The following is a 1133203-nucleotide window of genomic DNA, read 5'->3' as shown; positions in this document are numbered from 1 at the left end:
GAATAATAGGCTTGATGCCCTGGAACTCGAGGGAGAGGTGAGTGGGGGTGTGGAGGGAGATCAACCCGTGAGGTTGCCTCAGGAAAAGCAGTCAAGCCCACGCCTCAAGACTGCCTCCACCCAGAAGGACAGAAGGGTGGTTGTTGTAGGAGACTCCCTGCTGAGAGGAACAGAAGGCCCTATATGTCGGCCTGACCCTACCCATAGGGAGGTGTGCTGCCTCCCTGGAGCACGGGTCAGAGACATTTCTAGGAGACTTCCTGGTCTGATTCGCCCTTCCGATTATTACCCGTTATTGATAGTCCAGGCTGGCAATGGCAAAGTTGTGAGAAAAGTCTCAGAGCTATCAAGAAAGACTTCAGGGGACTGGGGCGGGTAGTCGAGGGAGCAGGTGCGCAGGTGGTGTTTTCTTCCATACCTTCAGTGGCAGGGCGGGATACCGAGAGGTACCAAAAAACCCCCCTCATAAATAAATGGATCTTAGCTGAGGAACTAGCAGGACTCATTGACAGGTCTTTAAATTAGGTATGAAGGGGGAAGGGGGCAAAATCAGGGCCAATGGGGTTGAGCAGGTCATTTGAGGGCTCGTACCGAATCTGATGGGTGATGACAGTGAAGTACAAAGGGATGGACTGGGGCAGTGGGGTTTTGGGGATGCTGCTGTTCTAGGGGAACCTAGATCCTCTATAAAGGCGATGAGATGGAAAGCCCAGCTGAAGTGCCTTTTTACCAACGCACGCAGCCTGGGAAATAAGAAGGACAAGTTGGAAACCGTGATGTGCTTAGAAAGTTATGACCTTGTTGCTATCATGGAAACATGGTGGGATGACTCCCGCAACTGGAATACCACCACTGAGGGCTATCGGCTCTTTAGAAGAGATAGGCTAGGCAGGAAGGGTGGGGGAGTTGCCCTCTATGTCAAAGAGTGGATAGACTGCGAGGAGCTTCCTCTGAGAAACAGTCAGGATCAGGTTGAGAGCCTGTGGGTTAGAATTAGGGATGGCTCTAACAAAGGCCAGCTGGTGACAGGAGTACACTACAGGCCACCTGATCAAGAGGAGACTGTTGATGAGGCTTTCTTGCTTTGGATGCGGGAGGCTTCGTGCTCACGGGCTCTTGTCCTGATGGGGGACTTCAACCATCTGGATATCTCTTGGAAAGACCACATGGCAATTTGCAAGAGGTCCAGGAGGCTTCTGGAATGTGTTGATGATAACTTTCTGGTCCAGGTGTTGGACAGACCGACCAGAGGTGAAGCGTTGCTGGACCTGCTGCTCACTGCTGTTTACTGACTGCAATCCACATCCCTCCTCTGCCTCTAGGGGGGCTGAGGGGTCAGCAATGAAGTTGAGGATAGAAAAGTGAGGAGAAATGTTGTTCTTTTAATATTTTCTTCCTGTTTCCTACTAGCCATATGTTTTTATTAATTGACAATAATTTTCCCAAGTCGAGTCTGTTTTGCCCATGACAGTAATTCATAAGGAATCTTCTTGTTTCTTTCCTGATTCATGAGATTTCTCATTCCTGTGCTTCTATTTTCTTCCCCTGTCCCACTCAGGGTGAGGGGAGTAAGTAAGTAAGCAGCTACGTGGGCTATTTGTTAGCTAAATCTAATCTATGGCAGTCATTTTAGGTGCAAAATCATTCAGTTATAATTAATTTTATCAAGAGGTAGCAAAGTCTAAATGAATCTCTATTATAACCTCAGAAAGCCCAGTTTATTTATTTATTGAATAAATTTCCTGATAATGTTTTTAGTGTACAGAAAGGATTTTCCTAGTTTCATGGTGCTGTTCTTGCCAATTCTTGAGAAAGGGAAGAGGATTGATTTGTAGGGATCAGGACAGGCTGGAGGTATAGATATCTCTTCCAACTTTGCCACGGGCAGATTTATGTCCTTCCATTTTTGCCAGTGGACTGTAAAAACAGCTTGTGTCAGCAGAAAGGCCCAATTCCCCAGGCTACATGCATTATATACATATAATGCTGATGTTGTGTTTCAGGTGCATGCGTTGTAAGTTTAGAACAAATTTCTTCTCTCAGGTGAGTAAACTTGCTAATCTAAACGGTTCCTCTTTTTCTGGTGCTGATATATGGATAGAAATCAGCCCTGCTTGTTGTATCAACAAGGCCTAAATAGGCACAGAAGATGGGGTGAAACTCTAAATATCATTTCATATGGGAATTTAGTACTACTGAGAACATTTCAGGTGGAAAAAAAAAAGAAAAAAAAGAACAAGATAGTATTCTGGTAGCTGCAGTAAGTTTGTTTTTATGTTTTTATCATCTCAGAAGTTCTAATGTACATACTGATGAATAAAAATGATGATGTGAAATTTGCATCTCTCCAGTGCAATGTGAATAAGGCAGTGAGTTAGAAGCTCAGAAATGATGACGTGGTCAGTGGAAATGACATGTTATCTCACACTGCTCTGTTCTTTTTTTAGAAACTGCTGTAGCAGCTATTTGGGAAGAAAATGATGAAATCATGATGTAGAATGAAACAGCATTAAAATCCGGGAAATGTAACTCTAGTTTTGATGAGCCAAAAGAAGGTATTAAGTTTTCTGTTTGGGGATGGTCTTCAAAATCTTGAGTCCTTTGATTATGATGGCATCTTATAACTGGAGCTCTGTAAAGAGCATCTGTTTTTTTCTGATAAGCAGTTTACTCATGAATGTCATTTCTGTCAGTAAACTTGAAGCAGGAGTACAGCAATTTTCTTCCCAAAAAATCATTTTGTTATACATTGTTGTGATCCAAATCACCAAAAACAAATAAGGCTTCCTGCATTGCTAGCACAATGGACTTTTTGCCTAATAAAGTGGGTCATCCATACAAAACCAGGGGGAATAATTCTTATGCAAATCCATCAGCCTACTTTTCTCCCTGGCTGATGTCTTGTGCTGTTAAACATGTCATAATATCTTGTTTCACCAGAAACACTGACAGACCTGAAGTGACTTTTCAAGGAATATCTTGCATGGGCTCTCAACCTTTCTCATTCAGGTTCTTCTCATGCTTTTTTCTTCCTCTTACAGAAATATTCCCATACACATACACTGCAAATCCACGTGGTTTTCAAATCCATCTCTGAGGCATTATTACTGTGATGTAGTTTGTAAAGGAGTTTCATAACTGAATATTTTTCCTAGTGAAATGGGCTATCCACTTGCAAGACCTGAGACTCACTGGTTTAGAGAGTTGCTTGTGCTTGCCCAGTTTCATAACATATTGCATTTTGATGACATCACCAGGCAACACATGAAATGAATAAACTGTATTGGATGCAATGTAAGATAATCTTCTGATGCACAAGTGTTAACCAAACTATTTAATAGGAAAAAGTTCATGTGCATGAGTGGAAATACCACACACAGTAACAATAAACATAGGTCCAGTCAGCCTTTTGATGGGAAGACAGGTGGCAGTTAGTGAAGATTAAGCAAGCCCTACTTATTTTGCCATTATACCAGCTATATTGTGAACATTTGCAACTTTAGACTGAGGATTTGGCACTGGACAGTGCCCCATCACCAAAATTACTTCAACTAGTAGATATTTTTGCACTGTTGAGCAGACTAGAAGTTGTAGATTTTTAATTTATTCACGGATTTCTGTAGGGCTCTTTCCAGGCTCATTACTATCCTAGGGAAGAATGAACCAATACATGCAAGAATCAATCTTGCTTATGAGTGAAGATCTGGATGCAAGCAAACTATAGTATTGTGTTCATTGTAAGCATTGCCTTCCAGAACAAGACAATCTTGCTTGGTGGTAGCTGTGAGTGACACGCAGCCTGTTTTACAGTCCTACAAGAAACAATCCATTTTGTGGCTACCACAGTGGTGCAGGACTCACACCATCTGCTCTCTCCCATTTCTGTAGATATGCCTACATTACAAGTCCCTAAGAGTGACTGCACTGTATGTAAATCTAGATGCAGCAAATGAACCAGCCTTCTAAACAGACTTAATGAAGCTCATCCCTGTGCAGTTAGTTTGCCCTTGCAGTGGTTGGATTCAGGGAGCATTAACAGGTATCAGGAGCCCTGACTAGCCTCAATTGAGCCTCTACTCACAAATGGGACAGGAGCCCCCATTTAAATCCAAGCCTAGGCCTTTGCTTTCCACTTGATCTCTGGCTTGGATATGCTGCTGCTTTACTCTAGACTCATTTCACAGCTGCAGTCAGGTTGCTAAAGCTGGAGAGCTTCCAATCCATGCCTTTTTGCAGAGCTGGACCTCCTGTACCTTCTTTGCTCAGCCTTTCCTCACAGGGCTGATCTGTGGTTGATAACCCCTGCAGCAGAGCTCTGATGGGATCGGAGTCTTTCCTTATCTTGTTTCATCGCAAAGAGAGCATTCTTTTTCTGAGCTGGTGGCAGAAACATATCTTCATTGAGCACTGAAAATGCTCCTGTCTTACCAGCCCCTCCCCAAGACTTCTGCAAAGTGCTGACAAAATAAGTCTTTCTACATTTGCACTGTTGATGCCTTCTTCCAGATAAGAGCTGTTTGGCCATTACTGGGAGCATAGTTCTGAACCACATACAAAGAGACATCCTTGAAGAGAAACTGAAGAAAGAGGGAGATGCTCCTTGTACAATAGGAATTGGTACCAATTCTGTTCTAGTGCTAATCTGTCCTAGTGTGTGCCATCCATCTGGCATGTCCTAGTGTATGCCATCCATCCAGCATGACAAGGAATAAACACAGGACCTGAGGGAGCAGCTGGCATGTATCAGCCTTACTTGTCCATTGGATCCTTACTTAAGTGAGAAGTTCTTCTGGAGGAAACTCCATTTTGTGGGGAGTTTTTTGTTACTACTGTGACTTCTATCAATTGTCAATTATTTCCAAGCTTTGCATAGTACCTTATGCTTCTATTCATCGCTCCCCATCTTTAAAGTACTGACAAAAGCGCCTGATTATCTCAGTGATGAAGGGTCAGTTGTTAGATACCAAATTAAAGATAACTTCTGAACTACTTAGGCTTTGGTCAGCAGAAAGCTTACCTCTGTGAGGGTGTCATGCACATTAAGGTGATGTGGGTGGATTTCTGCATAATGCCCTAGGACAAGCTGGCAAGTTTTAATGAGTTACAGTAATAATAACGAATAAGTCTGTAGTTGGGTGTTTGCTGTGTCTTCAGTAAAACTTTCTGTTAACACCTAAGTCTCAAAGCTTGTTGACTAGACATTTTTGGTAGGGAAAAACTGAAGGCAATCTCTGGAGCTCTCAGGGAAAAGTCTGCCATGCATTTCTTACAGTTTGCTTCGCCACCCAGTTCAGAGAAAACTAATTCACATGAAATAAACATAAATGATAAAATAAGGTTTGTGGTTAAAATGTAAATATGGCTAGTACTCAGAGGAAGCTGCTAAGTATTTATCTGAAAACAAAATATATTTCTCTGATAATAACTAAAATCATGGCCAAGCCCACAATCTCATGTCTGAGAACACTGAAAAATGGTATCATAAAATAAGCTGTATGCCCTTTGCTTTGAGCACTCTGTTAGTAACTTTTGTCAGAGAGGGGAAAGTAGGTCTTGAAGTGTCAATTCTTTCTGTGAACAGAGAACGGCTCCACCTGCACATGAGCAATACCAGCTGTGCATATCCTGCGTGAGTGGATGTGAGCTCAGGTTGCTGTGCTGCAAGGACGGCTCTATAATAACCAGTACCTTTCAAGTGCAGCAGGATCACTTTCACTCTGTGAACTTGATCTTCATGTTAATTTAAAATACATGTTTTGCCTGTGTGGCTTTCAGTTATGTTACCGCAAAGAACTAATAGCACCCTCAGTTTATTCACGTGAAATGCTTCTTGTGCTGTTTCTCATTTTTCAGAAGGAAAAAAGGGGTTTTGCTCTGATGGGTATTTTACACCACACTTCTGCTCTGTATGGTATAGACTGTGTAGAAACTGTACTGCCCACACATATAAACCTGTGTGTCTAAGTGGTACCTTTCAGTTGGTTTAACTAACTTTTCTTCAAAAAGAAAACATGTATATGGCCATGCAGAAGTCTATTTTAATGGAGGGTCAAAATTAATGACTGCATCAGTATCAAATCTGACTCACAGCTGTTCTCCAGCTAGACTGCTAACAAGAGAGCGAGTGACCAAGCATTGGTGGGACTCAGCACAGCACTGTCAGAAAAGCAAGTGCTGCCATATATCAATCCCTTGATGTAAAATATGTCTCTGCTACAGCTTTTCAAGTTAGAGGCTGCCCACGCTTTCTGGTGTTAGCAAAATGTTCTTGGGAGTTACTGATCTAAACGAAAAATTAAAGGAAAAAATCAAATATTGACGTGAGGCAGACATCTACTACAGATAATCTCAGCTCAAAATTGTAATATTTATCAAGATAATAAATTGTAGGAAATATTTTTAATGGATCTGAGAAATACTCTTAAGAGCTGATCCTACCACTCCTGCTTACAGGCACCTCCCCATGCTTCTGCACAGTACTTACATAGAGATCACTCACAAAAACTAAAAACCAGAACAAAAGCAAACAAGAAACACCACAGTATAGTTTGGTCAAAGTAAACTACTTATATATTTGAAGCATTTCATTTTTAGATAAATAATTTAGGCTCTATTTTGCCTCTTCTTTTTATTTAATCCTTTTCCAAAATGAGAATTTGCCAAAGGTTGCTAAACCATTTCATTGTCATATCACGTGGAAGAAAGGAATTACGGATTCAAGTGCCACTGTGTCTGTAGCACAAGCTCAGATCAGCTTTGTTCCAGATTTCAGACTTCCTGTTTGCTGCTGAGCAGGTAATTGCTTGTAATTTCCTGACTGTAAGCACATACATATTCAAAGGGTTATGGTGTGGGTAACACACATAGAAGAGAACACACACAGAAGATTAAGGGGTGCTCCTGCACCTACCCCCTAACCTGGGGTAGGTAGAACTGAGGTCGCTGGGGAGCTCAAATACTGAGAGACGTGGGAGGATTTTTCATAATCCTCAGATGGACAGATACAGTGAGTAAAATACAAAGAACCTGTGGTCACAGTTTTGCCGTCTTGCAACTAAGCATGTGTGGCAGAGGAAGACTTGAAACTTACTGATCTCTGTTTTGGTAATGGAAATTTAGAAGTAATGGTTGGTTTTCTCACTAAAAGCTCTTCCTACTTCTTGCTCATTTTGTACCATTAGTATACATTACATTGAGAAATAAAGCAAATAGAAAGAAAAAAAAAAAAAAAGACAAAGAGAATCATGTTAAAAACGTACTGGCTTGAAAATTAAGCCATCAGAAGATGTAAGGAAAGGCCCTGACAAGCACTGCATAGCTTATGTGCATTGTTTTACAGTCTGCACGTAATGACCATGTGACACATATACAGACCAGAGGGAAAGCTTGTCCAGAAACAGCCAGCAAGGGTTTTTTTGACCAACTTTGGCTGGGCAGATGCTTGCATGGACTGCAGCTGAGACAAGCTGAGTATGTAGGAGAAAAGAAACTGCAGGAGGACCAGCTGTGTTAGAAGTGCTGGCGATAGCTCGGTATGGTTGTTTTTCACTTGTTTGACACATAGGCACTGTGCTGGAACTTGGAGTGGTGTCTGCCATTCTGGGTTCTAGTCTTTTTAATCTCCTCCAAGGGAGTTCAGGAATGGATTATCTGCAGAATCTGGAGACCCACTGGTTTGCTTGTGATTGTGTGGTATCCTGAGTGTAATGCTGAGCTTTGCTGGTGCTGAGGAGAGTGAAACCTGTGGCTTGGTATGTAAAAAGGAATTGATAAAAAAGGTGCTGGCTCCTTCTTTTCTCTCATGCTCTGCCTGGTCATTCACAAGAATGCAGTGAGTATGCTGCTTTAATGTAAGGCTGTGAGACACTGGTGGAGAATGATCACTGCAACTTTTTTATGGCATTTGTGGAATTCTGGCCTAGCCTAGCAGTGACACTTGGATGTAGAGTGTTGCTTGGCCTCCATAAAGTTGAATGAGATGTAAATATGCCTGTTGGCGAGGTGTATCCTGATAAATGCATGCAAAGATCAACTGATTTGAATCAGTTGAGTGCTTTCCACTGTGATAGGTTTGTTCAACTGAGGAAACTCACTAGTGTTGAGTACAAACGTGAGTTGGGTCAGTGTGGTTTTCTGTGCCTAAACCTCTTGTAGCTTTCATACAGATTGCTTACCATGAATCAATAGCAGCAAACCTAAAAGAGACATTTGAAGTGAAGTCCTTTCTGATGCCTATGGTTTATTTGCAAGTTTTTCCTGCTTTGTTAGATTAAAATGATTCACTGACTGAAGGTACTGTGCACAAATATTCTACACAGAAATCCATGTTTATGTTCAGTCTTAAGTTGTACAAGCTTAACAAGAGATTTTCTGATGCTAAATTCAGCAAGTTTTTGTAAAGACCAATAGTTATGGGAAATGTAACTCTTCTTCCCCTGATAACTGCTTTCAGCTTGTCTCAGCTGAACTCAGAACTCAGAAACTTACTGCTAGAGTGAATGAGAGTAAATACATTCTGTCCAATAGAACTCTGGCTTGTTAGAAAAACTTGAGAAATTGTAAAGATCCATTTATGAATAAAAAGATGCTTGTCTTCACCTCACTCCAACTTCCATTCCTTAGCTCTGTCAAAAATTTTTTGTTTATAAACTATTACTATTAACAAATACATAATCTGTGAAAGCCATCCAGGCATAAATACTGGATGTTAACAAGTCTTCTGCATGACATGTATACTGTCCATTAATGTCTGGAAGGTATAGACAAACAGATTCCATCAGGATAGCAGGTATACATTTATTTTCTCATAGCTCTACCCAAAGGCAAACACTTGCTGTGTACTACTATGTTCCTACAGTCCAGATTTTATAGTGGGAGATTCCTACTGAATTTCTCTGAATAGGACAGGTTTGGTGTCCTCTATCATAAAGGAAAATGTTTACTATCCCTACTCCAGTAAAATCCATATTTTTCTTTCAGAAAAAAAAAAAAAAAAAAGAAGATTCCAATTAAAAATTTGAATTAAAATATATAGGAATAGGAGAAAATTACTTGTATATAAGCCATTGTTTCTTTTATTGCTGCAGATGAGAGTGAGAAAACACTTCGATTTGAAGAAGAGAAAAATAAAGATCCAATTTAAATAAGCTCCTAGATTCTGGAGTTACTTGACAATTTCAGGTGCTTCAAGTATTGGAGGCTCTACCATTCTTCAGAGGAGTATTGCAAGTGACTGCAAACGCAGAGCATAACTCACCCAGAACTGCATTCACCAGCAGCACCAGCATTTGACACCTGGCATTATAGCAGGTGTCAGATGAATGCAATATCTCACTGCTGTGACATGAGCAGGCATGCAAAATAATTAAGCATCTATGCAAATGTGAGGGAATCAAGGGATAACCTGTCTCCTCTTCTCTCCTCCAAACCTTTTGTGTGAAGGCACAGAACTGCATGCAGGCAACTCCAAGCCCCAGCTGTGGTGTTTGCCTCCAGAGTCTCTTGCTCAAATTGTTATTGCTCTCTTTCAAATCTAGACTGAAAATGCCATTTTTCATACATTCCCATGTGAATGTATTTCTTGCTGTACCTTCAGATATTTTATCTGGTTTTTTTCATATCTTGTTGCACATATCTTGGAGTGTACAGACGTGCTAATATTCTTTCTGATCTGCTTGTTGTATGTACAACCAAGGCAACAGTTCTAAAATATACTATCAGCTCTTTCATCAACAACTCATGTGTTAAGCACATAGTAGCATTTAACTTTTAGGATGAAAGGAGAGTTTTCACTGAGCCAAAACAGCACTTGATTCATTGTGAGGATTTCCTGTGCATCTTTTTTTGGTATTGCTAGACTTCAGTCAAGATGTAGACTTCTACATGTTAAATTTAAATATTTCATTCTGAAGCTTTTGGGCTGAAACAAATTGAAATATTCATGAATTCAACATCCACCATAAATATATTCTCAGTTCTGCCCTCGGTGCAGAATTCCTCTCTGGTTTCTTCAGCATTGTGTTTATTTTTGGGTTTTTGTTTGGTTGGGTTTTTTTGTTTGGGGTTTTTGTTTTTGGTTTTGGTTTTTTTGTTTGTTTGTTTTTTTTGTTTTGTTTTGTTTTTTTTTTGTAGTTGCTGTGTTTGATTTTGTTTAAAGCCTGGATTTGCAGTCCATGAATATCAGTTTTCTTTGGTGCCACGTTTTTGTGTGAAGACAGAGCACCATGATAGGTATATAAGCATAGCTGCGAAAACCACAGCACACACACAGCTATTCTCCTCAAATATGGGAACCATCTAACTGCTAAATGTGTGGATTTTAGTGGTCTTAGGATTTTCTTTTGTTTGGTTTGTCATATGGCAGTCATGGTGACAAATGTTGTCCTAATGAGTGAGAGCAATTGTGTCAATGTATTCACTTGTCCTAACCCAGAAAGTGTCCTTCTGGGTGATGTTCAGTTCTGGCATGCCTTGTAAAGGTGTCTTGGTGGCTGTGCATTGCCCTGTGCTTTGATGGGCTAAGCAGCTGCTTGAATCTGCAATCTGCTTCAAACCAGACTCCCATTATCAGCCTTGTGTGTCAGAAAGATGCACAATTTTACACGTTTCTTTGAGTAGGTTCAGCTGTGAGCTTGCCATCACAGTGTTTTCCCTTAAAATCTATCTGAACTGTTTTGAAGACTGCCTTCAAGACTCAGGGAAAATATCAAAGTATACCAATGACCAAAAAGCCCCATAAAAGTAACCACTACTTGTTGGTGTGTTGTTTGGAACCTTTTGTCTGGGGGTTAGCTGTTTTCCTAAGAAAAGCTAAGCATTTCCTAAGCTGATCTCTGCTACTTCCTTCCCACACATCTTTCATCTCCAAAAAACAAACAAGAACAACAAAATAAACAGGAAAAAAAAAACCACCACCAGAAGCTCACATCCTTCTCTGTTTCCTTCCCCTAGCCCAACCCAGCAGTGGAGTAGATGCTTTCTCTACTGCCAGTTTGCTGTCCGGCATCATGAAAAGGAAATCTGAGGAGCAAACTCCTGCCTGGTCTCATTTTTTCTGTAATTCCTGCAGTGAATTTACTTCTGTCCTTTTTCCATTCAAGCTGCTGTCTGATGTGGATGTGCTATCTAAGCTTGAGTCTGACAGCAAAGGCAAATGGCTGCATGTTCTCCTGATGTCCAGCATTAATAGCTACATACTCATGAAGGTAGTCAGCCTTGGTCCTTGCTGGAGATCCCTCTTCACAGCACCAAGCCTCTTGTGCTGACAGTAGGGAAAGCATGTGGAAATAGATAACAGTGACTGTGGCTTTTGCTTGTTCCTTCTTTGCACACGACTGGGTGAATATATATTTTCCATTAGATGTTAGGGGACGGGAGGAAACATTCTTCCTCTAATAATGACAAGGGGTTATCAGTGTCCAGGCATGATCCCAGCTTATTCCTCTCTCAAAATAATATCAGCTGATATCTTTTCTTTACAACGTGGTCTTTTGCGAGTGTCTGAACACATCCAAAGATGGAAAATTAACAACAGGGCGTTTAAAACTGCTTTTGGAGAAAGCATCTGTTCCAGATAGAGGAGCCTCTGAGTAGCAGTTAAGTAGAAATGTCTGTTGTTCATTCATCTTTAGACACAAGAAGAGCTCCTTTAATCTAGTCATGCCTTCCCTCACAGTCTGCTCTGCAGTTTCATTGCCCCTATAAAGAGAAATTGCCTCCACCTGGAACACAGCATCACTTTCATGCTGGAGCACCGTCAGCATTTGAGAGAACCAAGCAGCCTCTGCTTCACTTGCCCTGTCCCCTCCCTGGCTGTTCCTCACCACTGCTGTAGTACTTCCTCCCTTATGGCAATCTTGGGGTAGATCAGACAGGTTGCATGAGTCATAGCACACAGAAGAAAAGCAGGGTACTCTACAGGTTGGTGTGAGAGCTTGTCAGCGAGATGGGCGTGGGTTTGTATCCTCATACCAAGCTTCAGAAATACTCTGGGGAACTGAGAATATCTTTCAGTCTCCCAGTGTTCCATTAACCATGCTGAAACAAGATTAGTAGGGAAAAGAGCAGAATTGTACTAGGAATTTAGTACTAGCAGTATGGAAGAACGGTGATGCTGGAGAGCTCTCTGAGAGTTCTTGCAAGTGAACAGGATGTGAGATGGCTTTATGTAATACTTTGGGATAGGCTCACCAAGCAACAAAAAAAAGGGTCTGTGGTCAGTTTGCAGTCTCAGTAGCGTGTCTGTGCTGCAGAAGCACTGATATTTAGAGTAGTTACTTCTTACTTAGGGGTAAAGGTGCAATGAGAAAAGTTAGCGTGGTCTCTGAATTTATTAGAACTGTTTCCTCTTTTTTTTACATATAAGAAGAACAATAATTTAAAACTGGTATATTAAAAATCAATGACAATCAAAAAAGGCAAGCAGTCTTTTCTTGCTGAAGCTCATTATGTAGTGAACATGCCAAAGAGAAGATTTGGCATCTGGTGAGATAAAGGACAAAACATTCCAGATTGTTCCAATAGCTGCCCAGGAGACAGGACTGAAACTCACAATGTAGAATGCTTGGGTGGCTTTATCCTCACTCCTGCAGAAGGATTTGTGATGGCTTTGAGAATAAATAGACCAAGGAATTGTGGCAAGGTTGATCATATAATCCAGTGGATTCTACTGTAAGAGTTTGATCTCTTTCATTTCTGAAGAAGGACAGAGAGACTGAGCTGTCTGAATGGAAACTGTAGCAAAGAATGCTAGTTATTTTTCTTTCTGACAAAAGTCAAACAGCGTATGCTAGCCCCAAACAATACAGCAAGTCTCAGATTTGCATCTTGCATTCTGCTGACACTGGTTGTATACTGCTAACCTAGGGGATAACTTTGTTGGCATCTCTGAAATGTTGACTTGTCCTACAGTTGATGAAGAGAGAGAAGAAAGAGAAGTCTTAACTGTGTATTGTTTGTAATTTACTTAGTAAAAGTCAAGCAGAGTTGCAGCTCTGCAGGTTTTCTTACGATAATGGAGCAGCTGTGTGTCTGCATGTGGGTTTGTGTGTACACATACCCAGAGCTTGTTCAGATGCTGCAGAGAAGCGGTTTAGCTGAATACTACTTGCATGCAATCAGTTGATGCACACTGTGGAAACTTACCAGGATAACTACAAATATCAAAGTCAGTGTGGTTTTCTGCTGGCTTTTGATAAGGTAGTTCGGTTACCACAGTGAATTAGCAGTAATTTGGCTAGCAATGCAGTGTGTTTATTCTTCTGCTTTCTCCAAGTTCATTTGAATTGTGTGTCAAAGTTCAAGCCTTCCTGTGACCAAACAGCCATATGTGACAGCAGATGGGCACAATGGGGCTGTGTCTGTGAGCATGGAATGGAATCATTAGCTGTGTTCATCAAGTATCATGGCCAGAAACAGCCCAGGAAGTGATTTATAGGACTTTATCAGCTGCACCAGAAAAAGGTGAGGAGAAGCAAGGTAGTGGTAAATAAAAGAGTGATTTCAGCTAAGAAGTGGAGGCCAAGCTAGTTTGCTATTCAAGGAGAAAACAATACATCTTCCAAGTTATTAGGATTTATGAGCAAGCAGTTATGTGTCTTGAAATGGCTTATATCTATTTTTATCTGTCTAGATGTACTTGGCATGTCTGACACCCAGGGAAGGCCAGGGACATCCCCACCAGAGGAGCTGCAATGCTGGACCTGTTGCTCACCAATGAAAGTGAACTAATTGGTGACATCAGGATTGGAGGCTGCTGGGGCTTAGTGACCATGCAGGGATGGAGTTCACACTCTTGAGGGATATCAGATAAACAAACAGTAAAATCAGGACGCTTAATTTTAGGAAGGCCAACTTCCAGCTCATCAGGCAGATGGTCAACAAAATCCTGTGGGAATCTGTTCTCAAGGACAAGGGAATGGAGCAGAGCTGACAGATGTTTAAGGAAGCTTTCCTGAGAGCACAAGAGCTCTCCATCCCCAGGTGCAGGAAGTCAGAAAAGGAAGGAAAGAAACCAGCATGGCTGAACCAGGACGTGCTGGTCAAACTGGAGAGCAAGAAGAAAATGCACAGGCACTGGTAACAGGGATGCTGCTGGGCTGTGTAGGGATGAGGTCAGAAAGGCCAAGGCCCAACTGAAAGTGGATTTGTTAAGGGACAAAAGAAGAGTAAGGGCTCCCGTAGGTGCATCAACTGGAAAAGTCCAGGAGGGTGTACCCCCTCTAGTGGACAATACAGGCAGGCTGGTAACAACGTAAAAGGAGAAGGCGGAAGTACTCAACAGCATTTTGGCCTCAGTCTTCACTAGCGACTGCTCTACACAGTCCTCCAGTAGATGGTTCAGTATGTGGTCATTCTTATACTGAAATACAGAATTCTTCCAGTGAAAATAATAAATCTGCTCAAATTTTGCTTCAGTCCTGCATAACCATCTTGAGAAAATTGCTATTGTTAGTATGCAAGAAAATTTCTTCTGATCCAGTAAAATAGGATACTTGAATACTAGGATGTCATGTACTTAAAATGGAGTGACTTCCTTCTATATAACATGAATTACCTCCTTACTGTGTTTATTTAAAAAAAAAAAAAAAAAAAAAGATACTTGCATGGGTGATGATGACTATGGTTGCTTTAGGGATAGGATAAGAGAGAAAGCTGACAAAGGTCAGGAAGGATCTGCCTTGCATGTCATATTTTGCACAGTTACATTGGCTGCTTCATGGATGTTTGCTTCATCTGCCTGAATGTTTGACACTGTGATTCACGGTGGCATCTCACATTGCTGACTGAGGCATATAGGAGTTTCTTTCATCTCTGCTCAGGTGCTGAGTTAGGAATAGCCCTGGACAGCTATGTACATGGGATATGCCTTGGCTTTTATGGGCTCCTAATCTTTCTGGAAAACAAGACATCAGTACTGTAAATGTGAGGACTAGGATTTTTTGAGGAATGCAGTTTTGGGCACTAGGAATGCAAGAACAGAATTCCTCCTATTTATTTCGTTTGGTGGGGAATTTCAGAAACATGAGGCTTTATATCTGTGAATATATATAGTTGTAACCTCACGTGAAAATACTTTCTTTTGTTTCTGCAGTACTTGTTTGTACTGTAACTCTGGACATCAGTTGCACCTTGCGGCATATAACTGATAACTGGCCATGCTGCCAGATTGCTGCCAGAACTCTGGAACAGTTACAGACTGATTCTGATCTTGTGCAATACTTCCTGCATTTCCGCATTGCCCCTGCCTTCCTTACCTTTGTTTGAGAACGACAAGATTGTCCAAAAGTGTGTACCCAACCTCTGGCAGATATTTTGTTGTCATTCAAAAATAAACAGGCCTGGAAAGCCTGTTTTTTCTATCTGATCAATGGAACTGAACTGGCCATTCCTTTTGTATTTTTGCTGCTGGAAGAAGTATGGCAGAAGGAGGTGGGTCTCTAGCACCAATGAATGAATTCTAAGAGCAGCTGTGATGTTACAGATCTCTGGTAAACCCGCATGAACATGTGCTGAACTGGCTCACTTGTGACAGATTCTGAGATGACTGCAGATGATGTGAAATAGCACCAGAAGCCCTCGTAAACTTCTCTAGGTGTGACCAGAGGGGTCTTATGTGTATCACATCCTGCACATACCTGGCATCACAGAATATGCAGAGGTGAAGAACCGCCAAAAGGAAAAAGGAGGCCAGAACACAAGCAAGGCTGATGACACAGTGAAGAAACCATGCGGTGCGGTCTAAAGAGAAACAGTTATTTTAAGTACACCTCACAAACCATTTACTGCATGCCTCTGACTGAATCACACACCTTCTAGAAAATATTATTGCCGTGTACTTCTAAATAAGACTAACGAGGAAGGGGGGAGATGCTTGTGGCTTGCTGCAGTGGGATAGGAGGTTTTATCAACTACCCAAAGGGAGCCAAATGAAAGGCAGAGAAGTGGAAGTGGCATCTCATCACAGCAATGTGTTCCAAAGCCACAGGATACAACGATGGTGTATCATTCTGGATAATTCTCCTACATTCAAGTGAGCTACTACAGCCATGTGCCTTGAGAGGAGTTATCACAGGACATGGAAGTAGGAAATTCCCAAGAATACAGGGATGAATTAGACTTGTCCCAAGCAGCTGTTACTGAGTGCCTGCAGGATAACAGTGTGCTCATTCAGAATCCTTTTTTAAAGTACTCTAAATTCCTTCACACTCATCACTTACAACTCTACAGAGGAGAAACAGCAACAGAAGGAAAGAATGATTTGACAAATAAGTAAAAGGGAAGAAACAGAGTTACTGTAAATGAAATGAATGACCCTTTATTGCCATGAAAAATCTCCTCTACTTACCGCATACTTCCTCCAGTGCACAAAGAGAGCAGCTTTGTTTGCACAGGTCTGGACACTGTCCTCTGGAGAACAGTGAAATGAGGAAGGAGACCCTTACCTAGCACAGTCAGGTGATACTGGCCATGGAAATTCCCATCCACATTTACCACTTCGCAGGTGTAATTTCCCTCATCAGCCATTCCTACTTGCTGGATCTCAAGTGCCTGATCCCAGTCTGGTCTGGATCTCCAGTTTATTCTGTCACTGCAGTTGGTTCTTTCTGTCTTGTTCTTATCAATCAAGTATGCCAAGATGCATTGGCCTCCAATCTTGGAACTTATTTTCCATGTTACCATAGTTATATTTGTTTTGTTAGGGCAGGTCATCACAGCGCTGTGACCCAGATCAGCTGACAGTCCGTTAATTCCTGGAGGAGACAAGGAAAGAGAGGGAGGTATGAAAAGGTGCCCAAGGATGCCACGTATGGCCTTGGAGTTCTCTTGTGTGCTTCATGGGGAAATGTCAGCACCATTACATTCTGAAGTGAGATCCTGTCTCTGCCAGCCCAAGTGCTGTGTGTCTTGTTTTAGACAGAAACCAATTGCCAAATTCATGGCTGTCTTTGCTAAAGTTGGTTCTTGGTTTTCGTCCTGTCCTGTGTACAGCCCTATCCCTAAACCCATGGAAAAGTAACATGACCTGGAAGCAAAGGCTGGCTGAGCCCATTGGCGTGGGAAGGTCTCTGGCAGTTTTCTTCCCTCAGCATCATTGCCGGGTACAGGAGAAGAGTGAACCAAGACATTAACTCCTGCTTTGTAGTGGATGTGAGAAGCCCTCCTAAGCAGGTCAGCACAAGAGTCAAATTCTCTCCTGCCACTCCCAAGCTTATTTGAACCAATTTCCCTGATAACAGCGCTGTCAAATGAAAAGTGACAAAGTAGAAGAGTAAATACAACTTTTAGCTGAAAAGAAAACACATGCCTGTTTTCTGTGAGATGGAGAAACCCCTGACAGACTCAGGATCTGTGGGCTGCCTCACAGCCCTCTGTCCTACCTGGTCCCATCAAAATGCAACATACAAAAACAACGACAAAAAAACCAACAACAACTTGAATCTGCATAGGTAATGTATAGTAAGGAGGAGAAAGCTTATTGCTATATTTTCCAATCCCACATTTTTGGAACTTAGCTTCTTCAAGTGTTTAACTGAATTTGTGAAGGAGAAAGTACCTTCACAGTAAACCTTAAACTCTTGCAGGTTACTGGTTTTCCCTTCGGCAATTTCTAAACATCATTCCCCTAGTTTTTTTTTTTCTTTTTTTTTTTCCCGTCAGAAGAAGAATTGAGGAAAAGATCATTGTGATGCACTCTCCTTCCTCCTCAGCCCTTAATAGACACTTGATCCCTAAATACTGCCAGAACTACCTGTAGCTCCTGTGACTGCGGTGCTGGTGAGCAGAACAACAGTCCATGCCGTGCTCCTGACCACTTCCAAGGCAGCTCTCGTGTTCATGGCTGATGCAGGCTTCTTGCACCGTCCAGCTTGATGTGAGATCCCCATCTTCCCCTGCTAGGGATCTGCAGCACTTAGAGCCGCTGCTCTTCCTGTGCTCATACAGACCCCTGACTGTGGCTACACCTTGATGGTTATTCATATCAAGAAGCTTCTTCCTGTGCTGTGAGTTGGTCAACGTAAAGGAAATGGTATTGGTATTTGCTTCCTGTTTTCTGGACTTTTGCATGATGTTACTAAGAGAAGATAAAATCTGTAGCAGAAGTTGCACAAAGTACAAGCAGAGTGACTTTTATGTCTGGCTCTGATCCGACAGTGGGGATTTGATCTTCAAGAATGGGGGGAAGGTGATTCTTATCCTACTACTTCAAGGATGCTTGGGATATTAAAAAGCCAAGTAAAACCCTCTTAAAACCCATTTCCCTTCCAGCCTACTCTCTTTTCCCCTTGTATCAAACAGCCTAAGACCTTTTCTCTAAAATGTACTGCCAGTCCCTGCTCCGCTGCAGGAGGGAAGGTGGGTAGGTAGAGGCTGTCCACGTGATTAACGCTGCTGTCATACCAGCAAAGGCACCTTCCCTTGATATGAGATGTACCTCTCTGGAAATTAATGCAATGAATGGAGTTTTATCTCCAAAGTGTCAGCCTTCCCAACCCTTGAAACCAGCGGGCTGAAATGAGGTGCTGCCTATTTTGCCTGTTCCTAAGGGGACAGAGCTCTTGGCCCCACAGCAGTCACAGCTGTTTTATGGATGTCCATGGCTGTGCTGAAATGTGCCTGCCTGAAAGGGCTTTGTTCCTCTGGTCAAACAGACTCAAAGCATCCACAGATGAGGGAACCATTGGCAAGAAGACAGAAATCTCATCACCGCCCCCCCCCACCCCCCCATATTGCAGGTAACGGTTTGCTGAGAAGGGGCATAGCACTTGTTGAACTCAAAGGTGAATCTGGGTAAGTTCAAGAAGTAAGTTGGGCTTTCAACTGTTCACAGTTGCTATATTTAGAATTGCCAACAGTGGTGTTACACTGAAATTTTCATCTCTACCGTTGTTGCAGTTTGATTTCCAAAATATTTGACAAGCAATTTCGGCTATCTTGGTCAGTGCAGCCTCTGCTGTGTGGTTTGGAGGTCATGTGAAACAACCGTTTACTATGTTTAGACATGAGCCCAAGATGAAAAGAACATATTTAACACTCTGACGCAGATATCCCTGTAGTGTGGGAGTTTCAGCCACCTCCTACACAGTCTTCAGTGGATGGCTCAGTAGGTGGGAACTCAAACAGTGATGCCCCTCACTCTGTAAGCAAATATGAAGTTTGTGTCAACCTGAGGAACCTGAGCATCCATAAGTCTGTTGGTCCCAACGAGATGCATCCCGGAGTCCTAACAGAACTGGCTGACACAGTCAGCAAGCCACTCTTGATGATATCAAGAGTCAGGTGAAGTCGCTGGTGACTGGAAAAAAGGCAATGTCACACCCATTTTTAAGAAGAGTGGAAAGGATGACCTAGGGAACTACCAACCTGTCAGCCTCATCTCTGTGCAGGGGAAGATCATGGAGCAGATCGTCGTGGCAGCTGTGCTAAGGTACATGGAAGAGAGGAAGGTAATATGGGACAACCAGCATGGGTACACCAAGAGCAGGTCCTGCTTGACCAACTTGGTTGCTTTTTATGATGTCAGAACTGCATCACTGGACAAGGGTAGAGCCACTGGTGTCATCTATCTGAACTTCAGCAAGGCCTTTCACATGGTCCCCCATAACATCCTTTAATCCATATCAGAAAGATATGGATTTCATGGGTGGACTACTTGATGGACAAGGAACTGACTGTGAGATCGTACCCAGAGAGTGGTGATCAATGGCTCGATATCTAGCTGGAGATCAGTGATGAGTGGTATCCCTGAGCGGCCAGTACTGGAACTGCTGCTCTTCAATACCTTAATGAATGACATCAGCACTGGGATCCAGTGCACCCTTAGCAAGTTTGCAGATGGCATCAAGCTGAGTGGTGCATTTGACATCCCTGAGAGTGGACACCATCCCGAGGGACCTAGACAGGTTTGAGCAGCGAGCCCAGGTGAAACTCAGGAGGTTCAACAAATCAAAGTGCAAGGTTTTGCACCTGGGTCATGGCAACCCTCACTATCAGTATATCCCCCACAAACTGGAGGATGTAAGGATGGAGCACAGCCCTGCCAGAAAGGACCTGGGAGTACTGTTAGATGGCAAGCTGGGCGTGAGCCAGCATTGTGCTCTCGCAACAAAGAAAGCCAACTGTATCCTGAGCTACATCCAAAGAAGCATCGCCAGCAGGTTGAGGGAGGTGATCCTGCCTCTCTACTCTGTGCTGGTGAGGCCTCACCTGGAGTACTGCATCCAGATACGGAGTCTTCAATACAAGACAGATATGGACTTGTCAGAGTGTGTCCAGACGAGAGCCACAAAAATGATCCAAGGGATGAAACACCTCCCATGTGAGGACAGGCTGACAGAGCTGGGGCTGTTCATCCTGGAAATGAGAAGGCTCTGCGGAGACCTGAGAGTGGCCTTTCAGTATCTCAAATGGAAGCTATAAGAAAGAAGGGGACAGACTCCTCGGCAGGGTCTGTGGTGACAGGACAAGGCGAAATGGTTTCAAAAAAAAGAGGAGAGATTTAGACTGGATATAAGGAAGAATTTTTTAGAATAAGGGTGGTGAGGCACTGAATTGCCCAGAGAGGCAGTGGATGCCCCATCCCTGGAGACATTCTAGGCCAGGCTGGATGGGGCTCTGAGCAACCCCATGTAGCTGTAGGTGTCCCTGTTCATTGCAGAGGAGTTGGACTAGATGACCTTTGATGGTCCCTTCCAACTCAAACAATTTTATGATTTTATTCTCTATACAACACTAGTCATGGCAGTGTATCATCAGCTGGAAGACTACACACAAGGACTCTTTTGTGATAGGACCAGTAAGATGTGTTTAAAAAAACTCCTATAGATATCTGTGTTCCATGGGTTGCAGCTCTCTGAATTATGCAGAGGTAGATAAGAGTGTGAAGCTTAGATCTCAGGATTGTAATATCTTTGATACTTCAGGTGGCAATAACTGCTCAAGGTCAAATACTCTCTATCCTCTTTTTCATATTTTTTCGTTCTTTCTTTTTTCTTTTCTTTTCTTTTTTTTTTTTTTTTTTTTTTTTTTGGTAGATCATGGTGATAAGTCATTCTTATACTGGAATACAGAATTCTTCCAGTGAAAATAATACATTTGCTCAGATTTATCTTCAGTCCTGCATAACTTGGGCTTGTTCAGCCTGGAGAAAAGAAGGCTGCGGGGTGACCTCATTGCAGCATTTCAGTACCTAAAGGGAGCCTACAAACAGGAGGGGAATCGACTCTTTGTAAGGGTTGATAACTGCAGGACAAGGGGAAATGGTTTTAAGTTGAGGGAGGGGAGATTTAGATTGCATGTCTGGGGAAAATTCTTTATCGAGAGAGTGGTGAAGTGCTGGAACAGGCTGCCCAGAGAGGTTGTGGATGCCCTGTCCCTGGAAGTGTTCAAGGCCAGATTGGATGGGACCCTGGTCCAGTTTTGAATGTGGAGGTTGGTGGCCCTGAATGTGGCAGGGGAGTTGGAGATTCATGATCCTTGAGGTCCCTTCCAACCCTGGCCATTCTCTGATTCTGTGATTCTGTGATTCTGTATAACCATCTTGAGAAAGTTGCTATTGTTAGTATGCAAGAAAATTTCTTCTGAGCCAGTAAAATAGGATACTTGAATTCTAGGATGTCATGTACTTAAAATGGAGTGACTTCCTCCTATATAACATGAATTACTTTCTTACATTTTATTTATTTATTTTATTTTAAAATGTTTGATTGTTAATGTTTATTTAAAAAAAAAAAAAAGGATACTTGCATGGGTGATGATGTCTTTGTTTGCTTTAGGGATAGGATAAGAGAGAAAGCTGAACGAAGGTCAGGTAGGACTTGCCTTGCATGTCATATTTTGCACAGTTACATTGGCTGCTTCATGGATGTTTGCTTCATCTGCCTGAATGTTTGACACTGTGATTCACGGTGGCATCTCACATTGCTGACTGAGGCATATAGGAGTTTCTTTCATCTCTGCTCAGGTGCTGAGTTAGGAATAGCCCTGGACAGCTATGTACATGGGATATGCCTTGGCTTTTATGGGTTCCTCTTCCTTCTGGAAAACAAGACAACAGTACTGTAAGTGTGAGGACTAGGATTTTTTGAGGAATGCATTTTGGGCTCTAGGGATGCAAGAACAGAATTCCTCCTATTTATTTCGTTTGGTGGGGAATTTCAGAAACATGAGGCTTTATATCTGTGAATATATATAGTTGTAACCTCACGTGAAAATACTTTCTTTTGTTTCTGCAGTACTTGTTTGTACTGTAACTCTGGACATCAGTTGCACCTTGCGGCATATAACTGATAACTGGCCATGCTGCCAGATTGCTGCCAGAACTCTGGAACAGTTACAGACTGATTCTGATCTTGTGCAATACTTCCTGCATTTCCGCATTGCCCCTGCCTTCCTTACCTTTGTTTGAGAATGACAAGATTGTCCAAAAGTGTGTACCCAACCTCTGGCAGATATTTTGCTGTCATTTAAAAATAAACAGGCCTGGAAAGCCTGTTTTTTCTATCTGATCAATGGAACTGAACTGGCCATTCCTTTTGTATTTTTGCTGCTGGAAGAAGTATGGCAGAAGGAGGTGGGTCTCTAGCACCAATGAATGAATTCTAAGAGCAGCTGTGATGTTACAGATCTCTGGTAAACCCGCATGAACATGTGCTGAACTGGCTCACTTGTGACAGATTCTGAGATGACTGCAGATGATGTGAAATAGCACCAGAAGCCCTTGTAAACTTCTCTAGGTGTGACCAGAGGGGCCTTATGTGTATCACATCCTGCACATACCTGGCATCACAGAATATGCAGAGGTGAAGAACCGCCAAAAGGAAAAAGGAGGCCAGCACACAAGCAAGGCTGATGACACAGTGAAGAAACCATGCGGTGCGGTCTAAAGAGAAACAGTTATTTTAAGTACACCTCACAAACCATTTACTGCATGCCTCTGACTGAATCACACACCTTCTAGAAAATATTATTGCCGTGTACTTCTGAATAAGACTAATTTCAGCCTTAATTTTAGAAAGGGAGAGTAGCACGTTTATCTTCTTGCCTAGAATTTCACAGAGCGCTCTTTAATTCTGACAGCACATTTGTTTATCCTTCCCCACCCCAACAAATTCCTCACTGGAAACTTCAGCTCAGCTGCATGCTTTCTGCTGCAGTCATGCCACTGATGTCTTAGTGCAAGAACAGAGGGCTAAACAGGAAACTGAGCACACAAGGGAAGCTTACGTGAGGAGCAGTCTATGGACTTGGCCTCGTTCAGAGTTGCGTGGGACACAATGCAGGTAGGATTCCTCCCATTGGTGCTATGTGCTGCAAACCTGCTGAGAACTGTCACTGTCCCGTTATCGTGACTGTCTGTTCTGAGTGTGGAGTTGCTCTCTGGGACCCACGAGATCTCAGCAGCCGGCTTCAATGTCTCTGCCTCACACACAGGGTTCCCGTGGTCATCACAGTACAGAGCCATTCTTGGGGAAACTGCAGAGTACCAGGAAGGGGGAGATGCATGTGGGTTGCTGCAGTGGGATATGAGGTTTTATCAACTACCCAAAGGGAGCATGAGAAGAGAAGTGGAAGTGGCATCTCATCACAGCAATGTGTTCCAAAGCCACGGGAAGCAACAATGGTGTATCTTTTTTCACTTTGGACAATTCTCATACATTCAAGGGAGCTACTATAGCCGCAGGCCCTGAGAGGAGGTATTCCTGGACTTGGAGGTAGGGAATTCTCTAGAATACAGGACTGTCCCAAGCAGCTGTTACTGAGTGACTGCAGGATAACAGTGTGCTCATTCAGAATCCTTTAGAGTATGGGAAATTGCTTCACGCTCATCACTTATAAATCTACAAGGGAGAAAGAGGCAACAGAAGGAAAGAGAATTTTGGCAAATAAGGAAAGGGAAGAAACAGAGTTACTGTAAATGAAATGAATGACCCTTTACTGCCATGAGAAATCTCCTCTTCCTACATCACACTTCTTCCTGTGCACAAAGTGAGCGGCTTTGTACACCCAGGACAGGACACTGTCCATTGGAGAACAGTGAAATGAGAAAGGAGACCCTTACCTAGCACAGTCAGGTGATACAGGCTGTGGAAATTTGCATCCACATTTACCACTTCGCAGGTGTAATTTCCCTCATCAGCCATTACTACTTGCTGGATTTCAAGTGCATGATCCCAGTCTGGTCTGGATCTCCAGTTTATTCTGTCACTGCAGTTGGTTTTTTCTGTCTTGTTCTTATCAATCAAGTATGCCAAGATGCATTGGCCTCCAGTCTTGGGGCTTATTTTCCATGTTACCATAATTATATTTGTTTTGTTAGGGCAGGTCATCACAGCGCTGTGACCCAGATCTGCTGACACTCTGTTAATTCCTGGAGGAGACAAGGAAAGAGAGGGAGGTATGAAAAGGTGCCCAAGGATGCCACGTATGGCCTTGGAGTTCTCTTGTGTGCTTCATGGGGAAATGTCAGCACCATTACATTCTGAAGTGAGGTCCTGTCTCTGCCAGCCCAAGTGCTGTGTGTCTCATTTTAGACAGAAACCAATTGCCAAATTCATGGCTGTCTTTGCTAAAGTTGGTCCTTGGTTTTACTACTATCCTCTGTACAGACCTTTCCCTAAACCCATGGAAAAGTAACATGACCTGGAAGCAAAGGCTGGCTGAGCCCATTGGCATGGGAAGGTCTCTGGCAGTTCTGTTCCCTCAGCATCATTGCCAGGTACAGGAGAAGAGTGAACCAAGACATTAACTCCTGTTTTGTAGTAGATATGAGAAGCCCTCCTAAGCAGGTCAGCACAAGAGTCAAATTCTCTCCTGCCACTCCCAAGCTTATTTGAACCAATTTCCCTGATAACAGCACTGTCAAATGAAAAGTGACAAAGTAGAAGAGTAAATACAACTTTTAGCTGAAAAGAAAACACATGCCTGTTTTCTGTGAGATGGAGAAACTCCTGACAGACTCAGGATCTGTGGGCTGCCCCACAGCCCTCTGTCCTACCTGGTCCCATCAAAATGCAACATACAAAAACAAAGACAAAAAAACCAACAACAACTTGAATCTGCATAGGTAATGTATAGTAAGGAGGAGAAAGCTTATTGCTATATTTTCTGATCCCACATTTTTGGAACTTAGCTTCTTCAAGTGTTTAACTGAATTTGTGAAGGAGAAAGTACCTTCACAGTAAACCTTAAACTCTTGCAGGTTACTGGTTTTCCCTTCGGCAATTTCTAAACATCATTTCCCTTAGTTTTTTTTTTTCTTTTTTTTTTTTCTTTCCTGTCAGAAGAAGAATTGAGGAAAAAGATCATTGTGATGCACTCTCCTTCCTCCTCAGCCCTTAATAGACACTTGATCCCTAAATACTGCCAGAACTACCTGTAGCTCCTGTGACTGCGGTGCTGGTGAGCAGAACAACAGTCCATGCCGTGCTCCTGACCACTTCCAAGGCAGCTCTTGTGTTCATGGCTGATGCAGGCTTCTTGCACTGGCCAGCTTGATGTGAGATCCCCATCTTCCCCTGCTAAGGATCTGCAGCACTTAGAGCCGCTGCTCTTCCTGTGCTCATACAGACCCCTGACTGTGGCTACACCTTGATGGTTATTCACATCAAGAAGCTTCTTCCTGTGCAGTGAGTTGGTCAACGTAGAGGAAATGGTATTGATATTTGCTTCCTGCTTTCTGGACTATTGCATAATGTTACTAAGAGAAGATAAAATCTGTAGCAGAAGTTGCACAAAGTACAAGCAGAGTGACTTTTATGTCTGGCTCTGATCCGACAGTGGGGATTTGATCTTCAAGAATGGGGGGAAGGTGATTCTTATCCTACTGCTTCAAGGACTCTCGGCATATTAAAAAGCCAAATAAAACCCTCTTAAAACCCATTTCCCTTCCAGCCTACTCTCTTTTCCCCTTGTATATCCCTGTAGAATGGGTGCTTCAGCCACCTCCTCTTGAGCAACAGAGCTTAGCACTAAAGGACAGAGGTGGAAAACATGGCCTGAGCCATGAAAATTGGAAGCACTGAGGTTCACATTCTCCGAATTCTTGTTTTTTCAGTTTGAATTACAAGCTGCTCACAGCACAGCAAGTTACTGCATGACTGTGATGAAGGGAAAGGCCGCGGAGGTGCAGTATGGATGGGGTCCAGTGGTGGGTCTGGCTGCTTTTACTCAAGTTTTGGAAGGTCATCCTCTGTCGTTCTTTAGCAGTGGAGCCACACAGCATGGTAATATGGTGGCAAGAGCATCATTGGTGTGTTGCAGGTAGTTGCTGTGTGCAGCAGAGCTTCTGACTGGGCTGTTTTACATCTGCTTTTCGCACATCTTTGGAGCTGGTTCTAAGTGTCCTTCAGCCTCAGACTGTTTCCTCCGTCTCAGACTCAGACTTCTGTGTTTTGGAAGACTGATTTACTCATGGTAGCAGAGCATAGTAAATTACTGCAAGGTGCCCTTCTTCTTTTGTGTCATTTTTTCAATTCTGCAAGAGTCCTGGGGGGGACTTTGTGCGTGCATCATGCCTCTAGCAGTGGCCTTATCCTTCCCACTTCCTCTCAGTGATGTTCCAAGGGCTGTTTTTAGCTACCGGTTTTCCAAAGCGCACTGCAGAGCAGTTGCTCGGCGGCTGGATCACCATCGGGCAGCAGATGGCAAATGCCTCCTCAAGTCCCGGGGAACGCTGCGCCGTCCGTGTAAGGGCGTTTTCACGTGCACACACTGCCTGCACCCTCACCTCCATCTCGTGGGCATAGCGAGCAACAGCAACGACTTGGGAAACTCCTATTACATGAGAGTCTGACCTTTTGGAACGCCTGGTCTGCACGGCATGGAGGGGAATTGTTTCAGGCTATGTTTGCATCGGTTGCTCCCAAAGTAATGGCTCGTAATTATATCCATGGAAACTACAACAGATACAAAGAGCACAATAATGCTAGTTGATTGAGCAAATTCTCAGCGACAAAACACTAGTTTTCAAAATAGTCACCACATTAGCTATGTATTTTTGCAAGCAATGAAGAGGAGCCTGCCCTGCATACCAAACTCGTCAACACCTGCACCAGCGGAGGTGTCCCACTGTCTTCACTACTGAAATGCACCACCCACTGCCTCACTGTGCTCACATCCACTGTTTGGTCTCCACAAATGTTCAGCGAGCATCAATGAATGTCAGTGGGTGCCATTTTTTTTTTCTGCATGAAGTAACTCGGTGACACAGCTTTGCTTCATCCACACTCCCATGTCAGATGCCGTTCTGTCAGACTGCCCCTCTGCTGCCATCTGTCACACAGCAACCAAACACAAGGAAATACTGGCAGGAAGGTTCCACCTCTACTGCCATACCATCAACATCCACCTCTGTTGGTGTTGTTGGCCAACATAATAAAATAAGAGGCATTACTTTTGGAGAGCCCATCATAAAATATATAATTAATGAACGTAAGTAACAAAACTTCTTTCATTTTTTAATGTTTTTTTATTAGAACATATCAAAAAAGAGAGCAGCAAAAGCATAAAACCAGTGGGATATATGACCTTGTTTTCGTGAAACCAGCACATTGGGCTGATTCGATGGTTGCAACTCTCAGTGAGCTCTCCATGTGTTTAATAGGTATTTTTGGTGAAATTTTACTCCTCCTGTGCTTCATCCTTGAAAATAATTGTTCATAAATGTACATACCGGCAAAAAGCGATGACATGAATAAGGTGTGACTGTGAAGAGAAGGGTAAATAAAAGTCTGGTGGTGGACGTGATCAGATTTTTAGTTGCAACTCTATACATTCCATTTGAAAATTCACAGATAATGTACTGATAATGGAATTGCAAATTAAAAAAAAAAAAAAAAATGACGATTTTTTCAGCAATCTTGAAACGCATTCTCAAATCCCTGTATCAAACCAGAAGCGTGGCTGTTCACAGGACCGTGCTCGCCCAGTGTAACAAACTGCATGACCCCACTGGCCACCACTTGAGCTGGCACCACACTGCACCCCATGTCCCAGTCCCAGCCCGGATGGGGCCACAGCGCACCGAAGTCCCGTTGGTGCTGAGGGGCCGGGCCGCTCGGCGGGAAGAGCCGCCGCCATCATGGTGTGGGGCAGGGAATGGCTGCACACAGCTGTGCGAGGCTGTGTGAGGGCTGTGGGCGGGACATGCCTGCTTTATCTGAATGAAAGGATGGTTGGTTCCAAAAACCCACTTCATTTTACTTTCACAAATGGCCTTTGTTGCTTTCCTGTATTACTGGATTTATACATGTCCAAATAAATGTTTGGCCTGGATCTCCATCTGACATGTTTTCTGTTCAGATCGCCACAGAATTCTGCATAACACGTTGTAGATCTTCAAGAAACAGGAGGCAGCTCTTACAATGGGAACCTCAGAACTGTGACCCACGGAGCCCTCAGCATCACTGCATTATGTCACACGCAGCCTCTGGATGCCATGACCACAGAAACTCCCAAATGCTAAGAAGGGCAGTGTTGGACTGCTGCCTGTATGCCTGCTACAAAAAGCAGCTGTCATCAGCAGCCCACGGAGACTGTTCCACTGGAATATGTTCCCCAGGGCGGTGGCTGAGTCACCATCCCTGGATGTGTTTAAAATCCATTTGGATGTGGTGCTCAGGGGCATGATTTAGTTAGAGTTAGGGTAGTATGGTTAGATTGTGGTTGGACTCGATGATCTTTAAGGCCTTTTCCAACCTGAGCGATTCTATGATCACCTAAAGGCTGTTCTTTCATATCCACACACAACCAGCCTGGTCAGCAGCCTCAGCTTCTTCTGTTAGTCTATGATTTGTTTGCATCACTGGGGACAATAGGAATACATATATCTCTACATATCTACTGTATGTATTGTATCCGTTGTAATTTCCATGGATATACTTCGGAGGCGTTACTTTGGGAGCAACCGAAGTATATGCAGTGCAAGACAACTCTCCTTCACTCAGCGCGGCCCAGGCAAACCAAAAGCTCGGACACCGACGGGTTAAATTCTGCGTAGCGCCGAGCCCGCCCCGCCCCGCCCGCCTCCTTCCGGGCACTGCCGCCGCTATGCTGCTGTTGCGGGCGGCGCGGAGCCGGACCGGCGGTCCGTGTGGCCGCTCCCCTCTGCCGCTGGCCGCCCTCTCGCAGGTGTTGAAGCTGGAGCGGAGCCGCCGCGACGGCGTCATGTTCCCGCTGCAGCGGCTGGCGCGCAACCTGGCTCCCGGCGCAGAGGAGGCGGCCTTCAATCTCTTCCAGCCCGGGCTGCCCGCGCTGCAGCGCGCCGAGGTGCTCTTCACCTCCGGCCGCGGTCACGCCATCGACTACGTGAGCTCCGCCGTGCGCATGGAGCACGCCCCGACGTCCGCGCTGCCCGAGGTCAGGACGCAGCCAGGGCGGCTGGGAGGCCGGGTGGGGCGGGCTCGGCGCCCGCAGCGCTGTGGTTTTGTCCCCGCTCTGCCCCGTGCGGCTGCAAAAGCGGCGGTGGTGCTGCCCGCCCCGTGCTGAAGGTCGGTGTGGAAGTGTTCGCTCTTCTCTAGCGCAGGTGTGCTTCATCGGCCGGAGCAACGTGGGCAAGTCGTCGTTGATCCGGGCCTTGTTCTCGCTGGCTCCAGAAGTGGAGGTCAGAGTGTCGAAAACTCCAGTAAGTGCCGTTTCTGACTTCTGTCCCTCTGGGCCAAAAGCTGCTGGTAACCCAGGCGGTGTTGCTGAGGAAGAGGCAAAGGCTTGAGGAGCAGGAGAGCAGGCCGGCACTGGTCTGGCTTTTGCAAAGAGAAAGGTGGAAAGCAGTCAGCGTAACTCCTCAGCCTTAGTGCGTTGCACATGTGGCACGTGGAGTGGTTCCCTTTGTAAAAGAACCAAGATACCTCTAAAGGTATTTTCAGTTGATTATTTTAAAGATAGAACCATAGAGGATTGTGAAAAGAGTAGGAGATGATGGCTTACCTACAGGGTATGGAACGGAGACCGCTTTCAGGATATCTCCTAGCTGCCCATCTTAGCATCTCTTTCTTCTTTTCTAAATCCTCTCCCCAGGGCCACACAAAGAAGATGAATTTCTTCAACGTAGGGAAGTACTTCACTTTGGTGGATATGCCAGGGTATGGTTACCGTGCCCCAAAAGACTTCGTGGATATGGTGGAGGCTTATCTGCAAGAGCGGCACAAGTAAGGGGCTTCACTATACCTCAATGCAGCAATGAGAGATGAATGCCTAATTTGCAGATTCATGTAATCAGATGATAAAATGCTGCAGAGGTAGCAGCTTTCAGTGGTCACGTTGATGAGCCTGAAGTTGTTTCCTGGGAACCTCTGTGTGACCCTCATTCAGTCACTCGCTCATGCTTAGACAGATTGAAACAGCAGAAGAGACAGAGGTGCTGTTCCATGCTGAGTTCTCAGCTGCCATGCATGGATTTTCTTGGCTTTTCTTTCTCCTAATCTTGCATTTCTTGTTCTTGCTTATGACTTTGGCAGTAGCACAGCAGGATAAAATAATGGTGCTGACTATTGTTGTCTGTATTTCTGACAGCTTGAAGAGGACTTTTCTATTAGTCGATGCTGTGGTAGGAATCCAGAGCACAGATCTTATTGCAGTAGAGATGCTGGAGGAGTTTGGGATTCCTTATGTGGTGAGTAATGCTTCGTTCCTGAGAAGGTGGAAGTAGTATGAAAACTTGACTTGTGTTAGATTGCCTTTAGCATATAACTATAAAGGATTGTACCTCCTATCTGAATTTTTTGCAGGCTGTCCTACCTGACTAGTAATACCTCCACTCCACCTTCTTTATTGATAATAAAATAGATCTAAGGTTTGTTTGGGGGCATCTGAGGGATTTTTTAAATTTACTTATTGACATTTTTTCAGTGCTCAGCTCAAGGAACATGAAAAGATCTATACCCTATGCAGGCTGTGGTAGTGTGGGGTAAACTGTATTATACCACTTCTCCCAATTAGCTGTGACCCAGAATTTTCAGCCTGTCTTGCAAAATGCCCCAGGAACTCTTCCAGATGTTCCAGGCTAGCAGCAAAATCATCTTCTTTTCCTCTCTGTCTTCTCTTTCTGGATCCATACAGTTGGTGTTAACAAAAATTGACCGAGCTTCCAAGGGACTGTTGTTAAAGAATGTTCTGGGGATCCAGAAGTTTGTAAAGGAGAAAACTCAGGGATGCTTTCCTCAACTATTCCTAGTCAGGTAATGCTTTTTTTTTTTTTCTTGCTGCTGTTCCTTGTGCATGATGATTTGCACTGACAAGCTGCCTTTGTCTGGAACTGTGTTAACAGTAGCAAGCTATAACTGATTACTTTAGAAATGCTTTCTCTATTGATGTTGTATTGCACTGTGGGGATAAATTTAATGCAGCCAGTGGTTGAGTTTGCTTGTCTTGCTCCAAGATAGCACTGAACATCCCTTTGTTTCCACAGTTCTGTGGAGTTTTCAGGAGTCCACTTGCTAAGGTGTTTTGTAGCCCATGTTACTGGAAACCTGCCTACTGTAGAGGCCAGCTGAAAAGTCTGGCTCCTGATCTGCTCAGCTCATCTGGAACAAAAGGTACCAAAACTGGAGGTCTGGATTTTGTTGTAAAAACCTGAAGCACCAAAATTATTTTTGGATAAGCTTGTATACATTTTTGGCTAAAGTAATGTTTTTTAAGGTAGACTTTTTGTTTAATAAACTCATTAATTCAGGACGCTTGCACTGTGAATGAATCCTGGGTACTACACAAAACTTATGTATTTGTGTCAATGGAGGAAAAATAAATAATCAGAGAACCTCCAGAGAGAAGCCAGGTTTTAATGAAGTATTCCATCTTCCTTCAGGTAAACATTCAAAAATTCACTGCTGCCTGCCTAAGCTCTTCTGTGTTTAGAATAAAGATAGCCCAATAATCTTATTAATAAAAAAGCATTTAGTTTAGAAATGGAAAAAAAAAACAGGGCTGTATGTTAAGTGAACTAAACTTGCCTTGTTGAGCTGAATGACACCTAGAAGTTTAAACTAGCACATGGGCACCCTGCCTGCTCTAAGGCTGTCCAGAGTGAAAACAGTCAATGCTTTGTTTGCAAAAGGCTTTTTGGAAACTTGTATTTTTGCACCTTTGTAACTCCTCTGTGTTGTACATTCCATAGGTTCAGCACGATAGCATGCCTTGCTTGTGTACATCCAGTTGTTGTCCCCGTTCCTGGTGGATGCGGAAAAGGAAACCTACTTTATGGGATCTGCCTTCTGGTTGGCTGTTGGCTTGAAACAGTGGTGATAAATGAACAACACCTAGCGGAACTCTCTTCTCCTGCATTTTATCATCACTCAGTGCTGCATCTACCTTCTGTTTTAAATCCCACTTGAAGTTTTGCAGCTGCTCTCAGCTGAGTTATTGGAGACGGGTCCGTTACCTGCAGCTGTCCTGTGCTGGGAGTTGAATCACAACACTGAGGTCCCACAGCCGCTGAACCTAATAGCACAATGTGGGGGAAACCAGAGCTTGTACAGAATCTACAAAAAGGACTGCCATTAAATAGCAGTAGTTGTACATAGGAATTTAGACCAAAGCTAGTAAGTGCCTGTGTCACGCTCTGGCACTCGTCCTGTCTTAAGACTGCCGATTCTGTGTATGCAGTTGTTGAAGTTAACTTACATTAAGTGTTTAAATCTCAAGAAAAGGTAATTCTTTCATAAACCACTCTGAGGCTTGAAGGTGGTATTTCTCCTGTTTGCTACATTAAGGAATTTCTTGTGAATCTCAGATTAGACTTGAAGCAAAGTTTGTTTCCAGCGGATATGTAGGAAGTGGCAAGGTGAGGAGTACAGTAGAGAGATGTGGATTTCCAGTTTCTGCATGTAAGCAGAGATCAAGCCTGTAATACTCTGTTTTGTTTCTAATCCCAGAATGCTCCAAAGCAAACTGGCCTGTGGGTGTTTGATTCTAGAAGTAAATACAGTAAGATCTAGAGAGATGGAATACGTGCAAGTCAACATCTCTGGAATAAGTGTGTGGTAGTATCTTAAATCAGTATCTTTCAAAGGCATCAATATAGTCAAAGCTGTAATCTTCAAGGCCTCAGTTTGTTGTGTGCAAGAATCGATGCCTCTATGACAGGTATGACAGTAAATAAAATCAAGTTAAATTAAGCAGGACTTACATGTTCAAGCATTTTAGTGCATGCTTTGGCTAAACAGGTGTGACACTGGCAAGCGGACTTTCTTGCCAAGTTCTTAGGAGTGTACTGTGTTGCTGAATGAAAAACTGCATTTTCTGAGGCTGTGGACACAGAAGTTCTCTTTTGTTCACTTGCTAATTAGTGGTGGACCTGGCAGCAAACTGAAAAAGGAGAGATCCTGAAACCATTCCATGTAACATCCATTTTATTGCCATCTCATCAATTTACAGCCAGCTGTATCAACACCAAAAGAAGTGTCCTTTTGTTAGGTGCAAAAGTGATTTTTAATACTGGGTTTTCTAACTATGTCTCTCACTGAATTAGCCAAAACATTAAGCCTGTATGCACTGTGCTATTTTAATACTAATTTAACACTGTTCAAACATTTGTTAAATACTTGATTTTTTTAACTACTTCAGATATAGCTACTCATCTTACATAAGCATAGAAAACTGTTGTGCTCAATAAAGTAATTATTGAGCAGCCATCAACTATTTAGTTAAATAGGGAAGATGATGATCCATGTTTTTGTATTCTAATAATCCACTGTTCATTTGTGCACCATGTGGCTATTTGTGCCAGTGCTGTTGCCCAGTGGTTCCTGTGATGAACACAGTGCTGCTGGACTGCTGCCCTCACCTCTCAGGCAAGTGGTATCGCCAGATGGCAGCAGCCACAGACTGCCTTGGGGAAGGCTGTTTCATCTCAGACACCTGAAAGCAATGTATTCGCTTCCTTTGAATTTACTTGAGATCCTTCAGTGCTCCATCGTCGTGACTCTGCTGTACACTAGTTTTGTTTCTCCAGTGTCTTCACCTCAGTTGCACCTTTTTCTTCCTCTTCTTCAGCTTCCTAACAAAAAATCTTCTGAATAGCCTAAGTTACCAAGGTATTGTTCCCCATGATGCAAATGAGCAGCCATTACTCTTTCCTAAACTGTAATTGTTCTGTTAAGCACAACAGGTTGCCCGAAAAGTATCTCCAAGCACAAAGGCTGACACAGCCTAGCAAACAGAATACCTAAAGCCACTTTCACTGTCGTATTGCTTAATAAAACTGGTAATGTTCCACAAGATACTCCCTCATTTAGGAAAAGTCCTAAAGATGTTTTAAAGTGACATTCTCCACAACAACTCCCATTGTTTAGTGCTGAAATTGAAGTCATGAAATTCAAGTAATCTGCCACGGTCCGTGTATGTAGGGGGAGGAATTTACCCAAAGTCATGCTGAGTCAAGAAGAAACAGCAGTGGATCTCTGCAGAGCCTCTTCCTGGCAGGGCATGGAACTATGTACTGTAACTGCTGCACTTACCTTATATTGTCAAATTTCATCTTTAGCCTTTCCTGGACAGACCTAGGCATCAGCAAAAGCTTGTGTCTTCTTGCCCAAGTCTCTGACATGCTGAAAAGGAATTTGGAGCATTTATTTAAGATCCTTTTTCCATAAAACCTTGTCACAAAGTGGCATGTGCTCTTTCAATGCCTTGCTACCAGCAAGAAAGCTCCACTGACATTCCAGCACTACTTTTCCTAAAACGAAAGTCAGAGACTGAAATTGATTTTGAGATTTGATTTAGCGTGTCCGCTGCTTTTCTCATCTGCAGAATCCCTAGATTTATACTCATTATGATACTACAAATGCACAGGAACTGTCAGCTTGTGACCCGAAAGTCACAGATCAACTGCTAATCAGAGGCAGATGCTCTATTAGCAGTCTCCTAATCACTCCCTACAGGGATAAATGTGCCTTCTTTGCAAGCTTTGGGACCAGGGAAGAGGCCAGTAAGAGTAGCACTGTGATACAAGTGCTACAGACCATTCAGCAAGGATCTTGAGTGTAAGGGACACAGCAGATCCTGGACATCGAATCTATGACATAAGGATGCTGAGAAAACTCTACGCGAGATCCCATGGAAAGTGTTTCTGAAGGGCAAAAACACAGGAAAGCTGGCAGGTCTTCAGTAGGAGCATCCTCCAAGTGCAAGAACTGGTCAGGGAAAGAGAAAAAGGCGCTCTAGGAGGAAGGTTCGGCACAACAAGATGGCAGCCCCCGCGGGAGGCGTGACGGCGCAACCGGAAGGTCTCTCGCCCCGGCCGGAAGCGGTAGCGGGCTGCGGCGGCCATGGCTGACGAGGAGGAGGATGCGCCGGTGAGCGGCGGGGGATGGGGTTGTTTGCGTGGGGCGAGCGGCCACGCGTCTACCCCTAGGGCGGGAGGGGGCTCCCGTCTAACGGCCTCCTTCCTCCGCTGTGTCCCTGCAGTTCGAGGAGGACTCCGAGGAAGCCGGCGGCGGACTGGACGGCGGGCAGGGCAAGAGGAAGAGGCTCTTCTCTAAAGAACGTGAGTGCAGGCGGGGGCTGTCTGGCGGTGCGTTACTCGCCGTGCCAGCCGCTCCTTGGCCGGTAAGGCGTTCAGGGCTGCTGTCTGACATCCCGTTCTGTGCGCGCTGCTGGGGTTTTGTTGGCTTTTGCCTACGTGTTCCCTGCACTTCTGCCTGCCGGGAGTGGGTGCCGTCCTGCTGCGGAGGCTGGGCGGGAGCTCAGCATGGGAGCGTTGCTGATGGGCTGAGCAGACGGAGGCCTCACGCTGTGTGTCTTCCCGCAGTAAGATGCATGATGTACGGATTCGGGGATGACCAGAACCCTTACACAGAATCTGTGGACATTCTTGAGGACCTGGTGATAGAATTTATCACAGAAATGGTAAGTCAGCCATAGGCAGTGTACTGAAGGTGGGTTTGTTGAGCTTTGAGAAAAGAAGACTGAGAGGGGATCTGATCAATGTCTATAAATGTCTAAGGTGCAAAGAGGCAAGGCCAGACTCCTTTCAATGGTGCATGGCAGTAGGACAAAGGGAAATGGCCACAAACTGGAGCATAGGAGTTTCTGCACAAATGCACACAGAACTTCTTCACAGTGAGGGTGATGGAGCACTGGAACAGGCTGCCTAGAGGGGTTGTGGAGTCTCCTTCTCTGGAGCAGTTCAGGGCCCACCTGGACTCCTACCTGGGCAACCTGGTCTAGGGAGCCTGCTTTGGCTCCCTCTGCTTCAGTGACAGTGTTATCCCAGGCAAAAACTCAGGTGCTCCTAGGAAGAAATCTGAACTTGGATGTTGCTCTTTGAATATTAAGACAAAATTAATGCATTTTACTCCACATGGATTTAGGGCAGCGTTTGGAGCCTTTAAGTAGCAGCTAGGGGAAAAAATCCACAGCTGACTCTGAGGTGCCCTGTGGCATCACTATGTGTTCTGCTGACAAATGGCTCAGCTTTGAAAGTTTGTCCACTTCTTGTGTTCTCTCAGTGCCTTTACACAAATGGGAATGCAGTCCCATGCCATAAAATAAATGCAGACATCTGGGCCCTAAAACTGATCCAGACACATGGATACTACTTCAGCACCTGTGATAAAAAAGAATAGGAAATTGGTATTGTTAGTGGATCCCTTCTCATGAGAAGTTAGCCTTGCCTATCCTCAACAGAACAGACTGTCCTCTGAGGTATTGCATACTGCTTTTAGATTCTGCTTAATGCTGTTGTTTCTCACGCACTTTGAAGCAGGTGTCCCCTCCCCAGTCTGGCTTCAGTTCCACAGGCATTCCTGTAGTGTGTGTAGAGTGGTACCTAATGCATTTGAGGTACTGCACTTGTAAGTTCTTCTGGGAGTTGGATGGCAATGCCCAGATCCTGCACTTGCTGCTTCTAGACTGTTAAAAATGACAGGAAATACAGTGGGATTGAGATCTGAAAAAAACTAAAAGGGGCAGAGGAACACTGATTTTTCTCTCTTGCAGACACATAAGGCCATGTCAATTGGACGGCAGGGCCGTGTACAGGTTGAGGACATTGTCTTCTTAATCCGCAAGGACCCCCGGAAGTTTGCCAGAGTTAAAGACCTTCTGACTATGAACGAAGAACTGAAACGTGCCAGAAAGGCCTTTGACGAAGCAAATTATGGATCTTGATGCTGCATACAGCGGGGGCATGCTGTGGGCTCCTGTAAGAAGAAATGTCACATGTATTGCTTTCAGGGGTTTATTTGAGATGGAGATCATTGCTGCTGGGATATCTGCCATCTCTCAGCCTCTTGTGGTAGGCGTTCAAGCAGCCAAGTACCTGATTGCACGTGTTAATCCTAACGTGTTTATACCATTCTGTGAATTTGAGAAAATGAGCTTTAAGGATTCTTTAAAGGTGAGAAGTCTGCTTGCAGTAGGACTGTTGAATCGGGCATCTAGAAGGCCCATGACAAGTTCTTCTCTACTTTGGTTATTGCTAGGTATTCTGTTGACAAGAAACCTGGAAAATAGATCTTAGTTAACTGGACAAAGTTTTCAAGCCCAAACTATTAAAAATTCTGCTCTGTATATAATCCTTGAATAAAGCAGCTCAAGTCTGTGCCCACTCTTCAGATACTAAACTTATGCTGACCAATTAACACAGGGCACATAAAAAAAATGCTGGCTCTCCTAGCATCTCATGAGCTCTGAAGTGCTGTTTCTGTCCTAGTAGACACAGCTCTGCTGTTTTCTACTGTACGTTTAGAGAACTGAAATTTACCTGTTCCAGATTTACTTGCACTTAGAGCCCTTCCTTGCCCCTGTTGGGCAGATGCTTTGCTATAAAACTGATTTGACTTCATTCAAAGAAGTTTTTCAAATAAATAACCCCAAGATCAGGATCACCAGGTAATTACAAATAAGAGCCCGATGGAAAGCACTAAGCATGTGAAATGATGTTAGAACAAGCAATAAATATATGCTGGAATAGCTACACTTTGCTTTGGCAAGCAGGCAAAAATTGCACACTGAAAAGACTTCAGGACACTGGAGGATTTGTTCACAAGTAGATTTATTCTTGCAGGCTCTGGCTGTGCTTTACCCTATTTCCGAAGCAGCAGGATTTGGTTAACTTCTTTTCAGGACAAGGATAAGAAGTGTAGAACAGCTGCAAGTCAAGGCTGTTGTCTGTACAAACAGCAAGAGAGGAGTATAATACTTTGTGGAGAAGGGGCAGATCTTTAGGCCTGAGCAGCAGCAAGTGATCAGCTGCAGCCTTCTGCCTTGGGTGGTAATTAAGTGCTGCTGAATACACAGCACAATAACAGGTGGTCCCAGCAGCAGAGAAAAGGCACTGAGTAGGAAGTAACTCAAAGCTGCAGTCCCTGGACAAGGTTGGGTAAAAGGATAAAGATTACTTATCTGTTTTGAACGCTGTTCCATAAAAAAGAAAAAAAAAAAACTTTTACAAAACTAAGATAGTTATTCCTTTGTTAGCAGAACTTGGTGTATGAGGTACCGAGACACTTAGAGGCATTCCGAGTTTTACTTAGAAAAACAAGACATGTTTCTTCTTCCCAGTCCAGAATCAGACACCCATTGCTGCAAAAATAGAATCAATATCCACATCCACAGAATCTTTGTGCGCAGACTTGGGGCTTTCTTTTAACAGCAGCTGTTTAGGAGTCTCTGCTGTACTTTCTTTGACAGAGGCTGTATGAATGATGGGACATCCTTTCCAACTTGAAGGCCTCACAATGGGTGAAACACTGCTTACATGGTCCCCAGAAAGCTCAGAATGCTTTTGCTGAACAGTCTTCAGAATTCTCTTTGAGCACTTGGAGAATTTCACCCTCCTTTGAAAGAACCATGCCTCATGGTACTGCCTTGGCCAGTGCGTGTTCTGTGAGCCACACAGGAGGTATTTACAGAGCGTTGTTTTGACACAGCACAGTTTCTTCTGCAAGCTTAAGAGAAGGAAGACGTACAAAAGAGAACTTTAACAGCTATTACTATTACTTCTGGTGTTTTCAGAGATACAGATAAAGGCATTCTCTACCATTTTATTTGTCATACCCAGGAAATGCAACAGCATCTTGTACAGTAGCAGCCACAGCATTCTGAAGAAATCTGATGCCCTTTAAATCATCTAGCACCATTATACATGCACACAATCTAAGTTGCATTTTCGTCCCCCCTCTTTACTATGTATTCATGCACTTATTAACTTTTAAAATCCTCTCACAAGTGAACCTAAACAGATTATTCATATCAGCAGTTCTAGTGACCTGAAGATGTGATCATGCCCAAGCTCAAAAAAATAGGTTAGACCACAGTATTTCTCTGCATTGTAGCAAAACATGTAAAGTTAAACTAAAAAGTCAGATCCAGAACCCCCAGACTCAGGAAAAATACCTGCATCCTTGCGCCTCCACGTGGTGCAGCCGATTGCTTTTCAACAATTTGCTGCGCAGAAAATAAGCTGCTGATTTGAGTTTGTTGCCTTTGCACCACAGAATAGCTTTTCTGAGTGCCTCTGACAGCTCACCAAAAGATGTGGCTGTTTGAAACATCTGTATGAGAGGCCCAGCATGCTGCAATTTTGCCACAGAAGAGGAAAGTGACACTGATGTTTCTTTAAAAGGTTTTGATGTCATGCATCTACCCTGAAACAAAGAATAACAAAAATAGTTGGCTTTCTAAAAACACGATGTGCCTGATCCTCTGCTGGAGAGGAGCAAAACACTGTGTTTTGCATTTCTTAAGGAGAGACACACAATGAGCATTTATATTCCTGTCTATTGACTTCTTCTCTGGTCACCTCACTTGACATACCAACAAATACTTTCCTAACAGAATGACCTGTTAGACGAGTAACATAAGGCAAGAAAAGGGGACATTTTCCATTACTTAGGTATCACATTTCAGGTGCTAGGCTCTTTAGAGCAAATTAAAAAAAAAAAAAACAAAACAGAAAAGCAAACTTGTGTAAAATTGTGGCATACAAACCCCTTGTATTGGAGGTCTGGATGGTCTAAGCAAACTCTTCACATCAAACCACAGGTGGTTCCCTACAGAAAGAGAAAAGTTCCCATTAAGCAAAGAGTTTTAAGACCTTGCACAAAAACACTGTAATGCTTTGCCCTGCTGAGCTCTCAGCTCTCCCACTGTCTCAGCAAACTCGTGCCTATACTCAGCATTTCGAAGCATTTCATCATCCTGTGTGGCAACTAGCAAGGGATGAAGAAGATGCAGATTTACAGATGGCTGTAAGGGTGAGTTTGCATGTATAAAAGCTTCATGCACATATCCAGATGCCTGACTGTCACTGTCAACCACAGGCCTGACTGCAAGAGAGGACTGCTAGTTCTGGGCTACATACCCCCTATATTATAACGTTACATACTCTTGTGTGGACTTTGCATCCCTCGTTGTACTTGGGCCCCATCTATACAGAAGCAAGAAAATACAGGACCTGTACACAGCATTCATTACCTGCTTCTCTCTTTGCTGTGTTGTTTAAAAGCAATTCCCCTTCTTCCCCAGTTCTGACATTATCTACGGCTTTATAAAATCAAGGGTGCATGCAGCATTCTCCTCCTCTTCCAAGGACAAGAGAGGGGAGTTTGTACCAGAACCACACTCTGTGGGCAGCAGAAGTGCTTGGCTGTTGGACAAAGCTGTAGCCAGTCTCAGATCTCAGAAACCAGTCGTGCTGTGGCAAAAGGCTTTACCTCTGCCATCTCTGGTTGCCAGAACAGGTTCTCCAATGTCATCCGCAGGGATGCTGTGGTTTTTCACAGCACTTGCAGAGGTCACAGAACCTCTCTTTCTCCCAACCTTTGACACTGCCTCTGATGTGGTTGGGAAGAGCTTCTTCAGCCAGCCAGTAGGTCTTTTTGCTGTAAGCATTTTAGCTTTTTGTTTCTTCACCTCAGAAGAAAGGTTAACTCCAAGAAAGCTACTGATATCAGAAGGGAAGGTAAATCCCTTGATGTAAGGCATCTGCTGGGTCTCAGACACCAGATGAAGCGATGTTGATAGCACGCCATACAGGGAGATGAGGCTCCGCAGTACACACCTGTATTGAATCCTGAAGGGAGAAGACAAAGGTGTAGACTCTCCCCTAGCAAGAACTTGTGCTTATACTCACTGAACAACTGCCTTGAACTCAAGGGAAAGAACTGATTAAAAAAAAAAAACCAAAACATTTCAAACTGCCCTTTCCCTTTGTTCTCACTTCAGTAGAGGCCCCTCTCTTTACATTCTATCACATTTTCCTTTAATTTCCTTAAAACTAGCCTGAACTTCTCCTGCCAAAACACCTTCCATCTTTCAGGCACATTCAAGACCACAGCACAGGACGGATGTGATTGGTCCTACAGCTTTGTAGAGCACAGGCTCTCACATCATGCAAAAATCATTTCACAAGGGGTCTTCCTAATAAGCAGTGCATGTGGACTCAGGACAGTTGTGCTAGCACTGATGCTCCGTGTTTGCTGGGGAAAAAGAGATTTCTTATGTCAAAAACAATTTTAGCGAGTTCTTGTGCACAGTCCTGTTAATTCCTCAGTTACAGGCAGCAATTACTTTCTTAGTGCTGCTCTGACCAGAACAATGATTTTTCCTGGAAAATTCAGCAGTATTAGTGAGCAACTTTATCACAGACTTTCCATGTCAGCATGAGGCAGATGTACTGCTTGCTGCAGAGTACCAGATGTCAGTGTCTGGCAGGCTAGCAGTAATGCTGTGTTTTTATTAGCACTCCATAAACCTTACAATGAACAAAGTACAAAGCCTTCCAAAACACTACTCTGCACTCACACAACTTGTCAGGTGCTAGAATCGAGTCCAAAAGGATGGAGGGATCTCTGATTTATAAGATCTTTTTCCTCTCTCCTCCTAGCTGAATAAAGCTCATTCAGCAGCAGTGCTCTAATGACAAGCTTTCTCCCTGACAGGCATGTCAAAAAGACAGCAAACGACTCTCAAAAACACAAACCATAGCCGGCTCAACAAGCCTGAAGCCACGGTGTTCAAAAGTATGAATTCTTCTGAACAGAGATGTTTAACAGACAAGCTGAAGATTACACCAGTTAAGGTTAAAGAATAAACAGCATGTATGAAACTTGCTAAGCACACCAACTACAGGCGATTCACAAGGCAATATCCTGAATAATTTGGGAGATATGCATCCAAACTTTGGGTTGCTCAAGGCCGGAACAGTAGCCAGCCAACAGCCTGAGGCTCCTACCTAATAACTTGAAAATAAGATGTCTGGCTATTAAAGAATCTTCAAGATGCACAAATGAATTGCACAGTGGAGTCCACCAGCAACCCAGAGCCTACAGCAGACCTTACTTTGGCAGCATGAAGTGCTGCCGGTGAACTGAAAGAATGTTTACATAGTGAAAAAAGGATACAGAAATGCTTTACAGCAACAGTCTAGCAGACGCAGTATGAGCTTACAGCCTCCCAGCACCTTCACAGCCACTGTTTCCAGCATAGGCTGGCTGGGAACTAAGCACTCTGCTTGGGCCTGGGCTTTATTTTTCCTGTGACAAGAGAAGGACGAGGAGATGTCTGTGATCTAGCATCTCCTCCTTCAGTTCTGTAGGCTGATCAATGGGTAGGATTGCATACAGGGTCATGTATGCAATGCTTACCTGGGAATCAGTTCTGCCAGGGTTTCAATGCAGCCCACCAAGTTCATTTTCCACAGGCGCTTCAAGCATTGTTCCACCTAAGAAAAAAAATGGGAAAAAAAGAAGAAAAAAAAGGAAAGTCCTTCAGCCGGTGTTCTGAGAGATGCAAATGCCATTGTCTAAGAGCAGTCACTATTTTAAATGACACCTTCCCCTTATCAGTTTAATAGCAAATTGTGGGTTTGTGTGATGCAGTCATGTTCCCATATCTGCACTGTGCAGAAGAGACCCCTTTATCACCTTACTGTGAATAGGGACTGAAGAGCAGGAGCAGGTCACTGTTCCTTGGCACTGCATGGTTTCTCCTGCAGCACAGAAATGGACTATTTAGACAATGCTCTGAGGCATACGGTCTGATTTTTGGGTGGTTCTGCATGGAGCCAGGAGTTGGACTCAATGATCCTTATGGGTCCCTTACAACCCATGATATTCTGTGTCTCTGTGATAATGCAGCATGACGGGGATAAAGTACAGAGGTTTCTGAAATCTTAACAATGGATGTATGGAATGTGTTTGGGATTTAACCAGTCTTTCAAAAACAATAAAGAACAAATGAATCAAGAAAGTAAGAACAACCGCTGTCTTATTTCAGCAGAGTTATTTGAAGACTATGGCAACCCCTTTTCTACAGAACTGCTGAAGAGTTCAGCTTCTGCCTTAGGAGAGGCAGAACAGCCTGCAGTTGTTCTTCCACACACAAACCTCCCCCCTCCCAACTGAATCAAATAGCATGAGGCTTCAAGACACATCAGCTGAATGGGTCCCAGGCCCATTCTGTGACCAGTGCATGGCATGCACAAACCATCCCTGGTTTTGCACTTGGGCTGGAGGAATCCCAGGCATCAAGGAGCAGACCTTGAGAGCAGCCCCGCAGAGAAGGACCTGGGGATCCTGATGGATAAAAAGCTTAACATGAGCCAGCAGTGTGCCCTTGCGGCTTGGGAGGCAAATGGTATCCTGGGCTCCATCGGAAGAGGGGTGGCCAGCAGGGACAGGGAGGTGATTGTCCCCTTCTACTCTGCTCTTGTGAGGCCCCATCTGGAGTACTGCGTCCAAGCGTGGAGCCCCCAGTACAAGAAAGACAGAGAGCTGCTGGAGAGGGTCCAGAGGAGAGCCATGAAGATGATCAGGGGACTGGAGCACCTCCCCTATGAGGACAGGCTGAGGGAGCTGGGCTTGTTCAGCTTGGAGAAAAGAAGGCTGAGGCGTGACCTCATAGCCTTTCATTATCTAAAGGGAGCCTACAGAGGGGAGGGGAATCAACTCTTTGAAAGGGTTGATAACAGCAGGACAAGGGGAAATGGTTTTAAGTTGAGGGAGGGGAGATTTAGGTTGGACGTCAGGGGGAAGTTCTTTACGGAGAGAGTGGTGAGGTGCTGGAACAGCTGCCCAGAGAGGTTGTGGATGCCCCGTCCCTGGAGGTGTTCAAGGCAGGCTGCCCGCCGCTCACCTGCTGCATAGCCAGGTAGGGCCGGTGCCGCAGCAGCCTGCTGTGGAAGACGTAGAGCAGGGCCCGCAAGACGCGTCCCTCGGCGGCCAGGCCCGGCCCGGACAGCCGCTTCAGGGCGCCAACGCAGCGCCGCCGCAGGGCCGGCAGGCAGCTCACTGCGAACGGGAGGCACTCAGCGACCGCCGCGCGCACCGCCGTTCCCCACGCGCGCTCCCCGCCCAAGACTCCGCACGCCCAGGGTCGCCCTCCCCCTCCCGGCCCGCCCCGCGGCCTCTCCGGCTCCGGTGCCTCCGCCCCTCCCCACCCTATCCCGGCCGCGCGGCCCGGCGGCCGGGCCGGGGACCTGCGGGGTGCTGGGCGGTCACGGCCACCGCGCTGCTGCTCGCGGGCCACGGCACGTCCACGCGGTTCCACGCCGCCTCGGGCGCCGCCATCTTTCCCTGCGCTGGGCGGCGCTGCGCGGGGCGGGACGTGCAGGCGGGGGTGCGGTCTGGACTCGGTCACCCCCGGCGTTCTCCGCGAGCATCGAGCGCTGCCGTTTGGGCTGCTCGGAGGGCTGGGTGCACCAGGTGATGTGCGTTGCGGCGCGCTGCGGCGGCAGCCCGTCAGGCGGTGACACAAGTCCCGTGGCTGTCCCTTGCCATCGCGCAACGCCCAGATCCCACAACGCAAAACGAAACACGCGATGTGCTTCACGCGAGCAGCAGTCGGCATTTGGGGTGGGGAAGAGGGACTGAGTGTGCGTTCGGGTGCCCGGTCCCAGCCCGAGTCCCTGGTCTCCTTTGCAGTGCCAAGCTAAAGGCTTGGGGCAGAGTGGTTGGAACGCTGTACTGCAGAAAAGGATTTGGAGGTGTTCGCTGACAAGCAGCTGAACGTAAGCCAGCAGTGTGCCCAGATGGCCAAGGCCAGCTGCACTCCTGGCTTGTATCAGGAGTTGTGCAGCCAGCAGTAGCAGGGAGGTGATGGCCTCTCTGTATGCAACACTGATGAGGCCGCACCTCAAGACATTTCATAGAATCATAGAATGGCCTGGGTTGAAAAGGACCACAATGATCATCTATTTCAACCCCCCTGCTATGTGCAGGGTCACCAACCTGCAGACCAGGCTGCCCAGAGCCACATCCAGCCTGGCCTTGAATGCCTCCAGGGATGGGGCATCCACAGCCTCCTTGGGCAACCTGTTCCAGTGCGTCACCACCTCTGTGTGAAAAACTTCCTTCTAATATCTAACCTAGACCTCCCCTGTCTCAGTTTAAAACCATTCCTCCTTGTCCTATTGCCTCACACTTCAGTCAAAGATAAACTTTCCCTCACCTACTAGCATTACCATTAATGTATTTGCTGTGGACAACTACATTAAACTGAGTTCAAATTTTGCCCCATCTCATTATTTTAGAATCCAATTTGTTAAACGCTTCCTGCTTTTCCTTCAAAGAGGTTTGTGTAAATGCAGATTTAAGTGGTGTCCCTTTAAAAAGCTAGAGTTAAATTGGCATTAGCGTTCACACCTGTGTGGAGCAAAGTGTGTGAGGGAACAAACCTCGAGTCAGAACTGATAAAAGGCTGCTGCCTGAGCGTTCTCTCATCCTGGGAACAAGGCTGTTAAGCTTCCTAGTCTAGTAAAGAGTTGTAAAAAAGAACATGGAGTCTCCATGCTGTGAGCAGAGGGCTGCGAAGGTCTCTCTAGCTGAGATTCTGAGGTGCTTTGAGCACCCTATAAGCGAAGAGCAAGCCTGGGCTATTTGCTTTCAGTGCTGCTGCAGAATGAAAGAATTAGCCCAAGGGCTGTACCCATCACTCCATTCTGTATTCATAAAAGGTCCTGGGAGCATCTTTATTCATGCTGATGGCACTGTTTCCTTCCGGGTGTATCATAAGTCTGGTAAGAGTATAAGTAGCTGTGGATGGCAGGAGTTGAAATTCAGTGACAAAGCGGATAAAAACTTTTCATTTTTCCTCTTCTCTGTATGCTCATGTTGTTCTTACTGTATAGACTGCTCTTCTGTCTATGCTTTATTCTAAAGGTTTATACATAAGATGTAATGCAGATATGCCTCTCAATTTTTCTGATAAAAATTTTCAGACTGTGGCGTTCCTTGCTAGGCTGACTGCAGGGACAAGAGCGGGTAGTAAAGAATGAAGGCAAAGATCCATTGCCTTCCTTGTGATTAGATAGGTACTAACAAAGAAAAGAAACTAACCAGTGGTACTTAAGCTGGGGCTAATGGTCACAGTAAATAAAGAGTATCTTGCATTGCTTGGCAGGATTCTTGAAAAACAAGCCTGTTTATCTAAAAACAGTTGCTCAATGCCTGTGCAGTTATCTTCCTGCCCTACCTCCTTTTGTTTCCCTTTCAGATGCTGGCAGCATTCAGCAGTCAGAGGATAAGGTAAGCCTGTGTCTTTGCTTTTGTACACGTGCAGATGTAATCCTGCCATGTAGAAAGCCAGCATGGGAGATGCAGGCATCTAGCTGCCTAAAACTGTAAAGGTATTTACATTTACTGGGTACTGTGGGCGTGACTGTCCCCTGTAATCTGAAAAATGAAATAAAATGTTAGGAGTGAGCTCCAGTAAGACTATGGGACTGGGAAACAAACAGCGTGCACCAGTGCTGCTACTGTGGAATAGTGTATAGGCGTTTTGACCTGGTAACATCATTTAGAGGTGCTGCAGGAGACCATTTAAAAGCTTAACATAGCTCACTGGGGAATGGCCCAGGCTACTTGAGGAGCAGTCAGTTGCTTCTTGAGCCCTTCTCATCCTGAGAGACGTGCTCAGCCCTGTGGGGCAGCAGCAATAGGGAAGTGAGGGCTGTGGAGTTGTACTGCTTCCTTGGCTTCTGTCTGCAGCTGCTAGAGTACCTGGGAGTGGTGATCTATGAAGCCCTGGACTGGGGAATTGACAGCCACGTTGAGCGGGAACTGAGTGATCCGCTGGATAAACTGCTCTGCCTCATGTTGAAACTGGATGATGAGGGAATGAAGCCAACAGTCACCCTGCAGGATGTTATCAAGGTTTTCTTCTTGCTCAGTAAACACAGCTGCTTTAGAGGAGCTGATGGCTAATCATGCTGTTAACAAGGATGACAGACTGTTTCTGGAGAGTAGCTGGGCAGTTTATTGAATGGGGGGATGGTGTGGCTTTTCTCTCAGAGGTGGAAAGCGTAAAACATCTAAAGTGCACTCAAATGTCTATGGGAAGGAACTAAGAAGGAAGTCTGAATATAGCTCTCACAGCTATGTCTACAGGGTCCTTCAGTATGTAGTCTCCAACAGTAGTGTTCAATACCTGGAAGACTACAGATATTGGAACAAGTCACTTGTCCATAATATTTGGTTCCTGCAAAAGGATTTGAATGTCACAGCTCAAACTAATAGCCTCCTCTCAGCCAGAATTTAAGAAAACAAGAAACCGTCTGTGCCCTGGTCTAAGCAAGGTGGAGTGCCAAGGGGCAAAACGAGATGACAAGTGACTCCACCTGCTGTGTTTTGTTGTGGTTTGGATGCTTTCCCTTCCAGGTACTTATTTCAAAGCACAGCTTGTGGAGATCAGGATATGTAAATCACACAACAACTGAAGTTGTAAAAATAAGATTTGGCATTTTGCTTCTTTGCTCCTCTGCATCTACAGTAAAATAAACAAAAAGATACAAAGGAGCAATGAGGAAAATGATTTTTAACCATAGATTGAGGAAAAAATGAATTTTGCTTTCTTCAACCTTCGTGTGTTTTTATTTCAAGGAGATTTCTTTTAAACAGTTCCTCTTCTTTCAGGCCTGTGAGCATCACCTGTCCATGCCTTCTGAGGCTACCAGTCATTACAAAATGACCTGTAAGAGTCTTTTTACTGAATTTATCGAACTTCAGAAGCTTGTGTCCATCATCCAGACCTCCAAAGAGGTATATTTGGCATCACCCCCTATCTACTATGCCTTCTACCTCCATAAATTGACCTAGTTATAATCTTCCCACTGTACTAGAAATGGAGTCCCTAGCTGATGGTCTGTTTTCACGATATGAAACATTTGTCTGCACCACGCTAGCACTTTATTGTAAATTGTGAATGTTTGGGGCTTCTAAGCTTTTCGAGTCACCATTAATAATTTATACTGGATAAATGGGAAAGCACTGGACAGTGCAATGTGATGACCTCTTGTGCTCACTTCTTAGAGTCTAAAAAAAATGGATGAGGAAGATTTGCTGGAAACCCACATGCAGAAGAAGGAAAAACAGTGGGTAAGGGATTTAATTCCTTTGTTAGAGGAGGTTGGGCTTGTTTGTCTACCCTTGCTCTCTGAGGCTTCCCAGTGACTCCTTTGTTTAAACAAACAAACAAAAATAGAGCTTGAACATCAATTACACTTGTTAGGTTGTTCAAGAACTTAAGTAGTTAAAGACTTGTCTGCAAAACAAGCTGGGATGTGAACTTGAAGTTAAGCTATTTCATGTGTTTACCTCATGTGGGTGCTTTTTCTGCACAAAGAGCCTCTTTGTGGTTCAATTTAAAGCACTTCTAAAAGTGAAATCGGAGGCACTCCTTGGAATAAGTGTCCACAAGTAGTTACTCATGCTGTTTCTTCCTGAAATGAGTCCCACACTCCATCTCTTGGCAGGAATTGATACCTGTCACAAGGAATCTGCTTCTTTCTGTAGTTGGATTGACAACTCCCAGAAGACTTCCTGTTGGTGGTCAGAGTAAGGTGGACTAGATCACTTTAATCATGTGGAGTCTGTGCTAGTTCAGGGCTGGAGGGGATGAAAGTAACTCCATCCATCCTTATGGTTGTGGAGCTCCAGCTGCTCAACAAAGGCATGAAGGAGGGCGAGGCTGGAGATGTAGCTCCTACCTTCTGTTTTCTGTGTTACTTGTCCTTCCGTTCTGTCCTTCTGTAGATCTTGAAATATGTGTTTGGGGCAGAGAAAGCAACTTATTCTACTCTTTTCCGAGGCCCTACACAGTCAGGGCTCAGTCAGAAACAAATAGCTCTTCTGGCTGGAGCTCTGCCCAGCATAAACAAATGCTCTGTAGTCTGGAGTCTGTGGAGACAAACGGCAAGCCCCAAGAGACTTGTGGACTTGCTCTTTTTGTCTAAATAGCACTTGCTTTGAAGCGTGCTCAAACTATTCGTATGAAAATGTTTGTGAAATGTGTGTTTGGGCATATGCTCAAATTTGTGATCTATTAAAATAAGCTGGCAAGCTATCTTAAACCACAAACTCATCAACTGCTGTAGCACTTTTCTGCAGGGAATACATGAATAAATACATGGGCTTTGACATGTGGCCTGGAGGCCGGTGTATTTGGCCTCTGCTCCTTCAGGAGACATGAATTCCAAAAGCAGGATGTCTGTTGCAAATCCTTTGCCTCTAGTTTCCAAGTCCCTAAAGACCAGTTCACAGCATCACTCTGACCAACTCTTGAGTTTAAAATAACCAGGGTGCTGACCTCACTGGGATTCCAGATTGGAACTGATGCCTTAAGTGGTGCCAAGCAGTTAATGCTGTCTGTGGACCACACTCTTCCATCTCGACTGCTGTGAAATGGGCTTTCTGAAACACATACGCAACCTGATATCATGCAGAGTTGTTTTGTCTCAGCAGAGCTGATTCATATGCATCACAAGACAATCTTCCACTTGAGATCTAAGCACCAAGATCTCTTGGGAACAGCTATCTTACCACTCAAGGTGTTGAACAGAATGAAAAGTGCTTAGTGTTGAATAGGAGACAAACACCAATCTATTTGCTTAGCTCTTTCTTTGGTAGAACTTTAAGAGATTTGTATGTGTGTGTTCCCCTACACAATAAATTATGATAGTCAAGGAGATATGGTTAGTATATGGCTACCATCTGACTGCTCTTTTTTCTGGAAGTGAGATACTGCTGTTGCAAAACTCAGCTAAAACAATCCAACTAAATGTCTTTTTCCTTGAAGGCAGCCTATCAGTCAGAGTTTACGTAAAATTTTTCTGCTATTACACTAAAATATCTGAAGGCATGATTTGAGAGAACACACTTCATCCTGTAAATGGAAGATGGATAGGAATTTAAATCAGAAGTTCTGTTCTGAGGCAGTTTTCTAAAACATGTTGCTTCCTTCTTTACTGTTTATAATACAATCACTTTCATATTTAGTTTGCCTTTGGGAACTAAATAAGCTGTTGACTTTGCTCTTCCATTACAATGTTGTCTAAACAGGCTATTGAGTGGATTATATTGTTTTTTTTTCCTGCCTTTAACTTTTGTTGTGCTATCCTACATGCCTGAGCATCCTGTGGAAACAAGTATTAATACAGGAACAGGATGAGAAGATATGAGTTATCAGCTTATGTCTCCAGGCTGTAACCACTAACATAAGTTGCTGTTAGAGATTGCTTTCTCTTTGTCTTCCTCAAGTTTGTGGGCTCTCCAACCCTTGATTTCCAAAAGTTCTGAGGATTTTAATCATAAGACTTGGGATTTCACTGTCAGTGTTTCCTAGAATGCAATAAAGGAAAGAAGAGGGGGAAACCAAAACAAAAACTCTTCTGGTACATGGAATGCTTGCAGAAAGTACTTTATGAAGATGGGTCTTAAATACCTGGTAACAAAAACTGTGTTTAGTTGAAATACATTCATAAAGTTTATGACAAAAACCAGGGATAAACCTGGTACTATGCCCTAATCTTCAAGTGAGTTAAGGGGAACTGTTGAGAACACACTTTATTTCTGCAAGATTTCAGTTACTCAGTTTGTCCCATTAACAGAGAGGGAGAGAGTGCTCTTCCATGAGTTCTAGCCATTGTTGACTTGTTTTTCACTGGGTTCTCCTAGGCATCCCTGTGGCCCAGTGTCATCTGTGAACTGAAGAATGGTGTAAAGCTGCAGAAGGCCACTGAGCGACCACAGCGTCCTGTCCCTCTGAAAGAATGTACCTACTCCCCTTATGAATTACTTCTAGATGATATTCGGCACAAGAGGTACAAACTTCGGAAGGTGAGTGACTACAGTCAGGGGACAATTTTGAAACCACCTGGTTTCCAAACAATATTTGTTTTGACTGAAAGGCACTCTTCAGGTCTTTCTCAAAGGCACATCCTCTTAGCTACAGCTCAGTATTTGATTGCTATGTTTATCCAACCAAACACTTCATTTCCATACCTTTCTAATTTGGGGCAGCCAAACTTTTATGAAGCTGGATAGCAAACTTGTTTCCCCTCCAGGGGTCAGTCAGTTCCTTCTCCGGTGCAATTAAGCTGCCTTGCACAAAACAACTCTATTAAAGAAACTCTTGCCTGCTCATGCTTTTGTACTCAAGACACTTGTCTTTACAGGCTGCTTGAGTTGTGCTGTGCTTGGCATCTCTTAATAGATTTCTTGCCTTAGCTGCTGTGAGATGTATGAAAGTGTAAAATCACTATGGAGTTAGTGCTCTGCTCAGCCTAAGGCAGAGGCCTGTAGGAGTGCATATGGGCTACTGCAGGAGCTTAGGCAGGATGAAAAAAAAGAAGTTCAACTGCTTTCAGGGCAGCTGTGGTGCTGACTCAAGTGGTAAAGGCTTCCAGCAATGTTGATGTTGGTGAAGATGCATAGATATAAAAATGACTGAGTGCCTCTGAAGGTTTGTGATGCTGTTTACTTGCTGCAGCTTGAGCTGGGAATGATGAGAAGATCTGAAACACTGGCATAAGGCTTTGTGGCATTGGTGTGTTTTGCAAACAGACATCTTGGCAGAAGATGAGACGCAACTCCACTTATAATAAAGACCAATATTTTATAAAGTGAAAAGTTTGCTTAGCATGCTAGACATCAACATTTTTTCCCTCCTTGCTGGTGCTCCTAGAGTGCGGGGGATTCAAATCTTCAGCTGAACCCTCATAAAACCCTAACTCTCACTTTTGATTGTGGCGCCAGCCTTCAGATAAGGCTTTAATGCTTATCTGGAGACTAATTTGTTTGGAAATGCATGAGTAGTAATGGAAAGGAGAAAATACATTACAACTACTCATTTCATTGATACTGTTATGTACTGTAAAGCACTATGCAGTACAGAAACATAACTGAAGGTGGCAGGATGAACTGGCTCTTGATTTTTTTTTTCTTTTTTTATTCCCTGTGGTTGACAAGAAGCACAAGCTTCAATTTGAAGCACATTTGTCAAAAATACTGGGAGAAGGAAAGGAGTACTTACTGTTTCAGCCTTTGTTTGAGAAGTCTCTTAAACAAGGATTTCTCCATGTGTAAAGCTACTTTAAAGTTCCTGTAGCAAACAGTGGTCTAATTTGCAAATTAATTAAAGCACAGCTATTGGTATTTTACCTGCACTCTCATGTATTCTGCAATTGTATACACAGGGAAAGAAAATGGCATAGCCTCGAAGTTAAGAATAAGTGGACAAGGCAGATAAATCAAGTTGTACATTGTATATCTTTTTCTTTTTTTTTCTGTCCTCTCTACAGCAAGCACAGGCCTTGATGAGAGAAACAGTCTGCCTCACAAAAATACCTGCACTGCAATTCTATCTTGCTATTGTTCCTAGTTTATGTAGGGCTGTAAACCAGTGTCTGGGACTCTAGCTTATGCATACAGCTGCCTGCTGCTACAGTTCTTGTTACGGTTTTATTAACCCATTCAGCAACTCTCCTCCTTGGAGCTGAGTTATCACTGATGAAAGTATTATGATCATGTCCTGACATTAAAAATATGACTACAGCATTTTTTTCAGTGGCTTCCTAGAGCATTTTGAGCTGCTAGGACTAGAATGCTGTCTGCTTCCTATGCACGCTCCAAAGGATTGTGCAGGGCTTCTGATTATCTCTTGCCATAGGCAAAGCAGTCTCTACAAAAAACCTCTAAGCAAACTTCATCATTCTACATTTTCCGACTCTTTTCTTTTTTCTAAATTTCATCTCCACGTTCCTTATTCTCTTTTTTTGAGTTATTCATTGTGCCACTGATTAGGAAGGTGTACAAGCTGTGGAGAAACTTATTGCTCAGGCACAATTTCTGCTTTTTCAGGTGATCGTCGAGCAAAAATGCAGAACCCCCAGCAATGCTCCCAAGCCTCATCTAAAACCTGTAGGTGACTTGGTGCTGTATCTAATGATAGCAAAGCAAGATAACTTCAGAGTTGACTGGATGGTTTCTGGGAATATGGTTTTAATGTTTTAACTACTGGTTTGGATTTAGGAGAGGGCTAAATTGTAACTAAATGTTGGGCAGAACCCCCTGCCAACACGTGGGTTTAGGAAAATAGGAGGTGGCAAATCTTCAGAGAAAGATGAGCAGTCTATTTCCACTGTTGCTACTTCTACCTGGAACACTTTGTGGTCCTTAAAGTAATCCTATACTACTTGATCAAGCCTTGTTTCAAATTTGAAAGTTGCTGAAATGTTCTTTAACAAACGCCTTCTCTCAAGTACCTCAAAAAAAAACCAATAAATGAGGTATGGAAAGCACAGAAATAGAGGGCTCAGTGCCCTCTTGAGTGAGAGGTTCTTGTAAAGCAGTACCCTTGCTGAAGGTCTAGTTCTGTCACTACTGTCTCCCCACTTTAGCTACTGGCTCTTTGCAGTGCTATGCTCTGCCTGCAGGTGCTGGAGCGGAAGCTGAAGGAGTGTGTGCCATCAGAGCCTACCTTACACAAACAGCTCATGGCAGAAATTAAGCAACCACAGAAGCTTCAATCGTCATCAGCAAGGGAAAGTGGGAGCAGGCCTAAAGGTATGTGCTACAAAGTCATCATTGACTTCAGTTGTATGCTTGATAAAAATAATGGATGACATATAATGTAAGGGAGGAGGGAATGCAAACTTTATTTGTAAATGATAAGAATATTTCTAGAAAATCTCTTTGTGGTTTATTAAGTCTTGCAGATGTTTCAAATTGTTATTTATTAAATAGAGACTTGAATTTGTTAGCTGACTTAGAAAGCAGGATTTCAATAATTTCCTAAAACTAAAATATTAAATAACAGGGCAAATATAAAATTCTGATATGTGGGTATAAGATCTGTTACTTTCTTGCCACAACATTATGTAATATCTTGTTGTGTGTGCTTGTATTCTTTCTTTCACTTCCCTCACCCCACCCAAAAATGTCTGTAATTCCAAACACAACCTTGAAATCTCTGAATAATAGTTTTTTAACGTCCCAAGATGCCAGTGCAGCATTTCAGATTGTCAACGCAGTAGCGCAGCATTCAAGATCAGGAGTTCAGGTAAGGCTTTAAATGAAATAGTTGAATAAGTATAAACAGTCTATTCTAAGCATTGTATCTGTACAGATACGTACCTTAGAATATCAGGTTCCAATCTTAATGTGAGCAGTCTTGTTCTTCAAAAGTAAGCAAACATGGTACTGTTATGTTCACTGGAGTCCTCAACTCTACAGAAACACCTGTGATGTTTAAACACTTCTTTTTATGACATGAGTGTGGCCTATAACTCTAAGGTCTGCTTTTGTCACTAAAAATAGGTATTCTCAAGATCTTGATACATGTAGGAAAAATTTTGGCCCTTATTAGCCAAACTCCTACTTTTACCTTACAGTGAGGCAACTGATGCTTGATGCATTTGCATTTCATGTGATTTAGTTATAGGAAGCAACTTTAGTGGTGAATTTTCACTCTTCTGCCTGTGGAACAACTAAAGGAGCACCATTTTTAAGTAAACTGTGCTATGCAGGATTTAGGTTCTTGAATTCCATAGCCTGGTCTTGACTGTGTGGGTCTGGGATTTAGTCTGAGCACAGTTAGAAATTCTATGGAACAGAACTGAAACCCTACCACATTATGCCTAGCACAGATGCTCTGGCAAACAAACAGGAATCTGTTTTCTGTAAACATTTGTCTGAAATGCATTTGCTTAACTGAGGAAAATGGATGTGAATTAATGAAAGCAGAAAATCTTAGTTATATTCGCACAAGAATGTGCTACTTGTAGGAATATTCAGTGCTCGAGAACTGTTGGTGTATTATTGTGAACTAGAAAGACCTCTATGGAGACTGCAACTTCGTTCTGCTTTTCTAGAGAAGCTAGAACCTATGCTCTCTACGTGCAGCATTGGGTTTGAACTAAGTCATTAGTACACTTAATTCTTTTCCAGTATTCGTACATGTGAGCCAGAACTAAGAAAAATGGCAAAGTATTCTGAAAGCTGTAAAAAATCTAGTGAAGTTTGTTGCTGACCCATTGAAAATCTGGGACCAAAATCAGCATTGAACTTGATTGAAGTGATAACAGATGAATCTGAAACTTAACCGGCTTGACTGGAGCTTCCTGTTTGGAGAAAATTTACTTGCAATTGCTCCTTAGAACACTAAGTTTCTAAATATTCTATGTTGTTTTCTTTCTTCCTTCTACTTTTGACTAAGCCTTGTGCTGTTTCTGGTTGATTCTGAGTCCTGGGTTTTGTTTAGTAGTAGTTAGTCTGAGCAAGCTTAAGAGTACCTTGTCCTCTGGTCTACAGGAAATGATTCCAAAGCTGTCTTCCAGCACCCAGCTTGCCTCAGCCAGGTCATCAGCAGTGTCCTACAGCAGCACAGGTCAGTGCTGTTTTTGCTATGTGTGTAAACCAGGTGGTGACAAAGTACAGTCAGTGTCAGTGGCCTACTGCCATATGGCCATTGCCATAAACTTAACTCAGGGCTTACTGCACCTCTCTGATCACTTAAAGGTACTTGACAGAAGAAGCTCCAACACTAAATCATGAGTCTGGGGAGGCGTCCTTAGAAAACCATTCCTCTGCAGTTGACTGATGCTTGTACATCTCCTGCAGCTTCAAAACAATGATAGCATATCCCAAAAGGCATAATTGAATTCACAGTGAAAGCTTAATGAGCCTTTTGAATGTTGAAGTAGAACACTTGATTTTATTAAACTAAATGGTGCTAATGAAGGCTCATCACTTCCTACTGACAAGCATAATTACAGTAATCTCTGCTTTTTATGATCTGAATTAATGGAGTTTGAGAAGGAGAGATGCAGGCCTGTCTTCAGAAGGCAGTGTCATGCTCTTGACTGTTCAACTTTTGTGGGGAACATTTAGAAGCTGCCAGCCCATTTTTTTCTGCAGTCTGAAACTTTCTACCCAGGTCTTGCTGCAGATCATACACTTCCTTCCATGAGCATACCCATGCTAGGAGACCTTCAGCCTAACAGTGTCCTGAATGTTGGCCAGCGGCAGCTGCATCCTTACAGAGGAAGGTCCAAATCTTTAGACGCTGGCCTTCAAAGCAAGAAATTTGTAAGTCCAGCATATCAGCTGCCAAGCTGTTCTAATATATCTGATGATGATTCCAGTGTGCACCTTGAACCTTGTGTATGTGTATTGAGCATGTTATGTTGGTTTTATTTAAGCCATATTGTATGCTCAGCTTACATTGGAATATTATTTTTTACTTGGAGGCAGTATAAAACTTGTAGTGTCCTTGTAGGGATCTGCATTGCTTTCTCCCACCCCTGGATAAACTTCTAATCTTATCATAACCTTGACCTCTTTGTTCAGCAGCATAGTGGGGATGCAGGTGGGCTAGGCTCCCCACCTACATAAAAACTGGTGATCTTGTTGAAAAGGAAAGTAAAAATAGCTGCTATTTGTGTGGGACCAGTAGGTCTTTGGCAAAATATAAGGCAAGAGCAATTGTGCTGTGGAAAGAGAACCTGTACCATAGGTGAGGAGCGGAAAAGGTACCATTTGTGCTGTGTCTGTATCCAAGGGTAGTAGAGTTTTCTGGAGATGGGATTAAATGCTTCGGGGGCCAAAGGACATGCTTCCCTAGTGTTCAGGAGGTTCAGGAAACTACTTGAGTTTTTGACTAAAATCTCAAAAACTAGAACAGTATTCCCTTAAGTGTGCTCTACTAGCAACATATACAGTCCATCAGCAGAAGTGAGTTCTGGATATAAATGCTGCTGAGCCTCTTGGGGCTGAGCTTTGAGAATAGTTTTTACAGTGTGTGTATTTAGCTCTTTCTGATGCTTAACTTCTGCCTTTGGACAGGACTTTTACTTTCCTACTGCAAGGCCATCACCTACCATTGCTGAACTGATTGGAACCAGATATGCAATGATAGTGCTGAAAAGGGGAGGCTTTTCCCAAGGGGGGAGTGATGGTGTCTTTCCAAGAGGAAAGGTATGTTTCCTTCTCCTTGTAGAGTGCTGTCCTTGCCTTGATAGAAGCTGCCTGGTTTCATGTCTTAGTGTTGAACTGCTGAGGTACTCTGCCTCAGTTCTTCCTGTTCATGCAGCTGATCTGAGTTTGTCCCTAGGCTGTATAGGATCTTTTAATACTTGTGCTGTGATGCCTTTTAATCAAGCTTAGGCTGTGTAAATTCCCTAAGTAGCAGCCTAGCCTTCACTTAATATTTCATCTGTTCTCTCTCTGCTAGTATAGCTGATTGCCATTCTTGTTGTTCCAGCTCTGAATTAACGAAGATATAGATTGAAATTTGGTACACAGAGAAGCAAAGGCTTTTAATTCAGACTCTTAACATTTGAGTTGTGCTGACCTAAGCCATCCTGCTGAGGGAAGAATGTAAAGGCTGGAGAAATGAGGGAGGTAGAGAATGCTACAGCATAGGACTGTTGCCTGTCCACTCTGCTTACTTATTCACAGCCTGTTCTAGAGGGCCTGCTTTCACCTCAAGAGCAGATGTCTTCAGAGCAAGCCCTTTGCAACACAGATGTGAGGAATTTCATGCTGCTAGGCTTTGGGGTCAGCTTCTTGTACTCACTTAAGTAGCAGTATACACAGAGTCCAAGAGTTCTGATAGCACAGCTATGATAATTCCACTCCTGTCACATGAATCCCTGTTTTCTTCTCACCTTACTTACCAATGTTGCTTTAATTTGCTTTCTCTCTGCTTATTCTAAAATGGCTCACTTACCCCCTTTGTGTTCTCACTGTTGAAGTTTTTTTTAGCTTTCTCAAGCTCTGCTTCTCAAGATAATATCACTTCTGACTGCCAGCTGTGTATGAATGTTCTTTTTATAAAGTTCAAGAGACTCATCAGCTTCCTTATGACTCATTTATTGCTTCAGGATTGGATTCAAAGTTGCCCTGACTTAATCTCTTTGGGATTGTTGCAGTCTACCTCAAAGAATCTCTCTTCTTCCCTCTCTCAACTAGCTACTGTTACGCTATTGCACAATACAGCTATTGTTTGTTCAAGAGCCTCTTTTTAAACTCCTGTTGTCTGGCAGCTGCTCCAAACCTCTGCATCATAAAAACACAGTTACAAATAAGGCCTCTTTTGCCTTTTTAGCTTTTAATTCCTGTGTCTCTGCTATTCTTCAATGGATCTGTTATTCTGTGTGGATCTAAAGCCTTGAGAAGGTTAGCTTATATGCCCGCTCTTTGGCAGGCAGTGATACTGTTGGTAGAAAGATATTTCCTGTTGGCATTCACAACATTTTCCATTCCACAGATCTGTTTCAGCTGCCATAAGCAGATGTTTCTTAAGTGGCCTTATAGCTGTTACCTCTGCAGCAGGTGAGTTGGTATGAAAGGACTGAATGAGGATGGAGAAAAGAGTGAAAGAATAGCAGTGAAGATGCTCAGAATTCATATGGTAGCAGTCCTTGGATTGAAATGGGTTCCTTAGCCTTTCAGCTCTGCCTTACTACACAGACTAGGCTGAAGAACATGGGAAAACTTATCTCTGAAGTGGTATCTCAATATTAACTCTTAGTAGTAAGCTAGCAATGTCCAAATTTACTGTGCAAGCATAACGCTCAATTTTTCTCAGCAATTGCTGTCTTAATTTTGCTCTGTAGGTTGGATTTTACTTCAGACAAGGGTTTGAGCAGGTTCTGGAGTGCCTTTTCAACACAACTTTCTATTCAGGACTGGAAAAGTGGACTCCAAACCTTGTGACTGGGAAAGGAATTGGACCCAGTATTATCCACTGATTTGTCAGAGTTTTTCTCTTCATAGGAGAGGAATTTCAGGCTCACCCAGGTTCATTTAAGTCTATTTGAATCAGCAGTGAAGTGCTGCATTGAATACAAGCAGTAACTAAATAACCAGTGGTAGTTCAGTAACTGCTGTTAGTGAAAATGGCACTTGCATTTGAAGCCTTCAAGCTACAAATGATGATGTGCTTCAGATGACCTAAAAGTACTATAAATACCATAGGAGGGCTGGCAAACTGAACAGAGAACTCTAGACTTGTTCACTTTGCCTTCAAGTGACTTTGCTGCAATCACAAACTAAGACTCTAGATAAGTCATCCTTAAGTATAGCACCTGTGTTTATTGAGCTTTTCTCAGACATAATGCTGAGTGTTTCTTTTTCTTAGTGTCGTCTGCTGTGACTGCTGCATCAAGGCAAGTCTAGTCTTTACAACAAACGTTATTTCTTTTCTGTTTTCTCTGCACTTCATTTAGTCATAGGAAGCTTTCCTTCATCCCATTAGTGCCTCAAATCTAACCTCTAGCTTGTTTTTGCATCTTCTATTACCGCCTCTTTTCTCAGAAACAACTAGGAAAGAAAGGCTGAAACACCTCTGGTTCCTCTTCCTTTGATCCTGTGTAAAGTTCTTGGGATTACTCTGTGTTCTATTTATGCAAGAGTCAGGGAGTTCACTGCATTAATGCTTATCTTCTAAGTGCAGTAATAAATCAACTACATGCCATGCAATCTTTCCTGCTAAAAAGAAGGGTTTCCCTGAGAACTCAGGTGGCTTCTGTTGTGATTCTAGATGTCCATGCCCTTCAGAATGTGCGTACATCTTCCACTTCACTTCTTAAAACTTTTGAGACTCTCCAGAGAAGAAGACCCAGCTACTCAAGAGCAGAAGAACTCAGAGTTGCTGCGTGAAATAGAGCAGTGGGAGTGTAATAGGTAAGGTAGGACAGATGTATTATGCTTTTATCTTGAAAAGTGTTACCGGATACTTGTCAGCAGGTTTGTTTACCTGTGCATACAGCTGCATTATGTAATCTCGTTGTGTTATTTCTGAATGTTATACCAAATGACTGGTCTAACTGATCTACAGTTCATAGAAAGTATTGCAGTCAGATGCAGAACATCCTTAGTGAAAGACTCATTTGTATGAGAATTTCCCAAATTCTCACTGTGTTCTATATCCACAGCAACTGGGGGTGTTTCCCTGCAATCCAAGAGTACCCTATCTATACCTAGAACATAAATATCCAAAAGGTCTGAGGTGTAACTGACTGAAGAGTAATGCAGCAGATGGTTTTCTCAGCCCTCCTTCAAGCATTCAGACACCTTTTCTATTTGTTTTGTCCCTGGAAGGGGAATTATTGCCAAATGATTTTTTGACAGGTCTGAGTAGAAAATGCCTTGTGAGAATAAGTGCAATATCTAGAACTGGAAGCATATGTTCTGTTCTCCTCTTTCCAAATCTATATTTGTGTATGTTGTACTGGGTGAACAGGTATCTACTTTCTCTGATACTGTTCTCTAATATAGCCAAAATAGTCACAGCAGTTTCTGGTTCAAATGCTTATACTTCAGTGTCCAAAAATCAAGCCAGTGTTCATTACAGATGCTAGCACTGACAGTGCCTTGGTCTGGCTCACAATGCAGATGCTGCAGAAGAGTCCTGAGTGACTGTGTTACTGTCATACTTCCAGATGTCAAAGAAACATTGTACAGCATGTACTGTAAGTCATAACCTTGGATCAATCACAGATATGTTAGCTAGCCCTTCTATTGAATTACTATTAGTCAATAGAGAAGTCTCAGTGAATGAAGTTGTTCTGGTGCCTAATAACTTTCCCAAGTGTGAAGCTGGCTGCTCCATTGAACCCATCCACTTAGCTAAAATCGTTTAGCAATGTTGGATCAGGTCTTGGGGAAGGGTGGAAAAAGTTCTGTATCCTCCAACAGATACCTGGGTTGATTTACTTGCCTCCCATCTTTTTCTTTCCTCTCCTGCTCCAGTGTACCTGTTATTTTGGAGCCCCATGGCCTAGCACAGCCTCTGTGCTGTCACACAAGGACCATGGCAAACTGGCTGACTGCAGACATCTGTACTCAATGTGAGCATTATTTGTTGAATGTGGCTTCCAACCAGCAGCAGAACATCCCACTCAGGAGAATTTCCCAGTCTTGGACTAAACTGGAATGACTCTGCTTTATATTTTTCCTGTCACCTGTTCTGTACCTGAATTAAATTAAACAGCTTTATGCACTTTACTGACATAAAGGCCTGAGTAAAAGACTTTCCTGCTGCTTAGTCTAAGCAGGAAGTACAGTTAGTATTTATGTATTGTAAAGCATTATGAAGCATTGCAATTTTTAGAATTGTTTTAATCCTTTTTATTTTTCTTTGGGGGAAAATAAATGTTGAAGCACCATCATGGTCCAGCATTCCTCCTTTGCACCTGCAGTTGTCATTGTTCTGTGGCACTGCTTGCATTCATTGCTAAGCAGTCTTTGTCCTCTGTCATGAATATTGGGAACTTTTAAGCTAAAACCTCTGTTTGTGAGAGTCTTGGAAGTGGAACTCTCAGTTACGTGATCATAACACTGTACATTTTGCAAATACTTCTTCCTTCCTGATAACTCACTACAAAGCACCTGAACTCATTCTTGAGATACATGTACCATCATAGTGATGGCTGTAAAGCAGCCTGCTCAATCTGCTTGCTCTGGAATTGCTCCTGATTTTATTTTTTTTTCCTTTGTGCCAGATATGCCTTGCCAGCAAAGTTTTCCAGGTCGCTGAAGTACCTGGTCTATCTTGATGCCATCGTTGCTTGAGAGAAGATAGCTGTTTTGTACAGAATCTTGATTTTTTTTTTTTTTCTTGTACTGACCTACTTCTTTGCCCTAAGCTAAGTGGAACTACTGCAACCTGTGTGACACTGGAAAAAAAATTGGTGAAATCTTTATTTGGTTAAAACCAGAAATGAGATATTTGATAGTATGTTTCTCCTCAAGAATTGCCGGTGTGGAAGGGGATGTAGGTGTTCCGATTTGTTTTCCACAGGGTTCTACCTGGTGTGGTATGCAGAGCCTGGAAAAGACAGTGCTGAAGGATACAATGGACTTGTAGCTAGAATGAGTCATACCAAAGAAAATAATGGTTGAGAAGGGGAAAAGAAGGGCAGTTCCCCCGGAGAGGGGAAGAAAGACATGTTTAAGCTGAGCTCAAGGTGTGCCTCCAAAGTGCCAGAAGGGTCAATATCTCCAACTCACTTGTGCTGGCCTGACTCTGTTTCCTCTAAATTGCTTGTCTGCAAGCTGCTGCCTACATGCGGGTTTGGACAAGCTCTGCAAGAAAATGAATGCAGAGAGGCTGAAGCTTGTGCTTCCTTTTGGAGCAAGTTCAAGTGTTGTTCTTCTTTCAGTCAATTAGGAGGGGTGCAGCCTGCCTGTCCAGGTCCTCTACTGCATCTGCTAATTGCTGCTGCTGGGAGGCACATCCCTATCAGGCAGGTGGGCTCCTTACGGGCTGCATGGAATGGCAGCCAAGCCACAGCTGTGCTTGCTGGCAGAATGGGCACAGAGTGGGGCTGGGGGCATGAGGTACTCTTGGATGCCTGCTGAGTGAGGTAGTTAAGGCAGAGCAAGAAACGAGCTGAGATCAGCCTGTTTTGATTAATGTGCAAGCTCAAAGAATCTCTCAGAGCCTGGGTGTGGGGAAAAAGCATCCATCACACTGATACAGATGATTTATCAGGACCGTAAAGGCAGTGCTGGGTTCTGTCTCTTGCATGTCTGTTGCAGCACTGTGTGTGCTCTTTTTACTGACTTATCCTTTTACTACCTTGTGATCATGAGTGTCGTGAAATGCTCTCATGGCAGAGCAAATGGGCAAAGGAGGAGGGGGATTGAAGCTGTGTGACCTTTGCTGCTCAACCCTGATCTACTGAACTGTTAGAAAGGCCTGAGTTTTTATCACTCCTCTACTTTCATGGTTGTGTTGCCCCCAGAAAGGCAAGTAAAGCCCCTCTCCCCTGCATAGGAGTGACCTCTACCCCTCCACAAATTTTGGACTGCTGTTCTCGTCAATGACAAAATATGACATCTTGTGGCAGTATGCATACTGGAAATATCCTTTTTTCTTTTTTTTTTTCTAAACACAGCAGGAGGAGACTGTCCATCCCCTCTGTACTTCTTCCTTTCCCTGAACAAGGCAGCCCTTTGGAGGGAATGCTGACTGGGCTTTACCTGGGAGCTACAGGGTGGAGCACACAGGGAGCCTGAAGCCAGAGTGGGAGACAGCAGGTGGAACAGGCCTGGGACCTAAACTTAAGGGCACTGAGAGCAGCGCTTCTGAGGGAGATGGAGGTGACATCACAGAAGCCATTCCTTTTTGGGAGCCCCGGAATTTGATGGTTTGTAGGAATGTCTTCCTGTAAGAATGAGGCAGGACTTTATCTGTTTTCTAGTCTTTTACTGGTTCCTCTCAGTGTATAGACTAGTGCTTCCTTTCCCTGCTCATAGTTAACGATTCTAGTTGTTAGTGTTCTGTACCAGTGACACATACCTTTGGACACGGGGACCTTTTGGTGCTTACACACTGCTGCAGAAAGCACTCCATTTCTAAGCTTTGACAATGGGTCCCTTCATGCATTCCCCTAAAAGCACGACTGCAGCCCTTAGTCCCGTGAGGAAAGAGGTCTAATTACTACACCTAGCAAAGGCGGGAAGCTTTTTCTAAAGAGATGAAGTACGGTTAGCGCTGAATGCAGCCTCCCAATGACGCTTCAGGCCCTGTTACTCAAGGCTCAGGGCTTCTGAGGCTGAAGGCGGCGGCGAGCCTCCAGCAGCGGCCGGCCTTCCAGAGGCGGCGCGGGCTCGCCCTTGGGTCCCGCCGCCTCGCCAGGGGGCAGCCTCGGGCCGTGCCGCCCGCCCCGCCGTGGGGGTTGGCGCTGCGGGCCTCGCAGGGTGCTGTTCATCTGGGTTAGGCTTACGTTTTATTCTTCTACCAGAAGGGGTGAGGAGGGGATATTTTCATGTACGAAGCAAAAGTGGATAAGGTGCTGGACTGGATTAGAATTAAAAATTATTTGGGCAAAGTGGGGAAAGGGTCTGGAAGAAGCCGTTAGCTGATCGCTGAGTTGAGTGGGAAGTCTTACGCTGCAGCAGCAACGCGGCTCCTCAAGGACCAAGTGTTGGGTTAACAAGCAGTTCTTCAGGAAAAGGATCAAACGCCGAGTGCGAGTCTGCTATGTCACGGTGTTGAGGTGATGGAAAATGAGAAGAGATGTGGCGTAATTGGATCCAGCCTGGAGGAGAGCAGGGAGAACAGCTGGAAGCCAAGGAACCATTACCTGCCGCGAGAGCTTGAAAGAACTGAAACACCCAACCCAAAGGAGGGGAGAACTGAACTCTACAAGCACATAAAAGCACACAATCTTTATTCCTCGTTTGTGGTGGAGGAGAAAAAAAAAGGAGAAAAAAAAAAAAAAAACAACAAGGCTTAAATCACAGCAGGAAAGGCTCAATTTAGATGTTAGGAAAAACTTTCTAATGACAGGGGTAATAAAGAATAGACTGCCTGGGGAGCAGAGAGCTCTAAGATCAAGTTCGGCAACATCTGTCAGAGATGCCCGAGCCCTAGGTGATCCTGCCTTGGGTAAGAGGGATGGACTGGTCTGACCTTTCGAGGTCCCTTTCAGCCCTAATTTTTCAGTGGTTCTGTGGGCTGACATTAATCTTCTTAATGGTATTCAAACAGTCAGCAGCTTCTCTTAAGTAACTGCTAGCAAGTCTCTTCTCTTGCCTGCAGTTTAAAATTAGCTTAATTTCCATGCATCACTTTCACCCCGCAGCTCCCAAAGTCCTGCACAGCCAACCAGCAACTGAATTCGTTGACTGCTTGTCAGTACTTCGCTTGTGGCTCTATACATATCCCAAAAGAAAAGGAAGGAATGGAAATGCCCAGTCAGTACCTGTGCCTTCAGTGGGAGAGCAGCCTCCTTTCCTGTCTCTGTATGTGGGAGATACAGTCCCTGTTCTTATCACAGCCTGAACTTGTGTGCAGTCGTTTGAGTGCCTGCCCATGCCCTTCATGTCACCCACAGCTTTCACAGGGAGATTCTTCTGCCCTGTTCTGGCACTGGATGAGGAAGGAACTGCCTCTGACAATGGCTGGCTTCTTCCTGAAAGGAGCTGTGTTGGATATAGTTTAGTGGGCATGGTGGTTATGGGTTGATGGTTGGACTAAATGATCCCAGTGATTTTTTGGGGGGCAGGTGATCTCTGCCCAAATGGAGGAAGGTATCCAGTGGGGAGCTGGCCTTCTGTGTGAGAGTGTGTCCTTACTACGTACGAAGGTGTCTGAAATTTGTCATCAGTCAGCAACAGAGCAAGAGGAGGAGAAAACACTAAAGCCCTACAGTCCCTGTCTAATAAGCAGTAAGTCCTTGGAAAGCAGAAGAACCTGTCCTGAAGGCAGGGATGCTTGTGAGTTGTTAGTTATTTGCTTAAAACAGAAAATGTGATGTTTCTATAGCTAAGGAAAAACCGTCTCTAATGAAAGGGGGAACCACAGGTATCTTATCTGCCCACAGAGAAACAGTCACAGCTTTTACCGCTAATTTTCTTCAGTGGTTTTCACCAGCTGAGATAATTATGGGGCTGATACCCAGGTCTTTACATTTGCTTTTGTTAACAGACCAGGGGCTGTGCTATATTCCTGCTACTGGTAAGTCTTAAGAGTGTTATTTTATACATGGGAGTAGTGTACAAAGAATCGGAGCAGCCATTGCAGTAGCAGGTTGGAACACAGGGTCTTTCACTCAGCCCTGAGCACCTTCTTCCAGACTGTGTTGCCAGCTTGGAGACATGGTGGGGAGGGCCTGTTATTTATATGCATAATAAAACACCACCTGAATGCACCTGGAATCCTACCTTTGAGCAACAATAATACTCCAGTGACTTCATTTACAGTTATTTAACTTTGCTTTTCTTGATGATCGGAATGAGAGTTTCAGGTGTGTTTCCCTTTAACAAAAAGTACTCTGAAATATGCATATTTTACAGTAGGTTGTGCTTTTGTAGAGTCTGTATCCTGAACTATATAATAGAGTCTCTGTGCACAAATTGTACGAAGTCAGCTCCACTCCAGTGAAAATGTATTTATCAGAACTGTGTCAGTTTGAAGGAAACTTTCTAAATGAGACCTTAAATTTTTAAAAGAATTTTTGGAACAATTCAAATACAGCAAGCTCCAAAGTTCCTCACAGGTTAAGGGCAAAGCAAGCTTCTTCCATGCTGTGGCTTGGGAAAGCTTTTTTGAAATGCAGTATCATAAGCTTTCATGAGATATTCTGAACACAGCAGTATCCCACAAGATTTGTAAGTAGGATGAGATTAGCCCCCCGAAATGCACGTTTATTTGAATGAAGCAATTTATATAAAGTACAGTGGGATATTCCAAGATAAGAGGGAATTGGGAATTTCTATTTTCTGAGCAGACGCTAACACCACCTGAGGAACCCATGTCCAGCTACAGCTGAACATGCTTCATTTTGGGTGCTACAGACTCCACAGTTTTCTGTTTCTGTACTGCTGCCAGCTGTAGCAAGCCTGATCTCTGCATTGCTCCAGAGCTAGAGCCAGACTGCATGCAGACTGAAGTATGGCTGCAGGCCTTTTTGGTGTTTTTACTCTGTGGAGTTTTTATGAGACCATATCTGTCAAACGTATGTGTGAAGATAAATCAAACAAGCACAGCCACGGCTATTAAATAAATGTGAAATCTGAGTGGCTTCCACCAGCCCCTCAGTCCCTCCCCCCCAGCTGCTGTGTGTGCTGAGTGTTTTACAGAAACAGGGGGGTGAAGGATGGCTGGTTATGGGAAAGGGAAAGCAGAAGGGAGGCAACTCCTGGGAAAGGGGCTGGTTTCCTTGCAGGGGGAAGCAGAGAGTTTCAAGATGGATTTGGGGTTCATGCTACTGAAAGATTTCGATCTGGAAAGAGCCTGTTTGGGATTTTTTATGACTTTTGGAGAATTAGGGGCTCAACATTCCATCAGGGATGTTGTCTGACTGCTCTCACGGCATCCACAGTGCAGAGAAGAGGGGCTTTCAGCTGAGGAGGTGAGAAGGTGCACTGAGCACAACTGTGATGAGTCAGTCTCAGACCACATCTGGGAATCATGAGTGAGTGCCAAAGCATGAGAAGGACACCCACCTTCTACATGCCTCAAAGACTGTCCTCTCCTGTGGAATAGAATTATCTTGACCTGATCCCCACTTGATTTTTTTCTTCATTCCCTAATCCGTGCTTCTGCCAGGAGAAGGGTGGTCTTTCCAAGGTCAGGGTTGAGGTTGCTGTCAAGTCAGAGAGGGCAAGGTCAGACTCAAAGCTGGCTGGCTGTACCAAAGCTGTCCCATGTAGGGAGAGGGCCTTGCAGTTTCCAAAGCCATCAATCTCCTCCCCACTTTCACCAGCTATTCACCTCTTCCAGTTTTAAGTGGAAGAAAATACAGCCGAGCTCTTCAAGCCCTTGTGTTTAGCCTCCAAGAGCTGCATTCTTGCTCTCAAGTGGTCAGTCAGTGAAAGAGAATAGCCAATATATCACTCTCAGCGTCTTTATTTGGGAGTTGAAGTTGGATCAACAATGTATCTGAAGGCTACTGTAACCGGGAAATGATTCTTCTGATTTCTGACAATGGGGCCACTTCTGCTACAAAGAGAGCATTTGTCATTTCCCCCTGGATGCACTGCAGTAAACAAGCAAAACATGCTTGTTTACATGAACACTTGGTATACAGGGAGAGAGCATCCTTGCAGGGGAGACAGGGCCCGACAGGAGACAAGGCCAACAACTTGTGTAGTAATGCAGCATACTGTGTTCGTGCCTAAGGTGAAACAGGAGGTGCAGCACTGTGACGTGCTCTGGATGTGGCCTGTAAGGCAGAAGTGGGAGAAAAAGGGTATTTGAGCTAGCTCCTACATACGTGAAACCATTGTTCTGCTATGGAACTGAAGTTCTGGTTAATGCTGGAAGAGGGTTTGACCTATAGGAATATAATCTGCTGCACATATTGTGTTGTGAAGTCCCTTGGTTGTCGTGGTCTGTACACATCACCAGTGTTCTGTCAAATGAAAGTAAATATTCAGAGATGGTGGTTTTTTGCCAATGAAAACATGAAAGGAAGGAGAAGACTTATGCTTTCATTTGCATTTCTGATGAGTTGCTAATGCAAGGCAAAATTATTAGTAGAAATAATTAGCAACAAATGTGAGACTACTATTCAACAAATGATCTGTTAACACTCAGAAGGCCAGGAAAACACTTAAAACTAATCTTTTTTCCATTGAAGGCAAGTCATTCAGATAGAGCTCAGTGTGCTTGTAGGGCCAGCTTGCTTAGCTGACATACATTCATAGTTGATGTGCTAGTACTTTTGCCTTCATTGAAACCTAAATTTAGGTGGGCTGAACATTTTGCCCTACATTTTCTGTTGGTCATTATTGATATTAAATGTTTAAGGGGCTAGCTTCTTACTTAATGTTGGGGTTGAGTTTATTGTTTTAAAAGTGTTGTAGCTCTCAGCTCAAAGAGATTCAGCTATCACTTACCATTGGAAATGCTGAGTCTCTACCATCATGTCAGTGGGGAACGATTTCCTTTTGATCACAAATAACAGAAAGCACAATTCAGAGGTCCTGAAGTGCTTGGTTGTCAGGGCAGAGTATAGATTGCAGTTTGAATTTGGGATGGGATTACAGAAAAAAAAGTGGTGGTCATCTGATTGCACTGATATGCCTGCAAGCTACCTTTGCATATGAACACTTAGTAACTTCTAATCTATCATCCAAGGATGATATGCAGGTTTATAATATGTTTTAATCTTAAAGCGTGGTTCCCCGTAGTGCAATTCTGAATTTATAAGTGCAGGTATTTCTTGGAAAAGAAGTAACACAGCGGTGCATGCAGACCAGGATAGCTTTTAGTTCACTGGCTCTTAGTTTATTCTGCCTGTGTCTCCTTGTGGTCACCAGTAATCTTCTGTTTACATTGCTGCCCTGTAACCAGTGCAAGAACCTTGTAAAGATCAGACTAGAGATGCAGATTGTTTTTGACATATACTGTAATGCCTGTTGTGAGAAAGAAATAAAAACAAACACCTCACACTGGGACCTGCACAGTGCTGTAAGGCATACACAACATAGATGCTTGCCTTGGGTTCCAGACTTGCCACCTTTCCCCTTGCTTCATCCAGAGGAAATGGGTGCTGGTTACTGAAAAAATGTGAATGCAAACCTCCTCCTTTCTCACCTCCTGTGGGCATAAACCACTGCTTCTGTCACCGCTTGTGGTTCTGACTATGGGGAGCTTCTTTTTGCAGCAGCAAGAGCTTTTTCACCCACCCCATCATACCCAATGGCACTGGGAGCAGTAGGCCCTATTTTCCAGCTTTTGTAGTGCTCTCAGGACTGCTCTTGCCTCCTTTACCTCCCTGTAGTCTGGACTGGCTCTCCCCACTCCTCAGGTGTGCAAAAAGGTCTGAGGAACCTACTGCAGTGATACGACTATGCAGGGAGAAAGTGCATAGAGGGGGAAGGATGTTTACAGAGAGCAGGCTGAGGAAGGGCAAAGAGAAACTTCTCGGTGTGCTTCCCTACCTGCCAGACTCACTGAATGCTTGTAGCAAGGTCCTCCATTTTGGATCGACTTTTCCCAGCCCTTGTACTCAGCCTCCCCCAGAAGAGGCACTGAAATCTCTGTTCTCCCTCCAGATCCCCAAGGCTGGACACTTATGTCATTCCTGTCAGCTATCCAGCCTGTTCTTCAAGCATTCCACTCACAGAGGCTTCACAGCTGGATGCTTCATGCATTGCTTCCATCTATTTGCCCCTATTTAGCTTCATAATATCAACCCTGAATCCTTCTTACAGTTTAAACCTCTTATTGTTTCTTAACACTTCCATTATAGGCCAGTTGAACTGACCAGCACTTTCCCCCTTTGCATCAACCTTAAGACATCTTGTGCTTCTTGTCAGTCTTATTTTCTTGAAGCTAAACTTCACTAGTTCTTTCAGGTTTTCCTCACAGATTATATTCTCTAGATCTCTGGTTATTATTATTGTTTTCTTCTAGACTGTATCTAATTAGGCCACTTTTTTTTTTTTTTTTTTTTTTTTGGTCTTTTCCAAGAGTATAGCAATGATGACAAACAGTTCAGATTTTAATCTGCTCTAAACCTCAGCTCCAGTAGTTCCATATCTATATTTGTATAGTCAGTTATTCCTTAGTGTAGAGTCTTTCATGGATTCCTACTGTGTCCTTTCTTTTTTCTCCCTGACTCTCTAATTCATGAAGCTGTTTTAAAAAAAAGTTCTGTTCCTGTCTTCAGTGCACTTGCAGATCCTTTCAGCTTTGGGTGAATTTAATTGTCTTTCTTTTAGTTCAGAGTCCATAGCTCTAACTGATGGGAGTCAGACTCAGAGAGAAACCTGTGGATGTCCATTCAATGTGTTCCTGTGTTCCTGTACTGGAGAGCAAAGTCCTATTTTCAACCATCTGGGTACCAATACTGTGTTTGCTCTGCAATCAATAGACCACGCATTCCTTGCTGGTTTATGAGAATTTCAGGCAAGCTAGTGTCTAAAGACTTAACAAATAAAAATACTAACATCTGCTTCTTCTTACTGGCCTATGAGGTCTGTCTCCTTTTTTTAAAAGGAAATTAGATGGGTTTGTCAAGACTAGACTGTGAAGCTAATATTGGTTTTTGCTCATCCTTTTACATTCCAGTTTCTTACAAATAGATTTTTTATTATTCATTCCAGAATTATTTCCTGTAAATGAAATTCAATTCATTGGTCTATAATTCCTCAGCTCCTTTTTTTTTTTTTCCATAGACTTTCTGATTTTGGCTGTCCTTGCTTTTGCTATAATTGTATACTAATTCTTAGTAATCTAGCTTGGATTCCACTCTCTATGCATAACTTTCTTGTTCTTGAGGTCAACAGCAGCATTCTAGTCAAGCTGGCCTTTTCTTGTACTCCTTTTCCTTTCTCTGAACAGGTGTAGAGCTTGCTACTTTCTTCTCCCAGGAACAAGCTGGCTGCAAAAGATCTCCTCTTACTATAAAACCCTGGGCTGTGGTTGGAATCTCTTGTTGCTTCCTGGCTTGATGGTTTGCAGGGTACTTGTCAATGGGGGGCAACCTACGTCTGGTGACCTGCGGACCACCCTATACTGTTGATGCCCATGTTTTCTCCCTGAGTTATATTAATGACAGTGTTTCACCTGGCAGATGCTCTAAGTGAGCGTCACCACCGAGCTGAAAGGTGATGGAACAACTTATTCTGGATGCCATCTCCAAGCAACTGGAAAAGAATCACAGAATCATAGGGGTTGGAAGGGACCTCCAGAGATCATCGAGTCCAACCCCCTGCCAAAGCAGGTTCCCTACACCCGGTCGCACAAGTAGGCATCCAGGTGGGTCTTGAATATCTCTAGAGAAGGAGACTCCACAACCTCTCTGGGCAGCCTGTTCCAGTGCTCCGTCACCCTCACTGTAAAGAAGTTCTTGCACACATTTATGTGGAACTTCCTATGCTCCAGTTGAGAAGAAGGTTATCAGTAGTCAACACGTATTCACCAAGAGGAAATCATACTTGACCAACCTAATAGCCTTCTATGATGTCATCACTGACTGGGTAGATGGGGGCAGAGCAGTGGATGTTCAGTGGATATTGTATACCTTAACTTCAGCAAGGTGTTTGACACTATCTCCTGCAACACCCTTGTTATGAAACTTAGAAAATGTGGGATAGGTGAGGGGACAGTGAGGTGGATTAAGAAGTGGTTGACTGACAGAGTTCAGAGGGTTGTCATCAGTGGTGCAGAGTCTGATTGGAGGCCTGTACCTAGCTGTGTTCCCCAGGGGTTGGTGCTGGGTCCAGTCTTGTTCAACATCATCAACAATCTGGAAGCAAGTTTGCTGATGATACAAAGCTGGAAGGATTGGCTGACACACTGGAAGGCTGTGCTGCCATTCAATCTGTTTCCTGGACAGACTGGAGAACTGGGCAGGGAGGAACCTGATGAGGTTTAACGAGAGCAAGTGTAGAGTCTTGCACCTGGGGAGGAATAACTGGATGCATCAGGTTAGGGGCTGACCTGCTGGAGAGGAGCTCTCTGTGGAAACACCTCAGGGTCCTGGTGAACAACAGGTTGTCCATGAGTCAACAATGTGTCCTTGTGGCCAAGAAGGCCAATGTTATCCTGGGGGTGCATTAAAAAGAGCATGACCGACAGGTCAAGGGAAGTGATCCTCCCCCTCTAATTTGTCCTGGTGAGGCAACATTTAGAATGCTGTGTCCGGTTCTGGGGTCCACAGTTCAAAAAAGACAGGGATCTCCAGGAACAAGTCCAGCAGAGGGCCAAAAAGATGATAAAGGGCCTGGAGCATCTCCTGTATGAGGAAGGACTGAGTAACCTGGGTTTGTTCAGGCTGGGGAAAAGAAGACTGAGAGGGGATCTGATAAATGTTTATAAATATCTAAAGAGAGGTAGGAGGCAAATCGATGAGGCCAGGCTCTTCTCGGTGTGCACTGCAATAGGACAAAGTGTAGCGTCCTAAAACTTGAACACAGAAAGTTCCGTACTAACATGCAGAAGAACTACTTTATGGTGACGGAGCACTGGAACAGGTTGCCCAGAGAGGATGTGATATCTCCTTCTATGGAGATATTCAAGACTCAGCTAGATGCCTATCTGTGTGATCTATTGTAGAGTATGAGAGTTGGACTCCACGATCTCTTGAGGTCCCTTCCAACCCCTGCAATTCTGTGAGTCTGTGATCTGGGTCACCCACCTCAGCATTGATGATACCTCAATTCTTTCCTTCTTCCTTTTTTTTTTTCTTCTTCTTTTTGGGGGGTTAAAAAATGGAGGAATGAAATGCTTGCATCTTCAGCAATGCCCAGCAGCTATCCATTCAAGGTACTCTGCAAGGGATGGGATTGGTACTGAGCACCAATGGCAAGCCAGTTCCTCCCATGCAATCACTTTTCTTAGCCTTTGAAGTGAAGGCTAGATCTGCATTTCCACACTGGCGATGAAGTCCTAACTCAGGCCATCTTTGGATAATGTTTGCTCAGGTGTGGTATGTTGGAAGTAGAATCACCACTGTTCCTTTCCCAGAAAAAATAGTCATTGTTTGCCACATTTAATTAAGTTTTTCCCTTTTGCACAGCCTCCCCCATCCAGATCTGAAGTTTGTTTTATAGTTTCCTCTCAGCCTTCTCCTTTGATCCTAAAGTAGCTGTCACTCCTGTACCTACAGCTCTTCCTTTCTCACCTTGGCCAGCATAAAATGTGTTTGTGTGTTATGGCTTTCTTTTTGGGGCTGCTGACTCTCTTTTGCAGTCAGCTGCATGCTAGATGAAATCTTTCTCTCTTCTGTTTCAAATATGTCATATATATATTTCCCCGCCTGTGCTTTATATTCCATCCCAAATTCGTTCATAGGAAATGATTCTGTTTTAGTTCATTTTGTTTTGGAAAGTGAATCTGTTGCCAGGGGAATGCATGAAGTTTCCAGGCGTGGGGTCCAAGCTTGGCGCAGGAAGGTGCTGCACAGCACAGACCTTGCCACACACAGCCTGGAGCTCCTCGTTCCAGCCTTGTGAGCAGATCTTCCCTCCTCAGTGCTGGCTGTGCTCATGCCAAAGCTGTGTTGGCTCTCTGCTTTGGTCAGCCTGCCTGTGACCTGCTCTCTCTGCCTCTGACTCTGGTAAGCTCATTTGCCTCTATCTGAACTACAGCTGAGGCTTGAACTGTTGTGTCTGCACTGGTGGAAACCTCCGTCAGTAAACCAAGCTATAGTGCAGTAACCAAGCAGGGCAGGAGTGAGCAGCTTGACATGTGCATGACAAAATAACCCCATGCTGCAAGATATGCCATTATAAGCAGTGCCATATTTAGGCTGTTAAATTTCTCTAGCAAAAGTATTAATAAAATACTTTACTGAGAGTGTCACTTCCATAGGTTGACTTGGAAGCCTCAGCCCAGAAATGGCTTGTCTGTTGCAGAGCCTAATTTAGATGCTACGTTCTGCCATGCCACAGCAGGGAGATTCAGAGTGCTCAGTGCTCAAAGTGTAAAGTAGACTGCACGTTTTCTCTAGTATGGCATCAACCAGTGCTCCTTAGCTCTGGTGCTGGGATGAGAACACAGGATCCATCTCACAGGTATGGTGTACATGAGAGGGTAATGGGAAGAGGGCTGATGTGAGGGTGTCTGGAAGAGCAGATCTAGAAGGAAAGAGTGACAATGAGAGGAGTGAAATTCCAGCAGAGAAATGTGTGCAGTTAGATGCAGGGACCTCAGCCTGTTCCCACTCTGCTCCATGGAGGTGAAACCTTATGCTGCTGTAATCAGTGACAGATGTCAGCTGCTGAATAAAACCAGAGGGAACTGGAGATGAGGGTACACAGAGATGTGTGGTAGAGTGGTCCATGAGGAACAATTGCAGATTTTTGTCTCAGAAATGAACATATGTTGTTTGCTAAAGATTAATTTATAAATGAAACCCCCGCACATATTTGTAGATAAGGTCTAGAGAAAAGGTCTGTGATTTTTGCTTTTTTTAAAATTTCCTTGGCACATTACTATGTGAGTAAGCTTATTAAATCTTTCTTCTGCAGATGATTTTCAAATGTATGCTTAAATTATGGCCAAAAAAAAAAAAAAGGAAAAAAATACCTCTGTCCAAAAAAATGGCTGGCAGAGGATGAAAAATGTCTGCTTTGGAAATGAACACTGGCTCTCCCTCTCATTCATACACACACATACCCTCAGCAGGCAGGTAGTTCACCATTGATCAATGTTACCAACAAGAGTTAAGGCCAAATCTGGAACAGGGGAGAACTCTGTGTGTAGAAACAGCTCAGCAGATGCACATTTATTAAATTCAGTGCAGTAGAAAAGAAAAAAAAAAACAACAAAACATTTCTTGTTGCTTGTGTCTGATTTGCCTGCGATGACCTCTCTTTCCATCAAGCCAAGTCCTTTCCTTCTGCAGATCTCCATGTATGGTTGGCATTCCGCAATTAGGGAGTCACCAATAAATCAGTGGCAGACAAGCAAGGACTTCAGCCTTCCCTCGAATTTGCACTGTCAAAAGTTCATCTCTGAGTGCTCCCCCTCCATTCTGAGCAGTGCTCAGAATGTCTGGGGTTTGCAGGCAGGAGCAGCTTGGGCTCAGGGCCGGCCAAGCTCTGGAGCTGGAATTGGAGGGGGTGGGGATTCAGATGATATTGGGCTGAACTGAATGCTGTTAGATATTGGCCTGCGCCCTGAGCCAAGAACTTGGGTGGTAGCTATTGTTGGGAATCACAATCAAGAAATGTTGTTATTACATAGTGCTTTACAATGGGTTGGAGCCTGATGCAAGCAGTGGGGATCCAGCTTTGCAAAACATAAAGACCAAAGAAAGGCTCATGGGGCATATGTCCATGTGAAGAAAATCCGGTGTGGTGGAGAGGGTACTGCACGAAGTATCAGTGGCGTGGTGCAGTTGCAGTTGCCAATGGCATAGGTGCTATTTGGAATACTCTTAATATTCCTGGTCACGTGAGACAGGACCTCAGCAGGGCTCTACCCTTGCGCCCCTGCTAAATGCAAGGCTACTTTCAAAAATAGACTGTATTGTCTCTGTTCAGCTGAGTTCTGAAAACCTCCAAGGGCTGGGGATTTCACATTTCTGTGAAACGTATGCCAATGCTGAATCAGACAGGGTTTTTTTCCTTCACTTCAGAAGCATTTCTCTTGTTGCAACCTGTGCCTGTTGCCTCTTGTCTCACCCTACACCTCCCAGTGGAGCTTGCCTCTTGCCTTCTCTGCAGCCTCCTTTCGGTAACTGAAGGCTGCAAGCAGGTCCTCCTGAGCTTTCTCTGCTCCAGGTCCATTTCTCTCACTAGCATCTGACAGGTCCTCTCTAGCCTCAAGACATGGGAAGTAATTTTCCTCTGCCTTGTCTATTTAGACAGGATGGTCTTTGTGACAGGTGTTGTTATTTGGTACATGCATGGCAGTTTGAGGCCTCCTCTGGATCTCACTGCAAGGGTCTTGCAAGTCCGCTGCAGATAAATAGAGAGTGCAAATCAGCTTTGGAAGTCTTCTGAGAACCAAGTGTGCAGAGGAACTCGGGGAGGTGATGAGTTAGAGCAAGGAGGCAAGGGCAATGGGCAACCACTTTATGAACAAATTCTGGGGGTCACCTTATTTTCTTGCCTTGCTGGAAGTCAGAGAGGGAATGTAAGTAAAGCTGCAAGGTCACGTGGGAAGCAGGCAGGGAAGGAGCACACCTCTGGGTGCTTGGTGGTGGCCCATAGACGTTCTTTTCTAAAGTGTGCCTTTGAAGGAGAGTCTGCAGTATCCATAGTTCCAAAGACTTGCTATTAAAGCTCAGTTGGCCTACATACTTGCTGCAAACCCACTCCTCCTCACGCTTCTCTTTTAGACTCTGTAGTCCTTAGTCTTTATGTACTAAAAGGCTGTTATGTTCCCACTTAGTTGTCTCTTCACTAGACTAAACAAACTCAATTCTTTCAATCTTCTCCGAAAGACTGTTTTCTAAAGCTTTTATCATGCTTGCTGTTGCATTTCGGAGCACTCTCCAGTTTGTTTACCCTTGGAGAATGCTGTGCCCAGCATCCAGCTGAAGCATCTTCCAGTGCCAACTGCAGCATGGTTGTTTTCTCCCATGTCTGTCCTATGAATCTCTTATTCATGGATTCCATCAAGAGACTTGTCTGTTTTGAAACAGTATGACAGCATTGGCAAAGTTTTTGTCTGTGGTACTGCGAGCACGTCCTTCAGCAGTGCTCTTTATCCAATTAGTTCCTGCTTTGCACTGGCATCCCAGCACCTCGCTGTGGCATTCTGTGCTTGCTCTGCCGTGATTTCCATCCCACTGATTTCAGACTAATTCTCTGATTTATCTGGACAGTTTTGTAATCCACTGTTACCTTCCCCTCTGCACACCCTGTGGCTTCAGCTCCTCCCAGCTGGTGAGCCTGCCATGCACATGCAGAGTTCTGTCATGTGAGGCAGGAGCTTGGGGGGCTCCTGTGTCTGAGGACAACCCTTGGAGCTGGTCTGCTGTCTTTTCTGTTTTCATCTCCAAGCTACAGACATTTTTGAATATACTTTGCTCCAGAAATGAAGAACTGTTAAGCTGAGCTGAAAGAACTGTTTATACTAAAGGTAGAAAACGTGTAATAATTTATGTTCCCTGCATGGGTAATATCCATAAGTCTGTCATAATGAGTTTCTAGCATGTATCCTCAATCATGTCAACCCCGGTAGTTCAAAGGGAATTAAGAGAAGTGAAATCTTTGACCTCTAGCCTCTGTTTGGAATGAGCACCCACGTCCTACTTGTGGCACCATACCCTGCAGTGCCCAACAAGACACCTTGGCTAGTCCAGAGGTCTTCCTGCAGGACGTCATGCTGGGTTTCAGAGTTACTAGTCCAGCACCTGCCACACAGCCTGGTTAATATGTATTTACAGCAGTATAAATGTTCTGGATCTGCACTGACAGCTTGGTCAGTGATTTAGGAGTATGCAGATCCAACAATAAGATACATAAAATAAGACCACACAGCTCTTTGTCCTTCCTTGGGTAGCTATGTAGAGTCTACCAGATTGATGGCTCCATCTTTATGCAGCAAGACATGCAGATTTTCATTCATCTCCATTAAAGGCAGAACCATGAACAGCTTCCTGAAAGGGTTCCTTGCCAATGAGATGCTCTTCCATCCCACTTTGGTAACATCTTCCATTTGCCCTCCTCAGGTGTAAGGCCTCTGTTTAGCAGAGCCCCTGAGCATAGCATGGTTTGGGTTGGAAGGGACCTCTAAGCCCACTGAGTTCCAACCCCCCTGCTGTGGGCAGGGCTGCCACCCACCAGCTCAGGTTGCCCAGGGCCCCATCCAGCCTGGCCCTGAATGCCTCCTGGGATGGGGCACCCACAGCTTCTCGGACCAGCCTATGCCAGGGCCACTGTTTCACAGACATGAGCTGATGGCAGGGGAGGGAGGTTGGGATCCCCTCAATGCCAGCTTCCACTGGCTCAGGTGGAGTGAAGACAGTGGGCTGCCCAGTTGAGGTTTTCTGGGGACGTGAGGTGGAGAAAGGTTTGCTTGGGTTTTGTTTCACCAGGCACGCGAAGGCCAGGAAGCCCTCCTGCAGACGCCTTGTCGCCTTGGAAAATGAGCACTGTCTCTGTTTAATTTTAATGCAGCCCTTTAACTAAGCTGCCTTGCTGCACTTTGTCCATCTGTGTTGCCCTGTGTGCGGCAGCGTTTCCCTTTCACATTATTCCCCCTATGACTCACCCCCCCTTCCCCACTGCATTGACATTGTTCTGGGCAGTGAGCCGTCCATGTTCCCTCATGCAAAGATGCTGACGTGCCCAAAGATAAACAGCATGCATATGGCAAAAACAATTTTTAAGTATCTTTATTTTATGAGAAAGGGAATAAATATGATGGAGGATGAGGCCACAACTACCAGAAAAAAGAAAAGGGTAGGGAGGAGGAGAATGGAGGAGCTGGGGGTGAGGGAGTCAGCCAGACAAGTGGGGTCCCTCCACTGCAGCCATCAATTAAAGGGCCTGTGGCTCGGTTGCTGCTGTTGTCGGCAGCGTGGAGGGTTGTTTTCTCTCTTTTTTTTCTTTTTTGTGAGGTCTGGGTGAGCAGCCGGGGGCGGGGAAGGAGGGTGAATGCAGGATTTTGCCCAACCCAGTGATTCTCAATGGAGGCTCTGGGCAATGCTGGAAGAAAAGCACTTGCAGGGCTGTGGCATCCCTCGCTGATGAGATGGCCGTTTTGAGGCAGAGGATGATGCAGATATTCTGGAACTCCCAAAGGGATCCAAGTCCAGTCCATACACTTGTGCATTGCTGTAAAACTGAGGTGGGTAAATAAGCTATGCTGTACGAGAGCTTTGGCTCGGGGTGATGCTGGCCTGTACCAACTGGGGCTTTGTGTACGTGTACAGCTATACATACATGTGCACATGTGTATATATATATATATATATATGTATATAAAACATATACCTGCGAGGAGTGTGGGCTTTCCAGCCAGAGTCCCAGAGACCACTGGGACTCTTCCCCTTGCAGTTTGAGCAGTCCCTGGCTAGGTGATATCATCTTTTCCAGAAAAACATCTGGTCCTGATTTACTGGCTGCCCTTATGGGTAATGTACCCCTCAGATTAATTATTTTCACAGTTAAAAAAGTGCACCTTGATTTCACAGCCTGAAGCTGTCCGGCCTCAGCTCCCTGCAGCTGGTCCTCATCATGCCCCTTTTCTGCCAGATTAAAGGGCCCTTTGATATCGGGAATCCCTCTTTCCCTTGAAGTGCTGGTAGATCAAATCACTCCTTGGACGCACCAAGGAGACTGTGCTTTTTAAATTGCACACAATAGGGCAGGTTGTCCAGACTTCAAATCCCACCTCTCCGGCAGCTCATGCCGAAACCTTTCCCAATTGAACTGTGCAGAGTTAAATATCCTGTGACATCTGCACCTGCTCCTGCCTGTTCACCTACGGCTGAGGCAGATGTGGTCACAGTCATACACCCACTGATGGAGGAACCAAGACCTGGGGAACTCTGGTGGTTATTGTGAGTCCTGGGTGTGCTGCTTCTCAATATAAATGAGCAGTTAAAACAAAATTCACTGCCCTTCGTGCTTCTGAAAAAGTAATGGCATGCCAAGTGAGTCATGGCAAGTGATGTTAGTGGCCAGAGTGTTTTTTGCTACCAATCTTTGAGGAACAGAGTGAACTCTTGGGACAAAGGATGTTTAGTCACAATAATTTGTATGTGGGAAAAAAGGTTTATTTTTATGAGGGCTACTCCAGAAGTAATGCTTTCCCTTTTTTTTATCATTTTGGCTCACTATGTCAGAGGTGGATGTTGGTGGCCTGGCAGTAGAGGCTGAACCTTCCCACCAATATTCCTTTACATATTGCTGCTGTGTGACAGACAACAGCAGAGGGGCAGTCTGACAAAATAGCATCTGGCATGGGAGTGCAGATGAAGCAAAGGTGTGTCACTGAATTCCTCCATGCAGAGAAAATGGCACCCGTTGACATTCATCAATGCTTGCTAAATGTTTATGGAGACCAAACAGGGGATGTGAGCACAGCGAGGCGATGGGTGGTGCCTTTCAGCAGTGGTGACAGCATCATGAAAGACAAACCATGTTTCAAATGGTCATGTAGATTTTTATGAGTGCAGCATGCAGGCTCTTGTTCATTACTGGCAAAAATGTATAGCTAATGGTGGTGACTATGTTGAAAAAATGTGTTTTGTAGCTGAGAATTTGTTCTATCAAATACTGCTATTGTACTCTTTGTTTCTGTTGTAGTTTCTATGACAATAAATAGGAGACATTATTTTCAGACAAACCTAAGAAGAAACCTTATTTTCTTTTGAGGTTTGGTTTGCAACAACATGTTTTCAGAATTTCACTTTTTGTCATGCAAAGTTTTTCAATGAAGCCTCAAGCTCACCAAGAGTGAAGGTATCTCTTCACTCAGCTTTGCAATAAATATGTGTCTATGGCAGAGAGAACCATGTTATTCCCCTACACTACTGCATTTTACAACTTTTTTTTTTTTTTTTTAAACTTTGTTATAAGCTCTGCAGCATGGTATTGTTTCTGCATTTATTAAGCTGAAGACTCATGCAGAATGGTATGTGTGTTTCCATCCAGATTTGATCACTTTTCTGCTGTCAGCGTTCATGTAGGTCTTGACTTTTGTCCTTGCCCTGTTTCAGTGAGTCTGAGTTCTTTCTCCATAATGTTTGGAAAACTAGGAGTAATTGCACCTCTTTAGCAAACGTTGGCTAGGGAAACAGCCCAGGGAACCTGTAACATTTTTTTCCAGCTATGCCTCTTCATCACTGAGCCATCTTCCAGGAGAAGCCATTCCTCAAGAGCTTTCAGGACAGGGAGAAGAAAGAACTGCCTGGGTAGCCTTTCCTTGTAACTCCATATCTAAAACAAACACAGTTGTATGTTTTATGCAGAGCTACAAGTCTTAAGATAAGGGTAAAGATCTTTATTCCCCATCTTTTGAACTCAGGTGGTAAATCCATAGTGTGTCCCAGGAGGGAGCACGACAACCGCTGGTAAATACAGACCACAAAGCTTTTCTCCAAAGATGTGTTAAAATCCACTTTTCAGAAGGATTTCATTTCTTTACGGGCTCTGTAAAATCTCCAATTCAGCCTCTACCCAGTGCAAATTAAAGCTAATTGAAAAAATGTCTTCAATCTGCCCAAGCAAGGCAAGTGAGGAACTCCATTCCCCCTGGTGTGTCAGCTGGTGGGATGTATCCACCACCAGACCTGTATCTCCATCAGCAAAAGCAGGGAGAGCAGTTGGCTCTTCAGACATCAAACCTCCTCCTTCCTGTGTGGTGCTCAGTGCTAATGGGAATAGAAAGCAGAAGAAAGATCTCCTTTCTTGCCTCAAATCCTCCTACCCCACATCTCAGTCCCAAGGGCCCCTTGTGATATGAGAACATGTTTTCCTTTCATCTCTGTTCAAGAAACTCATGTTTCTGCATTAGCATGCAAGATGGAAGAGAGCCAGCTGTTCGGTGGGCCTACTTTGGGAGGACTTCAGACTACTTTTACCTTTTTGTTGTAGCACTGTCCGCAGCAGGAAACTCCTGTCAGTTTGTTACCCACTCACTCCTAGAGGTGTTGAGCTGAGCCACTTGCCCCTGTCAGTAATACATTTGGAAATGGTGACGAGCATCTCTCACCAGAGCTGATTTCAGTACAAGGCGCCCTATGGAGCTGGAGGAGTGGAGAACAGAGGTGACTTCTTGTCTCATTGGTTGTAGAAATGATAATTAAAATGGCTAATTTGACTTTTCTGACTCTCTTTGACATCTCTTTTAACCAACTAGGCTGCATGTGACCAAAGTATCCTGCCCTATTCCCACCTTGTGCCACCAGTGCATTTCCTTTATTTATGAAAAATCTCTGGGGAAAAAAAAAGGTATTTCCAATTCAATCATTCTTGTTCTGTCTCTGACTGCTTTTTAGTCTTTGTGTGGTGCACTTAGGTCCATGGCATAAGCATCACTGCAGTTCAATACTCAGGTACCAAACACAGAATCATTTCAGCTCTTCCTTTCTGGAGAGGTACATTTTCAGAGAAGTTTCAAAAGGGTGAAATGCGATCATTGTATGCGGCTGCTTGAAAAACAACAAAGGTGAAAAGTTGGGGATTAACATTCCTGAAAACCAGTGACTGCTTGTGTAGATGTAAGCATACAACTTACTGGGAGCAGCCACAGGGACCAGAATCTTAACCCAGTGAGAAAAGTGAGTTCACTTTTTCAGGTGTGTTACTGTCTTTTCTGCTGGTCTGCCAATGAGACCACCAGCCAGTGCCCATCATGGTACGTCTGCCCTGATATGCAGGAGGAAGTACTATGGGATGCAATCTATTCATTTCTTGTGTGCCAACATTTGTCAAATATTCAACCATCATCGATCCCTTGCTCAGGTTCCAGAGAATGTTGTTACTTAGAAGAATGAAACCTACTTATCCTGTAGCATAAAGTTCACTCGTTGCAGTGGGAAATGGTGAATATATTGTTTGTTCTTATTAGGCCTACAATTGCTTGCTGAGAGAGGAGGCCCTGAGAGAGGAATGCTTCCCAACCAGACAGCAGCCAAACCTTAACTGTGTGACCCTATGGGTTGTAGACAGCAGTTGTGCTAGCACATCCAAAATAAACCTCTCCTTTGTCCAAATGCAGAAAATGCACAGAGGCTGTTTCATTTAGAAGCTCTTCTTTGGACAGCTTATTCCTCTGGTGGCCCAACAAGGCCGTCAGCCTCTCTTGCAAACTATTTACCACCTCTGCCCTTTGTAAGACCGAGACTTGCCTGCTCCCCAGGACCAACAGCATGAAAATAATAATGCTCACCCAATTTAAGCAATGTGTGACTCCCCCTGTGCTCTGCCTTCATTGTAAATAAGCCACTTGGGCCTGGCCAGCACTTCACAGACATCCACGAATTTTTCCATTCCCAGGGACACTTTAAGTTTCTGCGTTCCCACTGAGATAGCCCAGAGCTTGCTGTCTTGATCTGATTTGGAATGGGGTAGAGGTTCATGGCTCCATGCTGACGCCAAGCCATCGGTGGGAGTGGAGAGGAAAGGCTCTTTCCTGGGGACTTGAAACCTCTCCTCACTCAATTTCTGAAAGATTTCATCTCTCCAGGAAGCAGTGCTCTCCCAAGACGGGCTGTTTGTGCAAGGCTCGGCCCTGTGGGCTCGCACTAAACACTTCAGATGTAGCCAGACCAAAAGCCTCCTGCTCTTTTTCTGGGTTTGGTCCAGTCAGAATCCAAATTTCAGCAGAGACTTTCTGTCCAAGAAACTGAATCTGAGCTGCCTTTATCTCCAAGTGGGAAGTGTGTCAGCCGAAAGAACAGCTTTAGCCCAAAGGGGCATGTGAAATGCTGTCACTTTGGTGTAGCTTTCCCTCCGGACAGAAGGCAACAAGGCTGTGAGCCACTGGGCTTATAACTGGGGTGGGTAGGTGACAAGGGGACTTGACAAAGGGCATGCCAACTGGCTGCAGCAGGGACAAGGGAACAATCATCATGCTCTTCTGTTATCCCTCTCTGACCCACAGGGACTGGTTTGCAAAGTTGGATGTGGACCAGAGCCTCCGTGCTCAGCGAAAAACTGACTGTAAAAACATGGATAACAGAGATCAAGTTAGGAGAAGGCAGAGCCCATTTCTAAGAGCTTTCAGCAGAGCTGCCAGAGTTGGGGTGCACTTGAAACACACCCTGCTTAGGTAACGAAAGCCAGAACTTGAGGTGGATTTTATCCCAGGGCTGGAAGTGTGGGAATGCCTTCTCCTGAGGTGTATCTTATTTCCGTGGTCTGGATAATGAGCCCTCTCGTTCCCAAACACCGTTGCAGCCGCCGTTTCTTTCCCAAACATCCTAGCACAAATGTTTGCCTCCAGATCACTGGATCAGCTTCCCGCTCCTGCTTAGCTCTGTGTTCAGCCCCTACATCCCAAGACTAGCTGTGTTTTGCACCCTACATCCTGAGAGGAAATGTGTTTCGGAGAAGACCCATGCTTTGCTTGCACCCAGCAGCAGCATCCCTCCCGCTTTCACAAAGCCAGTGCGGGTGGGGACGGCGGGGGGGGAAGTAAGATGTCACGCTTGTCCCGGGCAGAGAGACAGGGACTTGTCACTGGAGATGGAGGGGGCCGGGGGGGAAAGCGAGGCGGTGCTGACAGACTCTCCTGAGACGTCCCTGACCCCTGCCCGGGCTTTCCTCGGTGCCCCCGTGCATGCGCCGGCCAGCGGCGCGGGGGGCCCTTAAAAAGCCTTGCTGAGAAAGGTATTTCTTGTGGGGGGCGGAAAAAATAAAAAGGCGAGGGTGGGGGAGAAGAGAGAGGGCAGGCCTCCTCGCTCCCCACTGAGCCCATTTCTCCTGCTTTGCCGGAGCTGTCAGCCTTGAATCCCGGCGGCGTCCCGTAACGAATTGGCAGTAATGGGGGCTTTGGGAGCCGGGCGAGCGCGGGCGCGGGGGCTGCGCGGGCGGCGCTGGGGATAAAGGCGCCTGTCAGCGCCATTGTGCCTGCCCGCGGGGCCGTGCGTCCGCGCTGCGGCGGGCCTGGCCGGGGGGCGAGGGGACGGGGCAGGAGGGAGATGCTCCGGAGGGACGGGGAGCGGGGGCTGCCGTGCTGGGGACGTGGACACCTACGCTCAGGTCCCCGTTTTATTTCTGCTGGGCCTTCCCCTCCGACGCGAAGGCAGTTGTGCAGCAGCATCGCAGGCAAAATATTGTCTGGGCGACGTGGTTTGAATAACCAAAACAGTCAAGCTGGGCAAGTGTAGGAAAAACAGGCACTGATGCCTTGGGCAAAGAGCAGCCATCCAGTGCTCGCAGCACAGTGCGGGGAGCATGGTACATCTGTGCTGTGTACCTGGCCCTTGGGAGAGAAAATGAGCATCTGAAAGATGGGGCATGAGTTCATAGGTTTGAAGGACAGAAGGGATCATTAGACCATACAGTGTGATCTTTCCGTGTTTCAAAGAGCTCTGATGACAAACAATCGCTCTCATTTTGAGTTTGGATCTGACCAGTAGCTACTGGTATGTGTGGGGTTTTTTTTTGTTGCAATCACTTATCTGCAGAGTTCAGGTAGACACTATGCAAAAAGGAGAGGCTCAGCCAGCTGAGAGCCCTCAGCCACTTGGCAAAATATGTTTACTGTGTTGGCCTCACCTCGCTGAAGCTGCTGCTAGATTGCCTTCTTGTGTCCGAGACATCCAAAAGCTATTGCAGCTCTGCCTGCATATCCAGTGCCACTAGCTCCAGCCTGATCTCCCCATGAGATCATTGAAAAGATGGTTAAGGCTCAGCTCAGAAAGGAATGTGCCCTAGTTCTGTGCTTCAGAAATGCCAGTATGGCTGCAGTCTGCACACACCTGTTGCCACTCGTAATGGTAGCACTGAGGGCTCTGCAGAGCATAGACTTTGTGTGGTACAGTATTAATGTGTAATATTAATTACCTCAGCAGACATGTAATGCCAAGCCCCCCCTGTGAGGGTGCAAATTGGGCTGGCATTGCTTTGCAGCTTGCAGCTGGGCACTGCTCTGCCATAAAGAGATAGAGACATCAGCCCAAACCTCTTGTTTTCTCTCTCTTAGCTGACAGTAAAAAATAATGTGGTTTCAGACAATAAGGTGCTTTCCATGTGGAAAAACTGGAAAGGCATGCAGGATTGTTCCTCTTTTTTTTTTCCCCCTACTAATTGCCTTGATTTCTGCCTTCCCACTCCCAGCTGCCGCTCCTCTCCAAGTTTGCCCTTTCTGACTCCTCGATTAACTTCTTTGTCCACCCATTTACCACTCAGGACGTGGTGACCTTGGGATGTAAATCTGCACTGACGTCCCTGCCACTTGTCTGCTTTTGTGGGGGCTGACGTCTGCAAGACTGCTGGGCCCCTTCCCAAAGCCAAGAGCCTTGGACCGGGATGAAAATCCAACAGCAAGCCTCCTTCTGATGTCGATCTCCAACTACCAGATACAACATGAGCTGGGATGGGGTCTACACCCTCTGTTTTTTGGTGATTCACCAGCTCACTTGGCTTGCCATCAGCTCCTCTAGCCATAGGCTTGTATTAATTTGGGCAGGCATTCTTGGTAAGACTTCACAGAATCACAAAATAGCCAGTGTTGGAAGGGACCTCAAGGATCATGAATCTCCAACCCCTCTGCCACAGGCAGGACCACCAATCTCCCCATTTAGTACTAGACCAGGTTGTCTGGGGCCCCATCCAACCTGGCCTTGAACACCTCCAGGGACAGGGCATGCACAACCTCTCTGGGCAGCCTGTTCCAGCACTCTCATAGTAAAGAACTTAAGACTTGGATTAATTGAAGGTGTAGGTTGAACTTTCACAAGCTCTGCTTTGGAGCTAAACCATACTTTCATGACAGCATCTTGAGAGACACTATTAGGGTAGAAACAAAGACAGATATGGGCTTTGCTTTGAGCCATCATGACATGCCAGAGTTGTTTTTCTAGTAGAGCAGAAGCTTGCATAAGGGCCCAGCCCAGGGCATGCATGATGTCCTTCACTGAGCACTGGAGGTGCTGCTGTTTGAAATCAGAGGTTTTGGGGTACACCTCCACAGCTGGGGCAATTGGTATGGGTGGGGGGGAAGGGAGAGGTAGCAACATAACAGAGCACAACAGTGCATCCCAGAGCAGACTAATAACAACGGTGTCCACAATGGTTTTCCAGGGGCATGGCCCTATAAACTCTTGAAGGAGATATACAGCTCTTTCCTAAATGAGGTCCTAGGCTACAACATATGGGCACTATTTGCCCAGATGTGGGCTTTATTCTGAATTCAGTCTGACTCCTGGGTCACCACAATCTTCAGTGTTATTTCCTGAATTCTCCTCTGAAGCCTTCAGTGTGCCTCCGGCCTCGATCCTGAGCCTCCACTGGAGCTGCCAGTTAACACTCAGCTTCCCGGCACCATCCAGGGTTTTCAGCTTTAATTACCCATGTGGAGCCCCCCCCCTTCACCCAGCACAATGAGGTCAGGCACCTGCAAGCCCCCAGTTTGGGCATAGTCACCGCAGTGCGTGATGAAGGTGGGAGGCAGGCAGCTGCAGCAGAGGAGGCCCAGCTGGAGCCCAGGACTTGTTCCTCCTGCTTTGTTCCTCATTTGTGGGCAGCGGGGCCCCACACTGCTCCTCTTGGCCCTCTTTAGATTTGTCAGCAGCAAGCAATGTGCTTCTCACCTGCTGCACTGCTGCTGCCAGGCAGGGGACAAGCTCCTTGCTGAAAGCCTTTCTGAGCAGTTGAGGGAGAGGGTCTTATTTGATGTTTACGCACTGAGACCTTTTTCTTCTGCTCAGCATTATCCAGATTGAGCAAGATGACTTTGAGGGGGGTTGAAATAAAGTTATTCGCGTTGGCCCTATAGGCGCTAAAATGGTCAAGGTAAAAATCCCAGCTTTGATACACTTGGATCACAGTTTTCCTTTCTTCACTGGGGAGTGTGCTCAGATGGCATTGCCATCCTGTGTCCAGCTGCTTGAATGATTCTAATTTCTTTCGTCTACTTTAGCTTCCCGTAACACAAAAGAAACCACAAACATCACAGCTGTGCAAAGCGACACAAAGCTGGACCTATGTGCTTAAGAGGCCTGTGAGCATTACAGCACACAGGAGGCAAATGTTTTTTGATGAAATCATATACGAGTTGAGTTTCACCATGTTTTCATCCATCTCTTCGCACTCAAGTGAAAGGAAATAAAGGGGCATGCTCCTTCTTAAAAAAATGAGTTTTAAGGGTTTGGAAAGAAGAGAGGAAAGAAAGCAGGACTAACAGGTGGCCTATGTTCTGCCTGGCATGCTCCCATGGATGAGATATTTGGTTTTGTTTAGGTCCCAGTACCGCTTTGCTCCTCTGTGTCTCTGTGTGTGTAATGGGAAGAAGGACTATAAGCAGATAAGCAAAATGGGATCACAGACAGGGCGGAGTAGATGGATCATGAGAGAAAAGGATGTCGTGGTCAATATTAATATACAGGAGCTCTGGGGAGCTGTGTCATATAGCAGTGGGGACTTGCCCTTTGACACTGGACACGTGGATCATGGGGCTGACCAAGCCAAGCCTTTCCTGTGTTACTAAGAGTGCCCACTTTGACAAAATGCCTCTATGTAGGTAAATCGGAAGCACTGTACGAGTGTTATTCTCATTAGGGATGGCTTGATTGGCTTGAAGGACCAAGAGAAGTCTCCACCCCACCATGACCTACAATGGGACAATTACAAGGCAGCAAGTTAAGCATGAACTTTGGTCACCACAGGTCTGAGCTCCTCCAGCTCATGCTCCCTCTGCTTTCAAAGGGGTCCACAGTACCCAGGGAGGATGGGTGCTGGGTCAGCCATCCCTAAGCCCCCAGTGTGATGGGAACGCTGCTGTGTGCCAAGGGTTCTGCACCTCCCCTCAGCTCTGGGGCTGGGGAATGAAGGAACTGGTGGAGAGGGGAAAGGAAGCAACTTTTTAAATAAAAAAAAAATAAGTGATGAATAGATCGGCTAATCCCGGGAAAGCTTGAGAATATAGAGCAGCGTCTGTGGGGCCTCCCTTTTTTCTTTTCTTTTTTTAATTTTCTTTTCTTTAATTTCGCTGCAGCACGTATAATCAATTATGGCCTGAATCGGGGATAAGGGGAGGGAAAGTACTTCAATTCATAAATCAATTTTATACGGTCATCAGTCAGGTTGTGAATGCAAATACCTCTGTCGGTTTAGGTTATTCAGAATTAATTGACTCCCACCGGGCTGGGCTGCAGATGGAGAGGAGCTTTCTCACAAAGTCTGCTTGGGCTCAGCATGGGGGCAGGCAGGCGGGCCGGCTTCCTCCTCCTCCTCTTCCTCCGCTTTCCTCTCCCGGAGCATTATGCTGCTGGCGCTGAGGAGAGTTTTGTGTGCGTGTGTGTGTCTGTGAGAGGGAGCGGGAGAGATGCTTGAAGAAAGAAAGGGATATGCAAAGATTAAAGTCACAAGCCCCCTCTTCAGCCTTGGCCTGTGCAGACACTTTTATGTGATTAGGAATGCTTTGCTTTCAAGGGTTTGCTTTTAAGCCTTGAGCTTCTCTTGAACTTCTCCAATAAGAAAACAAACAACAGTGTCAAAGCTTCCCCCTGTGCCTGGAATTCGAGTGAGAATCGTGTCATTAAAAAGCCACTTTGCTACTGGGACTTTGGCATCTGAGCCACTGTTTCAAAGCCTGTCTAGGGCAGGGGAGATCGAAAGTCATTAAACATCTACTGCTTGTTTTGGTGGCCTATTGAAAAAATGAGTTTTGGAGAGTTTGGGGCTACCAGGAAGATGCAAGACACACGCCACCACCTGGATGCCCCCTCCCTGCATCTCCTGGCTGTGTTGACGAAGTTATCGAAGCCCAGAGAGTGCCTGAGAGATGGATTTGCACTGAGGGTGAAGATGAGTGAAACCCATAGCCCCTCTTTTCAGTCCCCAGTAGTGCTGCCCTGCTTTGCTGAGCTATAGGGCAGGAATGGGTGCAAATACCTGGGCACGCACTTGCCCATCATTATCTTGGATTGGCACAGCTAGGACTTCTTAGATATGGTCCTCTCCACTTCAAACTCTAGAAAATCCTCTCAGCTCTATAAAACTCTAGAAAGCAAGTCCTACAGTTCTGCCCAAGTAATTAGCTAACTCTTTCCATTAGCAGACATGAGATCAGTTGCCAAAAGAGTTGGTGTATATAACCCTCTTTTACATGTGAGTAGACTGTGGCAGAAATGATGTGACTTGATCCAAAACATCACCCTTTAAAACCTGGCCTAGCTGGAAATAAAGCTTAGGTCCTGTGATTTCCACCCCATTACTGTACCTGTTAGGACACAGCGGATCACCAGAGAGTTGAGCAAACACCTCCACATATTGCAAAGTGAAAGATGTTGAAGCTGACCCAATGGAACTGACCCACATGATGTAATGGAAACAACAGCTCAGTAAGTCTGACAGTTCAGAGGAGGCCTTGGAGTTAACAACCATCACTGAGGCTTGATTATGCTCAAAGGCTGCAACAGAAGATGGAAGGAGCTGTTTGTAGCTAAGTGGGGAGGTGGAAAACTGCCTTGCAGTCCTTCAGCAGGAGCAGCACGGAGCAGTTCTTGGCAAAGGAAAGTGGGAGGGAGCAGCAGAACAAAAGAGCCATGCAACTTTCCCTCAATGCTTTCCTCCATTTTGAGCAAATCTGCTATTCTAGTGATACCCAAGGAGCTAGGTGCCCTGGAACAGCCTTCTGCAAGGCTCTGCCAACTTCACAGCACTCCTTATCTATGAAATCCTCTGCTGTTTTTCACATATGCTATTTTGTTAAAACCTCAATTTTTTTTCAAATATCGTAGTCTATAGAAAGCACAGATTGGTTCACTGGCTCCAGCACTAACCTCAGGGAATTTGCTACTCCTGCTATACGCTGAAGTGCATCCTATAAGAAAGCACAAGAGGGTGTTCATAGAGCAATTGAGTCGCTCAGGCTGAAAACTAGAACTGTGCAGACACATCTAGATCCTTTCTGCTGGCCTTGGTGTGTCTGACTCTTCCTTCCTCTTCAAAAGCTGCCTGGACATGAGCCTGGGTAGCCTGTTCTCGTTGGCCCTGCTTGAGCAGGGGTTGAACCTCCAGAGGTCCCTTCCCACCTCAGCCACTTTAGGCTTTTGGGATTCTGTTTGCTGTGGTGACCATGGTTTCTTCTGCAGCAGCTCCAACTAGATACCCTACTTGTGACTGGCATTGCAAGACCTCGCTCAGAGGCATCCACCCTTCAGTGTTCTGAGCCTTGAGCACAGCTAGTCCCTGGATGCAGCTCAGGCTGCCCCACATCAGCCTCACATGTGCCCAATGAGCTGTAGCAGTGTGTGGTACAAGAGGTGCTTTGGAGAGAGCAGGAGGCAGGAGTGTCTGGTGAGTCCAGCCTGTGCGGCTCCTGACATGGCAGCTGTGTGCTCTTTCTTCCCATCTCCATTGCCATAAAATTCATGCCTTAGATAATAAGTGCTGTTGTGGCCTGTTCCGCTCCAGCGCGTTGGTCTCTGAGGACTTTGTCTGGGTCCCATCTCTCTGCTGGCCTGACAGTAACCAGATCTGACTCTTAAGAAACAGACCCCTGGGGCTGGAATATTTGCCAAGCCTCAGTTGAATCCCCACCTAGAAGTCTTTGAGATGATCTACTTGGGACTTGCTAGGATGGAAAGTAGTTAAAAAAGTCTTTCGGCTCTTGATCAAGTGAGTCCATCATGTGCAAGAGAGAGCCATTTTAGCATCCTGCCACTCTCCCTTGCTGCTTCATCCTTCAGTGTCTGACAATGCTCCGTGTGTTTCTGTTTGCTCAGTGTGCAGTGAGGAGACCTCCCCCTCGCCAGAGCTTTCTTAGCATTTTAAATCATGTTTATAAAGTCAAATACCTAAGTGACCAAGAGCGACCAGAGCTGCTTCTCTGCCCAGTGAGATACCTGAAATCTCTCCTCTCCGCACGCTCCTGAAACACTGAGAGGATCCAGGGTGCAGGCAGAAAGGGGAGTGAGCCCCTTGTCCAACTCACACAGCCCCTTTCATTGGGGCCCGGGGAAGGAGGGGGGAATCTTTACACCCGCAGTGGGACTTCTGAAGAATTTACAGTCGTCTTTTTTGGAGACGCGAAAGGTTTTACAGCCCTGGTACCAGCGGTTACAATGCCCTATGGAGCACGGGGCTGAGCGTGTGCCAGGGACCCCTTCATCTCGCCAGAGTCTGGCCGGTGGCCAGGGCCTTCGCATGGGGCTGTGCCTCTCAGCAAGGGAAAGAGGGAGGCTGGTAGAGAGGCCAGAGCAGGGGAGAGGCCGAATGGAGGGGGCAAGGAGGGAAACAAAGTACTGCATTACAGGAGATGGGGCAGAGGGGAGCAGAGGGAGATGGAGGATGGAGGGGAAGCCAGCGCAGGAGGACAGAGAGCCGGGTACGTGAACTGGGAGTGGGGAAGGAGAGAGAGGAGAGGCGCAAAGAATGGTGGAGGGAGGAAATGTGAGAAGAAGGAATAACAAAAAGGGAGCCAGGAAGAGGGAAAGGAGGGAATAGCAAATAAGGACTGAGCAAAGTTATAAAGCAAAACAGCGTCTGCAAGCAGGTATAGCAGGGAGACCCAGAAGGAGCTCATAGCTCAGTACGCGGGAAGTCTCAGCACAGAAAATGAGGCTTGGCAGAGACCCTCCCCAGGCCTCAACATTTGCAGAAGAGCTCTTCTACAAGCCCTGCTTTGCATCAACCTGCACCCCAGGCAGCTCTCAGGCAAATGCTCACCACAATGAATGTGGTGGTGCACACCTTTATGCACGCATGCAAGTGTGTCACACACCCCAGTGTCCTACATTCATGCTGTGCACCTGCTGTCACAGGCAGCTCTCCCTTGACCCCGCAGCACCTGCACGCCCCAATCCAGCTCCTCTCCCTCCTCAGCTGGCTGCAAGGCTTGTGCTTTGAGAAGGATGTTGAAGTTTGGCTTTTGGGATTCACTCTGTGCTGAGGAGAAAATGAGCCTTTAAGGTCTTTTTTTTTTTTTTGTCCTTCACTGGGGGAAAAATGTCCAACAGAAGAAATGAATATGTGAGGTAATTCCTGAATGCTGCATCTGCTTGGTTTGCAAATGGGAAATTTGCCTTGGGCCCCACACACTGGTATACCTCCTGCTAGTGGAGCCACAGCAGACGTGTTGCTCTTGGGCCAAAAGGGTTGTACAGAACTACTGCCAACAGTATGTGCCTGATCCACTGTGTTTTTAAAGCACGATATGCCAACCTATCCTCGGGGAGGGTCAACCACACTTATAAAAGTCCCTTGTAATGAACACTGCACTCACCATACTTCTCTCTGGTTACAATGGACAGAAAATGGCTCACAGCAGAGATTTTCTAGACTCTTACATGTGTTGCGATAGCTCAGAAGGGGTAGGAAACCAAAAGGTGAGAGGCCTGGTGACTCCATGTTGGGATGAAGAAGCAACAGTGGTTTAATTTTCTATTAAAATCCCTCCATGCAAGCTGTGCAAACTTTCTCTTGCTAGACAAACACTGTGCAAAGGGCAATGCGTTGTTGGTGGGACTCTCCCACATGAACAACATGAGCTGCAGGGCCCAGCCAGCAGCCAATGGAAGCAGGTTTGTGCACCTGGCCTCCTTGGAAGCATGTCCTGACACCTGGGCACCACAGTAGTGCCAGAAGGACCTCAGGAGAGCATCCTGTGCAGGACAGCACCAGTGCCGGGCCTTGTCCTTGAGCACTCCAGGCCCAGTGACATAACTCCTGGGAGGAAGCAGTAGAGATGGGTTCTATTATTTCCAGGCCTGCGCCATGGCACAGCTCCTTCAGCATGTTAAGAGCATTTTGGGAATGCACACCTATTGCCACTGGCTCATATTGCCTCTTGTTGAAACACCATTGATTTAGGAACACCCTGTTTTCCCTTCTCTACATGTTTTCCTTGAATTTTTTTCTTCCCCTAGAATAATGAAGACATGCATGTGGGTTGGTGTTATCTTTTCCACACAGTTTGCTTGATTTGATGATCCTTGAGGTCACTTCCAACCCAGGCCATTCTATGATTCTATGATTCTATGATTCTATGATTCTATGATTCTATGATTCTATGATTCTATGATTCTATGATTCTATGATTCTATGACTTGGAGTTTGATCAGTACAGATGAAGTAGAAACAAGAATTATTGTTTCATCAGTAGTTGAACACTTCTGTTCATTTTATCTCATTATCAGAATTATGAGGAGACCAGTGCCTAAGACTCAATTATGATAATGGAAAAAATGGAGAAGCCAGAATGTATCAGGATTAGAGAACATGCTGCACAGTTAGAGGTTCATGCGTTAAGAGAGCATGCTCTGTGGAACGAGCAGTGCTGGTTGAATTTGCTGTGTTTTCACTCTTCAACCTGTTTTGAGTGGTCATTGCAGGTGGTAGTTAAGCCAAGGCAGCACTCTAGATGCATGTGGTCATTGTTGATAGGAAAGCACACGAAGAGCTTACATGTCAGGGCAGGAGTAGAAAGAAGCTGGCTCTTGTGCTGAGATTCTCTTGTTAATCCAAGAAATTCACCCACAGAAAACCACTAATGACTTCAAACCATAGTCCAGTGGCGCCCTGGCGTCCTCAAACTGTAAACAGAAGAGAGAAAAATAGATCTGATAAAGAGCAGCTTGGCTTGTAGGCTTGGAGGAATGTTAAGTGCAGCAGGAACCAGCATGGCTGAGCACAGGCCTTGGCTCCAGGACTGATACAGCACCAATTGAGTATGTCTTTCTCCCCTGCTGGTGAATACTTGTCTGCCCAGCTGGTGGGAAGCTGGTTCCTCCTCTGGCCTAATCTGGCCTTCAGCTATGACACCCAATCCAAATGTTTCAAGGCTGCCCTTGGAAAGCAAAGGAGCTTGGCACCTTGGGAGGTGTGGCCCACGGCCTTCATTCCTGATGTTATTTGGTTCCCTAATTTTGGAAAGAGCAGTGGAAACAATTAGGTCTCTTAATTTCTCCGAGGCAAGATCCAAATACAGAAAAGAATACATCTCCCAGGCAGGGAGAAGTGGAGAATTAACTGCCTTCTTTTGGATGAGATCAGAGAAAGCTGATTTATGAAGCAAAGAGAAAGCAAAGTGCTTTTATGGGTAAAATGTTCCCTGCTTATTTCCTTTCTGTCAGACTACGTTCCTCCCACGCTTCTGGCTGCAAGCTTGCTCCTTGGAAGCCTGTTTAAGCATTTCAGCATGTGCTGATTTAACTGGGCAAGGATTCTGACAGATCTTTGCAGAAAACTTCACAGGAGTTGCTAGAGGTGACTGCCTAATGCTGACCTGGGGCACATGGAGGAGGACCAGGCTGACGAGCATTGATCCTTGTGCTCTTGCAGCTCTCTCAGAGGACCAGGCTCTCCTAAGATGTTCCTCATGGTCTGCTGGGCTGGGGTGCATCTCCCCACCTGCTTTTTCTCCTCCCTTAAGAGCTATGGGGCTCTGATCCATGGAGAGATGCTGAGAGCTGAAGCCTCACCAAGGCCGGAGGCATTTGGTTACCGTTCATCCAGGGCAAGCGAAAGCAGAACGGGAGAGAAATTGAAGAGGGTGGGTGTGGAATGAGAAAGCTTCTGTGAGTGAGTTTCCACACACGGGGCTTTCAGATCCTGCCAACGTACATACAAGATGGATGAACTCAGGGGAACTCAGAGAGGCGTATGTCTGCTAAGGGAGGCCATAGCAAACATCTAACACTGAGTTATAGGGTACCAGCTGGGACACCTGAAGCACTGATGGTCTGGCCCTGCTGCCTGCTCTGCTTCATGATTCTTCCTGACAAAGATGTCTTAGATGCTGGTTCTGACAGGCCTACTGCAAAGGTGCATAGAATCATGGAGTCATAGAATCATTAAAGTTGGCAAATAACACTAAGATCATCGAGTCCAACCCATCACCAGCATGCCCACTAACCACTTCCCTCAGCACTGCATTCACACAGCTTTCGAACACTTTCTGGGATGGTGACACCACCACTTCCCTGGCAGCCTGAGCCACCGCTTGAGCACTCTTTCAGATAATAAGTTTTTCCTAATATCCAACCTGAATGTCCCCTGGTGCAACTTGAGGCCATCACCTCTCATCCTGTCTATCTCCTGCATCCTCTTACCCCACCCAAAATCACAGCTCTTGCTTAGGTAGGCGGTCCAGGCACCTGCACAGTCCTTAGGCCTTGCTGGAGTATGCTGTATGTATGGATTGCTGCTGTATGGTCCGGGGCCGGAAGCAGCCCCATGCTCAGCAAACTCTCACAGAATAACATCAGCAAAGGGGATGGAGTTTTGCCCTGTGAAGCTGAGCAAAAGAGGAGAATATCATTTTATCATAACAACAATGATGTCAAGGAGACCCCTCGCTCAGACCCTGAGCTGCGGTAGGTTTACAGGCAGGCGAGGCAGTGGGGGAGGCTACGGAAGAGAAAGCCCCACAAATTGACCTCTCTCCCCCCTGTCCCCGCCTCTTTCTTTAAATCCCCACCTAGTCAGGAGTGCTCATTAAGGATGGCTCTCGTTTCCCTAATTAGGCTGCCCCCTTCTTTTCACGGGGCTCCAGACCTCTGCCATTCAGCAATAACAAGAATAACAAGAAACTCATTATTTTACAACCTGGGCTAAGGAGGAGGGGTGAAGGGGAGAAGATGATAGCTTTCTGATGGGCTGCTCAGAGGAAAGCCAGCTTGGAGCAACCTGGGGACTTTGGGAGGGCAGAGGGAAGTGATTTGAAGTGGAAAGGGACTTAAAGGTAAAGGGAGTTGTGTTAGCCCTGGAGGCATGGTGAAGCCAGAGGACCAGGAAGAGACCTCTGCTTTGCCTTCACGTAGCATCCTGCCCCAGGAGGACACAGCCATGCTGGCATGGCTCTGTGTGTATTTCAGTGTTTTTCTGGATGATAGGGAAGGAAAAAAAAAAAAAACAAAAAACAAAACAAAACAAAACAAAATGAAAAAAACCAAACCCAAGAACAACAACAAAAAAACCCACCAAAAAACAAAAAAACACTCGCCACCTTGCAAAACCAGCCCTCCCTTGCCATTTGGAATGAATTTGTCAAGAACAGCTTATCGTCTCCATAAATTGTCACAGATCCACGCTATTTTGCAGACTTAAACATTTCAACATTTTATCCACATTACCAATTAAACCATCTTTGCTCAATTTATGCCTCATTTAAATAACTTATTACATCAGATATAGCTTTTTTATAGTTTGGTTTTAAGTCTCTTTCTCATACTCTTTTTAAGACTTGTCTAAGTCTTTCAAGATGTTCTTTAAAGCCCTCAGACCAAATTAAAACATCATTCACTGGAGCTTTGGCACTTAGCAGTTTCTCACAGATCTGGCAGTTACCCTTTGAAATACCTCGGGAGCAGAACAAATGCCAAATGGTGTCTGCCCTGACTTATACGCGAACATTTTCAAGCACGAATGTCCATGGTTACGCCTCAAAAATAGGTGCAGACATGCAAGCCAGTGGCTCTGATTTTCCTGAGGTGACAAACATCCTGCGACAATGTCCTGATCACTTGGATTTTGCCTCTGAGCCTTTCATACAATGATGGGTCATACTGTTTTCTAAATTCATGTTCATGCCTTAACTCAGCTGCATCTGCTAATGGTTTCAGATTGTCCTGATTGTAAATAGACAAACAAATATGTATCTGCTGGGACCAAGATTGGCTGTGCCAAACCCTTGTTAAACCCTCTTCCCTTCCTCCCACAAAGAAGGAGATAAAAGAGATCAGCCAGAAACCCAAACAAAAAAAAAAACACCAACCCCTCCCCTCTCCAAAAAAAAACCCAAAAAACAAAACAAAAAGCCCAAACCCAGTCCTCTCAAATTTAGACCAAGGCAAATTGTTTATTTGCTGCAAATTACTACATGGCTTTTTCATGTAAGGTGTTTTTGTGCCCTCCACCCTCTCAAATTTGTGTTACCTGAAACATTCAGCAAACTCACATTGATTTTCTGACTGAAAGAAGCCTTGTGTGCCAGGAAGAGAAACTCTTACCCTCTTGCTTGCCCCTCAGCCATGTTTCTGCAAGGCTTCTCCATAGGTCCACCATGCTTGGACAACACTGTTGTTCTGCCTTTGGCTGTAACACAGTTTTATGCTGCTAAGAAACATTTGGTGAGGACTTGGGCTGCAGAGAAGACATCTTACAGCTTTGTGGACAGCCTGAGCTGTTGTAGCCTGCTCTAGCACATTCAGGTTTTGCTTTTTCCTGATGGTAAAATATGGCTTTGCTTTTCCAGGTATCCTGGCCATCCTCCCCAGAGAAGCACTTGGATGTGTTGTTTGTGCTGACCCCCAGCCAGAGCTGGGAGATATCTTGGCCATAGTGGGTTGGAAGAGACTATCCTGGATCACCTATCTAGTTTTACATCTCCTCTCAATCCTCCATTCCAAACAGAAACATATGGCAGGTATCTTCACGAGCGCAGTATATCTGTGCTGCATTTGGAGAGGAGCCCAGAAATTACTTTTATTGTCAGGCTTGCTGCCTGTACCAGCAGTGGACAAAGGGAGGTGGGAAGTACTGGTGTGCCCCTGCACATGTACTGCTGAAGAGACAGGCAGACGAGCTCATGCATGGAGGTGGAGGTGAAGGTGGAGGTGGAAGAGAGCTTGGCTCCAGGCAACTGAGTTGCTTCTCCAAGATCACACATGGAACAAAGAAATAGAGCTGTGTGTCTTTTGTCTTGCACCTTGGGAGCAAGATAGGCTCCTGTATTTGCTGAGAAGAGCAATGGGAAAAAAGCCCCATTTTTTTTCCCTTCTCTGCTCAGTCCCTGTTGCCCCAAGTGCACAGTCCCCCTTTGTCCCCACGGAGCACATGTGTCCAGTAGGACCGCAGTTATTGTTAGGACATCTTGGCCAGCATCCATGCTGGTGGTGGCTTTGGTGAGCTGGGAGCAGCCGACTTTTCTCTCTGCCTTTCAATGTTTGGAAACAGTGAGGCTGCCAAGGGAGCTTGTCTCTTGCACTGCACTTCCAGCCTCTGGAAAGCGAGAGTGAGCCCTGAAAAGCCTGGCAGGATGACCGGGTGAGCGTGCCAGGGAGCCGGCTGCACAGTGCCAACATCATCGACTCCTCTGTGTGACCAGTGAGAGAAAGATGGGGCCAGGGAAAGGGGGGTGAACGGGAAGCAGGGGAGGAGGGAGAGGCTGGAAAAATTACACAAGGCTCCTTGGGGAAAGGCTTTTCATTTCCTGCATTTCTGCATTGGATATGAAGGCGGCCAGGGAGGGGGCCAGTGCTGTGGGGCTCAGCCCACACCATTATGGAGGATAGAACAGGGAGCTCGAACTGCAGGATCAATGGGGCTTCCCCAAAAATGGTTCCCTTGGCCTCCTGGTGCTTGTTGAAAAGGTGTGGAGGCATCCCTAGGTGAGTCAGCAGTAAGTACTGAGGGGCCCTGGTGTGTGGGTGACATTTTGTACCTGGGATGTCCCTGATGAAGGAAAGAGCAAGTCTGGCACAGCTGGCAGTCTGCTCAGCCAGCCCATGCTGCCAGAGCTGTTTTTGCCCCGGCCATTCCAATCTCACTTCCGAATGAAAGAAATAATTTCAAAAAATACAAATAATAAAGAAGCAGGAGGCCTATCTTTGTACCAAGAGCATTGCAGATACCCCATGCAAGCAACAATGGCAGGAAGACAGGTCCTGCACTATGCCTGCCTCTGTGCTGTGCCACTGCTGAAAAGGCGAGGAGCTCCAGCACACGCCGTTATTTTAGACAATGTGGGTGAGTGTTCACCGTAGATGCTGCTCCCATCTTGCCCTCCTGCCTGCTCTCTTCCTCCTTCTCCATTCCCGTGTTTTCGGTTCCCTCCCACCCCTCTCTCCTCCACTCCTCCACACAGCGGGATTAATCCATCAGCCCGGCCGGGAAGGAGGAGGGGCGAGGAGCCCGCACTCCACTGAGCACTGGAGAGGCCCCCATTCATGGGCCAACAAAACCGGGGAGGACTCTTGGACTTAATCATCCAAGGAGGGCTCCAGCCCTGCAGACAATTAACATCAAAGCAAGGCAGGAAAAAGGGGAGACGAGGCAGAGAGAAAGCCTGGAAACCCACGTAGGAATCCTGACTGACAGAGAAGGAAGCTGGGATGGGAGGATAAGAGGGAGGACTTAGTGCAGGAGGAGCTGACCTACAGTAAGACAGCTGACATGCAAAGAGATGGCCTGACTGTGACAGGATCCCAGCCTACCTGCTCTGCCCCAAGCCTCCTGCTGAGGCCAAGCTTGCGTGGCTGTTTCCAATAGTCCCATCTCAATCCATGTAGTGAGAATTATTCATTCATACTTTGTAAACAGAGAGCAGCACCTGCCTCTGTGGTGTAGTGAGCACGGCAAACCCAACAAAGCAGAGTGATGTGTTTGTGAGGGGAAGGGGCTGCTGGAGGGGCTGAGGGGCTGCTTTCTGAACATCCAGCCACATGCCTCCCCCTTGGTGGGCCTCACTCTGCAGAGAGCTATCCACACTTTGCGAGCAACATGAGGAAATGTTAGGCTGCTAGTGAGCTGTTTCAGTGATGGTTTACCATCTTCTGAGTTGCTACATCGGTATTGAAATCATACCCATGTCACCTCTTACTGGTGTGTCCCTTCTCCTTGGCCTCAGGCTGCTCAGACTTCTCCTCCCCCACAGAATAATAAATGTTTGAAAAGACCACTAAGGTCATAGAATCATAGAATGGCCTTGGGTTGAAAAGGACTACAATGATCTTCTAGTCTCAACCCCCCTTACTATGTGCAGGGTTGCCAACCACTAGGTCATCTAGACCAACGTTCAAACCATTGCTACTTCATCACCTGACACTTTGTGACAGCTGCCACTGCCACCAAGCTGCAGATACAGCCAGTGCTGTGCTGAATTTTGCAATTCACACAACAGCTTCACCTATGACGGAGGTGGCATTGCCTCTCCTACCACCTCATTAGTGCTGCTGAAACTCCATTGCTGACAGCTGGATCTGTAGGACTTTCTACTGTACCAATCCCTGCTGCTTAAAAGTTTGCACCATAGCCCCCACTGGTTTGGAATATATCTAGGGGTGTATATATAATGGTGGTTAGAATGAACTCATCAGTGGGGAATTGGGGAATACTGACTCATGGATTTTGAGGAAACCATGTAGAGATAAAACTCCATTACAGACTGTAAGAGAAATCAGGGACAAAGATAAGGAAGACCTGGGCAAAAACACTGTCAATATGAGCTACCTCTTCTAGTTGAAAGGTGAGTTTCATATAAAGAAGGAAGGGAAGAAGCAACTGTTTCTGAATTGCTAGATAGCCATTGAAGCACTGTTTTCATACCAATATCTGTGCTGCAATACATCACCCAACACAAAGTAACATCTATTTTCATATGGTGGATGCCGTCCCGGGGGACACTCAAGGTCAGGCTGGGTGGGTTTCTGAGCAAGCTGATCTAGCTGTAGGTATCCCTGTTCATTGCAGGGGTGTTGGACTAAATGACGTGTAAGACTCCCTTCTGCCTCAAATGATTCTATGGTTCTATGATCTGGAACATTTTTCTTAAAGCTTTTATCTTTTTCTCTGTGAAAATGGTAGCTCTGGCCCTCTGCACATCCCAAGCAGTGAATAGCACAAAGCCTGCTGTTCGGGGTCAGGTAGCTGGCAAGCTTTCTGTTCTCTATCAGATACGACGTTGGTCTCCAACCTGTGAGCTAGGCATGGGCAAGATGACAAGGACACGGCTACGTGCATCCCTGAAAGAGCAGGACCTCAAAGATGGGCAGGGGACAGGATGATGTTCATCCCACACTGGGCATTGCTCTACATAGCTGGTTTGCACTGGGGCAGTACCAGTGTTGGATAGGCAGGCACAGGAGCAGCTCTCAGTGTATCAGTTACATCTTAATTGTGGCTGTCTGGCTGTGAGGAAGGATGGGAAGGGGAGTGCAACGCCAGCCTTAGCTTTTGTTTCATGCGCTGAAATTTCAGCCCCCTCTTTCCTTTCTCCCACCCACCGCTTTTGCACAGATAGAGCCACCCACACGCTCATACCATGCGTACTCCTGCTGCATCCCACTGTGGCTCTTCTCCAAGAGGTGCTTCTTGGAGGAGAGGGGGGAGCTGGGGTTGCACTGAGGTAAAACAGTGTAAAACCAATAATTCCTGTAAATTCCTCCTCCTCCTCCTTTGCACCGTCTCTTGAGCATCCCTCCCTCTTCCTCAGCAGGTACCTGTGAAAAGTGACCCTGTCAACAAAACCCCAGCAGGACCGGCTTTTGGTCTCACTCCGGCAGCTGGTTCCCATTAACTGTTCTCAATCACGAAGAATTCTTTCTCTCTCTCTCATTTGAAATATTTTATTATTGCTTTTCCTTTCTCTCGGTTCCTAAGGAGAAGAGGGGGAGTGTAAGTGCAGTGAACTAAAATGGAATTTAGAGCTTGATCTTATCACTCCTGTGTGGAGTGCCTGTGAGTTATCAAACAGCTGGAACATTTATTCCCTCCCTAAAGTGCCCAAGGAGTTACTCCTCATCTTTTCTTCCCCCCCGCCTCAGGTAGGATCTGCATGGATGAGAAAGGCCGCTGTTTTACCCCACCATCCCTCTCCATCTGCTTGGGTGCAATTAAATGATCCCAAGAGTTAAAATGGTCTGATTACCCATGGCGGGAAGTTAAGGGGAGCAAACATGAACACTCTGGTTTTCGCTTTTGAGTCCCCAGGTGGGATCATCAAAGTATACACAGTTCTATTTCCATTAGAAGATGCTGAAATGAGCAGAGTGGTAAAAAAGGAGGACATGGTTTTGGCTGGCTGGTAACCAGGGTGGCTGTGCTTCTTTTTGCAGAGAGACAGAGTGTATGACTGCATAAAACCACCATTTTGCTAGGACTGATTCTGGGCTTTAACAAGTGAGGTGGCCCTAGTGCTTGGGTCTGACACAACCTCAAATGGCAGAAATGAACATGCACATTTTCTTTTATAGGTCATTTTCAACCACTGCTGCCTTTGAGGAGACAAAGGGGACATGAAATCACATGCTCTCCTATGAGAAAATGCCTGCACTTGGTCTTCTCTGGAATTCCAGCCATTTGTCTCTGCTGCTTGTTTTTATCTTTTTGACTGACTGTGGCCTGGTGCAGCATCCGTAATGCTCCTCTTGGGACAAGAGACACGTTTCTCTTCACAGCTTGTTAGTAGGAACTGTCATATCATCTTCAGCCATCTGAGAAAGTGTCCTCTTTGTCCTCTGGCTTGCAGCTGGCTTGTAAACAGCTTCCCTGAAGGGCTGGATGGCAAGGAATCCTGCAGCTCTCCTGCCTTAGCATGGACACATGAGAAAGAAATCAATCCTGAGTGCTTCGCAGTAGGGATGTAGTGCTGGAAGGCATCTCCTATTTTACCACATCTCGTCCCTTGCTATTGTCAGCAATCATATAATGCAATCTTTCTCGCAAATATGAAGCTCCAAACAATCCTAACAAGTTTTAAGATTTCACCCACTACCCCAATTAGTAGGCTATTCCAGAGCTTGACAGCTCTGAGGCTTAAACCATTCTTCTTATTTCCAGTCCCAATTTATTCCTGGCTAGAGAATGTCCACTTGTTCTGCTGCCAACATTGTTCCAAGGCTTAAATAGCTCTGCTCCCTCCCTGATTCTCATCCTTCTGATGTGTTTACCAAGAACAATCATATCCATTCTCAGCCTGAGTTTTGCTGGGCAAAATAAATCAGCAGTCTCCTATCCTGTGATAAGCACTCTCCTCCATGGCCATCCAGCTAGCCTTGGTTTGTGTCTTCTCCATTCTCTTCCTAGCATGGATGGGAACTGTAGACCCTTCTCCACATCCTATGCTCAGGGAAGGGTTCTGAGTAGCACTGTGGTTTCTGCTGGTGCCACAGCAGCCAGAAGATCCAACATGGGGCTTTTCATAAGCACAGACTGCTTTTCCCAGCGGAGTCAGCTTTCAATCCCCTAGTGCTGTGTGGGATGCAACTCTAACTTGGAGCGGTTTCTTGGTTCTGCTACAGAGTCAGCTGCCTCGCTCCGCTCTGAAGCTATTGTTGCTTCCTGTAACACATGCAATACTTGCTTGCAGAACTGTAGGTATAAAGTTACTCCTGAGGTTTTGACTCATTTGGTAGCACTCTTAAAGCTGTATCTCTGATTTCCCAGGGCAGTGAGGCACTCTGAGCTGTATCACAGGATAGCTTTAGCAGAAGGTTTTGTTTATCTGGTGGTATTCTTACAGAGCAAGAGATCCACATGCATTTTTCCTGCGATGCTTTCCTGGACACTCTGAGTTCCTGTCAACAGGATATTGAGAGGCTCAAATAAAACTATGTACGTGAGTGTGTGCTTTTTCTCTAATTTAAGAGGTATCTGACCCTCTCTCTCTCTTCTGTAACACTCCTTTTTTTGTCTTGTAAAAGGTGTCTTGAGTGGAGATGACAGATTTTAGACTCGGATATGTTGCAGCAGAAAGAAACAGATAGATGTACTTTTCAGTTAAGACAAACCTAGGCTTCAGGAAAACAAACAAACAAAAAACACACCCCAAACAAACAATCAATGTGTAGGAATACAGCCATGCTTCTCATTACTTTATTGCTCTGTAGCTCATCCTTTACACCCAAGGTGCCCTACTAGTACCATGCCCTTTGGATCTGGGGAAGGCAAGCCACTATGGAAATGCACTGCAATGCTATTTCAGAAACTGGAGTTAGGAGCAGTGACCAGCTGGTAGGGAGATATGCACAGGCTTGGGGCAGAGTTTTTGCAGTCCTTGGGGCAGAGCCTGGCTCTGGGTGCCTGTCACTTGCTCTCACTTGTGTCCTCCCCTTGTTACATGAATGACATAAAGATATCAAGGTTTTGCCTTATGTATCTTCTGGCCCACAGTGGGCTTTTCTGAGCAGATGTCCCGAGAACTGTGAATTTGTGCAAATGTTTCACCATGACGATGGTAATTCAGAAATAACAGTGATGTGATGCTGTGAGAGAGGTGTTGAAAGGCAAGCCTTGTTCTGCATACTTTCTGTAACGTTAGAGTCAGTGGGTTACAGAAGTCTGCCAATACTGATAGCTGTCCATCACATTTATTCACTGTTTTGTGCATTGGTAACACCACTGCTTGGATGTGTTGTCAAAATCCTATATTGTGACTTTGAGGGATCAAGATCTCAGCAAATACGCTGCTGTATAGAAACAGTACAGCACAGAGATCTGAGTTTTTGAAGGATTCACTTCACACTTGAAAAAGCAGGCCTCTCTAAGCAATCACTGGTGGCACAGGCTGAATCAAGTTCTTCCCAGTGCTACACCAGTACAGGTTTTGCACAATGGCATGTTTTCTATCAGCACAGGGAGGCTGAGGTATAAGAGGAAAGAACTGCTAAAAGACCTGAATGGCTTCTTTTTTCCCCCTGAAGTCTTTTGTTTCTGAAACCAAAGCACAGTAAATCAAGGGGTTCTGCCTTCTATGCAATTGAAGTGCTCTTTAAAAAATAAAACAACCCCCCAAACTTCCAAATCCCCAGGTCCCTGAAAGGAAGAGGAGGAGGATAAGATGAGACCTCAGAGAGGATTCATAAATCACATTGCAATGGACCTGGTGCAGATGTTTCTTCATTCAACCCACCAGGCAAAGTGCAGCACCATAGTGGGACTGAACAGACACATGTGAAAGCAGACAGAAGACAGCTGACTTGGAGGAGACGTGCTTTCTCCAGCACATGTAACACATGCTCAGTCCCTACCCTGGCCTCTTTTGGTCCCTCCTGCCAAAAAATAAACAAGCCAGATCAAACCTGTCATGGTCTGGAAGTCTTCAGCTATCCCTTTTATTTTAACGTGGTGTGCGTAGTCTGGTTTCCCAATGCTTAATACCTTGGCACGGCACTGAAATACTGCTGGATCTTCAGTTCTTTGGCTGCAACATCACACCTGGCTGTCCAGGGAGTGCTCTGGCTTAGGGCAGCAAGACACAACAAGGAGTGAAAAGAAAGAGATGGCTCCACAGCCACACCTTTCCCAGCATTTCGCAGGGACTCCAACTGAGTTGCCTAGGAAGCCCCAGCCCTGCAGCACATACTTTTTCCTAGAGAGTACTGAAAAGGGCCCAGGTGCCCCAAAATAGGTGGCTAAGGGCTGAGGTGAGTACCTGGGACATGGGACACAGCCAGCCAGGAGAGGCTGGTGACCCTGGAGGAAGGGGCTGCCTGATGCCACTGCCAATGGCTGCACAAGCAAGAGCATAGACAGTCCCCACGTCCTTGATCCCAAAGCACCCTCATTCACATCAGCGAGCTTCACAGCTCCTTCCCTTGTTCTTCAAGTGACCAGGTCACAAACAATAAGAGAAAAGTTCACACATCACCAAGCTGACTTGAATCCATGAAATGGGAATTAAGTGGCAGATGAAGTTTAAAACCAAGTTTTTCTGTGAGTAGACTTGGAAAATAGCATGTCCTATTGTCCAGAGAAGCCTGAAATTCCACTGTTAGAAACAGTCTCAGGAAGCGTGCTAGCATTTCCCTCAGTGTATTCTGGTGGGTGTCACATCAGAAAGGAACTAAATCTAGGACTTCTTTGTGCTGTATGGTCATTTTGCTTTTGTTTTTGCTGTATCCCGGTACCCATCTGACTGCATCCCAGGATCACGACAAGTGCAGAGATGGGCAGCCACCTTGTCTTTGTCTCCTACAGGCAGGGAAGCATACACATGTCATATGATGCAGGCATGCCATTGGGGATAAGTTATTTTTCCCTGACATTTTTTTTTTCTTTGATTTGTCCTTGTTTCAAGAAGCGGGAATCATTCTTGTTGGGTTTGGTCCTTTGTGTAAGGGAAGGAAAAGACATGTTGAGAATTCCAGCAGGCTTTGGGGCAGCCAGCACCTGGGTGGTGCATTGTGTTTAAAATGGTCTCCAAAAATAACCAGGACCGCAAAAGGGGAAAAATTAATAACGATAATTAACTGGTTTCCATCTCCAAATGCTTTGGAGACATGAGCTAATCAGCCTGTAGACACATACAAACATACACAATGTCTATAAATTATTTGCTCTTCTACTGCCTTACCTCTTCCCCCAGCAGATTGCCCACTGAGATCCCTATCAGACAGAACAGGTCTCTTTCTGCCCCTTCTGCAGGGGCCTGACAGCCATGCCTCTGCTCATATTGCACTGTGTCTCTGTCAGTCTGTCTGTCTGACTGCTTCCCTTCCCTGCTGGCCAAGATCAGATTTCACCAAATGAATCACAGTCTCGTGGAAACTCCCTCTGATCTTTGCCAAGAATCGCAAAGTTGATGAAAATGGAACTCACAGCCAAATGGAATTTAGCATGGTTCCTTACTGGTTCCAACCAACTGGGTTCTCATTGCAGTTGGTTGCTTCTGGTTGTCCTGTTTCCATGTTCAGCCTGGCACGTCTCCTCCACCCAGACAGTCATTCCCAGGATTATCAAGTTCATTACCAGATGCCTTACTGCATCTCCAGGGCCCTCCTGGGAGTTGCACACTGACTGTTTCCTTTCACATAGGTTTGCTTTTTTGCAGTGAAGAGAACTCATTAAGACCAAGTGCCCATCCCTCTAGATCTCCAGTGTGGGTTTAAGCATCTTCTCTGTCCTCAGCAGGTAGTTTTTTATCTGGTACAGTTCAGTTCTGCCCTTGAACCTTACTTCCTTCTCCAATGTCTTCATGGCTCTTCTGGTTTCAACACTTGGTCTAGCAGTGAAAGTAGCCACTAGCTGAGAACCACAAGTCCTCTCCCATGGGAAGCCCAGAGTCCGTATAGGATCCTACACAATGTTACTTTGCTTCTGAACCTCATTTTCTCCACCTGTAAAGTGAATGTAATAAACTCCCATTTATAAATGCTTTAGGTAAGACACTGGGCTTAGTGTTGAAGGGGAATCTTGTGTTGGAGAAAAAACAGTGTGGTCTCCTGGGCCCTGCAGCACACAGAAAAGATGCTGCTTCATGCCATTCTCAAGCTAACCTCCAAAGACTTAGAAACAAACTTTCCCCAGCCTCTGGCTGTGATGCAGAAATGGAGGTCCTGAGGGCTGCAGCCTTCAGATTCTCTGGCCAGACAAAGCAGAGGTGGCAGACATTTTGAAGAACTACTGAGTAAGAAAAGTCCCAGTGTCATTAGCCTTAGCACTTCCTCTACAAGATGACCGGGAATGTGCTATGGAGTGCCACCAGGGACCTGCAGGAGAGGCCCTATCCTACTCCCATGTGCTTGTGCACTTTGCTCAAATCTCTTTGTGTTGTGTTGTCTGCACATCCAGAAACTGGGCTGCACCTCAGGTAGCTCCTGAGAAGCCACTGAAGAAGAAACCCTTAAGGTACATAATTGATAGGAAAGTCTTCATCCCCAGGGCTCCCAGGTGCTCCAGCATCTCCAGCCTGGTGTGCAGCAGCTCTGCCTCCACAAACAGGTGTCTTCCCCAGAAGGGACAGCAGCCAGGGCAGGCAGTGTGTGTATCCTCAAGAAGAAGGCAGCTGCAACCCCCTCGCCTGAGGAGAACCGCAGACCCTTATCAGGATTCAGCCCCTCACTGTGAGGAGGAGCGATTGTTTTCCTTTCTGGGTCTCCCAGCTCTCCCTCTAATGCTCTGCTCTCTTTCTCTCTCATCTATTTCCTTTGACGCGGGTCCCAGGCCCACTGCCAAGTCTCAGATCCATTAGCGAGGTGCCTCACTGACTGAAGCACAGATCAGGACGGATCCGGGCGCAATTAGCAGCTTCTAGCACCTCATCTGGAAGGCATTAGCTTCGCTTTTGGGGGAAGGGGTTATGAATTGGGAGAAGAAGAGAGAAATAAGAGGGAATGGATATAGATGCCAAACAGAAGAAATAAACCAGTTCTACCCCTCTTAGGAACCACCATCTAGCAACTAACAGCAGCACACAACCAGATGTACAATTGCCATAAGCAGGGAGCTCAGCTGCTGTACCATGCTGGTATGCCTCACAGACCTGTCCTGCCAGGAGGATGAGGTTATGAGGTCCAAGAAGAGGCCAAGACAGCACAGAGATGAGCAGTCCGACACAGCCTATGAATGAGGACTGTTAGCTTTCCCTCAGACCTGTAAGTGCACTTTGTCCTAACTTGTCCTCATCTTCCTGTAGTGCTCTGCTGCACCTGGCTCTCAGTGTACTAAAATCCCACAGCATGATACTGTGGTATCTCCCTTACACTCAAGGAGCCAAGACAGACCAGCACATGTTGGTCATGATGGCACGTGTGTATGTTGTAGTCCCAAAAGCCAGAGATAGCAGTTTGTGTCTACAAAATGTATTGGTGTCAGTATTCTTCCCCCAGCCTTGTACATAACTTGGAAGAAAACCCTGGTATTGCTCTCAGCAGAGGCAAAGGCCAGTCCTGCTCCTCACCAGCTTTCTTCTAGTAGATGGATGCACAGGAGGCTGTAGCTTTTGGACTGCCTCAGCCCTAAGCTGAAGGGACAGGGCAAGAGTACTTACAGTGGAGCCGTCACGCTCTCAGAAAGGGCACTCTGTTTTCTGAAATGGCGCGTGTCGAGCTGGGAGAAAACCAAACACTGTTCACTCTCTCATGCTGCAGAGCTGCTAGCCTGCAAGGCGAGGGGCCTGGATTCTATTTACTCACCTGGGTGCGATCCCACCGCCCGGGCGCCAGATAGCCCATGCCATAGCTCATAGGCTTTTCCCCTTCCAGGGCCACCTGCTGATGGCCAGGGGCTGGGAAGCCAAGGCGTCCTCTGAGACAGTGATCTCATGTTATTCCTGCACAGGCAGCAGCTGGAGGTAGCTGAACACATACCTCAGAGCAATTTTTCCTAGGCTGGTTGCTGCCAAACGGAGCCCTGCTGGTTGGTGAGCTCATGGAAAGTGATCTGCACCTGGGCTCAGGGGCTGTCAGCCGAAACGGTGGTGACAGAGGTATGGGGCCACATGGGGGGAAACACAGAAGGTTGATATCTGTTGGTTCAAGGAGTTCGGGATTTGTTGGTACAGCCAATGTGCTCTCTTGTTTCTCTGCCAGCAAAGACGCGTATGGCAAGTTGGTGAGATGGCAGCAGGGGATGCGCAGGGCAGGATCATGCCTAACCGTGTGCAGAGCAGGCTCACCCTCTGGCTGCACGCATTCCCTGTGCTCCCAACTGAGATGGAGGAAGAAGGCCTGGTTTCGGTTAAGCCTTCAGTCACACAAAGATGCCTTTCCTATTACTCTTTTGTTTTCCCTTCCCAGTGACGTTCCTATTTAACTCTTCCAATGCTCCCTTGGGGTGTCTCTTGCCATGCCTAGGGAACGTCCCAGGGCAGGGACAATTCAGGAGCAAAGAGTTGCTGCAGGGTCCAGGGCTAGAGGCCCCCATTTTGCAGTATGCTTGGGGAACATAGAGGACATGGCAGTGTTAAGAAGGGCTGGAGAGCTGGGAGGACAATATGCCAATGGCACAGTGCTGAGTGTGGTGGAAATACTTAAAGAGTCAGTCATGGTGTTATCATGGCTGAATTTGGCTCCAAACTTCAGATCTGTGGAGGGGTAATCAGGGGAGTGGGAAGGGGGGGTTGGGAAAGAAAACATGCGAAGGCCTTTTCAAAACCAAAGACCACAAGAAAAAACTTCCTATAAACAAATCAAATGGAAATATTTTTTTAGTTCTATAAACATTTTCCCTTGAAGCGTTCAACCCAAATATTGCATCACTGTGCTAAGACATAAACAAAGCTTACAGTGAAAGAGATGCACACCAACAATAGACTGTTTGCCTTGTCTGGGCTGTGAGAAGTGCAAAAAAAAACAAACAGGGTGAAGAGTGACAAGCAGAAGAGAGAGATGTCTGAGGAGTGCTTCTCTGAGTGTGCGAGAAAGGGAAGAGCCCCCTCCTCATTTCCCACTGAGTTTCAATGAGGAAATTCAGCTGCTTCGGGGTCCTTAGGAAATCCCAGCCCAGCAAGTCACAGGACACTGGCCAGATCTGTCCATCAGAACAGGTAGCCTCCGGGTTTTCCCAATATATTAACCCTTTGTAAAGGTGTTTAAAGAAAGGCTTTGACACCAGTATCTCTTGGGTAGAAAAGTATTTATTTTTCCAGTGATTGAAATGGGAGTAGCAGGAACAAAACTGGTCAGGCATTGTTTGATACTAATCTCATGCTTCTCTACAGGAAACCCAGTCACTTGCTCACAGAAAGGTTGTTGCCTTCCAAGCTGCACTGAGCAGGCATTCAGGAGGTGGCAGGGATTGGGGGCTGGCTGTTGGTTTAGAGGCACCCCTAGGAGGAAGGATTTGGCACCAGATGAGAAAATGACATTCCACATTCTAGAGACACACACCTGAGGCAGTAGTATAAGCAGATGCTGACTACCTCAGGGCTGTCTTTTGCTCCCTTTTCCTGGGGCACAGGTATCTCTGATCTGGCACTGGCACATTTCTTATGTTTGGAGACATGCTGTAACCCCTCCTCTGTGCTGGGAGATCGAGAGAAACAGGCAAGGAGCTACACAAGCCCTGCACGCTGGTGAGAGGGGGATCCACTGTTACTGAAGCTCATGCAAGAGACATGGGTGGCTTAATGCCCTCCCTTCATGAGTACTCAGAGACCTACCACTCAGTGACCCTGGCCAAGCAGCCTGCAGGGCTGTGTGGAACAGAAAACCTGTGGAGGCCATTCCATCTGCCCAGCCTCACTGCTTAAGCTTCTTAATGCATGTTTTGGGCTTGCCAGAACGACTTCAGGTGCTGCTGTAAGAGCTGATTTATGAGGGGAGGCCAGAAGAAGAAAGGGCCTCACACATTTCTCATGTTACACTGGTTCTATATCGGCGGGTACTCAGAGCACCTATGCCTGAGAAGCAGAGGCAGAATGGGGCCCAGAGTGAGATTGACCAACAGGCAGGATGAAAGATCTGGAAACAGTAAGCAGAGCTGGTCCGAAGTAGTAGGGCCAGAAGTCATGAGGTGGGCTGTGTACAACTGGAAACCACCAGTTGCACAGAAAAGACTACAGCTGTTCTGCTTCCACGAGGAGCCATGGGATGGCAAGAAAGGGTTGCATGGCTCTCGAGGGTACTGGGAGCTTGCGAGACCTCAGGAGGTGGTCTGTGAGCAGAGTACAGCATCCTCCTCCAAGTCTGTTACCCCACACTCATGCCTCACGCAATATCTAACACATGCAGCCAAATGAAACGGTGGTGAATGAAAGCAGCTGGGAGGAATGAAAAAAAAAAAGCAAGCACAGAATTTCAAAGCTTTGCCTGATCTTTATTTGGCTGCATATGTTGGCTGCTACATGGTATCGCTCCACAAAGGAGTCTGCGGATTTTTGATAGTTTTTTTTTTTCTGCCCCAAAAGGTTAGTTTGTTCTCTGGATTAAAAAAGGATCAGGAACACTGAGTTGTGTAACCTTTTAAAGCTCATCCAGCCCTTGTCCTTGAAAACTGTGTGCTCCTGAGCACTGTGGCGTTGGTATCTGCTGCGATTCCTTTTCAAAATGAGGTTTCTGAAGTTACTAAGAAATGCTTTCTTGCTCCATAAAATGCAATGAAAGTGCACGTGTGCAAAGCTTAACAAGAGAACAAACCCGGGTGTATGCGCAGAGGCACTGAGCTGTAAGAGCAGTTCTTTGCAGGCTTGCAGACTGCAGGAGGGTAACAGTGTTCAGTTTCATACAAGAAGTAGCATTTGGGAGGGAAATGTGTCAAAGGGATACTGAAAACAGGCAATCTGTAGCCAAACTAACCTACAGGAGAGGCACTTAAAGAGGAAGTTTGGAAGTCAGAGTGTGCAAGTCTAAACCCCGGGGATATTGCTGAGGGTGAGACAAAAGGATAGGAATAATGAACTAGGGTCAGGTTATGAAAGGTGGCATCACTGATATTCCTGGTGAGCAGCTCAGGGGAACCTCCATGGGGGCTGGCTGAACCCTTAGCGGGACCCACCATGGTCTGCAGGCTGGGCTGTAGGCTTGCAGAATTTTTCCAGGGATTTCTTCCAGGCTGTTTCTCTGTGATCCCTGACAGAGCCCATCAGAGCTGCCTTTTATCAGCTCTGCACGCCACAGTGAGTCTGTTCTGCGGTGGGTTAATCTGTCAGCTTTCAGGCTGGGGATAAGAATGATGACAAAGTAGGGGCATGGGGACAGGCAGGCTGGGCATCCACAGCCTTCCCACCTAGTGAAGATAAGGAATTGTTGGAGGGCTCTTCCTGAGGCAGAGGCAGAGCAATCCATAGCAATGAAAAGAAGGAAGGCAAGGCAACAGGTGTGTGGGAAAGTGGTAGAAGAGAAGAGATTATAGGTAAATAATAGCTGAATACCTGGACTGCCACAAAGAGAGAATGCAATGTAAAGGGAGATCTGCATGCCTTAAAATGTAAGCTCCCTTGCTGATAGACATGACAGGTAGCTATTTAAAATCACTGCAATTACTCAGGGACCATACCACAACTAAAGTGATCTTTTCAGCCTTTAGCATTAATGTGGAACGCCTTTTGGATGCCTCCTTATCTTGACTGTTGATGTCTGTAAACCCCAAATGACTTACTTCAGATTAAGAGAATCAGTAAAGAGTGTGAAATCCTAAACGTAGTGCAGTCTGCGGTGATGGGTATTAGGTTCTCACTGACTACCGTAGCACCATGTTTCCACATAGCATCTCCACAGAGAAAAGAAATGGTTCATCCAGTATGAGAAAAAACTAAATCCTTTTTCCAACAAAGCTCTTCAAAATGAATAGCAGGGGAAACAGATAAAACCCAGCTAACTCAATACCACACAAATATCTCACAATTTCTGTTGGTTCCCAGATGAAGGCGTGCTCCCCTCATTTTCCATGAGCTGTTTGTGGTGCTCCTGTGTCCATACTCAGGACTTCCCACATCCAGTGTGTCAGCACTGCACTGTGGTCATGATCGCTAATGTGGTTGCATTGCCTTTCATTGCATGAAGAGCTTTAAACTGTAGAAGAATTGTTGCTAAGTTCTGACCAAGGAAAATACAATCTTAGGGAAAAAGGTATTTATTTGGGGTGTTTGTCTGAGCTTCTTACTCAAGCAAAAGTTTTTTGCTTATTGCATTGAATAGTTTCCAGTTAATAAAACTTTTTTTTGAAGACTCTGTCTTCCACCTTAAAAACTCAGTGGCATTGTAAGTCATTCCCCAAATACAAGATCGTCTCCACAACTACACATCTCTAAACGAGTTGAGACAAGGAAACAAATTGGGTCTGAACTGGGTCATCCAGTGAGTCCACTAATTGTCCAAATATTTCACGTCAATGAACCAACTATCAACAGAACGGTATTTCCTACGAAAGTTCCCCATATGCATGCAGTGACACTCAGAGTGTAGGCACAATGGTAACCATACATAACACCATTTCTACCAATATATCCATCAGTGTGCAAAGTGAGAATGACACTGTCGCAGGGGCATCTTTCTTATTGGTTTTGCCATGTCTGATACAGGGATTGTACCTGTAAAACCACCCTGTTGCCAATCTGTCTCCCAGATTAGGCAAAGGAGATTGTAGCAAAATGGGAATAGGCCTTTTCTCCCAACTAGGACAAGACGTAATAGCCTCAAGTTACACTGGTGAAGGTTAGGTTGGATATTAGGAAAAATTTATTCTCAGAAAGAGTGGTCAAACACTGGAACAGGTTGTCCACAGAAGTGATGGAGTCACTGTTCCTGGAGGTTTTCAAGAACTGTGCAGATGTAGCACTGAGGCACACGGTTAGTGGGCATGGTGGTGATGGGTTAACGATCGGACTAGATGATCTTAGTCGTCTTTTCCAACCTTAATGATTCTATGATTGGAAGCTATCTGCAGTTTACCCTTGAGATTACACCAGAAATTGTTTGTATTTGAAAAGAGTATGTCAGCGAACGTGAGATATCTATGTCTGACATCAGTGAGCTACTCACATCCAAGTCTATGTCCCTGACTTGGGCCCTAATGGTGAAACTAAGCTGACCTCAAGCTGGTTTAGTTCACTCCGGCAAAGATTTCCTAATATAGCCAGGCCCTATCTCTTGTTGCCCTGTCCCACCCCCTTCTTTAATTTGGCTCTCATGAGTTTTGATGACTGAATTGTTTCCTTCTTTGTTTCTCTGATTACCTTCTTAATCTTCTGCTCCTGAAAGATGCTTAGATCCTCAATCCCTGTACAAATACACTTTTCTTTCTAAGCTTTTCACCAACCAAACAAGGTTTTATTTGTTTATTTAATTTGACATGCCGGGAGAGAAATGATCCCACTTCCTATGGATTATCGAAGTAACAAATAGCTTTACAAGAGGGTAAACAAAGTAAAACTCATGCTGAAACTCCTTTGAACCAGGGACTTTCATTCACTTCCCTACTTTGCATGGAACTTGCTGCCTTTGGACTGGCTGGCTCCTGGAGTGCAGACTCATGGCTTCCTTGTCCTCCTGTCCTCCATCAGAGTCACTATGAGTTTCCAGCAAGGCAGTCACATGGCTGTGAGCTCACTCTGCAAAGGAGAGTCCTCTCCATCTTGCTTTTGGTTCTGTAGCACAATGCTTCCAATCAGTATGCCATTTCTGCAAAGGTTAAGAGCTAGGAAAATGTGGGGGCAAGTCTGGGAGTCCTGATGAAGGAAGGAATACTGCATAAATTTTTGCTGGGTGTTTTTTCTGACTGGAAGCATCACTCTGTGCACACACCACCTGCAATATGTGCTTCTGAAAAGAAAGAGGCTTGAGTTTGGGCTAAAATGTAGAAGAGCTTGGAGCCAGCAGTGCCAATGGGCTCCCCCCAGGACAACAGCCCCCAGCAGCATGCAAGTCACAGGTTTTCAGGGAGCTCAGTCTTGGGGGCTGTAGGCTGTCCTCTCCCCCCACCCCCAGCATCCTGTTCTGTTTATCATTCCATCCGTAATTGGAAGGCATGTGTGGATGAATTAAACAGGGCAGATGAGAAAACTCTCCCTCTTAGCTGGCTGAATGAGCAAACTTAACTGAGCCTGTTACCCACTGAGTATCGTACCGACATGCCAGGGTCTGGTTTCCTTTGAGCTCGTCCTTTCATGCGGAGTCCCTCAGTGCCCCCCGCCTTGCTCTGCACAATGTCAAACAGCTGGAGCTCCTCCGGCCCCAAGGAGGAGCCTTTGCATATGATGGAAGCAACAGTGGGAATTTTGCCTGGGATTGCAGAGGGCTGGGGCTGAGGATCAGGATGCTCTGGCAACTCCCAAGGGGGATGAGTCCCCCCGCAAGCCACGCCTGTGGAAAAAGCTTTCAGGGAATGGGTCTAAAGGAGGGGGTTTGGGCTTTCTCACTGCTTTGAACTTCAGCAAGGTCAGTGACACCCTGAGGGCAGTTCTGCTGGGTGGTTTGAAATAAATGGGTGCCAGTCCAGAGCTAGTATCCTCAGCACAGTGAGAGAGTGGATGTTCACAAGCAGGACAGCTGCTGTCTCATCTGGGGGCTCACTTGGGACACTGCTGCACAAACCATCATTCTGCTCCAACCTCTAGGAGTTTCTTCAAGGGAAGAACAGTAAATGAAGGGTGCTGCTGCACCCCACATTTCCTCCTCCACAGGGATATATGGTGAAAGTAATCCTGCAGGGCTGCAATCCCAGCCTTTTTTTTCCCCCACCATTAAACAAGCCCCAGGGCAATTCTTTGCACAGGGTAGCTTTAATTCTTCTCCCTCTTCTCTTTCTTCTCTCCTCTGTAAGCCTAAAACTCGTCAGGCCTAATTCAATTCCTGTTTTAATTTTGAACAGTTTACGACTGCTCTAAATTAGGAAACCACCGTTTTTCAGACAAGACAGGTGCTAGAGGCCTCAGCACTTGTAAAATTAGGCCACTTAGTGAGGTGTCTACATATGGATTTAGCACCTAAGGACTGCGCTGCGGAGAAACGAAAAGAAAATCTTGGAATCTAGGAAACTGTTTTTAGAAGATAATTAGACAGCAAAGTTAATGTGGAGGAAGGAAGTTTGTGTTCAACTTGATAAGTGTGCCCGTTTGGGTGCAAGCTGAAAAGCTGTTGATAGGTATTCCCTTGGAACTCCAGAAACCCTGCAGAAAAATCAGTTTTGACATTTTCAGTACCCTTGTCATAAAAAAAAAGAAACCCAAAACCAAGAAAAAAAAAAAAAAGAAAAAACAACCAAAAAGTCCTTCAGAACATCCTTACTCATGAGAAACAAGCGAGCTAGGAGTATAGATTCCTCCTACAGGTTCAGGTGAAAAGGAATAACTCTGAAACCTAATGATAAAGTGAGGATAATCTTTCTCTTTTACTTCCTTTGACTGAAGGACTTCAGATTTAGAAACTACAAATCACATTTATCATCTGTGATCATCTCACACCTTTGCTCTGCACAGGGCAAAGGTGTGAGAAACCTTACCGTAGGGTGTTAACAATTCTAGTCTGACTTTGCAGTAGCAGAAGATTTGTTTTAAACTGACCTTTTATGAAGGGCTTTGAAACACCGAGGATTTCTCTGTGCCTTTGGTTAAATTTACTAGTATGTATGTTGTTGGGCTTGGGAATGTGTATGTCCTTTGGGATGAGGGGAGGCAGAGAGTAGGAGTTGGTTTGGTGTAATCTCAGGCATTGGTGTCATTGCTTCCTTTGAAAATGTGTGTCTGAGATGATTTCCGGAGACCTAGCACCTGCCAGGGACAGTTGGGAGAAAAATTCTTCTCTTTCCTGTCCTGCTTTTCTTCATTCACATCACTTTCAGAAAAGCTGTACTTATGGGCTGACTAGGGGAGTCAGTCACTTTCCTTGAGACCAGCTGCCTGAATCACACATAGTTGACCTCTGTTGGAAGAGTCTGTGTTCATTTAGTATAATATTAACCCCAGCACTTTGGGGGAAAACTGCAGCAGTTTTTGAAATAAGCAGTTGGGCTCATCTTATTTCACCTGCAAAGTATTGCCTCCTACACAGTCATCATTTTCCCTCTTTCTCTGCCTACATTTTTGTCTCAGATGTCTTGACATCCTCATCCAGATCGTCTGCCACGAATCCCAAAGCAGCACAAATGGGATACCCTCTCCGGGAGTGAATGAGCCTGTAGGTGATACCAGACAAGTGAAGGACCTCCGGTCCTTTCACAACCATTGGTTATGTCTGTGGAGCAGATATGCATGTGTTTGAACTCCATTTGCACTAACAGGGAAACTGAGGCACATAGTGGCGACAGGGATCCCACCCTGCGTGCCATCACCAGAGCCATGAGAAGGAATGTAATTCTCCTGCAGATCCTGATGTGGCATGAAGTGGTGTGACACAACAGCCCTGCAAGGTTTGGTGTTGATGAACTTCCCTGAAGAATGCGGACAGCTAAAGAGCTTGTGAAGCTCCAGGCGTGCATAGTTGCTTCTACATCCCTTCAGCAGATGCCTGCTGGGATCCGGCAGCCCACAGGAAAGCCATCCTTCCCTGGGAAGCTCAACAGGTGCTTGGCGCTACTCCTTTCCAGGCTTGGTCGCCGCAGAGCAGCAAGGTCATTCAGAATGCCTTCCAGTATTTATCTACAGCCCGCTTTCACAGCTCAAACGTTGCCCCCAGTGACCCCAGGATCCCGCTCCCTCCCTCACGACCGCAGTGCCCGTTGGCGCTGCCCACCCCACCTGGCCGCAGGCTGGGACGGCGAGGCATGGCTGCCGTATCCCCGCCGCGCCGGGGAGCCCCGCCGCCCTCATCCCACAGGCCACCCCGCTGCCCCAGCGGCCGCCGCGGCCTCCCTGCCTCTCAGACCAAACTTTTCGGCCCAACTTTCCCGCTTCCGCCTGCCGGGAGGAGCGCGGTGGCCGCGCGGGAGCGGCTCGGCGGGTGTCGGCGGTTGCCGTTCGGGGTAGGCAACGGTCAGAGGATGCCGGTTATTGTTACCGCCGGGGAAGGGAGAGCTGGCGGCCGCTGCCCGGCTTTTTAGGTAAGGGGGTTTATTTGGTATTTTCTCTCTCCTCTGGCTCCTCCTCTTCTTCCCTCCTCCTCAGGGGGAGGGGAGGAGGCTCAGGAGCAGGAGTAGCTGGAGCAGGGAATTGTTTGGGAGTTCAGTCATCCAAAAGCTGTCACCCGTATGGAGGGTCTGGCTCCCCGTGCCCCAGCTCCCCTTCCCTCCTCCTTCTTCTCCTCCTCCTCCTCCTCCTCCTCCTCCTCCTCCTCCTCCGCCCGCGCTGCTCTCCCCGCCGCGCCTCCGCTCTGCATATAACCAGCGCAAAACTCCGCCGGCACCCCAAGTCCAGGGCCCCCACCTTCCCTTCCCCTTCTCCCCAAATCAGGCTTTTTTCCTTTCTCTCTCTCTCTCTCTCTCTCCCCCCCCCTTCCCCCCCCTCCTTTTTTTTTTCCCCTTTTTCTCTCGTTATTATTATTTCTCTCTTTCTCTCTCTCTCTCTCTCTGTGCTGAATTCCCCGCAGATCCGGCCTGGAAGTTCCCAGCTCCTGGAGTTAAGCCTCTTTGTTGCTTCTCTCTGTTTCGGGCACGGCCGCGTTCCCCCCTCCCCCGTCTGCTGGGCCCGAGCCCCCGGTGAGTGAAGCGGAGGGGAGTGGGCTGGGGGGCGGCTGCTGGGGGCGGCCGTGGGGCGCGGGGCTTCCCCCCTCCTCACGCCTCGGTGCTGGTGGTGGTGGTGAAGCTTTGTGCTGGAGTTGGGGAAGTTGCTGTCGGGATGCTGGGAAGGGGTCAGCGGACGCGCCAAGGAGCTGACAAGAGAGGAGCGACATCCCGCCAGCCCCTGCCATGTGGGGTTGGGGGTTGTGATGGCGCAGGTGGGTTTGAGGAGCGGGTCGTCCCCTCCCAGACCTTCCTCCTCGGCCAAGCGGCTTTAATGGTGGGCCCAGAATGAGTACATGTAGTGTTGCACTGGCACTTTGCTTAAACTTTCCCCAAAAGCTGGGTCTGCAGTGTCTCCCCATCCCTACCACCAACTTATCGCAGAGCGTGTGGTGGAGAGGGGGAGAGGGAAAAGCTGTTTGAAAAGCCGTGTTGCTTCAGCTCATGTCAAAAGCAGATGGGAGTTTGCAGGCAAGACTCAGCAGAGTCGTTTCGGTGCGTGCTGTGTGAAGGGGTTGTGCTGCTGATGCAGAGAAAAGCGTGGGTGGGTAATCTGCGAGCACAATTCCTGTCCTTTTCTTGTGCAATTGTAGGTTTTTAACTCTGGTGCAAGGGCGAGGAGTGATTTGGGTTTGGGGTGCAGATTTTCTGCTCTGTGGCGGGATGCTGAGGGACTTGTGCCTATCCGCCTCCTGGCCGCTTGGGCTCTAACTTTGGCAGGTCCTCTTGGTGGTGACTGCAAATGGAAAGGGCGCTGGTGTGCTGGGGGCAGAGTGGGATGTGTAGGGGGATTGGTAGCTGTGTCCAAATGAAACTTTCTAAAATGCCCCACAGATACTGATGCTTACTTTGAAAAATTACAATAGGCTTTTCCCAATAGCCCCAGCAGGCAGAAGATATTTCATAGAGATATATATTTCATAGTGTCTTTGAGCACTTCCTCAACTAATTCAGGTACCCCGAGTGTGATTTCACTGGCATTGTGGGAAAGACAGTTCAGGTCTATTAAAGGTTTTTTTTGTTCTTGTTTGTTTTAAAGAAACTCTCTTGACCTCTCTGCAGCATTATGCAAGTGGGATAACAGGCTTCCACACACTCTGTGCGCCCGCCTGTAATTCCAGGCGTGTCCTAAGCTGTTAGATTTTCTTGGTGTCCAGTTCTAACTTCTACATCGCTACTATGTTATCTTTTTGATAAATGCATTTGCAATCTGCCATTAAATTTCTTTTCCCATGCGCTAAAAAATAATCACTGAGAACATTAGGAGGACGTGGATGCTTTTGCAAGTAGGACTGTAACTTAGTTTTCTTCTCTTTTGAAACTAACTGCCTCGATGTGCCTATGTTTAGTGGAGGGCTCTTAAATATATATGCATATCTACATACATACATGGACAAGACCTTTTTTTAATGGCTTGGATGTTGAGGTCTGTAGCTCTGGGAAGGATTTCAAGCAGAAACATTTCACAGATTTGCAAGGACGATTTGTGCTGTTTATTTAAGTGACCAAAAGAAATGAAGGTGAAATAACTTCCTTTGCTAATAGGAGTCATCTTGGGACCTGCTAAAGTAAATAGGACAATTAGGGAGAGCTGTGAGCTTCCCGCTGAGTGCGTGATACTCTCTGACAAGAAATAAACAGAATTTTGTTCTATGTACTTTTCTAAAACACCCATTCCTGAGATACGATAGCAGGACTTTATCTGTTGGGCACAACACAGACAAGATCTCAGTAAGTGTTTGCTGTGAGGGCTGGAATCAGCAGTTCTCTCTGCTGGTGTAGTTCCCATTAGGGAAAAATGAAGCAGGTTCATCTGAAGGGTGTGCAAAGGTCCCTACAGATTTGGAAAACAAGTCCTGTTTTCTCCTTTTCTAATACACATGCATACATATAGGACCATTCTGTGAGAGAAATCCCAGCACAAGTAGCTGAATCCACACACATCTCTGCTTTGCACAAAGAAGAAATTTTACAGGTGAATGTATGTGCTACAAAATGGCATATATGTCTTATGGGTGCTCTGTATCCCTGTGGACTGGAAAATACAGCTTCTCTGTATCATGTACTGTCATGATAGCCCATAAGCACAGAGTGAGAGGCTCTAAACCACTGCACAGTGAGGCTGGGTGCCCCATGTCTGCTGAGGTTTTCCAGCGTTTTGAGTAGAAGACTCAACAGCTCAGAACCGCACTTTTTCAGAAGATAGGTTAATTGTTGCCCTCTCCCTCTCACTTCTTGAAATTCTGTTCTGTTCTCAAAACTAACAGCTCTTTGTGAGCCGGTGGAGCCTCCTGTTCAGCACAGAGCATGCAGGTGGGGTCAGGAAAGTGAGTAGCCTATGTGGTCCCCATCTTACCCAGAGATCGGAGGGGATGCTTCCATTTCCTTTGTGAAGAGCAGGTCTGATTTTTTTATAGTTTCTCTTCATTGTTACTGGATGACTATGCTTGATTAAAATGCCAACAAATCCACCTGTCAGTGCTTCCTGGCTTCTTCCTTAATTGTGTGTCCTCACAAGCACAGGCTGAGACCCTACGTGACAAATCCCTGTTATTTCTTCTGCCTGGGCTGATGAGCAATAGAGGCAGAAGGACACTCTTCAGGTGGAAGCACAGGTTTGAATGTCGAGCTGCTTGGACTGCCCCCAGCCAATGCATGTGCATTGCACAAGCTTAAACAGCTTCCTTTGTAGCCCCATGCCTCAGTCTCCCATTGCAGAAAATGGTGCAGTTGGGGGTGAGAACTGAAGTGGAGCTGTCATTGGAACCATCATGCCAGCCAGCAGCACCAGCCCTCGTGTCTCTGAGAGCAGAGCTTCAGCTCAGTCAGCCTCAGTGACTCAGCCCACAAGAAACTGGAGCAGCAGCAGGCCAGTGTAGCTCTGGCTTAACAGAAGTTTCTTGGGCCATAAATAATGGTAGATTGGTCATTCTAATGCCTGACATTGAATGCCCAGGGAAAGTGGGGAGCAATTCCCTTGGACTTCTTTTATGTACAGGGATGTTTCGGTGCATTACTGCTGGCATGTTATGGACCACAGATTGCAGATCTCTTGGTTGAAACCATTGCCTTCCAGGCCAAAAACTCTATGCTGCAGACTCTGCTGTTGGGATGGGGTATCCCACAATGTAGAAGCTCTCTTGCAAAACCTCTGCAGACTTCCTGTTTCTGGTTAGACTGAAAACATCCTGAGGGAGAAACCTGCTGTTGTGTACTCTGGTGCTCTTGTGGTCAGTCCCAGCTTAAAAGGTTGTGGCTTTTTACAGTGCCTAGGCCACAAGGACAGTTTGAAGAGAGTAAGAAATAAAGGAGTTGCAGGTCCTGGTGAAGATCACTTTCCATTTTTCTAAATGTGTTTTGGGTGACTGTATGACAAAATGCATCGCAAACGTCTTTTTCTTATTTCCTGCTCTTTGGTTTCATCCTTCTTGGCCCTGAATCATACGGCATTGTTTCCGTTGCTTCGTTGGCTGAACGCAGCGCTCAGAGCTTCATTTCTGGAGGCAGCATTTGCAGGATGGGAAGCTTTTAAAATTTGCTTTGTGTGCATATTTGCGCTTCAGAGTTTTTAAAATCTCCCCTCTGTAGGAGCGTGGGCTCCAGCAACACAGCTGCAGGAGTGTTGGTGGAAAGTGGAGGCAAAAGTGGTGTGAGTACAGTGGGAGCAAGTTGGCTGAGGAGCTCAGAGAGCTGTTGTTGTGGGGGGAAAAGCCCAAAGCACTCACATGGTTCTGAAGGGTTTTGTACACAAACAAGGAACAGACCACTGCCTTGAGGAGCCTGCATGCTCCTTTTATTGAATGGCCTCTTTTTGTCCCGAAAAAGGCCAAACGGGCTGAGGGACTCAGCTGGCCCCGATGGAGCTGTTAGCAAAGCACCTGGTGCAGTGAGGCTCTGTGCTGAGAGGGGCTGCTCTCCTGCCTTGCAAGAGTGCTCCAGTAAGAGCCAGAGCCAATTTATTTTGGCTCTGGTGGGACCTATGGAGGAAAATGTGCTTCAGGGAGCGTGTGGGACGTGCTCAAGCTTCTTCGCCCTCTCTGTGGGCAGCATGCCAGCACAGAGGTGAGAGCCAAACTTTACCCTTGCTTTCAGCTTGGCTGCTCTGGGGAAGCTGCTGACCCGTGGCCAAAGCCTCCCCTAAGCCCCCTCTATAGACGTGGGGAGTGCGACTGCACCTTGTGTCCATGCAGCGGGTTGGAGGCTGGCTGGGCCAAGTCCAAACCACGCAGCGGCACGTTGCCCCTATGAAAACCCACTGTTGTTGAGATCACAGGGTTCTGGGGCTGTGGGCTCTCTATATGTCTGTGAAAGCCAGATGGTGGCTTGGAAACCAGTCACTTGCTGTGAGCTTCTGAGGCATAGACAGTAAGTCCCAAGCCCTGTGGTGGCAATGCCATTTTTCTTCAGCAGTCTATAAGATTAGCCAGCAAATCCTACTCTTATGCAGAGCCATGGTCCTACAGCCCTACCAAATACAAGGAGGTACTCACTGGTTGCAACGTCAGTGAATCTGAACAAGCTTGTGTGTCTAAAGACTGCGCATTGAGCCTCTCTCCTGTGTTGTTGTTTTCTTTTAATCAGAGGAGTGGAGAGGGAAAGGGTGTGAAGTGTGTGTTATGTCTTCAGCTTTGAAAAAGGATAGGTTAGGCAGAGCCCTGTGGATCAATATGTTGAGTGTATTAAGAAAACTTACACAGATATAAACCTACAGAGGTAGTATTTAAGAAATAAACCTCAAATGTGGATACACTGGCCTGGAATACAGCATTTATGTGAAAAAGGCACATGCCTCTGGCAATGTCACTATGATTTATTCTGCTGCATTTAGGTAGAGCTGCCACCTTGCTTAGCCATGCTTTTGCTGTAGGGAGGTGAAGAGAGCTGGGTTCTGCTCTCTGCCTTGCAAACTTTTGCCCACGTTGGGGCAAGTTGCTCTTTGCCTCAGCTCTCCACCTGCAGAACCTGTGAGTGGCACTTCCCTGCCTCCTGGTGGTGCTGAGAGTAGATCTGCTAGAGATGCAGAGACACCATGGCTTTGCTGGCTGCTGAGAAAGCTGTCTGGTTAGGACCACTGTTGGTTTCAGCAGAGAACCTCCTGTGGTGTTGGTAGCCCAATAGGAGGCTCTGCGGTCACCTCTGGGGGATATCCATCCATGTATGCGGGGTGGATGTGGGCTCTGGTTTTGGTCAGGAGGGTAGGCTTGGTGTCAAGCTGCTCTCTGAGCTTGACCCCTGGGGAGTCTAGCGTAGGTAGCAGCACTGCAGCTGCAGTGAATTTATTACTCCAGCCAGCAGTGGTACAGAGAAGCCATTGTAATCTTATGTACTGTACAGTGTATATCTCAACGAGAAAAGTGCCTCCTGTTTTTTTTTTTTTTTTTTCCCCTCCTCTCCATCCTTTCACGTCTAGCTTTATGAAGTTCCACCCCTTAAATTGCAAATTTGGCCTTATCTTCAAAGAAGTCCTTCGGTGCCAAGGTTTTAAAGGTGGGGAGGAGGCAAGAGCAAAAACATAATCCATTAACAGCCCAGTTGCCAGAGAAAATGTTTTTTAAAACAAAATCTGAAACTTTAGTGTTCAAGATCCAATGCCAAGATTGAATACAAGTATGGGCCTTGTCCCCCAAGAGTGACAGCACTGGGAATATGCTGGCAGAGACCATGGAACGAGGATTCTTGTGCATGCACGCACACAAATAGACAATTATTTGGAAGCCAATGGAGTTCTGGATGCCGAATAATAATTTACTTCATCTAGTGCCTTCTGTTCCAAGTTGCTCCCCAAGCTGCAGCTGACATGGAGAAGCCTTCTCGCTGCTCCAGCCCTCTGCTGGATAGCAGCCCCCTCTGGGGCAGGATGGCAGTGCTTGCCTGCACGTTCCTCAGCCGTGGGTGGTAGAAAGGGTGAGCTGGCCCCACTTCTCCAGAGCCTGGCACTGTCAGCAAGTGATTCCTTTGGGCCCCTTGAATCTAAGATGATGGGAATATGATTTTTTTATTTTATTTTCCCAATGAATGCTGCTTGTTTAACAAACCCGAGCTCTGTCAGCTTGAAGAGGTGGGTTTGAATCACAGTAGAAGGAGAGGTTTTCAAAAACATGCTGGGTGGGATTTTTCAAAAGCACCTGGGATGACTTAATTATACTTACTGAGATGTGAGCGTTGAGGGACTCGACAGCTCTCCTCTTGCTTTTAAATACAAAGTCACCGTTGGCACATCTGTGGGATGGTCCCACTGTCACCAATGTAGCAGCTGTACAAATCATTCCCAAACACCTACTCTCACATGGAAATGTAATCTTTACTTCAAAAGTTCTTCAGATATGGTTGCCTTGCCGGCAGAGAGAGTAGAGGCCTCAAGCTGATGTTTGGCTGTGCTTTACAACCGTTAGCTTGGTGGGATGAAAGATGCTAGAGAAAAGGGGTCAGTACTAACATATGAAGCTGTGTGATGAAGACCAGCCAACCCTGTGTCTTGTGGGGCAGGCAGCAGTCTATCAGTGAGTGCTAGCTGCATTTGCCTGGTACAGAAATACACAATTCAACCTGTGGAGCCCCACAGATTACCCCATGAGGTCTGCTGACTTCTATGCAAGCAAGAGTCAACTTTTTACATAAGCACTAAAATAGGCAGCAAAGAACTTGCTAGATAAACAATTGGGTTTTCCTTGACTCCTTTGACTGCAGATTTGGAGAGGAGAAAGAGGCATGAAGAAGACAATGTCAAGAGCAAAATGGCAAGTCATATTTAGTGTTGATGTCTGATCACCTCACTTGCACTCTGCCCTACAGTCTGACCCCTGGGATAACTTCAGACCTTCAAGCCACTTCAAAGAACCACCTTTACAAAAATTTCCCAAACTAGTGACCAAGAAAACAAGCAAAAATTTCAGCAGCCACAAAAATTCGAGTATAACCCAGTTTTTGCATAGCTTAAGCACTGAAGATAAGTAGAGTTTTCTTAACATTGGCTCTCTGGGTGAAGGCTTGAGGAAGACCTGCCATGCTTTCTTCCCCTCCCTGCCATATTGCAGTAGTGGTCTAAAGGTTTAACCAAGACTGGCACTCAGCTCTGTTAGACACTGCTAGCCTGTAGTGGGAGACAGTTCCTATATCTTCATTCAAAACAGCAAGACAAATGGAGGGCAAGAGGTAAAAGTAAAGCATGAAAAAGGACATGTGTGCCTTGGGGTCACTCAGCACATCAGGGCTGGAGATTAATGCAGACCCCATGTTTCCTGGTAGCCCCACGTTGGGCTCTTGGTGTTGGTAGTGTCTTGCTGCTATGGAGAGCTGCAGTAGAACATGGCTGAAGGGGAAGGAAAGGAGCCAGTTCTGCCTTCAGTTCTCCTGTCAGCTGGTTATCAGCCATGGCATGGTGCTTTGAAAAACAGGAGTGCAAAGAGCCAGTGTAGTAAATGTGCACACTGCAAGCAAAATGATCTAATTACATAAATGCTGTGTACCTTCTTACTTGGGGTCCTGAGACCATGCTCTGGAGGCACTGACTCTTGGTACCCAAGATGAGGATGTACAGGAGTGCCCAAATGCTAACCAACTGCTCGTGGGACATGAGCAGAGCCTGGCTGGATGGGGAAATGGGGAACTATCTCTCAAAAGAGGATTGGATTGCTTCCCCCCTCACTTTCCTGGCTGACTTGCAGTGCTAAGTTTTAGGGAGCAGGTGGGGATGCATATTTCTTCTCCTCTGGCACCTGTGTGTTTGTGAAGAGCTGTGGGCAAACCCTCTTGGAGGGCTGCTCGTGGCTATGTCCTGCTGTGTGTGAGCAAAAGTCTCAGCTGCAGTCCGAGGCTTCTAGCATGGAGGAATGCTTTGAAATGTTTTAATGGCATCATATTGCCAAAGGCTCTTTGTGGCTGGGTGAAGGAGATGACTCCTTCCCCTGCTCTGTGGAGAGCCCGTTTGAAGCAGGACTCCTCTGTTTTGCAAGTGGGTTTCATTCTGCCCTCTCCAAGCAAAGTAATTTAATTCCAGGGGAGTCACTGATGCAGTATTTGGGCCCTCATGGCTCCTCCGTGGCTCAGTACGTGCCTTTGAAGCAGGAGTGTAGTGGGAGATGCCAGACAGCTGCACAGATAAAAAGTTTTCTTTGGTGTTTTTTGGTACCAGCTTGCTTCTTGTGGATGAAGGACGGTGAAGAGACTGTGAAGACCACAGACACTGGATTGGCAGGCTGGGGGGTGGGGAAGGTGTCGAAAAAACGTGTTGTGGCACCTATCTGTCTTCATTCTCAGTGAAAATAATTTCTTCCAGCATCCATATCCCTCTCAATTCTGCAGTGGGGAGGGAGAATAGGATTACAGTGGGTCCTGCATCCATTCCCTGCATGCGTGCTGCCTCCTAAAGGATTTGAGGGCCGCAGCTGGGCCCTTGCATCTCCCTCATTCCCAATTTTTGGGCTTTAATTTCCCCTCTTCTGCCTGAGGTCCCCGTGCCAGGGCTGAGATAGACTTGTTGGGTGAAATCTCAAAGGCCCCTGTCCTTACTTGTTTTGGGGAGGGCACAGAGGAGCCGCTGGCAGTGCCTCCCTGCTGCTGGAGCAAGGCTCCCAGCCCTAGCAGACCCAGAGCGAGCAGGGTTCTGGCATGTTGAAGCGGGTTCTGGGAGCCCTTGCCCGGGCAGGCAGGGCTGCAGCCTCCCTGCAGGTTGTTTTGGAGGTGAACCAGCCTCTCTGCAAAGTAGAGCCACCTCTCTGCTTCCACTGCTCACCCTTGTCAGGCAAATCGGGGTTTAGAGGTTCAGAGAGATGGATCTCCACCAAGGTTTCTGATCTTGTGATATTTAGTGGGTTCAGAGGGGTTCATGTCCTCAGAGGTGGCTGGGGAGGCAGCTTAGTGAGGCCTACAAACGTGCCTGCAGCATGCAGCAGGGTGCCAGCATCTGCAAGGGGAGTGCCACCAGCAGAATGAGAGAGCTCAGGGAATGTCAATCAGATGCAGTGAGGCAGCCTCATCTGAGAGCCTGCAACCTTGGGCTTCGAGGGCTTTCTACTGAGTTGATGGACAAGTAAAAGCTGGTGTAGAGAAGGGCTGGGAAATCTAAAATAAAGATCCTTAGAAAGGTACAGCTGGGGTGGACTTCAGAAGATCGCCTCCACCACAGGCTCCTTGTGTGCTGTTTCTGAAGGTCTTAACTACTGAGGCCCTTACTTGGGGCTGCAAAAAAAAAAAGCCTTATTTTCCATGTAGCACTTCTGCAGTCAATAGATAAAACAGGCAGAGGTTCCCCTGTGGGTTTTATAGCAGAGGCTCTCCAGGGCTTTTCTGAGGTACCGAGCTCCAGATGCTGCGATGGGTCAGTTTCCCTCTCACATGAGGGAAGATGCTCCTACCAGATGTTTGTTATCGGCAAAGCGAGGGGGGCTGGAAAACAGACAGGCTTCAGCTGGTGAGAAGCTGAGAAGCACAGAGGGAAAATTGTCATTGTTTCCCTATTAGGCTTGTAGAGGGAATTCTGGAAGCTGTTTTTTAGCCCATTGTTACAGTTTATGCTTATATAGCTTATGTCTTTTGTGAGAGACTGTTAACTCCTGAAGCATGTTGGAGTTGAGACTATACCAGAATACTTTCCTTCACCCATCCCAGGATAAAGTATGGCAGATGCTCAAGTTAATAAATGGTTGATATTGATGATTCTGAGGTTGGATTTCCCGCGTGCAGGTGAGTTTTCCCAGTTGCTTCAGGGGATGGGACAAAGTACTTATTCCTTTCCACTTCTAATATTGGCTGTGTGGTCCATAGCCAGCTGACAGTATTTAACATAATTTGGAGGGGATTGTATTGGAGTAGGTACTGACTAAGCTGCTCTACAGTTTCACTGAACAGTGAAAGTTTTTTCTAGGGGTATTTGGTGCTCTGGGACAGTCACAGACTTCCCATCTCAAAGAAAGCGTTGACAGTCTCTGTAAGCAATTAGGGATACATTCCTTGAGGCAGAGGATGTCTTTTTATTGTAGTTTTGGAGAGTACCTAATAGTGTTATATTAAAAGAATCTCTGTAATCAAATGTTCCTTGTTTTTCCTTTACTGGACAGGTAATGTAAGGATCTTTGGAAAACCCAAAAAGTGATCTTTCTGTTGCTGTTTTGTTTTCCCAGTAAAGAACTGAGCACATACCAGGTTTGCTGTGTCTTTTAAGAATTTCTAGTGCTGAACTGTAACTTTCATAAGAGGATGGTAGGCTACCATCTGTTCTGCATCTCCCATGGTCAATCCCTCATGGTCCAGTGACTGGCTATGGTGTGTCACTGCTTCTCCCTGCTCTCTTCATTAGGTACAATCTTCTCCAAAAGTCACTAAGCATATAAAACAAGGATTGGATTTTGTTGGGTTTTTTTTGTTTTGTTTTTTTTTCCCTATTCTAGAACAGGCACTGACCACAGTCATGCATTTGTTTTTCTCTCTTGCTTCCAAATGCAGTCACATAACAATAGCTTGGAAAAAAATATTGGAAGCAATTTGATCATGAATTTGTTTCCTTTTTTGGACTGCACGAAGTGGGTTAGCATTTGGGTGAAGAGGCCCCGAGCTCCAAACCATCTTTCCCAAGGTTTAAATGGTCTCCAGGCTGGTCAGATGAGATGTACCGTGGAAAGGCAGCCTTTTGGGGGCAAGATCTCCCATTGCTCTGTTTGCAAAGCCTCAGGCTGCGGGCCTGTTTTTTTTTTTTTTTTTTTCAGATACCCCCAAGACATTATTTACTATTTTCGTAGCAGAGAAGTCTTGCACAGACACTGCTATATGGGTTTTATATGCATCTGGTACTCAGGGGAAGGGCTGGAGGAGAGAAACTGGCTCCTTTCTCGGTCTTCCTCAGAAGTGGGTGTCTGTTTGCTTTCCTTAACAGATTGCAAGTAAGAGGTAGTGAGTATTGTTGTAGTTCTTACTATTTTATGCAGGATGTCGAGACAGGTGAAGGTTTTGAATATTTTCCACAGCTGTAGAAACAGATTACTCTCTAAAACAATTTCAGAAGGATGGAGAAGTGAGAGCTGATGACAGGTGGGATGATCTGCAAAAGGAAGACAGACCAGGGCACCAAGTAGTACCCTCACAAGGAGCAGGAAAAGAAGTATTTTGCAAATGAGACTGCAGGATGTGTTTTCAGTGTCTGGATCTTTGGGTCTTAAGGGAAAGTACCACCTTTAACAAGACAAATGGAAGCTCAACAGATAGGACAAGAACGAGCGTCTGATTGCTATGCTGGCCAGGAGGGTGCTTGGTTGTTAAAATCTCTAATAGTGAAGGCAGTGAAATCTCAAACTTCCTTACACAGTTCATTGGATATCATTCTTAAAGAAAAAGGGAGTACATAAGGCTTAAGTGTAGCAGAGAGAGAATGCCGTTTGACTAAGGCTAGACCAGTAGGTGAAGTTTTCAGATCACAGGAATTTTCCTTCAAGTATTTATTTATTTATGGCTTCACTGAAAAAAATTTTGGACCAGCTGTGTTTAAAAATATAGCAGTAATGAGATACTTAACAAAAAGGGAGTTAATCTCTCTCCCTCTCCAACCTGCTGTGGGCTGCCAGTTGTAGTGTCAGCAAGTCCTGGGGCATCGCAGCCCTGCTAGCCAGAGTCACAGTGGAGAAAGCCAAACCCCAGAGGGAAGCACCAGCAAGCAGTGGGATATAGGATGCCACAGAGGCTCCCCTTTAGTCACCCTCCAGGGGAAACAAGTTCAGGCTGCTGGGGCTCCCCAGCTCTCCCTCCCAGGCTCCTTCAGCAAGGCCTGGTTTCTGGCTGCTGCTGGGTAGCCTTGAACTGTCTCTGACAGCCCTGATGGGGAGACGCGGGAATGAGGAGGAGGGGAAACCAAGGGCTTTTGTTCCCTTTTGAGGGAACAAAAAACATCCTCTGCGTGTCTCTGAGTTCAGCGTTTGCAGACTCTCTAAACTGGACTGTTTTTTGTTTCGTTTTTTTTTGCTTTTAAATGCTTCTTTAACTGATGTGATTTTTTAGAGTATTTTTTTTATTTTTGGCTGGAGGGTGTCTGTTTGGGAGACAGAGTCTGTCTGAGGCTCTTCGTTTGGCCCATCCAACTTATCCACAGAGCACGCACAAGCCATCTGCAGGCTGTATTTCCTCTAGGATTCCCTATGGCTTTACCGTGGCCAAGCCTCCATGTTTAATAAGAAGGCAGAAGGGCTAACATGGGCAGGCTGGCTGTGCTGCGTCTTCCAGCCCTCTGCTGATGATGGCTCAGGGGGTGGTTTGGCCTTGCAGCAATAAGAGGTACCGTGCTGGGACAGAATGCTTGAAGTGTGGCCCCCAGGATGAGCAGAAGGGAAGAGCATTTGGTCTCCATCAGCCCTGGATGCTGTTTTCTTCCATGCAAGCAGTGAAAAATGTATTTTGAGGAAGAAAATGCTTCTTCTGATAATGGGGTGGCATGCAATGATCTGGAAAGGCAAAGTAAGTTGGTTTGAGCCCAGGTGAAAAATTGTGCAGAGAAATCTTGTCTCCTCTGGGTCCGTTGGTTTTGGTTCCCAGATGATGTGACATATCACAAGAGAAAAATCTCCTCTCCCCACTGTTTTCTTTCTTCTCCACTGGTAGCTAAGCAAGATTCAATTTTAATGACTTCCCTCTACTCTCTCTGCTTCCTCCCTCTCTGCCCCACACATGCCTTTTTTTTTTTAATATTATTTTTTAAGGCATTTCTTTTTGGCAAGAGTTTAAACACAAGCAGCATTTGGACCAAGATGAAACCAGTTGAGGAACATGTTGGGCAGTGCAATGCTTTGTTCTGAGTTCAGGGGGAGAAGAAGGGGAAGTGAGGGGGGGAAGGGATGTCATTTCCCAGATGGGGACCCTGCCAAAGATGTTCTTGCTTTGGAAAGCAGAGAGTGATTTTGAGGTTACACCAGCTTTAACCCTTTATCATTCCCCTTCTGTCATGCAGGGAAGCTTTGAAGTCATAGTCCTAAAATCTGGCTGTGTTGTGCAGTGTGGCCCAGGTGACCTGGACAGTATCAAGACAAAGTCTACTGTTGTGACTGAGTACTAACAGCAGCCTGAGGTTCCAGTTGCTGGAAGCTATAGTGAGTGGATGAAAAATCTGCCTGTTTTTTATCAGCGAGGGTCCAGAACCAGTGTGGTTGCTGTTTGAAAAACAAAATCAGCATTTTCCCCGCGGGGAGACAGGACTGCTGTGCCATTTTCGTGCCCTGCCAGAAACACCTGGTGTGATATGAGATGCTGCTGAACTCTGCTTCAGTTGTTCCCATCAGGGAGCCTTGACATGCGTAAGAGGCTTGGGAAGCATCTTGTCCCTTGATGCCTCCATCCAAAGGAGCCTCCTGTTCAACAAATTTGTGTTGCTGGAGGGCATGGCAGATGGAAAGCCTACTCAGGCATGTTCTACTCTCCTGGTGACTGCCTTGGGCCACCAATATTGCACAGTGCGTAGGCTGCTGATTTAATCGCCCCAAGGCTGCTCTACAGTAGCAACCTGAGGGTGAGAATATAGAGAAGAGAAAGTTAATGGAGAGATCTTGTTACTTTAAGGTATTTTCATGGTTGAAAGTACTTGCAGCAGTTGATCTATGCTGCTCAGCAATTTGTTGGTTTGGAGACCATGGCCAATGCTATATGCATAAAATAAGTAAATATCCTCGGTATAGTCCCATGCAGAGTCACTATCCACAGCCACCAAACATGCAAGATGGAGACCAGCAAACTCCCTGACCCTCCGTCTTTCAAAACTCCTTTTGCTCGGCTAGGGGAAAAGCTGCTTTCCTAGTCCCATTTTGAATCTCCTGAACTTAACCACGAACTCAAACTCCAAAGGTGTCAGTAACTTTGGTCTGGAGACCATACGCTTCCTCTCCCCAGCAGTTTTGGCGGCAGTGTGTAAATTTTTGGTCTCTTACTTATGCAGCTGGCCCCAGATGTGCCAAAAGATGGCTACAGCAGCACCACTGTGTATGCATTGGTTGCCAGTGACTAACAGGAGAGTGATGCAGCCAGTGCTGCCCTTGGAACATGCCTAATGTCTTGCACATTTCTTTCTTATCAACCAAGAGAAGTCTGATCTGAAGCAAATGAATATATATAACCACCCTGGTTTCACTTGTCATAATATGATAGAAGAAAATAGAGGCAGGCAGACAGAAGAAGCACATGTGTGGTTGCACATGCTGGTTTTCAGCTTTATTTTTTGACATATGTGTTCTTGAATACTTTCCCATGGAGGTAGTAGATGCACATATACGATTTACTGCTCAGTTAATCTGGACTTGCATGTTTTCATCCCTTTTCCTGGACCCCTGAAGTCATCCACATGTCCCTTTCAGCAGTCTCCTGAACCATGGGTGGGAAGCACTGACTGAGGTGCAAGCTCTTGGGTGGGAGGCAGAAGACCAATGTTTCCCTTTCTTGCTATACTGCTGACTCTCTGCATGATTTAAAGAAATTTCCTTTGCCTCTTCAAGGTTTGCTTTCCTCCCGCCCTTTGGTGTTTGCCAACGTAAATAAAAAACATGTAGAGTGGCTGTAGCCTTTGTGCAGCCTTGCAACACCTAGTACAGTGTTTCCTGCAGCTGGCCCATCTATATGGCTTGGTGCTCTATTGGTTTGCCTGCTTAGGCCTGGGAGCATCACAGGTGTGTTCGAGTGCAGCACAGGGACACTGTGGCAGCACCGTCCCCAGACGCAGCTTGCTTCAGCTTACTGGTGCCACCAGCACCCCTGGCCTCAGGTCTGGGATCTGTGTGGATCTGGCTCTTCTTAAGCATGGTAACAACCACCACAGGCTTTGGAGACTGAAAATGGGTGTGTGATACCAATAGATGTTGGGTGTCACTCAGTACCCTGGAGCCCTTCAGTATGGAGTTGGGTCCATTTCACTTACCCAGGTGGTAGCATGTGTATGTGCATACTGCAGGAAAGCATCCACTAACCCACAGAAACTGCTGTACCCACACCTGCCAGGCTCTGTGAGGATATTTGGAAGGTGTGAATTGCTTCTTGTTCAGTAACCTGGTGGTAGGTCTTCCTGCCTAGCTCAGCCCAGAGCTTCAGGAGTGCCAGCTGATGGGCTTGGGTGGGCTGCAGTGCCCAGTCATGGGGCATTTACATATGGTGGCACATTGACTCTGCTGTTTCTCCTTCTCTGTTTACTTAGTTCTTGGCAGCTGGATGTTTGAATGTTTGCTTGACAAAAAATTTCCCTGAAGTCTGTGATTACGGAAAGTTTAGTCTGACAAACTCTGCTGAGTTATCCCGTTCTCTTGTTGTCAATAATCTCTTGCTTGTTGTCTCCATTAACCACAATATTTTGTGTGTGGTGCAAATTTGTGTTTTCTTCTCTTGTTGTAATCAGCCTGCCCCTCCCTGCTTGGTTAACTTGCTGAAGCTGTACCCCCAGGATGCTCACATCTGTATCTTAATAATCCAGAAGTCCTGGGGCTGCCAGGAAGCAGTATAAATCATAAGACTGCATACCTGTCTAGCACCTCTTGCCTGAGAATCCAGAGCTATCTGGTGTGTACTGTTCATCTGCGTATCACTCATACCAGCTGGGGTTTGCTGTTCCTGTTTTTGCAGCCTGGGAAGCTGATATACAGGGTAGGATGATGCTCTGTCCAAAAGATGAAGTGATTCCACAGTCAACTTCCGAGACTATGAGTTTCTGTCCCTCTTTGCTATATGTAATTTGTCCCCAAAAGGGAAGGGTTGGGTAGTTTCAAACAGGGTTTTATTTGCAGTGATCCACGGCTATTTTGGCATCCCAGTAATTCCAATCTGAGAACAAAAAAGCAATTGCAAGATTTCTCCAAAGTAAGTTAACATTCCTTGTCTGTGAGAGGGTGTCAGTAATATGGTTTGCAGGAGGGGTGATAACAAAGTATTGTATCTTAGGGTCACATTGGAGCGATGCAGAGGGACAAGTGTTCATGGCAGATCTGGACAGGGGAAAGACCCTGCTGTACTTCAGAGGTGGTGACAAGGCTGATGGAAACCTGCCTGTGAGGGCTGGGTGGTCAACCTGGCCTGTCTCTAAATGCACATGGGGACCTTCTGAGAGCCAGGGCTGTTCAGGATCTCTCCTGGAGAGCCATAAGCCTCTCTAAGGCTTATGGCTTTTGGTGGAAACCACAGGCAGACCTTGTCAAATTGCTAGATTCTACCCCAAACCAGGCAAAGGGCATGGGCTTCTGTTTAGTTTCCACTTGATGAAGAGAGAGGTGGAGAAAAGCTGGCATAGGACTGGCATTGCCCTAAAGCAATGTAGGTACTCTGTTCCTAGTACTTGCGAGTGCCGTTCCCACGGCTGGATCATACCGGTGAGAGCAGAATAATACCCCCACTGGCGTCCCCAGGGAGCTGGGGTGTAAGAGGAGGAATATTTTGTCTACAGCCCTTTCAGAAAGGGACAGTGGAGAAGGGATAGGAAAAAAGGCTGATGAGGAGGATTAGGGTGAATGCATGCCCTTAACACACATAATCTCTGCTGAGGCTATGGGGAAGTTGGCTTGGTGATCCCTGCACTGGCCCCCTTGCACCGTGAGCCCCGGGGAATAGGAAAGCCTCAGGTCGAGTGGGGAGGGCTGCAAGCACCGGGAGGTAACAACGTGTTTATTTTTCACATGTTGCAGCAGAACATCCCTACATCCAAACCCACCCATGTGCTTGCCAGGCCTTTGTAAGACACAGTCTTCCCTCGGGGCCGGGGCACCCCCAGCTCCCTCCGCTCTGCCCCTTTTCCTCTTCCCCCTTCTCCCATGTGCTTTTATTTCTTTTGCAAACAGCGTGCGCCAAATCCAACTTCACAGCTGGCTCGGCTCCACGTGTTTGTTTTCTGTGCCTGCGCTGCGCTTGCCAGCACTGCTTGCACCCTTGCTCCGAGCTGGAGGCGGGGGGAGAGCAGAGGCAGTGGGGAGGGAAACGGGAGCAGGCTGCTGCTTTCCAAACCCTTATTTGTTTAAAGCTTAAGCCTGTTTGAGAGCGCCTTTTTGGAGTGAGGGGTAAGTGGCAGGGGCGGGATGCGGGGGAATGGAGAAAGTAAACTGTGTGTCAAGGAAAGCAAACTTTGCAGCTGGAATTGCTGCTGGTGCTCATTGTGTGAAGGGGCTGGGGAGGTGGCTTGGAGGCCGTGCCTGCCCTCTCAATGCAAGTGTGAAAGGAAAAGGATGCAGAATGGGGAGCTTACAGTGAGCCTGCATCATGCTGGTAGCTGGGCAGGTGAGCCACCCTGCCCCAGCTGTTGTCCTTCTGTTGTGGAGCATCCCGTTTTGGAGATAGAGAAACCATGTGCTGGCCCTGCCTGTGTATGGGTCATTGTCTCCTAGTGTTCCATCATTTTCAGAAAGGTGTGTTTATTCCCAGGATGATACATGGGGCAAAAGGCATGTAGATATTACCTTAACAAAAATAAAAATAAAAAATGCTGTGAGGCAGTTTCATTCTCTGGGACAGGGCAGTCCATCATTTAGTGCTGCCCTGATGCAGGTGACACTCATCATGCAAGGTTTGGGAGGGTCATGGCAGGCCTTGGGCAGCCCTATGCCCCACCTAAGCACTTGATACTGCCAGGGTGTTTTCTGCAGGCAGTCATCTCTGTCCTTTTGTTTCTCTGGCCTTGAGCTTCCTCTTGTGTTTTTTGGAGTAGTGACATGTCTTTCAGGGAAAATGTGTCCCAGCAGAGGGTCCTAGAGGCTTTTGACCTGCTCCAATTACCAACATGGTTATTGGTAGTGAAAAGTATTAAAGTGACAGCAATGGAGAGTAAAAACTCCCATTTATTCCCAAACTTTAAAAAAGGAGGGGAAAAAAAAACAACAACCCTCTTAAATGCAATCTTCAAAGGCTGAGAAAAATGGGCTTGTGCTCTTTTGCATCCCAGCAACAAGTCACTGCTGAAAGGAGTGCAAGCGAGAAGGCAGTTTTTCTTTATGGTGGTGATGGGGATGCCTCTAAAGCCAGCCATCTGGGGATTAAACTTTGTATTGACGGTACTGGCGAGTACTTTGTCCTGTCTCTTTTGTATGCTCTTCTGGATTTTGATGTCAACTGTGTTAAACGAGCCTTGCACTTGTTAATGCAATTTCTGGGCCTGCTCCCATTGAAGTCATGGCAAAGATCACACTGGTTTTGGAAGCGGCCAGATCAAATCCCCTGCTATGACCTTCTGGATGCAGTATTTTAGCAGGTAGTTCCGACATGTGTTTCACATAAGCTCAGTCCGTTTTTTGCTGTTAACACTGCAGCTGTTATAGGTGCCCTCGTTCCCCACTCTGCCCTGGGCGCAGGTTCTGAAGCCAGGAAATCCGCTGAGGGTTCCCTCTGTTCCATCAGGAGATCTTCCCATTTTGACTTGCCCCAAGGAATGCTTCACAGTTTGTCCCTGGCAGTTTCCACGGGCTTTTCTGGTTTAGGGGTTCTGTTTGTTTTTTTCACTCTATTATTGTACCTAATTTGACACGGTGAAGATTTTTCTATTGTTTCTAGACAAAGAATGTTTTAAAAAATTTGGAGTTTGGGAAGGAGGTTCATGTTTAAGAACACAAAGAAGCAGCTGGCTGTCATCTGAGCCACCGTAGTTTCCCTACCTGGATCTCCCGAAGCGATTGCCCTTGACTTGCTCAGTTCTGTTCAGTTTTCCTGCCCTGTGCTTTCTGCCACCTCTGTCCTTACTTCCCTTTGGTGTCTCTCAGGGTTTCTCCCCATAGTTATTTCCCTGCTTCAGCTAGGCCTGCTCCTCGCTGACCTCTCCCTAACCCAAGCAGCAATTAAAGCCTCAACCTCAGACTCTGAGTTCTGATGGTTTTTTGTTTTTGTTGTTTTTGTTTGGGAGGATGAGAATGGGAAAACAAAAGCAGCGCCCTGACTAGTGTAAACTAGCCACAGGCACATCTGTGCCGGCGTGATGACGGCTCCCGGTGGGCACTGCTGTCCCTTGCAGCACTCCACTGCCCATGGTTGGTGGAGGAGGGGGGCGGTTGGAACCCAGTGTCTTGCTAAGGGTTGCTCTTGCAGCCCTGCAATCCATGTCGGCCGCTCTGTACAACGCTGTCTGTATAGAGGTGCAGCCAGGAGCATGTAGGGCATGCCTGAGCGGAGGTCTATGGGCAGGCAAATATGCTACCCAGCCTCTCTGAAGGAGAAGGTGTAGATGCATGTATTTTGGTATCCATTGCATCAAACATCCTAAAAAAAGAAGAGATCCTGGCCTGTTGTTTGAAGTACCTAGAGCATGGAATGAGTTTCGCTCTGTTTTGTGCAGCATCTGTCCACAGCTGTGCCTGCCCTGACAGTGGTCTCTGGCTGCAGTGATGACGTGCTGAAGTGGGTATTGTTGTCTTGAGGCGTGGATAGGGTGCTAGGGCTGACAGGCGAGTGGTGTGATGCCATAAATTCCAGCTTCTGAGGTTTGGCACGTCACACCTGTCCTGCTTCCTCTATGGTGTTCCCCACCATAAAGTTGCCTCAGCTGTGGGTTTCAGCAGGGCACCCCATGAGGCCCCATCACTGCTGCAGGGCAGCCTTCCCCGGCACAACAGCCAGCATGTCACAGCAACAACATCTGTTTGCTGGGCGCACTTTGTCTCTGAAGAGGCTGCGCAGCACGCTCCATCTGCGCCCAGGGTTGTGTTGCTGGTGCCACGTTTTGCCAGCCAGGCCGGAGGCACCGGGGCCGCAGCCCATGCCAGCAGGGCCGGCTGCCCACCGCCTGCCCCCCGAGTGGGAGCGCAGCATCCTGCCAGCTGCTTCGCCCGCGCCTTTCCCCAGCCCCAGCCCCTTCCCCCTGGCCGGGCCGTCCCTCCGGGAGCCCCCAGCCTCTCCAGATTAGAGCTCTCCAGGGAAGGGGCTTTTTGAAAGGAAGAAAGGGAAAGGGGGTGTGGGGTGGGGAGGGGAGGAAAAGGGAGAGGGGGAGAGAAGAAAGAGGGGGAGCAGAAGAATGAAAACAGACCCAAGGGGCAATAGTCCCTCGAGCCATTTCACTGCATTACAATGAATATGGACTCTATTAAGCTCCGTTCTGCCTGTTAGTGTTTCCCAGGGCAACACAGCTCCCATATGGCAAGCATGCAGCAGATTAGGATGGGCCTCCGGGCTTCATTGAGGGCCCGGGGCTTGACTGGCAGTTGAACCCCATTCCCCCCCCCACTCCTCACACTTGACACTGCCTGTGTTTATCTAAAGCGAAAAAAGGGGCCGGGGTGGGAGAAGGGGGCATTTGGGGGGTTATTGTCCCGGGCAATGGGAGAGGGCAGGGAGATGGGTGGGGGGGCCGGGGGAGGGAGCTGAGGGGGGGCAGCCCCTCATACATATGCAGGAGGGGCCGTGAATGGGCAGAGGAGAAATAAAGCAGATGGAATTCGTGTTAAAGAACAGCCACAATCGCCCTCGGAAAACGAGCAGAGAAAAGCGGACTGCCTTAAAGGAGCGCGGGGAGCAGCGTTTATCCAATTAGCAGGGTTGTCAAATTGAATTTACTCAGAATAGAGGGGGGGGGGGCAGGGGGAGAGGAGGGAAATTAAGTGTCGGGGCATAGGGGGAGCGTGATGGCGAAGAGAGGCCTCGGCTTGGCTCGCCTGCTCTCTGGGAGTTTGGCCTTCTCAAAACCAGAACCGTTTTCAGGGCACATCGAGGAGCAGCGAGGCTGGCCTGCATGCCTAGCGCGGGGCCCAGTGCGGGGATAGCCGAGGGGATCCTCACAGCAGTCAGTGCATCTCCTGCCACACATCTCTCCTTTCCCAGATCCTCTCACAACAGAAGCAGTGCAGCACAGTGGCGTGAGGTGGTGCGGTCGGTGTGTGGGGGTCCCAGCCCTACTTCACTGTGTGCCCCTGCGCTAGATGGGCTTCCTCTGCTCACTCCTAGGTCTTGTCTTTTCTGAAGCAAATGGGTACAGTGGCTCTCCTTCCTTCTCCATCTTCCTTTTCAGTGCTTTAAGCTCCATGGAACGACTTAAAAAACCCTGTCTTATATTAAAACCTACCGATCACAAGCAACATTAGTTTGCTGTATTGTGGAAGGCACCTCTCCTGAAGAGCACCAGTCCCAAAGCCCGAGCAGTGAGCTGGGAGTTCCACTGTCCCAGCCTGACCTGCTGCTGGGAGCAGCTGTGGTGATCCCCCAGTGTCACCCGCACGTCCTCATCTGGCCCCAGCCCTGCAGCCCTCCCTCGCCCCTGCAGTGTCGGTGCTCTCCCTGCCTGCCTTCCCTAGGCCCTCGCTGCCTGCCTCGCGGAGCTGGGCAGCGGGCTGGGCCTGGTTTCCATTTGGGGCCTTGTAAATCACGGGTGGTGTGGCTGTAACGAGGGCTGCCGGCCCGGCCCTTGTTAAGCAGGAGGGGGCTCAGGGCTGTGGGCAGCATTTCCTCAGTAAAACCTTCAGTTTCTAATCAGCAGACACCTCTCTCGCTGCCTGTGTCTAATTCAGGTCCCTTTTCCTCTCCAGCCTTCCCTCCCTCTGTCCCCCCGTGTGCCTTTCTCCCCCCTCGTGGCCTCACCTCTGCCTTTCCCTTCCCTCCTTTGGGGCCTTCGGTGCTGGGCGGGAAGCGAAGCCGACAGATTTTACACCCCCCAATCTGACAAAGCTCTCGTTAATTTTGCTCTCCTAATGGCCCCTCCTTTGATTTACTGGGCTGTCTGAAAGAGACTTAGAGCCTTCACTCCCCTGACAGGAAATTGTTATTTTAACCTGACAGGAAAGAATTAAAAATAAATAAGTAAATAATTCCCCCCTCCCCAGAGAAGCCCTTCCAGTGCCTTTAACCCTTTCTTTTCCCAAGCAGCAGTTAAGCAGAGGTGGGAGGTGTGGGTGACCACAGAAGTGCCAGCAGACGGGGGTCACCTCAGCTCCGCACCACTCCCGGCGTGCGCAGGGCTGCCGGCAGCTCACAAGCTGCCCGGTTAATAAAGTGCCTTGCTCTGCACTACTGCAGGCTGCTTAAGGGCAGCGCTTTCAAAAGAGGTCAGCTCCCATTTAGGCGTCGAAATAAGTTGGTTGCCTATTCAGGAGAGCTCAGCATGTGAAGAACTGAATGCTTTTGAAAATCTGGCTTCAATTGTGGAAGCTGAGAATTTCGAAATCTGGCCCCGGATCCTAATAGTCCTTTTGGAATTGATGTTTTCATTCATTTTCCTCATTATTTTTATGCCGGCCATTTACTTTTTGTACTTCACTCAGCTGTGAAAGAAATGGCCACATGTCCCTATTTAGAGCTCATGTTCTGCCTGGAGGTTTGGGGAGGTACCGTACACTTGTCGCAACACACCTTCTCTCCTCGGCCTCTGTTGAATACTGTTTAATCTGCCTGGCGCTTTGGCCAAATTTTGTGATCTCCCCTTTTTTTTCTCCCCACCTATTGCCCTTCTTCTTTCTACAGACAGGGGACAGCCAGTTCGGACATGGCGTCCATGTGCATGGGTGGTCCTTGCTTGTGAAGGGTCCATTACGCCTTTGGCTTTCTCTCTCTGGCCAGAGGCTCTGAGCAGTGCGTTGCTGCTGGGAGGTCTGGTTGGAAACCTCTTTACCTTCCCCCACCCTCAGCATGGACTCCAAGGAGCAACTCTTTCCTGTCCAACATTTTTCCATCCTGCTGCCAAGCTCATCCGGATACGGCAAGTGAGTTGGCTTTGCATTGTAGGCTTCCAGTGCTGAGGAGCAAGGCTTAAGGTCTACCCCAAAATGGTTCTTCTGGTTTGGTGGAAGACTATCAATCTCCACAATACCTTGTAGAGTGAAGTAGAAACCCAGTTTTTAAGCTTTTTCTTGGCTAAGGTGGCACACCAGTGCATGTTCATGTCAGGCCTGGTCAGTGGTAGCTTGTCTGAGACAGCTGTGGTGTAACTAAGGGTTCTTTGGTGGCTATTTTAGGTGGAGAACTTGAGTGACTCAGATGCTCTCCAAGATGACAGCTAAAGGATCTCATACCACATCATGTGCTGTTTAGTGGCGGAAACTCCTCAAAGACAAATTGTTGAGCTTTCTTCCCTCCATGGAGGAGGAGAGTGATGTTGGGAAAGCTGAGGCACATGGAAAGGAAATTGTTGTGTTATCGCTTTGGTGGTGGTGGTAACCCACAGTGGATTTCCACATGTAACTGAGCTGTGGGCTACAGTAGCTGCCATATGACTTCAGCTGATCCCAAAACTTCAGCTGCAGGCCAGTTTGCTTGGCTTTGCTTCCTTTAGGAACCACCAGCAAAGTGGCTTGGTGAGAGCTCCCCAGTTGCAGGAGCTGTGTGCCAGCAAATGGAGCTTACCTTGAATGACTCCCTGAGCATCTCACCAGGAGTTTGTGGGAGCACTCAAACTGCTCATGGCTCAAACATTGACTGTGGTGAGAATAGGAAACGCTGCTCTGCAGGTGCTCTTGAGGATGGTGACTGCAGCTAAAGAGCTTGTGTGTCTGCAGGGGGAGTAGGCAATATGACAGTTGCTGCTTGGGCTGGCTGCTGTAGTCAGTCTAGTCTCTCATCTCCTCTGCCAATGTAGACACACTACAGGAACAATTCTGTAACTCTTTTAGGACACACAGGACACCATCTTGGTGCTACGGCTGGAGGGTGCTCAAAATCCTGTTGCCATTTTACTGTGTCTATAGGGGGAAATCTCTCCTCAACTTTAGCCTTTAGCCTTTAATTGAAAATAACTTCAGTATGGCATCTAAGGTGTGTGTGAGTGCACCACTTAGGTTCTTAATCTCCCTAGTCTGCTTTGGCATTCATTCGCGGCACTCTCTCCTTAACAGCTCCTGCAATGTGCAACTCCTCTCAGCAATCTAAGCTGTGATGGGTGGCTTTGGGCTTCACGTTTTGAAGATTGTTGTTGCCTTCAGATATGAATCTAGTGCTTGTTCCAGACGGGGTTGTTAAACTCAAAATAGGCTGTGTGTTTTTCAGACCAACTAGTTAATCTGAAATCTTTCTATATATTGGATTTCTTAGTTTAGAATAAAAGTGTGTGATTATAGAATCATAGAATGGCCTCGGTTGAAAAGGACCACAATGATCATCTAGTTTCAACCCCCCTGCTATGTGCAGGGTCACCAACCACCAGACCAGGCTGCCCAGAGCCACATCCAGCCTGGCCTTGAATGCCTCCAGGGATGGGGCATCCACAGCCTCCTTGGGCAACCTGTTCCAGTGTGACACTACCCTCTGTGTGATTCTAAATTAGTGTGGGCCACCTTGCATCAGTGTCTGCAGCCTGCTCAGGCCATGGGCTTGGTGAATATCTGGAATCTTAGGAGTACTGAAAAAGAAGCCAGTCAGGGCTAGAAAACAGAGGGAAATCTGAGAGTTTCATACCACTGTCTCTCTTGTCATCTGCAGGAAGCCGCTGCTACACCTCTCCCACATCCCCTGAGGCAGCTTATGGGACCCTTCTCTGGGCACCTCTGCCCCAGGAGACACTGCATGGGATGACAATGACACTTGGAAAGAAGAGACCCATGTCCGCCATCCTTTGCCTCCTCCTCGCAGCCACGAGCTGCTTTGCCAAACTGAGTGAGTCTCTGTTTTATCTATTTGTTCCATTTTGTTTATGCTTTGTCTTGAGGCAAACTGAGCTTCCAAGATCTCATTTCTTTCTGAAGAAGCTTGGCTTCTCCCATGTGCATATGGGATATGCTGCAATGTCCAATTACATTCTGAATTGGGTGAACATCCCTGGCAGGATGGCACTCATTAGGAGAAGAGGTTACAGGTGGAGCTGGACATCACTGCTTGGTGGTGCCAAGAAGAAATGGTGCTGACGTACGTTTCCAAGGACTAGGGTGTGTGTGTGTGGTGCCAAGGGGAGCATGAGGCACAAATAGAAATGATGGTGTACAGCAGTTTTGCAACTTTTTCCCTCTATCTTTTCTTTTGCTGAGACTCATGGGACTTTCTCCTTTCCCTTTCTTTTTCTCTGTGCAGGTGAATCTCTGCAAGTTACTGTGCAGCCTGCCTCCACTGTCCAGAAGCCTGGGGGCCCAGTCAGCCTGGGGTGTGTCGTGGACCCCCCAGGAGTGAACCTTACCTGGAGACTGAATGGAAAGGAGCTGGATGGATCAGACGAGGTGCTGGGGATCCACATTGAGCAAGGAAAACTCATTATCACAGCTCTCAACAACCATACTGTGGGGCGATATCAGTGCATTGCTCGTGTGCCCGAAGGAGTCATTGCCAGTGTCCCCGCAGTGGTCACCTTGGCTAGTGAGTAACACTGCTATCCTGTGCATTATTCAGGCCTCCACTCACCCATCTGGAGAGATTCATCTAAGTTCACTTGTTCACTCTGTCATGCAGGGAGGGCTTCTTTCACTTTACAGGCCATTTCTTTGCACTTTAGGTCATGGACTGGCTGTCGTGCCATGGCCCAGCCATAACCTATGCAGTCCTTCTGCATAGTAGGCTGCCCACTGTCGCATGCTAGCAACACAACACAGGATTCTTGTGCGAAATTCTTGTGCCAAAGATTTCCTTTATTTTCCCAAGCAAGGATTTTATATTCTTACACACATATTCAGTATTTTTCCATTACAATTCATTTCAAAGCAATTCATTGGCCCACCTGTCCCATAGCAACAGTTTCTACATGACCATAAAGAGATGGAAGTACCTAACTGACGTGTGGTTGGTTCCCTTACTGCCATGTTGCCCCATCTGGTTGCTGACTTCTTGAGGTTTCCAGAAAGCACCTGTTGCTGTTCATCTCTTAACTTCTGCCGGCTTCTCATTCCTAGGGCTTTTTTCTCTCCCTGCAAGGTTGCAGAGGCCTGGTCACTGTGAGCCACCTCCTTTCTGAGCTTCAGGATTTCTGACGTGATCCTCACCACTGCTCCCTGGGGAGGCTCCATGTGAGCCACCCTTGTTTGGGCACTTGAAGGCTGGTCCTCTCTGAGTCCTGTGCAGTGTTTGGTGGAGCAGGTCTGTGCTACAGAGACCTCCATCCTTTAGCAGTGACAGCACTGCTTCATCTTCCTGGCACAGGGGGAGCTTGGGGCTAAGCCATAAGAAAGTGCAGAAGTGAAGATGTTTGTGCAAAGTAGGGGCTGGTTTGGCTTTAAAGCCAAGAGCTATTGGCTTGTCACTGATACATTAATCAGAAGTGAAATGTTTAGGCCAGGCTGAGTGGGAGGAGGAGGTGAAGGAGAGTTGCTGTGCTCCAAAGTGGGGTGGGAGGAGATTGTCATGGGGCTGAATATGTTAGGGGATTTGGCCTGAGCTCTGCACCGAGATTAAGTTTCAGAGAACACATTCCAGAGCAGAAAGGGCGTTGTGTGCACTGGTGGCCTGATAGAGGGAAGGAGAGGAGGGAGAGGTGGATGGGATTACCTAGGGCATGGTTTGCATTTAGGAGAGCGGAGTGTGCACAGCTCCTCAGCCTGATCATTTCATTCTTAGGCTGCTCTCCTTTTCTCTTTTTCTCTTCACTCCAGCCCACCACTTGCAGCTCTGTCTTCTCGAGCAAAGCATGTCTGTTTGATATGCCTCCTTGGGTCTGGTATATCAAACATATTCACTGGTGAATAGCAGATAGGTCCTACAGCACCAGAGGGGCTCTTTGCTAGGCACTGTGGATCCCTGTCCTCCTAGGGAAAAAGGGGGCCATGTCCCCTGCACCATGGCAGCCTTGGATGGGGAAGGCTTGGAAATCTATGGGTGAAGAGAGTGCAGGCAGACCCAGGAAAGACATGGGGCTGGAAGTGTAGGAGAGAAACCTTCTGAGGGGATTCAGACAACCAGGCTTATGTCCATGAGACAGAAACTGCTCACATCAGTGGCTTTGCAGTGGTTAAAATAAGAGGGGATACCGATTTGTGGTGGGACTGAGATGGATAGCTGTGATAGCACATGCACCACAGGCTGTCAGGCCTGCTTCAGACCTCACCTATAGGACCTTGCTGTGAGCTGGTTTGAGGGAGACCAAGGTCTGCAGGGAGAGGGAAGACCTGGCAGGTTAGCATTGCCACTGGTCCTTCGGGCTTCTTCCAGATCACCCTCAGAAAGTCTCAGCCTCATCCAGAAATTGCTTTCAGAGATAGAAGAGTGAAATTGGAATGTGAATATGAAAGCAGGAGGGAAAGAATGTATTTTCGAGATTATGGCTTAGGTTTATTTTGGAAGCAGATCTGAAGTCACGGGAGAAAGTGTCCTGCTAGATTTCAGGGGGTTTAGGAACATCTTCTGGCCAACTTTTTGGCTGTGCACTCCTTTTTCTCCTCATTTGGAGGAAGTACCATAGAGTGTCCCAGGCCCTGCATGCCCAGTTCTGCAGGGTCTCCTTGGATCCTGGGGTGACTCACAGGGAAAAGCATGCTGAAGTGCTTGGCTGGCAAAGCAGGCAGTCAGAGGTAGTAAAAGCCAAGCAACTCACAGTATTAGTGGAAAAATCCATGCATTCAGCTCAACAGCTATCCTGCAGTGGATAGTCATGGCATTTAAAACAAAAAAAAAATAATTGGGGTGAAGCAAAGGGAAGCACCTGCTTCCCCAAAGTGTATCCCCAAAGCATGACCCAGCAGCCAGGGATGAGAGGAATGCTTGTGCACCCTGGGGATGCAATGGGGAGGCTCACACGTGGGGAAAGCCAAGATGCAGCACTCATGGGCAGTGACCCTGCACGGGGTCGGGCTGGGGGTCCCTGAGGAGTTTGCAGCTGCTTGCTGAAACTGGCCCCATTCATTTTCCTTTGCCTTGGCCTCTCTGATGACAGCTCCCCAGAGGTGCTGGTAGGGAGGAGGCCTCTTGCAGGTTGGAAAAGCATTTGCTGAGCCGGCTCAGGGGGTCCAGCCCTGGGGGCAGAAGTGTTGTGAGGAGGTGAGAGAAGGAAAACACAGGTGGGTCTCCGTGAGCCTCTGGAGGGCTGGCATAAGGGCTTTGAGATGTCTGGGGGTGATGGGGAGCTGAGGGAGAGCAGGGTTTCAGGATGCCAGAGACTGGAGGGCAGCATGGATGTGCCCAGAGGGCAATGAGAGAACTTTCACCTTGAGGACCTGCTTTCTATTTACTACTGCTCCTTCTCAGAGTTATTTATGGCCTCCCATTCATTTAATCCGATCCGTCTCACCCATCCTGCTGCTCAGGATTCAGCTGATTTCACTCTCAATGACAGCGGCTGGGCAGCTGTGGGGTTGACCCTCCTCGTGCCTCCTCACAGGCCACAGATGGACAAGAAATGGCCTTTGCTTGCACTCCTTGCCACATGCAAGAAGAAAATCACAATAATAATGAATCCTGTTATCCCAGCACAGCCGGGATTTGCAGCTGTGGAAAGGATAAGCAGTTTTTCCTGCTTGCATGAAGCCCTCAGGGTAAAGCTGCTGTCCAGACAGGTAGCCCTGCTATGATGCATGTGGCAGAGGGGGAACTAGTTGGGAGCTGTGACTATTTGGAGGCAAAACTCACTGGCAAGTAGCTTAGCTCATTCCCTGTGAGGGAGCAAGAATTCAGGGCAATAGTCTGGCAGGAAGCTTTTATGCCTGCATATTGGAAAATCTCTCATGCTTTTGCCTAATTCTCCCTCCACATTTCTATCTGGCCTTGTAGCCCTTTTTCTTCGTCCTCTCTGCAAGTGGCCCAAGGGAAGCAGGGAGAGCCACAGGTCCTGGTCCCCTCTGAGGGGCATCTGCAGCTGGGGGGCAGCATGCAAAGGACCCCCCTGCAGCCATCCTCCATGAGGCCACCCCAGGGGTCCCCACATGGGGATGGAGCTCTTGGCAGAGCTGTGGGGCTGCTTTCTGGGGTTGGTGTGTGTGCATACGTGTGTGCATGTGCAGATCCCTGCCAGAGTTGCTGGAGCCTATGCCTTGGCTCCAGAATCTTAATTTGGCTGTGACGAATCCAGACCACCAAGGCGCACATTAATTTTCCTGATGCTCGTTTATATTTTGTTGATCAGAGAAGTATGTGTGATGTATGCAGGCAGACACTGGGCTCTCGCCTCTTCTCCACATCTTTCCATTTCTGTGGCTCCTGCTATTTTATTCCTTGATCAGGGAGGAAAGCGAAGAGGAGAAACTACCCGGCACCCTTCCCCTCCCCGGCAGCAACTTTCCTTGCTGGAAGAGAGCGGGTTGCCGCCAGCTCTTCACAAGTTAAGAGTTAATCTTCATCTGGCTTTAATACCCAGTGGAAACATGGCTCTCCTCCTCAGCTTGTCTTAAAGGATTAATGGCATTTCTGAAGTTCACCCTTATTCCTTCTTTTTAGTATTTTTTTTTTTTTAATTGAACGATGCCAAGAAATTCCAAAAGTATGAAGCGTGTTCACTGCAAATCATTTTTATGACATTGCAAAACCTCCCCTCCTCTGCTCGGCCCGCTCCCCTCCCCTTGAATCCGGGCACGGGAACACTCGCTCCCCAAGCAGCCGCCCGACAGTCCCTCCACGCCGCCTTCGGGGAGGCTTTCTCGCCACCCTGCCAAGAGGGCTGGTTTTTATTTAAACCCCATAAAGGATCTTGCTTTAATCAGAAAGTCTGCTTGAGAAATTTCATGTCACTTTTCCGTGACTGTGGGTGGGAGAAGCTCGGAGCCAGCGTTGTCTCTTTCTCTTGGAGCGCTGCTCTCTTTCACAGAGAACAAAAACACATTTTTCGCTGGCTTGGCTGCCAAGGGCAGGCTGCACCGAGTTCACTCTCCACAAGCCCTTCTGCTCCCCAGCTCCCCCATACTGCCCATGGGCGCTGGCACCATGCACCTGGATACTGTCAGAAGGGATGGCTGAGCTGTTGACAGTGTGGGGCCTCATCATGCCCCATAGCACAGGGTTTGAGGATGAGTGCCCTCCTCTTCAGGTGGTGGAAGAGGTCGTGGTGATGCGCAGAGCTGGGGGTGATGCCTATGAGGAGCGTGTAGAAGGTTCCCTTCCTCAAGATCACCCGGGTATCCCACCTTTTTGCCTCCTGCCACCCAGTGTCTGCACGCCCTTGAGGCATCTCAAAATGGTGATTAAAGCATTGACTGCTCAGTAGCAGAACGGCAGCTGTGCTGGAAGTAGGAGGCGGTAGAAGGACGGCTTTTGGCTGCCCCTCAGTGCTACAGTAAGTTGGCTCCATTTTTACTTTGAGGCCAGGATTTTTCGCACCCAGTTCCTCAGCCATGGAACAGGCAGCTTCTCTCAAAGCTGTGTTTTAATTTACATGCTTTGTAGGAAGGAGAAGAAAAAAAATGCAGCTCTGATATGGGGCCAGTTTCCCTGGCTGCTGTGGATGGAGCGGTCCTCTGCTGGCACAGCGGCAAAGCAGCCCCACGTCTGTGGGGAAAGGATGAACTGGGGTGCTGTGCCAGCTGACATGTCCTGTTGTTTGCTCCCTTTGCAGATCTCAAGGATTTCAAGTTTGATGGCCCTCACGTGATTGAGGTGGATGAAGGCAATACGGCTGTCATCGCCTGTGACCTGCCCGAAAGCCATCCCAAGGCCCAGGTCCGCTACAGCGTGAAGCATGAGTGGCTGGAGTCCTCCCGAGGTGAGCACCACAAAGCTCTATCCCACTGCATCCCCATGGCCTCAGTTTTACTCTTTTTGGCTGATCTGAGCGCAGGCTCTTTGAGGGTTTCTGACAAAGCTTCGTGTGTTCCTGCTGCCTGGGAGTGAGGAGTCAGGTGTAACACCAGCATGCAGAAGGAAGTTTGGGGAAAGGAAGTAGAATTAGGTGATGAACTACATTACTCTTCATTGAGCGTCTCGATATGTTCATGAAGTATTCTTCCAGCCCAGTCCGTGGATAAAGATGATTCTGAGCTTGGGGGAATTTTTAAAATTTGGATCTAAATTCTGCAGCTTCGCTCTAATCTACTGTACATTATTTGTTACAAGCTAGCTTCACCTGCGGCATTCTTCCTCCCACAACTGAATCATATCTCCTCCTGATGTGTGAACAGAAAGGGCTTATGTCAGTTTTGTTTCTGTTATCCCATTGTTTTTTTTTCCTTCTGACTTGTCCACCTTTTCTGTTAGGGCACTGTTTCATCCAGGTGCCACATCTTGAGCCATGAGTCATCTCCTCTTCTCTCCCTACAGACAATTACCTTATCATGCCATCTGGGAACCTTCAGATTGTCAATGCTAGCCAAGAGGATGAGGGGACTTATAAATGTGCTGCCTACAACCCTGTGACACAGGAGGTGAAAACTTCAGTCTCCAGTGAGAGGCTCCGTGTGAGACGTACGTTGCTCTCCTTTCATTGCATGTCACCATTTTAGCCATTCCAGTCCTGGGAGCATGTACAAAGTGCTATTTTAGCTGTGTTTTGGTGTGAACTGACATTAACAGCTGCTGAGAAAACCCATTTCTTGCAGGAGAGTTGCCCTGGGTCTGCTCCCGGGGTTTGTGTGTACAGCCTTAGGATTGCCATACCTCTTCAGGACTTACTCTTGTTGATACATGAGTAAAGGACCTTAGTCCGTCAGCAAAACCACTTGCTGCATGCACACATCTTTTAAAGAACAGCCTTCTTGTCCTGCTTTGCCACCTTCCTTCCTATTACCTCCTTGCTCCTCTACTCTCAGGCTCCACAGCGGAGGCCGCTCGGATAATCTACCCGCCTGAAGCTCAGACCATCATCGTCACCAAAGGCCAAAGCCTCATCCTGGAGTGTGTGGCCAGTGGGATCCCCCCGCCCCGTGTCACCTGGGCCAAAGATGGCTCCAGTGTCTCAGCGTACAATAAGACACGGTTCCTGCTCAGCAACCTTCTGATTGACCCCACCAGTGAGGAAGACTCAGGCACCTACAGCTGCACAGCTGACAATGGGGTCGGTGAGGCTGGAGCAGCATTCATCTTCTACAATGTGCAGGTGTTTGGTGAGTGCAGCTGTAGCTCTTGTTTCAGGAGGGGTGGGACTTTCTCATCTGTTTTCAGGGAAAAATATTAATGCTGCTGTACTTTTCCTCTCTCTGGTTAAACCACAGTGTAAGTCACACCATGCCTGTGGTTCCAGTTTCTAGGAGATGGGATAAATTCTATCTTGAAGGCAAAAGGTTCTTCCTTCCAGGTTGCCAACATGAGTTTCCCCCTCCCTGGGGAAGCTCATCTCTTGTCCTTTGTGTCACTGGGTTTGGTTTGCTCCTACACTCTTTAGTGGAGGACTGGCTCTTTCTCAGACATATTTGAGATTAGTATAGGGAAGATATCAGAGAATCTTGCTTTTCACTTTGGTAGGGAAGCTGTTTGTGGGGTGAGAAATAGAAAGAACACCACACCTTAGGTATTTCTACCACATATCCATCCCCTTCTTACAAGCTTTAGGAAGGGTAAGCCCATGTTTTGGTGGATTGCATGTCATCCAAGTGTCAAAGTGTTGTTGGCACAAGTGCAACCTTTGCAGAGTACTGTTTCAGCTAAGAAAAATGGGATTCATAGGTGCCTGCTGTCACTATGCGACTGAGAGGGGAAGCTGGCCTTAGGCCATCTCTCCTTTTGGTTTACGTGGGTGCTGATGTAATAAACCAGATCCATGTGGGACCCCATAAAGGTAGCAGGACTGGCAGAAAGGGTTGAGAATCCATCCCTTTGTCCTCATCCCTGCCAGAAAGGAGAGTGCAAAGCCAAGACTGTGCCATGCTCCCTGTCAAGTAGTCATCATTATTTGTGCTTTTCCCCTCTCAGAGCCCCCAGAGGTCACTATGGAGCTGTCCCAGCAGATCATTCCCTGGGGCCAGAGTGCCAAGTTCACCTGTGAGGTGCGAGGGAACCCCCAGCCTTCAGTCATGTGGCTGCGCAACGCCGTGCCCCTCTCTGCCAGCCACCGGCTCCGGCTGTCCCGCCGGGCGCTGCGGGTGGTCAGTGTGGGGCCTGAAGATGATGGCATTTACCAGTGCATGGCAGAGAATGAGGTTGGAAGTGCACAAGCCATGGTGCAGCTGAGGACGGCCCAGCCAGGTGAGTCCTTCCATTGAAGCTTGTGGTCATTCAGTGCTAGAGGCCAATGAACAGCAAAAGAACAGAGAGGAGGAGAAGATTGGTGTGTAACCCTCCTGCTTAGGTTTGAGCTGCTGTGCTCTTCCTTCTGTTTCATCCTACACTGTGAATGGTTTTGGAGATGCTATCTCCTCCCTTGGACCATGCTGAGCTTACCAAGGGTCAGAGGGGCTCTCAGAGGAAGCCCTCTGTGGCCCAGGCCTGTTCTGGGAGAGGCTCTGGTGAGTCATGTCATGTTTGTACCAGGAGAAGGAAAAATTGTTTCTAACACTTTTTGGAGAGGCCCAGTAGGCAGCACCACCTGGGACCTGATACTTCTAAGTTATCAGTGATGCAGCAGGTGAATAGCTCCAGACTTGTAAGGGTATTCAGGGGGCTTCTCTTAGCTTTGTCTTCATTGCAGCCTGGATCGCATTTAGCCTGCCTGCACCACTCATTTACTCTCAGCGTCTTGTCTTTCAGGAGCTACCCTCAACCCTGGGCAAGATGCCCAGCTGGGTTCAGCTCAGCCTCCAACGCCGCCGTCCATGGACAGTGCCTTAAAGCTGCCTCTGGATAAAGGTAGTCCACCAAAGCCTGTGACCACCCCACTGGCAGTGTCTCCACAGTGCTCAGCCAGCAAGGAGCTGGTGACTCCAGCCGAGGCCCCCATCATCCTCAGTTCTCCCCGGACATCCAAAACAGACAGCTATGACCTAGTGTGGAGACCCCGACCCGACAGCAGGGCCCCGATCCTCTACTATGTGGTGAAGCATCGCAAGGTATTGCTGTTTTGCCCTGCTCCACCTCTCTTCCATGCTGTTCTCCAGCTGGCTGGTGGCCTTGTTGCATGCCCTATGGACAGTGCACTGGGGACATGGGCGTGGACACACACTGCTCACTGGCATTGCGGTTCTGTGGGGCAAATCCAAGAAAAGATGGTAGGGGTGTGTGTGTCAGCCTTAAAATGAAGGGAGTGTGTGTGCACACACTTGTGCCTTTCTGGCTCTCATAGCCATGCTAACTCCTTTGGGAAGCTTCTAAACGACCGCTTTCTGATAGTTTTATTCTGGAGGCTGAAAAGCAGTGCACTGTGAAGCACTTGCTGGTGACAGGCCATGGTGTATGGAGCAGTGCTGAGCCCCACTGAGTCTGAAGGCTCCTGCCTTCTGCAGTGCTTCTCAGCCCAGCAGGCAGGGTGTGAGCAGAGCTATTACCTAGCAGATTTTCTAAGTAGCAAAGCAAAGCACCATTAAAGTGAAAATTGTACTACTGAGGTATAGAGTGCTTCTTGTCATTTTACTGGGAGCATGGGAGAAAAAGCCTGTGTTTCCTTTGGGTAGGCAGATGGCTTGCAGCAGAAAGATTGGTTTTGCAATGGGCTTTGAGTTACATTTCAGTTCTGGTATGTTTGGGATTCCCAGCCACTGCAAGCCACCATTTTTGATAATATGTGGATATATGTATCTCTTTTCCCAAAATTGTTTGACTGGTATAACAGGAGGCTGTGGTAATAGCCCCACATTGCTGATTTCTTTCTAAACAAAACAAAGGCTGAGGGTTTCAGCTAGCTATTGCTTTAAATAACTCTTAAAGCAAAGGCAGAAGATGCCAACACAAGAACACAATGGGGCAAGTTTCAAAAACAAAAGATGCCAAAAGCCTCACCAGACTGCATAGGGTCTAGTAGTCTGCCAAGAAGAGATTTGTTCCCCAGTGGTGTATCATGTAACAAGCAATTCTGTATGCGATATTGGCTTGCAGGCTGGAGTTTGTCCATATTTTACTTGTTTTTCAGTGCTTCACCTGGAGGGGGCTGTAGGGCAGTGGAGGTCATCGTGGGTCACTGCAGTTTGCAGTAATATGTTTTCAGTGTAGTCCAAATTCTCAGCTGGAGACTCTTTCTTGAGATGCTGAAGGATTGTGTGGAAAGGAATTAGTCCCAATAACCCTCAAACTTGTTTAGAGAGTCTCTTTCTATAAGAGATCTGTAGGATCAAGTTATATAATGATCTGGTTTAAACATCTCTGACTGGAAAAGCATGTGTGTGGAGAGGGATGGAATCAATTCAGCAACAAAAGAAAAGGCTCTTTGTGTGAGAAATGGCCGAGGAAACTAAAACCTTCTGACAGGAGGCTTAAAACTGTCTGGGCAAAGGTCTGTTTTTCCTCTGCAAATATCTACGGATGTCTCTTCTCCCTGCTCCTACACTGACCCTAAAATGTCAGCAGCCCACAAGCAGTCAGATGCCATATAGTTATTATCCTTGTTTCTTAAGAATTTCACTTTTTCTTTCCTGGATACTTAGCAGTCTTCAGGATTCCCCTCCCTGGCCTCAGAGCTCTGTGGGCTCAGGAATAAAAATAAAATGAGGCAGGCATTAATCAGTCAGTGTCAAACGCCTGGAGAAGATGAATGATACGGCTGAGTCCTGGCATTTCCGTTCTGTCGTGTTGCCTGCATTGCTAATGCTGCTTTCGGCACCGGGTCACCTCAGCATCCTGTGTGTTTGCCTGCAATAATATTATCCTTGCAGCTGGGGAGAAGGCAGAGAATCCCACCTTCCCTCCTGCTCTGTATGGGGTGGTGGGACATCACTGAAAAACAAAATATGTTTCCACATCTTTCATAGGGCACAGCCATACAGCATCCATTCCCTGCAGGGGGCATTGTAGTTCAGCCAAGAATTACTCAAGGTGAGGCTGCATAGCCTTAATTCTATCCATTGCCTGCGTTATTCTCCTAGCAGGTGGCCAATGCCTCAGACAGCTGGGCAGTGAAAGATGTGCCAGCCTCACAGCACCGCCTGACACTCACCAGGCTGGATCCTGGAAGCCTCTACGAGGTGGAGATGGCTGCTCACAACTGCGCCGGCGAGGGACAGACGGCCATGGTGACCTTCCGGACTGGTAAAGGTCAAAACAGTCTTGGGGTATTTTGCTCTGAGGCAGTGGGGTGCCCTCATTCCTCTCTTGGTGTCTCAGTTGGACACCTGCAGAACCACAGAAAATAGGCCTGGGAGAGATGTCAGGAGGTCGCTTAATCCTTCCCCTGCCTGGAGAAAGGATCTGCCTTTGGGATTTATTCCTGACAGGTGTTTCTCTAAGCTGTTCTTAAGAGAAAATCCAAGCCTTCCCTGCTGGCAGTCTGCTTAGTGCCAAGCTGCCTGTGCCACCAAAAGGATGCTCCAAAAGTCTCAGCTCAGTCCTCCTGTCCCCATGCTGCTTTTCCTGTCCCCAGAAAGTGTGGGAGATGGCATTCCCTTCATAGAAACCTTCCCTGTGGAGAGGGCTGCTCACACAACTTCTCAGGCTCTGTGTTGAGCTGCTTACCTCCTGCTCAGGCAGAAATCTAATGACAAGATTTTCAGAAAACTAATAAAAAGTTTCAGAAAATTAAATATTAGTGGGGGCAAAAATAAATCAACAGTATAACAAATCTGCCTGTGTTGCTTTAGTTCTTTGCTTTGAGTCCTCAGGGCTGTTTGAGTCCAAAGACTATTTACATCAGCATTGTGACCAGGAATATTTTCTTTATTCATCACAGCAAAAATTAACTCTCACCCACACCACTGTGTCCTTGATGCCATCTTTCCATACTACACAGGCCGGCGCCCAAAACCAGAGATTGTTGCCAGCAAAGAACAGCAAATCCAGAGGGACGACCCAGGCACGAGCACTCAGAGCAGCAACCAGTCTGACAACAGCCGGCTGTCCCGTAAGGCTCTGGGCAAGGCCCTTCCTGTTTTCATCTCCTACCCCTGTCTGTCCCTTTTCTGTCCCCAGTGTCAATCTCCCCCTGCTCGCTGCTCCCACATCAGTGAGGCCTCCCATTCTATCTCCAGACTCGCATCCACACTTCTCATTGGTGTCTCTTCTGTGATGGGGTGCACACACCTTATTTGAGCTGTATCTTGAGTGAGATACAGACAGCAGTAAAAGATATTTGGAGAGCACAAACTGAAAGGAGTGAGGATCTGGGAGTCCCAGCTCTAATGAAGAGCACTTGGGACTTAGAGAGCATGTGGGTGGGTGTGATGTAGGCTATCTTTCACCCAAATCCCTCTGAGCTACAGCATCCTCCAGACATGTTAAAAGTGTCTTGATGTCCACCCATGCCTCTTGCAGCTCCAGAGGCACCAGATCGTCCAACCATCTCCATGGCATCAGAGACATCTGTGTATGTGACCTGGATCCCCCGTGGGAATGGTGGATTTCCTATCCAGTCTTTCCGTGTGGAATATAAGAAACAGAAGAAGTCAGGAGACTGGGTCCTGGCCACCAGTGACATTCCTCCCTCTCGCCTCTCTGTGGAAATCCCAGACCTGGAAAAAGGTAGGCAAGTGTTCTCCTCTCTGCTTCCTGGGGTCTGTAGGAAAGCCGTGCAGTCCCTGTAAGTTGGTGAACCATCTGTCATGTCGCACTCAGCCCTGGCATGTGTAAGCAGAACAAAGCCTCCCCAGCTCCGGCCTTAGGTGTATGGGGAAATGCTGCAGATTCTTCTCCAATTTCTCCAGCTGCAGAGACCAACGTACATTTGACCTCCTTCAGGGAGGCTCATGCATGCTTTTCTGTATTAAGGGACATAGTTACTAAAGGCATTAGTGTCTTGTTTTTGCAATTTACTAGATAGGACTTTTCTTTCTGTAGCCACAGGCAAGACAGATGGGCTTGCATGCAGTTCCCACTGAACTTCACATGAGAAAGAAAGGCATTGTTGTGTGGGATAGCTTTAAAAAGCAAAATACCTACCCATACTTAAAAAGCAGAAAAAGGATGTCCCAGTTAAAATGGCTTAGGCTTAGAACTTTTGTCTGAGATTTATGTAGCTAATTTCAATGCAATAGAGGAAGGATATCCCATATCTGCTTTAGGGTAAGCGCAAATTTCAGGCATCTCTGAATCCAGACATCTACCCCACCTTCCATAACTGCTACATGACTTCTAGACTAACAAGACAGGAACTGGAAGAGACAAGTAAAAGCAGACTCTGTCTATCACATGGCTGAAATATGTTTGTACTTCAACCAAAACGTCTCTGTAGTTTTTTTCACTTTCTGGAGAAGACAAAGCCCCCCCTCCACAGCCAGGCCTGTGCTGACAATAGAACTCTTGAAATACATCAGTGCCGTCTTAGTGAAACTTCTTTTATTCCCCATTTCTTTCCAAGGGTTTTCCTATAAGTTTCGTGTCCGAGCACTGAACATCCTGGGAGAAAGTGAGCCCAGTGCTGCATCTCGGCCATATGTGGTGTCTGGGCACAACAACCGAGTCTATGAGCGCCCTGTGGCTGGACCATACATCACCTTCACAGATGCCATTAATGAGACCACCATCATGCTGAAGTGGATGGTAAGCTTTGTGGGGGAGAAAGAAGGATCTCTGCAGGAAGCAAATGTGTAGGTGCTACTTGCCCAGTTCACACATCTTCAAGGCTACCACACCGGAGCTTGTCCGTAGCACAAATGGATTGGAGATCCTAGAGTTGTCACAGGCGTTGAGGACTGAGCTTATGCCGTGCAGAAGTGCAGGAAGTCAGAGCCTAGGAAACCTTTTAATCTGAATCCAGCATTATAAACAGGAGGCATTTCAGTGGATAACCTCAGGTTCTTGACCATTTTGTCCAACAAGCATGGTTCAGCAATGCGTAGGGTGGCTGCTTGCTTTTCTGACCAAATTCCTGGAATCTATTAGCACTTCTGTCTGCCCCACTAGTTTCCAGCAGATGTGTCCTTCACTCTCACTTGCTAAGCGGCAGTTCTAAGTGCTGGCAATCATGTACAGCAGTCCAGCCCTGAGGATTTTTAGGAGTGGGCAGGATATTTTGGCTCACAAGCCCAGATCCAAGTATTTTCAACAGCTTAGAGCTTATTCAGAGGGATGCATCATACTCTTCTCTCCCTACATCTGATTCAAAATTGCTCCAGGGCAGGATGGGCAATGATGTTATTTTAAACACACTAGCTGATAAAATACTAGATGAAAGCTTGCAAGAGCACATGGAGCTGGGGCAGTGCGGCCCCAGATGAGGGAGGAGCAGAGTTGTCTTCAGAAATATGTGACTTCTACAGTCACTGGTTCATAGCAAGATAGATGCACTTTGTCTGGATGTTTTAAGTTTCTAGAAGTCAAGGTGATGGTGTGTTTGTCCTTGCCCAGCTGAGTAACTTGCTGAGGAAAAGGAGGGCTAGAGCAGGGTCATGAAGATGATCTGAGGGCTTGAGCAGGGGGGACCTGCCACTACCTGCAGGGGGCCTACAGGAAAGCTGGGGAGGGATGTTTTATAAGGGCATTTAGCGACAGGATGAGAAGAAATGGCTTTAAACTGGAAGAGGATAGATTTAGAGTAGATATTAGGAAGAAATTCTTTACTGTGAGGGTGGTGAGACACTAGAACTGATTGCCCAGAGAACGTGTGAAGGCCAGGCTGGATGGGGCTTTGAGCAACCTGGTCTAGAGAGAGGTGTCCCTGCCTATAGCAGGGGAGTTGGAACTAGAAGATCTTAAAGGTCTCTTCCAACCTAAACCATCTGATGCTTCAGAGAAGAAAAATCATGGAAGCAGAGTATAGAATGATAGGGTGGATAGGATCAAATTAATGGCCCGCCTGCTATGTGACAGAAGCAAGATGTGAGAGTGTAAAAAACATCAGTGATCTCTGGGAAGGAATTTACTTACTGTGAAAACCAGTGGCAAGACAAGGAAGAGATCCTCTGCTGGGACTTCTTCCTGTTCCATCCCATTTATCCTGACTGCTCGTCATCCAGAACAGTATGGATCTGACAACACAGACATCTGTGCTAATTTCTGCTCTTCCTCTGCAGTATATCCCAGCCAGCAACAATAACACTCCCATCCATGGCTTTTACATCTACTACCGCCCCACAGACAGTGACAATGACAGTGACTACAAGAAGGATGTGGTAGAAGGTAGGAGATATTTGGACACTGGTCCTAACTGCTAGTTCCTCCTGTAAGAGGATGTGCCCAGAAGGAGCCCTGTGTACCAAAGACATAAGGCTACTGCTGGATTTTTTTTTTCCACCTAGCACTGCTGCAGAGGTGGGTTGTCTGCACATAGGAAGCCAAGGGCACCCTGTGTATGTGTTCTCTCCTCAGGAGATAGATACTGGCACTCCATCAGCCACCTGCAGCCAGAGACCTCATATGACATCAAGATGCAGTGCTTCAATGAAGGTGGTGAAAGCGAGTTCAGCAACGTGATGATCTGTGAAACCAAAGGTGAGCAGCTTTTCAGGGCACATGTGGGAGCCTAGCACTCTGTCCCTGCTGCCTGCTGCTGTCCAGAGCACAGCAAGGCAGGAATCATCTCTGCATGACTGCATGTCATCTAAGCTCTGGCACGGGACAGAAGAGGGCAGGTAGGCTTGGTTATGCTGTTGCTCAGTATGTGCATACACCCACACCAGTACTCATATTTCTTAAGCGTGCTGCTCTTCCTCCTGCCATGGCTGTTTCTCATTCTCTGTCTCTTCCTTTCACAGCTCGAAAATCTCTTGGTCTGCCGGGTCGTCTTCCACCCTCAACAGTGGCCCCTCAGCAGCATCCCCCACTTAGCGGTGGACACAGTGGCCTGGGGACAGGAGCCATGGTGGCCCGTTCCAGCGATCTACCATACTTGATTGTAGGAGTCGTGCTGGGCTCTATTGTACTCCTCATTGTGGCCTTCATCCCCTTTTGCCTTTGGAGAGCCTGGTCTAAGCAGAGTAAGGATCCTTTCTTGAGGGCTGATTTACAAGATATAACCTTGTGGGTTAGATATGATCCTGGATGTAATTGGATCAAACATCCAAACCGTGAACCCTGCATATTCTGGGAAGCAGGGAAAGAGTGGCAGAGGTTCCAAATGTCCAATGAAACCCTCCCATCAAGGTAAAAGACCAACATTCATCCCTTATCTTGTTTACCTTGTTAAGAAGGAACCCTGGGACTTAGAAGAGGTGGAAAGGGGCACTGCCTTCCCTTTTGTATTGTTTATTTCTGAGGATGCTTAGTGTGCCAAAACACCTGCCTTAGGACATCTTAACACTATCATTTTCAGTAGTTCACTTCAGGAAGCTCAGCTTTACCTCTGCTTTTGGCTCAGTCTTGTTCTTCCTTCTGCAGAGCAAACCATTGACATGGGCTTCCCAGGAGCTGGACTGCTGGTGTCATCCTGCCAGTACACAATGGTGCCCCTGAGAGGCATTTCTGCTCCTCGTGCCAATGGACATCCCTATGTTAATGGGCAGCCCTATGCCAGTGGGGCACATCTGAACGGCATCTGCCCCTCTGCAGGAGTGGACTATGTGACCTCAAAGACCCAAGATTACAGTCCAGATGACATGCAGCAGGTATGTCCACACCCACATTTAACAGCTGATTTGACATGAGCCACGGCCATGGTTGCAGTGGGAGGACTTCTCCAGACACGCTTGACACTTTTTGCAGCACATAGAAGTGCCAAAACTGGCTCCTTTTTGAAGTTTCCCTGTTGCAATGAAGTTGCATGAGACCTTGGATGAGCAGGAAGGTCTCCCAGTGGCTTGTGATGAGGTGGCATCCTGGGGCAGTAGCTCTCAGGCAGAAGGAGGCAGTGAGCAAAGGCTACTCCTAGTGGAAACAGTTTCTGTTTCTCCTGAGCAAAGCACCCAGGGACTGGCAATATTGAGTATTCTGTATGTACACAGTAAAATAAATGCAGTCCACAACAGAGAGTATAAATCGGTTATCATGACCCATTGATACAGCAATAAGTAATCTGAGTTTTTCAGTGCTTCGTTCTACTCTGTAACAAAAGAAACAGCTCCAGCTCTTTCCACCTTCTGTTGTAAGAACTTCACCATTGTGGCTTGTGGTTCAGGTTCTGCTAGAAATCAGCACCAATCTCTTACTGCTGCTTTACGTCATTGCTCTGCTAAGATCCGTTCTCTCATTCCAGTCACATGAGGAGACCAATGCCTTGCTGCAGGCGAGAGTGCTGCAAAATGGGAATGCCCAGCGAGACTACCAGCCCACCAGGTTGGTCCTGGCTTACCAAGGGGAAGGATGAAACAGTCAATCCTGTGGGGCTTGCTGAAATACATGTTTAGAATGGCTTGTGCAAACATGCCCTTGTCTGTTCCAGTTCACTTGGGAAACAAACCTATGCTCCAGCATTAGCCTTTTTGGTTTAAACTCGTTTCACACATCTCATTCTTCTAATGGTTTGAAAGAGAGGTGATTTCACTTTAGAGATGGCTCTCCCATTTTCTCCTTGTGCTCTTAAGCGTAGACTGGAAAGTACAATGAGACAGACTAATGTCTGTGGCTGGATGCTGATAAACAGATGTCCAGAATCTGGTGAGTTGCAGACACTTAGTGTCTCATGTTCAGATGCCATGTCATTATTCCCATGCTCCCCAGGAGGCATAACTCCTCCAAGCTTCTGTGGCACTCACCAGGTTTTGAATCACAGTTACCAGTTCGCATCACCTCATTTCCACTCCACAAGTATATCCATATTTCTCCTCATTTAGAAATGGTTTGTCATTTTATCAGTGCAGCTGGCTGAAATGTTGCAGGAAGCATACCTTTCAAGGAGGAAATATGTGAATAGTGCTGAACTTCTTTCTTTGTCTGTCTGCCTCCCTAGATTGCCGAATTCAAGACCAGAAGACAGCTCTTTCCTGTACAGCCTCCCAGATGATTCCACTCACCAACTTCTCCAGCCACAAGATGACTGTCCACACCTTCAAGAGCACTTCATTGGCCTGCATCATCCAGCAATAGGCAATAAAGTGGGAGGTCCTAGTTTGGATCCTCGACGAGATCCACTGTTCCACCATGGTCAGTGGTCTGGAAAATTCAGTGCTTGCTTCATCTCCTTGTTTTGGGCTGGTTTTGAAGGAAAACTTCACTGTAGAGGAGGCTTGATGGCTTTGTTCGTGCTCAGTTCTGTGGTGCAAGGACTGACTTTTAGAATAGCATGGCAAGGCCACAGTAGCAGTTGGGATTGTAAATTGCCTGGGCCACTTTTAAACAACAGATTTTTCATTTCTCCATAAGCACGGCATATATGCTGCTGGAAGGATGCATACCCATCTGCAGTTGCAGAGAATAATCACTTAGTCCTTCTTCAGCTTACATCTTCCAGGCTGGTCAAACGCCAAGGTCCCTGAAAAATTGTGTGAATCCATCCTGCTAGGATACGATCTATTGATCCATCCCTCCTGTGGGATGGATCAGACACATTGCATATGAGCATAGGAGTAAACTCCCCTATAGCCAGGACTTTTAGAATGCAGTTCTTGGTCCTTGATCAGACTATCTATCCTCATAAAGTGGAGTGCTGACTAGAAAGCTATCATAGTATCTCTCATTTCTGTACACATTTTAATTCTCTCGCTCCTCTGCCTTTCAGGAAGCCCTTTCTGCCTAGGCCTAGTGCCAGTGGAAGAAGTAGAAAGACTAGACTGCTGCCAGTCCAGAGGAGACCTCCATCCCCAGGCTCCAGTGCTCACATCTTTGAGTCAGGACCTACCAGGACATCTGAACAGCAGCTCACTATCGCTGAGGCCCTTAGAGACTCACTCTCCTATCAGTTAGGGGCTAAGCTGTCTATTGCAAAAGACTTATTCTAAAGAGAAAAAAAGAATGGGTATTTATTTTTGTATAACACCTCTATTTATATATTTATGCACTTGTATATAGATGTATATGTGCCTTTTATAATGCTATGGAGACAGAAGGCATCTTCAGCAAGGCAACAGGAGGGCCCAAGAAACAAAGCAGCAGCTACCTGTGGCACTGGGCTGTTCATCAGAGCACAAGATAGAAACAGCAGCACAAGGGATATTGCAAGACATGGGTCCAAATGAAGCTGCCACCACCAAGATCAATCAGCCTCCTGCAGTGAGGGCTTCTCCTTGCCCACAGGAAGGCATGTCCCAAGAACGCACTCCTGTGAGTGGACTGGAGTTATGCACTCTGCTTAATCAACGTAAACAAACTTTCACATAGACGCCATCTGCAGCTGCATATCTGTAAAGACAAACCCATGCTTTAACAACTAAAATAAAGGCTTACGTGTTTTCTGTGGCTGGTTGTACTAAAACATTCCACAGAATGAATCTACGTTCTTTTTCCTTGCGGAAACATGGCAAAAAGGACTCCTGAGGGAAGTTGACACTTGAGGGAAGTTGACACTTTCCTGCAGTTACAGTTTTCCTCTAATCTATGTGAAACTTTTCAATGCTGAGCTGAGGAGAAGAGGGCTGGCTGCTATCTATGCCAACTAAGTGATATAAAACCTCTCATGGGGAGCAGAGCCAGGGAAAATTTTCATTTACGTCTAAGGATAGCTATATGAGATTTTGGAAGGACACCCAAATATCTGCCCCCAGTCGGCACCTTCACAGTGAGTCACTGAAAAGACGGGCAGCACAAATACCATTCGTTTGCCTGTAATGGGGCCAACAGTAGCAGTTTTTGTGCCTCGCTGGGACACAGCTGGATCCTGGCTGAAGGTGTGCCAGACAGCAATGACCAGGGAGGGAGAGGGCAGAAGAAGCAAGACCAGCTGCAGGTTGTTTGAGCTTTTTAATTAAGAAAGAGCAGCCAACCCCAAAGCTCTGTGTGCTGTTGGAAACTTTGCAATGGAAGAACATTGCATCAGAACCCCTCCACTCGAAGGTTAAAGAAACTTCACGTGAGACAAAGTAAGCACTATCTATGATCACTCACTGTCAACATCCCAAATGCAAGAGGAAAAATTAGAAAGGTTAAAACCATAAAACAAAGACTAGCTCTACTCTCTAGTGCATGCAAGTCAGTGAAATTACAGACTGACTTCACATTTGCTATAGTTTTCTTGTTCCAAATAAATGGTGCATCCTGCACTGGAGTTCAGTTTCCCACCTCCACAGAGCAGGGTCAAGACTCTCCCTGGTGCCATACCTTTCTAGCATTATAGGCCCTGAGGAAAAAGGTCTCCTTGCTTTCCCCAAACACAGTGCTTCCCATCTCTTTCTACAATATTCCTAACTCAGTTAGGAGACAACTGCTATTGCAGTGGGAATGTTCAACAAGTAACAAGACGCACCTTTAAGACAGACCTCCTGTACCAACTACTGAGAACCTAGATGCTATAGATACAGTTGGCCATGTGAAACATTCTCATTTCCAGCCTTCAAAAGCCATTTTGTACTGAGAGCTAATAACAGGTGTGTGCACATACATACAGAGAGCATCTCTTTTGTGCAAAGCTCTGCAATGGACTGACAACAACATCATTTACTGGTTGCAATTGCACATTTAATTCCCTACCCACCACTACAGCCACTTTTGGATAAAGGAAACAAATTTAATCCTTTACAATGAAACCCCTGTATAACCAAAACTATATATTTCACACTTACAAGTATTATTACTGCCATAGTTCAGTGTCTGCTTTTAAGGGACACTTGAACTGCTAGTTACCTTTCATGGTTTAAGAACAGGGAATATTTCATCTGGTGCCTCCAAGTCCTGTGGTGATGAAGGTTGTAGAAACTGATTGTTCCTGGTTAAGAGACTGAGTTGTTCATTTAAATGCCCATCTTTTCTGCTTAGAAGATTGATTTCTTCTCTTAGGATGGCTTCGTCATGAGCCAAACATTTCAGCTGTGACTCCATCCTCGCCTTCTCTTTCATATCAGCAGTTCGGGGGCCCTGAAATTCTACTCCCTGTAAGGAGAGAAAAAAATTACACCTATAAGAAAAATGCAAGAATTAACAGTGGAGTTTATTTCATTTGGGAAAGTGAAGCATTCCAAGAAGTGGGACAGCGACTGCTCCATTCCTCAGTCAGAACTACTTGGAAGACAGAGTAATAGGCCTTTATCTTTGGCTCAGTCTGTTAACAATGGCTGCTTCATTCCCTAATAGAGAGAAAGAAAACAACTCATTTGTCTGTTTCCATGTATCAAAGGAATAATTTTGACTTTCTGCAAAACATTTTCTAATTAGAAATAAAATGACTTTGCTTCAGTATTAGAAAGCAGCCAAGAAATTAACAGAGAAGTTAAAAGTGTGGCCTACTTCAGGATCAGTTCATCCATCTTCCTCTCTGGAGAAGACCTGGAGCAGCCATTCAGCCTTTGCCCCTATGCAATATCAGCCTGAATGACTGATTGCACAGCAGGATTTTTCACCAGGGAGATGGTGAGGACTGGATGAGCCCCTTTCAGCTTTCAAACAGTCCCAAACCTGCATGTAGTACAGTAGCTAGGAAATTTACCAGATCATCCTTCAGTGAATCCAACTTAGTTTCAAGCTGCTGCTTTTCAAGGCAGAACTGGTTCAGCTGCCTCACCTTTATGGTGTTTTCTTTTGTCAGCATCATTAGCTTCTGTTGTAAGTCTGAGATTCTTTTCTAGAAAGAAATAAAAAGTTCAACGAGGATGAGTGAGGAGAAGAAGGATGAAATAGGGAACAAGGGCTAGGCTGAATATGCATCATAGAAGAGAGGGAAACAACAAACTGATCCTGCATATAAGTGATCCTATGATACCTTTCATACAATCTGTTTTGTTGTTGGTTTTTTTGGGTTTTTGTTTGTTTGTTTGTTTGTTTGTTTGTTTGCTTGCTTTTTGTTCTTAGTATTGAAAATAAGCATTTTGGCAAAGCAGTTAGTATGGGAAAGGGAAGACTCTTAGGCACATAGTAATCCATTTGTGTATAAGGTATGAAACTGGCACCTACCCCTGCCACAAGCCTGCACAGATGACAAATCAGAGGAGGCTAAGGCTATGAGTTTCCAATTTGAAATGCAGTTTTCTTACCCAAATCGAGGAGGAAGACATGGGTTCTTTGCATAGCTACAAACACAAGACAATCAGGAGAGCAAAGAACTGCAGATCTGAACATTCTCCTTTCATGAGGTATTATGCTGTGCAAACATGCATGGGAGTGGGCAGCACAGTTCCTTACAAAACAAACCTACTTTCTGGAGTTCATTATGCAAACCTTGCAACATATCCAAATGTATGCTTGATGTATGTGTTGAAGGATACCAGACTAACTTTTCTAAGGAGCAGAGCATTTCTCACAGCAAAAAGTAAGCCCAAAGCATGTTGACAACTGACATTAACAGGAAGAAGTAGAAATCACAAAACCTATTAGGAGGGGTAGAGGTGAAATATTAGTCAAATTAAAATCAGGCATGATACTCACTCATAGAGATATTTTTTGGCTCTTCTGGGATACTCTTGCTTTCTAATTTTTCTGTCTACATATTTTTAAAGTGTCAGGAAAGAACAGCATTCTGTAAGGACAGCTTGCCTGCACTATAGCAGCCGAGCCTTAGGTATCACAGGAAGGCATGCACTTTTCATGCTGCACAGTCTAGTGTCCCAGGCATCAGCCAGAGGTGCACTGTACTCAAATAATTCATCAACAAATATGATGGAAGCAGGCAATAGATACTGACCGCCAGCTGAAATCTGACAACCTCACATAGGGACTGAAACAGAAAAATGCACTGGAGGCCAGTTTAAAAATAAAGATGTAATCAGCTGCCTCCATAAGAAAATAAGATGTGCAGCGGCAGCAGAGCAAAGGTAGGAGTCATGATGGGACATGGAAGTTGGACATTTTGGTGACACCTGTTGGTGACAGGTGAAAAAAACAAACAAAAATGAGTATGTTTACAAAGCTTTAGTGTAGCTATTCAGCCCCAGGCAAATGAAGACTTAATAGAACACACATACATCCTTCTCCCATTCTTGTACCTTACCATACACTCTTTGATTTCCTGGGAGTGCTCATATTCTTTCTCTATTATTTGCAATTCCAGCTCTTCCAAGCGTATGTTAACAGAGCGTGCTTGAACTGCTTCAAAATCAACCACACGACCAAACTTCAGCATCATCAGCTGATTGCATTTCTCTTCCAGATCTAAAAGGAGAGGCATGGCACAAGTGGCAGAACTGCTTTTCATGGGTTAATAAGAATTTGTTCCATATCCCCAACTTTTTGCCTGAGCTTTGTCATATATGATCCATAATAAATAATTAAAATGAATTCACATAGAGCTCACAACTGAATACTGCCATTTGTTCTTGCCTGTGACCACACCTGAGCTATCACTAAGCCACATTCAGCTAATCCTAGTGAGCCATCCCCACACCAAAGCCTCAGCGGGGCTGGCGGAGAAGGTTCAGAGGTTGTAGACACCTCAATATATCTGGGTCTGGTTCTTGGGATTGTATATGTTTTGAATATAGAGGTTTTTAATTCTTCTTATGTTACACGAGGAAGAAAATGCTTTTAAAGCTGACATATCACAGCTTAATGATTTTACAGTGCTGGAGAACTACCAGTACTTCACCCAAACAGTCCACTTGATACACTTTTTCTGCAGTAACCAGCTGTGACATTTGGGTGAGCATAAAGACAGATCTGCTGACTTAGTCACAGCCAGTGAAAAACAAGAAACCTGTGCTGTGTGAAGTCTGTTACTCACGTTGAATAGTCATCTCCATCTCCTTTTTGTCCCGGACAAGCTGCTTATGTTGCTTCTGGGCCTTCTTATAAATCTTTCTCTGCATTAGCTTTTCATGATGTAAGTCCACAATTCTCTTCTGCAGATACTCTAGGGTCTGGTTGGTAAATACCAGAGCCTGGGAGAAGTCCCTGGGTATCTCCCCATTAAAGAAGTACTCCACCTGCCAGAAAAAGCCATAAGCAGGGCTGACTTGAGTTGTTTAGGGTGCTGTTGACAGTTCTGGATAAAAAATGTGTGAGAGTTTGTAAACTAATGAATGAGGAAATAGCATGGGCACAACTCTCATGTTTGGGGCCAGGGAATCACTATCACACAGCAGAGCTCAAAGACTACTTAGAGCTATGAGGGCTTCCTATGTATGAAGCTGTTTACTCTTCTATAATACTGAGAACAAAAATGGAGTGGGGGACTCCTGTTGAGAGTCTGGGACTCTTCTGTCTTTTTTAGGAACATTTTAATGAGAGTAGATAAAACAAAGATAGAGATGCTGAGCTTGCCTCAGAAGCGTACAAGTCACAACAGGCAGAGGCCTATCTCTCTGAGGACAAGATTCAACCCAGGGGAAATTAAAGCATTGTCTGGAGTTTTCCCTTCATTTTCTGTTTATCATCCCTGGGATAACAGCTGCATAGATGAATGCATTGCATGCAATCCAGCATTTTTGAATTGGGCAAAACTCCCATTACTTTCAATAGTTGGTTTTTTGTTTGCTTGTTTCTATTGTGTTGGTTGTTATTTTTGTTGTTGTTGTTGTTTTTCTCAAGAGATTATTAGTAGGCATAGACCTGAAGGAATATTCCATTCCAAACCTGTAAAACACTTGAAAGCTACACACATTTAATCAGTGTACTGACTCTACCTGTCCTTACATGAGCAAAAACAAACCCAGAGGAAACATGAAGTTCAATTAATGGCATTGTCATTCCAAGAGACAATAGTGGATCAGGAAATCAAAGGCCTCAAAAGCCAGTGACACCACCGTTTAGATATACATAGGCCATTTGCACCTGCCAAAGGTAAAACTGATAAACACACAAAATCTTGAATTACCTGATGGAGTTTCAAAGGCACAACTACATATAAGTCATTCAGCTTCTGCTGCTTTTCCCACTGAAAGATGTCCAGTTCCTTCTCTGCTGTGTTCAGACTGTATTCTATTGATTTTGCCTGCAGAAAGATAAATCGTGGACAAACAAAAATCCTATAGTATTCAAATATGCAGACAACAGGGTTCTATCTTAAAGTTCTTGACCTGAAGGAAAAGAAGCATGGAAAAAAATGTTCTTTTTTTGTTCAGATTATGGTAGATGAGTTTCATAGGTTAACATGAGGCTCATCTATGTATTCAAACAGAATTCTGTGACGAATAATTTACACAGGTATCTTCATAAATATCTTCTTACTTGTGAAGCTACTTATGTATTGAGACAGACGTTTTGTTTAATGTACATACAAAACACTTCTAGATCAACAGTGTCTGCAAGATATTTTTTATTGTTTTATGCCTGGAAATGTGATTCTGCATGAGAAACAATTCAGAATCAAATGTCAGACCCCAGGGTGAATATGTGGCAGCTGGCACGTAGGAAAGCCTTTAAAAGCAAAACAAAAAAGCGCTGTAAGTTAAGCTTATTTGATGGGACATTTTTGAGACACAATAAAAGCAAGCCTTGCATAATGGCATTTTGGCAGAACTCCTTGTCTATCCCACAAAGCCCTTTAAATTAAGATATTTTTGATTTAATATAAATCAAATGTCTTGACGAATGCAGGACCTCATAAAAGCTGAAAGGAAAACTCGCACCAAGTGAGTTTATTCAATAATTACTATGACAAAGAGCAGAAGAAAATAACTAAAAGCAAAAGAAACTTAGAAATGGAGCGTTTTTACGCATGTATTCTAGCAAGCATTTGAGTTAGGATGACCCTTTATATTCTCCATCCCCATCACATATACACAGGGGGGGCCAGGCTACACCAGATATGCCACCTGAATCACAGAGCCTGGCTTCTGTTAGGTGAGGAATCTAAAACTTAGGTCCAGTCCCCTAGCAGTTAAGATGAACTTGATTTGCCTTCTTCAGGAGGACAGGCGACCCATAGTGAGCTGCCTCTTGCCTGTGCTAGCATGGAGATATCTCCCCAAACAGAGGCCTCTTAAAAGGTTCAGACTATGTTTTTATGTCTGAGCCAAAATCAATAGCACATTTTCATTGTACTGGAGCCAGCTGATGCTTGCTGAGAACAAAACACTACAATACCTTTTCGAATAAGACATCATATTCCTTTCTGAGTTTAGCAGCAACTTTCTTCTCCCTTATTAAAGCTTCCTTAATGTCTAACCGCTTTTCCCGGAGCTGGATGGTGTTTTGAAAGAGTGCCTTATCACAGTCTGAGAAGGAAAGGAGCAGAAGATAGCTTAGTTTTGTTATAACAGTAAAATTCAAGCTTGAGTAAGTAGTTTCCCTGACAGTGCAGGTTGCCCAGCATTCTCTATAATGCCCTTGGTTCCTTAGGGCTTTTTCAAACAAAAGCCCTGTGGACCAAGTTCCTCTGTGAAGGGGCCAATGTCTTGGATGGATCTTTTTTCTTTATATTCAGTCAAGACATTTTGTTTTCAGAAGTAAAACTTAACACACGAAAGCCAGCATTAAAGCAAAAGTTGGCTTTTGTAGTGCAGTTAGTCCCAGTAATTAACATTTTAGAGTACAATCTTTAGTTATGTGAACATGTAGATATTTATCCTTAGCATCTTTAACTATAAATGATGGACTTTCTGTGGTGATCTTCTTGTGGGGATTTAGATCTACTTGTAAAGAAAGCTGTGGTTCATAGGACCTGCAAAGTTCTAGCTGGTGCAGTGGTGCCTGTCATACCAGTCAATTCAGCACTGTCAACACAAAACACTAATCAGTTCCTAATAAAAAAGTCTGATAAAGGCTAAGAATTACACTTAAAGACACAAATATGAAGAGGTTAATGCAACATGTCATTTCCCCATTAAATGAGTAATTTGGATTTTTTCAATAAAAAGTAAAAGTTCTGTACTTCCAATAATGCATTGAAAAGAGATGGGCAAGGAGTTAATAAAAATTCTATTTAAAAAAAAAAGTAAGATGTGTTAACTTGCTGGTAAATTTGAACTGAAAATAAAGCAGTGCTGTTAAGTGGTCACTAATATGTCACTCAAAGATCTTAAAAAATAAAAAAAGAGATTGCTTCTCTTTCCTGTATGAATGAATGAGTCAAGAGAATTTTGCAAAGTAATGCTATTACTTTTTCAAATAGAGAGAAGCCTAGCAACACGCAATTCCTACATAAAACCACAAGGTGGTAACAAAGAGCTTCATTCAACACTGCAGTAGGGTCCCCACATAACTTCCCCGAACAGGGATCCAGCTAGGCTTGGCAGCAGGTTTCCAGAGAGCAACTACAGCCTCATTCCAGCTCTACTCCTATGAGAAGCCTCTTCTCCCCAGAAAGCAGCTGTGAAACGGCAAATGGTTCTTCACACAAAATAATTAATTCTTAGCACTTAGCTAAGATTTATTTTTCCAAACTTTTAAATTATGGTACCCTATACCATCAGCATTTTCCTTATTTTCTCTGAGATTTCCTGGGGAGAAGTGCTGCAGCCAGGACTGCACACATTCTGGCCCTCTTTTGCATTAATGTGAAGAGAATAATGAAAAAATTCCTTTTTAAAAACACAGCACTGCTCTAAAGCTGAACAAGTAGTCAACCCAAGGAAATGACAGCTTAGCTACTCTCTGGGCAAACAGAGATATCAAAGATTTCCTCTTCAGATCCAGAATCTTCTTCATCACTCTCCAAGCTGGACTCTTCATCACTCTCCTCTTCACTCTCATCTTTTTCATCTGAAAGAAAATGACAGTATTGCAGACTTGTAGGATAGCCCCCAAATCCACTAGCTGTGCATTATGTGAATGTGCTAGTGAACACATCCCCAGTAATGCACACAAGATCACCTTAGTAATACACAGATTCAGGCACCTTTCAACTATGGCACTGATTTGATAACTTCACAGAAATAAATAAAAAAAAAAAAAAAGTGTGGGAGAGAGATCACTTTGTAGTGCCAAATGCATTAAAACACATAGGCATATTTTGGGGACTTTCTTCTATGATTTTTTCCTCTTTGTATGTGTATTAAGTATTTGGAATTTAAACCTTATAGGTTTACCATTCTACTATAGAGATTAAAAAACCAAGCAAAATACACAGAAGCACAAAACTGTCACAAAAACATAACTGTTGTCTGTGCTTTTTGGTAACCATGTCCCAGGTGAAAGCAAAAGCCAAGGCATTCTAATTCAGTTAGACTGCTTAGGCCTTTACAGATTAAAACCTGAGATAAATTAAATCCTTTCATAATTTGTTTAGTCTTGTGACTAATAGATTATTGCAGATTAGCTCTATGATCTCACATTAATCAATAGGCAGATTAAAGAAGAATGTTATGAATGTGGCAGATTAATCATTTTTCCTTAGCTCCAATTGGTTCAGCATAGGAAGTAGCTATTTAAAGCTTTGCCTCTTCTTCATACTAATTATCAATCCTCAGTATTGACATATAGCAAGTACATTCTAGGAGCTGTGATCAGACCAAATGTAATTATGTTAGAGACTGAATTACCATCGTCATCATTCAGGATGGCTCCCACAAAATATGGGTTGGTACAAAACCAGAACTTGGGTAGGTCTAATCTATTTGGTGTTTTGAACTGTGTTTAGTGTTGCAAGTACCCAGGGCTCCAGATAGACTGAGGCACATTTATTTTACTGCATGGAAGTATGTGTAAACAATCCAAAAGACAGGAACAATTATCTCTAACCTGTTTCTATTTTTCTATTTATGGAGCTGAATTTTTTCATCAGAACCTTGGTCAAAAAGTGGGCAGATTCATTGTTTTCTCCAAGGGATGCCTGGAAGCTGGCATAAAGAGCTTTCTCACATTCTTGAAGTTTTACAATTTCAGACTTTTTATCCTCCATCTGTGCAAGGCAGCTGTTCAGTTTTGACTAAACAACAAAAAAACCTTCTTTAGTCAAAAGGCACAAACTTTTATCTTTAATGTAGATAGAACATATCAATGAAGATCTGGAGATGCTACACTTGATTATCACTCTGAACCCACGCTCCAGTCAAGCAAAACTTAGAAGAAATTTCTTAATGAATATGACTTATCACTGATTCCACATCATGAAGATTGTGAAAAGATTAATGATTCAAAGTTTAAAACTACTATCATGGTTGATGATTGAGAGTTTCTTGTTTTCCAAAATTTGACACTAGATGCTGGATCAGTGCAAAAAGGAAGCAAAGAAAAGTTCCCATTTATTTTACATCTTCCTTCTGGCTTAGGCCACTCATTATCAGTACTGTTAATTGCAAAGACACGTAATCTACATACTTGCATGGCCTCCTGCTCACTCTGGAGGGTGTTAACATGCCCCTGGAGAATGCTCTCATTTTTCTCAGCATTCTTCAGGATAAGCAGCTCTTCAAACCAAGTGATGTAGCTCAAGTCAGCATATTTCATCTGCACATCTAGCTGCAGTTTCTTATGTCGCAGAAAGCGAAGTTCAGCATCAAAGTTGGTTACCAGTGCATTGATCTGGAGCATAAGAGAGGCAAATGAGTAACAGGGAAGGTGTTAGGATTGGAGCTAAACATATAAAGCTACAGAAAGGAGCATAGGGGAAAATTTCTCTCTGTCAAGTCAACTTAATCATGCTATGCCTTCTGCACATAGATGTGCATTTTAAGGAAGCTTTCCTGTGACCCTTGTAGGTTTAAAACCATTTTTGAAACCAGAGGGTCAACACAACTCATGTTTGTGAACAGCTGAATCCACGAATCCATGAAGTTGCAGTGATATTTCACTTTTTCTATTCATCACTTTTGAAATAATCTTACATTTTACTTTCCGTTTTTTTTGGTTTTTTTTTGCCACTGAGTTCAGAATTTCACAAAACTAAGGTCTGTTTTTCAAGTGATAACAGAGGTTGCTGTTACAAGTTTATACTGATTTACACTAGATAGCACTTTCCAGAAGTTCTGATAAGCAGTGTAGCTGCAGTTCTGAAAAAGAAGGAAGGGCTTTTATTTCTGAGTGAGATTGTTCAAAATGAAAAAAAAAAAAAATGTTTTCCTACCTTATTAATTAAGGTCTTCTGCAAGTACAGGTTTTTTATCTTCTCCTTCTTTAAAATTCCCAGTTCTATTTCAGTTGGCTCTGCTTTCTCAATTACAAAAATCTTTTGCTGCTCTGTGACCATAGACGACGATCTTTTCATTGTGTGTGAGCTTGCAGTCTGTTGTAAAGAGCCAGTTTCCTTATAGGAAGACTTATTAAAACTATGCCTAAATGCAACAGATGAGGGAGACTCTTCCAATTGTTCTTGAAGCTTTGCCTTGGCTGCCTGCTCCTCTTTGAATTTCAGTAGGATATCATGGTCATACTCAAATCTTTTTTCTGGAACTTCATCTGGGTGTAACTGAGGAATCAGGGGTAGGGGGAGACATTCTGATAAATCTAATGCTGCCTGCACGGATTTCAATTCTTGCAATAAACACTTGATTTCTTCAATAATAGAAACCTTCCAGTCCCTCAGTGACATAATCTGTTTGTTCATATTCAACTTCTTCTTATAGATCTGCAAAGGAAAAACAATTTTAGTAGGATTTCCCCAGTGACACGTGGTCTTCCCCAACACAAGTAGTAGTGAAGAGGCTTGTCGTACGTCTTTCTCTCTTTCCATACTAGCTTTCTTTTCCATAATATCTCCACAAATTAGTGTTTTTAAAAGAGAATTTTGAAATATCTCTGGTTTTAAAATCTTCAAAACCATCTCTCTAACTCTTCACAGAAAAGGCAAAGGAGCACAAAAAAGGCTTCCCCTGTCTCTTCTAACTTGATCGTGAATTTCTTTGACAGGAGATGTTGAAGTAGTTCAGAAAGCAGTGAAGATCAGTTGTGGGTGTTAGAAGATTAGTAATTGGGGCTGTCTCTCATTAAATACATCAAAAGCTGAGAGAGCATCTCAGCTTTGATACATGACTCTCTTTACATGTCATACAAACTGTATACGGAGACAAAGGAACTGTATTTAAGTCCTTTACTTTAACACTAACAAATGAACAGCTGTATAGAAATCTAGACTTCTGACATCATCCTTACAACAATGCAGTTTTCTTACAACTCCATAACATTTATGAAGAACACTGAAGTAGTCCTTTATGAATATAGGTTCTAGAATACAGATGTAATCCTTGTCAATAAAATATGTGAAAGTGATGTCAAAATCACAACCATTTCTTTCTTAATTGACTGCAGTGAAGTTCTGAATTTTCAAAGTAGAATAGGTAGCAAAATTAAAGATAAGAAAGCGAAAGTCAGATGCTTCTGGATTTAATAAAAAGCCAATATAAAATCAAAACAAATCCTATCCAGACTTTACAGTAATCCAGATTACCAAAGTCAATTCAGAAAACTTTGGCATTAGCTGAATAATTTTCCCCAACTCAAGATGAAGATCCACTAATGTGAGAAGTGACACTTACATGTAAGAATTGTGAATTAAACTGCCAAGTGCAGCAAAACTTGTTACAGTTTTTTTGCATCCTGCTTCTCCTGCAGGCAGAACCTCAATAATTCTGTATTCAGAATCCAGTAATAATAACTACATTGAGCATCATCATCAGTGATCTGCATGATTGGGCACTGTTCCCTCAGCAAGTTTGCTGAAAATATAAAATTGGGAGAAATGGTGGACACCTATCCTTGAAGATCTTCAAAAGCCACTCCGACATGATTTTGGACAGCCTGTTCTGGGTGTCCCTGCTTGAGCAGGTGGGTTGGATTGGATGACCTTCAGAGGTTCCTTCCAACTTTAGCCATTCTGTGACTCTGTGATAGCCATTCTGTGATAGAGACACTGCACTGATTTTCTCATTTCATATGAAATAATAATGGAATGAGATTTAACATTAATACACGTGGCTGAAACTTCTCTGATCTTTATAAAAAAATAACAATCTTATACAGCAATCATCTGAAGTAACTAGAATTCTTCACCTATATAAACCTTAGATTTATAACTAGAACTATTCATTTTTACTTGCATTGTCCTACTTGCATTGTTCATACTTGCATTCATTTTTACTTGCATTGTCCTACTGAGTTAACTACCCAGACTTGTCCTGGAGGTATTAGGGAAAGCTCCTCTGAGAACTCAATGAGGCCAACAGCCAAACTGAAGTGCCTCTATACCAGTGTACACAGTGTGGGAAATAAACAGGAGGAGCTAGAAACCGTGGTGCAATTGGGAAAGTATGACCTAATGACTATCACGGAAACATAGTGGGATGAACCCCACAGTTGGAACTCTGATTGAAAGCTACAGGATTTTCAGAAGGGATAGACAGGATAGGAGGTGTGGGGAAGTTGCCTTCTATGTTAGGAAGTGGATAGATTGCAAAGAGCCATGTCTGAGAAACAGCCATCAGGTTGAGAGCTTGTGGGCTAAAATCAAGGATCGTTCAGTAAAGGGCATCTAGTGGTTGGGGTCTGCTGCAGGCCACCTGGTCAGGGGGAACCTCTTGACGAGGCCTTCTTGCTTCAGCTGCAGGAAGTGTCGTGCTCCCAGGCTCTTGTCCTGATGGGGGATTTCAACGATCTGGATATCTTCTGGGATAGCAGCATGGTGGGTGGCAGACAATCCAGGAGATTCCTGGAGTCTGCTGAGGATAACTTCCTAGTCCAGGTATTAGATGGACCAACCTGAGGTGAAACCCTTCTGGATCTGGTGCTCACCAATGCGAAGGAGAGCATTAGAGAAGCATTAGAGAAGAAAATTGAAAGCAGTCTGGGCTGTAGTGACCATGTCCTGGTGGAGTTTGTGATCTTGAAGAATGCAGGCCTGAGTTTCAGGAGAGCAAACTTCTGGCTGCTCAAGGAATTGCTGGATGGGATCCCCTGGGAAACTCTCCTTAAGGACACGGGTACAGAACAGAGCTGGCAGCTCTTTAAGGACACCCTTCTGAGAGTGCAACAGCTCTCTGTCTCCCAGCAGAAGAAGTTGAGCAGGAGAGGCAGGTGAACAGCATGCCTGAGCAAGGACCTGCAGCTTAAACTGATGAAAAAGAGAGAAATGTACAGGAAGTGGAAACAGGGTTGTGTAGCTTGGGAGGAATACAGGGCTGTTGTCCTTGTGTGTAGAGACAGGATTAGGAAAGCAAAGGCGCAGATGGAACTGAACTTGGCGAGTAATATGAAAAATAACAAGAGGTTCTATAGGTACATAGATGGGAGGAGACAGGCCAAGGAGAGTGTTTCCCCTCCAATAAAAAGCAATGGAGAGCTGGTTTCCTCAGATACAGAAAAAGCTGAGGTACTCAGTGAGTGTTCTGCCTCACTCTTCACTGGTGGTCAGGCTTCCCGTATCTGCCAGGACCCTGAACCTCTAGGTGTGTGGGGAGTGGATTCCATCCCACTGTAACAGTCGAACAAGTCCAAGACCTCCTCATGAGACTGAATGTATATAAGTCCAGATGTAGCCAGATGATATCCATCCCAGAGATAGCTGGGATAGCATTCTGAAAGAGATAGCTGATGTGGTTCCTGACAGATCTTGCCTGACCAATCTGGTGGCCTTCTATGATGGAGTGATGGCTTTGATGGATGATGGAAGAGCAACGGATGTCATCTTCCTGGACTTCTGCAAAGCCTTTGACATGGTCCCTCACCACATCCTTCTCTCTAAATTGGAGAGGTATGGATTTGAAGGATTGACTGTTTGGTGGATTAAGAATTGGTTGGCTGGATGCAGATAAAGTGTTGTGATCAATGGTTCCATGTCTGGGTGGAGGCCAGTCACAAGTGCTGTCCCCCAGAGGTCGCTCTTGGGACCAGTGCTCTTCAACATCTTCATCAATGACATAGATGATGGCATTGAGTGCACCCTCAGCAAGTTCACAGATGACACCAAGCTGAGGGGTACAGATGACACAGCAGGGGGAAGAGAAGCCATCCACAGGGTTCTGGACAGGCTGGAGAAGTGGGCCCATAAGAACCTAATGAGGTTTAACAAGGCCGAGTGCAAGATGCTGCATTTGGGCCAGGGAAATCCCAGGTATTTATACAAACTGGGAGAAGATCTCCTTGAAAGCAGCCCTGCAGAGAAGGACAAGAAGCTGGACAAGCCAGCAGTGTGCACTTGCAGCCCATAAGGCCAACTGTGCTCTGGACTGCATTAAAAAAGGGGTGGCCAGCAGGGAGAAGGAGGTGATTGACCCCTTCTACTCAGTTTTTGTGAGGTCCCATGTGGAGTACTGTGTCTGGGTCTGGAGGCCCCAGCACAAGAAAGACGTGAAGCTCTTGGAACAGGTCCAGAGGAGGGCCACTAACATGATCAGAGGGTTGGAGCACCTCTCCTATGAGGAAAGGTTGAGGGAACTGGGCTTGTTTAGCTTGGAGAAGAGAAGGCTCCAAGGAGACCTCATTGTGACCTTCCAGTACTTGAAGTGAGTGTATAAACAGGAGGGGGTACAGCTGATTACATCGGTGTGTAGTGATAGGACAAGAGGGAATGGTTTAAAACTAAGACAGGGGAGGTTTAGGTTAGGTATTAGGAGGAAGTTTTTCACTCAGAGGGTGGTGACACACTGGAACAGGTTGCCCAAGGAGGCTGTGGATGCCTCATCCCTGAAGGCATTCAAGACCAGACTGGATGTGGCTCTGGGCAGCCTGGTCTGCTGGTTGGCGACCCTGCACACAGCAGGGGGGTTGAAACTAGATGATCATTGTAGTCCTTTTCAACCCTGGCCATTTTGTGATTCTATGATATCCAGTAACATTGTCACCACAGTACAATGTAAAACATGTCTTATGAGTAGAAGGGGGCAGTAGAAGTCACAAGAAAAGCAATAATGATACATTAAACATCTGAGATACTGGGCCTTTGTGGTGAAAAGACATTAATAGCTGTAGGAGCCCTGATACAGGAAGGTGGCTCCAAAACACCATTTCCCAGGAAGATTCCAATACTTAGTTCTTAGTGATTTATTGTTCAAGTGCAACATGAAGACATTATGCTAAAAAGACCTGCTCCTGCTCACATCCCTGTTTTTGTAAAAACATTTCATGATAGGGATTATTTAGCTCAGTGTTATAAGGAAAGCATATTGGTCACTAGATAGTGAGACTTTAAGAATTAAAGAATACATGTTCCTGCTGAAATAGCTGAAAAAGGTAACTTCTTTGCTTAAAAAGAGCTAGCTGAGTGTTATCCTGGATTGGTTCAGTGACTATTAAACTATCCTCCCTCCTGTGAAAAAAGAAAAATACCCACATTGGTGAAACAGTTCACATACCAGCACTTCCAGGGATGCAAGCTGCATCGTCTTCTTTTCAGTGCTCATATACTGGGTGACTCTGTAATTAGTGGCAGTTTTCAGCTTGTAATACCCCATGTTTTCCTGCGCTTCTTTGATGGCCTGAACATCTCCGGGATCCTCATAGTCATCCCTAGGCTTGCTTTTATATCTGGTAGGTACAAAGGAAAGCCGAACTTCAAGACAGAAGGTACAAAATGGCCCTGTTTTGTATATCTGTATGTTTTTTATCTTAAAGTCTATCAGTGTGCAGCACAGAATGTCTGATCCTATGTTATCAAATCTTCAGTAACCTTAAAAGCTTTGTGCTCTGACTTTACATTGGTTCCATTTTCTGCTAGTAGCCTTGAAGTGCAACTAACTTAACCCACAGCTGTTGCAGTGTGTGGTATATATGGTGAGAGAAGGGTTAACTGAGGAGGCTAACAGTTCACATTTCACTAGGTCATGATTGATTTATACCTCTTAAGCCTTATCTGAAGATGCATTTACCTAGCTGAACTCATTTTTTTAAATGTTTTAGAAGAACCATGGAAAATAACTGAAAGGTTTTAATTGTCTCTTGACACTCTGAGGTATAAAAAGACTTATATATTTTAATTACGTCCATCAGGAACATAGGAAACTGGGCAGAGATATGATAGTGCTGTATGACAGCTAAACAAGAACACCTGACAAGAAGCAGAACTAAAAGGACTCAGAGTCCAATTAAAGACTCACAGTTTTTCCCACTCCTCCTTCCTCTTCATTATCTTAGCTTTCTCCTTGTCAGATTTCTCAACAAGTCTTCTGATTTGCTCACGTTTTCTTTCTATGAAACGTGTTGTTGGCTTTTGGATCTTTGACATCAGTTTATCAGCTTCCTCCTTGATAATTTTAGCTTTTGAAACAAAAAATAATCACGTGAAGATGTAAATATCATGCAACATAGTATATTCTAAACTATCAGGAATCTCCTGGGAATGCTCCTGTTAGGCTGGTGTTGATCAAGGCAGTTCCACTGCAGTGGATGTTCTGAACACATTCAAGTTCTCTGAGATGACTCAGTCAAGTTCTTCCCACTGGGTTGATAACCGATTGCTGACATTGGCTTAAATGTAGAAAGCACTGTATGTAGGTAGGTACTAAAAACCATACTGTAGTTATATTTCTTTATCTGTATCTAGAGAAATTATCATTTCTTTAGCCTGGACTCAGGAAAATGAACAGAAATGAAAGACAAAAACTTACTACTGTTAATCTGCAAAAGGTCATAATTAGCCCTATGCTTACGCTTTCTATCTCTGGTGATCTCCTTTTTTTTCTCTTTTTTCCATGCCCGTTTAAGTACTGTCTTCTTCCAAGATGGACGTTCCTTATCTTGGTAGTACTTCTCAGAGACTGCTACAAGTCTATAGGTGGAAATCTGATGATTGCTTTGAATAGCATGAACAACAACAGTTTCAAATTCCAGTGAGTCTCGAAACCTAAAAAGTCAAATTAGACAAAACTGTCTGATGCCAGTAGGTGCAACCTACAATTTTTCCTTCACAAAAAGGACCTGAGTAATGCAATTTACTTAGTACATATACAATTATTACATATAAATACATATCAATGTAGTGACTAAGTAAGAGCATGATGACACGTGACATCATCTATTGACTTTTATCCAGTCTAGGAATAGAGATGCTCAAGAATAAATGCATTAACACTGTTCCCAATATCAAAACTTACACCAGGTTCTTCATGAGTAAGTGTCATCTTTCATTAAAGGGTGGTTAAAAATAACTATATTCATTCACCTCTTATGCAGTCATACACTAAGTGTGACTAAGGTATCTTTGTTATTGTGTATTATTTCTGTTGTGGATTTACTGTTATGAATTCATCTTTTGCCATAAGAAGATAGACCAAAAATGAATCTTGCACTTAAACTTCTGTTCTTGAGGAAGCTCATGTTATAACTTCAAGGTGTATAGAGAACATTGTTCTAGCAGTGACACTGACAGACATGCAGCATACCTAAAAAATGGGTTCATTTCATAGGTTGGTCTTCATAGTTCCAATAAGAGTTCCAGAGTCTTAGTCCCCTTACTGGCAAAATCCCAAGCAAACTTATTGCCTCCCCCCAAAAAAGACTGTTTTTCTTCATATAGAGATAAATTGGAATTAAGACACTTCCTCAATTTGCATATCTGAATTTTGACCAGAGATTCAAAAGAAGGAAGCACATCCAAATATCAATATATACTCTTGTGTATTTTTCAAGTCAAATAAGGACTGAATCATTAATAAAGAAAAAAAATTTTGACTCTGTAAATGAAAAAAAAACAACACCCAAATTTTTCTACTTTGTGCAACAATAAGCCCCGTGGCAAGGTCAACAGGAGAGGTAGAAAAAAGCACTACTTACCAATTCTGTAATTTCTGCAGTCCAATCAAGTGTTTCTCATGCTCCCAAGCTAGTTCCTTTTCCACTAATTGGATTCTTTGTGCAGTCTGCCTATTCAGCTCCTCAAAGACCCTACGGTCCATCTCATACTGCTGTAGAAACACAGAAAAGCCAGCATCACATTATCCTAACAGTTGGCTTTTGCTAACAAATATTTTTGCCCTGATGTTAAGAGTTTCATGAACATTAACACAATCCTTTATTTCAAGAGCTATTCAGATCTCCAAAGAAAGCCACATTTTTTTCCCCACACACTCTTCTTAAATGGCACAAATCATCAGTCATGATTCAAAAGTCATGACAAATTATGTAATTGAGTATACTAGCCCATAGCACTGGACATCTTTGACCCCAACATATTAGGCATCAACATTTTAGAGGGTTTCTTTAACAGCAGATGACTTTTGAAAAGCAAATGAACCTCTCTTTGCAGTTGCATGTGCTTTGGTAACTCCTGATTCTTCTGAAGCAGAAAAAGAAATTCCTGTCTTAGAGCTATTAACTCCTCTCTTTTCTTGCTTTTCTTGTCTTCAGCTTCTTTCATGATCCGTTCATACTCCTTTTTTTGCTTGACTTCCTCAATGCTGAAAATGCAAGAAGGAAATGGTATTATCACAATGAATAGAGGAAAGATTACAATTTATGTAACCTTTTAGAGTTCCCTGACAGCCTTAAACTTCAAGGGGACTCAATATCTCTGAAGGTAACTTAGAAAGAAGCCAACTTACTGTATACTTACATTGTTTTAACATCATAGAGCTTTGGCTTTGACCCTGTGTTATCTGAAGTTACATAACTCTCAGAGCGATATATTTGAATTATTTCCACAGAAAAGTAGAAGACATGGAGGAAAAACCTGAAAAAACTTTGTATGTAATGAGGAAATGACCCAAACTGAGAGTGATCAACTCCTCCCTTCTCTTAACAGCCAAAAAGAGAAATGTAGTCTGAAGAAAGAGCTGCTAATGCTTGGAAATCTCTTTCAACGTTATTCAAACATCTCTTACTTGCAAGCACTGGGATCCTCAATGTCTTCAGCAGCCTTCTCCTTCAGTAGACCCATCTGAAATAAAAATGTCTTGCCTTTAAACAAACAATAATAGTTGTAACAGACAATAAAGCTTTTACAAAGATTAAGATAGAATTCCAATTTTTTTCCTCACAAAATCAGAAGAAATCTTCATATCAATACTGCTACAGAAGTCTTAAGTAACAGGTTGTATCATTTCAAGAACGAGAAACAATTTTAAGTTAGCTTACATGTAAAAGAACAACTGGAGCTGAGTTCTTTGTGACAGAGCAGAAGTCCTGTATTCTTCCCATCAACATTAACCTCTACATCACTGCTTGTCCCAGATTCACTGTCCCATAACATTTTTGGTTCTTCACTGCACAGACTCCACAATTATATATAATTCTCCTGTCCCCACTAACTGCCAGGCTGACAAGACACATCCTATCCCAGGCTAATTCCAAGTTACAAGTGCAATTCATTTGGTTTGCTTCTGCTGACTGTGCAATGAGTTCCCAATTGTTAGCTGCTAGGAATGATGGATGGACACTGCAGTCATACAAGCTGCATTTCCTCAGGAAATCATGCTTTAAGACATGAGGGTGGCCTATCATTTTACAGTGAATACACTGGTACTAAATTGATCTGTAATTTAACTTGATTAGTTTCAGAGGACTTATATTTGATTCTCTAGGAATCTCATTAAGTTTAATTATGATGGAATTTAAAATATCTTCCACATGATTTAAAACTCGAATAGATACTTAACGAAGATTTACTTCCCTATCAGGATGGTCATTAAGCAACATTGCTAGCCTGCATAATAGCAATTAACCATAAAGATCTTTATATAGGGCTATTTATATATTTGGAATGCTAAAACTATATATGCAATATAATTGCATATTAATTACTACTTGTAAAATTGGGGCTAGTAAGGCTCTGATACCACAGGTTACAATCATTCACTTTGTTTAAGAAAATAATTTTTAGTCTATTTTCAGTGCTAAATATTCTTCAAATACAGGTCAAGAATTTCCACTAGCATGAACAATATAACCCAAATAACTAAAATCCCAATTTCCTCTCTGTCTCCTCACTAAGAATCTTTCAAGCAGTAGTTACTGACTAATATTAAAAATATTTTAAAGTTTGTTTTATGCTGATACTTATATTTTTAAGGTATACTGAATACATAATCATTACAAAATTAATTGCATATGATAGCACTTCCTTACTCCAAAGTTTTAATTGCTTCTTTCAAGTTAGTTTTGTTTCGTTCAAGCATTCAAAAAAATTTTAAAATGTGTGGTTACTGATATGTCTCTCTTTTTGCATATTATCAGTAGAATACTTGTTATCAAGTTCTGGTGTCATCTCTTCAAACCTGCTAAAGCTAAACAGCTGCACAGAGATTACGGACATCTGCAAAATTATTACAACGAATGCTGTGAACGACTGAAAAAGGAACAAGATCATCATCATGCTATGCTATTTTGCAAATTTTAAAAAGTCCAACTTGTGAGTTGTATATTAATGGTACCAAAGGCATTGAGAAACTATACAATTGGCATCTCCCAGTACTAATTTTGGAATCCCCATACAGAGCAGAATCATACTCTACTGGAATAAAATCCAAGAGAGACATTAAGTATGCCATATCCTTTTGTTTTTTTCATTTTAGTTATGCCTGTGATTACATTTTCAAGTCAGAAAAAGACAGTAGAATATTACATATGAGCCACATACACTATGTGTACTGGGAGAAAAACATGAAAGGTTGAGAAGGAGCAATGCAGTCATATTGCCTTTTGACTAGGAAAGGCTTTGCAAGAACTCTTCTTCCAAATTGTTCGGGAAATCTTAGCTTTTGCTATGAAAGATCTATGATGCCAAATTATTGAACTGGATTATATCCATTTGCAGTAGCTTCATAGGCCTAATTCACTGAAATAAGTTAGCAGGGCATGTATTCAAAGTTGTTTTGGAACCAGAGATGCAACAATCCATACAATAAAAACGAGAGTTTGGGGGATTTTCATTTAGTGACTTACCCTAGGAGGAGGGATTTTGGCTTTTAGTTCTTCGTGAACATCCTCTGGAGACAAGATGTTGAAGGTAAAAATGTTCCCATCTCCTCCACAGGTAATCAGAAACCTATCATCATAACTACAGCAGATCCCCCGGATCTGTCCATAGTCATTATCATGTAAGCTGAATGACCAGTATGCCTTCAGGGTGCTCACTGAGAGGTCTTTATCTCGGAGAGGGTAAACACGCAGGGCACCATTCTGCATCCCACAGAACATCAGTAGTCTGCTGGTACTGTCAAATAAGAAACCAGGAACAGTAATACAATGTAACTTGCAACAAGTAAGCACAGTACTTCTAAAGAAGAGATAATCTAGCTGAATAAATAGACTCTTCCCAACTTCGTGAACAGGCAGCAAAGCATTTGAACAATTTAAAGTATGTGTGGTATTACTACATACTTTTTTTCAAGTCAGCTGGCTTCTCAGTAATGTTCTAGCATCTGCTGGGTATCACAGAACAAGTCTCAGCCCTAAATTGGGCAATGTAGCAGATAGCTAGTGCAGAGTTAGAGAATCAGTTTTCCTTCCCAATCTCCATCTTGTGCAGATAGCGGCCAAGTAGAATGCGGACAGCTGTGGATTAAAGTCTGAACTAAACCTGCCTCCTAAGATGTAGATCATATTTAGCCTTACAGGGAGCCCTAACACTGGGATTCTGAAAATAGCTCACCCTTTTCATCCATACTATTCACAGAATGTCCTGAGAAGCCTGTATTCTTTGGACAAAGGAAATGGACTGATCCCTCAATATTCTCCTTGAGAGCTGTGTCCTTTCTTTGCTAACTAGTGAAGAGAACCAATGGTGATCTACAATTCAAGCAGAAGGGTAGCAGAGGCTTCTAATGGTTCTCCAGTAATCATTAAGTAAAAATTGGTGCCAAAAGAACTAGGAAGAGTTCCTGTACACTTGAATTGACCCACAATTGAAAAGGGACCAAGTGGTGTACACACTCCTCCTTTTCAAGTGCAGTTTCAAGCATTTGAAAAGTATAAAGCTTAATAACAAAGTTATCTTTTACACTAAACTGTTTTACCAGAAGGAGATCTGGTGGATGGGGTTGTCATCAGTGTCCTCAATAGGAATCACTTCAAAAGGTTCATCTTGCCTGTTTTCAGGGTCTTCTTGGTGTTCATCTGATGAGAATGCACAGTGATAAAGGAAACCTGAGTCATATCCACCCTGAAGTGAAAAAACATAAAGAAATGGTAACAAAAGAACACTGAAACAGCTGGATGCAATTTTCTGTATAATATTTCTCTTTCTTAAGGATAGCTTAAAAAACACGTCTAGAGAACCTATATACCCACAGAGAAAATCTGTAATTATGACTGGCATTACAATCCAGCCTGCCAATATGTTAAGATTCTACTTCCTACTAGAAAGGGAGCAGGTTATTCTTTTTGCTCATTCAGGTGTCATGAAGAACACTAACTGAAAAATTTCTGAATTGGACTAACACTACTGGTTTACTTCAAAAAGATCATTGAAACCATCAACTGCAATGGGAATTCTGTATTCCAGAGACTGCAGGCTTCAAATCATGACTTTCTGAAGACACTCAGATGAGAGTGGAATGTTGCCATATCTTGCAATCAAAGCAACTTAAAAAAAAAAAAAAAAAAAAAAAAAAAGGAAAAGAAAAAAAAAGAAAAAAGGATTTACCAAGGAAAGCCAAAACTTCCCAGGTGCTGAATAAAACCCACAGAGAATGGGGCTGGGCTCCTCTGGTATGTAGATTGATGGCAATGGCTCTTCTTCTTCAGGTTCTTCTTCTTCTTCCACCTCCTTTCCCATCTCCTGTAGCTGCTTTATCCATTCGAGTTTTGCTTTTTCCTTCTCTTGCTTTTTTCTCTCCCTCAGTGCAATCTCCTCTTCCAGCTGTTAAAACAAGCAGTGAAACATAGAGATATGAAACCAACATAATTCATGAATTACTACTGAAGTAGTATCATAAACAAAATTCAAGGTGATTCTGGCATTACATACACAGAAAGATAAATATCTTTTCCTTCAACTAATCAACCAAACCTCATGGGAGGTGGGATTTAAACACTCCAAAGTGTTTAAATCAGATCCTTGGAAACAGAAGCCATTCTGCATAAGAAGCAGACTTCAGCATTTCTTTAGGGGTGGTTATTCCCAATATTAACCACTGTTAGTATGCTACTTATGCAGAAATCCTCTTGGAAATGATAAAAACTACCTGGAAAGCTGAAGTCAGATTTTAGATTCTAAGATGTCACTGATGTATATACAGTAAAAGAGAGAAACTGTAACGGACTCGACTTCTTAAAACTGAAGGGTGGACACATAAAGTCTTTACAACATCCTTTCCATTCAAGCCTCCTTGAGCAAAAACAAATAACCAAAAAATTGTCTAGAACAGGTTTTTCCTGTTCTAGAAAATATTTGATAGAAAGTCATAGAGAAATGCCTGGAAAGGGTCTCAAAAGATTGTTCTTTTGTCCCAGAGCAGCATAAGTTGAACCTACTCTAGTATGTGTTGATATTTGTCTGATCTACACTTTATCAATCTCCTGCTTTGGTGATTCCATGGTCTACGTAAACTATTTCAGTGCTGCACCGTCCTTACTGTTACATCTTTCCTTACATATTATCTAAAACATTCTTGTTGCAACTTATTGACCTATTCTCCCAGAGGAATGAGATGACAACATTTTCTATTTTCCTAAGACTTACTGTGTCATATACATGTGTATAAATTTATATTTATATTGTTCTCTTTTGACTAAAACAAAACTGCAAAAAAACTCAGCACACAATACATTCAATCTTTTCTTAGACACGTATGCTAACCTTGTGGTTCTTAATTGAGAAAACTACCACAGTATCTTTATCCTGAATGTCAACATCCTCCTAGCCATAACAAGAAATGAGACTTTGTCTGACATTCAGTAATGCACTGCTCAGAATACAGAAGCAGTGAACAGTAAAAGCTGGTTAACAAAAAATACCCAGATAGGCTGCTAGGATAATGGTAGATTGAACGCTGGACTGAAAGTCTGCTCACTGCAGTTGTGCTCTTGAGCCTAAGAGCAACTTTGTTTCTAATTTCCTGAAATTAAAAGATAGCTGACAAGTGGCATAACACTTTTGTTTCTTCACATCTTCTACAGAGCTAGTTTTTATTCAGAAATACATAGATTTCAATACAGAAGGTAAAAATGTCCCTTTTAAGTTATTACAACATAAAAAATTGGAAACAGATAACTGCTGAAAATAAAAAAAAAAAGCTTCATGTTTGCCTCAAAGTGACCACATAAGTGCCTTATGACTATTCAAAAGAATTTGCTGCAGGGCTAACATCAAATAAAGAAACATACTTTTTCTAAAAATTACCAAAATAAAAATATTTTTAAAAACTAATGTGCTTACTTCACTTTCACTAATGTTTAATCAAAACACACAACATGTTTTCAGTGTGATGCATTTTATATTTGAACGAACAAACAACTTGAAATTTCAAATGTTGAAATGGACCCCACCTTGCTTTCCCTTCTAAGAAGCTTAGCCAAAATCCTGCACTTCAATACAGAGAGTAGAAACTACTGGAGGAAGCTTTGTCTTCTGAACATAAATATGGAATTTTTCCAAAGGAGACTTCTTTACCTTGATTCGGGATTTAATGCTATAAAAATGAAAGTACTGTGTTGGCAGATTTTTGATATGGTAGGTGGATGCTGTTTCCTGTTTCTCAAGGAGAGGGGCAGGAACCTGGAGAACATATCCATTCTCACAAAGGATGAGAAGCATGCTCGCCACCTACACAAAAATACAAAAAATACAAGTATGGGGCAGGTGTATATTTTTTTTAATTGAGAGAAATGGGAAAAAGTCAGTAAAGTAGATGAACCTTCTCAAAATCAAACTCCAGTCAGGAGACATTAGGTCTTAACTATTGTTATTTGATTGGATATTCTTACATGGACACCAGAAACCAGTGAACTTCTCTTATATGAGGGCTGCTCTGAAAGCTATACTTCCTATCTTATTATGTCGGCCCATGACATCAGAAGTGGCTGTTGGTGGTATGGCAGTAGAGGTGGAACCTTCCCACTAATATTCCCTTACATTTTGTTGCTATTGGGTCTAACATGGAAGTGTGGATAAAGCAAAGTTGTGGAACTGAATTCCTACATGAGGAAAAAATGGCACCCACTGGCATTCATTGGCACTTGCTGAACATTTATGGAGACCAAACAGTGGATGTGCATACAGTGAGGCAATGATGGTGACATCAACATGAAAGACGAGCCATGTTCTGGATGGCCATGCACAGCTGTCACATCATGAAATGAAGAGCGTTTTGATTAGCTCATCTGTGAGAATCAGAGGATTACAATCAGGGAACTGTGTACAGAGCTGAAGATCAGATTCAGTACGTGGGAAACAGTGGTAGCAACATCACGAAGTTTGAGCCAGATGTGCTCAAACTTTCCACAGGTTGGGTCCCACAAGTGCTCACACTGCAAAAAAAGTCCAAGTCCTCAGCTGATAAAGTGATGTGCACTCTCTTTTGGGATAGCAAAGGGGTCATCCTCCCGGATTTCCTGGAACCCAGACAAACCATGAACTCTGACCTCTGACCACTTCATTGAGATGCTGACTAAACTGAAGGCTTGAACTTCCAGAGTCAGGCTAGAGAAGAAGACATTCTTTCTCTGGCAACACATTAACACTGGGCCTCATACCAATTTGAAAACCACGGAACACATTTGCCAGCCTTAGTTGGACTGTCCTACCACATCCACCATATAGTCTGGATTTGGCACCTTCTGACTTTCATCTGTTTGGGTCAATGACAGATGGACTGCATAGGCAACATTTTCCTAGCAACAATGCTGTCATAGAGGCTATGAAACACTGGATTGCTTCTGCTAGTGTAGATTTTTCCTCTTGTTCATCACTGGTGAAAATGCATGGCTAATGGCAGTGATCATGTTGCAAAGGAGTGTTTTGTAGCTGAGAATTTGCTCTATCAAATAGTGTTACTGTGCTCTTTGTATCTGTTACACTTTCCATAGAAATAAATAGGAGATGGTATTTTGTAGTGACCTCCACACATGTATCCGAGAAAAATCTAAGGAACTGAAAAACTCCTTGCCTTATACAAAATGGCTATTATACTGAACACCATCGAGTAGGAAGAATCATAATATATTGGGAGTCTGGTAAATTTAAAGATAAATCTGGCCCAGAAATTAGGAGCTGAGTTTTTGTTTTGATAAATGCTTGAAAATTTGTATGCTTCTATGATTTTAAATCCTTTAATACCTTCAAGACTGGCCTGGGAATCTTGCCAAATGCTATTTAGCTTAAGTTTGTTTGCTTTTCTTAATTGTTGATACATGCTGATTCCTTTAAAATGCCAGGTCAGGAAGAATAGACAAGGTGAGGGTAATAATTATTTCGTATTTTGAGAATTTATAATGCAAGTCTGTACATGGTTTCAATTTTCATAAGCTATCTGGAGAACAGAGAGATTACCATCTGACCCAACACTAAAAATGTGCCAGGGGATATATTAGCTATGGAAACCTTAATGAGGAATCATATCTTCTATAAAATCTCATCCTTAAAAACACATTCATTAAACATATAGTGTTTAATTACCAAGGTGCTTATTTAAAGAGAAAAAAAAAACACTCTGATGCTTGAATTATGTTTAATAAGCATTCACATCTAGCAGTGGAGACCTATTACTTGTAATAAAAATTACTTGGAGGAATGTGACACATCAAAAACATGATGGGTACTTTTCTGGTAGTAAGAAGCATCTTGTCCTCAAGCAAAGGACCCCAAATGTAACTGTTTGACCAAAACCTGTCAGATCTGCTGTAAGATAAAGTTCATGCTAGCAAGAGCTCTTTTCCCAGCGCAGTTTTTATCTGCTCTCAAAAAACAATCAATAATAGTTGAAGTTTGCCATTGTAAAGCATTATAATGCATCCTGGTGGCCACTTTGTCAGTATTAAATGTAGTGAACTATCTTCCTTCTAAATAACAATACTGGACCAGCAAAAAATTCACGTTACCATAATCACATCAAATTTCTAAAGTACTATCAAGAATCTATTTGTTTATGTCACTGAATGACAATGAATACTTAGCATAAGTTCAGAGAAACACACAAAAATTTTCTTAATGTGCTCTCAAAGTTTTGTCTACAACTCCAAATGATTGTATTAATGTTGGCAAAATGCAAAGGCTTGCTAGTTCAAGGCAGGTACTCAAAATACTGCACAAAATTCTGTGGCTTATCTATGTTACTGCTCTTGATTATGCAAAGTCCAACATTTATCCAAAGTGACTGAACTAGAGGTACAGCTACACAAAAATCTATCTTTCATTCTAAAGGTGTGTAGAAAAAAGCAGCAAAACATGTTTTGCACTGTGTACAGAGAACGTAGCTAGGTTGATGGACCTTCACTGGTTTTCATTCTGACATGGCAGAGAAAGAAAACAAACAAGCGTGCATTACTCACGTGTGAAGGTGGAGACCACTGTAATGCCTGCACAGGCCCAGGGACGTGGATGAATCCTATTGGCTTGTATTCATCTTCAACAGCAAAAAAGAAAACTGTTTTGTCTTTACTCTGAAGGGAAAAAAAAAAAAGGAAAAAAATGATCATTACTGATTGAAGGCTGACAAAACATCTGAACAATTCTAAGTACTGTGTAAAACACATCCTTCAGATGTTCTTTGGCTAGATGAAGGGATTCGTAAGCGCCTTAGAAGTTAGAATTGGATTTTCATGATTACAGTTTGGGGGAATAATAATCCTGCTCAACTTCCTCTAGACTGCTGAGTGGAGCTGTAAGTCTCAGTTGCCCTTACAAGCCTCTCCTGGCATCTCAATTTAGGCACCTTTTGCCCACTGCTCCAGGAACTCACTTAAAGGTTAGGCTCAAGTCTTCCGCCCTAGCCTGAGCTATGTCAGAGGTATAGCTGTTCACAGCCTTGTATTCTGATGTTCCCAAACTGTTGTGTGGATTTCCTGTTTTGATCTCTGATGTGGCTTATTACCTGTTTCCAGTTTTCTGACTGGGAATCATTTCAAAGCCTAGCAGACACACTGACAAACTGATCAGTTGATCTTGTTGTAATGCAAAACAGTGTTGGGTATCTACTGGTGTTCTACCAAGCTGGTGTACAAATGGACTTGCTTTTACTAGATGCAAGATACTACTAGACTAATTCAAAAATAAGCCAAATGCATCTTCAAAAGGGATTATAGAATTCACATTAAACAATCCAGTAATTCAAAAAACAAATTGTATGTACTGCATGATTGCTTTCCTTCAGGAAACAAAGCATGTGCAAACAGATCCTTCTCTTCCCCTGGCACTACTGAGAAGTACAAGAAGAAATCAACAGCAATAACAGAAGTATAACTGCATTGCCTATGACCAAAATTTGCCTTAACTCTTTAAATAATCTTGGAAGTTGTTGTTTAATAAAAATAAACAAAGGAAGTAATACATACCCCTGTGGCAAAGACTTCTCCATTTCGTTCATACGCCAAGGCTGTAACTGCAGTAGTATGAGGTTTAAAAGCTTGTTTCAGATTTATCTCTGCATTTCTTATATTGGGCCGTTCTGCAAGAGTGGGAAGTCCTTTGGGATCATAAACTTCAATAATGCGGACAACACCATCTTCAAACCCCACAGCAATTAGACTTCCTGTAGGATTTACCTTTGAATGGAAGAATGAAGAAAAAAATCAAACTTCAGGGAGTTTAGAATAATAATCTGTATGTCACGTGTTCTGCTGTTAACTTGTAACTCATCTTACATGTATGTGACAAGGGAAATTTTGTTTATTCTTTCTAAGAAGTCACCATAAAGGGAAGGGCAGGACTGAGTAAAGGTGGTGGTGAGGGGTGGTTAGATTATTTCACTGGTTTGGTTTTTTTTTGTCTGTTGTTTTCATTTTACTTATTGATGACATGCTTTGAGACTGGAAACATTGGTGAAGATGTAGTTACAACCATTGAGGAAAAGGTGGTTCACACAGATAGGCATCTGTATCAGTATCTTCCTAAGGAGAGATTTGAAATTCAAAAATAATGTAATACTATTCTGAATATAATATTTGGCATTGAATGTGGGTATGATATCTGAAGAGATGCGGGCATAAAATTGTGTCTGGCTGACCATGTAAAGTTCAACTGTCAACAGGGACTTGAGATGCCTACTTGAGACAGAAATATGAGGTTTTGGAGACTTTAACTAATTTGCGTGAGGGTAATCCAATTGATAAAAATGTAGACAGACTTAAACTGTGAGAGAGAAGAGTTAGCAGAAACAGTCTTGTGTTTTAGCTGGATCTATCTGGACTCACAGATGTAGTTGATAATAGCCATATACAGTAGCATCTTGAAGTGATTTACTAGCTGAGTCAAATTAGATGATGGTGCAGTCTGCACCATCACATATATAATGTTATGTACAAGCTGTAACAATGTGAACATTAATGTATGATAGAAATGAGACTAAAATGAAAACTGCTGTGTGAAGAGACAAGGGTAAATGGATAAGATTGGTGAGCAGCTGGTAGAAGCACAGTGCTATGTATGAAACTGTTATGGAGGCTATTGTAGGAAGCCAGGTGTAACTGCTTTTTTTTTTTTTTTTTTTTTTTAATCTTGAGACAAGAGCCTGTATCGCCATATCTTAAAAATCATCTCTGTAATAAGCAGGTGTATGGCAACTTTGTTCACTAGATGATCAAAAGTAGTCAGTCACTCATGGTCTTCAGATCTGTGACCCTGCACTTCACTTCCTTCAGTAAATCTGCATCCTTACTCTACTGGGGAGCCCAGCACTGGACACAGTACTCCAGATGTGGTCTCACAAGCACTGAGTAAAGAGGAAGGATCACTTCCCTGACTAGCTAACAACAGCCTTCCTAATGCAGCCAAGGATGCCATTGGCTCTCTTTGCCATGAGGGTACATTGCTGGCTAATGACCAGCTTGAATCTATCAGGATCCCAAGATCCTTCTCCGTGAATCTTCTTTTCAGCTGGTGGGTTCCCAGGAAGTACTGATGTCTCTGGTATTCCCACCCAGATGCAGAACTTTGTATTCTTCCTTTGTCAAACTCCATGAGATTCCCCTCAGCCCAGTTCTCCAGCACATCAGGTTCCTCTGAATGGCGGCACAACCATCTGGCCTATCAGCTGCTCCTCTCAGTATTTATCATCTCCAAATTTATCAAAGATGCACTCTGTCCCATTATTCAAGTAATTAATGAGGAGTATTTGTCCATGTAATGACCGCTGGAGTACACAACTAGAGTCTTCTCTCTAACTGGAGTTTGTGCTACTGATCTATTGATCACTGCCCCCTGAGGCCCAGCCATTCTGGCAGTTTAATATCTATGTCACTTACCTAACTTCCATTTTGTCAGCTTGACTATGAGGATGTAATGGGATAGAGATGCTCTGAAGTATGTGGAATCATGTATTTTCTTAGATTAATAGTGCAGATATTCAAATACTTTCAAGAACCTTAATCTATATGCAAGTATTTAATGAGAGTTTAAGAGAAGCTAGGGAGACTAAATATCCCTGCTTTTTCAGCCTGTGTTTAGTATCGACTTTTGTAAAACTGATCTGATTTTGTTCTGTAATGCTGTACAAGTTATTGTGGTGACATAGTGAATATTTTGGTCATCACCTAATAGAATTTCTGCAAGCCTGTGTGACTTACAGGCTTTTTACAGGCTTTTTACAGAATTACAGTTACAAGTGTACTGTCCCAGTGCTGCTGTCCTTACCTTCGAAATTCAGCCAAAGCACTCTATATATAATCTGCCTGTAATGAAGCCACCAGGCTTGCTACATTTCTTTAAGAACATAATTAGTTACTATTTTAATTAAAATTAGTAAATATGTCTAAAAGTGATAGACTCCACAGTCTACAAATGATCATTTCTGGTAACAATTTTTTATGATTAATCTCCAAATGTTTGTGGATTTTCTGGGCTGTCATTTTGACATGTGTTAACTAATTTATGTTAATTGCTGATTACTCTGCTTGGATTCAACAGAAGTTGTTAGTCTATAAACTAACATTACTTCCCAGAACGCATACAGAGATCTGATTTTAAAATTTCACAAAGTTGGATACCTGACAACTCACAGTAAAATCAAACTCTGCACTGTAGACATATACTGCTACACAAGTTTATACATACATACTAATACAGTAAATTCCAGCATGAACTTAACAGTAGCTTATTTAATATTTTGCATCGTGAGGACTCTTCTTGGTGCTTGCAGACTTGTAGGTCCTTCCTGAGTTTTTGCTAACACATAAATAAAAACTTACAACATCAGGTGCCCATGACAATGCTGTTCCTCCTTGTTTAAACTGAATTTCACTCTGTTGACTGTTGCTGATGAAATCATAGATACGCACTGACCCTGCATGCAAAGGAAACAATAGGAATTTATTTCTTACAATGTCACTTCCATTTAAGATTAATGGAAAATTTTCTATTTATTTGAATAAAAAGCTGTATGGAAAATTATTACTTCTTCCCTTTCAGTATCAAACATACACCTAGAAAGACATAATTGATGGTTACGAAGTAGCATGGTGCATGCTGTTCATTGACAAAACATAAGCTTACTTCACTCTTTTAAATCACCCCCATGAGTTGTCAGGGCTGAGGGGTGTAATAAGAAGTCCCATGCTAACCACCATGTGTAATTTTTGAGTAATCACAGAACTGTGGACTACTCTAAGGGAAATCTGTACTGTCAACACAGGAAAAGATGATACACTACTACTTGGAATTGCCTAGGGAGGAAAATATTTAAGTGGATGGAAATGGAAGATTTTCCAAAGAAAATCCAATTTCACCAGAGGTACATTAGTAGACACACATTGGTTTGCATTAAATTCCATTCCAGCTGGTAAATATCCAAAGTGTAATTTGTTCAACTGTTACAAGTTTATCTTCAGGCTAGAAGTGCATGTATATTGTATAACACAGACAAATGACAAGGTACAGCTGACAGTAATTGAGTTAAAGATCTTGTAGCGTTTTCTAAGCACAATAAATGACACTGTTAATATTCTGTCTTGTGGTTCTTCTTTCAAATTATGGTAAGGCTAACACTAAGAGGCATAAATAGCAATATTTATATAACTTAAATTAATATCTATAATTAACATGTTATCTGTTGTTGAGAGTGAGATAGCAATTGCTTTTGCTAAGAAAGCCACAAATGTTAATATTCACAATGACTTACACAATGGTAGAAATGTAAGTAATTCCTTACAAAACAAAGACCCCAACATTTATCAGTCTGGAGGCTTGAATAGGAATGCCATTATTCAAACCAAACGTCTCATCTTTTCAGCTGTTGCTCCAGAACAAACAATTTACAAAGCTTACCATTAAAAACTTTTCTCATTAAAACCCCAGGCTTTTAAGATGAGGCAATCCCAAAGTATTACTTCAAAACTTTAATGACTTGTCCTAACTGTAAAAGAACTAATCCCAGGAATAACAGTTGTCTGTAAAGCGGTTTTTGAAGAGCAAATACACAATTCGTTCAAAACAAAATAGTTCCAAACCAATCATCATTGATCTCAAAAAAAATAATGACTACATTGGTATAAGAACAAAGGAATAGTGTACTTACGGTCAAGAGCAGTAGTGGCCACAAGGTATGTCATGGGAGAGACACTCATGGCCTCGATCCTTCTAGAGTGAAAGGTGCAGAGGCATTCTGGATCACGGGTCTGCCATGTGAAACAGAAAAACAGAAGTTTTGCTGGAGCTGTGCTTAGAAGTTATTACTAGCCATAGCTACAGTCAACATGAAAAATCTAGGCAAAATTTGAACAAAATTTGCCAGGCATGAGTTGCCTATAAGCAACTTTTTTTTTTTTTTTAAACTGAAATGTTCTTGAAAAGATCATGAGCAAACCAGTACAAGAACATGAAGTCGATTTAGAATGCCACCATTCTCAGTGTGAAAATAAAGGGAACTATAGCATACTCACTTCCATTAAGCCTAGAATTAATATTTTTAGCAAAGAGTTGTTGCTCTAAAGGCAGAGAAAACACTGTCAAGCCTAGGACTTGTAATACCTGGGAAATTTTTTCATCATCCAAGGGATTCTATTTTTGTTGTCCATTCTTTACCTTATTTTTTACAGCATTTTTTAATAATCCTTTCTAATCATGAAATTCTTGAAACATTATTTAGGTGTTAGCCTAAAAGTTATTCCAATCAAAGGGAATATTCCCATTAACTTTAATATGTTCTGGAGCAAAAATTACATGCTTTCATTTTACCTTTGTCATCTATTCCTTCATCAGAAACACCTGCAGCAGTAATAATGAAAGTCAGCTAGATAAAATATACAAAGTGCATATGTTCTCCTTGTTTTTCCTAGTTCTTATGTCATTTGGAGGTAACAGTAGCAATTGTTTCAAATACACCAACTAAATAGAATATATAAGAAATCCTTGAACTCATTTCCTGCACACATGCAACTTTTATTTCCAGTTTAAGATCATTTGAATTTAGCAGCCAATACTTCAGGAAGCAAAAATCAATAATGACTTTTGATTATAATGACTGTTCAGGATTATCAATAATATTATGGAAAAAAAATATTTGGAAAAAGATCTGTTTCAATGCAAAAATTTTCAGCTCTGCAACTTCACTAATCACAAATTTCATTGTAGATTCATCTCACACAGTTAAAACAAGTTTCTATAAAGGAAATGAAGAAATCAAAAAAGAAAATAAACTTACTATGTTTGAAAAAGTCAAATCTAGCTTCCAGATCTTTCCATTGGCATCCTGAAGAAGCAAAACCAGAACATGTAACCTGAATATTTTCAAACCTCAATGTGGAAATAAAACTGCCCACAATAACTCCTTTAAAAATTCCTTAGTGATTATCACTGTGAAAAATGAAATGACTGAAGTGGTGATTTTGGTCTGACCAATCCTACCCATCAGTCCAGCACAACAGAACTTGAATAATAAATTCTGACGCTCTCCTACTCTTAGGCAGCTCTGGCTCTGCAAACCATAGACTGACATATTACTACACAGTAAATATAAACCCGAAAGATTGATTCTACAGAAAAGAGATGCACCAACCTGTAAGGTATTACTGCTATTCATTAACACTGCCTCTCTCATTCATTTTCTGCACAGGGCCGTATGTACTTTGAGTGCATCTTACCTGAGCATACCAAAAGGGCTGTCCACAGTCATGAGTTTTACACATGAAACTTAGACTGACATTTTTGCCAACACGAAGTTCATTCATAGGCTCCATCTCCAATAACCCTGTCTCATCCACAGAATCAGCAGGATCTACTGCCTCAAAGTTCCATACCTTCAAAGATTTGAAAACAAAAAAAAGAGACCTGGCTTTTATTAGGTCAGATTATGTTTTCACATACAATTAATAGGGAAATTCAAAATCTTGACAAACCAAGAGAGGATAGATTCTACAGGTAAAGTATGACACACAGCACACATCAGTATTCCAGGTTATATTCAGAAAAGTGAGACAATTAGCAAATACCATCTGATATACTTGAGTGCAATGCAAAGTATATGTAAAAGTTTCCTGTCCAATTCTGATATGACAATAGCTTAAATTCAGCCCTGGCACTGGTAGCACTATGCAGAGCAACCTCAGAGTTATAGAAAGTAGGTGACGTCTGACTACTGTGAGCATTGCTCATACTGAGGCAACATGGAGGACAAATGGGAAGAGTAACATACCTGTGGTTCTGCTCTGTGGTATGACAACAAAATGTCAATTGGCACCCTTAGAAACAAGTTAATTTTCCTAATGGGATAAGATCAATTTATGAAATATTAAAAAAGCAAAACAAAAACTAGGGTGTTAGAAACCTTCTGCTGTCTACAACAGCTTCCTGTTAGTTATCTGGGTCTTTCACAAATGAAGAGAAGACATACCTTGTCTCCCCTAAAGAAGCAGGTACACAACACTGCAAAATCCTTGATAATTGATGGATAAGATCAGAAACTGGTATGAATAAGTAAACCATTTTTACTTTAATTTATAGAATTATGTGTTAACTTCAGGACACCCAGTACTTTTTATTCTGACTGTTCCTCTATTTCAGTGCATGTATCTCTGAGATTTAATTAATTTTTGTATAAATGACCTAAGCATTAAAATAACCAGAAAATTAATTTCAATGTTGCCATTGTTTATCCTTTGAAAAAACATTTACCAGAATGAAACAGAATGTGAATAAACACAACCTGATTCAAACATGTACACTGTGAAGACTTGTCCTTATTCTCATCTAAAAAGTAATTCTCAGAAAGCAACTGCAATGCAAAGATGTCTCTATAAATAAGCTCTGTAGAGAAAATACGTGACATCTATCTGCTGATTTGTACACCTAAAAGCAGAGCAAAAGCAAAAAAAAACTCACCCGAATGAAGCCATCTTTTCCAACAGTGACAAGTTCTCCTTCATCCAGAACTATCTGGCTGACAGGGCCATTGTGACAAGGCTTGTGTCCAGCTCGACAGAGCTCTACTTTGATGAGGCCCCCTTCCCAAAGCAGCAAGTTGCCCCACTCAGCCCCCGAGATAACCTTCATTGCAAACAGAGAGAAGCACACAAGCAACTGTACTTACCAGTGTTTCTGCATGGTTAAGAATCTGCTTAACTTTGGGGCTTCCTACTACAAAAGCATTAAATAGATAGCAATGCACAGGTATTTTCAAGAGAAGTTGTAATGAAAGATAAGATTCAACTTTTAAGGAATATGACATCATTTACCTGCACTGAAATGATTGAAGATTGTGGCTAACATACTTTCCATTTCTTTACATGAACATATTTACCATGTTATAAGAGGAGTCTCAGTTCTAAACCAATAGAGATCTTTTGTCTGGGAATAACAATATTAAACGTACTTTTCAATTATTACAAAGCAAGCAATTTTCCTTGGCAAATTACTGTCAATATTAGCTTATTAGAGCAGTGCACTGGGGGTCTGACTCCTATCACTCAGAAGTAAATAGTAACTCTCCAACTTAATCAATAAACTTTTCATCAAAACACAAGAAGGAACACAAAATCAATTAAACTTATTACGACTTACCTTCCCATCGGGCAGCTCCACATACCCTGTAATGTCAGTCACTGCTGTTTTTCCAAACCTACCCAAAGCTCCTTGTAACTTGAGACCAGTGAATGTGTAAGCCATCTTCCAGAACCTGAGTAAAGAAAGCACATCCCTCTCCGATACAAGATTTCCTAGACACACTCTTCAGTCTCTCTGACATTGTAATTATCTTACCAGGGATTCCATTTTGTTCATTTCTTATTTTTCACAGGAGACCTTGGATATTTTTGTTTGTTTGTTTGAATGAGATAAAGCTTTGTAAACACACAAACTTTCTCATATATTACCTCTAAGAAAAACCCAGGAGAATTTAACATGGGCTGAATGAAGGTTACACTATTATTTAAAACAAATAACTGTTAAATTATCAGCTATATCTTTCCAGATACAACCCATACACATACTTCTACTTGTCTATTTTACTCTTGCTATCTCTAGTGTATGATGTTCAACTCTGTAAATCCAAGGGACTAAGTTCTTCTCTAATTTTCATACAAATAACTCCATGGACTTGAGTGTGACTGTAAAATCTCAGTGAGCAAAAGTTTTACCCTAGACCTTCACAGCTATTCCTAGTCAATCATTATATTTTTTGCAGTATAAAATATTGTTTTAAATTATTGTTTTACAGAAAAATAAACATATACTTCACTCAGGGATGGTACACAGTGTGTGCAGGAAAAATTACATTTAAGTGCTGGAAATTGGGATTTGAATATGTTTGTGTTAAGACTATAATATATATCTGTGTTATAAAGCTATGTCAGAGCTTATTCACAGTATCTTAGCTCAAAAGAAAGTTTATAAAAGAGATTTTTTGTCAGACTTCCATAAATAATGTATTCTAAACCACTTTCACCCTGGGTCTAAATAAGCAATTTCTTATTTCAGACCCATCTTGCAGCTGAATTATAGAGCACATCTCAGATTTTGATCTGATTCCTCTATAAAATTCAAAGACATTTTAGATGTGTTGCAATTTTAAAAGTATCTATTACAATAGCATCCAAGCCATATCTTAAGTCCTTGCTGTGCTAACACTGAACTCTGGATAAACACATATCAGAATGTTAGTCTCTGTTCCAAAGAGTTTAAAGCTCTCACCTATTTTTTTATTGTAAAAAAGAACTGTGAACTTAGCACAGACGGGAGTGTATGGAACCACAGCTTTTGTATCAGTAGTATCAGTGACTTTCTAACCCATGACTTGGCAACCAGTTCTACTGGCTACCCAAACAGCAGCTGAGCTCAATAAATCACTGGTAGAAAGCCGAGGAGGCATGAATGTTGTGTAAACACCTACAAGACAGGTATGTATACATATTTTTTATTAGTTCTCCACAGCGTTTGTTGGAATTACAAGAATGAAGCCAGTAGTACACATATTGAATGCCAAGCATCATCCCTTTTAGACAACAAGGGTGTTTAAAAGATTTTGCTGACTAGCTGAAAGACTTTTTGGCTTTGTAATTGCAGTGACAAGGTAAAATAGCATTCCTCACTCATGTGTATTTGCTAATGATATGTTCCTGCTAGTCATCATCTAGGTACTATACCTTTAGAAGTGATACATATTAAACATAATTGGTAAACCTACCTGATGTGTCCTACTCCAGCTGTAGTTAGCTGTTCTTCGTTATCAGGAGAAAATGTGACTCTGTAAACATCCTGTGAAAAAGCTTTTGACCTTAACACAATCTTTTCTTGTTTCCAGTCCCAGATAGTCAACATGTAGTCAGGGCTGCTTCCAATACTGGCTAGCAGAGTGCCAGTGTGGTTGAAATCACCAAAAACATAGCCTTTTTGTGTTCCACCTGGAGAAACATACCAATCCACACATGCATGGAAAAAAGGAAGAAACAATAGGAAAAACTGTTTAAGGGGAGCTCAATATTCACAGAAGTTGGCTATTTCTACTAAATAAAAGCTTTCTCCACTCTCGTAATGAAAAAGCTGGAAACTGGTGTTTTCTATTTTGGCATGGAATACCAAAAACTTTTAATTCCTTATAAAGTGAGCTGCTACTCCATCTATTGGGATCTACGAACACCGCCCGTTTATGTAAAATGAAAATAGTACTTTTTACACTACCTCGTAGTATTCTGTAAGGCCTCAGTGAAGGATAATCGTAGATGATGAGGTTTGGTTTCTCTCCTTTTTCTCCCACTGCAAAGTACTGCTTAGTAGGGTGTGCCTTGAAAAGCAAAAGTCCAGTTTCGTGGTGTAATGACACCTCTGTCTCCATTCTACTAGTGAAGTTATTGTATTTGCTCACTCATTAGTCAAAAGATATTGCTGTAAATACTAAGTTGCATTTTTCTGTATGTTTTTCCTGAACAACTGCCAGTCTATTGCTCAATACCTGAATGAAGCCATTATACGCACACAGTGGTGAAACTACTAGGCACACAAAACAGGATTATCACACATAAGTACTTCAGAACCAAGAGAAACTGTATAATAAGCTCCTTTATCGTGCATTCTTTTACTTTTCCTACTTCACTCAACTCACTGATCTTTCCACATGCACCGTTTGGGTCAGCATTCATCTACACAGGAAGATGTAGAAAAGCCATCCTGAATTACATTTTTCTGAAGATGGATAGATGCACCATGATTCTCCATGAAAGGCTGCCTATATCAGCAGAACAACTGAGGCTGGTATACTGAAAGCTTTGCTCATATTGAGTACAACTGAGAGATGGCAGAGCTATTCACAGGGTAAGGTGCCACAAAACCATATCAAGCACTTGAGATTTCAAGCTTTTCATAGGAGTTCACTAGAGTGAAACCAGATACTTTTTCTCTTCATTTGTTCAGGTTGCTAATTTTCTAAATTTTAACCACTGACAAAATACTGTATCAGTATTAGCTGAGAATGGGAGAGAAAGAAAAAAGAGAGCTGAAATGAGTACTAATATTTAAATAAGAATGTAATAGATACTGACATGAATCTCAGCCAGCACTTATTAGTCCTTTAAGTTATGTGGGCCTGAGACAAGTATGCAGATATTTGTGCTCTGTTGGTTATACTGAGAGATTGAGTTAGCCTGTACTGCATGGTGCACTACACTCCTTTAATCAGTACCATACTTTCTTACACGTGCAACTGTGGACATCTCCCATTTGGCAACAAAGTGACCATTTTGCTTTATAAAGGACTAATATCCTAAAAGAAGAAAGGCATACCGCAATAAACCCAATTCCACCTCCACTGCTGCTCCGGAGGTAACTTTGAGATTTAGTTTTCAGGTCCAGAATCACCACTTGGTTGCCTGCTACATACAGTAGGCTTTGACTATCCATCACCATCAGGTTTACACTTCTGATACAGTCATATCCAAAAGAATATCTGAGAACAATTCATTAAGGAAAGTAAAAATTATGCCTAATAAGAAATGTTCATAAGGTCAAGGCAATGTTTAAGATTAAATTCATCCAGGACCATTACTGGATTCCTATGAATGCCTCAACCAAGGATTTCCCACTAATGCCATACTGGATACTCCTAATTAGACAAGTACAATTTTATCAACATAAATTAAGAAATACCTAGCCTTAAATTTGCACAGCCTCAGCAGAAAGGATACTTAAGAGTAAGAAGGTTAATCGGTATCCCTGAATCTTCAGTGACAAATGGCCGTGAACATATATCTTCATAACTATAGAAGAAAGCTTCTGGGATTTTCTTTTCTTCCTTCTCAGGACTTTTTTCTTCTTTTGGGGATACTTCAATATTATCTTGTTCTTCCAAATCATCCGCTGCATGTCAGAAGTGGGAATGTAAAGAATATTTATATTTAGGATAAATCTTAAGTTTCTTGCTGATATTTGTACTTAACTGAAGAAGAGAGGGATTTGTGCATTGTCTCCTTTGACAGAGTAATAGGCACTCCATAGCTGAACATGGGGATATGCTGTGTTAGTAACAACTTGTCCTGGAGCAATCCCGCCCTCCTGTTTTTAAGAGCTCTACTGTGAATACTCAAAATTGAAGAATTTAGAGGAGGAAAAAATGAAAATATTTTAAAAACATTAGTTTTAAAACTCAAAGCCTAGGATACTAAAGTAGTTCAGCTTTGGTGCTTAGGTCTCAGCTTTAGGAACAAAATAGTATTTGAAATGTCTCTTTTCAGCAGCTACTAAATACACATCATCACACAAAACTGCTAGTAAAAGCAAGTGCTCTTTGCTCTTTCAGACACAGCTGATCACCTTAAGACACTGTCTCAGAAAATGCATACTGCTAACGTGTTACTAAGTGAAGTTCTTTACTGGACTGCAATGCAAAATATTGTCAAATTGAATTCCAGCTAGTCAGAAGCACTTGTTAAAACTGAATTCAAGTTAGATACCTCAAACTCAATCTCCATTACCCATTTTGCAAGCTTTTTACCCTTTATTAATTTTTTTTTCTCTCCCTCAACCAACTAAGGGGTCATATACTAGCAAGGAAAAAGAGTGAAAAGAAGTACACAAAGTAAGCCATCAGGAAGCATTCCGTGAAACTCTGTAACTGTAGCATGATGGCATTGGTGTGAGATGCTGTTCATTACAACAACAGACAAAAAATGAAAACCAGAAAGCAGTGGGATTTTTAAGTTAATGCCAACATCCCCCCAAAGGATAGCAGTGCCCACCAATGCTCTCTGTATCTGTTTCCACGTGCTCCACATCTTCCTCCTCTTCCCCTCCAGCTGGTGATTCCTCTGGAAGAGTACTTTTGCTTTCTTCTGTAAAGGACAATTGAGACCTCTTAGGTATGAATTAATTTGACTAATATATTTATACACATCAGGTTAAATATAGATCTATAGTATAGTTCCATTGTAGCAAAACAAACAAAAAAACTTTTTGAACAGTGGACTTCTTGCTGTTTAGCATTAAGCATAGGGAGAAGTTTGCTTTCAAATAAGAATATTTTAAAGCAAAATTGATTGCAGTAATGGCTATGGAAACAGATCTAAGCAGCAAGATTTGTCAGGGGAGAGACTTTGCAGGCTGCGGGATGACAAGAACTACTGACATAGCAGTCAGCCCAGAACATTTCTGGAAGAAGTCATCTTTGACCAGGATCAAAACAAAATTTGACAACACTAAGAACAGTAACCAAAGATGAACTCATATTAGAAAGGAAGGTGTGAGCAGTGTGAGAAGCCAGGAGCTACTGTAGGTTTATTATTGGAATCACTGTAACAGCAGAAAGTACTTACGGACACTGCTGTGATCTGCCTGTGTACCTTCTGCTGCCTTCTCATCTGCTCCTTCCTGTTCATTTGGAGATGACATGTCCTCTTTACCTGAAGGCAGTGAAGAGAAACTTTTAGTATTATTGCCTTTAGCAACAAACAATTTAGACTAAATTTAGACTAATTTAATTTACTCCACAATGCTGAGATTCCCAAACATAATATTTATGATCTGCCTGTACACTACAAGTATGGAAATCCAAGAATATGTCCTACTTTATAGGGTGAATTAATTGGTTCAGTTTTCAGACTTCTGAGCTCTGTGTACATTGCTACGGAAAGACTGTCATCTAATTACTGTGCAACAGGGGAAGCAGAAGAGAGATTTGCATGTTCTGGGCTTCTCTTTAGTGTACTGGGGTGAGTTTTCTTTTGAGAGAAAACTTTTCTGGTAGATTTCACAAAAAGCAAAATGGACACGTGAGCAATTATGTACAAATACTATAGAATTCAGGAAATTAATCAGTTGAATATAAAGAAATCTAAATATTTCATAGCCAGTATGAAAATGAATTGGTTTGTATGTGTAAGCTGGACTTCAAAAGCAAGAATAAATACCCAAGGATGCATTTCTTCTTTCTGACATAAGGTCACAATATGTATGAGAAAAAAATATTTTGTGTCACCTTGGTCTTTTCAGGTATTTCAGGAAAGGCAGAGTGTCCAAACATAATGCCACCCCCCAGAAAGACAGTGAAATCAAAGAAATATTGTAGACATCCCATTAATGCCATTATACAGTCAACTTCCCCTACTTAATCTTCATCTGAAGGTTCTGAGGCTTTATCAGAGTCTGAATTTTCTGCATAATTTCCTTTAAGAATTAAAATGAGCATTTACCCCTCAGGAGTGCTCAAAAATAGACATGCAGAAAATGTTGAATTCAGAAAACAAATCAAAACGATTACAATATATCTCAATATATTAAAATGAAATCTATGAGTTTTTAGTAAGATGACAGAACTGAAACTATTGAAGAAAGTTTCACACTAGTTGCATAAATATACAGTGGAGTCTTCAGAGACCTGAACTCCAATTCAAAACCCAGTAATGATGTGTACAGTTTGTATCAACCATTTCACCTCTGGCTGTCTCAGTTATCTCTTGTGAAAAATGAGATAATAACACTTACCCATCTTAGCAAAGTGTTTTGATATCCATAGAGAAAAGTGCTATAACATTTCAAATTATTGTAACTAATTACCAATCATTTATCTTCTAAAAATTAAGTCTATCATAGTTTTCATTATAAATTAACTCCTCTCTGGAAAACGCTTTAGGCTGAAAGAGGGTCTGAACATTTCTGCCTCCATCATTATCTGGGTTCTAGTCAAGAAAGCTGCTGTAATGTTCACTGTACATATTACTACAATCGCATTCAAAGACTGTGCCAAAAATAATGTAATTTTAAGATTCTAAGGAGGTTCAGGAGAAGGATGTCTACTTTTGTTGCAGTTTTAAGGATTGACGGATCCAAGAAAACTTTCCTGCAAGTTCACTGTGACGAAATCCCTATGACTTCTGATTTTCTTTTCCTGTGCACTGCATTTATGAACCTTTACACATTTAAATATATTTTTTCTGGAAAGAGGAAAAATGTGGGATGGCAGTGCCATCTCAGTGAATTTGTTTGCCATGTCAAATAAATGCTCATTTGATTTAATTTTCCTTGTATTTTGAATACATGATACAATCATCTGAGGTATGTGTAAAGCTTTATAAATGCAGTGCTTGCCTTCACAAAGCCCATGACTGATGCCTCAACAGCATAAAAAGCATTGATTTAAATAATGATTAAAATGTGGCCAACTGTTATCCTTTAGAAACCAAACATATCTAGTAGTTATTATTTTGCAATTTCTTTTACAAAAGTTTTGGCCACCAGTGAGTATTGAACAAAACTCAAAATATACTTTCAGTAACTTGTTCTTTCCTTCATGAGAAACTGTCTTGTATTGTTCCTTTCCTTGTCTTTAGTCCACATGAAAAAAACTCAGCTGATCCCAGGACTTTGTTTTCCGTTATTAATTCCAATCCTGATTTCTTTTAGCACAGTATTTATGGGCTACTCACTGCTATTTCTGGCCTGGAGGTAATATGGACTTGAACTAAGGACTGAAACTTTTGGCTTTTAAGAGAGGTGTTTGCCATGAGGAATTAGGCACTAACCATCTGTCCCAGCTTGCTTTTTCCAGTCTAGCTCTGCTTTGAAAGTGTCAGATTTCTCACCATTTGCCAAGCTGTGCTTGTTTAATTCAACTTCAGTTGCTGTTCTCGCAGTAGTTTTTTTCTGGCTCTTCCCTCGCTTTATGAAAAACAGCACACCACTCAATAACTAAGAACTCCTTTTAGCTTTCAGACCACATCACAGTATGCCAGCAATTTACTGGGCTGCCGGTAGCCACAACATGCGCAAACAACAGAGATCTGCAAAACTAAACCTCACTCAAAATGAAATTAAAATATTTAAGTGCTCATATACACAGTGAAAAATATACAACTGTAAATCAGGCATAGCTGGCATAGTGCTGTCTGTGTGTCATCAGTCTGCATTACCACAAAATTAGTATAAAAATTAGCTCTAGGCAATCAACACAAAATCCCTAGGAAATAATTTTTCATAGTGGAGAATATTGCTGTCTCGTAAAATAGAGGACTTAGGAGAGAGGAGACTAACACAAATTATCAATTCTTGTGGCAATTAAGGTTATGCATATAAAATATTTACTAGCCAGAGACTGAGACAGCAAGGCTATAGTTACAAAGCAGGATCTAGACATATCACACCGTGGCAGCCCCATTACGTCTTTTGTTCTCCAGCAGAGATAAAAGAAGTGGACAGCAGAGCCCTGCATAGACATGACTATTGCTGTGTTGCAATATTTTCCAGTAAAACAGAAGGAATAAAACCTAACTCTAATTTCAAACTAAAACAGCCCTTTGTACGACCCAGACATCCCAGCTCTGTCTCATGCAAGTGAGTGCTGAGTCTATTAAAGCCTGCCGTGCAGATGAAGGTGAGTAATCAGGTTTCGGTTAAGCAAGATATGAAACGGGCCGTATCACCACAGTTACTTATTAACACACAGCGTAAAGGAAAGCCATAAAAATGAACTACAGAGTGCGCACGCAATAAAAACAATGGCCTTCTCACACGCAGTACAACAAAACCAACATGTCCCACGTTTCAGAGATAAGGGATTGCCCGCCTCAGCTGCAGAACATTTGTTCTGTTTTACTTTCCCTAAGCTCAGCATTTAAGCACGCAGGGGCGTTGGCGGCGGCCGTGCCGTGGGGCGTGTGGAAAGTGAAAGTGTTGTTTCTGCAGTGAACAATGGAGAAGGGCAATTGATCTAAAGAATTAAGTTGTAGCATATTCTTAGAAATAATTAGTACGAAAAGTAAGAATAATATACACATATTGGTAACATTTTTAGAAACTTAATTACTGAATTACCTAACAAATTCGTTCTCACAGCAGATTTTGAATGTTCTAAACAATGTGTGTATAGTGTTTGGAACTAGAGAATATATTGTAACGTTGTTCATTAGACCGGCAGAAGTGAAATACATTTAACAAACTTACAAAGAGTCAGGGCCTTTACACAAAGCAAAACTGTCACACTCTGTGGGAATATCAGGATGCCATAAACAGGCTCCAGGATACTCCCTTCTATCCTCCTTCCGAGCTTATCTCTATGGAAGGACAGATGAATGACCAGAACAATGACTTAGTGTAAAGGGGTACAAATGTTAAAGGGGGGCGGGTCATAAAACAATCAAGGGGCTATGTTTATGTTATAAAACAGATATCCAAAAACCGTGACCAAATGTCTGTTGAGAAAACAACTGTTAGAAGGTAATTAAACAATTAAGATATATGTTTAGGCGTCAGGAGATTTATATTTACTCGGTATTTGTATAACTAGTGGAGCGTCGCGAAGAGTGTGAACCTGCAGTACTCAGCCAATGAGGAACCAGGGCAGAAAGAGATAAGCGTCGGGCAGTAGGGGATAAAAAGATGTAACCTTTTTTCTCGGGGCTCTCCTGCTTGCAGGAGGCCCGCCATTGCAATTGCGAATAAAATCTGCTTTATCAGAGATACCGTCCTAGAAAATTATTTGGATATTTCCTACAATTTGGGGGCTCGTCCGGGATAATTATCGCCCCTCGGGAGTTTCCCCCGCTGCCCTGGACAGGATAGGTGCACCCCGCTGATTTCAGCGGTCCTGTCTGGGTGGTGAGGTGACTCCTTGGGACAGCCGATAAGAAACCGAGACTGTTACATACAGGACGGGCTCTGAGAAAGCCAAGGGGCAGGTAGGCACGGGTATTGACCCCTGGAGACCCGGTACCTTCGTGCACGGACCAAGGTAAGGGAGTTTGATTCTTGCCTTGGGGGTCGGTGGAGACTTGGGTGAGTCTCAGCAGGGAGCTGTTGGTGTGCGGTACCCTGTGCACTTGACGAAGTGCCAGCAGTACACCCCTATTAATCCAGGAATCTGAGCAAGATGCTCCAGAGGGATTGGCCCTAGATCTGAGAATCGGAGTGTGGTAACCTGTGAGCTGGGTAGTTCACAGCAGCATTCCGGAGGGATGGGGAATAGGAGCTCCGTAGAACAGGGGAAAGGGGTCCCCAAATTCGTGCCTAGAGATAGCCTCTTGGGAAAGAAGCTTCAGAATTGGAAAATAATCCCCAGACTGGGGAAAAGAATAGGGAAAAGATGTTTGAATACTGTATATAGACATAGCCTAGAGAGCCACTACAGGGAAAATCATGATTTTGACCAAAATAGGGGTCTGACAAAGATTGGGCCTGTCAGACTTTGTATTTATACGTAAACAGTAAGATTCCTTTTTCTGAAACAGAATTGGCTTATGTTGCTGAATGGGTGCAAGAAGTATAAATAAATAAATAAATAAATAAATAAATCCTCCTCAAAAGGAGGAGTCATATTTCAAAAGAAAAAGGAAAGAGAAGCAGAAAGATCATACATGAGATCCCTTAGATAACTCCCCCCCCCCTCAATTTCTAAAGCAATGCAAGCGACAGAGAAGATGCACTCTCGATTACTGAGGGAGTTGGAGTAATGTGAATGGGACCTGGAGAGTTTTCCTTTCTCTAACACTAACCTTACTAATACTTCACTTTATCCTTTATGGCAGTCTCCTTAGGTCAAAGGAAAATAGGATATGCTCATGCTTGCTTTTTTTTACTAGAAGAAAAGTCAGGAATTTCAAGAATTTCTTAATTAAGGATCCTATAAGTGGCGCAGAACAACTAGATCAATTTCTAGGGCCTAATTTCTACTTATGGATGGAAATGATGTTTATCATTGATATGTTGTTTATTGGAGAAGGAGGTGGGCAGCTATGCAAGTGTGGGAAATGAATACAGAGGGAAGGTTGGACCCTGGAGGGAGGCAGAGAGAGGAAGGATCCTGAGGATAAACTGTACTGATTATTGTCACCGTCTTTGTGATTGTTAAATGTGTATGTCGTGAAAGTGTTATGTTATGTCATGTTATGTTACGTTATGTTATGTCATGTATGAGGTTGTTATGGAACAGAGGGTGTCTAAAGTGATACCAAGAAGACCCCCTGGGTTGTATTTAGGCTCACTGGAGGAATATTGCTGGTGAGCCAGGGGGAAATATTGAATTAAAAAAAACAATAACAAAAACAAAACCCAACCAGAACATAAATGAGTAATGGGACCAGTTTTAACAATTGAGTACCCTAATCATGAGACCAAGTGCTGGGTGTTTGTAGAAGTTGAAGAACTGTATTGTTTGATTTGTGGGTTTTGAAGGCAGTAGGAGAAACTGTCTCGATGCTGTATGGAAGTGCATTTGTTAATGGTACATGGAAATGTAATTGAGGGTACAAATAGTGGAATTGTAAAAATTAACAAACAAATTGGCAACAAGGTTAAGGAAAACAGTGAGTTTGAGATATTAGAGTTTGGGTCGGCACGAGGACACATCCCCCGCACTAACCCCCCCACTGCGGTTTGTAAGAACACCTCGGAGTGAGAGAAAGAGCTGAGGGCGAGAGCTTCCCGCTGTAACTGTGCAGGGTGTGTGACTTGTGAATGGGGATGGGACGGGACAGTGAGAGTGAGAATAGCCGTCATCTGCAGAGATCTCGGGAAACCCGACATCCCACTGTAAGCACCGGAATCCTGGGGAGGGAAGGGGGTGAAACAGAAATTACTAACATTGTATTTCAGTAATGATGAAAGTCTGGAAAGTGAAAAGGGTTTGGGAAAAACACGGGCTGAGGAAGGCAAAGTTGAGCAAGGTGTAACAGGGATGTCCTTACCTAGAAGAAGAGGTAAGGGGGAGCCTGGAAGGGCTCAGGGCGAGTTCCACCCCCACTGGACCGAAAGCAGCTGGGGAAGCAGGGTAAAGAGTTTGTTTTCTAATATGGGTGCCTCTTACTCTGTGCTACATCAAGAATTATTACCCGTAGATGATTTTTGTAATAGTTGTAGGAGCTCTGGCAAGAGAAGTTTACTTTTTAGGGACTAATTAAATACAGGCTAGGAGAACAAGTAGGAATACATAAATTCTTGTACATGCCAGGTTCTCTAAAACCATTACTTGGGCATGATGTATTAGAATAGTTGAATGTAGAGATTAAATTCAGTAAAAAAATTGGAGCTAAGTGTCAAGCAAGGCCAATTGACTGAAAATTTTAAGTCTGGCTTTAACACAAACTGGGAAAAGCAATGTTGTACCCCCAGAAGTTATGTAAATCCTAAATCAGGTATATACAGGATTGCAGGCATCAGGAATGCCTGGCAGAGAGAAAAAAAAAAAAATAATAATAATAATAATTAAAAAAAAAAAAAAAGGCAAGGCAACTCAATAAAGGTTAAGTTATAGACAGGAGTCAGCCCAGCCAGGGTAAAGCAATGCTCTTTTAGGATACAAGATTATAGGAGGGAAGATAAAAGAAATAACAAATAACTTTTTGGATTGGCAAGAGCTATAGTTTGGTAAAAGATTTCAGGGCAATTAATAGAAATGTTTAAGATATGCAACCCATGGTGGTAAATCCATGCACTTTATTAACCAAGTTGAGGAATGAGTGGGTGGGGTTTGCCGTTCTGGATTTGGAGTACACCTTTTTCTGCCTGGTTTTGCTAAAGAAAGTCAAAAATTATTTGCCTTTGAATAAGAAAACTTCAATATGGGGAGAAAAATAAAAATAATAATAATAATAATAAAATTAAAATATATATATATATATATATAAATAAAAATTCAGTTAACCTGGACAGTGTTACCCAGTGTTGTGAGAACAACCCACTGATTTTTGAGAACTGGTTAGCTTGTGAGCCTGAGATTTGAGTTCCTCTATCCCACGGTGGAACTTTACTGCAGTACGTGGATGCCACAGTGACCAAGGAGGACTGTGTACGATGGACTGTGGGTTTGCTGAATTTCTTGATTTGAATGGCTATCAAGTTTCTCAACAGAAAGCACAACTGATCAAAGAGAAGGAAGCAGTTTGCTGAACGCCCAGAACACCAACAAAGAGCTCCCTCCAAGCCAGCAGTGTGCGACTGCATGAGACTGTTTGTGCCAGTTGGTCGGACCTACAGGAGGAACCACTGGACGGCGATGGGGATTCCTGGATTCACTGACGGAAGCAGCTTTGTGAGACAAGGAAACTGTAAGGATATGCAGTAACTGCTACTGATAAGGTAAATGAAGCAAAACCATTACCTGTGAGGACTTCCGCTCAGAAGGCTGAGGGGACTGCCTTGACAAGAGCCTTAAATATATGGACAGATGCTAAATATGCTTTTGGGGTGGTACCCACTCATGGTACCATCTGCAAAGAGCGAGGGTTGCTTACACACAAGGAAAACAAATTCAGCATGATGTGGGTCTACCAAAGAGCAGCATGGCTGTTATCCATTGTGGAGGACATCAGAATAGTGATACTGTACAGGAAACTGGGAATATGATAGTGGATCAGGTGGCAGAACAGGCAGCTACGGGAGAAGAAATTGGTGAACTGGCTTTAATTACAGATGGTAAACTTAAAATATCTGAACCCCAATCAGTACCTATAAGGTATTTTAAAGAGGATAGGAATCTAATTAATGATTTAGAAGGGAAGAGAGCAAGCTGACACATGGGTGTATACCCAGATGGACACATTGTTGTGCCCTGTATTATTTTATGGAGATTGGTTCTAAGGGAACATAATAAAACATATGGGGGGGTAGAGACACCAGAAAGTAACTGTATAATCCTAGTACCAGGAACAGGGTACAAGTGGGGTAGAGAGAAAAAGGATGACCTGCAGAGGGGAGCAGGAGGATACCCTGTTAAGATGTGGGTGAACGTAACAAGGAGAGAAACGCCTCAGACTGTCACATTTGATGCTTGCAGTGTGACAGCCTGCAGGGACTTAAGTGCCCAACGACAACTGAGTCACAAAGAGAAATACCTGTGTCCTGAATTAGGTATGAATAAGAGATCCCCTTGTGGGGGATGGAATAATGTATGGTGGACAACTGCCTATCAAGGCTGGACATGTATCCCATTTGATACAATGCAATCACACACCCTAAAAGAACGGATTAGTATGTTTAGGGGAATTGTCCAACCAGACTGCCAGGCCTTGCAGTGTAATCCAATGACAATAACAATTAGCAAGGCCAATAGCCTTGTTAACATCACTTTTGGGATTGGAATAAACGTTTGAGGAAGAGACCCAGTAGCTAGATTCAGAGTAGCTGTATGGGATTCATTGCCTGATCATACTTGAAAGGTTCAGGATAAGAAAAAGAGAGAGAAATATCCTTCTGAAAGTCCTGCAGCTGTAGTAATTATGGAAATAAAAGATCTCAGACAAACATTTGAAATTAAGACAGGATACAGGGATGTGAATGCCTGGGTAGAATGGATTAAGTAGACTGTCCTGAGTCTCAACCATAGCAATTGCTGTGCTTGCACATCAGGACAGCCTGTAGCTCAGGTAGTACCCCTTCCTCTGGGATGGACCAGGGATTCCCAAGGAATGCAATGTATGATCGCCCTGTACGAGGAGAAAACCGCCTGGGGAAATGAAGCCTGAAAACCACTCTCCCTATTGTTTCCCCCGATATTGGAGATGGGTGCCAAAATCCCTCCTGCATTCTCTATGGCCATAGGTAACCATACAGCTTGTCTCTCAAGGCAGGGTGTGAGGGCTACCAGGCCTATATTTCTCACTATGCAGTGAAACCTTGGATGTTACGAAGGATTTAGCGGGAAACTATTCAAGGCTGGAAATCCCTAGAGCGGATCTCTGGTGGTATTGTGGTGGGAAGATCTTATGGTCCATTCTCCCATCTAATTGGGGAGGTACCTGTGCACTTGTTCAACTGGCTATACCGTTCACTTTGGCATTTGAGAAGGATCTATCACACATTCAAAAAAGGAACAAAAGGATCCTGGGAGCCCCATTTGATGATGATACAATATATATGGATTCAATTGGGGTGCCTAGAGGTGTCCCTGATGAATTTAAGGCTAGAAATCAATTTCTGCAGGATTTGAATCTCTATTCTGGTGGGTGACAATTAACAAAAATGAAGATCGGATAAACTACATCTATTACAATCAGTAGAGATTTATAAACTATACAAAGGAGGCAATAAAGGGAACTGCAGAACAACTGGATGCTACAAGCAGGATGGCCTATAGCCATATAGAATAGGATCGCCCTAGATGTGATGCTAGCTGAAAAAGGGTGTGTGTGTGTAATGTTGGGCACTCATTGCTGTACTTTTATCGCAAATAACACAGCCCCAGATAGCATGATAACTAAAGCATTACGGGGCTTGCTACTTTGGCTAATGAACTAGCTGAGAACTCCAGAATAGATAGTTCGCTCACCGGATGGCTGGAATCCTGGTTTGGGAAGTGGAAAGGAATGGTTGTGTCTGTATTTACCTCTCTGATTGTGGTAGCAGGAGCCCTAGCAGCTATCAGTTGCTGTATCATCCCCTGTGTGAGAAGATTGGTACAGCGGTTAATTGAAACTGCCCTGATGAAGCAAACAGAGCCCACATCATATTTCGGTAGAATAACGATATTAGAAGAAGAGGAAGACGAAGAAAGTAAAGAAGGTTTTGTAATTGTACCTTAGAAAAGGATTGCAGAAATCAACATTGTAAAAGAAAAAGAGGGGGGAATTTGTGGAAAGTGAAAGTGTTGTTTCTGCAGTGAACAATGGAGAAGGGCAATTGATCTAAAGAATTAAGTTGTAGCATATTAGAAATAATTAGTACGAAAAGTAAGAATAATATACACATATTGGTAACATTTTTAGAAACTTAATTACTGGATTACCTAACAAATTCGTTCTCACAGCAGATTTTGAATGTTCTAAACAATGTGTGTATAGTGTTTGGAACTAGAGAATATATTGTAACGTTGTTCATTAGACCGGCAGAAGTGAAATACATTTAACAAACTTACAAAGAGTCAGGGCCTTTACACAAAGCAAAACTGTCACACTCTGTGGGAATATCAGGATGCCATAAACAGGCTCCAGGATACTCCCTTCTATCCTCCTTCCGAGCTTATCTCTATGGAAGGACAGATGAATGACCAGAACAATGACTTAGTGTAAAGGGGTACAAATGTTAAAGGGGGGGGGGGGGTCATAAAACAATCAAGGGGCTATGTTTATGTTATAAAACAGATATCCAAAAACCGTGACCAAATGTCTGTTGAGAAAACAACTGTTAGAAGGTAATTAAACAATTAAGATATATGTTTAGGCGTCAGGAGATTTATATTTACTCGGTATTTGTATAACTAGTGGAGCGTCGCGAAGAGTGTGAACCTGCAGTACTCAGCCAATGAGGAACCAGGGCAGAAAGAGATAAGCGTCGGGCAGTAGGGGATAAAAAGATGTAACCTTTTTTCTCGGGGCTCTCCTGCTTGCAGGAGGCCCGCCATTGCAATTGCGAATAAAATCTGCTTTATCAGAGATACCGTCCTAGAAAATTATTTGGATATTTCCTACAGGCGGACAGCAGCGCGACCCGATGACGACGCTCCTCTCCATGGCCGCCTCTCACCAGGACGCGGCCACCGGCAGGCAGGAGGGCGCTGCGGCAGGCTGCGAGCTAAGAGGCAGGGAAGCGATCCCGAAGGAGCCTTGCAGGGCCTCAGGGGGGGCTGCCACGTAGGGCTAGCAGTTTGTGTGAGGGGTGATGAAGCTGAAGCCGGAGCCGTGCCCGGAGCCCACCGCTTACCTGGGGCCACATCCAGCGCGGCGTTAGCGGTCTCCAGGCAACCGCTCCGCCGAGCACTCTGGGAGCGGTAGTTCGGAGCGTTGGGGAGGCTGTACGCCTTTTAACGCCTGGGGTGGAGGCGGCAGCGATTCCGCCGTAAATCAGACGGGAGGGAGGGTTATGTTTGGGTTGTTTTTTCCAAAGCTAACAACAGAGCCCGCTCAAAATCGCGTATTTATGTCTGCGCACACCGCGGACCCGAACTGCTGGAGTTTCAAGGGGCGTTTGGACGCCGGTGTCAGACGACATAGGGTTTGGATTTCGGGTGATCCTCTGTGGAGGCAGGAGCTGGGCTCGGCGATCCCTGTGGGTCCTTTCCAACTTGGGTATTCTGTGGTTCCCCCCAGTAGAAACTGGAGTCGTGACGCAGGGCTGCCGCTGTCAGGGAGGGCTCCTGCTCTACAAGGCAAAGGGTCAGAGCCCTTACCCTCCCCTCTGTGTACTTGGGGAGTGAAGCTGAGCACACCCGCTGCCGCCTTCCAGCCTCCAGGTAGCTGCCCTGCCACCCGAGCATAGGCTGCCAGCCAGGCACAACCTGTGCGTGTTTACATGTCTACCGATAAACACGCATCCTGGAGCAGGTTTCTGAAGTTGGGAAGCGGCGTCCTCCCCGCTTGCAGCAGGGCACGAGAGCGGAAGGGCAGGAAGGCGCACCTGCCCATGGCAGAGGCCTCGCCACGGGCCCGGGAGGGGAGAGAGGGAGCGAGGGGAGGGGACTGCCGCGGGCGGCGGCGCCCGGCTCTGGGACAGGTGCCACGGGAAGAGGAGGGCCTGTGGGCGCGGCGGGGTGGCCTGTCGCGACGGCCCCGGGCGGGAGGAGGAGACCGCGCCATGGCCCGGTGCGGGCGCTGCGGGCGGGCGCCGCCGCTGGCCTGGCTACTGCTGGCCTGCCTGCCGGCCGGTGAGTGAAACCGCGCGGCGGAGCGGGGCCGGTCCCCGCCCCTTGACACCTGTACGGAGCGGGGGCCAGGAGGAGTCCTCGGGGTGAGGGCGAGGGGAGCGGCCGGGATAAGGGGCGGCGGGCCGGCGAGCGACTGCGGTGGCCCGCCTCGTTTCCTCCTGGGGCAGGTTTTGAGGCGCCTGCCCCAGCCCTGCGCCTCGCCCGGGCTATCCCGAGGCAGCATCGGGAGGGCCGATCCGCCCGTGGCTTCGTTACCCCGAGAGTGAGGCCCGTGTCTGGCCGAGGAGGAAGTGGCCCCCTGCTTCCTGGTCGCCTCCCGTGTCGCCTGTGTACTGCCAGGTTGGTTTGGGCCTGAGCGCGGGAAGACACACAGCGGTCCCTTCTGGCTTGTCCACAAGTGCCCGAGCCGCCTTACGATCTGATGTGACTGCACCGCTTCAGTGCTTGCTGGGTGTGCATGGAAACCAGAGCTGCCCTCCGTGTCCAGAGGTGGCCTTTCTTCCAAGCTTTGCTTGGTTGCTTGATGGCTTCTGATCTCCTGTAGGGACCAAACTGATCGTTTTGCTTCTTGAGTCAATGGTATATTTGCTGATGGTGTAGCTTTAAGCACCAAAGAGGGAACCAGTGAATGAAGTGAAAAATACAGAGGTATGCCAGTTGATTGTCTAGCTTGACAGCAGCATTTCTGTTTGATGTACTAGCTAAAAATTGGCTTCACCGGTTCTAAAGGTCAGTATCTTTTTCAAAGTAGGTCAGAGATATGAGTTAACAGTAGCTTGCTAGGTTGGTAGTCCCAGATTTGTTCTTTCCAAGCAGGAAAAAGAGCATCATGCAGGAGAGGAGTGTCATTCAACCCTAGGAACCTATCTTAGTTTCACCGTTGTCTTGTGTGGCGTTGGCTGGGAGGCTATATGAAACACCAGATGTACAGAGACATCTGACTGTCCTCCAGTGGGAAAAATGGGGTTTTAACCTCATTAAAAAGTAAGGAACTTGTTGTTCAACTCTAATTCTTGTGTAGAACAGAGCTAATGAGAGAAGATCTCTTTCAAAAAGAACTTTGTTTTCTGTAACTGAAAAGCGCACAGTTGAATATTCTTGTCTGAGAGGTGCTGCTATGGAGAACATAGAGAAAAGCTCAGAAGGTCAGAATATTTATGGGAAAGATCTGTTTGGTTGCCAGTGAGATTGAGGTTTTGCCAGCCTTGAAGATTTGGATTTTGGTTTGGTTTCTTGTGATTTCACACAGAAAAATCCTGTGTATGAACTGCTTCACAATGAAAGCTGAAACAAAATGTGTCAATGTACAGTGCCATTAAGTAAAAGTCACTGCAGCTACCTGTCAATAGTCACCCTGTCTAACTACAGCACAGTAAAAAACAGCCTTCATTTTGTTAGAATTTTGCACCATTGCTACCATTTCTGTGTTTAAGCCTGTGTGTATTTTATTTTTCAAAAAGGTCTTGGACTCAGTTTACCATGATTAGCAAAAGAGTTTGCTCTTATCTGCTTTGAGTTGGCTGGCCACAAGTTTTTTCTCAAATCAGAAACCAAGCAAGTACTGCATTAACATTATCCAGCTGCAAAAATATGTGTTGAGACAATGCTGCACCTCTGCAGCTATATGGTGGAAACTGGATGAGCTTATGTTTGTCAGGAGTGTACTCCATGCAGCCTAATAGGGCACTGAAAGAATGATGCTTGCAGGTGTGATCCAGATGTTATATATTCCCTTTTTCTTTGTTCTCATCCTGAACATGAGATTATAGGGAAAGACTTGGAATACAAGTGCTAGCTCATGATTCTTTTGGTAATTTCCGACATTCCCTTTTCCTTCTCTCCTTCCCTGTTTCTCATGCTCCCAGGCTGGAAGCACCTAGCACAGCACCACAAGCCTTTCCTGTTTCCTGGGATATGTTCCAGACAGGGCATCTCCTACACTCACTCCACACTATTTGTATTGCCTTATCAAAAGCAAGTGGTGATAACTTTTCTGTTGTTAATGACAAGTACGGATTAATGTATTATCAAAGTTTAAACAAGATAGAGATGTTTCTGAGTGTGACTAAAATAAAGCATAGCTTATGAGAAACTTCATAAAACCTGACTGGATGTATGCAGCTGTTTGGATAGACAGTGCTGTGGAAGTTGTTATGGATGAGTTCTAAACATACACAGTAACAACTTTATTAAAAAGAGGGTCTATAGATGCAGATCCTGTGTGAGGCCACAGGAGGTGTACTTCAGTTGCTGGTCTCATCCAGAGTGAGAGTTATGCTGTGATGTCTGCCACTGTTGCTTGACTGCCTCCTATGTTCTCTTTTGCAGGTTGCCTCTCCCTGCTGGTGACAGTGCAGGACACTGAACGTTACACCACCTTATTTGCCAGTATTACCCTCAAGTGTGACTACAGCACTTCAGCCCAGCTGCAGGATGTAGTGGTGACCTGGCGCTTCAAATCCTTCTGCAAGGACCCCATCTTTGATTACTACTCAGTCTGTGAGTATCAGGCTTGTCTCCCAAGGGATTGCTCTACAAGGAACAGGGAGGCAGACTTACTGGGGAATATGGGTTTTTCCTGACCACAGAGTAGGTCAGGCAGTGGTGTTTTCCCAGGATCCAAGAAAACAAGATTGTGTCTGTGATTTCCTTTGCAACGTCAAGACTTTATGCTACTGTTTCATAGAAATCCCAGCCAAAACAGTTTGTCCTCTTTGTCATCAAATCAGAAGGCAGACAGATTCAACCATGTTTTACGTGTGTCAGACTTGGCAGTCTCATATTTGAAAACAAGGGTCTTGCAACATGTAGACTTAATGATTACATGGGAGGCACTAGTTTTGAAGCTGGAGACCAGTGACTGTTACTGATCTTAGGCAGAAACATGCTCTTTGGAGTGCAAGAAGGCTCCTAAGCAATAGTATTTAATACTAGTGGCAAGACTTTATATGCAGATATTCTGGTGCTTGTTGCCTTGTTTCAGGAGTGTTTAAGATGGTGTGTTTGAACTGGCCAGCCTTAGCTTAATTACATATTTAAGAATGAAGACCCTAGACTTGTTTGGTGTCTTGGTGCTTAAATTCCATCTCTGATCTCTGGATGGGTTGGATAAGCATGTTATCTATAGCCAAGTCTGCAAACAGGTGAGTCTGATGCTCTGCTGTTCCCAGAGTAATGTGGTTCAAACTCATAGTCCCCAACAAGGATAGAAAGCACGAAGGTCATGGTGTTTGCTTAGGTGGATCTGCTCTTCATGATCCATTGTAAACACAGCCATGTTTTTGACAAAGTTTGTCCTGTCTTCTCTTCATTGCAAGTCCTTTACAGACAGTGCTAAGTGCCTGTATCAGTAGCCTCCACGAATCTCAGTACCCAGATGCCTGACAACTCAATCTTTGGTTATACTGTGAATCTCTTATAAGAGTATTAGACAGAAATTGCCTTTAGTCTTTCACTAGTGTTATTTGGTCTCTATACAATATAGTCCTATACAGGAATTGGGCTGATGAGTTTTCCTGTCTTTAGGAGCCCCACAACATATAATGTAATAGAGAAGGGAGAGGGAGGCAATCCTGCAGTGGTTTTTGTGTGTCTGGAGATACTTTTTGTTGTTAAATAAACAACATATTTTATTTTGCTTCTGTTCCAGTAATTCTTGGAGTTCTATGACTCTTTTCCTTGCAGTTTGTTTTTGCACATGGTCCTGCCCTCCCACTTACCTTTCTTAGGTTCTTTGTGCTGTTGTTCTTTCAGTTGTGAGCACAGGAACTCCTCTCAAAACAGCTCTCAAAATCTCTGTCATTCCTGTGGCCCTTCTTCTTTTTTGCTTTTAAGCACTCCAAAGCAACTTATCCTTTCTCTTCTGAAGCCGTGCTTTGTCTTACTGAACAAAAGCATGTGCACATGTGCATTCAGGAGTTCTCTGCTGCTTACAAGGGATAAAAATTGGCCCTTTGAAATAATTTTTTGCATCTCATTTGATGATGTTTGCTTATAGCGTATCAAGCCAGTTTAGCACTTGGCCAGGACCCGTCTGATGACTGCAATGACGTCCAACGAAAGGTGCGCATTGTCATCCAGAAATATGGGCAGAATGAGCCTGTGCTGGGTGTTGACTACCGGCAACGAAAGATCACCATCCAGAACCGTAAGTGACTTGGCCTCACAGGCAGGCAGTGAACTATCCAGTACGTGGGCCTACTAAGCAAAGGAAAGCATAAATATGGGTAATGTTATCTGTGGCTTATGTATTCTGTGATGTGGCAATGGAAACCTAGGCAGGTCTAGCAGTGGGCCCAGGAGAACATCATGATGTTCAACAAATCCAAGTACAAGGTCTTGCACCTGAGTCACAGCACCCCCTGCTATCCGAACAAGCTAGGAGATGAAAGAATTGATCACAGCCCTGCCGAAAAAGACCTGGGTGGACTGGTGGATGGCAGTCTGGACATGAGCGAGCAGTGTGCTCTCGCAGCTCAGAAAGCCAGCTGTATCCTGGAATGCATCAAAAGCAGCATGGCCAGCAGGTGGAGGGAGGTGATCCTGCCTCTCTGCACTGCTCTGGTGAGACCTCACCTGGAGTACTGCATCCAGATGTGGAGTCCTCAGTACAGGCGAGACATAGATCTGCTGGTGGAGGGCCACAAAAATGATTCAAGGGATGGAGCACCTCCCCTGTGAGGACAGGCTGAGAGAGCTGGGGCTGTTCAGCTAGGAGAAGTCTCTTCCCAGAAACCTGAGAGTAACCTTTCAGTATGTAAAGGGGGGCTATTAGAAAGAAAGGGGTAGGCTCTTTAGCAGGATCTGTTGTGACAGGACAAGGAGAATTATTTCAAACTAAAAGGGGAGATTTAGATTGGGTACAAGGAAAGAGTTTTTTGCATAAAGGATAGTGAAGCGCTGGCACAGGTTGCCCAGAGGTGGTGGATGCCCCGTGCCTGGAGACATTCAAGTTAAGGCTGGGCGGGGCTCTGAGCAACCTGATCTAGTAGGTGTCCCTGTTCATTGCAGGGGAATTGGACTAGATGACTTTTGGGTGTCCCTTCTAACTCAAGTGACTCTGTGTGTGATTTTGTGAAAAAGGGTTGTGAAGGGCCAGGTCCCCGGTCCCCTACCTGGCCTAAGAGTGTTGGAGGCAGTACAAGTTAAGGCTGAGTTGAGGATACCCCAGCATTTTGCTGAAGAGTATAGATCAGCTGAGATGTTCACAGGCCAGAAAACAGTTATTTCCTTTAAGAAACACTGCATAGTTTTATAGGTGTGTTATATGCTCTGTCCTTGGAGCATAGCTGTTGCTGCTGCAAGAGAGTTAGTTACTGAGATGTCTGGCCTAATGATTACAGGAGTTTGTGTTCCAAAACCAGTGCTGGCAGCTGGCAGAGTGCTTTTTAACATATATGACCCAGCAACACTCTAGTGTTTTATTGCACACAGAACTAATCCCACTTCTAAGTAATGTTGCCTTCCAGCCACACAAAGAGAAATAGGGCTGGCAGTCAATGCTATTCACAGAATTTGTCAGTGGTCCTAAAGAGGATTGTCTGAATGTGATGGCTACCCTTGGGAAGAGGATATGCAATACTCGATATTGCCTGCAGGCAAGAGGCCTTCTTAGAGTAGGATCTGAAAGGAGTGTCAGTTTCAAATATTCTGCTCACCTCTCAGTCCTTCTCCCACAGGGGCAGACCTTGTAATCAGTGAAGTCATGTGGTGGGACCATGGCGTATACTACTGCACTGTGGAAGCACCAGGAGATACCTCAGGAGATCCAGACAAAGAAGTTAAGCTAATTGTTTTACGTAAGTTCCTGTTGCCTAGGCAGCAGATATCTCCTCCTGTTCTTTTCCTCCCCACTCCCAAGATTTCTCCAGTTCTGGAAAGGTGCTTGATAAGTTACCGTAACCAGGTACGCCAGGATGCTCTTTTTCTCTCCATTTCTCCCATAGACTGGCTCACAGTACTCCTCATCATCCTCGGTGGCCTCCTCCTCCTCCTACTGATTGGAATATGTTGGTGCCAGTGCTGCCCCCAGCATTGCTGCTGCCACATCCGATGTGTCTGCTGCCCAACCCGGTGCTGCTGTAATGAGAAAGGTGAGATGCAAGGAAATATGTGTCCGTTCATGATTTCTGTCAAGACAAAAACCTGATGCAGTTTTGAGTTCCACTTTCTCCCTCCAAGTTGAGTGTCCATATAGACTGCAACATTTCTTTGAGTGACGATGTTACGTTTACGACCACCTTACTTGAGATTAGAGAAGGGGATGTGATTCCATTTTGCATCCATGTGTCCTACTTTAAAAAATTTGTCCCTACTGACATCTCACTGCCAACTTCTCACATGTCATCTTCCAGGGCACAGTCACTGGCCTTGTGTAAGTAGCTCAAGACTGTTTTTTAACCTGTCTTGTGGTTCTTAGGCCTGTGCACATAAGAGAAGCAAGTAAGCGGATGCCTTGTCGTTACAGTGATGTTATTGTAAGGCCTAACCTTCAAGTATGTTGCTCTGAAAGGTACTTGTATAAAATTTGGATTTCTGTTTGCCATCTTATTATTTTTAGAGCTGCCCTTGTCACAAGAAAAAGGTATTCTCTCTTTGGGCTTGTTTACTTTTTTTTTTGAGCAAGGGAGGAAGTGAGAAAGAAAGGAAAAAGGCTTATCATAGTGGTCAACACTACAAATACTTTCTGAAGATTTGAGGCTCAAGAGAAACTTTGTTGTATGCAATTTTTTGCAATAATAAAGATTCTGTAGCCAGACAGTGTTCTGTTAATATGCCAGCCAGGCATAGTATTTAAATTTTGACTGCTATGGTTGTTTAATCTCTGTGGTCCTGTAACTGTAACTTAGGAGTGACACAAGGTGGAATACCCCCCCCCCACACACACACACACTTCATACTATTTGATAGGAACAGAGTTCATCAAATGCATTTACCTATCACTGGATTCTTCTGTAGATGCTGCAAGGAGAGAACTTGTGAACAGGAGCTGTGTTTCTTTTTAATTGCAATTAGAATTATTTGGATTACCTTGGGTGTTAGTAAGCTCGCTAACAGCTGAAAGAGGTGACTGTGAGAGTTTTAGCTTTGTGCTTAATCTGCTTAGCCCTTGCAGAGAGCAAACAGACCATCTCATTTGCTAAAGCCAAACTCAAGCACAACAGTTTCTTGGAATTTTTTGGTTGTGTGGTGCCGAGGATGGAATGGAAGTGAGGATACAATGAACATTTGGCAGAGAGCTTGCGTTCCATGAGAGGAAGGCAATGGAGATGAAAGATTTGCACCTCCAGACTTTCTAGTTCTCATTGAAGAAAGGATTTTGAAAATGCTTTAACTTTTTAAGGGGAATTTCTGTGCTGTAGGTAGCAATGGCACTTTCCAGAGTGCTGCTTTTGTCTTTCCTGCCTTCTGCTGAGGATAAATAGGAGAAATTCTTGTGGGTTCCCAGAACCTCTGCCTGCTCACAAGAGAAGGTACAGAAGGGTTCAGCCTCCTTGGCAGATTCCTTGCTGGAATCTGTGAATATAATTTCCATCTCAGCTGCCTGCCCTTTTGATCCACTTTGCAAGGAATCCTTGAGAGATTGCTCCCCTGCTCTGGTTCACCTTCACTTCATCCTGCTTCCAATGGACTTTTTTAGCCTCCAGGAAATGAACTGGAGACTTACAAAACAGAAGGCTGAGGCAGTAAACATCTTAAAAAGCAGTTCTAAGGAATAACAGTTCCGTGTAATTGAAGAGAAGACAAAAGTCGTCAATTAAATTGTAGAATTACAGCATGAGTTGTCATGTGGATGATTTTTCCCCACTTACTCGCCACTAGAGGGTAGCCTAGATCTGTTGAATGGGCTTAGGGTATGCTGAGGCGGGGTAACTCCGTGTTTTAAGTCGGGTCATCAGCTAACATGATTTTGAACCTTGTAATTGAAGTGAATTGTTTGGGTAATTCAGAATTGGTGTTACAGACATATTAAGCATGCCCCACGGGGCAAGCCAATTACATTTCCCATGGAAAACTCCAAAAAGCCTGCTAGTATAGATATTGTGGTAAATACATGTATGACCTCCTTCTGTTCCTATTAGTTCCTTTTCTCCTGCACGCTTCTTCCATTAATGAATTGGAAAAAAAAAGATGAGGATAGTAAAGAAATTCCAGGGATAATTCTGCATTTGTTCAACTACAAGGATAGATCAGAGAACCATAGGCTTAGGATGGCTGATGCTAGTGGCTACCTTCATACATTAAAGAGAGAGGAGCCTGTAGTGCTATAAGTGTGCCTTTCACTGCTGAGCCTCTCACTGCTCAGGTAGGACTGCATTCAAAAGTCAGAGATGTGCATTCCACAGGTGCAAGGACATTCTGAAGATGATAACCAAAGGATAGGGCCTTTATTTTTACCTCTCTTTATTGTCTTTTTTCACTCTTCCTTTCGAATTTAAAAGCTAAACTGGTGGAAAATTCCTTGGAAAGAAAATAACGAAGCATGTTTTACATTAAATGCTTGAAAACTGCTACCTCAGGCCACAACACTTTGAAGAAAAATCAGTGTATTAGGATTAAAACTCCTGAAGTCTCCAGCTTTGTAGTTCCCTATGTTTGGAGCCAGGCTGGGGAAAGAATCGAGTGGAGAACAAAGTGGAGCTGTGTGAGCTGTGGAGAAAGGGAAGGATGTGCTCAGAGGGAGTGTCAGTCCCTGTTGTGCTACAGATGGTGCTCTGAGTAAATTCAGTGAAACAGTTAAAGGAGTACATACATGCAATCTGTTTAATAAATGGAGTGCTACATGAAACCAAAGAGTTGAGACCCTGAGAGTACTCAATGTAAATGCTGCTTGCTACAGATTAACTCAGGGGATAGAATTAATTGGAGCTTAGCTGTAGCCAGGTTTCTTAAAGAAAGAAGGCTTGTGCAGCCAGCCTGTGTATCCCCAGTCTCTTCCCCTTCAGTAACTTTTAATTTCATCAGCTAATTTCAGACATTTATTAGAGGGGTAAGTGTCTCAAAGGCAATTACATGCTTAACTGTTTGCTGAAATGTATGGGCAAGAATGTTCTGTTAGTGCCTTATGGAGGAGACTGCAGTAAAAGACTGCCTCTTTTGAGATTCTAGATAAGCCATGTAAGAGAATTTTTGCAAAAGCCCCAGCTGCAGAAGCGTTTCACCCAAATGTGAAAGACAAACCACTTGCAGAATTTACTTGTAAAACTTCAGTTTTGATTGTTTCTGGTAGAAAGTGTAAGGCTTTTTTTAAGATGTTTTAGCTTTCTCAAAAAAAAAAAAGAGCCAGCAATGAGTGATGGTTTTTAAGGCAGAGATGGTGATGTTGTCTTTGTAGGGGGGAGGTGCTCAAAAAAAATTAAGTTGGATGGAAGCATGACTCCACTGGTAGCAGACTGGAATTAGTGATGGAAAAATGGTGACAAAGTGGAAATTTCCACTGAGTTTCCTCTTCTGGGACACTGGACATTGCTGTTGAGAACAGGACGTTTAGTTTGTTCACCAGTTTGACCACATTGTCTGAAGGGATTTAATTTTTGCAGTCATGCAGAGGTAAATAGGAGAGAGACAACAAGAGCAGCTAAAAGACTAGATAGGAAGAAGGCGGACAATGCATCTCTGTGTGCCCTTGTTTGTAGAACAGAGAAGAAACTGTTTTTGTGTGTGGTGTGGAAGATCTATACAAAGCCTACATGAGAAGAGCTAAAAAGGTCTTGTTTAACTGCAAGGAAAGGACTAATGGTGAACTGAAAGTTTTAAGAAAGAAAACATTGTGGTATGTCTTGCTGTATGAAACATTTCCCAGTTGGCCATATCTGTACTCATAGTGACATGGCAGAACACAGTAGGTTATGTGCTGTATATGTAATCCTAGTGCTGTTTGTTCCTGGTTCCTGGAAATGTACGAGGCAGTAACCCTTTTCTTCAGTTTTAGGTACATTTTGGAAGCTGTACAACTGTTTTGTTAAAATTTCCTGTGCTCTATTTGTAAGCTTTGTCTTAAGTTGGAGAGAGCTTCTCATTCTGTGATCGCATTCAAAGGTTAGAGTCTATCAAGCAAAAGGGTATGTGTTCTGCAAGCTGTACTCTAGGCATAGCTACTCAAAGCTTTCTTCTTCTTTTACAGTACTGGAACGGCATCGATTCATGAAGCGGGCTCAGGCATTTGCACCGTGGATGTTACCTAACATGTTCTATGGAGGTGCTGATAGGAACTCACAACTTTCCTCTTATCAGCTGAACCCTCTACTGCAACAAGGTGAGACTACAGTCATTATTTCAGAGAGAAATAGGAAAGAGAAGCAGGTAACTTCTCAGGGAGCTTCAGCAGTGAATCTTTATCCTCTCCTACAAAGAGAGAAAGATGTTCCTAGCATGACTACATGTCCTAGCATGACAGCTTTGCTTCATCTGCAACAGACTTTAGACTTGCCTGTGTAGGTGAATACAGCATATACATCTTAAGTGTCTCTCTAGGCTCAGTGCTGGGTGAAGTAGTTGAATGCTAACTAAGGTGTATCTTGTGCTACGCCACAGTGACTGCAGGGTAAATATACCCAGCTTATCTCGCTTCACGGGGTGGAAGAGGGTACTGTGTCTTTGTTCTGCTGTGCTGGTCACGGTCAACTCCTTATATCCAAAATTGACATGAGAAGTGAGGTGCAATTTGTTTGAGTTCTTATCAAATGTCTGGTCTTCATACAATTGAGGGCAAACTGCCTTCTGTGCAACATGCGGCACACATGCTGCAAAGAATAAATCTGGAAGAATTTACTAGATATTCTGCCTCAAAATTACTTGTATTAGTTGTATATATTTTTGAGTTTAATTGAATAAGGAAGATAGAATGTCTGAAGTCATAGAGACAGAAGCAATAGAATAAATTATTACCAGCAATATTATTTAACCACCCCCAAGAACAATAGCAGAATTCAGCATGACTTCTCATACAGGATTTTTTTCGTATGAAATTAGCTTTTCATCACTGAACTGCAGTCACAGGTTTACAGTCTTAACCACTGTTTGAGGAGTTTGAAAGCATCTCAAATGTTAGATTTAAGGTGTTTGAGTATATACTTTGTTAACTCTTCAGTTAATTCGGCAATTGGTTATTTTTCCTAGTCAGGGCCTCGGTTCACTTTATAAAGATCTGTGACTGAGCTGTCATCAGTTAAGATGGAATGCACTTCTCAAAGAAATACGTGGACACACTGTCAGAATGCAGTGGACAGTTAAGTTCCTTAGACTGTCACTTAGCTTTATTCATGTCACATATTTGAAATTTTAGAGATGCTGAGTGGAAGGGAACTCTAAGGTTGTTTAGTACTCCCTCTTGCTCAAAGCAGGACTATCACTAACTTCAGTTACTGTGGCTTTGTCCAACTGAGATGTGGAAACCTGCAAGGATGAAGAAAGATTCCATGATTTCTCTGGGTAACTGTTCCAGAACTGCACCAGCTTCACAGGGGAGAAACTTTACCATTTTCTACTTATATCTGTACATATATTTATATGCGTGTGTGTGTTTATGTGCATTTGCATTTTTAAAAAAATCTTCTTTTGCAGTATTGATTCATATTATTTCCAGTTCAGTAAGATATTAGAGTAAAAAAAAAATGAGAAAACCACCAATGTGTGGGAAAACTTATGTTCCTCTCTCCAAATACTCATTCCCTGGTGTGCTGGATGACTTAATTTCTTACCTATGTGCTGGTCAGAGCACAAATTGTGGCTGCAACATACTTGTTTCTGTACTTTGCATCTTACCTTCTGTGGTTGTGGCGCTTGAAACCTGCGCAGCTCTTACAGTGAGGACTCAGAAGTGAGACTCAGAGGAGATTTAGCGAAGGCCATTAGCATAGAGAGGCTCGCTCTTTTGTTTTTCCTTACCGCATTCTCCTGTTATTTAATCTTCAGATGTGTCTCTGCAGAACAGTCTTCCACTGGTACAGCCACAAGCTCGACTTTCCCCTAACAAAGGTGTTTTGGACTATCTGGAATCTGAAATCCAAAACTTTAACCCGTCACAGCCCCGGCCACCCTCCAACCAGCGGCAGGCAGTGCAGCCCAGCTTACTGTCCTCCCTGGGCAGCGACATCATGCAGCGTGGCACAAATGGTCTTCCTCCTCTCACTGGTCACGTTTCTTCCTCCCATGGGAGCAGCAACTCCTCACGTCCACAGAGAACTACCCGCAGCCCCAGAACTTGGGACTCCATAGCAGAGAACAGGAGGGAAGATCGGAGGTGGCCCTTGCCTTCCAGTGAAGATTCTCACTCCAGCTACAGTCGGGAACCCTGGGACAGGCAGCGAGAGGACCATCCTCCAAGGCAGAGGATAGGCGGCTATGATCACAGGCCCCAACATTCCAGGCGGGATGTGTCACCCACCCGCCAGACTGAGAGGGGAAAAAGCAGCAGCAGCAGCTGCAGTTTCTATTCAGAAGAGGCCAAGGAGCACTCCAGCCACCATCGTGGGCGGAGACAGCAGCCTACAGTGAGGCGAGAGTACCAGCAGCACACCAGGAACAGCAATAACTCAAGGCACCGGCGGCACAGCTACTCTCCCCCATCTCGACGGGGATCATGGAGCTCCTCAGAAGAGCAAATCCGTCTCCCAGCGACAAACCGCAGGCGGCACAAGCGGTCTCGGGAATGGCCAGAAGATAAACCTCCCAGTTATCGCTCACTAGAAATCATCCCAGATCGGGACAGCAAGCACAAAGAGGGTGCAGGGCCACGCTCGGTGAGTCAGCTACCTTTTTTCTTGCAGTCACAGGGCAGAGATGGGTTCTGGGGGTGACAGTGAATGTCAGTTACTTTTTGCGGCCTGATGTCTTTCTTTCAAAAGAAGGGAAAGAGTATTGAGTACCTTAGGAAACTGTGGGAAATGCATGTTCTTTCAGGCCACGTAGAAGAGAGTGGCTTGCTAGCTGCAGCTCCTGAGGACTGGACATGCATTATATGGGGAGTAAAGATTTGCTGTTCACAGCTCATCTTATCAATTTACACTGTGACTAGATGTCAAGCAATGTCCCATGCATGAAAATCTTAGTATCCAATTGCTAGCCCTGAAGCTAGACTGTATGTTCCTCCTTAAAAAATGGAGTTTTTCAAAAACAACAAAAGTAACAGAATTAATTGTCCATTATCACCTCTATTTTACCAGGTGGCTGTTTTCTCACAGGGCCATATTTTGCATGTTACAGTTTTCCCCTCTGAGTTTTGGAAGGCAATGTAATTTTAGTCCCAGCTATGATGTGTATATTTATGAATGGTTTTGTTTCAGTGCTAAGAATATGTAGGAAGACACTTGATTTTCATTTATCTTTCCTTGTTCCTGAATCTTTTATTTTCTCCTGCAGGACAGAGGAAGTTCCTATAGTGCAAGAAGCATTGTCATTTAATGCCAGTACTGAAAGAACGAAGATTCACACTGGACTCTTTCAAGCTTTTTTTTACTATATAGTTGGGTTGACTACTTTTGATTGAACCAGCAAAAGAAAAACAAACAGAAGATGAAACTGCTTTTGAAGAAGATATGTCTAGTGAACGTGAAAGCAATATATAACCCATATTTGTTCCTACTTTGATTTGGAAACTTAGGTTTGTGATGGGCTGAAAACATGCTATTGGATACAGCAAATTTTTTTAATAAACTGTATTCCCAGAGATATCAGTTGCTTTTGTTAGGTACTCTGACACTACAAGGAGGGCAGTATATAGAATGCTGATCCTTTGCACACCAGTTACTGGAGAAGGGCTCAGATAATCACAGAGATGTAAAGTCACAGGACAATAGAGTAATTTACATTGAAAGACACCTCTGGAGCTCATCTGACCCAGTCACCTCAGAAGTTGGTGTAGAGAGGTGTAGCATTTCCTTTCTGAGGCCCTCTATTGTATTTCAGAATTATTTGATGCTTGCTGCTTCTGCCTGACTATTCAGTGTAAAGTGAGCAGTTCCTCTCCTTTGTCCCTGATCCCAAACAGCATAATTCCAGTGTTAGAAGAATTTAGAAGCCTTACTAAGGGCTCACTGCAATCTGCAAATAGCCAGCTTCTCTGCCCTATACTGACTGAAAACCCTGCTTTGCATTAAGCTTAGACTTGGTACCTAAAAAGATGTTTGTTCTAGTCTTTAACACAGACTTGAATTTATTTGTAAATGTAATGAGCTAGATTTACCAAAGCTTGGTCATCCCCACAGGAACTGAGCATATTATGACTACTATCTCTCGTACTGTAGACCAGAACTTCCTTCAACTCTAGGAAGCATAATTTTGATGGATGTATGTTTCCTGGGCCATATATTCATTTTATGTTCTCCCTTTGCCCTCTCTAACATGTATTATATACATGGGGTGGGATAAAGGGCTCTGAAAAGGCCTAACAATTTTTACTATTGTTCTCTTGAACTTTACCCTGACACAAATCAATTCTGAATACGTGGTGTATCTGATCTTATCTAGATGGCAGGGTTTTCTCATCCTTTCCCTTGCAACTTGAATGCAGAATTCCTTAAGACTACCTGCAAAGGAGAAAAGCTTGCCATTTTTCCTTGAGGTGATTCATCCATCCACTGTGATCATTTAAAATATACTGGAAAACTTGATGTTCTCTGGGTGCTACAGTTACATGCTTGGTGCATGCATGGGAAACAGGCTTGCCAAAGACATGCTTGGATTCAAGAAACTCATTTGTTGACATGGAGCTTTAGGAGCATCTTGTGAATTATTTTATAACTCTGAGACACTAGAGTTTGGCCAGTGTCAGTTACTGTACTGTCCAGCTTATTTCCCAGCCAGTGCCATAGCTCAATTCCCAAGGTAGGAACTCTCTCAGACAGCAAGAAAACTGCATGTAACAGCAGCAGCAGTTGTAGCATGAGCATGTCATCCAGAGGGACCTGGATAAACTGGAAAGATGGGCCGTTGTGAACCTAGTGAAGTTCAACAAAGCAAAGAGCAAGATTTTGCGCTTCAGTTGAGATAATCCCAGATATAGATACAAACTGGGAGAAGAAATCCTTGAGAGCAGTTCTGCTGAGAAGGACTTACGGGTGCTGGTTGATGGAAAACATAACATCAGCAGTGTGTGCTTGCAGCCCAGAAAGGCAATGGTATCCTGGGCTGGCGATTGTCCTCTTCAACTCTACACTCATGAGGCCCCAGCTTGTGTACTGCATCCAAGTCTGGGGCCCTCAGCACAGGAAAGATGAGGAGCTTTTGGAGGGGGTCCAGTGGAGAGCCATGAAGATGATCTCCTATGAAGATAGGCTGAAAGAACTGGGCTTGTTCAGCCTGGAAAGGAGAAGGCTGTGGGGAGACTTAATTGTGGCCTTCCAGTATTTAAAAGGAGTTCATAAACGTGAGGGAAATCAACTTCTTACACAGGTAAACAGTGATAGGACAAGGGGGAATGGTTCTAAACTGAAGGAGGATAGATTTAGATTAGATGTAAAGGGGGAAGCTTTTTACTTAGAGAGTGGTGAGGTGCTGGAGCACATTGCCCGGAGAGGATGCCCCATCCCTGGAGGTGTTTAAGAGCAAGCTGGATGGGACTCTGGGCAACCTAATTTGGTACTTGATGTAGCAGCTGGCAGTCCTGTCTGTGCAGGGGAGTTGGAACTTGATGATCCTTGAGGTCCCTTCCAACCCAAGCCATTCTATGATTCTACAATTCATGCTAACTGCAGAGGTTGCACTTTTTGGTCTAAATCACACGTAAGAGCTCTCCATCTTCATTCATTACTGCGGTTCCCATATTTGAGTCAGAATGACTACCATAGGTTGTGTGAATCTGTGCATGATGTGCTGTGTGAAGTCTGAAGAGTTTTATCTTCATCACGTTTGAGCTCCTCTTCAATAACTTTGTTCATATTCATAGAAACATTAAACATAACACTTCAGGGAAAACTGATTATATCTAAGTCTTAATTCTGTGACTTAAAATTGCAGACAGAAGTAGATTAGGTTATCCAGCAGGAAAACTGAAATGGTGCCAGTTTGGTAAGATCTGGTCCACAAACCACTGTGCTTCGTAAAGCACTGATTAGTGGTCTATGAAATAATTAAAAAGGAAATATATGTACATGCTTTGCAACTGCAAGCAGACAGAAAAGTAGGAAGGAAACAGGCTACTCTTTGAATACATATCTCTATTTTTAATTGGCTAAAAATGAAAGCCTGTGCAATGGCACTGCTCAATACTATGTAGACTTTATTTAACAGTGAGAGTACAAGGCCTTTGACTTTTTAAAACAGAGAGATTAAATTTGGCAGCTTAAATACTACACAATGAAAGAACAGTAGAAAATAGTTAAGCTTCATTCTTTCTAGGTTGTAATTTACTCATTTTTAATTTTTTAGCCATTCCAAAGGGCTGATGTTTGTGTGTCACCCATTTGTGATGAAAGAAAGAAATATGATTTCATTTGTGAGCTATTTTAGACTTTTGTTTCTTCCTGCTATGCAGATGAGGGAATATACCTTGCACCTAAGAATGAATTTTGTGTATGAAAGTCTCTAGATAGCCACTGGAGTTATCCATGTTAAAATAAAGAATAGGTGACTATGGCACATGGAACAGATGAGGAGATTCATGCTGCTAATGTCAGCTGCTTTCCATCTCAAACCAAAGATTCATAAGAAAGATAAAAGAACTATGTATTTTTTTTTTATTTGATTAAAAAAGGATTGCAATACCTGGCTTCCTTGCTTATTTGCAGAGCATTCTGCCATTCCAGGAATGAAGGGCAAGGACTGCATCTTGTGCAATCATCGATTTGGGCTTGGCAATTGCCTGTTTGGCAGTAGAAAGCACTGAAAGGCCCTGTTGCTACCTATGGGATTGCATTCATGACAGCACTGGGTAAAGTTAGACAAACTTAGGAGGGATAAAAGTTACCATAACACAAAGCTCTTCAGAGGTACATATTACTACGTAGGGCAGCTAAATTCCCTTTGTTTTACTACCTCAGGCAGCACATCACTTTAAAACACACCCTTAATATGGCCAAAGACTGCCATTTGTTGACCTGACTTAGAAGAGAGATGACTCTTGTGGTTATATTAAATACCCCAAGTAATGACTGCCTATTGCTATTTCTGTTAACTTGAATGCCTACAATGTGTCTTTTACTGTCTTATTACTTCAGCTTTACAAGTAGGCGGTAGATCTGTAGAGTCTCCTAATGATTGTAGAATCTGTAATTAAAATATGAGAGAACTTCAAACTCTTGTTGTTCCTGTGTGTTCTTCCTAGACCATAAATTGCTTTTTAGTGTTTACATGAGAAGTGGAACTGAAAATTCTTTGTTCTGACTTCTAGAAGTAACCTTGTTAGACATCAGTAATAATTTTCAGCTGTCTTATTCTGCTTCCATAGGGATTTTTTTGGATCAATGTTCATGTTTCAGGTGGCTTTTTCTTTGTTTTTTGAAAAAAGAAGATATGTTTAATAAATACTTCACCAAGAGAGTGGAAAAATTGTGTGGGAGGCCATGGGCAGTCCTCTTTAATAATGTGACTTCAGTTGTATCACTGCTGCAATCACTGATTTGGCTGCCATATCTGTAAAAGGGAAATGCTTACTGTTTGGTTTACAATACACAAAGCTCCATGAAGAAAAGTCTTTTAGAAGAACATGTTGGGTTGATAAAGATACTGTTTAAGCTTTTTGGAGTGTCCATCTGTTAGTTGAAAGTCATGTCAGTGACTTAGTAGGTGACTAATACTACTTTATGTCACTGACATAAGATAGTTTTGTTGGGTCTCACATTGCAGGTTTAACGTACGCCTCATGCCCACACCTCTTCCTCAGCTAATGCCATTTGTTGCTCCATGTTGCAAATTTTCTGCCTCCAGTGTTCAATGGTTGTATGTGCCAGATACTGATGGTTGGCCTGACTGAAGACCTAATGGGCACTCGGAGATTGAGCTATGGGAAATGCACATTCCACAGCATGGCACAACTGAGTGGGTGCAGTTCCCCAGGCAGTCTGGAGAGAAGTTATGCTTCCCCCGTGCAGATTTTGACATCTGGCTGAGATCTGCACTCATCTTGTCAGCCTGTGCAAAAAGGCTTGGCTATGGGGAAAAATGAATGGCAAGAGCACATGCGGTGCATATACCTGTGTGCACCAGTTGGTTAATACATTTGTTGGAAACAGAGGATGAAATATGAATGAGCATAATAGCCACAAATAATTTGCAGCTGTCAAAGCAGTCAGCTTTCAACATGAGCCTTCCCACAGGAACAGTGGGAGCAAAAATCCGTCCAGCTCAAGCTACAGTTAATGTGGAATTTGCTCAGTTTATGAAAGGGTCCTCCATGACATGGTTGCCAGAAAATGTAGGGGGCTCAGTGACCCAGGAGCTGCCTTCCACGTCTCCTGTGCTCAGGTCAGACTGACCCTCCATTACCAAATCCCAACAACAGGTCCAGAGTCCTACACAGCTTCTTGTCCTTCCCGCTGAGCTGAATCTGCTTGCAAAAGAGCAAATGAGGAAACAAAACGGGACCTTTGACCCTTCATTATCTCTATATTAGTTCTGTATAAATGCTGGTGTCTCAGATGAGCATCACCCTCAGCTTCAGCCTGGGAGAGAGCAAGCAGGACAGGTAAGAACTGCACTCTCTGCTCTGGGTGGTATGGACCTTGGGACATTGACAAGTGAGTGAAGGTGGCCTGCTCCACTTTTTACAAAGCGTGGACCCTCCTCATGCTCCCCAGCATGGAATATTGCTGAAATGGAAGAGGGAGGGAGTGGACTGATGATGAGTGATGGAAGCTCCATAGGACACTCATAGCAGGGTCAAACCCATGGTTAGGGAATCGCAGAGTTGCAGTGTTGGAATATACATGACTTTTACCCAGCTGCCCTGCCCCATAGCGGCTTCAGGCTCTAAAGTAGGTCAGATCCCCTCTTTACAGTCCTGGGAAGCAAATTTATGCCTTTTGTCTACAAAGGAAGAAACTGTACCTAGGATTAAAAATCAAAGAAGGGTAGTAACTGAGCAACTGCTGCTAGTCAGCAAATTCCTAGTGAAAATGGAGTGGTAATTTTGGGATGTAATCCGTGCATAAAAGGAAAAAAAAACTAGATATACACTGCCTCACTGTGGAATAAGAAGCGCTGGCTAGTGCCACTACTTGGAACAGGATTTAGCAAAGTATTCATACAGAACAGGTGTGCAACTCTTTTTGCCACTGCAATTCCTAGCACTGTTTTTATCATGTTGTTCTGACTGATGCAACTCAGTAGTTCAGCCTATAAATCAATTTTAACTTCTAACTTTCACACATCTTTCTAAATGCACAGTATTTGAAAAGTTTGTTTAGATGTAATGTCATCCTTTCAATGTACCAACTTTTCAAGAGTTTCTCTAATTCCAAATTTTTCAATAGACAGTAAAAAGGATGTTGGATGATGGTGAAGTTTGCACTTATTTACTTCTGATAACTTTTTCTGCCTGGGTTGCTCTCTGCTTCACTTATCACAGTGTGGAAGAGACAAGAGAACCTGGTTGGGTCTTTACTCAACTAGAGCAAGACAAAGTACTCAGATCACTGTGTCATTCAGGTGATCACTGCATGTGATGCATTGACTAGCATAAGATTCCTTACAGCCATTTACAAAAATTCAAGAAAAAAAAACCAACAAAAACAAAACTGCAGCATGACTATTTCAGTTATACCCCTGTATGGAAGAAGCCTTTTCTGACCACAGTGTTCACAGTGTTTGCTCCTATGCTGAAGCAAGGAATTTTAACTCTCTTACAAAAGAAATAACTTTAGACATCACATATTTCTTGGAGCTCTGAAATCACAAATATTCACTGTGGATATTTGTGATTATATGAATAAAAGGACATGCTCATTTTTGTGCTATATTTGCCTCACTTCTTAAGAAGGGCATCATATTTCCTGTCTTTTTTTTTTTTTTGAATTATTATATATTGGTTAGGTTTTTCTCACAAACCTGATGTTTAGCAGACAGGATATTTTTCTAAAAACAAACAAAATATTGTATGGTTATTCCAGCAGGTCTCTCAGTGTACAAGGCTGAACTGGTACCAACAAACCATGGTGCAATACAGGGCACTGGTGATAGCTCTGATTCTGCTCCTTAGCACCACTGTCCCCGGTAAGTCTGAACAGCTTTTGAGATGGGTTCTCATTGCCCCAGAGAAGACTATCCCATCCACAAAGTAGGACAGAAACTCAATAACACAGTTCAAAACCATGAGCACATACTGCTTCCTAGAGTGAAAGTAGGGGCTTGGTTTGCAAATCATCAATACTTGGTGCAAATACTCTGCCATGTCAGGTGATTCAGGTGCCCAGAAATTAGTAGTGAAAATTAGCTGGATGCTGTTTGCTGAGCAAATTCTTTGAACCTGAGAATTTTGCATCATTTCCCACTGTCCCGGGTAGAAGATATCAGAGGAACATGTGACTGGAGAAGCCTCATGGTTTTTTTTGTCTCCTCCCTCTCAGAAGTGCACTCAAAGTACATCGACAGAGACCGTCGTGACTTGATGGTCATCCCTGATGCAGCTGCAGCTTACGTCTACGAAGCTGTGAACAAGATATCCCCTAGATTTGCTCAGTTCTTGCTGGATGTTTCCCAGACTACACCAGTTTCTGTGACCAGGTATGGAAAAAATTTCTGTGCTAGTGTTGCATAGCTATAGGTGGAAAAGGAGAGGGAGGAGTGGGAGAAAGAACAGATTACTCAAGTATCTATATGAGGGGTCCCAAGGGACAGTGAATGCATGGGTAGGGGTGGGGTAGGGGGCAATGACTGGTAGAGTTTCAGCCCCCTGGAAGAGGCTGAGCAGATGCTGCGGTGTTGGCTGTGGGGAGCTGAGTACTGAAGGTGCCAGCAAACGCTGATGGCACTCAACTCAGATTATAAAATTCACTCTATCTGTAAATATGTATTCCCTAAAGAGAGGGAGTTTCCTTCCGGAAGGAAAAGCATGACAACTCAGGAGATAAAGTTTTGCCTAACTTACAGCAAATACAGACTGCCTACTCCTGCCTTCTGAGGAAAGCACCTCTAGGACTGTGGAGGAGCTCTGCACTCAGTGACAGGCAGTGCGAAAGAAGCTTGATAACTACTGCAGACAGAGCTTACTCTCACTCCCATACGTATATATCTCACCACGTATGCTGTTGTCTCCTGCAGGAACTTCCTCATCAGAGAAACAACTAAACTCACTATACTGGCAGAACAGCTGGTGGAAAAAATAAAGAGCATTTGGACAAAAGTGCGAGGCTACTACTAGTTGGAAGAAAAGTCAGTGTTCCCTTAAGTGAGTGGGTATTATCCTGCAGTGTCCTCTTTCCCCTTGCCTCTACTACAGACCAAGATCAGTCAATAACAAAGAATAGATGCTCCTGTTAATGCGACTAGAGGGAACCCAGCATCAAAGACCAAAGGATGGATGACATCTGCTGAGGTTTCCCCTGGAAAAAAAAAAAAAGAAAATAGAAAAAAAAAAAAAAAGGCTGCTGGGCACTGAGGAAGGTAATGAGATTGCAGAGTTCTGCTGTAGCCAAATCTTGAAAATTAATTCCTCCTGAATGACTTGGCCATTAACCCTCTAATAAAAAAATGTCAGTTGTTACACTTTCTTCAGTTTCCTACTTGAATTCCTACTGTTATAAAATCACATCCAACTCTGCATCTCATTCTGCTGAGAAAGTGGCTGTGATTCACAAGAAGTTGTTGCAGTCTATGTGAGAAAACCCTGACAGTACAGGCACATTTAACTAAGCTCAGGTTCTTGGCAGATGGGAGGATGGGATGGAATGACAGCTTGAACATCTTTTGGGGTCACCACAGCATGGCAACCACAGTAGGGCAGCCATAACCTCACATTATGAAAGGCCATGAAATGTTGAGTCCCACTAATTGTTCTCCTTGTTAGGTAAGAAGCAAGCGGGTGCACATGTATCAAATATCTGAAGATTTCAGATCATTTGAGAAGTGCCAGTAAATGGAAGTGTGCATCAGTTTGATCAGGACTTTGAAAGCATGTTTCATCACCCGAGCAGTGAGTCTACTGATCAGCCTTTCCAAAGGAGAAGGGAAGGAAAATCCCTCCTTAGCTTCAGGATAAAGGGTGATCAATTTATGAGAGGGACACCTGTGCTCAGAATGGTCTACGAAGACTTGAAAGGTCCTTGACAGCGTTTTGTAGCTGTGCCTCATCTCAGATGTTCACATCGGTAAAGAAATCTGTTCTATTTCATCATCAAAAGGCTAAATAACAGTCAACAGCTGTATTTCTTCCAGTATCTCAGTGCCATCCTCCTATGGGCACTAGTGGGATAGCTTTCCTAACTCTATACACATAGTTCTAGCTTTGTATTTTAACCAGGACTCCACACTTTACAATGGTGTTTGTCTATCTCAAGAGACTATGCATTGCCATTGATGTGCTTCAGTACTTGTATTGCTTGGGCTACATTGTGGTGGGGAGAAAAAAGTTCTCATTGAGCAGGAAGGCTTCCTCCAGCTTGAAGCACTGGATACTGAAAATGTGTGTGTCCACTTTCTTCCTTAATGGTTAGAAAGACTTACTGCCAGCAGTACCCGATTCCCCAGTGACCTGATGGACCGCTCTGAATTTCCTTTTCCAAGGGCTATCCTCCTGAGAGAAGTTTGTCATAACATAGACATTTTCCAGCTGTTCTTCTTTTGGAGCAGTTTGATAGCCTGTGAATAACACATGATAGTGCTCCTTTGGAGAGATGAGACTCTCATGTATTAGGATTGGTTTGTTTGTTTGCTTTCTAATTACCAGTGGGATCTGCTATCAATGTAAATTTGCACTTAACAAGTTGCCTTGCGTAAAAAAGTTCATTTCACTAGTTCTGTGTCTCCGTGGGTGCTTGGTACCACGTACAGCTGTATGTGTAAAGCACTGTGCAGAGCAGCAAACTCTTCCACCTTCCGTTGCTTCACTGCTTCTACAAATCTCTGTTGCAGATTTCTCTGTTGCTGTGTGTTCTGCTTAGACTAGCTCCTCTACCCTGGTCACGCATCAGTACACACATGCATAGGTATTGCATAAATGCACCTGGACTTTAATGAAGATTCAGAAAAGCACAAAAAGTTTGGGCTGACAAGCACATTTACCACATGAAAAAGACAGAAACTTCAGCCCTTTCTGCAGAGGAAATGATTTGCTACCTGCCTGCTTTGCTCATATCTGCTCAGATTCTCTCCTTCCCAAATGCAACCCTTGCAGGCAAAGTCCTGCCAGTTTAAATCTACTGTATCAGAGAAGCATTTGGCATCCTGGGACTTTTTATCAGGACAGGGCTTGTTCTTACTGCTTAGGAACTCCAGAGGTATTTCCTTCTTATGGAGCGAAATTCACAAGTCATATAAAAGAGCCTGAATACATCCTTAGAGTTTGGTCTCCTGGAAATCAGCAATTCAAACTTTTCTTTATATGTGCTGCTAAAATAACGTAGAGAGAAGTTTGGGAAGTAGAGGGAATTCATTGTGTTTTGAGTCCATTGAGTCCACTCAGCAGCATTACTCTACTGCATCACGACATATCTGGAGTGAGCATCACCCGCTGTGAATTTCATGCTAAAATTTAATGAAGATTTTGATGTTCGGTTAAATGCATTTAGATTCAGCACTTCCATTCCTCTGCAATGTAATCTCCAGAAAATCTGAACCAGCCACATGCTGATTATCTGTCTGACCAGTTTTAGTATAAAACTGAATCAGAACGTAGATCTCTGTTCTTGATTCTTTTGAATCTCACAGTCACAGATTTATCTGTGCATTTGTATGCTGCATAAACACTTTGGCTGGCTAATCTCCTGCACAATCTACAATGTAGGGCAATCTACAAAACAAAAAGCCTGCTGCTGTCCCTTGTGACCCCGACACTGTAAGAACGGATCATCATTTGGAAATTCTTTAAGAGTAGAAATTGGCAGCTGGACCAGTATGCAAGCTCGGACCAGGCAGGCAAAAAAAAAACAATAATAAAGTTGGATTCCAAAAGAGATCCTAAGGTAAACTCACAGGACTGGTAATGAGAGGTCTTGCATTTTACTTTGAGTTAAACAGTTTCACAACTGCTCCCATTGTTCAGAAGGAATAAACAGTTTAATCTTACTGTGTCTGTAACTTCTTTGTAAAATAGGGATGGAAATCACTTCCCAAATGATGTCTGTGAAAGTTTACTGTGGGCCCCAAGATTCTTGGAGAAGCGTTGTAGGGGAAGGGCTCGCTTCAGTGATACTCACTTTACAGAAACTTTCTTTGTGAGTAATCACAGAATCATAGAATCGTTTGAGACGGTAGGGACCATTAAAGTTCATTTAGTCTGCCCCCCCTGCATTGAATAAGGACACCTTCTGCTAGACCAGGTTGCTCAGAGCCCTGTTCAGCCTGACCTTGAATGTCTCCAGGGATGGAGAGTCCACCATCTCTCTGGGCAGCCTGTTCCAGTGCCTCACTACCTCTGTTGTAAAAATCATCATTCATTTACTGGCAGCTCGTGGTGTAATCAGTTCAATTGAGTCCACTGAGACAAAATGTTGAGAAATGTCAAGCTTTTGTTGTTTCTGAGATGAATTAATAACATCTCACGTGTTCCTGAAGTCGGCAAAAACACCCTTTCTCAAAAAACATCCGGCTACGCTGACTACTCCACATTGTTTCTATTGCTCAGCCTGTCAATGGCACAGAGCTGTCTGCCTTTTACATATCCTAGCTCCCTTTAACTGGTAAACACTTGGAAAAATTACATGCAAAGAAGGGCAGACTGATCTGGTGGGTGGCAACCCTGCCCGTGGCAGAGGGTTGGAACCGGATGGGCTTTAAGGTCCCTTCCAAGCTAAGTCATCCTATGATTCTGTGATTCTGTGCTGCGCTGGGTGCAGCGGCGGCTGTGCTGGGAAGGCTGGGCAATGGCACGAGCCCTCTGGCAGCAACAAATTAGGTCCCAGAGTGGTCCTAATTCACCCAACCCAACTACTCTGCCGTGGGGCAGGACTGCAGGTCGTGCCCATCTCTTCCATGAGGCTGAATGACCTGCACAGCCTGGCCTTGAGCACACCCTGGAATCGGGCATTTGTGGCTTCCCTGGAGATCTGTCCCAGCGCCTCCCCACCCTCACGGCGAGGCACTTCTCCCCTGCAAGCACGAAGCTTTCTGATCGCAGGAAGCTGCCACGACAACTGAGGGGGAAAAAGTCCCGCACATCACGTATAATTTACAGCTGGCAACTACACTGTAAGCCTTCAGCCGCGCTCCCCCTCGCTGATGGCGGGGCAGGGCTCCGGTGCCGTTGCGTGCCACGCGCCGGCCGGCGGGTGCCAGAGATCACTCAGCACCGCTCTCTCTTTCGCCCGCAGCCCGCGCTCCCCCGCCGCCGCGGCCGCCCTGACTCAAAGCGCCACCGCCGCCGCGTGTGCTTCGCACGCGAGGCCGCTGCAGCTCCTGGGCCTGCGCTCGGCCCCGGCGCGCTCATACCCTCGGCGGAGCGGGGCGGCGGCGGGAGCGGCCCGGCCGGCCAGGTAGGGCTGGGGGGGGGGGTCGGACGGGCGGCGGCTGCGCTTTGTTGATGTATAGGGTGCTGGGTTTTGGAAAGCTGCGACGGGGGTGGTCCGGGATGCGCGTCCGCAAATCCTCGCTTGATGGACTGAATGGAGGGGAGCTGTGGCCCGGGTGGTGCTGGGTGGGGTGGCCGCTTCCGTGCCCCGCCGAATGTCGGTTTTTCGCCTTGCGCTCTCCTGCCTATGGGCGTGTGTGGAGGTAGGGCGGGAGAGCCTCTTGCTGGGCGGTGAGGGATGCGCAGCGCCCTGTGGTCTGACGGGTGCCGTCCCACCCTGCAGAATCCCGCTTTACACCTAGGTTTTGGGGGACGTGGGGCTAGGTGGCTTTAAAAAAGCTTAGGTGCTGAAATAGGCTGTCCAGAGAAGCTGTGGGTGCCCCGTCCCTGGAGGCGTACAAGGCCAGGTTAGATGGGGCCTGAGCTAGTAGCTGGCAGCCCTGCCCATAGCAGGGGATTGCTTTGAGGTCCCCTGCAACCCAACCATTCCGTGATTCTACAATTATAAAAAGCACTTCTGGTTTTGCTACTTTAAACTTAGAAAATTACAGTGTTAGCAGCTGGAAGTGCAAACTAACCGCATTACAATCAGAAAATCAGAAAATGGAGGGACCCACAAAGATCACTGAGTCCTACAGAAATAGACTGCTTGATGGCAGCTCTGTTCAGACTGGCTTCATAACACGTCCTGGCACCACACACACCATCACAGCACCAAGGCTGGCATCATCTCACAGAAGCTGCTCTGGATGTGTCTCTGAAAATGATTCTGTAGAGAACTTCTTGTCAACTTTAAGCAGCACCGACTACAGCAGCATAAACACAAACTAGTGTAGCTGTGGTGTGCATCAGCCAAGAGTTCAAATCTTCTATTTTCACCATTTCTTGTCTCCTGGTTTGCAGTAGCATCCTGGTTCAGATATTGGTTTTGAGACTGCTTGAGACACTGAGGAGGCTAAAGCACTTCAACCTTTGAAAACTAAGGGGTTGGTTTATTTTTGCTCTAACGGCAACACTCTCCCTGCTCTCAAGAGACTCAATGAGTTGTGAACAGCAGTGTCTGCCAGTGGAACACTGCTTGTTGGGCAGCAGTGTTGGGATCCTTGGTTGTCTTCGTCCCATGGTGTATACAAAATGGCATGCATAGGGAGTCTGGACAGGAGGAAGGCAACCAGCATGATTCCTTGAACTGCAGGATCCAGCTGTTTTCAGCTGCAGCAGAATACAAAGTTCTTGTTTTGTAAACTGAATAAAAAAGTGAAGTCTTCTTCATAGTTTGAGGTCACTCATATTCTTAGCTCAATGCTTTCTTCTTTTTTTTTCTTTTTTTTCTTTCTTTGGTTAAACTGCTATTGCAGTTGTGTTCACAACTTTAAGGTTCCCGTGCTTATAGCCTCTGAGCTGCTTTGTTTAGTGAAGCTGTGGGACGTCTCTTGTATTTCTACTTTTTGGGTGTCAAAAATTGCTGGAGCTATGTACATATATCACTGCTTTAGCACTGCAAACAGCTCATTTACTTTTTTTTTTTGACATGTAAAACTTGCAGTGATTTTAGGTTGAAAAGGAGCCTTTAGTGATCTTATAGAGATGGCCCAAAAGAAGTCATATTATGTAAAAAGCAACTCTGGTAGATACTGTTGGCAGGAAAGAGGGCTAGTTTCACTTTTTACCCATTTTCCCAAGTAATAGTTCAATATCTCAGGAAAACAAAAATCTGGTACATAAAATCAACACTCACACATAATATCTGATACTGCAGTATGTACTGAGAAGCAGTTCTCCATCCAAAGTAGTCCTTTGTCTGATTCCAGTCATTTTTCTAAAAACAATGTCACATGGAAATACATTTTCTTGTTTTGTCCCTACTTATCAGGCTGTTCTGCTTCTGCTGCAGTTTCAGTGTACTGTCCTACTCTGCAGGGTGCATGAGATTTTTGGTTTATTGCTGTGGTGGGGTAAATGGCAGAGCTGGTGTAACACAGTGAGCTGGCGGGTTGGTGGTACATGTGGTAGGGCCTCAGAACTCACCAACTTGCTTTCTGAACAAAGATTTCTTTTCTCTCCGGTTTGCAAAGAAAGCAATGTGTGGTTGGGGGGTAAACCAATGAGCTGAAGAGCAATGAAAGGAATCCTCCCAACAGATTTGTATGGGAGTTCATGATTTTCAATACATTTAATGGAATTTCTGAGGAGAAATGATGGCCTACGCTTATATTTTTCAACAGATACATGTCAAAGATAGTTGACATGTTTTTGCTGTTGATAGAAATGACTCCCTGAGGTCCCCTCTGGCTGTGCTGCACTGGTAATGCCACTTGCCTTAAAGCATGAGTGAGAGTACACAGTGGCCTTGTTAAAATAAAAGGAAGGCCATGTGTCATGTGTTGTCCTGTCATCCGACAAGAGCTCTTCTCCACATCTGTCACCTCTGCTCCACCTGTGTCTCACACACTAAACAAACCCTACCCACTGTGGGGCAGGAGGCCATGCTTTGGTTTCGATCTCATAAAACTGTATGCAGTGCCGTACAAAGGCTGGATTCGGAGCAAGATGAATGGGTAGCTGCTTGCTGTTGCTGTTTTAGTTTAATTATAAGATTGAAAATGTATACTTTAGTCCTTGTTCTCTATGTGCAGTGTTTTGGAAATCCTGTTTTTATTGTAATCTTCCTTTTTCACTTCCCCTGGACCTTTTCACAAGACCTGATTTAAGGTACACGCTTTCCTATCAAGTCTTATGGCAAATACAGTTTTGGTGTTTTTTTGTTGTTTTTTTTTTTTTAAGATGCTTAGCTTCACTCTCCATCTCTGGCTTTCAAGTCTGGCTAAAGTGAGCACTGTCCCAGGACATCACAAGAAAGGAGACTCAGGCTTGAAACACGTGAAGCAAACACACGGACCACTGGCTTTGGTGCTGCCAGAGCTGTGGTAGCCACATGGTAGCTTGGAAACCTGAGCTGATTTTGGGTGCGTACACTACACATACCTCAACAGAGAGCTAAATTGTGCCTAAATGCCATGATGTTGCCCTACGTTTTACCCAAGTAGCTGAAAGGCAATTTAAGGAAGGTGCCCCTCATGGTACCAGGAAGTCCGGCAGCACTATTCTTATCTATATGGATCTTTAGGACCATGTAATTTTAGGAGCTTTGTGGGTCTTTGGACTGTCTGGAGATGAATCATTAGCATGAACTCTGAAAGAGGGCATGCTGATCCTGCTGAGATCACTGCTGGGTTTGTGCAGTTGGTGGAGTCAGGCTTTCAGTCTTATCACTCAGCCAAACCTCGGCTCTTCTGAAGTTAGCCATATAAAACTCCAGATAATTTCAGTGAAAAAGGGAGTTTCCCCACCAACTTTCATTGACAGTTATTTAGGTGGCAGTAGAGGTAGGGACCTATAAGCATCATAGTCAGGTTGCACAAGGTCTTAAAAATTAGAATAGTGGGAGGGTTCCATTGCCTTTCAGCAAGGATTTCTGAAGTAACTGCACAGATGTCAGTGTGCCGCATCACCATCGCTTCACTCTGTCAAAGCTTGGGCCCTGGAAGCTGTTGGATTATAAGGGTTGTTGCAGCTTTATTCTTTACTTTCCTCATGCTAAATCTTTTCCCTTTTCTGTGCAGGGGCTCTGCTCTGATATGTCCTCTTGTATGCAGCTTAATTTCTCATGGGCATTTTCTTACAGCAAATTTCATTCCCGTTTCCCTTCCCTTTTTCCTTCCCTTCCCTCTCCTTTTCTTTTTATTAATAATTTTCTTTTTCTTTTTCTTTTCTTTCTTTCTTTTTTTTTTTTTTTTTTTGTGGTGTAACTGTTTTGCTGTGTGTGAGGCGTGGGTAAGTGTTTCTGTGGTTCCCAGGGGAGGGAGGGTGAGGAGTAGGTTACAAGGGAAATGGGTGGTGAGGGCTCAGGGTGTGTGGTCATGCAGGTGTTTAGGCAGCACATGGAGAAGTCAAGAAAGTGGTCACGTCAGGTGCATGCTGCTATATATGTTAAATAATTACTGAGTATTTATTTATACATGTGCTTCCTCAGTGGAAAAGGTGCTCCTTGCATTTTAGCTCTGTCTTTCCGGTCATTCTGTGTACCAATTTTAAAGCTAGACTGAAAATTTGGTTTGATTTTAAAACCACTGTCCGAGTTTCGTTCTCTGAGCAAAGTGCCACACAGTTTCACAGTCTGATTTGCTTTGCCTCAAATGGAGGGTAAAAGAAAGGGCATTCTTCAAGTGGCAGCTGTGGGTACTCAGTGGGTACTGGAAATCATTGCTTTGCAGAGGATCTGAAGCTAAACATCCTCAAATGAAAGCCTCAGAAATCACTGTCGCTATGTGGGGAGTGTTTTCTTTGAACACAGATTCCTGGCTTACCTACCCTGTGCTCTACTTCAAAACCCAAAGCAGCAAAATGCAGTCCAAAATTCTGGAGAATCGTCAGTCTCTTCTGAGATCTGTTGTTGGAATGCCTCCTGTAAAACTCCGCAAGCTTTAGAAAATGTGACAAGTAAAAAGTGGGGGAAGTAAGTTCACTAACTAGACATAGTGGGAGCTTCTGACTAAGAATACAATCTCTTACTAATAAGGAAACTGTTTTGAAGTTTGAATAGATGTATTTTGGTTATAATGCATTATTTAAGATGACTGATACTGGTAATGTTGCGTGCTCTCAATCATAACATGTAGCCTTTATTTCCAAAGCTGCTGTAATCTGTTACGAAAATGCAGAAGAGGTAAATTGGGAAAATAAAACCTGCCATTCCATTCATATTTAAAAATAAATAACAACTCAACCAGCCTGACTTTTGCTAAGACTTTTCTACTGAGTAATGTGTGGAAGGCTGCCTTTCTTCTTGAAGGCTGTTGGTACCCACAATCCACTTTCTCATCTCCCATATTTCACGCTCTTTTACTTTATTATTAACTCGCATATTAGACACCCACATGTTTGGGGCCAGACTCCATCTGGCTTTTTCTGAGCATAGATTACTCAGTTCCTTTAGAGCACTCTCCTAAATTTCCTGTCACTTGCAGCAGGACTCCAGCAGGATGCTGAAGATCCACATCTGGAACCTGTGCAGGTGCTTGGGTTCTTACTGAAGCCTAGAATGCACTAGTTGCAGGTATTATGATAAAATATTAGGTCATATGGGCTGTTTATGGTCTTATAGGGCAACCCCTGTAGGTGACATTAGGTAACACAGTAATTATGTGGGTCCATTATACATCATCAGTGCATGTTTCCACAGATCATCAATTTAGGTAGCTCTTTCCTCGTTCCTGTGAATGGTTTCTCTGATTGCACGCAGAATGCTGACATATTTGTAACATGTCTGTGTGGATCTATTTCCCCTTGTAAAACTGGCTTTAAGCCATTTGTGGTAACTTCTTCCTGTTCTTCATTTGCCAGGTCTTTATCTTAAATAGGGTCCTTAACTGGGTGAAACCTTTTAAACATGGGAAAAGTTGAAATTATTTTTCAATTAGAAATTTTGGAGCATGTAATGATTTGTGTTGACTGCCTGCAGATCTACTCATAAATCTCTGTTGACCTCATGATTGTAAATAATCATCCCAGGACAACAAATTGATATTCCAGCAATGTATGTAACTCCTGAAAATGCACGTAAGTGGCCCCATTCATGAGCTGGCATCTTTGTCCTATATGCTTTACTAGCACTCATAAAAACCCCTTTTTTTCTCAATGATCTTACAGTTCCTGCGCAGTGATCAGCACTTTTTTTTTTGGATGTATCAGTGTCTTTGTGCAGCTGTTCATGTTGGCACATCTGCTGCTGAGATGAAGGCTGCTTAAATTCCTTGCCCTTTTAAATAGACAATGATTCTGGGTACAATTTTCCTTTATGTTAAGATACAACATTCATCAAATGTTGATTCATTGAAGCCAGAACGGAGACCGACAGGTCCATCTGACTAGCTCTAACTTATATCAAGAAGTAGAAGCACTTGAACTTTAATTGTGTACATCTCAGGAAAGAGTATTAACCTCTAGATTGTTTATTTTGTTTGTAGTTGTTTTCATGCAAAACCTCAAAGGTCTTGATTTCATTCCAAGGCACTACAAAAATATCTCTGAAATCATGAAAAGCTCTGTGGGATGGGCAGATGTACATGTTCCCACACATATCTGCAGACAGCTTTTCTAGTAATGCTTGCTACATTTTCATGACAATGAACGGAAAACTTAGATAAAAACAGACAAAAATAAGCCCAACAAAATCTACGTTTGGTAGATGTAGTTATCTCAGATTTACTTTAAAAAGTCCAAATTACTTAGCAAGGCAAGTGGCATGTTAGAATTGCATCACTTCCATAACACACAGTGAAGGACTTTGCAGTTGTCAGACTCTTTTAACATGGATGAAACACGCAGTCTGTTACATTGCTTTGTTTAATTAGTTGCTTCCTTTATACTATTTTTCCTTTGTGTGAAACATTTGCTGTGGTGTTAAATCTGATTTTCTTCAAGCTTTGCAATATGTAGCAAGTTAATTTGGCTTTTATTTTTTTCCCGGGGCTAGTATGGAAACTTGAGGCAATGGAAGGAGATCCAAGTAGATTATCCAGTTATCCAGGTCATTGTTCCAAGTTGATCTGGTATTTTGAAGCATTAGAAAGAAAGAAAAAAAAAAAAAAAAAGAATCTAGCAGCCTTAACTTCAAATAATTGAAATTATTGTAGATTAATTATGTCCCAAAGAGATTGTTCTGCTGTGGGTGGTGATAGAGACTGAAGGAAATAAGGAATCTGATTTACTGAGGAAACACTCTTTAAAAACAAGATGTGATTTTTTTCAGTAATAAGGATCACAAGTTATTTGAAATGCAACTCACAGATTCCTTTTCTTTCTTTCTCTCTTTCTCTCTCTCTCTCTCTCTCTTTCTTTCTCTCTTTGTTCTTTCTTTCTTTCTTTCTTTCTTTCTTTCTTTCTTTCTTTCTTTCTTTCTTTCTTTCAACAATTACAAAAAAATAAGCCACTCATCACATACTAGTAAAGTAGAAGGAGTAAAATGGATTGTTGAGAGGAACCAATTGAGGCAGTAGTTTTAGCTTTAAACTTCTGCCTAGTAAAGTGGGGAGGGGTTCACTCTATAGCATTGGGTGGAAGTACCAGCTTATTCTTAAAAAGTAGACCTGAAGATATATATTTGCTGAGCTTTTTTCTTTCTCATTGGCAGAGTTGAATGTGGTTTATCTTACAGGCTCATAAGTATCATTAAAGATCTTTTACTTACTGCAGTTCAAGATTTGTTTCCACATATGTTATTTTATCACATGGTGATAAGATGACTTCTGCCACTGAAGTCAAGACCTTTTGTGGGTTTTGTGCGAGCTCGTTCAAAAGTGTTAAGGGCTAAATGCAAAAAAAGAGAAATAGAAATCCTGAAAAATCAGGAAATGCAGAAGGAAATTTTCTAACAGTTTTTTTACTCTATCACGTAATACAATCTGGATACTTTATAGTATTATTTTATTACAATATGACAGGCAGTAATATATTAAGCTAAACATTTTACAAAAGGCCCAACAGAATCTGAGATGTTGCAGCATACCCGCGGTGTCAGCACTGTTGGAAGTCTAATGCTTATTTTAACTGGGTACCTTAAAACATTGCACTCTGGTTTCTTTTAAGCACGCATTTCTATCATTAGCATTTAGAAGCAGAAGTCTCGTACCAGTTTTCTAATGAGCTGCTTAACTCCTTATTTGTTCAGTTTGTGATTCTAAGAGGTATCATAGCTGTTAAAAATAGGGAGCTTTCTCTGTTTCCCATTTACTGTCAGACTTACCAACAGTTGGGTTAGCGGTATCTCCTCTACAGTATATGAAATGTAAGATTTCTGCATTTCCCAGAGATTGCTGGACAGGATGGAGACAATTTCACAGAGCTTTTATTATTATTAATTATTTATAGAGTTTAACTCTATCAATGAACTTAAACAGTTCTACTTTTGAATTCCTTTTCTGTGAGTGTTCCAGCACCCAGGGTTTCTCAGCATTCTCTGTTTCAGTCAAACATTTGTGAAACTTTGGCTAATTTTGCTTTTCAGGCATGTTAGCATTTTGACTCTGCTTGCATCTTAACATGAAGTGATTGCACCTAAACAAAGCAAATGTACACTTTGAATGACACAGTGTTGTAGCATTAGACAAGCCAAGCAATCAGAAATTGTGTCACAACTCCCCAAAGCATCTTAAAAAGTGTGAAGGTGTTCTCTTTTCTTTTTTTTTTGGTTGTTTGCTGTTAAGAAAAGGGTTAAATGCAATTTCTTTTGCTTGTCTTCTGGTTTCTCTGCCTTCAAGCTGTCTTTTTTTTTCTTTTGGAAACCACAGGGGCTAGTAACTGACTTTAATTCCTTTGATTAAAACATATTTAATCTCTTAATCGAGAAGCTGAAACGTCAAGAAAAATGCACAAGACTCAAGTTACAAGAGCAAGTAACACAAATTCATTAAAACATTGCATTTCTAAATACAGAAAACCTCCAAAAAAAGGAGAATTCATCAGGTGTTTTTTTTTTCACAAGACATTGCAGTGTTTTTGTAAGAAAGCTAGGAACCAGAGAGAAGTAGTACTTCTGTTGCTTTGTCTTGCTCTGAGCAGAATGAAAACCTATGCGTTTAAGTTCAAAGATTGCTTTGAGGCGGCTTTGGCTGATGGCCTGACTTTGCTCTCAGCTGGTAGCACCCGGGCTGCAGTTCCAGCACCAGCCTAGGTGGATGTCTCTCAGCACTGCAGTTTCAGGCTTGCGCTGCGCAGTGACACAGTGATCTCTGTGAACTGTAGCTCTGTGGTTAAAGTTTCTTATTCAGTATACCTGTGTTTAAAGGGAAGTGCTGTACCACCAGCCTGAAGTGCTACAGTTGCAGCTCTGCCTCTGCCGCTTATTTCTTTTTTGCCCCTTTATTTGCTTTATTCTTTCCCTGCCACCTTTGGAAAGAGAGGTCCCTTCCACCATGGTCCTTGTTCCCAATCAGAGGGACACTGAGCGCTTCCTCTTCCTCGCAGTGTACTCCCCTGTGATGAAATTGGATAAGGAGTGGCTCAGGCGAGTGTCCAAGGTATCGGAGACGGTGCTGCCGCTGCTGGTTTTCACCCACGGACACAGGCACCTGAGCATGGCTCTGCGGATGTAATTGTCAAAGCAGTAGTAAATGAAAGGGTTGGCACAACTGTTGGCAAAGGCAAAAGGGCTGCTCACCGTCATGCCCACCTGGGCAACCATGTCAAGGAAACAGTCAGGCAGCTTCTGCAGTCCCAACAGGATGGCCATAAGCTTGAAGAGGTTGAAGGGCACCCAAGAGATGACAAAAGCAGCCACCACAATGAAGACGATCTTGATAGATTTTCTCAGTTTCTTATCACGTTTCCCTGATCTCTGGTAATGGACACAGAGTCTCTTTGTGATAGAGCAGTAGAAGCTCAGAATGCTCAACAGTGGGAAGAAGAAGGCCAGGATTAAAATCATCAGTGATGTGATCTGTTTGGATTCTGTCACGTCGTCGTCTGTGCAGTACATCTTGCCGTAGCGCTCATTCAGTTTTCTAGACAAAAGTGTTGGTATCCCTAAGCAGCAGGATAGCAACCAGACGCAGAAGCAAAGTCCACTGGAATAGGATCTGGTTCGGACCCTTCTAGCAACGGAGGGGTACATGATGGCAAGGTACCGGTCTGCACTCATACAAGTGAGGAGGAGAATGCTGCAGTACATGTTGACTGAGATGATGTAAGAACTAGCTTTACAGAGGAAAGATCCTACCCTCCATATTCCATCTGATGCCTCCTTGTCCACCCAGAATGGCAGCGTGATGAGGAAGATGAAGTCTGAAGCAGCGAGGTTGATGATGAAGATGTCAATCAGCCTCTGGACCCGTCGCTTGAAGACTAAGGCTACGATCAGGATGGAGTTGCCAAGAATGCCCACCAAGAACACGGCAGCATACAGGACAGGGAGGAAAGCAGTCATATGTTGTAGCTGCTCATATTGGCAGCTGTCCTCGTAGTAGTAGTCATCATAGTTGAAAGTGACCGTAGTCACAGGTGAAAGCTGAATGAGATCCATTTCTGGCCCAGCTGTCCTCATCTTGAGGCTACTGAAGGCTCTGAGCTCCCCTCTTCCCTTCCCCTCGTGGTCTTCTTTAAAAACATGCTAGCGTGTAAGGGGGGAGGAGTGGGGGAGGAGGAGAAAAGTGGTTTTGGGGTGTAATTCTTACCCTTTTAGCCAATCATGTAGGAAACAGACAAGCGATGAGCATCTCTGATTAGTCAAAACCCCATCTTCAGAATAAGGAGCTGCTGCTTTTTTTAAAGTCAGGTCTGATTTTATCTGTATTTTATATTTGCTTGTAGAAGCAATCTGGGTTTGGGTTTTGCTTTTATTTGGGGGAAGGAAGGTTGTTTTCAAGATTCTGAAGTTTTAAATTTTTAGGACAGGATATCACTTGTTTGCAGGTTAGAGATTACACCTGCTCAGAAGAAATCAGGGAGTGGTGAATTTAGGCTCTACTTTCTTTATCTTTCCTTGCAAACTCAGCTTTTCTGAGGCTTGGAGGCATTTATATTTTCTTTATTCATTTATGATTGTTTTCTGTTGAGAGTAATTCTGTCATATGAATGTGCTTAGGCAAAAATATTTAAAACTGTGGTCTCCTGTACTTGTTTGGTATCAGTCCCAGGCTCATGCTGCCCTGCCAGTATCCCCTGCAGTCCCTCAGCCCCCCGGATCCCCCACCCCAGGCACTCCCACACTCAGATTTACCAGTCTGTTTGATATTTAGAGGACAGTTTGTTGATGTGCCATAATTTCTTCTGCATTTCAAACCCTAGCTTGGTCTGCTGAATGGTAGCATGGTCCTGCTCCTCCTGCCTGTGAAGCCTCCACATCTTTGAGCCATTCTTAGCTATGGCGCTCTTTTCCAAAGAGCCTCAGTTTTCTCCATCTTTCATTCACAGTTTCACCCACTACTCCAGCTTTGGCTTACCTTACAGTCAGCTCTCTCAGCGTTGCAAAACGCAAATGAAAATTTTCCCTTTTTGAAGTACTGAATTTATCACGACTTTGTCGGTGCGTACTAATTTCAAACATTTTCTGGTCTACATCATCCTTTCTTCTGCACATCAATTCATTTTCTCCTTCCCCTCCCACCTGCATGTTCACAGACCTGTCATGTATTTGGGGATTTTCAAACTTTAAGCAAACTGCTTCCTGAAGAGCTGTCCAGTCCCAGCCATGTGGGTCATATCCACATACACGTACACGTCTTCATAAGCTGAAAGCAATTCTATTGCACAGGGAGCAAATCAGTCTCATCCAGTGCCCTATGGATGCCCTCAGCATCAATCTGCCAGTGCTGAGGTTACGTGCTCCAGTGTGCTGGGTTCTTGGTAGACTTCCAGGTGCCTGGACAAGCAGCCAGCTGCTGTTACGTGAATGGTTGTCAGATCGAGAGAGATTTAGATGGGCACTCGCATGTGTGTATATGCTGATGATTAATAAGGAACTAATTATATACAACAACCAGTTATATACACTATCAGTGGGGCACTAATTAACTCTTGCTGATGGCTTTTCATGGAATGAGTAAGAATTTAATTATCTGAGTGTTGTTCACCCATCAGAAGCCTCCGTGAGAAAAGATCAAGGTGTATAAAAAGAGACTGGCTTACATTACCTGTTTGTATACTGTAAACCTGAACAGGCTAAAAGTCATCTTTTAGTCATCTTTGCCAAGCATCTGAAGATAACAAAAGGTATGCCTACTTTTCAACTGGGATTATATAAAAGTGCCCAAATGTCTTACAGTTTATAGAAATGATTCTTGATGGATTCATTGCAGAGATGCTTTTGTAATCATCTTTACTTATTTCTACATTGAGAAATGTGCTTCAGTTTTATAATTCCAAGAAGATCTGAGAAGTGATATGGTAGAGACATTTTCTTTTTATCTGTGCTGGAGTAGAAGATAAGTTGAACCTTTCAGTCTGTGTATAATAGTTTTTCCTCACTTGTAGTCATGGGCATCTGTTATTCTACTCTGCACTTAGATGCTAGCATCTTACATGCAGTCACAAGAGTTATACATCAGGCATAAACTTCTCTCCCTCCACCTCACATCTCTAGGTACTCCTTGAAATTGACTTCACCCTCTCTTAATCTCAGAGTACTCAAAAAAAAAAAAAAAAAAAAAAAAAAAGACTTTTAAAGAAATTTAGCATAACCATGGAGTTAAGAGTATGTATGTCATCTATGCTTGTGCTAGTGTTTCCTCACTTTGCTGTAAAGGAGAGATATAAGAAAAAAGGAGGAACTCTTTAGCATGATCTGTTGTGATGAGACAAGGGGAAATGGTTTGAAACTAAAAAGGGAGAGATTTAGGTTTGATATAAGGAAGTTTTTTTATGGTAAGGGTGGTGAGGCACTGCAGCATGTTGGCTAGGGAGGTGGTGGATGCCCTGTCCCTGAAGACATTCAAGGTCAGGCTGGATGGGGCTCTGAGCAACCTGGTCAAGTTGTAGATGTCCCTGTTCATTGCAGGGAAGTTGGACTAGATGACTTTTAAGGGTCCTTTCCAACTCAAACAATTCTGTGATTCTACTTAACAAAACAAAAAAAAAATTGGATGAGATCAGCTCTGTTCTCTGGAGTGTGCTCTGTACTTTCTGAATGCTCTGAAGAGAGTTGTGGCTGTTGCTGTGACTTGCCATTTTACAGACATTGCCTCATCTGGGCAGAGCATTTGCAAAGATACTGTGATGTGTCATGAATGATGAAGCCATCTGTAACTGTGAAGCCATCTGTAACTGTCCAAGTGAAGCAGCAGCAGACACATTTCAGAGTAGTCTGTAAGCCTCGTCTTTGTGTGTGTGTGCTAATGATGTGCATGCAGCTTATCTTCATGCAGTGAAGGGTCTGCCTCTTCCAGAGTTTGTTTCCCTGAAGTAGAGCTAAGTTCTCATGAACACTCAGCACAAAGAAGCTCCCCTCGCAACTCTGCTGCGCAGATAATTCAGAAAGCTCAGCACATGATGCACCAAGATCCCAGAAATGCAGCAAAATATGTTGTCACCAGGACAGCCTACACTCTCTTCTCACCCCCTTCCTACTACACCTACCATCTACTACTGTAGATGTCTACAGTACTTTCCTCCTTCTCCCACTTCTTCCCAGATGAGTGTCTGCCTTTTTCCCGGACAAAATGCTTTACTGAAGCAGCAGCCTCCAGCTTGGCTTTGGTGTATTTTTCTCCAGTCGAGGCACTCATCTTTTCCAACCTTTGCTATAGTCCCATTGAGGCAATGTGAAACATGCAGCCACCGGATGCTGAGTTGTTTTGAATGTGAGAATGAACCTGAAGCTTTTGTGATTGCAAACTTGTGACAGGTGCTGCATCTGTGGCCATGCATGTGGTCTGTCGTGCTTTAGCACATCTGTTCTCATGCTCATCTGCTTTTCTGAAATGCACTTGTGAAGCATGTTGTGTCAGTGTTTGCACCATTTTCTTAAACCTTCCTTGGGTCATTTTACTGGAGGCAACTGCTAGATCGGTACAATAGGAGAAATTAAAATATATATAATCCTACTCTCGTAAAGCCTCAGCAGTTTTTCTGGCAGTAGCAAGGGAGAACATTTCACATGACTGTTCTCAGATGGGTAAAGCCTGTGGCACATGTTATGGTAGCCTTCTAGTGCTATGGCAAAGCGAGTAAAAGACGCACAGCAGAGCTATATATACAGAAAGTGCTCTTATGTAAGCACAGGCATTTAGATCAGATGAGGTATGCATCAGTAAAGTATTAACGACAATAAATGCTGAGAAGGAACACAGCTTCATTTGGCCATAAAAGAAAGTGTAGTAGTTTCTAAATGATTGTGCTTCAAAAACCTTTTGTAAAGAACAAAGATTTGTAGGCCAATAAAAAAAGATTGGCTGAAACTGCCCTAGTATGCTGCAGCCATGGTGGAGGCAGGCTCAGAGGAAACCAGATGAGTGCCTACCAACAGAAGTTGAATCAATACACCGAGATGGGCTGAAATAGTTTCCTATCTGGAGCAACAATCTCCAACGTGAAGTATGGGAAGAAAATACTTTTGGTATAATTAGTAAATAAAAATATTTTTTGAAATAGTGTTTATTTTCCCTTTTTTTCTCATCCCTTTTTAATTTTTATTTTTGCGCTTGTTTTATTATATATTATTACAGTAGTGAGTGTATATTATTTATAAATAAATATACACATAATAGAGTGCATGCTCAAATGTTTTTCTCTGATTGAAGGGCACAGTCAAAAAAGTTTGGATGAGTGAGTTGGAAGGGACCTTAAAGCCCATCCAGTTCCAACCCCTCCCCTGGGCAGGGTTGCCACCCACTAGATGAGGGGCCTGTTTGGATGAGTGGATGTCATTAAAGCAAACTGGTTCTGCTCAACAGATTTGGAAGAAGTGTATGTGGGAAGTCTTCTCTCTGTGAAAATTAGCCTTAACTCTTCTGTGCCATAGATAGAGAAATACAGAAGGCAAAAATAAAACCAGGGAGACAATAAAAAGGTTTGAGGGGAATCTGGGGAATTTCTGCTGCACTATCTGTGTGAAATGCTTATGAAAAACTAAAGCCACCATTTTTATTATTACAGAGAGATTTGAGAGAGGCAGTGTCTTGTAGAAAATCAGCTAGTGTTACTGGGAAGAATGGACAGTCTTTGAACCTCTTTCATAGAATCACAGAATGGCCTGGGTTGAAAAGGACCACAATGATCATCGAGTTTCAACTCCCTGCTATGTGCAGGGTCACCAACCAGCAGACCAGGCTGCCCAGAGCCACATCCAGCCTGGCCTTGAATGCCTCCAGGGATGGGGCATCCACAGCCTCCTTGGGCAACCTGTTCCAGTGTGCCACCTCCTTCTGTGTGAAAAACTTCCTCATAATATCTAACCTAAACCTGCCCTGTCTCACTTTAAGACCATTCCCCCTTGTCCTATTGCTATCCATGCATATAAATAGCTGTTCCCCCTCCTGTTTATAAGATCCCTTCAAGTACTGGAAGGCCACAATGAGGTCTCCCCAGAGCCTTCTCTTTTCCAAGCTAAACAAGCCCAGTTCCCTCAACCTTTCTTCATAGGAGAAGTGCTCCAGCCCTCTGATCATCTTAGTAGTCCTCCCCTGGAGGACCACTAGCTTCTGTCCTCCTTGTGCTTTCCCTCTTTATACACCCGAGGTTGCAGGGATATGGGTTTTTGGCCACGGTTGCATCTTAGCAGCTGGTGACCCATCATCACCTGTTTGTTCTTCCCCTTTTCTGCTTCCCAGGATAAAATCATCTGCCATGTACCTCTCCTCGGTGCTCTTAAATGAATGAGCTCATCGATGACTCTATTGACACGCATGTTTGCTTGCCCCCAGCTTCCCAATGACCAGGTCACCCTGTACCAGTCCCCTTTCTGTTTAATTATTTACCCTTCCTTCAGGCTTTGTGCCACCTCTGAAGTTTTATCAGTGATGGTTGTCTACTTTCTTCCAGCCTATCGATACAAAATTTAAATATTTCAGACCCCCAAATCCTCCTTTATTCCAAGTTGTGTGGTGCTGGTGAGCCAATTCCATGATAACAAAAGGTGGGCTGTCCTGGGAGGGGTTTCTTACCTAGAAATTATTTCCCCTGCAGTATCCAGAGAAATGAAAACTGTGGGTATTCCTGGGTGTTTTTGCAATTTTGTTGGTTGCTAAAATCGAAACTGGGTGTGGAGATCTGCCCACAGGTAACTGGTAGCCACCGGTGGGAGTCCTGGATTCGCTTGTGTGGGCATGGGCACCAGCAGTGGGGGGATTTTTGCATTTTTCACTTTTTTTTTTTTTTTTTGGTGGGAGGGGAAGGTTTGAAAGTCACTTAGCTGGGATACTGTGTCACCATTTTTACAGGCAATCGAGCAAAAAAGAACAAAGCGTGAGCCTTTATGGCCGCAAAGGGAGATCGTATAATGACAGCTGCAGAAGAGACAGGGCTGCCACTCGGTGCTCACAAAGCATTTCGTGTTTTTGTACAATCTCACGACAGGGAGGGGACGTTTGGCGACGCCAGGACCGCGATGTCACCGGTGGACGTCGTTGAAAAGGACCACAAAGATCATCCAGTTCCAACCCCCTGCTATGTGCAGGGTCGCCAACCAGCAGACCAGGCTGCCCAGAGCCACATCCAGCCTGGCCTTGAATGCCTCCAGGGATGGGGCATCCACAGCCTCCTTGGGCAACCTGTTCCAGCGCGTCACCACCTCTGTGTGAAAAACTTCCTCCTGATATCTAACCTAAACCAGAAAGACGATTTTCAGACGAGCCGCGGAGGCGCCGGGTGACAACAGCTCCCAGCAGCACCGCGACTGCGCCGGAAGGGGAGGGCCGGGGGGGGGGCGGGGCGGCGTGCGGCCTTATGAGCGCTGCGGCGACGCGGCTTCGGAAGGTGGTTGTTGGGACGGTAGCTCCCGTGGTGCCGTACGGCTGGGGGCGGGGCGCAGCCCTGGCCCGTGGGCAGCTGCGGGGCGGAAGCGGCGCGCGGGGCTGGGAATGGAGGTGATCCGCTGCGGTGAGTGCCGCGCTCCGCGTGGCGGTTGCGGCTCTTGGAGGGCGGACGGGCGGCCTCGGAGGGAGAGGCGGTTCGCCTTGCGGGCTCGCGGTCTGCTGGCCTGCCCGGCCCTCGGCCCGGCGGAGGGGCGAGGCGGGCGGGGCGTTGGCGGCTCCTCTGTTGGCGGCGCGGTACGGGGCGCGGGCCCGTCCTGCCGGTTGTGCGCCGCGTGGGCTGCGGGCGGTGGTGCGGTCCCGAGGGCTCTGGCTTCAAGTTTCTCCCCTTCGTTCTGCATCGTTTTCGCTGTACGCTGACCGACGCCAGCGGGTTGCTGCTATGGCGGTTGCGAACTCTTCGGTTTCTCGTCTCCTTCCAGGCTGCTGCTTGTGCGCCGATGGCATCGCGGGAGCGGTATGAATGGAGCGGTTAGGGCCAGCAGGCAGTTGGCGGTGCGTGCTTCTGGCTTACTGCGGGACGCCGGCAGCACAGTGTCTCTGAAGTCACCTGGAACCCCTGGAACTGTGTGTGCTGGATCTGAGGAGCAGTAAGGTAAGAAGGATTGAGCAGCATTGCTTTCTAATCCTCTATTGCCCGGAGTATCAAAAGGCAGAGTGTGTTTGAAAGTTTCGCTGGCCACATCCCCACACTTAATTTTTCAGGTCTTCTGCCTGTTTTCCTTCATAGCAGCCCAATTGTGGGTGTGTTTTTTTTGAGAAAGTGCTGGAACTCATTAGGTTATGCTTGCAGCCTTGCAATTTTTGTGATGCTGGATAGGAGTTTCCTATATGTGATGGCCTGCTGGCTCATGGCAGCAATTCCTGTAACTGGAGACAAATTTCTGTATTCCCTTCTGCTGTGGAACAGTGATTTCATAAAATGCTTATCCACATCCTAGTCCTGTGCTTGGTTGCTTACAAAATACTTGCTTTTGTGCTGTTATGTGTTGTTTTTTTCCATTTTCAGCTCTACTGACTTGTCCTTTTTTCCCCTTATGAGAAGTATGTATATCTTTGTAATCCTTCAAACATTGCTGCTGGTTTGGTCTTCTCCTTTCATGTTTTGAAACTTCTATGTGTCTCGCTTCTTGTTTTAAGAAAAAGTGTAACAACAGTGTCCTGTGAAGCACTTATGCTTGAGTGCCTGTATGCCACTGCCTTGTGTTATGTTCACTGCCTAGTTTAGTCTCAGCCATAACCTGTTTGAAGTAGTTTGTGCTACAAGAATGAAATATGCTGGTGGTGCCGTATGAACTTAACTTTTTAAAAACAATTAAGGTTCTTTCAGATAGCCTATAAAGAGAAAAGTTACTTCTATTTAACATTAACATCTTTGTCTCTATAACTGTTGTTATCTTTAGTAGTGTTTTTTGGTTGTCTTTTTTTCTGTAAGTAGTCTCATGTAAAAGTGTCTCCCACACTTTTCTTTGCACAGCTTTCTGGTAACTATTTTCACTGATTATGCTTGCTACTCCCATTGAGTCCTGCCTGAGGCTGGAAGCTTGATTCTGTCTTGAGTGGAGGACACCTCCTTTAGATGGGTGAGCCTTTCCTGCTAGTGAAGATACTCTGCAAATGAGCAAAGTGGTCAAGTTGCTGTCAGTGTCTGTGGCATGGAGAATTTCTAGTTCAGAGTTGTCCTGAAGTGCTGCTGAGTTATTCATCTTGCCTGTAATTGTATTTTCTTTAAGTACCTTAAGTGCTAGACGGAAGCTTTAAGGGCTGTTGTTAATAAGGGTGTGTGCTCTTGCTCTGGTGCTGTCTTGTCCATTCTGCAAATCCACATATGTTCTTCACAGAAGAAACCAACTGAAAGCCACCTGCTGATACTTTTAGGGACTAGTAGCCACTTCAGCTGTTTCTGTCTATCTCCAAAGCTGTGCATTACATTATACATGTCCAACCTTTTGTCTTGCCTGGGCTGCATTCAGTGAGGAATTGTCTTGGGCTGCATGTATGTAGGTATCTCTGAAACTAATCCTTCCTATTTATTTCCATGGGAACTACAGCTGATATGAAGAATACAATAATACTACTCAGTGGAGCAAATTCTCAGCTACAAAGCACTGTTCTTCCCCACCATTAGCTGTGCATTTTTGCCAGTGATGAACAAGAGCCAGCATGCCCATTTGTAGAAACTCATACCAACAGAGGTGATTCAGTGTCACCGTTACTGGCTGCTGAAATGCACCATCCACTGCCTCACTGTGCTCACGTGCATGTTTGGTCTCTGCAAATGTTCAGCAAGCATCAGTGAAGGTCAGTAGGTGCCATTTTTTTTCCTCGTGGAAGAATTCAATCTCTACTTCTGCTTTGTCTGCACTGCCATGTCAAGTACCATTTTGTCTGACTGCCCCTCTGCTGCCATGTCAAGCAGCATCAAAATGTGGCTAAGTACTGTCGGGAAGATTCAGCCTCTACTGCTGTACCACCACCATCTGCCTCTTTTGTAAGTCAACATAATAAAATAGGAGGTATTACTTCCAAAGCAGCACTAGTAATACAGTATATTAGTTTACAGTATATAAGCCACAAAACTTACTTTATTTTTTTAATTAAAACATCAAAAAATGAGCAATAAAAGCACAAAACTAGTGTGATATTTGACCTTGGTTTTGTAAAACTAAAACAAATATAGTTCAGTGGCAGTGGCTGGAATTCTTAGTTCTCAAGGTTCTTGTCAGAGATTTTTTTTAATGGAATTTTACTCTTTTTGTGCTTCATCATAGTTGTTCACTAATGTACATACTAGCAAAAAGTGATGAAATGAATAAGGTGTGACTGAAGTGAGGGACGTTTTTCCTCTGGTAATGGAGGGCTTATATAAGTCCAGTAGAGAGAGATGGTCAGATTTTGAGTTGAATACTTGAGTGCATCTGTACATTCAATTTGAAAATTTGCAGGTAGATGCATTTGTCACCTGAAATTTTCCATAAATGTATGAAGGAATTGATGTTTTTTGAAATCTTGAAACCTATTCTCAAATTTCTTTATCTAAATGGAAAGCATGACTGCATATTTTCTCTGTTCACAGAACTATTATGTTCAGTCAGTGTACCAAAGTGCATGACTTTGGATGATACATGTATACATAATCTCTCACTCTCAACTCCATTAGCAGATTTGAACCAGGTAGAGGAGCAGGGGAAAGAAATGACAAGAGCATAGTTAGCAACAGCTATTAATGCCTTTGAAACTCCCTGCTTATTTTGCACCTTGTTTCATAGTTTAGAAACTTGTATTGGCACATCTGACTTGAGCACTCTTTTTTTCCTTGTGAATGTTGTGTGTTCAGGCATTTGTTGTTTCCAATTCATTCAACTTCAAAGGAGCTAGACTAAAAAAAATTAAGATCTGCAGGGGAAGGAAGGTAAAACGAATAGTACAGAAGAACTGATTAGAATGTCTGGTAGCTCATAACACCAGAACAGCTCTAGCTGTAGAAGTGGCTTCAGTTGGTATTTCATTTGGCAAGAGCATGAAGCCCTATTTATTGTAATTCATAAATTTGAGTACTGCAAACACATGACAAACATTTCAAAGTCATCTGACATACACAACATCTTGTAGATACTGCAATATTAGCAATCAGTTGCTCGTTACAAACACAGTATTGTCCAGATCTAAGTGCATGCCATAGCGATGTTCTCCTGTGCTGCCTTTACCCCTGAGTTTGTGATCTGATGTGGGCCTGTGAAGGAAGGCTTAATTGCCTCTTACAGGGAACCAGAACAAGGTCCCCCTGGTGGTACATGAAGGTATTCCAGTTCTGGAAGCTATTGTCATCAAATGCCCATGAAACAGGGCATTCCCTTGGCAATATTTTTGTTGTTCAGAAATGCCTCTGCATATGCTGTGGCACTATCTCAGAATTTATTGTAATTCCATACTTGTCCTTCCTTGCTTCCTTTTTGTTCAGTCTCTAGTGCCTAGATACGCTTCACAGTTTCCTAAAAGGCATTCCAGTATTCTGCTATGGCTGCCCTTTGTGAACAGTCTGGAAAAGCCTTTCTGGCATATGTGTGGTTCTTACCTTTGCTGTAAACACAAGATGTGAAAGCCATATGGAGTAGCAGGCTAAAAATAGCTTCTACCCTTGCTAATCTCTTTAAGGGAAGGTAAATCTTCTGGCTGAGTGATGTAGTTGGATTCTCTGCTTTCTGTGGTTGCTTACAGTCAAGAACAGAAGTGCAAGTGAGCTGTGCCATCTGCTTTGGGGACAGAATTGCTATTGCTCTCTCGGGTGATGTATAGAGGCTGGGCTAAGAGCGATACGTGTACCTTGAATTCACATTTCCAGTGAGCATGGAGTTACGCGGACTTAGCATTTCTGTACTTCTGGCATCTTGGAAAAGAAAAAGATGCATATCCTAAAGAAACATTGCATTATAGGAATGATGTGTTGAGGCTGACACTGTTAAGATAACTTTGTGTTTAAGAGGAGTTGCTCACTTGGATGTTCTCTTTTATTTCAGCAGCAATGATGGATAACCGTTTTGCTACAGCACTGGTAATTGCGTGTGTTCTCAGCCTCATCTCCACCATATATATGGCAGCTTCCTTGGGCACTGATTTTTGGTATGAGTACCACACTCTGTCCCCTGCTGAGAACATTACTGAAGCTGGCAGGAGCATCTGGGAGGAATTTGTCAGTGAAGAGGCAGATGAGAAGACCTACACAGATGCACTCTTCCGGTGCAATGGCACAGTTGGGTTGTGGAGGAGGTGCATCACTGTACCCAAAAACTCTCACTGGTACAGCCCACCAGGTATCTCTGGACTAATTAACACTTCATAGCTTTGCCTAAAGTGGTACTTTCTTCACCTGGGAAGCTTATTTCTAATGTGTTTGCTTTTTAGTAATGTAAACGTCTAAAGAAGTGATGTGAGAAATGATCTGTGCCTGTCAATGCTACAGAATCTGAATTTGGTGTATTGTATTTGATCTAAATTTAGTCTGGTGTAACTTGGGTTGTTGTGTGTGTTTTTTTTTTTGCATTTGCTGCATGACAGGTGATATAGTATTATGGCTCTGCCAGTTATCTTCACCCTAGGTGAGATCAAAGGGGGGGGTGACCAAAACAACTACTTTGTCAAGGCAACACTTGCTCCTTTAGAGATGGTTATTTGTTTTCCTCATGTCACAAATGCCCCCACTGTGACATCAGCAGAATTTGGAGCTGTTGGATATAGAATGACTTCAATTTTGACAGATACTGGTTGATTTTGACAAATGTTGGTTGCGATAAAGAAGTTGGTGGAAATTCTGCATATCTAATGCTATGCCTTGTTGTACTAACTACATTATCCTTACTGTTGAGATTTCCCAAAACAGTTTTGTAGGATTTTTTTAAGTCTAAAATTTTACATGGAGGAGCTTTCCAATTTAAATGCTTAGGAGAATTGGAGAAGGGGAGTTGGGGGAAAAAAACTAATGACAATTGTCTGTGGTGGTGTTTTGTTTTCTTTTGTTCCAGAAACTGATATGACAACAAACTGCATCAGTTTTTCCCTCTCTGACCAGTTTATGGAGAAGTACATAGAGCCTGGAAATCACAACAGTGGCACAGATTTGAATAGGACTTGTAAGTGTCTTTCACATCTTGCAGGTAAAAACAGTGGGATTTAAAAAAAAAAAAAAAGGATTTCCCAAATGCAGTTGCTGATGAGACAACATCTGCATCTTGCTCTGCAGTTTGTTGGTGCTTTTTTCTTTTTCCAGTAATGTAAGTAGTACTTCAGAGCTTTAAAGGGAAGCTTAAGTGTTCTATGGGAATTTGGAAGTTTTAAAGTTCTTTCTACTTCAGAGCCTTTTGTCCTTTTTAAATACTCCAATGAAGGAGTCTGGGTAGAAAGGAGCACAGCATGGTGGAGAAGGTCAGTTCAATAAACCTGGCTTGTATGTTTCTTTAATGTGCAGATCTCTGGCGATTGCAGTTTCTCCTGCCATTTGTCAGCCTTGGTCTCATGTGCTTTGGAGCTCTGATCGGGCTCTGTGCATGCGCCTGTCGCAGCCTATACCCTGCCATTGCCACTGGCGTCCTCCACTTTCTTGCAGGTAGGTCTCTTGCCATCCATCACTTATTCTCCCTCCTCTATAAGCTCTTAGTGATAGCCAGAGCGCTTCAGCAGTGAACTAACTGTACTTTCTTCTGTTTTCTCCAGGACTTTGTACGCTGGGCCTGGTTGGCTGCTATGTAGCTGGGATTGAGCTGCTTCATAAGAAGCTGCCCCTACCTGGTGATGTGAGGGGTGAATTTGGCTGGTCCTTCTGCCTAGCCTGTGTCTCAGCACCCTTGCAGTTTATGGCAGCTGCTCTTTTCATCTGGGCGGCTCGTACCAATAGAAAGGAATTCACTCTCTTGAAAGCATACCGTGTAGCATAGTAAGTGCTGCTACCCAAGTGTTAGGTTTCCATGTAACAGACTCCCCTCAACCCTTATTACTTCTATTGTTCTTTTAGACAGAAATTTGGCCTCATACTGCTTTCTTCTTGCCAGTTGATACAGTATAGCCTGCAGGCCCTGAAGACAAAGACCTTTGGGCTAAATGACTAAACTTTACCAGAAGTCTGCAGAACCATTAAAAATGGTTTTTGATATATATATTTAAGTTTTCTTTAGTTGATTTTTTTTTAGTTGATTTTCTTTCAATATCCCCTTAGTTAAATGTGTATTTATTCTTATTTTATTACAGACTGACAGAGGAAGTAGGGAAAGCATTGTGATGTGGAGGTGAGATAGGAAAAGATGCAGGTAGGCAAGAATGGGAACCGCAGAGTTCAAATTACAAATAATCACAATTTGGGCACTCTCCATAGGCCATAGAGGAGATGAGATGTGGAAAAAGAGGAACGTGTCTAATGGAAATACTGTATTTAAATCAGTGCTGTAGCTTAGCTTTGGGTCTCTTATTCTTGCTAGATTGTTAATTTCTATGGCTTCCACCAAAACTGATGTAGACAGAGCAGCTGGCCCTGGGAGTGATTGCACAGCACACTTTGCTGAACAGAGAATCTGTGCTGCTTTTGCTGTGGAAAAGAAGTTTCCCTATGTGGAGCTTTGTACTACACTAGGTATGCTGCTTCCAGGTACCTGCACTACCTGTGGTTGTGCGCTCTAATCTTGTACTTGTGAAATAAGGCTTTCCTAACTCCTGTTGTATTGAAGGGCAAATCTTTACAACCTTTTTCACTTTGAATTTGATTTAGTGTATGTGTGTATATGTATGTAATATAAACTTTTGTAAAATGTTCTTATTTTACTTATGTTGCACATAACAGGGTTTGTTTTCTTTTAAAAAAAGGTGCTGCTCAATTCCCACCTCGTTCCAGATCTATTGGTTAAGTGAAATAAAACAGTCCTCAGAAACTTCTGATGTTGTGTGGATTTGTTGGGATAGGGAAGGAGCGTACTAGAATGACTGGGGGGGTGGGGAGTGGGAGGGAAACTATGCATCTCTCTGTACTCAGGGAAGTATGACCAACACCAAATATATTTTGTGGGATTTCTTATTAAATTTGTGAACTATTTCATCCAGCGTGTGGATGGTGTAATTTCTCTTAGACTGTCAGCTGAAGTGCAGGACTTCCATAACTACTCCCTGGAAGAAGTTGCCATGTGGTTGCTGTCATTTTTCTTAGTCTAACAGCTGTAGTACAGGGTGTTGCTGCCGTGTTGCTGCCGTGTTGCTGCCGTGTTGCTGCCGTGTTGCTGCCGTGTTGCTGCCGTGTTGCTGCCGTGTTGCTGCCGTGTTGCTGCCGTGTTGCTGCCGTGTTGCTGCCGTGTTGCTGCCGTGTTGCTGCCGTGTTGCTGCCGTGTTGCTGCCGTGTTGCTGCCGTGTTGCTGCCGTGTTGCTGCCGTGTTGCTCAGAAGAGCGGCATCACCATTACTTTTGTAGGTAGGATGCCTCTATTACCTCCTTTATTTCTATGATTTTGTTAGGTCACTGGAACTGCAGTTCCTCGCGTTGCTTTTCATAGTTTGTCGTCTTCGCTGCTGGACTGCTATTCCTGCCCTCTGGAGGTTATTTCCATGTTACTTCTGTGATTTCTTCTGTGTATTTTGTTTTCCTATGTTTTCTGATTTGCTGGACTTGCATTTCTTCTCTCTGGATGCTTCTAGCTTTATTTCTATCTGTATCCTGCTGTCTATTAAAATAGCATAGGCAGAAGGGCAAGGGAGGTGCTCCTGCTTTTCTTATCTGTGCTGGTGAGGTCTCAGCTGGTATACAGCATCCAGTCGTGGTTTGCTCAGTACAGGTGAGCTACAGATCTGTTGGACTATGTCTGGAGTGGGCTGCAGACATGATCTTAGAATGGAAGACTGTTGCTGTGAGGATAGGCTGGGTGAGCAGTTGCTCTTCAGTGTGGAGAGGGAAATAAAAGAAAGGCCACTAACAGGTCCCTTAGAGCCTTTCTGTATTTTCAGTGAAGCCACAGGAAAGAAGGGGACAGACTCATTAGCAGGATCTGCTGTGATAGAACGAGGGGAAATGGCTTTGAGCTCCAAGGGGGTACCTTTTAGGTGAGCTATAAGGAAAAAGTCTGAAATAATGAGGATGGCAAGGACTTGAACGGTTTTCCCACAGATGTGGGGAATGCCCCATCCCTGGAGACTTTCAAGGCGACGCTGGAAGGTTATTTCCATTATTTCCATTATTTTCTGTCAGTTGATATGTCATACTGTCATTACTTCATACAGGAGCTGATGTTGGATATGCACGTTATGCCCATTTACATGTATTCGTTCTCTTACTAAGTCAGCTGGCAAGCGAGGCTGAGGCTGGATTTTATATACTTTTACATTAATATTTAATAACTTTTCCGTTATTTCCGTTATTTCCGTTATTTCCGTTATTTCCGTTATTTCCGTTATTTCCGTTATTTCCGTTATTTCCGTTATTTCCGTTATTTCCGTTATTTCCGTTATTTCCGTTATTTCCGTTATTTCCGTTATTTCCGTTATTTCCGTTATTTCCGTTATTTCCGTTATTTCCGTTATTTCCGTTATTTCCGTTATTTCCGTTATTTCCGTTATTTCCGTTATTTCCGTTATTTCCGTTATTTCCGTTATTTCCGTTATTTCCGTTATTTCCGTTATTTCCGTTATTTCCGTTATTTCCGTTATTTCCGTTATTTCCGTTATTTCCGTTATTTCCGTTATTTCCGTTATTTCCGTTATTTCCGTTATTTCCGTTATTTCCGTTATTTCCGTTATTTCCGTTATTTCCGTTATTTCCGTTATTTCCGTTATTTCCGTTATTTCCGTTATTTCCGTTATTTCCGTTATTTCCGTTATTTCCGTTATTTCCGTTATTTCCGTTATTTCCGTTATTTCCGTTATTTCCGTTATTTCCGTTATTTCCGTTATTTCCGTTATTTCCGTTATTTCCGTTATTTCCGTTATTTCCGTTATTTCCGTTATTTCCGTTATTTCCGTTATTTCCGTTATTTCCGTTATTTCCGTTATTTCCGTTATTTCCGTTATTTCCGTTATTTCCGTTATTTCCGTTATTTCCGTTATTTCCGTTATTTCCGTTATTTCCGTTATTTCCGTTATTTCCGTTATTTCCGTTATTTCCGTTATTTCCGTTATTTCCGTTATTTCCGTTATTTCCGTTATTTCCGTTATTTCCGTTATTTCCGTTATTTCCGTTATTTCCGTTATTTCCGTTATTTCCGTTATTTCCGTTATTTCCGTTATTTCCGTTATTTCCGTTATTTCCGTTATTTCCGTTATTTCCGTTATTTCCGTTATTTCCGTTATTTCCGTTATTTCCGTTATTTCCGTTATTTCCGTTATTTCCGTTATTTCCGTTATTTCCGTTATTTCCGTTATTTCCGTTATTTCCGTTATTTCCGTTATTTCCGTTATTTCCGTTATTTCCGTTATTTCCGTTATTTCCGTTATTTCCGTTATTTCCGTTATTTCCGTTATTTCCGTTATTTCCGTTATTTCCGTTATTTCCGTTATTTCCGTTATTTCCGTTATTTCCGTTATTTCCGTTATTTCCGTTATTTCCGTTATTTCCGTTATTTCCGTTATTTCCGTTATTTCCGTTATTTCCGTTATTTCCGTTATTTCCGTTATTTCCGTTATTTCCGTTATTTCCGTTATTTCCGTTATTTCCGTTATTTCCGTTATTTCCGTTATTTCCGTTATTTCCGTTATTTCCGTTATTTCCGTTATTTCCGTTATTTCCGTTATTTCCGTTATTTCCGTTATTTCCGTTATTTCCGTTATTTCCGTTATTTCCGTTATTTCCGTTATTTCCGTTATTTCCGTTATTTCCGTTATTTCCGTTATTTCCGTTATTTCCGTTATTTCCGTTATTTCCGTTATTTCCGTTATTTCCGTTATTTCCGTTATTTCCGTTATTTCCGTTATTTCCGTTATTTCCGTTATTTCCGTTATTTCCGTTATTTCCGTTATTTCCGTTATTTCCGTTATTTCCGTTATTTCCGTTATTTCCGTTATTTCCGTTATTTCCGTTATTTCCGTTATTTCCGTTATTTCCGTTATTTCCGTTATTTCCGTTATTTCCGTTATTTCCGTGCATGCTGCATTTCTGATATCCTGCAGCCTGTGGTTAAATGTTGTTTCAGCCTTAAGTCTTTTGAGGGAATACGACCCCTTTGCTCTGACAGTTTCTCTAGGTTAGGCAGTGTTCCCCAAACCCTGACAGTTTCTGGAGGGCGTGTCTCTTCTTTGAGCTAGCCTGTCTTACAACATTTCTCCCTTCTGCACTTCTCAGGCTTCTCTTTTTGGTGATATCACCATGAAGGTAAGACCCCGGGGCACTGTAGCTGTGAAGCCTGAGGTGCTGCGTATCTGGCACTTACAGATCAGTAGACACTGTAAGAATTTCTCTTGTGTCTCAGTTGTAACCTGGAAACAATTCTGTCTTCATCTAAATCTGACAAGGTTGTATTGTCAATAAATCCTGAGCAGGCCTTTCATTCAAGAAACATATTAGACAATGTTTATTATGTTGCTGTATTAACTCTACTGCCTAACTTCCCTGCACGAACTTTATGGCAGTCCTAGAAGTTTTTCTTCTCCCTCTTAATAGGCAATATGGAGCTTATTTCACTGGCTGGCTTCATCTTCTAACTGTCTGTATGGGAACTGCTGAGTCATGGCCTGAACCCCTGATTGATCACTTGAGGCAAGCAATGAGTCAGCCACAGGAGCTCAGGTGAAGGCAATTCACCTGTGCTGCTGGTAGGGGTGGAGTCTGGCTCCACCTCTCCTAGATCATTTAAGAGCTGGCAACCAGTGGGGAATTATCTCTTTTGGAGATCCACTCTGTTGGATTTTCATAAGTGAGCCCAGGATACGGGTGAGCATCCTGTCTATTCTCTTTTTGTTATTATAACCTGCTTTGCCTAACTCTCTTGTTTATTTCATAATTATAACATCTCAATATTCTTTGATTATACACTGCCTCTACACAAACCTGTTGCTCTCTGTTTCTGAGTCTCTTCTGTCATGCTCCTATACACCAGTATTTTGGAGGGACAGAATCACTAATATACATTGCATTGAAGAAACCTCAGCGTTGCAGAGGCTTCACCTTGATATTGGTGCTGAAACCCACAGAAGTGGCTTGGTATTTCATCTGAAGAGCAGTCTGTATGGGATCAAGGGCAGCCTTGCTTCTACAAGAACATACATCTCAAAAATCATCAGGTAAATATCATTAAGTATTGTGTAGTTCTTGTAATTTTTTCTTCCCTTTATATGAAGACCATCTCTAATAGTAATTTTCAATAACGGGAAGCTCAAGAGCATGTAATAGTTTCATCCCTGCACCCAAGAAGAAATGGAGGGCCAGCTGCTTTGATGGTGCAAACCAATCGATTTCTATTTTCTTCCTACAGAGCTATTTCACCTGAACAGCTCTCAGATTGTGTAGACTAATTAACCCAAGTAAGTCAAATGAGACTCATAGTGAATTTATTCTATATGCAGTTTTGGAGAACTGGTGACCTGTCTGTATAGCTCAGTTTGTTGAGATGATAACCAATACCCTCATGTGCTGCCTTCTGTTACTAGCAAGGTTCAAGTAGAGTAACATACAAAATGCACATGAAGAAAGTGAAACAAGGGAATTCATTTATTTTCCCTAAGCAATTATAGAAATGTCCTAATGATCCCAATGTGCTTACTATAGCATGGTGAGACCATGCTTAGCACTTAATTTGATACTCTTTGTTCATATGTTAATTAACTTTGGCAGCAGCAATCAATAATTGTACAGATAACAAATTCAACCAATCTGCAATGTGAAGTAATCACAAGGAAACAATACTTTAATTCTTCTGAAAACATGGCAAATACACTTGGCTGTCAGGAGTCTGTATTTCTTTATTTTGTGTTTATTGCTGATCTGGGGAAAAACACTAATATTTCCAGAGGAGGGGAGTATGAGAAAGTGAAGAATAGAATGAAACTGTGATCTGAATATTATAATGCCTTTTTGATCAGGTTTGTAATTCAGGAAGTCTTTGAAATAAAAACATTAAATGTACATTTCAAACGTAAATGACTCAAATATGTCCAAGCCGTAGAATAAATGGTTTGAGCACTCAAACTGGCTTTGCAGATTGCTTACAGTGACGGACAGTCCATCAGAGTTAAGTAGCAGGTTACTGTCTCTGAGTTCATTTTTCTGCCGGAGGCTCAGTGGAGCTCCCCTTTGGGTGTGCACAGCTATTTTAACAAGTGAGTGTTGGCTACTATTTATCCTGGTCCCTGATTTCCTTGTTTAGAAAGTCAACTTTTGTGTTGCAGACTGGAGGTAGAGTGCAAACCAAACAACAGACCACGTAGACAAGGAGCCTCTAAGATACCAGGACAAGATATGACATGCAGTCTGTATTTTTCTCAGTTATTTAGGCACTGTGCAGTTTCTAGTTCATCTCCTGGCTTAGGAACCCTGAGAATCCAGTAAGTAATCTGCCACACCACTCCTTTGGTCCCCACTGAAGATGGTGACCTCTCAGGTGTCTGCCACTGGAACTCACTCTAATGGCTGCCTTGTTCAGTCTGCCTCCACATGATTCTTTAGAGCTTCTACCCTATTTGCGCTTCCTGTTTTGATGATCTGCATCCGTGAAGCCCTAGGAGTTAGGGACACCAAACCTTTAACATCCTCCTTCCTTATTTAACTGAGAGGTTAAATATTAGCCAGCAGTAGCTCAACTAGGATTTCAAATTACCGCTTCAGTCTAATTACCTGAGGGAATTTCCAAGGAAGGAAGAATAAGCTGCACGGCTACTCTTGGGCATTTTGAGACTGCATGTGACCATGTGGTTGGGTGCTGTCCTCCCATGGCTTTTGTCCCTTTCCTGGTTCAAGCATACGGCCCACGGCAGAGGTAGTGGTGGGCCTTCAGGTGAGATTTCAGGCTCACAGTCACTGCAGGATTGTACTCGCCTGTCTGAGCTCTGAGTGAAGAAGAGTTGCGTGACTGGGGAAGTCCGTGCCCTGCGTTTCTGTTGCTGTGCCTATTTTGCCTACCTCTGTTGTCTCAGCCCTGTGTCACAACAGGCACCCAGTATACAACCATGTCCTGAAAACTTGCCCAGAAAAGATTGCAGCTGCAGCCAGACTGTGCTCAGAAAAAGGAAGCCCAAATAAGCCACTTGCCACTGACCTTTGATTCAAATGCCAATGTTTAGCAAGCAAACATTTAGAAGCACACCATTAAGCAGGGAGGCACAGCTTTACCACAGTGAATGTCATCAAGAGGTGCCTCAGGGACAGGCTGACAGCTTTCTTTTTCTTTCCCTCTCCCAGTGGAGCAGCCTGTTGCAGGCAGCCTGACTGCAGAGGCAGTGGCTGCAGCAACTGGCGTGAACTCAGTATATGCCAGCTCAGCCCTTAGGACCTGATCCGAACCACTGTCTGTGGTTGGGACCCACGTACTGGGGAGTGTTCAGGAAATTGGTTGGTATTGGTCAGGTGCAGTAATAGGTGCAGCAATAGTGGGTATTTTTGCCTCAGGAGTAGCTCAGAATTAGCTGTGTTGGTCAGTTTATAATTAGATATTTGTATCTAACAGGATTATTTTTCTGTTAGATGTTTATAGTTTTCTTTTTTAAATATGAAAAATAATCTTTATATATAGTTTTTATATAAATATATAAATACCCTGAAAGAATGAGCTATAAAAAGGCAGAATCCTTGTCAGCTGGATGCTGCAGCAGAAAAGCCCAAGCCACAGGCAGGGCAGTGGTAAGCTTCCCTTTTCCGAAGCCACTCAGAGGTTAACCAGGGTCTGTAAGAAAACAGCTTAATGAAGGAATGCAGCTTAATGCTGGGGCTGCCTTGGGGATGCCAGCCCCTCCTGGAGCCACTGGCACGGACACAGGGGCAGCCCTCAGCGGCACGGCAGGGAGCCCTTTGGGGAGGTCTGCTACTGGGCTGGGACTGAGAGAAGTCACAGGAGGGAGTGTTTCTCTCTTGCAGGCGGACGCAGGCAGATGTATATGCATAAAAACCCTGGAAGAGGAGGGCTGTTGAACGCGCCCACACCTCCGTTTGCTTGGCAGCACTGGGCTGCTGAACACCAGTACAGCATCGTACTGGTACCGAGGAGCTCTGCCAATGGGCTGGCAGCTGCTGCTACTGCTTCTGCTGCAGGCAGGTGAGTGCTGCATTCACACTTCATCCCTTCATCCCTTCCCACCCCCGCAACCCCTGCCCTGGGCAGCTTCTTCCCTTGCTGCCAGCTTTGCCTACTTCACCCATAGTATTTGGCAGAGTAAAAAGAACTGCCTTTTTTTTTTCCTCTTCAACTTCGTAGTGCCAGACTGTGTAAGCAAGCTGTGTGCCTGTTTTGTTTCCATGGTGGTTTCAGTAGCAAAAACATAGATCCCTTTCTTTTGAGGATAGTTTTCTGCTACAAGGTTGCTGGTGTTGGTGTTTCTTTGCAGAAGTGCCTTCTTTCTATACCAGTTTCTGCTGTGAGCCGTCTTCATAGAATCACAGTATGGTTGGGTTGGAAAGGACTTCAAAGCCCACCCATTTTCAGCCCCTTACTGTAGGCAGGGTTGCCACCCACTAGGGATCAGGCTGGATGGATCAGGCTACCCAGAGCCCCATCCAACATGGCTTTCCTTTCATACAAAATAAAGGAAAAAAAAAAAAAATCCTTTAGGAAAAGCAATGAATGTCTGCTAACATAAAGACCTTACATGCAATAGCAGTGTGACAGTAAATTGTCTGAGGTTCTACCCGTGCTATCCCTGTTGGGGTTCATGCCCATAAGCACACAGACAGAATTTACACAAAGGCCTCTATTTTAATTCTGCACAGAACTAGGTGCCTGGCGATCCTTTGCAAAGCAAGTACATCTTGAATGGAACTGAGGTTATTTACACACAGCTGTTAAAAAAAACAAAAACATTTTTCTTTACAGTATCTAATTGATTACTGCATTTCAGCTGTAATATACTGGGAATGTATATTGTGGAGTGGAGGGCTATAGATCTGGGAAGGAATAGCTGCTGTCCTGCTTTAATCTTGTCTCCATAATGATAGGTGTATTTTTTTTAGTATGCAGTTATGCCTTAAAGAAACCCAAAAGTGATTTATAGGACACTTTCTCATCCTTTTTTTTATATCAACATGTCACTGTATGTTTGCCATACTTGTGGCTAAATTGTTTCTTTCTCCCTCATTTTTTGCATATCTGTGATCAACTGTTTATCCTTCCTTGTGCTTGGCAAACTAGAATTTCCACCCTTTGAGACTGTTATGTCTACTTGTCTTCAGTGGGCTATATCTGTAGCACTGTTTGAAAATCAAACAAACAAACAACATTGCCTTAATCTACAACAAAGGCTGCTTGTCTCAAAAGGAAATAGCAGATTTAAGTTGTCAGACCTACCTCCTCTCGTCTCCTTGCAGGTATGCTTCCTGCTGAGGTTCCCCATTCATTGTACAGGTAATGATAGACCATACTTTAATAGGGATGTGGCTGATTTCAGGCTGCTGGGGAGACTTAGGTTCTCTCCGGATTCCACAATTGGCTTAGCTGCCCAGCATAGAAGATGCAGTTTTGGTTCTGCTCCAGTTATTAGCTGAACACTTGGATAGTGAAATGTGCTTTCTAAGGCCAACCATCAGCTAGAGTATCTCGCTGCCAGCTCAAAGCCCACCCAGATTTCAAAGGATAAGGCAGAAACATCAGATGCTGCCTGAATATCTCAATTATATCAAACTCTCAAGGAGCAAAGCCTAAGGCGTTCTTCTGGACTCAATTCCCCCTGGGTCCTTTTCTCTGCTTTCATAACTAGCTCTGTGCTGTAATTACAGTTCCTTGATCCTTGGAGATATCCCCAAAAGAAGAATGGTCTTTCTTCTGGGTGAGGCACAGTTACCTTACACCAGCCTCTGTTTCCAGGCTGAGTGGTCCCACCTTAAAAGGTCAGGAAAGATGGCTGAAAAATAAACCAAGCTCCTTCTCAGGAAGAAGGTTGAACACCTACAAAGACATATCTGTTTCTGTTGGAAAATTTTTAGGTCTGCAATCTAAAGCAGGTTGTAGAAGTGCAATTTTTTCTGCCTGAAATCCAGAGCAGTTCAGCAGTTTTTTGGTGGCGTTACCTGTGGCAGACCTGCAGCTTGCTGCTGACTGTGAAGTGTCCACTGTTTGGGCAAGGGAAACAGGCTACCACTTCAGTTTCAAACAACATGGGTTTAATGTGTTTTTTAGCACAAAAACTGAACACTCAAGTAGTGTTCAGGTGAGGGGAGCTGTTACTTTTTCAGGAATGTGCATTTAATCCCTGAGGAGTGCACTGGAAACATAAGGAGGCTGTGTGAAGGACTGAGACAGGGGCTTTGCTCCCTTCTGAGCTGGCTGCAGCCAGCTGCTGGGGTAAAATGATGACAGAAGCACTGGGGGCTGGGCTGCAAGCCCACCATTAGCAGAGGGGAGCAAATGGATGGATTGACAGTAATGGGGACAGACCCACATTGCCTTCAGAGGGGTTTGGATGAAGCCCAGGAAGTGAGCTGGAGTAAGAGAGGGGAGAGGCCCAAGAGAGGGGATTAGATGGCTGGGTTTTAAAAGGAAAGTAACAGTTTCAATAATAGTATTGAGTCCCCGAGTGGTTTAGGGGATTAATTAGCCCGTGTTTGTACAGCACTATGAAGAGGTCAAGCTCAGGGTCAAAGCCCTGCTCTGTGGTGTGAGCTCCTTCAGGTCCCCAAAATGCTGAGAGCCCCATCCTATGCTCAGGAAATCCCACAGCCAGGGGGCAGTGGGGCCAATGCTGGGGAGCCTGGCAGCATCCCCAAGGGGTTTGGTGCCAGCAGTAAGTAGCTCAGCCTTAATGGGGATGGTCTGTGGTGCATTTTGGTAGAGCCCAAAGTACACTTTGTAGTTCATTGTGAGCCCAGGAGGGTAATCACTAATTGCTGCTGTTTGTTGCCATTGTTATTGTGATAAGCATCAAAGCTCCTATCAAGCTTCAAAGTGATTTATGTGTTTGTGGCAGAGACTCTTGGTTTCTGTAACAGTTTCTGCAACTGAGTCAGTGGTTCTTTTTAAAAAAAAAAAAAAAAAATTAAACACTTGAAATCACGATATTATTTGAAAGACCTGTAACTCAAAAAAACTCCAGACTGGCTTAGGTGGTTGTCTGAACTACAATTAACAAAGAACTTCTTGTTTTTTCCTGTTTTTTTTTTCCCATATTCATGCAGTCAACTTAGCATTATGACTTAAATGGACTGTAGTAACAGAAGCGAATGTACGTGTCACCAGCACTTCAAAATACTCACAAGAAAGCCATTATCCACATATCCTAGCTATCTTAGGCCCTCTGTCTTGGACAACGTATGCCTTGCAGGCCTGAGGACTTGCAGCTATTTCTGGATGAGAATTAGTAGTACTCTCAGCTGTGTATGATCTGGAAAACAAGTTAAAATATCATGAATGTAGGAAAAGCATGAATAATACAAGGTGTGTTGAGCAACAGAGAAACCTCTTTTTTTTTTTTCTGTGGAATCTGGGTGCAGTCAGGCAGTATGCTGGCTCTCTGCTGCTTCACAATGCACCTGGAATCCTGGCTCAGCCAATATGCTCTGCCAGGTTGGGAACTCTATGGCGCAGTGAACCCTAGTTGACTCTGCATGGAGCTTGTGTAACCCCAACCAAGATGAACTTCTCAGACTCTATATGCCCAGATTTGCACATCATAGATTCAAATTGCAAGCTAGCCACAGATGCAAGCTAGCTACAGTCTCACTGGTGCACCAGAGCAAGCAGGTCTGGCTTATCTGAGCTGCCTATGTGGAGTATGTTTGCGTATTAGTTTCCTTTGCTGGGTGAACATAATGGCCAGTTAGATTGTCAGGGCTCCATCTAAATAACTAGTCAAGGCCAGTAATCTCCCTGTAAAGGTTTTAAGAAAATCAGCATATTTTTAATCCTTGTGTGAAACCATGTCCTGTCTTTGCAGTTTGGAAAAGTGCTTTGGCAAAATCCCATTCACTACGCACCCGAGGACTCATTGAATTGGCAGGAGCTATATCATGTGGCACGGGACGGTCTCCCTTGGCATATATTGGCTATGGATGTTACTGTGGACTGGGAGGACGAGGCTGGCCTAAAGATAAAACAGACTGGTAAGAAGAACCTTAACTGTGTGTCCAAAAGCAGTGTAGATCTCCATATTCTTCCCTATCTGTACTCCTGTGCCTCTAAAAACTCACTACTGAGGAAATTTAGTATTTGTCAACTATGAGCAAGGAGCCGTGTACCATCTGGTGTTTGGATGAGGGCTTTGCCACCTCCTGGATGAGAGCAGAGCTCCTGGGACCTTGTACTATATGGGTGGAGGGCAAGGAAGAAACCAGGATATGAGCTCATTAAATAGTACATCTTATTCATAGAAAGCAAGCCCCACCCGAAGAGATAGGAGTGATTAAAAGGTTTGAATGATCATTTCACTTCATTCTGAAAATGGCAATGATGGGAATATTACTGGTCATCCTCTGGGAGGGATCTAGAATTTTGCAAGGAGTTAATCAAACTTGTTGTCTGATTTGCTTTAAACAGACAGGTGATGAAGACGAGAAAAACAACAGTCTAGAACATGATAGTACTTCCCCTTTTTCTTGCTGAATGCTGTGCTTTTTATTTCCAAGAATAAAAATGAATTGATGAGATGTTACAATGAAAGGCTTCTTGTACTTTGCAGTTACCATACATGTAAATCTTTAATGTGATGGACTTTGGTGTGCTCTGAGCCCTTTATGTGCACTCTGGTCTGGTTTAAAACCTCAAAGGCAGAGCACACAATTCTATCTGCTTTTATCTGCAGTCAGCAAATCAGGTGTTATCCACACACTAGAGCAGCTTTTCTCAGAACGGAAGGCAATGCATAGCTCACTGGAAAGGAAACTGACAGAGTGAGCTTTCCAGGGTGCCCAGCTCCTGGAGACATTGCATTAAAAAAAAAAAGTAAGAGAAGATGCCTGGGCTAATGGCCAGTTCCTCTGTGGGCGTAAAGGAGTAAGGAGCCATTTAAATTAATGCATCTCTCTTAATTAATGCAGGGGAAAGTTTCCCTCCCAAAGCCATTTTTTCACATCTTTGGTTTATGGGTGCTATCTTGAAATAGTACAAGACTTAGGAAAAAAACAAGTAGCTGGCAATGGTGTGTCCTAGGTTTCAGGCCTAGGGATTACTGTTAATCTTCAATAGTATCTCTTGATATGCTTGTAACAATCTACAGCTGTAATTGTGAACATGTTCATCATTTTTGTTAGCCTTTATAATCTCTTATCATCAAGACTCTTACAGTCAACTCTTTAAAGTAAAACATGACTTCACTAATTTGAATACTTCATTTGCTGACAGCCCAAATGGAGTCACCTAGAAGCTGTTTTCCACAGGCACTCACTGATACCAGGTTTAGGTGACTCTGGGTGATGCAAGTGCTCAATACTTCTGAAAATCAGAGAGCAACGTCTGATCAGGTATTCATTGGTGGATGTTTCTGCTGCCTTTGATTTCCATGGGGTGTGGATTTTGTCCTAATGACAGAAAAAGGTAACTCTGCAAATGGAAATGCCTCTAAATACCAGAGTTAGGTATTTAGGAAGCTTGATGCTCTAAGAGCATTCATTATTGTTGCATAGCAGTAATGCTTGGTGAAAACAAGAAAGATTTTTTTGATTCTTAGCTAGGAAGAATCAGCAATGACACACCACATTTAGTTATAAATGTTTCCAGGCTGTGTTCACCAGAGGAATCTTCTGATACTGCAAAAATCATTGTGGCTGAGTATCCCATGCCAGTTACAGTGACCACACTATTTTCCATATTTGCAATTCTAGAGAAGAAAGATGTGGAGTGGCAGAGCTACAGGCCTTGAAGGACACATACAGTTGGAAATGACTCACCTTGTCATGTCTGTTTTAAGAGTCTCAGTAATAAACCTAGGAGTGATTTGCTTGTGAGTAATTCAGTCCGTCTGTCTAGACAGGGCTAAAATGCTTTTCAGCATCCCTCTTTCATGGAGGAAAAAAAGGTGCTGTTGAGTGGGTCATCATTTTATAAGTTTATTCCACACTCAGACTTCAATGCGGCATTGCCAGTTTTTCCTTTTGTTCCACGGTTTCTTCACTTCAAGTCATGATGGCATTTCTTTTCCATAATGTTGATAGTTTTGTTTCTCCTTCCTAGTTCTGTTCCTTGCATTGCTGCATCACAACTGAAAGGAGTGCTGCCATAATGTCTGCATTTCCCTGGGCTTGTGGCCTTATTTTTTCTCCTAGAAACGTGGTGCACAGGACTTGGTGCACAACATGGACGTGGCACCACCCTTCTGCTTGAGATTTCCCAGGAGGAAGCATCCACATTCCCATTTAAACAAAACAAATACATAGAAACCCCAAGGAAAGGTATTTAGGCAAAACCCATTTTGCTGAGCAGGACCCAAAAGTGGTCAATCTCCCTGAAAGCATTGGTGACATGAGGGGCAGGGTGGCATATGTGGCTCATCTAAGTGCTGGCAAACTCACAGAGATTTCCTCTCTTTTTTGGGGAGGGTTAAAGCACCAGGGGAATGGCTGAGCTATTTACATGACAAACACAATGTGGCAAATCCTTACCTTAAAGGCAGTTGTGCTCACTGCAGGGGTCAGATTGGGCCAGTAGAGTTGTCTGTAGCCACTAGGGCTGTCTGATCCCACCAGGTGATGTATTAGTTGTTTGTTAACTAGATGAACCCAGTTGTTTTTGTCTTTTATAATTATTGACCAGTGCTCTGCCATACTGTTGACTGGCATTGTTTGCATTAGTCTGACTGAGCATTAGCAGGTTATTAATAGTTCAACACCACATTCTGACCCAGATGCAGGAAGGGGCATTTCCAGATAGAACAGATGTCTGAAGATGGCAAAAGGATGATAAGTTTTCTCACTCTTCATATTTTGACAGTCTTTTCAAAGCAGCTAAAATATGGGTGAAAGTCTTCTCACTTTGTGTTGGTATCACTCTCTGCAGGAGGAAACAGTGTTAATGGAAGCAGAATTGTGCCCCAGTTCCTGTGGCCCTGCAGAATTAATGTAACTGCCCCGACTTTCACTAAGAGCTAAAGAGCAGCTGGCTCTCTCTGCTAGCTGGCTCACCTCTTCTGCTCTCCTTTTGTTGTCTGTGTCTATTTTATAGACAATCTTCCACCTCCAATAAGATCTCGTTTCAAAGATCTATCTCTCTCTGTACATTTTTTTCCTGTTTATTCCTTCTGGCTCTCCCTGAAGGGCAGTTCCATCCCTTTGGGTTGAAGAAAGCTGAGACTTTCAAGCTTTCCACAGAGCAGTGAATTCTTTTCTCCTTTCCAGCATCTTCAGGGCAAGCCCAGGAGTGAGGCTCTCCTGGACCAACAGTTCTGAACCACATCCTGTTACTGCCATCATGCCCAACAGAGCTGGTTCTGTGGGCTGAATAAGCTTACCTGCTAAATTACAGAGATTGTTGTCACTCTTCACAGGAAAACCTATAGGTATTTATATCCAGTAAGGCTGATTTCCATTCTGAAATTCTTTGAGGAGATGGCACAGAGGTAGATATGAGTCTGCTGCTGCTAACTTACATTTCTAGGTTTCAAAGTGCAGTGAGTAGCACAATCAAATCATCACACTGATTTTGTCTTTTCAAACTGAAAAGGAAAAAGCAGCATTCAGTTTGCAGACTCAACAGTGGGATGAAATTGCTGCTTTAACCGCTAAACATTCTGGTCATTAGGAAAAGCACAGCACTCTAAATTCAGCATGTGTATAAGCACAGGGTTTACACAAAAGCTGAGTTTGATCTGGCTGGTCTGACACTCTTGTTTCCTTCATGATTTACCTGACCTAATCACAGTGATTTTATTAGAATATGCATTGGTGGTGGATCACAGGGAGCTTTATTCTTCTTGCAGGATTGTTTTGTTTTTGTCTTTTTTCCAGAGGGTTATAATAGTGTACCCCAGAGTGCATTGCTTTCAGGTACATTGGCCTCACACTGTGAAGCAAGCAAGGCCTTCAACTGGATTTGGTAACCTATGGGCAGCTCTGCTCTCTTTTGCCAGCTCATGAAAGTCATGAAGAGGTTTGCCTCTAGGACTTAGGAGCTTCTCTAAAATTCTTCCTGTCTTTGTTTCCCCCTAAGACCAGCCTTCTTCAACACTTCCCAGTTATTAGAGTTATTCCTCCATAGTGTGCCCATGGGACAGCTTCTGGAATCAGGAGATGGCTCTTCCCTAGCTCCAGCGTTTGACCTATTGCTCTTGCTGAAACAAACCTTGTTAACCATCATAGAACTTCTTCAACTGCTGAATCTTTCACTAAACTACTGGAATAAAATTCAAGTGGGATGAGGTTTTTCTGTATATTCTGAAGCACTTGGCAGAGCAAATTTTCTTCCTGAGTAGTCTTGTGGTACAGACAACAGCTGAGCTAGCCACCTTCTGCCCTCCAAAGTGGGCAGTCAGTGACAAGCAATCAGTACTTTCAAATGTGATGTTTTTTACCTATGTTAGATCCCTGCAATATGATAATGTGAACTGTGCTCTTGATATGCATGAAGGGAGCATAGATCAGTCCCTTGTGTCCCTTTATGCTTATGCTTGTAAAGTCAACTGCTATGAATCCCACTTCTGAGGATGGTGAGTTTGTAGCCAGCTGCTAGACTGATGCCAAGGAAGGTGAAAAACATCCTGACACCAGATTGTGAGATGATCTGAACCTCAGCTGGTGAGCCATGGTCACGCATCTCATCATAATGCTTCAGCTCCTTTCAGTATGGCAGATTACTGTGATTTGGGGATTGGCCACACCCATTTTTCTGAAGACAAAATCTTAGAGAAAGGAGAAACATGGTATTAATGGAGACAAATATGGCATTAATATGCTCCCTAAGACAAGTGAGCACTCAGAAATGCCAGCGTGTGAGCGGAGTAACCTTGCAGTGCCTGAAAACACCAGTGAGCAAAGTATGCAGGATGCCCAAGCCCAAACTCTGCCTTTTGTTTTCCCTAAGGTGCTGCCACAGGCATGACTGCTGCTACGACAAGGCAGAGAGAGAGGGCTGCAGTCCAAAGGCACAGAGCTACCAGTGGGTGTGCGAGCAGAAGGCCGTGCGGTGCGGTAAGGACACAGTAGCCTGTGTTAGTTCCCTCCTTCCTCCACAGAAACACAGACTAACACAGAAGTTTCGTTTGCCTCAGAGGTGGGGATTTTAAGGCTTTTGGAGTTGAGTGATTTCAAGTGCCACAGGCACACACAGTGTGTGTAGGCTTGCTCAGCTCTACAGCTGGTACCAGTCAAAGAGGTCTTGAATTGCACAGTAGCAGCCCGTCAGTAGTACACACCAGTTTGTTTTGACATGCACCAGATGATTTGAGTCTTAGAATTTGTCACTTCTATTTTGAAATCTTCCAAAAGTCCCTGATGGTAAAATCTTTTGTATAGCTCTTTGAAAGTTTGAAAAGAAATGTGTGAGAGTAAAACCTGTCCCCATGCTATCAAAGCTACTTGCTTGAAAACTGAATTATTTCTACCTTGCTAGAAGATCACATTCTTCTAGTACAATTCCCAGCTTCCCTGAGCAGTTGAAAATCTGCCAGCAGACAGAGGGTGTGGCACAACACATTTGCAGTATATCCTTTCCCAGTTCAAGAACAATTTATTAAACTAGGTACTGGCTAAGGAATATTTTGCTGGACATAGCTGCTCTCCCTCTGATTTATCCATTCTGTGTTTTTGTAGCTAACTGATATTTTCTGCTAGCTATTTCAATGTGTAACTATTCGTTTTTGATGTGAGGGAACGATCCTGATCGCAGATGTAAAGCTTACCATCAAACACATGAGACATGCAATGCCATCCCGTAAGAATGGGCTGCACTTGTTCTAGCCTGCTTAATAAGTGTTAGTTAAATAAATGCCCTATATTCCTCATCTGATGTCCAGGCAAGGCTCCATGAGCAACTGACAGCTGTTATCCCTGAATAACCAACAAGCTTCACTTTCTCTTACATCCATGATGGAGAGGAACAATGGAAATGTTCTCTGAAGGGACATTTCCTACCTCAGGCTACAGCAGGTTTCACTGAGGTGTGAAGGTGTGACGTCTTATCCAATTCAGACAAAACAAATGAAGTGTTATATTTTGAGGCACATTCACTGAACCTAGAGGAATGATATCCAGAGAAATTACAAACAGAATTGGTTTCACTGTACATGCTACGAAAGAGGAAATTAAATGCCTGTGGCTTGGCACTGTATCCTAAACACAGATATTTTCAGGTAAATTAAACAGAAACTCTTTTTACCTGGGACTTCTCTCCATGTTTTGCTACTGCTATGCGGTTTTGCTTGTGAAATGGAGGGGGAAAAAAAAAAAGCAAAACCATTTATTTCAGTCCAGATAGGCCATCACACAAGTGAATTCAATACGGTAAATATCTGGAATACAAAAAAAAAAAAAGCTTTGAGCTGTGGGGTCTGCTCAAAAAAAAAAAAAACAAAAAAACACCGTGCTCTCAGAACTGGCTGTCAAGCCAGACTCTCAGACTGACATTAGTACAGGAAGACCTCAAGAAGCAGAGGGCAGGGAGAAAACCAGGTGGTGTTGGCAGTTAAGAAATGGACTTACTGCTGACTCCTTGTGAATAGGTCCATTAAAACACTTTAGCTGTAGACACATGATTCTCCTCAGAAAATCTTTAAAAACAGGAACTCTGTGTATTTATCAGACAGTGTTGATCCAGCTAAGTCCAGTGAAATCTGGAAAGATTTCTACTCATTAGAGTTAGTTTTGGAGCAAAACCTGTGCACACTGGCATGAAATTGCACTTTAAACTTTGCCTAGTGCAGACTTTGGAGGGTGTTAGATAATCTATAGCACCTTTCAAATTCAATTTCAAATTCAGATTCAAATAAATGAAGCACTGTGCTTAATGGCTTTAAGATACCTATAGGTGGGATGGGATTTGTTAAATGAAAATCAGTCATTTGCACTGCATCCACATGAGCTAGTTGCTTCTGTGGTCCTTACGTAGTCATGCAACTTACGTAGTCATGCAACTTTATTAGAATCATAGAATCACTAAGGTTGGAAAAGACCCACAGGATCATCCAGTCCAACCATTATATTATTACATTATATATAGCATCATATATATGATTTGGGTCAGCTTGTGCAGATTTTGACTCAAAGAAATCAGATAGCTAACCCTGCTGCTGAGTTACTTGGCTCCTCTGCCTTCTCCCATGACCTGTATTCCCTATTAGAGTCTTGCTTGCTCTTACAACTGCTTATCCCCTTGATCCAATATAGAATCTTTCATCCTTTATTTTCTTTTTCAGATAACCTGACAGACCCATGTGAAAAAATGGTGTGCCTGTGTGACCAAGAAGCAGCAAAATGTTGGGGAGCAGCCCCTTACAACCCACAGTTCATCCTCTGGCCAGACTTTCTATGTGGGCAGACTCATCCAACTTGCCATTTCGGATATGAAGGATCAAAATAGTTTTTTAAGGAACTTTCTTCTAATCCTTTGAATCTGAACACACTGGAATAAAATTTTACCTCTTTTACCACAGCTAACAATAGTGTGAGAAAACTTCTGTTAGGCCTTGATTTATGGGAAGGAAGAATAGGGTAAGATGCATGCATCTTCTAACATCTTTTTTCCAAAAACACGTTAGAATGCATTGCTTGTCACCAAATGGTTTTTTTGTCCTTTCACAGCATCTGATCTTCAGCTCCCACACATTTGTACATAAATTGGAAAATAGGTAGAGAATTCTGCTGGACTTATTTAAAAGAAAAAGAAAAAAGAGAGAGGAAAAAAAATACCTCTGTAAAAAGAGATGATTTTGAAGAGCTGTGGCATGCCAGTGTTGAAGTACTGGGACATTTCTGGTGCAAGGCCAGCATGGGTTTCTGACTTTTACTGGGAGAAACACCTACACTGTGTGAAAAAGAGCATGTTCCTCACGTGGCACGTGTCACACGTGCATTCTTCAGGCACTGATGTGCAGCTCTGCTGTGCAGTTATTGGCACAGTCCCCTGCCACTGACCTCCTGGGGACCAATTACTGTTATGTCAGGAGACTGAGGCTGTGGAGAACGTTATTTACATCAAGCAAACCTTACATATCTCTTTCTTAAGGTTTACATACAAACACTATGTTTTCTGCTGGAAGAGTAAAACTAAACTCCATTTTTTCAGCCTGAGGTAGCATTCAAGTGATCCTTTGCCTCTTTGCTGTAGAACTGTAGGCTGGAGCAAGCCAACAGGACAAGAGCCTCTGCACCAAGATGGGAAAGTTCCTAGGGAGATGAGAACACCCCAGAAGTCACACAAAAGTCTGGGCAGGTAAACAGGGGTGCCCCTGGGCAGGTGTTAGCATAGGGAAGCTTTCATTCTGTTCATTTTGAAGCAGTGCTGGCAAACTTGGAGTACTTTTGAGATAATATGTAATTGTAAGGAAAGATCTGAACTAATTCATCAGAGTCCAGACAAAGAGATAGGTGGCCAGATTGAGTAGGCCCTCAGTGCATAACAGTACAAATTCCTTTTAAAAAGGTTGTTTTGCTCTTCATGGCAGAAGACTATTGAATATGCCACTGTGGCTGTCAAGGCTGTGGGAAAATAAACATATTGAAAATGCCAAAGACAACATGTGCTGAGGCAAAAGCTTTTATTACATCTAGAGCTTCCTTTTTAGCTTACAGGGCACCATAAATTACTTTGTGTTTATCCTTTGTATCTTCTGGTGTTTCCTGTAGCTCTGCAGATCAAGCTATGCTGAGTAAAGAGAAAAAGAGCAGTGATACCGGGTTAGTACAGCACAACAAACTGACAAGCTAGTGTGTTGTGAACTCCGTTTTCTCAGTGTTTTTGTAAGGGGCTGATGCTCTGTGGGCAGAAGTGGACAACGCTGTGCTCGGTAAGGCTGGGGGGAGAGGGAGCAGAGCTCCTGGCCGCGCCTGTGTCCCTGTCTCCACTACAATGGCCATCAGAGGGCGGCAGCGCTCCAGTGAGGAGCTCTGCGTGGCCTTTGTGCCTTGGTTTGGTTTGTTTTCAGCAGGTTGAATCAGATTTTTTAGCGTTAGGAAAAGAGAAAATGAAAATGAGTTTTTCAAGAGTCCCATTTAGCAAAGTTTCCAGTGAGCTGAGCTCGTTCTTAAATGCAGACCACGCCTTGGTTTGCACAAAAGGGCAACTAAACTTGTTTTGAAATCCAGTCTTTGGTGTCAGCTTACTATTATTAGACCAGATGATAGACCTGGAAAATATAGGTAAGCTTTTGGATACACCAAACTCTACTCAGGTGACCTCTGGCTAGTGGTAAGTAAATGTCTAATTCCAACCTAAGTTTAAAAAGGCATCTTTGGAAACAAGTAACTTTCTAGCAAATTATGCCAGGTTTTGTTTTGTGCTTCATACCTTGTTGAGAGCCTCGTTTCATGCAGAGGATGCATCTCCTTAGTTGTGGGGTTAAAATGATAATTAGAACTCCTAGGCCTCCAATGCCAGCTGCCACAACCCCAATGATTGTTCCAATAGATTCTTCTATACCAAACAAGCCTGAGGGACAAAAAAAGGCAGAGAGCAATGTAAGGTGTCTTTCAGGCAAGAACACACAATGCAGCTAGCACAATTTCTGCAGCGTCAATAGGGAAGCTACTTACTATAATATTGATTACGCAGATGTCTTGCCTGACATGTCATTGCTGGCTTCCACGCAGGAGAGAACATATTGCACAATGGATTTGATTTTTTTTTCATTCCTTAGTAGGAAGCTGCTATGTTTTCTGGGAAGTTAGTGATAGGACAGTTTCCCTTAACAGGCAAGTACTGTTATGAAACAGCATCAGAAGGTGTGCAGAGCTCTGCTGCAGTCCTTTCTTTTATTTGTTGTTATTTGGCACTATTTCATGGCAGGGATAGAATTATCCCATTTTCTCTGAGATAAATGCACACGGGAATTCTACCTTTGTTATTTGTTCAAACTGAAGGATGATTTGGGAAGAGCCATTGGTTAGTTTAGCACACTAGAATGGGCTTCGACAAGGATTATGGAATGTACTGTGAGGAGAACCTGCCCAGTGGTGTAGAGTCTGCTAGAGGAAGAGTGTACTTGTCGAGAGAGGGAACTGGCTAGGCAATGGCACAAAAGACTGGTCTGATCTGATCAGATTTTAAGTGACTGCCCTGTGGTACTCATTGTGCCTCATCCAAGAAGGATAATAAAAGAATAAATTAAAGCCTTTCAGTTTCATTTGCAATTAGAATACAATCAGGTGTTCATGATATGTCAAACTAGTTGCATTTAAGCTTGAGGAGAAAAATTGGATAGCATTTCTAATGTATTGACTACAAGACAAATCCTGAAATCTTTCATCATTTTTCATCAGCGCTTAATTAGTCTAACTCAGGACACCTACCACCAAGTTGCACAGGCAAGACTGAGAAGAAGCAGGAGTCTGTACAGAAAAGATCCAACTGTTCTGATGACCCTTGTCTTCATGCATGTGCTTAAGACAGACCCACCAATAACTATAGCTGTGTGCCCAGTCACCATTCATAACCAGAAATGAAACCTATTGCACAGATTTCCAAACATCTGTTCACCCATTCACAGGAGAAGCTGCTACTCTATGCTACTTTGATGAACAGATGCACAGTCAGCTCCTCACCAGTGAGTGAGCTGTAGCTCACCAGTAAAAATCCAGCCCCTTCTTCCCACCTACAGAGAGGTGTCCTGCAGTTAAAGTTCATTTTTGTGACTGCTTGTTTAATTGGAAGAACAATGGTGCTATAGAACCATTGCTTTCTTCACTTCAAAATATATGTCATTTGCTTCATGTAATAGAGAATTGTCATCTAATTTCTCCTTTTCATTTTAGATAAACTGGGGGGCAATCTTGATCTGTGGCACAATTCATTCATTGTGAATTATATTTCTCATGTTCTCTTGTCCCCTTAATTGAGGTGTAGTGCAGAAATGATGCATTTCATCTTCTCAGGAACACAAAAAGGCAATTACATTGACCAGGAGCAGACACTGCAATAGTAACATGCACTACAGATAATACGAGATCAAGCCAGTGGGAGACCTCATAAGATACATGGTCAGGTCCTCATGCACACCTTGCCTTGTTAGTCATGTTTTAAATTGTGTAGTTATGCAAAAACTAGTAAGGGAAGAATTCAGGCTCAAAAGGGCAAAGGCCTAGTGAATCTCAGTGAGTTAGAAGTTTTAATAAGTAGTGGGGAAATGGCACTTGCATAATATGCTCTTGACACAGAAGGTTATACTTTTATACTTTTTTTTTAGTTAGATAATGAGATAATGAATCTTTTGATGTGTTGATTTGTTGGGACTGAAATGTGTTTAGCCTTTATAAAAAGGAGAGCTGCTTTGACATTTCAAACTGATAAAGGCAAAACAAGCTATCTCCCTACTTAATATGCCTAGTGTATATTTGTGATGCTAAGAAAATATAGCATGGCAGTTTTATAGCTACTTTGATTTTAATGGGACTGAAGTTAAGCAGAACTGATATAACGTGATCCTTGTGCTTCACTGTGAGATTATTTATGTCATCCAGAGGTAAGGAATGAATATGCAGATTAGTGCGTTGGAGAGAAATAATGTCAAAAGAAAAGACTTGGAAGCTGTTTCCTGAGCTGATATCCTGATACCAGCCACTCAGAGGGGTTCTGACAAAGAGGGATGTGTACACAAGAGAACTTTTCTGACAGTTTTGTTGTTAGTACTCACTAATTTTAGTGACAGAACTATTTATTCCCTTTTTACTTGTAAATGATCCTTGTTACAATAATACTTGTCTGATTGTTTCTAGAAGTAAGCCAATCAAAATTAGCTAGCCTGACACAAATAATGGGAGATGCAACTATGTGGGGACATTCCATTACACTAGGCCATATCTCCTAGAAACCAAGCAGACTAATTTTGCTCCTTCTGTAAGTGCGTAGACTAGTTTTGGAGGAGGAAGAGGGAGAAAAAAAGAATATACAAATAACATCAAATATTACCTAGAGCCCTCCTGATCCTCAGCTTTGTCCCATCTCCTTTCATCACCTTTCCATCCGGAAGTGTAACTTCACAGAAATAGATACCGTGGTCACTGATCGTAACATTGAGGATCACCAAGGAGACAATCCCTTGGGACAAGTCTCTGCTCATGAAAACCCTAGAATTATTTGGCAACATGGTCACATTGTTTTTTAGCAGGTCTGTCTGTCCCTTTTCATCTTCTTTGTACCACCTCACTGGCAGACCAGTCAGGGAAGGATGCTGTGGGCTGCTAAAGTGACAATTTAAGACCACAGTTTCACCCTCTTTGGCTTTTTCCTTAGCTGGTGTTTGAGTCACGGAAAATTGTGATGGCTCAAGTGCTGTCAACAGTGGAGCCTGTGTTTTCCTGTGAGATACAGTTGCATTCTCTTTGCTTGTGTTTCCATCACTGACACCAACATCTGCATCAGAAAAGAAAGAAAAGAAGAGGGTTGAGGGCAATAGGATAATAGTTGTTTGTTCCTGACCCATGATCATGGAGAGGAATGCCTCCTGGAATTAGGACCTAAGAGTAGTCACTTTTATGGCAATAGCGTTTCTTTCCCTGGTTCCTGCTAAGATTCTGTTCATGTCTGTAGATATGAATGATCCTTATTTCCTGCTATGCTTGGGGAGCATTATTGTCATTGTCCAATGGCTTTGGATGAAAGTTAGAACTGATTCAGAACTCTGGCCTGGAATTTTAACCTCCCACTTTTTGCTCTTAAAAGTCTCAGAATCTCAACTGTTTTCAAGGTGCAGAATCTCAGAATCACAGAATCACCAAGGTTGGAAAAGACCTTCAAGATCATCCAGTCCAACCATCCACCTATCAATAGTATTCACACCATATCCCTCAACACAAAATCCAAATGTTCCTTGAACACCTCCAGGGTCAGTGACTCCACCACCTCCCTGGGCAGCCCATTCCAGTGCCTGACCACTCTTTCAGAAAAGTAATGTATTTCATTTCATACATTTCAGAGAGAAATGTATGTTCCATTATACACAGGCAGTTCTGTTCTGACAAGCACAGTGAATGTTTGTGTGCCTGAATGCCTGCATCCCAAAACATAACACGAAGTTCTTAGGGGTTTCAGCATGCACTTCCAGTTTTAAGATAGGAAATCTTGGGACCAGAGGAAGAAATCTCCTTTGTTAGGGACTGAACTCTCAATGGATGCTATCAGCAACCCTGGGGATGGCATCTTAGTATGCTGCAGGTATTGATACTGAAAATACTGGTGTGAATGAGTTTTTCTAGAATGGTTACATGCTTTGCTCGCAGAACACAAAGATTTTATAACACAGTAATTCCTAAAGACAAAGTTTAATCAATTTGAAGAGAAGATATTCAAAGAGGCCAAAATTGAGAAGTCAGCAGGCTCTGAGCAAGTGTGAAAATAAAGTCCTTGCTGAAATGCCTGTATGAGAATATAGAAAGCTGATGTCAGAGGGAGAATTAAAGGGAGGAGAACATATGACCTGGTGAGCCAAGGGAAGCTGGTGGTGAGAGGTGCTGACTGAAGTGTATTATACATCTATTTTACAAATAGGGCAGGAAAGTACAAAGGTGGGACTTGATTATTTGTTTGCCTAGCAGGAAGTTAATTAAGCCATTCTGTCTGGGCAGTCCACTTTCTGTAACTATTTTCCAACAACTTAGAGCTACTGTGAGTTTTGTCATGTTGGTCTCAACGTACAAGTTTTGAGCTGTTGTGAAAACACTCACTATATGAAATAGCCAACTCCATTTTGACAACCAACATTCTGAAACACATTGAAGGCACACCTGAAGACATTGCTGTTTTATAATATTTTTAATTAAGAAGACTCCTGTCACTGGCTGACATCTGTTCTCTGTGAAGGGATTACTTTATCCTGCTGCTCTTTGTTATAAAAATATAGATGATATGCCTGTAATAGAGATTTAAATCTGCCTTCTTTCACACAACTGCTAATCATATTATCTAGCAGGCTTGAGCTAGGAACAATGCAAGTAGATCTCATTTCTGGAACCAAGCCTGGACCGAGAAGATGAGAGGAATAGTTGCTGTCTCAAATTCCAAGCTGGAACAAAAAAGAAGGAAAAACAAACTCTTAACAATAAACCAACAGCATTAGCCAAGAAAAAAATGCAAACCAATTTTTGGAAGAAGTTTTTTTCTGTTGTTTTGTTTTCTTCACTCAAGTCAATGCCCTCCCTCCTGATCACTGCAGACCATTCTAGGTGAAGGTCTGGATTCCCCAGCACCTGGAGTTGTTCACTGCCATGGAAATGATGTGAAATGTTGTTGTCTAGGTCTGCTAGGGCTTCTCAATGACAATAATCTCTGTACTTCAGTGACAAATGTCTCATGGCAATGGAAAACCAACTCCACTGATGGCCGGTTTGAGAACTGCTTGAATGGCTCCTCCAGGCATGCTTGGGCAGAAAATTACAGTTGTATTCGTAGCTATTGTCATTTATGACTTGTATAATCATAAAGTAGGACGGACAATTTCTGTCAGAAGGCAGAGCATTGTAGTTCTATGTGCCTTATAAAAGGATGATGTACAGCATTCACAGTTTAGTTATTGGATAACAGTTAACTCACTGATGCAAAAATATAGAAAATACAAGCTAGCTAAGAAATTTGGTGGCAAAAACGCATGTGTGATGTTTCTGTTCTCCTAGAATGGCTTACAAGAGCTGCCCACATAAGATGACAAGTTGTGTAAGGAAATCCCACACCATAAGGCCCAGAAGAGAAAAAAAAGAAAGACAATTTTCACAGAGTGATTTTGTGAAACAGTAACAGTTTCCAAAACCCTTTGGTCAGGAATGGGTTTCAGCTCCAGGTGTTGATCAAAGCACTAACAAGAGGGAGAAGAGATGAAAGCAGTACATACATCATCAAATTCCTGAGTGGTTGGAAAGCAAATAATTAAGTTTAACCATATTCTGAGTGTTTTGGGTTCATTACAAATAGATAGGGAAAAAGGGATGGGACCAGCTGATGACTCAGCCTGGCTCACCTCACAGTATGCCAGACCTGGTGTGCTAGGAGGGCATAATCCTAAGGGAGGATATCACCTACACACCTGTCTGAGCAATTTGTGCAAGTAAAAGAAATAGACATCCTGAGAAAACTTCAGAGATGTATGGTGCTTCGTGCTTTTAAGTCAAATTGAAATTTTCATCTAGTACCTGTATCACTGATCAGTGGCAATTGCAGCTTGAGAACCAAGAACCCAAACGCTAATGTACTTATGAGTCCCCTAAAACAAGTAGTCCTTATTAAAAAGACTGGATGAAATATTATCCTCATGTCTGTGTATCATCTTACCTATGAGCCCACTGGAATTATTCAGAGTAATCAGTGGTCCAGATATTCCCTGTCCAGTTAGACACAGAGATAGTGCTAAAGAGATCATAACAGTACAGGAACAACGTACTTTGATGGTGTCTCTGTTCATCATGAATTTTATTTACAAAAAAACTGACCTTGTCATCTGTGTTACCCCATATCTTTGATTCAATAAATATCGGGTAACCTACAGCTTAATTGGGAAAATCAGAATGCAAAAGGAGGAAGCTCTATCATTTAGTCCCAGCTCTGGGCGGGTTCAATAGGAAGGCCACAGCACAGCTTCTATTTTCTACCTTTCTTCCATGTTTTTCTTTTGTAAGGTTGCAAATCAGGAACATGTTAGTTCACTAGTATTTAAATATACAATGCCTTTATCATATTGGCATCTGGCAGTATACTAATGCCAAATGCCTTGTTGAGTCTGCTTCAAAGCTCTTTTTAAGTTGGTTGCTTCATTAGCAGAATGATGTGTGGGTCTCCTGTCAAGTGGGTTATAGGACTCAATCCCCCACGGAGAGAAATGCAAGGCTTTTTGGTGAAAGCATTTAAGCTAGGCAGAGTACCTGTGGCATGAATGATCCCGTCAAGACCTTGAAAAATGATTAGATGATCTAATAGGTCACTGTAATACAAAGTCATTAATTCATGGCCAGTTTTCAACCAAAGGGGTGAAAGCTCTCTGGAACTTCCTGTAATGTGACAACGTGCTCCACATTTTCCCTGTGGTCACAACAGGGCACCTACTAATCTGCCAGCCTACCCTTTACGCAATCCACAGGTTCATACTTTCCCATGTAGGGTCATATCTTGGCTGTAACTGCAAAATACACAAAGTATGGCAATAGGAGGAGGAATTACAAAAGAAGTGATTAAAAAATACCTATTCTCTCTTCTAGTCCTGAAATCTCTGACTTATTCCTTGCTCCCTGGAGTACACCAGAACAACTGTACAAGCTTTGCTTGCTAACTGCTGACAGCATCAAGGAAGCAAATGGAGGCTGGAGGTCAGTGCACAATATGACATTTCTTGTTGTGCCTCCTTTCTTTTGTTCACACTCAACAGATGGAGAAGAAGGCAAACAGGACTTCCAAAACACATAAAAATCCTCACGCCCTAGAATGACCATATTTTGGGTGGTTTTGTCGGCTTTAGAGCTCAACTTCATACTCTGCTGGTACCATAAGAATGCTTTAGAAGCTCTAACCAGTTCCCAGTTGTCTATGATTAAGCAATCAATGACTGTTCATAGCTTATCTCAATTTATATGACTTCTGCTCTGCACTAAGATTGATCTTCACAAGTGGATGTGAATAACTACCTTGCGAAGACAACTGGTTGCTAATACATCAGAGAACCAAAAATAGAAATAAAACTTCTAACAATGATGATACGCAACCTTTCTTCTAGAAAAAGACAGGCAAACCTACTCTTTCTGTAAAGATTTCCAGAAAGAATTCTATCCTGGGGGTCAAATTCAAACACATATTGACATAAACACCTATTAACTAAAAAGCAACATGTTAAAAAAACATGTTTTAATGCAGTGTCCAACACTGGATATAGATTTCCTGCATCCTGAGAGAGCCCTTAGAGGAGAGTGACTTTCTGAAAAAAAGGAAGAGAAGCTTCCAAGTCAAGCTCTAGGAATATTTCTTCTAATGAAGGAAGGCATTTTAGTACTCACCCACTAGGAGGAAGACAAGGAACAAAGTCACTGCAGATCCATAGGGCTTCCCAGTGTGCTGGCTCATAGCTGCTGAAATATATGATCTTGCTAGTAGGCAAAAAAGCAGCACGGGTGGTGTGGGCAAATAAATATGTGTATGTTATTGCAACAGGACCTCACATTCTGCCCAGTGAATGTCACACTTACTAAAGTTACCACAGCTGTCTGCCTGCTGCCTGGATAGCAGCCATGTCTGAAGTCACAACAATGACTTCCTGGGGGCTGTCCTCATCTGTCCTAGAAAAGATGCCGAAAATGCTCAGAGAGCAGTGGGAAGATGATCTTTTTTTTCATTTTTTTTTTTTTAAATTGCTTTGATGTCGTTTAACCAGAAGTTTGGGCTTACAGAATATTCAGATGTTCAAAAGGAGATCTCTCTTTGACTGAACTCCTTCATAGCAGAGGTGAGTAGAGAGAGCAATTGGATCGATTTTTTGAGCAGCTGAAAAATAAGCATCCTTATTCATCATGAAATGAAGTTATGGGAAATTAGTAGTTTTTGAGGATACATACATACTCACAGGTAAAATATACTACCCCTTTTTTTTTTTTTTTTTTTTTCTCCTCCAGTGCTATCAAAAAGTTCATTACTTCAACTCTATTTAAGCAAAGCTTGTCCATGTCACCAGATGGAAGGGAATACTGGTAAAACGATTGGCCTACCTGCATCCAAAACTACTGCTGTACTCTGGAAGTGGAAATCTGAGCTTGCAGAAAGACAAATGCACAACACTACTGTGTGGGAAGCGTGCCAACAGCCCCAAAGCCCCACCTGTAACACTCAGCGTGGCCAGCAGCACAGCAGCTGTATGGAGCATATGCCACTCCAGTTAGCTGGCTGACACCTCTCACAGTGCACCTGTTCAGAAGTACACTCATCTAATGATTTTGTTTATCTTTAGGACTCTTCAGATAATGGAACTGTACTTGAATATCCATTAAAAACTCAGTTCCACACCAATCAAAACACATACACTGCACATTTCTGCTAAGAGAGGCACTAGGATCACTGCTTTTCTTATATTTTGAAGCAAAAATGACAAACGAAACATCTCCCCCAACCCCCTCTCCCCCCCCCCCCAAAAAAAAAAGAGCAAAGCAACCCACACGTGACTAAAAGACCCTACCATTCCATGAGGAAAATTGTCCTAATGCTATGGCTTTCGTGAGAATTATTCTGATAAATTCTTTGATTTGCATTGTTGCATGCGGATGGTCCACAATAACTGTTTTGAGAAATTCAGCATCTGACTTGCAAAAACTTGCTGACCAAACAACATCAGGAGGAAAAATATTTAATTTTCATGTGATACACCTGTATCAACAAAAAGGGGAGAATACAGAATGGCTGAAGAACCCAGAAGCAAGTATTTCTTCTGTGCTTTAAATTGGTTGGGAGAGTAGGAAGACGTGGAATTACCAGGTAGGAATTTTTCTGAAGTATAATATTTTTAAAGAAGGGAGTTGGGTCTTTGTGCAGAACAACACAGCACTTAGCTGTACACAATGAAAGCTAGATTACAAGGCTCTTCTGAAAATAGTATTAACTAAGTGCTAGAGATCAAAGAAAATATCAAGAAAGGATCAGGTCTTGGAAATCTGGAGAGGTTCCAGTCAACCTGAAGCTGATAAGTGCTGTCACAGTTTTCAAGGGCAAGAAAGAACATCCTGGTGTTTACAGAATAGTTGGCCTCACTTCAATGCCTGGCAAAATTACGGAGAAGATTATTCTGTAAGATATTGAAAAATACCTGAAAAACAATGCAGCCATTGATCACTAACAACATAGGTTGACAATGGGAAAGACCTGACTGACAAACTTAATCTCCTTTTATAAGTTTACCCAGCTAGCTAGCCAAGCAGAACCAGATGATTGTTTCAGTAAAGAAATGTGTTTCTCACAGTATCTTTCTTAACAAATGTGCAGTATATAGCTAGACAAAAACATAATGTGGTGGGTGAAGAACCAGCTGACAGGTTTGGTATGAAGGGTTATAGTAGCAAACTGTGTTATATCAGGCTGGTGGCAAGTCACTGGTGGGCTTCTGAAAGGCTCAATTTTAGGACCAGTTCTCTTTGTAACTTGGATACAGGGCTCGAAGGTATACTAAGTAAGTTTGTGGATGATAGTAAATTAGGAAGAGCTGTTGACTCCCTTACAGAGATCTTGGCAAATTTCAGGGCTGGGTAATCATCAACCACATGAAGTTTAACATGGTAAGTGATGGATTTTGCACCCAAGATGGATCTATATACAGACAGTGGGAGTGAGAGGCTGGAGAGCAGACCTGCAGAAAGATCTGGGGGTTCTGGCTGATGGCAAACTGAATGTGAGTCGGCAGAGCACCCTGGCAGCCCAGAGAACCAATCATACCCTGAAATGCATCAGGCCCAGCACTGCCAGTCAGGTGAAGGGAGGAGTTGTTCCACTCTGCTCTGTGCTGTGTGGCCTCACCTCCTGCATTGGGTGCGGGTGTGGATACCGCAGTATGGGAAGAACATAAAGCTATTAGAGAGTGTCCAATGGAGGGCTATGAAGATAGGGAAGGGTCTGGAGGGCAAGGTGTATGGAGAGCAGCTGAGGTCCCGTGGTGTGCTCAGCCCAGAGCAGAGGAGCTGAGGGGAGGCCTGATGGCGGCTGCAGCTCCTCACAGGGAGCGGAGGGGCAGCGCTGAGCTCTGCTCTGTGTGACAGCGACAGGGCCCGAGGGAACGGCATGGAGCTGTGTCAGGGAGGGCAGATGAGGGTGAGGGACAGGGTCTGCACCAGAGGGTGGTGGGCACAGAACGGGCTGCACAGGGCAGTGGGCATGGACCCAAGTGCTGGAGTACAAGGAATTAAGAGGAGTCAAAATCTAACAAGACTGAGTAGTGAGCAAAGTCAGAGGCACTTGGCAGATGTAGAGCAGCTGGGGCAAAGCTACCAGCCATGGCTGCATGGCAGAGAAGATGTGGGAAGACATAGCTGGATCAAAGAGATTCCAGACTCCGTCTGATATAAATTCAAGTACGTGGTATGCTTCTAAAAAAAAACTCCTTAAGTGTGTTGTGGTGGATGTTCTACTGTTGTTTCTGCAAATGGTGTTCGTGTTCATTTTATTCTGTGACAGTAATTCTGTTGTGAATCCACCCTTTAATAGGACGTGACTGAGCAAAGCTGTCAGGCTGGCCAGTCGTAAGGGAATACAAAGTGCTCTCGCTGCTGCTGGCAGCTGTCAGTTCAACGTGAAGCTTCTCACATGGGATAACCCAGTAAGAGTAAGAGAGAATTCCAACTTTTGGATGAAAAGGAAAGACCGTCCCCTGGCTGACATTGAGAAGAGTTTGGAAAATGTGGATTTCGGCTGTCCAAATTAAGAAAGCAAACAACAAAAGAGAACTAAACAATGTGTTCTTTATTGCACCTCCTTGTACACTTTGGAGACTCTCTGCTGGCAGCACACAGCCCTCCTGTCCAGGCCCCACGGCTGGGAGGGGATGTCCATCACAGGGACTTCTTCACCCCGGCTACCCCTCTCCCCCTGTAGGTGTCCCCCTGGAGCGAGCTGGCCGTTCAACGCACAGCCCCGCTCCGGCCGTTACCCACAAGCGGGGCGCGGGTCCGGCTCCGCCCGTCGCCCCCGAGGCCTCCCGCTGTCAGGAGAAGAGGCAGCCGCGGCCCACCCGCATCCGCCCCGGCCGCACTCCTAAACACTTCCCGACTCCGCGCAGCCCTCACTGAGCTCCCTAAAAGCGTCGGTGAGGCTGACCCCGACCCGTGCGTGTGTGGGCGGAGGGGAGCACAGACCCTCTCCGCCCACCCCGGCAGCCCCTCGACGCGGGCGGCCCCCGAGCGGCCTCCCGCTGAGCCGCTCTTCCCTGGCAACCGCCTCCCGTCCGGGTCCTCGCCCCGCGGCCCGGCCGGCGCCTGCCCCTTTAAATGGCGGCCGCGGCCCCGCCGTGCGCCCCGCTCAGGCAGTTCGCGGGCGCCGCGCCGCTCTCGCCCCCCTCCATGGTAAGCGCCGCGCTCCGCGCCCTCCCCGCCGGCTCGCTCTTGCTCTTCTGCGGCCCCGCCGGCGGGCTCCGCGCCCCGGCCGTCGGCCCGCTATCCCGCCGGCCCCTCTGGGCTGCGCAGGTAGGGGCGGCGGGGGTCCTTCCCTGGGGGACGCCTCCGCCCTTCCGGAAAGTTTTTGGGGGCGGGCGCGGGGAGGAGGGGGCCCGCGGCTTTCTGCCCCCCGCTGCGGCTTCGGCCTCTTCTCGGGGCTGCGCGGGGAGGCGCCGGCCGCCCGCGGAGTGGCTGCGGGGTGCCCGGGGCTTAACTTAATTACAGAGCGGGTCGGGAAGTCTCTCTGCGCCGTTAAGATCTCTGCCTGCGGCGTGGGGTGGTGGCGCGGGACAGCTGCTGGAGGTCGTGGTGAGGCTGGGCTCCCTCTGGGCTGAGAACGCGGCTTTGCCTTTTCCGTTGCCTCTCTAGATCACCGCTATAGGCGGTGGTTCCTTCTGCTCCGGTTTGCCGTGGGACTTGGGGCAAGTGTCTTCCCCTTTCTGAGGCTCAGCTTCCTTTCGTGAAATAAAAGTGACCTCCCCAGTGAAGAACGTTGTCAAAAGTGTGCTTATTTTTATAATAAGTGATGCAGGTAGAACTGTCTTCCTCTGAAGCGCTGCATCTCATTGTAGCAAGGTGTGTGTGGGGGGGGGGTGGAGAGGAGGGGGGATGGGTGGCATTCTTCTCCCAGGTAAATAGTGGTAGGATGAGGGGTAATGGCTTCAGATTGCACCAGAGGATGTTCAGGTTGGATATTAGGAAACATTTCTTCTCAGCAAGAATGATGAGGCAGTGGCACAGGCTGCTCAGGGAGATGGTGGAGTTCAAGAGCCGTGTAGATATGGCACCAGAGGACATGGGTTAGTGGGCATGGTGGAGATGGACTGATGGTTGGTCTTGGTGATCATCGAGATCATTTCCATCCTTAGTGATTCTGTGATTTTTCCATGGCTTTTCTCACTCACTCAGAGGCCCTTCAGATCTTACAGATGCTCTGTGTGTTATGTGCTGGTGTCTTGTGTTAATATTATTCTGGTGTTACATGCCTGTGTGGCTTCAGTGTGTTGGTTGAGGTGCTGCTGAGGAAATAATATGCTCTCATAACAATGTAAGTAATAATTAAATACAGCATACTCTGTAAAAACAATTAAAAGCCTGTCAGTTGGGAGTGTTTCCATGCCACTCACCTAGGTAAATCTGGCATGTCAAGTTTTGTTTAATACACAGCTCTCATATGAGCTAAACATCGTATTTCAGGACCATTCTCTTCCATTGTCCAATGACATTGCTTGCTTCCTTGTTCACAGGAAGTTGATGAAGTGGATCATGGTGTTACTAGCCAACTGGTTACAGACTCACAGGAGACTCACAGCTCGTGCACAGAGAAGATGCAGGTTCCTGCTCAGTATAGCTGGAGTGCTGACTGGAGCTTTTGGGTAATGTTTTTTTCCCAATTTGTTCCTCTATTTATATCTATGTGTTTATGTACTAGCTTTATGCCCCTTCTTCTCAGGTTGCTTTGTAGTCATGAATTAGTGAAGTGTTCTCCACCTATGTAGTGAGGTAGATAATTTGTCATTATCAGTTTACTAAAGTGTAAGCTGACACTGAGAGGGAATGAGGTTGTTTACCTGATGTCATGTATCAAGTTAGTGACAGGACTTCAGACCTCTGTGCCCAGTCCTGTCTCCCAGTTCCTTGCATGGTTCATAAGCCTATCCAATGTCCCTATGCCTTTAGAAAGGTACTGTTGATGCTTAATCTTGGATAAGATAAGCTTCCTATGTGTCCATTTCTTGCTGGGTAAGCATGTGTTTTTCATGAAAGTAAGCTTAATCTGTAGAAAAGGAATTTGTGAGTAGGAAGGGCAAAAGGGAGCAGATGGGGGAATTCCTTTTGTTCTTCTTCAAGGTGCTGCTTCAGTGGAGAATGTAATAAGAAACACTGTCTTTAAGACTCTGTCTGTGCTTTTGGTGGTTTTTTGTGTTTGTTTGTTTTTTTTTTTTTTCCCCAGTATCTTGACAGAAGGTAAACTTGTAATTGTGGACTTAACAATGTGTTTTACTTTTAGTTTAATGGATGGGTGGTTTTTGGATAGGAAGGGGGAGCCCTGTATGTTGTATGCAGCAACAGGGGTGGTGACGCCTGATCTCGCAAGATGTTTGGATTCCCTTCCTCCGAGATCTGACTGTGTGACTCAGGTTCTGCATCAGGTGACCCCAGAGTGAATTGATGTGCCTCAGCTTGTGCACAGGGACATCCGCTGGACCTTCACATCGTTGTCCTGATGAGGTCATTGAGGTGTTCGTTGTGCTAAGCAGGTGAAAGATTAAAGGCCATAGGGAGTCAGTAGCAGAGCTGTGACCAGGACTGTGAGATTAGTTTTCTAACTCTTTTTTAATCAATCTAATTTATGTCTTTTTGTTGCTTCTTTTCAAACTGAGTGGATGTTCTCATGGTGAGAACACCGATTTCACATTTCAGATCCCAGTATATACTAAACTTGAGGTTTCTTTGAGTGGAACTTTTAGGCACGTATTTTGCACTCGGTACATTGTGTCCTCACAGTGCCATTTTCTGCCTGCCCACAGCTTCTGTGGAGATCTGGATTCTTCAGTGCTCTGGCAGCCACAAGAAGAAGTGGGAAGTGTTCTCTGGTGTGTTTAAAAGGTTGCCATCTGCTTAAGTTTTATACTTGAAGGCCTCGGTATTTGTTTGAAGTTCATGTTTATCTGGATAGATAAATATGACCTTGTACTTAAGAGGCAGATATTGACACAATTTTCTTGTAAGGCAGTGCTGTGGCTTATAAACTTCTAACAGTGCTGTTTATGGCACTGATTAGTTCTAGAAAACCTCTATTGATCTGTTTATAGGAAGCAGTGCTACTCATTTTCTTGGCCTCAAGGGGACTTACGAGTAGCATTAGACTGTTAGAATGTTGCAAAAGGAAGGCAAAAAAAAGTGTCTGCATCTTCTAATTAAAACTTATGTCATTTGCATCTTTCCCTGCTCTTCTAGACAGAAAATGTGTTTTAATTATTTGCATAGTTGATGATCAGCTGCTTAAGTATACAAACAAACCATTAAAACTCCCTGAGTACTGAATCACAGTTGATGTGTAGGTGATAGCAGGGAAGGCAGCTTGCTGCAGTGGGCTAAGTGTGTGTCATTAACACTTTACTATGGATGATCTTAGTGTCATGTGGCAGGTTTGGATTTATTACTCTCATTCCTATCTTTGAGTCAGTAAAACGAAGAAATTGTTAAATAGCAGGAATAGCCCATGGTAGTACCCAGCTATCAGCTTTGTTGCCTGTCTTGTTTGCTTTCAGACACTTTTTTTCTTTTCCTGAGTATGTACTATTGCTTCTATGATGGAAGCCAAATGTCAATGTTAAAGCCTAACTGGTTTGACTTCAATTTTTCATGGATTTGAGTGGGAGTAAACTGTTGTGCCATGCCTCTGAAAGTCAGGCCGGGTATCATTAATTCTGTGTATGTGCTGTGAGCACATGCAGTTAACAGCAGACTCTGATGGAAGCCTCTGGGTTATAATCTCTCTCTCCTGACTATGGTGAGTGGGGAGAAGGAAGAGTAGCGGGAAAGAAGAGAACAGAACAAAGTCACTCTATTATGCCTGACTTTTTTTCTCCCCTCCAAAACAAGAACAGTCTGGACAGCCTTATTGGAAAAAATGCGAGAATGAATTTTCCCTGTTACTGTAGGCAATTCTTAAATTAGCAGCACTTTGAATCCTTTCTACAAGATTTACAGCCTTTAGTAGTGCCTGCAGTGCTTCTTTGAGGATATCATTTTCATAAATACCTTTTAAAATGTTGTTTTGAGAATATGTGGTGTTGGTTTTTTATTTTATTTTTATTTTTTTGGAGGGGGGGCAGGAGTCTGTTCCCCAGCTAGACTTTTGTAATCTCATGGAGTAAGAAAAAAGCTCACTTGGAAGTTTCATCTGAGGATTTTCCCTCTTTACTGGAACCTGTAAGACTTGCATCTATTTTTGATTACGTGGTTCTGGCATCCACAGGTAGAAATGAAACTTAACTTCTAAAGACTCTTTGATTGTCATCAGCTGGAAGTTTTATCTCAAGAGTGAATTTTTTTTCTGCCCTTTTTACATTCTTCACGCTGAAATATAATTAAGTTTAACATCCTTGGAAGAAGAAATCTGTGGAAGTCTTGCCCCTTCCTAAACAAAAAGATGAACAAGGAAACTAGTGAAAAGGATTGTTGCATCCAAAGTGAGCATATTCTGTCTGGGAACTCTGTTTTCTATTAATAAGCAGTCAAAGAAAGTTCATATGTATATCATAAGAAGAATGCCAGTGGAAAGAAGGAATAAAAAAGTAAGTCCTTTGTCACAAAATGTTTGGTAGAAAGAGTTGTTGAAATCAAATAGGCATCTCTCTGGGAAAAGCTTTTATATGGGAGGCTTGTTTAAGAGCTTGGAAATGTGAGTGCAAGAGAGGTGTTGTAAAGAAAAGTAGTAAAAGATGTTTTGAAGAAGAAAACTTGAATGTAATATAATGTTTAAAGAGATGGTCAATGTGAAGGCGTGTGACAGCAGTAGCAAATAAGTGATGCAGGGAGAAGTTAAAACAGGAAATCTTTTATTTCTCATGATACCAGAACAAGCAAGGTTACACAAGACTTGGAAAAGGATCCTGAAATTTGGCAAGCATGGATGTAGTTGATACAAGGAGCTAATCTATGGGAGTGTGCACATATGTTCCCAAGAATACAGTAAACAAAACTCAAACCTCTACAGGAGGGATGCAAATACATACATAACGTCCAAATGATAATGTGTTGCAGCACAGATGTCCACTGATATACTTTTGGGGCCTGAGACTGGTAAGAGTTGGATGAGGTAACTAGAGATGCAAAAAATGGTTTAATACTCCTCTCTATGCAGACTCATGTTCACCCTAGGGATGGATTATTGGGCTTGTTGTATCAGTAGATATATTTTGGCAGTTCCATATTTAAGGTCCTCTAGTCACTTCATCTCCAGTGTTGTGTACTTGACATGATACTTTCTTTTTCTAAATAAAGCTTTCTGTTCATCCTTACTTCTGAATGCTTGGCTTATGAAGAAGAGACATCTCTGCTTGTGACAGCAGGGGAGGATTTTTAGTCGACTCATTATTTGCTGGTATGAAGCATTCTGGTGAGGAGAATAAGAATTAGATGTAGATCTCTGAAGAGAATAAAAAAATGTTAAGCTTATGCTGTTTTCTTCTGAAGTGCCGTAATGCTTTTGCTTTACTTCTAGCCCTTTTAGTTGTGATGACTTACCTGGAATCTCTAGAATAGATGCTTTTAACTCTGTGATGACACTGCTTATACAGAGGCAACATTTTAAGAGTGAGGAAAAGGCCAATTGTATTTCTAACGAGCCCTTGAACATTGTTTATTAGGTTTTGGGGTTTGTTTGGTGGTTGTTCCCCCACATTGCTTAATTTTCATCCTGGGAATCGCTCTTTGTTGTTGATGTAGCTCCAAAACAAGCACTAGAATAGATCTGTCTGCCAAGGAGTTTCAGCCTGTTCCGAACAAAGTCTGGCAGTTAGTACCCTGTTCAAATATGCCTTCCCCAGCTACAGTGGTTTAAAGCTATATCCAACATGTATTTTTACATTCATCTGAAGAATTAACCGCATAGTTAACAGATCAGGAAGAAAATACTTCAGATTCATGTGATTTATTTATTAGGTCACTACAAACAAAACAATTGGAAGTACAGCATCATTTAGAAAATCAATATAGTGTTGGTTGAATTATCATATCTTTTTAATGAAAAGGAGCCTTACAGTTTGAGGAGTGAAAGCTTTAAAAGAGCTCTAAGAGACAGAAGCTCTTCTAGGATCCTTTTGAAAGGGAAGAGGACAGATGAACAGAACTACATAGCATGTGGTTGTGTAGTGCTACACTTAAGTCATTAGCAGTGACTAGTGGAAAAATCTCTAGGAAGTGTTTAAGAAAAAAAATCAATCTGGAATCTCATGTTTAGATGATTTGGGACTCATACTTCCCTTTCTAAAAGCATAAAAATGTTCAAGATGAGTAAATGGTTTTGGTGTTACTGATGATTCTGAAAGTCATACTTTGTCTCATCCTATGTAACAGATGGTTATGTCTCTTTATGTAAAGACTCGTTAGTGATATCAGCCATATTTTAGAAATTACATGGAATAAAGGTGCTTTCTGAGTAGTGCTTCCTCAAAATTACTTGTGAAGTCAGTAAATAGGGATTTTCTTTCACAGATTTTAAGTTTGATAATGTAGTAACAGGTACGCAATCTGATCACAACACACCTGTTCTCCTCCCCTCCCTTCCATCCCCACTTTCCCTGAAATTCAAGGAAATGAGAGTCATTCAGAACTTCAGCTTGCTTGTAGAACTTGTCAGCCCCTCCTGTTTTCTGCTGTTTCTGCCCAGCAGGACTCAAGATATCAGCCCTTGTTTAGAGTGAGTGGAAGTCTGTGATCATAACTTGTGATCATACATAAGCTTACGTAGCTCTGCTTAGCTTATACTGCAAAAATGTCTCCTGATAGCTGACCCTTTACATTCCAGTTGAAAAAAATTCCAAAGTTGAAAAACTGTGTTCTCTCCTGATGAGAGTGATTCGATCAAATCCAGTTGCAGCTCTTAATGTAGCAATGGGTAGAATCTGCATTTGGTTTATGAGGCAGAAAAGGAAGTCAAATTAGATATATGAAAAATATTTTTAGGGTTAATTCAGTGTTATTTTTCGTACAACTTCAAATGCAGTAGGGCTACTCATTGGCTAAATGAGATGACCAGTGTAATTTACACCATCATAATTCATGTAGTATTCTGCATTCACTATAGCATAAACTACAGCTATTTACATAGTCTAATACACTTCTGCAATCTCTCACTATTGTCCTGACCCAAAATATTTATATATCCTTCTATGACTTGCTGAAAAACAAATGACAAAAGTCAGTTAATGCATCCGTGCTAAAGGAAAGCAGAATTAATCTTTTGAGAAGTCATCACCTTTTTTTCTGACTTGTATTTTGGGACTACAGCTAACTTGTGTACCAATTATAAGTGCCAGAGTCCAGTTCTGGCCAAGTAAGGGTGGAAAAGAGCAACTGAAGTATGAGGGGGAAAGGATTACTCGAATCTTTTAATTACATCTTTGTAATCAGGAAAATGTACAGACTGACAAACTTCTCCTAAACCAAAAAGAGGATAGGCACTTAAGACCCTTGTTAATTTGACTTTTATTGGTGTACTGGGGGAGACAATGTGAAACACAGTCTCTAGAAGAAACATTATAGGCATAACTTTACTACCAGATCTGAAGAAGTCATTGCCAGTCAATGCGATGTTTTGATGAGAATGCTGAATAAATCAGATCTTGTCTCCTGGAAGCTAAAAGCACATCGGGTTTCTTTTCAGAGCTGGCAAAGGTATTTTTTTCTATGGAAGAGTCCAAATCTCTTGAACCTTTTGCTTAACCTTCATCTTTAGAAATCAGACTGTTTGTTTCATCTGACCTCAGACATGTTTTGTAGTAGTTATATAAATAATTATAGTTGAAACTGAGGTTCCCAGCCTTATTGTGAAGTGGGTCAAACTTCCATACTTAGGTGTTTAATCAGATAATGACTTCAGTTTATCAACAGGAAATGAATGCCCTTAAATTTCTTTGTACTCATGCTTCTGAGATCTGAATCACACTGGTATCCAGTATTTGGCAATACCTTTCTGAGATCATCTTAGGTCCTCCTGTCTTCCTATGAGAAACAAATTGCCAGCAAATATTTTCCTTTATAGCTTTTCCTCTCAGTGCCTTGCTGCTCTTATAGAACAGCTCTTGAGGTTCCCTGTGATGTCTTATCTTTGCCTTGGGCAGGCAGAAGAGTTGCCTTGTTTTTCTGGTGAAACCAGTTCATGTTATTTACTCATGCAGCTGATCTTGACAAGGGGACTGTGTGCCATCCAAAGCATCACCACCCTAGTAGGCGCACAAAGATGAGTGCTTAAGAGCAGTGTGTATCTGTGGTTTGTAAAATGACTGGAAATATGGGCCCATTGTATTCAGTTGTCTTCTCCTGCAGGCACTTAGATTTCAATCTGGTTGTTAGAGTGATAAAAATGCGCTGAGATCAATTTTTTTTCCTCTCAGTTCCCTCAGTAGTACTGTACTAGGAGAGGGATCTCGCTTCCGTGAGTCATTAGCTGCATCTTCAGCCAGCTGCTGAAGGGTATCTGCTCACTCACAGCTTACACAGTGTCACAAAGTCATCTGCCTCTTCTCTTGTATCTTTGAAACCTTATGAGTATTACAGTAGCTTTTTGGACAGAATGTTGAAGCTGGGGATGCATGGCTGATATGTAGCCAAAAAGGTATGTGCAGACTCCCCATACTTCAGTGGCTTGTTGGCAGCAAATGATGCTCACAAGCAGTTCATGCTTTTCTCCACAGTTGGGTTGTGCTTCCACAATGTCCCTCTGCAGAGGGTGTCAAAGCCTGACTTCACATCGTTACTTGCAGAAATGCAACAGGCAGGTCCTAGATGGGACAGGCAGAAAAGTGTAGGGAGCACAAAGGAAATAGAGTAGTTGTGGGCCTACTGTTCCCCTTTGGGAGCAGGTGGAGAGTCCTGTTGGGTGTGCAGAATCCTATAACTTCACAGCAGCTGTTCTGTGCCTGTTCTGTGAAGAGCTGAGCTCCAGGCAGCAGTGTACTCATTTTGGCAGCTTGGCCCTGTGTGAAGTATGCCTCAGTCTTCTCCTCTGATCTTCTGGAGCTCTGCCTGAGGAGGTTTCTTAGCAAGGCTTGAAGACTTAAAGAAGCAGGCAAAGACTAGGTGGTGTGCCAACCTAGGTTGGCACATACTAAGTTAGGTTTGGTCGCATACTAATTTAAGTGGTGTAGACGTGGTCTGTCTTTAAGAGTTGTGTGCAGCTGGTGCAGGGACTGTAGCTGTCTGATGCACTGAGGACCAAGTGCTCCTTTCAGAGCTGATGTTTCCTTGGTGATGGCAGTTTCCTCTGCTGTTCCCCTTGGGACTTTTGTGAACTTGAAGTGACCTATGTAACTTCAGTCTGCATTCCAAAGTCTATTTAAGATTATGGTCATTTCAGGTTGGAGCTGAGTGGCTTTACATGAATCCCTCTGCTGCCCCACTCCCCTTAAGATTTGACTTCTTTCTGTAGCATTTGTGTGCTAGTTCTGCAAAGCCGGTGTGTTTCTGCCCATTTTCCCTGCTGGTGTGTGAGCAGAGCCTGGCAGAAAGCTAACTGGTGCTGCTGGCTGGTGTCCAGCACTGGCTCTGAAAGAGTGGGTGAGAAGAGGAGAGCTGCAGAGGCTGCCTGAGTGTTGGCCAGGACTTGCGTGGACTGGATTGGGCTGCAGTTAGCTAGAGGAGGAGGTGTGTGTAGGCATGCACTTCTTCTGCCTTTACATTAGCTTCATGCTTCAGTCAGCTTTATTTCTGAAATTGAACATATGCTTTGCTCCACGCTGTTCATGTCAGACTTGAGACTTTGCATCCAAATCAGAGTAGTTATGAAAGTACGTTGGCTTAGGAAAGTATATTGCCATTTAGAAATGGTTCAGGACACTTCCTTGCATAAAGAAAATATTAAATACTGCAAAGCAAGTGCTTCAGAGTAAGCAGGGGATATTTTCAATCCAAACGGTATGGTTGTGTTTGTTTTGTTCTTTTTTTTCCAAGGAGAAGTTTATGGTGTTCCTTATGATAAGAGGCTTTCTCATATTGATAAGAAGGCATTTCCATCTGTAATGTGTTCCCAGCAGGCTTTGTTTTTTGTGTGTTTGAAGTGTATTTCCTTTTGTGTTGGCAAGATGCATTATTCAGTAGGCACTGTTCCCTCTGGAAAGCAGGCTCTTGTGAAAACTAGGCTCTGGTCTGATAACGTGCATAGTTGCACTGCTACTTTATTGAGCAGAGAATAGAGCCCCATAAGGTTAAATATAGACCTTGTTGGAGTAGCTTTTTGCTGAGTCCTAATTCCCTGGTACATAGTGGCTTGTGAAAGTGAGCTGATTCTGAAAAGGTGTCCTGAAGAAGGAACTTCGCAGAGGTCTTCACAAGTTGTAAACTGAAACACTTTGTTTCAAGATTCTTCCTGCTGTTCTTTAGTGGTTGTTGGGGGGCGGGAGGGAGGAGGAGGAGAAGTAGAAAACTTATCTTTAGCTGGCTGTGCATCTTACAGATGTGCATCTGTGAAGATCTTTTGTCCCCCATCTCTTAATATCAAACCTTTTGAGTTGCCTTTCTGCTTTGGAGGGAAGCCAGGTTTCAATTTTTATTTTTTACTAAAATTGCAGCTTTGATTTATTTTTAATTGTATAGCCTGGCATTAGCAATGCAGTTTGCAGTAACTTGTATAGTGCTAAATTTTCTTGTCTGTGGGAACTGTAGTTGTGGTAACTTTGGTTTTGGACTTCATAGACTGTTTTCCAAGCTGTGCTCCAACATGATCTGATATTTATATTGTATAGGCACCAATCAAGCATGAAACCTTCTGTCTTGCTCTTGAAAGGAGAAGGTGACTGGTGAAATGCAAGAGACAATCAGCCCCTTGTGAACAGGATTCCAGGCCAGCTGTGTTCATATCACACCACTTGGTAAACAGCTGTGATACAGCCTTCCTCTTCAGTAGTCAAGCAGAACTGCTTTTCAGAAATCTGATGCTTTATCTGCATCAGGACAAAAAGGGCTTGATGCCTGCAGTGGAGCTGGTGAGGGCTGGACTGCTGTTTGAGATGTGGGGCATAAGTGGGTGAACTCTGGAGGCTGGGAGACATGACACAGAGCTTCTAGTATACTTGACTCAGTTTTTAGTCTCACTCCAGAAGTACCTAATTCAGCCAGTTTAATGACACTGGATATTTTTCAAATACTTCTTGAGAGTTTGTCCAATATCATGGAAACTCTCCATAATGAAATGCCTCAATTTTCTTGCTATGTGGAATTTTGGAAGTTACTCATATTAAGCAGAAGAAAGTAATGATCTGTCTTACGTTCTTCCTGTGCCTGTCTTATACTTCTCTAGAAACTACTTTATATTGCTAACACTTACTTTATGGGGAACTAGGTACTGCCTTTAGCCTTGCTTGTGGTATCTTAGTTGTTTGTTTTGTTTTTTTTTTTAAAGCAAAAACCTAGAAAATAACTTGAGTACTTGTTTATGATCTCTTTTAATGTAACATCTCAAAGAAGTGATGTGGTGTATTTCCAACAGAAGATGCATACAGCTCAGTAAATTTCTCTGCCTATACTCAGATGCTATGGATGGACAAGACTGACAGTGATTTGTTCTCTGCTCAGGCACTAAGAAATTTTAAAACCTCTTTCTCCTTCTGCCTCTGCAAATAAGAATAGGGTTGGTCCACAGAAGGGGACGTAACAACCCAGTGCAGGGCCGTGTGTCTGCCAGTAGCTCAAAAAAAGAATGCTGTGTGCTTAGGAAACTCTTCTTGCCAGAGAAGTTGAGTGAGTGAAGAAGAGCATAAAATGAATGCAAGTGAAATAGTTTGGGCTCCTTATATTCTTCTTCCTTCCCACTGTGATCAAGCTAGTTTCCATTTCCTTGAGAGCATGGGATTTTGTGGAGAGCAGATTCCTATAAAGTACAGTGGTTGAGGTGTCCTAGCAACTTGCTTTTCTTCTTCTTTGGTATGAATCATATGACCTATTAATTAAATACAACTGTGTGGATAATGAGGTAAGATCAAATAGTTCCTTACTTAAAAAAAAAAAAAAGTAGACTCTGTACACATTGAGTCCCAAAGTGCACAGTGTACTGTACACTTCATAGTAAGTCACCTGAAGTCCTGTGACTAGTCCTTTCACTGTGCAGGTTTAATATCTTTGTTAGCAGCAAGTTACTGCTAGTAAAGCTTAGAGCACTCGATAATTGGAAGTTATTTCTAACCCAAGATTTGTCTGTGATTCTGTTAAAGTCTGATTAGTATAACTGGATCACTGTAAAGGAGTGGATCTGTGCTGTTTGCCCTTGATAGGGTTAATATAGAACAAATCTAACATCCAAAGAACAGCCTTGCACTCGTTTTCAGAAGAAATAGAAAACTGTCCTAGGATCCTGGAAATACAAGAGAGTCTAGTCGTCATGTGAACGTGAGCTTCCACTGTGTTACTGTGCCTAACAGCAAACATGAGCCCTGGATATATGTGTTTGACGTGACTCCTGCAATGTTGTATATATCTCAGTAGCTTATAGCTAAAGAAGCAAACCGAAAGTACGAGAGAATTCAGCAGAGCATGTAAACAAGTCTGAAAAGTCTTCCTTGCAATAGCTGGAGAAACTTAATGTGTTCCAAAAGAAGATAGAGGGTAGCTTGCTTGCAGCAGTTCACAAGATGAAGGTAACATTCAATCTATAGCTAGGATAGATTCTCCATCAGTGGTGATACTTTTTATATCAAGAAGATAAAATGAGTGTGTAATTTTTTTCTTTCCCAAGAGGAAATTTAATAATCACAGCTCCAATTTTAAAGCAGGGTTTTTAAGGCAGTATAGGTGTGGCTTGTGCTTTGTAGGTTAGATTGGATGGTTCTAATGAAGCTTTCTAGACTGAAGAAATGACTGTAGTGGGAGCAGTGCTTCATAGATGAAAATGCTTGTTAGCCTTAGTGGAGGGACACTACCCAAATGTGCTATGGGAATTGTTCCATTTTTTTTATATGTAAGTTTTGCCTGTATCTGCTTTGGAGGAAGTGAAGTCCTAGTTTACTTTGCCTTCTACTGCTAAATGAGACTTTTGTTCAGGGCTGTTGACATAGGTAGGTCTCCCGTAGCCTAATGAAACTTTAGACTTGGAAAGTTTAGTGTTAGATTGCTTTTTACATTTCTCCCTCTACAGATACGTTTCAAAAATACTTCTGACTTAAAGCATTCTTTGTATAAAATTCAACTCCTTTCCCACTGTGTGTTGTCCTCCTGGATGCTTTAACTCGTGTTATTAAGTAGAATTTTAGATATAGTGGAAGAGGAAAATGGTACATTCTTTAAGAATGCAAATATTTTACCAAGGGTAATTAATGGCTCTTTTAATGTGCTAATGTAGGATTAAAAAGTCATTTATTTTCAGCCACACCTTGAAACTTAATAGGAAAGTATAGGCCAAGTTTGTCTGTATTTGGGGAATAGCACAGCAGGTGGTCTTTAAGAGAGGTGAACAGCATTAAATTTCCTTGCTTGTGGACTGGAGAGCAAAAGCACTGGTTTCATTGGCCATGTTTTAATGTTTAAGTGAGGCTTCTGAACATAAAAGGAGAAAGTCAGGCAGCTTTTTCACAGGCTTATTTGGATGTATGACCTCAAGCACATGACAGTATCTGTTTCCAGGACTGTGAAGTTCATTGGAGGCTTGTGTGGATCTCGTAAAATCAGGTGATGTCCAAGTTGTGTTACTCTTAGTGAGGTCATCTGACCTGTGCTCTCAGCTTTTTGTATTTTCTTCTGCATGTCAAAAATACTGCAGATTGTCTGGTAATGTGTAGTTTTGTGGTGTCTCAAATAATGCAAAATTATTACTGTTTTTAGTAAGCTTTAAAAATGTACACAATTCTGCTGAGGTTGACTATTTGCATGCTTAGCAATATGTGCAATCAAACTATTTCCTGACAGGTAGCTTTTTTTGTGGTACCTTTGGGAGAGGGTTTAGCTTAATTTTCCTCCATGGTTTGCTAAGTGGCTCAAATTATTTGCATTGTCCATACTTTGATGTTTTAAGTGTGAAAGGACACTGTTTTTAACAAGCTTTCATCGTATAAATAACTCAGGTTAGTCCTATTTAAGTTGACCTTATTTCTGGAAGTTGACTTTATATAGTTGGACTCTGGTCCATTTCTAAACAAGGTATGTTAATCTTTTGGTTCAGTGTCTTCAGATAGTACCTGATTCTTAAGTAACTGCCTTTATAAAACTTCCTGGATGATGCTGAAGAGGTTTTTCTGCTTATGTTGTTTTACAGATGTCTGGTGTACTTTTTGGCTTCAGATAAAGAATACTAGTATGTTGTTGACTGGACTTAATGTTTTGCTTAGTGATCAAATATAGCGTGTCCAGAAATGCCTAAGATTATCCTGAGGCAAAGTGTTTTCCTGATGACTTATAATTAAACTTAAAAATGTACATGTATTAAAAACGGCTGTTTTCCTCTGTTAAGCTCTATAGTGCAGCCTAATGTCAGCTTTTCTTGTTTTAATATTTAATGGTAAGTTTTGTAACCTGGAGGGGTGGCAACCTGCCTGAAACACTGCTGTGTTATGAATATTTTAATGGTGATATGAGAGATGCTATATTCACATAAATGCAGATGTCTGTTTTCTTCTTTTGAAGGAAATTGGTATTCCCAGTTGTATTAAAAATGCTCCTTTTGTTTCCAGAGTCCATTGACTGATGTCTTAATCACCAAGCCACATGCTGAGTGCGTAATAATTACAAATCTAAGTGAGCTACTCTTTGTACAAAATCAGGAAAAGATAAGGTTAAAAAGCTTCAATGTGCTCATTTTTCTTCTGCTGATTAGATAAGGATTTGGAGCAGGTTTTTCATAAACATTCTAAGAGCTTCATAGAAAAGTACAATTAATAAGAGTGTTTCTTATTGCTTATCGTGTGACAAAGAACACTCATCAGTGGCAGTAAGGGATTCTCAGACAAGTTGCAGCAGGTTTTATGCTCTAAAGAAATTCCATTTCTAAGTAAAACTCAAGATTCTTGATTGGATTCTTGTAGCTCTTGAACTGGCTGATTCAGTATAAAAGTGTTTGTGATTCTGTAACATTTTGATTCTCTCTTTCTGATTCCTTTTGTCTTGTAACCACAGAAATGGTCGATTTTCAATGTAGCTCAGTTCTGTTCAGTATTTCTCAGTTCTGAGAAAGTTCATCTTTAAAGTATGGCTACATATGTCAGACTGGAAGACTTTCAATTTTCTTCTGTTCTCATGGCAGATGAGTTCTTTTTCTCTTCTCATATTTAAAGTAGTGTTACAGAGTTAGTGTTATTGAATAGGTTCAGACATCAGTCTGACAGTCGTGGCTATGCAATGTGTATCTCTGCAACTATAGGCAGAAACTTCACAAATTCAAGGTAGCTTTTAATTCTTTCCCATGTCTTATTATTTTTTTTTTCTTTAGAATAATTGGAAACAACTTCTTCTTGATGGGATGCAGTCCTTGAATATCTGTTTCAGATGATCAGTGAAAAACGTGTGCTTCATAATATGACATGACAAGGCCAAGAAACCACAGCTCATCTACATTAACAGATGACATGTACTCAAATAATAAAACACTTGTAACTTCAGAAATAGCAGTAAAAAAAAAAAAAAAGAAGAAATAGCAGTAATGAAACAGTATAAGCATATAGCTTAGAGGACATGTCTAAGATAGCCCTGTTGGTTGCACCGAAAGCATTCATTCTTCCTTCTCTCCCCTTCTGGGAGAAGTACCTATTTTCTCTGTTTCCCTCACTGCCTTTCTCATTTACAGTGCTCAGAATATTAGTGGACAGCAAGTGTGTGCTCTCTTGAGGTCAGACACAAAGACTTTCTGTTATTAGAGGTAATATGAGGTAATGTTCAGGAACTCAGTATCTTTTTAAAGCTAAACTGTGTTGGAAACTGTCCTTGATGTATTTCATTCACTTAAACATCCATACTTGTGGTGTAAGAATTGCATTCTGAACTATAAAAGCAACCATGGATGTATCTAAAGGTTACTGACCAACTGATGTGCTGCAGGAGTGCCAAAACTGAGTGTCTTCTAGTAAACATACTGTAAGGCTATATGGTCAAAAATGGTTCTTCTGCCACCCTTCTTCCCCCATCCAGAAAATAAATTTAACAGAAATGAGTTTAAGATATATGCCAAGTTCTAGAGTGAAAAAGGTGCTCTGGGGAAGAATAGCAGCCGTATGCTGTTAAGATCTTCAGAAAAGCTTAAAAATCAGACTATTAAAAAAAACTAACTAAAAAAAAAAATATCTTGTATTGCTTGAGAGTGACTTCTGCCTGTCTTAGCTATAATTTGACTGAAATGCTGACTTATGCAACATTTCATCAGTAAGGCCCTTAGAAGAAGTGGTAAACGTCTATTAGGGAAAAAAAATGAGACCTCATTATTACTGTACAGTGAAAAATAGGGCTTTTACAGCAGAGTTGTTTCTGGAGAACGTGTGGAGGCTTTTTTCATTTGAAAGGGAGCGGGGACATTCATTTATAAGAATGAGAAGTTAAAGGCCACCTGGATGAATGTGCTCTGCTGCGAGTTTACCACACAAATTTCATCTTAAATGAATCCTAGATCTTGATCTTATTTTAAAATGCATGGTGAAGTAGCCCAGGTCAGGAAATCAAGAAGTGATAGTGGTGCTGATGATTGTACATACAGAAGGAAGCTTTGGCTTTTATTCCTACAGGTCTAGTTATAGCAACTAGCAAAAATCCCTTCTATAGTAACATCTTTCTTCAGTGGCACTCTAATTAGAAATTGGTGTTGTAGGTGGTATCCTTCTGTCCAACTGGTGGCCTGCGTGAGGACCTGATCTGCTCTGTCACCTCTCGTGTTGTGGTTTTGCTCTCTCTTCACTGAGTCTATGCTAGAAGAGACTTAGCCCTGCAAAGGCTGTCTTGTGTTTTTTGAGTGGAATAGGTTGACATCAAGCAGCTGTAATGCCTTATAACCGGCGTCTGGCCTCATACAGCATGGATCATCCTATCCTAAATTCTGGGAGCACAGTATTGTATAAGGGAAGATTGTGGCTGAGACGTTGTCACATTTAGATACCACTTATTCCTTATTGCTCCTTTGATGTTAATTTGGTCTTTAAGATAAAGTTACAGATCTAGTATGAAGACAGTTAATGGCTGAAAATAAATCTGTTTGCTTAACCTTTTGCCATTCTTTGTTGCAGCTCTCAAGTTCCACTTACAAATATAGGAGTGAGGAATTCAAGAGGCAGTTTTCTCATCTGCCAGATTCAGAGAGACTCATAGTAGGTAAGACAATGACACCAAAAGCTCTTTTGTTAGGCTGATAACTTCTGACTGCAGCTATACCAAGGCTTTTTTTTAATGGCGTATTCAATCTGTAGCTGAGAATTTTCTGTTCTCCTGTCTCTGAACTACTATCAAATACCTGTAGGGAAAGCCAGGCCCAAAGTTCTTTCGTCTACTGCCTACTTTTGAAAAAGACAGAATGTTGTTTGGGTTGAGAAGTGAAGAAAAATATACAGAATCATCTGGTTTATCCATATATTGGGTGAAAGCTTCTTGATTTCTTTTACTACTGCTACTTTTTACTGAGTGACAAAATACCCACATGAACTGATGAAGGTGTGACTGGTGCATGTTAGCTGACAAGCTGGGAAGAAGGAGTTACTCTGCAGGATCATGGTGAGGACTTAGCCTGTGAGTGTAATATACTTGTATTGAATTGTGCAATATAAGTGTGAGAACAGAGGTAGAATTAAATCCTAAGAGCACTGGATTTGTTTTATGTTCTTTTCAGTGTGAATGACCGACTTGGTAACTCTTGAAGCATTGTAATTGCTCATCTTCTATCCTTTGAGTGTGTGAAGAGTCCTCTGTATCTCTTTGAAGAGGAAATTAATTATGGTTTGAATTAGTTGTTATAGATGCTGTGAGAGAAGGTAGGAATTCTGTGGTTGTACTGGCTTTGTTTTGAGACTAAACAGTGAATGTGAGGCACAGTGAGGCAGTGGGTGATGCATTTCAGCAGTAGTGACTGCAACATGAAATATGGTCCGTGTGCTGGATCAGCTCATCCATGTGAATCAGAGATTGTGACCAGGAAATTGTATAGAGCTGAGTATCAGCTTCAATGTATTAGAAACCGTGGTGGCAGTATCACAAAGCTTGCACCAGGTGAATCCCATGAGTGTTCATCCAGAACAGAAAGAACACTGTAAGCAATTTGTCAGGACCTGTTGAACCAATATGAGGCTGAAAGTGAGTTCCTGGGTTGCATCATTACTGGTGTATGAGATATTGGTATCCCCACTACAAGCCAGAGTCAGAACTACAGTTTGTAGAGTGGTGACATATGAATTCCCCGTTGAAGGAAAAAGTTTAAGATGCAGCTTCTGGTGAGTAAAGTGATGAGTACTGTATGTTACTGTCTTCTAGGGTAGGAGAGGGATAATCCTTCTGGATATCGTGGAAACTGGACAAACTGCTGGTGCTGACTAAGCTGAAGGCTCTGATTAAAGAGTCAGGCCAGAAAAGAAGACAGCCTTTCTCTTGCAACATTGTAACATCAGGCCTCATACCGGTTTGAAGACTGTGGAGCATGTTGCCAGTCTTGGCTGGACCGTTTTGTCACATCCGCTGTATAGTCTGTATAGTCAAATCTACAGATTTGGCTCCTTCCAACTTTCATCTGTCCACACTGACATGGACAATGTTTTCCTAGTAACAATGCTACACAGAACATGTGAAACAGCAAGCCATCTCCTTGATGCGGATTTTTGAGTGCAGCATGCAGGCTCTTGTTCTTAGCTAATGAAAGTGCATAGCTAACTGGTGACTGTGCTGAGCAGTAGTGTTTTGTAGCTGAGAATTTGCTGTATCAAAGTGTTGTTGTGCTTTGTAGCTGTTGTAATGTTCATGGAAATAAATAGGAAGCGTTACTTTTGGAGCAATCTACTTTCAAAGATCATATGAAATAATTCTATGACAATAAAAGGTTTAGACTTTCAAAATGGGAGTTTAAAGGAGTGCCACTAACTTTAATTTGTCTGAAAATTGTTGTTTATAGGTAGCATCATAAGTTACTGGATCTGATAACACAAAAGGAGAAATGCTAACCTCTTCCTTTGCTTTGACATTGTCTTTTGTAGGTAGGCTATGGTGTTGCTTGTCACTTGCCCAAGCCTCCCAGGGGAGTAATTTTGTGCTAGCTCTGCAAGAAAAGAGGAGTATCTTTTTTTAATATTTTTTCTAGTATGGGTATCTGGCTAGTATGTGGATGAGGAAAAAGTAGTAAGATGGTCCCATAAAGTACTAGACAGTACTTATAGGTTTAAATAGGTGCCAGTCTTCCAAACATAAAAGTTAGATGGAAACGTTTTGGTATTAGTTTCTGGAAGTCCTTAACCTCAGACTCTTGCTGCCTTCTCTATCTCTCCAGCACTTTGGTTTTGGACTCTTCTTGAATTTTAAATGTGCACTTGAAATTTTATTCATTTGGAATTTAAGTTCATGAAATTGTTTGGGCTTGTATGTATGCTTCATGCATCTTGTGAGAAACTTTATTTCTACTCATTTGAGGGAAAATTCAGGAGAATTTTTAAAATTGTAGTGAAAACTTTGCAGATGCATATTTACCATTACGTTAGTATGGTGAGAGACTTCTTGCAGATTGGACAAGAACTTATTCATCTTTTTGATGCATACAAAATAAAAATGATAACTTGGAAAATAAGAGTTTTTCAAAATAAAAAAGGGATAAACACTTTAATACTTCTACAGTTGAAATCAGTAAAGTTCTGTGTGAACAGATGCCTGTTATGTACAGAAAGAAACATAACAAAACCCCTAAGTTGGAGCTTTCAGACTTAACTTTCTTTCTGTATGACTGAAGGGAACTTTGACATTTATTTCCATACGCTCACTTTAGTACTGAGTGCTTCTGGAAGTGTTTGACTCTTCAGGCTCTTCATGAAAATTCTCTCAAAGATTTAAAAGTGCAAGCAAATCCTTATATCTCAGTTTTGATCAGCAGGTATCTGATGATGGGTAATTGCATTCCAGATGAAAAATATTCCTTAGTAGGGATGTTTCAGCCTGAGGCAGTATCATAATAAAAAACGACAGTCAAGTGATGAAAATATTCCCTGCCTAAAGAACTGGATTGCTTCAAGCTGTCTTTAATGTCTTACTCTGCAGATAGCTTTAGCTAGTGATAGGAGCTGTTCAGTGGAAAATTATTGCTGTAGTGGAAAATTATTGCTGAATGACTATATATGAACTATTTTTACATAGGAGTTGGTGGTATAATCTGTTATAGTATAAATTGTCTGTGTATTGTTTTATTTAGGCTCTCTAATGCTTGACTAATGTTTGTGAATATTTCTCCTATGTATTCTTACTACTTCACTGAAAATACAGGATAAGGCACAGGGGATCAGTATATGGAATATTGTCTTTTATACAGGTATTTCCATTGATTCTGACCTTGAGGTGTTCCCAGAACAATGATCTGGGTGCAACCCAATGCAAGTCTGCCATCAGAGTTGAAAAGAGTGAAAGAAATGGATTTTGATTTGCACTGTAATACCATTATCTCATTTTAAGTTAACAGGGTTTACTGAACTGTAAAAAGTGGGTAAACTTGCTCTTTCTCTCTATACGTAGATTATGCTTGTGCACTCCAGAAGGATATCCTGCTGCAAGGACGCTTGTATCTCTCTGAAAACTGGCTCTGTTTCCACAGCAACATTTTCCGATGGGAGACTACAGTAAGATTTCTTAGTGTACTTGAAGTCCATTTTTGTTCTTGTAGTATCAGGATGTAAGATTGGTTTGAGGGACTCTTATCCTGTCCATCTCATGCTGAGCCTATATCCCTGAGTGGAAATGCAAATCTGTTGCACCATAAAATGAGAGTAGTCTTGGAGATGTATGTGCAGAAATAAGCCTGCTCAGTCATTCAGTATAGGAAGACATTTGGCAATTGTTTTCTTCTTGTATCTTAAAGCTGATTTTTACGGTTCTTTAATGATTTGCCTTGCCATATATATACACACACATATATATACATATGTATATACATATAATAACTATAGGCAGTCTGGAAAAAAAACTTCGATACCAGTTCTCACATTGTGGTTTGTAGCTTTTGATTGGTATAAGCAGAAGTAGATGTCCGTGACATGTTGGCTCTCTTTCTGTGAAATTAGCTTAATGAGTTAAGTTTTCATGGAAGCACCTACTGAAGAAATAGCATAAGAAGTGAAGAGAAATGGAAGGTAGCCCAGTTACAGGTGATGGTGATGTATCAAAACATGCAGCTGAGAACTTAATCTCTTGAATTCTGTCTGTTTTGATGTATACAGTGCCTGCAACAAATAGTTTGCGTGCTTAAGAAGATATGTAAATGCTCACTTAAAAATCAGATTTCATCATGATAATTTCATCAGATGGATTTGATGATCAAAATTTTCTTGTAGACATGATATTTAAAAAAAAAAAAATCCTTTTGAAATCACAGCCTGTATGGTTTTATATAGTTGATATTTTGCCCTTCATTGTGGAGTGCTGCTGTAGGGGTGAAAGGAAAGAAGAGAGAGAACAACTTGCTTCTCCAATCCTAATATGAAAGAAGAGGAAATCACTCTTAAATCAACTTAATTTGCTCCAAATTTGGAGTGCTTGCTGTGAAGGTTAGCAAATGGAGACAACTGCCTTCAAAATCTTATTTGTATTTCATCCTGGTGTTTGGGATTAAAGTTTGAGTTCTTCTTGCGTGTTCTATGACTCTGTAAATTGAAAATAACTTAAATCTAAAAATTTTATTTATTCTCTTTCTGCTTAGATTTCTATTGCTTTGAAGGATATCACTTTCATGACAAAGGAAAAGACTGCTCGGCTCATTCCAAATGCCATACAGATAGCAACAAAAGGAGAGAAGGTGAAAACCTGAATCTAAATACATTTGTCTTTTTAAATGATAATTTCCAGAACTGAGCACTTCTGGTTTTGAATAAGTAGCTTTTCCTGTCAAGTTTTTAAACGTTACTAGAATTAGAAGGCGGACTTGAAAGCTGATGTGCACAGAGACCAAACTATAACTCTAGCTTGATTACAGACCCCACTGCTAACACTGATGCAGTAACCTGGAAGGGGCATTCTTGTCCTACTGGTTATCAAAGTCTACTTAAAAACTAAAATACAGGAAATTAATTCAGAATGTCTTTGAATTTGTTATTTTTGTGTTCTCATCAGATTTAAATGTTCCATAAGAAATTGCTGAAAGTGAAAGAACTGTGATACATAGGCTTTGAGTCATGGAGAAATCTACATGTGAACTACCCAATTTTATATGGTGGATATAGTTGTTATCTGGGTCTTGAATTTGGATGAAACTGAGAAGTGTGATGCAGAATGCTCGTGTCCAATGTGTATTTCATGTTACCTCTTCTGGCAATGCCTCAAAAATGAGACTTCTTGACTGGATACAGAAGATAATTTTCTAGGATGATTGTGGAGCTATTCTCTCTGAAGGGGCTATGATTCCTGTTGTTCCACATTTGGCTGCTCCCTCTCAATTTCTTCTAAAAAGATTAACTTCTTTCATCAAGGAAGATATTTTTTTCCTCTACTGAACCAACTTCTAAATAGTTTGAAACTACAAATGACACATTAATTTGATATCCTATCTTAATTATTGTAATTTCACATCCCATGTGAAAAGATTTCACGCGGGAGAGCCAACGAGAGGAGCTGCCCCACTTGACCCGCTGTTTGCAAACAGAAGGTCTGGTGGGAGATGTGGAGGTCAGGAGCTGTCTTGGACAGAGTGACCATGAAATGGTAGAGTTCTTGATCCTTGGAGGAGCCAGAAGGGGAAACAGCAAAACTGCTACCTTGGACACTGGGAGGGTGGACTGAATTATTCAGAAGGCTTGTAGGGGGAATCTCCTGGGTTTCAGTCTTAGAGAGTAAAGGGATCCAAGATGGCTGGTCACTCTTCAAGAAGGAAGTCTTAAAGGTGCAGGAGCTGGCTGTCCCCCTGAGCCGCTAAATGAGCCATCGGGGAAGACCAGTGTGGATGAACAGGGAGCTATTCTTGAGGCTCCAGGAGAAAAAGAGAATCTACCTCCTGTGGAAGAAGGGATGGGTGACTCAAAGAGTACAGAGAAGTTAAGATGTGTAGAGAGAAAATCAGAAAGGCAAAAACCCAGCTTGAATTCAGTCTGGCCGCTGGGGTTAAAAGGAACAAGAAACCCTTCTACAAATGCATCAGTGGTAAGAGGAGGACTCGGAGAATCTTCATTCTTTACTGGATGAGGCTGGGAATGTGACCACTGAGGATAAGGAAAAGGCAGAGGTTCTGAATGCCGCCTTTACATCTGTCTTTAAAGATCACACCAGTTATCCTCAGGGTACTCCATTGTCTGACTTGGTAGTCTCAGCTGGAGGGCGGACAGAACCCCTTGCAATTTGGGAGGATGCAGTCAGAGACCTACTACTCCAGCTGGACTGTCACAAGTCTATGAGGCTGGATGGGATTCACCCAAGAGTGCTGAGGGAACTGGCAGAGGTGATAGTCGAGCTGCTCACCATTATCTGTCAGCACTCTTTGTTGACTGGCGAGGTCTTAGAAGACTGGATGCTTGCCAATGTGACTCCCATCTATAAGAAGGGTTGTAAAGAGAATGTGGCCTGTTAGCCTGACCTCAGTGCCATGGAAGGTTATGGAGCTGATTGTCTTGAGAGAGATCATGTGGCATGTGTGGGACAGCTGGGGGATCAGGCCTAGTCAGCATGGGTTTACGAAGGGCAAGTCCTGCTTGACCAACCTGATCTCCTTCTATGATCTAATGACCCATCATCTGGTAGATGAGGGAAAGGCTGTTGATGTAGTCTACCTAGACTTCAGCAACGCCTTTGACACTGTATCCCACAGTATTCTCCTGCAGAAGCTGACAGCCCGTGGCTTGGACGGGTACACTCTTGGCTGGATAAGGAACTGTCAGGAAGGCTGGGCCCAGAGAGTGGTAGTGAATGGAGCTAAATCCAGCTGGCAACCTGTCGTGAATGGTGTTCTCCAGGGGTCGGTGCTGGGGCCTATTCTCTTCAATATCTCTATTGATGACCTGGATGAGGGCATCGAGTGCACCCTCAGTAAGTTTGTGGATGTCACCAAGTTGGCTGGAAGTGTCAGTCTACTTGGGAGTAGCAAGGCCCTACAGACGGATCAGTAGGGCCCCAGGCAATGCTACAGGCTTGGGGAGGAATGGCTGGAAGACTGCGTAGAGGAAATGGACCTGGGGGTATTGATTGATGCTCGTCTGAACATGAGCCAGCAGTGTATATGGGTGGCCAAGAAGGCCAATGGCATCCTAGCTTGCATCAGAAACGGTGTTGCCACCGTCACCAGAGTCACCAGAGAAGTGATTGTCACCCTGTACTCAACTCTGGTGGGGCCACACCTTGAGTACTGTGTCCAGTTCTGAGCCCCTCACTGCAAGAAAGATGTTGAGGCCCTGGAGCGTGTTCAAAGAAGGGCGACAAAGCTGGTGAGGGGTCTGGAGCACAGCCCTTATGAGGAGCGGCCGAAGGAGCTGGGATTGTTCAGTCTGGAGAAGAGGAGGCTCAGGGGAGACCTTATTGCTCTCTATAACTACCTGAAGGGAGGTTGTGGTGAGCTGGGTGTCAGCCTCTTCTCTCATGTAACTGGTGATAGAACTAGAAGGAATGGCTTCAAGCTGTGCCAGGGGAGATTTAGGCTGGATGTTAGGAAATACTACTTCTCTGACTACTGGAGATTTAATAAGCAAGAATTAAAAGTGATAAAAAGTGTTCAGCGTGAGAAATATGAGAGGAGCATGCAATGACTGAAAACCTTAGTATATTTAAGGTATAAGGAAGCATTGTGGTTTTCTTAAATACCTACAAGTGAGCTTTTCAAACTTTTTTTTTCTGCAGTTTTTCTTCACATCGTTCAGTGCAAGAGACAGAAGCTACCTCAGTATCTTTCGCTTATGGCAGAATGTGTTGTTGGATAAGGTAAGCTTCTAAGTGCTGGTGCCTGTGGTTAAATAACAAAAGACTCTTTTGTAATATATGGAGATGCACCTTGAGAGGATGAAAGGCTTTCCTGAAGAAAAAATTAACTCCATCTTGACACAAAATTCTAACCTTGTGGTCTCCTTTGCCTCCTTGTACTTCAGATGACAAATAAGCTTCCTATCCTTTTTACCTTTATACTGCTGTGTATAGCTTTGCTGGTTATTTTTGAAGATAGGTTGCATGCTTCTCTAAACTAACTTAAGCAGGTATTCGTATGTATTTCCTTCAAGACTTCTATAGCTAACTTGAAATCAAGTGTCTTTTTCAGTGAAAACTTTCTTTTCCTTTTAAGAAAAAAAAAAAACCAAAAGTCACCTTCTCAGATAAGTTAGTAGAACCTCTGCCAGCCATTCATTAAAATTCCCCTGACCTTGAATAAATGCAACAAAAGTAGGCTGAATGATATGGGAGTATATTTTGGCAACTCTTGTTTGTTAGGTTGATTTATGTTTCAATTTGTGGGCACATAAGCTAATCTTTCTAAAAATGTACTGACAATTTTGTTGCAGAACATCAGTGTAAGTAATGCAATTTTTGAAAACCATCTCCTTCCTGTTTATGGCTCTCATTGTTTAAATATTCCAACATTTGCAGTTGAATACTGAAATATCTCTATATAAACTCTGTAGTGCAGTGGTACCCAAAGGCTTAAAGATGTTGCAGTACTTATGCAGTTGCTAGAGACGTTTTTGGTTAAATGAATGTTAAGGCAGCCCAGAGGCACTTGTATAACCAAAAGCTGAAAATCAAGGAAAGTGCCAATTAAGGCAAAATTAATCTATTTATGAAAATCTTGACTGCTTATTCAAACTAGATCAAGTTACAGAGGGGCACCGAGTAGATGAGCACATGCCCTCATCACAGGGACAGTATACATTTGAAAGGTATGTCTTACCTCTGAGGCTCTGGTGTGGTACGCAGTGCTGTGAGCCTGGTGTTTCTGGGATGTAGTTGTCAAAGAGATCCTGTCAGAATCTGTGATGCTTGTGACAACATAATGATCTCCCTGGAACCATTTCCAAAAGGAGCTGGTTTTAATGTTCCTTCTGCTAGCAGCTGAATGTTTTAAACCCTATGGATAATTTAATTATTCTCTGGAATATATCTACCAGTCTAGGCAATGACATGGTACTATTACTTTATGAAATAAAGTTATTCATGTCTTGTCAGAAGGAAACTGCAAGCAACTGTCATAGTGTTAGTTTGCACCACCTGATGGTAGATAATCCCAGAGTTGCAGATTTTGATCCTGGGGTTTGGAATTGCATGTGCTTCAAATCATGTTAGCACAACTGTCAACAGATGCTAGCTGTGACCTCTTCAGAACTTCCTAGCTGTTGAGTTTGTATTACATGGTCTCACTTCTGATGAAGAGTGACTTACCTGCTTTACTCGGTATACCCTAAGCTTTTACCCCCTGCAGAACTTCTCAGAAGGGTCAGCATGCTCTTTACCAGATCTCCATCTTGTGGCCGTTTTGCCTTGTACTTAAGTGTCATGTTCATAGACAGTTCAACAAGTAGCCTTCTGTGAACTCTGCCTTTTTGATTAGAAATTTCATTGTGTAGGAGAAAGACATGAAATAGCATGTAGCCATTTACTCTAAGCTTAATTAGGCCAAGATGCTGTCCTCTAACTTTTTCATGGTCTGGTAAGGATTCCTGATCACTTTAGCTGGGCTGCAATTCTGTAGCTCATAGCTTCTCTGTACTTGATGCCCTTCAACTTTGGTTCCTTTTAGAACTAGAACCAGTGGGTAGCCTCCTCTTGAGATGGCACTTCTCTTTTTAAAATGTCCATGTAAAGACTTCTGTTTGAGGGGAAAAAGAAATCCACATTTAATTAATTCCCATTGCAAAAGGTAGTCAAAGTGAACCTTCTAGCTTTTTACCATGCCATTGTTTTTGAAATGCTTCTGTTTGGAAGGGAAGCATCATGGAAAATAAGGAATCATTAATGTAGGTCTGGAAGAGACATGACACCAACCTTGATAAAACAGATAGCAGCTTTCCCATCCACTGAGACTTTAAATAATGCATCAGTTTATTAAATCAGCCATGATTCCTGCTTTTCAACAGGCTTTCCAAATTGGCAGAAACAACTTTAGTCATGATTGTCAATGATCGAAAGAGCAATGCCATTTATACTATTGCTTTATTCTCCTGAAGTTCATGGATGTCAAATATCCCTCCAGTTTGAAAGAGAAAGAACAAATTAAAATATAATTAAGCAGATTATTCAAATTCCAAACAAACACAGTGTTCCTTATTTCTAATAGAAAAAGATCTTAACTCAGTCTCAATTCCTGTGAGTCCTTGTCCTTAGAGTTGAATTATTTTCCTTTTATTCCTTTGCTTTGCTTGGTAGAGATTTGCACCAGTCTCCAGGTGCTGAAGCAGATAAGTCTGGGGGTGTGAGAAGGGACCAGAACTTCAGTTGAACTGGGATTCTTGTGCAAACATCCTCTGGGGCAGCAAATCAACCAGATTCTAAGACAAGGTTTTGAAAAAAACTTGTTGCACCTTTGCATTCAGAAAAGGCTGTTCTAGAGATCAAAGAGGGCTCAGGTCGATTTTGACCTTCATGTTCAGGCAGTTTTAACTGAACTGAGTTTTCTCTGTTACCCTTTGCCATTGTAATCAAGAAATTGGGCAACATTCCATGTTAGAGTTGCCTAGTTTGAGAGTGTGTTTATGTGTGTGGGGCGTCTCTGGATTAAACATTTATGCAGTATCTTGTCTTTACTTTTGCACCTGTCCATGGGGGTAAAAATCAGTAGCTTTGCTTATGGTATTTTGTAGGACAGCCTGTTTGATGCCACCACTTTGACTGGTGCGACATGAAGTATTGATACTGTGTTCCAGGACAAAAACGTGCACCACTGCTGCTTGTAGTCTTTTTTTTTTTTTTTTTTGAATACAAAGAACTGAGAAATAATATAGCACAGACCATCACCTTGAGTGGGCAGAGTAATCTGGGTTTAGTTTCAGCTTTACAAGTTTCAGAGCTACTCCAGACTGCTTCTGTTCAGAGACAGAAATCTGAGCCAGAAAAGTCATGCCCTCTTTGCCTTTCGAACTAATCTTTTCTGATTACAGTACAGCAAGTCTGATTTTAAGCTGGGCTGACACTTAATGACTTACTGTATCTAGCTGAGCTAGAAATAATTGAGTAGATTGCAAGAATCCTGGCTCTAGAAACAGAAGTTAGTAATATTGACTTTTTAAAACCATAAGAAGCAACTTTATAGATTCCTAAAATGCACAGCTTGTAGTCTTTCTTTTCTGTGAACCACTGAGTTCCCTGTACGAGGGCAGGCTGATATGCCCGCAGACTGATGGCAGACCGTGCTGATGAGTGTAGTGGTGCTTAGCCATTGTCTCTTAGGACTGGAAAAAAAAAGCTGGGGAAGTACTGGGCAACAGAATGAAGGCAGCCTTGTGCCTGCCATTTAAACAGGCGGGCTCTAAGGGTGTATTCAGACACTTGAAGAGTAAGCTGAAGCACACAGCGTCCCTGGAAGGAAGGTGAGGCAGCTGTGCGTTTGGTGCATGCTGCCCCGCAAGAAATCTCACGGGGCCGTGGAGGCTGGTGCTAACTGTTAGGATCCGTGCTCTCTAGGTGCGCGTTCAGTGTTGTAACGCTTCCTTTGTCCCCGGTGCAAGTAAAGGGAGCGATCTGTGCCAGCGGGACGCTCGAGGGAAAGCCCGACGTCTGTCCCCTCAGAGAGCAGCCGAGGCCGCCCGTGGCTTCGCGCCTCCCCGTGAGGGAGGAGGGAGAGGGGCCGTGCGGCGCCGGCCCGGGGCAGCCCCTGCGGCTGTGGGGCCGGGCCCTGCCGCCGAGCAGGAAGTGGGAACGGGCCGGGGTGGCCCGGGAGCGACGGGGAGGAGCCGGCAGGCGATTGAGAGGAGAAAGTGTCGGGCTGTGTGTGTCCGTGTGCGTGCTGGGCGGGGAGAGCGTATGGAGCGGGGCCGCCACCCGGCGTGAGGAACCGACCGTGTGTAGGTGAGCGTTTACCTTGGTGCCTGTGGAGCGGCCTTTTTTGGGTGGCTAAAATTGTAGGTAGTGTGACACTGCAGGCGGAGCAAAGAGGTGGAGAGGATCGCTTAAAAGCCCTTTAAATAATGCACGAGTATTTAATGTGATCATTTCATGCAAATAGTAAGCAGACCTGTGTTACTGCCTCATTAGCATGGTTCTGTTCCCTTGATCAATATGGATTGTGACTGCGGCACATTTTCCAGTGCGATGCCTGGCTTCTTTGACTAAATACACAAACAATATTACTGCATTACCTTTTTTTTTTTTTCTGGTTTGGCCCTTTCCTGCCAGAAAAAGTGGACTTTGAAACTAGTTGCTTACTTTGCTGATATGAGTTGGTTGTAACACTCACTTCCCTAACTTTCCTGATGGTCAGAGAGAACGTGGAATTGACGGAGCTTATAGGGAAAGAGAAGAGCGGCCAGCTGTGAGACAAGGTATTATACCTATGGAGCTTGTGGCAGTGTCCCACCTGCTGCCCCACCTTGGTGAGATGGACTGCTGGCTGAGCTAGCACTAATGTCTGCAGTGACTGAAGTGCTAGTTTCTCTCTGCTGGTAGAGTGGTCTGAACATCCCAAGGAAACAGGCATAGATCTGTAAAGCTTGTCTGGGATCCAAGGGGGAGTGAGTGACTGGCTGTCTGCTAGCTACTGGTTTTGTGCCGTGTCTTGTAAAACTCAGGAGGGGATGCTTTGAAGATATTTCTGAAAACGCTGGTGACAAATGAAGATTCAACTACAAGCTTTTTTTTTCTTGAAATGCTAGTTTTTTTAACGTCTGGTATTATTGGTTGAACAGTGATGGGTTGGGAACATGAAGTAGATGGGAGTTCAGTTCCCCAAAATGCTGAAATCTAATCTTGAAATGTGATACCTGAATGCTTGCAGACCTTGTCAGAAGCAAGGTTAAAGGCTGTGGCGTAATTCAAACTTCTTACTGTTTTACCTACTGTGCCTTACTCCATAGCATAGTTCTTGACTAGCTCGCTTTCTTTCAGAGGCTGACCAAGCAGGAATTCTGGCAGCTGGTGCACCAGAGCTATGGCTCTGAGCTGGGCCTGAACACCGAGGAGATGGAGAGCTTCCACTCATCATCTGAGGACAATGGGCAGTGTCGGTAAGTGGAGACTATAAAGCTTATTGATATACTCATGGGGAAGTAATGTTCTCTTTTTTTAGAAACTGTTTTCCAAAGAGCTGCTGTAGCCTTACCTGAAAGGTTAAGCCTAGAGTAAAATGATGCAGAGAACTGAACTGCATAAACTGAATATGCATAAAAACTTGTGTTCATTGTTTAAAAGAGGAACACCACTGAGGCCCCTTACAGAGGGAAATAGGAAGACCTTGCTGCCCCTGGATCTGCCTGGGGGGAGGGCAGGATAGCTTAAATATCAACTTTTTCTCCTAATAGTGTTTGGTCAGGATCTATATGCCCTTCAACAGTTTGGAAGGGCTGAATGGAATAGAGCTATATCTGCTGTTCAAATGCTTTTCCTCGCTCCATGGAGACTAAAATACTTGCTTTGTTGTCCCTATGTATCAGGTATTACCTTATTTTACATATGATACTTAGGTTGAATTAGAAGAAAACTATATATAGATATCTTTCTGGAACAGTTTTATTGATTTCTTGGAATAAATATGACCTCTATCTTATGAACAGTCAGTGTAATTCTAACAGTGCAGTTTTAATTTTATATATGTATGTAAATGACTTTGTAAAATTGAACAATGTAACCAGCATCTCTTTTTTCATTCCTGCGTTATTGAGTATGTGTAATAGGAAGAGAAAACAGTTCACTGCAGGCTTCAAAAAGTGTCCCATTAAGTATTTCCTGGGTTTTATGTGTTTTTTAAAAAAATAATAATAATAATAAATGCAGTACTTTGCAACTCAGGAATAATGGATGCAGGAAAAAACTCTCAAAGTTTCTTCAGATACTTTCTTTCTAAATTCACTCAAGGCTACCTCTGTTTCTCTGCAGAGTGGATGCCTTCTATCTCACCTATGCTTTGTTTTTACTAACAACATATGCATAAGTTGGATTTATTGAGGTGGTTATGGTGAGAAACATGGCTTGAGAGGTTAACGAGGTAGGTGTGGGAGGAATTAGCTGGTAGCTGTTAATACTAGCAGAATAACTATTGTGTGAGTGCAGAAATTGCTCATTAAAAGCTTAAAAAGGAGATGTGAATTGCATTGTTCAGTTTTATAAAGCCAAGCTTATTTACTTACAGATACATATATGGCTCCAAATATATCTTATTTCTTCCTTTGGACAGATCCAGCATTTGTGATGAACCTGGAGAAAGGGATGACAAACTACCTAAAACAGCTGGTTTAGTTCGGGAATCCACACTTCAAACAGAAGGAGAGTCACTCAATAGACACGTGTTGTCAGGTGTAAGTGCTGACTCGGTCTTTCTTGCTATTAATAACTGATAAGAAATATGCTGAACTTGTCTATCTGTAAACATAAAATGCATGGGAATTGTAATTTGTGAAATTCATTGGGAGTTCATGGTAGTCTAAAAGGTTTTCACATCAGAAATTGGATATGAATACTGTCAGGTTTCAAGAATATATTTGGGAAGCAAACTTCAGGATAAGATAACATTGTTGGTGTGAGTTTCTAATTCACTGCATAATGCTGAGGTTTAGGCCTTGGTCTTCCCAACTGTAGAAACAAAACTGGTCATGTTTTATCCACTTTCCTGTGTACCCTGTGCCTTTTTATGTAAGTACTTTATGAAAGTAGTACTTGTGTTAACTTCCAGTGCGTTTTTGCTTGTGCTATTTCTATTTAAAAAATCTCCTCAAGGCTCTTTTGCCTGCTATACATGAGGATTATTAGAGGGTGAGTTATGCTATGTATCCCTGCCTTCGGTGTTCAGTTAGTCTTCTGTTGTGAATATATGAAGCCTCTTTTCTTCCACTTTACCTCTGCTTAATTAAACTTGCAGAGATCATTTAGAAAGCAGGAAATTAAAAATAAACAAACGAAAAACAAAAACACCCTTGGTTAGGTTGAGTTTTCCCCTTCCTTTCAGTTAATAAAAACTGAACAAACACGCGTGTTTTTGTGGTGTTGAATGAATTTGTAAGTGTAATTCTGTATTTGAGAGGGCAAATGCTTTAGTAATGATATCTGAGTTGTGCACAGCATTTAGCGTGGTTCCTGGGGCTACTATGTGCAGTTATAGTCCTAAAAGGTTACGGCCATTTTCTCTTGGTTAATAGATACCCCAAGGGAAAGAAAAGCAAACAGAGCGCCAAAGCCTTTCGCTATTCTCAGATCAGCTACTTAGTTGCTGTTTCAGCTTTGAAAAAATTCAGAGGGAAGAAAGGAGATGCTTGTAACAGACCTTACTATCGTTAAGGTCTTTTGGCTTTTGTTACTTGGTAAAACTTGTTTGGACTTTAAGTAGGCTTTAAATAGTTCAGTGGAAATGCAAGTTAGTGGCTAGAGACTAACACCCAGTGAACAAAGCCGGTGTTAATTTGGAAGCTTAGTTACTACAAAGATTGGTGTCCCTGAGTCCTGAGAGCAAGATTTTTTGGAAAGCTGAAAGGGAGGCTTGGAAAGACTGGATGCTGTGGGAATTCTGACTTTTTAGAGTAAGTAAAATTACCCAGGGAGCCTTGATTAAATCTTGTTTAAATCTTATTTGCACAAGAACGAGTCATTTTAAAGTAATGGCTCTGCGTAGAAAAGTGTTTTGTTTACCTACTAGGTGTTGCTCCCAGAGATGTTAGTTGCAGGTGCTAAATCTAATTGGGCATGTAGGTAAGCAGAAATGTCCAGGGATTTGATCTGTGAGCAGGGTTAAATTCTAGGATTTTTTTTTTTTGAGCAGTCACCCTTCAAAAAAGTTATTTAATTATAATGTAAAACAGCAATCTTGATAAATGTGTTCACTGTTTTAGTGTAGCTAAAATACATAATGTTTGTGTTAAACATTTGGTGTTTCTAAAGAATGCCAATGCTCTCCCACAGCCTAGGATTATAGCAGATATTGTAGAAGCACAAGGGCAGTAAGAGGAGAGGGCAGTGCTTAGAAAGCTTTTATCAAATATCATTGCACTGATGATGCACAGCGTAATTGCCTTCCAGAGGCTGGAGAGAAAAAGGCTTAACTCCTTCCTTACTGCTTTGACAGAAAAAGAAGTCCACAAGCTCACTTCAGAAAGAGATCTGAACTAATGAAGGGGTTGGCTGGCATCACTTGGGCTGTCTTGGAAAAAGCTATTATCAATAGTGTCTGTGGTTGCTTAAATGAGGTCTGTGTAATACCAATTGTGTAATGTCTGCTTCTCTAAGTGCAAGTCATCTCTGTATAGAAACCACCTTCCTCCTTCTGCTCCTCTTTAGAAGGCTCTGTAAGGTTTTCCCTATCATGTAGCCTTCTGTTAGCAGGTCAAAAACATGGGTACAAAGCTCAGCAGTACTGGACACTTTACCACTACTAGCTCCTTTCTACATGTGTTGATAGAACATTGTCATTGAAATGTTGGTTATTATCCTCATTTCCATTGTGTATCAGTATAACTTCAGGCATATAGCTCTTTTTAATAGGAGCATTTGTTAATTGGTTGTCTTTGCTGATGCAATATATATACACACCTTTGGGGAATATTTTTGCTCACTTATACTGTGATTGAATTTGCATTTGTCTGTTTTCCAGCCATGCAGCTTCTGCTAATGCTTCTCTGTTGCACAAAATAGTAAATAGTCTTTCTTTTGAGAAAAGTCAAGTAGTACAGGAAGAACATGATGATTATTCAAGCAGCGGATGCTTTTGGTTTTGAGTCACTGCTGAATAATCTTTAAGGATGATGGTACTGCAATTAATTGGAGCTACTCAGTTAAGGAAACCTCATTTAATACCATCTCTGCGCTACTGCCTATGGGGACTTTACTGTTCTTGATCCCAGTTCTTTCACTGAATGCAATGGGAGCTTTAAAGGAAGGCTTAGCATGAAAATGAGAACTCTTAAACAAGTGTTTTAAGTGGCAGTTTGAAATGCACAAACCTTGTATATGTGGTTTCACTAGCAATTTCTTCTCAAGGTGTGTGCAAGCTTAATGCCCAGTAACTGTAGTTCATGATTCGGAGCTGCATCGTTGTATCAGTGGCTGGTGCTGGGGGGCATGCTCTGCTTCTGTACTGGAGATGGTAGATGATACTCCATTGCTTTACTTCTAGAAGTAGCATTTTATAGATAACATGACTCTATGCAGTGTTATTGTTTGTTTTTCTTTTTCTTTTTTTTTTTTTTTTTTTGCATTGTTAAAAGGTGATGAAGCCCTACAGATTAAGAACATTTTTCAAATATTCAACTGAGGTGACCAAATGTTAGTGAAAAAGGGATGCTCTGCCTGCTTCATTGTGCTTCCCCTTAGGATTGTTGGACTCTTCTAAAACAGTATAAAAACCTATCTGTCCAATGAGAAGTGAATTGCTGCATTAAATTAATGAGTTTGTAAATGCCAGCATTGATGCAGGGAAAGGAACTGTGATAGGGAGTAAACTGCCTCTTTAAGGTGGCTCTTGGTAAGAAAAGCTGATAAACAAGTCTTGTTACAAAGGTAAAGTGAAAGTCTGAGATAGAGTAAGGGAGGCTGGCTGAGGTGGAGGAAATCAGTGCTTGACTGTGTGGTAACTGAGCAGGTAGAATTTCTGGCTTTGTTTTTATTGTTTTTCTTCTTTCAGTGGTCTATGATTATTGATGATTTTTTTTCCTATTGCTTTCTTTTTTTTAGGTGGAAGAGTCTCTAAGTGAGAAACAAATAAAGAGCCCCCTTCCATCTTCAGAAAGAAAATCTGTTAAGCTAGTCAGAAGCAGATCTTTAGAAAAGTCCTTGGATCTGAATGAGAATGAAAATCTCCAAGAGAAGAGCAGTGCCTCTGATAGTGAAGAAGGTAATTTCTTTTCACTGTTTGGAATCCATAAGACTGCCTTATTCTTGTCCCTTTTCACTTGTAGAGTAAGTTGGAGACCTTTTTGATTTTGTTAAGCCTTTACAGTATTTCACAGAGTTGAAGCAAAAATGTCTTATGCTGGGAGGAGAAAAAAATGTTGGAGGTGTTTAAAGTGAAAATTTTAATTATACTTTTTTTTCCCTTTGGTGGGTAAAAAGTTGCTAATATCTTAAATTAAAAACTTTTTGACAATGTGATGTTCACTTCTCATGCTTTCATGGGGATGAGAGGTTTTGCATGTTGTAGGGAGAGAGTAAGGCCAGAGCGTGCCTTGCACCTGGACTGGATGACAGTGACATGTGTGCAAATGAAGGACAGAAAAGCTCAACTTCTGAATACACTGCTGATTTTCTTTCATACACAGAGAAAGAACTTTCATTGTTGGCAGCAGGAGCAGAGCAGTTGAGTTTGAGGCCAGCTCTTAATCTGTCTTTTCAGAGTTGGCAATTGAAGGTGCTTGTAGATGCTGTTAGATTGAGATCACTGGAGTGTCTAGGAAAGCTTTCAAAGTGATCGACTGAATTCACCACTTGCAAGTTGTGATCTTTGCCTGACGATATATCTATATTTTAGTTAGCTTTCCTTTTGCTCACCAGTACTGCTTCTGTTTTCTTGAGTTCAAATTCAACTCAATACATATCAAGCTGTATCATTTTTGAGTCTGCATATTTGTGCAATTTGCTGCTTAATCCTGTACATGTTTAACAAGCTTTACAGAGTGTTTACTCAATCTTAGTTGTATCCTGTAAAGTTGCAGAAAGCTTCAGCCTTCTGATGTTTAGAGATTTTGAGTTTTCCTGTCTTCTTTGTATTGCCTCTTTCAGCCTTTGGTAGTAAAGGTATCCAATGAAATGGACTGAAAATAGTCCTGTTGTCTTCATGCTGCTGTGTGCCTAAGTGATAGCAGCAAATAACAGCTGTCATCCCTGCAACTGATGCTGAGCAGAGAGAGCATATTAAATGGAGGTGTCTCTTTAAAAGAGAACTGAACTTACACTGCTTTTATTTCTCCACCCAGCCCCAGGATAAATCTCTTTTATTCAGAGCAGGATTTTCTAGTCACACAGCATCAGTCTTTTCTCACAGGTTCCCTTCTTCATGCTTAGAATTTTTTCCTGTCTGTTTCCTATTGCAGTTGCCCTATACTTTTACAAGGTGAATTCCTTCATGCAGATGAAATTAGCTTACCCACATGGCAAAGGTTTACCCATGCAGTTAATCTCTCTTGTGTCCTGGCAAATAAGGTGAGGGGCAAATTCTCTTACTCCAGGCCCACCTGACACCCAAAGCTGGAATGCCAGAGCCTTGGCAAGTAGCTCCCTTGTCCTAGGCAACTTTCGCACTGCATACTAGGGAAGGGAGTCTCTTCCTGTACACCACTAGCTTCTCTACCTATATCTTGGTGCTTATGTTTGGTTTCCTAGGTTAGTGTGATAAAGTTTGAGTCATGAAAATCTCTTGGCTAATATCTACAGTCTCAATTATAAATTTCAGAAGATAAATTTTAGCTCAAGCACAGAATATGTGTTCCCAAAATAGAAGCAGCAGATTCTGAGTTTCCTCAAAGGACTTTTTTGTATGTAGAGTTTGTGTGTGGCTACAATGCTCAGCAGCATAAAATACTTAATACAAAGAAGGGAGAAATAAGATGCTGGAAAACAGTCTTTTGTGGTAGAAAGCTTTACTATGTATGGGGACATCATAAATTCCTGATCTTCTTGAATAACTTTAATGCTGTTTTGTTTCTGTGTGTATTAATAACCACCTCACATGCATGATCTGCATTTGAGAGGAGAGCATAACTGCTCCTACTGTGAGATGGGTACAATTGTAGTTGGACTTATCCTGTAGATAGGGATATATGATGCAGAAAATGTTGGAAATAGTTCGGTTGAAATTATTTCAGCCCTGTTCTTTTCAAGAGGTGAAATTCTGGATATACAGCCTTACATACAGAATGGTAGCTATGTTGCCTTGTTGACATTTTAATCAAAATCATGACAGCACATGTTCTGTTAAATGTATAGCTACCAATAATTTGTTGCTTATGCTTTTGGAGAGTTATCTGTCCTGAATTATCTAAAGAAAGAGGTTTAAGTTTTTTGTCTTGTGAGCAGGAAAATAACAGTATTTCTCAATACATCCTCTAAGTTAATTTAACACTTTGGTCTTTTAAAATATCGTAGAATTCTACTATAATGGCAAACACTGCTGTGCAATCTTTAAATAGGTGGTGTCTGGAAAATGCTCTGTCTAAGAATTGGTCTTATTGACTTATTTTGAAGTGCATCTGTTTTAAGTCTCTGACCTGCATATTATTCACACAGTGTGCAATTTTTTCCCTATTCCCAGTGGCACAGAAATCCCAGGCAGTGCCAAGAGCTGTGTATATACTTTATTTTTTTTCCCCTGACCCTCCCTCATCTCCATTGAGTGGAAAAAATCAGAAGTCTTAGTAATTTGTCAGATAGCCTCTTTCTTACTGGTTCAACTCCTTTAATTTGCTTGCAGCATGCATTTAGCTTCACGAGCTGTTGGTTATGAGTGGGAATTTAAAGACCAGGATTTTCTTTCCTGGGCCCTTTTCCCCCTGCTCCCCTCTAGTTTTCTGGCTCTTCCTTGTCTCACGCTGCAGATGTTTTCAAACCTCTGCAATCACTGGTGCGTAACAGTGTTATCTGCAAACAGTATTTCACAGCTTGCCTTGCAATGATGGAAGTGACCTTATGAAGTGCAAGGCAGTAGTGGGGGAGGGAGCAGGCTTGCTGCCTTTATGTAGAATGAGGATATTCAGGGTAATATTTGCTTCTGGATTTTTGGGTCCCTGAGGATCCTTCCCCAAAGTCACAGTCATTTCATATTCTCTTATCAGACATTATCTCTGATTCATCTATAAATGTTTTCAGACTGAGAGGTAGCAGCTGGTAATTGCGTTCTGCTACGGGGGTAGAACAGCACTAAAAGCTAAGGGATTAGACCGATATTTTTACAAGAAGATAAACATTTTTTTATAAATAATATTTCTAAGCCAATTCTAGGTGAATTGCTTGATGCTGCCTTAGAATTGTGATAAGTAAAAAGTAGGTACGCTTACCTGTGAGTTAAACCAAAGGAAATAGACAAACATGCATTTTTACTGGTAGCAAAGGTAAGCTTTCAAGCTTCCTGTTCTGTCCAAATTGCAAGTGTGTAATGTGTGCTTATTCTTTAGTTATGTTACTGTTTGTGCTCACTGCTTCATGTAGGATTTCTGTAGACGCTCTGAGTAGCCCAGATGAAAGTGACTTGTCAAGCTCTCGGTACCTGCACTGACCAGCTTCTGCTGGTGTGGAATTGGGGTGTTAATACATGCATGTTGCAGGCCTCGCATCTGAAGAGTGTCCAGGCTTCCTGAAATATGGCTGTTTGAATCCTAGCATCTAAGTAGCTAATTAGCCAGATAAGTCAGCCTAGTTCCAGCTTGGGTTTTCTGAAAATGTTGTTTTGTGTGATAACGCCATCAGTTTTCCAAGAACTGAAAGAGATTGTAAAGAAGAGCATCCCTCAGTAGGTATTTCCATGTACTTGGCACCTCATTCCCTAGTCATAACTTGTAAGGAATAGATTTTTAAAATGTGTAGGGAAATCAGCTAACAGGAATCCATCCACAATTGTAAACATTACAAGACCCATGGATGCTCTTGAACTTGAGCCTTAGTATAAGAGGAAAGATTCATGCTTGAAGAGAAAAATATTTCAGTAGCAAGGTACAGATCTTAAAGTAATAACATATGGTCTTTGGATTTTCTACTGTCTGGCTCCATATTAATTAGCTGATGCACAGTAGTCGAAGGAGGTGTCAGCATAAGGATATCTGAAGCTTCCCCTCCTTCTTAGCAGAGGATGAGAAGTGGGGAATACTTTTTGTGGTAGGAAGTTTTGCAGCGTTGGAACCTTGTTAGCTGAGGTCAGACAGAGAAGTTTGTTTTGTGTTTTGGTAGGTTCAGCTGTGAAAGGAAAGTCTCTGAACATAAATTGAAAACTGAAGCTGAACTTCTAGCTATCTGCAGAATGTTTCAGTACAGCTGAATTTGTAGTCTAGCAAATAATTATTGGTTGGTTCAACAGGTTTTAATAGATGTGCTTGCTACTTGTTCCACTTTGCAATTATATAAGCAGAACCTAGGACAGGAAGTACATCTCTTGTGCCGGCATAAAGTTTTCACTCATGCTTCGCTTTTGGGGTTGTATAATGTAGCCTGCTGGGTCAAAGAACTTTTCTGGTGGCACGTATGTGTAATGGGGACTTCTAGCAGGCTAGAAGCAGTGCTAGAGCAGAAGTCTGCTCAGAGTCAGATCTTGTTTTCACTGAGGAGTTCTGTTTTGGTATTTACCTGATGTACTTGCATTTATCAATACTGACTGCTACCAAATAATAATGATTTAAGTGCTGTAACCTTAGCCTATGGGCACTTCGTGAACTGTAGCATGATATTCAAACTACCTTTGCATTGTGTGCTGGCAGTGACCTTTTGCTAGCTCTGAGCATTTATTTGTATCAATTGAAAGGCTAGGTGTCCTATCTTTCTGTTGCTTCCATGAGATTTATTTTCAGGCATTTTGGTGGGGTTTGGATGGGTTTTCAGGTTTTGTTTGGCTTTTTTTTTTTTTAATTCCCTGATAGCTGAGGATGGACTCTTTTCCTAAAACACAAGCAAACTGAGTTGGGGTTGGCATAGGAAACTGCTTTCCTTCCAGGATAACAATTCTGTTCCATATGTCTTTGTGGCTGAAACAGCCACAAAGCAGAGCCATTCAGGAACCAACAAGCAGCAGAAATAGCAAAGCTCAGTGCTGTACCACAGAACAGCTTTTGGGTGCTTGTTGGTAGTTTGAAATAAGGGAGGATGATAAAGCACCTCAGTGCATTTGTCAGGACTACAGAATAGAACAAGGTACCGCTTGTGCTTCCCTTGTAATAATTACTGGAGGAGGAACAGTTTGAGGAAAGGTATTTGAGAGTCTGTACCTGGACTCTTAGAATGTGGATGCTGCTGGCATAATAGACTTTAAAAGCAGAATTTTGAAACTAGCCACAAGTTAAAAGGAATGCTAGTGTGATTTCACTGTCCCCTTTGCTATGCACGTCCTTCACACAGGAGGCATGCATTAAATGAGGACTGTGGTAACACTGTCTTCTCCAATGCTTCTTGTAGGATCCTGAAGATAAAAGGTTCCTCCAGGTGATGAGACATTGCATTATTGCTTTATCAAGCCATTTGTACAAGGAAATAGTGAGACAGGGTCTAGAAAACCAGCTCTTGACTTTGCTCCTGAAAGCCATCTTATTACAAAATGATGTGTTGCTGTCACTTCTGAGTTTCTGGGAATAAGAAGCAATTACAGATGCAAGATTAGAAAGGATTTGAGCTGTAATAAAGTTTAATGCTATGAAGAAACTTCATAATGTTGGGTTTTTTTTTTAACCTGATCCCTCTGCCTTTCTTTAGCAGTGAAGGAGACTGCCTCTGAGAATGATCTCTATGGGAGACTTTTTATAAACAGAGTTTTCCACATCACTGCAGACAAGATGTTTGAAATCCTCTTCACCAATTCTCTCTTCATGCAGAGGTTTCTCAATTCCAGGAGTATAGTAGGTAATGTACTCTTCTTTCTTCTGTGTTGCAATTTACCTTGAGAATTTCAACCTCTAAGAAATGTTAAAGAGAACTGAGTTGAATTTTGTTCCTTCTGCTTTATAAGAATTTCGAAGCTCTATATTTTCTCTGTGAAAGTAAACATTGAAAGCTAGCTTGTTTCTGTAGATCATCTTTCTGAATAAGAACTTCATTTAATGCTGTTTAAAAAAAAAAACAAAAAAAAACCTTAACTCGATGCCTGAACTTTGAATAAGATATTAAAATGTTGCATTCTGTGGGGTATTTCTGATTCCATTGTGTCCCAGAAATAGTGAAATCTGTAGAGCTGGTGCACAGATGAAATTATTGCAGCCTCCTAAACGGCACTTGCAGGCTTTAATTTTCCGGATGAGTAAGCTTTATTCATTGAGATAATAAGGTAAGAAAACTAAGTTAAAAGAGTAATATTTATTCAGTATTAGCTTGGAAGGCAAAGTTGCAAAAGCTTTTGAATATCACTAAGTGAATCTATTCAACTTTTAAGCAGATGGGAAAAAGCACGTTTTCATTTACTTGCTTACTCTTCTCTGCACCCTTGAGTCTTTCAGTAGACTCAGATTCAGCTACTTACTGCCTCACTTTTTGCTCAGCTAGTGAACTAGTTTTCTCTTTTCCTGGGGAAAAAAAAATCCCAACTGCTTGGAGTCTGTTTTTTCTCTCTACACTGTTCTTAAACTGCAGTTTAAGATATGACAGGGCAGAGATGATGCCTTTCAGGTAACCTGCATGTGAGATTTTGCATTATTTATTATTCAGATGCTGTATCAACTCCTTGGAATAGAGATTCCAGCGGCAATCAGTTGAGGACTTTGACGTACACTGTGACAATTAACAATCCACTCTGTGGGAAGTTTACAACTGCAACTGAAAAGCAGGTACCTGTCTGTATGTTTGTCTGTTGGTGCGATTTAAAACAAGAGAGAGCTGTACAGTCTGTCAGATCTGACCATGGGCTGGAGTTCATTGAGCTGAATGTGGATCTCCAATTCAAATGCAGGATCTCAAAAGTGTTCTTCCATCCCTTTCACTATTACTGAGTAAGTGCTGATGAAATCAAAGGGGCTTTTGAATTTCAACATAGCTGAACTTCTACTGAAAACTCTGGGGAGAGTATATTCACCATTTGTATGAATTAGAACGGTCAGAAAAAATGAAAGTGCTTTCAAGTGTCCAGTTCTGGGCTCCCCAGTACAAGACAGGGTGGTGCTACTGGGAAGTATCCAGTGAAGAGCTAGAAGATAAAGGATTGGAACATAAATTCTATGAGAAAAAGGCTGAGAGGGCCAGGATTGGTCAGCCTTTGGAAGAGAGGGCTCAAACAGGATCTTACTGATGTACATAAATACCTGAGGGAAGAGTGGTAAGAAAATGGAGCCAGGTTCTTTTCAGTGGTGCCCAGTGCCAAACCAAAAGGCTCTGGACACAAACTGGAATACAAGAGGTTCCTTTTGAACATCAGGAAGCAATCTTTTTACTGTGTTGCCAGGCACTGACATGTGTTTCTTAAAGAGGTTAGAGTTATTTGTCCTTTCTTGGGGATCTTCAGAAGCTGCACGGACATAGTCCTGGTCTCTCTGCTTGAGCAGGTGGCTCGGACCAGATCTAAACTTAATATTTCTGTGACTGTGGTTCGGGGAAGATCTCACAGCTCAATTCCAAAGGACTGTGGTCAAGAGTCAGTGGCCAGTCTTGCATTTGGTATCCGAAATCTCGGAGAAGAGGAAAGGCAAAGAAGAATGGTATACTATTACCTCCTGCTGGCTCTGGCTGGAGACATCCCACCTCCACTACTTTACCATTCTTAATTGACTTCTGTCAACTGTTCAGTCTTTCTACCTATTCCAGTTCACTTGGAGTTGACTGATTCAACCTAAGCAGTTTGGTTTGAAATTAAGAAAAATAATCAGACTCCATGAATATAGAATGTACCTATCCATTTCTGTTATCTCTTGTGGTAGATCCTTCACAAGCAGAGCCAGAAAGGTCAGTCTTATCAGGTGGATGCTGAGGTACTGACCCACGATGTCCCCTACCATGATTATTTCTACACTGTGAACCGATACTACATCAGCCGCACGTCCAGTCACAAATGTCGATTACGGTGAGCCTGAGTGGTGTGCAGTGGGAGGGGAGGAAGCAGGTTGCTGAAATGTGCTTACCAAAAGATCTGCCTGCAGCACAGAAAAGGTTTGTTTTCTATTGAAGTTGGAAATCTCTTCTGAAAAAAAAAAAGCTTGGTTTATCTCCTGTCATATGACTACTGTACTTAGATCTGATTAATTCAGTGAAATGTGAACTCTGACGCTGATACAGAGCTCATTTCCAGGGCTGTGTGCTGGTCCTGCCCAGCCTTATGTTTTCAAGTGCAGTCATGTAAGTGTAAGGGATAAATCAGAACTATGCCAGATGTTTTGTAACAAAGTTCCTAAGATACCCTTGCTAAGGGCCTGCAGGGGAGAATAATATTACAAGGTGAAGAAGCACATTCACTGTTACAGAGAGGCTATTCAAGCAGATCAGGCTTTGCTGTTACCATCAGAGTAGATGGAGGAGTCTTAATATACTTCCTTCTCTTCTCCCATTTGTTGAAAACACCTGAAGTGATAAAGTTACTTGTCCACTGCATTTGTGTGACAGACTATGTCATCTATGGTAGTTTTTCTTCAAGTCCTTTTGTCTCAAACTTCATCAGAACATAAGGTAAGGAAAGGCATGCAAGTCTAATTTTCCTTCTGGCTTATCTTGGGCTATAAAAGTACTGAAGACTCCCTCCCTCACTGGGTGGAAAAAGGAAGAGTCCTTGAACAGCCACTCTGAGTGAGTGAGTCATTCATCTTTTTTGATGGCTGTATTTGTTTTATCTGAGAAACAAGACAACCCTAGAATAAGTGCAAAAGCCAGGGGTTTGACTACAGTCTTTGTAGCATGCTTATATAGAACAGAATGTGCATGCTGGTATTACAGCTGGCTTTATACAGTTTAAAATGGTTCAAAAATTAATTGAAATATGCTGTTTTGTTAGAGTAGGAGTTTGGCTTGGGATGATTATGTAAAAAAAAAAAAAAAAAGTTGGAGAGAAGTGTGCATTCCAGTAAGGTTAGTGTTCTTGATCTTAATAAATAAAGATTGTGGACTATCATTGTCCTTTTATCTTTATGAAGAGCTTTGGGATTCATTCAGTTGTTAGAACCCTGCAGAGGACTACTTCTAGTTGAGTACCTTTCCATTCTAGAAGCAATATTGACTAGCATAACCTGGGAAACACAAGACAGGAATGCTATTTCCTCTCTGTGCTTCTTAAGAGACAATTTATCTGCTCAAGGTAGCTTCTTAGTACTGGATGCATAGTTGGTAGTTTCACATGCTTACATTGCTGTGCCTCATGTATTATATCATGAATGCACATACAGAGTAAAAAGTAGGACTTCGTAAGGCTATTTCAAATGCTTGTTAAAATCAGAACAGTTCACAGAAGAGAAATTCCCTTTTCCTCTGAGCCTGAAGAAAAAACAAAAGTTCTTTCCAGTGATTTGGACATTCACATCTCCTGAGGCTTTAACTGGATATGTTGTCTTTACGTGCATCTGTTTCTTGCTTCAGTTCAGTCTAAGAGCTGCTCAGGTGGAAAGTTGAGGCAGTTCCAGTTGGTATTTCAGGCTATGGATGTAAGCTGGAGGCTTCCCTCCGATGAGAAATTTCTACTATTGCTGTGCTGTCCTAACACAGCACTATTGTTTTTCATTCTTTTTCTTCCTTTCTTCACTATTTGCATTCTGTTTATTAGGGTTTCTGCAGAAGTAAAGTACAAAAAGCAGCCTTGGGGCCTTGTCAAATCTGTAATTGAGAAGAACACCTGGGGAGGGATACAAGAGAACTTCAAACAACTTGGTGAGGCATTTTCTTCTTTTTATTGAAGTAAGGAGGCTTTCTTTTTTCCTTTGTGTGTTTTCGTGTATGTCAAACTTGATTCCTTAAATAATGGTTTGAAAGGAAGGCAGCACTCGGAAGAATTTCCTGTCATCAATATACTTTTCAATTCTGGAGTGTGTAAAAATAAATAAATCAATAATCCTGGTAGCCAAGAACTCCTGTATAACTTGTCAGCAATTGCTTTCTGGAGGATGCATGAGGAATGGGAGAAAAGCTGTTACTCTCAACGGCGTGCCTCTGTCTTTAACACAAGTATTTCCTTGCTTGTGGGTATGAGAAGAGTAGTGGCACTTGGCAGGCTCCTTGGTTATGTCTGTTAACAGCCTGGCCAGCTCTGGCTGCTGGCTCGCAGTCTGACACAATTCCTGGTCTCAGTCTAACAGTGTCTTGATGTGTTCTTCCAACTGCTGCTTAATATGTTATTAAACAATCCTGCAGAGACTGTGTACACGTCATATCTGAAAAGCATACAAGTGCCATATAGCAAAGAGGACAGACAGTGTAGGTTAGGGTGTGGTAGATGTGCTTTTTCTTATTACCACCACAAACATGTCACTTGCAATGTAAGTCGTTAGTGCTAGGCTTTCCAACATTCCTTTTTGAAGTTCAGAAACCTTATTTTTCCACTACAGAATCAGAACTGCTAATGGAGGAGTATGCAATTAATCAATCCATAGAAGACTCTGGAAAATTAGTTGCCCTGAGACGAAGACGACGCACTTTACACCGGAGTCTGGCAGAATCACTTCCCAAACGCTCTTCCCAGCACTCCTCTGGTGACATGGGGCTAGAGTCCCAGGGTAGCATCATAGGTAGGAATTCTTACATTCATTATTTTCAGTAATGTGTGTTCAAGAAAGTTTAACTTTTATAATAATGCAAGATCAGTGCTGCTGCATATGCTGCTTTCATCTTTATCTAACTGGCGTGACAGAAAATGTGTAGACTGTTCAGCCTTGTGTAAAACAGACCAAAAACACACATAGTCACTATTATGTTGTTATATGTCATGAAATCAAACTTAATCCTACCTTCTGTCTTATGAAAATGGATTGAAATTCTAAAATGTTGCACTGTCCCTGCACAGTATTGAAAATGAGATGGAATGAGAAATGTAATCTGAATTTTGCTAAGTTGCTGAAAAATTGCTATGCGTAATTTCTTCAAGTTGCACATCCAAGTCATTAGATGAGTCAATATTGATTACCTCTTGATCCTATCACTTCATACTTACATTTTTTGGTAATGTTAGAGAGTCCATTTCCTGTCTCTTCCTGTAACTTCTGGGTCACTGAAGCATTTCTTGGAGTACTTTTGCCACTAAGCGTGACAGACTTAGCCTCTGTATTGTACCGGCATTTACAATATTAGCTACACTTAAAGAGATGAGGAACATCTGGTTCACTTATGTTTACCAGAGAGTGGTGGATTTCATGACACAACTTGAATTGTAAACACTGAAGCAGGAGCAAATGCTGTTTCCTAGAGCGGAAAGACAATGCTGATGTAGCAGCAAGAGAGCATTTGGTTCAACAGCAGATGTGGTGGCCTCTTTCCTCAGCTGAGATTACTTCCTGAAAGCTTAATTTTGCCACTCCTGCTCCAACTTTTAAGGTGACTGTGTGTCTCAGTGTATGCTGCAACAGCTTTGATATATGCCCCTCATTTAGGACAGGAAATATCAATGTAAGGAACTGTTTAGGAGATCAAGTAATTAAAAATCAACCTGCTCAATTAAGAAGGTGACTGCTACTTAGCTTGGAGAGGACACACACACCTCCTGTCCTCATTAGATAAACATTGTCTGACAGCCTGCCTTCTCAAGATCTGTCGTCAGGTCAGCACATAAATGTAGCTGGCCCAGACTAGACAAGTTACAAGAGAATTTCATTTTGCATTACTTGGCAGAAAGACTAATATGGCCAGGAGAACAATTAGAGGAGAGCCATGTTGCAGAGCATCTCTACTAATGTGTGTGACTAAGGGTGTATGTGCTAAATGACAGCAATGGGTGGACTGTAGCATTCTCAGGCTACCTGGGTTTAATGTTAACCTATCCTAGAGCTGTTCTCTGCAGCATACTGAAGTGAGGGAATCTTCTTCCTAATAAAAGAGCATGTCTAGCTGACTTGTCTGAGATGGCTACAGAAGTGAGTAGTGAATTCTGGAGAGACTCTTATGCACCCAAGTGATCTGTTATGTCACATACTCTGTATAAAATTCTGAGCACTGATGTGTATATGCAGACGTGCATTAGAAATGTTCTTCAGTACTTTTTAACCACCTTCTCTTCCATGCCCTATAGGAAGGAAAAGAGATGCTATTAGTAGGACCACTACCATCATTGTAGTAATGAGTGTCTTGTAAGTACTTACTTGCATTAAAACATGGCTTAACTCGAGCTTATCTTGGTTTTTATTTGCCTGTACCTACCTCACTTGCATGTTGACGTTCCATGTAGCATGACCAATCCTAACCTACATGGAGTGTAAATACAGGAGCTTATGGGTAAAAGAGAGGGGTGGATTGACTTCAGAAAGGACATGCAAAATTAAAATGCTGATTTGTCAAACTGGCCTACTTTTCAGGTCTCTGTATGTTTGAGCCTACAAAAAATTCTTAAAATTTATTCGTTCCTACCTCTGAAAGGTCCAAGAGGAGGCACTATTGTCACTTCCTACAGGTTGCAACTTAAAGCTAATTGCTAAGAATTATCTAGATAAATCTTACCTTCAGTATAGTGCTGGCGCAGTTATTTTTGCCCCAGAGGGATTTTCTTTTCCTAGATGTTTGTAGCCCAGCTCTTCCTTCTGTAGCACTGTAACAGTAATAATATAAACTCTGTCTGACTTCATGTTTCTGGTCTCTACAGTTTGCTGCTCTTGGTTTTGCTCAATATAACACTGTTTCTCAAGCTGTCAAAGATAGAGCATGCAGCTCAGTCCCTCTATCACGTCCAGCTTCAGGAAGAGAGCTCTTTGAAGTAAGTTGAATTCACAATCTTAGTTTTTGTTCTTTCTCAGATTATTGCAGAATCTGATAGAAAGAAAGAAATTTCAAACAGTGAATCTTGGTGGTGAGTTTTCAAAAGCTGCTATGACTTGTTACTTCTCTGTAGTCTGTGTGGATATCTAGTGACAAGTCTGCATTTTCCTTGTTAAAGAAAAGATGTTTTTCCTTATTTTTGGGGGGGGGGAGTGTTAACCTTAGTTTGCATTTATCACCTTGTTGTGACTCATCTTCTGTGAATATTGTATTGCTGAACATAGAACTGAATTACTTGCTTCATCCTATGTGAACCAGCATGATCTCAAATATGAAGATTTACTTAGCTTCTTAGCTTCTGCTTTTGTGCAAAATTCCCTCTCACCTTTTTTTTTCGTGTTAGATGCCTTCTATTTTCAAGCGCATGGAATAGGCTCAGATGTTGCTGCTTGTTATTTATTTGCATATACTACATGCATAAATTATAACCTGGTCTTGAGTATGGAGACAGTGTAGTGATCTCCCATTGCAAAGATCTCAGAACTGATAGGAGTAACTTCTTTCATAGAAAGATCTGCAGACGTTATGTGAGCACATTTATTTCTGGTGCTGTTGTCTGCAAAGGTCTGAGACAGTATCTTCAACTCAAATGGAATTGAAAATCAATTGCAGACGCCTTTTTCTGTGGCTTTTGGAAAAAATGTTTTTTGGCAATGTCACAGCAATGGTAACAGAGCAATTCTTTTTGGATAGGAAGGCACAGAGGTGCTTGTTTCATGTTTCTGATGCGATCTCAATCTCTTCCAGCATATCCCCAGAAATGGGATCGAAAGAGGAGATCCCTCAATATGATAAGGAACAGGTTAAACATGTGAAGGGAGTACTAAGAGACTCAATTGAAATGCTTGAACAGGTAAGTCTGCCCAGCTTTCCTTGTGATACTCATTTTTTCAATACCTCAAGTTTTTTCCCTCATGCCAGAATAGCTTTTCTTTTAATGTTTTCTGATACTAACTGAAGTCCATGCCCCCTTGGCCTCAGTTTTGTCCTGTGCTTGAATTTGGCGTGAAGGAAATGTTCATGTTTCTGATGGGTCTGTCTTTGGACTAAAATTAAATGTTCACATCAACTTTCTTAAACCTGTAAAGTGCCTTTATTGATGAGGTCTGATGCAGTTCTGAATCATGACAAAGCAAGATTGGAATTATTCAAAACAGATCAAGTCTCAGAACATTACTACTTGCTCACCTCATCACTGGGTTTCTCCATGCAGGCTGGTCTGAGCTTTTCCTTCCCACTGTTGGTGAGAACTTTTGTTTAATCTTGGTATCAGAAAGCCACGTAAAGCTTCAGTGAAATGTTTCTAAATAAATTCTCCAGACTATATATTCCTGGGAGGCTCCATAGCTATGGAGTTGATCCTTTTTGCCAATGACTTACATTTCCAGGCTCTTCTTGTACTACAAACGCTGTATAAAAACTGCAGATGAGCTGTGGGGTGAGCACTGCTGTGAGTCTCTGGTCCTGAAGTTCAGGACAGCTTTAAACCCCTTGGCTGAAATTGCAGTTCAGCAAGTGAAGGACAGTAAATGCATATGTTGTTTGTATTTACAATCTGTGAATATTCCGGTTTTTAGTTCTTTTAATAAATCTCAAAATGTGGCAGAAGAAATTATTAGATTAGGAAAGCTGTGGAGGAGTTCACATGTACCTCTATCCATCAGCAGTTGGCTCTGTGTTCTCCCACACACTACAGGAGGGTAGAGGAAAACACTTTTTTCTATTTCTTGTTTAGACATGTCTCTAACACAAAATTGCTATTACTCTGTTAACCATTTTGATCACAGCTTCAAATGCTTCCAGTGCTGGCTGCTTCATTGTAGAAATGAATTTCCTGGTTTCCTTGCCCTTTTGGGTTTCTTTGCCTGCTACCCAAACAATTCCAGATTCTGAAGCATTAGCCTTTTTGAATGCAGGCATGGTGTGAAAATCTCTAAAAGACGGAGTGAGATCTCAGCCACCTTTTTCATCCCAAATAACATGTTGGGAAGTTGTGACATATTACTCTTTTTGTTACCTTATTTTCTTGGAGGTGTCAGTAATCTAATTGCAGCAAAATGCACTAGGAGGGCTGGATATGAAAATATGAAAGTTGATGTTCCATGAGCATCAGCTGTGACTGAAAACGAGTGGGGCAGATTATTTTCCACGCTACTGTCTAGTGGGGTGTTAAGATTCATCATGCTCTACTGTTAGTAATTATAAACTGCACAGAGCATAGCTGTTAAGAAAGCACACTACAGCAGCTCTTAAGCTCTTTATAGGAAGAGAGAGAAGGAAATCACGTGAAATCCTTAAAAGGAAAGAAGCAGGGAGACATGAATTTCCCAATGCCCCAGACCCTTGCAGCAGACAGACTTAACACATTGTGCTCCCCAATTATTTCTTTTCACAGCTCAAGCTCTCCCTTTCCATGCTCCAAAGAAGCTTTGATCACTTGAACAAGACACAGAGCAGCAAGACTGAGAGTTAATGCCCACGGCAGCTTGCGAATCAGGACCTCAGAAGAGAAGATGTGTGTTTAAGGACTTGTGGAGTAGGGATTGTAACCATCTTCGGACTCTTTTTTTTTTTCTATTTTGGCTCAAAAGCTTCATGGAATAAAGGTTTCTAGAAGAAGTAAGTTGGGCTCTGTGCTCCTGTAGCTCAGTAATTGGCCTTCACTGCCAGCCCTGTGCTCAAAGCAAGATCTGTGGGTAGCAGACACTCAGAGGGCAGCTGTGCTGAGGAGAAGGAAGATCCTCAGCAGTGCTGCCTTTATGCTGGAGGAGTCACAGTGGTGTCAGCCCGGGCCATGGCCAACCAGAAGTGCTTTGAAGGAGAGCAGCAGGTAGCGGTTTCACACCCACAGGTTACTGATATCCCTTTTCAGACAGGTGGAGCCTGTAACAAGAAGTCACCATCTCCAAGGATGAGTATTTCTCTAATGAATTAACCGAGCAGGAAGGAGGAGGGTTGGATCAGATGATCTCTGGAGGTCCCTTCCAATCCCTACTGTTCTGTAATGTCGACAACCCTACCTTCTTTGAGCCCTTTCCTTCCTCAGCGGCTTTCCCTTTCCCCATGGGAGGTTTCCTAGCCACGCTCTGCCGCCTTTCGCTTCCCGTGTGTGGAGAGGGACGCCCGCCTTCCGCCCTTCGGCACGCCGTGCCGCGGCCGCCACCTGTTGCGCTGTCTCTTTAAGCCAGGTGCCGTCACGTCACGGCGGCCCCGCCTCTCCCGCGCCGGCATTGGGCCGCCGCGCCGTCAGGTGGACGGGCCCTGAGGGAAGGGGGGTCCCTCACCCCCCGCCTCCGCGCCGGGGAGGGGCCGGGGCAGCGGGCGGCCAATCGCGGGGGGGCTCGGCGGGAGGGGGCGGGGCCGTCGGGCAGGAGGCGGGGGCGGGCGCGAGGCACCTGCGGCGGAGGGGCGGGAGAGGTGCGGCCGCGCCCCTCCCCTCCCCGTCCGTCTCTCTCCGTCGGCTTCGGGCCGGGGCGAGGCGGGCGGAGATGGAGGAGCCGCTGTGCTGCTGCGAGTACGTGGACCGGAGGGGTGAGCGGAACCACCTGGCGGCGTGCTGCTGCGACTGCGAGGAGCTGGACGAGGGCTGCGACAGGTAGCGGCCCCGCGCGCTGCTCCTCAAGCGGCGGCCGTTGGTCGCCCTCGGGGTTCCGGCAGCCGCGCGGGAGCGGACAGCCGGCAGCCCCTCTCCTTCCTTCTGCGTCCGGGGCTGCCTTCCGCGCGGCCGAGGCGCCGGGGGAGGCGGGCGTGGAGCGGGGGCTCGGCTCTCAGCGGCCGTCGGGGAACTTTGCGGCCCCCTGCGATGAAGGAGGAAACGAAGGGCGAACGGCCGTGAGTGGGAGGGGAGCCGGTTGGGCCGGGTGCGCGGTGGCGGACCCCGCGATGGGATGGGATGGGGGCGAAGAGGACGCCGCAGAGGTACGTATACACATCTGCCCGCTCGCTAGCGACGCTTTTCCCGAACAGGTGGCTGACCTGCAGATCCCTGCCCCCAGGAGCGTTGGAGAGAATCGCCGACACCGTTGCGGACCGATGCCGCGTCCCTTGGTTTGCCGGGGCTGTGAAGGTTAACGTCAGCCTCGTGCCGCCCATGGTCCTGCTCCCCGTCTTCCTGCATATCGCAGCTCTGCACTTCCTGCTGGGGCTGGTGGTGCTGACATCGCTTCCCGCCGTGGTGCTGTGGTATTACTACCTCACCCACAGGAGGAAGGAGCGGACTCTCTTCTTCCTGAGCCTGGGACTGTTCTCCCTGGCCTACATGTACTATGTTTTTCTCCAGGAGGTGGTTCCTCGAGGCCACGTGGGGTATTCCCAAGTGACGCTTCTCACCTGTGGGCTCATTCTTATGCTTGCGGCTTTGTCGCGAGCCAAGAAGGACCCTGGCTACCTTCCCATCTCAGCGGGTGATGACAGGCCATCCCAGCAGGCTTTTCCCAACAAGAACGTTCGAGGGAGCTCCAATGGGCTCCATGGAGCTGCTGCCAGTGGCCATTCTGTGAATGGGGAGACCAAAGGCTACTCCAGAGTGCTGGCTGAGGAGCGGGAAGGTGTGAAAATGGACTGGTGTGCCAAATGCCAGCTGGTCAGGCCGGCCCGAGCAGGGCACTGCCGGCTGTGTGGCAGGTGTGTGAGGAGACTGGATCATCACTGTGTCTGGTATGTTTGGCGTTGCTGAAAATGTGTGTTTTCTGTTTCTTTTCTTCCTTTTAAGTTAGCTTTTTTTTTTTTTTTTTTTTTTTTTCCCAGACCCTATGAAATGGGGTTGCTTTTCATGTATGAAGGGAAACCAAAGCTGTTATCACCACAGCACTGTAACCATGGAGCAGCAGGGTATGAGTGTTTCAGCTATGGGTACCTGAAAGTTCCTGGGGTACACAGTTCACCACTCCTGCCTTGCTGGTCTATTGATTTGTGCCTATAAGCTTTCTATAAAAAGCTATAAAGCTGCTTTGAAGCTGCCTGTGTTGCAGTGAGACCTTAGAAATCAGATTCTCTGATGACTGGGGGAAGGAGGAGGAAAGAGAAGCCAGCTTATTTTTTCCCCCTTAAAGTAATCTTTTTTTTCTTTCCTTTTTGGAGGATTAACAGCTGTGTAGGGGAGCAGAACCACCAAGCATTCATCCTTGCACTGTTCTTCTTCATGCTCACCTCTCTGTATGGGATTATGTTGACTCTGGACACCATCTGCAGGGGACGAACCCCATTCACAGCATTGTTCTACTGCCCTGGGGCCTATTCTGACTACAGGTGAGAGAACTGGGTAGAGAACTTGTACATGATCAGGCAGCTTAGCTTCTTAGCTATTCTTCAGTGTGTTCTCAGGACCAGTGCTATTGGCTGTCAGACCTGATCTTGATGTGCTCCTTAAATGGCTCTGGAAAGCAGGGATACATCTCTGCTTTTACCAAGGATGGGAGCCTGTGAGAGAGCTCACAGTTTGAGCAAATTGGTGGAGAAGCTGGGACTTAAAAATCTTTATTTAGTGTCCTGTGTAGACAGACATTTTAGATGTTTGTTGGCAGTTAATGCCAATAGTCCAACAGTCTGGATTCGGTATGCTGTCTCACTGAGGAAGGAGATGGCATTTGTCTAATGGCTTTGTCACTTCAAGTTATCTGCTCATACAGCGTTAACATGCTTTGTCTGGCTGGGAGCAGGGTGAGGAGCTTCAAACACATGTTTAGAGACTCGTTCTACCACTGCTGTATAGAATACAGCAGCACGAGTGACTCTGCCTTCTTCTGTACTTCATCATCTGTCAAGCATGAGTGCTGTTGTTTCCTTAAGTAAGGACTTTACAGCAGTAAGAGTGAAGTGCTAGGTAGTACCAAAGGAATGTGCAAGAGTAGCTCTGGTATTGCTAAAAGCTGTCATTAAATATGCCACAAAGCTTTAATTTTGAGAAAGCCTTCAAGGATTATGTGACGAAAGCAGCAAAGTGAGATCACTGTGGCAGATGTAGACAGGGATTTGAAAGACTAGTGATTACCAGGGAAAGTCACTGTAAAGCAGCTGCTCCGAAACTAAATGGCTTCCTTCCCATCTTTTTCCCTGCTGCCAGCTCTGCTCTGTCGTTCACCTGTGTGTGGTACTGTGCTATTGTAACAATTGGCATGGGATACATCCTCCTTATCCAGCTGTTGAACATCAGCTACAACGTGACTGAGAGGGAAGCTCGGCTGGCTCTGCGGGACAACGCTGGGCGCAGGCTCCTGGGTGGGTTAGTGATAGACACTGGCCAATATAACAGGGGCTTTCTATGCAACTGGGGCCATTTCTTGAGCCTGGGCTCTCCCCACCAGCAGCGCTCTGCTGAAGACATTGTGTGACACCCTTTTTTCTGCAGATGACGTTGACTGACTTTCCTTAGCAGGGGAACGGCCCCTTCCACTAGAACTTCCTCCTCTACACCTTTCCTTTGTGGTTGGTGTATGGGCTGCCCATCCCATCGCAGACATCAGAGGCTTTCCCAAGCAAAAATGATTCTTTGTGTGCCATCAGCCAGCAATAGGATGTGGAAAGCAGTAAGCCATATGCACAAACCTGGAGAGCGGGAACCCGCTGTCTCTTTGCACTGTGGGAAACTTTGTGCAGCTCAGCAGGAAGAAGAGCACAAGGTTATAAAAACTTGAGTTTTCATTAGGTTTGAACTCTGGCATCAACGGGAACCTGCTGTTGGATTTCAGACTGTATGCTGTTTTTTGCAGCCTGAGGAATCTCTGGCTTGTACCTACATGCAACGCTTCAGTGTTGTTAGAAGAGTGAACTTTTAATATAGAAAACAGATGGACTGGTGCAGAAGCCATGCTGTTTAGTTGAAAGAAAAAAAAAAAAAAGACTGCTCAGGCAGTCACTGAGTGCTCCATCATCTCTGGTGCATTTTTCTTTTTCTTCTATCTCATCCAGCTGTATACATGCTATTGCTTGTATTAAGTGCCTTTGTGAGCAACATTCCTGTAGGGTATTGTAAGATCCTCTTGTCACTTGACCTGTCTCTCTGACTGGGTGAGAAGAGTGTCATCTTTGATCTCATCATTCTTTTTTGTAAGCTGAGTTTGTGTTGGTTTGATGGCTTGTCTCATCTCCCTCAAAATATTTCTGCTCTGATTATGGATTCTGACATGAGACAGCAGGTGTAAATATACAGAGTAAGAAGGAAAATATTTTGAAGAAACACGTGATGTTTGACTGTGAGGGGAGAACAGACTGCTGCCTGATGCTGTTGCTTTACAGGAACTGCCCTACTCCCTCCCTCTCAAGGAGGAGGGAGTCTGTGGGAGAATTGACTTTGTTGCTAATGGTTTTGGTAAGCAACGTTTTGATTAATTGTGTTGCTAATAAGAATGATGTGGTCTTTTCTGAACCCAGTCACTGGGGAGTTGCCCTGGTGCCTGACTGTGGTTTTCTCAAACCAGGAAGATGAGGAACAGTTTGGTGTCTGCTTATGTAGAGAGTTGGAGAGGATGCTTTGGAGCTGGCAGCTTTTGGGGTAGGTGACCCACAGTGGCACGTAGATGAATGTATTAATTCTGTTGGTCAAGAAGACTGCGTGTCCTCCAGCAGCCTGCAACTGTATTATTGCCTAGACTTGAGCTTCAGCTGAAATCAGAAGGTTTTAGTGGTGATGGCTTCTACCCTCTTGGGAGTGTGATTTTTGTTGTTTTTCATTTTAAATCCTTTCTGTGTGTTGGCCCTGCAGAAAGGTCTGGCTGGAAAAGTCTGGGACTGTGGCATGAGAGTTATGGCGTGAGCCTAAGATGCAGAAGCAGTTGTAAGAGCCTCACCTTAGTTAATGATGCCTTCGGATACGTGTGCAATTTTCACAGATCAAACTTGCCCAGCTTCTGCTTGTGTGGTAGGCAATTAGGGGGTGTTGCTTGTGTGATGCAAATTCAGTGTGTGCTGTTGTACATATTCTCTAAAGAATAGATGGTACATGGTGCTAAGGGACAGCAGAACTGGGACTGTTCCTTGAGATCCCTGCCATATTTGGTGTGTATGCTCCTGAGTATGTGTCCCAGTTTAAGGTAAAGGGCATGCACCTCTTTGCACTGTTTGGTTTCCTCACATGGCACCTACAATTTCTATAACCAGCAGATAACCAAGGAACAGCTGCACTTGGAATGTGGCTGTTCAGAAACAGCTACTGATTTACGGAGTGTCCTTTATTTCTTACCCCTTTTCAACCAGCGAGCAGCTCTTTAAAGGAAGTAAAGGAGGCACCCCTTGTGCTTCCTGCCTCTTGTCTAACACGCTTTGATTTCTGACAACTTCCCTGGCACTAGTGTGAAGTTAAAGATACTCAACTGGACTCTGCTATTTCTCTGGCAGCTAAGCATGATCTTCTAACTGTTTGGATCTGGAGTCTGACCCTAGAAGTTTAGCTTTATACAAAGATCTCTCCTCCGTGTGAGTTGTCTGTAAATGCTTCTGTGGAACATATGCATTTTGCAGTGCCTGCTGAGATGAGCTGGAGCCAGGGTTAGCAGGCTTGTGATCTTCCCAAAAAATCTTGTTCTGCTGCCATGTGGGAAGATGAAGCCAGAATGAGCACCTGGACTAAACCCCCTGCTGTGAAGGTAGCCAACCTTTCTGCTCCTCTGAGTTACACACACAGACATCAATCACGCCTGTGAACTGAGCAAGCTCTGGGAGTGCTCACAGATTTGTGATAAGTGGTTTCTCAGAGTTCAGCTCTGGGCTGGGAGGAAGCAGAGCTGGGCAGGTGACAGATTAATTCCCCTGGCAGTTTTTCTGACCCTGCTGAACTCATTCTCTCCCATGGGTAGATTTTCATTGTTTGCAGCCTGCACATCGGTGTAGCCTTGTCCCTTGCTTTTTAATGAGCTCTGGTGTGGGAAAATTTAAACTACTTATACCAAGGCTTTCTCAGTGGAATTGTCAGTGTGAACTTGAGTGCAAATTAGGAATCAAGGACCTTGGACTATTGTAACCCTGCCATGCTTGATCAACCCCACTCCAGTATATAGGGTAAAGTGCTTAAACTAAGTTCTATTTTTGCATCTATCCAGAGGGAGTCAGAATCATTCAGGACAATATAATGCTTGCAAGACTGGGTTTTTGTATGAGGAGAGCACAGTGCTGACTTTCCAGTGAGCAGGAAGCTCGCTTCACTGTAGTCTGCATAGCAGTGGTGGCTTTTTCTTTAAGGACATGGCTTTTGTTTATCCTCCTGGCTTCTTGCTGAGAGGATTTACCTTGTGAATACCTTTAGAGATGGAAAGTATGATACGTCCCTGTCTAAAAGGGTGGAAGTGTTGAAAGCTTCAAATGTATGCACTGGAGCTCTTCTTTTAATAGCCTTCAGAATTAAGAAGACGACCTTTAAGGACAACGTTTCCTGTTTCATTTATAATGTAGGCAGACTGCTGTGATATCTTGTGCACGAAAGGGCAATTTTTGTTTTAAATTTTATTGCTGAGCTCAATGTTGGCTGTGCTAGGAGGAAAATGTTAAAAACTAGTGCAGCCTGGTAGGGCTGGAGAGTCAGTCTGTAAAACCAGTAAAACAGCATGCATCAGTGTGGCAATAAGAAAACAGTATGCTGCTGGTAATTTCAGAGTTTTCTGTGTGAGAGTACCCAGAGATAATAAGAAGCAGGGAAGTATTTGAATGGTATCTAGCCTTGATGTTTCTTCACCCAGAATTAGAAATGGGTGGATCTTGCTTTAACCATGACCTTTTGTTTTTTCATGACTGGTTTGGTTTTCTAGAAGGGCCAGGGTTCTAATGTTGCTGCTGTCCTAGTGTTAAGGCCCCTGTGTACAAATACTAGCACCCTGTTGTTTGGTGACTGTACTAAGAGCTGTACACCATTAGATACACTGTGTAAATGGTGGCTTGGCATTCTTAACTTTGTCATCTTAAACTGAGCTGCTTACTGTAGACAAGTCACAGGTCCTCACATAGACTGTTTCTCCATTTAACTTGTCTTCAGATGGCAAGAGTCACTGGTGAGCCCAAGTTGGTGCTGCTTGTGATTTCTTATCATATTTGACCTTCATGCTATGATGGTGCTTTTCTGAAGTAGGTTGCTTTCAAGTGTCTTAATGGAAACCATTTGCTATAAAAGTTCTTCTACAGTTAAAATGGATACTGCCTCATTGCCTAATGTCTTAATAATGTGCTTGATGTTTTCCTTCTATATGAATGTATATTGCCTCATTAGGGCAGAAAGTGTGTGTGATTATGGATGTTTTCCTATATTGCTTTCAATGAAGAACTCTTGTTTTATTAAGATTTTCTTCCACTACTATGGTATGTACAGCAGAAATCTTTGGACAGGTGAGGTTCTTCCTGAAATGTGGAAATTCAGCCTCCCAAAATCTTCATGAACCGCGTTTAATTACAGTACTAAGAATGACATGCTCTGGAAGAACTGTCTGCCTTGGAGAGTAGAGTGTGTCTTGTGAGATCTTCTTGTTTCTGTTTTGGTTTTTCTTTCCCCCCTGCCAAAGTTTTAGGAAGAATTTCATGAAACATTTGTGAGCTTTGTTGAAAGGACTGGTGTGTGTGTGTGTGTCTATAGTATACTGTATCCAATGATTTCAAATAGATGCAATTATAAATCAAAATAAATTATCAGAAATCATCTGTGAAGTTGCCTGTTGATTTATGCCAATGCACACAGCCAGGTCAAACATCCAAAAAGTGCCACCATCTCCTGGCTACTTAGCTGTGAAGTGGGCATAGGAACAAGGGAGCAGCAGGCTAAGGAGGCATTTGGAAATAGATATTCTTGCAGTTCTTCAACTATTGACTTTCAGGTCTTTTCACGTTGGGATGAAACAGACGTGGTTGGCAGTTCTCATCACTGTAGAAGTTAGGAATACCCCCTCCAGTGGGAATTTGAAGCAGGGCCTTGAATTTAGAATCCTGCCATCCAATGTCTTGCTTTCTCTCCTGTACCTGCCCTTGCAGTGCATCTAGAACCCTGAATAGGAATAGTTTTTTCCTTTAAACTCTTTTCTAAGCCATGCTTGGAAATGACATGGATATTCTTTGTGCAGGTAGTGGGAAGACATGTCCCAAGATACCAGAAGGATCAAATGACACATCTCTTGAAAGGCAAGATGACTTTTGATAAAATAGAGTAACAGGTGCCTTTGATTGTTCCCAGAGCTCTGCTTTGATTTGCCTGGTGGCACTTCTTTCAGCTGTTTAGCAATTTCTCTTTGAAGATTGCTTTGTGCTTGCTGACAATGAAGACTTTTCAGCAGCAGTAGCCAGACTTGTGTTGGGTGTAGACAAGGATTTTTGGGAAGACATGAAAGAACTCAGCAGAGCAGGTGTTGAATGGGGATAAGGAGAAGGGCAGCTTGTGATCAGATTACGGTTCTGAATTTGCTGTTATACCGAAGTGAAAATGCCTTTTTCAATGGGATTAGCTGCAGCAATGACAAAACGGGTGCTGAAGTACACCTTCCTGGATCTTCTTTTGGCTTTTTGCTGCTAGAACAATACAACAGAAGAGCATCTTGGGACAGTGGGAGAATCTTGGTCAGAACTACTAAGAATAGAAGAAAACCCCAGAAGATAAGACTGGTCTTTGTCTTCAATACTCTTCAAAAGCAAGTGCTGACTCACCCTCCCCCCCCCCCCACCTGAAGTACAGTCATGCTCTACAGAAGCAGCATTATTTTCATGGCTGGTGAGTGGGCACAAAATGCACAACTATGGCATTGTTGGAGGAAGAATCCACAGTTCAGTAAACCAGATGCACTCCTGAGCAGCTGGTTCTATGCCGTACCCTTTTAACATGTGAGAGATTCAGCTCTGCTTAGCCTATGGCTAGCCTCCTTGGCTCAGTCCTTTGCAAGATATACCACCCTTCTGCAGTGCCTATTTCCCCCTCTGCAAGATGAGTTATTCAACTCTCTCAGCTTGTAGCTTCCTCTTGCAATCTGCTTTTAATGCAGCCAGATGGTCTGTACTCGCCCACGCTCTGTGTGGGCACGCACCTTCAGCTCCCTGCACTTGGATAGCAAGCTCATCTGACCTGCTGGTGGTCAGGTCTGTCATCTGCCGTGGGGAGAGTGGTAGATGTTAACATTTTGGGGAGGGAGGCAGCCCAGACATAGCAGACATCTTCAGAAAGACAATGACAGTCAGTTGGACAGCCCAGCTTGTGTGAGAGGGGAGGCTCTCTGGACAGACTATCTCCTGAAATTGAAGTTTCTTGAGTTTCGGAAACTGGCCTGTCCTACACTGCTTAATCAGTGGTGCTTAGCTCTGGTCCATGTTCCCTAGACACAGACTCCAGTCTAGTGCCATTCAGTCAGCTTCTGTCACACTGACACTGAAAACCTGGTTACGCTCATTTCAGATTTGGGTTTATTGAAAACGTTCAGTGCATATACAGGATTAAGAAAATTATCCAGTACAATGGGTAACAGTAAACTGCCACCTTCCTTGCTTTGCCCTGGTGTTTTCCATATTGCCAAGCTATTTTGGAGACAACTTCACCTATCTCATGAGGAGGGGAAAGCATTTCCAGATTCCTCCCTTATGCTACTGCTGAGAAAAGACATACTGTACCTTAGCTGCATTACTGTATCTGCACTATGCTGCAGGTTAAGGTTAGACTTATAAAAAACCTTCCTTTTGATTATGTCAGTTTTAGCTTATGTAAAAACAGTCAGTATTTTTCTTGTTTGAGGTATGGGTCAAGTGAAAAGGCCTAGATACACTTGCACAATGAATCTTTAAATATTACAGTGAACCAGCCTGGAAAATGTTTACATGACAGACATGAAGCAAGAGGACACAATAGAAGGCAGGGATGTCATCCCGAGGGACCTAGGCATGCTTGAGAAGTAGGCAAATGAGAATCTAAGGAGGTTTAACGAGGCCAAGTGTGACGTTTTGCACTTGGAGGGAGGCAATCCCATATACAAGTACAGACTAGGAGAAGAACTCATTAAGAGCAGCCCTGTGAAGAAGGACTTGGGAGTCCTGATGGACAAAAGGCTGGACATGAGCCATCGGTGTGTGTGCTTGCAGTCTAAAAGGCCAATGGAATCCTGGGTTGCACCCAAAGAGGAATGGCCAGTAGAGAGAGGAAGGGGATTGTTCTCCTCTACTGTACACTCATGAGGCCCATCTGCAGTACTGTGTCCAAGCCTGGGGTCCCTAGTATAAGAAGGATGTAGAGCTGTTGAAGCAGGTCCTGAGGAGCGCACCATGAAGATAATCAAATGGCTGGAGCACCTCTCCTATGAAAGAAGGTTGAGGGAGTTTGGCTTGTTTAGCTCGGAGTAGAGAAGGCTCTTGGGAGACCTCACTGTGGTCTTCCAGGAAGCTCCAGGAGGGAAGCTTAGAAGCAGGAGGGAGACTGACTTTTTACACATATAGTCCTATAGTGATAGGACAAGGGGTAATGGCTTTAAACTAAAAGAGAGCAGATTCAGGTTAGATGGTAGGAAGAATTATTTTACTCAGAGGGTAGTGAGGTGTACTGGCACAGGCTGCCCAGAGAGGCTGTGGATGCCCCATCTCTGGAGATATACAGGACCAGATTGGCTAGGATTCTTAACAGACAGATGTGATGGTTGACAGAGGGTTGGAACTAGATGATCTTTAAGATCCCCTCTAACCTAAGCCATTCTATCGTAAGAGGTTCATAAACCTGGAATAACCACTTGCTACCAAAATCAAAGCACCATGCCTCTGAACTGGACAACACTACAAACTAGACAGTCACTGTAAAAGTCCAGGTTTTAGACTATCCATATGTGATGCTGTGATCTAGTCTGTTAGTAAACAGGATTTGCACAAACAGCTCCTCTTTCTCCTCCCATCCAAACTTCCCTGGCACAATTAGCTAAAATCTGTTCTTTGTGTGGCCAAGTTCACAGCAGTGGTTAGCAGGGATCAGCTGCTAGTCAAGTCTATTTGCTCTCTGGTCAATTTGTTGTTCTGTGGAGTACTGGCAACGGAAAAGCACCAAGGTTTCTGCTTAATAGGTACATCTCAGTTCTGAGTTCTGTGCTTCCTGAGATGGGGGTGGATTAATGTCAGGGTTGCAGCTTTTGTGTGCAGAAACGGTCTCAGCCTGAAATGCTATGGCTACCTCAGCCTTGCTGCTACCAGCCCATAAATCCCTATGGAGACTTCGTCTTGGGAGAATCTCATGGGGAAGAACTCTCCCTCAAGTCCAAAGTAAAAACATCAAACTAGGTTCCATATACACTTGGTTTGGCCCCAGGGAACTTGCTTTGGCTGTAAGACTACCATTTGCACTGAACAGAACTTCATCTTGAATTTGTTTCAACTGGAAGAAAGATAACACTGAACAGAATGAGATCTCTTGTCCATCTTCCCAGTCTCCTTTCAGTTTCTTCTGTCATGTTTGGAAGTCAGGAAGAATTTCAGCTACTCTCCTTCGTAGCTGGTTCCTCCTTTCCTCTCTCTCTCTTTCCTTTTTCATCAGTAGTGGGTACTGCCTCCAAGCCTTGAATGCATCAAGCAGGAGTCTCCTGAAAGAAATTAGGAACATAAAGAACAGAGTCCCTAGATGTGTGCTTAGAGGACCAGATAAAGGATGACCTCTATTTGAGGGGAAATTCCCCTGAAATACCTGTGGGATTCGACCTTTCTGCAGCTTGTTAGAACTGTGACACCTTGAACGTGTGTACATGTATACCATTTCATTAATATGTCAGTCATCCTAGAGAAAAATAACACATTCTCCATCCCTCTCCCGCAAGGATTTTTTTCTTCTTTCTGACAAGAATCATTAGCTTGTGTGTGCTCAGCGCTCTGAAGACAAAAGATATTTCTTAAAGAATAAGAATAAACAGGGTCTCTGAAAGCAACTTATTCATTCAGGAGAAGCATGAATGGAAAGATGTACACAAGTACATTCCTATCGGTGACTGTGTAGCTGACATACATTTGTGGTCAGATAGGTGAGCATGTTTCTGTTTTCTGCTGAACTCTGACAGTAGTTCTTTTCTTCCTGTTAAAATGCACAGTTGATGCAGTTGTGGGACAGCTGCATCTAGCTCCAATTGTGATCAGTAGAACTGTTTGCTGTGTTTTTTCCTGTCAAATTAGGCTCATGATAGCAGAAACAGAATGATTCCCTAAGCAGGGTTTCTAGTTAATCAACTCTGGATTTGTAAACCAAATCATTCACTGTGGACAAAACAATATAATGTAATTCCTGCACAATCATTGCTTGGTATAACTGTTTTTCTGAGTTTAGAGGAAGCTGCATGGCCCAATCTGCTAATTAGCTTAGAAAGTTTCAGCCACTTAACTGCTTTCACTGTATTTTCTTCCAGCAGGTTTAAAAGTCCTGCAAAGGATATGACTAAACTTCCTTTTCTGGGCTGTATGGACTTTTTTTTTTTTTTTTTTTTTTTAACTATTAATCTCTGCTGTTGTCTGTTCATATCACAGAAACAAAATTCCAGTAGTATATAATCCACTTCACATAATCTTGGGGAAAAGATCATTGCCCCATCAAAAGCAGAGTCCCTAAAATATTCTGTGGGGTGGAATTAAACCTGTGTATAAAAAAACTGCTGGTAAGGGAAATGTGCTTACTTGTTACAGTGTTCAGTAGCAATCTTCAGCTTCTCTCTTAAGGTGCTTTTTTCCTCCATGATCAGATCAAACCATGCCCAGAAACACTTCCTCTTAAGGCAGACTGCATGGAGAGCACTTGCTTTCTTCTCCAGAGTGGAGAGGTAAACTTTGTACTGGGGAAGGAAGACAGAAGAAGGTAAGAATGGCAGCTTCTTCCCAATTCCCCATCCCAATAAGCACATACAGAGCAGCACTGAGACAGTGACTGTAAAAGGTAATAGGAACAGGAGTTGGATGGAAATCAGTGGGTAACAGCGATAGAGCGTGTACAGGTGGATGTGGGGAGTGTAGGAGTGTCCTAAACTGAAGAGAATGATGGGGAGTGTAGAGCTGAAAGAAGATCTCTGAGGAAGGGAATGGTGGTGCTGGAATGAGGACAGCATAACCCAGCAAAGGCTGGGCTGCAGGTCTGTAAGCAAGTGTGTGATGAGAAAGTATGGCAGCAGCAGGCTCCCTTGGTGTTGTTTCTCTATAGCGGAGAAAGTAAACCTTTAGCCAGTTCCTGAAGCACCATCTGATCAATGTGTGGGAGAAGAAGTCCTCAGCCTGAGACACTTTCTCCATGAGTGTCTCCTGGGTGTGTTGCAACCAACTCATCAGGCATTTCCTCTGCAGACTTAAGCAGTAGTGCCTTTGGGCCACCTGAACAAAGGTAACAGAAAAGGCAGCTGGTTACCTGGAACAACGTGTGTGTTCTGAAAACCAGATACAATATTATATTAGCCCAGCTTTTGGGGAACCCTAAAATGCAGTTGTCTGACAACTGGAGCAACTTGTATGGTAAGTTCCCAAAAGCAGGGAATGCTGAGTCTTTCTTAGATAAAATCCTTTTGAATTTGATACACAGTTTGACCTGTTGTGGAGCAGAGGCACTGCCTAGCAATTTAGTCTAACCCAATCCTTAATGCTGAACAGCAGGACAAACTTTCAGAGCATCTGCTATCCCTCTGCTTCTTCCCAGCTGGACACCTATGTGAATTGGGTTGAATACTGTAAGTAGCTCTTGTGACTTGAAACAGAAGCTTGCCAGTTTAGCCCTGGGCTTTGGCTAAATCTTCAGGACACAGTTGAGTGTTATTAGTCTACCACTGATAAGGCATGCCAACTCAGTCACATACAGAAATGTTTCATTATCAAGATGTATGTGTCAGGATCTCAGAAGCTACTAGTTATTCTGCACTGAAGGTGTGGCAAGGCTAGAAGAGGTGACTTTTGGTCACTTGAATTATCACTTGTGTCTTACCTCAAGCAGTGCCCCACACTGTGCCAGCACTGCTGCCAGGAAGAATGAAACTCCTAGTGATGGGCTGGCATTAACTAAATACAATGGCTTGGCAGTATCTTACTAACTAGCTTTGCTGTGATCTGTGGTGCAAAAGAACTGACAGGCTCAGATCATGAGACTTCAATTTTATTTTATTTTTTTTCTTTTTAGAGGGGGAAGGGGGGCTAAGCTAACTTCTACTGTGTTACTGGCATTGAGTTAAGTGGCAGTTAATATTGCAGGCAAGTGTAAGCTAACAAAAGATGACTTTTCATTAGATTGAGATTCATCCTTTTCACTCTCCTCTCGGCTTCTGTTTAACCAGCTATAAATGAGGACATAAAAAAAACCCCACAAGCGTGATGACCTTTCACGATTATTGTCATATGAGTTCATTTAAAGCCCCAGTGTAGGGCAGTGTGTGCAAGAATTTTTGCTTTGTCTTAAAAGCCCATTAAGATTTCTGCTACATCTATTCTTTTTCCCTTCCTCCCATGGCACCAGGCCTTTTCTTTATCCACAGCGCTTACCATCATGTTTTCCTTGGCCTGCTCCCTTAGCTTCTTCCACGGCACCATTCCCAGTTTTCTCAGTAGGGCCTTCTCATAGTGATCTCTGGCCTTTTTCTGGAGCTGCTGCTCTTTCTCCAGCCTTCTCTGCTTCTCCAGCTCTTTCTACAATATGAAGAGCAATAGTTTTAACTCAGTCTGGATGACATGAACATTAAGGTTGTTGTGTTGGAGCTGGAGTTCCTGACAGGAAGTAAGGGTCTGTATTATCTTTAGCAGTGCAAACTAGACATGAACCAGTAGAAGAAAGCAAGCTGTCTTGAAAATCCTCATGGAAGAAGATGATATACCTAGACATTTCCTTGGGCCGCATGTGAACACAGGGCCTTCCCACAGCACTGCAGTTTGGTGTTACAGTAACACTCTGTATAATCTATGGCTGACAGCAGCACTGAGGTAACAAGAACCTCCTTCTGCTGGGCTTTCATCAATGTGAAGAGGGGTGCTTTGGTGAGCTCAAAGTGTAGCTACCTGTGTTTATGAAACTAGGCCGGAAACCTGTACAAAAATGATTGTTTTATCCATCACTTAATTTAGCTTAAACACAGAAGAATAGAAGAATAGGGAAGGTATGTGGGTATTACGTAACTGTACAGTATTACTTTTGCTTGAGACGCAGAGTTAAAGGTCAAACATTCTAAAATGGTCCAAGTAGAACAGTATTTATAGATTGGATTCCTGTGGGATTTCAAGTGTGGCGCTGTTTGGGTTACTAGGGCAGCTCGTTTGTAAGTAACAAGATTGATGTGGGGCTATTCCTAGGTTGCTGAATATTGCTTGCTCCAAGGAGGGGATGCTTCTCATTCTTTGGATGGAAGGTTGCCCTTCATACATCTGTCAGGCTTGTTTACTTCTAAATTGTGTATCTGTGACTGGTATTGTTATGTTGCTGGAGAAGCCTACAATTGGAAGGAGCACACCCTCTTTGGGGGTTACATGGCCATAGCTCAGCACTGGATGTTCACCATGTGGGACCTCTAGTCTGGCTGCAAAGATGGGGACAGTATATACCTCACGCATTTGGCCAACAGCCCTTCTAAAGTTGCTAGAAAGGGAGATGGTGGTGAGTTGATGCATTTGGTGCTGTGGAATGCTTCTCTACTAACAAAGATCTTTAGTTCACACCACTGGCTGCTGACTGAGTGCAAGTGAGTAATGGCTCTTCTTCCCTATCCTTGCTGAAGTTGGGGAGACAGATGACATGTTTGATCACCAGCTTCTGCTGCCTCTTCTCCTCTCGTCTTTTCTCTTGCTGAGCTTCCTTTTCCTCAGCCTCCTTCCTCTGACGTGCCTCCTCTTCAGCCTTCAGCTGAGCCTTGGAACGGATAAAATAGATACAACTTAGTTCAGTGTACGTGACCTCTTCATAAAACACAGGCCTCTAAACTTCCCCTAGACAGGCAGTATTCTTCTAGTACTGACTAGTATCTGAGACTCCAGAAAGAAGACTTTGTCACATATTAGATATGATGCATGCTGGACAAAGAACTGTGTGGAAGAGAGAGGAAGGAAAGACTGTTCTTTCTATTACCCATATGTGGCAATCTTTCTTAGCCCTATGTTAATATTCACCTATGACCCTTGTCTGTCTCAACCTGCTTTCATTCCACAAAGCTCTTGCTCTTGGCATATGCATTACAGGTCTAAAACCCACACCACCATGCATGACTGCAATCACTGTGCTTCCTCTAATCTCTATGATCACAACAGCAGTAGCTGAAGAAACCTAAGCTAAACCTTGTCTGCCCACCCTATGGTTAAAGCGATATCTAATGCTTGCTTAAGTTTCCAGGTATGCATGTGCATCCTTCTTGCTTGGAGAAGAAAGAAGTACTGGTTGTTTTAGGACCCTGGTTCTTAGCTTTCTATTCCTAATGCAAATTAGTATTAATGCTCTCAGTAACAGATTTAATTAATGTCTTGAAGCTAAGAAGGCTCATCTGTTAGATGTGTATCATGGAATTTCTATATTAACTATGTAAACATTATCAGTATCCTCTCCTTTCAGCAGAGATTTGCTAGAAACCAAGGTGCAGGATTTTTACTAGGTTAGACTGCATGTCTTCAAGCTGCACGTGACCAGAAAGGAAAAGCAGGGAAAAGGAACACCCATCATTTACCAGGTCCAATCAAGCGGATCTTTGCATTCTTCCCATCCTTGGCAAGGACAGTTAAGGTCATAAGGTAAGTGTGAAAAAGTGCTGGAGGGTGGCGAGGGAGACTGCTTCTAGAATTGCAGCTGCATCAACACAAAGTGATACGTGATATGGAAAGGCTAGTGGGTTCCCTGAATACAAGTGTAGCAGGAACATTTTTTTATGTATGCTACATCTGCTTTCTGACAAGCTGTAGAACTCCATTTAGATACTAAAGGGATTTTTCTTGGTCCCTGGGTTTTTGAGGTTAGAAAAGCATTTCTTGTCACTGGAATAGTGTGAGTGTCTTTCATTTTTCCCACTGTTCATACCATTTTTTCCTCTTCTCTTTGTTGTTTAGCTTCTTCTAGTTTCCTCCTCCGTTCTGCCCGCTGAATTGCTCTCTCCTCCATAGCTACAGAAACAGAAACAGGAGGACATAACACAAATGAGCTATTGGGTAATGGTACAAGTTTGGTGAACATAGAGGATGACCCCTATGCTGCCAGGTCCCCTCTTGACCTGGCAATACCAGCACTAAAGAACTTGTTTTCAGCTGCCCCTTAAAGTTCTCAGTGTTATGAAAAAGGAACCCACAAATCTGTATAAGACTCAGGACTGCCCCAATTAGTGTCACTCCACCTTCCTTCGTTGACAGTCACAGCAATGAGGCTGGATTATGAAAGGAGCTGTGTCCAGAAGTTTCATCCCACTATTTCCTGTTTGAGGGCCAAAGATCAAGGAACCTATTTAACAGCAGTCACAGCAAGGTCTCCAGGAAACTCCAGTTGCTTATTTAAAGAGTGACTGCATTATAGGAAAGTGCCTCTGCCACACAGGTACTCAGTCCCATTAGTGTGAAACTACTGCTTAATTCTTCTGGAAGGTAAGTTGCAGTGCAGCAGTGTTGCTGGCTATCGGTGATGTTAGTCTGACATTATATCACAGAACATGCAGTGGAGCTTAGAACCTGTACTCTCTTCCCTTGTAGTCACAAACAAAGCATAGGCTGGAGCAGTCCATAATTGTTTGGATGTCAACAGGTTACCTCAAGTTCTTTTTTTCCTATCAGCTGTGCCAGATTTCTCTGCCAAGGGAAAATATCTAGTAACAACTTTGCCCCTAATTACTTATGGATCTCTAAAGAAAAGCACTTGAGTGCTTCGGAAATACTCTTACTGTCCTCAAGCTGTACAGAGCTCAAAGAAATCAGAGTGATTGTTTGCACTAAGAAGCATGGGAACTGAACACAGTCTGTTGTAATGAAAGGTATCTATTAATGCCTAACTATCATAGCCAAAATTGCTCTGGAGATTCTCAAGACTGTTGCAACATCACATACCAAACAATCTTTTCTGCAGACTGTGACCACCCCTAGGTTAATATGGAAAAAGATAAGTTAAGGACATAGCAGAATCTGATATTCATATGCCCTATGAAAGGCTGTGTCGCATGTTTAACGTGTGCATGCTGTTCCAGTATGGCCAGAGATGGGGAGATAACTCACAGAAGACAGGAATCTGGTGCTTCTTCTCCAGCCTACTACAGTCTCTCAAAATCTTAGGTAGGTACTTAATTTCTCTGGAAATTCTTAGTGCTCGTGTCAAAGTTAAGTTAAAATGAGCAGTTAACTTAAGTGTTACTTGAATGTGCAGTGAAGGGAATGATAGCAAAATAACTTGTAGAACTTCTTTCAAGTGATTGTTTCTAGTCTGGCAAGACTCAGGTGTTAGGTAACAGCTGCTACAGCATACTGAGCAAGGGCTTGCAGTAGCCTAAGTTCTACAGATGCCTGACTTAGCCATGAAAACAGCTTACTCTCTCCCAGGGGTGGCCGGGCTAGAAAACAGTGTTGAGTTTTACTTGCATACTGTTCTCAACCAGCAAAGTTGAGGTAAATAAACACAAGTTTACATGAGTTTTTGAAAAAAGTAGCCTAGAATGGTCTTTGCTGCCTAGAAAAATACCTTTCACTATGGGATGAGCTGACCTCTTGCCTTGCGTTGCTGCCTTTGTGTTCTCTGGCTCACACGAAACACGTGGACTATGAAAAGAAAGAGTAAAGAAATTCATCAATAAATATGGTCAAACGTTGTCTCAATCCTACCACCTATGACTGAGATACAGGCCTTATAATTTCTATTCTCCATTGTGCTGCGTTTTCATTGTAGGTCCCTGATATACCTTTCTTCTGCCCCAAATGTGATTAACGATGCATTCTTACAAAAGAGATGAGTACCCAGAGCTCCTGCATATTCTGAAATACTGAGTATGACAATCTCTCTCCTAACTAAATAAATCCATGCTGCTACAATGTGTAACACTAGTGTTGCTTCTTTTAAGTAGACCGTGTACAGATCATGTGCTGTCAAGCAATTGCAAAAACAGAGGATGGAGAATTGTGGCCAGACTGATACTGCTTGAGGCTGTCACTGCAAAGAGAAACAGCAGATAGCACTAATATGATGGAAATATTCCTGTCAACTTGTGTTTCTACTTGAGTAGGGATGAGACACGATGACTAATTGAGCCTGCTTTATCTAGGATCTATACCTCAAAGGGGTTGTATACTGGCACCTGGATTCTTTTCTGCTTTTCAGTTTTTTCTCCCTGGTTTGTGAAGCAGAGTCAAGTGCTTGGGTTGCTGCTGTGGCTTGCACTGCCTCTTCTTTTGCTCTGCTCAGCCTCTGATTTTCTTGCAGTTCAAGGATCAGCTCTTGCTGTTTCTGAAGCTGCCGCTTCTGCTCCTCAATCAGATGTTGCTGGAAGGCGTGACGGTACTCAAAACAGCTACCGTAAGCAGGAGCTGTCTTTGAGTTGGGTGCTTGAAACTGCTTGGGAAGACCAGCTATTTCATTCCTGTACATAACCTGGTCCTGGGCACTCAGGGCTGCATGTTTGAGGGTGATCTGCCAGGCAAACTTGGGTTTTCTATAAGAATGAGATGTGTGAGCAGTATCCCCACAAGAGTGGTCTCTGGTCTGGTCAGGTTCTTCCTGCATGAGGCATGTTTTAGGTGGCTGGGGAAGGGGGTGAGAAAAAAAAACAAAACAAGAAGGAAGATTTGGCATTAATTAAAAGCAAACTTTCTTCTGCCTGTGATACACAGTATTACTTTAATGAAAATCTAGCAAGATTCCTGAGAAGTAGAACAACCTCAGCTATGAAATCTTTATCTAGTTCCTAGCCAGGGCAGAGGGGCCTGGTTATGCACAAAATAGGAGGATGTTGGGAAAAAATATTTTAAGAAGCTCCATGCTATTTCTCTGCAAGGAGGAAATCCTGATCAGGGAAGAGCTCTGGCAGGAATATATCTCTATTTTGTTAGGGAGCACAGTGTGGGACAACTGATTTCTTGGGGGTTAGCTCATCTCTCAATTACCACACTCCCTTTTGGACTTTGCTGTCTCTTTTCAATGCTCAGACTGAGGCAAAACAGTTGTTGAAAATGAAATACAAGTGATCTACAAGGCTGATCTACTTGACAGCTCCCTTTCAGGTGGGAGAATAGTCTACAAAGGGCAGCTATATCTTGCCTCTTCTCCAGATTTGATAAAATATTACCATGAAACTGGTGCATGGGGGGGAATCAGGCTGTGCCTCCTCTGGCACCTGTTTTTATTCAGAAGAGGCATGAGATACCTGATTTGCTTACTGATTTCTAGGTCAAACTCCAAATTTGGTCCAATCCTTCCAGCACAACCTTTATACAAGCATCCAAAGGAAAGTACTGATCTACTCTGATAATATAAACACAGTAGAAAATCAGATTTCACTGACACTCAAGCAAATGAAAAGCTTGACTTGTAACATGTGTGAATGTGTCAGTTTGCATATTGGTCCTGCCCTATAGGTTTTACAGACAGAAAGGAAAGGCAGGCTCTGATCCAACAAAAGAGAAATTTAAGGAAGCAACCTCTGATCCTCCCATCTCCTTGCGATGTGCATTACCCTTAGATACTCACTGACACCTTTTTTTCCCCCACGCTTCTGAAAAGCCAGAGCGCTGTACTGACATGACAAAAATCTCTTGTCATGCAGTCAAGTGTTATTCTTTTTCAGTCTAAGCAGGCATTAAAGATGTAACTAATCTCTCAGCAAAAGTGATCTGGGGGTGGGACTGCGACTCACAGTACATGAAGGGTTGTTCTCTGGCAGCATAAGAAATTAGTTATTTTTAAAACTCATCCACTGTCCTTCACAGTTGCCTCTGCTCTTTAACAGCTTCCCTCCTGAACAGTTGTAGGTAGGTACTGGGAGGTCACCCTGGACAAGAAGCCTTCCTCTGAAACAGTGTGCTTTTTATTTCAGATTGCACAGAAGTACTTTGTGAATGTACTGGAATGCCAACAGACAAAATTACACACAAGACTTTACCTCATCTTGCTGCAAAACTTGATGCTGGTTTACTTTTGCTGTCTCAGACTTGCTAACCTCCAGCGTTCTGTTCAATCCACTCTTCCCCAGTGACACTGCCTCCAACAGCTGTGCCATCTTCCTCTTCGTCTCCTCTCTCTTGAGCTGCAGCTCTCGCCTTTCTGCCTCTGCTTGGCTCCAGTGCTGCCATGCCAGGAAGCAGCAGCGCAAAAGGCGCCGCTGATTATGCTCTGCAGACAGTTGGTCTTTCCTGAATGAGAAAGCATTTGTGTTATGATAGGAGTGAGGCATCTGCCAAAGCCCACCTGGAACAACTGTATCGAGTCCAGCAGGCCAGGCCATGTCATCAGGCTCCCGAGTCTTTTTGTTATTTAACTCTGAAGGCCTTCCAAGGTTGTGCTGTTTCTCCAAGGAGGAATGGGAGAGCAGAGGTAATGCCCATTACTTTGAAGTAAATCTCCCTCCCTGGCATTTTGCATTTTCCTGTCATCCTTGGGCAGCAAAATAGGTGCTAAAGAGGCATTCTGTTTTCCTGACAGCTGCAGAGAGGGGGAAGCACCAGTGCCTTGCCACACAGCCTCCCAGAGCCTGGGCAAGAACAGAATTTTCGCCTGCTGACAGGGAATTCATCCAACAGCCTCCTTAATGAAAGGTACTGGGCAAAATGATTTTGACTCTAATACCACTGAAGTAGGAGATAAGCCATATTTATTCCTGATTAATATATTTTTAATATTAGCTGGGGCCCTGAGCCAGCCAGAGTGAGATTTCCAGGAAAGATACCTAGAGAGAGAGAGTTACAGATGTGTTGAACAGTGCTCTTTTTTTTCTCTGCTTTCCTCTGCATCTGTGCCACAGGGCCTCTAGAAGACTGTAGAAGGCAATGCAGAAATTTTCTCAACAAACTGCTGTTTTCCTCCTGTTGCCTAACAACCCTCTGACCTGGAATACTTGCAGTAGGAGGAATTTCAGTGTACGGCCACTACCTGTTTTGATCTTGCAGATGAACTTCTAATTGCTGCGTCTCCTGCTCTACTTTCTGGGCCCATGTGTAGTTTCGCCATGCTCGCAGGACCTTCTGTTGGCATTTCCAGTCAGCAAGAGCTCTGGCTTTCTCCATTTTAATTCTGTGCTCCAGAATGAGTCTGAACCAAGCAGAGAAATGCCGCTGCATGCACTGCATGGGAGAGTTTAAAAAATAAATGAACAGTGACCAAGATATTGACCAACACAAATGCCAATCCTTTTTCCATCACTCCCCTTATCTGACTTTGCTTTTGAGATATTTTTTAATAATTCCCACTTCCTACAAATACCTTGAGGGTAAATGTAAATAATGCAGAACAGATGTAGTCTAATGCAAAAAGTGGGCTAAAAATATCATGGGGCTCAATGCTTTTGAGTGAAATGCTCTCAGTTCACAAAACGTAAAGGAATAAAATGGGTAAGGAATATGGAAACAATTTCTAGAAACAAGACAGATGTTTAAATATTTAGAAAATGTCAAAGATTCTGTAGGCAAGGGTGCATCTGAAAGCATTCAGCAACTAGTCCATGGATATATTTGATTTTTTTTTTAACTTAGACGAAAATCGAGATACTTCCTAGTATAGATTTATAACATGACCTAAGCTCACCTTTGTTCCAGAAGGAAGCAAAACCATTCCTCTATTGTGTAATTAGAGTCTCTGCCTCTGGGGGTGATTTACGTTGTACAGAATAGAAATTTGCTATCTAATCTCTCCATAATTCTAGCCCTGCCACTGCAGACACTGCTCATTTTGATCCTCTGAGTGGGTCAAGTCACAGGACTCAGCTGTTCCCCTTTTGTGATAATGCTTGTATTAATTGCATTCTTCTCGGTCACTGAAATCTCCAAATGGAGACTTAGAAAAAGGACAAAATGTCAATGCATTAGCTATTTCTTTCTGCTGTAAGAAAATAATCAGAATCACTATAGCTTAGCTCAGCTAAACAGTGGCTTTTCACATTATGCCAGCTCTAAATTGTTCTGCAGTTTCATTTAGGCTTATCTTCACAACTTCAATTGTGCTGGAAGGAGACTGTGTACTGCTAAACAGCAGCCAAGCTTGAAGTTGGTGCATGGGTAGATGAAGCAAGCTGGGGGATAATCACTATAAAAGCTATGGGATTCTTTGATTGTGGGAGAAAAAAATAGATGATGTTAATTATGACTGCTCTTTTAATTAAGAATGTTCCATGGTGGATGGCATTCATACCTGAACGTGGGAAAGTTTATCTCCTTTACTAAAGTATCCATATAAGATTATTCCGTACAAAAATATCTCTTGAATTGCAAGGATGTGATACAAGTAGATATTTAACCCACAGCTGGCTGCAGTATCACAAATGAGCAGGTGCATTCCTGTTCCTTTTTTAAAAGCTCTCAGGATGATGACATTGAGTAATGCAAAGGAGAATGTTGGAAATCCCCCATTTATATACCTATCTTGGTAAGACAGTGTAGTTGATTTCAGATGGAAAGCACTCCTACGGCTTAGCTACCGCTGAAGTGAATTAGTATGGCTTTTCATCCAATCACTTTCTTTAATCTCCCAATCACAGGTTGGTGGATTCAGGATTCTGGGAGACTTGTGTTTTTATTTCCCTTTGGTTTTGAGATATTTTTGAAAATAGAGTATTAACAGTCAATAACAAGGGTAAAAGAAATAGCTTCCTACTAAGGATTATTGAACTCTGCATGATTGTCCCAAGCTGCTGCAATATTGCAGAATATCCTCGTAACCCTAGTGGGAGTGGATCCTCAAAGATGCCATTACTCTAGATACAGTGGCACGCTTCAACTCTTAGAGACACAGCTCAAGTCAGCCTAAACAGTCAGTACTTCTCTTTCCTACTCCTTGTTCCTCTACTAGGGTTTTCAAGGCAATCTTTAAAGTATCTCCTCATTCCCTTTTGCACCACTACTCCCCCTCTTTTTACTTCCTTCCTGAAACTGTTTTGGATGTGACATCTTTTCCACAGTTTTAAGCAAAATCTCCCACAGGGTACACTTGAGAGCCAGATGCAGTGGGTATGGGGGATCAAGATTTCTTGCTTCTAAGTCTTACTTCTCGCCCTGGTTTTCTACTCTTCTGATATGACAAGCAGAACTTGGGAAAAGTAAAAAGAGATTTGATAACCAGGACTTTTTATTTCAATTTTGCAAAGAGTAGCTGAAGGCAGGTAGTTCAGAGCCTTAGATAAAAGGATGGTGATGCTTACTCTCTGTTTACTGGTATGAATTCTGCTCAGCAGCTCCTGAACCTTCCTCTGTTTCTCCTTTTCTTGGTCGTCTTTCTTCAGGTCCATGGGTGGTGACACATTAATAGATACCTCCTGCATTGACAGTTTCTGGCTTTTTTCTTGTTCCCTTTTCTGTTCTCTGCAAAGTGAGCAAACATTGAGATCTAATACAATGAAGAAAATACTATAGTACAGGTCTTACTCCACTTTTTGTCAATCTGACAATTGAAGAAAATGACCAGTAGCACTTAGAAAGCTATTTAACTCAGTCTTCACAGAGAACAGCGCCAGTCAAGGTTTGGGATCTCAATGATTATGCAGTCTGGAGCATTTCCAAAATAAAACATGAAGAAGAAACTAAAAAGAGCTCAAAAATGGAACCATATGAGAAGAATTAGGATGTTAGGGTTGCCTGAGTAAATAAATGGCATCTCTACAGGTCATATCTCTGTGGCAATCCAAGCTCAGCTGAAGCAAAGAACCTCTCTCTGCAGAATTCTTAGCCAAGAACGTAATTTATACTTTTACAGGAGAAGAAGTCTATTAAGGATAGGCTTTCAACATAGACTATTCTATGTAGGCCAGCATTTCATTCATTTACTTTAGTATACTGGCTTTCATGGTGTATCAAACACTAATAAGGCTGGCTATGGCTGTGAAATTGATGGAGAGAATGCACGGTATTGCAAACACACTCCTGCTTTGCGCTTCAGTCTACATAAAGGTAATGGCTGGAGCGAGTCTAACAACATCTTTAGCCCATCTTCTCTCTAATGATAAATTCTGCCACTGAAGTAACAGAGGGATAAAAGGTGTGGGGAGTGTTTGAAGAGAACTCAAAACTGTTTCCTTTGAGACCATCACTTCTCTTACGTTTACCTGAAGAAGCTAAAAAGAGTTGCTCTTCCATATGGTGCTTTCTAAGCCCTCCCCCCAGCTCTTACATTCTCCATGCTTCTGCCATAGTTTGCCTCTTCTCAGCCATTTCCTTTCGTAGCTTCACCATTTCCCTCCGGATCTCCTCCTCCTCCTTTTTTGCCTTCAGGGCCTTCCTTCTGTCCTCCTCCTGTATTTGAAGCTTGGCCTCACACAGAATGGCTTTCCTCAGAGCCTTTTCTTGTCTCTGAAGCTCTAATGCCTTCTGACGCCTCAGTCGATTTTCTTTTACCTGGAAAGGAGGATATTGGCAAAAAACAAAACAGGTGAGAAGGCCTCAAGAATATGAGCTTCAGTGCAAATAAACAGGGTGGGAAGCATGCTACGCTATCTGTAGCTGGCAGTGGTTGTTTTGAGATCACCAAAAAACTCAGTTCAAGAGAGTGGGATTAAACCAGTATTACTTGTTGGGAGCATACTCAAAAGTGAGAGTCATGTTGACTTCTCCTGTCAGTCTTCAGAATGGAGGAAAACCTGAACAGATGAAATAGTGAAAGTTCACTTGAACAGTGAAAGCTGACATGAATGCTACTATGAATGGCTAACATGCAAGCTGAAGCACAGTAACTATTCAGCTAAATCCTGGAAGAGTATTACAGTGCGTCTGCCTCCAAGTCAGGGATTTCTGTGGTCTGGGAGAGACTACCTAACAAGTGTCACTGAGCATTTACTCTAATCCTATAATCTTCAGTCTTATCCCTTTTAACTGTGCTGCTTTGCATGCACACCTGCTTGTGTCTGAGCTCCATGGTTATTCGTGGATCTGCAGGTTTTTGTTTTCCCTTGATGTCTTCAAGTCTAAGGTTTTCCACTATCTCACAATTCACAACTTCACTCTGCAAAAGATGCTGTAGGTACTCTTGGACAGAAGAACTTTCCAATTCATGTTCCAGATAGCTGTACAAGTCTGAAACGAGGAATTCAGATTATCTCAAGCTAGTCTGAAATGAATAAATCCCTGCATCAGATTACAAAGCTTAATATAATTAAAAGGATCACTTTTTCCAGACTGTGAATGCATTTCTGATGAAAGCAGACATACTGACTGCATTCCACGTATCCCAGTGAGGATTAATCTAGTATATTCCACTGAATGCACTAGAGCAATAACAACATTTTGTCCATTTTTTACTGCCTTGCCTCCAAGCATCTCAAATTGCTGTATAAATCTGTCAGGCCTTGAACATACCCACAAACAACAGAAATATAATTTCTCTTTTACAAGGGAGACATCACATGTTTATGAGGTACAATTGGGCAGCCCTAAGGCCAGCTGCTTTAAGAGCTGGGAGAGAAAAATCTTCACCCATAATGTGACTTGCAGTTGTCAGTCCGAAAGCCACGAGGCCCATCTCCCTTCCCCAGTACATCCTCTACAAATGAGCCAAGAGCTATTTTGCTGTGCTCTCACCATCAAAGCGCTTATACTTCAGAAGGCCTGTAGGATTTTCCGGGACAGAGCCAACTTCTGCTTCTCCATCACTTGTCAGCTGCAGTTGCAGTTTGGACTTAGTCCAGCTACTGAGCAGCTCTCGAGCTATCACAAAGAAAGAGATTGATGACTTTAAAAACATACAGGTAAGTGCCAACTAGCAAAACTCTTTCTCTGGGACAGTTATATCACATGCTCGGAAAACATTCTAAAATCACTGGAAGCTGATCTACGACAGAAAATGGAATAGGACTAATAATTCTGTTCTCATATTCTTGATCTATAAAAGAATAGGATGGTGGCAAACTTCTTCCCTGTCACATGGATCACAAATGAATTCTTTTGCACCTCATTTTTTCCTACAAGATTCTTTGGACATCTAGATCACCCCAGTGATCATAATACCATTTATCAAGGAGAGAAAATGCACACAAAGTAATTCATAACTCAGACAGCTTTACAGTGTTTCACCACTGCACTTGCAGGCACTTAAGATTTTTTCCATGTGTACAGCCAATGTTGTCATACATTAAATACAAAAAGAATCACTGTTGGGACAAATATTTGCTCTAAGTGTACAGGTTAACCTTTGCAAATACCACAGCTCCAGTAACATCTGTTAAGTCTAGATTAAAAATCTGTCATGTGGCAAGCTTCAGCAGGGACTGTCTTTACTCAGAAGATTGCAACTTAACTACAGGGATGCATCCATGATGGATTTGCTGTTCCTCACTGAGATGCCAAATGCACAATGGGTATAAAGCTCTTCTGCAGACTTTATTTGCATCTCCATTCCTGTGGGAAAAAATCTAAAACATCCTTTTTTCAGAATTCCTAGTCAAAGTAAGGACAGTTAATGTGAGTGCTGCCTCAACAAGCCACCTGTTCTCACTGCATGGGTGGCTGGGCTGTCCCTGAAGCAGAACACAGTAAACCACAAGGCATCAGGAGCAGTTGCATTAGTGAAACTGTGGTGAGGATGGGCAAAGGGCAGGAATCTTGCCAGCTGCTGCAGTGTAAGTCACACTTATAACAGGCGTGTAAAAGGAGGAAGCAGATGCTCTAAATCTCTAGTTCTAACTCAAAATGGTGATATTCCAAGCAAACCTTTCTCATTCAAAGGCAAAAATGCTTTTTTAGACTTTCTTAAAAAATAACTTTCTTTTTTTAAAGAAAAAATAAATCCTATGTTTATTGTCCTTCAAATCACTTTTGTTTTCTCTTATAATCTATCATTCCAGCTCAGGAACAAGGAAGTATATCTGATATGAGAAAGAAGAGAGAAAAACTGCTTATCACTCAGAGGAGTTTTTTTTTTTGACTGGGAAATATAAGCTTCTCATAACCAGAGTAAATGAGTTCAGCACTTTACTTTTTTTTGTATTTTTCTTTGCAAAGTGAGATACATGTAGATAATACTGTTAATTACTCTAATAACAGACTCTAGATAAATGGCTTTCAGTTGTGCTTGGAACAATCCTGTGAGGTTGGTAGCTATTTTAAAAAATAAAAAACCTAGCAAAATGAGCATAGAGGGACGAATAAAGAAACAGGAGGAAAGCAAGATCACTACCAGCTCTTTACACTGCAGATATATTTCCACTATTGATGGGAAATCATTTTATAATGTACCACAGTTTTAATTTTAAATGTCAGTAAGCACTTGTGGCTGCAGACATTGCAAAGGGAGTGTTTAGTTAGTTAATTAGTAAGCAAAATGCTTCATGGGAATTAAAGCAAGCCCACACAATTATTCATAGATGTGGAAGTTACACAGGGCCAATCCATTTTCACATTTGGCCTGCTGTCAAGAATATGCCAGCTAAGTTCATCCAGTTTCCTGTGGGCCAGTAACTTGTATTCAACCAGATCTTCAAAGGCAGCATTCATCCCTGTCTCGATCTGAAAATTCCAGGAGGTGGAGAGTTCATCACTCTTCTAAGTCTGCTAACTGAACTATGTTAAACTCTACCAAATTATTCTTTTGTGCCTTTTTTCCTTAGATGAAAGGTTCAGATCTTTACTGTTAACTGTTTCTTTGGTCGACAGCTTTCTAGCAGTCTGTCCACACCAGAGCAGGGTGCTGGATCAAGAGGGGTTCATCCTAGGCAGCATATGGCTCACCTTCCATACAGGCCTCATCGTGCTCTTGCAGCTGTTCCACCGTTTCCAGCCTCACTGCAGTATCACAAAGCCCTTGCGGGTACCTCGGCTTTCGAAGGGAAAAAGCTTCAGAAACAGCATACTCAGAGGCTTGCTCCACTCTCTTTAAATTAAAGAAAGGCGAACATTTCTAAGGGTTGATGTATATTCATCAAGAGAGAACAAGCATCAGCGGGACTGTCACACAAGGCAGTGTGGCCGTTAAAAGGAAGAGATTTCTTTTGAAACACGTTTCTCCAGCTGCTCTTGATTGAGTGCAGACATTTCACTCAGAAATGATTAAGCGCCAAGCGCTCATTTGGCAATTACCGCCAATCACAGCCATTGGAGAATGCGCTGGGGGAATGCAAACGCCCAGCCCCCTGGGGGTCGAACGAGGACTCGCTGTGTTACCGCCCTGCAACCAGCAGCGAAACTTTTGTCACAGCCAGTACCGGCCAGGAAGAATTCACACAATCCTCCTCGGCATCAGGTGGCCACAGAAAGGCTCCAGGTGCCACTTCTACCTGTGCCTGACCCACAGCTCCGCATGGAGCCGGGGCGACCCCACTTAAGGTTGAGCTCCCGCGGAAGGCAGCCGAGTTACTGCACCTTCATCCAGTATTCCGCGCTGTCGGAGTCAAACCTGGCCTGGGAACAAGATAAAACAAACCTTAAAGTCATCAAACTACGAAGCGCGTCACCCGCCCACCACGAGCACTGACCCCGCCCCGCCCGTTAGAATCGTTGGCGCAGCCTCTCGGCCACCCGGCGCCATGGCGCCCCCCGGCGGTCCCCGCGCCGCTCCCCGCTCTGATTAGCCGCCGTCGTTCCAACGCGCTCCGCCCCGGCTCGGCGGCGGCGGCCGCCCGGCGGCGACGTCCGCTGCCCATTACCTGCGGGCCGGTCGGGGCAGCCAGGCGCCGCCAGCGGAACAGCCGCGACCTCCGTCCCGCCGGCGCCATGGCCGCCCGCCGGCCCACAGTGCTCCGCGGCGCCGCCATGGCAACTCGGCGCCCGCCCGCCGTCGCTCGCCGATGCCGTAGCGGGAGGCGATTGGGGGAGAGCGGGGGAAGCGGCGAGGCTCGCGTCTTCCTTCCTCCGTCCGCCGGCCGCGGCTCTCGGCATGCGGGTGAAGCTGTGCGGGGCGGCGGGCGGGCGGCTGGGCACGCTGGCGGGGCTGGGCCGGAGCGGGACGGCCGCCTTGGCGCTGCCCGGCTGCCTGCTGTACACGCGGACCGGCACGGCGCCGCACCTCACCCGCGACACGCTGCGCGAGGTCGGCGGCGTGCCTGCCGTGGCACAGCTCACGCTGCCCACCATGTGAGTAACGGCGGCGGGACGCGCGGCTCCGCGCCTGCCTCTGCCGCAGCGCCCTGCGTTGCCTAATGCGTCTCTGTGTCTGGCTGCAGGGCCGAGCTGCACGACGTCCTGGAGGAGTACAAGGAGGGAGCGGCGAAGTTTATAGGTAAAGTGCGGGTGTTTGCTGCTTACAGCAGCCGGGAGCTTGGAGTCCGCGTGGACGAGGAAGTAGGAACGATACGAATGTGTGTGAGAAGGCAGCAGTATGACACAAGCTTGTCCGCTGTGATAAACTGCTGTCAGCAGCAGGCGAGGGGAAATGCCCGATAGCCGACCTTTTGAATCCTGGAATCATTAAGTTTGGAGAAGACCAGAAAGATCACCTAGTTCAGCTGTCAGCCTGTCCCCGCCGTGCCCACTAAAACATCTCTCAATGCCACATCTACACGGCTCTTGAACACCTCCAGGGACGGTCACTCCACCACCTCCCTGGGCAGCCTGTGCCACCGCCTCACCACTCCTCAAAAGTTTCCTCATATCCAGCCCGAGCCAGTCCTGGTGCAACTTGAGGCCATTCTCCCATCATATCGCTAGTTACCTGGGTGAAGAAAAATAGATGGAACCAATTAGAAACTGCAGAGAGGGAAAGTTCAGTAAACAGCGGCATGTAAATACTCAGGGGTGCACTTGCTTTATGGAGGCTTGCCAGGCTTCTAGTTCAGCTTTTGGAAATGGAAGCTTTCATGTGAATTCCGACCTTGTGTGCTTACGAGCCACATGTACAGACCCAGTCCCTAATGAGGGACAATGCATGTTTGGAGAGAGATGGATCTAACTGGTGTGTCTTTAGATGTGAACACCTAGGTGCAGGCTTTCCACATTTATGCTTTTTCTCAGTCAAAGTGAATCTAAGGAGGACTTAAAATATTTTGTTATCAACAGTATGGCCAGAAATCCATCAAACAGAGCACAACTTTTTCCTCCCCTAGCCTTTGCAGAAGAATTTTTAACACTGACTTGAATAAGCTCAAATCAAAATTTGCGACTAGAACTGAAAGAAAAGTTACAGTAGCCCCTGTCAGTGGGGGGGCTACAAAAGGATCTTGCTAAGTACAATGTCTAACTAGTCATGTGAAGAGAACATTGCCTTGAAGATAACCTCCTACAACTGTCTAAATGATTCTCTGAAAGTATCCATCTTCTAATAAACACGTTTTTTGGTTATCGTAATGCAGTTGGTTTCATTTAAGCCAACAGAAAGTCTTAATCAAGCATGAAAAATAATTAAGGAAGAAAATTTTAAAATCTTCATCCAGTATGAGAAACAGACAAAACACCCTACCCTCTGTAGTTTTTATCAGTCCTTGTACTCTATTATTGGAGCAGTTCATGAATGAAACCTTTAGCTTGGTGCTAAGAGTGAGCAAAGCCGTGGTTTGCGTGTGTGCAACAGTCCTAGGTTTTTTCCCTGTCAGTCATTAGGGACTGGTAAAGGACTGCCCACATGCAGTGCATCACCAAGATCACTAATTTGGGGTTCAGGTAATGTAGGAACCTGAGAGTGCAGTGAAAGCGGAGTTGGTATCTTGAATGAACATTTGTATTCATAGTCAGTATTTCTATTTGGGGAGGTAGCTCAAAGAATGGTAGGATGGTCAGCCAGGTCAACAGGCTTATAGGGATGCTTTGTCCAGGTATCTAAGGCTATAATGGCTATGTGGTAAATCCTGCTGAAGTGGTGGAATGTCTATTTAGTTTCAGTAACATTGACAGTTGTTAAGATAGAAATCTATTGAACAGAGTTTGTTTGTTTAAAAAAAAAAAAAAAAAAGTACTTCAAGATTTTGAACATATTTATTTCATTACATAAGCAAAGCTTTGGCTTGGATTTCCAAACGAGATTTACATGCAGCTTTTGATAATTGCCTTGGGACTGCTTATTCCATCAAGAAAAATTGTAAGTCCCTTCTATCTTAAACTTCTTGGAGACTTTTACCAATTTCAGTGCCTGTCTGTGAAGAGAAAACCATGGCGTTGAGACATACGAACTTTATGTATGACATTAGAAACCTCTGGTCTAGCAGAGATGAGGCTCTCATTTCTATAGTTGATCTCCCACAATATGTTGTCTTTTCTTTACAGTATTAGGCTTGAGGCTGTTACTCTGTTCAGATTTTCAGATGTCTCCCAGTGTACCTGTCAAGTGAGGTGGCTACTGTGTCTGGCAAATTTTAGTAGTGGGTGTGTTAATCAAGAATAATTAAAAAAAAAAAATCTAAGAGGCTATGCAGCTTGCAGAAACAATGGCTGTTGTTTCTTGTTTCATCCCAGTACTGTGCTCTGTTCCCTGCAGCTGGTAGAGCTGAGGAAGAAGTCTGGCTACCTTCTTTGGTACTGAGAGATTAATTGAGCAATATTTTTCTTTATCTGTCCCGTAGAAGAACTGCAGAGGAGGATTTGTGAGATTGTTTGTGGGAGGAAAACATATTCCATTTTGCAAATTCACACACCATCCCTTTACATTAGCCTTGTTTTGGTTCACGAAGCTCTGCTCTGTTGCTTTGCTCCCAGGTATGCCAGATACAGTGCTGTACTGCTCCCTTCAAGATCCAGTTGCTCCCTGTCCTTCTGGCTACAACACCAACAAGGTACAGTAACTGTAAAGGTTGAAAGAATCCACTTAAAGTTCCCAAACAAGAGCTGCCAGTCTGTCCCAACATCTGTATGGGTGTGTCTGGAAAGCAACAAGATGGAGTTCATGCACTATGTAGAAAAAGAACTCTCTGTAGTAAGAAAAGTGTCACTTGCATGCTCATACCTCCAGCTAAATAAATCTGGGTATTTTCTTACTGGAAGTGTCTTTCCTGAACAGTTAAGTGATGATTCAGATAGGACAGAGATCTCTGGAATCTTGTGCTGTTGTGTTAGTATGGCAGTATAGGAAAAAACATGCATTTTGGCTTAAGTGCTGAACAGGCTTGCAGTGATGCCACTGATTAGCAGTAAACCTGCAATCCTGTCTTTGTAGTTGTAGTCTGATACAAACCCACAAAGGGAAAGAACATAATATTTCTGCAGGAAGAGATGTCAGTAACCCAGGACTCTTGTGAGCCTTTGCCAGTTCCATCCTAGAGATGTGCCAATTTCCCACTCAGTGCATATGGTTTGTGCTGGTTGCTGTGGCACTGGCCTGTAGGGACAATTCCTGGTACCTGCTTAGATATGGTCAGTTCTGGATCCTGCTTGGATATGAAAACTTACCATGAATGGCAGGATAAGCTTCACCATGTAGTTTTTTGCACTGCATATTCTTTGCTGTTGGGAAGCAGCCTGAGTCCTCTCCTGTGCAGGAAAGGAATTACCTAAATCTATAATTCTTTTCATATTTTTTTTTTTTCCAATTCTGCCACTAATTTGAGTGATAAAGCCAGCTGTTCCATCTCAGAGACTTCCAAACACCTTGAGAAGTTGCTGTGCTGCATGTGTTTGATGGTTTTATGAAAGAGTATCCTGGAAATCTCAACTTAGTCATTTGTCATTCACTCATTGGGTGTCAAGGGCAACTGAATGTCTGAGCCATGCTACTCTAGAACTTATCCCTTCAGTGTCTTTCCAGTATCTGATGTCTCACCAGACTTCTCTCCTTTGACACTTGAGATCTGTTAACCTTTGCATGGTCTTTTATCCCTATTTTTTCTTGGCAGACAGTGTCCCTATGGGGTAGCTCAGGACGCATGGAAATGACAGCTTCCAAGTTCATGGACATACAGCGGGCTATCCAGCCAGACTGGTTCCAGTGCATTGCTGATGGAGACACTATTTCTGGAGAAGTTTCTAAAAAAAGGGCCAAGAAGTCTGTGGACAGATCGCTTTCCTTCCTGGATACATGCCTTCAGCTGCTGGAAAAGGCACCGGTAAGGTCTCAAAGATGTCAAGACTGTAGCACTGCAGCTGCTTTTTGGCCTGTGCTGCAATGCGGGCCAGTTCCAGGATGTGATTTAGTAGGAGATCTTATCACATGTACATATCAGAGGATGTGCAGGTGACGGTCCTGGAGGAGGTAAGATCAGTAGCACTAGGATTTCCTTCTGCCTTTCTCATCTCTTAATAACTTGTCTCCAGCTACAGAACAACAATTTCTACTAGTTTGAGAGAATTCTATTTTTTATATTATTCTGCTTTTGGACTGTAGTGCATTTCTTTTCAATTTCCTTCATGCTATGTACACTGCCAAAGTAGGATCTTCTCACTCAGATTGAGACAAGTCTTTTTTTTCTCTGAAATCTGTTCAATTCCAGGTGAAGGAGGACTTGGCAGAATTTGCCAGTTTTATCATTTATTTTCTCCAGATGGTTTAAAACTTCCTTCCCTTTTGATGAAAGGGAACAAATTATCCAGGTGTGCATTACAAAGGAAAGTGGCTGCAGGAACCAATACTGACATCCCCTGAAGGGCAATAGAATGTGAGCTCTGTTGTCTGACAGCCAAGATGGTTGAACATACTTTGTATTCTGCACTGCCATGGAGTGCTGAGGAGACACCTACAAAAAGCTGTGTACAAAGATCGTCTGTTGTTATTACTTTCTGCGGGGAGGCGTAAGAACGGCTCTGAAATTCTCAGTGAGTTAATGTTGAGGCTGGAAACAGAATTTTTTCTCTCCTAATCCCTTTCTACCTCCCAGTTGGACTTCACAGTGTCGTTTGAGGGTTCATCTTACATAGGATGAATCACTGTGGCTCTTCCAAGTTCCTGTGAATGCATAGTTTAGGTAGCAAGCATCTGTAGTCTGTGCTGTGAGATCTTGCATGTCCTTGGCAGAACTCTCTAACACTTGTAGCTTTCTTCTGGGCCAGGAACTACAAGGAAGTGTAATGTTTGGGACAATTGAAGGTGGAGATGTCTTGGAAGAGAGGCTCAGATCAGCCAGAGAGACTGCCAAGAGACCTGTGGGTGGCTTTCTGTTAGATGGCTTCCAGGGACATGCCATGGCAAAGGAGACCAAATTGAACCTGATTTCTTCTGTGACAGCAGAGCTGCCAGAGGATAAACCAAGGTAAGTTATATGGGTGACATCCCAAGAAGTTCACCCATCTTTTTACAAGGCTGCTGTGCAATATCACTGTGAGAAATAGTCACTGTCTTGCACAGTGCTGTGTGTGTGTGCCAGGCCACTGTCAGACTGCAGACTTCAACTGCTGTTTCAATTTTTAGTTGCAACTGACACCAAGCTGTGCTCACGTTCTAGATAAGAGCATTCCCCGCATTTAGAGAGTAGTCAAATTTGAGTTCAGGGCTTCTTTGCTTTCTTGAGGAAAAATTAAAGATGGGATATGTCTAGGCTATTGTCTGAACTTGTTTGCATTTGGCCTCTGAGGCCGTGGTTTACTGTAGGTTCAGCTAGAACAAAAATTATCAACTTATTCTACAGGGACCTCTTCTAAGAAAAAAGGTCAGGTTTGCAGTTCTATACAGGCTAAGCTGGAGAAGAGTAGAGAGGGGTGCTGACAGAATCAGTTAAGTGCTTACATGACCAGCAGGCTCTGACCTAGTACCTGAGGTGCTGAGCCTGTAAATTACCAGAGCTCGTTCAGCCTGGCCAAAACTAATTGCATTCTCTGGATTGGCATAGTGTGAGAACTGTAGTATATTCTATGTGGTTGGTTATGCCCATCTGATTGATCCATGTCAGTGTCTACACAATAGTTTCAGCATTCTTGACTCTTCCCAATCACTAACAGTGACTAAAGGCTTCCAGAAAAGATGTGCTAATACTTACTCATGGTTCAAATGTGGAGGGATTTCTTAGAACTGTGTTGAGTTTGCTAACTTTTGTATGAGTTCTGGGTTGTTTCTCTCTTGCTGCTGCTCTTGTATGGGGGCTTCTTTCATCATTTCCTGAAGGGAATGACAAGGGCCCTTTAGTTTTTCTGTAGCTGTGGTGTCCTCTGCTATCTGAGCATACGTTTGAACAGGTGGTGTTCAAAAGAAAGGAAAATGTGAAAGTGTTGTCTGGTGCTGCAGCTTGTTCATGCTAAGGGGTGCCCAGGGTTTGAATTTCCCTGACAATTAGAAGCCTTGCTGTGTTGCTGCCATCTTGTCTGGTTTAACTACTTAAAAAGATCCCCTGAGAGCATTAAGTCCAATCTGCTCAGGTAACCTCAGTGGCTACCAGAGCATCTGTCTCATCTGTCAAATAGTTTGCTTGTCTGAGTAAGACAAGTATTTGTGACCCCTATGTAAAAAGAAAGCTGGTTAGCCTTAGGGGTCTTGTAAGTACCTTGAATGAGTGTCAGACAGTCCTGCTTTCACCCTTGCTGTTCTGGCTGGAGAAGCTGTTTTGCAGCTGTGTTCCACTCCAATGTGAAATTCTCCAGAAGCCAAACAGTCTCACCCTCACCTGAGAAGGAACTGCTTTTTGTGTCAGTGAAATGATCTTATGAATGTGATCTTTAGGATCCTTTCAGGAACCTAAGGTTGTAGAAATCTCTTATTCTTTTTTTCTAGTAGGGGTGGAACCCTTGCAAGAACAAACTTTTGTTCTTAACTGTATAAAGTTAAATTCTAGCAAGGGTTTTGATCACACATGCAGAACTACTGCTTTAACTACTGAACGTTATTTTCTCCCTTTCGTAAGAGCCTGAAGCAGAAAACGCTCCCGCAGTAAATCTTTCCCCATCCATATTCTTTGCTCATCAATTTAATTCAAGTACTTAGAAAAGTGACTAAAAATGGCACCTTGTGACTTCGTTTATCAGCCCCTGTGTATTTTTCTAATTATCTGTTTAGATCACTGCCCTACATTAGCTTTTACTGCCGTCAGCCCAGCCATGCACCTGCAGGAGAGCAGGAACCACTCTGTTCTCCTCTGCTTCACCAGCCCTCAAGGAAGCTGCCAGCTAAATTTGGCTAACAGCAGGATTCCTATTACCACTGATGGCAATCCAGCTGGGCTGTTCCTGGCTCATACTGTATCCCAGTGGATGTTACAGCCCAATTTTTTGACCAAGTCATTTGTTTGGGTGAATCAGAGACATTTATAGAATAAAGGGTATCAGTGAGGGTGAAAAGGCAGGCTTGACTAAGAAGAGCGTGGAGAGGTAGGAAGAAAAAAGCAAGGAACTTCTTTCTATTTCTGATTACATTTCTCCTCAGTGCATTTTGCTAAAGGCAGTCCTTCAAATGCTAGAGAACTGTATACTGCTAGAAACATCTACTGCTGTTTCTGCTGGTCTAGGCCAAGTCCTTTCAGACTGTCTCCTCAGCAGTTACCAAGTAAAGAGGTCAGTGTATCTGGTACTGGTAGTTATTTAGGGCAGAAATATGACTAAGGAAAATATCTGTTCTAAAACACAGCTGTTGGGTGAATTTTGTAAATGTATTTGTGAGTGTGAGAGAAACTAAATCACTTCAAACATGAGCGGAATGAGATTTTTCTTGGTAAATGAGTGATTGTGCTGTCTTCCGAATGGCAAAGGAGGAAAAGCCTGTTGTGTACCAGATTGGCTAGGGATGTGAAAATAGAATTGTGCAGAGCTTGGAGTGATAGACTGTTGTACGCACTTGACTTGTGTTTAGCAGTTCCAGGGTTAACCTACATGCATCCCACATGCCTCTTTTCCTTGAGGTATCTGTTTGCTTCTGCTTGGGATATTCTAAAATTTATCTTCTTATGCATCTCTTACAGAATCATTCATGGTGTGGGCAAACCAGATGAGGTGCTTGAGTGCATTGAAAGGGGAGTGGACATCTTTGAGAGCTTCTTTCCCTTCCAGGTGACAGAGCGAGGCTGTGCCTTGGTGTTTGGCTATGATTACCATTCAGATCCCAAAGCAGCAGGTAGGCTGCCGTATCAGCTGGTAGTGTGGCAAGCATAACTCATGCTTTGAAAGAATCTGTGTTTGAGGGTTCTTTTGTCCTTGATTTAATTGCAACAACCACTGGAAAACCTGCATTTCAACTATCCATTGTTGCTTTTGAAAGTGGTCTGTTTTGGTGTGAAACTTATTGAGGGGAACATGAAATCTCAGCCAAAATTTGAATGTCTGGTTAGGTAAAATGTGTTTAATGATTTCTCTAACACTGAATAGTTGTTTCTGTAGACTGAACTGTGTATCTGTCCTCTGTTTGACACCATTTAAATTTTTTCTGTTAGTGCTATCAGTGCAGGCTGGGCAAATTTATATGGAGTTCTACTATGATACTCAATTTCTACATTTAACTGAATATGTGTTTGTTTGTTTTTAGTATATGTTTTGAAGTCCTTTTCCTTTATAGCTGACCAAAGTTAGGGATGCTGTTTCTCTGGGTAACTTTCCTCTCAGTTTGTGCATTCATATGAGAACAGAGCCAAATATGTTCATAATGCATTACCTCACTGGGCTGTGAGAGGGGAGCAAGCATAGCAACCATTAAAGCATCTGTTAAACATCCTTCAAGCAGTTGTCTTGTTTTGGACTCGGTAAATGTTTTTAATATGGAAAAAAAAACATTTTACATTTTTCTTCCTAGGTGGAACTTTGTTTCTTTTCATGCCTGGATAATTCAAAACCAGATAAATAAAACAGAACATCTTGTTTCCTTCTGCTTGCTGTCATTTTTTTTTTTAAACCCTTCTCTTTGTTTGTTGTTGTTTACCTCATCTCATCTTATTATTAAACCAAAAGAAATTATGGGTAGGAATAACCTCTTTGTTCTGTTCCTATGCAACACTCACTAGATGTGGATTGTGCAAAAAATAATATTATTGATGTTTCCAGAAACATCTCTTGCTCAACAACAGAAATGCCAACCTACAAAATTATGGGGTGGTTTTTATTTTTAAGGTAGACTACTGAATATACACATATGGAGTCTACATCTCCTGCGTCAGTGCTATCAGCTTCTTTTATTTCAATTGTTCAAGAAAAAAAAAATCTAAATCTTTGCGTTGGACGACAGAATGGAAAGTAGAATGATTGAATGCAGATCAGTAGCCTGTTTATTCCAACAAAATCCCAATAAAATCAATTTGTTCAGGTGACTGCATTCTAGTCAGCATGCTGTTCAGACTGGAAATATTTTATTAAGAATTCAGTTCAGCAGAGCAGCAAAAAGTTGTGCTGTTATTTCAGCTCTAACTCTTCATTAAGTCTGATAGATGAGTTTTCACTTGTCTCTTGCTGTTTTAATCTAAAATTCTATTTTTGTTAACTAACCTATGATAATTAAAGAAAAATGGTTGCTTATCATAGGAAGGAAGTGGAAACTTGTGGCAAGAGTTTTTTCTTTTGGCAAGAGAGTGGCAGAAATACTCTAATGTAGGATATTACAACCCTTCCTGTGCCCTTGCTGACTTGATAAAATGCTGTTGTCTTTTCGTTTCATAGCAGTTTTAAAACAAGATGGGGCCCAGGACCTGGAGAAAAATGGTACTGAAGAAGACAAGGAGGAGGTTGTCAAAGCTGACCCAGAAATGACACCATTTGAGATATTTCTGAAGGAGAAAAGGTATTTGTGTTTGTGAGGAAAGAACCTGCAGCTGTACCAGAAAATACTATGGTTTTTGTCCTCTGTATTTGTCCTCTATATTTTCATGTGGTTAGTAGCTGTATGGGAAACTTCATAAAACACAAAACCATTGAAGGAAGTAAAGTAGACCTAGACATTGAATTAAGTGTCAGGTAGTGATTGTAGCTTGATATACAGAGCAGCATATGGCTGAAAGTGCTATCGTTTCCCTGATCTAAAGCCAGAGATTTTCAGATTGCTTATCGAGCAGAAATACTGTGGCCACAGCAATGTTCCAGCTGGAAAACTAGTTTGACAAAAGCTGCCTGAGGATCATTTTGTTCTTCTGTGTCTAACTAACTTGAGTCATTTTCAGAAGGTATACATAGGTTGCTCCAAAAGTAATGCCTCCTATTTATTTTCATGGAAACTACAACAGATACAGGAAGCAGAATAACACTGATACAGCAAATTCTCAGCTATGAAACACTATTTTTCAACTGTTTTTTTTTGTTTGTTTGTTTTTTTACAGTTTATTAGTCAACTGTGTTGATTTGTTCCATTCTCTCCCCGCTTTGTGAGCACAGTGCATCTCACAGTAGCAGGGAATACTATTCTGTGAGTGAGTCTTTGTTTCTGGTAGCTTCCTTCTTTGTAGACTGATAGCTGACAAGTCTTGAGCTGCAGCTTTTCTGTGAGGGAGGGTGCAGATAAGCCTTCTTGCTGCTGTTAGTGGTGATGCAGTCAAAATTATGCAGTCAAAATTATCTTCTGACTTAATTGTGTGGCTTCTTGGCTCCACGGTGAGTTCATGAATGCTCTTAAGAGTCCTTTGTGCTGGGCTTAGATGCAAAGCATCTTAAAGAAACTAGATTCCAGCCCTCAGGGCTCAGGTCCCTGTAGAGGCCATAGAGTAACTAGATAGTTTTTGTTACCTGAGTGGGTCTTCTTACTTTTGATGTAACCAAATGTGTCTTCCTCCTTAGATACTATGATGACTTTCGTCCTTTGCTGGAAGGATGTACCTGTTACTGTTGTCAGAGGCACACTCGCGCATACCTCCATCACCTCCTTGTGAGCAATGAGCTTCTGGCTGGTGTCCTGCTCATGATGCACAACTTTCAGCACTACTTCAGCTTCTTCAGCACCATACGAGATGCTTTAAGAGATGACAAATTGGATCAGCTGAAAAAGCTCATCTTCAGTCAGGCACTGCAAGGCCCAGAAAATGCAAAGATAGACCAGTGAGTTCAGAGAAAATAGAGGAGGTCACAGCTTACATCCTTACCCACTGGGACTGTTGAAACTTCACTGCTAGCAGAATGACCTGTTAGGTTCTAAAATGCCTCCTTTCCTGGAGGAACTGTAAAGGGATGCTTTAAGATCTCACTTCCAGGCAGGGAAGGAAGATGTTACTCAAACATCCCTTGAGGTTAATTGGCTTGGTGCATTCTCAGGTTATAGAATAGCCTGAACAGCTCATAAAACCAATACAGACAGCTTTGTTTTCAGTTATTTGTTGGTGGCTTTCCATGTGGGAGAACTCTGAGTGGAAGCTCAGCAGCTGTTTGGGTCTTCTGCCCCTTTTCCCCCAAAAATGCTAGTGATGCGGTTGTCCCTTCATGCAGCTCCTTGTGAGATCCTGCCCCAGCCTACCACACTGCTCCTTGTGAACACTGCCAGCATCCATGTCCCCAAGAAGAAGTGGTTGGAAGTGCTGCTCTATTTAGTGGCACAAAGACACCATACCCATACTTCTGTTACTCTGCAGTGCAGAATGTTCTCTGGGCTCTCCACTTCAGCCCTTTTTACTCTGTATCCTTTACATCTGTATGGATTAATATGCCAGTAAAGGACTGAAATTTAAATGATCACGTACCATTCTTTCCAGCTGTCCTAGCACTGGACTTATAGCAGGCTCCATTAATGCCAGTTTGAGATGGAGCTGTGGAAGGGGTGTATCACAAGAAAAGGCGTTTAGACAAGATTCTGGTTGTTTCTTATTTTAAGATTTCACTTTGTTATGTCACATTCCTTCTATTCAGCTTTTTTATGCCTCTGACTTTGTAATTATGGATTTATTCATTTTATATTGCAAAGCAACAATAAAATTTTTTTTTTTTTTTAAATTCCACTGGTACATCATCTCCATCACACCTTGAGGAACAAGGCAGTTTGAGTGCAGCACTCAAGGTGGTATCTCCTGGGAACATGAACTAGCAGCCTGACAGAGAACAATGACCCACCTGGGATTAGGATACTGTCATTGAGCAGGGATCTGCACTGCTTGCTTCAGAAGGAGCCGTAATAGGCCTGAAAACATTGAAGACACCTACCCCTCTACTGAGGTTTAGAAAAATATTGCAGGTGCTGATTTTAAAGCAATTAAGTATTAATCTGCAGTTTTATGCTCTTCACTGTTTCACCAAAGTACAAAAGTGCATTATGCTTCTTTCAGGATCAAAGCAGGAAATGACAGTAATGTTGGGACATTGCAGTGCTTGTTTCTGCAGTGTCAGTTTGCACAGTGCTGCATATGTCATTGGGAAACTTTATAGGAGGGAACAGTGGCTATTAAAATTTCCTCATTTCACTCACACCCCTCAGCACATACTCAAAATAAGCAAGATACATGCATGCTCAGCATTCAGGCACCATGATGCCTGTATGGAGGAGATCTGTCAGGAATGCTCTGCAACACCCTGGATGACAAGGAATGCTACCTACTTTGTTCTTGTCATGTTACCTGCATTGTTCTTGAATTGGCTGCCACATTTCTAAGTTTAAGAAGTGTCCTTTTGTGCCCTGCAGGAATGAGCTCTGATCAGTCTTCTCATCCTATCTCACCTCTGTGACTTACTTGTTCTCATTTCCTTTGCCCACCACCCTGAGTGTGCTGACAAGCTGTGTGCTGGGATCTTTGTGACCAATCTAAGTGCCAATAACATGCCAATCTTATAACAACTTCTGCTCTTCCTCCTCACCTTCCAGTCATTCCATGTTGCTCTGTTCTTGTTAATTTTCCAGTAATGCTCATTCATATTGGGCAAAACTGCATTTGGTCACCTACATCTGCTCCTTATTTAACACAGTAATGAACAGCACTAACTCTGCAACAACCCTGATGTGTTATGTTTACATGCTGTCATTCTATCAGCGCTTTTAATTCAAATTGTAAAAATTAAGCAACATTTCTAATGCCAAATTGGAAATTTTATTTCCAAGCAGAGATGTAATTTATTTCAAAAACAGAATTCTTGCCTAAACACAGTTTCCTTCCCCACCTTCCACAGAGAAGCAAAAATTGAAATGAATAAAGAGTAGAAAATTCCCTGCTCTTAATTAACTTTACATAACACAGAAAACTCTGCAACAACATCCTTGACTACCTTCCATTCCCAGATGGCAGAATACAAAACGAATACAGAAGAGCAGAGCAGAGTACAGAAGAGGTGGTGTGTTACAAAAACATTACACTAGCAACTTCTAGTGTAACTTTCCTCTTGATGAAAAAAACCTGTGCTCCTCTATTTCTGATGAGAATAATCAGCAGGCCCATATGATGTTCTGTGTCTCTCTGACCACTTTATCAGTATTCTGCTCAGTAACTTACTCATTTCAGAGCTATTTTAATATTGCAGACTCTTTAGCAGCTTCAAAGGTATGCCTTAAAATGTATTAAGGAAAAAACAAATTTGGTCTACCAAAGAAGGTTTTCTGCGTTCCTCCAGGTATGAGCGTTCCTTTTCCTGGACATTCAACCCCCTCCATCCTGTAAATTGCTAGACACTGACCATGACAGGTTGTACCAAGCCTTGTCTGACAGTTTCTAGGCCTGCTGTTCCATGGCTCTGCAGGACTGCAGGAGCTGTTGCATTCTGAAAGTGTTCCAGCAGGGTGTTCCATTTATTTCTAAACCTCCGAGGCCCAGATGGCTTTCAGATCATGGAACTTTTATACATAGAAAAATTGGTTCCAGACTTGTTTCAGCAGCGCTCTTAAGCATTGTGTAGCTGTTTTTTGTGGGTTTTGTGTTGTGTTTTTTCAGTCCCTGAACTCTGATTTTTGATTCATAACCTGAGTTGGCAGTCAAAGGGCCTGTTCTAATAAAACGTTTAAGCCTTTATCGCAGTAATTTCTAAGAAGCCTCCTCTGTGATAGACAGGACATACACAAAATACATGACAAGTGCAGGCCTGATTCACAGTCCTATTTACAGTAATCTGTCATGATCTACATAATTCACTACATGCTTAATCTCTGTTCTGCTAATGCACTTCTGGCATGAGCTCCTTCTTACAATTACAAATGTTCAAGCACATTACTATCCTTAAGCACATGCTGTTGGCATGACAGGAATTTCCAAACAAAAAGAGAATGAAGTTAAATCTTCCTGAGAAGCTGAACTGGCCAAGTTAGTACTGGCACAAAAGTGGTTAACTTCTTCCTGCAGCAAAATGCTTCTTCTCCTCAAATGGTGTTAGTGTGAATGGCTTCTGTGGAGTATGCCTTGTCCTCCCCTGGGGCATACTGAATAGGAAAAGCAATGCATTCCCCACATCACAGTGAGGTGATGATGAACTGCCTGGCTATTTCTACATCTGTTATTCCTACTATGTAATTAAATTGGGAAGGTGAACGTGCAATACTGTGCAATGCCCTGTTGTGCTTCTGACACACCTTCTCACAGAATCATAGAATCCTTAGAGGTGGAAGGGTCCTCTCAATGTTATCTAGTCCAGCTCCCCTGCAATGAACACGGACATGCACAGCTACATCAGGTTGCCCAGGGCCTGATTCAGGCTCACCTCAAAAGTCTCCAACAACAGGATATCAATCAACCACATCTGCGGGCAACCTGTTCCAGTGCCTCACCAGCCTCACTGTAAAAGACCTTTTCCTTATATCTAACCTAAACCTACCCTCTTTAAGCTTGAAACCATTTCTCCTCGTTCTGTCACCACAGACCTTGCTAAAGAGTCTGCCCCCTTCTTTCCTGTAGCTCCTCTTTAGATACTGAAAGGCCATTATCGGGTCACTTCAGAGCATTCTCTTCTCCAGGCTGAACAGCCCCAGCTCTCTCAGCCTGTCCTCATAGGGGATGCGTTCCATCCCTTGGATCTTTACAGTCCTCCTCTGGACATGTTCCAGGTCTATGTCTCTCCTGTACTGAGGACTCCACATCTGGACGCAGTTCACCAGGTGAGGCCTCAGCAGCACAGAGCTGAGGGGCAGGATCACCTCCCTCTTCCTGCTGGCCATGCTTCTTTTGATGTAGCCCAGAATATGGTTAGCTTTCTGGGCTGCAAGGGCACATTGCTGGCTCATGTCCAGCTGCCAGCCATCAGTACCTCCCAGCTCTTTGTCAGAAGGGATGCACTCAATCCATTCATCCCCTAAGCTTGCGTTGGTAGTGGGGGTTGCCTTGTCCCAGGCACAAGACCATGCATTTGGATCTGTTAAACCTCATGAGGTTACCTGGGCCCACTGCTCAAGCCTGTCTAAGCCCCACAGGGTGGCATCCCATCCCCCTGGTGCATCAACTGCACCCCACAGCTTGGTGTCATCAGCAAATTTGCTGAGGGTGCACTCGACCCCACTATCAATGTCATTGATGAAGATATTAAAGAGTACCGGCTCCAGCAATGACCCTTGTGGGACACCACTCATTACTGATCCCCATCTCAGCCACTACATTCTGAACTCAATCCTGCAGCCAGTTCTTCATCCATTGAACAGTCCTATCATCAAATCCATGTTTCAAATTTGGAGAGAAGGTTGTTGTGGGGTACTGTGTCAAAAGCCTTACTGAAGTCCAGATAGATTACATCAGTGGCTCTTCCCTTGTCCAATGATGCAGTGACTCCATCATAAAAGGTCACTAAGATCATGGAATCACAGAATTGATCATGTTGGTTAAGACCCTAAAGATCATCAACTCCAACCACAGTCTAACCACACTACCCTAACTCTAACAACCCACCACTAAATCATGTCTCTGAGCACCACATCCAAACAGTTTTAAACACATCCAGGGATGGTGACTCAACCACCTCCCTGGGGAGCCTATTACAGTGCGTAACACCCCTTTTTGTAAAGAAGTGTTTCCTGATATCCAACCTAAACTTACCCTGGCACAACTTGAGGCCATTTCCCCTCGTCCTGTCACCTGTCGCCAGTGAGAAGAGACCAACCCCGCTCTCACTGCAATCACCTTTCAGGTATTGGAAGATAACAGTGAAGTCTCCCCTCAGCCTCCTTATCCCCAGACTAAACAGCCCCAGTTCCTTCAGTTGCTCCTCATAGGGTATACTCTCCAAGCCCTTTACAAGCTTTGTTGCCCTTCTTTGGACCTGCTCCAGCAGGTCCCTTCTGTACTGACATGCCCAAAACCCTACTTGGCATGGGGCTCAGTACAGGGGCAGGATGACTTCCCTAGTCCTGCTGACCACACAATTCCAAATACAAGCCAGGATGCCATTGACCTTCTCGGCCACCTGGGCACACTGCTGGCTCATACTCAGCCAACTGTCCATCAGTACGCCAAGGTATCTTTCTGTCAGGCAGCTTTCCAGCCACTCCTTCCCAGGCCTGTAGGGTTGCTGTGACCAAAACGCAGGACTTGACGCTTGGCCCTATTGAAACTCACACAGTTTACCTTTGCCCATTGATACAGCCTATCCAGGTCCCTCTGTAGTGCCTCTGGCAGATCAACGCTCCTTCCCAACTTGGTGTAGTCTGCAAACTTAGTGAGGCTATATTCACTCCCCTCATCAAGATCATTAATGAAGGTGTTAAATAGGAGTGGCCTTTGTACCGAGCCCTAGGGGACACCACTTGTGACTGGCCACCAACTGGATTTAACTCCACTGACCACAACTCTTTGGGCCTGGCCATCCAGCCTGTGCTTCACCCAGCAGAGCATATGCCCATCCAAACCATGGGCAGCCAGCTTCTCCATGAGGATGTTGTGGGGGACAGTGTCAAAGGCTTTACTGAAGTCCAGGTAGACCACGTCAACAGCCTTACCTTAAGCAGGTCACCTTGTCATAGAACGAAATCAAGTTTGTCAAGAAGGATCTACCATACATGAACCCATGCCAACTGGGCCTATCCCCTCGTTGACTTTTAATTGATCCATGATGGTTCCCAAGATTCTCTCTTCCATAAACTTCCCTGGCACTGCAGTGAGTCTAAGCCTGAAGCTACCAGGATCATCTTTCCAGCCCTTTTTGAAGATGGGCATCACATTTGGATTTCATATATGCAGCAGTGTTGCTAGCACCTTTCAATGCAGCATATCCTTCAAGGCCCCTGCCAGCACCCTATTCCTCTAAAATAGCTATGCCACTCCACACCTCATCATGGGAAGGCTCACTATCCACTCAAAATCTGCCCAGATCATTTTGTATTACCCTTCCCAGCCCAGAATGGAGCCATATGCAATATGAGGCCACATTTAATGTCATTATGTGCTGAAAAACAGCTGGGGAAACCAACCCTTAGGAAAGGCAGATGTTCAGGAAAGCCAGGTGAGCTGTGCTGGGGGCAGATCACAGGAGGCTGGCAGGCATCTGAAGCCTTCAAAGAGACGCAGAATCTTCAGGGAAGGGGGAGTGGGAGATGAAGCAGAGGCAAACAAGATGATTAGCACTTGGCAAGGCCAGCAAAGAGAGTAGCAGGAACTGTGCATGATATCCAGAGCATTGGCAACACTGAGCTGCAGAAGACACTGGCATGAAACCTTTTACATCCTTTGTTTCATGCATATCTTGAGGAGGAACAAGCTTCTTGTTGTTCAGAAAATTCAGCTATGGCTGCTATCCTCCTGCTCACCAGGAAGCAAAAGACTGAGGAGTGATGCTGGTGGACTTCACACCTGAGGCTCTGGGGTGCTGGCCTCACCCTAACAGTTAGTTGCACCACAAGAGATACAGCTAACAAGATGTTAGTACTGTGGAACTCACCGTCTGCCCACCTCCCTCAGCAAGTCCTTCATGGGCAGACGGGAATGCTACTGCCTCTCTGCTGGGGCAAAGAAAGGTGAGCAGCCTACCTGCATCATGGTCCTTTGGCAGAGGCACAGGATGGCAGAGACACACAGTCCCATAGCAAGCAAGCTTCTGCCCAGTGAAAAGTAGTCCTTATTGTGCTGTTTAATTGGCATTGCTCACAGCTGCAGGGTAAATCTTATTAAAACTGACAAGAGTCCCCAGGGCAGAGAACCGGAAAGGTCTCTCCCACATCACCAAGCATAGAGCCGGCTGGTGCTTGTCTTGCCAAGATGCTTAAATCATTACTCTGAAATTAATTTTTAATTTTGCTCATTTTCTGCTTTGGCTCTAGAGGCTTTCTGTTTCTTTGTTTCACATTTCTAGAGGCATTTTAGGGACGAGCTGAGAACAGTGTCTAGCAAGATGGAACTTGCTGATGTGCAGTCAGAATCATGAGGGAGGCTTAGGAGAACTCTTTGCCTGGGCCCGGGGGCAGAGCATACTGACTGGAGAGAGGCATGGCTGATGGGCTGCAGTTCTGGCAGCTGAGACCGAGTGAAACCAAAGCGATGTTTGATGTGAGAAATGTCTTCTTTAACCCAGTGCAGAAGGGGCCAAGGGGAGGCCCCATGGCAACCTACAGCTTCTCACGAGGGGAGGAGAGGACCAGCACTGAGCTCTGCTCTCTGTGACAGTGACAGGGCCCAAGGGAACGACATGGAGCTGTGTCAGGGGAGGCAGCTGGGAGTTAGGGACAGGTTCTGCACCAGGGGACAGTGGGCATGGAACAGCCTGCCAAGGGCAGTGGGCACCATGGCCCCAAGCTGCTGGAGTTCAAGGAGTGCTTGTACACTGTGCTCAGAAGTAGGGTTTGGATTTGGAGTGTTCCTGTGTGGCACCAGGAGCTGGACTCAGTGATCCTTGTGGGTCCCTTTTAATTCTGGTTGTTCTGTGATTCTATGATTCTAACTCCTATTCAGTGTCATAGGAGCTGATGCTGGCTTTAAAGGCACTGTCATTGTTAGGAGAAGTTCAGTTGTTCACTAGACGGCTAATTCAGATCTGGGATACTTGTATTGGTCTGAAGCAGAGCTGGCATTCCTGCTCTCTCCCTGGGACATGTGACACCACACAGGTCAGGAATATTTGCAGGCTGCTAGAGCCTGTCATCATATCGTGAGCAGACCTTCACACATGTTCTCTGACTGTCCACAGTTCCTGCTCCTAGCTTTCTGTATATCACCAGTATTAGTAGTCTGCAGCCCACTGGTCCTTCCTCCAAATGCTGGCAGCGATTGACTGGGTTTTTCAAAAGCTGTCAGATAAGTAGCGTCTGAAGCAGAGCTTTGGTTTGCACTGATCTTAAACAAAGCTCTACCTTATGTAAGGCTGCCCTGCCAGAGTAGCTGCTGGTCTGAGTGAGTTGTGCTGACCCCAGCTGTCAGCAGGGGACCAACCTGGGGGAAATGGGAGTGCAGTTGCCACCCTGACTTCCCTTGCAACGGCTGAAATACAGCAGTCTCCAGGTGTTCTTCGCCCAAGCAGGAGTTGCTTGTGCTTTGTCCCATAGCAAGGTGCAGCTGAATAGCTGGCCTGCCTGTCCTTTAAGGAGTCACTGTGGGGAAGAGAGACTTTCTGCAAGGCTTTGCAGGGTTTTGTCCTAACTGTAGCCTGAACAGTGGTTTATTTTCAAATATGACTGTATCAGAGACTGTTAAGATGACATGTCCCACAGCTGGAGCATGGTAGCTGAGCATGGGCACTGGCAGAGCATGATGGCCACCACACAGCAGCCTGAGGAGAGGTCACAGATTGAGACGCGCCATGGAAGACAGGTTCTGCCTGAACAAGGCATGGCAGTATGTGGGCTGCAGTGGCTTAATCGCAGACTTTTGTGGGTTGGGACTAATGTCTGCCAGGAGAAATGGTGGAGAAAGGGGTAAATGGTGTTTTTCAGTCAATTTTTTCATGTGTGCTATGCCACTGCTCCAAGTTATGTCTAGACAGGCAGTGCTTGAATGTCTTCCTCTTGCCTTACTGGGCAAACTACTCTTGTTCCCTATGGGTTTGGGTTTTGCCAGCTCCCTTCTGTCTCCAGAGGCTCTTAACTCTCTTTAAAATCACCACAGAGATGCTTTCTGGCTCTTCTGCTTGCTCACTTGATCACAAATGGTGTCTAGCACAGGGGACCTTTAGTATCCTATCCCGGCTACCATGTGGGGCACAGTGAGGGTGGGCATAGACTGCACAGTACCTGGCTATGCTACATATCTGTTGTGCCATGCCAGCAGTGCAGGCTTCCCAGTTCTGTGAATTATGTGCAGCCTGTGGTAGGCCCCAAGTTCCCTCTCTACCTCCATGGGAGAGGAGCTTCTGCATCTTCCAATGGCTGATGCTGGAGGAGCAAGGAGTCCAACAGCTCACAGCACTTTCACTCCTTGGGCTTTCCTGCAAGGCTTCTTGTGTTCTTACTGCCTTGGTAAGACTGAGGCACAGAACTGAAGCAGTATTTGAGGAAGGGAAAAAGTCACTGTTTTATTTTGGTGCTGAATTTTTGTGACTGTGGGTGGATTTTGTGATGGGTTTTGCTTAAGGAAAAGGTTCAGATTCAAGTAAAATTGGACTGAACATAAGAACTGAGAAATGGTAGGCCAGTGTCCAAAATGGACTCAGTCACCCTTTAAAAGATCTGTTTTTTGTTTTCCACCTTTGTGTCAAGTCTCTGTAAAGAAACCAAAGCTGGTCTCTGGTGGTCTGTGTTATGACAGCATCTTAACGAGAATTACTGGGGCAGCAATCTTTCCACAGGTTGATTCGCTGGATTTATCCCCAGCATATCCTGAGTGCCTCCTATGCACTCCAGCACCTCTAAGCAGATGGATTAACACTACCACATGCCTGTTTAGCATAGCTGAGAAATGAATTTACCACATTTTCAGAATTTGTCTGCGGGAGGTGTTTGCAACAGGCATTGATTTCTTTCCCAGTTTCACTAGTGCTTCACTGTGTGAAGCCTGGAGAAACACTTCCCTGCTTTGTTCTGAATGAGTAAAAGGCAAGCACTAATAATGACCTTGTGTGGGTGCCTGGGAGGATGATAGCTTCACAGAGGGAAAGTGCTGAGGGGGCTACCAATGAGAAAAGGCTTATGGCAAATGTGGCAAACAGATCCCACAAAAGCACCAAAACTTCCAATTAGATATGTGTTTTATTGGATTAATGCACTTACAATACAGTATGAAGAGCATCTCTCCACGCAAACTATACATGCTGTCCACTAGTGTCCCACCCCAAAACCCATCAAACAAGAGAAGGACAATGTTTTGGCTTTGTATTAGGAAAGAAAGCACTGCCTGAGTGGAGGAGCCAAGGTGTAGAAGGCATAGACAACTTGTAGTTATGCCCAAAGCTGTCAAACAAGCGTGGCTAACAGCACTGCTAAGCTGAAGCTTGGGAGAAAGAGCTGGGGCCCCTGGTGAGTCTCTCTGGATCCTGTACAGTGAGAGGGGAAAACGGGAGAAACATCAGGACTGTCCCAGGATGTGTTTTTCTGTACAGGGAGAAGAGCATTAGACTGCTCTGGCATGAGACCAGCTGACATGGCCTAGCAGGACTCATCTGGTGTTTTGACCTAGGAACGATTGGAGATGGATTTGTGAATACCACAAGGAAAGGAGACCATGGAAGTACTACTCCAGAACAGCTGTGGGAAACTGGGCCAGCCTGCATATTGACATCTGGGTTGACAAGGGGACTGATGAGCTGGCCTGAGGTGCTAGTTATTTCTTATTGGAGGGATGTTATCAAAACCGTTTCCCCAGGGCAGTGCTGTGAGAGCAGGTATTGCAGCAGTCAGGATGAATCCTTATTCTGGTCGTGCTTTGGATGAAGTTCAGTGCATTCCCGATCAACCAGAAATGCTGGCCCTTCTGTCAGCAGCAGAGGATCTTGAGGAAGGCTCTGCGGAAGTCAGTGTTGAAGGTGGTGTAGATGATGGGATTGAGGGCGCTGTTGACATAACCAAGCCAGGTGCTGGCACTGTACAGCCCTGGGGGCACATGGCAGGCCAGGCAGTGGGTGTTGAGGATGTGAATCAAGAAGAATGGCATCCAGCAGACTATGAATGTCCCTGAGTTTAAAGAAAGAAAACAAACTCTGACTTCAGAGAGAATCAACAACTTGGAAAGAGGGCCCTCATTCCTGACCCTTTCACTATTTCTCTGCAGCCCGGTACACCTGTCTGCCTTTGGTAAATGCAGAAGGTGACATTAATTCCTGACGGAGAGGGACTTTGCAAGAATTCAGGTTCCTCAGAGTCAGTTATGTGAATGAACAGTACTTTAGATGTGGCCTGCTGACAGTGGCCAAAACTTAGGAGGAAAAACTACTGCCTTATTTTAAAGAGTTATGATGAGGCTGCTTTATTTCCCTGTTAGTACTCAGTTAATGAGGGGAACTGGCTCTCACTCACCCAGAACAATAGCCAGCATCTGTGTAGCCTTCCTCTCCCGAAGCTGGATCAGCCGGGGCTGCTGGTGCGCTAGCTTCAGAGAGCTGACGGTTTTGCCATTACTGAGCCTTTGTACCTCCAGGCCAGGATTCCTACTCTTTCTCCTCTCTTCCAGCCTGTTGTGTTGTGGAGTCCCAGGTGTCTTGCTGAGAGATCCATCTTGGCAGAAGCTGCGGTACTGCTGGAGGCTGAAGGCAGTCAGCAACTTTCTTTTGGTAGACATCTCGTGGTCTGAGCATTTGAGGTGGAGACAAGGGGAAAATGGGCCCTGGCATCTGTTTGGCAAAGTTTTCCTCTTGATGTGTTCCTGCAAAAGAGGATGCCACAGAGGAGCTTGGAACCATCTCATCTGTTCATTAGGTCAAAGGATGATGAGAAGAGTTGTAGGAGTTATCCTTAGCCTGTATCATTTATTGGGTGCTAAGACTAATCTCTGGGGATGGCACAAAATCTAGTGATCGGGTCTGGCCTTAACTTACCAGAAGGATGAACCATAGCGTGACAGCTCTCTGCCTCTATCCTGCCAAGGAGAAGCATGAGAACAAGAAGAGTTGAACCACCTGCTCTGCTAACATCTCACTTGTGCTGTATTGGCCTTGATAACCTAAACATCCTGACCCTTTCCTAATATAGCTTCGCTCTGAGAAAATGGTTAAAACAAATGGGCTAGCATGGCTTGCATGACCAGGTGATCCCTTTCAAATTACTGTGTTGGTTCCCTTGAGCATTTTGAACTCTTAAGTGTGATGAATAAAGATTTTTTATTAATAATCTAGGTCATAAAAGTCTGTGAAGCCTCAAGAATGAAACTTAGAGTAAAAATCAATAAATGAATATATCAGTTTCATTGGCAGAGAAAGGAGAGCTCAGGCTGTGCTCTCTTCCAGTTGCCTGGATCCAGAGGCAGAGATACACTTGGGATATCTCGTTTCCAGAGTGCTAAAAAAGAACTTAACCAAAGCTTCTGCAACTCAAATACCATGGTATATGAAGGATGGGATGAAAAGATGTCATATCCCTTCTTTGAGCTTTCCATCCTGTGCTTTGACCCTCTGAAGAGATGATAAATGCCCCGTCCTTTTTGACAGTTCCTACTGTGTTCATGTGGATCTTACTTTGTGTGTAAAACATGGTTTGGTGCTGGCGTTGTAGCTGCACTGCCGAGTGAGGGTTCTCTTCTTTTGCCTTTGTCTTAGCACAAGGTAAATCCGGACATAGAGCAGAAGGGTCACCATGAAGGGGAGGTAGAAGGATACCAAAGAGGAGTAGATTATGAAAACAGGATTGGATATTGAACAGACACTGGGATCCCCTGGGGAGGAGAAAAAACAGAGAGGAATGGCTGAGCTGCTTCAGTTTATTGGAAGGAGGCCCTGGTGTATTGGCAAAGCAGGTAATATGCTGACTGAGAGAAAAGGGTAGTCTAAGGAGTGCAAGCATCTCCAGTCTCCTTTATTGCAAATCATACTGTGGCCAACCCAGTCACCTAAACGATGTTTAAAACTGGCTCTGCCTCAGACCATCTAGCATGACCCATCATGCATCTACTTGTTCTTCTGGCCAACAGCTGTGCCCACTTCTCTCACTTCAATTTCCATCCTTCCTCAGAAGGTCCTTTCTCCTTTGTCCTTTCTCCCATTCCTGACATCTTCCGAGATGCTCTTTCTAATTCCCTAAAATCTCCTATAGCTTCAAAAACCTGCAGGTTACATGCTAAATGAGCTGGCCATATAAAGGGCAGCTCCGCTGCCAGCCCCACCCTGTGTGCTATTGTTCAGGATGTCACTTACCTGTAGTATTGAAGCCGAAGAGGAGAGGGCATGAGACTGCAAATGCCAGCATCCAGACTACTACGATCATGAGAGAGACCCTCCTGCAGGAGCTCTGCCCAGTGTTATACTGGTACTGCACTGGTTTCACCACTGCAGTGTATCTGTGAACCAAACCAGCTCCACAAAAAGGAGAGGTAAGAATGGCGGGAGGAAAAGCATCAGGTTTCAAAAGGAGGAAGGAAAGCAACAGAGGGGATGGCATGGTAGAAGTGATGAAGAGATGGAAGAGGAAAGAAGGACAAATGATGGATTAGCAGTTTGCGGAAATGATAAGCAGGGTATTGTGGGGAGGAACAAAGGAAAACAGAGTTAGTTGGCAGCACTGGGGAGAAATGCGTGCAGAACTGCTGGCGTGAAGCTACAAGATTTGTGGTACCAGATGGGCCCCTCAGCCCCCCAGGGTTACATGTGCACTGCTGGGAAGGAGCACTCTCTGGAGCAACCATGGCCCATTCTGCTGTGCCTTAGCTGCCCTCCCTGGTCTTGGTCATGTGGACAGCCAGATGATTGCCCACCAGTGTGTATTCAGGAACATTTGGGTGCCAGGGTGCCCTAGAAAACAGTTCCACAAAGCTGAGATTTGGAAACCTCAGGAGTCTTGGCTTGAGGATCACCCAGTGGCAGAACTGAACTGAAATGGGGAAAGATGCTCCTATGGAGAAACAGTGGTCCAGCCCATTGCTGAGAGCTCCCTCTTTCGTTTAGCTTTGAACCAGAAATTACAAAGGTACAGTATATTGTGCTTCTTCCTTCCCCTTCTGATCCCTGTAAGGAGGAAGTGTAGGGCCTAGCTCGACCACATGTGCCAAGGTCTTGGCTCCCAACTCTCACTGCTGCCTAGAAAAAGCTAAATTTTAAGACACAGAAAAACAGGACAGGGCTGAAGATTATGCAGCAATAATCTTCTCCCCTCTGTATGTATATGGCAGGACTTCCTTTAGTATATCTTCCTGGGGAAATATCTCTACTCAGTGGGAACTAGATGATTGATTCTGGTTTCTACCTTCAGAAGGAATGAGGATGTGGCTGTCAATGCATAATGCTTTATAGCTTGTGTATCTCCACCTTTTCTTAAGTGAAGACATCTTCTAGCACACAGTGGGCTAAGCCATATTCATAGCTGTAGAGACAGTGACAGATCTGATGGAAAGCTTATGTTCCTGAGGATGCTGGTGCTGCCTGTGCAAATCCCACATCCAAATCCCTTACATGGTTATCTGGGGCCTACACCCCCCCTGGGCTATTCTCCTGTATGTACCTGGTACTCACCTGTCAATGCTGATGGCACAGAGGTTTAAAATGCTGGCTGTGCACATCATGACATCCATGGTGACAAAGACATCGCAACAGATGCGGCTGAAAGTCCAGACTCCCCCAGTTACCTGCATCAGGAATCACAAAGCTGTCAGCCCTCTTCTTCATCAAGTTCTAAAAAGTTATGTATAAGAGGGTGCTCTCCTCCAAGCACCTCAACATCAAGATGAATCTGTATTCACTGCGATGCTCAGGGCGAAACTGATGCATCTATATTATGTTCTGGATAACATGTGGTGAGTCACAGAAAATCCAGGAGCTGAATTTAACTGCTTTACTTACTCTTACAGAAAGAGGCAGTGTGCAGAAATAGACAGCAGCTGTCCATTTTCTTATGGCTTAGCATGATAAATTGAATTAAATACGATATTACTGTATACATTCTCTGATAAAGAATGATCTGAGGAAATCTAAGGGCTAAAAGTGTTCCTCAACTTATCTGTTGGAGCTCTACTGGAGTTCTTTTGTAGCCACTGAGCTTGAAAAACGCTGAAAATCCTATGCATTTATGCATGAAGCAAAGACCTGAAACCCGAGGCTTCTCCAGAACCTCATCTGGATTCTTATCTCATTTACAGATTTCAATTATTAGATCTGAATGAGAATCAAAAGCTATTCAGATAAAGGGTTTTGGGTCACCACCTTGTCTAGCTTTTGTTCCGCTTGCTTTGAATTTTTAACCAGGAAAGCTTAGCTGTAGCCAATCTTTGTGATGGAGAAATACATTTTTGGCCCAGGTGTTGAGATCTTCGCAATTGACATTTCCATCTGACAACAGCATGCTCCAAATACTGTGTGGTACTGCTGTGATGGGTCAGCTCTCCTCGAGGCTGCAGTAGCAGCCTGGCTCAAAGGGAGGTGGTCAAGGAGCATCTGCTCCTTGCAGGAGATGAACAAGGAAGCATCTTGCTCTAAAACAGATGGGCCTAATGAATGAATACAGCTAAGATCTGAAGTAGTGCATGTAGTTTTGGGGCCCAGCATAGGAAAGACACTGATGAACTGGACTAAGTCCAGCAATGGGCCACTGAGATGGTCCTGAGGGGTTGAAGCACTTGTCTTGTGAGAAGCTAAGGGAACAGGCCTTGATCAGCCTGGAGAAGAAGTGACTTTGTGGGGACCTAGCAACAGCCCCTCAGTATCTAATGGGAGGTATTAACAGAGTTGGAGCCAGATTACTGAAAAGCTAGGCTTTTCTCAGCAGTGTGTGGTAGGAAAAATAAGAGACAACAGGCATTCACCGAATGAAGAGAGGTTCAAAGTGATAATGAAGCACTGGAGCAGGTTTCCTGGAGAGGCTGTGCAGGCTCCATCCTTCGAGGTTTTCAAGAAGCAATTGTATAGAACCCTGAACAGCCTGTTCTGACCTCATGGTTGGCCCTGGCTCAGGTTAGAGTGGGACCAGAGGCCCCCAGAATTGTCCTGTGATCTTGTGAATATGTGCCAGCAACCTACCTGTCAGGACTCTGGGGCCATGCAGCATAGAAAAAAGCTGATGTGACATGAAAGGTGTAACAGCTTCCTACAAATGACTTTTCTTAGAATGGGTGTGTGCTCCTCCTTCAGCCCGTTCCCCCATCTACATCACTTATGTTAGCTTATGTCATTTATTGTATCCTATCTCTCTTGGGAGATTTGTATCAGATGAAATGGGGAGAGGGTGATGAGGTGCTGGAACGGGTTGCCCAGAGAGGTTGTGGATGTCTGACCCCTGCAGGTGTTCAAGGCCAGGTTGGATGGGGCCCTGGACAGCCTGATCTGGTTGGTGGCAGTCCTTTTCCAACCTAAGCCATTCTATGATGTCTGTTATGTCTTTGATGATGTCTAAGACAAGGGCTAGACACTTGAAAATTCCCATACCAGGACAGGCTGGAGATGGTGCCACAAGGGGTGCCCTTTTCTTGTAGGTCAATGGGTCAACACTGTGGCAAGCATTGGCACCTGAGAGGGGTGCAGCTCACTGCAGAGAGAAACAGTACTGATGCACTCTGTATGGATTTTTTTTTTCAAGGTTGTTCAAGAAATCACCCTGAGAAACTGTCATGTTTTTGACTGTTCCTGTGTCACTACTCCTGCACACGGGCACAGAAACTTGCTGAGGTGAGCTCTGCCTTCAGGGTGTTCTCTGCTGGGCCCAGCTGCTGTATGTCAGAAGTCAGGCACTGAACCGACTGCCAGAGGAACATTAGATCCCCTAGCACTGAATGGATGCATGGGAGAGAAAAGGAAATCAGGCTACAAAACACAGAAAAGAACTGTGCTTTCATCTTCAGTTTTTTTATAAATTTTCCAGTACTTTTGGGGTGTTTTTGTTTCCTTTTCAAAAACAGCAAACAAAAAGAAAGAAGAAAAACAAAACCTACCTTAGAGATTTTCTGCACAATTAGAAAGCTACTAGATGTACAAACTGAAGGCTGCCCCTCAGAGACTTGATCAGATAGGTTCATTTTTTAAGGAAATCCCACATCATTTGTGCATTAGCTGCAGATTTTGAGACCTGCAGATTTTGAGACCTGCTTGCTCACTTTAAAACATCTAGTAATTATAAATGCTGGAAATCTTTGCAGTGAGACCTAATAAAGGATGCTTCTGTAGTGAGGCAAAATACAATGCAGTGTGTGTGTGTGTGTGTGTGTGAGAGAGAGAGAGAGAGAAACATATATGAAGTCTGAAGAATATCTCACCAGGAATTGCTGGCAGGTGTTTGCATGAAGCCAGCTGCTGCTATACCCTAGCAGATGTGCAAGCACTTAATGGAAGGAGTTTCTAAGGTCCTGAGCATATCTGAACACAGAGCCCAAAGAGGAATTCTGGGAATGTGGACCATTAAAACTGAAGAAGCCAATGGTGGGAATGGCTGTGAAATTAACCCTCCCAGGATGATGTATTCAGATCACATCACTTGTATATTAAGCTACTGCTTGTATTCAGGGGATGCTTGGCAGATCAAAATGTTGGGCTTAAAACCCATTCTAGCTTCCACCAGTCAGAATTAAAATGAGGGCCAGCCCCACAGACGTTGGTGAAGAAGCTGATGTTTACATACATGAGAATACAGAATTTATTCCAGAATTGAACAAAGAAGTGCCTTTTTATTATAGGCCTCGTTCATGCTTTCAAATTTTATTTCTGCTCTTTATTTTCTTGTTCCACTCATCTTTGTTACAGAAGCAATAACTTGCCATGGTTTTCATATGCTGGCAGGGCACCTATTCTTTACCCTCTAGAGTCTTTTATCCAGGAATCTCAAAGCACATTGCAGGTATTAATTGAATGTCACCTCACAACTGCATGGATGAGGTGGATGGTTAAATAATATTCTCCTCTTATAGATGATGAGAGCAAATCTCATAGAGATGAGCCGATACAATCTCTCATTACCACTCAGTGTGTGTACAACAGAACTGAGAACAGAGTCCAGGATGAAATCCTGGTTCTGTCAAAGACAGAACAGCTAATGCTTCCTGTGGACCATTCAGGTCAGGCTCTCACCTTGTCCTACATGGTGACCAGCCTGCTTTATCCACAACACTGCAGCATTATTATTTTTAAATTTGGGAAGTCTTCCAATCTAAAAACCATTTTTGTGCATTCATAAACTTATGCAAATTCATCACTCTCCTGAATCCCTAAAAATAAACAAAGGAATCTGTAAATCGTATTAAACTAATGATGCGTGGATAGGAATAAATTAAGCATGAACACAAAGTTGCATCAGGTTTGTAAGCAGCTGTGCCTCTAAGCATGATCACTTAAAGAGTTTTGTATTTAAGAGAAAGTTCTTCTTGGGGATGCCATTAGCACCATGCAGCTGAGAAATCCCACTTATGCTTTTGCATGGCCAGAGAAACTAAAAGCATGCGTTCAGACAGGCCAGCTGACAAGTGGGAAACTGCTGGGGGCAGAGGCTGCTCCACAGATGTGCCCCTGCGCACACACTCTCCACAGCAATAGCAACTGGTAAGTCTTTTCTAATGCAATGCATATTGTGATTTCTTTCAAGTCTGGAATTATGTTTGAGGTAATGGAATATTCCTGGATGAGCAGTCTGAAATTAAATTTGATTTTAATAATACTTTTTAGGTATAATCAAAATGCATACTCTATTTTTTTTTAATTGGGTTGTCTTTCCTCTCCTTATTTCTTGCTTTTTATTGTTCTTCCCTTTTTTATTGCCTCCATCTTTCCAACTCCCCTTTCTACCCCATGAGGTAACACCACCGAGGGACACACATCCTGCAGAGCAGCTCCAGGACTGTTCCACACAGATTAGTCCAAATATCACTATTAACTTCATTAGGAACGTGATCACACAAGCAGGATTATGATGCTTTGTTCTTTCATTCCACAGTGATGCTATACATAAATAATTAACCATCAATAGCCTTACGAATTAATGATGCTTGTACACAGAACAGACCCTTAATTTCTCTTAATCGTGGTCCTGCTTATATTGCAGCAGATACAGTTTGGGAAAGGATTGGTTTAACATGAGGGAAATGCCTGCACTCAGTGCCAAACTTTAGTTATTTCAAAGTGCCCTGTTGACAGACGAGGGCTGCAGACCACTACCATTCCACTGCTGCTTGATCAGATATCCTTGCACATGCACAGCTGGTTTGGCATTCACTGGAGTTGTCCTGTATTGTCCTACTTTCTATTCATGCACTGTATAGCCCATATACACAAGTTAAAATCCCTCTCTGTTGCTGCTTTGCTTTGTGGGAAGGAGGTCAGCCAAAGGTGGGCAGCTGTCACCAGAATGCTTTACCCACCCTCTGGCCTGATCCCACCTTGCCCCTTAGAGAAGGAGCACAAGACTTTGTAGAGATCATAGCTCAGAGGCTTGTTCTGTCTCTGTTATCATGGGAACAGGGCTGACAGGGCACAGCTGAAAGCTTATGGCTCATAGGCATTCACTCTAATTTTTCTGGATCTACCAATTTACTTGAGTTAGCATGAAAATGCTAAAGAGAACAGATATAAATGCCAGCTGTAGTGTGTTTTCCTGTATTTACTGTAGCAAAAATGTTTACTGCTGGAGTGGCTTCAGTATTTCAGAATTTTGCCACTGTGGGGGGAATTTGGAGTTCATCTGTACTACCCTGTATCTGACAATGTTCTTCATATTGTCACTGTCACGCTACTATAAATTTACACCAGCCCAATGTGCAAAACTTGGGAAAGTGAGAATAAGACCCTGAGGGCTTGATGAATCCTTTGAAGTTATTGTGAAAACCCTCACTTGGCTTAAAGAGATTTTGGAGCATGATCCTTAGCTTCATCTCTTTGTGAGCCTGCTTAGGTAATGTTATTTGGAGCTATCATCACAGACATCAAGGCTCTGAACCTCCACAAGAAATGAGGATTTGACCATTCTTTTGTTTTCTTGCCAGCAGGCAGGGATTGATCTGGACTCTGAGATGAGTTCCTTTAAGATATTTCCACCCCCTTGCCTCCCCGTCATTCCTAATCCATCATAGCGCCCACCCCTCCTGGCTGGTAGTAGCAGCTTCAAGGACACCCAAATTAAATGTTGTTAGCAAACTGAGACCCAAGCTGACATCACTGGAGGTAGCCCAGTTACCATTTGAACTAAAAGAGCTGTGCCAGAAAGAGGTGGGCTCAGGATATGTGCTGGTGGGGTGTACTTCTCCAGCTTGACTATGGTCTCCTAGGGCCACCCGTGGGCCACCACACACACCAGAAGTGCTCCAGAGCTAGCTGGGAGGCTGAAATGATAACGGGCGTTATCTGTCCCAGAGCTTGCCTATCCTGAATGTACAGTCATGCTAGTTAACTTGTACTCGGTTCAATGCTGTTTCACTTTTCCAAGATGTACTCACCTCCAGGTACACCACCCATGGCATCACTAAAGTAGCCACCAGCAAGTCCGCCACTGCCAGGCTTACCACGAGGTAGTTTGTGGTGGTTTGCAAGGTGCGCTCCCTCAGCACAGCTAAGCAGACCAGCACATTCCCAAAGATGATAGCCAAAATCAGGATGCAGTAACAGAGGGCATAGTAGGCGTGTGAGCGTGGCAGGTCAGGTTCTGTTGTGTTACCTGCTCCACAGGGAACAGAACTGGTGGTGTTAAGATGGATGCTGGCTCTTGTGAAGAGTGCCATGGGGATGCTGCTGCACAGAGAAAAAGATGAGTGAAAACTGAGCCACACAATAATTCTGGAGAATGACACGTTTTGGTAGATGGTATATGTCTGTCATATTTCATTTGTGATGCTACAAGTCAAATTCAGAGGTCTTTATTCTGCTCAAATAAAGGCAGAGCTTTATTTTACAGTCTAGTTTGTCTTGGTTTGTTTTTCATTGAATCTAAGCCAAAAGAAGAATGCAATATTTCACTTCCTATCATGGAACAATAGAATTATAGACTATCCCGAGTTGGAGGGGACGCACAGGGATCATCGAGTGCAACCCCCTGCTCCATACAGCACCACTCCAAATCCAAACCCTATGTCTAAGAGCGCTGTCCAAATGCTCCTTGAACTTTGTCAGATTGGGGCCGTGCCCACTGCCCTGAGCAGCCCATTCCATGCCCACCACTCTGTGGTGCAGACCCTGTCCCTCACCCCCAGCTGCCCCTCCCCTGACACAGCTCCATGCCGTTCCCTCAGGCCCTGTTGCTGTCACACAGAGCAGAGCTCAGCACTGCCCCTCTGCTCCCCTTGTGAGAAGCTGTAGGCCACCATGAGGCCACCCCTCAGCTCCTCTGCCCTGGGCTGAGCACATCATGGGACCTGAGCTGCTCTCCAAACCCCTTCCCCTCCAGACCCTACCCTATCTTCACAGCCCTCCTTTGGATGCTCTCTAATAGCGTGTCCGTCTCATTCTGTGGCACCCACAGCTGCACCCAGTGCAGGAGGTGAGGCCACATAGCACAGAGCAGAGTGAGACAACCTCTCCCCCTGCCCAGCTGGCAGTGCTGGGCCTGCTGCACCCCAGGGTATGGTTGGCCCTTTGGTCTGACAGGGCACTCCGCTGACTCACATTCAACTTTCAGCTTTTCATATTCAACTGTGTTCATCCAAATAGTTCATCTTACCAACGAATACAGCTGTGGAAAACAGCAGTAGTTTCAACTTGCACCAAAATCACACCAAACTACCACTTAGGCCAGACGGGCATAAGTGCAGTCTGAAACAAAGCAGTCCATCACACTTAGAAGACCCAACACATTTACCCAAATGGGAGCTTGAAGCTCCTATCTTTTCCCTGGGAAGCACTCTCCTTCTACCCTCATTAAAAAACTCTTTAATATCTTCATGCAGTTGAGATCTCAGCAGCCTGGCAGAGATTGCACCTGCACTGCTCAAGAAGGCTCTTGAACCCTGACAGCCTCACAGTGAGCACCACAGGCTGAATTACTCCTCTCCTACAATGTGTTCTCGTCCCAAGCCTTCTGTTCAAATGATGCTCAGCTTCAACCCTGCTTAGCATGCCAAATTTTTCAGTGCAGCCCCCATCTCATCCATACTGTGCTCTGTGTATTCCATGCCTGGCTGGAAGATACACTTCCTGTGCTGAAGAGCAAATCAACTTGTCATTTGGGATGGAATAATGGAAGGATGCATGAAGTAAGGTCTGCATTTTTTTTCTTACAATGGGCTTGTGATTGTGCTCGGGAACCTGCCCTTTTTTGATTCAGGAGGCTGATTTTCTCCTGATTTAGGATGCTAATTTTTACAAGGTATATGAAGGCTGCTGTCCCAGGGTTGTCCTATGGCATTCAATCCCTTTTATCTGATTTTTTTTTATTATTTTATTTTTTTTTTTACTAGTGCTCCCATTGCTAAACTCACTATCAGCATGACAAGTATGAAAGGCAAGGACAGAACATTGCAATGCCAGCACTATAAATAATACTCCTTGCTCCACCTTACCACTGAAGAGAACATCCACAGTGTATGCACTTGTAGCTAGCTGTGTAATAGGTGATAATTGCTCCAATCCCTTTCATAGAAGCATCCTTCAAACTAAACTACCCATGCCAGCCTGTCGCTGTGAGAGGATGAGGGCTGAACGAGATGGCAGCTGATCTTCCCGTTCCACCAACACAGACATCCTTCAGGACAGGGTGAACCCATCTCCTACCACGAGCGTTTCATCTGCAAGTGTACTTGCCTCCCCTCTCTGTCTTTCTTCTGCCTGACCCGACCAAGAAGTTAAGACCCCCGCTGGATGTGAAGAATTCATTTCCAGTGGAGCCAGCGTTGCTGCTGAGCCCAGGAACGGCGTTCCTCAGAGCAGTCCCGCTGCAGCCACCCAAGTCGGGCTCGCTGTACACCGAGACGGCTCCACTGTCTGAGGCCACGGAAGGCGAGGTCCGTAGCACTGGAAGCAGCTACCCAGCCCATAAGCAAAGCCACCCGAGAAAACGAACGAAAGGCACACGGCTTTCGTGCTGCGCAGTTTGATAAGGGGTCCCTCCCGTACCTCATCGCAACCCAAATCGCTATCATATCCCCTTCCGCCAGGAGAGCGCCGCTGCCCCCATCCCCGCCGTGCTCTCTCCCTCCCACCTCTTATCGGGGTGCGGGGGGTGAGGGCGACTAGGGGGGCCCGGGGAGAGGAAGGGGCCGGCGGCGAGTGAGACTTACCCCTGCCCACTGCGCCCCGCCGTCGCGGCCGAGCGGGGCTCGGGCTCGGTGCCGCCTCCTCCCCGCCCCGGCCCGGCCCCGGGGGCGGGCGGGGATCCGCGGTGGCGGAGGGGCGGGAGAGGCGGCGGGCCGTGGGGGCCAAAGCCCTTCTGGGGGTTCGGTGAGTGGGAGAGTGGGGTGGTGGGATGGCAGCTGCGGCGTGGAACTGAAAAATCGTTAAAGATCAAAGGAGAGAGGGATTTTACAAAGGAGAGAGTAACAGAAATCTGCCTTAAAGCTGGGATGGAAGATGGCAAGTGGAGGGAAAGCTGAATGGCAGGTTGGTGTTGGAGAAGTATCCTGAGCGCCTCAAAGATGCTTCCCGACGTGTGAGATGGGGTCCGTATGGCCCTGCAGTGCAGTGTCTGGGTTGGCCCTGAAGCTCCAAGTGGACCCGATGGGACTGGGCAGTACCCATGACCTGCTGCAACACAGCACGACAGGGCTCACCATCATGGGGAACAACCTTCATGCATCTGTGGCCACGTGCTGACTTGTGGTGGGCAAGAAGGAGAGGAGGCACTGCAGAAAGCAGTATTTAAAAAAAATGAGTAACCTTGATGAATATACCTTGGGACCATGGCTGGATAGTAGATATCCAGGATAATCTCTTTGTAAGTAAGGGTGATAGGAGAGACAAGATATGGAGAGCACATATTGCTACTAGAAGTGGGTGTTTTGAGAATAAGAGAATCACAGAATCACAGAATGGCCAGGGTTGGAAGGGACCTCAAGGATCATGAATCTCCAATTCCCTTGCCACACGCAGGGCCACCAACCTCCCCATTTAATACTAGACCAAGCTGCCCATGGCCCCATCCAATCTGGCCTTGAACACCTCCAGGGATGGGGCATCCACAACCTCTCTGGGCAAGAATCAGAGAATCATGTTTGGAAAACACCACTAAGATCATCTAGTGCAACCATTCATCCTGGTTGGGCAGTCTATAACAGATTTCCACCAGAATGCTAGCCTTGTTGGCCTTTCCCCTGTTCCTTACCCATAAGGACTTGATATCATCATTCCTAGTACTGAGTTCCTCAAAACACTCCCTAATACAGAGAGCCACCCACAGCCCCTCCTTCCTTACCTGTCCTTCCTAAAGAGCTTATCCATTGCAGCACTCCGGTGATGATTAAGTCATAGTTTTGCTCCTGCAGAATGGCTTCTAGCTCCTCCTGTTTGTTGTTCCTTCCGTGTGCTTTGGTGTAGATGTATTTCAGGTGGGTTATTGGTCTCACCCCTAACCCTTGAGAGCATGTTGCTCCTAAGCTCATCTTTAGCAAGTTTCATTTTCTCCCCTTCTACCTTCAAACCTAATTTTAATCCCTCTCAATAAGCCCCACAGACTCCTGGGTGAGAATTCTTTTCCCCCATTGAGACATTTGTCACCAGCAAGCCTGGTGCTGCATAAACTGCCCTATGATAAAAATAATAATAATAATAATAATAATAATAATAATAATAATAATAAATTCCTTTGATGGCACCAGCCTCTTAGCCATGTGTTTGTGAGATGGGCTTTCCTGTTCCTCAGTAATTTTCCCTACTACTGAAGGGATCAAGGAAAACATCACCTGAGCTCCCCCTCCTTCAGCTAACTGCTCCAATGCCCAAACACCAGCTTTAGCCTGTCTGGGGAAACTGGAAGTGTGAAATGCCCCACAGGGCTCAGTGTTGCCATGATCAGCACCAAACCTGTAAGCTCACACCCAGCCCTGCCCCAGGGCAAGCTGACAAATAGTGCTGGGTGACCACAACGAGCCTGTTCAGTCTCTACAGGTGATGTGTTCACAGGTATTCCTGGTGGAGGGCTTCACTGTCAGGCTGTAGAATGAACAACCCATGAAGGAGTCTACAGCCTGCTTGAGGGCCCTGGAATGGTGTGGTATGGACTGCGCTGACCACTCAACTTCAGCTGTCATCCATCCTCTACTGCCCACTGTCATGGAGATGTGTAAGCAAACTGTGCATGGAGTAGTTAAGGGGAAGCCCTCTTGTCCCCGCTGTGTAGCTATGAGCTTGGAAACAGTCCCAGATTGTGCTTAAAACTGGAGGGAGAAGGGCATGCCATGATGCTTCCTCTGTCAAGCGAGGGCTGTGGGAGTGGCAGGCTGGGTGCAAATGTCTGGAGAATGCAGCTCTGTGCAGTGGGGAAGAAGCTGCCAAGTGCTGGATACAACATTGCCTAATTTTAGCATTTTTAAATGCAGTTTATTTGTATGTGGTTCCTTAAGGAGTGTAGCCAGCAAGGTGTTTGTGTCAGCTCTAGGACACTTTAGGTCTCACAAGGTGCGACTGCAGTTTGCTTAATTCGTGTTGTCTGTTCAATAGATAATGGATAACCAAGAATCAATAAAGAGATGTGTCCTCACACCTGTCGCCCTCCTCTGAGGCAGGGATGTTTCTTGTTTTTCTACAGCAGAAATGCAGCTCCTCACCCATAGGCATTGCTGTTCTCACCTAGATCCCCACCTTGCAGAGTCTCAGTATTAAACCCTTCCCTAGCACATTTGCTCCTATGTTAGTAGATCTCTGGTGGTCCCTCTTCCAGCACCTCCTCACCTCTTTGTCCCAGCTGTCCCTCATCACAGCCCTGTAACCACCTCTGCTCCTTCCTATCTCTGTTCTTAACATTACACTGTCTTGAGAAAAATATAAAAATCTAACCGACCTTATTGCTGCTCTATGTAAGCTCTTTTGTATACTCCACACCAGTGTGGTTCTGTTCATGCCCATGGTTTCCCTGAGCCTAAGCACTGTCCGGGATACAAACCCAATGACTACCTTGTGTCTGCTCTGTGGCAGTGGTCTAGTGGAGCAAGATAACAATCCATGTGATTATTTAATTTAGATAAGATTGTACCACACACAGAGGCAGGACTGAATTAAATCATGCTGGGAATCTCAATTGCGATAGTTGCTAGGAGTTTTTTAATTTTATACATTCATTAATACGGTGCTCAGTGCAGGCATGTCCCGCCCACAGCCCTCACACAGCCTCGCACAGCTGTGTGCAGCCATTCCCTGCCCCACACCATGATGGCAGCGGCTCTTCCCGCCGAGCGGCCCGGCCCCTCAGCACCAACGGGACTTCGGTGCGCTGTGGCCCCATCCGGGCTGGGACTGGGACATGGGGTGCAGTGCGGTGCCAGCTCAAGTGGTGGCCGGTGGGGTCATGCAGTTTGTTACACTGGGCGAGCACGGTCCTGTGAACAGCCACGCTTCTGGTTTGATACAGGGATTTGAGAATGCGTTTCAAGATTGCTGAAAAAATCATCAAATTTTTAGTTTATTTGCAGTTCCATTTTCAATCAATGTAAGTACACCTGTGAATTTTCAAATGGAATGTATAAGTTGCAATTAAAAATTTGATCATGTCTCTTCACCAAACTTAGATCAGACCTCATTACCAGAGAGAAATACCCTTCACTTCACAGTCATACCTTATTTGTGTCATTGCTTTTGGCAGTATGTACATTTTCGAGCAACTGTTTTTAAAGATTAAACACAGGAAGAGTAAAATTTCATCAAAAATCTCTGACAGACACCTTGAGAGCTCACTGAGGATTGCAGTCACTGCCATCGAACCAGCCCGAGGCATTGGTTTGACATAAACAAGGTCATGTATCCCACTAATTTTATGGTTTTGTTACTCTTTTTTTTGTATACATTTTAATAAAATACATTAAAAATTAAAATAAGTTTTGTTACATTATATACATCAACTATGTTATATATTTAATGAGAACTGCTCCAAAAATAATGCTTCCTGTGTTACTATGTTGGCCTGCAACATCAGACGATAATGTTAGTGGGATGACAGTAGGGGTAGAGCCTTCCTACCAGCATTCCCTTACACGTTGTTGCTGTGTGACAGATGGCAGCAGAGGAGCAGTCTGACAGAATGGCATCTGATGTGAAAGTGCAGATGAAGCAAAGGTGTGGAAAAAATGGCACCTTGGCATTACTTTCAGAGCAACCTATGTGGCTCAAGACAATTCCTCTTCACTCAGTGCAGCCCAGGCAAGCCAAAAGGTTGGATATTCCTGATTTAGTGCAATGCCATTCTGATTCACTTTTCTCTTTCTCCCTATCCCAAAATCAAATATGTGGCACATGCTGGCCCCACTCACATATTGGACAGGGCGAATCCGTTGGAGGTGATGACATGGTACGACTGCAGCAATGGATCAGTAATGAGATGCAGGAAGCTGCACGTGACAGGATGTCACAGCTATATGCTAACTACAAAGGTGGGGTCAAACTCCTGCCTCTCCAGCTCCACCATAGGAGTCCATTAGACTGAGGAAGGCCACTGCTCCCAAGCCTGGCCCATTTCCTCTAAATCCCTCTGGTCTATTTTTATTCCCCAACCTCTAACACTGCCCCCTTCTTGTCAGTCACACTTGTCCCCAAAGCTTTTTGCGAAAGATTTCAAATAATTTGGATAAATCTTAGTGTTATCTCTTATTTTTACCCCCATCTTCCTGCCCATTCTGCCAGCCTTAATATTTTCCGGTGCTGTCTGTCCAGGGGCTGTTTGTGCACTCTTCTTCCTTTCTTACCAGTCCATGCTGTGTTCCTTCCTTCAGTTTACAGCCCTAGCTTCAGCACTTTACCCAGCTCCTGGGCCTCAGACAGATTCTTCCTGCTAGTTTGTCCCTCCCTGCCATGCTCCCAGGCTTCTCACCCTTCACCTTGCAACCTGTCTCTGGGTTTCTTGTCCCCCACTGCCCAGAAAAGGGCAAAAAACCTCCACAAAACAAACCACCAACAGAGGGTTTTTCACTGTTACTGGCTGTGCTTTCATGCCATGCTCATTCTCACTGCAGTCAGAGTCCAATATACACTGCTCAGGTGGAATACAACTTTCATTGCTTTCTCTGCCAGCCAGGATGAACATTGTTAAAAAGCTCTGCATTTTAACCTCAGGGTTTTCTAAGACCTGGCTGTATAAAGTCCTGAACTCTAACTGTGGCTTGCCGAATGGATGTAAACTAAGCTTTCTTGGGCAACACAACACACAAATTTCTAATTAAACTTCAGTTCATACCCATCATCTAAGCATGATGTGCCTATTCAGCTTTGGCCACTTCAAATATTTTACAAAACTTACTCAATTTTGCAGCAGCTTCCTAACGTGGAAGTCAGGCAGCTTCAGAGTAACATATGCACAGCACCTTGCAGAACCTGTACAGGCTCCTTGGAGAAACTGAGGGAAACCACTGCAGATCACATCAAATGGGATTCACAGGACAGTCAGTTCCTTTCCATTCACCTTTACCTTCCCTGTTCCTTTTTTTCTAGTCTGAGCAGAGGGGCTGCATCCTGAATCTGCATTCTAGAAGGGAATATTTGTCAGAGAAATTGCATCTACAGATGAATTTATACAGCAAAATAATATTATGACAAGAATAAGTCATAATATAAGTGCTGCACAGAGGAGCATTTAGGGGACCAAGAAGGTTAAGGATGAAACAGTGGGTCATGCAGTAAAGAGAATGTTTTGTAGGCACAGGAGGAAAAATGTCCAAGGCCCAGTGAAAAGGCAAGAAAAAGGGCAACAGTGTTCATAAATACTGTTATGGTCTTCAGGGAGAAGTTCATGTTCTCCTGCAGAGAAGCTGAGGAGCTAAGAGGTTGAACCTCCCTCCTGCTCTGAAAAATGCGAGGGACTAAGCTGATAGGGATCCCTCACATCCTGCTGTGAGGCACATTCTTCCAAAAGCTGGGGCTGCCAAAGCAACTGCCAAAGCCCAAACTCTAAAGAATGGTTTCCCCTGAGCACCCCATTTGATACCACACTTGGAGACAGGGAGTAGTGGTGTTTTTCCTGAGGGAAAAGTGTCCCATTCTAAATGGGAAGGCTCTCCAGAGCTGATGGAGCGAAGCCAGAGGCAGGTTGCTCATTTTGAGCTTGAGGAGGGGGTCTCATGACCCAAATCCAAGTTCTAACCTTACACAGGTGCTCTTCAGGTCAGCATCCTTCCTTCTCCCAACCCTTCCCTCAGCCTGGTGCTTTCCAGCAAACAGGATTTTGCCTTAGCTAAAAAGCCCATGCAAACATCTTGAATTGCTTGCAGCTCTCTTATTCCTGCTTACCTTTTCTATCCTAAAGATCAATAAGGTTCAAAAGTTTCTGATCCATTCTGACTTAAAACACTGAGAACATTAAACTGAGGACAGACAGCTAGACATATAAAATTAAAGCCCAAAGAGCGAGACAAGAAATTACACTGTATTCTCATTACATCTTCCAGGGGTGAGACCACACCTTGAATATTGGGTTCAGTTTTGAGATCATCACCATAAGAAGAAGTCTGAATTGTTCAAGTGCAGGCAGAAAAGAGCTAAGATGCAGGTGAAGATTCTAGAACATATGACACATAAAGAGCAGCTGACGGAACAGGAGCTGTTCAGCTTGGAGGAGACTGAGGGGAGATCTCATTGCTCTCTACAACTGCCAGAGATGAAGTTGTAATGAGGAGACTGTCGGATTCTTTTCTCAGGAGACAAATGATAGGATGTGAGGAAATGGCCTCCAGTTGCACTGTGAGAGGTTTAAATCAGATGTCAGGAATAATTTCTTCATAGAAGCATTGGTCAGGCATTGGTAGATGCTGTTCAGAGAAGTGGTGGAGTCCCCATCCCTGGAGATACTTAAGAGACATACAGATGTTCCACATGGTTTAGCGATGGGGCTTGGTAGGCTGAGTTGAAGATTGAACTTGTGGATCCTGAAGGCCTTTTCTAATCTAGCTTATTTTATTCAATGATTTAGCTGCTGTATACAGATACATTAAGTGGAAATTACTGTTGTGGATTTGGACAGTTCCCTGGCTGTGAATTGACACCCCTTTTTGTGCTTCCCCCTTGCAGACCTCCCTTTTCTCTCCTGCATCATCAAACACCTGCCATAAATCATGTACCTCTGCCTACGTCACCAAAATCTGCTTTAGTTTATTGAGAACTTTTCAGTGCAAATTTCTATTCTAGGCTGCCTCCTGGGACAGAAAATAGTGAGATTTACAGCTGGCTCTTTGTTTTTCCATTCTGTGTCTCTGAAGGGCATTAGAAGTCAAAGAACAATCTAAGGTGTCATATCTAGCTGCGTCTTCCTATTTCACTGCAGTTTGCATGCTGCTCAGGTCTTAAGATCTTACATTAAGTGTTTTTTCCTGAAGGAGAAAATAGCAGCTTAATCAGAACCATCTGCAGGGCACAATCTTTATTCAGCTATGGGGTAATTTACTTATTTCTGCTAAAACAAGCCAGTGGGAAACGAGGAGTTAATAAAAGAAAATATTCTGAGTTGGAAGGGACCCAACCTGACCCCACTGACACAGCTCCATGCCGTTCCCTCGGGCCCTGTGGCTGTCACACAGAGCAGAGCTCAGCACTTCCCCTCCGCTCTTCCTCCCACCTCTTTGTGTCATGAGGTTCCTGGAGAGTTCCTCTTGTGCTGATGTCCCCTCAGCTACTCCTTCCTATCTTCCCCAGAGACTTGCCAATCAGCATGCCCTTCCTGACTGTAAGCTTCCTTGAAGGAAAATCTGAAATTGCCCTTCAGTTTTAAGCTTAGTTTGGCCCGTTCACTTGGCCCTGAACTTTCAGTTGGAGTGAGAATGTCCTCTCATTCCCATATCCCACTCAGAGGGATTCAGGAATGAACACCCAAGGGAGGTTGGTTGTCCTTATTCTTTTATCTCTTGATCCAGAAACAAAATTCCTTCCCTTTCCCTTTTTTTTTCCCTTTCCCTTTCTCTTTTTTTTCCCTTTCCCTTTCCCTTTTTTTTCCCTTGCCCTTGCCCTTTTCCTTTACCTTTCCCTTCCCCTTCCTTTCCTTCAGATCTCCAAAGTGTTCAAGTAGTTTTTAGAAAGAACATTTTAATATCTCTTGATATTTCGCAAAGTAACAATACTAAATTAGACCAATTGAACCATAGAATCATCTAGGTTCAAGACATTGAGGATCATCATGTCCAGCCATCAACCAAGTTGCACTGTTAGACTGCATCATATGTCACATCCATACATCTCTTAAAAACTACAGGGATGGGAGCTCCACCACCTCACTGTGCAGCCTAGACCACCATCTCCATGAAGAAATTCTTCCTGACATCCAATTTAAACCTCCCATGGAGCAACTTGAGGCCATTTTCTTGCATACCAGTGCTTGTGACCTGAGAAAAGAGACCTACACTTCCTGACTGCAGATTCCTTTCAGATTGTTGTAGAGAATGATGAGGCCTCCTCACAGCCTCCTCTTCTCCAGACTGAACATCCCCAGTTCCCTCAGCTGCTCCTCTGTGCAGCAGTGGTTCCTGTTGCTGTCAGAAGAGCTTTGGTCCCAGGCTAATACACACATCAGTCATCACTGCTTAAGTTCAGCCATATCGTTATATAGCTGTTTTTGCTAGATGCCACATCACATGTAGACACAAAGGGAGATATATTTCCTGGTGGTCTTTCACAAAATGTCAGCTCAAGAGCATGTTCACACAGTCACATTATTCAAAAAATGGTTTTAGGACAGACCTTACAGGGTCCATGGTTTAGTGGCCATATGTATTGGGGACATGCCTGCTTCCCACCCTTGGTTGCCTGTGCTCATCCTCAGGAGAGAAAAGGAGTAGAGGGCTCTAAGGAGTGCAGCTGCTCTGCAGTTCCAGCACTGCTGCCAGGACTTAGAAGGGTGCCAGAAATTAAATTTCCCTGGCATTTTTTCAAATGTCATCCAAGGCTGGCACAGGGTGGTCTGGTAGCATTTTTCTTTCTCGCATGTAATTGCAGCCTAGTGGCCTTGTTAAAATACTTGATTTTATGATCTGTTTTTTTCTCCTAAGCAGCTGTTTATACACTTTATTAATGGTGACTAATTAAGTCCCTTGGATAAAGTCCTTTGGAAGCTATCCAAAGACATAAACCCAAATAAGCCTCGGCACTGTGATGAAACACAGTCTCTAAAATATCTTCCCAAAAGACATGTAAGCAGATAGCAGATGGACCAAAGAAGCGTCTGATGAAAAGGGGAGAGAGAGAAGATATATAGATTCAGGTAGACGTTATCCAAAACCTTGAGGAGGAGGGGGAAGGAAATGAGCATAAAATGCCTTAAAGTTGCTTTTATGTATGAGGTCTTTAAGACCATCAACTTGTATTTATAGCCAGCCCAGATCACTAATGCACTTCTGGGCAAAGACGCAATGACAGGACCCACGCTGGCAGACCAGAGCCATCATGAAAAGTAAAACATCCTCAAAGCAAAGAGCAGCTGTGAAGTCAGGCTGTTGACCTCCTCACTCTGGACGGTAAATTGGTTTTTAAAAGGCATTTGGAGAAGACAAGCAGAGAGAAGACCTAAAATTAAGAGTAGGTGAAATTTTGGTTCAGTGCTACAGTGTGGGACTGAGATGAGGAGGCAGTGAGCAGCCTCTATGGGCAGAGAGTTAGAGACCCCCAAATTGACCCATGCTCAGCTCCACTGGCTTATAGGGCAGGGCAGGAATAAGATCCTTCTGATCTTTTCTGAGGTCTTGATCATAGTTATTTCAGTGCTGTCAGGAAGTCAGCACCAGGAGAGCAGAAAAATCTGATGGAATACTTGTGGTTTTCATAGTTATGGGCTGCACCTCAGAGTTCCCAGTAGAGAACAAAATCACTTTTGACATGTCCTCAGAATATGTGGGAGAAAGGACAGGCATGTAGCCATCTAACCTTGCCTCGTGTGTTTTTTTGATGATGGTAACTATTGATAAAGGCCTCATCTTCTGTTGCTAATCTACAGATAAGAGAGCTCCCCACAGACATCATACAGGCATCTTGGCACAGTGTGAATAGATCTTAAATTTCAGAGAACAAGGATGTATCAGGCTGACAGACATTCCTTCTCGTGAGATCTGCCACTGTTGAAGTTGGAGCAGGAACTGCTAGTGCTATTATTTGTTAGCGATTTATGTGTTTTCTTCTGGCCAACCTGGGACACCTGGTGCACCAGGTTATATGGCAGCACTAGCAAAGTTAATATAGGGTGAATAGATGAAGCCTCAGGAGCACAGGCATAGGATGAGAGTGGAGATCTTCAAAGTAGAAGCACTGGGTGATACCAGAGGCCTCAAGGCTGTAACAACATGTACCTGGTTACTGGTCATCAGAGGGGTGGATGAACCTGTTTTTGGCCATGGCAAGACCAAAGATCCTATGCCAGGGAAGTACAGATATCTTAGTTGTGCTAATGAACCTATTAGCTTTGCTGAGCTATATTCTGAAGTGTGTTGAAGAAAACAGAAATCCCTTGATGATGAAAACGATAGGGCTTAAAACAGGGACCTTCTGTTGGGAAACCAACCAGTGTCAGCATAAGGACCAAGTACTTTTATCATGTGTAGGCTTGGGCAGCAACCCATGGACACTGCCATGGCTGATAGCACAGGCCATGCTGCATGTTGCTATCTGTGTAAGTATCATGTCAATATTCCTGAAGGCAGCAGGCTGCCAATGCTTGCCTATGTCCTAGTATCCTGCTCCTATTATTTGGCTGGTGTTTAAATGTGACAACATGGCAGGCCAGAGATGCTGCTGGGATGCTGCTTTCACTTGTCCTGTTGTTTGACCCTGTCCGTTTCAGATGAAGTCCCAGAGATGGTATATTTACCCCTGAGTTGCTGGCTTTGCTGCCAGTCATATTCATGCCTTTCACATACATACACATAAGGAGGAAACCCAGCAGTGGTTAACATGATTATGGAGCTATGGGTTATGGAGTGATTTGGATACAGACAGAAATGTTATGTTGCTGTACAGCGTTTCTTTGTCAGGTCACGATCTCCTCCTCAGCCCTGTCTTCTCTCTTTCACTCTTCTTCCCTTAGAGCTTCTTGCAAAGCTGTGTTTTTGCTGCCCAGTCTGTTTCCCAAGGTGCTGACCCAAGGCTGTCATGGCTTGGTGGCAGCATGGCCAGGCTGCTCCCACCATGGGGCTGCTCGGGTGGGTAACTAGCATCTCTGGTCTAAGTACAGTCCTAGGAGGGCACTGAGTTATGGTGGCTTTCCTGTGGTTCAGACAGGGAGTGAGAAGTCTTGAGGTTTGTCTGAAATGCTCATCTGCAGCATGGGCAAGTTGCTTTTATCATTCAGTTCTTCCTGAAGTGCTGCTGGCCTCCAAAAAGATGCAAGGAAAAAAAAAAAGGGTTATGCCGTTGCCTGGGAAGTTGGGATCCCATTGTTTGATTGATTGTTTGTTTATTTTCTTTTTTGCTTTCATTGCTTTGTTTTCAGTCTCTTCCAGGCAGCTGACTCTGCCTCATTCATCAGGCTAATTAATGATGGCTGAAACGGCTTTATGGAAAACAGAACTTGCCTGAATAACTAGATTCTTCTTCATTTGCTTATTTCACTGAGCCGAGATGGGATGACGGTCAGCAAAAGTGCTGGTGTCACACATGTTCTCAGTCATGGCCCACACTCAGTGCCAGGGTGGTGAGATTCTGTCATAGTGCACCTAGCAAAAGGCTCAGATGGGATCTTTGTGTGGGCTTGTCAGTACTGTACCACTGCATGTGAGAGAGCTCCTAAGTCATTGCCCCATCCAGATTGCTGAAAGCACAAGGAAGGGGCCACACTAAATAGATGTCCATGAGTAGGACAGCTCACTGACTCAGGGGGGTTGGATTGGACCTCTGGAAATCACTGAGTCTAATACTCCACAGCTGTGTTTCCACAAACACTTGTAATTCCTTGGTTTAATGATATGTAGGAATTTATAGAATCATAGAATTATAGAATATCCTGAGTTGGAAGGGACCCACAAGGATTGCAGAGCCCAACTCTTGACCCTACAGAGGACTAAACAAAAAATAAAAAGCCCTATGTCTGAGAGCAGTGTCCAAACACTCCATCAGTGTCCAAACAATCCATCAGCTTGGGGCCATGCCCACTACCCTGGGCAGCCTGTTCCATGCCCACCACTCTTAGGAAAAGATGAAGAATGTTTCCCTAACCTCCATCTGCCCTCCCCTGACACAGCTCCATGCCGTTCCCTCGGGCCCTGTCGCTGTCACACAGAGCAGAGCTCAGCGCTGCCCTCCGCTCCCTGTGAGGAGCTGCAGCCGCCATCAGGCCTCCCCTCAGCTCCCCTGCTCTGCGCTGAGCACACCACGGGATCTCAGCCGCCCCTCATACATGTTGCCTTCCAAAACCTTCACCGTCTTCATATCCTTCCTTTGGATGCTTTTTAATAGCTTAATGTCCTTCTCTCACCACCAATATAATGACTTGGTCTGTATCATCATTGACAATGTTGATGCCTTCAAGAACCATAGACACACATTGCTACAATCTGTGGCCAATCTTACAAAAGGATGACAGATTCCAAAAGCTGGGTTGAGATCTAAGGCCATACAAGGCAACATCGACTGAGCACATTCAGTATATCTCAGGGGTTTTCTATTGAATGCCATCACAGGGACAGGGTGGGTTGCAGAAGCAGGACGGCAGTTAATCTCAATATGTATCATTTCAACAGTGCACAGGGCTTGATGAGAGCTCTGCTTTTCTTTGATCCTCTTCAGTTAGAGAGATGAGTAATTTTTCCCTATACTCCATATTTTTCTGCTCCTTTTCTGATTGCCTCTGAAGATGACAGAAGTCTGCAACAGACTGGAAGCTTAAGGATTCACAACAATTTGCATAGAATGGCTAAGGGTGGAAGGGACTTCTAGAGGCCATCTGGTCCAAAATTTTCCTCCTGCCTTAATGGGAGCTCTGTGTTACATCACCCATCTGACTGCTGTTCCTCTTTCCCCTTCTAAAGGAGACATAGCCAAAGGGATGCTGACAATGGTTCTGGAGCTAGCAAAGGCAACATCTTGCTTGGCTGGTGAGCTGGAACTGGTGTAGCTGAGCGAACCTGGCAAAAAAGCTCTCTTTGGCAACAGAGTGGGGTTAGGGCGGCAAAGTCCACACCTTCCCTTCTGGGGTTGTTGGAGGTAGAATGTTCCTCAAAATGGGCCAGGTAAATCAAGGGAAATAGCAGAATAGAATTCTTGGCAAGTGAGAAGTTTTGAGAACAGCTATGTCCTGCTTTTGAAAAGGACTGAGACTCAGTTCTGAGGAGATGTGTAGATCCTTTGACTCCTTTGAAACAGAGCCACCTTCAAGATATAGAATTGCCTCCTTGGATCCAGTCTGAAGGCATGGACCTTCAGACCGGACATCTGAAATCATTGGGCTATGTCTGACAGCTGTCTTGCATCCCATGGTATCTATTAGAAACATTAAGACTGTAGCATTTCTGAAAAACAAAAAAATCCCCACCAAACCAAAAAAAGAAAACAAAACAGCAACAACAACAAAACAAAAACAGGCTATTTTTAATGATATTTGAATATAATTTAGTATTTTGTTACCACATCAAAATTCACAGTCTCAGTAGAAATGATTTGAACTTAGTGTGTTTTCATAGGTAAAAGGGAATTATTCGTTTCAGTTTTGGCACATGGAGGCATTTTTAATTGTCAGAAAGTAGCTTGAAAAAATATTGAGGTTGCTGTTTTTTAAGGAAGTTATGTTCTTTTTCTCCATGTCCTAAAACATACAGATGTGAGTATTCAGACATGTATTTCTTAAGATCTGGGAGTTTTGCTATTACCTAAAGCACGAACTGTAAATCCCGAGCTGTGGATATTGCATGGCTATGCTAATGTTGTATACTATTACACATGAATGATACTTTTCTTGTGGGGCATTTTATCAACCTGTTGACCTTTGTAGGGGCACTTTTAAGCAAATTAAAATTGGGACTGCATCTATGTCAGTCAACTGGCAATGAAGCTTACCCATCCTGTTGGTGGGTCAGGCAGTGCTGTCAGCCTTTGATGGAGACTCTAGAGGAGTGTCACACTGTTGTGGCCCTTGCATTGTCATACGGTGTGAGGTATACGCCTTGGGAATCAAGATGCTTGGTCATACAGTCATCTTGTTGCTCATCTGGGCTGGGCGGTTGACCGATGTCTGAGCCCAGGTAGAGCAGTTAGAAGTGCTCAGCAGGGAAGACTCCAGCCAGTCTGGTGACAGTCTGCACACAGCTGCCTGGTTTCTTGGAGGTAAGAAGCATGAAGGCTGGGGAAAGAATTGTAATGAGCAGTGGTGGATCCTGTTTAGACCACGAACCCCGTGGAGTGCTCCCTTCGCCAGTCCCTCCTTAAGATTTCCTTCCTCAGAAAATCAGAGTCTTCAATTCGCACTAAGTTTGTGATTTTGTGTTCACCTGTATCTTCTGTTCCCTTTGGGTGCCTGAGGTTTATGCCACCAGGAAGGCAAGGAAACCTCTCAGAGCTGTGTGAAGGTATGAAGGTATAAATGAATGTCCGTGTGTGTGTGTATGTGTAATATGCCCCCATTTCCTTCCAGCTATTTACTTAGACCATGCCATGTCTTTCCAAAAGTCCATTTCTAGACAGTTTCCCATTCCTAGCAACTGTAGGTGCAATTCTGAGGAAAAACTTGTTCTAGAATGCACATTTCATGCTTATCTTGTGTATCTAAATGTGCTTAAAGCCCCCACAGAAGCCCCAGGGGACTCTCGTTTCCTTCATGGACCAAAGGTGAGGGTACATTTTCTCCATATCTTAAGACAAGTTTCCTGCAGGGTCTTCCTTTTGCTTGTCATTGAGTGTGTAATCCCTTCCAGAAAGACTCCCATACCCTGTTGGTCTGGTATCAAGATGCATCTCTGATCACATCTATTCCCCATCTCCTCTTCACTCTTCCATAAGATCCCCACATCAACTCAGGAGACAGCATGACCTGCAGTAGGGTCATTCTGAAGCATTGCTCAAACTTGACTTAAGCTCTAGTACCAATCCTTCCTGCTGTCTGGAGAAACAGCCAGATCAGTGTTGCTGAGATTGTGTCTCCTGGTTTGAGGAGAAATTTTAACAACTTGGTTTGCCTTCTAAAAGCAAACAAACAAAAGCACAAAACACAGAGTGAAAGGCATTTCCTATGGATGCTAGGGAACAGCAGCAGAGGACCAACCTGCAGAAGAGGGCCTAGTGAGCCTGAGTACCTTCTGGTATAAAAGCCATGTCAGCAGCATAAGCATTGCAATAAAAAAGGGATGAGTTGACAAAGTGGGAGGTGGTGAAGGCTGGGAGGTGAGTGTGTGATCCTGAGATTGTCCTGTCATTGACAGCATTACTTGGGTCTCTTGGGCTCCCCTGTTTCTCCCAGATCTGTAAAAGGTGAGCCAGTTTGGGAGAGAAGCTGTGGCAGAGGCATGAGAATGAGCTGCTTGGTGGAAATCAGTGAAACTGTTGTGGGGCTGGGTGAAAGGTAAACATACCTTTATCTGGCAGGCAGAATTTTGCAAGTATTGACAGATACAGCCCATGACAAAATTCTAGACAGCTGGGCCTAGAGGTGGCCCTAGTGCTTGCTGTGGATCGATGTGGTGTGAATGGAGGCACTGAAGCACTGATAAAAAATCCATGCTGCTCCTCTGCCCTATTTCTTGTGAGGCTTTTCCTAATTAGTTTTGCACTTCTGAATAGGCTTCTGCAAATGTTCCTGCTAGAATTCATTGGAAAAAGACCAAAGCAAAGCTAGCAGTGAGTGCCCTGCTGTGAGGGCTCACATCTTGTAGGGAGGGTGAGAAGCTAGGTGATCGTCATTCATCATGAGGGATCATCACTCATAATGAGGGACAGGGGCAGCAAGGTCTCTTGGGAAGACCCAGGTAGGACCAATTGCAGCATCTTGTCATTCCAACCCACTTCAGGGTTGTCACTGCCATTGGGAAACAGGGAATGTGCTCAGAAAGTTGTGGCTTGGGCCACTGGCGACACAGTGAGCTGCAGTGCCTAGAAGTGATCCCTCACCCTCTGTCACTGAGAATGCAGATCAGACATGATGTCTGTGAGAGGAACTGAGCATGCTGCACTTTGTTTGCAAGCAGTGTGGTGGGGACTTTGCTGAATAATAAGATGGATTTGTTGTGTCACAGGAACCTTCCAGGCTTCAGCCTCCTGCCTGAGCTGCACAAGAGTGAACTGCTGTATGCCCACAGCCTCTTAGAGGGAGGTGTCAGGCATTAGATGTGAGGCAGATTTGGATCTCTGCTGATGATAGGTGAGAAACAGGATGCTAGTTCCATGCCAAAATACTCCTCTGAGCCTTTGAGGCTTATCCGTGGTGGGAGAATCCCTTCTTTTCTACCACACAGGCATTGTAGGAGTGTGGAGACAGTGATCCTTCATTGCATTATGGAAAATGGAGAAGATAATTGTTTCATGTGCAGTGCATGCAGTCGAAAACAAGTTGACAAAACGGACCTAAATTTCACCAAGAGGAAGTTAGGACAGGAGACCTTAGTCTCTTCTTGGAGCTCTCAATCTGCTTCATGTGGAAAGCTGGTAAATAGAACCAAGCTGTTTGCAGCAAAATTAGAGATTTTTCCAGGTCCCATATGGTTTTGGTTAAGAGAGAGCAGAATTCAGTGAGAAACAGTGCTCAGGAAGCGAGTAGGAACTTACCTTATGTCTGCATTTCTAATTCTGGTTTGTACAATAATTCTAATTCTCAGCCTCAGTTGCTCTCTGGCAATGCCCACACCCTGTTTTTAGAACATTCTGGGTGTAATCTGAAGAAACTTATTCTGTAGTTTTATAGCATTGGTTCAAGAGTGAGTTCACAGTGAGCTTAGTGGGCCTTGCCTACTGAATGTGTTTAATCAAAGTCATCAGTCTTAATCATAGAATCACAGAATGGCCTGGGTTGAAAAGGATCTTAAAGATCATCTAGTATCAACCCCTCTGCCATGGTCAGGGTTGTCAATCACTAGACCAGGCTGCCCAGAGTTTAGGATATTGCAACTCATGGGTGAATTGGTACTGCAGGGAATGCTGTAGGAGCAGTATGAAAAGTTAAGAATGACATTGCTATGAAAATGGCAGGGCTCAATCGGCAGTGCTGAACAGTAGGGCTGAATGGTGCTGTTGACATCTTTTGTCATTTTTAATATGTAATATTTAACAAAATTTGCATCACTTAAAAATTTGTTTTTTAAAGCTGCTGTATTGTAACACTGTTCCGTTCTATTCAACCACTTCTCTGTTGCATGCAGTGTCTGTATGATTTTGACCATTCTAAGTTTAGTTCTGTAGCAAAAATCTTTGGTGAACAGCATGAACATACATGCTCGGGGAGAGTAAGGGATCTTTATTTACTTTTTTTATATAGTCAAACAAAAGGACTGAGGACTAGTCATGGTGAATAAAATCAAATCCCGAGAAAACCACCAAAGACCCTTCAGAATGAGTACAGATCCCACCAGTCCCAGGGAGAACTTCACTCTTTCAATGTGAACGAACAGGTAGAATCTGTTTCAGGCATTTGGGGTGGGCTGGGAAGTGATGGGTCTTGTTCTCACAGCTCTAGTGCAAATCCCTTACAGTTAGCCAAGTGGGAAATCCTTCATCACACCCCAGAACGGCTGAGTTTGGCAGGGTCCATCTGGTCCAACCCAGCGTTGGTTGCTTCAATCCAACTCAAGCAGGGCCACTCAGAGCAGGGTGCCCAGGACCACATCCAAAACTCATTTCACCTATAGCAAACTCAAACACCACATCCCAGCCTTCCAAGCACACGGCCCCAGCAGCCATTCCTGGTGCTGGTCAGACTTAACGGCAATCACACCGGGATCCCCCAGAGAAAAACAAATGCACAAAGACACCCGTCATGTTCTTTTGTCTTTTTTTTTTTTTTTTTAATTATTCCTTCATATTCAAACTTCACAAACAGTGTGAACTTGTACAATACCTCAGAAAGTGAAACTTACAAAAAAAGTGCTGGTAACATTAAAAAAAAAAACAAAACAAAAAAACAAACATCATTCTTAGCAACATCAATTACTCTTCCACACAAAACAGAAACCTTGTAAAATTTATTTCCGTATTTTTTTAAGGCGTAATACTTCCGTATAAAGTATATGCAAGAGATAAAACTTCACAGTATTCCAAAATGTCACAATAATAATAATAATAATATAGTATAATGAAGCGCTACAGTTAATTTTCTTTTTTTCTTTTTTTTTTTCCTGTTTTAAATAACAAATACAAGTCACAGGTAAATATACGTGAGAAAAATACGAGGCTAATATTAAATGGCAGGTAAGGATACTCTCACTGTAAGAAAAAACTGGCAGGATGTGTGTATTTATTCTATATTTTAAAGCACTTGATAGAAAAGGCGTATGCAAGGTATTTATTTTTTTTTTTTTAACAATTTTCTATTTGCTTGTTTTTGATAACTGACATACCATTTACAGAGTATAATGAGAGAAAAAAAAGGAACTTAACCCCTCAAAACTGTTGACCTGCTCTTCACATCATCACAAACCATGTTTCTCCAGAGATGTCTGTATTGCGGTGCACGTGTGGAGCGTGGCGGGCAGGCGAGCAACAATGTGAGCGAATGGGGCTCAGTGGGGCCACATCCACGGGTCTCCATGCAGGCAAGGCCGCTGCTGAATGCAGGGAGTTGCTGGCGTGGAGACCCCGGGATGCAGCCTGAGGTGCAGCTTCCCATTCATTCCACTCTGACTGTTGGGAATTTTCCTCAAAACGAAAGCGCCCCATTTGTTCCCCTCCACTGCTCACCAGCTTTGCCTTCCCCTTTTCTCCCTCCATGAAACAGAGCAAAGACTGACCCAGAAGTTTCCACCCAGGTCCCCGCTGATGCCATGAGGAAGGGGAAGGTGATGGTCTCATGCTCAGTCCTGTGCCACGTTGTGCAGAGTGGCCCCACACGCCCGCACATCTCCACTGGCAGCCACCGCTCAGCCCATGGGTAACAAAAAGACAGCAGATAGCATTAACACATCAGTAAGGTGCTCAAAGAAAAAAAGGTGGCTCCCACTCTTGCACTCTTGGCATGGGAAAGCCACGTAAGGTGCTTCAAAAAGGTTTTTTTTTTCTTTTTTTTTCTTGCTTTTTTTTCTTGTTTTTTCTTTTTTTTTTCTTTTCTTTTTTTTTTTTTTTTCAGTTTCAGACATTTTTAAAAAAAGGACTGATCGAGCATGTGGTACGTGAGAGCAAGGCCGAGAGTTTTGAGACTTCTGACATCCTCCATAAACAAAAGCTTCCTCAGGGCAGGATGCATTTCACTTTGTTTGCTTTTTCTTTTGCAGGTGGATCAATTTAAATGCAATTTTTTTTTTCTTTCATATAAAACAAAACAAAAAACAACATAACCAAACAACCCAATGTAAGAATTAGTGTAAAAGTCAAACTGTGTTATTGGGCTGAGTTTTTGTTTTTGTTTCTGTTGGTTTTGCCCATTCACTCAGTTAGCACCGTTCCTTTTTATTCCGGTTACAACCCAATTCCTCCTGTAATTATTGTATATACAGAAAGGACCAAGTAGTTGCTTTTGTTTTTTGTGATCTGTTTCAAGAGCCCAACATAATTCCTCTGCTGCTGCTGTGTTTGTGTAGCATCTGGTTTCATGAGCTTAAGGAGAAAGATTACAGTTATAACTGCTGATAGTTAAGGTTGACGTGTGTGCTCGTACGTATACACATTGTTCTATACATACACACTGCATGGAGTACATTTCAACTGGAGATAAGGTGAACTGGGTTCAAACACATATGCACTAGCTTCCCCTATGCATTTGAAACAGTCTGGAGCTTTGATTTGATTTTTTTTTTTTTTTTTAAAGTGCATTTAAAGCAAAATAACTGGCATTCACATGCCCCATGGAAAACACGATAGTGGTGGAAAGCTCAACTATGCGGAACTCCTTGACTCGACAACACCAAAAGCAAATGGGGCAGTGACAGGCCTCAGTGTAGGCAGCTATTCTTGGGCAGCACCATTGGCAAGGAGGGAAGGCAGGAGGTGGCAGAAGGGAAATTGCTTGAGAGCTTGAGCATTTGAATGTCGGACATAGCTGTGTCATTCCCAGTACAGCTTCCACTGTGGTGATCACTGACCTCTGTCTTACAGGTGCATACGTCTGACTCTCCCTAGCTCTGGCTGTCATCGATACTTCCGTGTGTGTGTCCCAAGTGCCAGCATCTATTAGGAGTAAGGCACTGCTGAATTTACAGTTTTACAAAAGATGCAAAATAATGCAACCCTAACAATCCCAACTGCCCGCAATGCTTTCCTCCCTCCCTCTCTCTTTTCTTTTTCTTTTTTTTTTTTTGAAATATTGCATGTGATGTAGTTTATACTAAGTGTGTCAAAATAGTGTGTCAAAAGGCCTTGGACAAATGTCTTAAGTCTGTCAGCACCAAAGGTTGGTTGGATTACACCCTTCCTCTGAATATGCATGCACATGTGCAGACCATTAATGAGATACACCCATTGCTACCCTGCTACTCCTCATTGTCCTTAGAGCCTGACCTACAGAGTATTTCCTAGTCCCTCATCCACAGCATCTTCATTTACTGGCTCCTTGATGGAAACGATGAAAGGACATTTCTTTGCCATCACTCAGCAGCATGGGTAGATGGTCCTCCTGCTGGGTGGGCACAATCTGAAGCTGCTTTGCACCGATTCTTAAAACTAGGAAAAGCCTCCACAATGCAGCTTTCAAGTCTGCAGAGAGGGCAGGGGCAGCTGGTTCCATGTCTTTCCAACCTGGCCTCATGTGCACAAGAGCAGCTGTGGGTGGCAAGCCACTTTTTTCAGTGCTAAAGTGCTATTTCCTATCCATAGTTTTGACCTGGGAATAAGCCATGCTCCAATAACAGAGTGGGATTTCTTGGCCCTGAAAATACCGTAGCCTGTCCATCATAACATGCATGTGCTGTGGCAGCTGGTGTATCCTTCTTCTGCTAAAACACTGAAAAATGATCCATCAACTCCTTTCCCTGAGCCAGGATCTCACTGGCTCCTCTCACCTTTTACCAAACAATAGGGTTGTCTGTAAAGCAGAGAATACAGAGAAAGTAAGAAAAGCAAGCAGACAGTGGGGATTATAGCAAAGAAAGCATGAGACCAGACAGTCTAGTACTTCACTGCTTGGCTGGTCAGTTGAGCCACCATCATTAAAATCATCTGAGGTTAAAGGAATCTAAACTACTGAGGACTGGGTTTTTTGAAAGTGACACAAACCTTGGGCAGGAATTGAGTTGCCTTTTTGTCTTGTAGTGGTTTAAAAGTCATCTTGATAAGGCCACAAACTGCATTGGTTTCCTCGATATAACTGCTTGTGAATGACATGAACCCCAATAGAGTGAGCGTTTCACTCAGCCAGGACAGGAACCAGAGTGAAAAGCCATCCCATGCCTGCTAGGACTAATTCATAGGAGAGGGGACCATCAGAGGAGGTGGTGGCAGAGGGTGTCTCTCTGCCACCCTCTGCCAGGGAAGACGTGCTATTTGTTGAAAGGGAAAGGAGTTAATAGCTCTCTCTGCTCCCCTTCTCCTCACCACCACCTCGATGTTTTGCTGGATGCCTGCAGACAAGCAGCACTCCTTAACAGCCTCCTTCTGCATCTTGCGTGTGTAAGGTGGGGAAGGGGAGAAGGTTGGCATAAGTACAAAACTGGAAAAAGAAGGCACATGATTTTACTCAGTCCTGACTGAACCCACATTTTGAAAGCAAGGGCAGTTTAGGCGGAGGGCAAAAAAAGTGCTCAGTGGAGCAGATGCTCACTGAGAAGAAATCTCAGGGCAAAGGAAGAGGGACAATAAAAAGGAAAGGCAGGAGAAATGAAGGCCACATTCAGCTTTCTGTCTGCTTGACAGTCTCAAGATTTGGCTGCATTATTGTCCAGGAAGGAAGAGTCTGGTTGGTCTAGTATATAGCCCAGTTACATATCTCCAGTTTTTTGTTATGGCTGTTGGTGTATTCCTCCTTCCCTTTTCTCTGGTCCCATGAGTGCCTGGAGCACTGCTCTTCAATCTTATTAAGAATATTCTTCCAAACTGTGTACACCACACACCTCTCCGGCCACCTTCAGCCTCTACTTCTCCTCAGATCCAGAACCACTGATCATACTGAGCAGCACTCCCTGCTGCTCTGCCCACTGATGGGATGCCAAAAAAGCTCGTTGGCAACTGTAAGGGCAAACTATCCCCAAGGTTTTGGTTGGCTTGGGTTGGTGAAGCTGTCCCAAAAGCCACTGTTTTGAGGATGAGCAAGCTAGGGGAGCTGCTTACTGAGGAACTGGGATGCCATTTACAGAGGTCATCATGAGCATCTCAGCTCTCGGTTGCTTAGCCCCTTGCACATTGCCAAGTCTGCTGTACCACAAAGTCTTCTTCCCCTGCAAGCCCTTCTCTTTCCTGTGGTACAAATGAGAAGAAGTAGAGCTGACGGTCCGTATATGGGATTTCCAAAACATTGTTTGTATTTTTCTGTCTCAAAAATGCATCTAGTTTCTCTCCCTCCCACCATTCCCCCCAGATTTGCTCAGGAAATCATAAGGCAGAGTAATGAGAAGCAGGATCACCAACAGCTCTATGAAGACACAGGGTGGTAAAATGCTTCCACACAAACTCACAGTCCAGTGTTTGTGACATTTCATAAATAACTTTTTTTTTTAAAAAAAGAATAACACAAGAACAATCCCTTTACTTACTCATCTGAAACAAAATAAACAGCAGTGGCTACAAACTTCTTCTCGTAACAATTACAAAAAAACTCCCAACAATACAATCCCCCAACTTTTAACACGCGCCTTGAATGTTTTATTTTTTTTTAAACCTCAAAACTGCAGCATATCCTTAAGGGCAAACTTTTCAATTAGTTTTTTTTTCTTTCTTTTCTTTTTTTCTTTTTTTTTTTTTTTAAATAATGTGTTCACCAAAAAGAAAAAAAAATTCCACAAAACAGTCTTGTACCAAGAAAATGCATTCAAAAATAGAAAATACTACACAACAAAAATATGTACCCTTCCTTTCCAAAAGAGTCTTCACAAAAATGTAGAAAAATGCCAACCATTTTTTTTCTTTTCCTGAACACTTAACTTTCAACCTAGGGCACAAGTATTTATTGACTTATAATGTCTGTTTTTGCATAAAATATGGAAGATACAAACCAACTATCAGGACTGTGAAGTTACAAAAAACAACACATTATTCTCCCCACCCCACATTCCCTCCTTAGAAAACAAAACAGAGAAAGCCAATGTTTCAACGACTGATTGAATGCCATCGGGCTAGGAAAATCATCAGCTGATATGGGGATTGAAAGATTCTGGCATAACAGGAAAATCATCTGCCTTTTAAAAGGCATGCTCTTTGCATTTATTCCAATGCGCATCTGTCCCGCTGGGCTCAAATGGCCAGGCACTGGGAGACAGGACACAGCCAAGTATGGGACCAGGGAAGAATTTGGGGTGTGGAGCCCCTGGATTGTATGCATGTGTCTGCGTGTTTTACTCGCAAAAGAACCAGAGCCATTTTGAAAGACAGAGAGGATCTTTCCATATGCCTTAAAAGTGCAAGGGCAATTTCTGGATTATAGTAGTTAAATACGCAATGTTTTACTACGCTTACAAGTCAAGTCCATTTTCTGGCAAAGGCAGGGCTCTTTGACCAGGGTCAATCAGATTGGCTCACGGCTGGGAGCAGGTAACAGTGGAAAGCTGGTAGGCAGTAAGTGTCACGCAAAGGTGCATCCAGAACTGACTTATTCAGTGGGAAAGTGTTTTGCTACCTCAAACACGGTTTAATGTGTATTACGTGATTAACACAGCCAAAAGACCGACATCAGTAACATCTAGCAGTAGGTACAATAGGAAAGGCAGCTGTACCTCGCACGCGTGGCTAAATCCATCTTTTTTTGTATCTCCTTTGATTTCATTGCAATTACATCTGCTTGCACAAGGGATAAATTTGCCCCATGTGGTTTTGGATTTTATGACCATTGGCCAAGTAGAAGCCCAGCCCTGCAAAAACATTGTGCTTAAATATTCCAGATTGCAGAGCTGGGATCAAAGAGGCTTCTCCCTTCCTTTGTTTGAGATTGATTGTTTTCCTTCTAGCATATATTTTAGAGGACGCTTCCATTGTAAGGAAGAAGAGGGGAGCTTTTTCTTAGCTTTTTCCACTGCGTGGCTGTGTGTTTTCCTTTTTTTTTTCTTTTTTCAGTTTTCAAATGGCAAAAATTGTTTGTGTTTACTTCCAGTGCATTTCTTTCTCATGAATTCAAAACAAAAAGGAAACATTATTTTTCTCATCCTTCAAAATGAAAAAACAAAAACAAACCGGACCATACAATACAATAAAATCAGGCATTATAAAAGACAACATGATGTGCAACAGCAATACCAAAGAAACAAAACTTATATATAATATATATTAGGATACAGGTACGAATGAGCCAAGAAAGCTACCTAACCCCACTACTGGATGATTGGTAAGCATTGGTTAAGAAATAGGTAAGGCTATTCTGAGATTTTTAACTTAGCACAGTTAACCACTGCTTCTCTCACACCTTTGCTTCCTGTATTTTTCACCTTTCACTCACTGTTCTTCTATGTCTTGAAACTGATTTTTTTTTCTTTTTCATATTTTTTGGTCTACAGTAGAATTACATGTTAATAACAACAGCAAAACAACACCCAAGTTCATTGTGAGAGTAAGTTGGTGCCACATCCATGATGCAGAATTGAGGAGACAGACAACGGAACAACTGCATTCAGTTTTTCACACACAAAGCATATTTGAGGGCAACAGCATAGTTGATCAGAACAAGTTTGGAGCAGATGCTGTAGGTTTGCAACTACACCAGCAACCAGAGCCCAGCCTCTTGCCTTTACCGGTGTCCTAAAGGACAACTGTAGCTCAATTTGCTGCCCAGCTTTGCCATACTTGTCACCTGGAGCAAAGGTTGACCTGACATCCACTCACTGCTAATTGCACTCCTGGTTTGGTGGAAACCAAAAAGGAAAAGGTACAAGACTCCTATCTGGGGCCAAGGTTGTGACATGGTCACCTTGGCTGATCTGACAAACCACCAGCTAGCATAGAAGTAGGATAAGTCAGGGAGGGCACCTGGCTGGCTGGCTGGCCATTTAGGAGTAGTCTAGAGTCAAACTCAGACTGCTGAAGTTGAAGTGACAGATTGCTCAGCCTTCTCCATTGGGGAAAAAAGTAATGAACTCTAACAGGATAGTCTGGGATCATTCTGTTAGCAAAAACTCTCTAAGTTCAACAGGGATGAGAAGGCATACATTCTCTATTGCTTTAGAATCATCTTTGTAAATGTCAGCATCACCAGCCACCAGAAGCATGTTCCCTACAAACTTAGCCATAGCACTGTGACTGAAGCTCCATCATAATTCCTCTTTTTTTTTTTTTTTCCCCCCACTGGAACTTCTGAAACATAATATTTTCTTAAAGGCTAAGCTATACACTTACTATAACATTGAAAACATCACTAGAATCTTACTGAACTGTAATTAAGCCACGCAGTCCCAGCAAATTCTCAAGCTGATCCTCAGTAGTGTTTGTTAGTGTCTAGCAAAGGAACATACAGAAAGTAGCTATCAAACAGCAAAGGGAATTCTGTTTTGGATCTAGCCCACTGGCCAAAGTGATTTTCATTCAAGAGAAAAGGTGCAACAATGAAGCAGGATGAAAAATGGAGGAGAATTATGGAAGTTAGTTTTTCTGCATCTGGAGAAAAAAATAGGACATTAAGTTATGTGGCATCTCTAATCAGCAACATATGTTTTGGCTTCTTAAAATGAACCTCAAAGTTATCCTTGGTTTCTCAGTCAAGCACTGTCTACGTGGGGCTTTAGTACCATGCTGAAAAAAATGAGTTTGTGCTATATTTAAATGCATTTTCTGTTAAATTAGTCTCAAACTGACCATGTAAAAAGGAACAACCTGTTTAAAAGCCATTTAAAGCTGTACAATCACTGTACGACTATACATCCAGGAACTGATCTGGTTGAGCACTGTAACCAAGCAAGAACAGAGGCTGGAATGTGGCTTTTAAAAATGGTTTGGTTCTTCTTTACATGGATGGGATTGGTTTTATTGAAACTGAGTCAGAAGGAATCAGGTTTAAACAGGCTGAATTCAAACCCTGTTGGGGTGCATGGCTCAAAGCCCACTTCTTCAGGTCGCAGTACTTTAAAAAAACAAACTAGTGCAAATGGCATCTTATCACAGCATTGCAAGCATGCAGTGTTCCTCTCCTTGTCCAAACACAGCTGACATCAGGTACCCCACAAGGGAGGAATATGCAGCAATCAGTCAGCCAGAACAGCTCAAACTACAGAAGTTCTTTATTTTACCACAGCAGGAAAGGCACTCTGGACACAGCAGGCTCAGTAAATCCTCAGCTTCATTTTTCTGGGGGAGTAGTCCACTATTCCTCTTTGACAACGCAAATCCACTCTGACAGTAGCAATAAATGCAGCTGTTTTATGCAAGAAAATAAAACAAAAACTCACCTAAACTAAAAGGGGGAGTATTGGCTCATAACCAGAACTAACTTCAGTAGACAGACTCTATTCCCTCCCATATCATGAACCTGTAGCTATAACTACTCACATGGAAGTAAATGCCACTTTACAAATGAAATGTGCTCTCCAGCCACCATATTATGCTGGCTCTCAAACGAACTGTGCTTTTGTTGGGTGACCTCTGCCTCATTACTGGAAGAAGACCTTCCAGGATTCCCACAGATGGCTTGGAAAGAGACCATGTGTTCCACTGAATTGCCTGCTCTTGAGGGAAGAGCCATTCAGTAGTTCACCTGGCACCATATCAGGGGTTATCTCCAGCTCTCTTCCGGCACTTCCAAGCCAGGATAGATGAAATCTAACAAAAAATGGAAATCTCAGAGTTTCTTAGACAGACACATTCCTAACCATTAAGTTTCTTCTGCTTCCAGACAGGCTTGCTCATCTCACCAGCCTCAGGTATTATTTCTACTCCAGTTCTTGCTACTTTTCTTGAATGAGGCAGCCCAACAATGACCAGCAACAGTCAGCTCTGTGCTGTGCAGTAAGGCCTGCACTACTTGATACTAATGATGCCAAAAGGTCTTAGCTTCAGGCCTACAGAGAAACTCAGGGCATGAGTAGACTTTTGAACACCCAATTACTGTAGGCTATCCTTAGGAACTGGATGCTTACCTCCCCTCTTTTGTTCATGAAACCTCTGTGCACTTTAGACAGGTGGCCCCTGCACTGCAGATGCCCTCATGTTTTACACTTCTCTCCTAGTTGTTATACAGAGCATTATTCATGATTCTACTTTATCTTCTGGCAAAAGTTGTAATTATAATTTTACTGAAGAGATCAACACAAACTTTTGAGAGTTTATAGATCACAAAGAGATACAGCAAAGATGGACCTCGCTGCACATTGCCATTGCTTTCTTTTTTCTTCTATTATCCTTGCTACAGGGCTGATGACCAAGATATAGGCCACCATGAATCATGATTGTAAAAACACTATGCTATGAATTCCATTTGTTTCCAGCCAGAAGCCTTTCCCATGCTTCACTATTTGTTTGAGTAGAGAAATCAGACTGAAGATCAAAAAATGCCAGAGAGTATCTTTGTCCAAGCAGGAATATTCCTTATTGTACTGAATTCCACATCACGCTTTCTTGTCCACTAGTCCTGCCTGCTCCTTCTGCCCCTAAGGCTTGACTGCAACACTTCTGGTTGAGTGTTCAGAATGACTTTATTGCACCATTCCCATAACAACCTTTGAAAAAAGAGCTTTTTTTTCAGTGACCTTCCCCTTTGGTAAGCCTATTCTGTGGCTTCACTTCTTGAGCTGGGAGATCATACTTATATCCGAGGGATACTAATCACAGCCAAATCTCTCTGAAGAGATCCCATCTGACAAGGCAGATCCTGAGCAGATTTTGAACTAGAAACTGATATTTTCATATTGATGCCTTACTCTGGATTTATGCTAAGTAGTTCCCTTAATTCTCTCACAGCCACAAAGAACACTCTCTAGGAAAATGGGGGGAAAAAGATCCATAGCACTCTGAATTCTGTGATGCCTTTTCTGTTTCTGTTATAGTGCTTTTTGTTACTCTTATTTTTTTATTTTATTTTTTTTACAGAAGCTATCCAGTACAGCTATCTCAGTGTCTGACTAGTTGCTTAAAGTAAAGGTAGCCCCAGTTCTCTTTCAACTTGGTCAAGTCTGTGATACATCTGATTTCTGTGCCCGTCCCTTTCTCCTTTCCCTTCCTGCTTAATTGGCCCCTTCCAATCCCACCACATGTAAATACATTTCAGTAGTGCAATGCAGTGCAGTGCAGTCATACTTAGTGCAAAAATAAAAAGCCTTACCCAGACCAAAAAAGCACAAACTCCCTCCCCACCCCACCCAACCCCAAGAAATCAGCTCTCAGTAAAAGTATACGAATGCCCCCAAACAAAGGGGGATTTGCAGTCTCCCAGCCACACTTTCACATGCCTCAATTTCTCTCCTCCTCCTGCTCAATACAGAGATCTCATTAGAAGATGGGATAATTATCGAAAACATAAGAAACCAAATGACTGAAAATGGAAAGGAGACAACATTTTCTAGGGGCTGCAGAAAGAAGAGAGAACGAAATGGATACAGCAAAAAGGTCAGTAGTGGTTTTACACAAACTTGTCAGATGCAAAATCTGCAAGGGTACACCTTGCAAAGGGCATGTGTAAGTGTGGATAAAAAACCAAAAATCTTCCCTGTTCCAAATATACAGTCTTCAACAGTGCCCAAGCTAAGGTTCTGTAGTGCAATCAACTTCTCAAAGTGGCAGCTCTCTGGCCACCCTAAAACAAATGGACAGATCAACACTAACTTCAGTTTTCTCCCTCGCACGCAGTCACACGTGCATGGAAAGTTCCCTCCCTCACCTTTGAAATACACAAGCAGTATATATAAAGGATTTTTTTCATAGGTCTTCTAGAGCTATGGTGACAGAAGCAGGAATTTTAATGACAGGCATATAAGCTTTTACGTACCTAAAACTGAAAATACATAGGAAAATATTATGAAGCTCACTAGCAACAAAGACAAGGAGGTTACCGGATCCCAATCAGCCTATGCCTCCCCTAGTTTATTGATCTGTTTCAATAAAACAACATCTGCCAGGGCTTGCCACTCACTAAAGTATCACTTGGAAAAACATAATAAAGACCATGGGGGTTTCATCAGTACTTGGAGATTAATGTCGGTTTGGACAGCCACAAGAGCTTCCATCTAGCACTCATAACAATGAGAAAGGAGTGTGGGGAACCTCTAAAATAGTGTAAGAGGCCACAGTGGGGGAAGAAGAGGAAGAAAGGGAAATGTATAAAAAGAGAAACATACTAGGGCAATCCTGCTGCTGCTATACAAGTCTGTCTTCAATTGCTTAGTATGTAGAGGAATATTGCATGACGCTTCATCTAGGCTCAGGCACATGTTTTCTCGTGTCTTCTCCCTTTTCTCCCATTCCCAATCCCTTGTTGAAAATTGCAGCCTACCTAGAACGTAAACAAAAGCAAACACCAGCAAATAAACCAAAGCATAAATGAGAAACAAGTTCCTCCTTTTTCTTTCTCTTGCAGAAACATAAGAACCATGCCCTTGAGTCAGATGCACAGATACACTCTGTTTTGGTCTAAAGATTAAGAGGCCTTCAAGTGCACAGAAAGAAGCAAGGAACCAAAGAGGAGTCTAATTAACAGTATGGGGATCCTGAATATTCATCTCCAAAGCAGAAAAGTGCCAGGTCACGAGAACATTTGCTATTTATTTTTAGCAATGAGAATGTCAGAAAAAATAGAGACTGCAACTGAATTGCTAACTATGGGAAGGGGCCAAGCACCTAAACCCTCTGTCTCTGGGTTTCTGTGAGAAATAGAGCTGCAGCAATGTGTCCCATGTCAAAGCATGCACAAGACACAAAGCAGGTAACGCTCGCTAGCTCTTCTGTGGGGTCTATAAACATCAATTTAGCCAATATAACCATCAGCAATAATTTTTTCTCTATTGACTGTACTTTGAGGGTATCCTGTTCGTAAAAATGCCAAACTCATGAAAAACTATGTGGTCTCCCATCCATTCTCCTGCACACAAGATGCAATCGTATGTTTTTTAAAGGAAGTCTAAAGAAAAACATGATGTGTTCTCTGAATTTTGGGTTATTTTAATCAGACATTTCAAATAAACAATTTTATTTCGCCCAAATGATTACAGAACAAGGTACTGCAAGAAAGCCTCCTGATAAAATAGCCAGAAATGTAGAATCATTTAATTCCACATATCACTGCTGCAATGTCCCAGGGTCATAGCTCTCATTTACACCCCAAACACTTGTACATTGTTCTAGGAATAGAAGGGTGCCACAGCAATACTGTAAATTAGGGAAAAACAGTTGCTGTGCATCATGTATCTATGCTAGCTGTTGTGGCCCCCTATTTAATTATTTAAGATTAACATGCTATCTATCACCAATCAAAAGAGGCTATGTACTTGTGCACTTTTGGAATGAAGGACTCAAGGCTACTGGGAAGTGGTTGTCCTGCCCTGTATTCTGTGTATTTCTTATGACTGTTTAAGCCTCCCAGCAAGTAGCAGTCCCTTTAATCGTAGAGCCCTTAAAAATGGCAAAATCTGCCTGGTAGAATGAAATCAAATCTTAAGTCAGTTTTAGGAAGAGTGAAAACCTTGGGCAAGAACATTCTAAGTTATGGGGAACAGTCTTGTGACATCTTAAAAGATGTATATGAAATTAGTTCTTAGGACTATGCCTTCGGTAGGACTATATATGCTTTTGCAGTCTGAGAGGACGCACAAAGTCAACAAAAGAGTCTGTAAGTCACGTCTGCAGGATTTGGCCCAGAAAGCATTGGTCTATTCTGTTTTTGGGATTACATACAGCCCTCTCTGATGCTGACAAGAGGATTATGAAGGACATCCAGCCTGAGCTAAACAGCCTTTCTATCTTACATTTGGCAACAAAACCTGATTATGGGTGGAGCATAGGGAAAACCACCGATTTTTTTGTGCCATTGCAGTGTAAGAGTTTCTTTGAATCTGAACTTTGGAGCTAGGATCCAAGGGACTGAATGCACAATATATAAGGAACTGGGAATCAATGAAAGATTTAAAGGATCCTGAGTTTCACAGAAATCCAGTCTACATTCTGGTATTATGTCAAGGGAAAAAGGACACACCCCAAAAGACAATGAAACTTGCTGAAGATACTTGTGAACTAACTTAGTTCTGACACCAAAAACTAAAACAGTGACATCTCTTCCATCAATAAATAGGAACTATACATTTTAAAAAGCTAAAGATAGTCACATATGAATAAAAAAAGAGCAGCAGCAGATGCTGATGATTCAGTCTTTAAGTGGAGTGGGTGAAGAGCAAGTCCCTTGTATGGAGTTCAAAGATTCCTTTCTCTTGGAAGATCTCCCAGTCTTTGTCACAAGTTCCCCCAAGGCAGAGGGACCCTCCTCTTATTCAGCCTTGCAGATTTGAGCTTTAGAATCCCTTACTGTCCCTGCAAGCAGTACAGGGTAATGCTCTCTTAGTACAAGGTTCTCCCTCTTGCGGTGACAGTGTTACCTACTTCCACTGTTGCATTCCTCAAAAGCCTTATTCAACAGAAAAGAAGTGCAGAAGGGAGCTGGATAGTAATGCTATCATCTGCAGAAATATGGCTTGCATTAGCCCAGGAGGCCTACCTGGTCAGTGAGGAGATGAAAACAGAAAACAACAATGAAAACCACATAATAGGATAAAGCTAATACTTGGATAGAGTCTTCCCATTATGCTTATGCCGTTCAAGAAAAGTCTCCAACACAAGACTAGAAAACTGCAAAGCCAGTATCACCTTCTGTTTTCTCTCTCTTCAGAAAAACAGAAAACATGCACATACAAGTTTTGTAGAACATAACAATTCTCAAGGTTAGCGTTTCTTCAGAGAATGAAAAAGAAATGATACATGTTCAAAAAAGCAAGATTTCTGGATTCACAAATGACTGACTGTTGTTTATGTAAAATATATGTTAAAATAGTGTTCACCAGCTGATTATTTTGTTAGTTTCACTTTCCCTTAGGCAATTGTATCTGTACACACTGCATTCTAAAAGTACAATCTCTAGTGTGGATAATCTACCTGTTTGGTACCATCCTGTTTGTAAAACCACTTCTTAGCCTAAAAATATAAACTGTAAACTGTATAAGATGCAAAATGAGCGGTGGTGCTTAAAAAAGCACTAGGAAAAATAGAAGGCAACAAGGAAGTTAAATCAAGAAACATACTAACTAGTCATTATCCTAAATGAATTACTGAACCTTGCAAAGGATTAGCAGGGGAAGCATGGAATGGGTATGCAGCCATTTAAATGAGCAGACGTTCTCAGTGAAGGGAGAACACTCTCTACTAAAATATGTATGATTTAGCACTGAGTCAAAGGAAAAGGCAAAGACCATGGTCAGAAATTGTGGACCACTGAATCAGCACTCTGTTGCAGCAGCTAATTGGAATTAATTCGGGAAATGGCACCTTTGTGGTTTAAGGGACCAAAATAATCTTTTTGTAATAGGGCAAATTACTAGTCTCTTCCTTCCCTCACAAATGGATATACACAGAATAAAGACAAGCCAGAGTTAGAAATCACTGCTGGAAGACCATGACTTTTACACTGCGTGTAGAAACAAAAAGGATGTGGTAGTGGCCTCCACGTAAGTGCAAATGGCAGATGACAGGAGTCTGTAAAGACTGCCAGCTCCTGATGACTCCCGTGCTTGAAGTTCTCATGCTATAATCCCAAGAGGTGGCATAGATAAATCTTTCCCTCTTCTCTCACTCCAAAATCACCTTTAAGTTTACTGATTTGCAGTGACACAGATTTTCTCATTCTCAATGAAAGCACGGTTCATAATCAGTGTGACCATTTCTCATTTCTTCCAGTCTTTACAGTTAGAAGAATTAAGATACAATGAACACCTCCTCCACAACTCTCATCCACTTGATTTTGCACATTTTCATCTCAAATTAATATGCTGTTGACCAAAAGAATAAAGATCACCTGAGATGTAAGCAAACTGGAAAAGCAAACAAATTTCCAAGCTCTCATAAGTTTGGACTTGTACAAAGTCTGGATCTAGACTTGCTGCCTGGGTGATCTGCTGCAAAATGAGAGTGCAACCTCAAGGCATTAGGTTTGGGTGTTGATCAGTTTCTTCTGGGTTATTCAGATGTTGATACATTCCTAGTGACATTTTTTCAGCAGCTCCATGGTGAAATCCTAACAGGTCTGACTCAAAGCTCAGAACCAAATGGAAGATAACAAAGGCAACACTCAACACTGGAAAACTTTCCAACTGAAACTCCAACTTCAGGGAGGTGTTGTCCTTTGAAAAAGAAATGTTCAAGTGGATATGGAAAAATCTAATTGGAATATATTAATAGCGGTGGATGGAGGTATTTTGTATCCAATTCCTGTCAAAATCCACTGGCCACATTCAGAATGACTGTAAAAAACAATCATATTTCTTCTTCTTGGTGCAGGGAAGAATTTTAGGAAATCTTAAAACTTCAAAGAAATAGAATTTTGAAAGAGTGAAGGATCACTTCTGGCATTTTTCTCCAAGGCTAGTGGTAGTGGAAGAGGAAAGTCTGACAGATGCTTTTGCAAATGAAACAACAGGACATCTTTAAAGAGAGCAAATAGATAATCTTAATCGTTTTGATTAATTGTTCTTCTGATATGAGAAGGATTATCAGGGAACAACATCTAACTTTTAGTAGAACCTAATACTGTTTTACCTTTTCATAAAAAATTATTTTCCTACATTCTGCTACATAGAGATTTTTAAAAGCCTGAAAAAAAATACTTGTAAAGACAATAAAGAAGCAAATAATATGAAAAAGCACAATAGAGCTGTAATAATGATTGTTAAATGCTTCAAGTAGCTGCAGCAGTTGATTGGGTTGTGAATGATAAATGTGAAAATATTTTTTTCTATGATCATAGGCAGATGCAAAAGTTAAATGATTATACTATGTATATATATTGATATAGAATTGCTATATATATTGTGTACTGTATGTTCTAGCTTTCAGAAATACTGTATTGTAGTGTACTGTACTTACTAAGCAGATCTAAATAGCAACTTGTCATTTTCCACAAAGTCACTAGTACTGTTAACAAAAACCAAAAAGTCTATTTTCTCCAGTAAAAGAAATACATACTGTTACAGTCACAGACATTTTGACTATAGAGAGACAATGTACATTTAACCAAAGGAAAACCTCAAACCAAAATAAAAACCTCACCCTAAAATCATACAGCCAAAACTGTTGCATTTATCATCTTACTCAAACGAGGAAGGGAAATGCCACCAATATAAGAAAAGGAATAACATTTACTCAACTTTGTATGAGTGAAAATGAAAGGGGAAAAAAAAAACACACCCCAAACCATCAATTACCCTTTCTGTGACAATGAAAAAAGAATTCCAGAATAAAAAGAATAAAAAACTACTTTAGGGCCACACAATACCAAAGTGGGCAGCTGTAGCTTAACAAACTGATTCATCCTGCTAATGAAATGAGAGCAAAATGCGTTCCAGAGATCCTTCACTTCTCATGGAATACATGCTGACTACGCTCACCAACCATTTCCTTCTCCTTCTGATAATCTACCAGTCTTCTTGACACATTAAAGATGTTCCTGAAAAAGCTTTGGCAAAGACCAGAGGAAAGTTAATTATTAGTGGCTGTACATTCTGATTACCTTATTCATATTATTTCAAAAATAATCATAGCCAACATGTTGCAGAGTATATGAGGTGGGGAAAGAGCTGTTTGATATGGGTCTCTGGATACAAGAGGTTATTTTAGAGCCCATCAATACACTGTATTGCTAGCTGTTTAATGACTTGATAATTTTTTACTATCCTTTTTAATGTGGGCAAGACGAATGTTACATTATGTTTTGTTTGGGGCTTTATTTCTTTTTTTTTTTCATTTTATTCCCCTGTTAGGTGAACATGAAATTCAGTGAAAATGAGGGACTGCGCTCAACAATACAGCCCTAGAGTTTCTAGTCCCCTGGCTGTTCTCTTCAGCCAGCAAAACCTGCTGAGCAACACCACTTTATTTATATTGTAGCTAAATTCTGTCCAAGAGGCACACTTTAGCTTTCCCTTCTGGTACTAACAAAAATACACTGGGCCAGTTCTGGGAATTCTGTTCACGTTCTGAATAGAGGCAAACATTTTATTTGGGAAATATGTAGTTAAGTGCATTTGGCCAACCAAGTGCATTCGATGAATATATGTGTGCATGTATACTGTTTAAGCAGTGTACTACAGATTCATGTCAATGTTCCACAGTTAATATTGTAATTGCTGTTTCATTGGAACCCTTTCCCAATCCAGATCTAGCTAGCTAGCTACCTGCACATGCACACATACACATGCACACTCACACATCTATTTGCATGCACATGTGCACGGAGGACATATAATTTGGTTTTATTCAGAGATCCCATAGATACCAACAACTGTGCAACAAAAGAAAACCAAGAAAAAGACTTTTGGGGAAGAATAAGAAAAAAGCTGTGTTGTGTTTCCGGGCAGTTGCATGACTGTAGTCCTTATTCCTCAATGCACTGCTCCTCTCTAGTCAAACAGTAGATCTTCCACATGGGATACTTTTAGGGAACTCTGCAGTTGTCAACAAAGAACATGGAAATATCCAGGTGGCAAAAAGAAAAGGAGCAAAGTTAAAACAGAAAAGATGCCTAGCTAGATGCACAGACCTCAGAAACGTGTCTATCCATTTTGTAAGAATGGGACGCTGCAGAAACAGACAGCTGAGCACTACAGCATGTATTTAACAAAGCTCTGCACTTTCCTCAGTTGTTCTGTTAGAGCAGAACATGATAAAAATCACCACAAAGTCATATGAATGAAGTATGCAGCTTTTTGCTCATGTTATTAATTTGGTGGAGGAGCAAGATTTATTCTCCAGTGTTTTACAGGGAGCTGATGCCAACCAACTCAATAAAGACAGGATCACTTTGGAAAAGGACCAAACCTGTAGATGTAAGAAAAGGTAAGAAACAGCTGGAAATACCATCCAGCAAAAAGAGAACACCAGGAATCACTTCTTTACTTCTTTGCTTCCCTCTTATACAAGAAAACACAAAACAATACATTTCATATGAACAGAATGTTTTGTATAGAACTCTGCTACGTATACAAAACTTAAGTACACTATACTGCTCAGATGCATTTCTGTTTTAAGCAATTGTATTTGAAGCTATAGTGTTTTCATTTCCCAAAGAAGTATTTCACTGCTCTTTGCTTTTTGAAAAATAGCTAAGGACAGATGTGCAAATCGGGAGGTTAAAATCCAAATTCACCACGTTTTTGGAAGACCTTTCCACCCTCAATGTTATGCTTCTTATTTTTTGCTCCTTATTTTATTCTCCTTATTTCAGCTTACTTACTGCTTGTATTGCACTAGCAAGGGTTTTCATTGCATCTACAAAGTCAAGACTACAGCCTAGTAGTTTTTTTTGTGTGGTTTCTTTCCTAAGTCTTTCTTTAGTAGGGTTGTGATCACTTAGGGGCTAAATCCCACTGAGTGACAAGCCCCTTGGGAGCTGAGGAGGCTCAGAACCTCTCCAAGTCAAGTTCATCAGGGTGCACCTCCTTCACAAATTGTCACAGCAAGCATAACAACAAATCAAAGAATGTGAAAGGTAGCTATTTTGCTTTAGGCTGATGAGATGCTGTTTCAGTTAGGTTGCGTGCTGATTCACTTCTATCAGGTTTCTTTCAATAGATCAGAGGAGTTAGATGCAGAATTGAACGGGTGGGATTATCAGGTCTAATTTTTCTTGAGAGAACAGCCACCAGGTACTAAATTGATATTATACTTCTTCTTGAGTAGCAAGTCATCTTGAGCAATGAGAGCTGCAGGATTACCTTACCATAAGACTGTTGAAAGGGTCATAGTCATAAGCATACTGGAGATCTGATTATGTTTGAAATGTTTTTGGATTGGGCTCAGTGCTTATGCAAAGAGTATGTTTTGTGCCTTCCCCCTGCAAGGTTTGTTTTCTATACTAAGAGAGGCAGAACATGCTACAATAATACTAAAGGCAAGAGATCAGTAATTCCACCATGTGAACAATCCAGCATTACCTGAGCAGCTTAAGCATGACTGAAATCAGTCAGTTTGGGGTCAGTAAGAAGTGAGGGGGCTGATGAAGGTTATTATTCAACTTTTCTTTGGATGAAAAGAAATCAGAAAAAGAAAAATGGGCATCACTTAACAAAGAATCACAGAATGGCCTGGGTTTGAAGGGACCTCAAGGATCATCAAACCCCAAGCCCCCTGCTGCAGGCAGCTGCCAATCTCCATATTTAATACCAGGCTGCCCAGGGCCCCATCCAACCTGGCCTTGAACACCTCCAGGAACAGGGCATCCACAGTCTCTCTGGGCAGCTGTTCCAGCACCTCACCACTCTGTTGGTAAAGAACTTCCCACTGATATCCAACCTAAATCTTCCCTCCTTCAACTTAAAACCATTTCCCCTTGTCCAGCCATTATCTACCCTTTCAAAGACTTGACTCCCCTCCTGTTTGTAGGCTCCCTTTAGGTACTGGAAGGCTGCAATGAGGTCACTTTGCAGCCTTCTCTTTTCTAGGCTGAACAAGCCCAGCTCCCTCAGCCTGCCTTTGTAGGGGAGGATTCTTTGATTAAGAGCAAACAGAAATCATATTGTCTTAGCGCATTAAATGATACTTTTCTCTGTTAGCTTATGGTGAATTTGGGCTGGTTTTGAAAATATCTAACTGAATAGACCAGAAGTGGGCCTACTGGCAACAAGACAGTTATTGTTCCAAGCAGCTCCTGCAACACATCTATGTTTGTCTTCCCTATGAGAGACAATTATTGGGGGTTTTGTGAGAGAAGTGACAAGCTCAAAATGCTCATATTACGATTTCTAAATACTGGTATACTTTCTTATTTTCTGATTATGTAAGAGCTGTACTTTCCGTGCCTCTGCAAGAAATCTTGAAGGAGAACCTCACTGATGCACATGCCCAACATGCACACACACACGCAGTTGCTAGCTGTTCTCTACTTTCTGACCACTAGACACTGATCTCGTGATCCTGCATTCCTCGTGGATTCAGATTTCCCAAAGAGAGGCAGGCTTCAGGGGAATGGGCAAGAAAAGACAAATTTTGGTCATCTGATTTATGTTTTCATGGGATACAAGAACAACGGTGTTTCAATGAACAGCAACCAATTATAGAAAAAAATCATTTTCTGGTTAAATTGGGGCCATCTATCAATTAATAAGCTAGATCTTTGTAGGATAATGAGAATTATCTGCCACAATATACAATTTTTATATGGGATAAAAGGTTAAGGCCATCAATTATTACATCTTCAGGTTATAAACAGATATGTATCTAATAGGGACTACAATAAATCTTTTCCCTTAGGCTTACTACTTTGTAATTATCCAACATGGGTCTTAGAGACGGAACACCAAGAGAGGTGGAGCACAGGGTGAATCTGTGGCTGTCCCTATATTTTCAATTGACTTCATTAGCCTCAGCAGCAGTACGAGAAGGCACTTCCCTCTCATTTACCCCAAGGCTTCCTTCCACTTTTGCCGTGTAGAGAAGCTTTTATTTCTACTTTTGAATTTGTGCTGCATTTGATGCTGTTTTCCACTGCTTGAAGCAAAATAAGAAGAGGTTTAGAGAAAGTGAGAATCAGGTTCAAGGAATGCAGGATGTTGTGTGCTTCACGCATCATAGGGATGTGTGCTACTGTCCACTCTTGCTCATCTATGTAATGTCATTAGGTGTTTTGAAGGAAACCTTTTGAACATACTGGGACAGATGTACTCAAACACTGCCAACAGCAGTTTGTACATCACTGGGCCTAGCAATACACGAAACTGAATAATACTTGCAAAAGTCAGCTATTGTAGTTGTTTCCACATAGTATACAAATATTTCTATGGTCAGGAGGAAGTATTAGTAAAAATAATTTAACATTTTAAAAGACAAAGGGATCTACGTTTGAGCTCCTAAGTTCACAGAAGGGCGTTTAAATGCGTAAGTGACCTGATGAGCATTTTCAGCAACATTTGCAGGAAAACTGAAAGTTGCTCCATGTTTTACAAAATCTAGCCACTAGATTTTGAGCCCAGACATTTGACAAAATCTGTTTATATTTCTGTTTGTGAAGACCTTGGCCTAAGCTCTCTGTCAAGTGATTTAGAATTCAATTTATATGCCTTAGCTTTACTTTAAGGAGTTTACTTTTAATTGCCAACATTCACTCATTCGTAACTGATCTTTAATTCACTTTAAATTGATTATGCCCTGTAATAAATTTGCATTTCAAAAATGATGCTTTTTTTTTCATTTAAGAAAGGTTGAAAATTGAATAATTAAAATTTGTATAGGATTTCTCACTCTAAACTATTATTAGGATTTTGGTGGATGTAAACCTTGATTCTTATTTCCTGTGTACGGGCACCTCTTTTGGTATCAGAACCATATTTCAGAATATGCTACGTTTCGACTACAGTAGACCAGATTGAACAGTGGCAAATTAAACAGCTTTTCCCCAGACCTCAGATGGCAAATGAACAGCTACAAATTTTTAAGCCAGGCAAAATTCATGAATTCTTCGAACAGGAGAACATGAAACATTTCAATACTAAAGATCTCAGAAAACAAAAACAACCCACCTACTTTCCTCATGGAAACAACTTTAAATCATTTTGTATACGCTCATTATTCTATTCTCTTACCCACCCTGGTCTCTGCAACCTGAATTTTCAGATTTAGTATGCCTTCACACAGCAGATACTAGTTCTTCCTGCCTTTGTCTTAGGCTTAGTCTTTTCACTTCTAGCCTTACAGGTCAGCACTCATCTTACCAGCGCAGTTATGAAGACAATGCATTTTTAACTTGCCAAACTAATGTAGATACTTTTTGAAAATCCTTCAACTATCCAAATAAACTGGTGACAAAAAAGACGTTACCACATAGAAAGTTCATTTGCCCTGGCACTCGTCTCAAAGTCTCTTTATGCTGTGCAAGTGAGAATCAGGCCTTGGACACTTAGGATCTGCTGAACAATACCTTGCAGGTTACTGAAAGATTCCGAGACTGAAGTATCTGTCATTTTTTTCCCTATAAAAAATCAGAAATGGAAAAGGTCTAGAAGGTAGCAATGGGGATACTTGTTCTGAATACAGAAGCTGCGGGTACAAAGAACACACATTTTATGTGTAGTCCTATTGATTCAGTATTTAGAAAGTTGTCCAGCATAAAAGAATGTCTCATGTGAAATGCTAAGTGTTCACAAGCAAAGTTTCGTAAACTTAAGAAAGCTTAATTTAAGTATAGACACAAGTAAAAGCTAAACTAGCAGTTTTTCTTTTTTTTTTTTTCCTTTTTGCATATTTTTGTTAGGTGCTTCTTCTCTGCCTAAAATATAAAGTCCAGAGTGCAGCTGGTGCAAATCCTAGCTATGGATTTCAAGCAAGACAAAGACAGTGTCAGACACTGATCCAACTGAACTAAGGACCCATGTACTTTGGGAGTTGGCTTTGGGGGAAAATTCTCACAAGGATGCACAGAAGATGACTAGGGAGAACACTAGCCCAAATACAATAAAACAAAATACAAAACACCAACACATATATGCAGATCAGGAATCAACCTTTCACAGTGATCCTACATTCCTTGCATAGCTTTGCATATGCAGAGAATGTGGGATGTGGCCCTTAAGTTAGACATTTTTGCAAATGAAGAAGGGAAGGTCATATGCAATGGTAACATTTTAAGTCATTTTGGCATCAGCACAAACTACCAGGGGCAGGATCAGATTCCCATACAAATATGGAAGCTCTCTAACAAGCTTCAGGCAGGGATGAGAGAACAATGCAGTGTATTAATTCTCGTCCAGTGACCAAAAAGAAGGGGAATCCTAGTTATTACACACTTGCAAAAGTTTCATTACATTTGCAAAAATGAAGAAAAAAAAAAAAAGACTACAAATTCTATCATCCCCAAAACCAAGGGAATATTGAGAGAAAATCTCTTTCTCCAAAGGAATCTCCCTTCAGTGGAAATAAATTTTGAAATGGAACCAAAATAAGAAACAACAGAACATTGGTAAGAGCCAAAAGAGAACCACATAACTCAAAAACAAAGTAGAAGTATAAATGATACTGCAGGACGCACAAACTCTAGTAGATAAACCCACAGATGACTTCACAGAGCCCCTCATCGACCCAGGTAATTCTTGATTCCATTAGAAAAGAGAGAGAGAGAGAAAGAGAGAGAAATAATACTCGGAAAAAAAAAAATTAGGAAACATCCTTCCTCTTTTTTAAAATAAAAATCAAGATCATCTCCCCTCCCCCCTCTATCTGGAAGCAGGTTAGCTAACCTTAACAGTCTCAATTTAAAATAAAATATATATTTATATATATATTCATATATATAATAAAAGAGAAGATATTAGTGGCAGTGTACGCAAAACAAAAAAGAAAACAAAGAAAAAATTACTTTTAACAATCTCACTTTTTGTTTTTTTTTTTTTACACAAATACTGTTGTAAATATATTAAAAAAATCAGCATTCTATCTGGTAAACGTCACTTTTGCCCCTCTATAAAATTTTGAATTAAAAAAAGTCCCAATAACTTTTTTTTTTAATTATTCCCCTCCCCGCCCACCCTCTATTCCTCCTTCTTCCACAAGAATAAATCCTGATGCAACTTTTTTTTTTTTTTTTGCAAAGATTGTGGGAACTAACCCTTCTCTTGTACCTAGATCCATAGGTTGCAACCTCTGATATCTTTGATTTTCCTCTGTGTTTCTCTTTGCCTTCTGTGAAAGTCCCTCTTGATTGTGCTGAGGCCCTGGGCTCAGCGAAGACACTGAATAAATTACAAAAAGCCACCGTTGCTCGTTGTCTGAATCTTCTTGGTCTCTGCTGTAAGGTGGTGATGATATGGGAAAAGCAGCGGGGAGGGTGAGCCAGAGAGCGTGGGATGGAGCAGAATCCAGGTGAGGAACCTCTGATTCTTTTTCCTCATCCTGCAGGGACTCCACACTATCCAAGCCACACTGCCTTGCACTCCCCTCAGCCCTTTCGTGTGTTTGTGGGTGCATGTGAGTGAGAAAGCAGACACGTGGTGGAGACCAGCAGGGCCTTGGTTCCTCTGGTTGCTGCTCAACCAGAAGTAAAATATTCCACAGTTCTAACTGGATACTGTGAAGTCCAAAAGCGGTCAGCATTGTGAATTATGTCCATTGAAACACTGCGAGCGGTGTACTTATAACGACAGTAGGCCTTGTAGATTTTGTAATATATTTTGTTTTGTTTCTTTTTCTTTTTTTTTTTGTAGTGCTCTTCACAAGTGAGAAAAAAGAAATCTTTTTTTTTTTTATTTTTTCTGTCTGTTTTTTGATTTTTTATGATTTTTTTTTGTTTGTTTGTTTGTTTTTTGTAGTAAAGAAGGGTTGTATTTAGAGGCCAGTAGTTAGAGATCCAACCAGTGGAGCTCATGAAGCACTACCTGGCCTTAAGGCCACCATCCAAGGGAGGCTGGGAAAATTATTATTCACCCAGCCTCCGGAAATGTAATGTACCAGCAGGCAAAAAACAGTTCTTCATGTAGTACAAAAACAACAAAACGAAACGAACCCAAAAAAAGGAGGAAAATAAAGGTAAAAATGAAACAAAAATCATTTCTTAAATTCTAGTGCCATAGCTTTTTGTTGTTGTTGTTGTTGTTTCTATTTTTTGTTCACAACAAAGAGAGAGAGAGATTCTACTTATCCGTCTGACACATGCATCCTCATGTGGTCGTTGAAATGCTCAATTTGGTCAAACTTAGCTGGACAGACAGAGCAGACGTACGTGGTCCCCTCTGTGCAGGCCACCACCCCGGCAGGGACGGCCCTCGCGCCGGTGCCGGTGGCTCCAGGCGTGCCGTTGGTGGCACTGTGCAGAGCCACATGCCTCTCCAGCAGGGTCTTGTGGGAGAACTTCTTCTTGCAGATATAGCACTCATAGGACTTCTCCCCGCGGTGCAGGCGCATGTGCACATTCAGGGAGCTCTTCTGGGTGAAGCGCTTGTTGCAGATGCTGCACTGGTAGGCCCTCACGCCGGTGTGCGTCACCATGTGTTTGATTAGGTAATCCTTTAGAGAGAAGGAGCGCCAACAGATGCTGCACTGGTGAGGTTTCTCACCTGCTCATTACCAAAGAGAGAGAAAAAGAAAATTAGATGGGGGAAAAAAAGATAAAAAAAGGTAACAGAATTATGATGCTTTGCAGTAAATGAATGGTGAACCCCACAGGGGTCTCTGGAGAGATGCTCTGCCTAAGAAAGAGTAATTCTGTTAATAACTGTGTTTTGATACACAAAACCTTGTTTGATCAGAGGATTCACGATGCTTTACAATGCAGGCTATAGATACTCCCAATTTACACACTGTAAAATGGAGCTCGTGTGAGATCTAGAACAAACAATTGCAAAGACAGGAGTGGAGATAAAAGTTTCTGGCATCTATGCTCAGCTTCAATGGCACAGTCTCTGCTGCCCTGGGCAGGAGAGGAAACACTGTTTCTGCCCTGTTTTCTTTCTTCTTAGGAAGGTCTTGGTCAGGTTATTTTATGTTTAAGTACCTCCATTTCCCTACCTGTATGCAATAAAAACATGATTGACCAGACAGCTGACCTGTAATACTCTCTTTTCTGTCAAATTGCTTTAGATTTCTAGGAAGATAAGTGCTAAAGATTGCCAAGGGAATCCAGCTTTTTTTATGAGAGTTTACATTTGCTGCCCCTTTTTCTGGTCAAATCTAATATCTGAAATATGGGTTACTGTGTATTCCATAATACAAATATGTAGTTGTATTGATAATACAGACAACATCCAACAACCCAAATATCGCATCAAAAGCTGCTTTCAAATCTTTTAAAATCTCTTGTTGTATATTTCAGATGTGGCAAATCATCAGCCCCAAGCCTATCAGGGAGGGAGACATTCCCATAACTCTGAAACTGTCACAGTCATCCTCTGCTTTGCTTACTGAAAAATAATTTTCCTTTGATTATTCTGCAATTTCCTGTCTAACAGAGATCCTTTTTCTTTCACATCCTGCTTCCTCCCTTTTACAATCTGCTTAGGACTGCTTTAAATCTTGAAGAGTCAATTTTCAGGGACCGTCGCATTGCTGTGGTAATTTATTATTTACTCTTTGTGCAGTGAGGTACATTCAGTTTTCAGGGAGCATGATTCATATGGGTTGGATGGGAAGGATCCACTTTTCTTGTCACTTCTGAGTTTTTGATTCTCTTTATTTCACAGCTTGCACATGTGATGGCAATATCTGTGGATAGAATCCACGAGCTCCATGTCTGTGTAGCAATGATGATTTTGTCCTGACTTGGTCAAAGATACTTGGTATAAAAAAAATTAAATTTCTTGGCTTTGTTGAACACAGTAGTGTGGTGAGCATAGACAGGCCAATATACTTGACGTGTTATGTAGAAAACGATAGTGTGTCAGCTATAATCATGTCAGGCTAATTTACAAGAGACTGATTACATTTACAGCGCTCATTTTTGCCTTAGGCAACATATCTCCCAGAGTTTGTAATAAGTCAGTCTCCTCTGCTCTAGACCTTGTTAAGATTATGCTATAAAAACACCCTCATTTTTGCCTGCACATATTTCTAAGATATGCTGGGTTCTGGCTTTTTTCTAATCTTAGCTTCAAAGCCCTCCTGGGAGTTCTTTCCTAAAAATCTCAAAACTTTTTAGATTTTCTTTTTTGTATGTCGATTTATGTGTGTCTTAAGTCATCACTTTGTCGCCTTTTCCCACTGTAGATTCTTTATTCCCATGATTCTTCCTCTTGAAACCAGGTGTTCCATCAATTAGATGTATATGTTCTTCCTTTTGGTTCTTTACTTTATATTTGACTGCTTTTAGCCAATAACATGAGAAAGTTACTCAATATTAATGTGTAGCATATAGGAGAAGGCAATGATGGTTTATAAGGTTCAGGTTCTAGAGCTGTGTTTCTAGAACACTAACTTCTGAGAACATCATGGGATACATTTACATCAGCTCACATGGAACACCATGTGAAAGAAGAAAAGGAGGTAGGTTTGTGTCTACATTATAGGCATGAAAAGTTGCATCAGAATATTGGTCTTGGAACCTTAAAAACATATAGAGACTGGGAGATCTTAGGGTTGTTGAATTCTGGTTAACGAGTAGATGCTTCATGAATCCTTTTGAGAGCAAGACAAATTCAAACACTTTTATCTCCCAAACCTTTCTCATTTTCCTTGGATCCTCACAAGAGCCACATCATGGGCAAGCAGCAGACATGCCTTCTTCAAGACTGTGCATAAAAAGCTTATTTTCAGAATGTTTTTTGGAAGCTCTGCCCTCAGTTGCTCAAGGTGCTATTGTTTCTTAGTCACCTTGGTTGACTGCGTGTAGTACCTAGAAATCCTTTAAGACAGGTGTTTCAGTGTTACCCTTTATCTGACTCCAAACACTGCATGCAGTGCATAGTTGAAACTGGGGAAAGTAAAGCACCCGATCTCAGTGAAATTATTTGTAAAAAAAAAAAAAGAAAAGCCTTTCTAGCTTTTAAAACAAGGATGCAGGCAGATAGAACTGTCTTTTTAATGGGATATTTTCCTGAAAAAGACAACATTATCTACATAGTATTTTAGCCACTTATTCGCAGCAGAAAGATAGAGAACATAAACAAACACAAAAAGATAATCTTGGGACACAGGATTCTTGATCTTTGCAACCATACATTTTTTATCAGTCATGAGAAGTGAACCTTCCTGTAAATTATATGTATATGTACATGATTGCATTAGATTTCTAAAGGATTTTTTAATGTAGGTGATGCTTATACATAAATAGTAGTTAGAAGTTTACTTACATGAAAGTGAAATTTATTTGATACAGTAGGGAGGCATGATTTACATTCTTTCCATACCTTAGGCAATTTCTCCAGGTTCTACTCTATATATCACAGCCCGAACATTTATTTTAAGATCTGATGTTAACAAAAAGACTGGTTGGTGAGAGAAATATTTATTCTTTCTCTAAACTGGAATTTCTTTCCGAAATCAAAATGAGATGAGGTCTAAAGAAAGCAAAATTTAGTCCTAAACCCCAGACAGCTTCTCCAAGACCAACAGATTGGTAGATAGATACAATATCCTTGATTTAACAGCTTATAACTAAACAAAGCTAGAAAAGGTAGTTTTGGATTAGTAGTAAAAGCAGTCACCTACCTTGCCTCAAAAGATTGTATACTAAAAATGTTTTTTAAAGAAGAAGGGTGCTGCTGCTGTGTTCTACATTCATTAATTTTTTTTCTGAGTCCCATGTTTCTGTAGTCCTAGCTAGTGAAACATTTAAGAAAAAGTAGTACAGAAAAAACTTCCTAAAAAACTCCAAATGTATTTGAGATTTAGAAAATACGTGCAGTGTGTGTAACACCCAGGCCTGGACCTAGTGCTGCAACTCCACCAGGAATGAACATGCCCTAACGTCATTCCAGTAATCACCATTTGAACCTAAACCCCTACAGCTGTAGCATTGGGAAGCTTTTCCACAGTAGATGCATTCTTCTTTTGATGACCCTACCATAATTTTGTCATGCCACTTAAGTGTTGCCTGGCCAGCTAGCAGAGGAAAACAAGTGCTTACCATTTCCTTGTATGGATGCAGGACACCTTTTACTCCAAGCAAAAAGAGCTTGTTTCTGCACCATGCACAGTTAGACCCCTGTGTGGGACCTACGTGTGTCCACAGGGGCTCAACTTCAATGCAGTCAGCTTAGTGTTCAGTGATACCAGCTCCCTGGGTAGCCTCTCCCTTCTGTTTGTGCTGAGGGCTGTCAGGTTGGGAAACAGAACTTAAGTCCTTGTTTGTAAAGGATTTTCCCTGGCTTCATGTGTAAGCCGATAGGACAAACTCTTACCTGTGTGTACAAACATGTGCTTGACGTAGTTCTGTTTGGCGGTGAAAGTCTTGTTACAGAGAGTGCACTCGTAAGGCTTTTTTTCGCCTTGCCCACCTGCTGTGCTGTGGCCCGCAGATGGGGCTAAGGGCTGAGGGGCTGGCAGTTGAGCAGTGAAAGTTGATAGGCCAGGCTGGGACACTGTCACAAACTGTGTCTGTTGGCCAGCTATGGGCTGGGGCAGGCTGAAGAGAAAAGGCTTAGGGCCACTGCCAGCAGACTGTGTGGTGAAAAGGGCAGGCAGGTACGTGTTGCCAGCTGTGCCAATGACCTGAGTGTTGCTGGTCAGAGTCAGTGGCATCCTCAGATTGCTGGTGAGGGATTCTGTCTGGCGTAAGTAGATCTGTGTGGTTGGCAACGGTTGGGCAACAGTTGTGTTGACAGAAGGCTGCAAAGCCCCCTTTTCGGTGCTGTTATTGACTGTGAGCACTTTGCTGTCCATTTCAACGTCATTGCTTCTCTCTGGCGAGGAAGAGTTGGCATCCACATGCTGCTGCTGCTGCTGCTGAGGCTGACTGCCATCAGCAGGGATATCATTTTGATCTGCTTGAGAAGGTTCTTGCTGCCCATCCCTGCCCAGACCAGTCATAAACTGCTGCTCCACAGAATCAGGCTCAGTACCAATGGAGGAACTGACTCCCGAATCAAAACTCTCCCCTTTGGGTTCACTCTCAGTGCCTTCTGCTTGGTCAGTGTCCTCAGTGCATTCCTCAGACTCATTGCGCTCAAGGATCTGCACCCTCTGTTGGCCATAGTAGTCATAGTCATCCTCCATCTCCTGCTTAATATGTATGTTGCCCATCAAGGTTTGAATTCGGACAGGGCGTGGTTGCTTGCGGCAATGTGTGGTTTCTGGAGTAGTAGAGAGGTACCGCTCCATCTGCTGTGACCGTTCATGGATCCTGGTAATCCAGCTGGGGTCTTCCATGTGATGGTCCCTAGGGAGACCCAGGGCGGTTTCATGGTGGCTGACCACAGCCCCACTATAGAAGGAGCGCTCCCCACTGCCATTTTGCATGGAACAGGCATAGAGGGCTGAGTAGATCCTGTCCACACTGTGCTGTGAGTGGCTCTGCAGGTAGCCAGACTCTGTGTCGGTGCTCTGCCCCGAGGTGCCTGATTCGGGTGTTCCTCTGGGTGTCTCCTGGCCAGAATCCTGAATCACCGGGTAGACCTCTCCTACATTTTGCGAGACAATCCTTGTGCACTCATCAATCACAGTCTTGATCTGCAGGATGCTGGCAGCTGTGAGGATTTGGAGGGCCTCTGATTGCGAGACCCGCAGCACCCCACTGTACATGAAGTCAATGAGCTTTTGCACAGACTGGACTGACACCACTGAGGGAATCTCGATGTCACTGTAGCCCAGCAGCAGCTTGTCTTGGAAGAAGGGGCTGCCAGCCGCCAGCACGCAGCGGTGGGCGCGTAGCATGCTCCCGTGGATGCGGACCGTCACGTCACAGAAGTGGCCACGGTTGCGCTGCTCGTTGAGGGTCTCGAGCACAGAATTGCTGAAGTTGTGAAGGTTGATGCTATGAATGCGCTCTGTCATCCCCTTGCAACTGATGTTACCTGTAGCAAAGCAGGTGACAAAAAAAAAGAAAAGAGGAGATTGGGTCTTTTCCTCTGCAGACAGGACATTGACAAAGGTGACTCCCCACTGGGTAAACAAAAGAGATTATACCATAAAAGTCACAAACAAAGGCACTAATAAGAATATATCGCCCTTTTGAGGATAGGAGTAAAATTATACAACTCTTTTGCAGAGTTGAGAAAGTTCCAAATTTCTGAACAAAAGGAGGCAAAGAAAATGTAGCTGGTCAATGTTTCAACCACATTTCTGGGCCTCAAACTTCCTACCAGCTTACATGGCTTTAAAATACTAGAGCCAGCCAACTGTAAGCACTGAGTTGGGTTTTAAGCTGTGTGGATGTGGATCTACTCCAGAAATGATCAAATTCTTACTTTAATTACCCTTTACATCAACTTGTTAATGCAAAGAGTCTACATGAAAATGTGGTTTCTATCTAGAATGTCATTTCACAGAATTTGCATGCTGGTTTTTATGCTACAGCTACTTGTACAAAAAGTTGGCGTTCACTTTCCAAGATATCAAGATTTATACTGTAAATGTTCCTAAAATCCCACGCACAGTTTTGTCTGGGGTTGTGGTTGAGAACATTTGCTACCCAACAGTGACAAACAGTCCTCTTTAAGAACCCAAAGCAAAGAAGTTAACATGAGCTGTCCCCTTTAGTTTATAGCATATCCCAATTTCTGATTGGCACCAGAATGCTATCGTATAAACAAATGTCCTCCTGCTGTTATTTACTTGACAGAAACTGGAAAATTACAGGCATTTTCTCTAAGACTTAGTCTTAGTTTGGCTGAATAATCTAAATGGGGAATAGTTTAGAAAGGCATCTAACTGATATAGGTACAAAGCAAATGTATCCTTCAAAATTAACCTTCATATCTAACTTCTTAAACTGTTGATTCACTTTTCCCTATGTCCAACCTGCATTCTTTGAATTAATGCTTTTTTATTTCTTTTCATGTTCTTTATTCATTTTTCATCTAGTTAGGTTTTGATGGCAGAAACTACTTTTTCATCTTCTAAATCACTACCAGTATTATGGAACATTTCTTCTTGAATATTCCCACCAAAGTTACAGCACGTTTTGCACAGCTAGTGCATAAGAATCTAAAAGTGGAATTTGATGGAGAAGTATAGGTAAATTAAACAAGCTTAGTGCCACTGTCTGCTTTAAGAGAAAAAATACAAAAAGCAAATAAATGGCATCAAAAGTGGTTTCATACACATGCTTTTTAACCCAACAGTGATCCTCTGGTCCGGCCTAATGGGTGTCTTATATCTCATATGCAAGCTATAGAATATTATGTATTCTAGGAAAATGTGGAGTTTTCCCACTTCCACTGTTTCCTTCTCATTTATCTACTCCTGCCATCTCTTTTCTTTTGGTGCTTCATAGAGAAATCTCCTTGGACACAGGTTGTCATTTTAATTCTGTGAAGATGATGATGATATAAGGAAGCATAAAGGTCAGGAATTGGAAATCCTGATGAGGCCAAGTTGTCTGAAGAAGTTTGATGCTAACAGACTTGAACTAGCCAGTATCAGCAGATGTCAGAGCACTAAGGGGATGCCCAGATAACTGTAACAAGGAGACTACTAACAATATCATGGGTGTTGTGAATTACTTCTGTCGTGATTATAAGCTTTGCTGGGAAACCTGAACTTCTTCCTCTGATGATCTGGATCATCAGGACTGGAAAAATGTCTTAGCAATTTGGAGCCTTTCCTTCATGGGCACCGCAATTACTATTAAATAAAATAATGTATAAATTACTCCACCCAGACAGTTATTCTCCAGAGGCCTCCAAGATAGTTCCAGATGCTTTCCTTCCCAGCATGTCAGACCACACAAGTACGGAAAACACACATTTTTTTAAAAAATAGATATCCTTGATTTGAAAGGAAAAGAACTTTGTAAAAGCTTTGTGTTGGTGGAGAAACAGATAGATGGAGGATTAGTGATAAACAGAGGACCTTCTCAAGACTTACAGTAGGCCATGGCAAGTTATTCCATAGGTATCCATTTATCTTTATCTCCCTTTGAGTGTCAGCCTATCAGTATGCTTCCCATCACAAAATATTGCTCACTACTTGGTTTGACCCTATTACTTCCCCTTTGTGAGAATAGGTATTTAAGATGTCCTCCTGAAAAAGAGAATGACATCTAATTTATCCTCTGTTTTATCAAATGGGGAATTTGATAATAAGAAGAGATACAGAATCCTAGAATCATAAAGGTTGGAAAAGACCATGGAGATCACCTAGTACAACCATCAAACCACACTTGTGTCCACTATACACAGTGTTCCTCGGTGCCACATCTACTCTTTCCTTGAAAATCTCCAAGCACGGTGACTCCACCACCTCCTTGGGCAGTCTGTTCCATTACATCACCACTCTTTCTGAGAATAATTTTTTCCTGCTATCTAACCTTAACCTCCCTTGGCTTAACTTAAGGCCATTACTTCTTGTCCTATTGCTAACTACCTGGGAGAAGAAGCTGACCCCCACCTCACCACAACATCCTTTCAGGCAGTTGTAGCGATGCATGCAGTTGTTGTGACTGAAATGCAGGACTTGGAGCTTGGTCTTGTTAAAACTCATACAGTTGAACTCAGCCCATTGATCCAGCTTATCCAGATTCTTCTGTAGGGCCTTTCTACCCTCAGGAAGGTCATCACTTCCTCCCACCTTGATGTCATCTGAATACGTACTGAGGGTGCACAGTCCATATCTATAAAGATATTAAACAGGACAGGCCCAGTACTGACCCCTGAAGAACATCACTAGTGACCAGTTATCAGCTGGATTCAACTACATTCATCACCACTCACTGGGCCCGGCCCTCTAGCCACTTTTTCACTCAGTGAAAAGTGTATCTGTTCAAGCCATGTGTTGCCAGCTTCTCCAGGAAAATACTATGGGAGACAGTCAAAGATTTTACTAAAGTCTAGGTAGATTAATTACATCCACAGCATTTCCCTCAATCAACAGGTGGCTCAAGAACAGGTAGATCAAACAGGACCTGCCTTTCATGAATTCATGCTGGCTAGGCTTGATCCAAAAAGAATTCTACCATTCATACGAACCTTGGCAGAAAGCATTAATTTTGTGAGTTAAATTCCCCCCAAAATGCATCCTCAGCTCCTTTTCACTGTGATCTGCATCAAGAAATCAGAAAAGTGAATCTCAACACCTGTTCACACATCATGTACAGAAGGAAGGAAAAACGGGGATTATCTGCAAGTTTCAGCAGCCTTCTCTGCTGCAATGCATTTGGTCATTAGCTACTAATGAAAATCACCAGTCAGGGTTAAACAAGGCTAAGAAAAAGAGGTGTGTGTGCTCACAAGAGACTGATGTGAATAGCTCTCTAATAGGAACTGATCTAGGACACTAAATTCCTTGAGGTGTATGAACTGGACTCAAAGTCATTTTGTTACTGAACAGAAATGCCAGTCTGAAAGATAACTCCTTAAGACCAATGTGGTATTAAAGAGCAAGCGTTTTTTATTGTGACACTGGATCCGTGGTGGATCACTCCATTTAATATGCACGCCCAGCACAAAAAGTCTCCAGATAATATACATTCTACTCAATACATTTAAAGCTGCATAAGCTTTACTGAATGGATGCTACAAACTATTTGGTACAATCTGATTGGATTAAGGTGCTTGGTGAGTTTCGTTTGGCTACACATTTGATTGGCAAATCTAGTGGCTAGTGTTTAGCTGTTAATCTTCTTTACTTGCCTATCTATCTGCTGCCTCATTTCCTTATGGTTTACCACCATGATTACTCAAAGTGTCGTAAAACATAAGTAGCACAAGACACATTATAAAATATATAGCAAAACACAATGTAGGCATTAAAATATACATCATGACATATTGATATAATTGTGACAATTTGAGTCACTCCATGTAAGGCAAAGGTATATTGGTTGTGCCTGGTATAAACAGAGCTGCCTCTTAAAAAAAGCCTCATCTAGTCTCTTTACTTCTTCAAGTGAAAGTGAAACATCTTCACTACTTCAACAGAGAAACAACTGAATTTCACTCCTTAAGGATGAAAGAAGAGTGGTGCATGGAAGAGACACATAATGAATGGTAAAAAACAAAAAACAAAAACAACACAATCTCATGCAGATTTTGAGGATGATTTTCCCAAGCTATCTTCCTTGATTTTCAACACTGAAAACCATACCTATTCAAAGTACAATCGAAGTACTTGCAATGGTTGTGTTAGAGAAGCTAGTACACAAACTAGAGTAGCATAAAAGAAGCAATAGTTCACTCTAGCAAGTTCTAAAGATTGCCCTGTTCAACGCAGTCTCTCCCTTTCCGCAGGGAACTATGTCCAGATTCAAGTTCTGCAACTGTCCCTTACTCTATGTTGTTCTAAGCAGAAAGTCCAAAGGTGATATTTCCCATAAGAGCTGGACTTGCTAGGTTTAACTCTAAAGTAAATATGATATTCTGACAAAGAATACTAGAATCTTAGGCAAGCCCAAGCTGGTATCAGTTCTTTCAGCATGTCTCAGAGTGCATCAGTTCGTCACAAGATCCAGCAACACCCACATGTGGGTGCATATGTGCACACACATACACACACTCACTCACTCAGTCACTCACCTACAGAATGCCTGGCTCAGGAAAAAGACTACTGTCTCAGGCTCTGCTCAGGCCTGCCACTCTTTTAAACATGAGACAGTGGGAAACTTTCTGTGAAATTCAAGTGGCCTTTGTTAAGTGCCTCCCCGCCTCTCCCCCTTTTTTTTTGTCCAGTAAATATGATGTAGAGATCCCAATGGACTCATTCTAAGAAACTCCTGTAAAATGGTTTTGTCCCCTTTCTATGAAGCAAGTTCTGATTGGAGGGGTATTCACAAACCATATAGGAAAGAATAGGTTTGAAAACGCAAAGGCCATTCTTACTCAGATGGGCAATGAATAGGCGTTTGGGCAGTTAAAAAAAAAAAAAAAAAAAAAAAAAGAGAGAGAGAGAGAGAGAGAAAGAAAAAAGAGGAAGAAAAAAGGGGAAAAAAAAGCCCAGTCAACAGCACAGATTATGCACATTTGCAATCCTCCTGAGATGCAATTTGAAGCTGGCATGGCATAAAGGTGAAACATATTACTGTGCAACTTTGAAAAAAGCTCCGTTTCCCCATATGCAAATGTACCGATTAAACTGTCAGGCTATTCACGGAAACATGCATGGAATTCATCCTCAGCCAGTAAGAAGGAGCACAACATGGATGGGAAAGGGAAAAACTTTTGTTGTGTAATACATGACTGAGTGCTCAGATTAGTGTTTTCTTGAATCTCTTCCACCCCTCCTGCTGACTTTTATGCTAAGGGTGTTCGAAGGAAGGCAGATTTTTACCATGACAATGACAGCGACAATCTCTCCAAGTACAGTGCCAGAGGGTACTGAGGGTACAAAGGCAGAAGGAAACAGCAGGCAGTGGACTCTGTGGAAGATGTTTTAAAATATGTGGAAGTAAAGCCGTGAGATACATCAAGTATAGCTTGAAGGAAGATTTCTATACATTAAAGCTACAATACATAGATCTTCACAGAAGTGGAAAGATACAGCTCACAAAAGTGACTTTTTTGTCAGAAACGTGGAGAATGATCCTAGCAAATGCATGATGTAGCACAGTTACAAAGTTGTACAGAATGCTGAAGACTGCTGGTCATACACAAACGGTTACGCTGTATGTTTTAAAATGTAAGGGTTTTTTGTATAGCCACTAGATGTCCCTTTCTGCAAAGCCAGCATTTGTTGCTTTAAAGCTCATAACTGTAAGTTATCACAGAATTTGATTATCTCTATTGCCCTTCAAAATCACAGTCTCTCAAAGCTTACTGCACAATGACGACTGACCATTCCTAGAAACAGTGATGAGGAAACCACTACAGCTGCTGTAAGCCAGCAGCAGCTCAGTGCATGGCCTTCACCTGGAACAAGCTGCCAGTGTTGCTGGAATCCAGGCTCTTTTTTTTGAAACGTATTGTGTGGTCTTTCACAGGATTAACTAAGCAGGGGGAACTCCAAAGGCTCTACTCTTACTTCATACTTCAAGGGTGAAATGGTCACCTCATATACTTCAGAGCTGGTAGGCCTATTGAAACATAAATGGATTGAGTTTTGGTCTCAATTTTCTGCAGAAGCATTCAGAAAATTGTTTGGCAATTCATCTCACTGATACTTAGACAAGTTAACTAGAACTATTTTGATATTGCTGCTGAAGCTTGTCTTCCTGACAAGCTTCTCAGGCCTTGCATTGAGAAGATCTCCCACTGTGAGTGACTGAAGAAAAGCAGGCATTTTATGAAGGAGGCATTTCATCTCCTATAGAATATGTGCACCTGTAATCCAGTTCCTGGAAGCACCACAAACTAAATTAACCTGCTGCTGCTGGAGACCAGCATAATCATCTACTCCTTACTCTCTGTCCCAGCAGTGGTTTGTTTCGGTTATCTCTAACCTTTGCTCTCCAAATCAAGTGCTGGAGGATCACAGCCTGCTGGCTGTAGCAAAAGGATGTGTTAAGTTCTTCATACAGTTATCAAGTTTACTCCTCTTCCTCACGGGGGGAACAATTTAGTTACACTACGCACTGAGAAATTTGCCTAAGACATCTGCAAAAACCACAAATGCGTGGGATTTCCACTCTCTCCTCAGACAGACTGTCTACCATCTTTATAATAAGAAAGTTTTCCTAGTATTCTACTTGGAAATCAATTAATCATCCTTTTTTCCAAGAGACATAGAGAAGTGTTGACTATTTTCCTTTCTATAGCAGCCTCCCACATACTGGAAAATGCCTCACATGTCTTCTTTAAGCCTGTCTTTCCTAGAAAATCCAAACTCTGTTCTCCCCATCACACTCACTGGATATACATAATCTCCTCACTCTTGTCTTCTTCCATCTTATACTCCATTTGTCCTTCTTTCACTTAAAAATGCACTGCCCTAAAGCAGGTTAGGTATTCTAGCTGACTTATGTTGTAATGATTATAGCACTAAGTCACAATGTATATTTTTATGTCTGCATTGTGTCTTGTGATATATTTTGCAACGTCTTGTGCTATCTACATTTTGTAGCCTCTTGAAGGTAGCACGTAGGTAGGGAAGTAAAGAACAGTAACAACTAAACATTAGCCACTAGATTTGCCAGCCCAATGTATAGCCAAACAAAACTCATCAAATGGCCTTAATCCAATCAGATTGTACCAAATAGTTTGTAACAATCAATCAGTAATGCTTATGCAGCTTTAAATGTATTGAGTAAAATGTATATAATCTGGAGACCTTCTGTGCACATAACATGTATACCCTAACCCTGTGCATCCAGCACCGCAATAGGGAATACCTATTGCTTTATTAAAATCCACATTGCTCTTAAGGAGTCATCTTTCAGACTGGAGTTTTTGTTCAGTAACAATGTGAATGAAACGCCTGCCTGAGGCACCTCAGATACAATACTGTTCAAATACCTTACAGAATAAATACAATCAAGCAAATAAAGCCCTGTTATCACAGTGAAACTCCACAGATTTTCCTTAAAAAAAAAAATAAATAAATAAAAATGCACGTCTCAGTAAAGAATGCTTAATTTGGAATGAAGAATCTGAAGTCTTGCATAAACATGGCGGTTCATTAGAAATACAGCATTTCTATCACAACATATGAAAGCCCCACAATTACCATAGGAAGTTTTTCTCATTTCCATACATCAGCATCTCCTGTTCCAACCTTAGTAATCAAAAACCACGGGTGCATTCTTCAGCTCCAATGACCTGATTTATCCCTAGTGATGAAGTTTTATGTTCTGTTGTTCTGAAATTAGTTATTCTAAAATAAAACTGCATTAATGGAGTAAAAATTCATATCCGGTGTTGCCATTGAGAAAATTAGTCCTACATCAGGTTTCAACTCTCTGAGACTGCATTTAACAGAAGGACACTTTTCCACTCAAAGAAGTGACCTGAATTTAAAATCCTGAAAACCTGGTAGTGGCTGACTTCTTAGTACATCCCAATGATGCCAGACAGACCGATTTATCCAATTCTGTTCAGACTGATTCTTCTGAATATTTGGCCTCATTCTGAAAAGGGGCCTTCAAGGCATAAAGCCTGTATGGAGTTTCAGGAACACAGGAAGAACATTTGTATCCTCAGCAGGAGATCTGACCAGGAGCAGCTCTTGCTTTCTGTTGCTTTAAAGGTTTGCTGGAGTTTTCACCCAATCATCTGCTTGAACATCTTGAAAATCAGTATCTCCTTCTATAATATCTATCCAAAACAAACACCAGATGACACTACACGAATTGCCCTAACCCTACCAGATTGTTGTTAGAATCAAAATATGTAGCAGTCTACATTTAACAGGAAGTACTGTATTTTTACCAGCACAACATCTATTAATGTGTCAGTAATAAAATCTATGGAAAAAAAGAATCACTGTGTTCTGAAAGCTGTCAAACTTCTCTAAATTTCATAGTCTAATAACTACGTTTATTTGAAAGACAGAAATGCATGCACACACAAACACAACCTTATTCTCCAAGGAGTAAACATATAGAGTAGATGGCTAATAAGAGTTTGTTTAAACTTTTTTGAGAAGACAGGCTTTTTCTGCAGGCTAAGCAATGTTCAGCAAATGTCCTACGGATGATTTATTTAGCTAATTGCCCTGTTCTTTTCAGCATCCGTAGTGATGAGATATCCATTTTTCATCAAACAGAAGACTAAACCATAGGTGTTCTGCACATAAAATTGCTTCTATATCCAGCGGACCTAGATCCTCAATGCTGAGCACAAAAGCCTCTATTTCAAGCAAGATGCTTGGGCTGCAGGCAGTGAATCACTCCCCTGTGCTTTGACTGGAAGTCTGCAGGGCATTTACTCCTCATCTGCAAGGCAGCAATGTCTGTGCCTCAGTTTGCTTTGCATGTAAGTGGGATAGCATCATGTGCCCAGTTCTGCAGAAGGACTGGGTGCCTCAATTAATCTTTATCCAAGAAATGCAGAACAACTTGTGAAGAGCAGTAGAGAAAGAGCAAGAATTAATCCCAGAAGTCCCATAAGATTTTGTTCTCCAGGCTTACAAAATCAAGATTTCCTCTGTCCTGCTCTAGTGCCTTGATTCTTTTATGCCTCTTTATGCTGAACGTACTACTTATAACTGCACATACACAGTGTCAACAGAAGAACCACCAGGGCTGTTGCCATAGCTGCACTGACAGGTATTGCACCTGGATGGCAATCTCATGATATGGGTGCTAATTCTTGTGCCCTGACCACTTGTAACCAATTTTCATTAGCAAAAGGTGGGATCAGCAAACCACTGAAAACAGTAAGCGAGAAAACCACCCTCTTGCAATAGGAAACAGAGAAAGTAACGTGGCCACATGATGGCACCATTTCCTAGGAAGAGAAACCAGGCTGTGCTCGTCTCCTCTTCGTTAGGGAACATTTTAATATTCTAAATGAAAACTGTTTCAACTGCATTCGCTTGTTCCCAGAGAGCTCATGCACGATTATGCCAAGGCCCAGCATGGCCCAACTGTTCTAATTGGCTATAAGTTTAAGGCATTTGGGCTCTTTAAAAACCTAGGTGCATACGTGTATTGCTGGTTTTCCTCTGCAGTGCCAGGTGCTTTCACTCAGAAGGCATTCTGCACCAATGGGTATGTTGCAAAAGAGCCACCGATTAGGAAAGAAGTACGATAGGCCAACAATGCCCAAGGAATTAAGCAGAAATACTCCTAATTTAAACAAAGAATGAGGGACATTTCTTGAGAAAAAGAATAAACTTTAGAAAAATGCAGGCAACCATGGTGATGTATTTTGATACTCAATGGTCCATATTAAAAGCTTACTGTATTAATTCAGAATGTTTTCGCCTAATTTAAAGGCTTTTGCATAAATCCTAATAATGTATTTCAGATTGCAAACATGTAAGAACAGTGAATAGGGAGTCCCCTTCGGTCATCTCTCCGTGTTGGATTCTAGAAATTTATGTCTTCTCTCAGAAACACTGGTAGGAGAAAGGGCTGAGGGTGGGATCTGAGTGTGGAGGAGGTAGGAATTCAAGGGCTAACAGTTAAAATATATTAAAATGTGTCTCCAAAAGAGACAATTGCTATTCCATGAACCTTTTCAGATTTGCGCTGTATTGTTAGGTTTTCCCCCAGGCAGAGAGACAAGGAGCAAAAGCTTATCAGTTTGAGCGTGGTTAAATACAGTAAGCCTGAAAGCCTATGGGCTTTGGTTAAAAGGAAAATATAGATTAAAACCTCTTAAGATAATTAACTGTTTAGAAGGTTTCTATTGAAGCTAAAATCTTCTGTGGGGAGTTGTAGTAGCAGTCTGTTAGGAAAAGGGTGCAGAAATGGTTGGCTTTGGTGGGAGAACTGCAGTCTGCTTATATCCTACATGTTTCCAGAGAAAGGCCTTTAGATGTAGAAGAATTTTTCTGGTCACAGACATAGTGGTTGATGGGAGAAACAAGGAATGGAGAAGAAGCTGTAAATGCCAGTCCCCATGACTGGGAAAAAGACTCTTTTGTATCTTCCAGTGGCTGTGCCTCGCTCAGTCCTGGCTAGAGGAAAGCTATCACATGAAAAAAGCTACATTTTACTTGGTTATTTTTTTTTCCATTTATCTTTTTTATCTGTTAGTGAAAGAGTAATTGTTAACTAGTACAACTGGGTGCTTTGGTGAATATCTCAACTTAGAAATATTGTGAGACAGATATTCATACTGTGCTAGACTGTGGCTTCTTTATTTTGAGTTTAGGGGGTAAGCGTTCAGGCCTGCTTCTAATTCAGATTCAAAAACCAGTGGGAAGCTCATGTCAATGATGCTGAAGGCCACAGGGAAAATCTCTGTCCTCAGTGAGACCTCTGCAATCCTGGGGAACAGGCACATTCCAAAACCACCTGCTTGTTTTGATAGGAAGAACAATGTAGGACAGAATGCTCTAAACGAATAGATGACAGTAATAAAAAAGAACACAGCTTTCATGGATGACTTGACATAATCAGATAAGTCTGTACCATTAAATGTACAGTGTCAGTTCTGATATATATATTTTTTTCTCTATAGGGAAAAGACTTGGGAATTACAGGTAAACACATACATACAGACACTAACAGGTGAGACTACTGTTGTGCTTAAGAGTTATTTCTCAGGTCTGCCTTCAGGCACATTTTACCCTCAACTCAGCCAAAAGACATTAGAGATAACATCTAGGGGTTTTACTTTCGAATGCAGGGAGGGCTATGCCTTCTTTTGAAACACTACATGGGATCAAAGCACAAGGTATTTTTGTTGAAGTTGACATGGCCGCACATACAGGCATGAAGCTCTGGGGAGAAGTCCCTTGCTCTGTTTTTATTTCCTCTATCATACCCCTTTTCACACAAAAATTGCTACTTTGTGTGTGTGGTTTTTTTTTCCACTGTGTAACATCAATAAATTACACGTTATCACTCCTATCATCTAGTTATAAAGAGCCTTTCAAGATTTTTAATAGATGCACAACATTGCTACACTTACATTTTCACTGGTTAAGAACTCAAAAATAGCTGTAGGGAGATTACTCTTAATTTATACTACTTCTCTCTCCTGGGTTTTCAAGAAGAAGCATTTCACCACATGTCACAGATTGATACAGAGTATATATTGCTCATCCCAACTGGGCAGAGCTCCTTTCAGTGTTTAACACAACAAACCTAGTATGAGTAGGGTTTCTAGAATTTGTTTATCCATTTTTTTTTAATTTATTTTTTCTTCTTTTTTTTTTCTTCTTCTTTTCTTTTTTTTTCTTTTTTCTTTTTTTCTTTTTCATAAGCACAGTTAATTCATTGAGGAGCTATTTGTGCTGACAGATTAACTAGATATCTTGAATTCTCTTTATATTCCAGTTACTGAGTGGGAGATGTGCAAATCTAGATCTTGTGTTATTTTAGTCTTGTAAATGACTTCATGGACAATGAAAACATACATAGAAAACAAATAAAAAGATGGCATGATAGCATTCTCTTAAGAAACAATAATACTTAGTGCACTCTGGAAGCAAGTATAGTTCTTGGCCAACAAGAACACACTGTTGTGTTCTACCATACATTCATGTGGATGCCACAACAAATGCTTTGATAGCAAGGAAGGAGTTTAACAGCACTCACATGGCTTACAACTGACTTTTACCTATGGAATAGATGAAACATCATGTTTCTTGTGGAAATGGGTGATTCCTCCCCCCTGTAGCATCCCCTAGCACATTTTATAAACATTAGTAGGCAGTATTAAGCAGTATCTTGCTTTTATTTCTCAGGTTCTCTCCCAGTACCATGCTAAGACTGCAATTCAAAAGTGTTTGGAATGAATGAGCTCCCTTTGGTCAGACACGAACAATAAAGTAATCGTTCTGTTTTTGTTTTATTTTGTTATTTTATTTGAATACTGCTCTGGCCCTACCTTGTTCTAAAGTTATTGCGTGGGATCATGGCACAAGGATTATATGGCTGTTCTACCATGGCTAAACAAGAGAAAAGAGGAAAAAATGACCACGGAAACTGAGATGAAAAGAGCAAAAAGCTCTAGTGCTAAACAAGTCACAGTGATGAAAAGGAACAGAAGGTGACCAAGTCTATTTTCACATTTGTAGATTTGAAGTTGTGTAGTTGTAACAAACCTGACAAGTAATGTGCCAGACAATGCTTCCCCAAGCATGGAAGGTGTCTCCTCACAGCATACAAAGAACAAACCAAGAGACATAGAAGCACTGAGTTACACAGGGTTTCAACAACACACAGTAGAACAAAAGATGGTAGATGTGGCAGTTTCAGCTTTCTTTTAGGAAGAGTCACCTGTCAAACACAGGAAAATCATTTGTGTTTGACCGCTACATGAAGTGTCCCTCTGTGGACCATGCTAAGGAAATGGTACATTTAGTTCAGACATCTCAACTGATTAGGACTGAGGAGATGACAGCAGAAGCATGCATGATTAAGATATGAAATAGCAACTATTGGCACGATCATTTCTACAGTATTCTCCTGCACTGTTTCCTTTTGTACTATTAGCTGTAAGACTGCTCACATTCTCTGAACAGGAGAAAAAACTTCATTACTTTGATGGTGACAGAGCACTGGAACAGGCTGCCCAGAGAGGTTATGGAGTCTCCTCTGGAGATATTCCAAACCTGCCTGAATGCATTTCTGTGCAAGCTACTCCAGGGAACCTGCTTTAGCAGAGGGGTTGGACTAGATGATCCCCAGAGGTCCCTTCCAACCTCTATGGTTCTTTGACTCTGTGTGATTCTGTGATCTTCAGAAGGGACAACTAGTAAAAGAAAAACAAAAAAAAAAGAGGAAGTTAGAAAGGGTCTTAAAGGAAAAGAGAAGGAATTTAAATCCATAAGATCAGCAGGAAGGTGGCCTTAATAACACTGATATTAGACTCCATATGCAAGGACAACAACAATGACAACAAATATAAAGAAAAAAGAAAAACAATACAATGGTTAAATAATGAAGTATAAGAGCTCATCAAAGCTGAAAATGTATCTTTCCAAACAAGGAAATCATGCCCAAGTGACACTAATAGAACAGAGCATAAACTGTTGCAGGCTAGATGTAAAACAAAGATTAGGCAGGACAAAGGGGAAATTTAAAGAAAAACAACAGCTAGGAGTATAAAGACAAATACTATAATAAAATATTCTTTAAACACATCAGATAAAGAAAGCTTACAGGGCAATGACTGGTACCTAAGAAGTGCCTTAGATGATATAGTTTGATAGATTAAACAGGCAAGGAGCAGAGTCAGTGAGTTTGCTGGACTACAGATTTATGAAAGCAATAAAAGTAATCAAAGAGGTTACAGAAATTATGCAGTGGAATTTTGCTTTAATTTTCAGAATGGAGGATGATGAGTTAAGCCACCTCAAGGGGGAAAAGAAGAAAGCACTGTCCTGGAGACAATTATCGAAAAAAATGGAAAACCATATCACAACAAAAAAAGCCAACAACAAAACCATAATTAAAAAAGAAAAAACAACAAAAAAACAGACCAACCAACGAACGAGAAACCAAAACCAGCAAAGGAATATTACTATGTCTTTATAAACAGTGATAAACACTTGAGAGTTGCATATTATTCAATGCTCACTTAGTGAGTGATATAGTTGAAAGTTTCATTTAAGGGAGGGATTTACAAAAAGGCTTGTAACTTAATGGTAACAAAAATCTGTGGGAGGTAGACTCTGAAGGCATGAACAGGTAGACTTAGATATAGACTACTGGTGTTTTACTGGACAAGTTATATCTCAGTGTTTCAGCAAACTTACAAATTCTACTGTATTATCAATCTCAAAATCCTAAGAATAGAAAATTTAGAATTTTAAAGAGTAATACATTTTTTATTTTTATTCCTTGTACTTAGAAGTAATACTAATACATATCCTGGGGACATATCTTCAAGCTCTCCCCTGAAACCATGAAAGATAGACACTCTCATGGCTTTTTCAGATCAAAGCTGAAGTTATGCATGTGATCACTTACAATTCTCAAAGGGGAGACCGGTAAGGAAAGAATGCCACAATGACTGACAAGCTAGCATCAAGTCAGTAGTACAGGGTCATCTAATAAGAGAATCACCATTAAAGATAAACAGACAAATTTTTAAAAAGCCTTTAAGTAACTTCACCTGTGATTTAAGCATCAGTAAAAGTTAAGTTCCAAAGTCACATAGTTGTTTCTGAAAACATACTCATCAACTTCATAATTGAAGTACCATATGTTTTTAGTCATTTCTCAAGAGAAGAAAAGCCCAAGAGACCAACCTGACAAAACTCACTTAGGCACGTAGGAATATATAGAGACCAGTTCTGATCAGTAGTATAATATCACTAGCACTTTGGTGTATAGCAACAGCTTTTTCAACAGAGATAGAGTGAGCTCAGCTTATAGTTTTACATATCTTTACTTATATTTATTTCCGACTCTACAAAATTCAAGCAACATACGTCTGCTTCTGTGAAAACACAAGTCATTCTTGGCTGATGTTTCTTTGATAATATTAGGACAAAAATATAAATTTACAAGATGCAGAAACCACCTATGACTGCTAAGAACCAAAGTATTTACTAAACAAATATTGGAATGTTCTGCAAGATAAACAAATAGCTAAGTCTTGTGAGATTCAGTATTTGATAACTACGGGTATCTTTCAGCTTAGTTGCTGCAGAGAAGGCCTATATCATTGTCATATTGTCTAAAATAGATATCTAAACATACATCATTTCTTAGGTCACCAAAAACAATCTAAAAATATTCAGCATTAGCTAGCACATACCATACTCAGATTAGCAAAAATACAGATGAAATGACTATTAACATACTGTCTGTCTCTGTAAAGAAGGAATCAGGATCCTCCTTCTCTCCTCAGGGTGGAAACCATTTCAAAGCTCCAGAGCAGTTATTAGGTAATCATAATCACACATTTCCAGAGGCAAAGCGGGAAGACCATAAGGGCATATAACCATTCTCTTCCTGCCACAGAACCTCAAAGAGAAACACAGGAAACCTAAAACATAAAGATGAGGCCAAACCACCTTCTGATCCATCTAGCCTCTACATTAGCAATGGGCAAATCAAACCTGTTGATTTATGGGAAGGAAATGGATGATCCCTCTAGCTGCTCAAGAAAATGAAAAAAACCTAGAGTTTTAAGCCCTCTCTCAATGCTCTGTTCAGAAACCTTCTGAGGTTCCCTCTCTCCCTTTTCCCATTATGCTGGAAGGCTATCAAGATACCAAAACCAGAATTTAGAAAAAGAAAAGGAAAATAGATGGCCTCAAAGTTCTCATCTTGTGAAAGATAAAAATAAAAAAAAAAAAAAGAAAAGAAAAAAAAAAAGCTGGAATCAGACCAAGTCAGCCACAGCACTTGAGCATGTATGGACAAGTGGTTTTCATCTGGTCCATCATCAGAAGTGTTTATTACAAACTGCATTCTATTTCTCAAGAACTCTCCAGCCCATTGCTGAGATGTGACTTAAAGAAGTCCTCCCCTATTGCAATAACTTGTCAATGATAGTTTCATATATTTTTTTAAAAGATACCCATGCCTCCCTTTTCTTTGCAACTTTCATTCCTTATCAGAGTCTCAGATCTCCAAGAATTTTGTGTTCTCCAAAATCATAAAAAATTCTTCAGCAGTTTTTCCAATGACTGTCCAATCTGCTTCTCAGCCCCATGGAAACTCTTTGCTAAGATGCTGCTTTTCCCTTGTCTGGAACAAATTCCTAGGCAGATGGACCATCCAATATCTAAGAATAACTCTTTTAACTATCAATAGAGACAAAGAGATTCAGTTGCACTGTTCCCATGGGATTTCTTTGAGTTTGGACACATCTGTTAAGATGCATACATCAGAGTCTGAATGAAGTTTTTGTCTGATTGTATCTCTTAGCATTCGTGAAAGTTTCTGCCAAAATGATCTTATCTCTTGGCACTTGCAAAACGTATATAGTGATAGATGCTTTCTGAAGGGCTCCTGAAATAAGTGGCCTATACAGACCAAATCAGTTTAAACAGAGAGCCAAGTCCTGATGGACTGATTTTCCTCTCAGGAAAATCTTTAAAAGCTTTACCTGAGGGAGCTCAGCCTTCAGAACTAGGGCAGTACCAAGTTTATGCATGCTCTGCCCACGAGCAAGAAAGAGAGTGGAAAGTTGCAAACAACACCGCTCTCGTATATGAGGTTTCTTTGTAACTTTTCCAGAACCCTTTCCTCCCTCTTTACTTGTCTTTGTAGTTTTTTTGCACGAACACCTTTCTTCTGAGCAAGCAGCTACATCTGTTTGTGACAGCTGAGTAGCTAGAGGTATTTGGAGCTCTATCAGCTCAGTCTATGATTTGATTCCAGACTAATTCAAAGTGGTGACTTCTATCTGCCAAGTCCCACATGGAAACAGTTACCTCAGGAAGTACCTCTTCCTGTGACCTCTTTCTACAACTGCATTGCCTGACCATGCATTTCCTAAGACTGAAAAAGCTGGGAATGGACACAATGTCTCTCGAGTTCTGGATTTTGCTTCAAGGGTTCAGCTGCACTGAAAATATATTATAATCAAATCCAAAGTCCCCAAATGGTCAGAAACGATCCTGTTTCATCGTGAAGAAGTAGCACAAGAGGCAGCATGCAGAATACGCTGCCTTAAGCTCTATATTATATTGCGAATCACACACAACTTTTACATATATATGGTTTTCCCCACTAAGAACTCAATTCAGTAAGACTGACATTCAGTCTATTGCTTAGGCTTTCTTCACCTCTGCCTTTACGGCTGAGGAGCAGATGGCTATCACAGAGTTTTTATTTTCTATGCTTGGAAAAAGTATTCTGGTTTGCATCATTCCAAAAGCACCCTGATTTTTCAAAGTAGATTGGCTTATGAACATTTCTCATAATAAATGTGGTGATGTTTTCTGCCAAGCACTAGTGATTGTGCATGCAAAATGGTCAGTGAAGATTTCAAGCTGATTTGAATAGGTGGTCCATAAAATCAAAGACTTTTTTCCAGATACATAAATGAGGACTTACGGAGCCATCTGGACATCAGTACACTTTTCCAAGAATGGAAATACCCTACATGCTGACTTTTTGTGGATGTTTTTGATATTTTGCATGAAACAATTCCCGTCAAACATCCTAATTCCATGTCTAATTCCAGTTTATAAATAGAATATTAGCCATCCTCTAGAAAACATCCCACCAGAGTAAAAAGTGTTCATTTGAGAATGAAATATAATCTGCTCAGTCATAAGGGTAGAAGCTGGATACTGGTCTGGGCAAAAGGGATAAGAAACAGTGCTGTACTGTCAAGAAGGCACAGGAAAGGATGGGAAGTGCTGCTGGCCTAAAGAAGGAAGACATAATTGCAGGTCCAAAAGCTGAAGAGAAAGAAGAGGTATGACAACATAATTCTGAGAGGAAGGAGAGAAAAGGGCAAAAGGAGGGGTTCTAGTGTGAGAGGAAAGAACCAGTCCAAAAGACAGGGAAGGCAAGAGCTAAAGGAAAGGAGTTCGTAATGACAGGGAGCCTACTTTTACATATTGGGAACCACAGACACCAATCGCTTGGGTCAATCAATGTGTTCCAGCAGTAGGGACTGAAACAACATTTAAAAAAATATGCACACCATGTTAAACAGCTATAGTAAATATGCAAGCATAAATTCATCCTGCCTCATTTTATCTTCATGTCAGAAACTGGCATTGATATTTTGCAAGAACATGCCAAACATTAATTATAGGCATACTGCCCCAAACAAATACAGCCTGATGAAGGTTATAACCCATCATAAATAGCGAGAGAGCTTTTCCAACGGTTTCAAAGCACAAGGAATCAACTAACAGATCAACACCATAAGAGGTTTTTAGCATTTCTTGAATTTTTGTAGGACTCTAACTGTATTTTGGGAACCAGATTTCAACAGCTTCTGAGATAGAACAATTTTAATGCTGAAAATATTATTAAACATCCTTTTTCAAAAACTGACTTCAATGTGAAAGGAACAGCTAGTCTAGGTTTGAAGTTTTTCTTTCAAATTGACACTGTGAATTTAGCAGGAGCAGGAATTGATTTGTGGACATTAAAATCTTGGGTGTCTAAAGGACTGCTTGTCCATGAAACAAGAGTATGAAGAGTTGCATGCTCCACCTCTTCATGCTGCCCTCCACCAATATTCCTCACCCCTGAACTTGGCCACCTCAGAAAGCAAAAGCAGTTCATTCTCTGAGTTCTCTACAATTCCTGCTGGCCTCTGTCCTAAGGTTGCTTTCATGGGTTTCTATTTATGCTGTCAAAAACCATCAGTGTGAGGTTTCAAATCCCATTTACTAATGAACTCTTTCATCTTTGTGAATGGGATAAAGAGAATCTTTGTTTGAAAATAGGGATATTTTTTCTTGTTGTTCTGCTCATTTTTGCATCTTCTTACAGGACTTTTGTTTTTAGAAAACATTACAAGACAAAACTGTACCCCAGCTTTAACAAAGTGTTTGACATCACCAATTTGAAGAGAATTCTTACATATAGCAAATTGCATACTGCCTGCTGCTCAACTGCTTCATACTTCTTCCTTCTCCTCAGATCAGTAGGTGAGATTCAGGAAATTCTCCCCAATGTTTTTATCAGTTCTATTAAAATCAAGATCTCCAGAAGAAGCTCATAATGAATACAGTCAGAAGCCAGCAGGAATGAATTGCAGCTAAAGTGATTTTGATAGTGATGATCCCTATAACCCAGCTGCTTCCAAGCTTGGCCTTGAGGCAAGATTTTTAAATTAAAAAAAAAGAAAAAAGAAAAAAGAATATACATACTTTTTAATCTCATTTTTTATTGTCATGCCCTGATTTTTTTATAGGCCTTTGCAAATTCTGATTGGCTTCTGAGCTCTTGAAACCCGGCATCATCATTTTCCTATGATTCTATGATTCCTTCTCCTTTCTTCCCCCTTGTTAAGTTTTACGGTGTCCTAAAACCACCACAAAAGAGGTTAGCTGTGTTTTATATAACTAGTGAATGATAGGGTTGACAACATCCTCCATGTTCCTGTTCAAGAGACTTTCAGGTATGGACCTTCGTGAAATGACACTGTTTGAACACCTGACAGGCTAAATGCTAACATTCCAAAATCCAGTTTTAATCATTTCCTCTTTTTTGGGGGGGAGTAGGTGGGGCAGAGGGAAGAGGGCTGGAAGTGGGGAAGAGGAAAAGGGAAGAACAAAATGAACATTTTTTAAAAAGCTGATTATCCCGTACTGAGTAATCTGTGAATACACTGAAAACATGGGCCTTAAACTGGTACAATCACACAGGTCTACAAAGATCTCCCAGTCTCTCACATATTGAATCTGATTCCATCCATAGAAACACTCCTCCCTGTCAAAGTAGAAATCCTTTACAAGGCAGCATGTTAGAGCAATACAATAATAGGCTGAAAATTCCAGTCAGTAGATGAGCTTGGGTAATGAGAAGTATGTGACTATCTGGAGAGAATTAACTACAGTTCTAGTTAGAAGGAGTCATGCTCAAAGGATCTTCCCTTTTTGCTTCGTAAGAAGTTGGAGCAGCCAGCAACTTGACCCATCAACATGTTCTCAGCTTCCTCTGTCTGACTGCATTATCATGACCTTATCACAAAACACTCTTTTTTCAAAGGTAATTCCCACAGGGAAAAAGTAAAATCTGAGGAAGTGTTGCTTGAGCCATTATGGAAAGAACATCCAACTGGCTTGAAAGCCTGGTCTACAGTAAGGAACGTGCTTTCAGGAACCCCAGTGCAACCCAGCAGTGCGTTGGTGTACTCACAATCAGATGACCCTGTGTGTGCGTGTAGGTTTGTTGGTGAATGTGGTGAGTGGATGAGGGCCGGGCTCAGAGACGGAACAGCTTCAAGGTTCAGGCAGGGAAGGCCTGGCTTGGCGCTGCATGCACCCGTCTGAGTAATCTCATTCTCCTCAGACGCCTTCTGGTTTTCAGCTGTCTTGGGTTTCTTCCTGCAAATAAACAAAGAGACCTTTGAAGGGACTGGCTGCATATTTGGGAAAAGGCATTTTTAGAATCTGTTAAAGATAACTTTCTTTTTCCCCCCTCTCACCCCCCTCCCTCCTCTCCTTTCCCTTGCAGGGAGGGAGGCAGAGAAGACTTTCCTCCATGCTTCTTGTTTGGAAACAAGCTGCTCCTTGTTTTGACTCTGATGCAATGGCCCTGAGACTGTATTACAGCAAAGAGGCCAAGCACGAAGCTCCTCATTCTGCCCCTACTGATGACATATAAAGCGAAACTCGTCCCAGTGGTTTAGACAGTCGGAGCTCCGTTTGACAAATATTAACCAAGGCTGTAGCGTTCTGAATAGAGTTATACAGAAACGTAACAGATTTGTCTGAAAAGCAAACAAATATGCAAGTTTCCAGTTCAACACAAATCAGAGAAAAGATCTTTTCTGTAGAAAAAAGCACTGAAGTAATTTTGAGATGCAGAGGTCATCTCAGTAAAGCGTTAAGTTTTGGAGCCTGAAACGACGTACTATGAGCACAACGCATGCAAGCCCTCAAGGTCTCCTTCTTCGCAGCATTTTGTAAACACAGGGAATTAGAAGCTGTAAGCAGGTAGTGACTGCTGCATCCATTTCACGGTTGGGGAAACTGAGGCACAAAGAAGGGATGTGGCAGGCTTTGATTCACACAGCAGGTCTTCCGCATGGACATACAGGGGCTCCTTCCCCACACACGCTGTGCTCTCCATATCCCACCTAGGACAGCCTGTGGCCGACACGCCAGAAGCCGGAGTTTTTCAGCCCCCGGGCGCTTACGTAAGGGCGTTATATAAGGGGGGCACGCCCGGCCGGGGGCAGGGCCAGGGGCAGGGCCGGGACCCGCCGCCATTTCACTTCGGCCGCCGTCGGGGGGCAGCAGCTGCCGTGCCCGGCGGTGTCACTTCGGCCGAAGCTCGGGGAAGAAAGAAAAGGAGGAGAAAACAAAAGTTAAACGAGCATGAAAGAAATAAACAAACCACGTCCCCCGCCTGTAACAACCCACAGGTCGAGCAGAATAGAAAGGTGAAGGAAAACTGGGGAGTTAAAAAAAAAAAGGGGGAAAACTGAGGCACTGCACGAGTTAAGGGCAATGTGCACACAGCGGCAGGATCCCTAAGCTGCCCAAACGACTCCAAGTGCTCCCTCTTGTCCGGAAAGTCTGCTTTTAGGTCTTGCAGCAGAGATTTTAGGGAAAACAAAGCTGACCGATGAAGCCTCGATGTGTTCTGGAGTAATGGGGCTAAAATTCCTCGCAGCAGATGTACCACAGACAGCGGGCACAGGCTGCTACATTCTCCACATATATAATCAATATGCTCAAAACAAGATGGGCCAACACCAAATTAGATTGAAACGGTAACAAATAGGAGATGACAAAGTGGACCTCACTTAAAATTGCAAAGGTACAGCTAAGGGTTGAACCGGATTAATTTATCTTGAACAGAAGGAAAATGAAAGCATTTAAAAGCATGTTTTTCATGAAGAGTAAACATAGCATTTTTTGTCAATCCAAGCTCTGGCATCCCTCCGTCTGTTTCCCATCCTGTCACCAAGATCCACCTCTTGCTACATAGCCGAGCATGCATGAGATGCACAACTTGCACATGAACATGTATATTTTAAAGCATACAGACTGCTTGTGTTTTGTTCATAGCAGTTTGTGTAGCTCCTTGGCATACTAACTCTGGTGACTTCCACTGCACGCCCTCACACGTACCATGTCCTGACCCCATGACTTTCCCATGTGTACCCAGCACATGCTGGATACTGCAGTGTGTATAAATCAGTGGTTTTTTACAGCATTGCTACCCAAGAGGCTTTTAGATAGCATGGCTTTTGTCCAGGCAGCAAAGGACATACACAGAGTTAGACTCTGATTGCATTTGGAAGCTCATCTCCCATATTTAAGGTCTGTTTTCAGTCCAGGGTTAGCTCAAATTGTACACTTGGAGTACGGCCTCTGGCTCCAGCTTGATCCCCACAAAGCTGCTTCCCTTGACAAGGACTGTGCTGTTATTTGTAGGGTAGGGGCTCAGCCTGAGCAAGCACTGCTTGTAGGCTGCTAGCACAGCCACAATGTGTTGTTAGACCTAACACTGACCAAGGCTGACCTTTAATCCATTCTGATCCTGCATCTGCCTCCCAGAACTCACTTATACTTGAAACAAAAATGACACCAGTGAGGCTATGCACAGCATCTCCTGCTTCTTCCTTTCCAAACCTACATATTCCAAACTTACTCCAGATGGTCTTGCACCATCACTTTTCCACATTAGAGCCCTGTAGCATGGTAACTTGTGCTCAACAGGATGGGAGGAGAAGCAGTGTTGCTGAATGACACTAAACGTAATACCTTTCCACAGCAGCTCTCCATTTCTCTTCATTTAGACATGCGCTGCACCTCAATACTACCTGAAGGGAATGCAGGCCTCCACATGAGGAAATTTCAGTAAGGGAAAGAGCTTATGAAGAAACTCAAATGCGGTTCTTCCTCTGCAGTCTGCAATGTCAGACTGCAGTTGACAGCTAAAGAAAATAGGTGAAACCAGAAAAAAGCTCCAATTGCTCTAAGTATATTGTTATCCTTTTGTTCTACCTTATCTCCCTTACAAAAAGCTCCTATTGCTATGATCTTCACCTATATGTTATAATTAAACATTCATGCATTCATTTACAAAGTCTATATTGCTATCTTATTGCTACATTCTTTACAGGGAGAGTTGTTAAGCACTGGATCAGGCTGACAAGACAGGTTGTGGCATTTCCATCCTTGGAGATTTTCAAAACTTAATTGAACCAGGCCCTGAGTAACCTGATCCAACTTGGAAGTCAGCCCTGCTCTGAGTAGGGAATTGGGCTAGGGACCTCCAGAGGACCCTTCCAACCTAATTTCTTCTCTGATTGCACAGTTCTTCTACGAACACTTCCATCAGTGAGCTCTCTAATAAATCTTTGTGTTCCAGAGGTAAAATGGGACACTAACTGGGGAAGAGTATGACTTGTCTTAGTTATGTGAAAAAATATAATAACAAAAGCACAAAAAAAGGCATGAGAATGAAGCATGCAATAAATATTAATCATGGAACCTTCCCAAAGTATAACTACTTATCCTTGGGCTTCACCAATTATCAGCCTTGTGTGATTATTTCTGTTGTAAAAGTCTGCCTACCTTGTTACTTGAGTTCATCTGAGTACGTCTTCCTCTACACACTAATCCAAACATTAAGTTTGCAATATACTTGTTGCTTGGGGCAATAAAAGTTGAAAATACTTGCAAAAAGCCTGGGAATTTGCCTTTGGAGCACAGAAATCTGGTCTAACCTTCAGTTATCTCTGAGCTCCTTCTCCACACTTAGGTTCACTACAAGCCCTTCCAAACACTGCGCTCCTCCTGAAAACCATCAGAAGGCTATATATCATCTTTGCTTCTCATGGAGGACAGCAGAAGGCCAACATGGAAAAGAAAGGAAGGGCACATCTGTATATGAAGCTGGTGGAAAGACTCCCAGAAGTCAGGGACAGTAATGATACTGACCGTTCCAAGATAATCTGAATCTGAAGAGTCACTACAGATTTCTTATTTACTGCTGATATCTAAGAAGTTTATCCAGCAGTTCTAAACATCCAACCTACTCATCTCTTTAAATTACATCCTATGTTCAGGTACTTTTCTTTTGTTGGTATTCATTTTCAGCATTCCTTTGTTTTTACTGCGTTACTTCTCATTATGCTCACTTACACCATCTAAAATACATTTTCTTTCTTAACTGCATGCTCTTTAACACTTAATATGAGCCTAACTGCAGCCACTTACATCCCTGAACTAAACTGTGTGCATTAGTGATTTCTAGATCTTGTGTAAAACAGGAATCCTTCCTAGCTTTTTATTTCTGTTTCCCAAAACTTCTCTGTCACTGTCTCCACTGCAGTGAGGTATTTCCTCCTTTACATCTACCTCAATGCTACAGTTTCACACACCGAGGTCTCAGATGGGTGACAAATAACAGTGTGACATTTACTGCAGTGACGGCATTGGCTGCAAAATAGGACAGGATCCTTTCTGCTTAATCTGAAGGCAGAACGTAATGTTTTGGATATCCTAGCATCAGAACTATCTGGAAACATTGCCACCACTGAGCTTTGGAATGCCTTTAAAACCCCTGCTAACCTTACCTCTTCTTGCTGCCACTCATGTACGCAACCTTTTTGCCCCCAGTCCTCCACTTGCCCTGCACACGATTTCTTTGCATTGCCCTTGTAACCATTGCTTGAGCTTAGAATGGATTTCCCCATGATGGGTTACCATGTTCTCACAGCTAAACCCCTAAATCAGGTCCAAACCCCCTAAAACAGGCAACCTATGTTGTAGAGCTGCAAGTGCTTTTCATAGGGTGGCTACCACTAATGCTTGAACCTGCCCTTGCAGAGAGGGCAGCTTTCTGTCCTGCTGAGACACCAGGTTAGCAATGAACAAATTAGCTCAGGTCTTGGATCCTGTGTAGCTGTGCAGAACACACAGTAGTATCCTGGCTCTCAGGGGAAGCTATGATAATGTGACTGTATGAGAATAATGCTACATAATGAACAATAATGAGGCAGTTTTCAGCCTCTGAATACAGGGAGGGCTGGGTCACTAACCAGACCTTTGTTCATCGCATACTAAAGAGCATGGAGGGAACATGCCATAAGGTTGCTGATGTTACAACTGTTGCTGCTGGTTGAGTTTGCCCATCCATGTCCCTGGCATTATTTCTCTTAGCAGATATGATGTCACCTTCCAGTAACTGCCCTCGGGTCAGAGATACCTTTAGTGCCCAGGCCAGGTACTTAACTCACTGGTGTCTCTAATCTTAGTAATTCACACAGACTATCTATAATTTTAAAACCCTAGCTTTTCAGATCCTAAAAATATAAAGGTGTGAAAACAGTTCACGTTTGGTTTTAAGCAGTATTTTTCCCCGTGTGTTGTGCTGCACATTCTTCCTCTGTCTGTACACGACTAACACAGCTCTTGATATCAGTGCTTATCACTGCCAGTGTTGTGTCTCTTCCAGACGTGACACTGACAATACATATTTAGAAACTGACAGAGTGAAAGAGAGAGAGATGAGTATAATTATTGAATATATACATTAAAAGAAAAAAGAAAAAGGAAAAGAAAAAGAAAAAACACCCAACAGAAGTACTATGTCTGCCCAGAGCCCTCACATCAAAATTCAGGGTGACTGAAGAGAAGAACCACAAGTGAAGCTTCTGCAGACAAGCTTGCTTTAAAACAACCTAAGCCATCCCAATTTTCCTGCCAGAAGTGTTGCTTCAGCAATAAGAAGTCCTGCACAGACTGACTGCCTGAATATTCACACGGTTTATCTGATGATTTTGCAGCCACATTGATCTTCATGCTGTTATAGCTACATGACTGGCAGTTTGTTTAAAATCTCTGACTGCAAGTTTGTGTCATACAGTGGAAAACACAAACTCCTGAAAACATCACATAAAATGTAATATGAAAGGGAAATCCCAGCAGAACACTGAAAAGCAAGAATAGGAGGCATGGAGAGCTGACAAGAGAGGCCCAATGTTCTCATGCAATAAAAGCCTGGAAAATTTAATCAACGTAGAAAAGTGAAATAAACTCCAAAATCCCTTACAGGAGACTGATTAACATAATTAAGTTAAACTCAGAGATTAAGTTAAACTTAGACTGAAATTTGCTGAGTCTTTTTCAGACCTGAAGTGAGGCTGACATGCCCCCCCAGCTTGTCCATTTCTCCACCTAAACCACAAACCTCAAAAAAGTTACTCCTTGCCTACAAAACTTGCCTCACTTATACCCTCAGAGCACCTTGGCCACAGCAACACTGCCACAATATGGGCATCACAACAAATCAGAGATCTACAGGGAAAACTAACAATGCAGATAACAGGAAGTTGATCATTTCAGAGTATAATAAAACCACAACACAAAGTCAAAATTGTTTACAATCTCAGGCAACTCTACTTATATAATCCAGCCAAATTTACCAAATTGCAATGGCCTAAAGAAACTCCAGCCCAAATTAGAGATGACTTGAGCCTGGAAAAAAATAGCTTAAACCTTTAAGGAGTTGGAATAAATTCAATCCACAATGCATGAAACACCAGCAAGAGGAAAGGTGTCTCATTAAAAAGTAATAAGAATAAAAAGAAGATAAACACTCTGAAGACAAACATGGATGAACCGACTAGAACAACATAAACTAGATCAGTAAGCAAGTAGAACCTGCCAAACTAAGAGACACAAGCACATCAGCCATTGCTGAACTATGCTCTGAGGCTATGACTTAAATATTTAAAAGTTTTTTATTGACATATTTTTTGCCCACATATTTCCTTGTAAATTTCAGAAGCAAAAACTCAGTTTACTCTCATCAGTAATGCTCACAGGTGCTGCAGTTTGTTTTTGTTTTATTTTTTTAAATCCGTCCTTTTTTTTTTTTTTTCTTTTGCTGAAACAAGCAGTCTTTTATAAGAGATAAAATATACTTACAGTGGTTTCCAAATGGTATCACTCCTCAGGTAAATTACTCCAAGCCTTGGACTTAGTGCACACGTTCATTGGGGCAGGGAACAGAGAGAGGCTGTGTCTGCAACAGAAAACCAAAAGGAAAGGTCAGGGGGGAAATAATAATTATTTATTGAGAGCAAGAAAACTCGTTGCAATGATAACTGGCATTCTCCACTGTCAGTACAGCTGGCTGGAGCCTTGTTCAGTCTCTCCAGCCCCAGCTGTACATGACAACAGAATCGGCTCCCAGCTTCCAAAGGCTGCCCATGCGACCTATTCTGGTGAAGCTGGGACAGGGAGGGCAAGCCAGCAAAATGCTATCAGTAGGATTCTTGCTAAGAAGTTGCTCACTTTGATGGCATGAGCACGGAAAAGCAATGGAGAGCTAGCACAGACTTGGCACTAAAACGCATCTCATCAGAACAAGGCTAGTCCTGTTCAGAGCAGCAACGAACACTTCCTCAAAACTAAAAGGTAGGAAAAGGAAGAAAAAAAGTCCTTCACTTCTTTTGCTGTCTTTGTATCACAAAAGTGATGGCTCATATCAAAACAAAATCCCCACTCATCTCCCATCAGGTCCACTGCAGTGAGAGCAGTGAAATATCTTATTGTCAGCCTTCCAGTGAAGGTTCAGCTCATGGATGAAATCTTCTGAGCTATAGAGGGAGTTGGACTCAATGGACTAATACAGAAATGAATCTGAAGAGACACCTCAGCTCCAATATTTATTACAGGGTGATAGAGAGTTTTTGGGAGTATTTACATCTTTGGGGGGACCTGAATCCTTTGCTAGACTAACAGAACTCCTCCTTTACTAACTTCTTATAATCTTTGGGTGGCTCGTTGTGGATGTTGGAAGTATTTCTGAAGTTAACATCCAGAGACAGAATGAAATCCTGCTCACTTCACTTATGCAAGGAACTCCTGGGACATCAGCATATTCAGTCCTACCCACAGTGAAGCCAGTGGTGCTATTTCCATGAATAAATAATTTTGCCTCCTCTGATCAGACAAGAAAAACAAATATTTGCTTTATCAACAAAATCAGGAAAGTGAACAAAAAATGATAAGAGATGTAATTGTTATTTCACAGGTAGTTAATGTCATTGTGCAAGCTGGAATTTATGGCCATAAATACAACACAATAAAAAAAAAAAAAAACACTGTTAATGCAGGAGGAACATTGGAATGAGTGCCAGCAGACACAATGAAGGATTTTAGATGACACTGTAATAATGTGCTTCACAAAATATACATTCAGTTTTATGTTCAATTTACATATTTTGTAATGATGATATTTAATGGGAACTGAGATATATGCTACGTACTCATTTCAACAGGTACACAAAACCTGGCAACTACACTTCACAGGGGCTCAAAAAACATTTTCATTGATTCCAGTTTTCTTGGACTCTCCCTTTTTGAAGCCTGCTTTGAATTGCAGATTTAGAAAATTTAAACAGAAAAAAAAATCCTCAGCTCAGCCTGGACCTCTGACTTTCACCGGAGCTTGGAGTGGAACCATATGCCAGCATCAGGTTAGCTCAAAAGAACTTCATGAAACAGTGACACCTTTGACCAGCACAAAGGTTTGAATTTCAAAGGTGCAGTAACGCTCAACGATTCTGCAGATTGAAACCCTTGCTAACACTCAGCATGGCTTACTTTCAGACTCTCCTTTCCACTTCCATATGTGCTCCACCTTTTCTGTTAACGCTGACCTCACTTCTTGTATCCACTTTGCACACATCAGTCTGTCTTTTATCTGAGTATTCCTCCTCTTTTTAAAGCATAAATCCTGCATGGCTTGAAGACTGCCCACAACTTCAGTCAATGTGCATTTTTAACTTGCACTAGAAGCAGAAAAATCACAGGATCAGGTCTTTAGTCTTTACTTCAGCAGAACTCCTGCTCACTTCACTCCTAATTTCACACAAGAGAAGTCTAAGGAACCGAATGTACTAATCCTGCATATTTTGTCACATCTCTCTTTGTGTGTCATTTGTTTTTCTTCCAATCGCTGGGATTCCAATCCAAGTGGCTCTCTGTTGCAGTGCTGCCTAGCACTCAATCTGGCTTGACATCAAGGGTCAGAGAGACAAGTTGTTAGAGATGGGCTGTTCAAAGTCTTCTATAAAATCTGCACACCAAACTCCATGTGGAAATAAGCACTAAGAATATCTCCATTTTTCTCCATCATTTTTTCTATGGCTTGGGAAGATGCATCTCTTTTCCTCCGATGTGATGAACATAAAGCACTGAGATCATCCATGATTCTTAGGTTCATTTTAAGCACATAAAATCAGCACTGCTGATGCTGCTTTGTAAGACATGAGAAGCTTAACAGACAAGGAAACACTTCAACATGTTCTAAAAGGCATAATCTAGTTACAGAAAAATTAGAGGAAAATAATTTTTGACCATGAGAAGACTGGGTAAAAAGAGACACAAACAGGACAGCAGAGGAATGGGATGTGTGACACTGGGTTAAGTCACTTTTCCCCGATCTAACTGTGCTTCTCTATTCAGAAAAGGAAAACATTAACTGCTCTGCTCCATGAGGTACTGTGTTCTTAATTAAGATCTTAGAGGATAATTTTTCTGGATGAATGCATTCCAGAAGTGCAGACTGTTATCTCTTTAATATTTTCGTGAATGATACTAACTTCAGCATTTTATGTATCTTCACATACATTCCACCTTATTCTTCCCAAGTTTTAACTAATTTAGAGGGTGTAAGGAACATATTACTATTTTTATTAAGGAATATCTATTTTATGATGGTTTCGATGTACTGCAGATTGTAATTAAAGATGCATACTTTAGCTCAATTTCTATAGTAGCTTCAGTGGAGATGCAGTGGGCACAATGTCAGCAGAAAATATGGTACTTTACATAATAACGCTAATGGTTAATGGGGTCTCAAACCATAACTCTATATTCTGATGCATTGGCCCTCCTCCTCCTCCCTCCTCAAACTTGTGTCTTGACTCTTTCATCTCATTTTCTACCTTTCCATAGTTGTTCATTAATCAGCACCATTGATCTGATGTGGTCTGTCATATTCTATTACTTAAAACACACATAAGCAAGCAGTGGCTCGACTCTGATCTTTATGCAACACACCACCACAATATTTCCTTTACAGCTGACTGAAATACTATAAACATCAATTTCCTGCTGGTGCTCAGTCCTGAAATATGCTTTTTCCAGGTTTATTCCTTGTAGGGCATTTCTGTCTCTGTCCCTAACTCCACTCCTTTCATTCAGATATATCACCAAACTCTCATTATTCCATATTTGTTAGGAGCAGCCATATGTCTGACATGCACAATACAATCAGTGAAACAGCTCTTTCTCATTGTGCATGGGCTTGAGACCTGGTACCAGACTTCTGTTACTTTCTCTTGGCGATTCCTGATCAAGAAGGTTCAGTATTTTAGTTAATTGCTATTTATTTTATCCCTGTAATACTTTTTTCTCTGATATCTTCAGGGAAAGTCTGCTCCTTTCTGCTTTCTGTGTGATTCCTAGTAATGAAAAAATTAAAAGATGAGCTTCTTGTGAGCTTATTTCTCATTATTATTTGCTGCACTGGCACAGCACAGTCTATCAAGAGGCAAAGAAAAATAAGAACTTGCTATTGCCACAGAAGTAAGCACGTTTGATCTTAATCCACATACTGTACAGGTCTCTTGAGTAGGGTGGGGTCAATTCTAAATGGCGCTTTCACAATCATGGATATATTTTCAGACTAAGCTGCCTAGGATAAATGCAATTCTTTTGTGGCCACTTTTTCTCTCCAGGAGTAGCATTTTAGGTGATACTTTTAAAGCAGCAACAAGAAGGAAAAGATGTGAGCAGCAGTGCTAGCCATCAACAAGTGTGATTCAGAAGTCAACTTGCTGCACGAGGCAGGTGAGTCCCGATTCTTTCTCAAAAGAAAGCACATCCTTTGCCTAGGGCAGACTGCAGCATTTATGTTAAGTGAAAAAGGTAGGATGTCAGCTACCTGTAGATATCCAACTTCAGTGTCTTAAGCAGATTCAAGATGCATTCACAAAACACCTTCCCAAAGGAGGCCAGAATGCATGCCACAAAAAGCAGAAACATTTACCAGCACAGGTCACACTGTCAGAATAGCACAATTTTTTGTGCTCAACAGTCAGACCTTCATCTTCGAGAGGAAACTGTTCATTGCTGTACCCTGCTGGAAACACTGTATATCCACTATCTGTAATTAGGTCAGAAATCCAGAAATTATATTGTTAATGGATTAGACATTCACAAAAAGTCTGTTTAAAGAGGCTGGACTGCTCTAGCCTAGTGAAGGCCAATTTCCCATAAAGGCATATTTTCAAAAGTACTAAAGAAAAAACCTCTCCCTGAAGCCCCTTGGGTTTTTACTGAATTCTGGAACTGCAGTGTAGTTTGTAGCAATGCCTACATCATGTTTCCAATGTTTGTCTCACACACTCTGTATGACTTTTCTGTATCTGTTTCTTTTTCCCTTCTCTCACTCCCTTTTATCTGAGAGTATAAAATTCCTCTTCCCTTAACATGCAACTCTTTTCTTCAGCTTGAATTTGGCAGTTTGGAAAAGGCATTTTCTAGGTATCACTTTCATCTGCTGATTCTTGCTGAGATTTCTTGCTATTTTGCAAGTGGTATTGTTAATGCAACAGCTAGCTACTCTTAAGAGCTAAGGTCCAAAAGGACAAACAACTCTTCTATGAACCTTCCCCTCTGCTCCCTGTGCTGAATGGCCTCTCCTGCCCTAGGCTGTCATACAAAGCCTCAACTGTGAACTCTGAGAAACTCTTCTCTCCCATTTAACAAATATATTGAAGTGCTGCATATTTTCTCACTAGTGAAGATCTCATTGTTCTTGTTGTGTCAGGTGTATAAACCTAACTCTTGCAGAGAAGTGGGTTAGATGGTACCTATGTGGAGCCAAACCTCAGAGACCAGAGAGCAGAGTCAATGGATGCTTCTTCTGCCTCACCAGGAAGAACCAAGAGAGGAAGGGGGGGCCCTCCTGAACTCTTCCTTGTTGCTAATTAGAAAAGTAGTGTTAGGTATCTACTGGGACTTTGCATGCCTGATTTGAAATGGTGAAGAAAACTGCAGCTGGAAAAGGCAATGTTTTGTCAGTAGGTGGGAGACATAATCAGAGCGGAAGCAGATCACTGCAAGGTCAGTGTAACACTATGGCAGACATCCACATGAACAAAAAAATCTACAGTGTCAGACTGAACCATGACAGTGTGTCAGACCATGAGCTGTCTTCTCACTAGTGTTAAAGAGAATGATGCTGTACACATAGATTGGTATACGTATACATGGCAACCATATATACGTGGATGTCTGCATAGTTACCTACATGGTTATTATTTTTAAACTATTCTGACAAAATATTGTTGTGTATAATAACACAGAATTCTCTATATTCCTACAACAGAGCCATCACAACTATATCTTAATGCTCAAAGAAACTGCATACTTTCCAAAACAATTCACTAAAGCGGGGCATGACTGAGGCAAATATGTAAGACAATGAATTTACTGGTACTAGTTTTAAATTCACAGTAAACCTTCTGTGCTCAGTGGGACTGCACCTACATAAATGTTCCAGGGAACAGACTGATTTCTGGGTGGTCCTTGTACGCTGCTAGTGTTGTTGAGCTTTAAGCACTCATTTTCCAGATACCTACTATTAATAGAAGCAGTTTGAGCAACTCGCAGTGATATCGGAAATGTCGTGGCAATCAGGTGAAGTGCCTGGTGACTAGAAAAAAGGCAACATCACACCCATTTTTAAGAAGGGTAAAAAGGATGACCCCAGGAACTACTGACCCATTAGTCTCACCTCTGTGCCAGGAGAAATCATGGAGCATATCCTCCTGTAAGCTATGCTGAGACACATGGAATACAGGAAGGTGATACAGGAGAACTAGGATGGCTTCACCAAGGGCAAATCCTGCTTGACCAATTTAATGGCCTTTTATGATAGCATCACTGTATTAATAGACAAGGGAAGAGCCATTGATGTCATCTGTCTGGTCTTTAGTAAGGCTTTTGACACAGCCTTTGACATCTTTCTCTTCAAATTGGAAAGATACAGATTTGATGGTTGGACTGTTCAATGGACAAAAAACTGTCTGCAGTATTGAGTCCAGAGAATGATGGTCAGTGGCTCAATGTCTGGATGGAGATCAGGGACAAGTACTGTTCTGCAGGGGTCAGTGCTGGCATCGATACTCTTCAATATCTTCATCAGTGACATCGACAGTGGGGTTGAGTGCATCCTCAGAAAGTTTGCTTTGACACCAAGCTGTGGGGCCACACACCAGATGCCTCACCTGGAGTCCTCAGTAGAGGAGAGACAAAGACCTGTTGGAGCACGTCCAGAGGAGGGCCACAAAAATGTTCCAAGGGATGGAACACCTCCCATATGAGGACAGACTGTTCAGCTTGGAGAAGAGAAGGCACCAAGGTGATCCTATAATGGCCTTTCAATATCTAAAGAGGAGCTACAGGAAAAAAGGGGACAGACTCTAGCAGGGTCTGTGGTGATAGAACAAGGGGAAATGGTTTCAAGGTTAAAGAGGGTAGATTTAGGTTAGATATAAAGAAAAAGTCTTTTATGGTGAGGGTGGTGAGGCACTGGAACAGGTAGCCCACAGATGTGGTGGATGTCCCGTCCCTGGAGACTTTCTAGGCAAGGCTGGATCAGGCCCTGGGCAACCTGGGCACTGATCTAGCTGTGCATGTCCCTGTTCATTGCAGGGGACTTGGACTAGATGACCTTTAAAGATCCGCTCCAACTCTAAGGATTCTGTGATTCTATAAGAAGCTCCATGTTGATGCTGTGAGTTACAATCCATGAGCTCTACGCTATGAAATTCAAAAGGTTGATGGGAGGGGGTGAATGTAAGATGTTTTAAAGCCATGAACACTGAAGATTGCCAGCACATACACCAAGAAAAAGGTGCTTGGACAACATGATACTGTATTGCTCCACTTGAGCAAGGTTCTCACAAGAAAAACAAAGGTATTGTTGTGCTGCAGTTATTGCCAATGTTTCTGCCACTGAAATATGAGTTGCCATCATTGCAATCACCGAGATGAAGAAAATGTGTAGAAATTAAATTGTTACAGTAATATATCTGCCTAAGCTACAGCTTTGGCTAGATGAGCCAGATTAGCTCATGACAGATGAGCTTCATGAGCATTTCATTGCCAAGGAACCCTGTCAAAATATTGGTGATTTCTCCGAATCTGTTCAACATCATGGAGATGTCAAACGAAATCTGAAAGGACATTATTTTTCAGGAAGAACAAAAACAATGAAAGCATATGAAGAGAATGAGCTGAGTTTTTTCCTCCTCCCTTACACACTGCTGTGGTTTGATTGACTGCTGTCCTTGCAAATACTTTAGCATAAACTCTGAAACTCTTATTCCCATAGATGTTGGTGAACTGAAGGAAGTACTGAATGTCCACAAAAAAAGGGTTTCAGCAACCAGAATTGCAAATATATAATGTACTTTCACCTGCAGGGACTGCATAATCACAGAATCATAGAATCATAGAATCACCAGGTTGGAAAAGACCTACTCATCCAGTCTAACCGTTCACCTATCACCAATTGTTCTCACTAAACCACGTCCCTCAACACAATGTCTAAATGTTCCTTGGACACTTCCAGAGTTCTGAATCTCCCTGAGCAGCCCATTCCAGCACCTGACTACTCTTTCAGAAAAGCAGTATTTTCTAACATCCAGCCTGAATCCACCCTGGCACAATTTGAGGCCATTCCCTCTAGTCCTATCACTAGTTACACAACAGAAGAGGCTGACCCCCAGCTCATTACAACCTCCCTTCAGGTAGTTATAGACAGCAATAAGGTCTCCCCTGAGCCTCCTCTTCTCCAGACTGAACAATCCCAGCTCCCTCAGTCACTCCTCATAAGACTTGTGCTCCAGACCCCTCACCAGCTTTGCTGCCCTTCTGTGGACACACTCCAGGGCCTTGATGTCTTTCTTGCAGTGGGGGCCCAAAACTGAACGCAGTACTCAAGGGGCGAACTCAGCTGTGCTGAGTACAGAGGGATCTCTGTATTAATTACCTCCATGCTCCTGCTGGGAATACTGTTTCTGATGCAGGCCAGGATGCCATTGGCTTTCTTGGCCAACTGGGCACACTGCTGGCTCATGTTCATTCGAGCATCAATCAATACCTCCAGGTCTGTTTTCCTTACACAGTCTTCCAGCCATTCTGCCCCAAGCCTGTAATGTTGCCCGGGGCTGCTGTGGCCAAAGTGCAGGACCCAGTACTTGGTCTTGTTGAACCTCATTCCATTGGCTTCACCCCAGTGATCCAACCTGTCCAGATCCGTCTGTACAGCCTTTCTACCCTCAGGCAGATTGACACTTCCTGCCAACTTGGTGTCATCTGCAAACTTACTGAGGGTCACTCAATGCCCTCATCCAGGTCATCAATAAAGATACTGAAAAGGACAATAAATCTCACAATTGTGAGATTTTGTGAGCACAATTGTGTTACACTCTTTACACTACTGGCACTGGTTCTAAAAAGTGGAAACCATTTCCATCATGGTCTAAGTACTACAGCATTTGATGTATCCAATGCCTGGCTACCATATCTGTATTTCTTATCAATCACAAATCTGAACTGCATTGCTGTAATTTTGGAAGGTGATACAAAATGGTAACTGATAAAAATCATAGCAATCAGATTCTGCTCCTTCAACGCTTGTTGTTTGCAGAAACTATGAGATAGTATTTAGATTAATTCATGGTATAATTCCATGTAGGCCAATAGAATAATGCCAGATATAAAATTTAAGTGGATTTTATTCATTTGTCACAAAAAAAAAAACCAAACCAAAAAACAAAAAACAACCAAGAACAATATAAAGTAGTAAATGAAACTTCTACTCATAGATCTATTTTTCTCAAGCAGCAAGAATCAAATTACTGAATGGATAAGCAAAAAGACGGGATGACTTACCCCTCCCCCCCCCCAATAAGAATCATATAAGTGAATTTCTCCTCTTTGACCTATTATTATTATGATACTTGTTTTAGAAGGAGAAGAAGAAACTTGCTACTTATCATACTGATGCCTTTGCTAGAGAAAGATTTATATTATATTTATATTGGGCAGGAAGGAATCTGATGAGCTTTAACAAGAGCAAGTGTAGAGTCTTGCACCTGGGGAGGAATAATCACATGCATCTGTACAGGTTAGGGGCTGACTTGCTGGAGAGGAGCTCTGCAGAGAAGGACCTGGGGGTCCTCCTGGACAACAGGTTGGCCATGAGCCAGCAGTGAGCCCTTGTGGCCAAGAAGGCCAGTGGTATCCTGGGGTGCATTAAAAAGAGCGTGGCCAGCAGGTCAAGGGAGGTGATCCTCTCCTCTACTCTGACTTGGTGAGGCCACATTCACAATACTGTGTCCAGTTCTGGGGTCCTCAGTTCAAAAAACCAGGGATCTCCTGGAAGAAGTCCAGCAGAGAGCCACAAAGATGATGAAGGGCCTGAAGTATCTCCCGTGTGAGGAAAGGCTGAGTAACCTCGGTTTGTTTAGCCTGGAGAAAAGAATACTTAAGAGGGATCTGATTAATGTTTATAAATATCGAAAGGGAGGTGGGAGGCAAATTGATGAGGCCAGGCTCTTCTTGGTGGTGTGTAGAAATAGGACAAGGAGTAATGGACTAAAACTTGAACACCGTAAGTTCCATACAGACATGCAGAAGAGCTTCTTTATGGTAAGGGTGATGGAGCACTGGGACAGGTTGCCCAAAGAGGCTGTGGAGTCTTCTATGGAGATATTCAAGACCCATCTGGATACCGACCTGTGAGACGTATTGTAGGGAACTTGCTTTAACAGGGGGGCTGGACTCAATGATCTCTTGAGGTCCTTTCCAACCCCTGCAGTTCTGTGATTCTGTGATTAAAGATCATGTTTGAGACAAGGAATCTTCCTTAAGTTTTAAGATTCATCACTGCCTAAATGCAGAGCTAAACAATGATGTTACTGACAGTCAGGAAAAAAATACTCAAATGATTTCAAGTTTTTTGTTGATGTTTTGGCTGACTGTCTCTAGTCTCTGAAGATTTTCCTTGCAAGTCAATCATTAAAGAGCCAGTAACCAACAAAGTGAAAAGACTAGGTAAAAAGAACCTGAACATGTTTTCCCAAATATGCATACCATTCTTCCTGTGTGCTTGCTGCCTCTGGCCTCAAACTGTACAAATGAAAGCTTGTTTGATTTATGTCAAAAACTATATATAAAATATCACACGGGATCCACAGAGAAACAGAGCCACTCTGGGTTTTGGTTTCATTATCCATTGAGGAATAACTGACTGCAGCCTTGGAGTACGTAGAACTGATCAAAGCGTTTGCTTCCTCAAAAGCAAAGAGAAACCCACTGTAGATTTCTTGTTTCATGCTTCAGTGCCAAAACACAATGAAAAAAAGTTCTAGATGAACATGTGAATTATTCTAAAACATTGTTCAATCAAATCTGATGGTTATGCACATTTGTGAAACTCATCATTTGAAATGTCAAGTCACTGACAGCAATGTGTCCTGAGGTGTGATACATATTTGTGATAATTATTTGCTTTTTTAAGTTAGTTATCAGCTGCATCAAAAAAGGATTTTTCTTTAGTTTATCTGAGATGTCAGTGCCACCTGATCCGGGTTTTAAATACCCAGCACCAGGAAAGGTCAGAGACATGACTACATGACATTTTTAAAGCATGCTTTTCTCCTAAAACTTTATGCAGTGTGGCTGATGGAGAATGATTACTAACATTAATAGCTGCTGAAGTGGTTTCTGCTCTCAACAGTATATATAGCATAACGCATTAAGGAAAATAACGTATCAGTAATATTTGTTTTTCTTATTGCAGTACTAGCAAATGATGAACTCTTGGAATGTATTTGAATTCAGCTCTCCACTGAACCTCTTCAAGGCTATTTCTCTGGTTATTTCAAAACTTTCTTGAATGAAACTGAAGGCAGTTGGCTCTTTCGCTTGATAAGATCTGCAAACGTAGGAAGGCTGTCTCCAGTGAGCTAAGAAGACCATTTCCAAATCTTTAGCAACTTCCTCCTTGACAGCAGAAGTTACTATACAGGATGATTTAGATGTTGCTGAAATGAAATATTACAGAAGATTCAGTCTTCCAAGAGGATACAGAGTAGGGAATGGCAATGGCTAGAGGAGACCTTGCAGCAACTTCCCCACCTTTTATTTCTGAAAAGATATAAGCTGTAGATAAACACCCCATCAGTGTTCACTTTGGTGTCCTGAACCTAACCCCATTTTTTTTCTCTGTAAGAAAGAGACTGGATCTTTATCTGTAGACAATCTGGCAGCTACCTTACTCCTGCTATCTCCCAACAGAAACTGTCATACAAAAACCGCTCCATTGAACAAAATCAAAAAGGAGCTTGCAGATATTCTAATCTCCTTCATGACCAGCAAGAAGTACCATAGGAAATGGATCAGGAACGTTAGCTGCAGGGGAGCTCAGAGTTATTCTAGTTCGATAAGATTTCACAGTTTGCTCTAATGAAGAATACTGGCAGAAGTTCAAAGCTACTCCAGGTCTCCACTCTCCCTCCACATTACTATAAAAATGACTGCAGAAGTGTTAATGGCAGAGAAGTTGTTTTGGTTCCAACCTTCCCAGCTGGAGTAACTGAGAAAATAGAGTAGGAGTGTTAGTTCTTCTCACAGCTCCCTCAGCATCCTGCAGAACACCAGAGACACTGCTGGGAATATGGCAAGGCATATCCAGCACTGTCTCCTGTCCCATCTCCTACAGCCTCAGCTGCTCCTTGCAAAGGCCATAGATATGGGTGCATACGCTTGATAATTCCAGGTGACTTCAGAATTAGCATTAAACTCTGCTGCCGATAACCTGAGGGCTGCTGAAGACGGAGAAGGTATCAGGAGAATGGCTGTGTTCAGCCAGCATTGATTTCTTCAGCCTTTTGTCTGTGTCTGCTTTCTGTCTCGTTTGGAGGTGGTTAGTGTTACTACAAGTAGCATGAATCATGTCTCTGTTAAAAAACAGAGCTTCAATTGTCTTACATAACCCCTGGTAACTGAATATCTAATAATAGCAAGCCATTTCCAGGTAGGGAATCTGTCTGTGTCCCAGACCCAGACGCATGCACTCACACACAAATATTCATATTACTTTTTACACCTCACTTCTGGGAAGGAGAGAGCTTTTAACATGCAATATGACAGTTCTGAGCTGCAGGACCTGGCAACTATTATTTTAAAATGCCATTTTTTTCACTTATTGCCTTGAGAAACCAGTTCAGTACATACAATTTGCTTCACAGCCCAAGCAGCAAGAGGGAGAGAAAGAAAACGCAACAGCAGCATTTCGTTTTGAAAGAGCATTAAATGGCAAAGACCACCACTGGAATCTGACTGGAAAGCTTAACTCTTGCTAGACATGAACTCTCCATCTGTCTCTTAGAAAAGGCATACATTTTAATAAAACTGTTAATTTCCACAGTTCTGACAAACCATTATGTTTTTCTATCCTCTGTTCTCTCCTTGGTAGAGTGAAGGAAAATATGAAACTCATTCATTATTGTAAGGCTAATAGGAAATGTTGCAAATCAATAATGAGATCTTCCAATAAAAATTCTGTATCTTGAAAATACTATTTATATTGTAGTCCACAGGTGGTTTGCTTAAAGGAGGAGCTTCTAAAGATTATACTGGCCTCACAGAAATTCTACATTTTCAGTAGGAGGCCAAAGAAGAAATTCTCTTCAGTAACTTTGGTGCTATTCATTGAGACATTGAACTGCCTATCCTCTTGCCAAAAGGAACAAACCTTTGTAGTAGAGAAATGTGCTCTCAGGTACATCAATTGTAGCATAATGACTCAGCTAATAGATAACTCAAAATTCTTCAAAGGAAGAGAAAAATGAAGATGAACAGGTTCCAAGCTGTTTTATAAAGTTTTCCAAAGAAACGAGTTCCTTCTGACCTCTCTTACCATCAACCAGCATACTTTAGCATCTAAGTTTGGATTATACAGTATTACCAACATAAGAGCCAGACTTCAGCCATTCCAGACTACTACATTCTCTTGGTTTAAGAGATGAATCATAGTCAGAGATTTGGAAAGTCAGTTTGACCTCAGGATTCTTCAGAATTGTGAGTTCAGTCTAGGTCCATCTCTTCACATTCAGAGCATGTAACAAATAGTTAAAAACTGAATGGGTAATAAAGAAAAATGTTTCTCTTCAGCTTTTATTTCTAAAGCTATTGTCAGCTTAGATAATCTTTCTTTGAAGTTTGTTGGAAGTATGTGAAAACGGTAAGGCTGAATGGATCAGATGTGATACTCTGGTTCTATGACTACTTCTGACCAAGTTGTACCATATAACCAGGCAATATCTTTGAAGGAACTGTTATTTGCCTGTTTCAAATTCTGTGGACATTCATCAACAGTTTTGTACTGTGAGATCCAGTGCCTCACTTATTACAATCCTGGATCCACCAACTGTCTGACAGTAAAGTCAGAACTGAACTAAAGCTAAATTGTGTTTGAACACATAAATTGATTGGACTGGTCAACAACTGCACACTGGCTTTCCTGGATAACCTCCAAATAAGTTAGTCTGTAGTACTCATATGATCTCAGAGAGATTTCTTTGAGTACAACAGGGGAAAAAATTGGACTACTATTTTTATTTATTATCAAATAAAAACTGATGGCTGAGCAGCCACAATCCTACTGTGAAAAGTCCAAAGACCCAAGCAAGTGAAAAAAACAAATCAAACAAGAAACCCGCTGAGTTGTAAACTGTAGTTTATCAGTATCATGCAGTCATGATGAGCTGACTGTGTTACTGCCGTAGGGTAAGAAGTTCTTACCTTTTCTGTAGGAAGTTAAATTAATTTGTTTTCACTATCTAGTAATCCCCTTGTCAAGCAGTAAGAAATTCAGATATTGGCCATAGTGTTACAGTGTACTATTTAGAAAATTGAAAGAAAGAGAAAGGAATAGAAACCACGGACCATGCATGAATTGCTCAACTTGCAATATCCCTTCTAGAAAAACAGGATTAATATTTGAGTTGCCTATCACAGCATGGCCCCATATTCCAGTTAAGCATCTGGGAACACAACATATCTTGTGCGTTTAGATTATTTTATTAGGACTGAAGCTTCCATAGGAAACTTTCACCAGTGGCACAGCAAAGGGTTAAACAATAGTTGGTCTCAAATTTACAAAACCATCTGAACTGGTTTCAAGTAGACGTTAAACATCTATGCATCTGGAAAATGGAGTTTGCAGTTGACTGTTCTGTACCATCTGCTCTCTAGAACATTTTCAGCTTGGGAGTTGCATAAGCAATGAAAAAAAAAGCACACAAACAACTTCCTGTACCATGTTTTTGGTCACTCGTAATGACGCATTAGAAAGTAAACCAGCTAAATATGCACAACTGTGCCTCACTCCAGATGACAACATGTATTATATAAGAGCCATCCCTGACAGAAAGACATTTACTTTAAAATATCATGATGCAAGGAGCACTCGAAGGTATATATTCACTGTATGTGAGAGTTGGGGCAAGTAACATGGAGAGTTTTGTCTCCATCTCAAAGCCCAATACAGTTTAAAAGTTAGAAAAAACTAAAAAGAGGACTTTTAAAAATTTATTTACAATGTTAGATGAAAGAACTTGTTGCATCTCCTTCTTTAAAGGGAAGTTTAACTTGTAACAAATACTGAATGTTCCTTTCACGCATTTTAGATTCAGAATTATTCTTATCCCAAAAACTTTTGAAAACATCATTTGTTCAGACTTGCCTTGTTTGCCTGTTGGGAAGCCATGGCCTGATTTAATCTTGTATTGTGACATAAATAAAACAATAACCACAGGAATGAGAGTAGTTTAACCAGAATAAAAATATCTATCTCTGACTGGGTTTCCACGCCTTTCAGCTGGGCGGGTATGTATGCACACGTTGACCTGGTTCTCCGATGGAACTGAATGGGAACATCTGAGGAAAGCCTACTGTCACTATGAGCACCGGGATCTGCTGATGGAAGAGGATGACTGAAACATAAAATGAAGCCAGGTGCTCAACTGAAGGAAGGAGGCTTTTCTTCAGCCTTGGTGGGCTGAAGTTAAAGAGGAAGTTTCCCCACTAATGAACAGACTCAGACTATCAGCCCACAGCCCTTAACACTGGATCACTCGACAATATAGATCTGACCTGCTTTGGGTATGGGCACATGATCACGTTACTATCAAATTAGCAAGAGTTGATGTTGCTGTGGGAGAACAGACGATATATAATCTAGCCTGAAGTCAGAGTGGCGCAGACAGGTGATATCTGATCTGGCAAAAAGCCTGCCATATGAAGTTAATCCATTTGTTCTGAAAACATTTGAACCGGTATGCAAGTTTATCCTAAATCAACACTTCGTGTTATGCGGCTACAGTGTTTTTGATGGTGTATTAGGACCCAGATCCACCAAACCACAGCTTCAGAAGCTGTTTACCCCAGAGATTTGGTATTGGCACAACTAACTGTATCCCTCTACAGAGCATAAAGTCCTTGTAAAGCCCATCCATGCAAAGAATAAAGGGGTTTGCTTCCAAATCAGCATCTAGTAGCGCCAACAGGCCAAATGGACTGAAACCACTGAATTCTCTTATTATCTTCAAAATATGGTGACTTTTGTTGCTAATATGTGTTTTTCCTAGATAACGGACCCTGCAGGCTAGAACCTGCAGGACTAGATTATTCTCAGGAGAGCAGTTCATTTCTAAGGAAATATCTCACCCTGTGGCAAAAAAAGTCTGAAGTTAAAGCAAACTGTTTTATGATTTCCACTGAATTAAGCAGGTGCACAGTTCACATAGGCCATCTCTCCATGGGAAGGTACATCAATATATTTTCTGTACCTACAACTCATTAATAACAAAACCTGGTTCATATCTTCTTTGCTACAGCATCCTTTCTCTGCCTCCCATTGCCACTTAGCCTCCTTCCTGATTCTAATGCCTTACACCTCCAGCCATCAGAAGGACACTAAATGAAATCTCCTTCATAATTATTCTGGCGAGTCTCTGGCAGTTACACCCTCATAAATGAGAGCAGAATCTGGCCCTCTCTCTTTTCCAAAGCAAGAGTAATGATCAAACAATTTTCTCACATCTCTGTTTGCACTTTCACAGTCTGGTTACATTGATTTGTGTCTCATAAGTAGACATTTCCTTTGTTGGTTACAAATCAATGTTATAGACCAAGCCTGCCTGAATATTCTCCCTTCCCTCTTACTGCATGAAAAACAAAGTGCAGCTTCAATTCTTGCTTATAAACATGAACTTCCTTGATGAAGCAACAGAAAAGCAGATAAAATTCCAGCTCTCCCTCAAAAAACAGAAAAACGTCTGTGCTTAAATTTCTAATTACCGAGATGCTTTATGGTATGATAAACACCTTTATCATTCCAGTCTTGCCATGGCTTTGTTAACCTACTTATAATCCTCTCCTTCAGATATCACAAGATTTCCCACGGCAGCCCACTGTGATGTCACTGACTTCACACATGACTTCACGGTACAAGTAAAGAAAAAAGAAGCAAAGGTTTCAGTCTGCAGCAGGACTGAGCTGCCACACAAAGCACCTGAAAAGGATGAAAAAGAAAAGGGTTTGCAATCGGTTACTGAGAGGCAGTGAGCTTTTTGACTGGAGTATGAAAATACAACAGTGAAGATAGCTAGGTATTTTACTACAAATGGATACGCATGATAATAGAAAAGGAGTAGTAAGAAACAGAGCCATCAATCAGAATATACCAAGTGAAAGAATGTACAGGTTTAAATGTGGAACATATCAGTTTGATTTGCCTTTATTAAAAGAGCAAGAAAAAAGGAAAGAAAAGTAAAAGCAGCTTCAAGTCAATCTCATCAATTTTAATATTATGAAGTAGTTTAGGAAGCGACAGTTCCACAAATTTGATGGAAAACTCAGGGCTGCCAAAATAAAAATAGACATAGATTAGAGCCGGCATCAGTAAAAATAATAATAATAAGGTTTAAAGGATGTGAGATCAAAAGGGAAAATACAAAGTTTTACAAATATGAAACAAGGCTTGCTACACTGCCATCACCACCATCAAAGAGCATCTTCAGAATTCAAAAGGGAATTTGATTTATTTTAAAGAACAGCACTAGGAATCGGGAAATCTGGGTCCTACTTACACCTCTTCTGGGGAATCTCTGCCCGGCCTTGAGAAAGATCTTTCAGTGCTCTGTGCTTCAGCTTCTCTGTAAGGCCAATCATCTTAAAAACAGATTGACTTCACAAGCGATTTATAAGGCTTAACTCCTGAATGTTGAGAAAACACTTTGAGATCTTTATGTAGTAACTATTATGAGGAAGGAGAGACAAAAAGGAATGCAATGATTCGGGTAATAATAAATAAAAGACATTGCATAACTCAACTGTTTCCTGGAAATTGCAGGAAAAGAACAAATCACTTCCTTTTTGGATTTTATTTCCAAAGGAAGTTTAAAGCTTCTCAGCCAAAGGGGCAACATTCTCAGCACGTTCCCCAGCATTGCCTCCCCTCTCAAATAGATGAAGAATCAGCAAACAAGAGGTGACAGGGAGCCCACCAGTCCTTGACTTTAGGCTACGTGATTCTCTGTGTTTAAAACAGATCTGGCTTTCTAAAACTTTTTGGTATTGTAATAATAGATGGATAGCCCTTGTAGATTAAATCCATAAGGTAGGTTAGAAATAGAGAAAAAGAGATGCAAAATGAGCATACTAAAATCAAGAGAGCTATAAGAACAAAACAAAATGACTCTGATTTGATGCAAACTTTCCAGATCATTTTACTGAGATGTAAATGATGAACAGAAGCTGCCAGGTTATCATGTGACAGATTTGCAGTAGAAATGCATCCATCAACGTTTTGGTTAATCATTGTCCCAACTCTTGCTGCGAGTTAATTGTAAAGAAAGAAGCCAAGAGTCAGAACTGCCCAAACATGGACCAGTTTACTGATTAAGAATTCAGTCTACCAAAAAACTCAAGTAGTGGTATGTTAAGAATTCAAAAGGACCAGCACAATCACGTTCATCCACTGGACAGCGCATTTCAACACAACTATTTTTACAGCTTCTTATTTACAGCCTTCTACTGTACTCTACACATTTTTCTTGCACTATCAACGTTAGCAGACAGGGGAGAGGTATGCATCTTTTCCTTATCTTATCCTGAAAAGGCTTCACTAACAAGGACATAAATTCTGCCTTTTCAATACCGAACTGCAATTAGCACAGAGGCCGTGACACTGCAGTTTGCACAAAGGTCACTGCAGCACAGCCACACAGGGGGTTCCACACCAGAGCTGAGCATGAGCCCAAAGCGTTCTGGGCATATGGAAAGGTATAAGCTTTGGTACGTCTACATATACACATGCCAGAAGTAAATATTTAAGGAACAAACAGCATGAGAATGAGAATAACAATGTTCCTAAGCATATCAGTGATCAAAATATCTAACTGCCAGATGGACAAAGTAGATTTACCTGGTGGTGAGCACTGTGGAGAGAAACAAAATCTTGCCTTTTACATTTCATGCATTTTAAGAAGCTGCTCAGATTATTTGTTTACTTGAATCTGCAGCTGACTGCAAGGGCTAGGGGAAAACATCTACTGGAATAAAAATACCTCCAAAAATTTCATGTTATCTCAATGTATTTCTCCTTGGTTCTTTCTCTCTATGCATCCATAACACCTGGGTTCAAACCACTTGACAAGTGGGGAGAAGTGCTTTGACCAAATGTTTTGCTCCAGGCTAATGTTACTTTATGACCTAGTCTCACAAAGATTCACTACAGGCAACATGATTCCCTTCCTCCAGCATCCTTTAGGAAGCATATGCCTTTGCTTTGGACATGCTTACAATACTAAAGGTATGTGCTACACATAGGAGCTGGTGACCCTGAAGTCCTAGCCCACAGGACTTGCTCAGAAAGCAGGGGCAGCAGTAAGCTGCAGTAACTGAAACACCTGTAACATGAGAGGCTTACAGTCTACACTCCCGGAAAAAGCGAGAGCAAGGAGGCTGAGGGAGCCCAAAAGGAAGATTAACAAAATCAGATAAATAGAATCAGCCTGGGTCCTGCTAAAAAGTTCATTTTTAAGAGCCACAGATGATGGCTCCAGTCTAGACCTAACACACACAGAGAAGTCAAGACAAATCAGCAGCATTAGAAGCTAAGTAATCACATCACATCACATAACAGTGAGATATAGCAACAGTCTCTCCGTCTGTGCTCTGAGGTGAAATCACCTGGAATCTGACATTTGTTTCTGGACACCTCCTCATCAGAGTGATTGGAGAGTTCAGAGAAGAGGTACATAAAATGACCAGGGTGATATGAAAAAAATAAAAAAGAAAAGAAGAGCTAAAGTGCTACATCTGCATAGCCCAGTTACATGACAATGGCTAGCAGATAAAGAGAAAGGCATGAAACCAAGGTGTGTATAATTTAAAGGTGCAAATGCAAAAAAAAAAAAAAAAAAAAAAAAAGCTACTAATAAAAGGTATATGGATAAAATCAAGAGCAGTAACATCAATTCCAGCCCAAGACTGAAGAGCAGTCTCCTTAGGGAAGGAACTGAAGGCTGACTGTATTGCAAACTCCTTGAGACAAAACACTGAACATGTGATGCACACACAATTCTCCATTGGCCCTGGGGAGATGGGCTGAGCAGGTCCTGATTGTTTTTCCAGTTTGATGACTCCAAGGTACACCGTGTTTTTCTGGCCTAAAAGCCATCCTTGAAAAATATGGAAATCCATGAAACACACTTTGGCAGGCCAGATGATGATTAACCAGAAGGAGACTAAAATTATTGTCGATGAAGAACACTATGAATGAGATGGAGTTGTGTAAGAGGAAAGGAGCAGATCAGCAAGGAGCAAAACCTCAAGGAGGTTTCTTTCAGCACTGGATGGCATGACAAGGAATGGTCACACAAGAGGAGTGGATAATCCATTGCATAAAGAGAGAGCAGCATGTATGAATCAAACAACAGAAGTGACAATAACAGGGAGGAAATGACTTAAAAGGGTACATGACCTTCTGACCTGTGAGTCAATCAGCTGCTAAAGGGAAGTGTATCACAAACCCAGAAACCTGACAGTGCAAAAGGGAGCTGGTCTTTTTGTAAAGACAATGACAGAAAGATTGATCCTTGCACTCATCCACACTACTGAACAGCAGATATAAGCTTATAAGAGAAAAAGTAATACACCTCTTACTTAAGTACTAAAACACTGAAAAAAGTTGCACCAGACAAAATCCATCACAGAACCATGCAGGGGGTGGCAGTGGAAGGCAGGCAGGTGTCAGAAAATGATGAGATTAAATGATCCTGTCACTTCCCATCCATAACCTGCGGCAGCAAAGGACAGCAGAAGGAAAAGCCACCGGCTAAACTTGGGACGAGGTATCAGCTGTTTTCAGCCTTCTTAGCTTCTAAAACTGGAAAGCAAAGAGCTAACTGGTGAGAAGCAAGGAAAAGGTAGAGACAGAGGAATAAACTTGATTTTACTGATTATTTTCAGCAAGAAGGATGAACTTTACACCAGCGGTGTTGTTGAAGACAAAAATTAGGTTAGCAGTATATCTATTTGAGTGTCATCTGTTCCTCTTTGCATGTATTTTTGAACCAAGGGAAAAACACAAATCCTCTTGGGACCAAAGACATTGATTTAACTCCCTGTAGTCTTGCACAGGAGGTGCTGCCTCAGATAGCTGACGATGCAGCATCTCCTGGCACCACCTAAGCTCTAGGTGTACAGCTCTATGGGATCCTGTCATGAGGCGAAGTAAAAAATCTCATTAAATTTTGGATTTTTTGGAGATATTGAGCTGTTTGCACTAGCAATGGTACTTCCTGCACAAAATGCTGGACATAAATGCAGTACTAATTACTTTGCAAATCATGCCCTGAAGCTGAAGGTCCAACAAAACAGTGATTTCAGAAGCAATATCAGATAAGGTATTCTCATTACTCCCCAGGACATTGCAATCCCTGCAAAAAAATCCATGATTTAAAGAAAGATTAGTTGTCTCCCTTCATAGTGCAATGCTACTAACAGCTGTGTTGGCACAAGTGGGGGACTTGGGAACTGCAATATATTGGCAAGCCTGAGCAGCCCAAGAGGGAAATCTGTTGAACTGATTTGGTCCCTGCATCCCATGTATTGTCAAATCCCAGCCTGGACAGCTTATTAACTTTCCACAGTTCCCCACTAACTAATTGTATGTACCTGTCTATCTGCAAAGCCAAATATAGCTCCTTTTGAAAGAACAGAAAGAAATCCCTGCTAAGTTTAATAGAAGACAAGGCTACCATGTGTCTGCCTGGTGCTGCAGGCTTGAGGCTGTGTGTTCATCTTCCAGCTGATATACATTGATAACTGGTGCTCTGCACTTATAAGATACATGCAATATTTCATTCCTTACCTCAGCTTCTACAGGCCTTGTATCCTAAAACCCCACGTACGTCACTGTGGACCTTCCAAGCAGCTGACAGACAAAATGCTTCTGACAGCCATTATGGCTAGGATAACACTTAAATATGAGGAGGAAACACAATGCTGCTCACTCCCCCAAGAGCAAGCTAATTTTAAAGTTAATACTGTAAGTCCATATAGATAGGATGCTTTAATGACCTTCAGCCTGGCCAAACCAACACTCCTAACCCCATGGGTTCTGCTGACGTGACTGACAGCTGATAGCTTTTCTGAACAGCAAGCAGAGCATTGCAGTCACTAGTAATCAAACTGCTTAAAATGGTGTGCTTTCTATCACTTTGATAACACGACAATTTTCTAAGAGCATAAAGGGATTTTTAAAATTTGCTAAGATTTGTAAAATAAGCCCTCTTGAAAGTTTGATGTGTGTACGTAAATTGATCTTTAAGATCACAAAGAGCAGTCTGATTGTGCCTTATATCAACATTAAAAAAGGTCTCTCCTCTTACAGAAACAAGTCCAGATCTTCTTCCCTCAGTTTGCATAGCCACATGTTCACTCCTCATATAGTTCACTTTCCCACTTTCCATTTTCCCCAAAGTGTGGGAAACAGATGGGGCTCTCCCCACAAATAAAACTATTTGGAGAGAGAGAAAGAATGGAGAGGCAGGAATGTGGTAACCAGTGGGACAAGGAGTGTGAGTGAATCAGTGTCCAAACTGATCAAAACCCACAAAGCTCCTTGAAGGCCCAAAAGCATCCCTCAGATCATGTCTGAGAACAACATGGAAGTCAGTGCCATCCAGAGAGCAGCAATATATTAAATTTTGTGGCAGAAAATATACTGTACATAAGCAAGAAGTTGCCCTGTACATGCATGAGCTGAAGTTTTTAAACCATCCCCCACATAGATAATCATAGTAAGATCCACAACGAGAAAGATCTTGTTACAATTCCCCACCAAATACTAATGTAAACAACACCGTGCTTCTATATTCAGAAAGCATCTACATCTCTGACAAGGCTTCTAAGATTTCTAAGACCAGAGCAACAAAAGCCAGTCAAATGCAAGCAGGTCTTAATTTCCATTTACAAGTAACTTAGCACGTGAAGGATGAATTAGGATTTTTTTTCTGGCACATAAGGTATTAGGTACTAGAATATCTAATCACTAATTTATGGCTGGTTCAGCTCCTCCTAAAATAAGAGATGCTGGTGGATCCAAACAAGAGGCTGGGACATTTCAAGAAACCCCACAGCTAATATCAGTTTGGGCGGGCTATGAGACATAAAGATGTTTTTTCAGGCAGGAGCAGCAAACATGGCTGCATGCGATGCAAACTGTGGTCCTGTGAAACTGTCCCTTTAGCAGAGACCCGCACGGCCTCCCCTGTGCCTCTGACCTTCTGCATGCTGACAGCGTAGGTGCACCGACTGCTGGTGCAACAGATGTTAAAGCAGGAAAACCTGATCCCAGAGCAGAGGGATTAATGGGGCATTAACATGAAGGCCCCAGTTGTGGCCATTCAAATGCTAGCAGCCTTAAGTAAGTTATCCAAAACACAAGCTTGCAGTGTGAGCCACTAGAACTTAATTATAGAACATCCGGGGCCAAAACTTGCCCCAGGATATGCATGAGGTCATCCCGATGATGCTAATGGAAACCCATACGCTATATATTAGAAAAGCTGCTTCTAAAAAGGGGCTATTCTAAAACAGGTTAGTTTTTGCTGAACAGTCGTTTTACTATTTACATTTACAAAAATAAATCAAGTCACAGATGCCCAGACTCATCAGCTGGGATCTGATTTACATTATTCACTAATATTCCTGCAAAATCAGCTAAAGAAAAGCTTGGTTTTAAAGTTTAAGATGTTAAATCAATGTTCTGTTAAATCTGGCAGATTTTGTTCATGGTTCTCTATTGATCCTTGCTGTAGTAGTCCTTTTGACGTTTTTCTGATGCACCTTTTCCCATCCAAAGTGTAATTCATTTTTGACAGAGCAGAGTGTATTTGCATCTCCTTGTCACCTCCCAAAGCAGTACTTCAGGGCCCATTGCCTGATATACCACTACACGCATGCACGTAGCTCTCCTTGCATTGCCGCTAACAGTTCTGCTACATTTCAGATCTGCAGGGCAGAGGAAGGTAAACACAGCTTTGGTTTTAGCAGCTCAGTCACAGATAAGCAAGCATCTGCCCTGGCTGCACAGAACAAACCTCCGGTTTCAGAGGAGGGACAACGGGAACATCGTTGGAATACCTCACTACCTAAAGCTTCCAATGATCCTTTGTTATGCATTGCTCTGTAGCCAAACAGCTTTTCACTTTAAAATCTCATTCCTTAGTCTTCAGAATATCTCTGAGATAAGGCAGCAGAGCCACACATTTTGCAGAGAAACAAGGAAAAATCAAAATAACAACTATCCACTAATTGCAGGCACCGAACTGAAATACCTCTAACTAGATTTTGGAGGTCTTTACATCGAAGCATAAATGTGTTTAGAACCATGGGTGCTTCCAGGGTGAAGGCTGAAAAGTAATAGGTCGCTGAAGTTAAATCTTAGAATGGACAATTTCAAGCTATTTCATCTGAGTGAAGTCTTCTAAAGCATGTAGGCAACACATACATACACCCATAAATGCTCTGAGAAAAAATACCTACCCTTTCAGTGCAGCTCACATTGCACAGTATATGCATTAGTGTTTAATGAAGTGTTTGGGGTGCATGCTAACTTTCATTTGTAGGGCTTTAAGTCATGCTGCTCCTGCTGGTGTTACTGGATGCTGCCAAGAATGCAGAAATATTTTAAGACCAGCTGAGCGTGTTACATTCACAATCCTCTTTTTATTTCAAGGTAAATTGTGAGTTTAATCTCTTTCAAAGGTTTCAGAGATCTTACACACCTTTTTTGGGCAGACAGTCTCAGGAGAGGGTGCACTGTAAGTTGTACCCATCTCTTCCACTGCACTCCTTTCTTTCTGTCTGCTGTTTATACTTGTCTCTCTTTCTTCATTTCTAGCCTTTCCCTTAGCCTTATGCTTGCTTTCCACTTTCAGGCATATATTCTGCAGTATCCTCTGATGCACATCTTTTTTTCTGCTGTTCCTACTCACCATCCCTGGCACTGTCAGTGTCATACATGAGCACAGAATCTGGACTGTAAGTTGTGTGTTTACCATTACCTTGCATTTATTATGATAAACTCTCTCAGTCTCTCACCGTCACCTTTCGTTAGCTCTGATTTCCTACCCTCTTCAGTTCATACCACTCCAGGAAAGGCAGGAGGGGGAATTAAGTGCTCGTGGAGGCAGTGCTGACTGCCACGGTGTGATTGACAATGTGCACCCTGCCTGCAAGTGCCAAGATGCCACAGTTTGCAGAATGAAGTGAGACCTTGGTGCCCGATACGCCCTCCTTGATTGGAGAGATGTTCTGAGAGCGGCTGCCGATCATTGTTAGCTCAGTGACTCCCTGCATTCTCCTCACTTTCTTCTCCCAAGCTGTCAGACTGGCAAGACTCAGGAGAAATCACAGGTTTCCTAATTGCATTTGTGCCTGCACAGAGAAAAAAGGAAACCTTAAATACAGGCTGGTCAGATCTGTAGTGGTGATGGAGAATTCTTTGCTCCATTCTGTGCTAGTGTGGGCTCTTCAATTTCTGCCTGGCAGCTTCCTTGTTCCCGAGGACAGAAAGATAAACTGTGGCTTTGTATGGATAGGGGAAACGACAAAGAGAAAAGAGAGAAAAGGAAATTCATTACATTTATCAGTGATAGCACTTTCTCAAATGATTCCTGCAACTTCATGTACCATGTCCCCTCCGTTGGATACATCTATCCTGGATGGCAGTATCTTGGATTTGTAGAAAGAGTTCGTTCCTTTATCTGCACAGTCAGACTGGAGCCCTTTCTTGGTGCTGGGCTGTCTGTTCAGACTCTTCTGACTGCTCCGTGCTGAGATGCAAGGCATCACGCGTCACTTTCAATGATATTTCCTCAGTTAATAACTCTTCTGCTACTCCCTCTTCTGTTAAAGCAAGATGATGAGAAGAGGTTTGGTATTTAAGCAGCGAGTTGTCCTTCAGCAGCCAGGCAATCCAGACAGGAGCGCATAGCAGCAGCCAGGATAGACTCAGCATCAAAAGTGGTTAAGTTCTCCTTTGATTGTACACAACAGACTGCTCTATACATTTTTCAAGTCTAACCAAACACAGAAGTTGACGATGTCAAGGTGGCCCAGAAACACTTGGGAACCCCAGTGTGTTTAATGATCTGAGGGAAGGCAAAAGCCACAAACTGTCCAACTGCTTGGTCATGGGTGGCTCTGTGGGTAGCCATGGTCTATGCAGCTCATTGGTCATGATGACTGAAATAACAACAAATTGCTTTCTTCTTTTTTATCGCAGAGTCTCCTGGGAAGCTTATTTTGCATACAGTGACTCAGAATGCTGCCTGCTAAGCTGCACGTACTGTATGTCTGTCTGGAACAAGTCAGAGTAATTTGTCCTCTTGTTTACAGCAGCCTATTTATAAAGGCACAGAGCTGACCCAAGGGCACACCAGGTCTCCTCTCTGAACACCCAGAAAGGGGCTTTTCACCCTCATCACAAAGCCATGAAAACTCCAGCTCCCTTCACTTTGCTTTCCAGCGTATATGCGTACCCAGGGCAAGAGGGAGAATGCCAGGTCAGAGAAGGCTTTGATGAAATACATCAGCAAGAACATTTGTTGTGTTATGATGACAGCAAGAACCCACCTGCCCCAAGATGATACAAGGCCCAATGGATGGGGAGCAAGTATTCCTGCATACCTAGGGTTTATGGTACAAACTCCTGCTATTATCCCCAGAAATTAGTTGTTTGAAAAGGGTAATGTCTTTAGAGAGCCTGCTTTCAAAGCTCAAAACTGCCAGAATGAGATCTATAAAGCCACAACCTTTCTCAGTCAGTCAATTTCATTTCTTACTAATACTTGTTTCTGAAAACATCGTATGACACATCTGTGGAAAGGATATGCATGTAACAAATCATACATGTGCATTCTAAATTTATTTTTCACAGCAGTAATTTTAAGTGTCCTACATTTGCGTCTCCTGCTGGCTAACCTTTCCCCCCAAGAATTAGATTAACAGTTCTCCAATCCGTGTATTTCAAACAACTGCCTCTTCCCATCCAATGAAACAGATTTTTTTTTCTCTGGTTCAGATATAATATTCCTCTTTAAAACTGCAGCAGCCTACAGTCCAGTCTTCATTCAAAATGTTATCTTTATATTAATCTGTAATCTCTGCCTTGCCTTGAAAGGAGGAGAACATCACTGCTTCAGAAAAGACAGCAAATTTCATAAACAGACATGCTGTGCTTATTTTTGACCCTGTTATAAGACCAAAATTAGTGGCTATATATATATTAGTGGCTATGTACATATTTCATATATAAATACCCAAATTTATTTCTGCACACACACACACAGAATTCCAACAATGCATACTTGTACTTGCATATAAATAAAAACCTATTTAATCTTATTTTTACATATATATATTCACGGGCATGTATGAATATATATTTATACCTCAATACATACACTCATATGCACGACCTGTAAGCATTTTATACTCATTAAATACTTCCCAAGTTTTGTGCTGTATCTTTTGTGATATCTGAAGTATCTGGCTGAAGATGAACAGATAAGATGAATTACCCCTGTACTTAAGGAAAGAGACACAGCATGCCTAAAGCTTACCTAAAATATTTTCTCTAATACATGTATCACTAAACAACACAAAACACTTTCCCTGCATCTTCTTTTATTTAGAATGAGCAGAACCACTTGGAAATGGAGATTAAGACTATCCTAGGCTCATGTCAATAACACTGTCTGTATTGTATCATGAATACATGAATATCGTCTCTACCATGGCACTGTCCCCAATAGGAGTTGCAGCAGAGACTGTAGGTCACAAATCTGCCTCCACAGTGTGATTTCTAGTACCTTGAGTTTCTTCATGCTTACAAAGAAAACTACCTCTCTTCCTGTCCCCAAATTAATTTTTCTTCTTCCTTTCCCTGTATAAATCTTAACAATTGCATATACATATTTTTTTTCTTTCGTTACTTGTGGAATATCTGACCATGAATTTAAGTGGTCCAAAGCCCTTGAAAGGTAATTTTGATTCCTGGAATAATGACGAATACAAGGTATGAATTTTGCAATGATAAGAAATAAGGGAATTCTGTATCTGCAAGGCAATCCCTCCATTTGTACAGAGGATACACAGAACTGGGTTGGAGTCCTGAGATATCAGCAACACTATATATAGCAACACTATGTACAAAACAGCCACACAGATGTAGTTTTCAAATAATTCTACAATCTGTTTACAGTTATTCCCTATCTCTAAGATCAGTAATGAAGGACTGGTAGAGTTGACTGAACAAGTGATTCAGAATGGAAATATCTGACTTCTTATTTCTGGTACCCAAGACTTCTTTTTTTTTTTTTTTTTTTTTTTTTAATTACATTGTTATTCATTTGTGTGTATACTAAACAGGTGGGATAATTGGTTTACATCCCATTGGTGATATATGAAGGACTCATACTTTTTACCATGTTATTTATACTACGATTCATATTTTTTCCTTTTATTTATACGACGTGTCTGGTCATTTATGTCATATACTTTCTGTTTTTAACCCAAATGACAGACTTCACAGACAGGACGATAGATTCCAAATGATGCATAAGCATTCATAATCATAAAAGTCTTCACTAGTACATTTTTGAAATATTAATTAGGAGAGAACTACAGCATAAAGCACTATCTGAACAAATATGAACAGATACCATTTTGTGATGTTTTGCCAGGCCTGAGATTGAAGATATTTTAAAGATGGAAAAAGAGTACCAACAACTGAAATAGGAAACTCTCTATTATGTATTATAATATTTTTGTAAATGGTTTTATTTTACCAAGAGTTGCATGTCAGGAATTACAGAGTGATATAGAATGTGTTAAATTCATATGGAAATGTTTATTTTACTAACTTGTCATAGAATTCACTGCTTTCCAGGAAAGAGATCCCTCCAAACCTGTGCCTTTAAAGACATTATGCCAAGTGTCAAACACTGTCCAGCCATGGTACATCAATAAAAGAAGAAACCTTCCAGTTCTTACTCAGTTTAGCTCGTGACTGCAGTTTGTTGTCTCCTGATAATCCCACTTCAGGCCTTGAGCTTCTCCGTTCAAAATGAGTGGGAGAGAAGCGGAGGTACCAAATCTGATTACAGGTTGAGAGCCACATACAGCTCTTTCTTCCCAGAGAACAGATTTGTATGGCAGCACATGGTGTCAATGGCAGCAGAAAAGTGCAGGGAAATTAAGCCTCCATTTCTTGGTCTTCTTAAAAAGAAGCCTTTGAGCTCAGTTGTGTTATGTCCTCTCACTACTCCAAGAGCATAGCCATTAAAGAGCTGTGCTCCCCCAAGGCAGCTCCTTTTGAACCTTAGCATAGCTGGCCATGACACCCATGAATGGAGCAAGAGGGAAAGTCATAGGGTCATAGAACAGATTGGGCTTAAAGACCATCTAGTTCCAACCTCTGAATTTGCTGCACCCACTACTTACTGGCTGTCACTCTCAACAATAGCTTATCTTAATCACTGTAGCTTGCAGGGAAAGTCAGGGAGAAAAATGGAGAAGATAAACTCCAAAAGCTGTCAATAATGATTTCTTCTGATTATGTGAGATGCTGAGATCATATACCAGTGATATCAATAGAAATTTGTGCACAGCCCAGTATCCACTAGGTTCCAACAACCAGAGATATGATTAATGCATTCTGATATGAATGACAAAGCTACCTCCCTTGCAAAAGGCTTTGAAAATTATACTTAAGACTGAGAAGAGAGCTGGATCTTACCATACATCTTATAATTATGATGGAAGATTTTGTACAAACAAATCTATACTTTACTGTGGCCGAATTACTGTGCCCTCATTCCATTAGATCTGCATTCCCAACATTTCTTTATTTCCTGGCTACTTATGTGAATCATATAGTTGTAGCATCAGCTCATCTCAAAACCTTCAATATATTATATCGTCTCATAAAATCCTTGTAGATTTCCCTGCAGTGAAAGACCTGGGGGTACTGGTGGATGGCAAGCTGGACATAAACCTGCAATGTGCCCTCACAGCCCAGAAAGCCAACTGTATCCTGGGCTACATCAAAACAAGCATGGCCAGTACAGGAGAGACATAGACCTATTGGAGCACGTTCAGAGGAGGGCCACAAAAATGATCCAAGGGATGGAACACCTCTCCAATGAGGACAGGCTGAGAGAGATGGGACTGTTCAGCCTGGAGAAGAGAAGGCTCCAAGGTGACCCGATAGCAGCTTTTCAGTATCTAAAGGGGAGCTATAGGAAAGAAGAGAACAGACTCTTTAGCAGGGTTTGTCATGACAGAACAAGGGGAAAGTTCAAAGACAGTAGATTTAGGTTAGATATAAGGAGAAAATCTTTTATAATAAGTGTGGTGAGGCACTGGAACAGGTTGCCCGCAGATGTGGTTGATGCCCTGTCTCTAGAGACTTTTAAGATGAGGCTGGATCAGCCTCTGGGAAACTTGATCTAGCTGTGATTGCCCCTGTTCACTGCAGAGAAGCTGGACTATACGGCCTTTAGAGATCTTTTCCAACTCTAAGGATACTATGATTCTATGACTCTGATTCTATGATTACTAACGTGTTAGCATCCCTATTTACAGGGTTAGAAATGAAAGCTTGGAGAGGTCAAGTTACTTGTCTAAGAGTCACATAAGAAATCCTAAATATGTAGAAATCTGAAAACCAGGCTTTGGAATTCCATGTCAGTGATGTTGTAACAACTGAAATAGTTGTGGCTGTCCACCTCAGAATTAAAGACCGTCAAGACCCCTTTTCTCTTGTACTCCTACATCATTGAATCTGATCTTGCAGCTTTGTTGTTTCTTTTTGCAGCTGAGATAGGCAGAGGCTGCAGTGCCAAAAGTCCCAAAGAGTCAGGAACCACTCCCACATGATTTTTAACTTTTGACCCTACCTTCTCCTGTTGCTTCACTGAATTGCTAAACATTCCACACATTCCAAATATTTTGCAAAGCTTGATTCTGAGCTTCTCCATGGGCAGCATCAGCTATAATTTCTTTTGGCAACATTTTCTGGCAATGTTAAGGAGGGATGCACACTTCTTCCTATTGCACTGTGCATCTCCCATTTCCATTTTGGATGCTCAGAGAACACTGGACACCTCTTAAGTCTTTCATACACCTGAACTCATTGATTAGGTCAAGATTCACTTTCACAGACTCTTTAGGAACATGGCTGTTCATCAACACAGTACTTCCTTTCCCCCATTCTCTGCCAGGATGTTCTTACTGCTCTTTTCTATCTCAGAGTGGTTGGACACAAGACAGTGTTTCTCCCCTATCTGTAGTGTCTTGTGCTCAGTGGTGCTGACAGTCACATTCAACAGAGATCACGCACATTTTATCACAAAGAGATCTTGTATACCAGCAGAGATACAACAGTAGTCCGAGAACATTACAATCAGGTGTCAGAAAAGTACGTCTTGCAGTAACAAACTTCATTACATCCCTAGCAAAGGCCTTACACCAAATAATGCTCTCTGCATGCAAGAACCTTTTCTTTCCATATTTCTTTACAATGTCCTGTACAGTCCTGGATCCAGATAGATAACAAGTGAGAAACAGGCTAAAGGCTGCTAAAGGAAAAGATCCTGATGGAAACAAATCACGAATACTAGTTACTTTCAATACTATGCTCACTCTTCTTCAGCATTAGGAGACAACCTTAAGCATGGATGTGTTTGTATGTTCTGGCCCAATGCTATCGCAGTGTATGTTTTAATGAGTGCATTTATTACATAGCTCACTGCACAAAGATTTCAGTTATATTATAAAAAAACCCTTCTCCTGACTTTTGGATCAGGTATCTTCTGCATGTATTTTGAATCCACTGTTGGTTATTAAGCACCTTTTCTCCATTTCTGTGTTCTAAGTCCCATCTGGGAATAAAGCCTAATGTGGGTTTGCCCTCTTCTAGTACCTTTTTTCCTTCCCTTATATCCCAGACTACAGTGTAGACCTCTCTTAAAATCCAGTGAGACGAGATAAGCCTTTTCTGCCTGGCAGCATTTCAGAAACATTAAGTGTAAGAGAGAAGGTAAGTAATTTACCATGCCTCCCCATTTCTGTAATGGGGGAGGACATCTTGATACATTTACAATACTCCTCTGGGGATATTTCATCAGTTATACCTAACTCTAATGGACAATAATTGATTTGAACTTTCTACTTAGCACAGAGCTGTAAACAGCTTCACTCCAGGTTGCAGCTATGAACTAGTGTTTTGTAAAATGGAGAGAAATTTGGAAAACTTCTGCATTGGTCTATTCAGTAAGTTAACAACTGAATGATTCAGTGATAAACTAACTTGCTCTCTCAATTTTAATAACAGAGAAAGCAGTTATTAACCTAGATTATACTTTTTTTTTTTTTCTTTTTTCATTGTACTCTCTTCTTTTCTGTCAAGGCTGACATTTCAGCTATTTCATTTACTTACAGCTGAGATTTGTCGAATCAGGATACAGAATGCAGAGGTATTTTTATTGCTGTATTTAATGTCAGATGTTTATTTTTGTAGATCTCAGAGAAAAAAGTCTAGAGAACCCTTTGTCCTGCTGTAGTAATTAGGCAATATTTGCCAGTGTCTGAAGTCTATAAAAAAAAAGCATCCAAGACGGTTGGGATATTCCCCCTCCCAATCAATTTTTCTATTGGTTGGTACCTTAGGCTATTTTATTCCTGGGCATGAAAGCAAAATTCCATCATTTTTGAAAATTTGGCATATACAGCATTATGTCTTTGCCAAGGTTTGCAAAGTGAAAATACAGAGTTCTTCCTGGCTCTGCTAGGGAGTAACTAACCAGCCCCCGTTATCACATGCTGTATTTTTTAATGCCTGTTGCATTAGAGGTTATCACAAAAGGTTGCAACTGGGGCAAATGATTGCATCAGTAATCCGTATTTTGAGATCAATACTTCTAACATACCGGTCGTTATGGCGAGCTAAGAGCACTTCTCTGTAAGGTGTTAATTTATTAGAGATAACAAAAAAGCTCACAGAAAGCAGAGCAGCTACATTTTACGTTAATAATGCTACGGTTAGAATGCAGGCAAGCACAAGTAAGAGAAGCCAAAATGACGACCTTCTCGGTTCCTGCCTTTTGGTCTTCTGAACAGCAGATGTCATTTCACAAGACTGTATTTATGCACTGTTTTGTTGTGCTGAGGACAGAGAGAATTGTCTTTTTATTTATTTATTTACTTAGATCATAATCTGGGACTGGTGCTGGAACGATATGTTGGCCTTCAAAGCTTTGCTACAAGGCCGCAGAAGTGCCTCCAGCACAGGCAGGTCGCAAGATGTCAGATTTCAGAATCAAGCAGTTCTAGCTGCCACCACTGCCTGATGATTTGAACTGGGTCCCAACCTATTTTCAGCTGGTATGAGCACTGAGAGCCTAATCCTCACAGGTCTTTCTTATTTTGGTAGTCTCACTAACATCACTGACACCGGCCCTCTGAGCAGGATCAGGCCTTTTGTTTCCAGCTTTTCTAGTTTGCAACAGCTGACTGAAGACGTACTGAACCAAAATGGCAAAAAGCAAGACCAGTCTAATGTAACTTTAATACCGTGAACAATTAGGATGAATAATGAAAAATAGCCTATGTGCTTTCAGAAAGCTGACACCCATGGTATTTGCTAGGCAGTTTCTACAGCTCTGGTGTTTTAAGAGACAGAAGCTGCTGATTTCCTGCTGGTCCCTTTTTCAAGCAGAGTTTTTGGCACTCACTCAGCACCAATGTAAGGAGTTAGCAGCAAATAGTATGTGCAAGTGTAAATTTTACTCTCTGGACTGTATAGCAGTGCTACCAACATGGCAATAGAGAAGCTGGATTACTGCCGTTAACAGGTTGCTTTCTCTTCTGGAGTTTGTAAATAACCGATCAGACAGCGGATTTCCACATTTTGAAGGTCAGGTGAAACAACACTGAAAGCCAATATGTTCCGATTATTACTGTGGTGCTTTCGTTTTCTTATTATTCAGTTTAACTTGATTTTATAATGAGAAGCACAGCTGTATGTTAAGCTGATGAGTTACTCAAAGGGACACATTCTTTTGACCCAACACCTCAATTTAGCATCTTTCTTGAGAGAAATTTGTTATTTGGGAATGGCAGAAGATGAAGAACGAGAGGTGCTGGCAGGAAGGATTTCATCTGAGCACTTCACATTCCAGCACATTTCAGGCAGAAACTGTTAAAAGGAACTGGCTCTTCTAATATACTCCTTATCACAAAACCACAAAGACAGACTGGACTCAATTATTAACTTCTGTAGTGATAACATGTCCCCCATCTCTCTCCTATCTTTGTGGCTATCCCAGGAAATGGATGCTGGATTCAATACACAGTACCAGCTGCCAGCTAGTGCTTCTCAGAACAGAATCTAGCCGGTAGCAGGAATATCCTTGCATTCAGTGCTTCAAAAGGTGCCTTCCATGGTATGACAGCCAGGAGCAGAGGGCTCTCCTCTTCACAAGGGGAATCAGTAGGCATTTAAGCACTCTGGCACTGACAGACTCTTCCAAGCAAGTGGAAACAACCAGTGAAGGCTTACAAGCCTACAAAAACTGTTGACATTTTTATCTGGAGTGGTAAATTATTTACAAACTAGTGAAGCAAAATTTACAAAATCCATTTACTTCCTGGTCTTTCAAAATATTAGAGAAACCCTTGAAACTCCTTGCATCCCCAGCTAATTTCAAGAACAAGATTAAATTTTTTTGGCTAGGAGCTCCAACGCCTTCTTTTCAGTTCCCTGACTCTAGGATTCATATGCAGCATGAGTCCTGGATGATACATCACAATTTATGTTTGTTTCTTCTTTCATGCATCCTCTTCTGAAAGTGGTCTAAAAGGACCTTAATCAGTGGAAAGTCATAAAGGGCTTTGATAAATACAATAATGATAAATGAAAAGAAAATCTTTGCAATGTTGCAGCCTTCCTACATTAAATGTTCCCTTTTCTTTTCTAACAGTAACCCTGCATATTTCTCCTCCCAAGCTGAAGTACAGAACCTCTGTCTTTGTATGGGTACACTTTTCCAGTCACGGTTGAGTCCTTTTTTTCTGTAAATTATATCTGAGGTTTTCAATCTTTCTGATGGTTCTGCTTTGACTTCCACTGAGGGAAAAGCACTTGTTTGGTTTTAACAGCCTCCTATACCTTTCCACATTTCAGACTCACCTTCTTGCACTCTGCAATGCACATCTACATGACTTCTCTGATCTGCTTAAGGAGCTTTTGTGAATCCTTTTATTATGCTACTTGAATTTTACAGTCTTCCCTTTCATATTTCTTTAAGCAAAAAAATAAAGTAGGCTACCATTATGTATCTGTTCTGGTATTCAGCAGAATCAGAATTGTTTCTGAAACTTTCCCAGTACTACAATGCAGGGCTGGACCAAAGACAAGTTCTATAAAGACACGTTATTTACAACACATCAGGGCTGCTTCCTTCTAGCCATTCCTTAATTAAATATTATTATTTTTAATTTAACCAAATAAGTAGATGTAGGTGCAACTTTTAGTCTCTGGCAATATTCTCATTCTTATTAAATCATATTAAAGGAATGCAGTGAAATGTAGCATGATGAATTTATTTTCATGAAAACAGGGAGGAAGAGAATGGATCTAGTTAGACAAGTTGCCAAGATCTTTGTACACAACAACCTTGAAAACCTACTTTTTGCCATTCTATTTAAGAAACAAATCCCACACTGAACTGTCTTAACCCTAAGTACTCTAATCTTTAGAATTGAAACTAGGCAATAAAATTTTAAAATAATTTTTAGGTTCAAAACCATCTTATATGTGGTTTCTAACGATGGAATCCAACATAGCATTGCAAAGGAAGGGATAATTGTATTGCTCACCTTTCCAATGCTCTCCCCAAATGGCAGCCTACACATCTGATCTTGATATTTTTTTGCTTGCTATTCTGGATACATGCAACAATTGTCTGGGAAATATTGCGAGGTCTCTTTACATGGGGTGAGTTGGGTAGAGTCAAAATAAGTGGTGCCAATCCTTTATCCATCTGGTTTATGACTGTTCCAGATGGAAGGAAGCTATTAGAACACCATTCTTAACTCCCAGCAAAGGCAGAACACAGTCTCCAAATTAATGAATTACCATATGAGCCACCTAAGCTTAGTCAGAAGGCCAAGAAAGTACTTGGCCCACTCTAAAATGTTCAGATCAGCCTCGAAATGGAAAAGACCAGATTAACAGTTCCTGAAGTCTTGTAGTGAAAGGAGCTGGGACAGCCTGACAGTGCCTGACAAAAGCAGGACAGAAGGCAGCCCTTCCACTCTTCCGAAAGTTAAAAATACAGGTCCTACCATCTGCTACAAATTGTAGGACAGCAGTGCTCTCCTGCAGTAGAGTTTCAAATCCAGCAATACAGACCCAGCCTTTGACACCTAGCAATCCTTAAAATGAGAAAAGCCACCAAAATGAAACACTTTTTTTTCCTTCAACTAAGTGCCCTACATAAGCACCAAACCATGTGAATCAAAATCTTCCATTAGCAGCAGTAAGCATGCGGTGAGTATGGACAAGTGGGGCAATGGAGAATGGAGTAGAGGCGGGGTGACCAGGGGTCCCCAGCTGCCAGAGCAGTTGAATGGCAGGGAGGGCAAAACTAAATATACAAAGGGCCGGGTGAACAGGAGGAACCCAAAGCTTCGAGTGACACCTAAAGGCAGCTGAGATAATAGAGACCTTTAAAGAGGCCTTTGAAATAGGAATGTGGAGAGCAGGGGGACAGGAAAGGCATAACTGAGGATTTTTTCTGATCGTTAAAGAAAGGAAAATGCAGCCCTCGCTCATTATGGAGGCAGACAGCCCAGCCAAGCTGGTACATCTCATCAGCCTATTAATAAAGCTGTGCTCAAATCTAGTTTCACAAGGCAAGCCATCGGATTCTGTGCTTCCAATGCGTTGTACAGACACAGGGCTATGGAAAACCTCACCCTCCGGAGAGACCTGAGTGAGGCAGTCTTTTTCATTAATACCAAGGCTGCACAATGAATCAACAACAGATTCAATAAGGCCAGGAAGAGCAAAAATAGAGCTTCTGAACAAATAAAAGACATGTAATGAGATCAGAGTGAATTTAATGGGAACCTCTATTCCACTGAATAGACAAGGTCCCAGACATCCTCCTTCCTGGGTCTCAGGAGCTAAGCCAATAGACTTTGAGTTGCATCATTAAGTTCAAAATCAGATGAACTGTAATTGAAGTAAAAGTCTTATTTTTGGCTTGTTGATCAAAATGGAGATCAGATGTGCCTGAGGGCATGATTTTCATCAGGACCTCAATGCAATCCTTGATTTCCAGAGCACTGCACCTGCAATGAATCATGGGCTCAAGTAGGAGCATATTAATACCCAGTTACCTGGTGTGCAGGTGGAAATAGAAAATGCAATATTTAAATGCTTTAAAAGCACCTGCCATTTATTATGAACACAATTCTTTGCAGGCACAAAATTGCATCTTAGCACACACGTGCCATTATTGAAAGTTATATGTGATGATTTTGAAATAGTATATTCACATTTGTGCCTACATCCTGATAGCCTTTCACTTCCCCTTCCTCCAATATTTGGCCTAAAAGATCTTTCTCATCTTCAATAAGGAAATTTGTAAAGCAGAACTCTGTATTGTGATCACAGCAGATCCATTACACTTGTAAGAGAGTATCGTAAATATAAATCAACCAAGAGGCAAGTAGTGGGTCCTACACTGCAACTTCCATTCAAAGAGCACTAGTTAAATCCCTCAAAAAGAGCATGTTGTCCCTCCTTTAATATGTAACACAGCAGGTGATGGAGAACTGAGAGAAATGAGAAATCTTGTTCTCATGGGTGAAGAGAGAGCCTGTCATCTGTGCAATTTTTCCCACACATGAGTAGGTAATAAATACAAATTAGCATCCATTGTCCTAACGTCTTGAAGCTTGCCCTCTTAACTTAGTGTCATACATACATTCAGCACATCCTACAGAATACTCTGGTACCTAGGCAGAAGAGAAGATAATTTAGGTGTTTGGTGATCTGGGGTAGACACAAATGAAAAGAAATAAATGGCTTCTTTGTTTCACTTGTTTCCTGCAGAAGAAAACATCTGCATCAAAATGAGTTTAAACATAAGGGAATACATTTTCAATGTGTTGCACAGGGATTTAGCCACATGACTCCCATTGATGTTTATGGGAAACGAGTGGCTAAATCCCCATGTAATAGGTTGAAATTTTAGCCCAAAGAGATTGACTGCGGAGGAACTTGTCAAGGTCTTTGCTTACAAAAATTGTGAGCATATCAACTGTTCTCAAATACCATCTCTCCTTACTGATATATAATCAAATGGACCCCTTGAAAGGGATCGGTGAAATTACCTCTATTAAAAGGTTACTGAAAACCTTTAAACTGCTCTAGTAGTGAGTGCATGAACATGACCTGCAGGTGAAAGGGCATGTCAAAGGCTGACTTTTGTGCTGATCATGTCACTTTTTACAAGCTGACGCTTTCCTGGAAGACAAAAATAAGGGGTTATTGAATGATTTAATGCTTCAGACTTCAGCAACAAAAGGCTTCTAGCAGCATGGACATCCTGCCATAAAATGCATCAAGAAGAGCTTCTAACCATAGTTAGTCTCAGTAGGTTGCAAGAAAAGAAGGAAGATGCTAAATCCCTTGGCTTCCCTCCTGCCTTAAGGAGGATGGAGATAAGCGTCAGATTAAAGTGAGAGAATCTCTTCTGTTTTCCAATTACACAGATACAGGCCTACCAGTAGCCAGACACTTTTCAGTAGCCAAATTTTACCACCAAATCTGCTCCATGAGTATCAGATTAGAGGTTTAACTACGTGTCTAATTCCTTCCTCAGTCATGTGGGAGTTACTTCTCAGGGTAAATTAGCAAAGGGTTAGCCTATTTCTGACTAAAATATATGGCCAACACAACACATTTTTGTGATACCACATCATTTATCGCACCTCAATGCCATCTAGTTCTGCATTCATTCCCCCACCTCCCTCACACAGAGGATGCTAAGGAGCAAACATAGGCAAAAATGAAATGTTTTAGCATAGTAGATCAATAGATGATATTATATCATCCTAGTGCAGGTTTAATGTGCAGCCTAGTTCAAGTTGGTGATTATAAAAAGCAGGTTCTTTACAGAAATGTAGCCAGCAAAAGGATTGTTGTGTTTCTCTAGCTTTTGTACACAGCTGTTGAGAAAAAAGTCTTTCTATAGGGGTTGGTATTCATGATTATTACACAGACTTGAGAAACTTCTGAAAGTTTTGATTATGCGGAAAGAAAGATTTTTCTTTTTTTAAATTATAAACCATCAATCAGAGGCATTTCACAAAGTTAGAGCAATGCACACCTATTCTTTAGCCATCACACTACCATTTCAAAAGATAAACTGCTCTCCTTATGTACTTCAACTCTGAAATACTGTATATGTGAAAATTAATCTGGCAGACTTCTGAAATTGTAGGCTTTGGGGATGAGCAAATGGGTACAGTTTTCCTTTAACTGTTTTTTGAACCCCATGTGTTGAGAGAAAACAACAGAATGGAAATTGCTCATCAAAATGTTAACTTGTGGCATGGCAGAGCCACAAAGCAGGTGCGTGGCATGCCGTTCCCTTCACTGACTTGCCTACCACATGTCACCCAGTTCTGCCACCTCCGTCACTTTCTTTTGGAACCTCTCCTCTTGCAAACACTGAAATGTGGCTTGTTGCAGAGTCTAGCACAGAAGCGACACAACCTGTGACAGAGCAGGCAGTTTGGGAAAGCACTAATTTAGGATAATCCCTTATGAAGTAATCCTTTGGATTATCTGCAGTGACCATGGTCTTCCAGCCCAAACATAAAAGTCTTTCAGCTAATGCTTTTGCTATTAGGAGGGTATCTAGTCAGAAAAAATAATATGATCTGCCTAATTCAAGTTAGTAGCAAGGATGCTGACCTATCACAAATAACTGAATTTTTCAAATTAGAAAACACTTGAACAGACAATACAAAATATAAATAAATAAAGGATAAAGCATCACAAAGCACACTTTGCTCATTTATTTTGACAACCGCTTAGGTTTAATTTGTGAAACTACTTTACAGCGTACAAGTAAATGTGTTGTGATGAACTTTCTAAACATAATGAAGTCTTCATCATCTTTGAATGAATGCCTGTCTTTGTGGTTCCAGTGTTTGTGGCTGGAAGTGAAAGCTACTAATGGAGAAGTTACCCTATAGGGTGGCTGAGATTTACAGAAAGATTATGGGAGAAGAGATATCTTTTTTACTGTTCTTTCTTCCTCACAGTGTTCTGTGCACTCGGACATCAGAGACTACAAGAAGCCAAAAACTCTTCTATGTCTCATGGAACCTTCAGTCCTCTGCAAAACCTGCGTGAAGGATAACTCAGATTTCCGTACAGCAGTTAATGACAAACATTACTTTGCCCCAGTCCTCAGTACCCACTTCCATTTGCCTCGTGTAGGAGCTTACTAAACTTCCACAGCGGTCTCAGTCTGAAATGCTAGATTTCAAACAGCTTCAATTGTATTTGCTCTGGGATTTACATTTCCTTTTCCCAACCAGAGATAGAATACAACAGTATCCCAAAATGGGCAACTTGAACTCTCAACTACTTTGGCCCTGGGTTTCAGTTTTGTCACTCACAGAAACTACCTGACAGAATAGAAAGCAGTCAGGGGAAACATCCATCGACCAAAATGGAGTGGAGAAAGCACAAGACTTGACCCAAATAGCTGCATAAAGAATTCCTAACAAAACGTAACACAGTAGTAACTACTACCATGATAATGAGAGATGTTCTGACAGTAATGCCTCCTATTTTATTACGATGGCCCACAACGTTAAAAGCAGTTGGTGGAATGGCAGTAGAGACTGAACCTTCCCACCAGTATCCTGATACATGTTGCTGCCATGACAGCTGAGGGGCAGTCTGGCAGAATGCCATATGACATGGAAGTGCAGATGAAGCAAAGGTGTATCACTGAATTCCTCCATCTGGAAAAATGGCACCCATGGACATTCATCAATGCTTGTTGAACGTATGTAGAGACCAAGCAGTGGATGTGAGCACAGTGAGGAATTGGATGGTGACTATGCTGAAAAATAGGTTTTTGTAGCTGAGAATCTTCTGCATGCATTATTGTTATTGTGCCCTTTGTTGTAGTTTCCACAGAAACAAACAGGAGGCATTACTTTTGGAGTAAGTGATGTATTTACCACAGCATTAGCGTAGCTCACCACTCAGGTGTCACATAGTATCCTGAGGTTAAAACAGGGCAGCTATGCGGGCAGCACTGGCGGGAATTTCAGGCTCGCTATTTTCCTGTGGCAAAAGAGGTAAATAACTCACAGACGTAGTTTTATTTCAGCCACAGGATGGCAAAGGGAGAACCAAGTCATAGCTCTGCAGATGGCTCCAAACCAGTTGCTCCATTGGCAGCCTCAGACTTTCCTTTCTTCTCAGGATGGAATTTGTTATCATAGCTCTGAGTCTGACTTCACTCTTAGTGGCTGAATCTGTCTCCAGATTTCCTTCTGCTGGCTGCTTTGACTAGATGGGGGGTATTGCCCTGGAGGATCCATGCTATTTGAGCACAATAAACATCTTAAAAAAATAATTATTTCTCTTTAACCCCCATCTCCTCATTATTCATTGTAAATACGAAGTGCAATAAAGCAGTAAAATCATGAAGTACCCATGACAAAATATAAAGAATTAAAGAAATGGGAATCTTCTTCACATTACTCATAGCCTTCATTGCACCAGAGAACCCAGCTCTCCAGGAGTTGTTGGGAAACATAGTTTACTGCTTCTGAGTTTACTGCATACCAACCTCAATGCTGTCAGCTGAGCTGGATTAAGAGCCTCCTGATGCCCTGAAGACTAAAAACATGATGTCTCATGGTACGCAATATGGATCAGACCTCTCTCTAAGTTTGATGAGGACGACTCTCCCAGTGCAACACTCTTCGTATCTCCAACACTACTGAGGCAAAGCTCAAGAACTGCTTTTTTCCCTACGACTATTTTAACAGAGAAAATTTTCTTTAGAGGAAATGCTGGGGTGAAAGAAAGCTGAGTATCATTCAGTATTTTCTGAATTTTTCTAGTGCTGCTGTTTTTCAGGAGTTAGTTCTATGTTATTTTGTTGTACCAACAAACAACAAATCCAACCCCAAGCCTTTACATCTAAATCCAGTGCAGTTTTATTGCACTACTGCTTAAGTGGGAACAGTCTTCAAATACTACTTCTCCCTTTCTAAAAGCAGAAGACCTTAGCACTTGAGCTCAGAAGCTTGACCATTAATTGTTTGTATTGCAGACCTTATGACATACTTAAGTAGCTGAGCATAACAATAAACACAATAGCCAGTTCATTAAATCATTCTTTGTTAAGACTTTTCAAAGCTTTGGGCTTAAGCCTCTTAGAATTGAAATCATTATGCTATTTTTTTAAACAAATGAGCAAACATAATTCACACAAAAAGGGGAAAGCACAACAGAGTCTTTGATGTATGCATCATCACTGTGATGCTTCACTGAGATTAAACTATATGTCTTAACATTGCTAAGAGGTTTCAGCAGCTCTTTCCAAGGCAAAGCTGAAATCAGATCGGCTATAAAATGTTGCTGTTGCTGTCACCTCTCCTACGACAGCTTTCCTTGGCCTGTCACATCATGAGAGAGGCTATCAATAAACTCTGAAGAGTGGTGTTTGTAGTCCCACTTGTTGCGTCTGTAAGATCCTGTCAAAACCTTGATTTGTTGACATATCCTGCCAGACTCTGAGGATGACTGGAGATGACGAAAGGTGGACTCTAAGAGCGGAGGTTTGCTGTGCGGAGGGAATCTGTTCTTTTACCTAACACGTGCTAATACTTCAGCTTGGAAAAACAGGCTCAAACTATTCCCTGCCTTGCAGGTAGGCGGGTATTTTATGCAAGCCTGTTTAGATAAGGCTAAAATACTTTAATACAATGCTACATTGATGAGCACACCAAATTATTCTGCTTTTTAAACAAACCCACAATCCTCACCCTTGCTTTTGCCACACAACTCTGGCTGGCTACAGCTTGTTTCCCCTTGTGCCAACACTGCAGCTGCACTTGTAAGAACTCCATTTCCCTCTCTCTGTAAAACAATCCTGCACCTTTTCTCACATCATATGTCACGGGAAGAATCTCTGCCATTCCCTTCCTATGAATATCGTTAGTATGTGAATTCACAAACTATTAACATGAGAACATGTTGTAAGGAAAGCAGAAAGATGTGAGGAGTTGAGCGAAAGACTGTTGCTACTGCCTTCTTTTCCCCTTTCCTCAGATGTTCTGGTTATGACTTTGTGTGTTACAGCTGTCTGACTTAAAGCCTGCTCCTGACAGGGTTCTGAATACTCTCCACTCCTGATGGGGTTAATGACAGCAAATACAAATAGTAATGGGCATGCTTAACATCCTATCTAACATATCAGTAAATTGCCTTCTTGCAATTTTTACCATTTCTTGTAATCACTGCCACAATGAATTTTAAGCCAAACCTCACACTGATATGCAACTCACAGAACCGCGGCCTGGCAGAGGGCTCATGCTCTGTTCCATAGCAGCCTCCAAGGCATCTTACCCAAGAAAAAGAAGATGAAAAAATGGTTGGTGAAGGAAGGAGAGAAAGCTTGGATTCCTTTTCCCACGTAAGGTTCCTCAGCCTGAACAGAGGGCTTGCAAACTACCTGCCTGAGACTTGTGGAGGCCTCAGATCTAAGACTAGACTTGTCTCTCCGAGCAGATACAAAGCGCATACGGCTTTAAAGAAAATGCATAAATGAATTGAGAGTTAAAAACTACTAGAGAATACTCCCTGGGATTATCTGTACTATCAAGACAGGAAAACTTTGCAGATGCTACTGTCTCTCTAGAGGAATAAATGCTTGCATTTTAATATTCTCAGCAGCTGGTTCCTGTTGAATGCCATCAGGATGATTCAGCCACCCACCAGGAACACCAGTAGCAAGTGCACACACAGAGAAATCTGCAAAACTTTCTGCTCTCAATGCCAATACTGTTACTTTGGTGGAGTCTGATCTGTATCAACTATTCTCCACTACTACTTGCAGCAGGTTTCACCTCACTCCAGGATGGTGAAAGAGAATAGCTAGTCCTTGGTACTGCCAATATCAATCCATCTGTCTTCCTCCTATAAGCAGTGCTTTCCACAATCCACATTCTTACAGTGTACTCTGTGGTTACCTCACTCACCTTCAGTCTCACCACAAGTAATGTTTCTCTCCTGTGAGCTCCTCTCATCAAAGTAATGGTTCAGGCTGTCTGATAGCCTTCCCCTTACGGTGGTCAACATCTGATAAAAGGGATTGTGACCCTGTAACATGCTGGGTTTCTACATGAGACACAACTGTGACGGATTACTTCCTCACCCCAGCTGATGATCAATTTATCTCTTAAAAACTGCTCTCTCTTTCCATTTTTTTTTTTAAAAATTAGCCTTAGTGACATTCTGTCTGTGGTCTGTGGACCACTTCCAGGTGTTTTATGGAGGTATATCTGTCTATGAGCAATAATGAAGCATTAACTTTTCCACAAGTGGCAATGTTTCCTGACATCTGTTGACTGGGTCAGATCACTCAAGGTTTCCTCTAATACCAGTGGGACAAATTTCTTCCTCTCTTTTATCTGCTATATCTTGGAAGTAAATTCAACTGCAACCCCAATTTGCATAACTCTTTTTTTTGCAAGACAAACTACAGAAGACAACAAAATGGCAGAGTGACCAGGGAGACTGGTCGACTCCTGACTTTAGGTCCTACTTCAGGGAAAGTCTTTCAGTTCTAATTCATGTTATGTCTGACAGCCAGAGAGTGAAAATAAACAGCTCAAATACAAAACAGTGAGAAAGTAACAAAGCAGATGCACCCATCTGCTCAATAATGCCCATTTAGTTTTCCTCCTTCATGCTTCTGTCATTCCATTCAGCTCATTTAAACGGTGCTACAGGTGGACAGAGAAGCAATATTAACATCTATTCTAAAATAATGATTTTTAATTTCATCATCACAGAGTATCCTAATTCTACTGTTGTCTTTTAATGCTTTGGAAAAAAGGTGTGCCTTCAGCAGGGAAAAAAATGTTAGTTCAGACCAAGCCAGCAGCACTGGTCTTTCAACAGGAACAACTCCAAATATTGGTGCCACCACACACATAACTCCTTAACTAACCTCTCAAAGAAATGAAAGAAATTTAGGTTTATTACCCATGCCAGGATGTCCTAATGCGGGAAAAAAGTCAAAACAGAGAAGAAAGAAATTATGCATCAAGTAAGTGACAGAAACATTATAACATGAAAGCTTTAATGTCAGATTCCTGATGTACCCATACAGCTTGTGACAACTACTGCTAACTGCAATGATATTCATTCTGATTAGAAGTGATGCTATCATATTCCTTACTCGCTTCACAAAGAGTACCTTCAAGGAGCAGTGCAATTTCCAGAATCCAGGGTGGTCCCTACCATGATCTCACCTTTAATCAACAAATTTATGGAGTCGCCACTTGCTCATTCTAAGGAGTGAATGGTTAAGTGCCATTCAGAGCCAGCCAGGAGTCTGTGCATGAATATGGAATAGAGAGGCAGGAGGGCAGCAGAAAGTGAGAGAATAATCTTTTATACCAAATTAAAAATGCAAAATTTTAATGAAAATTTTAACTGCTTTCACAGTTTTCTGGTATTTCATCTCATGAAAAAAAAAATAGGAAGAAATAAGTTTCACAGACATTGGAAAACCTAAAAAACGGAGTTATCTTTAATTAAACAATACAAACATTGTTGACTTATTTGTTGTTGTTCTGCCTTGGAAAAAAAAAAAAAAAAAGGAAGGGAAAAGAGAACATTTTCATTTCTCTTACTTTTCTTTTTTTGCAATCACTAATGAAGTTTTCTGACCAATTCTTCCAGTAAGCGATCTCATTGGACGTGATGTGGCAAGAAGGATCTGTTACCCATTGTGGTTTCAGGCCTAAGAATGGATTGGATCGTCTTCTCTGTTATTTTAGCCCCAAAGTATATTTTAAACAGCCTTAAAGAGAATGAAAATTCTTCTCACACCAGTGACAGGCAGAAATGGCTTTAGAAATTACTTTCATATTTCCAACAGTTTTTTGTTTCTTTTTTTCTCCTTCTGAGTAATTTTTCGTTTCTCTTCTTGTACAAATGTAAAAGGATAGCCTTGTTTGAAAGATATCAGATCAGAGTACAACCCTCATTGATCGATCAGTCAACAATACCCAGATAAGTGTTCCTAGCAGGTAGTGTGTGTGATGGAGTTTACTTCCATGCACTTCCATCAAACCAGCAACAGGTCAGTCATACAAAGCCAGTTTGAAGGACTGGCTTTTTTTTTTTTGCATCTTCAAGCATACAATAAAAACATATATCATCTTCTTAAAAGCTAATATGATCAATCCAGATTGGCAGCATTTCAGTGCTTGGCCTGAAAAAAATGGCAACTTAGAAACTATCTTTTGTCTCACTCTATTTTCTCGGACCGATGAGCACCAGGCATATTTTGAAAAGAAAATCAAAGTCCTTTAGAAATAAAAATACCTGTCTTAATAGAAATCAACCAGAATTTTACCTTAACCATATAATTTTATCAAGGTTTGAGAACACAGACATCTTCAAAGTGCAGTGAATTTGTTACACTCTAAGACACACCTTTTGTAGTACCAGTGGCAAACTTTATCAGAATTATTTCACAGGTGAAGAAAGACGAGAGAAATGACACAAAATATGAGGTAAAGATGCAACAACTCTTTACACTGACTGCAGTGAAAACCAAAGATAAATGCAACCTTGCTGCTTGCACCTGATGACTTTGTAGCATTTTTTCAGCCTGCATTGAATCAATCTTCTCAGCAGCCCTGAGGCAGGAAACCGCTGGCTTAGTTTTGGAGTGGTTTGGAGCTATTTGGAACAAGGGTGCTAAGCGACTTGTCCAAGGCTGCAGTGCGAAAGGGAGCAGAAATGAGGAACAGGTCCAACTCCTTGTGCTCCAGGTCCTGGCACGAGGAGTGGTTCCACTGCAGAGGAGGCTGAGACAGAGCAAACTTGAGAAAACCAGAAGTACAGTTACCCTCAGAAAGTTTTACCCTGTTCTTTGTTCTTCTGTCATTAGGAAAAAAAGAAAAAACAAGTATGTATGTAGAAAGAGCTTTCTCTCACCTAATTAGGCCTCCCTTTTGTTATACTCCAAACACCGGAGTTTTAATAGTGAACACGGAGTGTTCTTGGGCAGAAAATTTGGTCAGTTTTTTTTTTCCACAGAGTTTGAAGGCATTCAGATGCTTTAAAACCATACCAGCTCCTCACTAACCTGAAGATTAAGCATTACATTTTCAAAGCTATAATGAGCTAAGCTCGTTGGTATCCTGTGAGACAGGGAACTATCGACTGACTCAGAAGCCCTAGTCCATACTACCACAGATGAATTACCACTATTTTTTGTTACTTTCTTCACATAATCTGCTATTTCCCCGTTTGTCCGGATCTTACTGACCATCACCAACTGTGTTTGTTTCTCTTTTCTGTTCTTTAATACCTTTATGATGCTTCACTCTTCATACTATTTTCTGTGTCCATTCTAAAGACCCTCACTCTTATTTTAGCCTGTTTTCCTCTTTATAACCTGGTCTTCGTATTTACCTACGTATTTCCTTCATTTTTCCTCACCTACTCTGAAAGAAAACCACTGCCCCTGTATAAACTTTTCTTCTCTGTTTCACCATTTCTTCTGAAACCAGTACTCCCTTGCCCTTCAAATTCCACTACTCTGTAGTCCCTATATTCAAACTGTACTGTCATTGCCAAAAATTCACAATCAACAAGCCTGACCAGCAGAATTTCTTAGTAACATGTATGGCAAGAAGACTTCTGACAGAAGAAGGCTCCGTTATGCATCAGACCAAGGCTAAAGTTAGACAAATTCAGATTCAAAAGTGAACTGGATGTTGAAATGTTTAGAAGAATTGACTTAAATGTGGTCGTTCTCTACTTAAAGATTAAGCTTACCTATCTTTGTGAAATATATGCTCTGGCTCACTGGAAGATATAAGTTTCAAGAAATGCAGTGGGCTTTATCACATGAAGAGAAACAGATGAGACTTATCACAAAGGTCCTTGCTGCTTGACCATCTTCAGAGATGAAAAGGCATCAGAATCCAAGCTCCCTCTGACTTTGTTAGGCAGTCTCACACATTGTTCCCACCTGCTAGTACATGTTGAGTAGTTTGGAACAACTACTTTCCTCTTTAATTACAAGGACATTTGTCCATTTTTGCTGAGGTTTCCCTTCCCAAGCCAGGGCTTCCTGGCTGCCTTGAAAATGGTGATTAATCAAAACAAATGCGTTCCACTACTGTCCATCCATACGCAGAAAGAAAAACAGAACAATGTTTACTTTTCAGGAGTCTTCTCTCATTTCACAGCTCCAGTCCCTGTCCCAGCTTCTACTCGTGACTTTTCCAGTCTGCCTCCAATTAAACTGACCTAGTTTTCCTGGGCTCATTCAGATCCCCAGAAGCGTCAGTAAGAGCTCAAGATTAATAATTTTTTTTCTACTACATCTTAGAAAGATCTTAGCAGCCACAGAGCTGCTAGGCCCAAGACACATAGAGTTATCAATGTCTCAATTTACATTCAATTACCATTTGGAAATTTATCTTCATCATCATAACTATGAAAGTCATGTTTTAACTATGGTACAACTAACAGATACGGAACCAATCATCACAAAAACAGTGGACTTTTCAAAATCTGTTTAAATTCATTCTAAACTGCGCATTTATGACATTGCAAAAATTTACTAAAAAAACAATGAGTTGATATTTGTCCAGTGCTTTAACATGAGAAGTGCTGTTACTGTTGTCAAAAAGTCTACTGCGGACTTAAGTAGCTGGGAGAATGCAAAACAATTTAAAATGTGAATAGCTTTCATAACTAATAGCAAGTAGGCAATATAACAGATGGCAACTCACATGAAAGATAAACCGCATCTTAATAACAATAACTTACATTCAGGGGGGTAGTGTTTCCTAGCTGTTAGCGCACGGCACTGGGATCCAGCATTCCCAGGTTATCTTCCTGGCTCTACCACTGACTTGCTTTGTGAACTTAGAAAAGTCACTCAGAATCTCTATGCCTCAGTTTCCTCATCTGCAAAATGGAGATAATTCTTACAAATACCAACAAGCAGCACAGGAGAAGAGGCTCAAGTCATTACTTTCTATAACAAACATTTTGAGACAAATGAAGGTATGGAAGAGCAGTGTTTGCTAACGCTACTATGACCAAATTCCAAGGTGGTTACTCCACTCAGCACAGAATGGAACAAGGCAGCTGCGTAACAATGCCCGGCATCACAGTGATAGAGTTCAGGCCAGGAACTGAATATCACTGTGCCCAACTGACGCTTCAAAGGGAATTCAGGAAAGCCAAATATAATTACCTTAATTGAAATTTAGCCAGGACATTATGCAATCTGTAACGGCGGTCTGAATCTCTATTTTATATCTCCCACAAAAGGGAGCACCTACAGCTCTCCAGGTTTCTGTCATCATTAGTTGGCACATCACTTCATTTTGATCAGAAACAAGAGAGATTCTCACCCTCTGCCTCTGCTTTGTACAGCTCTACAGAGTTTCATGAAAGTTCTCCAAAGCAAGAATCAAAATGATCTTACACTGTCTGACAACACAAAACGAAGAGGCTGCAAGATTAATGTTTCCTTTTGCATTCTGCTATACAACATTTTTTTTTTTTTTGTATGAACGATAGGTTGAATTTATAACTATATCGGTAGCAGAGACTCTATTCTAAAAGGCTCCGTTTTTGCCATGCTTTCCAGACAGAGATTTCACAGTGGCGACAATTTCATGTAAACAGGAGTTGTAGGGAAAAAAAAAAAAACCCAACAAAAAACAACATACGGATAGACAGATAGATAGATAGACAGATAGATATACAGGTATAGATACATATTTTTGGGGTTTATATATATATATATATATGGATGGATGGATGGATGGATGGATGGATAAGTACATAAAAAAAGAACATCTGATCTCACTAAAGAAGATTCTGGCATCTTCCTACTCAGTTTTCCTTGGTATTTCCTGATTTTTCAGCCAAAGAAATCATCATAAAACCCTTCTTTTCTGGGAGGAGGGAACAAAAATTATTTCTCACTCTAGCCCTTTAGGCTTTATGGGATATGTAGTTGACATTAACAGGTCAGAGAGTTTTATGTGTCTCATTCGAAGGACTACATAAAGAATATTCGATGTAACTTATTGCTCTCCAGATGGTCAAAACCAAAAAGGCCAAAAATCATGTTTTGGGAAGTGTCAGTCACCCAAAGGATGTGGATTCTGCTTCTGCTGGCTTCAGTGGAAACAAAATCACACTGATTTATAAATTTTCATTTAAATTTTAAGTTCATACAAAGAAATGTCTGGAAATTCTATGTTGTTATTTTCAAAAGAGATGAGCTCAAATCACAAAATCTGGATGTGGATGCCTAAAAGTGCCAGAAGTTCAGGACAGTTTGAATCAACAAGGCTGGTTCAGGCAAACTTTCAGTGTTTTCCCAGGATTTTTTGAAGGCCAATGCAAAGGTTTAAAAGAGAAGAGAGGCATGTGCAACATGGCAGAGTTACAAAAAAACATTGCTTGGAATTTCCTATGTTTTATGAGATTAAAAATTAGTCTAATTTCTTTTAAAAAAATTAGATCTTTATTATTTTCATTTTGTATTTGAAGAAACACTAAAAATTGAAAATAGAATGAGAGTGGAAAAGTTAATAGGCTTCAGTAATTAGTTAATCAGAAAATGTTCCTGTCTTATTGTGACTGTCCAACACATACGGGAAAAAAAAAAAAAAAGGAATAAAAGAAAAAAATTACCATGACTTTCTTTAGATTTTCCAAAATAACATGAGCTTTACCATTGAGTTTCAACTCAATTTGCTTTTTGGTGGTAAACCACTGAAGTTGGTGTCTAGGTTGAAATATCATCTTGCCATAACACTAATGAAGACACAGAATAAAAACATGCATCCTGGCAAAAATTAGCCTGAATTTGTTCCTTACACTGGCCACATAAGATTGACATGAATTTTTCCCTAATGAAACGTCAAATGAAAGTGAAATGCCTTCTGCAAGCAGACCTTTTCACCACAAGCTGGACCAGGGATCCCTAACATCAGAAGGCAGCAGGATGACTTATTATGCTGTAGGAAAACATATTTTGATGGTAGTGATCCAGTCTGAGGCCCCATGAGCCACACACTGGTGCACTAAAGAGACGTGTGTCAGACAAGCTGTTTTGTCTCTTGGCTAACACACTCCCAGGCACTGAATAGATCCGGACTGGGCTGGCTTGTGAAAAAAAAAAAAAAAAAAAAAAAGTCAGATGAAAGCAGGGAAATTAAGCCAAGCCAAAGTACAGCTTTGGTGCAATTCCACTGATTCCAAACTATGCTAACAAAACTTCGTTAGCAAGGGATCTGGCCTACTCTGCCCATACTAGAGCCATGCTCACAAACATCAGCTGTGGCATTTGGCTTTAAAGTTCCTGCAGCTCTTCACTGTATTTATATAAAAAGGCAGCTAAATATGTATTTCATCATTATTTTAGCTTAGAAAAACTCTGAGATAGAACAATCTCTCTGCAAAATTCCAAAAGTTTGAGAAGAATGATTATTTCTGTAACTAAAGCTGCAAAAATGGCCATAAGCTTGAGAGCTGCCTTCTGCCTTGCAGGCCTGCTGCCCTTGAGCTTCAGCCTTGATGCCGAGCTCTTGCTGATTGTCAAGTCACCCAAATTCATGTGTGGCTTTGAGAATGAGCTCACAAATAAATATCAGCAACTACAATGGTTCAGAGGGCCAGAGCATACGTGGAGTACCAGGGAACACAATGAGTTGTGCACAAACAGCATGCAGTTTTTAAACATTTGTAACACTGATTTCAAAACCAAATTTCTTTCAGAAAAGCCCCTAATTCCTGCCTTGGGACCACAAGTGTGCCTGAGCACAGGATGTTAAAGGAAAGCTGGTTTCAAGATGCCAGAGTAAGAAAGAAAGGGCAAGAAGACTCAAAATATTGCCTGCAGTCAAAGATTCTCTTACTTCTTATTCAGATCACTGGAAAAAAGGAAGGGCCTGCTGTTGAGAACGAATAAGAGATACTTCAGCCTGTTCATAATTTTCTGTCAGAACTGGAGATATTTAACAACAAAGTTTGGGAATGCAGGAGTCACCTCAGCTCGCGTGTACCTCAAGTCCAACGCGCAGTGCCTTGCAGTGTGACACTGCAGTTTCTGGTTTCCAGTTTGAGTGGATCACCTGAAATCCCAGTGTTTCAGCTCTGCTTTTAATTAGCTTCTTCTCAGGAAAACCTGCCTTGGCTTCGGTAGGAAGGTGCCTCAGCTTGATAAGGGAAAAGAAACACTACCACCTAGCAGGCAGACCTAGATGTGGTTCAGCACACTGGGAGTGAAACAAAGTTGTTTCTGGATTCACAACAAAAAATCCGTAGCTCATATTTGCCTCACATACAAGACTGTTTTTGTACGCTGGCCTAAGCATTCACCGGGGAGGAAATGCTGAAACTTATAGATCTTCAGCCGCACTGAGGTGAGCACCAGCACAGGCCGTGTGCAGGCCATGCATGCCCCACAGCCTGGTGCAGCACAGCGGGGCAAGGGCCCAGGCCCGGTGCATGGCACTGTGTAACCAAAACACCTCCCGCACAAGTGTCACCAGCTCCTTTGTGTCACTGCGGAGCCAACAGGATTTCGGCTCTGACCAAACTCAGACGGGAAAAGCACGGAGCTTCACAAAAAATCCAGCAGGAATCACAGAGGGAGCAAAGTTGTGTGAAAAGCTCGTCTGCCGGTTTGCTTGCCAAAGTGCATTACAATTCAGGTCGCACGAAACTGAAACAAACACTCTGAGTTCCTCACAAACAGTCTAAATTTTTCCCCTTCTGAACCTACTTGTTTTGAAATGTCTTTAAGGATTTCATCCCTTTCCTTTAAAAATCAGTTCTTACTAATTGTCAAAATAAACCCTTAGTTTAAAAACAGAAATGAAAACATCGCATAGGAAAGTACCAAAACAAAACATTACCTCTGTTTGGGGGAGACAGACCTTTTCTTTTGCAATAATTTCATGTTTTATAGCAACTAATTGTTTCTGCTGATGTGATATTGCATTTTTAGGCAACAAGTTTTCTAGCAGTGTTTAGCCCAAGCCAACACTGAAAGGAGAAGTCATCGCACTGAACTAAAGAGGGAACTCAGGATCACAAACACTGCTGTTTGCTTGGCTGCCCACCTCCGACTCTCACTGCTGTCTGGCTCTCCCCAGCCTATTCTTAGGCACCAGCACTCCAGTACAGCAAACTTCTGGGGATAGCATGCACGAAGCAGCTCTGATACACACCCCTGGCCTAAACTACGTTCCTGGAGCACAATATTTAATTTTCTGACAGCCCTAACTTACTGCTGCTCAGCTAAATGCAGGAAAGCCCGGCGAAGGGATGACTACCCAGCAGCTTGTTAAAGTCAGTGGGTAGAAGTACCCAGATTAAACAGGCAAACAGCAAAAAGTTTACGGGAGTGACACGAATGGTGCTGGTCAGTGAGGGCTGTCCCAGCTCTGCATTCCTGCTGGGACTGACACAGGTACACACTAACTCCAGCAGCAAAGCCAGAGGGATGCACAAATGGATGGACAGAGAGGGGTGAGAGGAAGGGAGGGGGAAGAGGTAGAAAAGAGAAATAGAACAGAAAGGTGTGCGTTGTTTTTTCAACTTGACAATGAACTCCAATTTTGGCAGAGGATAAAAAACAGCCCTTGGAAATAATTAAGGCTTTTTTCCTTTTTTTTTTTTCCTTTTCTCTAAAGCTTCAGCACAAAAAGAGGGATTATAAAAGGAATACACTCGCACATAAAACTGGGGGGAAACTGGGGAGAAGGAAATGAAAGAAAAAGAAAACAAACAGACTCCTTGCAGGCCCATACTGCTAACGGGAGTCCAAATAAAGAGTCATATGATATCTGATAGTGCAGGACACATCGCCAGGAGCTGGAGCGGATTGCCTGCAGGAAGAAAGAGCCAGTGTGTGACTGCTCAAAGAGCTTTTCTTTCCTCTTTTTAATTTTTTTTTTTGCCCTCTCTCTCTTTTCTCCCATACTGTGAATGTGTGACTCTCAGGTCAGATCCACGAGGAGTCCTCGATAGGCAGTGATCGCCTTTCTCTGCACTTCTGGGAGCACAGACAGTGGCTGGAAGATGCCTTCTGCTTGAGACTGAGGGGATAACTCCAGACTTCAGACCTGTCTGCCCTCTCTCCTCTGTCACCAGCTCCATGGTTCAGACACAAAATGCTCACAAAAACATTTTGTATTGGAAAAAAAGGGGAAAAAGAGAGAAGGAAAAAAGATCCGGGGAGGAAAAACATAGAGACTGCTTATCTTATGGAAAACTTCAAAGGCCAAGTCTCGTTTCAGTGCTCTTTTGTTTACTTTTCATCTGATTTTTTTCTCTTTTTTCCCTTTTTCAGGAGTGAGGGAGCAGGACAGAAAAGTCAGTGAAAACACTGAGACCACAAAAACCACCCGGAGTTGGGAAAACTCTCTGGAGGAAGGAGGAAAGGAAGGATTTCAAATAAAAGAGAGGAATTAGCAATTTGCCAAAAGTTTGCCTATTCATTATGTTTGTCAGCAGAGCAATGAGCAGGTTTTGGTGGCTCTGCCAAGCCTTTCACATTACCCCATTGAGCCCACAAACTGTTTGGACTTGAGGCTGCTGTCCCCGTTAATTCGAGGTGCCGCGATCACCTGTTGGGAAGGGACCGGGCTGGGACTGAGGATTGGGACATTTGGCTACGTCCTTCTGCCATCACAGCCATGTCCAGCAGAGTCCAGAGAGCCCGTGCAAAATCCATGCTGGTCATGGCTGGTTTTACTTCACTTCTGCAAGGGACGGGCTTCGTCCACCAGGACTTTTTCTCCTACAGCACAGCAGTGTTCCCACAGCAGTTCAGGCAGAGCCAAAGGACACGGTTTCCCTCTTTTATCCTATGAAGACTGCAAAGGCACTAATTCTCAGCAAACACTCATACCACACAGAGACGTTGTGCCACAGATACAGCTGCAGTACCTGTCTAGCTCTTACAGGCGATCTCTTCTGAGGGAAGCCCGCAGCATGAATATAAAAATCAAGGTATTGTAGTAATAATGCTCCATATCTAGGAACGATCACTGTAACTCTCCCATCATTTTGTCTAGTTCCATACAGCGTGTACTTCTCCTGCTTATGGTGTGGATATAATGCATGGTTTCCTCTCTTGTTTGCTGTACAACTGATATATATTGCGGCTCTGAGATAGGTAATTTGTCAATGCCAGGAAAATACAAATCAATAAAGGAGGGAAGGCAGAATTTGGCTAAATACAGCTCTTCCTCCAGCTACTGGATTTGCAGTGGTACATATTCTCAAACATCCTACCCATTGTACAGCAAGCAGCAAAGAGAAGATATCATGTATGTTATATACCAGATGTAATAAATTTCCAGTCTAACCATCTCCCTAAACATGATACATTATTCCTCTCTATATGGTGTGGGAAAAGATCTGTGCCTTTTCCACACGCGAATACACAAAGAGTGTATATGTGACAAACACAGCCAGAAGAACAAAAAAACCCCTCAGATTTATCCCTCGGACCTCTAGGAGGTCTGTCCCCAAATCCTCAATTTGGGGCTCTACAAGAGTACCCAACTCAGAAGGAGGAATGGAAATCTCTGAGAGGGGGTCCCATCCACCAGGAGGAACAAACAAACAAACAAACAAAAAATCCCTGAGCTCCGACTGATCATTTAGGCTGCCAATGAGAGGTGACTTCTGGACAGATGGTCAGAGAAAATCTGGGGCCGTGGGCACAGACGCCGGTGCCCCATCTGTATTTTAGGATCCCAGCTCCAACAAGCCATTACCAACTTTTTTTCTAAGTGACAGAAAGTGAAAGATTTCTGTTCCCACCAACGTATTTATGTTTCACCGAAACCACCCCGTTTCCTTTTTTTTCCCCCCCTCCCCAGTAAGAATTTGTTGTTTGATTTTTTAAGTAAACAGAAACTGCTCACAGTATAACTTTTATGCCAATAAAGAAAAAGAAAAAAAAAAAAAAAAAGGACTAGGTAAGTTGGCAAAACAGCAATCAGATTTAAAGAGAGAGTAAAAAAGGGGAGAAAAGAACGACATATCAAACTCACTTGGTCTCGTCCCCCTTCCATTCCTGCTCTTATTAATTCCAAATTATAATTTGGAGGTAAGGGAACTGAATTTCCTTTCAATCTATTTTGCTGCTGCCACACATTCTGTGCCTTGCTTCTGCCTCTTTCTTTTTAGGAGGGGAAAAAAACAAACACAAAAAACACCCTAATAAAAATAGAAAAACATATCTCCGGCATTAAGCTCGCTCTCCCCCTTCCTTTGTAAAGAACTCTTTGTTCTCTAGTGAAAATGCTGAAAAAACCCCGGGCTCCCTGAAACAAGTGCAAAACACTTAGAGGCTTTTGGGCTGGCTGGGAGCCAGGAACCCTCCCGCTGTCTGGTTAGGAAGAGAGGGAAGCGGAGAGAGAGGAGAGAGAGAGGGAAAAAATTGGAGCTTCCTTTAATAGACATAGGAAGCAGGTCTTTTTTTTTTTTTTTTTTTTCTTTCTCTCTTTCTTTCTTTCTTTCTTTCTTTCTTTTTTTTTTTTTTTTTCAAAACTGGCGGTCAAGCGTTAAGTAACTCCCTGCCTAAATCCACCTGCTGGTAATGAACTTGGGCAGCCCCCGGGGGTGCACAAAGAGGAGCCCCCGCGCCGCGCTCCGCGCCCCCTCCCCGCTGCCCTGCTTCCATTCTCTGCTCCCGGCACACCAATGCCCACAGCTCCTCTCCCCCTGCCACCAGCGACAGACATACCAAAATACACGCTCGCTCCAGCTCCTTAAAGAGCAGAGATGGGGGGTAAAAAAAAAAAAAGAAAAGAAAAAGAAAAAAAGAAAAGAAAAAGGGAAAAAAAAAAAAAGGAAAAAGAAAAAAAAAGCAAAAAAAAAAAAGCAAAAAAAAAAAAAAAAAAGCTTTTCCCATCTCGGTTGCGACAGTGATAAGGGGTAGGGAACATCTCATACCTGGTGTGAATGCTAATCAGCCAGGAGTTCTCCTTTTTTCCCAAGACAGGGAACTGTTTCCTTCCAAATTTATTAGAACCTCCTCCACTGCCTCTTTGAAAAACCTTCTTTGTCACCCTCTTCCCAAGTCCTGATACTTCTTTAAAAAAAAAAAAAAAAATGGCTTCGGAGCTCCTTCTATTCTTGATATTGATTCTCTCTCTCTCCCTCTTTCTCTCTCTCTTTCTCTCCCCCCCACCCCCCCACCCCTCCTCCTTTCTCCTGTCTCTGTCTCTTCTGAGTGGTCTATTGATAAGTCCCTAGAGGCACTGGGTCAGCCTGCCCGTAGGAAACCAGACACAATGCACAAATCTCCGAGTGCCATTCTGCCATCAGCAAGCAGACCACGTTTAGGAGGGAGGAAAAAAAACAGTAGAGCAAAAGACAGAGAGAGGGAGAGAGAGGGAGAGAGTGTGAGAAAAAGACTGATTGGAACAGGAGGGAGGGAGGGAGGAGGGAGGGAGGGAGAGCGACACTGCCAGTCAGGTTAATCATCCCTACTTTAATTAGCTGTTCGGCTTAGACATAAAACAATTGAATTTGAATGATCTGTCAGTGGGCTCGGCTGAACCAAAGGGGAAATGCGAATATTACAAAAAAGACTGTTGGTGTATTCAGATAAGCTCGCCTGGAAAATCCTCCAAGGATAACTATTAAAACTTACCACCAAACAAAAAGTACCGAGTCAGACGGCGTTGCACGGGGCCCCTCTCCCAAAAGCCGGACGGTCCCTTCCCTTGCCCTATGCTGTGCCACGGGAGGTTCCACCGAAGCAGCTACGTGCAGTCCTGGAGCCCCACGGCCACCCGTCCTGGGTGGAAAGGGGTTTGGGTCCCTGCCGTCCCCGGTCCCATACTGCAGGAGTGTGGGGCCGCTCAGCCACATTCTCCTGGTGGATCAGTGACAATTTCTTATTCTGGAACTACACGAGATCTGAGAGCGTATCTGTGCTACGGATGTGTCTACATACACACCGGCAAATTGAGTGTTTGCTGGATCTGCATGGGGATGCTGTAAAAAGGCACTGCCAGCTATTAGGATAGACGAGTCCCAGGCACCAGGGATGAAAAAAAGCTCTACCTAAAAATAGGTGGCAAAGCAATCTATTCGTTCTGCCCCAGGTTGTGAACTGAAATGCAGCTCGAATGAACTAATCCTGGCAACAAACACGGCAGAGCTGCGTGCCAGGCAGGGGGTACCTGGAAACGTAGAATAGAATCGTACAATTGTTTGAGTTTGGAAGAGACACTTAAAGGTCATCTAGTCCAACTCCCTGCAATGAACAGGGACACCCACAGCTAGATCAGGTTGCTCAGAGCCCTGTCCAGCCTGAAGAGCCTGGTTAAACCTATAGCACTTTCACAGTTCCCCTTGGAAAGGTGCGGCTGGGCAGCCCCTGTCCCACAGCAGGCAGTGGAGAGTAGCATTACTCCAGCACCGTGGAATTGCAGCTTAATGCAACCTGCTGAGCACTGTCCCCTCACTCCCCAAGAGCTGTCCCTTGTCAGGGGCTGGGGACTTGTGCAGGGCTTTGGGGTACATGCATACCCTTCTCTAAAAGGACATCAAGGAGTGAATTTATTGAGACACAGGCATCTTCCCTATGTGTCAAACACATCCACTGTACTGCCACAGCACTAATCCAGAAATTCACAATCAGCTCTACGAGCTGTACATAAAGTTTGAAATGGGCTCGGCTAACCTGCAAGCATTGCTCTAAATCTGAGAAGAAAGTAGGGAAGGAGTGTAAAGCTCGGCTGACTGCTGGTCTTCACGAGTGTGCTCAGGGATTCCCTCTCACTTCACATTTTGGGTACAGCTGCTTAAAAAAAAAGATAGGAAAAAAAATAACAGAAACAGAAGCCTTAGCAACTTCTCTACATTCATTCAGCTGTCTCTTCTATGCACATCTCCAGGCATAGTTAGCAGCAGTTTTTATGTATTTCACTGTCCATGGAGAGCTGACAGGGGACATCAAAATTATTAATCCCCTCTCTCAGACTCTTATGCAGGAAAAGGTGGGTTCCTGCAACTTTCTTCCATTTAAAATGCAGTGTCCTGGGTGGCACGGCAGAGACAGGAGGAAGAACCAACTGGGTTTGGCAGAAGAGAGACACGTTGCATACGCAAATGGGTCGCAGGACTCATTTGCATATGCAATGTTAAATGCTACTTACGAATTGTCTCTCCAAAATATGAATTGCTGCCACCCAAAATGTGCAGTACTCTAGCAGGATTATGAGTGGAAAGGCACTACTAAAAGCACCACTAAAGCAGATTTCAGAGGAACACAGTGCAATCAAAGGCCTCAACCACCTTCCAGACTAGGAGATTTTGCAGAGCACAGTGACACAGACAGGTAGTTTTCTCTACTCTGGGTCAGTACCAGACTAATAATCCATCAGGGTGCAAAACAGCCCTGGGCTGTGTTTCTAATGAAAGATGCTGTGACCACTTGATGCAGGAGTTCACTGCAAGAAACAGTGAAACATCCATGTAATTACATGCTACCGTAATGGTACAAGGGGCCCTCAGTAAGGTTGCACAGGCAACATTAACTGTGGCATTTCCTAACTTTTAAGTGCTTGACTTAGTAACATTAACGTTACAGTAATGTGTTTTCACTATAATTTCTCAGGGTATTCTCTTAAAGCAAACTTGAAAGCAGAATGTCATTCCGTGGAGCAGGAGCACCTGCAGAGCTCTAAGACAGAGATTTGCCAGACAAACCTGCTGGTAAGCAAGCAGCAACCAGCAGTGACACTTCCTCCATGGCTCAGAGATTATTTGCCTGACACTGGAAATGCTGAGATTCAGCAGCCCTACACTGAATGCCATGGAACCAAGGGAAGTGTACTGGTACTTTTAACACCACTATCTTGCCTCCATTCCCTCCATTCAGGTGACTTCCTGGACTTATGTTCCTCCTGTTTTCTTCTTTCCTACACTGCTCCTTGTCGCAGTCTGTTCCCCATCCCATTGCACAAGAATGAGAGTTCCCTCAAATACCTCTTTGCCTCTCCTCCGCCCCAGGCAGGTTGGACTCTAGTGCGGCACAGCATGCTGCTTAGTGGTAAATGAGGCCATGTGACGTTCCAGGCTGCCTTAACTAGACCACTTCTTGCAAGACTGTTTAAAACTAATTCGGGTATCATAATTTGCAATCCACAGTGTAGACATATCAAAATGTCCTTGTTCTCATTTCCAGTGCTTGCTGCCATAGCAACCCCTGGTCAAAAGGAAATTTCCATTGATATCAGAAGGAGCAGCATTTCACCCAGGTGAGTTTCTACTATGTGGCACATATTTTATTAGCATGTCTTCCTGGTACACTGATCCCCAAATCTCCTGTAGCATTTAATGTAGAAAGTGCTGCTGCTAAGTTCTTCTCTTAGAAGGTCCCCTCCTACCAGAAGCTACACAAGTCAAAGACCTCCTGATTTCTGCCAGCATTTCAAGCACAGATCTGGAATCTAAATGCAAAAGGCCAAGAGCAGCTCCAGAAATGCACAACATCTTCCCCTCCTGAGATTTCATCACAGTTTTACATTAATGTTCACAATGATGATTTCTTTCTTTGCATTGCACCCCCTAGCATACCTGCCCTTCATAAAAATCACTGCATACATCAAGAAAGTTCCACCAAAGAAGTGAGAATTGAAAGCTTGATCTGACCAGTTGAATAAAGTTTGCTGTTTCCTCTGGGAAAGGCAATCAGCGCTGCAGCAAGCTTTCCGTCTCTCCTGCACAATACTCAGCCTGTAGGAAGGCAATGTGGCAATAGAATTGGAATAGATGTTTAAATATGAGAACTGTAAAATGCATTTGCCACTGGCAAATGGCAGGATTTATGAAAGGCAAAGCCACCAGAACAGCTCCTCACTTTCTGACTTCTACTTGTATTACACAACGGCAGCCAAAAGGAGGACACAGAACAGCAGCAGACAGGGAAGGACCTGGAAATGACACAGCCCTCATTCCTTTAATGTATATGAAACACTCCACTGTGCAACTCAGCTGACATGAGCTGACGTTAATGGGAAATCAAGAGATCTGGTGGCACAGAGGAGAATTTGGCTCTGCAGAGAATGAAGTGCTCTGTAATGAAGGATAGTGAAGAGCTCCATCTACCTGAAAAGAGGGTGTAACTATGTAATCTCAGGATAAGTTGCTTAAATATATTTCTTTAGTTTTATTGGCTTATCCCCACAAGCATCTGTGAGTCTCTTCTTTTTGTTTAGAGATGTAAACCAGTACAGCGTGTTGGAAAAGGTGAATATCAACCCATACAACAGAAATCAGAAAAAAAAGACTGAAAAGTCCAGTTGTTACAGAAGTCTCATCCTTGCTCATGGGAAGATCTTCTGGGTATGCAATCATTGCTAACACACACCCCTATGCATGTTTAGATAGCTCTGTATGCTAAGGTGAGAAAGCTGCCCTGCTTTGCAGCATCGTTCATTTGTGTCTTGTATACAATTTGATTGTTCAGGGGAAAAAAAGCAAGCCTATTCCCTTGTTGTGTCGATTACCAGAGTTGTGTATTAAAACTGCCAAATGTCCAGGACAGGTTCCTAAAGCACCTCGCACTGACACCAGGCAGTTCCCAAGGCACTTCCCTTCAGAGAGTTGATGACAAGAAGGAAGTATAAGGGGAACATCAGAGACGCTCCATATTTTTTATCTTTTAAACAAAACAAATATAATGCTCTACTTTGTGGAATGAGAAATTGAAATATTGCAAACAGGGCTGAGAGAGACATTGTTGTTCTTTTTTGCACATTACCACCAGCAGTATGATGCTGAAAAGTGAGCCATGCTCTGACAGGCACCAGTGCAATCTGCCTTCACTGGAAAAGCAATAGTGCTGCCTAGGGTAGCTCCATAAAACATCTGGCTAAGGAGACAGGAGAAGAGCAAGTCTCCCTCCCACCTTTCTTCAGCTACAACAAGCTAGAAAGGAATACATGCATTTTCTTAATGAATGAAGGAAAACCTATCACTGCTTAAAAACCAGATAAATAGAGAAGTCGCTTTATGCAGGAAACGTTTTCTATATGATTCTATGACTGTTTATTGTGAGGCCTCAGAAACCTTTTAAACAATGAAGACATTAGCTCTCAATCTCACTCTACCATCCTCTGTCATCCATGCTGTTACCAGACTGTATCTCTGCTCCAAAATCAAAAGCACTGTGTGTTATATTCAGTTCACTCTATGTTGTTCTGTTTGGTTGTATTCTATTCTGTGATTTTCTGAGAGGAGAATTTCGGGGTGCCAGGTGGCTTAATTTTCTCTCATACTTACGTATGAGGACAGGAAGGCTTTTCCATAGGCTCAGTGCTGAGTAGAAATATTAATTATTTTTGTATCCCTCATACAGGACAAAAACTTTGTAAGAACAACAGTATTGTTAATAGTCTTAGGACAGCCTCAGCATGCCACATTTATGAGAATCCCACCAAAGTCATAAGACTGATTTCTAAAACTACACTGGTCCTTCTTTTTATAACTTTTCTTGCTCTCTCTCAGAATGACACAATGAAATCAATATTGCCAACAACTCCAACTTCAGTAGGGGAATACTGATCTCACACTGACTCTGACTTTTCTGTCCAACAAACAGTTTTTTTCTGAAGCTACCCAACATATCCTCTCAACCAGCTTTGCCTTGGCATGACTTCCTACATACTCTCTCTCCAATCCCCTTGGCGGTTTCTGGAACACATCCCCAGATGCAAGGGTCCCTACTCTGTTTATACCATTTTCTTTCTTAGACTTTGATATGAGAGAAGGAGGAAGCCAAAAGGTTAGAGGAGAGTGTAGTGTTCTGTCTCTTTTGTGTTGCAGAGAGGATTGTCCATCATATCCTGGGGATACGAGAAAAGAAGACCCTAATAGGGCTGACTGCCATCTCTTTCTCACCACTGACAGCTGCTGCTTACAAGGTGACTGGAACAAAACCAGCTCAGGAAGAAATCAAGAGTAGTTCATCACTCATTTTTCCTGCCTGTTTGATCCTAATTATCTTGGAAAACAGTTTATCATTAGTTGTATAAACAATCCTGGTTTCAGCACACCATGCCTACTTTGAAATGGCTTGCCTTCTTGGGCAAGTCTCAAACTCTTCCTCTTCCTTCCAGCTCACTGCCTCCCCCTCTGTTTTTACTGGGGTGTGTGTGTGTGTCAATGCTCTGATAACATGCTCTAGTAAAAAGAAAAGAAGGGGCCATAGATGCCACTTTCACTTTCTTGAAGTTGTGGCCACACTGAAGACAGAATGCCAGAAATCTCAGTAATGTCATTTTGGCCAATACAACACCTCTTATGGGTTGAGCGATTCACACTCCTGTATAGCCTGTAGCACAAATCAGCAGAGCCTCTTTTATATTCTTCTTCTGATATTTCTCTCTGACCTTAGAGAAACAGAGAATTGCTATAGGGCAACGAACTCTCATTTTGCCCTTGACATTCCTGCAATCCATTTCCCTGAGTTGGGAGACCCTTTCACAGATCTGGAACCTCACCAGCATAGGGAAGAATTAATATAATTAAGAATTAGACACAGGGTCTCTAAAATGGGAATCATAACAATGAGTAACGTCACAAGAGTGTTTTCAGAATTAATTCATGTAAGTAAAGCACTGAAAAGATAAAAATGTAGGAGCTGTCATATCAGATTAAACCATTTCTCCATCCAGCTGAGCACCCTGTGTGCAACAGAGAGCAGCAGTACACTCAGGGCAGCAGAATTAGGGTCCCTGCCCCATGCAGGAAGGGGGTCCAGTCTAGTCACAGACAATGTCAATTCTTACTCCTATTTTATGACTTAGGGAGTGAGCATGTATAAGCCTTTCCAACCCATTTTCACTAAACAAAGTGGTCTTAAAGGAACAAACTATGTACAGCATAAGAAATAGGCTGGACAGTGGCCATAAAGCAGTTACTTCTGTTCTTGCACAGGACAACTTCTGACCAAGAGTTTCTGCTTACAAGTGAAAGAATCTAAAACTATCCAATGCACTTCAATGAAAATACTATTAGAGAAGTTTCTTAAGTCCAAGATGGAAACTCTGGCTCCAGCAAGGAGAAATAGAGTGACTCCAGAGCCCGGTGGTTGAGGCTGTGATATGAAATCAGGATGGGTCTCACCCATTCGGGGAGCAGCTGTTGGCAGCTGAGCCATTGGCTCTCCTGAGTTTTCAGAGAGTTTTGAAAATTCTTTACGAAGAAGTTCCTGTGCCAAGACAAAAGCATACTTCAAAACTTCAGATGTTTTCTCTGTGGAGAACTGCTGTTTCCTGGACAGTTTTCCTGTATGTCCATGCATTCTGCAAATGCCTCAAGCCTGTACATGAATGCTAACATCAGTTGTGGCAAAGCTCATAATTCTCCTGTGAAACTTCACTATTTCAGGTAGTTTAGCACTTTTTTTTTGATTCTTGTAATTTTTGCAGCTTTATCAAACAGCTTTTCTGAAAAGAAATTGGATGGATTTGGATGGGTCTGTCTGCATGTAAGGGTGGAGGTTTTAAATTTATTTTTACTTTTGCATTGAATGAGCGATGCTTAATACAAGCAATACAAAAACGCAAAATCCTATTAAAAGGAAGCCACGAAGTATTTTTGTGTGTGATTTACTCTATCTTATACTCTACTTTAGGAGAGAGTAAGCAAAAAAAAACCCAAACAAATTAAAGATAATTTGTGAAAAACCCAGTCCCTCATACCTGTCCAAACCAGAAATGAGCCTTATATTACCAGGACTGAATAAAACATTGTCAGTGCTGGATTATTACATAAGAATATGTTAGTGCTGTAGCAGGGGTGTAGTCTTTTAAGATGTGAAAAAGCGTTATCTAACCTCTCTGCAAAGTTCAGGAAGAAGAGCCATATGTCCAAATAATCATTTTCTTGGTGGTGTTTAACATGTCAGATTTTTCAAGGGGCCTATTTCAAGTTAAAAAAAAAAAAAAAGTGTGAAATGCATTTTTATTTATTTATTTATTTATTTTGCCAAAAAGCAGCTCATTTTCAAGCTTGCAAGGAAACAAGAAAAACAAAATCAAATGTCAAGTAGATTTGCTCTTTGTTGTAATTAATACGCAAGCATTTGCTTGTAGATGGTCCCAAGCCTGTAAACAAGTAGTGCCAGTTGTGGTGCCACTAAAAATGAGAAGTTCTCTGAGAATCAAAGGGCCAAGTGTTCCACCAGGGAAAATATTCAAGTCAGTGGCCCTATGCCAGTTTACATCAGCTGGGGATGTGACCACAACGGAAGGATGGCAGGAAGCAGGATGAGGGAGGACGTGCCTCGTGTTGGCAGGATTGGTCCTTGCATGCTAAGAGCAATGGAACAGCAAAGGAAGGTAGGACAGGCTTCTTCAGAGAGGGAGGTGGGAAATAACTAACCAAAAATAAGGAAATTGCAAAATCTTACACTGCACCCTGTGTGTATGCTCAAATTCTGGTCAGGGAGGTTAGATGAGATTTCTGTTTGAGTCAGAGCAATGTAGTGGATGAAAAAGCCCCATCTAGCCAGGGGGATTTCCTGAGGTCAAGGCAGACCAGCTCAAGACACTGCTAAGAGGCTCGTCTTCATGACAGTTCTTGCTGCATCTGTAACACTTGCTCCAGGTCCCCTACAGCTTTCAGCATCACACCACAGTGCTACAGGTACTGTGCAGAATGCCTGGTACAAGACCAGGCATCTTCCCTTCCTTCTCCTTATTTTTTCAAGCCTGCAGTTAGGTCTCCGGGCTCTGTCTTTGGGGACTTTGATTGAGGGGGAAGTTTTTCTCAAAAAGTCTGAAGAAAAATGAAAAATTTCCTGTTGAATATTTGCTCTTCTCCTCCCCTCTCCCATGTTGTCTTGTGGAGGCGTTCAGAGACAGAGAGGGAAAAAAAAAGAGGGAGGTATTTTTCTTCAAAGGGTCTCACTGTTTTTCCTGAAACGAGATGCTGGAAACATTTCATCACTGAGGGCTGTTGACTTGAGATCTGCTCATATTTACATCAGAGTGATTCAGTAGCAATTCCACTGAGGTCACTAGAAGTGCTCTGGCATCCTGTGGCCCTCACTCAGTGCAAGGTCAAGTCAACTGACCGAAAATGTTCAGTGGAACCCACTGTGGTTTCAGCTCTACACCAGATCACGGGATGGATGCAAATGTGAATTCAGAGCAGAGAAAGTGTAAACTTTCCATCTGAGATACTTCTGTATACTGCTGAAACTTGATAGTTGGAGGCAGGAAGTGGGGCAAAGCCAGGTCAGCAGAAATGGCTACCAACAGGGGTGAGTGATAGGAAAAAAGAGAGCTGTGGCAATATACAAGAGTATATTTTTTTGTCACTTATTTTCCTCACACCTGCGTGCAATTTGTAATTCTCTCCTATTACTGATGCCACTTCTGAATTTAGCCCTATAGATTGGAACAAACAATTACTTTCAGCGATATAACCACTTCATTTTGAAACTGGTTTAAATGGTGGATTAGGTCAAGATTAAATAATTAAACTACAGGCCAGAAGTAGGTGTTTACTCTATATTAAGTTGGCATACCACTCTATATTAAGTTGACAGGTATTACTTTTTAATGCTTCAGTGTACTCAATAATTATTAACATTACATTGTAAAATGGCTGAATAACCATCACCTCAGAATACTAAAGCTAATACCTCCAAATTCAATCTCTTCTCCGAAGAGTCTATGAAGAGTTCAATCTTTCAAATGATCAGCTCCAGGAAGAAAGTGAAGAATAGAACCACAAAAGATGAAGAAGAAAGCTGTTTATCTCTGTGAGCATCAGCATTCAAATTGTATGATTTCAAGAAAATGCTATACTTCTGTTTCCTCACCTCTACATAACAATATTACCTAATGAATTGATTGTGATAAAGACCACACCTAAAGATGCATTTCAGCAGACAACTTGAAATAGACATTTCTAATGATTTCACAGACAGTCTCTTAAGAATGACCCTTATAATAAAAGAAATATGTGTTCAGGCGTTCTGTCAAATCAAGAACTATCCTTCAGTTTCCTTTTCAACTACATGGTGAAAATATGATTTATCTGCTCAGGGAACCCCAAAGAGAGCTAATTTGTTAACAGTTACCCACAGGAACCCCTCAGGCAGAAAGTGTTGGAAAATGCTCTCACATTAGATACTACTGATAACTGAGGTAGAAAAGGACTAGAGTTCACCTTATAGAAAGTTTGGTGATTCACCATAACAGAACCGGAGGAGTGAGCAAAAAGTGAGGAAAAGAAGGAGGAAGGATGAAAGAAGGGCACATTTTCAGAGGAAGTAAAACCACAAAACATTCAGAAGTGGCAAAAGGACTCTATAGGAAATGAGAATACTGGAGATACGTAAACTAAATGGACTGCTCAAATGTCATATTTAAATGCAAGTAGTCATATTAAGAGTCAGAAATCATCAGTCTGGACTAGAGAAGCATGCATTTGGCATTAAATACGGCCTTTTCCTTCCTGTAACACTTAGAAGAGTACAAACTGAAATGGGGGAAGAGGAGGGCTCTTCTGATTTACAGCAGAAAATCTTGTCCTCCTGTGTATTGTTATTATAAGATCTGAAATAATACAGACAGAAGATGGAGTGTACATTATAGAAATAAACTGGAAGCAGCATTAGCAGTTAGTAAGACTTCTCCTTTCCAGCTGCCATTGATACGAATGATACTCATTCTTGTGCTGGCAAAGAGAAAGAATAGATGAGTTAACGTCACTTTTTCTTCCCTCCATTCTCAGATTTGACAACTACCAGGCTACACTATTTCACTAAGAAAAAGACCTGTTTTTCACTTAAAAGCACAAAAAGTATACAGAAAAAGTCATTTTCAAGGTCAGAGGGTTGTTTTGACATTTAAGAAATACTAAAACAGATTTTGGCTTTTAAATCTGTAAACCAGAACTACTTCCTGACCTGAGAGACAACCTGCCAAATTTCTAGCTGACCACAGACTTCTCAGGGTAAGCTGGAATTATCAGGTATGTGATGCCGTCTAGGTGACTGCCTCTGTGAACTTAAAATGAAATGTTGATCAACCTTAGAAAAACACAGTTTCTGAGACCCTTCATACAAGTGACACATTCTCCTTCTCACAGTAACTAAAGAGGCAATCCTTTCTTTAGTAACCATGTTGGTACAATATTTTGCTAACTACTGGAGAATTCAATACTTTCAGATGGAAATACTAATGAAAAAAAAAAAAAGAGAGAAATAGAAACATTCAGGCAAGTAGAAGCCAAGTAGCTGCTTTTATTTTATACCAAGGCTTTGATCCTCCTACCAACCCTGTTGCCATACAAACCAATTCAATTTATCGCTCTTTCTGACAAGCCAGAGATCTTCAAGACTGCACAACTGCAAAATCCCAGGGCAAACTGCAAATGGGCTGACAGAACGATTCACAAAGAGCATGCACATACAGGTGAGTTATGCATGCATTGCTAGCACAACCTTGCTGTGCAAGCTCTACATGACTTCGTGCATACGCAGTAGCAAAGGGTCATATTGCTGTTAAAGACACACAACATGCGTCCCATATGCACCTGTGCTGTTTTAAGTGATGTCAGCTGTTGTATTCAAACTATTGTCATTGGAAATATTTTTTTTAAGACTTTGCTTACTGGGTTTTAGTTTGCTTCTCCTACTTCAGACAGGGTTTCAATGCAACTGTATTCAAAGGTCTGTTGTGTTTTTTTTTAAAGTGCTGTTCATAATAGTTAGTGAAAAAGCACAGAATTTGCCAGCCTGCAACTCCATTCTACTGACACTGCTCTGGGCCTCGCAGGATGCGGCTCTTTCTCCAGGTAAGTATTTATCTCCAACAGAGTAGCTCACTGACTTCTGCCTTCTACTACTCCTTCTTCTCTTTTCTCTATCTAGTCATCTCAACGTATCACCTCTGATCAACAAATATTTTAAAATCATACAATCTAAAAGATGACTTGGGAAAGCAAGAACAAATGAGTCCTGACAAAAATAGCCAAGAACCTGAAAATTCCTGCTGCATGGAGTGTAGATGTACAAGAAGGAGAGATGTGGAACAATGCTGCTCAGCATTTGACTTGTTTTTGTATGAAAATCAGAAAACATTTAAATGCAATAGTGGAAATGTTTTGGACCAGAAAAATTATTTGCATTATTTCAGAGAAAACAAAGCTGCTAGTAAATTTGAAGAGCATAATTTCCTCCAAATGCCCAGCTAAAGGGTGGTTCAAGTGGTCAATTTATTTGAGAATCACAGAATATCCTGAGTTGGAAGAATCCCAGAAGGATCAGCAAATCTAGCTCCTGGCTCCATAAAGCACCAGCCCAAATCCAAACACTATTTCTGAATGCATTGTCCAAACTCTCCTTGAAATCCAGCCATGGTGCCATGCCCACTGCCCTGGGCAGCCCGTTCCATGCCCACTGTGGTGCAGACCCTGTCCCCAACCCCCATCTGCCCTCCCCTGACACAGCTCCATGCCGTTCCCTCGGGCCCTGTCGCTGTCACACAGAGCAGAGCTCAGCGCTGCCCCTCCGCTCCCTGTGAGGAGCTGCAGCCGCCATCAGGCCTCCCCTCGGCTCCTCTGCTCTGCACTGAGCCCTCAGCTGTTACACCTTGCCCTCCAGATCCTTCCCCATCTTCATAGCATTCCTTTGTTCCTCTTATACCGTGGTGCCCCAGAATCAACACCCTGATGTTTGGGATTTCATGAGGAGCACCAGAAGAGGCACAGAGCTGTTGGCTGCAGCTCAGTAGAGCAGGATGGGAGAAGCACATCGGTGCTTCTGGGTGCACAGGTGGCAGATTGTTGCTAGCAGGAGAATAAGGTTGGCTTGTTGCTAGAAGCCCTGAAAACACCAGTCACCTCAAAAGGGCAAAAGATGAAGAGTAAACAAAATGGAGGCCGTTCATGAGCAAGATGGTCAATACAGACACTCTGACGAAGCTTTCAAAAAGCTTAGGAAAGATCAGTTGTGGCTGGCTGTTCTGGGGGGATGTGTTTGGATAGGTGTTCCTAGCTGGCTAGATACAATTTAGTTCTTCATATGAATCCATAGTTTAGGTGAGCAGATTAAATCTAACTAATTCTGGGGCTGCTGCAAATGTGCCTGTAAAATGGCAAGCTGAAGTCTCCCTCATTATTATTATTTCACAAGGACCTCAGATCAGCTGTGCTTCGAAAATGGAATTATATTTGTGGCCCAATGAAATATCAGCACTGAATCCTTAACCTGGGGTTGCTGCTGGAAATTTGCTGCATAATGCACAAGGCAGTGCCGAGCAACACTCTAAATCTCAGCATCAGCCATCGTGCAGAGCTAAAAGAGGGAGCACCATGAAGCCTGTATGATGGGCAAGGTAAGGCAACAGCATTCTGTGCTTCAACAAGGAGAGGGTTTCTTAGATGAGAACAGCATTTCTACAAAACTGCTGATAACAGCTGAGCTTCTAGACGGAACAGCATTCTGGAGAGCTGGGTCATTATTACTGCTAATATGCAGAGGGAGAAATGAAGGTGCAATGACAGGAAAGCATGAGATTCTCTCAGCATCAGAGGGAGCTTTTCTGCTAGGGCTCAAGCGAAAACCCACGTTTTGATCCCAATTGCAAGCCACAAGCTCATATTGCTTTTACTACAAACAGATTTCCCTGCACCATACTGTACTTTTCTTCTTGCTGACTGTTCAGTATGGTCATCCAAAAATACTCCTATTTGTGTTATTTTTCACACACACCACCCTAAAACAAAATTCAGTATGAAAGAAGAGCAGTTTCCTCCAACACAGCTCAACATCCAAACTAAGCAGCAATAAAATGGCATTTATTCACCAACCGAGGTTTCAAACAGTAAAATGATTGTTGCTGAGCTACAGATTGGACTGTTTCCTGAATAAGACCCCAGAATACATTGCCAGTGGCAGCCCTGTCACCTCTATCACCATCTCCTGGAGGAGGAGGAGCGTGGCTGGGGAAAATACCTGAACTCAGTGTCACGATCACAGAGGCAGAAAGGGGCAGGATTTACCTTTGGTACTGCGGTGGGAGTCAGAAAGAGGCAAGCTGGGTACCTGGTGTGGGTGAGACTCTCTTCACCTGCTATGGGGGCTGGAGAGGGACGAGCCCTGGGCTCTCCAGTGCCAAGCACGCCTGGGAGCAGCTGCATTTCAAAAGCTGAGCAATCTGAAGGCATGGGGGTGCTAAACATGCTCACATCTTCTTCCTACACAAACTTTGGCAAGCCCTGCACCTTTCTCTGTGTCTTTGTTTTCCTGTTTGAATATGTGATATTCAAATGAAATATAAATATTAATATTTGATTAACTCACAGCTACAAAGCTTAGTTCCTTAAATTCTAGTACAGATCTTTGAAATCTCTGAAAAACCAGATAAATATGAATTCTTTTATTTTTCTAGCATTACATTAAGGACTGTACAGTCGAAGTTGATGAATTAAATAATCTCTGTCTATATTTGCTTATATCTTTCTGAAACTGTTACCTTTTCAGCAGAAATTTCTCATGCCTTGTCTCAATCCAGAAGTGACATTTTTGGTAAAGCTTTGCAAAAACTCATTCAGCTGTTTTTGAGTCATCCAAGTATGCAAAAAACAGTTTCCAGCTGTTAAGTTTTCCATAAGCCTTTTTTTTTTTTTTTCCTCAAACATGCTTGTATAATTATAACACAGCTTTGTTTTAAAACATCAAACTTGACACGTACATAGTCCTAAAAGAGAAGTAGCAACACTGCCATGTTCAAAATCATTTGGTTTAGAAATAATAAGGCTATTACCACATTAAAATATCTTTTTTTTTCCTAAAGATTCTACCAGACTTTAAGCTACAGTTTTCTAACTGTGGACACCACTGAAACTTCTCAACTTTATAAATAACAACCCCCCCCCCCCCCCCAAAACCAAACCAAACCAAAAAAACCCAAGCACCAAAAATGAAGAAAAAGAGTCACTATTCTTGCCATCTAAGTAAGTCTAAGTAAGATGCAATACAGGAGACTGGCAAGCTCTGTCCTGCCTATAGTTCACTCTGTATACTCAAACACATTTTAAGGAGAACTACTGTATCTCTGGCACTGTCTTCTCGCTCTAGACCTATGGTTATCTGCTCTCCAGAAGTTCAAAATTGTTACTTATGGTAGACAAGGACACTGCATTGTTCCCCTTACCACAACATACAGCCCTCTTATGGTATGCCACTGTGCTGGCAATAGCTTTCCATAAGCGTTCTGAATTCAATTTACCATTGCATACTCCTGCAGTTTTAATTATAGCATCCTTGCAATCAGATTGGAGAAGATTCTTTGCTTATATTCTGCCCAGATAAAAGTGCAATGACATGATATCAAGCAGTCATTTATTTAAACATTTCATTTAATCTGAGGTATTTCAGTTTTTGATGCCTTAGTGAAGTAAATATTGGTTCTGAGAATATTAATGGTGGCTGGAACAGGAGCTGCAGTTTGATTGATTATTGGATTACAGAGACTTCACTCTCAAAACTATTTTCTCATATGATGATGTAAAGGCATATGTGACTTTTCTGCCTCATGCAAACCTATGGCCTCAGCAAGCATTCTCTGGTTAGGTTGCATTAACTCTTTCTGTGCAAAAGGAAAGTCACTGCATGTGCAGCTTTTTGTATAGGGCTAAACTCTGTGGATTTGTACAGCCAAGAAGGAACTCCTTAGCTACTTCTCATTTCAAGAAAATAGCAGTACTTTACTCTCATCCCTTCTGGCACATATTCTCCCACTGTGCAGGTGTGAGTCCAGAGAAGCTATCAATGTCAGTGACATGACAGTGAATCTGAGATGACAGCCTGACTCATTGGAAAGCAAAAGACACAACTCTGATTGGTTTTCATGCAGAGAAATGTTTGCATATGTGCATGCGTGCATCCTTCCTCACCTTACACTATTTGTGCTTTTATCTGTACATCTGTAACTCATGTCCATTATTTTTGAGAGGCTTTCTGAATCTGTTTCAAATCACATCACACATATAGACAGTGCTCAACAAAATGTGATTGTAATATAATTACGGGGAAAAACTCAGCAGCTCCTACCCATCACATTTTCTTCTCTGGGTACTGCATTGCCTGGGTAAACCCACAGCTAAGGATCGTGCAGTAAAAGACTCAATTGTAAGAAAGGGGCAGAGGTAAGGTTGCTGTGGGAACATTAACTCTAAATTTCCTGAATTTACAGAGATTAAAATCTCAGTCTTCACATCACATTAGCATATTTTTTGTGCATACAGAACATGGCCTAGGCAAGTGCATTGTTTCTAAAGGAAAAAGTATATTGTTGGGTAGATAGGTGCCTGTCACATTTTGGTAACTATAAACTACATTGTTCAGTTCTAATCAATGCTACTGGATTCTGAAACCAACCAATATGATGACAAAGCGGAAAAAGAAATAAAAAATAAACAAACCTGTAAGTTATACTGTATGCCCCACTATTCTAAGCATCAGTGCTGAGACAAAAGAAGAGTAAGAGTTTGCCATTTGCTGGTTTTTAATAATCACAAGATCTGCCAGATGCACTCTTCAAGAGCTCTGTCTGTCTGGAGCAGGTAGATGCTGCAATACACAAAGGACTTCACATACAGAGAAAGAAAGACTGTTCATGGACAATGATGCAGCATTCTTAATTAAGATTTTCATTACTGATACATACATTAAGGTATTGCTAATGCAAGTGCCCAAGCACTCTCATGTGCAGGTAGATGTCTCTGATTCTATCTCTAGAAAACCTTTTGCAAATCACCATGAACATTCACCTGCCAAGGCTCAAAATCAGCTTACCTGCCCTTTGCTGTTATGACAATGAAAAATAATAGATGATATTTTATTTGTCTGACAGATGAGAACTTAACACTTTATAGGTGTGAGAATGAATAGGATTCTGCAAGACTGCTACAGTCTATTGAAACTGATTCAGATCTCACATCTGTTTGATGTTGATGTAACATCAGGAGCTTCAATAGCACAACCATAGCAAATGTTCGAGCAAAAAAGGAAAAGGCATACAGTCAAATGGAAAATGGGATAAAATGTAACATAAGTTTGCCAAAGGTAGATTGTAGTAAACTAACCTGATAAGTTTCTTTGATAAGATAACTGATTATTCAGACAAAGGAAATGCAGTAAATTAAATCTATCAGTAAAGCATTTGATACGGTATCACAAGGGAAATTATGAGGTAAAATGAAGATTAGCAAAAGGATTGTAAAATGAGCAAATGCTTACCTGAAGGGGAGTGTTGAAAACAGAATTATCGGGCAAGATGAAGGCTATATTTCCACAATTATTAGTTTTTTAAAAAATAGCATTTTCTAAATTTAAAAGTTTGGGAGGAGTAATTCCACAATTTTGCTTTTTGAGACCCCTCAAAAGGAGGGGACGAGAAAGAGGAAAAAGAGGGAGCATGCTAAGCAGCCATAAAAGGATCTATCAGCTTTAGTAAATTTGTCATTAGCAATATTTAGGCATTATTCACTTGTGCAATAATAAATTTTTGGTGACGTTTCCATGTTATTTCTACAGTTTTGTCCTTTGGGAGAAAGCTACAGATCTCTCAGCAGTTTTCTTGTGCATTAAGCATCTAGATCAATTCTGTGCTCTTGAAGCATTTTTATTTCCAAAACAGGAAGCAGCTTCTGCTACAGATCTCCTTAGCTGAATGCCTAGGTCTCTTGCTTAAAGACTGGACCTTGCCTTACAGCAAAATGCTGCTTGAATAAGATGAGATGGGGAAAAATATTGTGTGAATAGAAGAACTACACACACACACACACACACACACACACACACACACAAAAAAAAAAAAAAAAAAAGCACTGCTTCTCCTTGAACTACTTGCATGCTTTTCTTGATCTATTCAGGCTATGATATTTTATGAATTTCTTCATTAGGGCAAACTGGGTTGACCAATAGCAAGGCTACAGTATCGTGCTGGCATAATCTGTGCCACGATGACATGCATCAAAACATAGGTAGGCAAAGATGGAATGTGAAGACAATACCACAAAAGTCACATTAGAAGGTATCGACATGAGGTTAAGTTGCAGGCTCCAAAAGAAATGATCTGGTAGCTTATTTTCAACAAGCTTGACAATCTTCCCTGAGGCATGCCTCAGTCTACAGGTAATCCAATGACAAAAAAAAAATGTTACCTTCCCATTAAAGTTCATTGGAAGTAAAGAAGAAAAGCTGCATTTCTTTTCTATTCTTCTGTGGCAGAATTTAATTTCTTAATTTCTAAATTTAATTTCTAGATCATGCTATGCACGCATGGACATTCACAGCAAGAAATTCACACCAAGCATTAAAACTTGTATTTTTTACAAATTGAATTGAAATACAATTGCAAAACAATTTGTGAAACATACTATTCTTCGAGGTTGGTTATATACTGATCATACATTGTGGGTATTCATCACACCCTTCACTGCATATTGCAGAGCATCCAGACTGTAACATATTAATTTCTGTCTTTTATCTAAAACAGAGTTTACTGCAAGAAGCAAAATTCTATTAATCCCTTTTGCAGGCATCAAGGATAAGTGAAGGCAGATTTAAACACACATCCAGGTCCAAATGTTGCAACTGATCCTTACTTTTGTGATTGGTTAAAGAAAAAATAACTTAAATTGTAGGTATTTGAAGTTGGAATCCTCATTTTGCCTCTGAATGGCTCTCAAGCCATTTTGCATATCCTTAAGAAATTAAAACACTAGAAAACAGCATCTGGAAAACTGATACAGCTACTCTATTAAATTTAAAACTCAATCTGGTGAAAGAGGAGAGCAAGACCTATTCAAATCCAAAAGCATTTGCTTTCAGTTGGGTCAAAAAATCTAATACTTTGAGCATGCAAACATATGAAAATATTACCTGGGGGGCTCTATTTGTGAATTATATTCAGCATGATATCATCCAGAATGATGGATGCAGCAGCGAGCAAGAACTTCAGAGGAAGAAAACATTATTTCTTAATATGCTAGGAATCTTTTATATCTAAGATTTCCTATTCCCATCAAGAGGTAAACTAGCCTTCATGAAGCATGGCCTGAAGACTAATCAATGGTCTTCCATGAGCAGCCTTTCAGTATCTAAAGGGGAGCTAATAAGGAAGAATGGGACAGACTCTTCAACAAGGTCTGTGGTGACAGAACAAGGGGAAATGGCTTCAAACTTAAAGAGGGTAGATTTAGGTTGAATATAAGGAGAAGGTCTCTTACAGTGAGGGTGGTGAGGCACTGGAACAGGTTGCCCACAGATGTGCTGGATGCCCCGTTCCTGGAGACTTTCAAGGTGAGGCTGGATCAGTCTCTGGGCAACCTGATCTAGCTGTGCATGTCCCTGTTCACTGCAGTGGAGCTGGACCAGATGACCTTTACATGTCCCTTCCAACTCTAAGGATTCTATGATTCTATGTTTTGAAATGTACAGCTGTGCAATGGCCCACAGGAAAACTCTGTAGTAGATGGCTTCCATTTGTTTTTTTTAAGTGAGAGTTGGAGAGAATAAGGAAATGCATGAGATACTCCGAAAAGCTCATTTTCAATCACGGTGTCCTATACATACGACATTTAGCATACATTTGGAGACTTGGTCTGGCATTTAGACATCTGTGAGTACTAGTATTTTAGTGACAGTCTCAACAGTCAAATTTTTGACCTTTTGATAAAGAGGTGGCTTTTGGGAAACCATCTATTTCTGGATACCTGGTTTCATAATAACCACTCCTCGAGTGCTACTTGCTTTTAGCACTTTTTTTCTCCTGCCTTATATCTGTTGTACATTTTAAGGAGACAGGTAAACAGCATAATGTTAAAGTTCAGTGCATCAAAGAGAATTTTTAGGTAAGGAGAAGGACTAACAGCATTTTTCTGAAAAAAAGAGAGACATGTGATGGTATAACTGCAGAACAGCAACACACTTGCCCAAGTTGGAAGATAATTTACCATAACTGCAAAAAGATTATTCTGAAAAGCTCTGCTATAGTCTGTCACTGTGCCATTTTGCACAGTGATTTCAGACCTAACAAACTGGACCGTCTTAATATTTGGATGGTTGATGTTCAAACTGCTGTAGGCAGTGCTGCTACTGCTTCAGCAAGGTGTTTTTTTCTACCCTAAAAGATTAAATGATGCCTATGTGAAGTTAAAAAAAGAAAAAGTGCACCGGCCAACTGCATTTTCTTTCTGTCACTTTCATTTTTTTTCTAGCTAAACCTAAAATACTGTGCTTCCAGAAATTTCTATTTCAAAGTCCAATTTTTCTGTGGTAACCTCTTGAATTTGTTACATTTCAAGAAAAGCTAGCACTCAATACGTTATATTACACTAATTAGATGAAAAATAACTCAGAACAAAAGGATCTCCAATAAGTATAATTGCAGAAGAGGGTGACATTTTCAGTTGTCATGCTAGCCAATCTCAAATTCAATCTTATTCAGTATCAGAGGATATTTTGTAGTTACTGCAATTACAGACAGCTTGCTTACATTCCCCTGTCATAATCCACACACAGGCTTCACAGCTATGGATAGTCATTATTATTTGTTAAATAAGTTGAACATTAACACTTAAAATAATGCTTAAACAAAAAAACTTGCGCCAGGTTTTGCCCTTTTTTCCCTTCCCAGCTAATTCTACCATTTTCAGGATATAATCTATTTTTATTAAGTATCTAAATATTTTAGAACAAAACCATGAACTTTATCAGAGTCATTTCAAAGAAGACAGCTTTTTTTTTTTTTTTTTAATGCAAGTCTTTTGCTTAGGTCCATTTGATGGTTGTCTTCAGATAAAGAATCAAGGTGGAAGTTCTGGCACTTGTATAAGAACATTCATCCCAGAGTGATTCTCAGTTACACAGTTTGATTTCTATAAACACTTCAGAATAGAATTTCTCCTCCACTTCTATTTCTAGCTTGTTTCACCGTTTCTCTCACTTACAAATGCCAAATATAGGGCCTTTGCTCATGTTCCTTCTTTTTTGGAGAATTCCTTTTCTTCAGGAGATATACAGTAGCTGGGAAAGTACTATCCCTTTCCTGTCTCAAATCACTGTGTAGGTGACCATTCCCTTTGAACAACTCCTTATTTTCGTGAGTGGATAAGCTGATTCTTCTGGACAATTTGCATGTCAATTTATTACATTAAGTATGATAATTCTTGAAAAATGCTAGCTCTTGAAAGCTGTTGTAAATATGAGGCTTATTACATCTAGACTTTTTTTGGCATTTTGCAAATGTTCATTTTTGATTCATGAATAAGCTTGACCTGGAGGTTATTATTCTCCTCTGAAGTAACGGAGAGCTTCTTAAGAAACTTGAGAACAGAAAAGATGCCTCCTCCCTGTTCCTGTTCACTGTTGCTGTTCTCAAGTTCCTCATCTGCTAAACAACACTAAGCACACAAACCAAGTATAGGGGTTCAAATGCTACTAATTAGCAGATATTTCACAATGATGGTTCAGAGTGCTAACAGATAACAGTTTGCCGATGAACAAGTACCAACAGCAAGAACATGTATATAGATAGCAAAAACTATTCAAGCATCATGGTGTCTGATAAAGTGAATACGTACTCTCAAACACTGGCAACTGGTAGGCTGGAACACTGCTGGGTGTCTTTTGACACACGAATCGCTGATCATATGATGGATGGTTCTCATAACTATGATGAGATCAGTAAGATGCTGCTCATCTTCCCTTAGGTCATCATTACTTGACCGAATATGTCTTCATGAAGCTGAAGAATAAATGGCACTTTTTTTTTTTTTTTTTTTTTTAAACAGGATGTCAAAGCAAGAGAATCGGAATCAGTGCAGAATCTAATAGGAATAATGCTGGAGTTCACCCCAGTTACATCAGAAACTTATTTCAAGGAAATGAACAGATGTTCAAGGAATTAGGTTAACATGACATGCAACTTCTCTGTATCTGGATCACTTTGGGGCATTTCTTCCAAGCACTTACCCAAAGCTAACAGTGGATAACTCTTCAATATTGTACCTGAATAGGTAGTGCTCAAGAAGTAAAAAGAGTATCCTCTCTTTTTAGTAACTATCTTACTGCAAAGCACCTTAGTATTGTCAATAGCTGTTATACATCATAGACAGTATGATAGAAGGGCTCAAGAGTGATTAGATGACTTTCTTCCATGAAAAGGTCTATTTCTAACAAAGAATCCAGCTGCTTCTTTTAAACTCCTGAAGACATTCTAGTGAAGCAGAGATAATCATATGCCTCTTAAATGGAAATACTGCCTAGGAGAGAGAAACATGAAATCCCTCCACCTCTGAAAACCAGATGACATACAGATAAACAGACAGGTACATAACCTGGAGGAAGAATGAATAATCATCAAGTTGTAGGTAGAGATACGTGAAGGAAGTCAAGCAATTGGTAATGAGGCAGAATACAGAATAAATCCATTATTATCTACAGATCAGAAACATGCTTGATAGGTACCATTAACAGCTTCTAATGCAAACACGTCTGATTTGATTTTTTTCTGTTATGAAAAAGATCTTAAAAGATCAGAGACCTGAAGGACCTACCTTATAAAGAGGAAGGAGAGATCCAGTATAAACAGAACAAACTTACACACATGCCTGAAATAAACTGAGGATCCTACGGAGCTTGTTGAGTTGGGAATGGAAAAGCACAAAGAAGCCCTCAACTGTAGAATAAACCTGACTTAAAGGAGCAAGAAGGTGTGTGAGTCTTGCTTTACAGGTCAGGAAACAAAGGCAGACATCAGAGAAATGATTTGTTTGTGGTCACACAGCAAAGCACTGTCTGAGATGGATTTTGGCTCTGGATTTCCACGTGCAAATGCAACATGTAGCTCGTTCAGTGCTTCCATCCAAACAGCCTTTTACACAGTTCCTCACGCGGCTGAGGCAGAGCATGGATACTGATGTGCTTGTACCAATGCTCATAGCACCCAGTCCCTGCCACAGACATAAATGGCCTCGTTGCTGCTGCAGGAAGTGTTAACACAAACAGTGTGCACTTCGAGGGCCCGAGCATCATTAACAGTTTTTATCGATATTATGAAGTTCTGCAACAAAAATAATAGGATTTGTCAGGGGCTGTTATGAACCGCCCCTGCTGGATAAATACATAATACATGATGGCAAAGGTCTGATGGGACTTTAATCAATTGCCTTTCTGAGTCAAATAAATGTCACATTAGACGTAAGCCATGTTGTATTCTGTAGGGGCCTCTGCTCCCCTCGTCTCACAGGCCTGACACTGCCATGGGGAGCTATGCACGCGCATAGACTCCTACTTATTTGCAGCAAATATATCAGAGCAAAACGGGAACAGTGTGCTGTAAATTACAGATTTGGGACACCTCATAATGAAAGGAAAAGGGGAACAGAAAGAAATATGGGGCCACCATTGGCATGAGAGGTCAGCTCAAATACATCTCGGTGGTAGCTGGCATTGTCATCCTACCTTTGGCAGTCACTAAAGCATAGCTCATGTTTGTGCCTACAGGGTGAGGGAGAAGCAAGTGTGCCATTTCTTCGTGCATGTCAAAACTACCAAGTCAACTTTAAATGTTAAAAACACATAATTTAGGTTTTCTATCAGCAAAAGAAAGCTCTTTGTTTCAGCACACACCTGAAAAAAATCAGAATATCCCTTTGCACTTCAGCATTCCTTTGAAGATATTTCAACAACCAGAACTAAACTTGAACATAAATTTGCAGGTTTAATTCCTCTTCCAAATATGAAAGAGCTATTTTTCTTCCTGTGCTATGTTTTTTTCCTTTAATTCCAGGCAGCATATTAACAGCCATCTACTTTCCTCTCTGAGCTGGTTGTAGGAATGAATTTAAATTGTGAAATGGAGATCTGAGGTAACACAAAGTCCAGGCATATTTGGACATGAAGTTCTAATCCTAAATTAAAAAATCTTCATTATTTTTGGCAATCACTAAATACAGCTTAAATACCTGAAAACAGTGCTTAATAGGCTGGTGGACTGGAAAACTTTGGTCTGTCTTTACTTAATTATAGTAAATATTATTATATGGTAGTGCTATATTTACCCTTATCTCACAACAAAAAGTTTCATTGTTGTAATACAGTAGATTTCATTGCCAATATGTATTAAAGACTCTCAGCAAAGTGCAAACTTTTGTCCTAAGTACACAAAACCATCACATGGCTTAGAGCTTGGCAAATTAAAAATAAGGAAAAAGCAAACTCTCTCAGAAATTCAATCTCTTATTCCCCTCAAAAACACACAAAAAAAACCCCCACAACAACCAAAAAACCTCAAACCATTAAAATTTTAATTCTTCCTGTTCTAAGTCTTAATAACACAATTACGTGGATTTATGTAGTATTTTCTCCAACGAAGAAAGCCACTATCCTGATAAATTACATAGCAGCAACCAAACCAAGTGAATGAGAACAGGCAAGAAAAGAACCCTACACAACATTTTCCAAATAGAAGACCCCTACATAACATTCTCCAAATAAACTACTAACAAGTTTTTAATTCTGATACTGTTAGGTGTCAAAGTGAATGCAATATATTTAACCTACCCAGATAAGAAGTGTAGATTACTACTAGATGGGAAGGTACACTGGACTGGGATAAGGAAGGGTTCCTTGGCACCAGGACAGTATCCATCAGGGATGGGTTGAAATGCTAGTTGACTGTTTCTTACACTTGCCTAGCTCTTACACAGCATGGAATACTATATACTATCTGAGTTCAACAGCATAATACCCTGTACAACAAGTATATCCCCAAATTGATCTACATACTCTCAGCCAAAAATGCATGTATCAATTCCAGATCAATTGATCACACAGTGTTACTAAGCCTGAGTCCCAGAAGCTGATGCTGCATTAAAATTCTGGGCTACTGCATCAGTACAGCATCTCAGTACTGAATCTTGTGGCCATACGGAACAACAGAGGAGTTCCCAAATGCTTTGTACTGATCTGAATGGAACTTGAACAAAATGTACAACTTTAATCAATAAAGGTATAAAATGTTTGGTAATAAATACTTACACAAGAGTCAGGAAAGGTTCCTTCAGAGGAAGGCCACAAATTGAATGTGAGTGATCTGCAAAGAAAAGGGAGAAAAAAGGAAATTATGAAATTAAGTGATAATAAGCACTCTAAACGATACCAAAATAAAAGAGGGATCGAGGAGCCTCACAGATGGTAGCAGTTCCCACAGGAGAGAAAAAAAAAAGAAGTGTTTAAAAATTTTAAACTGCATAAATCTTGGAAGTTTTGAAATTACCTGACCCCAAAACTATATAGCTGAGAAAACTGGCAATGGCCAAGGAGTTTTTCAGTCCTGGGATAATTCCAAGCCAGCAGAGACTAAATATCCTCTGGTGGCTGTTCAACAGCCTCCGTGAAATAGGCTTGTGTCTCCTATGGACAAATGCTCTTATCACAAAAACACTGCCAGATTTGAATGGCATCCTTCTTAGCAGCCATGCCAGATGATACAGGACTCTAAAACAGAACTCGTCTTCTTGATCCTGACCTTCACAGAAGAGGGGTTAGGCATATTATTAGGGCTGAGGATGCTTACATTACAGCTGATAGCTGCACAGGAAAATTGTGTTGTCTTAGTTCCTTCTGTCAACACAGTATCTTTTGGACTTGACAGATTTGTTACCCTGAGACCCCCAAGAAGAGAACGGATGCATCAAAACAGAAAGGCTAAGGGATTGCAAACTTTTGGTAGACGAAAGGTCTGGTTTCCAAAGCCTACAAAGGAATATCTAAGCTCTACTGCCAACAACTGTGCAAAACATATTAACACAGGATGAAGCAATGGACAAAATGAATCAAAGCCTAATGCTCTGAATTGTAACAAGAAGATACACTCCTATTTGACAAAGGCTACGAATCAGTCTGGTTCTGCCTTCCAAGCTGAAAGAAATTCCGGCAGTCAGAACAGACTGCATTCTCCAACAGATTGCTGAGCAGGGTACCAGGAGCACAGTGCACAAAGACCATGGGATCCTTATGGTGCACTTTAGTACTTAAGTCAAGCCGTGGCCCTCATCTATCGTCTCCTGCCAATTGCAAGGAGATTAGCTCATTACTCAAAGCAATTAAAAATGTTCACAGAAGTACAAACCTAAGTTGAGATAGTGAAGAAAAAGAAGTAGCTGTCACAGGAGAGAAAGAAGGAAGGCAAATAGAAAATTTCTTTGGAGCTGTAGCTATTATTTGTGGGAATTATGGGCGTGGTAGAGGTGAGTGCAAGAGAAAGCATGTATGCTTATCTAATGTTAGGTCATCCAGCAGTAGTGGTGGAAGAAATACAGCAAAGAACAGAGAGAATCATAAGAACTGCAAGGCAGCAAACAAGATGCTTATAGCATTTATTGGATAGGCCACCCAGAGAGGCTCTGCTTAACTGCAAAGTTTCTCTTTAAAGAAGAGAGGGAACTGATTATTCCCACACATTTGAAAAATTTGCATGAGACAGATGAGAAGATGGATGCTGCCCACTGAAAAGCTGAAGTGCCCCAAGATGAAATAAGATGGACATGATCAGCATGGGGGAGAGCACATCACTGTTATTTTTCAAAAATCCATAACTCTGATGAAAATTAAAAGGGAAATTCTGGTGGAAAAAACCCTGCTTTGCTAAGCATGCGTCCCTTGTTTTCCTTTTAGAATGCTCCCGGAGATTTAAGCATGAAGCCCACAGACACAACTGCATGCAAAGGACTGCAGTGGCTGGTAGCTGGGAATTAATTTTTTCAGGGTTTTGGGCAGCTGGGACAGTGATCTGCACCATGGAAGAACCTTAGACAAGAGGTCTGAGCCAAAGAATGTGCCTTGGAGCCCCAGAGCGAAAAAGAAAAAAAAAAAAGTGGGAGGCATCCAGCATGGGAGAAAAAACACAGAATGGAAAATTTTAGCCCAGTGGTTAGACTTTGGCTGTATTATAAGCGATATAAAACAAGTTCTCTTAAGGGAAAGCGTCAAGCAACTTTAAAGACAAGGATGCCAAAGAATTCTACAAATTATGGCCTGAGACTCTGGAGGTGCTGAGTAATGACTTACACCAATGTTACCATAGAATTTGCTGTAAGGAATGAACAAGACTGTCATACACAATTAAAACTGTAGGGTAAGCCTGGAGAGGCAGAACATACTGGAATCTGCAAACTAGAATCTGGCAAATCACCAGAACTGAAACACCATAATTTTTTAAATGATCATAATTGGTTTAGATACTTGATTACAAGTTTTGTTTTAAAAATATATTAAAAAACCCAAAACTTTCCATGTAAAGTATTTGAAAAACAAAATGTGTCTGAGGAAACTATGTTTTGTTCCAGGTTAGATAACTGTAGCACACGTATGCTGCAGATAAGTGGGCCAAATTCTCTTCTCAGTGCCCCCTGCAATCTTTCAGACTTAATTGAAACCATGAGCAGAACCTGAACCATTAAAATGCTGGGCTGAAACTTTTCATCATACGACACTGTTTGTCACAAGAGACATACTTAACCTAATTACATTATATTAACACAGTGAATTTCTTCAATATATACTATTGCATAATACATAAAAAATGAAGTATGAGAAAGCTGACTATTTTTCTTAGTTCTCTGTATTATAGGCAGAACAAGTACCAGTCTCTATGCCATTTGTTTTCCACCCAGTATTGCTCTATTTCATGGGGTAGACAAAAGGAATCCACTGATCTTTTTCATATTCAGTTCCTAGTGTTAATTAATCATTATTACTTGGAAGCTGTTTTGGCCATTGGACAGGATAGCCAGCGGCTAATCTTAAATCTGCTCTTGATTCATTGTGGGCAGATTCTGCCCACTTTCTCTGCTGTGTGAATATATGCCATTTAAATCACAAAGGCAAAAAGACAAGTAAGACGTAAACCTTAAGGATAGTTAGGAATCTCTCAATGATTTTAATAAGAATTAGTCTCCTAAATGCTGAAGAATTTCTACTTATGGGTAGTTAGATGGTAAAATCCAGTCATATGAGTTATGCTATGTAAGCAGGTAATTGATTTATGAATCTAAATATAATTTTCAAGGAGACTTAGTTGTTCATGTCAAATTTTATTGGAAGTTGGTAAAATTTTGGCTGTAAACCACCTGAGGACTTGAAATTTTTTAACCTTTGTTAGCACAAGTACCACTTACTTTCAAGGGAATTAACATCTTAGCTGCCAGAGTTGTTTCTGAAAACTGAATCTAGTTGCTTCTAACAATTTATTCACTAAATGGCTTGAGTTAACCATCAGAACAGCGATTCTGCTCCATTTGTGAAAACGATTCAGGATCTCTCAGATGTAACACTACCAAGATGAGAAATGTTATTCATTCAACAGCTTTATAAATTATGGACCACTTCAAACAGGAAGAACTGCAGATGGATTCAGATAATTCCAACCCGAGTGTTTTTACCTCAAAACCATTTCACACTTTACCAATACGGAACTGGCAAAGGGGAAAGCTTTATCACATGCCACCTACTAAGCGTATTGAATCTAAGATGTAGAGTCTGGCCACACCTCTCCTCCTGGAGGCACTATACCTTCTCTGTATATAAACTACAATTCAGACCTAGTGGTGCATGAAGACAAAAATTTAGTTACTAGAGAACCCCTCAGTTCAATGGAGGCCAAACTGAGCCAGTGCTGTGCTGCGAAAAAACAGTGGAATGGGAGACTTCCATCTGAAATTCAGTGGAGCCCTGAAAATGATCTGAGGGGGCAGAGAGGCTACACTGCATCTCTGACAAAGCAGACAGATTACAACAAAATTAAATTGAGGATTTCAGTGGATATAATTGTTGTTTTTATATATTAATGAACAACAATAATATGTGTTTCTAAACTGAGTACCAGGTTTGACATTTTAATCTGAGCACTCATGCTATCCATAAATGTTCATAAACGTCACAAGACCCATACCCTTTGATTGAATTACAATCCAGTATGCAATTTAGGAAACATGGATTAATCTACATAGATTTATATTTCTGCAGGTTACATTGTTATTTGTTGATTTATATCCTTTTCCCCTAAGTGTCCTTTTCGTTGGGGATACAAGAAAATACATGCAAATCTTTAATAGGAGAGCAAAAGGGAGCAGCTCAAAATCCAGTGAATAGCAGCAGATGGAAACTTGGTTCAGTGAAACCCATGCTAATTATCATTTGCTTTTTGAAGTCACCTTTGCTAATGGCCAGAAAAATCTTAGTCCCTGTGATATCTCCTATTACCTCCACATTAACTCATGCTACAGCCAACAATCACCTTGGCAATGCTGTGCAATTAAATCACCTTTCAATCATCTTGCTGAGGAATCCAGAAATGCAAATTGCTTTAGTATTAGGATTTAATTATAAAAATACACAGGAAGGCAGTTAAATGTTACCATAGCATACAGCTCTGGTGTCCACAGCACAAGAAAGACATGGCAGTGTTGGAGTGTGTCCAGGGGAAGCCACAAGGATGATCAGAGGACTAGAGAATCTCTCCTAAGAAAGGCTAACAGAGCTGGTCTTGTTCAGCCTAGAGAAGAGGCTCTCTCAGGGGAGACTTCATAGTGGTCTTTCAAAACTTAAAGGAGCTTATAAGAAAGATAGAGAGTTTTTACTAGGGTCTGTAGCGATAGGCCTTAAACAAAAAGAGGTAGATACAGATTACATTTTAGGAAGAAATTCTTTAGTCAGAGTGTGGTGAGGCACTGGCACAGGCTGTGCAGAAAAGTTGCGGATGCCCATCTCTGGAGGTATTCAAGGACAGGTTGGATGTGGCTTTGGGCAACCTGGACCAGCAGGAAGTGTCTCTGCAAACTGCAGGAGGTTGAATCTAAATGGTATTTAAGGTCCCTTCCAACGCAAACCATTCTTTCATACTATGATACCAGACATATGAGAACACTTTACCCTCTGACATCACATGAGGCTGGAAACCACATCAGCCAAAGTTACATGGCAACATATGGAGGAACTTTAATTTTTTTTTTTTTTTAATGTAGTCATGCTTCTTGAGGTGATGCCTATTTTAACTACAAAATTATCTAGAATTTCATTTTCCTCTATATTAACAGTCCTCATTGCACAATGGTATCTGCTTGGGGACTGACAATGACATCTACTTTAGCAGTGTACTAAAGCACGGGAACAGGCCAGAAGACCTGTTTCTACCTGAAAATTGAGGTAGAAATTCAGGATTCTGCAAATCCTGACCTTCTCAGAAGCCCAATTCTGCTCTCTTTGAAATCAATAGTTTTCTCAAAGGATTAATTAGGCATCTTTACTTCTGTGTGCCTATGAGAACAGGGACAATACTACTGTGCAGAGCTCATAGTTGTGAATTCATTCATTCATACAAGTATTAAGAGAAGGGCTGGCTGCTCTATCTAGTAAGAAAGGAAATAAACATCACACTGTTTAGTTAGAGCTAGGAAAGTGATGAACTGAGATGGTTTTACAATTGACAGCCTATTCCAGTGAAAAAGCACAAATGGAAGACAATACTGCGAGTTGAGCTTGAGGGACAGTTATATGGTCATATATCAAGTCTTAGCTTACTATTCAGAAGAATCAAAATAAAATGATCTTTAGAAATGCTAAGGAGTTTTTGTACATGTTAGAATTAAGGTATGTTGCTATACACTGGAACATACTTTCACAAATACTTTGGTTATGTATCACTAAAAAACTTGATTCTACAGGCATGTATACTCCTAATGAGATAAATAAGAAACTAGTGGTCATATTAAGAATGCAACAATGATCTGAGAAAAAATTTGAAACGTAATTAATGAGAATATGCCCATTACTCATCTTCCAAAGACAGTTTGTTTGACAGAAGAAAGGGCAACTGACTTTTTATTTCACTCTTAAACTTGAAGACAGAAAAACTTGCAGTTTATCTTATTACATATTATTGTGGGTTTATGAATATATATCTGATGTTTTCTTTAATTGGTATATAATTTATTACTTAAGATTATTAAACCTGGACTAGAAAGTGTAATAAAAGGAGAGGGGTTTTTTGTTGTTTGTTTTTCAATTAAGGATAGCTAAAATGTTAGCCTTGTCTTTTTCAAATTTAGAAGTATGCAGTGGGAAAAGGATACTTCAAATAAGTGCTATACATGTACACACACACACAAATACATTAAAAAAAAAAACCAACAAAATAACAAACAACTTTGTAGACTCTTAACTAGAAAATACATAAGAAAATTCTTGATGGAATAGATTTTTCAGCACACACTGTTTGCCAACAAGGATGGATAATATTATGTTCTGATAAGACAAAAAAATAATTCAATCGAAAATTGAACTTTCATGTTTCTGTGAGCAAAATCAAAAAGCCATCAAGGAGTTGATTCATTCCTCAGGTAACTCAGCCCAAAGTAAGTCCTACCAGCTGTTCTCAGTGAAAGCAATGAGGTAGATGAAATAAGAAAAGGAATCTCTTACATCTGCAGACTGAACTCTAATTAACATCCATTGGAGGTCTCCAGCTCCCTAAGAAGAACTTCAGACAAGAAAAGTCTCTATACAAAGCACCTCTGAGGAAAACTTCTTTCAAAGAAGAGCAGGAGAACTCTCGGAAGCAACAGCACGTTACAGCTTTAACAGCAGTTGCTATAAAGGGTTCAGCAAAATGAGAGCTAAATGAGCAAAAAGCCAAAAAAAAAAAAAAAAAAGTGGGGTTGAATACATTCTTGTTTTATATTTTAAACATAGAATTTTAAACCTGGATCTTGAGTTCAAGTTGGCATGAAATGGTATTACATGTAACATTCAGTAACTGTAACAACTGACTACATCTGAAGAATTTGTAAAAATAAGGTAAACCAGGAGGTTTGGTTGGTTGGCAGCTATGTCACAGCTGCAGCCTCACACAGCACGGCCTATGAGCAGAAGGAAGGCCCCCACCAGCAACAGTCTCTAAACAGATGGAGACCTTAGATAGAAGAAAATATAACACCTGTTTACCTAAATATGCAAGGATATCTACCTAAAGGTTATGTGTCTTTCAGTATCATACCCTAAAGGTATTAATTGCATCCTAAGATATTAGCTCTGCACATGGCTGTAAGTCAATTTGCTGTTCTGAGGCATGTGGTCAATCTGGCAGCTAACAAGCTGGATCCCTTGTTGCAAACTATAGCCACATCAAGTCATGCTCCCCTTTCTGCAGTATACACAGAGAAGCAGATCTTCTACTTCCCTGCTTGGAGGTTTGCAGATCTGGTCTACGGTCCACATTCCCTTAACCTACACTCAGATACCCATTCTCAACTCAGCAATGCCAAAGAAGTCAGACTACACAGAATAAGAAAGTACCATCACATAACACCATATCATTTAATTAGACTACATTTAAGTTAACTGAAATGCTAAGTTGAAAAAGCACGGTTCTATGAACCAAATGCATCTGTATTAAGTAAAGCAATTAGTGAAGTTGGGCTTGTTGTCTTCTATTAATAACGAGATAATTGCTATAAACTCTAGTGATACATATAAATAGGTTACTAATATGAGGAATTGACCCTGGAAAATGAGTTTAAGTTATTGGTTGGGAGCTTTCTATTACTAATTGTTATTTTCTTTCTGGGTATTAATGTTCCTCTATGATGATCTGATAAATCTAGCAATGTTGTGATCACTCCTCTAAATGCTATCTTTGGATCATACATGGTCCCAAGAGCCATGACACTCCAGTGTACTTTACGTAATTTATTTCCAAAGTGAGACATGCTGACTTTCCATAATATTTCTTTCATTTTAACATTTGACTAACATTCAATTTGGGACATAACTACTCCGATATATCATTTTTTCCCTGAAGGCACTGCAGATCAGAACTAAAGGGCACTGATTTTGTAAGCATCACAAAGCTGAGCTAACACAGTGGGATGGAGTGGGGGGTACTGCTAAGCCTGGCTGGGGAGCTGCAGGGGAGCTGGGGGGGGGTAATGCAGAGCTCTGGCAGGCCTCAGGCTGGTCTTACTTGAAAGCTTGTTCTTTTTGGAGAGATCTGTGTACTCTGTGCAGTGTTTTAGGACTTGAATATGAGAGTGACTTAAATAGGGAGCAAAGCAGCAGCAAGATCATTTTGGAAAATTGTAAGGATGTCAAATGCATAATCATATGATTTGTGCTGTCTTTTTTTTTTTTTTTTTTTTTTACAGTTGTACTGTTTTAAACACAAATACTTGGAACTAGACAAAAAGCATGTCATTCCCATATAAACCCCTGCAGACCCACTGAAGTCACCAGGGTTATGCAGCTGCACCAGTGTGTGAAGCATTAAGCCCTCAGCGCCTATAAAGATAGGTTAAATATGTGCCCTTTCTGAGTTTTCCAGAAGAAGAACCAACTTTTTTTTCGAAGATGCCATAATCAATACTTGGAAATTTATTTTTCACTCGCTTCTTTTTGTTCTCTGCTTATTAAAGTAAATCAAAACTATCTTATAAAGATCCACTAAAACAGCTCCTGGGAACAATGCTTTCCATTTTATATTTGGTATGAGAACAATGTGCTCTATAGCATGGAGTTAGTTTTGTGACACGTGCCCTGAAAACTGAGTTTCAGGAGAATTAAATTTTTCATTCTTTTTTTTCTTTAGATGGGGATGAGTGGCAGAAGAAGTAAGAAGGCAGTCTCTAATCAGAGTCTGATCCTCTTACCACTGCATCTGATCCTGTCCCTAAACTTAAGTGCTACTGCTAATTTATCTAAGTCACCTCCTTCCTTCATTCCTTGTTTGATCACACCTCTCTCTTTATGACCCTCACGACCCTACAGAAAGGGGGATTTGAGTGCTGATAGCCAGGTGGCTCAGCTGGCCACTAATCTTTGACCTTAACTGGAGAAACCATTTGATAATACAAATAGAGAACAACACGAGACTTTTGATTGAATCAAATTATTACAAAATGTAATTGAAAACAAAAGATATATGTTTTTGTCAGATGTAATATAAAAGAAACCACACTGTAAGTCTCTAGCACCTTTTCCAAAAGGTTTCATTCTCTGAAATGACACTGTTCCAGCCCTGAACTTCTTTTTCATAAGACACCAAGCCATCTTGAAGTATCTCAGCCGGGCAATTTCATTTGCTGACCCAATCAACAAGTGGAAGGGCCGCTCCGAAAGTAATGCCTCCTATGTTATTATGTTGGCCCACAATATCAGAGGCTAAAGTTGGTGGTATGGCAGTAGAGGCTGAACCAATATTCCCTTACATTTTGTTGCCGTGTGACAGATGGCAGCAGAGGGGCAGTCTGACAAAATGGCATCAAATAAAGGTATGGGATTGAATTCCTCCACGTAGAAGAAGTTGCACCCATTTACATTCATCGATGAACACTGATGAGACCAAACAGTGGATGTGAGCACAGTAAAGTGATAGGTGGTGTGTTTCAGCAGTAGCGACAGCAGGTCACTACAACTATCTGCTGTAGTTTTCAAGGAAATAAATAGGAGGCATTACCTTTGGACCACCACCACCATTATAAAATGATGGGACGATCTTCAAGAATATTTGAGGGTTTGGGGAGCTTTTCCAAGTTTTCCAGTTATCTAAAAATCAGTATAGGTCAGCCAAATCAATACAGCTCATTCAGAGGGGAACTAATGTGACTTGAAGCTCTCGGAGTTAGGTATGAATATCTCATGAGCTTGATTTATAAAAAAAAATTCACCGAGATTAATGTTACCTTTTGTTATACAGGAGGAATTGTCCTTATTCCCATTTCATGGGAAATGAATAAATGAAAGAATGGAAGTTGATTCAATACTAAATGATAGGATGCATGAGAATGGCACAAAGCTGTGCCAGGGGAGGTTCAGACTGGACATTAGGAAAAACTGATTTACTTTGAGAGTGGTGAAATGTTAGAACAGGCTTCCTAGGGAGGTGGTTGACATCCCATGCCTGTCAGTGTTCAGGAGGCATTTGGACAATACCCTCAAAAATATGCTTTAGTTTTCAATTAGCCCTAAGTTGGTCAGGCAGTTGGACTTGAGCCATATCAGTCCCTTTTAATCTTAAACTATTCTAATCTATAAAGCAAAACTGAAAAATGGTCTCTTATCTTTTCCTATCCAGTTTATAGTTTGAACCACATCAAGTGAGAATAAAAGTCCTTAAAGAAACCTGAAAAGCCATCTGCCTACTGCTTTCAATGAAGAAAAGCTGATCTCTTTGATTATTGAAGCCAAACCGAACAGCAGATACAAAGATTTTACAGTCTCTTAGTGGCAAGCCATAGTTTACATTATTTATCAGCTTCCCTACAAAGCATAAGTGTCTATTTCACAAAGACAAAATCAAAAGCAAACAATTCCAAGAACTTATCCAAATTCAGTTTATATAGTTTGTTGCATCTAAATGCTTCAGAAAACTAAACCTTTCTATATAGGTTGGGCTTGAATATAATCATTATAACATCTTCCCAGCTTATTTAAAACTGCAACAAGTTACAGAAATTAAAAGAAGGTTCACAGGTGAGTCAGTTTAAGAAGGAGCACAATAAACTGGCATTATAGTGTAAGAACATATCACGTCTATAGACAAACTCTTGTAAAGCTATTGCAGAGTTATATTCCACGTTAGTTTGGGAGATCAGTGGGTGGAGGATGAAAGAATCAGATCGAAGGGATAGTGTATAGCACAAGAGCAATGCTAGCTTTATTTTGCAACCCATTATTTTCATAAGAACATGAATCAAAGAGATAAACTATGCCAATTTCTTCATAGCCGACTTGTTACGGGATATTGTTTGAGTCTTCACTAATGACTCCTTGAGGTTGGTTATTACTGTGATTAGGAGTTGGGAGGATAGAGGTCTGAGACCTTTCAAAGGAAACATTTTGTTCAGAACTGTTACAGAAAATAAAGTCAGCATTACAGTAACTTTAACAACCCAACCAGGATAATAGTCTGTGCATGCGGACAGTGCTTTTTCTGTTTTAAATGAGGGAGATAAACTCTACATAAGATGGGAAGCTGAGATAACCAGCTATTCAGTCTTGGGGATCAGAAAGCTGTCAGCCTGAGAAATATGAGTATCTGTGGAAATGCTCTGGAAAAGGAAGGATGGTGCAGCTATTAGCAGGTGGCAAGAAAAAAAAAAAAGGCTTTAAAATTTGCTTTTTGTTTGTGGCAAGGATAAATACATTAAGGAATCTGAGATGCTTGAATACCCTTGGCAGCCTACTGAGATTTCTTTTTTCTTTTCATGCAAAAGCTGGCTGTATGCAATGCTATTCTGCTCTGACAGTTAGCTTGAAAAGACCAGTGGTCATGCCCATCACTGAGGTCAGTATGAAAACTTCTACAGGCTTCATTAGAAACAGAGCAAAGAGGTACTGTGTCAGTCTGCAGCAAGGGCAGATAAAAAGCACACCTTGGAGCTTGGGGCAGATTTTGTGGGATCTGGTCCCTCACCTAAACTCCCTCTTCACTTTAGTCACAAAACCTTAGTTTTCTCATGCCACAAACCTGAGGTTAAAATAACTCACTTCCTCACCTGGTATGTTGTGAGGGGATGAATTTAAAAATAAACAATCTTTTTCTTTCATTATCACATCTCTATTTATCTTCTGTAGCTTTTATCACCAATACCTAGCAGTTATCAGTATGGCAGGGGCAGAGCCAGCTGTATTTGTCCAGACTTATTTGGTACCTCAGATAGCATAACGTATCTGACAAAGATATTGCCACGCTGTGGTGAAATTTCACCAGAGGATTTTGAGTTAATCACATACTTGAGAACAACTAAGAAGGTTGTCCTTTGTCAAAACACTCAACTATTTCCATGCCAGTGCAGGTGAAACAGTGAGAAACGCAGTGGGGAGAAATGTCTCCTGTGGCCTGAGCTCTTTAATAGACACAGATATTAACAAACCAACCTGTTAAGTTTGTCTCTACATCCTGAAAGAGCCTCCAGGAAAAGTTCTGGACTATACTAACAACCACAGGGCAATTGCTAAGATTGCTCTATCTGAAATGCTTGTATTTCCTCAAAATATATTTTCCTCTGGAAAGGACAGAGATAAGCTATACCATGTAACCTTGCAGTTGATCATTGTTTTCTTGTTCCAAAGAAGGGAAAATCACACAAGCAAACAGTGTCTCCCACCCGCACCATACGAAAGCGATCACCGTGAAGGATTTAATGGAATCAGCTTGTCAAAATGATGAAGCTGAAAAAGCTTTTACAGAATATGTCCATGACAAAAACTTTAGCATAAAGTATATAGTGCAGAGTGGTTTTTGTCATGGCAAAAAGGAAGGAATATCATTAATTTAGACACTAAGTGTAAGGTTCTGCTGAAAACCTCTATGGGATAAATCACAGAAATACAGCCTTGACCAGACAAATGGAGCCAGGCAAGTCCCAGCTCTTGTTAGAAGTTATCGAAAGTGCCATTGAGTTTTTAGAGTCTGTCATCTCTGGTAGATGATAAGAAAAGGGTTGGGCTGTTTTCTTCAGATCTGCAAGCATCTGGCTACAGTCTTGCTGAGGCATATACATGATTGGAATCGAAAATGAGCTCTTTTAAAAGTGCTTCTTAAGGGGACCCTATTCATACACAGTACTTTCTCCCCAAATCTTTTATGGGAAAGAAGCTCATTATGGTCACACAGACAAATGCTGTATAATCTTTCACCCTGTCCACTAGCGATGTGTTCAATCCAATTTACAGCACTTCCCGCTATTTTAGTTCTGGACTCCCCACACAGCTCTCCTAAATGCATACCCATCCTGACCCCACTGCTCCCCACCTGCTGTTCTTTCAATTCCAGGCTTCCCTGGAGCACTTACTGCCATTCATGCCTAATAGCAAGGTGGAGCAACTTGATTATACAACTCTGAAAAGTAAGATTTCTGTGCCTTTTGCGCTGAAACCCCATAATTAAGATACTTATTATTGTGTGTTGGAATGCTCTGAGATAGCAATGACAGTAGCCTTTGGTTCAGGAAATGACGTTTTGTACCTGTGACAATTTATGTTCACCTAAAAAATAAAACTTTCTGATTGCACCCCCTTTTAGCTCTCTCCATAGCTGACAAATCCATCCCGGTTCTTTGCATTCATCTCAATGTCAGCACTTGGGAAACTGGTATTAAGTAGAGAGAGAATTTCAAGGTATCATTTCCTTGGCTGATTCATGTCTTCCTTTGCTTTTGGAACATCCACCAGCAGATTGCAATACTTCCCTTTTTCAATGCAGCCTATGGGGTTTTTTTAATCTACCTTGAGCATTGCTGTTCACTAAGCATCAGTAGTCTGCTTCAAGTAACTTGACATTTGGAACAAGGGTGCAGAGGTAGGATCAACCAATGCAATCGACCATATCACACAATAGATGAACAGCATTGTTTTTGCCTCCTGACTGGATTAATGTTAAACCCTTGAGCCCTGAAACCATGTACTCAAGCCTGTGCTTAACTTCAAACGTGTGAATGCAATGGGACTCCAGCATGTAATTAAAATTTAACCTTTACTTCAGGTTTTATTTAGTAGAAGTGGACCCATGCATGTGCTTAAATGGCTTGCTTTGCACAGACAATTTATTGAGCTGAAGTAGGAATTGGGAAGAAGAGATGAAGATGTCACTAGGATTTGGATTCATTCGGGATTAGAGAAATGGTATTATGGAATTCTAAAAGTGAATTCTTTTGAGAAAGAAAGCATTTTTGATGTGATACTCTCAAGATTTACCAACCCTCTGTAGCTTCCTGGTTAGGGATGCAGTTTAATTTTCTCTTGCTGTTTTTACTAAAGCTAGTCACATATGTATGTCCATTGCCATTTGCAGAAGGTCAGGACAGCTCCTGAGCTGCTTACTTTGACTGCACAATGGAGGTGAGAAATGTGTGCAAAGCCACATCTCACAGCACTTACCACTCGCAGAGTAAATACATGCATGAGCTGATAGTTCACTATCAAAGAGAATAGGAGCATGTGACTCCAAAGTGGGCCTTTTGCCTTCACTAGAGTAAAGCCTGCCCGCTCGAATGTTTGCGCAAAGCAAACACATGGAGGGTGTGACGGCAGCCGGAGCAAACTCATTTGTAAAAGTAAGCGAATACTCATGGACTTTTTGTGTGTGCATGTGTTAATGTCCACACGGTTGTTCTTTTATTAGCTATAAATGGCCTTTCTGGTTGACACTGAGAAACTGTGTATCAGCGTTCATCCCAAGGAAATACATCCGCCAGCCTCCCTGCTCTGTCAATATGTCTATGTCCAGAGTATGAGCAAGGGTGACTCCTAATTATGATGCAGGGCTGACAACAAAATCTTCTATCAAAGGTAACATTCCCTGTCTCTGTGAAATGCAGGCATTTTACAAGCCTTTCTTCCTTAAGGAATTAGGATTAGACTTCAAAGCTGCAGAACAAAAAGGAGTCATACAGACACACAATTATTGGACTGAGTCCACAGACGATGATACCAAGGGGTTTAACGTTCACGAGATCTTTTCAGACTACTGTCGCTGTTCTCAGAATCCTCCTCCCCGAGAGCACGCCTTACCCCTTGGCAGCGCTTGCCGTGTTAGCTGGCACGACATCACCACATGTCCCCTGCCTCACAGGTGGTACCGTATTCCCACTAGAAAGGTTCAGCACACATCTTTCACATTTCTCAATAAAGGAGAGGATTACAATGTGCTAAGAATAGCAGGCACAACCCCACTAGTCACTCTTTCACCCCAATTCTCTTCTCCCGGGCTACATCAACTATAAATTAATTTATCTTAGGTAAACAGCCCAGAAATATTATAAACAAAACCAACTCCTCTTCAACTTGTTACACGTTCTTTCCTTTCATACTCTTTACAAACAGAGGAGGAAAAAAATAATATATGTACATAACAGTAAATGTTCTCTCACTGTTTTTTTTTTTTTTCTGTTTTTTTTTTTTTTTTTTATTTAACTGTTTTTATCTTATATAAACAGTGGTGATGGAATTATAAACACCATTATTCCACCTCCATGTTAATACTCTTATTATCTTGCATAAACAGAAGTGAACGAATATGTACATGACACCAATCAATCCTTAAAAAAAAAGGAGAGAGAAGTTTTTATCTTTTATAAACAGCGGAGGAAAAACTTAATGAATTCAAAATGTAGTTTTCCTGTTTATATTATTATGATCCAAAAGTAGAAATCAAATGGATGTATATTCAACATTGCATGAGCTGACAGCTATGTAATACTTTCTTTCTGCATACTGTAAGAGTAAATGCAGTGCTAGTGAAATCTGCCGGTCCAAGAGATATGAAAAACTGATGGCCTGACTTTGACCACAGAACAGGCACACAAAGAGCTGTGTTGCCTTTTCCTATGATACTTCTGCCAAAGTTTCTCAACCCTTTCCTTGAAGGAACATCCAAGATAAAATATTACAGCATGGTCTCTGCGGTGAACAATTACTACTTGATCTTTCTGCTTAAGATTCCAAGATATAGGGCGCCAATTAATACAGATTGATTTTGTGCAGTGTGGACACCTACCACCAGAAACTGGGCTCACACTCCTAAGTCACTTCACAGAGGCCACCCAACAGCTGTCTGACAGTAATGACTTTTGGAACATGAGTGATCTAGGTCAGATATAAATGTGTAACTTCAAGCTGATAGGTTCCATATGTCAGTACTAATCCCCATAACCACCCACGCCTTCTGCTTTCTTATTTTTGTGAGTGTTTATTTCAGGTTAATCTTCCAAAGCCCATCTTGGATCCTAAAACATTTTTCCCTTTACCTTAACCAAGCTGAAGTGCAATTTCAACTTCTTTTTCCTCCATCACACCTTGTTTGTGTGATCATCTCTTCCTTTGCTTCAACAAAGGGCTGTTCCTCAGGCTGATATTGCTCCTCACTGCTGCTATTCTTTGCAGAAACGAAATGCATTCTGTTTCAGCTAGTCTGGCTGGAAACATATGCTAGGGCCTCCTGCATAACTGGACACAACTGGCAGGCCAAGTGATGAGCTTTCCATTTCTTTGAAAGAACTTATTCTGAGGTCCCAGGATGAAGGCACTTGCCTTGGGCATGAAGGTTTCAATTCACATCCTGCTTGTCCATTTCCTACAGAGTTGGGACCTTGGTTATATGAAGAGAAGATCCCTTGAAAAATTAGGAGCCAGTTCCAGTGCACAGATTTTAAAAAGAAGCATGGTTTGAACCACTGACTGAAGTGCAAAAACCACTTCTATGAGTTATTTCTTGTGCCAAGAAGACCATAAAAGACAATTTCCATATAAAGATAATTCAGGGGAATTAGGGTCAATCAGGAAATACAGAGTCCCTGTGTTTAGGGAATAGGAGAAAAAGTTTTGTTTGGTGGCAATCTGCTTGGCTGCATCTCAGAGTGTGAAAAAAATGTCCTTAAAATAATAATTGCTCAGATAACTAGGAGGCACTGATCATGAAAATAGAAACTTCCTTCCCTCCCTCTCCTCCTCATATTCCATTTTCTTTCTATGTTTGTACATACTCTGAGCCCCAGCTAGTGACCCTGTGCTTGGCATCAGAGAAAAGCCCTGAGTTGCAAAGTCGTGGACAGCAGGATCTATCTCCACATTTTCCCACTTCATAGGGATGTTTAAGTCTAAATTTTGCAGCATAAGGCCCCTGCATCTAAAAAGGCTTCTTAAAGCACCAAATTAAACACACAAGAAAGAAGTAAGGCCTTTCTGAGCAGGGTAGCCAAAAATAGAAGGGAAAAAAACATATTTCACCATTTGTTTTGAAAACACCAAAAATGATTAAAACATATTATAAACTAAACTAAACTAAAAAAAAAAATAATCTTACCATATGAACAAATTCCCTGCCAAGTTCCATTTTTAAATCAAAGCCATTTTAGGCTCATATGTTGAAAAAGAGAGTCTTAAACTAACAAACTTATGTAATGGATTTTAAAAAACTGCACAGACGTGCTTAACTGAAATTGCCAAATCTGTTAGGACTACATGAGGAGAGAGGAGGAGGAAAGGGAAGAACTTACAAAGGTTTGGGATTCATATGTGCAACTGCCCCCAAATTAAGACTCCCTTTGAAGATGATTCCAGCATTCAAGACGCCAAGAATAATGAGTCATTCTAAGTTTCTACCCCTTCCCCCTTCAGTAGACCTCAAAATATGAGACAAAGACAACCAGGATTCCTTACCCATAGAAAGAATAATAAGCTTATATGTGGATAGCAAAGGGAAGGGAAAGGAGGGGGTGAGTGAGAAGAGAGATGCAAATATATCCACAAAGACTTTTAAGCAAGAAGCAACCAAAGTTAGGGAGCTTTTGGGGGTTGCTTAAAAAATATATGGGACAAAGAGAGGTACTGAGCAGGAGCAAAAGTCTGCTAAATAGCATGAAGGGAAGAATTCTGAAAGACAATTAAACACTCCTTTATCTACTCAGCTTTTGGGTTGTTCTTTACCACATATCAAGTTTTGCTTTAGCTAAGAGACTATCATTGCACTTAAGCAAGTATAAAGAAAATTCTAATTGTGAGAAAAATGAGCACTGTACAAGATCTGCTGTAACTGAAAAGTCAGAAAAGGAGTTCTCAGCCTTTCAAACCCTTGCTGTAGGTGCAAGGGCTCCTTCATCCTTCACTGTGTGTCTTCTTCCCCTCTGAAAAGCATCTGGATGTTGAAAGCCCATGCAGTCACAACCCCACAACTTCAGGAGAGGTGGAACATCCTCTGATGTGCTTGGGTGCACCTGCTCTTCACTTCAGGCCAAATTTTGGGTGGCCTGGAAGGATTGCCCAAATGATCTTCCAAATCTTCTTAAGAGTCAGTTGCATTCCTTCACCTGACATCTGTCCAGGTCAACTAACAGCCTCTTTCTTTCCCCTTCAACAGGTTCCTCAATTAAGTTTTGCTCCTTTAGGATTTTAGCCTTAGCAATAACAACGCAATTACTTCTGCATCTGGTGACTGTATGGCCTTGCTTTAGTGGCATGTTTCTGCATTAACTTCCTGGTGTTCAGACAGGACTGCATTTGGATGCAGATTTAAACAGCTCTTGATAGCACAGGGCTGGTTGCGTGCCTCAGAGGCAGCAATCTGATTTAAGCCTATCTCTGTACTAATCTGACAAGAATGCTGTGAAGACCAAAGGGTAAAGAGTTATAATTACTTAGTACCATAATTATAGGAGGGCAAAGGGGGGGTTGTTGTTGTTTGAAAATTAAAAATGTGTGTAACTTGAAGAATGCTTTTCTGTCAAATATACACAGAAAAATAATCTCAGTTCATAATGATGAACAATGACTTAACTAGAAAAATAAATCATAGCCAGAAGGCAGGTCCCAGGACTATAAAGTCAGCAGAAGATATCAAATCCCTCATGATATAAGTAAAGTTACAATAGGGCCACAATAAACTATCCACATTCGGTGGCCTTAGCCATTCTCTCTGTTTCTTCTGTACAACCCAGACATCTGTAGATGTTTCTCCCTGTCACGCTTCTGCAACCATGAGGCCTAAGAAACACATCATTGGTGATTCCTGCTCTAGCCCATGGCCCCCAGTGGTGTAACATACAGTCTGAGATGAGAGAGTTTAGAAATCACTTCAGGAATGTCTCATTACAATCGGATTTGTACACTATTTATACAGGCACATGCAGTGCTATTCTTTATACTCTTTGTTTATATTAAGTTCCTGACTTCGAAGGTCTGAAGCTTCAGGTCTCAAGAGGCCATCTCTCACAGCAGCACTAAACCATGGCTTTGCTCTGCCAAGCACTTGCAATAGGCTTGCTGTTTTTCACCTCATTTTAATGGAAACAGAGGTTGGATTCAGTTTGGTAAAAGCCTTTGCTTTAGGCCTAGTCTGAACTTAACTATTCCTCTGTGCCCATAACTTTAATCTAGGAGTGACCAAGCAATATGTCGTCATCATCCCTGAATTGAGGAGCTACACCAGGACTACAAAGATACAGCACTTGTTTTTGAGTCCAGCTCCTGGTCTTGGCCAAATCTTGAAAATATTTTTAGAATGCATAGAGAAAGTGGTGATGAAATAAAATGTTCAAACAACATTAACCCCTTCTTGGGGACTTCTCACAGCAGAAAACACACACTGTGGCAAATCGTTGTTAGGTATCCATACCTAACATTGTACTTCAGATAAAGCATCTGTGGGGTTTGTTCAATACCAAAGGAGAAGTGGGACATTCAGCCTTCAGAATACAACTATACAACTAGCTGTAACAATGTTAACAAGACAAGAGGCTGAAATATACCTTCATTTACAGTCACAATTATATAAATCGTGTATGTTTTGTAGCTAAAGTCAGAATTTGGTTCAAAAGGTCTTAGATGGCTGACCTTAGGAGACCCTAGAGCTCTTGCTAAAGTTGTGGCTGCCCAGCAGCGTATCATGCGGAAAGAGTCACCTATATTTTGAGCTTCTAGGCTTTGAATTTCAGAAATTATCTTCACCTGTAAAAAATAGAATAAAATTCACACTTTTGCTTAATAAAACAATGATAATAATAAAGCAATAGTGCAAGTCCCCTAGCTTCAGTTAATCTTTAAGCACATATGGAAGCTTCTCTCTGGGTCGAAGAGCAGGGTCATGCTGGGAAAAAAGGAGTCATTTCCAGCTGGAGCATTGTACAAAGAAAAAAATATCTTAATTTGATCAAGGGAGTGGTCAGTCTTCCATTCTCAAATCATTATTTGCTGCCAGAAATGGGAAAGTTGTGACTCAAACCTATAAATGCTTGAGAAAACAAGATGGCTTGCAATAAAATATGCAAGCACTTTAGTCACAACCAAATCTTTAAGTGAACGTAGAGAAGAAAGCATGGGCAAGGGGCTAGTGAGGTTTTGAAAAATTATCATGAAATTCTACTAGCCCAAGGCAAATAACTATGTAAGAGCGGTTATCCTGCCACGACTATCTGACACTACTGAGTGATGAATCACATTGGAAACAGAGATCTTTTAAGCCCTCCATTAACAACCCAGCAAAGCCCAAAATGTCCTTGCATCTGGCAGAAAATTGAGACTTTGCAAGACTTGTTTAGAACACAATGCTAAGAAAGAAGAATACCTGAGCAGTAACCCTATTTCTTTAAGGGGAACCCACAGTAAACCCCAGGGCAAGTAAGTTCATGTGAACGCTGCTAAAAGGCTGGAGGAGAACTTGTTTTTTTCACAGAACTACAAAAGCATGAAAAAGTACAGCAAGAGACTATTAAAATGCATCACCACATCACAGCAACACAGTGTTCTTTTAATGGGCCCATTCCTTTAACAGATGTTTGAGCAGTGGGCTGCAATGTACTTTAGCTGAAATCCAAAAAATGGACATGTGTATTGTTTAGTTTTTGGAAAGTACTCTGTGGCCTTTTAGAGCTGGGACATTAATGTAAGGCATACCTGATCCCAACTCCCAGAAATAATAAAGAACCAGTGTCAACGTTTATTCTAAGTCTGATTTACAGTTCTTGTCAGTATAAATACAACTGTCCTTTTCTGCCACGGGGAAGGGTGAATTGCCTTAGAAAAAAATGCAAACCAGTCTGATCTTTTACGCAGAGTGCTGCTGAGTAACTAATCCTTTAACCATTCCAGTTTGGGAACGAACAACAAAGGTACCAGGCACTTTGTTATGGGAATTGTTGCACATTTGGACTTTGAATTTTATACAAATTAAGAAAAGGACTGACGGCATTATTCAGTCCTTTATTATTAAAAACATCGTTTAGATGTACAATGCATGTTGCTAAGCCTGTAACACTAAGTGAAAAAACACTCTGTTTAGCACAGCCCTTAAACTTCTAGTTGAGTTTTGCAATTGAAAACCAAAATCCAAAGGGGTTTCTACTATTCTGTATACTTAGATGAACTGATCTTCCCAGTCCTTTAGCTACTAGCACTGAGAGGAAAGTCAAATGAACAGAAAACAGATGAGGAATCTAGCAGTATCTGCAGAAAGTCTGGTCTCATCAAAATCGTTTTGTGCTCCCTTGTGCTATCTAGTCATTTCTTGCCTCAGTTTCCCCTTGCCACCAAGGAAAAACTTCAGCTATAAAATGAACTTTTGTTCTTAAAAGACAATACATCACCATCAAAAGGAAAGACTCTGTATCCCTATAACAGTTCAAAGAGAGGAAAAACGATGAAATTCCATTGGCCTCAAGACCTTCAATATCTCAGGAAGATATTGAGAGCCTTAGCATAAAGGCTGTGCCTGTAGTGAGCTTCTTTTATCTCCTACTTGTAATTCTGAGAGCCAGGACTCCTTTGGAAAAGCAAAACTGGATCAATACCAAAAACAAGGGCTCTGAAGGGAGTTTAAAAAAGATCTTGCTTGCTTCAACTCCCCTGATCGAAGCATGAAGTTTAAATGTTTCTAGCCAAGCTTTCAAAAATACGTATATATTATGGATTTTCTCAGAGCATTTTGTGTTTTTCAAATCTAATAGTAAGGTAGGCACACTACATTAGGTACAGAACATCAGATCAGCATTCCTGCTGAGCAGATGGAAGACAGATGGAGAAGGAACCTGGCCTCAAAGCTAGAGTACAAGGAATTGGTATAACTTAGAACCAGTCCTGAATACTGGGATATCTAGTACTGCCCAGCCCCAGCTCTTCACCACTGCTAGAGCAATGCCTGAGATGTTCATGAAGCAGATTTTTGAAATGCTATTGCTCACAATTCTAGACTATAGCCTAGGCAAATTAAAGAAGTCTAAAAAAGCATTATTTAAAATGCTGGGTGATAAAACGTGATGGTTCAGGGGATGCTTCAGAACAAGCTCAGATGTTCGAAGAGATGGGACAGAGCAAATAACTTGGAGTGAAAACTGTTTATCACACCAGTGCAAGCTCTTTCCACTCATGAGTCAAAACTCTCGGGTTTTCTGTTCACCTGAAGTTAATCTCTCACCTTTGAGCTTCAGTGCCTGAGCAGAATCTGTACAGCCAGAGGAACCTGGGCTTCCCCTGACCCTCTCAACAGATTTTGGGGCTCATTTCCTTTATCTTTTTAAGTACTTGTACTGTCCACGCTGAGCAGTTCTCTGTTCTTACCATAAGTATCTCTTAAGTACCCATTATAAATTAGAGGGTTGCACATACAGGTGGGAAGTGGTAGCACAAAAAAACCATGGCTGAAGTCTAAAATCGTATTTTTATTGATTTCCTTGTAACTACTACAGACATTCAGCACCAAAATGGGAGTTAGGTGCTGAAATGGAACCTTTCCTCCTGCTGGTGGTCAAGGAGGAAAATGATAGAATAGCTGAACTCAGCTTTTGGCTTAAGACCTGGGTATATAGTTATGGGGTACAAGGTGGGGAAGAGACTGACATTCCAGACTTACCAGAAATGCATGCTTGCACTAACTGTTGACCATTTTCTTCATAAAGCTTCTGCTATGTTTAACAGTGTCAACTTGTTCCACTCAAACCAACTTTATCATTCACTTCATCTTCTAAGAACAGCAGAAGCTCATTTACCAGAATATCATGCAAAACCACTGATAAGTAATTAGCTAGTCAAAGGCTCGGATAATCTAGGAATTTTTAATGGGAACAAATTGGCCATAAAGGACATGGCCCAATCTGAGATAAAATGTAAGTATCCTATATTAAAATAAATATTACTGAAATTAAAGCTGTAAGCAATGCTTTGACTCAAAACTGGTTATTCTGAAGACAGCCCTTGGTGTCATTTCCACTATCACTTTCTTGTTTTCTTTTTTTTTGTACTAAATACCATACGATGGAACATATCATGAAATGAAGGATCATCTGGGTGCCTACAACTAAGACTACTTGAGATTTTTCCAATAGAACATATGGCCATTGGAAGATGCCGATTTCTCAAAAGTGAAACACTGAAAACACAACAATTTCAATGACTTTTTTTTTTTTTAAAGTAGAATGATCTGCTACAATCAAGTCAATACTGCATCTCAATATTGCACCTTTTAGAGGAGTTTTTATTATTCAGATCGAGTTAAAGAATAAAAAATAAAAATAAAAATTGAAGTCAGAATAAATGCATTGAGCTTTTGATGAATATCAATTCTTCCTCTTTTTTTTTTTTTTCTGGATCACAACCACAGGCACTTATGCCAGAAAAGAAAAACAAAAAAACAAACATGCTCTTCTTGTCTTCCCCTTCCCCAAATCCTACAACTCTCTGAAAACCTGAAAACTAATTACCTCAGTTCTGCATACATCCTAAAAGAAATAAAAATCAGTTCAGCTTTGTTATGCAAATGAAGTGGTATTCACAGAGATAGGTCTGCATTTCCTAGGTGCTGCAAAGGTACAGTGTTCCTTTGCCATCTGGGGTATGGTAAGAAGAGAAAATGACAAGGAACAAGTAGTATGGCTCACTGAGCAGTTTTCTACTCAGGATATCCTGGCTAACTCCTGTGCATACAGAAGGAAGCAGTATCAGTGGAGCCAGCCCACTGTAGACCTAAGGCTACAAATAATGAATGCAGTGGCATCAGTCAGTTTGCGGGCTGGAACGACAAGATGGGCTGAGAAGTGATGAATATTAAGGGAGATACTGAAGCTGCTGGATACATCAAGGTTACACTGCCTTTTTGCCCCACACTGAGAAACTGGATCTGAAAAAAACCTTGCTGGACTACATAGTCAAAGGATGACCCTCACAACATGCATTTCAGCATGGCCCAGGCTCCTAAGTGCCTGGATCAGCTCTTGATGGCTCTGTGTTTCCTAAAGCACTACTACAAAGTACATGGTTACTGATGTAGTTGGCACGAGGACTAAGATCAGTATTTCAAAACATGGGGGCATGGCAAATGCCATACAGAAATATAACCTGAGGTTAAATTCCAGAATACTAACCCCCAAATCTCCTCGCTGATAATATGCTATGCCTCAAACCCTGCATTTGTCTAAGCAGTGTGGCTGGTGAAGAAGAAGCATTACATTTTGCTCTGATTCCATGGGGGGGAAAAACCATCATTCCCACAGCAATCAGAAAATGAAAGATATACGAGGACATAGTTCAGGCATGAGAAAACCTTACCCTAATTACTGATTACTAAAGTACCATAATGTGCTGGAGAAGAAAGGATTCCTGAGAACATCAGGACAGGACATTAGCAGATTAATATTAATCTCTAGAGTTCCAGATTCATTTCCTGTCCATGCTAATGTCCTGTTGATTACTGCAGAAAACAATCACACAAAAAAGTTCAATTATAAACAGGAGAAGAGACTTAAAATATTAACATTTTTGGAGCTTTCAACTAAATACGTATAATTAAATGAAAAGCTGGGTTAATGCAATGTTAAAGTTGAGATTTTAATTGTGCAAAGGGCATGGAGTTTAGCGTCAAAGTTCATCAGTAAAATTAATCATATTGGGTCAAATTCTGCTCACTGGCATAAACTTAGAACATCTTTCTTTTATTAAGTAGAATTCTATTAGCATCATGCTAGCATAAGGAAGGCAGAAGTTGATTCCACTTCCTCTCAGTGCATGCAAGACAACATATAAGCCAATACAAAGCCAACAACAATACAAAACACTACACATGTTTTAAAAAGAATGCTGTAGACACAAGACAAAGCACATGGAATTTACTTACAGTCTGTGCAAAAGTTCAGTGCAAAAAAAACCAAACAACACTGTTTTTTCAATCACATGAAACTTCATCATTTGTCAAATTAGTTCACACTGTTCAGGACACTGTCATAAAAAACTGTAGCCCGTGCCTGCCAGACAGCAGACGTATATTGACTGCACTTTTGCACAAGCAATAGCTGAATCTTCACACTGCACTAACATCATAGCACAGCCAAAGATGCACGTTCCAAAGATGGACCTGTTTTTTTCCCTCTAGCCTTGCACTGCACAGTTGAGTTGCATATGCACTCTGTCAAATATCCCCTACAAGCACAAGGGATTGAGTTGTTTTCCCGTACAGAAAGACATTAAACCAAAAACCCTCTGCACCCATAAACAGTCCTGCTTCTGAGCTAAGCACAGCCAGCAAGCATGCCTCCCTGTGCAGAACTGCATGTCAACAAACCTCAGCTGAAGCCTGTCTGAAAATCCAGTATAAAATGTCCTCATTCCCTTTTAAAAGACAACATAAATTAAAACAGGAGAAAACAGAATAATAATGTACTTTATTGGAATAAGTAGGTCATCAAAAAATAAATGCGCCTGCGTTTATTGGAACGTCTAGTCCTCATAAATGGCTTAATGGATTTTTTTCAAACTTATTGAAACATTATTCACCTCCGAGCTTAGAACAAGCTTGAGAAATTTCAGCCAAAAAGGTAATTGTTTCAGAAAGTTATAAACCACCAAAGATTGGGGCCTTACAATGAAAGTGCTGTCTCAACCATAACTACAATAAATACAGCTAATGAATAAATGCGGTCTGGCAAGAACAAATAAAATTTGAAAAGCCTGAAGTGGCCTGCACAAAATACAGGAAGGTAATCGAGTGAGTAAATGTCACACGAAGGATTATCCTGCTTTCTGGAGAATTCTTCTCAGCAGAAGAATCAGTGAAGGACCTCAGGATCCCAAAGCAGTATTGCTACATTTTCAAGTGAAGAAAACCTCTCCCTCTGTTAATGGCAGTTGTATCCAATGCCCGCAAACAATAATGATGTTTTGAAGCTTATATATTATCACAATTACCCTCACTGGTAACCTTTCACTGAAACTGTGATAAGATCCTACCTTCCTTCTCTTCCAAAACCTCCCATGCTCAATGTGTACGAATCTACAGATTCATACACACAGATATTGTATTCACAGTGGCAACTCTTCGTGTGGCACCCCGTTAACTTCTATCTTAAACACCTTGGGGTACATTTACATATCTGCAGCATTATTCTCTCTACACATCATGTCTTTGTGCTCTAGAACCGCACAACCAACAAAACAGACATATGATAACATGGCAAATAAAAAAGAGAAGGAAGTTTCTAATTACTTGGTTTGGATATAAAAGCACACTGGTTTTAGATGTTATAAATTCTGCCATATGATGCTCAGACAGATTTCTGGATGATGAAGACTGCCCAGTTATTCCTACCAGATTAAGACCGTCCCCACTTTCAAATATGAAAACTGCTTCCAAACACCTTTATCATCTGTGACATAATCACAAGTCTCTGTGTATACACATGCAGATGCAGTCTCAGAAGTTCTTTAGTAAAGAGTAGAATTATTTATAACTGGATTCAAATTTCCCCTATAAATAACCCGAAGGTGTGCATTTTCTAGTGCTATCTAGATACCACTACAATTTTCCTCCAACAATCTTGAAAAATAAAATACTATGGAGAAATCTTAAGAGAGAACTAATATCATATAATTTTGGCTCTAGATATGTAGACAGAAAATGACAAGAAAAGCTTCCAAATGACCACTGACTCTGCCTTGGTAACCAGCCACATCCATACTTCAGCATGGCCTTTTGGTTCAGCTCTGGAACATGATACGTAAATTAAAACATGGCCAACCATGTCCTAAGGCACTGCCTGAGGAGGATTTGGCAACTGATGGGCATGTTGTTTCTTCCTCAGCTGCCTGGATTTCATGAAGTTTTCTGACAAAATAAGCTATCAAAATCATACATATTCCCAATTCTGATGAACTATAAGTTGTTCAACTTGTGAAATTGCAAATGAAAGGGAATTAGAACTCAGTCTCACAGTTGATATTTATGCTTTCTAGACAGTGAGAGATCTGAATGAGGAAAAGATGAGAAGATCGCATCACTGGAATCCTTGTACCATCTCAGTCTTCACAACAAAGATGCTATTAAGGACACTGGATCATCATTTCTTTATACCCATTCTGCTGAACTAAGTACATTGCACAAAAGGAAAGGAAGCAAACAACACAATAATCCACAATCGCCTTAATGAATGTTGCAATTGCAAACAGTGCCACAGTTATTTAAACATTAAACCAATAGAGCTTTAGTTCAATCAAGGTCTTCCTTAAATCCTACCTCTAAGCAGCACTTTGCAAGTGTTTCACTAGCTAAAATCCCACAAACTTCACCTCATATAATTAATCCCACCATACAGTTGGTGTAAAATTCCACTCTTATCTCTTTCTGAATAAGTTTTATGGAGAATTGTGAGAGCAGGACTAACTGTCAAACAATGACAAGGAAGAAAAGCAATTTAATTCTTATGTTGTGATCACACTTTCCCAAATCAAAGGTTTCCAAAACATTTTTCCTGCTGGTTTTCAGGGCGTTGAGTTGCCAAAAGTCTGATTCAAGGCACACAGAACTCAGTGGGAATTTCTCTATCAACTCTAACGAGTCTTTATCTGGACCTTCTGAAAAATGACATTAAGTAAAAAGATATTTATGAAATTATTATATATTTCTCATTTCAATTTTTCTCTGCTTCTAGAGTGTGCTATCTAAAGCACTTCCAAAACACTTCTCAAGTAACACAAATTCCTAAATTATTATAACAACATATCAAGTGTGTTGAATTCCTCTTCGTGGAACTGCAAGTACTTCTCCTGTTTGGCACAGCTGTTCTGCTGGACAATCTCTGTACTTTATGCTTGACTTGCTGGAATTAGGATATCTGAGCTTTCACAATTTGTAGATTCGTGTTTATCCCAGGTCTTTCTTTTCACAATTCAAAACTCCTGAAGACTGACACCTCTAACTAGGAGTTATTAATTTTAATTCAGTTTAAAAATCTGTGTTTTATGTTTTAGAATATCAACATCCCTATTGAAACATTAACCTACACAGGAATAAAGCTCTTGCTTACATGAATTATCTCAAACTAAGGACTGGATATTTTGCAAGTAAATTTAGTAGGCTTCAACTAAGATCTAAACAATCATTCTGGTTTTACAGCATCTAAAAAAGTGGCCAAACATTCTTTCTGGTTTCTTGATAAACTCTTTCTACAGCTTCTTTTTTATCATTTCCTTCTTGCTTGATACTTACAGTCATCTTTTCTCTACTGATATCACTAGAAGTACCATTTGGAAGCACATAATAGACAAAATATAACATAAAGGAGATCTGCAGTCACTAGCTTTTCTCTAAGCCTGGACTCATGACGTAAGTATCTTCTTCTGAGAGGCTGTTTATCAAGCTAAGCTGTGCTTACTGCAAAATGGCTGAAGTTTCCCTTGCAGCTGATTTGTCTGTTCAGTATTTCATTGTGAACGAGATGCCCACCAAGCCTGCCATCCTTCAGGTTTATTTATTCCTCACTCAGAAAACAAGGTGTAATGACAACATCCGTGCTGTTGTGGCTTACATTGCAATACTCATTCTACAAGATTTCTCTGTGCTTTACAGTTGAAATTTCTCTTTTTTTTTTTTTTTTTTTTTTTACTTTCCTGTTATTTATGCCCTCTAACTCTCAATACTTGTATTCTGTCTTTCTCCTGGCTAGTTTCTAGAGTCAACTTCTCAGTGACCCAGGTTTCTTCAGTATGTTCCTAAGATATAAATCTTCCCTGCTGTACCACAATGTCCCTCTCCCCTCCCCCAGCAACTTCAACCAAAGCTGCCACTTTGGTTTCAAAGCAGTAGACTGGAGTCACATCATCACCCCCAACATGCTTCCTACAGAAGCTAAAGGGTATTCCAAAATCCTCTGGTGGGAGAGCCGGCAAGCCTTGGCAGTGATAAAAAAGATCTTAAGAGGAATTGCTATAATCCAACTAACAGCAGGCAGCAAACAGAACTTGAAACATCCAGCGTCAATAGAACATACCTTAACTGGCTAAGGTGGTTTTGAAAATACCTTCAGGCAATCAGTCACACCTTTAAGCACCTACACAGTTTTGATAATCTGACATCTGACAACCAGATCCCTCCATTGCAGTGTCTCTGTCAGTGGAAAAAAGTGACAACACTCGTAGCCAAACACAACATAGGAAACGCCTTGTGGCTGACTTTCCACTCTCATCCCAAATACTGAGGTGCAATCTAGAGAGGTTACACTAATACATGGCCATCCTCTGTCTGGTTTGAGGATCTGATCATCCCTGCCCACAAAACGCTGCTCTCAAGAACTAAGTGCAAACTATTTTGCTTTGGTAGAATGCAAGGATGCCTGTGAACCTCCAGACACCAGTGCCCCAGGCAAAATCCACATTCACTTCAAGAGTTCAGAGGGTATTGTTCATTTGCTTTATTAAAGCATTTTTTTCCAGTTGCAAAATATGGCAAATCTGAGAATGATGAAACATCTGCAGTCAGTCAGATGTCTGTGTACCACAAACAAGCAGAATGGTAGGCCATTTTGAAGCCCCGTTTTAGGAACAAATCACTGCTCAGAAAATCTTTAGTGATGTTTAGGAAGTCACAAGACCTAAGCAGGTTCTCCACCTCAGCAAACAAAGACAAAGCTTAACAACACAGATTAGGTTGGATAAGCACATGGTTAAAAACAGTTAGAAATCACGTTGCTCTCCAGCTTAATTTGATTTTGCTCTCTGAAGTAGCAGCTCAAAGCTTTTTTCATACAGAGAATGGAACACTAGCTACCTCTGAAGCGCTGTGAGAGTGAAGCAAGCGCTCAGGAAAGCATCGTCCTCTAAGCCTCTCTATTTATCCGATGAGGAGCAGGCAAAATGCTGCCATTAGCATTCGCTCAGCTCCAAAGACCTGGTTATAGCATGCCCACTGGCACTCCATAGCTCCCGGGAGGGAGGACTGTCTGTTTAACCAGCAGTGCCAGCCTCTTCCTACTCCCCTGTTCCTGCTGGCACCCTGAGGCAAGCATCTGGGAGCACGCGCTGCCCCTCTCTGAAGCAGGTGCAACGATTGGTAGTCATCACTTTTGCTCCCCATGAGCCTGCTGAAGGCAGACAGAAAAGCCTGGAAATCCCTCCAGTAACCCTCCCAGGGGAGAATGAGAATTTAGCCAAGTGCTCTTAAGACCAAAATTGTTGCAGAAAGGAGACACATACACTTGTTAAAATCTGTCTGCAACACTCCCTTCCATCCTCCCCTTACTATGGACTGATCTGGATTTCTAAAGAGTATAATTATGTCTTGCACAATGATTATGAGCTTTGGGAGCTCTCAGAGAAAATTTCCTCACTGCACATGTGGCCACTGGCTGACATACCAAACACATATCACTCCATTTTTATTTTCTTTTAACTCTGCATTTTGCTGGGAGAGAGGCCAAAGAGAAAGGACAGACATCCAAGCCCAAGGCCAGGTTTTGCACTACACGGGTACTGAAGGCCAGAGGGAGAAGCCATAAGAATAATTTTTGCTCCCTAATACTCCCATTTCTCTCCCTGCCTTCTTGCTATCCACTGCAGAATCTCTAATCTATCTGTCTATCACCAGCAGCTCCTTTATCAAGAATGTATCACACTCTTCATTTGCCTCTCTGGTTACGTTTTCCCTTGAAAGGTTTACGAAATAGATTCTGTCTTCCCTAGAGCAGATGCCCAGAATTAGTTCTATGCCCATGCAGTGATGCTAAAATTTACAATCATTATCAAATTACCTGGTGGCCTTAAAAAAAAAAATACTGATGGGCAAAATGTTTACAGCAAAAACTACTGTGGTACGCTATCCTCCTTCTTAAGTAGGTCCTGATGGGCTGGGCATCAGCTTTGTCAGTGGGACATCCCTTTGTACTGAGTACAATTAATATTTTTTTAAAAACTTTCCTGAATCAGATATTACTGCTCATGTGAAAATGGCATCGCTATACACCACAAATGATAGAGCCATTAAAAAATAAAAGATACTATTTCACCTGCATGCTGTGAAAATTTCCAGCCACCTGCACTTGGTAAAATGGAAGGTATGTAAGAATAGCATCAGTCAGCTTGTTTGCCTGAGGGTAAATGGACATCATCCTTTTTCCCATCCAAGTCACCATCTTTTCCATTTCCAAAGGGCCTCCAAAGATGAAAATGAACTTGACAATCATTCTGCAAGGCAAACTGATCCTGATTCTTCCAGTCACTTTGTAATTCACTGCAGATGGTGAGAGTGAGATGTTTACTGGCTGGCAGGTAATGAGCCTCGTTGCAGATAATAGTGATGGACGGGCAATCTTGCCTGCTGACAAGGAGGCAACTCTACATGGGCACATGGCATTCATCCATGACTTCATGTAAAAGGATAGCTGTGACAATGTACACAGGTTATAAACCACCATCCTCTGTTAATGTCAGCATGCGGCTATACTTAAGTCTTTCCAGTTCACATTTAAGTAGCGTAGAATTGATCCTGATTGCCCATGAAAGTAGAACAGCTTGATTTGTGACCTAATGTTTACTGTGCTATAAGAAGAAACTTGATCTGTTTAAACATCTAGATATTCCCTCTTCCCAGGTAATGCCATTCATCACAGCTGTCAGTGCTTCTTTTAAAAGAGAAATGACCCTCAGGCATAGTATAAAACTCTGTGGAAGAACTATGTATACTATTGCCAAAAGAAGAAATAGTTCCTTTTTTTTTCCCCTTTTTTTTTTTTTTTTTTCCTCTGGGCTTGTACACACAGTGTGAAAGTCCTACACACACAGAATTATAAGTCAGGATTTCCATTTCCCTTCCCATCCCCATATAAAGGAACTTGTATTAGAGACTTACATGTTGTCCTGATTTTATTTATCTCAGACATAAGGGTAGTGGATTTGGACAAGCTCAGGCAGTTGATGATATACACTTCAGCAGCTGGTTTTGAGGGAAAATCAGAGAAATTCAGAAATGCAAGAGAAGACAAAGAAAAGCCCTAACTCCATTTCCTTTCTCCTCCTAACTTTATGAAGTGAAAATAAAAAATCACATACTTAACCAAATGCCAGGAATGTCCTCTTTTTCCCACCAGAATAAATTTCTCTCGAAGAAAGAGGATATGGCCCAAATTAATAAAATACACGTCTTAAAAAGATACTTATATGTATAAATACACACACATTTAAACACAGATATTGTCATTCCACAGACAACAACTGGTCTTAGTTTTCCTGTTTTGAGCCAAGTATTCTTTCCCTCTGTCCCTGGTGAAATCTGATCATTTGTACTGTACCCAGGCATAAAAACTTGATAAACAATCCCAGTGCTATGAAAGTTTCATCCAAAACCTGTCTCTTCATAGATTCACTCCAGATATTCGTTCTACTTTAAAGACGCATATGATCATCACTTTGATCCTTTCTCCCTCAGCTCTATTAGGGGCACCATCTCTTCAGGGCTTGCAGCTTATAAAAAGACCACCATATTTTTGATACGCCTTTGATGTTGTCTTCCAAACTATCTTTGATTTTTAAGTTCTGTTCAACTCTTTCACCATTAACCTTGATTTCACTTAGGAATTAACAGACCTATAGTTTCCTTGGAAAGCTAATTTAGGAATTCTGGCACTATTTCACTCCCTCTTACTTGGAGAGGTAGGTGAAAAAGTATAAAAAGCTGACCAGTGTTGGAAAAAAATGAAGCTATAGACAAGCTAATATTTTTCTTGAGTTTTCAAGCTTATAGCACAAGTGAACGATTAAACTGTCAGCAAATGAAATGGTTCTGCATGATGGTAATGAACCACACAGACCCCTTTCTCTAGGTCACTGGTGACCAAAAGCTGTTACTGAAGGATGAGACTGCAGTAGGACTGTCGTCTCAGTCCCATGCTTGAAGATATACTCTCCTCCACATACAAGAGCTGCGTGCCTCTTCTTTTGACACTCATCAAAGAGACAGAAACTGAAAAGGTCAAAGGAACTACATTATTTGAAGTAAACTAGACACACAGGCAGTAGAACACTTACTCAAGAGGAGAAACTGGAGTTGTCTTTCAAGTGTCTTTAGTAGGCATTTTCAATTTTTAGCTTAGTCTATTTGAGATTTACTCCTCCTCCCTAGGCATCACTAAATGTGACTGAAGATTCATCTTCACTGGGATAAAGAGACAGATGAAGGCTAAAAACAGGTCAGCCATACATGCACACACATACCCCCTAGGATTTATTTACACACCCTAACCATGTTCAGGTGACATTTGGATACATTTCAGGTTCCTGAAAAAATATATTCTATCTATGGAAGTTGCATCTCAGTGTGTCTTTACTCAAAGCTATCCACTTTCCTCCCACTAAACCCTTTTCATTTCCTCTTCTTTAGAGAAAAAGCTTAAAGGACCTTTTCTCCTCTCATCACTTAATTGAAACAGCTATAAATGGAGACGAATCCACTTAGGAAGTTCCTGCAGAAACTGGAATGTGCATACCTATCCTTTTCAGTATCCACATAGGTCATTCCTGAAGCCTGCTGCCTTTGCTAAGGTACTACTAGCACAGTTTATGGGTTCCTTCCCAAGAGTGTTTGTAATGCTACCACAATTATCATTCTGGGTTGACACTCCAACGTTTAACCCTCGGGACACGCGGAGCTTCTGATAAGACCCTGCAATGAAAAACTCCAAATTCAGCTCATCAGATATCTATCCCAACCAGCAATTTTTCCTAACATCTGTCACACTTGCTATCTGAAACATCTTTGGCAGAGAAACACAGGCTGGGTGCTACATGACCCGCTTACAGCACTTCTTGCCCTCTGCCACTTCAGTGCACAGTCTTACACTGTAGCTTGGAGAGCTTCATCTGAGGCGTTCTGCATAGTCCTATGGCCAGGCACGGTTCCTGCTGTATCACGCCTCTCCCAGCATCTTAGCCCTGCTGGAAAGCATTCAGCATTGAGAGGACCCGTCTTTATGCTGATAACACTAAAATATAAAATAATGCCAACAGCTGGTGCTACAAATGGCTTTTAAAAACGATGTTCATTCACTAAAATTCCTCTTGCTACTTTTGACATGAAACACGCAGTCTCTAATTATTCTGATCAAGACGGTGAAATACAAAAACAAACTTTAATTGTGTTTAACAGATATTTAATCAGGACTCACTGAACTACAGATTAAAGCTGAAATTCATAAACCATAATTACCCAATTGTCGCAAGCTTTTTGGTCCACATTCTGCTTCCGTCTGGGCGTCTGGCACTTTGCCCCGAATTTCTTTTAGTGTCTTCTCAGTTTCATTGCTGTTCATGTTTTCCAGCAGAGATTTAGCACAGATTATAAAATATCTGTTCTTGGCAACTTTATTAGTTGTTTTTTCTTACAAAGATTATATCCCACCTATCCTCTTGCTTGGGCTGAACAAACAGGCGTATGCTGTGGGTTATTTCTTGTCACAAGCTGCCCTTTCCTCCTGCCAGACCTCGTGCTTTTCACCTATTCTATTATACTTTTAATTCCCTGACCATTGCCATGCTGCCAGAGCACCATCCAGATACTGCTGTGAGTGTGTTATCTCACATATCTACTATGAATTATTTCTTCCCCTCTTCTTTCTCCAGAGTTTGAAGTGGGTGCAATATGGTTTCCTCATCTGGTGGGTCATTTCAATGTGCTTGATGCCCTGTATTTGTATTTAAGGAGACATAATGAAAGATGTACCTTTTCCATGGGAAGCAGAGAGTGGTGAGATATATGCTAACCATATTCCTCAGGGAATTAAGTGCACAGGCTCAGACTGCCTCCTGAGAAAATTACAGACTGTCCTTTAGCACAGACAGGCTGATTGTGCCAGAGAAACAGAATTGTCACAGTAATATTCTGAACTCCATGCATTATATGCAGGATTTGATGTAACCTATATAGGAAAGCAGTATTAATATCCAGTAGGGTTTTTCTTTGTTGTTCTTGGTGGGTTGTTGGTTTTTTTGTTTGTTTGTTTTTTAACCACAATCCATGCTCCCAAGCACACACAACCTGGTGTTTTCCTAGGCAGAGTTTTTAAGTCCTAAAGTTTCCATGCCTAATTACACTATGCTGAGCAGAAAAGGAATGAACCTCAAAGATGAAAGTACTGCCCATTAAGATGAGATAGATACATTTAGCATCCAGAATTGCTTAGAAAGTGGTACCCTATGGTGTTTTGTATGTGATCTTCTGTTTCATAAAGACATCTACACTATGTACTGCACACCTTTGACACCAAATTCCTTTTTATTTACACTACAGACTTCCAGGATTTGGTAAAGAGTAAGTAGAGGAAGTGCTATTCCAAAAATTCAAAGACAGCTGCAAGATAAAGCTAGGAATATAGAAGCTTATTTGTGCTGCTACTGTACTGCACCAGAGGCATGTTCTGCACAAAGACAACGCTGAACTCTCTGGAAACTGATGGAGTTTAGTTACATCTTGCATATCTGCTTATCCTCTTTCCACAAAGGTGTTCACATTGCCTCAAAAATGTATGACTCTTCAAACTCCTCTTGCTCAAAGAAGAGTCCCTGAAAAGAATCCTTCAAGTCTCCAGTGCAGCACCTTCCTCCTCAAGAATCATTCTCAGGACTTTGAAAGGGAAGGGTGGCCTTTAAGAAACAATTAAAGCAGCTTACCAAACTGCAAGTCAAACTGTCAAATACCAAAGATAGGTTCTCATGCTGGCAATAGACATCACAGCCATCTCACTCTGTGGTGGAGAAATATAGAACGAATGGCTGGGCCAGCCTTTACTCTTCTTTAATTGCAGTATGAGTAATGGGAGAGAGATGAAAAAGATGGTGCTGTGGAAACAGTGGATCTCCATCTTCTATTAAAGATCCAATAAGGAGTGAGCTTGGAAAAAAAAAAAAAAAAAAAGGGATGTCCTTCCATGCATATCTGTAATTGCTTTTTCTCTTAATAGCAGGAGCATTCTTGGGGAATTCTGAGTCTGGGACAAGATATGTGCATTTGTCTCCCACTGTTATTCATAAAGTTGAAACATTTTTCTTTATTACCTTGACAAAATCTATAAGAAAAGAAGCTAAAGCTTTTTTATCTATTTCCCTGGACCTGTTATCCACTAATACACAAAACATACATGGATTTTTTTCCACATCTTTCTGTCCTTTTTCATTACCAAAACCAGTATTTCATATATTTATCACCACCATGTTGCCTAGTTTCATTTCCACCTCTTTTGAAGAGTCAGACATCTCTGTTCCTATTGAATTAATCACACACATTCCTTCAAAAACCCCTCTACAGCAAGTCTGAAACAAGCAATAGCATAGTACCTCAGCAATCATTGATGCATGTATATCAAGACTTCTTTTTTGTTTGTTTTTGAATCCTCCCCTGAAGCCTTCATGACTTGACTGACTTCAATGTCTGTGCAAGAACCTGTATCTCACACTTCAGAGCAGTCAGATACCAGACTGGGAAGACAGAGAGATATGGAGAAATCTGTTATTTTTTCTCTTTCCCTGTTTCTTCTTCTACCTAACAGAGATTTATTCTTTCTGTCAGACTCACACTCTAGTCCAGTCACAGTTAGATATTTGTATCTCTTGCATTAGTCTGATGAGAACACATGCTACAGGACAGCTGATGGCTTCCTAGAGAAGGCAAGGCTGATTTTTCACAAATAAATTGTTTTGCAGTTTGGCACAATTGTTTGTCCAAGACTTTCAAGCTCTATATTTAAATGGTGATAAAGAAATTGCTATATGGTGTTAGCATCATTCCTCATTCAGACTGCTCCTCTGAAAACAGCCTACAGCCTTTGAGATGCAAAATGTACTGTTTTAATGTAGCCAAGGTCCCCCTTTGCTACATTGCTAAATCTATTTAGCAGATTCTTCCTGGTATAATCTGTCCCCAGACCTGCGGAAGCTCAGTGATTTTAAGTGTTTTAAACTAATGATAATGGTTAGTGCTGAGAACAGATGTACCTGGCTGTGGTGCGATCTATTCTATTAGGCTGTTAGGAGCTGTGTATTCATATTGACTTACCATTTTATGTCTATTTTCAAGGTGTGATGGCTGCATGGGGTGTAGTCTGTGTTTTCCCCTGACAGACGATCTATTACCATATGTGTATTGTGTGATACATGGTGACTGCAAGAAGAAAGAGATGGAGAACATCTGTATGTTTGTTTTGATGCCTTATGAAGATTTTGTATGTCTATTCTAGCTGCCCATCAGCAAGATTAAAGGAAGCAGTTGTAAATGCTTGTCTTCACACTAGACCATAACTCAGGGAATTGTTGCACACCTTAGATGTGTGTGCAGAGAATTTGAAGACTATGCTAAGTACCGTAGAAGTTTACTTTCCCTGTTCTGAAGGCACTGTGCATGAGAGAATTCCCTAGAACTGATGGCTGTACTGATAATGTGCTAAGTGAAAACTGTTTTACTACTCTTCTATATCCAAAACACAACAGAGTGTAAAACTCTTCAGTTGCATCAATAAACTATGCTTCACTTCAGGACATTTAAGTGAAATTTCCATAGTGAATTATTTTTCTGGTCATGTTACAGGATAGGTGCTGCCACTCTCAAACATCTGCTACTGCTGCCTTCTGGGAAAAATACAGGATTTCAGCTGCTCTGCAGGTCTTGCACCTTCAGGTCTCACCTCAGTCCTACAGCACATAAGCAAACCCTTCCTGCTACCATGGAATGTACCAGTGACTATGCATGCAGCCATTTCCCTGTAAGAATTCAAAAAGTAGCCACAAGTGAAAAATCGTGTCAGGCTCCAGCAGACTCACCATCTTCACCCTGATCGAATAAATAAATGGAGCTTTCACAAGGAAGATCCAACAAGGTGAAGACCCATGACCATTTAAGCAACAAGAATATGGACAAGCTGGGAGAGATATAAACACCAGACAAGACTTTGGATGTGAATGGAGACACGTAAATTACTACCCTGATTTGGAAAGATTAACTGCTGCAGGTGTCAGTGCAGCTTAGATCACACCACACCAGCATGCCATCAGTTCAATTTCTGAACCCTGTTTTCAGTCAGCGACTCAGTTCTCATCTTGCAGGGCAGCACAGCTGTGCTGCAGACTAAATCCAGGAGCCTCTTTGTTGCTTCGGCCATTTTGACTAAGGTAGGTACTATAGGCTTAAGCCTAGAGCTCCAGTTCTCTTCATCAAAGAATCACAAAAGTATAGAAAATAATTAATTTTCACTTAAATACAAAGAATTTTGGTCTGTGGGTGCAAAGAAAAAATTAAAAAGGAAGAAAGTACAACTGAGATGTAAATGATATGTTCTCCCTTCACTAAACCATATTCTGGGCATTTTGTCTCTGTGGGAATTCTTACAAAAAGGACATTCTTACAAAAACACTATAGGTTTACCCAGGCTTTTGCTTCAGAAAGCAGATAATTTTGCAATGGAAAGTCAGAACATAAAGACAAATTCTAATTTCTGATCTGTGAGGCTCTGCCTATACTTGAATTTATGTTTTCATCTCCTTCTTCACCAAGTCCACCCACAATGGAGGTCAATTCACCTTCTGCAGCCTCACAGAACATATGCCATAAACATCCTTAGGTTTTCCCAAATCTTTCTTAAAGTGTTCTTTCCTCTGTCAGGGCTTTATAAAGACGCGTGGGGAAGAGGCTACGTATCTGACATTTAATAAGAATCTCAAAGATAACATACACAAAGCACATTAAGAATTTCTTCCCGGCAATCAAAAGAGAGTGAGGACTACTTGTCCATTGCTACGAGATTGCTCTGTGAGGCTGGCATTTCTGCTTCTGTAGATACTGCCATTTCTCTCTTATATTTTACATTCTAGCTAATAAGGTCCCTTTTTTTTTTTCCTTTTCTTTAAGCATGAAAGGAAAACATGAACATGTTTTTGCAAATCATATTTTGATAGAATTGGATTTCTTAATTAAAAATAAATAAATAAATAATTTGGATTCTTAAACACTAAGACATGAGAAGAACCAAAAATGCTTTCTTAATGTATAGGACACAAGTAGGATCACTAGAGTGGTGTAGCATTACGTACTGATATTACCTGTGTGTATCAGCTGCAAGAAGCAGCCCACACTCTTTCAATAGATGCAGTGCACCATGCAACTATGGTACTTTTTAAAGCAAGCAATAATAATAGTAAGAAAGAAATCACTTGGAAACTATAAAATTCATTAGCGTAGAATCATAGAATAGAATCACAGAATCCTCAGAGTTGGAAGGTACCTTTAAAGGTCATCTAGTCCAACTCCACTGCAATGAACAGGGACATGCACATCTAGATCAGGTTGCTCAGAATCTCATCCAGCCTGACCTTGAAAGTCTCCCGGTATGGGGCATCCACCAGCTCTCTGGGCAATCTCTGTTCCAGTGCCTCAAGACCCTCACTGTAAAAGACTTTTTTCCTACTCCCAACCTAAAGGCTAAGGAAGGAGCACAGAGCCAATAAAAAGCAGCTGTGGGAGCAGTGATCTCAGCTGAACCAACACCATGTATCTTCCTGCCTTCTCTCATTCACTGAGTCACTGCTAAGCCCAATGGTACCTCCAGCTCACACATCTGCAGGAGAAATACCCTGTATAAGAGATGGCATGGAGTTATTTTGGGTAGAGCATCAGCTAAGGGGACACATGGGAGAGGTGGCAAGAGGCAAAGGGGCTGGCTTTGGGGGCACAAAGGGCTTTGAGGAAAGTCAAAAGATGCACAGAGGTATCCTGCTACACCTCCCTGCACAGAGCCTCAGCAGCCACTGCAGTTTCACTGGTGCAGAAATGCAGAGATGAGACTCTCACCAAGCCAGAAACCTCAGCCCACAGGGAAAGGGCGGTGAGTACAAAGCATGAAATGGCAAGAGAAGAGCTATAAGAAATATAGGTGTTTTCTACCCCAAGGAAAGAGCAGAGCAGATCTTTCTTAGAGTTCTTTAAAACGTATTAGAAATGAGATCTCACTGGAAGGTAATGGGGCAAAAATTGCAAGGGGAAACAGGAATGCTGACATCAGAGACAAGTCAGGACCTGGTCACAAATGACAAATAAGCAATGCATGGAACATAAGGTATACTACAGCTGGGAGGATACCTGAAAATCTGCCTTCTTCCCCTTTTGCAGATAACCATGCCATCAGTGTGGCCAGAACTCCACTGAAGCAAATACAGATCAGGGAAGGGCAGCAGGAACTGAGGAAGAGGGTGATGCTCCCTGACTGTAGGACAGAGAGGATGCTGCTGCTCTGTTAAACAAATAATAATCTTTTCTGCAACCAGAAAGGAAATGGGAAGATGGCAGAAATCTATTTGGCCATGTTGCAGAGAGGAAAATATTAATTATAGTCTAGTAGCAATCTTTATTCTCATAACAATCTTGTCGAGCCTACACTTCTGGAGAAGTTTCTCATGAGGGGAAGGGAAAAATCCCTAATTCCTAAAAACAACACCAGCTTATGTCTTCTGGTTTTGGCCTGAACCCAGTACCCACAACAGAAACCTTTCAACAGAAGGCAGTAAGGAATTCTCATGGAAAAGGCACAAGACCCAGCCCCACGTTTCCAGTAAAAACTGCCCTTTTTTCTCCTCCTCCCAATCTCATTGTTCCCAAGAGATACAATGAAAATGGAAGATTGTTGGGATTTCTATAAGAAGATTTGGCAGGTTTTTCATATTTGTTGAGACTGCAAGATATAATTTGAATTTGGGGCTTGCCTCTCTCTCACTAAGAAGAAGAATGAGTTATTTGTTCTCTGAATAAGTATTTGTTATTAGTGGATCAGACATGGATAAGGTATATTATTACAACCATGTTTGTTAGGTATGATTTACATTGTTTGCTGCATATCATCTTAGGCTGTCTTAATTTTGTTATACTTTAAGGGGGTTTTGTTTGATTTTATGCATTTAGTCACAGTTGGTTGTGTTTTGAACTTTGAAAAAAATTAATACAAAGGAAATTAAAAAAAGAAAAAGAAAATATTTTCAAAATGATGTGGAAATCAAATCTATCCCTCAGTAATTTGATTTGTAGGAAATGGAGAGCAAAGCATTACAAAGCATTACAAACAGAATGCCTTGAAGTGCATCATAATTACTTACATGTGCAAATACATTGTCTAGGTTTAGGCATTCAGTTAATAATAGTCATAATAATTCTATGCCCTTGCACAGGGTCTTTCATCCAAGCATCTCAAGGTTTGTGTAAACAACTGTTAACTGATGCTTGGCTACTTGCAAGTTCTCTGCTGCTCATGGGGATGGAGAATTAGGCACAAAAACTCTCCAAGGTCAAGGATAAACAATGATTTGGTGTCAAGACAGGAGAGATGGTTTTCTACCTGTAGGTGGATCAGTGATACATAAATTTGCATCTGATCTTGAGTTCCTCCAATGTAATGGCACCCAAAGAATGAACAACAAATGTGCAGTTCAGAGCTTCTGTTCCACAAAACTTAAAGGCTGGATTGGCATAAATCAGATCTATGGCTAAACTTGGTAGAACTCCAGTATATATAAAAATATACCAGTAGTCTGTATTAAAGCACAAAAACTGATGAATTTGCCTTCTTTGGAACTCTTTACAACATAAATGGTTCCCATCTGAGGCTCCACAAATGGTTTTCAGACCACGCATCATTTATTGAAGCCTGGGCTGAACGTTGAACAAATCTAGAAGAAAGGTAGACTATTAACTTCAGTTTTGACAGAAAGTTAAAAAAAAAAAAAAAAAAAAAAAAAAGCAATTATATGCTTTGAGATTATTCTTATTTTGATCCCCAAAGTTTTAAATACCTGAAACTCGTAACAAAACTCTGTCTCCATGTTATATCAAAGCATTTCCACATGGAAAGAAATGCTGAATTTCATACTCTTCTGCTGTTTACTTCCATGCCATATTGTACCTGTACCTGTGCTGACCTATTCCAAGGCTGGGAGAGGAACCCATGGTTTCCATACTGCAGACCTTTTGTTCCTTGCTAGCCAGAACTCGATCCCTCATTCACTACAATACACGTTTTCATGCTTCAGTAAATGACCAAACCCCAAGACTGCCAATTTTTGCTGTTTCATTTAGCCATGCCATAATGCTAATGCTTTAAAGTACTAGCTGCTGAAATAGACATAAATACCATTCTGCAGTTACTGACCCACGTAGGTACACAACTGCCTGTTCTAAGGATTTGACATTAACGCATCCAATTTTTGTTCAGCCTATATTTTAGTGCTCTGTGTAGCCATGACAAGGAAATGTTTCTCTATACTTTTCCATTACCTGTTATGCTTTACACTAATAAAAACAGCGGATATTATTTATTTGTCTGGCTGACTGACAAAGCCAGGCATCAAAGCATCATTCTGGTGTCACATACTTCAACACTCTAATCTTTCAGAACTTGTAAAGCAATCTCTTACGGCGCTTTGTGGGCTGTGAGATCACCCTGACAAACTGTGATAATGTTGGCAATCTCCGAATGGGTGTTCATTTGCAATCTTACTACAGAGGAATTGCTACACTTCCAAATTTGAGGGCTTGACATAATCTGTCTCCACAAAGCTGTCGAGGTCTATTGCAAGGTGGTCTGTGACCCAGGGATTTTATGGGGTTAACATCTATCTCCAGTGCAACTTAATTGTAAGCAGTGGAATTATCTGGAGTACAATTTTACCTATTTTTGCATTCTTTCTCTTTATGCAAAATAGCCCTTATTTATATGTACATAGCACCTAGTAACAGTATCTGAGTTAGGTGGGGGGGACTGCTCCTAAACACCATGACCTCTTGCATGCAGTTCACACTAGACCCTCTGCTCCCTTCATCACGCTCTGTGGCTGAGAAACGAGGCAAATGTCAGGTCAAGCAACACAGCTATTGCCATCATCTCTTCCTTTCCGTATGCTCCCAGTACTGGCAGTCTCTGGGCTGCCGTCCACAGGATATCCACAATTATGGCCCAGATTGAGGGAGGGGTAGAGAAACGATGGTGCTCTGCCAAGTGTGTCAGAACCTGAACTTGATCCATTTTCATATTAAAGCTGGGGACTGCGGGACAACACCATGTTCTCTATAATCCGTCTGAAGAAAGGAAAATAAATTATCACCACAAAAAAGTCACAGTTAGAGCAGACCTAACATAAATAACTATTTTATATTTGCCTCTGAACTTTAACCAAAGAAATATGCTGTCTTGATGCTGAAGGAAGATTTTTAGCATGCCATAGGATGGTTAAGTGCCACGAGAAAAAGTGAGACAGAGAGTCTGTCTTTATCATATTTATGAGGGTTACAAAACTGCTAGAGAGGTAATTTAATTTGGAAATTACTTAGGAGTCCTTTATAAAAGCAGGGAATGTGGGATGGAAATAGAAAACTAAAAAAAAAAAAGTGCATCCAGTGTTTCAAAATACATTCTAGGCACAATAGCCTTTCCCTGCTATCATCCCCTGAGGCAAATTTACCAGCTCTGCCGCTCCTCTCAGTTAACAGAGGATGTTCCTCGAATCCTGCTCTGGATGCTGGCTGGCCGCTGCAGCCCTGCCACATTTAGACAAAAACCTGTGATAGGGCACAGACGTCCCTCATCCATGCAGTGCTGGTGCACAGCCTTAACCTTAAGCACTGGTTTGAATATTTTTCTGAATTAACATTAGGATATTTTGCTGTCTTCAGTGCATTTTTACCAAAGGAATTCCTTTCCTTGGATTATTCTATATAATCAAAACATAAATTATTAAAGATTTACTGTGCATAATTTTATCCCCATTTAAACTATTTTCTGCATTTTATTCTCTATGGAAAAGGAAACTTAATGTCATTTTCCAACCTAAGAATAAGTACCTCGCTGCAGTGTAACTGAAGATTTTTAAAAATCCATATAAATTCCAAACTTGTATTTGGCCCTAAATAACAGCAAACTACCTTCTGCTCTTGTCAGTAAATTGCTGGCTGTTTTCACAAGGATCTGCACACTCTCACATCTCCTTAGCCCTTCAGAAAAGCGAGTGCAGCCTTGGAAGAAAAAGATAGATGTTTTAATGTTTGTATTATCTTAGTGAAGTCAGTAGACTGAGTAGATATGAAAATGGGTTGGCATGAGCAGCCAACGAAAAGATCCATGGGCTTCAAAAGGTTGATACTAATGCTGCAGATGGGACAGTCCTGAAATGGTATGGAAAATGGTATATGCCCTTCCTTCCTACAACACACTGCATTGACTGGTAGTCAATGTTTTTACTCTAGAATAAGCTGGAATTGGTGAGTACACTTGAATACTAGTTATTATTTGACTCTTTCCTACAATAATCTGTATTTTTAAAAAAGGAAAAGCTAGTGCCACTTTAGAAGCTTTTTGTTAAACACAGCTGAATTACAATGTTTCTCCTAATTATTTATGTTTTCAAATATTTTTAACTCTGACAATAAGTTGCTATATATTCAAAATTATTTTAAAAATAAAGAAAACAAACTATCGCTGGTACCTCAGTATTTATAGAGGGAAGTCAACAAAAACATATTAAATTTACCATAAACAAGAGGTTTCATACCATGACAGCAAATTTTAATGTAATTCATTTGTCATATAAATTATGTCCATGGGGAGGTCCTATGAAATTAATTAGGTCAGAGAAAGAAGGAAAACAAGTCAAAAACTTCTCCAAATTCCAAATAATATGTTTTAAAAATAGCTGTATCAACAATATCACTGGAAAGTTCTTCCCTCCTCTGCCTCTCTTTTTCTTTCCCAGAGAACAAAATCATCAGACCAAGAAGGAAGGAAATTGTACAGGTCCAAGTACACAACATTTCTGAAGTGAAAAGCTTTGCATGCAGCTCTGTCTTTCCAAACTACAAACTCCCTGCAAGAGTTCAGAAACATAATTTAGTAAGGACATTCATTGTGTCAATGTGGCTTTTAAGCACAAAGCTGCAATTGCAAAATCTAGGCATGACGCATTCATCACACAACACAGAAAAGCAAAGGGCAAGAGGGCAGAGAAAAACAATAAGAATTTTAGATGAATTTTAATTCTGTTCAAACTCATCCTAAAATCAAAACTCTGAAGCTTTGTCTGTCCATTAGTTTCTCTAGAGTTTATATAAAAAAGAATTTGTCCTTGTACTCTTCCAGTACCACTCCAGCTTCATTTAGTGAAAGAAACAAGACTAAGCTTTTTTCACTCTTCTCAACACAGCTCACTCAATTGGAGGTGTTGATACATATACACAAAATCTAGCGTATTTTCTGATCCCATTCTGAACACAGATCAGATTTTGCTCTTACAGTTGCCTGTGCAACATTCTGGGAAGACTGGAGTAATAAGGACACAACAGGAAGATGACAAAATGCAGGGGAGTAACAAATAGCTGATAGTGCTTGATCATAATTGACATTAACATACCATGCACTAGTGGATATCTCCAAAGTGCAGATTTCATCTGGATGATGTGAGGGCATGAGATCACATTTCTGCCACCTCTTCCATGTTTTAATGATAGCAGTAAGGGACACAAGATACCAAATAAAGTATGCAGTTTGCAAGCATGAAGTCAAAGCATCAAAACATTTTCAAAAACTGCATGAGAAAGAATGAATTTATAATGGATCTATGCTCTATGTTTTGAGGTGGCAGAGTTCTCGATCTTGTAGAAAGTTCCTAAAGCTTGATTTACTATGTTGTCAAATATAGCCTAGGGGAACAATCTGACTTACAGCATCTTTATGACTGGTGATGAAAGAACCCTGCTTCACTTTTAGATCCCAAGTTTGGCTCAAGATAGCGCAGCAGAGAACAGAACATCTTTTATTTTATGCCGGATGTTCACAGTGTTCCCCTTCAGAACAGAATTAGGTTTTACTACATGGAATTCTCACAGAGTTCACTGTTGAACCTTTATATTTTGGAGATATACTTCACATCCTTCATTATTACTGCTGCTGAAAACATGTATTATAGTGTCCTCTTATCATTGTAGCATCTGAAATGGAAATCTTCAGAAAATCGGGAAAAAAAAAGTATTTAACCAGGTTTCAGAATATCTTATCCAGCTTTGGAAGGGCTTCAGAGCACAGTAACCACATTAATTGGATATTATATGGACAGCCAAGGGTAACCCCGTTACTATGCAGCTTTTACTGTTGTCATGTTGTTTCAAAACACTTTTCATGTCATAAATACATACGAAAGCACTGCATGACACTGGACAACACTGCAGATCCACAGGAAATAATTGTTGTACAAGCATGGAGCAGTCTGCAGAAATATAAATAGCATGGCCCAAGTCTGCTCTAAATTACATTTATTCATGGAAGTCAACTAGTACTATTACTAGTATAACAGAATAGATAAGAGGATACAAAAATATAAAATATGGTACTGCTGTACAATTATCCTTGGGCCAAAGCCTGTCAATCTGCCATCATTTACATTCTCCCACTTTCTCAGTACGGCTTTACAGGAAATAAGAAAAATAAGAGTATCTGGTATTTCTAGTTTTATCATGCACTGGAGGACACACGTCCAAGAACATATGGACATAAATGTGTCAGTATCCTACATCACTTTTATTTCAAAAATGTTATTAATTTTTGTGGGTGGAGTCCAAAATTTTAATGCCATATTAACAAACAGTGGCTGTTTTTGCAAAGCACGGTTCAGAAGGAGCATTTGTATAGCACTCCAAGGATAACATTTTAACTCAATTTGAAATGATTTTCTGAATTGTAGTGCTCTCAAAAGGTAAGCATTACTACTACTGACAGAGTATCTCACAGCTTTCATTTTCACAGTTTCACCATACACCTCACTTCTGACCACCAGGATATGAAGCAGATCTGGACTCTCCATACACAGAACTTCAAATGAATCTCCTTTCACTTTCCCATGTAGAGCATATTACTTCAGGATTGGTACTTTCAGTATTAGTCTCAATTACATGAGTGATGAATGCTAATCCAGTCAAAAAGCAAGACCAAGATAATAAAAGTCTTTATCTGTCTAACAACCTAAATTTCAGTCCAAACACTCCCAGTCAACTTAGCTTCTTTACCAAAAACACAGGTACAGACAGATACTGCGGTTATTTGCCACACAAATGTTCCAAGTGGATACAGTGAAAATTGAATTGCCAAAGGGCTTTTCTGTAGTGAATTAACAGGTGGTTTGGCATTGAAATTTCTACCTGTTAGTGGTTTTCATCTTTGGTTTCAAGACAGAAAATGGAATCATACCTTTCAAAGCTGCATCTCAATCAGACTGTATGAAGAGCAAGGTTTCATTCCAACCAAATCTCTCTCTCTCTCTCTCACGGAGTTGAGGAAAACTGCCAACCACTGCTGCTCTTGCCGTCAACATGCCATGTAGATGTTAAGAAAAGGCAAAGTAAAGGGAGAGAAAAAAAAAAAGAAAGAAAAATATAAGTTTTACATAAACAACAAGCTACACATAATGACTACATTTGAGGACAACAAAATAAAGAGCATTGGCTTCAGCACGAGGAAATAAACAAATACATTAAACCTTGGAATAGCTTCAGCTGCGAGTTATTGGATATGGAGAATATCTCTCTAAAATCAGCTTCAAAGGATACAATATTTTGAAAACATATGATAAACCTAAAGGGACAACATTAGAGAAACATACCTATTGTAGCATCAAATGCACTACGTTAATACTTATAAAGCAGGTTAAGTCCCTTCAAACACCCTGTAATGCAGTATAAGCACTTACAACATATGTTCTTGCCTGCAAATAGCCCAGGGTGCTAGAGGTGGCGTTTGTTTTTTATTTTTTAAAGCCTTCTACATGGGCCTAACACTGCCTTTGTTGAAGGTAGTGTTAACATGCATCAAATGCAGTGGGAATCAAATGTGGTTAACTGCATACTTTGAAAAATCACAGCCAATATGTTCATCTGATGCCATCATTCTCTGAGGACAAGTGTAGGCTATGGAATAGCACAAGTGATAAGGAGCAGTAGACTCAAACTTTTCAGAACCAAGGAAGCTTGTTTCATTACAGGAGAACTTTTAAAATGGATAATTGGGAATGTGCATCTTCAAAACAGTAGTAAAGAGTAAGTAAAAGACTGCCAAGATAACCTTACAGTGATAGAATTTTCGAATACTTTTCATTAAGAAAAACAAAAAAAAGCAACAAAAAAAAAGAGTTTCTTCAATGCAACTCTTAGCAACCATTAAGAGAACAGCAGCCAGTGAAAGTATGCTCCTTAGATTAATGCAAGAAGTCAGTACCCCTCAACTAATGGTAAATGTAATGAGAATGTCTTCAACACATTTGCTACTAATCAAAATGGGTTCACATTCACCAGTACGCAGAAAAGTAGAATCCTAACGATCAGCGAGATCCTTTGTTTTGCTCCAGTAAAACTGTTCTAGAAAGTTGAATATACTAAGTTAGCTATAGAACATGAGAACTGCATGATTAAATTGCATTAAGTTACCTGTACTAATAAAACACAGGATCAGAGTTGAACAGAAAACAGCACTTTCTTATCATGGGGATGTAATCACAATGGCTGGGAGAAAAAATTCCTAAGCTGGGACGTGAAAACAAAAGTGGATCTTCTTTCCCCATGAGAAAGTGCTTCTAGAAAAATCCACCTGAGATAACTAACATGGAAATTTTCTGTACATTAGCTAGAAAACAGAGAAAAAGAGCCTTCCAGAATGAGCAGCTGGGACATACTTGTTTTGACTTTTCTTGGGTGAAACAGTTATTCCCAAGGAAATTTTGTATTTCAAGAAAAAGAATTTCTGCTGAAAAATTATTCAAATGGAAAAATGCCTGGCCACGTCTACAAAGGGCAGGACCACTGCCCTCAGCCGGGGAAAGAAGTATGCCAAGACCAGTGGACAGGTAAGTCCCAGGCTCTATTTCTGGTTCGGCCACGGTCTTCTTACACAATCTTGGGCAAATTGCTTCCATTCCTTGTGATGCTGTTTCTTCTCCAGCCTTTCTGTTACGGAATCACAAGATATCCTGAGTTGCAATGGACCTACAAGGATCACTGAGTACAATTCCTGGCCTCACACAGCACCACACAAAATTCAAACCCTGTGTCTGGTAACAATGGCCAAACACTCCTTGAACTCTCACAGCTCAGGGCCATGCCCATTGCCCTGGGCAGCCCGTTCCATGCCCACCGCCCTGTGGTGCAGACCCTGTCCCTCACCTCCATCTGCCCTCCCCTGACACAGCTCCATGCCGTTCCCTCGGGCCCTGTCGCTGTCACACAGAGCAGAGCTCAGCGCTGCCCCTCTGCTCCCTGTGAGGAGCTGCAGCCGCCATCAGGCCTCCCCTCAGCTCCTCTGCTCTGCGCTGAGCACAAAGGGACCTCAGCTGCACCTCACACATTTTGCTCTCCAGACCTTTCCCCATCTTTGTAGCCCTCCTTTGGACACTCTCTAGTAGTTTTATGTCTAGATGTTGCGGCAACTAAGCCTGCAACAGTGCTCGAGCTGAGACTACACAGCGGAGAGTGGGACAATCCCTTTCCTCTCTTGGCTGTGCACCCTTCAGGACAGGAACCATCTCTCACTATATGCTGTATGCTGCACAATATAATACACATGTTTAAGGACTTTGAGCACTGCAATAACAGTATTTTCCTTCCTATATTAGCTAGCTCCTTATACCGAGAAAAACACAACCTATGGCTGCAACACTATTGTATACCATGGGGATGCAGTGGGATGTCTTTTCATCATAAAACTAATCAGATTTAATACACAGAATCAGACAACTGTATAGCCCAGTCTTGTGATCTGTGTTCCAAGCTGCCAGAAATAAGGCAGGAAAGAAGGGGGGCCATCTCCTGTGTCCTTAATGAAAGAAAAAGAGAGATGACTGGACTAAGAGCTGATGAGGTTACAAGGCAACAGCAGTGCCATGAGTTGTTTGGGCTTAAAGCCAGATGTCTTGTATTTCCTTTGATTGTTTCTACATAATTAATGGAATTAATTTAATCATGTGACCCCTTCTGCCTTTTATTTATTTATTTTTTTTTTTTAGTATTTGGCTCTGTGTACTAACACTAAATATAAAGGAGAAAAATGAGATTGTCTATAGCATATTGAATATTGATGCTGTGTGTTTACACTGCATCAACAGCTGATAATCATATCCACAAGACAGTATATCTGTAGCACACACACTGTTTGCATGAAATAGATCAAGTAGTAGCCTTCATGCTCCATCCATAAACCAGCTCATCTATGGCATATGGGCACTGCACGTTTGAAGTAGTAAGATAGAGGGTACAGTTTTCTCTCCGCCCACACTAAGATGAACCTGCCACTACTATTTCACGTAACATTTTCTGGCAAGGTCCCAGATTTCAGTCATGCTGGTTTGCTTGAAAGAAACACTCAGAGGAGACTCGGCTCGTCTAGCTGTTTGAACAAACAAAATAATCACATATCTTGAGCTAATGGTCCAAGGCTTAATGAAGTTCATAGAAAAGAGGCTACATATGATGTGAATGTTCCCTCCTGACTTATTCAGATCAGTCACTGCTGTTTGTAAAATGAAATGGATTATGAGGATAGTAAGTAGCCCTGTGCTCTGTTGTAGACAAGCTTTTGCTTGGTACAGGAGTAGTCGGTGCACAAAGAAAACTGCAACCACTAGCAGTAAGAATTCCACTTTTCCAAATTTTTCTACACTGACTGTAACTGCAGGAGAACTTGTGCTCCTGTATCTCACTTGTTGAAGGTTCAAGTCTCAGAGGCACAATAATCCTATATGAATATTTTGAACATTAGGGTGAGACTAATGATGTAGGACTGCCTAAATATACCAGCAGAAATCCTGAACAAATGAAGACTACTGAAGGTAGCTCCCTACTCCCTACATGCACATGTACTCAGTAAAAACACTTGCCCAATCTCCTACATGCTTCTATAGCATACTCTCAGCTCCTTCAAGCAATTCTCCAGTTTCTCTCGTCTCATCTACTCTTTTTTCCTACCACATTTCAAGTTACCTTGGATCACATGGCACCAATAAGCAGGTAGTTTTAAATGTAGCAGCTGTAAGGCAATGGAAGTGAGAGAGAAATCTAACAGCTTGGGGATCACTCCTGCTTTGTCCAGCAGTGCCCCTGATTTTTGGAAGTAAGGACACAGCATCTTCACAGATGTCAAGAAAAATTTCCAGAAACATGCACAAAGCTGACTTAGTCAGCTAGGAGTATAAGTGGGAAGCTGGAGAGTGCTTGGACAAACCTACTTTCTTATATTTTAACCCTAGCTCCCTATTTGGTAGTCACTGGATCAGTCACCCGTACTAGTGTTTTATACAGTTAAAATTATTCAATCGTGAGAAGTGAATGCTAAAGAACTCTCCATCAAAAAGCCTGGCCATAATCTTCAAGGACTTCGCAAACAAGGCCAAGCAACTCTACAGGCATCTTTCTCCATCATTAACTAAGAGAGCCAGTTGGGTTCATAGGAAGAAATTAATTTCATTACAGGAAGACCACAAGGGCCATATGCCTTAGCCTCTCAACTGGAACTGGGGCAGCGCCAAAAACTGCATCAGCCCCACACTCTGTAAAGAACTTCAGCTGGAGAGAGCATCATTACTACCAAAATCCAGGCTGCAGCACTGCAGAGTGCTTTGTGGATGTCAGCTCATGCTGAGGGGCACTTCTGCAAGAAAAGAGCAAGATGAATGAGACTGATCACACTGAGCAAACAGAACCTTACTCTGTCCTGTGAGCCTTTCTCTAAAATGGTTATGAAGTTGTATATCACCACACAAAAATGCAGAAAAAAAATGGAAAAGAAACCACATTGGTTAAAAAAAGAACAAGAGCAACATACAGAGAAACTTGAAGTGACTCCTTCAGTTTCTACCAGCTACATATAACACACACAGAGTACCCTCTATTTGAAAGTCAGTCACAGATAAACAGGCAGTGGGTTTTGCAATCAATGAAACTGTTTCTAGATAGGAATGATCATGTAGGAAAAAGCTAAATTATAGAAACACTGGAAATAGCCAACAATATAGTTGGTTGGTATCTGCATCTCAGTACTTCACAATTAACCTCTGTAATTTGCTTGTTTTTCAGCATTTTGGGAGAGAGGATGTGTTAGAGTGAGATGATGACATTTTTCCTGTGGCACCAAGGTTCTCTGAAAGTGACTACATATCAAACTTTGCTGAGAATGCATTTTTTGTTCTTCTGCTTTATTTCCCTTTAATGATAGCTTTGCAGTGAATCCCATTTGTAAGTAACTCAAATAAATGCAAATTTTATCTTGTAAGCAATACCTTCCAAAATATTACTACAACTGAAAATAAAAAATGAAGAGCTAAAATGCACTGGGTCTTCCCCAGTGCTCCCATCTCTCCAGGGTACTGGACTGCTTGCTATTACTGTATATGGAGTACCATGCAGGGTTCTTGGCATTATAAATATGTACTATATTGAAAATATACAGTCCAAGTCCCCAGGGTCCTACGTTCTAGTTAAGAACTAGACTTGTGCAAATAACTGATTTATTTGAGTAGCTGACCAAACTGTGAACACTGAAAGAAAGAAAACAACAACACCTAGGAGTTTTATAAAATGGGGTAGCTATTTGTTCGTGTTAGATACATTTCAATTAAAGTAGGTTTTGTTTCAAAACAAAGCCAGAAATCTTGTTTAGACACAAAAGACAAAAGTTTTTTTGCTTTACAAATCATTTCTTTTAATTTTTTTTCTCAGATTATTTACTTTCCATAGGTTTGGCTAACTTGTATCTGAGGCAAACAGATTTTGGCACAGAAAACAGATTATGTTCAACAGTTTTACCCAAATCTAAATCTAAGGGCTAAACTACAAGTCCTCCTGACTTCTCTAGCACTATTTCTGATGGCCCTTCTTCAAGTGTAGCAGTGCAAACCAGCACTGGCGCTAGTCTTCTATAATATTCATTCAACATGGGAGGAGACAGTATGGGTCAGATACACACAGCAGTGAATAAGCTCACTTGACCAGTGCTAATGAATTTGACCAGGAAGGCGGGGGATTTGCTTTCTGGTTTTGGTTCAGCCCCTGCTTGTGCATCCAAGGTTAGTTATTTCACTTCTTTATGATTGTCTGTCTGTCCATCCTTCACCTCTGCTGTCTCTAAGCAAATTTAAGCCTTAGATACACCTCCTGAAGTGTGTCTGAATGGCATCTAACATAATAGATTGCTTATTTTAACTGGAGTCTGCATGATTTATTATAATATAAATAACTGCTTGACTGCAATCAAATCTCTTTTTAATGCCAACAGTTTCACTTGCATATACTTAGTGGCCCATCATGGGACCATCATTTTCTTTTTTAATTAATTACTTATTAATAGAGGTAAAATATGAATGGATGGCAAGTCTAGATTTTTCCTGTTTCATCAGTTCCAGTGGTAAAAGAAAGCAACTCATTTACTGCTTCTAGGAACCAACAGGGATATGTAATGAATGAAGTCTGAAACCCTGGATCCCCTTGGCACTTTTATGTCCCCATTATTTGGGGATAAACCCATTCAGCCCTTCAGAGAGGGCAAGACAGGTGGCTTTAAAGCTGTTGGTGAAATACCAAGCAGGTAGCCTCTACTTCTTCTTATGAGGTTTGGCCATAATATTGCATCTGGTATGAATGGGAAATGCAAGCTCCTAATGCAGTCCTGGGGCGTATCTGTAAAGAGGTAGAAGCAGTCTGTGAGGCTGGAAGAAAGAGATCAGAGTGCCTCTGCTTTGGAGACCCCATACCACCTATAGGGCCCACTTGCTTACCCAGAAGGTGGCTAGAATTTCTTAGAAAATAAATAATCTAGAAACTAATGCGAAATGACGAACTCTTCAACTTTGACGTGCAGTGCTGAGGGCTGGGGGTGGGGAGGTTTTTCAGAGCATACGGGGCTGTCACAGACAATAAAATCAGTCACGTTTTTAAAACACTGGGGACAGAGTTGAAAATGTGCCCCATTATGTCATAAGATGTACTCCCTGGTTACAAAAGGTGCGTGGGTTACTGTGAGCTCGTGTGCTAATTTGCTGAGACCGTAAAAGGCAGAACAAAGTGCAGACTGACAAAGAATAACTGCATGATCATATTTGTTGTATGGGCCCAGTTCTGTTCACCTCAGGTATCTTGGAATACAGTTTCTCTCCATCCTTCTGACTACTGCTCTTTAACGGGCAAAAACATACCGCTGCCATCTTGCAGCCTGCTCATCTGTGAGGCTGAGCCTTATCCACAGCATCCTGCAAGGGGACCACTAAAGCCTTCCAGGCCCTGCTGCTAGGCATCAACACGATTGTGCTCTGTCCAAGGGCCACATCTGCAGTCAGCAATTCCTGCCCGCACGCTAATGCCCCTGCTTCCCCTCCATGCCATGCTAAAGAAGCAATTATTATAATTAAAAATAAATCCTTCTCTCTGTTGATTGTACTTACTGGCCATTGCTGCCATCTAGCCAGAAGCATCACCAATATTAACGGAAGCCTTCAGCCTGTTTATTTTCTCTTTGCTGCCGGCCCGAAACAGGGATAAATGCCTCCCTTGTTACTTACTACCTCAGTGGAGAGATTTGTAAACTTTCACAGGGGTTTCCTTTTATTTTTTCAACAGGTGACAAAATACTGTATGAGTGCAGGTGCTCTGGGGACACAAACAGGAAAATGGAGATCAGACACAGCTGTGGCTGAAGAAAGGAAAATTCAAGATAAAGACAGCAGATAAGAGAATGCTAAAAAGAGCAGAGAAATGTTTGAGAAGGGGTAGTTAAATATATATATAAATATTTTATATATTGCTGACTTACTCCTGCAAAATAGTTCTAGCAGAATAATTTTGTCTATTTTGTTATCATGCCAAATTTTGGCAGGTGTTACTGGGTGAAGGTTGGCAGTTTATTGAAAAAAGTTTGTAGATGTTATTGGAAAAGGATTAAGAAGCTGTTGACTCAAGCTAGCACTGAAGGATGTGCTGAAGGTCACAGCTGAGGGGCACTGGCTGGTGTTACTGGACGTGGTAAAGAAGGAATGATAAGGATGTGATTTCAGAGTGCTCCCAAGTTCATATTCATTCTTCAAAGAATTTGTTCCTGAAGTTCAGTCATGGATATGTTCCTACTGCAGGGCTCACTCTGCAGCCATCCTTTCATCTCCTTTTGGTGTATGTGGCGTGAGATACAAATGAAAAAGAATATTACAAAAAGGATATTTAGAAACATTCAGATGGAGTTTCATGGGCTGCTTTCTGCCTAAACTTCAGCTATCAGAGCCAACTTGAATTCACAGACACTGTAGGCACTCACATCTCTAGACAGCACAGTTTCAGAGCCCCAACCTCAGCGACATAACAAGCAAAAGGTGGCAAACAATGGGTGAAGAGAAAATAATCATGAATGCATCATAAAAAGCACTGATCACTCTCTGATCATAATATTCAATAAAATAAAAGAGGGGAGGGGAGGAGTACAATGAATATTTGTGAATCAAAATTCTTTTACTGTGCTTACCACACAGGGAAAAAAGCAAAAGCTGTATTTTGCTTCCCTGATTTTTTCCACTAAACAGGGAGGTTTCATGGGTATTCTAGAGTAATATTCAGCTGTGAATCCAATTTATGCAGTGGGATAGGATTAAAAAAGGAACAGAAGGTCTGGATTCTGAACCTGCTCTAACAGCTTTGATTTGAATACATCCCAAGTCTTGAAATGGCTTGTTTTCCACTTCTGGTTTGGAGCTGGTTGAAATATTGCCACAGTAGCACTTCCTGTAAAATTTTTGTCCAAGATTCTCATTATTTGGAATTAAACTCTAAAGATTTTGGCACCGTGAAATCCAAACAAAACTCCATTCCTGACTCAACTGGCCCAGGAGTCAACTCAAGCTTAATCTGGTCCTGGGTCCAAATCCAGCTTCAGCCCATTTCCACTGTTATATAGATTATGCCGTAATACCACCTCCAGCTTCGGGATTTATAATGCCTCCTTGCAGGATGCATATTTGTGTGTAAATACATAAATCATATCAGATAAACAAAGAAAGCATGCCAGAAAACAGGAGGGGAGGGAAGAGGAGAGATACCTACCAAGCAGTTTGTCTCTAAAGTGTTGCCAGTTGTGAAAGGACTTGACGTGCTAATATCCGCTCATTCAGACTCTTACAGACATGCTAAGAGCGTGACGGCTGGCAGGCAGTGCATTTAAGTGCTGTTACCGAGGCCCCCAAATATTGACAGAGTGCCAGACTCTGAGAAACTATTGATGTATGCAGCCGGCCGCTGCTCCAGACACCTCTCAGACAGAGTCTTTAAATGTCACAGATTAATGAATTTTCATGAAATGGAGAATGAGAGAAAGAATTAAAAAAAATATATATATCCCACAGCACCAACATGAAAGCATTTTTTATCCCTACACAAAATTCTGCCCTCAAGCCTCAAGATTCCTAATAGATTGTAACAGAACGTAAGTCAGCAGTAGATGCGGGGTCGAGGAGGTGACACCCTCGAGATCATGCAGAGCATCCTCAAACAAAGCCAAAATGAGAGATGATCGTTCTCAGAAAAAAAAAAAAAAAAAAAGAGTCAGGAGGCACTCAGATCTTTTTCAATTTAACCAAACCTGTAAGTGACACAGTTTAAGGGGTAGAACTGGTTAAATGGTTCATATTTTGAGGCACAAATGGGGCCAAGCTGCAAGGGAGGGATGTTGAAGGACTCTAACTCTAGAATCATTCTGATAGTACTTGGACCCCCTTCTTGTACTTGATATTGTTCTTGATCTTATCCAAGAAAGTGGCAAACTTATGACAGAACATCTTCATGTCATCAGATAAACCAAGCATGCTGATTATTTACCTTTTTTCATTTACATCAGTGAACTCAAATATGTATGAAAGAGCTTCAAATATCATTAAACTGTAATAATGCAAAATGCAGTTGGAGAAATCTATGCATAAGACATCACTTAAAAAGGAAGGAGGTGAAGGGATGATGTATGGAAAGGTATAAATGGGCCATTTATAGGCAGCTGTTAAAAATATGGTTTTGGCAAGCCTGTCTGCACACAGCCACTGGGATCCATATGCCACTTGCTTCATTGCCCTTGGGCAATTGATTCCTACAAGGCCTAGCTGCCCTCTATGCAGGCCAGTGCACTGTGGTGTGGGAGTACTATGGAGCAGGAGCCATGCACAACACAGCCTTGGTGTTTGGGGTCAGCTCAGTGAAGTAGGCTGCACATGTGCTGCAAAGGGTCCTTCAGCTTCAGCAGCTGAGCAGGACTCTGTGGTTTTTCACTTACATTTTTGATGCAGAATAGTCAACATTCTTCCCCCTGCCCCAAAGTTCTTGTAAGAACCCTCTGTCTCTGACCATACAACCCTTTGCTGACCCCAGCAGCTATAAAATAAGCACAAGGAATGTTCAAGAGGAGCTTGTTTCCACATCATTTTGTCAGGCAGGTTATTTGGGACTACCATCACCAAATCAAATAAATAAGAATTAAAAAAAAAAAAAACAGCCAAAAGACAAAGTCAATTTTCTGACTGCAAATGAGTACAGGGACTCCGAAGCTCCTAACAACATAGAAAGCTTTAAGTTTTGAAAGCCATCAGACTCCCACAGGTTGACACTCATGGCAATCAACTGCATCCTAGATTACAACACCCAGCCATTAGCATTAACCCACTCTGGTCATCACCCAAAGCAGATCTTCCCTACCATCAGACATCCCACAATAGCCAGTCTTGCAGGAGGCTCTCCAACCAGTTATCCACTCTACAAATGATCTGGAGGAAGCAGCAAGAAGTCATCCTCTGCAGATCAGGCAGAACACACATGCATGTGAGAGTAGAAAACACAAATGACTGATTTAAATATACGAGAAAGCAAAATGTCAAAGGCTTTCTATTCTGAGAATAATCTGTAGACAAACAAAGAAAAAAATCAATATAGATTTTTACACTGGGAACTATTTTACACACCATTGCAAACTTACTTTTAAAGGTTTTTAAGGTTTCTAAAGAGTCTGTCTAACGTTACAGCCCCTGCTGGCCTTCCCTCCCTTCACACACACTCCTTTTCCATTCTTCTTTCTTCCTCTCCTGCTTTAAAAAGTAAATGAGGAGCTGTCACAAAGCACTGACCCAGTGGTTCACTTAGCCCAGTAGCTCACCTTCAGCAAAAGCCAGCACTGTCTGTGAAAATCTGTCTATTTTCTGGAAGAATTGAAATAGCAATCTAATGCTTTTAGAATGCAAAATTCTAAGTGAACATGTTGGAAAGGGAGCAAGTGGGGCAACTGTCTAACTTACTGCAGGAATGGATACGTTTTTTTTAAATGAGGTTTTGGCATTTTAACTAAATGAAGGGATCGAGTTAGACATAACAAAGTCATGTGACTTGTCTGAAGTTATGCAAGATGCTTCTCTCCCTGCTTTCCTTTGCAAACACTAGTACAGCTAAGTCTCATTGTCCTTGTTTTCTTTGTATGCTATGCATGTTAACAAGAGCTGTTTCGGTCCCATAGACTCAGTGTTATCTCCAAGACAAAGGTGGGAAGAACTCTGGAAGAAGTGGAAGTATTAAAGACTACATAAAATAAAATTAATAATAAATGAATGCAAAATATCAATTGAAAATGAAAGAACAGATAAAAGACATTACACAATCACAATTATTACGTTTGAAAGGGTCCTTGAAAGTTTCTTGAATTCAAATTCCTTCGTTCAGTTTAGGAGAGTATCAAAGGCCACCTCCTTGTTCTAATCTAGTCTCTTTGATTGTCTCCTTATACTTTCTATCCATTAATTCATTGTAATCATTTCTGATTGCTGTTGTCTAACTTTCATCCTCTTCTTTCCTTCACGTGTGTGCACACATCACAGACCACAACCAGCTTGCACGCACCCCTGCTTGTTAAAAGTCCCACCTTTTCTGCTGACTTACTGCTCTCCTAATCAAAAGGGCAGGAGGAAACAGTCAGGATTCATTCTTCTACCTCTCCCCTTCTCTCTCCCTCTCTTTTTTTAAATGGCATAAATGTCAACTTTCTAAAAGGATGTTTGGCATAGCTGAGTTCAGTCATGTAATGTACAAAGTCGGCATGATCAAAAGGTTGCAGGGCTGCCCACTGCTAAAGAAGAAGAAAAAAAAAGGGAAACAGGGATATCTTCTGAAGTGTGAAAGAATGCATGAGACAACTGTTGCCACTGGAAACACCATGTCTATTAGTAGCAGCAGTGGGTCTGAAACAAGAAAGTGCAGGTCCAGATTCCAACTTTTTCTAAATTCAGGGCTGTTTTGATCTGATTTTCTTCCATAAAAAAAAAAAAAAGAAAAAGAAAGAAAGAAAGAAAACCAGGGATCTACACAGCTGTGGAACTGAAAACTTTTATTCTCTGCATCGTTACACACAGAAGACTATACCTATGTAAAAATATAGCAGTTGTTTTTACAGGCAAAGCCGCAAATCAGAACACGGATTCACACATCAAAAATACAGCCTCTCTGGTGGTTTTGTACTGCTACTTCTCACCACAGAATGTTCGTTCTCATCCTATCCACTGCTGAAAATGAGCACAGATTATTTTTCCTTTCCACACAACTAAGATTGTTTTGATTTCACGTGGAAACTGGCTTGCAACAGTAGGGTGCTTCACGATTGCTAAACACACACTCATATATTCCTCTACAATTCTGATGCAATGCATCTGATTCTATTCAGCCATCGTATTTGCTTCACTCTGCTAAGTCCTGTGAAAATTTTCATATTTCCTTACCAAATGTCAGCATTAGAGAACACTACAGCTATGCCACTGACTCCTGCAAAACGCCTGAACTCGGTGGACTACAAGCTGGTGGTCCAATATTCAGTATTAATAATCTCTCTTTGAGCTCAGTTTTCTTGCCAAAAGATAACCCAAAAAATGTAGACAGAAAAGCTCATTTTCGATATCCATTTAATAGAAAAATCTTAATTATAGATAGCTTTCAATCCCAGAACAGTAGACAGGAACTTGAGATTAATTCCCCCTATGACAAAGTATGTGAACAATAACCAGAATTTGTAATCAATACCCAGAGGAGAGAACATACAAATTGTAATGGGGATTTGGGATTCATCCCCAGAGGATGTAATATATGATTTGGAACAGGTAGACTGGGATTAATTTTTGATTATGAAATATTTGAACAGCAATTTTCAACTTTTAATGAAGAGAGGATGTGGACACCACAATTAATACAATTTCTAAGTCTCTCCATCATATTTCAAGACATCAATGACAGATCACAAACAGCTGTTCAGCTCATACACAATTTAATGTGGGAGTGCCACCTAAAGGAAAGTGCACAAGGAAGGGGCTCTGGAGAGAGGCAGGCAAAGATACAAGTTGCAGTTTCTTCACTTCTAACAAAACTTGCTTATTGAGAATTCTGCGTTAGAAGTAATTAATCTGCGTTTTCTGACTTGAGGAGGATAATTATAAGATAGAAAACATCAGTATGAAAATACAAGGCTTTTCTCTTGTATAGGGAAAAATTTTCAAGGAGAAGGAATGGTTGCTCTGAAGGAACATTTCAAAATAAGAGCATGCAAGGCAAAATACATAGAATTTCAGCATGTCCTGGAGAGGGATACAATCCAAGTTTCTAAAGTTCTTTAGAATGTAATAAAAGCACAAATTATTTACCTAAAATAAAGATGATAATGAGAGAGCTGTGAATCTTATCCTTTTCTGTTAGCTTCCTCTGAAATAATTTTCTTTATTTTCCTCACAGACGAATGAGTAATTCTAATGATTATGAGCTACATCTGTGGCTATGTAAGACAAGGCAAATTTAATCTATCAGTGTATTTTGCAATTTATAAGTTAACGTAGCTAACTGACACTTCAGGATGGCATGCTGATCATTGCAGGGGCAGGAAGAACCTGGCCTCTATATCCAGAATTGCTTGGTTGGGAAGATGCAGTATCCAGAGAGAAACTGCCTTCCCCTGAAGTAACTTTCAGATGCAGGACTAATGATAAGATGAACCAACAACCTGTTTTATGCTCAATAAACACTTTCTTCCTAATTTATCTTTTCAATCTCATAAAATATTTTAAGAGCTGCTTAGGATTTCTGAAATCAGAGATTCTGCTCTTTCATTTTCCTCTTCCTGCAGAAGACTTTTGAAACTTTGTCTGAAAACAGACAAGCCAGCTGGGGTTCTTTGTGGGGCTACCTCTCTCCCCTAAACCCTCAGATTCACATCAGCTCATGGATCATTTCCTAACCCTCCAAAATTATATATAAGTATGCTGTCTCTGCCAGACCCTATTAATCATAAACTTCTTCTCATTTCATTTCAGTATTAAACTCATCTTGTTCAAATCTCTAATTTTCCACACTGACAGAGAAGTTCTCTATACATCATTCAGCTCTATTTCCTAGATACGTTCAGAATTACAAAATTCATTCAAGCCCATCTGATCTCTTCTCACTAAACTTTCTGCATTCCACTGACTGACAGAGAAGAATTAGCTTTCCTCCTGTCAAGTATACATCTTTCCTCACAAAAGTATGCGAAAACACATCTAAATACAGCTAGTGACTCAGTGTGCCCTTGTACTTGTGTTCTTTGCTCTACAGAGCAGTCAATTTTAAGAAGCAGCAAGTCCCTCTAATATAATATCAAAGTCTACTAGTATTTCTGGAGTAAAAGCAGCTGTAGCATTCTCTACACCACAGTATACCACACACTGAAAGCACCAATATGGATGAAGTGGCCCTGTTTGCTCCACTCCGCATGAAAGCAGGAAGTCTCACAATGAAGCCATGCTTGGGAATGACACTGCTGAGCCTAATACATCACAGGTCATTTTAAGTCATTAAAAAGTAAAAATTGCCAACCACAATTATCCTCAGCGATCATCTCTAATATTAAATCCAGATGCAGATTTCATTGGGAAGAATGAGTATGTCAGATACTCTCTCTTCTTTCCTTGCTGCAGCAAAGTCATCCATCTCATTTCTAACTCAGTTCCACAGCTTCTCTCCAGTTTTATAAAGAAACTACAGAGCCGTGCCAGCAAAACAAATGATGATGCGGCTGTAGCAGGCAAACTGGAGACGGGACCAAAAGAGCACTCAAACCGCTCGTTGGTCTTTTTGGTGAGCCAGGGATTCAGCAGAAACACTGATGCCACCTCCAGAAGCTATACGGCACGAGAAGTTTGGTGCACGTATGGAAAAAGTCCTTTTTCTCCCATCTAAGACCTTGGGATCCAAAGGATACTCCTTCCCCATGACACGACTCAGAGACCTGCAGAGCCCACTGCTCCCACATTCCCATAAAGACCACATCAGCTCTCTGGCAAGCTAACCTAAGTAGTAGCTACAGCACAGGACTTGGGGTCAGGTGGACTCCATCAGAGCATGGTGTCAGATAAGTTAGTTTGCCAAATGTGAATTACTTTTTGTTGGCTACCAGTACAGAGGATGATAGCTTTAGAAACACTCTACATTAGACAGATAGATCAATGTTTCATTTTAAAGAACAGTCTATTCTATTATACTTTTGCAGATTTGAAAGCAAACAGACTCTGTAGCAGTATTTCTTGACTAAAAACCTGTAGAAGAAATTAAGTTACAGTATTTTGCAACCAGAATCTGGAAGGGTGTCCCATTGTAATATTTTCAAAGAGAAGTTGTGCATGCAGTATGTATGTGCATATGGTGTTTATGAATTGTTTTTTAACTTTAGATATTTTATTCATTTTTCCACATGGTACAAGTAGAACACACATCTTTGTTGGACAGACACCAATACAGTAACATAGCTTTAGATTTCAGGCACTTGAGATTCAGTGGGACAAAAGGCTACCCTATCTTCACGCCAGGACATCACGTCCCAGAACTAGGACACATGCCATCAGGCAGTCAATATCTCACTGAAGATATGCAACCTTCAATACATTCTGTTATACTAAACGAAGGAAACTGTAACCACTTCCAGTTATTCCATACAGAGATAAGGACCATGAGAACTCTAAGTCTTGGCATCCAACATCCTATTTTGATTTCACTGTATTGTGGGATTTGCCGTTATCCACAGTTTGTGGACTTCGTTTTATTCTCACAGACAGCACAATAACATCAGTCATAATGAGGTTCAGAAGCCAGTAAAGTGGAAGTAAAGTGGGTAAGGAATGGCACAAAAAGACCTGGCTAGTTGCTGACGCAAGCAGAAAAAGCAGAGATGCTACTGATACCTACACCCGTGATCCCCACAGTCAGCAACACAGAAATCAAAATTCAATTCTCCCATTTACACCATGTTACACGGTGCTGTCACAGACCTGTGAGGAATATTCAGCGTGTTCTCTAGATTAGCAATCTATCCAAACGAAGAAATGTGGTTTATTGCTCAAACTCAGATGAAATGCAAGCGTGAACAGCTTCCCCTCAGACCAGAAAAGTTTGCCCTGCTACTGCTGACTACCATGGCTAATAGCCATACAAACCTTGCTTATTTACTTTCCATGCTGCTGTGTCACTGTGAGCCATACCACTGTCACAGGAATCACAGGATGGTGGCATTTAAGTGGGAGAGGCAGTGGTTTAATTGATTTTCCAGAAAAAAAAAAGCCAGCTTCAAAATCAAAATAAAGTTTTCTTTATGAAGAATGGAAATACTAATGCTATGACCAAGCACTCTGTATAATTTTCACATGGTGAACCATCATTCTGTTAAACGAAATGTAAGAATGGCCAGACTAGTAGTCTCGGCTGAAACTAGGGCAGCAGTTCAGAGAAAAGAAATAAATACAGTTTCTGTTCCCACTGGCAATTTGACACCTATCTTGCACCCCAAGGTCTGAGAAACACTGAGTACAAAAAATACTTATTTTCTCACTATCTGGAAAAAAAAAAAAAAAAAGAAAAAAAAAAGAGGATAAGAGAAACAAAGATCAAAATTTACATGAGTTGACACACTTGAGTTTTCAGATGTCCAAATTAAAATGCCTACACTGGCATATAAGGCAGACAGACCTAATGATTCTCGTCCAGAGCCCAGAAAGTCTCTTCTTGTGCCTGGCTTAGATTTGAGGTTTCTTGACAAGCTATAATGAACAGTTAACCTCACTTTCCTGATAAAACTCAAATATTCTCTGACTTCACTCTTTTCTGGAAACAAACCCATGAGGGTGAAATACACAAAATTCTGTCAATTTAGATAAAGCTCTCTGTGCATTAAAAAAAAAACAAAAAGGGGAAATTCTTGTTCAGGTGCACTGGGTGATGCTGCTGGTGGATTTGGATTTGCTCCCAAATTTTACAGATTCAGCACTGAGCCCTCTCCCCTCTACAGCCCCTCTCCAGTAGCATGCCAGCCCCAGTGCTGCAGGCAGTGATTGGAGGGAGGTGCAGTATAAATAGGAGATGCGCTGTAGCCTTGGGGACCACAGGTGGCACGACACATTTATCTTTGCGTGTGCCAGGCTGGATGTCTACAACACACAAGTGGGAAAGGTCAGACGTGTCAGCTATGATGGCAACAAACAGCCCTGGCAGCCAGCACAGGCGCGTTCACCTCTCGCTGCTCACCATGTGCGTACACCTCTGGGTCCAGCAGAGGACCGGCTCTGGAGCATCGGTCATCATGTCACATCGCCTTGGCTCGAGATGCTCAGTCCTACCCTGAGGGCTGTGCCCCATCACTACAGTGGCAAATAACACCGGTATTTTGGATTTGCTCTCTTCGGAGGCCAAGGAAGAGATTTATTATTTATAGGCACATGGCTGAAAACATTAAGTACGTACATAGGGGCCCGCATGCCTGCCGGGGAGGGGCAATTACTGCCAGGCAGTAATTTCAGTCTGAAGTTCCTATGACTTAAATAGCCACTTGAGCTCTGCTCTTGCAGTTTACGATGTCAATAGACCCCCTAAATGAAATTACAGCCTTCTGATACGCAGCAGGGTAGCTTTTCTTCACCGTGTAATATACGCGGCCGGGAGAAATTGCACTATATATGGAGTTTCACTAAAGCAGAGTTTATCATAAGAATGTTCCCACTCAAATATGATTAGGCTTCTTGTTTGCTGGATAACACATCTAATGAATCAGGGTATGCATGATAGTCATGTTTTGTGAACTCAGACACATACCCTGAGGTGAACTGGGCACTCCACCGCCTCCAAGCACTAGCTATTTCATTTCCACCGTAATTTGCACCTGCTTTGTTTTGCCAGCAGCACAAACCCATGCTAGCTCTGGAACTTGCATCTATTCTAGGAACTTGAAACACACACGGAGGGAAAAACAAACTATGCAGCAGTGGTGTGATCTATGCACTGCATTTAAAGGAGTTGTAAGCATGTTTGAGCCTTGCTAAACCTGAAGTTGTTTTACTGTGCTGCAGTCCTGTGTGGTCAGAAAAAAAAAACTGTTTCCATTTTATAGAAGGGCAAGTGAGATGTAGAAAAAGACCACACAGTGACGGATCTGCAGCAGAGGTTCAGGTCTGCCAGGGATTATTATATTTCCCTTCACGTTCATCATGTTATTTATCCATCCTTCTTTTCCCCATCCAGGACAGTAAGAAAAGCCTTCATTTTACAGCTCCTGCACCTTGTTATTCCTTTATCCTTCAGCTGAGATCACGAGTTAACTGTTCAAATGTTCCACATCACAACACAACTTTGCAGCTGATAATTAGTGATCAGCAGTTAGTTGCCGCTTTACCAGGAAACAAATAACAGAATTATTATTGCAAATAACAGAATTTTCAGATGTTTGAGTTGAAAGGGACCTTAAAGGTCATCCAGCTCCAATCCGCCAAATTCCTTTCACTTTCATAACTTTCCCTGTTATATGACTTCAAGTTTCACTTTCTCTTCTGATTTACAGAAGGGGAAAATAAAAATAGTGTTGTTTCATTGTTGTGACCCTGGGAAATAAGACATTGTTCAATCTCTGGGGCAAAAATAAATAAATTAATAAAACATTTACAATACCTTAAAAGAGGAAAGGTACTTGAAATGAAGCATTTGCTTTTACTATGAAAACTGATTCTCAGTATGGCTTAAGTTCTTGTACTGTATAAATGTCCCAGTACCTATGAGTCTGTGCATCTTTATAATTACAACCTTTTCTGTGCTTTGTTCTCAGCTGATGCAGTTAACAGAACAAAACATATATCACATCAAACAGAATCGGTGTGCTGAATACTGTGCTGTGGATTCTACTATATAAATATATATTATCTTCTCCAAAAGCACAAACTGCTGGTTTAAATGCAAGTGAAAGACTACCATTTGCTCTTTGATTGTGTCGGGTAGGAGATTATACCTTCTCCACTTCACCTACGGGTAGCATCAGGAGGTTTAATTCAGCTGCATTTCTACAGCACTTTGGGATTTCCAGTTGGAAGGGATGGTGCAACTGAAATGTCTCCCTAGAGAAGTAAACAGGGCATTTATAAAAGAGCAGCTGTATGCATTCATTTTGATTTTTTAAAGAAGCTATGGCAAAATACACTACGTGCTAAGCAAAGAAGTTACCACTAATGAGACAGTTTATCATCTTACTGTCCCAGAGTGTTTAAACAGACAGTTAAAATATGATTTCAAATTGCAGATTTTCACCCTAATGATTTTAGACCATAGACAAACCATTATAACCTTGGACTAGAGTCAATAAGCAGCTTATACCATAATAAGAAAGACTGTTGATTTTCTCCACATTGTTGTATGTAAATACCAGTGAAGACAAGTTCTTTTACTACTGCAGAGACTTGCAGAATAAATAGATTAATTAAATAATTTAAACACCAAGAGGTTTAGAACAACACAGAGACTCTTAAAAAAGAAATTCAACATTGTTTTGCCTTCTTGGTGGAAGTCACCAGAGTGACAGCCCTTGACTACAGTCTATCCAGAGAACAAGTGTTACACAGGCAGAAGTTAGAAGTTTCAGACATTTTGCACTGTGCTTTAAGAACTTTCCATTTCAGAAGTACTTAAGTCTTTCAGACTTACACTGCCTGGAGGGAGAAAGTAAATCAGAGATAAGTTTCAAAGATCAGACCAAAAAGCGTGTGTGGGAGTTCAGTGTAGCCCATTTAGAGAAAAGAAAAAATCCATTATATTTCTGCCTGTGATGTGAACTGCCTGAAAGTTTGGGATGTTCTGATCTGTCAGCTTCTTTGAGTACACTGCAGAAAGGTGATGCAAATGCCAACTTTGGATCTTACCATCCATTTATTCAAAAGCTGGGACCATTTGGATTAGGGCTTTGATGGACGTAAAGATTATTCTGTGTGTGTATATGACTCTTTACTGAGAGAATAAGCCAGCCTAATTGTGGGTTTTCTTAAGAACTAGTTATTTAGTTTAGGTTCAGGGAGAGGTTCCACAACTGCAGTGCACTGTGAGAAATAACCAACCCTCACTGCACATTGCTGATGGAAGTCTACAGTCAAGGCTCCATAGATGAAAAAAAAGAGGAGTTTGCAGTTCTTTGTGGTTCTAAAATAAGCCCAGAGGACACTCAGAGGCTTAATCTATGCTCCATCTGTTTCTTGGGCTTAGTCAAACTTTAGACTGAAACTGAATCATTGGGAGGGACTGGGAGCCCCAAATGGATCAGGACCAAATAAAATATTTGCAAAAATTGCCAAGCAGTAAAACCACCAACCCTTGCAATGGCTTTATTTATCGGTTATATGAAATAGCGAGTTCTTTAACTTGGGTTGCATTTGATTTGACATTTAGGTCAGTTTTGAAATCAACGGCAAAGCCACTGACAGCTCCAGTGAAAAACTGGCCAATGCCAGTCATTGTGTGCTGTCCTTTCAAATTACACTGGACATGAAACCAGGGAATAGTGACTTGACTTCCTCTATGCGTCACAGGTGAACAGCAGCGTTTGAAGAGGTAGGTATTACCATGGGGGTCAGAGATGTATATTGATACACTTCCTAAATGAATCAAACTCAAAAGATAACTTGGAGAAGAATGCTTCCTAATTAATATCCCATGTGAGATACATTGGTGCCGTTAAACATTTTGTTCTTTTGCCAGGGACAACATGTTTCAAAGAACAGGATAACACCTCAAAATAAAAATATTTTGACTGCTACTCTGTGTTTCTTATGTGCCTACTTTGTTAACAGTAGAAAATGTTAGTCAAGAGATGATTCATTTCTTCAACTCAGATAACATGAGAGATGATAAAAGATGAATGGAACAACCCACGCACTGCCCTGGCCTTCTTTAGCATTACAGCAGCATAAGATTAACAGAAGCGATACATTTAGCCAGGCAGGAGAGGACAAAAGGACACCCTGAGTAATCTGGGCTTGAAACTACAGATGCACATCCTATTCCTTTTTCTTTCACTGGCTTCCCCATGCAGCCTTGTGCCTCAGCTTCCTTATCCATCAGCTGGGAATAACTCTGCTTAAATGCCTCAGTGTTGGTTGAGACACTTAGTTCTTTAGTATCCAGAATTTCATATATGAAGTTCTCCAAAATACACTTTTTTCTGATTCTCATTTCCCCATACCAAGAAAAAAAAAAAAAAAAAAAGAGAAATGAGAGAGTTAATTAATAAATAAAATAAATGCAACCTTTCCCTCCCCCCCTCAAATGGACCAGCAGCCTATAAACCAACCAGTTCTTCCTATTCCCAGAGGTGGCTTCCGCAGAAGCATTTTCTTTTACTATGCATCCACTGTAGAGTTTCTTTTCTGCTTGGCTGGGCAATCAGGTATTCAGAGCATAATGTAAATGCTCACAACACAGAGGCATGAAAACTTGCCAGACAGAAACTCCAAGTAAGGGATTAACATTTCGACCCCCTCCCATGCCATCCCCTTCCCAGCTTGCCCAGCCCTCTCGTCCCCCCACCCTGGCCCCTCGGAGCTGCTGCTGAGCCCAGCCCCACAGGGACACAAGGCAGAGGGACACAAGGCAGGGGAGACTGGGTGCAGCCCTGCGGCGTGGAGCTGCCTTCTCTCTGCTCAGCAGTGGCTGCTCCCAGCTCCATATTCCTCTGTGGTTGTTGCTGATTCTTTTTTTAAAAGGAAAAAAAAAAAAAAAAAAAAAGGAAAGAAAGAAAGAAAGGAAGAAAAAAAAAAAACCCACAACCCCCAACCAACAAAACAAAACACAACAACAACAACAAAAAACCCTTTATTTCCTGCTTTGCCTCGGCAGCACCGAGAATAGAAGCCTTGACGCATCAAATTCTGGGAGCTCACCACTCACCAGGGCTGTGGTTCCTGGTCCAAGCGGTGACGAAGGAGAATCACCTCACAGTCTCTGGAGAGTGGCAAGGCTTGGCTGCTAAGCGTGCCCCGCGCCGATGGGCTTTTTGAGTTCACTGTGTTCCAGAGCGAGTGCCGAGGCAGAGAAATTAGGGAGGGGAGAGGTGGGAAGGAAAATCACTGGAGCCTCTTATGATCAAACTTCCACTAAGCAAGAGGAAATGTCTTATAAATAAACAACAGCAAGAGAAACAAAAAAATCCATCTCGTCCTGCCAGAGGAATGTACATTATTGTCTCTCGACGGAAAACTTTACACCGCACCAGAACACGAGAAAGCAGCCATGTCTCCTGAAGCCACCCTCCCTTTCCGGGAGGGAGGGAAGGAGGGCAACGCCAACTCAGAAAAAAATATTGGGAAGCTCATGAGATTTCCCAGTAGACAAACAAAACTGTCCAAATTCAACAGATGTCACTATTCCAAGGTTTCACACAGGGCTACATTTCTTTAGAAATGCTCATCGCTCCGCCATTCGCACAGATTCAGGGAGGAAGTTCAAGGCAAGGGGAAGGAGGAGAAGGTCACAGTACATGTATGTGTGTGTGTACACATGTCTGTGCATATCTGTGCATTTATATACATAACAGCATTTTATGCGTTTCGTAACGCATAGCTATAAGATCATTTCATATAGGTATTTTTTTTTTAAAAAAAGATGTGCATGAACTTCTCCCAAACCTCCCTAGAATCTTTGAGATTTATGGGCTGGAGAATTTATGCATTCGTTCTCATCTCACAATACTAAAACTGCAGTCAACTTAAAGCTCACATCTGATTGCTCTGTGGGTCACAAGTGACATGAGTTTGGTGATTTCAGTCCAGTCTCTGGCTCTGCAAAAACTATTGCATGATTTGGCACAATGCACGGCAAATAGCAATCTCTTTATGAGGAACCACAGATGGTAACAGAATGCATAATTCAAATAATTTATCAAGCATATTTGAGACCTAGAATGGGGGGATGGCCTGAGTCGATGAGAAACCAGTATGCTACAAGTCATTATTAGGGAGCTTATTAAATCTGTCTGGCATGTACAACATTAGAAGATCACGGATTGCTGATGGGAGCTGAGACACTTGGCAATGCTGCGTTTTGGGTCATGACTAGAAAAGCAGAGTACCGCCGGAAAGAAGTTACTTCAGGGGAGAAGTCAGAGAAAAGACTGAAAGATCATGAGATACTGAAAACGCCTTGGCAGTCCCCATTTACACTTTGTTTCTATGGGACTCTCACTTGAGAAAGAGCTGCAATTCCTTCCTTGTGAATGTAGTGCTTATCTCTACCTGTCCCAAATCTCAGCGTCCTGAATCTCAAAAAACTGCATAGTCTGTTGTTCCTGTATGCACAAGGTTACAAATGAAAACGTGTTTTTAAACTAATTAGCTTTACACCTGCATGTTATTGCTGGCAAAGCAATGCTGTCACTGATTCTTGTTAGCAACAATCAGTCTATGAATGCAGGTGAATGAGGCAGAGATATGCTTAAGATTGAAGAGAGATTGGAAGGAAAACTTGAGAGTGTTTAATGCAAAATTTATAGTAAATCACAGCTCTTTCAGGTTTACACCTTTTGGGGAAACCATTGTTAAAGCATTTCTAAATCTACGGTACTTCATAAAACAAAAGAATTTTCAAGACCCAATTTTCCCAGTACAGAATAATCAAAGCAACAACACCCATACAACACCTGAGGAGCTGTGGGAAGGAAGGAACTCAACTTGATTATAGCAGACTGACTGGTAAACTGTAAAGCTGACCATCTGGTCATACATGCTAATACCAAACAATTAAAAATGTGTAATCTGAGTCCAAATATTCTCTCTTTCAAACACTATTCACAGTGAAACGATCGACTTAAGTCCAAGGTTATTTTAGCACTTTTATAGCTACTTGTTTTCTTTGCTTGGGTATTTCAGTAAAAATCCTCAAGGAGAAGCTCGGTAAGGGCATTACTAATCCATAGCACATGTTCAGCTCACAGGGATTGATGAACAGGTATTTGCCCACTTCCCAGCACCCATGTGAAGTGCTTTAAGGCAGTATCGTAGCTGACTCCATTCTCCAAAAAGGGAGAAGATCTAAGAAGCTTGAGAAGTTTGAGCAGGCATTGGTAGATCTGTCTCACTAGAACTGCTTTGCTCATTTATTGGATTTACTCATCATTCACCTCTAACTACTCATGCCCAGTAAAACCTTCCACATTTCTAAGCAGCAAACTGATCAACTGACCTTAGGTTCTCAATAACTTAGCTGCCTTTACGTATATGAAAGTAAAAGCAGTCCTGTGTGTTTAATAAGTCATTTACTAAACAGTCCAGAGATCAATAGCAGACACTAAATTAAACACTGGCATTCTGATTATTTAGTATCATTAATCATTAGGGATGCTTGTATAAAAATGGGGAGCAAAGAACCAAATGAAATCTATTAAAAAAAAAAGAAGAAAGTCTCTAAGGCTTCTGAAAATTAGACTAAACAAAACAACACAAGCAGTGAACAGATCATGCAGTTGTGATCAAAATCTCAGCAAATTTCAACTGTCTGCCTGTCAGCGTGGCCTATTTCCATTACATCAAGACAGCCTCAGAATCATGCCACTCTTGTTTCACTCTTGTTAACAGTGGCTACTGCCTAAGAACTGCAAAATAGTGAGAGCCAGAAGGACGGTCATTTTCTACTGATTTTTTGGTTTGACATTTCCCATTTGTGCCCTTTTTCAAAGTTTTAATCTGGCAAAGGCACTTGTCAGCCTGTATTTTAACAGGTCACTAATAACTTGAGATGTAAGATCTCATATTTCTTTTTCTTTCTGCTGCTGCCGTCGCTAAATATTTCATTTACCTTGAACGCAGCAGACCACTCCAGAAGGTTTTATTTATTTTATTTTTCTTTCCATAGGAATGTTTACAGGCCAGTTTTTGTGATTTGTTATTTTGCATTAGGCTGCTCTGATCCTACCTATTGTAGTACAAGTAACTGACTGCACACAGAAATACTGTCACTCTACGTAGCTTGATGCTGTAACTGAACTTTCTTTCTTGGGACCTGTATTCAAACAATTATGGGTTTTAATTTGGTGGCATCTAAAACATGTTTCTCTAGGTAGTATTTTGTAATATTCACCCTATACAAAAATAGATGTATACATATGTACATGCACATGTATATAAAAAGAAAACCATCATCGTTTCATTTCTACCTCCTGAGTTGGCTATTAGCTCTTGAATGCTAAATGTGTTTTGTTGCTGTTCTACACAGACACACACAAAATTCAGAGCTGGCCATAATCCTTTTCAGAACAACAGTACATCCTATGGGTTTCTCCGCCTGCCTTAAGTAGCCCAAGAAAGGACAAGCCCCTGAGGGGCTGATGCTCTCCCACACCTTCACAAAGAAAGAAGAGACCCAGCAGAGTCTCGGAGATAGGGGCTTTTCTCCCTTCATCTCCCCATGCAGCAGAGGCCACCTTGGTAGCAGCTACCAATAAATCCGTGGAGGTTAATTCTGTTTTTTGCTCCATTAACCTCTACTTAACCTCTGCTCCACCTTTGTAACCCACTTAGGGAGGAGAGATAGCAAGATGATATAGGCAACAGAGCCAGGCATACACTGCAAGGAGAGTTGTACTGTGGTAAGGCTGTCACTGGGCTTCTGAGGACCTGGAGATAAGTTTCTTTCACTCCTGTCAATCCTGTCCTCTGAACTGAAAACTTGCAGGATCTCTGCAAGGTAAGCTTCACGGCACTTCCCATCAACTTTCCCCTCCACTATATGATCCTCAGTGTAGGAAGAGATGCATGAGCTATGGCAGTGGATGCAAAGAGAAACAGACCAGATGAGAGACAAACAGAGAGAGATGAGATAAACTACTGGAAAAGTCTTCTCCAGATGTAGCTTCACTCTCTATAAATAGATTATCCAGTATTGTTCTCCAGATGCAAACACGGGGTTGAGTTTTTTTGTTGTTTTCTTGTTTAGTATAAAGCAATTAAAATGTAAGAGCCTCTATAAATATTCCTTTATTAAAAAAATAGGTCACGGCCAGAGAAGCAGCCAGTCATGGCTTGGAGAGGGCAAGCAAACAATTTTCCTTCGATTGTACCCTTGTTTTTGTAACTAGCTTTTCTCCTGTGACCCGCTATACTTACCCCGTCTGCTGCGCTAACCAGCAACATGCCTTTTTAATTTGCCTTCCCGGGGTCTGCATTTGATTACAGCATTCATGTTCTATTTAGATTCTTTTGAATCATGCCCCGTGGTGCTAGCACGAAAGGTGTTATTTATAAAATGTAATTCTGTTGTATTGCGACTTGGATTCAAAGAGGACAAGTAATATTAAATACTTACTTTATTTAATAATATCTTGGATTTATTAACTCAATTTCATTATGAGATTAGAGACGGTAACCTGGAGGTGGTTATTAACTAATAAACAGGCTTCAGGCAACTTCGCCCCATATAATATAAAATAAATAAAAATACATATATATGCATTTAAATAGCTTCTATTTTGAGGGCCCAGACACACACCTCTAGCTCAAAATAATGGCTTTCTTGAGATATAGCATCACAGAGAGCTACTGGCATCAATAAGCTCATGGTGCCTTTAGGACAAAAACATCCATACACAACAGCCATCCCAAGAAAGCGTCCCATTTGGTTGGTTGCACCATGTGGGGTGAAGTCTACCACTCAGCTTTGAAAGACCTGATATAGTCTGCAGTTACTTCAAACTGCTGTGAGCAGAACATTAGAAACTCTGAAACTCTGCTGATTCAACTGATTCTCCTTAACCTATCCAGCACTGCAGGGCTCACGTGTATAAGCTATCTCACAGCTCTCACTCTCCCAGCATCAGTCCCATGCAGGATGTACTACAGGAAACTCAATTCAAGCATGTGGAGAAAACCATAGGCAATATGCTGGCTCTGTTGCAAACAGGCTCTCGAGATACCAAAGAGCTCCTCTTTTCAGGAGAGAGCATGAAAGTTTCTCACTTTGTATGCAGTATAATGTGGCTCCGCGTTCTGGTACTTGGCTCTTCATGGCATATTCTATTCAGTAAGGTACAGTACAACCACTGAAACTACCTGGCAGCAAGCTGAAACACTTGCTAGCATCCCAGACTATAGATTAAACTGAAGTTAGAAAACTCATAGAAGGCTCAAAGCTCCCCAGAGTACAGGAATATTAAGATACAGTTCTTCGTCCATTTCCCAAACAAAACTAATAAATGCTAACACACTTAACTCCCTCTTTTATAAAATACTCTGTGATGAGACACGGCTTATGTGACTTTAAATCTGTCAGGTCGAGGCTAAAGCCTGAGTCTGATGTGGGAAAGTAGAAGAGTGTCAGTGTCACGGGTACAATGGGCTGGGAATTCCCACATGGAGGTGTGCGGCTGCTAAAAGCTTTCACCCCACATCTGTTGCAGTTAGCTGTGAGTCACCTGCAGTCAGCTTCATTAGACCCGAGGTGTCACTCAAATGAGACAAGCTATTGCCAGAACAAGAGAAATCAGAATTTTAAGTGTTTGATAGATTAGAAGGAAAGTGTCACGATATGTTAAATGGATATTCAAATACCTCAGGTCCCAGTTTTCAGCTCTTACAGATCGTATGCCTTTGCTTAAAGCTGGATGGTAGGCAGGGATGAAAAAGAAAGGGTGAATGTCTTTTTTCACTCATGTGGTGTTGTTCATTGCAGTGACTCAGTGAAATATAAAATCCAGGGCATGCAGATTATGAGAAGATAGAAATATTTGATGAATTAAATCTGTCCAGAAAGGGATTTCAATTCAGTGTGATCTCCAGCATTTAAGAAAGAACACCTACAACATGGTGCTGCACAGATATTCCCAAGAGAAAATAAGGTTAAGTAACTGTACTGAAAAGAGGTTAATTTGGGTCAAAAATGAAGGGAGATTGAGAAACAGATTTATGGTGAAACTTTCAAAGGCAGAAGCAATAATTGCACCCGCAAAAAGCATGTGCATCATTGCTACAAACAAAAACACATGCTTGGACTCTCTACAGGCAATCTGGCATCTGTTTCCCATTCCCTCCCTTCTCCTGACCCTAAGACCTCTTTTTCTGGAATTTTGTTCCATGAATATTCCATAGCACTCCACTCTGCTCCTATTTTCATGAAAAGTCAGTAAAAATGCATTAGCTAATAAATGGAAGTTCACAGCATTACTGTCAATCAGTGGTTGGTTTCCATGAGAATAGGGAGAGATCTCAACAGAGAAAAATAGTGAGGTGCAGGCACAAATGATGTTCAGTCTACATATGTTATGCATACAGACCACTTTAGAACTACTGAACTAACTTGTTTGGCATTTGATTTATTACCAGGTTCTCTAGGGTATCTACAACAAGCAAAATTTAAACAACATTCATTTGGGTAATTTGGAAATGAGGCAGAAACAAAATATATTATTGAGTATGTTAGAAATACTGTAATTTATTCTCATTCTTTCCCCATTTCTTTCTGTATTCTCAAAATCACCATTAAAAAAAAAATACTAAAGCCTTTTTTTCCTCCTGTAATTTCATCCTCCCAGGTCTCAAAGAAAATATAACAATTTCAATCCTAAAATAATTAGTGAGAGAAAATTATAACTGATAACGTGGATTATAAAAGGAAACAATCTCCACTGTGTTGATAAAAATATGCCACTATTTCTGAAATTAATGCAGTCTGTTTACAATGAACACACCAGGAGAACATGTATGCTCCAAGATGCAAGGCCATAGGATATGCATGGTGCAGGGCTTTCTAAAGTTTTTTAATTTTCGAAAGCACATTTACCTTCTGTTACTTTTACCCACAGTTTTAATCCAAAGTTTCTAGCACAATCTCTATGACTGAACAAAGTAAAAAGAAAGAGCCAGTTATTCCCATGGTTAGAGAATACCAAAACCAGAAATGTTGCAAAATGTAGTCCCATTTCTAAATTTCAAGCATCTTTAAAGCTTATTACAATTGAGTGAAGAGTTTTACAAGTAAGTGCTATTAAATGAAGATAGTTTTGCATGTTTTATATAAAAAAAAAAGGGTTACATTTTCAAGTATACCCCAGATTTGAGACTATTCAGATGAATGTTCTTGGCCTTCTGATTAAACTAATAGGGAATGAGTTTACACTGGGAGGAGAGAAATAGGGAGGAAAGAAAAAAACCTAGCAAACCAAAAGCTAGTTGACAGATACAGTAAAAAAAAAAAGCCTAATTCCATACAACTGCTTCAGTGTGACTGATCTCAGAAGAACAAATAAGTGCTGCAGGGCAGATTGTCTGAACAGTGGACGGAAAAACAGGAAGAGAACTCAGAGAGAGGACATCACTGGATAAAGCCTGCATGAACTGACATCACTTGGTCTCTCAAAGAACTACCAAGACACAACAAGCTTATTTGAAATGTCATTTATATGCTTTCTCCCAAATCTCCACTTTTTCTCCGCTTTTTTTTTTTATCCAAGAATCTCTCTGTATTTACCAAATGAAAAAAAAAAAAAAAAAAAAAAAGGCCTTTTTTCCTCCACGAAAGACTATAAAGTTTTTCTGGGATAGACCCATTTCTAAAGTAAACAAGAATCACAGTCCAGCAATGTGGAGAACTGTATCTCCCTTGGGATGCTCTCCTTTTCACCCTGTAAAGTAAGCCTTTGAAGTCTGCTCATAGAGCTTTACAGTGTATTGAAAGAGTTTTTTAATCAGGCAGCTGCTAAGATAAAGTTGATGCTTTGCTTCCATTTCGAGATTCAGGGATATCCCAAAGCTAAAATACAGATGTAATTCAAAGGCAGTCCTGTTTTGTAGCATACAGGGAAATCACAGTTGGAACACGTTAAAATGCTGCAGTAAGATGGAGGCCTTCACAACCATGTTACCTGTCAGAGCAAAGAGGCCAAAGCTTTATCCTCGCCATACCTCAGTTACCCCGTGTGTCACACTGGAAGAATCACGCTTAACCATTTCACAGAGATGCCCTGAGAATTATCAGCTTACCACCAGATTTTGAAAAAGGCTCAGGATGGCAAACAGTGGTGGTGCGGAATGAGCAGGTGTGGAGCTGCAACATGGCTGTTGACGACCAGCAGCAGGTAGCACAGGCCTCATGAAAGTTCCCTCTTACTGATTCTAAGCTACGTTCACCTTTGTGCCTTTCCCGAAGCCCTTGGAGATGAAATGCTGCTGAGTGCAGTTACATAGCTTCAGAGAAAGAAGGACAAACTCTTTTAGCAGTTTTATTCCTTTATTATTTACTACTTTAAGAGACTTGTGCTGTATTATGTTATATTGGCCAGTTGTAAAAATAATTTATTCCCTGGAGAGTTCTGTTAACATTTCAAATTTTTGTTCAGTGATTTCCATGTGTCTATTTTTGACAGACATTGAAAGTAATACTTCATTAAAGAAGTTAATAGAGCAACAGACTTTTTCTTAGATACATCTTGACAATTTTTAAAGTAAAAGTCTTGGAGAAGATTTCTAATAATTCAGAAGTTCTAGTAAGATTTTTCTGTTTGTGGCTTTGCATTAATGCATTTTCACCACAGGAGAAAAAAAAAAGAAAAAAGCACAGAGGTGTGGTCCAAAAGTCTGATGAAGCACCAAGCCTGTCTACTGTAGGCCAAAATTACTTTCCTTTCTTCTCCTGCGTACATCTCTTTTTCTTAAGCTTCCTCCTACTAAGAACTGTACAGAGTGCTGCTAACATAGAAATGAGTTCCTTGCAGACTTGAAACCCCCTATAAAAACATCACTGGGATGAAAGTCTGTGAAGTTAGCATAGAGCCACTACATGGCTAGCTGTAGTAGTAGCCATGCTCAAACATTTTCAGTGAGTGATGTTCCCAGCTAGCTCTGTGACTTAGTTCTCTTTCTAAGTATCTCAAGACACAATGCAAATATCTGTCACAATGAGAAGGGTGTCCATGTGGGTTGGATGGTCACCCTCACATTGCATTTGAGAATAAGGTATCATGGATGAAGGAACCCAGATCATGTTCAGTTGAGGCCTGTGATATCACAGAACAGGGCGACGTCACTAATGTCTCAGTTGTCATACACATTCCAGAACTGATGAAGGATGAAGCCATCTCATGAAGTTCAGCTAGACCAGCAGAAGACTGACTGAGCAGGGTGTGCAGCAGAGCAGAACTGCCATGTGAGCCCTGCTGCAAGAGAACTACACTTTTGTGTAGACGGTGCTACACAGACTGATAGAACCATTACAGCCCAACAGAAGATCTTGATTTCATTTCCTAATTTAGATCAGGTGATTAAGGTTTTTCTGATATTTACAAACCTCTTCAGTGAAGGTGGGCTCAGCTCAGAGTAGACCCAGAGCTGTTGAAATGTTTTGTAGAACTTTAGCACAAACTCTGAGGGCCATAAAAACTCACTTGAGTTTTGCTCTAGGTTAAACAGTTCAAACAAATTTGGGAGTAAAGGCAAAATACAACTCCTAGCCAACATTTTTCATCAGCAGTTTCCAGAGCAGTCTGGTCTACAGAGATTTGCTATTCTATGATGGTGTCTTAAAGTACAAGGAGGAGGAATGCCTTGTTCCAGACCTTTTAGCGTAACAGTGGCAGAGAAGGGACAAAACTGTGGTTACTTGTGGTCTAATCCACCATAGTTCCTGTGAAGCACAATGCCTGATGAAAATTTTCCTCCTGGATACTATAAATTAGCAACAAAGTTTTGTATAACTCTGTTCAGCAGCTGGAGGCGTACCATACCCCTCCAATACTTCCTTCAGCTCAGTCACATAAGTTTATTCACTGGATCTGGATGAAAAGAAGTGCTCTACTGTCTGGAATGACTTGTATCAATCTCTAGTTCCTTAAAACCCTGACTAATTTTAGACCTTCTGTGGTTATATGCATTTGTAATCTATTAAAACAGTCTCTCCAGTACATGGAAAACATATGGTTTCAACAGTGTTATTCCTTCATGAAGGCCTGCCTCTTTCAAGTCTCCTCTAGATGTACACTAAACTCGTTTGTTGTTTAGAATGTTTATTTTTATAACTACTTATCCACCTTTCCACAGTTATTTATTTAAATTATGTATATATATGCACGTTTGTATATAGATGTACATATTAAAAACATACATCTACTAATTGAAGATGTAACTACACAGTGCTCATCAGATAAGAGTATAAAAATGGCCTGTTCTCCAGAATGCGTACCTTTTCTCTGCTAGTGCACTGCAAGGTTGCAGAAAGCAAATGCTGCTTGTTGCATGTTCTTTTTTATTTCTTACACACTCAGTTAATAAAATAAAAAGTGCGAAATAAGAAAGCCAGCCAAGTCTGACCTCTGAATAAATTCAGAATGAATTCCTATGTTTTACTGAACTAACACTCTACTAATGAAGAATATCCATTGTTTTCCCACCAGTCCCAAATGTGAATAGCTGCTCTCCATTTTAACAATTTTTTTTTTTTTTCCTGGGACTATTTTCTGTATCCGAATGGATTCACCATATTCACCATTTCTGGCCAGCTCTACAGCCACTCAGAACTTGCTGAAGAGCCTTCCTCTTGGAACTGCATTATTCTAATCTCAAATCATTTTGTGAGCGTGAAGGAAGCTGTATTTATCTCTGGTATCTTATTTGGCAATCCAGTCTGCTGTTGGAGAAACAGTTAATCTTAGCCACACTTGATGGCTGAAATGGGAGAAGTGTAGTAGACAAGACCAGGTTGGCAAGTGGAAAATAGTCATCCTTGATCACTGCTTGTGGAACAAAGTACAAATACCATCAAGATTTTGGAGGGGAAAAAAAAAAAAAGCAGGAGGCAATTTGCTCAGGTTACAATAATTTGCAATTTGCTATCAGTTACAATAAGCATTGCTCATCCAGGTCTGAAGAATGATGAGTCTGTGAGTCTGGCCCTAGGAGTGCCCCAAAAGTGAACAAAGAATATTGCTTATACCATGGCAGAAAGTTTGTTATAAAGAAATTCAGATTTGTGCTAGACCTACATTCACTAAATTAGGGAAAAAACTAATACAAGTGAGTAAATAGGACATATCATAAGAAGTTATAAGTTATTAGCTTAGAAAAAGAAATGGAAAAGGCATGGTGACTCTGACAAAAGAGCAGTAAGGTGGTTACCTTATTACACAGCTGGATCAGGAAATGTAGAAGCTAAAGACCACACATTCTTGACAGATATTAGCAGCATTGCCTAGTGAGATTTTTGAGATGTGATTAAAAACTACTCCTAAAGAAAAATAATCTAGAAAATAGAAAATTACATTTTTCTTTTCAAACCGATTTTTTTTTTCCTTGCAATTTACTGTTTGTTAGATTATTCTTTTTCTTTTTTTTTTCCTGTGTGAATTTGTGCTACCAAGTTTGGGAACTCACTGATGTGTATGCATTTTGTTTGAACAAAAAGATGTAAAGCACTGCTCATACAAGAGTCTGAATGCAACTACAGAGGTCAGAAGGAAACATTTGTCAGTGGAATCAAAACAAACAAATTAAAGAATTTACAACTCCAACAGTCTTTCCAAGTAGCATGCTTTTACCTAAGGAATACAAGCCATAGAATCTCACTTCGTTATGTCTGCATTCAAATCATAGGGTGAGATATTTATTCAGATTGTGAGAATGGAAGTTAAAGGAAAAAAAAAAAAAACCAAAAAAAAAACCAACCCACAATAAAAACCAGAAAAGAAACCAAGGAAATGAGAGCTAGACCTGGCATGGGAGAATAACCGCGAGTTATGCAGATGTAACAAAGGCAGAGGGCTGCTTGAAAAAATAGTTGGCTATATGAGTTGGAGGTACTTGCAAAAAGACCTGATAAATCTGTAACACAAATACAGCGAGGAAAGCACTAGGACAAGCAAGGAAATAAGGAACGAGAAAGACAAATTCCCTTTATACCTAAAAATGACCTAAAAATGTAGTAATTGCAATGCATACTTGTTAGGTGAGTGCACCGCAATTGCGATGCCTGAATTTTGACCTCTGGCTTGATGCAAAATTCTGTTCCGAAAAGAGAAAGGAAAAATGAACTTGGTCTCCAGATGGAACTCTGATGAAGGGCTGTTTGCTTTATTCATCCATACAGTTTTTTTGCCACTCTTGCTGGAACAGCATGAAGGACAATCACTTAAAGTGCAGTGAAATGTGTGCCCAAATGTGAACAGATCCAAACATAAGATCCATCATGCCTCAACAAATTGCAATGCCAGAACCCTCTGCCATCATCGCTCTGTCCGGAAACTGCCCTCAAATATTTGAAGCATTCCTGGAATTAACAAATAAGTGCTGATTTGGCCTAGCTCCTGGCTTCCTGGTATCTCTGGCTGGCACTGAGTTACAATGGAGGGTATTGTTATGCTGCAAGAATTCTTTTGCTTTTCTTCTTAAATTTCCCAGTGCCAGAAAAAAGAAAACTGACTCATTTCAACTGTGACTCTTGAATCAAAGATCTGACTAATTTAAAGGAAGTTTTTATATGCTGAGTCTATCCAACCATGCATAGCTTAGATTATTTGGCTTCTAAAGATGATACAATCAGGTAGACACAACAATTTCTGTTAAATGCAGGTACACATTGTTTTTATATTGAAAAGTTGGACATATACAAACAAAGTGTAGCCTCCTCTGACCACACCAACAAAGCCCTTTCTATGCTACCTGGAAAGAGCTGCACAGTACAGTATGTTTAGCCTGCTAGAAAATTACAAAAAGAAGGTAAAAATGACAAGAAATATTTGTCAGTTCCCCAAGTAAGTGAAGCTGCAGCATTCAGAATTTGCTTTATGCAATATACATAAATGTCAGGTCAAAATGCAAAAACTGGAAAAGAAAAATAGAATATTTTCTCTTGCGTTGTGCTTTGGTCTCATAAAAAAGCCCACTCAACTTGTGAATGCTTGCTGAACAAAACAGAAAAATATATTTCAAAAACCTCTTTACTGAATAAAACTCGATGTACTACTGCAGATATCTCCTCTGCCTTTTAAAGCTTAAGGGTAAAGAGCTAAGTTTCAGATGAAGTTCATCAGAATGCCTATAGACCATACTATTTATTTTTTTTATTCATACATTTTCACATTTAGCTTCCATTTGCAAAGATCCTTTCAAATATTACTTACTCAAGGCTTGCAGTGGCCTTTGGGATGGGAAGACACTGGCAAAGGGGTAATGTGATCTACCCAAACCACAATAGGAAATCAGTATCAGACAATACTGTTAGAAACTTGGATCACCAGAGCTCTCTTGTGTCTAAAATATGCTGTCATTATCATACGATGAGCAGCTTAGATCATCTGTACTTCTTTAAGACAAACGAAGTGCTGATCATATCATACAGAAGTGCCTAGATATAAGTTTGCAAGAAAGACAAGCAATGTGAGGTCCTGTTCCAGAGAAGGACAGCTATGGATGTTCAAATTACGTTTATAGCTTAAGCCATTAGAGCTAGAAGTACTAAATGCAGTGTTTCCCCTGAATGCATGCAGTTACATTTGTATATTTTTATATATTTATAAATAAACCATACATACATCTATAAGTATTTGAACACACAGACACACAACGTGAAGTGACTAACACATAATTATCTGGTATGGTAGCAGCACTGCATTCCCGGAACTCGTCCCATGAAGCAAGCTCAGTTCATTCTCTACCAGACTTAACCAAGAACAATTGGAAAGCAGGAAAGCAGCACTCCTGTCATCTAGGCAGGAATACTGGCAGCTGTACTCCCTCCTCTCATATTAATCTTTAATATTAATTAAACCTGCTAAACAAGTCACAGGAGAAGATAAAAATAATTAATTATTACGCCTTGGAGACTGAAAGGCTTGCTGTGCACCTATGTATATATTCAGGTAAACATATATATGTAAAGTCTTCTGAAAACCACATGTTGATATAAGAGAGCAGATGCTCCATTTAGCCCAGTCTCCCATCTCCAGTGGAGTCCAAGAGTGTGCATCTAGCATGAAAGATAGAAAAAGAAAGCAAGCCTCTTGTGATGTCTTCCCAGAATATTCTCTTTCCCATCACTAGTCTAGTTCATGAGCTTGTATATGTACTTATTATACCTGCAGGTGGGGTTGAATTCATCAGGTAAAAATAGTAACCCAAAACAAAAGTGGCGACAAACACAAACACAACTGTAAACACATTACATTGTTATATTTAAAAACAGCTTTGTGAACAGTGAATACCTAACTGAGCTTTTTGCTACAGCTAGCCCCAATATCAATCTGAAAAGGAATGTATAACCAAAGCACAGCAGAACATGTATAATCAAACCTAGATCTGTAAAGCAGAAAAAGCATCACCTGAACAAATCAATACTTTGAAGAGGCAGCTCTTATTAGTTTGGATAGAGTGCCACTCTGTCAGACTTTTGTTGGTCTTGTTCCTAAAGGCAGTTCATTCACTGCTGACTTGGTTTCTCTGCTAAACTGTGCAGGGTACACCTAGTGCCCAGTTTTCTCATCTCTCCTGGATTAACTTCCACTAAAAGTGGATCAGATTGGTAGTTCAGTATCTAATGGCAACATGCATGTGCGCGACTGCAGCCTGGCATTCATTTTTCAGAAATACAAAGGTTTTGGGGAATAGGTATAAAATGGCAAGATCTTGGAAGTATGGATGATTTCCCTGCATTCAAATCTTTCCATGTGTCTGATTTCTCTCTGAGGTAGAGATCCATTTCAACTGATCAGTGTCAGCTCATGGAACACTCAACTGCAAAGGTCAAATTAGAAATGCTATCATTTTTCTACAGACATGAAAACCCACCAATAGGTAGATTTCATCTCACTTTTTTTAACTGTCTGTAAATTCTGCATTTAGTCAGAATATAGACAGGTGTCTTCAAAGAGAAGTTTATCCCGTTGTAAGAAGTCGGTCCAAGAATTCTAAATCTCCATCTTATAAGGTTTATTTTCAGTTATTTTAGAGAAAAATCTGAAATCCTGACTTTCACGTTTCCAAGGTTAAGTAGGAAGGAGTCATAGAATCATAAAATCATAAAATCACAAGGTTGGAAAGGACCTCCATGATCATCTAGTCAAACCATCCTCCCATTACCACTGCTACCACAAGCACTAAACCGTATCTTATAGCTCCTCATCCAGATGCCTCTTGAACACTGCCAGGGACGGCGACTCCACCACCTCCCTTGGCAGGCCATTCCAGTGCCTGACCACTCTGAGAGAAAAAGTTTTTCCTCGTGTCTAACCTAAACCTCTTCTGGTACAACTTGAGGCCATTTCCCTGGGTCCTGTTTGTTGCCTGGGAGAAGAGGCCAAACCCCTCTTCACCACAACCTCCCTTCAGGAAGTTGTAGAGTGCAATGAGGTCTCCTCTGAGCCTCCTCCAGACAGAAGAATCCTTCTCTGGACATTCTCCAGGGCCTCAATGTCTTTCTTGTAGTGAGGGGCCCAAAACAACACAATACTTGAGGTGCGGCCTCACCAGTGCTGAGTACAGGGGGATGATCACCTCCCTGCTCCTACTGGCCACACTATTTCTAATGCAGGCCAGGATGCCATTGGCCCTCTTGGCCACCTGGGCACACTGTCGGCTCATGTTCAGCCGAGCATCAACCAACACCCCCAGGTCCCTTTCCTCTTCACAGTCATCCAGCCATTTTCTCATAGTTGAGATTTCAACTGTGTGAGCTCACAAAGCAGTGATGGGCTGGACCCCTATGCTGGATTCCAGCATTTCAAGGCTTAGGGAAAGTTGAAGCTCACACCAAATTTTATAGTCTTTTCCTGTAAGCATATGCTTCTATTTCACTGCAGGGAAAGTGTGTGTGGCAGAAATTCCTCTAATACTTTTCTGCTGTAAGCTGGCACTCTTTTCATCCTTCTCATCAGATGGCATTTCCAATATGCAGATGGGAAAAACAAAACATTTAAGAGCCCTTCCTCTACAAAAGAGATTTATGTATGGATCCCATTAAAATCACCATTAGTATCATGAAAAAAAACTGCACTGAGACTATGCCTCTTGATTAAAAAAAAAAAAAAAAAGCTCAGACTTCTGGGCATCTCTATCACAGAGATAAATAAAGAGGCGAAGACTATAGCACAGTTTATTTTCCCAGCAAGAGGACGTCTAGTATGATAAGAAACTCAAGTTGTTGATGCAGAAGCAGAAAGAAATTCAAGTTAAACATTTATGAGGTTTCGCTTTCCTTTATCATTTGTTTGGTTATTCAAAAACCAAAGTTGGAATAACTGATAGATGCTCATATAGGAGGTAAAGCAACCCAGTTCTAACCATTGTTTTAAACACAGCAGAAAACAATGTTATTCCCAGTAGCAGAAACAGATCATGATACTGCTTTTCAGTCTTGTCTATGTCTGCTGTACCTGGAAGAAAGGTACAGAGAGATTCCCTCAGCATATGTTCCTGTATTTCTCATTCCATACTGAGAAACAGGAAGGACACATGCATATGTTACTTCCAGGGTGTCCAAAGTGCTGCATGTGGGTGCTGCAATGAACTGTCTGCCTACAGGGAAGCCTTATGAAAAGCTTTTAAACAGATTCCTGCAAGAAGAGTTAAATAGTTCATCAGAGAACAGATGTGAGGAGAAAGAACATTCATTCTTCCATATCCTGCACCTGTTCTGGCCTCGTATAACGAGATGATTATAGTGTTCCTGTCCTTTATCATTCTTAGAAATGGAATGAGTTTAAACTACACAAACTTCAATCCCTAATTTAACCAAATAAAATACCACTCTACTCTGTCAAATGCTATACATGCATTCTTAAGTAAATGAAGCAAGTACAACTTGAGTGAGGTATCCTAATTATTTTGACTTTAGACCGAACTCAAATCGTGCAAGTCTTTGTATACGAGAAAAGAAAATGCTTGTTACATTTCAAATTTGATAAATACAATTTTCTATTTTAAGTCCATTTTGCAGTATCAAAGCCTAAGTTCTATGCTTTGCTGTCGAAGTTAGTGAATAACGCTCTCATTTCTTATTCCAAAAGTGATTGTTTTTTGTTGTTTTAAAAACCAGATGATAAGATTTCTGTGCAGTTTCTTTAAAAATGCAAAACCCTAATTACAAAAACATGTACAGATATACTCAGCTTACATCTGGTTAGCTATTCCTCTGAATTTTTAGCCCTACAGGATAAGTCATACAATTAAAATTAAGTAAGTACTGATAAGTATTCACAAGAGCAAGACCTAAGTTTATACATTTCTTTAGAATTTTTTCAGATAAATATAAATTCATGATACTAAGACCAGTGTTTATATTACCGTCACTGTTCTGAAAAATGTAACAAATACATAAAGTAAAATGAGTACATAGTGAAAATATTGCAATACTTACAAATAGAGTTTCCAGTAGAAGCGACACACCCCAAAAACCAATGACACTCTCAAATTCCATAATGAATAAATCAGTTTTCTGAGCCTTTATGTATTACAAATTGCAGTAACCATCATATAATTTTTATAATTCCATCAGTAGCTTTTTCTGTTGTTACTACATTCTGTATATAGAGTCCAGACCAAGGCATATAGACATTCCCCAGAAGTATTTCCACTTAGCTAAATGGCCCTCAGTGCACTCTTACTGAGAAAGCTCCTGCATCTGTATGAATAATTACACTGAAGTCAGTGATAGTTCTAGGCTTGACATTAACTAAGAAACGAATAGGTCTAACATAAAAATCTGGTGTTGAATTCACAAGCACTGCCATCCTAGGTGCTGCAACATTCCACTGCTAAAATTATATATTTTGAAGCACTCGTGGGAAACAGTAAGACTAACCTAAAACTGGAGCGGATTACTTATACCTTTTGTTAAAGAAAGTAAGATGTTCCGTAGAAATATTTGTGTGTCTCAGCAAGTTCTTAAAAGCAGGAATTCTCCCCAAATTTTGCATGATAAGAATGTTACATTTTGTTGACATACATATCTTACTTTTCACTAGATGCTACAGAAATTGTGCAATTGAAAATATTTGTGTGGAGGATTTGACTCTTCCTCAGAAAGACCATTAAAGCCAAATGCATGAGCAGCAGAGATTTACAAACCACAATTCATGTTAGGTATATGGTCAGCTTTAGAGTCTGACTCATAATGGAAGAGACCCAAAATGGCACTAGTATTTATGCATAGGAAGTTAAAAAGCACTTTTAGATCAGTATAATGCTATATAAACTCCACCATGTGACATTTAATAGACTCTCCTCACTAAGGAACAAGAAGAGATGCCAGCAAGGGAATCTGGCTGAACGGCACTCATCTCCTGTTGCCTTAAGTTTTGTAGGTTGGAGTGCTGTCTAATCTGAAAAGGGGAAGGAACTGAAGTTAACAAAAAATTTCCACATACAGCCACATTTTTTATATAAGAATTAAGATATACTAGGCTGTGGAATGAGATTCTGAGAACAAAGTATCCCTAAATCAAGAGACAAACTCTCTAGAATAAAGTAATAGGGTTTCCACTCTTTTCCTCTGGAAGCTTTCCTGTGCATAGTTAAAAGCATATCGGCCAGGACCTGAAAGCTCTGCTACCAGAAAAATTCCCTGCAGCAAAAAGTAAAATGTATTTTGCTCTAACATTGTGTCAGCCAAACAAGGATTCTTTGCTTACGTGGAAATCAGCTTCTTCCTTATCACAATCTAGAACCCTAAATCATTGCCATAATCTTACACATGTATAGCTGTAATCTGTCTGCCTAGCAGACAGTGCAGTGAGAAGAGAATCAAATAAATCAATAAACATAGCATAAAACTATTATTCCTATCAGTGCCAGGCTCATGGCTCTGCATACAACCTTCTGAAAATACAAGCATTCCCCACAGAAAAAAATATCTAGCTTTCTCCAGAAATTCTAACGCTCCGTATACAAACTTAAATAAAGAGCTCTCACCACTTTTCAGGTAAGGACTATTCTGACTTCCTTCTTTGCATATGCAGAAATAGTCTTGGAGAGCAGACGCAAGCACGACCTTCCTTCAGACCTCAACAAGAGGTCTGAAATGAATAAAGAAATTAAAAAAAATACTAGGGACCTTGTAAATGTTCCCCGGCAAATGAAAAGAAACAGCAAGGGAACTCCAGCTTCCCTGATCCCTGGTACAAAAGCTTAATCCAGTAAAACATTCTGATTTTCATGCCTACTCTGAAAGTACCTTTGAAACTTCTGGATAAATACAGGATCTATATGATGATGACGATAGATCTTGGTTGCTCATACTGACTTTGCAGGTCCCTAACACAACATTTAGGGCAAAACTGTCTAAAAAAAAATGTCCTTCTGTACGTCTGCCCCTTTAGTGTGCAATCCTGGAGTGCTTATAGAGTGTGTTGGCTGTGTTCATAAGCCATGGCAGGAAAACACCCCAGAAGCTCACTGAGCACAAGCAAAACCCGTTTTCTGGAAAGGCAGACTCCGCTGGACCGAGCTTGTATCACAGCATCTTTCCTCCCTGGTTAAGAAGTCCTTCACCTCCATTTTAAGCAACGCACAGCAAACAGAAGTCTATTCTGCTTTCTGCAACATGGCAGCACGCGACGTGTCGAGTATTTGCTCTTCACTCCACTGAAGACTACACTTTTCCACAGCAGACAGAGGGCTGAGAGCTCAGAACTTGTTTCAGCAGTGACCCTCAGCAGAGGTGGGTTTGATTTATGAACCGTGCCACCCCTTGGTCTGATGGCAGCCCCCCCCCAGCTCCTCTCCCTCCTCTCTCCTTTAATCTCCGCACGCTGTTATGCAGAAGGTGCCAACTTTAGAACAGACAGTTCTGAAAAGAAGGCAATTAAAAAAAAAAAAACAACGCCGTACTTTAGAAATTTAAACAACAAGCCCTGTGATCAAAATAATTCATAAAGGGAAGGATTTTATGAAGTCATTTCACGAGCACACAATGCTTTTTTTTTGTTTTGTTTTTTAAGTAAATCCGTCAGTACACATGCCAAGGCAACACATCTGAATACAATATCAGCAGACACACCCTGAATCCCTGTGCCTGCGCTCTCCCAAGTTATAGCAAAAGCTAAAACCTGGGCTTTTTGCCTACATTTTAGCAATTATCAATTTCTGTCTTTTAGTTTGGGTGTATTACTTAAAGTTTTGGGTTTTTTTTCGCCCCCTTTCCCTCCCTCTCCTCTTTTACAAGTGCTCCTTTTCTCCTCTCTTTACAAAAAAACAGTATCTGAAAAAATGGATTTTTCCCTTACTGACGGTAAGCGTGTCTGTTTAAAAAAACCAACACAAGACATAAAGAGATCTAACTTACACTCAATCCCTCCGGCATAAGGAAGCCTGTTCTAATCTCTCTTTATCGGGTTTGAGTGATAGTTTTGCTCAACGAGTATTGACAGGGCCGTCCTGTTTCTCAGGCTTTCATTTTCCCTGAGTTGGAAAAAGGATACAGTGCATTTTCACATTCTCCAAGTCTGCAGTTGTTTTTATATAAGAAGCAATTTGCTTGGGTCACATCAGGTCAAATGGGAAGCCTGCCCAGCTCTTGGTTTTAAAGGAAAAACATACAGAAAGACACAAAAACACAGCAGTTTCCTTCATTAAATTCCACTCTACCTGCCATGGGCTTGCAGCCACAATGGAATTTCCCACCCTGGCTGACCATAGCTAAACATTTTTTTTTAATTATTTTTTTATTTTTAGAGTTGTTTTTTTTTTTTTTTTTCCCCACCCCCCTTTAAATAAAAAGTTTTCTTTCATGTGAACTTTGAGGTAAGGGTTATTAAAGTCAATGTAATTGTCCATTTTTCTAAAGTAAATAAATTAATAAAAGCCTACACAGAAGCAAGGCCAAATGCTGAAGCCCTGATCGAAGCCCAGACTCTGATCTGTGTTATAACACTGTAAGTCAAAAGTAACTCTTTCAAAGTTGCTGGAGTTGTGCCTGGGTAAAAGATCAGAATCTTGCCTCAGCTTTTTAACTCATTTGTCACATAGGGAAAACCTCAAACAACTCCAGCAAGAGCTTCCCTGCCGACATAGCGCAGCATGAAGTCTCTGCACTGTGCCTGGCACTCTGCTGAGCCCTTTCAAACTCACAGTGGCTTCAATACCTGAAAGGAAACGGCACGCAAATAACCACCTCTGTTACCAGTCAGCAATTGTAGAGGCTAACGGTGGTAGGAAAGCCAGCTCGTGAGCAAAATTAAAGCATCCACAATTCCCCTCTGCCTCCCAAGCAATCACTGAAACCCGAGGTGAAATCCTATTGTGGACTGCAAGAAGAAGATGCTGAGGGAGTGACTCAGCGCATACATTTTTAAGAACAACAGATCACAAAGATGCTTCATTGATTTCAATATAGCCCTAAGGAGAACCAAACATAGTTGTTTGCTTTGCTTTGACTATGATTTTATTGTACACACAGACAAGGGAAAAAAAAAAAGGAAAAAAAAAGAGGACTATATCCTGAACCAGAGGTGAGAATGTTTCTTTTAAATGCTGATAGGCGTCTCATTCAAATTCAGATACAACCAACTAAAGCATTTGTACCTGGCCTCTCTCTGAACGCAGCTAATCCCACCGCATTGTTACTAGTTTGCATTTAACTACAAATGTTGTAATTAAGTTTGAAGAACAGTTCCCATTCAGACTGCTTGCCCAAAACTTTCTGGAAAGTCTTCCTTTCAGGCTGGAAGATCGGCCTCGACAGAATAAAGCAAAGAACAAGGCAAACTGGGGGCAGGTGGAAAGAGCAGTGGAGAATCTGAGCCCTGCATGACCAGAGGGTGACCCCTCCCTTGCTCATCCTGCAAAGCGCTTTCTACAATGAAGTCAAAAAAGAAGAACAGTTGGCTCAGTGCCCCTGTATCCTCTTTTTCCTGACATTCATGTATGGAACACAGGCAGTTTTGTCACTGGGGTTAAGGACTGCTGGAGTTGCCCTTTGAAAAAATTTTTGTACTTAGTCTCGTGACTTTGATCCAGAGATGGTGAGATGCTCTGCACCACTCATTACACAGGACAGACTTTGAAGCAGTTTGAGCTGTGTGGGAGCAGTCACTTCTTCCCCTGTTGGGTCCCGTCCCCAGCAGTCTAAAAAATAAATGATATTTAAAAAATCTCACATGCCTCATTCAGTTTCAAAGACTGGCTTGTGGGAAACCTCTCAATTTGCTTGGTTTTATTTTCCTACAGTCAAATGCTTCTTTTCTTGTATTCTGCCTGATCTCTCTGGTGTCTGTTTTTCCAGTTGATTCATCCGTTATCCCTCTTCATATAACCAAATCTCTCTAGTCAGTCTGCCATTGAGCTTAGGCCTTCCTGTACGCTGTCACCTCCAACTGCATTCCTTCAGAAACTCCACACCCCAATTCCTCTTTAAAGCTGCTTGCTGAAACATTTGCTCTTTCAGCATCGCAATACGTTTATAAACTGGAGATTAGTTCACTTTGTCTGGTTTCCAAAGCCATTTGCTGCTTGAGACCATTGCATGAGCTAGTCTATTCATATGGATAAACAAAAAACCTCACTATAATGTGAATTAGGAAGAGGAAATAGCAGTTGCATGGAAGAAATACCAGTGAGGGTGAAATTAGTATCAGTCAGTTTTTATCAGTGCTGTTCCTGTCTGAACTATTATACTCCAACCCACCTTTAGATAGCAGGATTTCACAAGTGAAACGGATGATACTCCTTTTCAGTAGGACTGAGTGACCTACCAGAACATTTTGCTAGTGACTTCAGCATTCCTGTGCTGAATAGTCCCTAGACTCACAAACTTCTGTCTAGATGATTAATCTCAATATTCCGCAGTTCCCCAGAGCAGTCCATTATTTTCCACAAAGCCTCTAAAACTTTCTACTGAGCTTAGGGTTTTGAAGTGACGTCTGGCTAACAGATGTGCGTGTTCTGGAACTTTTAGATATCTTTTCTCAAAACAAAAATCCTTTCACAATTTAAATTCAAGTCAATGGCAAAACTCCTACCAGTTTAAAAGGACATGCTGAACTCTTGTAATAGGGAAATGCATCAGACACTTCATAAGTACCACTATTATACATAATCAAAGTCCAGTCTCTGGATGTGTTCAAGCGTCCAGTCACCTGACTTCTTTACATCTTGTCAACATCATGGTATTATATTGAATAACTAAGTAGGATGACTTTAAATACATGGAGCCTGAGACTCCTTCATACAAGAAGGATCAGTTAGATATTTATACCATTGACTTGCAGATGTCCAGTGCTTAAGAAGACAGTGCAAGACACCTATTCATTGCCCGTGGAGCCAGGAAGAGTGAAACCTGTTTGCAATCTGAGGCAATATTTTTGAAAACTACAGGAAGATGAAAAGCTGATAATTGACACGATTTTCTGTTGTCATGAATGTCCACAAAAAACACACTTGTCCTGGAGAATAATATTAGGTTTGTAAATTGTGGGATTGATTGTATCTTAAAAACATGGCAAAGGAGTTTCTCAATAAGGGAAAGGATGGCTGAAGTTAGATATAACACAGTTAGCTGCAATGAGCACCAGAAGGTCTTCAGGACAGCCTCCCTACCTCAAGGTCCCTCAAAGCACACCATTTACAGTGGAGTTGCGTCAGAGCACTTCCCTCCCTCTGCAGTGCTTCTGAAAACTCTCTGCAGATGGTCAGATTTACAAGACCCCTCACCACATTGGGTTTAAATGCTATAGGCCTGAGGAAATGCACAATGATGAAGCTTTCAGTGCAACCAGTAAAGATTCAAAACTGCAACGTTCAGGAAAATCAGACACTCTCTATCCAGTATTAAATGGCACAGAGGGGTCACAGGTGAGAATCAGAACTTCTCATCTATCTGGTGGAAATCTCTGTGCAGTCAAAGGTTCACAAAAGATTAATGATCTAGCAGAAAAAGCACTGCCAGATTAGATGTGCCAGTGACTTCTAAGGAATTGAGTAGAACTTCCCTGGTCAGAGAAACTCAGCAGTCTTCAACTCCACAACTGACTACAGAAATGCCTTATAATTTTATAAATGACAGTGGGAATTACTGTAATTATGCTTATTAGCAGATAAAAATGTCTCTAAAGGATTGGACCGGGGGTGCATATAAAGCAAAACAGGAAATGCATTGAACACATCTGTGAACTTGGTTAATCTAAGCCAAAGCCTTGCGGACATTCATTTTCCATGCCAAGCATGATCATCATAAGACTTGATTATATTCTATCAGTTATAGCTTGAACTGCTATAGAAAACTGGCTTAAAATGATAATCATGTTAAGATATAACCTGTACTTTCTTGAAGATGTGCTTAGGAGTTCTGCCTTTTGAGTCCTTAAACTGTATTCCCAGAATAAAGCCTTTGACACGAATTATTTCATTATTCGTGTTGCTTAGGAGTTTTCTGAAGGCAAACTGTTTCAAATACAAGATCTTCTCTGTAGTCTGCTTATACCGCATACATTTTGATTGAAATTCTGTATATTATTTTTATAACCCTAAAGAGAGTGGTAGGCAATGGAAAGAGAAATTAAGAGATACTAATCAACTCAACTCAACCTCAATGACTTGAACACTTAACATCAAAGAAAAAAAAATAAAAACAAACAAAAAAGCCCTCTCAGAAAACAGAACAAAAATTTACCATTGATTTCAATACTTTAGCTTTCTTACATGCTAATTTCCAAAGTACCTAATTGCTACAACAAGTTAGCAGAGGTAGAAGTTCACTAATGAAAAGTTAAACACCAACAAAATGAATAGTCACCCTCTTGACTCTCTTATGCTTCCTTCTCTTAAAGCCATTTACCACATGGGATCTCTATAAGCCAGAAGACACATGCCTCAGACAAAGAAGGAACTGAGGTCGGGGACCTCCAACAGCAGTTGAGAAGTAAGTGATAACAAACTTTCTCAAGGGTCCTGCTGTTTTACTGTACAGTTGAGCTGGACTAGCTTGCAGCTGGATCCTGGGTGAGTTGCTAAGGTTTGATTCTGCAGTCCCTACTGAATCTCTTCCCACCCTGCTATGAAGGACGGAAATGATTCAGCACTGCCCTGTGCCAGCACGGCTCTGCTGTGGATCATACATCATCCCTCCTTAGCCCTGCAACAAGTCAAGAGTCAAGCTTGAAAACCCCAAATCATCATTAGGAGATCTGAAGATTAAAGAGCTGCAGCTCTATACTGCTTGCCGTGCTGAAGGATAGACATCCCGGACCAGCTTAGTGCAGGAGGAAATAATTCCCACAGGGGTCTTTAGTAGGGGAGCTCAATTAGCTGACTATTAGGAAAACTTGAAGATCTTATAAATAAACCAATAAAGTCTGTGCGATTCCTACTTTGTAAATTAGGTGAGGGTATCCGCAGTTCTAATTCAAATTTCATCAGGCAACACAATTGAAATATTTGTATTTTTCATCACATTCCTGATTCTGCTAGGAATATTCTTGTTATTAATTTAATAGTATCACCATTATTTTCCCAACATGTGTAATTCCTGCATCAAAGGGAGCTAGATGTGTGCTATGTTTGAGATAAGGCTTTATGAACTCTCTAGAAATATTCACCATTCACTTACACAGAATGGCAAATTTCAATGAGATTTTCCTTTCTTTAATCGGTATGAGCTAGCTCTTTGGCATTCTGTTATAAATAATAGAAGCTACACACTGTACTTTTATAACATCATTCATCTAAGGATCTCATAACTTAATTAAGAGGGACACTGTCAGGTTAAAAATCATATATTTTTTATTAAGTAATTTCCTTACCTATGTTACTAATAACATTTTAAGCTATTAAGCTGAAACAAATTCTTAAAATCTAATTTAACATCCACCCTGGCATGTATATATCATGTATACACAGCTGGTTTACTTTCTGCGATATTAAAACAGATGTGCTAGCTTTTCTTCTGTTTCAAGTTAGTCTCATTTAAGATTTTCATGTGTGAACAACGCTCTTTCTTCAGGAGAACATTTGAATGCAAACAAAAAAATATATTAACATAGAAGAAAATAAAACATGTTTATGATAATATAATACTTGCAAGAATTCAAAAGCAAGAAAACTTTCATTTTGGAGAAAACTATCTAAAATTGCATAGTGCTTGTTTTTGCTTTTTCTAAAAGGAAGGTGAGAAGTACTACTGCTGTACTGTTTAATTATAGGAGAACACAAATCTGTTTGTTGTGAGGGAATACTTCATTAATAAATCCATTCAAGTATATCTGAGCCTTTTCCAATATCCAGAAATGTGCTGTTGCTTCACAGAGGCTTAAAACAGAGATTTGGTTTTGATGGGGAAAGTTAGCATAATGAAGTTTCTACCAGTCACAGTTTGGTTAAACTGTAAGTTATTGAAGCATACACTGCATGGGTACACGTTACCGAAAGCACTGCTGGGTCTCTTGGAATCTACAGAAATAAACTGTAGCATCAAAGACTGCAGTATGCATTTTTGCAACCTGCTCTAAATACCAGGGAAAACTGAGACACAGATATTAAATGATCAAATTCATGCAGTGTTTCAATGATAAAACCAAAATATGGATATGTCTGCACCATTCACTCCTCACTAAGCTACTTGGTATCTTCCTGATATTTCAACATTTGTCATATGAAGAACACAAAAAGCTACTTTTCAGTTGTGTTCCTACCAGCTAATGCAGCAAGGAAGAGAGGTTGTTGGCTTCCAATAGGTGTATTTGCTTAGAAAGAAAATCCTTCTCTTTCCTCAGATCCCTAGCTAGAATGATCAGCAAAATGGGTGTTCACTTGCAACCCAACAGCTCCTGCTATGCAAACCAAAAGGAGTTTTACCTTTCACTTTGCTTTTTAATGGTTCACTGCTCAGACATCAGTTCCAACAACTAAGCTTTTGGGGCTGGTGGAGGTTGAAATGGGAAGCAGATCATGGAGTCAACAGCAGTGAGTCAGCTCTGTCTACTGTTTGAAAAGAAAACTGAAGTGAGAGTAAAAATAATGCATACAAATGCAAATCATTCATCTGAAAGGCCTCTCAGGAGCCAGTGAGGAGCAATGGCTGTGCATCAAAGCCACCTTTGAAGAACATTGGTGCAGCCTGGTATTCCAAACCAAACACAGCACAGTTGTGCAGAAGAATCCCTTAGATGAGATGCTCAAGATTAATCTGCTTGGTGCTACAGAGATAACATGAAATTAGGCCAAAGACCATCCTCTATGACTGGAATAATTAAATAAACACATCGTTCCAACGTGGAACCAAACATCAGGCTAACTTTTTCCAGTTATCAACCTCTCTCCCGTGTTGCATGTATCCAGGATACAGGAGAAACAGCTGAGAACCAGTGGCCTTGGTCTGAATGTCAGCATTCATTTAATGGACGAATGGTAAATGGACATTTAACCAAGTTTTTCATATCATTGATGTTTCATTTTCTTAACTTATCTTGTGGAAGACATGTCTTAAGAAACCGTGTTTTAGTAATGTGAAGTCTAGTTATCATGATGTACATCTCAGCCAAATCAACCAGTGACAACTACAGATAGATTAATGCTTTTCCAAAATGTATTTGCATCTTTCTGTTGCTGCCTTAAAAGTATGAGGTCTGATTATTCTGATATTAATGTGTAAAATCATCTTGTTAATCATCACACAGACCCTTTTCAACTGTGTGTATGTTTAAGAAGTGAATAAGTAACTGTAACAGTGATGGCATTTTTCAAGTAATACTATTATTAAATGTCCCACACATGTATGTCTGATGATACTGGCCTTGCTTATAGACCATTTTAAAGTGTGAAACACTGAATTTAAAAGAAAACTCGCCTAGTACAGCAAAGTCAATCCTGAGACTCATACACAGGTATATCTCTCCTCTTTGTCGCGGAACTGAAGAGTGATTTGAGTTGGAAGGGACCGTGGAGATCATTCACTTCCAAACCCGTGTCACAGGAGGGACACCTCCCATTAGAGCAGGTTGCTCAAAACCTTATCCAATCTGGCCTTGAGGAATTCCAGTGATAAGGAATCTGAAGGCGTAAAGTCACTGTCCATAGTGCAAATTTAATCCTGTACTTTTATGCCTAGAAGGTTCTCTCTTGAACTTAAAAATATATCCTTAGTACCGCAATTTAAAAATACTGCTGCAAAGTAAACAAATGAAAACAAACCAAACCACCACTACACTCAGACAAGATAGAGTACATTTTTGCTGTAATTACTGAGGCAAAAATAATTGAAAATCAGCAGTACCTATTTACAAAATAATTTAACGCAGTGTCTGGTGTCTGATATCCTCATCTCATGGACAGGCTGAGCACACAAAGGAGATCATCACAGTACTCTTACACTGCAAGAACGATTAGCCATTGCAACCATGACTCAAGGACCTCATCTCTTCACATGAAAGATAAAAATTTCAAGTTGACCATTATCATAAAACAATCCTGTTTGGACACGTCATGGTGATATTTATTACATGTGTACAGTTCAAAGGTGTTGGAAAATACAGTTAGACATCCTGATTTTTCAGAGCTGAACATAAACTACAAAATGTTCTACACTACAATACATAGTGCTGTTTACACAGGAAGCAAATATATGTTAGTATTCCACACCTTTCTCTTCTTTGTCCAACATGCTTTGGGCACATTCATTCTCTTGATCAGCCTCTCTCACACACAGTCTTTCACTTCCTACTTCTTTTTTACTCTTGCATTCATCTAGTTTCTCCCTCTAGAAGCAGCTATCTATCTATTATTTTAGAACTGTAGAATGGCTTGGGTTGGAAGGAAATTTGAAGCCCACCCAGTTCCATTTCCCTGCCATGAGCAAGGTTGCCACCCACCAGCTCAAGATGCCCAGGGCCCCATTCAACTTGGCCTTGAATGCCTCCAGGGATGGGGCATCCACATCCTCTCTGGGCAGCCTGTGCCAGAGCCTCACCACCCTCTGAATAAAAAACTTCTTCCTTAGAAAAACACAGAATGATTTTATAGATGTTCTTGTTCTCCTTTCTCTCTTGTCACCACACCAGCTGGCAGCATGATCTTCTCCCCCAGCATGACCAATTTGTCTGCTTGCAGAGAGCTTCAGCAATGCCACAGTTCCTGAAAGACTTCCCTGCTGACAGTGGGCTCCAGTAGGGTGCAGACAAAGGACTGAAAGGCAGTTCCTTTCAGTTCGCATTTGACTGAGACCCTGATCAGGCAATACAGCTGCTAATTATAACATTGTCTAGTCCCTCACCTCTCCATGAACCAGTTTCCTCTCTTCCCCATGAAGACAGCTAGAAGTAGCAAAGCATACCCTTTGGTCTGGAAGGAAGGCCTCCTTCATTAAATGCTACAAAAGTGTTTTGATATCCTCAGAAGCATGGTGTTATTTAAGTGCTAATCATCCTAGACTTCAGTAAGTCCAAAATGATTTCACTGGTTACCAAAAAGCTCCGTTGTCACACATTACATTGCCATTGCACAGAAAAATAATTAACAGCCTACATTTTGTGGTCCATTATTTGAGCAGTCTTACTAGCTAGGGAATTATCCAGAATTCCCAAGTTTTCAATGGAGAAATTAGAAAACATTAAAAAGGTAGGCCAGGGAAAAGCTCTATGAAAAATCTTGCACGAAGAATGAGAAAAGAGACATTCCTTCCGAGCACTAAGACAAAGCAGCAGGTAAAAGTCAAAGTAATCTGATGTAACGAGCAATCTAAATGATAATTTAAGAAGGTAATCTAAGAGGAGTCCCAAAGTTTTTCTAACTCAAGTATTCAGCAAACCATTCTTCAAAAGCTAGAAACTTGAGAAGTTACCAAAAACAGCACACGCTGATCAAAACAGGAGATGAAACATTTGCTTATATCATTTAATATTTCAAACAGAACATCAAACAAAATCTAATGTATATAGGAGACACAGAAACAGATCAGGAGTTCACCATCTCTGCTTGTTTGGAATCGCTTCACCCCTTTGCCTCTCTGTATGCAGCCAGGTTTATCAGTTGAAGTTCAGCTAACATACACACACTGTGTCAGAGATGGAGTCAACGCTATTGTCTGACCCCAAGTGAAGCAAGTGGGACTGAAACTCTGCATTCAGAGACCTCTGATTTGAATGCCCACCGGAGTTTGACCTGGATCACTTCCTTACCTGTCTCCCAGACTCAGTTAGCTAATACTGAGCAAGTACTTCAATTACAAAAGTAAAACAAAACAAAGCTAACAGAAAACAAATAAACCAAACCACTATCCCCACATCCAATAGCTTACTTCAGGCACCAGCATTACAGAAGAAAACAAGCTAAAAAAAAAAAATCAAACCTTTCAGAAAGTTTGCCCAAAACCAATCAGTTAGTTGGATGTAGGTGGCATGTGTTTTGTAAAGGCAATGCAGGTATGCTGAGAGTCTGAATCCCAACATAAAACTCTTTGAGAAGCAACAGCCTGGGAAGGGGACCTTTGAAAGATTCCTTCCTTACACTACCAAACTGGATTTCCTTTCCAATTTCAAAGCTTGAGAAAGTCATCCTCCTCCTCTCTCTAGTGTCTGCTCCCAAATCCAGTGCTGAAGGGCAGCCCTGCACCCAGTGTGCTCAGCTTCCAGCCACTGTGGAATTTCTCATCCTGGCACCACATGCCCAGCTGCACTCAAGGAAGTGGAAAATCTGACAGCATTGTCTGAAAGACACAGCTTGGGATAATTGTTCCTTATAGTTTCTCTGTCAGGGAATATTATCATATTCCTCTCACAGGAAGGCAACTAAAGCTTTCATATTCCTCAGCTCCCAACCACAGAGCTCCTCTTTGTCTTTAAAGTGGTAGTTAAATAAGTTGTGACGTGAAAAAAGGTTTTAAAGTCCTGTGCAGATTAGAGATAAATCTCCATAAATCTCACCTGCTTTAATAGTTTCTTCGTACGACATACATAACTTGGGAAAAGGAGGAAAAAGGAACCAAACTCACCTACGTTTACGTAACAAAGGATGGAAGTCCTTCATTCCTGTAAAACCCTCATTTTATAGATACGATAGATTACCCTTATTTTAACACAGGGTGGAAAAAAAACATTACACTACACTTTTATTGTGTACATCTTAAAAGAAACACAGAAAGAAAAGTTGTGTGCAGTTTGCAGCCCACATGCAGCATGCATGTGGCACACTCACAACAGATCCCTGTACAAGGAATCATTTTCCAGCAGTTCAATGAATCCCATTCCTCAGATCAAGTCTTGGTTTCCATATCAAGTTCTTGGGAGGTTTCCATCACCCCTAAGTGTCAGGGCTTTGCTTGACTTCCAGCACCTCTACCCCAGCCTCCCCAGGAGGCAGAAAGAACTGTGATGCCCACATGGCTTCCCTCAGGACCTCTGGAGAGCTGTGATGAAGCAAGGGAAAGAGCCCAGGGCTTCTGCACTTCACGTTAGCACCTTGCAATTTAACTGTTTTCTCTCAAATGCAGGCTGCAAGGTTTTTTTTGACAGACACAGAACTGAAAAAAAAAGATCTCAGTAAAAATCCCACTCACTCCTGTGGGGCAAGGGCTGCATTTCTGATATTCCCTCTTGATTTGCCCCCCTATTCTGTGCTTCCTCTATTCCTACCATTACAACAGTACCCCCATTATGACAGTAATGTTGTATTTTTTTATTTGCAAACCATCACCTTTTTTTGAGAATGCTAGCCAACACTTAAACATTAACTTCGCTGGAAACAATCAAACCAAAAGTCATGACAGAAGGATGGTCTCTCAGCTGCTTCTTCCCATTTCTTTTGCAACAAGTAAAGGTGCTATTGTTATTCAGAGGAAAATAAACAATATTCCTACCTAACCCAGAGAACTTGAATGACAATTTCTCTGAGCAATTTTCCACCCTCGTATTTGCGCACGCTTTTGTAATGGCAAGCCTTGTGCTGATCTCATCTTAACACTTCTAGGTGAAAGCTTATGTTAATAGAACAAATTAAGCTAGGGATTTTCAGGCCACCTTGGGCTGGTTCCAATCCAGGCCTGAACTCTCATCTTTACTGGAAATGGAGATTAGTCAAAATAAGAATCCATTAATCAAAGCCAGTCCAGCATTATACAGGTACCTCAAGGTACTTTTGGTGATCCTGAAAACATACCTTCATAAATTGCTGATGCCCAGGTGTAGCAAGGAATGCTGCCACTAATGTACTAAGTGATGTTCTCTCTTTTGAGTAAGAGAAACAATATCTAGTCTTCATTTCTTTCAGTAGTACAAAGAAGTATTCTCTCAATTCATTTCTGCATAGAAATAGGGCACAGTGTAGCTATTCATGTATCAGTATGTTTCTTCCAAATATTAGTTGTGATGTGAGGTGATTAAGATACCTGAAAGACTGCAATAGTGCACTTAAAATGTAAACACACAAGATCCATATGCATTTTATGAAATTATATATGCATGTAAAATTTATGCATACATAACACATTCATCTTGTGCAATAGATGTTTTTTCTATATATTTTATATGTCATAAATCTAAGGATATAAAGAAACATGAAGTAAATACAAATACATGCACACACAGAGAAAATTATGTGGGCCTTTCTAGCATGAAAAGGAAATTATTAAAAGTTGGATAAACAACAACTGAGGATATGACAGGGGCAGCTGGAGAACCACACTGGGGGACAGAACTTCTAAGTGAATCCACACAAAAAAAATGCCTCCCCTGACAATCCGTTGTTCTTCAAAGAGAATAATGATTTTAGAGATGAGTTTGCATTTGTCTTTGGATGTCACAATAAATGCTAAGAAAGCAACTGAATGAGAGTTATTATTTCCTCTGAGCAGAGAAGGATTTGGGTAGGCTGTCAGAACATCAGCACCAGCAGTGTGAGGGCAGATACAAAGCAACAGCTAGTAGGAGTCTGACCAGGGCTCTGAGAAAGGAGGATGAAAGAGGCCACGGGGCAAAGTGCACATCTAAGAACGGTAGATCTAAGAACCACAGCTGCAAGACAGCTGTTAAATCACGAGGGAAGGAGGAGCATTGTTTGAGGAAGAGATCACAGGAGGCATAATGCCTCTGATTCCACGTCTATCAGAACACAAAACTATATGAATAAGTCAAGAACGTGCTCCACTGAGGTCCGGACTACTTTGCTGGTCTGGGGAGACTGAAGCTGTGTCCATGACCCCACCTCATCCACACATTTGGCACCTTCAGAGAGTGAATACAGCAGGAAGCACTAGTAATTGCTTGGTGTTTGAGAGTATCCGCAGCAGTATTATGGGCAATCTAATCCTCTCTCTCTAAATGAGCATTCTGGGCAGAAAATAAGTCCAGTCCTACCTCTGAGAAACTAGATGCTTTTACAACTGGCTTGATTGAGCTCTTGGCCTGATGGTGACTTTCAGTCAGATATGCAATCTGCCTTCTGGTTCCTGGTTGGTTTGGACTTATTGTGTACACTCTAATACCCAACTGCAAGAAACGAAAAGGGATTCCTGTTTGACTTTATAAGACAATATGCCACAGACAATAGACAAGCCATACCTTTGCACCTGCCACTGCCACAATAAATCCTTTCCACCATATACTCTCCCTTGCAGTGCTACTCTATGGAAAAATACCATTGTAAAAGACACACGAAGTAATTTTTAAGCCACTGTATAGCAGCTGGAAAAAAACCCACAAACTGGAAAAAGTAAGCAAGATTCCTGCAGGTCCACTTGGATGTGCTGCTTTGGAGTGTTAACATCACAATTCAGCAGGATCTGTTTAATTATTTGCTAACTTCTATGCTGTATCTGAATACCTATGTTTAATGAGAACAGTCTCAAATGGACCGTGGATGTATTATGAAAGCATAAAAACATTTTTAAAATCCACACCTTTGCCTTCCTTGCCATTCCTTCGAAATATACACAGAAACATGTTTACAAGCTATACACTTCTTAGGCATAGTTTCCTGTATATATTTTAAATGCAATATCTTACTCACACATATGTACAGAAATATCAAAATGAAGGGGAGGAGTCCACACAGACCTGAACTCCAAATTTTAGACACGAACCATGTTATTTTCTTTTAGGTTGGCTTTGTTCCTTTCAGTTTGCCTCATAAACTGGAAAGAGGATAGAAGAAGTTTAGACTAAATCTGAATGAAGGAAAACCCCAGAAAAGTGGCGGCTTTTTCTGTACATGAAGTTACTAACAATTAAGGGGAATTCTGAATCACAGCTTAATTTGGCATTTTCAGAGCGAGGATTTCTTCCTTTCAAAGACTGAGCTATGTCTGCAGATTTCAAAGTATCAGGCATGCTATAAAAAACAAGAAAATGGAGCAATCACCAGAAGCGAGTCAAGTGTTTAAACTAGGACAAAGTAATAACTGGCAAGTAACTGGGACTTTCCCCATTCTCTCACAATCCTGTGGTAGACCTTTTCACTTTGTATTTGGGTTAATTTAGGAAAAAAAGATTGAAAATTCAGAATGAGTATATATTAATTTTTTTGTTCTAAGTAATAAGATGCAAAGAAACGTAGTCCTGGCAGGATACTAATTTCTGATGTCGTCAATTAAACAACTTCTCCTTGTTTGTTGAATGGAAAAATCTCTCAGAAAGTGTTTTTATCGAAGCAGCCAGATCCAAGTCCTGGATTATTAGGTTAAGCTTCATCAGCAGAGAGACCAATATAAATGCCTTTCATACCATCTACCTCGATGCCTTAACAAAAAAATACAGAAGAGAAAATATGTAGAACCCAAATTCCATGATTTTTAACTTGTAGTCCTTTAATATAAAGCTGGGAACTCAGATTCTAAGAATATAAAATAAAAATGTGATTATTTTCTTTTTATCTTTCCTCAGAAACAAAGAGAACACCCTAAGTCAACCAGTGTTTCTACGGCTTGATTTTTTTTATATATATTTTAAAACCAGAAAAAGTAGCTTTAAGTACATGGAGTCACTGGCAGATTTGAATTCCACATCCTTTTGCTGCTCTGAAAAGTGCTTGTTATCGTACATTTGTTTTCACCTGATGTTTATTAGGAGGTTCTATATAATTACCAAGGTTCTGATTTCCCTGTTTAAAAACAAATTAGGGTGTTGTACAAGGCCTTGGAATATTAGGAAGCAAATCCAACAGCTAATGATGGAGGGCAGTGCCTTGGTGAAGGCATTAGCAATCCATCTGGCCAATTAAAGAGTGACTTAGGCAGAGCCCAACACTATTTCTCAATTATGGTGGCTGCAACATTGAGACCTGATGGTTACTGTGAAACAACACAGTCAATCTACACAGAGAAAAGCAGGGAAAAGATGTAACCTCACAGAAGAGAGGAATGTGAAGACGCCTGAGATGTGCCTTGACTTACCAGCAAAAAGGAGAGCTGGACTGTAACAAAAACAAAACAGCTGAGACATGAAAGAAATACTAACAAAGCCTGTCTTCCTCCAGATTCCTGATTGGAGCTTGCAAGCTCTACACAACATGAGAACAATTATCGCAGCTCTCCTCTCCCACAAGAAAGATAAAGTTCTCAGTGAGCAAAAGACAACGTGCTGTGACTGCTCAGGAGCAAGGCATGTGCTGGCCAGCCAGCTGTTCTTCCTAGGCTTGCTCCACTGATAAGTTCTGCTATTCTTTCCCTCAGCAGGGGCACTGGTTTGAGTTTTTCCTCCTCTCTTTCGATATCCATTTTATAGAAAATGAATTATCTTTCGAGTTCTTTCATAGTTGGCTGAAAGCGGTCACTGCGCTCCAAAATTACATACGGGTGGGACATAGAGGCAGAGGGACGGTCAGTCCCATAAACTCATATGAGATAACTTGGCAACAAAGTTCTCCAGAAATCTGGAGTGTTTCTGAAATCTGGAAGTGGATCTGAACTGTAGTGTATGCCTAGCAGAGAGATCAAAGCCGTGCTCTGTTCGCTGCTACCCATCCTAACCTCCACAAAGTCTGACCATGCTATTTCCATGACTGCAGGCACAGATCAGTAGAATCTGCCAGTGGCAGAACTTGGACATGGACACCCTGTAAGAATTCAGAATGTATTTAATATCACAAACTGTTTAAAAGATTTTTTTCCTCTTGTCTTGCACCTTCAGAAGCATCCAATGGCATTCAGATGTCAATAAAAATTTCTCTTTCTGTGCCTCCTCACACGAGAGATCTTTCTGCCTCCCATCTATAGTTGATATATTCCATTCTTCCCACAGCCACTCTCCTGTGCCTGCTTCCATTCCCTTCTCCCACCTTCCAACAGCGAGAAGGAGCTAAAACATAGTGCTGCTTTCCAGCCGGTACCTTCCCACATGTACCACCTGTCCCCACACACGAGTGACACTGCCCTCCTGCTGGATGCTGCCACATGTCTGTCCTCTGGAGCTAAAGAGACGGGAATGATTTTCCTCAACATGAAATGCTGGATGAAGAGTGTGGGTGGGAAATATGCAGTGTAATGGAACTGAAACCCCATAAGGGAAATCAACGCAGGCAGCTGCTGATACACTGTTTACTTGGATAAATCATCCATTTTCCTCCCGGGCAAGATGACTTGAGGTATCACCTACCCAGGATGGCAAGTGCAAATATAAATAATAAATAAATCTACCCGAAGAAGAATATTCTAACTGTAATGGGCTTTGTAGAGTGCTAAGTTTCAGTTAAAGTTAATCCTTGCTGTCTTTCTGTGTCTCCAGCAGCAGAAACATCTGGTCGGTTTTAGATTCCCCTTGGATTCCCAACTTCAAAGGGAGTTATAAAGAATAACAAATACATGTACTGGCACTGAAAAAAAAAATTAGAGCAGCAGGAGAGAATGGTAAAATTGTCCTTATTTGACTGCTAGTGACAGGCGCCACAGGCAGAACTGTGAGAAAAAATCTTAACGACTCAGGCAAATAAGATTTCCTTTTTTTTTTTTTTAAATGACTGGCTCTCTCTACTAATGACACAGAAAATCTATGGGATCTGCCCCATAATGGCAAGAAGCACATGTGCCAAGGAATATGAACGCAAGTGTATGTAGTAAACAGATTTCAAATTAGATATGTACTGAATTAATAGGCAGGAAAGTAGGAACTGAGTTTTGTTCCCAGCCGTTTAACTGAGAGTTCTTTGTGTATGTTGGTTAACTTACAGAGGGCCAAATTTTGGCTCTTTAAAGTCAGTGGGACATGCTGAAGCATAGTCAAAAACAATGACTGCCACATGCACTTGCCAGTACCTATTCCAAACCTCTTGGGAACAGAGGTAGAGAAGCAAACACAGTAACAGAGGTCTGCAGCGTGGCACCTTTCTTCTACTACATGGTGGCTGGAAAGTGAACAGGTGCAACGCTGCCTTTCCAAATACAGCACCACCTGCAGCAGCTTCTGACATGTTTTTGCTTACATGTGCTTCATTCTGGTCTTCTAAGCCAATGAAATGATGGAACACCCTGTTCCCCATCTCATTCATGCAGCACTAAACCTGCTCTAACCTTTTTGTTTGTTTGTTCTTCCCACCATTTCAATCATAGGGTTAATAATATAAATGTAATGTGAAGGATGCATGAGAATTCGTGAATCATAGAATCATAGAATGGCTTGTGTTGGAAGGGACCTCAAGGATCATCAGGCTCTATCTCCTTGCCACAGTGAACTTGTGTGAAATCTCCTGTATGCCATTGTTAACTTTTGTTGTATGAATGCTAAACTTGTTAGCCTCTTTCATCAAAATTAAAGACTCTTAAATTAACAAGATAGATGCCAGAGGGGAAAATTGCAGAATAGGCTTTTGCTAAATAGCATTAAAACCACAGCCATCTCTCTTCCACCTCCACTGACAGAGAGTCCATAGAATACAAATGTTGAAGGTAGCCATCAAATAAATTCCAGTGATTCCTGAATCAAAGAGACTGATCAACTGGTGGATATTTGATTGGATAATAATGCTATATTTGGCAACCAAATTACTTTTTGGTAATAATTCATTCAGCTCAATTGCTGAATTTGCAAATGTGACTTTTTTCATGACCTTATTTTATCTTATTAAATCATGAGGTAAGCAGCTTCCCATTGTTTCAGCTTCAAAGATATTTCACAATCTCTTATGTGCTTCACATAATGGCAAATCTGAATCAGGATTTCTCCATAAATATGGTAGTTTCGTATTTATATTGAACGTTAAAGCATAAGAATCCTAAATTCTCATACAAAAGAGTGAACGAAGGACTTCTCCTTACCGAAGGACCCTAAACCTAAATTGATTTCACGCTGAATAGTAGAAGGCTATGGAAATGAAGCCGCTTTACAAACTGCTATAGAAGAAATAATTTAAGAACATACTGTACAATTTGTTGTCTGCAACAACAGAAATCAGCCATTTTTCATGCTACAGTGCTACAAAACAGTTAGATCTGAAAAGGGAATCCAAAAAGAACTTGAGTTACACAGCAGAGACAGGTTAAATCAATTCCATGTTTACTGTACTGCTAATTTCTTTGTGGGTGCCATAATGGGAAAAACTCATCCCTCTTGCCTAGGAACTACCACTGGAAGCAATGCTATGAGAAATAGAATCTCTGGTGATATCAGATTGTCAAGACTTCTAAAAGACTGTACAAACCTGAAGATTTGATTCTGAAAGGAAGCCTGTCTTCTTAGGAAGGCTTCGGTAACAGTGTTGGCAACATCCTCCAGTTGGGAACTCTTAGATTAATGCTTACAATCTCAATTGTCCAGAAAAAGCATGCCTCTAGGCAGGATGGAAAGAGTATGTGAGCACATCAGGAAATCTCCAAACTTATACTGCAAGAGGGGACTTATTCAAGTGACTACACCTTCTTGTCCATACCCCTAAGTATTCTGTCCTGTATACCACAGAAACGACTGACTTTCTGAAGACAGACTGGCAAGTAAATAGCAGGCTAGAAGAGAAGGCTTAGAGAGATGTGTCAGCATTCAGCTACCACAGTGGGGGAAAGAAAAGGCACTGAAAAAGAAGGGGAGGCAGAATAGCTTTCTCTCTACATCTGTTACAAGTTTTTAATGATACAAATCTTTCCAGTTAAATCGTACCTCTGAGTCTGGTGTGTTATTTATTAAAGAGAGCAGCACAACAAAGGGACATGGACCATCAATCCTAGGACAACAGCTAACAAACACTTCAGGATTTCACCAAGTACCTTTACAAATATTTCTTTACATCCCATTTATAGCACACTACGTTCTCCCATGACTAAAGCTGGTAGACCAGATCCTGCACGGTCTAACAGCTTCTTGTGTACCTTTCCTGTCCTCTTTCATGTCTGTAAGCACCCAGGCACCATGCAGAAGTTGAATGGAACCATTAGAAGGGAACTTCTGTTTGCTTGGGATATTTTACTGCTTACATTCTTATCTTTTTGATATGCAATGCTCTACTAGCATGCAGGAAATATTGAGAGCATGTCTGCAACATAAACATAAAAAAAATAATAATCTATAGATCTTTGGAGTGGTGGAGCTTTTGTTTTTACACTTTTAAAAGCCTTTACACTCAATATTCCAGCTCTTCGTGTCCAAGACCAGTGCAAAACATATTCTACAGGCTAAATCAGCTTCCTTAACACTAAATTCAGTGCTTACTAATACAGCATGTTACATGCTTTATTACATTAAAAAAATAGCCAATGATTACAGGAGACAGCTGTTAGACAAAGCACATATTCCTGCCTATCCTGTCACTGGTTGGTAACTGAGAAATACTGAATGAACTACACTGCTGTCCTAAGAACACATATTTATTTAAAAGCAGGTGTTCTGTGCTGTTTATCTTGCTCCACAGCTTCTGCTCTGAATAGTCTTTCTTGTATTCCCACAGTTCTGTATGACAAAATATCCCTTAACAGGCCCAAAAAACAGGAACAAAAATTTAAGAATAGGATGTTGTATCCAGCCAAATTTAAAGAAGCCACATCAGAATAACTGAGGTACTGTGTGAGTCGGCTAGTATGCCTGTCCTTGTTCAGAAAACAGCAGTCCTCACAATATGGTGATAAGGTCAGGTGCTTCACATTCCATGTGCAATAGTCTTTCCAGCAACAGAGCAATCCTTAAATATGTGCTTCGCTTTTAATCGTTACCCTCAGCCCTCATCTCAGTCAAAAATATCCCCTTTAAACTCATGTTGTTCTTTTGTAGACTGCTCCCACTGAGCTGGATTTAGGCCAGTTCCGAAGAATTTCAGATTAGTGAAAACCATAACTTAATGGGATACGCTTCCAAGGCACATCACATATTGTGGCCCTGGTCAAGAACTGTAGTGTTTAAGTATACTGATCTTACATGAGAAAGTGAAATGTAGAGGAAAACACATGGGTTTTGCAAGCAATTTTACCAAGTCCAGAGTTTGAAAAATTTGGTCCACAGCCACTCAACAGAGAAGGAAGCCAGTAGAGCTGAAAAGGTAATAAAAACTTCCCAGTTTACAGACTGAAAGACAATATATTTCCAAGGGGGATCTACATATAATTGAAGATACATATTCTGATCAACTGTTGCAGAGAAAGCAAGTCCCATAATAGAATCTCACACAATCCATGGGATTGTTATCGTAATGTTATGAACATCCCCAGAAAGTCAAATTGACAATAAAAACATCTCAAGAATATGGGGTATACTCAAAGTTCATTGCTCCAAATGACATCAATCATGACCTCTGCGAAGTCTAAGGGTCCTCATACATTTATGAAAACTTTGCTGTTGATAGAATGAGAGATTTTGCAGATTTTTTTTTTAAACAGGTTTAACAGAGTTCTGGTGAATTACTCCTCTAAACACAATCCAACATTTCTGCTTTACACGATAGATACAGACTTTGAAATTTGCTTTTGTTTCACAGTTGAATTAAACAGTGTACTGTAAAATTGCAAAATTGTAAAATTGTAAAATACAATTGTATTGTAAAATTGTAAAAAAAAAAATAATCATTTCAATCAATTGAATGTTTTGACAAAATAATTTTGTTTTGATTGTTGCTTTCAGTTTTGATTTAAATTTTATATTAGAACATAGAATACATTTTTGAAAGAAAAGTTTGAAACAAGCATTTCTGTTTCACTAATACAAAAAAGCTTTATTTGGAAATTTAGATAATGAAAATAAATTGAGACCTGGAAGTATTTGTTTCTTTCTTCCTTCCTTACTTTTTGTTTTTATTTTTTATTTATTAGCAAGTATAAAAGTACTTCCCTCAAAAGAGAATTCCATCAGATATTTGTAACTGATTTTAACCCTGTCCTTCAGTAGTCTTTAATGCACCTCAGAAACTTGTAATAACTTTAAAATTCTATCAGCATATCAGTGACAATCTAACTATTATTAATAATCTAGCTTGTATATTGTTCTTGTCTACTCTTAGACCAGCAGGGCTTACTGATGTATGAAAAGCAAGAGGCTTTCTCAGACAATCATTTATGTAACTGCTAGCACAAATCTTGTTAGGTCAAGTACCCTTAATTACTATTGCCATTCGGGAAAATATCAAAACCAGTTCTGACCAGGATTAAGAGGCACATACAGTCACAGAGAGTCCTACAGAAGAATTGTGAGTGAGAAGTAAGGATAATGTTAGTTGTTTCTGGTTTGTTCTTGCATCTTTAAATTTGATGTATAGAGAAATACAAGAATAATTGAAATTAAGATGATCTTTAGTACCCAGGAATTCCTTTTCCTTCAGCCACTACAATTCTTGCCCACTGCTCATGCATTTACAAATGAATAACAAGCAAGATACCACAGAGCCATGCAAGGTTGATTGAAGCTGCAAGATAAATCTTGGCCTACAGCAGGAGGAATTCAGGGATTTCCCCTTGACCAGGCAGCAGCAAGAACCCCAACATATAAAGCAATCCCTTAGGAAGACGAGAAGAGAGCTGAAGTTCAGCTTGTCCTGAAATGATGACATCATTCTCAGTGATTGGCAACCCCTGGATATTTTTCAGTGTTGAGATGCTTTTGAGAAGTGGTTGCCCCCTGTGCTGTTTGGTGAAGGGCTTTTTGTAACGTGAACAGAATCTCATTAAGAACCAAATAATTTGTTTGTTATAAAGTTTATTGCTAAATGCAGTGCTTGGAGCAGAAATCCAAGAATTCAAATAACTATACTACTTAGTCCCCCATGAAAGCAGTTCTGACTTGAACTTGAACCTACCTCCTGGAATACTGATGTCACACTTTGCAAAGCGAAGATGGGGAAACTCTCAGGGAGAATTGGGATTACCTCTCCCGTGTTTTTTTATTTCAAGTATTAGATCTGGGGAGCGCTACATGGGAAGAGAGTAGCAAAGGGGCAAAACAGAGAGTTCGGATTGTAGATCTTTTCAAACAGGTCATTACCATATGAGAGAAATACAAAGGCTTGCTCAACTGCCTGAGCTACAATTACTTCTGTCACATCTCTAACAGAGCTTTCCCTGCCCCACATCAAGCGGACTATTGAATGTACCTCCAGCACACTGGGTCCATGGGCTGACAGCTTCCACAGTCTGAAATGAATTGAACACGCTCTCCTTCATCCTGCATGTTTCTTCAGCTCAAGCTGCCTGTAACCCCTTCCTAGCAGTGACATTTCAGAGCCTTGCTGCCCTGCCTCAGGAATATGACTGACTGACTCACTCTTCACCTCCGCAAAACAAAACCACAATATTTAGAGACCAGAGAAAACACAAAATACCCATAAACAACTTCATCCTTCAGCATCTTCAGTACTAGCAGATGGTCCTTGGGCTTAGGTCAACATTATGGTAAAAAACTTCTATTTCCTATACAAATTGCCTTTCCAAAATGAGGGACTCTCACTTTCCTATTATCAGCTGCTCTTTTCCTTAATTGATCTTAGAGATACAAGGACAAAGGAAAAAAGGAAAAAAGAAGAAGAAAAAAGCTCCCTCTGCTAATCATACCTCTTCCCTCTCATCTCTCAGCTTCCTCTGCATCTCACTTCAAGCCGCTGAGGCTTCAATGTTTTTAAGGCCCTGTGCTAATACCTGATCTCTTTGTTCTTTCTTTCTTTCTTTCTTTTTTTTTCAATTGCAAAATACTCCAGTCCCCAAAAGTGAATTTGGAGAAAACTGGCTTTCTCTAGTTACCCCATTGTTCTTCTCAGGCAAGATCTATTTCAGATGTTTCTATTTCAAATATTTAATGACAGACCTATTCATACAACGATATGCCAACACCACTCCTCTGTCTCTTTGGCATGATGCAGAGCACAGAAAAAGACTGTCACAAAATAAAAGCATTCAGTCAATAAAACCAAGTTGAAACTTATAAACAGTATGTAGCAGATTCCACACGTCACTACAAATTCCGTAAGTAAAAGTCTGAGGAATAACAGTTTCAAGGGAAAGCCCACAAGACAATCACATCCATTTAACATTATCGAAGTGTTTTCTCACTGGCTTCCTTTCCAGAAGGACTTCAGCAGAAGCCAAAGACAGTAGAGTTAACCGACATTTGGGGTCTTGTCTTCACGGCAATGCCACTTGAAAATTGAATGCTCATGTTGCCTGCAGTGTGACTCCCACCCACAAACAGGAGTCTCTTGCTCAAATTAAGTGCTACTTCAAACTGACCTTTCATCCTAAAAAAAAATTAGAAGTGGCAGCCCATGTGTTGTAGTTGCTGGTATTAGCATGCAGTGGGAACTCAGGAGTTTTCCTGTTAGAAGTTCAAAGAGCCAATTTAAGATCGTGCCTTGCATCTGGGATCTAGACTAAAAATTCCACGTGCAATCATTTTACCCTGTTATCTACATTAAGCTCATGGAGACAGCATGTGATAGCTTGACATTAATGACTTGCTCCTCTTCTCAGTGTCTTATTTACAGAAGAGAACTAATGCCTACAGATCAATTTAAGACACAGAAGTCTTGCAAACACTGCGTGTAACACTCTTACGATAAACTGGTTAAACACATGTAAAACTGTGCTGATTTTAAGCATTTTTACTCACTACTTCTGTCTAGCCAAGCTACAGCTGGGAATGAACGGGTCTCGTCGCAAGTACCTTAAACTGTCTGTGAAATGCAGCCCATTTGCACACATAGCCAACTTTCACACAAACGCTGCACAATCAAATCTCAGCTCCATGCAAACCTCAAAGACTATTTACTTGGACAAATGAATTTTAAGGCACAGTGTAGAATGTAAAAGCAGCCTAAGGTGTTCATATAGATACAACCTTTGTGGCGAATCCAATCTCTTGCAACTTGACCATTACCTACAGAAATTCTCTCATCGTTTTAATAAGCTGGCAAGAGACAAGTAAACTTGAATACGGACAACTACGAGAAATCACCATAAAAGTTGCCATATTGTTGTCTGAACATCTCATGCTCCTGTTTATTTACATTCTCCAGTGCTATAACCCCAGCTGGCCGTTTTGATTAGTAATGAATGTGCTCACACAACAAATTGGACCTTCTCCTTCTTGGGAATGAGAGATCTCTTCCACAGATGACTTCAGAATGTGAAGACGCAAATCTGGGGGGCATTGGGCAGGCACTACCATCACTGTCTGGCTCACAAGGGGATTTGGCAGCAAGACAGACTATTTTGACTATCTGGAGGACTCTTCCCCACTGCCAGAGAAGTAAGGATATAGTCATCATAGAAGCTTATAACACAGCATAAAGTCACGTTATTTAGATGTGAATATTATAAAGTTGCCGACCACAAGGCCAGCTGCAAGGCCTGCCTTTTGCTAATGTGTTTTAAGCCAAAGCACAGAGTAACACAGCAAGGGCCATCAGAGCACGAGTATCTTCTCTTTATGTTATCGTACAAGGGCAACTTCACCCACCCTGTAGCCGTTAGCAAATGCGTCACTGTAAAACTACAAGTGCAGCAGGGTTTTGAAGGCCTTTTTCCGCTAACAGCTCTGGGATTTTTCCTTTCTTGGCTGTAACCAGTCGCAACCAGTTGTGAATAAGTTGTTCTCCCTCTGTGCGACTCGCAGCAACTAAAAGAAACCAGTGTCATTATGCAAGTTTAAAAAAAAAAAAAAAAGAAAAAGTTTTGTTTTATGGTTAATTATCCATGGTCTATTTACAAAATAAATCAACCCATTGTGCACCACCAGGATTTGTGGCCTCATTTGAACTTTGCTTTTCATTAATCACTTTAAAAATACATGCAAACTAGGTTTTCTTTTTTTTTTTTTTTCTTTTTCTTTTTTGGTTTATTACTTGCATCTGGATATAAATTGTACAAATGGCGAGAGAACAAAGTATGGATTATTCAACCTTAGTTTCATGACTTACATGATCTCAGTCTTGTCTTTTTCCACGTGCTTAAACAGATGAACAGTCCAAAAATTTCAACATTCTGTAAGAAATGCAATCACTTTGACTTATTCCAAATTAAAAAAAAAAAAAAAGTTTTTTTGAAAAGCTTCCCTTAAGAAACAGAAAGATGAGCAAATATTTACAAATCTATTCAAGCTATTATAAGAGGGAAATAGAATTACTCATGTCTATACCTAAGTAATACACAAATGTTTGTGAGCTCTGAGTGCAAGGCTATTTTGTTTAGACAAAACCTACTTGCAGACAGGCTAGAGAAGGCAGAAAATGGATATCTAATTTTTATAGAGCTTACAATTTATAAAAGAAACCAGAAATATTTTTTCTGAAAATGTTTTAATTATATGAGATGTTTAGATTTTGTCCACATGTGATGACAGAAAACTGCTGAATTTCTGAAATCTGGCCAATTGAGAGACGAAGGACATTTTTAGCTGCTTTCTTAAAAACTAACTTTATTAACACTTATTTCACTCCAGCAGAGAGTAAAACATGTATTTGCATAAAGCTGGAATTCCCCTCAGCTTCAACTAAGAAAGCGTGAGGTAGGTATTTGTTTCGGCTATGGATTCTTCAAGTAAGACAAAAGAAGAAAGGATGACAAATAACTAAAACAAGAAAACCATATTTAAGACTAACAAGTCAAAATCCACCCCCTCCTTTTTTTGGTTTTGTTTGTTTTTCATTTGCAGCCATCCTCGGGAGTTCTTTCCCTTTGCTATGAGGAACAGAAAGTCACAGTTCCCCATGTAATCACTACAGAAATGCTATGGAAAAAGCTGTGCTGTCAGTAGGTCAAAAATGTCGTTCTGCTGCACTCAAGAATTAAACTCCAACGTTTTACTTCAAAGGTTCCGAGCTGGATGCAACTATAAAGATGACTGAACAAAGCCAACAGATATTTTTTTTAGAAACTGAGATGAAGAGTTGAAGCTAAGATGTTAGATCATTAATACTACATATTATTACTAACAGGAGCTAAGGAAGGCAATTTTTGCTTGCCCGTTGGTGTGAAATAAAATCACAGACATTTGAAAAGTTAAAGGAAGGAATACAGTGCCTCCTCCTCCACTTTGCAGATAGCTGGGCTGCTCTAACTTCCAAAAGTAAATCAGCTCCTACTTAAATGAAAGTAACAAATCTAAAGCTGCCTCCACCTGACTGCAAAGTGCTGCAACCAGGCTGGAAGAGGAACGGAGAAGTCTTCAAAGAAAATAAAAGCCTTTTTCAGCAACTCCAAATATGAACGCCTGCCCTTGCAGCAGCGAGCTGTGGCCCTACAGCCGCTTTCCATTATAAATGCTAAATTGGGAAATGTTTAACATTCTTTGTTTAATCTTTGCAGTATAAAGAAAAAGCAGCTGATTCTCAGAAACGACCGAACAACCATCATGGACCTGCCCCTCCCTTTCTCCAAGCAGAACAGACCATTTCCAGCCTCAGCTGCCATTGACTCTTTGTAAGCCAAAAAGACATATCCCAGAAGACGAGGTTGAAGCTTTGTGATCTTTTTTCTAAAGTGATGAAAGGAGCACAAGGCTATCAGGATACTGAATAGAGCCTTTAAGAAAAAAAAAAAAAAAGTTTAAGAAATATATGCAGCCGAATCTAGGGGCAGAGATGTTTCTTGTAATTTCCTATTAACATCGTTCCACCAAATCTTTCCATGAAAGACATTTTTATTTGTTTTGATTGCAAAACTTACCAAGTTTGTTTTGCTCTTGTTCACAATACAGTTAATGTAAAGTGAGTCCATCTAACCCAAATAAATCACAGATAAATCAGCAAAACCTTTGGGGCAAAAAACCCTCTCTCTCCTCCCTACGCTGGTGAACTCTTGGTGCATCTTGTCCCTGCAGGAATTTCTCTAAATGGCTGAGAGTCATGTCTTACAGAGTGCTTTTAAAGCTTCCTAATCTGTAAGGTGAAAAGACTTTTGCCATGTTCCCCCCCCTAGACACTAGCAGAAAATAATTGCTAGGGATGAAAGCAGAGGATGAAATGAGGATTTACACCTTTTCCAAGCGTGGTCCGTTCTCTCATTGGGCTAGCTCTGAACAGGCATTAAGTTCTAACAGAACACATTGTGTTTCGTAACGAGGAAAATCACAGAGCCATAGAATCACAGTATGGGTTGGAAAGGAAATTAAAGATCACCTAGTTCCAATTCTCTACTGTGGGCAGGGACACATTCAACTTAATCAGGGCCCCATCCAACCTGGCTTTGAACACCTCCAGGGATGGGGCATCCACAGATTCTACTGGCAGTCTGTGTGAGAGCCTCAGCGCTCTCTGAGTAAAGAATTTACTCCTAATATCTAAAATATTAACAACTGTCCTGAGGAGAGAGCAAGGAGCATCCATGTGTCCACCTCTCCACAGAGCCTCTGCCACAGGCGCTGTGCCCATGCTGAGAACCTCTCCACATTGCTGGACTTCAACGATTTCTCCCTGCAGGTGCCAGGGCCCACCTGTCTGAACCAGATTTAACAGCAAAACAAGCATACAGAGGTTTTGTGATGGGAGAAAAGAATCTGATACATTTGTTACAACCACCCTGCAAGTATTCTTTCTGGCATCATCTCTGAGGGACTCCTGTAAGTAAAACAAAACAAAACAAAACAAAACAAAACAAAATATGATGGTATTGACTGTATTGGCAGGGAATTGTTGACAGTGTAGGACACAAAACTGTAATAAATCTAAACTGAAGACTTGCAAAAAAGAAAAAAAAAAAAACTATTTTGAAGAACAAGAAGGGTTAACCTTGCAAAAAAAATCGATAAAAGAAAAAAAGAGCTTGTAGTTAAGTCAGGACATTGCTGGATATAGCAAAAACATACTAGGTTTTTTTTTCCAATATACTCAACACCAAGCATGCGTCAGGGAATAAAAATAATGAAAATTCAAAATAAATTTAATGCCGAGCTCTCGTTGTTGCTGTTGCTGTTTTTAACTCCATTGTGCTCATGTTTCACCTTTTCTCTAAAATAACAACCTTGGTTTTAAGAAAAATAAGGCACAGATCTATATAGTGGTAGGACTCAAACAGCTTAGGTCTAAATACTACAGTTTTCTTGAATTATGAAATGAAATTAGTAAAACTGAATAGTAGAATCCCATTCCAGAAGCTGCTTGAACCATCACTTTTCCCCTTTTTCTATGAATTTATGGAAGCAGAGTTTTCCTACATGGATTGAATGTCTAAAGTCTGGTCAAGTCAAGTCACACTCTCCCCTACAAATATAAATCAAATTTTATATTTTGCAGAAAACAGAGTTCCACAATTCTGGTTGCTATTCGATTGCACATAAATAACTAAACTTTTAGCAGCAGGTATTGCCGTGGTTTTTCATCTTGTTTAATTAGTAATTACTCAGAAAATAATTAAGTATGCATTGGACCATTCAGAAAGAATAGTGCCTCATTACAAGTCCATGTAAGCCTACAAACTGAAGCTGGGAACTTGAGACTTGGGAAGTCAGAAAGAACCTAGTGGTATAAAAAGAAATTTCTTGGTAATTGAAAAGCATGAAAATGCCTTTAAGAGTGAATTTTACTTCTCTACCACTAAAAGTTATCACGTTTTGTAAACTGTTTCAAATAAGTCTTCCATTATAATTAGGGCAGACAAAAAACTTACAGAATAAACCTCTGAGAAGAATGACAGAAAGCAATTTTCTTTCAAAGACATATGACCATTCTTTTGATTAAGTTATACATCGAAATCATACTCATCACATACGCATCTTCTAAGCATTTTATAAAGGGTTGACAGCTATTAGGGACACCTGGATGAAGGATTGTCAAGATAAGGCAGGTTAGTCACCTCCACTTTATACAACCATGTCATAAAATGCAACTGATAAGTTGATTCAGCTCCATCTTTTCAACTACAGAGTTTTCAAGGCCCTGGTATTCCTATAGGGCAGAATCCTCTGACAATTCTTCTGATCAACAACTAGCATTTATTTACAGTTAGTGCCTGCAACTTGGTCTTTGTGGCAACACTGGCTAGAAGTGTAAATGGCTTTTATAACCTCTACAAATTATTTCAACAAAATAATTTGAGAAAACTTCTGTAGGGCACAATAAAGCAAGTATCTACAATAATCCCTACGATGTTTGTACTGAGACAGAAATGGAGGCAGAAGTTTTAGTTGCCCAAAGCTAAAGCAAGAATTGGTTTCAGAACCAGGCAGAGAATTCAGGCGTTCTCATACATCTTTGAAGATCTATGTACTGCTCAGCAATTTTCTGAAATGTAGCCTATACAATATACTTACAATACGTCATACTTACATAAGATACTCATACAGCTTCAAATGTTCCACTTCCTGTTTTCAGAAAGCCTTTATTAATTCAAAACTTGCCTCAGAAATCATTATCGAAAGATGATCATGTCATCCTGACATGAGCATAAACATAAATGATGCCCACTTTATGACTCCTTTACATTGCCAGGACAACACTTTAAAATAACCACGAATCAAGCCCTATAACTTGTTAATTGACCTTATACACCCTGATGTAATGTCAACAAAATTAGCAGCATTACACTAGGGAAGAATCTGTCCAAGAATGTGTACACAGACAAGAACTATTTGTAAAGGGCAAAAGAAAACAAACCCGACACAATACTCGCAACCACAAACAGGTCAGATCCTCAGAGGATAAAGCTATGAATAAATTGATTGCAATACAGGCACGTTTTCCTCCTGAAATGTTATCAAAAAGTATGAAATGTTCTTAGTACAGTCACTTGTCTTCTCTTTATTTTTTTTTTAAATCCTCCAATTAGCAGGGTTATATATTTTTCATTTACATTTGACTGAAATCAATTAAAAATATCCCAACTCATCCTTACTAAAGGAATTTCTCATTTCTATGGCTATCAATCACTTAAATGCAATAAAAATGAATAAGTAAAGTTTAGAGCAACATAAGATTCTACTCTGCTTCTGCACTTGCTGCTGTTAAGTGAAGAGTGACACTTCCACTGCATATATTTGAAGTTTGGAGGGGAAAAAAGCAGGAGAAAGAAGGGGGGGAGAGCACAGCACAGTGCAGAAGCCACGGATGTTCCAGAGCACACTGTGACAGGAAAGTACTCAATAGGAATTCCAGCAGCCAAAAAAAGATCGTAAATAGATCCATTGTCTTCCAGTCTGAAGCCCTTAAAAAGGCTCGAAATTAAAGCCTGTGCTGCAGGCACCCAGTCGCTCCTTCCTTTCATCGGGATTTGCAGGTCTTAATGCAATCTGTCGGGAGGAAAAACAGTGGAGCCTTACAGTCCGGAGAGGTAGCAAAAGCGAAAGGCAGGCGAGAGTTACATAACTGGCTTTTTGCATAAATATTGCAGCAAGAGTATTTTGCTTTTCAGAAAGGAAAAAAAAAAAAAAAAAAAAGATATTAAAAGACACAAGAGAATTCAGTCCAACCTCCCGTACTCCTTGTCCCTCTTTCGTTTTGTAACAAGCAGGCGAGCAGTTCAAGGGAGGTTTTTCTTTTCCTTTTTCTGTTGAGGCTAAACAAATAAACCAATTCAGCCTTAAAGGTTTTGTAATAGTTTTTCTCGTATTACCTGAGAAGTGCACCACATCATGGAAGGTGGAAGAAAGCCTTATTCTAATGCATGAGGAGGTACGGCTTGCTTATCTGCAGCACAGGGCACTGAAAATGACCATGGATGTTAAACGAACTCCCTTCGGTAAAGCCTGAGAAAAGGGAAAAAAACTGCAAGGCTCCCCATCTGTTATTTCCCTTTTTTTTTTTTTTTTTTTTTTTGGCTGTAGAAAAGCAAAATTATGCAAGAGCTTTTGAATGTAAAGCCTGTGTGAGCTTTTTCCCTTTTTGTCTCAGCGTACACGGTATGCGATATTGCGTAACGGAGCCCCGAGTGGGCGGTCAGCAGTTACTATTGATTTACACTGCTCCCTACAATGCATTCAGAGCTCTGCGAGAGCTGCGCGCAGAGGAAGGCAGAGGATTGAGGTGGGGATGTAAGGTATGTGTGAACAGTGGCCCCGTGGAAAGAGGGGAGCAAAGTATTCAGGATCAGAATTCTGTTTTTCTGAAGCAAGCGCTTCTCCCGTCCTCTGTGTTTTCGTGCCCTTTGCCAGGCCTTCAGCAAAGCAGATGCTCAGTGACCGGTCTCACCAGCAAGAAGTGGGGCTTCCCTCCCACACCGACCACTTAAATCTCATTATAAACTCCAGAAAAATGTTACTGATGTCATTGCGGCACTCCAGTATAAAGATGCAAAGGAAACTCATTTTCAGCCATGAGGGTTATTGTTAAGAAAAATATGCCATTAGCAATACTTTAGATCAACTTTTGACTCACTCCTTCAGAATCTGCTGGCCTGTAGGACTACTTAGGATAAAGGCATGATTCACACTATGGACTATAAAGCCTGGCATTTTTCGAGATGTTAAGGTAACGTGGTAATATGGGAACTGGATAATAGAAACAAGAAACACAGTCTGCTCTGCTCATCCATTAGGACTGCCAAAATACTCCTGTTATTTTCTCTTGCAGGCAAACACACATCTGGAGTCCTCAACTTAGACACTGGCATGACCCTAACTCTATAAAGAGAAGCATATTGATTCAATAGGCTGAAATTCTCCCATTCCTACAGCTGAATGCCCACCACATTGCTGAATCCTTTGTCTCCAACACAAGACATAGGTTTCCAAATTCTACCTGTTCCTACTTGACTCTGGGTCCTACAAAGCACTCTGCCATCACCAAACTGGCACAACTCTGAACCACTGGGCACCAATTTATTTATTCACATACTGGGCTGGGGATTTTGCTAATAATGTCAATGTGAATGTAGAGGGCGTTAATAAAATCTCTAAAACATACTGACAAATTGGAAGACTGAAAGTAGCAGGCTTATTGCAGTCCACAACAGGCACCTAGCCTAGTGTCAAAAAAAAAAAAAAGAAAAAAGAAAAAAAAAGGAGTATGCTGATTACAAAAACCAAACATTCAAAACCAAAATGTACAAAGCCCATAACTACCAATGCCCTTAAGGCTTCGTTTGCATTATCTTTGCTGGAAGACATGCATTTCACATGTTGTTCTCTTCCAGCTCCATATAGTGGACAGCATGCTTTTCTTTATAGATTAAGCAAACAGAAAACTCACGTCATTATAGAAAAGGTAGATCCTATTTTAGGGAAATTCAACAGCTATACAAAGTCTTTGATTGTTCTGTTGATCTTTTTTTTCAGATCCACATCTACTAACATTAACTATGATACTACCAGCCGGCATGCATTCAGAATCTCTGTTGGGATTTTAGGTTAGAGAGAAAAGGAAAACAGTAATTCACAGTCTTACACATGCTTATTCATTTTGTTTGCACAAAACTGAAACTGCATTGAAATAACCCCAGAAGTGTTTTATACACAAAATCATGTGTGGCCTAACTAGTCTGATTTTTCTTAAAATTAAACTGACTCTTAGAGAAAAAAGAAGAGGATGGAGAGAGCTGGGCATGCATTCTCAAGTTAGCAATCTTTAGTGATCAGTCAGGCCAACAAAAAATGCGTCCAAGTACTTTCTCCTCTGTTGACGAGGAAAATACTGGGATAAAGAAATGAGACACAGAAGTCTACCACGAACTCCACCTCTATCTGACTGTATTGGTGTCCAAAGAAATTGTGCTCAACGATCGAACTCTAAGTGATGCTATAGAAGGTGAGTGTCTCTGGAAGACTGACCCATAGAACAAACATTAAAAAAAAAAAAAGAAAAAGAAGAAGAAGCAAAAAAGCAAAACAATCCTTTTGTTCTTTAATGCATGTGAAGAGGAAATTTTCAGCACCAGTTAATACACTTTTAGTCCACAGAATGTTGTACGTCCTCATCCTATTGGATGCAGAGCAGAAAAAAAAATGTATTAACTTCATGAAACAGTATGTAAGAGAGATTCATAGAGAAAATAGAGAACACTCAGGAATGGGAAAGCAAGCTCTCATGACACTAAGAGCAGTTCCAACAGTGCTATGTTTGCTTTACCAACATCCAGACAAGATATGTATTTAAACACTAGTTTGAACATTAGCTTATGAGCAATAGTACTGTACAGAAAAGGTTCAAAGAGAGATCCAAATCCCCTAAAAATACGGGGACACAAATTATGGAGTTCAGTTCTCATGAATGTTGTACTTGAGAGGCTGTCAACTGGAGCTGACGGAAGTTTCCATTAAAATCAGCTTGCCTTCAATCATTCAAAAAATGTTGGAAACTGCTGTGCAAATTTTCTATTTTTAATGTTTACCTCATATGCAATTTCATGAGATCTTGAATAAACAAAAGTTCATCTGTTTTGCACATAGGGAACATGAAAAAAAAAAGAACATCTAGAGACTTAACAGAATTGGAAATAAAGAAAGGATTAAACTATCTATTGTAAAAAGCATTAAAAATGAAAAATATGGATAGACACAAAGCTTAAAAAGTGAATGCTGGCTAGTTTCACGTTTCAAGAAAAAAGTTTTATAAGCTTTAAAAATCCACTCAATTATGAAATTCTACCAAATATTTTAGCAAGGGCATCATGGAGAAATACTTAGGCCAGAAAATCCTAAAATAAATGTCAGCAGTACTAACTGCTGCTCTTTTTTGCATCATGGTATGTTACTGCTTTTCATTTCTGATGCATGTTTTCCCTACAACACATCCGCAAAATAGTCTTATTTTTCAGTAGAACAGGTAAGTGAGTGGTTTGGAGCTTGGGATTTTTTTGTTGTTAGTTTTTGATTAGAGAAAAACATTAATTTTAGATACTATTTGTATGTATCAAAGATTCTATAGCTGTGCATTTGCTAAAAAGCAACGTGACTTCTCAGAAAAGACTATCAAAAGGGAGACACTAAGGTTATAAACAAGTTATCACTCTAGAATTTCATGATTTTGCATGTAAGCATAATGTTTTTCAATGCAGTTTCTGTCTTTTTAATGACTGTAGGAGGAGAAAAGCATAGTGCTAGGTTGCCATGGACTTCTAATGGCAAAATGAATAATGAAAAAATATTAAAATGATAGAGACAAAAAATAAACACATTAGAGATGCCTGCTAACTCTTCTTGCTAGTTAAATAATCAATAAACCTTTTGCAGGCCTCTTGCAACATGTATTTCCTTGCAGTGAAAGAAATATGTTTTTCCTGGCAATTTACTTTGATTTTTTTTCCCCATAGGCTGCTGTTTCACATGAACCTCTTGGATTCCACCATTTTGGAAATGACCATGACACAGCAGAAGTTACTTAATTTTCCCCACCTCCCAACCTGCCAACTAAACATGTGCAATGATATATTTCCTAATGGTTCCTGCAGACTGACATATTTCTGAGATGGTTTTAGTCAAAATGAATGGCAGTAAAATTGGCAAAGACTCAGAAAATAAAATCCAAGGAGACTAGCAAAGAGTAGAGTCAGAAAAAAGGTCTCTGGATATTATTGTCGTGTCTGCCAAAACCAAAATAAGTGAGGTTATGTCAGTGTTTCCATAATAAACCTCATTTTTCAAGACTCTGTAACTCAGCTACAATTATCTGATCCAGACTGAAATCAACACATACAAGGACTTAGATCATGTAGAAATTTATTTCTACATAAAAATATTTATATAAATATGTAGATATATCTAAGTTATTTTTTCTATTGCAAACACAATATGGCATTATAATTTAGTCTGGTGAGGAATTATCAACTTAATGTATCAGAATTAGAAAGAGAAAGGAGGAGGAATGCAGAAGACAAAATACAGAAATCCCTGTGATATGGGGGATATATATGATGCTCTGGGATAGAATAACTTTCATAGCAGGTATTCCCTACAAGATTTTGAAAAGACCATATCTCTATAGTAACTGGGGGCTCAATGTAGTCCCTACCCAAAAAAACCTTAATATTTGTTTTGGTCCCTAGAAGCAAAATCCAATTTTGAAGCTACTCTGGATGCCATAATATGTATTAGAATAGGAATAGACTAGGAGGAACTCAAAAGAATTTATGGAATAGGCAGTAGTGCTTCTTAACTTTTAAAGTACTGCACTTCATTATGTTAGCTCACTTTGATCCTCTCAAATGTCACTCTTATTCTACAGGTTTGATGCCAGGGGAGTCTGAGTAACTCAGGGATGTTCAGACCAACAGCAGGTTGCATGTCTGAGGATCTGCGACTGCTTCTGCCATGGGCCCCACTAGAAACAGCACCTGGACAAAGCCAGCATGCTTTACAAAACTTTTCTACTAGATCAAGGAAATGCAAAAGTGCCAGTGTCTCCTGTGGCAGAAAGAAATTTCCCCAGTGGTTCTCACTATTCATACCTATAAAATTTCTGACTCCTCTTTGTGTTTAATTCACGTATCTCAACAGATAGAGCAAAAAATTAGCACCTTCACGGGGTACTTCACATGACACAACAATGAAATTCTTTTTAAAAGCACCTAAGTGATTTTAAATCGGGGTCTAACCCAGATATCTAAATGTTGATGTATACCCGGAAGAGCTTGTTTTAAGGTTTAAAAATAAAAAAAGATGAGAAAGAAGTGGCTTGCAGCAACCCGTGTAAAAAAAACCTAGATGCTCTGAGCTGCTTCTTTTACAGTTACATGAATAAGACACCAAGCTTTCCACCTCTTGACATTTTAATTTTCTGACTTTGGTTATGTTTTGTCCTACTGAGCATTGTTGGTCTGAGCGTGTGCATATCTGAATGTATGGTGGCATTTACCTCTCTTCTACTTTGCACTGTGTTCTTTGGAATAAAGAAACTTGTCAATCCACATCAGCTGATGGTGTATTTTGAAAACAATCAAAGAAATTAAAAATAAGGGGATTGTTTGTGGCGCAGTGCAAAACAGCAATAGCATTTTGTACTCTTATATTTTTATTTTTTCTCTCCGTTGTACGAGGAGACATTAAACACCTTGTTCCATGAGTAGTTTCAATGAAATCATGAGACCTCTTAACAAAACAGGATACTATTCAGTTACCTAATCCTGTGACATAATTGCTACCCATTCTACTCTCTAATGGTGAAACAAGTACACAATTTGGGTAAGATTCCACACTAAGCAAGAAGCAGAGTTGGAAACAGAACGCCTGACTCTTGGCTGCTGATTAATCTGATCACTCTCAACAAAATGCTGCGGAATTAAAAGAAGAAATAATTGACTTTCCAGGCCATCCTGAATAACTACAGTGTTTTCTTTATATCTAGAAAGATTAAAACCTTTTTGACTCTAACTAATTATGCTATAGCTGTGGAGTGAACAAAGTGAAACTGCTACAAGAGAGAAAAAATGCAAGAACTGACATCAGAGATTTGCAAAAAGAAGGACTTGATACATATATACACTCATACACACTCACACACAGTCACATTGCTTCTTTAAGTTAATTTTGTCACAAACTTAAATGTTTTCCCAATACTCTGCCTCTCAAAACCATTTGGAGAGCCTGTAGGACCTGAAGCAAAGAAGATCTGTACAGCAGCAGAAGCAGAAAGTTGACAAACACTGCGCACAAGGTTTACTGTAAAAACAGAAACTAGAGGTAGCAGTTTCTCAGTCTGTGGGTCAGGATTTTTATGTTTATTTACTTATTTTAAGGTAATATTAGAAACATTATGCATTCATTCTCTGTTTTCAGCTCCGGTAAAAATTATATGATAAATTGTATTAAGCAAATAAGCGAAAATGGTAAGTCTTCTGTCTTAATTACTGCTCATATCGAAAAGTTTTCTTACCTTTTCACTACATTTGCTGAAAGCCAACAGTGTCATCCCTTCAGTAATTTCAATGTCAGCTACTCGTTCATTATACGAACGAAAGTAATAATGAAAGTGTGCTGATCCGCTCGCCTTCACTCTATATTGTGCCTATATTTATAGGCTTATGCTTCTATTTGAATCTATATTTATCTGCCTTATCTGCCTACAATGCATCTGTTTCTCAAACACACAGACATATATACACGCACACATGTGCGTGCACACAAATATACAGACATATAAACACACATACGGGTATAACCAAAAATATGCATACTTACAGTAGGCTTCTGTTCAACAGTAAGGTTTGTATAAATATAAACATATGCAGCATACACAACATAAATGAAGACAGATACACAACGAAAACCAAACAATTACATGAATACGCCTGGCTGGCTGTAGGAAGGTTTGTTATTCAGCGGGCTGCCTAAAGAGGACTGTGTACAATTAGTTTCTCTTACATTCCTCTGTTGCCGTAGCTTCGCAGGCAGCAACAATTTTGACTGTTATTTTGCCTGGAGTTTTTCCGTGTAAGTTTGCTTGGCACAGCTGTGCAATCACTGCCAGCCTGTCTGCAGCCTGGTTCCCTGATGGTACCACTAGCAGCTTCCCTCAGGCTATTCATTAAAAAGGCCAGGGCTGAGCCACCCTGTGCCAGTTCAGGAGACAAAGCCCTAGAGGGAACGAACAAGGTGCGACTCCAGATCCAGGTCAATCTGGCAATTTTAAGGCCAAGCGTTAGTCGTGCATTTCCCCAGGCTTTAAGAATAAACAGCATTTTCCCACATTACCAAAGGATAAACAGGAGTATTCACCTTCTTGTTAGCAGAATTAGCGTGCCGCCCTTCCCCACGTCACCCGGTAGGCTTCCAGCTGCTCTGTCCTGTCACCACAGTCAGGACTAGGTCTGTCTCAGCCTTTTTTTTTTTCCTGCTAGCTGGGCTTCTGCTAAGTCTATTAGAACTGCAAAAGAAGCTGACTAAACTTTATGCTGTGATACAAAGGTCTCTGTGATGTTGTAGTGTGATAAAGTCTGCATTAGGCCAGTTCTGGAAACAGATTATAGCATGTCTCCACTGGATCATCTTAATGTCCTAATTCAGTATTTTATTCATTCACATCATATCGGCTCAGAGGAGTGTAGGAGGAGGAGGTTCCACAAGATAATTGTGAAGCTAAGCAACAAGTCACTTGGGAAGTTTGCGTGTCCTTCTTTGCAGAAGCTGTATTTCAGCTTTCCAGTTGTTCATAAGACAGTGAAAATGAACTGCCGATTCAACACATCACTCACGGGCTGTCTGAAAGGAGTAGGAACCCCTAAACCAAAAACTATTGGGTTTTTGAAAGACATGAGATACAAATAGAAATAAAATCCACTGGTTATGAAGGGCAGTTGAAAAAGGCAGCCTCACCTATAACCTTCACGCGAGCCTGCAAAACTTCAATACTGGACATACAACATAGCTCATCTTTTTACAGGAGTGAAAAACTATGTTCAAGTCTAAGAAAGTCTACACTGAAATCCAGGTAATAACTACACACTTACATATTTTTATTTATTTTATTTGCATTATATTTAATGTACTCTATTATTATACATTCACTATGATCACCATTACTTATAATGTTTAACTTATAATACATATCACTGATTGTAATTGTTGAAATATATTTAACTAATGTATTTAAATATTTATTAAAACCTATTTATATTATATTAACATTATAAATTAACTATAACTGAATGGACAAAGAAATGAATAGGGTATTTTAAAAATCACAGAGAAGTTCTAAAATATCCTTTAACTCATAGTCAAGAAGAACAAAAACACCCTTATAAAGACCTTTTGTGCCAATATTGTGTGGCTACCTAAAATTACTACTACTGAAACTTCTGAAACAAAGACTTATGGATGGTTGCTCTTTCATTCACTTCAACATCCTGAGAAACTGGACCTGCATTAATTTGATGCTGAATCGGTACTTGATGGTCCAACTGAAGGGGCTTTAATCTACAGTAATCTACAGACAAGAAGGCATTTAAATATAATACATATACATTTTCTATGCAGACAATTATTCCACATATAATCACTTGATTTATTTTTGGTCTCCATATTCCCATTTCTTGATCAACTGCAGCTATCAAACAAAATTCTGTTCATGTTTTCCTCACAGTTAAAATTATTTTTTATCCACTGATGACTTACACAACTATTTTAAAATTATATTTAAAAAAAAAATCATTAATCCTCTTAGCTTTCTAATTTTTTTAACTGCACAACATACAGAGTAACATGAGGTCAACAGTACTTGAAAAGTTTATATGTCTAGAAATAAAATACCAATTTGAAAGAGAAAAGAGAGAATTTTAGGTTAATCTATGTATTATCTGGGCTCCCTTGATCTGGAAGTGTCTATTAAGAAAATACTACCATACTGCTAAAAATAACAGTCTTGTGATGACTGTAATGAGCCTATATTTATGCTGTTCTTAGCAGTGTCCATTCACTTTTCTTTCTCAGCAGGGTATTTTATAGTTTTAGCATGTTGAAGAGCATCTCCAAAGTGAAAAGTATTATTTAATTCTTGAGGTAACAACAGACTGATTACAGAATATAGTTCCTCTTTGAGAAGCTGTGCCCTACATTGTGCCTTTAGACATATAAGAAACTACTTAAGCATTTCTTTGATGCACAAAAGTATAAACTCCTACCTCATTTGTTCGGCATTCTTTGAAATTCTGTAGGTAGAACATAAAAGGGATCTGTTTAATGCAAAATCCCTCCTTCTTGTGACAAAGACAGTGAATGTTACCAGAGTATAAGAAATGCATCTACCTTCCTCCATATACAATACACTGAGAAAATACATGCTGGGACAAACAGCTAATACATCTTATATTGCTTAAAGGAAACAGTTATGTGAACACATAAATACCCCTCAATTCTTGGCACATTGTCTGCCAAACTATTTTAATATCTGACATACATCTATCCCTTCTTAGGACTGCTTCTAATAGATTTACTAATATACTACATAATTTCTTGAGGAAGATTTAATGGTATGTAAAATTGAAACTAGATAAAGCAACCCTTTACTTTCAAATAAAATATAAAAACCTAAGGCCTCTCTTTGCCTCAAGAAAACAGTCATGTTGTTTTATGCTCTTGCAACTGAATGGGTATATAACTCAATCTTATATTAGTATAACTATATCCATGCATGAAGTTGATCTAGTATAATTACTTCATTAAAAACATCAATCTATTTAATCAGAACAATTACATTAGTGTAAAATCTATGCACATACTAAGCTATAGTTGATGTCTGAAACCACATAAGACAAAGTGGTAAATACATGTTTCCTGATTAATCTCAACAAAGCTGAAGCTGCCCCAAATATGTTCAACATGAAGCAAGTCACATAAGCCACGCACAAACAAGTAAAATCAGAATTCCAGAGACCAACAATGCTTACCTGAAGATTAAAAAAAAAAAAAAAAGAAAATAATTGTTTGATCTCTCAACAGGCAAACAGTAAGGAAAAGTTATAAAATTGAATTATTTTGTCTAGTGGGACAAACTCAAATAATGACATGCATACAGCAAACCGACCGATCTGAGGAGCAGCTCATCTTAAAAGAGGCTGAAAGCTCATCAACAACAGCTGATCAGCAGCGTCTTCTAACAAACAAAAACTGAAACCGAAGATATACAACTACAAACTGGTACCATTATCATTTCTCTGCACAAAAGAAGCTCTCCTAGATAGCCAACAGCAAATAAAACATGGAAAAAGAGTAGGCAGCACGCTTCCTGAAATGTGCCATTACAGCAATATCGCAGCAATTTAACCCATAACCACTGCAGAAGCCTGGAAGTTTACTTAGAAAATTCAGTAAGAGAAACATGAAAGTTGTTCTAAAATTTGAAGGCTGCAGGAATGCCTGCCTAGCTCAGCACAACACAGAGTTCTTTCTTTCTTGAACCCCCCCTTACTAAAAAAGATTTAAGAACAAAATAAGCTCTTGAAACTGAAATGTCAACAGATGAATTTCAAAATTTTATAAAGGGCCTTCCCAAATGGCAATGCTACAGGGTTTTAGCACTGAGTTTGATGTATCTTTTCAGGAGCTTCTAGGTTTTTTATTACATTCAAATATTTCTGTGATTCTTTGAACACAGAAAATCACCTTATTCCTCTTCAGAAGCCAGCAGAAAAAGGTATTTGAAATAAAAGGAAAAAAAAAAAAAGTTTATCTCTGTAGATCATCTTCACAAAAATAATGAAAGACATCAACAAACAGAATGCTGGCAAAAACCTTAGGAAACTATTTAATTGTATCACTATTAACTTGAAATGATCGTCCCAGCTTTCCTGGAGAAATGTTACAAATCACTCACTCCATTCACAATGAAGAAACAGTATCTTCCTCCCTGCAGTAAGCACTGAAAAGACTGAGAAGGGATTTTGTGGATAATGACCTTGAGGAATTATCTTAAAGACTGAAGGGGAACCATACTCGTGTAGAAAATACCTGATGTGGGGAAAGGAAAGCAAGGCTGTTCTCCATGCTCTCCAGAGAAAGGACAACAGAAGACAGGCAGAAATTGAAATGCAAGAAATTCATTTTGAATACAAGAAAAAAACTCTTGACTGTCAGGATAGTCAAATACTAGACAGTTGCTCAATGAGACTGTGGAATCTCCATCCTCAGAGATATCCAGAACTTATTTAGACAAGCACTGAGCAAAGTGATTCTTGTATTCCTGCTTTGAGCAGGATAATTAAAGTAAACAATCAACAATGATCCCTTCCAACGTCAATGATTCCATCAAATTTTCTTATGAGATATTAATTCAGAAGTTACATTGAAATGTACTGAAATATTTCCCCATGTACAGCTTTATTTGACTTGGTCCTGCTCAGACAAAAAAAGCTTGCCTTTACGTCCTGTAAAATTAACAGGTAGAAGACTCAGCATGCAAAAAAAAACCATAATGTGAGGAATGAAAGTTACATCCTTTATCACATACTTTGTTTATGAAAACTGCTGGAGACAGATAGTCAGGTTACCATAATCTATACACGATCAGTTCTCCCTATCTTGACATGTCACCTTCCTCTCTACATTACTGAAATCAAATCTTCATTCTGCATTTCAACAAAGCCTATCCACTTCTTCATCCATCTGGTGGAAATAACTCTGGGAAGGAAGTAATGGCCTTCTGTACCATTCCACCAAATATATTTTTCTAGGCTAACAGACTCTTCCGAAACTCTAATACATGAATGAAGAGATCCTACCCAACTGACTTACATCATTAATACCAATATGAAGGTTCCCTTACCTTCCCTCACTCTAATTTCTGAAATGTGGTTATTTACAAGCTAAAACAGAAATAAAATTCTTAAATATTGTTCAATTATTTCCCTTTGTTTGGTCAAAACAAACAAACAAACAAACAAACAAACAAAAAACCAACCCTAGAGAAAGTCACAGTAATTTCAGCACAGAAAGAGATGAAGCAATAGTCATTCTATTCAGGCTTCAAAGCCTAGAAACTAGAAATCTTAGCTAGAATACCTAAATCTATATGGCTTCAATTGGATGCATATAGAGCTACCTACATCTTTAAGAATTAAAACTAGTCACGGATGACAAAGCAATGGACAGGAACACGACAAAACCCAGTTTCATTTCTCACTTGTGACCTTTGGTCCTCATATTTCTGAGATCACAAATCTGATTTCAGAAATATGGGGAAAACCATTAATGGGTAAATGTAACAACAGAATCACAACCCTTTGGATTCTCACCAGTCAACAAGATGCTTATTTTGAAAGACATTGTTCTCAGACATAACAATCTTCCCAGACTTTTGAAGAATTCAGTGCTACTGAATTTTCACCTGTTCAGGATTAAAATTAATTTGCCTTCTTGAGATTTCTCTAAGTATATACAAGTGAGAATCTTTTTGGATATGATTGCTAAAAGATAGGCTCTACAACAATTGATTAGAAGAAATGTTTGAATAGCAGTGTAATTCAAAAGTGTTTTTATTATTACTGTCCAATTCTGTGTTAAGAAGAATTTCATTTGGCCTGTCTATCTTCCACTCTCAGCTCAGAACCTTTAAACTTCTTACATGGACAGGTGATCATACTGGTACCATGACTAGAAGATAATCAATAAAAGATTCAATAAACAGCTTACTAACTTTTAGAAAGGACTGAGTTTAACAAACTAATTGATGTTTATAGCCTGTAGATCCACCTGTGATATGCTTACAAAATGTATAATATGTACTAATCTTATAAAAATATTCTTAAAATATTGATAGATCATATATTAGTTTTTATGGACTGTTTATGAAGTGTATTATGAACATAAGTGTAGCTGGATAAATAATGCAAGATACAACTTGCTAGGAAGCTACTATTTACAGCACCTGTAAAACACGTAATACTTCATTGTGCAAAGACTTGAGTAATAGTATTCTGTCTTCACAAGGATGAATCCTTCACATCCCTCAGCTGCTGATCCAAATCTTATCTTCCCTGCCTGCACGGTACCTGCAGATATCTCAGACATCCAGGAAAACTGACTAGATTGCACCCATAGTGACATATGGACTGTCAACTCCTCCAGTATAAGTAGGGAGCTGAATCCTGTCAGATATTTAACAACTTGTAGGAAATTCCACTGAGTCTTCCATGGAGTGGATATATAGGGGGATTTTCTAGTTTCCTTTGAAAACTCAACACTAATAAATAAAGGAATGGATTATTACTATAAATGCATGTAGGTTTTACCCATGTAACAATTACAATATTGACAGTACTTCTGACTTCATGTGTAGTCATAAATTATGTATTCTGCTGTTAAATCAGTAAAAATCCTTTAATGTCAGTCAAATGACCTCAAATCTCTTTGAAAGCAGAATCTGGTCTTGAATGTCACATAAGTGAGAACATAACAAAACGGAAATCTCTTGTGAGAAGGCAGTGCAGAATTTCATGGCACATTAATGAATCTTTTCTGACTGTGGTAAGGCTTTCACTTCACTGACACACGCTAAACAGCACAGACAACCACCAGTCCTTACGGTCTGCTTTACAAAAGAAGTTCCCTGGTAACAATAAATGTCCATCCAGGAAGTTAAATACTATCAGGAAATTCACTGGAGGAAAAGAAACACACTAGATGTTATCTACTGAACTTTTTTTTTTTTTTTTTTTCTTTCCAATAGGCTTATATTTTTAATTATGTAATTTTAACAACACTGAAACAAGAAGATAACTTCAGTGATTTGATTCCTGGGTCACATTTCTACATGAATCAAAATTCTACTTTAATATTAGCATCATAAATTGGCTGTTTTCAGGAGAAAGTATCGAGACTGTCAGCTTCCATCAAAGCATCTATCTTTGTAAATCTATGATGAGAACAGGATTTTTTTTATCATTTACCCCTAATTCAGTCTTTGGTAGCCAAGTAAAGTACGCTATCTCAAATGCAAGCACAATTTCCTATCTGACATTACCAACTGAAGCAGCGTGCTGCAGTTCTACAGATTTTCCCAGACACACAACCACAAGGCATAACTTTGTAGTGTGATGGTTACGTCCATGAAAACACAGACAAAGTGTCTGGGTTGGAAACTTCATCAGGTGAACACACTGCCCCATGTCAGGTCTGACTACGTCAGAGTAGTACATCAGAAACATTTTAAGGTTCTGGTGGGAGGATAATTGAATACAAAAACATGTTGCACTGAGTGCAGGAAATATCTAAGGGCATCGTAGAAAAGCTGTAGAGAGTGATTATATAGGCTCATGGGGATACCAGCAGTTATGAAAAGGACATTGCCAGCCACAACTGAAAAGCAAAGAACAAAGCCAACAATATGGTATTAATCACATGCCCTGTCTGCATATGATGCCAAACTATTCAAAGCACAGAATGTTCTTTATTCACCTCACTTTATATTGCTGAATGAATATAGCATTTATGAAAATGAGAGATTAAAAACATTGATATTAACCAACCTTTGGGCCAAATCCTACTTATCTTATTGATGCAAATAGTTCCACTGATTTTAATAGATGTAATTACCATTGACTTCAATAGAGTTACTCACAGAGTTAGGAGGGCAGGATGTGGCTCATTGCATAAGCAAGCTTCCCTTACCACCATGAATGGTGCCAACTCATCATTTCTGACACAACAGGCTCCCAGCTTTTCCAGTAATGGATCCCTTGAAGAGCAGAGACCTCTGTACATGTTAAATTCTGTAGTACTCTTGACACAAGTACAATAAAAACTTGAATGAAATGACCAATTTTCTTTTTACCTCTTTGGAAGCAGCAGACAGAACCTGCACAGATAGGACTTCATAGCAGTTTAATTGCACATTCCTCCAATTCCTTGTGAATGAAACACTGAGGTGGGGTTGGAATTAAGTTTCTGCAAGGACTGCCTATCCTCAGACAATTATTATATACTTGGAAAGGATAGTACAAACTGAACTGAATTAAGGTAAGTCTCCTGGGTACAACAGTGTTTCCAGCAACAGGTTACTAGCAATAGACAGCTCAACTGCAGTAGATTAGACTCAACCCATTGTACTTACAGACTGAAATGTGTGGTCTCATTTTTGACCACACCTATTTTCTTGTCGAGTATATTTCTGGATGATGCCAGAATTAAGAAGATTTGAGAGATAAAAATATAGAATGCAACAAACAATATGCTGGAGAGAAGAGAAGGAAAGTGCATTGCATTTTGATAGCTCGAGAATGATTCTAAACCTATTGCCTTTTAGGGGTTCTATCCCTGTTCTTCAGCCATGCTGCTACAATGCCTCAGAGTTAGGTGCTGTTAAACATGTGAGATGGCAAGAGACACAGGCAAAGCAGAGGAAAGCAGAAGTCTGTAACTCTTTTTCAGTGATTTGTGTTTGGTAGCAAACCAGGTAGGTTTATGGCAGTTAAGGCCACTGGAATACACTGTAAACCAAGAACGCCTTTCTTCAGTCCCAGCCTTCCACTTGCTACAGCACATTCTGAATGGATATTTCTAACAGAGCACAATTATTACCTCCTTCTTATTTCATTAAAAAAAATTCATCTCCATCAATCTCAACATTTTATCTCCATCAATCTTGCTTTGTGGGCTGCTGAAATAAGAACCAGTTTCAAGATGTTCTGCTGCACCCATTCTTCCTTCTCTCAGTGAAAGGTTATTCACTGCCTTGTGAAACCCTTCACTGGCACTGGAATGTAGTTAAAGGTTCAAAGCTTACACAGATCTATATATTATGGGAAACAGACTCTGGACACTTCAAAAAACAATCAAATACAACAAACTTTGTATAGGGCACTATATGATATTCTTACTCTATGTAGAAACAGTACAACTAGACTTAGATCCTGTTATTTGCACATTTTTAAAATGATTATTATCTCAAGCACACAGAATAATGGTTAATATTTCAGATTCTAAAATACAGTGGAGCTTCAATTATCCAAATTCAGTGAACCCAGACAAGGTTTTGCCCCTTGTCATTTATTAATTAAATGGTAAATTGCTTCTATTACTAATTATTTCCACAGATCCGTGGGCATGCAGAGCATTTTGGTTACTCACAAACGCGATTATTGAGCTCTATTCAGTGTTTTTCCCATGTTCTTCAAATAGTTGTGATTCTGATGTACTCTGAAAACAATTTAAAATATTTTTTACAATGTATTATTGGGAGAGCTTCCGGGTCTTGTACATCCTCTGGGGTAGAGGTATCCCCAGGACTGTGGGACACAGCACTCTTGACAAGCCAAAAGACAGGAAAGTGTGTCAGCCAATATGTAAAACAAATGTTAAAACATTTTTTGAGCACATTCTGACAATTTCTGATTCCAGCAGTATGTTACCTTGAGTAAGTGATTGAATAGGATGCTAGCAAGTCAGATATTGTGTTAAACTCATTATTACAGTTGATCTCCTTTCAAGGGAGGAGAAGCTTAGCTGAAGATTCTTTAAATGGGAGAGATCTTACAAAGGATGTGAGTGGTTCCAACTATTGTAGGCTTAAAAAGAGTATGTGAGAGATTGTAATGCTTCAGACATCGTGTGTTGCACTTTGTAATGACTAAGTAAAATGCACAGGCGCTATGAATTAAAGAAAGTGTATATAAATAAAATGGAAAAAAAAAAAAAAGAAAGAAATACTGTGTTTTTTAATTCCATGCCCAAAAAGAAGGGATTAGAATCATACTATGCAAGGTCCCACCAAATGTTGACAGTGACCATGAAATGTAAAAAGGAAGATTTGAGAAGCAGCAGCTAGTTAGAAAGAAGGAACAAGTTTAATTCAGTGCTAAGAACACTAAACCTACTTTAATTTGCATATTAAAGCTCCTCTTGCAATTATGGTCACAATGCAAGTAAAATCATTTATCTATAGGAATGAAAAAATAACAGCAAAATCCACTATGCCAATATGTAATTTCAGAAAAAAAAAAAAATCTATTCAAAATAAAAGAGAAATTGAAAAGAAGTTAGGAGAAAAATGCTTTAAGATGTTACTGTTAGAAGATGTGTTATCAGAGATTCAGGTCTCTTACATGTAACGGGAAAGCCTCACCTTAGAATAGCTGTAATAATCCTGACCCCCCAGTTGTCTGCCTCAATCATTGTGAGGAACATCTCAGCAGTTTGTCTGGCAGGCACAACAAATTACAGCCTGAGGTACTAAAGAAATCCAGAAACAGTTTTGATTTACCTGACTATGCTAGGTTGTAAACTGTCATAATTTGATTGCCACTTGAGATGAAAATACTTTGCAAGGGGGCAAAAATCTCCAGGAGAGAATCATGATACATCTTTAGATGCAGGAACTTTTAAAGTTGCCCTATGGTAATGCATTTATAGTCATTACTCTGAACTCACAAAACAAATACATAATCACCTGTGAAAGAACATCTCTAATAGGATTTTTTTTAAATGAGTCTAATGAAAGGGTTTATTAGAAGTAAAAAGCTACTATCCAAAGAAGGGAAGTAATATTTAATGAATAAAGAGTGCTTTTAAAAATTATTATTTTTTAATAAAGCTTTTGTAGAATAACCAGGCCCAACAAAATACTGAAGATGCCATTAACAACTTCCCCAAATGTCCTGCACATGATCTTTAAGGCCAACGATGAGGTGAAAAATATGTTCACAGAACAAAAGCTCAAACTTTCTGGACTTGTTTTCATTATGGAAAAGTTTATAAAGGCTTGCAAGTGAAACCCTTTCTCTGAAAGGAAAAGTCTGAGAAAATACACAACAGAAAGAAAAAATGGTTCCAATCTAACAGTTATAAAGGAAGTCATACACAAAAGAAATGAACTAGTAACTCTTGCACAAAGTCGGGGTGGGAACTAAAAGAACAGAAAATGATTTAACGCCAATTTTAAAAAAGCGTTTTAGGAAGACCCACATAGTTCAGAAAGTCTATAAACTACAAGACAGAAACAGTAAAAAAACATAATAAATAACACACATTCAGGCAGATTAGAAAAGGGAAGATACAACATAAGTTTTTTGCAGGGAGATGTTCCTGTTTCACGAATTTACAGAGTTTTCAAGAGGATTCAATGGGCACATCTGCAAGAGATTCAAGTAGTGGTATTTGCTAAAAAAAGAAAAGCAAAAACAATTGAAAAGCCTCACAAAAGACTCTAAAAGAGAGATATCATGACATAGGAGAAGAGAGCCTCTCAGATTAATAACTGTTTCATAGATGCACAACAAGTAGAAGCAGTAAAGATTCAGTTCTTGCAGTGGAAGGCAACTACTATCAGAGTCCCACAGCAGTTTGCATTAAGACCCGTTGTATTCAACATGCTCATAAACGACTGGGGAAAGAACAGGACTACTGATACAACAAACTTTGCACTTCATACAAAAGAATACAGCAAAAGCTAAAACTGAAATGTTGTAAAAAGACCTGGTAACACTGAGAAACTACACAACAAAGTGAAAAATGAAAATTAATGTCAATAACGCACAGTAACGTCCATGGGGAAAATGTCCCCGCATATTCAGCACAACAGAATCTAAATTAGCGACTACTACATAGAAAAGAGAGTAGGGAATCCTTGTGGTTATGCCTATGAAAGCACCAGCTCAATACTCAAACACTGATCGCAAAGGTTTAGGATAAGGCTCGGAAATATTGAGACAGAAATAGAAAATAATATTTAATTGATAATTACGCCCTTCAGATAAATCCATAAAGATTCACATACTGAATATTATATGTAGGCTTGAGTTTCTACTGCAAAACCGGATGTAAGCAACCTAAAATAATGGAGAAAAGTGCAAAAATATTCAAAGTATGGAAAAACTTCTGTACAAACAAAGATGAAAAAGAGTTGGATTCTTTGCCCTGGAAAACAAATTATTTAGGAAAATACGGAGGAGATTTATAAACTCATGACAAATAAGAACAATATGAACAGTTAATAACTGCTCCCAAATTCTAATTACATATTTCTAGGAAGCAGTCAAAGAAGTTATCAAGTACCAGGTTCAAGACAAACAAAAGCAAGTGCTTTGTCACATAATAAGAAAATAAATTGTGGCATGGGATGTTTTCAATGCCAAAAGTAAAAATGGTTTCTAAAAGCAATTGGACAAAATCTTAACAGAAAGATCTACCAGAGCTTCTAAACACAAAGATCTAAAAGCAGAAAACACATTACTTTGCACAGTGAAACTGAAGGCTCTTCTGCCACTTTCTAAACAGCAGGACAAACCAGTCTGACAAATTTATCAGAGAGCAGCTAAGCTTCAAGATAGCTAACACATAGATCACAGGGATTCTGGCTTTACAATGAATTTATGGAGCACACGGATTAGGGTTGCAAGTGATGATTTACAATTGCACTGTCAACTTGCTGAATATTGATTAATACCTTCCCCAGGTACAATTATAGCTAAACTCTCTGTTAAGAACAAAGACCTAAGAATGAAACAGCAAGAGCAATGTTTAGAGAACAAGGTATTCTTTCAGGAAACTTGTGAGATGGATACAGCAGGTTTTCCATGCTGGCTGGTTTTCCAGTTGGTGGAGAACCTTAATTAGTCACCAGCGATAGCCTCTTTGGTTCTAATGGGTTTTCAACAGTCACATGATGGAGTCACATGATAGGATCTGCAGTTAATCTACTGCCCATCATACACCCAAAAACATCTTTTAAAAAGTAACTTGAAACATTAAGATCACAGAGGAAAGCACTCAAAAGTAAGAAAATATCAAGATGAAGTCAGTCACAACAACTGCACTGTTACAGTACAGTCTTACATGTTACGATTATACATTTTGTGTTCTGTATAATGGATAGCATCCAGGGCATGAGAATAATTCAAATGTTCTTTTTTTATCCTCCCTGTTCAGTGCGTGGCCCCAAGCCGTGTTTACTGAGTGGCATCCAAGTCTTTCATGAAATAAGATGCTTTTTGTTTCTGGCTTTTCTGTGGTACTCATCACTACAGTGCCTGAATATCTCAACCATCTTTGTGAATTAATCCTCACAATGTATCCTTAGATGTCTGGAATGATTATAATTCATCATTTAAGAAAATTATGAGAGAAATGATGTGACTTCTTTGTGGCCAAACAGGAAGTCTATATCAAAGACAGGAAGGCAATTTAGATCTCATTCAAAAGAGGGCCAAGCATCTATTGAACTTATCTACAGAAGGAGCACTCTTAAGATTTGTGCTCTTCCAACAGACCTGCAGCTTGTCCACAGCAAAGAAGTTCTTCGATAGGGTAGGGATACCAGGACAGACCAAGTGGGAAAAGCTGCTCTAGGGATCAAAAGCTGTGCGATTTGCAAAGCCCTTGGAGTATTCAGATCAATTTTAGCACTTACTTTTTACAATATCTTGCCAAGATTTCTCCTCCTGATTGGTTATCTGCAGAATTCTTACCAACATAAGGTATTTTATATTATATTTTCTAAAAAAACAGGGGCAGTGGTATGTATAAGATACTAACAACTGACATGTGGATTATTTCTGTAATGTTAAAGATTGCAATTTATTGTTGGGATTTAGTTCATGACTATGAATTACAACTTTGTGAAATACACTTTATACACTGTACTTGTGCTCTAAGCACATTAAAATACGCAGAAAACTACCCTAATGTACATTAGGAGTCTGTTTCATGCTTACTGAAGCCAAGAAATCAAGAGTAAAGCTCCATCTCAGTTCTTCTATTGTTTTCTATTGTGACTACAAATTGCAGCACTTGCGGTCGGTAAGATCACCCACTGTAGGAACAACTTTCAGTTCTCTGTGACAATAGGGTGAGCTGAGGACAGACTGGCAATGTTTGGAGATGAATTTCCTGCTCTTTGTGGGTTTCAGTTAGACTCTAGCATTATTTGAACTTTTGCGGTTTAATTTTCTTTGTTGTTTTAATTCTAATGGCAGAAAACAGGAGAAGAAACAACATCCCTTTAGAGGCAGTGAAATGCAGTATCTGAGGAGTAAAGCGCCATTTTTTCTCTTTCTGGAATTTTAAGACGTCAGCAAAGAGAGGACCTAGCAATCTTATAGAATAGCAAAGGATCCTAGGGCTTTTTATTTCCTGCTAAATATACTATAAACCGTAGCTATGATGATATAGGCCTTCTTAACAAGCTTCTCTCCATTAACATGCAACCACTGCTATATGTTAACACACTGCTCACTAGCATTCTTTGTTAAGGGCCAAAAAGGAAAAAAAGGCATAGAAGAATGCCTATTGCATTTGAACTATCTTGCAGCAGCAGTATTAGTTGAACGAGACATGTAGGAAAGCTTCTGTCAGCCTGAGACTCAAGTGTTTGCTTCACTTGATTATTATGATTTATATTTACTATGCACGTTACTCAAAAAAACATGACATCTTAAGTACTTCAGGAGCAACAGAAGTTCTTGGAAAAAGCACTGGAAAAGGTCCAGCTTCATGTTCTCAATGTACAGAATTTATGGATGCCTAGAAAGTTGCTCTTCTCTCTTCCCACTTCCAATATCTGTGGGCCAAATCAGCTAACTGTACAGTGAAAAAGTAATGTAAAAAGATGTTTTCCTGTGGCCATGTGCGAGTCTAACTGGGAAAGGATATTTTTCTCCAGCTACTGGTGGCTGGCATCAAGAGACCCTTTCAAATAGCAGTGAACTTCATCTGCAGAAATGAAATCAAGAACTATACTTCAATAACTAGATTTATTAAATTCTTAATAGGGGTCAGATCTGTTTGTTTTGTTCTCCCCTCACAGACTCAGAGGACATTATAAAATAATATTTGTTATGTATATGCAGGGATTTTCACTTTATATGTTTGAAATGAAAATCATAAAATAACTCCAATGTAAAAATAAATAAGCCACTAAAACAAATAACAAAAGGCTTCTCTGAGGGGGAAAGTGCCAGCTATGGGACAACAGTCACTAACTACCTCCATGAATTTTCTCATATTCCAGGGATCACCAGCACGAGGCAGTTTTAGTTATGTCCATCTCAACTAATGTGCAGAAGGGAGCATTTCACTTTCTTCATTCCCTTATCCTCTTGGGTGTCACAGCTTCCTATCTCTTGCTTCTGTTTGTAGCCATCTCCCACCAAGTACTTCAGGAAACAAAAAACCTAAGTGAAGATCACAGCCTGTTCCATTCTGTGCCCTTCCTTTCTTTTTTGCTTACTCTTTTCTTGCATTTGTGCAGTGTTGTGGCACCTATTAACTACCAATGTTTTCAGAATGACATTATACAAGGTGCAGGATGTACCACTGTGCCCTAAAAATATCAACAACTGCATTAGTCTCACAATAATTAATGGCAGGCATTATGCAAATGACAACTTTTTCACTGCAAAATAATGACATTTCTTCATTTTGAGCAGAGTTATGCAAAACAATGAATTGGAGATGATAAATCACACAGGAGAATTAAGAAAGCCATAACGTTCCTGCCCAGGCAGGCAGAAAGACAGACAGACCAACGATTTAGAACACATTGTTTGTTCTCAAATCGCCATTAAGAAATAAATAAAAGCATAGCCAGTCGGTCATTAGAACGTATGTGTAATTTAGTTTCCCCCCTTTAGGCAACTATGCATGAGGGGATGTTAAATTTCTAGCAATTGTATTATTACAAGTCACAAGCAAAAATTTTTTTATTAACCTTAATAAGTCATTCACTCAGAGACTACAGTCATCGGGCAAACAAAATGTATCACATGTCATTCTCCTACACATTAACTAATTTCTTATGCAAACACCACAATGTACAGCAATTACTGCTGCTCAAAAAAGAAAAACCCAAAGTCAGTTCCAATTTATTTTATTGCTTTTGTGCTTGGCCATTTCCTGTAGCATTTTATTGTCTATGCCCATATTTCAGGTGCAAAAGAAGTGCACGAAACAAGGAGCTAATTTTCTGAAATGTTCCCACACCTTTTTTTGTTTGTTGCGACTGCTGGTGGAAAATGCTGTGAGATTGCCCTGTGAGCCTCGAGAAGCTTCTGAAAGGGAAAAGCTAACACTGACCAGCTGTGGACATCCTCCCTGCCCCAACCCTGTCTCCATCACGTACTTCCCATCTTCTGAAAGACTGATTCCTGCCTGGTGCCTCCTGCAGAGCCTGGCACCAGGGCTAGGAGCTGCCATTCCAGCACCACTCCCTAGAGTGCTGGCTTCCCAGGAGACCAGACTGAAGGGTAGGTTTGAAGTCCCTCCACACGACACTCCTCCACTGTTCCTTAAAGTACCTCCTGCTGGAACTGAAGTATCTATAAGCTTTTTAATAGACGGCACTCCTGAATCTTCCTTTCTGGTGATTCCTGCTGGGAGACTGTGAGGTATCAAAGAATTACAGCAATTAAAGTTGCAGAGACCTATGGTATTTAATCATTCCCTCCATCCTCCCTCCTGAGTATGGGTATTCCTTACGCTTTTTTTTCCTGATGTTCTACTTAGTCTAACTTGAAAGCGTGTCAAATAGCTGGGTATTCTCCACTTCCCTGGGGAGGTTATCTCACTGTGACATGTCGTGAGACTGGACGTTATCCAAAGTATTCAGTGTAATTTTACTTCTTTGAACTTAGTTTTCAGGATCCCCACAATACCAAGCAATTTGTTTTTTTTTCTAGAGTCTGGAATTGCACCAGTTCTGTTTTCCTCACATTCATGGCTATAGCATGATATTTAACAATAACATGCACTGAAAAAAAAGTACCTATAATATTTGCAGCACTGAGAGATTATCCAAAGACAGTGGCTTCTGTCCCTTACAGTTGCTTCAGATGAGGACTGGTATGAACAGGAAAACCATGACCAAACCTTAACAACAGCTGTGGGGTAATACCTCCCTCTCAGTCACACCAGCCACTTTCCTTAGGTAGCACTGGTGGTAACTCTAAACACACAGATAGCACACTGTAAGAAGGAGTACATATTCAGCGTGATGTCTGGAGATTAATTGTGTAGCTCTTATTAAGCACAGTGAGGGGGACTGGAAAACAAACCATTTACGCAGCTCCAGCTGTATCTCAATCAATATGGAAAATCAACCACCAGACTTTCTTCTCACCAAACGCTTTCACTCATAGATAACTCAGTCCCTCACTGACAAAATCATACAAAGAGCCCTGAAAAACAAATATTTGTGTTGGAAATAATGGGTGTCTTTGGAAACAAATGGGTAGCAATTGATGCCCCACTTCCCACATCCTCCCCTCTTCCTATCCATTTCAAGACTTTCAAGACTCAGTGCAATTTCCCTTCCTTGGAACACTGCAAAAAAAAAAAATTCTCCACCTGCAGCCTCTCATCCGGAAGTTAATAACATTTTGCAGCTCTCCTTAAATAAAATCCAGCCCATCCTGGATCAATAAGACTGATGCCTATTTCCCTAATGGCAGCCGATTGCCATTTGCTATTCAAATCAGACTAGATAAATTACAGTACATGCCAAGGAACAGGCCAGTGAATTAAGACAAGCCTCCTGAGGACCAGCGATATTATTAATCTTTTAAGACACTATCATATTTCTTCTTGACAGTGTGCGTAGACTCTCAGACATGCTGCACCCAGATTGAAATATCAGCTGCTGCACAAAATCAATAGTGTTAGAAACACAATAATTTTCTGTCTGCAGGGCCCCCAATAAGCAGCACTTGTGTTTCTCTTTCTTTCCACATCTCTGCTCCAAATGCATTTGTTTTAAAACCCAGGTCTCAAATCTGAATAATAATTGTGGTGGGCAAAGTTGCTTTTGTTGTCATCCTCTGCCACAGAGGATGCCAGAACTGTGATGCCTGATAAGGTTGTGGTTCTCAGAGACAGTGCAAGGTTCTCAGGGGTCAGATGCTCGCCGTGTGTATTTTATCCTTCTCCCCATAGCCTCACACTCGGTCTCTTACTCTCTAACTGCAGACATTATAAAGACAGATATTGCTAGAGCTCCTGCTATCCCTAAGAAAAATGAAAACGGGGACCTTGGACATGAACTGACAAAGGGAGACTGTACATGACAAGAAAGCAAAAGGCTTAAGGGATTTCTCTTCACAGGAGCAACAGAAAGGATCAATTCAAACAATTTTGATCTCTTTAGACCTGTGCATGAATTCAATTGAGGCTCCGACAGCCACGCAAGCTGCCCCTCTGGTTTCTCAGCTACTCTTCATGCTAAAGGAGAGAAAGATTCTACCACCGATAACATTCCCCAGAACGATATTTTATTATTTACTAGAGCAGTGGGCTTAGAGAAAAATGTATAGATTAGAGGATTGGCAACAAGATGTTAAAATGAGTTTTTTTTCCCTCATCTTTGACATGATGTAGTTCAGTCGGGTTTTTGTTGTTGTTGTTTGTTTTGTTTTGTTAAGTATATATATATATATATACACAAAGCACACCAAAATTGAAAGTCCCCACACAATTATAAACATGAGTGTGTTCTGCACATACATGAATAAAAAAAATATATATATCTACAGAAATGAACCAGAGTAGATAAATCATCTCCAGGTTGGCTAAGCTGCTTTATAGGATTGCCAGATTTCTGGCATCCCAGGTCAGCAGTGACCAGAAAGCTGATGAATGTCCCAACTGAGTGAGAGGAGTAGGGCGATGAAATCATTCAAGTTACATCACAATTAGTAGTTGCCTTCTGCCCTCAAAATATTGTTAGTAGCATTGGAAGGACCAGAGACCAAAAATATTAACTCTCTGCTTGCTCTTGCAGAATGTCGTGGGCTTAAATTCAGTCTCCCTTTAGCTTCCATTTAGAAAGCAGCATGAATGGGCTTTCTAGTCAATCCCAAAGCTCGTGGCCCCGTCATATCAGGGAACCCTGTAGTGCCTTCTTGAGAAGCTAGCCTGTGCTGTTGCACAGCTCCATATGTTCAGCAGGGAATGTGGCTCCTCTCCTCCCCAGTGCTCTCTGAGCAGCATCTCTCCCTGGAGAGATGGCAACCTCTGCCATCAAAAGTGAACAGAAAATTCTCTTCATTGAAGTCTTTGTGTAAAGCAGAAAGAGGATATTACGATGAAATGACACATTGTTGATAGCTCTAGAACTAATACAGTAACACAATGATGCAGTTTTAAATTAGAAAATGAGTTACAACCAAGGAGTGTCCTTAAGATCCAACTCTTGCCTCTGGTTCTCCAGAAGTTTGATTTGATTCACATCTTTGAGTGAAATTACTCCTGATATTTACAAATATCACCCTACTTTCAGTAAAGCTTTTTATTCCACTTAGGGCCCAGGAAATTGTGATTGTACTTTGTATCCTTTCAATTCATCACCTAATCTTTTCTAAATTTATCATTTTTCTAAATTAAATTCTGCTTTCATTTCTGCAGAAATAAAATGCTCCTGAATGAATAAAAGATGTCTTGGTAACTGGACATGAATTTGGGTAGCTGGAACTGAGAATCAGCTGGGAAAACATGCTCGTAAACATGATCTTGTGAGCCACATGCATGTGGATTCCTAAGTGGTAAGGCTTATAAGCATGAGTACAAGGCCATGAATAAGTCTTTTAGACAGGGTAATAGGAAAAGGTCTTTTGCTATAAGGGTATTGAAGCACTGGCACAGGTTTCCCAAAGGGTTGATGGATGCCCCATCCCTGGAGATGCTCAAGGTGAGGCTGGATGGAGGCTCTGAGCAACCTGACCTCGTAGGTGTCCCTGTTCATTGCAGGGAAGATGGACCAGATGACCTTTAAAGGTCCCTTCCAACTCAAACAATTCTAATTTGCTATGATAAGCAAATGGTTTGGGGGCTGAGGAATATAAATACTGAAGAACCAGAACTGATGACATCACTGGGCCATGAAGGATGGGATATGAACCTAACCCTTTTTCTCTTCTATCCATCCTCAAATTACTCCTCTCTTTGCTCCTCCCATTTCTCCTGGTCTCCCACCTCTGCTATGTCCTTTAAGTATAGATCATCACTGCTTGGATTTTGCACAGCAAAAAACCTCACACATTAATTCACACAGTACTAGAGCCTAATAGCAGCATGGTTTCTTAGAAGACGTCAGGGAACTTATTCTAAGACAACTGGGACCTAACAAGTATCATTGAGATGGAGAGCGAAGAGAGAGAAACTTTCCTAGAGCAGGTAAGAGGCTCAAACAACATATACAGCAAGGAACGCCCTAAGTCAGGCCTTCTGAGAAGTGCTAGTGGCAGTCCTGATAATGTGGTGGTAGCTGTAAGCTACCCTCATAACCTGCCATACCTATGCAGAAAGCCCCAAAGTTTTAATCAGGCTGCTGCATGGTGTCATGGACGCAAAATTGCACATACCTCACCAAAGTATATGACAGACAATATGTTAAGACTCCCATCTTCATGCTTGTAAGCATACCAAACACCTGACTATTTACATACACTCCCCCACATAAATCCTTCTCCAGTGGTGAAAGAATATTCTCATCTAATTTCTTCCTTCCTTTTAAAGTGCCATCATGCACTATCCTGTGCCCTCCGTTATCCTCTTATTTGCAAAAGAAATAATTTCTGTCGTTACTGTCCATACAACTATTTTTCAGGTTCCCTTGCTATTTTTCCCCTGGGAAGCAAGAATATCAGTGCAGTGTGCTGGTATTAGCAAAGCCATGTAACTAGATGGACTCCTTTGTGCTGAAAAGTAGTCTCCTGAGATTTAAAGGAAGCTGTGCTCATCTTCCTTCTGACATTTCTTTTTCTAAGGTAAAGGATTAGACTGAGGCCAAAAGTACCGTACAAATAAAGCACTTGGGGTCATTGCTGCTGGTCAAAGCTGGTTCAGAGATGATTCTCTAGACAGCCTCTTCTGGATAGGTCGTGCTGAAACTCAGTCCGTAGACTGAAATGTTTAAATACTATTCAGAAGTTAAAACGCCAGTGACAAACCCAGTTAGTTTTAAAGCCAGATTTCCATTGCAAAACACCCTGCATGCCATCCCTGCTGACAGGCGATGCTAGGCACCGCTGTCAGCTACAGGGTACAAAAGAAAGAGGAAGAAAGTAAATGCATTGCAAGTTTAAGACAGAGACACATACAGCTAGCAACCGCTGTCTGTTATTCTTCCTCATCCCCAGTCTTTGCCCTAAGACATTGCTCTGATTTTGCAGTACAGAAGAGAACTGGTCTTTGCACAGAAATCCACCCACGGGCTATAACTCCAGAATACCTTGAGTTATCCTGTGCTTGGCCTCTTTAGTCATAGGTGCTGAACAAGACAGCCCTTTGATGAGGAAGTGGCACAGGGACCTTAATCGAGCTGTGGTTGTGATTCTGATAGTCTAGTAGCTCACTCTACAGAAACGGATAGAGATGGAAATTGCAAGTGTTTTTTAGGGGAGTGGAGCTGGGAGAAGGGTGAAAGGATGCGATTTCCATGCTAGAAGGGTGGAAGAGAGAATCATTGCAAATCAGATGACATGGGTTGTAGGGAATACATCACGTGAGAAAAGGAAGATCTAGCTAGAAATAGCCAAGACAGATGCAAAAGGGAAAGCAAAGAATGTAGAACAATAAGAAAATTAGTTGAGATAAATCAGGTTCTTGAAGGTGGCTGGGGGAAGAAAGTTTGAGCAGTCAAAAGACAATAAGAAAATCAGTCAGACTTCACCTCACCAGCACAGGATGGAGTGCTCTCCCTAAAGAGCAGCTAGATGAAAGCTTTGTTTCCTTCTCTGGTCATTATCATCTCTGTCTTAGCAATAAACTGAGTGCACACTAATTTGAGAGCTTTGCCAACTACTTTCCATACCACTGTCATAACCTCCCTGAATTGCCAGAAAGGTATCCAAACAAAGCATTTGTTAGAAAGCTTAAATCTTCTCACCTTCTTTTAGTGACCCAGTACAGCTGTGGTTAGAGGTAACAGGACGTTACTGCTGCCCATTTGGTACATGCCGAGCACTGTGAAACAAGTCTGAAGCAGGTAATGAACCTCTCTATGGTCCACTGAAAAGAAATTGCTACCGACACGCCTTGGAGGCACTCCTAACAAAGGAGGTCAGGGAGAAAGACACTGAAAGGCAAGACACTAAGAGAGCAGAAGCACCCTAAACCCTCCCTTTGCTTCTAGTGGAACTCGTTATGTGGTCCCATACTGCTGTGGGAGCTGAGACCTACATCTGCTCAAGACTCATTCGATGATTCCTACCAGTAAGCCAGGACCTCTATCTGAAGAAATGGTCACTTCAAGTCACGGCCAGTGCCCGCTGCTGGCAGAGGTAGGGGACACTGCACACATTGGCAGCCCTGCTGCAGCTCTCACATGGGTAAAAATGTATTTCTCGCTCACTGACATGTTCTGTCCCCTCAATGGAACCTCTGCTGGAGACACTCCCAGATCAGTTACAGGTTTTAATTATGAGATGACAGTACCAATGGCTGGCTTTGCTTGAACTTGCATGTGTCACTGAAGCCGATGGGAAATATATAAGAAAGAGACCCAGTTTAATTAGCCTGAATATTTTACAATGATTATTTTCTCCAAGCAAACCCTCCCACATCTTATTTGTCATCTGTCAGGTCGCTGTTCTTATCCACCACAATCTCTCCTTGCCTTTCAGTGTCATAAAAAACCAATGGCAAAAATGACAGACAGATGCAAACAAGATTTTGGTAATTACAGCACTGTGGCTGATGGTTGTTTGAACATCGTTTTATTTCTTCCAATCAAACAAGTCCTTGGACTTCACAGCCCTGGAGCTTCAGACAGGGGTGAAGCTGATTATATTATGACATTACAGTGCAGACTGGCAGATCAGACAAAGTGGATTTCGCTCAGTAATTAAACTGCAGTATCTTTCGTCTAAAGTCCAGGGCAGGATTAATCGAAAGGTAGCTCTTTATCATTGCGATTAGTACTGGGATTTGAAGAGTGAGTCCACAGATTTCTGATTTGATATCTAGTCCTGGGTACCAGCTTATCAGTGGCTGCACATCTGTCTGACTTGTAAAAATAGCATGAGGTCAAGATGCATTCGCCAAGTTGCACCATTCCCTTTATTTTACTTTTAACTGGAAGGATTTCAGATTGATTTAAATATTCTGTGTCTTTCTGTGGCAGTATGAAGATTATTATTTAAGAGCTGTTAGCATACAGCTCCCTTCATCCTAAACTGCACCATAACTATTTGGAAGACTGTACATTTTCTCCATAGCTTCGCTGTTATCCCCCAGGGTCCAAAAACATCCACCTGATCTTAGGAAAAAGACAGTAGCTTCATAACTGCTCTAAGGTGGTCTAGCAAATGTAGTTTAAAGAGTTTCAAGTTTTCAAGGAGCTATAATATTTACTGGATGAAAGCACAAGCTGAAGACCTTGTTTCTGTGTCACCATTATATAAAATTCCTAGCACCAAGTGCCAGCTGATGCATTTGTTTGTTTGTTTGTTTGTTTTCATTTTATTTTTTAAGTTTCCAAAGCTCTTATTTCTCCTTCTAACTTTAATAAACACAGAGATGAAAAATCTGGCTCTGCATAGCCAGATATTTTCCTTATGCTGCTGGCTGGGGAAGCAGCACTCCTGGCATATGCCCTAATTTACTCACAGGAGATTATCTACAGGTGGAAGGCAGGGAGAAGAACTGGATCTCTCTTTGGATTTTATCCTGCAAGGAACAGTTCTATTTAGGAAATGGAAAAAAATCAAATGTAAGAGAAACAAAAGTGCTACTTCTCCCTCCCATCTGCAAAACAGTTAGGATCTGACTTCAAATTGTGGACATAATCTCCACCTATGGCCTGCTGCAGAAAACACTGTTTCTGGTTAGATCCAGGGGGGTTTTCCCAATAGGAATGCCAAAAGTTTGAAAAAGAGTATGGAGGGTGACTTGTATTTGCCCTTAGAAACTGATATGCATTTTTAGGTTCTTTTCAAAAAGTTTTCAAGCCATGTCAGTTAAAGAAACTGATGAGTCACAGGCATTATTACTAGGTTCCAACTTTTTCCCCAACAAAGGCTAATTAAAATATATATGTGTGTGTGTGTGAAAAATTCAATCTATTTGCAGCTGAATGGGATTTTTTTTTTGTTTTGCAAAAAATTTCTTTTACTGACAGCATTACGAATTTTTTTTTAAATGCAAAACTGTCAGCTGAATATCAGAAATATTCTCTCTGACAGTCAATTTTTCAGCAGAATTCAAGATCTTCAGCATTTAAAAAAATAAAGGAGCAAAGGAAAGAAGGAAAGAAAAGAGGAAAGGGAAGGGGAAAAGAAGGGGGAAAGGAAAGGGGAAAGAAAAGGAAAGGGAAAGGGAAAAGGAAAAGGAAAAGGAAAGGGAAAGGGAGAGGGAAAGGGAAAAGGAAAAGGAAAAGGAAAAGGAAAAGGAAAAGGAAAAGGAAAAGGACAGAGAAAGGGGAAATAGGAAATGAGAAAGGATGGAGAAAGGGGAAACAGGAAAGGAGAAAGGATGGAGAAAAGGAAAATGGGAAAGGAAAAAGGATGGAGAAAGGGAAAACAGGAAAGGAAAAAGGAGAAAGGAGAGAGGAGAGAGAGAAAAGGGAAAAGAAAAGGGAAAAGGGAAAAGAAAAGGGAAAAGGGAAAAGGGAAAAGGGAAAAGGGAAAAGGGAAAAGGGAAAAGGGAAAAGGGAAAAGGGAAAAGGGAAAAGGGAAAAGGGAAAAGGGAAAAGGAAAGGAAAGAATCTCACTTTCTACTGTTTTGTTTCATGCACAGAACAGGTACTGTGCCGACCACAGTCTGCATGATTCAAATCTGCCTTGGAATAGCTTGGCCCATCTCTACAACAGGATTATCTCCAAAATGTCCTTTGACATTTTGCCTATAGCAATGTCTCCTCTCATTTGTATGAATCTCTGATGTAGATTATGAAGACCTAAAGCAGGGCAATCTCTTAATTTCTACTCAAACATTTACTACAAACAGACCCTAATTCTGTTTGGGAACTGGGGCACTACTACAATCCAAATAACAAACTAAACAATTCCCTAGGCAAATGAACTATTTTATTTGAAGTTTTATTGTTATTGTTATTTTTGTAATGGAATTTGGAGAGAAAAGAATTCATAAACACTCATTTTAAATCTTGAAAGCTATTTCATAGCTTTCAAAGCCACAGTAGACCCTCAGTATCTTGCAGTACAGTTCTCTTACAATAAAGGACACAGATTTTCATCCAGTAATTCCTACAGCAATCGTAACAACTAGAGTTCGAATGGGTAGGTACCTTTTACCAATACATACAGTCTCAATTTAAAGAATTAAACCAGCACAATATAACAAAATAATGCTTTTGAAATTTATTTGAACTAGTACTTTCACTGCCCAAGCACTTGTGAGTGTGGAGAGAAGAGGAAACTCAGCCAAAGAAACAGGCAGAGAAGCAGAAACACCATACAAATGAATGACGATAGTGCACCTCTTGGTCAACTAATAAAAACACTGATAAGTAACACAAATATTTCCATGAATGGACACAGACAGAACATAATTTAAGCAATCTTTGTTTGAATGGCTAGCAAAATATGCAGTAAAACCCCACTGCTGTAGTTCTTTATAGAGGTGTGAAGGTGTGAATTTTATTCCAGGTCATGCTGCTGATACTCAACTTGCACAGGGATTTCAGTGCTGGTATTCAGACCATGAAACTATTTCTCAGACCAAACTCAAAATGAAGTGCAAATGAGATCCGCCAATGCTGATCTCATACTGTTTCCCTTCCGTCTTTCACCATTCTCCCCCTGAAAACTCTAAACATGTTTTTAAAATTTTTTTAACCAATCTAATAAGTATCAGGCTTTATATTTATATTTATATTTTTTTCTCATTTCTAAGTCTCTGTGTTATGCTTTGATCATGATTCAGTGTCTTCTTTCCAATCAAGAGGACTAGAAACTTTTACAAACAAAAACTGAGGTTCTTGACATTATCTGTTTACTTCAAGAGTGGAATTTTTAAGGAAAACACCAGGTCTTATGACACTTTCATTAAAACTGCAACTATTGCCAGCAAAGCAAAATATTAATGTAGATGTGCACATCCCTCTGGATCTCACATTATGCATAAACACTGAAATTCCACTAATAGAGCTTTGTAGCTGAGCTGCTCTGAAGAAAAGTTGGTGCTATAATGTACCCATGATTTCACTGAGCGCTCCATCAGTGCTTGCTACAACACAGGAGCAGACCCTAAAATGCTGAATCCTGGCTTTGGGACACAGTGGAAAATCTTGTATTACTATAAGTCAAAACAAGATTTGTCCCAGTGTAAATAGATCCAGAATTCACATTATATTTTACATAGTTCCTAAAGAAACAGAAATTTCTACTACCAACCGCTAGGAGAAGGGGAGAATACATGCTTCATTGAATGGTGTTGCTCTTTGAAATTAAATGGCAGCTGAAGGCTTGTTAAGTCCAGACAGGAGAGGAAGAGAAATTCCCAGACATCAATACCAGAAGTAACTGCATATGTTCCCCAAACTCAGAAGATGCTGTCACCACCTAGTTCCTAGGCCATATGTTATTCAGATGATTAAAATCGATCCATAAACCTAACCACAAAGTTACCATGAAGGCTGTAGTTGTGATACACTGATTAAGAATCTGTTTCTCTCAATTAGAGACATCACCCTAACTACCTTCAGCTGAGTTACTCGCACTCTTACAATGTACTCAACCCCAAATGATATTTAATATAGTATACTAAGCATGTCAAGCGTACTTTCCATTAATAACACTTTGCACTTCTATTTTGCTTTTTATCCCAGGAGCCCAAAGCACTCTGTGATCATGAATTAATCAAAGTTACTAAACCTTCTGCATCAGAAATAGTTGGCCAGAGTCCACACCATGACCCAAGGACAATAGGGGATGTGAACCTGAGTCTTTTTATCTCCTCTCCTGAATATTGACCAGAAAATAAATCATTAAGTCATGAAATTAATGGACAGAGTCTTCACCAAATTCACTGAATACTGTGCACAATCAAAATACATTTCACATTGTGAGCAAAGACCATAAACTTTGTCTTTATCAAGGTAGAGCAAATGAAAGCAAATATTAAAGGCAGCAAATGTAACTGTCCAGTATGGAACACTAACACATCAGAGAAGAAAATAAACAAATCTCTTATCTCCAGGTCTGGTTCTAGGTGAAGTCTCAAGAAGCAAAATCCTTCATACCTGATCAACAAAATACAGGTTTCTGCAAAAAGTATCTATGGATTGCTTTCTGGAAAAGGTTAAGAAACAGTTGGCAGTATTTAAGAGCTCCTCAGATTTCATCACTGAAGAAATTTATCCTTTCAAGTTCCTTTAAATAGAGCATAAAATCCTGAAGTATCTTGCTAACCCCTGATTTGGACTCTACTTGGGTAAAATACTTACAGAAGTCAATGGGAGGTTTGCTGGAATAAGGGCAAAGGAGTAAGTTTCTGGAAGTTATTATGCTTATTTTCATGATACAAAATAGCTGTAGAAGAGTACTACTGCAGGAAATAGAAGAAAAAGATTCATACTTCACAGTGTTGCTTCTAATAAGGACTGTATCTTCAAAAAAAAAAAAAAAAAAAAAAAGGCTCAGAAAACCAAACTGATGGTGTCATATAATTACTGATATCTGACATGATATATAGCCTTGTATTATCAGCTAAAAAGAAACAAGGCAACTAATGACACCTGCAAAATTATGACAAGATCAATATGCATTATGTGTTACCTAGAATTAGAATCTGATGTCTTAAAACACACAACATATAGTCCTTTGAGTAACTTCAGATAACATGTATTTTTCCTTTATGCTAGAGAATTTAATAAACTGCATATATTTAGTACATCTTCTTAACCTGCACAGACTACAATAACATGGACTTAAGTTCTCACTTTTTAAAAACCTCTGTTACACAGACACTGTGATTAATACAGAAGTTACAATACAACTTAACTTCTTAACTTCTAGATTTTTTTTTCTACCAATAGTAAGCATGAATGCATGGCAATCTGAGAACGCAAGTCATATTCATACCACTCAGCATAAGCATGTCAGCTAAGTTAAACTGTATACTAATTATTCTTAACTGTCCATCACGCCCACTGCGTATATTATACGCAGAATGATTATTTATAGGTAAAAATCCTGGCCTAAGTGCTGACCTAAAATGGATCACCAATGTAATCAAGTAATCATTAATGAAATCAATGGGGTCTACAACTATCATCTGTATTTTCACCTCTAATAGCTGCTAGAAAAAGGATTTCTCCTGGACCATCACATGGTAGCACTGTCATCACTAAATCATGTGCCAGAGGTGGTTACAAATATGCAAAGTTTTATTTTTAGGGCTCAAATCATTTGCTTAAACGTAGCTTTCAAGCGTCATTACAAAAGCCTTACAGCTTCAACATATTTGGGCACAGCTAGCAAATATGACTTGCTACTTCTGAGATACCTGGCTTTTGGGAAAAGCAGCAAGAGGTCAGAAGATGCATCAAGTTGTACCAAATATCTATGTTTAAGCAAATGCACCGAGTACTTACTGTACAGACAGCTAGTGCATGTGTATTAAGCTGTACCTTTCCATCTATTCTTCAGACCTTCTTATTCTCGGCACAAATGTAAGAAAATCAAATTCCTTCTGTTTCTGGCCAAACACACACAAAATTAGATATTAATGAGAAACCGTTCGTGGAATTCCTCTTTATGCTCTCCATGTCTCGGCTGAGGAAATTCATTCTCTATCTCTGCAAAGTAAACGGGCTGTAACACACAACATTTCTTCTGACTCTGGCAGAAACTGGAATTCTAAAGAAGAACATCAGTTTTATATTTTATATAAATACAGAGATCAGTCCTGACAGAAGTTCACAAACAAAAGTCCTGACTGTGCAAATCAAGTTGAACTGCATTTTCCCTGACTCTTGAATTTTCCTTTCAAGATTATGAGATTTGATTTTATGGACTAGATGTACGCAAGACTTTTACACCGGCCAATTTAACCTACTGATTTCAAATGTTTACTGAGATTTTCTGGGATGGTTATTGTTTGCTCTTGCTCTCACCTTTTGTCATCATGTACTACAAAATATACTGGGAAGACAAGCTGATGGGAAGAGCCTTCTCTCAAAAACCTCCCACTGAAATACCTCTCTGTAAAGCTCATCCAGTGTGTTGTCAAATTCAAAATACAAATTTCAAAATACAGAGACTTATCTATATTTATTCAAGATCTCACAGAGATGGCAAATAGATAGAACAGAGTTTTAAGATAAATAATATCTCTGCTGTCTGATCTTCACTTCTCTAAAAAAAACCAAAAACTCAGCACTGATAGAAGCATTCAAGCTGCAGCTTGCATTCATATGACTCTACAGATTTTATTTCACTCATGCTTGCTTTTTTTCACTGGCAATAGTGGTGTTTTTAGATGGCTGTATTTTCCCCAGTATGTCCATTAAGAACAAGACTTTTGGTTCAGAGCACTGAAAGATCTGGTAGTGCAATGTGCACCCACAAAGGAGTCATGGGTTTGGATTGAAAGCAACCTCAGGGACCTTGGTCAGTGAAGTACAGACATATCATAACCACACATTTATTGAAATGGGAGACTCCTCACGCAGAGTGTTACTGTTGAATTCTTGAGTGTTTTTCTTTCAGAGGCTTTGAATACTGTCTTTGAATTCAACAAGAAATCAAATTAGGACTCCTGGGTTCCATTTACAGCTTGCCACTTACCCATGATAAGATATTTGGCAAATCATTTAAATAAATATGCTTCAGTTTACAGAGTAGAAATACTGCACATGGGTGTAGTAAGACTGATGAAAATTACTATAGCAGTATTATTAAAGTGCTTTCTCCAGGATTCTTAAAATTCCTTATCAAAGGTTCTCTTAACTCTCTTTGCTTAATTTTAAAGCCAACTCATTTTCTTAAGAATCTCCTCATCAGAGGACAAAATTCTTTAAACATCTAAAGATTTCCTTGCAGACATTTGAAAAAGATTTTAGAATAAGGCTAAATATGGTACCAGTAGATTTATGAAATGATTGCCTTCCAGTCCCAGGGGAGCTAGGCATAGCATGCTAGTATCTCTTTACATGTCTTTATTTGACTTCAGCTACAGTTCTGGGTACATTTGAGAAAGGATAGCTGTTTCCTTCTCCATCACCTCACTTCTGCCACAGAAGCCATTCTGTTTCATTCAGTTTGTTCTGTGCTTGGGCTCTGCTACACAAATATTGGCTTGTAGAACTTTTCCAAACCAATAACATTATCTTAAATTCAGTCTGTTAATGTTCAAATTAATGTTCACCAAAACCCTGAGGACCAGATCTAGCAGATTAGACGTACTAATTATTTAAGGGAGACCAATAATTCATATGAAGCCAAATTTAGCAATAGTGTGTGGTACTCATGCTGAGACCAAGTGACACAATCACTCAGTGCTAATGTTTACTCACACTACATGTAAAAGTAGAAAGAACTCACAAAAAGTAAATGAAAACCATTCAGGAGCTAAAAAGAACTCTTACCTCTATACATAGAGTACCAAATAAGAGAAGTCCATCTTACCAGTACTATTCAGCAGCTTTGTTGGTGACATGAACAAGGGGACTGAGTGCACCCTCAGCATGTTTGCAGATGACAGCAAGCTGAGTGGTGCAATCAGTGCAACGGAGGGAAGGGATGCCATCGAGACAGACCTCAGTAGGATTGAGGTGGGCCTGTGAGAGCTTTACGAGGTTCAACAAGGCCAAGTGCATGGTCCTGTTTCCAGGTAGGGACAATGCCAAGCATAAATACAGGCTGGGAGACAATGGATTGAGAACAGCCCTGTAGAAAAGGACCTAGGGATACCAGTGGATTAAAAGCTTGATATCAACTGACAACATGTGTTTGGAGCCCAGAAAGCCAACTCTATTCCAGGCTGCACCAAAAGAAGCATGGCTAGCAGAGAGAGGGAACTAATTCCCTCTACTTTGCTCTCATGAGTCTCCACTTGCAATGCTGCATCCTATTCTAGGACCCCAAGCATGCAGCTGTTGGAGACTGTCCAAAGGAGGCCACAAAGATACTCAAAGGGCTGGAGCACCTCTCCTGTGAAGAGGGGCTGAGCAAGTTGGGCTTTTTCAGACTGCAGAAGGAATGGCTCCAGGGATACCTCACTGCATCCTTCCAGTACCTGAAGGAGTTCTACAAGAAGCTAGAGAGAGATCCTCTAACAGAGAGTACAGTGATAGGACAGAAGGTAGTGGCTTTAAAATAAAAGGGCAGAATTAAATAAGACATTAAGAAGAAATTCTTTATTTAGAGGGTTGAGAGGCCCTGGCACAGGATGCCTAGAGAAGCTTTGGATGTTTCATCTCTGGAGGTGTTCATCCAGACTGGATGATGCTTTGGGTGACCTGCTCTAGTGGGAGGTGGGTTGTAACTAGAAGGTCTTTAAAGTCCTTTCCAGTCCAGCCCAAACCATTTCTGCAATTCTATGATTTTCTCACAACATACAAAACAATTTTACAGACAGAACCAGAAAAGCCAAGCCTAACATTTCTAGAACAACTCCCTAATTTCAGTTACTCAGCTCAAGGCACACACACAGAAGAATCTTGGTTAACTTTTTAACTGCTTCATCCAGACTTTCTTTACAGTCTGTGAACAGAAGTGGGCATTTACACAAGAGTATTTTGGATGCCTTTCACTGTGATAGGGTGAATCACACCTCTAAGTACCTACTATTCTCCAGCTAACTGCAACCGAAGTTGAAATAAGGAGATAAGATGGAGGTACCTGCACCATATGCAACTAAATGCTAGAGAGAAGATCATTTGACCTCATTTTCAGAAGCTCTGAGCATTTCTGACTCTTAATGAAACCCATAAAAGCTACAAGTGCTTAGCCCTTACTTGAACCAAAGATGCTTAAAAGGGAGCTTTCCAGAGTTAAAGCACAATAAATAGGAGATCATGTTGTGAATTCATTAACAGTTTGTTAATTCAAAACATTAACATCATAAGCACAGACTAGGAGCTTTACTACTCCTGCAGTCATTTTCTTTATGATATCATCTCTCCAGTTACACATAATGTAATCTTCAGACTGGACATGAAGAAGTGAAATATACGATGCTCCACTACAAACGCCATCATTTTAACCACAGTAGGACCTTTGGTTCTACCTGACCAGGAAAACTTTCTGATTAGCTTTTCTATTGCGATAGCATGCATTATCATCTGCACTGAGCACATTCATTTTTCAGCAAGCAGGACTGTCACTAATTGAGATTCTACAGTTTTCAGAGAAGTCACGTAGTTACTCTTTTTGCTCTTTGCAAGTATACTTTTTCTTCCTTTCCACTTCAGTGGGAAAAAAAAAAAGAAATCTGATATCCGTAGATAGAAAATTAAGTGTTGCTAGGATGGTCAGCATACCCAGTAGCCATTCAAACTGGTCTGGTAAATGAAAGCACTGAAATAGATACAAACAAAATAAGCAACAGGTAGGAAAAAAAAATGCGTAATTACTCCAGCTAGAGTTTGATACATCAACTGGGGCAATACACTGTAGTACACAGAACACAGACTACAACTAGCAGTAACAGTACTTTTGCATGCCTTACTACTGTTTTCTAAATCCCAGGTACCTGTGAAATACCAAATTAGAAAGAGTTTAAATTAGCCTAGCTTCTGCCACAAAAGCATCAGTTTCATCAATCAGTTGCTCAAATCTCGCTGGCAAGAAGATTGCTCAGAAGCACAAGATAGTCAATTCAGTCATGAATATGATCAGTTTAAATTTACTCCATACATACATACATGAGGTCTTCATGCTTGCGGGTAGTGCATGCTAGAAATAGTAGAGAGGAGGTAAACAAGATAACACAAATTAACAGAATCACCCACTCACATGGCCACCCTGACCTTCAAGGATCAAGTTGCTAGACTAGGTAGTGAGGAAGTAGCCACAAAGTAGTGGAGGCAAGGTCTCTGTGGCTGTCCTTTTCTTCCCCTTCACTAAGTGACTTTTCAGGGACTTTCCTGCATGTTAAGCATCTTTTTTGCATTGCTTAATATTGTTATTAATAATTCATATTTTTGTCTTTCTCCTCTCACTCTGACAACTTTTATTTTTAATCAATGGGCATGTGTCAAATTGCTTTGTTATTTATTTATAATGTAAGCTGACAAAAGAATGGGGAGTGTGGTATAAAGCTCAGAGAATGTTTCTCTCCTATCACTGATATTCTCAGTAATAACTCTCTGTCTTGTTCTAATCAGTAGGGTCCAAAAGCTAATTTTGTCTCAAATAATGGAGGACATATTTAGCACAACTATTAAACTGTGTGTCTCTCTTCTGTCTTCATGTTCGCACACTGAAATAAAAGTTGAAAATGTAGTTTTGTTTGTATGCAAGTACATTTTCTTTGGGAAAGAAAACAAGTAGAGCTCACAAAGATGTTACTAATGTACCAGACAAATGTATTACTCAGATCACTGTGTTCTGGTCCCCTAATATATCAACATTTTTACAAGCTGTTAATGGCAGAAATCAGTACCGCTGTTTCCAGCTATCAAAAATCACACAAAATCACTAACTTGCCCAAGACTAGAGAAAAAGTCACAAGCATAAAATATGCTTCGAATAGCAGTCCACCTTGCCTTATGATGCATAGAGCTGGGAAAACAAGTATTTCCTCACTGAACATGTGAAAAGAAAGCCATTGATTACAAATTGGCTTCCACATTACGTGCTTGGGATTTGAGTCTTACATCCCTTTTGTGTACACGTTTTACTTTGATTGTTATTTGAGAACTCATCTACTTACTCTCTAGAACTCTTATTTTCCCCAATAGTTTCACCAGCTGAATGCAATTCAGTGTCGTGACTGTTCTACTGTGTCTTGAGGCAGAAGTCAGCACTATCTGGCTGAGGGAACAGTTTGTTGGAGTTTGGGACTGTACTCATCTGCAATGTTTGGATGCTGAACAGCACCACAGGGTAAGGGTAAGTCACTGTAAGATAAAGTAACATATAAAATAAAGAAAAAAATAAAAGATTAGTTGCACTTTTTTTCTTTTTTAATGTATATGACAGTGTCCATTTTAAGAAGGACATAGACTGAGGTTGTCTTCTTAGACTCCTGCCTGAAAAGCTCTTTCTTCCCATTTTCTTATGTAACCACTATGTGTGCTGAGTGCTCAGCTGGGAGAGTGTTTGAACTTTTAATCTCCAAGTCTACTGAGAGGTTTGGAGCACTGAAGAAACATCCCTTCATATCACATGCCAAGCACAATGTAGTATCAGTAGACACTAGGTCCAGCAATTATCTATTACAGCTCTGAAAGTCAACCAAGTGACACAGAACAGCAAAAATCTCAAAGCAACAATATGAGCTGGCCAGCAAATTTGAGAAGGTGTGTCAAAGAAAGCAAAGTAGGGGATTATGTTGTTGGAGCTGTAGTTTGAGGAATGACAGAATTCATTTTTAGAATAAACTGCCATAGTCTACTTACACACATGGGCTTTTATTTTCAAGTTAGCTGGTGTTTCTGTTGTAATTAATCCACCATGGAAGGGAGAATTGCTTTGATGTCATCCTAGCTTTAATTCTTTCTTTGAGTGCCTTCTTCATCACGCACATCATGCTGAGAATAAGCATGGCATTCAGAATGATGATACTCCTTCCCAGGATACAAAGAATGCAAATGCCTATTTCTTAGGAGCAAAGGGCAGTTGGTAGTCATATATTCTCCATCTTAAGCCTCCTTTTGATATGGTTAGTGGTGAATCTAGACCTCATCATGACCATAATGGAAGTGTACAGTTCATATATTTCTGCTGTCGACACAACTAGGAAGTGAATTTCCCTTCTACAAAATAAAGGACAATTCACACTCTAAGTGACAAAGAAAACCATAAACATTTAACACAGAGAATCTAGATGATCTCAAAATTGGAGTAGGTGGCCCAGGGAGAGAACTGAGCAGTCCAAAACTTGTGACACAGTTAAGGAATTAAATCCAAGAAACAAGCCTAAGACTTCAGACCTCAGGCGGCTAGACAGTGTTCTTCTCACATAACCTCCTCTCTCAGGAGAATCTTACAGAATGAGTCTTGTTTCCATGTGTGTCACAAGTTAGGGATGGCACAAGCAAGAGCAAAGGGTTCTTGTCTACTATACTTCACAAATGTATGGATTTTACAAGGCCAGAGAGGAAACCCACTGGATACAAAGACAAGCTGGGATGCAAGACAATTAAAAGCACAGCAATTCTGAAGTACAGACAGCATTCTGGAAAGCACTAGCTCTCCTGGGATATGTAATCATGCCCATTTCTGTTCATTTACTACCCAAATATGATTCAAGAACACAAAAGTGAAAGTGGGTATGTGTAGGAGTGAGATTTTCACAATATCCAGTGCTGGCATATTTCAGCTTAAATGTATGGTAAACCTCACATTGAGTTCAGTTCAATCAAATAAAGGCATTGCCGATTTCTGAGAAACTTGAGCTAAAAACAAACATGAAAACAAATCAAAAATAATCATTTAGTGTCAGTGAATACCTGATGCTTACGGGTGGCCCTGTCTTTTCTCACCATAAATTTTTAATCTCCTACCAGCTGAAGTTTCTCTTTTCTTTCATAGAATGCTTGATTTACAGATGCATTTATACAATGATATAAATGTACAGAAGTCTAGTGGGGGAAAGCAACTGCCACAGGTATGAGAGTTAACTTTATACTAGTACTTAAGTATCCATATAGTTATAATCTGCCATAGTGTGAAATGCTACTTGGTATGTGTTCAGTCTGTAATCTACTAGAGATGGAAAAAGGGAGGCTTGTCCTAGTGGAGAACTGATGCTAGCCTAGAGGAACTGATTTGATGCCTTGGCTCTTGGAATGAGGGAGTCAAAACAACTGCACCATCTGAAGCATCACACATCTTGCAAGAACAAGAATCAGCTTAAACTGAAAACAGACATGCATGCTTGCAAGACTACCAATCTTCTGAGTTAAAGAAAGAGGAAAAGGTCATGACATCTGTTTTTTCTTCCTCAATTGCCACTCATTTGGTGTGTGACCTACGTAATTTCTCTGTGCCTCTATTTCCAAATTCCCAAATAGGAAATGCCATTACGCACAAACACTGTGAAATGGTGTGGTATATTTTGATCAAGACATTTGGAGATCTCCTGAAGAGGCATGCTATCTGGTGATTAGGTATTGTTCATAAAATAATTTGAGGTTTTCATGTAAAAAATATTAATATTTATTGCTGATGTCACACCAAAAGCTTATCTTTTTATGTATTCACTTTTCAAAATATTTACTTCTACTCTACCAGCCAGCCTTATGCAGTACATGTATTCTGAAATTAAGTATACTAAGAGGCAAGGTCTTCTGATTTTATATATATACATCATGAGCAAATTTAACACTGCCTCATACACTGGGTAGACACTTTGACCTTCAAGAGATGTCAATCAAGACAGAATTTATCAGTCCCTTTCTCTGCCAAAGTTTTCCACAATCTTGCTCATGTGTTTTATAGTAATGCTTTCTTTTTCCCTGTTCATTAACTATTAAAATAAAATATTCACATGATAGATTCTTTGCCTCAGTTTTCCCACAGCAATCATATTTCCTCACCCAAGAGAATGTCAGGAAGCTTCTTTAATTGTTTCTGAAACATTTACAGCTTTTCATGGAAAAGGTAAAGCATCTGTCTCCTAAAGGAGAAAAATCATTTCCAAACGGATGAAGCACCTCAGCTCCCCTCTGAAGCACACGTATTTCTATCCTTCTCTCAGAGAGAAAGAATATGAGACACAGACGTTATAATCGGTTCATCAAGTTCACGCCTCCTAGATAAAGAACAGAACTTCTGTCTTTCCCCCTTTAGTTGCAGTCTTTAACCTTAAAGCGATGCTTCACTGTTGAAATACCTCTGGATCTGCTGACAGATCAGAGTGTATCTGAATTAAACAAGTCATCCCACAATCAACAGGCTTGCCTCTCTTTTGCTTTGTGTTCTCCCCCTCCAGAACATTTCGGCTAGGACTGCTCCCTCCAGAGTTCTTTGTGCTTCCCCCTGGCCATTACCTGCAGCACCTCCAGCTCCCTCCCTCCTTTCCTAGTGGCAGGACACCCAGAACACATGCTGAGGAGCACATCTGCCAGCTGCCAGGCCACTTTGTGAGTGATGTCCGCCCTGCTGGCTGGACAACCCTTGCATGTATCTCGAGTGCATGCTGCAGGCTCTCCTGCAGGGCAGGAGGAAGTTTTGCCTTTTTCCTGCTTCTGATTGTCATAAAACTGGTAGGATGCAGTCTCCTGGTAGCCTCTATCCTTCTGTCAAACATGTTTAGAACCAGATGGTTTCAAGTTAACAAAGGAGGACAGTAGTCACTTCAAAATAAGGTATCTTCTCATTTAAGTGACTTGGCACTGTAAACACTGCTGTCACTTCATTTGTATTTTTCTGGACTCATGATCTGTTGTTCAGAGTTGTTGCATTCCACAGTGGCTATCCCATGTAAAATAGAAGCCTGCTTACAGCACAGAGAATTTACCTCCTGGCAGCTCACTTGTGCTCATCTTACATGAGAGTTGCTTTCACTTTAAAAAGAAAAAAAAAAAAAAATTAAGAGCTGAGTGGAGAAGGAATGGAATTTCCAAAAAGGTTGTAGGATTTGTAAAGAAAAAAGCCTGAGGTAAATGTATCAGCAGTTGATGCTAATAGTTGAACATACTAAAAAAGAAGAAAAAAAAAAATGACCTTAAACTTTAAAACATATCACATACTATGAGGAATGGCTGCCACTAATTTCGAGAACATATCATCTCTTTCCAGAGGGCGCATTTATTTTCTTCCTCTGAATGTATGTATCAGGATGGAGCTGTATTTTAACACCAGGTTAAACTGCTACTATGAAAACGACAGGTTAGGAATGAACTTCACAGGCGTGCACTGAAAAAGTTCTCTGCTGCAAACAGAAAAATGGGGGCTGATGCTCAGAAGAGATTAGGGACATCTCAGGAGCAGACAAAGGAAAAACAGCAGAAAGCTATGTTCTCACAACAGGAAGCCGTGGGAAGCTTGGGGAGGATACTGAGCCACTGTTTGCTAAGGACTTGAATTAATGTACTACAGCTCTGTAATGATCAACCCCAGTGAACAAATCCTGACTGGGATCCTCTGAAGGAATGAATTGCATCAGTTTACAGGCTTGATACCAAGAAGGTATCATATGAATAGTAATGTACCTTCATAATACAGATCCTGAAGTCCAGCCTCTTACGTGCAAACCAGACAAATTGTATGTAAAACAAAGATCTACTGGGTTTCACTCATTCTGGCTGAGATTTTCTTATCTAATTACAGCCCTGCAGTGACCCACCACAGTACAGACTCCCTGCACAGCAGAGTACTTCAGTTCCTCTCCCATCCTGTGGTCCTTGTGCCAGGCATAGCTTGACAGCTTGTTCTCCTGTCTGCTAAGCATATTGCTTGCATCTATTGCCCAGAGCATGAGAAAGCCATGGCCCTGTTCTGTGCTCAAATATCTTCATACTCAAAGTCCTTGCAGAAGTAGTGCTCACTGTATCAGCATAAGGCTGTGGATTCTGTGATCCTCAGCTGCCATGGAGCTGCTCATATGCTGACTGCTTGGCTATCCTGGCCCATGACTTAAATCATGTAGTATTTTCTAGCCCCTCTAGAATGAGACACCAATGCATAGGTCTCATGCTTTGAGCCTGAAAGCAAACAGTACATTTGGGGAGCCTTGGACTTATTTCAAAATAGATGAAGTCCTTTTCCAAAAGAAACAGGAACATTAAAGCCTTTGTAATGGAAACAGTGAGACATGGACTTCAGACTGATCAAGCTGAAGCAATCTTCAAGGCAATCTTTTGTCACAAACAAGAAATATTTTCACTCCCCTCCCCTTAGCAGACCCCTATGATATATTTTATTTCCTTTGCAACTGGCATCAACTCATTTTCCAAAGTCAAATACATCTACCTTCCCTGCTTCTCTCTCTTGGGACTCTTTGAAAGAGAAGGAAAACATCATGACTAGACTGTGTTATGGGATTTAACATGTCAGGAGAGAAACAACAAAGAACACAATTACAGGAATGATATATAATACAAAATAAACTTGGAAAAGAGTGAGCAAAAAACAGCACAGACGAATCATCTGAGCTATAGCAGCAGAGATCCTTTCATAAATTCCCCTATAATTTGCCCCATCACAATCACTTGGTTTAGGATTCAGCTGTACTCCGATTCACCACTGTCTATCATTCACATTCATAAAACCAATGCTGCTTTGAGCTATACTGCTTGATCATAAAAAGATTTCTTTCCCCGACTCTCTGCCAGCACAAAAATCCCAGGTAAATATGCCACATGATATCACCTCCTCATAGCACTTAGAGCTGTGAGTTGTGCCCAATCACCATTTATCAATCTCCCTTGAAGTGCTGTGTTGTGAGGACTGACTCACATCACCATATCCTTTACTTCTAAGAGTACTGAGTAGAGTTTTCTTGGTAGTAGCATCCATTTTGTCTACCCAATTTCTGCTTTTCTTGGAATTTCATGAGATCACATCAATTCTGTCACACAGGAGAGTACATGCACTGGTACAAGGAGAAAAATCAGTGTCAGATGAATAAATGACTTCACCAAAGGACACTATCACTGCCTGGCATCTACATACATCTCAGATGCCATCACGTAATGCTGTCAAAACTCAAGCAGTTTTGGACAGTAGCTCTCGTTCTGTCACTGGTATCTCCTTAATAGGGTGTTTGTGGCATCTCTCTGAGTTTCTTGGATCATTTATACAACATTCTGAGTACAATCCAAAATGAATCTATTCTTCCGCTGTCTTTCAAAGCTCCTGCCTGTTACTGGACACCTTTCACTTTCAAGGTTAAAGAAGCTTGTTGGAACTTATGTCAGCTTGAATTTTTCTGTTACTCCACAGTGAAGTGATTGCATTGTAGCACATGCAGTGCTTTAAATATGCAGAAAAGAAGTAACACCTTTGTAATGAAAAGGTGAGCCTTCTAGAGAGAGAGGTCACTCTCTAGCAGCAATGTGCAAAGAAATGCTAAAGCCTCATTACTACTCACAGCTATAGGGAGATCTCCTTCAGCTCAGTCGATAATTGTGTGGAACGAAAGGACCAGGACCACGAAGGTAATTTGTCTGAAAATAGGAACAGGAGAGAAATCTTTTCTCTAACAGTTTCATATATTTGCAGTTGGCTATAGTATTCTTCAGTCAACACTCCCACCTTTTACACAAAAGCAGAAAAAATCTCCCCATTACTTTCTTTTCTATCAACTGCTCGGAAAGTTTTCATTTTAACTTTTCAAAATGTTTTATAGGTATTATGACTTGTTTTTCCAAGTTCTATAAATGTTGTTCCAACCTGATGACTAACGGAAAAATCTTTTTATGGAAAAACTGTGAATATGACATAACATATTTTGTAACTCTAAGGAAAACTTCTGTATCGGATAATTTACCTACAGTACTCTCTCATACCTGTATTCATTGCTTTTAAAAATATGTCTGGAATTACTGTGATTTTTTTTTTGTCCTAATAGACCAAATGTAGAAACACTTTCATTGCAATCTAAAATTTAAGGACTTCGATGCCTGGGCAGTAAGGATCCTGTTCATTATTTGCCCTAGCCTAATTTCTCTTTACTAGCTAAAATTCTGAATAGTTATCCTCTTGGTTTCCCTCACCTTGATTTTGCTGTGAATTCAAAGACCTTATTTTCTAGTACTCATATAAGAAAGTTAGTAGTTAAGATCTTTATCTTTTCCTCCACCAGCAACGTAACAGTCATTTTATCATGCTGCATAAACTACTTGCTTTTGCAAGGATAACTCTACTGATTTCCAGGGAAAGGCAACACCACTTCAAAGTCTTCTGGTATCCCAAGACTGAGTGTGTTTAAAGCCACCTGTGACGATGAAGGGCTCCCAGTCCTGCACTATGGCACTGATTCAGTAAGCACACACCACAGATTTCAGTTGGACACCTCAAGCTTAAAATCACAAAATTAAAGCCTAACGACTTTATTAATGATATTATTAGTAATGACGTATTTACATTCCTTAGCCATTGTCATTCTAGATTGGGATTTATGGTAGTATGAACAAAAATGCAAACAAACTGCATCTGAAGTTATCAATAGCTCAGAGAAGCCCACTACTGTCAAAATATAAAGAACTGAAAAAGTGTGGACATAGCTTCTTAACCACTGGTATGCTGGCTATCTCATATTAAACCTGTAAGAAAGGGGAAAGATGGCAAGAAAGAGGTATTGGTAGTGGTGTGATTTCTCCTAATGACCTACACATGTTGTTTTGCTCGATGCATTAAACACATTTCGGAAACACATTTTGAGCCACTCCAGTATTCAGCATTTCAGAAGTAACACACCTTTCCTTTTTTATCTTTTCCTATACAAAGTTTTGCTTTGGTGTGGGAAACAGACCTTAGGAATGTTGTACAAATTACTCAGCTGGTCAATGACCACAAGAATTCAGTGCAGTCTCTACCCTTCAGCACTCTGCTTTAGCCATGAAACTTACCTTCTTAGCAATGGATTGCTAGTTTTGGCATACAAATGCTTTCCCTGCATCATCTACCATAAATACAATTTTAAAATGTATGCATTCGGACTCTCTGAGTTCACTCTTTCACTATTTCTCTTTTTTTTTTTTTTCTTCTGATTTTTATGGGAAATATGAATTCTTTGCACTGCAGAAGCTGAATTGGTAGCTGCACATCTTAGCTCTGTGTTATCTCAGGGTTCTCTAGTCTGCTTTTTGAAACCTATGGTATCTCTTGGACAAGTGAGAAGGCACTTAAGTATGCTTTATCACCTTCATGACGAATACGGCCGCCTATATCATACTAAAATGTACCAGGTCAGTCAGAATTTTTAACAAGGAAAAGAAAAATCAGATGAGAGACAGGAGGTGGCAAGAAGAGAATGGAAAAGAGGTGAATGAAGTGAAAGGAATGTGAATAAAACTCACTTGCTTCTAGCCAGAGTCAACTTGACACTTTCTCCTAGGACCCAGGGACTTCTTAATACATATTTCTATAACATGCCTCTATACATCTGCAGAAATAAAAAGATAAAATTTGACAATCCAACCTGGAAAAAGCTTGATCCAGACATTTTAATGTGATTGCTAGTCTTGAATTGGTGCCTGAAATTTATCTCTTTCAAACAAATGAAGACTCTGCGTGCCTTCCTAGGAACAGTCTCAGCCTTCGACTGTGTTTTCCAGGAAGGGTAGACCAATGCCTGATTCATACTTCCACTATATCACAATTGTGCTATTGTTTGGCATCCTCTCATCTCTTCCACGTCAGTTGCAGATGGTCTAGAAGTCACAGAACAAGCTGTACTTCCTTTAGATGTCAGCCATCATCATCTTGTGGAATCCTTCCAGTTTACAACACACAAGGTACAATGATCCTTCCCTACAGATCTTTCTTTTGACTTTAAAAAACTTTTAACGGGATTCTGTAGTTAGCCTTTTCTAATATCAGAGATAAAGAAATAACTCGCATTGCTTTCATCTTGTAACACATGATGAGTTCAGAGAATTCATCTCAGACATGGGAAACAGAAATTTTGGGGATCACTCAGCACCTCGTGCAGACTGATGCTCCAAAGGAAATTCTTTCAAGAATACTAGAAATGCTGATACGTAAGTTAGTGTTATGCCATCCCTCCGGATTTTGCTGTCAACCCTGATCACCTTTCCTCAAATATGATGTAAAAGAAACAAAAAGCGTTCAGAGAATAAAAAGACTCATTAAAACCCCCAAGAGCTTTTCATATGCAAAAAGTTTAGATAGCTTCGAACTGGCAATGAAAATGAAAAAGACTGAACAGAGGAGATGTGATATAAATGTAACCGCACAGAGAAAAGAAAATAAATCTGACCTACCAGGAAACAGACATTAAAACTAAAGAACATTAAAACCAATAAAAGGATTATTATTTTTTATCCACATAATATATAATTTACTTGCAGGACTCTGCACCAAGACATCACAAGGGCCAAGAGGTTTCGAGAGTTTAAAAAGGACTAATTATTGACATAATAATAATAACAATAATAAAGAACCATTACAATAATGATAAACGTAATTACAGAAATAATTGGCAGAGTAGTCAATAAACAGAATATCTACAACTGTGGTACAATAAAGTATGAGGACTGAAAACTGCCTGTGTTTAAAGACATCAGCCAACTTCAGTTTGATGCACGCTAAGGAGAAATCACCCCTGTGGAAAAGGTTAAATCACTGGTACTCCTCACCAGGAACTTAGCAATTTGTTCTTGAAGGACCAGATATTGGGTTCTGTAATGCTTACAGCGTGGCTTTCTAGATTGGTGAGTTTGAGAGCCCATCAGTCAAGTGTTCAGTGTGCCATAGGACTGGCACAACTAAAATCACATCTCTGTAAAAGAGAATACATTTCTGTTCTTCATGGGTGCACACTATTTTTATTTACTTGTGGAAAGCGAGATAGTTTTGGCCATTCCTTTTAATGTGCATCATGAAGTGGGGGCAGAAAGGAAGAACAGTTTGTAGGCATGACAAAAAAAATGCTAACAATACTGTTTTGTCATTTGGTGATTAAGATGTGAAAAAGAACCGTATAAGACAGAGTATTCCTAACCATCTACAGATCTCCACAGGCTAACAGATCTTTTCAGTACTAGAAAATGAAGTTTACATGTGGAATAAACAAAAAATCAAATTCTCCATGAAGCTGAGCCAATTCACAAGTAGCCAAAAGTATCTGCTGTCTTCTGAATCTCTGTCCATGTGGGGTCTCTGATGCATAATTTCGGGTAAAATGGTGAGGCAGCCTTTCCCTCAGCGGTGTCATTAAAAGAGCTTTTCTCCTTTAAAGAGCTGCCCACTTCTACAAAACATGTAGAAGCTTTAGTATCTTGGACACTTTTACCCATCAAAGTTGGCTGAAAGTGGCTATAATCAAAAGATTAAAGGAATTGCAGACAGGTATGCAAACAGAGGGGTTTCCAGAAATCTCATTTCCTTGGGGAGCCACACCTAGGGGATACATATGGATGTGGGCAGTCTCAGAGAGTTATTCTAGAAAAGTTCTGTCCCTGTACAGTCTCCTAAGCCCTCCTTTGTGGAAATCAAATCGTATCAAAATGCAAGCACACAGAGGCATGTTTCTGCCCACACTCAATTGCTGTATAGATTTTTTTAAGTAGAGGCACTTCTAGAAAAGCCAGAACCCAATTAAATTAAACAAAATTGGAACTCCTAAAAGCTTGTTTTGTTTTTATGTACATCGGCATATCCGAGCTGACACAAAAGCATGCACTCAATCTAGAGGACCATCTCCATTTCCCTAACTTTCAGACAGAATATAGCTGTGAAACCAAAATATCAGTTCCTTGGAAACAGAAAAAAAAAAAAGCAGTATTCTATCCATAAGCAACGGTCAGTCTAAAGCTTCAGAAGAAATATAGGCAGTAACACACAGTCTTACCTGCACAAGCCTGTAATATCAGCCTTTGAGGGTTTTTTTGCATCTACTCTGCAACGATGCATTTTTAAAAATACAGTTCTAGTGCTCAGGAATGCCGAGAATTTAGGAAGAGAGCCACAGCTTAAGAGAGCAATTATTTGCCAGTAAATACTCAATTTGCTTGTCCTGTGATTTTTCTTCTCCTAACTCGCCCTCTCCATAATCCGTCTCTTGCTGCGTCATGAGCACAAGAAGTCTTTTCTTCGTAACATAACACTCCAGTTAGCTATTTTGTTAGCATTAATTAAGAATTCCCTCCTCTGGTCATTTTCTATACTCTTACAAACAGCACCTTGAGCCCCGGACATTAGAAGGCAGTGAGTCAGTGTGTGGGATTCAGCCACCGTTTATAAACACCTTCAACCACATTCACCCAGTTTACAATATTCAGGACATCTCAGCTGAATTACTGCTTTGTGTCCAGTTTGCATTCAGATGGGGGCCATATGTTCCTCCATGTATTAGAGCAGAGCTCATTAGCACTGCTGCAGTCAAGCCATAGCAAACATTTTTTTTTTCTATCTTGCCTCCATTTTAACCTGATTAAAAACATTTTCTCCAGGGTAGATTTCTGGAAAAGAAGTACTCAAGTCAAATGTACTGTTAAAATGGATATGTGTAAATTTAAAATTACTTTTAAAATTAGTAGTTGCTTTTACTGCAAAAGAACTCAGCTGCACTTTAGGATTAAACTAATTAGTAAAAGCACCTTTTAAAAGCATGGAAAAACCTTCACAAAAACTGATACAGTAACCACAAGAGCTAAATATTCGGTGAGCACCAAGACCTAGAAAAAATCAGTATTCGAGCTCTCTAAACGATTTAGGCACATAACCTATTTTTAAAGAGGGTATGCATCTGTGCAGGCAGCATCATACAACTAGATTAACACCTTGCAATAATGGGGAGAGTGGGTGTAGTTAAAAATCTGGATGTGCAAATTGTATTTCCTAAGAAATTTTGTGTAGGCAAGCCCCATTCTGCTCAATCAATAGTAGGCTGAGAAATACTATATTTGGCAAAAATTAATAAAATACAGAAGGAGTGACTTGAATCACCCACATTAATTGCTAAATGAAAATCCAGTTCTGAAATACAAAACAAGAACACACTTGTAGGGAGCAGCAGGAAAAAAAAAAAGACCCACTTGGGACTGAAAGGCATGAGAAAGATTCCATTTAAACCCATTTTAAGATAGAAATGGATCACCTTTCAAAGTCAGTTTGGGTCTGATTACTTCTTACATGAGTGAAAACAACTGGTGGGCCAAAGACTGACGATGAACATCATGTCATGGTCACTTTACTACATTTAGAATTACCACGTGTGTTTTATATGATGTAGTAATATTGCAGAAAAACATTTTCCACATATTCTAACCACAGCATGATAAAATGCAACAATAATCCCTTGCATACAAACATGCACTCTAAAATATCACATTCTGAGCACGAACAGCACCAGAGCTATCAAACATTCTTAATAAAAGGCATTTATTTTGTGCAAATAATGCATTTATTTTGTGTGTATCCCATGTATCAGACGCTAAAGAGCAACAAGTGAATAACATGCTTAAGCAATCCAGACATCTCTGAGATTATTGTACACATATCTCAAAATGCCATATGCCCAAATTGATTGTTATTTCACATCAGAAATTATTCAACTTTCCTCTCCAAACACACCTACCTAACTGCAAGGAGATCTTTGAGCTCTGAGACCACCTTCTGCACATTTAACAAAATAAGTATGACATGGATGACAAAATAAGTAGCATGTGAAAGGTCAAAAATAAACAAACAGACACACACACAAACCACTAAAACCCCACCGTTCTTCCCTAAGCCTGACTCTCCAGTGAAAATTCTAAAAGCATAAAATACACTTGATGGTTAATACTCCTAAAAGCAGGAGAACTTCTAGGTGTCCACTTAGGACCCATCACTTATCCATGGACAGAAAAAAGACAGTTCTCCTTGTTTTCAATAAGATGACAGTGGACCTGTGCTCCAATGGCAAAGTCTTGGAAAACACACTCAGCTTTGGTTGAATGGAGTTACATACTAACTGTGTGCAAGATAAACGGATGGCTTTCCCCTAGGCTTTAACTACAACTGACGAAGTAGTTCAGAATTAGATCCGGCTATTGTCTAGTATATGCAATGTATAATTTAAGGAGAGCAGAAAAGAGTAGATGAGTCTTAGGAGGTACTTTCAGGTCAATTTTTTTTTCAATATTTATGTGAGAAACTGAAAACGCAACTTTAAATCAACTTTAAACAAAATGAAAGTACATTAGAGAAAATGAAAGTACATTAATGAAAACGAAAGTGACAAGTGGAATTCTGTTAAGGCTTAGAAGTGAGAAAATAAAAAGCATGAAGAAAAATAAATTCGATTTTTATAAACAACTGTAAGCAATCAGAGTTCGTTGTAAAATTCCATAATAAATAATTCTTTCTGAAAAAAAGAGGATAAGGGTTTCCTAATTTTTGTTGTCTCAAAGTACGTATTTTCACATTAATACACTAATTTGTCTTTGCACAGCAGAGCTTTTGAAAGGAGAGCTGACACACTTAATAGGGACAACTGGGTTAAATGGGAATTTACTGGATCAAGTCGGAACATAACAAATTCTTACTTATCCAGTGTAATTAATGTAAAATTATACTCTTCTCAACAGGGACTGCATGGTAAAAGGGATATCTGGTTTGCTTCGGAGGTGCCCCCATTAACTGGATTTTTGAAGGCTCAAAGCAATCAGCTAGTAGAGCCAGACACTGTCCTCAGGTAACCTCGTGCAGTTGCCTTGAGTGCAAAACGCTGTCACTTCTCAGACTTCACACACTGTGATCTGCTTCCTTCCTTCACAGCCGTCCCCTGGGGGACGACAGCGGAGCACGGCCGCCCCTCCTCTCTGCCTGGCATTGTGCTTCGGCAGCGGGGCTCTGTGCGGCCCTGCCTCCTAACGGGTGCTTTTTGGCAAGAAACCACTTCTGAATTTGGAACGGACAGACAAATGGATACGTGATGTCTGTAACTTTTTAAATGCACTTTTGGTTTTCTCTCCGGTGGAAGCTCCTGTTTGCTTTCAGTTTCAAAGGTACTTTAATTTTCTGAAACTAGACAGACTTCCTCTGGTGGTTTCTTGCAAGAAACATCTCTCAGCACGCCTCTCATCACGCCTTGGTGCTTTCTGGAGGGCCACAAAGGCTGGTGGTACTGGCATACCAACCCATCTCCTCACTGTTCTAGCTCTCAGCATTACACACAATGGGTCACCGCCACGTGCCAGCTATAGCTGGGCACTTGCAGCTGCTACAAAAGAGTAAAACACACCTCAAAGTAGGAAACTTAAAGAAAATGCTAATTTCGAGAAAAAGGCAAACACATCCAGCAAATGCCATCCATGTTTAGGAATGATAAGTGAGTAACAAAGGATTCCATGGCCCAGGAGAACTAAAAGTCAGGTGCTAGATGCTGTGCCTTTATCCAGTAAATACCTACTGAAATCCACAGGCCAGCTGCTGACCCTGACACAGACCTCAGCTCCTGCTGTCAGAATCCACTGTTACCAACAACAAATTTACAAAGGTGGGACTGTAAGCAGCCCAGCTTGAGGAGAGAGAGCTTCAGCTGCTTGGTGAGCAGTAGGAGCCACTTGGGCGGTCTACACTGGTACCAAGTGGTAAAGGAATTTGGGGTCCTAGTGAAGCAGTTGTATCCTTGAACTGGCTGTTTTTTTTTGGTGGGGTTTCCCATTTACTTCTGCTGAAAGTTGCTGGAAAAGAGCTGGCTGGGTTTTTGGTCGAAGTTTCTGGAAGGCTTTTAACCAGCTGTCCAGGTACTCAGTTTATGCTATTAGTGTAAATTCCAGCTCTGATCTTTTTTTTTTTTCCCTTTTTCTTGTTTTAGTTTTTTACATCTTTACTTACAGCTTGTGCATTGCTCTTATTTTCAGTTCAAGTTTAAAAATCCAACAGGAAAAAAGAATGTAATACATTATCCTATCAGACTAATAACACAGCTTACATGCCCTTTAAATCAGAATTGCTTTCCCTCAGCAAATGGCGGATAAAATTGTTCTAGACTGCAGCAGATGGAACTGGAAACCTTTTCTTCCTGTTTATATCTGGGGCACATATGATCAGCCTATGTGGATAAGGCTCCAGCAAAAGATTTCAAAAACAAGTTCATCAGGAACACGAACATTTGCAGAAAATAAATAACGGAAAAATGTTACATTAGAGCTTTAAAACAACTCCTTTCTCCCTACAAAGGGGATCAAAAACTCTGAAGTATTAAGTCAGGTTGGGCAAGACCACCCTCAAGCACAAGAGGAGCATGCAGAACTCTCCTGTATGTCAACAGCCCTATTCAACAGCTGGGGAAATAATGAAGGGAGAAGCAGAGGTTTCCTAAAGCAGCCACTGACAAGGCACACACAGGAATGAACACAGAGGCCCCATGTGAATGCTTTCAAGCATGGCAGATCTCCAGAACTGGGCAATGGAAGGAAAACATCCTCACCCAAGGCACATGCAGATCAATGTATGCATTTTTTGGTGCTTATTATCAATTTCCAAGAGCAGGTTCATCTTCAAAAGACCTATGCAGCAAGGAAATAGCATCCCCTGCCCTTTGCAGCTGGGGAATACAGGCAGAGACATATTGACTTTTCCAAGGTTACAGAGCCAGAAATGAGAAAAGAACCAGATTTCTGTTGGTCTGCTGATCAGAGCATTTTAAACACCAAACAATCCTCCCTCCAGCTCCAAGGCCACGGAGACTGCCGCTTAGTACTTTCAGAGGGCATAATCTGGACATAAGTGAGGATGTGCAAGACAGGATGAAAAAAAAAAACACACAACTCTTGTTTGATCTTCACAGGAAACCTTAGCCCTGAAGTAACCTTGAGGTAACAGGAATAATGAAAAACATGATTTCTACTTGTGAGTTTAACACGCGAGGTTTGAGGGTCATCAAAGCGATTTTGTCTCTCAAGTGAGAAAGTGTTTTTACAGTGTACTTTCAGTAGTGGTTTTAAAATCTCTCTACAAAGATGGATACAAACAGTTTGCTTATTAGGTTAGAAATTAAAGAGGAAAAAAACCCGGATCCTTGGCTTAATTACTGTTAACATTATATTCACTTAATCAGAAGAAAGAAAAAAAATTAGCTTGACTTTTTTGACAGCAAAGTCAAACCAACTGGAAAATTCACCTCCTACAAGAAATGTTGAAAGGGAAAACTCTGGATAACAACATGTTAGTGAAATGCTTTCAAATGCAGACACAGCTGTATTGTAATGCAATCTTATATTCTCTTTGACCTGCCATCCTGCATTCTGCGTCTCCCCTCCAATACACAGGGAAAACTGTTGGATTCAAGTATTGTTTTTCATCTTTTCTCCCATAGGAAAGGGCACCGCAAAGGACACAGACGCACAAAATGAGGTGCCTGTGAATTTACTTTGCAGACTACCTGCTTTCATAACAACGTGAAAGAAGTTAATGGTGAGGTCAGAGAGTATTACTATTTATTTGACATTACTTTGTTTCCTTCCTTAACGAATGTTGCTAAAACAAATGAGTACTCTTAAATTCACTGCAGAAATAGGGATTACTGGGCATCACTGACAGTTTTTTTTCCAATTATTGGAGTCAGCAGCAATGCTGGGAATGGACCAGAGCTGCCAGGCTCTCATTTTGTGTCTCTGTCTCTGCTCCGGGGCCCCAGATCCTCTCCAGCTCCTGGGAAATGGTGACTTTTATATCTGGAGATCAAAGGGGCAGTATTTATTCTCTGAGGACATAAAGTCCTAAAACCAGCTAAAACTAAATGTTCTTAAGTTGTTCACTGTAGGGAACTTGGAAAAGAGACTTTGTTTTGCACCATTTATAGTGCTCTGCAACCAAAAAATTTCAGAGAATGCAGGAAGATGCATACTTACATTTAGGTTTGAAATGACTGTTCCAGGCCTCATCCTAACATAATATTTTACAGACAAATAATAAAATGGATATAGATGATCTTTCATAACAAGCTTGCAGCTTTATTTGGTTCTATTTAATCATGTATTTTTTGCTGAGGCCGACTGCATTCTCTCTGGTCTCTTAGACAGTGGGTTTCATGCATTCTTGCATATATTTGAACTTTTGATCATTTTCCAAAAATTCACTGCTAGTATCCTAGGCAGCCATCACTGAGTAGTGATATGGGTCATTCTAGTTCAGAATAAAAAGGAGATGAGTGTGACTGATCCTTTTTCTCAAGGCCAAATCTCATAACAAATCATCTGGAAAACTGCCAATGACTTCAATGAGACCAGAAATTGTCCCTACTGTTATCTAAAAAACTTCATCTTCCTTATGAGAAAAGCAAGGTGCAAATTCTCTAGCCTGACTAGATTCATTCTCCTACAGACTGGGAGCAGGAGAATCAGATGAAAGAACAAAGAAAAGGATAGCACTCTTTACTGTTGTCTGTATGTTACTGCTCATTGAATTCCAAAATAGATGGAAGAAAAGCAGGGAAATGTGAATAGCATTGCATCAGTTCTTACTGAGCAGAAGTGGAAATGTTAATTTTTTTTTTTTAAAGTGCAATTTGGAACAGTTTTTGTGTATTTGTTGAATTATATAATACACGGTTGTTTCCGTCTTAATCCTTTAGACTTTGTTCCTAGCAGAGAGTGAATGGAAGAAAATGAAGCTGGAATATAAACTATTTATGAAGTACCTTTTACCAGAAAACAAAAGGACAAAAGAAAAAAATATATATTTTGCTTTATTTTTATTACTTTATGTCCATGCTTTGGAAAACACCAATCAGTACATCTATATGTGTATGCGTATGCATGTTTGTATGCTGGATTTACCAGAATAGCAAGAAGGAAAATGAACCGATTTTAAAAGAATCAAAGAATTTGGAACTTGAATTCTCTGACTTCAGTAGTGTTGCAAGGACTTGGACTATGACAGATACTGGCATATTGTCTTGCTGTGAATGGGAGCTCCACTCTGAAGCATCTCTTCCTAAACAGCAAAACGAGCTACTCATGAGGCACATCTGAAGATTTGGGATTTGATGTGTTATTCTTGACCTCTTCCTTTCCAGTGTGCATTGCCTACCCTGTCAAAAGCCTGGCCTGCTACTGACCTTTAATTTCATAATAGGTTCATGTTGACAAATCACTCTGAAATGAGATCAATGCAGATATGTACTTCATGCTACAATAGAAACAGAAAAGAGTTTTCAAAAGCTGGTGAGCACAGGAGATAAGCAGAAGTCATTATGTATAAGGGGAGCTGCACATTCAACTGTTTGCATGTTGGGCTGTCATCTTCAAGTACCGTATTATAATGCTAAAGCATCTTTTATTTTATTTTACTTTTTTCCTGAAAGCCTACAACAGTTTTGGGGTTTGTTTATATTTTTGCCTTTTTCTTTTAAGTAGTCCCATACTGTCACTCAAATTCTGTTAGGCTGCCACCTCTAAGATGAAAGACAGAAGCAGGAATATAAGTGGGACACAATACTGAACAATCAGGGGGTAAATGGGATTTTTGGTTACTCTTAAACACTCCCGATCTTTCCTATTACCATAGACCTCTTATAGGAACAAAGAGGAGATTTAGGAACTCAATTTCAGGGTGGATTATATGATAATCAATTTATGTTTCAGAGGAAATAAAAGACAGAAGGCAGAGGGAGTTAGAGATGACTACCCATAACTAAGGAATTTCAGTCTTCAGCTTCATACCCTTCAGAAACCCCTCTAGCAAAGTTTCCTATTTTCATCGCTCTTTATGTTATGGGGTAAACGCTAAAAGTGATAATTTAACCACAGAATGTTTGTATTAAACACAGGCCTCCTGCTCTCTAGTTTCTATAATTTACAACAAAGAGTTTATTAAACACAACTCTTTCTGTCTGACATTCAAATCCATCTCTGCAACACACTCTCCTCTGGATTTGCGCCACCGAATGAAATGCTATGGAAAAACAAAATAAACCAAAACCCTGCTGTGGAAACAGGACAAATCTAGTTTCACATCCCCTGCAGAGAGAGAAACAAGACGGAAGTAAAAAGCACCAAATGGAGCTCGTAAAGCTTCACTCTGATCTCAGCCTCCACGTTCTGGCAGAAAGCACCACCTAAGAGATGTGCTCTGCTCCAACTGACAACAGCCTCTGATTACAGCGTGAGCACAAAAATATATTGTCTGTGAACAATTACCCTGAGCAAACTCTGAATAAGGGAAATCTGATGACAGAAGAAGTGGAAATGTGGTGGGAGGTGGGCTGATCGGCCCCCTTCCTTGCCAGTGCCTTATCTCACGCGCCAGCCATCTGTAGTAGCTGGGCCTGCTACCACAGCTCATGGCCGCCTCACAACCTCCCTCCTGCAGCCTGCCTGCCTCTCGCGGCGCGGACAGGTGGGAATAGCTGTGCCCGTCACAAGCCTTCCACCACAGGGGGAAGCTGTTGTGGCTCTGTGACAAAACCAGATCCTTTCCACAGGACATATGCACCGATTTATGCTTGCTTTCCTTGTAGCACTCTACATAAGAGCATACAGGAAGGAAGGAGCCCATCCTCACTCACAGGTGCCATGTAGAGTCAAGGCAACTGGTGTTCGCTAATCCTCTTCATATACAAACAAAGAAAAAAGTAAGATATTTGTTTGGAAGTCACTCCCCACAACTGGAATAGATTCCAAACATTTTGAGCCTAACATGACTTATGTAGAGAGATGCACACCTCTACTGTCTTTCCAGTATTTCTTTTGTCACATCATTGAAGACAGCCAACAACTCGAAAAGGTCTGTGGTCATGGGGCAGAAGTTCTTTTAGGGAGAGAGTTACCTTTACAGAGCATCCTATACTTACATACACAGATGGTAAAGGAAAGTAAAAGCTAAAATCCAGACACATCGAAGTCACCTTAGGATCAACCAAGCTGCCATCTTACAGGTAAAACTGCTCTTAAATTCAGGTAGGAAACAGCTCTTCTGCAAGAGAGCTGCAAGAATGCTTTGCCCAAATGTGGGAGATCCTTTAACACAATGTATTGCTGAAATCTTTCCTGTGGCACCCAGAAGATCACATCCACTTTTGTAACATTGAGCTTAATTAATTGGTGCACTTAGCACTTTCTATATATTCCTCATTGGGTTTTTACAGGAAGAATATACTTGAATCTCATGTCATAGGATCACATCTGTTTTAGACTCTAGTCCTCTATTCCACTAAAAAGACAGTGATCTGCTGTGATTTATTTTTTTTTCTGTTGCTAATTAATTCATTTGAGACTATTCCTTAAATTTTCATTTAATGCATTTTTGTGTGAGGGTATTATTAATCACTCCTAAAGTTGTTTGCAACTGTCACAGATAAAAAGTCTTCACTAACATCCATATATACATCTGTTTATTTTAGGTATGTTTATGCATGCGTGTATGTATGTTTACAAAAATACTAAAAAATAAAAATTAAAAAAAAAAACAACCCAAAACAGCTTTCTAACTGCATCTTTCTCCCTCCTCCCTTCTCCATTCTGAACAGGTTCCTGCTATCAACTGCTGGAGTGTGCTCACTCTACACCTAGAGCTATAATTATTTTGCTTTAATTTTACAAAACCTTTTGTTCCATTCCCACGAGCCCACCTGATCCTTATATTACACTTGCTCTATTAAAACACTCATGCAGAACAAAGCACAGTTGTACTGATTCATAAGTAACTCGCCCCCCCAACCCCCTTCTCTTTTTCTTTCTACTAGGCTTATACCTCTGGCTGTAGTTTCATGACACTGTTTGTAATGCCAGTCCACAGCCCCATTTTTGCCTTTTTCTTCCTGCTTCTTTTAAACCATTTTTTTTTTTTTTTTTTAATGTGCTTAGGGTCAAATTACTCTATTGTGTGCTGTTGTTTTGAATTGATGTTATTCTCAGTCATTTTATGTTATGCTCTTTGGCACAACAACAGAAATAGTGCAGAGGGTGTTATGGAATTTATTTGTTGTAATCAGACTCTAGGATTATTTTTTTAATTATTAGTATTCATACAGTACAAACAGCAAGGCTAGCCCCACATTTTTCTGAAGCAAGTAGAAGACCATTTTTTGCCCAGACTCTGACTTCAGCATACTCTATATGCTGCAAAAGGGTATAAAAGCTTAGGTCAAGGTGATTCCTATTACCTGAGCATGGCCTGCATACACCACCAGGCTTTACAAAAGACTAAGCGTGCTGGCAACGCTTGCAATAGGATCCTGACAGAGGTAGTGGGCATTTCAAAAAAAGTAACCTCTCATAAATTACTCCTGAAAATTAGGACAGGGCCCGGCTCCTCCGTAAAGATGGGAACAATAGAAGGGCTTTCTCATCTAGTCGTCCTGCAAAACAACAACCTAGAGCTCAAACAGCCTTTATTTTCTGACTTATAAAGCGCCAAGCATGTTGCTAGGACGAAGCAATGGATAGATAGGAATCAGTCAGAACAGTGAGAAGTGGGTACGTATGAAGAAAGCAGAAGCAAGAGGCAATAAAATTGAGTTCTCAGTAGCCATCTTTTCAAAATGGGGAGCAAGACATTTGGCAGTGCCCTGCTGAACAACAAAGCTGGGAGGTGACTATGGGAAAACAAACCGGGTGAAGGTGTAAGAGGAGGCAAGAAGGGGAAGGGAAATGGTGTGTGCCTTTTTTCTGACATGTCTAACAATGGTGAATACTAATGATTTATAGTAATGAAAGAGAATAACAGGGAAGAAGGTAAATGTGGCAAGGCACAGAACAAACACGGCTGTAAGGGGTACAAACGAAAGTTGCAATTTACCAAAGAATAACTGTTCTGCACATTTTATGTAGCATGTCAAATCTATCAGATATTCTCTTATTAAATCATCATTCTACAGCAACAATCATTCTCTCAATCAATCCCCCGTGCTGTTAACTCTTAGTAATGACTAACTTGGCAGGAATTGATGTTTACGTATATTTTAAAGTCCTGAAAACTGCTCTGTATTTTTTGGAAGGTAAATTTCCTTTACATTTTGTCTTTTGTTTTTTAACCTATTTTTAAAAGATGGACGCATTCAATTGGAAAATAAAATTTTGTAACACACACACACATACAGATTATGTTAGCTGAGGAAATTGGCAGTGGGATAAGAACAAAACCGTTCACCTCCTGATTGCTGATTCAAATCTAGCCCAAGTGAGATAGTCACAGAAGCTATGAAACTCCCACGGTGGCTTTGTGATTTGAGATTATTTTTTTATGAATCTCAATCCACTTTAGGCCAAAAACCAGAATCACAAACCTACTGCTTCAATGAGCATTAAATAGCATCACTACACAGGAGATGCCAAAAAACTACACAGGAGATGCCAGAAAACTAAACTGGTCCGTGAGAAAGAGTTCCCACCTTATTGTGGGAACTTGCCATTAAAAGACAAGGTTGGCTCATACAAATGTGCAGCACGAACAGAGAAGTACACCTCCTTCTCTCTATCAAACAGAAAACAAACCAATCTCCCTGTAGTCAAATCAGCTAAGAGTTGTGCCATTTACCTGAAATGAGAACTGTTTCTCCAAGAGATCAGGAATCCTAAATTTTCCTCAAAGCTTCTGGTTTGATACAAAGTCCCTTCAGAGCCAAGCGTGGAGGACAGGAGAATTACACAAATGTTTTCTATCACAATTACTGAGGAGGATGCACAGCAAGCTTATGCATTCCTTACCCCTTAAAATCAAAGGCGACACAGGCAGTAACTGCAAGCTCTAGTTATTCTTTGGTCTATTTCTCCTACCTAGATGGGAGGAACAATCGAGGCATTTAATTTCACAGAACACCAACACTGAGGAGGGTTGTGTTGCACCTTTTACTTTATTATGGACATGACTGGTTAACCGATGATTAGGAAAGCTGTTGCACTGAACAAAAATCCTACTACAGCCAGCAAAACAGTGATGCTCAGGCATATTCCCTGTGGCTCTTTCTTCTAGGGAGCATAAATCATCAGAGTCCCTCAGGAACTACTTACTCCAGTTTCCTCCCTCAGATATGTTTGCTAACCTGAGGGGCTAAAGGTCTCAGGACTCAAGAGTAGATTTAAGATTTCCTACCATCTGTGCTGAAGTGTAGCCAATGCAAATTCTACCTTCTGATCTGCACTCCAGTGCCTCCCTGTTATGTTTCATTTCACACTTATGATCTTTATTCCTTAGAAACAGGAAAAATGCACAGCTGATGAGACATGTTTGCATGCAGCTTGAAATTGTTCCTTCAGTGGATGTTGCTTGGACGTGCACTTTATGCAAAGGGAAGTGAGATGAGGAGCAGAATTGCATTTTAAATGGACAAGTATTCCTCATGCTACACAGGGACCTGGGGAAACAAGTAGTTCTCTTCAATGTTTTCACTCATGTGAAAGTACTCACAAATACAATGTGAAATAATAGGTGAGAAGTTGAGAAGTTTTCTTCTTCCTTTGCTATCTATTCATTTTTTCTAATTGAACAAATGTGGGTTTGATGGTCTTTTTCCACAATCACAAAATATTTTAAAAGGAATAGCCAACGTTTTATAAGGATACCTGTGAATACATAAACAAACATACAACTTGTTTATGCTTCCATCACAGGAGCTCTAGTAAAATGAAAGAATTCTAAAGGTACCTAAATACAGGTAAATTCAGCTGATAAACTGGGAGAAAAAGAAACAACAGCCAGTAATGCTATTAAGAACTTGGGGGGGAAAGCACAACTTCTATACGAATTTAAACTTAAGATCTGATATAGAGATTATTTTACTTAGGAGATGCAAGGTTATTAATGCTGGTCCACAACAGAGAATTCATATACACACTACATCTTTTTAAACCTACAGAAGCTGTTTGAAGTCTGTTTTGGGGAGTCTCCAGAGTGAACCAATTTACCAAGGGAACCTGGATGTCTGTGGAAATACACATTACTTGAAGTCATAAATTACAAGATGGCTAAATCTACTGAAGCAGGGAAACAGTACTTCAGCCCAACAGGATTCCACCAAAAATTAAAAAAAACACCCTCACTCTTAGAATACCCAGTAGATAATTTCAGCTCTCATTTAACATGAAGTTTTATGGGTACTAACTAACTTCAAAAACCTCTTGTGAACTTGCTTGGTATTTTTGGGAGAGCAGATTATACCAGTGATCAAGAGAACACAAAACCGAAGTATGCTTCAATCTGCCATGCCACTTGCAAGAAAAAAGGAAGTGCTAGAAAAGCACAGAAGCGGGAGCTCTGCACATCTCTCACACTGAACTACCATGCAATGTGATGCTGTCCATCTTCAGTCTGAAGAGTAAATCTTGGCTCTCATGAGTCTTAACCTCTGAGGAAGCTGAGGTCCTTTCTGAGAGCTGGTTTAACTTATTTAATAACTAACACATTGAGCTTATAAGCACTGGGATTTAACGGTCTTCTTCAGTGACTTCACCCATGTTGGAACCTTATCATCATTCTGTGTAGCAAGTGACCCATCAGCTTTGAGAGTCTGCCAAGAGTTTGAGAAATCAGGTGTTAACCACAACAAGGTGTTTACCAGCATGGCTGGTAACATAAGCAGCTGGGGGGAAAGGGAGAGTTCATATATTTCCTACGAGAGAGGGTTTCAGATGAAGAAAGAGTACTCAAAGACAGTATGCCAGCATGTACAGATCCCAGCCCCAGCCTTGACATGGTATCTGAGTCTAGATCAGGATTTGTATTTTACAATCAGTTTCACATGCTCTAATTAGTTTCTCAAGCTGCACGGAGAGCAGAGGAAGTTCACTTAGACATATAAAAAGAGACAATAGTAAACTTTTGAAAAAAAACATTATAGAGAATAATTGTGCTCTGGAGGATTTATTTATTTACTAACATAAACAGTACACACTGAGATAACATCTGGCGATGTTTACTACAATGAAACCCAATCAATACTTCCGTCTACTACAATATCTGTCCGCAAAACAGTCATTCCTCCTGGCACTCACAACAAATAATCATCTATCTATTATAGCAGCCTTTGTCAGCAAAAAGAGAGGTGATCACCTTAATTCTGTTTGAAGTCTAACAGAACACAGAAAATCAGATGTACGTGGATACAAAAACAATGTCGGAAAACCAGAGAGAGATGCAGTTTGTAGTATGGCAAAATTCATCCTTGCAGCATTTATACGTGCAACAGATCCCAGATATTTTCTTTTCTTTCTTTCTTTTTTTAGTTTTTAATAGTCTAGAGGTTTAAAATTTGGGCATTCTTTTACTTCTGCTAGTAAGCTAATAAGCTTTTTGTTGGATTTTAGAGATACAAGTCACAAAGTTTGACTTCTTGTTTCCTTTCAAATTCAGAATTTAAAAAGAAGCAACGCTGAGCTTTTCCACAGAATTGAAAAGTCAAAAATGAATCCACCAAGGTTTCCAAGTAAGCCCTTATATTGTTTTATATTTCTGTATTTGCATTATTACTTTTCCCTGTAGAAAGACTACATGCTGTATCACTGAAACTCAGTCACTAAGCATTACCTTAGTACCTACTGAACCTCTACCTTTCCTAAACCTGTGCCCCTTCCATTCCAAGAAGCAGATTAACATGTAGTGTCATGCATCACTACTATTTATAGGTAATGAAATTAAGCAAAAAATAACAAGACCACATAATAGATAGAAAACAAAACAAACAAAACCTCTGATTTTCTCTTCACAAATTTTTCATCGATACAACTTTTATTTTAGCAGTCCAAAGAAAAATAATATGCCTGAGTAAAGTGACTATATATAAAGTAAATGTACATTTGCCCCTCTTTAATTTCACATTTTGCTATCTCGCTGTGCAAGCTACTTCTATTTGTACAGGGCCTGAAGGTAAAACATGACCCTTCTGTGTTACACCAAATCCTCAGGCAAGAGCTATGTTCAGAAGATATTGTAGTGATATGTTACCCTTTTCCCATTAAAAAAAACAAACAACAACAACAAAAACCACTTCTCTTTTTCTCTTTGACAAGATAATTGGGGTTGTAGTTATGAAGTAGGGAGAGGAGAAAGGTAAGAGGACACAACTTGTTTTCTTCGCTTCTGGTAGAGACCTACAGGGCAGTGAAGAGCTCATTTTAGTCTGGACTAGTAAACTGATCAGTGAGGTAAGCCCAGCAGTAGAGGAAGCTGTGTGCAACACTAGTCCCTGTAATTTGCACTAGGAAAGATTTACATTAACATTTTCTGTTTAGTTTCTGTTACAGCTCATTGCTTTCTGTTCAACTGCAGTCTTACCACAACCTAAAGTTCTTCAGGAAGTGGCCATTAAGGAATGAACTACAGAAGAAGCTTTGCATTAGAGAGATAAGAGCAAATTGGAGAAAAAGGCAGAAAGTAGCAAGAAACCCACTGAAATAATGGGAGGTCCTACTTAAAGAACAATAGATACCATATATCTTTAATGTCAATTCAGGCACATGAATGCTTGAGCTAGTTATAAGTGTGAAGACTGGGATTTCAGTGCGGAATGAGCTCCATCAATTTTTCTAAATTTAAACAAAGACAGGCCAGAAAACACTCAGTTTTGAAAGCTCAACACTGAAATTATCAGCACGGGAGTCTCCATTTGCAGATCAGTGTTAAGAGGAGCAGAAAAAACAAACTGAGGCAGGGACAGGGGATTTTACACCTGGTTTCATCACTAGCGGGAGCACAGCTCAGCCTCGCAGAGGACCAGTTTGTCTGAACTGCACATGGAATTTGCCAGTTTTTCCTCAGCTCTGCAGAAGAAAACTGTTTCATTAGATAATATTGAAGATAGATAAGGTGAGAAAGGGGAATAATTTCTAACCAATATAGTCTTAGGAACCTTCACAAAAGAATTCCAAACAATGTAAAATTAGGTGATTAAAAACAAAACAAACCTTCATTTGACCACTACTGGGCTAAAATATGTATATGATAATTTTTGTCTTTTTTATTATTAAACAATATCTAAATCTACTTGCTTCAAAAACAAAAACAAAAAACACACACACACACACACACAAAAACCCAACTTATCTCTAAAGAAGGCATCACGTATTTTTCTGCTGTGAACATTTCCTCTGCCTCAACTAGGCCAACAACACAGCAGAGTAAGCACCCATCCATCCAGGCAGCACAGCTGGAGAGGTGGGAAAATCTGTGCATGCAATGCACCAGGTTTACCAGAACCTACCCTATGGAGTTGGGCAGCTGAAGCACAGGCATTGGCAACATAACCTGGCAACACTGAAGGGAATCTGGAAAAATCGCACTGACTCTATTGGGGTCAGGGTCTCACTTCATCTGTAAGACTAGAGATCTGAAAATGATTGTACTCACTAAAGAAATGGTGTGCAGAGTTCTGAAGGCGATTCTGGAGATTTCACGCTTGCATAACTTCTCAGGATGCTACAAAGACAATTGTCTTGTCACATGGTTTACCTGGCACCCCAAATTTCACTCACCTACCATTATCTCTGGGTAGCAGGAGGGATTGAGCTACAGGTAAAGTCCTATCCCATTCAGACAGTGGGATAAAGCTCAAGGAGCCATGGCAGTGAGACTCAGTGTATATAAGACAGATGTCTGTGATTCCTACGGTCTCATCAGGGAAAAGTCAGGAGAAAAAGTCCATCATCCCTTCTAGACTTCCACAAGTGCCTCCATGTATAATCACAATGCAGCTCAAAGAATTAGTTCAGCATCAAATAATGTCTACTTTCCTGTACAGAATATTTTTTTTTTTACAAGATTTTCTAGGTATAAGGAGCCTTAAAGAATAACCACTGTATGGTATAGATACATTCTAAACATTATGACAGAGAGAGTGTAAAAGATTTTTAGAAAGTAAATGCTTTTAAATGTAATTAAATCACAATAACGATAATCACAGAGCTGTGCCTCTGACAGTCTGACAATGCGGGGACATCAGAAATGCTTTCCACTATCAGAAGCCACAGGAAATCTGCCTTTCTCCTGCTGCTGAAAGGATTGGGAGATATAAAGTGTGTTTTAACAGCTGATAACTTCATAGAGTAAAATTTGCCTAACACATCTGAAATTCTCCAGGACACTAATGATTGAAACGAGGACAAGATCCTTTCTACCTCAGTATAATTGTTTGTAAGAAACCGCACCTACGGAAGGATCACCAAAACTTTATCCTCTAGGCAGCACTCCACCCAGCGAGATGCTTCCCTTTGCCCTCAGCACTTCCCAAGCACTAGACAAAGATGCTACTTCCGGGCATTCAAATCCCCTTAGAGCCAAGCATCTAAACGTTACTACAGCTAGCTTTAAAGTTCCTATGATAGACCTGTACATCACAGCAAACATCTTCTTGAATTGCAAGCATGATCAGAATAAGGGCAGAGGTAGCAGTGTAGAACAGTATTTCCTTAACTGCACACACAAGGAAAAGAAAGGCCAAGAATTACTAACATGCCAGGTTGCACCACAGGAAAAAAGAGTAAATAGTATCATTCTTGGGGTCAGTATCGTATAGCCATGAAGCACCATAACAAATTCAACTGCACACTCAGGTGCCATTCGTGAGCATAAATCAGTATATGCAGGAGCTCTATCTGTTGAGTCAAGGATTTCTCATTTCTATTATGTTGTATTTTCCATCAAGTTTCATCTCTCTTTGGCTCAGCCTCTGACAACGGTGTTTGGCAGATTTTCCTATTGGAGGTCTGATCTTGCAGCCTACATTCATGGAGACTGTGCCACTATAGCCTACATAAACTGGGACTTCAATATCTAAACTGGTTCATATCGAGAGAGGATATGCAGTGATCTGGTTGCACAAATCCAGCCATCCTGGAAAATACACAAGCAATTCCATGAAAAGTTTCTCTTAAGAGTCACAGGACTCCATCACTTATTACTATTCTTATAATATCACTTATTACCATTACCACAAGTCTTCCACTTTACTAAATATTTTCATTATTCAAAATTCCCATGATAACAGTACGTGAGCCGAAATAAATTCTTTAGAAACATTATGAAGAAGACTCAAAAAAACAACCAACCGAACTCAACTGCCAAGGAAACCAGTGGGTTCATAAATGTATATTTGACTCAGAGATGCCATCAGTATTACTAACACAAGCATATTTCAAAGCCAGATATTTTTCCAATGGCCTTTAAAAGCATAGATTTCCCTGTCAAGTGCTCATTACCTCAAACCTGGCTATCTTGCTGCCATCTCCTGAATGTTTCTAAAGGAAAGAGGTACAAAAAGAAGAGGGAAGGAGCAAGAACTAGGTCCTTTTAAGTCACAGGATCACCAGAATGCTGTAGGATGATCACATGCACAAAACAAATGATTCTTTTGTCATGAGGAAACACAGAACTGCTAAAACAGATATGGAATCACAGCACGTCCTGTCAGAATTGTGAAGACCCTCCAGAGCATGCATTGGCATCAAAGCAACGAACATGTCAGCAGTGCAGTTCTGCAGATGATTTATTTAAATAAATAAAATAATAAATTAAAAATATTCTGATCTCTTCTGTGCCAGTGGAAACTGTTGAAAACAATAGATCAATTTTGACACAACTGAAATTAAAATCTGCTCTAATCTATTATTTAGATGTAGGGGCAATGACGGGAAAGAGGGCAATAAGAAGAACCAGATACTCGATCGTAAAACTCAGTGCTAGACCACTTACACTAATGAAGAAAACAGATCAGAATTTTTTGGTATCTTACGTTCATCAGACTGCCCTACATCAGATGCTGGAATTTAAAATGATTCAGTGAGAGTCTCCCCAAGGGCACTGATGTAAATATGGAATAACCACAATGCTTTTCTTTGGAGTTCCTCCCGTTATATACTGATTTAGCTGAAGAATCTCAGTTTGGATAGAAGAAAATAAGAGTACCAGAAATCAGAAAAGGCCAGGCCTATGTTGTTCTTTTTCCCCTTTTGTAACTTGTCAAATGACAATCTCTACTCTTTATAATCTTTATAATAGTGTCTTCATAATCTTGGTATGTGCTCAATGATCTGTGGTCTCCCCTTTGTCTTGAAGTTAAATCAGCAAGTGCTTCGATAAATGGAGTTAGAGATTTTCCACTCCTACGTGTTCAGGTGCTGAAATACTGAAGTGTTTTACAACTTACTGCAGTAGTGCTACTCAGGGAATCAGTGCTGATATTCCCTTGTCTTTTTAATGTGAGTAAATCACAACCATGCTCCTGTATATACCAAAACAACCACACACTAGAGAGCTATTTTCCTATCTTCATCTATTGTGGCCACTATTCTGCAAAAACAAGAGCTGCCACATGCAATAAAAGTCAGAGTTCTATTCTTCTGCACACTATAATTGATGGTCTCAACATACAGAACTAGAAAAAGCTCCACCCCATCATTTTTGCAAAATAACAACAACAAAAAAAAAGGTGATAGACCAGATTGACAATCATTCCCAACTCTTCTCTGTGCTACATTGTGAACAGGACTGATTAAAACCTATCTGAGAACTAGAAATGTTATCTGGCCAACTGCATTCTGAGATTGGCAGTTTCACAAAGTGAAAATATCTTTCAGGGATGTTTGCATGAAAATTCAGAAAACTGAAAGCTCATTATCTCCTGAGAAATTGCTTTTTGCACAAAGCTTTACTCGAGCCCCATTACATACTTGCACTTTTAAGCTATCTCCATAATCTTTGTCACGGGCCTTTGTACCAGACTATACCTGGACTGTTTCCATTCATGCAAATTTTCAAAACAGGAACTGAATCTAATCAGGATTAGTACACTGACTGTCAAGAAACCATACAGATGCACAGCAACCAAACATCTGTCCTCTGGTGTGTGTATGATTCCCTCCCCTGTCTTTTCTCTAAAAAAAGAAGGGTCAAAACAAAATGCTGGCAGTCCAACTGAAATCTTTGAAGAGACAGTATGGTTTTAGTTATGAGAGGATGGAAAACTGAGAACCCTGGGGATTTTTGCGAACATTAAGCTTTATTAATCAGGAATGTATTAGCCACATACCAACATTTCCAAATGGTATGCTGAATTAGAGAAATGGAAGGGAATAAAACAAAACTCATCTAGTCCAGTCTTATCCTCACCTATTCCAGTCCACCTCAGCCTACTCTTGAGGTGGTTTTCCAACCCATTCCTTCAAAATAAACTTCCCCTGTTTCCACAGTATCTAGAAGTAGTGTATCCCACGGTTTTACTGCCTACACAGGCAGAACATGGTTCTTAAAATGTACCCTGGTAATTTTCACTGCTCATTGAACTGATTTCTCCAGGTCTTTCTCCCAGAGGACACGAAGAACAATTAATCACTGTGCTCCTGGTTATAACTTTTTACTCACTAGATATTTTTTTTTCCTGCTTAATGTATACAATAAAAACATTTTTGAAAGCATAAGATGCCATGTAGGGCTTCTACGTACCATCATGCCCCTAACCCAGGTAACAATCAACCAGTTTCTACTTTCTCAACAATTTTAACAGTAGGACAATTTTTGCTTTGACAAACATTTATGACCTCTCTCTGTTTCCACTGGGGTTCCACAGGTAAAAATCAGGGCAGAATTTATCCCCATGAGTTTCTAGATTAATGCCTTGGTATAGGAGGGGAGAAAAGGCAAAATTAATTCTCTTTGTTAGTGCTAACACAATTCCTCAGTGACAGCCAGCCCCAAGACACTTATCTTTCTTCAAAGAAGCATACTTATATACTTATTTCACATTCAGACGTCTTCTCCAGCACAGCTACTCTTTCTGCATCCAAAAAGGTCTTAGTGAGCTATTCAGGGTTCAAATTTTGTCAGAGGAATAGCAACTAGGAATGTACAAGGCTCAACAACACTAACATTAGACATGCAATTCTAGTTAAAGCTGCAAGGTATAGGAGGGAAAGGAAAGATCCCGTATCCATCAGGAAACACAAGGACCCCTGTGTTGTGAAGAACACGGTGGGGTAGCTTGTTTGTTGCTTCAAAATTCTCCCTTCATTTAAAAGCACTGCTCTGATGGACGAAGCCCTGTATAGCCTTGACATCCTGACGCTACACATGCTGCATACACTCTGGGATGCCAGCTTACTGTGTCACATTGGCTTGGGTTCTGCCTGTTCCCTTCCTTAAGCCTGCAAGCTCAATTGAACTTATGAAAATTCAAACTGTCTTCTGTCTGTTTCATACATCATCAGCAAACAATCAGTAGACAAAATGAATTTGTTCTCTGTAATTTTGAGGCTATATGAATGTCTCTGCTGTATAATACAAAAAAAGGGGAATAAGGTTTGGTATGCAAGGTTAATTCAGCATGGAGGAAAGTAGCAAAAAAAAAGCAGATGGAGAGAGAACACAAACAATAAAATACTCAACAGTGGGGAGAGTGACATGAGAAATACTTCTATAAATTGGAGTTGGCCTTGATGCCTTTGAGTGACGGAATTAAACAAAGGCACAAGTGAGTTGTGAAAGATCACCTCTGTGAGTGACTATATCTCTGTCCCTCATGTTTTGTCTACACAATACACTTATTAATGATAACAATGGTTACTATTTCTCCTCTAAGAGCTCTGCAAAAACAAACTCAATAATGTTCACAGAGCTGTATCAGTACTGAAGTCGTAACCAGATTAAAAAACTGATCTGCTAAACAAGGTGCAGAGAGGTTAAATGATTTGTCCAGAGCCACTCAATGAGCCACCATCCACCAAAACTCAAACTCCAGACCTTTTGGTCAGTAATCAGACCACAAGGCCATGTAAGATTGGAACAGAAAAAAAAAACCTCTCTTTTTTTTTTTTTTTAATGTGTTGTATATTCCTGTTGGCCTCAGCCAATGGCACCTGAAATCAGTCAGCTGTAACTAAACCATTACTTTTAAAGCACATTCAGTGCATCTGTATAAGTCTTCAGACTGTGAGTACAGAATTTATTTTCTTCCACAGACAACATGCTTTCCCCACTGTCCAGTTCTAAAATCAAACACATGTTGAATGTCAGCAGAGGTAACTAACTCTTCTTACTGGACTTAATCCTATTTTGGGTTAATTGCAAATAGTGAAGTACTTAAGCATATCTTTAAAGTTAAATATTTGAGTAGACTTGTGGTTCTCAGTGGATCTACTTGCCTATCAATCCACATAATTTTAGTACATAGCTGATCTGACCACCCAACATAAAAAGAATCAAACCCACAGACCTTTCCCATTAAGAGCATGCCTGCACTACATTTACAAGGCTGTGTTCTTGTGCAGCTGCCTGCCAGATGTTCACGTGTTGTGAATCTGTATTCTCCTGTAGCGCCATTTAAGTCAAGTCATTTTATAACAGCTGAAAATTTGGCCCCTTTTTCTACTAATGACTTATTTTAAGGATATTTCTACCTAAAACAAGGTTCCACCCTTCAATTAAAACAATCCTGCTCTCTAGTAGAAAACTAGCAAAGCGTGGCTTGCATTTTTATTTTTTTTCTTTTACTGTTTTCATGTTAACACAGGAAAGTCATACTTGAAAGTTTACTTCATTAAAGATCTCAGAATTAGAGACACCTGATAATAGTAAACATATCTGAAAAAAAAAGAAAAATTCTTAAAGGATATTATTGTCTATAATAAGGGTCCCCCTATGGTTACATGAACACAATGTATAGTAACAATCACAGTCTCATTTTACAGCATACATCTGCATACACAGAAAGTTCCCCCAACTTATTTGTCTCTATTACAGGCTGTGTGCCAAGGCTACACAATTTAAGAGCAGCTAGGAGTTTACAGATGGGGTATTATTGGGGAAATAAAACAAATGAAACAAGAAATTCAAAGATTAGATGCTTGGATCTCTACCTCAGGGAACGTAAAGAAGAACCGAACAGAAAAGAGCTAGAGTCATGATCCCCTGCTCCATTTCTAGTTCAGCCCTTGATTTACTCTGATCTGGACCAAGCTGTACAGTATTTCTGCCTTGATTTGCTTGCCACCCTATAAATGTTATTTTTTTTCCCCTGCATGTGATTTCTGCACTTGTGTAGTTATTCTTCCTCCTAGATTCCCATCTCTTCCCTAACTGAAAAAGCCCATTCCAGCATCATCTATGAGGCCTATATATCACTACCTGGTATTTTGTATTAGGGCTTTCCATGCAGGACTTACTGACCATCTGAATTTTAAGGATTCAACATGCCTTAATTCAGTCCTCACTCTGCTGTTACATTTTAGAAAGAGAATTATTATTGTTTTCCAGTAAAATTTCTCTTGGTTATTCATACAAAATAGAAAGACAGCTTTGATACTCAGTACTCCCAGATTCACAAATGTCCCCTAACTTTCCCCCTTGCTCCTAACACCTCCCTTTAAATTGTTGCTGGACCCAACAAATCCACCAGTGTTCTCAGTTCAGGTCACCCTTAAATTGCAAGATTAACTTCTCGTGGCCAGGGCAGCTGCTCATGGCAGATATTCAGCCATGATGAGGAGAAAATGTTAAATACGATTTACTAGCCACAGCCTGCAGTTAATGCACAATATTTAAGCAACACAATGGCATGGCCCTTGCCAGTAATGTAAAAACACAATGGAGTCGAGCCAGAATGGCACAGTCTGCCTGCCTGAGTCATGCTTGGTGTTCCACGCTGGAAGGGGCATGCATTAGCTGCCCACAGTGTACTGTACCCTTCAGCTAGTTTAAACTAAATCATTAAAATATAATTTGAAGGGAAAAAAAAAAAAAAAAAAAGTTGGGGGGACAGAGAGTTAAAAAAAACAACCATGGAATATTTAAAATATTTCAATATTGAAGGACAAAAGTATTACTTTGGGGAAAGATGCTGGATTTCATTACAGACTGTACATTTTGATCTCAGAGAAGAAAACAAACTGACTTTGCTTTGTCATACTCCACAGCTTTGCACTGTCAAACTAAAAAATCAATTCTTTCTTACTATCTTGAAATTCTTGGAATTTTACTCATATATTATTTTGTTAAATTCAGAGTATCTGAATCTACAGCATTTCCCAGTCCTCTTTTACTTGCTTGTTCTCCATCCACAGAAGTTCCAAATCTTAATTATTTACCCAAACAGATTCAGTAAACACATTCTAAATAAGGGTACATGTACAATCTGCATTGCATTTATGGAATAACTATGCCCTTAAAAGAGGCTTCTTTCTTACCGAGAGACACAAGACATAATTTTGACTGTTTTGTTGTATCGCAGCACAGATGAATAAGGCATCTTTGCCTTCATCTATGTCCTAATGCAGCTGAAGCCTCCTGTGATGTCATTAAAAGATGTTCCATCTTTTTCTTATATAAGGGACAAAAATTTAATACGGCAACAAAAAAAGAGAATAAACTGTATTTTATGCTATGAGGAACCTTCTGCTATTTTCTATTATCTCTACTCCAAAGTGCAGAAATCCTCACTGACAAAGCCACAGGAACCATACGTCAACAGACACACACTCTTCCTAATAATAATCAAAGCAAAAAAGAAAGATCTATTCAGGGGTCTGAAATTAAAGATCTGAAAGATTCAAGTTTGGTTCTAATTTTCAAATAAAACATCCTTTGAACTTCTAAATCCTATTCAAGGGGAATTTGACCTTTATCCAAGAGCAGTTACTGTGCTAACACTTTGGATGTATATTGAGGAAAAATACTGACAAAAGGTACCGGAAAAGCTTTTACTTACAAGAATGCAGTGCAGCTTAATCTTTTTGTTTTTAAGGTGCAGTGATTTCAGCATCTACAATGTAACTTCAGGCAGTCTGAAAAGAAACAGGTTAAAATCTCTTTCAGTTATAATTGGTATTTCAGATTTAATTAAAAATTAAACTTTCATAATGTTTCACCATCCAAAGCAATGCATTATCAGTCAAGCGTAGCCTTTTTTTTTCTTTCTTTTTTTTCCTTTTTTTTTTTTTTTTGTTAAAAGAAGCTCTTCCCGGAGTATTTTACAATAAGAGAAGAAGGGGAAAAAGGCAATTGAGAGTAGCAAAATATATTTCTACAGAAAAAAAAAAAAAAAATCTGAATAAGTTGGAAAGAAGCCTTCTGCCACTTAATTTCAACAATCAACCTTATATTAATGTAAAAAGGAAAAAAAAAAAAAAGGCATCACAATTAAAGATGACAGAAAAACACCACCACATATCAACGATTGTGAAGGGAAAAACATTAATTTCTATAAAACAAGGACACTGCTAGGACCAGAACGTATGCACCAAAAGGGAAAATGTGGTTTTATATAATGCCAGCCAACATTTTTTAAAAATCAGCTCTTCAGCATGTAGCACTTCAGACTGTTGCATGGAGGAACAGAAAGACAAGTTCCAAAAGAGGAAAGCTGTTTTTACAGTGCGCAAGGCAAAAGGTCCCTTGCACTCATTTGTTAAGGGATATGAAATAGCTACTCTCAAACCTGTAAGGCTTTGTATCAAATAAAACAAAATGTCATTTTACCGTGCAAAACAAATGATTAAGAAGTGGTAGTTATAGACAAAGCATTTGAATAAATGCAAAAAACATTTTTTTATTTTTATTTTTTCAAAATACAGTTGGAATGACAATAAAACTCCGGGGGTTATGCCATAAATACGAGTTTAAATGTTAGACTGGAATTATAAACCTGTGGTTTTAATTATATCTAATTATAAAGGTTCCAAAACCAGGAGAAGTGAGAATAACAAAAAATATTAATAATAAATTAAAACTATTTTGCAGTAAGTTGTCAGGATTTGACCTCATAATAACCAACCATATAGCTATATACACAGACACACACAACGTAGCAGCAACTCATTAAAGAAACAAATCAAAACTTGCTACAATTTTATTTTAAAAAGATGACAGCAGAACTTTCCTAATTCGCCCCATTCAATATCAAAGCTATTTTCCTCACTGTTGTTTCCTCACATTGAGAGTGAGCTGCGAATAAATTCTGGACACAAATCTAATACTGATTTCAAACGTCCCACAGTTTGGGGGAAATTCCTCACCAAAGTTTTATTTTTGATCCCCCGTGAGTAAAACAAAAAGCAAACCAAAACCAAACCCAACATAAACACAAAACAGCTCTTCAGGGTTCAGTGTTATATAATCCTCCCCATTCCTTCTCCACAAACGTTAGCAAGAAACATGCTCTATCGTGTGATACGCTGCTGTGCAAACATGTTCGTACATACGTGTATCCTACAAACACCAGTGAGCTCAGTTATTGTTAGGCTTAACTCTGTCAAAACAGAATTCAAGCAGGCAACATTGAAGGGGAGAGCACAACAAGTATCACCAAATCTCATCCACAGTGAATGAAACCGATAGCACTGAACTGAAAGGAACAAGATTTCACACCCAGATTTCCTAGGGCAACACCTGCACAGCACAATCTTGCATGAAACATTTCTCAAAGTGTCTTGGCAAGATGAATCATCTGACAAACAAGTTCCTTGTTCCCTATACAATCTTTACATTACATAACTTCCCTTCTCTCTCTTCTGATCAGCACCTAGGAAGCCACACAGAGGAATGGGGAAGAGATCCAGCCAAAGAAATTGCAAGTCCATCCAAACCAGGCAACAGCACAACCATCAAATGACTGATAACAGCTTCAGCCTCCAAATTTCCATTTTTCTCTTCCTTCCCCTTTCAATTTTACCCCCTTTCAATTTTACCCCCTTTCCTAAAATCTTAAGGACCCTAATGCTGGCTTGCCAGCTGGGAAGGACAGGGGCAGTGGTATTTGTAATCCAAAGCTATTTATTTTAATGAATGCAATGAAAAACTGACCTCAACTGAGAAAACAAAGAGCATTCAGCAGAGGGTGAAATGCATCCTCGTACAGAGAGCCAGAATACAAACTGCACCACTGAAGCCCTTTTCTGGTGACCTAAATAGGAATAAATTGGTGCTTGGACTTAATCACAGCGAATTTTGTCCAAAATAACCATTTTTCTCGTGGAGAATGAGGAAGCATTTTGCCCTCTCCTATGAAACCATGAAGGTGCAGCCCCTTCTCTCTCCTGACAGCTGTTGATCAGCGTGTTCTCCAAGCAGCATTGCTCCAAAGTCCCTCCTGCTGTGTGCACGTTCTTCTAACTGAAAAGGGAAACAAGGGAAGGCAACATGTAGTGTTGCCATTTTTGCTGAGCAGCAGGGCACAGCGCTTGCAGATGTAGCTCTCGCTCTCCTTGAGGCAGGCATAGCTGGCACACAACTACGAGCCACCAACTAAAGGAAATGGAGCCTCATGAGACTGTTTCAGCTGCCATCTTGAAAAACTGCAGTGAAAAAACTGGAGTTAACACAACATCCTACATGCAGCACTCACAGCCAGAGTGCTGCAAGGAGCTGCTTCAGCTACAGGTTGGAGTTAAAACCAAAGCACAACCAACAGAAAGCCCCATTAAACACAGAATACCAATCACTGCCATCTTAATCATATCTTTCAGTTCACAATCTAAGAAATTCATGGTCTGAAGATGAATAACTTAGACAAGTACATATGAGCAGGAGGTTGAAAAGGAGGTGGCTTCTTAGCCAGATGGCTAGCACAGGTCAACTCTCCTGTCTTAAAGGAGAGCCCTGAACCCCTTGAGAAAAGCAAGGAACCTGGCTTTAGAACTGCTGGTGAACTTCTGCTTGGGAGAAGCCCAAGAACTGGAATTATAGGAATGATGAGTATGAAAATGAGCTACACTAATGGAGTGTTAACAGGAGGGCAAGTGTTGGCTCTCAGTAAATGCTTCAAAAACAAATCACAGAAAGGTAAACATGTTTTGATAGGCTTTTTTTTTTTTTTTTCATGATTTTTGCTTGCCAGTAAATTTATGCAGAGCCTAAAAAACGTGAGAGCAAAGCTATCGACTGGACATGGCTGAAGTCACGTCAGCAATATTCCATGAAGTATAGGTACCTAGCCCTGCTGTGTCCATCTGGCAATGGTAATCTAGTTCATCATTTTTGGAAGGGCCACATTCACTCAATCTAAAAATTAAGTAAAGAAAAAAAAATTTTTTTACTAGAAAACATTTCAGAACTTTTTAGCCTTTTGCAAACCGCTTCTTGGCAGCAAGGAAATTCTGTAAGGGCTTGATTTGTCTTGAATACCTGATGTCAACTGGAGGAAGTTAATGAAAATCACATGCAGTGGATTAGTTATGGGAAGAGAGAAGAGAAAAGGGTAGGAGAAAATATAAGGGCAACATTTATTGACATCTTTTCCATTTTCTACATAGAATTTACAACATCAATCGATTGATCATTTTCAAAGTACTGGATCATATCATTGTTCTCACTTCTAGAACTGCAAATCAATGATGAAGAAAGTACCCCAAATAACTACTCACAAAAAGTGAAATATGAATGCCCTTACTCACTGAAAAAAAATCACGTATTATATTAAGAAAGCCCATTTCAAGAACCAAAGAAAGAAAAGAAGAAAAGAAAATAAAACCATTAATTTTAAGAGAATTTTCAAATAAGCTCAAATACCAGTCAAGAGAACTCATTCCAATTTCAGAATCCAAATGATGGCTTAGGGTATGGTCCAGTTTACTTTCTGGCCTTTTATATCTGAAAACACAAAGTCATGGACTGATTTTGTCACAGCAATCAGAGAAGGAGATCTATGCTGTATAGGCTCACCATGTAACAACAAACAAGCAAACTTTGAAACTGGAACTGGTATAGGCACATCAGCACAAAGGTCTGTCTAGGCTCATTAGTAATGCAGAAGTATAAACCTTAATAATGTAGATACAGCATTATATAACTTCTGCTTTTCAAAGTGAATGTCCTTCAATTGATACTATTCCAAAGAATCCTCCTAAACAGGTGTGCCCTCTTGAATTGGAAAACTGCACACTTAAAAAAGTACACATGAGCTTTGCACATTTCCAATTCTGTCTTTCAACTCACGGCCATTTACACAGTATAGCAACAGTGCCAAATGCAGCCCCACTATCAACCACGGAGCTGAGCTTCAGACAAACCTAATGCAGGACTGCAGCTCCTGGCTCACAGGGCTGCAGGTGGGAGAAACCCGGGTTCTGTGGTTCAGGGGAGCTGGAGCAGAAGACCCACCTGTGGCACTGTGCTAGAAACAAAATCCCCTACCACTGTAGTACAGGGAAAAAAAGCACACTGAAGGTTTCTTTGTCAAAATGATAAACGTGCATCTATTATTAGCTCACTGCAAAGCTGTATACCTACAGAGATTTCCTCTTCTTTATGGCATCCACCTATTGAGCTTACTTTCCCAGAGAAGACTGTCCCCATTACAAACTTCAGCTTCCAAGCTACAGTTGTTTCATTTAAAAAATAAGTTTGGTAAGGAAAAAGGTCTATTTTTGACTGTTTTTCATTTCCCCTGCCCCAAAAAGCATTTGAACTTGTTTTCATTTGAGTATGAAAAATACTGCTCACAGGATAAGTCTAATACTCCTTGAAATTCAGGTTTCAGAAATTTCGAGACTCAAACACATAGAAGCTGTGATACATGATCAACCCTACTGGTAACTTCAAAATTCAATGCAATTTCACTTCAAGGGCTCTCGTAACTGCTAAACACATTGGATTCTTTAATAGCACAGTCCACCCCCCTAATTTAATTCCTAGTGCTAACAAATTAAGCAAGAAGTACTTGAGAAACCCAGCTGTAAAAGCATGTTAGTAGCTGAACTTGTCAACCCAGTGAAGAGTTAGTCTCCTTGTAACTGCACTTAGGACCTGACCTGGACTCCTGAAGTGCAGTTTCACTGGTGGTTATGTTAGAGCCAGGTGGGACCCAGCATCCTTCAAAATATCTCAAGAAGCTTTCCTCCTAGCTAGCAGTGATGATGGTAATCAAGTTTGCTGCTGAAAATGATGATATTCCCTATTCCAACTGTTTTCTTGCACAAGCTGTCCCTAAATCCTGTTTATGTTCTCAAGGAACAGGAACATTGACAGCACGCAGCTTGCCTGAGGCCTTGCCCAAATAATTTTTTCTCTAAAGATACAGCTTCTTGTGAAGTAGCTCTAAATCACAGAATTTCAGGGGTTGGAAGGTACCTCGACAGATCATCAAGTCCAACTCCCCTGCTGAAGCAGGTGCCCTATAATAGGTTGCACAGGTAGGTGTCCAGACAGGTCTTGCCTATCTCCATAAAAGAAAACTCCACAACCTCTCTGGGCAACCTGTCCCAGTGCTCCATCATCCTTACTATAAAGAAGTTCTTCCAGATGTTTGTATGGAACACGCTGTGCTCAAGTTTTAGGCCACTGCTCCTTGTTTTATCACTATGTACCACCAAGAGGAGCCTCATCATCCATTTGCCTCCCACCTCCCGTCAGATATTTATTAACATTTATCAGATCCTCTCTCGGCCTTCATTTCCCCAAGCTGAACAGACCCAGGTTACTCAGCCTTTCCTCATACAAGAGATGCTCCAGGCCCCTCATCAACTTTGTGGCCCTCTGCTGGACTTCTTCTAAGAGATCCCTCTCTTCTTAGAACTGGAGCTGACATTCACTGATCATTTGGAATACAGCTCAAGGTCTTTGCTTACACCCTTTGCAAGTTATTGTAGCATATAAGCTTCTCCCAGTTCTTTTCAAGGTTCATAATGCTTTGATCTGCACAGCCTCACTGCTCCTGTTGAATGGTATCATCTCCCTTGGCTCAAATTATCTTTAGTGCATAAAATGATAATACCTGTTAAGAAGCAGGCTCTATCATATAATCACAGCAGAACCTTCACATTTATTCTGGTTTAACACAGAAACTTACATCAATAAATGTTTCATTGTGATAGGTATTTCAGTGCAGTGACAAACTGGGCGGATAAAGGAAATGTGGCGGATATAATTTGTTTGGATTTTAGCAAGGCCTTTGACACAGTACCACACAGGAAGCTCATAGAGAGACTAGAGAATTATGGTCTGGATAATAATACAATGAGGTGGATAAGAACTGTCTGACAGATAGGAAGCAATGAGTTATTAATCAATGGTATTAGATAAGAATAGAAAGGAGAATCTACTCTGACGCCTTGCAATGAGGCTAGGATTATTATCCTTAAACAGATTCATTAAGAAATAGAAAAAAGAATGTAAATGTTGACAGCATTCAAAATGGATGATTCAGAAATAAGATGTATGTCCAGTGCGAAAGGGTTTTAATGATCAAAATTGTAAGGTCCAAATAATGAAGATTTGCACTAGCCAGAGCAATGCAGTATTAATGTATCTTAACATTCAAAACTGTTATTGAATACTCACATACAATTTGGTTTTAAAGTCAGAAATACGAAGTTTTCATTATGTGAATGTATGACTATGTCACATTACTTTGGTTTAGTTGCAAAACTAAACCAAACCCTTACAAAGCAAACTAAAAACCAAGCTGCAGCCACTGTGGACAAGCAAGATCATTTAGCTTCTTTTCTTACAGTAGGGATATTAGTTCTAATGATTAAAATTTAAACCTTAAAGTAATCACACAGAATTAAATTCTTCTTTGTAAACACGGTACTTCCTCAACTGTCATCTTGAATTTTCATCCCCCTGAACAGTCAAAGCCTTTTCATTGCTGATTTGTGGTACAAGATGCAACACTGAGCTGTCCCCACCGAGACACCATGTGCACATAGCATTTGCTGCATAATGGGGAACTTCCTCTCCTCTTTGCTTCCATCAATGACTTGCCTTGAAGAAGTTCAGTCTGACCCTTATCCATGAAAGGGCAAGATCTTGGATGAAAGGCATTATACTGAGATGAAATGTATGTGTATTGCCATGTGGTTTTTCTTTTCATTGGGCATATGACAGAGGAGATCAAAGTGATAATTCTTCTTTCTGAATTTGTAATATCTCTAAGAATTGAGCAACTAAAGGTGCCAGTTGAATATTTGCAGGACAAACTCCATAATAGCAGCAAGACATGCAGTTCACTATATCTTTTGTCTCTTAGTAATGCAGGAATGTTCCTTTCCCTTGCATAGATAACACAGCTCCGAATTACTTGTGCCGCTCCAAGAATGAGGGCAAACTAACTTCTGTTATTTTTTTGTTATGTCATCCTTCCTGAGGCAACAAAAGCAAATTGAATGAGTAAAGGTTATATGTTGTTCACTCTAAGAAACTTTGGAAAACTGTTGATTCCCACTCTTAACTTCTCTTTAATGGTCCATTACCAGGCAATCTGATGTCATCAGACTGCATCCTGCAGGATGATTTTCAACATCCCATCACCTATGTTTCTGGGGTCTTTGTTCTTCGCTCAGGATTTAATAATCCTCCTTCTTCCCTCAAACAGCTGCCCTATCTGCCCTGTAACAATCCACCTTTTATAACCCATCTGCAGAGCTTCCATTCCCCTTCCTTTGCTGCACAGGGAGTTTGGATGAAGGTGGGACAATCCTCAAAAAAGAGAAAAAGACAAGGAGGGCAGTGATAGCAACAGAGACCTGAATTTATAGTTCTCCTTGATGCTGGAGGAATAGAGAGAATGAGAAGTGGCACTACCCTTCTGTTACCCTCCAGAGTAGCAACAGCAAGCATGCGTCTACAGAACCTCCTTGGAACTTCCTACCAAGCATCTTGGGATTTTGACACATAAGGTGGAGCATGTTATCTTTTACTGGAAGGTACAGGTAACAGAAAGCAGGTGCAACACTAGTAGTATCAGGACTCTTCCAGATTATGCACAGAGTAAGTTTATCCTATCACGTGTACAAACAAAAATCAATACAAGCTTTTACTTAAGCACATTAGTACTCATGCCAGTAGGCCGTTGACCTGAAGTCCAAAACCAGCTTCATCTTGCACAATGTCACACAAAAACTATGCCAAGAAATTTTGCATCATTTCAGTTTATGCAACTGCCATATTAAGCTCAAGGCCTAAGGAAGATACTGAACAATACCTTATAGTACACTCTATTAAGATTCAAAGTTCCAGGAACAATGCTACTAACCTCCCCCCAGTTTCATTCACCTCCAAAATTTTGGAAATTTAACACCAAAGGACTTTGAGACCTTTAGACTGTATCGTAAATCTGCTGCTTAAATGTAACACTACTGTGAGCTTTCAGGCATGTCCCAGAGAAGTCAACACACATAATACTTGCTTAATCAGATATCGTCCTATGAGAAGTGAGACCAAGCTGAGACTTGGTCTAAAGTCTCTAAAAAAAGTTCAAGAAAATTTAGCTCCTGCATTATGATTTGGGAAAGCTCTATCCCATTTTTTTCTCTTGAAACAATGCAGTAAAAAAAAAAAAAAACATATCAGCAATGATTCAAACTGATCACTCCATCAGAACAGGAAATAATATTTGAAAGAACGGAAAAAAGCCTTCCATTTACTTTCACTATTAGTAAAAACAACAAAAAAGTTTTATGTAGCAAGCCACATCCTACAAAAACAACAATTAAAGCATCAGCATAACTACTAAATAAGTTTAAAATGAATTTGTAAAAAGAATGGATACTTTTTTTCTGGGGGCAAAGTATATTTAAGTATGCTGCAGGACTGGATTCAAAGCATCCTGTTGGGCTGGTCCAGTACAGATTACCTTTGTAGTTATTCCAGGGACTATAGCATGCACACACTTATATCTAATGCAATATTTATCACCAAATATGTGTGATAAAGAGTATATGCTATGCATGAGCTCAGAATAGCAGGGCTTCTGCAATGATGGAATTATTCAACGTTCCAAGACGACAATTCATTCTGGCTCCATTTGCATCAAAGAAGATAAAAATAATAATAAAAACCAAATAAAACTAACAACAATCTCCAAAACAAAAAACTCACCCACCCCCAATAGGCAGGAAATTATTATCATTAGAAAAAGTTTGGGTATTCAACCTGTTCTAAAATCTGTTTAAATAAAACAGATGAAATCAAATGCACCCCCCTGGTGGTCAACAAAACTACAGAATTGAAATAGCTCTAAAAAGTTTTTTAATACTAAAAAAAAAAAATCCCGTGTATAGCAAAGTGCAAAATTGAATTCCATCATGTTAACATTAACACTGGGGAAAGGACTACATGACCATATGCTAATTATCTTCCAGCGCTGCGTCAGGTAAAGAGGAAGAAAAGTTCAGATACACAATTGGCAACTAGATTTCTAATAAACTAATAACTGAATATTTTCAAGTCTTTTCCAAAATACCAGAAGTGATTAAAACACATTATGGATCAGTCACTTGCCAAGTTTCATGTTTGAAATCAAAGCTGTTTTAAAATTTCCTGAACAACAAAAAAAGCATTTTAAAACTGGTAACATTCAGTTGCAGTGATATAAGCAAATACCAGCCAGTCTGAATCTTGGAACATTCTTGATCTAATGCCTTTGCATTGCCACTAAGCCCAGAAAAAAATATTTCAGGGCCAGTTATTAAGATGGTGAAAATAATATTCACAAATAAAAAAAAAAGAAGTTCTTCACTATACCTTAAAGGGAATAAAACCAGAGATTCTTCAAGACATTTCATCATCACAATTCTGAAATGTATCTGTACTTACTAAGTGGAACTTGCAAGCAATCTGCTTGGAAGGCCAAAAAGCTTTCTCCTCCCCGCTGCACCACATCCCCAAAGATCTCAGTACTCCCAAAACATGTTCTCTACAAATATTACACGAGGGAAGTGGGTCTATCATGGAATAGTTGCTTCTCTTCTAGTTCCTTTTGCTGAGGAACTCTATTTGAAATGACGAATATGAACACTACACACTCCTTCCCCCAAAGATAGTAGCAATGCATAGCTTATACAATGCATAAGGAACTAAATCTGAACTGTTGTCTTTCACAGTAAACCTGCTTGCAAAAATACATTGAGCTTACCAGGAAACAAAACTCCTAATGTTGTTCCACACTGTGGCGGTCTCTTTAAAGATTGCTGTTGTGTATGGAAGCAGAAAAAAACAAATGTAAAAAGAATCCAAATTTGGGAGCAATAGTTGTAAGAGAAAGAACAAGAGTTTAAGAATTGTATGTGGTACATAAGATACTGCATTATTTAATGTCAGCTGAATGGAGGCTTGTTTTTGACTACATTTAATGTTTCTATACTTTGTACAATGACTAGGCAGAAATTTCCAAACATATTCAGCCTTTTTTCCCTGAATCTTGAAACAGTTTTGAAACACTCCTCCTTTTCCCATGAACAAATACAATAACACTGACTACAGATACGTGCATCTCTCAGCAGACCGAGAGATGCTGAAGCAGAACTCAGAAGCCAGGCTGCCAGGTCCTCTGTAGCCATCCTCCAACATGAGACTTTCCCTTATGCATTTCTGTCTTCCAGTTTAAGCTTGTATTTTTTAACAATACTCTACAAGGTTAATAGCTTTCTATTTCCTAATTATGCCTGGAGTGCATGTTTGGGAAAAAGAGGAACTTAGCATCTCCTGAGCCATGATGCAAAAAAGCCCAGAACTGTAGGTAGCTAGCTGTCCCTGCCTACAGTGAGTGGAAGTCTGCATTAACAAAAAGAGCCAGTACAGTAGGGGCCTGACATCCAGGGAGACAATTAAAGATCCCTCTAAATAACTGTACTGATGAATTACAGGAAGAAAGTTGTTTCACCTTTGTTCTAAGCCACATAAAGTCCAAAAGGAGGAAGTTCTACAAGGTAAATGTGTACAGAACTACCTCTGTATGCTGTAGAAAATCTCACTGCATTAAGTAAAAAGGTACCAAGGCCACTTAAACATATTAGCCCATTAAATCTGTTTTGTTATATTTAGTAAAACACTAAATAAATGTTCCAGGTCAGTGTTAACTTGTAGTACACTTCAGAAGGGTAAAGTACTACCACCATTTCTCATAGAGAAGCTTGCTAGTTCATGTACTGCTGGCGGACTCCTGCTGATGGCCTGCAGAGAACTGGCTAGTCACAATGCTCTGGTTCACCTTATTCCCAGTTGCTAAACTGCATTTTAGGCAGTGGGAAGACAACCAAAAACGCACTCAACATTTAACTTCGCACTGAAATTAGTTGTGATTGTATCTCAAGTAGAGGACTACACAAATCCAACGTGGAGGGAAGCGAAGCCTCACAGCAACAAATAAGAGGAAGATTGTCTCAGATTTCCTGCAATGGCTCCCACATTAAAACATCTTTGTATCAGGAAAAAATTAACAACCCTATCTTTAAGTTCCCACAAGTACGGTGCCAATTGGGAAGGGTTCTTAGCTTTGAGCTATCACTGAGCTAAAAATAGAGATATTCAGGAAACGCATTATCTTCAAAAGTGATTTCACATACAGTCTGTAAACACGTTGCCCTTTTAGGTAAAATGGCAATTGTTTGAAAGCATGAAGCCAGAAGTATTAAAGTGGAAAGAATCTTAAAGATAGTCTACAACACTAAAAATTAAAATGTGTGTCTTTTTTATTTTCTGCAATATATTGTGAAGAAGAAAAAAAAAAAGAGGCAGAAAAGAGTACAGCAGGGATGGGAGAAGAAAAAAAGTGAAAAGAAACTAGACTTCTACTTTTTTGTTGTTGTTATTTACACATATTATATACAATACATAAAGGAAATGCATGTGCTCCTTTTTTTTCACATGCCTGTACGCATCTCTGATGCGTATGGCCTGTACCAAACATAATTTTTGCCGTTCTTTTAATGCAGATTTCATGCAAATGGCAACTTGAAAGTCACAGCTGAGTTTACAATGCTGTAACAGTTTCCTTAAGTAAAAACTTTTAAAAATGATTCCTTATTTTATATCTCTGTTGTATCCTTACATTTTGAATGCTGTGATGCAATTTTCTTGAAAGGTATGTGGACAACTTCTGAGTTGTTGGAAACAATACATAGGTCAATGATATTACATTTTGTAGTTGGAAGCATTAAAAAGGAAACTGCTTTTTTCTCTTCCAGGAGTTCAAAATAATGTTTGTTAAGTTTCTGAAAGTTCCCAAGAAATACTCAGAAAAAAGACATATCTTGATAAGAGAAACAATAGAACTTTCAGTATGGAATTGAAATGGTGTCGCATCTCATTTAAGGATCTCATGAGCTCCTTTAGTAAAATAAAAATTATTCTGTCATAGTCATTACTTGATGGAGAGACAGGCAGATAAGCCAGACTGGACAAAGAATTTTGAGGAGAATGACAATCTGATCTTTCTTTTCTCATCATACCAAACTCTCTCAAAAGAAGATTAAAGTGCAGAGATCTCAAACAGAGCTCACATCTCTCCGAGGAGAATTAAAATAGTGCTACAGACAGGGAAACACCTACAGATAACTGTTACAATCACTCACCCTAGAATACCAGTGCCATTAATGGAAGATCAAAAGCTAAAACAATACATTTCAGGTTTAGAGCCAAGGGTGAAGAGGAGCAATACAATGAAGTGAATCATCACTGCAGATCTCTTCTTGCAATCAAGCAGCATGGTTCTTCATTATGTTACATAATGCCATGCCATCTGGGATGTACACTGAGAACCAAAACAGCAATTTTTTTTCTGCTTGGCCTACAACAAACAACCATGCAAAGACATTTAAATACAGTCTAGAATCCTTTACAAACTAAAACTTCTATAGTTTTTAACCACCTCTTACTACATTCCGTATTTAAGAAAGGCATCATGGCACACTGACAATGTGTAGGCAATACCATGAGAACCACACAGTAGTGAACTCACCTGTCACACCCACCTATCCACCCTGCTCCTTTCCATAGACATGCTCAGACAAGCATCGTTCTATTTTTCCTCACTGCAAGAAAGCGCTTCCCATGTCAAGACCTCACACCTTACTTTTGGAGACATCCTAACATGACCACTGTAACACTTCAGTCTCCCACCAAGGATGGAAAAGACCTCCAAGAACATGTAGTCCAACCGCCATCATTTGACAAAGGGGCAAGTTAGCCTTCTGTTATTAACTTGGTAAAAATAAAGCAGGGTCTTGAGCTGAATAAAAAAAAACAGCACCACCACCAAAGATCATTAAATGTAATGCGGCATGGTCAAGTGTATCTTCCAGTTGATGACCCCAGAGATTTCTTGCAGTATGCCTGCTGGCTGATATTCACTCCCCAGAATAGAGGGGATCAGAGAGTATAGAAAAGCATACATGGCAAGTAGTAACTGGGCAAAAGTTGGTAGCGTCACAGAGCCCTGTAAGGGAAACACCTTCATCTCCACTTTCCATACCACAGAACAGCAACAACGAAAACAGAAAACATCAAAGCAAACAAAACACTATCTCCTTCTTACAAAGCACTACAACAAATTCTGAAAGCGCCAGGCCTTTTATTGCATAATCAAGGAATGTGAAATTCATGATATATCAAATGCTCAGCTTCATACCTGCTGCTCATACAGAAATTGAGCACTGCATGAGCAATTAACACCTGTGACCTTTTAACTTGGATAACAAACTCAGTTAATCAGAATCACTATGAGCTCTGGGAGGTTACACAATGTCCTCATAAAAACCATGAACAATAAGTCATCTTCTGCGCAGAACTCTACATGTTATTCTCACTGTCCTGCCACTGTTCTGTACTGAGAGGCATCAATGAAGATGAATTCCACACTACCATGAAGGAATCAAATAAATACCATGAAAAGGCATGACTGAAGCGGAAAGCTCTGCCTTTTGGGAAAGCCAAAGGAGAGGCTGTTGCACACCTAAATTAGAAGCATGCTGGGCTGGACATAAATATTTGCTTACCTTGAACTCAGACTAAGTACACTGGAATCAGTCACTGAAATAATTATACAAGTATTTCATAAGACCATAACACCAACAAGGAAAACTGGGCACAACACACAAGTATTTTGTAATACAGCTAGGCACCTCCATGTAGGTAAGATGTAACTATGAAAGGCCAGATACTCGTGTTATGGTTGCAGAAAAGAGGTTACAGCAAAACACGTGAAGGGTACTAAAATCGGTAAGATGAAAAAAATGACACAGAGCAGGCAGGAAAGATTATCTGCTGGAACCAGAGCGATCCTGAAAATTAATCTGGAGAGGGAAAGTGCTAGCCCTAAAAATAAGGTAATGTTGAGAGCAGATGAGACTACCCCCCCTTTTGGATGGGGAGAGGTCTGAGAAGCATAAAAACCTCAAGGAAGACCAAGCGAAGATAAGGAATGAAGAAGCCACTTCCCTCATGAAAGAGCTTTTAGCTTTGATGACCTCAGCCTTGTTGACTAAGACCACTTGGGGCTGCAGAACAACCAACCACAAGGAACTATGTGGTACTGCACACTTGTAGCTAGCATAGGATACAGTTGTTAAGAACCAATTGTTTGAATATCTAGTGATAGTCAATAGTAACTAAAAACTAATCATTGCCCATATGCATTGTTGATGAATGTCAGTGTCTAAGATTTGCTTTTAAGCTTTAAATTGTCCTGATTTACCATAATACTTTCATCACAGTAATGTTCCATTCCCTGCTACATGCACATTCTCAGCTTCAGGGAAGCAGGACAAGTTGCTGAAATCCCTTCACCCCCTTAAAGTATCAGCTGGAAAGCTGTAAGGCAAGCCCTACAGTGGATCGGTTTCAGCAAGTAATTTACAGGCTTTTCTAATCTAGAAATAAAGTGGAAACAATTGTCTGGGCAGTAAAAACCTGAGGAGAAATTGAGTTTGCTATATCTAATGCTGACACACAACTTCTCACTACACTGATCCCACACTGCATCTCATTATCAATAATAATAAAATTAATTTTTAAAAAAGGGGCACGGAAAGAATTGACTCTAGAATACCTTACAAGTAGGTAAAAGGAATGAAAAGGATGCCTCGATGCTCTTGATGCTGATATGTCAATGTAAGGAAAAAAAAAGAAAAAGCATAAAAAATACCCCAGTATATCCCAAGGAACATAGTCTGTTCCTCTTATGGTGGGTTTCAATTGGCAGTAAGTCATAGCTAGCACATAATGAATTAAATCTCTCCTTATTTCTGGAAGATCTTTTTATTAATGGGAAGCTAATGTTCAAGTAAACCTCTCAAAATCTGCAGCAGCCCTTAGGTCTCCTTTCTTCAGATTGTTCAGCCCATATTCCAAGCTGTCCTTAATTCAGGAAACATTTTCATCTGCATTACTGAACCAGAAGAACCCGCTCAAACCGTCCAGTATGACTCATTATCAAGATATATCTTAGCATATCTTAAGAAAATACTGACAGCCTGTTTATCATTACTTTCTACCTTCTCATTATTTGGCAACAAAGAACCCTGATATCCTCAGTCAGGAATCTGAAAATGGCCCTCATCCCATGAGCAGATCAATTCAATCAATCATCTTTTACGAAGCATAAAGAGAATAGTGGTTTGCCAAAGGTCATAGAGCAAATCATTGGTTAAACCTGGAATAACTAAGGATATCTATCTCTGTATATCAGTTTTTTTCTCTTGGCTTCCTTAAGGCTAAAAATGTGTGCTCTTTGGAAATGCCTTGTTCCTAGTAATACTTTAAATACATTTACCAATTTCAACCAAATATGCTAGAGGAGTATAACCCTGAATAAAGAAAGCTGAGTCCTACAGGCTTCATTAAAGAAAGAAAAGAAAGAACAACAACCAAAAAAACAACAAGAAAAACAAACAGTACAAATTTCCCAAGACAAGAACTGCAGTACCAGTTGGTAGCAGTTCACATCTGAAGCAGCACACAAATGGGTTTGGAAACAGCTCATATACACACAAAAAAAATGCTTCAGTGACAGCTTGTAACTTCTTAAACAAGCCAGTCACTCGATCACAACACTAACCAGTAGTAGACTGGTACAGTGAGTAGATTCATGAATTCCTGTGCTCTCTGAACAAATTATTTCTTGCAAATTCTTGAAAAAGCATTATTTTCCTTCCTTCTGCAGTCTTGATAAAAAAAACAAAAAAAAGGTTTCTGAGTAGAAGTCTTCCTGAGGTGGGAGAGAATACATCACCAAGAAGCACCATATTGGCAATAAATAGATAAATAAATAAATAGTCTTCTGCTTTTTCATCAACAGCTAAGTAGGTCAGAAGACTTGACCTGCATTCCAGATCTGATTTTGGCCAAAATGAACAATCTGCATGTCCTATGAGCTTTAACAAACTTTGCTAAGGAAAGTTCTCAAATGAAACTGTCAAGTACATTGTGAGGGTAATGTGCTAGCATTCTAGATATCCAGTATTTTGCTAGCATCTTAAAATTTCAAGGACATTATCCTGAATCTGGATTAAAGAGAAAAATCAATTGGAAGTTTATTTCAGTTTCTATAGCTTCACAGTGGTCAGATACTAGCTTCAAAAATCAAAGAGTAAAAACATGTTAGTTGCATAAGGGACACTTAGATATCACCATCATTTGGGAAGGGTTGCTTAGAAGATCTTAGGACTATATAGCAACCTGAAGGCACCATCAGCCATTTCAGACATTTGTCTTTTATGGAAAGTCTATAAATATTTTTCTTTTCCAACAAGTGGAATGATTGCTCTATTAGCAAGTACCATCACTTCTCCAGAAGCTCTCATCAAAATTGCAACCTATCTAGGAAATAACTACAATACCTCAGGTCTCATGGTGCGACAGCAACGTGTAAACACTGATTACTGGATACACAGAACTTCATTTTCCACTCACATCTTTTTTACAATCATGTGACTCCAGAGATTTCAGTGCAGTAACCCACAAGTTGACCCTCATTTATACCTTAATCCTGCCTGCAGCATGTGCTGCAAGCTGTCTAAAGAGCTAGAAAATAAAATAAAATGAAAATAACCAGTCATTTCGAGGGCATCTGCCTTTTCCACCTGCACTTCAGAAGAATACAGGTCGGACATCCCTTATGCTTAAAGTACCTGCAGTTTTCCTCTCTGCTTATTTCGTTACTGAGGCCAAAATTTTGGCACACGATCAACTAGTTCTTGTTCATAACTAACACTGAAGCAGAGCTTAAGTACCAATATCAAGGAGCAAACTGGTGGCCCTCTCATGCATTCTTCAAGTGTGAAAGTGGTTCACAGACTCCAAATCCAGCAAGTGCCAAAAGAGAAATCATATTCTGACTGTGCTGAAGAACGCGTGCCTCTTTTGAGAAGGCCCTTGATTAGCTGATGGTTTCGTTCTGCCTTTTCCGAGTTAAAATGGGACCACAACCTTTGGATCAGCTCCCAACACCACCTTCTTGCTCTGGGAGGCAGTTTTTCTGGAAAGCATCTTTCTGTGACAGAAGTATTAACAGGGTAGTGCAACAGGTGGTCACGACACACCTTCTCACTGTGATTTTTGTTTCCCATACATATATAGCAATGGTAATCTGGGTGGCACTGATAGGGGTATGAAGACAAATAAAATAACTGGCTCCTGTGCTGGCAGAATAACACACTTTAATCCCAAGGCTAAAAGCATCTGAGTACTTCCAACTGGTACAAAAGTTTGGAATTTTGAGTATGAAGTTGGTGGCCCAGGCCTTTCTGTTTTCATTTTCTCCTGTGTTCTACTTTATTTCCCAACTTTGCATTCAGCAGCACACAGTGATTTCCAAAATCATCAGCTCATATTTAGTCCCTATTTTCAACTGCACACTAGAGACCTGCACCTATTCCACAAATAGAAAGAATCCAAATGCTTTCCCCTAGGCTTCTGCTTAGGATTTCATTATTAATTATATTTGAAGGTTATACAGTTAAAATACTAACTTTTTATTTGAACATTTATATTAAGCTGCTGAGATTTCTAGCAGCTTAGCAGCATTATTTCTGTGTAAGAGAATAAGCCTCTTAAATTCTGCACACAGGCCTCTCGTCTAAAATGAAAGATTTTAGAATGGCACTGAAAGGTAACACTGAGTTAATGATGCTTTTTAAACTGAGACCTCAAAGACTGATCGAGCAGAACTCTATCAGTTATGCACCCCCTTAACCTTTCACATGCTCTGCTAACAGTGCCTAAATTCATATAAAGTTTAGCAAAAAGTTAGTTCCAGATGATGGAACTCAGCCTCCTTGCTCATTTGCTACATGGATTTTCTATCTCTGCTGCAATACGACATTTAAATATTTGGTAGCAAATCCCCATGTGACCATATTTAACTATTTTCCCTGAGATAATCATGATTAGCTATGAGAGTCATGTACCAAGAATGGTGGATTTTAAGATTTTTTTTTTTTTTTTTTTTTTGCAGGCAAGGATTGACAGATCCAATGACCTCAGCAAAGGAATGTCTAAGCCAATGAACTGCTACCTTTCAACACAAAGTTAATCTCCCTGATTTTAGGTTGCTGGCCATATTTTGATCCTAGACGTATGTAGTGCAAAACCAGAACACTGAAATCTGCATGAAAATCTAGAGTTATTCCCAACTTGTGACTGCATAAGACAATAATTTGTTTCACTGGACAATTTTCACCCCTAATGCCATTCTTCAATCACTGCATTGAAACAAAGCATGAAATGCCCAACAGAACAAGTACTGAAAAATACGTACAGAATTGAATGTGCAAAGCTTGGACAAATTTTCCTTCAAATGGACATTTGTGTTTATTCATTACAGAAAAAGACATTTTTCTGTAACATTTTTCATACAGCTCAGGATCTGAATTTTAACCCACTAATGATGGCTTTTATCCTTTGCCTCTTGTTGTACCCTGAATAGATCTTTTCTTCTTGTAAATCTTTTGCCCATGCCATTGAATCTGGTGTACAGAAAGGTTCATTTTCCCAAAATAACTTTTATGTCACGGCTGGATCTCTCTACTTATAAAGCTACATAAACCTGGTAGCACTATTTTCTTGCTTTGTTTAAAGGATTTTCAACAATTTCCAGTAGTAAAGGTACTCTTTGATCACCTTGACCAGTTACAAAGTCAAAAATAACCTGATGGCATTATTTTCAAGATGGCCACCCCATAAAAGCTTCTGAACAATTTGAAAATCAACACTCCGTCAAAAATAAATAAGGAAAATAAATTGCTGATGCACGTACCTTGATGAAGTGGAGCACACAGGACTGCCAAACAGTGCTCTTCACATGATTACAGCATGCTTTGTACCAAACTACGTTGGGTTAGAGCAAAGGTCGCATCAGTATAATCACCCAGTGGTTACAACTATGTCACAGCCTTGAAATCCACCTCTTGGAAAATTTTACTAGCAGTATTAAATAACGATATACTTCATATACTTTGAGCGTTTTATATTGCCCAAGCTCTATACAAAATTAACTAATTAAGGGGAATGGTATTTAAATCCTGAGTTGCAGCAAAACAACAGTGCACTTAACCCATTAAAACTAACGCACAGAAAGGACTTGATAGATTTCTTTACACATAAAACTAGCACAAATGAGAACAGATGAGTTATATAACTTTAAATAACCTGAGATGAATGTGAGAGTGTTGAGAGGCATCTGGCAGTCCTCCCAATAAAGCCACTCAGCACCTCACACACCATTTTCCATCAAGGACCCAGAACACTGGGCGCAGCCCTCCCTCCTCCTTGCCTCTTGAATGGAGCCATACCCACACCTGCTGTATCTGAACATCACGAAGCTGCATGAGGACAGCCTAACTTTTAGCATAACTAGCTGAGATCTCATCTCACACGTCAAGTGTCATCCCAATTTTACAATGTTAACAGTTGAGTTACAAACCCATGGCAAGAAGGGCTCAGAGATGAACTGCTGACAAACCCATAAGGGTAGCAGTGCACATGATGCCACTAACAGACAAAACTGCCCCATTTTACAGCACACAGGAAGGCTGGAATTCAGCTGTTATCAGGAGCAATAATAAACTTCTGCTGGTGACTCAGGCTCTCAGCCTCAGATTTACATTCCCTCTGTCACTAAGAGTTTTTAAGTTAAACAATTTTAAATGAAAATGCAATAAACAGCATTTATATTCTGATGGCATTTGTTCCCAATGCTTTTCAGCTACAACAATGGCATAGGCTTTCTCATGCTCCCCATCCCTTCCTCCTTTTGCCACAAGAGCCACGGGAGGGACAGATCCTTGGACTTTCATGCTTGCTGCATTAAGCCCAAGGAACCATTCCATCCCCAAGCCAGGTCCAGTTACAGGATTACACAGAGGGGAAAAACAGCATGTGGTGAAGAACAAATTTTTTTTTTCCCTCTTTTTTTATCTCCTCCTCCAGAATACTTCTTGAAGCACTCGCAGTCCACCTTGAGAAAAAGAAAGCCACAGCCACAGCTTTACCTTGTATCCCAGCCCTTCAAAATTTCCTCCCACTTACAACAGGAGGTCAGATATGGAAAAAATAGACAAAAAAAAAAAAAGAAAAGAAAGGAGTCTGGCTCTTTATGTAACAGCACTTGAAATAAGACATCTGGTCTGGAGGACAGAAAAGGGCTGACACCTGCGTGGCACACGGAGACCAGCCATCCAAAAACTGTCTCCCACGCAACTTCCCACTCCTCCTAACTTTCTTTTTCTCCTGAAAACTATCCTTCACTCTCTTAAGGATTCCAATTACATCAGTGACCGATAAGTTTAAATTTATCTGCCCAATTTCTATGTTTTATTTTTCCAATCCATCTCTCGGGAACAGCTTTTAACACATTCGGATTTTTTTTTCCTGTCATAAAATATTCTATTTATTTCCCAGCAGCTGGTGTCAAAAAAAGTTGTTGTTCTCTTTAAATATTACTCTTAAATAAATAAAATCTGTTTTCATATAATGTAGAATTAGTTTTGCCTGCTGCGAGTTTGTGGCATTATGAAGTGATCATTTTTTTTCATGCATTATTCAAAACGAGGATAAAAAAAAAAAAAAGGAAGGAAAAAGATGACGGACAATAGCGTGCCATTCGGTTTGTATAAATGCAGCAGCCGTACTAACAGTTCACTACATGCAACACAGACAAAACACTTTTCCTTTGTCAAACGCGGCCACTAACCTTAATGTAGTATTTCAGAGAGAGGTAGTGAAAGATTTATTTCTTTCCTCACTGTCCCCCTATGACTTATCTAGTGGGGCAGATAATAGACATGTCTTTTTTTGCTAGCAAGATATCAGTGTTTTAGACAAGGAGTATTTGGGATGCTTACGCTCAGTATTACAGCTCAGCTGGCCCTTGATGGCCTTTAAGTCTTTTTTATATTTTATTTTTAACAACCTATTCTTTGTTTAAACCTCCGGTTTGACAGTGTCTCTCTGTCTTTCATGAAAAACTATTAGAATTGTTAACATTTCCTCTGGAGTCTTCATATTACCCTGTCTTTCAGAACGGCTGTAACTGCATAGCTGTAATTATTCTCACTTTGAATTCTGACTGTCGTATTTGGAAGGGGATGAAGGGTGGGGATTTTAATAAATCATTCAGGCTCCCCAAGGCACATGGTATCACACCAAATCTAATATGAACTTTTAAGGTGGAGGGGCTTACGGACTGAATTTACAGATGAACTGCTAAGACGTATAATGCCACTTTCATCAAGAAGAATGAGAAAATGGTAATAAATTAGAGTGAAAAAAAATACAGTGATCAAAAAAAAAACAACAAACCAACAAATAAAAACCAACAAAAAACCCGTTTCAAATGGTTTATCATTAAGTGCTGCCTTGTAAAGGAATCTTCTCCTGAAAGAGTTTCAGATCATGGCTGCTACATGAAGTAACACTCCAGTTACTTTGCTCAGTTGTCAAGCTGAGAGTGAGCTTGGGTCTCATGAATTTTATCTGTCATTACAACACCGAAATCACTTAAGTTCAGTTTCAACTTCTCCAACCCACACATGATGGTAATTAAATTATTTGTCGTGTCCAAAGGGTTAGATTAAAAAAAAAAAAAAAAAAAAAAAGCAAAACAATCTCTTGCTCTACGCAGGAAGAAAGAGTTCCAACCCTAAATATTTTTACGAGAAATAACATTAACTTGTCACACAACGTTCATCAGAAATATTGCTCCTCACTTTGTTGTACATCAAACGGGAAGAAGTTTAAGTGTTTTGATATCAAGTATGCATCTTTTGAGGGAGGCGATTTTTTCTTAAAATAATTTTTAAGTCAGAGTTAATTTTCCTCAGAATAAAATATAAATAGATCCAAGTGAAAATCTTAGCCCAGGACATAAAAATACTATTTATATATATTTTTTTTTTCAACAGCTTCATAAAAAGAATGTTTCACAACAACGAAGGTATGTCCTTCCGTAATAAAGCACAAACAATGTCTGTTGCCAATTAAATGCAAGATTAGGATGAAGTGTAGTCACCGGTGTCCCAAATTCCATTATCCCATAGCTACAAGCCATTAGTCTGCTTTTTCAAATTTAATTTTTTAATTAGGTCACTCTTGTATACTCTAATTCTTTTTTTTCCCCTCCTTTTTCCCCCCGCAATCCATTACAGCCAAATTTTGGTGAATTCTACGTGCTCTAGGGACAAAATAAAATCCACACATTCATTTTACATGCAATTAAAATATATCTATACACACAACTCTCATCCATCCATATCTTACAAAGTTCTATATACTAGGCAGACGCAACTGCATTCATCCATGTGTCTTGCTTGTGGAGCCCTTCAACATATGTCATCTGGAGACTAATATAAAAGGCAGATGTTTCAGGCTTACTAGACAAAATAGAGTTTTTGTTTAATGTGCAAAATATCTTAAGAGCTCATAGGGAAAAAAAAAAATCATGTCTTGAGCTATCAGAAAGAAACACTGAGATGTTTATAGGAGTCATCAACCTCCCACATCCACAACAGCACAGCTTCTTCATTGTCATCTCATCATACCTACGATTCTGCTGTACTTTGAGGATTTCCCCTCTAGGTTCAGCCTGTCAACTTTAAAAAATGAAAGGAGGAAACCAGCTGAGGAAAATCAAGCTTTACTTTGAGCTTTAGTACAAACAAGAGAAGACTGTGGGAGTACAGCGTCAATGCCCACAGAGCATATACATATGCTCTACGTAAGATACAAGAACAATTCAGAACCAGTGTTAACTCCTGTAATCCACTAAAATGCATGTGGGACTTCTTGAAGTTCCATTTGGAGACCTTCCCCTCTGGTGACTCTGCCCGAGGTCACCAGGGCTACTGCATTTTATTCACAGCCACATGGAAGTTACAAACCTGATTTCATTTTCTGTTAAGCACATACATTTACTGAACGTAGAGGTATACATGTAATACCCTTTACAGTTCTATAAGCACTTAACTTAGCACCAACTGCATAGCATTCCATCTGTGTCAGTGAAAGCACATGTTGAATGGCTTACCAGCTAATGGAAACCCTCAGAAGAAATGCTACTTAAAGAATCTTCAATGAGAGGAATTGAGAGTAAGATTGAGGTTAAACTGTAATAACCCCCAACATTATTCAGCATTTTAAAGCAATGACTCGTAAGCTATAAAAGCATTGCTGATAAAAATTTCCAGGTGACGCAAAAACAGGTAGACTGATAAAAGATCAGGAGAACAGGGCACCTGTGGGTGTGAACAATCAGTCATTTGCACAAAGTGCAGTTCCTTCGACTGAAACGCTTTTTAGCATGGCACATGCTAAAGAAAAAGGAGCATGTTGTATCTACAGGATTGGGTGCGGGGAGTGGGCTACATCCTGGAAAAGGAGTTAGAGGTCACAACAAGTAAACAACTGCAGGAGAACACCCAGTGCAGTGTGGTGAGGATGGCTAATGCAATCCCTGGAGGCATAAACAGGAGGTAGTGGGTAGGCTTGGGAAGGCATTCTTACTTTTCTTTTTTGCATTGTTTTCTGAAGGGATCTTCAATCGGGTGAAGAAAGGCATAACAAGAACCAAAGTCTGGAACACGATGCCAAGAAAGAAAGAAAGAAAGAAAAAGTCAAATCAAACCAGAAACGAATCCCACATTTTTGAACAGCAAGAGAATTAGCCACTGGAACAAAATTACCAATGGAAGGGAGGAGCTTTAACCTCCTGATAGCTTCAAGATGGAGAGATGCTGTCTCTGCATAACCATGTTCAAAATAGGGATGACTGGGCAAAAATAACAGCTTGTGACACAGAAAATGTCAAAACAGATGATCCAACGGTCCTTTCTGACCTCAAACCATATGAAAGGAAGTTTCTGGTGTTACATTTTATGTTACCTCCAAAACTAATTAGAATGTCCTTTATGAGCAACCCTAACAAAGGGTCTTCTCACAGAAGATACGTGTACATCCAGCACTGCAACCAGTTTCAATGATTCTGAAGATTTCTGACAGAAAGAATTGTAATATCTGGAGTCAGCTTGGAAATATACTGGTCATATCTTCTGAAAAAATGCATTGCTTTCTTTGTTATTTATTCCACTAGCACATAGCTCAGTGAAAAGCCATCACTGAGAGCTCACAGTCAAACAACTCCTAGCTCTGGAATGTTTGCATTTCTCACTAGGTCTGCTTCTAGATTCAACCCTGTCTTGTTCTTGGCCAAATTCGGTGCAACCTGAAAGAATGCTTTTCACACAGCTATGAAAAATCTCTCAGTTCATAGTCACTGGTTTGTTACATTCAACCTTTCTTTTTTTTATTTCCTTTTGCTTTTTCCCTCCTCTTCCAGTTACGACTCCTAGAACTCACAGACCTTGAAATTTTCTTCAAGCTTCAGGTTCAAGTATATATATAAGATAGCACTGCATTTTATCCTGTACTGCATTTCCTATCCCCATGCTCTCAAAAGTTTAAATATGCCTCCAACACCACTACAGCTACAAAAAGCATAAACAAGGTTTTTATGGCAACAAATTGCTAGCTTTTTAGGTTCTACCTGAAGGCTGGATCTTTGGAATATGTACCCCTTACACATTCTGCCAGGCACAGCATCAGAACTGGCTTCAAGGGAACAGCACCACCTACTGAACCTCTTCCACAGCTCCCTGCAGCCCATATTTAGCAGAAGCAATTCTCTTGACCACTTACTCAGCAGACACCTCTTTGGATGAAATACGTTTTTGCTAAATAAATCCCATCCTAAGATGGTGCAGCTGCAGGCAGTGCAAGAAATAAGAGAGGTTCTGTTGCTAATGCCAGTTTTGAATCTTCCTTCTACCTGCAGTAAATGGTTCGGCTCATAAATGCAATAATTTTTTTTTTTATGTCACTAAAACTATGTTTTAGTTACAGTTACCAGCAAATGTCACTCATCTACTCACTCTCATCTACTGCCTGAAAACAATATGATTTAAGGAGTGTGTCAGCAGTAAGAAAAGACTCTTCCCACTGGAGTAAAATGTGCATTTTAAGAAAGGAAACACTTTCAGAAAGAAGGAGAGGGAGTCTTCTGTTTCTGTAGTTTATTTTTCTGCTTAATGAAACAAGGTTTCCAGCTTCTATAATAGCAGCTGCAAAGGCGCTTCATTAATCTCCTGAGTGCCTCTCCCTGCATACCTGTAGCTGCCCTGCTTTAGCCTCCAAAAAATTATCTGTTGGCGTTGCTTCAACATTCTTATGAAAAAAAGAAGTCTCAAACTATGGAAATTTTACACATTTCAGAAAAAAAAAAAACTCAACCAAGAATTTCATTATCTACTCTTTCTCCCATATTCTGAAGACGTTCAGAAGCACTGAACTCCAACTTATTCCCATTAAGAATAAATCAAATGATCGTCCATAAAGACCTGCTCCTACTCAAGGAAACAATACATAGTAGAAGACTTTGCTGAAGTCTCAACACAGATCACATCAAACAACCAAATGCTCCGGGGATTCTTAAATACAAACACATATATAATAATAATTTAAAAAAAAAATCAGAAATGCTCAAATGTGTCACAGTAAGACAAGAGTACATTTAGGCATTTTGAAAATTCTATTAAGCATGAGCTTTTCCACCTTATCCTGTAGTATTTAACATGACTCAGTGATTGACCTCTGACAGTCATTTATATTTATTTACCTATTATATATATCTCTAGTTATAAATATCCATTTTCAATATCCATCATCAATATGGATATAAAGCATTCCATATTTTAAGAGAGATCAGCATCAGTGATCCACAGACCTTACCCTCTTGCATTTATTTTAAACTCAACACAGATAATGCAAAGGCTTTAAAGAGTTCTTAGACCTGTAATGGAAAAGCAACTGCTAGGAAAATCTAGTGACAGGGCAGTGCTCCCAGGTCTGGTTACTAATTACATTTGCTTCCCTCTATTTGCCACCTGCCATAATTACCATAGAAGGGTGGAGTTTTAAAGAGAGCTGACAGGAAATTATATGATAGAATTCCCTCCAGACTTTTAGGAAATACTAGTTTTCATAATGCAAAATTTGTTGGGGAAAAAAAAAAAAAGGAATTTTTTTCCTCAGCATCCATGCCATGGTTAATTTACAGTTCAGAAAATTCCCTCAGATATGGGCTATGTGTGCAAAAACATGAAAAGTTTTCAGCTGACTGAAAATATAGGGATTTTTAATTATACGAAGGGAAAAATAAGATTATGTTTAAAATTCATTTCATATATGGATTTTAAAAAAAATAAATCATTATCCCACCAAGTAAAAATTCTGGCTTGTGTTCCACCCAAGGTTTTAGAGAACGAAGGGGAAATTAATATGTACATTCTAATCTATTCATGCAGTTATATTTTAACTCTGCAATATAATCTCTTCCTCTTCACAATATCATAATATTTTTCTTAACTTATCTCCAAGCTCTCAAACTTCTCCTCTGCATAAAATAGGACATACCGTCTTCCACGTGCACCGTGTACACAATAAGAACAAAATCAAAGGAAAACTACAAAAATCCTCAAAAAAGAAGAATACGGGCTCATTTGACGCAATATTTTTTTCTCCCCCACTGACAGATTGTTTTTCATAATGGAGCCCCTTAATTCACAAAGGAAAAAAAATAAAAGTCCTTCATTCCAGTGCCCATTCTAATCATAAAGAACAGGAAAAGTGTTAGGTAATACTTCTCAATGTAGTAAAATGATAAACACCGTTCTGTCACCAGGAGAACAAGCCACTTTATTTTTGATTCACAGGAAAAAACAAAGCTGATTAAGGAGCAATTAGTCCTTCCCAGCAGCCCTAATATTCTGCCCTCCCACCCCCCCACCCCAAAAAAAAACCAACTTACAGAACAGGCAGATGAACAGAGAGAAGAAAAACATCCCATGCATCAGGTAAAGTCTGTAATATTATCTAGAACAACAGCAAAGCCATTGTTAGCGCTGCCAAAGCACTGCATGTTTGCTACATCACCCGAGGTCCTAGAAGAATAATAAAGCAAGCAGATTAGACACAGACTGATGTCTCTGCACCGCTTCCACCTCCACCAAACACCAGGGCTGCGCTTCAGGAGGCAGGTGGGCAGGTAGACCCAGAAACAAGCCCAGCGTTTGGCGAGGGCAGCAGGGCAGGCAGGCGCTGCCAAGAAGCAGGGCCTGTTTATTATTTAACAGTTGGTATTGCTAGAGGCCTGGCACTGCAATAGAGCAATCTCTGTCTCAGCACAAGTAAGCCTGATTATGAGCGCTCGGGAGCCAAATCGTGTTTACCATAGTCTGCAAGAACCTTGGTGCCCCCAGCAGACATAGAAACTGACAAGAGCTGCCATCCAGAAGGATGGAAGTCTTCCCAAGGCAGAAGCAAAAAACAAATTGTGATGAGACAAAGCTGTATAGTCTATCATCTGCATTGTCACTGACCAGTTCATGCCCTTCCTTCCCATTTTAGGAGCTGATTCATAAGCATCGATTCACCTTTTCAAGTGTCCAGTCTGTTTTCTAACCAGCAAGGATGGCATGACACAAGAAAGCACTGTGCCACCGCAAGTCATTTCATGAGCAAAAAGATATCACTGACAAAGAAGATGGCATTAAAAGTTCCATTAGCTACTGTTGGAAACCACCTCTGTATGCAAGAAAAGTCTGCAACATCTCCCTACACCCACATCAACTTCCACAAATCAATAGAGAATTATATATATTTACAGAAATGCTCACAAAGATTCAGCCACACTCTAAACCAGTAGTTGTAAAGCATGTAAACTATTGAGTAAATGCAATTATCATATGCAGTGAGTCAACACCAGGTGAGATCTCAATAGTTTGCTGCTAAAGAAATCATAATAAAGATCAGACCATCCTAGTGATAGCAAGCCCTCAGTTGTAGCTTTGTGATTTAAATGCTAGCGCACCGCAGTAAACACAAAAACCTAATCACACCTGATAGCTGTTCAACAGCTTACAAAAAACAAGCTTAAACAATCTCCTTCTACTTTCCTGTGGACAGGAGTAGTTATCTTTGGCATTCCTCTGATTCTGGTGAGGTTCAGGGGGTGGGCTGCTAGAAAACATACAGGCTAATGGGGTCTTCACTACCAGCCTGCTGTGCTGCCCTGAGAGCTGGTGGGAAGCAACTTTTCCCTCATCCCTTCTTAAGAATGGATAATGAAAAGCAATGGATATGAAAACTAACAAGTGGGTCTTCAATATCGATGAAGCGCTTAGCAGTAGCGACACCGTACACGTGCTGAGAAACACAAAGATTTATTATAGCCTGTGTCATTACAACGGACCCCAACTGGCCTTGTCAGCAGAGGGACAGCAAATGCAGAAGTCTGTAGAAACCTGAGGTTAATTACCAGATGAAGTCACCCCCAGGCAAGGACAGGCAGGAGCATAGTAAAGTAGGCTCCAGAATGCCCAGTTCCCTTCTCCCCACAGGGATGGCCCTGAGTGTTGTGTGGAATCCCATGCCTTGGGCAAACCAGTGCCTGCATGGCTTCAGGGCAGCACCAGAAAGCATTCCTTAGACAGGTGGCCAGGAGCAACAGCCACCTGCTCCTGGATCTCCTCTGGCTGCGTACTCCAGCCTTAACTGTCTTCAGCTGGCCAACAGCAGCTGCCCCGCTGCTGGAAGCGAGATGTCTGCAGGCTGCTAGCAAGCAGAGGGGGACAGCAGCTATGCGCTCCTTCCTTCTCATCCACAGGCCTCCTCCACAGGCTGCTTGCCCTAAGCGCAGAGCCCAACGTGAGCTTCTGCTCAATCCCACTCATCTAGTCAGAAACCCCTCTGCCTTCACACAGAGGGAGGAGAAAACGCACCAAGGAGAAGTCCAGCAGCCCACAGGAGCAAAACCAGGGGCTAGGTGGTCAATTTGCCAGCACGAACAAAGCCTGGGCACAGGGCAGGCAGGGTCCACAGCACCTATGCTATGAATGTATGCAGCAGGCATCAGTCCGCTGAGCTGCCAATTTGGCACTACCATGTAATTTGTACTAAATAACATTTCAAGAATGCAACACAAATAATGTAATGATAGCAATTAGACCCTTTACCAAGCAGAGCTGTATAAACCGTGCAGTCCAGTCATTTCTCAGAAGGTAAAAAGCACTTGACTAAGGAATCTGCACCTTGACAGGCACTAGAGGTGTGCAGGTATATATAATAATTGCATTCCTTGTGTATTAATGTTTGCATATAAGAAATGCATGCTGAGCTAGCATAACACCTCCTTCCTCAAATAATAACTAAGTTTCATACTGTGCCTGAAGTGCTCTTTATATAGTACGCAGAAATGGGTTATGTAAAGATTAGAGCTGTGAGAGCTGTTCGTAATGTAACTGAAAAGCTAGTAACAAAATCCATCGCAGCCTAGGCTTCCCCTGCACAAAACTCAGGCCAGCTTTACAGAAAGACCTGTGCATTTTTTCAGTTTTTTCACACTGAAATCTTATCGATTTCAGACCCAGAAAGGGAAAGGAAAATAGGAAGAGAATAATAAAATGGTAAGGAAAGAGTCTGGAAAAAAGAAAAAGGAAAAAAAAAAGCAGGAGCGGTACGATCACTTCCCTTTTTTCCATACAGCCACCCTTCTTTTCCACACTGCAAAAGGGGGAAATAGCCCCCGACTTGTAGGGGATGCATCTTGTTATGTGGGAGCCACAATATAAATTGTATGTAGTGAGGGGTGCTTAGATGCTTCTGTAAGCATGTGCATTGTTACTAGGAGATGGCTAGATGTGGCATCAGGATAATATTCCACCATTGTGTGGTGCTTTCCCATCTGATGTTGCTGTTTCCCCCATTAAAAAAAAAAAAAAAAAACCTAATAAAAAAGAAAATTAAAAAAGATACAATAATTGTTACTGCACACTCTAATGAATTATTGTGTTCGAGGTTCCTACAAAAAAAGTAATATTATACTCGGCTTATGTTTTAATTGATTTATTAATATTTTATCACAGGAATGTAATTTAAGCTCCTCATGATTTAGATCTCATAAACCTTTAGCATTTTGCAAATTCAAATTCCAATTTAAAGCCAGGGCGAGCAATTAACTTTTCTATCATCTTGTCAGGGGAGAAGGTTCGTGTTTAATTTGAGACAAAGTGACAGAAATATATATACACTGTATGTACTACTCCAATTTAATTTATGAGTCAGCACCATCCACCTTCCAAATGTAGATATAATGTAAGGGGAGGGAAAGAGGGGGAAGACCCAGGCATTGTGGCACTTGCCGTGATATCTGCCCCAAATTTGCTGTGAAAAAAAAACACCCCTGGTTTATTGAGATACTGGGATAGATTGATTACAGCCCGTTTTCAATCCTTTTGTTTTAATTTCTATTCACTCATCACTTTCTCATATAAAGCATGTTCTCTCAAATGTCAGCTCACAGTTCCCAGCCAGCGATGGGCAGTTGATGCCACAGCAGGTTCTTCAATAGCCTGTCCTATTCACTTCGTTTCCTGCCCCCAGCAGTCCTCCTAAAAGGCAGACACCAGGCAAAGAAAGCTCCCGGAAGATTGATATGGGTTAATACCTGTTGGGCCAAATCCTGCAGTCCTCACTGAAGTAGCAGCCTCACTGAAGTCTGTGCCACGTTACTTTGATTAAGGAGAAAACAGAAAGAGACGGTGCTGCTTAACTCTCACTGTTATTATTCCCCATTTCAAAGAACATTCCAGCCTCTTTACGTGTAACGAATAAAACCTGCAGCTTAAATTTGCATGGGCAAAAATTTGCATGAACAAAATAAACAGTTGGATAGCATTTGCATGTGCTGTTTCAGGAAAGGAAGGGAACGGCTAGTTTATGGCTCCCTGCCAGAGATTACACAGATCTGCAGTCCCCAAAGCACACAGCTTGGCTAAGCATTGCATAGGAGTTAGCTCATGAACTTAAAAGGCAGCCACTGAGAAGCTGCCCCACACACTACTATTGGTCTTAGCTATGCCTTTAAAAACTTTGCTGAAGCAAGCTCTACTTCAGCTTGCTGGAGGAGGAGAGTGTGTTTATCAGTGTGAACTTTAGCATGAATACAGAGACTCCTCAAAGCCCTGATGCAAAAGAGGCAATCACTTCAGAAGATGATCAGGAGCTCAGTTCCAACATTTCCACGCACAACCAAGTGCATGGGAGTCTCACAACTCCCAAATCCCTGGTGCTGTAGGCTCAGACCCAGACTTTCTAAGATACCAGAACAATTGGGTGCTCTTCTAATGTACAGCACTGTGGCACACGCTGCAGGCTCAGATCCAATTCTACGTCCAGAGTATGACTGTAACGCACAGCATTCGACAAGTGTGCCAGATTGGAGTAACATCAACAACAAAAAAAGCTCCTTAAAATTTCAACTGTTGGCCTTTATCATTCAAAGTACTTGAAAATAAAAATCAAACTGCTTTAATGGGAGGGAAGGAACACAACATTATTTTTTGTTTCAATAACTTCAGCCCATTTCACTGGAGTACTTAGGTATCTTTACTATAATTTTGTTTCTTTAGAAATAGAAAAGAATGCCTTTGTGCCAAATATATTGATTCCTTTATATGTATATATATATATACACACACACACATACATACATATATACACTTGCTGAGGAAAAGTTCATAGAAACTTTTATTCTAAAATTCCCTATACAGCCTTCTATTACCTTAAAGTTCTAATTTATGAAGCAGAAATCAGATTTCTGGTACAGTCACGATACAAAATCCAAGATGCAGAAGATCTCTGATATTCAGCCATACTTCTGACTCAATAAATGCTGGACTTCAAGCCAAACTTGAAAATCTTGTTTCATGCCCAACTCATTTATGAAGCTTCACTCTATTTCAGAGCCTTACCACTTTCTCAACTCAGGTAAAAAAAAAAAAAAAAAAAAAAAAAGCTTTGCTGTCATGCATATTTTTAGACAAATTATAGCAGAGTGTCTTGCAATTTCCATTACTTTGTGGTGTCTGCACTGCTGATAGACACCAGCCCACATTGGCATCGCTGCCGAGGTGTCCTAATACTTGTCTGAAAAATACTATTAACTGCACATCACAGGCATTTGAAGTGCATAAGAAAACTATAAACTTAATTACACTGGAGGACTAGTGTGATCTCACATGAAATTTGAGCTAGTGTTATTAAAAACAGAGAGATTGCATTTACTTAATGCTTCTTACAGTAAACCAGTCAATTTTAAACTTTCAAGGTTGTATAATCAGACAAAACAATATTGGGGGGAGGGGAGAATAAGCTGCCTGTGAAATTTACTAGTACAAGCATTTCCATGTCAAGCAGAAAAAAATTGTTTATTCTGCTAAAAAGAATATTCCTTGAATTACTATTGGATATGAAATAGGATAGCTATTCAGACTGCACAGGATAAAGATTTAGACTAAAATAATTGGTAGAAAAGATTGGTTGCTACACAGCGTCCTTCCTCATCCCACCCCCTAAGAAACACCAAACCTTTTTTGGATTTCAGCAAGCTTTTAAATTCTTGGATCCGTCCCTACAGCTGTCTAGCCATTACACCTTCTCATCACAGTGGGAACACTGCCTCCTCTTCCATGGGATACTCACTCACAGAAAAGAGAAGAACCTTTTTCCCTCACTCTTCTTCTGGTATCCAAGATTTAACTGTTCATGTCTATAGAGTGGGAAATCCTTCCACTTTCAAAACTGCAACTAGGGAAAACGAAACAAAAATAGGCCACATGAATCCACGGCACTTGATGACACACAGATTTTAGATACCGAGCTCAAGAGATGCTCTTTGGAATAAGTCTCACCCAGAAAGAGTCATTTCCCTATAGCTACCCTTGCCCTTTGCCAGACCTCAGTTAACAAGGGAGTGGCATTGTCTAATAATGGCTAGGAGAAGGAAAAACAAACAAACAAACAAACAAACAACACAATTGTTTGCCATCAGAGTGGCAGAAACTTTACTATACAATACCATTAAACCATTCTTTTTTCCTGGAACAAAAGCAAAATCAATCCCCTTCAGTTCTCTTCCCTTCCCACCAATGCTACTTCAGCCTTGGGGACACTGGTAAGGAAATTAGCATCAAAAACAAACTGATCACCAGGTAAACACTTGCTAAGCATGACTATCTCATAAAATTACTGAAGTTATAATTTTTTTTTTTTAAGGCAACAGCTTAAATCTGCTCATGACATGGATCTGCCTTGGGATCACATGAGGTGGACTCTGAAGTCAGAGTGTTGAATCCTAATTTTGAACATTGAATCACTTATTTAAAAACAGATCAGGAAAAAAAAAAAAATTGTTTGATCATCAAAGATATTTCCCAGAGTTGTGGCTCCTAAACAAGACTCAAATCTTATAATCTGTGCTGTTGGAAATTTTATGCAGAAATATTTGCTGTTCATGCTACATTATTTCAGATCTCCACGACAGACTTTGACTTAGGAAAAAAAAACCAAAAATGCTACCCTCACAGTTTTTTCAAAATCATCCATGCCTAAAGCAGCATAATAGTATGCAAAAGACAACTTTTCAGACTGAACTGACTTGCATATGATTTTAACTACAGCTCTTCCCATCAGCAAGCAATGTGCACCCACTCCAGTTAGATAAAAACACTACAGCTTTTAACACAGAAAGTAAAATTTGTCTAGTGATGAGTGCATCACTATAGTAGTATCACACCTAGGACTGAGTTCCTCAAAGTTCTCCCCTAGCCTGCATTAAATTGATGTAGAAATTCAAGATGAACCTCACATATGGGTAAAAAGGGGTAAAGAATCCCATTCTTGTCTTCCTGAAAGCCTGCATGAAAAAAAAAAAAAATGATGCCTTCACATAATCCTGCAAAATACAGTCTGAGAATCAGCACGGTTTTGGCTCATTAAAACAAAGAAAAACAAAACAGAAGGATACCAAAAACCTCACACCTTTCCTTAATTGGTAACTTAAGTGGACAATAAAAGAGATTAAGAACAGAAGCAGCACAATAACCCAGAGGCAGAGTTGCTGTTTCTGAAAGGGCACTCTTCAAAAAGTAGCTTCAGAAGTGCACCTACAAAATTCATGCATCACTTTATTTAACATTCATTTTCATGTTTGCCCAGGTTCATGTCAAGGGTACAGCAACCCAAGGTGTTTCCACTGCAAACTTTCATGTCCGTCGCAATTTTCCTTTTCAAATTCAATACAGTGAAATGAAATGAAGCAAAATGAAACAATCTTTATATACCAGTTCAGTTAGCATTCCCTAGCCCTCATTGTGCTGCATCTCTCATCAGCTCCCATTTACTCAGACAAGACAGAAAAGATTTGCAGATCCTATTACATTTTCCCACCCTATTTCCCATTCTGAGTGCAATTTTTTTTTCCTTCAAATAACACTGATTGTGTCAACTAGAGAGAAAAAAAAAAAAGAGAGAAGGAAAGAAACAAGCACTCTTTGTGTTCTCCTTATGGTAATAAAATATGAAAAGAAGAATGCACAAGAAAACAGCTAAATTCCCAGAGCTTAGAGAACTAACCTGGCCCAGTTCTACATAGAGCAGCATCGCAGCACAACTGCTGAAGTGTCAGGAAGAGAGAGTTGTGCCCACTTTTCTTAGTGAGTAACGTGGAACATAGTGTATTTTCTACCAAATGAAAGCCAAAATCTTGGGAACTGCTATTTTGGCAAGGGAGTGTCATTTACCTTCTCTCTCATTTTGCAAGTACACAATCACATTGCAGGCTGCTACTACCTCTTATTTTTTTCCCCCACTTCTTAGGGAAATAAGCAGAATGTTTTAAAAGGATTGAAGTAGAAAAGTTAAAAGGAGCCCCAGTGAACTCATAAGAGAACACAGAAACACTAGGTTTATTTGTAGCCCACCTATAGATCTCTGATTTTATAAGCAACTCAATTCAAGCACTTTTTCTTCAAGCATATGCAAACTCACCATAATCTTAAGAATGTGTTCTTTCTCAGCTTTCTCCTGCCACACTTATTAAACATTTTCCAATGTTTGCAGCAAGTAAGGCAATTGATTTTATAGAAAACAGCCTCCCACTAAGGAACCTATATTCTTTCTCAGCCACGTCCATTAGGTATAGTAAGAGAAGACTGGTTCCCACAGAAAATAGAATGCGATCATATAATTAACGAGTGCAGAAGCAGAGGGAAGTCAAATTAAGGCTGCTCAGTCAGCTTCAATTCTAGCATTCACAGTTTTGACTTCAGATAAGTGAAATATTCTTTCACCTTGCTTAGCTAGTGTATTTAATTCCCTGGATTTTTAAGTACATAACTGAAACAAGAATGTACTATACTCTAACATATCAGTGCTCTGTGATCATCAACAGGTTGACAGCCTTCAGACTCCCTTGACAGACCTCTTTCTCTCAAGTTCATTATGAAACTGATAATGGTAGTAGAACTCTCCTTATTTCCACAAAACAGCTATTATCAGGGTTGCAAGATACACAACTGACAAGAAAGGGGGGAAAAAAATCGACACAAAGGTCATTGATTCTTTTCAAAGCTTCATTTTGAACAAACCACGAAGGCCTAAGAAGTCTTAGAAGGTGCTATTATACTATTTTAGAAAGGGCAAAATGATTGGTATCAGACCTCTGAACGGCGAGCTCATAGTGGAAGTCCTCACTGAAAGTTACGTTTAAACCTAATAACATTAATTACAAATGGTTAAAACTCAGTCAACCTTCTAAGCAAATGAGAGAGGCTGCTGTAACAGTAACTGCCTCTAACAAAGGGAGAGAACATGCATGAGATGGAGCAAAAAGGAAAGCATTCCATAGGCTTTAAGCAGTTTGGAGTATCAGAAACACATCATTTTGACTTGTACAAATACAACAGAAACAGGATTTGAAGGAAAATCACATCTCATCCAAAAAATGGTGACTGATTAAGCTGAGCTCTTTCTTAATGTAATACTACATTTCGGAAGCTATGCCCATTCAGTTTAGAAGACAGAAATGCATTCGTGAGCTCCCAAAATTTTCTACACACTCCCACTACTCAAGATACAGAGATGCTGACAACAGCAGTTGTGAAAGACAGAAAAGTTTGCTGAAAGGCCAGGGAGAGAAACTGAGCCAAAAGCAGAGGTCTCTGCTATTAGGAATTTTGTCATCAGTAACAAAACACATCATCCTCCTCATCATCATCAGTGAAACTGAGAGCAAAACAGACTTGATTATTAATTGGAAGCAAAGATAACCTAGCTAGATTCCTTCCTGACAGATCTGAGGTGGTCTTTCTTGTACAACTCTCTGCCTTTATTAGAGCAGAAAACGTCCCACTTTGCTACAGCTCCTGCTGCAGCAGCCTTCTCTTTCACTGTGAGCACAAAGATTAATTCACCACACTGGAAGTAGAAAAAACCCAACCACTATTCATCTGGTTGTGTTCATAAAAAAGTACTACCTTCACCATATTCCCCAACATGCACCTCTCTCCTACGAATGTATACATTATAAACATCTAGGTCTGGAATTTACAGTCAACAAACAGCAATACAAACAACCACCAGAGAACGTATAAACATTTGTAGGAGCAAAAATACTCAGCCTGACTGCACCACACATGGTGGGTTTTTTTTTAAATCTTCGTTGCATAAGCTCAATAGGAGAAGACATTCAAAACAACTTTTCAAACACAGTGTGAGTGTGCTAGTTTATGTCAGTGGGGTTTCTTCCACGTACTTGTGTCACCATAAGACAATCGTGTGCACAGTGAGTTTTCTTGCTCTTTCGTTCCAGTCATGGCAGCTGGGCACAAGGAAGTGCCAGTCTGATGGAGTTACTGACTTTGAACCTTTGTAGTTCAAAAGAGAAGTTCTGTACGTTTTGTAACCTGAATGCAGGTCAGTAACTTTAAAAGGTCAGAGTGAACGTTTTAGATTTTTATGTCATTAAACCCCTCAGTTCCCAGTCCTGTGAATGCCAACGAGCAGACATCTTCTAGTGAGCCACAGAGCAGCTACTGTGCACCTCTGAAGGTCAGGTCCTCAAAAGGTGCAAAAGGAGTTTTGTAGAAACACCACCACCATACAGACAGGTGAATCCTCAATTCACTTGAGACCTGCTTTTTAAATCACAGGAGGCACAGATTTCTTTACTTGGATTTTGTCATTTGTTGCTAACCTATTACCCTAATGCCAAGGCAACTGAGCTTCCTCCATCCACTTGCTTCACTTTTTAGGGAGACACAAAATATTTTTGTGTTATCTTGCACAAATTTACTCAAGATCACAAGATTTGCTGATGCTCCATAATAACACAGATAACTCTCCATAATACATCACACTTCTATAACTCCTTTAATCCAGAGATATCAAAGCACTTTGCAAATAATACATTTGCCTTTTAACACTCCTCCCACATTCCATGTTAGGTCCGTATCATTATCCTTGTTTCACTATCAAGGAAAAGAGAAGCAGAGTAAGATAACGCAATTTAGCAGGGTTACAAAGAAAGTAGAAAAAATTGGAGCAGAATGTGATCTTTCTGACTAGCTCTGCAATCCACCAGAAGCCCAGTCATCTGAAATAGCGGAATGCAACACAGCTTATGATTATGCTTTGGGTGGATTTACAGCTGTACCACACAAATACTACAATGTGTGGTTTACGCTAACGGCTTTGCAAGTATCCTCTAACTATACAGCAACTTTTGAATTAGTAGAAGATAGGGGATATGGAAAATAACTAATACTAGCACAAGATCTGTGAGGCTTTATTTCCAAAGGATAAAACTCCCATTTGAAAATATCTGGTTGATAACAAAGAATATGCCTGAAGCAGCACAATAACTTTCAAACAAGTGCTCTTCCTCCTGGTGCAATTTTAGAGCCCAGCTTCCAAAAGACAAAAAAAAAAATAATAATAATAATTAAAAAAGATATCTGTGTGTAACTGTATTTCTGTGGGTACAGCAATCAAAGCAAGGATCTGCCTCACGGAAGGCTGTATGATGCCAAGAGATCACATAAAGAAGCCAGAGTTTTTTCCCCAACTACAGTTGACTGTACACACTCTCCCATTGTGTCTCATCAAAGAGCTGATGAGAGAGGAGTAGAGTGTACTGAAAAAGTAAACAGGGCCACTGACAACAAATGAAAGCAGAACAGTGATTCTATAGAAACTGCTTGCAGTCTGGGCTACTACACATCAAATCCAGATCTGAGGCCAACAGGCTGAGCTCTTCTAGAGCAGCATCTTGAGTAATAGCAAACTGATTCACTGTTAGTGTATGCAAAGCTTTGCATTAGTTTCAGAGGATTCTGATCCGAGAGAAAAGCATCTGCAGATTTGAGACCTTAGCTTCTTGTGCACATTGCTTTGAGCACTCAGATCACATACTCTTCTATTCCAACTATAGGGCACTGGACTTGAGAGCAGACCATTGGTTTAGCTTTCTAAAACCAGAATAAACCTATGAAAACAGATGAGCAATTGTGCCCATACACTTGGAAGTAAACTTGTTTTGAGTGTCTTCTGTCTCATGGAGTAGTCACAGTGCCAAGAAGGCAATATTATTGGTTTTTAGGCTTTGGTTTAAACTGTACTGATGCTTCACCTCTTACCTGAAATATATTTCAATTTTTTCCATGACTTCCCTTAGCCAACCATCCACAATGATTTCTTTTTCAAGAAAAACTTCTTTTGCACTTCATGCAATAACCTTCTACGACTGAAGTCCTTACAGAAGACTAATCTTTTCTCTTAATGACTTCAAAATCATCTCTTATGATCCTTTACCCACGACTTTTTATGAGCGAGCAGCTCTCTGCTCTGGGAATGTCATCTCCATTACTAACTGTAAAAAGTGGTGCTTATGTATCCCACACCAACAGTGAAACATAATCAAATAAGGAATGCTGGCTAGATATTAGACACTGAGCACAGCAAAATGGGCACACTGAATCTTCAGTAATTGTCAGAAGAACACAGCTTATTGAGAAGAGATCCAATTTCACCGGAACACAAAATTTTAATTTATAATTTAGCACTAAGGAGAAAGAGCAAAGGCAGCTTAACATACACTCCCAATGATAAGACACTCTACATTCCTACAGTTTGTAAAGGTATTATTCTGAAATACAATTTGAATGTTCATGCAGTACATGAATACTCACGCATTCAACCCTACATATACATGAAGAAGTGCCATCTATGTTACATTATTGATGTTCTAGTTACCAGTGCCTAAAAGTTGAGTGCTCATCAGATTGTAAAAGTCCTCTAATTTGTGATTTTCTGGTTTTGCATCTCAATTTCTCTAGTGGGGGTACTTGCATCCCACCCATTACAAGACCCCTCTGCAATATATTTGCCCAAATCAGTGCACTCGAACTCCAGCAGAAATTATCCAACAGCATGAGCCAGCTTGGAATAAAAGTCTGCCTTGCTGTGAAAGAAGACATTACTCCACCAGAACTATCACTCTCATTGCTTTTATCTTCTTTTTATTTATTTTTTAATGGAAGCAAAAACCCCTGTCATCTCACCTACTCTTTTAATAAGGAATGACTGCCGTGACTACCCCCATCTAGAACCACCATTCACTGCCAGCACCTCTGCTCTCCTCGTGTGCTTAGAGAACAACTGATTAGCACTTTGCATAATTAACCTGATTAGCACTGTGCATAATCAAACTGATTAGCACTTTGCATAATTAAAAAGAAATAATAATAATAACAATAATAAGCAGTAGGTAATAGCAAAAGCTGCTAGTCCCATTGCCTGTTCGTTAGCTCTAGGAATAGTTTACTGTGGCATACATTATTTTTTGCAACTTTTTTTTTTTTTTTTTTTTTTTTTTAAGAGGCACAAGCTCTTGAGGAATACAAGTTAAAAAATTATCATTTATTTTCAGATCATCAGTGAAAATACTGGTTGTTCCACATTACGACTTCAGATTCCTTGTAGCTCTCTGTGCTACTGCTGAAGACATATAATAGGAAGACCACAGAATTGCAGGGGTTGAAAGGGACCTTTAGAGATCATAGAATCCAGCCTCCCTGCTAAAGCAGTATTCCCTATGGCAGGTTGCACAAGAAGGCATCCAGACAGGTCCTGAATATCTCCACAGAAAGAAACTCCAACATCTCTCTGAGCAGCCTATGCAGTGCTCCACCACTCTGACAATAAAGAAGTTCTTCCTTGTGCTTGTATGGAACTTCCTGCATCCCAGTTTGTGCCTGTTGCCCCTTGTTCTGTTGTTGCTTGCCACTGAAGAGTCCACTCCTATTGACTTGACACCCTCATTGTAGATAATGAGATCCCCTTCCTGACTTCCCTTCTCCAGACTGAAGAGTCCAAGGTGTCTCATCCGTTCCTCACAGGGGAGATGCTCCAGGCCCTTAATCATCTTTGTTACCCTCCACTGAACTGTTTCTAGGAGATCCCTGTCCTTTTTGAACTGGAGAGCCCAGAACTGGACGCATAACTCCAAATGTGGTCTCACCAAAGCAGAGTAGAGGGGGAAGATCACCTCCCTCAAAGTGTTGGCTGCACCCTTTTTAACATGTCTCAGGATACCATGTATCCCCACAGTATATTATACAGTAGAAAGCTGTATTAACCTTATTATCAAGCTGGGCAAGGTAGAGACACGTGTATCCTCGGAAGTACATAGTCATCAAACAGAGGAAGTCTGGAGAGGAACATGGAGTTAATCATATTTCTGCACCTAATCCTGCATTGCTCTTCCCCAGTATGAACATGTTCTTGTCTGCCTAGGTGTTTTGAGTTCTTCTTGAAGAATCTACTTTTGGGAGACAAAGTACTGTCTTCGACAACTAGCTTCTCCTGCCTTCAGTAGGAATATCCCTGGTTAGTGTCTCAGAACACAGGTTTTCAGATTTTGAGAGGTAGCTGAAGTTACATGTATAAACTGCAAACTGCAAAAACATCTGTGTTAAATGTCTGCATTACTAGTGACTCAGCTCTAAGTTCCCTCCAGACAAGCTAGAACAGCAGTGTCCCACGTGAGCAAATTGTTAACATTTTCTGTTTGCTGATGTTACCTCATACCTCCCTCTCACCACTATGCCCTGTGTTTTGACATACTTTATTAACTTCATCTTTCTCTAGCATCCTCATATTAAAATTCAGATTCTTCTTGCATTCCCATCTTCACCTTACATCTCCTATCTGAGGTATTCTCCTCCAAGAATACCATGCATACTCAAGAATAACTTGAGCAGAATAAGGTATCCTTCCTCTATATGTGAAATATTCATTGCCAACCTTCCACAGTATCCTTACAATGATGTTGTCTACACTTCCCCATCAGGCAGAAGACTCGCAATGTGGTTTCTCTGCTGATAGCTCAACAAATAGTTTGGACAAGGGATAAACAGAGAGTGAAGCTCTGAGTGATCAGTTCATCTGCACTGCAGCTGCTTGGACAGGAACTGCTGCCTCTGGACTAAATGTGGCCCAGATGCACTCCACTGCATGGACCTGTTCTAGAACAATGAAAAAAATCCCCATTGAGCTACATTTTTTTTCCATAAATATTCCCTTATAAAATAAATCAATAAGAAACTGGATGGAAAGAGTAATAAAAGAACATCTTGTCATAATTAACTGGAAATCTGTTGCTCATGCAGAGGAGCCTCTCCCTTCTCTCATTCCATCACCCCAAACAACAGAACCAATATGAACAGCTAAGGGTGCAGAGCTAGTCCCTCATTTCACAAGTTGTTTAGTTTTTGAAGAAAAGTGTTTCTGTAGAGATTTTTCAAGTCCAAATGTTCCTGGGGAAGGTAGTTCCAGTAATTCTGGGAAGGAAGCCAATCTTTTGGCTTTATATGTAAATATTTAAACAACATTATTTTTTATATACTTACATTTTATACACATATACATATATGTCTTTAGGCTTCCAGACTTGCAAAAATGCAACTGAAAAAATATGCCCAAAGTACAGGTATTGGCTCCCCACTCTGAATTATGACAACTGACCATCAGAAACAAAAAAACAATAATGACTTCATAATAATTGAGCCATGTCATCTATGTTTGCTACTCTCTCCAAACAGAAGAACTGACAGATCAGAACTACAGATGCTAAGGTACAGAGATTAAAATCTTAATTATTTGCTCCTTAGAAGTGGCAAGAATGTAAGGTTCATCATTTTTAAATCTTTCAGAGCATAGATGGATGCTGAGCGCTCCACCCATAGGCGTGGGATCTCCAGCCTTTAAGGACACGTCCCTAGCACTTTAGTGCTCCAGGCTGCAGCTTTGTCACATTCAGAAAAGTCACTCTACTTCAGGCTTGAATCAGGTCCATATTTAAAAAAGAATTACTTGGTAGAAAATTCCAGCAAAAGACTGCAAACATACCCAACATTGAGGTTCAGTGAACAAAGTGAAGGAAAAAAATAAAAATAAAAAAAATAAAAGAGAGGGGCATATAAAATTGATATAGATGATTTAGGGAGCATAATGTACACAGCCAAGGCATATAATGAATAAATCAATCCATGAGAGTAAAATTTACCACATGGATTCCACCTGTACGGACTCATCCTAACACAAAGTACATGCATGTAAATTCATAGCTATATGGTTTAAAGCAATCATAAACATTATTTATGAATACAGTATTTACATATCATTTCAAATACACATATACACACAGCACAGCCATGTGAGTTCTGTGGAAAAGGCCGCAGAAGTATACACATATACACACATAAAAATGCATAGAAGAAAGGACCAAGAATAGGGCAAGTCTTAGAAAATGTTTTAATGGTTTTACAAAAAACCTTCACCCAAAGTTTGAGGGGGTTTTGCAATCTTACATTTTCTATTGCAAAATACACCTGCTTTCTTTTCTTTCTTTTTTCCCCCCTAAACTAAATATTTCTTCCATCTAATGACTCTCTTTATTAGACAGCATCTAATTTGCATACATTTACATACAATTTAACTGCTAGCTTGTGAGAACAAAGAAATGGCTCTGTATTGTACTGAAGGACAATACTCAGAAAAGGAAGGTATAAAAACCAGCTAGCTCGGTGGCTGTGTATTCTCTTTGTTTCAGAAATACCAGGATTTTTAAACACACCACTTAAAGGGTGAGAAAAGATTATTTCATCAAACAATGAGAAAAGATACAGCACAGCTCTCTTTTAACACATTCTCTCTCTGGCCTGGTTAATGGGATTTAAGGGTCCAAGATTTCTTTGCTTTCTTCTGTTTCCTTTATTAGAACTGATGGATTTAATTCTGTCACATATTTTACTTCATATTTTATTCCTATAACAATCTATGCTGAAGTTCAGCTCCAATGCTAATTCAATACTATCTTCCTTTCCTTACAGTCAGCCTGGAACAGGACTGAACGATCACTGATGGGCATGAAGTGGTCTGCCCTCAATGCCCAGTGCTAATGGATTTTAGAGTGAGTCTGCCAGAATTTTACCTTGTGGCAACAAGTACAGGGATAATGAAAACTTACCATGTAGCTGTCTGGGAATCAAGAGGAAGGGAAGCAGGGCTTAGCTCCACTTGTGAGAACAGGGAGGGACTGTGGTCAGAGTAAATGGAAGATGCAAGGGATGTGTCAAGCCCTCTAGTTCCCTACAAGAAGAGGAGAAAAGGATCTTTAAGATCTCACAAATGCAAAAGACAAAAAGTTTTAGGAACACTTAGCAGAAGCTGCAATACAAGCCCATCAGAAGCACGATACATCAGCAAAAGCTTTTTCTCCAAAGGCTTTGCAGTTGGAGAACTGTAGAGAACGGCTGCGGTTCTAATCCATGTGGAAGTGACATAAAAGTGCTGCAAGAAAAAAAAAAGCAGGATTGCAAGCTGCATGCTGCACATCCCCATATCCCATCAAACGCGTGAAAACTAGAGATGCAGAACCACCTGCCATTTGCTGCTGCCTATGTAGTGGAGCTGCTAGCTTCATCACCCAACTGCAATACCACCCAAGGTGTGGTATTTTGCATTCTGCAATCATCTGCTCAGTTCTGCTCACCCCAGTCACACTGGCTGTTCAGGCCAGGCAGCGGGCCCAGGGTTGGGGTGGTAGGCCTTCTCACAGAGGCCTTGCTGCAAAAGGAACACTGGCAGGAGATCTGCACTGCAAGCTGTACCTAGAGGAAACATGTGCTAGTGCTTCCCTGATGTACCTCACTGGCACTCAAAATACATTATAGATTACTTGCAGACACAAATTTTAATTTAAAGCTGGTTGAAATGTTAATGAAGTTGTAGCTGTTTTTCAAAGGGGAGAATTCCCTACTGCTTACAAAAATGTTTTCTTCCCTTTTTCCCCCCTCCTGTCTGTTCAGCTTCTAATGGTGTATAGCAACCAAACCTCATAAAAGAAATTAATCAAGCCTTCACATGTTCCCTTTTTCAAGGATAGAAAGGTTGAGGTGTCATCTTCAGAGTTTGTCATGCATACCAAAACGCAGGTTTTAGCAAACAGTGAAGAAAGTAAATTTCAAAGCCAAAGTTCATTTAGCTGTCACATACCGTATTTACAGCTTATGCTGTAAATACTATTGGGTTACTATTTCCAGTACCGTACCAACTGCAGTTTAAGTTAATTTAAATTGCTGCAACAATCCTACCTTTCTCTTGCCTCTTTCCTCTGACACACATGCCTGACCCCATCCTTGAGCCAGAATCAGATAATTTTCTGGTCCAGGGAATTTTCACCTGAATGAAATTTCTTTTTTTTTTCTTTTTTTTCTTTTTCTTTTCTTTTTTTTTTTTTTTCTTTTTCAGACAAATCAACTTCCAGTCACGAAATTCTGGGGTTAGAGCTAAGGAGGCTGCAAAAACACACACGTGAAGGGACAGCAACAGAGAGGCTTCAACATCAGTCAATTTAAGCTTCCATGGACCTACATCTTGAGATGTCTCAGACTGCTTTGGTAAAAAGAAAGGTTCCTATCACATCACTGGAAACCAAAGCAATCATGGTTTTACAGGTTTAAAGAAAAGCCATCACCTCACATGCTAACCTAAAATAAACTGACGGGCTATACAGATCATGCAGAACAGATGCAGTCTGCTTTGATGAAAAATAGCTTGAGATAATGGTGCACTGCTACAATCTGCACCAGGGGCAATTTCCAAGTGGCAGATTGAATTAGCCTCAAGTGACATGCATTACAGTAATGCTTCCCTGAGGCAATAAGGCAAGGTCCCACATTGAAAAGGAAAGAATGGAGCTTTCTTGCCAAAGGCAAATGATAAAGCGCACGATTAAGAACCACTGTTACCAGGACATTCAGAAGCTCCTGAAAATCCTTCAAAGACTTCAGAAAATACATTTGGAAATAAAGAGCAGGACTTTTCTTTTACATCTCTGCAGTTATGATATTAAGCATCCCTTTTGCTATTTTTTCCCAGAGTACACGCATTAATTCTGGCCAGAGTGGAATCTAAGCTTTCTAACCACCACCATTTCCAAAGTCACTCTGCCCTAGCAGTTGTGCAGGAAGCTGCAGGATGTAACTCTGGGTTTCAGATGAATACAGAAGACACTGCGGGCCAGATCTCATCCTTCAGTTTGCTTGCTCTAAGGATAACAGACAATTTGGAGCATTTAATCTCTACACTAGAGAGATCCTATGGCGGTAAATAATCACCCAGCACCATCATCTATGATTTCTTCAGGAGAAGGAGTCACTAATGAACAGCTTCACTAGTCAGGTAACAACCATAGATGATTCATCGTAACCGGAAGACACAGTAACTCAGAAAATTAAAAGAGTCAGTGTGGACACCTGATAGTCATCAGCTCAACAGCCATAGTTGTCTCCTTAGATTTTGCATTAGACCTCATGGGTGGGATTATCAGAAAGGAGCAACAGCATGATTTTCTTTCCACTAGAATTATGGGGAAATAGTTCTAGTTGAATCTATCAGCAGCACATTCAGACCCGTGCCAAATGTTTTTGAAAATCCTCCCTCTTCCCAGCCTGTGTAGAAAATGGGGAGAAACAGAAGTACAGCACAAAGAATTCCACCAGCTTGTGCCTGGGTAGCAACAAGTTGCAGCTTGTACAATTCTGTCAAGTTAAAGATGCTGAGAATTCCCTTCTAAATACAAACAATATTTCTGAAGCTAGCAAATTCTTTCAAGCATTCACTTTGATTTGATAAATTATATTAAATACAATTTGCCTCATCAGTATTTTAAAACATGATAGCTAGAGCATGAATAGGTCATTTTTATACACACAACTAAAATCTATCCAGTCGTGTATATAGTGCAGATTATGTATGCAAGCCCACACTCCCCGAGATAACAAAATTACTCAGCTTGCAAACCAAGCCAGTCACAAACTGCGTAGTCGCAGATAGTGAAGTCAAGCCGGAGCCAATCAGTCCTGCTAAGCAGCTGCTATCTCAGTTGCTTATTAGTTCACCAGCACACTAACCACCACCAAAGGTTTCAGATTGGCTTGCAGCACGCACAGAGCAACACCGGGACCGCTTTCAAAACACTGCAGAAATGCAACCACACATGAATGCTATCAAAGTGAGAGGGTAGGAGAGAAACTCATTTTTAAATTTTCGTAAAAGATTTTATTTTTTTTAAACACTGAAGAGAAAGCCCTTACTCTTGAATACAATAACAGAATTGTGCTGTTTAGTGTCAGAATGCTAAGTTCCATTTTTAATGGGAAAAAGTGTATAATCATCATCCTGATTTAGATAGGTTTTAGGTCAACCTTAGCTACATATAAATGAATGTTTTGCTCAAATTAAAGGATAATTTTAATTAGGACACCTTGTTAGACATCCTGTTGTTCTCTTTAATGGACTTTCTCAATTATGAGAAGGAACACCTCTCCATTCACCTGTGACTCAAGTTAAGGTAAAGATTATGCTGAATAAATATACAAAGAAAAATATTTATCCTGCAATAGATATCCTTATTTCTGTTGATCTTTACTTGGCAACTTCCATATTAAAAAGGCAGGCTTCAGAATTCAGCACCCATTACACACCTGTTTAAAAACCACTTGAAGCATCGGAACCAGCCAAATGCATCTCAATTAAGCAGAAACATTGGCACTGCTGTCCCAAGTAAGGAACACCCATTGCCATTTGCTCTCATTAGGTTAAACAAGATTCCTGGGACATAGCTGAATTCCTGATTATGTGCATTGCAAATAGATGGGGAACAACAGAACAATAAAATTTAGCTCAGCACAGCCTTCTGTCCAGTCATCAAGCACAGCGTATGGGGAGAATGAAGCTCTGGGAAGTGCCCAGGAGCTGTGTGCAGCATACACTGTATTCACTCTTCTGGCAAGAACCTGCTTGGTTGACATGACTGAGAGATACAGGGTAGGATTTCTTCTCCGAAAAGTCAGTGAGATTAAGAGCTGATTCTCTGTTCCCTAGCACTTCTCTGTCTGTACTTGAAATTAGTTTAACTTACATGATTTTATTTGTTGGTCAGAATCATAATATGCTAGTTTCTTTATTCAATTCAGTGTTAAATCCGTCACTGATTGCTTGATTTCGTAGGAGTTCGCTGATGGAATGACAAGCCCAGAAAACAAAATCTTTGTACATAGATCAGACAGGGTACTGCAAGCTTCAAAATATTTTTGTCAACTTATTTTAAGTGTCTTCCAGAGGGACCAACCACATGGCTAACAGAAGAATCTTGTCTCTGTCATCCATTTAACCCACTGGCCTCTGTCAAGGATGCAGACATGCTTGCCAATAAGTGACAAGTCGAGTGGTCTTTTTCCAAAAACTCAACAATACATTTCAGGGTGGTGCCATTAGAAAGCCAATACACAGAATCAAAGCAGAGTAGTAGTGATTAAGAAGCAAGTCTGGAATAGTTCTAATATCCACGCTCAATCCTCTGTAATCCCACTTCATTATCAATTTATTAACTTCCTTTGTTGTCCTTTCTGTCATCCAACTGTGCTAGTCACTAATAGATCTTAGTTTTGAAAGTGTTCTACACCATGAGCACAAGAAGTGAGCATCCTTCATAAAATTGATCAGCTAACTGTATCCAAGTAAAGGGTGTACAGTCTCTAAACTAAAAACTTAAAGATATAAGAAAAGATGGTTTAGCACTGTAAACACTACTTAGTTTATAACTCATATCTGGGATATTAGTAGGCTGGGGAAAGAAAAATTATTAAACACTTCTCATCTTTGCCACATAGATTTCATATGAACATAAATACTGTTTATTTTCTTGTACTATTTGTACTTAGTGTAGAATTCACAATTATTTAGTGCCTACAACAGTGAAGTAAGTATTAATACATGAAATAAAGTGTTCTGGGAATAAGATATCAGCTATCAATAGCTACTGATCTAAAATTATGTTTATTTTCAAGACAATTGTAAGAGTGGAAGAAGTTTTCCTGTTCTGCCTAGCTCTAAAAGGTACCAAGAAATCCTAAGACAGCTGCTTGCATGGTCAGCCTTTGCATGTGTTTTTTTTTTTTTTTGTATTTGTTAATTTTTGTTACCAATAAAATATATATTTTCGCATAGAAACAACACTTTCTGACTTTCTATTGCTCTTTACATACAAATCCATGAGTGCTGTATTCACTGTGGTGCTTCCCTTCCATACTCCTACTAATCTTAACAAGAATGCTGGGCACTCAAAACTCCTGAAATAAATACTTCATATTTATTCTCCATCATTTTATTCACAAGGGTAGCTGCTTATAGCAAAAATGCTTTACAACAACATTCCCAAACCTTGAGGGCCACAGTCCTTATTAAGGCTTAAATTAAGAAACAGCTAGCTTCTCCTCTAGTATTGGTGGCTCAAGATTTGTTAGTTGGGTCACTTCCAGACAACAAGTGCTACCACTGTGAACGGACGTTTTTATTGGTAGGCATTTTTTAGTAACCAGAATGGAGTAGCAAAGTGGGAACATGGGTGAAAACAAAGCAAGCCCTCAAACAAAATCAACAGATCACCACAGGACATCAGAAGAATCAAGATGAGACACCATCTCGTTGACCATTACTCTATTTGTAATAGTGACTTGGGGTCAAATGGAATTCTAGTATTCATCTTCCTTTGTACCTTTACTTGGCAATGTTCAAAGATGTTCAGCAGCACCACTTTCATAGACATGGTGATAAACTACCCTGTATTACCTGTACCTAATCACACACACAAAAACAACTTAAAAGTAAATTTCACTAAATCTGAAGTAGCTGTCTTCTGTGCTTTAAAAACAAAGAGGAGCATCTGCTCTGTGCTACACTCATTGAAAAAGTGGGGAAAAAAATGTTTTATACATTTCAACTGCCATTTCCTTCCCTTCTGCTGAAAGGGAAGCATATATCAGACCCTGAGGGAAGTCACTACAAGACCCCTCAAACGCCTCAGTTCACCAAAATGAAGAGACCTGCAAACTGATGCCTTAACCATGGACCATTCCAGAGAAGGAAAGACTTTGCTTCTATCACAGATATCCATATTGCATCATCTCCTCATATTTGATATAAATAAGAGATGCAGGTTAAAAGGAGAGAAAAAAAAAATCAGCAACTTCTAATTGCATGCAATAGCAGCTTTCAAACCTGTTCCAAATAAACAAAGTACGAGTTCATAATTACACTTGTATTAAGAAATATACTCCTTTCCACTGTCAGAACCCCACAGTGGAGTGGCACCTTTCAAGACAAAGTGCAGAACTGCAGCCTTGAAACAGAAACTAAACTTGTGAAAGCAAAGAGCAAGAAATGAGCTGTGGGGAAAATGGAGAAGACAAAAACAGACGGAATTAAGAACCTTAATACAGCCCTTATCTCTCCAGCAGGACCGCAGAGAGACAAGACAAAAGGCACATAAACTTTATGCACAAAGTGAGGGGAAGTCAGTGGAGGGATATATTAGAAAAATTAATGTTTCAATATGCCATCTTGTAATATCATATTGAAAACCACACCGCTGTGTGTTACTGTATTTGACCAAGTGCACCATCGTGTTTAATTTGAACTTTGATTATGATAAATCACATGATACAGGAAGGCAACCAAGTGATTCACAGTCCCTTTTGAAATCTTACCCTATTAAAATTTGACTGTAGAAGCAACATTTTAACCAATGTCTAGGGACACTACACCAGAGGAAGGGAACAGAAATATTGAAGAGCATATCCTGGGACTATTTGGTCATTTGTTAGATATGAATAGTAACTTTGCTGTGCCAGCAGTTACTGTTGGACTAAGCAGTAGATAGATTTGGTACATGCATACAATACAGCAAACCATGGGCTACCCAATTTTCTAAGGACTGCACAAACACTCTGCACACCTGAGCACAATTAAGTCTCACTGATTATGAAGAGGAGAGTCTGTAGTGGCAGGGCATTGGCTTGAAGGAGAGACATAAAGCTGTTTGTGCTCACTGCCACCAACATTACAGCAGGCACCAGTAATGAGGTGGCTAGACTAGGAGGGGAGTGAGATACAGACCTCTAATGCTTTATCAGCTCCAAGACCAACGCTGGTTTTGGCACTACTTCCATTCACCAACAAACAAACAAAAAACACAACTTAAAAAAATACCCAAGCAGGTGCTAGCAATCTGAGAGACCACATGCCAGCTACAGCTGCTTCAAACTGAATCAATTACATCTGCCTAAACAGTCCCAGGACATTGAACCCAATGAAGAGTACCACAGGTTAAATGGAGACCCAGTACTTTGGGATTTTAACACTCCATTAAATTAAGGTGGAAGTTCCCTAGCAGAATTCAGGAGAGGATATTCATGCAGACTATGAATCACATGGTCATACACAGCCTACAATAACATGGAAGCTGGAAGACAGCATATGCATAACACTTGAATACGCAGTAAAAGCCCTTTGGAAATAATGCCTTAACATTTTTCTGAAACAGCCTGACAGCACTGCCTTGTTTCCCAAAACACTGGGTGCAGTACATTTGCTTGAACATGCTCTTGGGATTGGGACTTCACTCCAAACCTTGTTTGTACAAAAAGGGGCCAAGCAGCTGGGAAATTCTGGAGTGTAGTGTGTCCTCATTAGCTCCCATCTGCCATCAGAACTCAGCTCATGGCAAGTTTGGCTAAGTCCTGGTGTTCTCAGGTCCAAATCTGGGTCAGTTTTAATTACACTATACAGAATTCAGCGTGCAGTTTTTAAATCCTTATTATACAGCGCAGAAGAACGGGCAGCTCTCCAACTAATCAATTTTTTAAAAGTACATATATAAAAATTTTAAACCAGGCTAGACAGACAGTGGGTGGAAGAGAAAAAAAAGTATAAGCGAGTACAGGGGTTAGTTAAGAGAACTGTTAGCAAAAGTGGGTCACCAGCAAGTTCTGCTTTAAAACTTCAAAGGAAGGGGAAAAAGAAAAAAAAAACTCTTCATTTTTTTAAGACAGAGAAACTGATATACAAGATGTATATGATTCACACTGCTTTTAGCATCAGCATGGGTTTCACACAACAATACTACAGCCAGATCACTATAAAGTGAAAGAAAGACTCTTATGGCTACAGGTCCAATAGTAGGCACTGGCTGACCTACTCCCACATCTTTTAACAATCTTACTGCCCTTCTTGAGAAAATGCTTCCCCCTACGGACAGAAATGAAGCCTTTACCCCACAGTTATAGAAAAGGTGTGGTGGTTAGTTCAATGCTCGTCTTCAATGTGGTAATGAATTGCTGCATATAACTCTCAATCCTTGTACAATCAGACTAGTCCAAAAACCACTAACTGCCATTTATTTTCCCTTTTTCTATGCCCTCAAATAGCCATCGGCCAGGTCAGGACTTGAAAAGAGTTTTGCTTGCCAGGCTGCTGGCAAACAAAACAACAGGAAGAACAGAGAATTGCATGTTTTTCACTTGGGATAGGATAACATGCCAAATCTGATCTATGTAAATTGGGCTAAAATCTACTTTCAGAGTCAACAATCAGAATCTGTCCTGCTTAGAGTCTTTGTCAGATGCAAGGGAGCAAATGGAAGTCTTCTGTGACAGCTACATACATAAAGATAGTTCAAGAATGGAGAAGGATGATCAAGGAACAGTGTAAATAGCAATGAAATGATATATGCTTGTTAGAATAGTATAATATTCTGCCACCACTACACAAAAAATAACCTTCAAAGGTTTCCATGTTTGTTTTAACCATGCCAATGAACAAGTTCCCCGTTAAAGAAAGATTTCCCTTTGCACATCTTTTTAGTATTGTCAAAGCCTTCACTTCAGATCTACAGCCTAGCAAAAAGCACAACACAATCCTGCTTCTCCTTTGCAAGGAAATCTTCAGTTAGTGATTCTTGCATACAGTTCCAACTCATAGGTGAGTCTTGTTTATCCTTCCACACTGAGAAGCATGCTGCTGACTATTTCATGATCAACCAGAGCTACAATGCTAGAGTAACTAGGCAATATTTTCTCTTTAAAAGAAAGCTTTTTCTTTAATGTAACCACTCTCCCTCACACATCTCCTCCAATATATGAAAACCCACAAATCAAACTTACGTCATACAACAACTCACGCAGAAATCAAAGGAAGAAAACCATACTACAAGAACTTCACAATCTTTGATGCCATCAGCCTCTCCATTACAACAGCAGATCTCAAATTCTGGAAGGTTTTTTGCCTGTACCACCTGGCCAGTCTCAGGCTCTAACTATCCCCACCTGGGCCCACTTGTATAAATTATGAAAATTAGCCTTACCCTCTCTGAGTTAATTTCAATTTAGTTGAGCTAGCACTGGAAAAAAACAAAAATAAAAATAATTTTGAAAAGAAAGCTGAAGCCACGATTAATAAGGACAATAAGATTACCTCATGCAAATCTCATTCTTAATTTTTTTTTTTTAAACATAACTTTTTGCTGCTAAGTTTCTGTGCAAAGCAACAGGATAACCACATGCAGGAGAACATTAACATAACAAATGCTAGTAAACATAGCCCAGATGTTATAATTTCATCATTCTTTTAACGGAAGAAAAATTTATGTGCTCCAGTGTGTGCTTGGACTATGCTTTCCCTTAAAGCAGTGACAATGCAGACAGGTATGCTTGATGGACCCTTGAAGACATGCCCCTCAGTAACTATGCAGAGCAGACAACCTGTAAGACACACAGCAAAGAATAAAATAAAAATGCTACCTAGAGCTGTACGTGCTTTGGAATGCTGACAAGGAAGTTCAGTCATGAAACAGGCTGACTACTTAAGAGCCTGGGAAGGAAGGGCTCTGCGCTTTGGAAGGAAAATTCAGCTTCTATTTGATTTTGTTACGTATGTTACATACCATCTGTCAACGGTAGGTATATTAAATGATTCTACATCTTTCTTTTGCCCCTCTGCTTTTCCTCATCTTCCATTTGACATGTATCAACAAGCCACTTCAAAGGCAGGAGCCAAAGATGGCTAGCAAGCACTGAAGTGGACTTCTACTATGCTCTGACTAATCTTAAAAACCACAAGTATGACAAAATGCGTCACTCAGTACCCGCTCAGATGGTTGAACTATAGAGTAGAAACTATAGAGTAGAATGAACAGCAGCCTCTGAAGAGACTTTGCATTTCCCTGTCTGGACACACGGAAGGTGCAGCATGCAAAACAAGACAAAAAAAAAAAAACACAGACTCCAGAGTGAAAGCTCTGCCCATGCTTACAATCCTCAAGACGAACTCTTTTTCCCTCTCTCCTCCCTCCAAAAATGTGTTCAGACATGATCCATTTCAAAGTCGCTAAACCCATTAGGTTTTCTAACCAATACTGCAGCCACCTCAGAGCTACCTTCTGTCACACTATCTTGATCAAAGTATATTTGGTAGCTCAGAATTATGACCATAAACCCTACAGGCTCTCTGATATTTCTGAATAATCCGTGTTACGTTTGTATAGCAAAGCTCCCAAACGAGCACATCTTCCTGCTGCAATTCTGTTCATGAGGAAATGGTGAAAGATCTGGCATGGCATATGAATGCAGATGTACTACTCTACAATAACAAAGCAAGAATGCCCCCCTGAAATAGGGGACGTTTTATTTTGGAGGCTGTCAGCCCCTGAGAATATTGAAGACATGAGTAATTTATAACATGAACTAAACCATGGGGGTCCCAAGTAAGAAATTAAAAACAGACTCGGCAAAAACATCTCTATTAAAACTTGATGCTACTATATCCAACAACCTTCCTATATCTACAAGTAGAATCTTACATAATCCTCTGACTGGGAGTCCTTTTGACTAGATGAGCTGGAATGCCTGAGAAAACAGCGCGATCTATAAACAGAATGAGTTTCTCAACTTTATTGTCCTTGGTTGTGAGAATTTAAGCCATACCTTTAACATTTGAATGTCATTTCTCTATTGCATTTTATCTGTGAGTGGGTGGTTTTGGTATTACATGGTCTGCGTAAAATGAATCAGTGCATAAAACACAACACCTATTATCATGTGTTTCATAAGCACCCAATCCATGGCTAGTGTGTGCTATGCAGCAGTTATTATTACCAGCTAACAGCATGCCCTACACTAACAGAAGAAATCCTACAGAGCTAATTTCTGAGAATTTTAGGAACAGTGGAGCAGGATTTAGAGGCATCTGACAAATTTCTGTATTCCCTGTACCTGCAGAGGAGGAGGTAGCCTGTAGTGAGGAGATGGTATCAAGAAGGCACTAAACAAGGCCAACCAAAGGATCACAAGTGTTTTTCTAAGGAATAAATACCATATGTGTTCAAATGTCCTCAAATAAAAACCATGCCCTGACTAAAGTGATGCCAATATGCAAGTTGCTAACAACTTCAGCGCAGTCTAGTTTTCAGACAGCATAACAAAAGACAGTAAAAACACACACAGTTCTAGAGACATCTCCATTTATTCCACTATTTGATAGTCAAATATCTTAGGTTAATCTCAGATATTGAATTCTGAAGGCCCTCTGTGATGAAGTAAGAGTATAACCCACATTTAAGGCTGTAAAGGAAGTGATAGCAGATAAAGACAAAATGACAATTAAAAGAAAGTTTACAATATGCTGCTTTTGTATATGACATACAAACAGCAACTATCCCCAGTTATTCTCTAGATGAGGAAACAAAAAGCCCAGATCTTGAGCACAAAATAAATCAAGGGTCCAAGTTCATGACATACTCTGGTTCTCACTTGCTTTATCACAAGTAGATGTGATAACACGTTAGGTACTCTTAGTACCTAACAATTACTGCTTTATTTTATTCAGCTAAAGAAATCAGCACCAATACACAGGTACCAGAGTACGTGCATCCAAAGCATGACAACTGCAAATCTACCAGGTCCACATTACCTCTTCTTCCTGATCATACAGACAGCTGCACATGCTCAACACAGGTCCTTGGCACTGGCCAGGGCAGATACTTATACAATGGAGCTGTGGGCAAGGCAAAGCAGGAGACTTGCTGCCCTTGACTAAACCTTTCCAGTTGCTGGCAATCTGCTGGTTACAGATGTCTTGCACAAGTAGTTATATTCTTACCTTTGCATTCACACACCTTGATGGACTTATTTCACAAGTATATCTAATTTGCCTCACAGCCTTCCTTCTTGTTTTTCTTCATCCTACATAATGACTTCTGTTGTCAATATTTACACTGCATATCAAAGGAGATTTTCTAGTGCTGCAGAAAGGATTTCTCTGATACAAATATGAGGAAGAGACTGATCTATAGATCACTCCTCCTGGGTTAACTTACTATAAAATGTAAATGGACCCCATGGCAATGGCAGGTCTGTTCCTGTCTCATGGTAAGGATTTCAACAGATCATAACAATGCTGTAGCTTTACAGTTTGTTTAAATAGATTTATAGCATACTAAGTTCCTTTTAAAAGAGCACAGAAATACTTAATTTAAGCCAAGTGGCATAAACTCAGTAGGTATGAAGATGAAATGGTCTGAATTTGCCAATCAGACATGCATTGTGACTGCATCTGCTGCTAAGATGCTGCCTAAGTAGGCCAAGATCAAGGTTGCAAAGACTGATTTAATTCCAGTTCTTCAGAACAAACAAGAGCCAGAAATCAAAGTTCGTAACAAAATTTACAGTTCTCATGAAGTCATCCTCTATTTCCACACTGCAATTCCCATGTGATGTGTGCATGCACACATCCACATATATTACACTCAACGTTACCACCTACATCATACAACTGCAAATACACTCTAAAAAAAACATAACTGCTAAAGGAAATCAGTATCCAGCGGTGCAGAGAACCTATGATGTTGTTCCTCTTTTCTAATCACAAAACATGGATTCACTTCTACCTGCCTCACCTCTTTGCCCCTTACCAATGAGAAACTCACCTTAGTGCTCTACGAGACTTTCCTCAGCCAAGTCTGCAACCCCAGACAACCCCGTCTTGCTCATAAGCAGCGTAGGGAGGAAGCTCAACTACAAGTTTCCCATGCTCAGTGCATGTCACATAACACAAGCAACCTGCTAATGAGCTGCTATGTGTTCTCTCAAAGTCACAGCTGCCAGCAACAATTGAGTAAGTGCAGCCTAGCTTTTCAGGATTCCTGTCTGTTGCCCAGGAACCACACAAAGCACTGGAGATTTTAAACAGGTGCAAACAGTGCTTTTCTCCCATGCCTGGTCCTCCAGTGTGTCAGACTGCACAGCCCTGCAATGGCAGCATGAGAAGAACCAGAAAGCAGTAAATGAAGTTTTAGAATATGATAAGGGTTCTTACCAAGAAAGCTACACTTTTATGACATGAGAAAAATGGCTTGTACCTAGGAGTACAGATACAGCAAGGCCTGGTCATGATTGCCTTTGTGAAGTTTTTTCCCCAGAAATATACAGAGCTGCACTGTAACTTCAGCTTATGATTTCTTCCAGAGTTTATTAGTATTTCTCATCTGGAAAAGATTTTCTTTTTTTAAACAGTAATGTTTCAGAATGCATAGATACCAATAACAAGTGAAAAAAAGTGTATTTGAAAAGTTTAGTTTAAAATAATTTTATACCAGTATAGGAATTTTTGTGGCCTAAAATTATACATTAAGTGTCTTCATAGGTATAATATAAATAAAAAAAATTATCCGGCTTAGGGAATGTATAGAAATTAGAGACATCCCACATGTTTACAGCCCATTGTTTACCACTATAATATTGCAAATACACAGCTCAATGCATGGGTGGTACTATAGGTAGACAGAAAATGTGTTTCCTGAACTGAAAATCTAACAAAATTACACAAATTGTGTCTAACCAGCTTGTTAGAAAAGATTGCAATAACTCCCAGTTTGTTTTGTCAATACTGCCTACACTATGTTAAGGTCATCTGTATGGGCTTATTAGCAATGTTCCCGTGTTGGTTATCGGGCAAAGTCCTGTTAATTTCAGGCAGAATCTTCCCTGAATTGGAAGAGAGCAGGAACTGATTAAGGCCATTAGGATCTGGCTCACTAATGTTATGATCAACTACTAGTCTATTTTTCTATCTGCTACTTAGCAAGCTGCTCGCAAGAGGTCAAGCCTTGAGCAAGGCTCTCTTGCTGTTTGTTCAAAAAAAATGTTACAGTGCTGACATGCATGCTAAGGGCTTCTGCCTAAAATGAAACTGCTCAGATAGACTTTACCTTCCATTTTGAATTCAGCTTTCCATTTGGATGAGAAGCTGAAAAGGCTAAAGAGTTCTCTTGTACAGACGCCAACAAAAACAAAGGTAAACTTAGAATTTTCATTAACTGTAAATTACAAGAGCAAACAGAAATAAGGATTGATGTGAGCAACAGGGAATGCTAAAGCTTCACCAAATGTAATGTGTAATGCCTCAACCCAAACATATTTTGGGATGACTGCCAAGAAGATGGGTATAAATGTAGGAGGCTTAGTAGAGTACAGTTTGAGCTAAAATGTGTAAAGTTTTCACTTGTGCTAAGGAAACATTCGTAGCTAGGTAAAAACAAGGCCTTATGAAAAATTCAATTTTGCATCTAATCTAAATTTCCCTGGGCAAAGCAACTGCTCTCTTCTTAAACTCATCCTCAAGATAGCTGTTGGTAGCACATAATTATTGTGGACAGCATTGCCACAGGTTATCCACTGTCAGAGCTCAATAGTGAGAATACAAGGAAGCCCACTTCACACTACAGGTCTCAGGTTTATTTCCCATCAGGTAAGCCATAGGCAATTCTAGCAAATGCAAGAGGCTGGGAGTATAATACTATAAACTCCATGGAAATGTTTAACACAAGCTCATTTATCAGCTTCTTTTAAGCTACTTTCTTCTTGACTTGGTAAACCAATTCTTTCAGCAAAAAAAAAAGTCAATGGCAGCAAAGCTTCTTATCTCTTTTGTCTGCATAGACTTCAGAAAGCATACGGAGTAATGAAGTTCCAAGAAGACATTTTACTTACTGCCACTTCAGCTTTATTCATGTGATTCCAGGATCGTGAGACAGTAACACAAGTTACTTCAGGTTTCTCTGTGTTAAGTGCAGGGTGCAATCTTTCCGTCTCTGTGCCTGTGATGATACAGCATCTGCAGGTGACACACAGAGGCGAGCTTTTGATTCCCCCTAATGTACCTCCAGTTGTAAAGATGTGCAAGCGTGAAGTGCCTATTGATAAGACACTATAGGAATCAGGATGACAATACCCAATGCATCACATTGCATGGCAAATAAACACGGACCTCTGGTAAAGACATAGTGACAACAAAACCATCTCCCATTTAAAAAAGAATGAAACTCTCAAAAGAAAGTGCCTATTCATTCCAGATGTAAATATATTCAGCTACAAGGACCAAGTTGACAAATAACCTTGTCAAAATGTAACATATAATGTTACTCCTCACCAGAAGTAATAATGGGGCATCAGATGCTAGGGCAAACTGGGTCTTTGGCCCAAGAGAATGTCCACTTTAAGGCCAACACTGATATGGCAACAGTGAAAGCACTTAGGAAGGATCATAAAGTAAATGCAGATCAGATTTGCCTCCACAGTTGCTATTGACCAAAAGTGGACAAAAACATTTCTTAGGTTGTCAAAGGACTGTGATGGAGATTAATGACAAAAGTCAATCTAAAAAAAAATACTTAAACTCTAAGCAGGGATTCTAGAAAGTGCCAGAAGTGAGTATTTTGGCAACAATCTTAGGGTAAAGTTATCCTCTTCTTCCTTAAAATTGCATCAAGGCACCAAGCCTCAGCTAAGCTTCAAAGAATCTGAAAGAGAACGTATCCTTTCCTGCAGTGGCTTCAGTAAAATAAGAAACTGGATTAACTATAGGCTTTAGTGGTGCCAGCCAGACCACAAACATACCAATACTCCACTGTAAGGTAAAAGCTACTGTAATTTAAAAAAAACTAAATTGATTTTATACACTGCCCCAGAGGTGCTATAATCTGACTTTAGATTTCTTATCAACTAGGTCTTCTTACACCTACTGTGATTATTTAAGAAATAATACCTGAATGAGAAACATAAGATCACTTTCCTGCAGGCTGTCATTTCTGTAGTTAGGATTTGTTTTGCAGCAAGACTTAGCTGTTCTTTCAAGTGCACTGTACTGCTAGTTGTTGTCACAATTATTTATAACTAGGGACATCCATCTCCTACTAACCTTCTGTTCTGGTCCAAGATACAGGAAACAGTATTTGGAAGGCTAAAGTACATTTATAAGAATTTCAACTCAATATTTTTTCAGCCCGAATCTGCCCTCTGTTTGTGACTGCAGTTCCAGGCAAGTCCAAGATGGCATTTGGTCTTCTCCTGTATGTGTTTGTGTGTGTAAAGACACTTTTCTTATACAAGGTCATGTCAGCAAATAGAGATGTTCAACTATCTCAGTGCTTTTTCAAGAGACTTGCAAAGATGAGACAACTAGTTCAGCTGCTTTTTTAAATTTTATCATAAAAGCATAGTAGCATTTAAAAAAACACCAAGAAGCCATAGAATAGTGCAGGGAACACTCAATGTCAAGAAACAATCTATCCCCAGCTTGGCAATGAATTATTCTGCAACCTTGAGCAAGTTACTTAATGTTCTGTGTTTCAGTTTCCCCATCTATCACATGGGGATAATGATACTTTGTATAACAACTCTAAGGTTCTTTAGAAAAATATATTTCCATTTGGAAACTTTTAAAGTGCTTTGGAAGATCTGAAAAATACTGAGAATATAAGAATAAGTATTGCTTGAAAGGTTTATTGCCATGTGTTAATACAAGTCATACCTTTCTTATAAGCACTCTGCATTATGCTTAAGTGTTTCCATGTACTGTTTAAGTGAATCAGCTACAATTATCATACTTACAGTATGCTGTATTTGAAGATACTACATGCTTTTAGTTTAAATTTGCAACAGGAATCTTTTTACTGACCTCAGTAAGAAATGGACAGAGCTCTGTATTTCTTTGTAACACAAACAAGAATTTTTCACTTAAGGTATTGCATTCCTTGGAACACACAATAATTAGGAACATCAAAGACAAAAAGAGAGGAACATTGTGTCCTGCCTCCCCACCATTATTTTCAGCACCTACATGATACAGATGCCACAGAAGACTCACTCTTACTTTAAAGCACAGGAAAATATACCCTGGTAAGAGACTGACTGTCATTCAAAGCTTCCTTTGAAGCTTCTTGAAAACTGCAGCTGAGCTTTACATCTGGAGATGTTTTAATGATTAGTTTATTTTTTATTTTTATTTTTTTAGAGCACAGAAAAGCAAATTCATTACATGTTTAAAACTCAACATACTTTGTAGGCTTTAGATATTTAAGCAATTCTACTTCTGAAAGTTTATCCTTCTTAAACATGTACTTTTAGGGTGTCATACAAAAGCAGCTGGACATACACATTGTAGGTCAAATTTCAAGTCATTGATCAGTTAGTTGCATAGGCAAACACTTCAGAGCAGAAGAGAGCTTTTTCCTCAACTTCACATTACAACGAGTCACAAATTGCCAGATTAACCTATGCTGCAGATGGGACCAAGTGAGGAAACTGCTGGGCCCAAAAGATATTTTTTTTTTTCCAGACATCAATAATGTGAGATAGACCTGTGAAAACAGAGCCAACCAGAACACAGCAGATGAGGTGGATGCTCTCAGTGTTTCACAGCACAGAGCATAGGAAGCATAGGAGAGGGTGCAAAGTGGGAACGTGACAATGCAGGTAGTGCTCCAGCTTTGAATGTCTCCAGCTCAAGTGACTAATGTGAATGTGCAGAGAGAGATAATCACTTCCAGCAGAACTTTTTACTGATTAAGTCACTACCATAAATCTCAATATGTTCCCTGCCATATTGGCAGCCTGTCCCTTTTTTTTTTTTTTATCTTTTAACTGTGGGCCAGATCCTCAGCTGGTACAAGTTGGCATCACATTTTGTTGCCTTCAGTGGAGCTAAGCCAACGGAAGCCATCTGAGCATCTGATTTTGCATTTCTGTAGCAGTTAAAAAAAAATGATACAGTGGTATTAATTACTAGATATCCAGATCTCATAACCTCAAGGCAGGGGTGGAAAGACTTCTTGTTTAGAGTCACTATTCACCATAGAAAGTGAGAGTCAGTTGGCAATCTAAGCTCACTCTGATGGCTGTATAGCTACTAGCATCTATTTTCATTCAATTCCACAAGTCACTGATAGTCATTCCAAACACAGAATACAAGATTTCTCATTTTTCCTGTCTGATTAAAATACTTAAGTTAACCCCAAAGCACCTGGTAGCTCTGCAATATCCACAAAATGCCACAAGCTACTGCATCAACAATGCAATGATCTAACATGAAGATGGTACAGTGGACAAGACAAAAACCCATTTCATTGAAAATTCTGTCCTATTGCCAGCAGTGAAACATTCTACTACAGACTAATAGAATGCCAGAAATACAAACTCAAAAATATTAGATTATACCTGCAAATCTAAGTCATACAATCATAGGATCATTTAGATCATTGGACATCAAGTCCAACAATATATATATCTACAGTAGTACAATTTTTCCACCACAGTGTGTAGAGAAAGGCAGTAACCTTTTCAAGGTCCAGAGAGATAGCGGCAGAATTCAAAACATTATCTTAATATTTCCATATTAGCACTTTTGTTCATTGCTCAAGTTTCACTGTAGACACTCTACAGTTAAACAGACTTTCTTTTATCTTTTTATCTTCTAACTGTGGGCCAGATTCTCAGCTGGTACAATTTGGCATCACATTTTGTTGCCTTCAATGGAGCTAAGCCACAGTAAGATACATTTCTACAGTCAGTTGGAATAGGGGGACTGGGCTTCTGACACCACACTGAGAATTTTGCTTCACACACCAACATTGCCCACTTCACAATCTCCTGATGGAGTGATATTTTTAGCTTCAGGAAAGGGAGAAACAGTGTGTCAGACTCATTACGGACAACACCACTTGGGTTTTGACTACTCTTCTACAGCAGCCCAATGATCACAGTTCATAAGGTTTGTATAAAATCCATATCTACTCCATTGCACTGCAGAAATAACCTTTACAGGAATATCTGTATGCCCAAATAAAACCCACTCTACACTATTTAAACATTATTTCCTACTTTCTACTCAACACAAAAGAGTGTAAGTTGACATCTTGAAGACCAAGGAGGGGCTCAGACACTCAAACATCTGCTAGAAGTAATCATCAATTCCATCAACATTTTAGATACATCAAGATGTTTCTTAATGCAAATAGGTTATTGAAGGTTACTATCTGTGTGTTTGAGAGGGGGCAAATGAGGAATTATTCAGTGGCACTCAGTCAGTCTTGGCCTGTTTGCACTTACATTCTTTCCTTTCCATATTCCCTCTCATATATAATTATCTTCTCAGTTCCTAAGTTATTTGCTTTAAGCACTTCATACTCCTTGGACACTCAACACTGAGATCCTACTGAAAGATCCTACTGAACATTAAACAAGCGAACTCCCATCTTTGTCTTTAAATAGGTAAAAGATTCTAATCTGTGATTCAGTGACATTTCTAGAAGTAAACGTACATGAAGTAGCCTTTTACTGGCTGAAGTGTATGTCTCAAAATACAAAGAGTTCGCAGTGGATATAATAGAATTACCTGCTATCAAGCAAAGTCTAAACCATGGGAAGATGAGCCCTTGGCTTGGTCAAGCTCAACAGGAGTTTTGCTTGAGTAAGGACAAACCAAGAAATGTGGGGATTTAGCCATAAAAGAGAAGAAAGAGGAAACAAAGAAATGATTAAAACAATGAGAGAAGGAAACACATGACAACATATGGGGGAAGGATAACAGTAAACAGGAAAATGTAAGGGGATGAATAGGGAACAGAAGCAGCAGTGGACACACTGATTTGTAAGGCTTTTAAAGGACTGACTTCAAATTTCTCTGCTCAATACATAGTGGTACTTAACATGCCAACAGACAAGTAGCTGAATATACTTAAAATAACACTGAAATTCTGTCCTCATCTGGAGAAGTTTCTGTAAGTTCCTTTCTTCATCCATTCCAAAACGGTAGTTTTCAACTTTCTCTTACAATCTTTCCCCCACTCATAGCACGACTCCCTCTAGCTCTCATTAAAACATCTTGTTGATGAGAAGGAACCAGTTTTTTTCCCCTTGCTAGTAATGGAAAAAAAAAAACAGTAGCAGCCTCTCTTCTCTCACTCTTAGGCCTTACATCAACAAGGAATTTCTTTCAGAAACTTGCTGAATTGACCCACAGAGGAACTAAATTTGCAACTGAGAATTAAGGAGTCACATGATAGATGAATTTCCCTCAAGGTGCCTGTTTACACACAGGGAAGATGCCAGGATACCAGTAAAATGTGCTCAGAATCTTTAAGAATCCCTCTGTGATAAAATATCTTAGCAGCCTAGCACACTTGCTACAAGTTCTGATATTACAAACGAAGGAAATGATGGAAGCTCTGTTACTATCATTCCTGAGAACATTCCACAAGGAACAACTTCGGATGAAGAAAAGAAGTGATGGACTTTCTCAGAGCTGAGCATATCTTTTGTGGCAGATATGATTCACATGATAAAAAGGTTCAAAACCTATTACATATCCAGTAGAAAATGTAAGAGAATTTTAAACAGACACATTCTGCTTAATTCAAATAAAATTAAAACTGGTTGATTAAGAATGTCTTAAACTCACACGAAGAGTACTATCCATCTTTAAAAGTCTGACCCCCAGTCTCTGCATATTATACTTGGCAGAGATATGTCTACTCTGTCATTTTGCCTTGAGTCTGTCCTAGGACCCAGCTGTGAGGAAAATGGAAATTTAGATCTTGAAATACTTCATTTGGCTATTATTTAAGAAATATTATTGCTCAAATGAGATGCGTCTTTCCCTAGAATAAAAAACCTCAAAGATATCTGCCTTTTTAAAATGGATTATCTGTGTCCAACTTTTACAGCCATCCACAAATATGTTTAGTCATCCTTACCACAATGGAAAAATGTAAGTAGGAAATTTCTGTGAAAAAAATCTGCAAAGAAACAAAGCTTCTAATTTTGACTTCAGTGGAAATTTTGCTTGAGTATGGATTCAAAGAATTTGGCCTATGCTTTGCAGATGACTGGGATTCAAGCATATTACTTAGATAATTGTTTTGCTAGAATCATCAAGCGCACAATTAAAAAGACCAAAGGGAATGAGCTGGACAAGAGATCAAAGAGATCAATTATTATTGTGTCCAGTGAACGTAAATTGTCCAGTGGACATCAGCTGTATGTGCAGAAGAGAGGAATTAATCCATTTTGTTTTAGGGTGCTAATAAGTAGAATAGTTTCTTTCCATCCCAAAAGCATGGTTGGCATTTATATTCCCCTTTCTTATGCTAATGAAACTTTTCTAATATTTATTATTTATCAAAAATACTAGTTTCGAACATTTCCCCAGAAAGCTGATAAACCCAATTTTTATTTCCATTTATAAAAAGCATGCAGCTGTTATTAACAGGCCAAATTGTAAAATCCTCACTCAGCATTTAGACTGTCCAGTGCTACAGATGCAGTAGGACCAAGATTCCCCCGAGATCAAAATAAGTCTGGAGAAATCTAGCCAGGAAACTTGATAATGAAAATATATATGCAGACTAAGTAGCCTTGCAACTTTCACATCTCAAGTTTCTTTTTTTCCTCTCCACTGAGTCCTCTTTTCTACCTTTGAAAAGATGTGGAAGGGAAACAGGGAAAAAAAAAGCAACAACTCATCACAGAATTGTTCTGAATCTTTCCAATGAAGCAGAAGAAAATGGCTCCTCAAAAGTGAATCCCAGGTGAAAGCTTCATACATTTCCATAGTTTTGAACAAGAAAAGAGAGGCAGATATTCCTTGTGTTGGAACAACCCAGCCTCTAAAACTTCTGTTTACTCTAGCAAATTGTTCTTCCTTTAGCTTTTGATTTTTCTATGTGGTAATGATTTGACACTACTGCTCACAGGGTACCCCTTGTATTTACTATCTGTCATGACAAACTTGCATCTGTACACATCATACAGTGTGTGGCTACATAAATCCACAGCCCTAAGATGTAATTCTAATACATTTTTGAAACCTATTCTGTCAAAACTCAGTGAAACTACTGAAAGGAAAAGATACCATCAGCACATGCTGCAGCTGGCTATATAGAACTATAGTGGAAGAATAAGGGTTACCAGAGCAGGAAAATACTGTTTATTACTCAGTATTGTTTCTTGAAGCATAATACCAGTATCTGGAAAGCACACATTCCTACATGCACACCTCATTAATATTACAGGGAATAAATCTTTCTAGAAGAAAAGAAACCAAAAAGAGGAAAGGAAACAAAGAAAAAACAACTAAAATAAGGTACTCACTGTGTAGTAGCTGCAGATCTTCAGCTAGTAAATTAACTTATCTCACTTCTTTCAGTAAAACTATGAACATCACAGATAGTAGATTTATTCTCTGGTGTGCCCAGTGATGCAAGTTCATAAAAAGCTAAAGGATAATAGATGCCAATAATAATTTGGTGTTAAAATATCCACTTAAGAACGCCAGTGTGATGATAAATTTCCACCTTGAGTCTGAAACATTGGCATACTCAAGTTTTCCCTGTACATGGGGCTTAAGCATTGGCTCACAAAGTTAGGTCTGTACTCCCATTATTCTATCATGAACTAACCCAGCAGAACAGACTTTTATTCTGAAACAACCTGAGCAGGAAGTATTCTGGACAGATATAGTAGGAAAATAGAAGATACCCCACAAATAGCAATCATGTCATTATTATGTATTCAAACAGAGTGTTTACGGGATTAGACAGTAGCAGCAGTGACATGACAGCACATAGTATGGCCGCATCCTGGAAGCCTCTCTCATCTGTATAATCCTACATAAATGCGTTCAGCCATTCGCAGGGGTTGTAAAGTGCAGAAGACTATGAAATTTGAAAAGAAAGATCAAAAACATGAAGTGGTGCGACTCACTTAAAATGCTACAGAAAAATAAACAAATTCATAAATAAAATTGTTTCTAACTCTTGATCTTGGCTGCAAGAGACACGATCTCTTTCCTGAGAATAAATATGCCAAAGCAGAGGCAGCCCCTCCCTTGACATTTTACTTCTCTAATTGTCTCAATATACCAGATCAATTGCATTTGAAAATATAGCTATTAAAACATAACTCGACCATCTTCGGAGCCTTTGTTTGTCAATTGCATCAAACAACAATTCAGCAGACAAGAAATCAGACTGTATTTTCACAATAATTGCAAGTCATTTCTAGGAAAAAGAGGTAGCAACAATACCCAAGGAAATAAAATAACACACTTTTGTGCTTTCCCATCAAACTCGATAGTGGTATGGGTTTAAATCAGTCAGAGGCAGCTACGCATGAGAGATTGCACTCTGCAGGCTCTATCAGTCAGAAGTCAAGGATACACGTCCATGATTTATCATACTTTTCATGGTAATTAGCTAGAGTGCCATTTTGCTTCCAGTAGCATCACTCAACTTTCTTTTTTTAATTTGGTCTTTTTTCTGCAAATGAATTTACATATTTCTCAGTCTCTCATCCCCTACTATGTATTATTTATGAATATAGGCCTTCCTGATGGTAACTTTAATGTGAAGAAGGTAGTAATTAGTGTACCTATCTGCTAAGTTAATCCCTTTTCCACAATGTCTGCAGAGAAGTTTAAGGTAAGTAACAGTTTACAGTCAATATTAAGTTTAATTATGCTTAATGAGGATAACTGTCTCTGTTTACTAAGTGCACCTAGGTGTGCAGCCCCTATATGAGTTTTTCTCCCAGCCTCATTCTACATTGTTAATAGTGCCACTGTGCACTGTATGTGCGGTGCTTTAATGCATAAAAGTGCTCCAGGAGAGCCAAGCAAGTGAGGCACCTGTTTCAACACAGGTTCTGTGGGAGTAGAACAGTCTTGAAACAATAGCATTGTGTTAGGAGAAAGTTCTACCGTCTGGTATTTTAGTGTATGCAGTATATTAGATGGAAAAAAATGAATAACAGACATTCCCTAAGCCCCTCCTCTTAGCTAAAAAATTGTTAAATAAAAAAAAGAACTTGTTCCCAGTTTGAAGTGGTCAACCCCAGGAGTGATTACATTTGTTCAGCCCATCTAAAGTTGCATTAACAAATAATGCTTTAAAGGAAGTTAAGCAAACAATGAAGACTTCTCATCTCACTTGTATTTAACAAGCAGGTATTTTCCAGAACTATGAAGATTCAAGAGAAAATTGGAGACTGTGCCAACGTCATACTACAGCTTCATGCTAGAAGAACATCAAAAACTAAACTTCATATCCAAACACTGCTAGACTCCACCATTTTTCATTTCTGTGTCATGCTGATACTTGAGCCTGTAACATCCTAAAAGGATAATCCAGATCTCAGTTTACTTCATTACTTTTTGCTGAAGCATTTTCCTTTGTGATTTCATGTATTACCCCTTGGGGAAATTCATGCGATGGGAAGTTTTTTATACATATTTATAGCAACCTATGAAAACTGTACCTTCCTAAGTCTTCAATTCCCTAGGATTCATGAATTTGTGTGCTTTTTTGTGTGTACATGAAGGACTAAGCATGCACTAAAAAAATAAAAAGAGCAGTTTGATTTCCAGTGAGAAACAGAACTAGAACACACAGAAATTGCTCTGTAAATGGAAAGGTTAGTTCTTTTGATTTTTTCTAAAGCAGTAAGAAGCAAATCTTGCATTCTGTTCATATCAGAGAAACGTGAAGTTTACTTAGACATAGCTTAGGAGAGTTGTTCTTTTTAGTTTTCTTTTCTGGCCTAGGGAGCACTCCGCATGAGTCCACACATTCACTCCTTATTTTTTGCCATTGGCAAGACTTCAACAAAAAATCTCCACTTAGAAAATTGTTTAAAAAAAGGGGGAAAACCTTCAGCTAAATCACATTCCTTGCTTTTAAAAAACACCCAATTATTTGAATGTCAAAGTATGATTTTATCCAAAGGCAAAACTCTGATTCTGGAAGCTAAATCCAGATCAACATGCTGAGTGTAGAGATTTCAAAACCTAAGCTCAGGTCTCTTTGTTAAGGCTTACACATTAATTCTACAGTGGGCCAAAATATAACCTTAGCACTGATGTTACTCAACATTCAGAATAAGGATTTTAATAGGAAAAAGATTTTGTAACTGAGGTCTTTCCCGCTTAATGTGTTCCAGAAAAAAATGTGATCTAAACATTTAAACACAAGCCTAACCACGCTGCAAAAGTAAAAGCAAGATATCTGCTTTCAAAGTGACAGTATATTCTTTGCCATTTAAGACAGATATTCAGAAAAAACATGGACTTCACTATGAGATGAAAACTATTTACATGCACATATTTTTCAGAGAACTGAGGAGGATTTCTATCAAGAAAGGAGTAGAAGTAGGAAGGGTCATTTTACCATAAGTATAGAATCTAGCAGGTAGTTTAACTTCCTGAGTTAAAAAACCAACAGAACTCTAATGATCTGGAAGATTTAAGCAATTAGATTTCAAGCATATACTATGAAAAAAATTAAACTGAACACAAGTGTGCTTAATGCAAGTTGTCAATGCCAGGAAAATGCAGATTCACATTGCTTTTCAACTACCACTGAGTTTCAGTTAATGTAATAAACAACATTTGGGTAACTAAGCCTACTTTATACTAAAGTCCTAGAATTAGAGATAAAACAATTACCTGCAAGCCACTGATGTTCAGTGTACGTACAAGTGTAATTGTCTCCTCAAAACTCAACAGGGAGATCTCCAAACCATAGGAATCAGATATCCTTCACTGAAAGATGGATGTGTGCATTATTACAAAAACCTGTGTAGCTCCCTTCCCCAAACACCTGGCCAGATAAAGCCCCACACACTTTCCTGAAGAGCCCTGGAGGAAGGTGAGACTGCTTACATGGTGGGTCATGGTCATCATCATTGTTCCCTCCCTCCCAGGATCTACAAAGACTCAGTTACCTCCAAATGATTTCAAGAATCTCTGCTTCTCTGTCTCAGAAATGAAGACATCCTCCCTTGAAGACCAGTGATGTAAATGAGTTTCTCTGTTCCTGGTTGAGGAGCTAGCCTACAGTTTGGCAGCCTCCAGAATCTCAAGGTATATACTTAAGGTATAGTAGAAACAGCTCACTTTTAGTTCACATGCCAGGCAAGCACTCAGGGTTCAAGCATTGTGTTTTAACCATCTACCAATCAAATCATTAGAACATAACTAACAAGAAATCTCTTATAAATGGGTACTGAGATCTTGGGACAATGCCATCTCATAAAGAACATTTGCATATGCCTATAAACGTCACCATAAACATTTTAATTCAGAGGACAGAAAATGGTTTTGGTCCATTCCGCAAATGATCACAATTCAGATTATTAAAAAGTCAAGTGAAAATTCCCAATGAATTGAAAATGCTCCATGAGCAACTGAGTAGCAATGTTTCTTGATTGTTTTCTTCAATATTGATTTCTTGCAGAAAAAAACACAAGTTCCACCTTCTTATCTCTCAGAAGAGACACTGCCTACCTGTGTGAATTCTCTCTGCCGTCCTGAAGACAAGCCCTTCTGAAGGCAAATGGACCTGTATGATCCCAAAATCCCATTAATATCAATAAGAATGATACAGGTTTGACTGAAAACAACCAGAGGGAATTGCTAAAATGGGCTCAGAGCTGTTTTTCAGTCAGAATTGTCTGTATCATCTACTTGGCACTAAGATGTGAGCTGGACCATTTACATGGCAGCAGCAAGCACACTACTGTTCATGTCTTGCCGTCTCTCATTTTGTTGTCTGCCATTTAATTTGCTGGTAAAGGAAGAAGAGGGGTTTGATTCACACTGCTGCTCTGCTATTGATAGTATTGCTTAACTTGCATGGTCTCAGCTGGACAGTTTGCAAACTTGAACAAGGCATATAGAAAGTTGATCAGTGGCCCCACCATAGCGTCACCATACAAACATTTGAATTAACTCTAACAAACATATGTCTATTTATAAAAAGAAGGGGTAGGGAGAAAAAGGAGATGTTGAGACAGAGGAGAGAGTGAAAGAGAAGATGAAAAAGAAAGGCAAAGAAGGAGGGAAGGAGATTAAAAAGGATTACAGCATACTACTTAGTGAAAGATATACCTGTAGAACTTTGTGAGACAGTAACATTTTGAAGAGGAAATCTTGTGCCACCAGATTTACCACTCACTCCCTTTTACAATTCATCTCATCTACCCAAGTCACTGAAGAACAAAAGTTTTAACAACTTGCAATTTCACTCATATAGCACTAAATGAGGACATATTCTGTTAGCATGCTGATTAGATACACTGCAAATGTCTTTACCAAAATAAAACATTCTCTCCTTTTATTTTCATATAGAATAATATACATACTGACCTTGCATTGTTAGTTTTACCATAATATCTGCTGCAAAACATAGTGCATATACATGCAGGTAAACAAATACACACACTACTGAATTTTGTGTTGACAGCAGGACTGTTGAAACCCACATCCTCTGGGCAGCAATCAGCTATGAAGGAACAGGAAAGCTAGTGTAATGATTAACTAGCCCAGTGGGCTATTATTCATGGTAGGTAGAGCAGCAGCAGTGCAGTCTGTGATGCTGCTCTCTTCTCTCCTTCTGGAATGCTGTTGGATCCCTGGAATCAAACTCAGCACAGAAAAAAAAAATACAATAGCTACTCTAATGCCAACACAAGAAACTAGATGAATTTACCCTCCTGGACTTGGCATTTAAGGAAGAAACTTGCAAGAGGAAAGATCTTCTGTTAAGCTTGATGTTGAATGAACATGACAAATATCACTGTTTATCAAATATGCACACAGTTTTTGGTAAAGCTAATAAGGTTATTGGTATCAGCTATAGGCAATTATTTTCTATACAGCGTGAAGTAAACAACTTTAATGGCAACTGGCAAGTATCAGTGTTGTTAAAAGCAGTCATGGTATAATACTGGATCAGATGGTTAAAGGGCATTCATCTAGTTGAAAGATGAAACCATCAGTATCCCTCTAGCCAATCAGGGGAAAAAATTCAGAATCAAAGCTGTTCCCCCTCCATTGGTGCCTTACCTTGCAGCCCTCCAGAAATTCTTTCAGAATTCTACTATTTCTTACAATTTCTTTTCAAGCAGTCCATCAAGGGTGAACATATCATACTACCCACTCTATTTCTCTCACTGATACCTCACTCAGCATTTTGCAGTGAAACAATACATTATCTCATGTTATCAGCTTTGGTAAAACAAATTCAGCCTTTTCTACCTATCGACGATGAAATTTCTTCAGCCATGGCAGAACACAAAATCAAAGTTTGAGCTTCAGTTTTTATTTCCAACAAGAGCATTTACTGCTTATTAAGACCTTGAAAGAAAGTATTTAGCAAAAAAAAAAAAAAAAGCAGCAAAATCTTTCTTTCAATAAATTCACTTTCCCCCTGAAAGGCTTTGCTGTGTATGGATTTTTCATTTACTTTAATTATTTTCAAGTGCCTCTGCTCAAATCAGTAGGAATTAAGTATCCACAACATCAATGTAGGTCCTAGTGCTAGATGTTATAAACAAAATGTTCTTCAGCGGCCTAAGTCTGCTAAGTAGGAAGTCTTGAGAATTTGGGAAGTCCTTTTCCACAAGGAGTACTTCTGGGGACCCCATGACCTATGGGAATCACTTCTCAAAGGATATGTTATGGTACTTACACCACATAGACAGCTCATCTCTCTAATCACAAATGCGTATGTAAATCCTTCCATCTTGTACAAGAACAAGAATGTTGCTAATATCTCAATGAAGAAAGCTAAATCTCACCACCAGTAAGTGGCTGATGCCAATCACAGCAACTGACAAGACATTTTCACCCATCACTGAATCATGGAAAATCTTGAATTGGAAGAGACACAAGGATCACTGAGTCCAACTCCTGGCCCTGCACAGCACCAGCCCAAATCCAAACTATGTCTGAGAGCAGTGTCCAAATGCTCCTTGAACTCCAGCACTTGGGACTATGCCCACTGCCCCGTACAGCCCGTTCCATGCCCACCGCCCTGTGGTGCAGACCCTGTCCCCAACCCCCATCTGCCCTCCCCTGACACAGCTCCATGCCATTCCCTCGGGCCCTGTCGCTGTCACACAGAGCAGAGCTCAGCGCTGCCCTCCGCTCCCTGTGAGGAGCTGCAGCCGCCATCAGGCCTCCCCTCAGCTCCACTACTCTGAGCTGAGCACACCATAGGACGTCAGACACTCCCACACTCCTTGTCCTCCAGACCCGTCAGCATCCTTGGAGCCCTCCTCCTTAGGGCACTCCCTTGTACTTTTATGTCCTTCTTATATGATGGTGCTCATAACACCACAGTGAGGTGAGGCTCCACCAATGCAGACCAGAGTGGGAAATACATGAGGATTTAGTCAGACACAGTAGCCAAACAACAAACTCAACTAGGCACGTAATCAAAAGCAAATTGTAATCTTTCATAATCTCTTTCTCTCACATGCAACCACACATACACTCAAACTGTAACAGGAATGCAAGAGTTTTTGTCCTTTGTTAAGTGTTTACAGCCCAGATATCCTTCTGGTTAATAAATACACATCACTAGTTCAACAAAAAGAAGAAAACAAGCTCTAAGTAAAAGCCCTTAGCAAACTTCAGATGGAAGAGCTTAGATGCATTTATGTGCAGACATTCACAGGAGGAAGAAGAGGAACTAAGGCTGAGGAAAATACACAGGATTCAACCATTATCTCATCATAAGTTGTGGACTTTGACTTGAACTAAGATTCCAAAAATAAACACAATTAACATTTAAATCCCAAGCTGTATTTTCAGTGGTACCCTTCCTCCTATGATTATATGCAAGCTCAAAAACAAAACCCCAGCTAACATCTATAGCTTTGAGCAACTTCAGCCCTCAGTCCCAAGGAAGAGCTATCACCCAAACTTTCCACTGTATCCACAGGCTTCTGCTGTCACATTCTGAACTCAGAATACAATAAAACTAAAGATGCAATATAACTAAAACCAAAGAGAGAAGAGAGAGACAAAAATAAAGGTATGGAAGGTGTGATACAGGCATCTGGAAAACCAGGAAATATCACCTCTGGTAAATCTCATTTTTAAGTCTCCTCACTTTCACTATGCGTTCCTGTTTGTAGTGCATACTTTCACATAAATTTATAGCTCCTCTGCACTGTTGCCCATAGTTACATCCTGCACTTACAGGTAAACCCGCAACTCTCTAACTCCATAAGGGAAGGAAATCAACAGTATGAAGTAAAGTATGAAAACAATTCTGCACTTACTGACCTGCACTTGGTTATATCTTCAGAATAGTTGCTTTAAAATACAAGTTGTTGAAGTTTGATTTAAAAATCCCTGTCAGTTTTGACATTCAGGTGAAAGTATTGCTGCTGGCTCCAGAATAATTTGCATATCTTATCACTAAATAAAATGTCTGAGGTGTGTACCAATCTGATGAAATTATAAACAAGAGTCCACACAAGCACACATCTCCCTGTTTGATTTCTGTCCTCTTCACTCCTCTATAATAAATTGTAAGATCATCTCATTCTAGATGGAGGTTTAACTGTGCATGTAAAAAGGAAAATGAAAGCAGCCTATTCTTTTTCACACTTTACAGCTGAGAACCTGACAAAATTGTGGATTTTGTGAACAAGCAGAAAAGCTTAGTTTGTTACAATCTACTTCCTCTTTAACTGCCACACAAATGGTAGAAAATCCAATACATTTATATATCTTTAAAAAGTTTTCCACACTCAACACAAACTCATACATAAAGCTACACCTCTTTTACTGCTGTGACTAATATACATGCTTAGCTTTATGTCCTGCAATTAATCTCATCTACTTCAATAAGATTACTCATAATGCTGTAAGTGAAATACATGTGTAAATCCTTGCAGAGTCATGGCCTGAGTTGTCAACAGCATTACATGGAACAATTAAATGCCCAGGCCTAGAATGGCTCTTCAGAAAGATTAGAAGAAATCTTTAGGCATAAGAGGTAACAAAAATCTATTCCAGGGAGAGGCTATGGGAGGAACAGTATTCAGGGGATTGTCCTCCCTTGGGAAATTTACCATCACCAAATTAGTCCAGTAATACTATATTCACTTTTTTCATTGACTAATTATCACCTTCTCTCACCACTCCTTTCTTATTCTCCATCACATCTTGCTACAGCTGCTTTGTGCCATAAGAGACAGGATATACATTTTCATTCTTTTGTGCAGTAACGTAGGGTTAGAGAACAGTCTGGTCCTCATTTTGACTAGCTCAGTAATAAACAGTTCACATGCTAATTTTAACTGAGCTGGATGCACAGTTGAACAAATGCACCAACCCTCCTTCTTAACCTATTACTGAATTGTTCTAGTCTCTCAACCCTCTCAGTGCAGATTACTCGCCCAGTATACTCTATGGACAATCTTTAATCTGTACTTTCTTTATTTGAGTTCATTACAAGAAGCTGCTGATGAAAACAAATACTAATTCAATACCCAAACTGTTTAGTTCCACCTACTGACAAGTAGCTTGCCACCTAGTTTGCTCTGTAAATATTCAGAAGTTCTACACAAAGTTACTCTGTACATTATTTAGTGTTTGACTAAAAATCATGGCTTCAACACACACTTCTGCTCAACAAAGTCAATCCCTTAAAAGTTCAAATGAGTATTTGTCACAAACATTTCACCTCTACTAATGAACTGCATGAACAAATGATAGAAAATGCAAAGCTGTATTATGCTTAGCAGTTAACATTTTAATAAGAAGGAGATTAGCAATTTTTAATACCTCCAGTGCTTTGTTATATACAGTAGCACAATAACTGAATATTTTAATTGCTAATTATTTAGACCTCATTCAGTTCTCAGTCAGGCAAAACTCCCATTGAGGGATTCTTGCCTGAGAAAAGAGCTACAGGATTTGTCTTAGTGTAATTTGAAAAAACTTCATATATCATAAAAACTATCAAGTTATAGTGAGACAAAAAAATCATTAAATCCTTAGCAATATTAAACTGTACTGAAAGTCCCACTGACTCCCAATGCCAATGTTTTTATATTAAGTAAAACAGATAATTGCAGTTTACCAATTGTTACTTACCTGCATAATTTAGGCCCAGATATGCTGGTGCACTTAACGAGATCTAATAATATTTTGAGTCTTGTTATTGTACCCCTGCTTTTTTCCTACGGGAAATCTCAGTTCAAACGTGATAGGGAAATAGCATTTCCAAACAATTGCACTATCAACATCTTCAGAACACCAAACAAGTAGCATTTAATTTTACCTTTTGACTTCGGACTCCAAAAGGGTTAAGAGCAGCTCTCAACACTTCTTTTTTATGCTGCTGTAAAAAAAAAAAAACTTATTAAAGCTTATGTTTCAAGATTTGCGCACAAAACACCTTGAGTTTTCATAACAGTCAAGTAACTAGGAGTCAGTGGGGGAAGTGAGCGGAATATTGTGTATATATATCAACACACAACTACCTGAAGGAAACAAAGCAGTCTTACACATTCACATTTAGCACACAGGTGATGAACAAATAAACTAAATGTGCTAGCACACAATTGGTCACATTCTGTGCATACTTCAGAGAGAAAACTTACACAACTGAACACCAATCCAGTAGGGACCAACTCATATGACTTCATGCTTAAAAAGACACCACTTATTTTTTTTCCATTAAGTGTAGTTTTACTCCAGCTAGGGATAAAAACAATTGGGTGCCACAAGCAAAGTTTTGCCACTTGTTTTATGTTCAAATGCATTTGTGGAAAAAGTTACAAGTAAATACTCTAAAAGTTCAAGAGTTTAAAGTGGTTCTTTTATTTTTCTTAAAAAAAGAAATGTGTATGATATCCTTCCATCTGTCGTAGCTATAATTGGCCTTAGAGACTAAAATGATCAGAAAATCTCTCTATAGACTGCTTTCTGAGAAAGAATTAAAAGCAGACTTAGTACTATATAACACTAATTGACAAAGTGTTCAGAACTGGATACCAAACAGGAGTATTCTGATGTCAGAAATTAGACTTGGGCACTCCACTTCCACCAGTTCAGAATAAGGCCTAAGGACCTAACCAGCATAATTTCCAAATCCTGTTATAAGAGGCTCACTCAGATTACAATTCCCAAGCCCAGTCCAGCCAGGCTTCGTGCTTTCTCACAGGAGCAGCAAGATCTATTCATCACCCCTAAGTACTGAACTTCCACCTAAGAACCCATGGCCAACCTAATTACCAGCTCAACCACAACAGAAATGGGCTAACTAAGCTTACTGATATTCCATAATCCTTCACTGGTGAGCAGTTTACAAAGCTACACACAGAGACATTGTAATCACTGAGATTATGACCCCTTTGTCACACTACAGAACTGATTCAACAGCAATTATTTGCCATAAACTTGTTTCCCCAGATCTCAGATGATTTGCTGTATTAATGGACATGTGATCTACTACCTGCTAAAAGTAAACTGCTACGGAAAAGAACTGCTCTTTGAAGCAACCTAGTTTGTAAGGAAGGAGAGGATGTAAAGCATTGCTTACTCAAAGTGAAGATGATGCAGGCTTTCCAGTTCATCATTTCCAGGCCTGACTTCCCACCACTCTCTTGCTACTACAGAGGTGCTTCTGTTTCCTTCCTGCTTTCACACTCACAACTTCGCATACCTGCAGCCTTCCCTTTGTTTTCTGGGAGCTTTCTACCTCCAATCATAACAAACCATGCCCTAAGCTCATCACTTGAAGACACTTCCCCAGCCTACATGGGTCAGTCATCAGCATCCGCAGCATCAGCTGCTGTATGGAGTCTTTCACTGTTTTCAGGGAAGATTTATTTTGCTCGAACTAAGGCTGTGCAGCATGTGCTTTAGCTTTCATAAGGTCTGTCACTGCCTGAACAGACACACTGGATGGCAGCTGGTAGCACTTTCCAACATCACACAACCACAATCTCTAATCATCTGACAGTTCTGCACTGACAATGAATAAAGCAAAACAGAAGGCCTAAAATATCGAGTAATGAAGATCAGATTTTGACCTTTAGATGCTGTTAGATGTGTTGCACGAGGGTCTGTTTGGTTTAAGTGATACTAGCAGGTATGAAACTGTGCTGTTTGCTTTGTTGTCTAACTCATCTAACAACTGAAGCGCTCTGCACTGGCTGGCAAACTATGTGCTGCAGTGAGAGATGGCTTGGATCTCTCTACAGTATGCTGGGTGAGCCCAGGAAGAATGCATTATGCTAGGGAATTCAAAATAGATGAAAAGCAGGAAAGAGCATAGAAAAATTGGTCACAAGGGGAAGGAAAATCTTTATTTTAAACTCATTGATCAGTTGGGCCTGCAGCAATATTTAGATAATATCTCCTCAATCTCTGTGAAATCAAAAGTCTCAGGTCTTCTCCGGTCTACAGCAATTTCAAATTTTGTACAACCATGACAAACACCTATTCTTTTCTTAGTTAAAATTCTTGCCAGAAAATGCTACACAGAAGTCAGTGTAACTGTTATGTTATCTTGATTTTCACTATTTTTAATTAATCCTTTCCAAATTTCTGTATGTCTGAGTTTAGTAAGTGATAACATTCCTGCCACATAGTTTTTAAAACTACTTTTATATGAGATTTAAGTATTTAAGTTAATCAAGACTTACACTTGAGGTAGTCATTTGTTGGACTAATATGCTAACAGAGCATATCATATCTAAAATTACAAGCTGTTCATTTTGTTTTAAATTCCAATCTCCATGTTTACATTTAATGGTTTCAGTTGGAGCAACGGCTTATTGGTGACTCAAATTATTTCAGATAATACCCTCTAAATCTGACATCATGAAAAACTATGCACACAGTTCAGGAAATAAACTTCAGCTCCACTGGAAATATAAGCCTTATTCATCAAGCAAAAGTGAATATTCTGCAGCACGGGTTTAGGACGGTCTTACTGGCCTCAAGGTCACAAAATATATCACAATCCTCAGTCTTGAGATAGTTTTCTAAAAAAATGCGTTCTCAAGGATGAAGTATATTAGTAAGAGATATACCATAAAGATTAGAAATACAGAAATGTACAACAAACAGTTCTAAATTAGAAATGCTTCTTCCACCATACCAGTTGCTTCTACAGTAACAACATTACATAAATGCTGGCAGGAAAGAACCATATATATTTGTCCATTTCTTTATGATAATACCATATGAGGAGCATGGCCTTTTGACTTTGCTGTGAATGAAAAAAATCCTATTCAGCAAATTATCAACAAATTAAGTAAAACTAAGATAAATACATTCCATTCAGTAATATGTAAAGTATGCATAAATTTTATTTACATTTCTCTTGCTTACAGAGCTTTCCCCAAGGGGATAGAAGATACAGGATGACAATTGTACAAGAATCTTCTCTTTTTAAGGCTCTATATACAAACAGTAACATTCAAAGAACAAGATAAATTATATTAGCATTATTCCAATTCAATTCTTCCCAAACACAGTCATCATATATGCAAACTAAACTCTGGTAGCACGTAGATGAAAGGAATCACTGTTGATTAATGCTAAGAATATAGCAGCCAAAAGAATTTCAAACAATGATTCACTGTGAGACTACCAGTAAATCTCTTGGTCTTTTTAGGTTCAGTCAACCCGGCAATGAACATAGGGTAAAGAATGCCCTTAACAAAATGGACAATGCATCACAGCAATGCTCTCTTCGAAAAAAGACTCATATGAATGTACTGCTTATGAAAAAAGCTAATCTGCCAAGCTTGGAGTTTCAACTCTTCTCATTTCTAGGACAGTTCTGCAAGCAGCAGAAGATTCACTGACACAGGCTTATTGCTGTCCCCCTGCCTTGAACTGAGGGACTGTAGAGAGATTTTGTGGATTGTTCAGTCTCTTCCATTGGACTTACAACCACCAACCAATTATTATTGACTGTAGTAAAGTCTTTTGTGATATGGACTTTTGTCTACTGAGAACTAGACTTGAAATCCCTATAACTTGTTTCGCTACACAAGCTTGTTTGTCTGGAGGGAAAAAGATAAATCAAATGACCAGCATTAAACTTCCATCATAAAGATAGAGTCTAGAAAATTTCTACATGAAAAGTGCCAAAAACAGATCACTGACTGGATCTGTGACTATAAAATAAACTGGATAAGAACTGGCTTTTTGGCAGTGATGAGTTTTAAAGAATAATACTCAGTTTACAGTCCCACTGTTAATGCAGGATAAAGTCTTCTCAAAAACAACAAGTTCTCTGTGCACTTCTAAATTCTATTTAAAGAGAAATATTTGCCAACATTTACCTACACAGAAGACTTAGATTAACTGTCCAGCCCAAGAACAAAATGACCCTTGAAGGCAATTAATGCAATGGAGGAAGGGAAGTAGTAGAGCATTCTGTAACACTGTCTCCCAGCTTAACCTCCTCTTAACTGTATTTAATTCAACTTAAACAGACAACATTGCCTGGCACATGAGAGACAAATGTTATTTTTTTTAATACTGGTGGTACTAGTAACTAGCATATATAATTCTTCAGAAGGAAATACCAACGCAGACAGTGAATTAAAACATGCCATGGTAACAGATGAAGATTTCAGTTGTCAACAAAATCAGGCTATTAATTCTCACATAAACAGTCTTTCTTCATCTTTGATTTTTAATATGTAGACCAAAGATCACTCTCACATTTCAGCAGCTTTTGTCTTTTAATGCCAATCATTACAACGGACTTTTCTTATACCCTGTGCTTTCTCTCACCCTTGGGAAAGGGGAGTGAAAATATCAAATGGTATCTTACACTGCCAAGACCAGAGAAACACTTCAAACATTCCAAAAATTAGGCGATGACTTTGCTTAAGGTGGGGAGGGAATGTTATCAACAGTGGGGTGAATTCTTGCCTAGCAGCAGGAAAAAAAAAAAAGAAACCCAAACCTTATTCTGTTTCAATCTATGCTAAGGTCTGGGCTATGTAGACAGCAACAGAGAACTACTGTGTGTAAAACAGTAATTTGGTTGCTAATCGTGTTTTCTTGTTATTGTTTACTTCACCACCACCCCCAAGAAACAGACAAGAGGTTCAAGAGAAAAGTGGGAAATTACTGGCCTGATCGTGACCACTGAAAGCAAAGATGCTCTGACAGATGCACTCAATTGAACTATCACCTGCCACAGGATGCAGTCCCACAAAGAACAGTTCTAAATATATTTGTGAGAGAAACTCACACTGCTGCTGGCCTCTCCATACCTACTCAAATGGCAAAGATGATTTCAGACTTCAGAGCTGTCAGCTTAGCACTTCTCACCAGAATGTAACTAATTCACAATTCAAGAAAACAGAAATGTGATGTACCTGTTCCTTATTTCTCTCCTCCACATTTTGGTTGTATTTCTAAAACAGAAAGAGGCTGAAACTTTTCCTTGATTGAGGTCAACCAAAATCCACATTATAACAAGAGACTCATCCCTAGTTTCATGCATCAGAAAGCAGGAATCAAAGGTATCTGCTTTTGTCCAAAAAATCATTATCACTCTTAAAAATTAATTCCCTCAAAGCACTGGAAATAAGTGGAAAGTAGAAGGGAAGATAAAGATGAATTCTCCTCTCTCCCCAGAGATAAGAGATTGGTTAGTAGCTGGTTAGTTACAGGCAATAAATGACATCAGCCTCCCTACAATGAGTCTGTTTTCTCTGTGATGATAACCGGTAAATGATCTCCCCATCCTCCTCACAATCCTTGAGCCCTTTTCCATCATATTTTCTTCCACTCTTCCTTTAAGTGGGGGAAGTGAGAAGGCAGTATGGTAGAGTTTAGTTGCCATCAGGGTGAAACCACCACAACAACACTTAACTCCTTGATGACTTTTATCTCCGCCTAGGCAGAAACATCATCAAATTTAAAAATCAGAACATGAGCCAAGTATAAAAATAAATAAAGCTCAACATCTATAAAAAGTACACAGACTAACCTGCTTAATTATTAACAGGTAAACACAACAAATTCTGAATTATTTACTTAATCTTTTTCAACTACAAACCTCAGACTTTTAGAGCATGAAATACATGCTTTATTCTAAGACACAACACGTATTTTTTAAGCCTGTGTGGACTTGTATTTTCTGAGGTGGATCTGTTTTGAAGAATACACATTTCTTATAACCCCAAAATACCTTCCTCTCACTGAACCCTGATGGAACTTTAAATACAGAAATAAAAGTTTTAGTATAGAGATCCTGTATTCATGTGTTCACCAGTGAATAAGCTGGCTTGTTTCTAACTTGCAATTGAGTGAAAATGACATTTATGCGAGGCATACGCACCATCTCCTGTTTCTGCAGATCTGCTGAAAGGAAACAGGAGTAAGAGGCAAGCTGGTCAGGATTCCAGTCAGAAATGTTGCAGTGAAAGATAACACTGTGTCAGGAAAAAGCCCCTTTTCTCTACTCAGTAAAGACACCAAATCAAATTCTGTCTGCACCTCTAATAAAAGGGAACATCACTGGCCCATGATGACCCTGCAAGCAATGGTCCATACCTGATCATTCTTATGTACCTTCTTCTTCTTATATATTGTTGACCCTAACTAACTCAGTGCTAATTTGATGCAGTGTATCCTGCGACACATTGGGTATAAGGAAAGGACCAAGTCCCTTCCTGGAGGTGTGCTAAGGCAGTGACAGTTCTGCACATGACAAAGTTGGAGCATACCCTTTCAAGTCTCCAGTAGTCAGCTGTGTAGAACAATGCTACCTCCACCTCTGTAACCTCAGGCTATCATATAGTTACTGTCATCCAGAAAAATGCTAAATCATTAACACAGAATAAACACAATTGTGAATCTCAGACAATTTTTCTTAACTACATTTTCTTTGGGAACAATTTCATAAAATCTGATTAGGAAGCCCTGGATTAATAAAGATATAGAAACACACACTGAAACTCCATATGTGAGACAAGCCACTCAAAATCTATTCTAAAGTTTTCACACACAACCAGACAAGTTTTCAGACACAACCAGACATCTTCACAAGGATATTAAGATAATATTTAGAAGGTGCTAACAGACCACTGATCATTCATTGAATAATATAACACAATGGAAAGTACAGCAAAGACAGCAGAGCAGCAAAATCCCAGGCTATAGTAAATGAGGATAAGCCTAAACGAAACAGCCATGGACATAGAAACAAAGGAAAAAATAAAAAACCTCCTTACCCTAAAAAGGCCTTCAAATACACAGGGATCTCCAGCAAAAAAACTTATACCTCCCCACTGCCAACTCTTAAATGAGGTCTGGGAAACAGTGGATCCTCCCCCATCCTTTCTGGTCAATCAAGAGCATTGCTTGCACCTGAGCTCCTCTGGGTTGGCCCTGCCTTTCCACCAGGTGCTCAATCACTGCTTCAGGCTGTGACTCAGCATTTCTGCTATACTTCTACAAACCTGCACAAATATAATATGTTATATCCTCTACTCCTAATGACCATCACAGTCCATCCTAATTTGTCTCCTTGTTATTTGTTGCTGGTTTTAGGTCCTAATAATTTTGTCAATATTTATGTACTACGCTTTGCTCTGCCTACCAAAGCCTTCCAAAGGTTCAATTCAGGAGATGAGGCACTTAATCACAGAACTGGCATATCCTCCAATTTAGGTGGCCTACTTACATTAGCAACGTTTTATTAGCACGTTATACTCTATGTTTAATATTTAGTGTATTGTGAGAAAACGGTTTACTGTGTACTGCTCACACAAATGACTTAACAAATTCTGTTTGACACATAAAGAAAAAAATATATATAAGTAATATGTTTATTTCTGGATGTACCTACCACAATAAGAAAATAAGGACAAGCGTCAGAAATGGGGAGAAAAAAAATATATATATATGATAATAGAGTTAAAAATTAGCTTACAATGTCTGGACAAAAGAGGCAGAATTGGGGATATATGCACAATGTCCCCCCCCTTTAGCTTTTGATTTCAAATCTTCCTCTGGAGGCTGTGGAAGCTGCCTAGCTAAAGGAAAAGAGAACTTGCTTGCTGAAGCCTTTCAGTGGAGACAACACAGAAAATGTCCCCCAAGCCTCTTGTATTTTACCAGATCCACAAAGAAAAAATAGGATTTTTGTCTGTTTATGAGCACTTCCACTTTTTCACTAGATGGGTAGATTAACTGTGTACATCCTCATGAATTATGCAGTCCCTTCCCAGTGTATTCTTAAGCAATGTTAGCTAGAAGCCCCAGTGAAAGATGTACTCTGTATGAGCAGTAGGTCATTCCAAATGACAGCCAAAGAAGACTGAAGTTTTCCTGGAACAGCTGGAAAGCCCAGAAGGTCAACTGTGTTCTGGGCTGCATTAAAAAAGGGGTGGCCAGCAGGGAGAAGAAGGTGATTGTCCCCCTCTACTCAACTCTTGTGAGGCCCCATCTGGATTACTGTGTCCAGGCCTGGGGCCCCGAGTACAGGAAGGATGTGTTGTTCTTGGAGTGGGTCAAGAGAAGGCAAAGATGATCAGAAGGCTGGAGCACCTCTCCTATGAGGAAAGGTTGAGGGAATGGGGCTTATTTAGCTTGGAGAAGGCTCTGGGGAGACCTCATCACAGCCTTCCAGTACTTGAAGGGAGTGTATAAACAGGAGGGGGAACGACTGTTTACAAGAGCGGATAGTGATAAGACAAGGGGGAATGGTTTTAAACCAAGAGAGGGGAGATTTCAGTTAGATATTAGGAGGAAGTTTTTCACACAGAGGTGGTGACACACTGGAACAGGTTGCCCAAGGAGGCTGTGGATGCCCCATCCCTGGAGGCATTCAAGGCCAGGCTGGATGTGGCTCTGGGCAGCCTGGTCTGCTGGTTGGCAACCCTGCACATAGCAGGGGGGTTGGAACTAGATGATCATTGTGGTCCTTTTCAACCCAGGCTGTTCTATGATTCCATGATTCTATGAAAGCAGTTCTGAGTAAGGCAGCCAGTTATCTAGCTATAGAGATGCCTGTTTTGGAGGTACTAATGTCCAGAACTTACAACTGGAAAGGAGTTTTAGTCCATCTTCATCTCTTAGCATCCTGGTTTTCATTCTCTATTTAAAGAGTGAATCAAAGGTACTCCTACAGACATTTGCAAGGGCCACATAAAGAGAATTCCTCAGCCTCATCTAAGTTAGGCCTATATGAAAGGACCCATAAAGCAGTTCCAATGCAATTCTTACTACCTTGGAACTGCATGAAGAATGGATTTGGGCTAATGGCTTCAGCTTTTCTTAACTTTCAAGTCACTTGAACCGCTTCAGGTAACAATGTCTCTTTTTACTCCCCTTGCAATAAACCAGAATAGTGACCCCTCCCAGGATGATAACCTTCCAGCAAGGGATGCCTTCAGGTGCCTCTGAAGCCCGCAGTACTCCAATGAATCAGAGAAACTTCATCAAAAAGTCAGGAATATTCTAAGTAATCAATGTGTTTTAGTTTTTTTTATACTTCTGTTGTTGTCCATTTTGTCAATATGTCTATAAATCCTTTATAATGAGGTAGCTAAGACAGACGCTTAGGTTTTAGAAAATACAAGACTCATCTTCTGCAAAAGTATATGATCTCAGCAAAAGCATTTTTTCTACTGGTGAAGTATTTTCAGTATTATTTCAAAGGACCCTTGCTGTTTATTGTCATTCCTGACAAAATATTAGTTCCAAAGCTTTTCTAACTTTTTTCAGTTGATGTTTTGTGAAGTGACATTCAAAACCATTTTTTATTTTGAAACAAAACAAAAACAAAATGGAGCCTATTTCACATTCTTTTTATTCTTGCACTTTGCTGAATTCTTCAAAATTATTCCAACACACGTACAACACTGACATCCGAAAACACAATACAGAATTTCAGTTCATGTTTCCTCTATGAAAAAAAAAAAAAATCTTTGAAAATGTATCTTTTCTCAGTTATATTCAGCGAGGGACATTAAAAATTCAATATTTGCCACTTTACAATGACTTATGGACACAAACTAGTTCCTTAGGCTGGTCTAAATGTAAGAGGAGTTATAAGTGTGCACTTGAAACAGTATGAACACCCACAATACTGCTCCAATCCTTATATCACTTTTTCATTTATTTTTTCCTATAATTTCTATAATCTGTTACTGATACAGTATTTATTTTTTATAATGATTAACATGTAAAAATTGGTACATAGAGACCAAGTAGTAAGAATGGATCTAATAAAAAATTAATATTTTTACAAAAATAACTATGAGATTAATCAATACGAAGACTGAGATATTCAGATCAGTAGGACATTTTTAGTTCTAACATTCATCCTGCTTTAAGGACATCAGGACAGTTTGATTTAGTGAAAATCTTAGCTGAGATATATCAGTACACAGTATTTGGATTAAAACCATGTTGGAAGCTCTACTGCAAGATAGTAGATAACTCCATTATGAGAATGCCACTTATCATATAGAATGAAGTTTGCATAAATTAAGGTCTGAAGGAAACAATTCAAAAGAGACTTTATATTCAAGTTGAAGAGTCCCCAGTAAAAGTGAATGGATATTTTGAGATCAAAGTAATCTTTACTGTAATTTTACCTAAATCAATCAGAGTCAAAAATTATTTCAAGTCATTCGTATTAGAGACTTATGCTTATTATGCTGTAGAGTGTTTAAATTATGAGCACAAATACTCTACATGGTAAAGATCTGTTTCTTGAAGTTCTAGCCCTCAAAACATGTGATCCATTTTACACTTTTATTTCATTACATATATGCACATGACCTATATATATGGCTTTTCTCTATATTTTCCTCAAACATACCCAGAAAGATCTTATTTTTTTTTCCCTATTTAACTCAGGTCAATGGATTATCCAGGTTTTTGTACTCTTACGGTAAATTAGACAAATTTCTGAAATATATCCTAAAAAACTGTCTTCCAGTTAATAAATTATTTATATTACAGCAAAGTTTACAGGTTCCAGCAAGACCAACGGTCTAGGCATTGCAGCAATACAGACTGTGAGACAGTTGTCATTTGAAAGAACCCTCCTGATGAGACAGGCCACGAGTGAAAGAGCGGGGACTACTTTTTCAGATGTGTTGAGACACAGAGGATGGAGCGGCTGGCTTAAAATTATTCAGGAAATCAGTGACAGAGTGCTGAACTTTCATCACAAGTTACATTCCACTGCTTTAACAACAAAGCCTTCCTTCTTATCTATTAATTAATACGAAGGGCACAACAAAAATCCCAGTATTAATCTGCCACATTAACTCAGCATTTCCAAACATCATACTGCTTTGCATTTGCATAATTCTAGCTTTAAGAATTGCAAGGTACTGTACAGGATGGAGCAAAACCAAATAGAACTATATTATTCTACCCTTCAAAGCAGTGAAAAACAACCAAACAAACCAATACAGAGGGATTAAGAGTAAAACAATCTCACTTAACTTTGGCCATCCAACAGACTGTTGTATAGGCTTCTTCTTCCACTACTGGAATGAGGTGACCCATCTCAAGAGTGCAATTCCTTCTCATATCGTACGAATGGCTAAGTCAATCTCCAGAGAAGCCTCTCCTTTTCCTTTGTCAATAGAGATAGTCCAGAAGCCATGACTAAGTGCCAGCTGTTAAAGTGAGTGAAATGTATATCCCTATCAATAGCATAAAGTAGATCTCCTCTGAGTTCCGTTGATATCTTTTTTTCAGATGCAAAGCCAGGGCAGGCCAAGGTCTATCTATGTTGAAAAGATAGTGCACACATGGAAAGTTAGGTGCATACTGCTAGAACAGATAATGTTCTGACAATTCAGACAGTCAGAACTCTGTAGCTTCTTAGCTTCTGGGCATGCTAAATGTTGGCCACCATTTCTTCAGCTGCTAACATTGTGAGCAAATGGCACTAAATTGCTGCATCTAGCTGAGACTGGTGTAGTACTGAGCACAGGGCAGAACTCCAACAGGAATACTCAAGGTGCTGACAGTATAAGTAATGGCTATAAATAAAACTCACATCAAACATCAAAATGAGATTTTTCAAAGAAAGGTCATAACAGTCTGCTATCAGACTGCCATCACAAATCCTAGCATTTGGAAAAGGAAGTACCTCTGAATCCCAGCAAAAAATGAATGTGGCTGTGGCTGAAATAACCTTTAAAGAACAGAAATGCTTATATCATTGTCTCTGTAAACCCAGAGTGGATGTGGGGGTCTTACTGTCAGGCTACTGCTTCACAATTTAGCAAGTCTCTGTTTCAAATGAAAGTTACAAGCTGACAGCTCCCACGGTAGTGCTGGTATTGCCATTGGGAATGGTTATGCTATCAGTCATGAAGATTGATAACCACAGCAGCAGCTGCAGACCAGTGCTCATGCCTTATGGCTGGGGCAGTGTTAGGATTCAAACACAGACTCTTGCTGCATCCTGCAACATGTCTGCGATGACCAGTCAATCAGCTCACTTATTTAATAGTAGAAGGACCTTCTGCAGCCAAAGAAGAGCAACAGCCTTTTCTAGAATCACAGCTGAACCTTCTTCTATGCATGCACAATGTGTTGACCTGATCTGCTTTTTCCAGAAAGAGCTATGCTTAACAAACAAAACTTACTAGAAAAACGCTCCGTGGCCTCTACTCTTTCTCAAGATAAGGTGATGAGAAAACAAACAGTTGACTCAATGACAAGCATCTTTTAAGAACCCATTTGCTAATAATGATAATAGTTCTTACTTCAGGTACTAACTTGTCAACAGCACTTCTGTGCTATTTTTTAAGGGCATGAAAGTAATCATAATGCTGTGCCAGAGCAATATCTTCCTAGCCATCTGCTACTGCAAGTGAACTATCCAAACCAGACCAACCTACATCATGCACAGGAATTAGACTGATTTGTTAATGTTTATTTTTGCAGGGAGGAAAAAGAATATCTTAACTCTGAACTTTCCACTTTTGTTAATGATTAAAAAGTTATTTAAATATTAACCTTATTAAATTAATAATTTATATTACAGCCCTAAAATTTACCTGCAATGCATATTAGCCAAATCTGTTTGTTGTTAAGGGGGCAGGTAGTTGGGGTGGGTGAAGTATTCAGACAAGAGAAAACAGTTTCTAATAGGAGGATATAGACCATGTTCTATTTGTCTCAGAATAACATCTATTATTTAGTGTGGAGCAAATATATTCAAAAGCTAAATGGTCTCTTTCAAATGACAGAGACTTTTTTTTATTTTCTTTTTTCTTTTTTTTCTTTTTTGTTTAGTACAACATGCCCCTGATATATCCAAATAGCTCTATTTAAAAGGCAATCTTTATTAGGTGTTTTAAAAATGAGAATTACAATATGTACCAGCAAAAATTGCTCGACTGTTTACTTAGCACTTATTTACAGAGGCCAATTACTTTAGCAATGGACAAGATGAAATCTGTAACAAAAAATGGGACTTTAATGTTAAATTAGAACAGAGTTATTTTGTTTCTAGGTCTGGTTACCTAAAATGAGGAACAATGACTGAAAACTGTATCATACTACAATGGTGCCCCAAATGTTTTCCGTCACAAATGTCCCTGGCAGGATTCCAGATCTACAAGCAAGAAAAACTTACCTGAAAAACAACTTCAGGTTAGATGAAGAACAAAAAAAAGGCTTCCTGACTTCCAGCCTTGTGCTTGGATGATCACATTACTGTTTCCGAACCTATGAGATTCATTTTCTCCTTTTTTTTCAATGAAAAAAACCTTGCATTTTTGAAATTTAGCTTACACATCCAACTGCGCATCCGGCTCTTTATCACCCACTATTGTGACTAAAATCAAACATCAGATAGGCATTGCAGCCATTCCAATCAGAAAGCAAAGACAGAAAACCAGTCCTTACAATACTGTCTGCGCTAAGCCCTTGTAACATGTGGTATTTCTGCTCCAACACACACACTCACACAAATCCTCCATGTGATACCACAGGCAGTGCATTCCAGTTCCACCAGGCCCCACTGATTTAAAAAAGTCAAGAGTTAACAGCAGGATGTTGTCTGAGGAAAAAAAGCTGAACTTAGGAACATATTCAGATTTGCCATTGCCCAAAAATCTGAGTAATGTTCCAGATATGTTATGTTAATCTGTTACACAAGATTGTCTGTAATGTGAATATTTTTGTAAGGAGTACTGAGGGTGGTGCTGGGGGTTGGATGAAGGCAGGTGGCCAAAGTTATTACTGAATTGAAGAGGATTATTTTAATTATTATTGGACTATTAACCCTCTGCTTGGTTCTATTTAGCCAGTTGCATTGTGTTTATGAGTAATATGATTTATAACCATTCTACATGAAATTACTGTTGATCACCAAGCATTTGGGAATAAAAATACATATGATTAGATGTGCAAAGCTCATTTGGAGGCAGTTTTATGCATAGACTGGGTTTCTATCTACTAAAAAAAATAGCTTTTAATAACAAGATATCAAGGAAAAAGCAGTGAGAAATGATATTTTATGTATATTATGTGATCTGTGTATTCTAGATGTACCTCATAATGAACGTGACCAAATACTAAACACGAACTGAAGAACAAACCTTTTGTGTTGATGCAAAATTTGAGTGGCAGGAAAAAAAAAACAGCAGAAGATAAGGGTTTTCATTCACAATGCAATGTAAATTAAAAAACCCTGGATACAAAGGAGTAGAAACAAGAAAGGTAATATAACAAACTTACATTTCACCCTCCATCATTACAAGGATCAAAACAGGGGGCATACATCTTCATTCTGGTCAGATGGCCACTATAAGAATAAATTACAGTAGCTCATACAAGAAATAAAAATATCAAGGACTCGGTTATGTATTAAATTGAAACAAAGCAAACCAAGACAAAAAAAAAAAAAAAGAAATAGAAAAAAAACCAACAAATCACAAAGTGTTGGCTTCCTTTGTTGTTGATTCTGGTTTGGTTTTTTGTTCATTTGCCTAATGAATGGCAAAACATATATGGTAGTGTGGTGTAACTCTTTTCATACGCCCGTTTGCCTTTAACTTTACTGGGAACAGCATAAAGCTCCGAGAATTCCTTTACCAAGCCTATTTTCATTTTAAATAGGTCTTGATGGTGCTGTAGCTTCAGAGCCAAAAAAAAAAAAAAATCAAGGCCAAATTTTATATGGTCATGCTATCATGGTAGAAAAGCTTTTTGTGAGGATTTGATGTTGTAACCGTGTTTGTACATCTGGCCCCTGACAGACCTTCGAAGACTTAGACATCTATAGATACTTACATGGATTATTAAATGGCCTGTTAGCAGAAGGGGTGGCTTCAGGACACTGCCACATTTGAATTCAGTGTATGCAGCCGGACTCTGACATTTCATTTGGATACTTAGAGCATTAATGTTATTATATCCTGTAGACCTATATTAACAAGTTTGATGTAACAGATGGGAGCTTTTTCAAAAAAATGTAAACAGCTGAGCCAAGAGCCAGCATGTTCTATGGACAGACCCTACAGTGAAATATAGCACTCTACTGTTTATTCCAAACACATAACAGCACTGTAAGTAGAACACTTTATACAGTGAAGAAATACACTAAATGTAAAAAGTATGCCTCAACAATTTCTTTTTGTACTTTCAGGTTTTTTGTTGTTGTTGTTTTTAATAAACGCTCTCCGTCTTATTTTCTGCTTCAGACTTATCCAAAATAAAATGACTGAAATATTGTCCTCTATTAACCAGGGCAGATAATCTGAACCAAATCTCACTGAGTCTTCTTGCAGGACATTCTCAACAACACCACATTCCTGAGTTCAAATATGATGCTCACTTTAGCATTAACTATTACACAAGACTTTACTGGCTGTCTGTAATGTGAATATTTTGCTAAAGTTATTTAAAAAACGACTGCTCCTCAGTAAATAAAAATAATTAAATTGCTTCACAAAGAAGAGAAGCACAAGAAAGCTTTTTATTTTTTAAAGGAAATGAGTTTTAACTGTTCTTGCTGAATTAGCATCTTCAAATTCTGCCTTGAGTTGCACTCTTGGTCTTGCACATATATTTTAAGGACGTTCTTCAGGTCGTATATTTGCCATAACACAATTGAAATGATCAACAATAGCCACATCTGACTGGGGTTGCTTCTTGTACGCTTTCTGCGATGCAATAATAAAAGATACTTAAAGTTCAGTGCTCTGGAACGGTAACTCTAATTATTGCAATGTTTACTACAGGAAATTATCTGTTGGATGATTCTGCCTAGAATCCCCAACAGGAAATGGGATATATTTCTGTTTGCAGAGAGAAACAGAAAGCTCACGCATTGTTCGCAGGCTGCCTGAAGCCTTCTCTCTGTTATTGAGAATGAAAGACAGAAAACTGCAGTGCTTCCACAGATGCAATATGCAACAGATTCCTAGAACAGGATCTGAACGAGTTGTGGGTTTTTCCCTAGGAAAATAAGAAGACCCAACTGATACAGAGCAGTGCCCCCAAGGTGATGATGGCATGATCTTACTCAGATATAGAAATAAAAAGAAAGAAAGTTAAAAAAAAAAATTCCCTGTTCACAATGGACAGCAAAAGCAGAACAGACCCAGTGGATGGGATCTGTTTAAAACTAGCACTGAACCACTGTGGACAGAGTCCCCCTCGAATGCCCTTTTATTAAGACTCTCTTTTCCTTCACTAAGTCCATAACATGCTTTTATAACAAGTCAAGTACTTATCAGAGAACAAATATCCACATTTATTAGGCTTATGACAGTATAATAACCAATACAAATGGTTCTGGCATGGCAACCGTCATTTTGCACTTCTCTGTTTCTAACTTCCTTCATCAATTCGCACTCTCAATCACTTTGCACTTCCATTTCCTGTCCCAGGGCCAGGTTTTCAGAACTCTCTGTTCATCTCCAGCTCTCTCTGCAGCTTTATGTGACAACCAAACTGACTCCCCTGCCGTCATCTGGGATACTTTTAACATTAACTAGGCAAAGTCCACATTCTGTTACTTCAAATATTTCTCAAGTATGTATTCACTCTGTGCTTTTGAGATCACCAGACTTTAGTTTACATTCTTTAAGGCTTGATTTTTGCCCCAAGCCCAGTGTTTTTCTAATATAACGTTTATATAAAACAAATGTTCCAGTACGTAAAGGAATGAAGGAGGTATTTGGCTGTCCTTTAATTTTGCATGTGTTTAATGTTACCTGAGAGAAATGTACCCATTTTCATTTTGAGTCTCATCCACAAACTATGCTGGGTGATTGAGCACGCCTGCTGCTTACAGAAAGGAAATGGAGCTAAGAACGAGTGCTGGATGTTCAGTGGCACAACTCAACAGCTTGTAGGCAATGTTTGCTTTCTCCTCAACACTCTGTACCTCTGACTTCTTTTGTCACATCCAGAGGATTAAAATCCAGAGGCAATAGGGCTGACAGCTCTTGTTTGGCCTCCCGCAGACAGAAACTCACTAGACATTACTGGTCTGGGTTCAGCTACCAGACTCATCTTCTAGTTGTGGGAGCGGAGATGAAAGCAGCGTATTTCAATTAGGCTTGCCATAGAGGTGATCTGGAGCTGTGAATTAATTGAAGACCAAGAGGGACAGTTCTTGCATAATAGAGGCCATGGTGTCTCACTCTGTAATTACAGTTAAGTTCAGCCCCATGTCAAATAGAAATCAAAGGTGATCATTAGGTCCATCTCTAATCAGATGGTTCTTTCCCTCATCATGAAGTGCAAAAAAATCCCATGTTTCTTTCTACTTCAAAAAGCCATTTGGGTTGATAATGAACTTGTGTGAAAGATCTTCATTCCTTCATGGACACAAGTTTTCCACTGTTGCGTGGAAAGACCAGAACAATGGCAGTATTGGGAAGAGAAGTGGCAGGGGGGAAGGAAAACTGCCTTTTTGGCAGTACTCACAGAACACTACTTAGGGTAGGTGGAGTCCTGCTGGGTCTAACCAACTGTTCAGATCCCCTGTAACATTTTACTGGCCCCCAGCTTCGTACTGTACATCTCAGAACAGGACAAAAAAGCTCATATATACATATATTTTAAAAGACACAAAACTCTTGAGCACATATCCAAAGCAGATCAATTGCCTTTGCAATATTCTCAGAACAAAATGTTCCACCAGCAGATCTGATAAGAAGAGCCAAAAAATGGAAAACACTTGCTACCAATTTATTGTAGTCACCCATAAACTATTACTAGAACATTATGTATTGGGGTTCAAGCCAGAAAGCTATTAAAGCGGACTGCACTAGTGTCTCTCCACTATGCTACTGAAGCATTAATAAGTCCTTAGAGAATTGTGTTTATGTTGAAAGAATCATCTTATAATCAAATTTCCACACATAAAAAATGCAGCTCTTTTTAGAATTACTGTGTGCCTTTGCTCTCTCCCCCACATTGGCTACTGTCTCCACAAATACCATCATTTTCTATGTTTCTGTCTGGCCCAAACCCTGACGTACATTCTTTGTGTTCCAAGCTGGACAAATTTCAAGATAAATGGTGCTAATTGACAGTGTTAATGGGAGCAGGATGTACCACATCCCTTCCCCTGTTGTCTCTGCCTAAGTGTCTTTCTCACTCCTTAAGGTCATTTTTAGTATAAGAAGAAAAAGAGTTAAAAGATAATGCTAAAAGGGTATAATTACTTTTTTTTTTTTTTTTTTTTTTAACTTTTAACATAAATAATAAACATCCAGTGTTCTGTGGGACTGTGTTTCCAATTCCTGTTACAGGAAAACCTCTAATAAATCAAAAATCTCCTTTTCCATTTAAGAGAGAACAGTGATATGCAGAGAGATTATGATTAACCCCATGACTTACTGTTTTACCTCAACAGTTATGTTTTTCTTTTGAAAAGGTATATGCTCTCTCTTCAGACTCTTTCCTCTGATATTACACAGGTGTAAAGCACATAGAATAGCAGGCCAAGCAGAATGATGGCAGTTCCTCAAACACTGGAAGCTCCTTAAAATACTACGTCTTAAAATGAACTAGGCCACCAGACAGACTTCAGCTTCTATCTTAATTAAGTACAAAAAGACCTGAAGTTCTAAGGCAAAACCTTGTATGCATCTATTTATATTATCCTGAACAATTAGTTTAGTTTTGAAATTTGCAGTATTTCTTCTTGTAGTTAATACTAATATCATCAACACTGTATTTCTTCTCATTATTATGAGTAGTATCATCAATACCATCACATAAGAATTTCAGCCATATTTCTCCTCACAAGAGCAGCAGAGAATTTGGGAAAGGGCAAACTTAAGATAACATAACACCACTTATGATTTCTGCTTTCAATCCCAGGAATATTCTTATAGTTTGGAATCACTGGGAAAGCTCTCCTGTTTGCTAACATGTAGACTGTTCTCACAGGCAAGAAAAGGTTAAACATCTGTGTAAATAAGGAGAATCTTCAGCAACAAAATATCAATTCAGTGCCCATAACTACCTATTCTGTGAATTTGTTGGACAAATGGCACTGAATTTGATCAGACCATATTGATACACTTGAGTTCAAGTAGTCTGATTTGAAGAAATGTTAAGAACTTGCAGCTCTCAATGATGTCAATGGAAATCACAGAAGCTTAGCATCTCTATCACTTACCCCAGTAGTACACACCAGGAAAAAAAAGGAGGGGAGGAAGAGCAGATCAAACGTATCTCTCAAGTAACTTCACTCTATTGCACTGCATTTTTTATCTCTTGATTAATGACTGTGGGATATATTGCTTCCTCAGGCAGCACATTTAGGTGTGGAGCTTTTCTAATTGCTTGTGTAACTAATTACATTCCAATCAAACGTACAGCAAAAATAATAAGCAATCACTTCTGTATTTACTAGTTCACAGGACACCAGACAGTGATTTTGCACAGACAAACAGACCGAACCTACAACTAAATCTCTCCCTGTAGTTCGACTCTTCACAGCATGCCTTAAGCTCTGCTGTCATCATGAGAGTCAACAAAATCTTCAACTGAAGAAGTCCTTTTTGATTCTTCAAAGGACACAGGAACAGGTGCTGGCATAACAACATGAGAGCTGTTTTGAGCGAGACCCTTAGCATAATGCTGAAACTCTCACTATGCCAGGAAGAGAAGAAATAAGAAGACATTAGCAGGCAAATCTACAGCCAGAAAGGCCTGGGAAGACCCAGGTCTCAGACTTTATCTAGAACCTATTCAATTACTGAATTATTACACCTCCTATTTCAACTCCATTAGCGCATACACTTGCAAAAAAGTTGTCCACTGCTTCACTGAAAGGTTTACATTAAGACAGAAGGCTGGTGCCCAAGAGAAATGTCCTAGATGTTGCCTATGCCTAAAAGGCAAGATGTGCCTAATAAGATATTTCTGTAAAGCGAAACTGAAGTATGATATTAATAAAAAATAAACGACGTTAACTTATGTTAAATCCTTCTCCTCCAAAAATACACAACTGAAAAAACCCTACCCATCAGTACTAATGCACAAGCAAGTCCTCTCCATCTGCCAAATATGTAGGTCATTTAAATGAGTGACAGAGACAAAGAGGCCTGATTTTAATTCATGAAATATTCCTGCTAATAGCAAAGTTATTGAGACATCTGTTAAAAGCCTGACCTGTTACAATGGGGGGATATCTAAAATGACTGAAATTTCTATTTAAACTAATGCTACACTATTTTATTGGGCATTTTAAAAAGGTACTGCTATTAATGAAAACATTATATAAATTAGAAACAGGCCTGCAATAATCCTCCAGATAAAATCTAGCACTGTGTTCTAAAGCTATGGTATGAGCTTTTATTTGTGTGCACACTACTTGTATATATTATAATAAAGCAGCTATAAATAAATAAAAAAAAATATCTAAGAGTCATAAGTCCAGTTTAAAGTTTGGCTGGGAACAGTTGGCAGACTATTAAAAACAAAAAAGTAAATATGTTTCATGGCCTCTATGTAATTGAACATTCTTCAAATTCCTGTAATGGAAACATCAATAAAGTGGAAATTCTTAAAAGACGGACACAGGTAGATAAATGTGACTGAGGGCAAACTTCTCTACCCAGAATGAATAATGGGCCTTCAGACACACACACAGAAAAGTATTTAATAACGGGCCACCCACTCAATAATATCAATGAAATTAGGCTATTGCTTTTGGGGTAGTAGTGAGGTAAACAAAGGGAGGTGGCAAATGCATGACGAAAGCTTCCATGAGGACTGCTCAGCGGGTGCAAGGTAGACAGGAAGTCAGCACCCAAGAAAAGGAAGCTCAGCATTAAGACAAATCCTCCAAAGTCATGCACAGGACTGGGCTCTGAGATGTAATGAAGATAAAGTCTATTCTGTCATTGCTTTCAGAAGAGCTAGGTCTTATGATGTATGAGATGTGTCGTATAGGTGGCAAGTATCTTGTCTCAGAGGCTGGATGCTGTTTCAGGAGCTCTTCACTGAATGCTCTGCTTCACACTGGCTCATTCCTAAAAGCCAGTGTTGGAATCACAGAATCATTGAATCACCAAGGTTGGAAAAGACCTCCAAGATCATCCAGTCCAATCATCCACCTATCACCAATATTTCCCACTAAACTATGTCCCTCAGTACAACATTTAAATGTTTTTTGAACAACTCCAGGTCGGTGAATCCCCCACCTTCCTGGGCAGTCTGACCGCCTTCTCAGAGAAGTACTGCCTAACATCCAGCCTGAATCTCCCCTGGTGCAAATTGAGGCCATTTAGTCCTATTGGTAGTTACATGAAAGAAGATGCTGACTTCCACCTCATCACAACCTCCCTTCAGGTAGTTATAGAGAGCGATAAAGTCACCCCTGAGCCTCCTCTTCTCCATACTGAACAACCCCAGCTCCCTCAGCCACTCCCCATAAGACTTGTGCTCCAGACCCCTCACCAGCTTAGTTGCCCTTCTCTGAACACGCTTCAGGACTCGATGTCTTTCTTGTAGTGAGGGACCCAAAACTGAACACAGTAGTCAAGGTGCAGTCTCACCAGGAGAAAACTGTGGGAAACAGTGTTGAAGGCTTTGCTGAAGTCTAGATAGGCTACGGTAAAAGCCTCTCCCTTACCCACCAGGCAGATCACTTCATCATAGAGGATCAGGCTCGTCAAGCAGGGTCACAGAGAAAGGAGTTACAGTGAAGAAGTTGTAGGTCTTCATTTCACTTCCTAAGGGAACACTCAACACAACACCTCAACTCCAAATCAAAGTGAAATCTGAGTATGTACCAGCCTTTCTTCTCTTTCTCCTCTCATTCTTGCTTCCCAAGATGGATTATACCCACAGAAAAGGAAGTTGTAGACTTTCTGCAAGATGGCTACTGCTCTGGATGCCTTGTGGACAGATGAGACACTGAAATGCACAGTACCAACTGCATAAATAAGCAGGTATAGCAATAACAGTTTCTCAGAAAGATTCCAAAAGCCTTTGAATCACAATACAGGGTAAAATAGAGCTCTGAAAGTTTAACATGAGACAACCCATATGTCTTTTTCATTTAGTTTATGCCTTCCTTTTTCTGAATCTAAAAATCCTGAGTAGTAGAGCAATATAATTTCATCAGAAACGTGTTTCTGTTTATAAGAAGAAAGCTCAAACACACTCTTGTTTAAAACTTGTGGGTCAGCCAAGATAAACTCAATACCTATGACAAAAACACTAGCATATGCAGAAATAAAAGGTCTAATACATGTTCCTCTGCCATTATAAGATATTACACATCCCTCCAGCACCCATTTAGGTCATAATATACAGGCAACTGATGAACCACCCATGTAAAATCTAGTCCTTTTTTTAAATCAGCAGGGCAGAGATCTGGGTTTTACTGCTTCTCCAAAGATATTCTACAAATGTTCACAGTCTTCATTTTTTTCCCCTCACAATCATTATTTTATCCCTTTCTTCATTGCTTTTTCCTTTTTCAATTGTTGTGCGAGGCATCAACATACAATGTGAAATACATATACCAGGGAGACAAAGTGCCTCAACCGAAAGCTTATCAAACATACAAAATACATAGATTTTTTCTTCAGCATTCAGCTATAAAAGCACTGTACACAGATAACAACAGTAAGAAAGAAAAGTGAGGGCTTTAAACTGCCAGTCTCCCCTTCGAAATAAAATGTTCAATCTTGACTTTTCTAGTCCTATAATTCTGAATGCTTCTCATCACACCTCTAACAATCTCTTAATTGTATTTTTGAATAGAGTTAAGGCACATCTTAACAAAGTGAAAAGGAAAAAAAAAAAAAGCAAGAAAAAAAAAAGCACTAAACAGCGCCTAGCTGGGTTATTTTCTACTTTGTAAGATCAAGGGATATTGTTATATTATTTCACTCCTCTTTCCAAATTCATGTTCCTTCAGTACAGACAGTGGTTTCAAAAAAAAAAAGACTGAAATCCTACTTAATTAGAATCAAATAAATGTAATTGAAGAAGCATAACAGTGCCTTTGCTCGTAGTCATTATGAAATGAACACTAGGAAAAGAAAATGGAGTAAGAGTCAGATCTGTTCTGAAGTATGTAGATGTCTCACCACTGTTTTCAGTACTGCAATCTATGTAGCCACGAATAGGATGTTGATCAGCACTGAATGCCCAAAATCTAGTTACAACTTTTCTTTTTGTGTATTGAGTATTTTTCCTTGTTTCTACAGGTAGGAAGGACAGAGTAGGGAACAGAGGAACAGTATTAAAACTGAACAGAGGCCTAAAGGCAAGAGCTCAAAGTTCGTAACAGCCTTTGCAAATGAATCCCCAAGCTCAGCTGAATATGTACAAGAGGTGGCACAGCCCTGTGCTTGGGACTGGACCAGTATCCCACTGTCTGCCTGCTACAGCACTAGCCCCATACCAGTTTTTTCAGCTCTAGCTGCCATACATTAAATATAGGTCAGGGTATGGCTGAGAGAACACTGCATGCTCTGAAACTTTGAGGGCTCTATTACAGACTTAAAACATGGAAAATTATTGAACGATAATTTTCTCCCTTTAGTTCCTAATTCAGGATCTCAATGGACCCACGATCCTCTCAAAGCCCCACTGCAAGCAAGCCAAAAGCACCGTTCTACCAGGTACTTCAGAGCAGAAAGGAAGGACAGCAGTGTTAAGCCTGCAGGAATTGAATGTAAGTAAAATTCCCTCTCAGAGAACTGCACTGCCACGTTTTCAGACCACGGAATGCCAACAAGGTGAGCAACACTTAAGAAGTAGATTATTAACATGAATGGAAACCTCTTATAAAGAGATGACTTTCAGTGGAAAAAAAACCAAACAAACTGCAGTTTTGTACTTATACAGTCAACAGGAACAGCGCTGAAAAGTACGATTGGGGAAAACATTACCCAATTTTCAGTGCATGTGCACTTCACAGCTTTATGGAATGAAAGGCTTTGCTGTTCCCCGGGAAGTTGGGAAGTCCCAGTCCTGCAGGCAAATCCCTATCCTTGCACTTTGCACTCATATGTTGCTGATCAGAAACTATTAGAGTCCTCTATAAAGATTCCTCCTCAAGAAATCTGTATAAGGTTAAGAGCTTAGCTACTTTCTCCCTTGCTTACCAGGTCCTTGTAATTTAGTACTGTAGGAAACAAAAGTCCTTACTTACAACAATTTTGCTGTTTAAAGAGTTTTGATTACACTTATACTGAGCAGTACAGAAGAAGCTAGGATTCTTTCCTATGTTCTTAAATATAGTAATTTCAGCAAGTATTCTTTACTTTAATATTGAAAGCAGAGCTTCAGCATCTTCTAGAGGAGTTGATTTTTCCTGTTCCACAAAACTTTACAATTTCATTTTTTACCATTTTGCATCAGAAACAAACAAACAAACAAACAAACAAATCCTTTTTTATAAAAAACTAAAAAGGTTAAAACAGCACAGTCTTTCATCTGAGACATGTGAGGCTCGGGGACAAGACCTTATTCAAATAAAGGACTCAAACATGGCTGTTCTTCATCTTGTGTAAAGTGACTTGACATGAGGCAAGTGAACATTCTGAAAGTATTCTCTGAGGTTCTCTGTTGCTTTGATCAGGCATTTTTTATGAATGCTATAAAGCCCAGGAAACTGTTAGTAAAATCTGGTAAAACCCCTTAAAAATTCTAAAACCAAACGTAATCAACGTAATAGTGTACAATGATTAAATATAATTTTCTCTGATGTATTTGCACACAATTGCTTGCAAGTTCTTTTGCTGTCTTCTGAGCTTCACTGCATTTTGTCCCGACTTCTGCACTCACAGTTGGTGATTTCTTCATATTTCCTATTTCCCCTCTTCTTTCACTGCCAAAAGGTAACCCCAAAAGCAGTAACCAACTATGTTTCTAAACTGCCCTCCAGATGTCATGTCAGCAGGAAATGACCATTTCCAGTCTCTGTATTTTCCATTTTTCCAGTAAGTCCATGGCATATTTTTACTCAAGAAGATGTTTGGTCAAAAGGGGTTCTTTAAAGGTAAAATTTGGATCCACGAAGTTCAAATCTTAGTCCATTCAAGAACTCTTGTCAAGTTCCACCAGGTAAACAGGTGATGCTTTGATGTATAAACAAAGAAACTCCACTTTAATGCAGATAAGACTTAAGATTTTCTATTCTTTTCCCCTGAGCACAAGAGAAAAGCATAAAAGATTTTCTAACTGGCTGAGATAGAGCTCTTCCCAATAACTTGGCACGTGCGGTATGAGTTTGTCATAAGAGAATGATCAGTAGACCCACAGACTGCACATACGCTGTTACAGTTAGCAAGCAACAACCATGCTCTAATCTCATGTCTTAGATACTATTTTTGTTTCTCTTTTTTGTTATTTCTATAACTCCATGTCAGCATTGCACAAGAAACCATGTTAAAGTTCTGATAGTAAATACGAGACCAAGTGCTCTAGCTAAGCTAGTTTATTTATCTCTACTTATATTATTCAAATGCATTTGGCTTAATTGTGTTTAAAAATGGTTCTAGTTTAAAATATATAATTTTTTTTTTAATATATAGAACAAAATTTATGGCAATATCCAGCAACTCTCTGTTTAAAGTTATAAAACTCATTACAAAACTCATTTCCAGGTAACTTGGGGTGAGGGAAGAGGGGAAGATACAGCTGATGCTTTAAATTATGCAGGGATGGAATCTTCATACAAGCTGTCAGTCCTGATGAGCATTTTAAAATGCTTTTTGTGTTTAAAAAACAGAGTGGTTTTGGATTACATTTATGGCATATTGCACAAAAACTACAGGGTATGTGCACAGGAGCAACTTTTCTCATCTTTATGTCTCTCAGTGTTTTAGGGAACTAGGGCTAGAAATGAAGGGCATAGCACTGGTTTCAGTGCCTCAAAAGCTGGAGAATCTTGAATACTATGCTGATCATAAATAAGCATTTCAACAGTTTCTTAAAGTAGAAAAGGTTTTCAGGGAATGGAATGCAAAGAGAAAACACAGGATGCTGGAAGGCAGCATGGAGAAAAACAGATTGAAAAGATTTAACCTGAAATATTTCTACATTCATTTTTTTATTTGCATTTTTGAGCCCTAATCTTCGGAGCTAAACCTTCCAGAAGTTTCAAAGAGTACTTCAAGGTTTCTGGAACATTGACTGCCAGTCTGAACTCACAGGTTTTGTCCTTTTCACTTGTTTTCCTTCCAACACCACTACTATCCCACATATAAAAACCAAAAACACCTAATCCATCAAGTTGGGTTTGATTTACACAGGGGAAAAAAAAAAATAATATGTTGTTCTGGGTATCAGACACTTCTCTTTCCAAACTCTAGACCAAAAATACGAAGGCTTAATATGTAGACTTAAAACTGGTTGGTTTTGGTTAAAAGCAGCAACAATGAAATTTTATAAATGAGAAGAAGCTACATGATAGAAACCACTGGGGGTTGGATCACATTGATTTTTTATTAACATTTCTTAAACACTTCCAAAGATAGAGAACGTTATTAACACTGAATGTCTTCCAAAGGAACCTATTAACAAACACTCAACCTAGACTAAGAACCAGAAATATGACAAGTAAAAAGGCAGCCATGATCATGGCATTAATCAAATTTTCTTTGCCTTTTCACAGGCAAGACCAAGACCATAAACAACAGTGAAGTGCAAGGGCCAGCACAGAAACCTCGTATTTTGATTCAGCTTTATCAGGCAGAATCTTAGCAAGCATATATCATCGCAAACCATGAAGGCAGGTTGATAGCAAACATCTGGTTATTTAGCCATCTGCTTTGTCTTGACTGATGCTGGAATCAGAAAGTCCAGAAAGAAAAGGAGAGCTTCCACTTGTTCACAAATTCAGTGGTGCATTGTACCTTTTCCAACAGATAAGTCCTCAAATCTTCATTTAACTTCAGTAGAGTATTCCAAAATGGTTGTGTCTCAGTAGCATGAAATTGAATCACATGCATCTTTAAAGTCAACGAGACCTGCTGCTGTTATACCTTCTTGGTGAAGGAACACAGCAAAATAAACCAGTGTATTAGAATGTCAATTCTAAATTCATATTAGGCACAGAAGAGAACAGGTTACTATTTTCACTTCAATAGCATCTTAAGAGTTGTCAGCAAAGCCTATAGCATTTTAACTACTTCAGTCTTCTGTATCAGTTAATCATAGAATCACAGAATCATTAAGGTTGGAAAAGACCTCCAAGATCATCTAGTCCAACTGTCCACCTACCACCAATGTTGCTCACCAAACCATGTCCCTTAGTACCACATCTACACACTTCTTGAACACCTCCAGGGACAGTGACTCAACCACCCCCCTGGGCAGCCCATTCCAGTGCCTTTCCACTCTTTTGGAGAAGAAATTTTTCCTCATATTCAACCTGAACCTTCCTTGAGAGCATTCCCTCTCATCACTGTTACTTAGGAGAAAAGGCAGACTCCCATTTTGCCACAACCTTCTTTCAGGTAGGTATAGAGAGCTATAAGCTGACCCTCCTCTTCTCCAGACTAACATTTGGGTCACAGAGGCAATGTTTACACAATAACAGACAAAAGTTTAAATCAAAAGAACCTGAAACCAATCTCAATTCCTAAGCCTACATGACAATGCCTAGCTCAAATTCACACTGCAGAGAGCTCATTTCTCTCTACAACAGACTGGTCTTGGACAGAATTACTTAAGAAAGTTCAAAGCACAACCACACAGAGAGCTAGCAAATGAACTGCATGGATGATCAAGAGTAAGATGTTCAAACTCACCTCCTGGCCATCTTTAATTTAGAAGAACAAATCAGTCGCAATATACAATTTCCAATACTTGACTTTTTTAAAGAAAGTTATGTAGGCATCAGTAACTTTTCCTCAAACGTGACTTTGCATACTTCTAATCCTAAAATAAATCAAGCTCTGCAGAAGCGCAGAGGGCACTTCTCCTAATTGGATGATCCACTACCGAAAATGGATTGTAAGAACTTCAGGCATGACTGGATCTATTATTGAAATACTGAGCTGACATTTGATAAAGATAAAATAAATGTGCACAAATAGACAACAAATCTAGAGTCAAGCTTTTGGGAAAGAAAGTATAAGCAGCTTGAAGGTTTTATCATACAGGATAGGCAGACATAGGTGAATAAGAGTCAACTGAGAACACCTTTTCAATCACAACATCTAACTGGCATATAATACTGTTTTGGAACTACAGAAAAAACCTCCACGTACTGAAAGTGGTAACAGAGCTGAGCTTCCCATCTCAAGTGCCCCAAATCATACCATCTCAAACTGCTACATAGAGATCAGTTATCATGAAAGATTACCAAAAACTTCTAAAAAATACACTATTGAGTACTGTGACTGTAAAATTCTGAGGGTGTCAGCAAACCTGTACAGTTTAAAAGTACTGTGTCCCTACTGACTGTAGCTGGCAAGCAAGTTGGAAGACAAAGTTCAGATTCTGTCCCAAATATAACTCTACAGGGGAAAAAATTAACTAACCACAGAGAGTTTAACAAGTCATTTGAACTGGAGTCATCATACTCTGTTCAATTCTTTTTATATAATGCCTTCTTCACTCCACACCTCAACTTTCAATTTCTTTTATCTCTGGAAAATAATGTTTAAGTACAGTTATCTGTACTGTCCTTGCTCATCCATGCCATCTGTGCCAAAAGGCTAGAGAGTTAACACTGTCAGAGAAGACACTGAAGGCTCTTAAAATTAGCAAGAAATCAAGTGCAATGTACAATTCTGTTGATTCTTCTGGATTAACTGCCAAAATTGGCTGATAGAAAGATGTGAGAAACTTTCCAAGAGGTTAAAACCTATAGCCAATAAAAGTATCTGTGATACAAAAAAGTGGGTTCTTCTCCCTTTAAATCAAATCCCATAGAGGCAATGAAGTAAATCCCTTAATCTCTTTTTAAGTAGCTGTTTTATCCCAACTTCCTCTGTGGTTTATACCCTCAAAGTATCCACACCACAACTGAAGATCAGCCTAGGGAAGGAGCTTCAAGTTCCTTTTCTTCATAAAGTATTTATAATTTAAACAAAACCAACCAACCAACCAAACAAAAAGAAAACACCCAAGAGACCTAATAAACTGAGTTTGGACTTTCTAATCTTTTAACCCTTCATTCAAAACCATGCATCAAAAGAAACATTTACCACTTCTAAAACCATCATCTCATATTCACAATAATTAAAACACTGTATTTTTGCACGTTTTACAAGCACATCACAGATCACAGATCTGTTCCGAACCTTGTACCAATTTATAGATTACAAATGCTGAACAGAGATTCTAAGTCTGTATGCATGGACAAGTTTCTCTGTTCTTCATCACAATATTCAGTAGAGCATCGGGCACATCCAAAGGAATCTGTCAAGAGTCATTCTTAAGGTGTCAAACTGACTTGCTCCAGGATTCCTAGCAAGCTGGGGTAGATTGAAATGCAGCCCTATAAATATAAATCTCCTTACCATTTGATCAAACTGAACAGATGAAGATAAACCTTAGAAAGAAAAGCTCAGTAATAAGTGTTAAATGATGATGATATTCTTTGAAGAAAACAAGAAATGTGCATTTATGATGTTGGACCGTGCATTTCTCAAACAACCACAATTCCACATTTAAAAGGTGCTGGATTGTGAAGGTGAAAACATTTACTAACACAGTCTTCAATGTATTGAGGACATGCAGCAGGGACAAAATTTTTATCAATTAATTTATTTTTCAATAAAACACTTCCTATTTTCACAGAATTTTACAAACATTAACTAACCATGGTAATCCTCACCAGGGAGGCAAGTAGCATTATCTGCACTTTACAGATGGGAGATTCCTTGTAGAATGTTTGGGCAATGCGTCTAAGATCACCAAGGAACTGATATTGGTGCCAAGAAGAGTATACCCTTGCCCCAAAACTCACATTTGCATCACACCTCTCAAATTACATACTAGAATGGTTTCTTCATTTAATAAAAAAGGTTGATTATATCTTACAGTTTGGATGAAGAATAATTTGCTGTAGATGTTGACGGTATTTACCTTGTGATGTAGATGATTCCACTAACTCAACAGAGGAAACACCACAGCAATGTTGAAGGTTTAAACTGAAGTGTAAAATTTTAAGGAACATGCCAGAGAAGCAGATGGTTCTATAGTAATGAAAGGAGAGCATTATAAACTAATACCACATTCCACAAACTCCTTCCTTGTTTAGACATATGCACCATGACTATTTACTAAACCCATCACACATCTTTACATTTCATCATCTGCATCAGCTCTGAATTTTTTTGTGTTTGTTTTTGCTGAAATAAAGATAAACAGAAATCTTCACACCTGGTGCTCACATTTAAAGTCACAACACAGATAAAGAACTACTCATGAACTGGGAGAGACACTCTGTAGCTGAATTATGGGCTCCCGTAACATTTCATTCATTTGGTTAATGCATTTCTTTGAACTTTTCTGTCCTAAGTGCACAAGATATATGAGCATATCATTGCTTTCTTGGCAGCCCAAATCGCCCACTTTCCATAGCAGTAGATTGACATGTCACAGAGAGTGTGATTAGGAGGTCATCAGAGTACACAGAGCACCAGAATAAAGCTGAAAACCTAAACATATTTGTTCCTTTGGTTACTTAAAAAAAAAAAAAAGTCAGCAGAGGAAAAAAGTCCTGTTGTCATTGAAAAACAGAAGACTTAATGTATGGTTGAAAATACGTCATCTCTGCAGGGCTGTTTAGACTTTTTTTAAGCCAACTGTATGTTTTTTTTTTGTGACAACAAAAATTATGCATTTATTATAATGTGGCCTTTATTTACATTCGGTATCAATTTGATAGTCCAGCAGTATTTGCTGCTGCACTAAATTTAAAAACAAATAGCAAAAGGATGCATGCACGTTTCTAACTTTGAGATCCCTTTCATTCTGTCTACAGATCACATTGCTAACTACGCTACAAAGAAGCTGCTAAGTCTTTGGATCCCCACATTTCTCTCAACTGCAGTGGACTACAATCCGCCTCCTGGTTTTATAATACAGGAATCTGAGTCTGCCAGCCTGCTATCCTTTCTGAGAAAATCCATCAGAAAGAAGGGAAGCAGGCAAGCTATCATAATACACCACTGATGTCCAGGAAATGCCAGCCTAACAGCTGTCACAACAAAGAGACTTCAAAGTCACAGCAGAAAAACTAACAATTGCCCTTACTAACACCATATCATTAATGAAAAACTTTATGAAAACCATAATCGACGTAAGAAGAAGAAAGAAGTGAAAAAAGAAAGGGCAGAAAGGGAGGTGCTTGTTTGGGAGGCTTTTTTTGTTGTTCTGTTTTCATGGAGAGATCCAAACGTCCACTGATTCTCCAAAACGCCCCTGATTAAAATCTTCAAGGAATTTATCATCTGTTCCTCCTCTAACCTTTTGTGTTCACACTACAAATTTTCAAGGAAAAATGCTTCCATCGTGTCCTTGGTGCAAATACTCAAGGCTGTGTCTTTCTCATGAGCTCTGAAAATCTTAAAACCCCTTGTCTCCTTGGAGGAAGTAAACGGATGTCTGCTAAGCACTTCGGTTTACATAACACTTCTTCCCCCTTATTTATTGAAAAAACTATTTTTTAAAAGCCACTTCTCATTTTGAGAACACTCAATGCTTTCTATCTTATTTTTTTTTTTTTAAGTATTTTTGGCAAAGTATGTTTTTGATTATTTAAAGATAATCTCTATTCTAAATTGCATCTGACTCACATAACCTCCATACTTTAGAAACCACAATAAAAGTGCCATATATTAACTATAAATGAATAGGGAGTGAGTCAGTGAATAGGAAAGGACATTCCATGGAAATGCTCGAGCTGCATACTAAGCTTTTAGAAAAATATTCTATTTCATTTCTAGAATTAACAGTATAGGTTACTTGGAACAAAGAAAATACTCCTTTTTTAATTCCTAGATACAAAGTCTTTTGTTTTCCTTATGGGCCTTTGTCTACTGTACAAAAAGACCCTTAGTGAAGTGATAGAAACACTGGTGTTTTCACAGGAAGAATAGTCATAACTCGTACATACTTTAATTAAGATTTTTTTGTTTAACACTTTCACTGGGAATACCTCATTCTTTGGCCTTTGCAAGGCCATCTTACAATACTAACTTCCAGAAATGAATTTAAGAAATCATGTATTTTCTCTAGCTCCTAGTTCAAGTGTGCTTAAGTTCAATGTTTTAAGTAAGAAAAAAAGAAAAAAAAAAAATCCCAACAAAACAAAACAGTTGATGCTTCTACTTGCCAAGGCTTGCATCCTCAGCAATGTCCTCATACTGAATATATGAAGAAGTTCATTAAATACTAACTGAAATTTCCCATGCATCATCATGTTTGCAGATCCGCACTGGGGAGTCATGCCCCTCACTGCATGCAATAAGAATGGTATAAATAACTGCACAGAAATCCTAAGTAAGGGACATGAGACAAACAGAATTCTTAAAGCACAGGATTATGGCTATAAAAAGAGTCCTGTCTTCCATTCTATCAAACCCATAGCTTCTGTCTGAAAAATAATTATTTTCAAGATCAAAATCGGGTAGAACTAAGATACTCACTATGGATGAACCTATGAAAAAGGTTCACTACTCCAATTTAAAGACTGAAAAGTTTGCTGGACCAGAACCCAGTGATATCTTACATATGATGTGGGAACAAATCTGAGGTGGGGCTTTAGCACTCTTGGCAGCCATAACTCACTTCCAGAAGCCATTACCTAGGTACCACAACCTAGGTGCTGAGCACGCTGGAAGATTCCAGCACAAAGCGAGGGGGAAAAAAAAAGAAGAAAAAAAAAAAAATGAAACACACATAGCAGGAATTCCTCAGTGCATCTGTGTGTACAAAACCCAAAGGCCCTCAATAACCTCCCCCATCTCCTCTCCTGCCCTGGATTGCCCTGGGTGTTTGGATGGACAGAACAGTCATAGAATCATAGTATCACAGAATTACAGAATCATAGAATCATAGAATCATCGGATCATAGAATGGCCTGGGTTGACAAGGACCACAATGATCATCCAGTTTCAGCCCCCCTGCTGTGTGCAGGGTCACCAACCAGCAGACCAGGCTGCCCAGAGCCACATCCAGCCTGGCCTTGAATGCCTCCAGGGATGGGGCATCCACAGCCTCCTTGGGCAACCTGTTCCAGTGTGTCACCACCTCTGTGTGAAAAACTTCCTCCTAGTATCTAACCTAGACCTCCCCTCCCTTGGTTTAAAACCATTCCCCCTTGTCCTATCACTATTCACCCTTGTAAACAGTCTTTCTCCCTCCTGTTTATACGCTCCCTTCAAGTATTGGAAGGCAACAGTGAGGTCTCTCTGGAGTCTTCTGTTCTCCAGTCAACTTCCAACACAATTGTCCAACCACATCTTAGCTATTTCCTGTAAAGTAGGCAGTCAAGGACCACCCTATCATATTATAAATTAGCTATTAGCCTCACATTAAATAGAGGACAACTCTTGTAGCCAGTGTTCTGCAGCTAATGCACAGCTCTGGTGACAGGCACACAGTGACACAAGATTGGTGTTTGTGGATCCTTGCCTGTTTTCCACCCTACTCATCTATCACTACCACACAGGGAAAGTTCAGGGTTCAAAAACAAGTCCAGCCACCTATACCCTATACCTTTGGCTCACAGCAATAGTAAGTAATCTGCTCTGTTAAATGACAGCTTGGGGCAGCAGATCTTTCAGCTGTGTACCTAAATAAAGAATCCTTCAGTAGGATACTAGTAACTACTCTTAAATCAACAGGTGCTTTCTATACATCATAAAACAAGGATGTCCACAAATGAGAGCCTAAACCTGTTCCCATTTAATCCCCATAGCAGAAAAAAATATATCCTCCCACCCAAACAATGCAACTCTTTTCACCTCTTCTCAGATGGAGACTTATACTCCCCTTATACCTCTGCCAATAAAACCAGAAGGAGGAGCGAAACTTAATGAGATATAAAAATATAACTGGATTCCTTTTTGTATCATTTACTGCTTTTATTTTTGGACTGTTTACCCATGGACGTGACATGATCTGTAGCAACACAGCACAACCCTAAAACCCAGCATCCCTCTTGGCAAGATTTGCTTGAGTGTGTCCAGCAGACCATCCCAACTCCAAAACCGAAATGCAACAGACAAAAGGATAAAGTAATTCCTTTTCTCCAAGGTTTAGCTGGCCATGAACCCCAGAGAGCCAAAGAGAGGCAAGGCACTTCCCAAGGGGATAACTGGGGCAGACAGATCAGCACTTTCCATTGGGAAGACAACAGTTCTAGTGGGTCTAAGGAAAACAGCTCTCTCTTTCTATTGTGTAACTTTAAGAGAACATTTTTCAAAAGCACAAGGACTAATTACTGATGGTAAAACTTCACAACTTCGCATACGTACAGCAAAGTCTGCAGTGGCTCTTTACCTCTGTAACTCAGAATGTCCTCCCTTAAACCTCCCTTTAGCTTCCTTCCTCTGTGTCCTTTATGTGACCAAATGGTCTTAGTTTTGCCTAGCCAGGTACTTTTACAAAGCAGAACAATGTGTTTTCAACAAATCAAAAAAACGAGACTAGCAAACTAAATGACATTTCCAAATACATCTGGTTCACCTGGTGTAATTTCCCCCTCTTCTTCCAGTGATTTAAAGATAATGTAGGATTGCCAAAGCTGGGAGTGCTCCCAGGTTTATATCTGGAGTATTATAAAGAATGGCATTTGCTTTTCTTTCTCCCGCACATGCCAGTGAAGAAGGACTTTCTTAAACTGAACCACTCCAAAATTGAAATGCTCCAGCCCCCTAATATCACAAAAGCTTAAAGGCCTATCCCCAGATGTGTGTTCCAAGTCAGTCAGAAAAGGTAAAGCTACAAATATAAAATCCTCATATTCATGGAAAACTCTTTAATACAGCTCCTGCTTCCCAGCCAGCTACAAAATGCATGCAGCACGGGTACTGCTCTGAAGTTGGAAGCAAGCACTATTTATACTGCAACAGAGAGTAAGTTTGGTCTTAACAGGAGGGATGCCAGCTTCCCAAGCTGGCATGCATGATGGTTTTGCATACACACAAAAATAAAAACGAGGAACAGAGGGCAGAAGAGGGAGCAAGAGCTGTATTCCTCACTCCTCCTGTCAATATCTATTAAGAGCGCGAAACAAGCTGTAAACAGTGAAGAAGCCCTTACTAAGCAAAAATACCAACCAGTTAATAGTGGTCAGGACAGTTAAATATTTTTAGGCTTAAACTCGTCCATTATGATTCACTAGGATGGTAGAAGACCTGCTAATTAATCTAAGCATTCAGTGTCAACCTGCAGCCTTTACTGGAATGAAATAGTTGTTGAGTGCTCTCAGGTTATGGGTAAAAAAATCTACGTGGAAACAGTTTTTCATGTGATTGCACTAACTTAGAGAAATGAAAGAGGAAGACAAAAGTTAAAGAAAAACACCTAAGATGTCATTTCAGTCCTTTGCCAAGATACTGTGAAATTCTATTCTTATTTCATTTCCTTGATCTTCTGCCTGCGTCAGTCTAGTTTCTACAGAACTGTCCTGTTAAGTGATGTTCAGTTTCCTTTCTGGATGGGCCATTTGTTTTCTTCCAATATTAGAAGCATGTAAGACCTTCTGACAGCTACATGACCAAATTTGCTACAGGCCTACATTGTACTTTACCTGTGAAATTAATCTGGTTCCAGGTCAGGAGTGTGTGTGGGAAAGACAGCTGCCAAGGGCAAACCATCACCAACAGACCAGTTCTGCAATGTCCCCTCAGTCCTACTCTTCCTTGGGTATTTCTCACACCTCAGCAGGGAGTGAGTTGAAAATTAGATTAATTAATCCATTGGCAATAGCTTGATTCTGCCTACGCTTCTCAAATGGACGGGTACACGTACAGCCATATCATAGAAAAGGGCTGATCCACGAAAATAGCAGCTGAAGGCAGGCTGCTGCTACTGGAAGGAACCCTCTGTGCTGCAGCTCTCTCTTCAGAAGCCCCAGGAAAACAAGATTTGGGGAGCAGGCAAACACGGCTGTTCAGCCAGACCAGTGCGCTGTTGTGTTCAATCCCAGGCCTGCATGGAACTGTAGGCTTCTTACCACTTTCTTATAGGCTCCATTCCATGAAGCCAGCACGTGTAGTTCTCTGGAAGTCTTTGTGGTTCACACTGAAATTTTTCCTAACCGCATTTTACCCCTTTGAAGATCTTAAAATAATCCTTTTTTTTTTTTTTTCCCTAATATTTTACACCCTTCAAATACTTGTAGATTGTTATCATATGTCTTAGTCATCATTTAGTCCAAACTGTACATATTAAATTCTTGTAATCTTTGCTCATATTTCAATCTCTTCAGCCTCTTAACTTCTGTTGCTCTTCTCTGAATTCTCCACTAATTTCTTGACAATTTTTTGGCAAGAGAGTGGCCAAAATAATAGTGTCATGGGCACCTTACGGCTGTACAAAAATAAAGAGGAAAACTTATGCAGCACCAAAATGACATTAACTCTTCCCCAAAAAACAACAAATATGTTTAATCTGTTGTTCAGGGCCATTTATTTTGAGTGGTTTGCTCCTAAATACAAGTAAAAATAGTCTTCAAAAATATGTAATAGCTTATAAAGAGAGATTAACATACTCAATACTATGTGCAAATGTTAACTAATCTGCGTGTCATCGGTGAGGAAGGTAACATGGAACAGTATTTACCTGCAGTGTTGAAGAGCAAATACCTGGGGGACAGAAACGATCCATCAAAAAGAAACCACACCAAAATAAAGAATCTGGACACTTTCTTCACCACAAAGCAAACTGGGGAGAAAGTTACAATCAAAAAGCAAGGAAGATGATGCAAAGTTCTTCAAAAAAGGAAATTTTTTTAAATGAATATAAGCCTTTTGAAACTCTGGAAAATTCCAACATACAAAATCTCTCCAAAATAAGACAAAGGATGGTGGCTTTCTGTGTTGTATAATTGAACAGAATTTTCTTCAGATAAATCCGATCGGGCATGGGATGCACATAATATATTAACTATCTAAAAGTTAGGTATCTAACTGAAGCCATCATAATACTCTCCAGAGAGTCCTAAAACTCAAACATATTTAGGATGGGTAAAACTCCAAGGGTATTTCTCCTCCTCTCCGCTGATAACAGAGGGACACTAAATAGCTGCCTTGAATGCATTTTCCTTTAAAATGACTGATATTTAGTAACCTGTACACAATCATTATTTTAAAATGTCAATCTCTGAACAAGCTAACATAAGAAATTAGATTGTACAAATCTAATTTCAGATTCTCTGGAATTCTCCAACTATTTGTTATAAAAAGAAAAAAGAAAAAAGAAGAAAAAACCTGTAGATCCGTGTTAAGATGTCCTTTAATCCTTCCAAGTAGTAAGCCAAGAACTACTGACTTCTCCTGTGTAGAAGATTTCCTCCCAAGCAAGTTTGCTAACAGTAGTTGCAACATGACAAGTTCAGTATAATCTGTCATTGCCTTAAGATGTTCAGTTCAAACTCTCTGAAATAGCTATTAACTATTAAGATTAAAGAAAGAGCATTTAGCTTTCTTTTAGTTTCCAACAAGTTGAAATGGCAAACGAGCATGAACAAAGTCTGGCAACAGAGAAGACTTGCACAACAGTGGGACAAAAACTAGACAAATATTAATTTTAGAGGACAACTACGGGGAAGCATATAGTTGCAATGGCACTCATCTGCAAAACGTGCAAAAAAGCTTCTAAGAAGAGAAAATTATTTACAAGAAGAACTGAGAGAAGAACAAGTTTGATGAATAGAAAAATAAACTAGAAACCTTAACACATCACCAAGATTGAGGCTTAATTAGTACAACAGAAAGTAATTAAAAGACTAAATGGACACTTCTTCTAGGCCAGGCTCTAGCCAGTATGGGTGAACAAACTGAGTAGGTGCAATGCAGAGTGTTGAATGAAGTCTCAGAGAAAGTCTGCAGGAAAAAGGAAGTTAAGGAGATATACCTGTTCTTCTGAGAAACTATAATAAAATCATAAACACAAACTATCCCAATAGAGAGGAATAAAGAAGAGTAGTAGGGTTTTAACATCACTAAATTACGAGCTCTTTACTGCTATCAAGACAGGAGATAAAAAGCCCAAAGAAAATAGCAAGGTATCAGAATATATGATGAGGAGTAAAAGAATAGTACAAACATGAAGGGGCAAAATCATTATGCTCAAAGCACAAAGCACAAAACTAACTAGGGACATCAAGAATAATAAGATACCATTCTATTAGTACATTAGGTAGATGAAGGAAAATGTGGATCTGTAAATCAATGGAGAGGAAGATCAACTGACAGATGATGTGAGTAGGCTGAAGTGCTTAACATCCTTTTTATGTCACCTTTCATTCAAAATTTCTCATGAAGAGACATGGATAATTCACTTAATACTCATGAAGAGGGATATGGTCGTATAGTCTTACTCCAGAAGAGCAAAACAGATTAGAGAGTACTTAGCAAAATTAGACATTTTTCAAGCCATTTGGTCCTGATGAATTTCATCCCAGTATACCTAAAGAAGTGCCTGAAACAGTCTTTGAGACTTTGAGGAAGACAGGTAAAGTCTGGACAAATTAATACAGTATCTACCATGAAAAGCAAGAAAAAAGAGAGCAGAAAGAACAAGGGAATTCTTGACCAGTCAACTTGAGCTTAATTTCCAGAAAATTCTTGAACAATGAATCAGAACAGCTTGCAAGCACTTAACTATAAAAGATGAGTAGCAATCAACACTGATTTGAAAACAAATCATGTCAACAACCTAATTTCCTTCCACAATAGGATAAGAAGCCTTGTGGAAAACAGCCAGTGTCATGTACCTTGACTTCATTTTGGCCTTTTGACAGTTTTATGTAATATTCTTACATGCAAACTCAGAAGAAAGCAAGCATAGTCTCAGTATTGTACAGATAAAAAACCAGTTGATTATGGGAGTCCAACAATTATTAAAATATAAGACTACAACAACTGGGTTGTTGCCTTGGAGGGTTTTTTTAATAATTATTATTATTATTATTTGACTTTTTCATTAATAATGTAGATGATGGGGAAAAAAAAGTTTATCAGACTTGCAAACAACTTGAATCTGAAAAGGCACTGAATGACTGAATAAAATTCTAAATGTCCTTGGCAAATAAAAGTAATGGTCTAGAGACAGCGGATGAAATCCAAGAGGAATATGGGTGAAGTACTGTACCTAGGCAGAAAAAATTAATGACATAAATACAAAATAGCATGTAACTGAGACGACAGCAGCTTTTCAGAAAAGGATCTAAGGTTATGGTGAATTATAAACCTGATATAAGTTTGCAATATCGTGGTGAAGCACAAGGTCATTCATTATTTTTGGCTTTATCAAAGCAGACATGTAGCCCAGAGGATACAGGAAGTAAACCTTCAACTCTACTCAGTTTTGGGAAGTTTCAAGATGCAAACTGTCCAAATATGGAGACAGCTGTTCAAGAAATAGCAGAGGAATACCTACAAAAAAGCATGAATGATCATAAATACAGATATCAGAGAGTAGGGAAAAAAAAAATGCAAAAAAATAACTACGTTACTCAAATTTCCTGGGCATAAAAAGATGTTGCAAAGGGAATGTGAATAATTGAAAAAGAAAAGTGTGAAGTAAATTACACCAAGGAAGATTTAGGTTAGGCGACAAGAAAGTCTTTCTGATGGTAAGAAAAATGAGGTACTAGAATAGATCACTTGAAGTAGTATTCACAACAGTCTGGACAAATATTTATCAGAAACAACAAAACATACAGTCTATCCTCTTTTGGACAGTGAAGAAGACTACATGTGTTCCTTAGGCTTTTTGTTTGTTTGTTTTTTAAGTTCTAGAATGGCTAAAATCATAGACAAGTATTGAAAGAAAATTCCTCCAAAGGAAAGACAGACATATATGAGGGACAAGAACTACCAAGCATTACAAAATTATCACTTATCTTAGGATTACAAAATTTCGGCCCATAAAGTGATTGCCTTCATGCTCGGATTTCAGAAAGATATGTATTTGAACAAGTTCTCTAGGCCAGAAGTAATTGGTAGTGTCTCTTACAATCCTTTGAGATAGCCTCATTACCCAGGACTGTCAACCCCTTAGGTTTCAGCACGCACTACATTGCTTACAAGTAAATCCATTGTGTTCAAAGACTACACAGTCTTTAGAACATAAGCCCATACCTGCTAGGCCTTACAGCTGGTCTGTTTCAGCACCAAGTCACAGTAAAGTGGCAGCAGTAAATTTATCCACTTACTGTTACTTGCTATCAGGGGCAGAAAAAGGAAGATAAGTTAGGAAATACCATGAAAGAAGAAGCAAAGGTAGAATGCTGAAAAGCGATTCTACTGGGGGTGCTAACAGTGCATTCATCAAAAGTGGGCTATTATATTACGAAGGAAGAACAGAAAATCCAATAGAGTGGGCCTCAACTATATTTATTTTTAATATTTTCAAGACTTTCCAAAAGTCAAGAAGTTTCTTATGGTAGCAATGCACTGGCAACAGCATCTCACAGTTCTGATGACCTCCAAGTGTGCACAGGTAGCAACAGTCTGTAATGTTGCTTCTCATCTTTTCTCCATTCCCTCACCTCCCCATACTTCTAACACATACTGCACTTAAAACCACTTTTATAGAATTCACTTTCTGTGCCCTTCCATCAAAGCCCACCCTGCAGTACTGTTCCCTGCTTCACTCCCTCCCTGCTTTCCTCTCTTCTACAGAAGCAAGGCCCAAGCCTTTCAGCTCTCCATCCCACTCTCTACACACCTTACCTGCCCCGTGCTGCCTCAGACCTTCTCCCCAATCTTGAACAGAGACTGACAGTGTTTCATGAGCAGAACAGGTTGTTTTACCAAGGCCACACGACACATGACTTGCCTTAAGTGCTGTTGAGGTGACCCAGACCATTTTTGAAGGAAAGACGTTTATCATGTGGTCAGATAAGAATCTCCACCTGTGCAGAGCTGGGAGACACTGGGCATTTGAGCGGCTCGTGCACTCAATGGATTAGTCCACTCTTTAGCATGTATCACAAAAGAGAACTACAGAGATTTTTCTCCTGAATCAGATTTCACAGCTTTATGCCTACCAAGAAGACCTCATCTGGCCCAAGAAATAAGACTTCATACAGTAGCTCATGTCATAGTTCCCATTACCTGGGCTGTAACTACAGATTATGCCTGCTAGCAGAGCCCCTTCTGCTCAGGGCTTGGAGATATTAAGCCCTGCAGATATTGCAGGCAGAATCACATGCAGAAGACAGAGGTGGCCAGCAGGATGGTCAGATGCATGAGGAACATGGAGTCCCACAGCTGTGATGTGTTGGCCAACGTGAATTGCAAAGACTCGCATCAGTAGGAAGTGTAATGTAGAGACTGAGAAATGAGTGAGTCCCCGACACAATGTACAGTGCCTAGCAGACATGAAGGGTCTTCACATGACAGAACAAAAGCTCTCACCTTCAGTTAAATTCCACCTGTTCAATTGGAAGTTATAAAAATCTATAAAAATATTTATCCTATCATATTAATAGGTAAACTGAGGTAATAGATACATAATACCTCTTTGCTGGAGGAAACTCAGGATGTTTGCAATTTTCTTGAATAGCTTATGCAGACATAGGTAAAAAAGCCTGATTCTCTCAATCTCAGTGGCAGAGCTGGGGATGGGAAGAAGATTAAGTTTCAACATTTTCCAAACAAGTTGAACCATTCCCCAAACTTCTTATTCAAACACTTCTTGTACATTCCTACTCTTTCTAAATGCACTACTTGTGAACACAGGCATAAGTGTATGGGTTAGCACATATGTAAACATACCTAACCTATTTTGTATATTCCTGTCATGGCTGTAGTCATTGTGAAGCCACTGGAATTCTGGAGACACATGTTCCCCAGATAATAAAGTTGAGATATCAAGAAGTAAATTCATACTACAGTGGTTCGTGTTTCTGACTCCATCTAGTTGCTCAGTGCTTTTACATTACTTTAAACTTCAATTTTCCAAATATCTTTCACACACAACATTTCAGAAAAATTAAGCTAGTTCTTTCATGTGTGAACCAACCTGTAGATCACATGATACCCACAGCAAAGCAACACTGAGATCAAGAGCTTACTTAAAGAAAAAAAAAAAAAAAAGAGAGAAAGAAAAAAAAAAAGAAAAATAAAAAAAGAAACTTTACATGGCTAGTATGAATATCCATTATAACATCAAACAGAACTCTAATCAAGTAGAAAACTTGTACATACACTGTTCAAATACTCGGAGAATTATCCCATGGCAGAACAAGGTAGGAGCTTACTCCATGGACAGTTTACTTGTTCATTAGAAGACTTTCCTTATTTATCTCAGAAGTTTCTAACACTTTGAGAAGCAGAAGAGACAGAGTGTATGAGCAATTTATTTGATTTTTTAGCAGCTCTTTTCCTATGGACACCCATATGTACCCATATGTACACTACAATTACAAAACCATTTGAAATAACGTTTTTGTCAGAAGTACCTTTTATCTGGAAGCATAACTATGGAACTGGGCAAGTAAGATGAGATAATTCATGATTTTTTTTAAACTTCAATCTTCACAGTTTCAGAATATATGCTTTCTTTGTCTCCATACCATACGATAAACTAAGATCAGCTAGTATACTTGAACAAACACACCCATTTTGAGGCTAGCAGATGACTACTTCCAAAAAAACCTTCAAGTTGATCACTTTTTCTGCTGGCCTGGCAAAGCTAGAACAAGCAGATATTTTTTAAAATCCATGCATACATAGAAGTTTTCACTGTGCAAGTTACATGGACAAATCTCATGTTGCTTAGCATGGAGATTCTATTCAGCTAACTCACAGTTTGTCAATTATAAACTTTAATCAATAGCATTTTAACCTTATATGTGCACTTAGGAATAAAGTCAAATTAAACGGATGTAATACAAGTAAGGCTGGCAAACGTGCTCTAAAACATTCTTCAGGGCACAATCTGAACATACAGTTATGAGCTCCTATTTTCACAGGGTACATAGGCCTCTTTAAGAGAAAATGAGTCTCTCCCAAGATGGCTTGCCATTGCTATGCTCCCAACATATTCTCTCAGCACAGCCAAAGAAAAATGCACATCCCTCTGTCAACTTTGAGCTAACCCTAACCAGAGTAACCAAATATAAGCAAGTTGCCAAAAGGAAACAGAACTTGTGAATACACTTTCCTTTCTTTTAGTAATTCTAGAAGTCATTGTGAGCATACAGTACTTCTACTTTCATCATGTTTTACTCCCAAAAAAGGAGCCTATGCATGTACAGTAACTCTAAGAAAAAACAGCCATCATTATCTCTGAATCCTCCAACAACTGCAGTTGTTGGAAAAACACCAGTATCCAAGGACTGGCTGGACAACCAGTACTCTAAGAAGAACAGTGCAGTAATTGGGTGGCAGAATATTTTCCTCAGAGCAAAGGAACTATTGAAATTTGCTTTGTTCTGGGGCCCCAGTATCAAATGAATTTCTTGGGACAGTTTATCTGTCTCTAATGTCAAGCTTGCACGGAGATGTTCAGAAAGTTAAGGCAAATCAACCAAATGTTTAACTTCAGTATGCACACGTTTAACTGTCTTGAAGCTGTGAGTGGATGCTCTAATTCAGCAGCAAAGCTCCCTGTAGCTCCTTATTCAGTTAAGCTACATTGGCCTAAGACTAATTTACTCCTGAATTAAAGCAGCTGGCTGAAGGGAGTGTTTAGAGGAATAACAAATATACAAAATGCCTGATGTTTCTTCTCCCCAGAATAATTCATTTTTTCAAATGAACTGTCAGATAATCTTCTTTGGAGATCTCACGTCATGTCACAGTTGTACCTACTGGCACTTGGTTTCATTCATCACAATTTTGGAAACTGCAATCAGATCACCACATTCTACCATTTCTCATCCCAAACTCTGTTGTGCTACCCCAGCAATTTCTGAAAATTAATTATTATCTGTGAATTCAAACACAGATTCATATTTTTGAACACCAATAGAGCCAGGCACCACCAAAAGAAAGAAGTGGGAAGCGCACAGTGCAGACACTGTACCTTTTTAAAACAGAATATTTAATCTCTCAGCATCAGTTAATAAAAAAAATATCCCCAATCCTGAAGTGATTTGTGCAGTGCCATCAGGTAAGAACTTTTTAATATTTTGATAGCTTTTATGACTCAAAATAATAACAACAATAAGAATGCAAATGAAAGCAAAGCCCTCTGGACAATATTTTCACCGATTTGCTGGGGAGAAGGACCCCTAGTGTCCATCTGGATTCCAGCCAGCCTCGGTCTGGTGGCTGTGCAGCATCCAGGATGAAAGAACATTTAGCTTGGAAAATATTTCCTGCAAGCACTTTCCTATCTGACTTCTTTAGAAGGCGACTGATTAAACTAAAAAATAAACGTATACGCTTCTTCTTTCTTAAACTAATTATTTCAAAATATTATCAAGGTATCATGTGATCATCTGGAGACTCAGAGGATTCATCATTACTGATGAACGGGAATGTGCCTTGGCACAATAGTTTCAGTGGTTGATTATGCACTGCAGACACCTATAGATAAACATCTCTATTTGTAAAAAATGAGCGCCGTCTCTGGGAGCAGTTTCTGATGAGGCTTTAAAAGCAGCATCAAAAAAAAACCAGTAATGCTAGAAGGATGAAGGTGCCCAGCCCTGTCACATACTAGTATTGCTTTCTAAGAGGGAAAAATAATCTCCCAATCTGCACTGTTCTTTACGATCAGGATTTTCCCCATTTATTTGGCTAATCATTCAAATGGCTGAACAGACCTCTAATTTGAAAATAAGAACCGATTGATGCAATCACAAACAAGTTCTGAAATTGTGATTTATAAAAAAAAAGAGGGGAAATCTTGTTCTAAGCCAAAACACACACACAGTTACCTTTTTCTAATCACAGCATTCATTTCTCCTCATTATGATCTCACAAGCACATTAAAATCTTATTAACATTAATTACTTCTGAGCGTCTATGCATGAGCAGCGACAGGCTTGCGTGCGCGCGCGCGTGTGTGTATGTGTGTGTGTCTCTGGATCATATCTACATTTATATACCTTGCTGCACTTTGCTTATAAAACATGTGAAAATATTGCTGCTAACACCAATTAGCTAATTTCACACACACAGATAGTAAGCTGCTGTCTCGCTGCACAGCTTATTATAGACCGGCAGACAGATGGACAGACAAACAGACACAAAAAGCATCACAGCTCCTCCTAAACGCAAGATCTGAAATGCCTGGCACCCCCAGGAGTGCGAGTTTTATCCTCGTAAGTCTGAGGGAACAAAATGACACGAATAAAAAAAATAATAAAAAAAAATACAAGACAGCCAAATATCCCATTTTCTACACAGATGGGTTCAATGATGAAGTGATAGAGACAAAGAAAAAACTGGCAGGCAGACAAGCAGCAGGCGCACACAGAGATAGACAGAGACAGATAAACAAAGCAACAGAGAAAGAGATGAAAGCGTATTAATATATACGCGAATTCAGGCTAAGCAATATAAACTTTATCCCAGCAATAAGGTAAGGAAAGAAATGGCAGAGCCAAGAGTCACAGTAAGTCCAACTTCACAAGCAAAATAAAATCCCGGCTCTCTGCAAAACTATTTATGGATTCTATTTATACCGAGAACACTCCACACGGCACTGCCCCAATGATATTCAGCACCGCCACGAACTCAAGAATAAACACAGGCACCCCAACGGTGGCTGCTGTAGCACAGGACCTTCCACTTCCTTCTCACTCTTTGTCTCCATCTTACTTATATTACCCCTGTCCTAAATCCTGCCCCTCTGTCAGGAGGTAAGGTACAAACACAGCAATGTCCCTCATCGTGACACAGCCATGTTTCCACACTGCCAACTACATACATCTCCTCCACAGTCCAAACACACTCACTACTTGCTCATCTCATTTTCCTCTCTACCCATACAGCAACCTCTGCTCATTCCCTGCTACCCAGAAAGCTAACTGCAACCCTGGGCTGGCATTCAAACTTCCACAGGTCTCGGTGGAACACAAGGTTTGAAGTAGTCAGAATTTGCTTTTAGTACTTCCCTCCTTTGTTTCACTTCTGTATTCTTCCACTGATGAGGTGATCAGGCAAAACACCATACAGAGGGAAAGGTTTACAGCTTTAGAAGACATTTCTGTGGAGAAACTTCCAGACAGCATGAAAGGCTACCCACCTCACCGGGAAAGTTTTGAAAGGAACATGTCTCCGTTTCTCATGGTAACACAAGTGTTTGAGTTTTCTGCTTGTTCCTGCCAGACTAAGAGAAGGTAAATGTGGCAATAATCACTGTTTCATCACCAGCCTTTTTCACCTAAAGATTTCTGAGCGCCTGGCAAAATGTTTGCTAAGCTTCAAGGCATGAAGAAGGTTCTCCCGTCACTCCACTTTAGAGCTGGGGAACAGAGGGGTGAAGCACCTAGATGAGAAACAAGGACTAAAAAGTCAGTTTATTTACATTACTCACATTTTCACTTCTTCCAGACGCACTACCTAAGGTCAATATAAACAGTACCTGATTAAAAAATATTTAAAAATCAGTGTTTGAAGATTGTGCTAAGCATGCTTGGCCTTTGTTTATGGACAATTGATCTCACTCATGACCTATTCCTGATGACACTCACCCAGCAAGACATAATCTCTTGAGAGCACACGATTAGCATGGATGCAGCCAAGAAAGGCTAGGTCATATAGGATGCACTTCAACTAACCAAATCAGTTCTGGTGCATTCACAGTAAATTCAGTGATTCTGAGAAGCTTTGGAGCTCCTGAGCATGGACATTACATCTGTATCACATGGGAAAATTTGGTGCACCACGACTGAATTCTGCCCAGCTCCATTCTGTTGTGCATGCACAACAAGATCACACATGACAGAAGGAGCCAGGGCATATGGCCCTTTCTGCCACAAGGAACAGGTACATGATATGCTCAGGCTGAAAATAAGCAAGCAAATTGAACACCATTCCATTCGCTCAGCTTACTATGCTGCTTTTGTTAAAGTCAAATATAGAGATGTCGAAAGAGAAGATACAGAAAAGCAGAAACTTTGTAAAATAAGCAGAGAGCAAAAAAAGATTTGAAACAGTAGTTTTTTGCACTTGGCAAAGTGGGCATTTGCCTACATGTTTCCTGCATTGCTCTTTTCCTGGTCTTTCCCCACAGAACTAAACTGAGAGCACTTCTGAGTAGAAACAGTCTCACCCATTCTGGTTAACACTGATTCAGCCAGTATAAATGCAGTTCACACACTCAGGCTTCCCAAACATTCAGAAGGAATGCTCTGACAATCTTTCTTCAAGTTCCCAAGATGCTCTTGCCTTGTTGATCTCTAAGTATGTTTGAAGCTTTGAAAAAGAGAAGAGCTGAAGAGAACTTCTCCCTATGCACATCAGTTAGTCCTATCATGGTAGGAGGAAAGGCTACAAAAAGATGACTTCACTAAAATGGTTGAAAAATAAGTATCCATTGGGTTTGCTAACTTAACGTTTACATAGCCATTGACTCTTTAATCCACCTTTTCCCAAAACCCAGGTAGATATATAGGATTCATAGCAACTTAAAGGAAAAATGGAATGCTGTATAAAGCACTGCTTTGGAGTTGTGAAGAATACACGTGCCCTAATTATATACAGCAAGTGCTGTATCTCAGCAAATTTGAGAAAGAAAGAAAGAAAGAAACATACAAACAATAATGTAGAAGCTCAATTATGTAAGTAAATGTATAACGGTGGAAATGCTCAACGAGGAAACAAAGTTGCTGATTTTTATTGAGATAGTAGCAAGCAGAGGCAAGCATGTAATCTGCAGAATTTCCCTACCTCTGAGTTCAGAAGGTAAACCGGATCTAAGTGTCCTAAAAGTATGAGCATTCAAATGCAATTGTCTTGAGGAACGTCTCTCATAGGACCAATGCTTACAAGCAGAAGCGAACAAATCTCAGAGACCATTCAATCTATGAAACGGGTCATTATGGATAAATGAAAGGATAGCAGGGAAAAATCTCCAGTGAGAGAAAACAAACAAACAAACCAGGCATTTATGGGCTTCCCTGTACAAAGCAGCTTGATCAGCCTCTCTTGACTGGGAATTATCCCAATAAACCTGGTCTCTTCATCTCCTGGATGAACCATATTGTATCTACCAAAAGTTATGGCACGCTGAGACAATCTGAGAGTACTTAAGGAGTGCACTTGGCATCCAGACCAGCCTTGAGATCCAAAGCTCTTTGTGTCCTTCTGGAGGTTAATAAGAGGAGGTTTTTGACTCCATTCTGGCTTTTACAATCTTCTTGAGGATTACTGCAATTGGAGATTGCATATTAAAAAGCTGGTTCATCCATTTCCTAGAAGGGACTTTCATTCTTTGCCCTTTGATTCTTGAAATATGAGACATGCCTGAGGAGTGTTCTTTGTTAGAGCATCTCACAAATATAGCCAGTGATGGTAAGTCCACATGTGTCTGATAAAGAAAAAACCTTGCTGTGCATTCCAGCCTTTTCTTCTGTAAACATACTAAACTAGATGAATTTGGCTCTCAAAAGGAGCAAGTATTAATTGTGCTGGCTAATAAAACTTTCTGTGGCCATCTTTCCAATCAATAAACATTAAATTTGGCATTTGGGACATGGGAAAGAAGGACAAAATGAAAACTTGCAAGTTTTTCAAGAATTCAGATTTGAATCTCATTCTGAGGAAACAAAAAGTTAAATGCAGCTATTTGCTGCACACTTTTCAGGTTGAATGTACAAACAGCTCTGTTCTTTCCCTCACAAATGCCTCAGCAGTAATACATCTGTGCTCTGCCCAAATCCAGTACTTGCAAGCTTCCATTATTACTTGCATATGCCTCGTTTCCACTGACAGTTTATACAGTCAAGTAACAATCCTCTTCAAATATGTGTGTCCAAAGAACCCTGAGGGGCTATCCTCTCTTTTACTTACTGCAGCTCCCATAGAGCTTACCAGCAGTGATGCAGACAAGCAGCTATACACACAAGAAGCCCAGAACAACATGACTTTTGTCTTTATTTGCAGTACAGAGCTTCAGCCTCCTTCTTACGACTGTTTCATGAACCCAGCAACACCACTGTTTATTTCAGCAAGGTACAGTCTTACCCTATAATTGTTAATGTACAAATAGAGGTGACGTATTGGTACAGTTTTCAAACACCTCTTTCTTGGGCAGAATTGGCTCAAATCTAACACAGTACCTCACTGGGACAGATCTCAGTGTGGGAAAGCCAATTGGAAAACAAAAGTTACTTGTTTCTTACAAGTCTTTGAAGTTATACTAACTGAGCTAACAGAGTAATAATAAATAATAATACAATAAGCAAACAAAATAACATGTATTTTTTAAATTCCACTGTTAAAAGTAAGACATTTGGGCATGTTCAATGTGTTTGGACTTGATTTCCAGTTACAGTAGGGTCTTTTTATCTCACTCTGAAAGTACAAGACTTCTATGGCAAAGAAGTTGCATATGCATTATGACACTACAGTGATGTAAAAAAAAAGTATTAACAGTTTTAATATGGTCAAGACTCATTTGAGCTTCCTTTGTCCATGGAACATGGTCTTTACTTTTCCAGGTCCTATCTGCTTGTACAATGAACTGAGGAAGGAAGGAAGGCATCACTTCCTCTTTCTCTCCATGCCTCGGTAGTTTCAAATTTAAGAAATGGAAATCATAAAATCGACTCAGCTACGGGAGCTAAGCAAACTAAACTAATTACTTTTGTTGAACACTGTGATATATTTGAATAAGTTTCTTCAGAAACATCAAGTGTTATTCATCCATATCAGCAGCTGTATGTGGCTAAACTGTCCTGGAATCTTATGTAGGCATTCCCTTCCCCAGATGAACTCAGCTGCTCCCTGCTCACTGTTGGGAACTACCGGTGGCACTCCTTTACCTAAAAAGCCCTGGAATGACTTAGACAGAACTGGCACTTCTCTTGTTTGGGCAATGAGAAAAAAGCGAAACAAAACAAAAAATAAAAGAACAATCACATGAGGCTTTAGGTTTAAGCTTTCGCAACAACACAATGATCCACAACAACAGCAAAAAAGCATCTTGTGGATCTTAAATTGTTTGCAGGCTTTGCCTGGGTATGATGAGAATAATCACCAACACCTGAAAGCAAGCATTTTCATCGGACCTTGTAAGCTTGAATTTCAAATAACAATCTGGTAAGAATCTTTTTAATACACCTATGCATGCTGCCACAAGGGAAACAGTATTGAAAACAGCAAAAATGAGGTCAAATTCAGCAGCGTTGTCCCGGAGAAAGCTTGTCTCCTGGCCACAATCATTTGTAGAGTAACATGCATCATCTTTACTGCTTCAGATGAATGCCAACTACAGACAGTAAGCTAGAAATACTAAGCTAAATTTGGCTCTCAGCTCAGTGCTGATCCTTCTAATTTTTAAGCAATTACTCCACTTTTACACAAACATAACTTAAGGCAAAACATGAACCATAAACTTTTGAGTAGATACACAGACATTCAGAACTTTCACATGGAATTCCTTATCCCAAGAGCACGGTCCTTTCAAGATAACTGCTGTATAATGATTATTCCAGCTCACCACTCCTTTGAGGGAGAAGGGAAGAGCCGTGGCCTCATCCCACCCCACTCTGGTTCACTTCAAACCAAATCCCTCTGCTAACCAGTGGGACCAAGATAGCCCCTCTTTTTGCATGAACTTCAGACTTTTGTCCTCATTTTCTTTGAGCAGCTCTGCCCCCTGCCTGTGTCTCAGATTTTATTTTTTTATTGCTCACATTGTCCCAACCCCCTTTCCTAAATGCTCCACTTGTATCCTTCTCCCATATAGAAGCCAGTGTTCCATAGTAACATCACTCAATCAGATTTCAATAACCCTTTAAAGCGGTTTTCAGTCCACAGTGCTCCTAAACAACCAGTCTCAACCAGAGAACTCCAGAAATGTTCATTTTAACTCATTTCCTTTTTATTTTCCTTTTTTTTCCCCTAAAAAAGGAAAAAGAAAAAAAAAAAAAGATGTGAAGTGAAAATTATTTGGTAGCAGAATGAACTTCCTTGTGGCTGGTGGATACAGAAGTGATCTAGACAAGATTGCTCTCACTCCACCACAGAGTACCTGGGCAGGTTCTGTTGCTAACAACAGTTTGGTAAGGGCAATCTAGGGATGACTACAGTAGCAATATATAGCTCACAACTCATTCAAAATTCACCTGAGATGGTACAGTCTGCATACCTAGGGCTAAACAGTTACTGCCATCTCTACCACTAAAGCAAATGCTGTCACTTGTCTCCATGTGGAGAAAACTTCTCCAAAATAAAATGAGTAGGACCTCAGGTGTACGTTCTGATTGGACATGTCAGAGAACCTCCAGGTTGCCCAAGGAGGCTGTGGATGCCCCATCCTTGGAGGCATCCAAGGCCAGGCTGGATGTGGCTCTGGGCAGCCTGGTCTGCTGGTTGGCGACCCTGCACATAGCAGGAGGGTTGAAACTAGATGGTCTTTGTGGTCCTTTTCAATCCAGGCCGTTCTATTATTCTATGATTCTATGAGAAAGACTACATGTTCAAAAATTTGACTGTCAAAGGAAACCCCATTAACATAAAGAAAGAGGCTGCAGTGCACTCTCAGGGCAGTAGGACAAAAAGTAGAGAGGGAAAGATTATTGCAATGTTAAAACCAGTTGATAAAGCTGTAGCAACCGATCTCCAAACTGCTCTCAGAAATAAATAAATGTCATTATCCCTATCTTGAAGATGTGGAACTGAGAAACTGAGAAATGAAGAGACTTGTTGAAAATTAGAAAAGAAACTATAACCAAAATAAGGCTTCTGCATCCATCATCAGCAGTTATCCTTTCTAGTACCTATGTACTCACATACATTGCTCTAGCTATACACTGCAGTCTCATTGCCATTTCTCATGCTGCTCCGTGCCTCAGCGCTGAATAAAATATTTAACATTTTTTTACATAGGTTAAAAAAATTGCCTAAAAACTATTATGAAAAGCTTTGAATGGGACCCTGTCTCCTGTAAAAAGGGACTCAGAGATTAGCAGGAAAAAAAAAAGCCCTGAACCAGAGAAAAAGCCTGAGCTTTCTCTTGCCGAGCAGCAAAGCCAAATGTACTGCAGGAGCACAACTGGCTTTTAACCTCATTCAGGAGCAGCTGCTTTCACAGCAGCAAAATGTTTCAGGCTGAGCTCGACTGACTTAGTGGATAAATGATTTGAAGTTGATATAGCTCAGAAAAGACCAACTCATTTAGGAAACGTCAGTATCTTAAAAACGCACTTTTACTATCTGGTTGGAGCAGGTTTTGAAGCTTTCAGAACTTGGCCGTGGCTCGGAGAGGGAAATAAAAGCAGCGTTTTTATGAAATGCTGGAAAAAACAAAACAGTGTTTGGGCTTCAAGCAGTTCGCGGTGAGTCAGCAGAGGCCGGGCCTTTGCTGAAAACGTGTATTGGTCCTAATCACATCATTAGCTTAGTACTAGCAAAAGGTGCCAGATTGGTAGCCCCAGGCGCTGAATTCTCTATTTATCCCCAAAGCAGGTACAGCAGGAGGGCAAGCCATCTCCATACCAACCCCTGCTACGATTCCTCATGGCAAGGGACCTGGTGACAGGAGGGTGAGCTGCTCTTGGCGCTGCTCCGCTTTCCTGATGTTTCTGCTGTGGCTGCCCACATGGGGCCCAGCTCCTTGCTTTATGTTCCAGGAGGATGGGTTCCTAAACTGCAGGGTCTGTGAAAGGGAAATAACGGAGAATCATCCCATGTGCACCCTAAGAGACACGCTGAGAAAGAAGAGCAAGGGATGATTTTCTTTGTATTCTATTCTGGCCATCTCCAAATGAATGAATACTAGGAAGACCGATGAGGCCAGAGAGAGTCAATGTTCTGAGTACAAATGAGATTTATATGTGGCTTGAGTCACTCCAGCCAATTAGCTACCCACCAGGCTGTTTGGTTTATTGTCCCTATTGGGGAAGGATTTAATAAGCAGTCACCTAGATGGGCAGCGTGAGACTCACAGAGAGGAAACTTTTCACTGTTCTACATGGAGAACTCGAGCCCAGTCCTGCTGCAACTCAGCACGGCCGACTCCCACCAACGTGCCAATGGCTGCAAGATGAGGTTCTTTATTATGACAGTCCTCAGGGATGGAAAATATGGGAAATACAGGACAGTATTTCACTATATAATTACTGTGTCAGGAATCTTCCACACATTCCAAATATTCTAATGGAATTAATAAAGCTTTCTCCATCTTTTTCTCCAACACTCAGCCTTATCCAGAACTTCAAAATGTTTCATAGTATGAAAGTACAAAATGCTGGATTTTAAAAATAGATCTACTGGGGAAAACGCACAGTGCAGGGAACATACGAAACAATTGGGTCTATGTTTGGAAAAGAAATACAGATGCATCACATCACAACGAGGAAGGATGTTCGAGAGCATCCCGAAAAAACAGCCGCTATTCACGCCAAAGGCCAGGATGAAGTGGGCACAGCGGTACAGAGCTGACAGGCAGATTTAACTGGGACAGAGAGAGTTGGAAGCAGCCAAAGCTGCACCCAGCCTTCTTCAGATCCTCCATGACTGTAATGGATGATAAAAGCACCGACAAGAACATACTTAAAACTCCTTCAGATGGGAAGAATCCTAGAGGAAGCAGCAACAAAATGGAAAATTCAAACTTTTGGGAATGGCAGAAAAAAAAATTGCCTATCAAATACAAGCGAGACTGGAAACAAAGCAAAAGAAGTCTGAGTTAGTGGATTGAGATTTCATGACCATGCTCAGTGTGTCATGCCAAGTATATAATAAGGCTGTAGCACACTTTGTACGAAGGCTTCTCCTGCTAATACAGGAGAAGAAGAGAGCTCGAAGCCGTTCACTTACTGAACCCCAGTTTTTGCAGGGTGCTGTCCTGGCGGGTGTGGCTGAGTCTCCTGGGAATTGCATTCGTTCGTTTTGCAGAGCCAGCAGAGGGAGCACATTAGCAGTTAAACATGGTTTTCTTGTGTCTGAGCCTAAACAATGAGTTTGGGGGGTCGTTAGCTTGTTTGGTTTTGCTTTATTGTCAGCATTCCTCTCTGTCACTAATGCCAGTGACTCACTTAGCTATCAAATTTCTAGGAGCCAAAGCCATGAAGAGCAGCCTCTATGTCCACCCTGCATAAAACCATAGAGAAGCTTTACCTACATCTTTTTTTTTTTGCTCTTCCCCATATCAGCCTCCATCTAATCTGTTCCTGACTGCCTGAACGCAAAGTCCCGTGTTGCCACATAGCCATGACTCCCAAATTCCAGCACTGTGACCACCAACTTTCTAGCCAGAGTAAACGGCATAGGGATCCCTGGAGAGGGAAGAGAAATCAATAATTAACTTTCAGTTGGCTGAAAGGAAAACTCTGAAGTCCATAAGGCAACTTTCACAGTCTCGCTTCTGTATCTGCAGAAGATGGATCATACTTTCAGCTGTCAATGATCAGAGAAGTAAGATATTAGAAAGACAGTCTTTTGGTTGGGGAAAAAAAAAAAAAAAAAAAAAAGCCAGTACTTTCCATGCTATGTTTACCTCAGAATCAAATGGCACCATACTGCCTGCATTTTTAGCTCCACCACAACCCCAAGATAAATTTACTACGGAAGCATAACATTAAGAGGTCATCTACAGACGTGACTTACAGAATGGCAATACTTCTGTCCTGCCAAATGTTTCCAACAGATAGAGCACAGATGCTCTGCAAAGGGTCACACACCCTGCCCTGCCCCTTCAGGTCTCCCTTCCTCTTCACTGCAGTCATGAAGGATTTTTAATACAACTGTGTATAATGGCAAACTGGAGGAAGAACGTGCTGGTTTGGGCTCAGCTTTTGTACTGCTCACGCAAACTGGCTGGAGAATGGAGTTCTGTGCTCACAACAGCACAAGGAAAGGTGTACAGCATGGCACTAAGAATGAAGCGCTGAAGACGCTGCCAGTGCTTGAATTGGCAGAACTTGCTTCTTGTGGAATGCCTCTTTTTGCTAAGGAGCTTTGAGGAGCAGAGCCGGGTTGCAGCAGAGCAAGCGAGGTCAGACTGCAGCCCTGGCAGCCCTAACACCTGCCTTTCCCGGGGCTGTTGGGAAGGGACCCCTGCTTGGCACCACCACATTTCGCTCTTTGTGCTTGCACACTCCGTGGCCTCTCTTTCCATAGTGCCACCTAGTGCCGGCTCCGTTACAGGCTTGCTTTTTCCTACGGTGAGCATCTGCCCCACAGGGCAGGCTGCGGCCCGACGCCCTCGCCTCACCAAAGCCAAACCCCAGCCATCATAGGAACTGCATATTTTTTAAGGGCAGCCCTATCTAACCAGCCCAATCCCTCGCTGCTGTATTTTAACTATTCAAGACACGGAGGCTGCTACGTATGGGGCAGAAGCTGGGCTTGTTTCCTTCCCACCCCACTGGAGATGTGGGGCCACCAGCGGCGTCTCACCGGCGTCATGTCCACCCCAGTGACCACTCCAGCACAGCAGCTCCCAGACTGAGCTGCAATCAGTATAGACAGGCAAAAAGCTTTCACGGGACATGGGGAAACGGGACATCTGAGCCATACAAGTGTGGAAATGTGAAGTAGAAGTAAGCATTCCAAAATGCCACTTACCTATTAAAGAGGACTGGATTGCTGCTGTCAGAACCAACTGCTAACTTGTAAGAGAAATAATAGCAAGGAACGCAGGCAACACTGTCAGAGCAAAAACTGTCCCAGACGAAAGCTTTTGCCTTTATTCACTCCTTACTGAAATTCTGAACAACCCATGTAAATCTGCTCAAGTTAAGACTGTACAAATATTACCACAATACTTTCAAACTCGGTGCACAGTTACGCACTGCTCTTTACCACGAGGAGCTGGGATTATCGGAATGGCCACATGAATAAAAAGCCAATTTATTTTCCATAGATGATGCTGTTCGTTTACTTTCAGAATTTTCGTGGGCCACCCTCAAGCAATCAATGAAGTCAGTTTCACTTTGATTTACCATCCTTTTCTCTCTGCAGCACGGACTGAACTTGCCGACCTAACAGAGGGAACAAGTTGTTGTTTAAAAACAACTATTTCCAGTGCATTATTTCATCAAAAAAAATCTTAAAAAGCGTTTACAAAGGGCTTGGGTTTCCTGAAAGTTTTGCTAAAGAAAAAAACAAAACCAAACCAAACTGACAAAGTATCTTGAAGTTAAATTTCAGCATTTAATTTTCCATTAACATTTACAAATCTCTTCCAGGCGGAGCTCTTTACCACACGGATCACCCTGTAAAAGGGCCCTATAAAATGGGACAGGAGTGAAACCAGCTCAGATCTGTAAGGCCACAGCATGCTATCCATTTCTAAACAGAAGTCCTATTCAAACCATGCTGCTAAAGACTCATATGGCCTGCAAAAACGAACGGGGTTCTCTTGAAATGATTTAAATAACAATTTATCTAAGACCGTAGTCTTTCTTGTATGGGATTTGTAAGCCATCCACAGAAATCTGTAGCGGGGGACACTGTTCCCTATTTACATCAAAGTTTTATATAAATAATAATACATTTTTCTAATTTTCTGCAGCTGTTTTCCCTTATGAATAAGCCGGGCCTATGAAGAAAATGTGAAAATAGGAGAACCATGAGCAATATTTACAATAATGATATATCCAACTCAGGAAATTGCTACAACTGCCTTTATCAAAATAAACAAACCCCGTATTTTTTTCCTCCCGTAAGAGAAAAGCAAAATCCTCCACTATTAAAATTAATTTGGCTCGCTATTTGTTTGGTATTTGGATCTGACCGCCTTATTCCCCATTTTTGGCCTCATTTGGGGAAAAAAAAAAAAACAACCAACCAACAAACCCACAACAAACAGCGGCCCAAACCGACACACACACAGCCCCAGCTGCCTGGCTCTGTCTCACAGGAGCACACACGCAGCCCCGCTCCAAGCTGACTCCAGCCACAGGGGCACAAAACCACCACCAACACTGCCTTGGTGTGGGGGTGCTGGATCACTGTCTGTTCTGCATCGCACAATGCACACCCAGAGCCGGGCAGCTCCAGGGCCACCGGCCCTGCAGACCACATCGTCCCAAGGCTTGGATTCACTGGGTGCCAGCCCCAGCATCGCACATTGGTTTGAAGTTTACTGAAGCATGCTGCAGCCTTTGCCGTTGTGCCCAGTTTGCAGATGGACTTTGTGCCATCAAAAGGGCGAAGATTTTTTTTTTTTTTTTTTTAGAATATGTCATTTCAAAGTAAATCGATTTCTTCTACTGAAAAAGTTTTTAAGACTAAAGAGACCTTGCTGCATACAGAAAAAACATTGCTCCTATTCCAACTCTTTCTACGCTCAAATGCTTCTTTCCTAGGGGTATCCTAAAATGCAGAGGTACGTCACAGTCATTCTAAAAGCTGTTTGAAACATTAAGGTGAAGCTGGACTTCTGCTAAAGGGTGAGACCCCCAGGGCCAGGATTGCTGCCCTCCAGTGGGATGCTGCCCACCTGCGCAAGTCCAGAAGATGCACCAGGAGCCCAAAAGCACAGCCACCCCCCCGTGGGCATCCCCTGAGAACCCACAGCCACCCCTCCTGGGGCCACATCAGCTGTCCCTCTGCAGGTGACCACAGTGCCTTTGGGACCCCACGTCCCAGCTTCAGAGCTCAAGCTCTGAGCTCTGGGAGGAGAGGCAGCGCAAAGAGTGCGCTGGAATTCTATCAACAAAGTATTAATGTAGAAGCCTGAGTGAAAAGCAGAAAAGAAAAGAAAAAAAGAGAAAGAAAAAAAAAAGGGGGGGGGGTGGAGGAGGGGGGGAAGCAATCAATGAATGCCATTCCCCAGCTAAGAGACGAGCCACCAGTTCTTGGCACAGTGATAGAGAAAACCTTGAAAAGTTTCGCTCAGGTCCTGGAATAAAGCTTTGGATAAAATGGAGCAAGTAGTTTGTGCGGTTGTCGTGCCAGTGAATAGATCTGCTGCTCTGGATTTCAATTAACTTAGTTTGTTCAGCGGGGAGGCACTTCAGCTGCAACTGGGGAGCTGCAAGTTAAAGGACAGCGAGAAAAACAGCGCAACAACAGCCACAAAAACCTGTTGGCAGCAGAAGTTTGCACTGGCTGCAAAAAATAATAATAATAAAATAAAATAAAAGAGGGATTTTTAAGAAATATTTTAAAGGATTTGAAGGTTTCATAGGATCTCTGAGGCAGTCCCCAGGTGGGTTGGGAATACTGCTCTATGCACTTCTTTGTGCTAAGAGGAAGGCCTAATGCATTTTTATTTTTTATTTTTTTAAGAAGTCAGCCCTCTCGCTATTAAATAAATTATTTTCTCTTTAAAAAGGTGATTGTTGTTGTGGAGAGACCTCCACCGATCAGCGTCCATTTTACATAATTACTTCGGGTTCTCCAGAACATTTTATGTAACTCACTTCCACGGCTGCCTCTGTCCTTTTTCCTCTCTCTCCGTCACCGGCAGAGCAGCAGCTCAGCCCTCCGCCAGCACTGACAGGAGCTCACATAAAAGGACCATTTCGAATGGATCACTGCGAGCAGCCCTGAGAACCCACAGTAAATCTGGGCTCCAAAACTCGACAGTGCTCAGTGGGCGACGAAATGCATCACACATCCCTCCCCAACCACAAAAATAAAATAAATACAATATAATAGGGATTAATTCAGAGGAAAGCTTCAAGGTTTGAAATGACAAATAAGCAGGAATATTTGCTCAAAGAAAAAAAAAAAAAAAAAGGTAAATAAATAGTTACTCGTGTTGGACAAAATGGCTCGATAGATTTCATAATTTGCCACCGCTGTAAAAAATATCCCCTCCCTTCCCCCTGCCGTCCCCGCCGGCACGGACGGAAGCGCGGAGCGGAGGGTGGGGGGCAGCTGAGGATACCAACTCCCTCCGCCAAAGTTTGGGTCCTTCCGAACCCGGCGATGCCTCCATAACGTGACATCAGCTCCGAGAGACAAAAGTTGGGATCTGCGTCTCCTTTCTGCCCAGGAAAGGAAACTGGAAAAATACTAATAATGAAAAATAGACGTTAAAAATACCCGAGAGGAAAAAGTCGATGTACGATCACCCGAATTAACCCCCTCCGCCCCCGCAGGCAAACAGACAAACAACAAAACCTCCGGATAAAGCCCTGTCAGGAGGAGTGGAACCTGCTTTCTCCGCTTTCTCTTTTCTGCTTTTATTTTAACGCATGACGAGCCTGGACTTCAAACTTATAGCCGACAGATAGCCACACAACAAAGAGTCCCCATTCACCCCCGCCGCCGGCGCTGCGGGCAGAAGTCGTCGGCAAATAGTAATAAAACCCATTTAGCGGTAAATAAGGAGGAGATGATATATGGACGGACAGATGGAAGTGCATAAACAGAGGAGGAAAGCGGCGAGCCGGGCGGGGAGGGCTGCTCACAGGAGTGCGAGATATTGATTTACTTGGAAGCGGTGTTGGAAAACAAACGCATTTGTTTCCTTCGCCATCGGGAAAAAAAAAAAAAGAAAGAAAGAAAGAAAGAAAAAAAAAAAAAGAAAAAAAAAGAGAAAGTGATTAAAGTGAATCGTAGGGGGCACACCCTGAGATAAGTGGAGGGGGGAAGCACGTTTCCAGGGGTCAGGCCTCGGCGCGGTGGTCCCGGCCGCGGGCTGGCACTGGGCTCTGCCAAACTTGCATCTCTAAATTAAAGCCCGGGTGGGGGGGCCGGAGAAAGAAGTGCCGCCGGGCGCAGCGGAGCGGGGCTCGGGCTTTCCCCCCTCTCTCCCCCCCTTTTTTTTTCCAAAAGTTGGCTGGCCTACCTTGTTCCCCCGTCCTCAGTTTGCCTCCTCATAGCCTCCGTCTCCCCGGCACTACAGCGCGAGCGCTCCCGACCGCCTGCCTCCCTAATGAGTCCATTTTCCTGCTCTCGATGTTGTGTACACACACACGCGCTGCAACCTACCTTACAAAAACCACAGCGAGAGGGAGAGCGAGAGCGAGAGCGGGCGGGCAGAGGGAGCGGGAGCGGCGGCGGGGGGGAGCGGAGCCGGGCGCAGACAAAGCCCTCCTCCGGGGCGGCCGACGGCCCTCCTTCCCCGCTCGGCCGCCGCAGCAACAGGTTGGGCTCCGGGGCGGCCCCGCCGCACCTTCCTCCCCGCCGCCCGCCGGCTCCGCTCGCTGCGGGCAGGGAGGTGCGCGGCGGGGCCGGGCGCGGAGCTCGGCTCCCTAGACAATAGGGGACGGCGGGGCTCGGAGAGGAGGGACCCTGTAAACAATCGGACACCCCCTCCCCAAATACGTCCCCGCGTGGATCGGGAAGCTTTTCCCCAGCATCTGTAATAGCGTGCTTATGTCTGAACAGGTGCAACGCACCCAGCGCGCGGTGTTCCGTGAGCAGGCATAAATCTCTCACGACGCTCTCCCAAACAGGCCAAGGGTAGTTAAAATAGAGGGCTGGCTTCGCACACGCTCACCCCACTCCTCGTGTTCTTTGCATGGAGAAAGGCTGGGAGCAAGGTGCACAGACAAAAGACCGGGGAGCCAACGCACGCAATCACCCGCTGCTACATCTTCATTCATTTTTACAATACGCTCTCATATCTACACTGCTTTCAAAATAATTTTCACCCAGCCCTGCCTCTCGTCACACGTAAACTTACGTCGTCACAGGAATTCTGTTGATTCTTATGGTGAAAGTGGCAAAACAAGGTTTTGCGCCTGGATTTCACCCTCGGACAAAGCTTCTCCAACAACTTAATCAGCAGGGAATTATTATTTTACTTGGAGAAACTGAGTCCAAAGGAAAAAAAAAAAAAAAAAAAAAAGTTAAGTGATATTGCCATGGCTATGCTATGAATCATAGATTCACAGAATCACAGTCATAGAATCACAGAATGTTTGGTTGAAAGGGACCTGGAAGTCCACCAGTTTCAATGCCGTGCCGTAGGCAGGGCTGCCCCCCACCAGTTCAGGCTGCCCAGGGCCCCATCCAACCTGGCCTTGAACGCCTCCAGGGATGTGGAAAATCAGTGGATAAACAAATGAGGATCCAAATCTCTTGATGCTTAAGAGGGAATTTATCTCGAGTAACTCACACTCAACTAAAAGCTAAGCATCCCATCTGAAGCAGTCATGTAGGCTCTCCCTGTTGTTGGTGGAGAGACAGGCACCCTCAAAAAGCCCTTCCACCCAGCTTCCCATACCCCTAAATGAGGAGGGAGCCTACAGAACATGACGAGGTGAGGCAGTGAGCTGGAGGATGGCTAAAATTAAGGAAAACTAATCTGTTTTTGATCCAAAGTTCTATTACAACATCCTACTTCCCCAAATGCATTTTTATTATCACATTTATTATTAGGCAATATATGCCTAAATTGTAGTGATCAAAAAGGGATAGACTACTTACTAAAAGAGACAGGTAAACCCCCTAGACTCATGGATTTGTACCCTGAGGCTGGCCATATAGTCATGATTCATGCGCAGGCTTTATAATATTAACCAGCCTGGTGACTGGTGAATTCGATTAGTTTTGTTCATTGCTAGCTGCTACACATTTTTGTATTTTGCTTAGAAACAGCCCATTTTCATATAGATGCACGGTAAAAACAGAAAAAAATGAAGAATTTTTTTTTCAAATAGTTAACTTTCTTTAACACCTTCATCAAAACACTGCCTTTTTTACCTTAGAATAAAATACAAAGAGCAAAAAGCTCTATTAGGTGACTTAGTTCAACTCCTTCAGTAAGATTTAGCTAAATGCACAGCTGGAGTACGTGGAAACAGCTCTACAAGTTAAGTTACTTCAAATACAGCAAAACTTAGCCTCATTATATATTTGTTTGTCTGGAACTTATGACCACATTCACCTTATTGAAGGGTATGTAAGGTTAGGAGAGCAGAAAGTGCTCCAGGAGACTTTCTTTCTAATTGTGGGTCTCTATATAATTCGTTCTGGCTGTAGACGTGCCAAATGACCAATGATCACTCACTGCCTCAGTATTTCCATCTGTAAAATGAACCCAGCAGTAGTTCCACGGGCAAGTAGCACCATAAACATATGAAGTGCTTTGTTTTTCAATCTCAGAGTTATATGATGGGGAATGTTATGGGGAAAATAGAGATACTTTATCAAGAGTTGTCTGTACCAAAGCCAATTGATGAAAATCACAAGACACTGCTATTCAGTTTAAATAATATGAACAGTCTCTGAATTCCAATTTTAAAAATTAGGTTTGCTCCAAAGCGAGGATACTGTAAGAATGTCTTATTACTCCAGAATTCTTACTATTCAAGCTAACATTCACTCTGTGGTCCTACTCACCTCAGAGATTAAAATCTGAAGAGAGATCCAAAATTTACCAAGTTCTTATAAAATATAGATTTGAACTTTTCATAATTAACAGACATTCAGGTTGAGGTATGTCTACTAATTTGGAACCACTTATGTTTGAACAGTGTTCAGATTTGTCTTTGATCCAAACCCAAAACCTTGAATTTGGGAGGCATCTAGATCCTTCCTTCCTGTAACTTTCTAGAAATTTCATAAACATACCTAAACAGGATCGCAGGTTACATTGGTTACATTTCCACATATTCTGAGGAACTCGGAACCTCAGTAAGAACCCCAGAACTGAGTATGATTCCATACCGATATGGGGACATTTAGAACCAGACCTAAAATGGGACCTGAAACAAACCCTTCCAAAGTTGTGTGGGTTTAGGTGCACATCAAGCATCAAGTTTGAAAGCAAGTACAAAGTAGATTCCAACATAAGCTAGTTTTGGCCCTCATTCAGAAATAAGTGCAGTTAGTGTTAACTTTTATAAAATCTAAAATATTTACCTGATCTCAGTGATAAACCCCTCCAGTTGTGATCTGCACAACTGGTTCCTTGCCCATGTGCCTATCTGAATGGATACAAACCATCCATGCCCTGATTTTCTGTTGCTTTATAAACCATTTAGCCTACCTAAGCAATCAAGAGTGGGGATTCACGATGTAAGAATATCTGTGCAAGTATCTGCCCATTTGTTTGATTCAAAGTGCCAGATTTGGAGAGAGCCTGCTCACCATCACCTCATTTCCATGACTCTTCCTCTCAAGTATTGGTTGGTGCCAATGCACTTGGTTCACCTGCAGGAAGAGGAAAGAGTAAGCAGTTAGCCTGCATTTGGCCATGCATAGCACATGGTGTGTGCTCAAGAACATGCCTGTCATACCACAGGGGCAGCAGAGGTTGGGTTGTGTTCTTGCTATACCTCAGGCCTCCTGAAAGATAACACTCCTGCTTTTCTTCCTCTGTAAGCCTGTCTTTTCAGCTCAGAGCCCTAAGAACATGCTGATCTTCAAGAGCAAGTGGAAAACAGGGAAAGCCAAACTGTCTCTCAGACCTGATACGGCTGTGCAAGTCTTTGTTGTACATGACAAGATTCTGGATGACAGACTGAGAGGGAAGGAATGTGCTTCAGTGCCAAATAACATGCTCTGTAGTGCCCTGTTCTCTTCTCTCCTTTTTATGTTCCCAGGCTCACCAGCTTGGTGAGTTTAGACAAATCTTATAGGCAACCACAACTGGAAGAGGTGTTGTATAACCACACCTGAGGCTATGATCTGCTTCATTTGAAAGAATTTGGCCTTTCAGCAGCTTCATAAACGCTGGTTTTCAAAATCTACAGACATTTAAGCAAGACTGACTCAATGAACCTGAACCAGGCTCATCCTTGTGATGGGTTAACACATTATTTTTTACGTACTCCACATATCTACCCCGTCACAGTTTCATCACCACCTTCAGGGACTCTGCTTTACTAGAATACCAAGAATTGTTCTTGTAAACCAGCTTGTAGCTTCCAGCTGATCCAGAAAGAATAGATCAGTAACACAGTTTGAGGTTCTTGGTGATCTTATAGATATTATAGATATTATAGATATTATAGATAGGTTGTTTGACTGATTCCAAGTGAAAACACCTGATCCCATATATTGCAATAACTTACATGATTCTGAGGCTTAACATAAGGATACCATACTGGTGTTAAAAATTCCAGACAAATTTCTGCTGCAGCTCTTTGCCAGATAGTATGGGCAAGACCTTGAAACACTCATGCCAACATATCTGAACTTGGTTGCCTCCATTGTAGTCCCCTTCAGAACACATTCATTTCCTCCAGCCTCCCCTGCTATACACACAATCACGTTGCCAGTCCAACAGGAATGGTGATTTAGTTTTCTCTGTTCATGTTCTGCGGTGTCTTTACAACTATGTTCAAATGTAACGAGAAAGACGCCAATTAAAAAAGCACAAGAGCCCTGCAGCTTGGCAGGCTGATTCAAATTAGGTACCTGTATGAAGTGATTAAAATAGGTTTTCTAAATCTGAAGATAACAGGAGGACAGCGTGTTTGATTTACAGCAGCAGGGGTCAACAAAAATGCAGAAGAACCATGCGGATGCTCTTTACCCCTGCACATTTACTGGTGAAGATGCTGAAGACAGAAGGAGGGGAATACTGCGCTCTCCTGGAGTTTTTCAATACTCAAAGAATCTCAACTGTTTCCCCAGCTCAGCAGTCATTCCTTACTGCCAGAACTCCAAATAAGCAATATTTTCCTTTAATTTAGCAGCTTTGATCCATGATTCCACAGTCCTTTTGCACATACCTATCAACAAATCAAATCTCACAATTTCCTTTGGTAAAAAGCTACTGCTATTCTCATTTTGCAGATAGTAAAAGCTAAATGGAAAGAGTTAACCATTCTGCTGAAAACAAACGTGAGACTGGGATGTCAGACTTTCCTGGTCAGTTCAGGCTATGTTGCCTTTATAGATCAGGCTCTCAGACAGCCCAATTGATTGGCAAGGCTGGGGCACATTTGCTGAACAAGAACTGGCTTTTCTATTGTTTTTGTTTGTTTTGTCTTGTTTTGTTTGTAATCCAGGAATGTGGTGAATAATAGATCAGATGCAAAGCTGATACGTCTCCAACTGTTTCAATGGCTTTGTGAAAATCTGCCTCCAAGTCACGATGTACCATAAATGCCCACTTTCTTTTATGATGACACTATCAGCATGTTGGCAAAGGAACAGTGACTGTGCCTTTATAGCACTTGGGCCACCTTGCACAAAAGCTGCAAAATGATGTTTAGCCTGTACAGTCATTCCACAACAGAGGCAATAGTGCTGCATTACTCCAGTACTGCGTGGGGTAAATATAGCTGCTACACCAATGAGCTGTGATAGTGAGCTCTACGCAGCGTAAGAAATTCTGTCCAAACACAGACTATTCCTTGCTTTTTATACTACAGGGACTAAGAATCCTAATAAAACAGAGTCCAGAAGATCGATATCAGACCAGAATGCCATTCTGCAATAAAAAGAACAAAAATCCATAGCAGTCCTCAAACTCCCACATACTCTATCTCCATCTCTCCACACAAGTTCATATACATACTTGAGCTGTCACATGTGAACTTTACATTTTGAATGTATGGATTATGTTGTGATTATTCAACATATAACAACCTGTAGCTAAGCATGCAGCCTCTGATCCATCTGTATTTGTCCTCTCCGTTTACAGAGTGCTGGGATATCAACTTTATTTGCATCAGCAGGCAATTTGTGACCAATTTAGCTGTTGAGCTAATGTGTAAGGCCCTCATCCAAGCCATGGAGTTACAATGGAATCGGATCCTGTTACATACCCTACTGCATTGTATTGTACACCCTCTATTATATAACTATACGCTTCCCAAAGGTTATCTATAATTTAATTATTAAGTATCATATTGCAGTTCAGTCAGTGTTTAAAGAACTAGAAATTTGATGTTTCACTTCAGGAAATCCCTTAGAAGCTGATCAGCAAATGGTAAAAAGTAGTTTTATCATCAGAAGAACGCTATGATGACACACAAGTCAGGATGCACATCCATCACTCTCTTCCACCACATACCTACAATGAACTATCAAAGATTTCTATTTTTGTCCCAGAAATTTAGGGAGCATGAAGGAGAATATGATTTCTGTCATAATAATTGTAGATAGCTATGATATGGACCACAGAAAATGCTGAAGCTGTAGGTTTGTCATCAGTTCATTTTTACTTCCTTTCAATAGTCTGAAAAGAAATTCTGTGATTCCAGTCGTATCAGGTCAGATGCACTGATTTTATTGTTGACAAAGATCTGACCTAGATGGGAAAAAAAAGTGAAAAGTGTCACCAGCTACATTTTAAAAGCGACTTGGAACCCTCTGAATGTGAGTGGATTGGTGTATGCACACAAGCTTATGGGCGTGAATCCTTTTCTACCTGGAAAATATTTATGTCGCCATTTTCATAGACGGTACTCTTTCAAGAAGTAATTATCTTCTAGTTTAGATTATTGCATATGAGACTATTGCCCTCTAAATGAGTAGCTACTTAAAGAAAAATAAAATAAAATAAAATTTGTGTGTCAGATGGATAAAGAAAAATTCCACGCTTTAACATTTATTTGATTGACTTGATTGGGACAAACACCACCTCTAGAGAAAAGAGACAGACAGTACTGAAACTTCAAATATTCAAAACCCTTGAATAAGCCTAAAGTTATGCAAGTGTCTTAACTGCTATCAGATTTTTTAGCTTTTTCATACTTTTTCCCAAGTATTTTTAAGTATTTCTATAAAATTTTGAAACTGGAAAATTATTTATTAATTTCCTTAAATCTCAGGCTGTGCAACCAACACCAAAAGAAGGTCCAACATGTGCAATAATGCTATAAGTTCTGAAAGAAACAATGCTAAATGCCATTATTCATCTAACACTTCACCATGAAATCCCTTCAGATGACATAGGATTTTTTTTCCTCAAATATAGGCACAGTGTGAAAACTTCTATATAAGATCTTTCTCCATATATACCAGGCAAGGGTAAATCAATGCATTTGCCAAATAGACTGGAACTCTGTGTTACTGAAATGGCATGACTCTTGGGGCCATGTGGCTTGTAGGACACCTGCAAGCAGCTTGACACAAAATTAACCCAAAGGCCCAAATTCAGATGGTCCAAATTCCTGCTAAGTCCCTATGCTTAGAGTTTCTGGATATATTCCCTTAAGGTCTCATAGCCATGTAACAGGAAATGTCAGACAAAGGAACTTGAGGGGTGTTTAGGGTAACAGGCTGACCTGGACAGTCTACAGAAGAGCCTGATTCTGTTTCTTATCTGCCTGGGCAAAGAAATACTACAGAGAGCAGGGAGAAAAAGAAAATGAGAATGAGTAAAACATCAAAGATTTGTCCTTTTTGTCTGAAAAACCCACTGTAAGAAAAATAAAAAAACCCACTAAATGATGACGTGGTGACCTCCATATCAAATGCAGGGGAAACACTAGTAAGGATGCAAATGTTATATTAGCACTAATAACATCAAAACTAAGTACACAAGCTTCCCTTTCACACAACCCATCTGTAGACCATCTCAGCAGGGTTATTTTTGTATGCAGATGGGCAGGATTTACTATTCATAATCTTTGAGTCCAAGATGTTCTTGAAGAATTGAAGAATAAAAAAGATAGACATACCAGATGTAATAGGGAAAAGGAATGTCCCAGTCTGAATATTATTTTATTTTACATAAGCTAAATTCGCTTGGAAAAACTAGGCAAGATTGGTCCCAATTAGACCTTCAGTTTTGGCCTAAAGGAGAATATTTTGGGGTAATCTGAACACAGTTTGCTCAGTTGTTTTAAAGGATGTTTTTGGGGGTACTTTTTTTTTTTTAATATTAATTGAAATTCATTTTGGAAGGAAAAGATGAAAGCGTTTATTATTTAAAGCCAGAAAAATTAAAAGCAAAAAGTTTTATTAACTCAAAATTAAGCCTCAGGTCTTATTTACTCAAGAACAGAGATAAGAGCCTTTCTTTCAAAGAAATCTATCAAAAATTGGGAGATCTGGTGAGGTTGGTATTGATGTCATCCTGTAAGCCTGACAGAAATAAGATTAGGTATCCTATAGACAAACAGCTCTTTTATTTTAGCTGTATTTGAACAAAATGGTCTTTCATTACAGAACTGGAACATACCGAACAAGGTGACATAATATTTTCAAAATGATATAATGGAAATGAAGTGTACCAACTTCAACGCTACCCTTCCGTCAGGTTTTGTGAAGAGCTTGAGTCAGATACTATTTTATGGTCAAATGGCTCCTTTCCTGTGACTTGCCTTGCAATTATTAGTAAGGACTGTAATATTTAGTACTGCTACAAGGATGGTCTATGATCATATAATGAGATCCCCATTGTAATATCTGTGCAATTACACATAATTAAGTTTGCCAGGGGAACTTTAATTTCCTGATTTTTTAGTAAATAAAAAAATCCATGTTAATATTCCACTAATCAGTACTAACTAACATTTAATTTATTTCGTTTCAAAATCAGGGGTCACATTCTGAAACCGTTTGATAGTATGTAGCAAACTAAAAATAATAATAATAATAAATGAACAGAAGTTGGAATAAAAATAACTCTATATTAACTGATATTTTACTGTCCCCACTGTTCCTTTTGTTGAGCTTTCCAGAAGCCAACAAAAAATGAGTAAAAATCAGGACATAAGCATGGCTTTTAAAGAAACCCCATTGTGGTCTTGAAATGAATCAACATTTGTTTTTACTATATCGTGATAACATTGCAATGTTAGAATCGTAAACGTTGCTACACCTTAAAGCTTTCTGTTTCAGAAACAAAGGTATTACCACAACAGTGAAATGAAAGCCTCGGTCAGGTTCAGTGGGCCATCTGTGGGCCAAGTACCAGGCAAGAGAGAAACATCATATCTGAATAGAAATCCAACATCCAATTGAGTAAGAAAAGCTGAACTTCAGTCTGGAATTCCTGGAGATTCATATAGTAAAGCTGTAACACACCATAAAATTTCACTGGGGGCTATCAGATGGGTTTATCACAGAATCACAGAATCACAGAATTGCCAGGGTTGGAAGGGACCTCAAGGATCATGAATCTCCAACCCCCCTGCCACATGCAGGGCCACCAACCATCCCTCCTAATGCTAGACCAGACTGCCCAGGGCCCCATCCAATCTGGCCTTGAACACCTCCAGGGACGGGGCATCCACAACCTCTCTGGGCAGCTGTTCCAGTACCTCACCACTCTCTCCGTAAAGAATTTCCCCCTGACATCCAACCTAAATCTCCCTTCCCTCAACTTAAAACCATTTCCCCTTGTCCTGCTGTCACTCACCCTTTCAAAGAGTTGATTCCCCTCCTCTTTGTAGGCTCCCTTTAGGTACTGAAAGGCTGCAATGGGGTGGGCAGGCAGCTGGAAGTGCCATGCCAATGGCTACTTGGTGCAGCACACCATCAGTCATGAAAGCTGGGGCTAGCTGCTCTGGCATCATATCCAGCTCATGCACACATCTAGTGCTAGTAATCATTCAGTTAGAAAACCGCTCTGAGAAAGGTAGGGTTAGAATGCATGGAGCATTACTCTACCAAGCTGATGTTTTGATCTATTCAGAGCTCAAAGTATTGAAGAGCAACAAAGTCTCGATAATAGAATTACCTCTTTTCCTGCTTATTTCTTGAAAAAATGGTAAAATATATATATATATATATATATATATATATATATATATATATATATATAATAATTTTACCATTGAAATGTTTTTCAGTAGTCTCCGAAGTCAGCACAACTTCAAGCATCCAAGACTTCATGTATTAGGAAGCTGACTGCAAATAACCAAGTGTCAGCTCACATCGAGTGCAATCTTTAATTAGAAGTTCACAGTCAGAGAGGCTATGAGCTTTTTACCTCCTAAATTAAAGCTGTAATTTTGGAGCACAGAAAGTAAACCACTAGGGAAAAAAACAATGGTTTTCCATACTGCCAAAAGTCAGCTCAGTCGGATCTCTGCCTCAAAATATGAAGGACACAAATTTACATCATTTTCTGGAGAAGCAGCAACATAACAATGTTGGTGCGTTTTGGATGTCAGGTATTTAATGACGAGGGAAGTTCTTTGGGATTACTTTAAAGGCTACTCCTCTGAGAACAGAAAAGTTATGTGAAAGGCAAATAAAACGACAAGGCTTACTTACAGACTTTCAGCACGTGTCTCAAAGCTCAAGATTATCTGCTGTCATTCACTGCAAGAGATCCCTTTCAGGGGAACAAGAATATTTGCTTCACAATAGCTCAAAGGTGCTCAAATACTTTCCATTCATTTTAATGGAAAATAGATGTCCGAATTCCCAAAGACAGACCTTTTACCACTGGGCTCAAAGAAACAGATTACATGAAAATATATTCTTATCACGAGAGAAGATGGGAAAAAAAATTCCAATTAACACTGATGGAATTGATCGAAGAGTGAAAGCCATCAAGGAGCAGACAGGCAAAAAGGGGAATAAAATAAGGGAAAAGTGCATAGAGTTATCTCATTCCCCTCAAGGAATGTAAAAAAAAAACCTCCATACCTGAGTAAAAGATGATACTTTCAATTTGTTTTCTAGCAGCTAACTACAGGGTAGATTAAAGAGTAGGAAGCACGTTGAAAATTGTAGCAAATGCAGACTCTAAATTTTGGGAGTAAAATATCATAACTTGAATTACCCCACTGTGACCATAAATGGTCAGGAGCACTCCTACCTTTTAGGAGCGGGCATAAGCACCCTTAACTTCATGGTTTTGTGTTTCTATTGTCCTCTTAGGGGAGGTGCTCCAGCCCTCTGATCATCTCTGTGGCCCTCCTCTGGACCTGCTCCAACAGCTCCATGTCTTTCTTGTGTTGGGAGCCCCAGAACTGGATGCAGTACTCCAGGTGGGGTCTCACAAGGGCAGAGTAGAGGGACAGAATCACCTCCCTCAACCTGCTGGTCAGGCTTCTCTTGATGCAACCCAGGATATGGGTATGGCAGCTTCCAAGCTGCAAGCACACATTGCCAGCTTATGTTGAGTCTTTGATCAACTGACATCCCCAAATCCTTCTCCTCAGGGCTGCTGATAAGCCATTCTCTGCTCAGTCTGTATCCGTGCTTGGGATTATCCCGATCCAGGTGCAGGACCTTGCATTTGGCCTTGTTGAACTTCATGAGGTTGGCATCAGCCCACTTCTCAAGCCTGTCCAGGTCCTTCTGGATGGCATCCCTTCCCTCTAGCGTTTCAACTGCACCACTCAGCTTGGTGTCGTCTGCAAACTTGCTGAGGGTGCACTCAATCCTACTCTCCATGTTGCCTACAAAGATGTTAAATAACACTGATCCCAGCACCGATCCCTGAGAAATTCCACTCATCACCAGTTTCCACTTGGGACACTGAGCTGTCGACCACAACTCTCTGAGTGAGAGGTTGTGGAGTCTCCTATGGAGATATTCAAGATTCAGCTGGACGCCTACCTGTGTGACCTGTTGTAGGGAGCCTGCTTTAACAAGGGCTTGGAGTCAATGATCTCTTGAGGTCCCTTCCAACCCCTGCAATTCTGTGATTCTGCGCTTCTGTGTCTAAAATCATGCAGAGGGAGTAACACTGGCACATAGATGCAGACTACTTTGCAGCCACCAGAGAGAGTTTTAAAAAACAGAAACAAATAAACAAAAAATCACCACCAACAACACTAAGCTATAGAGAACTACTAAATATGCCAATGACAAATATGGACAAAGCAGCAAAAACAGTATTTACACTAGTAAAGTAGAATATCTTTTCAGAAGTTGAAAGCATCCGAGGAAACACTAGCTTCTAGAGAGATGCTCCCTATACTTTCTCAACTTTAAACACCAAAATAAAGCTCACACAGGCATGATTGATGAGATGGAATCCCAACAGGCAAATCCACAGATGGTTTAAAAAGCAGAAACACATCTGACCCAAGATACCAGGTCTGCATCTAATTTTTCAATAGCACAAACCGTAAAGGAGCACTGAGAATACAGACAACACAGTGACAGCAGAACACTCCTCAAGCACTACACAATGGTCCCAAAGGAAATGTTATTACATTTTGCTGCTGCTGCTTATATCGAGTTTGGCCAAGAGCCCATGAGTCATGATACCTGTATGTACAATGTCAGGCACAGGAACAATCAGGTAGCATTTTTCTATTACTGCTGTCTATTTAGGATCTGTCACTTAGAAATGCCGCTATGAAAACAAAACGGAATGGAAATGTGATACCTGAAATATTAGGGTCTAATTTCAATCTGAAAATCAAAAAATTAAACATTCTAAAACTTAATAGGGGGGGTGATAAGAGTACAGTGACCCTTCCCAAAGACAGAAAAAAACATGTACTTCTGCCTACCTACTCACATAGGGAAACACAATGCTATCAGGTGCTGATGAGAGATGCTGCTAGTTGATGGAATCATTTGTCATCAGATGCTAAAAAGAAAGTAGTAAATGGGTCAAGTTTTGAACATGATCTTTAAGATATTTTTAGGATCTAAAAGCTGCCATTAAGTCATCAGAGTATTCTGTAACAAGGTTCCAAGGAAAGCCAGCTGCCTCACCCAGATTTTCACTGCTAACTATTAAATCTAGAGAGCTGTTTTTTTGTTCTACTAATATTAAAAACATTAATACAGTTAATATTATACATAGCAGTGTTAAAAACTGGAACTTAATCCCTAACACGCATAAGAAAATTAATTTATTTGACTTCTCTTAAAGTTGCAGAAAGCAACAGGAAGTAAGTGAGTTCGTGTACTAAAGCGATACAAAACGTGACATAATTCTTAAGCAGTATACTTTAGCCATTGTCAAAAATGTAAAGAATAAAGAAGTTGAGATGAATTCACATCCATCTCAAAAAGCACAGACAATTTGTTTCTGCCGACTCTTCAAGGTGAGATGTTCCTCTAAGTGAAACTACTGAAGCAGAACTCTGATGAGTCTGATGATCCTGAAAGTGAGATGTTTTTAGTGCTATCATTATCATACAAAGCCGCAATGACAATTTAAATCTGTGTTCCAAACCTCCTAGATGCTCTTCAACATTAGACACCTTTGTGCCTTGAAGACCCAAAAATGAGCTTACTAGTTGATTATTCTATAAAGAAATGCTCTACTTAGCAAGACAGATGCAATCTTTTTTTTTTTTCTTTTTGTTAATGATATTGCCTTCAAAGGAACACAAAAGGAGCAATTGATGGCAATGATTGAAACATTTATTTTAGAGACTTGTAAATTCAACTGTCCACTACAAGAATCTCCAAGTGAAGAAACGGAGGCAGAAGACAAGAAAAAGTAACAGCATTGAACAGTGCAGGAGAGGTAGGTGAACATGATAAATGACATCTTGATGGCCACTAGCATGCAGACAGTGAAACGCGTGCCCTTGTGTGCTGCTATTTATTCTGTAGCAAAATGAAAACCACACTATTGGTAAAGTGTTAGTGAAGATACTATCCAAGAACAAAGATGAAATACCTGAGCACAATGTCTTTACTTGTTAGACGGCAAGAAACAAAGTTAAAACAAAGCTATTTAAACCAATTTCTTCTGCTTCTGCTGCTCTCAAGAACACACGCCTTTACGTCTGCATCAACAAGTAGGCTGAAATTTGCACTGAGAACAAGGAGGACTTTGATCAAAAAAATAGCACACATTTTACTCAGAGAGGAACTTTACAGAGAGGTACTAAATTTACAAAAGCAGTTGAAGGAGGTTTCAGAGGGACCTGACAGATTACAGGCTGATGACACTACCGTTACATCCTCGGTGGAGACACTGTTTGATCTAATTAACAACAAAGAACTAGAACCACTGAAGAACAAAATTAAAAAATTATTCAAAGACACTTGGAAGCTTTCCATTTCCCAGCCAGCAGGACCGAGTCCAAACACAGACAGATGGGATTAAGCCCAGAATAGGGAGTATAGGTTGGGAGAGAAATGGAGCATATTCCAATAGTTCAGATTTTCTCAGATTAAAATCCACCTTTTTGCCCTAAATCTACAATTAGAAAGTAGATTTGAACACAATTAATTTAATCATGTGAGTGGAAAATACAGATGTTATGTTAGGGCAGACAAGATGGTTGACTTAGAAATGCTGGATTTTAGAACAGATGCATCGCTGTCCAGCCAACTCAGCATCACTTTTTACACATTTTCAATTTATTCATAGCACTGTGATTGAAACTGTGTAACAGCATAGGTGCTAAAATCAAAGAATCTGGTGAAGTGCACTGATAGGCTGAGTTAGTTATAAACCTGAAAGACCTAACATTTTCAGACTATGAAGACCAGGAGAATGTTCTTAAGCTTTAATTACAGAACCACTCTCTTTATATTTTACATAACATGCTTTTTTATGTGTGTTTAAGGAATAAATATGCCCATAAATAAATCACATTGCATGTGCAGTGTTTCAGTGAATAAAATACCACATTTGAGTGTTTTCTCCAAGAGGCTTTTGCAGAAATGGCCGAAAAAGCCCTGCTGAGGACAAAAATCGTCCCTGACACGTTGGCTGCTGTTGCCACATACAAATTTTCTCTCCACACCCAATAGAGAACACATACCTCAGCTGAACAATTGCGAGCATATGTTAGCTATGCCAGTATCCTGTGGAAAGTAACAAAGGGCTTTAATTTATTTTTAACTGAGAGAAGTGAATAACTAAGAAAGTTCGTACTTTACAATTTCAAGTCAGATTTGGGATTTCCGTATTTCCCTCTTTGGGAAGTTGCATGATTACCAATCTTATAATTAAAAAAGTAAAAGTTAATGAGGAAACATGTTAACATCAGATGATTTATGTGCCTATTAATATTACAAGTGTATTGGGAAAAAAAAAAAAAAAAAAAAGAGGGGGAAAAGGAAAAACCCATTGTGTAATCCAGTTCTGATGAAATGCTGGACAATTTTGAGACTGATAAAATGAGTCACTGCCAACTGACTCAGCATGACAACAGGAGTTCATTGTTGCATTGGGCTGAAGGAAGCAAGAAGCCAGTTGGTTTAAACTGGATTCCTTCTTTCACTAAAATATGTTTTTTCCACCATCTACCTTTCTCTTTCCCATATCTTCCATCAGCCTCTCTAGTGCCTCCAGTACACACCACATTCACGTGGTGCTTCTCAGCTAGCACCACATTACAGCACACATTAAGCCCCCGGATGCAGCATGTTATAAAATTAACTTAAAAGGCTGGAATACAACTCAATTTTTAAGTCCCAGTATATTTATATTTCACATATGGTTTTTGCTAGGCTAGTCACAGGGGGGACTATAAAGCATCTCAACATGTGAGGTACTCTTGTAAACTCTACCATGTCCTTAGCTGCACTCCCTGTCCTCAGGCACGGGGATGTCATACCACAAGCACTAATTCTGCTATACGTGCTGCCTCTTCCATCCACGTTTCCCCTCCCTGCCTGTTGGTCTGGCAGCAGCAGGGTTGCTGAATTCAGCTCAAAAATGGGAATTCCCATTTCTCTTAGTGCTCTTTTGCTGATTGCCTTCTGTCAGTCGCTGCAACTTCTCCCAGCACCCTCTGAAATTCACAAAACAAAGTTCAGCAACGCTGAGGGGCTCAGGAGACTTAAAGCCTGGGCAACAACTGCATAAAATATACTGCCCCCATATTTGAGCTCTCTGAGGACTGGAGATATATGGAAGTTTTCCTGGATAAGGGGGATTTATAGTGTTAGCACACAAGAGTGACCAAGAGGAAGGTTCACCTGTTGCATAACATCATACAGTATGCTGTGATGTTACAAAACCCGCTTTGTGGCTTCTTCCTTTGATACACTCAAATCTCACAGTTTTGTCATTCAATATTTTCTGCTTTTTCTCTAAAGGTGCTTCTGAAACCTGCCAGACATACGAAAATCCCCTTTTTCCATAGGAGATTATGAGAATCTGAAAAATTTAGTGATATTGACTGTAGTTTATGAGAAAATCCTCTAAAGTTAGTTTATTTTTCAGAAGAAACAAGCATCGAGAAAGGTCCATTCTTCTTCAGGCAGCTAAAACATCCTCAGTCACTGTAACTGTTTTTCAAAACCTATTTTTGCCAGAAGCAACTGTGCCACATCAGAAATTACCATGCCAGGATCAAGGAATCCCTCATAATGGAAAGACTGGTAATCAACAAATCTGGGTTATATTTGTGATAATTTGCCAGGCGATTTTGACTAAGTCAGTCTGTATCTCTGAATCTGAGTGCAAAAGGCTACTAATGCCTCCCTATTTCAGAAGGGTGTCTTAAAGCTTAATTAATTGATGTTCATCAAGAACTCACATTCTCAGATGAGAGGCATCAGAGAACACCAAAGTATTATTAATCTCAGGTGCCAAAAAATTATCCCTTCTCTTGCATGAAACAGCTCTGAAGTATTTGTAATATCTACGGCAGCAATATCCCCAGTTCAACTTGCAAATGATGAGAGTTATTCAAATAAAATAAATGTCTGGTCATCAGAGTAAACAAAGCCATCATTTCACGAGGCCAATCTAAATTGTAGAGATAATCAATATGAGGATAGCAGTGCCCACAATGAAACCTGTATTAATTATGAAAAGAGTTTATGAAAGAAATTAATCATTATTATGGAGTTTGCTGTAGGAATTTAATAGCATGAGCCAATTCTACATGACTCTTATGATGCTTGAGGTCAAATATGCTGAGTTTGAAATAAACTTTAATCTACTCTGAACTAACTTTGTATAAAAAAAGAAAGCTTCTCATAAATTCCAGAGTACTGCCCAAAATAACAAATGTGCTCTACCCCATAAGTGCGTGTGGTCTGATATGCCATCTTGAAAATAGATTCAAATGTCCCTCCTCTCTTCTCTTCTTCTTTTTTTTTTTTAATTGGCGCGATAGAAAAATTATATATAGCGACCAAAAGAGAAGATTAAATATGGGAGATAACCAATATATTTTTTAAATTACTTTGTGTTTTTTTTTAAGTAATCATCCTTCCAAAATAAATACAGTTATGTTTATGGAAATAAAGAAACAAATTATAACAATTTTAGGTAGCGTACCGCAGTCAAATAAATACTATTTTCTAATAAAACAAACTGGGAGGAAACTTAACTCACAGTAATCAAAACAAAAACTCAGGAGACTTTTTGTTCCAAAATCAGAGTTGTTCTTTAGAGCTAAAGATTAATATCCATTGGGCAGCATGAGTATTAATCAATTAATGCTTTTTGTTAGATCCTAAGTTCTCTGGGGAGAGGCTATGACTGGAATTGTTGAAAATGCTCAGTGTTGGCTTAATTCCATCTCCAGTCAAGTCAAGTCCCCGTTGTCTTCAAAGGGAGAAGTGCTAGACTGATGCTGAGAGCTTTTGAAAATCCTATCCTTTGTTATTTATTTGCTTTTGTGAAATACTTCATAAAACAAATAAAAGCAGGAAGGCATAAGCAATGAGCCCATTCCATCATATCTTTAAGGTCCACACACGGTCAGAACCCTGCAGTCAGAAGTGGATAGAGAATTCTAGTAGGGGTATTTGGGCGGGGGGAGGGGGGGGGGTACTTTTGTGCGTGTTTGTGATGGGAGGAAAGGTGAGTTATGATGCAGCCAGGTCAGAAAGGCTGGCTAACCCCAACAGGTGCGCAGGGATGCACAGCAGAAGTCATACTTTGCTCTTGTTCTCAGAAAACACGGGACTGTCAATTTTGGAGACTACTAATAACGAACATGAAGGTTGCAATACCATCAGCAACAGTTAGGTGTGCAAAAGGAAGAAAGATGCCTTAAAATACTACAAGAACAAACAGATTAAAATAGTCCAAAAGAGCTCAGTGGGAATATTACTCTTAGCTTCCTCTGTTGATGCTGTAGGATTTCTTTGTAGTTGTACAGTTCCACTCACTCAAATGCTCTTGGCAACTACAGACTTCCTTACGTCTGATCTCATCACACACAGATGGCTCCTGCTTGTAAAATATTATTTGGGGACGTGTTGGAGTGGCCTGAACATGGGTCACTCCAGCAGTGTAATCTGACTCTTAACAGTTTCCCTGGACTGGGATAACCTTGAATTCTGCCATTGTTTTCCAAACTGTAAAACAAGGAGAGTGTCTACCTCCTCATGAAGCAATGAGAACGTGTGAGCTAACATACATACAATTCTTTTAAAAAAAAAAGGAGAGGTGTTATTGCTGTTCAGGGAGAATAAGATAGGGTCATGTGGGCTTCAGTTTTATTCTCTTCTCTGAAACAAACACCAACACAGATATAAATAGTGCCTGCAGAAAAGCAAGGGGCAAACTTCTGCTTTTTTTTTTTTTTCTTTTTTTTTTTTTTTAGTAGCTTTTGCATTGAAAGTCTGTTAAGAAGAGTTTGGAATAGTTTAGTAATTAAAAACTTCTTTAGTTCTAATAGTGTTAACATTTACCGAAGTAGTTTTTTTTTCAGTGGTGTCATAAATTCACAGTATTTACCCATCAGTTCTGGTTTTCATAACAAGACTGTGGTTTTTATTTTGATCGTGGGTTAGTTTATTGCCACAGCACATCATTTTCCTTTTCTTTTGGAGGTTCTGAGGAAAAGTAATTCTTTACAGATACTGTTCAGATGGTATTTTTCAATTAAAATCATTTAAAGCAGAAAAGAGGGGTTGTCTGGTGGGGGACTGAAGATCAAAGTTCAGTGCTTGGCTCTACAATGGACTCCCCGGGGAAATTTTTAAAGGCACAAATGGCAGGTTGGCACATCACTGCCTTGCTTGCTTCAGTGGGAGTTAGTTGTCTCTGAAAACTGCTCTTCCCTTTCTCTGGATTATCTTGATCAAGTCACAAAGCCTTTCTGTGCCTTAGCCTGCAATCACTATGGTGGGAATTGTGTTTTGTTCCTCTCACCTTTTGCTCGACTTGCCCATTTAACTATAAGCTTCCCAAGACAGCAATTCTATTTTACAGTATGTAAAACACCTGCAACAGTGACGGAGCTCTGATGTCGTCCGGGACTCCTAGTTCTATTACACTGCATACACACACAGAGTGTTAATACTAACCTGGGAATCTGGATGGTTTAAATTTAAATAGTTTTCTCCAAGCTCAGGTTTTCATGCTTTCTAGGAGTACTACATTGGTAAAAACTGCCAGATGAACAGGCAAAGATATTGGCATTCATAGAGCAGATGCAGGGCAGGAAAATGCCTTTCACCTGGCACGAGGAACGTGGTCTGCAGGGTGAACTGTGGGATTAGCAATCCTTTTCATTTCCATATTTGATTTCCTGTGACTTCACTTTGGGCCAACCTGTACCACCCTGTACATTCTTTGACTTAAACATAACATTCTTCCAGAACAAACATTCCTGGGAAATGAAAACTAAATGTAAGTGCGTAAGGCCTTTCAGAAAACAAATGTGAATCTGAACATGTATTTGCACCACAGGAGTACGTGCACTGAGCCACTATGGTAGCAAAACCAGTTCTGGTTCATGTATTCTGCATGTCAAGACTGGGCAACATAATTTTAATTCTCAAACAGTAAAAGTAAAAATCTCAAAAATCTAACATGTGCAACCATTCAAAGGACAAGGATGACAATATGGTGAATAAATGTGCATGACAAGTAAATTCAAGGCAAAAAAGACTCAAAAAGTAGAGTGCTCCACAGAGCTATGTAAATAAAAATGAGAATTATTTTATCAACTCTACTGAGCTTAAATACAATATGACTGTAAGTAAAGATGAAAAATAATTTCTATCCCAAGTGTACTCCTTAATTACCTACTATCCTATCAGGAAGTACCAAATGTGCCAAACATCATGAGGATAGGGCTCAGTATGCTCTAAAACGTAGCTACTGATTGATGACGTCTTTCAGACACTGCTAGCAGTTAAATTGGGCTTTGTACTTCAGTCCTACTGCATAAATAATTCTCTAAACCATTCATCCACCTCAACACCACAGCCATAACCAAGAATCTCAGTTTTGTGGGCAAGAAGTTTTTTTCCTCAACTTAACTCCACTAAAGCCAACAGCATGACAGAAGGAATTTTGATATAATGTATGCATAATGTGCATAAGACTTACATGTACCTTTATGTGCTAAGCACATCCTCTTTCTTTTCCCATTATTCAGTTCATAACACCCATGCACTCAGCCCAGTACACGATACGAGAATTCCTACAGTAGATGTAAATAATTCAAGAAAGTTTGCAATTCCTTGGGGAGATTTACTCACAGATCACCTGCTTAAAGAGATGTCAGGAAAGTTCCTGGGTTATCACAGACCAATGATAGAAGACAGCATAACAGAACACCAGTGTTATTTCTGCACAGAACTGAAACTTGTTTTGATTTATTTGTTGACTTACTTATTTTACAAATTAACAAACTTCAAAGGGATTGGTTTAAATTTGCCAGAGAATGTTGTCAGATTGCTTCATGTACTGATGCTGCTGCAGTTGGATCCAAAAAGAATGACGCACCTCAGTCTGACATGGCTCTGATGATAACAGATAAGTAAACCACAGGATTGCCAAATAAAGGGGTCAAAAGAAAATAAAAAGAAAGAAGGAAGGAAGGAAGGAAGGAAGGAAGGAATAAAAGGAAGGAAGGAATAAAAGGAAGGAAGGAAGGAAGGAAGGAAGGAAGGAAGGAAGGAAGGAAGGAAGGAAGGAAGGAAGGAAGGAAGGAAGGAAGGAAGGAAGGAAGGAAGGAAGGAAGGAAGGAAGGAAGGAAGGAAGGAAGGAAGGAAGAAGGGAAGGAAGGAAGGATAAACCCCTTTCCTATTACTGATGGGATGTCCGTGTCCCACATGACATCACTGCAAATGGTTTCTGCATAGAAGGAGAAAGATACAAGCACGCAGACTTACAGCAACAGCAGCCCACGCAGAATACCACCCCTTGCCAGTTGAGAAGCCTTAACTTATTGGCCATGTGCCTTTATTTCTATTCTGCTGGTCCATTTGTACCACATCAGTCACACCTTGAGAAAGGTTTACAGCCATGGCTGACAGAATTCCAGCCTGCCCCGTTTGTGACAATCTTTCTATTTTGCTTCCAAGGGCAAAGTATACTGAGGACACTATGTGTCCGAAGGCCAAGAGGCCGTCACTTTCTTTACACAGCGTACCACATAGATCTGGGACACAGAAAGGGTTATTTAAGTCCTTAAAGGGGACATTTATGCCCAGTACATTTCCAAAATAAGGATGGCAAGTTGCTGAAATAACTTATTTAAAACTTTTTCTCAAGTACAGAGTGATAGAATTAGAGTAAAATCGTCTAGGAGGGGTTAGAAACACTTTCTCGTGAAGCCTTAAACATCACTTCTAGTGACATTAGCTTGAGCTACACGTCCCATCGGAGAGCAAGTGTCAGCAAAGTAAATGCATTAGTTAAAGCTTAATAGTAGTTTGGTGTTCAATATCCTGAAATATTTAATATGTTTTTTTCCCAAAGTAAACTGTTATTCAGTTTTAATGAAGACATTAACCTGCTTGATTTGTAAGCTCCTGTGGGAAGTCAGTCTAAAACGCTGTCACAAGAGGCAGGCAGAAGTAACAAGAGCTATGACAGGAAATCAAGCACATTTTAAATGTTAAAAAAGCAGCCAGAAAATGAGTCTCAATATGCTCTTGTTTTCCTTTAGTTTTGTTTATTTTTTTGGTAATATGATTTCTGCCCTTTAAAAGATGCCAATTAAGGCTGGTTATAACGTAGTCTGCACGTAACTGTGGGTATTGAGAGCCTACGTGAGTTTTCACCAACTATTTTGTAAACAAGAAGTGGTAGAGTACAGACTCAAGGAAAAAAAAAAAAAGTTTGGGTCAGAATCTGAACTTCGAGAGTCTTCTCAGTTTTCAGCACTGCAGAACAACAGCTTTAGACTGGAACCCACTGCTACATTTCAGTCACAGTTTGAGCGTTCTGGACTGACTGAGGATACAGTCTACATTTCATAAGAACAGCCGGCCCTGTGAGTTGCCAGCTTGAAATGATAGTGATATAACAAGATGAGCAAAAACGTTGAGACCCCGAGCAATTAAGGTGGGTGTGTACTTTCCTGAAATGCATCTTGGTGGTTTGACAAGGGAGACAAGCTGGCTGCTTCGTTTCACAGGAGCTGCGTTTAGTTCATGCTGTCAAGCGTAGATTCTGACACTTACCAGTATTAATATTGCTATTTCTATTGATATAATTAGCACTTCTATAAATAATAGCTAAAGCTGCCATAGCTAAGTATATGACTGCAATCAGCACCATCAGGCCCTTCTTCGTCGCACACCCTCCAGGAGACAGAAGCTGATTGCTCTCAACAAGACGGCAGCCTCCGACGCGGCTGTTGATTCTTGTGGCCCACCTCGGAGCAGCCTCAACCACGCAGAAAACTCTCCCGAACAACCGTTTGGGATGTGTGAGACTAAAGTTTCTCCCCAGTCTTGCACCTGCCAATGTCTGAATGCTATAAATAGGGGCTCTTCTTTTCAGCCACATGATACAAAAACCTCGCGTTGAGTTCAGCGGCTGTTATTCATATACTACAATGGGGGAGAAGTCCTATGGACGTTTTGGAGAGAAGCTGGACCCACCCTTTAAATCCCACCTAAGCAGCACGGAAGGGTTGATTGGTCTGTTTTACAGCCATGAAATGGGAAATTGCTAAACAAAACAGACGCCGACGTTTGAACAGAACAGCAGACCTGCTATTTCAGTCCCAAACTTCATTTGATTGCACTTAAAACTACTGAAAAACAACAACTTTTCAAGCCGCCTAAGCACCAAACTGTTTTGAAAAGCTTTGCTGCTGTTTCACTATTCCTGAAAGCCGTAACTTCCACGCTAGTTCTGAGGGTGTTCAGTATCTAACTTGAGGCAATTACGCTTCCTGATGGCAGCTTGTCCCAGCCTCAATGGGAGAGGGCCATGCACCGAACGAGGAGTGCTGCAGGTGGGAATGAAGCTTCAGGATTCCAGCAGAAAAATACATACAGTGCAATACACGCAAAAATAGAAATCACCAGGTTTTGAAACTGTGTGTATTTTCTGCTTCCTTCTTCCATAAAGTGACACGGAGACTTTCAGAAGGCTATTTGCATTGTCTGGAAATAAGAAATAAGAAGTCCAGATTTCTGATCACAGTTTGTCATTACAATTTTTTAAAACTTTGAAGTTCCTAAGTTTCATTTCTCTGTTACACAGAGGTTGTTGAGGGATTAAGTCATTTGTGTAACCAGCACCGGGTGTGAGACAAGCACACTTTTAAATCCTGCTGGTGCTTCCAGTAACACTACTTTGTAGCTGCAACGCTGGAAAACTTAAAATGGTAAAGAGGATACAGCAACTCCAAAGAAGCTTTGAACTCCTGTACAGTGAAGACAGCTCACTCTGTATGAGGCCAAAGCACTCAGCACTATGTCCTGCAGCAATATCAATGCCAAAATCATTCCTGTATAATTCCACTGATGTCACTTCAGTTATTTCAAAGAGGAAATTCATGTCTAAGCCACGTTCTGTTTTCTGATGCAAACCCAGAATAACAACGCTGAAGTTTATGAAGTTACTAACACTGGCATTTACCGTCAAACCAAATAGCCAACAGAATAATTGGCACCTAGTATCTGAAATTATTACTTGTGATATTACATATAACCATAACAACATCATTTCAGAATTCTCTGAGTGTATACCTTCACAAATATTTGTGATGACAGCACAGGAATATTATTCCTGTTACACAGATGGGAAACAAAGACAGAGCAATTTTCCCTAAAGTCAAATATGCTATTTGTGGCAGAGCAGAGAGCTTCGGGGTCCCACGTCTTAAGCCAGAAACCAAAATCAGTAACAAAGTACTCAGCCTTCAGTATGCTTTCATGAAAATATAAGAAGCAACAATTGAGTTGGATCCCATATTTTATTTTATAAAAAAAAAAAAAAAGGAAAATTTGAAGGAATATTTTTTTATTCAAATAAACAGCAAAAGAATCGGACTGAGAACTTTCCTTGATGAGAAAATCTGACCACAGATGGTTATATTTTCTTATTTCTCAGGCCACCTTTTGTGAGTATCTGTAAAAATCAGAGTAGAATCTGGTATTCAGTGATATCGATAGGAACAGAACAACCTACATCCTGAACTCTTTATGGAGAGTTCTACTCAAGCCACAAGGTGTGGAACTTCACAGAGCAACTCTGAGGTTCCAAAATCACCTCTGGTTGTGAAATCCTGTCAACAACTCGGTTTTTTTTGTTTGTTTTTACTTTTTTTTTTTGCTTCCCAATCACGCAATGATTCATCACAGTATTTGCTGCTCATCAAAATTAAAGAAATTGATTTGGTTTTGTTTGTGTTGCTCTGAAATCTAAGACCAAGGGTCAGCGTGACTATGGAAGGGTAAACATGTAAAGTTTACTAAAAACTGCCAGTTTTGGGGCACTACCTTGTTTTTGTTTTGTTCTTCATACCATAATGACTCGTGCAGGCTTTCTGCAATAGCCTGCTGCTTCAGAGCAGCTGCTATGTTCACTTGGGCTACTATGCATGCAATTATGTATGCATTTTGCTTATTTAACATTAACGTGGTACTTCAAACAAATAAAAAAATAATTATTTTCCTCCATAGCATATTCCATATTAGTAATTCTGGTTGCTCTGTAATCTTAATGAGTTAAGCATCCTGAGTTCTGCCCTCACTTGGCTAGAGGACAGCCCTTTCCTTCACACTACGTGTGTAATCACTTAGGAACAGTTTGTAAATCTAAAATCCCACCTCGCTTGAAGGGATTTACAGCCTCACATGACAAACTATACTGAACAATACCGGTGTCCTGTGAAAAATAAACAAAAAAGAACACATTTATTTTCTAATACTGAGATGAAAATCGTAAGTCTTAAAGGCCACCTGGAATCCAACCAAAGTTACCCAGCAAGGATCAAATCTTATTTGTCTTAGTCAAGCAGTCCTGCTGAAATCAAATCAGCCTACAGCACAGATCAGTATACTGGGGCGATGGTTTAACCTCTGAGGCATGTCATAAATTCTGCACCATAAAATAGATGCTATGGATTAATTTCTAATCCCAAATTATAACCTCCTGTTGAAGTACTGAAAACCCAATTCTCCTCAAAGATTTAAAAAAACAAGGGTAGAACTATGCTGAGATCTTTTAACACTTTACTATTAAAATACTGAGCAAAAACCGTTTCAGGATACTAAATTAATGCAGTGACAATTAAACCAGACTGTTTGAAGTAACTGAACAAATCATACACTATGACACAGCATCTCTTAAAAAAAAAAATAAAAAAAAATTTACAAATTGCCAGCACATGCAGTCACTAATTTACCCAATAAATTAATTCCACAAGTGGCTCCCCCAGTCATCAGTTTGAATTATCAAGTTTCTGCTGTATTTCCAAAACAACGCCAGGCATGCATGTGCGTAGGAGGGATGGGACAATGAAGCCAATAGGTGCAGCTGTGGCCTGGGAGGCAGAGGGCCTGTAACAACGCTGTCACTGACTGCTCTTTGACATTGGCAAGTCATTTCACTGCTGTTTAACTCAGGGTCTTTCTAGCATATAATACTGGAGCCATGAAGTCACCCCTTAAACATTTGGAAGGCAAAGACGAGCCCTCGTGTGCTTTATGAAGTCTTCTTTTCCACTCTCAAATAGAAACAAAGGGAGGGAATCTGGATTTGTTTCCTTTGTATCTTCCCCATGTGTAAATTCGAAGGAAAAAATAAAAAAAGTCAAACTTGACAAAGCATATTTATGCAAGTACAGCTGGAAGACTGCCTCTGCAAATTCAGAATATCGGATGAACTAGCAGGTAGTTCATACATATGGTACAACTGCTGCAAAGGATCTGGTCTGCTCTCTAGTTTAGGTGAAGTGCTGGAAACTCCCTGATTTTTAAGTAAGGGAATCAGGAAGCCATTCCTAACACTGCAGTGTATCCACAGCAGCCACAAAACCCTGGGCCAGAAGGATTCTTTGTGTGCTAACGCAACAAACAAGCTCAGTTCTACTTTAAGACCATAAACCATTTTATTTTGGAAAACGTAAGACTTGCGTACCTTTAACAAGTGACTAGTCACAGAATCTACATACTATCAAAAACTTTCCTTCAGCTAGAAATGAGGATTTTTTTTTTTTAAACACCTACAGATTAAATGACGAGATTTAAAATAATGCTAAAATCTTCTGTAATGTTCTTCCTGCATTACAAATGGACTATTAAATCAGTGAAGTGCCAATCAAATGCTTTTGTACTTTGAAAGAAAGGTTTAAATAACAAAAGCAGTTTTTCGGGGCCTCTCTCTCCCTCGGTAGTCAGTGTCACCTATGCACTAATTACAACATATTTACTCTCTTTTTTAGTAAGATCGCAATTGAATAGATTTTCAGAGCATGATTTTTAAGAGAGAGTTGCAATCACAGTCTCGTGGATTCTGGCTCTCATTAACCCAGCTCGTCGAAGAAAAATACAATGTTTTGCAGTAAACTTCAAGATATATGACAAGGCTGAATAATAACAGCTCCGGATTCAGCTCATGGCTTTAAAATCAACTCCCTGCACGACCTCGGGTGAACCATTAATTAAAGCAGGGCCAATTCCTCTGTGGACTAAACACAATGGAGCCAGCCAGTTTATACAAGCCAAAGATTTGGCCCCAAGTTTCCAGAAGTTTTGATTTAGGCTGGCCAAATACCGGAATTTTCATCCCTTGGAAAAAAAAAAAAAAAAAAAAAAAAGAGCACGCTCTGCTGTGTTTCAGGATACAAAGTAAAGCTCTCGCGTGCTTTGTGGAATAAAAATTCTGAGCAATTCCTTTACAGGAGTGGAAGATGGGGGCGGGGGGTTGTTATAAAGTGAAGGTCTTTCTCAAGGAAAGGTTTTGTTATCTGTGTTTTCTCTCCCTGGAAGCAGAAAGCAGAATTGGCAGAAGCCTTTGAGGCAGGTAGCCACCAACCATCACTTTAGTTTTCTGGTCAGAAAAATAATAATAATAATAATTTTAAAAATCCAGCTTTTAATGTTTTTTTTTTGTTGTTGTTTTGTGGGTTTTTTTTTAATTTTTTTTTTTTTTTTCTCTCCCAGTAAAACTGGAACTTCCCCGCAGAAAACTGCTGCTTCACAAATAGCACCGGGGAGAGCAGGATCCTTCGGTCAGCTCTAACGCCGTACTTGCAGCATCCTACACGAGAGCACAGCCTGGGCACACAGACAACCCGCGAGGCGTTCGGACTTCAGGGCTGTTACACAGCTGTAAATGACGGCGGGTGACACACGGCCGAGGAGCGAACCTCCCCGGGGATCTCCTCACGCCTCGGGACGGCGGTCGGGACGCAACAGCTCGCAGCGCGCACCCAGCATCACCCCCAGCACACCGCCGCCAGCTCGCTTTGCGACCCCACCTCCGATAGGCGGAGCCTCGCCCGGCCCCGCCCCTAACCCCCCGCTGACCCCGGAAACGCGGTACCTCTCTCATCTTCCCCCTGCCCCTAGCGCACCGGCTCGGCGCTTTCACAGGCGGCCGCCGCCGCCGCGCCGATCTCCTCATTGGATCCCGGCCCTCCCGTTGCCCTGCCCCCATTGGCTCCGAGCCCCGCCACTCCTAGCTGAGTCACGCCCTCTTCCCCGGGCCCGCCCCCTTCCGCACGACTCACGGAGAATTTCCTATAGGTGAATCGGCGCTCGCCGGCCCGCTATGCGGCCGTCCTATTGGGGCGCGCAGCTGTTGGTCAAACGGATGACTTCTCCCATTGGCCAGCGGTGCAAAGATCGTGCCCGCCTTCCCCCGCCCAGCTCTTCGATTGGTTAAGTGAAGACGTCACTCTCTCCCGGCAGCCGGATGCCTATTGGCCACCGCAAGCGCCTCCGCCCCCGATCAGCAGGTTAGGTTGTGCTTCTCCCCTCCTTCCTCCCTCCTCCCTCCCCCCCCCGCTTCTACGCATTTCTATTTCCCGCTTTATTTATTTATTTTCCTCATAAACTTAAATGACCCCGGAGGGGCGGGGGGCAAGGCGGGGCCCGACGGATATAGGAGACCAATAGAAAAGAAGGAGGGGGCGTGGCCCCAACTTGTCTCAACCAATAGGCGCCCAGCGAGCGGGCTGCGCTTGGCTCGCAGCCGGCCAATCGTGCGGCGTCCTCCACCCCCGCCGGACCACCGCGGCCCGTGCCAGGCGGGGGTCTTTTGGCGCGCGGAGTGGCGGGGGGGGGGGGGTTGGGACAACGGCCGTGGTGCGTAGTGCGACCGTTAGCCCTGAGGCGGTGACGCGGTGAGGGAGGGCTGTGGGGTGCCGCTCGCTGTCTTCAGGCAGCGGCGCCGGCCGGCTAGGGCCCAGCGCGGGTGTGGGAGGAAGGGACACATAATTGTTTCCTTCCTCGAGTGACACGCAGGAACTGAGCGGGTGAACTCATCCCTTTCATACGGCGTTCTGCCTTGCGTTTTCCCAACCTCCCGCGTCCGAGGGAAGCTTTCCGCGCACCGCAGTGCATTTTTCTCGGCTCGCCCTCGTTCTGTAACGCGAACGGTGCTTGCTGCGTGTTCCTTCAGGCTGACGCTGCCCTTTTTGCACTTTTGTCACTGTTTTTGGCCGTGATCGTGCTTCAGAACCGCCCATCTGACCTGCCATCCTTTCTGCTTGCTTCCCTTCTTTTTTTTTTCTTTTTTTTTCTTTTTTTTTTTTTTTCAGTCAAAGAAAACTTCATAGTTTTGCCAAATTTCCATCCTTTCTTTTGCATGGATCACCCAATCTGAGGTTAACAGCTCAACCCACGTTGCCTCCCACAGTTGTATCATGACTGGTTGATCCAGTCCGTTGGAGCCACCACATGTGCATGGATGGAGCTCCCATAGGCATTGGTTCCTTCCTCTTTCGTGTCAAAGCTGACCAACAGTGTTTTCCTAAAAGTGATCCCTGCTGGGTTCCTTCCTAAACAACCGAGTCCCCCATTACCATCAGTTTGGGTGATTCTGCTGGCTGTTTTAGAAAGCCTTCTGTCTCTCATGCTTGGTCTTGTAGCAGATACTCATTGGGGGTGCTCACTCAGCTTCTTTTCTCCTTTCATTATCCCCAAGACTTCAAGCAGTCCCTTAGCACACTGTTCTACATCAGTTCTGAAAACTAAAAAAGGCCATCTATTTGCCCCAGCCCCTCATTACACTCCCTGAACAAGGGATTACGTTTATATTTGTATTCCAGTCATATGGGTCACCCCTCTGAAGCTCTATTGCACACGCCCTTAATTTTTTAGTGTGTAACCTTTTTTTTGTTTTGAAGGTTCATTTGTTCTAAATGTGACAGGAGTAATAAGTAAGCAAACTATAAGTGGTATTAAAAGAAGGTAAGGAGCTCCATCAAGCTTGGCTCGGTGTTTTACTGAAGCACTTGGATTTTAAACACTAGCATAATTGTCGTGACTGTATAACTACTTAAATGTAAGCAGGCATCAAGGTTCTTTGCTGAATCAAAGCCTTAATTTTCTTTCCATTTTCCTGTGGCCTGTTCTGCATTTTTAAACTGAGAGAGTGTGGAGTAAAACTCTCAGAAAAAAAAAATAATTTCTCTAGGGCATACTCTGTTTGATAATGTCATACCTGGAACTTCATCTGGGCTGTCAAAACAATGGCGCATGACAGTAAAACTGAGCACACTTCATATACATAAATCTTTCACAGTCTGTAACTAAGTATCTAGAATGAGCTGGAGGTTCCTCTAGCTGAATTATTTTATTAAATGAGAAATTATATGACCATTAGAGCAGATACCTCCCAGCTAGTAACTTGAGCTAACAGCAAGTATGGGTGACAATATGCAGACATATAATTAAAGGGCACTCTACAGGGAATCTCTATAGGGAATTTTAAGGGGGTGCAGAGGAAAAGATTCCTCTTAGACAGCACTTGCTGTCCATCTGAGGATGTGCTTCTGGTAGGAACGACAGCTATATTAGATGCCCAGAAAGATACTGTTGATTTGCTGACACAACTGTGGAGAACATTTCCAGCAGTGTGTGTGTCTGCTTCTATTTAATGTTGTCATTAATGATAGTACAATTTTAAAATTTTCATTGAGCAATCATGCTTGAAAATATTACAAATCTCAGAGAGGACTTGATTAGAATACAAGCCAATTGCATTAAATGGAGGAAGCAATGCAACCAACAGCATTTCTATGAAATACAAGGCTAAGAGTGGTATAGAAACAAATCAAGTACAGGAACAGCTGAGGAATCTCCTCCTGAAAGAGGAATAACTACAGAGGCAGGAAGTACTTCCAGAAAGGATCCAAGAGATGAGGCCAGATCACAAATGAAATACAGCTCAAAGGTGAAATGGGCACATCTCATTCAAGGGTGTACAGACAGGAGTGTCAGCCCAAGAAGAGAGTTTTGTACTCTGTCAAGAAAGCCTCAGTTGGAATACTCTGTTCAGTTCCTAACATGGCATTTAGAAGAGATTCTGAAGATTAAAGACCAAAGGGTTTGAAGCAAGAATAGTAAGAGTCTTGGAAAACATGACATGAAAAAAAACAGCAAAGGAATTGAATTTGTTCTATTTAGAAAAGGGGAGGAAGAGATGAACATCACAAAGTTTCTGCATTAAATAAAATTACTGCAAAAGACAGATTAGTCTCGAAGATTTTAGTTTAGGTGTCAGAAAAACCTTTAAGAATTCAGCCCTGTAACAGCATCCTTGGCAGCCCCAGAGTCCCCAGGACTGAATGGTTATAAAGCTGCATAATGTCAGGGCCAGCCACCTTTGAGACAGTTGTCCAAAGCAAAGTAGGAAGGTCTTGACTGGCACACTACCTTGCTGGAACAGGCTGGGAACTGCAACAGTAAGAGAATGTAACCCAAAATTCTTATCTTTCAGCAAAAGCAGACAACTCCTGCTTTAGATATAGACAAGACTCCACCGCACAACTCAATGGGAGCATACTGCTGCTCCAAGAAGCAGCATTTTCCATCTTGTGCTTAGCTTTCTTGGCAGGCTTAATATCTATTTGGCGGTAGTAAATAGTCAGGGCTAATCTTCTGGGAGGCTACCAGGCAATGGTTGTCCCATACTGTCAGGGTTCCTGCAAGGTCTTTCAGGTCTTTCCTAATGCTACATTGTTATGAGCAGGTGTTTGAGCAGTGGGCACTTTGTACCTTCACGCTTTTAGCTTATCTTTGGGCCCTATGGAGTATGCTCCTTTCAAGCCAACTGAATTGCAAGCAAATGCCTCAATTTTTGGAGTCATTTCAAAGAAATCTTAATAAGTTGTCCAGTCACACAGTAGAAAGATTTGTAGGTTTGTAATCTTGTAAACAACAAAGTTAGAATGGGTTACATTTTTGCAGTAACTATCCATGTGAATGTCAAATTGTACATAATTAATTGCTTGCTGAGTTCCAGTTTGGAGGCCTGAATTTCATACCTTCACTGGCAGGAATGAAGAAGTAATCCCTCATCAGGCAGAACTCACAGTAAAAGCATGAAAAGCTTATTTCATTACATTCTTACAATATGACTTCATTTTTGAGCATTTTGTGACAATCTGGCCTAATATTGCACTGATTCAGACAATAGAGCTGTGCTATTGTACTTTAATGACTGGAAATGTAATTTGCTTCCTGTTTAATATTTAAGCCAGCAATAATACCAAAAAGGCTTATTGCTCCTAAGAAAAGATGAAAGGGGCATAACTCTTAAGGTTTTTTTGTGTTCAAAATTTGACCTACTTTAAAAACACTAGAAACTCATGGGAATGGTCTTCAGAATTAAAAATACCAATATGAGATTGTTGCCTGGGATTTTTAAGATACATCACTTCCAGCTCATTGAAAAGCAAAATTTCCCTCCCCAGGGAAATCCAGATGATTCAAAATTAATTTTTGTCCTGAAATACTGAATTAGTAGGGTTGATTTTTTTTTTCTTTTTCTTTTTCTTATTTTTTCTTTCTTTCTTTCTTTCTTTCTTTCTTTCTTTCTTTCTTTCTTTCTTTCTTTCTTTCTTTCTTTCTTTCTTTCTTTCTTTCTTTCTTTCTTTCTTTCTTTCTTTCTTTTTTTTTTTTTCCCTCCACAACAAGTGAAGCTAAAAATTATCTTGAACTTTAGAAATATTTAAGTTGGCCTGAAATCTTCCAGTCTGGCTCTCAGTAATCTGTGACTGTTCCATCTGCCTCTATCAGCCCTTATACTGTCAATGCTCTGGGAGCCTTCTCTGTTGTCTCTGGAGAAACCAAATCCATGTCTAGCCCACATTGCCTATAAAGTCTTCAGTGGTGAAGGAAGAAAGATTTTGGTTTAATGTATATGAAGAAAGACCTCTCAGAAATTCTCATTTATGGAGGACAATAACACAAGCGAGCATTATCTGAACCACTACAACAGAGGAAGAGACAGTGGCTCAGATGATACAGAATCAGAAACAAAGCAACTTGAATGGATACTAAACTGAGGTCAGGGTAGATCATAAGTGAAATACGAAGCAAAGGTCATAATGTTGGGTAGGAACTTCTTTTATGCTTTTCACTTTTTAAGACCATCTACTCAGAATGGATATTGATTAATTTTATATATACATGTATATGAACATCACAAGGAATTCTTTGCAAATATCTGTACTGTCAGACCCAACAAATGTCAGGTATCATTGGAAGGAAGACGGAAAGAAAACAAATACTTCTGAATGTTTTGTTTCACTCGGTTTTATAAACAAGAGGGTGGCATCTCTTTTTAAACCGTGACATTTTGACAAACAATGATGCTTTGTGTTATCCTTTAATAAAAAGAAATGTGAACAGAATTGTTTCAGGCAATCTGAAAAGCAGCTTGGGAGGGAAGACTGCTGTGTACAATTCCCAGATCAGTCATTTACTTGCTCCATATATTTGGATAAGATACTTAGTCCTTATCTACATGCCAAGGTTGTACTGCTTTGACTGTACCAGTTCAGTAAAGCCGTGCAAACTAGTATTAACACAACTATATTGGTATTAAAGTACTTTTATCAGAATAATACGTTCATGTTGGGCAAAGGGAATAATCTTGCCGGTATAATGTACCTTTGTACCATTATAACTGCTGGCACAGTGGGCAATGGACTGTTATAACACCAAGATAAAATGATTTCAGCCCTCACAAAAATACTTATGGATAGTATTTGCCAGTATTGTGCATAGACCACCTCTGGTGTCTCAGCTTCCCCAGATGTAAAAGACTTGTAGTTCGTACCTTGCAGGGCTGTTGAGCCTTAATTCATGTCAGTAACAGGGCTTTACAAAGCCCTGTTGAAAGGTGCCAAGGTTCTTTTTAGCTACTCACTTTTTTTTTCCCACATTCTAAAAAGTGCTTGCAAAAGGTAGCTGTGCCTCAGAATATGCAATAGCAGAGGAGTTTAGCTGGGTTTGCTTCCCTTTACTGTAAACTTTCACACCGTATTTGACTCAGACTTATCTGACAGCTGTTTCATGACATATGTGACTGTGAAGCCATCCTTGTTTTTTTTCATGTATTAATGTGAAATCCACTCTTCTCTTTCTCTGGGCTTCAGGGACTGGCTTTTGCCCCCACTGCTGTTAGTTTCAAAAGCAAAGGTAAAATCAAGGGAGGCAAAAATCTTGTTCAAGTCAAAGGTATAGTAGGGATGTTTTCTATGTTGCCTATAACCTAAAATCTGAGACAGGGGAAAAAAGTCAAGAGGCTGCCACCTGTTGGGAGAAAGGAGGGAGAACATGAGAGCCTCAAACCCTGGCAGCACCTGACAGAGGTTGAGCAATGTTAGGCTAATTGTTGGTGTAAATGACATCAGCACTTGGCCTACGATCAGTAGCTTCTCTCCGAATAATTTAGTAAGTACAAATATTAAAAATACTTGTAGTTAGACATTAACCAGATGAAATGTTTAGACAGCAATAGTAAAATGCATTTGATCAAACTTTATGGACTGAAACTCAAACACAGTTTTGTTTAGTAATAATAATGGAGATGCTGATGCAATTCTTAGTTAATCAAGAGTGAAAATTCAGAAGCAGTCTTTTGAAATTGAAGAAGTAATTTCAAGGGCAACTTTGAGTTTATTCACAAAAGATTTCCTAAGCCACCAGCCCATTCCAATTGTTCCTTTCCCACAAGCATTCATTCTCAGTGCCAAGTCCACTTACGTTTTCCCAGGTTCACTGCCCACTGTGAAGCCATGGAGCAGGATGCTTTGCAGGAGGCTTCCTATTGCATCTTGCAACCCACAAAGGTGTTCAGCTGCTCAGCTCTGCACTGATTCAGTCATGTGCTACAATGAGATTCAGAGCCAATATTAATGAGATAAGCCTGGATCTACAAGGACTCCGAAAGATGCCTACACAGAATAGGACACATAGGACTGGGATCCTCTATATTGTCGCACTTTAAAGGCTTATACATATTTATTTTCCAAACATCCTAGTAGAATATAATCCATGTCACATAAAAGCCCTTCACCTATTTTCTTCCGAAAGCTATATGGTTTAAGACTTTCTCCCCTTCAGGTGATACCCTGCATCCAGGAAGTCTGTTAAGGTGGAGGAAAAGTGAGACCTTAGAGGGGCCTATTGTGTTTCAAGTGTTGGAGCCTTCCCACCAGGCCTGCTTTCCAAGTTACCTTCAACAGCATGGAGCTCCAGTATGAAACTGCTTTGCTGATGTTTAGGGAGCGAATCACATCTGGCTTGAATTTAGCATCTGATGTTTGTTTGCACTCCAAAGGCTGTTTAATTTATGCAGCCTGCATGTGTAAGCGTATGTGTGTATGTATTAAGAAAGACAGCTGGTTGTATGCAGGCAAGGTTGACTGTCGTGCCTGAGGCAAGAGGCCCATGTTGCATTACTGCCCTTTACAATTCTTTGACCTCTGCTTGATATACTTTTCCATAACCCTAGGCAGTGAGCTCTGTGGGTGGGAACTATCTGTGTGTTGCTGCCTATTAAATGAGGTCTTCATTGTGAAATACAGCTTCTGAACATCACCGTTAGACAAATACCATCAACAGGCAAGGTGGCCAGCATCTATCTTATCTGGTCCAGCACAGGCAGGGTGGATATTTCCTGATCCAGGGGAAGTGGGCCTGCAATGGGAATAAAAAGCTGCTCCCTTAGAAAAGTACCGACACTGGCAAAACATGAAAGCCAAAAATCCTAAAAGCATAAATGATATACATCACAAAAAGCAATAACTAGAATAGCAGCACACAAATGTGACCTGTAGACCTTCTGAGATGGACAGCTGGGAACTGAGGCAAGTATAGTCCAATGCAGAAATGAAATTGTGCTGTATCCAAGCATAGTAAAGCTATGTAGTACAGATAGTAGAGTTAGCCCTTTCAGTTGCTTTCTTCATCACTAAATGTGAACAATTACAGCACATCAAGGGGATGTTCAGGGGACTCGTAGCTGCATTTCTGACCCTGTAGTATTTTTTCTGTCCTACAGGAATGGAAGTGTCTTCTATACACAAAGAAAATTCAATAGTGAATTTTATACTGTAGGGCAGACAATAAGTGTAGAACAGAGGTTTTTTTTTCCTTGTCCACCGTATCCGATATGTGACAGTGCTCTCAGCCTATTTATACACAGATACTGCTGTTTTTCCAACAGTGGTTGCAACACACACCGTGAACTGAAACTCAAAGCTGTACCAGATTGAAGATGAGAGGCCCTTAGCTCAAAATAAATGCAAACTAAAGGGACCAGGGTATTGCCTGATTTTCTGGGAATAGTATTTATCTTTTGCCATGAAACTGTGTTTCAGAATGCAAGTCCTTGGGGTTACTAAGGAAGCACTAAAGCATTAGTTGAACATACCTGATGTGGTATTGCCTGACTGTCTCTGTGGCCTCTGAGGCTTTATCTTAGAGGAATTACAAATATTCAGTTCCTCTCCAGGGGACATTAACTTTGGAACATAATGGTAGGCATTAAATTACAAAGCATACAATCTTTTCACTGCTAATCAACTCATGCTTGTACTAGAAGCCTTGCTTGTTCCTCACACTTTCCCCAGTCCCACAAATCCCTGTTGGCTTCTACTCAACCTTCCAGTTTGGGTACATGAACCCTTCTAAGAGGTACCAGGGCATTCTGAAAATTTAAAGTTAAAAATTAAACAAAATTTGATTATAAAAATATAATATGTAACCTTTTCAGTAATAACGTGCCTTAAAAATGACAATCAAGACAATCAATGTCCAGTCTGCTGCATCATAAAGGTAAAAATCCAAGAGGTTTTCTAAAGGGACTGTGTCTAGTTTCCTGAGAAGTTTATGGTGATGAGGGGCCCTGATAATGCAGAATATTGTTCAAGAGGCTGGGAAGCAGGACATGCAGGTACTGCTTTGTTGTGCTGTCAACTTATTCTTCACACAGACTGGTGACATTTAAAACTTCTGCCCCCAGTTAAAAGCATAAAGCAAGAGTAGAGATGTTACTCACGCTATCAGCTATCATTACTCCAGGATAAACAATGAGAATTGCAATTATGGGCAGAGCGACTATTACTGTAGTAGCGGCAATGGAATAATGTTGTACTGAGTATTAAGGCTAGGGGTAGATAAGCGTTAGCTTTCATACTGCTTCCCAGAATAAGCTTGTCTGCCTTCTCTGAACAGCTAACAGCACCTGCTGCTTATAGTGACAATGCAGAAGTGACAGCTCTCAGCCTCTGCTCACTCCCTCGTGTTCACATTAGGACATAACCTACAGGGTTGTAGGGCCACCATGTTGCCTGATTACTGGATGATGTCAGCCCCAATCATCTATGTATCATGCCTCTAGGGCACTGAATCATTTCCTTTTTTCTGCCCTTTCTAGGGGGGAGGATCTGGAAATAAGTGCTTTTACCTTTCACAGCCACTGGCTAGCAGTATCTGGCATGAGAACCCGTCATATTGAGCAAGCTGTGCTGGAACTTCACATTTTAATCAGAAGCACTTAGAAATTATGGTGCTGCCATCCCATCTAGTGGAGGGATCAGATTAATTCATCAGCTGCTTGTTGCTAAGTAAGCACATACTTCAACGGTGACTGGAGGAACACAGCTACCAGCCCCATCAGGTTGTAAGCAATCTACACAACTTACTCACGCACTGACCTGACCTGATACAGGATGAACTGGGTGCACTCCTTGACATGAAAAAAAGGCTGCAAATTTACACTGATGTCCATTAGCTATAGCTGTACCAAAAGACACAGCCAGGAAGACAATCTAACACTCAGTTTAGGAGAGATCAAAGAAAGCCAGCTCTGCAGCAGTGCTTCATTACCTGTCAGGAATGGGGAAGTGAGGAATCTATTACTTTGCTGATATCTTTTCAAGCTCTTCCCTTGCCCCACACAAATACTGCTGTTTTCAACACTTCCTGTCAGCTCAAAAGAGCCACACCCTTTTCCTTGGCTATGTAAAAACTGGCTGAAGACATTTGCACTAGGAAGGAACAACCAGCTACCCCGGCTGCAGGCAACAGCTTTGCTGCTCCAGGGCAGGAACGTGAGAAACAGCTGCAGTCTCTGAGCTGCTGCCAGCAATTAAAACTAATTAGCTATTTGGAAGCTAGCATAAACACTCTGCAGTTCCCTTTGAGTACTTCTACAACCTCCGTAAGGGTCATGATCCATCATAGAAGAACTTTCAACTATTTCACAGTAGAATGAAGGATGAGAGCGAGAGATCACTCCTTCCTACTTGGAAGAGGCTGTAGAGACAAAACCTGTTAGGTTCTCCTTCACTGAAAGAAGGACATATTCACAAATTAAAAATAAAAATAGAAGGAATTGTTTGCTATCAGACTAATTGTCACGTTTGACAAATTATGACAAATCTTGCATCAGAAGAATCAGCCATCCCTGTATTTGTACAGATTGTTTTGCCTTATACTGAGGAAAAAGGAGGGATTTCTAACAGGTATGATATGATAAGCCTGCACAGCTCCTTGTTGAGGAGCCACGTAGTGCAGAGATCTGTGCAGTTTTTATATAGCATCTCCAGGTAGGTGTTTCCCACCCTGCATCTCAGCATGTGCTAGGATGAAAGAAAGTCAGTCCTCAACAGGTAGAGGGCTGCAGAAAGTTTCTACTCCATTATTTATTTCAAAAGACCCCATCAGGCTTCCTCTAAGAAATGCATGATCTATCCTAGCTTCACAGACCAGCTTAGGGGCAAATGGGCATAAGGTGGGTGTTGGTCCCTCCATCCCAGCAGTCATTCACTGCAGGCAAGGGATCACATTGTTAAGGCAGTGCAGGCCAAGCATGCATCCACAGAGCTTGTGGAAACTTATTTTGTAGATCAACAGCAGATTCCAGCTAAAGGATTGCTCATGAAAATGAGCTAGAAGTAGCATCTCTGGTTCCATGGAGTGGAGTTGGATTACCAGTAAGTTAAATCAGTAAGTGACATAACATAAAAATACATGCTTTCTCCCATCGATCATTGCCTTCAGCCTTTCTATACGCAGTGCCAAACCACGTTATTTTCAGTGGTACAAAAATGCTCTATTCAAAGCGCACTAGATGGCAGTGTTCCTTCTGAATCATTATCGAGCCACTGCTCCACCATGATCACCACACTCAGAAAGCAAGGCCCTAACATGTGTTGGCATTGCCAGTTCCAGGCTATCCAACCAAAATCTGGATTTCCGCTTCTGAGATAGAAAATCGCATCCTTTTGCTTTGCCTCCTTTCTGCTATCGCTTCTTGGAAAGTCTTCCTCACCACCAGTCATCTACAATTGCTTCTTGCTGTCAAGCCCTCAGAGTTAGCACTGAATCTAAAGATTAGTTGTGTTTTGGGAGCATGGAGCACATATACTGCTTAACCTTCTTCAGCAGCTACCTCAGTGCAAGCTTTGATTTGTTGCATTGATGTTTGGGTGTCTTTGGAATAGAAGGTGTTTCCTTGATATATGAATATGAATTTGAAAAATAAAAGAAAAAATTGGCTTTCCAGTATGTAACCAAGGATATTTTTACTCTGAGATGCTGGGGTGCTCAGAATCAGCCTCACCTAAGGCAAAACTGCATCAAACTGGAAGTTGGGAGACATGGAGAGCAAAACCATTTCTATAGCATTGTCTTGTGTTTAAACTTGCTCTGTCCACTCACAGAGGGTTCTTGACATGTTCATTAGCATTGCTCACATCTAGTGAGAAATTTAATTTTAGCCAGCTGTATCCACTACACAGCTCTGCCCCCTTTTGTCCCCAAAGGGAAGCTTCAAGCCATTCTGCAGCTGTGCTTTTAGGAGAGGAATCGGCTCCAGGGGGAACTGCACTCTTCAGCTGATCTTGAAGAAATGAGGGCTGAGAGCAGCTCAGAATAGGAAACAAGAAAATTAAAGCTGTGTTTGCTGCCTGGTTTGGCTGCTACTCCTCATAAGGCAGGAAAGTTGTAGAAGGTAATAATTTAGGAGTGAAATTTGATATCAGTGTTAAAGAGATCCCAAGTGGCTGAATGACAGAAGTCCTGCCACCTTAGGCCCTGCTGGAAAATGGATGGTATAGCCACTTCCCTGGCAATAAATTCTTGAGAAGCCCAAACAACATGCTCACATGCATGGCAGAGCAGTGTCTGCTGCTCAGTGCAACACCTGTGCTCAGCCCCTTCTTGCCTTCATTAGGGGAAGGCATATGAAAAATTCAGCCCTCACACTGAACAGTCTATACAGAGCACAAGCACATCCAGTAGACTTGAGCTGAATCCCAGCCCCAGTGTCCACCCTATAGAAAGAGAACAGCTGGTGCAGACTTCATCCCTGGCTCTGGGCTCAGATTTCAGCCTAGGCATTCCTGGAGAAGTGGAGGATATGGACTTTTCTTCCTACCCCAAGAATTCAATCTTAGGATTTCTGTTTAAATGCTTTTGCACTGACCACTTTGGATACAAACCTGCCAAAACATGTTGGGTACCACACCCTGCTGCAGCCCTATACTGTACACCATGTGATCTGCCCAGACTGTAACACTTCAGAGCAGGGAACCTATATCCTGATGCTGTGCCAGGCTTCCTGCCAATCACCGTCTTCTGCAGCCAGAGGTTACAGGTTAATTTTGGCCTCCAAATATACCAGCTCCTGGGGGGTAGTTTTTGGTGGCAAACCTTGCTTATCTCCAAAGCCAAGAGAGGGCAGCATCCTCCCTCAGCTGAGAAGGCGGAGGAGGAGGAAGCTGCCTGGCCACATGTCTCTTTCTAGGAAAAGGCGAGCTTTATCAGATGGCATTTTAGAACAAACAGTCGTTTCAGGACTTTGTGCATCTGTTTATAGAGATACCAACCAATTTATACCTTGGAGTTGCTAGGGACAGTTTATCACACACCTATAAATAAAACCCAAGCCTACCCTCAGTGTGCCACCTGCAGCTGCCCATGCCCACCTCTGTCCCAGTGAGAAGGTACAGCAGTCTTCTGGCAGGGAACATCCTTGCCCAGGTGGGACACAGAAGCAAAAGTGACTGCATTTTTTTTGAGCCAGGAGTAATACATTTAGCTTTACACTATGAGGTGGTGGTGGAGGGGAAGACGTTGCAAAAGTAGTTAGCTAGGTGCTCTACATTTGTAACTGTCTTACATTCATACATAAATAATGCTTATATTGAGACATCAGAAAGCAGCCAGTGACTGGAAATACAGGACTTCAGCATTTAGCAGTGGCTTGCATGCCAAATGGGGGCCTCTGGTTTCCAGAGCTACATCTCCTTCAAACAGCCCTTTACAAGAACCACTGAGGCACATGCCCATGGAGACCCACGCTGTACTATTGGCAGCCTTCAGGCATTGAGCTTCTGATGAGCTCAGTGGAAGCATGGTGCTGCTGAAAAATCCTGCTGTTTGGCCTTTGTTGCTGCAAGGAAGAAAATATTCAAAAGCTTTCCTCTGCTCAGGTTCCACCTGCAACAAGTAAGAATGCAAGAGGAAATACAAAGAACTATTGCTGCACCACTCCTGTAAGCAAAGAGAATGACTGATCACAGAAGGTTTTCCCATCCAGGGAGCTAGCACTCACTTGTAGGCTTGAAGGGAAAAAAGAACAAGCCCATGCTAGCAGAGATGTGCCACAGCTTTTTGCTTCAGAGCTGTACTTCAGAACTGCTGTGGTATGCTTATTATTGTCCTAATTAATGAGCTTGAAAGACTAGGAGTCACAAGGTTCATATGTAAAACAGATGGTAGACAGGACATCAATAACGCTTTTAGATCATGCTGGAAAAAAAAGCAGAAGCTTTTGCTTGAAATAATTTTAGAACAGTGTTTGATTTACAGTCCTAATACAGCACACTGCTTAAACTGTTGCAAACATTTAAGAATGAGTTTCTCACTGAGGTTGAATTTAACTACAGCAATAGGGGAGGGTAGCTTGCTGAGAACCTTAAGGCACTGAGTAAGAAAAGTAGGTATTACTGCCAGCCCCTCTACCAACCTGACAGCAAGCCATTTCACCCTGCCCTTCTGCCAGCCTTGTTCAAAAAGGGGAATGCCTTCTCTTTGTAGTGCCTTGAAATACATTCAAGCTGCATTAATTAATCATGCATTAATTAATCATGCTTAATTTTGCTCTATCTGCTAGGATGACAGAAGATTGCTAGAAGTATATATTCTTCAAATTTTGAGCACTGCAATATTTAAGTTTGCAAGTGCTTTTACCTGCTCCACTAGAAGAATTTCAAAGAAAAGCAAAGCTTGAACACTGCACAGTTCACTAAGTCATTCTCTGGCTCAGTTCAGTCCTTCCCTAAGCCACAGGGAAGAACATCATCCCTGATGATATACAGTGAAAGCCAACTAAATTTGTATTAATCAGATGAAAGCTGACCAATTCCTCTGTCTAAATATACTTCAGGACAGTGTCTAGTTGATAAATGGAAAATGAGCAGAACTCCTATCTTCATACCTATGGGAGTCAAACCTTGACAGCTCTATGGATCCAAAGAGCAGTGAAAATACATTATGGAAAGGCATAAGTATTAGCCACTAGACTGTGTGCCAAAAGGCCATAAACCAGTTTGTACTCTGGTTTCTCATCCAGCCTAGAGTGGAGGGGAGACCTCATGGTGGCCTACAGTTCCTCACAACGGGAGTGGAACAGCAGCGCTGAGCTTTGCACTCTGGCAACAGTGACAGGGCCTGAGGGGATGGCATGGAGCTGTCAGGGGAGGGGCAGCTTGGGAAAATGTTCTTCACCAGAGAGTGGTGGGCATGGAACAGGCTGCTCAGGGCAGTGGGCACGGCCCCAAGCTGCCAGAGTTCACGAAGCAACTGAACAATGCTCTCGGGGTTTGAATTTTGGGTGGTGCAGTGTGGAGGCAGGAGCTGGACTCCATGATCTTTGTGAGTCCCTTCCAGCTCAGGATATTCTGTGATTTTATGTTGGCTCATAAAATCTAATCTCCCCTACAGCCAGACACTCATGCCAGAACACAAGCATTACAATGGGAGCATGTGCTACGCTTCCACTTTCATTTGGTATAACAATCTTGGCTGTCAGCTTCACTATCACCATGACATTGGTTGCTGGGTTTAAGGATGAAGAAAAAAAAGGTCAACTATCTAGGACAGAGGTCTTTACAGTCACTGTACAACAAACCTGTCACTGAGCTGGAAGCCAAGAAGTGAGAGTTCAGCAAAAGCTTGGCTTGATCTGTTGACCAGACCTATTGATGAAGCAGCCAGAAACATTCAGAGCTTGGTCTCATGTGGAGCTGGATCTGAGCAGAATAGTAGAGTGCTTTTCAAGCAATCTGTGCTTGCCAGGGCTGCAGAGGATGCTGGATGTGCCCCGTACTCCTGGCAGGGAGGGAGAAGACCCCAAATACAGCTATTTGTCTTTACCTAAAGCCCTAATCTTGACTGGATTTAGCAGAAGGATGGAAGAGACATACCATACCCAATAATTAACTTTTGTACCAACTGTGGCAATGGTCAGAGTGGAGGTTATCTGATATGCTTGTCTCCAGTGAAGCACTGACAGTAGTGTGAGGATCTGCAGCTCTCAGACTTATTTCAGTGGAAAGTAAAGATGTAAAGTATGCTGAAAGCAAATGGGATTGGTGGTTTTCCTGTATTTCTTAAAAGTACTAAAGGGACTTGGTTCATTCAAGCCAAAGGAAGGCACATTAATATCCAATAAGCTTTTTGCAGAATACGGAAGAGCTGTAAAACACTTGTAGTGCAGAGAGTCAAGACTAGGCAGATCCAGTTGTAGGCCAGGAATTAAAAGTCTATAGGCCTAAAAATGCAGCTCAGTACTCCTACTCTCTCATCATTGCTCCCCAGTGTCTTCACTTCCCTCCAGAGCTCAAACTTGCCTTTAACCCCATTCACCAAAACCAAGATATTCATAGCGCAGCTTGTACAAAGTAACAGGCAAAAATAAACTCTCCCCAAAGACAAATCCATCCCACTGCTTTTTCCAAAGAAGGGATGAGAAATTAGAACAACAGCTGGATCTCTACATGAGTGACACCTAAGCTTGAACATTACAGATTTCCAAGTTTAATTTCAGCCTGTGTGCTTGACTGGAGCACCTTTATTTTGCTCCTGCCTCAGCTTGACATAAAGTGATATGTTCTCTACGTAAATACCCTTCAAGCCTGAATCCTCCTCTGTCATGGACAATTTCTGTGACTGTACAGGTAATCTTTTATGGAGAATCTCCTTTGGTTATACTGAAGGAGACAAACAATTGCTTGCATTCTTTGTATAGATAGCAACATACACTTGGATGCTGCAGAGCATTAATAGATCAACTACAGGGATCCAGATGTGGGTACTATTTACATGTCTTTTAGAGTCTGTGCCTCTCTCCCACTCCAAGGCATTTTTGTTTTCTGACTGACACAAACCAGCCAATCCTTAAGCCAACACATCTTTAGGAGTTGTATATTCTGTGTAGAAGTGGGAACAAGCTGCCCACAGAGGGCATCCAGCACAGAGTATCACTGCTGCCCCGTTAAAGGCAAGCCCCACCCTCCAAGCAGTAAGTCCCAGAAAAGCAGATAGATTTGACTGCACGCAGTGAGCCTGCTGGCATGGGAGAAAGCTTGCTCATCCTGACACTTCCCAACTGCTAGGATCTGGGCAGTTGCCTACTGACCCATGTTCAATGGGCTGGTTTCTGTAGATCTCATTCTGAGCTTTTTACCATTTCTCAGGTAAGCCTAAGCCTCTCCTTGTGTCTGGGCTGACCCCTAAGGGCCCTGGCAGTTGAGCATTGCAGCACCCAGATCCCCGCTGTATCTTGCTCTGCACAGCAGGGAGCCACAGTCTGGTGATTAAGCACAGGCTTGGGCACTGGTTTCCACTGCCAATTCCAATATTGACATCTTGTGTTATTAACTGATACTCACAGACAAAAAGGACATCGATGGTTTACCACTTAAGCGCATTTAACTCTTAAAAGAGAAGGCTATTTTCTCAATGAGTGCTCCTGGCATTTAACATTATCAGCACTCTGCAGTCTCCTATTTAGTAGCATTTCTTTACACACTGCTTTCTCTTTGCCTCATCTTTCATTGTAATTACACAAGCTTGCATTAAAAACAGGGTATCTGTTTTTATGGAGGTTCAACAATTGCAAGCAGGAATACTCCTGCTATTCTTCAGTAGATGTTTTTAGTGAATAATTATTGTTTATACAGTGTCATCCCTCACAATCCCCACCCCTAAATTTTCTGTGGACTTCTATAGGAAGCCATGTTGCTCACCTTACAGCACAGATTACTTCTGAAGCAGAATACACTTAATTAACAGAGCCTGAGACTATAAATCTTCAGGCAGAAGCTGACAAATAACTTGATATCTAGCTGAAGTGGAACAGAAATTGTGGCTAGACATCACATTTCATAGTGCCAGTGCTTCATGCGAGTGCTATAGGAATCACGATGACTATAAATGGTCAGAAACTCCATTTTAGGTTTCATGCAAGAGATGGCACTGTTAGCACCAGCAATTAATTTAGAACCAGGAGGGGGTGTATGTAGGAGGGCACGGATGTATTTTTAAAGGTAGATTATAAGCATTAATATTAGAAGAGGTATTTTTGTTTCCATTTTGATTAACAGAAATTTATTAATTTAACTGAAGAAAAACTCATACACTTCATTATGAGCAGATTGATATTTCACTATGACACAGGAAACAGAAAATAGAGTCAGCCAGGAAAAGAAACTCAGAAATCTAATGCCAAGTAAACCAAATATGTTTCCCGTTTAATCCAAAATTGATTTTTCTCTCCTCTCCTTCTAATCAAAAACCCTGAGCATACACCTATACCTGCACTAGCATCAGAAGCAGGAAAAGGTGAAGAGTTTAAATCTTCTAGATAGGTATTGCATTAATTTTTGCTTGCTAGATGCCACAGCTAATAGTCAAACATTTTCAGCTGTAAAAAATTTTAAAATCACAGAAGATCTTGGGTTGGAAGGGATCTTACGGCTCTCTCAGTTCCAACCCCTTGCCATGGGCAGAGTTGCCTCCCACCAGCTCAGGCTGCCCAGGGTCCCATCCAACCTGGCCTTGAAGTACCTCCAGAGGCGTGGCATCCACAGCCTCTCTGAGCAGCCCGTTAAATCCTAAAGTAGAGTTAATAAACTAATCAGAACAAGCAATATTCACAAAGTAAACTTCCATACCTTAACTCACTACTCAATTCCCACAGATGTCTTTTTTCAACCCTGCATTTACTTTAGTTGTACAACCTATCAGTGGTCCCACCAGCACCAAGCCTCTACTTACTGCCCTGGTCATAAACCCAAAAGCAGGGTGCTTCTCAATGCCTCTTTTAAACCTCGGCTCTGGACTGGGATTACAAATGAGTCAATACTCAGCTGTTGTGTCCTGACCTTGCAAGTGTACCTAAATCCCACAGAGCTCACAGAAGATGGCTGAATGAGGCAATGCCACTGCTCTTAGAAGGCAAATGTACCCGATTATTTAAGATATTTATGACAGTGTGAAGCATCTAGCTTACCTTTGCAACTAGAGAAGTGAGCAGAGGCTACTCTGGGATTTGCTTTTCAGTATTTAATAAAAGTCTTCTGTTCCCACCTTGGTTCTGGTGCTAAGCCCTCCCTCCACATCACCCTGACAGCATGTTTCCAGCCATGCCTTGTGCCAGCATGAACATCCATGCAGATGTACATCCAGCTTTTACATTTGCTTGGGCTGACTTCCAGTGCTGTGGTCCAGTTTACCTTGTGCCCCATGAACACTTGTGACAACAATGGGAAAAACGGAGGTAGAAGGGGGTAAGGGTGCCCCTTTTCTCAGCAGCCTGTTTTTAGAGCAACTAAAGCCATTTACAATTTTTTGCATTGCCTTTTCTGAAAGGCTTCTGGTGCAGGGGCAGAATGCACCTTTTTGCAGAGGCTCTAAATGCTCTCAGCATCTAGCTCAGTTTTGTAAAACAAATTGGTCTTGAAGTCTCAGTGTAAACGTGTCCCGAGCAATGAATGTACTTACTGTGCAAAGAAGAGAATAATTTGTAAGTGAGAGAAATACAAGCTGATCTCACTGACCAATTAAGTTACTGAAAAGTGGCCATCTGTGCTAGGAAGCCAGAAAACCATGATAAAAAATGTAGTATGTGATGTCCATCTAAATCATTTATTTTTTATCAAGGAAAAAGAGTTTGAGGTTTCCTACCATCAGTGCACCAGCAGTTATATTCAGCTGTTGAAATCCAAATCCACTCAGCTTTGACTTAAAGCAGCACTTCATGGGATGCTGGGCAATTTCCTGGAGTAAGAGGTCCTGTAACTATAGTATTAAGGGATGGCACCAAATATACAGTGAGGTCCTTTATTCCTGCCTTTCAGAAAAATACCCTACAACTGACATAAAAACACCCCCCAGCAGATTGGTGCTGTGCTGCTTTGCTTTTTTTAGCAAGAGAACAAAAGGAGAAAGAAAACATGGAGTGCTCACATTTTTTCCCCAGTGCGTTGAGGGACAACGACCAGGACCATCACACTACATGCACGCTTGGACATCCTGGTTCCCTGTCATTCAGCTGAATTTCTAAGGAAGATGGGAAAACACACACTTCACAATTTAGAAGAAGTAATATCAGAAGTTATAGGAAATGCAGACTCCCTCTTTTTTCTTCTTTCTTCATGTCAAGGCAATTTTTGTTTGCTCATCTCTGGGAATGGCCAACTCACCTATCTGCTCAAGAGGGGTGGATGGAAACAAAGGTGAACTGTGCAGAAGCATTTGGGTAGAATTTTTTCCTGTCTTTTGCCATAGACTTTGATGTGGAAATAATAAAGAGGAAAAGGTCTCAAAGATAATTCTTGGCAATAACATGGCAAAACGGTTAGCATCACAGTGCTGTTTGTGGTAGTTTTTAGGTATAGAGAGTACCCTTTTCTGACAAGGCTGATGGTGTGCCGGCCGCCCTGCTAGCCTGAGGGCTTCTATTTCTCCAGAAATACCATTTTGGAGGGATAAGGCAAGCTTGTTCCCACAAAATACTGCATAGCTGTGCTGGATGAATTCATATTTCTGAGTGCAAGGTAATTGGGAATCTGTTCAGGTATTGAAGGGCAGAGCTCTGTGCTCAGCTTCTGGATAGAGAGAAGCTAAACTGCTGATTTGGCTGAAAAGTGTTGTGGGAAGACTGTGCTGCATCCCTAACACAGAAGGTCTATTAAATAAGTTAATCAAAAAACATAACATACAAACCTGTTTGCTCAGTGAGTTAATGAAGCTAAGGTGTATCCGTTTCAGCAGCTAGTAACATCAATGGTCAGGTGTGTCTGGCTGCTTTTAAAAAGGCAATCTGAATTAGGAGGTTTTCATTTGCTGTTGGGCACGTGAAGATGGCATTACTCTAGATAAAACCTCAAATGCTGGCATCTGTAGAGGAAGCTTTAGATTACACCCCTGAGGGGCTCAGTGTTCACCTCAGGCAGAGGCTGAGCAAAGAAGCTGTCAGCTGGTTGATGGATTCTCCTGTCCTCATTTTGATGGAGTACTCCAGTGTTGTTCACTGCACTGAAAGGATCTGTAGGAATGCCCTAGCATCTTGTTGTATTGCCTCTCTTCAAGGTTTTTGGAGTTACGAAGACATCAAGATCCAGGCAGAAGTACTTGTGATAGTTCTCCAGGTAAGCTGAGGGTAACTTCTGCACTGATATGCTGGATTTTCAGCATTTTCCATTGATATACAAACTCTTACCTCTCTAAAGAACAGGACTAGGGTCTTCCTACTTCCATGTGCTGAAGTCAGCTATAGAAAACACTGCGCTTTTCATGTCAAGGAAACATTCTTTGCAAGGTACTTTGCTTCTTGAGCAGAGAAACTCACTAGAGGATTGGAGAACTGGAAAGCAACAAAGGCTTGATGCTGTGACTTACTAAAAAAAAAAAAAAAAAAAGTAAAAAAAAAAAAAAAAAAAAAAAAGAAGATTGGCTGGAGAACATGTTTATCCGTGGAAAGCTCCATCATTTTCAGCTTCTGTAGCAAAGGACCCAGATGGAACCAAGACAACAATATTCTTCCATTGCTTCTGGTTTATGTCATTAATTTAACACATGAGATGATATTGATAGGCACCAGTTTCTCAGTCTTCCAGTGTCATTAGTAATGTCGAATCTGCTGTGGAGTCTGCTCCTATGCCTCGTTTGCAGATTTCGTGCACAAAAAGAGAATCCAGCTGCCACAGTTGGAGGCACATGTGAACTGTGTGTACTTCAGCTTCACCGCAAATGCAGAATTTGTGTTCACATGTGCCTAAACTTATACTATAGTAACTTATACTATCATAGAATCAAAGAATAGCCTCAGCTGGAAGGGACCCACAGGGATCATCAAGTCCAACTCCTGACTCCACACAGTACCACCCAAAATCCGAGCCCCATATCTGAGAGTGGTGTCCAAACATTCCTTGAACTCTCACAGCTCAGAGCCGTGCCCATTGCCCTGTGCAGCCCGTTCCATGCCCACCGCCCTGTGGTGCAGACCCTGTCCCCAACCCCCATCTGCCCTCCCCTGACACAGCTCCATGCCGTTCCCTCGGGCCCTGTCGCTGTCACACAGAGCAGAGCTCAGCGCTGCCCCTCCGCTCCCCGTGAGGAGCTGCAGCCGCCATCAGGCCTCCATTCAGCCCCTCAGCTCCTCTGCTCTGGGCTGAGCACGCACGGGACTTCAGCTGCTCCTCACACACCTTGCCCTCCAGAACCTTCACCTTCTTTTTAGCCTTCCTTTGGACACTCTCTCATAGTTTTATGTCTTTCCATTATTGCAGTGCTCAAAAATGCACAAGTACTTGAGGTGAGGCCGCACCAGAGCAGAGCAAACATTATGAAACAACATTGGATTAGTTGCACAAATCATGGATTTTATACAGCAGAGGAACTTGTTACTCCATGTTGGCTATTTTGCTGCTGCCTTTGAGGAGCTAAGTCATCACTGTATTCTAAATACAGAAGTCAGTCACCATTAAGGGCAGTAAAAAAAAAAATCTGGGACCCTTTCCCTGTGGGAATGATTTGAGCCCATGGCTGAAAAATGAAAAGGTCAGAACACTTGTTCTCTGTTTTTTTGATGTAGAAGCAGATGACAAACCTGGCAAGAAATATATATTTCTTTCCACTGATGGATAAAGGACCTCCCCTGCTTTCCAAGGCTAAACCTGCAGCACCTAGAGCTGCCACACGCCCTGCCTTGCAGACAGCCCCAGCCCATATCACACAGTGTGCTGACACCAATGCGGGCACAGCAGCAGCCTTCCTGTGTCTGTTTGCCAGACCCTGCTGCTCGCTGCCTCCCATCCACCTCCCAGAGCCATTCAAATGGATTGCTGTCACTCAGTGTGGATGCCCACTCCGCTAATGTTTGTTTCATGCATGCTAATGAGAGGACCAGTAAGAACAGATTTACGTCTGGCTCAGCCCAGCAGTAACACGCATGAAAACGCTGACACAAATGCTGAATAAAAGGGATTTGGAAATCAACATCCCCTACTGTTACCAGCTACAGTGTAATCCTTTTCCAGGCCTGTTGGGAAATGTCCTCAGAGAAGCTCTGACATTAGTGCAGCTGCTTCTCTTTAGCATTTCAAGCTTGCTTTTGGATTTTTGAAGGAGGCAAAAAGAAATGGCAGGGAGCAAGCATGTGTGAGAGGGAGAGATTATCCTCATTCCTTAAACTTAGTTTTGGAGATAATATTGTTTATACTTATGAGAATTAAATGGGAACCTGAGGAGGATAAAGGTGTCTGGATTGAAGTACCTTACTTCTAGGCTGTGGTTTTGCCTTACTGATTACTAAATACCTCCCCAGTGAACCTTTTGTCTCACCCAGCACATACACTCTTGCAGCCACAACACTGCTGTTCTTTCAGCAAAGGAAAAGACAACGTGCACAAATGCATCCAGGAGGATGTTAGGATATGTGACCGTGGCTTCTAGTTCCTGCCAAAGCTGTGCTGATTCCCCTGAGGTGTTTACTGCTGCACCTAGCACGAGATATGGTTCCATCTTCCCCCTTGAACAAAGAATTTACACTTGGAAATGTCAGCACTGCCCTCAGCCAAAGAAGTGAGTGAAATATGAAGGAGACTGGAAGAGTCTGCAAAAGCCCAAGTCCAGGGCAGTCCTTTCTCCTGGGCAGTTCAACTTGTGCCTTGACCAGCGTGAATCACAGAATCATACAGAATCATAGAATGGCCTGGGCTGAAAAGGATCACAATGATCATCTAGTTTCAACCCCCTGCTATGTGCAGGGTCACCAACCACCAGACCAGGCTGCCCAGAGCCACATCCAGCCTGGCCTTGAATGCCTCCAGGGATGGGGCATCCACAACCTCCTTGGACAACCTGTTCCAGTGTGTCACCATCCTCTGTGTGAAAAACTTCTTAATATGTAACATAAACATCCATGAAACATGGAGGCTATGATATTTAATATCTTTTGGATGAATGCCATCCCTACTGTGAAGTTTTTTGGGGGTCCTTTAAAATGTAATCCTTTTGCATTTGTCTTTGCTAAAGATACAACTTGGAGCAGACTATAAATGGGCAAATCTTACCTGACTTCAGCTACCTAAAGAGCCATCTAGGCTTTCCTGAGAATTAACAGAAGGAGATGGAAGATCCCATCCTGACTAATTCTCTCAATTACCTCAAGAGATGCTTTCTTTATCTCTGTGTCTTTGGCAGATACACCTAGGGGACAGTATAGATCTGTCTTGCTTCCAGGCTGCAAACCCTCCAGGCAGGAGAGGATTGAATGCTGTGAGAAGCACCATACCTCTGTTACAGGGACAGCCAACAGGAGCCCTGATGCTTAAAAGAGCTGAGTCCACCTACAGGGCGCTTTCATTCCTTCACCTCGTTGAATCTCACTGTCTGCATGCAGTAAGTATGTTTTGGACACTGAAAAGAAAGTGTTAGGTAATAACTCTTAGCAGATTACTCAAAATTTATAAGTGGTTATAAATAATGAATGACTGCACTTCAGCTTTTAAAGCTAGCTATGTACTCTGAAATTTAAAGGTTCCATTCAGCAAAAGTGTTTATTTAGTTTCAGAGAACTGCACTCATTTTTTTTTCCTTTCGCTTAACAGATAACCTATTAAAAATTGAATGAATATTTTAGGAGCTGTAACAGCCCTACAGTAAATAGCAACCTTACTCTGTAATGTTGCACCCAATTTTTTTGGTAGTTGTCTATCACTGTGTGACATTGCTGATCGATCCTGCCTCTCTTGCCGACATGAGGATGTAGAGGCATTTGTGTCCGTAGAGATGGACGTCCAATCACGCATGGTTCAGATGACCTTGGAAGTGTCACCTTAAAAAACAAATAAATTACTCATTGCCTGTCACACAGGATCTAGAGCCCCTCTGGAGATGCTGACTGCTGGCATTTCAATGGGAATTGAGGGCGCTCAGAATTAGTTAATACTTTATAGAATGTATCTTGTGGGTCTTGATAGAAAGCCTATTAAAGCCAATGGAAGGACTAAGTATCTTCAGTGGACTCTTGATCAGTTTGCTAGAAAGGGATCCATACATACCTGGCAAAGAAACCATGACAAAGAAATGTCTTTAGGTTATTCCTAATTCTGACAGCTTGTGTGTGATGATTTCTTTACATAAGTTGAAAACAAGGCCTGTAAGGGAACTACCCATCCTAACCATGTGCCTTGACTGAGAAGCTTTTTTCTGCATATCTTTAGGTATCACACTTCATGATAGAATTAACCTATACCTCGTGCTTCTGTGCCAGTCACCGTGCATGGAGATTTGACAGGATTTAGTGCTGACTTGTGGTGCAAACTGAGCTCATGTTGTCTCTTCCTGGGATCAAGAAGAATTAAGTACTATCCAGGTTGTGCTTACTGTGCTGCAGCCGGAAATCAACACCCACACAAACTGGGGAAGAATGAGGCTGTGTTTATATATATAGTTACCATGTTTTGAAATAAATATTGATTCACTCCACTAAGTTGATAATTAGGGATTAGTTTATTTTCTGGTGCAGCCTCTTTTTTTTTTTTTTTCCCTGTGGATTTTTTTCTTTTAAAGGAACTTTCAGAGCTTTCTAATTTTCAGAAGAATTACTTAAGTAAAAATGAATTAATGAAGGTATCCCTAACTAGCTCTAATTTTCATTTTCCGTCTGGCTTGCTTTGCACAATAAAGGAAACGTGGAAGTTGCAAAGAAATTTGCCAAACCTGTAAATAAAGCTATTATATAATTGTCTCCTGTCTGTCTCCATCTGTGTCCTTAAAGGGAGAGATCCACACGAGTTACATAACCCACTCCTGTTTCCCTTCTGCCTAGAATATCAGGACTGATCCCGCTCCCTGTGTTTGGAACCAGCTTCTTTTTCACTTGTCCACCTTGTTCTGTGGCCAGAAAGGGACCTGTTCTGCCCATAGAGTGATGCTTGAGCACCCCTGGATCAGGCTCTGAGCACCAGGACCTGAGCTCTCTGTTCAGTCTCTGCTGTGTTTTTGACCTCAACCCATAAAGACCATCATAAGTAAATACCTGGCACTGCTGAATGTTAGCAGGTTAACACAGCACTGAAAAGATCACTGTCACCAAATACATTCTTCACTTTGACCTGTGCCTCTTGGCTGATCATTTTAGCTGATGCTAAAATGCACAGAAGCAATGGGTTGGTTGGACACAGCTCTTGTGATAATGCCCTCATGGTAATGCCCAGTTCTTATGGATAGTAAGAGTAAAGATAAGAATGATTCTGGGTGCTGAGAGTCTGGGACATCACACATTGACTTTATTCCAGACAGTTATCATGTGCCACAATTTTCCTCCAGATCTTTTTTTGACATTAAGCTGCTTCTCTTCATTCTCTTAAGAAGAAAGGAGCAGAGAGAGGAGACTCCCTGGCCTGGAGGGTTTTACACTAACAGCTTATTGAATGTCTTAACTCCAAACATGGGCGTCTGTGACCACTGGAAGGGCTCTGCAGCATCCCCAGGGTCCCTGCTAGAGAGCTATGCAGAGTGTATGAAGCTGCTGCTTCTGCTGCTCCACTCTGTCCTGGCTCAGGAGAGGGTCTGCAATGCATCCTCCAGGCTCTGCTTCTCTCTTTTATTGCTCCAAAGAGAAGTCAACAGTCTAAAGAGAATACATCTGCAGGATATTACAAGCCACTCATACAGGCTCCAATAGAAGCGGTGTATTGTAGTAAAATGATTCTTTATGGTCTCAAGGGTATTAAAAAAAATCTACCAGTGAGAGTATTTTGACAAATACCTCATTAAAAACCCCAGAATCTCACACTGCACCAGTTTATGTAAATCCCAAGGACAAAGGAATATTTAACTTTTCACGTACCATAAATAAACCTGTTAAACTAATACATCTCCAAGGAATAATAAAATAGGCAAATACAGTAAATACGTTAGTTCTGCTCCACTTTTATGTGAGAGGTGCTTTCCTTTGTCTGCTAGACAGGCATTTCTTTCTGGAGGGAAAAAAAGGGAAATTGTTATTGATGAAAGGTGGCAGCCTGTTTGAATCTCAGGAAGCAGAGTAATGGCTTTCAATTGAAGGAGTGGCCAGCGCACAGAGAATACACAAGAGATAATGGAAAAATCAAAGAGAAAGGAGGGAAGCCTAGTGGCTGAAAAGGAGCATGAGGTTGATGCCAAGCGCAGCTCCTGGAATGAGATTTGTGGTTGTTTAGAGGAATCTACAAAGACAGCACGTGCTGCCTCTGTACACAGTTAAAAGGGGAGAGGACTTACAGCCTTACAGATTTTAAATGGCCTCTCTTTTCTCCATTTCTGATTATAGCCTCCTCCAACATAAAAGGAGGTTTTGAGACTTGAGTCACAAATGAGAGGATGTAGGAACAGTGAGCATTTTGATCCTGACCTGTTGTATGTAAATAAGAAAGGAAGGAACTTGGGTGGCCTTCCCAGCTGATGGCAGATAGCAAGAGCTGTGATGCACTGCAGAGTTTGCCCACTTCAACCACATTTGGGTCAGAATGTTTTCAGTTTTGGCTGTGTTGGGTCAGGCCTGACCTCTGGCATGCAGCCAGGGTCTCTACAGAGATCAAAGATATGAGGAGCTGTGAGACAGAAGACCTTCCCCTTTGATAGCACTTAGCTTCACAAATGAATTTCTCTATTCTGAGCACTGTGAGTAAATACAAATCAGTTAGGAGTTATGCTGAGGCCTTTGGAAAAGATTGACGAGTGCTAGTTTCCATGTTGAATGGCAAGCACAATAAAGAAACAGTATGAAATGTGTGAGCGGGATGCAAACCAAAGCTTTTCCATCTTGTTCTGAAGGACAAGCTCAGGACACCTATAGAAACCTGCTCTTTCCCCTGCCAGCAGAAATCCATGAGTCCCTAAAACATCACTGCAATGTACAGCACTATACTGCTGTTGGTTTGCCATCGCTGTGCCTCCATGAGGACACAAATAAGCTGTCTTTGAATGTGAGAGGAATGCTTTTGTTCCCAGAAACACAGCTGAGGAAGGACCAGCATGCCTTAAGGATCCAGTTCAGAAAGTTTTATCTGCTCTGCTCACACCCATAATATAAATGCTTACAACAAACTTATGGCCTAACGTAGGACCAAAAAAGCTCAGAAAAATGTTCCATGGAAGATGACAGGAGGGACATTAATACGCTATATTGCTGATACAATGGGGTATTCGTTTTAAAAATGAACCACTCAGAAAACAAACAGACAAACAAAAGGCCTCAAAGAAAACTTAAGGAAAAGAAACAAAGGCACCACACCAAGTGGTTTTCAGCAGTCTGAACAGTGGAAAATATTCCGTGAGAAAAAATGCAGTGCCAGTAGGAAGGCCAGCATGCTCGATTCGTTGTGACCCATCTAACGTTTTTCCCATCCTGAAGACAAGTTATGTTTCAAAGTAAGGGGAAAATTCCTATAGTTGGCCCAGACAAGCAAGCAGAGGAATACAAACACATGAAATTAATGCAAAGCAAATGCGAAGCAAAAGCCATTAAGCCACTCTCCCTTCAGCCTCTTGGAAGTACCAAGTGGCACCCAAGTGGTTTATCACAGACTGGCCTTCCTAGCTTCAGGGATTCTTATATTGAGCTGAAGATTTCTTTCCAAACACTTCCAGGTCCTGGTTTCTTCCATGGAGCTGCAACTAAAGTTACTACCAATAGAAGCGTGTGCTTTTCTATGATACGGATGCTTATCCTCTTCCTTTCCAGCAAAGTGAAGCTTTTCTTTTTCTTTTTTAAGCAGTACTGGGTCAGAGCAATGCTTATTCTGCCCCAGTATGCAGTCTTTGCTGTTGGCCAAAAGTGGTACTTAGAAAAGCATGTCAGAAAAAAGCATGTGTACGAAGCACTTTCTCTGAGTATACGTGCAGCTCTGTTTCCAACTCAGGGACATCCTGAACATGGATTCATTTTGGTACCATGGAATTTCTTTACCCAACACCCCTCTGAATCTAAGTTCACAGCAATGCCTTGTGACAGTGACCTCTGCTGTTCAACTGAGTGTTGTAAGAAAAAATATCTCCTTTGTCTGCTTTGAACCAACTGCTTACTAGCTTCATCTGGTGCTCAAGGTTCTCCTTTCTGAAGGTATCCCTTCAGTAAGTGTGTGCCCAGCATCTTCACGGCACTTACGATTTTATGATCTCTAGGCTGAAGATTCCTCAGTCACTTAGACGTACTTGGTATGTGAATTTTTCTGTATATCCTTTCTGTCTTGAACCTCTCCCAGTTCTGCTATGTCCCCTCCTGAGATAGGGAGCAGAAATGATGGACTTCTACGGTAGCCTGAGTATTTCTACATTTTTTCCTTTGTTTCTCTCCCAGCAAGTCCTAACATTTTCAGCCATTTCAGGCTGCCAGTCTCTGGAATAAAACTTCCAGAAGAAATGTATACTAATGAATCAGTTTTGAAAGGTAAGGGCCATGTGTACACATTCGATGCAATGTGTTCTCTTACTTTTGTTTCATGAATCCTACTGGAAGAATCATGTGAGTGCAGCTACTAGCTGACAGGAGTAGCAGCCTGCAAATGGAGATAAATGGTGAGATAGAAAGGTTAGCAGGTACTAAAGATAATACCAAAAACCTGTGGATTTTCTAGGGGAAATTTCAGGCATGGACTGCCAGAAATTTCTGCGTCTTCAGAAAACACAAATACTCTATTAGCCCTATAACATCAAAGGGAGGTAGTTACTCAGCAGAAAGCACTTAGCTTTCCAATTAAACACTTCTTTTTTGAATACAATCAGAACCCTTATTTTTCATCCAACTGGAAATATATTATTCATCCCTGACAAATCTAAGAACACTCGATTTTTCTCTCTGTGCTTCCTGACCAGTTCTTTCATTCCTGCTCAGGTCATCAAAGTGGGAGTGAGTGCAGCCCTGCTGGCTGCTGGAGCCCCAGGGATGCTAGCTGGAGATGTTGATCCAAAGAAGACATGATACGGAATGAGGAATCACCTGTCAAAGGCCAGGCTCCACGTTCAGTGAGCTGGAGCTTTAGGTTTCTTGGAAATATTGATCAGTGTAAGTGAGTATCACTGAAGGATTTTGTGTTGGCATTTAAATGTTAATTAGTTGCATTTTATTAGAAGTTTAGAGGATCTGAGAGTATGGGCACAGCAGGTAGCTAGTAAGGCTTGGCAGCATCAGATGAGGCAGTGGAGAGACTAGGACTGTCTCGCTACTGGACAGTGCAGCTTCATGCAGCTTCAGTGCCACAGCAAAGCAGGATGGCACCTTCTAGAGCTCAGTATAACAGGAACAAGAGGATGGGAGATAGGGGAGATACACAGGTGGTGCACATTCACAGCAATCTGAACAGGAATCCACGCTTGCACTGGTAGTCTCTGTGGTTGGAATCCAGGACTACAAAGGGTTATTTTCCTGACTGTCATATTCTGTCTCTGCAATCACAAGCAAATAAGTCAATGAAAGGTGGTGCGTGACTGCTTCTGCATCACATTTTGAGGCAGCCATGCACATGGGGCTACAAGACTTCCTGCTAACTGTGATCAGTACCCAACTGGAGGGAGCAGGCAGGCTTCGTGGTCCCCAGTTCCCCTGCTGATCACTGTCAGAGTGAAAGATGAAGCAGAAACTGATGAATCAAAGGAAGAAAATAGGGGAAAGAAGGCTGTGGTAGGTAGGCAATAGCTTGGACAAATTAATAGGAGGAAGAAGATAAGACATTCAGGAGAGGCAGAGCATAAATCCAGAGGCTCAGGGAGGGACTAGTGAACTGCAAAAGAGCTCTGGAGTTTATATAAAATAGGCCTATTGTGACTTCCAGTGACACCTGAAACAATGAGTAGATGAACCAGATAAAAATTTCTAGAAAGTAGCATATGTATGCCTTGTATATAAATGTGAAAGCCCTTTGGGAAACCTGTGCTGAACTCTTTTTGTTATTTTATCTGTCCTATACGAGAAAAGGGAAATTATCACTGGGAAAAGCCAAGGCACTATTTCAGTATCACATTTCCCAAAGAAAATGAGAGTTTTTGTAACTGTGGATGTAGTTTTACTGCCTTATGCAAGCAGCCAGACATATGCTCATGATTATTTTAATTGTAAAAGGGTGGCTGCTTCTCTCGTGTTAAGGAGAAAGGAAATTCCTTTTCCTTTGGATTGTTTGCAAGTCTGGGTTCATGTCAGTTAAAGTCCACAGCACTTCCAAAAATTAGGTCATATGTGCCATGATGGGCAGCTGGTTTGCCCACTCTGTCCCTTATTTCTGGTGTGACAGCTGTGACTGAAGAGGATGCTCATATTCCCAGCAGGTCTCTTCCAGGGCTTTTAACTGCCACGGTGAAAGGCTCACGTCTGGCTTCTCCTGGAGATCAACCTTAAGCTTGTAACTGTCAGAGTGCAGTACAGGGATCACGTCTGAAGGAAAACATCTTCCTAGGTCGGGAAAGCATCACGCCTTCATTTGTCACATTCCTCAGATAATTCTAGCTGTCTGCTGAAGAGGTATATGCTGGATAAGTATGGTATCTATGCACACAGAGAACTTCCTTCTGACAGCTCATAGTCAGACTATGTTTCCCACATCTGAAAGGTCTGCAAAGAACAGGGGATACTACCCTGATGTGTATTTCTGGTGTACCCATCAAAGATGAAAATAAATCACAGGATAATAAGTGAATAGTACCTCCTCAGTCATATTCAGAATAACATGCAGCTTTTCCTGTGCACTATTTCAGTGGGCATGGAGACCCATAACTTTCAGTGGTTTCCTGAGCTTTTGTTTAGTCTATAGCCTTTCTCTAAGCCATAAAGGAGATCAACATCAACTAGTATTATTGAATGTCCCTAAAGTATACAGGCTTGCCCAAACCTGAAACTCTCAGAGAAGCTCTGAGATGTGAAATTTTGCAAAACTAACTGATTTTAAGAGCCTGCACAAACTTTTAACTGCACTGAAGAGCAATCTTGACTCTCAAAAACAGTACTGGAGATTATACTGCCTCATTCTTTTCCAATTTTCTGTCCCTAAATCCTTATATAGCTTTGGGTAAGTTCTTGATTTACTTTGTGCCTTTGGCTTCCTATAATGTAAATTAAAACAATGGTTGCTGTCACTGTATTGAGGTCCTGTTTTTTTATCCATTAGTGTTTTCAGAGCTTGGAAACCAAAGTAGAAAGCATTAGAGAATGCTGGTATGATTGTTTATACACAGGTGAGAAAATATGTGCAGGAGATATACATGGGATAAGGTCAGATGCAGATGAAATGACTCAGATCTTTGCATCTGAAAAGTCAGTAGTCTGAGGACCTCATGTCAACCAGTGAATGTTTTGCCAGCGGCTCTCACAAAGACCAGACAAAGGAAAGGCTCAGTGAACTCTCATGAAATGGAGTTCCCAGTAGTCTGAAGCCCTCAGAAACTTGCAATGCCATCAAGGCATTATCAACATGTCATAGGTGCGTGGCTGGATTTCAGGAGTCCCTGCTTAGTTACGAGCTTGTTCTCCATCACAGCATTTGCCTGTACATTTGAATCCTGCGCACCAAAGAACAGATGTCAGTAATGCAGGGATCTAACACAGAACAGCTTGGATGACATCAGAGTGACTGTGTGCTTCTGATGGGAAATGGTAGTATCAGGGCAGAGCAGGTGTGAGTCATCCCCCAGGAGAGAAAAGGAGAAAAAAAGCGATGGGGAGGGGAGGAGGAAAGCAAGAACAGATTAGCTCATACTGAGATATTCCCATTGCCTGGCTTCCCTCCCTTTGTGCACTCCCCTCTCCCCTCATCACACGCATACATAAGCATGGAGATTTGACTCAATTCCAAAGCCGTGTCCAACAGATCGTTTGTTGCTTTGTTTTCTTCCCTAGCCCATCTATTCCCCAAATTCAAGATCATTTAATATGTGGCTAGGTAAAATTTGAACAGTTCTTCAATATGCATTTACTTTCTGCTGTGCATTAGTCCAGTTCAATACTTCCCATGGCAGGGGCTCAAATAAAAGTGGAGTGGGGGCCTAGGCAGAGTTGGCTGCAGAATGATTGCTGTATTTCTTGTGGGATCAGCTTTCACCGTATCCCCAGTGTGTTCCAAGAGCTTGGCTGTAATGACTTAAATACAAAGGGTCATGATCAGGGCAGGAGGTGCTTTGAGATTGTTAGCTGGATAAAACAGATGAGCAATATATGAGGTGAATGGGTGGGAGGGAAAATTATCAGTGTACAGGGAAGGATTTTGCAACATGGTACCAATCTGAATAGTGCTGCAAATGTTGCTAGCTACCATTAAGCTCACCATTAAGGGCTGCATGTGCTCCATATGAAAGCACAATCCCATTCTCCAGCCCATCAAATTGTTCAGACTGTAATATCAGTATTTAGGACCATGGAGCAAATAATCTCTCCAGAGATAGAACGGTACTCAAAATATTTGTTAGATGAAAAGTTAAAACAGCAGAAGAGTTCTTGGGAGGAACAGATTATTATAAGCAAGACAGCCTCAGATCCCCACAAAGAGTCTCTGCTCTACCAAATGACCTCACCCCAGTGTAGTGTGCCAAATTCTGCCAGATTGTTACCAAATACAGAATCAGTGATCTTAAACTGCATTTAGAGACGATGACTGTGCACCTTTAGTAACAATGGAGAAAAAAAGTAGGGCGACACTTTCTCATTCAAGTCCCAAAAGACAAGAGAAAAGTATTTCTGCTAATGATGAGAAGAGACAAAGATGTTCTGCTAAAAGACAATAATGGAAAAGTGCCTTGCAAGGAAAGAAAGGGGGCACTGCAGAATAACCAGCAACAGAGAAATTTATGTGAAACTCTAAACATATTGGAAAGCATTAGCCAGGGCAGGTGCTTTTGCCTGTATATACCAATAAGAAAGCCCAAAGGCTTTTCTCCTCTGACAACATTTTTCTCATCTGTAATGCAAGAGGTTTTATATTTGGATATGGGGTTTTGTGTCTGTATGTCATGAAGCAAGAGTTATTAAGTCAAATGAGAATGTCTGGTGAAAATTCTCCCCATTCTGGTGAAAACCATTCTCCCCAGTCCTGAGAGATTTTTTATTTTATTTTATTTTATTTCCTGCAAGCCCTGAATGCATTTCGTTCACATCATCTGAAGTGATGGGGAAAAGTAATTAAGACAAAAATAAAGAGAATCAAACCACTGAGAAAGTTTTGGAACGCCAAAGTTCTAGTGTTCAATAGCAGATTAAGATGACTCATATCTGTAAGCATTCTAAAACCCTCCTGCATGTTGACACAACTCCATTGTCCTGCTGTTCTATGTCTGTGTTCCAGTTGTCAGAGAAAATGAAAGCACAATAGCTATTGTTTTGCTGCAGATGTATATTGTGACTGATTCATAGTTTCCCTTTTAGGGAGGAACACATGTTGGTCTTACAAGTTCTCTTTTTGCAGCACACATATGTAATTCTCATATATCTGAAGATAGAAAGCCAGCATTAACGAATGGTGGATCTAAGCTGTTGTAGTAGGAGTGTCTCAAGGTGTAAGTGAGGCAAGGTTTTTAGGCCGGAAAATCTCTTATAGTGGATGAACTGACACATATTTTGAGGGGAAAAAAAAAACCAAGACAACAGAAGAGCCTTTGGGAATCCAAGACCTTCTTCAGGCTGAATGCTTTCCAGCAGAACCTGAAAAAACAACTGTGTCGCCAAATGGAAATTCTGTTTTTATAACAAGTTTACATTTGTTGTGAAAAAAATAGAGCTTTTGTGTTTTTTGTGTTTAACTAGAGCCCCAATATCTCAAAACAAACATGGCATCTGTCTGTCTGTCTGTCTGTCTGTTGTCTGTCTTGTAACCGATATTTTTGTAGAGAGAAAAATCCTTTACAATTCAACTGCTGTCTGGCGTAACACTGGAGAAATTGTGCTCACTCTCTCTCTCATTTACATAAATATATCTTTTATTAACTGTCAGTATAGGAGCAATTTATCATGTAAGATATAAACAGCTAATAAGTAAACAAGTTGGATGCTTTGCTGGCATGAGTCATCAGAACTCTGCGAGTTCACAGGGAGCTCCATTGGTTTACATCATCCTGAGGTCTAATCCAGAGACATGGGCAGGAACACTGGACAAATCCTGGCTGATTCTCCATTATATTTTCCTAGGATATTGCTAATTTGAATGGCAGACAGTAGAAAGCAAGGGGGAGTGAGCCCATGCACAGATAGTGCATGTGAAGCTAAGTATATGGGAGATCTTTTTCATTAAGCCATTAAAAAACATGGATACAAATGAAAGATAGATATCTGGGGGGGGTGAAACACAAATGGCCATAAACACTGCTCCTCAGATTTCCTCTCTTATTGTTCAACTCTGTTTGCTAGAGTGGCAGCCACATGGTTGCCATTCAATAATTCAAGATCCAGTTTGCATGCATGGCTGATTCTGCTTGTCACATCTCACCTGATCACACGCTCATCTCTCTATAAATGAAGCAAGGCTTGTAAGGAGTTGCAGCATCTCTTATTAGACTGGCTGATATATTTGGCAGGGTGGGGAGGAAGGACAGGAAAGAGCACTTGTATGCAAAAAACTTTATCATTTTTTCTAACCGTATCAACTGGTCTGACTAAAGATAATACTTCTCCCAGCAGCTTCTCTTGCTATTTTTCTTAGACTACCACAATTATCTCTTCTGTTATTGCAATGACTCTATTCTAAGCTTCTAAAATACCAGTTTTTCTTCTTCATATTTTACTCTGTAAATGAAAGTGACGGAGTTTTTGCCTTTAGCTAAGTCAGGTAATAACATTAACAAATTCAATAATAAGCCAAACTTTGCTGAAGTTACTACAGAATTAGTACAGCATTGAATATAGTATGGTTGGACTTGATGGTCTTTTCCAGCCCAAATGATTCTATGATTCTGTAACACATGTAGAAGCTTCTGAATAGCGATGCAGTGTGCAATATCACACACATATGTACATATATGTGTAAGGTACTGCAGATCTTTCAGGGGATATAACCTCACATAGACACCAGAGAGTGCCATGTAGAAAGGAAAACACAGAAAAAAGCCAAAACAACATTGAAAGATGTCTCATGTTTGTCCTCTTCATCTTTTCTAGGTGGCATGTGAAAGAAATCTTCTTTTCCCCTTCTCTAAGCAGCTTTTTGCAGTCCTAAGCATTCACAGAACAGGAGACTGTCCCCACATATATCTGTCCTGAGAGTTTTAATCTAATAATGTATTTTAAAATAACAAGGTTTGAGTTCATTTCACTTTCCTTCAGGGTGTAATTGCTTTGTGTTTCCAGCTTTCATCTACAACCAGGAAGGACAGAGACTTTTTTTAAAGTAAAGCTTTGAGTCTACTTTAATCTCTTAGTTCAGGTAGTGTGAGGCAGCAGAGAACTCTGATTTTTGGAGTCTTGGCTCCCCACTTCTTGCTCTACCCGCTATGCTGATGTTCAGTAGAAATGAAGGTGTCAGTTACAATTTCTCTATCTGTACCATTAACATATTCAAGAAATTTCTTTTAAGGCTTGCTACAATTTATTCTTTTGCTCCAGTCCCCCTTTCTATAACGTACAAACATTTATGCATCCATTTAGTCTGGTTTCCTACCCTGTCTTGCCTAGGGTTATATTTCTGACTCGGCGCTTTCTGTTTTGATTGAGGTGGTATCTCGGTGGGTCTCATCTTCTTCTTGGTTCAAAGAACAATTCATTATTTGTTTGTGTCCAGGGAATGAATGTCTTTGTATGATATGTTGGGGGGTAAACATCCCTCCTGGCTGATTGATAGTCTTATTAAAAATTGCAGTAGGTGAAATAATCCCCTGTAGCTTCACAATGATAAGACCCCTTTCTCCTTTCCCCTTAGATTGGCTCTAGGGCTTGCTGGGGACATGGCTTATGCTCTATCCAATCTTGTAGCATTACTTAATTTGCCTTTATTAAAATCCGTTAGCACTGTTCAACTGTTAGACACACTTTTATTACAGAAGATGTCCAAAGTGTATGGTTTATCTGAAAAAAATAAAGCACGAATTCATTCAGTCCAAAACAAAATGAAAATTTGCAAATTCAAGGTTAGTAATCTTTTGCTACTCTTGTACTGTTGATATTATTTTATAATTAAGTTATGCAAAGGCTTTGAGCTCTTAGTTGTCATCCACAATATGCAGAAAGATGAAGAAAGAGCAGGGATAGCTGGATTCCTCAGTTACACTATTTCTTCTCTGAATTTTGCATTTTATTTTCCTATTGAAATTTTTGGTCTTCTTTAATGGGCTTCTTTGCAGTTTCCTACCCTGCGGTCCATCATGAATTGTGCCCTTGATGCTGTCTTCCTCCTGCTCCCTCTGTACCTGTCTGCTGGGGACAACCTTCTGAACTCTGTCACCATCATTCCATATAACCCTCATCGTTCATTTTTTTCCAGGGAAATTTATCACCCAGTCCCCCCCCTGACTGAACATCCTTTCTAAATTAATAAGTAGAGAGCAAACAAAATTTGTACATAAAATCATAGAATGACTTGGGTTGGAAGGTACTTCAAAGATAATTTAGTTCCAAACTCCCTGCCATGGGCAGGAGTGCCAACCACTTAGTCAGGCACTAGATCAGGTAGCCCAGGGCCCCATACAATCTGTCATTGGGGTCCCAAACATGTATAGACAAATCCTATTTAATACAAGGGTGAAAATTCTTGCTAACAACGTTTTCAGCTGTTGTGTTTTCCTGACCAAAAGCATGTGAAAATCAGCATGGATTCCTTCTTTTTTGATCATGGTTTCTTGCTGTAATCTTGATCCTTCCTATAAAATGATTTTTTTTTCTTTTGTTTAGAATGTGCTGCTGCAATCAATATAATAAATTAGGTTATAATCCTCTCATGGGTAAGGCCCTGTCTTTTTGACATACCTGTGCATTGTTGATCTTGTAGTACATATGTATGTTTGCACATTCTCACCCCCTGCGTCTAGCACATCAGGATTTAGGAATGAAATGAGAACAGAAGTGGACAATAATTTCCTAATTATTAGCATGCGGATAAGCCCCTTTAATTAAAAACTCATATACCCTAAAAACCGAGAAAGTTCCTCTGTCAGACTGCAATCTTATAATGGCTTTGTGTTTGTGCAATTAGGACCAAATCCTGAAGCTGACAGTGGCCCTTAATGGGATTAATTCTTCATTTGTGGGGTGATGGGCTAGATGATCTAAGAGGCCTTTCGCATCCTGCGCTCCTCCAATCTCTCTCAGGGTAAATGAAGCATAATGGAAAAGACAGCTGTTTTAGAATAAACTGCATTAAGTGTCCACATATAATTCCTAATGCAGGATAAAAAAAAAAAAAAATAAATTAAAAGCAGCAACCAACCCTCTCTGCTGCACATGTGCCTTTCTTACAGAGCAGGTCTTTCTGTGCTGCAGATACCGTATGAACACGTCAATACCCTGCAGGTTTCTGGGGGGTATGTAGCTCTGCATTTCCCGCCATCCTCTGGGAAAACTCTGCAGTGAGCTCTAATCAAATTGAACCGCTGTCAAGACTTCCTGTGAAGCTTCGAGGAAACATTTCTGAATATTAGAGGCATAGGAGAGAAGAGTAAAGGCTGGGGGAGGGAGGCAGGACGATCTTAGAGCTTAAGTGGATTACATAGCTCCATAACCCAGTTATGGGTCCGTAGACCAGAGTGAGCTGTTTTTTCCCCTCCTCCGGCTGTCTGCCTGTCAGATTGCTCCCCTGACAGGCAGGCGTTGTCAGCCCCCCCACCCCCCAGCTGTCTCGCTCAGCATTTCTTCTCTCCCACTGTTTGCATCTTCTGGCTATACCTCTCAACCCTTCTGGCATCTTGGGGTCCTTCCTGCATAGCTGCCTGTGATGCTGAGATCTCCTGCTCTGCGAGTGCTGGTGGCACATCCCTGATCTCTGCCATGCAGGTCCTACATAGCACACAAAGAGATCAGGTTGCCTGTGTCTCTCTCCTACTTTAAATAGTTAAGAGAACTGGTTTAAAAATAAATGGGCACTGAGCCCATAAGGGAGCACAACTAATTGGCATGTCCAGATGCATTCATATTTCCATGCTTTGCAGAAAACTTGGGTGAGCACGAGTTAACTACTGGCCTGGCCGCTCGGTCCCAGCCCTGAAATTTCCCCTCAAGACCGAGGTGTGAGTCTGACATCTGCTGGGGACTGCACCACTGCTGCAGAAAAAGCCTGGCTGGCCTTTCCCAAAGCTCCTCAGCCCTCAGGAAGGCTAGGGCAGCTCAGAGGGCAGAGCAAGGCTGCAAACCCCTGGGGTTTGGATTTGCTGGGAGCTGGTTGCTAGAGACTTGCCTGAATCTCTGCCAGAGACTTACCTGGTCATGAAGGAAATGGGGTCATGGCTTGGTGCCCACTGTCCGTGCCTTTCTGCACCTTCTTTCTGTTCCCCCTTCCATCCCTGCCGCTGCCATATACCTGGATGGGACTTTCATTTGTTCTGGCTGGAAAAGCTCTTTTTCAGGGCTGACCATGAATAACAGAAGCACAGCACAATAGCTCCAGGAGTAGTAGAAAGTAGAGGTGCCCATTGATCTAATTAAATATGACCTGATACCTTCAAATGGTGCTAGAGAGTGCTGTATGTGTTAGTGTGGGCTGCAAAAAGGCGAGGGCTGTGGTCACACTTAGGGCTGCATGCCCCCGTGACTGCAGCCAGGGTCATAATCAATTGGATCTATTTCAAAAGGCTGATCCTATGCAATGTGCAAGCAGTGTGGTAGCGTGGAAGTTAGTTGATAGCTGGGTTATCAACAACGACTGCAGGCTTTCTGCCAACGCCTAAATAACTGGAAAGTGTTACTTTCTCCTGAAACTAAACCTGGCCTTTGTGCTGCTTAGTCACCAATTGTATTTATTGCTGTCAGAAAAGAGCAAATGAAACATATATTTGGAAACCCTGCGGAGAAGAAAGAAGCTTGCTGATCTTATGGTTTTAGCAGGGATCTTATGACAGTTTCGTTTTTTTTCCCCATGATGACTGAGACCCTGGATGAACATGACAAGTCAAGAATCTCAGGGGTTTTATTAATATTTTTAGAGTGAGTTTTTTGAGCTTTTGGCATGCAAGAATACTAAGAGCTTGATGCCAGTGTAACATAGTGATTCAGAAACCATAAAACAAATAATAATAAGCCAACACATCTATTTTTAATCTCATGATTTAAGCCACTGTCATGATTTTGATGAGACCTGATGTGATTTCCAGCATTTGGGACTAGTAATAAAGCTTTTGTACACTAATTTTAATGGAAAATCCTTTTTAAATCCTCCATTTTGCTTGCTTTAGTCAGTACTTGACAAGAACTCAGTCACAGCAGCAAAAACTATCCAACAGTTAGCACATTTTCCTTGCCTTTCCCATTCTCTTTCACACAGAAAAAAACCTGAGACAGAAGGGTCATAATTCATCCCTTTCCCAGGGCTGTGTTAGCTGAACAGATGCACAGGAATCTCTTTGCAGCAGAATTCTGGAGCTGCTGGCAACCTCATAGGTGTCTGATCACAGACAGGAGCATCCCTCTGCCAGAGGGGATATCTGCAGGGTTGAACATGGACCAAAGACCTGAAGCTGAGGTAACAGGACCAGCTCAAACTTGTGCTATTTTGTGTCCTTGTCAAGTTGCCCTGAGACTGAAGTGGGGGCAGAGGTTTCAGAGAGCCCTTGTATAGCCTCCTGCTATCCCTGCATGGGTACATGAAATCACTTTTTGTGTGGCTGTGTCCATGGAAGAGTGGGAGAATGCCAGTTGGTCCCTGTGGTATTTCATCTCTTGTCAGGAGCTGAGTGAGGTAAGCATTTGAGGGGAGAAACATCTGAAAGCGGGAAAACTGAGCTGCCGCTCCTACTGCCCCTAGACACTCGCACCATTGAAGTCCAGCTCCAAATGCAGGCCTTGGGGTGAGACAACATCTTTTGCTGCTCTTAGACCCAACCCAACTTTTTGCAGCTTGTCAAAAGGTCCTGAGGCCAACTCAATGGGTTCTGAGCAAGCCAGGCCCATCTCAGGGCTGTGGAAAGGCAGTGAGCTTTCTGACCAGCAGGTTTGCTGTTATTCCTCTAAATCCAAAAAAAAAGCCACAAATGAGGAACATATTTGAAAAAATAGGTGACTGATACGTGAGACTATCCTCATTCAGTCATTAGCAGGGACCAGTTTGCCATGCATGTGCCTTTGGTCACAGCTGCCTGCAGCAGATCCTTCTCCTGTTAAAAAGAAAGAAGATGGTGTTTCATGGATCTAGTATGGCAGCTTGCGTGTGCTGATATTTAAAGAATGGTGTGAATGGACTTATGGGGTACTGCTGGGCACAGCATGGTCAGCAGAAAAATTACTTGAAATGAAATCTCAGAGAAAGAGTGAATTGTGAATGGCCTTGAGCCAACACCATAGGCATGTTCACTCTGGGGACTAATGATAACAGTTCTGTGAAAAAAAAAACCAAACATTTCCTTATCTAGAAAATATGTCTCTCCATTGCCCAGCTGAAGGGAAGCTTGTTTATGAAGAAATATTTTTTTTTCTGAAGTGACTTGGGAGTTTCAGATCCATTTTTTAAAGTCTACTTATCAATGTACTTATAAAAATTTCATCATAGGATTTTTTTTCCTTAGTTTTTGAGGTAGAGATTTTGGTTTGGGCTGGTTTCAATGAGAACTGAAACACAAATCCAGGAAGAACTAGTTCTATAGCCGGTGGCATGCACACCAGTTATTTTTTCTGGGGGAACTATCTCATTATTTCTGGCAAAAACAGTGGGTAATTTTGATCTTGCCTTATTTGATCCATGACACTGACTGAACACACGGATAAATGGTGTGGAAGATGGAAGTCCCCTGGCACCTTGGCTGCTTATTCCTAAAGCTTGTCCTGAAGAAAAAGTCGGCTGCAGTCTTTCCAGGACCATAAAGACCTGCTTCCTATCCACTTAGTAGCAATTGTGATTGCGTGTAACCACACATCCATTTTCAAAGCCCCAAGTGGGAAGGGAGTCTTCCTGCTTGCAGGTGAGTGTTTGTTACTGGTATTTCCCATCAGCCCTCTGATCTGCAGCGGATATGGCTTTGTTACTGCCCTGTTAATTTAGTTACCACAGTATAAAAATATTTCAAAAGATTGGCTCGTTCAAATTGCAATAGCTCTAGGCAAGTGGGCTGCCAGCAGGGAGCTGCATTTACAGCTCAGCTTGAAAGAGCTCAGAGGTAAAGGCGGGTTCAGTGGTGACAAACAGGGAGCAACAAGCACCTCATGCTGCCTCATGGTTGCTTCAGCCATTGCTAAACGATGAAAAGGGCTTTTCCAACAGAGCATGTTTGTGTGGGCCACTTAGGTTTGTGTGAGTCACCAAAAAGAAGTGACACCAGGGGTGCAAGGGTCACAAAACCTCATCCTGCAAAAAGCCTCATGCCTCCTGCTCAGCAGCAAGCCCTGGGCCGTGCTTGTCCCAGTGGTTTGGGATGCAGTGAGAGGTGGCCTGGCACAGTCCCATTATTAGGGACCCATCAACATCCGGCTCTGGCATGTCAGAAATGGTATCTCCTTCCCTGTGAGGTGACAGTGGATAGAAGATGAAGGATGTCCTTCAGCAGGATAGAATCATAGAATGGCTTGGGTTGGAAGGGACTTAAAAGATCATCCAGTTCCAATCCCATGCCATGGGCAGGACTTCCACCCACCAGATCAGGATGCCCAGGATCCCATCCAACCCATTCCTTCAGGAATGGGGCATCCACAGCTTTTCTGGGCAGCCTGTGTCAGTGCCTCACCACTCTAAATGGATGTGCCAATATGTGCTATCTTGAACATGGGATGCAGGAATGTGCAGGTGCTTCTACCAGTTTGCTAAGCTGGTGTGAGACCCTGTGCAACATGAAGTCCTTGTCAAGCAAATCTATGCCTCATCTGCCCTTCAAATACCAGCATATTTTCTAGCAGCCTCTCTCTGGTGTCCATTGGAAATTTTGGGTAGTTTGTGTGGAGATTACTGAGCAGGAAAGGCAAGTAAGCCAAAGTCCTAGCTACCTAATGCTTCACACAGGGCATTGAGATTCCCATATGTTTTCTGCAGGAGCTACGTTGCCAGCATCTCAGACAGTTCTACAGCAGGATGGTACTGAGAGTTACTTTGGACACTGTAGGGAATAGAACGGCAAAGTAGACATGCTGCGGATGCTTTCCTCCCTCCCCTGCAGGCTGGAGTCTTTTCTTCTTGCACCTAACTCCCCACAGACAAACATGGAGGTGCTAAAAGCTTCGCACACATTTCCAGAGAGCATCTATCCTGTTGCCTGCATGAGCCTGAACCACCAGCCAGCGCACTGTGCAAAAGACAGAGCTGTGCTCTGCATGCACACGTGCATCTGACTACATGAATATGGCACATTCAGAGGTTTGATCCAGCGTGCAGATGTGCCTGTATTCTGATGGGTGCAGGACCCAAGGCACTGACAGCGCTGACACTGTGGCCACAAAAGCATAGAGAAAGAAAGGAACAATTTCAGGCTCTGCAGTGAGTGCATGCCTAATGCGCATATTGGTAACAGCACCGTGCTGGCGTCTCGGTGCGCTCTTCCTGTTGCTCATTTGCTGGCAAGTGTGAAATGCAAATCCCTCGGGGACTGCTGTCTCCACTCAATATTCACAGGAGCATGAAGGCTCCTGCGTGGAGGGGAGGGCGAGAGCCGGCAGACAACGAGGAGCTTTGTCTCCTCCTTTGTCTGGAGTTCACAGGTTAAAAGAATCTGCTCGTTTGAGGCTTCGCAGAGCTATCCGGGGCTGTGGCACCAGGGCTGAGGTTCTATCCAGCCTGACAGATGTGGGCTCGGGGCCCCGGGGACCGGGGACTCCGCAAGGAGTCACCTGGAGCAGGTCTGCCCCAGAAGGGTGGGTGCCCAGCCCTGCCCCTGCGATGGTTGCAGCCCAAAGCCGCCAGCTTTCTGGAAATGGCAAGTGAGACACTTGTTGCCATGGTGATCCCTAATAGTTCTGACTCAGATGTAGCGTTGCTGTGGCAACTGCATCCGAAGCCCTCGGGAGGCAGTGCTGCCGCTATTTTTCTCTCGTAGCAGAAAAGGGCTCCGAGAGCCCCGTTTCGCTCCCTCCCCGCTGCGGTGCGGTGACGAAGGCTGTCTCTCTGTTTCCCCCACCGAGGACCCTGATCTTTCACCAAAGGGTCCGCTACTCTGCAGGGGAAAAATCATTCTCGACAGCCTCGCTGCGGGCGCATCGTCTGCACCGTAGGGCGTTCCCAGCCCCCTCCTTTCAGAGCAAGAAATGTATAGATCGGTATTTATTTTCTCACTAGTAGCATTGCTTTCTAGGTAGGAGCCAGCTCCTTCCATCCCATGGCCGGTTCCAGTTGGGATGTGTGTGTGTGCGGTTTTAGGAGGAGGTTTCCGTGGACGTGAAAGGGGAGACAAAGGGAGCGGTGTGCGGAGGGTGGGTGTGCCCGCAAGAAAAGGAGAGCTCTGTGCGCAGGGAGCGTGTCTGTGGGCATTGGAAACTGTCAGGAGAGGAGAAGCCGAGAGGGGTGTGGGTGTGCCGTGGGGGTGTGCAGGAGTAGGGATGCTCGGAGGCTGCAGCCAGCGCTTTTTCGTTACCCGCATGGGCACGGGGAGAGCAGGTTCACGTCGTGTAGGTATGCGTGAGTGCACTGAGCCCGCTCCTCTGTCATCCTCGGTTAGTACAAAGAGAGCCACTGGTACACGTAATGCCTGAAAGGCACCTGAGTCCCCACGGGGCTTACAAGCCTCAGCGCTAAGTTTGCTGTTCTAAATCTTGCTATTACAAAGATTTCAGCAGTACAGACAAAACCATTTCACAATCTCCTTCTCAGGCAGAGGCGGGTGGGGAAGAGGGAACGTGAATTCTGCACGTGGGCATCCTTGGACCAACATCAGCCAAAGCCCCGTCCTGAGAGACCAGGGCATGGTTCCCCAGGTTGGTACTTTTCCTGAGCCAAATGCCTGACTGCTCAGTCAGGCAGGAGGAGACACCAAAAGGATGCAAAAGCTGCCCTGATCTCCCAGGGGGAGTTCATAAAACTTTCTCTAGGGTTTTTTGAGCTTGCCAGAGAATCACATCAGCCTGTCTTCTGCCTGGCTCTTCTAGCCACCGTCTTGCACTGGTAGTGCACAGGGGGATGCACTAGAGCTGATTTCAGACAAACTGGGGTGACTGGAGGGATGATTCATCAAGATGGGAAATAATTTCACTGCTGGGTGTGTGTTGATGTGGCTGATGGGAGCAATATGAAAGTGACAGGTGCAAAAGAATAAAGGATGGCAATGAAGAAATTAGCCACATTTTGTGAAGGAAAAAGGCTGAGAATGACTCTCAAGTGTCAGACTCAGATAATGAGAGCAGAGAATGCTTAACAGCAAAGGTAAGTAATGCAAATAGTGGAGAAGATTTTGGGGTGGGCTGCCATTCTTATGAGGTATTAGGATTCAAAGATGTAAGAATAAAGATCATAGAATAGCAAAAGCTCTTTCAGAGTTCCTTGAATGGGGTCATGTGTGTGCATGAAGATTTTCTGCAGGTTAGGTTAAAAAAAAAAAAGAGCAGAATGAAGGTCTGAGCTGTGAGAACTCCAGCAGAGAAAAGCTGTCAGAAAGAAATGAACAGCAGCACCTGGGGTGGCAGCAAGGCTTCAGGGAGAAGACAACAGCGAGTCAGGAAATATCCCCAGTAAGATTTCTGGATGAGGAGCTGAAGAGAGGAAATCCAGATGGAAAGGCTTGAAGAGTGAGTCTGAGGCTCTCTGGAGTTTAATAGCTTCTTGCTCAAAGAGTTTAGGGAGGTGTGGAGATGGGAAAGTAATTGAGAAGACATGGTCAGAGGAAAGTTTTAAACATGTACAATGACATGCTTGGTATGCAGGGAGAACTTCGTCCCTAGTGTACGCCTAATGAAATCAGTAGCTTTGGCTTTAGCTCTATCTGTTAATTCCACATGACAGAGGAAGAATGAAGGGAATTGTTTGTTCTTCACAAAGCGATGCTATCAAGCACTTTTTAGTTCTTTCCTACCCACCAAAAACAATAACTCCAAATAATAAAAAGGTATATTTTTTTCCCTCCTTCCCTCTGTATTCCTCCTGCTTCCTTAGAGGAAACCTCTTCCTGCCCATCATCAGGGTGATGCTTGTGGCAAGCTATAGCTGCCCCTGCACTGGACCTCAGATCTCTGTCACATATGATGGGCATACTTCTGCCCTGTCTCAGTGCATGTACTTGCTGCAGAGCTGGGGCCTTGTGTGGTAACTTGCCTTTATCTCTCAACCACCTCCACTGTACAGATGAGGGCTGGACATGTTCTTCACCCACCCTGTGAAACCACAGCTCCCTCCTTCCCTGTGCCACCCGTGCAGCATTTTTATTCAACAAGAATTACTGTAAAGTAGCTGTTTATGAAAAAAAAAAGATATTTTTTTCTTGAACAATTACACTTAGGATCTCCAGCAACTACCAGCCGCATCATGATTATTTCAAAGAGAAAACCATGCATCTTCAGTGAGAGGTCCTTGGAGTCGGTAGGGAAGAAGGGAAGAAGAGACTGAAATACTGCAGCTGTCTTACCTGTTGTTTCTTACCCGTAAAAGAAATGTTGTGGTACTGCTGTGCAGGTTTGGCTTGACCTGAGCTGCTGGCCTTCTAGTAGCATTTGAATCCATTAGGTAGGGAAAATGGCCCACATCATTTGTGGCATAGGATGAAATGTGTGCTGTATGTGTGCTGTAATGGTGTAAGGGGAGAGGTAAGTTTTACAGCAGGGAGGAAGGGAGTAAGAGGTACAAAGGAATAAAGAGGATGATTTTGTGGCCTGAGTGCTAACCAGGGTCTTGGGACAGTATCTGCCTGCTCTTGTTGATGAAAATTATGTGGTTTGTTGTTGTTTTTTACTTTTAATAGAATCCTTTTATTTGCTATAAATCACCCCCTAGAGCAAACAAAAGAAGCACAGCTAAGCAGTCAGAAACTTTGATACCTCCTGTACCACATACAGTTGGGCTTCCTTGCTTTGAGGAATTTCACTGTAGTAAGAGGTCAAAGCACAAGAGCCATGAAGGTTTTGTTATTTTTTTCTTCCCGTGCTTCTTAAGCGGAGATGCCCACGAGATTAGTATTTACCTTGATTTAATGTCTCATCAGAAGCATGACATCCCCAACAGCACTGCTGCGGTGCTACTAAATGAAGCATGCTCTGCTTCCTCAGCTGGGGAGTTAAACCTCTGCCCTCAGAGACCTGAGGGGTGGGGAAGAAGGACGGGGAGAGAGTGATAGATATTGACCCACCTAGCATGTACACTAAATTAAATAACCAGGCTTTATTTTTTAACCTATTTAAAACAGTTACCATTCTCTGCACAATTGATGTTTGTATTTGTGGAGGTTACCAAGGTGGCAGCTGCCACAGTGTGAGCTTCCCCTGCTTTCTACCTTTCCCCTGAAGAACATGCTGCGGGTGACCTTCACAAGTAAGGACAGCCACTGTCTTAAGGAAAGAGAGAGAGAGAAAAGCATTTTCTCTGCCAGTTAATTGAATCCAGGCCTTCCCTTTGAGATGTGCTGGGAAAGCTTTATTTTCCTCTAGCAGCAGGGAAGCAGTTGCTCACGGGGGAACCAAACAGGTGAAACCCTCTAAAGTCTCTTTAGTAAAGATGTCAAACTGAATTTGAAGTGTATCCACTCTTAAACAAAGACTGACCAGAGTGTATAGAAATGCTCTACTGATTTTAGTGCCGCTTTACACTAACCAGCAAGATGGCTCAGTGACTGTAGAGTTTGATGACCAGTTTTTCAGTGTAACCTCTATTTTTCTCTTTCCTGCTCTCCTCAGCACATCTGCCCCATACTGAGTCCCTAAGAAATACTACTCATTATAAAAACTCTCCTTTGATGGCCTGTTGTGACAACTCTTTGAACTCCCGTGCTGGGAGAGCACAATGCATAGGACAGAATTACAGGCAGTTAAATTGCCTCATTAAGAGAATATTACTAGGTGCTATTTGGTCTTTTCCTATCAAACACTTTTGAATACTTTATCCAATGCAGTTTTATGTTACAGGATATCCCCCCGTCTCCCATGAGACTTCTGCTTTTCTCTTTTTCTCTGTGTATGTTCTTATAAGGGTTGCATTCTGCCACAGTGTGGAGAGGGTGCAGCATCATAGCCTTCACTTTGCCACAGGATACTCAAGTAAGGCCGTCAAGGGAGATCTGTCAAGAGTCCTTCACTACCAATACAGTCATATTCTTTATTCTTCCTGCAGCAGAACTTCAGGTATTCAGAAAACATATTTGCCCTTGCAGCTGAAACTCTGGGCTTACAATGGTTTAATTTTAATCCTCCAAGGCATTTAGTTTGGTTTAGAACTGCACTGCTAGCTAGGAGTCACAGGATCCGTAATTCTACTTCTTTGTCCTTTGCCACAGGGCCATGACCCACTGAGATATTACAGGCTGTACCTTTCCTTTCCCAACTACTACACTTTTCTGTTCTGTGGAATCCCAGCTATGCAGACTTACAGCATGCTAACAAATCACAAATATTCTGAAATGTTGTCTTGCTTACTAGTCATCTGTGCTTATGATTCAGAATTGCCTCTTTCTGCCTTTCTCAGACTCTTACCTTTTCTTTGGCCCTTACTCGTGCCTTTGTGCTGCTGGCAGTGCCCTGCACACACCTGCTCCTTCATCCATTGGCACATCCTCTGTTATTTCCTATGTTTACCGTTTAATGTCACCTTAAACTTACCGTGGGGCAGCTTACCCTGGACGAGGAGTCTGTGTGTGCTTCTGACCATCTTCTAATTAGGAAGACCTTTGTTTACAGCCTCTCTCATTCCCTGCAGTGTGTCCTGCAGTACTGCTTATCATCACCCCCCCAGGGCCAGGAACAATGCTGGCCTGCCTGCATTAAGGGGCTACTGGCCCCCTTGTGTTTGTGGGAAAGGCACCTCAGCTGCTGGTGCTGGGGTGGGAGATGGGGTTATTTATCACACAAGGTGTTACTATAGGATTTTCATTTTACCCAGCACTGTGTTTCTCACACCACACTGCCTGGATTCAGTTCTGCTGTGGCCCTCCAGCCTGGAAGCCGTGGTTGACCTCTGGTCAGTTGGAAGATCATGGCATTGTGCTGTATGCTGAAACACACATCGTAACCTGAGGCAGGGATAAGAATCAGATCCTCAGCCAGGGTAAATTGCTTCAGCTTTGGCAGAGTCAGTAAAGCAAATCCATTTTCTTCCAGCTGAGATTCAGGGAGCATGGATTAATTTTGCTGTCTGGAGTCAGCCTTGATTACAAATCCAGGCATAATAAAGGACATGGCTTGACTAGCCCTGTTGTTCTTCAAGGTCTCGAGCTCCTCCCTTGTTTAATGGGTCCTGGTGGCTCCTATCCCCCGCTGTCCTGCAGTGTGGGAGAGCAGCCCGCTGCCCCCGCACACACAAGAGGGGAAAGGACTTTCTGTTCCAGCACTGCAACGTGAGGTGTTCAGCCTGAATCCACGGACATCCTCTGATAGATGTGACAGGGAGGCCACGACAAGCCTGCTGATGTGCAAACAGCGTTTTACTCCAGCAGATCTTGGGAAAAAAAAAAAAAAAAAAAAAAAAAACACACACAAAAACCACTTGTGACAAAAGCTAAATGAGCTGGCTTGTTCAGGACAGAAATGTCTGAGACCTGAGAGCTGCTGCCTGGTGTGAGCTCTGAAGAAGCCCTGCCGCTGTCTGTGAAATTGAGTGTGACACCACCTGGCAGCTGGGCCCACAGAGCTCCATGCTCTGCTCTGGTCTGCAGGGCTGGTCTCTGTGGGGCTGCCACCCTGAAGCTCAGGATTCACTGCAGGCCATAGAATGAACGGCATGCATGTGAACCCGCACGGCTTTCTTTTATACAGCTTGAAGTAGCAGGGGTTGGGGTTTTCCTCAGGAAATTGGAATTTTCCTTGTCAGTCTTAACACAAAAGCATTTCACTTGAACTGGATGGTGGTCACATCGTGCCTTGGTGGCAGGCTGCATGATCTGGAGGAAAGCCAGGCCATTGACCCCATGAAGGAGGAATGCAAAGCTTTCAATGCCTTGAGATGTACAGCAACTATCTCCAGCAGCATCCCATGTCACCAGGGTTCATGGTATGAGGGGCCAAGGCAACTGCTGGACATGCAGCTTTCTGCCGTCAGCTTCTCCAGCTCCACATCCCTCCTGTACTGAGGGCCCCAGACTTGGGTGCAGTACTCCAGATGGGGCTTCATGAGAGCAGAGCAGAAGAGGGCAATCACCTCCCTCTCACTGCTGGCAACCCATTAACGAGTACCTTGTTGTCAAACAGTTTTGTTGCAAGAGGGCCAAGTGACAAAATGTTTATATTCTCCCTCTCAGTATGTGATTGCAAAGCAAGGCAGCTACAGCTGGAGCAACTGGCAGTGGCCTGGTTCAGAGGATTGTAGCCTGGTGGCTTGGCCATGCTTTTTGGGAGTGAGAACAATTTGGGTTCAAACTCCTCGTGCAGAGGGCTGAAATAATCTTGCTGACACCAACAGCTTCTGTCTTCTCATTACTCTCACTTCACATCAGCTTGAATTTGCCCATAGTTTCGCCATCCCAGAAACTACAGCTCATGGGATACAAATGATTCAGCAGAAACAGACAAAAGAATTCACCTGTCTCATTGCTGTCATACTTGCTCTACTCAGTCCCTGATGGATCAGTAGCAAATTCTTTGTGTCTGTGACAAGCTTAGACATAACACAAAAGCTGATATCTGCTTTAGCAATCTGAGGTAACTTTCTCAAGGTTTTCCCTAATTCCATCAAAGTCAGAAGAGGGTTGCTTGCTGATCTCACTGGGCTGCAGATCAGTCTCCCTCATTCCCAAGTTATCCCCATAATCTCTTGTATGAACTTTCTATCAGTCAGGACAAAGATACAGTAGCGTGGTCTTTCTCTTCATATATGTTTAATCTTTACATTTTCTTCTTTGAAAAAAGGAATGGTAGGTCCTTGTAAAAAAAATCCAGACCTGACTGCTCCACGGACCTTTCCTTTGCTGTCCACTAATATTTCTTTTGTCCAGGCTGGCTTCAAATGCAGAAATCTGTGGGGCTTCCATCACTTTTTGTGAGAACTGTTCTACTGCCTGATAAAGCCCATTCTATGCAAGGTTACACTGAAATGATATTTTCATTAATTTCATGTCAGTGCATTTGTTCATGACCATCTGCTTCTTGTCCTTTAATACTCTAAGTCATTGCATTGTTTGTGTTTCCATCTTTGATACTCGTTTAATCCTATAATACTCCCCTGAAATTATTACTTGATTAAATTATAGAGAATGACTTCTTTTTCTTGATGTTACCTCTTGATCATTTTTTTTATCCTTCTATGAATTTCTCTTTGAATCTTTCTCTGGCGTTCAGTATCCAAAATACAATAAAACCTTCAAAATCCAGCCCAATGTTCTAGTTGTGCCAGAATGTTGTTCAAAGAAATTGTCATTTCTCCAGTTCAAGACATAAGTCTATAAGATCTACCTATTTTCCTATTTGACTGCTGTACCTTGTCATCTCTTCATCTTAAAGTATGAACTGTTTGTCCCATCTAATAAGTCCCTAATAAGACTTGAAGGTACCAACTCGTATTCTATAAATGCTGAACTGTCACAAAAAAAAAAAAAAAAAAAAAAAAAAAAAAAGGGACAGACATCATATCAAGCTATTAAAAAAAGTCAGATAACATTGGAGGCCATATTCTACTCTGTGAGGGTAAAGCCTTGCTGAAGCACTGCATCCAGTTTTGCATACTGCATGAAAAGAAACATTTGGCTATTTTATTTGGACAGCAAAGAAGAGGAATAAAAATGACCTGTGGTCTAGAAAACACAACTTGTGAGGGAAGACTGAAAGATACATGGTTGTTTCGACTAGAAAAGACTGCTGTTGGAGGGAAGGCATAGGAAAATGTAAGTCTTTAGAAATAGAAGAAATTTCTACTGGGAGAAATGAAATAAAGTATTCCCTTCTTATATTGCTATAAAGGAGACTTAAACTAAATGCTTGAGCAAATTTTTAAGCTAAAGAAAAGGTATATGAGGTCAGGAATAGATGGCCTAGGACTGTGGGAATTGGAGGTATTTCAGAATAGGTAAAACACTCATATGTTTATACAAATATTAATTCTTCTCCAGGGCAGATGGACTAAATGAGTATTTTCTGTGGTTCTTAGGGCAGAAAATGAATACAGAATGCTGACCTTTTCAAACAGCTCCCTTCTTTGAAGTAGACTCTGTGTATGTATTTGTGTGTGTGTGAGTGCATGTGGATGCTGCTAGCGTTTGTGTGAGAGGAGCTGGCAGATATCACCTCAAGAATGTTGTTTTCTTTTCTTTTCCAACAAACAATTACCTTATACTGACTTTATTTTAACCTTAGTTTAACAGGAGAGACGTGATATGGAAGAAGGAGCTAAGCTCTATAGAGAAAGGTTTAAATTACTTGTTCAGAGAATCTGATCACAGCTCTTTCCTGCACCACCCCTCAAATTAGGTTTAAGATTATCCCAGAACAGTAGATATTGGATACCTGTTGGGCTGATCTGTGAGTAGAGATGGACAGAGATGGTCATTGCTCAGCACTCAGCTCAGAGCTTGGCCTCAGAGCTGACTGAAGCATTTCAATTTCAACAATTGCAATGAACATTGCTCTCAGCAATGAGAACGCAGATATCCTGAATGGTATGCTGACTTTGCCCTTGCTTAATGTCCACATTCCTTGGGCTTAGATATGACTTAGTGCTTAAGTGAGCTGCTGGGATTGAGATGAGTGTGTCCAGTTAAGAGGCTTTCTGTACCTACCATGAGATATGTACCCAGTGGTGACACAGGGCTCTTTCTGCCTTTTCACAGATGGCATAGGGAATGGTTGCTCTCTGCTATGATAACTGGGAGGCAACCAAATGTCAGAACATTATGGATGTTCCAGATATACATGTTATATTTGTTCTTTTAAGAAAAAGCACTTTCCAAGTATGTCATTCCAGTCCTGCAGGACATGGGGTTAGATGGACCTTTGATATAACCCAGCACAGCTGACATTGAATTCTTATGTCAGCCTTATCTGTAATTAGTGTATTGGCACAATTTGATGCTTTGGGTAAAAGTCAACGCTGTTATGTTTAGCTGAGTGAAAACTTCACTTGGGATTTCCAAAGAGAGACTGCAAAAATACGCTCTAGATATAAAATCTCATGTGTAAAATGTGTTAAAATTCTCATCCACAACTTAACTAGTCTTTAATGATTTTTATCTTTTCAGTTATTACAGGCAACAATTTATAAAAGAGATCTTCAAATTGTATTGCAAATCTAATTTTGGGCACCAGTAGGGAAAAATTTAATTCATAGCAGTAAATTCAGGATCAAGCAACAAGCACATTCTTCCTTTTTGAGGCTGCCAGTTGTACATGTAGCAGCAAGTGACTCACTGTGAGCCATTTTTCACTGTGTATTGTTTCCTCCCTCAGCTGATAGTGTTGTTGAAGACCTCTGCACTCACTAGTGACAACTAGGTGTGAATGGAACTGTCAGAAGACTTGGATTGTGCCTGACCCTATTCTGAAGTGTGATTAGACAATATCCAGCCAAAACAAAGCATTGTCTGTATCTATAGGGCAGTTTAATCTCTTGAACTCTAAAACGAGCCTTAAGAGGCTGCATAAAAATCACTAGTTCTTGTAAAATTTGAGTCTGATGCTTAAAAATTGACTCTTCGTTGACATAAGACCAATGCTCCATAAAAGCTGATGCTCCACATAAAGTCACAGGGATACAGAAAACAGGCAAATTTATGTTGATAGAAGGAGTGTCTTCAGACTAGGCTTTGCCTTCTTTAGGATGGAGCTTTTCATCTGCATCTTTGTTTCTCAAGCAAATAGCTATAGCTGAGAAGTTTCTTGGAAGATGAGAGTCAAGCAGTCCTCTTTCTGACCTCCTCAGCTATCTTCCTTCAAGGATGGTAAGGGCAGCCACTCACAAGCAGCACAACTTTGCATCAGTTGGGTCTGTGTTTTATTTCATTTTTATTTGCTATTATTTATCTTCCTCTTTGTATTTGATCTCCTGTGCTTTTAGAATATACACAGTCAAAAATTAGGCTAGGGAGGAGATTTGTGATGTGTGATACCTAGGCATGATCCTGTATAGAAAGCCATTTTGCTGTTGGTCTTGCATCTGGCAGAGCTGGAAACTGAGGAACTGCATGGGTGCTTCTGATTATTGTACTAGATCTGGGATCTGTCTGGGTGCTGGACATTTCTGGTTATTTTCTATAGCAGCCAATGAGCATGTATGTGTTGTTCTCCAAATCTTTGTTCTCCCTGAATCCCAACGTTTCGCATTGCTGCTTGTTATTCTTCCACAGCTGCATACAGAAATAACCTTTGGGCAATATTTTGGAGCATCTGTGTTTTTGTTTACTTTCCCCCATCACTAAATATGAACACTTTTTCCAGCTTTCTGCAGGGAAGATTGCGTTTCCCAAGAGATTTCTCATACCTGCATGTATTCCTATCAAACTTGAACAGGTTTTTGAATCCACCAAATCCAAACAGTTCTAAACAAAGCTTGGACCTGGGGTTTGCTTTTCTGTTGCTTTTCAGTACAAGCTTCTTTTAAAAAGCTGGAAAATAAAGCCTGATAAGAGATAAGCAGAAACGTCTGATTCACAGCTTCCGTGCAGAATATTTCCAAAGAGTATTCCATTACTCTCTCATGCTGTCTTGTAACACCACAGGAATTGGGCTGCTTTCATAGGCACCTGATTATATTCTGCCAGTGCTCACGTGCCCTGTGAGTGAGTCTGATCTTCTGGACTGATAAGAAATGAGAGCTACAAACAATGAGAGAAGGTAGTGAAGAAGCTTCCTTCAAATCTGAAGTCTGAGCAACTACCTTGTACTAATATCTAGAAATTGTGTTTTCTCCCCGATTTCCTGCTGCATCTTCCTAAACTCTATGAATTGATAGTTTTCATGGTCATGGTAACATTTGCTGCAGGACAGAAGAGGAGATAAATGGAAGGAGAATGATGCAATTGGTAAATAATCTGAGTTTTCAGCTAAGGAAGAAAGGAGCTGGACTGACACAGTGGAAAGGCTGGATGTGGCTCTGGGCAGCCTGGTCTAGTGGTTGGTGATCCTGCCCACGGCAGAGGGGTTGAAACTAGATGATCATTATGGTCCTTTTCAACCCAGGCCATTCTATGATTCTATGATTCTATGAAATGAAGGAGGCAATAGTGAAGAAGACAGTCTGAAAGTCAGGGACATTTTTTGCCCTTACCAAAGTGAGGTTGTTTATTTTGCAAAATAAATGGGATAAGTGACTCCACGTGCAACATGGAGAAAAAAATTCACACAGCCATCACTCCAGCGTGGTTGATGTACTCTGCAAGTTCACATGTAGCTTATTCTGAGCTAACTTCTCTGTGGGCTGGTATTCATCCTGATTCATGTAGCAGGCTGTCCAGTATAGTTGATTAGAAACATGTGAAAAAGATACAGAAATGTAAAAAACCTAAACACAATTTGTTTACAGACTGTAAAGCTGGCTCTGAAGATGGGGCCAGGGAGTTAGATGGGGACAGTGCAGAGTGAATCACAGAATCACAGAATATCCTGAGTTGGAATGGACTCATCAAGTCCATCTCCCAGCTCCACACAAGACCATCCAAAAATCAGACCAAAAAATCAGACCAGTGCAACTACCGTTGTCTTGGAAACTCAATGAAAAAAATTAGCATACAGAAGGATTTCATTTTTCAGAGGTGAAGTGCATGCATGCACACACAGACAAGATGTATATGTATATGCATACATATATATTCATGATCCTCTGCTGCTTTGCTGATGACTTTCTTGCCCAAAGTCAGTGAACGTAAGTATTAATTGTGTCTAATATTAAAAGTGAGAATAAGGATGAGAAACTTTCTGTTTAATATAATCACAACGGGTCTTGAGTCAGCAATTCAAAGGAACAGCTATTACATATATGAATGAATTAAACACAGAGATAACAGCTTAGCCTTCTGTTCCTCCCCAAAGAAGAAAAGGAAGGAGACCTATCTCGAATTATGAAAATGAAGAGATGTGGGCATAGTTTAAAGGCTGCCTCATGCACCACACTGAAGTTTGAAAGCAGCCAGGTAGCCTCACTTTTTCTCAGGTAGCTGCAATCACAGGAGGATGGACCTTAATGATGGAGAATGCTTGTGACTTGGTCAGTGAAGGCATTTTCCCTCTGCAGAAGAATGAAAAAGAAGGAACCTGCAGAAGCCACTGGAGTCATCTTTCAGCATTTTGGTAGTACAGTCTTTGCCAACAGGGACAAACTTCTAGTTGCCTGAGGCTGGGGCTGGTGACAACATGTCTGCATACCAGTGCACATAGAGTGAGGCACACCAGTTGAACTGAAAGGAGATCAAGCTCAGATACCTCCTGACATCCTCTTGCATGGCTGAAATGAGGTGATATGAAGAAGAAGCACTGACAGTCTCAGCCTCTCAGCTCAGGTTTATGAGCCTCTGGGGCAGCCTGCCAGAGGCTTGGCACTGCAAGTAGAAAGCCATATTGTTCAGGTGAGAAAGGACTACCCTCTTGTTTGCTTTCATGACTTTCTGAATGGATAAAAGAAAACATACTAGCCTCTCCCTTCTGAGGAAAAATTTATGTCCATTTTTTCTACCCTCACCATAATACTGGGGAAATAGATTCATAATTCCCCTTTTGCCTTGTGCACTGGTTTGGGAAGGCAGCCAGAAGCACAGACTCAGGCTCTGGCATTTGCATGCATTCTCACATGGACAATACTCTTTTCGTATAGATTTATTTAACCATTTCCCATGACACTTCTCTTGGTCCATGGCTATACCTTATCACAGCATCCACAACAACATGTAACTAGTTCCTTTAATTACTAGCTTGGGACTTACTATCCTTCTTCCCAGTGGCCTGGAATTAACACTCCCATCTTCAGTGTTCCTACTTCCCCCAACATCAACAAGGACTCACACTTTGGTTTTAAGTCTGAATTAAGTCTTTTGGTACCCTGCACTGTTCTCTGTGGACCCTAGTCTATTAGGACCTGGAAAATCATAGAATCATAGCATGGTTTGGGTTGGAAGGGACTTTTAAGATCACCTAGTTCCAACCCCCTGCTATAGGCAGGGACACCTCACACTAGACCAGGTTGCTCAAAGTCCCATCCAGCCTGGCCTTGAATGCTTCCAGGTAGGGGGCATCCACAACCCCACCAGGCAACCTGTTCCAGTGTCTCACCTCCCTCACTGTAAAGAACTGCTTCCTGATATCTAGTCTAAATCTACCCTTTTCCAGTTGAAAACCATTTTCCCTTGTCTTGTCACTACACGTCCTTATGCAGTCCCTCCCCAGCTTTCTTGTAGATCCCCTTCAGGTACTGGAAAGCCGCTATAAGATTCCTCCAGACCTTTCTCTTTTCCAGGCTGAGGAGCCCCTACTCTCTCAGCCTGTCCCTGCAGGGGAGGTTCTCCAGCCCTCTGATCATTTGTGGCCCTCCTCTGGACCCACTCCAACAGCTCAATGTCCTTGTTGTAGTAGGGACCCCCAGAACAGGACTCCAGGTGGGGTCTTACAAGAATATAGAGGGAGATCATGTTCTACTTTGATGGTCCACACCAGCTCCAGTACACCACTCAGCTGTGATCTGCTATGTGAATCCAGAGGGTTTTTTTTTAGACCCACAATTGTATATTCATTTACACTCTCCCTTGCTCCAGATTAGGGTTTCTTTTCTTCACAGTGATCTGAGCCTGTCAGTATTTGCAGACCTAGGTGATGTGAGATGAGGTAGCCTGTTATCAGAAGGGAATATGTAGCCTACTTGGAGTTTAATCCACCCTCAGAAAATAACTTGGCAGAGATAATACAGTTGGTAGTTAGGAGCATATACACTGGTGCCATGAGTAACACAGTCCTTGTGGCCAAGCTTCCTTTAGCACCTCCCACCAAGAGATGTATATGGAGGCTGTCCTGCTGTTAATTTAGAACAGCAGCAGGCTCTCCCTAAACCACTGCTGATATCTTTCTGACAGTCTCCTTATCTTGGGAGAAAGGCACTGATAAAAGACACATTAAAGCAGTCTGTCATCAAACAGAACTATCTTGCCACTGTAAGTCAAAGACACTGATTTACTTGTGATCGTTTATGAAGGAGCATCAGCTGCCACAGGCATGACCTCAATAAGGAGCATCTGTAATAACACTGGGGGCATGGTTAGTCCCCTTCAACAAAGGATGCCTAAATATGTGTTCTGAGTCTTGTGTGGGGGAAACCAAGGTGATATTGCCTTAAGGGCATCCAGCGGTTAGGTAGCAGGATTCCCTCTCCAAATCACTGTTCCTTTGCCCTGGCTGCTGCTTCTTGGACAGATCAAGGAATGACACTCCAAACAGACAATACATTGTCAACATATGTGTAAATCAAGCAACAAATTTCATAATATACCTAACAATGCACTTGAGCCATGCTGTCTTCTGGTGTAAAACTGAGATAGAGCCATTAGCCTTGTGGTACTAAGTTGGCTTTTGCTGCTGAGTATCTGCCCAGTGCCTTGGGCCTGACTCATGTTAGCAGACAGATCTTGCCAGCTTTACCCTGGAAAGAGAGGTCTGCAGAGCAGGGGCAGAGGAAACCTCCAAGAGAAACTCAGAGGAAAACAGAGATTGGGATTTACACCACATGATTTCTGCTCTGTGATGGGGTTATTAAGTTTCCAGTGATGTTTTCCCTCAGGGTTGATAGGGGTTCATGATAAAGTGGGTCAGATTGCTTTCCTATGGACAGGCAAAGTGCTCAGCCCAAATGCTTTTGTGTATGACAATTTGCTTGCCTGATAATTGCTTCTCACCTGACCTCTCTTCTGGGTGCATGAGGGGAAGGAGGGACTCCCACTTTAACTGAAAAAAATCCCAATTCTTTGCAACTTCATGGCATGCCCCTGGGGACTGCAGCTGGTTGGAGTTCCTGGAAACCTGCTCTGCATCCATCTTTGCATGTGATGATTAAAGCCTGTATGTTCCAGGTGTGACCTTTCTGCAGGTGACAAAAGAACATCTCCTTCATAAATCAAATTTTGTTCATTATCCAACCTGCATATTTCAGGAGTTCAGGAATGGATCTTTGTGCTTCTAGAAACAAAGAGCTATGCTTTCTCTCATATATGCTTCTTCTGTTTTAGTACCTTTGTAGTCCCAACCATTTTACATCAAGAGCTACTCATAAAGACTGTAAAATGAATCCTCACAGGAGATGGGGAATCAACAGTTTAGTAATGGGTTAGACAGCCTTTTCGTGTGAAGTTTGCCAATATGAGCCCAACCCACACCCAGCAGGGACTGCAAATTTCTATCAAGTGCTGACTGGCTGTCAGCTGATAGGAAACGAACCTAGTCCCAGTCCATTTCCTACTTGATCAGTGAACGTCAGAAATACCACCACTGCTGGAAACTGTCTCCCTTTTTCACTGGCAAGCCTGGCAGAAAGGCTAGAAATTGAACGAGCTGCAAGCTACTCTTTCTTCTCTGGGGAAAATATCTGAAATGTATTAACACTGGGAGCTGTAAGGAAAAAGCTTACTCAAGCATTGCTAGCATTAAACCTGCTCTGCTTAGAGGCTTGTTGCTGTTACTTGGATACTTTTTACCAGCTTCATATTTAGCATAAGCATAAAGAGATCCTCATGCAGAAAGAGAAGAATTGCAAGTGGTGTTTGAATTGCAAGGGCGTAAAATGAATAGGCTAGGCAGCTTTAACAGGTGAGTGAGCTTCCACACACCAGCTTGAAGATGTCCCAAATGCAACAGTTTTGCATTCTGAAGCTGTGCCAAGGAGAGGTAGAACTGCTCAGATGTCACAGCCAGCCTTTTTCAACCACAATGATTTTAACAAAAAATTGCCAGCTTGCTAAAAGCCAAAGTTTCTCACTAGTTCTGATGAAGCTTTGTTTAGGAAGGATTTTTTCAGATTAATAATTGAATCCTTACTTAGTGTGATTCTCTGTCCTAAATGGAGACCTCTAACCAAAACCCTTCTGGTGCTGGACACAATTTCACATCAAAGGAATGCACACAAGAAACTGCAGTCAAAAAGGAGGAAAGATCCAAAGCGTGCCAGTATTATGCTCCTCCACTGGCACAAAGGCAACTTGCTTCACTTTTCACACCCACACGATTGCAGTGGCCCAAAAGAAACACAAGCTCATATTTCACCTACATTTTCTCACTACATCCAAGTCTGCAGGAACAGATCTGGAAGATCCCCCTAAACATCTTTTCATCATTGCTTTAAATTCTAGTTTAGGAACTCTTCAACACAAGATAGAACAAAACTTAGCTCTGTGCAAGTACAGAGCATGTATTCATGTTTGCACATGCATGATTGTATGAAAGTGGATGCATACCACATGCCATGGGGATGCTGCTCTGGATACTATGAACAGAAGAGGCTTTCACCTGTGATTTTGCTAACTGCTTGGGTTTTTTTTCCCCAATGATTTCTCACTGGATTCGTCAGTCTGACAAGTGGAAGTGACAAGAAAGGTGATAGCTGGATTAATCTGTCACCAGTTTCAGACTGCATTTATTAGCATGATGCTTCAGAGTGCTGAAGCTTTGCTGCTGCATATATCCTGCAGCTAGAGGAGCTGAGGCACACGATCTTGTCTGCAGCCATCAGAGGCAGCAGAACCAGAACCAGAATTCAGATCTCCCGTTGCCTCATTCACTGTGCTAACTGTTCAAATGCTGCTTACTCACTGAGCTTGCATCCATGTATCCTGCTTTCGTTGCTGCTTTCACATTCTTGTTGATCAGAGCTCTCCCTTTAGCTATGCCTTTCAAGTCTTAGAAGCTGCAATGAATATGTATCAACATTTCAAAGCCGGAGATCCTGTGGTGGTGAAAAAGAAAGGGGACGGGAGAGACAGACACACAGGCAATCTAATTCATTTTTAAATGTCTGTAATTCATCCAAGAGCATTATCAATAATTACTAGAAGAAAGCGATAACTCACATCATGAAAAATCAGTGCTTCTGCAAAAAAGCTGGCAGCAGGCCTTACAGATATCTTGCACACCCAAAACCTTTCTTGAGCATGCTAATCAGCTAGGGGGTGGGGGAAAGGAGACCTTGCTGTCTGTTCACTGCTCTGGTGGCCTCGCCAGGGAACCCTGCTGTTCTGTCAGCTCTGTGCCTACGTCAGGCACTTTGTAGCCTCCTGCAGACAAACTAGGTGGATGAATGCTAGATATCATCCCTGACAGGAGCTATGGGTTTTCAGAGGAGCTCAGGGAGAGATGGACACAATATTCTCCTAAGTCTCCCTTGAAAGATCAAGCCATGATGCTCACTGTATATCCTCTTGGCTTTGCACCGCTGCTTCCTCTCAAATGTGATCATAGCTTTTCTATGCTTATGACAGGGCAATGAGGAATTCTGATAATCTGTTACACCATTTTCAAGATCATTCCTTTTAAAGCTATTTGTAGAGGTAGCAGAAGCAGTGTAAAGGTCTATAAATGGGTCAATTTTGCAGTCCCCAGCAGCTACCTCCCAGCTGCAGACCAGAACATCCACTGCAGACAGAACCAAGAAAGAGAAGACAGACTGGGGAGAGGGTTCTTGGAGAAGAGAGCTGCTTGTGTTAAAACTTTTGGTTCACTTGCAGTCACTCATAGCTGCCCAGTTCTTGGACTCAGTGCTACTTGAGCAGTGCCATTCAGGTCTGTCCCCATCTCTTAAAGAATCATTGAATCATAGAATCACCAAGGTTGCAAAAGAGCTCCAAGATCATCCAGTCCAACTATCTACTTACCGCTGATAATTCTTCACTAAATCATGTCCCTTAGTACCACATCTCCACAGTTCTTGAACACCTCCAGGGACAGTGACTCAACCACCTCCAACCTGTTCCAGCACCTGACCACTCTTTTGGAGAAGAAACTTTTCCTAATATCCAACCTGAATGTGTTTACATCATTCCAATGCTGTCAAACACAATGACAGAAATGTTTGTTTTTTCCTTTTTTTCTTCTGTAGCAAATCATATACAATGAAAGTATTCCAAAGAATGGTAAGATTAAGTTTACCTGTGATACAAATTTTAGAAGGTTCAGGAGTTTTCAAGTGAATGTGATGTTTCTCACTTGTCCCATTGCTACCTCCCTCAGTCCTATTTTCATGGGCTGCCAAAACTTTGTTCAAACACAGAGCCCTGACAGAAATGAGGATGGGGTGCAAGGATGCTGTGCCACTTTGCAGATCTCTGCATTAGTCTGTGAAGGATGAATGACCATTGTTCCACCCACAGTACCATAACCCACATGAAGCACCTCCAACACCAGGGTAGGAGAATCTCTGGGGTTCTGAGCCTTTGGTACAATCTCCAGCCTGCCCTCTTCCCCAGCTCACCAGCTCCGTGGGGGCAGAGTTGTTGGCAGTTGTCCCATGGTGTATCTCTGTGGTCATGTTGAACCTCAGGCAGAAAGACAGCTGAGACCACAGTGTCCTAAACCAAATGGAGAGATCTGCTAGGGCTCATCAGTTTGAGATTTTGTCCTCCTCCATGGCTAGGACTGACCAGAATCTCATTGCAACACAGAAAGTCACAGCTTTGAGTTACCCCCAGTACAGGCCCTCTGTGTTGGGCCACAAGCAAAGAACATTTGGCACGTTCAGGCAATACAACGGCAGCTGCTGACTCTGTGGCATGTCTCATGAAACTGCCAAACACCTGCACTCTCCAGTTGGCATCCAGTTAATTAACAGATTCAAAAGATCAGCTTTCTGCCTGAAAACCTATACATTTTAAGTCCTGCAGGTACATCTGGCACTTTTAACTGGGAAGAAGCCACCTGGGCTGGTTGTCTCTGGGCCACAGGTATGGTGGAAGACTCTCTGGTCTAAAGCCACCTGCCCCAGTGGCAAGGGTAACCATGATCCACAGATGGATGAGCAGCTTTCAAAGAATGCTTAGAGAAGTTGATGTTCTTTTTTAGAGATTCTGCTGCTGAAGTCTTTGTTTGAAACCTGCCTGTGTGTTAGAAAACAGACTTCCTGTATACTTGGCATGACCTCATACTTTCATACATACCTCAGAGGCTTGATAAACTCATCTATTTAATTACAGAAATCAAATGGTTTTTAGTGGTGCTTTACTGTTTCTTGTATGATGTCTGCTGCTCTGTACTGCAAATGGGTTACTTTGCACTGGCCTGAAATTCAGGAATCCATATGCTACACAATCTTTGCCTTAAGCCTCAGGGCACCGATTCCCTTTCAAAACAGGACATTTTTCTCACTGACAAAGTGACCTTAGAGCAAATGCACCCATATACTTCAGATAAAAACATTCTTCAGTCAGAAAATGGGAGTTTACCACAGAGAAGATTTTCAGCAGGAAAACACCTCGTTTTCTCTCAAAAAAGCAGAAGTGTCTGGGTCGATTCCAACCTTCCTCCACCTCCAACTTTTCTTTGTTCTGTGTTTCCCCCTGTACAGGAGCAGCATCTCATGGGAAACAGAAATGCCCATCTTTTAGCTCCTTTCTCCCCACAACCATTCACACACTGTGTGCTGTGCTGTCTTTGCACCTCAGGAGATGAAAACATGCCATTACCCTTGGAGCACTGAATTGGGATTATTCTGGGTCTGTTTTTTGCTTTGTTTCCCCTCCCCCCCCCCCCTTTAATTCAGGTCTAGTTTAGTACTTGAGCACTCCATCTGTTCACGTTACTGCCCAATGTCTGCTGAGAGCACCTAGCCCTGTGATGGCATCACTGCACTGGGTAACAGCAAGTGACATCACTGGGAGCAGGTCGGTCCCCTTGGATAGGGAACTGAAAGCACCAAGTCCTTTTCAGATGATCAGTTTCTTGAATAGACTGGACTTGAAGCTCTAGGCAGGAAATGGAAACCTAGAGTTTGTTATTTCAGCTCTAAAACTGTGGCTCAAATGCCACAACAAAGACAGTAAAAATCTGTCTGTGTTGGGGCTTTCTCTGCTTTGTGAGTGTTGTGAGTAATGATTGGAGCTATAGATTAGCTGTAAATGAAAACCCAACTGGTATGTCATGATACTGTCATTCCTATATCCATTCCACTCAGCAGTATATTGTAAGGTTGTAATATTGTCTGCATAATCAGTGGGTGTTGTTGCTATTTTTTTTTCCTTAAGCATATGATGGACAAACAACTTCTCCACTTCACATTTAAACCACTTTCATTGTTTCTATTCATCTATCCAGGATAAATTATATGGGGGAAGATGTGTAGGAGATGAAATTGTCCTCTATTTTTATCTGTTTGGCTTTTTTTTGATGATTTTTTTTTTAAACCGACAAAGGAGAGACAACAGATGAGGTACGTGTTGACACAGAGGAGGGTGGAAAACATAAATAGCTGGTATCAGAGAAGCAAGTCCTAAAAACCACTTGACTGTTTTGGGGCTGGGGCAGTCTGTGAGATAAGATAATGGTTTTCTTGTCCTCTTCAATCTTTTTATCTAGCCTTACAATCTCTCAGTTATTTTTTATGGGTTTCTTAAAAACAAAAACAAACAAAGATCCTATTTCACAGGGATTAGAGTTTCCATGGAGAGCTGTGGCTAGTTCGTGGCTTGGCTATAACAACAGCCCAAACCTGTTCCCATCAGCCCCGAGACACCATGGACACACCAACATGCACACGGAGGAACACATACGTGCACATGCCAACACTACATCTACAACAGAGTTTTAAATGGTAATTTTGCGTGGGGAAGTGCCAGATAATAGCTCTAGAAATGGAAGCCAATTGATCACAGATCATGTACAAGATTTGAGCTGATATGAATCAGGAGGCCCTTGGTGTCCTTGTCAAGTCTGCCTGTGGTGTCCCAGCCTCCACAGCCTAATTATTCCTTGGCCTCTTCAGGAAAATGACCGACAAGGCCTTTGATGACAAACAAAGCCACTGTTTTTTTCTGATGTGGAGGCTGACCACTGAAAATAAAGAAACTGCTGGTTCTTTCTCTGGCCCTTCTGCAGACTGCTCTCCAAGTCCTCTGGCCAAAATGAGCCTGGACTGGAAAGAGCAGCAGATAAACAAAATCACAAGGATTTTAGAGAGCCCAACTGCCTGGGCAAACAGCTTGCTTCTGATTTTACGTATTAAGTGGGCTTAGTCTTGCAGCAGCACAGTCTGACCTCACTGCCTGTGCAGGAGACTGATGCAGAAAGGTGTTCAGTGCCTGCAGGCAGGCACTCTGCACAGGTCAGCAGCTGACTTCTGCTGCAACAGTGCTCTCTGCTCACATGAGAAAGGCATTCAAGTGAGAGGAAGGTCTCACAGTGTTATTTAGCCTGCTCTATAGCTCTAGCAAGTTGTAAGGCTAAGAGAAATAGTCTGATAATGTTTGGACATCGATTTCTGGCTTCTGCTGTCTCCAGAGCAATTAAATGAGGCTGACAAGGAAGGGAGGGAGTGGTGTGGGAAGCAGAAAAATGGTGCTTGCTATTTGAGTCCGGACCATGAGGATTGGGCAGAGCCTTTTTCACATGCACTGACTGTGTGCTTTGGATGCAGCATGCAGGGACAGACCAGCTGGGGGGTTAATGTGAGGGGGTGCAGCCCCTACCGTATGAAGGACAGGGTGGCCAAACACAGAGACATGGTGGGTGGATGGAAGAAAAACATGATTCTACCCAGCCTAAGCTGAACCAGAGATTTGTGGAACCGAGTGACTGAACCCATAAGAACCAGACCAGTGATCAAACTGGGCTGTGCTACATTGTGCTGTGCCATTCTAGTCTATTCATTCCTTCTCTTCTCCACATAGGATTTTCACAGCTTCACCATTACTGAATGTATACATTTTAGAAGATATGCTTATTATTCCCACAACACCTGTAGACTGTAGTTCTCCTGCTGTGCTGGCTCTCTTCTTGCTCACTGCTGGTGGTAGGCGACGGGGACTCTGACAGAAGGGAGAAAAGCCAGCTTGAGGCTTCTCTTGAAGCACTGAGCGTGTATCAGGAGGAATTGTTTGCAGCATAATGGCGGTACGCAACTCTTGAACTGCAGGCTAGGAGCGTGTGCTGGGCAGCTGGAACAGCAGGAGAATTAAGACTCGATCTGCTTCTGTTAAAGGCAAACAGGATTTTAGTCATTGCTTTCAGATGGAGCAAGATTGAAACCCAAGATCAGAGTCAGCTTGGCAGTTTGCTGTTTGCCTACTGATCTCACGCCAATATCGTCTGCATTGGTGCAGGGGAGTGCAGGAGCCCGGTCAAAGGCAGGGGGGAATAATTAGCAGTGCTTATTAAAAGCTCTGACGATTATTCATTACTGCTGCTGTTGGCCACCCTGTTTTACAGCGTGAGCTCTGAGCAAGGAGGCAGGGGGAGGGGGAAGGGAAAGCAAATGGGGCCCTTCTTCACCCTGGTGGTCCAGCGGCCGTCTCTTTTCCAGAAGACGGATGTTGAGCGCTGAGTACCTCTGCAGAGAGCTAATGGCCGACATGGCATTATTACCAGCTCGCGATGAGTTCCATTTTTTTTTTTTATGATAGTAATTTGTTACACCGGTTTGCCACACGCCCGCTGCTTCCTTGTTAATCCAATAATCTATATGAGAAAAGCAATTTGACATTCCTCCTTCCCATCTGCCACCCATCACCCAATCTATATCTTAACTATCAGTGATTTATTAATGGTGCCTGCATTAAGCACATCTCCGCTTCGTTGGTGCCTGTGTTCCCTCCCTCCTAGAGATGCTCTCTGGATACATTTAGAGAGAGCAGAGTCAGCATGGGGATGAAAAGCAACAAGAAAAGCACCGAAGCCAAGGGAATTTGGGACGCTTTGGTCAAATAATACCAGGTGAGGGAGTCCAATGGCCCAAAGTCCCCTCACATGAGACTCAAGTCAAGACCTGATGCACTAGAAAATTCAGGGACCCTTTGTCAGCATCACCTTGCATCCAGCATGGATCACTGGACAATGGCTGCTGATCATCCCCTTTCAGTGGGCTCAGTCCAGCAGATGTCAGATTATGCCTCAACAAGATGAAACAAACACGTTCACAAGCTGCAGAAATAATGGAATACGGTCTCCAGTATCCTGGGTTCCCTGAAGTCTGAAAAGGGCAAGTTTGTTAGCTTTTCTTGTCAGCGGCAGAATGAACAGCACATCTTTTCTGCGAGCACATATTTTCATGACACTTGTAAGAACACTGTATCTCCAATGCTCATATCCTTCAGCAAGGTTGGCTTGAGATTGGTTGATGAGCTCAAAAGGTATTGGAGGTGAAGGGCATTTGAGAGGCTAACGTACACGCACATGGACACACATGCTCCTGTGCAATCACAAAGGCCTTGTTTCCTTAGAAACCAAGCTAAAATCTACTGGCAATATTTCAGCCTGCTTGCCAGTATCAGTAAGGAGCTCAGGGAGCACTTCAGTCCTGCAAAATGAAATTCTCTTTTGCTTTCTAAGGAGTTCTGTGCTTGAAATTAGATTTGGGAAGAGCTGCTTCTTGCACAGCTTGAAGCTTGCACCATTCCACATGCGTGGGTCGCAGGGCTGGCATTCCCGGTCATTCACCTTTCATTCTCAAAATTCAGTCAGCATCCTTGCATGTGCAGACTGAGTGTTGCAAGCAGGTTTCATTCATTCAATTACTCCCCATACAGCAATTGTACACACGCTTACCATACAGCCCCACATCTTGCTGTATTTCCTTGTATGCAAAAAGCATGCTTAATGGCTTTTAATTTAACTCGTATAGGAAGTTCAAAAAAGAACATTCAAGTTTATATCGAAGTTCAACACGCACATCTTTCCTGTCATACCGTTGGAGATTTAAAGATGTGGAGTGCACATATCAGATAGCGAGTGCTGCATAATTTAACAGGACCAGTTTTTGTCCTGTTAAAATCTCTACTCTATAGAAAGTTCATACTATAGATTGGATACGACAGGGGTGTGGGCAGCATGGCAGAAGACATCTTCATTTCATTTTTGCTAACAGTTCTTCTCAAAGGGACTTCATTAATTCAGAACAGCATAGCAAGACCTTTTCTGTAATTACTATTATTTTTAAATTCCAGGAAAAAAAAGTCATTAAAGAACAAAGTGCCATAAGGAGAGCCAGATTCCTGGGGAACAACGGCAATGTGAAGACAAAGCGTTTATAAGCAAAACTGAAATGGAGTTCATTTGCAGCCTGACTGAAAGTGATGCAGTGAATGAACCGACAACATCCACCTGCTCCAGATGTGGAGAGGCAGAGGACAATCTATGCTGGGCTGCCCATTTGCCTTCTGAGGTACCTGGCACAACCGGGATGGTTCATACTCAGACTGCATCCTGTCAGCAGAAGGGTAAATGGGGAAACAAATAGATTCACAAGGGTCTGCAGTGTCTGAATGGGAGGCAAAGCAGTTTCCTGTTAGCCTTGTTGCCATATTGAGAAGTGGCTTATTTACTTTTGCAGAATTTTTGCCCCTTGGTTGCTGATAAACTGTGTTTGAAATGCTGCTCTTACTACTCACCTCCCCAACCACTTGCAGAGCCTCAGGATGCCCATCTTAATATTGCTGAAGTCTCCCAGGGTGAACATTTTTGCCTTTCCCTTCCTCTAGGCTGAGATTTGCATTGGAGTTTTAGGAAATGAGTTAACCCACATTTATGAGATGTCAGTATCATATGGACTAACTACTTCATACAAAATGAAAAATCTTGGAATAAACCGACTGGAAAGAACTCTCCTTTAGGATATGAGTGATCTGGTTTGAGGTTTTTCTTCTTTCTCTCTCTCTCTCTTTTTTTTTTTTTAAAGCATTTTCATTGTTAGATGCGGTATCCATGTAGTGTCAAGAGTCCTTGCTGAAGTTTTGGGTTTTAGTGTGCCACTGTGCAATACAGTATTGAATGTGAGAAGTGCTGTCCCTGGTTCAAAGAGCTTTGCACGTAACTCATAATGAAACAAAACCAAGTGTTTTTGGTAAATATGCTATCTCTTAATGATCATGAAATCAGTCACGACCGTACAGTAATTATAGCCAAATCTGATTAATAGATAAACAGTTCTTTCCTCCTCTCATTTCTCCCTGCCTAATATTCCTCAAGTAGAGGCTGATGAGGAAGGGCCCGTGTTAACCTAGCTGCCTGTTCCATTCATTCACTCATGCTGATGAAGAGACAGACTCTGCCTCAATGGCTTGAAACTATATTTCAACCCGAGATTTTGTGAGGTAAATCTCTTTTATACCCTCCTACTGGAGCTGTTCCACTTTCCTATAACATATTTAAATCCTTCTCCTGTTGGATTTATAAAGAGATTGGCTACATGCATTGCATGTGTAGTACAGAGCAGAGCAATGTGAAGACTGACCTTAAATTGCTTAAGAAAGTTCTGTGGCAGAGGACGTAGACCTAAAATGGGAAAACCTGAGTATTCCAGTCTCCAGAGATGGCAAATGCTGCCCCTCTGTGCTTTGTGTGTCTTAGCACTGTGCTACTGAATAAAGCAGTATCTGCCTGCAGTCATTCATTGCGAAGCGTACTGAAAATGGAAAGGAATTTTTTTTCATTTCAAACTGAATGAAATGTTTTCCCTGAGCCAAAATAAGCCAAAAATAAAAAGAAAAAAAAAGAAAAAAAAGAGAGAGATTGTTTGTTTGTTTGTTTATTCACTGATTTGGCAAAGAAATTCCCCTAAGCATTTGAATTCTGGCTCAGATCACAACTACTACAATGTTTTGTCTTTTCCTTTTTCATGTTCATCTGTCAAACAGCAACAATAGTTCTCCACATAGTCCTGCTGGAAGCGAGATACAATGGCTCAGAGCAGCAAATGGTGGATAAGGGAGGGTGAGGCAGCATAGGAGGACTATGCAGACTTAGGGTGTGTGTGGCACAAAGGTGTCACAACAGCTGGAGAGTAAGGCTGAGCCATGTGGAAGCAAAGTGTATGAGCAAATCCATTCCTCTCCCTCCTCCTCCCCACAGTCATTGTTTGTAGTCTCTGCTGCACTCCCTTCTGGAAACAGAAATATTTTGAGAACTGCATGATGCCAGCTTCTCCAACTGACTTTCTCCTCATGAGAAGAACAAAACCCCAGAAAAACAAAACAAAAGAACAACAACAAAAAAACCTGCAGGAATAATCCTGGAAAGCATTTTAATAAAGAGTCCCATAGACAAAAATGGGAAGCACATCTTTGGTGTATGATCCTGCAAAAATGTAAGAAGAATCTGTGTATTTGCTCCGGGCATTCCCTTAGGCTGCCATGCCTTAATAGCATAATGATAGAGAAAACTAATGCAAGAAAAAGAGCAGAGAATATGGAGCAGAGGGAGGGAATTCAGGCTCAAGATGGATCTTCATTTCATGTATTCCCCTCCTACTCCAGATAACACCAATTAGCTTGATCAGTAACTCTTAAAAACTGGGGCTTTTGATGTGTCTTAGGATCTTGGGTTAGTCTGGATTTTCTCTCTCCCAAAATAGCTCTTCAGCAAATATTCTGAATAAATGATTTTAACCTCATCCTCTACATCCACAGCCTTATGTTAGGAAAAAGGAAAGTCAGCATTTTGCATTGTAAAGCTGTCTGGTGCTGAGTATTTCATGAATTGCAGAGGGGCCAGATGATGGATTATTTGCCCCAGCTACTTTGTGCAGAAGAGCTCAGCTGATACTAGTGTAGGAAGAAAGACTTTGTTAATGGCTGCAGAAAACACAAGAGAGAGCTGAGAACAATTTGCTGGGAGAGGGAGGGAGACAATAGGAAGAATTTTGATCTCAAGGTATTTGTAGCTTTGTAGATCTATGCAGTTATCTTTTCAGATGTTAAATCATTTTCTCCTTGTAATCTGGTTGTGTTGTTTCTTGTTTTGCTTTGCTTGTTTTCTTTTTTCCTCCTAAGGTATACTAAATATGTGTAAAATTCTTACAATCAAATGTGAAAGAGCAATGCTGGATAATGCTTTGCCAACAGCCAAGCTGCCCTAAGCTGACATTACTCCATAAGATATCTGAAATTTTTCTTCAGTGGAAGATTCAGGGGAAGAAGTGTGCTGAGCTGATGAACTTTTTGAGCAGGTGAGTAGATTGTGAGTAGATTGCCAGGCTGAGAAGTATCCAGCAATCAGAGAGAGAGGTTGATGCGTGCTATTGTGCAGTGATGTAGGCTGACCAACAGAGTTGTCTTAAGTTCCTGCAGGGGGAAGAAGCTAAGCAAGCTACCAACCATGAGGAGGCAAATGGCAAAAACATTCAAGATGAGAGAGACAGGACCCTGGTGTCTGCTCAGAGCAGAAGAGGGAACCTTTCCCTTGCTCCTGAAGCATCGTATATGAAGCTCTGGGGATGAAAGGGGAAGAGGATGAAGATAGTGATTCAGAACCAGAAAGGGACAACCATGTCAAGACGGTTTAACCGAGGACCCAAGTCAGAACTAGTGCCACCACTGGGCAAAGGATCTTAGTTATTGGAAATTCCACTCTAAGGGACACTGTGACACCCATTTGACATGTGGATAACCTCTCGAAAGAGATTTGCTGCCTGCCAGAGTCCTGCATTCAGGACATGAGGAAGAGGCTACGAGGTATGGTACTGGAGGACCACACTACCAGGTATAGTACTGGAAGACTACTATCTGTTTCTGTTCTTTTAAGCTGGCTGAAACTAGGAAATTACAAAATATTAAAAGAAAAAATGTTGAATGGATTGGGAGCACAAGTAGCATTCTCTTCCATCTTCCCAGCTGGAGATTGGGATCCAGGCAGGAGGAGGAGAACAGATCAGTTGAATGAACAGCTGCGTAGATGGTGTAGAGCTTTAAGTTCTATGATCTAGGACAGCCAATAGATCAGGCACGTCAACACTGGATGGGACACAACTGACCAGGCGGGGCAAGAGTATACTGAACAGCAAACTGGCTAGCCTGATCAGCAGGGCTTTAAACTAGATTTGATGAAGGAATTGAATGTACTGCTGAGAGACAGAAAAAAGCCAGAGAACACTGTCACTTTAGGAAGCAGAAGGGGAAAACTTCAGATTTATCGAAGTAGATTTGGCAGCAGGCTCCTTCAGGAAGGTAATGTGGCCAATAGCTCAGCTGAAGTGCCTCTGTACCAATGCACACAGCATGGGAAATAAGGAGAGGTTGGAAATCATGGATCAATTAAAAACTATAACTGAATAAATGTGGTGGGATGAACTGCACAACTGGAATACTACAGTCAGAGGCTACAAGCTTTTTAGAAGGGATAAGCAAGGCATGAGGAGTGGGACAATTGCCCTCTATGTTAAAAATTGGATAGACTGCAAAGAACTGCCTCTGAGAAGCAGCCATGACCAGGCTGAGAGCTTATGGCTTAAAATTAGGGACAGGACCAATAAAGGACATCTGGTGGTCAGGGTCTATTACAGACCACCTGACCAAGGAAAGCCTGTTGATGGGGCCTTCTTGCATCAGCTACAAGAGATGCCACACTGAGATGTCTGCTGAGAAGAAAACATAGTGGGCTGCAAGCAATCCAGAGGAATCCTGGAATCTGTTGAGGATAACTTCCTGGTCCAGGTATTGGTCAGATCCACCAGAAGTGAAGTTTTACTGGACCTGATGCTCACCAGTGCAGATGGGATCATTAAAGAGGCTAAGACTGGAGGCAGTCTGGGTTGTAGTGACCATGCCCTGGTCAAGTTCATGATCTCGAGGAATGTGGGCCTGGCAAAGAGCAGAGTCAGGACCCTGAACTTCAAGAGAGCAATCTTAGGACTATCTAAGGAATTATCTGATTATATCTCCTGGGAAATTGTCTTTAGGAACAAAGGAGTGGAACAGAGCTGGCAACTCCCTCAGGACACCTTTCTGAGAGCATAAGAGCTCTCCATTCCCCAGAAGAAGAAATCAAGCAGAGGAGGCAGGAAACTGGCATGGCTGAACAAAGACCTTCTGGCCAAACTGAAGGAAAAGTACAAAAAGTACAGGCAGTGGAAACAGGGATAGGTGGCCTGGGAAGAATACAGGGATGCCGTCTAAACATGCAGTGATTGAATCAGGATAGCCAAGGTGCAGATGGAACTGAACATGGTGAAGAACATGAAAAATAACAAGAAGGGTTTCTTTAAATACGTTGGTCAGAAGAGACAGGCAAAGGAGGGTGTACCCCCTCTGATAAATGAGAAGGGAAGATTGGCTTCAACAGACATGGAGAAGACCAAGGTACTCAATGAGTTCTTTGTCTTGGTCTTCATTGACGGTCAGGCTTCCAACGCCTCTCATGGCCCTGAAATTCTAGGTGGGGGTCAAGGGAGCTAAATCTTTCCCACCAGAAGAGCAGAGCAAGTTGAGACTACCTCGTGAGGATGTACAAGTCTATGGAACTGGACAATGTTAACTCTAGGGTCCCGAAGGAATTGGCTGATGTGGTTGCCAAGTCACTCCATCATATTTGAAAAGTCGTGGCTGTCAGAATGTCATGGTTTTATGACTTTTTGTTGTCAGTATTCCTCATCATAACATCATGGAGTACACTGGGAGTTAAGGAGTTAATACTCCAGTTCTGTGTACTATTGATATTTCTGGGTTCTCAGAAGAGAAGAACTACATATCCCAAAACACTTTCATTCCATTCCCATTTTCCATTTAGAGGGAAAGATAAAACTGCTCATGAGTCATGAGATGTCCCCCCTTCTTTCACTGCTCATCACTGTGGTGTGTGCTTCCTAGCCATCTTGCCTTCAACATTAGAGTAAGGCCTTTGGTTTTGGACACTCTCTTTCTCATTTTATTTGATTTATTAGCTTCAATTGAAATTACATTATATTATATTGTGTTATCTTGCATTCCACTATCATATTTAGTAAATTAGTTTTCTCCCTTATCTTGTTGCTGCTGGTTTTTTTGTTCTTAGGACCATTTCCCAACACCGCGCTCCCTCCTCCCCCCACTCCCTCCTCTCCTGGAGTGGGGGTCTGTGGGTCCCTCTATCCTATCAGTCACGGAATTGGGCCAAACCAGACCTGAAATCGTTGACAGAGATGAAGTTCTCAGTAACTGGAAAAAGGGAAGCATCACTCCCATCTTCAAGAAGGAAAGAAACAAAGATGTGGGAAACTACCAGCCAGTAAGCTTCACCTCTGTGTCTGGAAAGGTCAGAACAGACCAGCCTGAATGAGATATTAAGGCACATGTGAGTTGATTTGAGACTTATCATCACAGCTTAACCAAGGGCAGATTTCTGACTAATCTGGTGGCCTTCTATGATGGAATGATGGTTTTGGTGGACTAAGGGATGGCAACTGATGTCATCTGCTTGGACTGGTGCATGATCTTTGACATGGTCCTGCATCACATCCTTATCTCTAAGTTGGAGAGGTATGGATTTGAAGGCTGAGCTATTCAGTGGATAAAGCTTGATTGGCTGGTCACAGCCAGAGAGATGTCAGTGGCTCTATGTCCAGGTGCAGGCCGGTAACAATGGTATCCTCCAGAGGTTCATCAAAGGACTAGTGACCTTCAACATCTTTATTAATGACATAGACAGTGAGATCAAGTGTACCATCAGCACGTTTGCTGATGACACTAAGTGAAGCTGATTAATGCAGTTGACACAATAAAAGGATGGGATGACATCCAGACAGACCTGGACAAGCTTGAAAAACGGGCTCACATGAATCTAATGAGGTTCAACAATGCCAAGTGTGAGATGTTGCACTTGGGTTGGGGTAAACCCATATATGCGTATAGACTGGGAGAAGAACTCATTGAGAGCAGCCCTGTGGAGTAGGACTTGAGGGTCCTCATAGATGAAAAGATGAATAAAGAAAGTGTGACAGTAACGAGACAGGTGAATTCTTTTCTCTTTTTCTGCTGAATCATTTGTGTCCCACGAGCTGTAGTTTCTGAGATGGCAAAATAATGTGCAAATTCAAACTGATTGTGAAGTAAAAGTAAGGAGAAGACAGAAGCTTATAGTGTCAGCAAGGAGATTATTTCAGCCTTCTGTATGAGGAACTGGAACCCAAATTTTTCCCACTCCCAAAAAGCATGGCCAAGCCACCAGGCTACAATCCTCTGAACCAGGCCACTGCCAGTTGCTCCAGTTGTAGCTGCCTTGCTTTGCAATCACATACTGACAGGGAGAAAATAAACATTTTGTCACTTGGCTCTCCTGCAACAAAAGCATTTGACGATGTGGATATTAAGTATAAAGAATGGCCACCTGTGAGAAAGAAGGAGGTGACTGTCCCCTTCTACTCTGCCCTTGTAAGGCACCATCTGGAGTACTGCATCCAGGCCCGGGGCCTCCAGTACAGGAAGGACGTGGAGCTGTTGGAGTGGGTCCAGAGGAGGACCATGAAGATGATGAAAGGACTGAAGCACGTCTCCTATGAGGAAAGATTGAGGAAGCTAAGCTTGTTCAGACTGGAGAAGAGAAGGCTCTAGGGAGATCTTATTGCAGCCTTCCTGTACTTGAGGGGATCTTATAAGCAGGAGGGGACTGACTTTGCTCCCCCATTGGGTTAGATGTTAGGTAGAAATTCTTTACTCAGAAAGTGGTAAAGCACTGGGACAGGCTGCTCCCCTGGAGGCATTCAATAATAGGTTGGATGGAGCCCTGGGCAGCCTGATCTGATGGGTGGCAACCCTTCCCACAGTAGGTGGGTTGGAACTGGGTGGTCTTTTAGGTCCCTTCCAATCCAAGCCATTCTATGGTTCTGTGATTCTTATAATAGTTATATAATTCATCTTTCCTTCATATTTTATTAATAAAATAAAAGAAATTGAAAACACTTGAAAAGATATTTTTCCTATTTGTATTGAAAATGGTTTGTCTTTGATGAAAGCTTGTTTTCTCGAGTCTTTAAAAAAAAAAATCCTAGCAATTCATACTTTTGTAAAAATGTTTCCAGAGGGAAAAAAAAATAGTTTCTGACTAGCTATAGTTATCAAGTTTTTTAAAATTAAAATCCCTTTCTCCTTGCATTCCTGCTGCTTATTTGACAGTCTCTGCTTGTCTTTCCTGTACTCATTCGTCATCATTTCACAATCTCTCTTTGTACTCTACACTTCCTACTTTTAATTGGAATTTTCTTTTTTCCAATTCCTTCACCCTTTCTGTTTCAGAACTCTTAGGTGATAATACTAATAATATCGAAGTTGAAGCTGAACTTCAGACCTATGGTATAGTTGAATTGTTTTGAGAGCTAAAAAATGTGAGAAAAAAAATAGATAGACATGAGACATAGTAGAATATTTTTACCCAATTTGTATAAGCAGAAGAGAGATGCATTAGCTTCAGCTAAAATTGAATTCATATTTCTCTTCTAGAGAAAAAAAAAAAAAAGACTAAGGTTTGTTATACAGGAGAATATATTTATTTTTACTTATTGATATATGTATGTTTATAATGAACACTGTGCATTCCAATTCTTTTCTTGCCCAAAAATGTGTCGGCCAAACAACTGGAAAGATGATTGAATCAGAAAATAATGGAGGTGGGAACAGACCTCTAGAGGTTTCCACTCCCACCTTCTGCTCAAAGTAGGGCCAGTCAGACCAGGCTCCTCAAGTGTCCATCTGACTCCATGGAGATATTCACAACACTAGGCAAGTTGCGAATATCTCCATGGATGGATATTACCCCACTTCTCTTTGTGCACCTGCTTTGATCTATTGGGAAAAGCAGAAGGCAACTCAGTTTGCAAACGTGGTCTGAACAGAACTGAAGTTGCATTGGTTGAAGCGCTGGCACCTGATTTGTTGCGTCACACTTATCTCTCTCCATCCATCAGCTTGAAGCAAACTGGAGAAGCAGTTTGGATTTTGATCTTTCTTTACTGCATAAACATCATTCAGGTTTCAGAGAAACACACGCAGTCTACTCAAGTGATCACATGCAATTGCCTGCAGGAAGAGAAGAAGAAGAAATACTTCGATTGAACCTGTCAAAGAAAGACTAGAGTGCTGTACTATAGTGGACTCATACAACTAGAAAGTAGCAAAAGACAAGGGAGGAATAATGGTAGAAAAGACTTTCTTGACCAGGAAGAACAGCAGCACACAGGAAGTTGGAATGCTGCTGGCAACAGACAACCACAGCTTCCTTGCCTTGTGAGTGCAAGCCCTTGAGCTGCTTTCCTTTCAGGTGACCACATTCATAGTCAGTCTCTCATATCATGCACTGAAACTCATCCAGCACTCTGTGGCAGCACAGGCTCTCAGGATGGATGTGCTGCTGCCCAAGAAGAAGCATGTTTGGTAGTGTGGGGCAGAAGCCAGTGAAACCAGAAGTCTCACACTACAGGTATGTCCCAGCACCTGTGGGTACCTACAGCAACTTCCACCAAACCAAGGGCCCTCCATATGCAGGAACCTTCAAGATCAAGACCCAGCTGAAACAGTTTTACCATATAGACATCTGTGGCTTCTTCTTTACCTCCATGTGAAAAAACCTCAGCGTATTATGGAAAAAATGGCCTCCTCAAAGTTCAGCAATTGAGAAGAGATTTAACAGTCTGGCCATCTTCTTTTGTGATATGATTTATATCTACTCTTTAAATCAGGAGTAATAACCAAGTTATATATTTTGAAAATGGTAAGGTCTAGAGGTGCATGAAACATTCAAAATGAAACCTGAAATGGACTGAAATTTGACTGGCTGCAGCTGTCAGTGTGAGCTTAAAACATAGGCAGGACTCATTAGGAAATTCATCTGACCTTTTTGATTGAACCCAAGGCTGATTTTCTGTCTGATCCATAAAGAACATACTTTTTCTTTCTTCCCCCTCTGTCCCCCCCTCCCCCTCTTTTTTCCCCACTAGATGAAATCTCACTGATTATGACCAGAAGCTCCTAAGTTTGTTCAAACCCAAAGTTCAAAGCAAGTTCAAAGTATGGGAAGCATGTACCCATGAAAATGGGAATATTTGAGTTCTGAATCTGTAAGATCAGAGCAGCTGGAATTTGTACTTTGCTGAGGCTGCCTGTTAAATCCTGATGAATGGAGAAGAATGAAGAGGTTCTGACTTTGGCCTTGATCCTAGGCAAAGATGGCTTGCTTTCTTATATGATTTGCAATACATGTGAATCCTACTCACTAAATATTTGGATACAGACTGCTGTGAAATACATTAGAAGTGGGTAAATCAGTGCATAGGAGAAAGATGAGAAAAACGTATTTCCTGCTTGGATGTTGAGTAGAAAAATGATTTAGGAGAGATCAAACTCCATAAGATGACTAGTTTAGTCTGGAAGTGCCATTTTAGCGGAAGCTAAGCACTGCTGTCTGTAATCTGGTTTAAAAAGCTTCTGGGTTCACCCTAGGGAGTGGTGAAGAAATCAAGAAATTGCCTTGCTAAGCTCTGAAGATAAAGGCAGAAAACATGCATTATCCTTCCTAGGGGGAGTAGGTAAAGGACTGTGTAAGACTGTTGCCATTTGGAGGTACTATAAAAGCAAGAAAGATAAAGACTTGTCTTAAATTTACTTTTCCATTTTTCTGTAAATTGTTTGAGTTTATACCTGCTCTAGCATGAAGATTTTACCACAGAATTGCAATTTTTACTACAGAATTGCATTCTGCAGCTTGCTCTCCCATGCTAAATTTTAGTTTGAAGCTCCACACTTAGTTCTTCTATACTCTTTTTGAACAGGCCACTATTGAAAAATGGAGCTGGGACACAGTGGCACTGATATGTCTGCTTCTTATGACCATCATTTTATCCTAAGAAAGATTTACAGAAAAGAGATGTATGCAATGCTACCTGAGGACATCCAGTGCTGGACAGCAGATAATTCTGTCAGAAGAAAATAAAAATATAAAATGAGAGAAATAATGAATGAGAAAGAAATTAACCTGTGGAAAATTGAGTTCTGAAGGCTGGAAAGACCTATTTGTATCATCCTGCCTGACACCCTTTCCAACAGCAGGCAAGGAGCCACGTCCAGCAACCTCCTGCCTGATCCAGAGATGCGTAGATGAGCAAAAGTGTATGATTTTAAAATTCCTTATCATCCAGGTGAGTACTTGTTTGGTGCTGACAATCCCTAGCTCTAGCTCTGTCCTCAAAAATTTGGGACAGGACTGCACTGCAAGCTAATGCACTGTACTGATTGATTTAGATACTGTTAACTTCCCATGAATAGTATAGTTTGAATTTGAGCAAGAATGAGAAACTGAAACTTCAAGGAAACAAATCTGCTTACTAATAATTCTGTACATTTTAGTGGTTAAATCAAGGGATTTTCTCCACGACCTTTTCAGGTCCTCTTCTGTCTGTGTACTAAATTGCTCTCATCACTGTGCTGTAATTCATGCTAGCCGCTCAGCTCTTAGGCAGTGCTGCCTACTACAATACCTCACCCTCTCCAGGGATTAGAGGCAAGGGGTTAAGCTAAAGTAGTCTCCTAGCACACTTCAGTACATATTTCTGGGCCGGTCTCAGTAGCCTCTTGCAATTCAGGAAAAAATTAATCTGTCTTATTATGTGCTTTGGTATAACACTCCCTCTGTCCTTTGCTGTAACATGGAAAGTTATGAATGTTTGGAAGGTGGTAGAACAGGGATGTGGACACAAGAGTAGAAAGGTTGTTTCCAGTAACCTCAGCAAACGTTTTCTTACTGTAAGATGCTGCTCACCCTGGTTTGCATCACATCTATGCTTGCCAAATGCTATGGGTGTCAGCCATCCAGCACTTGCTTATTCTTCTGGTCCTGCTGGTAATTCAATCAGAGGTTCTCTTTCTCCTGCCCCTGGGGCAAAGCGTTCACTCTGGAGTGAAGAAGAATAATGTTGTCCCTTCTCTTGCTTGCATCCTGCCTCCATTTCCCTCCTGCTGCTTCTGAACCCTCTGACCCTTTCAAAGGCAGCTCAGCAGCCTGCTCCACCTTTTATTGAATTGAATTGCAAATCTAGGGAGGCCGCAGTGGGAGCAAACCATCCATTTCAATTCTTTGTCCCTGTTGTCCCTCCCATGGGACCAGGGCAGACCCTGAGGAAATGCAGTCACCTTTTTTGATCGAGTCCTCCGATGAGATTAACTTCTTGTTTAGTAAGAAGTCAGTCATTTCATCCCAGCTGTGTTTGGTCCAGTCAAAGCTCAGTCATAAGACAGAGCAAAATTTCTGAAGCTCTGCATACCCTAAGCAACTCATGGGCAGTGTCTCACCCTTTCAGCAGCATTAATGGAGTATCAGGCTTGCAAAACTTGACTCACTATTTCTGCTGCTCATTAGGAAAAATGATGCAATAACAGGGCAGCCAGCTCAGAAGTGACAACCTAGGTTCCTATTGTAGTGCCAAGATCAATTCTGAAATGAGCACCCTTCAACAAATTCAACAAAAAAAGGCTTCCTGCTGAGTAACCATGGAAGATGGACGACCAACAGGAGGAGCACTGTGACCTACAGCATATGCTGCAGGGAATTACAGTCCCCTAATCCTAAGGAAACTTGCACAGACCTCAGTTGTAGGGACTGTGTCCTTAGTTAGAGTGACTAATTGTCCCCCTTAACTGCTGGAGGTGAGGGGTCAGAGGGAGAGGTCAGAGTGGGTCACAGATCAGTGGAGAGCATACAAATCAAAGATAAACCCTTGGCCTTTCATCTTGGTTTGTGTTAGCACTTGGATCTATCTTTTTTTTACCTCCAGCCTTGTTTGCCCCTTGGAGCAATCTGCTTTCTCCCAAGCACCTGCAGAAAAGCAGTTCAGAAGATGGCAGCCATACTCACAGAGTTTATGCCTGACACCTCTCTGGTGTCCCTGTACAGGTGACCCTGTAACAATAGGATTTCTCTGCCAAGTCTCCCTAGGGCTGTTCCTACTTGCACTGACTGCGGTGGCAAAGCTTCTATCCTATCTGAACCACACAAGACTTGCAAGTAAATTGCAACATGTCATTACAACTGGTAGTTCAAAGCTGTCCTCTGTGGTGTGCCGGATGGCACATCAGCTCTTTGCAACCTGCTCAGTACCCACATTGCCTTGCATGAGCCATCAATGCCAATGCCTCCTTCAGTGTTCCTGGCCACCATTCTCCTTCTCCTGTCCTGGGCTCCTGAGGCTGCTTGTTACTGATGCAGGGATGGGCATGGGGAACATAGGGAGAAGGACTTAATTCCTCTCTCTCTCTCTGTCTCAGCCTTTCTGTGCATAGGTTTGTCTGTTTTTCTTTCTTTCAGCACAGAAAATAATCCTGCAATCCTGTTTCAAAATTAGGAACGTTTTTTGATGTTTGGAAGGTCTTTATCTCTGTAAAGCAGAACACTTCTGATCTTGGGTACTTTTGTGCCTCTCCTGCAGCCGTTGTTTTGCCTGTTCCATTTCGCAGAAATGTCTTAAAAATTAGCTTTGTTTCCAAAATGGAGAACTAAAAGGAGCCTTCTGGCAATTTCTTGAGAGAGAGTGCTTTCATCTCCAGGTGACCAATGGGACCGGCACATCCTGATGGTGCAGGACTGCCAGGTAATGCAGAGCCAGGCTCTGAACCTGCTCTTCCATCTTGGGAGCTGAAGTCATGGCACACTCTAACTGGAAGCTGCGAGGAGGGAGCATGCCGCCTTGCTTTGCTTTTCTTGTTAGTGTTTCTGAGAAGCTGGCAGCTCTCCCCTCCTTCCAGGTTTGTTTGATTTGGTGTTTTCACTGGTGCTGTGTGGGTGTTTTCCAGTCTCTTGGGCTTAGATACCTGGCCCCGGGGGACAAAATTGTCAGTGCACTGCTCATTCTGGGACTCTGATGGGGAGCAGAAGTTGCAGGTTTTGCCTTAGCAGGGGAATGTGTTCTAGCTGTGGAGAAGATAATTGGTTGCAAAAAACATATGGTATGTCTCTGTGTGAGAAAGGCACACACAGCTCAGCCTTGTCGACAAAATGGCTGCAGAGCTTATTGCTGTATGGGATATTTTTTATCTAGTTATGCCTCTCCCTGTACCTACTATTAGAAGGTATTATCTTTGCCATTTCGCTGGCCCCAGGTCTGGTGAGAAGTGGAAAGGGCAACATTCCCACAAGGCGCCCATGTCTCAGCAGGCCGGCCCCCTATTTTTCCTCTTGACAATGGCCACAAATCTCAGAAAGCTTCCTTGAAATACAGGAGGAATTTGTTTGTAGTCTGTATGTTGTTACTTAGAGTATTACCCCCTTTTGGTGTGAGAATAACCACTTCTTGCTGAGCTTCAAGAAAACCAGACTGTCCCAAGAAAAGGTGGCCTGGTGCCCGGGAACGTGGTGGTTTCCATGGTGATAGCTTAAGATGGGCTGTCTAGGGCCAAATCAGATCCCAGCAAGCTCTGAAGGTATCTGGGGCATTGGTGCTTGCTACAGTCTGTGAGCACCAGCGCCGAGGTTTCCCAGTACTTTTGCTTAGCTGTAAAATAGCTGTGAATTCTGCAGCTTGTTGGGGCTTTTCATTCAAAAGGTGCTGCAGTGCTGATGGACCTGGTCAATATTGCTGGGAAAAAAAAAAAAAAAACCAACAAAAAACAGTGGTGAAATCAGTGCTGAAGGCAGTGCTTTCCTAGGATAGAGTGGGTTCTGCCTTTAGTGGCTGGTCATGACTGGCAACATGGCAATGTGAGAGAAAGAGTTTGGAGGATTATTTGGTCACATATGCTTTGCTACAGGGACTAGAAATTTAATCCTTTTTGTTTCTTGTAGATTTTTGCACAAGATTAGCAGGAAACTGGAGACAGACACGTCAGGTTGGGGATGTCAGTCTGTTTTCCTTAGACATGTCTCTGCTTTAGACATCTGCAAATAGAAGTAGATCCAGTAATGGACACCCAGGAGCTGTAACAGTCCAAACTGCTTATTTTGAGGTATTTTAGCATGCTGGATGAGAGCCACCTTCTTCACTGATTGTAGATTGTTGAGACTAGTGATGATCTGCATAGGAGGAAGACTATCTTTTCAGAAGAAATCTGGTTCTATTTTGACTACTTATTCAGTAACTATTTCATTCTGTGTAGCTTCACACAGAAGAAGGTAACAAGACTGTTGCAGCCCTCTGGCATGAGTCTTACTCACATCTTTAATGAAAGCATGAGGTTTGCAATCCCCTTCCTAGACAGCCTGCTTTGGTTGTTGTCCAGAAAGCAACTCCAAATGATCTATTAGCAGCTTGGACTATTTTTGAACAATAACAGGCTTTTTTATTAATAATTTATGTGCCTAAAAATTTCCCTGTCATTCTTCCCCTCAGAATGGCACTTCTTTTATTAGCTTCCTGTTGAGCAGATTATGTTTTGATTTGGGGAGAGATGATAGTTATTCCTTGATGAGAGCAGAGACGGGAATTATTGGAAACACACAGCATTTCTTACAATCAGACGGCTGCATGTGGCTGAGCTGATGCTGGATGACATTTTCACTCCAGTGTAACACAGCACATGTTGCATGCTGGTGCCCTGCTGGGTAGTAGGAACCTAAAAACTGACATCTCAGTGCTGGGCAATAAAAGCACCTCGTTTGTATGTTTCCAATGTGTCCAGTTCTAAGTGCTGAGGAAAAACTACAGGGAAGAGAGGAAATAAATAATGACCAGTCTTTTCTAAACAAACCTTCCCAGCTCTCAGCCATTAGCAAGTAAGGAAATTCAAATATCACAGAGAGACTCTAACGTTCCATCGTCGCCAGCAGTGAGACTGCTTATTCCCTGTCTGAATCCATTTCTGTTCTTGGTCTGTACAACTTCTTATACCAGAAAGATATATGTTTATTTAAGAACTATTTTAAAGAGTTACTTCTATCTAAATCTGACAATTCTAGTGATTCTTTATTGGATGAAACAATGACTAATTGTTCTTTAAGTGCCTCTCATTGGTAGGATTGTTGATAGTCAAGTTTGTTTATCTATAATGACTTCAACCATAAACTATTGCTTAGCCTTTTGGTTAACACTATATTATTTTCATAGACTTGCTGATGGTTCCAGTCTAATGGGGTCAGTATTTGGCTGCAAACTCACTCATCAGCTAAGAAAATAGCATGTAAGCCTCCAGCCCTAGAGATTATAATTGAAAGGATCTTCACATGCCTGTTGCTTTCAATGTATTCCTGCGCTCGTCTTTTCCATTTGTTTTCCTTTTTGTGAGAGAGCTGGAGGCTGTTTCATTTCCCTTAAGAGCCAAGCACCCCTGCCAGACATCATGGCTCGTGATGCACTGCAGCACACAGCTGCAGCAATGATAGAATCCACTTACTGATTGACATTGGTGGCTCTTGTGAGAGGCACGCTCCACCTGAAGACCCCAGCACACAATGTGAAACAGGAGCACAAGTCACTTCATGCCATGATTCTTACAAGACGCCATAATGGCACAGCAAATTCAACATTTCGTTACTGTCAACCAGACCATTTTTATTCTGGGATGAAATAGTTTGATTTGCAGTAATCGATAAGGAAAATTCAACTCGCTTCACCGAACATTTTGATTAAATTATTTTCTATTTTTCTCTTTTCACGGAGATTTTCTCTCAGAACACCTGATAGCAATTTTCCGACATTGCTAGGCTGAATCTTTAAGTAGATGTTTCCACCTTCCCATAGCAATTTCTCATATATTGCATAAAAACTTTTGGGCAACTCCAGCTATCCTGGCTTTTCTTGCTCTCTTTGCCCCGTTGTCTCCTCATCTGCCACAGCTGAAAGAGAAATACAGGCTAACAATTGCCAAAACAGCCAAGTCCCCTGAGCCTAAGCCTCATTCAAGGCCAGGTGCGATTAGTGCCAGCCTTACATGCAGCTGAAGCAGGCAGTTGCCTAGGGCAGCAGACTTCTGGTGGCAGCAAACAGTCACTGTCCCTCTGCTGCTTTTCTGTCTCAGAGCCAGGGGAAAGGAGGCTGCCTGCCCACAGGCCAAGGGGTGAGAGCCAGGGGCTGTGCGTTGTCTCCCTGGAAGCAGAACTTCTTGCCCATCCTGCGGCCAAGCCCTGAGGATGGCTTCTACCCCCTGCTTGCCCTCCCCAGGCAGCAAGTGCCCACCATTGCTGCCTCTCATGACGTGGCAAAATTGAACTTCACCTGCTGGTGCAGGAGGTTCAGCCGTGTAAGGTCTGCTTTCCTTGTACAAATAAGATTTAGGCTCTTAAGTCACTCATATACCTGTGAAAACATTACTGTAGAACACATTAGTCCTACCACTGAATTTTCCATAACGACACAGTCTAGTTTGACTGGTTGTGAGGCATGTCTTGTTTTTCACCAACTGACCTTAGTTGGCACTTCCAGAGAACTTATATGTGTGGCTGATGGGAAGTATAAATGTTTCACATGTGCATTTGTATATGAGTATGATTTTGTCAAGTTGGTGCTTACTTATTCACATCTGATGATGATTTACATAGAAGGTTTGAAACATACATAATGTTTTAGTATAGTACTGGGACTGTAATATGGCACATAGTCCCAGACATATCAGGAAAGGCCTCCCTGTAGTGGAGTTCTGCTTAGTTCAGAGAACAGAGGTGCTATGACTCTGTCTCCTGTATTGCCCAATAAGGAACAGCTCTCATTGCAAAAATAAAGCATGACACGCCAGATGAAGAGGGGCCCTGTCTGATTCAACTCTACAGCTCCTTTAGTGCATTTCCTGGGCTGGACATCATAAATGATGTGATCATTTATCATGTATTGTAAGTGATGCTGGTGCATGAGACAGCTACAGTCTTCCCAGGATGAGTATGAATAGAGATTCTGTTCCAAAGGACACTTGAGGTGTGTATTTCCATACAGAGCATTATAATGTGCATTATTATTATTCGTAGCACCACTGTGTGGTGGGCACTGGCTGCAGTAGGGATGTGTGTGTGTGTTAGTTGCATGGTGCATTCAGCAGCAGCGTTTCCATGCTGCACAAAAGATGCCCTCACAAATATATACTTTGCTGGTGGGGGGCCATGAGTGTGCCTGTGATGGGCAGAGCATGCATGGGGAGAGGCATGGGACAGGACTTGTTTGTGCTGCTTTGTGGGGTGGGCCATCCGTTGTGTGCATATTGGCTGTGTGAGTGTAGACACGGTGCCTGTAAAGCACTAATCTGGGCAGTAAGTGGATTACACGCTCAGTGTCATTTGGGTGGCATGCATTGTGCAGTGCATCAGACCCCAGCAAAGGACAACAGCAAGTCAAATGGAAATGCTGTCACCGTGAAGCAGCACAAGGCAGAGTTGTATCACTGCTCCAGCCCTTCTCACCTCCCCTCACAGCTCTTCCCCTTTCATTTTTTTCAGGGCGGGGAGATCTTCACTCCATTTGCCAAGTGACCTCCCCATCTCCTGTCTGCTGCACTGGCGAGAGATTAGCACAGATGAGAAAACACAGAAGATACCCGCTGGAGCCAATCTGGGGAGTTCTGTGACAGGAGGAGTGAGCAGCGAGGTGTCTGAGCGTGGCTGAGTGTCTCTAAGGGATGCGGATGCAGGATGGTTTCAGGGCCTGGCGCCAGTGCTGCAGTGGGGAATTGTGAGCACTTTAATTAGGAGCTGGCTTCAGCATTTCCCCAGGGCAGTGGGAGAGGGGGAGAAAGGAAGCCCCTGGGGAGGAGGGGAATGTTGAAACAAGGAGCAAAAAGCACAAACTGGAATAGATTTTCTAATGGATGTATCCCTGTTACATCTGTGGATACTCTGCACTGGGAGATCTTCTGGAAGTCCACCAAGAAAAATAGGAGCAGTTGCAATTAATGAAAGAAAAGATGGTAATGAAAGACTTTTCTTGTTCCAAATATTAAGAGTTCCCAAGTCCATAGATCATCATGTGCTTAAAGCATGATTGCCTTTAGGCTATGAGGTCTACGTACTGATTACCTCACTCATCTTCATTCACAGTGCAGCGTCTGAAAAATTGCTCAAGGGCCACCCTGAGTGAGTATTCAGACCAAGGTGGAAAATTGGGCAAGGGAGGAGCCAGTGCATTATCAGAGATTGCAGTGAGAGTCTTGGGGTGAAGACTAGGACCACCTTTTCTGACGAAAGAAGTGGCTGCAGGCTTGCAGGATACAAAAATAAGTATGGACAGGAGAAACTGCATTGTGTTAGTGATCAGGTGAAGAAAGATGCAGTGTGCCAAGGTGGCCAAGAAGGCAAATGGCATCCTGGCTTGTATCAGAAATAGTGTTGCCAGCAGGAGAAGCACTCAGCACTGGTGAAGTCACATCTCGACGTATTGTGTTCAGTATTGTGCGCCTCAATACAAGAAAGACACTGAGGCCCTGAAGCATGTCCAGAGAAGGGCAATGAAGCTGTGTGGGGTCTGGAGCACAAGTCTTATGAGGAGCGGCTGAGGGAGCTGGGATTGTTCAGTTTGGAGGAGGCTCAGGGGTGACCATATTGCTCTCTATAACTACCTGAAGGGAGGTTGTGGTGAGCTGGGAGTCAGCCTCTTCTCCTAGGTAACTAGCAGTAGGACTAGAGGGAATGGCCTCAAGGTGCACCAGGGGAGATTCAGGTTGGACATTATGAAATAATAATTCTCCAAGAGAGTGTCAGGCACAGGAATAGGTTGCCCAGGGAGGTGTTGGAGTTACCAACCCTGGAGGTGTTGAAGAAACATTTAGGTGTTGTACTGAAGGACATGGTTTAGTCAGAAATGTTGGTGAAAGATGGACAGTTAGAGCGGATGATCTTAGAGATCTTTACCAACCTTAGTTATTCTATGATTCTATGATCTCTGGCAGAGTGGAAAGATATAACTAGATTTTTCCCCGAAGCCAAATCTTGTATTTCTATTGCTGGACATAACTTGTATAGAAATGGCTGTTCCCTGGACCCTAGCCAATGTATTAAGGGTTAATGCATTCCGTAGAGGCAATAAATTTTGCTTGTATGACAGATGAGTGGGCCGGAAATGTTTGCTGAGGAGAAGCTGCTGTCAGCATCATGCCTTTTATTAGTCTATACATTCCTTCCTTCCCTCTAATGAAATGCCCATTGACATTTATGGTCTTGTCACCTGGTGAGAAAGCCATTGTCACCTCAAAACCGCCACTTCTTTCATCACAGTGGGTCTGATTCTTTCACTTCAAAGTCATAATCTTTTCAAATGAATAAACCTTCCCTGGATGGATTTTCTTGCCCTTTGAGCAGGCAAACATCACTGAACAAAGCTCAAGCCAGCAGCAGAGTGGGCTTGTACTGCATTGCAGCATTGCTTTTGAAGAACTGTACCTGTGCTCTTCCAGGGACTCCAGAGGAGTTTGTGTTCACATACAGCAGCCATTTCATTTCTCTGAGTGCTGTAGACAGCTGCAAAGGATCCAAAGTCTCCCTGCTCTCTACTTGCTTACTTTTGCTTTCTCTTAGCACTGCATTTTGGTCACTCTTTCCTCTGGCACTTGAACCTGCTGGCTGTTTTTGTGAGGACTGCAGGTTTTGATAACAAGCTTTGTACGCTGTTCAGGCAGATGTGAGACCATCTCAGCAGCTAGCAAGGAAAGGATGAAGATGTGATCTCACCCCTTACTGCACATCAGAAACTACAGTAGAAGGAGCTCTTGAAGGCATCCCAGATACAGAACAATCTTCTCAGTCACAGGATGCTAGGTCACAGATGGGAAGCAAACTGTGCTTCAGTAGTTGTAGTGTTTATGGACCCATTTGCTTTATTCCTAAGTAATAACTATTCTACACTGAAGGTACGTGGCTCTGTGTTTACTGATGCATTTATTTGTGATGGGTCATGGTCAGATATATGTTCGTATCATCTTAAAGGCAAAATCAACACACACCTCCCATCATTGAAGACTTAGGTAATTAGATCATAGTCTTCCCTCTGCTGTCTTTAGTGTCTTTCATTTTCCTTTTTGTTTGTTTGTGTTTCTTTTGGGCATTGGATTTGTTTGTTTCCTTGTTTATTTTTATGATTTTGCTTTTTGTTTCAGGATTTCTTCAATATTCCTCACCCCTTCAGCATAACAGGTCACCTACCTCCACAACTGGGAGGATGAGATCCAGAAATCCGTCAGAAGAGATGCCAGGTTGCTGGCAGGAGTCTCTGAATGAAGGAAAATGTTTGATGCCATCTCTTCTTGCACGTGCAACTCTAACCATCAATATTTTCTCAACCCTGAGGGAAGGTGCTTGATTCTTAGGTCCAAGTGTGCTACCCAGGCAGCTGTTCTCCACTTCCTCACAGGAGACATGGTGGGCTGAAAGGAAGGCTGGTTCTGGTCTTTGGTCTGCCAACTGGACCCTTCTGATATCATGTATACATCTGGACAAATATGACTAACTCCTACGCATGATGATTTATTTCAGAGTACAAAGATGAACAGGAAGGACCTCTCCTATGAAGAAAGGTTGAGGAAGTTGGGCTTGTTTAGCCCAGAGAAGAGAAGGCCCTGGGGAGATCTCATTGCAGCCTTCCTGTACTTGAGAGGATCTTATAAGCAGGAGGGGGACCAACTTTTTACAGTCTCTGATAGTGACAGGACAAAGAGGAATGACTTCAAACTAAAAGAGGGGAGATTTGGTTTAGATGTTAGGTAGAAGTTCTTCATGTGGAGAGTGGTAAGCCACTGGCACAGGCTGTCCCCCTGGCAGCATTCAAGACGAGGCTGGATGGGATCCTGGATAGCCTAATGTGGGTGGCAACCCTGCCCGTGGCAAGGGGCTTGGAACTGGATGATTGTTAAGATCCCTTCCAACCCAAGCCATTCTATGATTCTGTGATTCAAAGACACCTCCTACTTCTGGGGTTGCGCAGGTCTCCTTTCTTCACCTAGGATCTGAAATAAAAATAAATATTTACTCCTCCATATCACTCCTTGAAGCGAAAGTGAAAAGTTTCCTATGAATTTAAATGCATGATATTCAAGAATGACAGCTGCATCATATTGTTTCAGTTAATAGTGTGCATATACTACACTTACAAAAATGTAGCCTTTTATTGATTTAATCTTCTGGCACATCAGCATTTATGTTGTGGCTAAAACTGTCTGCCAGAAAGGACTGTTCCTCATCTCTGTCTTGTGTCTGGTTTCAGTGGTAACATATTCACTTACATCTTCCTTAGGCTAGTAAAGAGCAGAATCATTTCATCATTTTCTTTCCAGTAATTCAGGCCTATTCCCCTCTCTGAACTTTTGTGTTGTAATAGCTGAACCATGGGTCATCATTATTTTTCTTTCAGTCTTTGCTAGGTACAATGCTGGCTGTGTACCCTTTGACCACACCTTCTTTTTCTCTTCTTTCTCCCTTTTGTTATTCCATAACTAACTTTCTGGTCTAGACATAAAGTCTTAGGAGACATGTATTGTGGTTTATTTACGCCAAATAACTTTTTCTACAGTTAAAAAAAAAAAAGCAGGTCTCTTTTCTTGTATGAAAGTCTATGTCTAGCTTCCCACTATGTGTTCATGGTCTGAATTTTCTCTCCCATACTAAAGACCTACTACACACTGGGAACTTCTCCTAAGGTATTCATAAATGATAAATTGGACAACCCTTGGTCTCCTCTTTGATATGGAGAACAAATTAAGTTTTCTATATACTACTCTCCCTGCCTTTGAGATGAGCAAGCTGCCTCTTTTTATGTTCTCTTCTTAGCTCAGTGTTCATACTATGGCTGTGTACAGAAACAACCAAGCTGCACAAAAGCCTTGTGCTTTGCTGATGCCATGTCTGGTGTCCATCTCTTCCCCATTTGGGACTCATTCACCCATCCTACTTGTAAGATATGCTCTTCAGAGTTGTTTTGGTTTGTATTTACAGCCTTTTCTTTGAAGGGAATTTCTTTTCATAACAGGGCCCAGTTGTCACTGTATGTTCATATTTCCTTATGTGAATAATCTGCAGCTGTTATCAAGAGAAGGTTCTACATAAAGGCAGTTTCTGGAATGCTTTTCTTCCAGCTATAAATTTGAAGAGATTTTATCTTTCTCTCAAAAACTTTGAAAATAATTGTCTCTATTTGAAAGGAAAGAGCACAGAAAAGCAATCTCTGAAAAAGCATAAGCACATAAAGTTAAAATTAAGATTCCAAACACTCAGAAACAAATTAGGCATTTGGACTGTGTTTGGTGTGAAATTCTGTGAGGAATAAAAAGGTCCTTATTTAGTTAGAATTACTAATCCATCCAAAAATACTGCCCTCATCTTACTCATTGGAAAAGGACATTCCTGCAGTGGCCTTCCTCTATATTGCAATTGAGACTACCCGAGGCAGACCTTGGATTCTGGCCTATTTAGAAGACCTTTACATACCTTCATCTGTCCAAGCATCAGAAACGCCTTCTGAGGCATGCCGTCTTTGCAAGTTCCATTGTGCAGTTCCGAGTCTTCTCAGAGGAATTCCAGCACGTGTTTTTCTTCATTTTTACCAATAAGTGACGCTCTTTGTGATCCCCTGTGGAGCTGTGAAGCTCAGGGTAAGTACCTGCTAGAGAAATACAGGCATCCCTGGAGCAAAGGACATTGGGAAGAGGGCCAAGCAACTTAAATGTGATGCATTTATTACTATGGGGCTGTAGGAAAAAGCACTCTTTTCCTCTACCCATCCCAATTTTCTTTTTCATTAGCCTCCTGACGCTAACCTCTGAATAACTTCTAAAGTAAACAGCCCATAAATACTGCACGAGTCTCCAATACTAAAAGCTGATAAAGTTTATAGCACTTATAAAATAAATAGAAGGAAATGCTTTTCAGTTTCCTATTTATAGGTCTCAGGAGGAATCTCAGGTATGATTTATCACTTCAATTTTAACTGTATTAGTCTCCCCCTATCACATACACACAACTCTTCTCCTTGGTCATTCTTTTTTTCCTCACACACAGCTGCTTTCCTCTTTTCCCTGCGGACATGCTCACACCCACACAGCCATTTGCCCTCTACATCCTTTGCTAACAGGCAGGAGACTGCGTGCTCTTTTACAGAGTGTTGAGTGCCATCAGTTTTCACCAGAGTCAGCAGGCGTTGAGGGTTCTCAGCATTTCACAAGGGGCTCTCAGCAACACGCAATGCAAAGAAAAAAACTACTTTGTGCAAATAAATGTGGCACGAGGCCAAAGAAGGATTGAAAAAGAGGGAGGCAACATTCGGGATGTGGGTGGATCATTAAAGCACAGAGAGTATAGCTAACATAGGGTATGTTTCTTTTTAGGGCATTCCTATACACTTTCCAAGTGTTAATGTTTTTAAATACGCAGTATTCATTCTCAGCTGCTAATGCACTACTCTTCCAACAGATAAATGGACTCTGGATAATAATATCCTCCTTCTTGGGGCAGATGAACATAATCCATTCTATTTTATAGAAGGGGAAGCATACTTAGGTTTCTAAATAATTTTATTTTGTACCAAAGGTGCACTTCTGAAGTGAACCGAAAATCGTGTTTCAGAAATGTGTTTACTAATGAACATTCAGCCCATGGAATCAGAATCCATCCAGACAAACCTAAACCCTCCAAAATGTGTGCAATGTAGACATCAAATCCTCAGTACCAGCTGTTTTTCTTTAGAACTCCATTCCTATTATGTTGCAGTATTTGCAATGTGGCAAACCACACAACCACTTTTGACACCACTGCATCCTACATGCATTTTCTTGTCCTTGTTCTCTATTAAAAACACACAGAGAAAACTGTTTGGACTGGGAAGAGGATTCTGCAGACACAGATTTTTTCTCCCCACGTGTCAAGAAGTGCCATTTATATTTGGATATTGTAAAGCCCTTCCTACAACTTCTTCATAAATCCCCTGGTATCAGTCTCTCCACACAGGGAAGGCAGCAGAGACAACTTTGCTCTCAGTGAATCATGCTTAGTTGTTTTGGGTTCAGTGCTGAGGCTATGCCTTGCTGATCTTTCCTCTTATGAAATATTACCTCGTCAGCATGCCGTTCTCCAGGGCCTGTCCCCTTTCTTCTCCAGCCCCAATTGCTCTGGCCAGGGCAACGCTGTTCTTGATACATGAGCTCTCCTCTCAACTACACCTGATCAAACCACCACTGTTCTGCTAGTTGGGCTATCAGGTAGCATGAATAAACCTTTAATCATTTACTGCTTTATACTCCAATGACTGTGCTGTTGTTTCCTATCCATAGCAACTACAGCTGCGTTTTTCTATCATCTGCTCAGGCCAAAGGCAATTAGTCAATTAATAACAACTCAGTTCTTTCACTCAAACTCTGTGGTCCCAAGAAACCACTTCTGGACATGAAACATCCTATTCTGGTTTCACTTGTCTTTTATGTTATGTAATAAATTTGACCAGCTGTAGAATATTGGTGTTTATTTGTTACTTTCAGGAAATATTGAAGACATCTCTAACTTCAGATGACTTCACTTCCAATCATTTATTGTTTGTTATCTTGAGACTATGAAGCATGAGGTTTATTGCAGCTGAGTTTAAGCATCTAAAAACCAGACATCTGGTATAAGCATGTATTCAGACTCGCTCTATAATCAGTGGGGAAACACAGGTGTCTATGAATGATTCCCCTTCTATCTGTCAGAGATATCTCTCAGCATGAAAGTATAGAAAGGATATATATATATAAAGGATAGAAAGCTTGTCTACCCAATGTGGCTTGTTAATGAAGCAGGAGGGCTCCTTCAGAGGGAAGATTCAAAGCATATTTATTGCTTGGGATGTAGGAGGCTGGAGAAGGCACCCAGAAAACTGGTCTGCAGCCACAGGTCTGGCCTGCAGCTAGCTTTATGTGCAAATGTTTCTCTGAATAAAAGATCCCCCTGAGCGTTAGCACGTCGGTGTCTTTTGGTTGCAGTCCAGCATCTGGTGCATGAGTTATTCAGGATTTTCACGGCAATAGGGAATTCCTGAGCACAGCAGCTGCTGGGTGGTCCTTCACTCCCAACACTGCTGGCCATGTTTTCACCCTGCCTTTGTGAGGCCCTTCTACCATGCATTTCTCCTACATCAGCAAAGAGGTTAATGAAAAAGCCACCTAATACAGTCTGCTGAGGATAGCGACAGTCTGGCAGATACTGCAAGGCCAAGTGGCAAATAAATATAGGAGCAAAGTAGAAGATGTACATACTTGCTGAGGGAAATGAACAGGACCTGGAGACGGTTGGGTGAAGCAGCCTGACAGGCAGCCATCAAAAGCCAGGTGGATTTATTAGCCTGCCAAGAAGCAACAGGAGGAGGGAGATGAAGTGAAAGCAATATGTTAAATTTAAATGTCAGTCAGAAAAATGAGCTATAGAGCACTGTGAATAGCCTCTAAAGACCAAACCCGATGTGCCAAAGAGCCTTTGTTTCCAGTGGTCAGTCTTCCTGCCTGTCACTGAGCTGCGAGAACGGAGTGAGCTTTCCAAGTTCAGAAAATGACATGGTTCCTATCCAGCCATTTTATTCTGTGCATCCTTAGGGGTGACTCATGGACTTCCCGGTAACCACATCTCTGGCCATGAAGAACTGCAGACACTACAGAGGAACCCAGCCAATGCCAGGACTCCTTTAGTGATGCAGAGGAGCTCGCTAAAGATCAAAGTGCACCATCACTTCTTTCTCTCCTGGAAAAATGGGGAAAAAAAAGAAACCTGCAACTTTGGTAATCTTCCCCTATCCCCTTTGGTCCAAACTCTGAAAGCAACTTTCTTGCTCTGGCCTCTGAAGCCACTGAGCCCAATATTTTCCTTACAGTGTTTCAGCACAGGGCTGGGGACCTTTTCTGCAGGAAGAAATATCAGCATGGAAACTGCTCCACACTCCATTCGGCAATGAGCGTCTTCGGTGAGATTGCCAATGAGAGTGGATGCAGCCAGCTCCCAAAGAGCTGTGGTTTCAGTGGTGTGGGCACCTGTCCAGTACAAAGTGCTATGAAACCTCCAACTTATTTCATTGGTTCCGCCAAAGACCGACAAAACAATATTCAATCACTGCTAACCAAGGCTGATTTTGGACCAGATGCTTGAAGTGAAATACTACCTATTGGATGAGCAGCCCCTGCTATAAGTCAGTTACACATCGTAGTATTTGAAGCCAATAAAACAGAGCTTTTTATTATAAGCCGTGGCTTTCTTTGGAAGTTATTGCAACCACAGTTGAGTTTGGAAACTTTGCACATAGCTTACTTTATTTTCTTCAATGACTTTATAAATATATATCTTATTACCTACCCTTTTATTCACATGATATTATTATTTTTTTAATTGCTGAGAATATTTTGTTTCTGTTTCTGTTTGGCAATGAACTATATAATCTTATTCTTTATTTAGATGCAGTTGTTCACTATTCAGACAGTACTTCCCGCAGTTAGAGCTCTCTCAAATTCAAACGCCATCACTTACCACACTCCAACCCACACAATAGGCAGTTGTGGTCACAGGGACCTTGAAGCATCTTTGTGAGTACTTAATGCTGGTGTTTGAACCGTGGTTTGGACCCATGCAGAGATCCATACCAACTCTAACAGTGTTCGGTCGCTTTGCTGGACAGTCAGATGTCACAGGATGCAAATGTGAGCCACATCTCTTACAGGTGAGCTGCAGGCCAGCAGCGATTTGTAGTGCTTTAGCAGTAAGAAGCTTAAAGCAGAGCGAGTTTCATGTGAAGATGACCTGCCACTGGGTTCAGCTGGCTTTGAAAAAAGCCTTTTAGATGAACAAAGCAGATCTTGACTCAAGCTTAGGTAGCTCTGGATGGTGAATAGTTGTATAACCCTGATGCTTCACAGTCAGATCATCTGTCAGCTCCCAGGAAGAAGAAACCTCCAAGAAAAAGGAAAATTTGGAGCATGAAGAGAAAAAAAAGGTGTTTTGTTTTTGTCAGAATTTATAAAATGAAGTGTTTCCACAGCTTAAGTGCTTCAATGGAAAAGAATAATGATCTGTAACAGTAAAGGAAAGGTGAAAATAACATTTTCTCTTTTAATTAAAAGAGGAAAGTGATGGAAGAAGGGGTGATAATTAAATTAAGTACAACATATAATGTGAAAGCACACTAAACCAAAAGAAAGAAACACAACCTGCCCCTTTCCAGGTATATTAAAACCCAGGGCAGCTGCAAGGGGCAAGGAGTTGTTGCTCTGTGGCACGGGGAGAAGGAATTTCCACCCCATTCTCTAATTCCTTCTCTCCAGAACCCCCTGCTCCCTTCCTCTGCCCCTTCCATCCGCCAGACTCTGGCCTGCCATCCTTCAGTCGCTGCTCGCCTCTCATCCTGCACTGTCTTTTGAACTTTAAGCAGTTCCCTAGCAACAGCTGCTTCAGTGGAGAGGAAGAGCAGTGGACATGTTGCAGGCATGGCAATGGGCAGGGCTTAACCTCAGCTGCTGGGGAAGAGTGTCCCCAGAACAGGGTTGATGGCTGTCCCCAGGACAGGGTGCAACACATCACCACTGCACCAGCTTGGGGTTACGACCTGAGACGGCACAACACTTAACACACTTGCCCTATTCTTCTGGGTTAACACAATGTTGCTCGTTCTGTTTCATTGAAAATGTTTATTTGTGCTGGGCTTTGCCCAACCAAGAGCCTCTCAGATGCCATCAGTGTGACAATCCTATGGGAGGGTCACATAGTCAGGCATGACACAGGGCTCCTCATTCATGTGGATCAAAATAAGAGCTCTGATTTTTATGGGTTCGATGGGATATTAGTGCCCTCCCTGCCCAGCCCGTCTGCCAGCTGGAGCAGAACTGGGAAATGCATGCTTGCAGCTCGACAGCAGCGTTTCATCATAGCACATGTGAGCTGCAGCCCATTGTGGGCTGTGCAGGGACAGCTGCTGATCCAGGCATGCTTCCCTTCCATCAGCTTTGCTTTGGCAGAGGAGATGGTGAGCAGCTGAGGGCAGCAGCACCACTGTTCAAGTTACCAGAGCTCATCTGACAGTAAGCTCACCCTCTCCTTGTTATTGGTGCTGTCGTTACTCTTATTATTGTTATCATCATCGTATTCCCCTTTTAATTTGACCCAAAGAAACCAAACGTAGCATGTCCTGTGCTTCCCTCTGTAGCAGCCATTCTCTCACCACACATTGACATCTCCCATCTGAGACTTCTCCACTCTGAGACCTCCCCATTCTTAACTTAGGCTATAATGCTTCTGAAATACAAAACAAACCCTCCTAAAGTACAGAGGGTGATTTGAGAGCCCAATAGAAATCGACTACTGATAAAATTTGATCTCAAAGTGCTGAAGTTACTCTGGAAAATATGATGCAACCTTTTAAGCCATTTGGTGGGGCTTTTGAAAATCAGACCCAAACTCAACACTGCAATATTTAGTTAGTCCAGAATAGACTAGTGTGCTAGTTAAATTTGTAAAGTGGGCACACACCTGTAGAAATTTACATAGCCAAGAGATTAAAGCATGTGACAAGACCCACAGTATTGCCATTCCAGTTTAAAATAAGACAAGATTTCCTCTACTATCGAAGAAAACAAGTGAACAGTGCTTTTCTCATTGGGTGCTCCCTGATGCTTGTGATCCAAGGTTTATTCTTGCTGATTATTTCCAAGTCTTTTAACTCTTACATTGAATAAAAGTGCAGAACTGTCACATGTGATGGAAATTACATGTCTGTGCTGTGAATATGACCTCAATCTCAGTCTTGTCCCTTTCCACTGTGTTGGTTTGTCTGTGCTTTGCTCAGCCTGGTAAGACCAGGACTTGTCATCCCTGCCAGCTGGTGCACCTTCTGCGTGCAACACATCAGTTCCCCACTGCTTCACCCCACCTCCTGCCACCTGGCACAGCCGCTGCATCTCCCTCCTTGCCTGCTCAGCACTCCCAGCACTCTCCCCTTTGCACCCTGCCTGTCTGCCAGCCAGCTGTGCCCAAGACTGGGGTCTCACAGCAGGCTCTCCTGCAGGAGAGGTGGCAGCTGCTATGGGGAATTTGACTGCTAAGGTACTCCCACACTCACATATGCCCCATGAACTGTGTTTTCTGTAGGAACAGACCTTCCCCTGTCAATTGCCACATCACTTGACATATTAAAATGATTTAAGACCCCTGTAAGTCAGACAGTAGTATTAAGGTGAAGACTTATGAAGGATAACTAGGTGCCTGGGCTCCCTTGTCTATATGTTGCCTTTGCTACCCTCTACACTGACAGCAATGGTGCAATCATTTGCACTTGCATCTCCTTCACCTTCCACCACCATTTCTGTCTTCCTAGTTCTGGCCCTGTGCTCATATCCCTGTGGCAGCGGTCTCTACCACAGGAACCACTGTGCTCAGTGGGATGAATGATAAATAGGACAGAGAAACTACGTTCGATTAGAAGGATGCTCAGGTAGAGAGAGGTGTTTGTGGGATGTAGGATGTAGGAAAATGGAGCAAGTTGGAAATTGAGCCCATGTGCAGGAGGAGAGGTGGTGAGTGAACTGGAAGAGAGGAGACAAAACCCCATTGCCTGCTTGTGGTCTCCCACAGATTTCAAAATCCTACTACCACCCTCTCTTGTTCACACTCCTCCTGAAATCTATTATCCTTTCCATCACGCTGATGCTGCCCACAGTACTAACAATCCTTTCCATGTTCCCCTTCTTTTCAGCTTTTGGGACTTCCTTCCTTATCCTTCTGCACTGTTGCAGACCTTACCATTCTCACCCTAAAACATACTGACAGCAGGAAAATTGTCCAAGGCTGAAAACCCAAGCTGACAGGGCTGCGACCTGATGCCCGGGAATTTACCTCCCAGGCAGCCTCACACCAACCTCACAAGAGCTGTGGCTGCTCTCACACATCTGTGAGCTGCAAATATCACCCCACCAACTGCATCCTTTGCTGAGACATCTCTATGGGGATGAAAACATGCCCACTTCCTTTATTTTTTATCCCTCCCAAATATCTGTGTTTTTAATTCTACTCCCTTCTCCTTTCACTTCTTTTGCATTTCCTACTTTTGGCCATATTCAGTTTTCACCCAAGCGTGTCTCTTTATCAGTTACTGGGGCTTGGCAGCAAGCTAGTTAATTCTGACTGTCTAAGTGCCCTCATTAGACTTAATCTGAGATTAATGGCTGAGTACAGGAGTTTGCACTACTCAGGCATTGTTTTAAGCTATCCATTGTCTCATGCAGAGACCGTTGCCTTAGTTTTATCAGCTTGTATTCAATGGGTTCTCTCCCAAACCAAAGACTTTTTTTTCCAAAGGAATTCTTACATACTGCAGAATTTAAATATGCCATTTGGGCCACATAAACGTATGTTGGCCAGATGTTTAATATGCCTCTTTCAATGTGTTTTGCTGACAATAAAAGAATAATGAATATTCCTGTAAGACAGTTTGATGTAGATTAGGATACAATAAACATATTTTGGCATTCAAATATTAAAAGCAGCAGAGACAAAAAAAAATGAATGAAGTGTAAATTCTTTTCTTATTTTGCCTCTGTGAACTTGCTATTTTATTCACAGCTCTGACTATAGCACATATTGTGAGTTGACCAGCAATATACTGTAAAAACAAGCAAACACCACAAACCCACCACAATAACTGTCACATAAATAATCTCAAATTATGGATCTTTAGAATTTGCCCTTCTTGGTTACAGTCAGTGACTATCAGTTGCATTCCAGCAAGGCCAAACTTGGTCAAGTACTAATCTGGAGTGTGTATATGTTCTACTCATAGATATGATGACCATTCAGAAATACTGAGACTAGAAGGGAACAGATTCTTCTGTAATTTATCTGTTTTAAAATACTATAGAAGCTACTGCTTTTGTGTTGGTGTAACTGAAAAGCAGCATTAGGCCTAAGATTTATGGAAGCAGTTTAGTATAGCGATAAGAGATTAAAACACACACACAGTTTGTGCATTTGGTAAACTGCTATAAATCCCTAGCACTGCTACCAAAGAAAACCTTCTAGTCTACAATAAAATATATTCTTTTTGAATTTGGTACTAGAAACATTTATTCCTTGCACAGCTCAACCATACAAATAAAGATCTCAGAATGACTAAACCGATTCCAACAGAAAATTGTTGGTATGCAGCGTAGCGTATGTCATATGGAGTACTTCAAGTTATATGCTCAAATGTACTATCAGCCAACATACTGAGAAGCTGGAGTATGAAGTCCTGGTTCTACTAAAATCATAATGTAGTCATGCCACTGTTTCAGTAGTTTGTTACCTGAAAGTCCTCAGCTATATCAGTCCTGGCATCGTCTGGAAAGAATAGACTACAAGAGGAAACCAGTGGGTGGACACTGGTATGTTTGAAATGTACTTTGCAGCTCAGACTGATCCCTAAAGGTGTATTATCTTCCAAATATTTACCTCCTATGGCCTTCCCTTGCAGAAGGGAAGATGAACACAGTGATACAGAGCTATAACCACCATCAAAAGCTGATGTGTTGTCCATCATTGGATCCTCATGCTTTTTGTTAGAAGAAGGGGCACTCATCTGATATCAGGAAGCATTTAAGAAAACAGCAAAAAAACTATTCAGAGGTATGACATAAAAAAGCCCGGGCCTGGACTGAGTGATACAGTATACATAGGTCCTGACATTAAGAGTAGTGAACTGCTTTTTCCAGCAGCTCCAGCAGGAGTGACTTCTTCCCAGCTTCTTCTCACTGTCTGTTCTGTAGTTCTTTTTGTCTATTTTTTTTCCAGCATCCAGCTTTTCTGAGGAAAGACTCCTCTTCTGTTACAAGGTATCACAGTGTACATTAAACACCCAGTCTCTGTTGTGGCACTAAGATCACATGGCAGGCAAAATAAAGGTAAACAGGGGATGAAAATTGAAGTGTTATGTCTGCAATGATACATAGAGATCAGATGTCACTAAAGCTGATGTGACTTGAAGACTTGGAAAAAGCCTGTTTCCCAGAGCTGGGATTTCCCTGCCAAATGTGTAAACACAGAAGACTCTGGTCTCAGCCTGTGCTATATAAGAATATATCATAATCACAATAGCAAAAGAAAGCATTCAGGATACCCTGGAAAAGTGCCCCCAGTAGTAGCCAACATGATGCCCTGCTGAGAGTATGAAGCAGGGCCAGCATGTAACAACCCTTCTCTCGTATACTCTCTCTCTCAGCATCCAGCAAGTTTTGGCTTAAAAATTTCCTGTATAATCCAGCAGAAGAGTTACATCAGGTAGCTTCAGATGTTTGTTTCTTCCAGGATGTTATCTGATTACTTTGGGAACTCAAAAGAACTTGAGCATCCATAAAATTCAGAGGAAAGGTACTCCAGATCACATTATGTAAAGGAGCTGTTTCTTCTCTCCATTTTGAACATCACCTGCCTGCCTTGCACATGAGCTGTGCTGTGATTCCAATACAGCATTTCTGTCCTCTTCTCCAAGCTTAGGTGCAGGAAACCATTTTTTTTGCAGACTTGGCAGTATTATTTAACACACATTAGTGTGGATGATGTGCATTGGAGGTGGTGCTATTTTCATACCACTTCTCCTGAGTTTTCAGTGACTGAAAGGCTTCTGGTCTTCCAGTTCACCCTTTGACCGCATCTGGCTTTCTGTTTTTCAGGATGGATGGTCATGATGCCAAGTATTCCTGGCATAAGGTGTGGTCCAACTATAAAAAAAGAATCCAAAAAGAGCCTGCTATGATTTTCTTTCTTCCTCTGATTCACAGTCGTGTTTCATTTTGTAAGCTGAAGCCCTGAAGTGACAGAGGAGGTTATTCAGGGCCATTCCATGGCGAGGCAGCTGAGTAGAAAGTATGGTTTCCAGTCTTACTGTCAGCTGTGCGTGCTGACACATGACTGTCTCACCAGCATGAAGAAGTCATGTGGCTCCACCAGCCTTTTCACTGTAAAGAGAATGGAATAGATAAAGCTGTGTGCAAAACTGCACAGTACAGCCTCCTTCCCTCCACTGTACTGCTCTAGCAGTGAGTGTAAAATGACACTAAACACCTCCATCACCATGTTAGGATTCCTCTGATTTTCTGATAAAGGCTCTTGGTATTTAAAAATGAGTCCTTATGTATTACTCCGGGCTCAACTCCCTGAGATTCAGTGCTGTTTATTGCAGAAGTGCAAGCGCAAGCTCAGGTCTGCTGACACTGCTGCAGTGTCTAATGAGATGAGCACACTGGGTTGTGCTCTCCAACATCCACGTGTGCTGCCTGATTCAGTTTAGGCAGTGACCGTGGCAAAATATCTGATAGTAGAAATAATAGCAACAACAGTGCATCAAAATTGGGGTTAAACACTTCTGTTTGGTGTGTTGTTGTTTTTTTTTTTTTCATTTGCCCTCCTTTCAAACCTTCTCCTCACAGAGATAAATTATCCCTCTTTTCCCCATGAATACCCTGCTCCATGCAATGGAGATGCACCCTATGCCCAACAGGATGCTTTACAGGGACCCTAAGCCAGTCATCCCTATTCACAGCAACATTAAGTGGGGACAGTCAAGAAAGGGGGAAAGAATATGGTGGAAAGAAGAGTTGGTAAAGGATGTAGGATTTTCTCCGTTCCTGAATATTTAGGAAAATATATAAATATTGAACTGACAGGGATGTTCTACAAGTTTCAAATATAAAATGCAAGATTGCTGCACTGAGAGTGAGTGAATGAAAGAGGGTTGTATATTTAATGGCTGAAATACTGCCAGTCTCTCTCCCCCGCCTCGAAATATGTTCATGATGCCGAGACATAAAGTTCAGTGTTTCATTCCATCTCAATAGGGATTTTATGACTAAAGTGCCGAGGATAAGAAAAGACCAATTTGTAGTTTTATTGATCAGGCTAAAGGTCAGGGACAGACGTGTAGGTCATGGTGCTTCCTCTGAACAGACAGAGGACCGAGCACCAACCTTCTGAAGGCTGAAGAATGAGGTAGGGAAGGGGGGACTTACAGTGATGAAACATGACAGCTGAGATGTCAATCATGACCAAATTGGACAGGCTCAGAGATAAGAGGTCTCACAACAACCATAACTTTGCCCCCGTGCTTGCATGTTCTGGCAGAGGGACTTGTACTACATGTTTGCTCAGGCTGTCATGTGGTGTATGGGCAAACGCCAAGAAACAATTTAATATAATAAAATCATAATTCATGCTGACAAAGTTTATGAGATCAAGTTTCCCAGTCCTAGCTGAACCACAAAAAGCATATACTGCCACTACAGGCATTTTGGCTGAAACAGTAGGGACTTCTGCTGCATGGAGATAGCACGGAAGGTATTTGTCATCAAGGCCCACTCTGGGTTGGCTGCAACAGTAGAATAACACAAAAGTACATTGATTCATTGTCAGGAATTTACACTTTAAACTTAAAATGTCATGAAATGAAATGGTTTCCACAGCAATGTCAGTTTTTCTCCCCTACTTATATTAATTTTGTCCTCATTTGCCCCCGTGAATCACCACTGAAAGCAAAGATTGGTCTCTGTAGTATATTCTGTTCCGGGTGTCACTGTGTTACTTTTGAAGTCTAAACCTGTTTTGCAACTGAGACGGAGCTTGCTGTAAAAAAGAGATAATCCAACACAATTTTAATTAAAAATGGGTGTATGCTAACTTTTTTTCCTGCTGATTCTGAATTTTGAGAAGGAGCTGCTTGTGTAATGGTGGTGGGACCCATCCATCTTCTGCCCTTAGTTTGCTTCTTCCAGGACTGCTGTCCCAAAGCCCTGAAGCCAACCCAACCTTCATTCTTATGGCTGACCTCATTCCTGTGAGAAGACCCTTATTAAGCAACCTGTGGCCTTCTCTGCCTCTTAACCCAATTTTCATCTCCTTCCTTACCCCACAAAGTTTAGCAGTAGGAGGCTATCGCACTTTCCCGCTATTTAAGGTACACGCAGGCCAGGTAAACATTAATGTAGGTGGCTTAATTTAGGCACTGTACTTATTGATTTCCCTTCTTCAGATTTAGTCTGTACAAAGCAAAAACGGAGGTTTGCTTTGTGCTAATTTTAATCTTTGGGTACAAAGTATGGAGGATTCCAAACTCACAAGTGACGGACTAACATAGCTAACCTATCTGAAGAGGTAAAACTTCATCCTAAGCTTCCCTTCCCTGCAGTAGGCTGAAGGCAAATTAAGCCTGAAAATAGGCAAGGTTCCAAGTCCCTGAAGGAGATATTTCATTCTTTTAAGTACAAACACTTGGGATAAATCCCACCACCCAGATTGTCAGATGGTTTGATTAATATCTCACCATTTCACTACATTTATAATGAAGAAAACAATGCCAGTTACCAGTGTGGGCATTTCTTGGTAGCTGATCCTGGGTAGTGGCAGGGAAGGCAGACAAGGTGTACTGGTATCCCTTTGAACCCTGTTTTCTCAGATTTTGGAATTAATGGAGTGGTAGTTAAAGGCGCTGGGAAGCACAAGTTTAGTTATGGTATATGTTACATGCCAAGTATTTCAAGGGACTGAGATAGTCTAGCATACACACTAGGGCGTACTTGCAAAAACTGCATGTGGAAATGGAGAATAGGTTTACTTTCATTTACCCATTCTTAATCTCTATAATTGGTTGACTTTTTCTTTGCACATTCCCTCCTCATCCTAATGGCTACTGAGGGCCAAGCAGAATCTAATTTCATTCACCCCCAGTCAATTTCCTCTTCTATCTTTTCACGCTGTTCTTCGTTCCTCTATTTGTTGATAAGCTGAAGAATGAACTTCATGGTGGATTCTAGCAGTACTGGTATATGAGGTCTGTTGTCTGGAGGCGATGTGTTGCTTAGCTAGTTACATAGCTGCTACACAGCTGGGTGGCTTCCAGATGGCTGCTGCAGTTGAGTCAACCAGAGCTTCTTCTGGCAATGGCAGTTTCATTGTGGTCAGCTGGGAGATTCATAAAAGCACAGATGCCTTGTTGAAGAGCTCATTCTAAAGAAAGAGGTGCAGCAGTTGTGATTAGACGAAGTAGAATGAGGTTGAGATACGTATCTAAACCTCAGTAGCAATTTTTATGACCGACAGAGTTGAAGACTTCAGTGCAACTCCCAGCACTCACCTCCCTGTGATGTGTATTGTTCCTCTGGTCCATGGTGCTAGAGAACTGGCCTAGCATCACGTAACAAGGAGTGAATAGCCTAGGCTCTGCGTGTATTTAAATTACAGCCTTAATGCTCCATTAGCGTGCACTTCTATCACCTTCATTACTTATATATTTAAGCGTTGGATAAATGGGATGTTCTAGTAGGGAAGAAGGAAGGGTCATATTTATTTAGTGTAATATGAAAATATGAGAGGAGCAGAAAATAGAGAGCTGCTAGCAACTACACCTAGCATTTTACAGCTGAGGGGGTTTGCATCTAACAGGCATATTAGATCACATCAGATCTCATAATTTACTAACAGCAGTGCCAAGGAGACATTCCTTGGGTGAAGCCAAACAGTACCTGCCATGTCTGTACTGTGTCATATTGGGGAGTGAACTTGGTGTTGATGCATGGGATGACAACAGCAAAAAAAGAGATCCTGAGCTGCAGTCAATACTGGAGAAAGGTAAAAGGCAGAGATCATTATAGGGAAAATGCAGGGAGGGAAAGCTGGCGGACAAGAGGCAACCAACACCAGTTTGATTTAGAAAAGCTGAGACAATAGGGCTGCCTCACATACCCAGGCAAAATCTTTGTCTCAGCCAGAGTGTACGGGTATGAGGAAGCGCTCCTTTTGATCTCTGGCATATAATTGCTAGTTGGGGACAATGTGAAATATTACAGTGAAATTGGGCAGAAAGATTTCAGCAGCCACATAATTAGGGACATGACTGAGAACAGGATGAGATCCAAGAGAGCTTCTTAGGGAAGAAGATGTGTTTAGGGCTAGATCAAGATAGGATTATGGATAAATCCAAAATTAGGAATATACTCTGACCTTCCAGTTGCCATGAATCTCTCAGAGCTGAAACTGGAGATGATGTTTTGCTAGCCAGGAAGGTGTAACTGGGAGAAAGGTGGAAAAAAGGTACACTCAGACAGGAAAGCTGAACTTCCTATTTTATTTCAACCCACCTCCAGGACATAATTTGAGATACATTTGCACCACTAGGCTAGTTCTATAGGAGTCTACTGGGGAACCTGTTGATTTGCTACAGGATCTGCTGTGGGTTTTCTGAGGGCTTCCAGAGCCATTTCTCATTTCTGCTGCATGGCACAACTCTTGCTTTGGAAGCTTTGATCAGATTTGTCTGTGTGGGAGCACATGGGAACTGCGTGAAGGGAACTAAGGTCGGGAGGGCCTTGAGTGGGCTGCTGACAACTTTTGCAATGAAGATGGTGTGCTACACAATCCTCCCATAAGGAGGGCCACAACAATGACCCAAGGGATGGAACACCACTCGTACAAGGACAGGCTGAGAGAGCCGGGGTTGTTCAGCCTGGAAAAGAGAAGGCTATGGGGAGAGTCTTTCGGTACCTAAAGAGAGGCTAAAAGAAAGAAGGATAGACTCTTTAACACGGTGCCTGGTGACAGGCCGAGGGAAAATGGTTTCATACTAAACGAGGACAGATTTAGCCTGGATCTGAGGAAAAAGCTCTTTACAATAAGGGCACTGAAGCACTGGCACAGGCTGCCCAGAGAGATGGTGGATGCGGGCACCCATGGAGACCTTCAAGGTCAGGCTGAATCGGGCTCTGAGCAACCGGACCTAGCTCTAGGTGTCCACATTCATTGCAGGGAGTTGGACTAGATCACCATTAAGAGTCCATTCCCCACAGGGGACACACCTAAGCCTCCTCTTTCAGGACCTGAACTGGGGCTATCACGCAAGCACAGGCTGCAGTGTGATGCCACTGCTCCATCCCCCCCAGACCCACCAAGGCCAAGGCCAGCCTGCTCAGACAGGAGGACTGGATCCGCTGCCCCTCTCGCTGACCGGGCAGAAAATGGCCGCCCCGCGGGCAGGTCGCGCAGCCGCTGCGGCCATCGCTTCTCTCCACCACCTTTTCCGGAGGCGCCGCGGCGGCCGGGCCGCGGCCGGCAGCTGATCGTGGCCGGTTTCCATGGCGATTGCGGCGGGGGAAGGGGAGTCGTCTGCGGAGACGCGAGGGAGAATGGGGGCGGGGAGAGATGGTGGAGGGATGGCGGCGCAGGGCGGAGGCACTGCATCCTCCAAGGAGCTGTCATGCGGCCGGCTTGGTAAAGACACAAGCTTCTCCTTATCAAATATTTAGGAGGTCAGCCCAGCTGCTTCCTCTGGTGGCAGCCCCCACGGTGCCCGAAGGGTGCGCCAGGTCGTCTCAGAAATGCGGTGGGGTGCAGGAAGGTGCTTGACTAAACAGCAGAGGCTGAGATGCTGCAGAGCTGCGGCTGGGATTCACAGGCAAAACAGACTGCCTGTGTCAATACAGTCTTCAGACTGGAGTAAGTTCCAGAGTTCAGAACAGTTGTTACCATATAGAAAAGTGTTCATCACCATGGTGACCGAGCAATGCAGCATCTTCCTGGGAAATGAAAGCGCCAGGCCCAGGGATCTGCTGTGTGTGGCCAGTGGGTTAAATGCAGCTGTCTTTACCTTTTGAAGCCAAGGATCACAATTTGTGTGAGAATTGTATATACGTCCATGAAATGAACAAGTTGAAATCAGACAAGTGTCTACCCATTAGCTATACATAAAAAAGATAGACACCACAAGGGCACACTGGTGTCCACTGCAGGCAGTGTCTTCCAAAAAGAGTCTTGTAAAATTGGATGCAGCAGCAGGGAACTCTAGCTGTAGCGTAGACTTACTATTCACCAGTTTTCATACAAGCATCCTGAACTGGGAGGGAAGAAAATCAAACCAAGCAAAAAATACCCAACCCTCTGGATTCTCTTTTATTCAGGTCTCCCTAGAGGCACGTGCAGGTTGGCTGATTTTAGCCAAGCTTCAGTAGTGGAAGATTTCTGAAGCATTCTGAGAGGAATTTGTTGAAGATGAGAGAGGTTTTGAGTTCAAGAACTGCTTGCAAAAACATCACTCATGAATAGGCTACACATGGCATGTTCATATAGGCAGATCAGTGCTGTACTGTGGGTACTTCAGTGTGCACCAGATGAGCTGGTATATTTGTGTTTACCCATGCAGGGACAAGAACTGTGGAAAGAAATTAGCCGTATTAACATAGCATGGCATTGAAGTTAATCAACCTTGTTCCTGAGTAGAATTCACAGGGGTTCAAATCTGTGCACAGGTGGCTGTATTTTTTCCAGTTCTGGAGTTATATGGGGCAGAACTATCCATGGCCAACTCTAGGCACATACAAATTAGGCAGTAGCTGCATGAGGTAATGAAATGCTTCTGACACTAGTGTCAACTCTGTCAGAGTAATGGAAAGCCAGGCTGGCAGCATCACTCAGAGAAGGGCCAAGATGTGTAAATTTATGAGGGCTGAGGTTACTGGCATCTCATAATCTTCTTTCCCTTCCAAGTCCATTTTCTTTTTCTTTCTGTTTCCTCTTCTTGCACAGGACTAGTCCCTCAAATCCTTACTTCACAACAGAACTTTACATACACTCCTTAGAATTCACCAACCACAGCTGGCACTCCACCTCTATACTGTCTGATGTAGCCACATCTTTTGAGACCCTCAGCTCAGGTTTGCTTGCCGTTGTTAATCGTGCAGAAATTGCACTCCCTGTCAACCCTGTTCCCTTCTCAAGGCACAACGGGAATGGCAGCAGCAGCTGAATTACCTGGCTGCTTTTCAGAAGAACATATCCCAGAGCAAAGTAAGGCAGTGGCCTCAGCCACTCAATGTAATTAAACACAAGCATCATATTTGTGTAGCTTGTGCAGTGGCAACCACAGCAGTTATTTTCATTCAGCTGAAAGGTTTAGAAGGCAGGCCTGTGGTATTTCACAAAAGATCCTCTTTGCAAGCAGTTCCTTAAGCCATTTCATTGAATGAAATACATTCGTGGAGCAAAAAGTGCTGGGGTGGGCCAGGGATGGAAACAGAAGAAAAACATGCTGGATAGAACCACATCATTTCTGGCTGTGGTTCAAAAGTAGCTTTTGGAACAGGACCTGATATACTATTAGGGTGAAAAAGGCTTTTAATACATAGTGCTTTGGCACCCAGATAGCATCTCTGATTTTCTCTTTCTCCCTGGAGAGGCAATGTATTGTCTTCCCTCTACTTAAAGGGAGAGGGGGCTGTTTGCATTGATAGGTCACTGTTTCTGTTGCAGGTGAAATGAAGAGACTGGCTAATTCATGCACACAGGCAGGAGCATATAGCACTGTACTGTCAGCCATTACAGGAACCTGCAGCAAGACCAGCTGGAGCGAGGCAGCTCTGAACAGTTCACACAGCACTTTGAAGCAAACCTCTGTGTCAAGGTTAACTGATAGAATGATGTTGGTAAAGAAAAGCCCATCAGAAAGTAAGGGAAAAGCAGAATTAAAAGACAATGGGTGTGACATCTTGGCTGCTCTACATCGCTCTATATTCTCCTGGAGCAATGGTAGGGAGAGAAAGGGTGTAGCCACAGTATTGTGGTGTCCCATCTATTCTGGGCTCTAATGTACACAACATGCAACCAGTGGTGATATTGCCAAAGGGAGAGTAGCAAGCACAATCTGGGACACACAAAAGGGAAAGAGCGATCTCTCACTATCTCTTATGGTCTCTACCTGTTACACTGGAAGTCCTAAGAAACCCAGAACCCATGTCATGATCTGCTGAAGGGAGCAGCAGGATTAGAGAGCCTAGAGTTAGAGATCCTGGAATTCAGAGTTGGATACTGCTGCCAAGGAGCCACAAGAGATTTAGTAATCACTCTGTTAGTGCAGAACAGTACCACCTGAGCCTTACACAGCGCTTTTCATCAAGAAATCTCACGCCCACATCATTACTGCTAGATTTTGGTTGTTTTTTGTTTGTTTGTTTGTTTGTTTGTTATTTTTGGGGTTTTTTAGCTTAGGAAACAGATGTGCAGAAGGTGAGCGGAGTTGTCCAAGACTGCCCAGTAAACTGGTGGTAAAACAGATAGGAAACCTGATGCCTCCCACTGCCAAATGGAATTCACTTGTCACATACAAGGTAAGGAAACATAAGGCTGCTGTCTTCCTCTCAGCCTTTCTGAGATAAAGCAAAAAGCTCTCTCTGAGGATACTGAGGTCTCCTTTGCCAGGATAGCAGATGCTTGCGCTGTGTGGGTCCCATGTCCTATGTGGATCACTGTCCAGACAGCATGTCTCACTCTGCAACTTATCTGAAGTATTTGTTCCTCACGTGGGATGGCAAGTGGTGGAGAGATAACTAAATCGATCTCCCTTTTAGGTCTTTTCCTGGGACTTGGTATGTAGGTTCCAGATGGTACCAAGCCCCTGCTGCTTGGATCTGCACAGAAAACTGCTTCTTCCTCTGCCTATTTCACAACATATTTGGCTCTCTGTCGGTCGGTTGCTATTTGTACAAATTAAGCTGCACTGCCAGGAACGTTTGCAAACAGTGAACAGGAAAGTGGGATGCACAAGGCAAGTCAAAATAGGTCTCAAATCTGGCAAAATGCCTGCAGGTACTTATAACATTTGACTTACTGCATCCCATATATTACACACCCACACACTCATTCATCCATCTTTCTCTTGCCCTCACGCCCACACATGCTCACCCTTCACAGGTTCATTCACCTTCTCTTCTCCCTTCCCTGCTTTCGCTTCCAAACAGTTATTCCCACACATAAATTCACCTCTGACACTCTTTGTTCCCAATATACAAACACACACCCATTAATGAATGCTGGAGTGCAGTGTCTGTGGGTGGAATATATACATTCATACAGCAGACTATGCTGTAATCTTACACCTATGCTGGGAAAAATCCTTTGGGATTAGTGAGCTGAGAGCTCTGATTACTCTCACTTTTACATAAAATACCACTGATCCAGTTTATGGGGCTGGTGCTTTCTGTATTCCCCTGCTTCTTCAGGGACACCTCCCCTTTCTCCTCATCTTCCTCTTCACTCTTTCTCCCTCTGCTTTCCCCTTCCCACACTACTCTCCAAGACCACATGGGTTCAGAGAGCTTGCCCATCCCCATCTTTCCTCATGACCTAATGCTAGCTCTGATTATCTCACAGGCACAGTGAGCAGGGGTGAGCAATGAGCCAGCCATTTGGTGGTAGGACGTGGTGCAGGAAATCCTGCAAGCTGTGGTGAGGTCAGAGGCAGAGTCGGTAAACGGCGGGGCAGACTGCCCTGCCATCCAAGCAGAGCTGAGTCCGCCTGGCATCGAGCCTACCTCTAATGGAATGTGACCCACCGTTGGGAATGAGCTCATCTGTAATCCACTTAATTGAGTTTTATGAGCAGGGCTCTCACATCAGGGAGCCAGTCTGCCTTCTTCCAAGCACTTGCCCTCCTTTGGTTGCCGCTTGGGAAAGGAAGGGGAGATGTAGGCAGCGCTCCACTCAGCTATCGTTTGCCTGCTTTCTGACTTTCTCCCTACTCTGGGGTTACAGGGAGCTGGACATACATGCTTTTCAGGAGGTCTGCTGCCTCATCGTCTCACATTGTTTGCTTTTGCTGCAAATAGTGAAGATCAAACATCCAGGTGAATACTGGTGATCCGATCTAGACTCACAGCTTTTTGGTCTTTGTGACAGTTGGATATTCAGAGGAGAGGTGTTGCTGTGCTTTATGAATCTCATATACACATGTACAAGTGAGGCTCTGGTGAGGCCTCACCTCAAGTAATGTGTTCAGTTTGGGGCATCTCAGTGCAGAAAGGGCATTGAGATGCTGGAGCAGATCCAAAGAATGGCAACAAGGCTTGTGAAGGGCTTGGAGAATATGCCCTATGAAGAGCAACTGAAGGAACTCGAGCTATTCTTTCAGGGGATGAGGAGGCTGAGGGGAGACCTTATTGCTCTCTCCCAATACCTGAAAGGTGATTGCAGTGAGAGTGGGGCTGGTCTCTTCTCACTGGTGACAGGTGACAGGATGAGGGAAAATGGCCTCAAGTTGCCCAGAGGAGGTTTAGGTTGGGTTTTAAGAAGAATTTCTTTACAGAAAGGGTTGTTAAGCACTGTAATAGGCTCCCCAGGGAGATGGTTGAGTCACCATCCCTGGATGTGTTTAAAAACAGTTTGGATGTGGTGCTCAGGGACATGAGTTAGTGGTGGGTTGTTAGAGTTAGGATAGTATGGTTAGATTGTGGTTGGACTTGGTGATCTTTAAGGACTTTTCCAACCTGAGCAATTCTATGATTCTATTATTCTATGAACCATTTTACCTGGGGAATCCAAGTGGGATAGGAAAAGAGCCATTCTGTTCTCACTTCTGCCTTTTGGTCTGCAGTAGTCAAGTGGTGGTGCTGTCATCATCCCACAAGAGCCTTTGTTTACATTGTACTGTCTTACCATCTTTGGCATCTGCCTCATCTCTTGTTTGTATTCTTTGAGTTGGTCACAGAAGGGCCAGCAAACAGAGAGATCTGTCTGTTGTCTGCCAAGGAATTTGCAAGCTTAACTGGTGGAAAATGCAGCCTTTTCTCTTACTGAAGCAAAACAGGAGGAGAAAGAGAAAGCGAGGGAAAACCTTCTCCTTAAGGGAGCATTGCTTTCCTTGGGAAGGGACAGTAGAGACCCTCTGGCATGTGTCATTTGGGAAGTATGTCATCCAGTGCTGGCATAAAAGTCTATCTTTGAGACAAATGCTGGATGAAACTCCTGCTGCTTTTCCATCACTTCTGGTCTACCCTGGAGGGAAGTAACTTTGACATGGCTTCAGATCTAACATTACACCCACATTACAGAGCAGTAGCTCAGCAGTTCCAGGAATCCACAGCTTTAAGGAAGGCTACGATATATGGAAGGGAAAGTGTGCATTAACAGAAAGATTGTAACAGACTTATGCTCGGAACAGCAGTGTCAACCACTGTACATTACATGATACTTCAGCTGTTTCTTAAAATCCCCAGCCACTACAATCATGGGATTACATGATAATAAAAGATTTCATTTTTGTAAATACGAATTTCTACTTTTCAGAGTTTCAAACAACACTAAAAGAATGAGCCATATGAAATCTGAGGACTCAAAACCCAGCAAGGATATTAAAAGAATGGAGATTATAAATATGCATACATACATACATACATATTTACATATATGTGTTTTGCACTGCTTGATTTTGAAGCCAATCTCATGCAGAGATGCAATGATTTTCCACTGATGTCCTGATGCTGAGACACTATAATGACTTCAGAATGGTTCATTGCAGCTGTGCTACAGCTGGAGCATACATTTTCTTCCCTTCTGCTTTCTGAAGTTAAGCACTTCTTAAATCAGCTGTTACTTCTAAGGAGGAAGTCTTTTTGTCTTGTGGGCACCTAGAATGTGCATCTAGCTAGGTCAGCAATTCCCTCATCTTCCTTTTTCTTTTCATATCATATTCTTGCAAAATGAGCGTAGTAGGAATGCAGGATTCTTCTGTACCCAGTACCTCACCTTTGCCTCTCCCTTCTGTTCCAGCTCCCATGTACACATACACTTAAGCAAGGTCTTTACCGTAATGACTCCACTACTCTTCTAGTAGCAACTAGAGACAAAATCTGTCAGAAGTCATTGCCAAAAGACTGGTAGGCAGTTGGACAAACTTAGACACAGACTGCCTTAGGGTGAACAAAGAGACTTTTTTCTTCTCATAGCAGTTACTGCAAAATCTCAAAACAGTCATCCCTAAATTATATGAAGTCCCCAAATGGCCGTGCAATCTGGATAGGGGTAACACTCTCCCAGTGAATCGATGCTGGAAATATCTTCTCCCAACTTAAATGCTTTCCTTTGCCATGTCCTGTTACTGCAGAAGTCCTGACATCATGTTTGATACTATTTTATCCCTTGAGTAGTAGTTAGCTTCAAAAAATGGCAGGAGACCCTCAATATTGCCTTCGGCTCTCTCTATTTATGGAATCTGCGCACAACATATGGCACATGGAGAAAGGAAGAGCTGTTAAAAAGATGAAAGCTGTTCCACTCGATGTGGTTGTTAGGAGCCATTGGAGTATGTCATTGATGGGAGCAAAATATTTTGGGATATTTGTACTTGATGGCATAAATGTTTTTTTTTTTAGAGAAGTTTTGTAAAAATCATTTTTTGAAAGAGCAAACTGTCCAAGAAATTGCTTCTGTTATATCTCAGAGCACTGGCAATGTCAAAAGTTTCTGCAAAGTTCTACACGGTGTTTCACTCCACTGCTGCTTCAAACCCAAGAGAACCCTGTGTGTCCCAGAGCTCTTTTCCTCCTCATCCATAGATTTTGGCCTCATAAATGGTACCGACAGTCTCCTTTTTGATGTTCAGTTAGCAATGGGGGCTATCTTGTTTATCCATGGCCAGAAATCTTGAAGTAACCAAGTCAGAAATAATTACTGCTCTTTCTTCTTCCATCCCCCATTAAGTTTCTTCCTTCCATGGCAACTGCCCAGATTTGTTGGTGGGGCTGAATTAAAAGCAGGAGACAGATTGGATTGCTGACATGGGCTGTGCTGTGGAGGTATTTACTACATCAGCCATGGAAGGTCATGCAACTCGCCACTCTCCTTAATAAAAATCTGGCTTGGCTCTTCAGCATAGCCCCATCCATTGAGCTCTTCACACACATCTATAAAACACCCACTCACATATATGCTTATAAACAAGCAAACAAATCACGGCACCTAAAAACTAATTGAACAATTCCTCCTACAGCCTTGGAAGAGAAAAAAGAAAGGAGGATGTCGTTTGTTTCTATTTCAGAAATATTGAAGTGCTGCTTAACTGCTATTGTGACAGAAAGATAGATAACTAGGTTGATTCGTCAGAAAAGAAGAAAGTATGGAACATAGAGAGACAACGAGGGAGAATCTTTGTCACTTGGCTTTCTGTCAGCTTGATTAGTGGCTTTTTCCTGAATACCAATGGAATGGCCTCTTTGGGTCAATCTCATTAGAGATAAAGGTAAAAGAACTGCAGGAAACCACATTGAGCTCTATCTAGAAAGTTTGACAGTGAGGCCTCTGCTCAGTCTTGGAGGATCAGCAAGGTCAGGAAGCAACTGAGAGGAATATGGCAGTGACAACAGCTCCACTGACCAAGCGACCTGTGGCAAGCTCTGATCAGCTATGCACAGAAATGGTTTGTTCCTAGTGACAAACCATTGGCCAAGACACCACAAGGAGATGCTAAGCAGACAGCTTTCCAGCTGAGCTGACTAGCCCACAAGTGACTTTCTCCTGCAGGTCCTCAGAGACTTAGCACTGTGAAGGTGATTCTAAGAAATAAATATCTCTCACAATCAGCATGTAGGGTTTTAAGGTCAGTGGCAGAGCAGCAGAAATGACATCTAAATAACATTCAAAATAACAAGGATCCCCAGTGTCAGGATATTTGATGTTGTCAGGGAGAAGGAGAAAAGTCTGCAGCTGCTGAGAGCAGCAGAGCTAGTCTCTTGGTCTGTTTTGTGGGGAATATTTTCTATGTGGCAGATACCAGGTGGCTATCAGATATCTCAAGAAAGGGGACAGGGCAGCATAGGCCACAGTTTCAGAAGTTTGTGTTCCGTGTTACGCTTGTATTTGCTATATGCAACAGCTGAATTTCTCACTGTAGAAAGGGGCTTAGTGAGCTTGGGTCTTGCTTGTGAAGTGCTCTCTTATCCTCTAATGAATGCCAGTTTTATAAACAGCCTTACAGACAGGATTGTGGTCACTTGGCATCTATTTCAGAGGGCATGAGTATGTGGTGTGTGGGAGAAGTTTGCAGCGCATCTGCTCCTGCTCTGTCAATTCTGTGGACAGAAAGAGGCTGACATTAACGCTCACTGTATGGATTTTGCAAGCTCTGTGGTGATGTGTGCTTCCTGCAGTAGATTAGAGTCAATTTCTGTCTTGTCAAAAGTGGTTAGACATAGTCCAGTTTTGTCATATGCTTGGGTTTAGATATTTGTGGGTTAGCTGAATGCTGGGCTGATGCTGTTAGAAAACCACTACTTTAGACTTTCCATAGGACTACAGACTAACAAGGGTCAGAAGACTGCAAGGCATGGGTATTTCACATGCCCTGTTTAGTGCTGCTAATGTACATGTACTATCCGCAGGTCTCACTGCCAGGAGCTGGAGATACCACATTCCCACGACACCTGATTGCAATTCTTCAAGCTCTGGGCTTTCACACCTTTAAAATGGGATCCAGTGTCTCCTGTTATTTGCCTACATCCATCCACTCCAGTTGCCTGTGATCACAGTTGGTTCTGGCTCAGCAGGCTTCCTGTTGGGAGCCGTATGGTTCTGCTCTGATAACAGGTTCTCAAAGCAAGATATTGTTAATTTGAACACAATCATAAAGTATGAAAGGAAAACCTCTCCTCTAGTCTCTACTGGTAATATGACAAATGTTTTTGCTCACCCAAGCACTCAGTGGAGCCTGTCTTCTATGTGTTTCAGCTCCACAAAGGTACTCCATTTCCCATATCTCCAAGGAGGTGCTTTTTGATCCTTTGGCCCAAATTCTCAGCCAAAATCCCCCTTACAGCCTAGAAGTAGCATTTTCCCAGGGATTTTATCAAGTTACTGCATGTTAGTGACTAAGAGTGCATATATAAAGCTAAGACAATACCTTTGAAGCTGGTTTCCTGATTTATTTATTTATTTATTTAATATTTTCTATTCCTCTTCAGTTTTCCTTTATAACTTCCCATATGGAGGTAATGAAATTATTGGCAGCCCAATATAGCCCTGCAAAACTTCCTCTTTTGCTAGTCTTTAGCATCACTGATGAACTCCTGATCCTTTACAGCGTTTTTGTTTTAGTGTTTGTTATGGTTATAGCGTAATTTAGTGACTGGAAATCAGAATAAGGTTATGAAATTCACTTTTGCTGAGTTCCCCCAAAGCTATCATCAAACTCCCCATCTCTGAATCATTGACATACAAGAGAACTGCTCAGTGCTGCATCCCCTAATTCTTACTGTTATCAGTCTCCATTGTGTAAAGAAGCTCACAAAGGCAGACATTCATCTAATATTCCCATTAGAACAATCCTACTAATACAAGTGATTTAAGTGTAGACTTTTGTTGTAGAAATAATAGCTTAAGTGGAGGTGGAACCTCCTCTATACATCTTTCTTTTTTTTCTTTTGATATCTAGGGCCTACACTGTGTGATATGTCACAGGGAATATCGGTGTAACTGCATATTGTAATTTGCTTGCAGTAAGTGTCGTTCAGTGTATCAATGAAATATGTGACAGTGGTAGGAACATGGAAATAATATGTTTTTATGATCTAGCAGACTTTTTTTTTTATCAAGTTGTTTGAGTTTCATTTGTTAGTGGAGTAATACCATCACAAGAAACACTGCATAACCAATACTGCATCCAAAGTGAAAGTGTTACTTAAAACTTATTCTTTTTAAAAGAAAGTCTTCCCAGAAAAGGCTTCTTTGTGTGAGCACACAGGCATCTGTATGCTCAACAACTCCCATCCACATCCTTCCACCTCTGCTAGCATTTGAGTAGTTGTGAGTGATGGAGTCTACAAATGAAAATATCAGGCGGAAAGTAATTCTGAAAATAATGTAGACACTGTAGTTGAATCTGAGAGAGATTACACTGTATGTGTACGTCTGTGTGTCTGTGTGTATGAAAGAAAGTGAGCGTGAGAGAGATTACATTGTGTTGGGAAAAGGAACAACAGTACGTATTAGAGAGAGATAAAATCGTGTTTTCAGGGCCTCTGTGTTTCAAAGATTTCATTGTGCAGACGTTTGTACCTGTGCTTTTGCTGAGAAATATTTATTTGTGTTTCTAGAGAGGGTGAGATTACACTGTGTACGTGCATTTTGTGAATGCAGTGTGTTATAGTATGCACATGTGTATGTGTGTATACAAAAGAGAGAGCCTGCACTGTGCTCGTTAAAAAGAGGAAAGGCCATGTATCCTAGAAGAAAGACAGTGTGTGTCTATTACACAAAATGAAAATGTGTAAGTATAAAATAACCAGCTTGTATATGTGCATACAAGTTCATATGTATTTTAGATAATTTTAAAATTCTATTGCAATTTTTTTTTTTTACAATAGAAATCACTGTAGAGGTTTAGAAATATTTTTTCAAAATTGTGGAATGTCCTGGACTTTTTTTTTCACTTTTTCACTCAAAGCACTTAGGCTTTTAATAGTTACTATTAAAATGCTTGTTGAAGATTCAAAATGATACCTAGGAATATGCAACTTATAAAATTCCTGCCTTAGAAGAGTCAGCTGGAGCAATTGTTTGGTTCATTGATAAACAACGCTTGGAGCTAACAGAAAAATAAAAAATCATCAGAAGTTGTATTTTGTCCTAAGCAAATTTTAATGACACTTGTTTGGAATTTTACGACAAATCCATTCTAAACAGCAAGTTACCAGAAAAACATTCTTCCCTCTAGGAAAGATGAACATGTCACCAATGATTCAGAAGCTAGAAGTTGTGAAATAAATACACCTTTTTTAAAAGAATGCATTTTATCTTTTTTTTTTTTTTTCCCCACAAGTAGTTCATTTTAATTACCTGCTACAAGCACCCTTTTTTTTTTTTTTTTTTTTTTAATATTCAGAAAATAATCATCTGAATAGTGTTTCTCTGTTGAGAAAAATTAATGTTTTGGCTGTGTTATAGAAAAAGTATGATCGAGCCATATGATGGAGAAGTAAGAAATCCTTTTCATCTGTGAAGAGAGAAAAAAGACTTCTCCCTGACTCAGACCTCCCCTGCATCTTGACAGCAGTGCTTCTGCTTCCCTATTTCTTACACATATTTAGCTCTCAGCACCAGAAACTCCTTGTCATTACAGATTTAGTGGGATGAGAGGGCCGCTCTGGATCTACCCACGCTGTGTTCAGTCTTTGTGGACAAGGGCTGAGTCTACAAGGCAGCCCGACAATGGGGCAGAAAAAGCAGAGAGACAACTTTCTATGGCCTTCACTTTAGTTATTCTACCTATCATCACCTTATCCAAGAAAAAGGTTGAAGTGGCCACTGATAACTGCTTAAAATGTTTTAATCTGATCTTGGCTTCATCATTTCAAAGAATTATAGAATAGGATCATAGAATATTCTGAATTGGAAGGGACCCACAGGGATCATCAAGTCCAACTCCTGACTCCACACAGCACCACCCAAAATCTGAGCCTTATGTCTGAGAGCGGTGTCCAAACACTCCTTGAACTCTCACAGCTCAGTGCTGTGCCCAGTGCCCTGGGCAGCCCGTTCCATGCCCACCGCCCTGTGGTGCAGACCCTGTCCCCAACCCCCATCTGCCCTCCCCTGACACAGCTCCATGCCGTTCCCTCGGGCCCTGTTGCTGTCACACAGAGCAGAGCTCAGCGCTGCCCCTCCGCTCCCTGTGAGGAGCTGCAGCCGCCATCAGGCCTCCCCTCCATCTTCTCCAGGCTGAACAATCCAAATTGTCTCAGCTGCTGTTGTTACTGGATACATTAAAACGCTTAATGCAGTAAGCAATGGAGGACTTGCTTCTGCTAATTTCAACACAGCATCTGCATGTAGGCTGGTGTTCTCCACAACAGTGATTCATGGGCTCAACTCTTCCATGTCATGGCAACCTTGGGAAAAGCTGTTGGACTCCAAGACTATCAATCACTACACAGGTTTGGAGAGGGGTGCTTGACATCCTCCTTCATGCCTGCTTCTAGCAAGGGGAAGGCAATCTGCCTTAGTAGAGGGCTTCTCAGTCCTTAAAAAGTATATGCAAGGGGCAGGTGGAAGTTTGTGAGTGGCATGAGGGGTGTTTTGGTATGGCCAGACTGCTGCTTCTCTATGTGGCATGGAGTACAAACCTTACTGATGGCACCCTTTTAGTATTAGCCACCGTAGCATGAATTCCTTGGATATCTAGCCTTGAAAAACTCCTTAGGTTTTAATGGGGATCCTCCAGTGCCATTCTGTAGGTATTTCATTGCAATAATTAACTTCTGAGAGTAACTTTGCCTTTTTGGCCTATAGCAATCTCACTTCAGGCTGCAAATTTGATGACAGTTTTGAGCGTGAAGAAGAGTGAGACTGCAAGTGGTGAGGTATTGAAAAGAACTTGAAGACAGAGCTCTTTTATCTGTTTCAGCATTAACACAAATGCAAGTGATACTGCTAGCCACGGAGGATAACCATTAAACATCTGTGCCAGTTCATGCTATCATATAATGAAACCTTCTCTATGTCCCATGCTCAAGTAAGATGATAGGCACACATTTACTCAAACAGTTAATCTCCTCTGTGCTCATCCCCCAAGATAGCTAATTGTGGACCATGTTAGTTTCAGTGCTGTTGAAATCTGGCTCCGCTACTATTTGACAGCACATCTACAGGTTGTCTTGATGGCCACGTCTCTCTGCAATAACACCCAACAAGTCCTCCTCTTTATACACACTCATCCACTTTGTAGTAAACCTATCTGCTGTTCCTCTTGTGTGCTCTTGTGTTTAAGTGTACTGCCATCTTTCAGCACCTTTTTATCTTTCTCATCATATTTGTTACTTTTCTGTACAGCCTGAGCTCCTGTAGTCAGGCAGCTGAATGAAAGTGCTGGCTGTCATTTAAAAAGGGATGCAGATTGGGTTGTGGTTGTGGAGAAAGCCTTTAAATGTAGTGCTAGAGCGTATTAAAAGAGAAAGAAAGAAGGAAAGAAGGAAAGAAGAAGGAAAGAAGGAAAGAGAAAGAAAGAAAGAAAGAAAGAAAGAAAGAAAGAAAGAAAGAAAGAAAGAAAGAAAGAAAGAAAGAAAGAAAGAAAGAAAGAAAGAAAGGAAGAAAGGAAGGAAGGAAGAAAGGAAGGAAGGAAGGAAGGAAGGAAGGAAGGAAGGAAGGAAGGAAGGAAGGAAGGAAGGAAGGAAGGAAGGAAGGAAGGAAGGAAGGAAGGAAGGAAGGAAGGAAGGAAATTTTTCCATGTTTAATTGCTTGATTTCTCAGTCAACTTATTGATTTTTTTGGAGGAGTACAAAACAGATTCTGGACTGTTAAGTCTGGATTTAGACATACCTTTTCAGCTACATACATAAAAATTCAGATGCATTTGGGTGTAGAGATGCATGTGTACTCCCTCACCTGCCAACTGCATACATCCTCTTCTCACAGAAATCTTTGCTCCCACTCTGCCTTTCTTTCACATGTTTCCCCTGCTGCAGCTTCTGTCCACCACCTTTCCCGGAGTTCTGGAATCTCCACTGTTGCTTGTACTGAGTAACCTTCTCCCCCGCTCTCCCTCCCTCATCTCCTCCTTCACTCCAGGAAAGCTCTTTTTGATTCTCTTTTCACTGATGTCTGGCATTCGTACCTCTGTAGACAGAGAATGGCAGGAAGACAGTGACGTGCGCAGACAGAATAACCGGAGAATAAAGAGGAGTTGGTTGAGAATCTGTAATTAGAAGCCCAATTTCCATTTCCTTCTCAGGCACTTTAAAAATCCCTTTCAGGGTTTTCTTGACTGTCTCAAAATTGAATGTCATTGAGATTTTTTTCTTCTTCTTTTTTTTTTTTTCTTTTTGCATCCTCTTGTTTCCTTGGCAACAAGTTGGTGATGCAGGAGCTAGAAATGTGCTGTGTCTCCGTGGAGATGTTGGCGTGGGTGTGCCATGGTGACATCCACGATGGACGCACAGCTCTACCAATCCTACCCCACCCTTTGCAATAAGCACAGTAGGCCCAACATCTGAGGTGATGCTTTTATTTTTAGCTTGATTGCTGTTAATCTGCTCTTTTTTCATTGCATATATGCCACGACAATGGGTTGTAATCCAGATACCTCATTAGTTACATCAGCAAAAATTGTCTGACTTGAGGGGCTTTTAGGTTTAAATCTTCAAGTTTTAATTCAGCAACTTTTAAACTTATAGTATACTCCTGTCTTGAAGAGGCACTTGTTACAATGACTTAAGTCCTTCCCCTTCTCTTTGAGAAGAAAGAGTTACCAGTTGTTAATGAATCGGATGTGAATCACAGTTCCTAAGTTTCATCGTATTCTAAACTGAGTAGTTTCTCTCTTTCTTACCTCAAGAGCTGATCATTTGGAATTTGAAGAAGCTGCTATTTGCTTTTGAGCTGGGGTGTGGGAGATTACAAGGTACTTTACTTGTGCGCTCCTAAAAGACATAACTTTCTCTTCCAAAGAGTCTGTTACTCAGATTACTCAGCCTTTGTTTGGATTTGCCCAACAGCAGGCAGATAGCCTATAGAACTGTTCATAAAATAACAGTAAACTGTCAACATATATAGATTAATCCTCCCCAAACACCTTGGTGCAAGGCTCTCTCTCCCTGTTGTCTACGCACTCAATATCTTTACAGTATTTGTTTTCATGGTGCATACAGCCTGTTCAGCTGTTGCTTTGTATTCTGTATTCATCAATGTTCTGGCTACAAGCCAAGACCCAAGCACTCCTTTAGTGTAGCTCTTGACACACACAGTAGCAGAATAAGGGCTTGCCACAGTCTCATCAGATATCCAAAGGTTCTACAGCTATTTTTTTTTTTTTTTCATTTGTTTCCTAGGAGGCTTTATGACATCACACAAAAACTCTGATGTCAACAAGGAACCCTCTGGGTAGGCTTTTGAGAAGTTGCTAAGGATCTTCTTACTGCCAAATGACTGTAACTTCATCCCAATGGGATTTGCAATAGAGCTCATCCATGCAGCAATAAAGCCAAGTATCAAATTCTTCTTGCCAGAAAGACCAATTAAAGGATTAAATGTGAAAAGCTGAAACCTACAACATCCATGGTGACAGGGTTTTCTTTTCTTTTTTAGACTGTAATCATCTTTGTAGCATATTGTTCTGGGATCAGCACCTTTGGGGATACATTAGTACGGCGATTGACGGAAAGAAGCTGAAGAGGGAAACCAAAGTGAACCCAGCCAAGGCAAGATAAGCTTCTCTCTCAGCCATGCTGGCAGATTTCTTTTGCCTTCTTTCCTACACTCCTTCAGCAATTCAAGCACAGACTGAGATTATTCTGCTCCAAAATGGCAAGGTGTTTGTTTAAAAGGTGTTTTATTACATGAAGTGAGAGGAATCATGAGGAACAATCAGACACCAGAGGCATGTTAAGATGTGTCATTTACACATTGTGACAATGAGAAGGAGTAAATCCAGGCTCTGTTTTAGGGACGTTCTGTTCCAAAGCAAGCACATAAATCTGACTCAAATGCCTTGCTTATTGAATCTGAATTCAAAGTTTATTCCTGACTGCCACTGAAATCCAGGTCCAACGTTTCTTTTTATTTGGACTTGTATTAAAACATAAAAAAACTGACACATCTACCTAGCTTCTGCAGTTTGTTCAGCATTGTACCTGGTGTTGTCTAAAGGATGTCTCCTGCTGCAAGGAACTAGGAGCCTATAGGCGTGATAAGGTGCAGAACACCATTTGAAAACTTTAGTTGGGAAAAAGGCTGTATGTTCACTGGAAGTAGAAGTAACATAGCAGTACTCTAGCTTAAAAACATTATGTGAAGAACTAACTGGTATCAACAGTGAAGACAGGAGAACAGTAAAGATAGGAGCAGCAAGGGAACCTGCTTTAGTGGGGGAGTTGGACTCGATGATCTCTTGAGGTCCCTTCCAACCCATGCAATTCTCTGATTCTGTGACACATTAGAGGGAATGTATCTAAAATCATGTGTCTAAACTAAACAGAGAGGAAGATGTGGGTAGAGGTGGGGGGAGCATCCTCAATGACTTAGGCAGAACTATGGGATTATTATTTTTTTTTCAGTTACATCCATTTAACAAAGTACTTAATCTCTGCAGAAAATTTTAATGTAAACATTGCCATGGTTTTTGTGTGTGTGTGCATGTTTTTTTTTTCCCTCAGTCTACAGATTGTTACCGATTTTGTAGGAAGACTCAAAATGCTCCTAAAAAACCACAACCTCTTCCTTCTGCCATTCCTTCTCATCTCAGGTGTCTAGAACTGTGGAACTGTGGAAACCTACCAGGAATATTGCATTGCAAGGAAGATATTGCTGGCTGAAGTTCCTCTCCATTTTGGACAGTCAGATCAGCTTTCCTCATAGACAAGAGCAATAGTTTTCTCCGTGATATTTGAAACGTGAGTACAACATAAAATAAAGTTCAGATTCTTCTAGCTCCTTTTGCTGACTGCTTTTTGCATTTGTTAGCACCCTTTCATGGAATGTGCTGTACACACAGAATACACAAGAGTTCTCACCCTATCTTTTGCCCCAGGAGATTAGACTGGCACACACCAAGTATATGATTGATTTTGACTTCTCTTCCCTGCCTCTCCTTCTCCCTGACTGAGATTCAGCAGCTTCTGCAATACGTTTCCTTCAGCTGTCAGGGCACTAAAATAAACCTTTATCTTGTCTCCACAGCCCTGAATGACAGGGCTGGCAATAGGTGCATCACAGCCAGGCAGCCATTTCTGCCATATGCTCTTTCAACCTCACTGCATGCTAACACAGAATCTGTAGCCTGGCAAATTTGCTGTTTTTCCTTGCAAGACCTCCAAGAGGCAGCAACTCTGGTTCCTATCTCTTCCTATGGCAGTATCTTGTTATGCTGCGTTACAACATTCCTTTTGCCTTCTTTCTCCTATATTCAATGAGAGTCAGAGCCAGAATGCTAGTCCAATGCTAGAGAATGAAAATCCTGCTAATTCTCTTAAATTAGAATTGGCTGCAAAAATGGCCTTGGGGCACACATTGTAAATTGAGTGAAACCATGCAGTGGGAGGGGAAAAAAATTGTCTTTCTTTAGGGAGAAAAGACATTACATATTCACACTTCAAGCATGCGTATCATTGCCAACTAATCCTTCTTATACCACAATGCTAATTTCAAAATAGAATTTATATGGCATGGTTTGCTCGGGAGGGCATGGATGAATCAGTTAGTTGCCCTTTGTAATAAGCCCTATGCAACTTCTTCCTATGTTGCTCTTTTCTACAGCCTTGCCTTCTAGTCATGTCTGTGCCACGTGCTTCTTATTCAAAGGACAACTGTTGAATAACCATGCAGCAAAGTCACAGAGCCAGGGCAATAAATAAGGGGAAGCACAAACGCACAGTACAGTTCAAACTACTACTTTTCTGTGGTCTTGCTGCAAGGACACGCGGATTCTGCTGAATGTCAGTGCTGATGCTTGATGAGGAATGATAAGCCTATAATTTACTTGCATGGCTGTGCAACTTCTTCCTGCTGAGTGGGAAAGCCTAGAAAAGCGTTGTTATTCCTAATATCGCTGCAGCTCAAAGGCATCCTTTGCACCACAGGCATCACAAACACCATTGGTTAAATGAACCATACAACGCAACATTTGCTTTAATATTGCTGCCCAATAGCAGTTGAGAAGTCCAGAAATTGCAGAAGAAATACGTTTGCAGCCAGCTGATGTAGAAATAGCTTCTGATGGGTCTGAAATGCTGTACTGATTTGGAAACCTACCAGTAGAGAAAATTATATCAAAACTGCACTGCATTATCAAAGACATGTACCCAAAGTGCTGGCATTCTACATTGTCAGAATGTAAGGACGTGGTTTTGCTTTACCTGGAGCTTTACTTAAGTATGTTAACTCATTATATTTCAAAGAACTGAAACATTGGTGAAAGAACCAAAATTGGAAGAAATGCAAAGAGCAGTTGCGTGCTGGGGTCAGGATAAAGCAACAAATTCTGTTGGGTCCCAGACTGGGTGATGGAGAACAGAAAGATATGTTCTCAAAGTCGAGGATGGGATGTTGCAAAGAATTTTTTTTTTAAATGAGAGCAAGTGGTTCTGCATCCAAATTTGAAAAAGGCAGGCAAACTAATGTTTATCAAAGCATTTTCGTCAGTCTGCAGAATCCTACCTTTGATCTTTCTATGGCTTTAATCCCTTGGAAGAAGGAATAAGAATTTGAGAAATAATTCACAGCAGATCCAAGAACTTACCAGCAAATCGAAAGAAATTGAAAAGACATGAGATTATGACTAGAATATTTGCAAAGATTTTACAAAAACACGATTGCATTGGATATAAATAAATAGTTTAAAATCCTCAATAAAGTTATTAAGGTAGGACAATTTTGTGGTTCAAAAAGTGGTGACTACAGAGCAGAATCTGTTCCACTTAGTAACACTGCAGGAGAGGGCAGAAAGGTTTACCATCTCTTATGGTTTTTAATAATATATTTGCTAAAACTGCTGTGAAATTCTCAGAATTAAGTGAAATGATATGTCCTGCACTAATTTCTTTGATATGTAGATGACCTTACTGTTGTGAGACAGGCAGGAAGTCTCATACAATCTATTGCATGTGTTGAAGGAAATGACAGGAAAGATAGAATTTGAAATCAGTTATAAGATCGACAAAGATAAAACAAATGCTTCCTAAAATTTTTACATGCAAAGGAGTAGAGTTGTAGTCCAATGCTGAGTATGTCTTATGTTTTCAAAGTACAAAATCATCCTTTAATTTTCCTGGGATGTGAGACCAGTGTACTTACGCAGAAGGGTGTAGATTTCTCTTAGATTTCCTGGGAAATAGCAAGACAAATTTCAGGCCAGTGAGATGGAATTGTGTGTGAAGAAGATCTAATAAGAGATTGCAGGAGTTTGACGAGATGGTAAAAAGGTAGATTCAGCAAAGTCCTGATATTTTTGTAGTCAAGATTAAATAAGACAGTAGCTAAACAGCCCTTGGGAGACCATTTGATTTCCTGGATGAATAAACATAGAAGGTGGCAGTACTTGCCAAAGGTCTAAGAATTAATAACCTTTGCTGGCTTTCAGGCAACACTGCTAATGTGCAATGTGTTTCAGCAACTTCCTTTTCTCTATTGGGTTCAGCCTTGGTTTATTAATGCCCTGTCATTGCAGGAAGGTTGGAAGACCTAGAGGGCATCACAGTGCCTCAAGCCATGTCTTGCTAACTGTTGGAACTTAATGCGAGAGCAAAAATGACCATGCTGCACTCTGTTCAATGTTAGAGGCTAACAGTTAAACTGGAGTGTGTTGTGTAATGGAGATTACCTGACACTGTAGCATCTTTTCCTCTTTTTTCTTGGTGTTGCCTGTGATGTTTATTTTCTCTGATCTTTTTTTTTTTTTTTTTTTTTTTTTAGCTTTTGTCCTTAAGAAGGGATTAGTAACATTTAAAGTTTTTGACTGAACTCAGAATTGTTCATGAACAGAAGGCCATTCGAGTCTTATCTTTATGCTGTGACTAACTTTGAGAAAGCAGGACATACAAAGTTGGCTTTTCTAATGTTACAAAGACTTATTTCCAGTTTAGAAAGTACCCAAGGAAATAGCATGCAAAAAGCTGTGCTGAGAAAACACAAATTCCTGACTGTGGAGAACTCTAAAAATTGAGGAAGCTCAGAATTACAGCTCCTGAAGCAGCTGAAATTGTATTCCCTTGTATCTATCCTTAACAATAGAACCTTTCAATAGATGATCATATGATACAGATAAGATTTTCAAACTCTCTGTCATTTACTATGGAACATTGTTCATACCTGGGTTTAGCTTTCATAACAAACAGAGAATGAACCATTTCCTCCTCTCTGCTGAATAAATTAGGGTAGAATTACCTTTCATACTTTACAGCATACAGTAATAAAATAAATTTTAACTTTTCCCTGCTGAGATGAACACACATGAGAAGATTGTGAAGATCAGCATACTTATCTTCTCTGATGCAGGCAGTAGATGAATGCTTTTCTCCTTTCTCCCTCAAGCTGAAGGAGATCTTTCCACCTCCACTGAGTACTGCATTTCCTGTGCTATTTTGTTCCATAAAAATCCCTGTTCACTTGGGTGCAGGTCCTTGTCACCTCTCTTGCTCCTTCTCACTGCGTTTTTCAGGATAACATTTCCCTCTCTCTGTCCTCAGCCCACACCTAGTTGTGCCTCACCTACTGGATAGAGAGGACTGGCAGCTGTGGATGGCAACTACTCCAGGAGGATGGGAAAACCTGGGTGAACTGTGAATGCAGGTTGTAGGGCAAAGAATGGAATGAAGCAGGAGTGAAGCAGGACTAAGTCCTCTAGTGTGTAGCAGTGCTAGGCACATTTTGTGCCACTAATGTTGTATAACACAGTTCTGTCAAGTAGTGAGGGGGACTGGATGGCAGCCTGGGAGATTAAGCTGCCTCACCCCAGAAGGCTTCTCTTTCTCCTTGCCACCAGAATCACTTGTGGAAGGAGCTAATCCCCTGGATTTACACAGTAAGAAAATTCACTGTTATGCTTGGAGCTGCTTCTAAATCTCCAGTAAGACAGGCTCCAGAAACATGGCTCTGTGTCCCGTGGAGCTGAGCTAAAACAGGGCCTTTCCCTGCAACGCAGTTTCCATCCACAGGGCAGCAGGTTTGGATCCCTGCCTGCACAGTCCTGGACTCTTAATAAAATTCCATCTGTGTTTCCTGCCCTCCGGGGTGAATTCTTTTGGCTAACAGTGGGGTCCTGGAAAGCAAACAATAATCGCTATACCAGGGCACTACTGTGAGGGCTGTGCATGGTGTATCTCTGTCAGTGTAAGATAAATCTTTTTTAATGCACACACATGCCAAGGCAGAGCTCTGATGCCATTGGAGTGAGGTGATGAGGAAGCTGAGCTGTGGGATTCTTAACTGGGAATTTCCGTTCTCCAATACTGATAATTTTATAGACCAAAAACTGAGCACTTCTATCCTGTAAGTGTCACAGTCCCTGTCTGCAATTCACATAGGTCTGATGCTGGATTTCTTAAAAATCACTGGTGGTCCATCTCTGGCTTCAAGCAGGACTACTTTTGGGGTACTCTAACAAAATCAGGCTATGATAAGGCCTAACTACACACCAGTTGGCTGATCAAGCCCTGTGCTCAGTATTTTGGATAAGGGACTCTTCTACTTTAACTGGACACAGTGAGGTTTGTGCCGTGAAGCTCACTGCAAGGGACCAAACCCTTTGCATGTGCCATGCCTGTTGGACAAACTGAGGGACATGGACTTTCTTCTTTCTATATCTTGTGTCCAATCTGAATGAAGTCACAATGGGGAGAGCTGCTTTTTAAGGCAGTGGGTGTTTAAAATGCTTTAACCTTTATTTCTGAAAGAACCACAGTGATTCTAATCATGTGGACGTTTACAGTCTTCCTGGCCATTTAACTTCCAGTAGAAACTGAATAAACTGAAGAAACTGTTCTACTATCTCCTTCTATAGCTCTGGAAATGTGAAAACAGGTGAAAATATCCTATTGGTTCAGTCCAGCACCTCACAATACAAGCACTCTTAAAAACCCTCTCTGTGGTTTCTGGAGCCTGCTGCTGTGATCCTGGTCAATACATGGCCTGGTCATCCATGCCTGTGACTGAAGCATGGCCATGGTCAGAAATTCTTAATGCTGTTTCCTAAAGGTCTGAAGGTTAGGTAAGATCTGATCTATCGAATGCAGCTCCCACATGCAGCACTGTAGTGTTAGGGGAATGGCAGTGTATCAGTGAAGAAGTCAAGAAGGGATTGAAACAGCACTGGGTTGGAATCCTCTACTTTTCTCGTGCTATGAAGTTAGAGCAGGACTCACATCTCAGCGCATGCCTCTGTCCCAGTCCCATCACACCCAGAAGCAGAGAGCAGCATGGACATCACTTGCATGGCACTGTAAGGTGACCAGCCTGGATGCTGGCAGCAACTTAGCCACGACACTGCATGACTTGGCTACAATAGATATAGAGAAGGATAAGGTACTCAAGGAGTTCTTTGCCTCAGTCTTCACTGGCAGCCAGGATTCTCATGTCCCTGAACCTCACAGCCCTGAACCTGAATCTCTAGGTGGGAAGTGGGGAGCTGGGAAGCTGGCTGATGTGGTTGCTGAGCCACTCTCCATCATATTTGAAAAGTCATGGCTGCCAGGCAAAGTCCCCAGTGACTGGAAAAAGGGATTAAGGAAGACCCAGGGAACTACAGGCTGATAAACCTCACCTTAGTGCCTGAGAAGATCATGGAACAGATCCTCTTGGAAGATAGTTAAGGCACATGAGGGATGATCAGGGGGTCTGAAACAGCCAGCATGGCTTCATCAAGGGGAGTTCATGACTGACCAGCCTGCGGGCCTTCAGTGATGGAGTGACAGCATCACTAGACAAAGGAAAGGCAACTGATGTCATCTACCTGGATTTCTGCAAGGTCTTTGACATGGTCTCCCATCACATCCTTTTATCTATGTTGGAGGGATATGGATTTTAAGGGTGGATGAATTCACTGGGTAAGGAGTTAGTTGGCAGGCTGCAGCCAGAGGGATGTGGTCAATGGCTCTATGTCCAGATGGAGACCAGTAATGAGCAGTGTCCCCTAGGGATCCATCTTGGGGCTGGTACTCTTAAACATCTTTATAAATGACACTGATGATGAGATTGAGTGCATTTTCAGCAAATTTGCTGATAACACCCAGCTGAGTGGTGTCGTTGATACAGCAGAAGGAAGGGATGCAATCCAGAGGGACCTTGATAAGCTCAAAAGGTGTATCCTTGTGAACCTCATGAGCTTCAACAAAGCAAAGTGCAAGGTTTTTCACTTTGGTTGAGGTGATCCCATATATCTATACAAACTGGGAGAAGAACTCCTTGAGAGTAGTCCTGCTGAGAAAGACTTAGAGGTTATGGTTGATGAAAAACTTAACATAGGTCAGCATTGCATACTTGCAGCCCAGAATGCCAATGGCATCCTGGGTTCAATCAGAAGAGGAATGGCCAGCAGGGTGAGGGAGGTGATTATTCCCCCTCTACTCTGCCCTCATGAGGCCCCGGCTGGAATACTGCATTCAAATTTGGGGCTCTCAACAAAGGAAAGATGTGGAGCTTTTGGAGAGGGTCGAGAGGAGCGCCGCAAAGATGACCCAAGAACTGGAGCACTTCTCTTATGAAGATAGGATGAAGGCACTGGGCTTGATCAGCCTGGAAAAGTGAAGGCTGCGAGGAGACCTCATTGCAACCTTCCAGTATTTCAAGGGAGTTTATGAACATGACGGAAATCAAATTTTTACATGGGTAGATAGTGATAGGACAAGGGAGAATAAATGAGGAAGGCTTTAGATTGGATGTCAGGGGGAAGTTTTTCACTGAGAGAGTGGTGAGGTGCTGGAACAGGTTGCCTAGAGACATTGTGGATGTCCCATCCCTGGAGGCATTTAAGGCCAGGTTGTATGGCGCCCTGGGCAGTCTGATCTGGTACTTGGTCTAGCGGCTGGCAACCCTGCCTGTGGCAGGGAATTGGAACTTGATGGTCCTTGAGGTCCATTCCAACCTGAACCATTCCATGATTCTATAACTTGTAAATGATTTGTAAATGATGAACTTGTAAACTTGGGAAATAGGTAGGTGGTCCATCTGGGTTACAGCTGGTTCTTGTTCAAAGCTTGCTTTCCTGAGTCTGTGCTACAGCACAAGGGACTGCTGTGTGGACCCAACAGCACTGATTGAAAGGTTCCTGAAGAAGAAAGAAGGAGCTTCCTGTGTCATTCTGCCACATATTTGGTTTGGCTTGTAATGTATTGTGTTCTCCAATGGCAGACTGTTACTACATGGAGAATAATAGTGGATAGGCTGTCTGCTCTCCATTAAGACATTTTTCTTGTTGACAGATAAACAGATGAGATTTCATTTTATTGAAGAGTTATGATATTCAGCATTAAGCTGTTCTGGTATTTAACTATTGTGTTTGCATTTTTTATGATTCTGAAGCCAAAAATAATTAATAATGACCTGGGAGTTGTAAGGACCATTCTTTGTGCACGTTAAAATCTTTCTACTCTTGGTTCCACCCAAATATTCGAGTCTGAATATGCCACACAAGTTACAGAAAGCACATTTTTTCTCTAATAATAAAAAACATGGAAATTTTTGAGGCCATTTCTTACTGTGTTTCCAATTGTAAAGTCAAGTGTTTTCAGTACTTTGACCCAGCTGTGCAGGTACAGGAAGAACAGTGGAATTCACTGGGAATAAGTGCAGAGCACCTGTAAGTTGGCAACAGTTACAAATGTCATGTGTATTCACTGTTGCAGAGGATGAGCTACCAAGCAGTTGTTAAAGACACTGAATGAAATAGAGCATTCCTGGACTGGCGTTTTTGGAAGCCTTCCAGACAAGGTATCAGAATTTAAAAGATTCAATACCACATTGACATTGTGACTATTAAAAATCAGGGTTTCAAAGCCATTTATTTCAACTTGATGAACATGGACAGTCTTGTCAAAATAAACCAGACTCTCCTTTTTTAACTTTTAAACTGAGGATTAACTGAAATCTAAGGTAGCATAAGTAATCCTTATACTGGAAACCACACTCCCCCGGGGAGATTCCTGAATGTATCTAAATCAGGCTAAAAAAGGAGTGTGCTCATAGTGGTACACTACACTATTTTGTGTCAATAGACTTTAGATGACTGAAATTGAGGCCAAATGAGACCAGAGTTGGATAGCTCCTGAGGACACTAAAAATGCAAATGGCCAACAGAGGGATTTTCAGGAATGCCTATTCAAATGAGGATCCTAAAAAATCTTTGTAAAATTGGCTTTTTTCCCTTCAGTATGAAATTTGGCTAACAAAAGGCAAGGCTACCACTATATGTGGAACATATGAATAAAGAGAAAATCCAATCTATCTTGCAACGAAAGCAAGTCGTTCACTTCAGTTCTGTTTATACTGAAGCTTTAAATATCCTTAGTAACAGGACTTTCACAGTGCTTCTCTTGAAAAGACGCCTCTTCAGCTCAGCTTGCTTACCACTAGGATGGTTCCTATAGGCAAATTGTCTTTCTTTAACTTGCTTTTATTTAACTTTTTCTGGCCAGGAGATCAGCCTGATGATAGTCACAGAAACTGGTTCAAACTAGGTGATTCTTTAAACCAAAACTGAAGATGAGCTTTTAATGTAGCACCTAGATTTGCAGCTGAACAGAAGATGGTTCTTCTTTGAACCAGTATGGACCATGAGCTACTGGGGTAACTTCAGGCACTGATAATCCTTGTGAGAGAAGTCAATAGGGAAGCAGCATTGGTTTGCATTTCTCAGATCCCTCCACCCTATGTTGCAACAACCACCAATACGTGTCATTACTTTTAAATGATCTGGAGTCTTTTAAACTGAAAACACGGCTTTGAATTAAAGAAGTTATCTTAATAATTATTTTACATTAACCAAACCTTTCTTCACAGAGGAGTAACGTGCAGCATACATCAAACAGTAAGCTATATATCACTCCATATACTTCTTTTCCCTTCTTGAGGCTTTCAGCTTTTGAAAATATCACACTTCTCCACCTCCTCAGGTGTCATTTAGTCAAGTCTCACAGATGAAGCATTTAAAATCTATACTCATTGTTCATCTCCTCTTGCCAGCCCTCTTCTCCAGTTCCCGGTTCATGTTGTTCTCTGGAACTGCTCTTCCTTTTACTTGTGTAGGTTCAAAAGCCAAGGTCAAAGGAGCCTTCCAGGGCATGTCTGCACTGCATAGTGCAGTGTTATCCAGAAACTCTGAAGGAGTGGTGAATGAGCCAGCATTGGCAGCACAGTGGAGAGATGAGAGAGTCATTTGGATAAAGCATCCTATCTTGACTTAGCGACACTGAGAAATGGGGATTCACCTCTACTTCTTTCCTTGAGTTTTGCTTCTGATATTCAATAATACCTTGGCTGAAGTGTGTGTCTTTAACTTCATACTCAAATTCCTCATTCTCTTCAACTTCTCTTTAATTGCTGTGGACTCATCCTGTTTTTTGTTTGTTTGTTTCTATGTGGTAATCAGATAATTTGCCCTACAAGTTGGAGTGATGACATAGCCAAAATGGCAGGACAGCAGGTATTGGGATATCATAAACTCATAGAAGAGTCCCACGAGGTTCATTGAGTCCAACACCTGGCCACACACAGCACCACACAAAATTCAAACCCTGTGTCTATGAGCATTATCCAAATGCTCCTTGAACTCCAGCAGATCAGGGCCATTCCCACTGCCCTAGGCAGCCCGTTCCATGCCCACTGCAGACCCTGTCCCCAACCCCCAGCTGCCCTCCCTGACACAGCTCCATGCCGTTCCCTCGGGCCCTGTTGCTGTCACACAGAGCAGAGCTCAGCGCTGCCCTCCGCTCCCTGTGAGGAGCTGTAGGCCGCCATGATACTTCCTCCTCACATACAATTATCAAACACATAATTGTCAAACGTATCATTGTCAAAACCACGCAACTGGTTAAAGAATGTAAAGTACCACTTTTAAAAGTACCTAAGGGGTCCTGATTTTTAAAGAAGAAGGTGTCAGGAACTAAAATAGGTGGTAACTCGGGTCACTGTATATGGCTCTTCTACATGAGAAGATTAATTCAGAGGGAACTCAGATGTGACTCTACAGTGGTCTGGCTGACCACCACTAACTCCACATGCATGGCAAGCTCACTAAGGACTTTCGTCTTTGTGACAGAAATGGTTTGCAGTGGGCGAGAGTGTCCATTGGGCTGGATGTGAAGCAAAGTGGCTCTGACTTTGGCTCTGATTTCAGGGAGTGAGCAGCAACCCCAAGTGCATAAAGGACATTGGATTTGCCTTCACTGGCTGTACCCATGCAGTCATTCAGCTGCCAGCCTGCTCCTTGTCTGAGTGGGTGTCAGGAAAAGTGGGGGCCAGGCAGGCTTTCCTCGCCAGGGCTCCCTACAGCAGGGAGGTTCCCTAAAAAGGCCTTTTCAGTGGGAAGAACATGAGCTTCTGAAACACTTCTGAAGTGTGATTCATCTGACCCAGTTTAGGCTTCTGCTATAGGATGATCTGAATCACATCCCAGAAGTTCCCATTCCTCTTCATTGTCTCCAAAGTGAGTCCAGGGTTATATTCGCAGACAGAGACATGCATGCTTGAACAGGGTGAGTTCTGTATCCCAAGGGCACGTGTTGTGTGGGGTAGCAAGCAGATCTGAGCTCACAACGCACTAGTTTTGTTGAGAAGATGAGCCCCAGCATCATCTGAAGCTGGGACAGAGACTCATAAGCCCCATAGGCATATTCCAAAATGCTGTAGCCTTGTTTCTCATTGCCTTGACATGGAGTTGCCATCAATGGTTTATGCCACCGACATCCCTTCCTCTGATCTGATGCCAATCGTTTTCTGCAGATCCACTTTTCACTTCTTTTATGATTGCATGGTTTGCCTTCTTTTCCTCTGCATGCATCTTCTGAAGATGAATCTAATTTTTGTTATTTAATCCCTTGGTCTACTTCGCTGTCAGCTGGTGCTCACAACTCTTCCCAGTTTAGTATCTTCTCTGCATGTCATTACCATGCAATGGTTTCCCTTTTCTAGATGATAAATCCAGAAGTAATATTTATACCTGTTTAACTCTAAAAGGCACTTCCCTTAAACTGCACACAGATGTAGCTAGATAGATTCTCTTTGAAATGCTGTTTACTTTCCTTAAAAAAAATATGGGGTGCTGGGAATTGCAATGATGTCATAGCAACTGAATATGATTATGCAGGAGTTTGCGCTGAGGGGGATTTCAGAAACTGTATCTATATCTGTATTTATTTGTATGTGTGTGAATATTTGTATTCATAATCTACTTAGCTATATTTACACTTACTAATAACCTAAGACTCTTTTTTCTTTTTTGTGAGCAGTTTCACATTACAATAAATTAGGAGTAACTCCATGGTGTAGCTGAGAAGTTGATTTAGTGACATTAGTACTATGAAAGAGAACAGCATTTGACTGTGCCTCCTAGACACAGTAAATTAAATAAGCTAAATTTGAATTTTGGTAGATGAAATCCTAAAAATCCAGCAGTCTTTTTATATTTTTCACATGCTCAACATTCTCATGCTTTGCTTTAAACATTGTCTGGAATATTTTTTCAGAATGACAGATATAGCTACCCTGCTCATATATATTCCGAGAAAACACCATGCTAAAACTTTCAAGATGTGTGCTTGGAGGTGTGTGTGTGCATTAATGTTCACTCCAACTCACTCATTGCCATGATCTGCCATGCATGCAGACCCATACATTTTTGCCCCAACGTGTGCATAGGGATGGTTGTGTGTGAACATGCACATCTCCCTTACCACAGTTTACAGAAATTTGCTGGCTGAGATCAATAGATGCAGAAATCACTTAGGCGGGGAAATTAATATAGAACTATAGAGAAGGAAGACAGATGACTTCTATAGTGCTATTTAAATAAAAAAATAATAATAAATCTGTTGCAGGGGTATCATTTTCTGTGCCTATGTGAAGTCTATAGGATGGACTAAGGGGACAAGAGGGAAAGTTGTCCCGTTGTAGGGACAGCAGGACATTGCCACGGGGGTTTGTGCCTGCACGTATGGAGATGGCAGCATGTGCATATATGTTTGCGGGTGTGCAGGGAGGGGGAGGGGGGCTTCAAACAGCCATTTTAACATATTTTCCAACTCCCGTTTAGCTGACAGCTCCCACCTACGGTACGTCACCTGTGCATGAAGCACACGGCATGCGGCGGCAAGAACCCCGCTCCTTCGTCTCCCCTCCGTGCCCACCCCGTGCTCCTCCACGTATAAATCCCACTCCCGACCGTGGCCGGGGGCTCGGGTGGGAGCGGGGCTGGGGGCTCCCGCCGCGTCCCCTCTTCCCAGTAGCCTCTGTACGGTGGGAAAGGCGTTGGGTAATTGGGTCCAGATTGGAAACGTTAATTATTCATGAGGCTGGCCAAGGGACCTGGGGGGGCTGCGGGGCTGGGCGTGGGGTGGGCCGGGGAGGGGACGAGTCGGGGAGCGCCGGGGAACAATTCTGGGCAGGGTATAGGGAGAGGCGGCGGGTGCATGTGCGACGAGCGGTGGCTGTGGACCTTCCAGTCACTGCTCGCTGCCCTGGTGTGTGTGCGTGTGTGCGTGTGTGCGTGTGCGAGAGAGGAGAGAGAGGGAGGGAGGGAGGGAGGGAGCGGAGAGGGTGGGGGGGAGAGATAAGAGAGAGAAGAGGAAAAGGAGAGAGGAGAAGGAAGGAAGAAGAAGGAAGGAAGGGGACAATACGATCATGCTGTGCTGTATGAGAAGAACAAAACAGGTAGAACTGCAGATTTTTATATTTCTTTCTGCTAAGAAATCTCCCAGGCTCTTGGTTGCCCGTGGGGTGTGTGTCTGCCCGCATGTGTGAGGGGCTTGGGTAGGGGCTGGGGCAAGGGGGAGGACATTTCAGCTGCTTTCAGCAGATGTCTCTTTTGCAATTCTTTAGCATCTTGCGACTGAAGGCTCTTTTCACACCCTTCAGCGTGACTGCTTTGCTTTTCCGGGGCTGCTGATGTGGGGAGGGGGGTGGCCTGTGTCCACATTTGGGGAGCTACCAGCATCTCCCCATCACTATTAGTATTATTTTTTGCTTTAATTGTGATCAGATGCATTGCCTGAGATTTTCTCTCGGTGGTTCTGAGGGTGTGGATGTAGGGTGGGGGGCGGGGGGGGGGGAGGCTGGCAGGAAGCGTGATGAGATCTGGCTCTACCTTGGAGATAAAGGAAGCGATTCTTCATCATATGCCAAGAAAAGAAAGGATGCCCGGTGAGCCTTGATCCCTGGTCAGAGTGCTTTCTATTGCTCCTGGCTCTGATGAATGGGAGATGCTTTACGGGCATGTGCTGTGAGGTGGCTCGGAGAACAGGTGCATTCTTTTTTTTTTTTTTTTTTTTTTTTGTCTTACAACAATCCGAGCAGGAATTAACTTGAAGCTTTTTTTTTTTTTTTTCTTTTTCTCCCTTCTTCCAACCTATGGTATAATGAAAAGTGTAATTAATTAATAACAAAATCATTGGCCAGGAGAGGGGAGATGCACCCTCTTTGCGGTACCCTTCATAGTACAACCACTTAGACAACTGTGCACCAGCTGGTGAGGAGACAGAGGACCACGCCTCTGCCAGCTCCGAACTCGGGTGGGATAAGAGATGCTCTCAGTGTGAACCTGTTGGAAACCAGTTCATTCTCTTCACTGGTTCCACTTGGCTTTTCCTGTCAGGAAATCGGGTTGATAAGGAAATTCGGGTGGTGGCTGATTGTCAGCGATGAAATTTTCATATCTAAAATGATATTTTTGAATGAAAAAAAAAAAAAAAAAAAAAAAAGCTATATAATTCATTCCCACCTTCCCTGTTTTTATTTTGTATGAAAGCCCAAACCTGCTCCTTGTTAAAAGAGCCTATTTTCACGGAGCTGCTTGGACTTTCTTGGGAAGATGTTGGATTTATTCAGGTAAAACTTGGAGGCAAGAGCTGCCCCCAGATATCTTTATGAGGCATTTGGGGAACTTCCGCTAATTATAGGTTCAGAGGTAATGACAAAGAGCTTGGATCCTTGTTCTGAGAGCAAAGCTCAACTCAGTCGTGGGTGTGGAACCACAGCGGTTACTTTATATATGCACACATTGATATATCCCTTACAATATAGCACTGCAGCACTGTCGAGCCATAGCTTAGCACACTGATGCAAGAAGCTCCCATACTGTAGAACAGTGCAGTGCTTAAAAAAAATCCAGGGAAAGGTGTGTTTCTGAATGGAGAAACGTGTGTTATCAGATGAAGGAGTGATTTTGTAGAATAATGGGGAGGGGCAGGCGAGCAGGGTGGAAAGGGACCCTGCGTCATCTTGTGTTTTTCCCCATGCAGGTTTCAAATGCTCTGCAATTAATGAGACATTTGCTAAAATCTGGAGGGAGGGGGTGATGGCTGAGGGGAGTGGGGATCACACTGCAGCCAGGCAGCAGAGCATGTTCAGCTGGCAGATATGGGATGAAAAGAGCAGAGGAGGGAAAGGCAGGCAGACAGAGAGGCAGAGTGCAGAGGTTCATGGCAAATTTTAAGATAAAGTAAGTAGCGTTGGGGTCTTCTGGAGTCAGAAAGAAAGCTGTTGGGGAATAATTTTGCCTACGCTTTCACAGGCTGAGCATTTACGCTCCTGATTCAAACTGCAATGTGCTGTTCTTTACATCTGTGTGCATCCACTCCTATCACTTTGTATTCTCACATATTAAGAAATGCATGGCATGCAGGTATCTGGATCACACGCGGTCCTCTCCCCCTGCCCTGTACATTAATCCACCGCATGGTACACACCCCTTTGCGCGTGCATGTGCAGCACACATCCGCGCTCTCTGATCGCTCGCAACCGTACTACACATATATGCACCAGCACACATGCTCTCGTTTGCACATGCTTTCTCATCGTTATGCGGCCATACATCCTGAATGTGCCTGCCTGTGCATATTCCATGGATGTTTCTGGGCTTGGAGCCCATTCCTATACCTGAATAGACACTGAAATTGCCAAACTGGCAATATAGCAATGCGGTCAGCGATGCTGGTGATACATTAGAGGCATATTTAATTTGGAGAAGAAAAAGATCACAGTTTGCAGCTTGTGCTCTTCCTCTGTCCCCACCCAAATCTTTCATGGAAGGACAAAAAGGGAATAAGTTATCAGACAGATCAGAGCTTCCATCCCAGAAAATAAGGACAGCTCACCTCATATTATTTTTGGGGGGAAACCCCCGGTGTCCCGCCTTTCTGGCAGCAAAAGAGCAAAACACTGAAATTACAGGCTTGGGCGTGGAAGGAATCTCTTCACATTTGTGTCTAGGTGTGCCTGTATGCATCTGTTCTCCCGCCCGTTAAAGACAAATACGTTCACCCACTTGCAGATGATTCTTTCTTGTGGGTGCAATGCCAACATGAGGAGCGAGGTATCTAACTGCACACCCATGAGAGATGTAGATAGCTCGGTGTTGTCATTTCTGCCCACAGCCAATTGCACCTCTGCATCCGCACCCGCAAAATATTCAGCTAAAAAGAGGCATAACGTAAGGGCTGTGTCAGGCAGTTTCTGAAAAATTGAATGTAACCTTTCCTTCTGGCAAGAGATGCGGTCAGTAATTTGCAGGGCTGGGTAGTTAGATAGGTGTCTAGAAATGCGAGTGTTGTACGCACCGCATACTGGAACAGATGGGCGTGATGGGGGTATGTGCTCAGTATTGGATTGCATGAGTGATTAAACAATAACCCGCAAGCAGGTTTCCCACTTGTGGGTGAGATGAGTCTCATTCATCACCAGCCATATCCGACGGCTTCCCTCCCGCTCCGTCCTCCGCTCCGCGCCCAGTGCTGGCGAGCCGCGGCTGCAAAGGTTTAAACCTGCCACACCCATCGAATCAAAGGAGGGAGGGGGAGAGGCAGTCTGCATTTCTTTCCCCTTCCACACGAGCAGCATGAATAAACAGGGCTGTATCTCTGAAGAAGCCGCTTAATGCAATCGGAGAAAGCATTAGGGAGTGTTTTAGCAATTTCAGCCAGCCGGCGAGGTGTCTTGTCATTCCAGGAACTGCAGAGGTGTGCGGGAAGGAGGAAATGGAGAAAAAGAGAGAGAGGAAGATGCACGCGGATTTAAGGGTGTGTGGCCTCAAGATATTAAAATGTCTCAGATCTCATTTAGAGAACTTGATTATGCCGCACGATGCGGATGCTTCTGAACTTGTGAGGCATGGTCATGCCTTTAAACACCGAGATGGAGGGGGGAAGAGGAAGGGAAAGCAAAAGGAAAAGTACAGGCAAGGGACTATCCACATCCCTCCTCTCTCCACTCACCAGCATGGTGTAAATCACCTCCAGCCACTGACTTCAGGGCAGGGGCATCTGCACCCTGGAAGAGCCAAGCCGCTGCCCTGCCTTTCTATGAGGCTCAGAGCCATTTCTGTGCTGCTTCCAGTAAACAATTGCTGCCTGGAAGTTTAATTACTTCAGGTCCTTACTATTTCTTTTCCTAGGACAATACCACTGGGATTTCTCCTGAGAAGCGTGTCTCCAGAGAAACACCCCTCCCATCACCCCATCCTCCTCCGCTGCCATTGCTGACAATTAGAGGCATTGATTTCTCCTCAATCGCATAAAGTAAAGGTTCTTAATGGTGCAGACAAGCCCCTTCCTCAGCAAGTGCAGGCAGAGTTGCCAGGGAGAGGAGGACAGCCATAATGCTCAATAGAGATACCAGTCTGTTGATTGAAATTGCTTTTTGCCCCTTGCTCCTGAGTTGGAATCCCCAGCTTCGTGCAGCCAGGCAGTACCACTGGTACCTACAGGCTGTGGCCTGGCACACTTGAGTCTTCTCCTGCTTAAGGCTTGATCTGACAGGGAGCTCTCCTGCTGTTGTATGGCTCTCACTGACATGAAGATGAAAGTGCACAGAAATTCCTCCTGAAGTCTGCTCTCATTTCAGGCCAGCTGTCATGGACTCTGTGATCTAGGAGCTGCCCTACACAGACACTTCATTTCTCCCTCCCCATTTCCCAGAGACACTGTGGAGGGAGAATGCCCCACTGTGACATCTGCCGTACTGCCAAGCCTTCTTGTGCTAGTGGGAAGGTGAACTTGGCCCTTTGCCCACAGCAGGATAAAAGCAAGCTGATAGACTTGTGTGATGTAAATCAGAGATGTGTATACCTGTTTGGGTTCACTGGCCTCACACATAGGGACGTGTGTCCCCTCGAGCAACTTGTTGGCTTCACGTGCAGAGAATGTGGGGCATATCTGGGCTCAGCCTGGTCTGTAAAAAGCGAGTACATGCATGCTGAGGTGTTACCAGCAGGCATAACCCAGGGACTACCTTAGCTTTTGGGTGAGGTAGTATGAAGCAAAAGCTTGCTTTTACACCAAGTATGTATAACCTGAGTTCTCTCATGCTCCCAGTGGTGCATTACTGCTGGTGGTACATTACTGATTGCCATTTTCTCAGTCAGTGTGTTGCTGGCCCTTGTATCCTTTCCTTTGTATAACTCCTCTCTTGTCCCTTGCTGTTTCATTGCTTCAGGCTTCTTCCTTATACAGGGAGGGCTTTATTTGGATTTGAGAATGAATGAAAGCTCTGATGACAGGTCCAGGCTAAAGCCACCTGAGGATGGAAAACCTTTTGATGGCAGCCCTCTGTGCTGATGCCCTTTGGAAGGCACTGTGCATTTCATTACCCATTTGCCTTGAGGCTGGCAAGTCTCAGGGAGGCATTAGGCAGCAGTCCACATCTGGCTGCATCTGAGCTATGAAGAACCAATTTCCAACTGTAAGGCAACAACCACAGCCCAATAGGGTAATACTGGGCTGCTGAGAGGAGGTTGGCCATCTAGAAAGGCTGAGTGAAAGATGAATGGGCCTTGCTAGTGGAAATACCAAAATAGCAGAGCAGGTATCGTGGAAGCAGGTACTGGAGTCCAAAGTTTAAAGTCCATTCGCAGTCATTTCATCTCTAATTCCAAGATCTTCCTGAGCATGCTGGGAGGCAACGTGTAACCTCAGAGTTCTGATGGCCTCATGTGGAGAAGGTGTTTATATATCCTTAGGGCTCTCTCTATTACCTGCTGAGTGTGTGTGTGTAAAACTCCATGGCTTTTCATGGTTGCAAGCACCACAGGCCGGTAGTTAGTATACAGGAATGTGTTTGGGGAGAGCTGATTTCTGAATTAGCTGATTCTAACAGCACTATTAACCTGTTTTCTGACTTGATGGAGGCATAGTTTTTCTAGCTATCATGGCCCTCTCTGCAAGATGCTGCTTTAAAATGGGATCTAAATAATTAGTATACGGGGGAAAAAAAGGGATTCAGATGCCTTCAGGTGAAAGGTGATGTAAACAGGCAAAGCATTGCTGTATCTGTCCTCAGCTCATGCTGGGATGTTTATTAGCCACTTGTGTTCCTCTAACACAAAGCACTGAATTTCTCCCCAGACTCATTTTTAACCATGATGAACCAGAGTCTGAGAGAGGGTTACAACTTAAACTTCCCCCTGCCTTTCACCATTATGCTAGTCTTCTTCTACTGTCACAATGCACCAGCCTGTGCAACCTACAGAAAGTATGTGGGGTGGAAATACTGATGAAAATACTGATTTGTTTTCCATATAAAAAAGTGAATTTGTGCTTTTGGAGTTCCATTGATCCTGGTGACTCCTCCTGTTATTTGTTTTGTCTCTTCTGCTCTTCCCTCCTTCCTGCTCCCTTGACCATGCAGTCCTCCTGCTGCTGCCTCTCTCCTCCAGCTGGGTACCTACCAGCCCTGCATTAGTCTATGCTTCTTGAGAAGTCCTGCTGGGAGCAGCATTCTCTACTACCATCAAGGGCTTTTCCCTTCACCCTCCTGGCTCTGGTATGAGCAGGGAAACTGCTAGGAGAAAATACAAGAGTTTTTCCTTTGTGCTTCCAGTTGGCATTTGTAGCATCCCCAGGCCTCCTCCACTTTGGTAGGTGTTGCAGCTGAAGAAAATGAATGCCTATAGGCAGAGACAGCAGAGTGGTTCATTCTCACCTATTTCATTGCTGTCAGCATAGGTGAAAAACTGCCCAATTCCAGCAAGGAGCTGGGGAGGAGTATGGCTGCCATAAAAGCAGTTCATACAGTACATGCTAGTATCAGTTCTATCAGTTCCTGCTTTCCTGATGGCTCATGCTTCCTCTGGGCCTGTCCCTCAGCTGCTGATGCCATTCTTAGGTGTCAAGGTGTGTTCTAGCTGTCTTGTTAGTCAAAAGTGTGTCCAGAGATTGCCTTCTTCCCAGCAGGGCTGATTGGCTTTGATTCTTCAAAAAGGAAGCCAGGATGTACTTATCTTCTTTCAAATTATAACCAATAAATGTCAGTCTCATTCATTACTCATCTTACTTCTGAAGTTTCTTGAATTAATTCCAGCTATAATCATGGTATATATTTATAGAAAACCGGGACATCTCATAATATTTAAACGTTTTCAATGTATCTCTGAAGGCTGGTAATTAGTAAAGCTAAAAGACTCTGAAGAAATCTTACTTGGTTTGAATGCCCCTAAAATTTAATCAGTCAGAGGAGTGTGTTTGGATCTGGACCCAGCTCTGAAGCTGGTTTTATTCCACTCTTCTCGTAATTTCCTAGGAGTGAAACTGTAGTCCCAGGAACTTCTAGTTTTCATCATTTGGAATAGCTTCTAATAATTGATGATGTTTAGAATAATTTAGTTTCGATTACTCTTATAATTAAGACCTATCAATTGGCATCCAGTTCATCACAATATCGAATAGAATCTAATCTATTTATTTTATCAATAGTATCCAATGAGCTTATAAATCTGCAATGTTAAGTACTCAAGGCTGAGGATATTGGGGCAGTATGGTACCACGCTTTTCTCTTTTGTTTACCCACAGATTTAGGAATAAGTTATTCAGTGGTAGACTTAACAAGAATTTCATTAAAGTTATCTGTGTTTTGCAATGTAGAACTAGGGAAACAAGTGTGACTTGTTGATTTGCTGAAGTAAAACTTGCGGGCATTTATTTTCATATAAGAGTGAAATCCACTGCTGAGAAAATACCTGGAGAGCATCATCTGCTCCACTTGAGCAAGGCATGGTGCGGCTGGAAGGCTGCACTGGAACTTTAGGAAATGGAACAACAAGGAACTGATGTAAAGGGGCTTTTACAAGCTGACCCAAGGGTTTGTGCTCAGCAGGGACATTTCACTGTAGACTAGACGGCTACACTGAAACACATTTTATGTTCCTCAGAACCAGAAACATTTTATTGTTACTATTTCCTTCTTAACTTGTTTCATTGGAGTAGTCAGATTGGCAGCTTGCAAAGGGCTGGACAGCACAGGCTGAGTCAGAACCTGTCAGAATGGAGACTCTGCCTTATCAAGGATGAAGTACAGTATTTTTAACCCTTCCTGCTCTTTGCATTTCCACTGGAAGACCCAGGGGAAGCCCTGTGAAGAGTTTTGAGGACAGACATCCACAACAGAAAATTGATGTTTAATGATGGCAGGACCTTTAAAAATACAGTAAAAAGCATGACAGGGATGCAGCCAGTCCCACCTGAAGTGCAGGATCTGCTAAAGGACTTTTCCTATGTTTCCAAAGCCCAGTCAGAAATACTGGCTAGAAGAGATTCAATCTGGAGGGAAGGAAGAATGGAGCAAGGAAGAAAGATACTCCTTCAAAGTAACAGAACTGAAGCTAACCAAAAACTTCCATGAAGCAAATAGAATTTAGATCATTTGCAGAGCATAGTTAGAAAAGTTAATGTGAATCAATACCCTCTTATACGATAAAACTGGACATGCAGCAAAAAGAACCTTCCATAATGATGCCAGTGTATATGACTCTTGGAAGATAGAAGAACTGACAAATTAGTAAAAAATGAGCCCAAAGGGCGTATAGGATTAGCAAATCTTCCTTTAAAGTTCAGTTATTTCTGTTTTATGATCTTTGTTTTCTTCCTTTGAGTTATGGGATTCTACAAGGCCGAAAAAGATACTATAAGACAGTGCCTTATCTTGTAGAATTTCATTCCTTTGTAATTCGGGCGTGGCTGGAAAGAGGAATCCAAAATATATCAAGTATTTACCATTGTTCTGAAGTCAGAAGTCAGTGATTTATGCTGTTCTAAGTTCAACTACCTTCTTAGAGGTGTAGTACTGACTACTGACTACTACTGACATAGTAGAACTTTAGATCTTCCTTCCTTTCCGAATATGGAGGTAACTCAAGTCCTGAGGTAATTATATATATACCTGTAGGTCTCCCTAAACACTGAAAGATTTCTTACTAGAATCCCTAAATAATCTTAGTTTTATAAACATTAATCACCTCAGTACCTACTTAACAGCTAAGCTACCTTGGGATCAACAAACCAAGTGTTCTTCCAGTTGCTTTCCCTGCACAGCCAAAATGGGTAAGTTTGTCAGATCAAGCCTCTGCAGAGTGCATCCAAGAGGAAGAGAATTTACTACCTTCCTGTAATCCAGAAACACTTTGGTTGAAGTATTCACCCAGAAATGCGGTAAATATATCATTACTCCCATAGTTCAGATCCCATAGTTCAGATCCCACAGTAGATCTGAAAACCCATTTCCAAGGAGAATGTGCTATTAGACTATATTAGACATTATGCAGGGACCCATTTATCCCAGTGTTTCTCGGACACAATGATCATTTGTTGCATGGAAGAATCAAATATTGTTTGGGCCAGAGGAAGGAAGTGAAGGAATGTCATCATTACTCTCTACCTTGGTGTTTACAATATTCATTGAGGGGAGGGAAGAGTTTCAGTTAGAACTTTACATCATGTTTGTTGAAGTATTTAATGCTTATTTTGCATGTCTTCAGTAGCATGGTCAACTGCTGGTAGATGGCTAAAATGATGTGCAGCCAAAGGAAGAAGGTCAAGATGTAGGAAAGGGTAAGAACAGATCAGAATGTAGTGATGTAATATGGTTGATTCAAACCATCCTGAGTTGTTTATGAAGCTGGTGGAAGCAATCTGTGAAGCTCTGAGTGCTTTGAAAACTTGTGAGGGCTGGGTGAAGTGTCTGAAAGCTGAAAAAGAACAAGGAGGAGATAAGAAATTACAGACTACTCAGTCTAACTTCATTCCTGGAAAAAAAAATGGTGGAAATAATCTAATAAAGAAGATGATTAGGAACCAGCACAGATCTGTCAAGAATAGATCATGTCAAACTAATTTAGCTTTCTTCTATAACAAGCCTTGTGGATACAGGGGAAGTAGTTGTCATACCTTGTCATTTTTAAGGATTTTGACATTATCTCACAGGCTTTTATCGTAAGTGAAGCAAAGGAGCATGGTCCAAAGGAAAACATTACAACAGAGATGCATAACTGATGTAGATAATCCTACTCAATGAGTAACTTTTACTGATTTTCTGTCAAAATAGAAGAGTGTATTTGAGCAGATTGCCACAGCTTGAGCTGTGGTCTGTTAGTACTTAATTGTTTTCATTAAGTACATTATACTTTATATTTTAATTTCAACCTGTATGACTGGCTAAAGGAAGTTTTTTTAAAAAAAATATATAGATAATGTGACCCAGGTATATGTTGGTGAAATTTACTGGAATTCAAGGCAATCTTGTCAAATCGATGACCCAGTCTGAAAAGCATCAGAATGAATCCAAGGTTCTCTGCATGGGCAGGATTAATAAATTGCACCCAGCTATCCATGGAGGCCAACACAACAACCAGTTATTCTTCAGGAGGGGAGACAGCATCTCTACATGACCACAAGTTCATCTTATCAGGTTGTGTAAATAGGAGTAGAGGCTGTAAGATGCATATAATAAGCCTTCTGCTCTGATGAGGACACGTAAGTCTCAGCTGAAATGCCATGCTTTGTTCTTCATCCATGCTCTAAGAAAGTCTGGTCCAGTAAGGGAGGGTGCAAACTGGGACAGTGAGAATTGCTGGAGGTCAAGGGAAATGTAATTTGTGAGGAAAGATTGAAATAATTAGTTTGTTTTTAACTTAAAAGGAGTAAGGCAGAGAGGACTTAGGATAAAAGTCTTAAAATGCGTAGGAAACAAGCGCAATAAAATTAATCCCTTCTTCATGTCCAGAGTGGATAAAACAGGGAGTAAAGGTCTTTAATGGGCTATGAGAGTGATTCAGACTAGGGTTTAGGAAGAGTTTTCTCACCAAAAAGATAGTGATGCGGTGGGGTAGATTGTCTGAGAAAGCTATGGCAGCAGCTCCCGTCACTGTAGGGCTCTTGAGGTATTGCTGAACCATGAGATGAACTAAATGATCTCATGTGGAGGATTTTCTATGATTAGTATCAAATATTCACTGAAGCAAGAACTGGACCCAATCTGCCCCTTTGCAGAAGAGTGCTTAGCCACTGGACTGTAGAGCTAGATTTAATTCTGTGCTGTCTCTGGTCTCAAGCTAATTTAATTCTTCCATGAAAAAAAAAAAAAAAAGCCTAATATATTAAGCAGGAAAAGCTAGAAGTACCTTACTCTAAACAGTCTTCTATAGTACGAAAAGTAAGACTTGAGATCCTTCCAGGTAGAGAACTGGGGCATATCTCCCATGATGTAGGCACCGTAATTTGAGCACTGAGTTAACTACCTAAAAGCCTATAAATTGCATGCTGTCAGAGAGGACTATAGTTACATCCCTTTTTGAGCAGAGATTCAGGGATTGGAGTCCAAAACAGATGATGCTTCACTGATAACCAGATCAAGATGCCTAAATCCTGACAGTTTAGATGTCACTCTGTCTTCTGCTTTTAGCATGAGCATATAGGTTCAGAAGACATTCATTTGGTGTATTGTGATAATGAGGTGTCTAGTTCTCCACATATTTTCTGGTGGCCTTAAAGCTGTGATTTCTGCAAGTCGTCTCATCCTAGATGTAACTCCAACATCTGTGTTCAGAACTTGGTCATCTGCTGGAACTCCACACTGATATTTCCTTTTCATCACCCTCAGGAGAGGATTAGTAGGGATTTATCAGTTAGTGACTTCTTCTACCTGTCTGACATGAATTATCTCAAAGCATTTATGTGGCAGTCACTCAGGAATTCCCAACTGGAGTGCTGTACCCCTACTAGCACTCACCTTTAGTGCTTATTCTCCTCTATTCCCATTATGATGTGTCCCAGCGGTTGCTGGGAGTACTTAAATAGAACATGCTGAGATGTAATATTGAAGGGATTTCACATTCTTTGGATAAATTCTTCTACAGCAGAAGAAATACTGCTGCATGAGATTATGGAAGAAATAAAGCTGACCTGTAGTATCTTCTATTATCATGTGCTGAGTCCATACAACCCTCAGCAAGATATCCTTTTCTTAGGTTCTTCCAAAGCCTTTACAAAACAGAAAAGCAGGAACAAAACATCTTCCCTGTAGTCAGGATTACCCAGCTTTTAGGGGATGAGATAAATTGTAACAATCAAAGATGATCTTTTCAACTACATGGAATTTTGCTGAATTTTTCCTGTTTGGACAAGAAGTTCCTTGGTAGGTATCTTCTTCAAAAACATACTGTGATTTTTTATTTTATTATTTTTTTGTTTGTTTGTTCACCTGTGTCTGAAGTTGATATTAGAAGCAAAAGTGTAAGAGTTTTGCAACCATTTAATAAGCAACAACTGTAGCTTTAAAACACAAGGAAACGTAATGCCATTATAGTTTCAAATGATGGAATTTCCTATTTCCTTTCTTTTTCATTTGCATTTTTTAAATAGGAAATAAAGCACTTCTTAAAGCAAATGTTGAGTTTTCAAAGCCAGACACTTTGAATGTAAATAATTAATTAAAGAGTTGTCATTCCTTCCTTCTCAAATTTACCCTCTCTCGTATACAGGCATAATGGTTTGGTCCTCAATTATATGGTCAAATAGTGTGTTGATCTTTTTTTTTTTTTTGGGGGGGGGGGGGAGGGTTGGGTGGATTAATTTTTTTACTGGGATCATTCAGTGCACAAAATGAGATATACTTAGGGACTGAATGAGTTTTGCCGTGAACAAGGGTGTTTTCTATAGTCTCCTGTTTCATTTATTGCCAGCGATGAAGGTTGTGTATTGAACTGAGCAGAGGGCTGTTTGAAAGCAGAAGAATGGTCTCATGTTATGGCAATTGAATTCTGCTCCTGAATTTTTCCTGCCTCCTGCCACAGGTTTCTGTGCGATACTGAAAATGCCTATAAATGAGATTTCCAGGGGTGGCCACTAATTGGTGTGTTCTCATTTTCTGGTTTCTCCATCTGAGACACCTGGGCTCTGACTGGCAGAAGTGCAGAGCTGGTATTGTGTGGAGTTCTGCTCCCAGTGTGCACACAGAGCTGGGGAAATGCTAATCCAAGGTCTCAAATTAGGGACCCAAAATCAGCGAATGCTGCGGACTTTTTCACCTTACCCTCTTTGTGTCTGATTTCAGTGTCTGTAAAGTAGAGATAACAACCCCACCTACCTCCCTGGTGAGAACATCTGTTAAGGCTCATGGAGCACTGAGATACTGTGGCAAAACTGTACCCTAGAAAAGGCTGTGAGGTAATTAGTAATTCTGTATTCAGTCCTGGCTTTGAATGATGTGTGGCAAATAAGGCACTTTGCCATGCCTGAAATTAGGATAAAGGGAAATACTGAATAGCCACCCACTCAGTGAGCTTTGCCTATCCTTTATGGTAGCTGGGGGTGGGGAGGACTTGCAGAAAAAAATAAATGACATGATAAAAATTATCATAGGGCATACTCAAAAGGGTGTGAAAGCCAAGTTTCAGAGTAAGTCTCCATTTTACATTTTCTACATCAGCTTTTAGCATGTGCCCATAAAGATGATTGTAGGACAGGCTTTTTATGTAATGCATGAGTCACACTACTGTGTACTTGTGCCTGTGAATAAGGGGTTGCAAAATTACTGGACAAAAATGGGCCAAATATTTTGTCATTGAAACTAGTACTACCCTTTTCCATAGTATCATCCTAGATCCGTAACAGATCAAGCCTGGACCACTCTTGTTCTTATTCCTTTCGTGAATGAGGAAACTGAGGCACAGAAGAAAGTGGAATCACCAGCAAAAGTCTGCCTGTTTTCTCCTTTGTGTACCATCAATAGCATTTAAACTAGTATTTACATTCCTTCCGTGAACTAATCTAGAAATAATGGGAAACATACTTTTCTTCTCTTCATCCTTTCCCTTGGACCGGGAAGATGTGGCTTGTGTAATGTAAATCATTTATTTGCTTGGTTTGCTGGTCATTTTATGTGTGTACCTGTGGGAATGGAGCATGCATCTGTCTGTAGGATTGTGTGGGAGGATCTCCTGAGGGAGACCTAGGTTTGACAAGCAAGAAAGCAGGCAGGTCTATGGCATTGTGGGTTCTATGTCCCAACCTTGGTGCTGTTCTCATAAAGTTTAGATTCCTGTTCCACCAGGGCACAAAGCAACCTAACATGCTCAGGGAACAGTTTTGTCTTAAGAGAGGCTGAAATGGAAATTCCAATGCAGAAATTCCGAAGTCTTTGAACAAAAGCAATTCTCCTGCACTCCATGCGTAGAAGAAGACTTGTACCTCTGTTCTCTTGAGATGTGTCAGCATGTCATGACACTGTAAACCTGACAAATCTAACTACTAGTTATGAAGCCTGTGCCTTATGAGGGCACCCTGTCTCCTGTTTTGAGTACCTTCTGGTGAGACTGCCCATCATGGCATCTTAAGAGACTGCTCCTCTAGTTAGTCCTCTCACTGTCAGGATTTTTGCAGACTCATTGTCCAGGGCTGAGTGATCTGGAGAGACACTTTGTGGAGGTGGCTATAAGAGAAGGTTTTGATGTGAAGTCTGGAGGCAGGATCCCTCTCCTTGGCCAGTTAGGAGTGGAAGTGGAGAGGCTATCAGTGTAGAGAAGGAAAAGGCCTTACTGCAAAGTGAATCTGGCAAAACTAGATGCATGCTTGCCAGAGGTAATGAAAATGCAGGTCTTGTGTTAGCATTTATGAGGTGGTGGGCATCTTGTAGTTCTCACTTCTTTCAGATCAGATGGGATTTCATCCTGGAGCAACTCCAGTTCCATTTTTTGGTCACCAAAGCATATCCACTGCCACAGCACAGAAATGCTCTACAGCTGAATGGGCCTTCCCACACTGAGGTTAGCCTTCCTTTCTTGCCAAGTACAGTGATTGGTCCCACTGACAGGTCTGTTTTTTTCTCTTTTTCTTCTGTGGTTCTGACCTGGTCCCACAGAAAGAAAAACATGTTTCTCATTGCTCTGCCTCCTCATATCCAGCCCCATCCAGCTCTACCTTTCACATATAATTCATTGCATCTCAGCTTCACACAGCATGGTAGCATCGATACTGATATCTCCAACCTGTAATGTTTCAACTTCTCTCTTGGGTACTTGCCTCTAAGCTTTTCCTGCTGTCAGGTGCAGCAAACAGCAGAGTATGCTGAGTACCTCTTTGGAGTACAGAGCGACTCTGCTGTTTGGAAATCTATTTGTGAAAACTCTGAGCATCGCAGAAATGCCTTGAGAAATAAATCACAATTGGAGATGGGCACAGTTTCTAAAAAACACGATTTTCAAGTACTGCAGTGTGAACAGGAGGTCAGTTTGCTGCCAGTGGCAGTGAAATAGCACTCAGTTATACAGAGCAGAGAAAAATGCTGAGCAGGATTTCTGCCATTCCATTGTTCCACTTTTATCAGCATCCTGTGCTCTTGCCCTGCAGCACCTTTGCTGTTCCAGTTCTGATACTGCAGGATAGCCACTGAGTTGCTGGAAACTAGGCAAGGATATAAGTGATCCTTTGAACAAAGTAATTCTCTGTTCAGTAGTAGCTTTTTGTACATATTAAATAGTGAAATCTTCAGGGGGCTTTTCCCTGATGCAGTAATTGTGCATTCATTAAATTGCCAGATAAGGCTTACTTTCCATTAATTTATTTTTTTGCTAAGAAAAATATCTCATTTTCCACTGATAATTCTGCCTTTCCTAATTTGACTATGGCCAATCTGTGGCTTCTGAGCCACACACAGATACTGAGGAATTGAAGTGTGGCTCCTACTATGGAGATACGTCAGATTACTGACAGCACACTTTGGTGGTGCTAGGGCTACTTTTCAGTAGGCATTCCCATACAGGAGGACAGTCTTGTGATCTTATAGAATCACGGAACGGCTTGAAAAGGTCCTCAAAGACCATCTAGTTTCAACCCCCCTGCTATGTGCAGGGTCGCCAACCACCAGACCAGGCTGCCCACAGCCCCATCCAACCTGTCCTTGAGCACCTCCAGGGATGGGGCACCCACAGCTCTTCCAGGCAACTTTTTCCAGAGGCTCACCACACCTGGGTAAAGAATCTTTCCAATATCTAATCTAAATATCTCTTCTTTTAGTTTAAAGCCATTCCCACTTGTCCTATCACTATCAGGTCGTGTAGAAAGTTGTTCCTTCTCCTGCTTATAAGCTTGCCTCAAATACTGGAAGGCTGCAATGAGGTGCCCATAGTGCCTTCTCTTCTCCAAATTGATAGAGCCTAGAACCTGCCCAAACATTGGCAGGTGTTTTTGTAGGCCAGGAGGTTTGAACTCCCATGATGCAGTTCACTGCATTTTAGAAGGTGAAATCAGGGTAGAAATGGAATTATCGTGCATTATTAGGAGTGGAAATATATTTAGATTTTAAATGCAATGTGAGCTAGTGTACATGTGAAAAAGACCACAGAGAAACTACGTTAAAAGACAGTTATTAAGACTGCTAAGTTAAGAACTCAGAAGCTAGCCAGTACTGGAAGTGTAGTTGCTTGTGCAAACTCAGAACGGTCTCCTCTTGTGTATGTATTTTAATACACATCTAATAGCAGGAGTGCATCTTATTTTTCTATCCGGGGATTCCTGCCACATTCAGGTCACAGAATGGCCAGCGCTCACTTAATGAGCAGTTATTCAATATTTTGTTCACTCATAGTAAGTCAGCATGCAACCCCACAGCTATATTCAATAAACACTCTTCAGATTCTGCTCTGAAATCAGAAATACTAATTTTCTCCTGGTCTGCCTTGTGATTCTGTGAACTTCCCTGACATTATTTAGTTAATCTTTGTGACACCTATGTGGGATAACTGAATGTTTTATTCTGTTTTTGCAGATGGACAACTGAGGCACAAAGAGAGAGTTTGGCCAATTGGATTCCCTAATTTCAGGTGCCAGTTCTGAGAAAAGACGTGACTTTTACTACTGGCTTTTATTTTCTGTTGCACATATCTGAAAACATTTCCCTTTGATCTCAGCTGCAGCTCTGAGTGCTCAGCACTGCTGTGAATCAGACTCAAAGCATCTAAAGCCAGCTAATCAAAGGTGAGGGACATGCAACTAGGAGTTGCCCTGTGAAAATCCTGGGCCAGGCTAACAGAAGACTTCTGCAAAGGTAGAGCAGGGCTGTAGGAGTTTGTCTGCCTCCTGCATTTTCACTTTCCACCTTCTGACTGCAAAAGTCGGGACCAAGATTGTACTGTAATCCTTTGATACCCCTGAGTTTCCTGAGCTTCAAATATCCAGAATTCCTCTCAAGCGTTAAGTCTTATTTAAGCTCCTTTGTTTTACTTTGCAGTCTTTCAGCAGATATTTACTGTGCTGCTTTCCAACGGTAGCAAGATGGCATTGGGTAATTTACAGAACTGTCCTGACAAATTAGATTTATATAGGCAGGAGCCCAGGAGGTTTTTCGAAGAGCCTTGGTGCTTAATTCTCACTGGTTTTAGCAGGATTAAGGCAAGGAGGCATTTGTGAAAAGCCCACTCCTGGTTCTTTAAGGCTTGACCCTTTAATTCTTCATTGAACCAAGTTTATACTGACCTACTAGATCTAAAGCATATAAATGCATACTAAAATGTCAGCAATTTATTAATGTCTATAAAGTGCAATCTGGGAAGTGAGCATCTTGATGACGAGAGAGGAGGATGTGTTATATTTTCTTGAGGCTTTGAAGTAAAAGTTTCTGCAACCAAAGCAAGAAACAGGTGGAAACTGTTGTCCTTTGCATTATGCTGAAATCAAAATGTTAAGTATCTGAAAGCCCCAACAGAGTCTTCACATCTACATTCAGTGCTGTTAGGTATTACTAGTGATTAGTCAGATCATGAAACCCTGAGCTAGAGACTAGTTTGGAAGAGTACAGAAAGCATTCATGTATTTGGAACTTGTTGTTTCTTGAAGAACCCTTGTGGAATTTATTCTGTTTGGAAATATTCTGTGCCTGTGCTTCATTTCTGATTTTATTCCAGCAGGATTTAGTGAATAGGTTATGCCAACTGAATTCAGGCAGTAGATTGCTCCCGTATTATTGATGTAGTCCTCTATTTATATATATGTGTGTGTTTGTGACATGCAGTTTGTGATACTCCAATGATAGTTTCCTCTTTCTACTGAAGAGAAGGAAAATAAAAGGTTCAAATGAACAAAAACCAAACAGCAACCCACAAATAACAAAACAAGCAGATTCCAAGGCTAAAATATCTGATACAGTAATCATTCACTGTAATAGTATATGTGGGATTTGTGACTATTTTCATAGCTAAGCCAACAGTTCATCTGAAAAGTGGAATATAATTGCTGATGTAACCTCCACATAATATAGACCATAATCTTCGCATACCATAATTTTTGCTTCATTTGAGCAGACCTGCAATTTGCCTAATTCCAGTTGCATGTCTTATGAAGGACTGAATGTTGTTACTGTTGATGAATCAACAAATTGGACTGACAAGAGCCAGCTTTGTCCTGTGATTTCCCAAAGAAGCAGAAATTAAGTCTTTTTCGCAAAAAAAAAAAAAAAGAAAAAAAAAAAGAAAAAAAAAAAAAAAAGGCTCTGTCTTTTAGATGGTGCTCTAAGAAAGCAAGCTGGTCCCTACAGTATCTCAATTTTCTTTCCTCTTTAAACCAGCGTGCTGCCTGTGAACTTTCTTGTATTCAGCACACTCCCATTGTCTTGACTTCTGTTGCTTGCTTCTTTGCTTCCTTTCCCAGCACCACAAGGGAAATATATCCCAAGGATATAGAAATAATAACCATCGTCATCATCATAAATCCTCCTGCATTTGGCTCTTCTCACAGCAGGCACCTCTCCCTTCATCTGGAAGCTCACTGTTAGTACAATAGGAGCCCGGATGAAAACTCTAAGAACCTCTGAAAAGTGGCTGGCTTCCTTCCACTCCATCTTATTTGTCCTAGCCAGCTTCAGCTATCCAACCTCTTGACATCCTCAGAAAACTCCTAAATGTGCTGAATGGCATTTGGGAAAGGCTGACAGGAAATGGAGCAGTCAGACTTAGGACTGTGTTGAACAGTCTGCATGGATTGCTATCTATCTATAGGATACTCAGCCATTCCTAAGTTCCCCCAAAGTCTTTCTGTTTTTCTTTTTTTCTGAAGTGCTGAGCTATTTTCATCACCATCTATGTTCATGGCTGCGGCTTTTCTTACTGCCTTTGGGAGTCTGATCCACACACCGATGTATTTTTAGCTACATTGCTAATTATTATTTTCGTGAGTATAGTGTTTCGTTATTCATTAAAGCTGAGGTGATGTTTTAGTCATTTCTCAGCAGAAGAAGTGTGAATTCAGTAAGTAAGAAAAGTAGGATCTCTGAGTTGGGGTTAAGACCGGTAGGAAGAATGATCTGGTAAGAAAGAGTGGTATGAGAGGTGAGAGCTATTGATTTATAAAGGAATGTTACTAAGAAAGCAGAAACAAGCTGTCCTCAACATGGACAAGACGCAAGGGGCTGATTGAAACTCTGGGAAGGAAGTCTTTAGTTTACCAAATGAATAAGCTGTCAGAGAAACCCAGAGAATCATCTTTGGGGGAAATGAATGAATAGTGGTAGGGGTGCTGGTCTTACAGAGTTGGTTAAATATGAACAAAATCAGCCCTGCTGCAGTGCACAGAGAGGGCTGAGAGGACCCTGGAGAGCATCTAGCTGGCTTTCAAGGCTTTCTATTTGCTCTTCATTCTGTGACAAAGCTGGGCACTCTATGTGTGCTGGCTCTTCCTGGAAGACTGAACACACACTTTCCTGATGTTAGACAGTCTACACGTGCATGCCATTGCTTTCTGCCTGTCTTTGCATTGGCTCATGAGAGAAGAAGCCGCACAGGTTCTGCTCATGATGAAAACTCACTTCTCATGACACATCCACAGCAGAACACAAAGAAGTAGAAGGAGCTTTGTGCACTCTGCCTGTCCAGCCATCATCTCGTTCTCTCCAAGGGCCTTCTTGCCCCTTAGTGGTCTGCCAAGCAGGCTGTTGAGTAAAACTCTGCACAGGGAGGGCTCCAGGGATGTCTGGATGACAGTATGCCTGTTCATTGGGCTGCATCACCAGATACAGAGTGACTGCACTCCTGGAGAAAACGCATTGCAACGCACACTTGTGTTGAGACTACTGCCATGTTTCCTGAGTGAAGAATGGAAAAAAAAACAAACCAAAACCAGAAGACTTTAGGACCAAGATATTTTAAGCCATTTGAAGCTCTCTTATAAAATCTACTTAACAATGGGATGTCCAGAAGAGCAAGACAGAAGAGCTCATCTACAGCAGGAAGCTTAGGGGAAGCTCTGAGAGACTTTTTACATATGTCTGTGGCATACTAGCCTTTATGAGAGGCAGATCCAAACACTTAGGCTTTTTTTCCCAACATCTATTCAACATGTTCCTTTTGGCTGGAAGTCTTTACAGCATTAACTCAACAGTGTCCACAAAGGGTCTATCTCAGCATGCACTGCAGGCTTGCCTTCCCTCCTCCTTTTTCAATAGAGTTGTGTACAGTAGAGGAGCAAAGTAGGAAACAAAATGGCTTGAAGCCACATGTGCATTTCCCATAGCTCAGTGCCAGTCTCTAGAATAAGTGATTAAGCCCTGAGGCTTCTCTGTGTCACGTTTTCTGCCTGTGGCCCCAAAGGAAAGTTCCCATCAAAGCCCTGTCTATGCTCTGGTGACAACCCTGCCTGAAGGACAGGAGAGGGGTAAGGACAGCATTAAGCCGTGGGCACTCTGCCACCAGGAGTGACAGCTGCAATCACGGGTTTGATTCTTCAGCTTTATGCACCCTGCAAAGCATTAAAGTAACACAAATGGTGCATGGTCTCAGTCAGTCAAGCCCAAATACTTGAGTGAAAGAAGATGTGTCATACAGGTCCCCTCTGGAGGCCTTTTCAGGTTCTGACAGACTCTCATCCCTCCTTTCAGGATGTTCTTATCCTACGCTGACAGAAGGGAATAGATAAGAGCAAAGCTTAAATATTGCACAATACTTTGCCTTGCTGCAACACCATGCATTTGAGTCTCTCATAGCACTACAAATGCTAACTCAATTAGGATCAGAGTCCTTTTGGCACATAGCAATGTCATCTTTCCCAAGCAGTTTGGAGTAGCAGACCACAAAGGACTTATAAATATTATCTCAGGTGAAAATTACATTGAAATCAATAGAATTACACCCCACTTTAGCCACCCAACATGGCTTTGAATTTCCAGTAAGATCTCAGAGCAACTGTTTGTTAGTGAGCTGTACAAACTTTGGGCTAGGAGGAATTAAGAGATAAGGTCCAGGTCTTCTCACACTTTTCTGTGTCAGCAATATCTAAGAGCTTATAGTGGGCCCAAGGACCCATTCTCCTCTATGATATTTGAAGAGTAAGTTTTATTCTTTCTATTCTTACTTCAGCTAAGATGAGGGTAAGTAGGGAGGAGATACAGATCTCTCTCCTTTCTCTGCTTAGTAGGCCAAGAATAATTTCACAGAAGGTTTCCTTTAAGGTCTCTGGTATCCAAGACATGCTGTTGGTTGGAAAAATTCAGATCCATAAGAGGTGGTCATGTCTTATCCATTACTTGTAGCGAGTCCATATGCATACTGTAGTGAGAGCCCTATTTGCTTCATTGCAGAAAGTCTGTGGAGCAACCATGACCACCAATGGTACCAATTAAGGGTGGGTGGAGAGAAAGGTCGAGGCAAGCCAGAAACAAAAAAATGCATCTGTGTGGATGAAGAGAATCCCAAATTACCATGAAGAGCCACAACACAAATCAATAAATGGAGGTGCCATGAAAATCAGAGCCAGCACTCAACACTGCCATCCAGATACAAAGCTGACTGCAGTCTTAGTGGAAGTAGGGCTGGTGTTAGCAGGGGTAGGCAACACCACTGAAGGTGGTTCCATGGCTCAGGCTCACTTTTGGGAGATTAGAAGAACAAAAGACAGAAGTCTGACTGGGTGGATAATGAACGGTAAGAAAAGCAATATTGTCTGTCCTTGCCAGATCTTGATCAAGAATCTTGGTTGTGACTTCTTTGGGTCTGCCATTAATTTCAGTGGGATGCAGCACCCCCATGCCACCCATCATGGCTGTGGGCACAGGAAGCAGGTATAGACTATCACCCTATCAATAGCTGAAGTTGAGAAGGAGAGAGACCTTTTCTTCTTTGGGCAGGTCCTAGGTATAAAGCAGGGGGGGATGCAGTGTCTTATAGGAGCATCATCTCATAGAGCAGTTTACTGTAGAGCAGTCTGGGGAAGGCAAGGGAGGCTATTGCACAGCCAAAGAGTTTTCCTCACTGAAGCCCTGGTTGATGTGAGCACGGTTGATGAGGTGAGCATGGCTGATGGGGTGGTCTGCGCTGAATGAAGTGGCTTGGTTCTGACAAGGTTTTACTTCTTCTTCTCCTTTCCTTTTCTCTTCCCAGTTTAATTCTTTGGCACTTCCCAGTCCTACACTCTCACTTCTTTCTCCCTCTCCTTCTCGAGCTCTGACATCTCACTTCCCTAGCCTTCTCTCTTACCAGACCAGCCCTGTACAGAGCCCCTTCTTTTCACTGTGGGCTTCATCTCCACAACTTCCCTGCTCAACCAGACAGTGGCAAGGCCTCAGGCTGTGCTGGGAGGGGAGCTTACTGCTTCATTGGCAGAGCCCACCCTCTGAGCATATTCCCAAGTCACGGGGAATTAATACGCTCTTTGCTTTCCCTAATTGCTTGAGATGTTTGTTTGACTTTAACAAACCTGTGAATGCTTTCTCAGATTTTTGCCTCCATTTTCAATGATGCAAATTAAAATAATAATAGTAAAAATAATAAATACAGCCCCATGCTTATTATCAAGCAGGGAGGGAGCTACTTGATGCTCTATTCTCTCTCTTCACAAGGTTGAGTGATTAGTTTGAAGAGTTACTGTCATAGGTACCAGAGGAAATCTAAGACTAACGAGCAAGTTAAGAAGAAGGTTTAGGAATTGGATGGTCTTGGGGCTTGAGCCTTTCACTGTCATTCTGCTGGCTGCAAAAACCCTGGGCAAATTAGCAGGGAGCAATATTGTGTGTGAAGCTAGTAATAGGGCCTCAGCCTGGTTGCTCATGTTCTGTGGGTGCCAGCACAAAATGCCTCATAATTCCTTGGTACAACCTAGTAAGGGTCAAGTGAACCCCGGAGACCATCAGTGGAAGGACTTGTGGTATCCCTGCCTGCAGTTTGCTTAGGTTGGGGAGAAGCAGGGACACTTCCCTTCAGCAGAGCTTGATGCAGACTCGTGTTCCCACAGAGGGGATGAGTAAGAGCTGCAGAATACAAGCTACTGCTTCATGTAAAGGTGTTACTTTAAAAGGTTTTGTCCCTTGACTTGAACACCTGCTGGCTTGCTCCTTCTGGAGCAACACAGGTATTTCCTTCCAAAAAGAAGACTAGGCACAGCTGGTAGCCTGGCATGTGCCAGGATCCAACCTAGAACAAGAGCATAGATGCTGATTATGAGCACTTAAAACCTTCAACACAGTCCACACAGACCTTGTGTTCTCAGGTGCCCTCACACACATAAACCCTCAGGGTAAACATACTTCCTTGATATTACACTGCAAAAGCATCATTTTGGTGTGCTGTAGCCCAGTCCTCTTGCGTTTGGGCACTTGGAGCTGAAAGATGAGTGAATGCATCCTGTGCCACAGCTGCAAACCCAAATGCTATTTCCCACAGACATCCCAAAGCCATTCTGCTCCAAAAATTCAGAGTGTTGGACATTGGGCACTTTGCGTAAGCGTCAGGTACAAGGCTTTTCCTTCTCTGACTCAGTCTGCAAAGGCAGTGTAGGCATTTATGATGCCTTTCTCACTTTAAACACTGGACCTATGAGGAGATCAAGGTAGTAGATTACACCAAGGTGGAAGGTGTAGTGGATTTATTGAGAAGGCACGCTGAAAATACTTACATAGATCTAGTTTAGGTTATTTTCTATATCACTTCTCAGTCACCATACACAAGTGTATAACATCCATCTATTGCCTGACTATCATAAGCCTGTTCCATTTCGGGTATCATAAAATAGAGGGGAAATTTCACGTGTGAGAGAATCTCATAGGGAAAATAATGAAAACCCAATAATTGCTCAAGTATTAAAGCTGAAGAGCTGATGCCCTGCTTGTTATACACTGGGGAACCATCTTGCATTGCTTCTGGAGACACAAACTAACCTTTTCTCTTTCTGGGGTGTTTTGCCGCCATCACCGTTGCCATTCTGAGAATAAAAGAAACTCTGTTTGTTTCCTCGCCTTGCAGACAGGTTGTGCTAAGAGGTGCCATCCCCTATCCAGGTGTCTTCACACCATTTAACTGGGTTAAAAAAAAAAGCTGTTCTCTGTGCTAAATTGCTTCCTCACTTCACAAGATGTGAAAGTCTTTTCTCTCTCTCTCACGTGTCCATGTTTCACTCCTTCTGGGGAGACAGATGGTATTTTTTTTTTAATGCACTCTGCTCCTTAAATGCTGTATCTGAGACAAATCAGGTCATGCAGAGCCAGGCCTACAAAAGCTTTGAGGTGACTCAATCCTGTGAAATCAGTGAGAGTCAGGTGCCTAAATCTCATTGCAAATCAATTGAATGATGTCAGTCGAATATATGTTGTACAGTAGTCAAGATTAGAACATCATGGGCTGATGTGTATCTTCCTCAGAGGGCTGACAAAGAAAGGCTGGGGGAGCTGAACAGGTTCAGCCTGAGGAAGAGAAGACTGTGGGGAGACCTCATTGCAGCCTTCCAGTAAGAGAACTTACAAACTAGAGGTAGACTGACTTTTTACACAGGCAAATAGTGATAAGACAAGGATAAATTTTTTCACTTAGAGGATGGTGAAGTGCTGAAAAAGGCTGCCCAGAGAGGTTGTGGATGTCTGATCCCTGCAGGTGTTTAAGGTCAGGTTGGATGGGGCCCCGGGCAGCCTGAGCTGGTGGGTGGAAGTCCTGCCCACAGCAGGGACTTGGAACTGGATGGGCTTTGAGGTCCCTTCCAACCCAAGCCATTCTACAATTCACCCCACAAATACCACCAATGATTAGCTGATTCAGTACTGTTTCACCCAGTCAACTGAAGGAAAGATTTCCACATGTACCTCAGTGCAGGTGTCATGAAAATGGAATTACTTGAGGTCCTTATATCTTTTCACTAAGTACAAGATTGTTTTCTTTTTGTTTGTTTGTTTTTAAGATGAGAGTAATATATTTCCCTTTTCCATTTATATGGTCCTGGAGGTTAAAATGGAGCTTTCTTCATTATTTTTTATGTTTTGATGCTTCTGTAAACTCTGGAGATAGAAGGTAGAAAGGTAGCCAGAGATTAGAAATCCTGGGGTCTTGGATCAATGAAATTTCCACATTCTTAGTATCTACAAACTAACCTCTATCCTGTCTATGTCCTAAGCATTCATTTCTCATCTACTACTCTCAGCTATGTGACAGCAAGGAAAGTCTCACTTACAAGAACTGTCTGCCTGGGAAGGAATGTCCTAGAAAGCTGGAGGTGTGGCAGACAAGCAGATTGAGATGGTGAGAGGATCATCTTTCCAGGATTGGTGCAGATAGAGACATAAAACCCTACCAGTATGTTTCATGAAGGCAAAGCTTTGTACATTGGCTTCAGAGGGTATATGGGGTTGGTCTAAATGAAGAAGGACATGTTTGGCTCTGTATGTCCCTATATATGAACCAGCCTTAGTATTTTCAAGTTCCATGCACATTAACAATATCCTGAATATTTCAATATTAAGGGGTTTATACATAAATTTATAGATGAAGGGGGTGCATGACTGAATAATAATACATGAAAACTCTCCTCACCAGACCTGTTTTTTTTGGCTAGGGGCTCCTGAGTCTGTACAAACACTAATAATAATTGTCACTTTTATACCAGAATACCACAATATTACGACCAAGATGTCAAACATGCATGGCGGATAGATAAGACAGATAGATTTCTTGTTTTCCACTGCAATGCTTTTGAATACATCCTGGCAAGGCTGATTCACCCTTTCAGCTTTCAAAGGAAGACAAATTGCTTTCCAGGAGTTTCATTGTGTACAGGTTATTTCTGAGCAGCTTCCTTAATTAAACCTTATCTGTTGTGTGCGTAATCTACACAGATGAAGAGCCCTCATTTTTTTTGTGAGAACAGAAGTTTACCTCCAAACAATCTGCTTCTTACCCAACCCATTGTTACACAACATGACATACATTCTAGATGGATATCGTGTCCTACCCCAGAAGTAGCTTCAGGCCAGTAGCCTCAAAATAAGTCATTTCAAATGCCTAGGATGCGGCAGTGGAGAAAAACTGAATAGAAGTGGGATTCCTGAGGGCCACTAAGAGCCATTTGAGTTGAAACAGTCCAACTATTAGAACACTGTTTTAATTCACGACCTTAAAACGCATCTCTGACCCAGCCTCATGTTCCTTATCTTTTATATCTGAATTGATGCTGTAAGTGCCCTGTTGGAAATACATTCTGCAATTGTGAACCTTGCAGTCTGGCAGGAACTCAAGCTGATGTCATCCCAATTGGGATAAGGGGACAGTGATGTCATTGGAATAGCAGTGAGGCTTTTAGCTCTGTAATACAGTAGTTATGGGTTTGAGGTTCCAGTCTGACATCCCAGAAGAGAAAAAGCACTCTCCCACTCCTGGTCAGGTAAAGGGTGGTTGGCCAGTGAGCCCTGCATGCACCTTGATCACTACTCTCCTGTCAGGAGAATCCACCCTGCAGCAGGAGGGAGAGCAGTTCTCACAGAATTGCATAGCCCTGGTGACAGGGTATCTGCTCTGGAGGAAGCTGTCATCAAGGTATGCAGCAAGGCTACATTTCATCACAGCTGTCCTAGTGGCAAGAGTTCTCTTTCTTCAATTCAAGCAATAGTTGTCCAAGGACTGAAATTTTGTCATGTTCACTATTGGTTTGACAGGAATCAGACATATAGTACTGGATCTTTAGGATCTTGTAGTTATTTTTCCAGTTTCCCAATCATGCTGCTGTTTGAAACTGATCACAGACCTTTGTGAGTGTCAAAGCTAGGGCATGTGTTACTTGGTGCTAGAAAGGAATATCTACGTCTGTGTACCTGTGTCTGTGTCTGTGCTGCTCTGGCTTCAGTATAATGCAGATATATTCATGCTCTTTTTAAACCAACTTGTCTAACATTAGTAGTAATGTTGCTACAGCAACACAGGACTTAGTACAAACTACAAAGCTTGCCTGAAGAACAGGGTAGGTGAATTTGTGCAGAACTCTGGGTCACAATGCAATATTAGCTGTGCTGGTGCATTCAGACCCGTTCTCAACCCTGCACAGTTGTGCTGAGCAGCTCTTTTCCATGGTCATTTGGGGCTGCTGGCTCCTTGGCCACCATCTCTCTTGAAGTTCATCCCTGTTTATCTGGGGAACTATCCTGCTTGGACACCAGGACAAGGGACCTTGTCCTCATTGGTGGCCCCAGAATGATGTGGTGGGTAGAACTTCATGCTTACTGATGGCCAAATATTGGGTTTGCTGGCACTGCTTTGTTCACATGTGCATGCCCATCTGTCTCACATCAATGTTTTCATTCTGCATGGGAACGATCCCTTACAGTCTGTTTCTCAGTGACTGCTGACTGTAGCCAGTCCACTGTCAACCTCTTCACACACAGTGTTTCCAGCATCATGTGTTGATACAGCAGGGTCTCCTCCCTTATTCCAGCTGCAGTCTTTTGGGCGTATTTATGAGCTTATGGTTCTGGTCCTTTCCCCAGATGGCATCTTTCAATTGCAGTGGCCTGAGGAATAGTTTCTTCTTCCCTTGCAGAAATAAACACTTGCTATCTTTCTCAGCCAGCTCATTTTCTTTCTTTTGTGACCTGAGCCAGTATTGGAAACCAGGCGCAGACAGCAAAGAGGCCAGTGCCTCTGCTTCTGAGTAGCTCTTTTGAATGCTTCCCAATGGGAATATTAATAGAACGGTGTCCTTTCATCAGTATGCAGCTGAGCTGTTACTTGCCCAAGAGCAGCTAAAGTTATTGGGGTGAAGAATGGTATGACCTGTAAATTCAGTAGGATTTTACAAACTGAGCATTATCTGTCTGCAGCAGACCAGCATGAAGTATGGGCTCTGTTTTGGTCCCATTTAAGTCTTTAATGCATGGCTTATGTCTAAAAAACAGGAGGAATGCTTGTTCTTTGTTGTAAAGCTGTATTCTACCCAAATCAGAGAAACAGTCATAATCTGCTGAAATTGAAAATACTGATATCTATCTGTCCATTATTTTTACAATGAAACCGAGAGTGGGGAGCAGAGAAAAAGGGCTTGGAGTGCTTGCAGGCAGCCCATTTGTGAGGAGGATGTGTGTGCGTGTGTAACAGCATGCATCTGTGGCAGGGCGGGTGGCAGTAATGGTCTCTGCAGGCAAATCTGAGTCAAAAAGCTATAAAGCATGAAATACTTGATGTAGCTAGAGTCACATACCTGTGAATCAAAGTTTCATTAAAAAGGAACAAAGATTTGAAGGCATAAGAGGGTCTGGAAAGACTATGGAACACCCCTGTTGGGGAGTGTTTTGAAAATGACTGGGGGAAAAAACTGAAAAATTTCAAAATGGATGGGAAAATAAATCATGCCAGCAGTGACAGTCCAGCTAGTGCAAGCCTTTCCAAGCAGGCAAATTGCTCTAGCATTGCTAGCAGAGATGATGGGGTGCTTTAAATTCTTTTTGCTAATCCCCTGTGTCTGCCCAGCCGTAGGATGAAATCAGAGCCACTGGCCTCAAACCCATACCAAATGGAATGGCTGCTTCCAAACTTGTCACCTGTTAGCAGGAGGGGCGGGTGGGAATTTCCCAATTAAAACAGAGTCTGGGCTGTGTCTGGAGAAGTCTTAACTTACCTAATCATAGAATCATAGGATCACTCAGATTGTCAAGGACCTTAAAGACCAAGTCCAACCGCAACCTAACCGTACTACCCTGTTTTCTCCTCTGCCCTCCTTCCTTGTTCTTCTTCTAAGGTTGAAAAAAATGAGGACGGGGACCAAAAGATTGAGCAAGATGGCATCAAACCAGAAGATAAAGCTCATAAGGCAGCCACCAAAATCCAGGCCAGCTTCCGTGGACACATAACAAGGAAAAAGCTCAAGGGAGAGAAGAAGGCAGATGCCCCCGCATCCGAGTCTGAGGCCGCCGACAAGAAGGATGAAGGCCCTGCTGGCGGAGCGGCCGAGAACAAAGAGAGTGAGGCTTCTGCTGCCACAGAGGCCAGCGCCGCCGACAGTGCCCAGCTGGATGAGGGCAGCAAAGACAGCAGCGCGCCAGCAGAGGAGAAAAAAGGGAATGGAGCCGCTGACACGGGCTCAGAGCAGCCAGCCCCGCAGGCTGCCACTCCTGCCGCCTCCTCGGAGGAAAAATCCGCTGCCGCCGCCGAGACGGAAAGTGCCACTAAAGCTTCCACTGATAACTCGCCATCCTTGAAGGCTGACGAAGCCCAAGACAAAGAGGAGCCTAAACAAGCCGACGTGCCTGCTGCTGACACCACTGCCACCACCACCCCTGCCGCAGAGGATGCTACTGCCAAGGCAACAGCGCAACCCCAAATGGAGACAGTGGAGAGCAGCCAAACCGAAGAGAAGACAGGTGAGTGAGCGCCTCGGTAGGGAGTTGGGCCTCTCCAGAAATCGGTACCTGTCTTGTTCTCATACAGATGCCTCTGAAACCTCTGATTCCATCACAGGAATCAGAGTGAGAGTCAAAGACGGAATGCCTTTGATAGGTTTTGTGGGTGGTGGATGTGCATGCTCTTCCTTAACACTCTCTCCTCTGCTTCCCAACATCTTTTGGAAAAAATGCATCTTCTCTACAGGCTCTTGTTCCTCTAGGTAGGTGGATGTGTCATCTAGCCCTTTTCTGCATGGTGATGGGAGAAGGTCAGTCAGCTAATAATAGGATCAGGTAGGAAAGGGAAGATTAAAGGCCCTGACAGCTCAATGAATGAGGACTGGAGAGAGAGAGAACTGAATGCAAACAGTCAGTCTAGGAGGTGTTTTCCAATTCTTTCTCCCAACCAAGCTGCAGGTCTGTTTAACTAGTTCCCCTGGGAAGAAGTCAAAAGTTTGGAGTGGCAAAAGTGAACCTTTTTGACAGTAGCATATTGTTTGCAAACCATAACGAAGAGCTGTTGCTGAATTATGATACTGAGATAGGTAGAAAACACATCTAAGACCTGAGGACGTTTTTGCTCTTGGTCTTTACTTTCTGTAAATTATCAAAAAAACCAACATAAATAAAAGAAACAGTACAGCAGAGGCAGGCACCACATGAAAGTTGATCAAGAGGCAGTGCAAATTATAACTGGCCTCCACATTCATGAGGCACTCAACTGTAATCAATAGCTTGTTGAGGAAAAAAATGTAGTGTATCATCTTGATTTTCATAAACAGCCTTACGTAAATGTTAGAGAGCATCCTCATCCAGACTTGCACTCACTGATGTTTTTTCCTCATTCCATTTGTTTGAATAACTTCTCTTCCGAAATGACAAATCCAATTCTACAGTTAGGCTTCCAAGCTTCATAGCTAACTCAGAGCTTCAGGTGACTGCACCTATTCAGCAAAGTGGAAAGATAAGGAAGTACTTATCCAAAAGGACAGATAAGTACTCAGAGAAGAGCTTGTGCAAAATAATTCTGTTTTAATGTGTGGACAAGGGGAACTGCTTTGAGGAGTGTGACTCTAACCTGAAAGTACATAACAGGAAAGGGATGCTTATTTTACCTCCTTTCATTTAAGCATTAATTTCTAGAGATAAATCTTGAATTTGCATTCAACCATGTTTGGCTCTTTGTGGTCTCCATCCCTTCTGTCTTTCAATTTATACGATGAGTTGAGTGGCAAAATAAATGGTATATGATTTGAGAAATCTAATTTGGTATGTTGTGTGCTGTACTTGCATTGTATTTATACATGAGCAAAGGTATAAACACCACTGGTAAGAACAGAACAGAGTAATTCAGTATTTTGGAATGTTTTGTACACAGAATAATGAGTGCAAATTAACTTTTGGTTAAGATTTGGAGTGCCTTATTCCTAAATAAGAATAGTTATTCTGCTGTGAATTAACATCCTAATTTTATTTAGTGTAATATTCTGTAATGGATAGAGATAGGCAATTCATAGCATTAAAATATTTCACTTGCTTAATTTTACCTGTTTTCAATGATCAGTAATCAAATAATGTGGTTTTTTTTTTTGTACTCAGTATTCTGAGTCATTTGCAGATATCTTCCCCATGGTCTTGTTGCCCTTAACATCATTTGAAATGAGAACATTACAATTTAATACACATTTGCACATGATACTGCTGCTTATGTAAATAACTAGCCAGTGGAGTAAGTTACAAAATCTACAATCAAATATGTGTTTAAAAATGAGCTTTCAGTGATTATTTGATTGTTCAAGGCCAATATGTGCATCTATTCAGACTCACTTAATATGCATGCAGTAATACTCAAGCTTACAAATGTTTGCAGAAAGCAAACATGGAAGGTGTGTGGCCACAGTTAAACTGATATTCTCTTTAAAATGTTAATGAATATAGATTTTTTTAAAAATTCCTATTAAAGGATGGTATCAGCCTTCCAGTCACAAAGTCAAACAGCTGGGTAAATGCCCCCAGAGCAATGCAAGAAGGAAATGAAAAAAAAAAAAAAAAAAGAAAAGAAAGACACAGATTAAATAGGCCTTCTTGTCTGTCTTTTTGAGGATGCTAGGTTGTGCTCTGCAACATGCTCTGTAACACAACGTCCAGAGTAGTAAGAAGCAGCTCTCTCTTCATAGCCTCTTCCACAGAAGAGCATCATCTCAGTGTCAAAGATCCCACAGACAGAAAATATTTCATGTTAGGATGCCTAAATTCTCTTTTGCTTATTTTCATTCTATTATTCCCTCTCATCTCTTTAAACCTCTCTTTTTCTCTCTCTCGGCACTTACACCTTTCATAGTCTTAAAGACATGTACCGTGTCTCGACCTTTCTCCCAGTCTTCACCCAGTAAACATATCATTCACTGATGGTTGCTGGCATGATTGAACTAGTTGATTGTTCTTGAAAGAGGGAGGGCTACCAAACATCTGCCACTCCGGTACTCTGCTAGCCTGGGGACAGACCCTGTTTCAGCTTCATCAGTTCCCTTCTCCCAGAAGTTGTCCCCTTGGCTTTCAAAGGTCATCTCTTATCGTTTCTGTGATCGAAGACTGGCACAGTAGTAGAATGCAGTCTCAGGCTGCCAAAAATAAATCAAATTGGCTCCTCGCCAGTGTCATTGGTTGGCTGGTTGCCATAGCATGCTTGGCTGCTACTAGCGTGAGGCATGCCGACCGTGCTACTTTTGTGCAGTCGTGTTCATCTGCCTTGAATTTTACTACAGGCTGTAGATACAGGCTATATCGTGTTATCTGTGGTTATCTTCCACGGACAAACACAAGAAACAGTCAAGGAGATTTTTTAATCTTCATCAGAAGGCAGGACAAAGAAGACAGGAAGAGAGGAAAAGACTAATAAATGGATAAAGAGAACTGCATGATTTTTAAATGCTTAATATTTAATGTTTCTGGAGTGGGAGGGAGGCTGGGTGATTCTTCATACAATCCTCTAATTCCCCTGGCAGACTTCAACCCTCTTTGTTATTCAGTTCCATGTACTTGACCTGTATATTGGTAGTGGCTTAGGAAATGACTTCAACCAACTGTCCTGCATCCAGTATTAGTTGTTCTCATACTGTGGGCATTCTCAATTGTAAAGTAGGGCAATTTCTAAGCAATCCTCAGTGAATCATCTCTGAGAAAAGTAGGTAGATTCCAATCTGAGGAAATGATGAAATGAGTCAGTGGACTTTGTTCAGTGGCGATGGGGGACTGATGTAAGAAGGACATCTTTCTGTTCTCTTCATGACTGGTGGATGACTTGCAGGTCAGAGAGGTATTCTCTTACTTGAGCTTTCTTGCCAAGACTTATTTTGTTGACTTTCTAGTTATGATCCAACTTTTGCCCCCTTGGTATTGGAATTATGCTTAGAGAAATTGCCTTAAATGACAACCTACTCAAGAGGTCAACATTCAAAGGTGACTGGAAGGAAGTTATACCTTACATATGGATGGAGAGGTGAGACGTTAAATCTAGGCTGCACTAACTTAAATGTGGAGAGTGTCCATCAGAGTCATTGGAAATAATCTACATTAATACAGCTTTGAAGTGAGATCAGCGTCCAACACAGCAAATTGTAGAAGAAGGGATACTATGAGTCTTATGAGGACAAGAGGTGAATATCACACAATGTTAGATTCTCTTTGTAATCTACCAGGTTTTCACGGCTCATCTCCAAACTTGGCTAGCTCTCACTTCAAAAGCATTCTCAAGTTGTAGGTAAGGATACAACAAAGCCCAGAAATGTGAAAGAGTAAATTGTGCCTAAGGAAACAAATTGGTCTTCTTTTGTTGAGCAGTGAAGAATGCTTTCTCCTGCTTGATGAAACAGCTTTACAATGAGGTAGTTTCACGGCTGAAATGAAAAATCAGCCAGATGTCAATTGTCTTGCATGCGTGCAAGCCCACAGTTCTCCCTGGGGCCCCGTACCCTGCCAGCAAGGAACACAGGGAGGCACCATCTTCACTTCCTTAGAGGCAGCAAGTCCCTGCAGATCCTTTTTCATGGTTTATAGCTGAATAAGTTCTTTGTTTATAGCTCAATCAGTGTATAGTTGCTGCATCTAGAGAGCACTGGATGTACAAAGGTTTGGAAGGGAAGACTGCCCATTGTCATGCAGGAGCTAGGGAGTACAGCCTGCGCTATGCAAGAGGATTGCAGTTGTATAACTGGAATTTTAGTCTTGGCTTGTGGGTAGCTGGCAGAAGACAGAACAACCTCACTGACATTCCTGTTTCACTGGAGCTTATCTCTGCTGCTACACCTGGCAGCTGAGGAACACAATGCAAATGCACTAGTCCTCCCATGAGTGCCCCAGAGGGAACAACTCTAAGCAAGCGTACCAGAATTTTCCTGTCTGTAGTATTACCCAAGCAAAAAAGTAAGAATATAAATGCAATTTAGGTTACCTGCAACATGGTTCAGGGTGACGAAGTATGTGCCTAGTTCTCAGCTGATCTGAAAATTTTGCCTAGATGGGTATGTGGATTGCAGTCCTGTGAGGAGCAGAGTTTTCCAGACAATAGGAAATTTACATATCACCTGTAATAGATGCAGATTTCCTCCTCTGTTGCAGAGTGAATTATCTCTGGTATCAAGTATGTGTTAAATTTGCCATTTTGCAATGAGATACTACTTGCCCAGTATACGTGTGGGCAGTATAAAAGACCTGACCATTTTTAATGAAATTCTAGGTGGCATTAAGCATATTTACTGATACCACGTGGGATAACTCTGGAAAATGCCTCCAAAGGAAAGCAGATTAATCACTGGTTTAGGCCAAGGAGGCCTCAGTTAGAAAGTGTGGTTAACTGGTTTATTTTGTGAAGGATGGAAATTATAGGAAAGATGACACCTTTTAATGCTGAGAAACACAGCTGTTGCAGTATCAGGTGAGCCACTCCTCACTGATCATGGCAAACTGCATGGATTTCCTGTCCGTGGGGAGGTTGTAAACAACAGCCTCACTGTTGTTTACATCTATATAGCATTCCCACAAGTGGACAAAGTCTTGGACGTGTGCAGTACTGAACTTTCTAGGTGATGCATACAGTGAGGTTTGCTGAGAGCATTATACTCCTACAGACCTCTATAGGAAAGAGCTCTTGCAAGCAGTACATGCAGATGGAGTTGAAGGCAATACATATTGTTGTCATGTGTATTCCATAGTGGTCACTCGCACTAACACAGGTCTCTACAGCCAAAGTCCATGGTTAAACTGCCTAGGTCATGCTTTCAATCACTGTGTTCTTGTTACAGTACCTTCTGCAGTGACCTGCTACAGACCATCTTCAGAAAATGCTCCAAAATCCCCACATGGAAAGAACCCCCTCTGCCATAAATGGTAGCTAAATTTTTAGTGTAGGAAGTTTCCAATAGCAGACTCTTGGACAGAGCAGACAGACAATGAAATTTAAATGGCAGCTGTTTGCTGTAGCTCCCAGCTGTGCTCTGCAGCACCACCAGTGTCATCTCTTTACACTGGGATCAAGTAGGCTGAACTTTGCAGACAGATATGAGCTTGCAGAGTATCAGCTGGGATTTACAGATCCAAGAAGTGTCACTCTAGAGGTATCAGTACTGACTCAGTGGTATAGATGACTGCAGAAAGAAATGGGACTGGGAAGGTTCAGCAGGTCAGAGGGATCAGATTAGTTCAACATTCCTTGAGTGCTGCATAATAGGTGCATTAATACTGGATTACCAGTGGCAGTTCAGCGATCGCTTCCAATCCCTGCAGCAGCTCCATGGAGTCTAGCAGGGTGAAATTATAGAATAACTGCAGAAGGACATAAGAGCTGCCAAGACAAGTCAGACCTAACATTCATTTACAGTACTTCTCTAGCTGTGGCCAGTATCAAATGCTGCTATAGGCAGATGTGGCATAAACTGCCTCTCTACAGCTAGGACCCATCCCTGTCCTCTGCCGCTTAGAATTTGACTTAACACCTGAAGTGTGATGTGTCATCTCTTTCAATACTAATTATAACTAGGCCTTTATGTGACGTATATAAAAATACACAATATCTGATTAACTAAGTGTCAACAGCTTTCCCAGCTCCAACCAACTGTACCATGTCTGGAAAGATTACCAATGAATTGGACATCATTGCCTGAAATATCTTTCTTTACTTGTGTTCATCACAGAGGGAACAAAAGCTTCTGATGGCCTTACATTATGCTGTTGCTTATGGTATACAGTGTATTCTATATGCATATGCACAGATGGCACAGTACCACAGACCTTGCTATTTCACTCTTTCCTGACAAAAACACAAACAATGTTTTCAGTTGCTTTTCATGTGAAAGAATTTCTAGGCTTTGTTGCTTTCTCTGAACTCCCCTTAAATCTACAAACGTTCTTTGTGAAACAGGGTGACAAACACTATATACAGTAGTCCAGAAAAGGCTATACTTGTTATGTATTTTCAGAAAGGCAGTATTTCTTCTGTGTTTCTCTTCATTCTAGCCCTTTTACACACTAACATCTTTGTTTTTTGAACACAGCCACTCAATGATCATGGATGACATGCAGATCCATTTTATACTTGAAAGGTGGCCTTTTTGTAAAAGCACAGCACAAATATATTCAGCCATATAGCAGTCTGTGAGAGTGGGCAGTGGTCAAGGGAACCAAAGAAATGGAAATAGTTGCAGGAGACCTACAAGTCAGTGGTTGACATGAAGACAGCTACTAGAGTTGGCTTTGTGGGTAGGCTCCACCTCCAGTTCTGAACTTCCAATAGACTGTCCAAAACCCCAACTCATGCAAGTTCAGTTTGAGCATCTCTAAGCACAGTGTATTTCTCAAGGCTACGTTAATGCTGCAGGCAGACATAAAGGAGAACTTCCTAATTCCCTAGCTTTTCTCTCAGTTGGTATTGAACGTTTTTCAGGCAGAAAGTAGAGGAAATGGTTAATGATAATGTATCGGAAAAAAATTAAGTAATAATGAGTGCTGCTAGCTTTCCTCTGAAGGGGAATTTGATTTTGCAGGCAAGTAGAACTGTGATTTTCTTCCCAACTAGAGGATCCCTTTGCGTATCCTTTAGCTCTAATACCATACAAAGAGCTTTGGCTTTATCATCTTCAACTGTGAATATGTAGTCTGTGGAAATGCTGCTTCTTCCTTTCTGTGGCCTTTGTAATATCACTGTCAGCATGCAACATTGGACCAGGGCTTAAAATCTCAGCTGAGGTTCTGGCAGCCAGGTGCCCATGCTGGACGTTGGCCCTTTGCTGGGCTGCAGAGTATTCAGGGAAAGAAATAAAGAACTGGACAAGGTCAAGAGATGCAAAGGAAAATGTTGTTATCCTAATGATAGGAACAGTGAGACTCGAAGCTTCATGTAAATAAGCCTTAGATAGAGGTCATAAGGTCCCAATTAGCCAGTGTTCAAATGACCATACGCTTTCCAGCTGTACCTTAAGGCTATAGCAAACGAGTCCTCTTTTCATTATGAAAGAAAACAGACACTATTCAACCTCTTCATTTTCCTCCAGCAAGACACAGTAATTGGAAATGCTATTAATGATGACTGGACATTACCTGTAACCTACAAGGTTTAATGAAGAAGAAAATTTCTCAAACGTTTGGAAGAGCATCCCAATCCCTATGTTAAAGCTGTGCAGTACTGCAGAACCAGAACTGACAACACATTTCATGTACAGAGAAAGGAATGAGAGGGCAGGAGTGAGAGCAGGCTGGTGTGCAATAGCATTCCCCAGTGCTGCTGACTTTGGCACAACTGTCTTAGCAGCTGTGAAAAATGTTTCAATGATCTTACTAGATAGCTGATGGAAGACATGGAAAATGGGATAAAAGTAATTAGAATTGAGGTGGTGCAAAGTTCTTTTAGAATACCCTTTGTGGTTCTGAAGGGATTTGAACACCTATTGATTTGGAAATGATGCCAACCTCTAAGAAGGAGGAGGAAGGTTTGAATGCAAACTTGTATGGATGAAGTCCATAACTGCCTAGTATTTTGATGAATTTTAATACTTTTTCCCCACATTCTGTTTGGCTTTAGGCATAAAACAGTATATATTCTAGCTCTGACAACCTGTGTTGCCTATCCCAAAATTTCTCTTCAAGCTCCTGTTCTTCCTCCTTCTTTACTTCAATCTTTTACAGCCTGTTTGGAAGCAACACTCACCAAAGGCAGATCCAGCTACAGGGCTGAAATATAAACCTCACCAATTTAAGTAAGGCTAGGATTTCACCTGTTATTTTAAAATCGGTGTTGTAAGAGATGCAGAATAATTTTCAGTCACCAATGCTAAACAAGACAGAAGCTATTGGAGATCCAGCCTTCGGCTGGAGTCTGCCCTGCTGCACTTCTGAAAGAAATGAGAGTTGAGGAAATCTTTGGTCTTAATCTCAGATCTGCTTGCAAAGTATCTATTTGTTTCTTCCATTGTGACATGCTCAGTGCACTATTGTAATACAAAAGAGGGACAGCCAGCAGGGTGAGGGAGGTGGCTGTCCTCCTCTAGTATGCTTTCCTGAGGCTCCATCTGAAGTACTACATTCAGGCCTGGGAACTCCAATGCAAGGACATGGAGCTGTTGGAGCAGATCCAAAGGAGGGCCACAAAGATGACCAGAGGGCACCTTGGCTGTGAAGAAAGGCTGAGGAAGCTGGACTTGTTCAGCCTGGAGAAGAGAAGGCTCCACGGAGACCTCATTGTGGCCCTTTCAATACTTGAGGGGATCTTATAAGCAAGATGGAGACCAACATTTTACATGGTCTGGTAGTGATAGGACAAGGAGGAATGATTTTAAACTAAAAGAGAGGAGATTTAAGTTACAAGTTAAGAGGAAACGATTTACTCAGAGCATGGTGAAGCACTGGCATGGGCTACCCAGAGAAACTGTGCATGTCCCATCCCTGGAGGCATTCAAGGTTGGGTTGGATGGGATCCTGGGCAGCTTGATCTAGTTACTGTCAACTCTGCCCATGGCAGGGTGTTGGAAGTGAATGATAGGACAAGGGGAAATGTTTTTAAACTAAAGGAAGGAAGATTTAGGTTAGATGTCAGGGGAAAGTTTTTCACTGAGGGAGTGGTGAGGTGCTGGAACAGGTTGCTCAGTGAGGTTGTGGATGCCCCATCCCTGGAGATGTTCAAGCCCAGGTTGTATGGGGCCCTGGGCAATCTAATCTAGTACTTGATCTAGTTGTTGGAAACACTTCCTGTGGAGGGAGTGGGGGAGATGGGGACTGGAATGTGGTGATCCTTGAGACCCTTCCAACTGCCATTCAGTGATTATATGATTTTGTGATTCTACGAATACTGGCCTTCTGCTTTCACTTGTGGTCAGAACTTGTGGCAGAAAATGGCAACTTTGCTGCATTCACAGAGTGCTGCAGGTTGGCAAGCCAGTGAGACTGGTAAGATCCTTCAGCAATGTAAATGGTTTTGGCACATCCTTAAGCTTTTTTTGTGTGCATGAAGGTAGTATTGCACAAACCCTTCCCTTCACTACTGTCAGTTCTTTGTTTGGAGACCTAACAGTGTGGCCAAACACAGTGCCAGGCACAGGGACTAAACTTCATCTCCTGTCCATGACACAACCTCTCCTAACACACCTACAGCCCAGCAGCAAGACACTGAGGAGAAACACACAGCACTGCCACTGTACAGCACCAGCGCTGTGAGTGAATGGCTAGATTTGATCTCAAGAGATACTAACCCAGTACTGTTCACTGCACTCAATAAAGACACACAGAATGAGAAATAAAATGTTTCTTTCTGCCTTAGGCTAGAAACCTTCACGGCTGAAGCCAAATGACTGAGAAAGATGGATGGAGTCACTGATGTCTACCTGAGGGAACAAGGAGAAAATTCCAGTCATTCCTGAATGATGTAGCATGGTTCTAGTCCTCATTTCTTGCAAAACAAGTACACGTGTTTCTGTCAAACAGAGGGCCTGAGCCTTACTGCAGTTTAGGCTGCCTCCATACAGAGCTTCTGAGTCATACCAGGCTATAATTTTTTCAGTGAAACTTGTTTTCATTAAAGATCCCTTTAATTTCAGCATCTTCTTCAGTTACATAGATGATGGCATGGAGTGCACCCTCAGCAAGTTCACAGATGACACCAAGCTGAGCGGTGCAGTTGATACAGTAGGGGCAAGGGAAGCCATCCAGAGGGACCTGGACAGGCTGGAGAAGTGGGCCCACGAGAACCTAATGAGGTTCAATAAGGCCAAGTCCAATGTGCTGCATTTGGGCCAAGGAAATCCCAGGTATTTATACAAACTGGGAGAAGATCTCCTTGAAAGCAGCCCTGCAGAGAAGGACTTGAGGGTCCTGGTAGACGAGAAGCTGGACAAGCCAGCAGTGTGCGCTTGCTGCCCAGAAAGCCAACTGTGTTCTGGGCTGTTAGAAGAGGAATGGCCAGCAGGGAGAGGGAGATGATTGTCTCTCTACTCAGCTCTTGTAAGGCCCCATCTGGAGTGCTGCATTCAGGCTTGGAGCCCCCAGAATAAAAAAGACATGGAACTCATGGAACAGGTCCAGAGGAGAGCCACTAAGATGATCAGAGGGCTGGAGCACCTCTCCTATGAAGGGAACTGGGATTGTTCAGCCTGAAGAAGAGAAGGTTCCAGAGAGACCTCGTTGTGGTCTTCCAAAATTTGAAGGGAGCATATAAACAGGAGAGGGAAAGACTGATTACAAGGGTGGATAGTGATAGGACAAGGGGGAATGGATTTAAATGGAAGCAAGGGAGGTTTAGGTTAGATATTAAGAGGAAGTTTTTCACTCAGAGGGTGGTGACACACTGGAACAGGTTGCCCAAGGAGGTTGTGGATGCCCCATCCCTGGAGGCATTCAAGGCCAGGCTGGATGTGGCTCTGGGCAGCCTGGTCTGGAGGGTGGTTGCACATAGCAGGGGTAGTTGAAACTAGATGATCATTGTGGTCCTTTTCAACCCAGGCCATTCTATGATTCTATGAATTTGTCAAAATGAAAGTAACACACCAGAATCAGGAACTGTGGGATTTCTGGATGAAAGTAGTAAGAGAAACCTTTGTCTGCTTTTATAGTAACAAGCATGTGAGGGTCAGGTACTCCCTGAAGTGGCAGAAAACAATATGGGTCCATGCCTTACATCAGGAAAATGAAATCCAGTAAGCTTAGCAGGGAAGACATCAGGCTGTTGGCTGTGCTGGATGTTTCCCTTGATGCCTCTTGCTGCAGTTGTTCCACTTTGTATAAATTATTTATTATTTATTGGGACCAAGAGGTGGAGCTCCATCTCCTCCTTTCCAGATGAATGTCCTTACTACCAGACTTTTTCTCTGGCCTAATGAATATTTAATGACTTATGGAAGTGGAACAGCTCCAGTAGGAGAGGAAGAGCGAGAGAGGCATGTTCATTCACATGGATATCCCACAACACCACTCTATGGCCAGCATGCAGGACCTGAGCCAAGAACCTTTGCAAGGAAAAACATCAGCTAGAGGACCAAGGGAGACAACATGAGCACAGAGCGGTGGCTATTGTCTCTGCTTCACTGCAATTTCTGAATGGCTCAGACCTGGTCAAGTTTATGCCTCAGATAAGAGTACACAAACCATACAAACAAGCTTCAACTTTGCCAGTAACAACCATGATGAACATGCTGCTCCACCATTCTGGGTGTAACCTGGCTGTGTCCCTGTAAGATGTCATTTGTAGCATTTCCAGCCACTCTGTTCAAAGAGACCAAATTCATTACTTTCCTAATTGAACTGTTATTGTGAAAAGCCAATTAAACTGAAATGGCTACTGTGGGGCAGCCACCCTGATGTACTGATGTGCAGAGCTCACATTGGAGGACAGTAAGTCCCTCCCATGAGTGGGACTCTGTCTCTCCTTCCTGGGAGAAGATTGCTTCACTGTGTTTTTTGTTGTTGTTTTTGTGTTTGTTTTTTCTTTAAAGCTGCCATATTTGAACTAAAACTAGAATTAATGATGCTAGCTGCTGCCCCTTTCACAGCAAGAGATTTCTTAGGGCAGAAGAGGCAAGTATACTGCCTGGCCTTCTGCTGTAAGATAAGCTGGGTTCTCTCACATCACAACCCTGAGACATTTTCATAGGCACCCAAGGAAAGAGGTCCCTAACCAGGGAAGATCAGGCCTTTGCAGGATTAGATGGAAAAGTGCCATTACCCATTCACCTTTTCGGGATGGGTGCTATTATTCCTGCTCTTTCCTGCCATAGAGGGCCGTGATTAAGCGCTCCCAAAGAAGGGATTTGGATTTGAGAGGAAGGGTGTTCTGCATCAGCAATGCCACTTCATGTTCTCTCCAGATGAGGATTTCCCTAGCAGACAACTTGGTTCACAGTGTCTTTTCCTGAGTCCAGGCTGTCACAATGCATGTGAAGACCTCTTCCCATTGAAAAGAACAGCAAAGGCTTCCAGTGATTTCAGTGGGAATAGTATTAATCCCAAACTGCCTCCCAGAGAGCTGTGGGTGTGTTTTGATGCCTATTCTGCACAAAACACATTGGGACCCTACAAGTCAGCATATGGGAAATATTAACACCCTTGATCCAAAGAGCTCGTGTTGGTGACGTTGCAACTGCTGGGGGCAGTTATCAACAAAATGGCTGTGGAAGGCTTGACAACAAGTATTTAATTCATTTTAGCATCAAATTTGCAGAACCTTGAAACAAACTGATGATCTCTAAATGAAATTTCCCTTTTGCTTCAGCACAAAATTGGAGGATGGCAAAAGGAAGAAAAAGAGACATTTTATTTCCTCTCCTTGATTGTAATTCCCTGCCTTCAGCTAGATCAATATCATTTCTGCTGGAGATGGAGTCTGCCTCTGGTTTCCATGGCAATCTGAGTTGTTGGAGGCTTGCAGGCTCCATGAATCCCCAATTTATCAGCCTTCCAGGGTTTAATAATGGAGACTAGCAGTCAGGCAGCTTATGAATGGCACATGTCTTTTGGACTGGGGGAAGGGAGGCGGGAGTGTGGCTTGTAGTAAGGGCTGCAGTAATTTGTTTTCCTGTCAGTGACAGCTGAAAAGGGAGGAGAACAAGGGGAGGAGCAGGAGGAGCAGCACATTAATTCTGGATGCACCAAAGGAATTTCTAGACCTTTTTGCTGCAATTACAGAAAATTTCCTCTTCTGGCCTCTTTTCCCTTGCCAATATTGCCAAAGTAGGGGAGGAGAGCAACCTCACAGCCTGTCCCATGTGACAAGGTGGGTGGGAGCTGAAGACTGAGACCCAAAGGCTCCAGCACTGCATGTTTCCTTCCTCTCCTGAGCCCTTGTTATTTCAGGATCAGCAGTGCATGAATGCCAGCAGGCTGCCACTGTTTTGGGTTCATTTTTCTCCCCTACTGATCCTACCACAATTGCCAGGCTGATCAGCAGAGCTGTCACTCTCTGTGCATCTGCCAGGACTCTCCAAATGTGCACCTCCATCTCCAAAGTGCTGTAAGCTTCATTCTCTGAATTAATTACTTTTCTGGGATTGTCCTGGTTGTACAGGAATCACTAGCAATCACATCAGTCAGGCTACTTTTGGCTCACTTGCCCATGATCAGCTCTGAGTATTTCCATTCCCTCGCATCTTTCCTCTGATTTCTCCTCTATGATCTCACAGGGCAACAACAGTAGAGAGGCTAAAGAATAAATGGATGCATCTTGAGAAGACTTCGGTACTCTTTCCATTCACATTCCCCGTTTCCAAGCCGTTCTCCAGCATTTAATCCAACTTAGGAGGAAAAGATGGGTGACACAAAAGAGTACTCTTGTATGATGAGATGGGGACATCTTGTTTTTCAATGCATATGCCAAGAGCAGCTGCCAAGTGTTACATTCCACAGCTGGAAGCCAGTAAAAACCTCTGTATTCAAGCTGTTTAAATCACAAGGTATTTAATTAATTAAAAAGAGCTGCCTTTATGGTGTGCAGGACCTTTGTGAAATCTACTGAAGTAGTGAATGTGGAGAGCAAAGAATAACTGCTGGGTTATTTCTTCTCAGGTATTCCTATTTCAGAGAGGTAAAGTTATGAATGCTGTTCTTCTGCCTGCTGTCTTGTGATGGCTGGCTGGTAATATTGCTGAGATTGATGCACTTCCAGTTTGGGCCTGAAATTAGGGCCCTGGGGAATTTCAGAAATCACAGGCCTTTTTCTGAGCACCAGGACCAAGTTGCTGCCCCTATGAAAGTACTGCCAGAAGAGGAGACTCAGCCCCAGGGGAATACCACAGGCTCTTGTGTGACCACATCCCAGCTCCTCATACTGTGTCTCTAAAATGCAGATAAAAGCCCCTGCGTCCCCACTGGGAGGACACAATAATTAAATACCTCCATGATTGTGAGTTAGGTCATTGTTATGGTGACAAAGATCACATAAATATGTTGCTGTCTGCCTGTAGAAATCTGGGAAGTTCACAATGGAGAGGGCTCAAGTTTCACATAGATATGGGTGTGTCATAAATGTATGAGTTAGGTATTATATCTTATAAAATAAGATTTTTTTAGAAGGGATAGGCAAGGTAGGAGTGGTGCGGGAGTGGCACTCTATGTTAAGAAGTGGATAGACTGCAAAGAGCTACCTCTGAGAAACAGCCCTGACCAGACTGAGAGTTTGTGGGTTATGAATGCTGTTCTTCTGCCTGCTGTCTTGTGATTGCTGGCTAGTAATATTGCTGTGATTGCTGCACTTCCAATTTTGGCCTGGTGGTCAGGGTCTACTATACTCTGCTTGATCACGGGGAGCCTGTTGACTAGGTTTTCTTGATTCAGCTACATCAGAAGCATCACTCACAGGCTCTCATACTAATGAGGGACTTCAGCCACCCAGGTGTCTGCTGGGAAACAACATAGCAAGCTGCAAACAATCCAGGATACTCCTGGGTTTTGTTAAGGATAACTTTTTGTCCAGATATTGGACAGACCAGACAGAGGTAAAGCATTACTGGACTTGGTGCTCACCAGTGCAGCAGATATCATTAAAGATATTAAGATTAGAGGCAGTCTGGTCTGTAGTGACCATGGCGTGGTCAAGTGCATGAGATTGAGCAGTATGGGCCTGGCAAAGAGCAGAGTCAGGAGTGAAATTCTGAGTGTTTCAGGAGTCATTGGTTGAGATCTCCTGGGAAACTGTCCTTAGGAACAAAGGAGTGGAACAGAGCTGTCAGCTCTTTAAGGACACTTTTCTGAGAGCATAAGAGCTCTCCATCCCTCAGCATAAGACATCAAGCAGAGGAGGCAGGAAACTGGGATGGTTGAGCAAGGACCTACTGGACAAACTGAGGGAAAAGATGGAAATGTACATGCACTGGAAGCAAGGATGGGTGGCCAGGAAAGAATACAGGGATGCCATTCAGACATGCAGAGATGGGATCAGGAAAGCTGATGTGCAGATGGAACTGAAGATGGCAAGACATGAAAAGTTAACAGGAAGGGATCTTTTATATACATGCATCAGAAAAGACAGGCAAAGGAGGGTATATCTCCTCTGATAAATGAGAAGCGAGATCTTGTTTCAGCAGATATGGAAAAGGCTGAGGCACTAAACAAGTTCTTTGCCTTGGTCTTCACTGACAGTCATGCTTTCCATACCTGTCAAGTGTACAAGTCAATGGGGTTAGACAACATGTATGCCAGAGTCCTGAAGGAATTGGCTGATGTTGCTGCCAAGCCATTTTCCATCATATTTGAAAAGTCATGTCTGTCAGATGAAGTCCCTGTTGACTGGAAAAAGGGAAACATCTTTCCCATTGTTAAGAAAGGTGAGCCTCACCTCTTGAGGATCATGGAACAGATCCTCCTGGAAGAGATGTTAAGGCACATGCGAGTAAGAAGGTGAACTGAAACAGCCAGCATGTTTTCACCAAGGGCAGATCATGCCTGACCAATCTGGTGGCTTTCTACCATGAAATGAGGGCATTAGTGGACAAAGGAAATGCAGCTGATGTCATCTGCATGGACTTGTGCAAAGTTTTCAACATGACCTTGAACCACATCCTTGTCCCTGAATTGGAAAAATATGGATTTGGAAGCTAGACTATTTGGTAGATAAAAAGTTAGTTGGATGGTCACAGTCAGAGTGTTCTGGTCAATGGTTCTTTGTTCAAGTGGAGACTGGTGATGAGTGGTGACCCCAGGGGTCCATCTTGGGACTGGTGCTCTTCAGCATCCTTATGAATGACATAGACAATGGGATGGAGTGTACCATTATCAAGTTTGCTGATGGTATAGTTGATGTAATAGAAGAAAGGGATGCCATCCGGAGGAACCTGGACAGGCTTGAAATTGGGCCCACATTAATTTAATGAGGTTCAACAAAACCAAGTGCAAGAAGCAATCCCAGAAATGTGTACAAACTGGGAGAAGAATTCATTGAGAACAGCCCTGCAGAGGAGTTTGGTGTCTTGGTGGATGAAAAACATGGACGCTGCCAGCAGTGTATGCTATCCTGGGCTGCATCATCCCATTGTAGCTGACTGCAATGGCCCTGCCAGAGGTGCTGTATGTGGGCCCGAAGTGCTGTCAATAGGCAGTGGTCACACACCTGCCAGCAGCTGGCATGTCATTTGTCTCAGCCTTCAGGTTTGGATGCCTATATGTGTGGGAAGGAAACAGCAGCAGAAGAAAGGACAGCCGCTCCTTTCCCAGTATTTGCAAACGTAGCTGTAACAGGGTTAACACCTCCCATTTGCGAAGAGCATCTCCCTTTTTCTCTCCCCACCCTCGTGCTGCACCACTCCCTTTTCTCTGGAGACCCCGCAGCTTCTGCCCATCCGCCCAAGTTGAGCGTTTCCATGGCAACCCGGCAGCTGGTGTCTAGACTCTGGGAGAGATGCTGGGCCATGAAGCTGCAGGCCCTTCGCAGCCCCTCCCTGAGCCCATCACCCACTCCTCCCTTCCCACCTCCTGCACGCACAGATGCCGACGCAGGGTGGGATTTCGGTGGTGCTAGGGAAAAAAGGGAAGGAGGGGAAATCCCTAAGCCACGAGCTGGGCAGCCTGACAAAGCGCAAAGGCGACTGGGACGACAGATCTGGGACTGGCTGTCCTCTGAGGATTGAGCTGAAGTGGAAGGAGAAGGCTGCCCAAGCTGGGCTTGCAGTCATCAGCTGTGGTACTGGCAGAAGTGGCTTTTCCTCTCTCTGCTGGTACAACTGGGCTTGGCATACACGAGGCTGAAACAGAGGTAATGTGGTGCAGGAGTGGGAGGCCAAAAATGCCATGTGTTGTGGCCACATTCACCTTTTTGTTCTAACCTTCACCCCCTCTCCAGCATGCCATGTGCCTCCTTTACCAGTAGGATCTATGAACACAACACATTCTACTTCCCTGCTGCTTTGCCTTGGGTCTGCCCATAGCGAGCAAGGGATTCCCTAGGCTTCTGGGAAAAGTCTCTCAACCCCTTTCTCTGGAACAGGAACAGTCACTCCTCCGAGTTCTGCAGCTCTTCACTTCCCAGGATAAATTTGTCAATCTACAGAAGCAGTAAGCGGACAGGGCGTAGGATTTTAGCACTGTGTATGGTGCATAGCAGGGCTGACTGCAATGGGCTAACTTGGATCAGGAAGGGAGCTGTATAAGCAACAGCTCTGAACCCGAGCTGCATCTGATTTCAGCAATTTCAGACCTACCATAGACTGCCTGGAAGCAGCTTCTGGCTGGCAAGAAGGACAGATGGATCGGGACAGATGAATCAAGCTGTGAAGCCTGGATCCAAATCTGGACCCAAATGTCATTAAAACTAGGAGATGCTTAGGTCACAGATTTCAAATGGGGCCTCCCTGTATTCCTTACCTTCCAAAAAATGCCCCTCTCTGGGGTAAACGAGGGCTGCTTATAACAGGGCAGCAAAACACTGATTAATATTTGGAAGCAAAGAGGACACCAGACAAGGTGCAGGCTTTCACTCCCATTTCTGGCCAAGCTGTATCTGGCAGAGGGCAGAGAGAAAAAGGAATGAGTATGGCAAATGGACCCACATTGTGGCCAATGCTTGAGAGAGAGCAGATGTTGAGGAGGGATGGGCAATGCGTTAGCACGCAGACATGTTCAAGCCACACAATCAATATCAGCAATAATTATGCAAACAGTGGGAAAGCAGCAGAAGCAAAATTCCTGCATCTGTAGTAGAGTCCCAGAGTGTTTGTGCAATTTCTTTTATTTTGGCATCAGCTGTGGTAATTTGAAGATCTACAATGGAACAGAAAGGAAAAGGAAAACAAAACCCAAGCCACCAGCCACAAAAGAAATGATCAGCAGAGAGGTTACTGCTACTCTGGTCATAAACTGATGTCTGCTCTGATTTAATTAATCTTGGCAAGTTGGATGGGAGCTGGGCAGGTCCCAAGAGACAGTATTTTACCCGGAAATCCATTCAACCTAATTTCACTAATGTAAGGCACTGGGAAGACTTGGAGAGAAGCCTGCATGCTCAGTCATTAGAGTGCAGCACGGCAAAGGCAGCTGGAGGTGCCACCTTCCAGCCATGCTGTTGCCTGCACTCCTGCTGCAGCTCCACAGTATCCAGAGCTGCATATGTTCAAGATGTTTGCTTGCAGAGCTTATGGATATGATTCTCATCCTTTCCAGTAAATAAATAGAGTGCTGAGGGGCAGAAGCTCCCTAAGACCCTATTTCAGCAAGGATCTGTAGTTTATTTATGTATCATTTCTCTCCCACAGACAAAGCACTTAAAATTCCCGGTCAGGTTCCAGTTCGAGCTCTAGGTATGAGGCAATTGTCAAGACAGGGCCCTTAAGCTGGGAAGCAAGCACATTTCAGTCCCTCCCATCAAACAGCCCTATCCCTGAAGCACTTGCATGGTCACAGCCTGAGGTTTGTCCAAGGCTGTTCAAAAGGTTTCTGTACCCACTGACATTCACTGACAATGTCTGAACATTTAAGAAGTCCAAAGAGTGAATGTGAGCACAGTGAAGCAGTGGATGGTGTTTCAGCAGTGACAAAAAAAAGCATTGGGGCACCTTTACTGGTGCAGATCTTGATGAGCGTGGCATGTAGGATCATGCCAAACCACCAACATCCACCTCTCATGTCCTGGGCCAAATATGAGCCATTACTTTTGAAGCAGCCCTCAGAGGTTCAGTTAATAGCCTCAAAAATGCCATGTTTATCTTCAGTAATTGGAAAGGGGGAGCAGGGTGAGAAGACCAGCTGATGATGTCTGTGCATAGCTGCCAGGTAATGAACAGGGCCCCTATCCTCTCTGTCCTCTCTTACTTCAACTTTCCTATTTTGTGATGTCTCCCAGTGCATCTTTCTGCTGCCCTGGTCCAGGTCCATCTTAAGGGATAAGTCAGTGCCACTTGTTCGTTCTCTCCATTGAGGGTGGATATGGGCAATCTGATCTTTCTGGTTGAGGCCTCACAATGCTTGCATGTTCTGAAGGGGCAGCTTTAAACAGATGGAAATTTGACCACTTGGGATGGCATGCTGTTGTTCCTCAACGAGGGTGCAGAACATTTTACCTCGATGCCCTGAATTCTCACCTGCTCTTTTTGTCACCTTTTACACCTAGTTCAACAAAATGCAAAGTGAATGTGAAATGTCAAGGTTGTGTGATTGAATCAAGGTCTGGCTGTGTAACTGTACCTGTCCACTACACACCAACATGTGCAACAGCCCAGAGTTCAAGGCAGTGGGAAATCAAGCCTGATATCCAGTAAAAAGCGGTGAAAGAGAGCTCCTCTCTGATCTATGAGATCCCCCAGGATAAATCTGTAATAATCTCCCCAGGGACACCTAGCAGACTTTACTGGGACTGAAAACTAGGTTATAGAAAACCCCCGAGAACATACTGCAGAAATAGCCTGCATCAAACAAACCGGTGAAGGGTGAGTCAGGCAAAACCACCTAGTCTCTCCTTGTGAATCATAAACTGCTATTAACTGGCCCTCATGTCAGTAGGGTTGTGATGCAATACTCCCATTGCTCGGGGAGAACCTTCCTCTTTTCACTGCTGTGATTTAGCAGTGCCACAGCTTGAACTTCATTTTTTATGCTGAATTGTTTATCCTTTGTGATGTTACCTCTTGCTGAAGCTCATTACTGAACAATAACACCAGGTTGCTTCTTTTCCCTTGTCTTAAAGATCAATGGAATTGTGCTAAAGCTCCTAGGAAGTGAGACATAGCTTAGTGGCAGCAGGGTGCACGTGTGGATATAGTATTTCCCCTCATTGCTTCAAAACCATGTAAAATTAAAAGGAGAGTGGCTAGATGAATTTGGCTTGATAGTTCTTGTTAGAAAGATAGAGCTCTTATTTATACTTGGGCTATTAACAAAAGGTGAAAAGTAACTCAATGTTGTGTTCAGCATATGTTTGATTTTTTCTGATTCCTTTCTGTTCTGCACAAGACTTGAAAATGTAATGAAGTGACTTCATAGCCTTTCTGCTGCTCCTTGACCTTAGAGTCAGTCTAGGCTATTTCAGCATGGCAGAAATCAGTGCAGTGTCTGCCTACTGCCAACTGCCTCCAGAGGAGTACAGGGGGGACAGCAAAGCTCCTATGCAGCAAGGAAATTCTTCTGCCAGTCAAGGCCCTCTAGGTGCCACAGACATTCTCTGGAAATTAGATTTGCCACTATGGTGAGCCAGCAGGGACAGTATCGTGAGCAATCCCACATAATTCCCCCATTTTGAATGCAACCAGAATTCCTGTTCATGTCACTGGGACAATTGTCGAAAGCCTATACTACCATAGGATCCTACTTCAGTAGAACCAAGACCCCAGTTTCAACTGCCGTGAGGGAATGTGTGCAACTTAATGGTTTGCATGGCTTGGCCAAGGCTCTCAGTATGGACAGCAGGAACTCGGGACCTCCCAGTGTCTGTCCCTTTGCTTGTTGCATTATGTGCCCTTCTGTTACACTGTCTTGAGAAGGCTGTGGGGACTCTTGGCTGAAATCTGTGTGCATTTTCACTAAGAACATGCAAAAAGTTTTAAACACATGTTTAAAACATAAAATATGGTGGGGACTTGTGCTCCTTGAGTTGCCCATCCTTTGCTGATCTTCCATTTATCTTGCATTTACATATGGGAAAGCAGACCTTTTGTCTTACTGGGATCTAGACTAGCAAAGCTGCTGGCTAATGATGTTGTTTTGGCCTACACTGAGATGCAGTTGGCCATGCATGCTTTCAGCTCCATAATTCAACATGTGCCCTGCTATGAACGCCTTGGAGAGGAGCAGGATTAAAGAGATTCCCTGCCCTCTATGGGGAGTGTGATTGAATCATTCAGAAACATTAACCAAACTAAAGCAAGTTAGTCTGCTTTGCAATCCAGTCCATTTTTAGATCCCATTTTTATCAGTAGTCTATTTTGTCTTTGGTTCATTGTTGTATAGCTGTATTATATATAGAAAAGGTCTTTAAGAAGCACTCTGTTTTGCTGCTCAGTATCAGGGGAAAGCAAGTGCTTAGAAGCTTTTGCTGGCAGGCAATGCAGGCTCTCAGACCATGGTATTGGGTGATGGGGATGTTCTTGAAGAATTCTTCTTACTAGAAAATGAATGTCTGAATTTCACTAAGACAAAAAGTGCTCTAAGTTCCTAAAGCAAAGCAGTTGATGAAGTTGATTTAGGGTGGGATGTTACACCTTAAAGGTGATGCATGTGGAAATGGTGCATAGAAAGGCATGTAAAAGAGAGGCTAAGGAACTGAGGCAGAGAGGGGTGTGAGAGCTGCGGCACCTGCTGCCAGTGCTGGAAGCAAATACAAGTCTGCCATCTGATGGCATCGAATGGACCAGGCAAAAATGCATCATCAGTCTCAGTCAGAAATGGTTCACATCCCATTTAGTATTCCAACTAGTGATAAACATGGATGAGGATGCTTACCTTCACAAACTAAATGTTGTCATGTGAACATCTGTAATGTTAAGCTGACAAAGCGGGCCATAATGTGGTTTTTGAATATTTCAATTAGCTTTGCTCAAGAGAGCTCTCAGACACATCCTCTCTTGTTCTGGAGTGCAAGGATTTAGCCATACGGACCTGAGTTGAGTAGTGCCAGGTAGCTTCAGGGAAAGAGAGCAAACCCTGGTCTATTTTATTTGCCATTGTAACACAAGATGATAGCCCATCTCAGAAGCTAGGAAGTGGTTTGATCAAGGGGACCCTTGAGTCCACCAGAAATACACTGATGATGTAGAGGTATATGAAGCACCAGTGCTGCAGTATGTGACATACCAGTCCTGTGCCCCATCCTGCACCACCCAGCCCTTTGGCACTTCTTTTCTCCATTGTTTATAATAAATCTGGAGTGATGCTCCTTGCTTGACTTCTCCACTGTATCAGTGCATATGTTTAGGTGGGTTGAGGAGTAGTAAGCATGGAATGGGGAGAATTGGCAGACCAATCACTCCAGTGCACTAAGACCCTTTGCATTATCCTGCAACCCTTTGGTGAACCACTGTCTTGTTCCTCCTGACTGCCTCTGTCTTCCCCTCAATGCTAGCCCCCTGATGGTTTGTTTACTGTGGGATTGCAGATCCATCCTCCATTTGCAATCACTGCTTTCCCCATGGCAGCTCTGCCTTTGGAAGGAGAGGCCAGAAAACTGGAGAGGACAGCCTTCTGTCCAAAGGCTCCCATTCATTATTTCTGTTTGGTGTAAGAGAAATTTGAGTTACAGGTTACATTTTTTTTTCCCTCTTCCAAACTTCTGAGAAGTTCAGTAGCAGTAATTAGAGCTGAGAAATTCAATGGTGATTGGCACAGCCAGTGGGTGTGATAAAAGGATAATTCAGACATTGGATCTAGCTGGTTTCACCCTACAAGCCAAGAGCTTCATCAGTGCATGTGGTGAAATGAATGAAAGTTGCCTGACACATCAGCAGGAAGCTGGGCTTAAGGCTCTAGGCAGCTCCTCCCAGTTGCACCAGGTTTCTGGTACGGCTGGAGATTTCATGTGAGAGCCATGCACTCGTCTGCTAGGCTGAACCTAGGCATCTTCTTCCCATGCCACAGAAATGCCAGAAACCTTGAGACCTGAGTCTCCTTTGGGAGAGAGAAGCCAAAAGCCATGCAGTTTTGTCGTGCATGACTGCATGCATGTGCAGGATGCTCTAGATTGTGGCTGACTAATGCTGAATCATCTCTTTCCCCACTAGATGCTGTAGAAGAAACCAAACCTACTGAAAGTGCCCAGCAGGAAGAGGTGAAAGAAGAAGAGAGCAAGGCGGACCAAGAAAATGCCTGAACATTAAGAAATGACTCCCCGTTGCCCCTCCCTCCCTCCCCCTATCCTCTATCCTTCCTTCCTGCCCCGATCTTGATCTCCCCCCTTCCTGCTCACGTCTGTGAGCCTGTCCGTCCCTCTCCCATTCCCACTTAAACCCTTTTTCTCTCTGTGTGGCAAACATTTAATGAAAAAAAAAAAAAAAAAAAAAAGCAGGAAAAATCCCAGTCAAACAGTGTGGCTTAAACATTTCTTTGTTTCTTGGTGTTGTTATGGCGAGTTTTTTGGTAATGATGATCCAATCATTTTGGGAAAATTCTTGCACTGTATCAGAGTTCTTTGACCTGGCGCGTGCGTGTGTCTGTCTGCCCACCGCGAGCGCTCTCTCTCTCTCTCTCTCTCCTCTCTCTCTTCTCCAAGTGTGTGTGTGCAATGTTCCCGTTCATCCGAGGAGTCCAGACTTACTGAGTGAGTTAAAACAAAAGCAAAGCAGGAAAAAAAGAATAGTAATCCTTTTCTTCCTTTTTCAATGTGATGGAATGAACGAAAGAAAAACAAACTTAACAAAACAAATGAACAAACAATAGTACTAAATCCCATTTTCTTTTCAGAACTAGAACAACAACAACAAAAAAAAATGTGCCAATTAGCATAATGCTTGGCTCCAGGCTCCTTTTTCAAACTGAACAATAATTATAATAAATGAGAATAATGATCATTAACATAACCGTGTCGCATTTCTATGCTGCTGTACGTCCTGCTGGCCTCTGTGTGCAGAATGCTCTTTGGTGGCCTGCTTGTCGCGTGGCCCCACTCTGCTCTTCAGCCACTGCTCTACCATCAGTCAGTGGCCGAGCACTCTCCTTGGCATCACTTGGGGGATTTTCAAGGGAAGCAGGCTTCGATTTTGAGTGAGACATCAGCACTGAGCGAGGCATTAGCTTAAGAAAAGTAGCAAAATTAATCTTGGGAAAAAACAAAAGAAGTGTGCTTCCAGGAGTCCTCTAAGTCCTGTTTTAGGGGAGCATGGTGACCTCAGGGGAGTGATCCCAGGCAGCCCATGGGTGCCGTCTGAGGGACCTGCTTTGGTCCATGCTGAAGCTCTGAGCCCTGGCAAGGAATGCGTTGAGGGCCAGGAAGGGCCAGGTCCTCACTGGTGATTGCCTCACTGGGATGGAAATGAAGAAGTTGTTGACTGATGTGGCATTGTTCTCCAAAGATGTTCCGTTTGGCAAAATGTGTTGGGGCAGTGCAATAAGTGCATAGGCATGTGGTCAGGGCAAGGTCTGGTGGCGTCAGAGCCAACCAAAAGCACTTGGAGAAATTTTTGTCCCTTGCTGCCTGATAAAACCTAGGTTTAGTCACCCAGCCTGGGCTTCAGCTGTCATTTATGGCCACCTCCTGCAGCCTGCTTTAAGCACAGCTAAGGCTGGGCTCTTCATTTGAGCACCACTGTGTGTACCTCCTGGCCACTGCCTACAGGATGCAGGATTGTCCCCAGCCGAGTGACCACCAGACCTGGCCTTCCATGGTGAAGGATAGGCAGCACAGAGGCCAAGTGGCTGCTGGAATTGCTGAACAGTGCTGTTGATAGGACCAGGATTAAATTGGCCTAAAAGCAGTAGCACCAAAAAATGAGTCTGCTGACAGCCCCAAAGTCTCGCTAATTCCTGCTTCCTTTGTTCTCCTCCATCTCTTTGTTGGAATTAGGGAGAAAAGATGAACTGTGTCTCCTCAGAGTGAATCCCTTTGAACTGGATGTGCCATCAAAATGTGTAGGGATTCATTTCCATGCACTTCCTGGCCTTGTGTAGAAATAAGAGAGAGAGAGAGTGGGAGGATTGAAAAAAGAGAGGGAAAGAGAGAGTGGGAGAGAGATTGGACAGAGATTTTTTAAAACAGGGATTAGAGAGAGGAAGGGAAAAAAAGACTTTAGAGTGGATAGATGGATGATAGGGAGAGAGAGGGGAGTATAGCTAGAGTAAGAAAGGTTAGAGTGAAAAAGGTGAGAGAGAGACAGGAAGAAATTAGGTAACATGGAGCAATAGGTGATTGATAGCGATAGTGAAATGTAGCTAGCTGAAGTAGATTAGACAGACTCAATAGGTAGAAAGATGGGCTGACTGACAGATAGGTATTGTGTCATACTTCATAAACGATATATATGCTAATATTCCCATGTCATGATGGGTAGTAAACCCTGAGACACCTTCCAGCCTGACCTCAACTCAGCAAATGTAGCGCGGACATCAGGCACTGCTTGGACCGTATGCCAGGTCTCACAAGCCTGTGGATGGGGTATGGGAGGGAGAGCGCTCTGATGGGCACGGGGCGCACCAGGAGAGGGGCAGAGTATGTTTGCTGTTCGTGGCACGCCAGGTGCCCGGCCGGGATGCTGCAGACACTCTGTGACTCTAGCACTGCACGGAGAGGAGCAGGGTTCAGCTCTCAGAAGTGCGGGAGAGGTGTTCAGGAGGAGGCAGGAAGGAGAAAGCATGGCTTTTATTTGACTTCATCTCCTGTCATGACCATTTAGAAGGGTTTACTTAAGGGTTGCGCGTCTGCAAGGATGGCTTGGCATCCCTGCTCTTCTGACTTCAAACCCCAAATTTTCCCTTTTCCCTCCATTTTATTATCACTATTTTTCACTTTATCAGGAAAAGAAAACCTCTTATGTCTTCCTGGACATAGACCTTCCTCCCTCCTTGATAAAAAGAAACATTTGCTCTCCCTTGGGGATGTTTTATCTTTGCATTTTGCATGTTGCTTCCCCTTTGGCTGATGGCTGGGGCATCACGTGTGTTTTGCCACCTTTTATAAGAACATACTTTGCCATGTTGCTTAGAGAACAAAGGGTTGGGTTTTGTGTTTTCTTTTCCCCCCCACGAAGAGAACGGGGTATGTGGTTACCAACTGCAAACCTAAAAAAAATTTGAATACTAATTCCTCTCCCTTGGTTCCAGTTTAAAATTTACTGGCTGTAACCAAGCACCCCCCTATCTTTCTTATTGTACCGTGTCCTGATCCTGCCAGAGAGTCAGGGCAAAGGGAGCGTGAGAGAGAGCGCACAGACAAACCCTGCCTTGAGCACGAGGTGGTTTCATGTGTAGTACACAAGATTTGTATAGGAAGTTGGGCTGTCTGCAGGGTACAGGAAGAGAGCAGAGAAAAGCATTTGGATTTCCTTGTGTTGCCTCTTCAGTCAGACTTTAAAGGCTGAAAGGAAGCAGTTCAAAGGATGTAGCACAGGACGGAAACTGGAAGGAAAACAGGGGTTTTGGGGGAATGAATTTTCTAGCAGGGTATCATGTGAGCTGAGAGCAGCACAAAAGACAGGAGGTCACAGAAGTGAAGAGGGGAGTGGGGAGTATCCAGCAGAGTAGCTGGAGCTTTTCTACTGGTCCTAATGCAGCAACAGACGTGTATCTCTTCCTCTTTCCCTGAAGAGCATATATCCTGCCTGAAGGTGTCTGTGGTTGTTGCTTTGTGTATGGAGAGGGAAGGGGATGACAAGGTGACTCCTACAGGGAAAATGGTGCCTGGCCTCATGCACAGAGCTGAGTCCAGAAGGGACTTTTTGGTGCCTCTGTAGTGAGATGTGCTAGTGATCCACATCTGTACTGAATGCTCCTAACAGCTGTAGGCCGGCTCTTGACATTTCACCTCATCTAGATTAAGCCTTGGAAAACCATAAAAAATCCAAAGCTAATAACCCCCCTCCCTCCCCCTCAGTGCAATGAATCATTTGCTTGAATTTGGTCTGCTTTGCAATGCTTATGGCATCCATGGGCTTGATGCATTGATAGCATATAAAAAACCACAACACCTGGAAGTATTGCATCAGCCAAGAAGATCCTCTGTGAGCCACTCTCCAAAGGGAGGGAAGTGCGTCCTGCTGGGACACCTCCAGACCCTGTGTTTTCCAGCACCAAACCCTAACACAGCCCCATGAGAGGCCTTAGCTGGAAGGAAGTCATCTACGGTGACTACATAAGCACTGTCTCTAGGGGAGCATGTTGCTGTAGATGAAAGAAATGACCATAATTTAGGAAGAAAGGAAGGAAGAAAAACATAAAATGAGGTAGTTCGGTTTTTTTTGGTGCTCTCCAAATGGCACATTGTAGCACATGAGGCTCTTTGTACCAAAGGTCTGGTGTTTGTCGTAGGTGTCTTTGGAGGGAAGCAGTGAGGCTGTGATTTGCAGAGGTGGAGGGAAGGCTCTTTTGGACCCTCTTGGCCAAGAGTCCGTTCGGTGACCACCTGAGCTCAATGACTTGGGGTGGCGGTGGCGGGGTCCTCTTCCAGGCCTGTGCTAGATTCCCCACTTTTCCGCATTGCCACATTAGCACTTTCACTGGATATTTAGAGCACCTCAGGACTGGTTCTCCTCTCGCTCACACTGGGGTAACTCAGGAGTCACTCCACTGGAAGCAGTGGTGTTAATCTGGTGTGAAAATAATGCAAGAGGAGGATTCAACTCCTCGGGGGGAGTTTTCCAGGTCCCCGAGGGGGAAAAAAATCAATGGGAGTTACATGTCTAACTGCCACTTGTGCCTGTGAAAGTCTGCCCCTTACCTACCCATATGTATATAGGGTATCATTTTCAGAATAACCCAAGTGACATGGGTGCTTGAGAGTATAATTTCACTGGCTTTCAAATTACCTTAATGCTCCTAAGGCCCAGATCCTGAAGGATGTCCAAGCTTCTATCTGAAGCCCATGTCAGGGCTAAAATTCTCATGTCATTTTGGAAAAAGGAGCTAAAGATCCCAAGTCATTTAGGTGGCCCTGAAAACACTACCCTCTATCCATTGTTCAGGGTGTTGATCTCAGGTCATGTGCGAGCCTGCATTCTTACCTACAATGCTTTATTACCACATTCCTCTGTTGAGCAATACTCGGAAGAAAAGGTGAAGGCTGAGATTTGCAGAACCGGATAGTGACCAAGTGGTTCGCATCTGGAGCGCCCAACTTGGAGACTCCTTACTGGGGCACAAACTTTGAGGTCCTCAACGTACTGTGAGCATCGAGATTGATGTATTACACACCCAGAACCACCGGTCACTTCCAAAAATCCCAGCCCAAGATCCTGACTGCTCTCATAGAAAAGAAAATCCTAGGATAGCTGTTCATCCAATAGCTTGGTTTTTCTGCTCATGCCTGTTCCCAATGAACAAAACACATCCCTATGCATCACCTAAGCCCTATTTTGAGGAGTTACACTGGCATACAGCTGAAGTAACACAGTGGTAAATCAGGGCCCGAAGAAGAAGGCTACAGCCTAGAGAGTGTAAAGAACTGTGACGTGTCTGGAAGCTAATAAGAGCAGAACTTGACGATTAGAGTGGCCCATTTCCGATGCTCTTATGTGAGGATCTGGAAAGAGTCTCTCACTCATTGTACTTGTGCATTATGAATGTGTCCATCTGCAGAGATCTAATGTACACATATGTCCTGAATATTGTCCTAAGGTTGCAAGCTTCAAAACTGAGCAGAAAACATTCCCGAGAAGTGAGAATAATACAGATGTCTGTATTTGAAAAATTGGTTCAAATAAAGTCTCTCACTTATAGATACGTGCTCTTGTGTGCAGTTATTTGCTCTTGGAATAGCAGTTTCTCCCTCGTGTAGATTTTCAGCGCTTGTTCGATAAATCTCATTCCATTTTCCCTCAACCTTCCCAGTTAAGTCCTGTTACAGTGGAAAGAAATATTTTCTACTTATTCTCTCTGGGCAAAAAAATTATGTTAAAATGAAAGGGTGAAGTAAATGGCCTGGTATGGTTTTACTGTTGTTAAATATCCATTGAGGTAGAAGACATAGGACCAAAGCAAGATGTGGTCTTTCCATGCAGAAGTACCAGATATTTGTATAATAAAAAACACATATAGCCGCAGATTCTCTTGACCTAGGAAAGGTCTGTGGCTGTCTGGGTGCTCCCCGAGACATGGCCAAACTGAGGAAAGCTGTGCCTTCAGCACCACGTAGCTGCACCATGTCTGCAGCAAAGTGCTGGGCCTGGGATGTTCTGGGTAGAGGAATTTGCTGGCGTGTGCAAGTGGTAATGTGACTCACCATTAAGGGAAGCACCCAGTATGTTTAAGGAAAAGCAAGTACCAATTTTTTTAGACAATCAAACAATCTGCTGGTTGTTTTTGTTTTATTTTGTTTTGTTTTGTTGCCTTCTATGCAACTCTACCTAAAGATATCAAATACCCCATAGGAATTGAAGCTTTGGTAACCCACTGGGAAATTCCAGGAGCTTTTGAGATAAGAATACATATTTCAGCACCTTAGGAATCCCACCAAGTACTTTCCTTTAGCATCAGTTTTGAGCCAAGTGCAATGAAATACGAACAGAGCAGCAATTCCTGAAGTTGTGCTAGGCTGCTGCCTTCAATACTGTGCTGTATATGTCAGAAGAGCAGAGCTGAAATCAGACATTTTTATCTCATCTGTTCATCCCAGGAAGCTTTGCAAGAACAATTTAGAAACCATTTGCATCTCCTCTCTGAAATACAGCAGCTGGCTTAGCAAGGGCCCAGGAAAATTCCTGATGGGGCTCCAAGGAGCTGCCTGGGAAACAGAGCAGACCTCAGCATCTCACATGGGCTCTGGACAAAGTGCCAATTTGCAAATGAAAACGACACAATTAGATGTCTGTGTTCTTGCATGTAATCATCAGTTGCCCCATGGCTTCTCCAAAAAAGGCGTGGACTCCAGCTTGTGTGCAAACAAATATTTAGCATTCAAAATCAAGTGGTTTCAATTAGCCACAGAGCTAGATTGCAGGGCTCAGCCCTGGCAGATTGATTTTGCTTTGGTGGGATGAAACATCTGGGAAGGGGCAGGTAAAGGCCTCCCTCCAAGTGAATGGCTCCCTCGGAGTGGCAGGGCTGCCTGGCGCTCTGCATGGCAGTGTGGGGGCAGGAGGCTGAACTGTTAGCCCTTGGCACATGTGTCAGCAGAGACTTTCAGCTGCATATCAGTCCCCTCCAGAGCTTTCCAACCAGGCATCCTTTCCAGTGTCACACTCGTGACACTGTGGGGTGGAATCGATTTTCTGCCCAAACGGTACAAAATGAGGCTCACCTTGGGTGCTGTCCAGGTACACAACCTCCTCTGGGTAGTTTTTTATGTGCGTGATTTGTGTCAGCAGCCTCCCCGTGACTGCTGTGAGGTGTGGGCAGATGAATGTGTTTCTGGTTCCCATGGCATTGCCCACACTTATCCCACACCTTCCTGGGAGATGTCCTCTCCTTGGAGAAAGCACACCGAGAGCTTCAGAAGTGTGTAAGGGCATAAGATGAGTTACTTTCACTCACATTTCTAAATCTGCTTTCCTCTGTGTTGCAGGCAGCACCAAGCACCATGCAACAGACATTTACTGTCTCCTAATCAGTTACACTTTGCCCTGTTTTACTGTCATATGCAAGGCTGGCATCCAGATTGACAGAAGCTGCTGCCCTCTGAAGAAGAGCCGGAAATGCCAGACAAAGGAAATTACGCACTTCTGAACCTAAGATCACTTTTGTTTATCAAAAATGAAATTATTTTTCTGTTTGTAGGACTGTTTCTGTTTATTAAAGAGGAAATAATTTTAATTTCACTTGGCACAGAGTGGTGAGCATGAATAATAGAAAGTCAAGGCAGTGAAAGCCTGGTTCTCTCCAAGGAGCAGCACTGAATCTGCAGTGCAGTGACAGAGTTTGCAGAGGTGGCAGCTTGTACCAGACGAGCTGCAGTAGCTGCAGAAACAGGCGGGTTTCAGGATGCTTTAGTCTATAAATGAACCAGCCTACAACCCGAATTATAAGATGAGTACAGGTAGAAAGGCACTGCTTTGAGCTTAATTTAATTATGATAATTGATGAAACAAGTTATGAGTAAAATGTAATTAGGCTTTTGGGAACCATGGGTGGATGCTAAGCCAGGAGAGAGATAAGAGTGATTATCTGTCGAGGGAGAGAGGAAGGATGGTGCAGGCCATTGCTGGCTGGATAGCAGGGGGGAGATTGTCTGACCTGAGGTGGAAACTGCTGGTGAAGTCTCTACTGAGTCTGTGATTGGTTTTTTTTTCCTCTTGAGATGGTCATCTTCTAAAGGATTTGGTGGCCATCCTTAGGACCCTGACCGAGAGGGGGAGAACCAAATTTTCTCAGTGAAGGAGAGGTCTAATGGATAAGGTTCAATTATCCCCTGCACGCCAGGTGTGCCCATCCATGGCCATTTATTTACGCACGTTCATTCAGTCTGTGGTTTAGATTTTGATGAGCCTCATTCACCTCCTGTCTGTGCTCATGTTTAAATGCAGGGTTGATCTAACTGTGGGTGCTGTGAGGCAGAGTCCTCACCTTCACGTTCTCAGTTTGTGGCATAATTGAACATTTTAGGAACAACATAGGAAAAGCCATGAAATTGCTAAGTGTAATCATGCCCTAAGAGGGTGCTGGGGTCTATCTGTTTGTGATGTGGAGAACTGATCCTCCTGGAAGCCATGGAGCATCCCCGGGACTGATGAGGGGTCAGGTTGGTGTTCTGTGGGGACCATCTAGTTACCAAAGTGTCAGTTCAGTACTAGATGGCGAAAAGTAGTTTTCAAAGACCCTGTAGGCTCTCTAGACCCTAGGAAAAACCCAATGACCATAGGGATACAACTGCTAAGTTTTATGCCTGTGGAGGAGGAGGAGGAAGATGAGTGGGGCAAAGGTAGGTTGGGAAAGATGGTGGGGTATGTGGCATGTCACTGTGCATGGCAGGGTGGTGGTGGCCTGGAGACAGGGGCTCTCTCGCCATCTCTAGCCACTGCTGGGCAAATCCACACTCCCCACCCGCCTGCCCCTTGCCAGCCGAGATCCCATTAATAAGGCTTTCCAGCTTGTCACTTCCACACTGAATCCTTTGAAAGCTGTGCTCCTCTGGGCCCATTAGAGGGAGGAACTGTCTCTGCCGAAACATATGGGGCTGTCAGGCTGCGTCTGGCTGTTGCTATGAAAGCTGCCGCCATGCTCACCGTTTGCTGACTGCGGGAGAAACCGTCTGGAGCCCATGGTAATGGGGATGGGGCTGTGAGAAGGTGACAAGGTGGCTGGGAGAGAGAGTGGTCTGCTGGAGAACATGGGGTTCAAAGCCAGCCAAAAGGATGTGAAAGGGCAGCTGGGACTAAGCGGGTATGGGAGTGGGAAGGGGAGCGGGGGCAGAGGATGACCAGATGATGATCACTGGGTAAGGTACCTTGGGCCAGGCTGCAGCAGCAGAAGATACAACGGATGGTGGCCTGTCTGGGGAAGGAAAAGATGGCAGTAGTGCCAGATGGATGTATGGACAGTGAGGTATGGAGAAGGGGTGCCGGGATATGGGGTGAAATGCATATGGTCACAGCAGCCTGGAAACTGCTGGGTGCATTCCTGACATTGGCTGGATGCCGCTGAAGTCTCTCATTAACCAGTGCACCCTCCCCCGCTCCATTTGCAGAGACTGAAGAGGATTTAATGGAGTCCCTTGACTTTTCCCTCTGAAATATTCATGGGTTTTAGCAGTCCATTTCATGCTCACCTCCTCCTCCATTAGAGAGCATCGAAGAGGGACTGAGTGGAAAGTAGGCTGCTGTGGAGCCAGGGAGGCAGAGGAAGAGACTCGAGCCTGTGACCAGAGCTGCCAGGGCTGCTCTTGTCCCTCTTGCTGGGCCCTCAAAATGAGCCCAGGGCAGCATGCTCAGGAAGGTGATTAATACAGCAGGAAAGGAAGGAAACCAATTAGGCAGAGTACTCCCTGGAGTTGCTGCCCTGACCCTGTCGCAGACATACAGCCCATGTCTGTCTCTCTGCCTGTCTTCCTCATCTGTGAGGTCAGGAGCTCTGCAGGAATTGCACAGGCTGATGGAAAATGCCTGGAGGCAATTAGCTCCCTCCTTGCCTCAGCACTGAGGCTATGATGGGATCCAGGGAAAGCCCACAGCTTCAGGGAGAGAGTGTAGAAATGTGCTGGGTTTCAGATGCTCAGTTCCAGACACAGCAAAGGTCCTGCTGGAAAGAAAGGGTGTGATAAACAGTACCAGTGTACTGTGCTGTAGGAAATGTCTCAGAAGATCAGGGCCAGGTTCCTTTGCAGGTGCACTCATTTCCTTTTTCTTGTCTTCCCCCCATCTGGTCTGATGTTTCCCAAATGAAAGTCACAGAATCTTAGAATCACAGAACGGATGGTTTGGAAGAGACCTTAAAGCCCGCCTGGCTCCAATCCCCTGCTATAGGCAGGGCTGCCCCTCACCAGATCCGGCTGCCCAGAGTCCCACCCAACCTGGCCTTGAATGCCTCTAAGGACAGGGCATCCACAGCCTGTCCAGGTCCTGAGGAAGTTTTTATCAGTGACTCCACAGATAACAGCAGGACCTGAGACTGCCCTGAGAAAACAGATTCTTGCTACAGAAGTGTTACCACTGCAAACTACTTTGAGGTGCTCAGCCAGGGGCTCCCAGTTCTGCCTGGTAGGAAAAAACCAACACAGCTGCAGATGCACCAACACCTATTTACCTCACTTTCAAAGCACTTGTCAGGCTGCTTCCTCTTCCCCCCTCCCCATCACACACGTGCATGTGCCCAGGGAATTGGCTGTTTGTGTAAGTGCTTGCAGGATGTTCCACATCTTCCTGAAGTGATAATCAGCGTGCCCAGAATCAGCTTAATTACTAGGTATTCATCACACGCCCACAAGCTCTGCCACAGAGCCCCGCGCAGCAGCACTGCTGTGAATGAGTCTGCATGTTTTTACCTTACTGCCACACACCCCAGAGGGAGGAGAGTCCGGTTATGGGTTATTTGTGTGTTTGCAGGCAAGGAGAGGGAAGTTTGCAAAGCAGCAGCCATGTGCCAGCAGACACAGAGCATCTCGGGTTTAAATGTGTCAGGTCCAGAGTGTAGCAATTAACTCTCGCTGTAGAAAAAACATTTAATCAAGGACTTAAGTACCAAGAACAGGTAGATGATAAAGCTTCTCTTTCCGTGTGTTGCACCCTGACATGTGTAGGTGTTCGACAGACAGGCACTTGCATAATAAATGGAGAACTACTTGTTTTGGCTGAGGTGGTCAGAAAGCACCGTGAGATGGGTGCAGCCAACATGGAACTCGTGACTCGGATTTGTGTCTCATCTCTTCTTGTAGGTTGGAACATAAAACTATTAGAGAATGCTGAAAGGAAGGCTATTAAGGTGGGGTAGGGTCTGGAGGGCAAGGTGTACGGAGAGCAGCTGAGGTCCCCTGTGTGCTCAGCCCAGAGCAGAGGAGCTGAGGGGCTGAATGGAGGCCTGATGGCGGCTGCAGCTCCTCACAGGGAGCGGAGGGGCAGCGCTGAGCTCTGCTCTGTGTGACAGCGACAGGGCCCGAGGGAACGGCACGGAGCTGTGTCAGGGGAGGGCAGATGGGGGTTAGGAAAACGTTCTTCATCTTTCCCTAAGTCAGAGGGCACAGCCCCAAGGCAAAGTTCAAGGAGCATTTGGACACTGCTCTCAGACATAGAGTTTGGATTTTGGGTGATCCTGTATGGGGCCAGAAGCTGAACTTAACGATCTTTATGGGTCCTTTCCAACGCAGAATATTCTGTGATTTTATGATTTGTGATGCAATTGTAACAGTGCTTGACTTTCTCTCTCTGAGCAATCAGACATTCCCCAATGCATCCGTACTCAAATCAGTTCATGTCACACTCCCCAGAAAATAAAAATTGCTATTTACACCACTCTAAAGCAAGTAGTTGCTTGTACTTGCCACGCAGAAATGTATTGTAGGTTGGTTCAAAATGCTGTTAACAGGCACACAGCATAATTTTTTTCCAGTGATGGCTGCCCTGTGAGGCAGGAGAATGCATCTTGTGCAATGAGAGTGCCATTCATGTCTGAGCAGAACTTTTCTGAAGGCTCTAGGTTGAGGCTGGGGGCATCTGCAAAGATCTTGGCCATGCCTTCAGCTTCTATCAGTGCACTTCTGTCAGCCCTGAAGCAAACAGAAAAAAACCTCCTGTACCTTCTCAGGTGATTTCACAGAGATACAAAGGACAGGTGGAAGAAGGATTCAGGCTTCCTTTCATTGCTCTGTTGGCCTGACAGGGTCTGGATGTTTCATGCAACAGTAGCCATCTTCATTTCCTTCCCGGTGGCACTGCACTCACAAAACTCACCTGACAATCCTATATCATAATATTGCACAGACTGGAAGATTTTGAGTCTATTCACAGAAAACTAAAGAGGGGAGAATTAGATGTCAGGGGAGATTTTTTTGCTGAAAGGGTGGTGAGGTGTTGGAACAGGCTGTCCAGAGAGGTTTGGGATGCCCCGTCTCTGAAAGCATTCAAGGTCAGGATAGGGCCCTGGGTAGCCTGAACCTAGCGGGTGGCAGCCCTGCCCACGGCAGGGGGTTGGAACTGGATGATCTTAGATGCCCCTTTCAATTTAAGCCATTCTATGGCTCTATGATTCTATGGCTAA

At 41.8% G+C, this 1133203-nt stretch overlaps 21 protein-coding genes and 7 long non-coding RNA genes across 93 annotated transcripts; 17 read left to right on the top strand and 11 right to left on the bottom strand.

Moving 5' to 3' along the window:
* Positions 1-16435: 16435 nt before the first annotated feature.
* Positions 16436-19450, bottom strand: LOC149919812 (uncharacterized). The gene is made up of 3 exons (XR_016471429.1): positions 19363-19450; positions 17750-18000; positions 16436-16751 (listed from the first exon to the last, which is right to left on the bottom strand). It is a non-coding gene; the product is annotated as an uncharacterized LOC149919812 (long non-coding RNA).
* A 2040-nt stretch (positions 19451-21490) lies between these two features.
* Positions 21491-25576, bottom strand: LOC116242327 (cell surface glycoprotein CD200 receptor 1-B-like). Of its 2 annotated transcripts, XM_090150999.1 has the most exons (5): positions 25373-25576; positions 24059-24367; positions 23224-23472; positions 22777-22879; positions 21491-22035 (listed from the first exon to the last, which is right to left on the bottom strand). In XM_090150999.1, exons 1-5 carry the CDS (start codon positions 25506-25508, stop codon positions 22017-22019), a joined length of 816 nt encoding a protein of 271 aa, XP_090007125.1. In that variant the 5' UTR covers positions 25509-25576; the 3' UTR covers positions 21491-22016. The 2 variants fall into 2 exon arrangements, with proteins under 2 accessions (XP_090007125.1, XP_090007121.1); XM_090150995.1 differs by having other exon boundaries at positions 21491-22879.
* Positions 25577-27471: 1895 nt separating this feature from the next.
* On the top strand, positions 27472-33519 carry GTPBP8 (GTP binding protein 8). Its single transcript, XM_031612989.2, has 7 exons — positions 27472-29355; positions 29522-29620; positions 30013-30143; positions 30508-30607; positions 31054-31172; positions 31403-31529; positions 32108-33519. The coding sequence occupies exons 1-6, from the start codon at positions 29047-29049 to the stop codon at positions 31485-31487; spliced, it is 843 nt and encodes a 280-aa protein (XP_031468849.2). The 5' UTR covers positions 27472-29046; the 3' UTR covers positions 31488-31529; positions 32108-33519.
* Positions 33520-35128: 1609 nt separating this feature from the next.
* On the top strand, positions 35129-38779 carry TAF13 (TATA-box binding protein associated factor 13). Of its 2 annotated transcripts, XM_090151021.1 has the most exons (5): positions 35129-35285; positions 35398-35476; positions 35741-35838; positions 36931-37135; positions 38626-38779. In XM_090151021.1, the coding sequence occupies exons 1-4, from the start codon at positions 35259-35261 to the stop codon at positions 37099-37101; spliced, it is 375 nt and encodes a 124-aa protein (XP_090007147.1). In that variant the 5' UTR covers positions 35129-35258; the 3' UTR covers positions 37102-37135; positions 38626-38779. The 2 variants fall into 2 exon arrangements, with proteins under 2 accessions (XP_090007147.1, XP_031468848.1); XM_031612988.2 differs by lacking the exon at positions 38626-38779 and having other exon boundaries at positions 36931-37269.
* Positions 38127-44565, bottom strand: RMP64 (ribonuclease MRP subunit p64). Of its 3 annotated transcripts, XM_031612986.2 has the most exons (9): positions 44414-44565; positions 44071-44225; positions 42582-42658; positions 42339-42470; positions 41918-41995; positions 40650-41008; positions 39925-39986; positions 39331-39581; positions 38127-38882 (listed from the first exon to the last, which is right to left on the bottom strand). In XM_031612986.2, exons 1-9 carry the CDS (start codon positions 44502-44504, stop codon positions 38504-38506), a joined length of 1584 nt encoding a protein of 527 aa, XP_031468846.2. In that variant the 5' UTR covers positions 44505-44565; the 3' UTR covers positions 38127-38503. The 3 variants fall into 3 exon arrangements, with proteins under 3 accessions (XP_031468846.2, XP_090007054.1, XP_090007050.1); XM_090150928.1 differs by lacking the exon at positions 44071-44225 and having other exon boundaries at positions 44414-44528; XM_090150924.1 differs by lacking the exons at positions 41918-41995; positions 42339-42470 and having other exon boundaries at positions 44414-44564.
* Positions 44566-45291: 726 nt separating this feature from the next.
* On the top strand, positions 45292-63238 carry LOC116242386 (protein spire homolog 1-like). 6 transcript variants are annotated; one of them, XM_031613104.2, is made up of 17 exons: positions 45293-45952; positions 46429-46460; positions 46923-47087; positions 47847-47972; positions 48243-48308; positions 50886-51047; positions 53070-53129; positions 53645-53774; positions 54209-54270; positions 55521-55596; positions 56146-56297; positions 57054-57185; positions 58480-58544; positions 59353-59380; positions 59755-59897; positions 60609-60685; positions 60966-61101. In XM_031613104.2, the coding sequence occupies exons 1-17, from the start codon at positions 45712-45714 to the stop codon at positions 60995-60997; spliced, it is 1749 nt and encodes a 582-aa protein (XP_031468964.2). In that variant the 5' UTR covers positions 45293-45711; the 3' UTR covers positions 60998-61101. The 6 variants fall into 6 exon arrangements, with proteins under 6 accessions (XP_090007026.1, XP_031468964.2, XP_031468962.2 ...); XM_090150900.1 differs by lacking the exons at positions 60609-60685; positions 60966-61101 and adding an exon at positions 63116-63238 and having other exon boundaries at positions 45292-45952; XM_031613102.2 differs by lacking the exon at positions 60609-60685 and having other exon boundaries at positions 45294-45952; positions 60966-61752.
* Positions 63239-118652: 55414 nt separating this feature from the next.
* Positions 118653-163201, top strand: BOC (BOC cell adhesion associated, oncogene regulated). Of its 5 annotated transcripts, none has more exons than XM_090150856.1 (19): positions 118653-119204; positions 143538-143711; positions 144123-144401; positions 149512-149658; positions 150213-150356; positions 150701-150994; positions 151800-152072; positions 152574-152872; positions 154841-155006; positions 155698-155808; positions 156219-156425; positions 157261-157442; positions 158915-159020; positions 159210-159332; positions 159596-159817; positions 160218-160444; positions 161032-161111; positions 161725-161918; positions 162493-163201. In XM_090150856.1, exons 2-19 carry the CDS (start codon positions 143627-143629, stop codon positions 162675-162677), a joined length of 3324 nt encoding a protein of 1107 aa, XP_090006982.1. In that variant the 5' UTR covers positions 118653-119204; positions 143538-143626; the 3' UTR covers positions 162678-163201. The 5 variants fall into 5 exon arrangements, with proteins under 5 accessions (XP_090006982.1, XP_090006985.1, XP_090006986.1 ...); XM_090150859.1 differs by having other exon boundaries at positions 118654-119204; positions 154838-155000; XM_090150860.1 differs by having other exon boundaries at positions 118655-119204; positions 154841-155000.
* Positions 163202-163746: 545 nt separating this feature from the next.
* Positions 163747-216372, bottom strand: CFAP44 (cilia and flagella associated protein 44). The gene is made up of 35 exons (XM_031613059.2): positions 216283-216372; positions 204975-205061; positions 204402-204494; positions 203352-203523; positions 202951-203113; positions 201853-201955; positions 201359-201575; positions 199738-199852; positions 199060-199224; positions 197823-197978; positions 197384-197431; positions 196259-196358; positions 194934-195028; positions 192084-192293; positions 191082-191192; positions 188206-188358; positions 186238-186453; positions 185609-185754; positions 184536-184806; positions 182477-182532; positions 181891-182053; positions 181431-181561; positions 180308-180501; positions 179756-179915; positions 179015-179186; positions 173797-174297; positions 173052-173255; positions 172473-172659; positions 171384-171494; positions 169878-170008; positions 168667-168783; positions 167575-167776; positions 166846-167006; positions 165349-165483; positions 163747-164795 (listed from the first exon to the last, which is right to left on the bottom strand). Exons 2-35 carry the CDS (start codon positions 205048-205050, stop codon positions 164553-164555), a joined length of 5478 nt encoding a protein of 1825 aa, XP_031468919.2. The 5' UTR covers positions 205051-205061; positions 216283-216372; the 3' UTR covers positions 163747-164552.
* Positions 216373-216838: 466 nt separating this feature from the next.
* Positions 216839-234441, top strand: ILDR1 (immunoglobulin like domain containing receptor 1). The gene is made up of 8 exons (XM_031613064.2): positions 216839-217222; positions 219551-219721; positions 221220-221369; positions 222901-223020; positions 223168-223314; positions 227346-227477; positions 229136-229962; positions 230582-234441. Exons 1-8 carry the CDS (start codon positions 216871-216873, stop codon positions 230621-230623), a joined length of 1941 nt encoding a protein of 646 aa, XP_031468924.2. The 5' UTR covers positions 216839-216870; the 3' UTR covers positions 230624-234441.
* A 1245-nt stretch (positions 234442-235686) lies between these two features.
* LOC116242445 (apovitellenin-1-like) lies at positions 235687-238862 on the top strand. Of its 3 annotated transcripts, none has more exons than XM_090150848.1 (4): positions 235687-235841; positions 237265-237367; positions 237721-237877; positions 238415-238862. In XM_090150848.1, the coding sequence occupies exons 2-4, from the start codon at positions 237307-237309 to the stop codon at positions 238512-238514; spliced, it is 318 nt and encodes a 105-aa protein (XP_090006974.1). In that variant the 5' UTR covers positions 235687-235841; positions 237265-237306; the 3' UTR covers positions 238515-238862. The 3 variants fall into 3 exon arrangements, with proteins under 3 accessions (XP_090006974.1, XP_090006979.1, XP_031469073.1); XM_090150853.1 differs by lacking the exon at positions 238415-238862 and adding an exon at positions 238244-238289 and having other exon boundaries at positions 235688-235841; XM_031613213.2 differs by having other exon boundaries at positions 235707-235841; positions 237268-237367.
* Positions 238863-250332: 11470 nt separating this feature from the next.
* GPR15 (G protein-coupled receptor 15) lies at positions 250333-253124 on the bottom strand. Its single transcript, XM_031613048.2, has one exon. The coding sequence runs from the start codon at positions 252913-252915 to the stop codon at positions 251806-251808; it is 1110 nt and encodes a 369-aa protein (XP_031468908.1). The 5' UTR covers positions 252916-253124; the 3' UTR covers positions 250333-251805.
* A 6120-nt stretch (positions 253125-259244) lies between these two features.
* Positions 259245-266511, top strand: CLDND1 (claudin domain containing 1). Of its 3 annotated transcripts, XM_031613066.2 has the most exons (7): positions 259245-259403; positions 259759-259931; positions 263854-264147; positions 264856-264963; positions 265299-265436; positions 265544-265763; positions 266075-266511. In XM_031613066.2, coding segments are annotated over exons 3-7 (756 nt in total). In that variant the 5' UTR covers positions 259245-259403; positions 259759-259931; positions 263854-263858; the 3' UTR covers positions 266076-266511. The 3 variants fall into 3 exon arrangements, with proteins under 3 accessions (XP_031468926.1, XP_031468927.1, XP_031468925.1); XM_031613067.2 differs by having other exon boundaries at positions 263857-264147; positions 265544-266511; XM_031613065.2 differs by having other exon boundaries at positions 265544-266511.
* Positions 266512-271381: 4870 nt separating this feature from the next.
* On the top strand, positions 271382-285488 carry LOC116242352 (phospholipase A2-like). 6 transcript variants are annotated; one of them, XM_090150822.1, is made up of 5 exons: positions 271382-272331; positions 273857-274034; positions 277861-278026; positions 282933-283039; positions 285262-285488. In XM_090150822.1, the coding sequence occupies exons 2-5, from the start codon at positions 273995-273997 to the stop codon at positions 285423-285425; spliced, it is 477 nt and encodes a 158-aa protein (XP_090006948.1). In that variant the 5' UTR covers positions 271382-272331; positions 273857-273994; the 3' UTR covers positions 285426-285488. The 6 variants fall into 6 exon arrangements, with proteins under 6 accessions (XP_090006948.1, XP_090006964.1, XP_090006954.1 ...); XM_090150838.1 differs by lacking the exon at positions 271382-272331 and adding an exon at positions 272691-273136; XM_090150828.1 differs by lacking the exon at positions 271382-272331 and adding an exon at positions 272691-273334.
* A 1109-nt stretch (positions 285489-286597) lies between these two features.
* Positions 286598-295628, bottom strand: LOC149919811 (uncharacterized). Its single transcript, XM_090150800.1, has 4 exons — positions 295028-295628; positions 289968-290411; positions 287352-287492; positions 286598-286709 (listed from the first exon to the last, which is right to left on the bottom strand). Exons 1-4 carry the CDS (start codon positions 295092-295094, stop codon positions 286705-286707), a joined length of 657 nt encoding a protein of 218 aa, XP_090006926.1. The 5' UTR covers positions 295095-295628; the 3' UTR covers positions 286598-286704.
* A 2992-nt stretch (positions 295629-298620) lies between these two features.
* On the top strand, positions 298621-349236 carry GRAMD1C (GRAM domain containing 1C). Of its 6 annotated transcripts, none has more exons than XM_090150704.1 (18): positions 298621-299182; positions 300400-300528; positions 316069-316153; positions 319532-319635; positions 320712-320807; positions 323828-323908; positions 329012-329130; positions 330297-330417; positions 333779-333938; positions 339488-339634; positions 340433-340551; positions 341635-341777; positions 343461-343564; positions 344239-344418; positions 345912-345969; positions 346479-346589; positions 347399-347504; positions 349047-349236. In XM_090150704.1, exons 1-18 carry the CDS (start codon positions 298988-298990, stop codon positions 349122-349124), a joined length of 2136 nt encoding a protein of 711 aa, XP_090006830.1. In that variant the 5' UTR covers positions 298621-298987; the 3' UTR covers positions 349125-349236. The 6 variants fall into 6 exon arrangements, with proteins under 6 accessions (XP_090006830.1, XP_031469089.1, XP_031469088.1 ...); XM_031613229.2 differs by having other exon boundaries at positions 298621-299062; positions 339491-339634; positions 349047-349235; XM_031613228.2 differs by having other exon boundaries at positions 298621-299062; positions 349047-349235.
* Positions 349237-350048: 812 nt separating this feature from the next.
* On the top strand, positions 350049-370632 carry ZDHHC23 (zDHHC palmitoyltransferase 23). Of its 11 annotated transcripts, none has more exons than XR_016471316.1 (6): positions 350114-350246; positions 350618-351307; positions 351731-351898; positions 366148-366283; positions 367307-367503; positions 367596-367800. XR_016471316.1 is itself a non-coding variant. In XM_090150770.1 (5 exons), exons 1-4 carry the CDS (start codon positions 350140-350142, stop codon positions 367796-367798), a joined length of 1050 nt encoding a protein of 349 aa, XP_090006896.1. In that variant the 5' UTR covers positions 350114-350139; the 3' UTR covers positions 370546-370632. The 11 variants fall into 11 exon arrangements, 6 of the variants coding, with proteins under 6 accessions (XP_090006893.1, XP_090006896.1, XP_031469015.2 ...); XR_016471309.1 differs by having other exon boundaries at positions 366136-366283; XR_016471310.1 differs by lacking the exon at positions 367307-367503 and having other exon boundaries at positions 366136-366283.
* Positions 358992-379398, bottom strand: CCDC191 (coiled-coil domain containing 191). 4 transcript variants are annotated; one of them, XM_031613147.2, is made up of 17 exons: positions 379285-379398; positions 379001-379039; positions 378371-378512; positions 376226-376351; positions 375543-375721; positions 374823-375046; positions 373858-374017; positions 371598-371788; positions 370612-370861; positions 368788-369254; positions 368202-368278; positions 366567-366649; positions 365313-365414; positions 364061-364204; positions 362756-362908; positions 362225-362379; positions 358992-361149 (listed from the first exon to the last, which is right to left on the bottom strand). In XM_031613147.2, exons 1-17 carry the CDS (start codon positions 379390-379392, stop codon positions 361017-361019), a joined length of 2733 nt encoding a protein of 910 aa, XP_031469007.2. In that variant the 5' UTR covers positions 379393-379398; the 3' UTR covers positions 358992-361016. The 4 variants fall into 4 exon arrangements, 3 of the variants coding, with proteins under 3 accessions (XP_031469007.2, XP_090006822.1, XP_090006825.1); XM_090150696.1 differs by having other exon boundaries at positions 368812-369254; XM_090150699.1 differs by lacking the exon at positions 358992-361149 and adding an exon at positions 361252-361432.
* LOC149919810 (uncharacterized) lies at positions 370834-371587 on the top strand. Its single transcript, XR_016471320.1, has 3 exons — positions 370834-371042; positions 371151-371263; positions 371470-371587. It is a non-coding gene; the product is annotated as an uncharacterized LOC149919810 (long non-coding RNA).
* Positions 379352-391062, top strand: QTRT2 (queuine tRNA-ribosyltransferase accessory subunit 2). 6 transcript variants are annotated; one of them, XM_031613154.2, is made up of 9 exons: positions 379352-379711; positions 379801-379856; positions 382262-382338; positions 383399-383604; positions 384545-384744; positions 387376-387527; positions 389057-389177; positions 389710-389795; positions 390164-390253. In XM_031613154.2, exons 1-8 carry the CDS (start codon positions 379352-379354, stop codon positions 389756-389758), a joined length of 1221 nt encoding a protein of 406 aa, XP_031469014.2. In that variant the 3' UTR covers positions 389759-389795; positions 390164-390253. The 6 variants fall into 6 exon arrangements, with proteins under 6 accessions (XP_031469014.2, XP_031469009.2, XP_031469008.2 ...); XM_031613149.2 differs by lacking the exon at positions 389710-389795 and having other exon boundaries at positions 389060-389177; positions 390164-391062; XM_031613148.2 differs by lacking the exon at positions 389710-389795 and having other exon boundaries at positions 390164-391062.
* A 9336-nt stretch (positions 391063-400398) lies between these two features.
* Positions 400399-413520, bottom strand: DRD3 (dopamine receptor D3). Of its 2 annotated transcripts, none has more exons than XM_090150689.1 (7): positions 413446-413520; positions 410674-410962; positions 404783-404895; positions 403472-403614; positions 402797-402993; positions 401643-401988; positions 400399-401300 (listed from the first exon to the last, which is right to left on the bottom strand). In XM_090150689.1, exons 2-7 carry the CDS (start codon positions 410953-410955, stop codon positions 401104-401106), a joined length of 1278 nt encoding a protein of 425 aa, XP_090006815.1. In that variant the 5' UTR covers positions 410956-410962; positions 413446-413520; the 3' UTR covers positions 400399-401103. The 2 variants fall into 2 exon arrangements, with proteins under 2 accessions (XP_090006815.1, XP_031468966.1); XM_031613106.2 differs by having other exon boundaries at positions 410674-410965; positions 413446-413517.
* Positions 413521-431555: 18035 nt separating this feature from the next.
* Positions 431556-905095, bottom strand: ZBTB20 (zinc finger and BTB domain containing 20). Of its 18 annotated transcripts, none has more exons than XR_016471235.1 (12): positions 904172-904310; positions 843972-844031; positions 767655-767730; positions 740374-740459; positions 738444-738519; positions 618579-618683; positions 571576-571630; positions 489311-489407; positions 482556-482743; positions 460522-462132; positions 455301-456744; positions 431556-442946 (listed from the first exon to the last, which is right to left on the bottom strand). XR_016471235.1 is itself a non-coding variant. In XM_090150632.1 (12 exons), exons 11-12 carry the CDS (start codon positions 462110-462112, stop codon positions 456326-456328), a joined length of 2010 nt encoding a protein of 669 aa, XP_090006758.1. In that variant the 5' UTR covers positions 462113-462132; positions 482556-482743; positions 489311-489407; positions 538263-538403; positions 571576-571630; positions 618579-618683; positions 738444-738519; positions 740374-740459; positions 767655-767730; positions 843972-844031; positions 904172-904310; the 3' UTR covers positions 431556-456325. The 18 variants fall into 18 exon arrangements, 17 of the variants coding, with proteins under 17 accessions (XP_090006758.1, XP_090006745.1, XP_090006721.1 ...); XM_090150632.1 differs by adding an exon at positions 538263-538403 and having other exon boundaries at positions 431556-456744; XM_090150619.1 differs by lacking the exon at positions 904172-904310 and adding an exon at positions 905012-905095 and having other exon boundaries at positions 431556-456744.
* Positions 808565-814224, top strand: LOC116242305 (uncharacterized). Its single transcript, XR_004169712.2, has 3 exons — positions 808565-810237; positions 811495-811574; positions 812915-814224. It is a non-coding gene; the product is annotated as an uncharacterized LOC116242305 (long non-coding RNA).
* Positions 905096-932146: 27051 nt separating the features above from the next.
* On the top strand, positions 932147-956782 carry LOC149919809 (uncharacterized). Its single transcript, XM_090150673.1, has 4 exons — positions 932147-932189; positions 952357-952415; positions 955471-955668; positions 956493-956782. Exons 1-4 carry the CDS (start codon positions 932147-932149, stop codon positions 956571-956573), a joined length of 381 nt encoding a protein of 126 aa, XP_090006799.1. The 3' UTR covers positions 956574-956782.
* A 35200-nt stretch (positions 956783-991982) lies between these two features.
* Positions 991983-998747, bottom strand: LOC149919808 (uncharacterized). 2 transcript variants are annotated; one of them, XR_016463697.1, is made up of 3 exons: positions 998360-998747; positions 997293-997526; positions 991983-992297 (listed from the first exon to the last, which is right to left on the bottom strand). It is a non-coding gene; the product is annotated as an uncharacterized LOC149919808 (long non-coding RNA). The 2 variants fall into 2 exon arrangements; XR_016463698.1 differs by lacking the exon at positions 991983-992297 and adding an exon at positions 993829-993915.
* Positions 998748-1034367: 35620 nt separating this feature from the next.
* LOC149919807 (uncharacterized) lies at positions 1034368-1038164 on the bottom strand. Its single transcript, XR_016471226.1, has 3 exons — positions 1038076-1038164; positions 1037135-1037202; positions 1034368-1036141 (listed from the first exon to the last, which is right to left on the bottom strand). It is a non-coding gene; the product is annotated as an uncharacterized LOC149919807 (long non-coding RNA).
* LOC149919806 (uncharacterized) lies at positions 1037219-1047781 on the top strand. The gene is made up of 4 exons (XR_016471220.1): positions 1037219-1038397; positions 1040432-1040582; positions 1041162-1041285; positions 1047328-1047781. It is a non-coding gene; the product is annotated as an uncharacterized LOC149919806 (long non-coding RNA).
* Positions 1047782-1052826: 5045 nt separating this feature from the next.
* LOC149919805 (uncharacterized) lies at positions 1052827-1056777 on the top strand. Of its 2 annotated transcripts, XR_016471216.1 has the most exons (4): positions 1052827-1052932; positions 1054022-1054134; positions 1055178-1055325; positions 1056188-1056777. It is a non-coding gene; the product is annotated as an uncharacterized LOC149919805 (long non-coding RNA). The 2 variants fall into 2 exon arrangements; XR_016471213.1 differs by lacking the exon at positions 1056188-1056777 and having other exon boundaries at positions 1052829-1052932; positions 1055178-1055375.
* Positions 1056778-1067987: 11210 nt separating this feature from the next.
* On the top strand, positions 1067988-1120924 carry GAP43 (growth associated protein 43). Its single transcript, XM_031613024.2, has 3 exons — positions 1067988-1068286; positions 1096855-1097476; positions 1120660-1120924. Exons 1-3 carry the CDS (start codon positions 1068257-1068259, stop codon positions 1120746-1120748), a joined length of 741 nt encoding a protein of 246 aa, XP_031468884.2. The 5' UTR covers positions 1067988-1068256; the 3' UTR covers positions 1120749-1120924.
* Positions 1120925-1133203: the final 12279 nt, after the last annotated feature.

The sequence above is a fragment of the Phasianus colchicus genome, chromosome 1, assembly GCF_987193195.1.
Source record: "Phasianus colchicus chromosome 1, bPhaCol1.hap1.1, whole genome shotgun sequence".
NCBI lineage: Eukaryota > Metazoa > Chordata > Aves > Galliformes > Phasianidae > Phasianus > Phasianus colchicus.
Note: the sequence above shows the minus strand (reverse complement) of the source record. Positions and strands in the feature narration are given on the sequence as shown.

Excerpts from the sequence above, each read along its gene's own strand:
- LOC116242327 (XM_090150995.1), bottom strand. The coding sequence starts at position 25,508 with ATGGGGATCTCACATCAAGCTGGCCAGTGCAAGAAGCCTGCATCAGCC. Across the intron at positions 24,368-25,372 it reads CGCAGTCACAGGAGCTACAG|GAATTAACAGAGTGTCAGCA; the intron begins GTAGTTCTGGCA and ends TGTCTCCTCCAG. Across the intron at positions 23,473-24,058 it reads GTATCACCTGACTGTGCTAG|TTTCCCCAAGAATGGCTCTG; the intron begins GTAAGGGTCTCC and ends GGTACTCTGCAG.
- GTPBP8 (XM_031612989.2), top strand. The coding sequence starts at position 29,047 with ATGCTGCTGTTGCGGGCGGCGCGGAGCCGGACCGGCGGTCCGTGTGGC. Across the intron at positions 29,621-30,012 it reads TCAGAGTGTCGAAAACTCCA|GGCCACACAAAGAAGATGAA; the intron begins GTAAGTGCCGTT and ends TCCTCTCCCCAG. Across the intron at positions 30,144-30,507 it reads TATCTGCAAGAGCGGCACAA|CTTGAAGAGGACTTTTCTAT; the intron begins GTAAGGGGCTTC and ends TATTTCTGACAG.
- TAF13 (XM_090151021.1), top strand. The coding sequence starts at position 35,259 with ATGGCTGACGAGGAGGAGGATGCGCCG. Across the intron at positions 35,286-35,397 it reads ACGAGGAGGAGGATGCGCCG|TTCGAGGAGGACTCCGAGGA; the intron begins GTGAGCGGCGGG and ends GTGTCCCTGCAG. Across the intron at positions 35,477-35,740 it reads GAGGCTCTTCTCTAAAGAAC|TAAGATGCATGATGTACGGA; the intron begins GTGAGTGCAGGC and ends GTCTTCCCGCAG.
- RMP64 (XM_031612986.2), bottom strand. The coding sequence starts at position 44,504 with ATGGCGGCGCCCGAGGCGGCGTGGAACCGCGTGGACGTGCCGTGGCCC. Across the intron at positions 44,226-44,413 it reads GACCGCCCAGCACCCCGCAG|TGAGCTGCCTGCCGGCCCTG; the intron begins GTCCCCGGCCCG and ends TCCCGTTCGCAG. Across the intron at positions 39,582-39,924 it reads CCAGACCTCCAATACAAGGG|GGTAGATGCATGACATCAAA; the intron begins GTTTGTATGCCA and ends TCTTTGTTTCAG.
- LOC116242386 (XM_031613102.2), top strand. The coding sequence starts at position 45,712 with ATGGAGTCTCCATGCTGTGAGCAGAGGGCTGCGAAGGTCTCTCTAGCT. Across the intron at positions 53,775-54,208 it reads AAGTGGGAGCAGGCCTAAAG|ATGCCAGTGCAGCATTTCAG; the intron begins GTATGTGCTACA and ends TAACGTCCCAAG. Across the intron at positions 59,381-59,754 it reads GCTGTGACTGCTGCATCAAG|ATGTCCATGCCCTTCAGAAT; the intron begins GCAAGTCTAGTC and ends TTGTGATTCTAG.
- BOC (XM_090150869.1), top strand. The coding sequence starts at position 143,627 with ATGACAATGACACTTGGAAAGAAGAGACCCATGTCCGCCATCCTTTGC. Across the intron at positions 160,445-161,031 it reads GTCCAGATGACATGCAGCAG|TCACATGAGGAGACCAATGC; the intron begins GTATGTCCACAC and ends CTCTCATTCCAG. Across the intron at positions 161,919-162,492 it reads AGATCCACTGTTCCACCATG|GAAGCCCTTTCTGCCTAGGC; the intron begins GTCAGTGGTCTG and ends TCTGCCTTTCAG.
- CFAP44 (XM_031613059.2), bottom strand. The coding sequence starts at position 205,050 with ATGTCATCTCCAAATGAACAGGAAGGAGCAGATGAGAAGGCAGCAGAA. Across the intron at positions 199,225-199,737 it reads TGGAGCTGCCCGATGGGAAG|GTTATCTCGGGGGCTGAGTG; the intron begins GTAAGTCGTAAT and ends TTTGCAATGAAG. Across the intron at positions 168,784-169,877 it reads ATGATGTCTTATTCGAAAAG|GCAAAATCAATAGAATACAG; the intron begins GTATTGTAGTGT and ends ATCTTTCTGCAG.
- ILDR1 (XM_031613064.2), top strand. The coding sequence starts at position 216,871 with ATGTCTACCGATAAACACGCATCCTGGAGCAGGTTTCTGAAGTTGGGA. Across the intron at positions 219,722-221,219 it reads CTTTGATTACTACTCAGTCT|CGTATCAAGCCAGTTTAGCA; the intron begins GTGAGTATCAGG and ends GTTTGCTTATAG. Across the intron at positions 229,963-230,581 it reads AGGGTGCAGGGCCACGCTCG|GACAGAGGAAGTTCCTATAG; the intron begins GTGAGTCAGCTA and ends TTTCTCCTGCAG.
- LOC116242445 (XM_090150848.1), top strand. The coding sequence starts at position 237,307 with ATGGTGCAATACAGGGCACTGGTGATAGCTCTGATTCTGCTCCTTAGC. Across the intron at positions 237,368-237,720 it reads CCTTAGCACCACTGTCCCCG|AAGTGCACTCAAAGTACATC; the intron begins GTAAGTCTGAAC and ends CCTCCCTCTCAG. Across the intron at positions 237,878-238,414 it reads ACACCAGTTTCTGTGACCAG|GAACTTCCTCATCAGAGAAA; the intron begins GTATGGAAAAAA and ends TGTCTCCTGCAG.
- GPR15 (XM_031613048.2), bottom strand. The coding sequence starts at position 252,915 with ATGAGGACAGCTGGGCCAGAAATGGATCTCATTCAGCTTTCACCTGTG.
- CLDND1 (XM_031613067.2), top strand. The coding sequence starts at position 263,859 with ATGATGGATAACCGTTTTGCTACAGCACTGGTAATTGCGTGTGTTCTC. Across the intron at positions 264,148-264,855 it reads TCACTGGTACAGCCCACCAG|AAACTGATATGACAACAAAC; the intron begins GTATCTCTGGAC and ends CTTTTGTTCCAG. Across the intron at positions 264,964-265,298 it reads CACAGATTTGAATAGGACTT|ATCTCTGGCGATTGCAGTTT; the intron begins GTAAGTGTCTTT and ends TTTAATGTGCAG.
- LOC116242352 (XM_031613052.2), top strand. The coding sequence starts at position 277,625 with ATGCAAGCTAGCTACAGTCTCACTGGTGCACCAGAGCAAGCAG. Across the intron at positions 278,027-282,932 it reads CCTAAAGATAAAACAGACTG|GTGCTGCCACAGGCATGACT; the intron begins GTAAGAAGAACC and ends GTTTTCCCTAAG. Across the intron at positions 283,040-285,261 it reads GCAGAAGGCCGTGCGGTGCG|ATAACCTGACAGACCCATGT; the intron begins GTAAGGACACAG and ends TTTCTTTTTCAG.
- LOC149919811 (XM_090150800.1), bottom strand. The coding sequence starts at position 295,094 with ATGAGCCAGCACACTGGGAAGCCCTATGGATCTGCAGTGACTTTGTTC. Across the intron at positions 290,412-295,027 it reads CCTTGTCTTCCTCCTAGTGG|ATGTTGGTGTCAGTGATGGA; the intron begins GTGAGTACTAAA and ends TTTCTGATGCAG. Across the intron at positions 287,493-289,967 it reads GAGGATCAGGAGGGCTCTAG|GCTTGTTTGGTATAGAAGAA; the intron begins GTAATATTTGAT and ends TTTGTCCCTCAG.
- GRAMD1C (XM_090150704.1), top strand. The coding sequence starts at position 298,988 with ATGGCGGCCGCGGCCCCGCCGTGCGCCCCGCTCAGGCAGTTCGCGGGC. Across the intron at positions 333,939-339,487 it reads TGCCTCTGATAGTGAAGAAG|CAGTGAAGGAGACTGCCTCT; the intron begins GTAATTTCTTTT and ends GCCTTTCTTTAG. Across the intron at positions 340,552-341,634 it reads CAACTGCAACTGAAAAGCAG|ATCCTTCACAAGCAGAGCCA; the intron begins GTACCTGTCTGT and ends CTCTTGTGGTAG.
- ZDHHC23 (XM_031613156.2), top strand. The coding sequence starts at position 350,140 with ATGGAGGAGCCGCTGTGCTGCTGCGAGTACGTGGACCGGAGGGGTGAG. Across the intron at positions 350,247-350,617 it reads CTGGACGAGGGCTGCGACAG|GTGGCTGACCTGCAGATCCC; the intron begins GTAGCGGCCCCG and ends TTTCCCGAACAG. Across the intron at positions 351,308-351,730 it reads CTGGATCATCACTGTGTCTG|GATTAACAGCTGTGTAGGGG; the intron begins GTATGTTTGGCG and ends TCCTTTTTGGAG.
- QTRT2 (XM_031613148.2), top strand. The coding sequence starts at position 379,352 with ATGGCCGCCCGCCGGCCCACAGTGCTCCGCGGCGCCGCCATGGCAACT. Across the intron at positions 383,605-384,544 it reads AGCTGCTGGAAAAGGCACCG|GAACTACAAGGAAGTGTAAT; the intron begins GTAAGGTCTCAA and ends CTTCTGGGCCAG. Across the intron at positions 389,178-390,163 it reads ATATTTCTGAAGGAGAAAAG|ATACTATGATGACTTTCGTC; the intron begins GTATTTGTGTTT and ends CTTCCTCCTTAG.
- CCDC191 (XM_031613147.2), bottom strand. The coding sequence starts at position 379,392 with ATGGCGGCGCCGCGGAGCACTGTGGGCCGGCGGGCGGCCATGGCGCCG. Across the intron at positions 375,722-376,225 it reads GAAGTATAAGCGCTTTGATG|ACTTGTACAGCTATCTGGAA; the intron begins GTGAGAGCACAG and ends TCCTCGTTTCAG. Across the intron at positions 369,255-370,611 it reads AAGTTTTGCAGCAAGATGAG|CCACCTAAAACATGCCTCAT; the intron begins GTAAAGTCTTGT and ends CCCCTTCCCCAG.
- DRD3 (XM_090150689.1), bottom strand. The coding sequence starts at position 410,955 with ATGGCACTCTTCACAAGAGCCAGCATCCATCTTAACACCACCAGTTCT. Across the intron at positions 404,896-410,673 it reads CATGGGTGGTGTACCTGGAG|GTAACTGGGGGAGTCTGGAC; the intron begins GTGAGTACATCT and ends TTCCTGATGCAG. Across the intron at positions 401,301-401,642 it reads GATGCTGGCTATTGTTCTGG|GGACATTCATAGTCTGCTGG; the intron begins GTGAGTGAGAGC and ends CTTTAAACTCAG.
- ZBTB20 (XM_090150619.1), bottom strand. The coding sequence starts at position 462,112 with ATGACAGAGCGCATTCATAGCATCAACCTTCACAACTTCAGCAATTCT. Across the intron at positions 456,745-460,521 it reads GCACATGTTTGTACACACAG|GTGAGAAACCTCACCAGTGC; the intron begins GTAAGAGTTTGT and ends GGTAATGAGCAG.
- LOC149919809 (XM_090150673.1), top strand. The coding sequence starts at position 932,147 with ATGCCTATTGGCCACCGCAAGCGCCTCCGCCCCCGATCAGCAG. Across the intron at positions 932,190-952,356 it reads CCTCCGCCCCCGATCAGCAG|GTTTTTGGAGTTACGAAGAC; the intron begins GTTAGGTTGTGC and ends CCTCTCTTCAAG. Across the intron at positions 952,416-955,470 it reads TACTTGTGATAGTTCTCCAG|ATACACCTAGGGGACAGTAT; the intron begins GTAAGCTGAGGG and ends TGTCTTTGGCAG.
- GAP43 (XM_031613024.2), top strand. The coding sequence starts at position 1,068,257 with ATGCTGTGCTGTATGAGAAGAACAAAACAG. Across the intron at positions 1,068,287-1,096,854 it reads GTATGAGAAGAACAAAACAG|GTTGAAAAAAATGAGGACGG; the intron begins GTAGAACTGCAG and ends TCTTCTTCTAAG. Across the intron at positions 1,097,477-1,120,659 it reads CCAAACCGAAGAGAAGACAG|ATGCTGTAGAAGAAACCAAA; the intron begins GTGAGTGAGCGC and ends TTTCCCCACTAG.